This window comes from Schistocerca serialis, chromosome 5 (assembly GCF_023864345.2).
Source record: "Schistocerca serialis cubense isolate TAMUIC-IGC-003099 chromosome 5, iqSchSeri2.2, whole genome shotgun sequence".
NCBI classification, from domain to species: Eukaryota; Metazoa; Arthropoda; class Insecta; order Orthoptera; family Acrididae; genus Schistocerca; species Schistocerca serialis.
The window spans coordinates 659,429,753-660,583,185 of NC_064642.1; the positions used below are offsets into that span (position 1 = coordinate 659,429,753).

General features: G+C 43.0%; 1 protein-coding gene, 2 non-coding genes and 1 pseudogene across 3 annotated transcripts; all 4 read left to right on the forward strand.

Moving 5' to 3' along the window:
* Positions 1-2,376: 2,376 nt before the first annotated feature.
* LOC126482952 (5S ribosomal RNA) lies at positions 2,377-2,494 on the forward strand (annotated as a pseudogene).
* Positions 2,495-22,167: 19,673 nt separating this feature from the next.
* On the forward strand, positions 22,168-22,241 carry Trnat-ugu (transfer RNA threonine (anticodon UGU)). The gene has a single exon. It is a non-coding gene; the product is annotated as a tRNA-Thr (tRNA).
* Positions 22,242-198,560: 176,319 nt separating this feature from the next.
* On the forward strand, positions 198,561-867,309 carry LOC126482161 (nephrin-like). Its single transcript, XM_050106138.1, has 18 exons — positions 198,561-198,955; positions 209,797-210,023; positions 222,702-222,848; positions 318,189-318,318; positions 396,038-396,246; positions 458,340-458,450; positions 491,689-491,901; positions 604,809-604,960; positions 699,037-699,181; positions 709,118-709,248; positions 717,622-717,781; positions 807,113-807,406; positions 819,527-819,823; positions 847,179-847,293; positions 847,357-847,481; positions 855,897-856,102; positions 865,103-865,198; positions 865,301-867,309. The coding sequence occupies exons 1-18, from the start codon at positions 198,561-198,563 to the stop codon at positions 865,433-865,435; spliced, it is 3,288 nt and encodes a 1,095-aa protein (XP_049962095.1). The 3' UTR covers positions 865,436-867,309.
* On the forward strand, positions 286,442-286,525 carry Trnap-ugg (transfer RNA proline (anticodon UGG)). The gene has a single exon. It is a non-coding gene; the product is annotated as a tRNA-Pro (tRNA).
* Positions 867,310-1,153,433: the final 286,124 nt, after the last annotated feature.

Here is a 1,153,433-nt window from a genome sequence, read left to right on the forward strand (position 1 = left end):
ATATATGATAAAATTGAGATTCTGAAAACAGCAACATGTTTTTGCTACTACACTATCAAACAATCTGTGAAAATACGTCTGGCTGAAAATCTGAAGAATCGTGATAGTGGCTAGCACTGGGACAGTGCACGGAACCCCATCATCTCCGCGATTTGTTTTAATCCTAGACGTCAGAGTGCGCCAACGGCAGCGGCGAGCGCTAACACAATGACCTGGTAGAGTCCGCGGTCCCACCAGCAAAGGCCATACCACAGGAAAGTGTGGCCCGTCTGTCAGTTGGAATTTTGGGGCATGCGCGGAATACTCGCGCCGCACTTAATAGGACAGAACGAAGCAAGTCGTCGTCAGTATTCGATGCCCCACCTGAACACCTGAAGATGACTGGCAGGTGCCCAGTCGAAATACCTTACAATTAATTCAACGACGACCACCTGCAAGGCCGAAATTGTTTGAACATTCAGTTTGCCGCGAAACTTTCAAAATTTATACAAGTCCTTGAATGACTCCCAGTAGCCGAACATAACTATTTCCAGCCAATGATCGGTTCGGTTGGACCAGAAGACCAGTCCATGTAAACATAGCCCACAGAATAATGGAGCCATAACGAACTTGCAAACTGCCTTATTGACAACTTGGGTCCGTGGCTTCGTGAGTTCTGCGCGCTACTCGAACTTTACCATCAGTTCTTACTAGGGTCCAACCTATATTGTCACGACACCAGGAAAGGCGCTGCAGGGCATGTCATGTTTTTAACAAAGATACTCGCGTCGGTCAACTGCTGCCGCAGCCCATTAGCGCCGTATTTCGCCGCACTGTCCTAACACATACTTTCGTCGTACGTCCCACACTGATTTAAGCGGTTACTTCGCTTAGTACGTGCCTGTTCTCGGTCGTCAAGTGAAGACCACTGGGACTGCGTTGTCCGTGGTGAGAGGTAGAGCCAGAAATTTGGCTTTCTCCGCACACTGTTGAGACTGTGGATCTCGGAGTACTGAACTCCCTAACGATTTCCGAAATGAAACTGTAATCGGTACTATCCGGCGTATCATAAAACGTCCAAAGGACTAAACGGAAGGACTGGACCTTAGAGTGGGGGGAGCACTCACCTTTTATTGTTCATAATATTTATTAAAGTCAGTCAACAGATAACAGATGTCATAATCTTCGAGCGAGAGAAATTTGTACATGAAACCGATCAGTTATCTTTTGATAGCAAAGCACGTATAAACTTTTCAGATGAGAAAGGTAATAACTTTTTATAAAAAAAAAAAAAAGAATGAACGCCTAAAGGGCTACAGTAAATTACCTCACAGTTTTAAAACCTTGCCAAACATATTCATTTAAAAGAAAGAATAACCTTACACATGAACTGTGAATAACAGTATTTTGCAGTAACAAATAGTGAAGAAATAATATTTTTAATAATAAACTCACAGTCAGATAACATTTATACATAAAGCCTATCAGTTGGCTTTAGTTACTAACATATGTATAACAACTTTTGAAATGAGACAGGTAATACCTTCTTATAGAAAACAGAAAAAACTGCACCGCCAAAGGGCTCTCGTAAGTTCACTTACTGATAGTTTTAAAACCTTGCCCAAATATATTCGTTTAAAAGAAAATGTAGCCTTACATACGGACTCCCAACTAGACAGGCCATAATCTACATCAGACACATCTCTTACTAATAGTTTCCAGCTTACGGCATCTGCCAAGTGCGGACATGAACGTCCTACGGAGCGGTCAACACGGCCCACACCAGGTTTTGCCGCTCGGATCCGATTTATCGGACCGACCGAGGGTGCGGTGTACAGTAGGTGCATCCCATTTCACCTCCCGGGTGCTCCTCCCCCACAAACGGTTAATTCAGAGGGCTGTTATTGGGTCCACCTGGGTCTTAACGGAAGGTTCAGTTCCGTCAGATTCAAGAACAACCGAGAACCCGTAGGTGTAGCCGGACCCACCACCTAATCGCAGATGTAGAACAAGTTGTCAACAATTATAGTCCAAGAAATAGCGTGTGCTGACGCAGCAACAACATGATACAACCAAATGTTTCAAACAGTGCTATGTTAACAAAACCAAAATCATCCACTTAAAACAACTTTAAATAAAAATGCGTAGCAGGCAGTATTGCAAGAGTTAAAAGAAATTGCGACTGCTAAATTTAGCTTACAAGTATCAAGTAAACACACTCAGGCCTGAGATATTTTAAGTGAGCTATTGAGCTCTCTTCAGCACGTGTTGCTCCCCAAAAAACAAATAAAATATTTTACCTTTACGATAACTGAGCCCTTGGTGAGCGCAGACATTCAAACAGCAGCACAAATGTCTCACGGAGTTAGGGTACTTTGCTATACCAAACAGTTCAAGGGCAACGATCTTGCCGCAGTGGATATTCCGGTTCCCGTCAGATCACCGAAGTTAAGCGCAGTCTGGCTTGACTAGCACTTGGATGGGTGACCATGTGGGACGCCGTGTTCTGTTGCCCTTTTCCGGGGTGCACTCAGCCTCGTGATGCCAATTGAGGAGTAGCGGCTCCGGTCAAAGAAAACGATCGTAACGACCGGGAGAGCGGTGTGCTGACCACACGCCCTTTCTATCCGAATCCTCAGCTGATGATGACCCGGCGGTCGGATGGTCCCGATGGGTTAAACTAAACACTCAGTTTTGAGACATTATACAGAATAAGCCCCACGGCTTGGGTGGTAAGGCAGAATGCCGACGCTACTAGACACCAAACAACAAGAGTTCCATCAAACTGGTGCAACAAATTGCGTAGAGTCCGACAACAACATGGAACTGAAAAGTTCTGTCATTAATATTGTTCAAGTAAGAGCGCAGGGTGTTGCATATGGTTCCAGTCCATAAGAAAAGTTAGCCTGTATTATGATTATCATTGCAACTGAAATTATAAGTTTTAGCGAGGTAGCCACAGAAAATAAAGCAGACCAAGACAGAGAGAGGTGATTTGCTTCAGAACTGGAATGTTATCAACGACTGCTGATATCTATCATACTAAAATAAAATATATTGCCTTTACACGCTTCTCACACGACACAAATTGAAAAGGTTTATATCAAACAACTTACATAGCGAAGTGAGTCACCACCATTTAATTACAAAACTACATTTCAACGATAGTGCAAATTTAAAAGATCCTGCTATAATCTCAGATGAAATATTTTCTTCTAATGCATCACCTAATAGAAAGGACCTGCAAATATAGAGGCGTTTTACTCAGCGTAAGCCCAATGCACCCAAATCTCGGAAGCCAACATCATGTAATAAAAAAAGAGAACATAACTGGATGACGACTTGGCCATTTGTGAAGGGATTTTAAGGTCCGCAAGTTCTCTTTTCAACACTCTTAACAGTGGTCAATCGTCCAATAACCCATGGACAATTAAACCTTAGCTGGTCATCTGTGAACAGTACTTCCAGTTTTTTTACCTTTAACTCTTTAGAAAGAATATTCATTCTTAGCATCCTGAGGTTTAATCGGGTTTTGTATTAGTAACGTACTAAAAAAAAAAAACGCCGTGACACACTGGAGAATGACTCAAACTTTATATTGTATTTTCTTCAATACGTAGCGAGTACTGCAACTTGCCAGTCCAGTATTTTGAACTGAATGTTTGCTAACCACGAATCCAACAGCGTGAATTTGTTTATTCATTTACTTTATATTTATTTTACACATTTGGCAAATGGCCAGCGAGTGTTTTCATCCGTATTTCAATAAAACAAGCCATCGCTGCCTGTCAAAATTAATTTTAATTTTCTGCATGGCGCATTCGACGGCCGACACCGATGGTAGATACATATGAATACAGACCATTTCCTCCCACTGACGCAATTATTTGCAAAATCCTGGGTTACATCACAGTTCCCGTTACAAATTCTGGCCGCCTTTATCGCGACGGAAAGCACTAAATAGCGTGTGAAGTGGTGCGAAGGAATTGCTTACATTACATTGTTAGGACGTTCAGTTGCATCTTAGTATGGGCATGAAATGTTTCTTTCTCTGACGTTGAAAAATAATAGCACTACTTTGGCGTAAACACTTCTTAAGAAGATCTTTGTTTCTAATTATATGTTTGGATGTTTCATCTGCCTTTTGAGTCAACTGATTCATCCTGCCCCTGTTTCCTCTCCTCTGTTTATCTACCCATTACAGAGTTCCACATAAACCCTGCAACACCGTTTGTTATTTAAATCACAGTCTTTGTCTTCAACTCATTTCTCACCTTCTGCGGCTCCATCTGGTATCAATGAGGTAATTCTCTTATAGCCAGCACATATTGTATTATACTATCATTTCTAGTTAACGTTTTCCATTTGTCGTCCTTTCGCAGAAAGAGCCTTGTCATTTCTTATTGGTGCACCTAATTTTCAGCATACATTTGTCATGCAACATATCAAATGCATATGTTTCAATCTTTTTTTGGTATCTATACCGCCAACGATTCACTTGCATGCCTGGGTATTCTAAGAAATTTCATTCTGAGATTGAAGACTTTGTTCGATAGAAGTAGTCTTACTTTGGCGAGAAATGTTCTGTTCGGCTGAGCTGTGCTTCTTATGTCATTCTTCCTTCGTTTAATTATTCTACTTACAAGGCAGCAAAAGTATGCCAATTAGTCTACTATTTTGTGCCTCATTTTGGTACCTATTTGGTGGCTGATATCATTTCTGCTGTTCCTTAAACCTTTCATCATCGTTTGGTATAGTCTCAGTCAATACTTTGTGCTGAATCTTGATTGATTTCTGGTGTAATTTTAAGTAATTTTTATGTTGTAGTGCCAAACCGAACCTCCAAACTGAATGTGATGTCAATTGTCTCAATCTGCCTTAATATCAGAGCTTACACACTACGTATCACACAGAATTGACAATTCTGATATAGCTGATCAGTTACAATCTCAAATCTAACATGTGTAATAAAAGCTACAGTGCCTCCCTCCGTTCTCCTCCCCAAAAAGTGAACCTTTCGTAGCTGGGCAGATTATGATCTGATAAATACATAATAGGTGCAACCCCATCACAGGGGTGTAACAATAAAATGGGAAAGGACTGTAGCAATACCACCTCACACAGCTATCCTCTTGACAGCAAGTAGAGTAACGACGATAGTATGTTAATGGAGAGGTTATCATACTTTATTTCATCTCCAGCATGAGCGAGGAATTGGAAGAATGAAAATTAATTCTAGTGGGAGAACAAGAATGTAGTAATGCACAATAAAATACTGTCGCCTGCCCAGAATGTGCTAAGTAATTTCCACCAAAACGTAAGATATTTAGATGTTAATGAACTGCGGACTTGAACTTAACTTCAACAAGAAAAATACTTGTAACTGAATAACAATACAGTAGCTGACACTAGAAAAGTAGAAAGTCATAAATTATTCGACATCCTGGCAGATATTGTAGAAACAAACTATTTTATACTAACGTATACTCTGCACATTACGTAAGTAAAGAAAAGCGATTATTCCACTAAGCCATTTTCCTGGGGAAAGCACTAATTAGAACGTCAGCGGTAGACCAGAATCTGTAATTAAGTTAAACAGTACATTCAAAATACACTCCTGGAAATGGAAAAAAGAACACCGGTATGTCAGACCCACCATACTTGCTCCGGACACTGCGAGAGGGCTGTACAAGCAATGATCACACGCACGGCACAGCGGACACACCAGGAACCGCGGTGTTGGCCGTCGAATGGCGCTAGCTGCGCAGCATTTGTGCACCAGCGCCGTCAGTGTCAGCCAGTTTGCCGTGGCATACGGAGCTCCATCGCAGTCTTTAACACTGGTAGCATGCCGCGACAGCGTGGACGTGAACCGTATGTGCAGTTGACGGACTTTGAGCGAGGGCGTATAGTGGGCATGCGGGAGGCCGGGTGGACGTACCGCCGAATTGCTCAACACGTGGGGCGTGAGGTCTCCACAGTACATCGATGTTGTCGCCAGTGGTCGGCAGAAGGTGCACGTGCCCGTCGACCTGGGACCGGACCGCAGCGACGCACGGATGCACGCCAGGACCGTAGGATCCTACGCACTGCCGTAGGGGACCGCACCGCCACTTCCCAGCAAATTAGGGACACTGTTGCTCCTGGGGTACCGGCGAGGACCATTCGCAACCGTCTCCATGAAGCTGGGCTACGGTCCCGCACACCGTTAGGCCGTCTTCCGCTCACGCCCCAACATCGTGCAGCCCGCCTCCAGTGGTGTCGCGACAGGCGTGAATGGAGGGACGAATGGAGACGTGTCGTCTTCAGCGATGAGAGTCGCTTCTGCCTTGGTGCCAATGATGGTCGTATGCGTGTTTGGCGCCGTGCAGGTGAGCGCCACAATCAGGACTGCATACGACCGAGGCACACAGGGCCAACACCCGGCATCATGGTGTGGGGAGCGATCTCCTACACTGGCCGTACACCACTGGTGATCGTCGAGGGGACACTGAATAATGCACGGTACATCCAAACCGTCATCGAACCCATCGTTCTACCATTCCTAGACCGGCAAGGGAACTTGTTGTTCCAACAGGACAATGCACGTCCGCATGTATCCCGTGCCACCAACGTGCTCTAGAAGGTGTAAGTCAACTACCCTGGGCAACAAGAGCTCCGGATCTGTCCCCCATTGAGCATGTTTGGGACTTGATGAAGCGTCGTCTCACGCGGTCTGCACGTCCAGCATGAACGCTGGTCCAACTGAGGCGCCAGGTGGAAATGGCATGGCAAGCCGTTCCACAGGACTACATCCAGCATCTCTACGATCGTCTCCATGGGAGAATAGCAGCCTGCATTGCTGCGAAAGGTGGATATACACTGTACTAGTGCCGACATTGTGCATGCTCTGTTGCCTGTGTCTATGTGCCTGTGGTTCTGTCAGTGTGATCATGTGACGCCAGGAATGTGTCAATAAAGTTTCCCCTTCCTGGGACAATGAATTCACGGTGTTCTTATTTCAATTTGCAGGAGTGTAGTTACCAAGTACTTCTTTCAACTACCACAAACATAAGTTATACACGTCTATTGATGAGTGTTTGTATTGCACAAGATATACAAGTGGGAACTCTGAATTGTTTATGGTTTAAAATAAGTATTTCAGACCTATCTCTTAATTGCACACGAATTTCGAGAGTAAATACGGGAACATTTCATAAAATTCCACTGTTAATGATACTCTAATTATACATGTGGAGAAACTGGAACTGTTCTGTTAATAACTTCCTATGACATACACAATCAGGAACAGAAACTAACATCGCACGTAATGCAAACACAAACACACACACACACACACACACACACACACACACACACACACACAAGTGTGTGTGTGTTTTTGTGAGTTAGAATGTGTGTCTGTAGATGTAATGTTAGTTTCTGTTCTTGCTTGTGTTTGTCATAGGAAGTTATTAACATAACAGTTCCAGGTTGTCCACATTGATAATTAGAGTATCATTAAGTTAACAGTGAAACATTTATATCTGTAATTTTTATACTTAGTGAAATGATTTTCATAATTATTTTATTATGAAGTGAGATTAGTAGCTTTCAGTACAACATGGAGCACTTTGAACAAAATAATACTTTGAATAGCAAAGCAATAGTTCCAAAACGCTATTTACAGCTTCTTCAAATATTTTAAACATTTTATGGCTGTGAGCTCAGCAACCGTATATGGAATTATATAAACTGCCAACTGGTTGCAGACAATAAAAAAAAAAAACACATTAAACTGGTTTCCATAGTTCTAAGACTATCTTCATCAGAATTGTAAAAGTTACCTAGAAAAATGTACAAGGTATAGATAATATACATAAAATAGATACATATGTCACAATTCTCAAATAAAACCCGATAACTGTACTTGCATGAAATCACATGAATACCTTAAAACTTGAGCAACAGTGCTCTCGTCTAACGACATGTTTGTGTTCCATGAGCCAAGAATAAAAATCATAATAAAAAAGAGAGTTGTCAAACAATGATAAAGCAATGCTTACAAGTAGCGCGCAAGTTAACTGCCGTAACTGGGTAAGACTGGCACATACACACCACAAGAGGCATCAGACTAAGCGGCATCTTAGCCGACACTGCCATGGGATGGAGACAACGATTAGTAGTGCCATTAAATAACAAATGGCCGACAAATCTCTGCGTTAAGAGCAAAACACATGGCTGTAGGTGTACACTAGTAACATATACTACCCAGATAATAGGCAATGTGACAGTTTGCAAGGATAGTAACTCAGCCTTTTTGCGGGTACATTTAAACAAGAAACAAACTGACAATGACAGTTGGATAAGGAAAACTGACATTCCCGACGCTACTGTGAGGAAAAATTCTAAAATCAGGCAATTCTAAGTAACCGCTTTGAACCTGGAACTCAATTTTAAGTACGCAACAATAACACTGGTCAACAGCCATTTTGCATCTGGGATGTGATACAACAACTAGCATGTATATTTGAGTGTAGAATGCTAATACACCTTACAAAATGTTGTACCACTTACCATTTTTGAGTTTTTAAAGTTTTTTTTATATTTTTCGTGTTCAGTATTTCGCTTTTTTCTGTTCTTCTGTTAAGAAGGCATATGAACTGTAATTTCATTGTCCTGTTGGTGATCAAGATAAAAATTTGCACCTCATATTGCCTGCATAGCCTGTACTACAACCTTAACCGAGTGGCTGAAAGGAAAACGCCGAGGGAAACGCCGAGCCATGCCATTCGCTGTTCCGATGGTGTGGTGTGAACCTAATGACCAATATTCACACCGTTACTTCCCTCTTACAAATATTTCGGGACATTCAAGCAAAACTAGACATAAAATAAAGTATCCAAATGTATTTTCAGTGCATTTGCCAGTGCCCCATGATGAGGGGTTGCCTGTTCCTGTCTGTAACTTGGTAGCCACGGAACCAGACACCATGTCAGGTGAATCGGAAGATGTTGAACATATAGGAGAGTACTGCCCTCAATATCATGACGCATCGCGTCAGCTCCTTAATCAGAAGGAATTGAACGATTTGGTTCGCGATCTAAAACTTTCGAAACAGCAAGGTGAACTCTTGGGGTCGAGACTGCAACAACGGAACCTTCTTGCTCCAGGGACAATAATTTCCTGTTTCAGATCAAGAGGTGCTTCCTTCGCTCAGTATTTCGATATCCAGAATTCAATATGTGTAAGTAGAGATGTCAATCGACTGATGATGCAGCTAGGTGTACAACATAATCCACAGGAGTGGCAACTATTTATTGACTGCAGTGAAACCAGCTTGAAAGCAGTACTAGTGCATAATGGCAATGCATTTCCATCCGTACCTTTCGCTTACGCAGTAGACATGAAAGAAACTAATGAAACCATGGCTTTACTGCTAGTGGCAGTCAAATATAAGGATCATGAATGGCAGCTTTGCTGTGATTTAAAAGTTGTTGCACTCCTTACAGTTTTACAGGCTGGATTCGCGGAATACTGCTGCTTTTTGTGCCTTTGGGAGTGCCGTGACACCAAGATCCACCATACAGTCAAGGAATGGCCTATAAGGAAGTCATATGTTCCTGGAAACGTGAGAACAATACGTCATTGGTTGAGCCCGATAAAATGATTTTGCCTCCCCTTCACATGACGCTGGGTCTTATTAAGAACTTTGTAAAAGCTCTAGATAAAGCAGGTGATGCTTTCAATCACTTAAAAGAAAAGTTTCCCAAATTAAATGAGGCAAAGCTGAAAGAGGGTATATTTGTTGGACCACAAATCAGAAAATTGCTGAAAGTTCCAACCTTTGATACCAAACTCACAGATATGCAATTAGCTGTTTCGTCTTGTTTTAAAGAAATTGCGAAGGCCTTTTTGGGTAACAGAAAAGACAAAAACTATGTTACCATTGTGAAAGACCCGTTGGATGACTGTAAAAACATGGGGTGTAGAATGTCGCTTAAAATTCACTTTTTACATTCTCACCTTGATTTCCTCCCGGAAAATTTGGGAGCCGTAAGAGATGAGCATGGCGAACGTTTTCACCAAGACATTCTTCCCATGGAACTCAGTTACCAAGGTCATTGGAATCCTTCGATGGTGGGTGACTCTTGCTGGGGTCTAGTTAGGGAGAGTGATGAAACGAGAAACGAAAGAAGAGCTATGTCGTCTCATTTTTCAAAAACCAAAGACGATTAAAGATGAAAATATCTTCTGAACTAATTTGGGCCTTTTATTGGCATCATGCCCATATATACATACAAAATAGTATTGATTTCAAACGTTCTAAATGTGTATTTTGGTTTGATTTAATTGTGCCAATTTTTGCTATTACCATTTTTTTCTGCTGTGTATCTAGCAAATGTTACATCATAGAGAAAAACAGAGCCTACCAGTGTAGTTAGCACTCCAAAATTAGGTAAATCCATCCATTTACAAACTAGATGCAGAAAAAAATGTTTAAATTTGTTAACTAGTGTAATTGTGCGTTAAGAATGAAACCATCTTTAAGAGAGAGGTGTTTGAAAATTTAAAATTCTTCAAGGGTATAGAATCTTGGACCGTTTTCCTCTGAGTGTATGATACTTGCATTTCCTTGTGATTAACAAGTGGTCGGAAAAGGATGTATTATGAACATTAGTAGCCTTTTCACTCTAAATCTTACAGATATAGCTCGCCCTGTTTGTCCTATGAAATAGACTGGGCGAGAGTCACGTACAATTTTATAAACTCCTGACGTTTGCGAATAAGAATGTGTTGAATCCAAATTGCGAAGAAGATTACTTTTTAGAGAATTATCGGTGGAAAAAGCTATTTTGCCATTACATTGGGTTAGCAGAAGACACTGTATTTTAAAAAGTTTCCAGCTGCTGCCTTAGGCGCATTTCATATTCTAGATATGTTGACGAGATACTGATTATTTATAGAGGAGCGAATAACGAGACAGATCACCTATTCAAATTTTTTAACGAACTTCAAGAAAAAAATTATCACCTGCAAGCCTGAAAACGAATTTGGCAATTACGCTATTTTCGCTAACTCCGACAGTAGTAGATGATAAAATTTCCTGTAATATCTTGTTTAAAGAAACTTGCATTGATCAAATAGTACCTTCGACTTCAACACAGCCCCAGTCTCATAAAAAGCCTTCTTTCCTTCAGCTGTCCATAGAGTTCTTTCTATTCTATTTTCCAATAAGAATCTTAAAGAAGAAATACATTTCATCAAACCTGCTGCATTGCATAATACCTACGAACAGAACATAGTAAGAAACCTTTTCAATGATAAAACGAAGAACAGTATTACCACTCTGGGCGTTTCCATTATTAACCGAAACGATAGTATATAATTTATTTTAATACCATTTCTTGGACCAGTCTCTTACAGAATACAGCGTCTTCTGCAAAACAAATATGACTGGAAAGTGTCTTTTTCTACCGATAATTCTCTATAAAGTAATCTTATTCGCAATTTGGATTCAACGCGGTCTCATTTGCAAAATTCAGGAGTTTATAAAATCGTCTGTAACTCTTGCCCAGTCTATTATATAGGACAAACAGAGCGAGCTACATCTGTAAGATTAAGAGAACATCTTAAAGGAAAAAAGGCTACTAATATTCGTAACACATGCTTTGCCGAGCACTTGTTAATCACAGGGCATAAACCCAAAGAAGAGCTAACTGTCAGTGTCCTACACTCCGAGAAAAAAGGTCTCAGACTCGATATCCCTGAAAAATAGGAATTCTTAACGAACAATTACAGGTGCATAACAAAAACTGCTTTCAAATGTTGTAGCTGTTACTTTGAATGGCCTGATTTTCGAATTTTTCCTCACAGCACCGTAGGGAATGTCGGTTTCCCTTACCCAATTGTCATTGTCAGATTTTTACTTTATTTAAAACTACCTGTAAAAAGGCCGACTCACTATTTTGGGAAACTTTCATATTGTGAGTTATCTGTAACTATGTTGCTGATATATACCTACAGTAATATAATTTTGGTCTTGCTTGTTAAGAAGTTTGGTTAAAAGATGGTACAACTAATCCTCGTGTCCATCTCATGGCAGTGTCGTTTAGTCGCCTCTTGTGCTGTATATGTGGCGGTCTTCACTGGCGACAGCAGTTAATTTATGCCGATACTTACAATCACGGTTTTATCACTCTATGATAACAGTCTGCATTTTTAATTATGAGTTTTGTTCTTGACTCACGGAACACGAACATGTCATTTGACGAGAGCACTGTTGCTGACGTTTTAAAGTTGTTATGTGATTTCATGTAAGTACAGTCTTCTGGTTTTATTTGGTAATTATCACATATGTACCTATTTTATAGACACATTATCTGTACCATACATACTTTTCTAGTTAACCTTTGTCGATCTGGTGAAGATAGTCTTAGAACTATCGAAACTTGGTTCGTATGGTTTTTCTTTTAAAAAAAAAACCTTTACAACCATTTGGCTGACTATTACATTTTATATAATTTCTTCAAATGATTTCATTTTCTCATGTCAATATATTCACTTCTTTTTAAAGCTGTGACAATTTGTGGAATCTGAATAGGAGACTAATAAGGCTAGTGAGGGTAATCAGGGTGTGTGACAAACTGTTACGCTTTAACACATATGTTATGAAATCTTCAGTAGATACTGGTTTATGCGTAAAAGTACAACGCTAAACATTGCTTTGTGTTAAGGTTAACGCGGATATTGTCTTCTGTGCTAATGAAGCGAGACAGTACGATGCATTTGAGACTCTTCATGCAAAGCGCTCTATTGTTTCCTCTTGTCGTCGTTTTTCTACAATTTAAAGCAAACCAATAAATGCCATGTTGCCGCCACTGATAATGGTTTACGTCCAAGGCACTTTTAATTGTTTCTTCCAGTAACTCTGGTCCCTCTGAGCATTCCAGATGTTTGCATTTCAAGGCTAGCCACAGACTTTTTTTACTCACAAACATTTAGCACTCTAACTCACGCCTGTCTAAATTTTTTATTCATGCCAAAGCCTTTTTGTTGTTGGAAGACCGACCTCCATCTTTTTTTCTAACTACAAACAATATTTTAGTCCCTATGCAGAAACCAGTTAAAACTATTATTCTAGTATGCGTACAATACAGATGTACATGGATTTAAAATGATACTCACACAATATTAAGACATTACATATTTTTAAAACATTTATGTATCTTAAAGTCAAATAAATTAATGAATTAATGATTACAGCTATTATGCAATCGATACGCTACAAAGCCTTTTCAATAGTTGCAGGAGCATCAGACTGGTTTAGGTTTTGCTCATGTAATGTTGACTAATTAGGAGTTGCTACTTCAATACTATGGTGAACGGCTGAAAGAAATTGTAAACTTCGGTCTTTATATTTTTCCCATGGAAATTTTGCTATACTGTACTGATAGATGATAACAGTCTCTGGGTAAAAAATTCCTGAAGTAAAACAGCCCTTCATTCGCAAATCCAGCTTCGAATAATCAAAAGGACTTTCGGTTTTTTTAAGCTATAAGACATCCAAACGAACCTCACCCTGTTTATTTGGAACACTGCGGCACATCACTTTCCTTGCAGATATGTCGTGAATGTTTTCTCTGTTAGACAGTTTGCATGCCGTAAGCCAATGGATGATGTTTTGGATCCCGGGTCGTAGCGTTGAGACCACATCTCATCTACACAGATGGCGTTATTTGGTCATTTGGTAACTCAACCTAGTATCGGTCCAGCATGTTTGGACAACGTTCCATTCTGTAACTTTTGGGCCTCGTATAAGCATCTGTGAAATCCGTCTCACACACGCTTTGCGGCAACAGAGGTTGAGTACCATCTTGTGTGAGAGACTGCAGCCATTATTCAGCTGTGAAAACAATTTCCTGTTCTTGGTCCATCGATATCGTGAATACCTCACTACGTGGCTTTCTGGTGCAATTCCGAGTTCGTGCGTGCCTTGATGAATAAACCGATATATTGTTTCAACGTAGATTTGGCGAAAAGACCATGAAGATAATATTAGGGACACGGTCCCTTACAAAACATCATTCTTCCAAAGCACCATTCGGCACTGGAAAAGGATAGGGGAGCAGACAGTGCTGCACGACACTGAATCCACCATACAGTGTTAAGTGGCCTGGTGATTCTAGTTGTAGATGTGGATGAGTTGATCCAGACACTTTTCATTTTGAGGAAGGCATCTAAATACTGTCGACAAAGGCGTGTTTCCTCTTCCACCTTCTTCTCATCACTAAGAAAATGCCTTACTCATCGCCTCACATTACTCACGTCCGTCTTAAAGTCACAACACACCCTTAACGTGCGTCAATAGATTTCTCTTGCCGCAGTTTCTTGAGCAGTTGGATTTAAATGAGGCTTTAATACACTCCTGGAAATTGAAATAAGAACACCGTGAATTCATTGTCCCAGGAAGGGGAAACTTTATTGACACATTCCTGGCGTCAGATACATCACATGATCACACTGACAGAACCACAGGCACATAGACACAGGCAACAGAGCATGCACAATGTCGGCACTAGTACAGTGTATATCCACCTTTCGCAGCAATGCAGGCTGCTATTCTCCCATGGAGACGATCGTAGAGATGCTGGATGTAGTCCTGTGGAACGGCTTGCCATGTCATTTCCACCTGGCGCCTCAGTTGGACCAGCGTTCGTGCTGGACGTGCAGACCGCGTGAGACGACGCTTAATCCAGTCCCAAACATGCTCAATGGGGGACAGATCCGGAGATCTTGCTGCCCAGGGTAGTTGACGTACACCTTCTAGAGCACGTTGGGTGGCACGGGATACATGCGGACGTGCATTGTCCTGTTGGAACAGCAAGTTCCCTTGCCGGTCTAGGAATGGTAGAACGATGGGTTCGATGACGGTTTGGATGTACCGTGCACTATTCAGTGTCCCCTCGACGATCACCAGTGGTGTACGGCCAGTGTAGGAGATCGCTCCCCACACCATGATGCTGGGTGTTGGCCCTGTGTGCCTCGGTCGTATGCAGTCCTGATTGTGGCGCTCACCTGCACGGCGCCAAACACGCATACGACCATCATTGGCACCAAGGCAGAAGCGACTCTCATCGCTGAAGACGACACGTCTCCATTCGTCCCTCCATCCACGCCTGTCGCGACACCACTGGAGGCGGGCTGCACGATGTTGGGGCGTGAGCGGAAGACGGCCTAACGGTGTGCGGGACCGTAGCCCAGCTTCATGGAGACGGTTGCGAATGGTCCTCGCCGATACCCCAGGAGCAACAGTGTCCGTAATTTGTTGGGAAGTGGCGGTGCGGTCCCCTACGGCACTGCGTAGGATCCTACGGTCTTGGCGTGCATCCGTGCGTCGCTGCGGTCCGGTCCCAGGTCGACGGGCACGTGCACCTTCCGCCGACCACTGGCGACAACATCGATGTACTGTGGAGACCTCACGCCCCACGTGTTGAGCAATTCGGCGGTACGTCCACTCGGCCTCCCGCATGCCCACTATACGCCCTCGCTCAAAGTCCGTCAACTGCACATACGGTTCACGTCCACGCTGTCGCGGCATGCTACCAGTGTTAAGGACTGCGATGGTGCTCCGTATGCCACGCAAACTGGCTGACACTGACGGCGGCGGTGCACAAATGCTGCGCAGCTAGCGCCATTCGACGGCCAACACCGCGGTTCCTGGTGTGTCCGCTGTGCCGTGCGTGTGATCATTGCTTGTACAGCTCTCTCGCAGTGTCCGGAGCAAGTATGGTGGGTCTGACACACCGGTGTCAATGTGTTCTTTTTTCCATTTCCAGGTGTGTATATACACAGCCCGATATTAGACGCCAAATGGGTAGATCCTGTCCCAGGTCAAAGAAGAATACACAGGACGTTAGCTGCAAGAAATAAAATTCAGTAATCCGGCATCTTCGTTAAGCTCGGAAAAAATCCAACATATATTCTGAGAAATCTTTTGTCTAAAAACAAGAAATACAATTGATTAGAAAAATGCTAATTAAATCGATTGCCTTAGCTGCAAGACCTGTGTTGTTGATATATATGATTAGTGACAGCTGAAAATGTGTGCGCGACTGGGACTTTTACTTTTTTGTTCGATGTTGTTCGTTACATTTCTTCGGTGCGGATGTCCCATGACAACTGTTCAAATTCAGCGTTGACCCATTGACTCAGTTTTTTATTGCAAAGGGCAGCTACCCCTCTCATAGAAAACGCTGAGCTACCGTGCCGGCAAGGACTCGAACCCGGGACCTCCTACTTACATGGCAGACGCTCTATCCATCTCAGCCACCAAGGGCACGGAGGATAGTGCGACTGCAGGGACTTATCCCTTACCCGGGTCCCGTGAAACCCACACTCGCAACTGTCCACAACCTACATTCGTAGTGTTCCTAATAGATATTTGCCCGTTCATTCATTACTCGCGCCAGCGTAAGCTGCTGAGTCCCGTAAGAGTTCGGGAAAAGAGTGCGCATTGGAACAGAAGAAGGTCAAAGGCCTGGTAGCAATTATCTATATGAAGATGGTGTCTGTTCCCGAAAGAACACTTTGCCCGAACTCTTACGGGTTTTGTCAGATTAGTCTGGCGCGAGTAATGAGATTAGAAAAACATTAGACGCAGCTTTGAATGACGTACGAAACCGCGCACTGCATACGAGGTGCTGATTGAGGATACCATTCCACTTCTCGGGTATTTGGAACATTTTCTATTGAAAAATTTTTAAGGCTATAAACAGTTGTAATTTTTTTCCCACTTTCGATCACAGATGCCAGAATCATGTCATGGCCATAGAAATGTAGAATCTGCCTTCTACTACTTCTTCATTTCTCAATCGGCTGTACATGACTTCTAGCATAGTTCAAAGGCGCGTAAAATTTTTATCTAATCTGTTTTACATGTAGTTTTAGAAAAATCATTTCACAAGATATTTCACAGCTCTTTTCATTTTGTTTTTATTTTGACATGCTGTTCGGGTAAAATGGTTTTTCTGACATCTCATTACGTTTTCTAGCGTCATCTGTCCCCGAAATTTCCTGAATTTACTATATGATTCGAAGGTGATCATTTTCACAGAAATATCGCACCAATGGAACTCTTTATGCTCGGAGCAGCTACGCCTGGATGATATGAATGTTTTGATACCTCATTTGACATCCTAGTCCTTTCTGTTCTCGAAACATCCTAAATTTATTCCCTGAAGGAAGCATTTTCATCGAGCAATATCAAATCAACGCAGCTTTTTTCTCAGTGTTGGTCGGCCATGAAGGAATTAACATTTTGACATTATAAGCAGCTGCTCACAAAATATATCAATTTTTCGTCAAATGACTAATTAAGTTTCTCACAACTACTTTCAGCCAGTTGCATATGTTTTTACAGAGCTAGACCTGGCGCTGGTCGATTTGATACTTCATTTGTCCGTTCACCACTCCCCGTTTGGCAATAAAAACTCAAACAAAAATGTTCCATAAAAGCCGACTAAGTTTTTATTAATTCCCCTGATAACTTTTTTGTGTAAAACTAGACCTCGTGCTGGTTATTTTGATACCACATTTGTCCTTTTTCCATCCTTTGTCTGGCTGTGAAAATTCAAAAATGGTTCAAATGGCTCTGAGCACTATGGGACTTAACTTCTGAGGTCATCAGCCCCTTAGAACTTAGAACTACTTCAACCTACCTAACCTAAGCACGTCACACACATCCATGCCCGAGGCAGGATTCGAACCTGCGACAGTAGCGGTCGCGCGGTTCCAGACTGTAGCGCCTAGAATGTGAAAATCCGAACACTACTACTCTGTGTAGTTTCCTCTCGAATCACTTGTTAGTTAGTTCTTGATTATCTCGGTTTTCTTCAAGAAAATAATACATGTTATGCAAAATTAGACCTCACACTGACCAATTTCCGGCCTCATTTTTTCATTTTCTAATTTTATTTCGCTTAAACGTTTGGGACACAGAAATCTTCCCTCAAATCACTAATTAAATTTGTAGTAATTACTCTACTTATTTTAAAGCAAATAACCGGTTTTGGGGAAAAAAACTGCAGCTCATGCTGGTCAGTTTGATGCCAAATGTCCATTTCGCACTCTGCGAATAGCTATGAAAATTCTGATGAAAATCTATTTTGTAATTTATAGTCACATTATTTTTCACTACGTTGAGACATCTGAGCAAAAAGCAGGCTGTCGGTTCGGAATGACGCTCGTACATGGAAAGGGTCTTCATTCCCAGAAGAGGCCGCAGGAGTTCGTTAGACGGTGCAGTGGTCAGCGGGAAATGTTGGGAATGTTCGCGAAGGCGGCGGCAGGGCGAAAGCGACAGTGAGGCGAGGCGCGAGCTGCGCAGTAGTTGCGCGCCAGAGTATGACGCTGGCTGGTGTTTACAAGTTTTAATCACATTCCAAAGCCTGCCGCCAACTACGCGCCGGCGTTGCTGTATGGCGCCTGGCGTGAAGGCAACCGGGCGCTCGCCGGCCTGCATACCAACTGGTCCAGGGTGTGAGGCGCGGTGAGGTTTCAACTGCGAGTCGCACCACAGCGCACCGGAAATTTTCGGCAATTCTGCCACGTTCTTCTTTTTTTCCCCTTTTTGTTTTTTGCCGCTCAACCGCTCGGTCGTTGTTTCTAGCACTCTGCGCCACAATTGGCGTGTAATATTTCCTGCGCTCTGTGGTGTGTCTCATCCTGGTTGACAATCTGTTACCTTCCTGCCTGTGTCTGTATCTGTGTTGTGTGTGTGTGTGTGTGTGCTATAAACAGTAAAGAGCGCACATCTATATGACTTCTTCCGTAATTGCTCGGTGTCCGATTTGACGTAAACATTACATTTTTGCTTCCGCCGTAATTTAACATTTTATTTATATGGATGGCTTAGAACTCAGTAAAAATGTGTAGCTATAAAGAGGGACGATAGCTGGTGGTAAGTTGCGTTCCAAAAATGAACAGCATAGAGACAGAAGTGATGACACATTCTGCAGAACCTGACAATCATTTTGCAGGACAATGCTCAAGCACGTACAGTGCAAGCTGTTACTGACTTGTTTGACTGATGGGGCTGCTAAGTGCTATGCCACCAACTGCACTCCCCTGACTTAAGCCCTCCGATTTCTAAAATGAAGGAAACACTTCACGCCATTCGATTATGAACTGCTACAAATTCGTCGGACAATAGACCGCGCCGCTCGAACTGTCAATACAACTGGCACTGCTAAGAGTATCCCACGACTTCCACATCGCTGGCAGCGGGTTATACACGATGATGGTGACCACTTTGAAGGTCAGTAAAACTTTCAAACACGTATCTATTTTGTACATATATTCCCAGTGCAGTTCAGTACTTCATTAGTTACTCCATCTACCGATCTAATTGTCATCATTCTTCTGTGGCACCACATTTCAGAAGCTTATATTCTGAACTGTTTCATTTCTGAACATTTCAGAAAAGACTTCCTAACACATAAATTTATTCACATGAAACTATAGGGTGCCAGAGACCTTTTCACATCTTATACATCTATGGTGTATACATGCAGACTGAAGCAATGAACGAATATTTATATCAATGTCGGATTTGGAACCTGCATGTCCTGCTTAGAGCTAGATACACTAACCACTACGCCATCCTGGCATGTTGGATTTGAATAACTGCGCAGGCTACTCTAGCACGCTTCCTTTCTCAATCCATTTTTATCAGGTATGAACATATTCCTTTTTTCCGGAAATGCTTTTCATGTTGTAGCCAGTCTGCACTTTATAACTTCTCTACTTTGGTCGGTTATTATGCTGCTCAAACACCAAAACTCATAGGTCACTTTTAGTGCTTCATTTCTTAATCGAATTCTGACAGAGTTACTTGATTTAATTCGAATTGTTTCCAGTGCTTCTGTTATACTTCTGTTGATCTGCATCTTATAACCTCTTTTCAAGACACTGTCCTCTCCCTAAAACTTATCCTCCAACTCCTTTCCCTTTTCTGACAGAATCACATTGTCATCAACCAACCTCAGAATTATATCTTTTCCTTGAACTTCCCTTTTTTCTTGACTTCCTTTACAGCTTGCTTAATGTACAGACTGAATAACATTGGTGAAGGTCTCAACGCTATCTCACCTCCAGGCTCTGACAGCCCTTCATATAAAGAAACAGCCCCATTACGTTGTACAAGATATTATAATGCCTTTACATATATAGGTCGGTTGCTTATTTCCCTCAGAACTTTTTTAATTGGATATAGCAATGAAAGAACTTGGTAAAGTTTTGAAGAAATGTATTACATTTGTCGTTCAACTCATCTGTGTGGTGGGCCCCTTGTCAAGATATCCCATTGCGATTGGCTTTAAATGTCTCCATTTCTAGTAAATTCATGTTCCTAAATTATTTGTGTACTAATTTTGGATGTGACTGATCTGATGTCTCAGAGTATTACTACATGTGCATCATGGTCTGACAGTCTGTTACACATTTTTCTCACACAACACCAATTAAGTAAAGAGAGCTACAGAATGTTGCCTTACCCAGCTTTCTGCCTTATCCAGATGGGTTAATCTAGGATATTAGAGGCAGCACTAAGCCCAAGAGCGAAGAATAGGACCAAATGCAATGCCTAAATTATATTTTATTTTGGACTCCAACGTCTGCTCAAGGATACGGGCTGACGTTTCAAACTACTGACTTTTTGTGGTTGGTGAAGCTGTGAAAATAAGTCTCTGGAGCATTAATTTCAATGGAGACGGTGTCTAACCATGTAACACGCCTAGAAGCGGACGCTTGACAAAGAAATCTCATAGAGGAACACTGAAAATAATTTATCACTTGATATGCACGGTTGGTCTTCAATTGATGATGGCCTGCCCATGCAAGTGGAATCTCTGACTGCAGAAGGCGGCATCCCCGTACCGGCCATCTCCATAATGCCATTACTACACAGTGAAGTCGGTTTGGTGTTGTCCTCTGTGATTACTAATGACATCCTCATCAGTTTTACAAAGGGCGGACCTAGCCCCAGATAACACACGTTGAGACAGAAAGGTTGTATAAGGGTCCGATTTTGACGCGAAAGGATAACAGGGAACCTTTTGGTCCTTAGTACGGGTAATGTTTTGCTGTTCTTCATTCCTGAGACTTGATGCAGCTCTCCATGCTTTGCCCTGTACAAGCCTATTCACCTCTGAATATCTACTGCAGCCTACATACGTTTGTACCTGCTTAGTTAATTCACATCTAAGTCCCCGTCGGCAGTTTTTACATCCTACGCTTATTTCCATTACCAATCCGACTGTCCATTGATACCTCAGGATTTGTCCTGTCCAGGATATGTCCTGTCAACCGTTCCCTTGCTTTTTTCAGGTTATGCTACAAATTTATTTTTCCCCAATCTTACTCAGTACCTTCTGCTTAGTTATTCAATCTGCCCACCTAATCTTCAGCATTCATCTGTAGCACCATATTTTAAAAGCTTGTCTGAACTACTTAGCGTCCAAATCTCACTTCCGTACAGGGCTACGCACCAGACAGAATAGATTTCATAACAATTAAGTTTATGTTAGATGCGTACAAGTGTTATTTTTAACACAGATTTCTTTCATTCTGTTTTCTGTACGCATTTTATATCTTTTCTAGTTCGGCCGTCGTCTATTATTTTGCCATGCAAATGACAAAACTCACATCCCACTTTAAATGTTTTGTTTCCCAATCTAAAACTGTCACCAGAACCTGATTTTTTTCCACAGCATTTGGTTACTTTGGTTTTATTTTTGATGACGTTCATCTTATAATCTCTTTTCAAAATGCGGTTAATTTGTTCAACTGCATTTCCAAGTCTTTTGCTCTCTGTCTGACAGAATTACAGTGTCATCGGCAAACATCCGAGTTTTATATGTACGAAGACAGTAACTTGTTCTCGAAAGAACAGTTACTGTTGATGACCGTGCAGCTTTTCCCTGGAATAAATGATGATTAACTGACAACGTCAGGTGCCGACAGGTGTTGCTGATATACCTCGATGTGGACAGCTGAAAATGTGTGCCCCGACCGGGAGTCGAAGCCGGGATCTCCTGGGCAAATGTCTATAAAGTACAATACATATGTATAATTGTGGACAGTTGGGAGTGTGAGTCTCACGGGAAGCGTGCAATGGATAAGTCCCTGCAGCCGCGCTATTCATCTGTGTCCTCGGTGGCTCAGATGGATAGAGCGTCTGTCATGTAAGCAGGAGATCCCGGGTTCGAGTCCCGGCCGGGGCACACCTTTTCAGCTGTCCACATCGAGGTATGTCAACAACACCTGTCGGCAGCTGAGGTTGTCAGTTAATCATCATTTATCCGAGTTTTATTTCTTTTCCCTGAACTTTAATTCCCTTCTGAGTTTCTCTTTGGTCCTAATTAATGCTTGTCCGGTGTACTGTCGGAATTACATCGGAGTTGGGTACGGCTTTCCCTCATTCCTTTCTCAATTATTGGTTATTTTTCGTATCTTTCATCTGCTGTAACTGCAGCCTGGTTTCTGCACAACTTACAAAGAACTATCGTTTCCTGTATTGTATCACTGCTACCTTCCAAAAGTAAAAGAGGTTAATCCTGTCAACATTATCAAAACATTCTCTAAATCTGCAGTTGCTATAAACGCTTCCCCTTCCTCAGTCTAACTTCTGAGGTAGATTGAAGGGCCAGTGTTGTCTCATTTGTTCTTGCAATTCTCTGAAACTCGAATTGGTATTTCCCGAAGTCGGATACCATCAAATTTCCATTTATCTATCAGTATCCGAGTCAGTAGTTTGCAACTATGATTCACTAAACTGCTGGCTCTGTAGTATTTACACCTATCAGCGCCTGGGATCTTTGAAATTTGAACCATTACATCCTTCTTGAACTCTCTCACGTATCTTGCACACCAAATACAATATTGATGACGGTTGGCATGATCACTTTGAAGATAACAGCTATACAAGGTTTGACAATATGCAAAAATTAAAATAGTCTGCAGTCGCAAGTATTTGCTTTATTCAGTTACTGGTTTATATCGTAATAATCGTCTTCAAATTGATCTGAAAAATGAATTCCATTGTGGTGAGTTAACAACATTGTAAGTCGTAGAGTTGATTCAAATTCACTGAGAAGCAACTAACAAGCACATACCTGTCTCGTTTTAGTTAATAAATAAATGAAACAAAATTTATAAATTGGCTTCGTCTCATGATATGCAAACATTAAAAAACTTGCAGTAAACACTCATGGCCTGCAACTTAAGGCCGTCATAAGCACACTGTGCTTGCAGCTACGATACAAAAAGCCACTGTTTGTAATGACGTGTTACATCGCCAGAGATGCTGTCTTTCACATCCTATATGAGGCAAATAGTATAAGTTAAAATTTAACTAAAAAGAGATACATTCCAATTCTGTGTTCACACTAAAATGTTAATTACAATTATAAACGCTAGCTCTGAAGCAGGTGTCTGCGACGTATGTAGCACATCATGAAGTTAACTGAAACCACCACTCCGTCTTCAGGCGGCAAGTGGCCCATCGGGACCATCCGACCGCCGCATCATCCTCCGTTGAGGATGCGGATAGGAGGGGCGTAGGGTCAGCACACCGCTCTCCCGGTCGTTATGATGGTTTTCTTTGACCGGAGCCGCTACTATTCGGTCGAGTAGCTCCTCAATTGGCATCACGGGGCTGAGTGCACCCAGAAAATGGCAACAGCGCATGCCGGGTGGATGGTCACCCATCCAAGTTTCGACCACGCCCGACAGCGCTTAACTTCGGTGACTCACGGGAACCGGTGTATCCACTGCGGCATGGCCGTTGCCTCAATTAACTGAAAGCAGCATCGCAAAACACCTAAGAGCCACAGGCACAATGTGCTCATGGAATCAGAGCCAAGAAAATGTGGACGGTGCAGTGCAAGGGCAGAAAAGAAATGGACAAAATTGGAACAGCACGACATGCGAGAACCACAACAGCTTGCCACACCGTGGAAAACAGACGTTCGGTGTAAATTCGTTCCGTTCTCTTAGAAGTCTTGTGGGGTGGCTTTTCTTATTTCTGAAGATCTCTGTTTCTTTTTAATGGTCCAATAGGTGGACCTTCGGTGCAGTGTGTATGACCAGCATGTTACAATGTATACTGGTTATAGCAGGCTTTCATACCATCAGGATTTGTCGAAATGGAGTTTTGTCTGTGGATGCGTATCTGCCTTAGCACAAAATTCGAGCACCATGATCCGCTGATGACTGAACTGCTAACCAGGCACAATTGTCTGGTGATACGAAGGAAAATTGTTTCGAGTAAGGAAACCGATACGCCAGCCGCTCTGCGCGCTCACCACCTACAACCCTCGGCCTGCTCACAGTGATGCCAGGCGTCCCTTCCGCCAGCCGGCATCTCCACCGAGGCTGTCTCCGCTTCCCCTTCGCAGTACAGCGACCCGCCCCAGTTCCAGCTCACCGCAGCAAGCCGCGCCGTCCTCCGCTGTACTGCTGCAGTCCGGGACCAAGTCGGCTGCCGGCGTCTTTGTTCTCGGCCGCATCCCAAGAGACGGCCGTTGCAAACTAGTTCTCCAGCGGCTCGCCGGACCGCCTCCGCACAGCTCACGTCTGCGATAGAGAACGCCCAACCGCGCGTGACCATTCGCCCGTTTCTTTCAGTTTCAAACATCGCGAGCGCGAGCCTACAGTATTTCATGGAATGTGAAATTTTCAATAAAACATTTCGCGTCATGTGACAACTCACCATATACACTACTGGCTACTAAAAATAAGATGGATAACAAATAATGATATTTTACTTACTGCACTTGTAAACAATGAAAGTAAAAAACACACAATTAAATTGGTAGGAAGCGAAATATAGAACACTGAGCATCGACTAGGCTGTGCATAAATGAGAGATACCGTGGTATCATTCTATGTGTTGCTTCATTAATCGCAATGGCTGACGAATGGTGCGTGTTGGTCTCTCAGCAACTCAAGACCCGTTTTATCTAGGTAAGTGAGGACGGCACGGGTAAAATACAATCTTGCGTTATTTTGTTGAAAGATAACGTCCTAGAGACATAAGATACAGGTGGTAGAAAAAATATGGAGCACAACACAACCACGCCTAGAACTACGTAGCAAAACCGTTGGCATTCTAAACAGCTTCCAATCATCTCGAAATTGATAAATACAAGTCCTTGTGAGTTTCAATTCCATGCCATTATTTCTGCAAAACAGTGTTAAGTTCAGGAACCGATGATGGAGCTGCATAGCGACGAAGCAGTCTTCTCTCCAAGGTAGATATATAGAAATGGTGACTATGGAAGCCATGGGGGATGTGCCAAAACGTCTTCGTGCTTACAAAACTAGTTCCGGATGGTGCAAGCTACACTATGTGATCAAAAGTATATGGGGACCTGGCTGAAAATGACATACATGATCGTAGTACCCTCTATCAGTAACGCTGGAATTCAATATGGTGTTGACCCACACTTAGCCTTGATGACAGCTTCCACTGCCGCAGGCATACGTTCAATCATGTGCTGGATGGTTTCATGGGGGGTGGCAGCCCATTAATCACGGAAATCTCCACTGAGGAGAGATATCAATGTCGGTCAACCATGCCTGGAACGATGTCGGCGTTCCAAAACATCCCAAGGGTGTTCTATAGGATTCAGGTTAGGACTCTCTGGAGGCCAGTCCATTACAGGGATGTTATTATCGTGTAACCACTCCGCCACAGGCCGTGCATTAAGAACAGGTACTCGATGGTGTTGAAAGATACAATTGCCATCCCCGAATTGCTCTTCAATAGTGGGAAGCAAAAAGGTGCTTAGAACATCAATATATGCCTGTCCTGTGATAGTGCCATGCAAAACTCCGGGGGGTGCAAGCCCCCTTCCATGAAAAACGCGACCACACCATAACCCCACCGCCTCAGAATTTTAATGTTGATATTACACACGCTCAAGATGACGTTCACCGGGAATTCGCCATACCCACACCCTGCCATCGGATCACCACATTGTGTACCGTGATTCGTTACTCCATAAAAGCGTTAGTCCACTGCTCAATCGGCCAATGTTAAGCTCCTTACACCAAGACAGTCGTCTTTTTGCATTTACCGGCTTGATGTGTGTCTAATGAACAGCAGCTCGACCATGAAATTCAAGTATTATCACCTTCCGCCTAGTCGTCATAGTACTAGCAGTGGATGCTGATGCAGTTTGGAATTCCTGTCTGATGGTCTGCCTATTATACATTATGATCCTCTTCAACTGCCGGCGGTCTCTGTCAGTCAACAGATGATGTTGGCCTCTACACTTTGTGTTGTACGTGTCCCTTCATGTTTCCACTTCACTATCACATCTGAAACAGGGGGCCAAGGGATTTTCAGGAATGTGTAGATCTCGCGTACAGAAATATGTCACACGTGACACCCAGTCACCTGACCACATTCGAAGCCCGTGAGTTCAGCGGAGCGCCCTATTTTGTTCTCTCACGATGTCTAATGACAACTAAGGTCGCTGATATAGAGTACCTGGCAGTTAGTGGCAGTCCAATGCACCTAATACAAAAAACCTATGTTTTTGTGGGTGTCCGTATTCTTTTGATTACATAGTCTATGTGAACATCGGCCCTGTCGTCTTGGAAAGCAGTATAAACGTTTTACCACGCTATAGACCTAAAGGCGGAAATAGTTACACAATAATTGGTAGATATGCGACCTCGTAGAGGAACCATGGGCCTACGGAATACCACGAATTGGCCGACAAATTATTACCGAACCCCCGCCACTTTTCGTTCTTGGGAAGTAAACTCATCCAGAAGTCAGAAACGGTGTGGTACAAAACTCATCTGATCAAATCACATTATTCCATCTCTCCATATTACTGGTTTTATGGCTCTAGCACTACGTTTTCCTGTTATGGGCGTTTGCATCATTTATGGGTGGTTTTTAATTCACTTCTTATGAAGCTCCCTTCATGTTATTGTGGGTGTTGGCACTGTTCTCAAGTGTTCTCTTATATTTCACCACAATCCTCTTTAGTGGCCGTCCGTCAGGATCACTCTACAAACCGTATGGTTCGCGTGGTTATTTTGACGATTAAGTTATCAGGAGTCCTTGTTTGGGGTATAAACTTCCATATAGTGCCTCTTGACACATCAAACGCTTTGGCTACCTCGGTTACGGAAGCACACACAGAAGGAGCACCAATAATGTTCCCATGTTGTAATTCAGTTATGTCCGACATATGAGCTCGTGACTACGCAATAAATTGTTCTGATCACGGCTGATACTTACGAGGTATTGAGGGCATTTCAGAGGTGTCATTCGTGGTCAATACAATAGCACCATCTGCAGGCTTGTCTAGCATCTGCATTGATGTTCAAGCATACACTTATCGCGTTGTTTTTGTGTACCTTCTACAGGTAATAATCACCGGCCCAAACACGTCACTAATGTGGTTGTCCATGTACAAATTTCTGGCTACTTGAATCAGTAGTGATCGTGATCTTAATCCACTGGCATGTCATGTCATACTCCCAGATACTGATGGCGAACGCGATGCGATCTCCTTGGAGACTCCACGAATGGATACTACATGTGGGATGCTGTACGTGGAACCGTTACTCGTCAGAAAAAAACCATGTGGTGGCACTCCTGTGCCTACTGTTGGTGTTGGTTGCAACACTGTTAAAGCACCTGTCTTCGATTTCACGACAAGAGAGGACAACAGTAACAGTTTCCATGATGACTATCCGTGATGCTCCACATGCCTTTGCACTGCCTGTGTGGCTACTTCCCTCACTGAAAACAAGGCTACATCCTGACTCAAGGCTGTACGATTCTGTACCCCTGAGCGCAGATCGCATCTACTTGATACGTAACACAGTTCTCTTCTTTGTCAACAAACTAGCTTTGCTACTGATAGTTGTGTCAGTCTATTTAGTCAACATCTTGCTTGGATATCCTGTTAGGTTACTTTCTCGATTTTTCGTTGCGAGTTCATCCATGGCTAATCTGGTTGATATACCTTACCTGCAAATATCAGAATTATGAAAACATTCACTCTTCTCATTAGTGGTGGTTATAATTAAACTGACAGCGAGTGCTCCATTACGATGCTGAAATGTCGTAGGAATGCTAGTTAACAGGTGCTGAAAAATGTATTAATTCCACTTTCTGCCACGAGGTAAACAATGGCGCTGTCAGCAGTTAAAAATGATGAGTTTGAAGGAAAAGAGGAGCAACCATCAAACGCATAATAAAAGTGATTCTGGGACGTTTATGGTCAAGAAGCAACATTTGTTCGAAATGGTCTGCCGACTCGGCAGCATGCTGCATCCGTAACATGGCTTGGTCGACAGTTGCTGCAGCATATCTGGTGCAGTCCGAGCGATATGTTGTCTTACGATATCCTTCAGATCAGGAAATGGTTCAAATGGCTCTGAGCACTATGGGACTTAACATCTGAGGTCATCAGTCCCCTAGACTTAGATCTACTTAAACCTAACTAACCTAAGGACATCACACACATCCATGCCCAAGGCAGGATTCGAACCTGCGACCGTAGCGGTCGTGCGGTTCCAGACTGGAGCGCCTAGAACCGCTCGGCCACCCCGGCCGGCTTCAGATCGGGAAGGTTCCGTAACTGACCTGATCTCTCAGATCTCCACAGAACTAGAATTCACATGGATTTAGGATGAGGCGATGCAGGAGTTACCGAAGGTTTCTCAAAACAAATATTTCACCTGGCGGTTGACATATGGTGTCACCTCATCTTGAAAGAAAGTAGTTTTGTGGCCACAGATACGTCCTTGCAAGTCTGGAATGAAATGTGGCTCAAGGAAGTCTCCATAATGAGCAGATGTCACTGTACACGTAATAGGTCCGCGAGGTGTCATCTCCTCGAAGAAGAGCGGACTGAGAATGAAGGAGCTTCTGTAACGTAACCACACAATCATATAAGCTGAGTGCAGTGGATGTTCCTCCACAGATGTACCTAAGTAGAACCTCATACGTGACAATTATGTGCATTAACGGCACCACGCAGAGTAAAATGTGCCTCATCCGTACAAAGAACATTTATCGGCCACATGTCATCCATTTCCATGCTTGCCAGGACACGAAGGCCTATACTGGGACTTTATTTTGTGCACGCCGTGAATCGTTTGGGGATACCAGTGTAAAATGCGCCGCATGGCCTTTTGAATTGTTGACAACTGCTGCAGCACCTAATTCACCTGTTTCTTCAAATTCCTTGATATATTCTTCAGCCCATTCTTAGACAATGGATCCTTAAACAGCCGTTTCTCTCGGCGATACTGCCGCAATGTAGCGCAACTGTTGCTGCCGTTGTGGTAAAACAAATTTACCGTTAGCGCACGGTTTTCTTCTCAATAGTAATAGCTCTTCGTATAGAAAAATTCAACCATCTTAACCCTATATACCAACTGTCACTTCAAAAAACAAAGAAAAGGTGCAGGACCTGTAAACAGGAAAGGCACACCACGAAGTTATCCATGTTTATTGACAGTAAGGTATGTATTTGGTTGAAAGTAACTGTCGATTAACAGTATTATCGATACAATGCCTCTTGGTAGCTGTATAGTGGTACTGTTCAAATAAGAAACAATAAAGTACTCGATTCATGAGGATGACTGGAAAACAACAAAATTTTTCGACTGATGTAATCAAGAACAAGAAAGTATTTTCTTTTAAATTTTGTAAGCTACCATTTGAAAAAATATATGCATCACATAAGTACTAGCAACGTTTAGACTACAGAGTATTCCTAAGAGAAAATGTTTAAAGAAGGGGAATACCCCGAGAATTGCCTTCGCTCTTTTTCCACCTCACCTTCCGATTCTCCCGCCCCCCCATCCCGCCCTCCTGCCCAGCGTACGCAGCGGATTATCCTCTTTAACCTCTTCCTGACATCTCCAATATTTTACTGACATTCTGCATTCAGGAATTTTAATAAGTGATTTTAGTGCTCTTCGGTCTTTCTTTAATATGGTCTACCATGCCCATCTGCTTCTCTTTGGGCAGTCGAGATTTTTCGCTTCAGCGATGATGCCCTCCTCAACCCCACCACGTATCAAAAGTCTCATTTCTCAATCCGCTTTGCATAGTCTCCCTCTCTTTTCCTCTCTCCCTCTTTCCGCTTCGGTGGATTTTCTGCTCGAAGCCGCTTTATTATCTCTTTTCTTTGACGGTAAGGCGGTAAGATCTGGGAGCAAAGCAAGCAAAATCTCACACAGAGCAGCTTAATATAAAATACAAGTACTTGAGAATGACCCACTCAGTACGTATGGGCTCTTTGTATTCCTATGAGAACTTTGTCCATAGTAAGAATTAACCGAATAAATTAAATGTTACTTTAAAAGAAAATATAAAGCAGGATTTCGCCACAGCTGCATTAAAGATAACAGTTAAGAAAGAGAATCAGGGCTGGGTTAATAATTTATAGAAAATGAAATAATCACATAGTCCCAATCGTATGCATGGTAGCTGATAAGCTACTGGAAAAATGCAATTAATTTGCAAAGGAACTGCTTACGAAATACTCGTACGTCCCATCTTAAAATATATCTCCAGAGTATTAAACCTAAATAACAATAACAGGTGACACTGAAGCTATTCAGAGAAGGGCAGCACGAATCGTTAGTGGATTCACTAACTTACGAATGACGAATGAGCATCAAGGACATGCTGAAATACCTAAATTTGCAGATGCCTAAAAAAAGAAGCTAGGTATTCAATGGAGGTCTGCTTACAAATTTACGAAAACTACTATTATGTAAAGAACATAGGGCCCAGCATATCGCACCATAGGTACCACGAAAATAATATTAGAATGAATACTGCGCTTCTAGAGATATTTCAACAGGTTTCTCCCCAGGAACCATTCGTGAATGGAAAGAGAAATATCTTAATATGTGGTACAACAGGAAGTATCCTTCGTCAAGAGGATCACAGTATTTTACAGAATATGATTACAGATGCACTCTTCATTTAGAGTAACTTTCATATCTAAAGTTCTCAACTATTTGTAGTATGTATTCGTATCTCTGGGCACAATTTTGCCCTATATGGCTTCCTGTAGTACCGTTCAGTGAAGTCAAAAGACCCATTATCTTGCCCCTTCTTCTGTTTAGTGTTTTCCACATCTTTATTTTCTCACAGTTTCTGTAGAACGCTTTATCTCATAGCATACTTTAATTTCAGCACCGAAGCCACTTTAATCTTCTTCTTTTTTCCATTTCCTGCAGTTCACAATACACATCCCTAAAGTATGGTGTTCCAGATGTACATTCCCATTAATTTATTTCTGAAATTAGGAGGTCTGATTTGAACCAGAAATTTTCTTTTGGAGCGTAATACTGTCTACAAATTGTGCTAATGTTTTTCGCAAGTCTTCCTTAATTAATTCCTGATACACTATTTTCCCTTCAATTTAGCAAATTTCATTCACGTATTTAACTACGTCAACCATATTTTGACGTAGTGCCGCTGAGGTCATCTCTACTACTCATTAATTCTTTCGTCTGTATTTACGCTCAACAACATGAAACAGACAAAGGTGAAATCTCCCATCTGCTCTTCTGCACCTCTATTAATAACTGATTTTCCCTACATTCATTATTCCATTTTGACAGAGTTACCGAAATAATTTGCTTGTAGTATATGCATAAATATTTCAAAACAATAACTGATACGAGATCCAATTGGTTTTACTCTTCAGAGTCTTATCTGTAATGGGCTGACTTCCATAGCCTAGGTAATTTTCATGAAACCCCTGTTAATTAAAAATATGGCTAACTGAATTTCTGAATGCAACAGGCAAGAATAAATTTGTAGTTAGGTAATCGGCAACCCTGCTCATACTGACATCACCAATTAAAAAAACTGTAATTCCAACATATCATTTAAGTATTTTATCTGAACCGTTTTACTTGACGAAATACTTAGTATTAAAACGTGTGACCATTTACATTTTCCAATGCAGACTTTGCTGTTGGTCTTGTTAGGTTCCAACAACTGCCTTATACTTTTCTTCAGCTGATTCTCATTCACTAGATGACATACTTTACTAACTTATTAACCCATTAATCAAGATTTTTGCATAACTAGCCATAATTTTCAGTACGGCGGTTGTGCTCGTAAATCGAATATTTCCAATGCAGACGTCCAAAATCGTTTCATAAACTAATATCGTGTGAAATGACGAAAGTGATTTATTTCGCTCTCTTTTTTTTCTAAATTGTTAGCACACAACACATTCCATAAACCAAATTACTGTTAATACATAAATTCCATGCTAAGTACAAAAATATAACATAGCCATTTTTCAAACTATAATGTAGTTTCGAAGTTCGCATTACGTCCTTAACCCATTCTTTAAATGGTCGGACGTCACCCAAAATTTCTAACCAGACTTGTACAACACCTATGGGAGATCATGAGAAACCTCGGCTAGTATGAATTATGTTAAGGATGTTTCTTGAGTTCGCGGCTTACCACAACAACAATGGTGACCCCTGTATATGAAAGTTGCGGCTCACTATTTCCATATTGACATCCAATACAGCTAACCTGTGTTTGCCAAGTCCGTACTTAACATTTCTGTAAAAATGTTTTGTTTCTGTATAATGAACAGATTTAATGTGGATTATCTTATCTGACTTTATCAAGCAGTGATTGTATTAATTCTTTTTAACTGATGGAGGTAGTTTAGTTCTGTTATCGGGTTTTATGCAGTTGTTGTTCACTTATCTCAGCGAATATCTGAAAAACGTGAGTGTTCGCACTGTTTTCATAATCTGCACTTATTGCGTTCTGCTAATACTGTGCCTAATACTGTGTGCAGTCATTATGCTGTTAACACCAAATCTGTGAAGAGGAAAGGTGGAGCTATCTACTTGATCAAAAACATTTTATGTGAAACTCGAGCTATAGAAATGCTTCTTGTGTTCGTATACGAGAGGAAAGCTTCTTTACCTGGAAATCTGTATAGTGTATATTACTAACATAGTTCTTATAAATAAATTTACATACATCGTTCAAGATTTTGATCGTCGAGATTCAGAGGGTCTAATGAATGATGCTGGTTGTCACCGTCTTAAAGTCCCACAATCCTTCTTCATTAATTAAAAATTTACCTATCTTTCGTGAAGTAAAAAACGTCTCAGGTCTTATCTAATGTAAGCCTCGATTAGTTGTCGACTGTTGGTTAGCAGTTTAAAATTTAACCCCTTTTAATATGTCCTTTTACTTCTATTGCTGCTAGCCACTAATTGGCATATTACTTTGTGACAGTATAGACTGTAAGCTTTCGCTACTTTCCTTGTTTACCAATAACGAGAGCTTGTAAATAGGAGCGGCACATGTGTATGTTTTTTTAACTGATGACTGTGGCGCGTTGTTCCACGTTGCCTCTTACATATCCCCATTAAATTTAAAACTTGTTTGCCGCTCATGTAAAATGAAAGTTTGCCGCGCGGGATTAGCCGAGCGGTCTAGGGCGCTGCAGTCATGGAATGTGCGGCCGGTCCCGGCGGAGGTTCGAGTTCTCCCTCCGGAATGGGTGTGTGTGTGTGTGTGTGTGTGTGTGTGTGTGTGTGTGTGTGTGTGTGTGTGTTTGTCCTTAGAATATTTTAGGCTAAGTAGTGTGTAAGCTTAGGGACTGATGACCTTAGCAGTTAAGTCCCATAAGATTTCACACACATTTGAACATTTCAAAAGGAAAGTTTCATTGCGGTTTACGGTTTACACAATAATTTTATATCGCACCTTCCACTCAGTTTTACCACAGTTCTGTACCGACCTGTTCAATATGCTCCTTTAGTGCGCATAATGCACTCTTAAATTATTTCGTGATTTATTATGTATTTTTTTTTTTTAATTTTAAATGTAAACCACTAAATTCAAATTGTGAGCAGCCGGGCTAGTGGCCCCGCGTTCTTCTCTCCGTCAATAGATGGCAGCAGTTTTGCCACTCTGGTTTACCAATTTGCCTCCTCGTTCGCATCCGCTACTCCCTGTTCTGCGCTCATAGACAGCACACCGCGCCTGGTACACGCGGCGCTCGGGGACCACAGCACAGCATAAGTGTCGTGAGATCATTTATATATTTCTCTAACCAGCCCGTCGTCTGGTGCCACTTTCGTATTGACATAGGTTTCACAGCACCTAGTCCGACCGGCGGTTTCAAAATGTTTTTTAAAAGTTTATAAAACTTTTAGAATTTTTTGTTTTGCTTTTATGTGTGTTGCTGCGTGTGAAAATTATATACCATCGTTTGCTATTTCCAATACGATACCTGAAGATGGGCTTATAACAGTCCGTAACCGGTCGTGTGAAAATAAAGAAATTTACAACTGAAGTGGTATTTTCAACCTCTGCTTCTTCGTTTTCATATAAGATAGCCATGTAACCCGCGAATCTTATCTCATGAGGAGTAGAAAGTTTCGAGCTACATGACACGTTGTAGGTAACAAAATATTACAATTATGTCTCAATTAGCTCGTTTCAAACTGCATATTCTGTCGTGCACCTAGCTCATTGACGTTGCAGCACTAATTATTTTGGACAGTCGGAAACATTTGGCAAGTAGCGGAGCAATCTATCTGCATTTGCTCTGCGAGTGCATTGTGGCTCTTCGCTCAGCTACAAAGTAGACGTGCCACTTTAAGATAAGCAAGCTACGGCGAGATATGCTGACCTGTTCGTAGCCGGTGCATTTCCAACACCTGTCAACTTACCCTGTCTGAATGAGACGCAAACAACACAGAACCATGTTATATTCTCTGCCATACAATGATAAAGACATGAAGCCACGTGAAATGACAAATCTCATTTATTACTCGCTTTTTTATAAACCATGAGTTGATTTTTTTAAAAATAATTGACAGTCAATCGATGCAAGAGATTGAAATACGGACCCTCAAAATGGAGCCCACCGTGTTCCGTTTCGCAACCGGTTATTACTCATTGTGAATGATTGCCTTTACAATTCGAGGAAGTCTTACTGGTGAGCTGTTGTGGTGATCACACCAAGACTGGTTTGATGCAACTCTCCACCCAAGAATACCTGTGAAAATCCATTCTTCACTGAAAAACTGCTGCAAACTTCATCCATATGAAGCAGCATACGATAGTTCTGTCCGTCTCTCCTTCTGCAAAAGTTTATACCTCCTGAAGTTCCCTCCATTCCTAAATTAAATATTCCTTGATGCAATAGGATGTGTACTACAAGCTGTTAACAGTTACAAAAGCAGTGGCTGCGAGGGAAATGACATTTGTTTAGTAATTTTTAAGTTGTGAAAACAAGCAGTGGTCCATGGCATATTTGTCTAAGTAGCGTTCGCGTCCCTCTACTGGATACATCATCAGAGCCCATAAGGACTCACGAAGCAGTTACAATCTCAAACAAGCTCAGCAAGCCAACAGTCCACACGTATCCACACAACGGTCGGTTCATGAGGTCGTCTGAGCGCTATCTGAGATCACGGAGTCGCTCGTATGTCTTTTATGAAGCTTGGAAGAGTAGACGCTGTTTATTTTATTTACCACTAAGGCCCGCAACTCATAACATTTTAGTGCTTCTTCTTTCGCCTAACGTTCTTGCCGTGCTTTTGAATTTCTATGTGCTCCTGTACATTCTACTAAAGTAATGAGTGGATCATGATGAGCCACAGTATGGGAGAATCTAAACCGATGTTTTCTTTGTCTGTTTATGCCCATGTATCCGTACAACCCAGCGACTACTACTTATCTGCTCCAAGCGCGTGTTAATGCTTCCTCTCACAGCGTGTGGAAGAGACTTTGCCGGCCAGAGTGGCCGAGCGGTTCTAGGAGCTTCAGTCTGGAATCTCGCCACCGCTACGGTCGCAAGTTCGAATCCTGTATCGGGGATTGATGAGTGTGATGTCCTTAAGTTAGTTAGGTTTAAGTAGTTCTAAGTTCTATACGACTAATGACCTCAGATCTTAAGTCCCATAGTGCTCAGAGCCATTTGAAGCATTTGGAAGAGACTTTATATACTCTTGCTGCGGAAGGCAAGCGTCGAGCTTCGGTCCTTGGCAGTGTTCACGTATTCACACACTTCGTTGGTTTAAACACTGAGTCAATTCCGAGTCTTCTGAGTACTCTTCTTACGCAAGCAGCACCGTTACTATGAATGGATGGAATACTTTCTATAGTGTTGCATTTCTTTTATCAATAGCTCCAGATGTCTTAGGGTGTAGTGCGCCATTTATCATTTCTTCTGAAGGCAGTCATCTAAAAGATGATACCGTCCTCCAAGAGCTGTGGTACACATATTCTTTTTGCCTGGCCCATCGTCATTTGAATCACTCCTCTTTTCTGAATACAATTTCTGCGAGAGAGGGCTTTCTGTAGACTTTGAGCCATGTACGTAGTGTCTGCTCTATCCATGGGAAGTAGCGGAGGAATATGGCCTTATTTGTTTACTGAAATCAGTAGGTCGTTCTTAATAGTAAGGAGCTTGTAGTAGAAGAGATACACTATGCGATCAAAAGTATCCGGACACCTGACTGAAAGTGACTTAAAAGTTCGTGGCGCCCTCCGTCGGTATTACTGGAATTCCAAATGGTGTTGGCCCACCGTAAGCCTTGCTGACGGCTTCCACTCTCGCAGGCATACGTTCAATCAGGTGCTGGAAGGTTTCTTGGGGAATGGCAGCCCATTCTTCACGGAATGCTGCACTGAGGAGAGGTATCGATGTCGGTCGGTGAGGCCTGGCACGAAGTCGGCGTCCCAAAACATCCCAAAGGTGTTCTATACCATTCAGCGCATGACTCTGTGGAGACCCGTCGATTACAGGGATGTTATTGTCGTGTAACAACTCCGCCACAGGCCGTATACTATGAACAGGTGCTCAATCGTGTTGAAAGATGCATTCGCCATCCCCGAATTGCTCTTCAACAGGGGGAAGCAAGAAGGTGCTTAAAACATCAATGTATGCCTCTGCTGTGATAGTGCAACGCAAAACAACACGGGGTGCAAGCCCCCTCCATGAAAAACACGATCACACCGTAATACCACCGCCTCCGAATTTTACTGTTGGCACTAAACACGCTGGCAGATGGCGTTCACCGGGCATTCGCCATACCCACACCATGCCATCGGATCACCACATTGTGTACCGTGATTCGTTACTCCATAAAAGCGTTTTTCCACTGTTCAATCGTACAATGTTTACGATCCTTACACCAAGCGAGGCTTCGTTTGGCATTTACCAGCGTGATGTGTGGCTCATGAGTAGCAGCTCGACCATGAAATCCAGGTTTTATCACCTCCCGACTAACTGCAGTAGATTCTGGTACAGTTTGAAATTCCTGGGTGATGGTCTGCATAGATGTCTGCCTATTACACAATACGAACCTCTTCGACTGTCGGTGGTCTCTGTCAGTCAACAGATGAGGTCGGCCTGTACGCTTGTGTGCTGTACGTGTCCCTCCACCTTTCTACTTCACTATCACATCGGAAACAGTGGACCTAGGGATGTTTAGGAGTGTGGAAATCTGGCATATAGACGTGTGGCTCAAGTGACACCCAATCACCTGACCATGTTCGAAGTTCGTGAGTTCCGCGGGGAGCCCCATTCTGTTCTCTCACTATGTCTAATGACTACTGAGGTCCGTGATAAGGAATACCTGGCAGTAGGTGTCAGCACAATGCACCTAATAGGGAAATGTTATGTTTTTGGGGGTGTTCAAATGGCTCTGAGCACTATGGGACTTAACAGCTTAGGTCATCAGTCCCCTAGAACTTATAACTACTCAAACCTAACTAACTTAAGTACATCAGACACATCCATGCCAGAGGCAGGATTCGAACCTGCGACCGTAGCAGTCGCGCGGCTCCGGACTGAGCGCCTAGAACCGCGAGACCACCGCGGCCGGCATTTGCGGGTGTCCGGATACTTTTGATCACATATAGTATGTCGTGAAGATAAACAAATGTTCATAGTCTTTAAGGTACGAATTTTAGGTCCCATAATTACTGGATGTTTTTGTCTTGTTTTAGTCAATACTACCACCTCTCAAAATACCTAGTGCATTTTTTAACACCCTGTAAAGTCATGGGTAGGCGACGACTCCCACACGACACACTGTCTTCAATTCACAAATAAACTGTTCATATTTCGAGCAATACTTGACAGGCATGAAAGCAACTCACCACAAATAAGTAATACCTGACGGAAATGTAAGAAAATCACAGTGCACTGTAATGTAAATGAAAAAGAGAGAAGTTTCGTGCATTTAGCATGTGAAGGACCATGGAAACGGAAAATATTGGTACGATACATTGAAGAGATATTATGTTAAATATGCATATGTAGTGGGCTGTATTAGACCCACTCAAAACTACACTGACGCGCCAAAGAATTTGGTATAGGTATGCGACTCAAATACAGAGTTATGTAAACGGGACGAATACGGAGATACGGTCGGCAACACCTATATTAGACAACAAGTGTCTGGTGCAGTTATTAGGTCGGATACTGATGTTACAATGGCACGTTATCAAGATTTAAGTGTGTCTGAATGTGGTGTTATAATCGGCGCATGAGCGATGGACACAGCATCTCCGAGGTAGCGATGAAGTGGGGTTTTCCCATACGATCAATTAACGAGTTTTACCGTGAACATCTTGCAGCGTGTGAACCATTCAACGAAACATCATTGATATGGGCTTTCGGAGCCTAAGGCCCACTAGTGTTCCCTTGATGACTGCGAGACACAAAGCCTTACGCCTCGCCTGTGCCCATCAACACCGACATATTGCCTGGTCGGACGCGTCTCGTTTCAAATTGTTCCGAGCGGATGAACGTGTACGGGTATGGAGACAACCTCATGGATCCATGGACTCTGCATCTCAGCAGCGGACTTTTCAAGCTGGTGGAGGCTCTGTAATGGTGTGAGGCGTGTGCTGTTTGAGTGATATGGGACTCCTGTTATGTCTAGATACGAATCTGACAGGTAACACGTACGTAAGCATCCTGACTGATCAGCTGTATCCATTCATGTCCATTGAGCGTTCCGGCGGACTTAAGCAATTCCAGCAGGACAAGGCGGCACCCCACACCTCTAGAATTGCTACAGACTGGCTTCAGGAACACTCATCTGAGATTAAACACTTCCGCTGGCCACCAGACTCCCCAGACATACACATTATTGAGCATATCTGGGATGCCTTGCAACGTGCTGTTTAGAAGAGATGTCCACCCCCTTGTACTCATATGAATTTATGGACAGTCCTCTACGATTAATGGTGCTAATTCCCTCAAGCACTACTTCATACATTAGTGGAGTCCATCCCACGATATGTTGCAGCATTTCTGCGTGCTCGCGAGTGCCCTACACGATATTAGGCAGGTATACCTGTATCTTTGGATCTTATTTCCGCAGCGTGAACGTAACAGCAAATGGAAGGAGGACCTTCGCCTTTTCTTGAACCAGTCTTCCGTGATCTTTCGATTTCACGTCACTTTGCAGCGTTACGCCTAGGCTGTGCCAAACGCACATCTCTAATACCGTATTCGAATACAACGTAATTGTTTTTCCTATTCACCTGCATTAATTTACATTTTTCCACATTCACAGCAAGCTGCCATTTACAACATAAAATGGAAATTCTACCCAAGTAATCATGTGGCCTCGTACAGACATTTGAAGACGTCAACTTCCACTACATTACAGAGTCATTAGGAAGCAGTTGCTAACCTTATCCGTCAGATATTTTATGTACATAGCGTAAAAGACACTTCTTTGTCGTAATTCGCCCGATACCACCTTCAAAGAATTTCAGAATACCTATGTGGACATAATTTTTATTTTTCCGAGAATTACGAAGTCATATATCACTTTATAAGTCCTTTTAATTTCTAATATCTTTCTGAGTTATATAATTTCAAAAGTTTACATTTTATGCAGTTTTAACTGAAATTTATACATTGAACCAGCTCAAGTAATGTCCCCTAAGAAATCTAATTACCTGAGTCATACCACCGAGTCTGAGGTAAGATATCGTTTTATTCTGCCAGAAAATAATCTCTTCCAGCTACTTAAGGATGACATACAGATGCACATTAACAAGAAAGAGAGTGAAACTTGTGCTAATTTATGTTTAAGTAAGCTTATAGAAGGTTGCATCTAACAAAATTGCATGTATGATCAGAAAAACAAGTAACGATCCAGTACGGCGTGCAGCTCTCCCATGCTGCAGTCAAAGGCTTCAGATGAAACTGCTTCTGGAAATATTTCTGGAGAATCTCACTGTCTTAGATTTGCAATGAATATCGACAGGATAACGGCATCGATTCTCTTGGAAAACGCTTTTACAGACGGTTTCTGTTATAGGCAATCTTCACACTGGAAAAATATTCAGTGGCAAAGTCAAATGACCTACGTGCCTTCAAGTGTGGAAGATAACGTGGTCGAGTCAAAATGTGAGGAATATTTAATACTGTTGTTCAGTATCAAAGCAATGGCTCGATCCACAGTAAGCGAAATACTGGTCTGTATTTGCTTGCTGTCATTCACAGTCTTTGTCACTCATTTAATGGCTCAACGCTCTAAACATCCTTATAATTTGAATTCAAGGAGATTGTTGTTTCTGGATGCTGTAGTTTTCACATTGTGCTTAGTTTGAGAAATGATTTTCTCCTTTTTGAGTGCAGATTATTACGGAGGTAAATCATGGAATTTGCAGAAAATGGAAAAGAAAGGAATCAAATCGTTCGAGGTAAGATGTAGAAGGATGTTGAAAATTTGATGTAATGAAAAAAAAAGAAGGAAAGAAAACAAAAGGTCTCGAGGGTTTCTCTAGGTTCATCGGGGAAAATACTTGGAAACACGGGAAAAAAGATGAGATAAGGTGGTGGTAGATATTTTAAGACGTGAAGGAATAAGTTTCATGGTACTAGAGGGAACGGTAAAGGGGAAAACAAAGATTGGAACACATCCAACAAGTAATGTAAGATGAGGTACACAGGTGCAACACTGAAATGAAAGCGTTAGTGCATGAGAGGAATTCGTGGCAGGCCGCATCAGATCAGGTGGATTACTGGAAAAAAAGACGTTAATGCTTTTCGCCAAAAAGACGTTAGGTTGTCAGAGAAGAGTCCCATTCTACAGTGGAAATGTTTGGTTTTGGGGACGAGTCTGAAAGTAGAACAGTTAATGCATGTTATTCCATTTTATTGTTTGAATACTTAGCTATCGAAGATCATACGCTGTCGATTTAACGATGTGGTTAACGCTGAAATATAGTCTTCGGCAGCAAAGGAAAATATAGTACTGAGCCGCAACTGTAATACTCTGAAAGGTGTCGGTAAATTGTAAAAATAAATTGATGATTACGTTGTCCTTCGCAGTTTGTGTCTCAAAGTATTGCATAACAAATGATATAGTCGGTGAGTATTATTTTATCCTATCCAGCACTAGTGACAAATATGTCTCATTCTGATTGTTGACTGACAGACCATGACCATGCTACACTATTTTTGTATACTGAACAGATTTGAAATCAGACAAAGTGGGGAAAAAACGAAAACTTATTAGTCCTTCACTGCATAGCAGTATTACTTCTCTCGTCTCGACCAATTACAAAATATTGATATAAGGGCAGACAATGTCCGTGGATAAATACAGCAGCAGTTGGAAAGGTATGGCTGATTATTTAATTTCCTCACATTTGCCATTCATTGCAGGTCATTACTGACAACGGCCGTCTCCAGAATTTTTCACCTTTGTTACAGGGTAGTGTGTCAACTTATTCCAGCTGTGTGTTTACCTCAACGTTCAAATGTTAACTTCGATATGTAGTATGGATTACACCTTCAGCCTTACTGATGCCCTATTTCATTTTCTATCTTCAAGTTCCTGAATACATTCAACGTTTCTTTGTCACAGCTGTAGTATTACGCTATCTACCATTACTTGCAAAACGGACCAAACATTATCCCTATTACACTGAAACAATTACCATAACCTAAACTAACCTAAGTGGCCAGCAAAGTATTAAAGACTTCAGAAGACCAGAGTTAGAAGTAGTATCTACACTTCAACAGATTGATGATTACTGCGGCAATCGGACATCCTGCGATACAGATGCATTAACTTGCAATGAAGACACGCAAACATGTACTGTACATGGAGTTATTTAGTAGGGTTTAGATCCTTATTGGGCTACATTAACCTAAGAAGAGGTGTCAGTGACATGAAACACTTCAGGCAGATGGCACATAGCGCATAACTTACATGAGGTGGTACATGGAAGTCTTACAAAAAGGGCAGTAAGATAATGACAAGGTAGTTAAATATTTTAGTCATGTGGTTAAACTCATCAGTGCAGGGCAGAGTCACATTCATGCTGTAATAAATTATGTATGCCTATTTACGTTGCTCATCCGCTTTGTCTAAGTCAGCTAATGTATGATCTAGTCACTGCTCCGTGTAATCCTGTACGTGGTATTCCATGAATGCAGAATGCCTTTATTAAGAAGGACACACCTTATGTCGTACAGCGGTAAATGGCTACACATTGCACATACGCACTGTGCACTGAAGTGGTGTAAATGTAACACCAGAACAGTAAATACAACAGAATGTTGAGGGAGTTAAGTACTCATTTGCTTAAAAAAATGTGAGAACTATATGGTAGAACCATCATCCAAATCATGAAATGATACACATAGAAACTTACAACGTTCTACAGTATTAACTTTGCTTATGTCAAGAGATCGCGGTGCCACACCGAAGCTGTCAACATATAACGATACCACAGACATTAGCGATGTATGAGAGGTGCTCGTGGAGGCCACACCTCCCCTCTCAATACAGGGAGCGCCCTTTCACCAGAGATGAGTATAGAGCCAAGCATAGAAGAGCTCTTCCCCAGTTTGTGATCTCGTCTAAAGGAGTCAACATCATAGAGTAAGACCAACGAGTTGTGAAGGGTTCTCATGAACTTTGTGAGTAGGACACGCTATGGGAACCCTTATATGAAGTATTCGGTACCACACCTTTACGTATTATACGATAAACAATTCACAGCATAGAAAATGTTAAAAACAACTTTTGATGCCCTGTCTTGTGTCAAGTAACTTTGCACACGAGATATACAAAATGAAACACACAAATTTAGTTAAATGCAGTCATTTTAATACAGTTACCACGAATAATTAATTAGTGGAAAACTATCTTACTGTAATCATCAGTTTCGAAATTTACAGAGAAACTTGTTATTTAATTTTCATAACTATCAGACAACAGCTACGTAGAAACGTTAGTGTTAAATCAGGTCAGTCATTAAATGGGAAATTGTCAAAACTCAATTACTTCAAAAACGTAAAAATTAAAATTTTTGGTAGATTTCTGGCTAACTGATGCACTGAAAGTTACCTTGACTCTCAAGATATGATGTTTTTTTCCAAAAATTCAAGTTAGATTCATTGTAATTAATTCTGCAATTACAAGTTCTGTAACTATCTGTCACAAGCCAACTATTATTTCAATAGTTTGGTCGAAACGAGATTATTATATAAAATTGGAACCTCAAAATCTATTTCAGCATCATGTAAAGAAAGTACTCCAAAATATTTGAGCATCAAAATTCTTGTTGTAATTAAAGATATTTAAACTATTGTATATCAAGTATCGTTAGTAATACTTCCCAAGAAGCATCGAAATTCTTGTTGCAATGAAAGATATTTAAACTATTGTATATCAAGTATAGTTAGTAATACTTCCCAAGAAGAATTTGGATACTAAATTTGATAAACAATGTTAGAAATCACATCTGCTGTAATCAGTCACTTATTATCTTCAAATCCGTAACTTTGGTTTCTTGTGAAACAAGGGATTTTAATTATAACTCAATTAATGTGATTTGTTGAACAACGCTTTGAAAGAACTTTTACTGTTAAGAAACTATATAAGCAGTGAGACTAAGAGATCGGCAGTAGGGTGGCAGTAAAGTGACAGCTATTTCCAGTTTTAAAAAAAGTAGGAGCACGTGATTTGTAAAGTCAGTTTCTTTAATCTGTACATTGTACGAATCTTCTAAAACAATATGAACATTAATAAAAAATACAAACAACGTATTGGTATACATTATTAAATATCGTCAGTTTTTCACATTGAGTACTGGGATTTCCGCAGTTAATCAACTAATGTTATGCAACCGAATTAACATTGGATTTGTGGAGAAAAGTCGTTGAAAGCAACAAGGGGAGCACACACTCCTAGCATTTCATAGAAATTAAAACAGGCTCGTAATCTTCGAGTATGCTAACCAAACATTTTTGGCCAGAACCTGGTAAAAAAAGAGTGTTAGAACTTGTACTTTAATAAAGGTTTATCGCGAATCAAGTGATGATTTGCTAGTTAGTGAGAGCTGCACTTAATCCAGTACTCCTGTGGCAAATAAGTGTGTCAAAGTTAAGTATATTTTTTATTCATTAATGCAATAAAGTGAACTAATATATATTTAGTTACGGTGCGAAAGTAGTTTCATTTGGTAAAAACGTAAACTACTATGTGACGTAATAAAGATCATTGGTATTTATATAGACCTGGTAATCCATGAACAAAGGACACCGATCTAAAATAAACAAAATGAAGGTGTTGCAGACATGCCACCGGAACGACAATAGCTGCAGGCTTACAGGAACATATGTCGGCCCAAGGACTGCACTACAGTGTCGAAATCGCCATACACAGGAATGAAGTTGATGCGTTCCCCTCCAACAAAGCTGAAACGTTCTGAGTATGGCCAATAACGGCCGATACTTATAAGCGCTTACATTTAATGGCAAATGTAACAAGAATAAATAATCATCCGTAACAAATATTATTCTGAATTCCTCCCACGGTTGAAAGTCCTACAGGATGTAGCCAAGTTGGTCCCCGCTGAAGCTGGTACGCGGAGGAACGTGAATCCAAACAAAGGGGTTGTCCGCGGGGGCAGAGCCTGCTGGCCAATCACAGGGGGATGCTCCCCGTCCGCGATAATTAGGGTCATCGCGGGGTGCAGTTAGCGGACGTAACCGCTTTTCAATTAGTGAGGGCCGACGTGCTGAAAGCCAGACCCGGCGGCGAGTTATTGATGTTCGGCGCGGCCGTTAATTTACAGGGATGGATTATAATTAGCGTCCATCCGACGAAATGCTATTAACGTGAAATTACCGGAAAACGATTCATATTTTATAGAAAAACGGCTCCAAATGGATGGGTAAGCGTTAATGCTTAGGCTGTCTCTACGGATAATGGGCTGGCGTTTTTCGTTATTGCCCGCAGCGGGGGCTGTGCACGACACGGAAACGAACCATATATATTTTAACGAGTCATATGAGGAGGGGTATGTAGGTTGTGACACGTCAGAGAAATAATGGCGGCGATGCGGTGGCGAGAGGTGCAGGGAAGTATGACACCCCGCTGGGATGTGGCACGCACGTTTTCTTTTGCCTCTATCTGCCGATCGATATGAGCTACAAGTTACCCTACTCATTTAGGCTTAGGTAATTGCATTATAAATAGAAATTTTGTTTTTCATGTAGGATATTTCTGATGAAATGCTTCTCTGGCACTTACAAAATATTAAGAGACAAAATATTTATTTATACAGATTAACATGAGAGACGTTATTCTTTCTGTGGAGCTGTGAACATGATCTATTATTTTACAGGTAGATAAAGCAACGAAGCAATTTTCTTTTATTAGAATTTTATTTTCCTCTGTCACAAGGCTGATGTATTAACCCAACTGCGTACTTATCAGTTTAATCAAAGAGTGTGGGGTAATATTCTCATAATTACGTATCGGAGTGAAATAATTACATTCACAAAGTTGCACCGTTATTGTCGTGATGCAAGTGAAAAGCGCAGATAAGGCTAGAGAAGGGAATGCGTTGCTTATGTTGCCAGGGTTAAATGTATATTGGACATAGGAATCTGGATGCAAGGCTTCAGAGAGAAGTTTGATGTTACTGAAATTCTATAAAAAAGACTTTACTGTCCTCATGGATCATCTCGCTGTAACGGCTCGATTGCACATTATCTGTGTGCTGTGGTTTGTGAGCATTTGATGCAATCGCATATTTTTTTACGAAAATTTGCCTCATAAAAGAAGTTTATAACGTTATTCGTTACGTTCTTGTTCTGACCCAGATTAAAATAACACAGGTTGCAGTTCATTTCACTGACAACAGCAGTACCGATTAGGAAGCTGCGAAATCATTCGAAAATATTGCTGTTGTTGGTGACATTGAAAATGAAAACGAAGGAGAGAACATTTATGTAGAGCTGGTAAGAACGGTAAATCACTAAAATAATGAAATAACGTTACCGTGACAGCACAACGTTATCTTGCAGTGAAAATAACGTCTAATTACAGGTAAGTGCACAACATGCAGGTCAGGATTCTGTTATAGTTTCAGTGTCTCGTCCCAAAAACAAAAGATCAGAAAATTATCTCGATAAGAAATACTAGCTTTACTAGAGAAGATTAGAATGCCTCGAGAGTGAATATACAATCAAAGTACAGTGCTTGCTTGCAGAGGGTGAAATGAGAAAGGAGACCCTCAAAATGGATAAAGAAATTAAAGAATTGGAACTTAAAGAAATTAAAAGACAATCAGACTTTTAATCTGAAACATTGTAAATTTTCTGTAATCTTCTGACTTTTGGTATAAATACCTCGTTAATAAATTTCGTACTCACTGCATTGTAACTGCTGTGACCTTCGTTTTCTGGTGGTATGTAGCTTACTGGAATTTCTTCTTGTACGTATTTTCATCCCGAAGTTATATAGGATGCTCTGTTTCATATTTGGAGACGAATCTGTTGTGTAAAAGGTACTTTGTTATACCGCTCGTGGTGGTCGTGTTCTGTTACAGAATTCAATAACCAGAAGACAGGCGACTTCAGAACTAAAAGAAAGAAAAGAAAATCTACCTTTCGAACTGATTCTGTGTACACGTATTCCTATTTTTTAACTTGTTACATAAATACATTATTAATAAACGCCACCCTCATTGTATTATGAGCCCTGTTGGCTTCATATTCTGGACGTATTGGAATTTCTGCGTCATCCTTCTCCCGGAAAATACGTTATGATCAATTTCAGGCTCCTCCTCTGAGGCGTAGACAGTCATATTTGGCAAGGCAAATGCTGCAACCATTACGACTGCTGCGTCTTTTTATTACTCCACATTTTTTCAACTGCTGATCTAGATTTCGTGTGGGCACGATTATAGATTCGCGCAACATCCGTTTCTTCACGAAGTATCGGCGTCAACAAATATGTCCAACACCAGTAGCCACAGTTTCCCAGAAATATGCCTTCTGGCATTTCTCCTGTTTTCAACTGAGCATGTACTCGTGAGTTTCAGAAAATAATGCTGTCATAGGCAGATGCTGGCAGTCTCCCGGCCGCTGGTGGCCGAGTGGTTCTAGGCGCTTCAGTCTGGAACCGCGCGACCGCTACGGTCGCAGGTTCGAATCCTGCCTCGGGCATGGCTGTGTGTGATGTCCTTAGGTTAGTTAGTTGTAAGTAGTTCTAAGTTCTAGGGGACTGATGGCCACAGATGTTAAGTCCCATAGTGCTCAGAGCCATTTGAACCATTTTTTGCTGGCCGTCTAGTCGCGAGATGTAATCATTGCAGCTCTGCATCTGAGGTCGCCTGTGCATTTAAAGAAAACGATTCGTGACGATATCTAAATACCTCAGCATTGTAGCTACCAGATGACTTACGGATGTGAGTGCAGTGAATAGCGCCTAGAACGCCCGGGAAATGTAATATTTGATACAAATGACGCTGAGTTTCCCTAGAGTAATTATCATCCATTCGCATTTTGGTAAATTCATTTTTTAATGAGGCAATGCTGGCCCTACCCTCATGGACAGCTCTGCAAGCTGTTGGTGTGTCTACTTTAAACTGAGCACCTATCGCTATTTGGCATAAAATGTTAAGGAACATACACATTTCCGTAAGTGGATGGTTTCTTTTAGCTGGTTTCATCAGATAGTGTGTGAGCCTTAGTTCCCACTGCTCTGCAGTACTTTTCTTCAGCCGAAACCTCAACAATGTTTACGCCCTTTCATGGAATGTGCAGGAAGCTCGCTGAATCTCGTCGTCGTCTTTCGCAATGGACACATCTGAATCCTCAGATATCTGTAAAGTAAACAGAAGGAAACAATGTAAGACACATCGCGTTGGGTTGTTGCAAACAGGAATTTTCCCAAGAGTGGTCAAGAAGCGCTCGGAAAACGGAGAATATAATATGATTTCAACGGTATCGAATGGAACGGAATGGCGTGGTAATGTTGTTATAATTATCTTTACGACCAACGAAATAGAGAATGTAGTAACAAATGGGAAAAAGAACATTCCGAGAATTGACGTAGATTCCAACATGTGACCTTTTGCACTGAAGTTAACAACACAACCTCTGAGCACCGAAATGAATGAAACATCGTTACTTGGTTAGTTTATTTCAAAATACCTCCTTATGTTATATTTACCAAAGCACGTGGAATAGTCATAGCAGTATACGGACGTGGTCGTTAGTTAAAAATTTAATACGAATTACATAGTTACTGCTACTCGAGCCGAGAGAGGACATATATAAAAGATGTCGAACTGTTGTTGGCAGCTGCCAAAATTTCCTTACTTAACTATTGACATACAATATTTCGAATTTTACTTTCTTACTCTGCTGTTAAGTGTCTATAAAATACCATTGAACTAAGCACATAAGTTACGTGTCGTCTCCCAAGAGCTGTTATGAGACTGATCGTCAATTACACACGATAGCCGGTAGCTTCTTTAAACTAAACTTCCAGCTCGGAAAAACGGATTTTCGGCATCAGCGGCGTGGAAGTGGCGTAGTCACATATTAACTTAACATTTTTGGTGTTAATAACAACTTTTTAATAATTTAGTTGGTACACGCTTGAAACAAAAGCCACTACACTACAAACTGACGATTAGAGCTGAACCTGATCCTGCGCCGAAAATTATGACCAGTGAAATGTGATCCAAGTTCACGACCATATAATCTTGCATTAACGTTTATAGAACGCAGGTTTCCAGGCTAAGCTTGATATGAGGTCATTTTCTGTCTCAACCTAAGATTTAGTGTTTTATACCATCGGCCTTTAATGTCATGAGATATTCCACGAAAAAAGCAGAGCATTCCGGATTCAACGCAAAGACGTATTCATCCAAATATCACTGCTAATGGAGGGAATTTTGAATAAGTCACTGACGAAGGAGTTTCATTGGGACACATGTCTGTATCACGACTTTTTTTTCCTCTATGTGTTAAAATTTGTGCTTTAAGTTTGGTCGCCCGTTTTTGTTAAACGCCGTGTAGGGGGGCTTCTGACCCGCTAACGCTAACGAAAAATAAGATTAAGACAGATTTAATATATTCGATATAGCAACGCCATTACTGAACACCACTGGCGGAAGTCCGGTGTCCTTCCATGAGGGAAATTTAACCTCAGCACTAGAGTCCTTCACGAAAATAGAGTCGATGGTAATAAACAAAGCCACAAAAAAGAGCAAAATATTTGGAATGGAAGAAAAAGATAATTCCGTCACCTGGAACGGAAGTGGACTTGGATCTAAAGTAAACTAGAAAAAATTGTTGAAAACAGAATAGATACCTGTCACAGAAACAAAGCAAAAACTTACGGGCACAAAGTTCAAAAATACATAATAATATAAAATAAAGTGACAAAAAGTCAAGAGATAGCGAAATGCACGTATACAGAAAGCGGTGGTATCGCTTACACAAGGGCAGTGCTTAGGCGGAGTTGTCACTTGAACTCACATGATTCATGTGAAAAGGTTTCCACCATACGACGGAAATTATCAAACGTTCAACACGGAATAGTAACTGGAGCTGGATGCATTTGACATTCCATTTCGGAAATCGTTAGGGAAATCAATATTACAAGATTCACATTGTCAAATAGTCTGCAAGAATACCAAACTTAAGGCTTTTCCTCTCATCAGGAGCAACTTAGAAGGTACGACCGAGAGCAGCAGCGTTCTCTTTGAATTGTCAGTCCAAACACTCAAGCAACACTGCGTTAAGTAGCCACATAAATCAGTCCGGGACACACGACGAACGTATCTCATAGATCAGTGCGAAGAAATTTGGAGACGACCGTTGGGAGTGCCTTTGCTAACAGCAGGAGATGGCTTTGAGCATATCGTTTGGAGGTTAGATATGTAGGCCCATGACCTGGTTAGACGAGTCCTGGTTTCAGTTGGTAAGGGCTGATGGTAGGGTTCAGGTATGGCACAGACCCTGCAAAGCAATGAAACGATGTAGTCAATAAGGCATTGTGCAAGCTAGTGGTGTGTCCATAATGCTGACGGTTGTGTGTGATTCGATCATTAATTGGAAATGGTTATGTTCGGCCACTTGGAGATGTTTTGCCGCCATTCATAGACTGCAAGATCCCAAACAACGATTACCATATTTAGCGATTCGTTGGAAGAACATTCTGGACAATTTGAGCGAAAGATATGGCCACCCAGATCGCCCGTCACGAAGATCATTTATTGGACATAAAATCCTGTACCGTCAACACTTGCGCAATTATGGTCGGCTATAGAGTCAGCGTGGCTCAATATTTCCGCAGGGGACTTCAGAGACTGGTTTTCAAGGCACGTCGAGTTGCTATACTACGCTGAACAAAAGTAGTCATCTCAGTGCATAGTGCAGTGCCACATAATATAGGGCAAAAAACTGGAAAACCGATATTCATATCTAGATCATGTAACTCCAGAACTGATAACTGCACAAAAACTAAGAGGTGGTTTCCTGACCATCCTAGGTACGTATGCTCCTGATGAAGAAAAGACAGATGCAAGTGAAAACCTGTATGAATAGCTGCAATGCAAACTGATAAAAAAATCATTGAAAAGGACCATATTACAATTTGTGGAAATTAATATGCACAAGTAGCTGAAATATAAATAAGGACATGGCTAGAATATTTGGAGAGGACAATGTAAATAATAATGGTTATGACGTCTGACTGTTAGTCGGCATGAGTCATTTGTGAAGCTGAAAAAGCTTGTTCAGGGAAAACGTTATTTAGAAATGTACATTGTGCTCAAGGGACTTAGATGAATAATAATTTACTTTTTAATAAATAAGAAGCTTCGAGGACTGCCCAGAGAGTAATGCACTGCATTTTTTTTCTCAGCCGAAAACAATACTACAGAACGTTGCGATGCTATGAAACGTTACGTTTGTATTATTTGAAGTCTCTTGAGTGAACATGCCAAGTTTCCGTCACTTCCAATAGATAGCGTTGCTGCAGGATAGCTGGAGTCTGTAGGTGATGTACGTTACAATCAACGTGCCGTCATTGAATTTTTCACTGCAGCGAAAGAAACTTGGGGAATCTTCACAAATGCTTGTAAAAAGTCTAAAGAGCTTCTGTTGTCGACAGAAGTGCAGTTAGTCGCTGGGCACGGAGGGTGACGTCATCAGAAGGCGGTTCGGCGGAGTTCCACGATTTGCAGCGGTCGGGGAGACCATCCACAGCTGTCACGCCTGACAAGTTGCAGGGAGCTGATGTTGTCAATCGCGAGGGCAGACGCATTACGACTCGGCAATTGGCACTGCATCTGTCAATCAGCAAAGGAAGTTCACACAGTGAAGCACTGGCTTCTCTACCAGGACAAGGATTGGTACCGACAGGGCCTATACGCCCATGTTTCGTGCTCAAGGAAGGCCATAGAACGGGATGGAGTTGTTTGTGTTTAACTGTCATTTTGTTCAATAAGGTATTGTTGAAGAAAAAGTAGCGGTGCACTACTTTCTGGGAAAACCTCGTCACTCCTTAGTCTTTAGATGTTGTGACAACGCCTCATAATTTAAATAATTTTGAGTAAAATTTGCACTCTGCAGAAATTCAAGACAATTGATATCTTAAGAATACCACAGAAGTCGCTTGAGGAAGTGTATGCACTTTACTTACTTCAAGATGAATGCGTATAAGGCAGATTTATGAAAGGACACTACAACGACTTCGGAAAACTCAAAATGATTTGGAAAAGGCACTATGGAGAGACATATTTTTTTTTACAAAGTCTCAAAAATTATCAAAAATGCTGGCAGGACAACAACTGACTAAACCTTAAAAATAAAATATACTTATATGGATAGGGTGTCTGTTCTTTCGGACATGTCCGAATGAACAGACACCATATTCATATTCCATATTCCATATTCCCTGAACTCTTACGGAACTTGGTAAGAATGTCTTCCACGAGTAATGAGTGTGTTGGGGTGTGACACTACGAATGTAGTGTGTGGACATACAATGTGAGAATGTGGGTCTCGCGGGAGGCGTGCGCGAGATAGTCCCTGCATTCGCGCTATCCACCGTGCCCCCGGTGGCTCAGATGGATATAGCGTCTGCCATGTAAGCAGGAGATCCCGGGTTCGGGTCACGGTCGGGGCACACTTTTTCACCTGTCCCCGTTGATATGCATCAACGCCCGTCAGCAGCGGGAGGTATTAATATAATTTTAATTTCGTTAAAAATAAAACGTGTGTAAGGATTGACTTCCAGATTACGAAACGTACTGGAGGGGAAACATAATCATATCTAAGAGGGAGAAGAACAGTTTTTAAAAGACAACGAAGAATATTGCATCTTTATAATCGATATTTTGAAATCTGTAAGAAGTTTTCGTGAGATGTTGCGAGTAGTTTTTCATCTCTGTTTATTTATTGCAGTATTCTCGTTGCTCTTTCCTGCCATTAAAATTCGCCAGGTTCAGATACAGACTCCGTTTTTGGTTATATGGACAAAATATGTTAGCCCTGCCAGACGTGGATCCTACTGGTCAGAATTATTGAACATTAAAACTGAAGTAATCTGTGTGAAGCTCCGACAGCTTGCGTTTCACCCAACAATCGGTTACTAGTTGAATTAAATCGACAAAATAAATGGACACGTGTTTACTTCAGTAGTATCAGTCGGCCGGTCAGTGATAGAATGCAGGCGTAAAAGAAATGAAGTAACAATGTATACATGAGCATTTACTCACTGAATAAAACTTCTTGAGGCAGCTAATGAATTTATTGTCGTGGTATCCAAAGACGCTGCCTGTGCTTCTGCAATATAGTACAATGCAATTACTCATGAATTCATCTTTCCGATAGAGGATTTGTCCTTTGAGTGAAGCAAACGAATGAATTTATCTCTCAGCAGATCACAGTCGAAATCTCCCCAAACATTCTCCTACTTCTAAATCGCTGAAATATGGTGGAACATTTTCTATAGATCCACTCCCATAGCATTGCTTTGACAGCACCGAGAGCTCAATACTGGTGATTTACAAGTGAAACGCCGCTGTAACGTCAGATCGTGTTCGTTAGTTGCAATTAATAGCAATACTGGCCTCTAAAAGTTCTCTGTCCGCTGTACCATCACTGTAAGTGAATGAGTCCGAAGTTACAGTATCGTACATTCCTAGCAACTCAAGAATTCGTGACTGAAGGGGAAAGAAGTAACGCAGCCACCGCATAAGTTCGCGGCACCAGGAACGGTCGTGATCGCCTTGGGATTCACTGAAACTGCGGAGCCGCGAAGAGAGAGCCCAGAGCACCGCGGGCAGTAACCGGTTCCCAGGACCCAGAGGAAGAGTCTCGACAAAAAAGCTTTGTCGGCACGGCGCAGAACCTCTGAGAGTGCCGGAGCTAAATCACTTTGTCGTGACTGTAGGCTGCCGAAGAGCGCATCTGGGGATTAGTGCATCTGTGAATTCTCATCGTTTATTTTTGCTCCGTCCTCTAAGTAATGGTTACTGTTTTTCCTTGAAGGCTGTTGGTACTTTCCTTACCTATGAATATGTCTAGCTCCAAACAATACTTCTCTCGTTGCTTTTACACACTTAGGGCCTCCACCCGCTGAGGCTAGGCTCCGAATTTACTGACGTGATTAATGACACATTTATTTCGTTACCCTTGATATCGATACCAGTATTAAGCTTTCGCCAATTTTTAATTGTAGTGAATTATGATTCTGATGTCACATTTAGTGGCCATGACTCATTATTGTGTTAAATATGCTCTTATCATTCTTCAATAGTGCCATAGGTCATGACTGAATTTTCATCACTGTGTTTCACCGTTCAGACGTGTCTAGAATACTTTAAAATTTAAATGTTTAATCTTGTTGTTAGCCACAGCCACTGATTTGCTTTACATTTGCTTAGTCAGGAAGTTTTATAGTAATGAGGACACACTACGAGAGTGGACCCAAATAACAATAAGAAACATACATTGCCTGACAAAAAAGGATGAAACACCTAGAAGGGAAGGAAGAAACGAAAATTCACGGACTGCAAGAATGTGTTATGTTATTGTAGTGATTACAGAACGATTCACATTTACAAAGAATTCGGCAATATGAGCCGACTTCTCAGTACGACGTTGTACAGCAGCAGACTGGGTGCGTACGCTGATTCGTTAGGAATGGGTATCATAACACCAATGTATCGTCTCCTGAGGCAGGATGAGGCACAGGTGTTTTAATTGGACCTCGATATCGTGGCTATTGGAGTTGAAGTCCGAGCTGGTCCCACAAAAGTTATGTGAGGGACAGGGTTGGGGTGCTGTTGGTTGCGAGGGTATCTCAACATCACGCACGTAGTTCACAGAGAAACAAGAGATGAAGATACATTTTATCTATTAAAAACCCGATCTATTAAACACCAGACTAAGTGGTGATTCAGTCTGCATTATTAAAGCCGTGTTCCGAAAATGGAGAAGTAAAATGTTAGCGATTCACTTTAGAAACATAGTCTTCCTTCAGTTGTACAATTATCGAGGGATAAGACAAAAAAGCATACTTCATATAGTTGTTCACCATGTGTGATCCCAAGCTACACTGCGAGAGATTATTCTTCACGATCTGTATCCATAATTGTTTGTGTGTCTATCTTTTCGGTGATGGTTTCGCGACCTGGGCTGTTCAGTATAGAAAGTCAAATCAAACACCTCTCAGCCGTCTAATGTCCAAACTGTTAATTTGTTGAACCACCAGTTTCGGCGATATATTACGCCATCTTCAGAGTCCCTGACTGACGTGTAGGAAGATTCCAACCTTAATTCCAGTCCAAATAGGAGCCAGTATTCTACGACTGGTATCTGTAGCTTTTTGATACAGCGAGCACTCCAAACATCGACAGATCATCGGCAGATGATGTTTGAAGCGATCGCCGTGTCAAAAATCTACAGACAACCGTCTTTGAATACTGGACGCTATTTTGACCGGAACCTTCCTACACACCGATCAGAGGGCCTGAAGATGGCGTAATATATCGCCAAAGCTGGCAGTCCAATAAAATAACAGTTTGGAAATTAGACGGCTGAAAAGTGTATGATCTGACATTCTGTACATATAATTGGAAATTTTGACCGAACATATATTAAAAAAAAGAAAAAGAAAGAAACGTTGATTCTCTGGAATAAACGAACAGGTTGCTTGCCATTTCAGTGAGATCTGCTACTCAGCTCACTGTACGGTATTGCCGATTCCAGAAAAGATCCAGGACTGAATTAGCGGCCTCATATCTCGCCTCATAGTGGCCTCATATGTGGCCTCATATCCCTCGGATGGACCGTCAGAGACCGAGAAACTGGTGTTCCTGCTGCTAATAAGGGGAGTACACTGTTCGTTTGTTATATAGTTCTACGAGCTTCCAACAGGAGCGACTTATTTACAGATACCTGTGTAGTTATTAGATTATTTTTGTAATTTATTGTGTGTTTGAGTGCTCACTAGGCACAAGCTTTTATTTTAATAAGAGTGTAGCTTACAGTACCGTCGTTTCTATCAACCACTATATCGACCCTCACATCGTACAGGCTTTTGTTTGTATTGATTAGTATAGCTCACTGTTCCATCGAGTGTTAGGGCACCTCATGTTCCCGCTGCTGATGAGGCGAGTATACTGTTCGTTTGATACATATTTTTAAGAGCTTCAATCAGGAGCGACTGCAATAATGGATAGGAACTGTGATCGTTGTGTACAGAGGCGAGCTGAGTTGGCAACTCTTCGCTCACAGCTCCAGGGTGCGTTCGCCTCTGTCACACAGCATGAGGCTGCTGCCAAGAGGCATCACTGTGGGGGGTCGGATGCGGAGATGCGAGGGACGTCGAGCACGTCCCACGTGTCCTCCGATCAGTCCACTGCTGTCACCTCCCCAGGTACTGCCTGCACTGAGGTTGACCCCTCAGCTGTGGTCGAGTGGAAGATCATTCCAAAGTCTGGCAGGCAGCGAAAGACTTTCCGAGGGGCCGATCGTAGGGCCTCTCCGGTTCGTTTGACGAACAGGTTTCGGGCGTTAACTGTGGCTGACGATGTCTCTGAGCCGGATGCAGTCATCCACCCTGTTCCAGAGGAAGCTTCTTGGCCCGCAAGGTCTGGGCGTTCACAGAGGGTGGGTTTGCTGGTAGTTGAGAGCTCCAACGTTAGGCGGGTAATGGGGCCCCTTCGGAACATAACTGCCAAAGAGGGGAAGGAAGCCAGTGTGCACTCTGTGTGCATACCGGGGGGGGGGGGGGGGGGGAGTCGTTCCAGGAAAAGCTGCTTCGGATTGCCATGAAGAGTACAGGGTGCAGCCAACTGCAGGCGGTGGCTCATGAGCATTACGATCGGCCCCTCGGAAAGTTTTTGAGATGTGTCGGTTTGGATTGGAGGAGATTCTCTCTGGTTTCGGGCAGCTTTCGGAAATGGTAAAGACTGCCAGTTTCGCTTGCAAAATTAAGGCGGAGCTCACCATCTGCAGCATCGTCGATAGAACCGACTGTGGTCCTTCGGTGCAGAGTCTAGGGGAGGGTCTGAATCAGAGACTCAGGTGGTTCTGTAACCATGTAGGCTGCAGTTTCCTTGATATGCACCATCGGGTGGTGTGTTTCCGGGTTCCACTTAATAGGTCAGGAGTCCACTACACACAGGAAGCGGCTACACGGGTGGCGGGGGCTGCGTCGAATGGACTGGGTAGTTTTTTAGGTTAGAGGGTCTCAGGAAACCGCAAAGAGGGTGTCCATCGAAAAGGGGACAGCTGAAACACAGCAAGTTAGCTGTAGAAACGATCGGTATTGTAGTTGTAAATTGTCGTAGCTGTGTTGGGAAAGAACCAGAGCTCCAAGCCCGAATAGAAACCGCTGAAGCTCAAATAGTTATACGTACAGGAAGCTGGCTAAGGCCGGAAATAAGTTCAGTCGAAATTTCTTTCAAACGATCTATCAGTGTTCAGAAAGGATATATTAAATACAGTTTGTGGTGAAGTATTTATTGCTGTCAGAAGTAGTTTGCCTTGTAGTGAAATTGAAGTAGATAGTTCCTGCGAAATAGTATGGGTAGCAGTTATATTAACTGGATCGTTGTATCATCGCGAAATTGGGGAGATAGTGCCACAGACATATAACTGAATTGGAGTGTCAATCATTAAAACAAACCCGTTATTCGCTGCGATGGAAGATTTTCATGAAATTTCAATCAGCAGATGCCTCCTACGATTGCGAAAACGTTCTGTTGGCACCCACCTACGTAGTGAGAAATGATCATCATGATAAAATAAGAGAAATCAGGGCTCACACAGAAAAATTTAAGTGCTCGTTTTTCGCGAGCGCCGTTCGAGACTGGAACGGTAGAGAGACAGCTTGACGGTGCCTGGCACTTTATTGTGAATAGCAGAGTTATCATGTAGTTGTAAATGCATATTACACTTCGGAAACATGGGCAAAAGATTACAAGGCATCTTTTACTAATAAAACAGAATATTGTCAGCATATTCTTAACAGCAGGTTGGTTCACCTTTGGTACGCAATAAAGCAGCAGTTCGGCACGGCTACAATTCGAGAGGTCTATTCCAGTTTTCCGAGGAAAGTGTGAAGAGATGTCTACGCACAAGTCACGCAGTTCCCGTAAACCACGGTGACGATGATTTCTGGGTGCGAAAATGGCACTTCATAGCGTCCCCGATGCGTTCCATCAGGTTCAGAATACTCCGTGAACGTGTGGTCCCTATTATGCTCCTGAATCCACTGTGGCAAGAGTTTGGCCTTATAACTGGGTCCGTAATACAACTGGAAGACGCCATCGCCATCGGGGAAGACACTAACCAAGAACGTCTGGCATAACGTCCCGTAGCCCTTAGTGCTCATAGTGCTTTCGATTGATACCACTTGTTCCATGGAAGCCATTGTGAGTGATCCCCATAACGTAATACTGTTCCACCCAGCCAGCGTGCGTAACGCAGGGCTTGTTTCGAACAGTGGTCTACAGGGAAGACGGCGTATCTGGGTGTAAATGTCAAGTAGTGTAACAAGGTACGTGATCCATACTACTAGGCGACACGTTTCCATTGATGCAAGGTGCAGTCTCCAACGTACCGTGCCTATTACAGTCATAATTGACAGTGTCATTGCGTCAATATGGGAACGCGTAGAACACGTCTGATACAGCGCCCCGTGTCTAGCTGCCTACAGTGAACATTGTGTTCCACGACACTTGCACCTGCAGCAGATTGTGCTCTGCCATCCGATCCGCCGCTCCTGCTTTACAGAGAGCGACAGCTTCTGTTCTCACTGCTGTGTGGTGAGACGTGGACGTCCAACGTATTGTCACCTACTTGTGGCTTCGCCAACCTCGACCACTTTCCATCAATGCTTACCTCAGCCGTCAGCGAACAGACAACCCTATTCGCTGTTTGGAACATGGTCGTGTCCAGACACCCGGCCATAACAATCTGTACTTTGTCACATGAATTGCCACGTTTGTGCTCTGTACCGTTGCTAGAATGATTCGCCCCTGCACCACATACATACTTTCTTTCCCGCGTTAGCTGCTCGCATTGCCACCAGGTGCCATTCAGTCTCGCGGTGGACAGTGGTCATACTGCTCGAAAAGTCAGCGAGTGTACTGCCGGTCCATAGTGTCCAACGGGCACAATATTTCGGCGATCAAACATGTCGTCATCGTCAGGTGCGCTGACGAACTGAGCTCCCGAGTGCGGGCGGCCGTCCTAAATCCCCTTCCCCCGCGACGCGTTCTCTCCGCGGTCCGCGCCCGCGGCCGCGCGTCGGCGGTCGCTTAGAGGCTGGCGTCGGCGTCTGTGGTGGCGTCAGGGTAACTGCCTCGTCCGCCCTGGTCGCTCGTTCGTTTTCTTTGCAAAGAAAGGTAAAATTTGCAATGTTTTTGTACTTGCTCGTACATGATGAACGTTCCATAAGGCATTACACCATTTTTCATCTGTGCAATACATGTCTTTTACCCGCCTTGGAGCTAAGTGTAATCTTACAGTTCCCACCATTGTGTTGTGAGTAACAAAATATTCAATTTTTGTCACCAGTAATCGTTATATAGAGACAGAATGACAAACTTCGTATGATGATACACTGTTTCGAAGCGCAATCACCGAAGTGGCGTCAACTCGAAAGACTTGCACCAGGCGACCGGTCTACCCGAGGGGAGGTCCTGGCCACACGACATTTCTTTCCTTCTTATTATACGATATTTCTTTTTTCCACTCGAACGCGAAAACTAAAACGCTACGCTTCTCTAGTCGCCATGTAAACTCGGTAGAGGTTGCTAACAATGATAAAACACAGTACTTACACATTTAATTTTAGCTAACAGACTATACTTAACAGAACAAATCTTCGCTATTATTGTTCCAGTTAATTACAATTGTATACATATCTTTTACATAAGTAATTGTGATACATCACGCATTACAAAGAACCAAAGCAGCACCAGAAAACAGTGTGCCAGAAACTAACATCAGTCAGTCTTGACGTACAAGAACAGTTACTATTACAATTATTTTCCTTTTTCCTTTTAAATTTTGTTAAAATAATCATTAAGCTAAATTGTTAAGACTGACACAATTCAATAATAACGTTTCATACACGCGGTAAGGGGTTAGTTGACTGGTAGTCCTTTCCTTTTAACTACACATTTCTCGTGCTTGAACCATATCGTATGCCGTGGTCAGCTCATACCGTAAAATATTAAAATATTAAAACTTTTAAACCCTACCGCGTGCTATATTCATCTGAAATTCTAGGCCACAGTGTGAAAATGAAGATGATGATCCGAAAGTACTCATCCCAAAGAAATAACTACTATAGGAACTGTGACGGATACTGAAGGAAAATATAGACTCAATTAAATTTCTGGTAACGCAGTATTTAAATTCTTATGAAAAGTAGAATTTATCTTGTCCATTTCAAATTCAAGCATCTACATTAAGGAAAAATTCGCAGCAGTAGAACATAGTTGATGTAGGGCAATGAAATTTCTGGGATACATCTGCCTAGGCAACATGTTTAAGAGATTAACATTGCAAGATCACAGATTAATGTACGCGAGGTAAGCCTTTGCAAATGTCGACTGCTGGTACGTTAGCAACCGGAGTACCCGCAATAATGCTTAATGCAAGCATGAAAACGTGCATGCATTGTGTTGTCCAGGTGCAGGATGTCATTTCGTCGGATAGACTTATATGACGCACTTGGACATTTAATACAGGCACGCTTAACGCTGTTTGTGAATGACGCTGGTTCAATTGGCTCTAAGCACTTTGGGACTTATCATCTGAGGTCATGAACCCCTTGACTTACAACTACTTAAACCTAACTAACCTGAGGACATCATACACATCCATGCCCGAGGCAGGATTTGATTCTGCGACCGTAGCAGCAGCGCGGTTCCGATTTGAAGCGCCTAGAACCACTCTGCCACACCGGCCGGCAATGACGCTGGAATTGTCGTCCGATGATGTCCCATATGTGCTCCATTGGAGACACATCCGGTGATCGAGCCGTCCAAGGTAACATGTCGACACCCTGTAGAGCATGCTCGGTTACAAAAGCGGCACGTGGGCGAGCGTTATCCTGTTGGAAAACACACGCTGAGATGTTGTTCATGAATGGCAGCACAAACAGCTCGATTTACTAGAATGACGTACATATTTGCAGTGAGGATGCGTGGGATATCCGCGAGACTGCTCCTGTTGCCATACGGAGTCGCACACTAGACAATAGCTCCATGTTTAGGTCCAGTGTGTCTGGCTCGGAGGTGCCCTTAAAGTAACCGATTTGCGACAGTGACAACTGTTGTTCAGATGGCTGTTGCAGATGTAGCTCGATGCTCCAGAACCATATGCTGGAGACGAGCGGTTCTAGGCGCTTCAGTCCAGAACCGCGCGACTGCTACGGTCGCAGGTTCGAATCCTGCCTCGAGCGTGGATGTGTGTAATGTCCTTAGGTTAGTTAGGTTTAAGTAGTTCTAAGTTCTAGGGGACTGACTGATGACCTCAGATGTTAAGTCCCATAGTGCTCAGAGCCATTTGAACCATATGCCGGACACGATGAACTTCCCTCGCGCTAGGACGACGTGACCGTCTGGAGCCCAGTCTCCTTGCGACAGTACATTCTCCACCGCTGCCAGCAATCTCGCACAGTATTTCTGACAAGTCTTTCTTCAGTGTCGCAGAAGGAACATCCACCATCTCGTAGCCGTATCGGAGAACCTACTCAGTGAGGTGTCGAAGTGGCATCTTTCTCGCTTTAAAGACATGCTTTATTGCCATCAACTAACCACGTGCACTCTCAAAGGCAACTAACGCTCACTACCGTTACGGCGTGATTTCAAAACAAATCTGATTTGCATCCTCATAATGGCGCTACTAGCCCCACCTCGACTCGATTGGCGCGGAAGGTGAATAGACATCATCTTTAATACATAGAATAATCCCTACCAACTTTCGTTTATGTCGCAGAACTCCTTCTTCATGTGGCGCAATTTTTCCGTCAGTGAATTTTCAAATTACAACTAGCTGTGAAGACGTCTCATTTGCGCAGTCTTCGATAGCTCGTTTACACACCCTCAGACTATGACGACGTGGAGACCTCACATCCAATTACAATACGAAAATGACGGTCTGATGACGAAAATGAATTCGATAATTTGTTCTGTCATTGAGACTGCATACAATAATGCTAAGCATATGACGAATGTTCGACGGGCGTAAAAGCCGATCTTGGATGACCACAGCTAGCTTACTGCGATCGTGACAGTCCTAACTTGTACTGGACGGAGAAGAACAGCCGAACAATCCACGACGCGCAAGCGTCTGAGGATGCTGTTTAGTGACGCGTCATCAGTTGATGAGGCGGACGGGGGTCTGGAATAGAAGGGCGGCGCGCACTGCTCGTTACGCGGCGCTGGCGGCAGCGGGCGCTTCTGCACTGCATGATTGATGACGCCGGGCACGCACAGACTTGTGCTTCATTTAAAATGTAATATTGTTCCGCTCCGCGGCTCAGACTGTCCCCATAAATTTGTGAGATGTAATGGAAAACAATTTTGCCCCGAAGAAATATTTCCCTCTCTGCACGGCTATTTTGCCACTTCTCTTTTTAACGATACTTTCTCGCTCACCATTTCGCGGGCGTTAGAAGGGACATGCGCTCTACGGAAATTCTGTGTCATCTCTCATACAGTGATTACTCAAAATTTTCCGTTTATGGGTTAATATAAGATAGTTGTTAAGACCGTCAAACACTTCAAAGGAATCGATACAGATTAATGGCAAACAATAACCTCCGAAATGATATTCCATGTGAAAGACGGGCTCTCATTCTTTTTTTTACGATTTTTATTAATGGTCTTTGGGTCTGTCGTTCGGCACACGGCTCACATGCACTGAGGCGACAGAAGTCATGGGATACCTCTAACATTCTGCGCGGTGGATGTTTGTTCTAAGTCGTACCTCCCTACCGCTTTCGCGCAACGACGCTCTGAGCGTGTTTTTTAGGGAATTGACTACTTTGAACCTGGGACCTGTTGCTGCGCCAGACCACACATGACACGTAGAGTTCAGAAGAGTCCAGTGAGACTAGCAATGGTATAATCAATTACTTAATGATTTCAGCGTCAGCTCCACTGCACTCCCTGTAAAAGAATCTTGATACTAACTAAATTTAGTGGAAGAGGTTCAAGGCTTTCCTATTTTTAGTTAGCTGGTAAAATAACGTCCTAAAAGCAGTTAAGTTTACCATTGGAATTTTTATTCCATTCACAAAACATTGATTATAAATTGCACTATTGATAAAATGAAATATTTTAATACAGGATGATAAAAACCAACTGCGTTCAACAAAAATGTGAACGAATGTTTCCTGAATGGGTTTCCAAGTTCTACAATGGATCGAAGGATGACCTATGCCACATCACATCTATAATCTAGGTTTGAGTTAAGTTTCATCAAAGAGAAAACTATCAAAATGGTCTACAGTGACCCTCAATTATCTTTAATTACTTATTTAACTTGTCGTAAATTGCAGTGGCTGATGTGGCTTCTCAATAATTATATAACAGAAAAATTATCGCGTTTCAGATTTTAACTTCTAATAGCAAATGTGAATACCATGAAGTTTAATTGACGATCGATACTAGTATTACGTAAAAAGAGGGTGTAACAGATGAGACTTCTGCAATTCTTATGCGGCATCGCGTGCATTCATTACCTTGTCGTTGATAAGTCAGCGTTAGGGGGCGGCGGGCGGCGCAGCTCCACACATCTCGCCGTCTCGGAAGCAACTCTTTCTAACTTCTCCTTACTACAACTTACCGAAGTTGGTTTTAGAAAAGCTATCTGGCAGTGTTTTCAACTGACCAATCAGGGTCTCAATGTTAACCTTAAGCTCCGCCTACAAAACTTCTTTCTATCCAATGAGAAATGTTATACTTTTCGTGGTGGGACAATGTTTTTACCGTTTGTAACGTAACAGAGACGCGTATAGTCTCACGCTAAAACTTGCAGCTGGTGTGTCCCTTTTAGTCTTATCGTAAGATGTATACTGTTCTTCTGGAGGGCTCTATCTTTTACATGGGTGTTCGGCAGGAGATGTGGGTGTCCGTCCCTTATCTTAGGGCCTTCTAGCTTAACACGGTTCTGCTCTCGGCTTCTGTTCTCGTTTCTCCCCTCAGAACTGCGTCTGTTTCACTGTGGGAAGGTATGACATGCATTTAGGCGTTCTTGTGTTAGTCTGTGGTTTTCCATTTGCTCACTCGTTGATCGTATTACTTTGGTTAATTTAATGTGAGGATTTATTCGGAGCTATGTGACTTACTGCCGGATTTGCTATCATGTCAGGGTTTTCATGGAAGGTGTTGGATTTGCCTGACACCTTACATACCTCCGAATATCGTGTCGGATCCCCTTTTGCCTGCGTAGTCCAGCAACCCGACGCGACAAGGACTGAACAAATCTTTGGAAATCCTCTTCAGAAATAATCAGAAAATGCCGCCTCCATAGCCATCCACAGTCGAGAAAGTGTTGTCGTTGTAGGATCCTTTTGTACGAACTGACCGTCTGATTACGTCTCATAAATTTTGATGGAATTCATGTCAGGCTATCATTTCGCTCGAACTGTCTAGAATGATCAAATCATTAGCGAACGGTTGGTGCATCGTTGTTTAGGAACATGAAATCCATAAATCACTACAGATGGTCCCCAAGTCAAAGAACATAATCAGTTCCAGTCAATCCCGTTCATCTAGACCAGAGGACCCAGTTCACTCCATGTAAACACAATCAACAATTATGTAACACTGCATTGTTGACAACCAGGGTGCATGGGTTCGCCGGCCAAAGTGGCCGAGCGGATCTAGACGCTGCATTCTGGAACCGCGCGATCGCTATGGTCGTAGGTTCGAATCCTGCCTCATGCATGGATGTGTGTGTTGTCCTTAGGTTAGTTAGGTTTAAGTGGTTCTATGTTTTAGGGGACTGGTGACCTCAGAAGTTAAGTCCTATAGTGCTCAGAGCCATTTGAACCATTTTTTTGCACGGTTTCGTGGTGTCCGCGCCAAAGTCGAACTCCACCATCAGCCGCTACAAACTGAAATCGATGCTCATCTGACCAGGCCACCATTTTACAAAGGGACTAGCGTTGGTCGTCTGCTACAATAGCCCATTAACGCCAAATTCCGACACACAGGCATAAGGACACGTTCGCCGTACGTACCACATTGATTTCTACTTTTAATTCGCGCAGGGATGCTTGTCTGTTTGGACTGACAACTCTGCGCTGACGCCGCTTCTCTGGGTAGTTAAGTCAAGGCCGTCAGCTACTGTATTGCCCACGCCTGAAATCTGGCGTGTCGGCACTCTATTGACATTGTGGATCTGGGAATATTTAATGGAATGTTCCTGCGTCTAGCTCCAACTACCATTCCGCATTCAAAGTCTGTTAATTCCTGTCATCCCATCATAATCACGTAGCAAACGGTTTTGACATCACGTTCATTGGCTTTACGCCTCTGCTGTTTAAGTGTATGTATTCCCTTTGGGTAAAATCTCTTTTCCTGTGCTCGTAGACCTATTTTCACTGGACCCGTGACTACAGGATACCTCCATTGGCGTTTCTTTAAAGTCATTGTCTAATGAGAGCATTCGTGCAGTCCACCCTGAGCATGTATTTCACTATCAAAGTGTCTCACTCATCGTACACACACACGCACACACACATACACACACACACACACACACACACACACACACACACACACACACACACATACACACTATTCTCAGTGATAGCAATAGAGCTAATTTTCGATTTGTGGGGCGCCGTTCTACGCGAATAACGGCGTTTGCGCCATTCATTGTGACGGAAGCTACGGCTGAGGCGGTACGTCGGGAACGTTGGCGACCATGCACCTAGTGTCTGCATTTCCTGACGCTTTAAGTCTCTTTGTCCATCATCCAGTTTTAAATTTTCTTTTCGAATTGATCTCTTTTTGCCAACCTGTTTATCCCATTGTAACACCCTACACTCTCTGTTTTGTGTATGATTTGGTTCAAATGGTTCAAATGGCTCTGAGCGCTATGGGACTTAACTTCTGAGGTCATCAGTCCCCCAGAACTCAGAACTACTTAAACCTAACTAACCTAAGGACATCACACACATCCATGCCTGAGGCAGGATTCGAACCTGCTACCGTAGCGGTCGCGCAGCTCCATACTGTAGCGCCTAGAACCGCTCGGCCACTCTGGCCGGCTGTGTATGATTTATTCCAGCCTTTGCATTCCCACAGTTTGCACCCTCTACAGCTCCCTCTGATACTACAGAAGCTATTCCTTGATGTCGTAGCAACCATTACACCCCAGACGCTGGTTTACTCTTCTTTTCCTTTTTCCCAGTGGCCATGTTTCACTATCATACAATGCTGTGCTCCAAACGCACACTCTCAGAAATTTCTTCCTGAGATTAATTTCTGTGTTTGATATCAACAGACTTCTTTTGGCCAGGAATGCTCTATTTGTCTGTGCTAGTCTGCCATTTGTGTTTTCATTGCTTAAACGACCATTAGTAACCTTGCTTCCAAGGTAGCATAATTGCTCACTTCCCCAACTTCCTAGTCACAATTTTGGTGTGATGTTCATCGCTGATTTCACTTCTGATGCTCCTCACTGCTTTCGATTGTCTTTCCCTTATTCCAAATCCATATTCTTTTCGCACTAGTTTGTACATTACATTCACCATATCTTGTAATTCTTCTTAACTTCTACTGGGAGTAGCAAACTCATCAGCGAATCTTTTCATTGATATCCACGTACTCTGAATTCCAATACTACTTTTGAACCTATCTCTTATTTACGTTATTGATTTATAGATGTATAGATTGAACAGTCAAGGAGAAAGACTGTATCGTCGCATTACACCCTTTTTTATTTCTTAGACATCCATTCTTATTGTTCCGTCTTGGTTCTTAAACACTATGAATATCACCCATCTTTCCCTACAGTTTTCTCCCTTTTTTCTCCAAACCTCGATTATCTTGCGCCATTTTACATTGTCGAAAACAATTTCTGAGCCTCCAGACCCTACGTACGTGTAGTGACGTTTCTTAAGCTTCGTCCGAAAGCGAAACTGATTCTCATCTAATATAGACAAAATTTTCTTTTCGATTCATGTATATATTACTCATGAGAGCAGATTTGGTGCATGAACAGTTAAGCTGATAGTGCGATACATACACAGTTGTGAACCATTGCTGCCTTCGTGATTATGTGGATGAAATTTTGCGAAAGTCTGATGGTATGCCTTAAGTCTCATAGATTCTACACACCAATCTGAATAGTCATTTCGTTGCCACTTTTAGAAAACCCGATCGAATTTTATGTACCCTTTCTGTGTTATTTGACCATATGTCATCCAAAGCTCTACGAACATCCGACTGTAATAATGGATCCCCTGTGTCTTCCATTGTTGTTGTTGTGGTCTTCAGTCCTGAGACTGGTTTGATGCAGCTCTCCATGCTACTCTATCCTGTGCAAGCTTTTTCATCTCCCAGTACTTACTGCAACCTACATCCTTCTGAATCTGCTTAGTGTATTCATCTCTTGGTCTCCCCCTACGATTTTTACCCTCCACGCTGCCCTCCAATACTAAATTGGTGATCCCTTGATGCCTCAGAACATGTCCTACCAACCGATCCCTTCTTCTGGTCAAGTTGTGCCACAAACTTCTCTTCTCCCCAATCCTATTCAATACTTCCTCATTAGTTATGTGATCTACCAATCTAATCTTCAGCATTCTTCTGTAGCACCACATTTCGAAAGCTTCTATTCTCTTCTTGTCCAAACTATTTATCGTCCATGTTTCACTTCCATACATGGCTACACTCCATACGAATACTTTCAGAAATGACTTCCTGACACTTAAATCAATACTGGATGTTAACAAATTTCTCTTCTTCAGAAACGCTTTCCTCGCCATTGCCAGCCTACATTTTATATCCTCTCTACTTCGACCATCATCAGTTATTTTGCTCCCCAAATAGCAAAACTCCTTTACTACTCTAAGTGCCTCATTTCCTAATCTAATTCCCTCAGCATCACCCGACTTAATTAGACTACATTCCATTATCCTTGTTTTGCTTTTGTTGATGTTCATCTTATATCCTCCTTTCAAGACACTGTCCATTCCATTCAACTGCTCTTCCAAGTCCTTTGCTGTCTCTGACAGAATTACAATGTCATCGGCGAACCTCAAAGTTTTTATTTCTTCTCCATGAATTGTAATACCTACTCCGAATTTTTCTTTTGTTTCCTTTACTGCTTGCTCAATATACAGATTGAACAACATCGGGGACAGGCTACAACACTGTCTTACTCCCTTCCCAACCACTGCTTCCCTTTAATGTCCCTCGACACTTATAACTGCCATCTGGTTTCTGTACAAATTGTAAATAGCCTTTAGCTCCCTGTATTTTACCCCTGCCACCTTTAGAATTTGAAAGAGAGTATTCCAGTCAACATTGTCAAAAGCTTTCTCTAAGTCTACAAATGCTAGAAACGTAGGTTTGCCTTTCCTTAATCTTTCTTCTAAGATAAGTCGTAAGGTCAGTATTGCCTCACGTGTTCCAGTGTTTCTACGGAATCCAAACTGATCTTCCCCGAGGTTGGCTTCTACTAGTTTTTCCACTCGTCTGTAAAGAATTCGTGTTAGTATTTTGCAGCTGTGACTTATTAAGCTGATAGTTCGGTAATTTTCACATCTGTCAACACCTGCTTTCTTTGGGATTGGAATTATTATATTCTTCTTGAAGTCTGAGGGTATTTCGCCTGTTTCATACATCTTGCTCACCAGATGGTAGAGTTTTGTCAGGACTGGCTCTCCCACGGCCGTCAGTAGTTCCAATGGAATATTGTCTACTCCGGGGGCCTTGTTTCGACTCAGGTCTTTCAGTGCTCTGTCAAACTCTTCACGCAGTATCGTATCTCCCATTTCATCTTCATCTACATCCTCTTCCATTTCCATAATATTGTCCTCAAATACATCGCCCTTGTATAGACCCTCTATATACTCCTTCCACCTTTCTGCTTTCCCTTCTTTGCTTAGAACTGGGTTTCCATCTGAGCTCTTGATATTCATACAAGTCGTTCTCTTATCTCCAAAGGTCTCTTTAATTTTCCTGTAGGCGGTATCTATCTTACCCCTAGTGAGATAGGCCTCTACATCCTTACATTTGTCCTCTGGCCATCCCTGCTTAGCCATTTTGCACCTCCTGTCGATATCATTTTTGAGACGTTTGTATTCCTTTTTGCCTGTTTCACTTACTGCATTTTTATATTTTCTCCTTTCATCAATTAAATTCAATATTTCTTCTGTTACCCAAGGATTTCTACTAGCCCTCGTCTTTTTACCTACTTGATCCTCTGCTGCCTTCACTACTTCATCCCTCAAAGCTACCCATTCTTCTTCTAATGTATTTATTTCCCCCATTCCTGTCAATTGCTCCCTTATGCTCTTCCTGAATCTCTGTACAACCTCTGGTTCTTTTAGTTTATCCAGGTCCCATCTCCTTAAATTCCCACCTTTTTGCAGTATCTTCAGTTTTAATCTACAGGTCATAACCAATAGATTGTGGTCAGAGTCCACATCTGCCCCTGGAAATGTCTTACAATTTAAAACCTGGTTCCTAAATCTCTGTCTTACCATTATATAACCTATCTGATACCTTGTAGTATCTCCAGGGTTCTTCCATGTATACAACCTTCTTTCATGATTCTTAAACCAAGTGTTAGTTATGATTATGTTGTGCTCTGTGCAAAATTCTAGCAGGCGGCTTCCTCTTTCATTTCTGTCCCCCAATCCATATTCACCTACTATGTTTCCTTCTCTCCCTTTTCCTACACTCGAATTCCAGTCACCCATGACTATTAAATTTTCGTCTCCCTTCACAATCTGAATAATTTCTTTTATTTCATCATACATTTCTTCAATTTCTTCGTCATCTGCAGAGCTAGTTGGCATATAAACTTGTACTACTGTAGTAGCTGTGGGCTTCGTATCTATCTCGGCCACAATAATGCGTTCACCATGCTGTTTGTAGTAGCTTACCCGCATTCCTATTTTCCTATTCATTATTAAACCTACTCCTGCATTCCCCCTATTTGATTTTGTGTTTATAACCCTGTAGTCACCTGACCAGAAGTCTTGTTCCTCCTGCCACCGAACTTCACTAATTCCCACTATATCTTACTTCAACCTATCCATTTCCCTTTTTAAATTTTCTAACCTACCTGCCCGATTAAGGGATCTGACATTCCACGCTCCGATCCGTAGAACGCCGGTTTTCTTTCTCCTGACCAACTATTTTTTCTATCACATCATCAGACAAGTCTTTTTATTAAATATTCTCTCTACACCCATCCGGCCTCTCCTCTGCGTTTAACAGTGAAATTACTATTATTCATCTGGCACTTAATTTCTCCGAAGTTTGACTTGAATTTCTATACGCAGTGTCAGTCCATTCGACGACCATTTCTCTCTTGATTTCCTCACATTTTTCCAGCAGCCATTTCGGTTTGGCTTCCCTGCACTTTCTAAGTATTTCAATCTTAAGCTAATTTTTTGCTGTATTCCTGTCCTCTCCTGAATATTTATAGCCATCCGCTGGTGGCCGAGCGGTTCTGGCGCTACGGTCTGGAACCGCGCGACCGCTACGGTCGCAGGTTCGAATCCTGCCTCGGGCATGGATGTGTGTGTTGTTCTTAGGTTAGTTAGGTTTAAGTAGTTCTAAGTTGTAGGAGACTTATTGATGTATTGCTATAGAAGGCCGAAATGCACGTGTTAAACTCAAGCAGGCTGGCGTGAAGTCTGAAACAGCATACGTAATGAATGCTATAAAGGAAAGTACGTAGCTGCTGGAATACTTAACTTTAATCCATCATTTGAATACATCGTTCTTGACGGTACGTTACCAAGAATATTAACTGTAATGGCGCCTTGCTAGGTCGTAGCCATTGACTTAGCTGAAGGCTATTCTAACTATATTCTCTGCAAATAAGAGAGGCTTCGTCAGTGTTGTCGCTAGCAAAGTCGTCCGTACAACTGGGGCGAGTGCCAGTAAGTCTCTCGAGACCTGCCGTGTGGTGGCGCTCGGTCTGCTATCACTGGCAGTGGCGACACGCGGGTCCGGCATGTACTAATGGACCGCGGCCGATTTAAAGCTACCACCTAGCAAGTGTGGTGTCTGGCGGTGACACCACACATATGACCTCAGAAGTTGAGTCCCATATTGCTCAGAGCCATTTGAACCATTGTTTTTTAATGTTTATATACTTTCTCCTCTCGTTCATTAGGTGAAGTACCTCTTCGCTGTTCCCTTCCTTGTACATTTGTTGTACATCTGTCTAATTTCTGTGATTGCCGTTGTTAGAGATTTCCTTTGCCCTTCAAATGCACTGTGTCAGCTGTGGTATTCATTATTGCAGTATCTACAGCCTTAGAGACTTTCAACGCATCTCATCGTTCCCCGCATCTCATCGTTCCCCGTAACTTTAGTGCCCCATTTGCTTCTATACCGTTTATTCCGGAATTCTATTAAATTTCGTGCTGTTTTGCTGTGTCTGTGATTTACAGGTGGCATGCGATGTCCTTGACCCTGGCATGCTTCTCTGAAGAACACTGCATAGTACACTGTAAAATACACACACTACAAAATACTGTAGTATTAATGACCAGCTAGTCCGCGACAATTCCCTGTGTGGGAATCACAGCAAATGTACGAGTACAGGACATCAATGTACGGTGCAATATGGGGGTTTACGTCAGTGTAGGAAGCGTTCTCGGGCAGCCTATGTGGTTAAGTGGCATGTTTAGGGACCCAATCTAGAACAAATTTCCACATGTGTTAAATGAACTGAGCAATGTGGCCTAATCATATTCACCACTGCGTACACATTTCTTCCATTAAACAGCAGTCTTCTCTTCATCATTACTAAATTATGAGATGAGTCATCTGTTCTTGGGTAACGGTCCTTTTACAATTATGCCTCCATCTCTTGCGATTTTTGAACCATGTATTCACTGTCATTAGTTGAGATCTATTGCAGAACTCAGTTTGTCTTCCCCTCTCTCATTTATATTATCAGGCACAAATTCTCTAGCAACTATTGCTTCTCTTCCTTCCCCTATTAGCGCATGTTGATACACTATGACCACTATGCCATGACAGATTATTATCTCCCTTTACATACTGAATTACCTGATCAGTATAGTCATAAACTTTCCATCTTCTGCTTGTGGTGTCGCCTTATGTATGTGAGCTGTCGGTGTTGGCTTTAGTTTGCTGTCCCTCCTGAAGTGAATAATCTTGGCACGGAACAGTTTAATTACTCTCTGCCTTGTCTTCTTATTCATAACGAATCGTACTACAGTTGCATCATTTTCTGTTGCTGTTTCTATTAGCTGAATTCGTCTGATCAGAAAAGTTTATTTTATTTGCGTTTCAGTCCACTGATTGCGCTCTATATCGACCAAACATTTTCATTAGCCTCTTCATATTTTCTAGCTTCTTATCAAATGGTTCAAATGGCTCTGAGCACTATGGGACTTAACATCTGAGGACATCAGTCCCCTAGAACTTAGAACTACTTAAACCTAACAAACCTAAGGACATCACACACATCCATGCCCGAGGCAGGATTCGAACCTGCGACCGTAGCGGTCCCGCGGTTCCAGACTTTAACGCCCAGAACCGCACGGACAACCGGCCGGCTAGCTTCATATCAAGTTGATGCTTCTGACACAACACGATTCATTGTTTATTAGATCTTTTTTCATGATGACTTTCTTCTTTTTAGTTTCCTACAGCTGATCCAAATTTGGGACTAACCCAGCACATTTTATATAGCAGAGCGCGTGACCTGTGGATACTCGTTATGTATCCTTAATGCTGTGGTTTCCATTGCCTTTCGCATACCCACTACGATGATCATAGCTGATTCTCCAGCTTCCAGGGGTTGCTTACCACTGCGTGGAACAGAGACTGCCCTGAAAATCTGTTGCTGATGATTTTTATCCAAGATTTAAGCGGCGGTTGAGTACGGACGTGGGGCATAGTTCGTTACCCCTAGTCCGCAGGCGAATTCCCGTTTCCTACCTACTGCTTCATTACCACACACTGCACACATATGTTTGCGATTGTCCCCGATGATTTCTTTTTTGTAGCGAAGAATTCATTTACAGCACATTGTTCGTAAGAAGTGTGCTGCATACACGCCTCTTGGATAGTTCACTACGGCAATGACATTTGTCGGAAATTTTTGACACTTTGTACACTTGTAGCAGAAGTACGATATTTCGAGCACGTAAAAAGACGTTCTCTTACACATATTAAAAACTGTGAAGAAAAGAGGCACAGCTGGGTTTCCCAAGCTGTGTTCCTCGGAACACTTGTGTATCGCTGGAAGTGAGCAAGTGCTCCGCAAAATCTATTCCAATATTTTGGGAAGAGTAATCATTTTTAAACATTTTGTTATGAATTCTGTGATACTAATTATGATTTAAAATTGAAGTAATCACAGAGAAAAACTAACTTTTGTCTTTTTTTTAAGTTTTATTAACCTCCAGAATAAATAAGGTGTGCCATCAAAGTACCAGGATTTTCAAAGTGATCGTACATGAGAACGGCTTAGAAGCAACTGCTCTAGGTAATATCTGTCAAGTCAATACTTCCTGAAACAACATATTACTTAGGAATAGCCTTATATTGTCAGTATATTCAACTAATTTTACTCGTGTACAGAATGAAACAGAATTACAGAATGGTGTTTTGCGAATGTTATCATGTTGCGAAAGTGTAATGCTGAAAAATGTTAATGTTTCCATTCTTCCTGGACTTTTAAATTGTATGAGCATTTAAGCCTATAGGAGTTACTCTTGGTACAGTTTCACGAGACGTGATGTTATAGGTTAAGAACGCAAATACTGTTTCCCTGCGATGCTCAGCTCTCTGATAGGAAGTTGCGTATTGGGAGCGGAATTCTAAAAAATAGACGTTAGCAGCTTTTAATTACAAGTAGACAGTGTATCAAGCAGTGCATAAAAATCACATCTGACATTTGTGTCTGCTACCGGATAACGCAGCCTCATGTAGAACATATAAAAAATAAATGTTTACAGTTTTGTGACCAGAAATAAAAAATAATGGCCCGTTGGTAGAGTTTCTGAAATGATAAATAAAACAGAGGATCCTAAAATTTTTAAACTCCGCGTACAAGCAGAGCGCGAATAAAGCCCGTGTTTTTCAGCCACAGTTTAAAACTCTATCGTTTCCATCTGTTGCTTCTGAATAGCGACCTTTTAAATTTCGTGACTTTAATACGGCACGAGCTACAGATATCATTCACTCACCATAAAACGTGATAAAAGTGAACTTGTAAGTGCGAAGAATAAAGATATAAAGGTTAAAGAGAGTATTCCAAAACAGTCAATGCCAAATCTCTGCAGATCGCTAAATAGGAACCAAGCTAAACAAATGATGGATGATTAGTTGTACCACTACAGCTTTTTAAAGATAGTAATGTTCAGGGGCATGGAGGATTTCTTGCTCTGATGAAGAAGAATATTCGAACAAAGTCGTGTAGAAATCGCGTAGAGTAAACCTAAAAGTTGCAGTTACATACCATTTTTCCAGATGGAATTTGCTAAACAATGCTTTTTACAGTTACGTAGAACGCAGTTCATATGTGATCATAATGTAGTAAGTGTTCATTTTAATTATTTGGAATAATAATGCTAACAACAACTGATGGTAAATGTTTTGTGTGTTTCGAGAGGTTTGAGACGTGAGCTCAGCCAAAATATTTATTGAAAATATGCAGGGTGTTACAAAAAGGTACGGCCAAACTTTCAGGAAACATTCCTCACACACAAATAAAGAAAAGATGTTATGTGGACATGTGTCCGAAAACGCTTAATTTCCATGTTAGAGCTCATTTTATTATGAAGTAACAGTAAAATGAAGTAAAATTGTTTTCCGCTTAGATCCTTTCACGAAAACTGTTGTTGTAGTTGTGGCTGGAGCCTGGACCAGTACGTCCTACAGATCTCTCACCCATTGAAAATATCCAATCCTTGGTTATAGAGAAATTATCACTTCTCACTTGCCAACCACTACAACTGATGAAGTGGAGCATAGAGTTGGAGCAGTAAGGAGCGATATAACGTGACTATCATCCAGGTTCAGTTCGACTCGGTTCCGAGTCACGTTAGAGCCACTGTTACTGTCAGTTGAGACAGTTCGGTGTGATAAATTTCACACCCCGTACACTGAAAAATCACCTACAAATTTTCTCCGGTAAATACACACCTGCAGAACGCACGAATAAAGTTTAAACAAATATAACGAGTTTCTTACATAACGAGCTCGTCGACCAGACCGTGACAGCCCAAGGAATATTGACCGGCCGCCGTGCCATCCCTTGCTGCGTCATGTGGACGTGATATGGGTGGGCGTGTGTTACGCACACTTTTAGAAGTGCTGAAGCATCCCTCAACTACCTGTCACTCAGGAGACATCAAAGTCAATGAGCTCTTCGACCTATCCACGTTGCTGTCACTGTTTCCCTACTGCCAGGAAAACAATCCCCGCCTTCATAATAGCGGGTCTGCCTCTCTTGACATCTAGTGATCGATGCCACATTTCATAGGGGTATGCGGGTACATCTGACCAGACAGTGTGCATGCGTCACATCCACCATGTCACTGCGATCTTATAAGAGTTCCTGCAGGTCATCCTATGTATATATTTCCGACTCCCTTTGAGCTGTGTACGAAATAGGAGTGGGAACTGAAAAGTAATTCTTTTAATTTTATCTTGAAAGATCTTAAAGATTCTTTAATAAAACAACTTTATTAACGTTACGCGTCTTTATTTTTCTTGTCAACATGTTTATTTTTCAACGTAATCACCCTGGCGACGAACACTTTCCTGCCAGTGAGAAACCGGTTTGTTCAAGCGTCTCTGTAGAATGTTTGACTTTGTTAATGCAGACACAACCTCACCTCTGCTTGCAGCGATTCAGTCACTATCGAAGCGGCAGCAAAGACCGTCGAAACTGGCTGTCAAAAATAGAGAAGTATTTGTGCTACCTTCGTTATAATTTTTTTTTTTACCAGATCGCTGCTTCTCATTTCTCAACATGATAAAATTCAATCAAAGTGAAGTTCTCGATGATGTTATGATTGTTCGGATTATTGCGGATGTCGCAGGGCTCGTGTGTGGCTTGCGCATTGTCATGCTGGAAGTGAGGGTGTTCCAGTGTGGAAGAATTCTTAGAATTCGAAACTGGATTACAGCACGCTGTATCTCACGATAAGACATTGTTACCTTACACATCACCTCGTCATACGCTACAAGTGGGAAACATCTAGCGGCAGAGAGATGCACATATGTAAACCTGAAATAAAGATGTAGAATGTTAATAACTTTGTATTACTGTTAATAAGGAAAACGTTACCTAATGTTCGGAGGAACTGTATATGTTGGGTCACGTGTTGGTTCGTTGTTTCTCAGATCATCTTCAGGTGGCACCTGAAAAAGGCTTGAGAAACCGAAAGCCTGTTAGTGACCAAACAAATACAGTTTTTCAGAACTCTGGGAAATGTTTTCCTTTTTAATGTTACTATCATTTTCTGACAAGCACCGACAGAAATTCAGCTAAAGTTTGTTTTATTTAAAAAGCGTCAACAGTTTTCGCGTAAAAAATTCGGATGCATTACTTTTCAGAAAGTTGTTATACGGTACTTCCAACGCATCGTGCCGAACGGAGTGGCCGAGCGGCTCTAGGCGCTACAGTCTGGAACCACGCGACCGCTACGGTCGCAGGTTCGAATCCTGCCCCGGGCATGGATATGTGTGATGTTCTTAGGTTAGTTAGGTACAAGTAGTTCTAAGTTCTAGGGGACTGATGACCGCAGAAGTTAAGTCCCATAGTGCTCAGAGCCGGTGCTGCCGAGTGGCTCTAGGCGCTTCAGTCTAGACCTGCGCAACCCCTGCGGTCGCAGGTTCGAATCATGCCTCGGGCATGGATGTGTGTGATGTCCTTAGGTTAGTTAGGTTTAAGTATAAATTTCTAGGGGACTGATGACCTCAGATGTTAATCCATAGTGCTCAGAGCCATTTGAACCAGCCAAATTTATCAGCTTTACTAATTCATGTTTGTGGAAGGGGATCGAGAGCTCGTCAGAAACTGCCAGGCAGAAGACCGAGAGGACTTGCAACTCAGCCTGCTGCTGCAAAGGAAAGCAAAAAATGGTTCAGATGGCTCTGACCAGTATGGGACTTAACTGCTGAGGTCATCAGTCCCCTAGAACTTAGAACCACTTAAACCTAACTGACCTAAGGACACGACACACATCCATGCCCGAGGCAGGATTCGAACCTGCGACCGTTGCGGTCGCGCGGTTCCAGACTGTAGCGCCTAGAACCGCTCGGCTACCAGGGCCGGCAAAGGAAAGCACATTGTGTTAATAACGCAGAAGAGGTCGCCGCTACTGACGGTGCGATGCGAGCGGAGAGGTGCTTCGCTGGGCGGCGCTGCAAAGTGAAAATTAACCCAGAGGCTGGCCCAGTGGAAAAATAGTGCAGGCTCGCAGCGCGGCGTAGCGCAAGAATTATAGGTGGCGCGCTCCCGCTCCCTGCTCGCCGCCGTGATAAATGCGGCGCCAGGCCGTATTTCCTCATTCCGCGCGCCAGGTGGGCTCCCAGCGCGCGGGGGTGGCTCAGGCTGGGCGGGGGTGGACTGACTCGTAGCGGCTGAGGCTTCCCGTCCGTCACGTCGCACACTGCGTGCCTCACGCACTCCCACAGGATAAGGCGCTCCCACGCTGCCGCCGCCTCTGATTGGCGTCCCCTATCAACCTGTCACTCGTTCCGTGGATACCCCTTGACATTACCTCTATTCGTTAATAAGGTCAGACGAGCATCGAAGCAGAGCAGATATTTCCATTGGACGCCAAAAGCGGATAAGAAATAGTCTGTACAGTCCACCTGCTGGAGTTGTGCCGTTGCTGTATTTTCAAATGGTAACGCCAAATTTTTGTGGCATATTCGGATTATACGGCATATTTCTCAATCACGGAAGATGGTACTGTGGTGTGTGCCTGTTTTTGCATCAAAGAAACAACGCATTTAATTCTACACTACTGGCCATTAAAATTGCTACACCACCAAGATGACGTGCCACAGACCCTTGACGCTGCATCACAGACGGAGCGCTTGCGATGGTGTACTCAACGACGAACCTGGGTGCACGAATGTCAAAAGGTCCTTTTTTCAGATGATTCCAGGTTCTGTTTACAGCATCATGATGTCGCATACGTGTTTGGAGACATCGCGGTGAACGCACGTTGGAAGCGTGTATTCGTCATTGCCATACTGGTGTGTCACCTGGCGTGATGGTATGGGGTGCCATTGGTTACACGTCTCCGTCACCTCTTGTTCGCATTGACGGCACTTTGAACAGTGGACAATACATTTCAAATGTGTTACAACCAGTGGCTCTACCCTTCATTCGATCCCTGGGAAATCCTACATTTCAGAAGGATAATGCACGACAGCAAGTTGCAGGCCCTATACGGGCCTTTCTGGATACAGAAAATGTTCGACAGCTGCCCTGGCCAGCACGTTCTCCATATATCTCACCAATTGAAAACGTCTGGTCAATGGTGGCCGAGCAACTGGCTCGTCACAATACGCCAGTCACTACTCTTGATGATCTGCGGTATCGTACTGAAACTGCATGGGCAGCTGTACCTGTACACGCCATCCAAGCTCTGTTTGACTCATTGCGGATCAAGGCCATTATTACGGCCGGAGGTGCTGTTCTGGTTACTGATTTCTCAGGATCTATCCACCCAAATTGCGTGAAAATGTAATCACATGTCAGTTCTAGTGTAATATATTTGTCGAATGAACACCCGTTCATCATCTGCATTTGTTCTTGGTGTAGCAAATTTAATGGCCAGTAGTGTACATTTAATTTGCAACGTTTATGTAAAACTTTTGTATTGTAAGGTTCCAAACTTTCTTTAGTGTTGCAAAGACGATTTTACAGAACAGTATGGTTAGCCGCTTTCCTGTCTGGTTAGAAGCTACGTTTAGAGTGATCCAGGAACAACGATGTGGATGTAATAGCTTTCTGTTCCATCGTCATGCTTCATTTCGGCGACCCGAGTACCTCTTACTATTGGAGTGAGGTGTACACATTCCGCTTTTAACCCGCCCATACTTTTATGTTAGCCAGGCAGGCAAGCTGCTACACGATGCCAGCAGAACGGCCAGGCTACTTTACTTCCCTCCAAGCCAAGCTCCGCCCAACCCATGCAGGCTAAAGGAACCTGACTAGACTGCCCGTCTTCCTACGGTGCTACGCTAAGTACTACTTTATTCACTAAGCAGGGTTCGGACTTCATGGACATTCGGACTTCATGGACACATACATCGCAAGACGAGGAACATTATGCTATACAGGGTGGTCCATTGATCGTGACCGGGCCAAAATCTCACGAAATAAGGGTAAAACGGAAAAATTACAAAGATCGAAACTTGTCTGTCTAGAAGAGGAAAACCAGATAGCGCTATGGTTGGCCCGCTAGATGGCGCTGCCATAGGTCAAACGGATATGGTTCAAATGGCTCGAAACACCATGGGAGTTAACATCTGAGGTCATCAGTCCCCTAGAACTTAGAACTACTTAAACCTAACTAACCTAAGGACACCACACACATCCATGCCCGAGGCAGGATTCGAATCGATGACCGTAGCGGCCGCGTGGTTCCAGACTGAAGGGCCTAGAACCGCTTGGCACACCGGCCGGCTAAACGGATATCAACCGCGTTTTTTAAAAATAGGAACCCCCATTTTTTATCACATGTTCATGTAGTACGTAAAGAAATATGAATGTTTTAGTTGGACCACATTTCTCGCTTTGTGACAGATGGCGTTGTAATAGTCACAAACATATGGCTCACAATTTTAGACGTTCATTTGGTAACAGGTAGGTTTTTTAAATTAAAATACAGAACGTAGGTACGTTTGAACATTTTACTTCGGTTGCTCCAATGTGATATATTTACCTTTGTGAACTTATCATTTGTGAGATCTATGCTGTTACTGCGTGATTACCTGTAAATATCACATTAATGCAATAAATGCTCAAAATGATGTCCGTCATCACCAATACATTTGACAACACGTGTAACGACATTTCTCTCAACAGCGAGTAGTTCGCCTTCCGTAACGTTTGCACATGCATTGACAATGCGCTGACACATGTTCTCAGGCGTTGTCGATGGATCACGACAGCAAATATCCTTCAACTGTCCCCACAGAAAGAAATCCGGGGCGTCAGATCCGGTGAACATGAGGGCCATGGTATGGTGCTTCGACGACCAGTCCACCTGTCATGAAAAATGCTATTCAATACCGCTTCAACCGCACGCGAGTTATGTGCCGGACATCCATCATGTTGGAAGTACATCGCCATTCTGTAATGCAGTGAAACATCTTGTAGCAACATCGATAGAACAGTACGTGGGAAATCAGCATACATTGCACCATTTAGAGTGCCATCGATAAAATGGGGGCAATTATCCTTCAAATGGCTCTGAGCACTATGGGACTCAACTTCTGAGGTCATCAGTTTCCCAGAATTTAGAGCTACTTAAACCTAACTAACCTTAGGACATCACACACATCCATTCCCGAGACAAGATTCGAACCTGCTACCGTAGCGGTAGCGCGGTTCCAGACTGTAGCGCCTAGAACCACTCGGTCACTCCGGCCGGCAATTATCCTTCCTCCCATAATGCCGCACCATACGTTAACCCGCCAAGGTCACTGATGTTCCTCTTGTCGCAGCCATCGTGGATGTTTCGTTGCCCAATAGTGCATATTATGCCAGTTTACGTTACCGCTGTTGGTGAATGACGCTTCGTCGCTAAATAGAATGCGTGCAAGAAATCTGTCATCGTCCCGTAATTTCTCTTGTGCCCAGTGGCAGAACTGTACACGACGTTCAAAGTCGTCGCCATGCAATTCCTGGTGCGTAGAAATATGGTACGGGTGCAATCGATGTTGACGTAGCATTCTCAGCCGGCCGGGGTAGCCGAGCGGTTGTAGGCGCTACAGTCTGGAACCGCGCGACTGCTACGGTCGCAGGTTCGAATCCTGCCTCGGGCATGGATGTGTGTGATGTACTTAGGTTAGTTGGTTTTAAGTAGTTCCGAGTTCTAGAGAAGTTAAGTATCATAGTGCTCAGAGCCATTTGAACCATTTAGCATTCTCAACACCGACGTTTTTGAGATTCACGATTCTCGCGCAATTTGTCTGCTACTGATGTGCGGATTAGCCGCGACAGCAGCTAAAACACCTATTTGGGCATCATCATTTGTTGCAGGTCGTGGTTCACGTTTCACATGTGGATGAACACTTCCTGTTTCCTTAAATAACGTATCTATCCGGCGAACGGTCCGGACACTTGGATGATGTCGTCCAGGACACCGATCAGCATACATAGCACACGCCCGTTGGGCATTTTGTTCACAATAGCCATACATCGATATCGACCTTTTCCGCAATTGTTAAACGGTCCATTTTAACACGGGTAATGTATCACGAAGCAAATATCGTTCGCACTGTCGGAATGTTACGTGATACCATGTTTGTGGCTATTAGAGCGCCATGTATCACAAAGCGAAAAAAGTGGCCCAACTAAAACATTCATATTTCTTTACTAACTACACGAATATGTAATATAAATGGGGGTTCCTATTTTTAAAAAACGCAGTTGATATCCGTTTAACCTATGGCAGCGCCATCTGGCTGGCCAACCATAGCGCCATTTGGTTTTCCCCTTCAAGCTAGACGAGTTTCGTTCTTTGTAGTTTTTTCGTTTGATGCTTATTCCTTGAGATATTTGGCCCGGTCACTATAAATGGACCACACTGTATATATTCATTTTGCATCATTATAGCTCGGAAAATTGTGAATTTTATTTGTCCTGTTTTTTTTCCTTTCCGTAGTATTTCGGGCATATTTATTTACATCGATTGAACATTTTCCTCCGCGATTTCGCTCTTTTTCTGCTACTAATGGCTATTCTCAATTCGAGCCATCGTCAAGTCGCCTCTCTTACATGTTTTCTGTAGTTACCAGAACCATCTCTGAATGTCGAGCTTCTTCGCACTTACTGGCCTGAAGATGACTATTATACTTCTACGGCAACTAAAGTAAGGTTTTGGGAGTCTTGTCTCTGTAACCGTATTATGTTTCAGCTAAATATGAACGGATGACGTCTGTCAATGACCATGACCAAGAGCTAGGCTCAACTTACATTTACCAAGGAAAAATAAATATATACCGCAAAACAGCATTCTCTACCAATGAATATAACTACAATAAATTACCAAGTTAGGTTAAAAAATTAAAAAAATACACTTATTTTAAAAGTCAGCTAAAATGTACCTGTGATGCAATTCATTTTATACAGTGAAGAATTACTTAGATAAAAGAGAGTAGAGGTTTGGTAAAAAAAAGTTATAGAAATAAATAATAATAAAGATTATAAAACATCCAACATTCCATATGAGATCTTCACACTATGTTTTTTCCTTCTGTTTTCCTTTTCTAGAAATACTTACCTCCAAGCTATGTACAGCACAATACGAACACCTCTTTCTCTTTCTGAGCTCAACGTTTCACACATTATGGAGGGATGCTGACTCAGTTTCTCAGGATAGCAATTGGGGAGTTTCGGTTCAGAAAATGGCCCAGAGGTCACCAGTGCGTGTGTGTTTGTGTGTGTAGTGAGTAAAGTGTTATGAAGCAATGTGTGTATAGTGTGTGTAGTGACTGATAGTGAGATACGAGTAAACAGTGTTGCATTATATTATTTAATAAGTTATTTGTAAAAAAAGGTATTGTATACCAGGAGTAAATCTAATGACTGTGTCTAACCAGAAATCTTTTAATGTATGTGCATACGAATTAGCTTATTTTAAATTGGTCTAAACTTGTAAATATTTTGACATGTCCTATATCCTTGTAAAAAAAGATCTACGGATGAATAAAGCTACTACTACTACTAACAATTTTAATAAATTTTTTCCAGATGTGCGGGTTCAATGAATTTTTTCTAAGTTGCCCAAATAGTTCTTCTTGAATTCCTCAAATGCATTTTATCAAACACAAAGTTAATGTTGCATATTACGTTAATCTAAAAAATACATGTCGAAAAGAAGAAGATTTTCTTTCATACCACGCTTTTTTCGCCCTAAGTTGCATACCACCAGACTGTGATTTTTAATATACACTGAGCAAAATACTTTTCCTCTTTCAATCAATGTTTGCCCTAACTTTAGAAAGCCTGTATACCGCTGAATGGACTCAAATCCTAATTACGCATTTCCACAGACTTTTCAGCTACTAAGTCTTTGTCGCTTTTTTAAAAATATATGAATTGATGAAAGCGGTGGCCAAATTTACATTTCATAACATGAATGCTTGTTTAGTAACGTTTTACATAATTTATATTGCGAGAACCCTACCGATTTATCTGAAGCTGCCTAATAAACACACAAAAACTTTCCCCTTGCTTGACTTAGGCACTTTTCCCTCATTGGTGTATATTCCCCAATTCTTAATTTCTCCTCAGTCTCATGTAAATTTGGTTTGTTCATTTTGATGTACCCGCCGTTGAGATAGCTGAGCTGCAGTGAAACTACCAACACTATGGCAGTAATGCTGTGTAAGGTGTCAGGCAAACCCAACAACTTCCATGAAAACCCTGACATGATAAGCAAACCCAGTAGTATGTCACATAGCTCCGAATAAATCGTGACATTAAATTAACCAAAGTAATACGAGTAGCGAGTGAGCAAATGGAATACCACAGACTAACACAAGAATGCCTAAATGCATGTCATACCTTCCCACCGAGAGACAGACGCAGTTCCAAGGGGAGAAACGAGAACAGAAGCCGAGAGCAGTACCGTGTTAAGCTGGAAGGCCCTACGATAAGGGACGGACATCCACGTTGCCAGCTAACCGCTAGGACCACCCTCCAGCCCATGTTAAAAAGCTTGAGCCCTCCAGAAGAACAGTATAGATCTTACGACAACACAAAAAGGGCCACCCCAGCCGCAAGTTTTAGCGTGAGACTTTTTTGCGACTCTGTTACGTCAGGACCATCCCCCAGCCCATGTTAAAAGATAGAGCCCTCCAGAAGAACAGTATAGATCTTACGATAACACTAATAGGACCACACCAGCTGCAAGTTTTAGCGTGAGACTTTTTCGCGTCTCTGTTACGTCGCCAACTTTAAAAACATTGCCCCACCACGAAAAGTATAACGTTTCTCATTGGATAGACAGAGTTTTTGTAGGCGGAGCTTAAGGTTAACATTGAGACCCTGATTGGTCAGATGAAAACACAGCCAGATAGTTTTTTTAAAACAACTTCGGTAAATTGTAGTAAGGAGAAGTTAGGGGAGAGTCGCTTCCGAGACGGCGAGGTGAGCAGAGGTGTGCTGCCCGCCGCCCCCTGACGAACACCGACAAGGTAATTAACGCACGCGATGCCGCATAACAGCACATAAAGCTTCACTGAGAACTGCAGAACTCTCATCTGTTACACCCCCTTTTTTGCGTAATACTAGTGTCGATCGTCAATTAAAGCTCATGGTGTTCACATTTGCCACTTGAAGTAAAAATCTGAAACGGGATGATTTTTCTGTTACATAGTTATTGAGAAGCCACATCAGCCACTGTAATTTACGACAAGTTAGATAAGTAATTAAAGATAATTGAGGGTCACTGTAGACCATTTTGATAGTTTTCTGTCTTGTGAAACTTAATTTAAACCTATATAATAGATGTGATATGGAAAAGGTCATCCTTCAATCCATTGTAGAACTTGGAAACCCACTCAGGGAATATTCGTTCACATTTTTGTTGAACGCAGTTGGTTTTTATCGTCCTGTATTAAAACATTTCCTTTTATCAATAGTGCAATTTATAAACAATGTTTTGTGAGTAGAATAAAATTTCCAATGGTAAACTTAACTGCTTTTTCGACATTGTTTTACCAGATAACTAAAAATAGGAAAGCCTTGAACCCCTTTCACTAAATTTAGTTAGTATTAAGATTCTTTTACAGGGAGTGCAGTGGAGCTGACGCTGAAATCATTAAGTATTTGGTTATATCATCGCTTTTGTGAGTAGAATGAAATTTCCAATGGTAAACTTAACTGCTTTTTCGAAGTTATTTTACCAGCTAACTAAAAATAGGAAAGCCTTGAACCCCTTCCACTAAATTTAGTTAGTATTAAGATTCTTTTACAGGGAGTGCAGTGGGGCTGACGCTGAAATCATTAAGTATTTGGTTATATCATCGCTAGTCTCACTGAACTCTTCTGAACTCTACATGTCATGTGTGGTCTGGCGTCTCCTTACCAGCAACAGGTCCCAGGTTCAAACTAGTCACTTCCCTAAAAAACACGCTCAGAGCTTCGCTGCGCGAAAGTGGTAGGAGACACGATATAGAACAAACAGACACCACGCAGAATGTTAGAGCTGGGTTGACAGAGAAATCTGTTATCGGGTGCAGCAGGCTAAACAGGACCGGTGAAGCTTTGCCAGGCTTGCTGAAACCCACGTCGTCCTGTTTCAGTCACTGTGCTGCAGTACACACGCACTCTTGTGTCTTAGTTGCTGCCGGTTCAGCTGCTTTCATGGTTGCGACGGAGATAGGGGCAGGCAAGCTGGAAGAAGAATTTGTACACTTCTGTTCCCATTGCTTCTCACAACTGGGTTGTATAATTTCTTTGAATATCCGTGGCAGGTGCACCTGTCACGATCGCTTCATGTCCATTTTACCTTATTTCAGTGGTTTTGATCTGTGTTCGGCCGGTAGCTGCGTAGCGACCAGTGCAAGGGTTAAGGCAGTTGAATAGTAACACTCACCTGATGGCGGGATACAGGGGGGCCATCAAAATCAGACATTTCGATGGTTTCGGGACTCAGGACAGTCAGAAAGTTACGTTACCACACTAGTAGCTTATTTGCCAAAAATATCAGTGTCTAGCTATATTACGAGGGTTGAATGAAAACTAATGTTTCCACCTTAGTTAATTGGGTTTGTATGGTAATATTTTAATAAATCAAACGTAGAAATAATCCTTAGAATGTGATCTTTAATTAACATTACTCACGTTTCCACATAATCACCAGCCAATTGATACATTTCAATGAGCGATGATCAAGTTTTGTGAAGCCGTCGTGGAAGAACTCGACACCACAGTCTCACAGTTCTCTTCATCAGAAGCAAAATTATGTCCCCACAAATCGTCTTTCATTACCGGTAACGGAAGGAAGTCAGACGGTGCTAAATCTAGATTGTATGGAGGATGTTTTACGGTGGTCAGATTAAGTATCTGATGTTCTGCTGTGGTGGCACGTGAAGTGTGTGGCTTGGCATTGTCATGCTGCAGGAAAAAATTTCCCTTTTCCTGTCGGACCCTTGTTAGCCGTCTTTTCAGAGTTCGCAACGTAGTGATGTAACGCTCTCAATTTATTGTTGTTGCACGATCAAGGAAATCAACACGGATAACAGCATCTGCGTCCCAGAACATCGTAGCCATGATTTTTGCAGCTGAGGGCTGCGTCTTGAATTTTATTTTCTGGGTCGAGTCTTTGTATCGATATTCCATAGACTGACGTTTCGTCTCCAGGTTGTAATGGTGTACCCACGTTTCGTCTCCTGTCACAATTGAATGGAGAAAGGCGTCATATTCATTGTCGTAACGCGAGAGGAGTTCCTGGAAAACTTCAAGCCGGTGCGCTTTCATTTCAGGAGTCAGAATCGTGGGTACCCATCGTGCACAGATCTTGCGATAGCCATGCAATGCAATAATGTGACCCACACGTTCTTGTGAAACGCCGATTGTGCTTGCATCTCTCTGAGTGATACAACGATCGCCCTGAATCAATCTGTCAACATCATGCTCTAACACTTAAGATGCAAGATGACAATAAAGCAATCACGGCTGCAAGAGTCAGGAATGTTACAACATGATTGACTAAAAAAGCTGTAACAAGTCCATTTCCAAAGTGAATTCCTTAACTACAACCACAACAACAACAAGAGCAACAACAGCAGCAGCAGCAACATCAACAACAACAACAACAACAACAACAAAATGTCATGTCTGTTACTCCACAAGAGCTTATGTTGAAAATTATAAGATAGCAGATAACGTACTGGACGTTAATACAATGCACTCTTTACTGGCGGCAGCTGCTTCACTATGCGAGGTTTAGTGTTTCGTTAATAGTATCCGTATGCTGGTCTACCAACGTGATTAAACCAAATAATTACCAATATTGTCCCCCTGCTCAATTTAGCCCCTTCTCCAGTACATGTCTCTTACGATGTAGCTGTAAGAATGTCTATTTTTCTTAAATAAAACTGCAGTCATTTTATTATGGAGGAGCCTGGTAAGTGAAAAACTACAAGAGATAAAATCACTGGATATAGCAATAACTGCAAAATAGATAGAAGTAACCATCCAGAGTGAAATAACCCATAACAATAATTATAGAAAAATCACCATCCAGGGTGCAATTTTTTGAAGAAATCTTAAGGAAATGTAATTCATCCTCCAGTTCTATTAGAAAACGATATTTTCTAGTATCGCTTCTTGTATGTTGATGAACAACGTCGTGCACTCAACAAGGAAGGAAGGAAGGAAGATTGGGTTTAACGTCACGTCGACATTGAGGTCATTACAGACGGAGCGCAAGCTCGGATTGTGTCAAGCATGGGAAAAGAAATCGGCCGTGCCCTTACAAAAGAACTATCCTGCTAACAGCGTGAAGCGATTTAGGGAATTCACGGAAAACCTAAATCAGGATAGCCAGACCAGATTTTAAACAGTCGTCCTTCCGAATGCGTGTACATTTCGTCGACGCATCGTTTAATAAGACTGAGGAAAAGAAGGGCAGATTCTAGGCTGAGAGTCTTTGGATGAATCACAACGGGAGAAAACCTTAAGAAATTGCGATTCATCCAGAAAAGAAATGAGTTTTGAAATATTTGTAAGACCGATTCTTAGGCATTGCTGATCATTCTGGACCCTTACCACGTTGGATTAAAAGCAGTGTTAGATTGTTAGGGCAAATAGAAAGCATGCCTCTGCAGAAGTTGCTTTATACTGGCTAAAACAAAAGTGTCATCAAAAGTTTTACTTATCCTTTTGACCACGACAGTTATGCAAACGAATAGCAGCACTGGGTCCGCATCTCATGGTCGTGCGGTAGCGTTCTCGCTTCCCACGCCCGGGTTCCCGGGTTCGATTCCCGGAGGGGTCAGGGATTTTCTCTGCCTCGTGATGACTGGGTGTTGTGTGATGTCGTTAGGTTTAAGTAGTTCTAAGTTCTAGGGGACTGATGACCATAGATGTTAAGTCCCATAGTGCTCAGAGCCATTTGAACCATGTTTTGTAGCACTGGTCTTTTTATAATATGAAGAAGTGGCTACCCTTTCACAGGCGATGCAGAAATGTTTTCGGTTTACTTCTGTCGTTTCAGAATGGTGAAAACACTTATCGTAACATATTCTGACCACTTTCTGCGTCGTTGCCTGATATTTACTAGACAGGTAAGCGCCGAGAACCACGCAACACATGGAAACCAATATCCACGCCTAGCTGATAGCCGAAAATTCTGGAAAGGACGAACAGTATGGCTGCAGGTACTTTGAGCCATATCGGAACCGATGAAGCAAGTCAGAATCGTTTTACACTACAGTAGAATTCCAAATCAATTTTCAGTTTGAGAAAAGTTCAATGATTTAATGAGGACATCAACGATGAGATAAGAACTGGCGTTCTGTCCGCTTGATGGTTACCTATTTCCGTTAGAAGGCTTTTGCTCTTCTCCTCGTATCGTGTGTACAACGAACTCTGGATTCACAGCTGTCCAAAGCGGAAGTATGAGAAGTAAAAATTATATTAGCTTCACTTCGCAACCATGTCTACGTATCGCTGGAGTGGCAGGTTATGTTAAACAACGTTGCGTTTAATAAATCTTAAAAGTTTTCTGATAGACCGCTAACGACCACAAATTTCGGTGACTTAAAGTACTTAACAAAGAAACATTTTTTGAGGTACACATACCATCATTAGGCATCAACGGAAATACAAAAACATTTTAAAAGGCACATATATAAAAAAAATGTAGTTCTCTGCGGCCTTGGCGTGTGCTTTAGCCATTGTGCGGAGAAAGAGGAGGATTTTCTAACAGGAGAGCATATTCACATTGTTTGCTGAGTTCCTGTTCACATTTTAAAAAAATAATCATTCACTTTGTTTCTTTGAAACGGTTGTGTTCTTGTGGTGTGTTCTGTTATCTACATTCCCATGACTCCTTGAAACTTTTTAACCACTGTTTATAAACTTGAAAAGGTCGCTTCAAACACGTCATCACAATCAATTGTAATCTTCATTAGAAATAAGATGTTGTGTTGGAAGAAATGCAAAAGTGGAAAAACGAGATCCAAAACGAAGTTACAGATTTCAAGAACTCAAATTTCTTCATCAACTTCAGTTCAGTACTTTTAATGGAAAATACCTAATGATTATGGATCTGTAAGAATCTTGCATCGAACAGCAGTATTTTTGTAATTGTTTAAAGTAAACTTTATACAGTCATTGTTAACATTAAACAGTCACAGTCTCACTTACTGTAATGTATTTCGTTGAGATGCGTCGGAGATGCGGCAGCAAGATGTGTAGAAGTCACTGCAAGTGACAGAAACCACAAGGATCCAACTTCGATCGTTAAATCGGAACTAGCTTTGTTTCTTCTGCACAGTAGAGTTGATTAAGGTGCTGTGTTTTAAGTATGATTTGGAACTTTACAAACAGAGATTGACAAGCTACAGGGAGCCATAGCAATAAGAAAGCCTTTTCATGTGGACAAAGTGAGTGATATTTTTTTCTTATTATAAGAACAGCAAACCTACAAACTAAGTGAATATTTACAGAACTATATCATAAATTCGTGAATGAGGAAGTTGAATATTCCCTCATATTACATCATCCCCCTGTTTCCCTTCAGGATGAGTGCAGCACATGCCATGACTATAGGGACGACATTAATATATACCGGGTGATCAAAAAGTCAGTATAAATTTGAAAACTTAATAAACCACGGAATAATGTAGATAGAGAGGTAAAAATTGACACACATGCTTGGAATGACATGGGGTTTCACTGGAACTACCCCATATTGCTAGACGCGTGAAAGATCTCTTGCGTGCGTCGTTTGGTGATGATCGTGTGCTCAGCCGCCACTTTCGTCATGCTTGGCCTCCCAGGTCCCCAGACCTCAGTCCGTGCGATTAATAGCTTTGGGGTTACCTGAAGTCGCAAGTGTATCGTGATCGACCGACATCTCTAGGGATGCTGAAAGACAACATCCGACGCCAGTGCCTCACCATAACTCCGGATATGCTTTACAGTGCTGTTCACAACATTATTCCTCGACTACAGCTATTGTTGAGGAATGATGGTGGACATATTGAGTATTTCCTGTAAAGAACATCATCTTTGCTTTGTCTTACTTTGTTATGCTAATTATTGCTGTTCTGATCAGATGAAGCACCATCTGTAGGACATTTTTTGAACTTTTGTATTTTTTTGGTTCTAATAAAACCCCATGTCATTCCAAGCATGTGTGTCAATTTGTAGCTCTCTATCTACATTATTCCGTGATTTATTCAGTTTTCAAATTTATACTGACTTTTTGATCACCCAGTACCTGTGCTTAGGTAATTTTTTTGTTTGATATTCCCTTTCCAGTCTGAAGGTGAGGTCTGTACCTCAGAAATGATGCTTTATTAGATTACTTAAATTAGTCAACAAAATTTGTGCCTTATAGCGGTCTCTGAGTAAGTTTTTCACATTCTGAAGCAGTGACTACGGTCGTTTAACAGACAATATAACTTTAATTTTTTTTTGTAAGTAGGTGAATATAGTTGAGAATTATTAGACATAATTTTTATCAAGGCTGCCTCTAGATGAAGTGAAAGTATGAAACTCTAAAGAGGCGCGTTATTTTTCTAACAGACTACAGAGTAACGTAATTCCTGGACACGAATTCCTAAGTTCTAGGATGACGACTGTCGACGATTTCAAGGAAGAGCACTCATCTGGTTGGCAATCGTTTTCTCCGGCCCAGGATCGATTTGTAATCACGACAGACGATTGTAGCGCGGTCATCGTCTTCGAAGTCCGTACTATAGGGGAAAGGTACTGGTGGAAAAATGGCTCTGAGCACTATGCGACTGAAACTCTGAGGTCATCAGTCGCCTAGAACCTAGAACTAATTAAACCTAATTAACCTAAGGACATCACACACATCCATGCCCGACGCAGGATTCGAACCTGCGACCGTAGCGGTCGCTCGGCTCCAGACTGTAGCGCCCAGAACCGCACGGCCACTCCGGCCGGCCGGTACTGGTGGAGCAGAGTAAACAGACGTCGTGAGAGCGTCACACCATTAGGGATTCGCTGTGTAGTTTGTTGAGAGACGGTGCCGCCTACGCAGCCAGTACACCTGTGCGGAGTGCTCAGAGAGAGGCAGAGCAGAGAGCAGCTGTGACGGGAATTACGGGTGCCTTCGCGTTCCCCGCAAGCCGGCGCGGCTTGTGATAAATGCGGCCGCCGTCTGTTCTCATCCGCGGCGGCAGGTAGGAGCGTTGCCGGGGCAACCAGCGTTGCGGGCGGGCGAGCACCTCCGCCTGAGCAACTGTGCACTTTGCGGGCGCATCCGCCCCCACACCACCTACACAGCGGCGTCTGCTGTGCCTCGTGTCGCCGCACGTTGCCCCTTTATGTGATATTTCGCGGATGAGACTGCTATCCGCAATGAGAGTGAGGAAGAACTGCAGCGACTGTAAGGCGCAAATGGCGGTAATGAGCGCACACTGTGAAGTGAGAATAAATGGAAGACACTAGTTTTTAACGTCCAGTTGACAACGAGGTCAATAGAGACGTAGCATAGAAGAATTACGAGAGTAATGTGCAGTAGCAGAAATAATATTAGCGGTGAATTTAAGATCCAAACTGCTGACCATGTTTTTTCTTGGAAGCATAAAATGCGTGTCGGTCGAAACAAGTAGTGGCGATGAGGGACTTCGTGGCTAAAATATACTTTTTGGCATCAAACATCGGCCTTAAATTGAGGAAGAAGTTCCGGAGCATTTACGTTTGGAATGTTAGATCATACAGCTTGTCTGATTCTGAGTGGATACTTTTAAGGATCTTTGCGAGCAGCAGGATGATGATCCGGTGTTTGGTCATCTAAAGGGAAAAAATCAAGAAAGGGGAAACATTTAAGCTGTATTTTCTAAAAGGAAATGTCCTGTGTTGTACAGCGCGGGGTAGACGCGAGGATGAAATAGTTCTGCATGAAGATGTAGTACCTGTTGTCTTTAAATACAAAGTAACCTCACTTAACGAGCACCTCCCATAACGAGTAATTCGCATAACAAGCAAAACAAATAGTAAAAAAATGACTCACATAAGTAGCGATGTTTTGCACAACGAGTGACGACGATTTAGTGTGACGTCAACAGCGCATGCACGCGGCGGGGGAACGTTCAACATTATGAACACCTTTCACTGTTGACATCGGCACATCAACAATGACTCTAATACGTACGGCAGTCTGGATGTAGCGCTCTTTCTGCTGCCATCTTCGTGCAGCTTGTCATCACACATTTTCCTAAGCTTGAGTTCACTCAGTGTTCTTTTGTGTGCAAATTTTAATGATCTTCGTAGAAATGTCCCCAAAGAGTCGCAAGAAGACAACCATAAAAGAAAGAAAATGACCTTAGAAATTAAAGGTAAAATCACTAAAAACGGGAACGTGTTGTGAGCGTAACTAATATAGTACGTACACACAATCGGTCTATACCAACTGTTTGCAGTATCCGGAAGCACAAGGACAAGATTAAGGAGACAGATTCTTCAAAGGGAGTGACAAGAGTATCTAAACATAGGTTTTGTAGTGTGGATGATGTCGAAGTCTCCTCCTTTTATGGATGAATGAAAAGCAATTGCAAGGGGACACTATTAACGTGAACATCATTTGTGAGAAGGCGAGGATGATTTTCGCCGACCTCCCGAAGAAGAAGCCAGCATCACCAGCGGCCGAGGAAGTGTTTACTGGAAGCCGTAGGAGACTCGAGATCTTAAAGAGAAGAAACGGCATCCACATAGTTGTGAGGCACGGTGAAGCAGCCAGCTGCGACACAAAGGCAGCAGAAACCTTCATCAGCAACTTCAAGATTCTGGTAGATTCTGAGGGTTATCTGCCACAACAGGTTTTTAATTGTGGCCAGACCTCCAGGTCTAACTTTTCTATGAACGACGCTCCTGCCCATTCTCGAGGCCTACAAGACCACCTCCTTGAAGAATTTTATTTCGTAAAGATAGGACTGCAGTCTAGAATCATAACTGATTATAAGATCAGTAATGTTAAGAGAGAAAATACCTCATAAGTTGGGCCCGGATTTTAATTACCTAAAAAACAATGAAATATGCAAGCATTACATAAATATGATCTAAAAAATAAAATATGACTTAATAGAAGTTTACTTATAGCATTCTTGTTTGTTTATTAAATTTTTTATTCACCATAAAGTAATACAAAATTCACTTCTCAAAATATTGTAAGTATAGTTCTTTTTTCTGCAGAGTTTGTGGCTAATTTGCACCTATTTTTTTAATGTCTGAATGTTTATTTTCTAAACACAAAGTACAGTGAAAAGATCATCTATCGAAACAGTACAACATTTTTTTTTATTTCTATATAGTATTTAAAGCGTTTCACATTATTTAATACCGTATGTCAATCTTCAGTATCCGCAAACTTGCACTGGATCACAAGGTGCATTTTCAGGATTTCCATCGTCAAAGATCTACGGTTGTCGCTGAGGATAGTTTTATACCTGGAAAAGCTCCTCTCCACTTCACAAGACGTCACTGGAGAGTATTTGAAGGCAGCCAGGTCGCTGGAGTTCAGCTTTGTTTCAGTAACTTTAAATGTTGCGGCATTCTCTGAAAGACTGTCACTGATTTTTCAGAGTATCCAGGATTCCGTTGGAGAACACTTTGAAATTTGGTTTTGACTTTGTCAGCCACATGACCACGAACTGGATCCACCTCACTCTGCACATGTTGCACAATACTCAGGGCCTCACATAGCTGACTGCCAACAGCTTTTAGTCGTTTGATGGCTTTTTATATCACTGAAAAACTGGCGTTGATGTACGCCAAGTTTCGAGACAATGGATCTGTAAAAACTTCTTCCACAATTGTGATAGCACTTGACTCATCTCTATCAAGCTCACAGAAGATTGTCTTTATTTGAGTGTAGTTGGTGGAGTAATACTCAGCAGCATTAAGCCAAGAACCCCATCGTGTAAGAACAGGTTTAGGTGGGAGGGGCGTTGAAGGTGCTTGTTCCTTGAATTTCTGCACCCGTAGCAGAGCCTTGACATTGGTTTTCTTCCCACAGGAAATTAATTTGTCCACGTCAGGGTAATTTGATCGCACCTCTTCGGCAACTCTGTGCAACACATGTGCAAGGCAAGTGGCGTACACCTTACTGGGGTAGAGAATGTGAAGCCCTTTGACTGCTTTAGCCATACATGAAGCACCATCTGTTAGAAGCAGGAAAACTTTGTCTCTTTTCACATCATCCGGCCACAGTAGCTTCAGAGAGTTGTCAAACAAAATAACAATCGTCGAATTGTTTACTCTATCGACAGCTTCACACGTTAGTAGGAACATAACTCAAGGGCCATCAACTTTTAGAACACCAACAACAACATCTGCTATATATCGCCCATTAATATCCGTAGTTTTATCTATTTACAGCTAGATCTTTTGCTCAGCAATAGTAATTCGTATTTTGTTGAGCACATCATTGTAGCATACAGATAAATAGTTCTTTCTCAGTGTAGATTCATCTGGAACTGGATGTTCAAATGGTTCAAATGGCTCTGAGCACTATGGGACTTAACATCTGTGGTCATCAGTCCCCTAGAACTCAGAACTTCTTAAGCCTAACTAACCTAAGGACATTACACACATCCATGCCCGAGGCAAGATTCGAACCTGCGACCGTAGCGGTCACGCGGTTCCAGACTGAAGCGCCTAAACCGCACGGCCACACCGGCCAGCCGGAACTGGATGTGTTGTGTACTTGTCCAAGTACTGTCTGAAGCGTGGATTCTTCAGCTTTTCCAATGGGATGTTGCAGGACACCATCATCTCACACAAATCCTGGCAGAATGATTGCACGGTTAACGATTGACCTGTCTGTTCAAATAACAGCGTTTGCCTGCTGTTATTTTCAGCACTTTGTTTCACACAGCTGCTGTGTTTAGCGGCGTTATAGTGTCTTTGCTCGTAAAAGCGCTTTTCTGCGCTAACTTTAACTTCATACAGTATTCAAAATAATATTTTCCCACCAGTACTAAAGAACTTCTCTCCAAATTCTTGAACACATCCTCGCAACTTCCCGCTGACGGAGCATTTTGCTTTAGGCATGTTGAACAAGGTAAAGGCTGTATTCCAACTGGTTATTGGGAACACCTGTGCGACTGCGATGATTATTACGGCATATGCCGCCTTTGTTGGCTCTGAGAGCGTATTGTCAACTCTGCACAACAATGTTTTATGTTCGGGATACGACTGTTGTGGTACACCGATTTTCTGCTACAGTCCTGAGAAATAAAGCTGTGTACTAATTTATCTGTTTATCTTTCATAATAGCTCGTTAAATGTTGTCTCATGAGCAACATATTCATTTTCTTATTCGTGTGTCCCGTAAGATACGAGCAAAACGGTATATGCATTTTTGGCAAAAGTTGACGGAAATATGACCTATTATATTAAAAGTTAGCCGCAATATGACATATTACTAAAATTTGTTGAAATATGACTTTATATGCACAATCGAAATACATTTTTGGACACTAAAATGCGTAGATTTGTGTATAAATTGTTCTAAAATTCACCCTATAGTTCAGAAAAATGATTTGTCATTATAATCTGGGCCCTACTCAAAAGTAGATTTACAATCTATCACATATAACTTTAGCCATCTTACCGAAAAAATGATTATTCTCAACAAACCATAAGGACAAATTTCTCCCTACCAGCACCACTCCTTTGCTCCAGCATATGGACCAGAAGATTATTTCTAACTTTAAGAAACTCTATACTTTGCACTCTTCGGACTTTATTTTTTTGAATTGACTGTAGCTACCAATCTCCCTCTGAGAGAGTTTTGGAAATGTCACTTCAGCATCGTTGCCTGCATCAGGATGATCGAAAAGGCGTGGGAAGGGGTTACCAAGAGAACTTCTGCATGGAAGAAGCTTTGGTCGGACTGCGTTGTCAAATGTGACTCTGAGGCATTCGACTCAATACCTGTGGAGTCTGTAGACAACGAGACTGCTTTGTGTCTTTGGCCAAGAGCGTCGGAATAGAAGTGAATGAGCTTGTGGAAGTTCACAGCCAAGAAATGACCACTGAAGAACTTATGGAATTGCGATGTGTTTCACAGAAGACAGCTGTGGAGAGGTGTTCTTCAAGGAAGGAGGAGGAGGAGGCGGAGGAGGAGGAGGAGGGAGTAGGTGGAGGAGGCGGGGGAGGTGGTAACAGCAAAGCAACAAACTTCTGGCGCAATAACATAAATGGTGAAAGGGTACGAATCTGTTGAATCGTAAATTGAAAATCATCATCCTAATAAAGCAGTGGCTACGCGCACTACAAATTTATTTGACGATAATGCTGTGTCGCATTTTCTCCAAGCGCTGAAGCGTCGGCAGAAACGAATGACTATAGATAGCTTCCTAGTAAAACAGAATTAGTTATGTATCGTGAATAATAAAGTAAATAATACTCTATGCATAATTTTCTTTGAATAGATTGCATGAATAAAATAAAACTTTTAGTACTCTTTTTGCAAGGAACGCATCATAGCATTTTATTTAAATTTATGTGGGACAAATTGTTTCGCGTAACGTGTGTTTTGCACTACGAACAAGATTCTGGAACTAATTATGCTCGCTATGCGAGATGCCACTATGTTATCATGAAACTCCCATAGATGATCGTCTTGGGGACTTTAAGACCAGAATGAAGAACAGGGAACAGAGTATGTAGTAAAGGATGGACAAACAAGTTTAGGAATTGGTTCTCAAGTGTAAGATTTTTTTTTTTTTTTTAATTTGTGGTAAGGTCTTGTGAGACAAAACTGCTGAGGTCATCGGTCCCTAAGCCCACACACTACTTAATCTAACTTAAACTTACGATAAGGACAATACACACACCCATGCCCGAGAGAGGACATGAACCTCCGACGGGGGCAGCCACCCAGACCGTGACAATACGCCCTAGACCGTGCGGCTATCCCACGCGGCCAACGTAAGTATTATGCCTTCAGTAAACCAATGCTTGACACACGGCAGTGCTTTCTGCCTTCTGTGGTTGCTGATCTGCCTATGGAAAGAATGTATGTTTATTAAGTGGGCCCTTTTCCACGTCCGCGAGGGAGGAACCGGTACACACTCATGGGCGTAAACGCATTTACGCGTTTTTGTTGGTTAACGCCTACGCGAGGCTCTACCTCCAGTATTACCAACAAATGTTTCCAGTTAATGTTTTCCAAGTTTGGTGTTTCTATTTTATTGGCTAGGGGTAATATCCCCAACCTGAACTTCACCTCGGGTACTTTCTTAACTTTTGATTCAATGCGGGTATTAGCCATACCACGATTATGACGTAATCTCCTAATCCGTCTTCAGCGTATTGCGCTCATTGTCTTCAATAGTGCGTCCCACACGCGTTGGGATAGCTCCCGGCCGAGCCTTTAACGCCGCCTCGCAGGAGATCCGTTACCTAACTTCGGTTGCTTTAATGTCTTTAGACCTAATAACCCATTGTCCAATTTGTGGACGTTGAACGATTCGCTAGTTGAGAAAACTGGTGTCATGCAAATTTCGGATAACTGGAAGCGCGCGTGGAGCAATTTTGGACTCGCTCAAGAGAAACTAGAGGGCCGTTAGAATGCTGGAAAGAAGCTGATCTCGTTGAAGCCAGGTATAGTGTGCGGTTTAAAAATTTGACAGCAGTAAGCTGCGTGCAGGACAAACTAATGGGGAACTCTTGCCCAGATTTTTGGAAACCGTTCAGATCCTGACACCGGTAACCACGCTCGTCAGGAATCCGCAGACCAAGCGGGTACATGTTTCATAAGGCAGGCCTTTGCAGGAGCGGGGTACAACCGAATGAACATAGGTTGTTTAAGACTGTAGAGTGAGTGCTGATCTATGAAGTGTTCTGTGCAAAGATTAGCGAGTTAGTCTCGTAAGTACTTAAAGGTATCTAGCTAGCCTTGTAGGTAAAACTGAGTGCTCTTCTAAGCAATGGAATGACTACGAAAGATTGCATATATGAGTGAGTGCTGATCTATGAAGTGTTCTGCGTAAAGATTAGCGAGTTAGTCTCGTAAGTACTTCAAGGTATCTAGCTAGCCTTGTAGGTAAAACTGAGTGCTCTTCTAAGCAATGGAATGACTACGAAAGATTGCATATATAGACGGATTGTGATAGTATTTATAGAATGACACAGTGCTGCAGCCAAAGGACTGACATACTTGGTGCGAATTTCAGCGTTGCCTTTCCATGTAAATAATGCAAACAGAAGTTATGATGGTACTTTTACTTCACCAGTATAAGCGAATTTGAATTTTCACTCAGTGAGTCCAGCGCAGCGCGCTCGCACCGCTGAAATAATGCACACGGCGGATATAGGTGCTGGGAGAGCGCTTCGCGGACTGGACGGGCAGCCTGTGGAGCGATCAACCTGGCCAGGTCGCTCGAACGAGGACGATGGTGCGGCCACACCTGGTTGTCCATCGGGTTCCAGTGGCTAAAGAGCTCATATTATTGAGAAGCAACTGCACCGTGTATCAAGAGAAAGTGGTTCCTGCATGGCTTGAAAGCATTTTCACTGTACCATTCTAAAGCACTTCGTCTTCAGGCCACAAGTTCCCCATCGGGACATCCGACCGCCGTGTCGTCCTCGGATGAGGATGCGGATAGGAGGGGTGCGCTCCCCCGGTCGTTACAATGGTCTTCTTTGACCGGAGCCGCTGCTATTCGGTCGAGTAGCTTCTCAATTTGCATCACGAGGCTGAGTGCACCCCGAAAAATGACAACAACACATGGTAGCCAGGATGGTCACCCATCCACGTGCTGATCTACGTCGGACAGAGCTTAACTTCGGTGATCTGACGGGAAACAGTGTATCCACTGCGGCAAGACCGTTGCTCATACCATTCTAAGTAACGGACATTGAACTGAATCAGAAATTGAATGTACTATTTTCTATGCGTTGTGACTGGCGTGCAAGTCAAGTTGCAATATTTTGTAATTTAACTAGTGAGGCCCGTGTTGCCGGCTGACATGTAGAGTTTAGTTTAAGAAAGCTTTATCTATTCTTGTAGAAATCATCTGATTAAGGGAGTACCATCTGCTCACTTACTATCTAAATGAAATTGCTCCCTGAGTCTCTACATCTACATCTACATGATTACTCTGCTATTCACAATAAGGTGCCTAGCAGAGGGTTCAGTGAACAACCTTCTAGCTGTATCTCTACCGTTCCACTCTCGAACGGCACGCGGGAAAAACGAGCACTTAAATCTTTCTGTGCGAGCCCTGATTTCTCTTATTTTATCGTGATGATCATTTCTCCCTATGTATGTGGGCGCCAACAGAATGTTTTCTCAATCGGAGGAGAAAACTGGTGATTAAATTTTCATGAGAAGATCTCGTCGCGACGAAAAACGCCTTTGTTCTAATGATTGCCACTCCAATTGAGGTACCATGCCTATGACACTATCTCCCCTATTTCGCGATAGTACAAAATGAGCTGCCCTTCTTTGTACTTCTTCGATGTCATCCGTCAGCCCCACCTGATGTGGATCCCACACCGCACAGCAATACTCCAGAATAGGGCGGACTAGTGTGGTGTAAGCAGTCTCTTTAGTAGACCTGTTGCACCTTCTAAGTATTCTGCCAATGAACCGCAGTCTTTGGTTTCTATGTGGTCGTTAAAATTTAGGTTATTTTTAATTATAATCCCTAAGTATTAAGTTGAATTTACAACCTTCAGATTTGTCTGACTTATCGCGTAATCGAAATTTAGTGGATTTCTTTTAGTACTCATGTGAATAACTTCGCACTTATCTTTATTCAGGGTCTTGTTCGGGTGTGTTCAATCGATATTCTGCAGGCGCAGATCTGACTATAGTTTTTATACTTCTAATAGGATTTAGAGTTGTAAAACTGCTCCGTTTATAATTATAATTTTTTATCAATCTCTATTTCACAGTTGGCCAATTTTTAAGAGAGTTACTTGATACTATTTTTGACATGTTGTAGTCTTCCGCCTGTAGGGCCAGCAACCTTTTGGAACAACAACTTCACGGATTGCCCTTATACTATGCAACCCCTGTGCACCAGTTAACAATTTCGCAGCAGTTCCACAGGTGGCTCTTGCAGCGCCACTAGAGATCTCAGACCTGTAAGAGGAGGTGGGGGGGAGAGGGGGGGGAGAGACATATTTGGATCCACGACCCACGTGACGCGACCTCAAATATTTCCTGCGGTATCCAGCCACGCGACAGTATGTAGGCCCACGCTCCACCGTGCAGAGCCTGTCCACGTGAAGCCGGACCTACAGGCGGACATCCACTCCACTACGACGCTGCTGCCTGCTGCCGACTGGCTGCCTCCTCGGCGGATGCCGCCTGGCCTCTTCAGCTCAGCGGGCGGGTCCAGTCTGTGTGGCTGGATGTTGCAAACTCTTTAAAAAAATTGTGGTAGAACACTAATTGTTCCGAGGAACTATATCACTGTGCACGTGCTTGTGGACATTGGTTTCCGTGTGCGGCAGTAGAACATTGTAAATATTAGTCTGTGGAAAACTCGACCAAGTACGAGGCTTTAAGTCAGTCATGTTTGGAAATCAATTCTCTTTGATCCGTTGGAACAGACGAGCATACTATTTCTTTTCCAATATACAATATATCTGGAAAATTTAAAACTTTAGTTCCGCCTACAAAGGATGATACAATTTTAGTGATTGTGGCTTGTTGGTTTCTTAATTAATAAGAAAGTATGAAGCTGGGGTTGCCCTCTCCTGGTAGGGAACTTGTGTTTCCGATCGTTTTGAGGAATAAAGATGTGTTAAGTTATGATTAATCTGATTCGCACACCTCTTGATCCCAGTATCCTCACTCCTAAAATCGTGACAACAAGAATGGAAAAGCAAAGTTTTATTCTGTTAAATCACGATGAGTTTTACTGTCGGAAAGAGAAAGGCAACAAAGAAGTGTTCCGGGCGCTACCTTCTTAATGGAAGCAAGAGCTGGAACCAAGATATGTTTGTCGACCTATGAAAGGCATTTGACAATAATAAATGTTGCAAGTTGTTCGAAATTCTGAGAGAAATAGGTGTAACGTATAATGAAAGATGGATAATATACCGTATGTACATGAAACCAGATGCAACAGTAAGAGCGGAAGTAAAAAGAGCTCAGATTAAAAAGGGTGTAACACTGTTGATAGTCCTGTTCCAAAGGTAGTATGACACGGAAACACGTCAGAGGTTTTACTGAAATTTTTTATTGTAATGAAATCTATGTCACACATGCAATACCCCTAGCTCTATCATAATACAGTTAATAAATTGGCTCTTATTGAGGCGGTTGATCAACAACAACAACAACAACTTCAGAGTTGCCCAAAGTTAAAGTTCATAAGACTGACCCAAATAAAGCCTGAAGCGCAACGTAAAGTTTCCCAATTACTTGAACCAGTTACTCTCTGAAATATGAATCAAAAGCTGAAGTCTGAGGTCTTAGAAAGACTTTAATGTACAAAAGTTATTATGGAATCACAGCACTTTGGGCCGTACTTCACTAATGAAGTACCGGCGAGAAGCTAACTATTGTTGTTGTTGTTGTTGTTGTTGTGGTGGTCTTCAGTCCTGAGACTGGTTTGATGCAGCTCTCCATGTTACTCTATCCTGTGCAAGCTTCTTCATCTCCCAGTGCTTACTGCAACCTACATCTGTCTTAATCTGCTTAGTTTATCCATCACTTGGTCTCCCTCTATGATTTTTACCCTCCACGCTGCCCTCCAATGCTAAATTTGTGATCCCTTGATGCCTCAGAACATGTCCTACCAACCGGTCCCTCGTTCTTGTCAAGTTGTGCCACAAACTCCTCTTCTACCCAATTCTGTTCAATACCTCCTCATTAGTTATGTGATCTACCCATCTAATCTTCAGCATTCTTCTGTAGCACCACATTTCGAAAGCTTCTATTCTCCTCTTGTCCAAACTATTTATCGTCCATGTATCACTTCCATACATGGCTACACTCCATACAAATACTTTCAGAAACGACTTCTTAACACTTAAATCTATACTCATTGTTAATAAATTTCTCTTCTTTAGAAACGCTTTCCTTTCCATTGCCAGTCTACATTTTATATCCTCTCTACTTCGACCGTCATCAGTTATTTTGCTCCCCAAATAGCAAAACTCCTTTACTACTTTAAGCGTCTCATTTCCTAATCTAATTCCCTCAGCATCACCCAACCTAATTCGACTACATTCCATTATCCTCTTTTTGCTTTTCTTAATGTTCATCTTCTATCCTCCTTTCAAGACACCGTCCATTCCGTTCAACTGCTCTTCCAAGTCATTTGCTATCTCTGACAGAATTACAATGTCATCGGCGACCCTCCAAGTTGTTATTTCTTCTCCATGGAGAAGCTAACTATGTTTGTGCAAATACTACCAGCACTAATTCCGAAATTTTCAAAGCGGTGAAGAAGTATTGAAGCAGATTATATCGAGACCACTATTAAGAAGTCCGGTGCCTCGGTGACGTGCAAAGTGGAGGGGCGTCGACGTTGATACGAGTGACGCAGTGGCGAAGTATTTCCGGGGCTGCTGGCAGCGCTGGAACTGATTTCTGGAACCGCACCGCGTGCCTAAATGATTGGCTAGCCGAGTGATTTCCTACGTGTGATTGGTTCCAGTCCATATCCGCGGAAGCAGGCAGTAGTTCAGCCTGTGCGCGCCGATCGTAGCTGCGCGCACGTCGGTGGCGCCCTCTGTTGGTCTGGCGGCATGGCTGTCCGGTTTGAGTTGCTGCGGCCGCTGTTCTGTCGGCGCACTGGGCGTGGTACTGCCGCCATGAGTCGGTTGTGCGGGTAGCTGTTGGCTCCTGCTGTCCGTGTAGCCACAGCTGCTGGGTTGCACTTTTTTTCCCTTCCTGTCCAGCTACACACCGAAGAAAGATGACGGCAGAATAAGAAAGGTACAAGAGTGGGATTAGAAAAAAAAGCTATCAGAGGGACAGGAATAGCAATAGTTATAACATATCAAAACTTGTGACCAATAAATACAAGAAGTTAATGTATTTGGCTGCTTAAGAAGCGAATTAACATACGACAGACGAAGCAAGAAAGGCATTAAAGCTCATTATCACAGGCTAACAGGGCATTCGTGACCAAAATAAAGGGGGAAAAATAAGTGGGAATCATGGAAAAGATGAGAACTGAAGCGTTCTCGATGTGGTTCTAACGAAGGGTATTGAAATTAGTTTAACTGATACGATACGGAATGAGGAGGGTTTCAGCAGAACCGGTGGTAAAAGGAAAATATGGGAAAAAACTGACAAGAAGCAGAATGATGGAGCATTTGTTAAGATGATGGAGGACTGTACGAGGTACAGATAGCAGGGGAAAAAGTGACTGAATCACATCCAACAAAACATTGATGATGTACCCAGAATGATTTTCACTCTGCAGCGGAGTGTGCGCTGTTATGAAACTTCCTGGCAGATTAAAACTGTGTGCCCGACCGATACTCGAACTCGGGACCTTTGCCTTTCGCGGGCAACTGCTCTACCATCTGAGCTACCGAAGCACGACTCACGCGCGGTACTCACAGCTTTACTTCTGCCAGTATCTCGTCTCCTACCTTCCAAACTCTACAGAAGCTCTTCTACAAACCATGCAGAACTAGCACTCCTGAAAGAAAGGATATAGCGGAGACATGGCTTAGCCACAGCCTGGGGGATGTTTCCAGAATGATTTTCACTCTGCATCGGAGTGTGCGCTGATATGAAACTTGCTCTTCGCAAAAGAGCTTCTGTAAAGTTTGGAAGGTAGGAGACGAGATACTGGCAGACGTAAAGCTGTGAGTACCGGGCGTGAGTCGTGCTTCGGTAGCTCAGATGGTAGAGCACTTGCCCGCGAAAGGCAAAGGTCCCGAGTTCGAGTCTCGGTCGGGCACACAGTTTTAATCTGCCAGGAAGTTTCATTGATGATGTAGGTGCGAGTGCTACTGTCGCATCAATCCAGAGGGCTAATACACCGCTGTGTGTAGATGCTCTTTGTAACTATCCATCATGACATAATACACACTGAGATCGCCCTGATACGCACCACTGGGGTAAGGTTGTGGAAGGACCGGAAAAAATAAGGACTGAACATCATTCGTATCAAGATTCGGCTGGTCCCGGCGGAGGTTCCAGTCCTCCCTTGGGCATGGGTTTGTGTGTTTGTCCTTAGGATAATTTAGTTAAGTAGTATGTAAAGTTAGGGACTGATGACCTTAGCAAATAAGTCCCATAAGATTGCACACACATTTGAAAATTTTTTTCGTATCAAGATTTTTGTTCACACTCCTCAGGATAACTAACTTTACCAAATGGCTGTGAGCACTATGGGACTTAACATCAGAGATCATCAGTCCCCTAGAACGTAGAAGTACTTAAACCTAACTAACCTAAGGATACCACACACATCCATGCCCGAGGCAGGATTCGAACGTGCGACCGTAGCGGTCGCGCGGTTCCAGACTGTAGTGCTTAGAACCGCTGGGCCACAGCGAGGGGCCAGTAACTTTACCGATTGGGTCAATAGAACCCTGACATACCAAGGGAAAACCATCCAATTAAATGAAACAATTTAAAAATGGTTACTGATAATCGATAAGACAACCTGTTGAAGTACAAAACTCACGAAAGCCCCAAATAACATTTTATGACACTATAACACGATAGGAAAAACAGTCTTCAAGAGGGGCAGGCAGTGTCTGAATAAAATAGAACAAATAATTCAGGTTTACTTTAAAGGAGTTCACTAAAAGGGAAGACAAACAATTAAAGGTCCTTCATATGAAACCACAAAGCATCGGGCAATGCGGTCCGGACGAACGTCTTCGAAATTACTGAGGGCAGGCGCCGATAAGTCACCTACATTAAACACGAGCCCATCGAAACACGGGCAACAAGATTTGCCCCTTAAGATGCGTAACTATGCGGATTTCAAATAAATAAAGAAAGAAACATGGCGATTTGGTACATAACGTAGCAGAAAAAAAAGATAAAGGGAAGGTGATCACGAATAATGACACATCGAACGCTGAAAAAATTTACAGAACTCCAATCAGTTCAAAGGCCAAATAACTTAAAACACACAATCAATCATATCTCTATGACAGTTACCAAACTGAAGGTATTATCTTTTCATACGAGTGACACACTTCTCAATCACCTGGCCAGACACAGGCACAAAGAACAACAACAGGGGGCTGAACCGAGTGCGATATAGATGCAGCGAGACATAAACCCTCGCAGGTACCAGTCACAATTACCATGCACACAGCGGGGAGCTCGACCACTCCTTACTAATGCCGTGTGGTCTCGGTGCCGAAGCAGAAAACTAAAAGTAGCTCTCCGAACACCCAAAACTTGGAGTCGCCTCCAAACCTGATCGACCAAGGGATTAATAGGCCCACTCCCGTTTCCGGTTCAGGTTCCTGGTGTCCAGAAGGCAAGTTTGGAAGTCACATGGGTGGTAGAACGAACAGCCAGCCCGTTACACAGTGGAACTGCGTTGTGCGTGCTGCCTCACTGACTGCTTCCCCGGAAAAACGGCCTCTACGCCACTCGCAGCAAAAGTGCCAGGCCCCTACCAACCCAAAATCGGGTTCCAGGAGATGCAGCGCGAGCTATCGACCGCGCACGGGTCACGTGCTATGCACAGTTACCCGCGGCAAACAGTTCTGTATGATATTACGGGAACGATACCAGTATATCGGCATCTATTCTGGACGCACTCGGAAAATAGTCCATATCCGAAAGTAGCAGTGCTTCCATAAAGTACAGTTTTAAAACACAGCCCGAGGGAATGATGTACTTCCTCGAATTTATCGAGGCTATGGTCTCCACTTAGAAAAAAAAATACTCCAAAGCTCAACTGCATTTGGATTTTGCTTGTAGTTGATGAAAACAGAAAGATCATTACGGTGACACACTTACTACACCTGCTTAACAACGCAGTACGTGGCATTGGTTTACCGTGCATTCACATTCAGCGCACTACTGGAGGCAGCATTGGAGCTAGAGAACTGCATGAGGATATCCTGGAATAGACGTAAGCAATGCTATATCGGGGTCGTGAAACATCGATTTATTCTTACGAGCGTCCGACAATGTACCTTCTCGCACATCAACTGTAGCCATAACGGACAACTAAACACAAACCGCTAACACACCCCAAAGTAACAACGACATTAAATTACCGTCTAAAGGATGGTAGGAAGGTTAATGTCCCGCTAGCATTATGACAAAAAGAAAGGGACCACAACATAAGCTTTCAAAGCAGAGCGACATGATCAGCTGCGTCCCGTTGAAGAACTTATACAGGCAGGCATTTAGAGCCACACTTTAAAGCTATTGGTTGTGTTGACACTAACTGTTTACTCCTTGCCGGGGTATACGCTATGATGAATACCTGTGAAAACTAGTGGGATATTAAACTTCAGCTGAATGAAAGGTAACTGTTGACAAATCCCATGTCGAACGGCTCATTAGAGAAGCAGTTTCTCATTCTCTGGGCAAAGAATTATATTAAAAGCTAGACAGTCTCCGTATTACAATGAAAACTGTTCTCTTACCGTATGTCTCATTGCCTGATCCTGTCTGTTCCTATACAATGTCCCCTTCCAACAGCCATTAAAGATATACGTTGCCTCGGAGGGCATGGACTGGTCCCCACGTATGAGTAGGGCGAGTCGACAGTGAATTAGGCGTCTGACGTAAACGTTGATCCAGAGGCAGGTGGAGGATTGCGATTACTCCAGATGGGATGACCTTATGCTGTTCGGGTGAAGACCGAGTGGCACCGGGGTGTCTTTCTTGGAGACAGACTACGGAAAAATTACGAAATACCCAGATCGCAATCACTCTACCGAAAATCCTTGTCCATGAAGGGGCTAGCTTCCTTTCACTGTAATACATGCTGACATCAAGGCACACATTACTACCTGAATCTGTGCTTTGTAATAGAATAAAGCGCCTTAACATCCATTTCTCGCTATCACGAAATTTCTACAGGAGATGTTTCCTGTGGAGATAAATACCACTGTTTACAGACACAGAGTTCAAGACCGGATATGGATCACTCCAGCGTAAAGCGAGACAACATATTTATTACATTCTGTCATTTAACTGAAAGGGAAGTATGACAAATTTGATGGTTCTGGAGTATACAGGATTGACTGCAGCAACTGTGGCAAATATTCTCTAGATGAAACAGGCCCACTCTTTTAAATTGAGGTCTAAAGAACACTCACAACCACGGAACAGAACTACTTTGGGACAGCAAGGATCTGAAACTGGTCATTCCATAGCGAGCATTGAGAATGGTACGAAAATTCTCAGCAGAGTGGAAAAAGGTCGTGCTCTTAATTTGTTAGGGAAGCTTGAAATTTACAAAGCAAAAAAGAGAGAACTAACAAAACTGCTTATCTGGCAAAGCGACTTTGTATCCAATGCTTATTTTTGCTTTATTTGACGATGTTTTACTTTGGCCACTGAACGACTCTTTTATATATAGCTCGTTGATAGTTTCACGTGGCGTTGAGTGCCTCACATATTTACTTCGTTTTCGTACGTTTTACACATCACTCTAGTATTTTCTTGTTCCTTCCCTTTTCATTTCATTAACTAGATAATGTGGGTCATCCACTGTTACGGAATTTTATCATTATTTTCTTGCAACGGAGTGCCGCAGGGTACGAGGGTCCCTCTTGCGGTACGTTCCTCCAACCAATTCTCGCTTATGCGTAATTCTGGCGTTAGAGATAACAGAGGGCGCTGATTATGTGCAGCTCTATGTTTTCTTTCATTGTGGCTTCTTTAGCGATTTGTTTATCCTGTGCACTACCAAAGGTGTTTATTACTTACGTCATTATATAGAATATTGGCACTTGAGCATATGTCAGCTACTGTCTCTTAACACTTCCTCTTTTTAACAATCTGACTTTTGCCGTGTTCTATTTCATCACTTTTTATTACTGTTATGCCTTTTATACGTTATAAGCTCATTACAGACTTTAATTATTGTATCCCCCTTTATTTTGCGCTGTTCAATTAATTAATGAAAACTAGTGTATGCCAACATTAGCGATGTCTGGTGAACTTACATCACAAACATATTGTGGCTACTGTACGGCGGCTTGTTTTCGACAGTAGTGCTACTGACAACATGACGCGTCCATATGATGTTATTTATATATATTTGACGATGCTGGTGCTGATTTTGCACTTAACATTTGACGATGCCACTATGGCTGCAGTACATTAGGACTTCGATTTGAAACATCATATCAGCGCACACTCCGCTGTAGAGTGAAAATTTCATCTAGGACTTTGTTTTTATAAAACAGGTATGCCTCTTCATACTTAAAGCGCGCAAATGCATATATTTGTCAGTAGTCCTTTTCATTATGGTCTATTTACTGTTTTTAAGCTGCAGACAATCTGCGAGTGTATCTATGTTTTTCCCCCATTTTTTGCTGCAGATCTGATGATGGTTATTATAGACCGAAACCGGTAATCTGTTAACAAAAATTTGTGACCACAGACGTAAATTAAAGGTAACTTATTAACTGTGAATGTCCTATGCAGTTTCCACCATCCATCTAACATCAATGAATCTTGCTATATGACTTGCACATTCTTATACATTTTTCTGATTTAATATAACAATTGCTGTCCAACTTGTCAACTGTGTTTGCAACTGTTTCGAGTCTATTAATGCGACTGATTGATCTACTCGGTACTAGCGCGATAACACATCCTTTTTGGCTCAGTTATCAGTAAGACAGTTAGTAAGTTATTCTTTGAGGTGGCTGGCATACTTGTGAGACGGCAGTTGGGACATTCACTACGCAAGTCATGGTAGGGAAAAGATCGTCTCTCATACCGCCGCCGACACCAAATTGCGTAGGACGTCTCGCTAACGGCCATGAAGTGTTCTGCCTTATTTCTGTTAGATTGTAGCTGACATGAAGTTGCTCGGTTCCGTAATGGCTCAATTTATCCTGCATCATTTTCAGCTTGGCTACCTTGGTTGATTCCAATCCCCGACGCATTTCAAAAGAGTCACGCAACTTAACGACAAAGCTCTCACTGAAAGAGCGGAGAAGTCCAGTGTACACAGAGGAGAATACGCTCAAACGATATGCTTACACCACGCTGGAATGTTGATGCACAAGGACAGGTATGTATACGTAAAATGAAGTCGTGTGACTGTGTGAGACCAGAAACGTTGTGAAAATATCATTAGCTGACACTTAAATAGCAATTACGAGACGTAAGAAGACTTATTTTCGCTGATTTCTGAAAACTTGTATTCTTGCTTTTTGAAGCAGGTCCTATGATGCTTTGAATAAATTGAGTACCGATACACATCGCTATTATCTTTTCTGCCTAGCTCTAAGAATGTGAGCCAACATACGCCTTTATATAGTGTAGCTTAATTAATCCACGCGTTTTATGAAATTGGATGTTTGTATGGAAACGTGTGCTTTTGTGTGTGTGTGTGTGTGTGTGTGTATGAGTATGTGTGTGTTTGCGTGTTCCCCATCCCCTCCTAAACCGCTGGACCGATTTCAACCACATTTGGTTCAAATATCCCTTACTATCAGGCAACAGGCGCTGTGGGAGTAATAAGCACCTACCCATCACAGTTCAGGAGATATGACGTCATAAATAATTAGCTGCGTAAAAAACTACAGCAGTATGCATGACGTTCAAATTTATTATTTGTGTGCCACTTACTCTATTCGCAATGAATTTTTCTGGTGATATCCAAATGCTCCGCTAAATGCGTCTACAAAACTATATCGCCGTACCACTCTTAGTTCAGAAGATATGACGACATAAACAGTGGGATGCGTGAAAATTTTCCGCATTGTGCATGATTTTTAGATTTGTTACTTATTTGCTGCTAACTGTATTCGTCATTTTGCAGACGTTGTCCACATATGCTGCTGAATGTACCTACACAAACATTTCACTGTACGACACTCAGTTCAGAGGATATGGCGTCATAAATACTCAGATGCGTGAGAAAATGCTGCACCATGCAAGAAGTTTTAATACTTTTGTTCCTTTCTACTAACACGGTCCTACAGTCGAGTCAACTTAGAGATATCCCTGACACCTGGCAGCGCTTTTGACAGCTTTGAAGTCTTAATTGGAAACGGCTGTAGGCGAAAAAAAAAATTGGAAATTTGTGGTAAGGTCTCATGGGACCAAATTGCTGACGTTATCTGTCCCTAAGCTTACACACTACTTAATCGAACTTAAACAAACTTACGCTAAGGACAACACACACCAATGTCCGTAGGAGCACTCGAACTTCCGACGGGGGATAGTCGAAAACAGTCGCTGTCTGTAGAGCTATGAAGAGACGTTGCCATTGAGGAGTCTACAACATCATATTGTAGATACAAGAAGCAGCTGCGCCCAGCGTACAGAAAATGTGCGTTTCTAGTAGACAATCGGCAAAATGAGTACCCGGGAAATGTCGGGTTTGCCATCTAGTAGGTATGTAGAGTGAAAGTCCGTTTTACTAACAATAACTTGAAATTAAAATAATTGATTACAAATGGAAGAAGAAAGTGAAAAGGATAAGTTGACATTGTTTTCACCTACATGGAATTCATCTAGCGCTCTGTGATTGTGACTGTATCAGTATAACACATCCACATGCCCACATCTACCGTGGATCACATGACCATCGGCCTGCACATTCCTTTTAAATAGTTTCAACGTAGGATGAGAGAGTTATGTAAAATATTCACAATGCATGCACAGGACCCACAAAGGAAAGCAAAGGCTCTTAGGGGATACATCGAATTAATTTAATTTTTTGTTCCGAAAATGCCTTGAACCCTTTATTTACTGTCACCAGAGATCATAAAATAGGGAACTATCGTAGCATCCCCTGTACTACAGAAAAAGAGGTGAATAATGTCGCATTGAATATGGCACTGATTTGAAAACGTTTGAGAACGTAAAAATGTAAAATGTATAGTGGTCTCAGTTAGTCAGATGGTCCATTTTGCACGTTATATCGCAACTATGTTTTCACTCAATCACCAATTAATTTGTAAATTTTGTACTTACCACATTTTAAATATTACAATAATAGAAATCGTTTTACGGATTGCAGGGTGTTATCAGGGAGAAAAATTTTCAGTTTACTTTCAAATTTCACTCTGCTGTCTTTCAGACATTTTATATCACTATGTGGGTGATCTAAACATGTAGTTCGAGCACTGTGCACCCCCTTTTGTGCTAAAGACATCCACAATGTGGAGTAATGAATGCCATTTCTCCATCTGGTATTGTAACTATGTACATCATTGTCACTTCGGAACTCTAGTAACTTGCTTATAACATGATACATGAGCGAATAAGTATACCTTGAAGCAATAATCTTAATGATAAACTCCTTAAACAGATATCTAAAAGGAAATCGTGGATGATCACCACATGTTATTCTTACAAAAAGTTCTTGAGCAATTAAGACTTCCTTTCTTAAAAATGAGTTACCCAAGAACATTATTCCACATGACGTTACTGAATGAAAATTTGCAAAATATGTTAGCTTACTCATTTGCCTCTCCAGAGGATTTTCATGATTCTACGGTAAATGCAAATGTGACTGAACTGAGTTGTTTTAGGAGCTCAAATAGTAACAATAGCAGATATACAGGGTGGCCGAACATATGAAATAAATCGTCATAACTTCAGCATGGTTTGCGTTAGGACATTAAAACTGCACGGTTGGCCGCGGGACATGATGGAAATTAGTATGGGCACGGATGGTTTGTTTTAGTGACAAAGCCTACTTTCTCTTGGATGGGTTCATCAATAAGCACCATTATGAGGGACTAAGAAACCTCATTTTGTGATCTAGAAGTCTCTTCACCCTCAATGGGTCACGGAGTAGTGTGAAACGTCCAGTCACGGAATAGTCGGTGCGATATTCCTTTATAGCAATGTGACTATCGATCGGTACGTGAAGGTTTTGGAAGATGATTTCATCCCCATCATCCAAAGTGGTCCTGATTTCGACAAGACGTGATTCACGCAAGACGGCACTATCCTAATGAAGCAGGAGAGGGTTTGATGTCCTCGAGGAACACTTTGGGGACCGAATTCTGGCTCTGGGGTGCCCAGAGGCCACTGACAAGGGCATCGATTGGCCGCCATATTCTCCAGATTTGAACACATTCGACTCCTTTTCGTAGGGCTGTATTGAAGACAAGATGTGCAGCTGAAAACAGCCATTCAGGAGGTCATCGACAGCATCGATGTTCAAAAAAAGGCTTTGAGCACTACGGGACTTAACATCTGAGGTCATCAGTCGCCTAGAACGTAGAACTACTTAAACCTAACTAACCTAAGGACATCACACACATCCATGCCCGAAGCAGCATTCGAACCTGCGACCGTAGCGGTCACGCAGTTCAAAACTGAAGCGCCTAAAACCGCTCGGCCATCCCGGCCGGCCGGTCCCACCTGATACGGATCCCATACCGGCCGGCGCATCGATGTCCCGACAATTCTGAGGGTCATGCAGAATTTCGCTATTCGTCTGCGCCACATTATCACGCCGTAGATTATAATTAATTAGTTTTTTCTCATATAGTTCAATAATTGTCACCCTATAAGATTGTGCCTTTGGGACCCCCAAAAGTGATTTCTCCCCAGTCAGAATTACGTCCCCGGACTGTAATGGTTGAATTACTAAATACAGTATTGTGCATTTTTTTTTTTGCTCAGATACGACGTTATCCGTTGGTTGAATGTACCATCAGTCCCATAAAACGCCATTTTACCTAGGGGAACAGTGTGATTTACGGAGTCGAATACCTTGGTTGTAATTTCTTTTATTTTCTAGGGAACAACAACATGGCAGACACGATGTGGTGGAATATATTTTAAAGAATCTAGCAAGCACTTTCAATGTCCCTGGAATGCACTGGTATGATTCAATTGCAATCAAAATTACATGAACCTCTTTAATAGAGCGGTCCCATTTTTTTAGGGTGCCACTCGTTTTACCGATATGTCTTTACATGGACAGTTAAACATGAAAATTAGGCAACAATGGCTAAGTAACGATGATGCGTGGCAGTAGCCGTCAGCTCGTGCCTGCGGACTACATAATGTTGATGCTTAAGTAATGGTTATTTCTCGTACTTTCACATACAAGGTTAAAAAACATCGATAAAACGACCATAGAATCAGACCAATCTGCGACCACTCTATCGAATGTATGAGTAAAATTCCACTTTCTTCGTCTTCTACCAATCAAGCATTAGGCCTTATGGTCTGTTTCAGGCTCTCCATCTCTTCCTCAGCCTCCCCACACTCCTCCCTATACGAGCCATTGCAATCCATTGCTTGTCGTGAGATTCCCTGGCGTGACTTTCGCAATACATATAGCTTTTGTAGGATTACTTCGTCACTTAATGAATGTACCCCCATTTCTTCCCATATTTCTTCATAATTTATTCCGTCTTCCCTTGTGCAGCCTTTCTCAATCTAAGAAGCTACATTACCGCTTTAAAAAACAGTTTTTTTTTGTTCTGATGAGCCCCCAACATGCACGAAGTCAGTGAATGACATATTATGTGTTTGTCCATTTTCTGCTGCGCACCGGTTTTATTATCTAGTTATTTAAATATGACGAGTCTATTTTGATCTATTATGTCATTTTCTTGTGTTCATGCAATATTAAAGATGATATAGTTTTTGCCTAAAGTTACAATAGTATGGCTTACATCAATGTAGTATTTTCTTTACGTTTTAGTTGTCAGAATAAAGGGCTCCGCACTGTTTTGCTTAGAGGTTTTCACAGATTTTGTGCTGTTGCAATTTGTTAGAATTTTATGTATAGTGCTCACTTTCTATTGTCAGCTATATTTATTTGACAGGAAACTTATTTCACTCAAGGTCCACTCCAATGAAGTATATATGTTTAAATTAAGCTTACGTTACAACGATCATACTATTATGTCTTTCAGTGTATCGTGCAGAGGTATAAATTGTGTTGAGAATTCTTATGTTTTTAATTTGTTTCCTAGCGAGGTGCTAAAATTCATATTTTTTCCTTTAGGTCATGAACAGAGTTTCTAAATATTGTTTATAGTTTAGTTCCGTTTGCTGATTAAGAATTTCGTATTAATATGCGTCTGTGTCAGTATAAATCTAGAGTTAGACAAACGGAAAGGAGACGTACTGTACAGCTTGGTGAGAAACACACTGAAATGGTTGTAACCGCGTTGCAGCGTAAACTGTGCTGAAAAATAGTTGTTAAGAAAAATATTCAATAAGTTGCGTCGTTCGCGGGCTACTCATCATTGGAGTTAGTTAATCAAGCAGTTGCGCGCGCTATTCAGGCAGCCCGCTAGAGGCGGTGTCGCCAAATGTGTGTTTTGTTTGGTTTCCTGAAACCGAACAAGGGAGCGATACAAAAATTGGACAAGAGATGATAGTGAGGACTGAACTCTACCCAAAACTGAGCAGTCTCATGCGCTGTCATTTAGGCTACAAGATAAACTGACAAGCAGCGCGGAGTGGCCGTGCGGTGTGAGGCGCCTTGTCACGGACTGCGCGGCCCCTCTCGCCGGAGTTTCGAGTCCTCCCTCGGGTATGAGTGTGTGCGTGTTGTTCTTAGCATAAGTTAGTTTAAGTAGTGTGTAGTGTGTAGGGACGGATGACCTCAGCAGTTTGGTCCCTTAGGAATTCACACGTTAAAAAAAAAAAAAAAACTGACCGTGCATCTGGGTCACTTGAACTTACGAGCCCAACGACCTGATAAACTAGCTTCAATGCTTATCAACTTGTAAACGGCACAACTTATTGATTTTTTTCCTTAACAGTTATTTCTGAGCAAAACCTACCCTGTGACATGCTTACAAGCTTTTCAGACTCTCTCTGGACCATCCTGTATAACGAGCGTGGTGCGGACGTTCGGAATGTCGGTAGATGTGTGTACGAAAATGCTCCCAATTGGCAATTAGTAAGGAACAGCTCGAACGTTAACCGCTGTGCCATGTGTCTGCTAAACGTGCTCGACGTGAGATCAGCAAGTCATGTGTGTGTGTCCGACGTTACCACGTAGGTCAGAAAAGAGGAATAGCGATGTTTCATAATGTTTCTGAGAGCCGAAATAGTGTAGGGAAGCGAAATTCATGCATGTGATTTCAATAAAGTCAGCTGTTACTGAGAAACAGTAGTCGGACACGAGAGCCCCATCGTGTCATGACCTCTTTGTCACTGCAGTGGTGCATGCTGCAGTCAGAAATGATAGAGCGGCAAAACTGCAGTTCCTGTAAAGGTATCATGATGAAATATATTATCTCCTGTCCCGTACTGTCGAGGGAGATGAAATATGATGTCATCATTTTGAACATCATAGCCAGTAATAGAAGCACATGGATTCACAAGTACTGAAAAAAATCGAGAACCGTGCACGTCAGCCCCAGAAAAGCCCTGATGACCTTTTTCTTTGGCCACAAGGGCCCGCTGCACACTGACTTTCTGGAACACCGCTCCACAATTACAGCGGTACATGGCACACTTCGCAAAAACTAAAGCACGCTGTCAAGTTCAAACGCCCATGTTGGCAGCCGTATTCTGTTGCATAGTAATGTCTGCCCTCATGCTGCCAACGTTATTTCGACTTCGCTCCAGAACTTTCGCTGGGAAGTCCTCACACATCCTCCATACAGTCCCGAGCCCTTCCCATGCTATTTCCATGTTTCTGGAGTACTGAAAAAAGACATTCGTGGCTGTCGATTTGCTTCGCACGAAGTGATGCAAACATTGGTACAATCATGGTACCCTAGGCAATAGCAAACATTTCGCCACGAAGAAATTGACCGTCTACTATTCTGGCTGAACATAGAGAAAACTACTTTTCTGGCCGAATATAGAGAAAATATTTCGAAACGAATACACAGAACGTGATGAAGCGAGAAAGACAGGAAAATAACGATCTGCTTAAAATCAAAACTGTAAACAAGGAAGTAGTGGAAGAAATCAAATTTTACTTCGATCTAGGAGTCGAAGCATGGAATATGTGAGAAGCAGATTGGAGAAGATGAGATAAATGTTTTTCAATTAAAGTGCCCTACTACATCTGAAAGTATACAATCGGAAGTCATTTGAGAAGAAACTGAAACGACCCGAAACGTGGTCAATCAAAATTTTAATCTTAAACGAAATAAAAATTTAGAAAACATGGATTTTTCATTACTTACTCATGATAGTTCGGCCCATTGTTGTAGAACCCTGTTCTCCTCAACCACTTGTCTCAGGTGGCTGCAAATGTGGTTAAGGGAAACATCTTGGAAACATTTTAATTTATTTTGAATACTGTTGATAATGATCCAGCCAAACATTTTTGTGTATACATACCGGGAGGGAAAGCAACTGCGGCGTGGAACTATGTCTATTTTCAATTTCTGACAAAACTATTTCATGGACGCAAGTTTTTCTGGTTCTCGAATTTTTGTTTCTTTTTTTCTTTTTCTTAAATTTCTCTATGTAGAGTGAGCTGTTGCAGTAATGATCTGCATGGAGTCAGAGACTTTTCTGCTAAATACAGGGTGAGCCAGGGATAACTTTATCATAGTTATGAGTATTAGGGAATGGATTTCCAGTTCCTGTGTTTATGATGAGATGTACTTTTCCTGTGCTACAGCTAAAGCACATCTCATAATTTCTTTAATTAATATCAGAGGATATTTTCAGTTTGGTTTTGAGATTACAAGTTCTCTCTCGTGATTTGTTATGTATATAAAGTAGAGTGTTTGTATGTCGGTATGGCTGGGATATCCTCCAAACACGTGGATCAGTTTAAACGAAGTTTTGCACGTAAACAGCAACTCTCACAAGTATCAGCACTGTGGGGTTTGTAACCTCCTAGCTCCAATAGGAGCGGAAATATGGGGATAAAAGCTTGTTTACCAGCTGCTATTGCATTGACTGCCCTGCATGGCCGGCATATTGCATAGGAAGAGAACGGGCTACCTGATTGACCTGCTCTGCAGTGCAGACTAGAAATCAGGGACTAGAAACAGTTTTCCAGTGTCTGACATGTGTGTTGGCCTGCATGACAGGCATGCAGTGTTGGAGTAGTATAGGCTGGTAGTGCTTTGCTTGGCAGCCTATACCTAAGGGGAAGGAACAAAGAACCTTACAGGTAGGCTGCCATGCATCACAGGAGTGTTGCATTGTAGTACTATCAGCATAAACGGATAGAGAGAGAGCCTGGGGGGGGGAGGGGGGGTGGATAAAGATAAAAGGGAAGGAGGATAAGGACAGACACAGGAGGAAGAGAAGAACAGAGAATGAAGGAGGAGGAGGCAGAGAGTGGACGAGGAGAAGGTGGATGCCATGAAGAAGGAGAGGGGACAGACAGAGAGAGTTGTAGAAGGTGATGTACATACAGAGGCGGAGTGAGAGATAGAAGCGTGTGAATGGGAGCGACAGAGAGAGTGGAGGAAGAGGGCGTCAGAGAGAGGGGAGGAAGAGGTGGTGAGAGAAAGGGAAAGAGAAGATTGAAGGTTGAGAGGCGAGTATAGAGAAAGAGGTAGATGTGGATGGATGAGGTGGAACAGAGTGACACAGGAAGAGGTGAAAACAGAGATAGCCAAGGAAGTCTAATCTGTATCAAACATGCAGGTAGAGCCAAGGGAAAATGGTGAGTCTACGTATAAATATTTATTATTTAGAAGTGTTATTATGAAGTGGCCTATATTTCCCTTCAGCGATGTTAGGAACGTTTCTCTGAATGGGGCCACCACAAAGTATAGGCAGTTACGAACAGTGCTGAGAGTGGTGCACACAATGGAGGATTAAGAAAGGAGCATTCTCCTTCAACCACTTCATCATAACAGTATCTGGAAAATCTATTAAAAGTTTTTCAGTGACTTTCCCTTAACACCAAATTTGTTGTGGATATACACAATAAGAACGTGAATCATGTCTTTGACGAGGTCAGAACTTTTTGTCGTCTGATGAGGGAAGCGCCACCTAATGTAGAACTCCTAACATTCGACATAGGGGCGTATAATGGTAATTTTTCTGAGCAATGGCTTCACAACTTTGTCACCATCACCAACGCGCGACCAGAATCTCGGTGCGGTGTAGAGTTCTCTACACGTGCCGGCCACGTGTTAGCTGGCGGATCGAAGCTGACTGCTCGCGTGCTGCCACGGTGCACGTAACGCCGGGTGGCTGCCGCATTGGGCCTTCTCGCAGACAGTTCGTAAGGCGTGTCGCCTGAAGAACTTCCCTGCCACAAACGCGTCCTGGGGGGACTTCCGCGAAGTCAGCGGAACACAGTGGCAGGTTATTGAAATAGAAAGCATATCGCTTCCTGCTGAGGCAGTGAATATGTATCATTATTAATTATATTCGCTAAATGTCGAGTTGTCTTTTTCTGCTGAGGCAGCGAATATGTATCATTAATAATTATTCTCGCTAAATGTCGAGTTGTCTTTATTACTTGTGACGAAATCCATTCTCTCACGGGAGTGCGAAAGTACATGTTAGAGGATCTTGTGATGCTGCAGCGTGGAATTTCACGTGCCACTACATTTCGAAGCGTGAAATAAAAAATCTGACTTGAACGTGGCCAATTAGACGCGGTATCGGGTTTACGTCACAACAAGAACTTCGGAGGCAAGATACTTTATGGATTTAAACTATGTATTTGTTGGACCTGTTTATTATAGGGTACACGATATGAATACAATCTGTTGAAAAGCCTCAGGACACAGATTCTCTCAAAAATCCATAGTACAGGTATGATTTGTTATAATAAAGTGACAGGAAACTACGTATCGTTAGTTAAAAGTCCGCGTGTTGGTACTTCTAGTGGTGTAACTTGCATGCTATGAAACTATATCGTTTCAGTGCGACGGCACGAAGACGCTCCATAAAAGCGTGTCGTATTGAGTACAATTTGACATAGCCAAATGTCAGATTATGACATTTGTAGTGACACAAGCTATACCCTATAACCAAGTTGTTACTGCCATATCAAAGCCGTAGTGTCGTGAACTTTAAAGAGAAAAGTAGCATACCCTTGTCTGACTACTACCAAAAGATTCTAGGCCTTTTTTTTTATTAATTCAGTATAACTATTATCTGAAGTGCGCGATGTTATTTACAATAAATAATGTACTTATTGCAAATATTGTTGCGTAGACCATCGACTGTAGCGTTTCCCCAGTTGCCAGAAGTCTTAATGTGACTATGTCGGAAAGTAAACACAAGCTACACACTGGAAGTATTTACTGTTATGAAACTTTATGTAAAATGTACGAGGGTTGGACCTTTAATAGTGACAACTATTTATTTACAGTTCGTACAAATTTGATACCTGTTTCAAAGTTTTAGTGAGCTTCAAAGTAGTCACTAGCATTGTGTTTAATTCGCTGCCAGCGAAGTGGACGTCGTAGGATACTCTTAGCAGTGCCAGTTGTGTTGACACTTCGAGCGGTGCGCTCTATTGCCGACCAATTTGTAGCAGTTCTGAAGCGAATGCCATGAAGTGTTTCCTTCAATTTAGAAATGGTAAGGTAATGCAGAAAGTGTCATCACTTCTGTCTCTATGCTGTTCATTTTTGAAACACAACCTACGACCAGCTTAGATACAGAAGTGATTACACTTTCTGCAGGAGCTAACCATCATTTTGCAGGACAATGCTCAAGCACATACAGTGCAAGCTGTTAATGATTTGTTTGACTGATGAGGCTGCTAAGTGCTATACCACCTACTGCACTCCCCTGACTTAAGCCCTCGTAAGCTCAACTCGAGTTCTAAAGTGAAGGAAACACTTCAAGGCATTCGCTTCAGAACTGCTACAAATTCGTCGGGCAATAGACCGCGCCGCTCTAACTGTCAACACAACTGGCACTGTTAAGAGTATCTTACGACTTCCACTTCGCTGGCAACGCGTTATACACAGTGCTGGTGACTACGTTGAAGGTCAGTAAAACTTTGAAACACGTATCTATTTTGTACGAGGTGTAAATAAATAGTTGCCACTATTAAAGTTCCAATCCTCGTATATACGAATCTCTCTTCGTTTTATGGACTGCTTCACGTTTATAGCTTGCGGGTAAATATCTTTTTCAATTATGGTGAGTAGCGTTGAAAAAAAATCACCGGTTCTATTCGGATGAAATTAAGAAACGAATCTCCATCTTGAAATCTATGTGAAGAACTCGTACGTTACTTCAGACTGATGGCAATCAATACAACGTCGACGCACTAGCTTTAGAAGCTGTGGTTTAACTGTATTCAATTTAAAACTGAAAATGTGATGGAAACTCATCTGAGTTATTGAATAACTTCTACTAGTATGCATCTCAAAAACGCTTCAAATGGCTCTGAGCACTATGGGACTTAACATGTGAGGTCATCAGTCCCCTAGAATTTAGAACTACTTAAACCTAACTAACCTAAGAACATCACATACATCCATGCCCGAGGCAGGATTCGAACCTGCGACCGTAGCGGTCGCGCGGTTCCACACTGAAGCGCCTAGAACCGCTCGGCCACACTGGCCGGCGCATCTCAGAGCGTTACACGGCATTATGTACTGTTCTTCTACCAACAATGCACTGATAAGACCATCAAAGAGTCCCGAATCTTCTTAGCGGTTTTCTCCACTTTACTTTGACAATCGCTAACAGAATGAACATAGCTATTTGAAGCGCATTCCTCTTCGTAACAAAACTTGTGATTTGGGGGCAAGATGGAGCCAAGAATTGCCGCTGAAGGGCACTGCGGTCGGAGATCACTATGAGGAGTACGTTCCGTGAGGTGCAGCTGGCAGTTTCAGAGCGCGCAGCAAAATGGTTCAAATGGCTCTGAGCACTATGGGACTTAACTTCTGAGGTCATCAGTCCCCTAGAACTTAGAACTACTTAAACCTAACTAACCTAAGGACATCACACACATCCATGTCCGAGGCAGGATTCGAACCTGCGACCGTAGCGGTCACGCGGTTCCAGACTGAAGCGCCTATAACCGCACGGCCACAACGGCCGGCGCAGGGCTCGCAGCAGCCACGACAGACACCAGGCCTGGTTTGTGTCGCGATGAGAAACACCTCCCACGTGAGGACGGTTTCAGCAAGTATTTGATAAGATGTAATTGTGAAAATAAAGATTAATGTAACAGTGTGACTGTCAGTATTATGCGCGGCACAATCCAGTTTACCGTTTAGCACCATTGTACATGGTGTGCCATTTTTTGGGTGTCCCATCCCACAGACCGCCACCATTCGTAGAAGACACACTTTCAACATTACATGTATGAAGGGTAGAGTCAATAGGTAATACGACAAGTTGTTGCTAGTAAAAACATTGAACGTATCTCGCTACAACGTTTAGTATAGTGATCGATATGGTGGTCGCATAGCCTATGGGGGAATTCAGTGGGGGAGCTGCTGAAAGTTTCTACGCGGAAAGTTTTCCAAACATACTTACTCAACATCATTTCACGTTCGAAGATACCGAGAGATGCCTCAGAGAAGCCGCAAAATTGTACGTAGGTATTTGTGCCTGAGGGGTGTCCATTGCACAGTAAAGTAGAAGAACTTTTTGCTTGGTACTTGCGACTACTATCCCCAGTCTATAGTGTGTCCTGTGGTAGATTTCGAAACGCAATGTCGGTCGTCCACACTCGGCTCTAACACTACAGTAGGTGGACGTGCTGACAACGTTCGAAGAGTATCCATCCACCAGCACTCGAGGCGCTGCGAACAGGTAAAGAACTCTGTGGCGTGTTCTCCATGAACGCATGCTCCGTTAATACCATCTGCAGAAAGTCCAGGGGCTACTGGAGGAGGACTATCCACGATGGGTACAGTATATGCAGTGGTATTTACAACAATTCATTCTCCAGCCTTAATTCCCGGGCTTACTGCTATTTGCGTATCAGAGCATGTTTACTAGAGACGGCATATTAAACTTGCACAAGATGCATCTTTGGCAGATGAAAATCCGCGTACGCAGGTGATTCAAAATGATCTGCACAGCGTTGGTAATAGCATCTGGGCCGGGATGGCGACGTGCGGTATCAACTCAACGTCGGATTTCCCAATCTATGGGTTGTCAGAGGTGGACCAATTCAATAGCCAGCACAGTCGCCAGATCTGAAGAGTATGGTATATGGCACACCTGTAACGTGAGCGGGGACCTCATTGCTAGAGTGCTCACAACAATTGATATTCCTCAAAGACAACGGCTCATGTGGTGACGCTCAGCACCACCGATGTAGTATCTGCATTGACGTAGGAGGTACGCCGTTCGAGGCCCGTTTGCAATGTAGAGAGCGTGACGTGCTAATCATCTTGGGTTTATAGACGTACTGTGGAATGCACTAGCACTAGAATTTGACACTCTCCAGCACCCAAGCCGTGCATTTCCGTATATGGGTCCCTCTTAAAAACGGATTATTGTGCCTCCCCGCCAACCTACTAAGGGACGTCAGTGTTTATTTTGGACATCCTGTAAAAATGAGTCTCACAGGACTGAATAAGGTATATTCACTAAAAGAGGCGGAAGTTGTGTCACTAGACAGCTGGACAGAAAGACAGCACTCACTGTCAGTCAAGTGGTTCACATAGCTCTAAGCACTATGGGACTTAACATCTGAGGTCATCTGTCCCCTAGATTTAGAACTACTTAAACCTAACTAATCTAACGACATCAGATACATCCATGCCCTAGACAGGAATCGAACCTGCGATCGTAGCAACCCCGCGTTTCCGGACTGAAGCGCCTAAAACCACTCGCCCACAGCGGCCGGCCCACTGTCAGTCAATGAAGAAAACCGACATATATGCAGTATACAGCACTCCGTCTTCAGTTCACGAGTGGCCTAACGGGACCATCCGACCGCCGTGTCACCCTTAGTGGAGGATGCGGATAGGAGGGGCGTGAGGTCAGCACACCGCTCTCCCGGTCGTGATGATGGTATTCTTGACCGAAGCCGCTACTATTCGGTCGAGTAGCTCCTCAAGTGGCATCACGAGGCTGAGTGCATCCCGAAAAATAGCAACAGCGCCCGACAGCCTTTAACTTCGGTGACTCACAGGAACCGGTGTATCCACTGCGGCTAGGCCGTTGCCCATGCAGTATACAGGATACCTAGTGAATGAAGAAGTAAAAAACGTAGTTGAAGGTGACAGAGAGATATATTGTCTAATGCTGATAGTAAAATGAGACACATTACCTTATTATTGCCTTGGAGGCTTTGTTGATCTAGATATAACTGTAGTTACTAGTTTATGTCCTAATACTTGATAATCGGTTTGTCGCAACTAACGAGCGACACGATCATTAAATGTATGTCCTGCAACAAGCAGTCTGCTGTCTGGTGCCTGTAGTTAAATTGTGTCAAGATGGCACCTCAAAAGTAGGATCGTGTGGTCTTGAAACTAACTGTACCAGCCTCAGCTTCTTGACAGAATTCACATCTCAGTGATGCAGAGTTCTGGCTGTGGGTTCTCGAGAAAACGTCCGACTGGACAGGGTCCACTATATTTCATAGCCGCCCTTGCGGTGCTCACTTAAGCAGTCTTGTAATGTTCGGTTGACGGACACTGAAGCATCTTTGGTGACACTTCCTACGCAAAACTCCGCCCAAACTATGCGGAATTCCTTAATTAATTGCAATTGCGACTAGCAAACACTGTGGATATCACCACTATAACGGTGCATCATCTCTATCAATTTGGCATCTTCCGTCCATCCTCGAAACACACGAATCACGAATCAAATTTAAGTCAAAGGAATAGTATTGCTAGCCTCAAAGGCTTGTTAATCCCATCCAATGTTATATCTGTTTTTCCTAGAAACAAGTAAAACAATTCTCAACTATTAGCGTTAGTGGTTTGATATAAGACAATTGGTTATATTATTCTTTGAAAACAGCGTACCGCAGCTGGAGCTAAACCATACCTTACGCAAGAAATTTACCTCAGTGGAAGACGTGTTTATGTTTTTATTAAATGTACCCGGTTAAATTAGTCTTGTCATGCTGATTTTCACCATTTTACTATGATGCTAACAAATATTTATAGAAACCATTTATATGAACTTTTTTGTGTTTCTTTTATATTAATTATTTAGTGGATCATTTAGCAACTATGATGTGAGTGATTACGAAAGAGTTCAGCTTTTGACGAATCTCACACTGAAATGGAATTATATTTTAATAGGGCGATTTCAGAAAGATTTCTATTTTTTATTTCTATAGACTATGACACTTTTATTAACCTATTAATTATGTGTTTCATAAGATTTCGTGAATCACTTCACCACCAGTAAATGAACAAACACGTTGTAAATCGGCATTTCTTGATGTATTTTAAGGGGGATATGCAAACGTGTTGCTTGAAGAAAAGAGATTTAAAACACTCTATTGGAATAAAACTGGGGTAGTTAGTTTGTAACATACAGGGCGTTTCTTATACTGCGTGATGCAGACTGAAGCCGCTGTACATGTTGTAAACAACCGCCTTAGTTTCGTTGTGCCTGTACATCAGCAAAGTCATATGGTGGCTTGTACTTTTGCAAGTTTACTGGATGGTAACTCACTCAAACGGTACGTTGACTAAAATGGATCATTTCTATTGGATAACACAATGTTTTACTTATTTTTTTAATGTAAACCAGTTCTGATTCTGCAATTTCCTTGCATTTTGACACCTCATAGCCGATATCTAAGTAAGCAAGCATAATAAAAACCGGTGTTCCTTTCCTTCCTTAATTAATCTAGAGACGCTGTGCACATCGGTTCCCTATTGGGTCAAAGTTAATTAAAGCTCTAATTACTGTAATTTTCATATGGTTTTCCACCAGAGGAGTGTGTGGGCCACTCTTAGACACTTCCGCTAATGTATGAAGATAGTAACTGTTCGGAAAGAACAGATACCAATGATGACCATGCAGCTTCTCTATAAAGAAATGATAATTATTCGAAACCCTCAGCAGCCAACAGGTGTTGTTGATATACCTAAATGGGGACAGCTGAAAATGTGTGCCCTTCGTATAGTTAAAGGCTAGCCGGCCATTGACCTTCTTCTGTGCGAATGCACACACTTTGCCCGAACTCTTACGGAAATCGTCACCTTAGATGGCGCGAGTAATGTGTGAATGGGCAAATATTCTTTAGGAACATTATGAATGTAAGTTGTGGACAGTTGGGAATGTGGGTCTCACGGGAAGCGTGCAAGGGGTAAGTCCCTGCAGTCGCGCTATCCTCTGTGCCCACGGTGGCTCAGATGGACGCCGGCGCGGTAGCTCAACGTGTTCAAAAAATGGCTCTGAGCACTATTGGACTTAACATTTGAGGTCATCAGTCCCCTAGAACTTAGAACTACTTAAACCTAACTAACCTAAGGACATCACACACATCCATGCCCGAGACAGGATTCGAACCTGCGACCGTAGCGGTCGCGCGGTTCCACACTGAAGCGCCTAGAACCGCTCGGTCATCAGCGTGTTCGTTCAGAGGGTTAACTGCCCTCTGCAATAAAAAAAAAAAAACTGAGTGACTGGGTTGACGACGAACTAGGACGAGTGTTATGGGACGTCCGCGCCGAACAATTGCAACGAACAATAAAAAAAGGGAAAGGTGGTTAGCGTTCAAGCCCTGTAATCGCTGGATCGAGTCCTGCTCGTCAGTTTTTTAAAAAAAGCCGGCACGATAACTCAGCGTGTTCGGTCAGAGGGTTACCTGCCCTCTGTGACAAACAAACTTGAGTTAATGGGTCAACGACGAACTGAAACGGGTGTAATGCGACGTCCTTCCCGATCAGATACAAAGAACGAAGACGAACAAAATTAGATTAAAAATAAAAAAATAAAAAATGATCGATGGAGCGTCTGCCATATAAGCAGAAGATCCCGGGTTCGAGTCCCGACAGGGGCACACATTTTCAGCTCTCCCCATTGAGGTTTATCAACAATACCTATTTCACCTGAGGGTTTCGATTAATTATAATTTTTTCCGCTAATGTGCCTGGGGCACGAAATATCAAAGGTACAGCGGCGTATTGGCAACAGGTCGTCCAGATTCTCGAACCTCATACCAGAAGTGCCACATCTCGTCACTTTTCGCTGACGTGATGCAATTATGCGTACCCGGTCCGACGCGCGTCACGTCGTCGCGGCATGAGCCTTCGCGGTAAATGGTGGCGCGCCCACTTGCGCACGGTAAATGCTTGCTCCGGCAGGTAATCACCAGAGAGCCGCCCCAGAGGTCCCCGCGTCTCCTTCCGTCAGTTCCGGGCCGTTCCACCCCGCCCCCACGTGACGCACGGCCCCCGGAGGCCGCGCTGTGTGGGGCGGGCCTCGCCCGGAATTTAAATGAGCCACCGGCGCCGACTGCCGCCTGTGTCGCGTGAGAACCGATGAGGCCGGCCCCCGCTCTCAAGTTACACTCGCGCCGCCGCGTGACGTGACTGTTTGATCTGCTCTCGCCCCGGCACACACACACACACACACACACACACACACTAACACCTGGCACTCTGCGTCATCATCCATGTCGCCCGAGTAGAGTCCCGTGTCGTTGCACGTCAAGGTGTGAGTGGGAGATCTTCACAATTGTTGTCTCACCTCAGCCCGATTCCCATGGACGCCTTTAGGCCTGGCGTCTCACTCCTAACGACGGTGCTTCGCCCACTTAATAAGGCAGGTCACTGCTCCGTCACTACCGAGACGACTGCGATTGGCATGGCTGTATATACGAAACAGAAGCAGATATTCCTACAGATATTCCTAACACACACTAGTTATCATCTTGATTTTACGGTCTCTTTTTCCGCAGTCGCAGATATACAGGTTATGTGAGGGGCGTTCAGTAAGTAATGCGACACTGTTTTTCTGAAACCATGCTGTTTTTATTCAGGATTCCAGTACACCACATTATTACCCACTATTTTAGTTACATACACCACCTGACTGGGAGAGCCTCTATGACCGCATGGCACAACACTACTGGTCGAGATCGGAGCCAACGTCTGGCTGCATCAATACCGCCCCACCATCCACATACTCCTTACCGCGAAGTGCATCTTTCATTGAGCCAAATAGGTGGAAGTGAGACGATGCCAGATTCGGGCTATAGGGCGGTTGAGGAAGAACAGTCCATTGTAGTTTTAAGAGCTCCTCTAGGGTGCGCAGACTTATGTGAGGCCTTTCCATGGAGAAGGTGAAGTTCTTTGGCATATTTGTGAACATGCTGAAATAGTTTCTTCAATTTCCGGAGGGTAGCACACACCCTTGTGTACTCCCACTAGGAGACGAGTTTGTCAGCACTATTAATACATACGTCCAGTTGTGCAGCGAGGTGATTTGTCGAGCACCTCGAATGAAAGTGTCCCCACCTTCCAACATTGCAGGAGTCACAGCTGTGTGCGGCCGGCCAACAGTCAAGAGATCACAGAGAATTGCGCGATCTTGTTGCGATGATGAGAGATACCTCGCCGAACGACTCACCGTGCTTTTGTTCACCGCCAGGTCTCCGTAGACATTATGCAACATTCTATGTTTAGCTGCGATGCTCTGGTTCTCCACGAAAAGAAACTCAATGGCAGCTCTAAGCCTGGAACTCACCTCCCAGACGCCATTTTGAAGACTAAACGTAGCGCCGACAGCTATCGGAACTTATTGAAGCTATAGGGGCTGAAGCGTCAATATTCCACGATGTCTCACAAGAAACTCCACATTCTTTCAATCGAAATTGGCCGAGAAAAAAATTTTACATTATTTACTCCAAGTCCCTCGTATACTGTATTCAATACCATCACTTACGACTGTAAGAAAGTAGTAAAACCACAGGCCTTTTGCTTTATTTTAAAGCAATTTCAGTGGTCACCGAAACCAAATGGATTTTCTTACAGCACTGCTTGCCAGGATCATCAACAGTTCTCATGCCGTAACTAACTACTACAAACAGTAGCAAATTATCTGGATTACTATTTTTACGTCATTCTTAACGGTCTTCGACAAACATGTGTTAATTCTTGTACACAGCATCTTCGCTAATTTGAAATATACAGGTTGGTCGGAAACAGCCCAGAAAACTTGTAAGGATGTTGCAGGAATAGGTTGTGCTGAGAAATAATTCTTAAGAAAAAAATTCATTACTTTGCGCCGTTTCCGAGTTAACTAGCACTGAAGTTACCCGATCAGACCGTTGCGCACGCTAATTGAAGCTACGCGACAGAAAGGGTGTTGCCAAAAGCGATCGCCGGCCGAAGTGGCCGTGCGGTTAAAGGCGCTGCAGTCTGGAACCGCAAGACCGCTACGGTCGCAGGTTCGAATCCTGCCTCGGGCATGGATGTTTGTGATGTCCTTAGGTTAGTTATGTTTAACTAGTTCTAAGTTCTAGGGGACTAATGACCTCAGCAAAATGGCTCTGAGCACTATGGGACTTAACTTCTGAGGTCATCAGTCCCCTAGAACTTAGAACTACTTAAACCTAACTAACCTAAGGACATCACACACATCCATGCCCGAGGCAGGATTCGAACCTGCGACCGCAGCAGTCCCGCGGTTCCGGACTGAGCGCCTGAACCGCTAGACCACCGCGGCCGGCTGACCTCAGCAGTTGAGTCCCATAGTGCTCAGAGCCATTTGAACCATTTTTGAACCAAAAGCGATCTTGCTTTCGTTTCCTAAAACCAAATAGGAGAAAGATACAAAAATGGACGGTAATAAGGACTGAACTCGAGCGAACGGCTGGAAAGTATTGTGCGCTGTCCTCTACACTATGAAAATAACTGACACTTATTATACCCAGAGGGCCGCTTGAATTTGCTCGCGCAACGGCGTGGTTGGCTGAATTCAATATTAATTGACTCATAATCTGCGCAACGTATGAAATTTTTTTCCTAGCAAGTATTACTCAGCACAACATTCTCCGCAACTCGCTCGCAAGATTTTCAGACTGTTGCTGACTATTCTCTGTTTACGTTTTTATGTTATGCAGGTCCATTGCTGGATACGTTCGTTTCTGTTTTATGTCGCGAAGTGGGAGCCTGTGCTAAAGGTCTGTGTGTGTGTGTGTGTGTGTGTGTGTGTGTGTATGTGTGTGTGTGTGTGTGTGTGTCGGTGCGTGTGTCTGTGTCTGTGTATGTGTGTGTTTATAACACAAGACAGAACCCCGCAGTATTGGACGCAAGTTTGAAGGCGAAGAGAATTAATAAATTGGGTACTAATGTGGTCAACGGCAGGTAAAATGAGCGAATGGATACAAGACAAGTGACTTTTACACTGTTGTAAACTATTTTCAGTGCAGTACAGATTCAAATCTAATAGGGACAAAAGCCGAAAGAAATGCAATAAGTTTGTAACGATCCGCCGTAGACTCTTCGCCTTTTATATCAAATTATTTGGACGGTATCTACACAAATGTGCTCCGCAAGCCACCGTGTGGTGTGTGACGATATGTATCCTGTACAGCTACTAGTCGCTTCCTTCCCGCTCCATTTGCAAATGGAGCTAAGGAAAAACGACTTAGTGCCTCCGCATGGTCCCTACTTTCTCTTAGCCTATATTCGTAGTCGAGCGAAATGTGCGTCGGCGGCAGTAGAATCCGTCTGCACTCAGCCTCATACGTCTTTTCTCTAAATCTTCTCAATAGGCTCCTCGAAAAGGTCACTTTCTCTCCAGCGACCCCATTTCAGTTCCAGAAGCGTCTCCGTAACACTTGGGTGTTGTTTGAACCTAACGGCAAGAAATCAAGCAGCCCACCTCAGAATTATTTCGACACCTTACATATTGCCTGGTACGCGTTCAAAACATTCCAATACTCGGGAATACGTCGCAGTACCGTCCAATGTAGGTCTACTTTTCAGATGAACTTTACCAAAATTCTCCAAATAAACCGAAGTCGATCAGTCGCCTTCCCTACTTCGTATCTCACGTGATCGTTTCATTTCTTATAACTTTGCAACGTTACGGCCACACATTTAAACGACGTTACTGTGTCAAGCTGAACGCTATTAATGATGCACGCGAACAATATAGGTTTGTTTTTCCTATTCATCCGTGTTCATTTACATTTTTCTACTTTTAGAACCAGCTGACATTCATCACACTAAGCGGAACTATTGTCTAAGCCATCTCTCATTTTCATACAGTCAGCTAACTTTAACACCTTCGCTTACACAACTGCATCATCAGCAAACTATCGTAGATTATTGCCCATCCTGCCCGCTAACTCCTTTATGTATGCAGAAAATGACAGTGCTCTGCTGAAGAAAACCTTCTGATGGGTAATCGTTGTCGAGGACAGTGTACTGGGTTCCGATACTTAGGAAGTCTTTTAGCCACTCGCATATCTGGAAACCTATTTAATTTTCCCGTGTCTTCTTTAATAGTTTCCAATGGGGCATCTTGTCAAATTCTCTCCAAAAACCTACAATCATGGAATCTCCATATTGCCCTTCATTCATGGTCCGCCATATATCATGTGATAAAAGGGCAAGCGGAATTTCGCGCAAGTGATGCTTTCTAAAACTGTGCTGATTTGTGGACACTTGCTTCTCTTTCTCAAGAGGATTTATTTTATTCGAATTGAGAATATGTTCAAGGAGTCTGCAGCAAACGCATGTAAGGGCTATTACTGTGTAATTTAGCTCGTCCATTCTTTTACCCTTCTTATATAGAGGACTCACCTGCGCTTTCTTCTATTCGCTAGGGACTTTGCACAGAGATAGGGATTCGCGATACGTGCACGCTGAGTAAGGGGCCAATGTCGTAACTAAGTACTCTTTGTAAAACAGAACTGGGGTTCCGCCCGGAAATGGCTACTTACTTGTTTTCAACTTTTTCAGTTGTTTCTCTACGCCAGATATGATTATTACTGTGTCCTCTGTAAGGGAGTCTGTTTGATTACCAAACGACAGTATGTTAGTACAAATCTCCTGTACGAACGACTTCTTAAACGCGAAATTTAAAACTTCGTCTTCCGTTTTTCTGTGTCCACCTAGCACATCAGATTGGTCAACAAGGGAGTGGATGGAAGCCTTAGACGCGCTTAGTAATTTTACATAGGGCAAGATTTTTCTCGTGTTCTTGGCCAGAACTTTTGATTGTAATATGCCTCACGCATATATCTTTTCACAGACGCACATATCTCTACTATTCTTTGCCTCTCATTTGCACGTTCTCTTTTGAATCGACAGAACAACATCCTTTGCTTCCTCAGCATTTTCCGAAATTCGTTGTTAAACCATGATGGGTCTTTTCCGTCATTTTTCACTTTACTAGACACGTAGTTCTCTAGGACACGATATACATTCTGTTAAGCTTTGCCCGTAACTCCTCTTGAAGGTTTTTCAGTGGAGCTCTGGTTCGCCCTAATTGCCACAGAATATGTCGTTTACGTCGCTAAATATTGTTTCTGGTCCATACGGATCATAATGAGTACAGAATAGATTAGTGGAACGCTTATCATTCACAGACAAGTGACTTTCGCAATACAAAACAAATGTTCGCCCTTTGACATACAAAGACGCCTGAAGAGACACAGACCACGAACACGTGACAAACTGAGCAACCGAGCTGTTTTTCATGGCTGTTATAACTACGGTATTTTTAATATTTATTTATTTATTGGCTTTCCGGACTTGGCACGTACAGCAGCATCAAAAGTGGAATGTAAATTATGACGAAACGAACGTGACAACAACGGAGAAAACCTCCGACGTCGCCTGGAACTGAACCCGAGCCCCTTTGGTTAGTAGTCCTCCTCACTTATGAGGCAGTCACCGAGATGAACACCAGTAGGGTTATGGGGCACTAGTAATGGTCCCTACGTCGTCGGCACATGGACTGCACCTTCGAAAGCTGAGTGTGCCGCGTTTTTGACGACATTGCGTGAAGAAAGTACGCATGGGAGTCTTTCATGAATGAGCGATATCTAGCATGTCAGATATTTTGAATGTGAGTTTGAACGTAGACCAGTCAGATTCAAGACCTATGTCACATGCACATCACCTCTCTTTAGTAAAGAGCCGCAATACGCCATATTGGCTCTAAATTGAAGCCCATAATTATATATGCCATTTCTATGCACCAGCAAACTGAGAAGGTCTCTAAAACCTGTCAGTAAGTGTACGATTTCTTGTAATAAAGTGACGGATAACGTCATATTGGTGGTTAAAGAGTTATTGTAAGATGGGTAGTATGAAAGTACTCCGAAGGCAATGCCACATTGAAGATCCAGCATAAACGCATTGTTGTTGGTAAAAAATGTAATAAATAAATGTCTATTAATAACATATCTTCCCTTAAAGATTTCAGGAGATGGTAAGAAGCAAAATACAACCGCACATCAATCACCGTTGCTGTAGCATAGTGTGTTGAGTCATGAAATATAGAGATATCAGGTGACCCGTTGCTGTTTCGCATCTCACTGCATCCAAACTTCTTTTACTAACCTTAGCGTATACCAGTAGGTTCTGATGCGTTCTTGTTAGTTCAGTAAAAGAATAAGCGGTAATATTCGGTGTTCTGTAAATATAAGAACGCAGTTTCTGAGAAGTGACTTTGTTCTATTGGCTAAATCTACAAGACATCTTGTTCTACTTGCAGCGAGATATTTTGAACTTCCTTGTTTTAAGTTTTGGTTTTCACGTGTTGACGTGTTGTAAAGAATCTGCTACTTAGAATGGATAGTGATAAAGTGAGACAACCTTAGGGTTTTACGGAAAAGTGAGAATTATGAAATGATATTTATCTTTATGGAAAATTATTGTAATTCTTCATCGGAATATTTATAATGAAGTTTTTGTAAGCCGGTGTCGTTGAGTGGACGTGGTACTTCCCCTTTTGCCTTATAACATGCTCATGGAGTTTTTATTTATGTGTACTATAAGCAGAACAACATTATTAGCATTTGCCGTTTTGGAACTGCTTTCAACCTTGCCCCGATAACCAATGATCTTGCCCTTTGGGACCGAGAAAAATCGCTCTGTTTCGCATCACGATAATGACTGCTGTCTTTCCCGTGACTCCCAGACATACATACCCTTCAATGCCAGTGCTGACACCTGCAGTCTATGATTGTTTTTTGTTAAATGACGTAGATCAGACATGGTGGTTACATTAATGTGACTGGACTGTGTAATCTTCACCCGTTTTGTGTGTGTCACAGCCCTTTGTCGGTGTTCATTGTCCGAAGCCTAGGAGATACAGAAATAGTCCTTCCGTCCCAAGCTCTGAGCTGATGCGGCGTCGCATTAGGACCTATTCATGGACGCGTCCTGAATCATCGCAACCTTTTCGTTATCCAGCGCGCGAGACAAATTGATCGGGGTATTGCTCCACATATGAGGTCAAACATGTTTATTAGCGGAGCCGGATTAACTTTCCAGCACTGAAGGGCTATTGTATCTACCAATATAAGATCATCAGCCTCACTTTTAACGTCGTGACACGGTTAAAATTGCTACCACTCCTATGTTACTTTGAAAGATCAGATCCGACCACTAGCTCGGAGGTCGAGCACCGTCTCTATTGTGTTTTCTGGCAGCTCACGTAGGTAATCTACTTTATAAACGCAATAGGATGTATGTTAGAATTCGAAATGGAGAAGAACGTACATAAACATCTCACTTCCTCTTCCCGTGTGAACAAACGGTATTTGTCTTCTGTTAGCCTTCGCATAGACCAACTCATTCATTAAGCGACCCATGCAGCTGTTTCATGGCTCCATCGTCTGCTATGTAGTGTGGCGCGTTTGCTAACTTAAAATTTTCTAACTGTCAGATATATACTTGTGTGCAAAACTTCAGGACGAAACTAACTTTCGAATGATGTGTCATTGCCAAGTAATGTTACTCTATGGGCCTTGGACCATAAGTGAGAGAACTGCTACAAAATTGTGCAGAAGGTGACTGAAAGAAATTCGCAGTGAGACGAACAGAAATGACACTTTTATTTGAAGACAATAAATAATCATGCTGCAGTCGCTGTGATTCTTGATGGTCGCGCGGGAGTCACAAAATGCATTACAATGGACAGCAGTGCATTCACTCCAACGTGTCGCCATGCTGGCAGCATGATGGATAAGGCGTTCTTTGTTATAGAACGTTATATTCTTCCACAACCACCTTTATCAACTGCTGGATGTTCGTCGGAACATGTGGAAGTGTTGTAGCACTTCTCCACAACACATCCCACATTTAAATGGCGAGGAGGGGTGGAGGGGCAATAGGGGAGGCCAATCACTTTGGAGTACCTTCTCCTCCCAAGAGCTTCTGCATCTGCGCTTGTTGATCCAGTTGTGCGTTGTCATGTGTAAGACTGAAGTCAGGGAATTCACCCCTGAGAAGACGAATATCGAGAAAGAGTATAGTGTTTAATGTTGATCGTTGAGTGTACCGTGTCGTAAGGTACGGAGGTCAGTATTCACATGCAACACAATGCTCTCCACTGCATGGCATCTGCACCACCGAAGTGTTTACGTCGGCAGTGTTCGACGAAGTCTCATGGAAACACTGCTTGCAGGCAGGAATACTATAGAACATTATCGTTTTTGGTGGTCCAGATATTAAGGGTGGCGGGAAGCGTACTGTTGTACGCGTGTACTGGTCTCCAGATCTTTGAACACGGCAGACTCAGCGGTCAATGTTATTGTGACAACGTACTCCTCAGAGGCGCTTTCGGTCCTTTCTTCATGATTATGGATGACAATGCACGACTGCGTCGAACCACGCATTCGGAGAACCTCTTGGAACGAGAAGATATCCACCGAATGGACTGGCCTACCAGTTCTCCCGACTCACATCCTAACGAGCACATGTGGGACGCGTTGGGGAGAGCTACTGCAGCAATCAACATGCAACATCGACCGTCCAGCAGTTCCAGCAGTTGCCTACAGCGCTGGTAGAGGACCGGAACGCCTTACCACAAGAACTTCTAACCAGCATCAAATCCAGTATGGGAGCACGCTGTAGAGCGTAGCAGCCGGCCGAAGTGGCCGTGCGGTTAAAGGCGCTGCAGTCTAGAACCGCAGGACCGCTACGGTCTCAGGTTCGAATCCTGCCTCGGGCTTGGATGTTTGTGATGTCCTTAGGTTAGTTAGATTTAACTAGTTCTAAGTTCTAGGGGACTGATGACCTCAGCAGTTGAGTCCCATAGTGCTCAGAGCGATTTGATTTGTAGAGCGTAGCCTGCTGTCCGTGCGATCACACACCATATTAAGAATAATTTCCATGGAACCATCACCAATCATGGAGTCTTTAATGTAATTATTTTGTATGAATGAAAGTGCCATTTCTGTTCGTCTCATTGTGTGTTGCTTTCAGTGACGTTCTGTATTCGATGTAGCATTTCTTTCCACGTAAGGTTCTAGTTTCATCAATCTATGTTACTTTGCAGTGAAGCATCATGCAAACGTTACTATTATCCTTAAGTTTTGCACACCAGTGTAATTTTTTGATGACCTGGGGATCACCCACTAGCGGCTTGACATGCTTAATAATTCTGTAAGATTACCTCTTTTGCACCCGACGACATTTTTACAGCGGTGGTTTTTTAGCTTTGCTCCTGGAACAGGCGGAGTTGATCCTGCAACTTATAAAATAGTAGATCACTTTGTTAAAACCAGACTAGGATTAAATACTTAAATTTGTAACAACTCGCTTCCACAGACTGTCATGAATATTTATTAATGTCACTAAACTACTAGGTATCACTTGATACAGAACAAGATACTAGTTCCTTCTCACAGCCGCGCTGAGTGGCCGCTTGGTCTAGGACGCCATGTCACGGATATCGCGGCCCCTCCCGCCGGAGTTTCGAGTCCTCCCTCTGGCATGCGCGTGTGTGTGTCTTGTTCTTAGCATAAGTTAGTTTAAGTAGTGTGGAAGTCTAGGGACCGTTGACCTCAGCAGTTTGGTCCATTAGGAACACATACACACACACACACACACACCTTCTTAAAGATAGACATTATGCAGAGTTCTGTCCAGTATAACTGTCGCTTGTTCAGAGAGATGCTGTTGTCTTCGGCGATGACTCCAGACGGGCAGAGCGGCAGGGCGCTCAGACGTAAACAAGCATACTGATGCTGTAGCGTATGGAAACTCTTCAGGGCGTGTCCGCGCCGATCACGACCATACGTCCGTGCGTCTGGCAGAAACTACGCTTACTTGTTGTTTTGTCGTGCGGTACAAAGGTTGCTTATGAACATGTCTTGTGTGCGGGGTGAAAAACTGTTTCAGCCCAGAATCGCGTCGTGCATTTTCTGCGTGTTAGGCAGACGGGATAACCGCTACTGCTACTGCTTCTGTCCATCCTGCTTCAAAACGACCTTGTTTGCAAGTTGTCATTTTAGCTTAAAAATAAAAAAATGCGATACTAGCAAACGGAATGTGTATGCAGTAGATCCTCACATGAGGTGACTCACAGGAGTGGAACCGATAGAGGGAGGAAAATAGTGTTTCCGTTCGAGATCGAACCTGGGGAGCAGACGTGATAACCGCCATACTGTGGAAACTACGGACACGATAACGGCACCCTTGTGCACTTGTAAGAGCCTCAGATTCACTCCCGTTCGCACGCGCACACTTGGTCGACAATATTTTTGCTATCCTGAAACGCATCACAAGTAAAGGCTCAAAAAGCTTCTCGGTGATCTAGCGAGTGTCTTCCGTAACATCCCGAACAAGATAGCGTCATTTTACGCAGCCATTATTGCAAACCATATGTCCAAGAACAATAATTTTGTTAACAACATGCAGTGCGAGCCCACCTAACTCAACATTCAGTCCAGTCGGCCAAATGACCTCCACATCGGGCAGTAGTGCTCCTCACTCCATTCCTTTCCTCTACTGGTACCTCTAACAGGCACTACGAAACACCCGCCAGCGTGGGAATAAACACCAGTAATGGCATACTAGGCCCAGATCATAAACTCTGGACAGGGATTACGGAATGCCCAATCCGCTGCACATACACACTCTCCCACCGCTACCAGAAAACAGCTCTGGTCTCCATAACATCCAAGCCTCGCTCAACATTGAGGACTGTCAGCTAATCGGCCTTCAGATCTGGCATTTCCAATAGTATTCCACAGCTAAGGACCCCTCCTGCTAGGACTTCTAACAGGCACCACAAAACACCAGCCTACATAGGAATAAACATTGGCCATGGCATAAAAGGTCCAGACCATGAACCAATAACAGGAATTAAGGAATACCCGATCCGCTGGACATACCAACTTTGCTATGGGCAATGGAAACGAGCTCTGGTGTACATAATTTCCAACGGATGCGCCGACGGACGTGGACGGAATTGATACGTCAGAAAGTCTTCATGGTGTTTGTTGGTAGCACAAATAGCACTGTGAGTGCACTCTTCCTGCGTACTTCCACGGTTCTTCCGTGAGCGGCCGCAAAGCGCCATCTTGTGGCTGCCTCCTCCCGCCCTAGCGCAGGGCTCGCGTTTAGCCGCGCAGCGAGCCCTACGTGCTCCCAATTTGAATGCGAGATTATGTTTACGGCTCCCGGGGGAACTATTGGTCTCTGGCCGCGTCGCCCCCGCAAACAGCTTGGAGGAGCCGCAGCCCCACATAATCCGGCGACCATCCTTTACGGCCGCACACGTCCCACGCCACCAGAAATACACTTCTGCGTGCGATATATTCTTCCCCGTTCTCTTTTTCCACTCGACTGTAGCGAGATGGTGGTATCCTTCGTCACCGAGCTCTACAATTCTCTCTCCGCTTCCCTTTCCTGTTCTCCCGTCGACCGAACCGCGAAACCACCTACGTTCCTCGACTCGCAAATGCTGTTGCTTACTTCCAACTCCCTCTGTAATTCCACCTCCCGTCTCGGTTCCCAGTGAATGATCTTTGTAACTCCAGAGCGGATCGGTAGCCTCCTTCTTGTTAGTGCTTCCTTATTCAAAATGAAAATCCATTTTGGCACGAAGAAAGCGTATCTTGCAGTCGTCTAGCCGTTTCTGGTAACAGTACCGTACTAGTCACACTAATTCTTAGCGATCATCGTTTAATTCGTACTTTCGCTTTCTCTACTTTCTTTCACAGCAGGATCTAGTACTGACAGACGATATTCCGTTGTGTAGTTAGTCCCATATAAGTTCGCTCAGCCTCTAAGGAAACGAAATGTAGAATATTTAGATTTCTTTACAGTCTATTTTTTGATCTGCCACGTTTGATAGAATCATAACTTTGTGGCGAAAAATTCATTCGTGTGGATATGAACTCAAACCCTGTATAAACTTAGGAAGTGTAATCTAACAGCTGATAAGCCAAGACATCATGACGGCTGCTCACCGCGACGCTGGATGCTGCCTTGTGGCGCTGCGTGCACGTGACGCAGCAACAAAAGTGTGTAAACTGAACAGACACGAATGCCCACCTAGCAAAGATATTGTTGTTGTGATTTTCAGTCCAGAGACTGGTGTGATGCAGCTCTCTATGCTACTCTATCCTGTGCAAACTTCTTCATCTCCCAGTACCTACTGCACCCTACATCCTTCTGAATCTGCTTAGTGTATTCATCTCTTGATCTCCCTCTACGATTTTTACCCTCCACGCTGCCCTCCAATGCTAAATTTGTGATCCCTTGATGCCTCAGAACATGTCCTACCAACCGCTCCCTTCTTCTTGTCAAGTTGTGCCACAAACTCCTCTTTTCCCAAATTCTATTCAATACCTTTTCATTACTTATGTGATCTACCCATCTAATCTTCAGCATTCTTCTGTAGCACCACATTTCGAAAGCTTCTATTCTCTTCTTGTCTAAACTATTTATCGTTCATGTTTGACTTCCATACATGGCTACACTCCATACAAATACTTTCAGGAACGACTTCCTGACACTTAAATCTATACTCGATATTAACAAATTTATCTGCTTCAGAGACGATTTCCTTGCCATTGCCAGTCTACATTTTATATCCTCTCTTCTTCGACCGTCATCAGTTATTTTGCTCCCCAAATAGCAAAAATCACTTATTACTTTAAGCGTCTCATTTCCTAATCTAATTCCCTCAGCATCACCCGATTTAATTCGACTACGTTCCATTATCCTCGTTTTGCTTTTGTTGGTGTTCATCCTATATCCTCCTTTCAAGACACTGCCCATTCCTTTCAGCTGCTCTTCCAGATGCTTTGCTGTCTCTGACAGAATTACAATGTCATCGGCGAACGTCAAAGTTTTTATTTCTTGTCCGTGGAATTTTAATTCCGATACGAATTTCGTTTTGTTTCCTTTACTGCTTGATCAATATACAGATAGAATAACATCGGGGATAGGCTACAACCCTGTTTCGCTCCCTTCCCAACCAACCACTGCTTCCCTTTCATGCCCTTTCGACTCTTATAACTGCCATCTGGTTTCTGAACAAATTGTAAAAAGCGTTTCTCTCCCTGTATTTTACCACTGCCACCTTCAGAATTTGAGAGTATTCCAGTCTGCAAATAGGGAAATCCATGGAGATAAACGACTTTGCAAAGAGCAGATTATTATAACGCATGGACTGTAAACGAATATCTCGAAAACGGCGAAGCCGGTTTAATGTTCACGTGCTAGTGTCATGAGCATCTGAGAAAAGAGGTAGAAGGACAGCGAAACTATCATTAGGCGCTAAATGTTCGGACATCCACGACTCTTCAGAGAATGTGGAGTTCGGAGGCTGGCCTGCTGTGTAAAGTAGGACATCTTCGCCAGAAGAGCACGGCGGTGATGCACGGAGAAGTGTTTCGGAGCACACTGTTCATCGTACATTGTTGAACATCAAACCTCACAGGAGACCACCACTACGTGTTCACTTGCCGATCCAATGATATCGTCAGTTACGATTGCAGTGGGCACGGGACCATAGGGATTCGACCGTCGTTCTTCGGGTGAATCACATATTTTCTAAACAGTCATCCAGGTGAACAGAGGCTCGAAACGTGTAGCCAGCCCACTGACCCAAATTGGTGGGAACAGTATTATGCTGTGGGAGACATTCTCCTGCGTCTACATGGGACCGGTGACAGCAATCGAAGACACGCTGACAGCTGAGAACAACCTCTATCCCTTCATGGTTGATTTCTTCTCCGATGGAGATGTCATATCTCAGAAATATAACTGTCTGTGTCTCGGCAGCAGAACTGTGCTGCAGCGCTTTGAGGACTAAATTCCCTATGGAACCGATCTGAGTCGCTATCGGGTACCCTCACCGTGTACGCAAATCAGCGGCCTTTATTAACGCGAAATACATGACTTGTGAGTAGACATCTCATGCCACATACCTCCACAATACTACCTACATACTGTCGGATCTTTGCTATGCAGAATCATGGACGTATTTCATTCCAAAGTCGGAGAAACAAATTATTAAAACGGTGACGACAATGTATTGACTCGTCTGTGTACATTCTGAAACGTGTAAAAGGTAAATACTTAGATTAAGGAAATGAAAAAGAGACAAGAATGGTACAGAAATTGTGCCAACACTATGATTCATGTAGTGAATGATTTCAGCTGATGATAGTACTGGTAATCAAGTCTGATACACACTTTGAACCCTTCGATAACAATAGGTATCGGTAATTTCTTGTATAAGTAGATAAGTTCGTATAAAACTAAAAAAAAATCATTATTTCTTGGATCTGATTAGGATGGTTTAGAAGTTTTACATGAAACACGTAAATTTATCTGTACTAAGTTTTGCTAAATAAGTATCAATTAAATGAAACAGTGTCTTTGACAACGATGTAAATTATTTAAAACTCAAGCTTCAAATGTGATTATCTTCCATCTTCTGATACCCACTTGACGGGAAGTTTCGGATTGGATTGTTTGGGGGAAGAGACTAAACAGCGAGGTCATCGGTCTCATCGGATTAGGGAAGGACGGGGAAGGAAGTCGGCCGTGCCCTTTCAAAGGAACCATCCGGGCATTTGCCTGGAGCGATTTAGGGAAATCACGGAAAACCTAAATCAGTATGGCCGGACGCCGTATTGAACCGTCGTCCTCCCGAATGCGAGTCCAGTGTGCTAACCACTGCGCTACGACGCTCGGTACGGGAAGTTTTGCTGTAATGGAATCAAGAAGTGATTGTGATGTTTTAGAAAGCACATGTTTAGTTGGAATTTCTAGCTCAAGGGAGCTATTGTTGCTAAATTTTTTCGACCACATGTGCGAAGAGTTTTAAGAACAAAAACTGAAACTGGAGATATTTTATTTGATTCAGCAATCAGTGATATGTCAAATGGTCATGATTCTGGAAACAATTTACGTTCTTTGCATAATCAAGACTTATGGCCATAGTCGTCTTCTTGATAAATGGGCAATCAGCTAGTAAAATGATGAAGTAGTAAAACGGAATTGTCGTTCAGTGACTCTACGTTCAGACTAATGAGGGAAGAACGTTCAGCGGACGCGACATTGTACAGACATTTTCGAAGTACTATGGTGCAGTCTGTCGAAATATGTCATCATTGAAGAAAGAATTTATGATACAGACCAATAGTTTTTATATGAAGGCATTATAGTTAACGATCCATATAAGAGCCGGCCGTGGTGGCCTAGCGGTTCTAGGCGCTACAGTTTGGAACCGCGGACCGCTACGGTCGCAGGTTCGAATCCTGCTTCGGGCATGGGTGTGTGTGATGTCCTTCGGTTAGTTAGGTTTAAGTAGTTCTAAGTTCTAGGGGACTGATGACCTCAGAAGTTAAGTCCCATAGTGCTCAGAGCCATTTTTGATCCATATAAGAACCTCCTCTCTAGTTTTTGTCGAAACGCATTATAGTTCATGACCAGTATAAAAACTTCCTGTCTCCCTTTAGCAAACCACAGAAAAGCCCCAGTTGTTGTTTAACAGGAAATCCTTGAGCTGACTTCTGACAGAACTAACTGCTGACACTACCCCCAAGGGTGTGGCAGAGCAAAGTAAATTGAACTGCCCGTCAAATATACATGTGAGGATCAGCCTTGAACTTCCCGCACCACTCCCTCACCACAGCATCACTCACAACATCACCCCTGTACACATGACACAACCGTTGATAATCTCAGTGGCATCGGCTCCTGTTTGCATGAAGCGACTGAATGAATGTACCTCACAACTGGCGGGACACGCTCTGACACCGTCCTTTTTAATCCCTTGCTGCTTACACACTGGCGAACGCAACACAGAGGTAACTGATTCTACGTGACTTTTAAAGTCTTCTTCTCAATCCACACAAAAACCATGAAGCTTTAAAAAATGCCTTTATTTTTAATGGCCAGCTGGAGTATAAACTGTGAATAACACTTGTATAACGTACTTCGGACCTGCGGTGTTGATACTTTTTTCGTAAAAGTGTTCGTCGGAATGTTTTCGGTTAACATGAATTTTAGGTAAGCAGATAACGGCGAATAGAACAGTGAACTTTAAATTGTCCGGGAAATGCTGTAAAAGGGAGAGAACGAACTCCGTTTTTTTAATGTAAAATGAGAACATGAGAAAAAATTATTACTATCCAAATGAGTTCTCTATATTAACCATTTGTTTTACATATCAGCCGCTGTAACGAAAAACTTCGCAAGACGGTGTTAGCATGTGACAAATACGCAATAGTTCAAACATTATTAACTTATATAGGCTTGTGGCAATAAACACAACTTCGAAGCTGTGAATTAAATATTATAAGGTACCGTACCATTCACAGATCACAGTGGTCCTCGTATCTCGTGTCACGCCTGAGTAGAGTACGGCCGCCACGAAGTATCCCTAGAATGCAAAAGAAGACAGTTTCAGATTCGGTGCTGACATTTGCCTGTTATATGGAATGTACAGCGATGTACATTTTACTCACATTAATCCTCGTTTATGCACTGTAGTTCTTGTATTGGCAGGCAGTGTTACAGTGGGTGATCGCTCTCAGGTAATTACGCCAATATAACGGGGTGCAATTTACGGCCTTCGAATTTTCATTTCATTTTATATGTCGATCTGCGTGGCATAACAACAAATTATGGAACTGACCCAACTAACATTTAACGGTAAATCCAAGCGCCAACTGGTGACACTATTCAAAACTGAGTTGTGTTTCCAAACTGAGCTGAAAACGCTCATGTAATACACACGGTGCTTCAGAACAACTGTAAAGCAATTTTTCTTCGAAAAAGTGCATCTGATATTATTCAATCTAAATGCGTTTCACGTAGTCCTATAAGGACGAAGAGAATGGAGAACCTTACACTGCCTGGGAACTGTTAAAAAACGAAAGAGAAGAAGAATTCAGTTTCAAAACTGCAAACAGGAACGTAGTAAAAAATTCAAATCGTTGAGAAAAGTCTTTAACTGAACATTGTTTTAAGTTGAAAAACAATAGAACTGTATTATTTTACACTGATAAATATTCTATCCTGATAATAGCCTAATAAACCAAAACTGTTTCGTAATAAACTAACATCGAACAGAAACCAGTTCAAACTACCGACCAAGCGTCGTTCTCTGTCAACGTCGTCATTAGGATGCCATATGCGGGAGGGGGGAACCCGATCGTTATGTTCCTATACGTTTGACCAGATTGATAAATGTGAGTCGTGGAAGCAGATATATTAAAAGTAAACCATTGAGTTAGTAAAAGCACACAGCCACGGCCTTTAGTTCAGCTACTTTTACACAATTTCTAATAAATAGACTTTATATGAAGAATTTTAGCCACTAATTGGTTTACCGTTAAGTATAACTGAATTAGTTTTCTTCAGAATCAGTTTTCACAAAAATAATTGGATTCGATGAAATGAGAATGCATTCGCTAAATAAAATATTTAAAATCTTATAAAACTTAGAGAAATGTTGGCTAGTGCCGCAGACGTAGTTCACTAAGTTGGCGTTAACTCTTTGCTGTCGTTAGAATCGAGAGAGTATTCCATTTAGCGGGATGAATTATCGGATCCATGACCAAAGCTGCAGCGAACGGAAAGTACGACCGCCTCATGAATAGATATAGAGCCATTCATAATCTTTGAAAGGCTTTCACTGGCAACGTTTGATTTAAAGGATTCTGTGAAAAGAATTTCATCTGAACGTTCGATTCAGAAGTAATGGATGCTTGAAAAACTTAATAATTTCTCGAATACGATGGTTTTGTGCTGCAAATAGATTTTATTAACTCGTCTTTTGATTCTCGAAGGAATTCAGAAACAAAGAGCTGCTACTGATAGTTATCAACATAAGAAATAATCGCAGGATATTTGGTTTCTAAAAGTGAATAGCTACCGATAGGATATTCCGCAAACTCGAATCAGGGTTTTTACAAGTAGCTAAGCAGTTTTCTGATACATTACTTTCTACCGTATCTAAAACTTATGGGAGCAAACGGAAGGAAAAAGTCTTTTGTATGAGAGCCTAATGTAAACTTCAAGAGCTGTTTGAGTCTATAGTCTCCTTGAGGCTGTGATGGTTTAATGTTGTTATTGTTTTAAATATCTTGGAATGGAGGTGAAAGACATTTTCAGGACAGCGATTGACACTTGAAAAAGATTACATATCGTCACCGATATAGTAAGAAGGGAGGAAGATTCGTGTTTTAAGTTCGTTGACAACGAAATTGTTAGACACGGAGCATATGCTCGAAGGAAGGAAGGACGATTTGGTTTAATGTACCGTCGACATAGGGGTCACTGGAGACGGACACAAGCTCGGGTTGTGTCATGGGTAGGGCAGGAAATTGGCTGTGCCCTTATGAAAGAACCATCCCAGCATTTGCCTAGAGCGATTTAGGAAATCACGGAAAACCTAAATCCGGATGGCCGGACGCGGGTCTGAACCGTCGTCCCCCGAATGCGAGTCCAGTGTGGCTAAGTGTGTTAACCACTGAGCCCCCTCGATCGGTCATATGTTCGAACTTTACGAGGAAGAATGCCTTGTACCAGGTCTGCGTTTCGGATGTTTAGGCAAGAACTGTAATGCTGGATTTACTTGGTGCAATTTTCTGATAATAAACCCATAAAGCCGGCCGTGGTGGCCGAGCGGTTCTAGGCGCTACAGTCCGGAACCGCGCGACCGCTACGGTCGCAGATTTGAATCCTGCCTCGGGCATGGATGTGTCTGATGTCCTTGGGTTGGTTTGGTTTAACTAGTTCTAAGTTCTAGTGGACTGATGACCTCAGAAGTCCTATAGCACTCAGAGCAATTTGAATTTGAGAACCTATATAAATAGAATCTTAGTCAAAATTATAAGCGAATAATGCAGCGTCAAGAGATTACTAATTAATTGTGTGGAATTTTACTGTGCAAATTAAGTCTTAAGGAACTGATAATACAAATAATACAATTTTACTGTGCAAATTAAGACTTAAGGAACTGATAATACAAATAATACAAAAAATGATGAATTCAGTCTTTGTTTGGTAATTCAATTTTTAATTTCGTCCTACTTTCATGGAAATTAGTTTGTATTTTATGGAAGTCCATGTATTCGATACTATTGGACATCTAAAATCGACACCTGGTCCTACACTTTCAGTTGCAAATACCGTATGTAACGGCTTTCAGTGACATAAACATTTTCTGACTCAAATTGTAAATCTAAAATGATCTGATGCGAAGAGGTTAAGACAATAACTCAAGGAACGCAAGCATGAAGCATGACGTTTAAATTTATTACTTCTTTGCTGCTAAGTATATTTTACGGGCGCTGTCCATATATACCACTGAATGTACCTGCAAAGTTATACACTGTACAGGAGACTTGACCTCATAAACAGTAAAATGCGCGAAACTCTAGCTTCTCTCAGAACGGAGTAATTAAGAATTTACAAACCTAACGTCACATTTGTAACACATGAACCCATTTTTACAATAATCAGATGTGTGAAACTGTTTCTTAGAGTACAGGGGAGTTACGATTCTGCAAAGGATCTTTATGGGGGAGATTACAACTAATAATAAAGGATTTAACGGAGTAATGTAAAGACGTCTTATTACACAAATAGGTTTACTTCGCGGTTAATGTGATGGCTACAGCAGCTACAAGAGTAGTGTGCAATGGGCGGCCACTGCGGGTACAGCTTGAGTGATACTGTTTTAGGGACTTTGATGAATTTTTGTAGCCGTGTCCCAAATATTCACGGATAAAAATCGCAACACCAGGAGACAGGTCTGCAGCTCGTCGTCTAATGGCTAGGGTTGCTGCCTCGAGATCACAGGTTCCCGGGTTCGATTCCCGGCCGGGTTGTGGATTTTCTATCCCCGGAGACTGGACGTTTGTGTTGTCTTCATTATTTCATCATCATTAGTGAACGTGGCGAGATTGGACTGTGTTAAGATTGGGACTTTATGCGGGGATACTAACCGAGCATCTGAGCGCACCACAAACCAAACATCATCACCAGCAAAAGACAGTTAACATATAGTAATGAAATTTCTGGAATACATTCGTCTGGTTAACATATTCAAGTGATTAACATTGCAAAAATCTCAGTTTAATATAACCGCAAGACAAGCTATTACAAATGTGAAATGATGGTACATTAATAACGGCGTAATCGCTACAATGTTGGATGCAACCATGCAAACGCTCATGCATCGTGTTTCACAGGTGCCGGACGTCAGCTTGTGGGATGGAATGCCATGCCTGTTGCACTTGGATGGCCAACGCAGGAACGGTTAGTCCCGGTTGTGGATGACGCTGGAGTTCTCAGATGTTGTCCCACAGTGCTCTACTGAAGACAGATCTGGTGATCGATCAGGCGAAGGCAAATTTTGATACTGTCTAGAGCAGTGGTTCCCAATAGGTGGTCCGCAAACCCCCAGAGGTCCGCGAGCTATGCCAGAGGGGTCCGCAAGATGTTATTAGAATAAAAAGTATATTAACCCTCCGACTGCTTTTGACGAGTTTACTCGTCATGCTGCGTGCCGCTCCCTGGGTGCTAATGACGAGTATAGTCGCGGCCGCCGGTTTTCCCCTGAGCGCTGTTGACGAGTTAAGTCGCACCTGCTTGCCGGCCTCTGAGCGCTGATGATGAGTATAGGCGCGCCGCTACCTGAGTGCTGATGACGAGATAACTCGGACAGCGGACTTCCCGTCCCATGTCTCAGTAGCCTTTCGCAGTTCTGGCCGCTAGCTTGTCTGTTGTGAGACTAGGCTTCGCACTACAGTTCACTGTTAATCGGAATTTACATCAGTGTTCTTCGCGTCCTGTATTTTACAAGGAAAATGGCGAGACGTCGGGGTTGCACTGAGGAAGAAATAATGGAGATTCTTACGAGGAGCGACAGTGACGGTGAACTACTTGATTTTGACAAAAGTGATAGCTTTTCCACAGAGTCCGAAAGCTCTATTCGTAAACCATCCACGTCAGTAGGGGTGTCAAAGCAGTCTGATGTTTCAACAAGAGATGTTAGTTGTTCTGAATCTGAAAAATCAGAAAGTGAAAGTGAAACGCCTACGAAGAAAGCACGTCTTAGTGACTGGAAAGAAAATGACTTTCAGCCAGTTGATCACGCATTTGATGATACGCTGTCGGAACATGTGTGTCAAATAGGGAATGAGTCAAGTATTCCGTCAGTGTTCATGTTATTCTTTACACAAGAACTGATGAAATATATAGCTGACGAAACGAATCGGTTTTATTTATTCACCAAGGAGAATACTCCCGAATCAGTGCATTATCGAATCTCAAAGTGGAAAGATACTGGATATGAAGAAATGTATTGTTTCCTAGCTGTTTGTCTTCTGATGCCTCGCGTGAAAAACTGAAAATTAGCGAATACTGGACCAGAGATGTTCTTCTAAATACGCCAATTTTGAGTGAACTCATGTCAAGAGACTGCTTTTTGTTAGTCATCAGAATGTTACATTTCAGTTACAACTCTGCCAATACTGGAGGAGACAGATTATTCAAAATTAGGAACATTGTCAATAAAGTTCGTACAGCTTTCCGTTTTGCATTTAATCCACGTAAGAAACTTTGCATTGATGAAAGTTAGTTATAATTCAAAGGACGCTTATCTTTCAGACTATTCATTCCATCGAAACAGAGTAGATTCGGTATAAAAACACTTGTGTTATGTGATTGTAAGACTGGCTATGTCTTGGATTTCATTGTTTATACAGGGGCATCAACAGAAACTGAGTTCCACAATATGGGGAAAAGTGGTGACATAGTGGCTACACTTATGAAGCCCTACTTAGAACGTGGACATACCCCCTACGTCGATAACTCGTACTCAAGCCCAGACTTGTTTGCCTGGCTTCACAGTCATGGGACGAACGCATGTGGTACTATCCGTAAGAACAGACGCAACATGACGAAACTTCAGAAGAAACTGGAACGTGGAGATATTGAATTTATGTGTACTGATACAATGCTTCCTATAAGGTGGTGTGACAAAAGGGAAGTGTGGATGTTGACCACATGTAACGCCACAGAAATAGTTGACACAGGAAAGATTGACAGGAATACTGGAGAAAAAATTAAGAAATCACAAAGCATTGTAGATTATAACTTGACTATGGGGGCAGTTGACCGTTCTGATTTGCTGCTTAGCTCTGTCGGATGTATACGGAAAACAATGAAGTGGTGTAAAAAGTTCTTTTTTCACGTTCTAGATCTGTGTGTTTTAAATGCTCAGGTCCTACACAGATCACTAACAGATCGTAAAATGAAGATAGCAGAGTTTCATCTGTCACTGGTAAGGGAACTTACATAGACATATGCGTTAGAGTGCAAAAAAGCTGGCAGAGGAAGGCGTTCTGATGATAATACTCTAAGATTTATGGGAAGGCATTTTACAGACATTATAACAAGTGAGGAATCCAAGAAAAGTGCGTTAACGCGTAGATGCATTGTTTGCTGGAAACTAAAAGTGCGTCGAGAAAGGAGGTACGAATGTAAAACTTGAAAGGTACCATTGTGTGTCGTACCCTGTTTTGAAAAATACCACACAAAACAGAATTACTAATGGCAGCATAGAACGAATACAATAATGCTGTTAGAAAAAAATTTCGAAAACGAAAAAGAAATATATATATATATATATAAAGGGAAAAACAAAATAAAAATGTTTTTAACTTCGCCAGTGCCGGTCCACAGCCCGGATCAAAATGAAGGATGGGAAACATATTCACAAAGTATAGAAGTAACGCATAAATTTACAGTTCATGACTTTGAATTTTCTCTATAAGTGAATTTAATGTGCTAACAAAAAGACAGAGATTTCACAGCTTTCAAATGTTGGAAAATCTGTTGAATACTTGCGTGCAACAATCACAAATATTGTACAAATTTCGTCATAGAAACAAAATTACACATAATCGCGTAATTACAAAGCGCACCAACTATTCGGGCAATTCAGCGATACAAACGGTAGACCATGTGAAATTTCATATCACACCAGAATACGAATTTAACGACGTGAGGTAAAATTGTTCTTACCGTTACTCACAGTAAATTCCGATGTTGTAGTGCGATATGAAAGACGATCTGTATGTCGCTTTCTCCTATAAACGACATAATACGATGTTCTGAACAACAAAAATAACACACAGTAATCTATAATCTATGGCTTATTTTATTCGTTCTTGAGTTAGTACGGCCAGGAACGCATAGATAAAGGCAGACATTATAAACGGGTATCCAAGAAAGAACAATAAACTATTGATGTAACGCTAACGAATCACGTCGTTTTCGGCATAATCTACAAAAATAGTGCAAGAAAACTACAAGAAAGGTATCATTCATGGTGACGGAAAATAGTTTTACCAGACAATTTGACTCTGTAGTAATTCAGCTGCAGAGGAACTACGTAGTGAGAGCATTTACGAGGATTCTGTATCAGCCGTGAGAGGACACAATATTTCACGTGGAGTCGCAGTGACTGCAGAAATATTCAGCACAGGGTGGGTGGGGCAGCGAGCGGCGCTCCGCCCCAGACGGCAGCTCGAGGGTCAGCCACATTAGCGCAGGTGTACGGATGACAGTGCAGGCCGCAGCGCCTCAGCGTGCCAAGCGGATCGTGCGCCTCCAGCAGTCAAAGGGTTAAATATATTTCGTATGATAAGAGATTTTTGTTTTGGATGCGGCTCGCCACGAATTCCTTTCCCTGTGCTAACCTCTTCATCTCAGAGTAGCACTTGCAACCTACGTCCTCAATTATTTGCTTGACGTATTCCAATCTCTGTCTTCCTCTACAGTTTTTGCCCTCTACAGCTCCCTCTAGTACCATGGAAGTCATTCCCTCATGTCTTAGCAGATGTCCTATCATCCTGTCCCTTCTCCTTATCAGTGTTTTCCACATTTTCCTTTTGCTCTCCGATTCTGCGTAGAACCTCCTCAATCTTTACCTCATCAGTCCACCTATTGTCAACATTCGTCTATAGCACCACATCTTAAAATTCTTCGACTCTCTTCTGTTCCGGTTTTCCCACAGTCCATGTTTCACTACCATACAATGCTGTACTCCAGACGCCCATCCTCAGAAATTTCTTCCTCAAATTAAGGACGGTATTTGATATTAGTAGACTTCTCTTTTTTGCCATAGCGAGTCTGCTTTTGATGTCCTTCTTGCTCCGTCCGTCATTGGTTATTTTACTGCCTAGGTAGCAGAATTCCTTAACTTCATTGACTTCGTGACCATCAATCCTGATGTTAAGTTTTTCACTGTTCTCTTTTCTACTACTTCTCATTACCTTCGTCTTTCTCCGATTTACTCTCAAACCATACCGTGTACTCATTAGACTGTTCATTCCGTTCAGCAGATCATTTAATTCTTCTTTACTTTCACTCAGGATAGCAATGTCATCAGCGAATCGTATCATTGATATCCTTTCACCTTGTATTTTAATTCCACTCCTGAACCTTTCTTTTATTTCCATCATTGCTTCCTCGATGTACAGATTGAAGAGTAGGGGCGAAAGGCTACAGCCTTGTCTTACACCCCTCTTAATACGAGCACTTCATTCTTGATCGTCCACTCTTATTATTCCCTCTTGGTTGTTGTACATATTGTATATGACCCGTCTCTCCCTATAGCTTATCCCTACTTTTTTCAGAATCTCGAACAGCTTGCACCATTTTATATTGTCGAACGCTTTTTCCAGGTCGACAAATCCTATGAAAGTGTCTTGATTTTTCTTTAGGCTTGCTTCCATTATTAGCCGTAACGTCAGAATTGCCTCTCTCGTCCCTTTACTTTTCCTAAAGCCAAACTGATCGTCACCTAGCGCATTCTCAATTTCCTTTTCCATTCTTCTGTATATTATTCTTGTAAGCAGCTTCGATGCATGAGCTGTTAAGCTGATTGTGGGATAATTCTCGCACTTGTCAGCTCTTGCCGTCTTCGGAATTGTGTGGATGATGCTTTTCCGAAAGTCCGATGGTATGTCGCCAGACTCATATATTCTACACACCAACGTGAATAGTCGTTTTGTTGCCACTTACCCCAATGATTTTAGAAATTCTGATGGAATGTTATCTATCCCTTCTGCCTTATTTGACCGTAAGTCCTCCAAAGCTCTTTTAAATTCCGATTCTAATACTGTATCCCCTATCTCTTCTAAATCGACTCCTGTTTCTTCTTCTATCACATCAGACAAATCTTCACCCTCATAGAGGCTTTCAATGTATTCTTTCCACCTATCTGCTCTCTTCTCTGCATTTAACAGTGGCATTCCCGTTGCACCCTTAATGTTACCACCGTTGCTTTTAAAGTCACCAAAGGTTGTTTTGACTTTCCTGTATGCTGAGTCTGTCCTTCCGACAATCATATCTTTTTCGATGTCTTCACGTTTTTCCTGCAGCCATTTCAGCTTAGCTTCCCTGCACTTCCTATTTATTTCATTCCTCAGCGACTTGTATTTCTGTATTCCTGATTTTTCCAGAACATCTTTGTACTTCCTCCTTTCATCAATCAACCGAAGTATTTCTTCTGTTACGCAGAGCTTTAGCGAACGCTAACTTCTGCGTCTAGCGTCTTCCTAGAGACATCTGACACTAACACACTCTAGCGTAAAACTAGAATTAGATAAAGGTAAATAGTTAATAACAATTATGGCTAAAGTGAAAAAGTTTTAAGCTCAATATTTTTTCAATAATGAATATGTCAATGTTTTTTCTAACTACCAAAAATAGAAAACGCATAAAAAGATTCTTAATTTGGCTTTTTTAGGTACTTGATACTCTGATATGACAAGGTACCAATCATGCTCGATGATGGGGTCATCGAGAAATGAATATATATGCATCTAGTTCTCTGACACTATATGTGCTGCGATAATGAATAGCTCAATAGGCACTTCAGATGAAGAGGGACGGAAATTTTTAAAAAGGCAACCACAGAAGTTAGTAAGACAAACATAACCACAAGGAAGGTAACTCCAAAGAAACAACGGGTAACAGAAGAACTGTTTCAGTTCATCGACAAATAAAGAAAGTACAAAAATTTTCACGACAATTAAAGAATATAGAAATACAAGCTATGTAGGAATGAAAGAAACAGGAAGTGTAGGGAAGCTAAGGCAAAATAGATACATGGAAAATGTTAAGAAATCGAATAAGGAATGATTGTCGGAAGTACTGACTCGGCATGCAGGAAAGTTAGAAGAATCTTTGGTGAAATTAAAAGTAAGGGCAGGAACATTAAGAGCGCAATGTGACTTCCGATGTTAAAAGCAGAGGAGAGAGAGGATAAGTGGAATGAGTATACTGGAATCAGTATACCGAGGCCCTTTATGAGGAGGAGGCTTATCTGATGCAGTCATAGGAAAGAAGTAGAAATCGACAGGAAAGAGATATGGTATCCAGTACTAGAATCAGAATTCAGAAGGGCTTGGAAGATTTAAAAATCAAATAAAGCAGAAGGAATGGATAACATTCCATCGACATTTCTAAAATCATTCGCGGAACTGCCAACAAAACGATTATTCACGATGGTACGTAGAGTGCATGAGACTGGCGATATACCATGAGACTTTCGAGAAAACATCATCCATACGGTGCCCCAAATTGCAAGAGCTGACACTTGAGAGAATTACGTGACAATCATCTTAACTGCTCATGCATCCAAGTTGTCGATAAGAATAATATACAGAGAAATGGAAAAGAAAACTTAGAATCTGTCAGCTTAGCTTTGTGAAATGTAAAAGCAGTGGGGGAGCGGGCAATCTGACGTTGGGGTTACTAATGAAAGCTTGACTGAAAAACAATCATGATACGTCCATAGGATTTGTCTATGCGAAAAAAGAGTCCGACAAAGTGAAATGGTGCAAGATATTCGAAATTATGATTGAAAATAGGGGTAAGGTACACGGAAATAACGGTATTATGCAGTACGCACAATAATCAAGAAGGAACAAAAAGAGTTAATAACCGAGAACGAGGCCTCGGTTTAAAAAGGGTGTTAGACAGGGATGCAGTTTCTCGCCCCCGTTGTTCAATCAATACGTCGAAGAAGCAATGACGGAAACAAGAGGAAAATTCAGGATTGCAATAAAATTCGATGTGACAGTGTATCAATTTTAAGATTCGATGACATGGTTATCCCCAGTGAATATGGAGAAGAATTAAAGAATCTGTTGAATGGAAAGAACAGTCCAATGAGTACAGAATATGGATTGAGAGTAAATGTAAGAAAAGCGAAAATCATGAGAATTAGCAGAAAAGAGAACAGCGAGAAACTTAAAATCGTAATTGGCGATCACTAAGTAGATCAGGTCTAGGAATTGTGCCACGTAGGCAGCAAAATAATCTATGACGGACAGAGCAAGTAGGACATAAAAAGCAGACTAGCACTTGACAAAAAGGGCATTCCTGGCGAAGAGAAGTCTGCTGATATCAAACGTCGTAATTCGTTGAAGAAATATCTGAGAACGTACATTTGGAGTACAGCATTGTATGGAAATGGGACATGGACAGTAGAAGGACCGGAACGGAAGAGAATCGAAGCGTTTCAGATGTGGTGCCTTAAAAGAACGTTGAAAATTACTTGGTCTGATAAGGTCAGAAGACTGATGACTCAAATAAAAATGTTTCGTTGTGTATTGTGGTGGCAATTGTTGCTCAAATTGCTGCTGCAGATGGTGCACGATGCGCCAGAGCCGTATGCTGAATAGGATGGTCTTCGCTGTCGGTAATGCAACGTGGCCATCTGGAACCCGGCTTCCTCGCGACCGAACATTTTCATGTCTATCAGTGCCAGTGAGCATTTGCAGCGGCTGCATTCCTGCCAATTCTTTCTGCATCAGCCCCTAGCCCTACAAGTCGGTCTCGTTCAAACTCAGTGCCGTGTTGACAATGGCGTCTTTGTCACCTTAAAGATATTCTTGACCAACACCAACTCACAACGTGCAGTGTCAAAAGGAACTAACGCTCCGAGCGCTACAGCATGTATTTAAAGTAAACCTGATTTACATTCTCATGTTGCGCAACTTAGTACACGTTTTTCTTATTGATTATTGGATACAGTTTACTGAGTAACATTATATCACAGTCCTTATTTTCCCCTGGGCAGCAGGTCATGTGCTGAAGTATGGAATGACGAACGCAAAACGCTCAGTCTATACTGGCAGGCAGAGTCCACTTAATTGTGCAGCGACAACCGTACAGAAAACATCAGGTAGTAAATTTACGGCAAGAAAGGAAGAATGAATTGGATGTTGGTGTTAATAACGATCATCCTCCTTTACCTCCTCTGCATTACTGCAGATGACGTGTCACTGAGCACATCTGTTCTGTGCATGCAGTACACGTGAGGCGCCTAGTTGTTTCCACTGCACTGTGTGGAATACAAAGGTTCTGTTATAGTTCACTAACCTGCTGTCTTCAAGTTGATGTCCCCAGCGCAGAAAACAACACACAGGATGTAGGTTCTGTATCTTGAGGCCGAAACTGACTTTTAGCGAGGTTCTGTTCTGAAATAATGTATCACTTCTTGGGGATGCCACTCGCGTATTTTAATATAGCCACACGAGAAGAGTACATGATCTTAATACAACATCTTCTGATACACCAAAGTACATGATCAAAAACAATGTTTACGAAAATATATCTTTACACTATTTGTAGCAAGTGTCTGTGCCTCATGACTACTGGGGTGAATCTTTTAATACTGAATACTGGCAATCACATCCTGCCACAACAACATGACTGTACATCTCGACTGCCTAATCCAGAGTGACGAACAGGAACTTAAACAAAAATTGGAAACACATCCTACGATAGACAACATGTCTGTTCTTCTCGACTGCCTAATCCAGAGTGACGAACACCCCGAAACATTTCGGGCGCCATACCAGAAAAGGCGTGACCCGAACGCTTCCGAAGTGCTTCGTCTGCAAATTCGTCAGTCTTTTGTTTTTGATTTAAATTGTTTTTAATAGTTCTAAAATGACTGATTTATAGTCTGCTGTTGAGAGATACTTATATTAAAAAGTGAAGTCATTACAATGAGTAGTTTAACTAATAATAATAACTATAATTTAACGTTCTGGAGCCCTTGCTCCGAACACAGCAACCAATCACAGAGCAGTAGCATGATGCAGGCGGTCTTTCTCACGGGAATGGTTCCGAATCTAATATCTGTCACAGGTACCTCACACCACATTTCGTCGTCTGGTGCACGATGCATCTCCATTGCTCTGGGAACACCTTCTTGGAGCCTAATTTGATGGCTGACTAAACCAGAAATATTACAAATTATGTAACATATTTGCTGGAAGTCTGTTAGATGCTGTGAAAAAACAACACACTGAACTGTACACAAATCAGATGGAAAGTTCAGGCGGAGAGGAATTTGTGGCAGGCCGCATCAAACCAATCAGAAGACCGATGACCCCCAATAAATACTATCATTGACTCGGCATCACGTGACCAGCTTTGCGGTTACGAATTCAAGTGTTCTTATCCTTACGAACGTGTCAGTCTTATTCGACCAAATCTTATATAAGTATTAATCGCAGTACGATCGTAACTGTTCAGACAGTAAGTTCAAAACCACAGCTAAAACTGTGGGCGTGAATCAACGTCTTCTCGACAAACGCCCACATCAAGTCTCGGCGGCAGGTGAGCACTCCCTCTTCCGGCTAGCTCCCCTGGGCCAGAGACGCCGCCTGACTTCTGACGGAATCGCGGCGGCGCGTCTCCTGACAGCTTTACGACGCCGGCCGCGGCGCGGCGCTGGCGGCGCCGTATTTCGGAGCGCGCGTGCGCCCGCCACCGCGGGGGCGGCTGGGGACGGCGCCACCCATCGCTCAACGGAGCGCGCCTTTTTTACTGCCTGCAGCGCCGGTACTTGCGATGACGTAGCACACCTGCCCGAGCGCAGGGGCCAACATTTCCCGGCCTGCCGCGCCGCTGCATGTTTCACGAGATGCCACCCCGACAAGGTACGGGCCACTGTATGCCGTTAACCATATATCGCGGACTCCGCTGTCGTTAATAGCGCACTTGCATAAAGAAGTGGATTGTTTCCACGCCTCTCTCCCCGCCGTGTGAGATTAAAATTCCCGATGTTGTTTTTTTTTTCGTTTGTCCACTGTAGTGTCTCATAATAAATTTCATATCATCCTCATAAATTCCTTATGCAGAATATCTATATGTACACATATTTTAAATTAAGAACCACCGACGCTTTTTTCTCTCCGTACGTGAAGGCTTATCTCAGGTACTACTGTAGGGATATTGATGCGGTTTTCATAAAAGAAGCTCTAACTTATGCTAAAAGATTATGTATAATATATCGCCACTCTGGCGAGCATCAGTCGTAGATCCCTACTGCTACGCGTGCGTAAATTTTGCAAAAGTTATGAAAAAATTTTGATCTTGAAATTAATATTAAAATAAAGACGAATAATTGTAGGAAGTAAATAGAAATTTTGAAGAGCACCTGGCATCGAAAATAAGAGAAACAAGAGAGAAATTGTTGGAAAATTTTAGGTTTTTCGGGTCCTTAATTACAGTAGACAAGGTCGAGTCTGTGGAATAGCGGTAAAAGTGCGTGTCTCGACTGGAATTTCCGGAGTAACCTACGGTCTGCTGATTGTATTTCTAGAAAAAAATCCGCCATTTTAATATAGATTTATATTAATTTATATTGTACACACATGTTGTCGGCTTTGTAGCTATTCCAAGAGTAATTTGAAACCTCAGATGATGAGACTTGCTTATTATACGCTGTCCATTCACATTAAAGCGATGTAGATGGAATAATGACACTTTGCAGCAAGGCCCACAGCAAGATGTGCAGGAAGACAGTCATTGAGGTTATGGATGGTACCGACATTGTTGTGAAGCCATGCTGACTCCAGCACCCTGGCCAGCGGCGCGTGGTTTCACAGTTGAGGATCTAGACGAAGAGCCCCATCAAGGTGGTCCCGCACTTTTCGATTGTGTTTGAATTCGGGTGATTTTGGGGCCCGGGGGCACGGTAGTTTCATCCTGGCGTTCTTCGTACCACGCACCTACACTGCAAGCTGCGTGACACGTTGCGTTGTCCTGTTGGAAGATGTCCATCGCGTGGAGGACAAACAAACTGCATTTAGTGGTGGACATTGCCCCCAAAGATAAATGCATACTTCTGTTGACCCATTGTGCCTTCCAGAACGACGACATCATCCAGGGAATGCACTCCGGCCTGGAACCTCCAAATGTCTGTCACAAGATGTTTCACGTCTTACCAGCCAACAGCCATCTGTCCGCTGGAGCATAAAACGTGACTCATCTGAACAGTCATTGAGGGGACACTGCTGGTAGCCCCCTATTTAATCTGGGTGGCCAGCTGCTCAACATTTGCAGCCGTTACAATTTCCACTTTTCTGCAGCCGTCGTCCACCCTTGTCATTTAAAACAGTAGTTTCGGCGGCACTTTTGGATAGCACCATTTTGCCATGCACGGTATACTTTAACCACGGTAGCATGGGAACAGTTTATAAACTTGGCCGTTTCCGAAATGGTTCCATCTTTGACCGGTGGTCTGGCCACGGCACTAAATTCGTCACGATTCCACATCCAGGTTGGTACCTTCCATAACCTCAATGGCTCTCTTACTGCACATCTCGCATTTGTGGACTGTAATTCTCTGGCTAGTCTCTTTTGCAGTCAGACTGGGCGTTACTGTTTCTTTAGAATTCCGTTGCGTTTTGGTGGAAGGGTAATAAAGAAATGCATATTGAGCTTTCGTACCAAATCTACACTGGCATACCAGTTACCAGTATATCGGTACATAAAGTGCCTTTTGTTGAATACACAAATTCTTCAAAATATTTGTCGCTTCGTTATTTTATTTATGAATTACTTTACGATTATCAGTTCGAAAACCGTAGTTTTATTCATTATGCAGTGCGAACGTAACCGCCCTTTGGAGGCAGTTCGATGTCGATACTTCGCGCATGTAGTCTCTGATTTGGCTGGGCGGAGCCTGTGACTTAACGCCGGAAGACGGCAGTTTTAGCCACTGAGTAGCGTATTTATGCTCTGTTCATCATAAGAATAAACCTCATGTAAACATTACACTATATATATTCGCCCATGTATGCTGCAACCTCGTTGGATTTCGTTTCATGTGGAGAGGAAGCCAAGATGCCTCGAGTGCAGTCTAGTACGATAGTGAGGATACGTTTTATGCTGTGCATTACGCGTACATCGACTCAACGATGATAAGGGGCAACATGTAACTTGGACAGCAAGTGATCCACCTAATCTGCAGTGATGTGGAAGTTGAGGTAATGACGAATGTAATTTAATTTTTGAACATAACGGAATAATATATGGCTAAACTCAGACGGAAAACATAACATGCTCTCGATCTTGGCGAACATAGTATTGTAATTAAAAACAAGAGCGGTGAAAATTCCTGACTTTAACAAGGGTAATTTTTCGGCATGAGTTGTGTTGCGTAAGAGCGCACTGCTGATTTTCCCTGTAGTTAAATATTTGAAGACACTGAAGGTTTTACAATCAGTCGTCTGGTAATCTCTGAAATATCGGACTCCGAGGAATACGGTACGTTTCAGTACTGCTCCGGTGCCCTTCCCACCCGGCTAGCCTAGCGGTCTAAGGCGCTGCTTCACGAGCGGGAAGGCGTGCTGTTTCCCGGCACGAACCCACCCTTCGGATTACTGTCGAGGTCCTGTGTGCCGGCCAGAATGTGAGTGGTTTCTAAGGTGGTTTTCCATCTGCCTCGGCGAATGCGGGCTGGTTCCCCTTATTCCGCCTCAGTTACACTAAGACGGCGATTGCTGCAGAAACACTGTAAATATTGTCTCCACGTACGCGTACAACATATTTACTCTACCACCGCATAATAACCCTGGCTTCGGTGTGGAGCGGCGCACTGCGGTGGCTTGTTGTGGGGTTGTGAACCACTGAAGACTACAGCGGGACGAAGCCTCTCCGTCGTTTCAAGGTCCCTGGTTCAGTACACACAATACACAACACACACTACTACGTTGATACACTGATAACGAAGCAATCAGCAACGGAATCCCTAGCTACCAAAAAATTTGTATTTCCTCCTCCTCTTTTATGACGTCTGTTCTGCTTTTCGCTATTAGGCACTGATGTGTCACAAAGCTTCTGGATTATAATAATTCCAGTATGACTGTTATTGCTCGCAAAAATCCAATACTTTGGCTCCAGATGAATTCTATTTTGTTCAGATTGCTACTGTAAAAATGCAGCTTTTGTACAGGGTATTCGACGCCGTGAAAATTATTGTTTTCCGTGCTTCTACGACGCTTATCGCTCTGGCTTGTGTGAAACCACATCTTTCACACAAAACAATGGACATACTCAAATAAAGAGTATTTGATTTTCCATTTTATTCCAAAAAATTTAGTTCTGTAATATTTTCTTAACTTCAACAATCTTTAACAACCTTTTATAAATTATCGATAGTTAATAATGTATATTTGCAATGAAAACCAGAATTTTGCGTGCAACACGTAATTAGAAACTAGAAGATGTGCATTCTCAAGAAAAATTATGGTTCAGTATCAGTTAATCAACATATATTTGATGAGTATCATGTTTAAATGATTTATGCGTTCAAACCGAACAAAAAAATTAATACACTGAGTTTCGAACTGCCGCCCGCCCGTACGCATGTTCATCGATCTAGGAAGCTGCTGTTTACGCCACGTGTACTATCGAGACAGTTTTGTAACATTTATAGATACTGTTCCTCGAAAAACCTCAAAGCTGATTTTTCTAGGTATTCTCGTGAAACATATTAAGAACAACTTGTTTCTCGTCATTAACACTGTTCCACGCGAGTGTGTTAAAACATACAATCACACAAGCAAGAATCAAAACACTCAAGGTTTTAACGAAAGACGTCCTATGATTTAATTTAGATCGGCTGAAGGCCGCATCGAAAATCCAAGGCACAAGGCCTAAGCAAGGAGCTGAGGTAGAGGAGATTTTCTGGAGGTTTCACTTCTCTAGAACAATTTTTTTTATCTTCAATATAAAGAGGCTGAAAGCCTTAGCTTAAATTTTTCCCATAGAACTCGGTTGAAGGCCTCGCATGAAATCAAGAACAGTGTTACTGCTTAAGGCCGATACAAAGATTTCCTGAGATTAATCTAAATAGACTGAAAACTCAGCTGAAGGCCGCATATGTACAAAACAATTTAACGGCCTAAGGCCTACCAAGAACAGCGTTCAATTTGAAAAGGCTGAAGGCCTTATCTTAAAATATTTCGTGTAAAACTCGGCTGAAGGCCACACACCATACAGAAAACAATTTTACAGCTTAAGGTGTAAAGGGAAGATCTTCTAAATTTCAACTAAAATACGCTAAAGGCTTTATCCTAAAATGCTTCACATAACTCTCGGATGACGGCCACATACGAAAACAAAATAATCTCACGGCTTAAAGCTCAGACAAAGAAATTTCCAATTTTCAATTTAAGCTGGAAAACTCGGCTGAAGGCCATATATCAACTTGAAACCAATTTACGGCTTAAGGCCTAGGCACAAGGAATTTTCAATTTTAGTTTTGAAAGGCTGAAACTCGGCTGGAGGCCACATACCAAACAGAAACAATTTTTTATGGCTTAAGGCCTAAGAAGAAAAGCCTTGCAATTTCAATAAGCTAAAACTCGGCTGAAGGTCACACAGAGTACTTAAGAGTAAAAAGGAAATCACTATGGAAGACACAAGGAGCGGCGCTCAGAAGGTTCGAAGAATCGGACTGGGAAGGTCACACTAACGCAGGTTTAGGTGATACAGGCAGCCACACCGACAACCTTTTAATTGGAAGGCAACCCAACCAAAGCCTAACCGAGGAACCAACCAACAAGAGTAATTCTGCTCCACCCAACCAGGAAAACGGTAACAAAATGTTAATAGCACAACGTTCTGGATGCTGGTGCCCAATCCAGCCAGGTCAGATTAAACGCCGAAAACCACCAACAACACCTCAGCTGTGGATCTACACGCCATGCTGGACAGCGTCAACACGACAAGGAAAATACACTGCCCAAAACTACGTCAACGACCAGGGCAGTAAACCGGAACGTCAACGGCCACAAGGCAGAAGATACCGCTGGTACACTTCATTAATGAATAACGAATTAAATTAAGTTAAACAGCACAAAGGAAGACGGCTGAAATTCTAGCCGACTTCAATGCACACACATTGTTGCTCGCGGGAATCTCCCAGAAAGCGACAACCAGGATCAAACGAAGAGATGTGATAGCAGTTGAGGTTCGATTAGTAGGTTAAGTGAGCACTCAATTTTAGTGCCCAGGATCGGTCGGCGACGAAATTGGTAACCCTCACAAGAAGCACCTCACATTTCCAATCGCGCGTGCACACCGCCAGCGACTCTGGCCTGACTATGCGCCACGGAGACTTCCTCGCTGCTCTGTCCCAAAACAACCGACTGCAACTCACAGCACACCCGGCAAATATATCCACCACACAAAAGATAGTACAGCAGTACTACTATCGATACACGCTGCTGCTGCCACTGACGGAGAGATGACATCAATGTTATGGTGGTAACCGAAGAAGAAATAAGACACCACTGGACTGCAATTAATGATAAAAAACAAGGCATGACGCGAGCCAGCCATTGCTCAGAGGTGTTTTACGCATTTTATCACATCATTTGTTGCAGCCAGGAAATATTCGAAAGTACCCTTGAAGGTATGTGTGGGACACGTTGATAAAACATGAGTAACTGTCTGTCGTTCCGCACTAGTCACACAATGGTGATGCAGATTTGCCCAACTAGGAGAGAGTGCCTGTACATCGTCCACAGCCCGCTCTGGTCGAATTCAGAGGGAGTCCTGTGGATGCAAGGCAGTTTCAGGTATTGAAAAAGGACAGTTCTGTTGCAAGCTATGTTTCCATTCGCCGATGGTAATGAAATCAGATGGTTCAAATGGCTCTGAGCACTATGGGACTTAACTCTGAGGTCATCAGTCGCCTAGAACTTAGAACAACTTAAACCTAACTAAGCTAAGGACATCACACAAATCCATGCTCGAGGCTAGATTCGAACCTGCGATCATAGCGGTCGCGCGTTTCCAGACTGAAGCGCCTAGAACCGCTCAGCCACTCCGAGCGGCGCGTTATGAAATCAGTTTCCATGAGACTCCTGAGTGAGACAAGAGTGGAGTGTCTTGATCTTGGCCTTTCTCGTTCTGCACTGAATACAGGGTTAACTATGGGAAGGGCGTTGTTATATGCAATCTTTAGGCATTCACGCGTAGCGCCCTCTACCTTCTGAAACAAGGATGTGTAATGTGGCTCAAGATAGGTAAGCGTTCATCGTATCGACTCACTAACAATGCGCTTGGTCTCGTTAAGTTGTACGTCTATCTTTTTTTACATGTAGACTACTAAGCCAGACAGGAGCACAATACTCTTCCGCTACGTATACACCCGAGGAGTGTCTGCTGACGATCGGGAACGAGCGCCGCAGAATTTATGAAGAACGTTGTTTCTGCTTTTGAGCTTAGAAAACGTTCGTCTCAAGTACTCCTTAAGAGAAAGTTCTCTATCTAGCGTGGTCCCATGGGATTCTGGATGCATGTTATGATGAAGTTTGCCTTCCTCGAAAGACATTGACGTCTCTGAGGGCCAGTTTATTGGATAAATAAAAAATGAAACCTGTTCGGTTGTAACCCCATTTGCGGAAATATTCACTTCAGATGTTTAGATCAGAAGATAGGATTTCCTCAGTTGTTTCAAACGTTTTGTGTTGAGTACCTATTGACCAGTTGCCCGTACAGAGAAACGTCCTGGACATGTTGGGGGAATATCAGAGATATATAAATTAAACAAGTGAGGAGCAAGGACGGATCCCTGTGGTAAGCCATAATTCAGTACTTCTGGAGAGGTAGTGGCGTTTCCTGTAGTTTCTATAAATGTCCTTCTGCTAACAATTTGTCAATTAGTTTTGTTATCCGTCAGCATGGGATAAGTTGCAGTAATTCATAGAGCAGTTCATGCCTCCAACCAGTGTCATATGCTGCACTTACATCAATGAAAGCAATGGATGTTTTCTGCTTCATTTGGTATCCTGCTTCAGTCAATATTGTTAAAGACGACTTGATCAGCAGCTACGTCCTAAACGGAAACCAGCTTGATCACTAGCAAGGTTCTGAAATATCACGTACTAATGTGATTGTACAGAATTCTTTCAAGGAGCTTATAAATAGTTCTCAGTAGTGAAACTGGTTGATAGGTCTCAGGCTGCTCTCATGCCTTGCCAGACATTAGTGTTCATATGATTTTTGATTGCTTGCTTTTTTGTGATACTGAAAAAGATATCATAATGTCCAGATATAATGTTCAAATTGCTCAAATGACTCTGAGCACTACGTAAACCCAACTAACCTAAGGACATCACACACACCCGTGCCCGAAGCAGGATTCGAACCAGCGACCGTAGCGGTCGAGCGGTTCCAGACTGAAGCGCCTAGAACCGCTCCGCCAAACCGGCCGGCAGATATAATGTCAGAGAAGAAATGCTCCCGATATCTTTGTCCATAGCTCCCCCTTTGCAGGAAGAAATTCTGGGTGGAGCCCATTGTTTCCCTATACATTTCCAGGTCTTAGAGTTTTAAGAGCTGCAGTAATGACTGTTCGCGTCCGCGACGTTGCACGAATGATACTTGACCTGTAGATTGTGCTAAAGAAGAGTCACTTCATGACTACAGTCAAGAAGGCGAGGCAGCCAGATAATCTCAAAGATCTCCTGGTTGAAATGGATTTTTCACAAGACACAGACTCAGGCGGTTCCTCTTAGGACTCTCCAGCTGCATATACTGGAAAAAGAAGAAATTGGACGAAATCTATGGGCGTGGCAGCGAATCGTAAAACAATTCATGTTGTCCTGAGCTGAGAAATACGTATTAATGTGCTGACCCATTGTCGCAAGTGGATCCTTTCTTCTTCCGCAGATTGTATTGTTCTTCCTTCAGTTCCTTGCCTAATTAGTTCAATATGCCCTCTGATCCGCCTTTTTGTTCAATGAAGTCTTAGAGAAGTATGCCTTGGCATTTAAAAATTTCTCCGGCGTGAGAGGCCGTTTTCACATTCATTGGTTCCATACAATTATTATAACTGTTGTATGGCTTCCGAAACATAGTAAGGAATTCACGTCTTACCGATTGTGACAAGTACATGCAAAATGCCTTCTGTTCTCGCTTAAATTACTCCAAATACCACTTAGAAGGTGAAAGTCATATCAGGCTCCTGTCAGCAAAGGTATCACTCGTCGGGCAGACATCTTTTTCATTGCCAACGTACCAGGTATCATACCAGTAGTCGTTGTTATCGACAGTTCTATGGCCTTTGCTTCGTTTTAAATAATTATTTGTTAATTACGCTTTCAGGGATTTTGGTCGAGCCTCATCAGAAATTTATGTTCGACTATGTTTGATTTTGTTGATTCAATATGTAACTCTTGTTGCTGATGGTGGAGGGTCGCAGGCTTTTCTATACAAAACACAAGGTGAGTCACTCAACGATATTGCCATTTTTACTTCTCATCTGAAAGTCATGCCGTTCGACATACTGTACTAATCTTCCTTTCAAATACACTGATAAACCAAAACATTATGACCACTGCCATCCGCGATGTTGGCTGCCTCCTGGTGGTGTTGCAGGCACATGACGCAGTAAGGAAAAGATGTAAACGGAAGAGAGACGAGTGGGGAGTCATTAAGATTAAGATAAGGGCCGCAAATGCGTAAATCCACTGATATAAGCGGTTTTGGCCAAGGGCACGTTGTTGTGTCACTGGGATGGAAACGAGAATCTCTGAAAAGGTGAAGTTGACCGGCTGGTTGTGTACTACTGTCTTGAGCACATATGGAAAGTACTTGAAGGATAGTTGAATAACGCATAGGCCTTATGGTACTGGACGACGACGTCTCTTCACAAAATATAGAGGTCGGAGGGCCCCTTCATCCTGTAAACGACGACAGGTAGCATGTGTGGCAGATCTGACGGTAGAGTAGAATGCTGGTCCAGGCACAAGTTTTTCGGAGCGCACCGTTCAAAGACATTGTTGAATGCAGAGCTCCATATCACACGTGTTCCTGCGTTGACCCAACGACATCGTCAGTTATGATTGCAATGGGCACCACATCACTGAGTTTTCCACCTTGGATCGATAGAAATGTGTCGCATGTCAAATAAATCACATTTATTGTTACACCAGGTCAGATGTATGCTATGGGGTACATTGAGTTGGGCTTCCATGGGATCTGTGGTGCTAATCAAAGGTATCGTGACAGCAGTGAATTATGTGAACGTCACTACTGACCGTATGCATCGCATGATGCTTGAAGCCTCCCCCTACGGCGATGACCTTCCAGTAGGAAATGCGTCGGCGTTGCATAGTCAGAGGAGTGCTACAGTGGTTTGAGCGGTATTTTAGTTGACTCACATTGATGTCTTGGCCAGAAAAAGGAGGTATGCTTCCCCGATTCTAACCAATGGTTCATCAGCATTTTATTAGTTTTAAGAGAAATTCTGTAACATCCTACATCTAAATCGACATGTATACTACGCAAGCCACCTTACTTTTTGTGGCGGAGGATGTTTCCTGTACTACTACGTCCTTACCTATTTACATACTCCGCAAGACACAGTGTGGTGCACGGCGCAGGGTACCTCGTACCTTTCATGTTCCAACCGCAGATTTAGCGACGGAGAAACAGCTGTGAGTACGCTTTCGTACGAGCATTAATTTGTCTTGTTTTCGCCGCCTTGCGCCAGCTTATGACTAACGGCAGCAGAATCGTTGTGCAGTCAACTGCAAAATCCGGCTCTCTGAATTATCTCAGTAGTGTTTCATGAAAAGAATGTCTTCTCTCCCATCCGATTCCATGAAGCATGTCCGTAATACTCACATATTGATCGAACTTACTGGTAAAATATCAAGCAGGTCGCCCCTTCAATGAAATGTCCTTCTATAATCCTCCTTAATTCCCAACATTATAGGAGTACTCAAGAATGGGTCGCAGTAGTGTTCTATACGTTGTCGCCTTTGTTAATGAGCTGTACTTCCCTAAATTCTCCCAGTTGATCGAAATCAACCATTCGACTTCCCTACAATTGTCCTTGCGTCCTCGTTCAATTTCCTATCACCATGCAACGTAACGCCAGCTTTAAAAAAGCAGAAGGATTAAAAATAAAACAATGAAACCGTTAATAAAATTAAGTTAGCTTTGTAACCAAAAAAGAAATATTGTAGAGCGCATAAAATTTAGTTTCCGGTTTTTTCAGTCTGATGAGTATTACTAAGTTGCACTTTTCGCGAATTGTTTTTGTTTGTATCAAACAGCATTTTATCAGTCAATCTGAATTCTTTCTAGTTGACATTTTTAATTTTCAACATGAACATAACGTCATTGGTACGGTATGTGAATAAAAAAAACATTTCTTGTTGCCTAATACATTGTAACGCTCGATTTGATTGTTTAAGGATGTAACATCAGATTATTAAATCAATTAACTCACATTAATATTATAATGCATTATGCTATTGAAACATGTTTACCTTTTAGATATAAAATCTTTGCGTGGTTAACTGTCGATTTCGATACAATAAATAATAAATCAGATAAAATCATCTATAGGCCACGCCATTACGAAACAATGCTGAAGTCAGTTGCCGTGAAAAAGATCACTCCAGAGTCGGTCGGAACCATGACATTTCAGCTGTTGTTGACTTCAGGATTCTAGTGAATGTCATTCTCTGTATTTCGATCGTCGGGTTTCTGCCGACCTCATATTCTGGATGGCCAACGGAAAATTTGAAACAAATATTGCTATGGCGGAAAGCATGTCCGTTAGGCTATTGAGTGTGCAAATCTGGCAAGTTAGTGGTAGATTGGACTAAAAGGTAGTGTCTTCGTGTGATATTGCCTACTAGTCACCTTCCAGAGAAGCACAGGCAGTAGCCTACGGTACAGCCAACCGTCCATAGCTATCTTTTATTTCAACTATTCAATGGCATCCAACAATGTGACCTTGCTAGACACTTGATATAGTATCGATAGCAACGATGCCACGGCGTAAATACAAGTTCTAAAGTTGGCACTACGACACCTACACCGACTACAGCGCCCTCTAGCAGGCGCTGTCCAGCTCTACGAACTCCGCTACAGATTCTGCACATTTGATAAAGAACAGACGGCCGGGACACTTCGCACCTCATTACAAAGTTATGTAATATGTTTGCATATACAATTGCGTAGGCTTCCGCGGCCAGAATCAGTCGACATAAAAGTTAGACCCAGAAGAAGGCCGCTGCAATCGTCGCCGAAACGTTGGTTTTTCTCCAGCAGCAGTAGCTTTTACATTATGACGCGGTACCAAACCCAGAAAACTTTTATGTCGAATGTTTGCACATTTTTATACAATAGTGAAGGTGCTTTAACTGTATTTGCAGTACCCACGTGTATTCCCTTTTCCTGCTCCTACTCACGCGCCACATTCCAGGCGGGATACAAAACTTGACAAGGAAACAGACAGAATTTATGGGATGACCTTCACCAGAATCCAGCTATTAGTCGCGCTGAAGAGTATCGCTGGAAAGTCGGCCGAAACGTCGGCATTTTAGCTGCTTTAACGTTCCATGATGTCGCAGACCATTACCCTACTTCAACTTGTTCACATTAACACTGGTTGTGGAACCGTAGAATTCATGTTAAGATATAATAAGGTTTTCGTACTTGCTATCAAATTTAGTTTTTGGAGCATCAAAAAATCTGACTCATTACATTATTCAAAATGATGATTTTAGAGTCTTGGTTACCCTTGGATCAACCATTGAAGAAACAAGTGTCTGCCCTAGTGATACTTTTGTGCCCTACAATGGAGCGGATGCACAAGAGTTTGCTGTGCCATTACGAATACAGAGTGAAAGGCCAATCACACCCTCAACATTTATAACGCAATAATTATATATTGTGCGCGAAATTGCGACGCCAAGGGAGGTGTAATATTGTAGAGCAATATTTATGCTCAGGACGCGCCAGTTAAGATTCTACTTTCGTAGCGAAACTGTGAGCACTCTACGATGTAAAACTTGCATGTATTGCAACTACAACTACGGAAAATGGAAACTCGCCAAATGTGGCCTCGAAGACGCTCTACACACGAAGACACTAACATGCTAGGAGAACTTTCAGCAGAACCAGGGAACTATCGGAAGATTTTAAGGACGATGAGAAATGTTTCAATGAATTATCTTTTTTTATGGACACAGAAAAGATACTGTCCAAATATTCCTCGGATTTCAGTTTCCACAATGCCGAAGTGATCTGTTAGTCTGGAAATACTAAGAGACATTGTTGCGGAGGATCGGTAGATAGTGCTGTTATGTATTTTTGCAATAAATAATTCAGGCTTCTGAAACGAACGAAGAGACAGTTACAGTGTTATTTTCCGGCACTAACGGTTAACTATCAACGACAGGTCAACGAAGTTAAGCGCCGTCGTGCTTTGCTAGCCCTCGGATGAATGACGGTCAGAGTCTGCCGAGCGCTGTTCGCCAGCGGGGAGCACTTAGCACCTGTGAGACCAATACTTAATAGGAAAGTAGCAGCTCCAGTCACGAAAGCTGCCAACGGCCGGGAGAAAGGTGTGCTGACTATAAGCCAAGCCCCTCAATATTAGCATCCAGTGACGCCTGTCGGCTGAAGATAACACGACGGTCGGTCGGTCGGTCGGTCCCGCTATCCCTTCGTAGGCCTCTTCAGACTAGAGTTATTTCTGCAGCTAATTGTTAAATATGCATTAAATATGTCATGAAACGGTCCGCAGCTCGTGGTCTTGCTGTAGCTTTCTCGGTTCCTGCGAACACGGTCCCGGGTAGGATTACAGCGGGGTCAGGTTTTTTCCCTGTCTCGAGATGACTGGGTGTTGCTGTGTTGTCTTCATCATCATCATTCATCCCCATTACGGTCGGAGGAAGGCAATAGCAGACTACTTCAGCTACGACATTCCCTAGTCGACGGTGCGAATCTCCCGCATCGTTCCCTACGCTCCTCGGAGTATCATCATCATGTCATGAAACGACTCCACTGAATGCACATCTGCAGATCTGTTTTCATCTGATTTTCCTAAGGTATTCATATTCATATGGCTTCTATGTATCACTTGTTTCCAGATCCACAAATTACGATGTCTTGGCAGGAGCTGCCGTGCATTACGTAATATCGCCCGTAGACCATACATTTTATAGAACGAGCTTCCATACTTTTAAGGCACTGCAGTCTCCTTCCATACCGTCAATACCGCTCTAAGAGGGTCAGTATTATTGTGCAATACTCAATTCTGCGAAATAAATATTCAGCGTGTGAGGGCCCATTGAGAAACTTGTTTAAAAAAAAACAGCAAAATAATATAAACATGCACATCAGTTTCTTTTTTCGTAGCATAAGCCTAATATAACAGACTTCGGAACGGCGGTAACGTCATCTTGTATCAGTGACGACCTCTTTATTGAAACACGGACACTTGCTGAACCGCCCTCGTACTGCAACGCCCGGTGCTTTATTTCACGGATGGCAGTAGCGCACAGTGGTTCGCGAGCCGGAGTCTCGAGCCCGCCGCTCGCCGCCTGGTGCCGCGTGACGGATGCCGTCGCATTTTCCGAGTGGCGGCGCCGCGCGCTAAATCAGCGCCGAACGCCAGTGGTGCGGAGCGCCGGCGCCGTTTCGGCCTCCGCCTCCGCCGTTGCTGCCGTCGCCGTGGGCGTCGCGGCGCTTCACGCTCCGGCGCCCTCGCCGCGCACTGTTATCGGCCTAGCGCGGCGACCACCAAGCCTGGGACGTTTATCAGGCCTTAAACTCGGCGCCGGCGCCGTTACTGCTGTCGCGACGTGTGCACCCGACGCTGAAACTTCTGGTGCTACCTCATCTTCCCACGTAAGGCGATTACTTCTCTGTACAAATAATCGCACCTCTCAACTGTAAAAAAATTACAGCGTATTCTAAGAGCGACAAAAATCTGTGTCAGAATGTTCAGTTTTCTTTCAGGTATGATACCTGGTGATCAAAAAGTCAGCATAAATTTGAAAACTTAATAAACAACGGAATAATGTAGATAGAGAGGTAAAAATTGACACACATGCTTGGAATGACATGGGGTTTTAATACAACCAAAAAACAAAATATTGCTAGACGCATGAAAGGTCTCTTGCGCTCGTCGTTTGGTGATGATCGTGTGCTCAGCCGCCTCATTCGTCATGCTTGGCCTCCCAGGTTCCCAGACCTCAGTCCGTGCGATTATTGGCTTTGGGGTTACCTGACGTCGCAAGTGTATCGTGACCAACCGACATCTCTAGGAGACAACATCCGACGCCAGTGCCTCACCATAACTCCGGACATTCTTTATAGTGCTGTTCACAACATTATTCCTCGACTACAGCTGTTGTTGAGGAATGATGGCGGACATATGGAGTATTTCCTGTAAAGAACATCACCTTTGCTTTGTCTAACTTTGTTATGCTAATTATTGCTATTCTGATCTGATGAAGCGCCATCTGTCGGACATTTTTTGAACGTTTGTATTTTTTTGGTTATAATAAAACCCCAAGTCATTCCAAGCATGTGAGTTAATTTGTACCTCTCTATCTAGATTATTCCGTGACTTATTCAGTTTTCTAATTTATACTGACTGTTTGATCACCCGGTACTTATTTAACTGAGGAAACATATATCTTAGACATTACAGCACAGCATATTCATTGTCAGTCAGCATGGTAGATGTCACAGTTATTACGCACTCAGGATGCCTTTAAAGAAATATATGGTTAGAACGCGCTAAACAAGTGCAGCATCAAGTAGGCGATACAAGTTCCGGAAGACAGTAATACCCGAATCTCTTTGATGCAATGATGTACGCGATACGATACATTGCAGTACGATAGGCGATATGATACGTTGCAATATGCTCTGTGCTGTGGCCTTCTCCACCAGACATCACGGCGCCTAGAGTATCAGCAACCTAACTGACAGCCTGCAGCCACGGTTGCCCGACTCGCTGGCACACCGAAGCACTACACAACCGACAGGCAATATTGATGAACGGCCACAACAACAACCACAACAACAACACCACAGCAAAGTCACCAGCGGCCACCAGGAGCAACTACCGGCCCACATAAACATAAGAAAGAGGTCGCTGCAGATCCCGGAACTATTTTTACGTGTCAAACCACACGATGGAAAATTGTTCCTAGGTATTCATCCGTCGAAGCGCTACAAAGGCCGGCGCTCTGCCACACATCGGCAGTTCATCGACCGTAAGCAGACATGGATAGCTGCCGCCCCTGCAGCCCGGCTTGGATCTTCTCGCGGATCTCTGGATTAGGCTTCGTATATAAGAGACGTCTCTGGTGGAGACTAGTAGGAAATTATTTCAGTTGTTTTCTATATTATTATTGTATCTAGTTGTGATTCGAAGACGGATCACTGTTTTGTGTTGGTGTTATAGTTGGAGAATTTGTTTTGGTTAATTGACCAGTCCAAATAAATCGTTTTCAGACTTGATCATTAGTTTCTTCTGCTTACGCAGACATAGCACTCTGAAAGTCCAAATTTTCACAGTCGTTTGCGGGACGTTTTGAGTACAGAATGTCAAATGACACAACTTTCAGCCTACTAAATTGTTATTTTATTGGGCTACCGCTTTCGGTGATATATTACACCATCCTCAGGCCCGGCGTGTAGGAGGATGCCCACCTTTGGTCCGCTAAAAATAGGAGCCTGGTATCCGTAGACTTTGGAGACAGCGCCACTTCAGACAGCACTGGTGATGTCTGAAGTGATCGCAAACTCAAAAATAGACGGATGCGAGCTGGTCAGCGGGTGCAGTTTTTATTTCAGAATTTTCAAAATATGCACACTGCTCTACCTAATTTCGAAGTATCACAGTAGCCACGGGCAGTAGCGAAAAGAAAATCAGTTCATTATCAAGCTGTCATATAAGACTATCTGATACAGACAATTTTTTACCGATTTCGTTACTCAAAATCGAATGAGAAAGATCACATACTGGAGAACATGCCCAAATCCCAAAACAGTGCTTTTAATTTTTGACATGGAGAGAAAAGAGTTTCATGGAGAAGCTAACTACAGGGACAAATGTTGAACTGCTTCATCTACATGAAACTATGTCTTTGAGGCATGTGAGATGATATTTCCCTTCCCACGTGTCGTAGGACACAGTCGCGACGAACAATCAGCACAACGTGTTGTGACGTGCGATACAATGGAGAATCATACCGCTGTCATCTCAGTGTGAAACAGGTAATACGCTTCAACTACATTTCTGCCTACTCCACCTATGCGGTTTGTTTCTGTGTTGTGTGAATCCAGACATTCCATTAACAAAGCAGGTAAGCCAAGAATAATTTAAGGAATTAAAGTTTCATGTAAGAGGAATAGGGAAATTTATGTAGAGACATAAATAGCTCAAGATCCTCCATTATTTGCATTCTACAAAGAGCGCTGTAGTATTTTAAGGGAAGTCATTCAGGTGTCCAGAAATAAGAACGTCCTGATGGAAACTAATAATGCATTTTTTTTGTCATCAGTCTACTGACTGGTTTGATGCGTCCCGCCACGAATACCTTTCCTGTGCTAACCTCTTCATCTCAGAGTAGCACTGGCAACCTACGTCCTCAATTATTTGCTTGACATATTCCAATCTCTGTCTTCCTCTACAGTTTTTGCCTTTTACAGCTCCCTCTACTACCAAGGAAGTCATTCCCTCATGTCTTAGCAGATGTCCTATCATCCTGTCCCTTCTCCTTATCAGTGTTTTCCACATATTTCCTCTCCGATTCTGCGTAGAACCTCCTCATTCCTTACCTTACTAGTCCACCTAATTTTCAACATTCGTCTATAGCACCACATCTCAAATGCTTCGATTCTCTTCTGTTCCGATTTTCCCACAGTCCATGTTTCATTAACATACAATGCTGTACTCCAGACGTACATCCTCAGAAATTTCTTCCTCAAATTAAGGCCGGTATTTGATATTAGTAGACTTCTCTTTTTTGCCATAGCGAGTCTGCTTTTGATGTCCTCCTTGCTCCGTCCGTCATTGGTTATTTTACTGCCTAGGTAGCAGAATTCCTTAACTTCATTGACTTCGTGACCATCAATCCTGATGTTAAGTTTCTCGCTGTTCTCATTTCTACTACTTCTCATTACCTTCGTCTTTCTCCGATTTACTCTCAAACCATACTGTGTACTCATTAGACTGTTCATTCCATTCAGCAGAGCATTTAATTCTTCTTCACTTCCATTCAGGATAGCAATGTCAACAGCGAATCGTATCATTGATATCCTTTCACCTTGTATTTTAATTCCACTCCTGAACCTTCCTTTTATTTCCATCATTGCTTCCTCGATGTACTGATTGAAGAGGAGGGGCGAAAGGCTACAGCTTTGTCTTACACCCATCTTAATACGAGCACTTCGTTCTTGATCGTCCACTCTTATTATTTCCTCTTGGTTGTTGTACATATTGTATATGACCCGTCTCTCCCTATAGCTTACCCGTACTTTTTTCAGAATCTCGAACAGTTTGCACCATTTTATGTTGTCGAACGCTTTTTCCAGGTCGACAAATCCTATGAAAGTGTCTTGATTTTTCTTTAGCCTTGCTTCCATTATTAGCCGTAACGTCAGAATTGCCTCTCTCGTCCCTTTACTTTTCCTAAAGCCAAACTGATCGTCACCTAGCGCATTCTCAATTTTCATTTCCATTCTTCTGTATATTATCCTTGTAAGCAGCTTCGATGCATGAGCTGTTAAGCTGATTGTGCGATAATTCTCGCACTTGTCAGCTCTTGCCGTCTTCGGAATTGTGTGGATGATGCTTTTCCGAAAGTCAGATGGCATATCGCCAGACTCCTCTTGTGAATCTTGAACAGGGTATTCGCTATTACTAGCTGAAACTTGTTACAGAACTCAATTAGTCTTTCTCCTCTTTCATTCCTTGTCCCAAGCCCATATTCTCCTGTAACCTTTTCTTCCACTCCTTCCCCTACAACTGCATTCCAGTCGCCCATGACTATTAGATTTTCGTCCCCCTTTACATACTGCATTAACCTTTCAATATCCTCATACACTTTCTCTACTTGTTCATCTTCTGCTTGCGACGTCGGCATATATACCTGAACTATCGTTGTCGGTGTTGGTCTGCTGTCGATTCTGATTAGAACAACCCGGTCACTGAACTGTTCACAGTAACACACCCTCTGCCCTACCTTCCTATTCATAACGAATCCTACACCTGTTATACCATTTTCTGCTGCTGATGATATTACCCGATACTCATCTGACCAGAAATCTTTGTCTTCCTTCCACTTCACTTAACTGACCCCTACTATATCTAGATTGAGCCTTTGCATTTCCCATTTCAGATTTTCTAGTTTCCCTACCACGTTCAAGCTTCTGACATTCCACGCCCCGACTCGTAGAACGTTATCCTTTCGTTGATTATTCAATCTTTTTCTCATGGTAACCTCCCCCTTGGCAGTCCCCTCCCGGAGATCCGAATGGGGGACTATTCCGGAATCTTTTGCCAATGGAGAGATCATCATGACACTTCTTCAATTACAGGCCACATGTCCTGTGGATACACGTTACGTGTCTTTAATGCAGTGGTTTCCATTGCCTTCTGCATCCTCATGTCGTTGATCATTGCTGATTCTTCCGCCTTTTGGGGCAATTTCCCACCCCTAGGACAAGAGTGCCCTGAACCTCTATCCGCTCGTCTGCCCTCTTTGACAAGGCCGTTGGCAGAATGAGGCTGACTTCTTATGCCGGAAGTCTTCGGCCGCCAATGCTGATTACTTATCAAAATTTAAGCAGTGGCTGGGATCGAACCCGGGACCAAAGACGTTTTGATTATGAATCAATGACGCTACCCCTAGACCGCGGATACAAATTGCATGTAATTGGATTAAAACCGTAGGGAATATTTTGAAACAGAATACAGGACGACCAGTTAGTGCACAATATGCCACGACAGAAACATGATGATAATATTGTGACTGATAATACATGAATTTCAATAATTGTTAATAATGATTTTATAAATTTGAAATAAAAAATAGGTTTAAATTGTTCAGTTGGAGAAGTAAATGCATATAAAATGTTATTCCAGAAAACATCGAACAGCTACACGACGCACGAACATCCTTCGCCGAAATTAATAGAATTATAAATGCTAAAATACAAGAACTCATAAAGTGCAATTTCAAACGAAATTCGAAGAAGTTATTGCAACTTAATATGTAATGTTCTTAGTTGTAGGCTTTAATGCATCCCCGGTGCAGTGAATTTTACCAGATTATTTTACCTGATTAAAGAATATAAAATAAATATAATTCTTTACGAAAACATTAAAAAAGCGATGTACTGAAGAGCGATCTCACATTTAAGTAGAAAATGGTTCAAATGACTCGGAGCACTATGGGACTTAACATCTGAGGCCATCAGTCGCCCATAACTTAGAACTACTTAAACAGCCTAACTAACTTAAGGACATCACACACATCCATGCCCGAGGCAGGATTCGAAAGTGCGACCGTAGCGGTCTCGCGGTTGCACACTGAAGCGCCTAAAACCACTCGGCCACACAGGCCGGCATTTAAGTAGAAACAGCTTAGTCCACCATAGTTTGCTCGACTGAGAATACTGTTTAATCACTCATTCACAATATATTACAAGCCACAAATAATAAAATGTCACAAGCTTGTGTTTATTGTGGTCTTTTCAAGGCTTTTGACTGTGGTGGTGGTGGGTAGTGTTTAACGTCCCGTCGACAACGAGGTCATTAGAGACGGAGTGCAAGCTCGGGTTAGGGAAGGATCGGGAAGGAAATCGGCCGTGCCCTTTCAAAGGAACCATCCCGGCATTTGCCTGAAACGATTTAGGGAAATCACGGAAAACCTAAATCAGGATGGCCGGAGACGGGATTGAACCGTCGTCCTCCCGAATGCGAGTCCAGTGTGCTAACCACTGCGCCACCTCGCTCGGTTTTTGACTGTGTACATCATGTTACTGTTGTAGAAAACTGATGGTTTTACACACGACTCTTCTGATTCACACTCAACAACCAAAATTAAAAAAGAAAAAAATATGCTGAATAACTCAAACAGTGTAGAAAGGAGAGTAACTGCAGCGACTGGAGAGATATCTCGAAGGAAGTTCCACGTGGTTCAATTTCGGTTCCGTTCATATGCATTATATATGTCAATGATCTTCCAGTTAATATGCATCAAGCAGAAGGTACTTTTGCCGACTATACTATTATTATAATATATCAAAATTCTAGTGAAAGCTAGAGGAGATTTGATGATGGTTTTCAAATAAATATTAACTGGTTCTCTTAAAACGAACTCTGCTATGATTTTCAGAAATAATTCTATATTCACTTCTGTACGATTGATGTAGCACATGAACAGGAGACAGAAAACACGATCAAATACTCCCAATCTTTGGATGTCCATAATGATGAAAGGTTCAGTTAGAATAAGCATATTACTGAGCTGCTCAAACAGTTAAGATCAGCTGCTTTTGATCTTCCTATAACTAGAAAGAAACTGTGTGAACAAAAGCGATCAGTAGGAACATATTTGATGCTTACCTAAGGTCATCATGTAGGCACCTTTTCAAGGAGACAGGCATTTTCAATGCGTCTTGACAGAACACATACTTCCTGTTAAAATTCGTCATAAACAGCCCAGACAAATTTGAGAAGAATAGTAATGTCCAGATTTATAATTCTAGAAGAAAAGATGTCCTGCATTAACTGGTACTAAAGCTATCAGCGACTCAGGAAGAAGTTCAAGTTGCAACAACGAAAAATGTTTGATAATTTAGAAATTCCATAAAATGTATGACAAGCAGCAAAGCAAGTTTTAAACGTAACCTAAAATCACTTCTCTTCAGCATGACCTATTATTACAACGATGAATTTCTATTTAAAAACTGGTAGCCTGTTTCATAAGAAAAAGAACTTAATTTTTAAGTATATTTCCTTGAGTAGGAATAAAAAAATATGTTAATTAATCCTAACGCTAATCAAAAATGCATGTCCCTTAATCTGATTCCTTTCACATCGTTTCAGTGAACGAATCGGTCAGATGAACTGTGTAAGTAACTAACTTTCTAGCGTCAGTTTCTTATACACACATCTCCTATTTATGTTGAGCGGATTTATTTATATTTCGAAGCTTTTATCTTTAAGTGTCTGCCTGTGTACCCATCAGCTGACCTCAGCTTTTAAATAGTACGCTGACACCGTGTCCGCCCCTGGTAGCTGAGTGGTCAGCGCTACAGACTGTCATACCTAACGGCCAGGATTCGATTCCCGGCTGGTCGGAGATTTTCTCCGCGCATAGACAGTATGCTGTGTTGCCATTATCATCATCATTTCATCCCCATGGACACGTAAGTCACCGACGTGGCGTCAACTCGAAAGACTTGCACCAGGCGAACGGTCTGCCCGACGGGAGGCCCTAGCCATACGGCATTTCCATTTCCATACCGACTCTATGAGATAATCACCGCCGACGACGGTCGCCGTGTGCGAGGACAATAAACACCACGTCAGCCGCCGGTCCGCACTCCACCTGGAGAGAGATTAGGGAGGAAGCCTGGATATGAGTTGCCAGAGCATTGCCTCCGTGCCGGCCGCGGTGGTCTCGCGGTTCTAGGCGCGCAGTCCGGAGCCGTGCGACTGCTACGGTCGCAGGTTCGAATCCTGTCTCGGGCATGGATGTGTGTGATGTCCTTAGGTTAGTTAGGTTTAAGTAGTTCTAAGTTCTAGGGGACTGATGACCACAGCAGTTGAGTCCCATAGTGCTCAGAGCCATTGCCTCCGTGCCGTGGAAGGTACAACATAAAGAGGGCTAGCTGTCAACGAGCAGCCAGGCGACATGAGAGAAGATCAACACATCACAGCGACATCCATCACCCGCACACGCCAGCAAATAAAGCTGACATCGTCGAGTACTCATTAGTGAGATGAAGTGGGTTATTACCCCATCTCCCTCCCATACACAGCCACCATGGAACGCATTAAATTACCGGTTCGGGTCTACGCCCAGTCAAATTGACCCTTTGACCCTGAAATAATATTTCTATTGTAGATCTGTGAATGTGTGGTAGAAAATCCGAAGAGATTACGATCGTATATGAATCTTCAACTCTTTGATATCAGTGGTAATGTTGCCGATGAAAGTCCCACTAAAGCAGAGCTACCAAGCACGGTTTTTTTCAGACTTGCATCGCCAAAGGGGCCGAAGGAAATGTACCAGAGTCAGAATCAAGAACAGCTGTGAACATGATTAAATAACAAATACATACTCTCTGTGTATCGAAGTAGCTTACATTACTTAATAAAGGAAAGTCTTCTCTTCTAGAGGGCAACGGCCTTGCAGCTGTGGATACACCGGTTCCCGTGAGATCACCGATGTTAAGCACTGTTGGGCGTGGCCGGCAGTAGGATGGGTGACCATCCCGCAGCCATGCGCTGTTCCGGTTTTTTTGGGGTGCACTCAGCCTCGTGATGCCAAATGAGGAGCTACTCGACCGAATAGTAGCGGCTTCGGTCAAGAATACTATCATAACGACCGGGAGAGCGGTGTGCTGACCCCACGCCCCTCCTATCCGTATCCTCCTCTAAGGAAGACAGGGCGGTCGGATGATCCCGCTAGGCCACTCGTGGCCTGAAGACGGAGTGCTTCTCTTCTAGACTGTATACCATTTAGGTACCTACTGGATTGTGCTGATGCTGAAGGTCCATATTTGGCAATCATATAAAACAGTTCATTCGACGAAAGATCCGTATGTAAGGACTGCAACGTTGCATACCTTATAGGAAATCCAAGAAATGAAAAAGTAGTAATCCACTAAAGTACAGACCCGTATCACTATCGTCGATTTGCAGCACGACTGGAATATATACTGTGATCGAATATTATGAATCACCTCGAAGAAAACGATCTGTTGACACGCAGCACGGATTCGGAAAATATCACTCTTATGAAACATAACCGACTCTTCACTCACACGAAGACATCAGTGCTACTGATTGGGGATACCGAATTGCTCCCATATATATGGATTTCCAGAGGACCTATAACTCCGTCCCTCATAAGAAAGTTCTAATAAAATTGCGTGTCGGCGGAGTATCGTCGCTGTTGCGTGACTGGATTCGTGATTTCCCGTCAGAAAGGGCACAGTTCGTCGTAATTAACGGAAAGTAAGAGCGTAACATAGCAGTGACATCAGGTGCCTCCCAGCGACGTGTTATAGACCCTCCGGTGTTCCTCATTTACAGAAACGATTTAGGAGACTATCTATGCAGCCCATTACATTGTTTGCAGATGACGCTATTGTTTGCTGTCTAGAAAAGTCATAAAAAGATCAGTATTGGTTAAAAACAGTCTTGGTTGCATTTTTTATATATATATTTCAACGACGCGTTTCGCGTTTTTACTGAGTTTAACTAAGGCGATGTTGGCCTGATATATTCGACGATGCACTTTGGCTACACTGACTAAAGGATTCTTAAGAAATACCAAATTAAGATAACCTGAAGATGCCTAAATAAGGCCAAACGCGTTGTTGAAAATTAAAAAAATAAAACTAAATTGCAATCAAGGCTGTTTTTAACCAATACTGTTAAACACTGGTTTGCTGTTATTCCACATATATATATTGAAAGAATTTCTATAAAAGATCAAAATCAACTGAGAATTGACTTAGACAACATGTCTGTGTCATATGAAAACTGGCAATTTTTTCTAAACAATGAAATGTTTCATTTCATCAGCATGAGTACAGAAAGGAATCTGTTAAATTTGGTATCACGAAAAATCACACAAATTTAATGGTTGTGAATTGAACTAAATACGCAGATGGTAACAATATGAAGACTTTAAATTGAAACGGTCCCATTGAAAATGTTGTCGGGAGGCCAACCAAACACTGCGTTTTTTTAGCTTATCTGGTAGAAGATGCAACAAATCTACTAAACAAACTGAATGCGTTGTGTTTGTGCTTACTCCTCTGCGGTGTACTCAGCTGATAAAAGTCATGGGATAGCGATATGCACATATACAGAAGGCAGGAATATCGCGTACAAAAGGTATAAAAGGGAGCACGAAGGTGGAACAGTCACTTGTACTCAGGTGATTCATGTGAAAAGGATCGCCGGCCGGAGTGGCCGAGCGGATCTAGGCGCTACAGTCTGGAACCGCGTGACCGCTACGGTCGCAGGTTCGAATCCTGCCTCGGGCATGGATGTGTGTGATGTCCTTAGGTTAGTTACGTTTAAGCAGTTCTAAGTTCTAAGAGACTGATGACCTCAGAAGTTAAGTCGCATAGTGCTCAGAGCCATTTGACCCATTTTGAAAATGATCCCGACGTGATTTTGGCCGCACTACGGAAATTAGCACTCTGAACGAGGAATACTAGTTGGAGCTAGACGCATTGGACATTCCATTCCGGATGCCGTTGGGAAATTCAGTATTCTGAGATCCACAATGTCAAGAGGGTCCCGTGAATACCAAACTTCATGATTTACCTCTCACCGCAGACAACTTAGGGGCTGATGGCACTTAACGACGGAGAGCACCGTCATTTGCGTACAGTAGTCAGTGTTAATAGACAACAACATTGCGTGAAATAACAGCAGAAATGTTTGCTTGACGTATAACAAACGTATCGGTTATTGAGGCAACGTATCGTATTGAGGTAAAATAAGGCGTTAATGGGGTGTGGCAGCAGACCATCGATGCGAATGCCTTTGAAAACTGCACGGCTCTGCCTGCTGCGCCTTCCCTGAGCTCGTGACCATATGAGTGTGACCCTAGACGACTGGAAAACCGTGGTCTCCCCAGATGACTCCCGATTTCGGTTGGTTACAGCTAATGAGAGTGTTTGAGTGTGCCGCAGACCCCACGAATCCGTGGATTTAATTTGTGAACAAGACGCTGTGCAAGTTGGTTGTGGCTACACAAGTGTGTGGGCTGTGTTTACATTGAATGGACTGGGTCTTCTGGTTCAACTGGATCGATCATTGAGTGAAAATGGTTGTGATTTGGCTACCAACACCGCCCGGCATGTATAGCAACGAACGTTTATTGGACATAATCGAGCTGCACCGGAAACACTTTCGCAATTATGAATTGCTATAGAGGCAGAATGGCTCAATATTTCTTTCCGGAGTCCATGGCACGTCGGGTTGCTGCACTACGCCAGGAGAAAGAAAGTCCGAAACGATATATGGGGTATCCTACAATGTTTGTTATCTCAGTGTATTTCAGCATGGTATAGGAGCTTTGACCGAGGACATCGAGAAAGTTCGAAGAAATCCAACTCGTTTCGAATGCGTACAAGAAAGGGAAGGATGTGTCACAGAGTTAAGTTGGTAATCATTAAGACAAAGGCGTTTTTCGCTTCCTTGAGATCTTTTCACGGAATTTCAATCCCAAACTTCCTTCTCAGAACTTGAAAATATTTATTTGACTCACACCTGAATAAGAAGAAATAACAATCGTAATGAAATAGAGACGACAGACCTCATACAGAAATGGTTCAAATGGCTCTGAGCACTATTGGACTTAACTTCTGAGGTCATCAGTCCCATAGAACTTAGAACTACTTAAACCTAACTAACCTAAGAACATCACACACATCCATGCCCGAGGCAGGATTCGAACCTGCGACCGTAGCGGTCGCGCGGTTCCAGACTGTAGCGCCTAGAACCGCTCGGCCACTACCGCCGGCAGACCTCATACAGAAAGATATAAGTTTTCGTTTGTCGCACGTGCTGATCACATCATGAAATGACTTCCGTGTTACGTGAAGGAGCTGTAAATGGTAAAACGTGTAGGGGAAGACCTATATTGGAATATATCAGTTAAAATATCGAGTAATTCCGTGTTTCGCATGAAACCAGGCAGACTGGGAAAAATTGTTTAGTGACAGCACTTTGAGGGGACCTAAATATTTTAGTTAGATGCAAATGCTGAACTGCGGTTTAGTAAATTAATTGACACATATGTAACGTTCGTCCACTGGCTCTTACGTAAGCGCTGTGGACCGAAAGGTTTTTCATATGTATTCATTCAAGTGCTTCCGAAAGCCTTCTGTTCTGCACTACATTTATCCTTGCCGCTATAGCCTTGGTGCTCACTGTATTTATGCTTACTGGTGAGTAAATTGAGGGTGTATGGGAACTCTAGCACAGACACAAAGCAGAATCCGCAACTAGGAAACATTTTATGCAAATGAAAGGGGGATCGCTGCTGTCATCTGCAACGCGATATGAAAAGGAATCAGGGGTGACGAGCGATAATGTGTTCCTAGCCGGGTTTCGAATCCGGGATCTCCTGCTTTCCAGGCAGGTGCGGTAACCACTATGCCATTCGGGACACAGCGCTATCGCAACTGCACAGAACATCTCGGTAAGCCCCGTGGCCGATCAACACATCCACACTTTTTCAAGTGCGAATGCACGAGTGTGTCCGAACTCTTGTGGGGAACCTATGAGGAGCGAACAGGAGTGTAAGGTCAGGGACAGTGGATAGGTGGCGCTCTATGGGAGTATAGATCGGTCGTGAGGCGTGCCAAGATAGTCCGTGCAGTTGCGATAACGCTGTGTCCCGAATAGTTCAAGTTCTGCTTCGAGCGACGAGCGGGAAGGTTGTTGTTTATTTCACTTGCCGCAGCGTCGCTTGTGTGTTTTCCTCGTTAGTGTTGTTCTGTCTGTGAGTCGTGGCGCCTCCGCTCCGCGTTACTGTCTGTCTGTGTTCATCTACTTGCAGCAGCTTCGGACGTTCCGCTATGACTACAATGGCTCCCACGTATATTCCACGAAAAGGTACTGTGAGCTTTACGTTCGATACAACAATGCGACACGTGCAGCACGGCTAGTCGACACAGTCCACGTGTACTCTAATCAGGTCAACATTGCTTATTTTGACGCAGACGAGTGCGTGTTTCACTGAAATCAAAGACATCGACTCCGATCAAAACTACAAACGATACTATCCGCCACAGGTCAGTTAATGTTACCTGTGACGTCAGGTGGGCCACAGTGCAATGATAAGTTTTGGTCTGATTCGTGAATGCAAAGAATTTATGAATTTGAGCTACGAAAATTGCTCAACAACTTCGCCAGTGCCCTCTTCACGCACAAAAAGTGGGCGTTGGTGTGTAGTACCACTATGGCGAATCTTGATCGCACTACCATGACATAGTCAAAAACCTACTTAACATAGAGTGAGGGACAATCGGTAAATACCATACCTGAAGAGCAGCAACGTTACAAATTATTTCGGTGAAACAGTGCCACAGCGCGAAAATCAATAGCACGTGATGATATGGTGTCATTTTTTTCGTAGACAAGTGATTAAGAAAGACTTTCGTGTTCCTATGTGTTATGTATTAACGCCTTCTAAGTTTTATAGCTTACGAAACTGACCATAACATTTCTTCTAATCATGGACTGTGCGGCTGGTCCCTGCGGAGGTTCGAGTCCTCCCTCAGGCATGGGTGTGTCCTTAGGATAATTTAGGTTAAGAATTGTGTAACCTTAGGGACTGATGACCTTAGCAGTTAAGTCCCATAAGATTTCACACACATTTGAACATTTCTTCTAAACAGTAGAAGTAATTTGAAGGACGCATCCCCACAGTTCCATATCAAACGTCATAACATCTGTTTAAACATCTCGTTATTCAACAATGTGGATTACACAACGAGGGTTGATTTCAGGATTAACATGTTTTCGCGGAACGTTAAATTACTTTTCCAGCATTCTGCATGTGATAGAACGCGTATTAAGCTCTCTATTACAGTGACATTATTGCAGAGCAGATACTTTATTTTAAACTAGACAGTGGTGAAGGTAAGATGGTAGTAGTGACTGTATGCGAGTGGTCATAGGAAGACGTTTAACCTGTAGACGAAAAGTTTCCTGTACAGTTCAGTACTCACTAAACGTACAAATGGTTGTAAATTTGCAGTGGATTGGGAACAACTTTGGCAGGCTTACAAGAGCTCGTGTGAATTAAGCGTATGAGAAGACCGAAATTTTAATATTTGCGTTTAGTCATTGAGTTAATAGACCAGAGCAAATGGTATGATGAGAGAGGCTTTGCAATACATGTGGGGTAAACTAACTTTTGAATCAGGCAAACAGTACAGACAATAAACAGTTCTGGGCAGAAGAGTTGCGTAAGATGACCCTAAGGATTCGGGATAAGTCTTTGTTGTCAGGGTTCTTGCTTTGGTAAGATATCTATTTCTGTCAATGTCGCTGAAGCGTCTTCTGCAGAGTCATTTACATTAAGTAATATGTAACTGTAGACGCATTAGTTTATGACTGTTTTTGCAGTCTTATTTGACCTTTATACAGCATTTGTAATAATACTCGTCCTAGATATGGAGTACTTTCATTTGGTATTTTAAGTGCAGTTTCTGTTGTCTTTGTAAATTTTCTCTGATATCGTAATTTAATATCACATTAACGTGCTCATAACATAGTAGGGCTAATTTCGATCGTTCACTTGTAAAAGATATCGATTGTTTCCGTTTCGATGAATGCGACTTTGTTGACTTTATAAGATAGGCCACTCACATAATTAACGGCGACAGAAGTACATTAATGTGTAAAAAAAAATTTAGTAACATTATTGTATCAAGTGATTATGTGCAGATTGGAGGTAAATTTTAATTACCACTTAGAACAAACGAAATTAAGCCAAAAATGACTGATTTCTCCGTCTTAAGCTTACTGCAATTAATTAAAGAAAATTTTATGCCAGGCAAGTATCGTTTTTATTTACAAACCATGTTCTGTGATCACTCTGGATATATGGATACGTATATTCATGTGTTTGTACAGTTTGATTGCTAAAGCTTAAAACAGTATTTTCTTAGAAAGTTGGTGTGCGGTTTACTTAGGGTGTTTCAGTCCCTTGTTCACATATTGCTGAAACCACTGCTTTTTTCTTCTTTGTTAGCGGAGTCGAAGTCGGAAGAAACTTCATTGTACGTATGCAGTAGGCAGTATTTTGTTTTTTTTCACTTTTTCTTACGCTGCGTTGGCGTTATTTGCACTTCATCTCACTTTCGGAAATAGAACTGCTGTTATATATGTGTTTCCGCTCAGCACATTATTCCAGTGCCTATGTTCGTTCATTTGTTTGTCGTCTGTGTTGTGAGTGTTGCCAACCTGTGCATTTGTCCTTTTTTAAGAAGAAGTAACATGTAATTCGTGTATTTGTGTGTGTGTGTGTGTGTGTGTGTGTGTGTGTGTGTGTGTTAGTGACAGACATCCGCACTAAATTAGTAGTGGATGGAGGTTGCGAGGATGGGGGGTGTTGTGGGGGGGGGAGGGGGGGACAGAATTGGGAGTTGTGGTTCGAATTTTGGTGGGATACTGATTATACGAAATAAACTGTCAGAAGATGGTAGTGGTCAATGGGACCTGGTCGTATGAACACATTTAATGTTCTTTGTGGTACACACTGAAAGCCCTATTCCACAACATCGTAGCACGCCGCAAGAAGAGGAAAGACAAAATGGATAAGTCCATTGATAAGCCGCAGTATCTCCAAGTTTAGTCAACATATCAACTTTACCTATGCGCTGCGCCATGTTGTTTTGACTTCTCTAGCAGCATGCTACGGTTCTGTGGCGCAGGGATTATAGAGTGTACTACGACAGTAGACATGTTTATGGGAACAAGCAGAAAATTGATTACATAATTATGTTATGACTAGATGAAGTCTGACTATGACGGTGGGTTCTTTGACTGGTCTGGCAGATGGCTCATTAGAAATACAACACATGAAAAATTCGTTCATTTATTATAACAATGAGGCAATGGCCTTGCCGCAGTGGATACACCAGTTCCCGAGAGGTCACCGAAGTTAAGCGCTGTCGGGCGTGGTCGGCACTTGGATGGGTGACCATCCAGGCCGCCATACGCTGTTGCCATTTTTCGGGGTGCACTAAGCCTCGTGATGACAATGGAGGAGCTACTCGACCGAATAGTAGCGGCTTCGGTCAAGAATACCATCATAACGACCGGGAGGGAGGTGTGCTGAACCCCTCGTATCCGCATCCTCCACTGAGGATGACACGGCGGTCGGATCGTACAGGTAGGCCACTCGTGGCCTGAAGACGGAGTGCATTTTTATTATTACAACAATGATAAAAACTTTTACTTAACTTGATACAATCCTTTGCTACAGCAGTGGTTGGTAATTTACAACTTTCGTTGACTTTGCTTCACTTGATACACTAGTTAAAAGACCTCTTGTTGGACATTTACATAATTACTTGAGTAACTCTTTAATCCGACTCGGTGATGCTGATTGCTTCAGATGAGGTCATAAACTGAGGCAGAGCATTTTCATGCTCTGCTCTTTATTGACCGTGCGTGTGCACCGCTGTGCTCAGAGGCCGTGTCTTCTTGAGCCTCTCCAGTCGTTGCGGATTGCAGAGAAACATTTCTAGTGTCAGTGGAACCGATGTGCGTTGTTACGGTGACTTGTTTTTTTTTTTTGTTTTTTTTTTTTTTTTTACGATACCACGAATTTTAAATTTTCAGTGTAATAAGTTATCTCCGTATTTGTTTTTCGGCTTCGTGAATATGGCAGGTAGAGTAGTTAAGAAATTCACAGTCCGGTTCGGCGAACGCGGCAGCAAGTGGTCAGTCAAAGCGAGAAATCCGCGCCCTGTTGTCGTCCCCCTGCACAAGCCCGTGATCTATCGCTTAATCTCCAATTCGGCGTGCGCTGCTCTGTCGAGTGGAAGATATTTAATTAAGACGGGAACTGATACGTCGGGAGTACACCAGCCGGGCGCCGAGCTGGCAGGAGCCCAAACACACACGCACACGCACACACAATTACGATCGCAGCCGTGACAGCGCGCTGCACGCTACAGTAATCGGGTTACGGGCGGAGCAGAGCCGCCGCGACGGACGGGTGCAGGCTGCAGCCGGCAGAGCGCAGCACCGTCGTAACGCAATTAGGCCGGCACTCCGGCACCTGGCGAGGTCCGCCCGTCCCGCCTGCCAATTGTACGGCCATCGAGCCGCGCCTGGCACCGCTCCCAGGGGGCGGCCGGGCGTGCCAAGCGCTGCCCTGCCGCTGCCGCGGTGCGTCCGCGAATCTCTCAATTCACATCTGATCTCCAGTCAGTCAGCATCATACAAGCTTTCTGCTTTTAGTGTACGGATACGTTATTTTTAGCGTACGCCGATAGCCGTAAGGGTCTCCTACATGCTCAGTGTTTACTGCGCATTACAGGGAATTAGCCCTTTCGCCGTTGCCTCGCCTGCATATACGTAGGACACAATAGTGCACACAACTCCTCCCCACTCTCTGTGGCCACTGTATTATAATAACAAGAAAAATGGATATAAAATTAGAACCGAAAAGTTAAAGGACAGTAGAATTGCATTATTATTAAATGTTCTGCGTGTACGAAATTGTGCTATTGTTCTCTTTTTTTGTGTCCATCGATATACATATTTTGATTACATATGTCGTCTTCTGAAAGGCTTCTCCTTCTTGTTAATCTTGCGCAGACGTGACCGTGGACTTCCTTTCCTTTATTTCAATTAAAGATGCAGGCAGCCGACTCCAGGGAACAACAGTGTCTCTCAAGATGATAGAAATGAAGGAAAATCCTCCTAACTTGGCTCCACTCCAATAAAAATACTTAATGCAGTTATTAAGTCTTATTCAGAATCACATACAGGGTGAAAAGTATCGAAACCGACAAACTCTGAGAGGTTGTAGCGGACATCAAAACAAATATTTTTCCTTAATGTAATTTTTTTCCTATGAGGAGTATTTAAACCGGTAGAGGAAGATTTCTCTGGCGGCAAATTAATTAAACCAACAAACACTTTTCCATTTTTTAATGATCAAGAGACAACACATTAACAGAACCCAATTTCATTTATAGTAGATTTTCAAAAATGCCTCCATTGACACGTAAACAAAGGTTAAACCGTCGGATCATGTTCTGTCTGACACGGGCAAAAACCCCAGGAGTATCCTGAATAGTTCCTGCTGCTGCTACTATCCGGGCAACCGGATCCTTTTCTGATGTAGCAGGAGTTGCCTAAACAAGGTTACACATCTCTCCCCACACAAAAATGTCCAGAGGGGACGTATATCGGGATCGAGCAGGCAATGATACAGGACCACCTCTGCCAATCCAAGTTTCTCGGAACCGTCGGTCCAGGAATCGACGCACACGACGACTGAAATGTGCCGGCGCCCCGTCATGTTGGAACCAAATGTGTTGTCTTGTAGCGAGCGGGACGTCTTCCAGCAACTTCCTCAAATTGCAGCATTCTTGCTGGGCGACGGCGTCCCTATCCAGGTAATCTGCTAAATGACCCGGTCTCACGCAGACGTTAGTACACAGCAGCAAAGGTCGTGTGATGCGGGATACGGCAATTAGGATAATGTTGTTCATAAACCCGCTGTGCAGCTCGTCCGTTGTGATGTGCTACGTAGTACTCGCCAACCATATCAATGTACTGACTGCAGGTGTATCCATCCATTAGTAAACAGAGACAATGCACTGCTACACTGGTGGACAGCAGTTGCCTACAACTGAAGAGCGTAATACGCCCTCTAAAAACCGAAATACGGCCTCTAACAACTGAAGAGCGTAATATGACTTCCACTGGTTTAAATAATTCTCATAGGAAAAAATGACATTAGGGAAAAGTATTTGTTTTGATGTCCCCTACAACCTCCCAGAGTTTGTCGGTTTAAATACTTTTCACCCTGTATACGGGGTGTTTCAAAATGAATGTACGGTTTTCGAGGCTTCATACCATTTATTACATTCAACTTACAATTATAAATAACACATAAAATAAAAGAGCAACTCAAACAGTTTCGTTTTAACAGCTGTGAGCAAAGGGAACAGTATGGAACGACCAAGAGTGACTGAAGAACGTCTTGAACCTTGAGGAACATCTACTCAATGACAACAGTGAAACAGGCTAAATAAACATTCTCAAAAGCTTTGCCAAAGTACTTAAACCGTTCTCATAATTTACAGTTTCAATGCACAGCAATTCGTGTAATCACTTCCATTCATCCCTCAATAAGTACGATGCACACGATCGTCAATGAACCCCAGAAGGAAAAAATTGCGTGGCATCAGACAGTGTGTGAAAGGCCATATCATACTTCTGATATGTTGTAACCGTTTTATATACAAGAAATTAATATAATAATTGAAGTGTTCATGTATATACATTCAAGAGCATCCCATTAACATTTTTTTAAATAAAAGGAAAACATATTTGTGTATATAAGCATTTAATCATTTTTTGTATCCAATGCTGCAGCACACTCACATTTTAAAAAAAGAATGTATGTATAGCTGCCTAATGAAATAACTGAGATGCGCACATGTCAGTATTCTGGTGCAGACCATTCACATATTTAAAAAAGAAAAATATATTTTTGATGATTGGATCTCCGTATCCAACGTAAACAGACAAATCTGTGCTATGTACAATTTCTTTGAAAAGGCAGTGTAAATGAAATGTACAGTGGAGAGTACAGACATCAAGTAACAGATGAAGATCTTACAGTTCTGTCGTCGCAGCAAAGTACAATTCACCCCTAAAAATTTATCTTTCTGTATCTCTAAAGTACCTTTTCTAAATCAACAATTATTATCTTTAACAAAAGACGCAAAATAACGTACACTCCCCTTGTTCTGCGACAGTGAAAAGACGTCTGCACTCTTCACGCGTAGCCCCAAGAAATCAGTCCGGAAGACTAGTCGTCAGTTAGCTGTTCCAGGAACGTCTGTGTGGAGACTTTTAAGGAGACGCTTAGAACTACGTCCTTAACGTTTGCAGCTGTTACAAACGCTAAAGCCTAAAGACTACGGTTTACGTGCCAACTTAGCAAAAGAAGTGTTGCTGCAAGACGATAAAGAATTTTCTGGATCGGGTCGTCTTCAGTGATGAATCGACATATCACCAACGTTGAAATGTGTACACACATATGTGAATTGAATGTTTTGTGTGCCCGACGAAAAGTTTATGGGCCTTTCTTTTTCTTACCTCCTCAACTGGAAGAAGCTGAACAACAGAACTTTATTTAGCAGCAAGATGGTGCGCCACCTCACTGGCATAAAATAGTACGCGATTGGTTAAACGACGCTGTACCCGACCACTGGATTGGTCTTTCAAACACTGTCTGATGCCACGCAATTTTTTCCTTCGGGGCTTCATAGAGGATCGTGTGCATGTGTCTCCTCTACCAGATAACCTACACGACTTTAGAAACAGCATTGTTGTAACAATTACTCCCGACACACTGACCAAAGTTTGGAAAAAATCCTATATGTGCTTCATCAAGGTGGTGAACAGCTAAACTTTTACTATCCACTACGCTGAAGAAGCTGCAGCTGCTGGTCGGTCTTGAAGCTCAAACTGGAATGGAAAGGCATTGCCACGCCCATAGATTTGCGCCCACGCTGTTCTAAGCTTCCACCCTCAAAAAACAGAGCTGTTGCCAACTGTATGGGAATAGAGGGCCCTGCTGAGGAACTGACCCTCTCTTTTTGCCGACAGGGGTTTCCATCTCTGTCTCAGCCCCAACCCTCAGAAGAGTGGTCTCACTGTATCGGTATGCCTCCACGAAGAAGAAGAAATAGAAGAAGAAGAAATAGAGCTTAAAACTTGAGTGGTTTTTAGTGGTTGCCACCATTCCCTGCTAATCATGAATTTCTCTCAAAATGATGGCTGCCAAACTGTGTTTCCAGATTTTGATTTCTCAGCGTTTTAACTGATTAAAACAAAGTTTCATTTCTGTCGGAAATTTTGTTAGTGGTTTAAACCGTTACTGGATTTTCAAGGAACTGAAATTAATCGAAGAGTTTTGTACATACCGGTGGGTTGTTCTTTACCAAAGTGACTAATTACCTGTTAGTTTCTTCTTGACCCTGTCTTTGTTTGCAACCTTTTGGGGTTGGGGATGCGCATGCCTCGTCACGTGGTGGTCGTAGAGGTCTTAGTGTTACTGGATCAGTATTGAAAGTTTACTTAATACATTGAAGATGATCGCTGAATTTAAAAAATATTGACGCTCGTACAATATTTTGTGCCATGTAAGGTCGATATTACAGAATACCGGTAAATTCCTGCCGATGACGAAAGGAATCCCGTTCGCTCGGAAAGAACTGCGATAAAGAACTGAAAAAATAAATAATGAAAGATCAGGAATTTTGCTGGAAGATGCCTGTGGAAGCACCACGTTGTGCTCACAACAAGTTAAGTTCCTGCTTGAACAGGAAACGCCAGATACTCCATTGTCCACAATAGTGGCAAAAATCTGAAGACGATAGCGTAATGACAGTAAACGGAAATGATTATTTTATTGTAGTAGTTCTCGGAAGACACACCTAATGTCATGTTACCTGTGCAATGCTTATAAATGTTCTTTTTTTTTCATTTCCAACAGTTGTCACAGACACAAATTCACGGAAGTTATCAGTCGGCGTAATCCTTTTATGTTCATTCACCAGTATGATCAAAATGTTCAAATGTATGTGAAATCCTATTGGACTTAACTGCTAAAGTCATCAGTCCCTAAGCCTACACACTAGTTAATCTCAATTATCCTAAGGACAAACATACACACCCATGCCCGAGGGAGGACTCGAACCTCCGCAGGGACCAGCCGCACAGTCCATGACTGCAACGCCGTAGACCGCTCGGCTGAAAAAAAAAAAAAAAAAAGCTTTTGTCGTTCAGTAAGTTACGTGACACATTATTTTCTCGGGCAGCTTTGATTGAAAATTTGTTGCAGTACATCGTGGAATATTCCCGCTTCAACCTCTCTAGTTTAATGAACTTCCAGTGAGTGGAGGCTCTTTACGTAGGATTCAGAATGGCGGTTGGTGCACTGCAAGAGGAGAGCTGCAATTGAGTTTCTTTAGCGGGAAACCGGAGCATTGATAGTATTCATCGGAGCTTGGCGAATAACTAGGGAGACCCGACAGTGAACAACAAAAGCACCGTGAGTCGTTGGGTGAGGCGTCTGTCATTATCGCAAACAGGTTGCGTAAACGTGTCCTCTATCATGGTACAACTATCAAGTCTGAAGTGTACTGCGCTCAGGAAATTGAAGAAACAACTTCAGCGTGCTCTTCGCCAAAAAAATGGAAACGAACTTCTTCTTCTCCATGACAAATCAAGACCTCAATAAGTTCGCACAGCTGAGAGGAACTTACAAACCTTCATCTGACTGTCCGCCCCCACGCACCTTACAACCCGTATCTCGCACCTTCCGGCGTCCATCTCTTTGGGCTCTGCGGGAAACAGTGCGTCGATGATGACGAAGTTATTCATTGAGCTAAGACGACGACTCCAACGTCAACGAGTACAGTGGTACCATGCAGTCATACAACCCCTCCCAGAAAGGTAGCGTAAGGTCGTCACATTGAATAGAGATTATGTTGAACAATAGGGTTTCGTAAACAAAATAGTGGGGAGTAATATGGTGTATGGGAACCCTGAATAAGACCAACGGGAATTTAGAAAGTAAGAACACTCGAAGAGGCGACTGTCTAGAGAAGTAGCAGGGAGGTATAGCCAACTGTTGCCAACAAAACGGTTTTGATTGTCACAGTGATTTCCAATTCGCGACCGATAGTTTCTTATTCGCCGTACAGCTCTCGTGTTATTCGACTACAATGTTATTGCATCTGAAATTAAGGGTGCTTTGGCCGAATTATGGTGAGTTTTTATCGTGGTATTTCACGGAGACACGCTGAACCGTTCGATAGTCTTTAAAACATTCACAGTACGATATGCTTTCCTTATTCACAAACATAATTATATACTATAACGTCACCACGCGTTTCTTATAACGGCTACGGGAGGCCGATTGCAGTGATATCGTGGTCTGTCCGCGCTGGTGGCCGCGCGGTCAGTGCGGTGGATGGCTAACCGAAGGGGCCTGGGTTAGATTCCCGGACGGGGATTCTCTTCACTCGTGAACTAGGTGCGCTTGTTGTCCTTATTTTCGTACCGTCGTAACTGACATTCCACTTTTGAGATATCTATATGGGCACCACGTCCCGAAAGCCAATAAGAAAGATCGTGGTCGGGTAATAGAAAGAAGTACACGAAGAAAGGTAGCACGAAAGGTCACAGGTTTGTTTGATCTATGGGAGAGTATCACGCAGGCGCTGCTAAAAACTAATCCGACAAAAATTCGAAGACAGACACAAGCTACAGTGTGAAAGCCGGTTTAGAAAAGTTCAAGAACTAACAGTAAGTGCAAAATCAGGGTTATCCCATGACCGACGTGTAACGGTCCGGCAGAGATCTGGAAGACTAGATTAGATTATTTTACTGCGCGCACGGGGCAGTTTAAGCAGTCACTCTCCCTGGTAGCTATACGTGAATGGAACGGAAAGAAATACATTAAGTGGTATAATAGGAAGCGTAGTCTGGCATGCTTTTCACAGAGCCGTGTAGACTGTGGATGAACTTGTAGGTGTAAATGCCTCAAATGTTCCCCCTCCACACACACACACACACACACACACACACACACACACACACACACACACACACACACACATATCTCCTTTTCCTTTTCTCTGTTTGATTCATTTTCATTCAAACGAGAACATTTTAGGCTAAGACTAACAGAAATTGTTGTGAATACCAACAGGCGTTGCAAATGAATGTAACTAGGCATATTTGTTATATTTTTCACGACACGTTTCGGAGGACTTTACCGGCATCATCAAGTGAATTAATTCAGTGACGCACGGATGTATTGCATGTACTACTTAATGGTAATTTTTGGTACTGACTGTGAGCAGAACACGAGAAAACGGTTTTAGAACAAAGATAAAAGTTGTGTCTACGTTTTGATTATATAGCTAAACAAATTTATAAATGTCAATACCTCTCACTGTGACCACACGCTTCTTTTGCAGTCGTGTTAACAACACCTGCACTTTTTATAAACTGAACTCAGCAAAGATGGAACTAGCAAGTGCAAAGTCATATAAATAATGATGCCGCCAACCGTGATACATTTTATACAACATTTAAATGGCTTCATATTGCGTTTTTCGTATGTATGTGTGTGTGACTGTGTGTGTGTGTGTGTGTGTGTGTGTGTGTGTGTGTCTGTGTGTCTGTGTGTGTGTGTGTGTGTGTGTGTGCATCTGGTAAAGAGGGAGATAGAATGGTTTCAGATATCTTTTCCTTTTTTTAAAATTGCTATTAGTCATCAAATGCTTAACAACTCACTGTTCTGTCGTCATGGAATTGTGCTCACTCTCTTACAAACATACGTACACATATTTTCAGACACCCAAACACGCACACATACACACCATGTCATCGTCAAAATGGCGTTCAAAGCCATTTATTGAAATCCAATGGGAGAAAAGTACGTGACATAATAATATTATCATTAAATATTTCATGGTCCACGACCATATAACACATAAGATTCTGTAACATTTTAACGTCACGGTATCACATCCCTTGGATTCGCCATATCACAATGAAACCGTAGCCAACTAGCCTAGGCTCAAACCTCGTCTACGCTACAGAACGACCTGTCGCCACATCGTTCAACTTACTTAGTGCTCATGTTTGTTGGCTCCTCCAACTGTCAAACATAGCCTAAACCACGAAAGGCGCTATAGATTAATCACAACTATGTACACTCTAAAAATTAATGTTAATGCAAACTAAGTATTTTAGTACTGTATGTCACAGGTACTTCTCGCTTATTCCTACTCTCACGTCAAGACGTTCTCCAAAAAACATAAAATGAGAGCGAAAAGAATAATTATAACTATTAGCATGATTAGTCATAACGAAATGGCTCTCTTCAAAACAAGCATATTTCACTGGCTATTCATGGGCGTATATAGAGCGCCTACAGTGATCTGACAGTGAACAAAAACGTGGCTGAGTAGTTGCACAAGGAGTCTGTCACCATCGCAACAACGTGGCGCGAACCAGTCCGATCTCCCGCGTAGTAGGCGGCTTCTAGCAACTGATACGTTTCGTGATGCAACATTGCAAGATCGGTTTTTTTTTTTTTTTTTAATGGACTTGTAGTCCGGGGTGATATGTTTCAATACAGCATCACCGGTCTATTGCGGTCTAACTGTGTTGGTGAGGCAGTAAATTTCCACAGGGCAGTGACTGCGTCACTGCAATTCACTTTGGACGTGTGGCGGTGGGACTTGTAGTCCCGTACCACCCTCCCACGGTGATAGTACTACATGAGTCACGCAGAAAAATTTTGCCTAACATGGGCGGGTGAGGGTGTGGCGGTGGGACTTGTAGTCCAGTCCGATCTCCCGCGTAGTAGGCGGCTTCTAGCAAAGTAGGCGGCTTCTAGCAACTGATACGTTTCGTGATGCAACATTGCAAGATCGTTTTTTTTTTAATGGACTTGTAGTCCGGGGTGATATGTTTCAATACAGCATCACCGGTCTATTGCGGTCTAACTGTGTTGGTGAGGCAGTAAATTTCCACAGGGCAGTGACTGCGTCACTGCAATTCACTTTGGAAGTGTGGTGGTGGGACTTGTAGTCCCGTACCACCCTCCCACGGTGATAGTACTACATGAGTCACGCAGAGAAATTTTGCCTAACATGGGCGGGTGGAGGTGTGGCGGTGGGACTTGCAGTCCCGAGAAATTTTGCCTAACATGGGCGGGTGAAGGTGTGGCGGTGGGACTTGCAGTCCCGTACCGGCGTGCAAGATCGAAGTGGGACGGAGTTTTAATATGACGATAAATGTAAAATACCTGCGCGAAAGATAAATATAAGCATCTCCGTCTGAACTCGATAACAAAGATAAATAGACTGTATTAAGCGACGGCAAAGAGATAATTATTCCATGTTGGACTTTGGAAGAGAGATGTTCTATGTCGGATTGAGAAGAGATTGAAACTTCCTGGCAGATTAAAACTGTGTGCCCGACCGAGACTCGAACTCGGGACCTTTGATTTTCGCGGGCAAGTGCTCTACCAACTGAGCTACCGAAGCACGACTCACGCTCGGTACTCACAGCTTTACTTCTGCCAGTACCTCGTCTCCTACCTTCCAAACTTTACAGAAGCTCTCCAGTTTCGCAGGAGAGCATCTGTAAAGGAGACGAGGTACTGGCAGAAGTCAAGCTGTGAGTACCGGGCGTGAGTCGTGCTTCGGTAGCTCAGTTGGTAGAGCACTTGCCCGCGAAAGGCAAAGGTCCCGAGTTCGAGTCTCGGTCGGGCACACAGTTTTAATCTGCCAGGAAGTTTCATATCAGCGCACACTCCGCTGCAGAGTGAAAATCTCATTCTGGAAACATCCCCCAGGCTGTGGCTAAGCCATGTCTCCGCAATATCCTTTCTTTCAGGAGTGCTAGTTCTGCAAGTTTCGCAGGAGAGCTTCTGTAAAGTTTGGAAGGTAGGAGGCGAGGTACTGGCAGAAGTAAAGCTGTGAGTACCGGGCGTGAGTCGTGCTTCGGTAGCTCAGTTCAGTCAGCCTTCGGCGGCGCAGCGGTTCGGACGGTGTTTACGTCCCTGCCGCACGTCTGCGCGAGAGGTGTTTACGTTACGTGTGTAGCGGTGTGTGGCGGTATACATAGAACGAATCATGGCTTTGTCGTTCCGCAAATCGACACTGGAATTTAGTTTTGCTAACGAATATGCTCGACCGAAGGCTTACGAGATCGAACGTTATTTACGGGACGAGGTGAAAATCGAACCTGACGTTCTAGTTGGAATACACTTATCTATAGTCAGCAGCGTGGTGTATGTGAAGCTCATAAATGAAGCGGCATGTGACGAACTACTACTTCGACACCGACAAGGACTTCGTTTCTGTCATTCGGACGGGAATGTTGGAGCGGTAACTGTTGAACACGCCGGCATGGGCCTCCGAACGATCCGCGTATTTGAGCTTCCATTCGAAGTGCCAGAAGAATTGGTGACAGACGCCCTGCGTCCTTACGGAACGGTCCTATCCCACGTGGCTGAAAAATGGGCGAGTTTCAAGACGTATCCTGTCCTCAATGGCGTCAGACAAATACGGATCGAACTCCGAAAACACGTCCCGTCATACTTGTACATCGCCGGTTGTCGGGCGATTGTCATTTACGACGGACAACCAAGGACGTGCTCTGGATGTGGGAAGGAGGGACACATACGTTCTGAGTGTGCTCAACGAAGGTTATTACAGTTGCCACGGGATGATCCACCCCTCACGCCGCATCCGACTGTGCTCCCCATGACTTACGTCGCCGCATTACGCGATGACGTGGGCCGCGAGACAGACGCGTACCAGAACACACAGAGAGCAACGGATCGTGGCGAGCCACAGAAAGACGACGTTGCGGTGGACCGCCTGCAGCAGTCACAGGACGCCCTCTCTTCGGTTCCGCTTGCGGCCCCTTCAGATAACGCACTTGGAGACGTCGATCATACGACGGCGCATGATTCCGACGCCCCCCACGAACAACTGGAGACCATGCTGACCTCTGATTCCGAGGCCCGGCAACGTAAACAGCGATCACCAAAACGCCGGAAGAAGCGTCGCCTCACGGTGGAGAACGACCACTCTGATCTAGCAGACAATTCTGAGAAGTTTACGGGTACAGAACAGACGACCATGGATACAGAAGAACTGCCTAGGGTGGATGCAACGGTGGCCAGCGGGACGGCGGCACGACCTACCGCTGACGATGCTCCAGACACAGCGAAGGCGCTCGATCGACGGCAACAGGCTACTGAGGGGGCTACGGCGCCTGCACCGCACGACAACGATGGGACACTAGGGGACTGGTCAGAAGACCCACCCCCATGGGGAACTGATGATGCTAGAGGAACTGCTCCCACGCACTCTCCCGGTGTAAGACCAGAAGGGTGCACGGAATAACGGCAGACCATATGAGGGGACGGCGGGGGACGTTAGTACGACAGCAGCCTATGTACGGAAGAATTAGCGACCGTACGGTGCCCTATCTACGTTGACAGCCATGCAACAAGCTTATCGGATAGGGTCTGTTAACATAAATAGCATTGGGACGCCGGTAAAAATCAAGATGCTCAGTGACATGATAAAGGCTGCGGATTTAGACATAGCACTATTACAAGAAGTTCGGGTACTTCCCCCCTCGGCCTTTTACGGTTACGACATTTACTGTTCCCCGTGTGACGAGAGGGGCGTTGGCACAGCTATTCTACTAAAGGAAGGGATACGTGCAGACGAAGTGGAATATTTGCCTTCTGTCCGTGGTACGGCCGTGACCATAGGTGGAATACGTTTGATCAACATATACGCACCGTCAGGCTCGGATAAGAGAAGGGACAGAGCAGATTTTTACGCCCATGAGGTTACACCGTTGTTCCAGGGACGATACGATGGTTGCATACTCGGCGGAGATTTTAATTGTGTGCTCGATAGAAAGGACCAACAACCTAAATATACTACTAGCCAAGAACTTAGGGAGCTGGTCAACGGGATGGAATTAGTCGATACATGGGACCTGAAGTATCGAAACCAACCAGGATATACTTTTTTTAGTAGCCACTCCGCGGGCAGTTTGGACCGGATCTACGTTTCAAGGGCGTTAGCAACGTCGACGGTGGACGCAGAAATATGGCCGACGGCATTTACGGACCACGAGGCATATATTTGTACGGTTAACCTTAATAGACAGCAGGTGTGGAGACGGAGGGGTAATTGGAAGATGAACGTCTCCCACCTGCGAGATGCAGAATGCCGACGCATGGTGGAGGACACGTGGCATGGCTGCCTCCGTCGGCGAAATTCTTTCGGTTCTGTCCTCCAGTGGTGGATCGAGTGCGCGAAGCCAGCTTTACGGAGGACGTTAATAGGTTACGGGAAGGACGTTTCTCAATGGCAGCGCACGACCACTGAGTTTTACTTTACGGCTCTCCGGAACTGTTAGCACAACCACCTACACCAGAACGCCAGACGGCCGTCCACCGAGTTAAAGCGAAGCTGGTACAACTTGCGAAGCAGAGGATGGCAGGTACGATAATACGCGCGAGGTCGCAGGATTTCCTGCCCAACGAGGTTCCCTCGATGCATTATGTGATAAAGGAAAGACGAAGAAGATGCAGGAATTTAATACATGAGATCGATCTCGGCGATGGCCGTCGTTTTACAACACAGAGGGGCATAGCACAGGCGTTCACGGATCATTTTAGCAGATTCTATGCGAGCAACGGGGAGGGTCATAGGGAGCTGAGGAACGTCCTGGAAGAGATCCCAGATGCGACGAGTGTGAACGGGGAAGCGGACGGGTTATCTGAAATTACGTGTGACGAGCTGGAGGAAGCGATTACACGAGGTGCTTGCAACAAGTCCCCAGGTCCAGACGGATTCCCGTTGGAATTTTACCGTGCCTTTGTGACCATTATGACACCGATGTGGCTATGTATGTTTAATGAGCTTCTGCAGCAAGAAGTACCGGTTCACATTCAATTCACGGAAGGGCTCATGATACCAATACCGAAGCCCCGTGGTGGCAAACGGCCTTGTGATTATCGCCCCTTGACCCTCCTTAATAGTGACTACAAGATCTTCATGCGCATCCTGGGAAGTCGTATCAAAAAGTCGCTGGAGAATCGAATACATACCGATCAGACTTGTCTTGGCGGCATCAGTAATATCCATACGGCCTTGGGAGACTATCGTGACGTCGTCGTCCTCGCGGCTGCATGCCGGCTCCGGGGGGCGATGGTTGCAGTAGATTTCGATCATGCTTTTGATCGCGTGGATCATGTGTACCTCGCGGCGGTGATGAATAGGATGGATGTCTCGCCATTATTGACCAATGCAGTGATGCGTTTGTTGCACGGCGCCAGATCAGCGACGGTGGTCAACGGAGGGAGAACTGAGTATTTTAAGATCTTAAGATCAGTGAGACAGGGTTGCCCCTCGTCGATCCTCCTTTATGCAATCGCCTTAGAACCGTGCCTCGCAGGCCTTCGCCGCCGTCTTAGCGGGATCTCCCTACGGCAATTATCATTCAAATGCAGAGCATACGCGGATGATATTGTGTTCCTCGTACGGAATGAGAGGGAGACTGAAACAGCACTGGATTGGCTACAGACGTATGGGATGGCAGCTGGAAGTGTGGTCAACTACCGAAAATCACAATTCATGCATGTGGGGCGTGGACTAGAACCAGGAACGGAAGGACCCTTACCTGCGGTGGAAACCCTCCGCTGTTTGGGTATCACCTTTCATAAAGAGACAGCGAGAACGGCTGCGGACAACTACCGAAGATTGTTACTTAGAGTCCGCACGGCAGTACGACTAAATGCCCTACGGTCGATGGATATGCTGCAGCGAGTGTTACTCGTCAACCTTTGTCTCGCGCCCATGATGTGCCACCTGACACACCTTCTCCCCTTGACGCGCACGATGGCTATGAGGATTCAGGCGGCTTTTGGGTACTATGTGTGCCTGGGACAACTCTTTAAGGGACAGTACAACACGCTTACCCTCCCAGCGCGAGAGGGGGGCGTTGGTTTAGTGAACGTGCACGAGAAGGCGCGTGCCATGTATATTAATACTATGCTCAAACGGTGGCGCAACAGGAATCACTCGCTTACGGGGACGATCATCGAAGAACTCGTACCCACATCGCATCTTCCGCCAGTCAGTGTCGGCCATATATCACCCCCTTTAACGTATGTGCGCACGTTCCTCGTGGAACACAGTTACGTTCGAGAGCGTTTACCGACGACCCGACAGTCGACATCGAAGGACGTGTACCATCTGCTTCTTCGACAGATCGCCCGGAATAGGGTGGAACGCAAACATCCAGCTGTTAATTGGCACGTGGTGTGGCGCACGGTCCACCACCCCCACCTACCTACATCTGTCAGGTCAACATGGTACATTGTCGTCAACAGAAAATACCCTACAAATGATAAAAAGTACGCAATACATTTGGCGGATTCGCCCTTGTGTCAGCAATGCGGCGTGCTGGATACGGACGACCATCGGCTGGTCTGCGGCGAGACATTGGCTGTCTCGACTCTCGCAAGAAAGATAATAGCGTTCATGCGGCGCACTATCTATACAGCAGTCTGTTCTGACATAGTATTTATTCCAGAGGAAACGTATTTTCCGCGTCATAAGACGAACGCAGTGGCGTGGATCACAGGTATGACGGTCCATTACATCTATAGAGACACACGTACGAACTTACTGAACGTCCTGGATTACTGGCAATACTTGCAAGATGGACACACGAAACTATTACGGCTGCAAAAGTACAAGGATTGGTATGCCAATTTCCTGGTAACGGTATTTGCGGACCCGCCATATACTTGGGGTGTGCCGGGTGCGCAAAGATGAGCGGCGGTGCTTTCGTTGTGAAACCGACCAAGTAATGTGATCGACTAAGAACACTATGCGAGTATGCGACCTACGAAAAACTCACGCTTGAACAGTTAACAATTGGATGTACTTCAAATTTTGTTTTCATATCCATAAATACTTTCTTTAGGGTGCCGGAAGTGGCCCCATTTTGATTTTGTTGTTATTTCATGCTGCATGGTAGGACGGCAGCGAGGTTCCTTCCAGGACAGTTATTATGTGTCAGTACGTACTATGTTTATTTTGTGAATAATAAAGGTTTCTGTTCCACCTTTCTCTTACCTTCCTCCATATAAAAAATAAATAAATAAAAAAAAAGTAGAAGCTTCTAAGTTGTTGCAGTCACCAAGGAAGGAACACAGCAAGTCCAGTGTTAGTTTTTGAAAATAAAAAAAAAAAAATGGTAGAGCACTTGCCCGCGAAAGGCAAAGGTCCCGAGACAAAAAAAAAAAAAAAAAAAAAAAAAAAACAGATGGTAGAGCACTTGCCCGCGAAAGGCAAAGGTCCCGAGTTCGAGTCTCGGTCGGAAAAAAAAAATAAAAATAAAAAAAAAGTTGGTAGAGCACTTGCCCGCTAAAGGCAAAGGTCCCGATTTCGAGTCTCGGTCGGGCACATAGTTTTAATCTGCCAGGAAGTTTCATATCAGCGCACACTCCGCTGCAGAGTGAAAATCTCATTCTTGAGAAGAGATTGTTGGAAGCCGCCATAAGGGAGTAATCTATGTTTTCTGGTATCGAAGGAAATAAATATATACAAAAGCACAAAAGGAGTATCAGGTGTGTAGAGTTCACAACCCTTAATCATTTCAAAAGAAATATTCAGTGATTATAAAGACCCAAATCGTTCGAAAGTGTTATGTGGTTTGGTGGTGCGAAACTGTAGTTTTAGATGATTTTGGATTTCCTTGAGAATATTTCTCCGAAGATCTAAATAATTTCACAAAATAAAGTTGCACGCCACATTCCATACACTTAGCTGTACCGATCATTTTCCGTATAGCGATAAATTATCATTAGCGATTTCAGGTGGAGAAATTCTAGCAAGGAGAATCAACGAGATATGCTGCTGCGAAACGCATATGGTATTACCGTATTCTTTAACTTACGGAGAACAGTAAGCAATCTTCTTTGGTCATCAGTCTACTGACTGGTTTGATGCGGCCCGCCACGAATTCCTTATCTGTGCCAACCTCTTCATCTCAGAGTAGCACTTGCAACCTACGTCCTCAATTATTTGCTTGACGTATTCCAAGCTCTGTCTTCCTCTACAGTTTTTGACCTCTACAGCTCCCTCTCGTACCATGGAAGTCATTCCCTCATGTTGTAGCAGATGTCCTATCATCCTGTCCCTTCTCCTTATCAGTGTTTTCCACATATTCCTTTCCTCTCCGATTCTGCGTAGAACCTCCTCATTCCTTACCTTATCAGTCCACCTAATTTTCAACATTCGTCTATAGCACCACATCTCAAATGCTTCGATTCTCTTCCGGTTCTCCCATAGTCCATGTTTCACTACCATACAATGCTGTACTCCAGACGTACATCCTCAGAAATTTCTTCCTCAGATTAAGGCCGGTATTTGATATTAGCAGACTTCTCTTGGCCAGAAATGCCTTTTTTGCCATAGCGAGTCTGCTTTTGATGTCCTCCTTGCTCCGTCCGTCATTGGTTATTTTACTGCCTAGGTAGCAGAATTCCTTAACTTCATTGACTTCGTGACCATCAATCCTGATGTTAAGTTTCTCGCTGTTCTCATTTCTACTACTTCTCATTACCTTCGTCTTTCTCCGATTTACTATCAAGACGTAGCCCATGGTCTAGGGGACAGCCGGCACGGTAGCTCAGCGTGTTCGGTCAGAGAGCCGGTTGGTCTCTGTAATAAAAAAACTGAGTCGAAAGATCAACGAACGAACTATAACGGATGTCATGCGACATCCGCAACGAACAAACACAACGATAAAAAAAAAAGGGGGGTAGCGTCTTTGATTCATAATCAAAAACGTCTTCGGTCCCAGGTTCGATCCCCGCCACTGCCTAAATTTTGATAAATAATCTGCATTGGCGGCCGAAGACTTCCGGCATAAGAAGTCAGCCTCATTCTGCCAACGGCCTTGTCAAAGAGGGCGGAGGAGCGGATAGAGGTTCAGGGCACTCTCTTATCCTAGGGGTGGGAAATTGCCCCTAAAGGCGGAAGAATCAGCAATGATCAACGATATGAGGATGCAGAAGGCAATGGAATCCACTGCATTAAAGACACGTAACGTGTATCCACAGGAAATGTGGCCTGTAATTGAAGAAGTATCATGATGATGTCTCCATTGGCAAAAGATTCCGGAGTAGTCCCCAATTCGGATCGATGGGAGGGGACTGCCAAGGGGGAGGTTCCCATGAGGAAAAGATTGAATAATCAACGAAAAGATAACGTTCTACGAGTCGGGGCGTGGAATGTCAGAAGCTTGAACGTGGTAGGGAAACTAGAAATTCTGAAAAGGGAAATGCAAAGGCTCAATCTAGATATAGTAGGGGTCAGTTAAGTGAAGTGGAAGGAAGACAAGGATTTCTGGTCAGATGAGTATCGGGTAATATCAACAGCAGCAGAAAATGGTATAACAGGTGTAGGATTGGTTATGAATAGGAAGGTAGGGCAGAGGGTGTGTTACTGTGAACAGTTCAGTGACCGGGTTGTTCTAATCAGAATCGACAGCAGACCAACACCGACAACGATAGTTCAGGTATACATGCCGACGTCGCAAGCTGAAGATGAAGAGATAGAGAAAGTGTGTGAAGATATTGAAAGGGTAATGCAGTATGTAAAGGGGGACGAAAATCTAATAGTCATGGGCGACTGGAATGCAGTTGTAGGGGAAGGAGTAGAAGAAAAGGTTACAGGAGAATATGAGCTTGGGACAAGGAATGAAAGAGGAGAAAGACTAATTGAGCTCTGTAGCAAGTTTCAGCTAGTAATAGTGAATACCCTGTTCACGAATCACAAGAGGAGGAGGTATACTGGGAAAAGGCCGGGAGATACGGGAAGATTTCAATTGGATTACATCATGGTCAGACAGAGATTCCGAAAACAGATACTGGATTGTAAGGCGTACCCAGAAGCAGATATAGACTCAGATCTCAATATAGTAGTGATGAAGAGTAGGTTGAAGTTCAAGACATTAGTCACGAGGAATCAATACGCAAAGAAGTGGGATACGGAAGTACTAGAATGACGAGATACGTTGGAAGTTCTGTAACGCTATAGATACAGTAATAAGGAATAACGTAGTAGGAAGTACAGTTGAAGAGGAATGGGCATCTCTAAAAAGGACCATCACAGAAGTTGAGAAGGAAAACATAGGTACAAAGAAGGTAGCTGCGAAGAAACCATGGGTAACAGAAGAAATACTTCAGTTGATTGATGAAAGGAGGAAGTACGAACATGTTCCGGGAAAATCAGGAATACAGAAATACAAGTCGCTGAGGAATGAAGTAAATAGGAAGTGCGGGGAAGCTAAGACGAAATGGCTACAGGAAAAATGTGAAGACATCTAAAAAGATATGATTGTCGGAAGGACAGACTCAGCATACAGGAAAGTCAAAACAACCTTAGGTGACATTAAAAGCAACGGTGGTAACATTAAGAGTGCAACGGGAATTCCACTGTTAAATGCAGAGGAGAGAGCAGATAGGTGGAAAGAATACATCGAAAGCCTCTATGAGGGTGAAGATTTGTCTAATGTGATAGAAGAAGAAACTGGAGTCGATCTGGAAGAGATAGGGGATCCAGTATTAGAATCGGAATTTAAAAGAACTTTGGAGGACTTACGGTCAAATAAGGCAGAAGGGATAGATAACATTCCATCAGAATTTCTAAAATCATTGGGGGAAGTGGCAACAAAACGACTATTCACGTTGGTGTGTAGAATATATGAGTCTGGCGATATACCATCTGACTTTCGGAAAAGCATTATCTACACAATTCCGAAGACGGCAAGAGCTGACAAGTGCGAGAATTATCGCACAATCAGCTTAACAGCCCATGCATCGAAGCTGCTTACAAGAATAATATACAGAAGAATGGAAAAGAAAATTGAGAATGCGCTAGGTGACGATCAGTTTGGCTTTAGGAAAAGTAAAAGGACGAGAGAGGCAATTCTGACGTTACGGCTAATAATGGAAGCAAGGCTAAAGAAAAATCAAGACACTTTCATAGGATTTGTCGACCTGGAAAAAGCGTTCGACAATATAAAATGGTGCAAGCTGTTCAAGATTCTGAAAAAAGTAGGGGTAAGCTATAGGGAGAGACGGGTCATATACAATATGTACAACAACCAAGAGGGAATAATAAGAGTGGACGATCAAGAACGAAGTGCTCGTTTTAAGAAGGGTGTAAGACAAGGCTGTAGCCTTTCGCCCCTACTCTTCAATTTGTACATCGAGGAAGCAATGATGGAAATAAAAGAAAGGTTCAGGAGTCGAATTAAAATACAAGGTGAAAGGATATCAATGATACGATTCGCCGATGACATTGCTATCCTGAGTGAAAGTAAAGAAGAATTAAATGATCTGCTGAACGGAATGAACAGTCTAATGAGTACAGTAAGCAATATACGCTTCATAACTACCAAAAACATAATTAAAATGACTCAACTTAAATAAAAGGTGCAAATAGTAAAAAGGAATCGCTAAACCAAACCTTGAATAAAAATCAGTTAATAATAATACGCAATCACACTAATAAAATGCTCATTAAATGATAGAGAAAATAAAAATAGTAACTTTAAATCCTCCAACGTTGGAAATGAGGAAAAGACTGCAGCGTGTTGGTCACAACAAGAAAGAAAACGAACTCCTCCTTCTCCATGACAATTCAGGCCCTCATATAAGTCTGCGCACCCGAGAGGAGCTTACAAAAGTTGACGGGACTGTTCTACCCTACCCACCCCACAGCCTGGATCTCGCATCTTCGGACTTCCATTAGGCCCAAAAAAGGATGCTCTCGGCCGGAAGCGCTACGTGGATGATGAGGAAGTTATTGATGCAGCAAAGCGTTGACTTCGACGTCGACCAATGGAGTCGTACAATCAGGGCACACTGGTCCTGACAATAAGGTAGCGTATGGCCGGCGCTATGAACGAAGATTATGTTTAAAAGTCAGATTTCGTAGCTAAATAGAGCGGGGAATAATACGGTGTATTGGAGCCCCAAGTAACTCCAACCTTCTTTCAGAAAAAGTGTTGCATACTTATTGACCGTCCCTCGTATTTAGTGGACAAGTTTCGGAGAGCCGTGTCCAGTGACTTTGATTCATTGACGCTTGAGACGCCATGGTAAACCAGCCGGACAGGACAGGTAGTTTAAGTTGTGGAAAGGGGCCAAAATAATCGGCTGTCCGTTACTCTCGAACATACAACCTTTTATTTGATCAAACATTACAAGTTTTTTTTTTTTAAATAAACCACAGCTTCAGTTTTGAAACTTAATTAGCGGCTGAATGCAGCGTACAATCGCATACCTTGAGGGCAGGACTACTGGCTGAAAGCCAATAACTTAAAGCTCAACCAAAATCAGAAATTTAAAAGGCAAAGTCTTATCTTAAAACAGTTCCTTAATTAGGCTGAAGGCCCAAAGAATCTGACACTTCAAGAACCAACAAATTAAATTCAAAATCGGATGAAGGCCCAACACGTAAGACTCAATTACATTGATTTTAAAAATTCCAAAGGCTTTACGTAAAACAGTTCTCAAATTACGCTGAAGGCCCAAACCATCTGATGCCTTAAGGGTAAAATAACCTTAACCTACAAATCGGCTAGAAGCCATACAAGTACAGAAAACAAGAACAAACAACAAAAGGCAGTACACCCAAGGGCGCTAAGAAGTTCCGAGGGTCAGCCTCGGAATTCAAACACTAACGCTAGCTTAGGTGAGACAAAAAAATGGTACAAATGGCTCTGAGCACTATGGGACTTAACTTCTGAGGTCATCAGTCCCCTAGAAGTTAGAACTACTTAAACCTAACTAACCTAAGGACATCACACACATCCATGCCAGAGGCAGGATTCGAACCTGCGACCTTAGCGGTCGCGCAGCTCCAGACTGTAGCGCCTACAACCGCTCGGCCACTGCGGCCGGCTAGGTGAGACAGGCAGTCGGCCTAACAATTGTCGATCCGATGACAACCCAACCGACCGACAGTCAGCCGACCCACTGACAGGATAACTTCCACTTCACCCAACCAGCACACAGCAGGGAGTTAAATGGAACAACGTAGAAGGTATTGGCGCCCACAACCAATTATACATTGAGCTGTCAAACTACACACCGCGCTGGTCTGCGACAACATGATGAGGAAAATAGTTTGCCTGAATTTACGTGAACGACCAAGACAGGTAACCGGAACGTTAACGGCCACAAGGCAGAAGATTCCGTTTGTGAACTTCAGTTTAAATAATCAAGTACAGTTAAACTCCGCTGGAGGATGGCCAAAATTTTCCATCTTGAAAACAGACGTTGTTGCTCGCAGGAATATCCCAACAGCGAACTATAAACGACACAATGTGAACAGTCGTGACTTGCTCGTAGATTCATTCAAAACTCAACGTTCATGTCCAGGATCGGTGAGCCACGAGCCTCGTAGCAATGGGAACAGCATCTAACACTCTGACACTGGATAGAGGCTGCCAGTGGTACCAGCCAAACCATGCGTCGCGGAGATTTCCTCCCTGCTCGACGCCAACCTACCAACTGCCCGCACACAGCCCAGCCGGAAACTATAAGCGCCAGGCCTAAGATAGTCCAAGGTGCGAATATCAATACACACTGCTGCTGCCACCCGCGGAAAGAGAAGATAGCAGCATTATCGCGATAACCGCGGGAGACCAAACACAGAATAGCAACCAAGTATTAATCCAACGCATAGCATTAGCCAGCCACTGCTCAACGCTGTCTTCAGTACGAAATAATTTTGAGCGTTTAGTTTTTGAATACGGACGTACAGCGACATGTGCCACAACGAGTGGCCAACGGAAAACACGGGCCCTACAATGGATTTGCCTGGTCCGACATTTATCGCTGTGTGGGGAGCCTGGGGCGAAATCAGTATTTTAATGGAAACGTACCGTCTAAAATCCTTGACGTTATCATGGTTTATCAGGAACGTGAGTATATTTAAACGCACAGCTACTAAATATAAGACTGGTCTAAAATAATAACTTGTTCTCTTCCGGAGACGGTAGCTGTAACTCGTAAGACGTGTAGTGTCACGTGCTGTGACACGCCACAAGGCCGTATGTCTCGGTACCCCGACGCATCGTCATTATGTGACGGGTAAACGCGACGTCCGTCACGGGCAGGTTTAAAGCTGCCCAGCCACCAGCGCCTCTAGCACGCACGGACGCTGGCGCCCCGCTGGGAGGAGACCCAGCTGACGTCACGGGGCTTCGCGGCGCTGCCCGGCCTGCATTCACTGTGCGCCTGCGTTGCTTCTTGACGTTAATTGCTGCCGCCTCCTCCGCCCGCGCCGACGTCTTCTCTAATTGCTCCCGAACGGAGCGACTCCCCAGCGGCCTGGCCGGCTCACGTATTTTGTTAATTAACGCTCCTTTCCAGAAAGAGAGTGAGGTGTCGAACGCCGCCAGTCTCCTCGTAAACACGATTCCCTGGGCTTTCTTTTGGGAAATGCGCCATTTTGTACACGTACAGGCAACGGAATACACGGGACAGTTTTACTCACTGGCCCATCAGGTACACCTATTCCCGTCATTCTTCTACATATACAGGGTGAGTCACCTAACGTTACCGCTGGAAATATTTCGTAAACCACATCAAATACTGACGAATCGATTCCACAGACCAAACGTGAGGAGAGGGGCTAGTGTAATTGGTTAATACAAACGATACAAAAATGCACGGAAATAAGTTTTTTAACACAAACCTACGTTTTGTTAAATGGAACCCCGTTAGTTTTGTTAGCACATCTGAACATATAAACAAATACGTAATCAGTGCCGTTTGTTGCATTGTAAAATGTTAATTACATCCGGAGATATTGTAACCTAAAGTTGACGCTTGAGTACCACTCCTCCGCTATTCGATCGTGTGTATCGGTGAGCACCGAATTACGTAGGGGTCCAAAGGGAACGGTGATGGACATTAGGTACAGAAGAGACTGGAACAGCACATTACGTCCACATGCTAACACCTTTTTATTGGTCTTTTTCACTGACGCACATGTACATTACCATGAGGGGTGAGGTACACGTACATACGTGGTTTCCGTTTTCAATTACAGAGTGGAACGGAGTGTGTCCCGACATGTCAGGCCAATAGATGTTCATTGTGGTGGCCATCATGTACCGTGTGTACCGTGATGTGCCTACAACCACAGAGGATATGAAACAACGTATTGTGGCAGCCTGCGGCGACATTACACCAGATGTACTGCGGCGTGTACGACATTCATTACGTCAGAGATTGCAATTGGGTGCAGCAAATGATGGCCACCACATTGCACATCTATTGGCCTGACATGTCGGGACACACTCTATTCCACTCCGTAATTGAAGACGGAAACCACGTGTGTACGTGTAGCTCACTCCTCATGGTAATGTACATGTGCGTCAGTGAAAAAGACCAATAAAAAGGTGTTAGCATGTGGACGTAATGTGCTGTTCCAGTCTCTTCTGTACCTAAGGTCCATCACCGTTCCCTTTGGACCCCTACGTAATTCGGTGCTCACCGATACACACGATCGAACAGCGGAGGAGTGGTACTCAAGCGTCAACTTTAGGTTACAATATCTCCGGATGTAATTAACATTTTACAATGCAACAAACGGCACTGATTACGTATTTGTTTATATGTTCAGATGTGCTAACAAAACTAACGGGGTTCCATTTAACAAAACGTAGGTTTGTGTTAAAAAACTTATTTCCGTGCATTTTTGTATCGTTTGTATTAACCAATTACACTAGCCCCTCTCCTCACGTTCGGTCTGTGGAATCGATTCGTCAGTATTTGATGTGCTTTACGAAATATATCCAGCGGTAATGTTAGGTGACTCACCCTGTATATATAAAGGCCTACACTACAAGAAACCTTTTGAACTGCAGCGAATGGTACTGCTAGCACCGCGTGACTTTTACGACATTATTATTGCCATTTTCGAGCCAGTAAGTTCAACGGACGAAATATAAGGTGGGACAGAACTATCGCATATCACTAGCCGATAGTGTTTCATTTCCGACGCTACTTCATGGTAATTTTATTCAGAAAGCTAGGCATATTTGCTTGGGAGGAGATTTTCCGTCTTTCTCGCTGGGAATGCGGTTTTTGCGTGTTTATCGATGGGAGGGTGAGCAGACGGGCTAGTCTCAAGTTCGTGCTTGTCGCCAGAAGGCAGTCAGTTAGACCCAATAGCAGGGAGGAGCATCCCCAGGGAGTCAGGCAGTTTCACAGAGGTGTAGCCAAAGGCTGTTGTTTGCTGTCGTTGGTTAGAGCCGAAAACTGTCCGTCACTGCTGTGCCAGAGAGTAATTGAACTTTTCTGTACAAGCATGGAAGAACTAACGGCCTTGGTGCCTGCCAGACAAGTGTGTGAATATCGCTTGCTGCCACTCCTAAATTTATGGTGCATCCAATCGAATGAGTTGCTCGTGCTTCTGCGCTTGGTGTGGCAAGGCTGACCAACCCGTGGGATGCTGGTCCATGACAACTTCTTGTTCGTTAATGTGCGTTTTGCATGCCTATAGTGGGAAGTTTCTGCTGTGTTCCTCTAGTAGTAAGTGATATAATCAATGTTTTCGTTTGTCACATTGGCAACAACAATGAGTCGCCACCCACCTTCATGTAGGGTTTTCCGAAAGTTAGGCAGTGGAAAATTTGAACCAATATTCGAGGACTTCCGTCTTCCGGCCGCTATCTTGTACTGACTGGTGCACACTAATTTATTTTGATAAAATTTATCACAATTGTGGTAGCGTAATCCATGATCTCAGCAGCTCACAGCTAACTTACTCTGCTGCGCAACTTGTCTAATTAATTATGACCTATTTTCTTTCTTTAAGCATGAATTTTCGAGATGTCTTTATTACGATACCTAGTTGTGTTTCATCCGTATTGTATGGTTCCCTCTCTAAGCGTCATTTTATGTAATTTAAATAGACATTTGACATAACTTTTCTCTCAATCAATTTTATGTGAATTATGTCCATTCCATAAATCAAATAAAATTTTATTGCACTCTGTCTTGAAGATTTTGAAATCTGTTACTTATCCCTGAGCACTCCCATGGGTAGGTTACCCACGAATGACAAACATAACTTACAACATAAGTAAGTCATTATTTTCATTGGCCTGCCGGGGTGGCCGATCGGTTCTAGGCGCTACAGTCTGGAACCGCGTAACCGCTACGGTCGCAGGTTCGAATCCTGCCTCGGGCACGGATGTGTGTGATGTCCTTAGGTTAGTTAGGTTTAAATAGTTCTAAGTTCTAGGGACTGATGACCTGAGAAGTTAAGTCCCATAGTGCTCAGAGCCATTTGAACCATATTCTCATTGTCACACCTAGTGTATGGTTCACAGTGGCCAAACATAATGAGTTATTTAACGTTTACAAAAAGTAACGAGAATTGCAGTACTCGTCTAGTACGGCAATAAATTTGTGAGAGATCTGTCGATCTCACTTAGATCAGAATCTTAGTTCGGTGTTTTTGAGTGGATATGTGGGCAACAACTTGGCAGCTGTGAGAGAATCAGCATACTGAATGAGAACTTGTAGGTGCCTATGTGGTTCTGACATGTGGACAAAGCCCTCATTAACGAACAAGCTGGATTTCGACCAGGAAAATTATGCTGTGGCGAAATCCTTAATCTCACACAGTACATCGAAGAAGGCTATCAGAGAGGAGAAGTAACTGGGGTCGCATTCCTGGATCTCAGTGTTGCATATGACACAGTTAACCAAAAGTTGCTTACCCAGAAAGTGTATAATGTCACTATGGACTACACCCTTTCTATGTTCGTGCAATGCATGCTACAGAACAGACGCTACTATGTAACCTTACAATCTAAAAACATCCGATGGAGGACACAGAAAAATGGTCTTGCACAGGGTAGTGTCTTGGCTCCAATATTACTTAACATCTATACCAACGATCTTCCCATCAGCCACCAGACACGAATGTTCATATATGCTGATGATGCAGCAGTGGCCACACAGGATAAAACCTTTGAACAAGTGGAGGAGAATCTCACAGGAGCCTTAACAGAACTTGCTACCTATTGTTGTTGTTGTTGTGGTCTTCAGTCCTGAGACTGGTTTGATGCAGCTCTCCATGCTACTCTATCCTGTGCAAGCTTTTTCATCTCCCAGTACCTACTGCAACCTACATCCTTCTGAATCTGCTTAGTATATTCATCTCTTGGTCTCCCTCTACGATTTTTACCCTCCATGCTGCCCTCCAATACTAAATTGGTGATCCCTTGATGCCTCAGAACATATCCTACCAAACGATCCCTTCTTCTGGTCAAGTTGTGCCACAAACTTCTCTTCTCCCCAATCCTATTCAACACTTCCTCATTAGTTATGTGATCTACCCATCTAATCTTCAGCATTTTTCTGTAGCACCACATTTCGAAAGCTTCTATTCTCTTCTTGTCCAAACTATTTATCGTCCATGTTTTACTTCCATACATGGCTACACTCCATACGAATACTTTCAGAAATGACTTCCTGACACTTAAATCAATACTGGATGTTAACAAATTTCTCTTCTTCAGAAACGCTTTCCTTGCCATTTCCAGCCTTCATTTTATATCCTCTCTACTTCGACCATCATCAGTTATTTTGCTCCCCAAATAGCAAAACTCCTTTACTACTTTAAGTGCCTCATTTCCTAATCTAATTCCCTCAGCATCACCCGACTTAATTAGACTACATTCCATTATCCTTGTTTTGCTTTTGTTGATATTCATCTTATATCCTCCTTTCAAGACACTGTCCATTCCATTCAACTGCTCTTCCAAGTCCTTTGCTGTCTCTGACAGAATTACAATGTCATCGGCGAACCTCAAAGTTTTTATTTCTTCTCCATGAATTTTAATACCTACCCCGAATTTTTCTTTTGTTTCCTTTACTGCTTGCTCAATATACAGATTGAACAACATCGGGGAGAGGCTACAACCCTGACTTACTCCCTTCCCAACCACTGATTCCCTTTCATGTCCCTCGACTCTTATAACTGCCATCTGGTTTCTGTACAAATTGTAAATAGCCTTTCGCTCCCTGTATTTTACCCCTGCCACCTTTAGAATTTTAAAGAGAGTATTCCAGTCAACATTGTCAAAAGCTTTCTCTAAGTCTACAAATGCTAGAAACGTAGGTTTGCCTTTCCTTAATCTTTCTTCTAAGATAAGTCGTAAGGTCAGTATTGCCTCACGTGTTCCAGTGTTTCTACGGAATCCAAACTGATCTTCCCCGAGGTTGGCTTCTACTAGTTTTTCCATTCGTCTGTAAAGAATGCGTGTTAGTATTTTGCAGCTGTGACTTATTAAGCTGATAGTTCGGTAATTTTCATATCTGTCAACACCTGCTTTCTTTGGGATTGGAATTATTATATTCTTCTTGAAGTCTGAGGGTATTTCGCCTGTTTCATACATCTTGCTCACCAGATGGTAGAGTTTTGTCAGGACTGGCTCTCCCACGGCCGTCAGTAGTTCCAATGGAATATTGCCTACTCTGGAGGCCTTGTTTCGACTCAGGTCTTTCAGTGCTCTGTCAAACTCTTCACGCAGTATTGTATCTCCCATTTCATCTTCATCTACATCCTCTTCCATTTCCATAATATTGTCCTCAAGTACATCTCCCTTTTATAGACCCTCTATATACTCCTTCCACCTTTCTGCTTTCCCTTCTTTGCTTAGAACTGAGTTTCCATCTGAGCTCTTGATATTCATACAAGTCGTTCTCTTATCTCCAAAGGTCTCTTTAATTTTCCTGTAGGCGGTATCTATCTTACCCCTAGTGAGATAGGCCTCTACATCCTTACATTTGTCCTCTAGCCATCCCTGTTTAGCCATTTTGCACTACCTGTCGATCTCATTTTTGAGACGTTTGTATTCCTTTTTGCCTGTTTCACTTACTGCATTTTTATATTTTCTCCTTTCATCAATTAAATTCAATATTTCTTCTGTTACCCAATGATTTCTACTAGCCCTCGTCTTTTTACCTACTTGATCGTCTGCTTCCTTCACTACTTCATCCCTCAAAGCTACCCATTCTTCTTCTACTGTATTTATTTCCCCCATTCCTGTCAATTGCTCCCTTATGCTCTCCCTGAATTTCTGTACAACCTCTTGTTCTTTCAGTTTATCCAGGTCCCATCTCCTTAAATTCCCACCTTTTTGCAGTTTCTTCAGTTTTAATCTACAGGTCATAACCAATAGATTGTGGTCAGAGTCCACATCTGCCCCTGGAAATGTCTTACAATTTAAAACCTGGTTCCTAAATCTCTGTCTTACCATTATATAATCTATCTGATACCTTTTAGTATCTCCAGGGTTCTTCCATGTATACAACCTTCTTTCATGATTCTTAAACAAAGTGTTAGTTACGATTATGTTGTGCTCTGTGCAAAATTCTACCAGGCGGCTTCCTCTTTCATTTCTGTCCCCCAATCCATATTCACCTACTATGTTTCCTTCTCTCCCTTTTCCTACACTCGAATTCCAGTCACCCATGACTATTAAATTTTCGTCTCCCTTCACAATCTGAATAATTTCTTTTATTTCATCATACATTGCTTCAATTTCTTCGTCATCTGCAGAGCTAGTTGGCATATAAACTTGTACTACTGTAGTAGGTGTGGGCTTCGTATCTATCTTGGCCACAATAATGCGTTCACTATGCTGTTTGTAGTAGCTTACCCACATTCCTATTTTCCTATTCATTATTAAACCTACTCCTGCATTACCCCTATTTGATTTTGTTTTTATAACCCTGTAGTCACCTGACCAGAAGTCTTGTTCCTCCTGCCACCGAACTTCACTAATTCCCACTATATCTATCTTCAACCTATCCATTTCCCTTTTTAAATTTTCTAACCTACCTGCCCGATTAAGGGATCTGACATTCCACGCTCCGATCCGTAGAACGCCAGTTTTCTTTCTCCTGATAACGACACCCTCTTGAGTAGTCCCCGCCCGGAGATCCGAATGGGGGACTATTTTACCTCCGGAATGTTTTACCCAAGAGGACGCCATCATCATGTAATCATACAGTAAAGCTGCATGCCCTCGGGAAAAATTACGGCTGTAGTTTCCCTTTGCTTTCAGCCGTTCGCAGTACCAGCACAGCAAGGCCGTTTTGGTTATTGTTACAAGGCCAGATCAGTCAATCATCCAGACTGTTGCCCTTGCAACTACTGAAAAGGCTGCTGCCCCTCTTCAGGAACCACACGTTTGTCTGGCCTCTCAACAGATACCCCTTCGTTGTGGTTGCACCTACGGTACGGCTATCTGTATCGCTGAGGCACGCAAGCCTCCCCACCAACGGCAGTAATCTCAAACCGAACCCTAGTAAATCTCAAGTATCCGCCTTCCATCTTAGGAACAAACAAGCCAAACGGAAACTCCGAGTCATGTGGCTAGGGGAAGAGCTGAAACATACAAACAGCCCAAATTACCTGGGAGTAACATTGGACAGAGCACTTACTTTTAAGCTGCACTGTCACAACACTAAGAAAAAGGTCTGTGCCAGGAACAACATACTGCGGAAGCTAACAGGTTCATCGTGGGGAGCTCAACCACATGTTTTGCGCACCACGGGTCTGGTGCTGAGTATCTCAGCAGCGGAATATGCGGCGCCAGTTTGGAGGAACTCTGCTCACACTAAGAAAGTTGACGTCGCCGTAAACGAAACTGTACGTATTGCCACAGGATGCCTCAAACCAATTCCCACAGACATCATTTATCCCATCATAGGCATAGCACCACCCACTATCCGCAGACAAGTAGCCGCCGAGATCGAAAGATCAAAACAAAAGAATGATCCTCGACACCCGATGCATATGCACCGAAAACAACGTGTCCGGCTGAAATCCCGCAGGAGTTTCATTGAAACTACTGAAGAGCTCGCCACCAAGCCCGGCGCAAGGCGGCTATCTCTTTGGGAAGAAATGGTGCCACACTCCACAATGGAACTACTTGAGGAGGGATCTGCAGGATTTCAACTACCTTTTACAACTTGGAGGTCACTAAACCGGCTGCGCACTGGAGTAACTGGGTGCAAATCAAACCTATTTAAATGGGGTTACAGTGATAGCGATAGGTGTGAGTGCGGAGCATTACAGGACTTGAACCACCTTCTGATTTACCCAGATATGTCTATAACATGCACTAAAGATGATATTTGGAAAGTCAATGACAAAGCAAACTACGTTGCTAATTACTGGGATGGGAGGATATAATTGGTGCATCCGGATACAGAAGAAGAAGAAGAATCAAGATACGACACCACTGGGACAGTGGACGAAGGCACTAACCCATCTGGGGTTCCATCTTAGGGCTGACGCACATTGTGTTCGGTGTTGTTTGGGTATTGTATGGGTTCCTTTCTTCTTTCTCAGTTATCTGGTTGGTTTGAGGTGGCCCGCCGTGAATTACTCTGTAGCAAAAAAATGGTTCAAATGGCTCTGAGCACTATGGAACTCAACTGCTGTGGTCATAAGTCCCCTAGAACTTAGAACTACTTAAACCTAACTAACCTAAGGACATCACACACATCCATGCCCGAGGCAGGATTCGAACCTGCGACCGTAGCGGTCGTGCGGTTCCAGACTGTAGCGCCTTTAACCGCTCGGCCACTCCGGCCGGCACTCTGTAGCACTAACTTCTGCACCTAAGAGCATTACTTGTACCCTACGGCCTCAATTATATGTTGGTTATAATCAAATCTCTGTCTTACCCTGGAGTCATACGCTCTACGGATCCCTTTAGTACCACAGAGGTAATTCCCTAATGTTGTAACACGAGTTCTGTCGTCCTGTGCCTTCTTCATGTCAGTGTCTTCCACATGTTCCTTTCTTCGCCGAGTCTGTGGAGAACATCCTCATTTCTTATCTTAAGACCACTTCCAAAAGAGACCTTCTATCTTTCTATGACCGTGCATTTTGGAATGCAATACAATGTACTGCCCACTATGATATCAAGGTAGTGTCATACTGGGACCGAGTCATGAAGAACGGTCGGACACTGTACTCATTCTCACTTTTAATATCTTCTGAGGCAGTGAATTCCCCCTTGTGGTCAGTGTCCACTACAATCAATCTCTTAATACGAGCCATTTCTGTCTCTCACTGGTCACAACTTTATACTGAATTTCAAAATAACGCAATTTCGTACCTTTTGAAAAAGCTGATGTTCTCTTAGTCAGTGAAACGTAATCCATTTTTATTTTGATGGTGTCTTATTTTTTTAAATTCAGTTCCTCATTTTTTTATGACTGTGTAGCCTCTCTTCCTGTGTTTTTGGACAAGGAATATTATAAAAAATCTGCATTGTTGAGCAAATGAGTTTGGGAAAAGATATCTCAATATTGGCGAATACTGTTCAGAAGACCTTGAACTGGTTTTGTTATGATTGCATATTATTTGTCTTTCCTCATACTTATACAGCTGGATATTATTAAGAATTTGTTGTAAACCATCGATACTCAATGTAATTTCCGCAGAGTAGTGGGGCGGCACAAGGTCTCTGGAAGGGCTCCATCAAAATATTATTAACCTAAAGCACAGAACACATCAAGTGTTGTCACACACTGAGAAGAACAATTCTTATAAGTATCCTGTCAATGTTGGTTTCGTAAAAGTAATTTTTTTGTCTCAGCTCGCAACGTACAAAACTGAGGCGTTATAATAATAAGTCTCCAACAATGCTAATGTCGAAAACGAGCTTCTACGAGTAGGTACGTTTTGACTCGATACCGTCACTACATACACACACTCAGCGGACGTGCTGACTCTTTCTCTCTCTCTCTAGCTCTCTCTCTCTCTCTCTCTCTCTGCACATCGTCTCATCTGTACACTCCGTAAACATTCCGCTACGCTCTCTCCATTCCTATCTCATCTACAAACACCTCCTACCACCTCACAGCTTCACTACATATGCACTTCACCACCTGAGGCTATATACACCATGCCGCAGAGCACAGAATACAGTTCCTATCCGTGTGTGTGTGCGACTTCAATGCACGGTTCATTCGGCACGGCGAACCCATGCCCGGCTCTCGGAAGACAGTAAATTTGATTCATGTTGGTTATTGAGTACTGTTGTGAACTTCAGCATCTTGTAGCGATGTTAATCTGTGTTTGTCATACTGTCAAATTACTATGCTGATAAAGAAAATAATAAAAAGCATAATATGGCGTTGGCTTAAAGTTGGTGCAGGATAATCTTGTATGGAAAGTTCATCCAGATGATGCGGCACAAACCTGAAAGGTTTCTGATGAAAATTGTGAGATTCAAGATGGTGACGTAACGACTTCAGGCTCAATGGATGAAAGCAGTAAGAAGAAAGTATGATGAATCTTATATCAACTTCGGATTTATTGATTCTAACAGCTCTTGATTCTGTACGTTGTGCAGCAACCTATTTCGAGCAACTACACTGTACCTTTTAAGATACCTCGATATTAAGAAACTACACACACTGAGTTCAAAGACAAGGATGAAAAACTTCTTGGTCGTAAGACTGACGAAGAACTATATCTTTCGTGTGACAACCATGAGGCCAAATAACTAGCCATGAAGCTAAAGTGTTCGTCCTAAATGATGAAAACAGAATTTTAGGGTTTGAAATACAGACAGAATCTAACCCAGTTAAAGGGCTAGAAATACAAACTCTGCAAAAGAAACTGTGTGCCGGACCGAGACTCGAACTCGAGACCTTTGCCTTTCGCGGGCAAGTGCTCTACCAACTGAGCTACCCAAGCATGATTCACGCCCCGTCCTCACAGCTTTAATTCCACCAGTACCTCGTCTCCTACCTTCCAAACTTCGTGGAGGCTCTCCTGCATGCAGGTCTCGAGTTCGAGTCTCGGTCCGGCACAGAATTTTAATCTGCCAGGAAGTTTCATATCAGCACAGACTCCGCTGCAGAGTGAAAATTTCATTCTCTGCAAAAGAAAGCTGAGAAATTAGAGGATGGAAATAGGGAATTTAGTGTAGCGAACCCCGAGATTTGCAAAAAAAATTATAAAATTAACTTGGAAAGTCACAGAACAAGCCGAAACCCAAGCAGAAACACTGAAATATCCTGTCGGCTTAACAAGAGGGCTCCAAACCAAAAAAGTACGAAACACAGGCAAAAACTCAACAGGCCACAACACTATGTATTAAATCGACAGCAAACCACGACGACAAAGCTGTACGACAGACTGTCACCAAGAATGTAAACCCCAGAAAGAGAATCTACATACCACGTCTATGAGAATTACTCAGGCTGCAGTTGTCTCATAAACGGCAACACAGGAGGATGATCGAAAAATAATAGAGAAAAAGAAAGACCTGCACAGCATTGTCTGGAAAGGGCCGCGAAAAGGGAAGCAACTAGTGGCAGTATATCACGTGGCCAATACATTTACTGACGAGAAATTTCTAGAAAGCCTTTATGGGCAGAATGTAAGTGGTGACAACACGAAAGGAGACCTCGACAGAGAAGTCAGTGTTTGAAAAGGGGCCTGAGGGGAGGGCTTTCAACCATCAGGTACTTGAGGTCACCAGTACAGAGTCCTAACACAAGGACAGAGAGTCTACGTAGACTACCAGTCACAATCTATGAAATACTGTACAGTAGTAAATCAGTGTTTCAAATGTTGTAACCTTCTACATACGACTAAAACCTGCAGAAAGGCCTACGTTATGTGTGCAAACGTGGTACCCAAGGAAACAAGCGCAATGAGTGCACGTTCACCGAGGCTTGCGACTGCATACCCTGCAAATACAGACGCCGTGTGCCGTGTTCGCAGCGATTCAAAAGGAGGTCATTGTCAAACCTACAAACAACCTCACGACCAACTCCTGGACAGCATAGACTAAGGCAACTCAAATCAACACACACACACACACACACACACACACACACACACACACACACATACACACACACACACACACCAAATAGGAAACACGCAAAGCCAATCATCCAAAATACACTCGTTTCAACAATGCAGAGACGCAACCGAAGAGGAGTTTCCTAGAAAAGACTAATGAGTCTTCTCCCAGAGGATTACGACGAAAATGAACTCATCCCACCCCTAACACACTCAACGACGTTATAGCATAGCTGTACTAATACGATAGAATATATAGCGACATCACAGTCGGTAGCTCCATCCACGATGAGGTGGCAAAGCAAATGAGAAAAGAAATGCACCATTGGATAAACTTCCAAATAACATTAGCGCAGAGGATAGATGACTTGGAAGATGAGCTTACATATGTTGCACCCAAGAAAAATTTCCAAACAAAACCGACACACACAAACGCAGCTTCACCCAACCGAAGTACATCACAACACACATACACAAGATTCACACAAACCGGAATCATTACCACACGGATTACCCTGCGACACACGTAAATATAAGCAATACATCAACCAGTCAAACCTGCCTCGGGAGGCACCCTTCACCCAGACACTCTTAGAGTCTGAATCAATATACGACGAGACAATCACACCATAAACCACTACAAAACCCTGAACTACCGAGCCATACATATGAAAGTAGACAAATTAGATGACGACAGATTTAAGGTAGAACACGCGTGACTTGTTTACCGATGTTGACGTGAATCTAGAAACAACCATCTCCCCAAACACAACAATAAATGCAGTCAGTCCAACACAGATCATCACCACCACCTGTCACACCAGAAAGCACAACCGACAGCAGTGAAAGACATGTGAAGGCAAAAAGCATTGAAGAAGCTTGTGACAAAATGAATTTTAACAGTGTGACATACCAAACAGATTTTAAAATATCTTCCAATCAGCGCCTAGCACCAAACAAAATTCCATCTAGCGCCACGGAAGAAATCGCAACTAAAGCAGCACCAGTAAGAAGGTAGCCTCATCTAATTACGATAACTTAGACTCTACCTTATTATTAAACACACCAGACAAAAAAAAATTATATTGCAGATAGCGCAGTAGATGCAACTTAGATTGCATTATCCAATGGGTGATTCTACCCGTTTTTCAGTAACTGGTGCAGAAAAACAGAATCATCCACAGGACAGAGAAATTCCTACATCCGCAGAGCCGCTGCTCGACCTTGTGCTCCAGGTCTACCTGTGCAGGTCAGAATCATTCGACTTGGATAAAATAGATGCAGATCGTGTAACAGCATGTGCGCGATTTAGATTACACACAGTCACGTAGCACATGTTTTGAACACGTAAAACTTTCGGCATAAGAAGTCACCCTCATTCTGCCAAAGTTCTTATCAAAGAGGGTGGAGGAGCCGACGGAGTTTCAGAGCACTCTCTTGTCCTTGTGTTGGGAAACTGCCCTAAAGGCGGAAGAATCGACAATGATCAACGTCATGTGGATACAGAAGGCAACGGGAACCACTGCCTCAAAGACCCATAGCGTGTATCCACAGGATATATGGTCTGTAGTTGGAAAAGTGTCATGGCAAAAGATTTCGGAACAGCCCCCATTCGGATATCCGGGAGGGGACTGCCAAGGGGGAGGTGAACATGAGAAGAAGATTGAATAACCATCAAAAGGATAATGTTTTACGATTTTGGGGGTGGAATTTCCAAAGCTTGAACGTGGTAGGAAGGCTAAAAATTCTGAAAAGGAAAATGCAAAGGTTCAAACTAGACACAGTAGGGGTCAGTGAAGTGAAATGGAAAGATGACAGGGATTTCTAGTCAGATGAGTATAGGATAGTACCAACAGCAGGATAATGGGAGTAGGAGTCGTTAGGCATAGGAAGATAGGGCAGTGAGTTTGTTACTGTGAACAGTTAAGCGATAGGGTTGTTCTCAACAGAATAGACAGCGAACCAACAGCGACAATGATAGTTTAGGTATACGTGCCGACATCGCAAGCTGAAGCTGAGGAGATAGGGAAAGTATATGAGGATACTGAAAGGTTAATACGATACGTAAAGGGAGATGAAAATCTGAAAGTAACAGGGGACTGGAATGAAGTTTTAGGGGAAGGAGTATAAGAACAGGTTACAAGAGAAAATTGGTTTGGGACAAGAATGAGAGATGATGAAAATTAATTGATTTCTGTGATAAATTTCAGCTGGTAACAGCAAATACTACGTTCAAGATTAACAAGAGGACGAGTATACTTGGAAAAGTAGTACGGGAAGAGTTAATCCAAATTACCTCACGCCAGGCACAGATTCCGAAATCAGATACTGGATCATAAGGCGTACCCAGGAGCAGATATAGACTAAGATTACAATGTAATAGTGATGAGGAATAGGCTGAAGTTTAAAAGATTTATCAGGATGAATCAAGATGTAAAGGGGTGCGATTGGGGGATTTTTTTTTTTCCATCAGTCTTCTGTCTGGTTTGACGCGGCTAGCCACGAATTCATCTTCTGTGCCAACCTCTTCATCTCAGAGGAGCACTTACAACCTCGTCTTCAATTATTTGCTGCATGTCGTACGATCTGTATCTTCCTCTACAGCTCCCTCTAGCACATTGGAAGTCATTCCCTCATGTTTTAACAGACGTTCCATTATCCTGTCCCTTCTCCTTGACGGTGTTTTCCACATATTTTTTTTCTCTCCGATTCTGCTCAGAACCTCTTCTCCTTATCAGCCAACCCTATTTTTAACATTCGTCTGTAGCTCAACATCACAAATGCTTCAATTCTCTTCTGTTCCCATTTATCAACATTCCATGTTTCATTACCATTCAATACTGTGATCCAAACGTACATTTTCCGAAATTTATTCCTCAAATTAAGTCCTATGTTTTATACTCGTAGACTTCCCTTGACCACCAATGCCCTTTGTGCCTATGCTAGTCTGCTTTTGATGTTCTCCTTGCTCCGTTCGTCATTGGTTATTTTGCATCCTAGGGAGTAGAATTCCTTAACTTCATTTACTTCGTGACCGTAAATCCGGTTGTTAAGATTCTTGCTGTTTTTATTTCTGCTATTTCTCATTACTTCCGTCTTTCTTCGATTTCTCCTCAATCCATATTTGTTACTTAGTAGACAGTTCATTCAATTTAGCAGTTCATATAATTCTTCTTCTCTTTCACTCAGGATAGCAACGTCACCAGCGATTCGTATCATTGATGTCCTCTCACCTTGAACTTAATTCCATTTATGAAACTTTCTTTTATTTCCGCCATTGCTGCCGGCCGAAGTGGCCGTGCGGTTAAAGGCGCTGCAGTCTGGAACCGCAAGACCGCTACGGTCGCCGGTTCGAATCCTGCCTCGGGCATGGATGTTTGTGATGTCCTTAGGTTAGTTAGGTTTAACTAGTTCTAAGTTCTAGGGGACTGATGACCACAGCAGTTAAGACCCATAGTGCTCAGAGCCAGCCAGCCGCCATTGCTTCTTCGATGTACAGATTGAACAGTTGGGGCGAAAGACTACGTCTCTCTCTTACACCCTTTCTAACCCGAGCACTTCGTTCTTCGTAGTCCACTCTTATTATTTCCTCTTCTCTCTTGTACTTATTGTGTATTACCTTACTCCAGTTTTTCTCAGAATTTGAATATGTTGCACCATTTTACATTGTCGAAAACTTTTTCCAAGTCAGCATATCATATGAACGTGTCTTGATTTTACCTTAGTCTTGCTTCCATTGCCAACCGCAACGTTAGAATTACCTCTCTGATGTCGTTACCTGTCCAAAAGACAAACTGATTATCATCTAACACATTCTCAATTTTTTTTTTCCTTTCTTCTGTATCGTTCTTGTTAGCAACTTGGATGCATGAGCTGTTAAGGTGGTTGTGCAATAGTTCTAGCACTTGTCATCTCTTGCCATCTTCGGAATTGTGTGGATGATATTTTTCCAAAAGTCAGATGGCATGTTGCCAGATTCATATATTATACACACCATCGTGAATTGTCGTTTTGTTGCCACTTCTTCCAATGATTTTAGAAATTCTGTCCCTTCTGCCTTATTTGATATTAATTCCTCCCAAGCTCTCTTAAATTATGTATCTAATACTAGGTACCCTATCCTCCTAAATCAAATGCCGTTTCTTCTTCTATACAAATATTCCCCCTCTTCCACTTATCCGCTCTCTCCACTACATTTAACGGTGGAATTCCAATTGCACAATTAATGTTTCCACCCCTGCTTTTAATGTCGCCGAAGGTTGTTTATACTTCGCTGTATGCTGAGTCTGTAATTCCGACAACATTTCTTCTTCGATTTCGTCGCATATTTCATGCGGCCATTTCGTCTTAGCTCCCCTCTACTTCCTATTTATTTCATTTCTCACTACTTGTATTTTTGTATTTCTGAATTCCCCTGAACGCTTTTGTACTTCCTTCTTTCATCGATCAGCTGAAGTATTTTTTTCGTTGCCCATGGTTTCTTCGCAGTTGCCTTCTCTGTACCTATGTTTTTCTTTCCAACTTCTTTGATAGCCCTCTTTACATATGTTCAATCCTCTTCAACTGTACTGCCTATTGAGCTATTCGTTATTGCTGCAGCTATAGCTTTAGAGAACTCAAGCGTATTTAGTCATTCCGTAGCACTTCTGTATGCCACTTCTTTGCATATTGATTCTTCTTGACCGATTTCTTTAAGTTCGGCCAACTCTTCATCACTACTAGATTGTGATGTGAGTCTACACCCGCTCCTGGATACACCTTGCAATCCAGTACCTGATCAGAACTTCTAAAATCATTGGGGGAAGTGGCAGCAAAACGACTATTCACGTTTGTGTGTAGAATGTATGTGTCTGGAGATATATCATCTGACTTTCGGAAAAATATCATCCAAACTATTCCTAAGACTGCAAGAACTGACAAGTGCGAAAATTATCTCACAGTCAGCTAATTTACATCTAAGTTGCTGAAAACAATAATATACAGAGGACTGGAAATAAATGTTAAGGACGTGTTAGATGCTCAGTTTGGCTTTAGAATAGGTAAAGATACCAGAGAGGCAGTTCTGACGTTGTGGTAGATAATGCAAGAAAGACTAAAGAAAAATAAAGACACGTTCATAGGATTAGTCGACCTGGAAAAAGCGTTCGACAATTTAAAATGACAGAAGATGTTCGAAATTGTGAGAAAAATGTGGGTAAGCTACAAGGAAAGACAGGTAATATACGATATTTACAGGAGCCAAGAGAGAACAATACAATTGGACTACCAAGAACGGAGTGCTCGGATGAAAAACGTGTAAGACAGTTAGCCGTTCGCCATTTCTGTTCAAGCTGTACACTGAAGAAGCAACTATGACAATAAAAGTATCACAGTGGAATCAAAATTGAAGGTGAAAGGATATCAATGACACAATTCGCTGATGACACTGCTATTGTAAGTGAAAGCGAAGAAAAATTACATGATCCGATGAACGGAATGAACAGCCTAATGAGCACAGAATGTGGGCTGAGAGTAAGTCGAAGAATGACGACAGTGATGAGAAGTTGCAGAAATGAGAACAGCGAGAAACTAAACATCACGATTGATGATCACATAGCAGATGAAGTTAAGGAATTCTACTATCTAGACAGCAAAATTACCAATGGCGTACAGAGCTAGGAAGACATCAAAAGCAGACTAGCACTGGCAAAAAGGGCATTCCTGGTCAAGAGGAGTCTACCAGTATCAAAGATACGCCTTAATTTGGGGAAGGAATTTCTGAAAATGTACGTTTTGAGCACGGCATTGTATGGTAATGAAACATGGGATGTGCGAAAACCGGAACAAAAGAGAATCTAAGAATTTGAGACGTGATACTACAGACAGATGTAGAAAATTAGGTGGACTCATAACGTAAGTAATGAGGAGATTCTGCGCAGAATCGGACAGGAAAGGAGTATGTGGAAAACGCTGACAAAGAGAAGGGAGAGAAGGTAGAGTATGATAGTACACTTCCATGGTACTAAAGGGATCTGTAGAGGGCAGAAACTGTTAATGAACTGAGATTGGAATACATCCAGGAAATAGTTGAGGACGTAGGTTGCAAGAGCTACTCTGTGATGAAGAGGTTGGCACAGGAGAGGAATTCGTGGCGGGATGACTGATGACAAAAAAAAAAACCACCTAGACCACACAGACACAAAATGTATATATTGCTGCACAATACAAGAAACGGTAGAACAATTACCGCGGAAATTACGAAAGGAGCACAAGTCCTGGAGCCCGACTTCACGTGCTTACAAGAACCTTCTAATAGGAATTGGCATCTAGTATGTCTACCAAAACATACTACCATAAAAACAGGTAGCAACAACAGTAAGTCTGCTACAGTAATTTCAAACGTAACCTACACGTAACTAAGATAACACAGTTATGCGAATAACATGTCGTTACCATAGAGATAACTAATGGGAACGTTACTTGGGTGTCTGTAGCCACGTACGGTAAATACAGCCGTGAAAGGTAAATACAGCCGTGAAATACCACCTCACGCAGGCATCAGACAACTATTACCGCATGCCATAGACAAAAAAATTAGTGGTAAGTGCTGACATCAATTCAAGATCCACCTTCTGCCACGTAGACATAACAGATAACAGATGACAGAGGACACATAATTACCGATCTAATACAAGAAACATAATTACATGTCATGACCAAAAAAGGACCTCTACTTACACAAGCAGGGTTCGATGGTACGACAAGTAATATCGACTTAACGCTAGCAAATAATACAGCAGTTCCATCCATACTTAAGTGGACCTTACACGACAATTTCACCAGTACTGACTAAAATGTCCTACATACACACTAACACACTCTCATAACACAACCGCCAGAATACACACCAGGCACATTGGTCCACAAAGCAGATTCGAAAAAATTAACGGAAATTACCCAACAACACGAGCTAGAAATCTTGAAGGTATCGATTACAGAGCACAAAAACTAACACAGGTAATACAAAGTGCACAAAACACACCGATACCAACGGCAAAGAACACGAAACGCTCACCAGTACCAAGAACCAACGAACTCACGAAACTCAAACAAGATGCTAGACGCAAACAAAAATATCGTCAATGAACGATAGTATACAGAGACATACAGGCTTCCTCAAGGCTTATATAAACAGACTCTATACAACAAGCGTAAATAACGTTGGGAATGATTTGTAGCAACGCAAACAGATCAAAATCTCTGAGGAGAACCATTCAAAGTACTGAAAGAGAAGATAAAAACCACACTAATTCTGAGAACGCTAAGGCAGGAAGGATGGAGAAACATACAGGAATTTCTACTGTATAAACTGTTCCCTGACGACGTTATCGATAGAGACCCGACGCTTAGAGAAGACCTACAATCGCCGTACAGCACAGCCACTGTCACCTGTTCTTTTCCACCAGAAGAGGTTGCGCTAGCAATTTCAGAGCTAAAAATCAAAAAGCACCTGGACTAGATGGTATCGACTCGAAAAAATTGAGAAAACCAGCTCCACAAATCACCCAGTTCCTAACAAAGTTACTGAACGATGCCTAACGGCTAGGCAGGGTAGCTACAGTATGGAAAACCTCCAAAGCGTAAATCAGCAGAAATCATTCAATACTGAGACTTCCAAACCAATATGCTTAATAAACAGTCTATCAAAGATTCGGGGAAATTCATGTGTAAGCCCTTGGAAACCCACGCAGCTCTCAGGACGTGAGCCAACACTGGTTCGGCCTTAGAACCGGAAAATCCACACATGACACCATCAAGAATGCACTGCGCACTGTTAATACTAAATCACAGAAATACGCCATGGCAAGGGAACAATGACTGACATTGCCGGGACATTCTATAACCTCTGATGTCTAGCAATGTTTCAAAGGTTAAGACATATGGAGGTACCGCAATCACTGTACAACAGGTTTCTAGATTATTGTATAGGCCGAGTAGTGGATGGACAGCCGGAAATTAATTAAAAGAATAACCAATGGGTGTCCCCACGGGTCAACCTGCGGCCACATCTTCTGGGACATTGCAATAGAACCCCTGCTGCAACTTCTAGAAGGGGATGACGGGTCAGACGGAATTGTTACTTACGTCGATGACTTATTAGTTGTAGTCACAGCAAACAACAAAGCCCATTAGAAGAGAAAGTAAAAACAGTTACACAAGGGTCTCACAACAATACACTCTTGGATATCCGAAAACAAAACAACATACATTTTAGTGAAATGGTAAGTCCAAAGGAATCCTTCATTTAAATCACGAGACACAAGTATCAAAAGAGGACATGTTACACGCTATCTTGGTGTTCACATAGATGAGAAACTGAATGTCCGCGATACATCTAACAACAGAAAAAGCATAAAAAATAGTACGTAAACTTCTGTGGCTAATTTTTTTTAAAAAAAATCTGCTGCCATTCATACGGACTTACCACTATGCGCTCTTCGCATCAGTTCGCAGCTAGCACCTGGGTACACAGACTGGCACCCAACAAAGCATCAGTAAGACAAGGGTAGAGAAGTGCCCTACTTAAGCTATCTAGAGCCTTAGGCACCACCTCATTGGATGCACTGTGTGTGGTGTTCGGAATACGCCCCACAGACATCACGATCAAATACAGAACTGCTAGGTACTGCTTGAAGATAGGGACACTAGACACGGTACACACTGTAACTGGTCTGCTGGTACAGATGACACTTCAGTTAAATGTTCGCTTTTGGATAAAAATGGTTCAAATGGCTCTGAACACTATGGGACTTAACATCTGAGGTCATCAGTCCCCTACACTTAGAACTACTTAAACCCAACTAACCTAAGGACATCACACACATCCATACCCGAGGCAGGATTCGAACCTGCGACCGTAGCGGTCGCGCGGTTCCAGACTGAAGCGCCTAGAACCGCTCGGCCACACCGGCCGGCTGCTTTTGGATACATGGCAAGGTGAATGCGATGTAGGTGATAAGGGACATACACTGTACGACTTCTTCCCTGACATAAGGAAGTGGTTGAGAAGGAAACATATCAATCGCAGCCGCGGTACGGTACCTTTCTTAACTGGACGTGGACCTTAACGCATGAATTTTAACCGAGTGAGTTTGAGACAGACACTTGCATGCTCATGCCGGGATAGTGAAGAGGATAGTAAAGCGGAGCAAGATGAAGAGGATGATGAGATGTAACAGTAAATAAGACACGTTGAATCAGAAAGAACACACCAAAATACACTGACAAATTTTACGTACCAGTCAAATGATAGTTAAGGATAGCGAATACCAGAGTAAAAAGTAGTGTAAGGTGCTAGACATCTAACCAGTAAAGCACCCAATGTCGTACGCTGACAAGTATCTGAAGTTCCATTGCAGTAGTACTAGCTACGAACTATTTTGTTGTGACTGGTGGTCAACAGCTCGAAGAAACCAATCCGAGATATTCATCGACAGTCGTAATGGGTGACAACACTAAGAAATCTCACTTCTATCCTATCACCTTTCTACATTCTTCTAAATAACATCAAAATATTTTTTTATTTCAACCTCAAACTACTGTAACTTTTTATAAAGAAGTATTACTATTTTTTTGTAAAATGTGGCAGATAAAAAGCGAACGAAGAGACTATAAAAAAGATGACCAACGAAACTCAGATTTACGACTTTTTGTAAGGTAGGGTAACAGGTCTTTAAATTTGCAATAAATAAATGGTAGGTCTTGGATTGTGCCTAGTCGTCGAATATGGGTTGTATAGGAATCCAATTCAAGCAAATCCTACTAATGAGTTTTATTACGGAAAGTAAATGACAGTACTTAAGTTTGAGAACTACATGGATGTGTCTCAAACGAAGGGCGATATCAGGAATAAACAAGCTTCTTCAGTATATTACCAATTCTAATACAAATGAAGTAATACAGTTAACGCATCTATTCAGGTCTCTAGTTTTGAGGCTTCTGTAGAACTGGGCCCCGGCCAGTCGGGCGCGGCGCTTGTGTTCTCTTCACGTAGAGGCCACTACTGTCATGTTGTCGTCCTGGAGAGGGTCAGGTCAGCTTGCTATTGACTGACTCTTCACAGGCCTCGCTGCTCTCTCGTTCCCGACTGGTGTGCTGGCGCTTGACTTAACGCCGTAACAGTAGGAATGAACGATGTCTGTATAAAACAATAGAAATGTTCAGAGTTATAACCATAGAGAGTATACCACAGACAGCAATGGAGTGACGACTGCATGGTGATGGCAGCAATGGAGTGACGACTGCATGGCGATGTGATGGAGGCAGCTATCCAGCAGAAAGGTCCTCCTGTCTGTCATAGCGACACCACCGCCAACTCTCTCGCCACCCTGACCAGAGAGCGCCGCATTCGCTCTCCCGGGGACAGGGATCGGGAAATGGAGCAGTGTCCAGAGATACAAGATGCTGATGTTATGTACCATGACTGCGGCAACTAATGTAATAGGACAGTAGTCAGCCGTAGAGAAAACTCTGAAGTCATGCTAATCGATCGACAGATCTACCTGATTCTGATGTTGCAGGATTATGGCTTGAGTACCATAAACGTCAATGATATTAGCAACTAAATAAGATTACAAACGGTTAAATAGATGTTGCAAGCAACGGACGAGGACACTTTGTTCCTACAGGAGGCAGAGTGCTTTGTGGAATACGACAATTATAGTTCCGCTGGTGACGAAGCTGATGTCGCCAGAGCCATTGTGTTAAGGCAGAGAGTAGCGGCGGAAGGTGTGACCTACTTACCATCCACCCTCAGTGTCGCACTTACTGCACGGGACGTCCGCTTGGTGAAGGTGCCGTCTGGATCTATGAACAGACGTGAGAGGGAAGCCTTTTATACGACAGATGTAACAAATCTCTTTGGAGGACGTATGGAGCATTACATTGTTGGTGGCGAATTCAGACTTGGTTCTTTGACAGGTGCTACAAATACTGGTCCCGGAATTTGCTCTTCACACCTGAGAACTGAAACACGTACATCACGAGCCATTCGTCCAGTTACTTAGACAGAATCTATTTGACGCGTGGGCTATGTGCGGAAACGTTCGGTGCTGAGGTGTGACCAATGGCCATTACAGTCCGCCGAGCTTACATGTGCACCAAAATAGATGACACGGCGCAGCAGAAGCCCTCTGGAGTTTATTGTCACTCAATTACGGGAGGACTACTGTTCCCAGCAGTGGCATCAGTGCCCTCTACATCACAGAGTATACGATTCGACACGTATGCTGTGGCTCCGCCGTGTAAAGCCCTTTATACGACGGGTTCTCACCGGCCAGGGTGGCCGAGTGGTTCTAGGCGCTACAGTCTGGAACCGCGCGACAGCTACGGTCGCAGGTTCGAATACTACTTCGGGCATGGATGTGTGTGGTGTCCTTAGGTTAGTTGGGTTTAAGTAGTTCTAAGTTCTAGGTGACTGATGACCTCAGAAGTTAAGTCCCATAGTGCTCAGAGCCATTTGAACCATTTGAACGACGGGCTTTCCTCAGATACGGCCGCGAAAAGTTAGAATGTCACCGGGCGACCACCGAATTTTCGAATTTTACTTCACGGCTCTGCAGCAGCTGGCTACGCAACCTCCATTCCCAGGACGGCAAACAGCTGTTCACCGTATAAAGGCTCAACTGCTGCGACCCAAGACTAATAAGATGGAAGGAGTGAAGGTATTTGAGAGAATGCTCGATGGGCTACCCACCGAACGACCATGTTACACTACGTCGTTAGAAAAATGCTGAAACGTCGTGGAGTACTCGTTAGGGAAGCAAACGGACGAAGGTATAAAGATCACTTCACAGAGAGACATTGCATGAGCTTTTACCGAACATAACAATAGTTGCGGTGCGGAGGACCTATTGAACAGAACAGGAGGTGGCGCACGTACTCCGTAACATGCCAGCGGATGACCGCTCACTGAAGCGGACGATCTGTTGGTGGAAGTTATGCTTGAAGATTTGGAGCTGCCTAGAAGTGCGGTACTTCTAGCAAGTCATTCGGACGAGATGGGTTCCCGATTGACTTCTACCGAACCTCCTCCTCTCATGGCACCGAAGATATACAACGAACTGCTGACGCTTATGTTCTACATCTCTTCCGAGTTCACGGGGAGTGTATAATGTGGTACCTTGATGGACGCCAACCACAAAACGACCCCTGACCATGTTGAACGCCGATTACAAGATCTTACACCGATCCTTCTGGTCCGCGTCCACTCTGTGGTACCAGACAAGACGGACAAGATACATTTCGATCAAACGTTCGCGCCGGAAGCAGCAACGTACACACGGCGCTGGGGGCGTATAACAATGACATAACACCGATGTGAGCCTCCAGATTGCGAGGCGCTATGGTGGCAATATATCTCTACGAAGCCTTCGATCGGATGGATCACATTTTTCTTGTTGGCATCATGGAACGGATGGAAATCCCCAGTTCATTGACTTGTTTATGAATTTTTTTCATGAAACGAATTTTCGAGTTTCTCGTGTGTGGTTGAACAGATCCAAATTCGGTGATCGGTGAAGCAGAATTGCCCTTTGTCTCCCATTCTGTCCACAAGCACTCTCGAGCCAGCACTAAATGGACTCATGGACTCCGATGACGCCACCTTTTGATACCGTGCGTACGCCGACGAACGTCGTTCTACTCGCTAAATTCGGAGACGAAATCTGCGAGCCGCTGGGACGGTTTCAGCAGTAGAGGGCAGCGGCAGAAAGCGTCATTAACTTGCGGAAGACCCTATACATGGATATGGTTAGGGAGCTGCGACCAGGTTCCCCATCTTAAACGTTTGGGAGTGGTGTTTCATGGGAACATGAGAAATGTACAGTGGCAGATAATTATAGAAGGTTGCTACGACAGACTCGTGCTTTAGTACAGCCACATGTCCTGCGTGCCACGGACATGCTACAGACACTGCAGTACGTTAACGTCTATTTGACATCAGAAGTAGATTACCTGGCACACTTACTGCTCTTGTCTTGATGTTGGTTGGTTGAACTGGGGGAGGGGACCGAACAGGACGGTCATCGATCCATCGGATTAGGGAAGGATGGAGAAGTATGTCTTCCATGCCCATTCAAAGGAACCATCTCGGAGTTTGCCCGAAGAGATTTAGGGAAATCACATAGAACCTAAATCATGGTTGCCGGACGCGAGTTTGAGCTGTCGGCCTTCCGAATGCTAGTCCAGTTTGCTAACCACTGCCCCACCTCGCTCGGTTTGTGTCGATGTTACAATCAGCCTTCGGACATTGGGGTCTAGCTTCCTATTCAAAATCCGATAATACGCATTGACGCTGCCACGTGGGAAAGGAGACATCGCACTTGTGCATGTGAGGAACAGGGCATGGGCGATACGTCTAGGTATAATGCATCGATTTTGGAGGAGTGAGTCACTTTAATGGGTATAGTGATAGATTGGCCCACCGGCTAACGTCGGCCACATTACGCAGCCGCTCGATCACGTCCGGGCTTTGTTGACTATAGACACGTATGGGAGGAGTTGCCGGTGCCTAGGCAGCTCAGAACGAAGGATGTTCATCACTGCTTTCTACGAAACCGCTCAATTAACGTGGTTGAACAGAAATACCAGGTGATGCTGTGGAGGAACGCCTTTTCCTATTGCGGTTCAGACTGTGGTACATTGTGGAGAACGGCAAATTCCAGAACCGTTAACGACTGCAGGCCATTCATCACGCAGACAGGCAGGCCTCTATGCCTCCACTGTGCGGTCACCGTCTTCGTCGAACATCGTTTGGTTTGTGTCACAGCGACTGAGTGTTGGCTTTTAACGAGGGAAGTCTTAGCCCTGTTGTTGACTACTGCGCACACAGCAATTACTGCCGCCGCCCTACTCTCCGTGGAAGAAAGCTATCTCCCCGCTACCAGGACATACGCAGTGAATTGGATAAAAGGCACGGTAACACGTTATCTTTATCAAGAAGGTGATACGGTTGTCCTATAACTTTTGTATATACTACAGTAGGGGCTTACGATCCTACGGCGACACGAACAATACGGAACAAGTTTCGGCAATCATTTAAAAACGTTACTCACAGGCTCTTTAGTTAGATGGAGTGTTCTAGGTGCGCGACGAGGAGTATGAAGATAATGTTCAGTCAGAAGGCTACATTGACGCCTGAGGTAATCAGGGGACGATGTTGCTGTTTATCGAGAAGACAATGTGGATTGATCCACTGGCTCGGTGCAGTGCATTCCGACATAAGGAAGCAAAGGATGCCTCGTTTCCTCACCTTTTTGATTCTTGGAAGGTATGTTTGTAACTAAAAAATTTATTATACGTAAAAGATACTGATATAGCATTCCTTGGCCGAAATTTTTTAAAAAAAAAAAGCGGAGTGTAACTTCTTCGAGCAAGAATCAAAAGGTCCTGGGTCTCGAGTTCGAACATGAGCACTCTTAAATTTTGAATAAAAGTCATCAGCGCTGGTGACCGAAGGCCTCCGGCATAAGAAGTCACCCTTGTTCTCCATAGTATAAGAGGTCGTGAGGTCGTAGGAACAGGTTCAGGGCACTCTCCTGCCCTTGAGGTGGTAAACTGATCTTAAAAGGCGCCAAAATCGGCAATAATTAAAAGGCCGGATATCCCAGAAGATAATGGAAACTACTGCATTAAGGACACGTCATATCTGCAGGACATGTGGTCCAGAGCTGAAAAAGCGCCATGACAGTCTTTCAATTGGCAAAAGATTCCAGATTTCCGGGACGGGGTTTCTACGAGGAAGGTCACCAAGAGAAAAGGATGAAATAACCAACCACGGGATACACTTTTGGGAGCCGGGGTGTGGAATGTCGAAATCTGAAAACAGTGGGGAATCTAGAAAATCTGAGGAGGGGAATGCAAAGGGTTAATAATCGAGATACGGGGGGTGACGTGGAGGTGGGGAGGTGGGTGGGGGGTGGGGGGTAATCACTGAAGTGAAATGGAAGGAATACAAGGATTGCTGGTCAGACGATCATAGGGTAATGTCAACCGTAGCGAGAAATTGTGTAACAAGAGTAGGATTCGTTATCAATAGGAAAGTGGAGATACAGTGAACTGTTCAGTGATAGGGTTGTTCTCATCAGATTAGACAGCACACCAAACCCCACAACTATGGCTCAGGTTTACGTAGAAACGTCGCAAGCTGAAGATGAAGAGATAGAGAATGTATATGACAATATTGACTGCGTAAAGCAGTATGCAAAGAGAGATAATAATTCACTAGTCGTGGTGAATAGAACGCGGTTACAGAAGAAGAAATAGAGGAAAGGGTTACAGGAAAATATGAGCTTGGTACTGGGAACAACAGAGGAGTATGTCGAGTTCTGCAATAAATTTCAGATGGTAACAGCGAGTACCCTGTTTAAGACTTGCGAGAGGACGAGTTTTACTTGGAAAATTGTATGAAGACATCGGAAAATTCCATCTGGATTATATAGTGGTCAGACAGACATTCAGAAATCAGATATCGAGCTGTAAGGCACACCGGGAGCAGATATAAGCTCAGATCAAAGGTTATTAATGGTCAGGAGTAGTCTGCTGTATAAGAGAATCGCCCAGAAGAATCAGTGCTTAAGGAAATGGGATGCTCAAATACTAACGAATGATGAGACGCGTTTAAAGTTCGCTAACGATCTGGACACTGCAATAAGGAGTGCCGGAGCAGGCAGTTGAAGGGGAATGGGTATCTCCAAAAAGCACTGTCACCTATCTTGGACAGGCAGACATAGGAACAAGGAAGTAGCTGCGAGGAAACGTTAACAGAAGAAGTAAATTGATCAACGCAAGAAGGAAATACAGAAAGGGTCTGGGAATGATAGAGACACAGCAATATAAATTAGGTTTAGATAAATAAGGGATTAAATAAGTAGGAAGTGTAGGACAGCTAAGTCGAAATGGCCACATGATAAATGAGAAAAAATCAAAAGATAAATGATCGTCGGGAGTACTGACTCATTGCACAGAAAAGTCTAAACAAGCTTCGCTTAAATGAAAAGCAAAGGTGATAACTTTAAGAGTCTACTAGGAATATACATGCAGAGGAAACGCCGATAGGTAGAAAGAGTACATCGCAGGTCTGTAAGAGAAGGAGGACTTGCCTGAAGACGTGACAGAAGAAGAAACTGCAGTCGCATAGAAGAATTAGTGGATCTAGTATTAGCGACAATTTAAAATGTCTCTGAAATGTTTGAGATTAAAAGGGACAGACAACATTCCAACGGAATTTCTAAAATCATTTTCATGAGTGGCACCATAACAACTATCGAAGTTGGTGCGTAGAATCTTTGAGAATTGCGACGTACCATCAGACGTTCGGAAAAAACTCACCCAAAAAGTTCCAAAGATAGCAAGGGCAGATAGCTGCGAGAACAACGGCCCAATCCGCTGAACAGCGTATACATGCAAACTGCTGATTTACAGAAAATTGATGATTTGTGTGGTGACAATCAGTTTGGTTTCAAGAAGGGTAAGCTAATCACAGAGGCAGTTCAGACCACGTGATTGATAGGGGAATCAAGAGTGATGAAAAATCAAGACATATTCATTGGATGTCTATTTAGAAAAAGCATTCTACAATGTAAAATGGTGCAAGATTTTCAAAGGTTGGAAAAAATAGGGGTCAACTATAGGGAAAGACGTGGAATATATATTACGTACAAGAATCTAGAGAGAACGATAAGATAGGAAGCCCAATAACGAAGTTCTTAAATTAAAGAGTGTAAGACAGAATACAGTCTTTCTCTCCTAGAGTTCAATCTATACATCGAAGGAGAGATGACGGAGATAAAAGAAAGGTTCAAGAGTGGGAAGAAAATTGGGGGTGATGGGATATAAATGATTCGCTGCTGACATTCCTTTCGACAGTGAAAATGAACAATTACAGCGTGCGTTGAATGGAATGAACAGTCTAACTGAAAAAAGTGTAATATGATGAGAAGAAGCATAAATAAGAGTAGCGTGAAGCCTCGCATGAAAAATGATGGTCACAAAATTAATGAATTTTGCTACTTTAGAGGCAAAATAACGATTACAGGCCATACCAGAAGGACCAAAAAATGTTCAAATGCGTGTGAAATCTTATGGGGCTTAACTGCCAAGGTCATCAGTTCCTAAGCATACACACTACTTAACCTAAATTATCCTAAGGAGAAAGACACACACACCCATGCCCGAGGGAGGACTCGAACCGCCGCCGGGACCAGCAGCACTGTCTATGACTGCAGCGCCCTAGACCGCTCGGCTAATCCCGCGCAGTCCAGAAGGACATAACAAGTAGACTAACACAAGCAAAGAGTGCATTCTAAACCAAGAGAAGCTGAAAATTAGTTGGACTGGACATGTAAGGAATGAGGAAATTCTCCACAGAATTGGCGAAGAGAGCAACGTATGGAAAACACAAACAAGAAGAAGGGACAGGATTAAGACATCAGGGAATAACTTCGATGGTACTAGAGCGAACTAGTGGGAACTGTAGAGGGTAAAAATCTGTAGAGGAATATAGAGATTGGAATACATGTAACAAATGGCTGACGACGTAGAGTGTGGTGTAGAATGAAACTCCAAGGCTGAGATGAAAAGGTTAGCGCGAGAGCGGAATTCGTGGTGGGCTGAATCAAACCAGTCAGAAAACCGATAAAAAAAGACGTCTACTGTCGGCCGATTAGGGAAATGTATGTTACCTGTTTATACTTTTGTACTAGAACTTTCTTCGTTGATTGTTTCCTATTTTGGAAAGACTCCTTTCTTTCCTATTTGATTCATAAATATGTTGCAGGAAGAAAAATAAAGTGGTAACACATACATTTCTTTAAATTCAATCCAACGTATTGTACAGATAAATTTCAGTTCTCGAGTCACGTTCAGGCTTTTCCCCGTGCTATGACTGTGATGTGACTGCTTTGCTGCGTGACTGCTTTAGTCCCACACTTCCCGGATGATACGGAAGGAAATCTCTTTTGTCGGTTCCAATAGTTAGAGAAGCTGGTTACTTGAACCAGCATAATATGTTATTCCTTAGTAGCTGTATTTGCTCAATAGCCAACGACCTTGTCGCAGTAGTAACACCGGTTCCCGTCATACCACCAAAGTTAAGCGCTGTCGGGCTTGGATAGAACTTCGATGGTCGACTGGTCGGTCTTCCGAGCGCCATTGGCAAACGGGGTGCACTCAGCCCTTGTGAGGCTGATTGGGGAGCTACTTGACTGAGAAGTAGCGGCTCCGGTCACGAAAACTGACATCGGCCGGGAGAGCAGTATGGTGACTACACAACCCTTCATATCCGCATCCAGTGATGCCTATATTCTGAGGATGACACGGCGGTCGGTCAGTCCCATTAAGGTCTTTATTGGCCTGTTCAGACGGAGTTAACTCAATGACAAAAACATGTATATACCTAATGTGGCTGAATGGGAATAATACAGCGGCAACAGTGCAGCAGTTAAGAGAGTGGAAACACATTTGTTAAAATTAGCGTCCGAATATTCTCATTAAGGATTTCAGTGATGTGCTGAAACGTTTCAGACGAAATGAAGGATAAATACTGCTTTAAGCACATCGCAGATTTCCTTCACCTGAATGTGCGGTATTGGTCACTCTCTCCAGTTGCTTCCATGTTTATATAATTTCACTTAGAAAGATAAAAAAGTATCGGCGAAACGATTACGCTCTATGTTTTCGGTTGGCAAACTTTACACAGCTCGCTAACGTCGCATTTCTTTTCGGTGAAATAATGTTACTGCAGGTCGCGTACACCTTTCAGTGAAGACCACAGAAGGGTATTTTGTAGGCAGTCGTCCGTGCGTTCCCTGGGTCGGCCTTCATATCGGAAATACAGTCCGGAAACCTCTCCACGTGAGGCCATCCTTCATCCGCCTGAATAAATGTAAATCCGATATCGCCGAAACCGGGCGGTATCGCGGAATGGTCACAACGGTACGACAACTTTTTGAAAGCGCTACTGTTGCTGAAACTTATTGATGCTTTTTCAGAGACTTAATATGGAACACTCGGGCGTAGAAAGACCCTGTATTTTACATACTTTACGTAACAATTTCAGATATTCAGCTTCGATTACTCTTCTCACGCAGGTACATACCATCGCTGAACTTCTGCATTTTCTCTCGCAAAAGACGTTCCGCTGCATTAAAGTCTTGGATCTTGTTTCTGTACGTCGACGTTATACTTCACATGTCACTGTACGTAGATTCACTACTCTAAGCCGGGTTCGATTCCCGGCGGGGTCGGGGATTTTCTCTGCCTCGTGGTGACTGGGTGTTGTGTGCTGTCCTTGGATTAGTTAGGTTTAAGTAGTTCTAAGTTCTAGGGGACTGATGACCATAGATGTTAAGTCCCATAGTGCTCAGAGCCATTTGAACTACTCTAAGAATAATGGTTTGAAGGGCAGGTAGGGGTGATGAATGAAGTAAGAAGAAATTCTGTGTAGATAATGATTATCAAAGAATCTCCTTTGTGAACGTAAGTCGCTGACTAAAGCAGCAATTTTAATTGTGCTGTCACAGGCCATCGGACGTTCTCGTGTAGCCCTTATTTATTTAAAAAAGTCTATTATAATATATTTAGATGTTTACTTGTTCGTGATAACAAGAGACAACAGACTCAACAAAATTTACCTTCGGAACAATAGCTTCATAGCGAATATTTTTCTGACTTAGAAGATATAATTGGTTTATATGAAATACACTACTGGCCGTTAAAATTGATACACAAAGAAGAAATGCAGATGATAAACGGGTATTCATTGGACAAATATATTACACTAGAACTGACATGTGATTATATTTTCACGCAATTTGGGTCCATAGACCCTGAGAAATCAGTACCCAGAACAACCACCTCAACCGTAATAACGGCCTTGATACGCCTAGGCATTGAGTCAAACAGAGCTTGGATGGCGTGCACAGGTACAGCTGCCCATGCAGCTTCAACAGGACACCACTACTCATCAAGAGTAGTGACTGGCGTATTGTGACGAGCCAGTTGCTCGGCCACCATGGACCAGACGTTTTCAATTGGTGATCGATCTGGAAAACGTGCTGTTCAGGGCAGCAGTCGAACATTTTCTGTATCCAGAAAGGCCCGTACAAGACCTGCAACATGCGGTCGTGCATTATCGTGCTGAAATATAGGGTTTCGCAGTGATCGAATGAAGGGTAGAGCCACGGGTTGTAACACATCTGAAATGTAACGTCCACTGTTCAAAGTGCCGTCAATGCGAACAAGAGCTGGCCGAGACGTGTAACCAGTGGCATCCCAAGCATCATGCCCGGTGATACACCAGTATGGCGATGATGAATACGCACTTCCAATGTGCGTTCACCACGATGTCGCCAAACACGGATGCGACCATCATCATGCTGTAAGCAGAACCTGGATTCATCCCAAAAAATGTTTTGCCATTCGTGCACCCAGGTTCGTCGTTGAGTACACCATCGCAGGCGCTCCTGTCTGTGATGCAGCGTCAAGGGTAACTGCAGCCATGGTCTTCGAGCAGATAGCCCATGGTGCTGCAAACGTCGTCGAAATGTTCTTGAAGGGTAACTGCAGCCATGGTCTTCGAGCAGATAGCCCATGGTGCTGCAAACGTCGTCGAAATGTTCGTGCAGATGGTTTTTGTATTGCAAACGCCCAATATATTGTCAGGGATCGAGACGTGGCTGCACGATCCGTTACAGCCATGCGGCTAAGATGCCTGTCATCTCGACTGCTAGTGATACGAGGCCGTTGGGATCCAGCACGGCGTTCCGTATTACCCTCCTGAACCCTCCGATTCCATATTCTACTATCAGTCATTGGATCTCGACCAACGCGAGCAGCAATGTGGCGATACGATAAACCGCAATCGCGATAGGTCACAATCCGACCTTTATCAAAGTCGGAAACGTGATGGTACGCATTTCTCCTCTTTAAACGAGGCATCACAACAACGTTTCACCACGCAACGCCCGTCAGCTGCTGATTGTGTATGAGAAATTGGTTGGCAACTTTCCTCATGTAAGCACGTTCTAGGTGTCGCCACCAGCGCCAACCTTATGTGAATGCTCTGAAAAGCTAATCATTTGCATATCACAGCATCTTCTTCCTGTCGGTTAAATTTCGCGTCTGTAGCAAGTCATCTTCGTGGTGTAGTAATTTTAGGGCCAGTAGTGTAATTGTATCAAAAAATTGTAAAACTGAACAAATATTGTAATTAATTTTGTTAAGTACCTTTAGCATATTGCCAAAAGTATGACATGTTACACCATGCTACTCCGTTTAAGCATTTTATACGAGGGCTATTCAGAAAGTAGGGGACGTTTTGGCATTAAAAAAAGCTAAGTACAAACATACATTTTATTTTATACATCTGAAAGAGCGACTGTCATACTACTTTTCCACATAGTCACCAAACACATTGATGCACTTATCATAGAGATAGACAAGCTTTGAAAGACATTCGTCGTAAAATTCTGCCACCTGAGACTTCAGCCAGTGAGTCACGCTCGTCTGGAGTTCCGCGTCGTCATCAAAGCGCTACGTTGGAAGCCAGTTCTTCATCTTGGGAAACAAGTGGAAATCGCTTGGTGCAAGATCGGAGTTGTAGGGCGGATGAGGAAAAATTTCCCATTTGAACGAATTGCCGTGTGAGGCCGGGCATTGCGTGCAAAAATAAAATTTTGGAGGTCAGCTTTCCTCTGCGTTTGTTCTGAACTGCTCTTTTAAGGTTGTGCGAAGTTTGTCAGTACCGGACAAAATTCGTGGTTGCTCCACGTTCGAGGTAAGTGATTTGTGAAAGGTATAGGTTAATGTTAGTCAGGGCCATTATTTTGTAGGGATTATTGTTAGTCAGATTGCGTTGCGCTAAAAAAATATTGTGTGTCAGTTTAAACACAGTCATGTATAATTTTTCTAAGGGGACGTTTCATATGTCGACCCTTAGCCGAGGATACCTCACAAAAATCTTCGTTACTCGAACTACTGCAATACAGCGAGCGCCACTACTGCCAGCTAAATAAAAGGTTCAAACTACGGAAGGCACTAACTACTGATAGGCATAGTTAGCAAATGAAAGATTTTAATAGAGAACAAACAATGTATTTACCTTAATAGTCATAATATATATAGCAGTTCATGACATCCAGTCTTACAAATTTCAAAACTGCGCCATCTCTCTCCCCACATCCACCACTGCTGGGTGCTCACCTCCAACTGCGCAACGCCACGCGCTGCTAACATCCATCTGCCCAACACTACAATGGCAGACAACAATGCAAACCAGCCACAGACTGCACACAGCACAGCCAGTGATTTTCATACAGAGGTGGCGTTACCAATAAAAAAACCTAAACAGCCTACTTACACACTTAGCACAGTTCATAATAAATTTCTATAGGTTTTAGGTTTTTTGCCAACAAAAACCGTACCACAGACCGCACCTCGCAACTGGCGGGATTTAAGATTTTAGCGCACATTTCAAATTAGAATATCGAAGAAACCAGACGCGCAGAGACTTCCTCGCTGTCACGGATGGATGCCGACTGAGCTCCGAGCACGAGCATACCAAAATATACGCGAACAGCGCGCACCTAGCGGCGTCAGTCGGAATCGCTCCCTGCTTTCTGAATAGCCCTCGTATGTTATCATGTACGTTGTAAACATTTTAGTAGTTTTGCAAAAATGATCGTTGCTCGACAGACTTGCCACTTAATCAGTGAGAGTGGAAGAAGGTAGTAAATGGCTGTAAGACGAATGTTAAAATGTTGAGGTAGAAATGGGACTTACACAGATTAACTTGTGGAAGTGTCGGAGCGGACATACATCAGAAACAATGATTTTCATAGTTTCGAACGTCGAATATTTTTGATAATTATCTCACTGACAAAACCTTGCAGCTGCAGGCAAGCTAATATTACGATGCTGACTCAGAAGAATGCCACACTTTACATTTCGATGTATGCAGTTCAACGGAAAACTTAATGCTGAATTCCTGGATGATAACGCGTGAAGAGCTTCCCGATCACAATAACATCAGCAACAATTATTACAAACAAAATATTTATGAAATTTTCTCTTCTGAGAGAGAATGGTTATTTACTATATCCTGAGGTGAACTTCGTACTTTTAAGCTTTCCTTATTGAAAGATTTTGCTGCGTAAGTTCGAAATTGTGACATCAATTCCGACTCGGGCAACGGGCGAGTGTTTTAAACATGGCATGCATCACTCGCGGTTAATTCATGACGGAATCGATCGAATTCATCTATGTATACATTGTGTTTCTTTATTATCTGAAAATATGACCTATCTAGATCTCTTGATTGAAGCATGTGAATCGGTTATTTGAGAAACCACGTCTGTCTACTACCAACAGTTTTTGAAAGAACTGGAAAGAAACTGTCTACACCTTATGTCATTTGGTCTTTTGACGTAATGTTTATCTAGTGAACTCAGAAAATTCTTTGTAACAGATCTGCTTTATTTCTTCTAAATTAACTTTTCATATAATTATATTTATGAAGCACTATTTGGCACGTCTATTAAAACTTAAGGCAGCAAATGTTAAAACCAACAACTATTCGCCGAGGAAATCGTTCAACGAAGTTAGTTTTACGGGTCGTGTCGAAAGTACTTACTTGTGTTCTTCTCCAGATTGTCTTTCTTCCACGGTTTTTCCTTTGCAATTTTCATACTGTATGCCTTTAACTCGAGCTCTTTTTAATTAATCACGCTTATGCTCCACTTGCTTCTGCCCTCTATTTCATTTTTTTAACTTCAACACCCATGCTCTTCCCCCAAGAGGAATTACAATACCACCTTACTATCAGTGGGAAAACATTGTTAACAGCGTCGGTGGTTCATATAGTTGTCGTCAGAATTTTTAATCGAGCAAAGATACTTGTCCTGGACGTATGTGATTTCTGAAAGTTCACAGCAGTATCAAGAGTCGGGCAATACTGTTTAAACGAAGCAGAGAAGCATGATTCCTCTCGAGATTTTAAGCTCATCGGTACCATCCGACCGCCGTGTCATCCTTAGCTGAGGATGCGGATTGGAGGGGCGTGTGGTCTGCACACCGCTTTCCCTATCGAAATGTTAAGGTATATCTATTACTATCACATATAAAATGAGGTAACGACATTACCGCTCAACTAATCAATACGGTCACTGCACCTATTCATACATTAAACTGTGTCTGAACCTTAATACGGCTAGAACGTTGTAACCCTGAACTAAAAAAGTTGTTAGGAAGCCGAAATCAAAACCCAATGAAAAGATAGCCGACTAATAAATGCTACTGCTCACAGTTAACTAAGGAATCATTATTTCTTTTAAAGCGGATGTGTCGATTATGACAGTAACGCTGTTCATCCTAAAATTCCATACATTTCTACCCTCATGCAGCTGATTTGGAAATATGAAAAGTTATCGTCGATAAGTGCCTCATGTCATTGGTTTTTGGTATCATATGAAACCAGTCAAAAAACTTCATATATCAAATATATTTTTTTAAGTTTTAAGATATAAGTTGGTATATCATCCTTTTCCGGTCTTCACAAAGAATTTTTCACAAATACTATTGTTAACATTTTTATGTGAGATTCGCACTCATCTTTTGGTAAAAAAAAGTTACTCCAGTTTCCTAAAAACTACATTTTATTGAGGCGGAAAGGACATCTCGAGATAGCATGTTTCGCCTCCATGTGGCTTTTGATTTTCTACTACATATCCTACGAAGTATACTAATTGACATAGATGTTATGGATTTTTTGTGACATTAGGCCTCATTTTAAGAACAGTAGACCCCTGTGACGTGAAGAACGAAAAGAAAACCTTCCGGCTAATTAGCGGCATTGATTGCTCATAACTGACACAAAAGGCAATTCGAGTTAGTTGCGACACGAATTACAGAAACTTCCCTCGGTTCGTCTGAGGAAAGCGAACAGTAATAATTAGTATGACGAGGGTATGTACGAATGAAACCGACGAACGGATGTGCTTGCTCTAGCGTTCGTCGAAATAAATGTCGGGGTAGAACAATAGTGCCGTCTGTAATTTGTTCATCCATTACAGAGTGTGGAATTTCTGTACGGTGATTATTTCAGCCACTTAGTCGCCATTAACGAATTTCGTCCCAGGCGGCCACTGGCGGAGAATTACGCCGCCATCGCTCATGTGTGTGTGTGTAAGAGAGAGTGCGTGTGAGTTTGTGCGTCTGGATTCGAAGCTGTTTCCGGTCGACATTCGACCCTAAAAGGCGCGGCGTAGCGGTCCGTGGCACACTGCTGGCGCAACAACCAGGTGTCAATAATTACCCAGAACGTGAAATACGGCACGCCGGCATAAACATGGGGGATATTAAATTACAATGTAATCTCCAGCGCCTGCACAGAACACCCCCACTGCGTAAACACAAGGGCTGCCGTAATGCACGTTCGCCCAGTCGAAAATATATGGCTGTGTGTGGGTAGTAATTCTTCCTCCTGGACGTGATCCGAGGCATTATTCTTTTTTTATCGCATGCGTACCGTTCCTGTCTATTTCAAGATATCCATTCGAGAAAACATAGGCACCTCTCATTGTTATTACGTGTCGGTGTGTAGAGACACGTAATGTAGACAACTTCACAAGGGAAGACCGTTAAAAAAGCACCCGTAGTTAAATATCATTTCGTTTCAAATTCTTGTCTACATTTAGAATATTGCGAGTCTAACTCTTGTTCCATAATGTATGTCATACACACGTTATCCTACAAAATTATCAAAGGTACATATACACGGTGTCCCAAAATAATGTGTACACTTTTGAAACTGAACATCTCTTTAATTAAAGGAAACAGAAATGCCATTTTTGTGGATAATTATTAATTACTAAGAACGAAAACAAAACTTTCCTTTGTTCCCGGATTGTAAACGTATTGTTATTGTTAGCTCAACGGAACTGAGTGCTAAAATGTTACTGGAAAACAGAGAATGTGAGTGAGGTACGATGATGGAGGGCTGAATTTGGAACACCATCACCACCAAGGGTAACAAGAGCCGGCCAGTGTCGCCGTGCGGTTCTAGGCGCTTCAGTCTGGAACCGCGTGACCGCTACGGTCGCAGGTTCGAGTCCTGCCTCGGGCATCGATGTGTGTGATGTCCTTAGGTTAGTTAGGTTTAATTAGTTCTAAGTTCTAGGCGACTGATGACCTCATAAGTTAAGTCGCATAGTGCTCAGAGCCATTTTGAACAACTGCAAGAATCTGAGACAAGTTTGACATCAGAGAAACAGTACAAAGATTTGAAGAAGTGACATTTAGGAAGGAAGAGACGCTCAGCAGACAATGAAAGGGATCATGCAGTGATCCAGGCATACACAAAATCCCGAATACATCTGCAAGGCAGTGCTCTCATGAGATTGGGACCTGCAAACGCAGTGGACCTAGAAATTGAAGCCTTAAATTCAAAGACTTTTCATTGCTCTTAAAGAGTGAATTTTGTGAGTGATTAATTTACAAATGCGAAGAAGAGCAACATTTCCATTGCAGATGAAGTGACCTTTAAACTTAATGAAACAATCAACTGCCATAAGTGAATATACGGGGCCAGTGAGAACCCTTACATAGCAGAGGAAAGACATGTTAATCTACCAGGAGTATGAGTCTAGCGTGGTCTGTCTTGTGGAAGGTTAATTGGACTGTACTACTTTGAAAACACGGTCACAAAAAAAATGGTTCAAATGGCTCTGAGCACTATGGGACTCAACTGCTGTGGTCATAAGTCCCCTAGAACTTAGAACTACTTAAACCTAACTAAGGACAGCACACACATCCATGCCCGAGGCAGGATTCGAACCTGCGACCGTAGCGGTCGTGCGGTTCTAGACTGTAGCGCCTTTAACCGCTCGGCCACTCCGGCCGGCAAACACGGTCACAGGTGACTCTTATTTAGAAATGTTGCGTATGATAACTCCTGGTCTTAATGACTGTTTTGAAAATGAACATTATTGCTTTCAGCAGGGTGGTGCACCACATTACTTTCACATTGATGTGAGGGTATTTGTCAGTCGTACATTCCCTGCAAAATGGATAGGACAAAGAGAGAGAGCAGAGTTTCCAGCTTGAGCCCCTAATTTAATCCCTCAGGGCTTCTGTCTGTGGGGTGCTCTCAAGAACACAGTTTACACTGCGAGACCGCAAACACTGGATGATGTTAGAGAACAAATTGAGGAGGCCTGTGATGCTATTCCATAAGGAACAATACAGTTGGCATGTCACTCTGTTTTAAGTCATTGTCAACGGTGAATTGCAGCTGAAGGAGGCCACTTTGAATATTTTCCACCTTTAGTTGGGCCTTAAAATGCATCACAAACATTGTACTGTATTTCTATTTCATTTAATTAAAGAGATATTCAGTTTCAAAAAGTGTATACATTATTTTGGTGCACCCTGTATTCATGAAAATTTCTATATTTCTCTGGTTTGGATTGTACAATAGCGTGAACAGAAGTGCTCCGTAATAACGTATTGCCACTAATTTGCAATTATGTACTTGTGTTGTAAACCAAATACAACATGATAATCCAGACAACCGCCATAGTGCCACGTTTTGGAAGTACGTGGTAGTCGTTGTATTCGCAACAGTTGTGGCAGTTGTCAGTTGGTGCGGAACGTGAACACTTGTAATCGGCGCTCATAGTTTCATTAATCTTTGAACATAGCACTTTCACACTTCACATGCCAATGTATAGTGATCTTTATGGTAGTGGCAAGTGGGGTAAGCACTGTGAAGAGACTTGAAACACTGATGGGCAATATACTGTAACAATTTTAAGGCATAATGTAGGTTACAATTCCATAGGTTATAAACAAGGCAGTTTATGACGTTGTAATATCACGGTAGTAAAATATTTTCCTATTAAGTTCTGTTCACTCTCTTGAGGATCCGATGATGACAGCACAACTGTTTAGAAACTGGTCATCATACAAAACGCTTTTTCAGCGCTCTTGGTTTCTGTTATCTTACACTGCAGACACCCCCCCCCCCCCCTGACAATGCCAGGAATATATATATATAGATACGAATCGGTCGACACAATTGCGTTTTGCCCCGAAGTCATTTACGTATTCCAGAATTTATCTTACAACGTCTACGACAAGACAAAGACAAACTTCCATGCGGAAAAACGTAGGAACCATCACTAGCAATAATAATCTCAGAAACAGGTATAGTACGGTAAGCTAAGATTTCCCGAGTTTCAAAGGATTCCAAACCGGCTCTTCCTGCATTGTTACAAGCAACGAAAGCTACAGTTAGCTTACCGTACTATACCTGTTTCTGAGATTATTATTGCTAGTGCGGGTTCCTACCTTTTTCCGCACGGGAGTTTGTCTTTGTCTTGTCGTAGACGTTGTAAGATAAATTCTGATTCCAGCATTCACTTATGGGTGAAGGCTAGTGGTCCTTCTTCTTTGGAAGATTGTCGCATTGTGGGTGATTGTACTTTATATAATCATTGAAGGCAGTTCTGCATAAACGGCCCTTTTAAGGGCCAGAAATACTACACATTGATCTTGCCAAAAGCCGAGAAGCGATTCTTCTTGGTGTTTTAGCTCTCTGGGGCACTCTGGGATGCTCTCTGGGCTGCTCTTTGATGTCGAGCACAGTCTCTGATTGGTTGTTTTGTTTTTGGCGCGCGATTCAAATTACGTTGGAGCAACACGCAGAATGAGATTTTCACTCTGCAGCGAAGTGTGCGCTGATATGAAACTTCCTGGCAGATTAAAACTGTGTGCCCGACCGAGACTCGAACTCGGGACCTTTGCCTTTCGCGGGCAAGTGCTCTACCAACTGAGCTACCGAAGAAGCGGGAGAGCTTCTGTAAAGTTTGGAAGGTAGGAGACTAGGTACTGGCAGAAATAAAGCTGTGAGTACCGGCTGTGAGTCGTGCTTCGGTATCTCAGTTGGTAGAGCACTTGCCCGCGAAAGGCAAAGGTCCCGAGTTCGAGTCTCGGTCGGGCACACAGTTTTAATCTGCCAGGAAGTTTCATTTACGTATTACTAAGTTCTTTGTGAGATTTTGAAATTTTATAGAAAACAGCAAGTCGTTTAATACGTTTAATATAGCTGTAATTATAGAGCAATATTGACGAAGTATGTATCAGTTTCTTACTGACGAGTTATTCAGTTACATCCGCATCGATCTACATTTTCCTGCAGCGAATTTTGTTGTAACCTTGTGTGTGGGAACGTTTGTTCTAACTGTAATGTGGCCTTCCGCTTATACTTTCATCCGGATGCTTGTTAGAATAGTGGCCGACTGACGTCTGTTTCCTGCATCTACAACAACACATTTCTTTCCTCAAGCTAGTTGACGTTGTATGTGCATCACTGCCCCTCTGCCCCTTCTGCCCCCTCTCCCTACCCCAACCTCTGACGGTATTATGTTGTCGAATACAGTGGTTCACGTCAGATCATCAAAGCAGTGAAACGCTGGGCCTGGCTAGTATTTGGGCGGGTAACCACTCGGGAGTATCCACCATCACATAAACAGAAGGCCGCGGCGCGCTCTCTTATATTACCGTAAACCGATACAGGAGGCTTGGTCAATAATTTCTTTTTTCATAAGACATACTACTTCAAGATTTTGTCACAGTACCTTTTGAAAGGTTATTCTATACAAATTATACTGTGCTTTGGCAAAAGAAGCAAACTTTAACCTGTCAACAAAAGAAATGTAGACGACGCTCATAACTAATGACGCTTCTTCAGAGAAGAAAAGGTTAACATCTCAGACAAAAATAAAACCCCAATTCTTTTGCAGTTGGGGCAGAATCGTACAACCCATCGCATTTTTAATAATGAGCAGCTGCGACTGAAACTTATCTAGCTATTTTCTTTCTGTTCTTCATCAGATAAATATAAATAATTCACAGCAAATACTGTACCATCTTGTCGTTCCTATACGCTTAAAGTGCTTAACGTCTTCAACATAATTATCTCTGATGTGTTGAAAGTTAAATTATAGGTATGTGTATATATAGAAAGAAACAGGTATGGCCATGCCTATTGAAATAAAGTGTTTGAAATACAGTGTTTAAAACAAACAGAATGGCGTTGCAGTCGGCAACGCCTATGTAGGACAACAAGTGTCTGGCGCAGTTGTTAGATCGGTTAGTGCTGCTACAACGGCAAATTCTCAACATTTAACTGAGTTTGAACGTGGTGTTATAAACGGTGCACGGTAGATCGGACACAGCATCTCCGAAATAGCGATAAAGTGGGGATTTTCGAGTACGATCATTTCGCGAGTGTACCGTGGATATCAGAAATCTGGCAAAACATCAAATTTCCGACATCGCCGCGACCTGAAAGAGATCCTGCAACACAGGGCCAAAGACGTCTGAAGAGTATAGCTCAACGCAACAGAAGTGCAACCCTTCCGCAAATTGCTGCAGATCTCAATGCTGGGTCATCAACAAGTGTCAGTGTCCGATCCATTCAACGAAACGCAACGATATGGGCTTTCGGAGCCGGAGACCCAATCGTGTACCCTTGATGAGTCCATGACACAAAGTTTTACGCCTCTCCTGGTCCCGCCTACACCGACAATGGACTGCTGATAACTGGAAACATGTTGCCTGGTCGGACGACTCCCGTTTCCAATTGTATCGAGCGGATGGACGTGTACAGGTATGGAGACATCCTCATCAATCTATGTACCCAGCATGTCAGCTGGGAGCTGTTCAAGCTGGTTGTAATTCTAACATTTCCTGTTTAAATTTCCTATTTTCCTCTTCACTCTTTCTAAAACATTCCTCTCTTTCTGTGCCAGATATTCATCTCTCCCTTTATCACGTGTCACCATTTCAAGTCTCTATGCCTTATCTCTTTCTGCTTGACGTGAATCACGTTCTTACATACGGGACATAAAATTGAACAACACGTTCATATCAAAGATCTGCATGGAAGAAACATTCGCCAACCCAGAAGTATCTCTTTGATCATTAATTACTGTCACTTGAGCATCCTCGACATCCGGAATTTTTTCTCTCTCATATTCGGAAGTCGCAAACACTTTCGGGTCATCCATTATTTCTCTTGGTTCATTATCTGTGGAAGAGAAAGAATGTTCTCTATAGTTTGACTTATTTCCTCTACCGATTCTTTTCTGATTTCAGGTTTGTCATTTTCGTGTTCTAATTTACCCTCTCATATCCTGTTTGACATTTTTAAACGTTATACCAATTAACAATTTAATAAATCTCTCTGCACACTCAGTACGAAATTGTCTTTCTGGTTGTACACACACAATGTTACGCATGTACATCTACGTCTACATCTACATACATACTCCGCAATCCACCATAGGGTGCGTGGCGGAGGGTACCTCGTACCACAACTAGCATCTTTTCTCCCTGTTCCACTCCCAAACAGATCGAGGGAAAAATGACTGCCTATATGCCTCTGCACGAGCCCTAATCTCTCTTATCTTTGTGGTCTTTCCGCGAAATATAAGTTGGTTGCAGTAAAATTGCACTGCAGTCAGCCTCAAATGCTGGTTCTCTACATTTCCTCAGTAGCGCTTCACGAAAAGGACGCCCCCTTTCCTCCAGAGACACGCACCCGAGTTCCTGAAGCATTTCCGTAACACTCGCGTGATGATCAAACCTACCAGTAACAAATCTAGCAGCCCGCCTCTGAATTGCTTCTATGTCCTCCCTCAATCCGACCTGATAAGGATCCCAAACGCTCGAGCAGTACTCAAGAATAGGTCGTATTAGTGTTTTATAAGCAGTCTCCTTTACAGATGAACCACATCTTCCCAAAATTCTACCAATGAACCGAAGACGACTATCCGTCTTCCCCACAACTGCCATTACATGCTTGTCCCACTTCATATGGTTCTGCAATGTTACGCCCAAATATTTAAACTACGTGACTTATGTCAAGCGCTACACTACTAATGAAGTATTCAAACATTACGGGATTCTTTTTCCTACTCATCTGCATTAATTTATATTTATCTATGTTTAGAGTTAGCTGCCATTCTTTACACCAATCACAAATCCTGTCCAAGTCATCTTGTATCCTCCTAAAGTCACTCAACGACGGCACCTTCCCGTACACCACAGCATCATCAGCAAACAGCCGCACATTGCTGTCCACACTATCCAAGAGATCTTTTACGAAGATAGAAAACAACAGCAGACCTACCACACTTCCCTGGGGCACTCTAGATGATACCCTCACCTCCGATGAACACTCACCATCAAGGACAACGTACTGGGTTCTATTCCTTAAGAAGTCTTCGAGCCACTCACATATTTGGGAACCAACCCCATATGCTCGTAACTTATTTAGGAGTCTGCAGCGGGGTACCGAGCCAAACGCTTTCCGGAAGTCAAGGAATATGGCATCCGTCTGATACCCTTCATCCATGCTTCGCAAGATATCATGTGAAAAAAGGGCGAGTTGCGTTTCACAGGAGCGATGCTTTCTAAAGCCGTGCTGATGTATGGACAGCAACCTGTGTCTCAAGGAAATTCATTATATTCGAACTCGGAATATGTTCGAGAATCCTCCAACAAACTGATGTTAAGGATCTTGGTCTGCAATTTTGAGGATCCGATCTTCTGCCCTTCTTATATACAGGCGTCACCTGCGCTTTTTTCCAGTCGCTCGGGACTTTACATTGGGCAAGAGATTCGCGATAAATGCAAGCTAAGTAAGGAGCCAATGCAGTAGAGTACCCTCTGTAAAACCGATTTGGAGTCCCATCAGGACCTGGAAATTTATTTATTTTCAACCCATTCAAATGGTTCAAATGGCTCCGAGCACTATGGGACTTAACTTCTCAGGTCATCAGTCCCCTAGAACTACTTAATCCTAACTAACCTAAGGACATTACACACATCCATGCCCGAAGCAGGATTCGAACCTGCGACCATAGCGGTCGCGCGGTTCCAGACTGTAGCGCCTAGAACAGTTCAACCCATTCAGCTGCTTCACAAACCCAGGGATGTCTTATCACTATGTCCTCCATACGGGAATCTGTACGAGACTCAAACGGCGGTATGTTTGTACGATCACCCTGAGTGAAAGATTTCTCAAATGCTAAATTTAAAATTTCAGCTTTTCTTTTGCTGTCTTCCGTTGCCAGGCCAGACTTAATAGGGAATGACTGGATGGAAGCCTTCGACCCGCTTACCGATTTTACGTAAGACCAGAAATTCCTCGGGTTTTCAGCAAGATCTTTTGCTAAGGTATGACGGTGGTAGTGGTTGGATGATTCGCGCATCGCTCTTTTTACAGCAGCACGAATCTCTACTAACTTTCGCCTGTCCTCATTCTCCCGATCTTTCTTGTACCGCGAGTGCAACTGTCTTTGCTTCCTGAGCATTCTCCGACTTCCGCTGTTAAACCACGGTGGGTCTTTTCCGTCCGTAACCCACTTTTTTACACGAATAATGGTACAAGTTTTTCGGTGTTGGACCACGATGAAGAAAATTTAACTAGAACTCACTAGCCAGAGTTGTACAGTTTATTACTTGCTAGTGTTTTGTTGAGCTGAGGCGGTGGATGTGCAGTCAGCTTTGGCAACAACAACACCCCCAGTCCTCATGGCGTCGGAAGTCGTCGCTCGCAACAGTCGGCGGCTTCCGCGTTGTCGAAGTCGCGAGTCGTCGTAGCTCTGCCTCCACCGCGTTCCCCGACGTCGACCCAAAGCTCTGCGTTGTCGTGTGTGTGTGTATGTGTGTGTGTGTGTGTGTGTGTGTGTGTGTGTGTGTGTGTGTGTGTGGTTCAAGGTGACACCTAGTTGAAGTTCTAATGGAATCTGACCCCGCTATACGTTTTGCAACTTATGTCCTAAACGTGGTGTCCTAGTTTCTCAATGGAATCTGGCCCCACGTTGGGCGACATTTTTTTGTAACTGCTCCTTCTATTGAATATGTTCGTTTATGAAGTTCGTCCTCCAACCAGCTAGTAGTAGGATGTCTGGATACTGTCTGATAAGGAACGTTACAAAAGAAGTCTGTCCTGCTGCACTACATTCACGCCGACTGCGTATTAATTGTACCGGTCAGCTCAAATAACCACACGCACAGCTGCCCGTAGATGCATACAAACTGCTACTATTGATTTAATCATGGTTACAATCTATATACAGCAATAGTTTCTCCACTTAAGTTTTTAGTTTACGTAACTTAAAATAGTCTGAACCAGTACGATAACATTTTTAGAGCGGCAAAGAATATATACTTATATATATATATATATATATATATATATATAGCGCTCTGTTATCAATCTTTATCGTTGCACTGATAAAATGTATCGTAAGCATGTAATATTATTTGGTTTGAAATAAATGTCAAACACGGTAAATTAACGTTATGCTGGTTTCTTATAGTCTAAGCACATCCTATCATTGTCTTAAAGATGTAACCTTTCACTAAGCTGGGTGGAATTGGTTAGGTAAATTTCAGTCAAAGGGTTTGCAACATGAACCAAATTTCAACAGTTGCTTTAACTAAATCTATTTTCCCACAAATAGATACTAATATTCACTTCCTTTTTCGTTAAATTATTAAAACCGTATCATTTTGGGACAAAATTCAGTCTTTCATCGATAATGATCAATTTAAGACAAATTTCGGTTCTTTTCCTATATTGACTTTACCTAATGATATACTCAAAGTTGCTTATCTACCTATTTCGAGCTTAATGATTTCTAGCAATTCGCAAATGTTCATTATGTAAAAACAATTTCGTATCGCCCACGTACAAGAGCACACGTTAAGTTACGACACGATCAGGCAAGCGCTCGAAGCACTTTATCAGTGCATAACTTTCTCTTCTGTATTCCGCCGTGTCCTCAGAGAGTACTCGCAAAGAGTATTCTTTGAGGTCACATGTTCGACTCCGTGATCGGTAAGTACACTACTTTGCGATCTACTTTTACTTTAATATGATACAAAAGGGATTCTATTTCACTTTCTTTTGCAAAAATACTAAGTTACTTTATACTGAATTACTTTTCTATTTCATTTTACATTGTTCTCTTCAATATACTTGCTACTATTCGAGTGATGCTGTCACAGTGCGACTTTGTTTCCTTTTTTTTCTGAAATTTGGGTCTTGGGTTTGGGTCTTGTATTGGGTTTTGGTTACTATTTTTGAATTTCCATCTTTGCGTCCAAAGGAAGCGGTGTTACATGTTGGAGGCACTATAATCGTGTGGGGCGTGTGCAGCTGGATTGATATGGAACCTCCGATACGTCTAGATCTGACTCTGACAGTTGTCACGTACGCAAGCATCATGTCTTATCACTTGCCTCCATTCATGTCCATTGTGTATTCCGACGGACTTGGGCAATTCCAACAAGACAATGCGATACCCCACACGTGCAGAATAGCTACAGAGTGGTTCCAGGAGCACTCTTTTGAGTTTCCGCTGGCCGCCAGACTCCCCAGACATGAACATTATTGAGCATATATGCTCAGAAGAGATCTCCGCCTCCTCGTACTCTTCCGAATTTAAGGACAGCACCGTAGGATTCATGGCGTTAGTTCCCCCCAGCACTACTTCAAATATTAGTCGAGTGAATGCCTCGTCGTGTTGCGGCACGTCTGCCTGCTCGCGTAGGCCCTACACGATATTAGGCAGGTCTACCAGTTTCCACCCCACCAACTGCACACACATGTTGTGCTTTGTCTTGTATATCGCTGATGATCAAAGTGACAGATACTGAATATTCCAACAAAATGTCTTCTCAAGTCGTAGTTGGTACTCGCAGTAGTCCAGAAATTGATTCATTACTCGCTTCGAAACAGACAAGTGAATTAATTGACAACACAACAGAGAATTAGCTACATACTGTTTTGCGCAATATTATTATTGATGTTACTGTTAATGGTTGTTGTCAGACACAATGCATTAACAGTCTGAAATCTTTCAACTTCTGCCAGTTCAGAAGTAGGGAGTGCAGCAATAAAATTATTTACGAACAGTAACTATAGTGCACACCTTTTTACTTCGTTGTTTTTAAATGGGGTTGCAGCGTGTAGTTTAAGCAAGAGCAGCCATGAAGAGGGGTAATGCTGGGGAAGTACATTTTGTAACTAGTGTCTACCCTCTTTGTGGATAGCTGGCTTTCTTATCTTAGAAGGAGTTGTGTGGAACACTTGCGATGCGCCACGATTTCCTTCATTCAGGCACACACGCACACACACACACACACACACACACACACACAGTTAAGAGCTGTTGATCGTTTGTTACACAGTGCGACAGCGTAGGAGACGAGACGAGACGAGATACTGGCAGAAGTAAAGCTCTGAGTACCGCGCGTGAGTCGTGCTTCAGTAGCTCAGATGGTAGAGCACTTGCCCGCGAAAGGCAAAGATCCCGAGTTCGAGTCTCGGTCGGGCACACAGTTTTAATCTGCCAGGAAGTTTCAACATCAGTATTATTCAACACGGTCGTCCTTTGAAAAAGAAGTAATTATATTAAAGAAATATTTGTCTACTGGAAATTCGAGTCTAGTCCAAGGAAGTGCAAAATTTTTCGTGCCAAAGAAAGTGCGTATCGCAATAAAAACTTTCAGCAAAAGAGGTAATTGCTCCTTATGCGGGAAACATGGTATTTATTTTCCTTGCCGTCAGTGGGGTAACTGGCAATTATAAGATGTTTCGCCAATGTTTCTTATCTCTTTTCATCCATGAGTTTAACTTGTTTACATTTATTTCGTGATCATTTATCTATCATGATATTTTACTAAAGCTTGGAACGAAAAAATATAATAAATAATCCGTAAATTAAGTATAATTGGAGCTGAAAACAAACATTAATCTTACGGCACGGGAATATGGGAATCAGGTCAGTAATGTCCGTGAGATTGCTCTCTCTGCTAAAACAGAGGAAAATGTAGATAGCATATTCTTATTGGAGAAAATGATGATGTATGCAACCGGTGATTATCAGACAACTATGTGAGGATTCATAGCTGTAAAATTATTGTTACTTCAGAAAACTTGGTTGCATTGCAATACCTTATGTAATCAAGACAAGATGTACTGACTGTTATTTGTAGATACTGACACATTCGTTTTTAGATTACCATCTTACTAAAAACTATGTCAGTTTGCTAGTTTGGCCCGTTGTCCGTCAACTAACATGTCAATATGTTTCCATCACAAAATGTCTCCATCACAAAAAACCTAAATGTCAATTAACATACAGGGTGATTATAATTAAAGTTTCAAGTTGCTATAGAAATAACCCCACTGGTCAGAATGACGTCAAATTCCAAAGGAATACTATCGGAGAAGGGGGAAAACGTTCGGCAGAAGAAAATATAGTGTGAAAATTGATCAGTAGACGGCGCTGCATGTGTCAGAATACGTAAATGAAAACATCTGTCATGCGCACGACCCATTCAAGTTGGCATAAACACGCCGCGTATACGGCTTTTCCTCCTTTTGCGTCTGCGACTTCGCTATGACTGTCTCAGTGCAGGATGGCGCTCTGCTTGTAAAGCTGTATTACAAGAATGATGACTGTGCACACGTCGCTCTGCAGAAGTTCCTGACCTGCAGGGTTTGAGAAAAGGCGTTGGTCCGAAGACTGCAGTGGATCTGGCGGAAATGATTCGGAAATTCGAAACGACGGGTTATTTTGGTGTGTAACGTGGTAGATGGAGGAAACGAATTGATTCGACGTCAGAGGAAGCAGTGGCCACAACAGTGCAGGATGAGTCGAGTGGTGGTGTGCAAACGGTGTAGCGCACGGAGTATTACCAGAACATTGGACATACCAGTGAGAACGGTGCGTAAAATCCTACGAAACATTCTTATTCTGCTATCCATTCAAAATTATCTATTTGTACGTCTTTCTTCATGTTGACCTGCCACCTAGAGAGAAGTTTGCTTCAGAATTTCTTACTCGCATTGAAGTGGACAATGATTGGACGTGGAAGACGCAGCCCATTCCCATATGAAAGAACATGCCAATTCACAGAACCCCCGAATATGGGAAACGGAAATCTACACACAAATCAACCCGTGCCATTTCATACTGAAAAATGCACGGTGTGGTTCGGGTTTACTGCATCATTTATTATATGGCCATATTTTTTCGAAAAGAGAGGTGCTTCCATTCCTGTTACCTGTACCGTCACTGGTAAGCGCTATGAGTGTCTTTTACGCAAGCACGTCATTCCAACTCTCCAACAGCATGAATGTGTGGATGGGATAATTTTTACGCAAGATGCGCGCACCTCCGCACATTGCAAATCCAGTTAAGCAGCTGCTGAAGCGCCATTTCGGAAATGCTAGAACTATTAGCCGGCATTTCCCTTACAGTCTGGCCTTCCCGATCACCTGATCTTAATCTGTGTGACTTCTTGCTGTGGGGTTATCTGAAATATGTTGTGTTCAGTGTTCTGACAGCAAACTTAGCTGCATTAAAGGCACGCATTGCGCAACACATTCTGAACGTTACCCCGGAAACACTTCCATCATTTGTGGAACATGATGTTTCTCGGTTTCAACTTGTTGCAGAAAACGTTGGGCAGCATATTAAACATGTTTTCCGCCAGGCAAACGGAAATTAATAATCCGATTTGATTTTTTAAATGCTTTTTAAGCTATTTTTGGCCTCAGGACCATTAAAAACCGATTTTCCCCATCCGATGTGATACGGCCTAGCCGTCGTGGATGGGCTTACGTAACTAACAGTATCACACCTGTACACCCACGCACACTAAGTATTTACAGTTTGTTTAACGCCAAACGTACACCTTAGGCAATGTTGTATGATTCATATGTCAGTCGTAATCGACCACCATTAAATTAAGATGCTTATAGAGCCATCTATTGCTACATTTTGTAACTACTTAGTTTTCTTCTGCCATACGTTTTCCCCCTTCTCTGCTAATATTACAGTCAAATTTGACGTCATTCTGACCAGTGGTGTTATTTCTACAGCGGCTTGAAAGTTTAACTTTAATTATAATCACCCTGTACATTTTAATATTGACGTGTAACATGATTAGTTTAATATATGACGCACTCCTGGGCTGGAACTCCTACTGTTTGGTCACGCTATGTTGCCAGATGATCCTTGGGTGCCGCGAGGCGCCAGTGGAACCAGATGAATTATTACTCTCGCAGCTGTAGCCTCGGCGACGACATGGGCTGAAGTGGAATCTGAAGGCTGCTGGAGGTCGCTGTGTCAGCCGAAGCATCGGCTAGCGACTCGTGATCTGCCCATATGCAAATCTGTAGGCGCTTCCGAGCAGATCACTGCAAAGAGGGCGTGATTGTGGTCCGTCTCTGGTCACTTCCTGTGTTGTCCCTTGAGATGGACTGTTATTCACATCCTGTGAAGTCTGATGTCAAGGTGTATGCTGATACTGGCCCATTGCTTAGGCAGGCCCTCTGATCCATATGAAGCAGAAATATCAGAGCAGTTGTTGCCCTGAACTGGAACGGTGATCGTTGACACACAGATGCCTCATCAGTAGCAGCTGCAGTCCTTGACTCTCATGCCACTCACCTGCAGTTACGAAACTGCTGTCATTATACCAGGCTGTGAGAGTCTGACTGGCACAGTGAAACAATACTGGAAGTAGCTCACTCAAGACACAATAGAATGAGAGAATGGAATGTGAACGACTTGGATAGCATTCACCCCTACTGAAGAACTGAATAAAAGTCGGCTGCTCAGAGTATTTGTATTGATCTGAGGAGAGGCTTTCCTGTGAGACTTCGTTCATAACGACTGAAACGGACCCGTTTATTACGAGTGGACTACAGTCTCAGGCCTGCTACATCTGCTTAACAGGTTTATTTCAGTCCCGTAATTATTCCGTTAGGTCACTGATATGCGTTGTTAAGTCCTACCTGGTACATCATAATGTTATGAGGGCAACGAGGACAATTCGGTGTACGCTTGTGTCACATTTTTACCAGCAAGAAAAGTTTTACTCACTCATTCCCGACTATGTTGGTAGGTAACTGTAATGTCGAAGTTGGGTGCAACTGCTTATATGAAATTACCATCCATCATTGCTGTCAAGATTGTAAAAGTATTTGATAGTTAACTTTTGGCTAAAATATGAAAGAAAATAATACATGAAAACAACGGAAGGAGTAGACTGAAGGCCAACTAGCATAGTCAACAAGGGCATACCTGGCGAAACCGTCCGTGTATTGACCGACCAAGTGCTATAGGCAATCAACTCCACCCGACAAACTGACATCAAGCACCAGTACAAAACAGAACAAAACAATGGATGCACTTTTACACGCTTGCATTCAAAATTCTGTCGGTTTCACCGGTTATTGACAAACCAGTACTTCACATATGGCTTATATCGCGCTTGAATTAACCTGTAATCTCGCAACGTTAATCACTTACGTATGTTTTCTAGACGAATGTATTCCCGAAATTTCTCTAGTCTACATTAATTATTAATTGCTGTTGGAATTTTCCTTCAGTATATACATACAACCCGTCTCCCGCGCAACATTATGAAACAAACAACTCTTACTACACAAGTAAGTAACGAAAACACCCACATTACTATTGAGCAGAAAAATAAGAATTTAATATGCTGGCACCACAGTATAGATTATCATCTTTTAGCCAGATGCACCAGTGTGAAGCTAGTTCATGTTTCTAAAATGGAGCGTAACGAAGTTTAACGTCTGATGGAAGACGAGACGCATGGACTGGGCGGTTGGTCCCGGCGGAGATTCCAGTAAGGTTAAGTAGTGTATAAGCTTAGGTTCAAAATGGCTCTGAGCACAATGGGACTTAACTTCTGAGGTCATCAGTCGCCTAGAACCTAGAACTACTTGAATCTAACTAACCTAAGGACATCACACACATCCATGCCCGAGGCAGTATTCGAACCTGTGAACGTAGCGGTCACGCCGTTCCAAACTGTAGCGCCTAGAACCGCTCGGCCGCCCCAGCCGGCTGTAATTTTAGAGACTGATGACCTTAGCAGTTAAGTCCCATAAGATTTCACACACATTTGAACATTTGAAAAGACGATATGGAGAACTCGTTGGGATTATGGAAGGTACCATCTCACTATTTTCCTTAAATGGTTTTACAGAACCACGGAAACCCAAACTGAGATGGTAGATCGAAAATTTAAACACGAATTTATTGTCTTAATCGACGAAGTTGGTGTACTAAAGCGTGCCGCACTGGGGACCTACAGAGAGTTTGCAGACCGCGCAGAAAAATAAGATCCGAGAATTATTTTAAGAATCATACCATTTTGAACCGACTGACACATGTAAATCGTGACTAATACATGGATATCGTTATTGTGTGTAGCACGTGACAGTTAACTCGTAGTTAGTAGTTGCTTTGTTCAAAGCCTTCTGCGTGAGGTACCAGCTGAAATTTTCTTGTTGTTTCCGCTGCCATACATTATAGCGAACGGCAAACGGGAGGATGTTTTTCCCCTTTTCAGCCACCGCCGATGAGTGAGACATCAAACCTTGGCCGTAACTACAGGAAGCAATTTCTGAGAATGTGCATCAGGAACACAGCACTGTATGGAAGCGAGTCACGGACCACGGACAAATCGAAAAAGAAGAAAACCGCGGGGTCGGAGACGTGGTGCTACGGAACGACGTGGAAAATTTGGTGGACTGTTAAGGAATGGGAGAATCGACGCAGATTCGGAAACAGGAAAGAGAAAGATGGAAAACATTGACAGTAAGAAGGACAAGAACATAAGATGTATGTTGGTAAATCAGTGAATAACATCCACGTTACTAGATAGGGCAACTGAGCGTAAGAACAAGGAGGAAAAAAAAGCTCTCCTACAGAGATCGTTTCGATAAGTATTTTATGTTATTGTCATTAATCCCATTGAAAGTATACGATTATGTCAAACTTACTTAAGTAACACTCATTTTTTTCCTTATGGAATGGTTTCGTTCACCAACCACAATTTTGAATTCAGCCTACCAGTAACGTACTAGAGGCTTCCACGTGAAGCTATAATGAAATGATTCGGTTATAGCATATTCAGTACTCAGTGTCACAAACAAGCTCGAACAAATTGCCGATTTACACTCCAAATTGTTGTGTAGTACGCAAAACAATATTAAGAGCTGCGGGGTACTCGACTAAAGCCAAAGTAGTCCTCTCACTCATTTTTTTTTTGTTTTTTTTTTTTTTGTTTTTGTATTCACCTGAAAAGCCTCCAAACATAATTACTGGACAAAATTGAGATAATTCGCCTGGTTCGTGCGTGCGGAGGAATGTAATTTAAATCCATTTTCGATGGCAATTTACGGATAATACGTAACCACGCAATCCGCTTGCCATATTAAGTTATTTGATTCTATTAGCCACTGAAAAGCGTAAGCGTTGTACCGATACGGAGGTACCAAATGTACTCTGTGATGGGCAGCTAATTTTTCCTTCACCCGGCACCCCTTTACTGCTCTTACTGTATGCTGTGCAAATAAAACATCAATGGCAAGTATCATTTATTGAAACAGATATACAGTGTGAGTATTTGTCTTTCGCTTAAAAAAAGAAAAAGAAATCAATTTCTTCTGCATGGAATATGCGTTGGCAATCGGCTTCGGACTGAAAAATGAAAGTACACGTGGCACTATGACCTCAGTAGTTAACATACGCACGCTCATAATACAAAAACATCACGATATGTCCTGGAAATGGTATAGGTATTATGCATAGTTTTTCCTCTTCGTTAGGAACTGAAAACCCATAAAGACAATATCACACAAGAAATCTTCTTTATTTGGATTGCTTACTAGTTTCGGCTAACAATCTAGCCGTCTTCAGATGATAAGATATTCCTGATTAGTGTTGTTGACACTATGGCTTCACACACGATTAAAATCCTTCTTAAATCGACAGCATACGTACATGACATTATGAAAAAGAGGTCTTCATCGTTCGTGGACAGTGTAATTAAACGGTGGTCGAAGAAAAGCGCTATGCCGTTACTACGTAGTAACTGACACAATCAGTATTTACATAATTGCGTAATAGAGATTGCTTATCTCCAGGTTGACAGTGGCAACAGACTTGATGGTACGGTTACGTTGCAGCCTGCTTGTAGCATGAAAGTAATTAATCAGGGCACCAAGAAATACAGTGTACCTCCGTAGCTCGGTGCGTCTCACAGCCATAAGGAATTCCCAGTTCGATTACCGGTAATTTCAAGGATTTTTCCGTGCGTGGAATGCATTTAGCGTCCTGATACAACCTGGAGAACTATAGTCTGTCGGTAAACTCACGATCGATTAGCTCATCGATGAAGAATAGTTACCCCCCGCCCCACCACCCTACCGAACAGAACGATTAACCGGTTTACCGTCTAGTAGTGCAATCCAGGGTTCGGTGATTTGCGTAGATTTTCTTGATGTAAGTTTATTCCGTTAGTTGTATTAGATATTCGTATCAGTATAGCGTTATCACTTACAGTGAGAAACACTCTCAGCGTCTGAAAACTGCGTAACCACTCTTTATAAAAGGCTCTGCGGAAGGGATGTATCAGCTTTGTGAAACAGCCTGTAGCAGCTTTCTGAGACGTAGTTGGGTGGAGAGAGGCCTGCTCTTCATTTTAGCGACAGACTATACAACCCAGTCAATGAAGACCGAAACAGGTCTTTTAGAGGAAAAAAGTCGTTTAGCAGCAAATGTTTGTACAGTGGTAGAAGGGAGTGTCACGAACAATATGCCGAACATCCTGACCGATGGGGTCTGAAAGGGAGGATGGGCGATTCACTTAAAGGTCAGTTCTTACTGGGTTTCTTTTCCCTTCAATATCTCGAAAACCGTGACTTATAGAGAAAATGTTTTCTAGACAAAATTAAACTACGTTAAAATAAAATTGCTAAATTAAGTGTGTTACGAACGAATATTAAATACCATATTGCAGTGCCTGTGTTATTCCGAATGGTGGTGCAATGCGCCTTTGGGCATTATGAAATACGTTAAACATATTCGCAATTGCGAATACGGACAACGATCAGCTGTAGAATAGAATGACTGCAATGAAACTTGAGCTCGGATATCCCGCTTATCGAGAGCGGCATATCGGAGTTCGAGTCCCGGCCCGGCACAAATATTTATTTCTGTCATTCTATTCCGCAGATGATGGTTATATTTAATGCACTTCACAAAAAATCGTATTTATCTGCCGACACTGGGCAAGCGACTGTCGAGTAAAATGTCCCACCTGTACCGGAATATACGTACATAATGGACGTACGAGCACTGGTTCTAGAAACAGGGCTGACGACATATCGAAGTTTGGGTCTGCCCGTGAGTCCTGCATGGATAACCGAATGATAACCCGAATACTCGCAGTAAGCGGGAAATCTGGGTTCGAAACTCGGACCAGCACAAATTTTAACTGTCGTCATTCCATTCTATAGATGATGGGTGTACTTTTTCGCAATTGTGAATACATTTAATGTCAACAAATTTAATGTAATAAGTGAGCCACATCTAAGTGCGTTAGAATCGTAGTATGGGATAGATTGTGTTCTATCGGTGTGATGGGCTGTAGTGGACATGGGTGGGGAATGGATAGTTGACGCGTGACTGAAAGCACTAACAGTGCACTTCTCCAATTCGTCGGTCTGCAAACTGAAGAGCAAGCCGACGATTCCCACTCTCTTTTCCCCACTACGTCACGAGATGCAAAGTGTACAACAAAGATAATACGACTCTTCCACAGCTGCACGCGCGCTTTATGAATCACTGACGACGCAGCGCGTACACACGCTCATGGGGTGTGTATTTTCCACAAAATACGTTAACATTACATGGAATAGATATAAAAGTTACTGATTTTAGTAACGCAAGAAGTGTATATGGACAGATTCAAAAAAATAACTGGACACAGTATTACAGTGCTAGAGTGGAAATTGATTATTGTTACTTTTGGTGAGATAGGCACTGGATTGGTAAATGTGGACCTTCTTTCTATTACGAATTCCTCTCCTGTGCAAACTCCTGTATCTCACAGTGGCACTTGCAACCTACGTCCTCAATTATTTGCTGGATGTACTCTTGTCTCCTCTGCAACCATGGAGTTATTCTTTGATGTCTTAACAGACATCCTGTCATTCTGTACCTTCTTCTTGTCAGTGTTTTCCGCATATTCCTTGCTTCTTCGATTCTACACAGAACCTCCACGTTCCTTACCTTATCAGTCCACCTAAAGCTAAAAAATCATTTGTAGTATCACATCTCAAATGCCTCGATTCTCTTCTTTTATCCGGTTTTACCAAGCTCCGTATTTCACTATCAGACAATGCTATGCTCCAAACGTACATTCTCAGAATGTCTTCCTCAAATTAAGACCTATGATACTAATAGACTTCTCTGGGACCTTTGCTGCCTGGGTAGCAGAATTTTTTAACTTCATCTACTTATTCAGCATCAATCCTTATGTTAATTACCTCGTTGTTTTCATTTCTGTTACTTGTCACTACATTCATCTTTCTTCGATTTACTCACAATCCACGTTCTATGCACATTAGACAGTTCCATTCAGCAGATAATACAATTCTACTTCACTTTCATTAAGGATAGCAATGTCATCAGCGAATCGTTTAGTAGATACCCTTTCACCCTTAATTTTAATTCCACTCCAGAAACTTTCTTTAATTCCTGTCATTGCTTCTTCGATGTACAGATTGAACAGTAGAGGTGAAAGATTCAGGCCTGCCTTACATCCTGTTCAAAACGAGTAGTTCGTTCTTTGCCTTCCATTCTTATTATTCTCTCGCGGCTCTTGTACACGTTGTATATGATCAATCTCTCCCTGTGTGTTACCCCTACTTCACTCAGAATTTCGAACATTTAGCACTATTCTACACAGTCGAACGCATTCTCCAGGTCGACAAATACAGATGATCGTGTCTTGATTTTTCTTTTGTCTTGCTTCCATTATAAACCGTAACGTTAGAATTGCCTCTCTGTTGCCTTTACTTTTCCTAAAGCCAAACTAATCATCATCTAACACATTATCATTTTTCTTTTTCATTCTTCCGTACACTATTCCGATCAATAATTTGGATGCATGTGCTTTTAAGCTGATTGTGTGGTGATTCCCTCACTTGTCAGTTCTTGCAATATTGGGAATTATGTGGATGATTTTTTTCCGAAAGACAAATGGTATATCGCAAGACTTATAGAATCTACACCCTGAAGTGAATAGTCATTTTGTTGCCACTTCCCTCTATGATTTGAAAGATTCTGATCGAATGTTATCCATTCTGTCTTACTTGATCTTAAGTCTTCCGAAGTTCATTTAAATTTTGGTCCTAATAGTGGTTCCCCTCTCTCTTCTAAATCGAATCTTGTTTTTTCTTATTTCACGTCAGACAAGTCGTCCAACATATAGAAGCCTTCAATGTTCCCTTTCCACTTATATGCTCTCTCGTCTACATTAAACAGTAGAATTCGCTTTGCTCTCTTAATGCTGCCACCCTTGCTTTTAATTTCACAGAAGGTTGGTTTGACTTTCCTATATCTTGAGTGGGTCCTTTGGTCAATCATTTCTTTTCCGATATCTTCACATTTTTCATGCAGATATTTGGTCTTAGCTTACCTGTACTTCCTGTTTATTTCATTTCTAATTGACTTGTATTTCTATGTTCATGAATTTTCGTCAACTTTTTTGTACTTCCTTTTTTCACCGATAAACTCATGCACTTCTTTTGTTACCCGTGGTTCCTTTACAGTAAACTTCTTTATACCTATGTTTTTCTTTCCAACTTCTGTGATTGCCCTTTTTAGAGATGTCCACTCCTCTTCAACTGTACTGCCCACTGAACTATTCATTGTTACATTATCTATAGCCTTAGATAACTTAAAGCATATCTCTTCATCCCTGAGTATTTCCGTATCCCTCTTCTTTGCCTAATGATCACTCCCGAGTAATGTCTTAAACCTCAGCCTAATCTTTAACACTACTATATTGTGCTATGAGTATGTATCTGTTCCCGGGTACACCTCACAATCCAGTATCTGATTTCGAAACTTCTGTCTGACCATGATGTGGTCTAACTGAAATCTTCCCAAATCGGTCGGCCTTTGCCATGTATATCTTTCCCTCTTGTGACTGTTGAACAGATTATTCGCTATTAAAAGCAGAAATTTATTACAGAACTCAGTTAATCTTCCTCTTCTCTCATCTCTAGGACCAAGCCCAAATTCTCCTATAACACTTTCTTCTCCCCAACAACTGCATTCCAGTTACCCATAATTATTAGATTTTCATCTCTCTTAAGAACTGCACTACCCTTTCTGCACCCTCATACAATTTCGCTCTCTCTCCAATTCCAGCTTGCGACATCGGCATGCACATCTGATCTATAATTGTCGGTGTTGGTTTGCTGTTAGTTACGATGAGAACAATTCTGCCATTGAAGTGTTCTGAACAGAACACTCTCTGTCCTATCTTCTCACTCATAACGAATCCTACTCCCATTATACCATTTTCTGCTGCTGTTGATATTACTCTATGTTCATCCGACCAGAAATGCTTTTCTGCTTTCCATTTCACTTCAGTGATGCTCATTGCATCTAGACTGAGCCTTTGAATTTCCCTTTCCAGGTTTTTTTAGGTTCCCTATGATGTTCAACCTTCTGATCCATGCCCGACTCGTAGAATGTTACCCTTTCGTTGATTATTCAATCTTCCTCTCATAGTCATCTCCCCCTTGGCAACCCTCTCTTGGAGATTCGATTAGAAATGCACGTTCCTTGTCTTAAATGCAGTGGTTTCTATTATCTTTTGCGATCTCATGCCGTTGATCTTTGCTGATTCTTCCGCCTTTAGAGAATTTTCCCATCTCAAGCGGCAAAAGAGAGGTCTGAAAGTTTGTTCGTTGCTGTTCCCTCTTTGACAAGGTCGCTGTCAGAATGAGGTTGACTTCTTATTACCTCCTTCTATCGTATAAAAATCTGTGACTACACGAAAATTTCCCCTAGTTTTTCTTCGTTGACTGGACTAAAACGTGAATGAGATGTAATGCTTCAAAGATCTGGACAACCGTCAATACTTGGGGGACAGCTTTTCTCAACACATGCCAATTCATACAGCATGAACGACGTTACAGGCAAGAATGATAAGGCAAATGGCCAGCATGGTATTGTCGTCTGGGTCAGGTGACGTAGGTAATTTTTCTTTTCTAAGATTTTTGAGAGTTTATCCGATGGTGTTATGTGGCTCCATCTCTGCGGCATTAAGGACAATTACATCTTAGTTACATTTTTTTCTAATTTCATAGTAATAATTACTTTGACTAAGATTTCCTGTATCAGAAAACTGAAAAACTTCTTAAATATTCAGTTCCTAAACTTGTGAGTCAGTTCTGCGTAGTAAATCCAAATGTGTAACAACGTACCATATCTTGCACCTTACATATTTTGTAAGTTGTTTGTAACTTAATTATATACAGAAGATAGGAAGAACTTCTGGAGGTCCATATCACGTAACTAGTGGACTCATGAGGTAAGGTAAGGTAAGGTAGACTAATACCGTATGGAATCAGGAGGCTCATCAGAGAATCGAGGAGGAAAGGGGTATAAGGAAAACACTGATAAGGAGAAGTGTCAGGAACATCTGTTAAGATGCATGACTCAAAGAAAAAATAAGTCGCGTAAGATGATTTGAGTTCTGGAGAACTGTAATAATCATCGAGGAAATACTGATCTTACGAAGTAAGCGTCGTAGAAAAGCAAATCTACGTTTGTAGCATATGTGGATTTAGAGATTTTGTTTCCTTTTTTTCATAACGTTGGTTACAATTCTGATAGAAGCAGAGAGTTAAAATAATAACCGAAATTTCATTTACGACTTGTACGGAAACCTGACTACAGTTGACGAAGGATGTGTAAGGGAAGCAGCTAAAAGAAGGAAGTGAGGCAGTGTTGTAGCCTTTACCGTACTCTATTTAGTTTGTACGTGGTACGCGCTGAAGGAAACCTAGGAAAAGTAGGGGAATGGAATTAAAGTTCAAGGACAATACATAAATTCTTTGATGTTGGCCGATGACATTGTGGTCGTAATTCTGTCGCATACGACAGAGGATTTGGATGAGTCATAAGTGAACCAAAAAAGGCTATAAGATGTAGATCGACATTAGTAATACTAGAGAAATGGAATGTGTACGAATTAAAGTACATGGTGCTGAGGGAATATGAGTACGAAATGGTATTTTGAAGAGTAGTAGATGAGTTTGCTGTTCGGGCAACAAAGTAACTGATGATGGCCGAAGCAGAGATGATATAAAATGTGAACAGCAAAAATGATAAACGCCTTTCAGAAAAAGAAGAATTTGTTAACATCGAATATAAACTGAAGTGTTAGGAAGTCTTTGATGCAGGTGCAGACATCAAAAAAAGTTTTTCATCATCTCAGTTCCGAGAGTTCCGAAACCTATACAGAGAATTGGAATAGAGACCAAAATAAATATAATACCCTTCCTTTTTTTTTTGTTGTTCATGAAAACCACACATTGCATGTTGTACCACCCCACAGCGAGACCTTCAGAGGTGGTGGTGGTGCAGACAGCTGTACACACCGGTACCTCTAATACTCAGCAACACGTCCTCTTGCACTGATGAATGCGTGTATTCGTCGTGGCATACTATCCACAAGTTCATCAAGGCACTGTTGGTCCAGAATGTCCCACTCCTCAACGGTCATTCGACGTAGATCCCTCAGAGCCACGTCACCCATAAACAGCCCTTTTAAATCTATTCCATGCATGTCCGATACGGTTCATGTCTGGAGAACATGCTGGCCACTCTAGTGGAGCTATGTCGTTATCCTGAAAGAAGTCATTCTCAAGATGTGCACAATGCGGGCGCGAATTGTCGTCCATGAAGACGAATGCCTCGCCAATATTCTGCCGATATGGTTGCACTATCGGTCGGAGGATGGCATTCAAGTGTCATACAGCTGTAACGGCGTACGTCGGCCACACATAATGCTACCCCAGAACAGCACTGAACCTCCATCTTGCTGCACTCGTTGGACAGTGTGTCTCAGGCTTTCAGCCTGACCTGGTTGCCTCCAAACACGTCACCGACGATTGTCTGGTTGAATGCATATGCAACATTGATCGGTGAAGAGAACGTGATGCCAATCCTGAACGGTCCATTCGGCATGTTGGTGGGCCCCTACCTACCGCACTGCATGGTGTCGTGGATGCAAAGATAGACCTCACCATTAACGTCGGGAGTGAAGTTGCGCATCATGCAGCCTATTGCGCACAGTTTGAGCCGTAACACGAAGTCCTGTGGCTGCACGAAAAGCAGTATTCAACGTGGTGGCGTTGCTCCGAGCCATCATCCTTAGTTACCGGTCATTCGCTGCAGTAGTAGCCCTCGGGTGGCCTGAGCGAGGCATGTCATTGACAGTTCGTCTTTCTGTATCTCCTCGATATCTGAACAACATCGCTTTCTTTCACTCACGCCTGGATTCTTCCCTTGTTGAGAGCCCACCCTGGCTTAAAGTAACAATGCGGTCGCGATCGAACCGAGGTACTGACCGTCTAGGCATGGTTGAACTGCAGACAACACGAGCCGTATACCTCCTTCCCTGTGAAATGCCTGGAACTGATCCGCTGTCGGACCCCATCCGTCTAATAGGCGCTCCTCATGCATGGTTGTTTATATCTTTGTGCAGGTTTAGTGACTTCTCTGAACAGTCAAAGGGACTGTGTTTGTGATGCAGTATCCTTAGTCAATGTCTATCTTCAGGAGTTCAAGGAACCGGGCTGTTGCAAAACTTTTATTGATGTTCGTATTCGTCTTTTGTGTTAAGTCACGCAAGAGCAATGTCCCCATCTTTACGTGATTGGAAGGTTGTATCAGTGCTTTTGTGGAGGCTATAAAATATTTGGAAGCAACAAGTTGTATGGTGAGTATTTTTTTTTTAAGTACGCTTTCCGATTTATACATAATCATCAGATTAATCATGCTTTGCACAAGTTTCACGTTGTGTTGTGTGTTTAGCGAGAGGAACCTATACATATGGCGGCAGGTTCCTGGCACTGCCAAGGATTTTTCATTGTTTGGAGTACTGGAACAAGATGTAGCTTCGTGACATCAACTGAGAAGTTACTTGAATTACAACTAGCGGCTCCACAGTCTGGTAAGTCGGAAAAAGTACAGAGCATTGACGGGGTTGTCATTCATACTCAGACGATTAACTGAAAAATTTTCCGACGTGATTATGGCCACACGGGAGGAATTGAAGGAACTTGACCGCGGAATGGTAGTTGCAGTTAGACGCATGGTAGATCTCAGGCAGTAAACCGTTGGGATATGCAGTATTACGAGTTCCACAGTATCGAGAGTGTGCCGAGAATACTAAATTTCTGGCATTACCTCTCACTACAGAGAACCCAGTGGTCGACGACCTTCACATAAGAACGGAGGGCAGCGTCTTTTGCGTAGAGTTGTCTGTGCTAACACACAAGCAACACAGAGTGAAATAACCACAGGAATCAATGTGAAAGGTACGACGAAGGTATTCGTTAGCACTCTGAGGCGAAATTTGACGTTAATTGGGTATGGCAGCAGGCGACAGACGCGAGTGCGTTTGCCAACAGCACGACATCGCCAGTAACGCCTCTCCTGGGCTCGTGATGGACCCTGGACGACTGGGAAACTGTGTCCATGTCAGATTAATCCTCAAAATTTGTTTAGAATAGACTTTAGTTCTGAATGGAATGAGAATTTAATCATTTAATTCTTGGTATGTTATAAATGTCTAGACAAAGTAGGGTAAATATGGGAAGGTGCTTGATAATGTAACCTTTTCCATTGCTGTACAGTATTTACCAAAAGTGTACACGTTTAGAAATTGGTAGAGATCCGCACGTCTTTTAAATTTGTCAGTCTTTGTTTTACTGTCTGGAAATCATTTGGTTTATGAATGGAGTTGATAAATTCTAAAGTGCTAGAAGTCATCCTCCATAGCTGTGTAGTCAGCGTAGATGGCTACCATGCGGAGGACCCACGTTCGATTCCTGGTACTGTCGCAAATTTTTCCTTCTTTGGAAGACTGGTACGAGATGCAGCCTCGTGACATCAACTGAGAAGCTACTTGAATTAGTACTAGCGGTTTCACATTCTGGTAAGTGGGAGAGTGGTGTGCTGACTGTATACCCTCCATGACGTATCCACATGACGCCGAATGGCAGAGGATGACAAGGCGGTCGGTCGACATCCATCGGGCCTTCAGTGCTTTACGAGAAGCTGTTTCTAGAACAACTACTCATCACCAATGGTTTAAAATTCCCAGGACTATTGAATGAAAAACATTATTTTCCACATTGTAGCTATTATTAAATTTTTTAAGATATGAATTAACCTTCATCAGCGCGTAGTGTTCTTCTTGTATGGCTGCCAATGGTGCATTGGCAGCAACAAACTTGCCAAGATAGAAAAAACGTGTGGGTTGTACGAACTTCCCCCTTCTAAGCTTTAATCTTAAATAAGAGAGGAAACATCTTAAATAATTTTAAGTTTTCTCTTTAACAACATATGTTTGTTAAGCTAAGAATCCGTCTATAAGGTTTTACTTTTAATGCTCTGTAATGTTTAATGTGCAAATTATTTCAATATTTTATTTTTGAATCTGATTCTAAGCGTTCTTTATTTTTTACTTTTTGGTGGCACTCAGTAGGCTTCTTACACCTTCAAATTCTTTGAAATCTTAATATAGTGTGACTGTGTACAAAATAAGCTTTAATATGAGACAGTGAAACTGATAGTCATTCTTTATGACCGGTTACACTGTAACTACGAAAATGGTCTTTTTTTCTCCCTCTAATAATGTAAACACAGGATTGGAAGCCTACTGTTATTTACTTCGTTTTTAAAAGACTTGAAGATACGTGACACGCCCCGGAATTTGTAATTTTGCTTAGACGACAGCGATCGACAGAGAGGAGAAGTGTATTGTCGTGTTTGATGTTAACCATGCAGATTCATCAACTTTCCTCATTATGGCAGTACTCTGCGGAAGAAGGTTGCTAGTTACCACAAATGTATTCTGTCAGTCAGGCTGTCAGAGAATTCTACGCAACTTGCTGCCTGTACACAAAGAAACCAGCACAGAGCGCCCAGACGTGAGGGCCAAGTCCCCCGAGGCGGCAAGAAGGGGCCGGCGCCTCCTCCTTCTTCTGGCTGGCGGCTGCTCGTGCATTAATTAGCCGCCGTTTTTGCAGTGCGGGGCGGAGCGGCTTGGCGACCCGTGTGCGCCCTTCGCCGTGTCCCCGGGGCACGGCCAGCTGTCCTTTATGCCCGCGCCGCCCGCCTAATGGCGAAGCGTTGCTACCAGCCACGCGCCGAAGAAAACAGCGACGGGTACGGAGGGGCATGGGGGCGGCATCGGAGGCGGCCGGGACGGGAGGCCGTCGCGGCGCTGCGTCGCTTCATCCATCACGCCGCCTCCAGCGCCGGCGGGCGAGCCTTTGTGCTCGCCACCCACCAGGCAGCGCAGTAACGCGGGCGGCCTACCCACTGCATACTGGACGCACGCTTCCAGCGCCGCCGGCCCTTGCCGGCGATTACCGCCGCCAATTGCATTGACCGCCGCGCTTTAAATGGCTGAAATGCTAACGGGAACGGCAGCGGTGAAGAAGCGGCTGCGCCACCTTCACAAATATTCTGGCTCCCTGTTTGTCTGCAAACAGGATGCAGCGCTTCCTGTAGGTCGGTATTGTAAACACTTTTCATCAAGCGCGAAAATGTTTATCATAGATATGTGCCTCCACTGCTTGAGTTATACAGTGGAATTTCTAGGCAAGACCCTTGCCAATGAATGCTGTAACTGTTTGTCACGCATACTGCATCTGTATGGTGCTGGCACAAGCGTGCAAGTGTGTCACTATAAGAATTCCTATGGTATGAAAGCCATAAATAATTGTCAGATAGGAAAGACAACAGAGTGCATGAGACTTCGTAAATACCCTTCATCTTTGCTGCCGATTGTGATTACAGGATTTATCAACCATATATATGTACCTAATTGAGTGATGAATGTAAATACACAGGGTGTAAATTTTAAGTTGACAAACCAGAATAACTCGAAAAATAAGCTTCGCAGGAAAAATATGTGGAATCCTAAGTTGATTATTTTCGAGGGGGACATCAGCTGGTGCTACAATTAGACCACCACCCAAGCCCATGGGGGTGAGGCCGGGGGCAACTTTAAAATTTCAAAGGGGAGCCCCCATTTTTGTTTCAGAATCAGATTCTACATAAAAAATTACGTAAATTTTGTCTTAAACATTTGTTTTGATTCTTGGTAGTTGGCGCTGTAATTCAAGAAAATCCATGTTCTCATTTTTGTGTGGAAAATGGTTACGGATGAATAACAAAAACACTTATTTAATTATTAAATTTTGATTCGCTACAACTAAATCTATCCCTCTCTCCCTGCAAGTGATAATCTGAGACGAAAAGATTGACAAAGGAGAGGAATTCGTGGTGGAACACTTCAAACTAGTTGCATGAGTGACGTAAAAAAGATCACAAGTTTTAATTTGTAGACTCTTAGTTCTGATGTTCGGCCACGCCACAACAAACGTATTTCGGCACTACACAGACAGTAAAATTCCGTTCTAATCTGACAGTATAACGGGAAGTATAGTGGGAGAGAGCGATATCGTTAAAATCTGCCCCTAAAAAACGCTGAGACGAGCTCAGATCACTCAAAACTGTCTTATCGCTTATCCTTGTTAGCACTGAAGCTGTAAAGAAATGTCAACGCCGTTCGCAGGGCACTAGGGTCACTTACGTTGTCTTAACTGTCGTTCATTTCCTTGTTGGAGCCACTTGGGGTAGCCGTGCGGTCAGGGGCGCCTTGTCACGGTTCGCGCTGCTCTCCCCGTCGGAGGATCGAATCCTCCTTCGGGTATGGGTATATGTGTTGTCCTTAGCGTAAATTAGTTCAAGTTAGATTAAGTAGTGTGTAAACCTAGGGACCGATGACCTCAGCAGTTTGGTCCCATAGTCGTTACCGCAAATTTCCATTCCTTGTTGGAGATTACATACCACGTATTCGACTCGACCAGCATATGCGACGACTGCAGTCTTGAAAAAGGTGTACCATCGTAAACAGGAACTAGCCGAGAACGTTGGTAAGCAATGAGAAATGAGTATCTCTTGTCACGATGTTCGACAGACAGAAACCTCCACTGTTTCAAGAGACAGAAACGTAATTTCTCCTACAAGAAGACGTACGTCCAGGACACATGTGCCAGCTTGCCCGTAACGAAGAATTGCCACAAGACTGAAGAAAACATATACCACACTCCAGAGATAACTCAACTGGCCCATACAGATCGTCATTCCCATCGATCTGGTCAAAGTGGTGTGTTGAGAAATGGAAAGTACTATCTGTGACTTAAATGTCTCTGATTTGTACCTTCGCAAAACAAGTTTTCTGAAAATAATGTCATTAGCTTTTAAGCCATTATACACAGTTGTCATCGACAGTTTCCGCACATACAGTAATCACGCGCCAGTGACACTTCATTTTGGAATACGCTTTCAGTCGGCCATCCCGCGTTTTCCAATATGCGTAACGCTCGTATGCAAAGCGATACACAGTGATTAAACCAAAATGAAACGAGCAAATGTTTAATCCGCCAACAGCGTGCCACAAGCTAAAAGCTAAAATAATGGTACTCGTACGTAGGAATTCACTGACGACATGCTACGCAATGATAAACGAAACTGAATATTCTGGGATTACTTGTGAATTATTGTACATAAACCAGTCGACAACGTAATAATAAAGGGCTCATACTACGAGCAAATTAAACGAGGAAACGAAATATGGTCCACTAGAAGTTGAAAATTAGAGAAAACGTTTTCGACAGTCCATTGTGATTCCAGTGTGAGGTTTTTTAAATTTAAGGTTAGCATTTTCATTTTATATGGAATATTTTTAGTGAAAAATAAATGACACTTCAGGGTAAAAGTACCCTAGTCAAATTACTATCTGATAAGGTTTCTCATCTTCCGCAGTTCCAACATTTTGCTAAGAAAAAGAATTTATTCTAAAGTATACCCGCACTCCGTGAAACACATCGGCTACCAGTACCACATGGTCGTCTTAACGTAGAATCTGCGTTGTAATCAATATTGACCGCCAATTAATTCAGACTTTACCACTAGAATAATTACGCAGTTGTTTTCTCTGCTTCATCAAGTGCCGCAAATTCTGTCACTGGTGTAATATTAGTAAAAGTTGTGTCTCAAGCCCTTGATGGACTTACCCTTCAAAGATACAATTGCTCTCAACAAGCATTGACGCACCATTATAAGGGCTTCAATATATTCTCTTGTCAAACTTTTGTAGCTTTCAGAAACTAACCAGCCAACGGCGCAAACCATCATGATAAATAGGTCACTCTCAGTAATGAAATGGTACAGTAGGGACTATTTTTCTCTTACCGAGGGAGACTGGCACAATGATTGAGCCACAGGGCTGGCGCACAAAAGGAGTGGTATTCGAATCCCCGTCCGGTGAAAAAGAGTTTGGTGATTGCCGGTATGGTTCCTCCTGCTATCCTTCTCCTGTATTTCACTGGGCTCTTTCCACATTGACTTAGTGGTCAATGATACATTAAACACTGTTTACTTCCGTTGTCTCTTTCCACGGTTTATTCCGCAGCGTAAGAGATATTTTACGTAGTAATTTCCTATACGTTAGCATGACAAAAGATTATACGAGAGAGTTCAGTATGTTTTGCAACACATTTTTTCCCTGAAAGTAGGTTGACTGTATTTACATCAATATATTTCCCGAGCTTTTGGCACCAAAATCTAATTTTTCAGCATAATCTTCGTTCAATACAACGGCCTTACGCCACGTCATTTGGACGGCCTGTATGTCCGCATGGTACGACTCTGTTCGTCGATGTCGGAGCCAACGCCTTGATGCATCAATAACCTCCCCATCGTCCGCTTACAGCTTCCGACTGAAATCATCCTTCACTGGGGAAGCAGATGGAGATCGGATGGTGCAAAATACTAGCTGTAGGGTGGGTGAGGAAGAACAGTTCAAACATCTGTGAGCTCCTCTCGGATACGCAGGTTTGGTGAGGTCTTTCGTCGTTTGCCGTGTGTGGTAGCCACGTGATCTGGGGCGCCCTATCAGGTTCGCGCGGCTTCTCCCCGTCGGAAGTTCGAGTCCTACCTCGGGCAAGGGTGTGAGTGTTATCCTTAGCGTAAGTTAGTTTAAGTTAGAGTAAGTAGTGTGTAAGCCTAGGGACCGATGACATCAGCAGTTTGATCCCATAAGAAGATACCACAAACTACCAAATTGTTGCCTTGAATTGTCGTGGAGAAGGAGCAATTCGTTTGCGTCTTAGTGGCGAAGAACATGCTGTAGTCATTTCTTAAGCTTTCTGAGGTTGGTTCAAATGGCTCTGAGCACTATGGGACTTAACATCTGTGGTCATTAGTCCCCTAGAACTTAGAACTACTTAAACCTAATTAAACCTAAGGACATCACACACATCCCTGCCCGAGGCAGGATTCGAATCTGCGACCCTAGCGGTCACGCGGTTCCAGACTGACGCTCCCAGAGCCGGCCGCGGTGGCCGTGCGGTTCTGGCGCTGCAGTCCGGAACCGCGGGACTGCTACGGTCGCAGGTTCGAATCCTGCCTCCGGCATAGGTGTGTGTGCTGTCCTTAGGTTAATTAGGTTTAAGTAGTTCTAAGTTCTGGGGGACTTATGACCTAAGATGTTGAGTCCCGTAGTGTTCAGAGCCATTTGACGCGCCTAGAACCGCTTGGCCACTCCGGCCGTCAAGATTTCTGAGGAAAGCACCGCACTCTTCAAGTTGATCGTTGCACCATGAGACAGGACATCACACAGAATAATCCCTTCAGAGTCCCACAAGACCGTCGCTATGACTTTACCGGGTCAGGGTGCGGCTATGAACTTTTTCTTCGGAGTAGAGATCGTGTGGTGCCACACATAGATTGCCGTTTTGTTTACAGTTCGAAGCAATAAACCTATGTTTCATCGAATGTGACGATGTTCGACAAAAAATTTGTGTGAAATCATATGGGACTTAACTGCTAAGGTCATCAGACCCTAAGCTTACACACTACTTAACCCACTATCCTAAGGACAAACACACACACCCATGCCCGAGGGAGGACTCGAACCTCCGCCGGGACCAGCCGCACAGTCCATGACCGCAGGGCCGAAGACCGCTCGACCGCGCGACCTGTTCGACAAAAAATTGTAACGATCAACCTCGTAACGCGCAAGCAACTCGGCATACATGGTCTTCTGTTAGGTGGTGAGGAACCCATCACGCACACATCTTTAAGTACGTCAGCTGGTGGACGAGTGGGTCAGCACTACCAGCAGAGACGTCCAGCTGTGCAGCGAGGTGTCTGATTGCGATCCGTCGATCATCCCGAACGAAAGAGTCGGCGTGTTTCGTCTTTGCAGGAGTTACAGCTGTGTGCGGCCGGCCAGCACGCGGGAGATCGGACCGGCTTCCGCGATCTTTTCGCCATATTGACAGATGCCTCTAAAAACAACCCATATTGCTTTTATTCACTGCTAGGTTTCAGTAGACATTCTGCAAGCGCCTTTGAATATCTGAGATGCTCTGGCTTTCCACCAAAAGAAACTCAATGACAGCTCGCTGCTTGGATCGCCTCGCTACAGACGCCATTTTGAAGCCTACGTGACCGCCGCCACTTACCGGAACTTCATTAAACTACAGAAGCTGAATCGAGAATATGCCACACAGTTCTACAACAAGTGATACTGACCGAGAGAAAAAGTTTCACTTTACTTACTCAGCGCTCCTCTTGTTATGAACTTTATCTGCAGTCCACCTATGAAGGAGTACCCCGTGAGTCACAGTCGACCGAGGCTCGTGGAGGCCTAGGGTCTCCGACATCCCGAGTTTTGAAAATCCGTCTACTTAGACGTAAACAAAGTCCACGTAAACAGTTACTGGTAAAGAAAGAGTTTTCAGATATCATTGGCCATGAGACTCCGAAGGGTAGGTTCAAAGCCTAATTAGTAGACGCAATAATTACTATTAGAAAAGCTGGACGACCATGACACTGAAGATACAAATTTCAAACTCTACAGACGTACATCGAACCCATTATCCGCGGTGTGTGTGAGGAGCGCACGTATCTCTAATGGTGTTACGTTTGTGTTGTATAGCGACGAGATATGTGAGGGAGACGATGAAACCCGATGTTGACAAATAGCTCTCTTCTCACGAAAAGCTCCGATGAGGGTTGTCGGCATTTGGACGAATTGGTTCAAACGGCTCTGAGCATTATGGGACTTAACGTCTGAGGTCATCAGCCCCCTAGAACTTAGAACTACTTAAACCTAACTAACCTAAGGACATCACACACATCCATGCCCAAGGCAGGATTCGAGCCTGCGACCGTAGCAGTCGCGCGGTTCCGGACTGAAGCGCCTAGAACCACTCGGCCACCGCAGCCGGCTGTAGTCGGACTTCTCACAATCAACAGTATCACAATGCCTCGCTGGATGAGACTTGGCGAAAAGGTTTGGAATTTAATCCAAGTTAACGATGGAAAGTCTGGTCATCAGAAACTTTATGCCCACTTCTCCTTCCCACCCAGACGGATACTGATGACGAAAAATTTCCTCCACACCCTGATTCGAACCAGTTAACTCCGAGACCAGCCTATGGAGGAGACTACGTTACTGGTAATTTCCCAATTGAACAAATAAGACAAAACAGTTTTTCAGATCGAGTATCATCCAGGAACACATTCTTACCATGGAAGTGCCCTAAAACCTGTACTAACCGAGCTCACGCCACGGACCCACAGTCGCCACCAGTTTTTCCACATACTTTGGGTCCGAATCAGGATCACAGATTTTTACAACTAAAAGTACAGGACGTTCGTTCTATAAAACAATTAGTGCCTAATTCTTACTGCAGTTTTTGTAATCGGAAATATCGTATCATTAAACCAGCATAAAGATCGTATTCAGAAGCAGTTTTTAGACAAATAGACGGGCTCTGTGGAACCCACATTGCCACCAGCGGCAATACCGAACCATAGAATCTATTAAACCAATACCGCAGAAATACAAACTATCCAAAAGTAAGAAATAAAACAAAGAAAAGTTTAACTCACCATGGATTGGTGCTCGATATCATGTACAGTGGCTGATATACTCGTACGTTATATACGAAGACCATTGTGTGAAATTCCACAGGACCAATATCTTCTAGCTCCCTTTTAAATTTCAAGATTTTAATTTAAATAATGAACTTTAAATTATCGATCAGCTGTAAATGATCTCCGTCATCATTCAAAGGCACGCCAGTATTTCTACAATCTATATTATATTTTCGATAAGGATATAAGCTGAAGTAATGTATTAAAATCCATGACATGGCCACGGCTTGTACCCGATTCTCCTGTTTACTAGGCAGATGTGCTTTCCACTATACAACCCTGGCACCATGGATAACAGTGCTGCTCGTAATACTCTTGTGGAATGCCGTTCCTAACACATACTTCAGTTCATATCACAGCCCTTGTTAATTTTCCCCTTCTTAAATAGGCAGTATTGCTGAGGCCTCCCGATAGTGAAATAGTTTCGTATGTAACGAGGAAATTCTACCTGTACCTCAGGCAAAGGTGATCTATTATCTAACGTAATATGTTTTCCTCGAGACATACTTAAGCATACATGAGATTCTACCATTATTGATGATGAAGTTGAGACTCGGTATGTCTCCAGAAAAATATAATTACGTACTTTATTTCTGACTGTTAAACAATCATTTCACAAACGTTTGACCATTTTTGTCTCAATTATTTTTATTTTCAGGTTTTTTCAGGAAGCATGAAATAATTGTTAATGATCGATTTTTATTCTCTTATTATTTTCCATCAAACAACGAATTAAATTTTTCGTAACAACGTTGATTACTTTCAAGCAATTAAATAATTTTTCAAAACTACCGCTCACGTTGGACAACTTGATATCCAGTTTTCCCATTTCTCACTCTTTGTTTTGTTACGAAAATTCGAACAAAAATCCATTGTAGAACATTTTCCAATTCATGGTGGTGTGATAGAGAAACTAGTGGTGACACTATGAAAGAACAAACACTCTTGGTTGCAAAACTGGAATTTTTATTTTATTTATTCTCCAGAACACCTTCTTTCACAAAAATACAGTGTGGTCATTCCATTACACCGTTCAAACTTTTGAACAAATATTCGCAGTCTGCGAATCTTTGTTTCACATAGAAGTTGGAACGCCCTAAGAAATCGCTCCTGGATATTTGCTGATGGATGAGTTACGAAACGCGTCGTGTGATCTTTAGACATTCCTTGCCTGATATATGATGTTAACCATTGCCGGCCAGTCAGCCTGAATACAGAATTTTTGATTATTATTAACTGTGGTCGCACGCCTCCTCTCTGTCTTTAAGTTACATCTGCATTACTTGACCAAAGACTGTGTGATGATAAGTCAAGGAACTAGTTACATACTGTACCACAGGCTAATAACGGACGTAAACGAATCATCACAATGTAGAAATTTCTTCTGTTTCCTTCCCGTCACTGTGGCAGGGTATGCTTAGAAAAAGTGCTGCGGACAGGTGCCCAGAACACATTGCTCATACTGTAACATAGATACCTAAGGCTCCCTTTGATCATATTTCTTTCCGGAATACCCCACACCACCAATTGTGACCTGATTTTTGGTAAATGCCAGGTTTTCATTTTGCAGCATACGCTCTCATGCGCAACATAGTTTTGCGTCGAACTCTTTGGCACCAGTATAGTTTGTCGCGTGTCTGTTGGATCTAAAATACACGCTACCTTTCAGTACAAATGAGCAGTTAACGAGAACACCGCGTCTGTGAAGCGCGTCTGAAATGTGTTAACGAGCGTTGCTAACTTTGCATGGGTGACCTCGACAAGAATTTTATTCCAGATATCGCTACATATTGTGAAGGACGCAAATCAGGTGTGTTCTGCCGGGAAACAGCAAAGCACGAAAACGAACAGTGCTACGGAACATAAAGAGTGGAGTGGAAAAAGCAGGTGATGAAAAGCGCCGTTATGGAAGTACACAGAAGAGCTCCCGCTAAATAGGGGATCCTGCACAGTGTATCATGTTGACAAAACGTATTCCTCTGGAAAATGTCACGCAACTGCTGGTTTCCACTTCAATTGCGAAATTTGTTATGGTAGCCCAGAATTTAGAAAAATGAGACCGAACTATATCATAACAAGTAACCAGGGATTTTTGCTGACGAGGGAAGCTCCCCATCGCACTCCCCTCAGATTTAGTTACAAGTTGCCACACTCGATAGGCCTTGAGAAACTGAACACAGATCAATCGAGAAAACAGGAAGAAGTTGTGAGGAACTACGAAAAAAATAAGCAAAATATACAAACTGAGTAGTCCATGCGCAAGATGAGCAAGATCGAGGGCATGTGAGCTTAGGAGCGCCATGGTCCCATGGTTAGCGTGAGCAGCTGCAGCAGCTGCATAACGAGAGGTCCTTGGTTCAAGTCTTCTTTCGCGTGAAATGTTTAATTCTTTATTTTCAGACAATTATTATCTGACAGAGCACAGGAAAACTGTGCGACTGTGAAACTGTTGCATTCATTTGTTGCAGTTTATGTAACAAACTCTTATGCTTTCATCACTTTTTTGGGAGTGATTATCACATCTACAAGAAGAATCTTTTTGCCCATTTGCCAAGTGTACAAGTTAGGTGGGTCGACAACATATTCCTGTCATGTGACGCACATGCCGTCACCAGTGTCGTATAGAATATATCAGACGTGTTTTCTTGTGGAGGAATCGGTTGATCTATGACCCTGCGATCAAATGTTTTCGGTTCCCACTGAAGAGGCACGTCCTTTCGTCTACTAATCGCACGGTTTTGCGGTGCGGTCGCAAAACACAGACACTAAACTTATTACGATGAACAGAGACGTCAATGAACGAACGGATGGATCATAACTTTTCAAAAACAAAGAAAGTAAACCTTTTACTCGAGGGAAGACTTGAACCAAGGACCTCTCGTTCCACAGATGCTCACGCTAACCACGGGACCACGGCGCTCCTGAGCTCACACTATCCTTGATGTTGCCTATCTTGCGCACGGACTACTCAGTTTGTATATTTTACTTATTTTTTTCATAGTTCCGAACAACTTCTTCCTGTTTTCTCCCTTGATCTGTGTTCAGTTTTTCAAGGCCTATCCACTGTGCCAACTTATAACTAAATCTGAGGAGGGTGCGATGGGGAGGTTCCCTTGTACGTGTCAGACTGCTAACCAGAGAATCCTCAGTTCCATGTCCTGTCGGACTTGAGGTTTATAGAGAGGAAACATTAATGAAACCGACAAATTCCACTGAGTGGAAATGAAGGAAAAAAGGCGCTATGAACTTGTTTCTGGAAATTCATCGTTGCCAATGTAGATGGCGCTGATGAATGAAAGTTATTCTAATCGCTTGTCGTGTGTTCCTTGCAGCAGAATTTTTCGGCATTCATGTCGGGAACAAGCCGAGAGGGTTTTTGCGAACGGCCAAGGAGATGGGAGCAGATGGGAGGCTGCACGGGTGCACTAAAAAAATTACCCTCTCACACATCTACCACATGACACAACATTTCAAGCCCCTTTTGGGCGTCTGCGTATCAGAACATGGAGCAAGGCGGCGCACTGTTCGTACGCCAGATCTGGCGGATAGGGTTCTACATAATATTCAGACGAAACTTAACACAAGCTCCAGGAAAGTAGCCCGTCGACATTGTGTTGGCCAAAGTACGATTACGTGTAACCTGGGATGACAACCGCTACTACCCCTATCTCCTGCAATAAGTTCAAGGATTTTCACCAGCGGAGTTCCCTCTACAGGAAGGATTTTGTCTCTGGTTTTCGCACCAGACCATCACAACTATGGCACTTCCGTCACCAGTCCTTTTTACCGACGAAGAAGCCTTTGCCGGCCGTTGTGGCCGAGTGGTTCTAGGCACTTTAGTCTGGAATCGCTCGACCGGTACGGTCGCAGGTTCGAATCCTGCCTCGGGCATGGATGTTTGTGATGTCCTTAGGTTAGTTAGGTTGAAGTAGTTCTAAGATCCAGGGGGCTGATGACCTCAGATGTTAAGTCCCATAGTGCTCAGAGCCATTTGAACCATTTTTGAAGCAGCTTTTACTAGTACTGGCATTAGCTATCTGCATAATCGTCATCTGTACGCTACAGACAACCGATGGCGAATTGTTCAGGCACCTTTTCACTATCGGTTAAGCATCGATTTGTGGACAGGGATTCTTGGTTCGACGGAGGAACGTACCAGGATTTACTGCGGAATACTCTGCCTGGGCTACTTTAGAATTCACCTTTACCATTACTACAGGTTATGTAGTTTGTGTATGACGGAGCAGCACCCCACTTTCGCATTACAGTTCGCCAGCACCTCAACAACATCTTTCACGGACGTTGGATAGGACGCGGAAGTCCAGTAGCATAGCCTGCCTGATCACCAGATTTTTACCTCTGGGGGCATCTGAAAAGCGTTGTGTTTGCTAAACGAGTTCGTGATGCGCTTACTCTTCAACAGATTGTTCACGATTCGTGTGTCGCTATCGGAGAGTGGCCGGAAAGTTCGAAAGAGTGCGGAAACCCATGATACGACGTGTGAAAGCGTGCACTGCATCCGATGAAAGCCATTTTCAACATAAGTAGCTACGTGGATGCGATGCAGCTCTGTACTGTTTTCCGTGATGTTTTGTTGTTGTGCTGCCGGCCTGAGTGGCCGAGCGGTTAAAGGCGCTGCAGTCTGGAACCGCACGACCGCTACGGTCGCAGGTTCGAATCCTGCCTCGGGCATGGATGTGTGTGATGTCCTTAGGTTAGTTCGGTTTAAGTAGTTCTAAGTTCTAGGGGACTTATGACCACAGCAGTTGAGTCCCATAGTGCTCAGAGCCATTTGAACCATTTGTTGTTGTGCTACCACCGCCCATTTCCAGGCACATGTTCATATGACGTTCTTTCCTCTATTTCCCATCAGGAATCTGTCTCTGCCGTTTGGTGGTTTTATTAAGTTCACCCTGTATTTTTTACTGACAGTTCCTTTCACGATTGTAAATTATTGAAGACAGCGAAGGTTGCAAATTTAAACCCCGATCTACAATATAACTTTCAGGTTTCCCCATAAATGGAAGTCAGTTTAGAAATTTGTATAAGGCAAGGCGTACATCAAATTCCACAAATAGTGCATTTGCAATACTCTTATGTGTTCGAATCAACTTTCCGTTTGAGGACAACTCTGCGTACGCTGAAAGTGTCCTCCTCGTCCGCGCAAGCCAAGACAGGAGATACTTACTTTCACATAGGCAGGAACAATTTTTTGAATAAATTTTGAGTAACAGTAATGGAGACAAGTCGAGTGCCAAGTGAAAGATACAAACACTAAACCACGTATAGAAAATGTCAGATACGAAGTAATTAGCCTTAATCCTCATGCAAACTTTATAAAGCTTCTGGAACAGACAAGGAAGTTTCATATCAGCGCACTCTCCGCTGCAGAGTGAAAATCTCATCCTGGAAGTCTTCATCTATTTGTCTAACGTCCACTACTGGTGTTGTTTTTCTGTGACCAAGATTTTAGTTGCAGCGATCCTGCATCTATTTGAAACATAGCTGTTGACTTAAATGTATCATCATCGATGTTGCGAGACGAAAGGTGACAGTGTAGTGAGATAACTACTTGTGGTGATATTTACAGTTATTACTTGTAATTGGCCAATTACTCTTTGATACTCCAAAAATAAGTAATTAATTATTTCACGTGAACGAATTCGTTATGCGGCACCCATTCAATCCTCCAATTAGCAATAAGCTAATAGTTTCTATATTTATGTTATGTCTTTTTTAAGAGAGGAGGGCAGCTGCTCCCATTTAGGTAACGAAGTGCTGCAGATGTTTCCAAGTTTCATGAATTGAGACATAGTGTGAAACTGAGAGTTATTTCCATTTGTGTTTTACATTGTTTTAAGTAGTACAAACAATGACCATAAGTATCTTCGTCAATTTTAAGAATTGAAATAATAACGGCAACAAAGAGGTGTGACTATATAAAACAAGTCGTAGACAAAGCATGTTCCAAACTGAGATGTGAGAATCCAGAAGAACTGCAATTCATCATCGAAAGAAGTGGCTAGAGTATTTCCAGTCAATCAGGGATCCTTGCCAGGTACGGTTAACAAAGGACGTAGAAAAGATCCAAAGGAGAGACACGTCTTTTATCACGGATTCGTATAATAGGTTCAAGAATGCTTCGGAGATGTTCATCAAACTGCAGTATCAGCGCAAAAGAAGCGATGTGCATCGCAGAGAAGTTTACTTTCAGTCTGCTAGCTGTTTTGATGCGGTGAGCCACGAATTCCTCTCTTGCGCTGACCTCATTTCAGGATATAACAGTCAGTCAACAAGTGATTTTCAGGTGGTTTTCCACGCTCATTTAGGCAAACTGTTTGGTCCCTTCCTTTGCTCCGCCTCAGTATCTACAGGATACACAAATCGTAGAAATACAATAACAGACGGTGTAAATGTTTCACAATCCACAGATTTTTTTGGTCATCAGTATTCTGATCGTTTGATGCGGCTCACCATGACTTCCTATTCTGTACTCAGAGCAATACTTGTACTCAACGATCTCAATTATTTGTTGGATATAGCATACTTCAGTCTCTATCGTCACCTACAATTTTACACTACACAGCTCTCTCAAATACCATGGAAGTTATTTCCTGATGTCTTAACATGTGTCCTATTATCCTCCAGTTTCTATCACCTATTTTAACGTCCTGTAGCACCACAGTTTTTCAGGTTTTCCCCAGATTCCATGATGCAGTATTTCAGATAAATTCTCATGAATTTCTTCCTCGTATTAGTGTCTAGGTTAAGTAGTGGTAGACTTCTTTTGTAAAACAAATTCCATTCTCTCTGAGCTAGTCTGTTTCTCAAACCCACCTTTCTTCGACAGCCATGAGTAATTTTTCTTCCACGATAACACAATTCCTTCCCTTCTTCTACTTAGTGATCACTAATTGTTAAGTACAATTTATTGATGACCTCATGCCCGCTGTTCGTCATTACTTCTCCCTTTCATAAGTTTACTCTCAGTCCATATTTTCTGGTCATTAATCTGTGCATTCCTTTCAACACGTTATGACACAAACGTCAAACTGAAATCTTATTACTAATATCGCAGTGCGTCAGTGAGAAAACACTTTTCGCAAATGAAGGTGTTCTTTATGTATTTATGCCTCATAAATTATAAAGTAGTACTTAAAACATCACATCACCCACAATTTTGACACCAACCCAGGATTTTGCCAATACTGATATTACATACTGAAGTAGTACGTTTATACGGCACACGAAACATGCTGAAGTAGAATATAAGTAAAAAAATACTAAGATATGCACACAGTGAACAGATGCCTGCAGAAAATGTGGTACAAAAAATGAAATGTTCTTGTTCATTCCGTGTTCTCTTACTGGGTATTTCAGTGTGCTCAGGTGAAGCCTCCCGCAGTAGCCACCCATCATCCGAACATGCTAAGTTCTTTGGTATTGTCGTTCCCCGTCCTTGTTATCCTATGGAGTCTTTCTCTGTTCCTCACTGTAAGTTTGCAGGAGAAAAGTCAAGATGCGAACTTAGAAAAAAAAGTGTAACTTCAAACTCATTGAACATCCCAATATTTTGAATTTCGTCAGCATATTCTCAACTGTGTCGATGCACTCTGTGCTACGATTGTTTTCAATGAATTTTTCAGCCACATCCTTATACGCAGTCGAGACTTTTTTCTCCACGTCGTTCATCTCATTCTGGAAATCTTCATCCAGCATTAGTTTCCGAATAACGGGGCTAGTGAATATGCCCTCTTTCTGTTTAGTATTTGACAGGTTGCGGAACTTCTAAAATATGATGGACATGTGCAGTCTCGAAAATAGGAGCTATGACTTATCCTTTGTCAGTACCAGATCACGGATTAAATCATTTAGATCTAGCTGAGTGGGGAGAAGAGGACCCTCGTCAACGCCTACTTCGAAGTCAGCATCGTCCGTCTCCTGCACGGTATTTTCTCTGTCATCATTGTCGCCCGTAGCTAATGACTGAGGAGGCTATGGTATCGATACATCCTGACCATGTGGAACAGGGCGAATTGCTGAGCGAATGTCGTTCGGACACTCAATAATCTTTTATTTATTTATTTATTTTTGAAAGCAAGAAATCTTACCAGAGCAGAAGTAACAGGCGTCGGTTTAGTTCTGTTTCTACTGCCAGACCATAGGGATGTTAAATCGAAACTACTTCTTCTTCCCTGCCGCCCACAGTCGTAAATCATACGGGACACACGACATGTGGAGCACATGTTCTCTCCGAAATAGACGTGGTAGACCTTTCTCACGAAATGCGGAATGTTTCTTCTGCCTTTTGACTACAAAAGTTCACCGCAAAATAACAAAAACTGGAGAGTGTTCACAGCCTCGGGTACACATAGCACGCTAGCCCTAACTTGTTCCTCTTTCCATAAACACAACATGGTGACGGACAGGCAACGCCATTTGCTCGCTGTGCGCTGCTAGGGATGAAAATATTAAACCTAGGAGAGGATGTGCCACTTCTGAGCTTCATTTGGTGTTTTCGTGTACATTACTATTGCTGGAAATGTATGCGATTTGTGCAAAAACTGTGCACGTTGTATTTCGAGTATCATTTTCGAATTCAGGAAGTCTAAATACATAAAGAACGCCTACATTTTCGAATAGTTGGAATCTGGCAGTATTTAATCTATGGCGTACCGCCTTTTAGCGATGTTCTGTTTTGGCAGACAACGAATGTTGGGAAAAAAGATTCCAAGCTTTTCCGCTCTAATAATATGTCAACTGAAGATGTGGCTTTTAGCGTCAGGAAACCGGTAGTGGTAAAGTAATAAAGGCCAAATACACTTGAAGCGGATATTAGATGAATAGTCACAGCCGTGGTTAGCCCACCAGTAAGATTGTCTGCAGCTTTCCGAAATTGTTTTTAAGACCTTGTAGTTTGTTACATTGTCTATCCAGTCTCTATAAAAAAAAAAAAGCACTCCGTCTTCAGGCCACAAGTGGCCCATCGGGACCATCCGACCGCCTTGTCATCCTCAGTTGAGAATGCGGATAGGAGGGGCATGTGGTCAGCACACCGCTCTCTCGGTCGTTAAGATGGTTTTCTTTGACCGGAGCCGCTACTATTCGGTCGAGTAGCTCCTCAATTGGCATCACGAGGCTGAGTGCACCCCGAAAAATAGCAACAGCGCATGGCGGTTAGATGATCACCCATCCAAATGCCGGCCACGCCCAACAGCGCTTAACTTCGGTGATCTCACGGGAACCTGTGTATCTACTGCGGCAAGGCCGTTGCCAGTCTCTATGAATCACAGCGTTATTCATGAATCTTTCTTTTGTTTTCATTACTTCCTTCATGTTTGTATTGAACAGTAGTTGAGATTGCATTCCAATCTTACATCCTTTTTAATCTAAGCACTTTCTTCTTCGTCTTACATTCCTCTTGTTTCCGAAGACAGATGGCAGTGCCAGCTACAAAATTAAGACAGAAACATTCTTAATCATGGAAACGCCAGTCGCAGTGACGGAATAACTTCCGGGGAAGATAGTCCACCGCAGCTCACCGCCGAGCTACATACACAGCACGGTGCTGGAGGAACGGGAGGCGGCGAGTTATCCCCTCGTTAGCTGGTGCACGATGTAAGTAAGACGGTGCTCGTCCCCACTCGCATGCTAATAGACGCGCCGGCTGTCCCATTGTGGCAGTGAGGCGCGCTGCCGCTGGGAGTGGCTCTCTCCGGGACGCCGTAAATACCGTGCTGGTGAGGGGGGGGGGGGGGGGGGGGAGGGCGTCCCGACCTCGCGGGCTGCCCCGAATAACAAGTGGCGAACCCCACTCAGTGCGCGACACTCGGTGTTATTCACGCGTGGCCGCCCACCTCGCTGCCCGACTGCATCAGCAGCGCGCTGATGCTTGTTTTGCACGCTGCCGCAGCTCTTCCCCTCCAAATGGCGAATTTATGCAAACACCGTCTAGCTGTTCCTTCTCTTCTTCCGAGGACGGACAGGTTGAAGAAAATAGTGACACCTCTCTATTTCCCGTGATAATGTGTGGTACGGCCTACTTAACAGCTGTTTTGTTTAACCTTTAAATCTAAAGTTGGTGGAAGGGCTCAATGAAGTGAACAATTCACTTCCAATGGGTTTATTAGTTTACCAAAACAATCTCACTTAAAATTTGACAAGCGCCACTCGCGCAAGATTATTTAAGAGACATTCATTACGTAAATCATGAGCAAGTTAATAAATAACTTTAACAAACAACTCTAGTTAAGACACAATACGTAAGACCCTTTCAGTTAACATTACAGCCTCGCGGGATTAGCCGAGCGGTCTTAGGCGCTGCAGTCATGGGCTGTACGGCTGGTCACGGCGGAGGTTCGAGTCCTCCCTCGGGCGTGTGTGTTTGTTCTTAGGAAAATTTAGTTTATGTAGTGTGTAAGCTTAGGGACTGTTATCCTTAGCAGTTAAGTCCCATAAGATTTAACACACATTTGAACAGTTAACATTACATGTAGCCCGCGATTTCCCACCAAGATTGGCAGAAAGCACTGAGGATGAATTTAACCATAACTTTAACAATCAATACTAGTTAAGACACATTATTTAAAACCCTTTGGATTAAAACCTTGCATTACATCTTAAATAACATTTGACACACAGCCTCAACTTTAAATGGTTCAAATGTCTCTCAGCACTATGGGACTTAACATCTGAGGTCATCAGTCCCCTAGACTTAGAACTACTTAAGCCTAGCTAACCTAAGGACATCACACACATCCATGCCCGAGGCAGGATTCGAGCCTGCTACCGCAACAGCCGCGTGGTTCCGGACTGAAGCGCCTAGAACCACTTGGCCACAGCGGCCGGCGCCTCAACTTTAACACGAATACTTAAAACATATATATGACTTCGTCAATCTTACAGAGCAACCCGGAAAGCATTCAAATGCCATTTGACTTGTAAGCTAGGCTTTTAGGGGATAGAAAGTTACAACTTTGCACAATGATAAGTGTGTAACAACAGAAGCAAAGTACAGGCTTGTAAGGCAGCAGTTTAAACACGAACGTTGGAACCGATTGAGAGAAGTAATACTTACCTTCGAACCAAGACGTGGCTTCATTTGCAACCCCACGTCGAGTAGGCCACTAAAATGCGAACCAAGCAAACGCTACCGAAGAGGAACTCACGAGCTCAGGCGAAGTCCACCACCCGTAAGCCAGACTTGTAATATAAAGTGAAGCCCTGCGTTTCGGTTGCCCGCAGCCTCAGCTCACTGAAACACAGACCACACCCGACAACGGAAGGCAGAAAAACCTTTCATAACCTTTATGAAAATGAAGTCCCATTCTCCTTGACAGAGCGTAGGGGAACAATGCGGGAGACCCGCACGGCCGTACTAGTCAAGGTCCTAGTGGAGGTGGTTTGCCATTGCGTTCCTCCGACCGTTCTTAAGCTTAACATTTAAGATTGACCAGTAAATGAACTCTATTAAATCAAGGCTAAACAACAACCAGTTTGACTCTGAAGTGCTTTCTTTAACTGAAACAGTACTTGATAAACAAACTCTACGACTGGGAAATGAACTGGCTCACGAGAAGCGACATTCACTAGAACTCAATAACACACTTCTGCAAATACATCAATATTACGCGGAAGTAAAGCATACGCTTAGTAGGAGGCCCCAAATGAAATGGAACAAACATAACATCACACGTCGTGCAACGTCTTACTGTATCAAGAGTGATCACAATCTCAGTTAACTAAGCGCTCTTAGTAATTAGCGTACTTAACTGGGTGTATTGATGCTGGGGCGATTTTGCGAAGATGCCACACCATCACTTAGCAAGACCATAACAGCGTGTCCCTCCAAGAAAGCGGGCAGATCCACAGCTCATGAGGTTGCCGGAGAATGCACAGCACTGGCCAACTCCCGGCGACTCCAGTACAACGGCGTGACAACCGGCACCCGGCCTCGGGCACGCAGTCTTCACTTCTGTCCGCCCGCCAAACACCGATTCGCGCTCAGCCGCGTCCTGTTCTCACAGGGTTCTCCTCCACTCCCTACTCGCGGTCGGCACTCCCTTATATCCCGAGCCGGCCAAAGCCCAACGACAAACCCCTGCACTAGGAAATCAATTATACTCATGTCAGAGATACTACTGGCGCCAGTTCCGCCACGGCTCACTATGTACACATATCGCATCCCGGCGAGAACAGTGACACAACTCAAAAATGCAGTACTTGAGAAGAACCTACTTAAATAATCCTGGAAGTCTTATATTGAAATAATACTCTGAAGCGCCAAAGAAACTGGTATAGGCATGAGTATTCAAATACAGAGTCACGTAAACAAGTAGAATACGGCGCTGCTGTCGCCATGCCTATTTGAGACAACAAGTGTCTGGCGCAGTTGTCAGATCGGTTACTGCTGCTACAATGGCATGTTCTCAAGATTTAAGTGACTCTGAATGTAGGTTATAGGCGGCGCACGAGCGATGGGCCACAGAATCTCAGAGGTGGCGATGTAATGGAAGTTTTCCCGTACCACCATTTCACGGGTGTACCGAGAATATCAGGAATCCGGCAAAACATCAAAACTCCGACATCGTTGTGGTCTCAAAAAGATCCTGCAAGAACGGGACTAACGACGACTGAAGAGAATCGTTCAACCTGACAGAAGTGCAACCCTTACGCAAATTGCTGCAGATTTCAATACTGGGCCATCAACAAGTGTCAGCGTCCGAACCATTCAACGAAACGTCATCGATATGGGCTTTCGGAGCCGAAGGCCCAACGTGTACCCCTGATAACCGCATGACGCAAAGCTTTACGCCTCACCTGGGCCCGTCAACACCGCCATTACACTGTTGATGACTGGAAACATGTTGATTGGTCGAACGGTTCTCGTTTGAAATTGTATCGCACGGATGGATGTGTATGGGTATGGTGACGACCTTATGAATAAGTGGACCATGTATGTCAACAGGGAACTGTTCGAGCTGGAGAGTCCACGCCACATAGTGTTGACGCTCTGCTGTGGGCCGAGACGATATTAGGCAGGTGTACCAGTCTCTTTGGCTCTTCAGTGTATACATTTTCCATTTCAACTTAATGGAAAATGAAAAACCAATCTGAAATTTTTGTGTTAGAAACATACAAAATGCGAAATTGTAATTTATGTAAATGAATATAATTTAATATAGAACGTCATTGAAATACTAATTTAATAAAGAACTTCATTGAAATACTGCTTAAGTAACACAATTTACGAAAACGCAGAATAGACGAGAAAATAGATTCAGAGTGAAGTTCGTTTATAGCAAAAATCTCCATTTTTCCCCTTGTACCAGTTTTTGCCCCTTGTATCCTGCAACACACGAAATTACGTAATAATGCAATGAACCTGGATACAAAGAGGTAGTATGCTATAAAAGTCCTACTGGTAACACTATATGATATAATAAATCACCATTGATATAAATCTGGGGTATTCCCAGGTCAATTCACATTAATGAGTATGTATCTGAATCAAAATAAAATTTTCTTTTCTGTGCCCTGTAAGAACTGCTTCAGAAGCTGCGTAGAGAGACTTCATTATTTGTGCAGGTCTAAAAGTACCATCTAGACAGAGCAATTTACAAGAATCACGTTTGGGTTTTACAGCCAGATACATAGTGACATTACAGTTACAGCCTGAGCGTTCCACATCTTGCTGAGTAGCCCGTGTGAATATAGTCAACCAATTGTGCTTTAGTCTTTCCCTGGCGTTCTGAGTACCAACAGCATTGGATTAGCATCATAGGGGTCTATATCAGGATGTCGGCACTATTGACGAACTCGTATAGGATTTTGTACATTGCTATATCTTTGGATGCTAAAAAGGTTTGGAGACTATCGGCGTAGAACCAGAAGACTACTTGCAAAGAAGTTCAGCTGATATGGATTCGATGATGCTGCAGGAATATTTGGTTCGGATCTTCTTCCTCTTCGCAAACACAGAGAGGGTAGGTGCTTAGGTCGAGACGATAGTGTTGTGAAGCTCCGCGATGTTTGTATCTTGCTATAGGATGCCACTCATGGATCGTGGGACGAACTAATTCGCAGTCGCAACCTTTGATTTTAGATGTCCTCGACCATTTCTTTGGCCAGTCCGATGACAACCTCTTTCTGAGCATGGGTATCATATTTATGAGAGGGCGTTTATCATATGTAACAACTCCGTGAAACGAGGATTGCAGTGCTAGGACTAGTTCATTTTCAGGCAACTTGGAATGGCTTTTCATCCATATCATTACGATGTTACGATAGTCCCTCTGCTTCCGACACCCTACAACCACTGTTGGGCTGGTACAACTAATTTGTTGGTTTTTATTCAGATGTAGGACAGGCATGCGAACAGATCTGATGACTGTATTTGTCCGCTGCGGTCGCTTGTGGGAGTAGCAGGTCTTCCAGAATGATAATCACCTCGGCCGTCGTAATAGCTGAGTGTGAATCCAGCTTGTATAGGCCTTGTCCTTTGCTTCAGTGCACTCTATATATACCAACAGCGCCGACACTAGACTTAGACTCATCTGTATACTCCACGTACGACAGGAATTCCATTACCGTTGGGTTAGTAGGATCCTGGTTTTGAAATGTTATACTAGTCCTGGCAGCGTAAGGACTGATATATTGTGATAGTAGAGGACTTTTCAGCATCTTGTGCTTTAATGCCTGTATCACAATATACGAGGCCTGTCCAGAAAGTAAGTTACGATCGGTCGCGAAATGGAAACGACTATGAAAATCCGATAAAGCTTTGCAAAGATGTGTTGGGAAGTGTCTCTAGTATGACTCTAGGTAGAATTATGTCGCTCTTTTCATTCCTGAGCTCTTAGTGAGCGCGTAAAGATGTTATAGAAAATAGTGTCTCCCGCCAAGTACGAGGGCCTGGAGATAATTTTTACCTGAAGCTAGGCAACCCACATTACATAACTGTCGTGCGGTTTCTTCTTCAAGACAATTCTCAGCCTCATTCTGAAGGGGCAATGAAGATGTTCCTGCATCGTTTCAATTGGAAATGTTTGGTTACTCACAATACAGCCCGTAATTGTCTCCCACTGAGTTTCATCTCTGCTCAAACGAACCGCTGGCTATGAAGACATTTTGGCACAGACAACGAGCTTTAGGCCAGCGTAGAGAATTGGCGGAAAGCACTGGCGGCTGCCTTCTATGATGCGGGTATTGGAAAGTTGGTAGAACGCTACGACGAATGTCTGAGTCAGAACGGCGACTACGTAGAAAAGTAGCTGAAAGGTGTAGCTAACTGCTACAAACGAAACATTTCTGATTTTCACTGTGATTTTCATTTCGCGATCAATCGTAACTTACTTTCTGGACAGCTCTCGTATTTAGCACGGTTGGGTGGAAGTTGCTTATTTATCGAATATCTTCTGCACACACATTAGGCTATTAATTCCCGAATTTTTTAGTCGAAATAGAGCCGCAAGAGGAATTTCCCGCAGATTAATATTCGTCGCAACTGTAATGGCATATCATTCGTTTTAACCTGTAATACGTTGGTTGGGGTTGACACTATCGACCCAGTAATTATACGCAAGGTTTTGTATTGCATGTGTCTTGTCTTTGAAATGTGCTGTCTGATTCTGGTCCGTAGCACATGTGTCTATAGTGAAAGTGTGTCCTTAGTACGGACCGATGCAGACAGCAGACTTCGTTCGTAACTAAAGGGATCAGAAGAGGCTTGTATGGAAACATATCCGAAGCGTTGCATGCATGACCTGACTACGACGTGGTTCGGGTTAATGTACTGGTTGTAATGTCCCTCCACGGTCTTGATCGCTGATATGCTGGCGGATTCAGTCGGTTTATTCCATTTACAACAGTTGCTGGAAGCTAAGATTACGGTTTAACGTGGATTCGTGGATGAGACTGTTAGAGGTGTAGCTCAGCTTCAACGTTGGGAAAGATAAGGAAGGATATTGACTGAGTCCTTTCCAAAGCAATCATCCCCTCGTTTGTATTAAGTGACTAATGAAGTCACAGAAAACCTAAATCAGGACAATTGCAGGAAGAGTAAGATTATGGTTCAACGTGCCTTCAAGCATGAGATTATTAAGAGGTGTCGTGTAACATCAGTTTCGGGAAAGATGCGGAAAGACATTGAGTAAGTCCTTTTCAAAGGGCGACGGGAGGTGAATTTAAAAAGCCGTCCTCTGGAATAGAGTCTAGCGTGTTGTCACAGAACCACTCGCTCAGTGCGGCAGCTTGGAGACAGTCCGCAGTCACGGTCGGATAATTGTTCAGTGGCAAGCTGGGTGTGTTAAGAGACTTCAGACTTAAATTTATTACAAACTTCCGTTTATACACTTCGACAAATACTCCTGTGAAAAATGAGACGCAGTTTACATACGCCATGTGTCTGAATCCGTCATTGCTACGCACATAGCTTCAACATCTTTGATCACAGTCACCTCAATCAATCAAATATACGAGGGGCTTTCAATAAATAATGCAACACATTTGTGCTATGAAAGTAGGTAGGTTTTATTCAGGCTTCCAATACTCCATATTACTGTCTCACTTTTTTGGCTACAGATATTAAGCATAATCTCCAACCATTGTGACGATCTCATGCAGCCTTAATGGAAAGACCTGGTTGCCCGCATGGTACCACTATACTGGTCAAAATCGCATTCAACATTTTGCTGCTCAGTAATCTCTGCATCATCCACGTATTGCTTCCCACAGATTACATCCTTCATTGGCCCAAACAGATGGAAGTCAGAAGGTGCGAGATCCGGGCTCAATGACGAATAAGGAAAATCAGTCGAATGAAATTTTGTAAGCCCCTCTGGAGTGCGCAGACTTGTGGGAGGCCCTTTGTTCTCATGGGGAAGGAGAGGTTCGTCTGAATTTTTGTGGCGACAAATACACTGAAGTTATTTCTTCAGTTTGCTCGGTCACGTGTGTGTGGAGCCGCGCGGCACGCAGGAGATAGGACAAGTTTGTGCGATGTTGTTGCAATGATGATAGACGCCTCGCCCAGCGACTCACAGCGCTTTTGTTCACTGCTCTTCGTAGACATTCTGCAAGCACCTATGAATATCTGCGACGATCTGCTTTTCCACCAAAAGAACCTCACTGACAGCTTTCTGCCTGGAACGCACCTCCGTCACACTCGCTATGTATAGCGCTCAGCCAGTAGAAACTTCATGAAACTACAGGTGCTAAAAAGTTCGAATGTTCTGCTACGTAAAACAAAAAGTACTACATTTTTCAGCCGAAATTGGTCTAGAAAAAATCTCCCTTGTTTTCTATCATCATGAAATGCGAACTGAGGGTAAGTGAAGTCAACGTAATCTTACAACAGCTACTACGCCTAGGTGTCTATTCATGGGTCAACAACAGACTATATTCAAAGTGTAACTACTGCAAAACGAATGTATAAATACAGAATGCAATAGAAAACTAGATTATAATTTAAAGGTCCCCTGATAGGTTAACAAATTTTGTGCTTCTGAAAATCGCCACCGAAGCTGCCTTTCAGTGCACCACAGTCAGATGTCCAATTTCTCGACATTGCGTCCACCTCAGTGTTTGCACAAAATTAACATGTAGCACGTCGCGCTGTCGTCTCAAGGAATTTGTGACTTTAGAAAACACGTCAGTTCGTTTCTCTAAATTTTACGGGTAAATGACCAAAACTATATGTCATTTGAAAAGTGAGATCACAATCCCTCTTTTTCATATACACAAGTCTCACACATGAAAACTTTTAGCCCCTCCCGCTGCAGGTTCGAATTCTCCCTCGGACATGGATGTGTCTATTGTTCTTAGCATAAGTTAGTTTGTTAGTGTAAGTACCGTGTGAGCCGTGGATGGCTCTTGCTATGCGCTGGATTAAACCTTCGTTGCGATTCTGTGTTTAGTCTCCCACGGTTATCGCTATTAATCTGTTATCCTCTCCTTCCGCGGGTGGCAGCAGCAGTGTGTATCGATATTCGCAACTTGGACTATCTTTGACCTGGCACTCATAGTTTCCAGCTGGGCTGTGTGCGACCAGTCGGTCGGTTGGCATGGATCAGCGAGGAATTCTCCGTGGGACGTAGTATGGCCGGCGTCCCTCTCGGTCTTTACGCGGCGTGGGAGTGTGTGGGGCTGTTCCCATTGCTGCGAGGTCCGTGGTTCACTGACTCTGGACACGAAAGTTGAGTTTTGATTAATCTACCAGCAAGTGAAGGCTGTTCATATTGTGTCGTTTGGAGTTCCTTGTCGGCTGTTGGGATATTCCCGCGAGCAACAACGTGGTTTTCAAGTTGGAAAATTCTAGCCACCCTCCGGTGGAGTTTCACTGTATGTGGTTATTTGAATTGAAATGCACCAGCGGAATCTTCTGCCTTGTAGCCGTTAACGTTCCGGTTACCTGCCCTGGCCGTTGACGTAAATTTCAGGCAGTGTAGTTTCCTAATCGTGTTGTTGCTGTGCAGCACGGTGTATAGTTTGACAGCTCCATGTATGATTGGTTGGGGGCGCCAATATCTTCTACGTTGTTCCGTTGAACTCCCTGTTGTGCCCTGGTCGGGTGAAGTGGAAGTTATCTTGTCGGTGGGTCCGTTGACTGTCGGTCGGTTGGATTGTGATCAGATCGACAATGGTTGGGCCGACTGCCTGTCTCACCTAAGCGAGCGTTAGTGTTTGAATTCCAGACCGACGCTCGGAACTTCTGAGCGCCCTTGGGTGTACTGCCTTTTCTTTTTTTCTTCTTGTTCGTTGTACTTGTATGGCTTCTAGACGATTTTTTTAAAAATTAATATTGTTTTGCCTCTAAGACGTAAGATTCTTTAGGCCATCAGCCTAATTTAAAGAACTCTGTCCTGTATGACCTTTGGTATTTTAAAGGTTTTAGTGTTTTTGATATTTAAGTGTTGTGCTGTCAGCCGATTTTCAGTTTGAGTTGCTTTGCTCTTTAGGCCTCCAGCCTTAACTGGCATTTAAAAAAAATTAATCTTGTTGAATTTTAAGTGTTGGGCCTTCAGCCCTTTTTTGAGTTTGAGTTGTTTGCTCTTAAGGCCTTCAGCCTAAATTAAAGAACTGCCTTTGGTACTTTTTTTTTAATAATGTTATGGAGTTTAAAGTGTAAGGCCTTCAGCCGATTAGAATTTAACTTGTTTCCTCTTGAAATGTCTGATTCTTTGTGCTTTCATACCTAACTGAAGAATGTTTTAACGTATGGTTTTGCCTTTTAAATTTCTGTTTTGGTTGCATTTTACATAGTTAAGAACTGTTTTACGTAAGGCCTTGTTTCTTTAAGAAAAAAATAATGTTGTTTAGCCTTAAGTGTTGGGCTTTCAGGCGATCTTGAATTCAAATTGTTTGCTCTGAAAATCTCAGATTCTTTGGGCCTTCAGCCTATATAAAGAACTGTTGAAAGATAAGGCTTGCCTTTTAAATTTCTGATTATGCTTGCGTTTTAAGTTATTGGCCTTCAGCCGTTCTTAAATTAAAGTGGCTTTCAGCCAGTGATTAAGTCCCAAAGATTAAACGTGTGGATTAAAAAAAAATTGGGCTCTTGTAATGTTTGATCAAATAATAAAGATGTATGTTTGAGTGTAACTGACTGCTCCTTATTTTGGGTTCCTTTCCATAATTTAAACTACCTGTCCTGTACTGCGGGTAAAGCTGGGGTCTCACTGGGTAAGCCTAGGAACCGATAACCTAAGCATTTTGGTCCTCTACTAATTCACACACACCTGAATATTTCAAAACCTTTAGGTATTCAGAACATCGGCTTCAGTACAAGGTTTCTATAGCAGTTTCTAAAAACGGAAAATCTAAGTTGGCTCCGCAATAAATGAATAAGACTTGAATGACGAAATCAATACCACTTACAAAAGGTAGGTATTTTACACTGATGAGCCAAAGAAAATGGTACACTGCCTAATACCGTGAAGGGCCCCCGAGAGCACGCCGAAGTGCCTTTTCACGACGCGGCATAGACTCGACTAATGTCTGAAGAAGTGCTAGAGGAACTGACACCATGAATCCTGCCGGCTTATCCATAAATCTGTAAGAGTACGAGTGGCTGTAGACCTCTTCTCAACAGAACGTTGCAAGACATCCCAGATAAGCTCAGTAATGTTCATGTCTGGGAAGTTAGGTGGCAAACGAAAGTGTTTAAATTCAGAAGAGTGCTCCTGTAGCCACTCTGTAGCAATTCTGGGCGCCTGGTGTTTCGCATTGTCCTGCTGAAATTTCCCAAATGGTTCAAATGGCTCTGAGCACTATGGGACTCAACTGCTGTGGTCATTAGTCCCCTAGAACTTAGAACTACTTAAACCTAACTAACCTAAGGACATCACACACATCCATGCCCGAGGCAGGATTCGAACCTGCGACCATAGCAGTCGCACGGTTCCGGACTGCGCGCCTAGAACCGCGAGACCACCGCGGCCGGCGAAATTTCCCAAGTCCGTCAGAATGCACAATGGATATGAATGGATGTAGGTCTTCAGACAGGATGCTTACTTACGTACCACCTGTCAGAGTCGTATCTATGAGGGTGTCACATCACTCCAACAGCACACGCTCCACGCCGTTACACAGCCTCCGTCAGCTTGAACAGCCCCCTGCTGACATGCAGGGTCCATGGATTCATGAGGTCGTCTCCATACCCATGCACGTCCATCCGCTCGATAGAATTTCAAACGAGGCTTGTCCTGCCAGTCAATATGTCCACTGGCGGTCTTGACGGGCCCAGGAAAGGCGTAAAGCTTTGTGTCGTACAGTCATCAAGGGTACACGAGTGGGCCTTCGGCTCCGAAAGCCCATATCGATGATGTTTCGTTGAATTGTTCGCACGCTTATAGTTGTTGATGGCACAGCATTGAAATCTGCATCAATCTGCGGAAGGATTTCACTTCTGTCACGTTGAGCGATTCTCTTCAGTTGTCGTTGGTCCCATTATTGAAGGATCTTTTGCCGGTCGCAGCGGTGTCGGAGATTTTATGTTTTATCGGATTCACGATATTCGGTACGCTCGTGAAACAGTCGTACGGGAAAATCCCCACTACATTGCCACCACAGGGATGCTGTGTCCCATCGATCGAGCGCCGATTATAACACCACATTCAAACTCACTTAAATCTTGATAACCTGTCATTGTAGCAGCAGTAACCAATGTAACAACTGCGCCAGACACTTGCTATGTGGTATAGGCGTTGCCAGCCGCAGTGCTGTATTCTACATGTTTACATTTCTCTGTATTTGAATACGAATGCCTGTACCAGTGTCTTTGGCACTTCAGTGATTAATCAACATAGATGGAACAGCAGATGAAAAATAAGAACTGGAAGTACTACAAAGCACACGCTTTTATCAACATTTTCACTAAAACGCTTCACATAAAAGAGATGTCATATAACGCGATATACCAAAAATTTACAAGAGTAAGTGAGATAAACAAAACAATTACGTGAAGGTAAAAATTAAAAAAAACACTGTAAGTGTGTTGTGATATTCCTGGCTGGGGCCGCGAGTATTTTATCTTGGTAAAAGCTCGCCTTGTTGTAGCTAGATACACGTGAAGTAGCACATGGTACGAAAGTGGACTGAGTTACAAGCAGCATTACCGTTGACGAGTCAGCAAATTGTTCTGAACTTGCTTCTGATTGGTCTGCACATTCGGGTGTTAGGCGCCAAAACGCCTAACTCCTCTTCTTACTTATATACGTTCGCCCAGTTTTCAGTATGACAGCCTCTCATGGTTACCCTATGAGTCTACCGTTTTTGTTTATTACATTTCACTAGTTTTGAGAAACATAGGAGTGATGATATATACGATTGCAGTCTTTCTCGGCTTATTCCAATGATGGGTATGATGGGTATGTACTCATCGAAACGTTGCGACAAGAAGACGCTACCACTCAGCTGATAAGTGTAATGATATTACCAGCGAAGTGCTTCGGACACTTTCGGGTCGCTTTGGCGCCCCTGGGAGACGAAGTTATTCGGCTGCGCTAGTCACTCTGTTTCGGGCTTCCTGAAGGTCCGGTCACGCAATTTTGTTTCGGGTGTTCTTCAGCGCCAAACATGCATCACTTTTTCGGACGCACATGTCGTACTCTATATCGGAAGTTGTCAGAAATGTTACCGTACTATTAAGAGAGCTATGTCGAGTGTTGTAAAAGAGAGTGCAAAAAGTGATATTTTAAAATATAAGCAATCAGGATACATTAATGAGAGGTGTCTCTTACCATCTTTGTCTGTACTACAAATCTTGCCCTCTGTAGATACAGAGGGCAAAAGAAAGAATACGACCAAGTTTGAGATGACAACATAGCAGCCTCCGCCGAAGAAGATTCCACGACTGAAGAAGTGTCTTCTGCCCTGGGGGCACAACTTTAAGAGACGACAGGTTAGTGGAAGGAACTGTTAGGGACTCTTATTCAGTCTCTACAGATCTCTCCAGTTTCCAGATCTGACTTCCAGCACAAAAACGTATGTGGTGGAAATTTGTGGTAAGGTCTTATGGGACCAAACTGCTGAGGTCATGGGTCCATAAGCTTACATACTATTTAATCTATCTTAAACTAACTGCCGCTAAGGGCGACACACACTCATGCCCGAAGGAGTATTCGAACCTCCGACGGGGGGAGCCACGCGGACCGTTAAAAGACGTCTAAGACCGCGCGGCTACACCGCGCGGCTAACACCGTATAATTTATACTTTATTTTCGTTACGAGACCCATGACTAGCGTACCCTCTGCAAACTTGGACTCCGACAAGCCCATTAACGCCATGACACTTGTTGTGAAAATTCCAGACTTAAGTGGTTTCTACAGTGATGGATTCAGTTGCTCCGAGACCCTGACGATTTATTTTATGTTACAGTCAATTGCACGATATGCTTTGCGATCTGTATGTTGGGAAACAGTAGCCCTTAGAGAAGGTCAGTTTATTGCCGTACGTAGCGCTCCGGCGGACAATTCGTGTAAATCACGGCATAGCAAGTCTCGCTGCCCCAGTGGCAAGTTACACCCTAGCGCCGGCCCCCGTCGCTTCCTGTAAGTGATGGGCTGCAGCCTACCTGCGAGCAGGGGAGAATGCTCCGTGGGAGGCGTGAGACGCCGCACCTGCTGATATACGAGCCGCAATTTGCATAACAAAAAATGGGGGTGCCAGGCAGCGCCACTAATAATGACATTAATAGCGAGAGCTGCCGCGCAGAACACGGCGGGGGGGCGTATCGGTCGCGGCGGGCAGACAAGAACGCTCGTGCGGAGGTTCTGTGCGGCCCGGGGCTGTCTGGAGGAGCTCGCAAAACAAGCCACTGCGCGACGTGTACACAGCGCCGCGGGTGGCAGAATGCGGAATGAGCGCTGCCGGCGGTGGGGAACCCAGTTCTCCGTGTCGCTTGCTCCGGCAGCGCGAACGCGACACAAGGTACGGGCCGTTTTACACAGGCGAGAGACCCTACGTATACAGGCTCTATTCTGCACACCACAAACCACTGTGCAGAGTGCGGCACAGAGTTCTTCCCATTGTAGCACTAGTTAAGCTTTCTTCTCGTTTCACTGGCATAGGGTGCGCGGGAAGAGTAATCTTTTAAGCGCCTCTGTGGGCGCTGTAATTAGTTGGTTGGTTGGTTTGGGGAAGGAGACCAGACAGCGTGGTCATCGGTCTCATCGGATTAGGGAAGGATGGGGAAGGAAGTCGGCCGTGCCCTTTCAGAGGAACCATCCCGGCATTTGTCTGGAGTGATTTAGGGAAATCACGGAAAACCTAAATCAGGATGGCCGGACGCGGGAGCTGTAATTAGTCTGAACTTACAACTGCGATGCTTACGGGAGCATAGCTTTACGTAGGGACCTACAGTAAACTTCTAGACCTCTCACGTGAAGATAATTTTCAAGTCAGGGCAGCCACAGCTACACAGTGGTTTACATACAGACGTAAAAATTTTTAAAAACACGAAAATAAATAAAAAGTATAATAGTCCGCAACAGCTGTATTTATTTAAGTCGATTAGAGAGAGTCACACAACCCGTTTCACAACTTTAAGTTGCATCTTCTGGTGTATACCTGTACAGAATTGTTGCCTAGAAAGTAGTGCACCACATTCTTTTTTCTCAGCCGAAAACAATGCTAAGAATGTGAAACGTTACGTATGTATTATTTGAAGTCTCCTGAGTGAGCGCGCCAAGTTTCCGACACTTCCGACAGATAGCGTAGCTGTAGGACGATTTCAAAAGGGCGTCTGTAGGTGATATACGTTACAAGCAACGAGCCGTCATTGAATGTCTCACTGCAGAGAAAGAAACTGTGGGGAATATTAACAAACACTTGTGCAAAGTCTATGGAGCATCTGCTGTCAACAGAAGTGTAGTTAGTCACTGGGCACGGAGGGTGAGGTCATCAGAAGGCGGTTCGGCGGAGCTCCTACGTAAATGTCATCCAGTAAAATGCTGGGGTGTTTAATGCTTGAAGAATAAAAAAAGTAAATAAATTTTATGACGAAAAGTAGTAAAATTAATCTATAAAATACACTGAATAAATTTATTTTTAAGACGTTTCTGGGGCCACCAGTGAACGAAAGGAAGAAGATTGTGCTGAAGGCCAAAGTTACCGGAAACCGAAACGCTTATGTGTGTGTGTCACCAACATAACATTAATCCTAGAGGTCGAAAACATAGGCTACAAGATGTCCGGTGCGTTGCCGCAGAGTGGTTTCTTAGTCAGTGATCAATTTATGATTCCTAATTACAGTTCTAACTTTTACAGATTGGACATTAATCACTGTTGATGGTTTTACCAACTGAAGAAAGCTAGGAACTCTGTCTTGCTACACCAGCTATATCACAGAATTATAAGTAACCACCTTATGGTATTTCCTAAGTAGATGCATAATACTTTCTCCCTTATTTAAATGTATTCACTCATTACTGTGAGAATCACAGATAACTTCGTTCCCCGTTATCAAAATATTAACTTTCAAAAATCTCTGTACAGATATACACCAGAAGAAGTGACTTAAAAGTTGCTAGACGGTTGTGTGAGTCTTTAATCGACGTTCGTAAACACGGGTATTGCGGAATATCGGAGTTTTCAATCAGTTTTCTATTTTTAAAAATTTTTTTCATCTGTATGTAAACACCTGGGCTCTACTGTGTGATTGGTCAATCAGTTATGTATCCTTATTATGCTGGTCCTTGAATCTTTGCAAATAAACTTTAACGGGATAGTTTATCTTCGAGCCTCTGCTCGATCAGTTTCTTCAGCATTGCCTTGACCTCTCCCTACGGTCGAACAAATAGGTGATCATGTATGCTTCCCATCTTTGAATACATCAAATATCCCTTGCTAGTTCTATCCTCAATAGGTCTTCCACATTGCGCAATATACTGTCGTGGTTAATGTTACTAATAACCACCACTGCTACATTTAACATTAGTTTATTACGTCAAAACCAGTAGTGTTGTAATGAGCATCATTCGTGACACTGAAAATTGCACATTCTGCGTACTTAATTCTCCCAGAACTGTAGCGAAGACAACACAATCAAATTTCTTTTATGATGGGTCCCAGGTGTGTCCTGCAGGAATTCTGTTTCGTAGATTGTGAATGCAGTTCCCTTGTATCCTTCTAATGAACCGAAGTTTGTCACCTGACTTACACAAGAGTGAAACTATGTGACCGTTCAATTTCATATCCCCAAAACCTATTATCCCCACTGATTGAATATACGTGCAGCTTTATTCAGTCAATGGTGCATCATCTGCAAAACAATAAATATTGACTATCAAATAAATATACAATATGAACAATAAGTGTCTCAAAAATACTTCGTTAAGCCACTTATGAATTTTTTCCCATTTCTCTTGATGATGCTCTACCCAGCATAACATGCTGCGTCCTACCAACCAAGAAATCTCTATCTGAGTCACAAATTTCAGGTTCTGCGTCATACTCTCGTACTTCCGGCAATAAGCGTGGATGTCAAATGTTTTTCGGAAGCATCTACTACATCAGATGCAACTGATTGACTACGTAGGTCCCTAGGGTTCAAGACGTCATGTGACAAAAGCAGAGGTTGTGTTTCATATGAACAATATTTTCGGAATTCAAGTCCTTTGTAATGAGGAAAGATATTTAGTACGACGTACCTCCTTACTTTTGTCCTCAAAATGTTTTCTTAATATTCTACACCGTTTGAGATGGTGGATACAGGCCGGTAGTTTTGACCATCCCGTGTAAGAACCTTCTTGAAGAGAGATATGACCTGTTCATTCTTCCAACTACTATACACAGTTTTCTGTTCCATGCATCAGTAATATATTATGGTTGAAAGAGGGATGGACGAGATAGTATAAAAGGTGGCAGGGAGTGTTGTGTTGCCCATAGACAAGCATTAACAGCGGAGGGGTCTATTTAGAGAGCTTAGTGACTTCGAAGGTGGACTAGTCGTTAGATGTCAACTGAGCAATGAATCGATCAGACCCTCTAAGGGTGTCCAAGTCGACAGTCGGAGGCTATGATTGTGAAGAGCAAAACCGAAAGAGCAACCGCTGCTAAACCAAGACCAGGTAGATCTCTTTATATGGAGGGTCTCTCAAACCCTTAGGATTTTGTTGAAACAGATGATAGTGCGTCCACAACCGACTATATTGAGATATGGAACCAATAGACGGAAACAAACATTTATTGTGTTATGGGCACACACAGCGTACACCACCTTACAACAACGTATTTGATAGTAATTGTTGAGTGCATGCCTGGCAGCGGTGCATGAAGTTCTGCGGCACTCTCTCGAAAGTCCTTGGTATTTGTTGTTCCAGGACGCTTGCAAGTAGATCTCCATCTGTTCTACACAGGTTTTACACACTAACGATGTAATCCTAGAGGTGTGACATACGGCGATCGTGAAGGTCATTGGAAAGTACCTCCCCTTTCCAGTCCAGAGATGAGGGTATCTGTCATTCAGGTGCTCGCGAACATTAACATGGAAGTAGGCTTGTGACCTGTTGTATTAAAACCACATCCTTTTGCGGACAACAAGAGGCATAGTTTCTGAGAACTGTGGCATTATACCTCGCAGGAACACAATATAACGTGCACCAGTCAAACAAGGAGGTCTTAGATCTTAGGTGACAGTGGACAACGCCCGCCCATACGTCGACAGAGAATCGTTGCTGGTGGCAACCGACTAGGGTGGCGTGGTGATTGTCCTCGAAACAGACATGGCAGTTACGGCTAACATCATCGCAGATGAGTGAGGTCTCATCAGTCAACAAAAGTGTGATGTCCTTAGGTTAGTTAGATTTAAGTAGTTCTAAGTTCTAGGGGACTGATGACCATAGCTGTTAAGTCCCATAGTGCTCAGAGCCATTTGAACCATTTTGAAGTGAACAATACAAATTTTACAATGTTCGATACTACAGTACTGCAGTGGATAATTGACAAAAGTGAATGCGGAGCTCAAAATCCGTTGTTTCCAGTGCTTGCACAGATTCTTTATGATAGGGGTATAATACCTGTTCCACCGGTGCTCTCCACCCTGTATCCTCCGAGTTGTACGATTTACGGGCAAGTTGACAGGGTGCTTATTGCTCTGTGGTCGGCCACACGATCCGAAACCATCTCTTCAGAATCTATATCCGGACATACGAGGGGCGACAGTAAAGTATTGAGACTGATGTGAAAAAAAAATTGTTGCTTACCGTTTTAGTCAAGTTTAGTGTTGTCTCCTTCAAAGTGGTTCCCTTCTGATTGCACACACTTTTTCCAGCGCTTCTGCAATTGATGGTAATATTTCTGCAGCTCATCTTGTGTAATATCCTCCAAGACACTCGTCACAGCTTTTTGGACATCTTGTTTAAAAATGGTGTCCATTGACCGCCGTTTTGACTCTTGGAAACAGAAAAAAGTCGCACGGAGCGATTTCTGGTGAATAATGTGGTTGTGGTAGTACTGAAATTTGTTTCGGGGTTAAAACTGCTGTAATGATAGAGCAGTATGGGATGGCGCATTATCGTGATGCAGAATCCAATTATCACACGTACACGAAGAACTCTTTTACAAAGTATTTCTAAAATTTCTTTGTGGTAATATTGGCTACCTGTTTGTCCAGAAGGCACCCACTCTTTATGAACAATTCCCTTGGAATCGAAGACGCACACAAGCATGCATTTCACTTTTGAATTTGACATGCGAGCATTTTTGGTCTCGGTGATCCCTTTGAGCACCATTGCGAACTCTGGGATTTTGTCTCTGGGTCGTACTGAAAAAAACATCTTTCATCACCAGTGATAACACGGCTCAACAGTTCTGCATTGATTTCCGTTTGCTCTAGCAGATCAGCTGCCACATTTTCCGTGTTTCTCGCTGTTGTGATGTGAGATTTTTGGGGACCATTTTTGCAAAAATCTTTCTCACACGAAGATGTTCAGTTAATATTAGACGAACCGTTTCTCGATTGATGTTCAGTTCTTCTGCAATCATTTTCACGGGTAATCTTAAATCAGATCGTACGAATTCACGCACCGTGGCCATGTTGACCGTAAGTTGTCGTCACGTTTTCACCCAATTTAACGCAAAAGAAATGGCATTCCGTTGCACAATATTATGCGGTGCCATTTCCGTGACGAGAGACACAAACACGTGTTAACTTAGTACGCACAACTCATGACTGAGCAGTTGCATCGATGTGCCGCTTGGACTTGAAGCAGCTTACAGACCTAGGTCAAAGATATTGCTCCTACTCAAGCCTGCAGGGTTGCCACATCTTGCAATGATGTAATGATGTAATGGGCTCATTACTTTATTGTCGCACCTCGTATCTTCTTCAAGTTAGTATGATACCTGGTGGGAAAGCGTTTTATGTTCATTCGTGCTGCAATGGCCCTACACCCGCAGCAGTGTATATTAAATGCACGTCTACCAACTCTCGTGATGAGAGTACGTTCCATTTTCGACTATGCATCATTCACTGTACGCAGTAACACACCTCACGACTGACACATCGCTAGCTGTCTGATGCAAAGCACAGCTGGAACAACAGATAGTGGTAAAGGCACTATGAGCTAAGTTGTGTTCATTATGTCTGTATACTGGCCGGGGTGTACCCTACCTATCACCTGCTGCCTGTTCCAGTATACAACAAACATCCGGGAGAACTGCATGCGCTGATGAAATACTTGCACTGGGACTGGCGGTCGTCGCTTTGAACAATCACTGTGAGCTACGTTGTTGTTATGCGACGTACGCTTTGTATGCTCATGGCAATAAATATCTATTTCAGACCATTGGTTCCCTGCCTCATTATAACCGGTTGTGTACCCACTGTCACCTCTTCCGGTTTGACAGAAAAGAATCGAGACATCATGTATACTTCCGACTGGAACAATGACCAACACAATTTGTTTTGTTTTTTATTTTGCTTAATGGTTGTTTGTTTCAGTGCCCCAGAACCATTCTCACGACATCATATTATCAAAAAGTCACAGCACATAATTAAATATATAATGTAATAATGTAAGATACGCCTTAAAGATATCTTCTCTCTCTAATAGCAAACATATGCGGCCGAGTGATGTCCCTTAAATTCCTAACGCTCTCTTCCCAAACAGATGTGTCAGAAACAAAAAGCAAAGGTCAATGCTAAGCTTTAAATAAAGGCAAACTGCTGATAGCAGTGAGGATAGTACCCCCTATGTAAAGAATAATTTTTTCTTCTTAAAAAACGAGTTTCAGCTTCTGTACTGACGAACCGGGAACATAGAGCACTGGCGATGGAAGGGTGATGGTGTCCAAAGTCCACCTACACAGAAGCGCTTATACAAGACAACAAGTGTCTGGTGCAGTTGTTACACCAGTTATTGCTGCTATAATGACAGGATATCAAGATTGAAGTGAGTCTGAACGATAAGAAAATGGCTCTGAGCACTATGGGACTTAACTTCTGAGGTCATCAGTCCTCTAGAACTTAGAACTACTTAAACCTAACTAACCTAAGGACATCACACACACCCACGCCCGAGGCAGGAGTCGAACCTGCGACCGTAGTCTGAACGATATGCTATTGCCGGTGCACGAACGATGGGACACCGCATCTCCGAGGTAGTGATAAAGTGTAGATTTTCTCATTAGACCATTTCACAAGTGTACTGTGAATATCAGGAAACCGGTAAAATATCAGTCTCCGACATCGCTGCAACCGGAAAAATGTCTTGCAAGAACGGGAACAACGACCGCTGAAGATAATCGTTCAGCGAGACGTAAGTCCGTCCCTTCCAGAAATTGCAGCAATGTGGACCATCAGTGTCAGCGTGCGAACCATTCAAAGAAATATCTTCGATAAGGGCTTTCGGAGCCGGAGGCTCACTAGTGTATCCTTGATGACTGAACGATACAAGCTGTAAGCCTTGTCTGGGCCCGTCAACACCTGGGGGACTGACGACCATAGCTGTTAAGTCCCATAGTGCTCAGAGCCATTTGAACCCGTCAACACCGACATGACTATTGATGACTGGAAACATGTTGCCTGTCAGATGTCTCGTTTTAAATTGTATTGAGTGGGTGGACGCGTAGGGGTATGGAGACAACCTCATTAATCCGTATACCCTCCATGTCAGCAGGAGCCTATCAAGCTGGTGCAGGCTCTGTAATGGTGTGGGCGTGAGCAGTTTGAGTGATACGCTACCCCTGTTATGTCTAGATACGACTGTGATGGATGACACGTCCATTGAGCTTTCCGACAGACGTGGGCAATTCCAGCAGTACAATGCGATACCCTATACCTCCAGAACTGCTATATAGCGGCTCCAAGAACAGCTGTGTTTAAACAATTTCGGTGGCCACCAAGTTCCCCAGACATGAACATCGTGGAGCATGTCTGGGATTCCTTTCAACGTGCTGTTCAGAAGAGGTCTCCACCCCTTCATACTCTTACGGATTTACGGACAGCCCTGCCGGATTCATGGTGTCAATTCCCTCCAGTACTACTTGAGGCGTCGAGTCCACGCCACGTCGTGTTGCGGCATTTCTGCGTTCTCTCGGGGGCCCTACACGATATTAGGCAGGTGTATCAGTTTCTTTTGTTCTCCAGTGTAGTCCAATGACTGTGCGTAGGGAGTTGGAAGGAATGGGGAGCAATAGTTGAGCATCTCCTCATAATCCACAATGCGAAGTGAAGCTTGAAGTAGTGTAAAGCGCGACGGCATTGCACAGTGAATTAATGAAACGATGTTTTGACGAATTGCTGGAGTGCCAACAATGAAGCACGCAGGAGATTGTGTTACGGTATTGGAGGTATTTCTCGTAGATAGAGCGTGCTTAAGAGAATGTTGAACGCGGAAGGATATGAACACGTTTTACAGTTTTTTGTGCTGCGTACAATAGAGGATCACTTAGAAGACGTTGATTATAACAGAATGACAGTGCACCTTGTCATAAAGCAACATCTGCGAGGCAGTGGTTTATGGACAAATACATTCCTTGTCTGGCCTGCTAGAGTCCCAAAGTAAACCTTTGCGATGAGTTGGAATGCCGACTTCGCCTCAGCGTCCAACGTTGCAGCTTTCCCTGGTATCAGGAATTGGCTGTTATCCATCCAGAGACATTCAGACACCTCACTGAAACTATTCTCAGCGGAGTTGAAGCCGTCATATAGGCGGAGGTTGGACACACCCAGATGTCCACATAGTGTTGACAGTGACGTGGATTCTATCGATCTCTTGAGCTTCGCACTAGTATCTGCTTCACTCATCTCTGCAGCGGTGAGAGAATTATTCCAGGAAAATACTCCTGTAATTTCCTTCGTAAAGATACATTTGAAAAAAGGACTTCAGCATCCATTATTGCTAAGGTCTAATTTCGTCTCATATACTGCATACCTTTAATCTGTCGCCACTTTATCAATGATTAACTGAACTGAATAAATTACACGCTTCTCTAAGAAGACGTAAAATATATTGACTAGGTATACTGCTTAAAGATAAAACATAGATATTCTTGTGAAAATAATTGACCTATTCAGTTTTATTTGGTGTCATGAACATTCGACTTGGAAGTCGTAGCTTGAGTGTGATTTTTCTTTTATTTTTTGATTATCCATTGGAAATTACTATCGAAACCCTGAGACTTTGAAAACAAGGATTTTGTTTGTTTAGAGATATAATTCCCGTATCAAGAGCGTTTTTGAAGTATTATTCATGGTGTTAGCGATATGAGAGCTGCTGCAATATTCTGGTTGATCACTTATGCAAAAAATCCCACATACTGTGCACCACGTACACTGTAGACAGTCCGCAGTACACGTTAAAAGCAGTGCCGTGTAGACTTACTCCTGTATGTTAGTGTAAATACGCACCAGTTTGTCCATTAGAGGAGAGGAAGAAATCCCAAATGCATCAGAATAATGAAGGAATCCACACTTCACTGGCATCACACATAAAATATAATAATACACAAAAAATGCACTTTACAATGGAATTATCTCCAGAAGCGAGTCAGGCGGAAATAATGGCAAATCGGGAGTAGCAGCGGAATACTGACATCCGATCAGGCCTTCAGGATGCTTCACTCTTTTTAAGCAGTGTTCTTATATTTTCCACACTACAGATGAACTTTTACTTTTTATTTAATTAATTCGATCACATGTGCTTTGCCATTTTAACAAGGCATTGTCAGTGGCTGTTCTGGAAAGTTTTACTATACACTGAAAAAGTAGTTACAGTAAAACATTTAATTCATTACTTCAAAATACTTCACTTCTGCCTCATGTGGAAGATTGGTTCACAGTTTCCGTCTCCATATACCAGCTGAAATTTCGTAATGAAGGGCTAATATTTCAAGTATTTTCAATCTGAAATCGAATATGTGAAAAGGAAAACATGACATATTCCAGCACACACGCTGAAGCTGCCGTGTTAAAAAAGTCGAAATGGGTCTGGCCGTACCCATACAAACAATAAAAACAGATGAACATATCCATGTATGTTCCATATCTCCTCCTGAAGCAACGGACCGACTTTAACCAAACGTGGTACACATATTAATTACTGTCTGGAATGACTCACTGGAGGTGTAACAACCACACGTCTCTCAGGATGTTAGGGTGGTGGTGAAAAAAGGTGTGTAGCCCAAGACGTCAGAATACCCATACTTTTGTTACCTAGTATTTGAGAATGAGAGCTCTTCAAAGACTTGCAACAAACTTTGCACATAATTTCAAATCTTTACGAAATTCTTTGTCGCTGACGAATTCCACAAAATGGTGAAAGAAAAAGAGTTTGTCGCTCACTACATTTTTGCTCTTCATCCAGTAGAACTGCCACATGAAGCGTGATGGTTTAGTTTATTACTCCTTTACTACCAACTGCATTCGTGACACATTATATAGACAGCATTCACATACACCACTGAATATACCAGAAAAGTCACATGACTATACGAGTCTTAGCTCAGGAGATACGTCATAAACACTTAATGCGTGGAACATTAACGCATCATGCAAGATGTTTATATTCATTATTTTGTTGATTTTAACTCTGTTAGTAACAATTTTCTCAAACAGTATCCACATTTTCCGCTAAATGTACCTACAAACACATAACATTGTACAACACACAGCACTGAAATGCGATAAAAACTGCCGAATGATGGATGACGTACTTGCTTCTACGCAAGTAGTTCTATTCGCAATACATTTAGTACAAAGTATCCTCGTATGACGCTGAACGTAACTACAAGAATGTATCATTTTACGACACATAGCTCAGGACATATGGCGTCATAGACACTTAGTTGCGTGCGATACTGCCTCATCATGCGTCACGTTTTAATTTATTACTTCTTCACTACGAAATCTATTCGCAACACATTTAGATGACAATAGCCATGTATACCACTGCACGTACCTGCATAATTATATCACTGTACAGCACATATCTCAGGAAACATAACACCGTAAACATTAAGTTCCGTAAAATTTTCAACTCGCAGTTTGAGTTGAAACTCGGTAGACGAACAACTAAATTATGCTAAATACTTGTTAAAGGTGTTTGACTTGTGGTTTGGCGTGCATGGTAGATTGGTGTTGTACAGTTTTGAGCAGGACTACAGTAAAACCAGTTGCTAATTATTAGCGTAACATAAGGTTCTATTTAATCACTACTTCTCCCGTATAAGGATCATTATTTTATTAAAGAAATCTCCACCTGGGAACGTGTAGCAGTGTTGTCTGTCAAACAGTGTAAATGACACTAAATTCATGCTCAAAAGTTATCTTATACAACCAGCAAACAAACTAAATGCATGTTGAGTAATCTCAACTATACAAGAGTAAGAATTTTTATCATTCTTCAATGCTGACGCATAATAGTGTCACTACTAGTTGCAGATCGTCTGTCCAATTTACCGTCACTCTTATTCGAGATAGACCACTTTGTTTTAAGCAAAATGAACAGTTTTGACACACAATACCACACGCTCACAACACTAATGTATTATTCCCTGTTAAAAATATTTCATAAATGTTTGCCGCGCGAAGTAGCCGCACGGTCTAGGGATCCTTGTCACGGTCCGTGCGGCTTCCCCCGTCGGAGGTTCGAGTCCTCCCTCGGTCATGGGTATGTGTGTTTCCCTTAGCGTAAGTTAAAGTTAGAATAAGTAGAGTGTAAGCTTAAGGACGGATGACCTCAGCAGTTTGGTCCCATAAGACCTTACCACAAATTTCCAAATTTCCATAAAAGTTGTTATGAAATAACCTGGCTTCATACATCAGCGGAGAACAATTTTTATTAGGTAAGATACTGTTTGCGATATAATTAGAGATTGTTCACAATCTAAATGGAATTTATTACCTCTGAGTGGGTTCTGAGCCACCGATACACAGTTATTATTGTAATAACCACCACCAAGATATATATCTGTTTAAAAATTCAATTAAAAACTGCCGCTGCAATATTTCACAAAGATGGCGGCTAACATAAGACAACCACTTACCGAATCTCCTTCAGGCACTGTTTTACTACTAACAAATAATATATTCATAATCTTTTCTACACCTTTACAATATGCATTAACATTTAAAAGTAAATCTCAGTGTTAATCACTTATTATTCAGCATTTACCAAGAAACCGCACCGTAGATCAATAGCGCTAATAGCTGCGCTCCATTGTAGCTGATAAGAAAACTTAACATTCATATAGGACGAGATTCAAATTGAAATAAAAGTTCAAATAAAAGGTTGATTTCAATGACACAGAAACTCAATTTTTCAAGTATTACTGAACAACATCATACAGTTTTTTACAGACCTCTGTGTTATGAGACATTAATCACATCTAATCAGTACAATAGTTCGAACAAGAAGATGGATTATTCAAGAAGAATCATAGACAACAAAAGATGGAGATTTTCATTATCTTTGTCCATAGGTATTGTTTGAGATACAAGTTTGTTACAGACTATTTAATTATGTTATTGACAATAACTATTTATTATTTTAATAAAGATGAAGTCCTTTTTATTAATATCACGAGTATGTTCATTTAGATTCCACACACAATGATGTCGTAAATATTTTTCTGATAAAATATGTGCGTGGATGATAAAGTACCTATGCGAGTAAACACATGCGTAAAATCTCATCATGAACCTCTGAAACGATTTCAACCAGATTTGGTATAGTTATAATCTGGAAAAAAATACTGTAATGGTAAGAATCACCTGCTTTCTCTAGGAGAGACGATGATAACATGGAGAGACAATGGAGGAGGAGGAGACAGGGAGAGGCAGATAGAGGTAGGAGAGGGAATTATGACAGAGTGAGGGGAGAGTAGGAGATGGACCAAGAAAGGAAAGAGGAGGAGATGGATAAAAGAAAAGGAGAAGATTGGCAGAGGTAGTGGGGAGGAGCATATGAACAGACAAGTTGGGATGAGGAGATAGATTGGATAAAGAGAGGGAGAGGTGGAGGTGGTGGACAGGAGCTTTTGAGGTGGTTAGAGGGAGGAGGAAGGAGAGCAGATAATGCCAGAGAAACGGAGTGTAAGGAGGTGGACAGAGAGAGGGGAAGGCGGAAATGCATAGAGTGATTTGGCAAGAGGAGATGGACAGAGAGAGTAGGAGATGACCTAGTAGATGATATACCAAGGGAACGCCAGCTTTCTCAGCTAATAAATAAGATAAAAAATTCTTTTGCAGCATGCAAAAGCGAGTTTACTTGTAAATTGATGCATTTTTTTTTATTCTAGTGCATGTTTGACTTCCAAAAAGGACGAGGCAAACATCCAGTGGTAATTAGTCTGCCGCTGGCTGAACTGCGCACGCCTAGTTCTGACGGTGTGTGGTTTGTGCGCGTGTTGCAGGCCCGCTGGTCGAGGTGCAAGCGATCGTGCGCGGCACGGCGCTGCTGCCCTGCGACATCGAGCCGCCCGCGCCCAACGACAGCGTCATCCTCGCCATCTGGTTCAAGAACGAGATGACGCCCTTCTACAGGTGAGAACGCCACACGCGGCGCGAGCCACATTGCCACGCACCCGTGTAAAAATTGTGAAATTGTGTGGAAATCGTCCGAAAGTACCACAAACAGCGACACAAAGAAATGATAAAATCCATTAAGCAATAGAAATAGCTCTGCTGTAATCTAGTGCAAATAAATAAATGCTTCTAATGTTACGGTATTTACTGGATATCAAAAATCGTTACATATAAATAGACAGATAGTCGTCTGGGAAAAAAGAGCGTAAAAAAATAATGCCCCATGAATCGCAGATTGCACTGGTGGGGTGTCTCGTATGACTCAACGACACATAGCCGTACCGTCGGTGAAAATATAACGGTGTGGTGGTGGAGATGGCAGAGGAAACATGTGGTTCTTGCAGAGGGCAGCAGCCTTTTCAGCACTTGCAGCGGCAGCAGTCTGCATATCTGATCAGGTTACATCAGCCAAACTGCCCTTGCTATCCTGGTATTGCAAACGCCGGAAACGGGAAAACTATAGCCGCGATTTTTCCCGAGGATATGCAGATTTATTGTATGGTAAAACGGCGATGTCATCCTCTATGTTAAAATATTCCGGAAGTGAAATAGCCTCCCACTCGGATCTCCAAGTTGAGAGTACACAGGAAGATATCGTCAACAAGAAAAATAAAACTGGCATTCTGCGGGTAAGCGTGTGTAATGTTAGATTCCTTAGTCATGTAGGTAGGTTAGAGAATTTAAAAAGATGAGTTGATAGGCTGAAGTTAGATATAGTAAGGTCTTAGTGAAGTAAGATGGAAGGATCGAAAGGGCTTCTGGTCATGTGAGTACTCGATTATAAATACAAAATCAGTTAGAGGTAACGCAAAGAATAGGTTAATAAAGAATAACACCATAGGAATACTGGTAAGGTACTATGAGCGTCATAGTGAATGCATTATAGTAGCCAAATTGAACAGAAAGCCAACACTCTCCGAAATAGTTCAATTTAATATGCGAAACAGCGGCGCAAATGATGAAGAGATAGAAAGAATGTATGATGCAGTTAAAGAAATTGTTCACATACGTAACGGAGGGACAAATTTAATTGTGCTGGGTGACTAGAATTCGGTAGTACGAAGAGGAATAGAAGGAAAAATAATAGTACGTATCGACTGGGGCAACGACTGAAAGAGATAGCCTCCTGGAAGAATTTTACAGAGAGCATAGTTTAATCGTCGCTAACACTTGGTTTCAGAATTACGAAAGAAAGTTGTAAACGTGAATGGAAGGTTTCAGACTGATTCAGTAACGGTAAAACATAGAAATCGGAAACAGATTTAAAACTGTAAGATAGTTCGAAGGTTTAATCGAGAGTTAACCATAAGTTATTGCTTATGAACTGTAGATTACAACTGAAGAAATTGCAAAAATGTAGTAAATTAAAAACATGGGACTTGGATAAATTGAAACAACCAGATGATATTGAGAATATCAAAGGGAGCGTGAGGCAACGATTAAGTGAAACAGAGTAAAGAAATACAGTAATAGATGAATGGATGACTTTGAGAAGTGAAAAATGCCGGCCGAAGTGGCCGTGCGGTTAAAGGCGCTGCAGCCTGGAACCGCAAGACCGCTAACGTCGCAGGTTCGAATCCTGCCTCGGGCATGGATGTTTGTGATGTCCTTAGGTTAGTTAGGTTTAACTAGTTCTAAGTTCTAGGGGACTAATGACGTCAGCAGTTGAGTCCCATAGTGCTCAGAGCCATTTGAACCATTTTGAGAAGTGAAATAAAGAGGGTAGCAGATGGTCAAATAAGTAAGATATCATGGAAGATATTGAGTTTATTGATGAAATGAAAAGATTTAAAAATGTAGCATATCAAGCAATCGAAATGGCTTATAAACCTCTAAAAATCAGACTGAGATAAAGTGAAAAATGGCTTAGCGGGAATTGCTAGATGAAAAATATGTATAGCAGCAGGGTATACCACCTAGGGAAAATTTAAATATGCCATTGGAGAAAACGGATACCGCTATCTGAATATCAAGAGCTCAGGTAGAAAACCAGTACTAAGCAAACAAGGGAAAGCTGAAAAGGAGAAGAAACATGTGGAGTGGCTACACAAGAGAAACGAGAGTAATATTATAAAAAGAGATGAGGAAATAGATGAAGATAAGATGGGAATTGCGACTAAGCAAAAATTGAGACGGAAAACCTACTAATACCGTAAGCATGTCCAAATGAATGTTTCTTGCTTTACATATTTGGCTGTAAAGAGGCTTGTACAGGATAAAGTAGCTAAGAGAGCTACATCAGACAAAAACCACAACAAAAACAACAAGAAAATAATTGAAATGCAAGGGAGGAATGCATGGTATTCCAGAAATTCAGCCTCTATAAAACTGCGCTCTCATTGACACTTGGTAATAACGTTTCCATAAGACACAGACCAAGTACCACAGATATCCTTAGAAAATGCTTCACAATTGTAGTGACTGGAATATGAAATTGAGGATTCCTTACATGACGACCAGTTTGGGTTCCGGAAAGTAAAGGGTGCCAAAGAGGCTGTCAGACGTTGCGATGGATAAGGGGAAACAAGACATTTTGAAAAATTAAGACACTTTCGTAGAATTTGTAGACCGAAAAGCGTTCAACAATACAAAATGATATAACATGTTCGAAATTACGAGCAAAGTTTTAGTAAACAATCGAGAAAAATTGGTAAGGTGCAAAATGTACAAAAGCTAAAGGGAAGATCAAGAGCGAAGTGCTCGGATTAGAAAGTGTGTAAAACAAGTACGTAGTCTTTCACTTCCAGTGTTCAATATATGCATCGAAGAACCAATAATCAGACCAAAGGAACAAGAATGGGGTTAAAATTCAGAGTGACAATATTGCTACCCTCAATGAAAGTAAAGAAGAATTATAAGACGTGTTCAAAGGAATGGTCTAATGAAACACAATGTGGGTTGGAAGTAAACCGAGGAAAGACGAAAATAATAAGGAGCAGCAAGTATGAGTTCAGTGAACAAGTTAACAACCGGGTGTCGTGCCCATTTGTTCTAGATAATTGTTGTAGATGTTGTTTTGTAGTCTGTGCCCCGATTAGGGGCAGTCTTGTATCAGTCTCCTAATTGTAAGAGTAAGACTTTTTGCAATCAAATGATAACAAGACATATCGAAAAAAGTAGATAAACTGTTTATTATTTCAAAGGCAATTGCCTAAACTCTTGATACATATATAACTGTGTGAGACAAGATGGTCAATGCCCTCATGGAAAAACTTTTTAGGTTGCTTCCGGAACTGTGATTATACCCAATTTTGCACCTCTTCGTCTGAAGCAAATAAAAGTTTTTTTTTTTTTTTTGAGTCATCCGTCTTCTGACTGGTTTGATGCGGCCCGACACGGATTTCTCTCCTGTACCAAACTCTTCATCCCAAAGTAACGCTTGCAACGTACGTCATCAATTATTTTCTGGATTTATTCCAATCTCTGTCTTCCTCTAAAGCTTCTACCCTCCACGACTCCCTCTGGTACCATGGTATTTTTTCCATGATACCTTAAGAGACGTCCTATCATCCTGTCCCTTCACCTTGTCAGTGTTTTCCACATATTCCTTTCCTCTCCGATTCTGCACAGAACCTCCTCATTCCTCACCTTATCAGTCCACCTAATTTTCAACATTCGTCTGTAGCACCACACCTCAAATTTCTCGATCCTCTTCTGTTCCGGTTTTCCCACAGTCCACGTTTCACTACCATGCAATGCTGTGCTCCACACGTACATTCTCAGAAATTTCTTCCTCAAATTAAGGCGTATGTTTGATACTAGCACAGTTCTCTTGGCCAGGAATGCCCTTTTTGCAACGGCTGGTCTGCTTTTGATGTCTTCCTTGCTCCGTCCGTCACTGTTTATTTCGCTGCCTAGATAGTAGAATTCCTTAACTGCATGTATATCCTGACCATCAATCCTAATTGTAAGTTTCTCGCTGTTTTCATTTCTGCTACCTCTCATTACTTTCGTCTTTCTTCGATTTGCTCTCATTCCATATTCTGTGGTCATTGCACTGTTCATTCCATTTAGCAGATCATGTAATTTTTCTTGATTTTCACTCAGGATAGCAAAGTCATAAGCGAATCGTATAATTGATACCCTTCACCTTGAATTTTAATTGCACTCTTGAACCTTTATTTTAATACCGTCATTGCTTCTTCGATCTACAGATTAAACAGTAAGGGCGAACGTCTACATCAATGTCTTACACCCTTCTTAATCCGAGCACCTCGTTCTTGGTCGCCCACCCTTATTATTCCTTCGTGTCGTACATATGATCGTCAGGGCTCCAATGATATCTAAATCGTATAGGGAGCATGTGAACTGTGTTTTGGATATGCAGGTCTTCAACGAAAGCCTTCTGCAGCGTACTCGAAAGAAATTTGTCAACATGTTGTTGGGCATTTTGTCGGTAGGTTGTTTCGACTACTACGCAGAAATCTCGCTGAAATGCCCTTAGTCATCATCCACACAGTCCCGGTCTCCTCTCATGTGATTTCCAAAATTTTGTATCCCTTAAGGAAGATATTCGTGGCAATCGATTTACGTCGGACGAACAGATGCGTGCCTGGGTGCAATCGTGGCTATGTAGGCAATCGAATTTTTTTTTTTCGATTAAGCACTGATTGTCTTGTCTCAAAGTGAGATAAATATATTTATCGTTACGGCAATTACTTTTGGAATAATAAAAGTTTATCTTACTTTATTCCATCTCTCTCGTCATTACAGGACTGCCTCTTACAAGATATACGGTGCTTGTAGGGTAACAGAGACAATCATGTTTAGAACGTGTATTTGCTGTATGCCAGAAGAGCCTCCACAGTGTGCCCCAGATACGTCGTAAGCGACTTAATTGGAACTCAGAAACTTAAATTTTACTGGGAGACGATGACCTGAGATGTATTTATCGCAAGTGCTTGTTAAGTGCTTTAAAACCTGATTCACTTAGCGTGGTCTTCGTACTCAAAGTAGAGTTTTCCTAAATACAGCGCAAGACGTATCATATATGAGAAGGTCGTTTCACCAAACGTTCAGTTATAGCAACACTTAAAAATACAGGGTGGACAAACTAAAACTGGCCCAGAAAATATTTATGCACCTTAAAGTAGGCACTCCAACATACATCAGCAACAGAATCAGTTGATGTAAGTCAGGTTGCCCATCTTAAAGTGCATTTTATCGGTGTTGATTTCATTCTCCCCACCCAGTATAAATATTTCCCGAGTAGAGTCATAAAGCAGCACATGTCTGACTTATTGAACGAATCCTACGAAAATTGCTCTCACAAGAGATCGCTTGCAAGATATCCACGTTCGACTTATTCTCGCGTATTGGTCACGGGCCTGGTTTCAATGAAAGAGAGGAAAGATTGAATGAAAGGCTGCAGCGTTCACCTCGCACTGGTTTGGGAAATGAGAATGTGACAGAGCGCAATAGAAATGCAAAAACAAACTGTGATGGGAGACACCGCGGGAAAGACTCAGCGAACAACGGAAACGCTTACAAAATTCCAATAATCCAATTTTGAAACTTAGTCAATAAGCATACCACTGCCTCCAGTACACGTATTTCGCAGTGACCCAAAATTTAAGTGAAATTTGGGCTCGTATAGAAGGGTGACAATGATCTTTTATCCCGTATTCCACTCGTGAACTGAATTGGAAGGTGCAGGAGGGGCAGTGATGGGAGAATATTCCGCAACACGCTGTTCAATCCCTTTTGGAATACAGATGCTTAAATTTTTCTACACATCATGTTTCTCTTTTAAGGTGATTGTTGAGCAGCGTAGCTAAATGTTACATCAGTAGTCTCTTCAGCCTTTTTTCCCTTAATTTCTATTATATATCGCAGAAAGGAATTCAAAATTGAAAAATGGCTCAAATGTCTCTGAGCACTAGGGATTTAACTTCTGAGGTCATCATTCCCCTAGAACTTAGAACTACTTAAACCTAACTAACCTAAGGATATCACACAGATCCATGCCCGAGGCAGCATTCGAACCCGCGACCGTAGCGGTCACGCGGTTCCAGACTGTAGCGCCTAGAACCGCTCGGCCACTCTGGCGGACGAATTCGAAATAGTATGAGTCATAGACCTACATTCTCTCAACTTTTGTGAGAACCGTACGATTAATCTATATTAAGTTTCTTAAATTTAGTATCGCTTTTAATGTATCTTCTAACCGTGTACGTTAAATGAGTATAAGTAGGATAACTGCGAAAGTTTTCTTGGTTGCAAAATGGTTCAAATGGCTCTGAGCAGTATGGGACTTGGCATGTGTGATCATCAATCCCATAGAATTAGTTAAACCTAACTAACCTAAGGACATCACACACATCCATGCCCGAGGCAGGATTCGAACCTGCGAACGTAGCAGTCCCGCGGTTCTGGACTGTAGCGCCTAGAACCGGACGGCCACCACGGCCGGCTCGCTTAGTCAAATAGCGTTCTTCGAAAACATCTTACTTCCCTTCTTGTATATTTAGTAACGAGAGACAGTTCGCTTATTCCTAAGAAATGCAAATTATCCGTTTCATATACTTTTTGGTTTGATTTCCTTTTTTATGGGTCCTTAGTTACAGTAAATGTTTTGGGATGCGCAACGCCATATTTTCCTTCCTGAAATTTGTAAATTTAATCTTACTTGTTTCATCATTAGTTTGTAAGTTATCAGCTGATTCCGGCGTGTAGTTCGCACCAGGCATCCAACACAAAGACAAATAAAAATAATTAGTTAGTGACAGACGAACATGGCACAAATTACCATTTCTCCTTCGTCAAACATTAAAAAGGTTATATGCTACTACTACTTACTGTGGATAAAGTATTTTCTTATCCACCCACACCGAAATAATCTTTAAACGTGATTTAAAAATGCAGTTTTGAATAATTTGTGATAGTTACCTTTTGTCACTACTACGGGGACGTTATTTCTTCTGGTGTTGGACATTGTAAGAAGTATAAAAGTATATCCACTAATATTCCTCATATATCACTGTATCCATTATTTAGAGCAGTTTCAAAGTCCAGCCACTGATTTCTGGTATTTGCACGCACTTATGTACAGGCAAACACGTTGGGAGGTGTGGTACTGCAGTTACACTAGCTGAATGTTCGAAATCTCTAGTTTAATTAGCGTCCTGCGGAATAACGTTCCAGCCTCAGAAACGTTAAACTACATTACAGTCAGTTATGACGATTCGACTGGAATTGCCGCTCTTCTGTGGTTTGTATTAGCTCTCGTAGACAATTATTCTCCTACCAAACGCTGCCGTACCTAGCGGAGAATAGGTACTGGGGTCGTCGCCGTGTTTATTCTAGTGTCATCGAACGGGAAACCCTCTCTGGCAAGGAAAACGTATAGCCTGCCAGCTCATCCATTGGGGAGGAGGGAAGGGGAACTGACAGTCATCACGCTGCGCAAGTGGAAACGATGTTTACTTAGGATCCGCTTGCCTGCCTTTACGACCGGTAATGCTGTCCGACCGTCTCCCTTATGACAGACCTCCATTGTCCTTGATAAACCATTGTTCCTGCCACGTATTTTTTCGTATTTGTGATCTTAATGTGCATGATTAATTACTCAAATTCGCACATAACTGCTAAATGCATCCTGATATCACATATTCTGTTGTATTCACTCGGTTTCCAGTAAGTGGACTTCAAGTCATACAGTAATTTAATTTCAGTTGTCCTCCATTAACTGTCTGAAATTCAAACTTTCGTACTATACTTGCAAGAGATATTCGTTCATACTAGGTCTTATTCTTCCACGCATTTTTTTAGTGAAAATCACCCACCTTCATTTTTGAATACTTTAGAAAATATTTATGATATCTCACGTTTGCCTTCGCTGTTAGCATTAGAAACTAAAAGTTTATTAGTAAACAAAGTATATGTTCCGATGTCATTAGGGTTGGTAAGTGTATTGAATGTCATCTTAGAAAGGTTTACGGAACAAATGATTAAAAATATTTAATGTACTGTAATTCCGAGGGCATTAAAACCATTCCAATTTTTGGAGCACAGTATCACCCATCTCGAATTACTATCGCCGTAATGCACCTTTCATTCTGGCATGAACATTCATAAAGAGAAATTTGCTGGCATATTAAAACTGCGTGCCAGACCGAGACTCTAACTCGGGACCAGTGCTCTTCCGACTTTTCATCTACATCTACATGGATACTCCGCAAATCACATTCAAGTGCCTGGCAGAGGCTTCATCGAACCACCTTCACAATTCTCTATTATTCCAATATCCTATAGTGCGCTGAGAGAATTAACACCTATATCTTTCCGTTCGAGCTCTGATTTCACTTATTTCTTTTTTTTCCTTTTTCTTTTTTATGTAATCTCATTTTGTTAGTTGCGTTTGTTCGGGGATGACGTCCCACGATGCTTGTTCAAGTTCATTCTTGATCCATTCGTTCAGTTTTTTTTTTATTACAGAGGGCAGCTATCCCTCTAACCGAACACGCTGAGCTACCGTGCCAGGTCTGATTGAGCTATCCAAGCACGACTCACGAGCCCTTCTTACAGCTTCAATTCCGCCAGTACCTTGTCTCCTGCCTTCCATACACGCGCAATTGAAGCCGTGAGGACGGGTCGTGGGTCATGCTTGGGCAGCTCAGTCGGTAGAGCACTTGCCTGCGACAGGCAATGGTCCCGAATTCGAGTCTCGGTCAGGCACACAGTTGTCATCTACCAGGAAGTTCCGTATCAGTGCACACTCCTCTGCAGAACGAAAATTCCATTCTTAAAGAAGTTTTTAGTGATTAGTTTCGTCGTCGGTTCTCTGCATCGCATTATTTGTATTGTGACACAATTTGTTCTGCAATCTTGAGGTCGAAATAATGATACGGTGACGTTTTCCTTTTTATTCGAGTGTGTCTGGATTCGTTTCATTTCATCGGTGTGTATTGACTTATCACCTTCACTTTACGTCGAAGTCCGTGAAGATAGATAACAAATAGGGAATTCCCATGTTAACGTTTAATCACTGCTTTGGACATTAATTAGCTATGTAGATGGAAGAGCAGTATTACGTAGTGACGAGGGCTGTATTTTCTTGAAGCACTGATCGGTCGCGCAATGGAAACCACGGAGAAAACGTTAAAAACTGTTTCGTTTGCTGCATTTATCTCCACCTTTCACTTTCTTCTCCAGATAGTCGCCAATCTGACTTTGATATTTGTCGTAGCGTCCCAGCAACTTTCCAGTACCCTCGTCATAGAAGGCGACATCCTGGGCTTTCCACCGATTCTCTAACCCGATGTTTAAATCGTTGTCTGTTCCAAAATGCTTGCTTCATAACCTGCGGTTCATGTGAACGATAGTTGAGAATCAGAGGGAACCCTGTCTGGTTCGTATGGTGAGTGATCGAACACTCCTCTTCGAAAAAGCTGCAGGTGAATTTTCGTTGCAGATGGAGTGAGTTCCTGCATCATTCGGAAATTTTAAGGAAATGACAGAACGTACTTCAAACATGGAGGCAGACTCTCTTATCCGGGAAGCTTACACATCTGTGGTAAATCTCATTGGTTTTTCACTGTTGTTTAAGTTTCGTGACCGATCGGAGCTTGAAAAAAAAAGTAACCCTCATAATAAAGGAATCTTATAAAATTGAGCAGTAGATTTAGAGAATACCAACTGAATATGGTAGTTGTGTTACATTCATCTCAAGGAAACAGCAAACAGCAAGACAGTTTTAAAAGTACGCAACGGACTACGTTTACCATGAGCGTACAAAAAGTTATCTTAGCACGATCGGAAATCCATTGAAACAGTGTAATGATGTATTTTTACGCTTTCACGCGTTAATTTTTGTTAGTAGCTCAATTTGTGAGACGCAGTCAACAACTGTAAAAAGCAGGCACGATTTTTTTGTGAATTATAACTGCAAGAAAGCAATAATTTGGGAGGATGAACTTTATGGTTTATTCTGTATAAGATGCTACCCACTCATTCAATTCGATGAGAAACTGGCAGGGCAGATAGCCAAACGTCCAGAACCACTACTCTACAGTTGACTCTTTCTCTCTGTACCCCACTCTCTCTCTCTCTCTCTCTCTCTCTCTCTCTCTCTCACACACACACACACACACACACACACACACACACACACACACATACACATAGATACCCACAGACTGCTCACTCTGATGCATAAAGAGGCACATACAAAACACGCACGCGCAAGTACCCACGCACAACCTTACACAAACACACACAGACGCACACGTTGTTACTCTGGCTGACCCTCAGATTGCAATGCAATCTGAACCTGTACATTCGAAATTTTTTACTTATTTTAGTTGACAGCGCCGATGTATTTGGGCTGCGTTGACGTGAAGCAAAGTAGTGCTGTCGGATTTCATTCCCAATCGCTGAATTATGGGTTCTAAGTGCATTAGGAATGCATCTTCCAGTTCAAGTCTAATCCAAAATGATTACAAGGAAGGAAAATTATTTATTAACATTTCTGAATAGATTATGGTGATGATGTTGACGGAAAACTTATTTTGCTATATTATCTATTTTTAATACGTAGTCACTGCGGAGACTAAAATATTTGTTGTAGCTCTCCAAAAGTTAACATATATGATTTGCATACTCAGCTGCCGCCAAGTTTTTGCACTAGTCACTAACGACCTCTTTCAGTTCATTCTCATTTCCATAGAGCGTTCCACCGTCGTCTTTCAGAAAAGAGATGGTATTAAGTCATGGCCAAGTACTGGCTTCCCAGTTAGACTGACGAAGAAAGTCCGTCGTCATCACAGCACACTTCAGGCGAGAATTGTCGTGAAGAATCGCATTTTCACTGTAAAAGAATAAACACTTGGCTATGAACGAGGCAGCTTCGCTTCATTTATAGTCCCTCCTCTAGGCATAAAGTTGATGAGTAGGGTGCACTTTCCGTTCCGAAATACGGCTGCCATTAACATTTTGTTTGGTTTTTCTTTGTTTTGCTGCAGATGCGATTCCGTTAACAGGCCGCTTGTTTCTAGACTTTTATGCGAAACCCAGGTCTCGTCGCCAAAAACAGTGTGTCACAAAAGTTCCTTGTCATCCTCGTCGAGGGAGACAAGTCAGGGTAGCTCCCATTCGTTGTTGCTAGTTTTCATCTGTCGAAACTCGAAGAATCCACCAGAGACACACATTTCTATGTCGGAATCACCACTACCAATTTGGTAAAGAACTGATAGTGGAATTTCAGAACAGCACAAGCATGGCCCCTCGATAGTGAAACTTCTGTTGAATTTTTTCTTCAGTCCTTGAATTGTTCAGTCACGACTATAGATCGGCCAGATCGTTCTTCACCTTGAACATTGTTTCGTCCGCCATTAAAACTATCGAACACAGTGTACAATTTTCGAGCTGAAGCTTCATTTGGCCCCTCTCGCCGGAGGTTCGATACCTCCCTCGGGCATACGTGTGGAGTTTAAGTTGTATGTAAATCTATGACCGACGACCTCAGCAGTTTGGTCCCTTAGAAATTCACACACATTTGAACACTTGAAGCTATATTCACGACTAAGGTTACATGTACAGTTTGCTAACTTGGCGTTTTTTGTACTCAGAAACGGTATCATATTTCGAGAGGTCTTTAATGTTGCCACATTTTTCAAATGGCACAAATACACAGTAAATGACTGTTCCAGCTCTCTGCTACGGTTTCACTAGCGCGAACGATTAGAAAGCTCCATGACACGGAGGTGGTGGTGGAAAGAAAATTACTTGGGCTATTTCGCTGCTCGACAGATTTTAAAGTTCTTTATTTTCAGAATGACTTTAAGTAACAAGATAACGGGCAGAAAGCCACATTTCCGCCGTCAGTGTGCTAAATGCAAACAAACACGTAAATCATACACTGTTCTAGGTGCTTCAGAACCACGCGGCTACTACGGTCGCAGGTTCGAGTCCTGCCTCGGGCGTGGATGTGTGTCATGTCCTTAGGTTAATTATGTTTAAGTGGTTCTATATCTAGGGGACTGATGATATCAGATGTAAAGTCCCATAGTGCTCAGAGCCATTTGAACCAAGCTCTGTTCCTCCATGAGATCCATAGCGCTGTACACAACAAAGCTCAGTTAGATGCCGTGTTCTTTGACTTCAGGAAGGCATTTTACACCGTCCTGCGTTGCTGTTTAGTGAAAAAGAAAAATACGCACTCATCTACTATCGGACCGTGTTTACGACTAGATTCAAGACTTCTTTGCATAGATTACTCAACACCTCGCAATAAAATCGAGAGATGAAAAAGTAATTTACGGAGCACCCCAAGGAAGTGTGACAGGACCGTTGCTGTGCAAAAATGATATAAAGCGACGAAGGTCTTTAAGACTGTCCGTAGATGAACAGGTTGTCTGTAAGAATATAGCAACGCCAGAAGGTAGTATCGATTTTCACAATGACATGGAGAAGATGGATGAATCACGCAGGGCCTGGCAATTGACCCTGGACATAAATATATGTAACATATTGCGCATACATAGGAAAAAAACATTGCTAGTATACAACTACACTATTGATGACACACCGCTGGAGTTTCTGCCGTAAAATATCTAGGAGTAACTATGACAGCGACTTTAAATGGAATGACAGCATAAATCATATAGTAGGAAAATCAGATGTCAGACTGAGATTCATAGAAAGAACCTTAAGAAAATATAACTGATTCGCGAAGAATGTGGATTATGAGGCGCTTGTTCGATTCTTTAGTACTGGTCATCAATATGAGATCCTTACCGGATGGGACTGGTGGAACAGATACAGAAGATCCAACGAGGAGTGGCGCGTTTCGCCACGGGATCGTTTTTTCTCGAGAGAATTACAGAGATTCTCAACAAACCCCAGTGGCATGATGTGCTACAAGAGAGGCGTTGTGCATCGCGGAGAGGGTTACCACCGAAATTTCGAGAGAACACTTTCCGGGAAGAGTTGGAGTATATATTTATCCCTCCCCCTTCACCCGCCCTCCCCCTACCCCCGCCCACAAACAAACATCTCGTGAAACAACTTTGACGAGAAAATTCGAGAAATTATGGCTAATACAGAGGCTTACAGACAATCATTCTTTTCCAGGCGCCATTCACAAGTGGAGCAATGTAGGGAGGTACCAGAAGCACCCCACGCCACACATCGTTAGGTGGCTGGCTGGGTATTATGCAGTTGGAAGTGCAGTATTTTACACCACTGGAACTCAATACAGCGTTGATGCAGAATTGCATAGATTCGACAATTCCTCGACAGGTCTCAGGAAGTATGCAGCACCTGACGTCTACCCACAGGTTTCTCAATTCCCCTAAATTATTGTTCCGTGATGTCTGAACGAACAGCTGACAGCAGCCGCGTCTCAGATGTATTCGGTCGGGTTCAGTTTAGAAAAATTTGGTTGGCGACATTAACGTGGTTTCACTATAATGCTCCTCAAATCATTGTAGCACTAGTATAGTCAAGTGGTTCAAACAGTTACCCTGATGAAAGACGCCATCGCCATATGCACTCCGTCTTCAGGCCACAGGTGGCCTGTCGGGACCATCCGACCGCCGTGTCATCCCGCCATCGCCATAGGGGTAGACAAAAGCGTAAGGAGATGAGCGTGCTCCGTAAAAACGTTCACGCCGTCCGTAACTGTCATGGTTGATTCGATTCTCACAACATGTCAAATATAAGCCCAGATGTACGACTGGCGTTGAATAAGAAATGCAACTTTTCTTTTATAGGCCAGTTTTGGTTCAAAAATGGGAAATTTGTTACAAGACATCGACGAATATTTCCACTGCAGCCGCTATTGTTTCATGAAGTTCCGATGGGCGGCGGCGCTATGCACAACCCTCAAAATGGTGTGTGTATAGGAGATGCGTTCCAAGCAGAGAGCGGTCATTAAGTTCCTTTTGGCGGAGAACCAGAGCACCGCAGATGTAGTAACGGGCACTTGCAGGTAGTCTACGGAGACTTGGCAGTGAACAAAAGCTAGGCGAATCGTTGGGCCGTACATAGCGGTGACACCTGCAGCGTTGTAACGTGTGAATGCTCATTCGAGGTGTCCGACGGATCACAATCAAACACCTCACTGCTGAGCTGGACGTCTCTGCTGGCAGCGCTGACACATTTGTCCACCGGTTATATCACTGCAAGGTGTTTGCCCGCTGGGTTCCTCGACGCGTAAGAGAAGACCATTATAAAAACAGGAATGAGTCTGCGCGCACAATAAGTTGGCGTAACGCCGAGGCATTGAACAGAGACTGTACTGGAAACTTGGATTTTGTAGCCAAAAAGGTGTGATAAATTTTTTGTATTGGAAGCCTGTACAAAACCAACTTACTTTCAGAAAAAAATGTTGTATTACTTATTGAACGCCCATTGAATGATGCCCACACCAATACTGCCCCCACTGGGCTGCGTCCGTGGTGCAGTGTATGTTTCGAGCAGCCTTTCTCCCGGCTGTTGTCTTATCTGGACGCGACCATCGACGTAGAACAATAAGGAACGTGGGTCATTCAATCAGGAGACAAGTTTTCATTGTTCCAAGGTCCAATTTCGAAGATTCATTGCCCACTACAATCGTATTGACGATGCTGTCCAGTCAACATGAGAACTCTAAGGTGTCGTCTATCACATGTTCTACAAGTGCGCTGAACGGTTAAATCCACACACATGTGCTGGCACCACAAGTGTACTGTGCCGTGAAAACTACCAGACATCTACGCCTATCCTAGTTTATATAGTGGCCTAGTATCCGAATTGCACTGCCTGTGATTGAGCAGGAATGTCAGACACTTTGTCGCGTACTGTTAATTTTATCTGACACTACTTGCCATAAATGTTCCCTGCTGTAACGCGTAATCAGCGAAGACCTTCGCTGTTCCCGGAATGCACTCTTCCAGATGCCGGGCCACAATGCTCTGCTCTTTGTCAAAGTCGGCTATGTGAGTGGATTTCCTCATTCGCGGCACTTACTGTCTTTAGAATCATTTCGTCTGCGCTCGTGTTATCTATTTTCCTTACCGCGGAACGCGTCCGCAGTGCCATAAAGATGCATTCATTCTTGTTATGGGCAACAGCCATAATGGTTTGCCTTATCAGCATGTGTAGATGAACATGTAGATGTAAATGCAGATTTGAGTAGTGTCACAAATAATTTGTTTATGCGAGTGGGGTCAGCGTAATACTGTTACGGTTATACAACATTCCACTCACTTCATTCTTTTCTACATTTAATGGTGTTAGTAGTTTCATCTCATTGAACTCCCAGTTCTATAGAGCAGCTTAGCTATGGAATATCATTTACAAACCATGGGCAAATCGATTTTAGGAATATGTGCTATTGCTCAGCCGAAAATCAACTCTGGCTGAAAGAAGTATATTAATAGTGACTTTGGTCTGTTAACGATTGGTGACGGTTCAAAAATTGCATTATCTGCCTCAGTTCTTTTTCTATGGGGGTGGAGAGGGGTGGGAGGAGACACTAAAGAGTCAAAAGTACATCAGCTTCCTGAAAGACAAGCTGCAGCAATTATTAGGGAACTTATCGCAGGAAATAAGACATTACATTTAATACAAACTTGATAACGAACCTGATGCGCACTAGCACAGATAAAACCAGTTCTTAAGGCGATCGTTAAATTCGTCATTCGTGGTAAACAAAAAGGCCTACACGCTCACCAGCCTTACTTCTGGACCATTGTCTACGTGAAAAGTAAGAAGATAGCAGCTATTATTGAATAAATAAAGCTATAATACAGCACGTCTGAAGATACATTCTCTCTCTCTCTCTCTTTCTCTCTCTCTCTCTCTCTCTCTCTCTCTCTCTCTCTCTCTCACACACACACACACACACACACACACACACACACACACACACACACAGAGAGAGAGAGAGAGAGAGAGAGAGAGAGAGATAGATAACCTACTCAAAAGTTTTCTATGAACAGTAAGATATTTCCATGCATAACGATTTTTTTGAGCCTGAAGTGTTTCTGGGTGGCCATCTTCAAACACTAGTTTGGACACGAGGGACATCTGAGGGGACAACACCATAGCACATTACAAAATCAGATTAACTGATAATAGTAACAGGGAGTCATTCACACATATAGAAGCGTCATACCCAAGAGTTTTTCATTCTTGCTTGCTTAAGTCACAGCATCTGAAAACTGGAGTGAGAAAGGATATACAACGCAAATCAGCTCGCCGCGAGCTGGCGCTTAACCAATAAAGTTATCCGAATACACCTCCGAAGACGTTCATAGAATATATTTCAATAATGTGACTGCTCTTGGCATGCATGGACATTAATTTTCTATTACCACGATAGCTTTCACAACATTGCGAAAGTTAAGTTATTAAACAGATTTCTTTACTTCACTGCGACAATTAATGAATTAATAAATGAACGTAATTAAAACTTGAACATATGGTCTCTGCCTATACCTAATTCCACGCAAAACTGGACACATTTGTAAAAGTGTAACATGTCTTTTCTGCGTTAGTTTAAGTCGTGAATGGAAAAAAACCGAATCATAGCCCCACGTTCTCGTCCACACGGGCCATTAGGCACCGACCGACCACCGTGTCATCCTCTGACAGTGCCTTTAGTAGGATGCTTCATGGAGGATAAAGTTTTAAAACACTGCTCTTCCGACCGTTGTTGGATTTCCTGATCTTTGAGCCGCTACTTCTCTTTAAAATTGCTCCGAGAATGGGCAGCGCGAGGCTAAGTGCACCACCGTTCCGGCTCTCCAGCCAAGGAGAAATGCCGGGCAGTACCGGGAATCGAAACAGGGTCGTCTGCATAGCAAACACGTTGACCACGCAGCTGCGAAGGGGGATCATTCACTCCATGTCGGTTTGCGACGTTAAGCCTTGATATGTAATCGACGTGACTGTGTCGATAAGGACACTATTAATGTTGTATTCCAACATTAAAGGTTTGTTTTCCCTGTCGTCTGCATTAACGTGCATTTTTTTTTTTTTACATTTAGAGATAGTTGCCATTCGTCACATCAACTACAGATATTGTCTACGTCATCCTTTATTCTTCTACAATCATTCAAAGACGACACCTTCCCGTACAGCACTGCATCATCAGGAAACAGCTGCAGATTGCTGCTCACCCTGTCAGCAGATCGTTTACGATACGAAAAACAACAGCGGTCCCATCACACTTCCCTGGAACACTTCTCAAGATAGCCTTATCTGTAACAAAAATTCGCTGTCGAAGACAAACTACTGAGCTCTGATACTAAGGAAGTCTTCTAGTCATTCACGAATCTGATAACCTATTCCATATTCTCGCACCTTCGTTAACAGCCTGAGTGGGTCACTGTGTCAAATGCTTTTCGGAAATTTACGAATCTGCCTGTTGCCCTTCATCCAAAGTTCTCAGAGAAGGACAAGCTGAGTTTCGCACGAGAGATGCTTTCTAAAACTTTACTGAGTTGTGGACGAAACTTTTCCACATCAATCAAATCTATTATTTTTGAACTGGGAATATGTTAAAGTATTCTGCAGCAAACCCATGTTAAGGACATTGGTCCGTAATTTTGTGAGTTAGTATTTTTATTCTTCTTATATACAGGAGTCACCTACGCATTTTCTCAGTCGCTTGGGTCTTGCGCTGAGCGGGATACTCGCAATACATGCAAGCTAAGTAACAATGCAATGCCGTTGAGTGCTCTTTGTAAAACCAAACTGAGTTTCTTCCCGGACCTGGCGACCTATCTGCTTTCAGCTTTTTCCGTTGTTTCTCTACGCGAGATATGCCTATCACTAGGTCGTCCATACGGGAGCCTGTGCGATGGTCAAACGACGGCATGTTAGTACGATTCTTCTGCTTGAACAACTTGTTAAAAGCAAAATTTAAAACTTCGGTCTTACCTTCTGTTGTAAACCGACGGTGGATCTTTTCCCTCCTTAATCCACTTGCCTCAGCACATACATCTCCAGAGCACCGTTTTGCGCCATTTAAAATTCTCCAACATTTCCCCTACGTCCAGCACAATGGAAGTAAAAGACACTAATTCATTGTCTAAGAAGGAAGCTAACGACTGTTTAGGTGCTCTTTTCAGCAGAAATACTCTCCTACCCTTTATTTTACGTGTGTATCTTAATGACCTGTCATCTGTTAGATTACCAGATGCTAAGTTTGTCTTATTTTCAAATAATACAAACATTGCAATAAATTGTAAATCAAATATAAATTTAGAAAGGGCAGCTAATCAAATTTTTACTGAGATTAATAAGTGGTTCATAGCCAACTCACTGTCATTGAACTTTGAAAAGACCCATTATATGCAGTTCAGAACTTAAAAGAGATTTCATTCTAGTGTGTGTATAAAATATGATGACATGGAAATAGCAGAAGTTCAGAGTGTAAGATTCTTGGGATTACGACTTGAGAATAACTTCAGTTGGGACGACATACTAACGAACTGCTAAAGCACCTAAACAAATCTATGGATGAAATGAGAATGATGTCAGACATAGGAGATACAAATGTAAAGAAACTGACATATTTTGCTTATTTTCACTCCATTATGTCATGCGGTATCATATTTTGTGGTAACTCCACAAACCGAAAAATTTTTTTTAGAGTACAGAAGCTTATAATAAATGTAATGTGTAGTGTAAATCCAAGAACATCATGTCGAAACCTGTTCAAAGAATTGAGCTTACTAACCACACCTTCTCATTATATTTATTCCATAATGAAGTTTGTTGTAAATAATACATCTCTTTTTCCAACTAACTGCTTAGTACACAGTATCAATACTAGGAATAAGACCAATATGCATAAAGATTTAAAATCGCTTACTCTTGCCCAGAAAGGAGTCCAGTATTCAGCTACGCATATTTTCAGTAAGTCACCAGCAACCATTAAGAGTTTAGTTTCAGACAAGGCACAATTTAAACGTAATTTGAAAGACCTTTTGGTGGCCAACTCCTTCTATTCCATCCATGAATTTCTCAACAAGTGCAGTAGACCATTTTAATGAAAATTTATTATACTTTAATTTTTGACAATACTTGGTTGTAACAGTCAAGTAACTACCTGATGTGTGAATGATGGATGTATGGAAAGCCGATGTAGGTCTTAAGTCTGTAAATAGTGAAGTTTAATTTTAAACCTTGTACATAATTTGTCTATTCTTAACTGAGGATCATTGAAATGAATAATTTACTTTAATTTTTGACAATACTTGGTTGTAATAGCCAAGTAACTCGCTACTGTGTGAATGATGGATTTAATGAAAGCAGATGTAAGTATTAAACCTGTAAATATTAAATGTTTAATTCTAATTCATGTACATAATTTTACTGTTTATTGACTGAGGACATTAAAATTAATGAAAATCAAGTTTTTTAATTACATTTTTGTAATGTGTTTATCTGACATGTTCCACACCTAGGAGGATCCCCCCTTCTGTGGGTCTATGGAATGAATAATTAATCTAATCTAATCTAATCTAATGATTAACTGCCGTGCGGTACGGGTTCACTGTTAGAAGCGCCATGTCACGGATTACGCGGCCCCTCCTGCAGGAGGTTCGAGTCCTCCCTCGGGAATGGGTGTGTGCGTGTGTGAGTTCTTCTTAGCATAGGTTAGTATAAGTTAGTTTAAGTAGTGTATAAGTCTAGGGACAGATAACGTTAGCAGTTTAGTCCCTTAGGCATTCACCCTCCCACACATGACTAACTTATTAACTTCAATAACCATAGTCGCTACGATGACGTCAAGGGCAGTAACCCCTGTCTCTATATTCACACCGTCGATAAGCCAGCCGTATTTGTAGCTACAACATCTAAAATATTTCCATTTCGTATGGGCTATCTAACTATCTGCTCGAGACAGTATGTTGTATGCATCCCACGCAATGTATCCAAAGACGTCAAAGTCGATAAACGGTTGGTTAAAGTCACATCCAACTAATCTTACGTGATCTGGGTTTTTCCACGCTGCTGACCGTAGACTTTATTTCAACGACTCCAAAAGTGTCACAACGGAATCGTATGTCCCGTAAAAACATCCAATAGTTAACTTGATTTCACCTAGATCTGTAATAAGCGGCCGTGTAACTTGACTTTCACACTCAAACTTGAACTCAATAGAGGCCATATTTTTGTCTGCCAACTAAGGTGTCTAATCTGTCTTCTCCATCACCGCTAAAAGACTCAGAGTCCTCTACTTCGTGTTCAGAAGGCTCTAAGCATGGAGAATAATTTGAGCGCGAGAAATTTCCTGAAGAGCAGTAAATTCGGGAAATTTCTTACGTGTACTTCGACAAATTATTGATAATGTTGAAGGTCGAAGAGTCATTGCTCTGAACAGGTCTGGTTTCGCTGTCTACCTGTCGTGTGGTGACTATTCGTCAGAGTATATCAGACTACCGAATAACCGAATGCCCCCTTATGTGCACTCCACAAGTACTCTGCTACCCAAGTTTCCCTTGTCTAGTGAAACCCTGAGCTACCAATGGGGGATCCACATTCCTACCCGATAATTGGAGGTCCACGATAGTCACCGAGCCGACGAAGCATCTGGTAGGAATACGAAATGGTCCCGTTCAACTATGGAGAAAATTCTGCAAATTACCAGATCTTCTTGCACCCAACATGCGTAACCAGCACCCTACACCCCTTCCGCGAACTGCCCTTATGAACTTAGGAAAGCTTGGAATCCAAGCCATAGCCCAGATAGTAGGTGTCAAAGTGAGGCACAATTTGCAGACGACTGCACCCCGCATGCACGATAGCTGCAGGAAAGGCCTCTCCTACGTCTCAGATGAGGCTCCCAGGCCGAAATACTGAGTGCGCACTGGCTTTTTATCCGCCTCTGCTCGCTGTATCCCTGAAGGGGACCGAAAAGTACTAATGTAGGAACTCCAGATAACTATCCACGTATGACTGCTGAAGGACTCGCCACCTGCCCACTCACAGGGCGAATAGTCAATGCCAGACGGCCAGTCAACACATTGGTCCTCTGCCTCGAGCGACGCGAACATCTTACAACTCGCCGCTCACTGTGCGCCACCACTACCACTGGCCTGTGCGGGATGAGAGAGAGAGAGAGAGAGAGAGAGAGAGAGAGAGAGAGACATTTACAATACAGTAGGCAACACATTGGTCCTCTGCCTCGAGCGACGCGAACATGTTACAACTCGCTGCTCACTGTGCTATGAGGACACATCCCCCGCATTAGGCAGACCAGGAGCTGCCGCGCCAGCAGAGACTGTGCACGAAACAAGCGACACCTGAGGTACCACGTGCGACGCGCCACCACTACCACTGGCCTGTGCGGGATGAAAGAGAGAGAGAGAGAGAGAGAGAGAGAGAGAGAGAGAGAGAGATTTACAATACAGTAGTTTCATTTTAGTTTACATTGATATCATTACAATATTCGGGTGCCACATGTATGTGTACCCCAGTAGACTCCCTTCACGTCACTGTTTTACGTAATCCATTTCCGAATAATGAAATAGACACTTTAGTTTGGTGATTTTTTTACACTCCGTAAGATAACAATCATTTCTATATGTATAAACACCTTGACTCCGCTAGACTCCTGTGGATCAAAAAGCAGCCAGCATCGCACGTTAGTCAATCACAATGAAAAATTTGTCCGCGAGATCAGAGCCTCGCAGCACTTCGGATCGTGGAACGATTACCACGACATGCGGGACGAACACGTTAATGAATACCTGTCAGCGCGTCCGCGTCCCTCAACGAGGCGGAACCAATTCATATAAGCTCATTCTGCAGGATAATGTGGGAGTATTCTCATTTCAAGCAGAGTGGAACTGGTAATTACCGACGCAATTAGGAAGCAATATTGGGACGTTCTCGACTATACACAGACATAGCCTCTTTCGTTTTATGCATACTCACTATTTTCCATCAGAGCCAGAACTAATTTAACCACTGCATTTTTAATCATATTCCTATATCTGTTTTCAGATATAAATAATGTAGCATATTATACTGTTTATATGCAGAGTGATTATCCGCTGTTTTGCAGCGATTTTCGCAGTACCATCCTTGTGTAGCTATCGGATTACTTATTGAAATTATAATTGTCGAGAGTCTAGGTATTTCCATCAGTGACTGACAACGGTGTAACGAGCAACATTATATAAATATTTTGGTCATTTGCAGTAGCTATTAAATGACACTGCTTTTAGGTTAGTTAGTACCTTCAGTTACTTGTGGCAAGAACATGCCATTAATGGTTATTTTCCCCTAAGAAGCAAATCAGGTGTCGGACGCGTGGGGGCAAAATGGGTAGTCTATACTGACAAGGCTTCGTCCCCTTAGCGATCACTTACGACCATGCAGAAACATCATGTTGTGCAGTTTGTAACATTATCGTGGGAAGAGTGGTCGATGTAGAAAAAAAAACAAGCAGCACACTATATTAAGGCACCCAGGATAAAGAATATTGCACTTATACTCGTTAGATCCTGTGAATTTAAATGTTTGGTTGAGATTGCTGCAGGTTTGGTTCAAATGGCTATGAGCACAATGGGACTTAACTTCTAAGGTCAACAGTCCCCTAGGACTTAGAACTACTTAAACCTAACTAACCTTAGGACATCACACTCATTCATGCCCGAGGCAGGGAGCGAACCTGCGACCGTAGCGGTCGCGTGGTTCCAGACTATAGCGCCTAGAACCTCACGGCCACGCCAGCTGGCGCTACAGGTTTCTACGGTTGTGCATTACATACCAGATTCTCCCGCTTTATCGACAGGAAATGTGGAAAATTTCAATATAATCTACACCACTGGCCATAAAAATAGCTACACCAAGAAGAAATGCAGATGATAAACGGGTATTCATTGGACAAATATATTATTCTAGAACTGACATGTGATTACATTTTCACCCAATTTGGGTGCATAGATCCTGAGAAATCACTACCCAGAACAACCACCTCTGGCCATAATAACGGCCTTGATACGCCTGGGTATTGAGTCAAACAGAGCTTGGATGGCGTGTACAGGTACAGCTACCCATGCAGCTTCAACACGATATCACAGTTCATCAAGAGTAGTGACTGGCGTGTTATGGCCAGCCAGTTGCTCGGCCACCATTGACCAGACGTTTTCAATTGGTGAGAGATCCTGAGAATGTGCTGGCCAGGGCAGCAGTCCAAAATTTTCTTTATCCAGAAAGACCCGTACAGGACTTGCAACATGCGGTCGTGCATTATGCTGCTGAAATGTAGTGTTTGGCAGTGATGGAATGAAGGGGAGAGCCACGGTTCGTAACACATCTGAAATGTAACGTCCACTGTTCAAGGTGCTGTCAATGCGAACAAGAGGTGACCGAGACGTGTAACCAATGGCACCCCATACCATCACGCCGGGTGATACGCCAGTATGGCGATGACGAATACACGCTTCCAATGTGCGTTCACCGCGATGTCCCCAAACGCGGATGCGACGATCGTGATGCTGTAAACAGAACTTGTATTCATCCGAAGAAATGACGTTTTTGCCATTCGTGCATCCAGGTTCGTCGTTGAGTACACCATCGCAGGCGATCCTGCTGGTGATGCAGCGTCGAGGGTAACCGCAGCCAAGACCTCCGAGCTGATAGTCCATGCTGCTGCAAACGTCGTCGAACTGTTCGTGCAGATGGTTGTCGTCTTTCAAACGTCCGCATCTGTTGACTAAGGGATCGAGACGTGGCTGCGCGATCCGTTACAGCCACGCGGATAAGTCATCTCGACTGCTAGTGATACGAGGCCGTTGGGATCCAGCACAGTGTTCCGTATTACCCTCCTGAACCCACCGATTCCATATACTGCTAAGTGTTATTGGATCTCGATCAACGCGAGCAGCAATGTCGTGATACGATAAACCGCAATCGCGATAGGCTACAATCCGACCTTTATCAAAGTCGGAAACGTGATGGTACGCATTTCTCCTCCTTACACGAGGCATCACGATTACGTTTCACCAGGCAACGCCGGTCAACTGCTGTTGGTGTATGACAAATAGGTTGGTAACTTTCCTCATGTCAGCACGTCGTAGGTGTTGCCATCGGCGCCAACCATGTGTGAATGCTCTGAAAAGGTAATCAATTTCATATCACAGCATCTTCTTCCTGTCGGTTAAATTTCGCGTCTGTAGCACATCATCTTCGTGGTGTAGCAATTTTAATGGCCAGTAGTGTATAAAAAGAACGATTTAGTATCTGATAGACTGAAGTAAGGCAATCCTACGTATACAGCATTAATAGGCGTCGAGAAAAATATTGTTTGGAGCACCCTCTTTCACTTTCTGAAGGTAGCACGGACACAGCACAGGTTATGTACAGTTATAAGAGTCGAACTGCGTGAAAGAGAAGCAGTTGTGTCGCGTGAAACGGCATGGCTGTGTTCCACGGCGCTGCCGATCTTGTTCTTGGCAGCATGGTACTGGTCCCGCCAGAGGGTGGCCGCTGCGAGAAATGCGACGTACGGAGGCGCCGGCGTGGCCGCGCTGAGGAGAGGTGTGGGCTATACGGGCAGTCAGGTGGACTCAAGCGGAATGGACGCATCTCGCGGAAGCGAGCGCCGGCGGGTCTGGCGGCGAGACGTCGACGTTTACCGAGGGGTGCGGCTGGATGTGACGGCGGTCGATGATGGAGGCTCGGCTCGTGCTTGGACATTCATTATTGGACATACTCCAAAGTAAGCAGTTCCGCGGGGAGCCGAGACCTTCACCGAGTTGACGCGTACATCGACACCGAATGGTCACAGTCAGCACAGGTTTCGCTGGCTTGTGAACTGAAACATTTTGTTGTGGGTGTTACCCATTACCAGAACGACTGAATATTTTATGATTAATTGAAAAATGGGAGATCTTACGGCGAAGCAACCTAATAAATCTTACCTTCAAGAAAAAAGTCTTTGCAGTTTGGCGAGAAAATCGTAATTCTATAATAGATGATAAAGGATTTGGAAGAGCAGTTGAATGGAATGAATAGTGTGCTGATAAGAGGTTATTAGATGAAAAAATCTACAAAAGTAAAAGAACATAACAATATGTAGTTTTATTAAATCAGTTGACGATGAATATACTGATAGTGGGAGAGTATGCTCCTATTGCAGACTTGTCATTGAAGGTAAAAGAAGGTTTTGAACAGGATACAGATAGTAGAAACAGTTCCAACTGGCCATAAACAAGTTACTGGCAGCAGATTTTTAACAACAGAGTAGTGAAAGAAGGGAGTGAACACGGGTAAAATTTGGTGGATCTATTACACTAGTGTGAATTATCAGTAGAAAGTACAGTCCTTGAACACGAGGACAAACAAAATTTCGCGTGGTAAAACAGTACAAACGGTTGAAATCAATTATTGGCTATCTAAACCTGAGGAAAAAGGCATTCTTAAAAATACAGGGTGTCATTGTTAAAAGGGGGGCAGACTGCGGGAGTGGCCTTACTTTCTGAAAGAGGACAAGATCTCTCTAAGATGTAACTTGGAAGATGGTAGGTACTTATACCAACAGCGACTGGCAAAGATATTGGAAAGTACAGAAAGACCAGTAGAAACCTGAGGATATAAAGGAGGCCACAGATCAATCAGCGAAAGAAGCCCTTGCAGAATATGAAGAGCGGATAAAACCAGTTTGGCGGGATGTAGAAATAGCAGTCATCATGATAAGGAAAGAAGGTGGTTATTTGACGTTTTTGAATCCGAATGACTGTCAAAATAGAGATAGAGGTAGGTGGCTACATAGGAAAGTAAAAATAGAAGTGCTCAAAGCCAGAGGTTAATCAGCGAAAGAAGACCAGATAACACGTTTGGCGGGATGTACAAATGGCAAAGATCATGAGAAGGAAGAAAAGTGCTTATTTGACGTTTATGAACCTGAATGACTGTCAGAATAGAGTCAGAGTTAGGTGACAAAATAGCACAGTAAAAAGAGAAGTGTTGAAAGACAAATAGTCACGGGAAGAAAAATATTAACCTGTGGAGAAGATGATTGATGGGGAACGTAGTGCTGAGCCCCGATGATCAGCGAAGATTTTCTACCGCTTGTCTTCGTGCTTGCCAAACCTTTGCCGTAGAGGTCGCTGGATCTCTCTCCAACTGAGAACTTATGGAGCACTGTGGGCAAGGTCTTCAAGCAGCTCGGGACTCTGAAGATCTAAAGCACCAATTGGACACACTTTGGCTCTATATGCCTCAGGACCTCTAATCACTCTAAGCTCAATGTCAAGCCAGATAACTGCTTGCTTAAGGGTTAGATGTGGACCAACGTATTAGCGAGTTGCTCAGTCTGTGAAGCCCTTTCTGTGGAATAAATCATGCAGTTGTTCTGAAACTGTAATTTTTTTTGCTGAACGCGTATATCAAATCTACGTCATTTCGGTCCCATTCGGATAATTCCTTCGTAGTGCACCGTTCTTTCTGTTAGAGCGAATTTCGTTATATTTTACACGATAATCCTATGTTACGGTCTGTCCATAACTTAATCATTGTTAGCTCTGTGGTGTATGAATGTGTAGTTAATGGGGGGAAATGTGTGTTGTGCAACCAGGTTCCTCAGTTCTCGTTGTAGAAGCGTAGGGATCTCCAATGAATGTTTAGTTGCCAAACGGGGCTTATAGCGTGAAAGGTCTGGAATCAACAGTTTGTCCCGACTTTTTCAAAAGTTCGTCTTGGTCACGATAAATGAAACGAATGCGCAAGCTGTGGAATTTCCCAGCGAACATTTTCTCGAATATGTGTTCCGTGAACTTCAGGGAGAGTGAGTAATATGCGATGGCATCTTTAACATATATTTTAGTGGACGAAGCGCTTGGCGCCGTGAGGTCGTTTCTCGTGACGAATGACCGTCAGACTCGCCAAATTGGGAAGCTGCACAACAGCGCAGCATCTGGTAAGTTCTAGCAAAATTTTAGGGACAATCACTCATGGCCTAATGCTGGTGATGCTGTTGATGGTAAGACGTGCTTCTTTTGAGTGAACTTAGAATGAAACCTTTTCGTTGGGAATCCAGTTTGTCGATTCGTTTCGTAGTGCGAGTAATCCGTGCAGTAACAAAATTCGCTTCAGGTATGTGGCTAAATACTGCAAGTTTAAATTTTATCGGTTTTCAACTTAGCTTCTGGAAGTGCAGCCTAATGTCATTATCAATGCCTGTAGCGCTGTATAGATTTTCTTCCAGCGAGCTTTGGCGGCATCTGCTAGCGTTCCTTAGGAATTAATAGTGAACTTGTCTTTCAGTGCCTTCCTTTATGTGATGCAATGAATGTTCGAGCTTTTAATGAATTCCAAAGAGTAACCGTGTCCTATCTCTCCGTTGGCACGCCGCCTCTTTGCTGACAGTATAATAACCATGGGATTCGTTAAGAAATCAACCTCCACAAGAAACCGTAATACTAAGATGATTTTTGCTTTGTTAAATTATTACTTAAATACGAGGAGAGTACTTAGTGTTCATAAATGTCGTTTTTTTGTGCAGTGTACCTCGCTAGTCTTTTCGCAGTCGTGCATTCCAGCGATCTCATTCCATTCTTTGACATTAATGACAATAGCTTTCTTGCATGGGAAATGTCTTTTAAAATTGTCAGTAAAATTCATTCCCTGATAAGTCGTGTTATAGTCGCTTAGTGAGATTACGTTGCGCGCTCTCGATAAATTATAAATTCAAATGTCACTATCTTCCTTAACCTACTTAAGGCGACATTCCACGCAATGGAATTTGCTGACAGAGGCATTGTGTCTCCTGATAGAAAGAACAGTGTCTTCCCAAAGTTGATTGCACATGGCATCATATGAATCCAATATATTCAATAGTGCTGAAGTTCAGAATTGAACAGAATGACACTGTCAATAGGATCAATACGTAAGGTTAAATCTAATTTAAAAAATAAAGGGGATCTTTTCATTTGAAGGCTGTGCATTCTGTCCTGCGTCAATCTCTTCATCTCAGAGTGTCGCTGGAACGCTCCTCAGTTATTTGTTTGATATATTCTAATCTCTGCCATTCGCCTACAGTTTTTATCCTCTACAACTGGAAGTACTCCATGATGTCTTCTGCATGTCCTATCATCCCATTCAATCTTGTTGACACTGTTTTCCTTATGTTCTTTTCCGTCACTCAAAAATGGTTCAAATGGCTCTGAGCACTATGCGACTTAACTTCTGAGGTCATCAGTCGCCTAGAACTTAGAACTAATTAAACCTAACTAACCTAAGGACATCACACACATCCATGCCCGAGGCAGGATTCGAACCTGCGACCGTAGCGGTCACGCGGTTCCAGACTGAAGCGCCTTTAACCGCACGACAACACCGGCCGGCTTTTCCGTCACTAATCTGCGGATCATCTCCTCACTTCTGATCCTCTAAGAACAGTTTATTTTCACTGTCATTCTACTACACCACATTCCAAACTCTTCGATTCTCCTCTTTTCCGATTTTTCACAGGCCAATGGTGCGCTGGAAACATATATTCTCAGAAATTTCTTCCTCAAATTATGACTTATGTTTGATACTTGTAAGGACTTACTTTCCCCAAGAAAGCCTTCCTTTCGTGTGGTAGTCTGCTTTTTGGTTCCTTCTTGCTTCATTCATCATGAATTATTTTGCTTCCAAGGTACCAGAATTTCTTAACGTCACCTACTTCTTCATCCAATACCTTCGTTTTAATTTTGACGCTAATCTCATTTCTGCCGCTTAATATTACATTTTACTTCAGTTTACCATCATTACATTGTGGGTGCTCGTTAGACTGTTCATTCCATTCAAGATGTCCTACAATTCTTACACACTTTCACGGTGATTAGCAACATCACAGGGAATGTTATCATTGACAAACTTTTGCTCCGAAATTCTGCCCTACCTTCCAATCTCTGCTTCTTCCCGCTACTGTTTCTTCGATGTAGGGATCAAATTTAACGGCAAAAGCATCTAGTTCCCTCTTGGCTCTTATTCATATATTTCCCTGCAGTTAATCCTATTTTTTCTAATAATTACTAAGATCTTACACCATTTTCTGTTCTCAAACGCTATTCTCATGTCGACAGATCCTACGTACCTGTCACCATTTTTCTTAATTCATACTTCCAATACTAACTGAAGTGTCAGAACAGCCTTTCTGGTGCCTTTAACTTATCACCCTCTAAGAGATCGTCAACTGTCTTTTCGATCCTTCTGTACATCATTCCTGTCAGTAGCATGTTTGAATGATCTGTTAAGCTGATTTTTAGGAATTTCTCCCACATATCTGCCCTTGCCATCTTCGGAACAGTGTGGATGGTATTTCTTCGAGAAGCTGATGGGATGCCTCCAGACTCATAGATTCTACACGCCAACTCGAATAGTCGTTTGGCTGCTAGTTTCTCCAACGATTTTAGAAATTCCAAAGGAATGTTATCTATCCCTTTTGCCTTTCTTGACATTAGTACTTGTAAAGCACTGTTGAACTCAGACTCTAATACTGGATCGTTTACGTGTTCCATGTTGTCATCCCTTAAATCTTCAATTACGTCATCAGGCAAATCCAGTCATACAAGTCCGAATTTGACATCCATCCACAGAAGAACTTCATTCGCCCTTTGTTCTTAAGCTGCATCGCTCGTGGGTTCTCACAACTGTATTATCAGCGTTCTGATGAAATACAATGCAGATCATGTTAATGTTTACGTATTGTTTCACAAATGGACTAATGGGCTAATTTGTATGTCACATCCGTTGCGACATGTTGCTTAGAGATATTCTGTATGCTGTACAGTCGTAATTAGCCAGTAGCAAATAAACGGAAATACTTTCCAGCCTTTATCGGACAATGTTTTGTTTTGAAACATATGTCGAGGCTGTGGACCCGGTTACAAAAATAAAATAAAATAAAAATAAAAAAATAAAAAATAAAAAATAAAAAAATTATAAATCAATATTGGCATAATTACAGACTTTCTAAGAATCTCTCGATGGATGAAAGTAAACTAACAATGTTGTCAGTAAATCCTTAAACAAATAATGATCATGCATAAATGATGTATTATCCTTTAAAACCATTAGTTAACCGCTTTAGGAATGATTGCAGCAAGGAAAGATACAAAGTAATGTATTTCTGTGAAACTATTAAAGGTAACTTGGTGTCTGCAACTACTCCAAGAGATAAAGAAGGAAATCACTTGTGCTACATACTGAAAGACTTCAGAATAGTCGACTGCAACATTTTTGGATTCGCTTCACATCGGTTGAGGCTGATTCACTCTGGCAGCGGCTCTCGCGCATTATGTTCCTTGCCATTTATACGGCGGCATTTTCCTTTCTCTACGGTCCCCCTACATCCAATTCCGGCCTAATGGTCTGCTATCACGCCACTCGCTACACAGTCTGATGTGCACCGTAAGCTCTGCGACTGAGGCATTTTCACAATTTTTTCCCTTGGACAGTAGATCCGCTTCACGTCGAAAGCAATTCACCGTAAATGTCCTTGTAAATTCTTTCTGTAAAATAACTGAACTGTCCTTCAGTGGAATTGACAGTAACAGCTGGCTTCGGACTACGTCACATGGTTCAAGCCGTAAGCTAGCGACGTGCGTGGGGAAATAATTTGTCACATTACTGTTTAATAAATTGAGACAGGGTATAATTTATTGTATAAACTATCTGAAAGAATTTATTCTGTTGTTCACGCGATGAATTATAAGGCGACTTGTTACCGACGCTTGAATGAGAAGAGACACTAAAAAGTGGTGTACTTTGAGCTCCGAGGACTGCATGGCGCCATAGGTAACAATGCTAGAGAATGCAGTCTTTTTGCACAGGATTTTGCCAATTCCTTCTCCACCATAGTTTATTACTGCACCTCTTGGAGACAACTATGGTAGGTTTCAAGTAATGTAAATTTTCGGATGACATTATAGGATGTAAGTCTCTCGTTCTTCTTGCCAATTTACGTGCAGATCATATCTTAAACATTTGACAACTTACTCTGTAATCTTGTCAAACGGTGTAGAATCATTCAGTTCCTGTCGATAACGTAGGAGGAGTTCGTCGGGAACTTCATACATCATGTAACCCAATATTTTCGGACACGGGACAGCAAGTTAAGCAATGTGCCCAAGTGTTGCCGAAATGAAAGTTTTTAGCCCAAAATATGCCTAAATGGTGTATTTTCTTTTTAAAAGATTAGTTCATATCTTTCGGAATGATCGCTGCTTTCAAAGTTCGACAGTCACATGCAGGAAATCGGTGATTCTGTGCATTGCACACACACACACACGCACACACACACACACACACACACACACATACACACACACACAAGGTGTCCCTCCCAAAACAAGTCTGACGTATTATCTCTGGTATGCTGGCAAATTTCGTTTTCACGATGTGGAGCTAGACCCTTTAATGCGATGCGCAGTATGGATAGAAAGTATCGTTTTATTTCCCGTTACGAAAAAAATTAATTTTAAAGTAGTATTTTTACGAGCCCATTAGATAGAGCAGACCCAGATTAGCCTAGTGCGATATTATTTTTATAGATATGTAATAACAATATTCTAGCAGCAACTGAGCACCAGTGCTCTTGGCGGGAGAAATCACCGCGAGACGTGAGATGATGTCGCTACTGGATTTTCTTTGTGTTTTAATGTTCCTGTTACTACATATCAATAACACAAATGCAGTACTAGACTAATTTGGGACCGTTCCAGCTAATGGACACGTTAAAATTCACTATAAAATTGTTTTGTGCTTGTAACGGGATACATACCGATGCTCTAACTCAACACCGCGCAGCGCATTGATTACATGATTAGCAGTATTTGCTTTGGTTAATCCAGCTACACAGCATAAAAACAAAATTACTAACTTTCGTCGAAACAGCAGAGAAAATGTTAACTATGTCTCTTAGGAGACACTCCTGGTAAATACATATAAGAATTTTTCTAGAACTATGAATTAAATAATCTCGCAAACATTTGATAAATAGTTCCACTTCACCTGTTACGTACAATACATTCGTGTGGTTTACCTTAGCTATTAAGGCAATTGCCGGAACCGCGGTTCCCCTCATAGATGTTCCCGGTTTGGAATCCTTGGCTTAAGCGAACGAAGTTCTGTACCAGCTCCCATACTGTAATGAACAGGAAATCACAGGTGACGAAAAACCTTACTGCATTGCTTAAAGGGGTAACGCCGCCATCAACCCAAATGTTGCCTTGAACATCACTGTTTTGGCCCTGTTGGAGGTGATAGGCCTTGCCTTCCTTCCACCTGTGATCTGACTTTCTCGCATAATAATGGAGGGACTTCGTGTGTAGAGTAGACTCCGAACGACGGTCTGCATTTGTATTTTTGACATATGTTAATTATTATCATTCTAGAATGAAACTTTGGGAATTTGTGATAAGTTCCAGTGGGACCAAACCGCTGAGGTCATCAGGTCCTATGCTTACACACTACTTAATCTAACTTAAACTAACTTACGCTAAGGACAACACACACATCCATGCCCGAGAGAGGACTCGAACCTCCAACGCGGCAAGGCGCCTAGACCGCGCAGCTACACCGTGTGGCCTTGAATGAAATGGTATGTGAGAGAAAATTAAATTCTGCTAATGACTGCGTTATAATCTTAAGCTAACACATTTGTCAACCGAGTCATACTTACATGGTGTATATGTTTCGTATTTTCTTTCTTCCCTTTCTCCCATCTTATTAATTTGTTTCTAAATTAGCAACATAATGACTGTAAATTACCATGCTCACCATATCAACAATAGTAACAATAGTGTTCTAATCTGATAGCATTTATGTCATACGAACTACACTCTTCTCAGTAAAGAACGAAAACGAGTCGTTGTGAGCTTTGTAAAATATTTCGTAATTTCTAAAACAGGAAGTATTTTGAAACTAACAATGACCGTGATAATGATGCTAATGTTTCAGCTTATGACAAAGGCATAGTGCAGGAAGAAGTAATGTAGTTTTATGAATGACCGAACGCTGGGGCGACAATTTATACGATAGGCGGTATGAAGATTGTCTCCCATCATTAAATCCGCAATGAAGCAATTTCCTTTTACAATAGTTACATCATAATGAAATTTTTGAAACAACTAAACGATTCAGGCAGTGTTAAAGGACAGAATGATGAATCAGATGGAAAATAATCGATAGAACAGGGTGTTCCAGAAAGGACTTCACAATTTTGAAAAGTCATATAAATTATTTCATAGTACCTAGAGAGGTGACTGTAGCGTTAATTTTCGGAGAAGTACATCAAGATTCGTCTAGTGTAGTTTGCTAGTGCCGAATCGCACCGTAAGGAGTGCTAGCGACAGTTGCGTTAAAGATGGGTGCCATCACTGGACCCAAAAGTGCTAGCTCTGTGTTTTGGTGTGAAGAATCGAAGTGGGCGGCAACAGTTCAGCGCAATTTCCTTGCGAAGTACGCTAAATATCCTCAAGGTAGGCTTAAAATTTATGAGTGGCGTAACTGTTTTGTAGAAACAGGGTGCTCGGTAAGATATGTAAATTCGTCAGGTAGTCCAAGCACATCCGAAGACGTCGGTGAGTTTGTGAAACAACGTTTTATAGGCAGCCCTACGACATGACCAGGCGTGCATCTCGCGAACGGAAAATCCCACATGCACTATGTGATCAAAAGTATCCGGACACGTGCCTGAAAATGACTTACAAGTTCGTGGCGCCCTCTATCGGTAACGCTAGAATTCAATATGCTGTTGGCCAACCCTTATCCTTGATGACAGCTTCCACTCTCGCAAGGATACGATCAATCAGGTGTTGGAAGGTTTATTCGGGAATGGCAGCCCATTCTTCACGGAGTGCAGCATTGAGGAGAGGTATCGATGTCGGGCGATGACTCCTGGCACGAAGTCGGCGTTCCAAAATATCCTAAAGGTGTTCTGTAGGATTCAGGTCAGGACTCTGTCCAGGCCAGGCCATTACAGGGATGTTATTGTCGTGTAACCACTCTGCCACAGGCCGTGCATTATGAACAGGTGCTCGATCTGTTGAAAGATGCAAACGCCATCCCCGAACTGCTCTGCAACACTGGGAAGCAGGGAGGTGCTTAAAACATCAATGTAGGCCTTTGCTGTGATTGTGTCACGCCGAACAAAAAGGGGTGCAAGCCCCCCTCCATGGGAAATACTGCCACACCATAACACCACCGCCTCCAAATTTTACTGTTGGCACTACAGACGCTGAAAGATGACGTTCACCGGGCATTCGCCATACCCACATCCTGCCATTGAATCACCACATCGTGTACCATGATTCGTTACTCCACACAACGTTTTTCCACGGTTCAATCGTCCAATGATTACGCTCCTTACGCCAAGCGAGGCGTCGTCTGGCACTATCGGCGTGATTTGTGGCTTGTGAGCAGCCACTCGACCATGAAATCCAAGTTTTCTCACCTCCCGCCTAACTGTCATAGTACTTGCAGTGGATCCTGGCGCAGTTTGGAATTCCTTTGTGATGGTCTGGATACATGCCTGCTATTACACATTACGACCCTATTCACGACTTGAAGCTGCAGTATCCACGAGACGGGTAATGTACTAGTAGTGGCATGTATGTCGCACCGGAGGCGCCCTACGCAGCGTGCGAGTAGCTTCGCACTGACAGTGATACCACAAGGAGAGTATGAGGTGACGCAGTAAAGTGGCGATTAGGATGAGGAGTGGCACAGAACAATCCTACAACGGGAGTCACGGATAGCTGCTTTTGTGACCCATCTGGTCTGCAGGCGTTGCACTGGGATGTCGCAACATTATTTTATTCACTCTTCGATATCACTTCTGCTAAAAACTGGAAGTAGAAGAAAGAGCAGATGCCCAACATCAGTTCTTGTCTGTTGACAGAAGCGGTAATGAGATATTGTTATATCCCTTGTGTTGCAGTAACGAGAGAGGTGGCGTAGTGGTCAGCACACTTGAATCGCAGTCGGAAGGATTACGGTTCACATACACGTCCTGCTATACAAAATTAGTTTTTCTGTGATTTCTCTTAACAGCTTCAGAGAAATACCACGATGGTTTCTTTGATTGGGCACGTGTGATTTTCTTCCCATCCTTGAAACAGAGTTTGTGCCTCGTCTCAAATTACCTCAATACCGCAAAAGACACATTATTCATCCCTCGCAGGGCAAAAGCAATGGTTGGCATTGGTTGCAAGCCATCCGATGAAAACAAAAATGAGCGGTTGGCGTTATTGGCCGGGAGGCCCCTCGCGAGGCAGGTCCAGCCGCCTTAATGCAGGTCTTATTACATTCGACGCCAGAATGGCTGACCTGCGTGCAAGACGGGGATGAAATGATGTTGAAGACAGCGCAACACCCAGTCCCTGAGCGGAGGAAATCCCCGACACAACCGAGAATCGAACCCGGGGCGTAGGTCAGCAATCCGTCACGCTGACCACTCAGCTATCTGGGCGGACAAGTCATCTGATGTTGATCACTGAAAGAAGGGCTAATTTTCACTTGGCACTTTTTGTGTCTATGTTAATATATTGCAATGTTATACAACGGACTCCCGATTGTTCATTACTTGTATTTCATCACTCAGATAATACACAAGATGTATGACGTGCGTCCGTATGGACTAAAGTGCTCAGACGGCCGACGGTCTCCTAGCAAGCAGCGAACGCTCACATGAAAGTAGCTTTCGTTGAAACTGCACAATCATCTTGATGCGCTTGGTCCAAGCGTAATCTTCCTGCAGACTGCACAAATACTTCGACCGACCTTCAGTGGATTCCTAACAGAATTGAAAAGGAAAATAAGTTGCAGTTCTTAGTTTTAATTTAGAGCGGACATACTTCCATGGTTAATCACAAGTACAGAACATTTCTGTAGATCTGAGTAATTCGATGTGCATTCCAGGCGTAACACGCTAATAAGCAGTGGCATGTTACGAACAGTATCCTATTATCGCGCTGCTGTGGTAATCGACGAACTAACTCCGGCATTAGATTTGTTGATCAATTGCGTCATAAGCGATAGGACAAATATCCTGTAGATAATTAAAGTCTCAGTAGCGTCTTAGTGCTTAGCTACTAACTGAACAATCTGATCATGCACACAAAACGTCGATGTAGGTGAAACACTCGTTGACTCATATGTTTCCACACTTGCCACAGAGCTACAGCAAGCGATAATGTATCACGATAACGTATATTTCAGCAAAATTTACATGCTGAGTTGATGTAATTATGATACGCATTACCATGAAGCCAACGAGACATTTACACTGACGCTGCAAATAAATACATTGTCCAGCAATAATTTGTAGCGGAACTCTCGATCCATCACACATAACTCTGAATGCCGAAGGGTGTTATCATGCATCACGATATAAAAAATAACGATTATATGAAGGGTAAGTGCAGAGTAATGGCGTTAACTTGCGACGTTCAGAGGAGCGAAATTGCATTGGTATTATTATACGGCTTTTCGCTGCTGCAGGTTGGAAAGTGCCCGTGAATTTACTGACCAGCATCGTTAGGCAGCACGTTTTTCTTTTATAGGCTGACACTTATTGAACTATATGAAAAAAAATCGTAATAACTTCTGAACGGTTTGCGTTAGGATGTTCAATCTGCAGGCTGGCAGCGGGACGTCATGGGAATTAGTATGAGCATGCTCATTTGGTTTAGCGACAAAGCCCAGTTTCATTTGGATGTTTTCGTCCATAAAGAAAATTGGCGCATTTGGGGGGCTGAGAATCAGCATTTCGCGATCGAGAAGTCTTTTCGCTCTCAGCTGGTGACTGTATTATGTGCAATGATCAGTCACTGAATGATCGGTGCATTATTTTTTGATGGCATGGTGACTACTGAACCGTGCTTGAAGCTTTTGGAAGATGATTTCATCTCCATTATTCGGAGCGACCCTGATATCGACAAGATATGCTTCACGCAAGATGGAGCTCGGCCCCATGAAGCAGGAGAGAGTTTGACTTCCTGGAGAAGCACTTTCGGTACTACATTCTGGCTTTTGGGGTACCAAGAGGCCAATGGCATGGGCCTTGATTGGTCGTCATATTCTTCGGATCTGAAAACATGCGACTCTGTTTTGTGGGACTATGTGTCAAGACAAGGTGTACAGCTTTAACCTCAAAACAACTTCTGAGTTGAAAACATCCATTCAGGAGGTCATCAACAGCATCGATGTTGCAACACTTCAGCGGGTCATGCAGAATATCGCTATTTGTCTGCGCCATATTATCGCCAATGGAGGCTGACATATCGAAAATGACATAACATATACTGAAATAGTTGTAGTGACGTTTACATGTTGAATAAAGTGCTTGCACGCCGAGTCTGTAACTAATTTACGTTTTATCATATAGTTTAATAATTGTCACTACGTACATACATGAACAGAAAAGACATCGTTCCACGCCGTGAAGTAAAAACGTATCCTCATTTGGATATTAGCTCACAAGCTTCAGCGCTAGTGCTACACACTTGAAATCATCTATCTACTAATCCAATGTGGTTAAACGATGTCCCTTCTTCAACCCTTCACCAAAAATTAGGTATAAAGCTACGTTGGGATAAGTAAGGGTGAATTTCATAAAAGCAATACATATTTGGTCTCCTGTATTTCGTAATAAACTCAAGTGAAAGTGCTTCACGGGACCGGGCCTTCAGGTACCGAGAGAAATATCACGAAAAGCGTACAGTCCCATTATAAGAATTAACATTCGTCGTCTACTTAATTACTGAATTTCTTTCACAAATTATTTATCGAAATCCATTTGTTAAACTCATTAAGAGATGGACATTTGACGGTATTCCAGCCCGTTGACCCACACGGATTTCTTCGCCATATTCTGTCCACACCATATGAGGTCGCCACAACTATTTGCACATTGGAAACTCAGCAGCAAAATTCCACAGAGGATACTGGAAATCTGCTTGTAGATAACCACAACAATTAAGCGCTTCGGCAGAGCATTTGCACAATGAAGGTTTCAACGGCAGGTGTTTACTTCAGTTGAAAGTTGCGCCCTGATTGTCTGGGAGGGATGTCTAAAACTCTTCACTAACGATTAGTCTCCATCTACGAAAGACATTGGCAACACAACTGAAAAGCTTGAGGGCACCCCGAAGTTAAAGACCATGTCGCGTGCTGCTACATGCTGAAGTGCTTCTGGCAGGTAGCATCACTCTCGATTAAAAGCGATCGATCGTTGCAGTCTGGGCGCAAAGTCAGCATGAATATTTTATTTTATTTAACCTTTTTTTACGACGGTCAGACCACGAGAAGTAGTATCAACACTCGCTTAGTCGAACGGCAAAGAAACTATCGATTGGGAAGCACAGGTGGGTTGGCCGCAGAGGAACATGCTTTTCAAATTGGAGACCATGAAATAAAATTTAGTGACACTATTGTTTTAACCAAGACAACCTATTATTATGAGCACTTGCACAGAGAATTAATATAAATTCATGAACATTATGATTATTTTAAAAGAAAAAAGTGAAATGAGATGCCGATTTCGACTATGCTACAGGAGAATAACGAACTATTGCTTCTGATCGACAATATGATTCATGGTGCCCTCCACACAGCTCATAACGCGCCTATAAATTCGGGCGCACTTGAGTTTTCGATGCACTTGCCGATTTATCGCTGAAGATCTCTGCCACAGATGGGGACGAAACTTGGCTGAGTGATTCTATAAATCAGCAAAGCCTCCCAGTTCGATGTTTTAAGTGAAGTGTTCTTCGATGTTTGCAGCCCAATACGCCCTGCGCATTTCCCTTACGTACTAACGGGACCAGCTTTAGAGAGATTCCAGCAAACTGCTATCGTAGTAGTATCTAACTCACGAAAGAGAGGTGGATATAACTTCATTATCATCTCATGTACAATGATTATTAGTTGAGAGTAGCGTAATTGCGTAACTGAAAGTTTTCACTAGCAATTTCCGTTGCAACTAGCTACCTGTTGGATAAAGAAAATTTCCAAAAATTTTCCCCGCTTCCTTAATGGAACAATGTTCCTGTCTTTTTGCGGTGACTAGTGTTTTAACTGGCTTTATGCGGGTCTCAATTTGCTGTCATCTGCCAACCTCTTTAATCCACACCAGCACTTGCACCGAACGTTCTCTATTTTTTTGCTTCACATATTCCAGTCTCCGTCTTCCCCTACAGTTTTTACCCTCTACATCTCCCTCTAGTACCAAGAAAGATATACCGGCGGAGGTTCGCGTCCTCCCTCGTGCATGGGTGTGTGTGTTTGTCCTTAGGATAATTTAGGTTAAGTAGTGTGTAAGCCTAGAGACTGATGACCTTAGCAGTTAACTCCCATAAGATTTCACACAAATTTGAACATTTTTGAACAAGAAAGTTATTCCCTCATATCTTAACAGATGTAGGTCTATTATCATCCTGTCTTTCTTCATATCAGTGTTCTCCAAATGTTGCTTTCGTCGTCGGTACTGTGGAGAACGAGCTCATTCTTCGCCCATCCGTCTATTTTTCAAAGTCCTTCTATAGCACCACAATACAAATGCGTCGATTCTTTTTTTTCTGTTTTTGCAACTAGCTGTAATTCAATTCCACACAATTCTGTGCTCCTAAAGTACAGTTTCAGATTTCTTCCTCAAATTAAGCGTAATATTTAATAGTAGAAGAACGCTTTTGGCCATGAGTGCTCTCTTCGCCTTACTCGGCTTTTTATGTCCTCTTTATTTAATTATACCCAGAAATATTCATATGTCAACCAACATTGAAAACAGATCTGAGTGTCGATATCGTCGACCGAAATACAGCTAGTTCTTCTCTTTTCACGGGTTCCCGGGTTCGATTCCCGGCGGGGTCAGAGATTTTCTCTGCCTCGTGGTGACTGGGTGTTGTGTGATGTCCTTAGGTTAGTTAGGTTTAAGTAGCTCTAAGTTCTAGGGGACTGATGACAATAGATGTTAAGTCCCATAGTGCTCAGAGCCATTTGAAGCCATTTTTCTTTTCATTTGTTTAAACCACTGTGGAAGACGGAACGCTCATTCTGCTCTCCAGGGATATTATTTGGACTAACTGAAAAAATTAAATTTCTTTTAGATATTCTCACCGTCTTACGTTTAATGTACGTGTGTCATTCAAAGAGACCTAAACAACGTAGCCAATAATGCCGAGCTAGAAATTCATTTCTATAATTTCAAGGAACAATTTTGAGTACTAAATGCCATGACGTTCGGTTTTCTGCAACGTGAAATATAAGTGGTACAGAGATAATATCACCATTGTTTTCAGTGATTTATTTGTGTGTATTTTTGCATACGGAGCCGACGTATTACAAGCTCCATACGATGGTAATGTAGGTATTATAAAATAATGGTAAAACAACTTTTCATGAGGTTTCGGGTCTGAATCCTGATGATGTCGATTTCATACCACGGCATTTCGGCTGATAACCTCTCATCCATCTTCACTTGAGCTTGACAACAGCAAATTGCATCTGTAATACAAAAACTGGCCCGGTGGCGCACGGGCACAGAACTTGACTGCCTCAGCGTCCTCTTTCGTGCTTAGCGCCCGCTATTGGGTATTACTCCAGCTGGGGCACGCAGGTCCATGCTTAAAGGTATTATTTAAAGCACGGAGATCGCAACGAGTTGGATGTGCCATTAGACGTAAAATTTGTCCCTTGTGAAACAGAAATCACAGAATCCCAAGGCTTATTCAGATGAAAGTCATCATCATAAGTAATGAGTTCATCTGTCAACATATTTCTGCATATTTATTTAAAATTCATGTCATTATCAGGCCTTTCGTGTCTCTGTTATCCATGCAACGTACTGTGGAAATGCTGAACTCAGTTATGGCCGAATATTTGGCAGCGACATGTGGGTACGGCGATCAAGTTCCACACAGTTTTCATACATTGTGCGTGTGGTCTGGTCAATATAGGCTTTGCCACAGTGTCATGGTACTCTGTAGACCGCACCAACAGCTAACCCATATTATTTATTACACACAGGACGTGAACAGCTTCTTTCGCTGTGTATCATCTGACTGGATGTCTATATTCCTCACTGAAGCTTTATAAAGCATCCGTGAGAACTGTACATTTTTCTTGATCATAGACAGCAAGTGTTCCTCCTTTTTTTCATGGTTTTCCCTATCAGTATGTCAACTGTAGTTGAACATTCTGCTTCCAAAGGACGATCCATCTATTGCTCTGTTATGTACTACTCTGTCCACGACGAGATCATCCTGGGAAACAACTACGTACGGATGTACCTTTCGCAGATGCTCTTACTTATAGTAATGATGGTTCTCAACTGCTTAGTTCGTTGGACTGCTCATTCTTCTACCCAACGACAAAATTGTACGCTTGTACCATATTTAAAAACAATTAATTTTGCCAGTACCTAATTATCCTAAAAATCCTCGATGAGATTAGAAAAAAATTCTGTAAAGCTACGTTTGAAACGCAACTCAGTACTGATGTGAAGACCGTTGAAGATGCGAAGGATTCATCGAATGGGCAGGGATGGTATCCTACAACGAATCCACAAGAAAGAAATTCAGAATGACTATAAGAAATAGAATAGTTGGACACAGCTTACAACACAAGTCGTTGTTGAAAGCTGTAGGCGACGGGATTTGGAAGGAACATTGTAACGGTAGCAAGCCTAGAAACGAATAGGACTATTTATATCGTTGGCTCTGCGCACTATGGGACTTAACTTCTGAGGTCATCAGTACCCTAGAACTTAGAACTACTTAAACCTAACTAACCTAAGGACATCACACACATCCATGCCCGATGGGGGATTCGAACCTGTGACTGTAGCGGTCGCGCGGTTCCAGACTGTAGCCCCTAGAACCGCTCGGCCACTTCGGCTGGCATTTATATCGTTGACTGTATGGGACGCTGTTGATATGTTGTTGACACTTCGGTGTGAGAAGACGTCTGCGGTGACTTTAGGGCCTGTTCTAATTTTTATGTAAGACACACACACCCACACCCACACAAGCACACACAATAATAAAACCATAATTTTTAAATCTTATATATTACGCGAAATAATTACTGTATACTATTGTTTCTCTGGTTCCTCTAATGTTACAGTCGACGTTATTATGAGGTTGACTTTTGTGTTGCTGAAAAGCCGCCAGTAAAGTAAATTTCACATATTTGTTAGCAACAGTCCTTGACAAAAAGGCAATAGTTTCCATTACAATGCCAGAAAATACGAGATAATATATTCCAGATTTATCTAGCAAGCAAACGGCTAACTAGGAGGGGGTAGTGAATCAGTTCGATTCTTCTTAAAATAATTTTGCAGAATAGTGGTATATCACCTCATGTTGTGTAAACACACAATTGCACGAAATTTCCATAGGTCAAAACAGAGAGTTAAAGATATTCGACGAACTACAGTCCATTCTAACTCTCATATACCACGCAAATAAGTCCATGAGCATTAGGAGGGTTGCACTCTTGACAGATTGTGTGTGACGTTAAGTCCAGCTGTGCATCCTAGAAAAGTTAAGTCTGACTAGGCTAAATTCAGCACTTGAGAACAAAATTGAGAAATGAATGTGTAGTTGCTATTTTTGGCAGTGGATTATTAAAGAAAAAAATCAACGATTGAGGAATTCTTCTAATAGGAAATAATTCGTAACCTTTTTTTTTAATTTTTTGCCATTTGGACTACTAATTTTTATCTTATGTTTGCAATTTTTGTATCCAGCTCGAAACTGGCGATATCAAAAATTCCGAAATATCTGCCTTGGTCCAAATAACCATATTCAATTTGTGAGAAGTGATATTATTGAGACGTGGTACTTAGGGAAAGGCAGGATTCATTGTGGACAGGGCAGTACTCAGTTACCGTTGGTTCCTCAGTTTTTTTTTAATCACGTACACTTCATTTGAAAACAATTGCAAATAAGGAACAATTATCAAATTTGACTGCTAAGACACAATGTCTAATAAAAAATTCCTTAAGCAAGTTGCACTCACTGCTGAAGGCCTTATTGACCAGAAATTCAACTTATTTGTTGGCTGAAGGCCCCAATTGTAATAACTCAAAAAACAATTTGACGGCTGAAAGCCTGGATAGAATATTCTTAAGGTCGTATTGAGCTTCTCCAAGAGACACTAAAATATTATAAAAAGGACAATCATCAAATTTTCACTATTAAGAGATAATATATAATTACAATTTCTTAAGAGTAATTTCATTCACGGCTGAAGGCCTCATTAATAATTATCACAATCTGGCCAAATCAAGAGAGAAGAGGGCCTCAGACAGAGCTCCAAGGATAGACCTGGGAAAAAGATGAGACAGGCAGCCAAGAGTTGTATTCACTTAACCGGATGGCAACTCAAACTAGTGACAGTTTAAATGCAGGCCAACACTCTTGCAACGTCTACCTAACGTCTGATAACCAACACAATAATGGAATAACCCAGGCAAGGCAGAACCAGCGGAACGCACTGCGTCTTCAGAATCAGGTGTTTAGAACATCCAGAAACAGAAGGACCCACTACGACCAAAGTAGTCCAAAAGAAACAAATATCCGTATCACAATCAAGGAAGCTGTCGAACCACACGCCTTACCGGACATCAGCGGCAAGGTGAGAAAAGGTACACTGCTGCGAAAATACGCTAACCTCCAGGACAGGTAACTGGGGCGCTAGCGACCACTAGGCAGAAAAATACCGCTGGTTGAACTTCATCAGCAAACACAAGGAATTTAATGATTAATTATAAAGGGTGGAAGATGGCTAATTAATTTCACCAACTCCAAACATTCCACTCGTTGCTCTTCGTCTCGGCGACCCTGCAAGCAGTAACGCACAAACATATGGCGTGATCTCAAAATAGCGGAGGTTTCACTACTGGATTAATGTTCACTCAACTCAAATGTCCTGGGTCCAGTGGAGAACGAGGTTTTCGCCCTCGCAACTACAGCCCCTCGATCCGACAGTGCCTGCTTGCCGCCAGTGGTCCAAGCATGTCCTCACTGCTGCTCCATCCCACCCGATCTATCCAACACACTCCGACCCGGAAAACACCTGACGCCCTTCCAGAGTTAGTACTAGAGTACTAGATATCGATAACCGTTGCTGCTGCCACTCGTGGACAGACAAGGCTAACAAACGTAGTGGCGCCAGTAAACACGAGAAGAAAACGAGAAGTCACTATCCCTATTACACGATGCCAACCTACCAACGGCACCAAAGCGAGCCGCAATACGGCTCAGTTATATTCGTTAGCAGAAACGTCAGAAACACCACTACACCGGTTTATGGGTACACTGGATTTTTCCCGTTGTTTGGTTACGTGTCGCTGAGTGTCAGCAGCGTAAATATAGGGGAGGGGTCAATTGGCGTGGACGACTTGGACGCGAGTGTGTGGACGCTTTGGATGGCTGGTCCGGACGGTCGCTCTGGGGGAGAAGCGTGTCCCACTTGGCAGCACTCAGGCACTGTGGAGACAGCTGCCGATAAACTGTGCGGACGAGCAAGTGCAGGCTGCGAGGCAAATTACGCGTTGACAAAGCTTCCTCGTGGACGAGTATGTCCAGTAACAATTGAGGTCATTACTGGAACGGCAGGTTTTTTACTGACACAAGGGGTTGTGATATTACTTCACTAAGGACAGAGATGTCAAGTAGGGTCATGGTAGATGACATTTTCAAGCTCATTAAATCAACAATTATGGGAACAACATCGTATATTTGATATCGACTGATCGGATTGCGAGATATGCTGTTGTACAGGAATTTGAGCCGTGCTCCTACCACTTGCCACTTGCTGTTAGATGTTTTACTTCATTACCGGAGTCCCGAACCTCAGAGCCAGGAATCGAAACCTCACTTGCGCTAAGAGGCCGCAGCTGTAGAAGAAAGAGGCGAGAAAAAAAAATGGTTCAAATGGCTCTGAGCACTATGGGACTTAACTACTGTGGTCATCAGTCCCCTAGAGCTTAGAACTACTTTAACCTAACTAAGCTAAGGACATCACACACATCCATGCCCGAGGAAGGATTCGAACCTGCGACCGTAGCAGTCGCGCGGTTCCAGACTGCGCGCCTAGAACCGCTAGACCACCGCGGCCGGCGCGAGAAAAAATACCATGAAATTTATATCGGAAACCACACTGACAAATGATACCCGAATTTACTGAGCTACTGGTTTTAATCTGCTGAAGCATCATCTACAACGTCCAGTCACTTCAATGTGTCAGAAGGGTGGACATGACCCTCGAGAATAGATGCAATATTCTGTTGATTCATTGTGTCTTCCAGAACGACGACATCACGCAGGGAGTTCCACGAAAGAAGTCCCCGTAAAATAACGCTCTCTCATACGTCCTGGAACCTTCCGACGATTATCACAGGGTGTCTGCTTTCAGACGTTTCACATCGTGCATGGAACGGTCTTCTGTCCGATGGAGCATGAAACATGAATCTGAATAGACCACCTGCCTCCAGTCAGTGGACCTCCAGTTCGGTACTGGTATGAACGGTCGTTGAGAAGACACAATTGGTAGCCCCTTCGTTCGTCTGGTTAGTTACACAACCGCTGAATGCCTATTCGCCCAAAAGCATCTCAATAACATTTATTAACCTCGGTCATCTACAGCCCGTGGGGCACCAAATTTGCTTTAGCACCGGTTTGGCAAGCGTCGTTTTTCCATGCATGATATTTGTTTTATATTAAATAGAAGTGAAGGATATGGGTGAGGCCTCCATGGAGAGGAGCGCGACAGAGGAAACATGTTTTGTAACAGGCGTCTACCATCAGTGCGCACGGTTAGCTTTCGTTTCTGAGGATTAGGATCAATCCATAAAGCAAATTTATTAGAGATAATCAGTACCAGTTTTCTCGCTGCTCATTAATTTGTGGTTTTATAAAACACCTAACCATCATTTATCATCTATCACTTTGAAAATAAAGCTGTTCTTATCTTCATGCACTAAAGGGTAAGGCCTCAGGGCCTCAGAAAGTTTCACTACGTTGGACGAAACAATTTATTGATTGATTCTCTCAGAAACTTACACTGTCTCAGTTTTTACAGTAAGCCGCACCGTGATGCAAGGTGTCATACCCGTAGCTTCTGCCGCTGGGTTTGTCTGAGCATCTCCGTGACGCTCTTACTAAACGAACTTGTAGCGAAACCTGCTCCTGTTCGTTGGCTCTTCTCTATTTCTTCTATCAATCCTACCCGGCTGCGACTGACATGTAATTAAGCACCAGTGAAAGGTTTACGTGCTACCTTCCTTTTCACACAGACTACACCTCCTGTAGATTATGCCAGTGAATCTCTAGCATCTGGATTACGGGTGACTAGTTTTAGCTGGTTTCTGCAGTTTAAGTCGCTCCGTAGGCATAATGGATGTGACTGCATCCAGTGATTCTTATGCAGTGGCGTAATCATTGAATAAAGGTTTTTCTACCTGTTCATGTTCGATACGCCACAATTACTTGTGTTCATGATTAACTCCAAACTCTCAATCCATGCTCCAGGCGTACATCCTCTACAATCTTCCTGCATTTCGCTGCAGTTTTCAAGCGTTGCAAAGTCTCTGTAGGAAACAGTATCACTTATGAATTTTAACCGTTAAACGCTAGATAACCCTATAATACAACCTTATCGGATGTTACTTTTACGTCTGGAGTCTCCGTTGACAATGATGCGTTGTGTCCTGTTTGATAGAAATTCTTCGTTGCATTAACACAGTCGAAATGATATTCTGCACGCTCGTATTTTGTTCATTCGGCAGCTGTGCGAAACTGTGTCAAACCCCTTTCAGAAGTCAAGGATCACGGCGTCAGCATGAGTGGCTGTATCTGTTGCTGTCTGGATCTTGGTGACGAACAAAAGAAGCAGGATTTCACATGATCGTTGTTTTCTGAATCCATGTTGATTTCTACAAAATAAATGTTAGGTCTACAGAAATCTCATAAAATGCGAGTAAAAACCATTTTCCAGAACTATACAGCAGATCGACGCCAGAGGTATAAGCCTATAGTTTAGTGCTTCGACGGTAATTTCCTTAAGCATTAAGAACAGTTTGCTCCTCCAGCTATATATGGAACACTGTTGTTGGAAGGACAGCAAGTTCTATCGAATACTCTATGTACAATCGTACTTGTATTCCAACTTGTCCAATGGCTTTCACCTGATTCATTTGAATTTCTGTTCCGTTGTCCCCTTCATTTTAATTTTTTTTTGCGCATGTTTATACAAGGAAGCCCTGTACGATCTTCCTGAGTAAAACAGTTTTCGAAAAATGAGAATCTCGGCTTTTTCTTTGCCAATACCTATTTCGATGCCATTATGATCACAGTCTCCGAGCAGATGGCAGATGGCTTCAGTTCAACAGAAGCTCACATCTTCTTAGAATTTTCTATTAGATCAGTAGACAGAATTTTACTTTCGAGTTCTTTGAACGCTTCACGCCTGTCTCCCCTCAGCTTAATACTGACTTCGTTCAGGTTTTGTCTATATGTGAGGATCTGGCTATGTCTAAATTTGCTGTGAAATTCACCTAGCTTTCGAAGCAGCTTTCTGACACAACAATCTAATTACTGTGTATCTTTCTCATCCCTCACAAATGATTTGCACATTATTAGTGTTTCATGTTGACCACTGTGAAGAAATCTGTTCTAAGAGATGTACTTCACGAAATTTTTACTGTGAATTAATATGAACATGTAAGCTGGAAAAGTAATGTATTCTGTATCAGAATTTTGAAAGCAAACCTCGTAAACAATAGCAGAACAGTCCGTAATGTTGCATAATAAAACTATGACAACCAAGTAAATTCACACTTCGTGATGAGTATGTTGTTATATGACGATCTAATGAATGTAAACATAGCCTGCGTTTCCAGAATGAAATTTTCACTCTGCAGCAGAGTGTGTGCTAATATTAAACTTCCTGGCAGATGAAAACTGTGTGCCCGACCGAGACTCGAAATCGGGATTTTCGCCTTTCATCGGCAAATGCTGTACCGATCACAAAGTTTTAATCTGCCAGGGAGATTCATAATCCGAATTATAAAATGTTATTGGGCTCTGAGCCACACCCACGAGCTTTTGACCGCGCTCTCCTCAACCATTGTCAAGTGGTAAATGGCTGCCATGTCGCCGTGTCCTCGCCGTTACATAGCCGCGCTACTGACTGTGACGTCGCTGGTGCACTCATTTTCGTCAAGTGTGGTGATGTTTTCGTCCTGCGTCCGTCGCTCTCGCTTCAACCGTGCAGTGGTCGGGTCACAAGCTATGCTGAGTCGTCACTGTTGATAGTGTTTTCAGATATTTTTATTTCTGTAGCTTCTTTTAAAACGCTACCGCAAAATCTCTTTATCCTCGTAACAACAGATGTTTCGTTTAACACAGTCCGGTGTCAATTCTCTAAAGCACGTTCTGCCATAGCTGATTTTTTCAGTATAGCATAGGCATAAGCGCATCATGTTGCTCCACAGTGCGTTCTGTTCGGCCAACTTAGTAGAAGCAGCACCGACATTGTATCTTGTATACTCTAGCCATTCTGAAAATTAGATCACTTTTCGTAGGCCTCATCAGTTGAATTATATTTGCTGAGGGCCTGAACACCGATGAAATGTTGTGTTTCTTCAGCAGCTGGCTTATCATTCTCGACACTACACCGCAGAAAGACAGAAACTCACGGCCTTTGCACTTATCTTCAGTGGTGTTTTTCAGTCCCCTCCTAGAGATACATATGGGAGACTTTTTCAGTACAAGCTACATGTCTTGTGGATACACAGTATGTATAATTAATTCATTTGTTTCCATTGCTTCGGCATTCTCATACCGTTGATCATTAATGATTGTTCTCCCTTTAGGGGCAGTTTCTCACCCGAAAGGCGTGAGAGAGCCCTGGACTTCTGTATGTCACTCCGCTCTCAATGATGTGGCCGTTGACAGATTGAATGGGACTTCTTACCAAGAAGTCTTTGGCCGCCATTGCTGATGACTTTTATTCAAAATCGAGGTAGAGGCGGGCTTAGAACTCGGGGATGAGGACTTTTTGATCGGTAATCAATGACGCTAGCCCTAAGTTATAGGTGTGGAAGCATAGAAATTAAAATTTCTCAGTACACCATCAGCAAGGACAGCGGTTTCCAGCTCAGCACAGCCTGGGACAAGGCCACTGCCAGCCTGAAGTAGGCGTGATAGGCCTGGGACCAAAACATTGCCACAGTTGGCTAGGAGGAGAGCACCAGTGAAGTCACAGCGGCTATTCAACGGCGATACGGGAGTCCTTTACCACTTGACTATGGCCAAGTAGAGGTCATTCGGAAGTTCGTGGGATTTTAACCAACTGACGCGGCTGGAGACTGGAGGAGATTTTATTGATCCATATCGCTGGGATGTAAGCATTCGTACATAATCTGCGTACTTGAGTAGCTGTCAAAATTTTCCACAGATTTAATGCCTAGCTCCAATAGAAACCAAGAAGCCCTCGTAACTCCCCAGATATAGTAATCTCCCCCTCTTTCCTTCTTCCATCTATTGTTCACGTTAAACAACACCCAGTACAAGTAATTAATCAATAAAGTCTTTTATGAAAATTCGAGAGAAGCGAAGATTAGAATAAACTTTAAAGTTTACTTAGCTTATCATATTGAGATCGCTCCAGTTCTTCTTGTCTACGGGTCTAATTCTTAAAGCTGAAAATGTAACATCAGGTCCTCACGGTAGGTATGAAGTAGTTGTTGCAGAACTTTTTTGCGTAAATATATTTTGCACCGATTCTCTGACATTTTTGTATATCTCACAGTATGCCGTGCGGTATAACGCACTGCTTTCCGGGCGGAAAGGCGTGCCGGTCCCCGGCACGAATTTGTCCTGCGGATTAGTGTTGAGGTCCGTTGTGCCGGCCAGTCTGTGGATGGTTTTTAAGGCGGTTTTCCATCTAGCTCGGCGAATGCGGGCTGGTTCCTCTTCTTTCGCCTCAGTTACACTATGTCGGCGGTTGCTGCGCAAACTCTGTCTCCACGTACACACATACCACCATTACTCTACCACACAAACATTTGGGGGTACAGTTGTCTGGTGAGAGACGCTCCAGGGGGTGTCCACTTGGGGCCGAACCGCGCAATAACCGGTTTGGGGCGTCGGTGGGGTAGTGGACTGCTGTACCTTGTTGTGGGTTTGTTAACCAATGGGAGCTATGGCGGGGACGAAGCCTCCTCGCCGTTTCTAGGTCTCCAGTTCAATACAATACAATACAATAGAATACAAAATTTTACACTATTTTGATCTTTCACATTACAAAGCCGAAATTACAGTGTTCGCAGCTATTATACAAAAAGACGTCTGATCACATCAGAGGCAAGCGTGCGAATCTCTCACTCTGCGGAAATAACAATATTCCAAATGATTTACAATTTTTCTGAACAAATGAATTCCTACTCGTTTTCGTTACATTATACACTTCAATTATTATTTCATAAATGAATCCGGAAATAAACATAGTATACAATACAGGATTGCGTAATTAATAATATAAATTTTAAGTGTGCAAATAATTCGTAATTTGAAATGTTTCTAAAAAAAATCGGTGCTTATGGATTATAACATCTAACCTTTTTTATAAAGTAATTCCTTTTCATAAATTTTGGCTTGAAGTATAACATACTATACATAAAATGAAACGAAAGTTTTCAGAAAAGCAACTGAGATAATACTGACGTGTCCAAAAATCGAAAAATGAAACTAGTATCGACAAATAGTGTTGAGGAAACTTAATGCTAGTGCAGGATGTCGTGGATTCCTTGCAACGTGCTGTTGAGAAGGAATCTCCACCCCCTCGTACTCTTACCAATTTATGGACAACCCAGCAGGATTCATGGTGTCAGTTCCCTCCAGCAGCACTTCAGACATTACTCGAGTCCATGTCACGTCGTGATGCGGCACTTCTACGTGTTCGCGGGGGCCCTCCACGATATAAGGCAGGTGTAACAGTTTCTTTGGCTCTTCATTGTATTACACGACGCACCGTATCGATGCTATTACCGTATCCCAAGAGCACTATGACCAAGACACCTATACACTAAAATTAGTACCCACAAATAAAGAATTTGATTCCAACATTAGTGAAAAAAAAATTCCCAATAAGAATTTTAAGAAGTAAGCCAGGTCGATACTATGCTCAGTTTCCAACGTAGATGGTGTAGCTTACTTTCTGTAGGTGAAATGTCAAATAGGTATCAAAATTTTAAAGATGTCTCACAGAGGTCAGGTAGATGTTCATCAGTTCAAAAGACAATCAACCAGCCAACCAGCCATACTAAAAGTGGATTTTATAAGATCATCAGGAGTGTCAGTCCTGCTGGTAAATTGGTCAGACTGAGAAGTCTATGTGTACTAGGCTCAGAGAACACCATAGAAGCTGGAGATTTAAGACGCCTGATTCATCCGTTGTACCCGGCCACGGTAAATGAAAACCAGAAGTACATAATAGACAAAGGTGCCTAATACATAAAAAAGGGTGCAAAACACGCTCAGAAGTATTTGAGATTAATAACCCGAATGTTGTATCCCTTCACTTACTGTTGCATGAGCAGTATCAGTTCAATTATTCAACCCTTTCAGGCAGTATTACAATCTCTACAAATGAGAAGAAAGTTGGTGCCTTCATTCACAAACAGATAATTGTACAAATGATCCGGTATTTTGGAAATTTGTGCTAAGTTCTGTGTTACCAAACTGCTGCGGTCATCGGTCCCTAGGCTTACACACTATTTAATCTAACGTAAAGTAAGTTACGCTAAGGACAACGCGTACACCCATGCCCAAGAGAGGACTCGAACCTCCGACGGGCGGAGCAGGGCGAACTGTGGCAAGGCGCCCAGACCGCACGGCTAACCCGCATGGCAAATGCTTCAGTTGATCGATGAAAGAAGGAAGCACAAAATGTTCAGGCAAACGCGGTAATACAGAAAAAACTCTCTTTGGAGTTAAATAAATATGAGGTTTACGGATACTAAGGTGAAATGAAGAAATCAAAACCGAAATCACTGTCGGGAATCGTGCCTCAGAATACAAAAAGCCAAAGCAACCGTCGGTGAAATTAAAAGCAAAGGTGTAATGGAATTCCAGCCTTTAATGCAGAGGAGAGTACATGCAGGTGGAAGAAGTACACTGTAGTCCTTTGTGTGTGTGAATTCTTAAGGGACCAAACTGCTTAGGTCATCGGTCTCCAGACTTACGCACTACTTAAACTAACTTATGCTAAGAACAACACACACACCCATGCCCGAGGGAGGACTCGAACCTCCGGCGGCAAGCGCCGCGCAGTCTGTGACATGACGCCTCAAACCGCGCGGCCACTCCGCGCGGCTGTAGGCCTTTATGAGGAGAAGACTTCTCTAATGACGTGATACAAGAAAAAACAGGAGTCGATGTAGAAAAGATGGGGGATCTAGTATTATAATAAGAATTTAGAAGATCTTCGGAAGACAGATAACATTCCATCAGAATTTCTAAAATCGTTGAGGGAAGTGGCAACAAAACGAGTATTCACGTTGGTGTTGAGAATGTGTGAGTCTAGCGATACATCATTCAGAGAACTTCTGAGAAAAATAGGAGTAAGCTGTAAGGAAATTTGACTAATATACAATATGCACAAGAACAAAGGGGGAACAATAATAGTGGAAGACCAAGTTCGAAGTCCGAAGTACGGATTAAAATGGGTGGAGGGAAGGGATGCAATCTTTCGCCTGTACTGTTCAATCTATGCATCGAAGAAACGATGACGGTAATAAAAGAAAGGTTCACTAGTGGAATTAAAATTCAAGGTGAAATATATCAATTACACGATTCGTTGATGACATTACTATCCACAGTATAAATGAAAAAGAATTACAGAAGCTGCTAAATGGAATGAAGTGCCGAACGAGTGCAGAAGGTGAATTAAGGGTAAATCCAAGAAATACCAAAGTAATGAAAGTCGTAGAAATGAGAACTGCGAGAAATTTAACATCATGATTGATAGTCATCAAAAGCAGACTAGCAGAGACAATAATTGGATTCCTGGCCAAAAGAAATGTGCTAGTACCAAACATAGGCTTCATCTTGAGGAAGAAATTTATGAGAATTTACGTTTGGATCACGGCATTGTACGGAGAAACATGGTGGCAATTCCATTCGCAGACGTGCCTTTAGATGGGACACTAGAACAAGATATTTGCACGCCGAATGTGACCACTATCCAACGTAGAAAATCTGTCATTCACGTTACGTGTGGTTGTAACACGTGAACTTGAAAAGTTGCAGACAATGTTCCTGACCCAACCATGTTATTCAAAATAAATACACAGACCAATGACGACCAATAAAAAAAAGGCCGAATGACAGGTAGGACATAAATTGTAGGACACAGATACTACGGCAATCAACAGTGTGCAACCTTTTGTGAAGGTCGTGAGTGATCGAAAATGAAAATATCTTCGCCGGTATGTTGTCCAGAATGTCTTCTAGAGAATCCGTGAGATCCTGGATGTTAGCTTTCTCTAACGATGAGACAGATGTTCTGCGTATTGCGACAATGGACAAGACAGACAGTGAGTGTGAGGCAGCCAGCAGCGTAACACCTCTGTGACAACGAGCGCCACATAATAAGCTTATTACACACGAACTAAATTTAACATTAAAAACAGAAACTAACAAGAAGAATTAAATTGTAACAATAATATAGAACGTTAATGAAGAAAAACAATTACGCCGCCAACTTAAGGAATTAGATATGAGCATGACATCGTGCTCTTAATTCATTGCATGTTCAAAATGGTTCAAATGGCTCTGAGCACTATGGGACTTGACATCTGTGGTCATCAGTCCCCTAGAACATACTAGAACATAGAACTACTTAAACCTAACTAACCTAAGGACATCACACACATCCGTGCCCGAGGCAGGATTCGAACCTGCTACTGTAGCGGTAGCGCGGTTCCAGACTGAAGCGCCTAGAACCGCTCGGCCACAACGGCCGGCGACCCACTTCAAGTTAACAGGATATTATCACCTCATGGTACCCGGCAGATATTCTAAACTCGTCATGGCGGTTCCACTATTTGGCGAATGCAGTTGTGTTCTACTCATATGATGGGTTTTTTAAACTTCCGCCCTAGATAGATAACACTTTTTGAGATCCATCCTGCCCGCTTATGGGGATGTACTACACATTCGAAAGGGGCGCTAGTCAGATCAGCACCGATTACTGGTCTATAGTGGTGTTCAGTCTGTAGAAGCGCTGATTAGAAAAAAAGTTCCCTCTTACTTGCACGTATGTGTTTAACGGTTTCATACTGTTCTTACCTACCAGAAAGGAACCTACTTTTTTGTAATCACACAGGCCGCCTCCGTACCAACTCTCCGCGTCGTTTGGTTGTATTCAAACCCGCTTACGAAAAATAAAAAAAATTTGCAAATCTCCTCCCACAGGTTTATGAAGCTGAGCCAGCACCGGTTATTGGGGATCAAAGAGGATCTTTGAGAGATATTATTCGTGATTTCTCCCCACTGCCCACGCGTAAACACATTAACGCCGTCAATCCAGAGGTATGAGCTACGGTTTTTCGAAACAAGCGTCATAGTGCACTAGACGATCATGCAGTTAAGGAGCCTTTTCCTTTGGCTCGCTCGTCGGATACCACTCCATCGAAGTACCCTCTTCTCTGTGCTGAGTTTGTGGACGAGAAGCCCATGAGTGTCTCTGCACCAGATCAGGTCGTTACGGATATGTCTACTGACGATTCTCCCATCATCCAGTCTGCCTCGTCGGCGCCGCCTGTTAAAGAGTCTGTTTCAGGACCCCACCTGTCTCCCTTGACTCTATCGGGTACCTCTGCAGTGGACTCAGCTTTCCAAAGTACTTCTTCACCTTCCGGAGCGGCCTGAACGTCAGAGCTTCTTGATGAGCATAACTTGATAGGCAGCGCAGGAAGACCCTGTCGTTAGTAAGCAAATGTCCATGTCTGTCGGCGAGAGGCGTGTGGAGGTCTTTCCCTCTCAGTGTGACACGAATTTTTTGCTTGATCCACCTACACAACCTCATGAGGTAGCGACAAATCTCAGTAGCCGGCCGGAGTGTCCGAGCGGTTCTGGGCGCTACAGTCTGGAACCGCGCGACCGCTACGGTCGCAGGTTCGAATCCTGCCTCGAGCTTGGATGTGTGTGATGTCCTTAGATTAGTTAGGTTTAAGTAGTTCTAAGTTCTAGGGGACTGATGACCTCAGTAGTTAAGTCCCGTAGTGCTCAGAGCCATTTGAACCAATTCTCAGGAGCCGCAGTAAACAACGTATGCAGTCTGAGAGAGACGCATCACGGAAGAAGAAAAAACAGAAGATGGGGGAGATGTTCACAAATCTTCTCCCTCCATTTAGTACAGTGATTATGCCATGGACACTGGGAGATAGCTCGGTTCGATTACACTGTTATAACTTTGTACTTTTTGGTACAGTTCAACTGTCTATCCAAGCATATACCTTCCTCACTTTGAACATCAACAGGATTGCTCTGAACTCCTGCTCGCCGCTTTGCGGCGGTTTATATATGACTCTGGTTCAGATGTAATTTTTTTACAGGAAGTATTATTCGACCAGTTTTCAATTCCTGCTTTGTCGACCGTTTTTAATGTGAGTTCCGAACTTTCTACGGACACTGCCTTGTTTTATAGGGAAGGAATTCCCTTACGACATTTCTAAATTCTCGACGATGGTAGGGGTATAGCATTCACCTTTTGCGGTTTCACTTTACTTCCGCTTCTGGGTCTGGAACGTTCGCGTTTCTACAAAGAGGAAATCGTTTACCTACTTCGTAAATCCTTTTCAAAGATTCTTTTGGGTGTTGACTGTAATTTTGTTCTCCGACCATTGGATCAGTCTCCTAACTTTAGATTTAGTAAAGAATTCGACAACATGGTACGCCCGTGGCACGAACGTCACGCATGGATTTATCGGTATCCTACACTTGTCCGATGTACCTATTTCACTGCCACCTCTAGCCCTCGATTTATTTTAAATTTCTGACACCTTGTGCGGGCAGCTTTCGGATATTGTCCTGTTAACCGCCGGTTTTACTGATCATTGCGCCGTAACCGTCACATTTAATTACGTGCAGCAGCCGGTAAAATTGTATCGTCGTTCCTCGATGCTCAGTATAATCTATTTACAAGACCATTCCCTTGGTGTTGTCATTCAGGATGCTCCTTGCTCGCGTGCTATAGAAATGCACCAGGCTATTGCGGAATGGTGGACATTGCATACCAAGCCAAAAAATCGTGAATATCTCATGCGTTTTGGTCCCCTAATGGCGGCGGAGGTCCGGAGGTTACTAGAATTTTACTACTCCTTATTACGTCAACTTTGTCCACAGCTCGTGGTCTTGCGGTAGCGTTCTCGTTTCCCGCGCACTGGGTCCCGGGTTCGATTCCCGGCAGGGTCAGGGATTTTCCGTTCGTCGAGATGACTGAGTGTTGTTTCGTCTTCACCATCATTCATCCTCTTTACGGCCGGAGGAAGGCAATAGCAAATTAACTCCGCTAGGACCTTGCCTAGTACGGCAGTGCGGATCTCCCGCATCGTCCTCTACGCTCCTCTGAGTATGGGACCTCATCATCATCACCTTATGTCAACTTTACGACAGCGCTACGCAACCTCCTTTGCAGATTAGGGATGTACTGCGAATTAAAGCCAAGCTACTACAGTTAAAACAGTTTCAGATGGAAGGATTTCTGACAAAATCTCAACCACGTCCTATATTACAAGGTGAACTGACTTCACTATATCTCTTATCCGATGCTGTCGCGCCGGAAGCGCGTTTGCATTGCATTCCTCGCTAACGCTGATAGTCGAGTGTAAATGTCTCGCGGTGACATTTTCAGCTTAATTTTTAACTGCCTTACTGAACAGTATGATGCCCTCGTTCCAACTGAAGATTTTCCTGCAGACTTTTCACCTTTGCTGGACTGTGTCATCAACCCTGAAGTAAATGACGTTTTTTAGTGACGATACGATTTTTTAATCCGTTCTTAATTTCGCAGGTCACCTGGATTGGATAGTATTCCTAAAGAATTCTATGTTCATTTTTGTCTTCTTGTAGATGACAACATAGTAACGTTGATGGTCAATAAAGTGATATGGTGGGTCTCGCTACCGGCTCCTTTTAAAACAGGTAAAATGGTCCTCGGCCGGAAAACCAAGGGTTGACCTGACCTTGACTCGCTTCGTCCGGTCCCTGTAAGTTACTCGATAAAATTTTGCCAGATTTGTTTGTCTGGACGCACAATACTGACTTCTGTTATCGAACTTCGTGATGTCGTTTCGGTGGCTGCGGCAACAGCGGCCTCAAAGAAGGAGTGTATTGACTGCTTCGGGCTTTACTCATGCCAGGTTCTAGCCATTCTTTTCACTGGTATCCATGCCTCAGTGGCTGTGCACCGTCACGTTACTCCGAATTTCGATCCGACGGGGTCTACCGCAATGAAGCCCCTTAACCATGTCACATTTTGCTTTGTTATTAGAACCCTTGCTTCTCCGTTTTACCATGCAGCTACTTGCCTCGACTGTATAAGTTAAACGATTTTTGGTACGCCCTTACGCCTTTCATGTCTTGGTTTTAGCACGAAATGCCGACGACGTTTCGGTGCCCAAGGATAACATGGATTCCTTTTGTCTCCTTGCTGGTGCCCATTTTAATGATCTCAAAGGCATGTTCCTACCATTCCGGGGCTTTTACCAAGTAGTAATTCCTTGGACGACGGTAATCAATCGCCAGAAGACCTTAGGAACCATTGCAGATCGAATCTCGATCAAAATGACGGCACTTAACTGGCAAGAGGGTACAAGCCGTGTTCATTTAGCTATTCTTGAACACCAACGCCATTCCCCTAGAGTCCTTCACCGTGTGCTGTTCTTACCCACCTACATTTTCAGGAAATTGTGTTACACTGCGATGGTGGCCTGTAGACTCAAACAATTATCCTAGTGGCTGGTCCCGGCGGAGGTTCGAGTCCTCCCTCGGGCATGGGAGTGTGTGTTTCTCCTTAGGATAATTTAGGTTCAGTAGTGTGTAAGCTTAGGGACTGATGACTTTAACATTTAAGTCCAATAAGATTTCACACACATTTTTTTAATCATCCTAGCGGCGTGGACACACCTGTCGAGTTCAGTATGAAGTAGAGGCTAGACCCCGCAAGCTTGGAGGATTAGTCTTCCCGATATTAAGGTGAAGGCGTCCGTCTTACGCTGTTTCACTTTATATTTATTTTATAAGTGACGTGTAAGTACTGCTTCTTTTTGTACTGTTAGTCAGTTATCAAACTGTATTTCTATGCTTCTACATAAGCAAAATGTGATCATGTCTGCTGTTGTCACATAAAACTTTGCCTGTGAGTTCAAGTACTAAATACTGTTCTTTTTAACATTGAGATGTATATATTTAAAATGTTAAGTAGACTACTTATATTTACGGCTACCAGATGGCACTCTTGGTGTCATGCTCACCTGCTCGGACTTGTTAACGCTGGCGCCTCAGTCCGTTGCCACCTGTGGCTTTACGGATATGAGCAGCACATAGTGGCTCACATTCATGCATTCTTTTTCAAAAAAAAATTTAGACTAAAGATCTTTTGGCCTGTTATTTATTTTATACGTGACATGTAAGTACTGTCTCTGTCTTGTATTGTTAGTCAGTACATTTCCTTTCCCATAAATTTGTAATTATATTATAGGCCACTTTAAACATTTAAACTCTGATGAAGGCACTCTTAGAAGTGTTGAAACCTGGTTGATAAAACTAAACTGAAGGGGGGCTCATTTGTTTCAACTTTAATTTATAAACGGTCACTCAAGCACCCATGTTTAAAAGATATACTTTTGGCTCCATTGGAATCAAAAACCTGCCTCCCAATCTCCAGTGGGTATCGATTTAATAATACAGGAATACATGTTATCTTCGTTTAAATGGTTCAAATGGCTCTAAGCACTATGGGACTTAACAGCTGTGGTCATCAGTCCCATAGAACTTAGAACTACTTAAACCTAACTAACCTACGGACATCACACACATCCATGCCCGAGGCAGGATTCGAACCTGCGACCGTAGCAGTCGCACGGTTCCGGACTGCGCGCCTAGAGCCGCGTCTTCGTTTAAATGAACAACGTTGTTTGTCTTGTGTTAGTAAAATATGTAGATTTATTGACAAGAAAGGAAATATGTCTGTACCCTTGAATACAGGTCAAAAGCAGGTTAACACATCAATCCGAGCAGATGAAGAAATATTGCGTGTCTTGCACACATGGTGCTAAAAAGCAGAGTTTATTCGCATTCGCCATGTTGATTATTAATAATAAATACATTGATATGGTGGCTGACAGTATACAAAATGTAAAAAAAAAAAAAACAGTTAAATTTGCATCTTTTCTTTATTCTTTGTACTTCTATGATGGTACTTTGTAAGCAAAAATATAGTAGATTGCTTTGTCGTGGCGAGATATTCATATAAAGTGCACCAAAGTTTAAAATTTATATGCAGAATAATGCAAAAAGTTTTAGCTTTGGTTCGTCTTCTTACATTTTTCTTAATTTATGTCGTAAGTTTTTATACTTCCCGTACAGTGTGAAAAGAAAAGGAAAATCTACATATTTTGGATTTAACACAGTGATTGAATTAAGTTATGTACACTCTCGTCTACTGGTTACGTTACCCTATGTTAGTACAATATAACCCATGATACCAGTACAAGAAAATGAAATAAATTTAACAAGTGGAAAAGACGATACGCGCCTGTCTTTCGAAGCGTTCTCGAAATCTCATGCTGTAAGAAAGAAACGAAACAATCATGATCCTTTCAGCATTTACAACATCTGTTAGTAAAAACCTTTCTTAAATTTAGTGCAGCAACGCAGAAATGCTAGGTGCCAATGATCCATACCACATAGGAAAGAAACCTCGAACTGCTTCATTTATCAAAGGTATATCCAAGATTGTACTATTTCGAATGTATTTCTAATTTTACGAGTCAGATTGACTGTTAATTATTACGATGAATATTTTTGTATTTCGAAGACGCCCTGTTATGCTTTTATTTGGAGCTTCTTCAAGCAGAGCAGCTCACCTTTCCCTGCACTGTACTCGCGCTCGAAACAAATTTGCAGCTTCTCGATGAATTGTAATAAACTCTCAAGCACTGGAATACATTCTTAAGCCATGAGCCGTAGGACTGAAGTTCCATTCGTGTCAACGGCACTGCCGCTCTGCCTATAGCGTGTTTCCCACGGGCCTCCAGGGCTTTCCGCATAATGAAGCAGAACGGCTCCCCAGCGCCAGTCGTGCGGGTTAATATAGCGTAATGTCAACAACATACCCATTCATACCTAATTACGAACGTATTGTGTTTCTGTACCACGTAACCTATTATTAAAGTATTCACGGTTAATCAGTTCATTAGTGGAAGCGTGGAGAATAATGCAGTGGCGCTCAACTCGTTCGCCGGTTCCCGAGGTTGGAGGTTGAATAAAGGTTCTTAAACATGTTCAGCCGACCTTTGCCCTTTATACATTATAATTCGATGGTTTAATTTTGAAGGGAATTTTTTCTCATTCCAGGCACGTAGTAAGGGCAGCTTAGGACTAGGTAATGGTAAGCCACAGACTTAACAATTCTGAGATTTGTACACTGTACAAGACGTGGTCTTGCTGAGGAAACAGCGCAAGTTGTGCGGGTGAAGAAAAAATGCTTTGCGGATCCGAAACAGAAGCTGATTGTTTTGAGAGTAATTCCTCGACTTATGATAATGTGAAGCTGGCCGTTGTGGCCGAGTGGTTCTAGGCGCTTCAGTCTGGAACCGCACGACCGCTACGGTCGCAGGTTCGAATTCTGCCTCTGGCATGGATGTATGTGACGTCCTTAGGTTAGTTATGTTTAAGTAGTTCAAAGTTCTAGGGGACTGGTGACCTCAGATGTTAAGTCACATAGTGCTCAGAGCCATTTGATAATGAGAAGATGTGTATTATCAGCGAAATCCATGTGATACTACATCTTCAACAGAGATATGCACAAACGAAAATAAATTGTATGGCATGCAACGTTACAGTGATTAAGCAGCATATCACGACTTTGTGGTACATGTAGTACTCTTGAATAATACTGGTATTTAATGGAACCTTGAACTATGAAACAATTTCTGAGATTATATGAACGTAGTATTATATGAATATGTCCGAAAGAACAGATACCATCTTCATACATAGTTAAGGCTAACCGGCCATTGACCTCCTGCGCTGGATGCACACGCCTGCCCGAACTCTTACGGGAGCCGGTAAGATTGTCTGCCGCGAGTATTGAGTGTAATGGGCAGTGTGTGGACGTTAAGTTTGGAATGTGGGTCTACAGGGAGCCTGCAAAGGATAAATCTCCGCGGTAGCACTATTCTCTGTTTCCTCGGGGGCTCAGGTGGATAGAGCGCATGCCATGTAAGCAGGAGATCCCGGGTTCTAGTGCCGGTTGGGGCACACATTTTCAACTATCCCCGTTGATTTATATCAACGCCTGTCGACAGCTTAGGGTCTTGATTTAATTATCATTTCATTTCTAAGATTAATATCTGAAGCCGTTAACCATATACGACTGTTGTTTTTCAATGGATATTACTGGGTGCCTAACTCTAAGAGTTATGGTGGCTTTCCATTAGTTAGCTGTTAAATTTCTGTATTGCTCACTGAAGTTTCATCAGTTTATACTATCAGTCATTTCAGCACTTTTTTCTTATTTAACTAGAAAGACTTGACCAATAACACAGCAAAAACAAATACAGCGACGATTGGCCATCCCATTAATTTCCCAGGAACTACAGTGTTTTTGACCTCGTTTTCTGATTCAAATTTTCTGAAGCACGCTCTTCACGAAATCTTCCTTAAAATTAATGCCGTACTACAAAGACAACATGGACTGAGACCTTAAAACCAAAATTCTTAAGCCTATTCCTGTATAACATAAGAAACCGTGTAGTATCATATGCCTGCTTCCCTTATATACCGGCGGCGCATTACGCATATTGTTTATCGCTGACTGAATACTAAGCCACAGAGCCGGTTGATGGACCTGAATTATTTGAAGGCAGTATCTTACATTACGCAGAAAGCTGCGAGGATTGTGATCAGTGAAACAAAATGTTGTCATTCAAACTTCAGTGATAACAAGCCTCAAACTTATATGTATTCTTTGTAGTTAATATTGTTTTACATAACATGCAGTAGTTATTTTAATATATGCAGTACCTTATAAAAGAATATACGTTTCTCTTCAAATGGTTCAAATGTCTCTGAGCACTATCTGACTTAACATCTGATGTCATAAGTCCTCTAAACTTAGAACTACTTAAAACTAAATAACCTAAGGACATCACACACATCCAAGCCCGAGGCAGGATTCGAACCTGCGACCGTACCAGCAGCGCGGTTCCTGTCTGAATTGCCTAGAACCGCTCAGCCACAACGGCCGGCTGAACGTTTCTGAAACTTCATATGTCTCTCCTGTAAAATTTACTTACTGTGGCTTACCATTATCTAGCCCCAAGCGCCTTATATGTATAGTCTTACAAACTTATAACAACAGATTTCAGTGGGTTGTAGATGGCTTCATGAGGAACTAACTGAGGACAGGGAAGAGCGTACAAAAGTGGTTCAAATGGCTCTGAGCACTATGCGACTTAACTACAGAGGTCATAAATCGCCTAGAACTTAGAACTAATTAAACCAAACTAACCTAAGGACATCACACACATCCATGCCCGAGGCAGGATTCGAACCTGCGACCGAAGCGGTCGCTCGGCTCCAGACTGTAGCGCCGAGAACCGCACGGCCACTCCGGCCGGCAAGAGCGTACAGAAACGTCATCCAACGACGCTACACTACGTCGAAAATATAAGCGCTGGCGGCTGCCGCTAGTTCATCCCTTAGGCAGTAAACCTGACTTTGTACGCTGGTGGACCGTAGGCGCAACGCCTTTCAGTGCTGTTTGTTATTCACTGAGAGCGATGGTTGTCGCCTTGGTGGATGATGGTTTCGGACATGGATTTTTAATCGGCAGTTTTTATTCCTTCATACCCAAAAACATTGGAGACTTTAGAAGGTTACTTGACAAAAGTTAACTGCAGATGGAAGCGCTTGTTCGACCATCATACAACGAGACAAAATAGGTCTCATTCATAAGTGACTGTCTACACAGAGGGCTAGCTCCATCTCCTCCACTGAGACAGCAGCAATCAGACGCGGTCATTTTGTTAACAAACTTACGCCTACGGTCAGCCAGTGCGCCAAATTTTCTGCCGAAAGAGTGTGTAGTGGCAGGCGTCGGCGACTTTAACTTCGGCCTTCCGCAGCGTCGTTGCATGATGTTTCCGGACACCATTTTCTACCCTCAATTCGTTCCAGCAGGCATCTTATACTACCCCTCGAAGTTTGGCGGTATCTTTTTGTAACACCTATTTACGGTACAGGGCAAACATTTATCAAACCGACAAATTACAGGGACGGAGTCTTGAATGGAAATTGAGGAAGAAAGATCCTATGAAAATGTGTCCGGTATGGGACGGCGTGCGTGCAACGACAACAAACCCTCCCGGAACACAGTTCAGATCGGCATCTCATCCACGTCACAGCCGATATTTAGAGTGGCTTCCTTGGATTTGCAGGTGATAGGGCTAGTAGCGATTGTCAGGCAGGATACACATAATCGTACCGTCTAGCCCTGTACCCGACTTGAATAACAGACCATTCTGCTGCTTACAATACGCTGCGTAAATCACACAGAGGACAACGCACAAGGAACGCACAGCACTTGATCAGAGGAACTGGCCGATCGCTGTGGATGAACGGTTCTAGGCGTTTCAGTCCGGAACCACGCGGCTGCTACGGTCGCAGATTAGAATCCTGCCTCGGGCATGGATGTGTGTGATGTTCTTAGGTTAGTTAGTCCCATAGTGCTTAGAGACATTTGAACCGTTTCCAGAGGGTCCGTCATTCTTCAGCGCCATCTACCATTGCAACGATGGATTTCCGGACACACTGTGCATACGCCGCATTTTGAGGACCAGGTTCTACAGGATATTAAGACGAACCCGAGTACAAGCTGCAAGCAAGCGGTGTGCCAACGTGGTGTTAGCGATAGCACGATTATGTGTATTCTGCACGACAACCGCTACTACCCCTGTCACCTGCAATGAGTGCAAGGATTGTCATCAGTGGATTTCTTTCAAGGGGAAGGATTTTGTCGATGTTTTTGCACCAGACTATCGCAATTATGGGATTCCTAGCATCGAATGCTGGACATTTGCCACGCCGGACATTTGCCACACTTGCCTCTTCGCCAGGTAGCTTGAGGTCCCTCAGTTAAGGGACGCTCTTCTTCGTGCTACTTCTGTCCGCTTTCAAACCGCCGTCTCCACATCTTACTCGATACAACCAGTACGTAAGGGGCCTTCTTCTTCGACATCTTGGCGAAATACAGACTTCCTTTTCCGAAATCGAAATATTTATAACTTTTGGGAAACGAAAGCAGTTCCGACGATTATGTCAGTATGTAACGAGTTCTGCCAAGTATAAATATAGATCCCTCTGTCTGTAAGGTAGCTTCCTTTCATGCTTACTAATTGCGATAGAAACAGTCCATCGCCATGGGAGTAGCAAGAAAGGAACGATGCAACAAGAATGCGAATGTACGCTAATCATTTCTTTTTGATCACTGCATTTGTGCCTACTTTAATTACTACAAGTGCATACCCAAATACAATAAGGAAAGAATAAGTGGGTATGTGAATGTCTGAAAAAAAGAACGACATACTGCATATTAATTTACTCTCTAAAAACATTAGTTAATAAAGTGTAGCGAGACAATATTCAAAACGTATCTAAATAGTTCACTATATAGAGATGAGAACATCTATGATTGACCTGTGATTTAAAGTCGACGTACAGTTTTAAAATGTTAGAAATAAGGAAATGAAGTAATACATAATGCTACGCTTGTAACGTATGTTGTTGTTCTACATTGTTTAGCTCTGGTATGTACAGGGTCACAGAGAAAGCATCCTAGGTTTTGGAGGGAAAAGCCGTAATTGTAATGGTCTGCACTACACCAGAAACAAGAAGGACAACTTAAGGAAAAATAATGTAATGTGTGTTCAAGCTCACAATCGACATTGAAGCAGATAGTTCCTGTGAATTAGTATGGGCAGAGGCTATATTCGACAACCAGAATAACTTAATAACTGACTCATTTTACCTACCCCCTTTCTCAGATGAAACAGTTGCTGAACAGTTCAAAGAAAACTTGAGTCTCATCACAAATAGTTACCCTACTCATAGAATAATATTTGGCAGTGGGTTCAATCTACCTTTCGTGTGTTGACAAAAATACATTTTCATACCCTATTGTAAATAGAAAACAACTTCCGTAATTGTTCTAAATGCCTTTTTAAAATTATTTTTGATAATTAGTTGACGAGGCCATTCAAATTGTAAACGGTTACGAAAACACACTTGACCTCTTAGCCACAAATAATCCTGAGCATCACGATGGGTACAGGAATTAGTGAACACACAGTCGTAGCGAGGCTTAATTCCGTAACAAAGAAATTCACCAGAAGTAAACACGAAATATATATATTTTTAAAAGCAACTAAAAATTCGGTTGACGTCTTTCTAAGAGACAGTCTCCAATCCTTCCAAACTATGTAAGTGAAGACCATATGTGGCTTAAGTTCAAAGAAATAGCATCAACAGCACTCAAGATATTCATACCAAAGAAATTAATAATAGACGGAACTGATCCCCCATTGTACACAAAACGCGACAGGAGCACCGCAAAAGGCACGTAAAATTTAGACGAACGCAAAATCTCCAAGATTGCTGAAGTTTTACTGAGGCTCAAAGTTTCGTGCGGATTTCAATGCGAGATTCATTTAATAATTTCCACAACAAAACTCGCTCTAGAAATGTGGCGGAAAATCCAAAGAGATTCTGGTCCTATGTTAAGTAAACCAGCGGAAAGGCTCAGTAAGTACCTTTACTGCGCGACAGCGACGGTAATGTTACTGATGACAGTGCCACTAAAGTGAAGTTACTAAATACATTTTCCGAAATTCCTTCACCAAAGAACCTGAAGTAAATGTTCCAGAATTCGAAATTAGAACAGCTGCAAACATAATTTAGAAGTAGATATCCCTGGTGTTGCAAAGCAACTCAAATTACACTATCAAAGAATTAATGTTGCATAAGTGCCTGGACTGTCAGTGACAGAGGAAATGATCAAATATCTTTTCAAAACCTCTCTAATGTATAAGAAAAGTAGGTCTAATACATTTGTTTCTGATGTTCATTTGTAACAATTAATTTTCAGTAGTAATCTGCTTGCCTAGTATCAGTTGCTTTTACTGGCCTGTTTAAAGATAATCAACAATTTAGTAGGAAATTATAATTTTCAAAGAGCTATATCTAAATGTACTTAAGTAGATTTACATCTACTATAAATGTTTGCAGCTTAATTTAATAAAAAAATATTTGAGGTGCCAAAATTGTCAACCTTAGGATCAGATGAGTTTTAGGATGTCAGTTTTAGGTGCAATTCAAAGGTTCAGTTCCCATTTTCTTTTACAAAACCGTATACATTTTGTTTAACAAACCATCATATTTTAGGTGATAGTTGCGGCTCTGAAGGTTCAGCAAATAATTTTAGAACTCACAATTATTTAATAGTATGGCCATAATATTCGAAGGTAGAAAATAGTTATCTTAAACGTGACAACACTAGGGATACTTTTGTGAGGCTTGAAACACTCTTTAATGTTTACATTAAAGGCTGATTCCCATTATACTTAGCACAGACTTTGGGCCGTCAAAATGTCAAATGACCATTTACCATTGTGGCGTGTGTAAAATCAGCCTAAACACGCTGAATTAATGTACTCTCTATTTACAATGACAACTTAATATTAGCGCCGATAATGCTGCTTCAGTGTTTTAATAATTATAACTCAGTAATCTGCGAGGACTCAGGGGTCTTCATAGTTTTTTAATACATTATTTTTAACGTATTATAGTCCAGTCTCTGAATATGGGCAATGGCTTTCAAGCAAGGACTAATGTTGCCAGTCTCTTCATAATTCTTTACGATTCTCTCTATCCTGTCGTCCAGCTTCAAGTACTTCTTCTTCCTCTTCTTACCTTCAAGATTCATTTCCAATTTCATGTACATGCAGTTTGTGAGCTCTGCTTCCTTTTCCAAGCACTCCACCAAATAGTTGATTCTAGGGTGAAGGTTTCCAATAATAGTATTTATTCTGTTGTGCCACCTTTCAACAGCATTCGTCGTTCGTGGCCTTTTCTCCCGAAACAGTCCCACACTTCTATCGCGATATCCTCATTCTCTATCCAGTTATCCACAAAGTACTCAAAAAATTGAGAGAACCATCCGTTATCAGGAGCTTCAGAATGAATTTCAATCCATCCATTGCTTACGTCCTCCGGTTTTACAAATTCTAGCGCTGCACACATGCTGACGTGAAGTCTTAAATCCTCGTTCTGGCGGTACTCCTCAGTTAGACGGAGAACTCGAATTCTTCTCCATGAACTCTACTTCATATGGAAATAGAATCCATTTATTTCAATTGTGGGAAAAAATTGACGAATTGCCGATATCGTAGCTGCCTCAAAGTCGACGTTTACTTGTTTAGGACACCAATCAGGGACTACCTGTTTTATCAGAAGAAGCAGACGAACAGATGTGTCTTTCTTCTTATTAGGGAGCAGTGCAAATACAGTAGGAAGAATGTTTGTTTCTTTAATCGGGCCTCCTAAGTATACTTGAATGGTGTAGATGTGTGCAAACTGCTTGCTGCATCTCTTAAATGTTCCATCCATAAAAAATGGGAACATGTTTTTAAACTTTCTTTTCCTTTGCTTCCACTAAAAATCATTATTTTCTCCTCTAATCTATCTTCTTCCAGAAGAAAACTACTGCCATCTCCTGTTTTTAATAGATTTTCGTGAAGATCAATTTCATAAGAGTTCTTGGGCTCTTGTTGATTCCCCGGCGCTTGACTCCATCGACGACGCATGATTCTCTTCATAGATTCCGAATTAAGCATCGCTGTAACAAAGTCATAAACTTTATTATGTAGATTTTCCATTTCAACCTCGTTTATCTCCGATGACTGTGTAGTTGCTTCTCGAGACCTTCTCTTCGCCCGTTCCACTTGCTTTCTCACTCTCAGAGCTGCATCGTCAGGTGGTCCACAGAGATGTTCTAATATGTTCAACACTTCTCCGTTCTTCGAAAGCAGCTTTCCCTTGCAATGATCCGCTTTTAGGCGTAAGCACATCCACGTAACAACACCTTCTTTAGATTCCCTCTGTTTAAGATATGCGTAACCTTTGTAACGAGCAGGAGGCCTGCCCTTGTTCGTTGTAATAACTTCCATACTGATGGTCACGTTAGGAACTTCGAAAGCAAACTGGGCGGGCGGGTGAGGAGGAGGAGGAGGAGGAGGACGAGGGGGTGACAAGGGACCCAGCCCTTCGGAGCAGGTAAAATCGTGGCAAATGTCCGGCGTGGCAAATGTCCGCATACCTAGCATCAGTGCTCTTTACCTACGAAGCATCGTTTACCAAAATTGGCATCCTTAAGCAGCATAATCGTAATCTGTGGACCACTCGTTCTCTCCTAGAGTGTTTAAAACAGATTCTGTGTGATTACAGAAAACCAGATCACCTCTATTGAAGAAATATTCAGAAAATAGGGCATGGCAGTCACGATAAAGACTCATTTTCGTAACATGGGAATAAAACGCATTTCTTTTTATCGGGGATGAGTCTCAGCCTGTTACTTCAAAAAGTTTAAATCACGAATAAATTCACTTGAGAAGAAAATTTATTGGATTTACAGGGGGCATAATACACGTGTAGGCATGCACATCTCTTTCTCCGTCTTCTAAGCGTTCATTTCTGCATTCATCTTCACTCATTGCCACAGTCTCAGGACGCGCTGGTACCCATAATCCGTCACTGTGACATATACATCTTAAAATAGATGTTAATTTAGGATATTCCACAGTTTTGTTTGTTTTAAAGGTGCTTCCAGCTATTTGTCGCACACAGAAAACCAGTACCCGCTATTTGTCTCATAGAGAAAAACAGTTCGTTGTGTGAGCTCCAGGTTCCTTCCGCTTCATAAGAACACCATAGGACACGTGAAGCTACAAGAGGATTAAGTTTTCATTTTTACGATCTCAAAATTAACTCACCACAGATACAACAAAACATACATTATTCACACTTGTACAAGATATTTCTGATCCTGAATTCACACAAAACACAAATCTTGGCGAACCTACAGCAACTCACTTCACAAGGTCAGAGCTCTCTCACTACTGAGACTGATGCAACAAACACAAAGTGATTCAATCGAACGTGACCGTAACTCATCAGCCTCCTTTGTATCCTGGCGGAGAATGCCGGAACTGAAGATCGTGTATGGAAGTCCTTGCATATATTTCGCATATTACCAGAATTAAAACCACAAAAATAAATAAAAGCAAATTAATTAAGTAACGACAGAGTAATCAATAAGCAACATTTTCAAGTTATTTTACAAACCGAGGGTACCGTAACACGAAAACTGCGCTCGGTGAGCAGAAAAGGATTTCATTCTCGAATGCAGTAACCACAACTTAGCTAAGACACCATTCATATTCTTTGTGACAAAAATTCAGTTGGCCAGTGTAATTTTAGTAACTGAGCATCACAGACGTTAATAAAGTAAGTAATGGAAGTGGTGCACCACAGCCATAGTTTCAAAGTATTAATTATTCGTACGACTAGTTTCAATGCTATGTTTGCATTATCTTTAGGTTCTGCTATTAAGCAAGTATGTGCATCCTGTCATTGGCTCATTTGTCATAGGACCCATAAAATACCTAGGTGCTGCGGATCTCTATTCATCAGATGTTTATATACCTAACGTGTAGTCACCACTGTGATATCATGGACATAATGTGATATAGCAGATGCTAGTACACAACGAGAAAAATACCTGTGCTAAAATGGAACGAAATACCGACACAATACAGCAGGAAATTTGAGAAGAGTGAAAGTTATAGTCGGAGTGCGGTGGAAGTTTACATCGTGAAATACGGATACTGACACTCAATGCACAGAGTCGTTGCTAAGACGAAACGCACGAAACAAAAAGGCGTTTAACGATTTCTATCAGTCAGTTTTCTTTTGTAGTGTGACGACTGTACATGGGGAGTAATGTTCGCAACAGTAATATTGCGATAATACTCTATGGGAGACGCGTGCTCTCCATGGTTGACTCTTCAATGGAATGTTCGTGGTCGTGTATTAACGCAGATGTGTCCACTTCTGTGTTTTGTAGGATGAACACCAGAAATTCAAATGAAATGTAAATTAATTAATTTTTAATCGTATATGTGGCATTCAGTGTGGCAGTTTTAATGGAATATTTAAATGGGATGAAGTTTGTAGCTGCAGGAATGAAATATCGATACTCCATAACTGTTTTTTTTTTTTTTTTTGCTTTAAGCAACAAGATTTTATATTCGTAGCCCATATCAAGAAACCTCTATCTTCGAAACATTCTGTTTTTTAAATATCTCATGATTTACGAATTTTTTATTATAATTTTTGTATATCATAAAATTATTGGCCATTCTGTTTACGATTACAGGGTCGATTTTTATAGGTATCGAATCAAGACAATTTCGGAAATGTTGCTCTCCCAACTTCTGTTCAAGTATGCAAGCATATTTTCCTACCAGATGGTGGGCAGTAATTTGCGCAAGTTTCTTTTAGTCATCGTCCATCACAATCGGCACTGTTTGAAAGTCATATGCACAGCCTCACAAACAAATGTAGTTTTAGATAAACAGAGGAAGTATAGTGTAACTGTACAGGATCGCCTCAGACAAAATTTATCTCTGTCTTGAAGAAGCAATGTGGCACTCTCTCTCAACCGGCGGAGGATCACAATACTACCTCACAGCAGTATGGCACTATGGTTCTGTCTATATTAGCCGAAATCCATGCACTTACAATAAAACCATCAGACTGACACAAAAATATAATCAGTCTTTTCTGTGCTACAATACTCGCCTAGAAAAACCTATGGTTGTCTATTATGTTATACTGGAATGTTCAAATTTGAAACCGTTCAGTAAATACTTTATATAACATACTCTATTCAGGATTAACTCTACTCATCAAAATTAGGCCAGATACTTGCAAGTAAGCCCGTTGATAAAGATTAAATTTGTGGAAACAGCGAATACGGTATTCAACTCTAAAGAAGTTATAGGAATATTAAGAATGCCTACCGAACAAAATACGTCCTGACTTATCTAGACTTGCAGTCAGATTTGACATTTACTCTCTGTAGTTTCACTTTACCTTTACATCTTACATATGATTGTGTGAAGACGTTCAAAAGTGTGAAAGTTATTAGACTGTATCAAAAATTTTAGAAACTGCTACTTACCTTCACTCCCGATCTAAATAAGGTATTAAACAGATTTTCCAAAGCAAAATTTTTATCACATGTTTCAGCTTTACAGCTTTAATGAATTTATTACCTCTGTATTGAACCAGGATCGGTAACACTGCTTAGTGATCTGCATACGTTTTAAGAGTGACGTGCGCTTTGTCAACAATTAAAAATGTTGATGTCTTTATGTTGTACAGATATTATAATTTTATGGACTATTTTGGACTGAATTAAAGTTTTGAAGTTATTACAGATAAAGTGTAGTTCCTTCTTCAAAATGTGCTATTAGAAGGGTCCTACTGCAAGAAAAATGTATACACAATAAAATACATAAATTACTATAAAAAGTACAATAACCCGTAATCTGTATAACACAAGAATTAAATACTGGACTCGACAAGGAAGATGCGTACGACAGTGTACGAAGAATCAAAGAAATTGACGCAAACTAGCCAAGTCGCTGAAGCCAAAAGAGGGGTTACCAGTCAACATAAAGAAGCCCTTGGGAGATGATAAATTATAAATTTTTTCTTCCAGAAAGAAAAGAAATCGCTCTAGATCCTCTACGACTCCAGACATCAAAGAAACCCGAATTAACTTCTGGAGTGGCTCAAAAGAGAAGCTGTAACACCCATACACCCATATTGGTTAAGACGCAAGGACCATGTGATGGTAAGTGTGACAGTACGGAAACAAAGATATCGGTTCCGAAGCACAACAGCAACGAGATAGAAAACTGTACATAAGCTTCCTAAAATGACAGTTCTCTCTTCTACTCAATTTCATACAGTTTTGATAGATGCTGTTGAAATCGGAGTTAGTGTGAATTGCTCAAATTGTCACTAATCACCAAAGTAGAATCAGAAAAACGTTTTTCCTAAATGCGCCCTTTTCGATTCATAATCAGTGTACTCTAATTTAGGAAGAGACGCTTTCTACCATATTCTGAAGAATGGTTAATACCAAAATATTTACTGGAAATGCTGTTACTCAAATAACAGCTAGACAACACTGGAAGTTCGTAGCGACACTAGATTACTGATACTGACACAGTTACACTGTCTAAACTCATCACATACATTTTCTGAATGATATATAAAATTTTATGCACTTCGTATGACAAGCCATCACAAGGCAAATACAGTAAAAGCCCTGACACATTAATCAGTTTAATAGTATGACAAACTTTTTGCCAGATTAATTCCCAGGAGAGTAATTTATTTTACTGGCGCTTATTATAAGTTCAGGACCTGACAAATGTTGGGGCTCATTTATATAACATACTCGTATATACATCTACATGCAGGTTATTTCATTAACCCAGTGAAACCAGTTTTAAAAAGTGAATGGGAGTCGGATGTTATCCTAAGTAGTAACGAGAAGTGGGTAATGATAGAAATTATATACTAAATGTTAACTGGAGCCACATCGATCTGCTATTATTGTTTGAATAGAAAAAACATACACCGAGACTTCCTTCTACATAGTAATCAATATTTATCGCCGTCATGATCGTTATGGAAAGGGACAATGCACCGGTATTGTCCCTCAAGCTCAGAGCCAGGAAGTTTTGTCAGATACAACCTGGCTGGCTGCAAGTTGTTGTTATTTATTTTCCTTTTTTTCATTTCGATCCCGTCTGTCTTTACAGTTCTTACCTAATAGTGCTTGCTCTCGTGCCTGATGTCTTAAACATACCCTGTCAACCTGTCCCATTTTCTTGTCACTGCTCTCCATACGTTTCTTTCCCCGCTGATTCTGAAGAGAACCTCCTCATTCCCTGTCAGTCCACCTAATTTTCAGCATCCTTCGGTAACATCATCTAAAATGTATCGACTTCCTTTTTTTCGGATATCCCATACTCCATGATTCACTTTCGTAAAATGCTGTGTCACAAACAAAAAATTCAGCTTCGTCTATCACGTGCTGTTTTGTTTGCAAGGCAGCAGAATTCTTACAGAAATTGCGGTTTATGTCAGGGTCGCCATATGACATTAAACCTGTAATTTCCTTTCTGCCGCTCCGCATTACTTTCATCTTGCTTCAATTAAAATTCAGTCCATATTCTCTACTCATGAGACTGTTTATTCCATTCAGCAGAACTTGTAATTCTGCTTTACTTTCACTGAGGATAGCAATGTCACCATCGAATGTTATCACTGATGGCGTTTCACCTTGAATTTTAATCGTAGTCATGAATTCTCCGTTTTTTCCGTCGTTGCTTCATCGACGTGCAGATTGATCAGTGGAGGAGAAATACTACATCTCCCTCTTAATGCGGGTACTTCGTTTTTGGTGTTCCGTTCTTGTTGTTCCCTTTTAGTTCTTGTATGTATTCTATACTACCCGTGTTTTTCAGCAGCTTACTAATACTTCTCTGAAAATTTCGAACATATTGTCCCATTTTACATTGTAGAACGCTTTTTCTTGGCTGACAAACCCTATGAAGTTGTTTTGTTTTTTCTTCAGTCGTCCTGAAGATGCCTTATAACGCGACCCCCGCCCGATTCACAAGTGTTACAGCGTGCCTCTCGTCCAGTACCGAGCGCTATGTGTGTCCAGACAACTTCACATAAGGAAAGAGCGTCAGAGCGGGTACTGAGGAGCCCTTTAGGTCTGTTTACAAGGAACTCTGGAAGACCACGCACCTCTAACAGTTACCATTTACAGTTCTGTCCTCCAATGATTTAGACCACATTAAAAAATACATTTTACATGTTGGGAGTACAGTATGATTTGATTTCCGGCTCAGTTTTGCAATGTTCTCGTAAAAGCTCATGCACATATAGCAGAGATTTTCGAATATAAAAACATGCACTTGTGGTTCCATGTGCGATGACTCGTTACAGCACGCCGTTGTCAGTGATACTAAAAATCTGTTTGGGAACGACTGGAGCATGGCACAAGAACCTAGTATACAACTTCTTACACACTCTGAAGTAATGTTCAACAAATAAGTGGTTTCATCAAGACAACCCACTGAAGAAGGTGCGATTTCCGCCATCTGTTCAAACAATCATCGAAACTCTGAAATGTACGAGTATATGTTTCTTTATCAGTCAGTCTTTTTATTGTTACTGTTTGGCATTCTAGGTGAGGCCATTTCCTCCATATCTGAAGAAAGCAGCCAGTATTTCAAAGGAGCTAGGAATTAAAGAGTTCTGTATATTAACTGTGGCTCAGTCTGTGAAGCAAGTCGTGTGGGGTTTCATTTGCTAGTACAGCACTTGTAATGTGTGTATTGTTGAAGTGCCTTTATATGAATCGTCTGAAAAATAAATAAATGATCCGGACATAAAATTTTCCATCACGGTTGAAATAGAGGTTTTCAGGAGGTGGTTCTCTTTTGTGTGTACGATACACCACCGTCATAAAGGCATATCAATGACATTAAACCTTGCCATGAGCTGTAATCAGTCTAGAGTACGCATTAAGGTATTCACGGGACATAGAGATGCCAATGCAAATTTTTAATAAAACCACACTTACAGGGCTGGTATAACTCATCAAGAAACTTACAGACATATGGACTTCTTATAAATAAGTGTTTCCCTGAGACATTTAGCTATCTTTTTATTACGTATGATAATTATCGAAGCAGACGAAATGAATTAAAATTTGTACTATAGCCGGGACTCGAAAAAATGGCTCTGAGCACTATGGGACTTAACATCTCAGGTCATCAGTCCCCTAGAACTTAGAACTACTTAAACCTAACTAACCTAAGAACATCACATACATCCATGCCCGAGGCAGGATTCGAACCAGAGACCGTAGCGGTCGCGCGGTTCCAGACTGAAGCGCCTAGAACCGCTCGGCCACCGGCGGCCGGCCCCGGACTCGAATCCGGGACTTTTTGTTTGCTAGGCAGAAATGCTAGTCATTACACTACAGCAAGACGGTGTTCTACATTGCTGCACGAAGTGCCCTCCCCAACACAAGTTTCAATTCATTTTTCCATTATACATTGTTACTATTGCCAGGGCTCTCCGATATTGGCAAGCACACGAGCATTGGAGGTAATGGGTCGTTTTTGTACCATTGGTGATCTTATAGATATTATAATTAAATGTTTCCCTGAAACATTTAAGTCTATTTTTATTATCTACGATAATGATCGAATCAGACTAATAATTCGTGCAGCAATGTTGACCATCGTGCTGTGGTAGTGTAATGGTTAGCATTTCTGCCTAATAAGTGCCGGCACGGTAGATCAGCGTGTTCGGTCAAAGGGTTAGCTGCCCTCTGTAATAAAAAAACTGAGCTAACCGATCAACGAAAAACTTGAACGTATAACTTACGAAGTCCACCCCGAGCAGATGCAGCGAACGAAAACGAAGGAAATGAGAGTAATCAAAATAAAAAGTAAGCAAGAAGACCTGTGTTCAAGACCCAGCTATGGCAAGAAAAACAAGTAAACAAACACTGGTTCAATATCCGGCTGCATCACAAATTTTAATTCATTTCGTCTGCTTTGATCATTATATAGACTTCTGCTGAAGAATGAGAAAATGTCAACCCAGTTCTAATAGCAAGCATTCCAATTAAACTGAATCGTTAATAAACGTGCAAGCCACAGAAAGAAAACACCATTGTGTTACATCCTCCTTTATTCAATAGTTAAATGTTACGTAATGTTTCAAAAAAAGACGATGTAATACAAAAGAAGTTTTTCTATTTTTGTTTTGAAAAATATAAACGTTGGTCTGTTATGAAGTCTGTTGAGGACTCTGGAAGGTGTCTCCTATACATGGAGCTGAACCATACATGCGTTAGAGGCATGTAGAAAAATTTCTGTAAATTTTTTGTTTCTGTAGCTCTTTTCCTAGATCTGTGTGCTAGAGTCGAGATTTGTGGGTACTGTATAACACTGCTTTCTTGAGATTGATGGTAAGCATACAAGAGTTTGGTATAGTTGTGTCTGTATCAATATGTTTCCGGTGAACATAGACTCACACCTGATGCTCTGTTTCGATATCTTCAAGTCAAGAAACGGACGTGCTGTCGAATTCGACCAGGACGAGAGATACTTTGCTGAGTACAACAACAAAATAATCACGGCAACAGTATGTCGAATTCCGGCCATCCCTGCCCCCCCCCCCCTCCACAAGCACATCCCTCAAAAGCAACTCCATCAGTAGAAAAGTGGTTTTAGTAATTTTGTCATAATATATATTAGTTAAGACAATTTATCATTCGTAATACATTTGTCTATGCAGAGTGATTTCCCCTACCTGTGGGTCTTAGGCAATCCGCAGTATCTTCAAACAACATGTGCAAACTTTTCGCAATTTCTCGCTCGATTTCCACAAACTGTGAATCCTACAGAGAAAATGAATAGGACCTTGTTGTATAAAATTTATTGTAGTTAAATTTTGTACTGTGGTACGTTTTCGATAGAGGCCGCAGTTTTCAAATTAGTCAAAAAAATCGTACAAAACTCACATTAAAATACACTTTTCTGGAAAAACCTGAGAACTGTGGTTTCCAACGAAATTATATTCTGGTACAAAATAAAACTATATAAACTTTCTACAGAAAGGTCCTGTCCATTTTATTGCAGGGCTAATAGTTTACACTTAACAAGAGGTTCAAGTGGTTCAAATGGCTCTGAGCACTATGGGACTTAACATCTGTGGTCATCAGTCTCCTAGAACTTAGAACTACTTAAACCTAACTAATCTAAGGACATGACACACATTCATGCTCGAGGCACGATTCGAACCTGCGACCATAGCACTCACGCTGTTCCGGACTGAGCGCCTGGGTTAACAAGAGGAAGAATATGAAAATTTCGTGTGTGTTTTTTTGAAGGTTCGTGTGTTGCGGGTTGCATTAAACTTACAGGTATTGCAGTTGAATCACCCTCTATTTATTCTCTCCTGAACATGGGCAGCATGCGATCGAAACGTACACTCTTATGTTGAGTCGAAATAACTATAAGTGTGACTGGTAGTAGTTTAACACAAATAATTATAAACTAGACTAATTAGAAATATTTAAGTGTCCATTTCTCCCCAACAGTAGATTTAAAATACCTACTCCCTAGCTGCTTTTGATTTGACATCTGGAATGTGCATAACAACACGATACGAGTGCCGTAGTGGTAGCTGTAGACAGACGCCGGTGCTGTTGGCAGCTACGACGCGCGCGGCCGCGCTTCCGAGTCGGCGTCGCACTGGCGCGACAAGGCGATCCTGGGTGAGCGCGGCTACTTCCGCACCGTCACCACGCCGGCCACGCTGTCGCTCAGCGAGATCTCGGAGCGCGACGAGGGCGTCTACCGCTGCCGCGTCGACTTCCGACAGTCGCCGTCCCGCAACACACGCCTCAACCTCACCGTCGTAGGTGCGTACACAGCACAGCCGGCTAGCTGCCTGCCCGCCTTTGCGCCAAGCAATGCCCTGCTTCTGAAACTCTCGTCGCTGCTGCAAGGTATTCGTAAGATCCCGATCCCGTCAGTCAGATCCGTGCTGATTTAGGCCAACCAATCAACAACTAAAACATGAAATTATTAAAAAAAACTGTCTTGATCGCAGCCAATTTTAACTTCTGACGGGTTTCGGCCTTTTAATTACGGGCCATCGTCAGGGTTTGCACCATCTGGATGACTGATATGGCGCCTGACTCGCTATTGTGTCCTCAGTCACTCATGATTCGATACAGTGACTGCGGACACCATAGCGCGTCAAGCGCCATCGTCGTCATCCAGATGGTGCAAACTCTGACGATGGCCCTTAATTAAAAGGCCAAAACCCGTCAGAAGTTAATTCCGCTGCGATCAAGACTTTTTTAAAAGTACTTTTATGACAATAAGATCGCTGTTCTGCAGCAGTGGTGTAAAAAAACTATAAATACTAAAACACGGGTCGTGCAAAACCCAGATCGCTCTTTCCTCACATACATCAAGACAATAGGGTGCATGCAGTATCTCTTGACTTCCGAATAGCCTTTGACTCACAACGGGAGGCCACGACGTTTGGGACGCGGATTTACTGCAAACTTCGTACACTCGTAGTACTCCATGAGGACAACAAAATGTGTAAGCAATAGCACGTACTTCTCAAGCGTTATTGAGAAAATCGCAAGATAATTTCGTTCTGTGCGTGGCCATTTTAACCATGAAGCGGCTGCAGCCGAGTGGCGCCGGCACGGTAGCTCAGCGTGTTCGGCCAGAGCGTCAGCTACCCTTTTTAATAAAAAACTGAGCGAACGGATCAACGAACAAAGTGAACGGGGGTCATCGGACGTCCGTCCAGAACAATTTCAACGAACAATATACAACAATTTTTTTTTTAAATAGTTGGCGTTCAAGCCGCTGGATCGAGTTCCGTACGTCAGTCTTTCCTTTTTTATTTTCAACACAGTCATTTTCTTTACTATTTATATTACAATTGGTATAATGGGAAAAATATGTGTAATCAGATAAACTTTCATTAAATTTACAATGTTATTAGGCAGTCTACTAATCTTTATCGTCACAAATAACGTAGTATTCGTAACTATCGACTAGTAAACGACCAAACGCATGAAGTGATACTGAAAATGTATGCTTGTCCGTGATTTGAGAAATCCCTTACACCTAGAAGGAGCCCGAAACAACTTGTTACCTCCAAGTTTTGACCGCCACAGACGGCTTTCGAAAGATGTCCCATTAATCGTCACTTTCGACATTACAAGTATAAGTAACAGGATGGTATTTTTCGTAAAAACATGGAAAACATAAATTTAAACGGCACCAGCAGCATTCAGTAAATGCTATGTTTCCGCATACGCAAGGTCTTCTGACGTTTTCCGTGGAAAAACAAGCCTGGTTAACATTTTCAAAAACCTCTCTTTCACACGATAGTTTGGAAGCAAACCATGCATAATGCTTTTTTTCCTTAAAGATCGGCGTTGGTTATGCAGTATCAAGTGTATTTTAATAGCGTCTTCCGGGAAGCAATTTCTCGATCTCTTTCGATTAAATATGAACAGTTTTGAAGACACGGACAAGCATACATTTTCACTATCACTTTATGCGTTTGGTCGTTTACTAGTCGATAGTTATGAACATTATATTATTTGTGATAATAAAAATTAGTAGACTGCCAAATAACATTGTAAATTGAATAAAAGTTCATCCGATTACACATATTTCTTTCCATTATATCAATTGTAATATGAATAGTAAAGAAAATGCCTGTGTTGAAAATAAAAATAAAAAAACTGACGAACGGAACTCGATCCAGCGATTTGAAAGCTAACCACTTTTTTTTTAAATAAAAAAACATTTTGTTCTATATTGTTCGCTGAATTAGTTCAGGGCAGACGTCCGACAACACCCGTTTAGTTTGTTCGTTCATCCGTTCGCTCGAACACGCTGAGCTATAGTGCCGGCACCACTCGGCTACAGCCGCTTCATTGTTAAAATGGCCACGCATATATATATATATATATATATATATATATATATATTTGACGACAGAAATTATCTTGCGATTTTCTCAGTAACGCTTGGGAAGTACGCGCTACTGCTGACACATTTTGTTTTCCTAATGGAGCACTACGAGTGTACCACGTTTGCAGTAAATCCGCGTTCCAAACGTCGTGGCCTCCCCTTGTCAGTACTTCCATAGGCTAACGTGTACAGTTGTGACACTCACTGCTGTGAAAGTTGTCATCGTCTGACAGCTGGAACGACAACAGGGGCCCAGCAGTGATAAATCAACTCATAAGTTTAATGTTTATTTTTAATTTATTTTTCTGCTTAATTGTCATAACAGTTACTGTACTTTTCTGTTCAAATAATTATTGAATTATCAAGAGACACGTATGATCAAGAAACGTAAAAACAGCCCAGTCTCACAGATTCAGTGACAAAACCTACATCTTATTCATGTGGTGTACTTTCGAACGTGCATATATTTATACCTTTCTCCACAGAAAGCAAGAGATTGTAAGTTGTGTCCAGGTGGAACTACTTCTGTCTGGCCACAACCGTGTGTTCTTTGATTGCTCTGGGAGAAGATTCATCAAATCGGACCACATGAAATATTCGATAAAAATAGAAGCTCGAGTAATGGATTAATATCTGTGCCACAGCTGGGATCTGAACCCAGCTCTCCTGACTGCAAGACAGATGTGCTAACCGCTGCTGAAGCTATGGTTTGAAGTTTGTGTAAGGAAAGGCAATAGACTAGGGCAATCTGTGGACGTGGGACAGTCACAGTGCTCCAGCCACGTGGAGGTTAGCACCTTCGCTTACCAAGCAGCAGCGCGGTTCCGGACTGAAGCACCTGGACCCACTACGGCACAGCGGCCGCCACTGCCTGTCAGTACAGAAAAGTTAACTAATAGAATAGATAGAAGGAATAACACATTCAACGAAGAGCTGCGCGCTTCGGCATAGTTTCATTTAGTAAGTACGAAAGTGTCACGGAGATGCTGAGTCCATGAGTTGCAGACGCTGCAAGAGAAGCGTTTTGAATCTCAGCCTTCTAGAGGAGTCAAATACATTGCTTTCTCCTACGTATATCTCGGGAAAGTACAGTGTAGATAAAATGAGAGAGATTCGTGCCAACTTTAGAGAAAGAGGAAATCGGAACGGTTAAAAATTATACTGGTATTTTTGTCTACACAGTCTAAAATGCCGGTATCGGGTTTAACCGTTCGCTTTCTCTCTAATTCAACCGGTATTTTTGGTATTTGTTTGGTCTCTGTTGTATCAGGATTTTCCTTAATTTTTTATTAATAACCTGACAAAAAACAGTAACTAGCCGTAGCAGCAGTGATAAAATTTTTGGTTTTAAAGTTAACCTTTTTAAAAAGCGAGTAATTTTTATTTGTAAAATTTCCATTCCTTTGAAATACTGCGTTACCGTAGAAAAATGGAAAGGCGATCAATACTATTTTGATAACAATGCCTCCAAAAACGATTAACAAACACGTGGCACAAGAATTTTTACAGAATATTTGAGACAATAAAGAACGTCTTACCATGTGGCGTGAGCCTATTGAATGGTAAGCGTGTACTTGCAATGTGAGACTTGCCTCATCTGGTCGACATGGAAGTTTCACGCAGTGTTGTCGTGGGACATCAGTTGTATTACAAAATGACACCATCCCTTGTCTCGAAGATTTAACGAAGTGCAGCACCAGTGAAGTACAAGGCCAAATTTTTCAAAAAGATTATGATCGGGAGGATCCACAACAAACTTTCAACGTCATGTAAGGAGGAAACTTGGAACTTAACATTTCGTTCGTGGGTTACAATAAAAACTGAATGTAGTTGATCTCTGGCCTGTGTCTATGCAATACGCCTTTATCTGCTCGTAGCCCCCAAAACCAGACAAATTAACACGAACACTAGAGAATGTCAGTTTACACCCTTTAGCACTGAAATGAAATGGTCGAATGGCATTGATGGCCGGGAGTCCCAAACTGGGAAATTTCGGCCACCAAGTAGCAACTCTTTTCAGTGGAAATCACATTGACCGACTGGCGTGTCGGTGATAATGAAATGATGATGACAACACAACACCAAATCCTCGAGAGGTGAAAATCTCCCATCCGGCCGGGAATCGAATGCCGTCCTGCAGCGCGGCAGTCAGACGCCATGATACGTCAGCTAACGAGACGACCATACTTTATCACCGGCTATTACTAAACCCGAAATAGCGGTATGATCCTCAATTGCAACATGATTTTTGATCAGAGTTACAGAAAATTAGAATCACTGGCTACTAGTATTTTTTTTTTTTATTAAAGGGTTCAACTATTAGTTTTAACCATTTATGTGAATTCTCTAGCAGATAATGTCGAAGAGAAAAGCAGCCAACTGTAGACTGACTAAGTTTTCTTTTGTTTGTATGTTTAATTTAGTATTTTGATTCCATGCATCTTGAAACTGAGGAAGTCACATTTTTTTCAGTCATTAATCGATTTCTAAATTTATTACAGCAAAAAATAGGAATAAAACACCTATAATTGGTTGTTTCAATGAACAGTTGTTTTGAGCGTTTTTAAATCTGACGTTAAACTGATGTTAAAGAAATGCGATAAAGCCAAAAAATTGCCGTTTCAGCGGTAATCGCTATTCGTAGCAAAAATGCCATCCCTAGCCTACGTGGAATCTTCCTGAGAATTTTTTTTCCCGCGTACCATTCGCGAATGGAACAGGAGAGGTGAAATGTGACAGTGGTACACAGCATACACTTCTGTACACTCAGAAAGGTGGCTTCCGAAGTATTCGTGAAGATGCAGGTGTCAAATTTCACATGACCAGTATTCTTGTACAAGAGACCGACGTTTGAGTGAATCGACTGTTACAATTACTACTCTTCCTCACCTTCACCTTGCTTACATGGTATGTTTCGTACGTTATTCAGAAAACATCCAGACCAAGGGCTGATGAACAACGTTGTGCTCTGTTCTACTTGTCTTACTCATTCTTCAGCCTGTTGGATAGGCGCCCTACATTCGCACCCTTCCATCCTCCTGGGAACCCCTGTTGGCGTGTGCACACCCATGCGGAGACGTGCCCTTAGCGCTAGGATTTCACCCGGAACAAGTCCCGCCCATTCACCCCCCTCCATGCCTATCCGTAGTGTAAGGCCCTCCCCTAAACAGCCGCCAGTTCCGCGAACTGGAAGCTACAGCGAAGTTGCTATCGTCTCAGTCCAACACACGTTAGACTGCGATGAAATTCAGTAATGATAAGAAATTGAAGTTTTTCTGGATAGTAATATAATATGAATGTGTATTAATAAAGAAATAAAAATATTTATAGAGAATTGAAAGCATCGCCAGCAAGAGAAAACAAAAAAATAACGTGATGTTATTTAAGGGCAATAATGACAAATTTTCATTAACTAACTCACTTATTATAATACGTTCATTTGAGGGATACAACAGAGCAAACATACGATGCGAAAACAATGGTCTTCAATCTGTTATGTTGGTAGTAAAACCACGGAAGCAGTCGAATAACTCTACTGTATAAAATCAACATTATACAGATATAAGTCAAAGTCGTTTTGTTTATGTAGGCCCTCATAGTAGCTCACGAACATTAAAGAATATAAGAATACCGTAAAGTAGATATGCTTAATGAAAGCAGTAAGATATTTGCTTAAATGTCATATTTCGTTAGTATTTGTATGGGTAATGGGTGAATTTTAACTTGTAAATTCTTTCAATGCCATCCCTGCGCATTGTAAACAAGGTTATAAAGAATTATGGCTGTTTCTGTGTGATTAGTGTCCTATATGCAGTTGAAAACGTTTCAGGAAAATAATCTATCGTTATTCTCTGCCCTGTCTGTTTTTAACCAATAGATTTATTAATTTCGTAAATGTCATTCAAACCATTTTTACAAATAATAATGATGATGATATGTTTGTTTGTCACGGAGTAGTTATGGAGGAAATACATGCTGCAGTGTTTCACATATGTAAAACGTCCTTCATGCAGTGCAAAGTAATTTTGATGCCCTTTGGAAGTATAGTGAACATTGGTGGTTGTTTCACATATATTGTCTGAGTTCTGAAACTGAAGTGTCAAGTATACTGTGGTTCCACTTTCTCCAAGCAATTTATTCTTTTAGGGTAGGGTTTTCCAGTTTTAGTTTTGGGTGCTTTTTTTCGCATAGAAGCATGTTTGTTCATAGGCTGTTCATGTGAATACTGAGTTCTCGTATTTAAAGAATTCATTGCTAACTTGTTTTCTCTTATGTTTGCTGTGGAAGTAGCTGGCACAGCTGAGACCATGCCTTCTAACTATCTGGCAAAATTTAATACCTAAGAAGATATTAATTTAACATTCACTCCAAAAAGTCTGAACATTATGTCTGTTTGCGTAATCTATTGTAAATCTATTTCACACGCAATACACGATGAAACACTTTTAACAAGCAAAACACTTCACACGCGAAATATGTTAAATAAATCGGCTAAAAGAACAATGCTCTACCGCAACGTGCAGCCGAACGCGGAAACCACATGGGTCAACTGAAACGATGCCCAGTCCACGAACAAAGACTGGGAAAACCGGGGGTGAACCGGTGGCCGGTGGGGGTGAGTGCCGGGGGTGAACCGGTGGCCGGTGGGGGTGAGTGGGCGGGACTTGTTCCGGGTGAAATCCTAGCGCTAACGATTCCTCATGCGGAGTCCATGTTGCGGTGAGCGCTCGCCAGGTGCTGGGACAGCCTCCTCCACCCCCCTCCACTCCGTCACGACCGACCGCAACTATAAGAGGGCGTGGGGGGGGGGGGGGGAGGCGGAAGAAGGTCTACCCTCGTGGGAAGGCCTTGCAGCTGCCTTGTTAATTGCTGCCCAAACAGTGTTCCTTTTTTTTCCCCCACTAGTTGGCACCTGAGCTGCTGACGTAAGGGTGCTATCACAAGCCTACGTAATGCTCCCCCCATTTACACGCCTGCTGTCAGCGTGGCTCGCTTGTCACAGTGATCGATTCCACGGCCGTTGCGGCAACATAAGACTGTGGGCCGCTGTTCGTGTCTCGGGTTACTTCAAGCGCATTCCTGCTTTTGCTTTCCTTGTTTCCCTTCACTCGGCTTCTAATGGACAGCGGAAGCGTTCGTGAAAACATACTCATCAGAAAATGTGTGGTGACGGAAAAAAAAAAAAAAAAACGCAGCACCAAGAAGGAGCTGGTAGGCATACTTCCACACCTATGAGATGATGCCAATTCAGTTTTCGCGCCAGTCATATCAAAGTGGCTCTAGTACTTTACTTTAAACAAATGTTGTAACGGTAGAGAGCGTTAGCTACCTTTGTGATTGGACGTCCTGGATGTATGTTAACCGAGAATGCCTTTAAGGCAATACAAAAGTCTTTACCATCATCACACTGAGTTTGAAAAAGGTCGTGTAATAGGGCTACGAATAGCTGGAGGTTCCTTCTGCGATACAGCACAAAGGCTTGACAGGAATGTAGCCACTGTACACGACTGCTGGCAGAGATGCTCACGAGAATGTACTGTCGCAAGGAGACTGGCCCGCTGGCGGCCAATGGCGTTCGGCGTATGGCTCTGATGCATCGTACTGCATTTGCAGTAGCAATATGGGCAGTAGTTGGCACCACAGTGACCCGACAAGCTGTTACAAATCGGTTACGTCAAGGACAGCTCCGAGATAGACACCCTGTGGAATGCATTCAACTGACCCCAAACCACCGCCATTTGAGACTTCAGTGGTGTCAAAGGAGAGCTCATTGGAGGGCAGGCTTGAGGTCTGTTGCGTTTTCTCAGAAAAGCTGGTTCTGCCTCCCAACCAGCGATGTCCGTGTATTGGTTAGGAGCAGGCCTTTTGAGGACTTGCAACCAGCCTGTCGGTATGTAGATAGAATGGACCTACACCTGGAGTAATGGTCTCGGGTGTGATTTCGCATGACAGCAGAAGCGCTCTCGTGTTTATCTCACGCTCTCTGACTGCAAGTTATACGTCAGTCTGGTAATTCTACCTTTTGTGCTGCCAATCGTGAACAGCCTTCCAGGTGGTGCTTCCCAACGGGCTAACGCTCGCCCACATACAACTGTTGGCCTCCTCGATTAGCAAGTCTCTCACCGATCGAGCAGATACGGGACATCATCTGACAACTTCATGTCATCCACAAACAGTATAAACCGTCTCTGTACAGACCGCACAAGTACAGCAGGCGTGGAGCTCCAATCCACAAACAGATATCCGGCACCTGAATAACACAATGCGTACTTGCTTTCCACTTTCTGACAGTTACGTTGGTTATTAATGTACTAGAATTCCACATTTTGCAATAGCTTATATCACACTTACATTAACGTGTGACCATGCCATGTTTATACGTGGCTGTGGCTGCTCTGTTCGGTCGATGGGACTGGGAAGTACTGAACCATCCACCATACTCCCCGGACTTAAGTCCTTGTGACTTTGATTTGATTCCAAAGATGAAAGAACCACTTCGTGGCATTCGGTTCAGTACAGTTCCAGAGATTCGACAGGCAGTAGACTGCTCCATTCGCACCATCAACAGAAAAGGCTCTGCTAACAGTATACTACGCCTTCCACATCGCTGGCAACGGGCTCTACACAACGCTGGTCACTACATTGAAGGACAGAAACATGTGCGAACATGTAATCTTTTGTATCGGTGCCGGCCGGAGTGGCCGAGCGGTTCTAGGCGCTACAGTCTGGAACCACTAGACCGCTACGGTCGCAGGTTCGAATCCTGCCTGGGGTATGGATGTGTGTGTTGTCTTTAGGTTAGTTAGGTTTAAGTAGTTTTAAGTTCTAGGGGACTGGTGACCACAGATGTTAAGTCCCATAGTGCTCAGAGCCATTTGAACCATTTTTTTTATCGGTTTTGAATAAACAGCTGCCACTATTTAAGTTCCAACCCTCGTACTTACATATGTTACTTACACATACCTATTCCCGAATTTTCATTAGTCTACGTTAATTATTTTTTGGTGTTGCGATTTTCTTCTGTCATGTGTGTCTATATGGGACAAAAGACTTCTCTGCTTTTAGACCGAGATTTTCGCTCTGCAGCGAAATGTGCGATGATATGAAACTTTCTGGCAGAATAAATCTGTGCCGGGCGGAGTCCTGAGTTCGAGAGTCGGTCGAGCGCGTTGTTTTAAACACTCAGACAGTTTCATATCAGCCCAATTCTCCGCATGAGAGTGAAAATTTCATTCTGAAAACATCCCTCAGACTATGGATAAGCCAATTCTCCTCAATATTCTTTCTTCCGGGAGTGCTAGTCTTGTAAGTTTCCAAGGAGAACTGTTATGCTGTGCGGATGATAGAAGACGTCTTACTGTTTGAGATAAAGCTCTGGCGACGAAGTATGACTAGTGCTTTGCTAGCTCAACTAGTACAGCACTTGTTCTCAAAAAGCAGAGGTCCTGAGTTCGAGTCTGAGACTGGCCCACAGTTTTAACCGGACAGGAAATTTCTCTTTTCTTACTTATTTGTTTATTTATATTTTATCACCAATGCGGTGGGTTCAATCGACCAAAGAGTGTGCTACGCGCAGAATTCTACGTTTTTTGCAGACAAAGTAACTTCATTTGGTTATTTGTCTGCATAACGATGTTAATGTGGAACCACTTGTCCAGTCGTAGCTGTCATCTTGTTTTTGTTCAAAACTGTTGGTATTTCTGTCACAACTGTAGTATGATGCAGCTGCTACAACGACTTTCATTGTGTGTATGCCGTCTTGATATACACAGTACATAACAATTTGTAGTTCCAATGATAGCGTCTGACGACCGAAAACACTTTCGCAAATGTAATTGCGTGTAATGAGCAGCCATAACTCGTAAGTTACTTTATTTCTTATAGATATTATGCCTGGCCTTACAAGATTTTCCAGAACGTTATCATGTTGATGTAGGTTCAGATGTACTTACGGCTTGCTTAAGATGGATCTGGCACTTTTTTGAGTCATCTGACTCCTACAACATCCATTTCCGTGCCAGCCTCCTCACCTCACAGTAGCAGTTGCACTCAGCGTCCACAGTTATTTGTCGCATACATTGAATAACTGTCTTAATCTACAGCTTTTTCTCTCCTGCCGGTATGGAGGTTATTCCCCGATATCTTAACAAGCACATTTTCAAATGGTTCAAATGGCTCTGAGCACTATGGGACTTAACAGCTGAGGTCATCAGCCCCCTAGAACCTAGAAGTACTTAAACCTAACCAACCTAAGGACATCACACACATCCATACCCAAGGGAGGATTCGAAACTGCGACCGTAGCGGTCGCGTGGTTCCAGACTGAAGCGCCTAGAACCGCTCGGCCACTCCGGCTGGCGGTACATTTTCATTGTACATCTATCAGTCAGTGTTTTCCACGTAACCCTTTCCTCGTGGGTGCTGGAAGCAACCTATTTGTAATGAATACAGCTAATTTACAACATCCTCCTATGGTACTAAATTTCAGACACTTCCCCTGTTACTGTTTCCAGACACCCCACGAGTAGCTTCCAAACAAAGTTGTGCCCTAAACTTACATTATCAGAAATTTCTTCCCAAAATTAAGGCACACCTCTGATATTAGTGGACATCTTCCGGCCTAGAATGCCCTTTTAGGTTATTCTAGTTTTCGTGTTAGATCCTCCTTGCTTTGTTTTTCCTATTTGGCTTCCAGGCACCTGATACACTGGATAAATCAAAGGCCATTATGACGACTGTATGACCGACTATTTCTCTAGCAAATAAATGCATCTCATAGTGTGCAACATGAGGTCCTTTTTCAAATACATACAACCTCCAGAGAACGCAACACTCGATATTTACCTTTAATAGCTCGGTTGTTCCTTTGATGGCTCTGAGCACTATGGGACTTAACATCTGAGGTCATCAGTCCCCTAGAACTTAGAACTAATTATACCTAACTAACCTAAGGTCATCACTCACATCCATGCTCTAGGCAGGATTCGAACCTGCGACCGTAGCGGTCGCGCGGTCCCAGACTGAAGCGCCTAGAACCGCTCGGCCACTCCGGCCGGCGTTCTTTTGATAAACAGGTGCAGCAATAGAGGAGAAATTCTGTCCTTGGCTTATGTCCATTTTCTTCCCAGACATCTCGCTGTCTCTCATACTTATTCTTCTGTTTCTTGTTCATCCTGCATTTTACCCGTCTTTCCCTATAATTTACACTTTTTTGTGAGAACCTCGAACACTATTTTACGCTTTCTCTAGGGAAACAGATTCACTAGAAGTGTGTTTATTTTCACAAGTCACACTTTCATTACCAAGTACTGTGTATGAACACGTCCATAAACATTTGTTGAGAAATCTACATGAGCAGATACGGAGGTTCATTCAGTTACAATGAAGATATTACCCTCTGGAATGCCACCTCTTTCGCGAATGATAGTCATTTCACGCCCGACACAGTCGTGTTAATCTGCGAGAGATTTCCTTTTGAGCTTTATCAACTCGTAGATATTTACGCCAGTGCCAGGAAATGGAATCGGTGTACGCGTCGCTGTCCCTGTAGCGACTCGGGGAACGTCGCGCGCGCCTGCATTAAGCGGAGTCGTGCTCGTTATCATTCACGTTAATTAACAGTAATTGAAGCAATAATCTGTAATAGACGCCCCGACGCGGCGCAGGAGGGCCCACGCATTGCGGAGAACGCCGGGGAAAATCTGGTCGGTGGCAGGTGGCGCCGTCGGCAACTGCGGTAAATGGCGTGTCCTTTCAGGGTGAGCGTCGGCTCAGAAAACCTTGCCCCGTCCCGGTAATGAAGACTGACGCCGCCAGGCGGCTACGAAATTAATGGTAAGTTTAGGTAATTAAATTATGTTAATGTTAAAGTTAACAGCGGCGATTACAGAGCGATTTACATAATAACTCTGTTTCTGGCGAGAATTAATTTTCCGTCACTGTCAGTGTCCGTAGAGGATCCCAGCATTTGAATGAAACTCGCCGCGTACCTTTAGCGGTCCGCCGACGAGGTGAAAGCGTCGTTGCGTTTATTAATTATCTCCGTGAAGGACCACAATTAATTTAACAATCAAAAGGATTTTTTTTTCTATTGTGTCTGTTCGCTTTATTGTGGTATGGTGTCCAGTCAGTCCGCTCAGTGACGTAATTTTGCAACTGAATGCTGTACTGTCAAAGGGCTTGTCCCGGCATTCCTCTGCACTGCTGAGGAACAGCATCAACTCGGAATGCGTGAGCTGCAGGTGGAACGCGTGCAACGACAACATTCGGAAGCCTCTGTAATCGTAGCATTGTAGTTATTTCACAGGAAACGTAATTGGAAGAAGGTGTGCCTAAATTCGCTTAGAGCTAAATGGATTTTCGTGGCAATGATCACAACGCCTTCTCAAATTCTTACGATTGACGTCCATAAATAATGCAACACTTTTTCTCTCGGCCAATTTCGGTTGAAAAAAAATGCAGTATTCGTTTTGTGACGTCGTGGAATATTTCCGATTGAACCACTATAGTTTCTTTAAGTTCTTACGATTGATGTCCACAATTAATACAACACTTTTTTTCTCGGCTAATTTCGGTTGAAAAAATGCAGTATTCGTTTTTGGAAGTGGTGGAATATTTCCGATTGAAACACTATAGTTTCTTTAAGTTCCTACAGGTGGCAGCGCTATTCATGGCCTTCAAAATGGCGTGTCTAATGGAGGTGCATTCCAAGCAGACAGCTGTCATTGAGTTTCTTTTGGCGGAAAACCAGAGCACCTGCGGAATGTCTACGGAAACCTGGCAGTGAATAAAATCGCGGGGATCTGTTGGACGATGCGTCTGCCAATATTGCAACAAGGTCTCTCAAACCTGTCCGATCGCCCGCCTGCCTGCCGACCGCATGCAGATGCGACTCACGCAGCGTTGAAAAGTGCAGACACTCTTATTCGAACTCATCTACGGATGCCAATCCATCACTTCGCTGTTCAACTGGACGTCTCTTTTGGTAGCTCTAACACACTCGTCCACCAGTTAGGGTACTCAAAGTTGTGTGCGCACTGGGTTCCTCGCCTCCTAACAAAGGACCACACGAGACGTCGCATTGATCTCAGATTACGTTAATAAAGGGGTTTTTTAGTCAAAAGAGTGGGAAATAGTGCGGTGTATTGGAATATTGAGTAAAAACAAACTGATTTCTGAAAAAAAAAGTGTTGCATTACTTATTCAACGCTCCTCGTACACAAAGTTGGAAACGTAATTAGTGGTATGATCTATACTTACTCTAGCCGAAAACATATATTTTTTGACTTATCACGAAGACTGTTTTATTCAACATAACTAATAAATCACAAACTTTTGTTATTTATGGTGTGGTGAAGCGATACTCTTGTAGTATGGCTCTACCATATGAAATGAAGTACTGAATACCAGTATTTCGAAAATTTTATTAGTGAAAAACAAAAATAAATCCTGTATTGGGATGACTTTCATAGTAAACAGTGACTAATTTTCCTCGTCTCAACAGTCGTATAAGACATTTTCAGAGGACTCAGAGTCACCCTTCTTCACGAAATTCACCATAGCATTCTTGGTCATTTAACATTTTTCAGGGCCACGTTGGAGCTTCAGCATGTTTCAAATTTTTGACATTATCATACATAAACAGGGTATTAAAAAAAGTATTTATTTTTTGAGAGCTCATAGTATGGACCCAAAAAACGAAAAAAAGTTCCAATAGACATTGGATCTGAAATGCATACCCTAAGGCGTAAGAGCTATGACAACTTGCTCATATTTCCTAATTCAAAAGACATCTCTTCTACTGTAAGATCTCGCTGTTATGAACGACCTCCAGAGTGCCTTAAAAATGAATAAACAAATGAGAACACATTATTCTGTCGCTGGGAGAAAGAAGAGCTTCTAATGTAACCTCTTTGCTGTTATATACGACCTGCAATCGTGAGAACTCGATAAAAGAACTCTTCGATATGGTGTCTGTTCATAGTAAGGCTTGGCATAATAGGCTTGTATTAGGCTTGTAGGTGCAAAGAAAAAATCCTGCAATGTAAATGCCTTTCTCAAACCTATCAAAACACAAACTGGCTCCATCAGAACTAATGTATGTAATGCAATTGTCCGGAACTTAGAATACAGTTCACAGTAACGACACTAACAAAGTTTTGTTGGATACTGTGACCGTGGACAATAACAGAGGAATATGTTCACATTTGTTTACTGGACTCTGTTGATCGTTCGTAATAGTAAACAGCTTGCGGTAGAGCAGACGTGTGTCAGGATAGTGACGATGAACGAGTGCTCGTAGCACTTAACGTATGCATTTTTAGAGCCCATGTCTACTTTGCTCGTGTAGACTATATAGTCTGCACAGATTTTTGTTGTTTCTTAATCGAATTTTTATGTTTTTCGCCAATTGCAACATCTCAACATCTTTTACACCTTTTGATCGATAAAATCATACAGCACAGCGATTATTCTTTCTTTTCTTTCAGGTTTTAATGGGAAAAAAATCTAGATTTTGGCTAGTGCCTAGCCATTCTCAGTGGACTACTTCATAGTAACAATGCATGTCCTAGTACGTCAGTCCCCTGTTGTTCCGGTTTCTGTCGCAGTTCGTTGAGCAGTATTATGACAGAAAGCGATCTACCACTTCAAAGTTATGAAACAGTCGTTGAATGCACCCACATTCCTATCGGAAGGTAACTTAATGAAACTTTTTGCTCTAGTCGAGGCTATAGAAGCATGGTCTTGTCCGAATGTACTTCTGGTACCTTGAGTCGGTGCTCTTTGTTAATCCTGCTTTTTAGGTTCCTGGGGTGCTATTTCTATAAAAACTTCCATCCCCTCATACACGTTTCTTTACAAGTCAAATACCAAATTTTCTTAGATTAAGCGTTAAATACCTTTTCATATAACGAAATATTTTCTTAGAAAATTTCATCCCGTATTTCACCACCTCACCGGTTGAATTTCCAAAATTGATGTAAGCATTCGTTTTATTTTCGTTCGAGAAAAAAATATCAATACCAATAGTTTTAGATGAACACTGCCTTAGTAGCAACACGCTTTCAAAAAATCTTTCATCCCCTCTTCCACTCGCTTAGGGATGGAATGTCTAAATGTCCCGTACTAAATGATGCCTACAGGCTAAAATCATCACTCTCTCCAAATTTCACGTTTGTGTCCACAGAGGTTTGGGCTGGGCGATGATGAGTCAGTGAATGAATAAGGCTCTATTTCATCCCCACAGGGCTTGAATTTCCAGAAATGAAGACAGACATAATTTTACGTAGAGGTATGTACGGTCTATGCAACTAAATGAAAGCAGTTTGTTTGTTCCCATAAGCGCTTCGCATCTTTTATCATGGGAAGCATCCTCAGTGACCTGATAGACATGTATCTTTTTATACACACATTAAACGTATTATGTGATAGATTTGATATGCTGCTATATTACATTTCATAGTGTTTTTCTCTTGCTTTTTAGGTTAAAAGCAACTTTTGTAGCACAAGTTCCGTATTGTGAATGTATCGTTCGGTGTTACGATTTAAAGCGCTAGCACCGACCGAAGTGTTAATGTCAAGTGAAATCCAAAGCGAATATATCGTTCAGAATTAGAAAAGAGTGACGAAATTCGTAAAGATTGATGTATATTGCAATTGACAAATAACACACCAGTAAACATAAATTTCCTCTGTTTCCACACTAAAAGAAATATGTAACTGGTGAATGGCTCCTGTTGCTTACAATAATAATAATAATAATAATAATAATGAAACGGCAAAGAATGTTGGAATAGGGGACAGATCTCAGTTCATCATTTATTAACAAGAGACCAAATATACACATTAAGAGTAACTATTAGAAGGACTTCACCCTGGCTAATCACAAGAGTTTGATCTCTAAGTACAGTTTACCACATTTGGCCATAGAACAAAGAATGTTCACACCTTCAAGTCGAAATATACTTAATGAGATTTAACTGCAAGAAAATGAATATTTGGCCATACAGGTGGAAGCAAAACATGTCTGGCTGTAATGTCTAATGTACACTATATAGCTAACATGACGAAACTGACAAAGGCATGCTCTTCAGGTGCGTTGATTTACCAAAGATGATGAAAAACTGAACGCATGTGATAAAAATGGAAACAAAGACTACCATGTTAAATATTTATATCTACAGTTACTGCAACTTCGCAATTAGTGATATTTTCTGCTTGTGAATAGTGAAAGACGTTTAGAAGGAACCATCAAATTCTAACTCACGTACATCAGTTACATTACCCTTAGCGCAAATGTTGGACTAAACTTTACAGAATCCAACGATAGCAACCTTATATCAGTAGCTTCACATATGTGGAACCAGCTTATATAAGACCTCAGCGCTACCAGAGAAATAAATATTTAATGCAACCGGGATGGCAGGGAACTTCGCAATAAAAGATGACTGTCCTATGAAGCAAGTTGCACACATGGACACAGATAGAGATAGAAAAATGACAAGAAAAGCTAAACACCAAACTCAACCGACAGGAGCAACCAGGAAAGAAGTTTCACATTCGAATACAGTCCACACACTGAGACTCAGTTCTGTAAGTACACTGGCTCAGGCACAGCAGACAGCACCAAAACAACTCAATGAATTAAACGGAAATGACGTCACAGATACCTGTAAAAACATAACACCGAACGAAGCACAATGGACAACGAAACCACTTCGCTCACACACATGGTCGACGTATTAAAGCATCATCTGAGCGCTTTGGTATTCTGATAGTGTTACTTTTGCATCCACACCAAAAGAGTCGTGACAGGCGTAACACGTAACCGGACGCCGAACTCGACACATAGGAGAGATAAAGTGGTATGCCGACCCCTTACACTCGTCGGAGGTGAACCCGCGGCGTCCATCCCAGGGTCGTATTCGTTACATGGCACCGAAGCAGTGACAGGCAGACTGCATGCATTCATTGCTGGTTATGCCACAACGCTAATATTAGCGCCGCGAAGTGGCAAACAAACGAACTGCCTGCACTCGGTAGGAGAACACGGGGCTTCTCTCATCGCTCATGGTGGCGACCACAGGTCCAATACACAAGCTGGCTGCTACCCAAGGCACACCAGCGCACCATGTCTTCGTTTCCTGTTTCCTCTTTGTAGGTAGACTTTAGACCGACAGACCGCACCAGCCTATGCTGCTGCATTTGTGCCTGTACCACAGGTAACAAGTCCCACAGTGCACTCGCGGTAAGACTCGTTGATATCGATACCCACAGACGTAACGGCAGGTCTGAAATAATAACAGTAATAAGAATAGTAATGAAGCAGTTATTCGAAACCCCGTCAGAGCGGCGAAATTCTGTAGCTTCATTATAAATTCAGTAGCTTCATTAAAAATCCATTCACCCGAATCTCTCTCTCTCTCTCTCTCTCTCTCTCTCTCTTTCTCTCTCTCTCTCTCTCTCTCTATCGAAAAGTATAAAAGTAGTCACGAACGCAGCTAATTTCAGGTCTTTCAAAATGATGTTAAATTTCACAGAATCTTAGATCACGGTCTCCACATTTTCGGAGAAACATAATGTACGACAGCTCTCTGTTTCCGAACCATATTGTCACATGCTCCTTGCGCCGTCTTCAGGATCTTTACGTGATGCTAAGTTTAGGATGCTCTAACAGGTGTGCGATGCTGATTGAAAGGTGTTGCTGTACACGTTGTACGGATGCTAGATAAACATTTGTAAAGTGGTACCTATAGAACATTGACTCCGTCCAATATAAGTCTACGCAGATTTTCATGCTTTCTTTAAGCTCTAGTCAGGCCTTCCTGCTTCTACCTGTGGATCTCACAAGCAGTGTGTGAACTCAGTCTTTCTGTCTGCCTCCTACCTCTGTCCGTCTTTCTCCACCCTTCCTCTCTCTCTACTCTCACTTACACACGCACATACATGAGGATAGGAGAGAGAAAGAAATGAGAGTGAGACACGCGTATTAACGCGACACACACACAAAAAAAAACACATTTAATGTTTTTCAAATTATGCTCCCATCCTTCCGTATAATAAAGTTACTATCTGATGAGCCTCTACAGTGACTATACATCTTTATGTATTTGCATCTAGCGGTAAACGAACTGTAGGACATCGTAGATCAAATTACATACTCACTTTGCATTGTTCGCTAAATTTAGACGACGTGAATTACGTTACTCACAGTGTTAATAATGAGAAAGTCTAAACGCTGATACCAAAAAGATATACTTCTGATGACAGAAACAATTAGCGAGAAAAACTCAAAGAACTACTACAAAATATTTGGCAGAGAGCTATTAAGACATGGCTCTTTAACTTTAAAGTTAGAGGATAAAAATGATCAGATGGCCCATAGCAACAGAGAAATACAGAAATTGTAGCAGAAACATTTAAGAAATTGCTAGATTTTGAAGATCCCTCAGCACTATTTCAAATAAAAACACATACCCCTGTAAAACGTCAGCAGAAAATATTAACCCACCCGCAAACTCATTAAGTCTAAAAAGTTTTGAAAGAGCACAAGAACAACAAAACAGGTGTAGAAATCAAACATTTGCGGAACTTTGGAAATATGCAGCAAAACGAGCGAAGACATCTGGAGTACGTGATGAGGAAATGGCACAGCAAAAATCGTAAAGAAATAATAATTAGAACCAAGAAAGGGCATTTAAATTCCTTGGAACTCGCAGATGACTTAGCGTTACTAGGTAATAACATAAAAGTAGCCAGAAATCAAATAACAAGGCTACAAAATACAGAATGAGAAATAGTACTCCAGATATCATTCGCAAAGACTGAAATAATGATAGCAGATCCACTGATAATCAATCGCATAACAGTAAATAACAAGAAAATAAAAACATCAAAAAAGTTTAAATGCTTAGCAGAAATTGTAGCTTTAAACTTGGACAGGAACATGCATGGTAAGAGGTGACGAATAAAAAACTGTCAAAAGCTAAAAAAAATGATAAAAGTTAAAAAATCGTCACGACTACGTTCAATAAGAAAATTTTTCAATAAAATCTAAATTAAAACGTTACAAGACGCTGTCTCCACCAGAGATGACATATGGAAGTGAAGCTCTTTTCAAGGTCATCCAGGAAAACAGAATCGACAAAATCCTAGAAGTTGAGATGAGAAAGGTTAGAACACACATTAATAAGAAATATGAAAAACTAGGACAATGGCGCATAGTCTCAAATGAAGTGGTGCACAGTGAATTGCAGCTCGTTACAGAAACTGTAAGGAAGAACAGGATCTCTTTTCTCGGTCACATTGTGTGTAAACAATAAACAGGATTATCAAGAAAAATTTATCGAGAAATTTTGGAACGTGAAACAATTAGGATGGGTAAAGAAAAATCATGGTGATTTTGAAGCAGCTAGAATAAACGCTGGACGATTTGCAGAACAAAATAGGAACTGTAAAGAAACCGAAAAACGTTTAAATAATATTTTAAACCAAAAATAGACAACGACATAGAATAAAAAAGCTATTTACAGATGAGGATCGACAAAAGAGATCAGAATAAATGAAAAGGTAGTGGACAATTCGGAAGAAGATGACCAGAAAATAACTGACTGAAGTGTTCCAACGAAGCCGTAAAAGCAAACGAAGAAGCAGAAAGTAAAAATAACAATAATCGATGGCAGCGAACTTAAACTGAAAGAAGGGTACTGAGTTCGAGAGATGACATGGGTTGCTGTAATAAGTATGAATAATATAATTCTCTCGTCTACTGAGACTTTCTCGTGACGAGATTTACAGTTTAGCAATACGCGAAATCTTTACAAGCAATGTTGTAGATTTACGTATGAAATAATCCTGACCTCTCCAAAAACTGAAGGTGTCTGTGGTAAACAAGTAAATTCAGATGAAATGTATTTCGAAACACAAAAAAAAAATTCATGTAAAAAGTACTTTACGACCACATAGTGTCGCCAAGAGAACGCGGCAATTTTAGGACCAAGACACCAATTTACCCCGAAGTATGCCATCATCATCATCTCTAAAATACGGAGAGAGATCGCAGCTATCTGCGGTATCACCTGATGCGCGTTATCGTTAAGTGAAGTAAATACTAAACCGTGCTTCTGCTAGACGAAGAGCTGGCCTAATTTGTCAACAAAACCACAACTCCAGTAAAAATTCTATGATGTAGACTGTGATTTGTTAATAAATGAAAGATGACTAGACGTACGCCATTTTGAGATGTCACTACACGACGATAGTGCCACTGTTTGTAAGGGAAAATTTCTCATGTGGTGCTTCATGTGAATTGGGAAAAATTCAACAGGTGCAGACAGTACAGGACTGAAATTAACATCGCTATTACAATGTCTTCTTGGTTATAGAGCTCCATTTCGTTCGTTGATCTACTGGGAGCATAACGCCCTTCCTCTGATATCAGCAGTGGCGACCGGTCACAAACGCCTCTGGTTCTGCTCTCGATATTTACCGCTGGATCGCCTCGGTACAGTCGCTAAATAATCCACGACACGCCGAGCAGTAGCGTCATCCCGAGATACCGACTGCACCTCTCGTCTTTTGCAGCCTGAATAAAATATAGCCAGCTGAGTTCAGTTCTTAAAGCGGGAAGCTAACTTCACGTCGAGGACGATGAAAGTTTCAGCGCGCCAGGGAAAAGAAGTTAGCGGAAATGCTGTCAGGAAGGTGCCGTGTCGAAGATGGAAGTTTTATGCCTATAAAAGACGACCCGGGGGCCCTAGCAGGGAGATCGGCGCGCAGCCTCACCGGATCCGGCAGCGAGTCAGTTCCCTGAGATGACTGACGCTCCAGCCCTAAATACGACCGCTAGGGAAAACGGGCCGACTTACACATGACAGTCTATGCGTGTTCAGTTTACGTTTTGTGACATTAACGACCATAGGTATGACACGTTTACCGTAATTCACCACCACACTTGTCTCGACTGACGCTGTATACCGCACCACTTGCGCTTTATGTACGAGAAAAAGGAAAACATGGATAGGGTACTATATGTAGCGTCATATGTAAATTAATTACTTGTTACTGCTAAATGAATAAACAATGTGAAACTGAACTAATCCGACAAAATTTCGAAGGTTGTTCGGGGATTTGAAGGATATTTTCTAAAAATTTTTAAAAGGGAGTAGTTGCATCCTGCACCTCATTACAGAGTAATGGTGTGATACATATTTCATTTATTTACTGCCCCAGTTATTTTTGTTTCTGAGGAAATACTTTCACAAATAGTATAAAAGATGCTAAAACGTGCAGTGACCAAAATATACAACAAATAACACCGATTAATGCAACAACTAGCAGACGAACCACATTGGTTCAGTCTGTTCAGTCAGTTTTGATGATACAAGCATTGGCATGTGGGATTTAAAATGCTGTTGTTGTCGTGCTCTTCAGTCCGCAGAAGCCAGCGGACCGACATATGCTTTGTGTGCTGAAGCATAATACATCATTACTTATACCTTTACCTCTCTGCCCCGTCACGCAACAGAAGCACCCAACACATCGGATGGATGTGAAACAGCATCAGTAAAAATTAATTCGAATAAAAAGATCGCCCCTCAGTTCTTTTCATTTATTTATGTATTTGTTTAGGGATTTCTGTATTTATCTATCATAGACGACTTTCTTCATTCACTTCCTTCGTTACGCAAGTGGACTTACATATATAATTATGTGTTCGTGCATCCACACGATAAAATATTCATTTCTTGCCCCTTTTTTCTGTTCTGAACATGAATTAAATTTACTTTGTCTGTAATGTTGTATTACCAGTATGCCAAATAACATCAGTAATATCTGGTTAATATAAGCACCTATGTCCAAGAAATTACCACATATACATGTGAAATACCTCGCTATACTGTGCACAAAACTGAAGCAGAAGAAATGATGCTGAAGAAAATAACTAAAATTTGTGTCATGACCTGCAATTGAACTCTGGTCTTGCTGTTACTACGCAGAAATTCTAACCTTTTCCATTTTTTTTTGCATTTTGTTCGTCATTGTTCGTTACGTCACATGACATCCGTTGTAGTTCGTTTATGACCTGTTCACTCATGTTTTCTTTTTCTTTTTATTTTTACCAAGACCAGCCAGCTCTCTGAAAGAACACGCTGAGCTACGATGCCGGCTTACCATTACACCACCACAGCACTTTGGTCAACACTGCTGCACGAGCTTCCCATGTCGAGTGCCATCCCCAACACCATCTTCAGTTCACATCTTCAGCTTCTTTTCTCCTTAAATTGTCACCACTTCCAGGGCTCTCCGGCATTGGAATAACACCCCAGCGGTGGACGTACTAGGGAAGACTTGTGCCATTCGTGATCTGCGGTGGTGTAATGGCCAGCATTTCTGTCTAGCGAGCAAAAAGACCCGAGTCCGGGTCCCGCCTGTGGCATAAATTCTGATTCATTTATTCAGCTTCCATCATTATCGTACATCAACATGAGGCTTAAAGCTGACCGGAGTGGACGAGTGGTTCTAGGCGCTACACTCTGGAACCGCGCCATCGCTACGGTCGCAGGTCGAATCCTGCCTCGGGCATGGAAGTGTGTGATGTCCTTAGGTTAGTTAGGTTTAAGTAGTTCTAAGTTCTAGGGGACTGATGACCTCAGATGTTAAGTCGCATAGTGCTCAGAGCCATTTGAATTTTTTGAGGCTTAAATGTCTCCTGCAAAATACAATTATAAGATGTAGTAGAAGTCATCCCTTGTTTGTGTATCAAGCATCCCAACAACACATGTATAGATTTTATGTGGGACGCGATTTTTTTGTAACTTATATTTTTCAACGGTTTTGTTCATGTGACATTCGAAGACGTTTTTCTTCATCGACTTTAGAGATTGTACCATACACAAGAAAAAAACAATTAATGTTTTCCATACCAAACTAGGGTACTTCGCTCATTAAGAAATTATGTGATCTTCAGACTTTTACTTCAGTTCCTTACTCAATATAATTAGGTGTTTCACATGTAGATGTAGTAATTGCTAGGACGTAGGTGCTGATACTAGCCTAACGTTACTGATGTTACTTTATATTCCGACACCAAGCACATGTGAAATTCTTAATATATTGTATCAAAAAATGTTCCATTATATATCGGATATTTTCATAATGAACGATTGTAAATCATGTTCGCTGCTTTGATTGTAATATCTTTGACGGATAGACTCTTTGGCGTGGGTCCATATATTTCCTGTGGATCTACAAGTATCCTCGACGTTCAGACTCTATATCTAAGTTGAATGAGTCACGATATTTCACCGATAACTGTTGACGTGTATCATAACGTGGCCTGCTATATGGTATTCGTCTGTAGCATGATATATGAAATACAAAAGTTGTATTATTTTTTGCTTTTTAAGTACTTCTTTCAGTTATCTTCATGCAACATGTTCAGTACATCACTATTGTGGGACGTGTATTTTTCGTCAGTCACGAGTATTGTTCATTGCTAACTATTTAGTATAGTCCGTGGATGATCGCTGAAAACCGAAACCGATTGATATAAATGCGTAAAATTCAGTATTACAAAATTAAAATGCGTTTTGTAACATATAATCATGCTGAAGACTGTGGCGTAAGTAAGTGTAATGAATAAGAATGCAATACCAAAAGGAATGGCGTCTTATGTGGAATCGCGACCGTCACGGAACTTGCCGCACCACTCCACAGTGTCAGTTTTCGGCAGACATACAGCACCACACAGTCTTCATATTCCGATTGGCTCCTACCGGTGTCTGTTCTTCGACAGCCAAGAAAAGAATAAAAGCATGTAGGCCCGGTCTGGACGTATTTTCGGCAGCCATGATGCTCCACACAGTCTTCATTTTCCGATTGATTCCTACCGGTGTCTGTTCTTCGATAGCCAAGAAAAGAATAAAAGCATGTCGCTCCAGTCTGGACGCATTTCGTAATGCTTTTGTTCGCGCTTCCACATTTATCCCGCTTACGAACGTTGAATGACACAATGATCCCTTCCGTCGATATTGGTGCTTATATACCTTCAATGTAGTCAAGCTGGGTTGCATATCCGCTACAGCAAAGCCCTCAAACGGAAGCTTTTTGTTCGCCCCTCACTTGTAAATCTTCCTCCAAAGGTTCTAAAGACACTCGTACCTATTCAGCGCAACGGAAAGTTTTATTTCGTTTTATATTTTCTAGATTAGTAAACACAGACTCAGATTTTAGCTTTCATATGTAAAGCTGTTATATGTTGTCGAAATGACCTCGAAACGCGGCAACACCACAAAACAATTGAATAAAGTGTCATTTAGTTGCCGTCTTGAAGCTATCGAAGTGACTTACCTTACCTGCTAATGCAAAATATTGTTTTCTGTGACCACCTACTACGAATAGTTTTTCGACTAAAAAAGTGAGTTAGATTAGATGTGAGAGTGTTTAGTTTAAGCACTTCCACACAGTATAATAGTCCATCTTTCAAGTACCTCTAATCTGCGCAGGTTATAGTTCATCACTAGGCATTCACATCAATGGAAACGTTCTGGTATAGTGTTTAACTCTGTTTTTCTATATGTGCTTGTACATTCTTTGTCAAACCATATGCTCTATCCATTTTATTAAACATTCCCTGACTGCAAATTTTTTCTAGTCCAAATGGCTGTATATCTTCACCAAACTCTTTAAAGTTACGTCCTCGCTTTATTTACCTATTCGTGTTTCTATGAAATATGAATAATTTTTTTATAATTGTCATAAACTTTTTTCAACTGAAGTTTTTGAGACCTTTTCCATCAGTGTTTTTCGCAGAACATCTGTTTGAATAACTGTTTCCGTTAGGTCTTCTGAAAGAATTGCAAAATCGTCTGCAAAAACTTGGCACTTACCTTAATTTCATATCTTTTCCTTCCCAAAATTATTGGTTCAATATTTTAATTTTTTGGCTCCAAATTCCAGATCATTACAATTTTTTACTGAACTCAGTGAAACAGTAAAGGTGGTCAATAATCCCCTTGTCTAACAGTAGCTTTTTTGCAGGTGTCTGAAATACTTCTCCCAGAAATTTAACTTTTGTTACAGTTCAATGAATTATGTGTTAATTTTACTTCACACTAAATTTTATAATGATTTATCTATAGTTTCTCAGTCTACTGAATCAAATGCTTCCCTGATGTCAAAAAATCATACTATTATACGTTTGCTGGTTAACATGCTATGATGAAATATTTGTTTTAAGTCAAAACCTGTTATGTGAAGGCTCTTCCCTTTGGAAACCACCCTGATGCTCCATAACTATCTCCAGGAGAATTTTCTGTAGTACTTTGTATGCTGCTGGCCTGCATTTTGACACTTTCCTCTAACTTTTGACACATGGTATGTCTCCCATTATATGTATGAGGTCCATTAATGCTATTTTACTCTCTTCTGGAGTCTTTTCAGTTTTGCAAATGTTCTATAAAGCAGTTATAAATCATTTATATTTTTCCTTACTTTTTTGTTGACGATTGTTTTGATGGATTCGTGAATTTCTAGCTCTGTTGGTGAGAAATCTTCCTACAGATTTTACGGTATTGCTGGAATTTCCAAATTAAGTGTTTTAATCAAGCAGTTTAAGAGCTTGCCAAAAAATTTTACTAATATTGGTGTGTAATCCAGTTTTGCCATTTTCATCTCGCAAACAAATGCTTCAAACCCCCTTAAGTTCAAAGTTGAAACACTGATAAAAAAAGTTCTTGTATTATTTTCTTGTGAAATTTTCTTATATGTCCACAAGATGAAATTTTTCAAATGTTCTTTTGATTTTCCTGACCATTTTCGTTGTTACTTTTGTTTGTTGTCTGAACTGTTTTAAGTGTTCTTCTTTTTTCGAAAATGTCTGTTTTCTCCATTTCTCCATTTCTATTTGTTCTAGAGCTTCGTCACACCTTTCATTCCACCGTGTCTTGTTTTTATTCTTCGCCAATCCTAAAATTTACTTTGCTGCTTCAGTAATTTATCCGTGCAGTTCACCCTAGCCTCTTTTTTCTGCTCTTTCAGTTCTGTTTATTGTAATATTAGCTGCAGTGGAGTTACGTCTCATTATGTCCTCCGTTTCCTTTTTTGATTTAGTTGGGAGAAATCGTAGATTAATCATACAAGAACAATGATCGGGACCAAATTCCCCATTTATAATTACTGCAACATCCATAATTACCATAATATTCCTTTTACACACATAAAAAAAAGTTTTGCATTACCTCGGTTCCGAGAGTTCGGGAACCTGTACATACAACTGGAATAGAGATTTTATTGCTCATGAAAACCACACATTACACGTTGTACCTCCATACAGAGAGAACTTCACAGCTAGTGGTCCACATTGCTGTACACACCGGTACCTCTGATAACCAGTAGCACGTCCCCTTGCATTGATGGATGTATGTATTCGTCGTGGCATAGTGTCCACAAGTTCGTCAAGGCACTATTGGTCCACAGTGTCCCACTCCTCAACGGCGATTAGGCGTAAATCCCTCAGAGTGGTTGGTGGGTCACATCGTCCGTAAGCAATCCTTTTAAATTTATCGTAGTGATGTTCGATAGGTTTCACGTCTGGAGAACATGCTGATCACTCGAATCAAGCGATGTCGCTGTCCTGAAGGAAGTCAGTCACAACATGTGCACGATGGAGGCGCAAATTGTCGTCCATGAAGACGAATACCTCGCCAGTATACTACCGATATGGTTGCACTACCGACGGGAGTATAACATTCACGTATCGTACAGCCGTTACGGCGCCTTCCATGACCACCAGTGGCGTACGTCGGACCCACATAATACCACCCCAAAACAGCAGGGAACCTGCAACTTGCTGCATTCAATGGACAGTGCGTTCAGGCTGACCGGGTTGCCTCCAAACACGTCTTCGACGATTTTCTGGTTGAAGGCATATGCGACACTCATCGGTGAAGACAACGTGATGCCAATCCTGAGCGGTTTATTCGGCATGTTGTTGGGCCCATCTGTACCCGCGTTGCATGGTGTCGTGGTTGTAAAGATGGACCTCGCCATGGACGTCGGGAGTGAAGTTGCGCATCATGCAGTCTATTGCGCACAATTTGAATGGTAACACGACATTCTCTCGCTGCTCGAAAAGCATTATTCAACATGGTGGCGTTAGCAGGTAGCGGTCATCCAGTGCAGTAATAGCTCTTGGGCGACCTGAGAGAGGCATGTCATCGACAGTTCCTGTCTCTCTATATCTGCTCCACGTTCGAACAACATCACTTTGGTACACTCCGAGACGCCTGGACACTTCCCTTCTGCCTTTCTGAATGGCTACGCCTGCAATGTAGGCCGCATGTGGCACTGTAATGGGCGGAGGTTTGACGTCCACGGAGGCGTCGCGTTTGTAACATGTTCAAAACGCTATGGCGACTGTTTCAGAAAAATATCTTGCTATTTTCTTCCGATACGTTTCCTCTACAAGTAAGCACTGTTTTAAAGGCATTTGCTACTGTCACTTGCTTGAGGATGCGTATTCGGTCAAGGGCTCTTTTTCTGTTGTGTAGTGTACTAAGAATTTTCGCTCATGTTATCAAAAAATATCGACTTTCTGTGCATTTTGAATATGTGTCTTCCAATATTTTATGTGATGGTAACTTCCGATAGGTTATAGGTTTATTATCTTCATTTTTAGCTGCGAAGCTTATTGCTGGATGTAGTTTGTTGAATTTATCTGTTAGGTGCTTGATATCTTATTTCCATCCTTTAAGAAATATGACCGTAGGGACAGCTAGTGTAGCGGCAAAATACTTGTCTGAAAGCCGAAAGTTCATGGGACCGGATTACAGCTCGATTACAGTTTTTCCAGTCTGCGTTTGAACATTGCATTCATATTTTTGTACTGTAGATGTTCGCCAAGAACAACAGTTGATTCGGATTCCACGTTAAACAGTAGGCCTGCTTTCCCTGGGCGAAAAAATGGGTTAGAATAGTGAAACACAAGGTGTTCATGTGGCGTCGAATTGAAAATCTTTGTATCAGGCCGTTACGTCACACGAAATTATTATCGATATTTCTTTTTTGCCTACGATATGCGCTTAATAACCGAATAAAATAATTGATTAGGAAATTAATTACAAAATTCCCGTTGTGCAACTGTCGCCGTTTCTCTTGTATCTTCATGACGTGTGTCCTGTGATTATTCCTGCCTTTTAAAGTGACAGCAGCCTTGTTACGAAGGCTGTACGCATATTTTCACAGTACGATTAAAATTCGTACATCTTATCGCACCTCCATTGGCCCACTACTTCACTTGATCTTAATCCTGTAGAAAATGTCTACGACTATTTGCAGCAGCAGGTTAAACGTATGTCATAATCCTCTCAGTCATCAATGAATGTTGTCGAAGCGCCCTTGAGGGTATAAATCCGATATTTCCTGTACTTCTCTTTTCCATAAGAACTAGGAAAAGTAACTCTGAAAAGCCAGTGATTCCTTGCGTCCGGTTATTACTTAAAGTGTAGTTACTGAACAATTCTGGGAGCTCTAATGTCAACAACAGTATTATTCCTGGCTCCAAGATATCACCTCTAATCCTTAGATCTTTCATCAATCGTGATTTGAACAGTCGACAAGAGTACACAACGTGCCTTATAACTCCTGTCTTGTTTAAAAGGTGCGTTGTTTCGTCACTCCAAAGTGCGTTATAATCGATTACTTTTTTGCAGAGTGTGCCTGAAACTGGGGATATTGGGCGTGCAAAAGGGCTAGATCTGTGAACAGTTAACACACCTGTGATTTTATCTGGGTTAATGGAACCATGACAGGTAACCGTAGCAAATTTGCCACATATGTATATCCGATGTGTACTTTGACTATCTTAGCCAGCACGCAATTTATACCCTTAGGGGCCCTGTACACCTGCTAATGAATCTTGTGTCAGACGTGTTTCAATCCTAATAGTTCAGGAAAATAGCTGAGGTCCAATTCCTTACAAAGGAGAGACTAAAGAGAATTTTAATTGAAGAACCATCCTTTCGAAACATTGGTACAACATGGACATCGCGCTTATTGAATGCTGCAGAATATCATGGCGATGACGAGTTTCTCAGCATCAACTGGACTGGATTAAAGTGAGTACAGTTTTTTGCTGCCAGTTGTCTTTTTGTTGAGATGAAAGTCTCTCCCAACCAAATATTGTTCAAAGTAGTCGATGGAAGCTAGTCGTGCTGCACCAAAAAGTTGTAATCAGTTTCATCTGCCGAAAGGGTTATACACATTTTTCTAGAAAGGAAAAATACTATTTTTTACTAACTCCCAAACGTTAAAACCATAAATCGCAAATAGTTCGTCAGCTTTCTGGAAGAATTAAATGAAAAAACACTCGAAACGATAGCTGTCAAATCAAATAAAAAATAAAATAAAAGTTGTTTGATCGCAAAGTCCATATAGATGTACGCACTGGGAACAGTCATAAACTAAGCCGAGAAGCGGATTTTTTGCGTGAAAACAGTATTTCTCTGCTAGAGGTAGCACTCATCCTGTTCGTGCTCTGTGGCTAAGCTGCACAAAATACTGTCACTATGATAATACAGGTAATAGACAGGTGTAAACAACACTTTACAGCACAGCTCTTCAATAATCCTCTACAATCTGCAGATAACTCCAACATTTTCGTCGAGAGTGCACTACAGCGTTTATACCCTTTGAAATCCTCGCAAGTTCCGCTCTGATTTCTATTTTTAGTCGGTGTTCCTGCGTCAGAGTTTCACAAATGTCGATATAAAAACCGAAATGCGAATATGTACAAAGTAATCTCTACATAAGTATGAAAACCAAAACACGTGAAAGAGAATACTATAATTTCTTTACATCCTCGAAGAATGTTGTAGTCATGAGTATTCTTAATAGTAGCTGCACGTATAAATCCCTCAGGATATGTCAATCATAGATTGTTATTCTGCCCCTTTGCTGTGGTTACATGAAACTGATATGACTCATAAGCGATTTCGCTCTATAAGGGGTGTGTTCGAGTAACTGTACAGAATGTTACGATTCATTTATTTCACTTGAAGCTCCAATTAGTAGTAGCCTGTGAATTCACGTCGGAAATCCCAGCTAGGGTGTGCAGCCGTGGACGTTCACATCCCTCTTGTTCAAGTCGGAAGCGCGAAACTAGCCGGTCCATCCCAGTGCCTTTCGACTCAATGCGCGCTCCGGAAGACGAGGGGAACCACTCTGAACTGAAGTGAATCTTGCATTCCCAGATTACTGAAACCAAATTCCGAAGGCGAGAGACTGTCAGACTTATACGCCTGACGCCTCTTTATAGAGCAGGTTGACCTCAAAGACTACAATTTTCCAACTTTCAGCCACGTGAAGAGCAAACTTGTATCAGGGGATCTTTTCCACTTGACTTGCAACCTTCCCATTTGCTAACAGCAAGAAAACTGTCGAGTAGAGAGCGATGGAGATAATCTGAGGGAGGCGGAAAATAGTAGTAACCGAGAGGACTGGTGGTGGAAACTAAGTGTTACAACTTGAAATGACACCCCACCACTGTCTGCAGAGAGCGAAGTGGTTATCGAGAGCTCATTTCTGCCCCCTGAAAAACTAGTGGCTAACCACAGTAAACTATATTATAGGATGGAGAAGTTTATAAAAGTAATAACAGTTGTGATTCGCTAAAGTCCTCCGCACCTTACCTTAGAGGCAACTCGCCCCACGTAAACTGAACCGAAAAGATAAATCTCATAACTTCAGAAATGACTCTTTTTGCTGCCGTCGAGTAAGACTGTTCTCGCTGACCTCGTCCGAGAAGCGGCGCTTTGCGACATCTGCGGTAGCTGTCCTCGTAAGACTGTAAGTTCACAACAGGTGGCCTTTCAGCATCTTCTGCATCCCAGTAGATAACTTTGTGAGACAGAACAAGCAGCAGTCACGGTGTAGGGAATTTTATTGGATGAGAGATACTCAATACGATTTACTTGTTCCTGTTTAGAATCCAGATTCAGGATTGATCCAGATTCAGGCTTGCATTTGCTAATACCTTGATATCAGCTACAGTTCGTTCGATGAATTTTCATTTGTGAGTTGTGCACTGGACTGAATAAGTTGCTTCCCACTGTTTTCACAATCAATCACAGGTGCCAGTTTAACTTTACAGTGACATGGCGTTTTTAAGTATTTCCTTTACTTTGAAGTCAGATTGCACTGTGGGAATCTTTATCCCTTCAATGTTAGATTGCATATCAGAAGCTATTAAGTCTAATTTAAGGACAGACTGCGTATTAGATGCCCTGACCCTTATTCCAAGCATATTTGAATACTTCGGTAGTGAGATTTTATGCAGTAAGATTCTCGACTGTGATTAATGAATAAATTATATTACACATCAATTTAAATCCATTGTCCCATTCGTTTATCTACAGATCCACCAAAAATTTGTAAACACATAAATAGGAGACCGAAACCCAATTAACACAACAAACCAACTATCTCACTTAAGTAATTGTCATATTGGACTCTTAAAGGTTTAACCCGGAAAAGAAGAAGAAAACTGAAATAGTAATTTCAACGTAATGTTTGATAAAAGTTTTTAAATAGAATTAGGAACTCTTCACGACATTCTCAAGTCTCACAAAAGCTTTACAAGTGTGGTTCAACGGAAGAGCATTCTGAAGATTGAGGGAAACAACGCTAAAGTATATACTGACGTCGAATTTTATTATTTTAGGAAAAACCATCCGTGTTCCCCTCCCGTCTCAAATCCGTATATTAGTGAGATAATTCAGACACAGAAGGGAAGGTCTACAGCATAGGTGGAATATGATGCGAAATTACAAAAGTCTTAAGCTTTAAAGTTGTCATTGGTGTTCTGACTGAATATGTAGATCACGACACGGAAAAAAGTGTGGTTCGGATAAGAAAACGGTTCAAGTACAATCTGAAGAAACGTGAAAGGGAAAATAACAGCATTCTCATGGTAATTGTAGGAACAACATGCAGAAGAAATAATCTCAATGCGTCTACAAATCATAGTACACAACAGACCAAAGCGGCGAAGGTCGAATGGCTCTCCACAGTCACTGTTATAAATAAAGCTACAAATTCGTCGAATTACTCATCTAGAGCTCACATTCCATTGGAGTTCTAGAAATGTTGGGAAAGGTTTAAGGCAAAAGTATGATAACACCGAAGACAGTTGATATGTTGCAATAACGTACCAAGCAACGTTAAGCCACAAAGATAATTTAGTATGAAAATCCTTGAGGGGAGTACTCTACAGACCCACGCAAATATGATTTAAAATGAAGTAATTTGGAACAGTGTAGAGAGTTTTCCATTGAAAAATGTAGGTTACACACAGTGAACATACATTTAACAGAATCTTGGATCTAGGACTCAAATAAAGGAAAGTGCAACGACTGGTAGAGGATGGAATGTGTCTAACCATCCAGAAACGTTAATTAAGTAAGTAAATGATATTGAGCACAAATAGAGTTGCTAGCACTTAGTGCTACATGCCAACATTACTGCTCGTAAAGCAATAGAGGGGTTAGCAGTGTGTATAGATTAGAAAAAAGGAATCGAAGCATTCGTCGTAGGAAATAAACGATTTATTCACTTATCCACCAAACAAATACCCCACCTCACAGAACAACAGAAAATATATAAAATGTTAGCTCATTACATTTTCTTACACATATAATCAAAATAATTGCTAACAAATAATTTTAGTAAATATTCTGAATCACATGTGTAATTTGATAAGTATTCATCGTACAACTTGTATGCCTGAGGTCATCGGCATTAATTTCACTAATGTCACCTGCTGCTAAAATTGTTTCCTTATACTTTGTCGAATTGCCAGTGACAGTTGAGTACTGGTATTATTATGGAGTAGTAAGTAATAGGGCACGCTGCACTGGTATGTTGTCAGCTCTTACTACGTTATTGCAATTTAGTCCTTTAAATATCCACTGTAATATATTACATGCAACAGATATTACGACAGGCTTTTCTGAACCTTTCCATGTGATAATGAATAAAACTACTTAGGTGACGATGGTATTATACCATTTAGTGCCAATACGCTCGCAGATCTCCTTGGAGACAATTTGTCAAAACTAATACAAACTGCACATTTACGGACTAAACTCTCAATTCCGTGCGTCTTCCAATGATTGCCGGAGACATGTTAGCCTTCCGTGTAGGCGTACTTCGCTTAGCAGCAGGCAGCACAAATTCATGCAGATATCGTGCACTGAGAATCCCATCCTGATGGACCGAAAGATGGGACAAGCACAGAGATGCCGACATATTTCGTCGTTCGATAATTAAAAATATAATTAGCCCCTGTGATTTCTTTCTTATTACATACTTTGGTACACGTTTGTTCTTATATTGTGCATGATGTGAGCGGAGAGTCGGAAAAAAAGTAATGCTATTCGGTAATCTGGCGACACATTATCTCAGGTGCCCACCTTTAACGCTATGCTTAGAGCGATCACGCAGTCACTTGCAAACAGTGACTGCTTATCTTCGGCTATGGCGCCTGCTACTTTAGCCGAAGCGTGGGCCGTGGGAACATTCCAGGCTGTCCACGCGACAGTTCGTGCAGGAGCGCCATTGCGTTCGTGAAGGCCGCCTTGAGTGACGTCCACTTTGCGGAAAGGTGCGGTCGTTTCCAGAGGCCTTTACTGTCGGGCGCCATTCTCTTTCCTCCAGCTGAAGACATCGTTGAGCAATGTTTATTGTGTCTACTTTTTTTAGAATTCCTTTGTGATCGTTAGGTATATGGTGCGAACCATGGCCTCTCATCGTTCCATTAGTTTGTTTTAATATATTAATTGCTCATCAGGATGGTTCTTATCGAAGGCTAAAGAGTCTCTGTCAAATATGCAATAATTGAAAAAGAATCCCAACACAAGAAAATAATTAATGCAGGGTAATGAAATTTCTCGACTACACTTGTATAGGGAACACATACAAGTGATTAACTCGGCGAGATCACAGGTTAATGAAAGCGAGAGGCAAGCCATTGCAAATGTGAAATGCTGGTCCGTTAATAAGCTACACATGTGATGAAAAGTATCCGGATACTCCAAGAAACATACGTTTCTCATATTAGGTGCATTGTGATGCCACCTACTGCCATGTACTTCATATCAGCGACCTCTGTAGTCATTAGGAATCGTGAGTGAGCGAAGTGTTGCGCTCCGTAGAACTCACGGACTCCGAACGTGGTCAGGTGAATGGGTGTCACTTGTGTCATACGTCTGTAACTGAGATAAGCCACACATCACGCCAGTAAATGCCAAACGACAACTCGCTTGGTGTAACGAGCGTGCAAATTGGACGATCGAACAGTGGAGAAACGTTGTGTGGAGTGACGAATCACGGCACACAATGTGGCGATCCGATGGCAGGTTGTGGGTATGGCGAATGCCCGGTGAACGTCATCTGCCAGCGTGTGTAGTGCCAACAGTAGAATTCAGAGGTGGTATTGTAACGGTGTGGTCCTGTTTTCCATGGAGGGTGCTTGCACCCCTTGTGGTTTTGCGTGGCACTATCACAGCACAGGCCTATACTGAAGTTTTAAACACCTTCTTGCTTCCCACTATTTAAGAGCGATTCGGGGAGGGCTATTGCATCTTTCAACACTGTCGAGCACCTGTCAATAATGCACGGCCTGTGGCGGAGTGGTTACACGACAATAACATCCGTGTGATGGACTGGCCTGCATAGAGTCATTACCTGAATCCTATAGAACACCTTTGGGATGTTTTGGAACGCCCTCTTCATGCCAGGCCTCACCGACCGAAATCAATATCTCTCCTGAGTACAGCACTCCATGGAGAGTGGGCTGCCATTCCCCAAGTAATCTTATAGCACCTGACTGAAACAATGCTTGCGAGAGTGGAAGCTGCCACCAAGACTAAGGGTGGGCCAACACCATATTGAATTCCAGCATTGCCGATGGAGGGTGTCACGAACTTGTAAGTCATTTTCTGCCAGATGTGCAGATACTTTTGATCACATAGTGTATACAGCCGCCAATATGTTGAAAGCAAGTATGCAAACGTGTATGCACTGTGTTGTGTGTTGTACAGAAGCCCGATGTCAGTCTGTGGGTGGCGTTCCATTCCTGTTACACTAGGTCGCTCAAAGAAGGGACATTTAATGATGATAGTGAATGATGTTGCAGTTTTTGTCCAACGATGTCCCATATGTGCTCGAATGGAGGCGGATTTGGTGACTGAGCATGCCAAGCGACACACGTCAACTCTCTGTAGAGCATCTTGGGATATTACAGCGGTAAGTGGGTGAGCGTTATCCTGTTCGAAAACACTCTGGAATTTTGTTCATGATTGGGAGAACAACTGGCCAAATCACCAGGTCGACGTACATATTTGCAATAATGGTGCGTGGGGACAACCACGAGAGAGCACATGTTGTCACATGAAATCACACCCCAGACCGTAACTGCAGGTGTAGATCTAGTGAGTCTAGCAAGCATACAGGATGGTAGCAGGCACCCAGCTGGTCTTCTTCTAACCAACATACGCCCATCACTGGCTCAGAGGCAGAACCAACTTTCATTAGAAAACACAACAGACCTCCACCCTGCCTTTCAATGTGGTCTGGCTTGACACCACTGAACTCGCAAATGGCGGTGGTTTTGTTTAAAAAAATGTTTAAATGTGTGTGAAATCTTATGGGACTTAACTGCTATGGTCATCAGTCCCTAAGCTTACACACTACTTAACCTAAATTATCCTAAGGACAAACACACACACCCATGCCCGAGGGAGGACTCGAACCTCCGCCGGGACCAGCCGCACAGTCCAAGACTGCAGCGCCTGAGACCGCTCGGCTAATCCCGCGCGGTGCGGTGGTTTTGTGTCAGTGGATTCCCCGCTACAGTGTATCTGTCTCGGACCGAAGTAACCAACTTGAAACAGTTCATTGTGTCACTGTGGTGCCAACTGGTGCTCAGATTGTTGCTGCGGATGCAGTAAAGTTGCGACGAACACGATGGTCTTCCCTCTTGGTGGCGTCACGTAGGCTTCCGGAGTCCGTCTTCTTCCGATCGTTCCTCTTCATGACAACCGCTGCCAGTATTCATGTACAGTGGCTACATTCCTGTCCATTCTTTCTGCAATATCGCAGAAGGAATCCAGCTTCTAGTATCCCCATTACACGAACTCTTTCAAACTCGGTGAAGTGTTGACAGTGTCTTCTTTGTCGCTTTAGAGGCATTCTTGACTAACATTTACTCATCACGTTCAGTCTCAAAGGCATCTAACGCTCACGACCTTTACATCGCGTATTTAAAGCAAATCTGAGCTGCGTCCTAACTGTGGCGTTACTAATGCCACCGTGATGCGACTAGCGGAAATTAGAACAAACATTACCTTTCTGATGTAGAAGGACGCCCAACAACTTCCGTTGCTTTTGTTGCTGTTGTGAATTTTCTTTTTTCGCCAGTGTACTTGTCAGAAGAGATGTAAATTGCTTCTTCCCCATACTGTATGAATTTCGGAGACAATAAACTAGAATAAAAAAACAAAAACAGATTAGGGATAGAAATCAGACCTCTCTATGAGTTTTAGTTCCAAGAGATAGAAGTGTAATACTGTATGAAAATCGAGGTCGTCTGTTGGTGTATGGAAAATGTATCAAAGACGAAGGTTCCCCAAGTGAAAGCATTGAGAAACCATGTATTTCTGGAAAATACATTTTTATTATTGATAAGATATACTCCGCCTTCCCTATAATGAATTCCTACCAACATACACCACTGAAATTAGATAGAGCTTTCGTAATACGTGTTTAACATAGTCCAATGTAGCTGATGTAAGTGAATCATTATACCGCCAGAAACATACTGATGTAACCTGCGTGTATTGTGAAAATAATGAGTGGTAAACGTGTCACGCACTAACACAAGTTTTGTAAAGTAGTGGAAGTAATTTAATTGAAGGCTTAATGACACTAATAATAGTGCGGAGGGTGTGGAGTGCGTGGTGGTGGAAATTTGTGTTAAGATCCTATGGGATCGAAATGCTGAGGTCGTCGGTTCCTAGGCTTACACACTACTTAGTATTACTTAAACTAACTTACGCTAAGGACAACACACATACACCCATGCCCGAGGGAGGACTCAAACCTCCGACGGGGGGAATCGCGCGACCCGTGGCAAGGCGCCTCAGAACACAAGATTACTACGCGCCACTGCAGCGCATGAATAAAGTGTTCCGATTCTGCTGTAGCACCTTATTCCCCAGGAATGTCAATTCTTAAATCTGATTCCCCTTCAGATTACAGTCAGATTCGAACTGATTAATATGGATCACAAAAAGAGGAGTAAAGCAATCAGTGACGTGGCGAAACGAAAACAATAATTGAATTATGTACTTCATTAAATTGTTGTACTTGTGCCCGCAATAACCATATGGTGACTTCATTTGAAGTGTTTCCAGTGGTAAGCCAGTGGTAAGTGTTCGGGAGGGCGACGTTTCAAGTCTCTGTCAAGCCATCCACTGTTTTTAATCACCGTTTCCATGAGTACCGAGATGTCTCCTTTAAAGGGAATGGCCAGTTTCCTTCCGCATCCTTCCCCAATTGAAAATTGTGCTCTATTTCTAATGATCTAGTCGTCGACTGGCGGAAACTCTAATCTTACTGATAAAGTTACGCTGTTAATCTAATTGTCAGTCAGAGTAAACTGCTAGTCAATGAGACACCTAATGATGAATGCTGTTATTTAGTGACTAATGAAAATATGGTCGTAAAACAGATTATAAGCCAACTGAATTTCTTTGTACTTTTAAAATGGGTTGAAAATGGTAACAGAACGGAAACCGCCTTTAAGATACGTTCCTTACTAGAATGCAGTATTTACTGACGTAAGCAGTTGTATTAACCTTCACAGTCCTGTTGCTATTGTAAGGACCGTCTGCCATGTGTGATATCTCAGGATTTTTTGTCAGAGCAATGGCTGACAGAGAACAGAGATAATTGAAAATGGAGAAGTGTATTCATGTGAAGCTTAAAACTACACTTCCTGATAAAAGATGCGAGACGTTGTCTAATGCCACTGTAACTTCGTTCGCTTACACATCATCAGCATGTACGTAAATTTTTGGAATTGCAATTCTCTGTGACCGATAAACAGCCACCAGAGGGCGTTAGTGCCTTTGCATATTTATCATCCTTACCAGACGTGGTAGGTTGTGTAAGTGGCGTGTAGAGCGTGAGACGCTGAGTGATCGCTGTGATAGACATGGGAGTACCGTGTAAGCTTGTAACACAGCGTTATCAGCATTTGACAGTTTGATAGCGGCCCCATTGTGGTGTCCACTTGGACAATTGGTAGCATTGTTCAATATCCTTATAAGTAGAGCATTCGGGTGAGAAACTGATCTGACGTTGGGCCTCATGGGAACAAGTGAGCAGGTTCACACGTCCGGTCGACCATGTGTGACCACTAGAAGAGAGGGTCGTCGTATTGTGAACCAAGACTATGGGAATCCCTTCGTATCTGCGTCTGCCATCCGAGAACAAGTAATTGGCTCCCTGCAACAGTCTGCTGGGAGACTAGTAACAGCCAGACTAGAGAATTACTGTCCCACGCATAGATTGACGTTAATATCACACCAAAAACGTTTGCGTTTAGAGTGATGCCATGACCAGAGAGGACGGACGGCTGATGAATGGCGTTACGCTGTGTTCAGTGATGAATCGCTGTCCTACACTGCTACGAATGACTAAGGTCGAGTTTGACGAGTTTGGCGGCGATCTTGGGAGAGATTCCATTCTTCCACTGTTTTGGAAAGGCACAGTGTGGTTACTCCGGGCGTCATGGTGTGGGCAGCTATCAGGTATAATGGCTGGTGACGGGTGGTACTAATTGAAGGACTGAGAGCACAACAGTGCGTCACATACTTGCCTAGTCCTCATGTATTACCTCATGATACACAATCGTCTTACTTCTTCAGCGGTATAATGCTCGTCCACACGCAGAACTTGTATCTGTGAACTGTCTGTGTGATGTTGAGACATTTCAGTGTCCATCATGCAACGGAATGTTCGCCGAGAGCTGTTGTCGGAGTGCCTGAAAGATTAGGTAGATGAACACAGTGTACCTCCGCGGTAGAAGATAACTGTCTTATAGCCAACAGGTGTTATGGTTCCGATTGGAGCGGCCAAGATGCAGCCTTCAGGTTGGGTGACTCTAACTGCTGCTGAATTCCAGAACGTGAGAGAACTGTGTATGTCTCCGCCAGAGGCTGTGTTTAATGACGATTCGTAATAACGCCCAGGGAACCAAACTACATTGGCCGTCTTGAGCGTTTTCTGGGTTAAACACACGGGAAAAGCCAAAATTATCCTGCCACCTCCAACGGATGATCCTGTATGCAGACAATATTTCGGTAGTCTGTGTGGATCTGGGAAAATTAGTCTAGTAGAATTAAATGCGCAACTGAGATCAACGATTTGTCAATTAATTAACTAACCAGTGTGTGCTTGCTATGGGTTCAGTAAGAATTTTTTTTGGGAAATAGGAACTTTTATCAATATTAACTTTATTACTGTCTCTACCTTCGTGGTTGGAACTGGTCTGGACATGCGCGATGGCCTAGCTACGCGTGTTATGTGCTTGTTAATTTTACTGTGTTACACTTTGTTCCTATGTTTTTGATATTAACTGCTTCATATACCTTCAGTCTCAGACCCCTCAGTACTGCCTTCTACACGTCCTTTAGCTTTAGAACTCCACCAAGGTAATCATTTTCAAGATAACTATAGTCACAACCGCAACTCATCAAGTCCAGCCGCGCGAGTTAGCCGCGCGGTCTAGGGTGTCTTGCACGGTCCGCGAGACTTCCTCCGTCAGAGCTTCGAGTCCTCCCTCTGGCAGAACTGTGTGTGTTGTCCTTAGCGTAAGTTAGTTTAAGTTAGATTAAATAATGCGTAAGCATAGGGACCGATGAACTCAGCAGTTTGGTCCCATAAGGCCTTACCATAAATTTCCATGAAGTCTTGGAAGGATGATTTATTATGACTCTGACTGCACAACGTGCATAAAATACGTTTCGAGCGTGGCCACTGTTACGCTGGACAACCGCAGCACACCGCAGAAAGCGAGATTCATTGACATCGGAGCCTCCGAAGAACCACTACAGGAGGCGGCCTGCAGCTCGATACAGCTGGTATGCGGCCTTGCAGACGCAGCGCGTAATTGCTGCCACATCTGACGATGTACAGAGCGCCAGTGACGCCACCGCCCACAGCACAGCTTAATGAGAACGTTGTCAACGCCGACGCGGTAGTCAGTTAGAGTCCATGCAAACTACAGTGGCCGCTAGGTCCGCAGTCGGCAAGCCACACATGGGGAGAATAGTAAGCGGCGGAGGTCACGGACAGGCGCTGTAGGGGTAATGCCGAGTGCTGGAGAGCAAGTACCGTTCTAAACCGAAGCTGAATTTCTCTGTAAATATTAAGTGGAGCCCCTCCTTGCCCACATTTGGATGGTGACCATTCAAAAAACTCTGTCACCTCTGCTTTGGTTACAATCCAAAAAGAATTCCGTTGAAAATGCAGCCGTTAATGTCCACTTGGCTGTTTAATCGTTTGTAACTTTCGACGCGTCATGACTGGCAAATTATTAGTAAAACCTACACATTTATCTTGTCCCCATGTTAAAATGTGCTTCGTTTGTGAAAACACAGTGATGTTTACGAAATTTCGGCTAACTAACATGTTGCGCAGACACTATTGGGAATGAATTCTGAAACAGTGGTTTATTAAGTTTATTGAGGAACTGAGTAAAGGTAAGGTCAGTAGCTTATGAGAAAGCACATCCTTGGTACAAAAAAACGTTTAATGTATTACTTTCTGTTGTTCCGAAAGTCATAACATTTCTAGTTTCACCAGCTATCAGTGCCCCATAAAAATTAAATTCTTTCAATAAAAAAGTCTGTAGTTAATGGAATAAAATTGTACATAATAAAGTTTTGCATAATAAACATATGGCAAAATACTCTCCTCTTTGTGTGCTATGACTTGCCAAAAACTCTTTCCGATATCTCGAACCGTTTATGAAATATGAGTAATGTTGTGGGTTTTCACTCTGTTCATGTCTTTTATAGTGTTGTCCCTTTTAGTTGCTGTTTTAACCTTGTGCCTCGCGGTGCATTCCTAACTTAACCTGGGCGCTAATGACCATTGTAGTTGTGCGTCCTAAAACCACAAAAAAAACTCTGATTTTATCACTGGCGCGGCGTGATCGCAAGTGAGTGTGCTACATCACGTGAATTTTCTCGATATTGGTGACAGATTGAGACCTGTACACAAGTCTAAAGAAAAATTCGATATTTTAACTCAATTTCGTATTATGCAACATGTTATGTAATATGCACCAAATGCAAAACATAATGACTCATAATTACATTGCAAACATTTTCGAATTTCTCGGAGTGTCTTACCTCCATGTAAATATCGCAATAACATTGACCATTAACGAAATGACGGTTACATCATCATGAACCTGACATAGAAAGCTATAAGTAACGCAAAAATGAAGTTTATTTATCGAAGAGTTTTCGAAAACTTTTTTGAGAAAGTTTGCAAGGCGTATGCCTCGATTCCGTCATCACCGACCGGCCGGAAGGTGGCAAACACTGTCGGTCTCCCTTACTGAACAAAAAAATTAGCACGCCGAGTACTCTGGACGAAACCTGATCACTGTGCATCGGCCATCGTATCCTGCGCAGACGCTGATTACTGGTTGAGCGTTATAAGATGGAAAAATTGTCGGAACACAGCCTCTAATACGTAGAATTGCAGATATTTTTAACGGGGACTTAGAACCGTTTACTGAGAACATTACTTCTCTTGACGTTAATAGTTATAGCTGCTTGGAGTAGTATATTTTTAGCTTCGTTATTACCTCCAAGTAAATGTGGCAGGGGCAACCCAGTAATGCTTATTTTCGCCTGGGCAGCAGATCGTGTGTTAAAATGTAGACACATGGTCGCAAAACAGTCAGCCTATAGTGACAGGTGTAGTCCACGTAGTTATACAGGTACCATCATGCAGAAAACAGAGGTGACGCGTTTCTGCGAAGACTTAGACTCAAAGAAATGTGTACATTTTAAGGTTCGACTTATAAAAATTTCTGAAATTACATCCGTTACACCCTGTATGAACCGATCGACATGCCTTTTAACCAGAGAAGGTATTAATAACTAGAGCCACATATAAGTTCTACCACTCACTTTTTAACTGTCGGAAATTGTCTCCACGTTGTTACAGGACACACAACACTACTTTTAAACCCTTATGAAGTAAACTACTCCACCGAACATGATACGTTTTATACAGAGATACGATCGAAGAAACCTCAGTGGAAGTCAGCACAGTGAAGCGTCAACGACGCTAGTAAAACGTTATCAGATTTCAGTTACTTGTTCACAAAGTTTACAAACCGTCGTTCTTCATCAGCAGCCTCGGCTGTTCCTCACTCTGATGGTTTCTGCATCCCAGCTGACGTCCGTCGAGAGAGCTCAGCGCTTGCAAGCCTAGGAAAAGACGTCACCGACTCTGGCGCCGCGGCGAACCGCCAGCGAGTCGGAGACGCTGTTTCGAGCTGGCTGCTGTAGTGTACTCGGTCCCGCTCTGAATTCTACAACGACTCATCACTACCCATTCGTGATATACCTGGTGTTGGTATTGGTGTGGTCAGTTGATCTCCTCCCTACCCCCGGTAGGTGTCAGCATCCGAAGTCAACTGACTGCTGAAAACGGAACGTGGACCCTAGGGGATCTTTTACTGGCTTCCGTGTTGATGTCCAGTATTGGCAGCACTCTCTGTTGTGGTGTTGTCATCACCAAATGGCAGGTGGTTCAAAAATGGTTCAAATGGCTCTGAGCACTATGGGACTCAACTGCTGAGGTCATTAGTCCCCTAGAACTTAGAACTAGTTAAACCTAACTAACCTAAGGACATCACAAACATCCATGCCCGAGGCAGGATTCGAACCTGCGACCGTAGCGGTCTTGCGGTTCCAGACTGCAGCGCCTTTAACCGCACGGCCACTTCGGCCGGCATGGCAGGTGGCTAACAGTTCTTCAGACGAAGGCGATCATCTTGAATACATTTTCGTCTAGTTCTTAGACTGTTCAAAATGGCTCGGAGCACTATGGGACTTAAAATCTGAGGGTTCAAAATGGTTCAAATGGCTCTGAGCACTATGAGACTTAACATCTATGGTCATCAGTCCCCTAGAACTTAGAACTACTTAAACCTAACTAACCTAAAGACATCACACAACACCTAGCAATCACGAGGCAGAGAAAATCCCTGACCCCGCCGGGAATCGAACCCGGGAACCCGGGCATGGGAAGCGAGAACGCTACCGCACGACCACGAGATGCGAGCAAAATCTGAGGGCATCAGTCCCCTAGAACTTAGAAGCACTTAAACCTAACTAACCTAAGGACATCACACACATCCATGTCCGAGGCACGATTAGAACTGGCCACCGTAGCAGTCGCACGGATCCGAACTGAAACGCCTAGAACCGCTCGGCCACCGGGCCGGCACGTAAGCTACAGAGCTGGTGTATTTGAAGAGAGATAGCGGTCTATTTTCTGTTGAATGTATGTCCTTACTAGGCAGCCAGTGTCGTCGAACTGACCCACATATGACTATGGATCGCTTCCTGCATTCCGCCTCTGTCTGTGGCTTGACTCGAATTTGCTTAGAGCGGACCGATTAGATTACGTTACTGCACAACGTATATAAATGTAACGAACTGCAATGTAACTGAAGTCAATGTTGTTTCGGTTGTAAGGCGGAGATCTGTACATGTAACAGTTGTAATGTCTGATAGGTGACTGCTCATTTCTAAAAAAATTAAAAAAATTAAAAAAATTCGAAGTACGCTTATAAATTTTACTCGGAACAATAGTATGCTACGCCAGTCGACAGTATCTGTGCAAAATTTTTTATGACAGTTCATACTAAAGGCACTGTAATCTAATGATCAAATGCGTTGTTAGTATTTTCAGCGTCTCTTCCGCTGTTGCTACTTCAACGCTAATTGTCTTGTAGATAACTGTAACTACCATCTGTCTTTTACTGTTTGATTTTATTTGTACCTAATGTAGTTCACTTAGTGGTTTTAGGGATCTTCAGTGGTCACTGTTAACGGAGGAGCCCCTCCACGCCCACACCAACGTGGTGACCATCTCTAAAGATCTGCTGCTACCTCCGTACTCGTTAGTTGTTAATCGAGGATGTGGCGCCATGATGTTATCCGTGCTTCTATGTACGAATACCCACTAACACAGTCGCATCGATGTAATAGAAGTGGACGGAAAGTGGAAGAAGGGTAGCAGTTTCAAGGGCAGAGGGAAAGAAGTGCCAAGGTAAGCATCAAGGGAAAAAGGTTCCTGCGGTATTCTGGACGGGGTAGTAAGAGCTGTCTGCGACAGTTCATGAGAGGGTAGGTTATGTTAGTAGTGGGTATCGTACATCGATACCGTGCCAGAGTTGAAGGTCGTAAAAGCAATCCAGTCCGACAGCGCATTGCGCTGCTGTGAGCCATTTGCTGTGCCGTATCATTGGTGATTAGTCGCAGCATCTGGCTGTTGTTGGCCGGCGGCAGCTCGCTGCTGTTCGGCGACTTCTGTTGTCTGCTTGGCGCACTTCTGCTGCACTTGTTGCTCCAGAAGGGCCGCCTGTTCGTCGGTATCTGCGAGGATGTTTAAGCCGGCCTTTCGCGCACTGGAGATGAGTTCAGCCTTCCTCTCTTCAGCCATGGCGTTGGCTACATCTCTAGCTTTCGGCGTCGCCGCCGCTGCTGCGGGGCCGACAGACGACTTCCTGGCGCTGTTCTCCCACGGCGCTGCTGGGGTGGTCTCAGGAGCAAGCATTCTGGGAATCTTCTACTTGTCGGCGGTGCTGTTCTGGTTGGGTACAAAAGCGGTCGTCGGGAGTAGCTCCCCTGTTGCTGTGCTTAGGCCTTGGGAGAACACTGTTCGCTGCTGTCTCAAAGCCTCCTCTTTCTCTGTAGCCAGTGTGTCTGCGAAGGCTGCCGTCTCTGCCTCCATGACAGCTTTAAGGGTCACTGTGGCTTCCTCCACGCCGGTGCAGAAGTAGGGGCCACTGTTATTCTCAGGCGCTCGAGATACACCTTGGCGGTCCGCCTCTGTGCGGTCGTCGCAGCGGTTGGCGAGTGGAGCTGTTTCTGCGCTGTCCCTAAACTGTGCCGCGCTGGTCTGTGCCCGACGTCGTCGCAGTCGTCGTATTCTTCTCCGCTGCGCCGGTGCGGCCGCCGCCACCTCGCCGTCTTCGGCCCGGCTATGGCTTCAAAAAGCTGGGCTGGCGCGGTAGCTGGCGACGTGCGGTGTGTGACACCGGGCACAAGTCAGCTGAACTTTATCTGCCGCGGTCGCAGGCGTGGCTGTCCTGCTCGCCAGAGCACTTGACGCACTGCGCCGCGTTGCGGCAGTACATGGCGAAAAGGCCCACGCCCTGGCACTTGAAACACTGAGGCACATGGTCCTTGCCAGACGGGAAAGCATCTGCCGTGCCCAGCAGCTTCCGCAACGCGAAGATGTCACCCTCGCTGTCTTTCGTTTGCACGGTCACGGCATACAGCGGCTGTCTCCTCTTATTCGTCCGGTTATGCAACCTTGCGGCCGCGTTACTGAAACCGGCACACAGAAGCCCATCTCGGACTGCCGCCTCATCACAGCACGAAGGCAGCCTCCTTAGGAATGCATTTGTCGTGCTCATTCTTCCTGGGACATGTGTCCTCTCAGGTGGTCACCTTCTGTGGCTCTTCGACTATATGGGCAGCGACAGCGCTTTGATCACCATGTGGACCCCATGTTCGCTGCCAGAACGCAGGTCAGCGAGTCTGAATCGGCAGACTCGTAGACCACGTCGTTGTTGACGCAGCTCGTCATTAAGACGAACAGCGCTGCCCACCCGTTCTGCCCTTGTACAAAGGGAGGAGTGGCTGCGACTCGCCTTCGGGATTTTTCTTTCCCTGGTCGGCAGACTCAGTGAGTCGCATGACCAATGTTCATTCGTGGCAGCAGGTTCCTTCTGAGTAATCTTCTTTCCTTTGGTGTGACGCAGAGAACACAATCTGCTTGCGTTGCGAGAACAACGCACGACAATTTGCTCCTCGCCGCGGCCACAGCACAGCACCACTCCCCAAGTTCTCTTCGGTCCAGTAAGTGTAGCACGCAGCGGTGCTCACCACAACAAATCATTTTTATAATAGTTATTTGTTTAATTATCAAGATTATTTTCCTTGATTCATTATAATTTGGACTCTTGCAATTACACAGCTGAAATCAGAGGCTTATTAGATATATTAATCAAAAAAGAAACTAGTGTGTGAACTTATAAGTTACTTCTGCCGGTTATGTGTTTTAAAAATCCTGTCCACACTTTTAGACGCATACTACAATGTACTTAAGTGTGCACTCAAGTGAATTTCACGTACCACTGTCATCGCTTTGCATTTCGGCCTGCCGCTACATTCAGTGCAGATTCTAGAAGGAGGAGATGCGTGTTTGTGTGTGTAATTTTTATTTATTTCTGTGTTTATCTACTACATTTCTTGATTTATAAAGGCGTTCATACTCTCGTATATATTTTTTTTTCAAACTCAGAAATGCGTCACTGAGAATATGGTTCTCTTATTTGTGATGTTTTCCTTTATTTAACATATTTTCGTTTCTCGTTATTGGACTCTGTACGAAATTCTCTTCCTTGATAGCGAGCGTGCACTTCGTTGCACTATTTTTGCACAAGACTATCACGTTTGCTACTGATTCTGATGCGGACCGTTGAAGATGTCTAACGCTTGGGTCGTAAAAATACACTCCTGGAAATTGAAATAAGAACACCGTGAATTCATTGTCCCAGGAAGGGGAAACTTTATTGACACATTCCTGGGGTCAGATACATCACATGATCACACTGACAGAACCACAGGCACATAGACACAGGCAACAGAGCATGCACAATGTCGGCACTAGTACAGTGTATATCCACCTTTCGCAGCAATGCAGGCTGCTATTCTCCCATGGAGACGATCGTAGAGATGCTGGATGTAGTCCTGTGGAACGGCTTGCCATGCCATTTCCACCTGGCGCCTCAGTTGGACCAGCGTTCGTGCTGGACGTGCAGACCACGTGAGACGACGCTTCATCCAGTCCCAAACCTGCTCAATGGGGGACAGATCCGGAGATCTTGCTGGCCAGGGTAGTTGACTTACACCTTCTAGAGCACGTTGGGTGGCATAGGATACATGCGGACGTGCATTGTCCTGTTGGAACAGCAAGTTCCCTTGCCGGTCTAGGAATGGTAGAACGATGGGTTCGATGACGGTTTGGATGTACTGTGCACTATTCAGTGTCCCCTCGACGATCACCAGTGGTGTACGGCCAGTGTAGGAGATCGCTCCCCACACCATGATACCGGGTGTTGGCCATGTGTGCCTCGGTCGTATGCAGTCCTGATTGTGGCGCTCACCTGCACGGCGCCAAACACGCATACGACCATCATTGGCACCAAGGCAGAAGCGACTCTCATCGCTGAAGACGACACGTCTCCATTCGTCCCTCCATTCACGCCTGTCGCGACACCACTGGAGGCGGGCTGCACGATATTGGGGCGTGAGCGGAAGACGGCGTAACGGTGTGCGGGACCGTAGCCCAGCTTCATGGAGACGGTTGCGAATGGTCCTCGCCGATACCCCAGGAGCAACAGTGTCCCTAATTTGCTGGGAAGTGGCGGTGCGGTCCCCTACGGCACTGCGTAGGATCCTACGGTCTTGGCGTGCATCCGTGCGTCGCTGCGGTCCGGTCCCAGGTCGACGGGCACGTGCACCTTCCGCCGACCACTGGCGACAACATCGATGTACTGTGGAGACCTCACGCCCCACGTGTTGAGCAATTCGGCGGTACGTCCACCCGGCCTCCCGCATGCCCACTATACGCCCTCGCTCAAAGTTCGTCAACTGCACATACGGTTCACGTCCACGCTGTCGCGGCATGCTACCAGTGTTAAAGACTGCGATGGAGCTCCGTATGCCACGGCAAACTGGCTGACACTGACGGCGGCGGTGCACAAATGCTGCGCAGCTAGCGCCATTCGACGGCCAACACCGCGGTTCCTGGTGTGTCCGCTGTGCCGTGCGTGTGATCATTGCTTGTACAGCCCTCTCGCAGTGTCCGGAGCAAGTATGGTGGGTCTGACACACCGGTGTCAATGTGTTCTTTTTTCCATTTCCAGGAGTGTATTTGCTTGAGTAAAAAATGAAAATATATTACTGTATATTAACTGTGAGATAAGAAATATCAGCTTTATATGTTACACACATTAATGCATATATGCAATGCTAAATAACTGAGTCTTTCTGGAAGGTGGTCACCGTCTATTGATTTGAAGGGGACCAATATTACTCTCTGTGTGTATGCTACTGCCTGGGAGGCCCAGCGGAGGGGAGCTGGTGGCGGTGACAGGAATGGCAAAATCCGCGCGGCCCTAGCCTCTCAAGAGTTCCGGTGTCCGAGGGTGCCCAGTTGGTGAATATGAAATTGCCATTGTAAAATAACTATTGTTTCATATAAAAAATCAACAAAATTACTCCGGTACCAGCATAGTCAATCTAGCTCTTACTTTCCACTTCATTTCTTCACTTTCAGTATTGTTATAGGCCAGTTGCATACAGCTGTATTTCATGTTTAATCTTAAATATTTTCTTTGGACATCACGCACTAATACTGCCTTTTGATGGAGTGGAAAATGCGATTTCCTTATCTTTTGTGGGGAATCTTACCAAAAAATGTCCCAACAATTGTACACAACATTAGTTGTGAAACATTTTATAATTTGGTAGGTTTTGCAACAACATTCAAAGATATGACACTTCTGATTCCACCACAAAGTTTTTTACACGAAATATACAGAAAATATTTTACGTGCTCGGAAATAAAGCGAAAATGTTCTTCCTCTGTTGTCCATAGAACAGCCAACTTACATGGGAAGTCTGGCATTACTTAATGCGAGATTTGTAGACTGTAATCGGAAAACTGGAATACGTACTGCATATTTAATTCGATCAATAATTGTAAAACCTTCAATTTCTGTCAGGGAATGCTGTGGACAAAGTTACGATATTGAGAATGTCTTGTAAAGGACCTCAGACACATTTCTTTTTCTCATGGAAAGCTCTTCAAAATTTTTCTCTGTATGCCTGTCATACCCTCATGTGAAGTACACGAAGTAAGAGCTGTCATGAAACGGACAGTTTTTGAGAGTGATTCCAATTTATGAAAACCTGTTCAGCTGCGGTCAGCAATGATGGACTGTCATGAAACAGCGTGTTGAAATTTCCATGGATGGCGTCTATTGGGGTACTCGGGTTGAAGCTATAAGGCCAATTACAACGGTCTCGAATAAGGTAGCCATAGCTGTTGAAACTCTCAGTAAGTTAAATTTATCAGCTAAAAGGAGTTTCGTGGTATGGCGTGTTCTGGATTACGTGACGTCTTTCAAATGTTTGATCATGGCATCAGTTTGGCTAAAGGTGTCGATACAGCTTGTCGAATAAAGCAAATTACTGCATTGATGTTGAGGTAAGACTTTGTGAGATTATTAATAACCTTCACAACAACTGAAACTCAATTCATCCTGAATCTTAATGTGTTTCCCGTGCAATGAATATACATCGTGTATTTCCTGAGGTGCGTACTAAGAACAGGAGATCAGCTCATAGCGAAACTCGAAATTAAGTGAGAAATGTGAGTTCGGAAAATTTAGCCAGGGAAAGTATTTTTGAATCATTACTGAAATCTAGTGTCAAATTTGAAAACTCAATCTGAAGTAGTGAATATTTTGCAAGTGATATTTGGGTTATTATGCAACTGCTCAAACATGAATGATAATCAGATCGCTGAGGAATGCAAATTATTATCAGTGAATACAATTATGATGTCAACCAATTTAGAAGAAGAAATTAAATATTTGAAAACAATTCACACTTCAAAGTTCGAATAAATTATTTCTTAATCATTAGATCTTTTGAATACAATGCACGAGCTTAAAATTTCAAACTTATTTCCGAATGTATGTGTAGTTACGTACATATTTTAGACTCTTCCAGTGGTTCTAGCTGAAGGAGAAAGACGAGAAATTGAAGTCTCTAAGCCAACGCGTTCCGACACTCTGTTGAACCAGGACGGCTGCCATAGATATTCCATGTTTACCGTGGACCGGACGCTATCGAGGTAGCCGTCATAGCAGTGGTCTTAACTGGGGAGGCTGTGGTGAGGTCTATCTGTACCCACAGTTTAGACCTCAGTCATCTCGGACAACTCGCTGTGTAGATGGCAATCTTATACGCGTCAGGTCTGCTGCCTTGACATTTGATCTCGTTGTGCACTCTGCCTTATGAGTCAAATTGGTCCATGGTATGATCGGCGAACATGAGTGTCACACGCTAGAATCTACTGAGATTTCAAGCCTTCATTGGAGAGTAATGGCGAGCTGTCTAACAGACGCGACTTTGCGTATTTTGCGCCCACGATAGTGTCTGCAGACACTTGAACAATGATCGTCACCTTAGGCAGCGCTACAAAGGAGAAAGGTCCGTATTGCTACTCCTGATTGTTAGGGGAAACGGAATCACAGTCCCGCCACTTGATCTCAGCTGCACCAACGTTATATGACTTGTGTGTGGAATAAATCCAAAAAAGTCTATTCGGCACTAGACAATTTCAGATTGCATTATCCATGTATTGAGCCACAGTAAACAGTTTAATAAGACAAACCTTAGTCTTTGCCAACAAGTCACCACCCAGTAGACTGTTTACTACTTGTTGTTTCTAGTTGTGTTGCTGACATTTAATGATTTCCAGAATGAGATTTTCACTCTGCAGCGGAGTGTGCGCTGATATGAAACTTCCTGGCAGATTAAAACTATGTGCCCGACCGAGACTCGGACTCGGGACCTTTGCCTTTCGCGGGCAAGTGCTCTACCATCTGAGCTACCGAAGCACGACTCACGCCCGGTACTCACAGCTTTACTTCTGCCAGTATCTCGTCTCCTACCTTCCAAACTTTACAGAAGCTCTCCTGCGAAGCTTACAGAACTAGCACTCCTGAAAGAAAGGATATTGTGGAGACATGGCTTAGCCACAGCCTTGGGGACGTTTCCAGAATGAGATTTTCACTCTGCAGCGGAGTGTGCGCTGATATGAAACTTCCTGGCAGATTAAAACTGTGTGCCCGACCGAGACTCTAACTCGGGACCTTTGCCTTTCCCGGGCAAGTGATCTACCATCTGAGCTACCGAAGCACGACTCACGCCCGGTACTCACAGCTTTACTTCTGTCAGTATCTCGTCTCCTATCTTCCAAACTCTCCAAGCAGGAGAGCTTCCGTAGAGTTTGGAAGGTAGGAGACGAGATACTGGCAGAAGTAAAGCTGTGAGTACCGGGCGTGAGTCGTGCTTCGGTAGCTCAGATGGTAGAGCACTTGCCCGCGAAAGGCAAAGGTCCCGAGTTCGAGTCTCGGCCGGGCACACAGTTTTAATCTGCCAGAAAGTTTCATCTCATGATTTATTTGTCATCACGCTTAACTTCTATTTTTGTTCCTATTATATGATGAATGTAGCGGTGCCATAATTTTTATGAAAGCTCAATCTCATGATGATATAATAATCACCCATCAACCATTGAGTACAATACTGACAGGACCAGCACTTCATTAAGTTATTTCGTCGTTCAAGTTCATCTAGATTCTGATGAAAGTGACAACCTCTAATGCAGACTTACAACAACAACCACAGTCACAGAGCAAAATCTAATTTAACAGACACATGGGCCAGGTAGTCAAGTGGAAGGCTTACTAGTTAAACTTTAACCCGTCAGTTAAAGTGACTACTCTCAGGCCGTAAACTCGTATCACCTGTAGCCTTTCAAATCCTACTCCACGTACAGTGAAGTCTTGCAGTGTATCGAGTCATAGTAAGTTGATCTCGGTGTAACGAACTAATTATGTTAGCAACCATTTTTGTAGTAAGTTGAACTCATAAGTATGTGATTGTTGTTCTAATACAGTTTGCAATGAATGAAGGAATGTTTGTAGAAAATAAAATGACAAATAACAGTTCTTCCAGTTGTCAAACACAGCGCCCTATAATTATATTTCGATAACACGTATGTAGGAATATTTTCACGGAAAGTTGATGGCGAATATCCATCATCATCAGAATAATCGCTGAAAAAGACATTTTCGCGTGCCTGAACTTGTATATTTCAAGACATATTTTGGAGTATTCTACCAATGGATACATAAGTGATGGAAAGACTTGCATACAAATATTTGTCGATATGAAATCGAATATAAAAATACTGCTTGAAGAAAGATGTAGGATACATTTTGCTGACACATTATAAATTGTCTTAGCAAAAATCCTGACCCGGATACTGCAGACCATTTGATATGCAGGAGCTAATTTTTTCCGTTCAGTTTTTAGTTAGGTGCTGATTTTTGTTGGGGGTGCTCTCTGATATCGGATCTCGTTAAGATTAATCGTCTCAGGATGGCTGAGTATTACAGATCTAAACGAATATACCGCTCGTCATATTGCATATAACAGTCAGCAAGACTGCTGAGAACTAGGACAGGTTCGGGGGCCGGATGTATGACTGTGCTCCAAGTGCAAATAAAGCAATTTAATTTTATTGTTACAATGAAAAACGTTTCACATGATTTAAACATAACATAATTTGGAGCAGACGATACACAAAAAATATTAATTGGGATGAAATACAGAATAAACATAATTTCTTATTAAACACTGTGTTCACAGCTGCAAGTTACAGTACGCTACTATATGTAGCATAAAACCTTACTGTCGGAATTCAAGTAAAGTAAAATATATTCTAAGATTCTTACACCTTTATTGTCGTATGTTATAAATGATGTGAAACTATCATAATTTGCATTCCTTCGTATAAAGTGCTTTGTAATGTGAAATTTTTATGGTTTATTTTATCTATTTTTTATATTTTATTTAATTTTTTTACTTTTCTTCCCGTTTCGCAGTTCTAGCGTTTTTCATACAACTGAAGTTGTTTTTGCCACACCTGTCATTCTACCTCCCCCCTCCGCCCCAAATCATCCCCGCTCCCAATACCAAAAGCAGGAGATAATTACCTCCACTTCAGGGCAGATCTACGCAGTCAGTACTACACCGAAATAAGGCAAACAATTACCTGAAAGTAGCTCTTTGTACTCCACCGGAAGGGTGTGGAACGACCGCACTGAGGAAGGGAACACCGACTTGGGATGAGATGTCCCACTTCTAGCCACCTGTTCCTGAATGCTGAATCTGCGGAAATGTGTTCGTGTCTGTGTCTGTGTGTGTGCGTGTGTGTTGGGCTGGTTGGTGGGGGTGAATGGGGGGGGGGGGGGGCGCTGTGAGTCGACGGTGTGGAGAGAGTTGTCGCGTGTCCCGGATCGACTCTCCCGTCGGCCATTGAAATGTCCCAGCGGCGCGCAACATGGCGCCGAAATGACGTCATTAAGGTGCGCGAACACGTGCGCGTGGTCCCAAATGTGTCCCGAGCGGGACCGGCACACGCACAGCCCTAAGCGATGGACTGGCCGTTATGTGATTGCAATTTAACTGGGTATTCAGCACCGGTGCGCGTTTACTCCCCGACAAAAGAACAGTTGCTCCGCTGAAAAAGGAATAAAAGAAAAAGGAAAAAGATAAATCACCTACCCCTCTTTTTTCCTCGTCTTTCTTTCGGCTGACGCTACCATCGAAATCCGCAGCCGGCGTCAGTGGCAGCTGCGTGGAAGGGCGGTGGGAGAGGGGGAGGCGTACAGCTGACGCACGTTGTCAGAGGCAGCATTGGTCTGAAACGCACAGCCTGCCGGAAAGAGAGGACGGCACAGAGACGCCACCTGTCCATTTGAAAGAGAGGTCCAGGCGATCGGAGGCTTTTCGTCAGGTATTACGCAGCAGGATTATTAAAACTGCCTCCACGAAACGAGAACAGTGGATCCATGTAGAACGGAAAGTAATTGCAGAGTAATGAAAGCAGTCGTATAGACACGAGTCTCACTTGGGTCTCACATGCCCTTGGACGGTTGTACACAAACAGCAAACACTTGTCATTTACCAACGTGAAAGAACTGTGCCACCGAAAAGCCTACCTGTGTGATTAGGAGTAATCGAACCTTTTGAAAACTGCGTAGGGAGAGGACTTACCTGAACTGCGAACTATATAGCAATCAATCAGCAACTGAATTTCCTCATCTAGTTTCCCCTCTGAAGAAGCATTTTCGGCGGATTCACACAAGCGAAAGCATGTGCAGCAATTCCAAGCCAGCATGCAGTTTATCATATACAGATCAGGCCCGTGCTATCTGTTTACAAAGGAAAGAGTGACAATGTATGGCCTCTGCTACAATGTAAATGTTTTGTGTTTCTTTTGCCATTGCAGCTGCTCTTATTGGTCAATTCTAATTCTGTATCTGTTGGATTAAATATATATCCCTTTAAATCTATTCCATATTCGCAAAATGTCTCCCCTCCTCCTCTGGGAACACCTTTCATGACTATTATCACCTAGAATGAGATTTTCACTCTGCAGCGGAGTGTGCGCTGATATGAAACTTCCTGGCAGATTAAAACTGTGTGCCCGACCGAGACTCGAACTCGGGAACTTTGCCTTTCGCGGGCAAGTGCTCTACTAACTGAGCTACCGAAGCACGACTCACGCCCGGTACTCACAGCTTTACTTCTGCCAGTACCTCGTCTCCTACCTTCCAAACTTTACAGAAGCTCTCCTGCGAACCTTGCAGAACTAGCACTCCTGAAAGAAAGGATATTGCGGAGACATGGCTTAGCCGCAGCCTGGGGGATGTTTCCAGAATGAGATTTTCACTCTGCAGTGGAGTGTGCGCTGATATGAAACTTCCTGGCAGATTTCTTTCTCAGCTCTATTACAACAGGATCGAAGACGGTGTACCTGAGAGTACTGGCACAGCTAACAAGGTTGCTAACACTGCTTGGCTTTTCCCAAGTCTATAACGTCACAAGACAAGATGATGAGACATGGAATACTGATGCAGTGTGCGTGTTTCTCAGATCACCTGTGCCAAGTTTAGAATCTAAAATAATCGCTCTGTAGATACCGGTGCAGACTGCATTATTGATAGGTTTCTTAGAGCACTGATTCAGCCTGCATGGTTATTTCACTTCATCTAATAAGAGAAATTTCCCATCGCACCCACCTCACATTTAGTGGTAAACTGACTGTGGATACTTCGCCAAAAAACTGAACACAGATGAAGCATTAAAAATAGAAAGAAAGTGTACTGAATTGTGAAGATAGAAGCAAAGTAGAAACACTGAACGATCCTAGTTCAGACTTCCTTTGTGCCACTTTTTTTCACAAAATTATGAACTTGCCTTCAGGTCAGTGACTTATCTGTTCTCCTTCTGTAGTCTTGGCAATTCTCATACTATACAATGGTTATAGAATGTGAGTCACGTGCTAAGAACATATTATCGTCGCAAGTAAAAGTGACTTATAGTAAGAGAAGGCGTGGTGCCGCATAGACCTCTCACAGAAATGAAAACAACAAATGGATGGGTGTGAACTATGTTACATCAAAGCAATTCAAGAGTCAAAACTTTCAAAACGGAATAAAATAAGCTACTTGTATAAAAAAAAGACGATTTATGTACGTCTGGAAGTTCCTTTATTGCACCTCGCTGTTACAAACGAGCTTTACATCACTATACAACAACAAATTTGAATGCGGCGAACAGATGCGCGAGTGACCAGGCGGACAGTTCACAATTTTGTGAAAAAAATGTGGCACTAGGGAGATTTCAACAAGGATCTCCCACATCGCAATCCAACACATTGACAACATAACCATGTCGCTGTGACTTTTCAGATTCGATCGATGTGTTACTTCTTAAACTTGGGCCGTTCACTGTTTCTATTTTGCTTCTCATTTAGTAGTTCGGTACACCTTCTTCCTGTTTTCATGCTTGATCTGTGTTCAGTTTTTGACAGACTATCCACTGGGCCGTCTTACCACTAAATCTGCGGGGGAGGGGGGGGGTGGAGGGGGGGCAAGGAGGTGCGATGGGAAGTTTTCCTAGTAAGTATGTAATGACAGAAAAGTAAAGATTCCACCTTGCCCTAAAGTTGAAACTGACAAATCTTTAATGTTAAGGCGAGTTTCCCTACGGTCAACACTGGATACGTGTATTGTGGGTAATTTTTGCTTCATTTTAAGAAAAGCTAATTTTCATTCACTTCAGTGTTTATGACGAGATACATTCCGAACTATGTGCTGCACAACGATACAATACAGTTGTGCAGGTGTATTGTCCGCCTGCTTAGCTGAGTGGTAACGTGTTTGACTCCCATGCTGCGGGCTCATGTTCGATTCTCGGCTGGGTTGCAGATTTTCTCCGTTCGTGGACTCAGTGTTGTGTTGTCCTCCTCATCATCGACGCGCAAGTCGCCCAATGTAGCGTCTCCTGAAATACGAGGTACAACCCGGCAGCCATAGTTCCCCTGATGGCGCCTCCCAGCCAACAATGCCACAGGACCATAACTTTTTTTTCTGCAGGTGCTTTCATTTGGTATGTGGCTATCATGTGCAACATGTGCTGCGAAAAGTAGAAAACAAGTAAAAAGTTAAAACTTCATGTCTGGTGGTGAAGACATTGCATGAACAGTGACAAACATTTCCCTCTCATTATTTTTTTGGGGTCCTCAACATGAAACAACTTCGAAAAGTTGTGAAAATAAACTACATGTAAACAGAAGTTAAGCACCCTGAAGACGCTATCAGTTTTGAATGAAATTTAGAGCACCTACACGCTATCGGCGGAGGTTTAAATGATGGATATTGCAATTCTGTGAGATACAGCATTCATGGTCTGTGTTGTTCTCTTGTCTTGAGGCGCGAGCAACATCAGATATTGAGCTATCGCTGTGATATAAAAGGGGATGTAACTGTCTGGTAGAATCGGGAAATCTACAGGATATGGAAACGACGCGATGTTGTACTTTATGGGAACCTGGGGGCAGACAGACTAACTTGACATCTGGGTTCATGTCGACCATGTCTGACCACCACTAACAAAGCTTGTAACTCAATTATATCCGTATCTGCCATACGATAAAAAGTAATGGACTGTCTACCACATTGTAAGCCATCCTGTATCATTGGTCAGAGACTAGCAGCCTACGAAATTGCTGCCCCAACTCCTGGCTCCCATTACCACCACGACACGAACGACTGCGTTTGTAGTTGTGCTGTGGCTGGGAAGCATACTCTGCTGATGGATGGTGTTGCACTATGTTCAGCGATGAATCGAGGTTCTGCGTTATCCGGGTGTCCTTCACTGACAAGTATGTTGGTGACTTGGGGATAGGTCCTACTCTTACAATGTTTTGGAAAGGCACAGCGGTGATATACGTGACGTCATGGAGGGAACTGCCATGAGATCACCGCTAGTAGTGATTAACGGAACTTTGCCATTCACGGAGAGCCTGTGACCTAATGTGTTTACCTGTCATATTAGAGTGTTGTTGTGCCATTTTTCAACAGGACAATATTCCTGAAAAGGAGGTGTCTCTAGGAACTGTGCTCGTGATGCCGAGGTACTGCCGTGGCCAGAAAGTTCCCCAGATCTGTCTCCAATTGAACACATATTGGACCAGTCGGACGTCATTTCTGTTGTGGGCTTGCTTTTCCCAGGAGTGGGTTCAACTAGTTTATGACACCTTTCACAAGTGAATAACCACACACATCCAGGCCAGACGTGAAGCAACATCTTATGGGTAAGTGGTCTCATACACCATATTCACTGAAACAACAAAACATACCTTCTGAATCCGTCAACTTTCATTTCGTTTTTTTCGTATACATGTGCGTGCTTCACATTTTTGTCACAAAGCGTAAGTGTGGAATTCGTTGGAAGTCAATAATTGCTCCCCATCTCAACTACTGGCTGAATGTAGCCTGGATAATCTGCATCCTGTGAGTTACACTACTTCAAAGTATATACACAGCATTTAGCTTTTACAGTTGACGTATTGTGCTAAACCTTCAACTCAACATTCTACATTCTTAATGAGTAGGCAATTACAGAATTTTAAATTTCTGAGTGTTGGTGATAGTCATGTGAAACACTGAATGTCAACTTTTTCTTTTGCTGGAAGCTGCTAGACAGACAGCCTTTCACAGAGACTCGGTGACCAGGTGACCGTTTTAAACTGTTCAGATACTTAGATACGCAAATCCGCCAGAGATGTGTGCACATAAGCTCGGTAACATCTCTTAATTTACTATACTAATAGTCTTCCTTGGAATAGCCCTTCCCTGTCTTTATAAAATTCAGAATATATTTGTTCCGTAATTTTTTTTCTAGACTGAAAACTTTGAAAATGGATTATAACAGCCTTGACTTGAATGAAATATTTATTTCACATCAGTTATGCCATGATGGTAGTGCTGGCTGTGAGCGGGTTAGGTCATAAATGGCATGGAGATGGTCACGACGATATTCACTGTAAATAAACATTTTAATCCCAGCCGCTGTTGTTCTCTCCGATAAATGTTCTCGAAATTAGAGAGAACTTTGTGATGTATTTTAACTTGATAAGTAATACTTGTGCACCTTACTCCCTCTACTCTCAGTGCAAAATATTAGTTTGCTTGGGTAAAAGTAAATTTAAGATCTATATTACGTTTCAGTTATCAAATGGAATTTCGGCTCTTGCCGTTTTCTCCGACGCTTCCGATGAGTAATCAGTGACAGAAATGGCTACCTGACTCGCACCTGTGTGTGAGATCGACTATGATTCTTCAAAAACGTTCAAATGTGTGTGAAATCTTATGGGACTTAACTGCTAAAGTCATCAGCCCCTAAGCCTACACACTACTTAACCTAAATTATCCTAAGGACAAACACAACACCCATGCCCGAGGGAGGACTCGAACCTCCGCCGGGATCAGCCGCTCAGTCCATGACTACAGCGCCTTAGACCGTATGATTCTTCCATGCCACATTGGCGGGTAGGGTAATGTTGCTCAAGTCGTGATTCTTATGGGAGAACTATTGTGTTAGGGTAATGTAAATAACACGTTTTGCTAAGTGCGCACCGAATCTTTATTTTTCAAACTTTCAACCAACTTCCACAAAACTATTAAAACTAAAATTAATTTATAATCTTTTTCAAATCGGTACTCCCTAACCCCAAGGTCATACTTATGATAGGAAGTCTGCGATGAAATATTAAACCCATGGAATAATCTAGCAAACCGTCACAATAACAAATTACAAACCATAAACGTAACGTTACTTCCTTAGTTACACATAATGAAATTACACATAGGAAACAAAATACAAATTCTAAACAAATTAAATAGCTTAAATTGTCATATCGAGAATCTGTGGGTTTTAACACATTTATCAGAGTGATATTTCTCAATGTTACATTCCAGCCAGCGCGCTGTACCCAGACTTAATATTACACACTTGACATAACCAATTCACTCTGTCCTTAACTTTATATTCTTGTTAAAGTTTCCATCTGTCTGTCTCTCTTTTATACGTTTGTGCTCAGGTTTCTTCTGTTTAATCGTCTTTTCTCAGGCTTCTATTTTCTTTCTGTAAGGACTTGATGTTAAATAATTGTTAATCAGGGAATTTCGTCTTATCTTAACAAATGTTGTTGTACACGAGTTAAGAGATAAAGACTTTATTTGTTGACGGTTAATTTCGGCTACTGTTGCAAATATTGTTTTCGGGTTCACGTTCTTGAGACATTGTAGAAGGTCAGGACTGATCACCGTACTGTGTGGCAACGCTAGGCGGCCTGCCAGACTTTCGCGTTGTTACTTTAATTCCATCAGCTCATTCTTTGTGTGACTGATGAACCATATATACAGTAGTAGCAACAAAGTCCTCTTCTCTAATGACATTTCTATCACATGGCCACACGTCTGTTGGCTTAAAACTGTTTAGAGCTATCCCCATACAGTTTGATCTTGGGTGTGTATTACCAAAGGGTTCAACAATGTTAGTTTGTTTTATGACACTGCCACGGTAGCCAAGAAGATGCAGCTTCATCGTAGATACTTTTTAGTGTTTTAAAGAACTGTCTGTCCAGTGGCTGTAGATGATGAGCCATGATAGTATGAAACGATAGCGTGCTTACAGCACAACCACGAGTTATCTGAAATACCTCTAAATTGTTGGCGAGTGGTCTATATCCAACAGTAAAAGCAAAATTTGTTTCTGGTCCCTTTTTTCTCCTTTTGTACATTTTATGCAGTGTTCTAACCATCGGAAAACGGTTCTGATGTTATCCATCCTGTGATTGGTGGAGCTCCCCTTTTTAAGCTGCGCTTAAATACTAACGTCGGAGGTATAACTTTGCCTGCTGGCATCATTGCACATACACATGTCGTGTTAAGGCCCCTTCCTCCGCTTGTGATTGCACCCACTTGGTTTTGCCTTTTCGGGCAATTACTTGAAACGGTTTGTGAAATGTGTATATTGCGATTTAGTCCACGTTATATACTTGGTCTCCAGTAAACTAATGTTCACATAGTATTTGCTCATATTTGTCAAAAAACTCATTAACTTTCTCTTTATTAAACCCATTGCTTTTGTGCCACCGATATTGTTTCTGGAACTCCCAAGGACAAAGTGGGATGATCTTTCATAAACTTGTAATACCAGTTTTACCAGCTATCACTATTTCTTTATTGAAGCAATACGCTAGGTGTTATTTCTCAGCAAGTTGGTAGGCAAGTTTCCTTAAGTCAGCAATAGCTACTCCGAAGAAACAAGACCCTAAGTGAATTATATGCTATGCTAATTCACCTTCCATCTTTGCTGTTGTATCATTAGGTCTTTAAAACTTTGATTTTGTAATTAAATCCTTCAGATCCTTAGGTGTTGGGGTGTTGGTATATTATATCTCCTACATGCTTCATTGAGTCCAATTTCACCATTCCGATATTTCAGTAAAGCTTCGTCCTCACCCCCCTCCTTCCACTTAGAGTACACTCTTTTCGTCTGATTCGTTAGCTGCAACAGTTTTCAGTTAGTATGTATTTCCCATCAACGTCTAAGTCGTACCCGTACGACTAATGAGTTCTCCACACGTATAACTTATGCATTAAGACTTATGAGTGAAAACCAGAACTACAGACATAAACGCAAAGTTCTCTACTATTTGATAATGCTCAAATGAATGGGAGATTACCACGAAAATAGCCTTGATGCAGAATAGTTATTCTATCATAATCTGAAATTGCTTACGAATGGGAGAGAGACTGTCAGAAAGACAGTCAAACAAAGTTACTTGCTAATCATTTTTCTGTCACGACAGCCAGCGGAGCGATCACTTGTTTTTGCTTACTCGCACGACTATTTAGTTCTGTTTTACAACATTTGCTGTCTCATTTTGTAAAGAAGCGACCAGGTATTACGAGAATACGATTTGGGCTGTGGTATGACTCTATTCCCTTCTTTGCGGCCTGCGCGTAGCGGGAACACTGGGTAGGTCAGGTGTAATGAAACAATTTGCTAGGATGGCTTCTGTGCCAGTCGATAAGACAAGTATCCTTTAAGAGAATTACAATTCAGGGCGTTAGTTTGCACAGGAACCTCCAAAATGACACTCTTACAGTCTGTGATTATTCGGACAGGAGTACAGAAATATGTTTAGTATATGATATGATAAAACTGTTCTCCTAGAGTGTGCAATGGTGTATAGCCGACTAATTATGATGAATTCCTTAGGACAATAGGTGCTATACATGAACAGAACTCTATTCACGTGGGGTCTTTGGGGTGGTGTGCCTTCTTTATACCTGCTGCATTTTTGACACGACTTTCTCTTGTTACAGTTCCTCCGCAGAGGCCGACCATCTTCGACGAACTGGGCCGTGAGCTGGTGGACCGCGCAGGACCTTACGAAGAGGGGGGCCAGATGCGGCTCACTTGCATCGTGACTGGAGGTACCTGTTTATCAGTGATGATTCCTTAACAAAAACTTTTCACGCATTATGACTAAAGGTTCATGGCTATCGCCTTTGTTTCTCATCTAAAAATGTGTCGCATCATGGTGGTAGGTACAGGCTTGTCAGTGGCTTTCCCATAACTGAAACTGTGTATGCATTGTGACCGAGCCTATCAGTGACGTTCATTTACTGATACTGTGTACGCTTCGTTAGTTGAGGTATTTGGCAATCACTAGAATTCCCTCAATGGATACTGCATTATATTTGTTCCTACGGTAAGTTATCTTCTCTGAGATCATCTTTTTATTCGATTTTTGCTCTGTTGGACATTAAAAATAACATGAAGCTGAAGAATATCACATATATCCCTAATAATATTATACACGTGAAGGGTGAATCAATTTTGAAAATTTTTTGTGTGTAAATAGCTTCAACGTTGAGGAAGAACATAGTTTACCTTAGAAAGTGTATAGTACAACACGTTTATTGATCTGAAGAGTATAACGTGAAATATGGAACAATAGTTACTCTTTCAAAAAGTTTCTCTTCAACTTATGAACTTCATCATGTTTGTGCATATGCTTTTGTTGTTTGATAGGTTCTACATAATACGATTCAACGTAATGGAATGCAACTTTTATACAATCCTCTGTATTATGCTTATCCATTACGGATATTTTAGAACCGTAACTGTATATTGAATGTAAATACGTTATACATAACTGCAACCAGTCACTTTTTTTGAATAATAATGCTTTATTCCATGAACCGGTTTTCGAACCTTTTCAGGTTCATCTTCAGATGGTTTCGGGAGGATCCGGGAAGTTACATCATTACCGGTAGTAGCATAATGCTGGGTGCTGGTTCTATGGCAGAAAGATGGGTCACACTTTAATGTATCGCCATGACTATAGCTTATCTGTCGGTATGGATGTAAATTTAGTGTTTACTTACTGCGACAGTATAAGCGGCTTTTTTCGGTTAGTGTCCATCTGTCTGCCTCCATTTTGATGTCCAGAACACTTTCACACAAACTATATTAATTTATACTTTGACAGTGACACTTTTCCAGCATCCAGCATGCGCTTTACAACTGTTGCTTGTAACAAAGTTCTTGACAGAAAGATATGGCGTAGGCCTACTTTGTACAGAGATGTAATTTGTTGTTCTTTACATGTATTAAAGTCGATATAAGGGCAAGTATTTTAATCAGAATGGCGATAACATGAGAGCATAAGATAAAATAAATAAATAAATTACTACGAGAACAAACTTCAGGTGATCTGATATCTTATTTCTACTTGTATATTACAGGCAGTTTATAGTAATTTTTTTAAATTATTTTCAATAGCGATTATCACGTTTGGCATTAACACGAATCCCAAGGAATCAATAATACAGAGTTATTGTATCTGCAGTGAGATGCAGCTGTCTGTATGACTAGGACCTGTATATTTAAATTAATAACAGATCTTCAGATGAACTGTTGGCTTATTTCTGTTGTTACGCTAACATGATCTGGGGTATTATCAAGAGCAAATTCTGTTTATTTTAGCTAAAGGTGTATGTATAAGAGTTATAGTGATTTAATGGACTAAAGTTGTTTGTATGTCTGTGCAGTTAATATTTAAAAAAATCATGAAGAAAAGTTCTCTAACTGTTGATTTATTTTTATTCTATCATTAGAGTGATCTGGGATATTGGTAAAGGCAGCTTCTGTTTGTTCCTGCTAGAATTAATATGTATAAAGTACTGATTTATGTTAGCAATGGAGGGCTTTAATATTTAGAGATATGGTACAGGTTTTATTCTGTGGTAGTATATTACATTGACACCGGTGTGGTTAGGATGTAAGGAGACGGAGGGGTGGGTCATTCGGAGTGGGAGGGGTTTGGGAAGCCGGTGTAGGGTTCGTTGGGTGATTACCTGTTTTGAACTAGTAGGTCTTCAAAGTCTGAAGGAAAAATTTGTTTCTCAGGTCAGTTCGATCATTGAGTAGGTACTCAGTTGCTGTATATGTGTAGATAAATATTTCAATTTCTTCAAGAAGGTCAAGTATTGTGCCTTTGTTGGCAAAATGTAGTATTCGGAGATACTGTTCTATCTTGTTTGGGGAATGATTGCGTTGGGCAAGATGTGAGGCAAAGCTGAACTTTTTTAGGTAGCTAAGAGGGCGTGCATCTATGTGTTCTTTAAATCTTGTTGTGAAGCTTCTACCAGTTTGTCCAATGTAGATGCTTGGGCATGAGTTACAAGTGAGCTTGTACACACCTGACTTATGATACTGTTGTATAGTGGTTTTGGTGCTGTGTATGATTTTATTTTGTATTTTGTTGCTGGTGAAGAAACTTATTTTTATGTTGTATCTCTTGAAGAGGTTGGCAATTTGGTGAGAAATCGTACCTAGGAAAGGCAGGCTAACACATGTGGTTTTCTTTTTGGTGGGTAGTTGTTCAGCAGTTGGTTGATTTAGTTTTGCTGTATGGATTAGTTTATCTATTATTGCAGGGTTGTACCCATTGGTGGTGGCAATTGATTAAAAAAAACATTCCTATAAACTGCCTGTAATAAACAAGTAGGAATAAGATATCAGATTACCTGAAGTTTGTCTTTGTAGTAATTTATTTATTTATTTTATCTTGTTAAAGCCCTCCGTTGCTAACATAAATCGGTACTTTATACATATTAATTCTAGCTGGAACAAACAGAAGCTGCCTTTACCAATATCCCAGATCACTCTAATGTTAGAATAAAAATAAGTCAACAGTTAAAAAATTTTTGTTCATGATTTTTTAAATATTAACTGTACAGCCATACAAACAGCTTTAGTCCATTACATATACCTTTAGGTAAAATAAACAGAATCTGCTCTTGATAATACCCCAGATCATGTTAGCGTAACAACAGAAATAAGCCAACAGTTCATCTGAAGATTTGTTATTAATTTAAATATACAGGTCCTAGTCATACAGACAGCTGCATCTCGCTGCAGATACAATAACTCTGTATTATTGATTCCTTGGGGTTCATGTTAATGCCAAACATGATAATCGCTATTAAAAATAATTTTAAAAAATTACTATAAACTGCCTGTAATACACAAGTAGAAATAAGATATCAGATCACCTGAAGTTTGTTCTCGTAGTAATTTATTTATTTATTTTATCTTGTGCTCTCATGTTATCGCCATTCTGATTAAAATACTTGCCCTTATATCGACTTTAATACATGTAAAGAACAACAAATTACATCTCTGTACAAAGTAGGCCTACGCCATATCTTTCTGTCAAGATCTTTGTTACAAGCAACAGTTGTAAAGCGCATGCTGGATGCTGGAAAAGTGTCACTGTCAAAGTATAAATTAATAAAGTTTGTGTGAAAGTGTTCTGGACATCAAAATGGAGGCAGACAGATGGACACTAACCGAAAAAAGCCGCTTATACTGTCGCAGTAAGTAAACACTAAATTTACATCCATACCGACAGATAAGCTATAGTCATGGCGATACATTAAAGTGTGACCCATCTTTCTGCCATAGAACCAGCACCCAGCATTATGCTACTACCAGTAATGATGTAACATCCCGGATCCTCCCGAAACCATCTGAAGATGAACCTGAAAAGGTTCGAAAACCGGTTCATGGAATAAAGCATTATTATTCACAAAAAAATGACTGGTTGCAGTTATGTATAACTTATTTACATTATATCCTCTATATGTTTAGCAATACTTCCAGTCTAATCAGTTACAAACCCGTCACAATTTAGCATCAGAGCGTCTTGAGTCTCTTACAACTTCTTTGCTGCGTTCAGACTTGCGTAAACAGCTCGTGGTCATGGGGGGTTGCCGTTTCACGATTATGCATTCCCGGCTTCTATTCCTGCTCAGGTCGATTTCTTTCTGTTGGCGTATGGACATCTATGTTGTCTTCGTCAGCTTTTTATCATCATCGACGTGCAAGTCACCGATATGGCGTCAAATAAAAAGACTTGCACCAAGCTTCCGAGCATTCCAAATTGGCGTCTCGCGGCCAGTGAAGCCATATGCACATTTCATTTCATTTTACTGATACCCAAGAGCAACCGTGTGTAACACCCAGAATACAATGTTTATCCAGTCCTCAACGTGTTTAATCCATGGCAAACCGTATTTTCATACTGAAATTATAAATGCGATATTAACTCTGTGTGATACGTTTTCATGACTAAACGGCTGAACATATATCCATGAAACTTGTGATGATGTTCGGTTTGTGGGGCACCCAACTGCGCGGTCATCAGCGCCCGTACAAAGTCCCAATTATTACACAGTCCTGTTTTTCCACACAGTCCAGTCTAGTCATTATTTAAAATGATGATGATGAAATGTTGAGGACAACACAAACACCCAGTCCCCGGGCAGAGAAAATCTCCAACCCGACCAGGAATTGAACCCAGGACCCGATGATCCAGAGGCAGCAACGCTAGCCACTAGACCACGAGCTGCGGTCTCTATGAAACTTGTCGTGAGAAAACTTGGAGCCTGATGAAGAAGGTAGGATACTCTCCCAAGTATATAGTACAAGATATTTATTTATGTGAAGAATATTACGCAAACCAAGGAAATGTATTTACTCTTTGATGAAGCTATTTACCCTCACTTTAGAAATTTATCGTATTTATGAGATTTTTCCCTAACTACTATGAGTCAAGATAATCAATACAATGTTTATTCAGTTCTCAACGTGTTCAGTCAATACCAATACAAGAATTATTAATTGCGAAAGCAGCTTACCCTGTTACACTTTCACGACTCTACCGCTGAACCGATTACTTTGGTGTTTGGTATGGAGAGATCTTCCGTGCTGTCGACAGGATACCTTAGAAAGTTGTATCTTTTTGAGTATTATTATCATTTCTAAATATGGAATACGTGAGAGGCATGCAGACGACGCTGGCGTGATGGTTGGAGATTCTAGGTGTCTGTAGATTATTCCATGACAGTGCAAATCCAATGTTATGCGCGCGTGGTTTGTGACATTGTGTTACTACACCACCTGGCATAGCTGGCGAGTTTTGAAGGAGATACAACAATAAAATCCGAAGGTAAGACAGAGGACCATATTTAAAACTATTGCTATAAGCCTCACAAACTTTAAGTCTGAATTAACATGTAGTTCTAAGAGGATCTAAGCTGGAAATCTCAATATCATGTCCGGTGGGAGTTCGATGCAGAACGTCAGGCGTTTCTAAGAGTTACAGAGACTGTAGAACCGTCACAATCCTGTCGCATTTTAAGCGCTGAGCGTCTTTTAGAGCTCCCGAAGCGACTGGACTCACCGCGACGGCTGTACGACAAGCATATCGAGTTATACCTTTCTTTACATGTGGAACGTAGGAGTGTCTTAGTGAGGCTATATTTGAATTGGTCTGTCAACTGCCTGTGTTAATCTTAAATTTTTCATCACGGTGGAGGGAGAGGGGGAAGAATGAAAAATGGAGGCACTACAACACATTAGAATGGAAGGGAGAAACGGCTGGTAAGAGTCGCTCTGGAGGCAAAATCTCACATCCAGTACTAGGTCAGCCAAAGGAACTCCTAAAAGCTCTACTTATCCACGAATGCAATGATCGAAGCATTTTTAAATACAATTACAAAGTATAATGCGTGTTCGCAGATTCTACATACATCAAAATAATAGGAACACATTCATCATGTACCCACATACCGGCACTGCATAAATTTTATACATACGTCTCTAAATTATAAACACAGAAAACCTCGTAAAATTGCTGGCCTACTTACCCGCCATTACTCATCGTATCAAAACTACTGATACGCACGCGACGATGTAATTTTTTTTTTTTTTTTTTTTTTGGTCAGTAGTCTTGCGTGCTAACCTCTTCATCTCAGAGTAGCACTTGCAACCTACGTCCTCAATTATTTGCAGGATGTATTCCAATCTCTGTCTTTCTATACAGTTTTTGCTCTCTACAGCTCGCTCTAGTACCATGGAAGTCATTCCCTCACGTCTTAACAGATGTAATATCATCCTGTCCCTTCTCCTTGTCAGCGTTTTCCACATGCTCCTTTCCTATCCGATTCTGCGCTGAACCTCTGCATTCATTACGTTATCAGTCCACCTAATTTTCAACATACGTCTGTAGCACCACATCTCAAACGCTTCCATTCTCTTCTGTTCCGATTTTCCCTCAGTCCATGTTTCACCACCATACAATGCTGTGCTCCAGACGTACATTCTCAGAAATGTCTTCCGCAAATTAAGGCCGGTATTTGATATTAATGGACTTCTCTTGACCAGGAATACCCTTTTTTCGATTGCTAGTCTACTTTTAATGTCCTCCTTGCTCCGTCCTGGGTTATTTTACTGCCTAGGTAACAGACTTCCTTCATTTCATCTACTTCGTGACTACCAATCCTGATGTTAAGTTTCTCGCTGTTCTCATTTCTACTATTTCTCATTACCTTCGTCTTCCTTCGATTTACTCTCAATCCATACTCTGTACTCATCAGATTGTTCATTCCGTTGAGAAGATAATGTAATTCTTCTTCACTTTCACTCAAGATAGCAATGTCATCAGAGAATCGTGTAACTGATATCCTTTAACCTTGAATTTTAATTCCACTCCTGAACCTTTCTTTTATTTCCGTCATGATTCCTCGATGTACAGATTGAACAGTGGGGGCGAAATGTTACATCCTTGTTTTACATCCTTTTTAATACGAGCACTTCATTCTTGGTCGTCAACTCTCATTATTCCCTCTTGGCTGTTGTACATATTGTGTCTGACCCGTCTCTCCCTCTACCTTACCCCAACTTTTTTCAGAATTTCGAACATCTTGAACCATTTTATATTGTGGAACGCTTTTTCCAGGTCGACAAATCCTATAAACGTGTCTTTGTTTTTCTTTAGTCCTGCTTCCATTATTATTAACACCAACGTCAGAATTGCCCTCTCGAGCCTTTACCTTTCCTAAAGCCAAACTGATCAGCTGTGGTGGGTAACAGCAAATAATACCCAAATCCCTCGGAACCGCTACTCTGCAATACTGCTGTGAGTTGATAAAAGACCCTTTGGATGTCTTGATACTGAACAGCCATACAGTACTGTTTATTCCTCTGGCCCTTTATTAACGAAAACTATTTAGTCATTTGATTCTCTGCGTCGTAGACAGGGAGAACAGTTATGTTGTGACTTTGTAGAACTATCAATCGCCTTAAAGAATAATTCAATAAATTTATGGCTGTTGGATATCTGTGTTCTGCAATGAAAGTAACTGGTATGATTCAATAGTTTTAAGACTTCAAGTATAAGAAAAGAACAACTGTTCCGAAAGTCGTTGACTTCGCAATTTGCGAAGTGCGTTTTGTAATTTGACTTTTACGTGAATTACGACTTCTCACATTCTGCGGGATTTATGCCTAATTTATGAGTTCACAGGGATTCGTCAAGGAAAAGCTACACATTGGGGCGGAGTCTTTAAATGTGAATGATGTTGAGAAGCAGACCCATTACTCAGACTGCTGAAATCGTTCGACAAGTGGGCTATAATATGCAATCGAATAGACGATTGACGTTATGTGCTCTTCCAGCATAAAGTTTCAATTGTATAGCCCTAATTATCAGTAGCGTATGCGATTGTTCTTGGAACTGAGGTAATCTGAGGAGTTGGGGATGGTGGGCCCAAAAGGATGAAGTGAATGGAACGTTAAAGTGGTTTTGCTGGGTGGCTTCCAACTTACGATTTACATCCCCGTTAGTGCGGAGGTAGTCTTTCGTGTATTTGTAGGGGTGAAGTGTATTTCTTCCGTCGGGTGTGATACGAGTGATAATGAATTATTCTGGGGGATGGACAGCCATGCGACCAGTGATGCAATGATGCAACTGCTCCGGTTTGGGAGTGGCTAAGGAGACAGAGGACTGCAGCATTAATGTAGATGCAGACTGTCCGCTTAATTGTAATGGAATTTCAAAAGTAGACGGTGGGGACAGTTAAATGTTGGCAGGGATTAGATTTAGATTATGGAGGTAAATGTTAAGGACGAGAAGCACAACAGAATGATTGTATAGAGGACAGTTTTATTATGTGGTTAAGTGGAGGATAAAGGCGTTAACATTCAGCTGGGTGAGGGTGAGGGTGAAAAAATGGTTAGAACTAAGGGAAACACATACGACGGGATAGAATTTTGCGCTCCTGTGGTGCCATGACGAATGACGGCAAGAGGTCAGTAAAGGTAGTTAAATATGAGTAGGCGATGTGGACGTTGATGTGAAGGCACGTCAGGCAACTAGGGTTGGAGGATAAAAGAACTTAAGAGAGATATATTGAGGTGACAGGTGTCATTAGATAGCGATATGCACTCACAGAGATGGCAGTAGTATAGCGTAAACCAGATATACGACAAAAGCAGTGCGTTGGCGGACCTCTCATTTGTACTGAGGTGATTCACGTGAACAGATTTCCGACGTGATTATGCCGCACGACGGGAGTAAACAGACTTTGAACGTGGAATGGAAGCTGTAGCTAGAGGCGTGGGACATTCCATTTCGGAAATCGTTAGGGAATTGAGTATTCCGCCACCCACAGTATCAAGAACGTGCCAAGAATACCACATTTCGCCGGCCGGTGTGGCCGAGTGGCTCTAGGCGCTTCAGTCTGGAACCGCGCGACCGCTACGAAGCTGTAGCTAGAGGCGTGGGACATTCCATTTCGGAAATCGTTAGGGAATTGAGTATTCCGCCATCCACAGTATCAAGAACGTGCCAAGAATACCACATTTCGCCGGCCGGTGTGGCCGAGTGGCTCTAGGCGCTTCAGTCTGGAACCGCGCGATCGCTACGGTCGGAGGTACGAATCCTGCCTCGGACATGGACGTGCGTGATGTCCTTAGGTTAGTTAGGTTTAAGTAGTTCTAACTTCTAGGGGACTGATGACCTCAGCTGTTAAGTCCCACAGTGCACAGAGCCAAGCCAATACCACGTTTCAGGCAGTACGTCTCACCACGGACAGTACAGTGGACGATGGCCTTCACTAAACGACACGAGAGCAGTGGTGTTTGTCATTGTTGTCAGTGCTAACAGAGAAGCAACACTGTGTCAAATAACCGCAGAAATCAGTGTGGAACATATCCGTTAGGACATATAATGAATTCTACTCTGCTTTTGTAAATAATGAAAGTCTATGTGAATGCAGCTTGCCGCTAACTTGGTGTAATGTTTTGTCTGTACAGAAGTGTATCTGTCGCCTTTATCGCTCTTTCCCTCTCACACATAAATCGGTACAATAAAGTCAGGGCTTCGTGTTTTCTAGTTAGGCTGATCCGTGAAAAGACAGAGAAACAATTATGCTAATGGAGGATTCTCTCACTCTCCCTCTCTCTCTCTCTCTCTCTCTCTCTCTCTCTCTCTCTCTCTCTCTCTCTCTCTGTCCTTTATCTGTGTACAGTTTAAATATATTATTTACGTGAAATCAGCCTAGTAGAATCTCTGGTGGAGCCCTTTATTGTATGATTATATGATAGCGGAACAAACACTGGTAGCAGTTACTTCTGTAAAATATCTGGGAGTATGCGTGCGGAACGATTTGAAGTGGAATGATCATATAAAATTAATTGTTGGTAAGGCGGGTACCAGGTTGCGATTCATTGGGAGAGTGCTCAGAAAATGTAGTCCATCAACAAAGGAGGTGGCTTACAAAACACTCGTTCGACCTATACTTGAGTATTGCTCATCAGTGTGGGATCCGTACCAGGTCGGGTTGACGGAAGAGATTGAGAAGATCCAAAGAAGAGCGGCGCGTTCCGTTACCGGGTTATTTGGTAACCGTGATAGCGTTACGGAGATGTTTAATAAACTCAAGTGGCAGACTCTGCAAGAGAGGCGCTCTGCATCGCGGTGTAACTTGCTCGTCAGGTTTCGAGAGGGTGCGTTTCTGGATGAGGTATCGAATATATTGCTTCCCCCTACTTATACCTCCCGAGGAGATCACGAATGTAAAATTAGAGAGATTAGAGCGCGCACGGAGGCTTTCAGACAGTCGTTCTTCCCGCGAACCATACGCGACTGGAACAGGAAAGGGAGGTAATGACAGTGGCACGTAAAGTGCCCTCCGCCACACACCGTTGGGTGGCTTGCGGAGTATCAATGTAGATGTAGATGTAGAATATTCAGCGGCTGGCTTGCTAGAAAAGATCTTTACATTTGTTATTATTATTAAGCGCTGCATTCAGTTGGGAAAATCAATCGTTTGAACAATTCGTTCAGTTTACGACAGATCTAAAATTTCAGATGTGGACGAAGCCTTTTTGGACGATTTCAAAAAACTCAGAGATTGCAGGCTCTCTTCGTCACAGCTGAAACTTCCCAATTAATTACGGGACCCAGACAATCATCAATGGTTCAGACAGAGAACTCATTCGTCATTCACTCTAGAATAAAATGGTCACAAACCTTATTTCTGAGGAAAATTGTATATTGAATCCATTTCCGTACATGTTCCGCTTTCTGTTGGTTCGAAGTCTCATGTAATTTTCTTTTACAGGTTTTTCTTTCTCTTTATCTATCACGCTAGCGGCACAAACTTTCCTAGCTCGCTTTAGCGCGAAGAAGAGTAAATAAATCTCCTTTAGCAATCCGACAATCTTCCAACCGATACTTCCGAAGCTGTTCCTCTCTCTCTCTATAATAACCATGGAGCATACATTTCTGTACCTCTGTTGTTCCAAAGAATAAACGTACTAGAAAAATACCTTGGCGTCGACGAGCTGTCGGCGCATATATTACTAGAAAATCTGATCAGATACTTTTCAAACGTAAATACATGTGGATGATTTGGTTGACCATTATTAATTATTGCGTGGTAGAGGGTAATTTTCCGTGGGGAGATTACAGACAGTGCGGCGATATATGCTGTAAAAGGACTATGGTTGCAGATGACCGACGCAAGTACTTTTTCTAACAGCATGATATCGCGTGCAGAGCCTTTCCTGGCCTCGTGACCATGTCGGTTGGACCCTATACGACTGGAAAACCGTAGCCTGGTCAAATGAGTCCCGATTTCAGTTGGTAAGAACCGACGGTAGGGTTCGAGTATGATGCAGACCACCGAAGCCATGGACTGAAGTTGGATGTGAACAAGGAGCTATGCAAGCCGGTGGTGCCTCCATAATGGGGTGGGCTGTGTTGGAATGGATGGGGTCCTCTGGATGTTCCGTTACTAGGAGACCACTTGTAGCCATTCCTGTACTTCATGTTTCCAAATAACTATGGAATTTTTATGGATGACAATGCGCCATCTCACCTGGCCACAATTATTCACGATCTTAATTCCACCGAACATATGTGGGACATATTCTGGGCGAGAGTTCGTGCACAAAATCCTGCACCGGCAACACTTCCCTAATTATGGACGGCTGTAGAGGCACCATGGCACAATATTTCTGCAGAGTGCTTCCAAAGACCTGTTGAGTCAACGCCACGTCAAGTTGCTGCACTACGCCGTAAAGAAAGAGGCCCGACACGATACTAGGAGGTATGCCATGACTTTTATCACCTCAGTGTACATCTTGTTGGGTACAGTAGTAGAGTAATGGAGGTGTTGGGGTGTGGTGAAAGGATTCCTTTGGAAAAGGGTGTGTGTGGGTACAGACTAACGTTTACGGCTCAGTTGGTAGTGTGTGTGGTTTGTATTAATGGGAATATGTGGAATAGGACCTGTTGTAAGTTTCTGCCGAAGGTGGGCGTTGTAGGCTGCCCTCTGTTCATAGTCATACCGTGCTTTATTAGTAACTGAAGCAGACTGGTGGAGCGGTGTGGGTGTAGCTGCCTTACCAGGAGCGGCACCGGCAAGTTGCCGTTTGGGACTCTGCCTACCGCAACATCGTCAAGTTGAGTCACGTTTCACTGCCAGGATCTTTTCTTACAATGCTGATTGGAGGTTATAGCCCCACCACCGGCTTATGACATAGACGGCCCTTCAAGTTCAATAATACTATAATTTATAATACATATTTACCAAAAGTGATTGGAAGTTAAATACGTCGCTTGTTTACGAACTCAGATACTATATCTGAATTAGTTAGCTTGGGTAACATAACCACACAAACAAAGAATAGTGTTTCAGTCCATTTGAAAACAACTCATTAATAGTGAATCACGTACGGTGTAGTATGACATCGGTAAAGAACTTTACATTAATTTTAGAGTTATTGTTGCTTCCATTAGACTGATAGATATGAAGGTTATGAGCGACTAATGAGCTGAAATATTAATAAGCCCTTTCTCATGAATTGGTACTAAGCTCTACGATAAAATAATAGTCAATAAAAACCGCATTATAAAGAAAAATTCGTAAAACTATTACTGGCTGACCAAAAAGAAAAGGTTTGAAATAAATCATAAACTTGTGAATGTTGGGCTCCATAAGGTTCCCTTTCTGTGCAGCGACCGTGGAATATAAAATTATGAATAATGTAGCAACCAGTCGCAGATCCATAATTTATTTGTTTTGTTGCAAATCGATTTCGACTGATGTCAGTAATCATCAGTGCATTTTCCTAACCGACACATTCCATAAGCAGAAGAACTGTCCTTGGCAGATTTATACCATGATATAAACCTGCCAAGGACAATTCTTCTACTTATGACAGATTTCTGTCTTGATAGAAATCTGCCAAGAACAGTTCTTCTACTTATGGCATGTGTCGGTTAGAAAAATGCACTGATGATGACTGATATCACTCTTAATCGATTGGAAACAAGATAAATAAATTATGTATCCGCGAATGGTTGCTACATTCTTTATAATTTTAAATCAAATACTAATACAAATGTTAAAAGCGTAGCACTGGTGTGTAATCGACCACTCACGCAGTCTCTCTCTCTCTCTCTCTCTCTCTCTCTCTCTCTCACACACACACACACACACACACACACACACACACACACATACATGTACACGTATCATCCGAGTTGTCGCAATGAAAGACCAAGATATAAAAGATGAAATAGGGAAATATGACAAAAAAATATCATAAAAGTTTGTGACCAACTGTTTCAAAGTGTTGGTGATAAAAGTCTAGGAGTAATAAAGCACGTCATGGGAAAGAACTTTTGTTAGAGACAAAATGTTTGCCGATGCTTCCAGGTGACGATAGGGTAACTTATGACGGGTTGTGCACCTGAGAGGCGGAGGTCCGGCCGTAGTGGCCGAGCTGTTCTAGGCGCATCAGTCTGGAACCGCGCGACCGCTACGGTCGCAGGTTCGAATCCTGCCTCGGGCATGTATGTTTGTGATGTCCTTAGGTTAGCTAGGTTTAAGTAGTTCTAAGGTGTAGGGAACTGATGACTTCTGATGTTAAGTCCCATAGAGCTCAGAGGGATTTGAACCATTTGAAGAGGCGGAGCAGCAATGGGTGCTCTGCGGCGTTCGTATGCAACATGTGCTGCCTATCATTCAGTCATCTGCTGCGCGTCATAGGCAGTAGGCCGGGCCAAATTTAAGTTCCTGACCCCTTTTAAATGATCTTTTCTCGATTTTAGGCACCTATTGATAGGGTTTCCTGGTTGAAAATCACTTTATCAGTTTACTAGCGTAGGCAACATGCTGCACATTTGGTTAGTAGACATTGCTAGATCGGAGAAATTGTTATCATCTCACTACCTTTGAATATTTAAGGTCGCCTAGTGTCACAGGAAACTGTCAGTTCTACCTCATCACGTGTTATAACACGCGTAGACGTTTGCCACCAAGCCTTTGAGAGAAAATATAGCTTGGAAGCTGTACTAGAAACGAGAACACCCCGCCTTCCTTAAAAGCGAGTCCACAGTTGTTAAGACACTCGGATTTTTAGACCAATTTTACGTAAGATTGCTTGTCACAAGTTTCATGTTTGCGATTCAAATGCTGCTGGCTAGACATCTTGTCGACCTGATCTGATGGACCTTTAGTCCCGCTTGGCAATGGCGTAATAATAAAATCTGATGTCAACAGAAATGTAACAAGTTCGTACTTAGGGCATACATAACATTCGTTGGGAATTTCTGAAACCGTTGAAGGTAGTGGCAACCAAACGACTGTTCAGATTGGTATGTAGAATATATGCGACGGGAAACATATGATTCAGTTTTTGGAAATATTCCATCCACACAATTCCGACAGGTAAGGCATATAGGCGTTAGAACTATCAGTCAGATTAACAGCTCATGCAAGAAACAATATAAAACGCAACCTAGCAAAGAAAGCACTCCGTGAAAATTAAGTCAGATATTGTCAAGCACTGGCCTTAATTTGAAGAAGAAAATTATTCAGAATATACGTTTAGAGCACATCAATGGAGGGAAGAGAATCAAGGACAGTGTAGGAACGATGTAGTGCTGTAGGAGGATGTTGAAAACTAAATGGATTAATAGGATGAGAAATGAGGACGCTCTCCGCCAAATCGGCGAAGAGAAGAACACTAACAAGAAAGAGGGATATATATTAAAGCATCAGCGATAGTTTCCACACTATTATGTGAGGTGACAGCCTAATCGCCTTCCCTCTCACATTCCGTTGTGACGTTAATCACATTCGAGTTTATGCGATTTTGTTTCCGTGTTAGCTATAATTTTGTTTTCCATCACTTAGTGTGGGACAAGGTTCATGGGTAATATTTCTTCAGTGATTTCTTTTCACACGTTTTTATCTATTTAAGACTCTTACAATGTATGTTCACGCAGGTGTAGATTCCTGGGGCAGCGTTTTCGTTACCTCGACCCAGCTCTGCGGTACGAATTGAGAAATATTCTTATGTCTCGCAGGAGGGCGGCTGGGTGACACCACCCAGCCTCGCGCCTGCTGGCTAATGTGCAGTCGCTTTCAGATGCCGTGTGAGCGGCCGCCAAAGAGCTCTTGGTGACAGCAGGAAGTGTTTTTTCTGTATGGAAGTCGCCGCACTGGCAGTTTAGCCCTACTCAGAGATCCAAGAGCGAACAATACTCAGGGACGGAGATATGGCATTAACTTTAGCTTCAGTCGCAGCAGTCACCTAATGTCTGTCTCATCCGCATCCGAGGAATACGAGCAACAGGACTGTCCGGGCCTAATAGCGTCTTTGCGGGACTCTAACGATTAGATAAGCATCTTAATAACATGAATGATGTTTGTGTAAATTTTTTAGGAGAGGAAGCCCTCCAACGGCGTGTTGTTGGAGGGGTGGGTTAGGGTGTGCTTTCTGCATTAGGCGTCGCTTTCTGACAGGCTCTTCCCTCTTCATCAGGCGAGTCAGAACTTAAATTTATTGCAAGCTTTTCTGACTGGAAGATGTGTCTTGAATGTGCTCAACGCTTAGGAGAGGGCTAAGTGAGGAGTACTGTTTCTAGGCTAGGTAAAGAGTAGGTGTCAGGAAGTGGTAACCATTTGGTAGACATCGGACACAGTGGTTGATTGTCGGTGCAACTTGATGTGGAGACTGTCGCTGGTCGACGAAGACAGACGGCGGGCGTAGAGATGTGGCCGCACCCCGAAGCCTACCGCGAACCAACGGTAAGATCAGCTAAATGAGGAATAGTAGGTGCGCACCCGAAGAGATAGAGACGGATTTCAGTTTGTATATATCGGGCAACATCAATTAGAGAATCGACCCACGTCAAGCAGTATTCATTGCCTTCCTTTCGATATTTAACCTGCCACAACTGAGCGGTCAAACATTTAAAGAAATTGACTTGCGATATCATGTGCTGTGATATCTGATCCCACTGAAATGTTCCAGTTTCTTGGCTCAGCCCCGGGCTTCCCTCAACATGTTACAAATAATGCCAGTATTTAGTTGTTTCTGTCACCTGTTAAATTTAACTCATTGCATTAACATATTTGAGATTGATTACACAGTTAGATAGATTAAAATATAACGAATAAATAATGGAAATTAAATTACTTAGATGTTGAAGTTCTCGCCGAATTGTACGCCAGCACATGCCGTTATGACCTGCACTCATTAAGGTCCTCAGCTCTGTGAGAGGAAATTGCTAAATAGAGTATTATAGGCCCTTTTCTGTTCCATACCTACATAAACTATTTTGGAGACAATATGAGCAGCCGTTTTTTCGTTGTTTGAAGATGACGCTGTCGCTTATCGACTAGTAAAGTCATCAGAAGGTCAAAATAAATTGCAAAACGGTTAAGGAAAGATATCTGTATGGTGCGAAAAATGGTAATTGGCCCTAAATAACGAAAAGTGTGAGGTCAACCACATGAATGCTAAAAGGAATCCGTTAAACTTGGCTTACACGATAAATCACTCAAATCTAAAGGCCATAAAATCAACTGAATACCTAGGAATTACACTATGAAAATCTTAAACTGGAAGGAACGCTTAGAAAATGTTGTGGGGAAGTCTAACCAAAGACTGCGTTTTATTGGCTGGACACTTAGAAAATGTGACAGGTCTACTAAAGAGACTGCTTCCACTACACATGGCCGTCCTCTTTTAGAATATTGCTGCACGGTGTGGGTTCCTTACCTGATAGGATTAACGGAGTACATAGAAAAAGCTCAAAGAAGGACAACACGTTTTCTATTATCGCGAAACAGTGGGGAGAGCGTCACTGAAATGATACAGGATTTGGAATGGGCATAATTAAAAGAAAGGCGTTTTTCGTTGCGGAGGACTCTTCTCACGAAATTACAATCACCAACTTTCTCCTCCGAATGTGAAAATATTTTGTTGACGCTGACCTACATAGGGAGAAACGATCACCATGATAACATAAGGGAAATTAGAGCCCGTACGGATGATATATGTGTTCGTTCCTTTCGCGCGCTGTACGAGATTGGAATAACAGAGGATTGTCAAGGTGGTTCTTTGAACCCTCTGCCAGACACTTAAGTATGATTTGCAGAGTAACTATGTAGATGTGTATGTTAGAAATCAGTAATACCTTATCGGTCGTTCTGAAGTTCAGCAATTATAGTCGGTTGTACAGGTTTCTCTCTATGGCAGAAATTAGAGCTAATAATAAAATCAAAATTCATGGGATTCCAGACGATTTGGCACTTAGGACCGAATAAATAACGTCAATCACGTCTTAATGAACAGTGAGCTCAGCTACCCAAAGTGCTTGTTATAAGGCGAATTGACCCGCTGGGAGAAAAAGCAGATTTGGGACATAACAGCATCAGCAAACGCTCCCTCACGAGAATTTGGGGGGTAGTTCTTATAGGACTCAGTTACAGCTTTCTGCAAATACAGCTTTTCAACTTTGTCACGCACCGCTTGTTCGCACTCAGTCCACCCCACTGCAGCCGCCTAATGTCCGAGCGCCAGGCACTGTACGGCGGAGTGAGTGTCCTATTAAAGAGATGTACAGGAGATATGCCATTCATCAATGTCACTGCCATGATTAAATTGTAAATCGAAAATCAATAATTTCATTTCATAATTACTCTTCAGGTGATTACATTTATTAATTTTGATTTGAGGCTTACACATATGGCTGCAGAATGCCGGTATCGGAATATCATTAAATTAATATTAAATGTATGTCTGTACGAAGTTGATCTATTACAGACTTATATCAGCTAAACATAAATCTGTCCGAACAGGCCCCGGAAGGCCCAACAGTAGCTTCCGATCACTGTGTCATCCTCAAGCGACGGATGTTACTGGATATGAACATGGAGGGGCATGTGGTCAGAACACTGCTCCCCCGTCCATTGTCAGTTTTTGTGTCCGGAGGCGCTACTTCTCTATCAAGTAGCTCCTCTATTTGCCTCTAAGAGGGTGAGTGCACCCTGCTTGTGTACAGCGCTCAGCAGACTAGGACAGTCATCTATTCAAGTGCTAGCCAAGTCAAGCAGTGCTTAACTTCGATAGATGTATTACTTACCATTTTTATCGTAATATGAACTCACCGATATCGAAGAAGTTTTCAGAACACATTGGGCAGCCTTCAGTATCCCGCGAATAGGAGGGCTCGGATTGTTACTGTGCCGGACAGTACTTCATACGGGCCATTTGCCTGCTGAGGGGACCGAGCGAGGTGGCGCAGTGTATAGCACACTGGACTCGCATTCGGGAGGACGACGGTTTAATCCCGCGTCCGGCCATTCTGATTTAGGTTTTCCGTGATTTCCCTAAATCGCTCCAGGCAAATGCCGTGATGGCTCCTTTGAAAGGGCATGGCCGACTTCCTTCACCGTCCTTCCCTAATCCGATGAGACCGATGACCTCGCTGTTTGGTCTCTTCCCCCAAACAACCCATCCCTGCTGAGTGGGACGGAAAGAGCGACAATCAACCGAAGCCCGTGAGGTTTGAAAGCTTTACGTTCAGAAATTCATGATTGCCTACTACCTGAATTATGGCCCAAATTTTCGAGCGGGATCGGTTACTGGATTTGATGACTTGAATGTGCTCTCTCGCCTCCGTAAAATATGATGACGATTTGGTGAAGTTTCGTTGTGCGATGAAGAGATTGGCACAGGAGACAAATTCGTTGCAGGCCACATCGAACGTCAGGAGACGGTTAAGAAGAAAAATAAATCCGTTGACCAACGAAAAGCCAACAGTATACGAGATATCCAAGACCTTATATCATTTGCACGAAGGAAGGGAAAATCCTTAGCGTTTCCAAGAAAGACAGGTACAGCTATCAGAGTCAGAGTTCACGACTGCGCCCTGCGATATCGCGCCTCGCCTAATAGCGAGGGAAGATAGGGGAGGTGGGGCGGCTGCTGCCCCCAGGGTCTTATCAGTCCATGCAAATCCAGAACCGCCTCCAGGTCCCTACCACTGCTTCCCTCCACCTTTTCGTCTGTCTTGTCTGTCTCTCTCTCTCCCTCTCTCCCTCCCTCCCTCCCTCATTTCTCCTTCCGTCCTTACGTTTCCGTGCCTGCGGCGAGGCCGCCACCTCTTTCCAGATAAAATATTGACATTCTGCGGCCAGCGCTATGTCGCAACCGGTCCCGACATCCTTGGCCACTGCGCATGGCGTGGGGAGGGAAATCCATTCACGTCCCACCCGTCACCTGACGTGTTGTCTCTGAATATTCTGAGTCAGATATTCGAATACATCCGATCACCCCATCACAAAAAGGAAATATCGAAGTTTCTGTGGTTACCAAGATCAGTAGCGGCAGGTGATCTCCTTCAGACACCGTGGTCTCGGGGTAGAGTATTTCACTGAAGTTTCGGTCCCGGACTCTGTCCTAGTCACAATGATGGCCAAAGACGTCTGAGATAAGATGTGACCAACATTCTCATAACGATCTTGTCAAAGAGGACGAAGATGCGTAAATAGGTTCAAGGCGTCAACTTGCCAATCAGGATGGGGAACTGCCCCTGCCGGCCGAAGTGGCCGTACGGTTAAAGGCGCTGCAGTCTGGAACCGCAAGACCGCTACGGTCGCAGGTTCGAATCCTGCCTCAGGCATGGATGTTTGTGATGTCCTTAGATTAGTTAGGTTTAACTAGTTCTAAGTTCTAGGGGACTAATGACCTCAGCAGTTGAGTCCCATAGTGCTCAGAGCCATTTGAACCATTTTTTTGAACTGCCCCTAAAAAGCAGATGAAACAGCAATCATCAATGGTATGAAGATGCAGATGCACTTAAGCGGACCTGGACGTTAAAATGACTGAAAATCGAAGAAAAATTTTGCCGCCATCTAAAGACAAATTTCTCGTGTTTCCACAAATGCGTCGTTTGTTAACTTTTAAATTGTTATTATATTCCTAAACGCTCGTTGAACAAATGTCTGAACACTGGTTTCAGGAAAGGAATTTCACCATAAACATTTCATGCCTGCCAAAGTCATGGAAACAATAAAGCCAACACACAGGGACCTTGCAGATAAAAAGTAACGTAGCAAATGTCTACATGGCCGCATACAAATCCATAATGAGAGTTTCAACAGCTGCGAGTAGCAAAAACAGTGTTTGCTGGATGGACAGTATTCAAAATGGGTGTGATGGATGCTGCCATCTGTTACAATAATGGTGTAATCAGCAGGACAAAAGTAATGGACAAATTAGGCATCCAGCCAGGAAATAATATGATAGCTGCTCTGACTGCCATAGATCGTCAGTGACTAGTTGAAACTCAAGGGGCTGTGGAAGCCACCACTGAAGAGTCAAGAGTAAGGAAAAGGCTCCTAAAGAAGTCTACAGAGGATAAAGAAGCAGCTGGCCAGCAAGATTATGCTGCTGGAATGGTGAGTCAAACACACTAGTATAAATGTTTTCTCATTTCCTTGAAACTACATTTTCAGAACATTAGGTACACATAACTTCACAATCCTTTTATCCATGTTCACCAAATATCTATCAAGTGAAGAATGGTATAAGATCTTTGTATTATGCCTAATACATGGCAGAAATGATGTATCTTTGTTAATCTGTATATAATTTTAGCAGTATTTTAGACAAAATATTAAGTTCCTATAGTAAGGTTTCTTTCTGTTTTCTCAGATATACTCAAAACTGCAAACCGAGAGGCTTAATGTGTTCCTATGAATGTTGACAGCAGCCTGCCCCACAGTTTTAATGCTATTAGACTGATGATGGGCCAGGAAGTAGTACCAGAATGGGAACTTGTATTACCAAAACATCTATTAGGCAAAATACTGTAATTCTTAAACTGTAACAGATATTAGAGCTTCAGTTAATGGCATTTATTGTTGGTAAAAAACCACAACTTCCTCCGCATTGTAGATCAAGAGTAATGTGCACTGAGAGCGAGGTATTAAAATGCAGCCCGTTCACTTCCATGCCCCTTAACGTGAAGCCACAGAGCGTAGTGCCTGTAATTCAAAAAACGTACTGAAGTTCGCTCCGTTTACAAAAGATTCTGAGCTAGTGCCCTATTCAGATACCTAGGAGGATACTGTCAAGAGTGGGTGACAACCAGAAAAGTATTCAGTAATCAACAAAGGCCTACCATTCTACGAGTCACAGCACGGAATATCGTATTTAAACGTCGTAGGGAAAGACAAAAATCTCAAATGCAAGGCTCAATCCAGATATAGTGTAATAAATACAGAAGGTAGGTACAGTGAAGTGGAATAAAAAGAAAACAATGCCCTTGTCTGATGACTGTACAGTGAAACCTGCAGCCACCGGATAAGATGTAACTGGAACAGGATTCAGTACAAACAAGAAGTCTGGACAGAGAGTTAGTTACTTCGAAAAAATCAGTGACTTGGTCCATTCTCATCAGATTCGACGTCAAATTAATACTAAAAATAAGAGCACAAGTATATACTGTATGCCAACGTCAAAAGCAGAAGATGATCAAAAGAATATCGCAAATGTTGCTGGACGCGATCTGATCTTTAGTGACAAATACGAATTTTTGCAGCCAAGATCGCTTCTTGAAATACTTTTATTTCCTCTATTAGCCGTTTCGATAGGTGTAACTGTCATCTTCGGATCTTCTGGATATATTTGCAGAAGATCCCATATAGACTCCTAGGCTTGTTGAAACCGGTCACTGAAGAAATAAAAATATTTCATCATGCGATCTTGACAGCAAAAATTCGTAGTTATAGCTAGAGAAAGTATATTAGGATGTTGTAAGGGCAACTCAGTAGGTCAAAGAAGACGAAATTACAATTACTATGGGTGATTTGAAAACGCAGTAGTATGGGAAGGAATAGAAGACATGATTGAGAGAGAATTGGGCTAGGTTGTAGGAATGAGAGAGGAGAAAGGCTAATATAGCTCTGTATTAAACTTCATCTATTAGAAATCAATGGACAGTTCAGAAATCACAATAAGAGGAGGTGTGTAATTATTCTTGGTAACGGCCTAGAGACACGGGAAGATTCCAGCTGGATTACATTATGGTCCGAGCTAGATTACAAAATCAGATTTTCAATTCTAATTGTAAGACGTACCCAGTAGCAGATATAGATTCAGGCACCAATTTAGTAGTGACGAACAACAGATTGAAGTTTAAGAGAATCGTCAGCAACGATGAGGAATGATGATGTACGTTTGAATTTCTCTAAGGTAGTAGATATTGAGATTACGAATACCACTGCAGGCTGTTCAGTTGAAATGGAATGATCGTCTTTACGAAGGGCATTCACAGAAGTTGGACAGCCAAATATAGATGCAAGGAAGGTAACTGCGAGGAAACCTTGATAAGAGAAATACTTCAATTTATCGACAAAAGGAGGAAGCTGAAAAATTTTCAGGAAAATCCTACACATCTACATACGTGAACATCAGAACATAATTAGGCTTTTATTTTGTAAAACATGTTCTGATACGACTATTTTCTCAGTATTTCAGAATCATAAACACCCCTTGTACTCTATCCTGCGTTGCTAAATACTGCACACTGTTTGTAACACTAACAAGGTACCATATATACGCTGAACATGCAGTCATGTTTCATCCATATTCAGTACAGTATCCCACAAGAATACTAATCCATCAATATTGCGCCTATGTTTAAACCACGACACAGCCAAGCCCTGCAGTAATTAATTATTATGATGTAATGTGACATGGCCCTCATGTTATATGGACTCTAAAACTGTGCAGAGCAAGGGAAATGCGTTCGCACCGGAATCTGCACTATGTGGGCAGTAAAGAGAAGCAATCTTCTCTGGAGAGGAGCGCCATTTTCCGACGAGTAACTCGATGGAGGGAAGCGTGTGGTGCTGTGGGACAAGCAAGACGAATATGGAGTCGAGAGGGACGGCTCTTGCGAAATAAACCAGCGCCATGAATGGAGACCCCGGCTGACACCTGCCATATAACATGCGAGCGCTTCAAGTGCGTCGTAGAGTCTCAGGCAAGAATGCCAGGGCAGCCACGCATAAGTTGCATCTGTGCTTGTAAAATACTGTACTGGCAAATATACGAAATAAACTATAGAACAGACTTCTGCTTCGCAAAGCAGAACACACAACTAAAAGGAAATTAAAGGTGCACTACACCGTACAGCACAAAAAGTTGTTTGTGATAGCAGTGATTTTCATTTTAAGCATCATGAGATAATTTATCGGATGTAAAGGTTTACGAAAACTACACATAGATACGACAATTTCAAATTCAGTTTTAGAGAAGATGCGAAATTATTAAATAGCATTGACAAAAATATATAACTGTAATTCTTCACATTTCTCTGTATCTTTTTCAGATGATGTATGTTAGTTACGGCTGTCACAATGACGGCTACTATCATAGAGGTCTTCCACTACGTATCTAATTACAGAAGTGCTGATATACAGAGAGGGAAAAATAAAAATTGGCTACAAAATATTTCGTGCACCTTAAGATAGCAACCCAACTTGTATCTTTCATATTTTGGGTGGATGATGTTAGTAGGTTCGAAGCCAGTTGTACTTCGTCCGCTAAGTACCTCAAAATAAACGGATGAACTGTTAGTATTAGGCCGGCCGGGGTAGCCGAGCGGTTCTAGCCGCTACAGTCTGGAAGCGCGCGACCGCTACGGTCGCAGGTTCGAATCCTGCCTCGGGCATGAATGTATGTGATGTCCTTAGGCTAGTTAGGTTTAAGTAGTTCTAAGTTCTAGGAGATGATGACCTCATTAGTTAAGTCCCATAGTGCTCAGAGCCATTTTTTTGTTAGTATTAGTATTATGTTTGTGGTACGGTCCACCAACGATAAAAAATAAGGATTCAGATAAATAGGTCCATATACAAAAAAACATTAATCCCCAAGAGCTGTTGTTCAAATGTAGGATAACGTCAAAAAGTGTAAAGTGTACGTCAAAGCCTTCAAGTTTTAGTAACTTCGAAATATCTTCCAAACAAGAAAGTGTATTTGGTTAAAACCAGATTCATAGAGATACGAATTGTCGCCCACTAGCCCATACGAATAAGCCATTGATAACCAAACATTTACTGCATATGTGTCACTCAGATAAAGTCATAGTTTAGAATAATGGTACCCAATGTCTTAGCTTACTTGGGGCGCACTGGTAGAAGACGAGTATTTTTGTACCACACATAATATACTTAAAATAATGGGTCGGGGTGTACCAATAAGAGTAGCATCTTTCGGCGAGAGTTTCATATTGAATACCTTCAATATATCATAAGTTCATATTAAAGGAACTTCACGGATTTTTTTTTTAATTTGTTTTTGAATCAGTCGCGTGATACACGCTGTCACTCAACCTTTTTATATTTTCTCGCCTCAGTCATGTATTAATGTTTGAATGAGTTTTCCGCCATTTAAAAGTAGAAGCTCTTTTTTATTTTATGTTACCATCATGGTTTCGGCCTTAAACCATCATGAGGTACAATTACATTCTGTTAAGTGAAGTCATTGTCAAGATCTATTTAACTGGGCGTCCCAGCGTGTAGATAAGTACACACCGAAGTGGAGGTATCAAGCATGTTTTCCAGCCACATTGTAGCTCAATTGATTTTTGACTGGAAAACATGTTTGGTACCTGTCTGGAAGTTACTGGTCAATCAGTAACTTGCGCAGTAAATTTTCACACCATGTTCACTGCACATGTAGCAACTGTATTGCTGTTCATTCTGTAGTTCGATTATTTTATGGATAGAAAATATGTTTGCTGCCTGTCTGTCATACATTTCGGTGGTTTCATACTTATCTACACGCTGGACACTCAGTTCAATAGATCATCGTGATGGCTTCACTTAACGGAGCCTAATTGCACCCAACATGGTTGTACTTGATAATGGCTTAAGGCCGAAATCCCATAGTAATGTAAAATAAAAAGCCGGCCGGAGTAGCCGTGCGGCTCTGGGCGCTACTGTCTGGAGCCGAGCGACCGCTACGGTCGCAGGTTCGAAACCTGCCTCGGGCATGGATGTGTGTGATGTCCTGAGGTTAGTTAGGTTTAATTAGTTCTAAGTTCTAGGCGACTGATGACCTCAGAAGTTAAGTCGCGTAGTGCTCAGAGCCATTTGAACCACTGTAAAATAAAATTGTTTGTATAGTAAAATGGCGGAAATGCCATTTACATAATAGGTGCTCATTTACTGGGCCGATCTGATACTTGCTTTGGGATAGAACACCTCTGATATAGTAGTTAGCATTGCTTCCTCTAAATTACGGGGTCACAAGTTCGGTTCCTGGCTGGATTGAAAGTTTCCTTCACTCAGGGACTGCGTGTTTGTATTGTTATGATCATTTATTCTCGTCTTGATCACAAAGACGGGAAACTCGCCAGCATGACGTAGAAAAGAAGCATTAGCTCTAGGCAGGCATACAACCCCACACGGAGTCTTCCGGCTAGTAATTCGATCTTTTCCATTTCACGAACAGTGCATATAATATACGGAAAGTCCCGTGCTAAATTGCGGACAGTTGTCTCAGTAGCAAGCTCAGGCTAATTCCAAAATATGGAATATTGACAATGCTATGGCCAACAACGTCAACTGACTGATACTTCGACCAAAGTAGGAATCCATACATTACGCAGAAATACCCTCCTCGGAGGCTAGCGAGCAGGGCTTCGTTTCGTCTTATATCAGGAAGCAAATGCGCCCAGCTGAGTAGTAGATTGTATAAACTGTATCTGGCCGTCACTTCTAACTAATTCTCTTTCCGTTTAATGAACCGCATCATTTTAGCATGAGAACCTGTTGTAGTCGATAAGGTAGAGACACAGACATGTGCGGAGCGCAGCGATATAGTGATATACTGGAAACTGAAAAGGAACGTTAACACTTTGTTGACATTCAGTAACCCTACACGCAAAACAGCATTGCTTGAACAGTCACAACGTTCTCTATCACAATCACTGATAATCATAATTTAGAAAAAAGCTGTTTCATGAACGTAATTTCTAAATACTTTTCAAAATTAATTAAACTGTACATTGCAAAAAATTACTTGTGCTTGGTCTCAACGTCAATTTAGCAATACAAAACCTCACTGTATCTCAAAGTGTCATTAAACCATAAGCTATGGAAAAAACGCACTTATTCCTCAAAAGATCTTTTTGCAGAAAGCTCTCAGTCAGCAGTGTTTTCAGTATCCCATCAAGCTTCTAAAAGAATCACTTTCGTAACACATTTATACCGTGCTCTTCAACATGACCACTTCCTTTGGCGAGGCCCGCAGTTCGAATGGCCACAAGTCTAAAACGTCCCGAAGTTCCACATACTGTACATCAGTCCACCGTAACCGACAAGCACTTCCCATCTTTACCATCATGATGGCGACACTAAATTCATTTGCCTTCCTTGGCACACCATGTACCTGCTGTCGATACCCGCACGGAGTCCTAACACTGTTTTGACCACCTCGTCTGCATGTCTCTTCTCTCGTTGGGCGCGCAGCGGTACTCACCTACGATGACCGGAGGCCACTCTCCAACCAATGGCGACCGTTGTTTCTTTCATTCCGAATCTCAACAAAGCAATAATATCACGCTTACAGCAGTAAATGTCCTTGGAAACACACTCAAGGTAATCGAGTATAACCAAAAATAATTGGCCTTATCTATAATACGGCTCAATACTATATTTTTATTCACAGGAATAGGTTTGGCCAAAAGACCATCCTCGTCACGGATTAAATTTACATCAAGTAAAAGCAAGATTCTTTGGCGTCAAATGATTAACTGTCTTTGGTTGCAACATCTGTCACGTATGCACTGTGTAAATAACAACACACTTACGCCAAGGAACATTCATACGCTTCAACTAATGCTAATCAGTGACTTGAAAATGGCCGTTTGTCCGAAACTGCTTGTCTGTAAACAAATATACATTGCAGCAGCTTTTGGTAGTTCCATGTTTTCATTCTTGAAGCTGCACTGCACCGTTTGCAGAAAACATCCGTGTGCAGTGGCGTTACCACATATAGGATGGCTTCATATTTTGCAGCCGCAGGCAGTGTTTAGGCATTCTTTTATGTCACGTACGCACTTTCGCTGCACAAAATTCTAACATGACCACCAGTGCCATGGTGGTCAGGAGAAACTCAGCACTTTGGCTAGATGAGAGTTTCTGGCACACCCTGGAATAGCTTCTGTGTGGGATGCGTACACACACACACACACACACACCTACTACGGGGACAATTTAAAAACATTACTTGCAGCAAACTACTCCTTTGATGTCAGTTTGAAAAATATCGGCCGAGTACTGGACGGAACTGTTTCATAGGACGAGATATATTAAATCGCCATTTTCTATAAAAGAGTAAACTATAAGAGGTAATGAGGGAAATGACACCTGTAATTGGGAGTAATGGATGATTGACCTGTTTTCTCTGACCTTATTTTTTTTTAAATAGTACTTTACGTAATTTCCCATGTGCCACGATTTCCAATTCCTTAAATAAGTCGTCGTATCTGTCCGGCTCTGATCACGTGTAGCGAGATGGATTTTTCTTATGTCCTCTGGTTTCAGACTGATTATTCTTCCTCATTCTTCTTTCTTCTTTTGCTGGTGCTTTGTCCCGCAGTTTCGCAGGGTCGGTTAGGTTAGAACGGATTTCGCAAGGTTAATTTTTAAGGGGTGGCCAGATGCCTTTCCTCCGGGGTGGAATTAGTGTATCCTAGCTGTCTGCGGCTAGTGTAATCCATGGAATAGTCCTAACGTGTTCACATGTCTGCGAGTCGTGTAACTAAGGCAGAACGTGAGGACCAGACTTGCATTCACTTATCAGGATGTGGAAAACCGCCTAAAAACCACATCCAGGCTGGCCGGCACACCGGCGGATTCGATCCAGGGCCGGTGGGCCAACCTGAGTTTAGAGAGCAGTGCGTTAGCGTTTTCGGCTAACCTGTCGGGTCTGATTTTTCTTCGATATATCTCCTTAAATAATGTTTCATCATCTTTTCCGATAATTCAAGAGTGTAAATTTCATAACCAAACGAACGCACCCTTGTGATTGGCTGCACGTGATACGCTATAATGTTTCATGATTCTCGAGGTATTTTAGTTCCCACAGTGTTTCTTCTCAGCGTAGATGGGTTAGATACTGATCTAAAATCATTCCCGTCAATTTCTGTTGTAATTCGTCAGACTTTATCAAGATTTCTTGGCAGCTGACGAGAGTTGTGCTAGGTAGACATTTCATTGCCACGTGGCTTTTGAAAATATGGGTTATTGTGCTCAATTTTTGCTGAGATTTGTTTCGATAGTGCTGTAATATCAGTGCTGACCTTTCGGTACCAGAACAGACACGATTCATCTGGCGTATCTATGCTAGTTCTTCCACGTGGAGACATTCATACAAGTTGGTAGTACATCCTACACATTTATCGCACTTCCATTTGTCTTGCGTGTTGCCCTTACCCATGTAGTACAACAAAATCAGTCATTTCTCCACAAATACGTTACACTATTTGGCATGCACCGATCATTTTATCATCCGATTCCTCCTGTCGCCACAGTGGTGATACGCTTCAGTGATTATAAAGGTATGTTCTCTTGTATTCGGGGGGAAAAGGTTTGAGAACTATGATTCTTTGAATAAGATTAATGCGTACGTTACTGATATGAATACATTTTAACATGATTTCACCTCCATTCCTTTAATCAAAGATTATTGCTAATGTTCCACTTCCATGAGTTATGCTAATGAATTAACTGAATATCCACGAGGGCCGACCCATTGTTCTAGTACGTCATGGACCACAATTGAAATAATTTTTCTGTGTAGCTTCATTCAACTGTAACGGTCGAGCGGATATTCTTTTGGGCTCCTGCACAAAATGGAGTCCCGTTCAGACATCTTACACGTTGCAACTTGGGTTGGCTTTTCAGGAGGAGTAAATCGACTGCTGACAAATGAGGAGCAGTGTACCACTTTCCTTACTATGCAAGTTATGTTATTGATGTCAGCGGCAAAGAAACTGAAATTGACAGCACTTTTTTGGGATATTTCTTTCTTCTGCTCGAACCAGTCCCCTAGAACTTCCTCTACCTATCGCTGAGAAAGGAAGAGCTCTACTGGTGGAGCTTCGGAAATTGTTATGCCAATAAAATGTCATTTTAAGATTGACGAAAAATGTGCCTACCTTTTGTGCCGTATGTTCCAGCAAGACAAGGTTAGAAAAAACTTAATGATATGCCCTGAAGTTGCACTACAATCTATTAAATGCAGTCAGCATTAAAAAATGCCATACAATAATTTACTATGGATTCAATGATATTTTTTATTCGGCCCTCTCGGGAAATACTGTAATAAGTTTGGTCAAGTACGGTATTTCCTTAGCTTCAGATGAGAGATGGCCATAGCTTGCTGCTGTGAGTGGTTTCCTGATGCAGTTGAAATGTGAGGGAAAGATTTCTCTTGGTGCCTTTGTGAGGCGTTGCAGTATGATGTAATTCACCTTACAATCACCGGGTAAAATGTAGGATGAGTAGATAAAGCCTACTGCAGCTCCCATGTTAAGAAGAGCCCCTTGGAGAGCTCCACATTGTTGAATCGAAACACCCAATTGTCATTCTCAGCGACGATTTCGCACTGCCAGAAAGACGGATTCTGAGTGGCGATGGCTCCAATTCACTCAACTGTCTCTCCATGGCCCCTGGTGACTTGGTTGGATATAGAGACCACTGTTTCTCTTTACATTAGTAATCAGGCATCTCCAACATCTGCTGTAAGTTACATTGAAGGTTTTTCATAGTAATAATAATAATAATAATAGTTTGAGATAAGTATTTTTTGCAGTTCAGTAACTCACGTTACAATCCCTTTCTGCTTTCTTTGATAATATCACAACACTCTGCTTACGATAATGCACTATCGCACGTTTTCAGCAGTCGGCCGTCACCTGAAGCGTCACGGAGCCACACTTCTGCTCCTGATTAGAGAACGGCACTTCTCAGTCCAGCCTGGGACGTGCATGGCTGCTTTGGAGATGATACATTAGATGTAATGTGATACACCTAATTCTGGACGTTGTTACAATGTTCGTATCTATCTGCGTAGCATCTTGTTAGCCGTGTTGATCATTCATACTAGTGGCGACAATCTATCATTCAAATCGTAGACCACCACCAGTTCGGCCGCGCCCGTAAGGGCTGCAAGCATGTTGCTAGACTAATGGCCGAGATATACTCTGCAGTAATCCTAAATTTCACGCTACATCCAAGTCCTGAGCTTCCTCTCTTGTGTCGCTATGCCTATCTTCGTCTCAGAGTAACAACTACGCACTGAATTCAATATTATTTTTTTGTTGTATGAACTTCTACCTTTGTTTTCCCATATAGTGTTTGTCCTATCACGATGTGGCTTCACCTACTGGTCAAAGCGCTTCGAACCTGTTCTCTTCAACGTCTTATCTTGCTTTACTAATATTATTTCAATTTTATGACTTTAAATAATAATGGTTACATGGGGCATTCGTGTGTCATAGTATGAATATAAAAAGAAATATAAAAATAACATAAGGAAAATAACTTTGTCATAATGAAAGATTAAATATTAATGGTTTTTCTTTTATATAATTTCTGTTCAGTTTGATATCTGTCTCAAAATATAAAGAGATATTTTTAAAGAAAGATCAGAATAATAAAACGTTGAATGAGGATAATAATAATAATAATTGTACGTGTACTTTGTGTATTATACATAAACACAGAGAATAAAATTTATATATTTCTAACAGCTATAGACTGTTTAATTTCGTCAAATGAAACAAAAACATTTGTTTGCCGTTGAATGAGCCCATCTTACATATCTTGATGAAGACAAGTTGAAACATTGGTACTTCATTGTACAGCATGGCATTTTCTATAGCTCAAAATAATACCACTAATGGCTATGAGCTGACACACAGCATAATAAATACCTGCAGTACAGAAATGTTAGTTGGTGAGCAATTCCCTTACGATGCCTAAAATCTTAAAACATAAAAAACGAAGAAACATTATATCCTCTGATACCATCAGTGACTCATAACTGCATTTAGTCACCACATACAATAACCCCACTATAACATTTCGTAATAACATGAAATGGAATGATCACATTGGCTCAGTTGTAAGCGAACTTTTGATTGTTATCAACCTGAGAAAATACCATCAGTCTATAAAAAAGACTGTCCAGACTCCTAGAATATTGCTCACCTGTAGGTCTGATAACAGATAACACTATTAGGGGATCATGACCATATACAAATAATGGAGGCATGAATGTTTATTGCTTTGCCTCATGGGGGAGCCTCACAGAGAAGCTGAAATACCTGGCTTGGCTGCAACTTTAAGCTAAATGTCAAATATCTAATGAAACACTAAATTAAATGTTTCCAAATTAATATACAACAATCCCCATGTATCACTCTTTTACGGGCTGCAAATACAAGATTAGAATAATTACAGCACGCGCGGTGGCATTTCAGTAAGCATTATTTCCAGATGTTTATGCGAGTGGAATACGGAGGGTGCCCCAACAGATGGTACATTGAGAAGTACCCTCTACCATTTAACAGTGGTTTACATTATACAGACGCATAAACGAAAATGTGATGCCCACAGGCTATTAGTAGTAACGATTTTGGTACGCCACTGCTTTGTAAGTTTTTGGGGATGAACTGATGGCAGCTGTTCCCCTCGTTGCTCATAAAGAGGGGTCAAGAAGCAGCTGCAGATGTGCTGTGTGAAATTGTAGACCAGTACGATGAGTGGCTGCTACACACCCTGGATCTGCCCAGCTCCTCCTCCTTCTGCAAATTGAATGTTCAAAAATGTTCAGATGTGTGTGAAAATCTTATGAGACTTAACTGCTAAGGTCATCAGTCCCTAAGCTTACACACTACTGAACCAAAATTATCCTAAGGACAAACACACGCCCATGCCCCAGGGAGGACTCGAACCTCGGCCGGGACCAGCCGCACAGTCCATGACTGCAGCTCCTCAGACCGCTCGGCTCATCCCTCGCTGCGCCAATTGAATGACACCTACTTTCTTCTTACTTCTGGACACATGTCATGAGCCATCTCTCTTGTTTCACTGGTCGGACACCACCCACAGTCTTTGGTTGCGCAATGAGTGGCTGTTGGGCACCATGGACCTGCCCACCCACCCTCCTCCCACTGTCTGAATGACAGCTGCTTTCCTGTGGGGCACTTATCATTAGCCAGCTCTGTTGTTCAATAGGTTACCCACCACCCATGGTGGTGCTGTGATGCAGCGAGCAGCTGATGGACACATTGGATCAGCCAAGTTCGTCCTTCTCCCGCTATTTGAATGATACCTGCTTCATTCTTGCTGCTGGACATCTGTCGTGAGCTAGGTCTGTTGTTCCACAGGTCGGCCATCACAAAAGTCATTTCATTGTCAGATAGTCATTTTTGTTACTGTTTTGTGGAAAAAAAGGAGCTATGGTAGCACAATGAACAGCTGCTGGGCACCCTGGATCCGTCTGGCTTGCCCTCCTACCACTGTTTGAATGACATCTGCTTTCTTTCTGCCTCTTGACATACTGTGGTGAGCCAGATTTGTTGTGCCACAGTCCAACCGTCACCCACAGTCTATGGTGGCACACATAGCAGCTGCTAGACGCCCTGGATCTGCCCACCCTGCCCCCTCCCACCCTATGACCCACAGCTGCTATCATCTTGCTACTGGATCATAAATGAAAAGCACGAGTTTGCTTTTGTTCTCCAATATTACTTTTATTGTTAAACGGTTGTCAGCTTACAAGGCCATCTTCTGACATTTACATGTCTGAAGATGGCCTTGTAAGCCTAAAACCGTTTAACAATAAAAGTAATATTGTAGAACAAAAGCAAACTCGTGCTTTTCATTTACGATAATGTTGTTCTACCAAGAACCGAGGGAAGATTCTGTTAAGTTGCTACTGGATACCTGTCGTGATCTACCTTTGTCGTTCCATAGACGAGCCATCATTCAAGTTGCTGTAGTGGTGTGGTGAGTGACTGTTTGATGCCCTGGATGAGACCAGTTAGTCCTCTTCAAAACATCTGAATGATAGCTTCTTTCCTGTTGCTGTGACCCAGCTTTGTTGTCCCACAGTCTGACCACCACCAAAGATGCTATGGTGGTGCAGCCAACGGCTGGTGGGCATCCAGTATCTGCCCAGCTAATGCTCCTCCAGCCATTTGATTTACAGCAGCTTTCCTCTTTCCGCTAGACACCTGTCGTCAGTCGGCTCTGTTATCCACAGGCCAGGGACTGCACACAGTCTTGTGGTGATATGACGTGTGGCTTCTGACACACTGATGTGCCCAGCTCCTTGTCTTCCTCCTACCACCATTTGATTGATATCTGCTCTCCTGTTGTTACTGGACACCTCTAGTGAGCCAGCTTTGTTGTTCCATAGGGCGGCCACCACCCTCGGTGCTGTGGTGGCGAGGAGAGCGGCTGCTGGATGCGCTGGAGCTGCCCAGCTCTTCGTCCTTCCCAAACGTCCGCAAGAGCCAGCTAGTGGTACCGAGGTTGCGGCGTGCAGACCTAGGCGCCATCTTCACCTGCCAAGCGGCCAATAACAACATTAGCCAGCCCGCACAGGCCAGCGTCTCCCTGGACCTCAACTGTGAGTAGCGACAGCGCATCTGCCTATTTGTAGTCTCAGTGAAATTATTTATTAGTTGTGATTTCATACCTTGTAATTCGGGTCCTCTTTTATAACCTAACTAAGTAATCTAGCATTCAGTATTAACCGAGCATAAAACATTATTGGAACTTCAACTGATAGATCTTTGTACCTGGGGAAATGAAAGAGCTACAATAAAATAAACGAAATAAAAATCAGGTTTTGTAACAGTGTATAAGTTGTGTCATCCGATAGCAACGTGAACAAATGTGGAGGCCATAGTCGCACAGGTATAAAGAGAAAATGTTTCTGTCTTAGCAATACTGACAAAGCCTCACATCAAAACAGCAAGGGAATATGACAAATTCGGCAGTGCAGCAGAGCAGTGCAGTGTTCTTCTGAGCATTCACCGTCAGAGTCGGTGAGAAGGTGGCGTAGTATACCTGGTGATGATCTCCTGAAAACGAATTCAACCTATTCTGCAGCTTGTTGTACTGACTGCCACCGCCATAGTCCTCTGCACGACCGGCATGCACGTCCAGTGGTCACTTGGCGTGGCTACTGCCACTTGCAATGGCAGTCCTACACCGAAAATGTTCGTGACATCTGCTAGCGATTCATCTCAGTTCAACGTTATTCTTTAGAAAACAGATGTACTCGGCAAGAAATATAAAAACAGAAATTAAATTATTAATATTTTTATCACTTTCACAGCGCTCAAAGTCACACCTCAAATGTCTCTCGTTGTTGTGTCAGTTGAAAAAAATCAGTACCTATAATTTGATATTGTCGTAAACTATTTGAATGTTGCTAACCACAGCGAACATAAACACACACTACCTGTGGTGGCAGTCCTCCCACTGTTCTCTTAATTATAGCTGTGGCGCACCTGACACCCACTGTGCCAACACTGAAGCGCCAAGTGACAAACGTCAAATAAGAAGTAGTCAGCGTGTCATAATTCCCAAATTTTGCGGCCACATTATGAAGGTTGCCTCTGGGATATTATGCAGTAGTAAGAGGCAGTACCTATGCTTTCCTCTTCCTTGTGTGTCAACAGTCTACCACTGTGGATAGTCGTAATAATTCTCTGTAGTCTGTATATAATTGTGATAAAGGACCTTCATCCACTTAGTTTCGCCCACGACATCGACACTATTGTCTAATCGCCCATTGGACACAGATATGGAAATGGAGGCCCTTTTGTTAGTAGAGTCTTAGTACCCTCCCTCCATCATGCACTGTACCGCCACATGCTGATTTGTATATGTGGTACGTAAATGTAGAGCTTTCCATATAATTTCTTCCTTTTGAGAAGTCACCATAGTAAGCTCCTCAGGGAAGGCTCCTTTGTGGACAACAATCGAGAAGCATTGATAACGTCTACCGTTAAACACCGTATTGTTGTTTAATTATTGACATTGGGTTTGTTTCGGACAATCATTAGGATTCGAAATGGAGTTCCAGCATTTCACTCACAAGTATTTTGGCTTTCACAGCTACCTCCGCGCAGTAATTTGTCGCTACAGGGCGGCTTGCACCAAATCTGAGCGTCACACTAGTTGTATTGTACCTCACGTTCATAGACATATAAGACAGTGTTTACAAATTGTTAAACTGAACTGAGCGACTGTGAATAACGGAAAATTAGAAAAGAACAGAAGCCAACCAATTGAGATGCGTTGTTACACAAGAATTCCGAAAATTAAAACAAGAAGCCGTGTTCTCCACGTTATCGGAGAGGAAAGGACAATAAAGTAAGCTCAATCTAAAAGAAGAATGATGAAAATCATGATAAGACGCCAAGGAGTAACTTCCATGGTACCTGAGGAACTTATAGAGGGAAATACTGTAGGAGAATGGCTCTGAGCACTATGGGACTCAACTGTTGAGGTCATTAGTCCCCTAGAACTTAGAACTAGTTAAACCTAACTAACCTAAGGACATCACAAACATCCACGCCCGAGACAGGATTCGAACCTGCGACCGTAGCGGTCTTGCGGTTCCAGACTGCAGCGCCTTTAACCGCACGGCCACTTCGGCCGGCACCGTAGGCGAAGAGGGAGCTTGATACATGTCCCAGGTCCTTGTAATTAAAGTGCAGCCCACAGAAGTCCAGTGAGGACTATAATTAACGTAGAGCAGCGAAACTTGGTGAATAAGCTAATGCGTTCATTCGGAAGCGAAATACGCTGGAAAAAAGTAATTGTAATTTTGCTCACCAGGTGCAAACCTAGCGCTGTAGAGCATCTCGTCGACGTCTCCAGTTCTGATACTGTGCAAGCGGCAGTTAATAATAAAATCAACGTTATTCCATTCTCTCTTGTCTGACCTTTTATAGCAACGTCCTCTTTCTAATTCTTTATATATTGTAATATTTCTTGCATTCACAGCGTCGTATTTGCACCTGGTAGCCAAAATTGCAAGTAATTTATTTTTCCGTGTAAATCGGTTCCGTTTTATTAACGCATTAGATTATCTACCACAATTCGCTGACATACGATAACTGCAGCCGAAACTGCACCTCTGTGAATAGATGCTCTTTAATTACAACTACCCGATTAACAAATAATTGATTACTCCGTGTGTAAGTGATATTCAGAGGAGATGAGATTGTCACGGGAGCAAAAATCGTTGCGACCCATCTAAGCCCAGTGAAATCAGAAATGACCGCAACAAAGCGATGTTGATAACGACATTGTTGTGTATATTTTCAGTTAGCAATAAGAGGCGTTATTGCCTAGGCATTCTCCAGTTGAGTTGAAGAAAAAGGAATAATATGAAGACAAGTGAAACGATATGGTTATTAAATATTACAGTGTTCATTGTCCTTGCTGGCCACGGATAAATAGCTAAATCCGCTTTTCAGTCAACTTACTTTTGAATTCGTACATATCGGTACTAACAAACGAGTTCATGACCGTTACACAAATAATTAGCGGAACTTAAGGTTTTGCTAACATATTAAAATGTTAGATTATTCAGTCTCATCTTTGGTGCCTTGGTACTTAATACTGACGAGTCTATGGCGTAAATGGGAACAACATGAGCCTTCCTAGCTTACACAAAGACGTCGTTGCTCTACTAGTATGGCGGCTGTTAATAAGCTCCGACGGATGCGCTTTATCTACACAGATTTATGAGTAGTTCAGCGAATTTGGAATTAATAGTACCGAGTACCTTATCTTGATGGCGACTGTTCGACAAACTGGGCCCAATGAAGCGAAATATGACATTAAATTCTCTCAAGATACAGCCACATCATAACACTGCTCGCTAACTTGGCTGTTGACCACGGAAATGTATTGTCGCTTAACGACCGTAATGAACTGAAAAATGACTTAGGCAAAACATTTACACAGGATAAAATACAAGGTGATTATTAATGATCGAAGCGATTTCACAGATTTATTGTAGCTATTTTATTTAGAAGTGCTCTGTTGTGGACACCTACAGATTCCGCAGACATCTTGGCTGAGGCGCACCTGACACCCACTGTGCCAACACAGAAGAGCCAAGTGACTAATATCAAATAAGAGGGAATCAGAGTGTAATCATTACCAAATTTTGCGTCCAAATTATCAACGCTGTCCCTGGGATCTACATCTACAGCGACATACACACTCCACAATCCACCGTAGTGTGTGTTTCTGACGGTACTTCGTTCCACAACTAGCATCTTCTCTCCCTGTTCCAGTCCCATACAGAACGAGGGAAAAATGACTGCCTATATGCCTCTGTACGAGCCTCAATCTCTTTTATCTTATCGTTGTGGTCTTTCCGTGAAATATAAGTTGGCGGCAGTAAAATTGTACTCCAGTCAGCCTCAAATGTTGGTTCTCTAAATGCAGTATTCAAACATTACGGGATTCTTTTTCCTATTCATCTGCATTAATTTACATTTATCTACATTTAGAGTTAGCTGCAATTCCTCACACCAATCACAAATACTGTCCAAGTCATCCTGTATCCTCCTACAGTCACTCATCGACGACACCTTCACGTACACCACAGCATCATCAGCAAACAGCCGCACATTGCTATCCACTCTATCCAAAAGATCATTTACGTAGATAGAAAACAACAGCGGACCCACCACACTTCCCTGGGGCACTCCAGATGATACCCTCACCTCCGATGAACACTCACCACCGAGGACAATGTACTGGGTTCTATTACTTAAGAAGTCTTCCAGCCACTCACATATTTGGGAACCAGGCCCATACGCCCGTACCTTAGTTAGGAGTCTGTAGTGGGGCACCGAGTCAAACGCTTTCCGGAAGTCAAGGAATATGGCATCCGTCTGATACCCTTCATCCATGGTTCGCAAGATATCATGTGAAAAGAGGGCAAGTTGCGTTCCGCAGGAGCGATGCTTTCTAAAGCCGTGCTGATGCATAGACAGCAACTTCTCTGCCTCAAAGAAATTCATTATATTTGAACTGAGAATATGTTCTATAATGAAATAATAAGTTTCAATACTTCTGCTTTCCACTTCGTTGTATGTCAACAGCGTACTGACGTGTGTAGTGGTAATGATTCCTCGTAGTTCCGGTAGGTTTGTTGCCATACGAGGCGTAAACACTGAGTTTTTCACATAACCCCAAGCACAAAAAATATCGTGGGGTAGGATCGGCAGAGTCTGGAGGCTATGACATGTATTGATGATCATCAACCCCACCATGACCAATTCACCAGTTTCTTAATTCTCTGATTAAGAAGTCACAAACATCATAATGTAAATGTGGTGGAGCGCCATCCTGTTGAGAGTCCACACTGTCGGTCTCCAGATGTGACATATGCCGATTTTTTAACGTGTCCAGACACACGTGTTCTGTAATGGTCTTTTAGCAGTAAATAAAAGCATCGCAAACTTCAAATCGTTAGACTGCACACTACACATTATCTTCTGGTGCTGCAGGATAACGTGGGAATTCTCTGTCGCCCGGATTCGCACGTTGTGCGTTTTTCACTGCGCCTTTCACAAAAAAAGTTGCATCATCACTGAAGGTGAATTTCTCAAAAAACCTATCTTTCGAATAAGCTGTTGCAACTCTGCCAAAAATTCAAAGCGTCTGACTTTATCATCGGAATCTAGGCTTTTAGCAATTTCAAGCGATAAGATTTCTGCTTCAGTCGTTGCATTAAAATCTTCCTAACGTTCTGATGTGGTGTGTTCAGTTCTCTACTTACTGTGTTAGTCGACTTCTGCATGGTACGTACAAAACGAGCATGTATTCGGTCAACCGCTTCTTCACTCATTGCCGGTTGACCCGCCGACATGCCTTGCAGAGGCGTCTTCAAATCTTGACCTGGGAATAACATCGCCTAATGGAGTTGGTAGCTGGTGGATATTAGTTCAATTCCGTTCTGAAGTCCCGTTGGTGACAGACTGATGCGAAAGCAGTACAAGCACGAAACATAGGCTTTTATGGAGCCTATCGCCATGTTGGCTAATATCTCACTGCTGCACTCTTGTGACGGAGTGCGACTGCAAACCAAAAAATTTTTTGGTCATTTTTACATGTGTGTTGAGTTTTATGACAATATATAATTTAATGTTGCTACAATGAATTTATGACAATGCTTCAACCATTTATAATAACCTAGTCCCACAGAAAACGCTACAATGAACAATGTTAGAGTATTATTCAAGATTTCGGAATTCTTGTTATGGAGACATGATAACGTAAATTAAATTCAGAGGAATACCACTAGGATCGTATAGATCGGTATTATCCTCACAAAAATGAAACAGAAGTGCTCCAGAAATGAAAACGAGAATCCTTAGAAGAAAGGCAGCATCGTCGTCGCTAAATCGTGTTGAGAGAGAACCGATATTGGAAGAAGAATATGTGAGACAGTCTTCTGTTGCTGTCCTATATATTACATAGTTGTCATGAAAATACGATAAGAGATTAGAGAGCCTGCAGAGACAAATTGACATTCCCTTTCTGCTCTCTCGGTATCCGACGAAATAGTACAGGAAGTTGCTGATACTGCTATGAAATACTCTCCACTACGCCACATACATTGGCCTTGGGAGTAATAAGTAGATTTAATCGTAGCACCCCGGAAACTCTTCTTACAGGATTATATTTGTGTAGGCTCCAGAAAATTTCAGTCGATTATTCTTTACTGAGTTCCACGCGTATTCTCCAAAGTAATAGTACTTCACACAACCTAGAATGTATTCCTCAGAATCATCTAAACATTTGATGTACACTCCTGGAAATGGAAAAAAGAACACATTGACACCGGTGTGTCAGACCCACCATACTTGCTCCGGACACTGCGAGAGGGCTGTACAAGCAATGATCACACGCACGGCACAGCGGACACACCAGGAACCGCGGTGTTGGCCGTCGAATGGCGCTAGCTGCGCAGCATTTGTGCACCGCCGCCGTCAGTGTCAGCCAGTTTGCCGTGGCATACGGAGCTCCATCGCAGTCTTTAACACTGGTAGCATGCCGCGACAGCGTGGACGTGAACCGTATGCGCAGTTGACGGACTTTGAGCGAGGGCGTATAGTGGGCATGCGGGAGGCCGGGTGGACGTACCGCCGAATTGCTCAACACGTGGGGCGTGAGGTCTCCACAGTACATCGATGTTGTCGCCAGTGGTCGGCGGAAGGTGCACGTGTCCGTCGACCTGGGACCGGACTGCAGCGACGCACGGATGCACGCCAAGACCGTAGGATCCTACGCAGTGCTGTAGGGGACCGCACCGCCACTTCCCAGCAAATTAGGGACACTGTTGCTCCTGGGGTATCGGCGGGGACCATTCGCAACCGTCTCCATGAAGCTGGGCTACGGTCCCGCACACCGTTAGGCCGTCTTCCGCTCACGCCCCAACATCGTGCAGCCCACCTCCAGTGGTGTCGCGACAGGCGTGAATGGAGGGACGAATGGAGACGTGTCGTCTTCAGCGATGAGAGTCGCTTCTGCCTTGGTGCCAATGATGGTCGTATGCGTGTTTGGCGCCGTGCAGGTGAGCGCCACAATCAGGACTGCATACGACCGAGGCACACAGGGCCAACACCCGGCATCATGGTGTGGGGAGCAATCTCCTACACTGGCCGTACACCACTGGTGATCGTCGAGGGGACACTGAATAGTGCACGGTACATCCAAACCGTCATCGAACCCATCGTTCTACCATTCCTAGACCGGCAAGGAAACTTGCTGTTCCAACAGGACAATGCATGTCCGCATGTATCCCGTGCCACCCAACGTGCTCTAGAAGGTGTAAGTCAACTACCCTGGCCAGCAAGATCTCCGGATCTGTCCCCCATTGAGCATGTTTGGGACTGGATGAAGCGTCGTCTCACGCGGTCTGCACGTCCAGCACGAACGCTGGTCCAACTGAGGCGCCAGGTGGAAATGGCATGGCAAGCCGTTCCACAGGACTGCATCCAGCATCTCTACGATCGTCTCCATGGGAGAATAGCAGCCTGCATTGCTGCGAAAGGTGGATATACACTGTACTAGTGCCGACATTGTGCATGCTCTGTTGCCTGTGTCTATGTGCCTGTGGTTCTGTCAGTGTGATCATGTGATGTATCTGACCCCAGGAATGTGTCAATAAAGTTTCCCCTTCCTGGGACAATGAATTCACGGTGTTCTTATTTCAATTTCCAGGAGTGTATGAAGGAGAATACATCGGCGGAAATAGTCTGTATTTATAGCTCAGCGAGCAGAAAATACAGCGAGACTACATCAACAGTTGCGCTTTGTTCTAGTGCATTCCTTTAACAGCTCTTATGAAGTGCTTTTCTCTATTTTTAGAATGCACGTGAAGTGTCACTAAGAAAGCGCTTTTTTTTTTATCGCGTTTACGAGAAATGTACGTATTGCAGTGTGTATTGTGACTGCACTGGCAGGCAGCTGGAGAATTTTTATGGAAAGCTTTTACTGCGAATCGAAACGATAACGTTTTCTCGGACTCTGCACTTCATAAAAACCTCGAAACAACTCCATTTAGCTGCTTTTACGTTAATGGCTTCCTCTGAAAAATGAATCCCGTTCGTATATGGAACTGAATTGTTCACATCACTACGAGGATTCTGTAAGCCCTCGTGACTTTCGTTAAAAATGTCATCATCACAGTCATGTAAATGACAAGAGGCGCCTTTTTAATAATACGTAATATCATATTCGACCCTTAATTCAAAGACTAGTGTGATTGTAGTAGACAGGACACTACTTTAACTTTTCATATAATACCTAACGATACCGATTCGTGAACCCAAGTTTCAACGTTATGGAATACAAGCGATCCGTTCAAAAACTGACACACAAAGAAATTTGAACACAGACTAATAATGTACAGTCGTATTGGGTGTTATGCTATTGTGAGTGTTCTATTATTAAACAGGTTTTTCAGAGAAACTTAATGTTGTGACGGCATAATACTTGATCCACAAAATTGTGGAAACTCAGCAACAACCAAACATCGTCTGCTGCAAATATTTCGCCCGTTAACCGTTCGGGCATCTCCGATGATGGCTGATCGGTTTACAGCCGAAGTTTTAATGGCAGGTAAAGTTTTATTACGACTTAATTTTCGTATTTTAATGGATTAGTTTTAGTAGAGATGGCTGTCATTCCCTATTCCACGTATTTCATTAAGTTATTTTATTTCTGCAAAATTTTGGGAAGTATGACTTCACCAGGCTGAAATATAAAGGAAAAAGCTTTTAACGTATATTTACATAAATTGCAGTTTATTATTCTCAGTATGTGGTGGTGACAGCCTGTTTAGAAAGCGAAATCTACCACGTTTGAGACAGCGATACCATAACTTGCTGATTTGTTGTTGACACAGCAATGTACGTAAATACATAGCCTTCTAATCACAATTAGCTGTGTTGTGGCATGGTTTCCTTTATCGTTACTGTGGACAGCCATTCATAGAGGCTTACAATGTCGAGAAAAGGTCAGTATGCATCAAGAAGACACATAATTCTGATAAACAAAATGATTAATATTTGCATTTTCTCAGATGTGGGATGCATCTCTTTCTTCATAATGTTCAAATGTGTGTGAATTCCTAAAAAACCACACTGCTGTCATCGACCCCTAGACGTACACACTACTTAAACTAACTTATTAAAAGAACGACACACATACCCATGCCCAAGGGAGGACTCGAACCTCCGGCGGGAGGGGCCGCGCAATCCGCGACATTGCGACTCAAACCGCGCGGTCACTCCGCCCGGATCTCTTTCTTCGAGGGCAGTCTGTAGCACAAAGCAGGACTTACAAACTTTACATTACAGTATGTGTATATTTGTGCACACATCTAACTCTTTCGAGTTAACTAGTCCTTAAGACCTCTCGATGTTTTCTATCAACGGAACACTTCTTTTCACCTAGTTGTACTATAATATCAATAATTCCACGTTTTAATTGTGTTCCTCTTCATTAATTATCGAAACCGTCCATCTAATCTTCATAGTTCATCTGTAACAATACGTTTCCATGGCTTCTATTCCGTTCTTGTCTGTACTCTATATCGTGCTCTTCCTGTTTCCATCTCCGTCTTCACTATAGAATAAAACTTCCATCAGTATTCGAGTTGGCGCCTATTTTCGATATAAACATTCCTTACCAGTATGAAAAATGTATTCCTTTCACTTCTGTCGACGTCAGGTATTTTGCTGCTCAAATCTTAGAATTTTTCCGCCTACTTTTGTGTCTCGTTTATTAATCTAATGATTTCAGCAACACCTGATTTAATGCATCAATTATATGTAGCCGGCCGGGGTGGCCGAGCGGTTCTAAGCGCTACAGTCCGGAACCGCGCGACCGCTCCATCGCAGGTTCGAATCCTGCCTCGGGCATGTACGTGTGTGATGTCCTTAGGTTGGTTAGGTTTAAGTAGTTCTAAGTTCTAGGGGACTGATGACCTGAGAAGTTAAGTCCCATGGTGCTCAGAGCCATTTGAACCATTTTTTGAATTATATGTAGACTTTTTCCTAATCCTCTCTAATCAAATTGTGTGTGAATGGAATATCATGTCAGATGTGCGACTCGATTCGTAACTTGCTGTCGGAAATGTCAGAATTTGTAGTAACTGACAGCATGTCACAGAGTGGCTGTCCTCCACGAAATGTCATAGGTCCACTGCTATTCCTGTCTACATAGAAGGTGTATTGACAGTCTGACCACCTGTCTTACGTTTTATGTAGATGGTGCTGTCGTTTACCGTCTAGTAAAATCGTCAGCCCATCAATAAGAATCACCCAATGCTTTTGAGAAGACATTTGTATGGTGCAAAAGTGGCAATTGATCCTAAACAATATAAAGTGTGAGGTCCTCCACATGAGTATTAAAAAGGATTCCGTTAAATTTGGGGTCCACTATAAATAAGACAGATTCAAAAGTTGTGGATTCAACTAATTAGCTTGAGATTACGAAAATGAATAATTGAAACTGGAACTGTCACACAGAAAACGTTGTGGGGAAGGCGATCCTTAGGCTATCGGTCTTGGTCGGTAGAAAACTTGTAAGATGCAGAAATCTACTAAAGAGAGAGGCTACACTAAGCTTGTCCGTTTTCTTCTGGAGTATCGCTGGGACGAATGGGATAATTACCAGGCAGATTTGACGGAGGACGTCGGAAAAGCTGAAAAAAAAAGGCAGATCGTTTAGTATTAACGAGTATTAGGGGACAGAGTGCCACGGATATAATACGCAAAGCTGGGGTGACAGTCATTAAAACAAATGGGGTTTTCGTTGCGGCGAAATCTAGTCACGAAATTTCAGTCAACAGCTTTTCCTCCGAATCCGAAAGTATACACTACTGGCCATTAAAACTGCTACACCAAGATGACATGCAGATGATAAACGGGTATTCATTGGACAAATATGCGCCGGCCGCGGTGGCCGTGCGGTTCTGGCGCTGCAGTCCGCAACCGCAGGACTGCTATGGTCGCAGGTTCGAATCCTGCCTCGGGCATGGGTGTGTGTGATGTCCTTAGGTTAGTTAGGTTTAAGTAGTTCTAAGTTCTAGGGGACATATGACCTAAGATGTTGAGTCCCATAGTGCTCAGAGCCATTCGAACCATTGGACAAATATATTATACTGGAACTGACATGTGATTACATTTTCACGCAATTTGGGTGCATAGATCCTGAGAAATCAGTACACCGAACAACCAACTCTGGCCGTAATAACGGCCTTGATACGCCTGGGCATTGAGTCAAACAGAGCTTGGATGGCGTGTATAGGTACAGCTGTCCATGCAGCTTCAACACGATACCACAGTTCATCAAGTGACTGTCGTAGTGACTGTCGTATTGTGACGAGCCATTTGCTCGGCCACCATTGACCAGACGTTTTCAATTGGTGAGAGACCTGGAGAATGTGCTGGCCAGGGCAGCAGTCGAACATTTTCTGTATCCAGAAAGGCCCGTACAGCACCTACAACATGCGGTCGTCCATTATCCTGCTGAAATGTAAGGTTTCGGAGGGATCGAATGAACGGTAGAACCACGGGTCGTAACACATCTGAAATGTAACATCCACTGTTCAAAGTGCCGTCAATTCGAACAAGAGGTGACCGAGACGTGTAACGAATGGTACAGCATACCATCACGCTGGATGATACGCCAGTATGGCGATGACGAATACACGCTTCCAATGTGCGTTCACCGCGATGTCGGCAAACACGGATGCGACCATCATGATGCTGTAAACAAAACCTGGGTTCATCCGAAAAGATGACGTTTTGCCATTCGTGCACTCAGGTTCGTTGTTGAGTACACCATCGCAGGCGCTCCTGTCTGTGATGCAGCGTCAAGGGTATCCGCAGCCATAGTCTCCGAGCTGATAGTCCGTGTTGCTGCAAACGTCGTCGAAGTGTTCGTACAGATGGTTGTTGTCTTGCAAACGTCCCCTTCTGTTGGCTCAGGGATCGAGACGTGGCTACACGATCCATTACAGCCATGCGGATAAGATGCCTGTCATCGCGACTGCTAGTGATACGAGGCCGTTGGGATCCAGCACGGCGTCCCGTATTACCCTCCTGAACCCACCGATTCCATATTCTGCTAACAGTCATTGGATCTCGACCAACACGAGCAGCAATGTCACGATACGATAAACCACAATCGCGATAGGCTACAATACGACCTTTATCAAAGTCGGAAGCGTGATAATACGCTTTTGTCATCTTTACACGAGGCATCACAACAACGTTTCACCAGGCAATGCCGGTCAACTGCTGTTTGTATATGAGAAATCGGTTGGAAACTTTCCTCATGTAAGCACGTTGTAGGTGTCGCCACCGGCGCCATCCTTGTGTGAATGCTCTGAAAAAGCTAATCATTTGCATATCATAGCGTCTTCTTCCTGTCGGTTAAATGTCGAGTCTGTAGCACGTCATCTTCGTGGTGTAGCAATTTTAATGGCTAGTAGTGTAAGAATGACCCAATGGACAGAGCGAGAAATGACCATTGGAATAAGCTAAATCACAGATCACACGGGAAGATCAGGGTGTTCATTTTTCAAACGTTCCCTTCGAAATTGGAACGGTCGAAACATTGTTGTAAAGTGTTTGTGTGAAGGACTTAAACGAGAATTACAAGGTAGCCATGTAGACGTAATATGTAGGTACAAAACGTATGAGCTGCAAAGAATGTACCAAGGGAAACAGGAGCCACAGTTGTTTGACTCAGCGGGACACACTTTGGCTCACAGTCGGAGGACGCACCCTCTGGGTAAGTGGGCGGGTTCAACTGTCAAAGTAGTGGACGCGGTGCCTTGGTTGTGTGCAGCAGAGACGGGAGCTGGCGCGGCTCGTGTGCCTTTAGAGGCTGCCTTTGTACGCCGCCGCCGCCGCCGCCGCCGCCGCCTTCCCTGGCGCACAGGTAGATGCAGCGCTGTTGGTGCAGCAGGCAGGGCAGCGTGCAGCTGCTGCGGTGGGGGCCACCCTCCGGGGCTCGCAGTCTGCCCCTCTGTGGTGTCAGAAGCGCGGGCCCCTCTGACGTGCTCTATCTGCCTCGAAGCAAAAGGGTCGAGTCAAGTGCATTCAAATGAAGAGAGATGGCTTGACAGAATGGCTTGTGGCGGTTGCTGAAGGACCCCAGTGTTTTGCGAAAGTTCGCAGCGTTTTCACTCTCGAGCCTCTGGGTATACCAATACGACCACCTTGATCACAGAACGCAGCGTTTCCACGTATTAATCGACGTAAGTTTTCATAAACCGATATATACTGGACTGATTTCAACCAAACTGGGTACATGTATCACTGTTTGGAAAGAATCGCTGTTGGGATAAGAAAGACCTACGTACCACTGGGCTTGGATTGTGTTCCTCTCATCATCAATTCGTCGTCATTGACACACAAGTCACAGAAGTGGCTCAAATAAAATGACTTGCACGAGGCAGCCGAGCAACACTAGCTGGGATCTCCCGGCCTGTAATGTCATACGCTCAATTCATTTCATCTGGTATCTCAAAAGGGGAGCACTGAGCGACTTGCAGCAAACTTTACACAAAATTTCACAGCTTTGCAAAAATATCTCTCCTACAACCCCACAAAACGATGAATGGAAAACAATTTATCGCTTACGATATTTACGCCGTTCATCCATGAAACATAACATTCTACTTTTCTTCTTCTTTACTACTAATAGTTTTCACGATGCATTTTGCTAACATTATTCTCATATACCACTCAAAGTAGTAGCAAAATTACACACTTGTACAACATAATTATTCAGGATTAATCAAAATATTTCACCAGGTGAACATCCGCAACTGAGGAAATTACTATAAATAAAAAGAAAAATGCTTCAATTACCAGTAATTTCTTATTATTGCACGATCGCTTTCGAAGCATAAAGCTTTAGCATCAAGTGCCAATAATAATTTCAGAAAATTAAATGTGTTGCGCTAGAGCCAATCAAACGTAGAGTCACACCCACAGCAAACTGACTGGCCCGTTTCCATAATTGTTTTGTGGCACCTAAAGATGATGGTTTTGGCTTCGAAACCGATCGTACAACAATTTTAAAATTGCTGGCAACTGAAGAGGATCTTGAATTGTTTTTTTGATTTATCAGTCTTCTGACTAGTTTGATGCGGCCCGCCGCGAATTCCTGTGCCGTGCTAACCTCTTTTTCTCGGAATAGCACTTGCAACATACGTCCTCAATTATTTGCTGAACGTATTCCAAAACTTCCCCTAAAGTTTCTACACTCTACAGCTCCTTCTAGTACCACAGAACTTTTTCCGTGATGTCTTAACACATGTCTTCGTATTCTAGCCCTTCTTCTTGTCAGTGTTTTCCATATATTCTTTTCCTCGACGATTCTTTAGATAACCTTCTCATTGCATAACTCATCAGTCCTTCTAAGGTTCAGTATTCTTCTGTAGCACCACGTCTGCAATGCTTTGATTCTTTTATGTTCTGTGGCTCTTGAAGTTTTCCCGGCGTATCGAATATTCCACACGATTTCGGGATTGCAGCCGGATCTCATCGACTTCTTTCCACGATATTTCGGCTGACAACCTTACAGCCATCTTCAGGCGAGTGTTTGACACTGGAGATTGCTAGTTTTTTTTTTCTTTATGGTGATTTCATTCCCCTGCCTCACATGGGCAGGGGAGGGCTGTCAGCAGCACAATCCGCCGCTCTTCAGCCGAGTGACATGACAACTAAAACAAGAATGAAATAATACGTACATAAGGAGGTAAAAAAGGGGATCATAAAACAGAGTAAGGGGAGAAAATGGAGGTAAAAATACACTGACATGTAGACGTTCATTGGGGACAGTTAAAAAAGTCACCAGAAAGTTTAAAAACGCAGTTGGCGATTCTTAAAACACAGAGAAAACACTAGATGCGCATGCACAGGTTCAAAGTTGGCCACAGTATTAAAAACACTCCGAAACAACACACTTAAAACCCACTTGGAGCACACACGACGAAGAATAAAACTACCAGGTGGGACCTGCCGAGGGAAAGGTCAGAGAGGATGGAAAAGGAGGGGAGAGCATGGGGCAGCTGGGGAAGCGGCGGGATGAAGAGAGGAGGGGCAACCGTGGGTTCATGAAGAGGCAGGAGACACATGGGGCGGGAGAGGAAAAGGGAAGACAGGGCAGGAGGGAGCACAGAGACACTGAAAGAAGGCACAAGAGATGGAGGGGGAGTAGGAGGGGAAATCCGCTCAGATGGAGGGAGGGGGAGGAGGAGATTGCTAGTGCAAGTCGCTCTATTTATACGTAAAAGTGCCGCAAGACGCGCATGCGCAAGTTACCGTTGCATGCGCGCCACCTGTCGATTCCAAGGCCCTCTACAATATTACTGCATCTATGGAGCGCAAACGAATGCGTGAAACAAGTAAAACATGCACGCAGACGTGTCCAAAATAATAAAATGCAAAATTCCAATATTAAAATTAAAATTACTTGTCTCTCGACATGTCAGAAGCCATAAAAATTTTCTTTTGGTTGAAATTAAAGAAATCAACGGGGCCCAGGCCTTATTCAATAGAAAGCCGCCATCACGATTAAAGAGATTTTCCGCCAAACGTATTTCCACGGATTCCTTAACAACTGAATGCCAGAAGGATCTCGATGGGGCCAAGATTTTCGTTGCCGAATAATCCATAGTATGTCCTGTGGAAATACAATGTTTGGCTATGGCCGATTTACTGGGCTGTAAAAGGCGAGTGTGGCGCTCATGTTCAACGCAGCGGTCGTGTACTGTGCGTGTGGTCTGACCTATGTAGGCTTTCCCACACTCGCAAGGTATTTTATAAATTCCAGCCTTCCGTAATCCCAGATCATCCTCGGCTGAGCCCAGAAGAGCACGAGTTTTTGTAGGTAAGGATTTAGACAATGTGACACTGTCTGTACTTGGGAAAGGTCTGAACTTCGCATCGACACCTAGGACCTTACCTTTAACAGATTTTATTAGTGCTGTTGAAGAAGCTGTCAGGCCTCTATCCAGTGAAGCAGCAGAAGAAATCAGGCGCCAAAGATCTCGCGCCCTTACGAGAACTCGGCCTCAGAAGAGCAACATTTCTTCAATGGAAAAGGCTGCGCTGCGCAAGTTACGGGAAGATCCTCAGACGATGGTCCTTCCTGCGGATAAGGGGAATACCACTGTGCTGTTGCCACGTGATATGTATGATCAGAAGATATATAGTTTGCTGAGCGAAACAACGTACAGGAAACTTGATAAAGACCCTACTCGGAAAGTAGAAAGGAAAACGTCAGAGTTGCTAAACTTCTCTTCTCTGCCGCAAGAAGTTGTGAAAAGATTGAGACCTCACAGTTCTGTTCCACCGAGGTTATATGCTCTTCCAAAGAACCATAAGGATAATGTGCCCTTACGCCCCATAGTGAGCAATGTCGGTGCTCCGACATATGATTTATCTAGTCGTCTGGCTTCGCTACTGAGACCTTTTGTTGGCAAATGTACGCACCATATTCGCAACTCTGCGGACTTCATCAACAGATTGAGAACACTATAGCTGAAGAATTCGGACTTGTTAGTAAGTTTCGATGTCGTTTCACTCCTGACGAGGGTCCCTCTTTTGGATTCATTGTTACTTATCGGCAATAAGTTTACGGCCTATATAATGGCGCTGTTTAACCATGCCCTTTCCTCCACTTACTTTCTATTTAATAATGAATATTTGGAGCAAAATCTCTTTAATCGTGATGGCGGCTTTCTATTGAATAAGGCCTGGGACCCGTTGATTTCTTTAATATCAACCAAAAGAAAACTTTTTATGGCTTCTGACATGTCGAGAGACAAGTAATATTAATATTAATATTGGAATTTTGCATTTTATTGTTTTGGACACGTCTGCGTGCATGTTTTACTTGTTTCACGCATTCGTTTGCGCTCCATAGATGCAGTAATATTGTAGAGGGCCTTGGAATCGACAGGTGGCGCGCATGCAACGGTAACTTGCGCATGCGCGTCTTGCGGCACTTTTACGTATAAATAGAGCGACTTGAACTAGCAATCTCCAGTGTCAAACACTCGCCTGAAGATGGCTGTAAGGTTGTCAGCCGAAATATCGTGGAAAGAAGTCGATGAGATCCGGCTGCAATCCTGAAATCGTGTGGAATCTTTTATGTTCTGTTCCCAAAATAATGGTTCAAATGGCTATGAGCACTGTGGGACTTATCATCTTAGGTCATCAGCCCCCTAGAACTTAGAACTACTTAAACCTAACTAACCTAAGGACATCACACACATCCATGCCTGAGGCAGGATTCGAACCTGCGACCGGACTGAAGCGCCTAGAACTGGACGGCCACCGCGGCCGGCTGTTTCCAAAAGTCCATTTTTCACTACCATAAAACGCTGTTTTCCACACGTACATTCTCATAAATTTCTTCCTGAAATTAAAGCCTACGTTTGGTATTAGTAGACTTATCTTGCCTGAAATACACTTTTGCCAGTGCTAGTCTGCTTTTGATTTTCTCCTTGCTCAGTCCGTCATGGGTTATTTTGCTGCTTAAGTTCATCTACTTAATGATCACCGATCCTGATGTTAAGTTCTCGCTTTTCTCATTTCTGAAACTTCTTATCACTTTCGTCTTTCTTCGATTTACTCGCAATCCATATTCTGTACTCATTGGACTGTTAATTCCATTCATTAGACCGTGCACTTTGTTCTTGGTCTCCCACTCTTATTGTTCCCTCTTGGCTCTTTTTCATGTTGTATATAATCGCCTTTCCTATAGCTTACTGTGGTATCAACGTACGATACCGCACTTTTTAGGGGTTGCAGTTATCGACCACGGTCCGTTTTGTTATCGTTGGACCCGTGAGTCGGGACCAGCGCCGCTCTGCGGCTTGTACCAAGTTTCTAGCGAGCTCTCGGCCACTCTTGCTCGGTACGTCAAGTAGTAAAGCAGCATAGCCTTCAGCTGATAGGAAGCAACCTCTAACAAGGCGCTATCAGTTTATAATTACATGTATGCAGCCAAGAAGAATCCCTTACAACCCGTTAATACAATATATATCAGTTTTTACCAACGATTTCTAATTATTTTAGTCGTTGCAGATCCAGACCATGCAGCCACCACCTTATCGACGTTACTGAAAAAACCTGCTGTGATTTATATGTTTCTATTTAGCATTCGCCACCAGTCAACATTGGCGACGACTCGTTCGTAGTCGTCATAACACTTACCCCAGCTTCTCGCAAGATATCGAACATGCTGCACCATTTTGTATTGTTGAACGGTTTTCCCAGGTCGACAAATCCTATGGACGTGTCTTGATTTTTAGCCTTCCTTCCATTATCAACAGCAACGTCAGATCTGCCTCCCTCGTGCCTTTATCTTGCCTAAAGCCAAACTGACGCCCATCTAACACGTCCTCAGTTTTCTTATCCATTCATCTGTATGTTATCCTTGTCAGCAGCTTCGATGCATGAGCTGATAAACTCATTGCGCGATACTTCTCGCACTTGTCGGGTCTTGCAACCTTAAGAATTATGTGGAAGATGTTTTTCCGAAAGCTATATGGTATATCGCCAGACTCATACATTCAACACACCATGATGAATATCCATTTTCTTGCCACTTCCACCAATGATTTTAGAGATTATAATGGAGTGTCGTATATCCCTTCTGTCTTATTCGATTTTAAGTGATACAAACTTCTTTTAAATTCCAATTCTATTACCGAATCCCCTATGTCTTCTATGTCGACTCCTGTTTCTGCTTCTATAGCGTCATCATACATCTTCACCCTAGTAGACGCTTTCTGTGTGCTCTTTCCCCCTATGTGCTCTATCCTCTGTATTTAACAGAGGAGTTCCCACTGCACTCTTGATGTTACCACCCTTGCTTTTAATTTCACCCAAGGTTGTTTTGAATTTTCTACACGGTGTTTCCGAATTCTTGTTACGTACTTCTAGAGGTTGTAGAGGGGACGTAGGGATTGAGTTTTACATAGGAGCCCATGTCCGGAAATGGTTAGTTTCTACGAAGGTTATTCGGAAATTAAGGAACGATTGGTCACGAAATGGAAATCACAGTGAAAATCCGATGAAGTTTTAAACAGGTGTGTTGGGCAGTGTCTCTGTATGCCCGTCGATAGCGTTACGTCATTCTTTTCAGTCCTGAGCACACAAGGAGCACATAAAGATATCTACAACAGTAGTGTCTTCCACCAAGTACGATGGCCTGGTGAGAAATTTCGCCTCAAGGTATGCAGCCGATATTACATAATAATTGTGCGTTTTCTTCTTCAAGACATTTCTCAGCCGCATTCTGAAGGGACAATGAAGATGCTCCTGCATCGTTTTCAATTGGAAATGTTTGATTACCCACAATACAGCCCGTCATTATCTCCCTCTGAGTTTCATCTCTGCTCACATGAACCGCTGACTATGAAGACAACATTTTGGCACAGACAACGAGCTGTAGGCGAGGGTAGAGAATTGGCGGAAAGCAATGGCGGCTGCCTTCTATAAAGAGGGTATTGGAACCTTGGTAGAACGCTACTACAAACGTCTAAGTTGGATCGGCGACTGTGAAGATAAGTAGCTGAAAGTTGTAGCTAACTGTTGCAAATAAAACACTTTTGATTTTCACTGTGGTTTCCATTTCGCAACCTATTGTTCCTTACTTTCCGAATAGCCCTCGTATGTTACAAGAAAAACAATAGCTAATAAGTCGCGCACTACAAGTTTCTTATTCACTTCGCCTTTTATGATGGGCTACCCACATTAACGAATGGTACGATGACACGTTGTCCAACTGCCTTGCTTTCAAGCTTCTTGGTGATGTGTCATTTGACGTTACGGTGACTAGCACTGCAATAACTGGATGCCTGCCTTTACGTTCGAAGAGTACACCGATATGCTGTTAATTTACGGTGAAGGTCACCGTAATCGCAAAGAAGCTCAACGTCTGTACGATGATTTCTTTCCAAATCGTGTGACTCCATCTCATCCCGTGTCTGCCAGAGTAGAACAACGGTTGCGGGAAAGTGGGAAAGTCACAAGCGATAGAGCAAGCTGTGGTGCTCCAAAGAGGCGGCGCACAGTCGTATTGGAAGCGAAAGTGCTTCATGAAGTTGAAGAGAACCGAGCGACGAGTACTTGAGCCACTGTACGTCCCTTGCATGTGTCTCACTCGTCTGTCTAACGTATTCTGCATGAACAGCAACTCCACACATGTCACCCTCAGATGGTACTCACCATGTTTCCGGCAGACATTTTCTGTGCCATGTGTCAGTTGCTGTATTTGGTTTTTACAAAGTCGGGTGCATTTTCCTCAGTTTCCATGGAGAATATTGTTCACCGACGAGGCGTGTTTCGGCACTGAAATAGCCACATTTGGGATCAAGAAAACCTGAAAGCCATTTGTACACTAAAATTTCAGCGCAGATTCGGTGTTGATAGCTGGACAGGTACAGGCGATGGTCATGTGGTTAGATCGTACATAATTTTTCCCCACCAAACGGGTGGCAGGTACGTGACATTCCTGCATCAAGAGCTGTCGGAGTTTTTAGAATATGTGCCACTGGACATTAGCCAAGAATTGTGTTTCCAACGGAGCTGCAGTACATTTTGCAGTTCGCGTCAGAAGCAATCTGAAGGGAGTCGGCAGGGACAGGGGGATCCATCAACGTGGATCACATGATTTGTCACAAAGGTCGACAAAATTTAGCTCCTGGGGACTTCAACATATGAGTGTACTTGAAGGGTCTTGGACGCGCGTTGTTAGCCGAGCGGTCTAAGGTGCTGCAGTCATGGACTATGCGGCTGGTCCTGGCGGAGGTTCGACTCCTCCCTCGGGCATATGTATGTATGTTTTTGTCCTTAGGATAATTTAGGTTAAGTAGTGTGTAAGCTTAGGGACTGATGACCTTATCAGTTAAGTCCCATAAGATTTCATACACATTTGAACATGTTTTTGAAGAGTCTTGTCTACGAGACTCTGTCAAGTCGGAGGGACTTCTGTTGCACGGATCGCTGCTGTGTAAGAGGTGATTAAGCATAAACTATGCATATTGGAAAGAGTTTAGGCAAATTTACTGCTTACATACACATTGTGCATCGAACTTGGCGGTCGTCATACCGAACAGCTGTTGTAATATCGAAGTAAATAGGAGTGAAACCTGCACAACTTGATTTCCTTGTAACATGGAAACGAATCGTTTACAAAAATGGGTTCCTAAGTAAAACTTGATATACTAAGTTCTCTCTACAATCTCTACAAGTGTGTAAAATGAACTGTGAAACACCCTGTAAATGCTCTGTCAGTCCTCCCGACGGCCATTTCATTTCCTATTTCTTCACATTTTTCATGCATCGACTTCGCCTTAGCTTCCCTGGACTTCGAATTTATTTCAGTTCTAAGTGACGTATATTTCTGTATTCCTGTATTTCCCTTAACATTTTTGTTCTTCTATCTTTCATCGATCAACTGAAGCATTACTTCTGTTAGCCATGGTATCTCCGCAGTTACATTCATTATATCTGTTTCTTTCATTCGAACCTCTGTGACTGCCCTTGTTAGTGACGTCCGTTTCTCTCTGACTAAACTGCGTAGTGAGCTATTCATTATCACAGTATCTATAGTCTCAGTGAACTTCAAGCGTGCGTCTTCATTCATTAGCACTTCCGTATCCAAATTCTTTGTGCATTGATTGTCCGTGACGAGTCACTTAAACTTCAGCCTACACTTCATCACAAGTAAATTGTGACCTGTGTCTATATCTGCTCATGGGTACGCCTTGCAATCCAGTACCTGATTTCGGAGTCTGCCTAAACATGGTGTAATATAACTGAAATATTCCCGTATCCTCCTGTCTTTTAGAAGTACACCTTCTCGTGATCCTTGAACAGAGTATTCGCCATTACTAGATGAAGTGGGGGCCGCAGACTTCCGTCGTATGAAGTCACCCTCATTTGCCAATGGTGTTGTCAAAATGGCGCAGGAATGGACAGAGGTTCAGGCACTTTGTGTCTCTTAGGGTGGGGAACTGCCCATTAATGTTGGAAGAATCAGAAGTGATCAACGGTATGAGAATGCAGAAGGCAATGGAAACCACTACATTAAAGACACTTAACTTATAAAATCTGGAAACGGAAATGATAATCCTTAAAGTAGATATACTGGGTGTCAGTGGAGTGAAATGGAAAGAAGACAAGAATTTTCGGTTAGATGAGTATAGGAAAAAATCAACATAATCGAAAAATGGTATAATGGGAATAGGATTCGTTATGAATCTGGAGGTAGGACAGAGAGTATGTTTCTGTGAACAGTTGACTGCTGCGTTTGTTCTCTTCGGAGTTGACAGCAAAACAACACCGACAACATTAGTTCAAGCCGGCCAGAGTGACCGAGCGGTTCTAGGTACCCCTACGGTCTCAGGTTCGAATCCTGTCTCGGGTACGGATGTTTGTGATGTCGTTAGGTTAGTTAGGTTTAAGTAGTTCTAAGTTCTAGGGGACTGATGACCTCAGAAGTTAACTCCCACAGTGCACAGAGCCATTTGACCCTTTTGAACATTAGTTCAGGAAAACATGCGCAAGTACCTCGCAGAACACTAAGAGACAGAGAAAGGATATGAGGGTATTGAACGGGCAATTCAGTACGTAAAGGGAGATGAAAATCTAAAAGGTATGGCGGATCTGAATGTGATTAATGGGGGAGAAATAGATGAAGTAGCTATGGGAGAATATGAGATTGGTTGTAGGAATCGCTTTTCGTTTCACTTATCACATTTTGCATGTGACAGGGATTTGATAACGCGAAAATTTACTTACACTAAATCTTATGTCACACTATAACTGACTGCGTAAGTAAATCATAGACTTAAGAAAACAAGTGCACACCAGCTACAGTAGGAGCACTGCCTTGCTGAAAGCAACATTCAGCTTGAGGGCAATTTTACTTACTTTTTGCGATCTTAAGTCTTACATTACTCTTACGCGCTAAAATATTAAATAAACAAGGTCAGTTGAAGTTAAAATCTTCTGGCTTATTAGGGCGCTTCATATTTCCTCTAAAATAATCGACTTTTCGATCCCTCTGCTGGGATCTTCCACAGGATCTTCCGGTGTTCATTACTGCTAGTGTTCTAACAGTAGTGAACACCGGAAGATCCTGAGGGAGATACCAGCACAGGGATCGAAACGTCGATTATTTTAGAGGAAATCTGACGCAGCCTATTAGCCCAGAAGATTTTAACTTCAGTGAAAACGGTCACGACAGCTTGCAGACTTACATACAAGGTGTCACTTTCTCATGTCACAATTGTCATGAGCATCTTCGTGGTAAGATTTAGCTTTTTGGGAGGAGCTGGTCATTTCGTCCGTATTACATGCTAGAATCAGTTGTTAGAAGAAAATATGATCTGTTGGTTGTTACTGAGTGTTCGTTTCCAATGGAAAACAAAGTTAAAATTTACTGTTTGAATGTTTATGGCATCATGAAACAGCCCTCATCTTCCTACGGCTCTTGATCGGTCTGACAACTGACTTCAGTAATCTTCTGTAGCTGAAATTGCAGCTGCAGAAGTTAAAAGCATCAATGAATCAGACAAGCAGTCGGAAATTTATAGAAGAGGAATCTTTTGATCCAGTGATTTGGGGGGTACTTGGGAGAAGTTAACGCCTGTAGATCTGAATAGGACCTTAACACCACTCCTTCCGACGCCATATCTCACAGTTTCTTCAATGAGTGTGTTACTGTTGTCTGTATTCATGAAAAAGAATGAAACATCTTTTTAATGATTTTGACTCTGGAGTCAGCATATGCTCATGGTAACTAGTGCGTATCATGTAAACTAGTCTAGTTTATGAAAGTTCCTGGCAGATTAAAACTCTGTGCCGACCGAGACTCGAATTCGGGACCTTTGCCTTTCGTGGACCAAATGGAAGGCTGCGAGGACACGCCGAGAGTCGTGCTTGGGTAGCACACCAGGATACCGTACGCTCTTCGCAAATTATGTACGCAGTGTTTTCGTTAACCCCCCACTCAGCTGGGGAGTGCCAAGCTGCGGTTAATGTTCTGTGCCGCATCATACTTACGGCTGAACGTGCTGCCTTGTCAGCGATGATAGAAGGAAGAGACAGGCTGCTTCAAGGATTGCTGTTTTCCTTGAGGCACTAGCGATGCAGAATGCCTCCGTTGCAGATACCCTTCAAAGGCGCTGTTGTAAATATCAGATAACGATGGCGAAACACCAAATCGAACCATTTACGTTTTTTGAAGAACTTTTTTATCTGGAATTGCGTTAGTGATTTACGTTTTTATTTATTCCTTGTTTACTCTTTGAATGCCACCTTTGTTGTTGTAACACTCAGTTAATAGAACTATCATTTGCACACTTTTCCTAAATGTAATCTTGTAAAATAAAAAAATAAATAAAAAAATAAAAAAAGATGGTTGAGCACATGCCGGCGAATGGCAAAGGTCCTGAGTTCGAGCCACGGTCCGGTACACAGTTTTAATCTGCCAGGAAGTTTCATATCAGCGCACACTCCGCCGCACAGTGAAAATCTCATTCTAGTGTAGTTCATGATTTTCTTTTGTTACTCCCCTTATTGAATGCCTTCATAACATGAGGAACTACTTTGCTTTTTGATATCATTTAAGAGTAGGATGCTTGTTTCTTCTACTCTGGACCTTGCTTTGAGTTTCACTTTAGTACATCCGTCAGAAACATCTTCAGGTACTAACTAAGATCAAAACAAAAATATACCACAGCTATGTTGTTGTTTATGTAAAAAAATGCCACGAACAAAAAACAACCTCTACGACAGAATTTGCAACTTGGAGATTAATTATTACATTATTTTCTATTAAAGGACGCAATTTATGAACGCCTTCGCATGTTGCTTCAGCTAAAAGTAGTAGTATGACATCGACAGAATTGTTCTTAGTATCTGTAATGACGATTTTTGGGTGAATCCCTACAGACGCGTATTTATTGCGCTGGTTCAAAACTGCAAGGTAATTTGGTGAACATATATACTACTGGAAATGGGAACACCAAATACAGAAGGTAATATGCACAAGACGAGTATGTGATAGGATATTTTTAGGAAATTTAGGCTTCAGATGCTACATAATGTGTAGAATAATCCGTGCCATGAGGAAATCATGAATTTAGTAAAACACGTCATCTCCAACAATCTCGATGCAGTTTACATGTGCACATCATGTTATAGGTACGTTTCGATCTTTTACGTTTGTTATCTAATCTTGCCAATAAAAATTAAAATGTGTATCTTGTAAGATTGCATTTGCTGCTGAAATTGGATGAACGAAAGCTGTAATACCCCACCCATATTTTTGTTATACGTATCGCGGATCCTATGAGTAGAAATAAATTTCTAAAATATTTGTGTCATGATTCGTGTTACGTGTTTCGATTGGCTTCATTTAAACAGCAAATTGCGTACTATATTGGCAGCATCCGGTGACAGATCGGCAATTGATGGTTGCCATTCCATCACGCCGAAACTCTCATTAATATTCATTATGATTCCCCATTCAACATATGCTGGAAAATTTAGTTTATATGACGACATGAGAGCTTCAGGACAAAGTATGAAGCAACTCACTTTTGAGCCGGCCGGTGTGGCCGAGCGGTTCTAGGCGCTTCAGTCTGGAACCCCGCGACCACTACGGTCGCAGGTTCGACTCCTGCCTCGGGCATGGGTGTGTGTGATGTCCTTAAGTTAGTTAGGTTTCAGTAGTTCCTTGTTCTAGGGGACTGATGACCTCAGAAGTTAAGTCCCATAGTGCTCAGAGCCATTTGAAACATTTTTTTAAATTTTTATGAATGACAATCTGCGATCGCGGGGATCGACGGAGGTAGAGGAGCTTTTAGAGCAGTTGGATAACAAGAGCCCAGAAACGTAAAATAAATTCCTCAAAAATTATTTTCCATTAATGCTAAAGATAATTTTCCACTACCGCAAAAGATAAATTTTCAGTATAGCTAAATTAAACTGATATTTTCAGATTATATAAATTTTGTAAATCCGCGTTCATTCTATCCCATCCTGTGCACATAACTATTACAGTTTGTAGATGACGCTAGATTGAAGATTGTTCCCTTACTCTGTGGTTGCAGGTGGAAGTTACTGTAGATGGTGTTGACCAAGCTAGAACGCTGTATGCTGTGTTCGGTACTGTGCTGGGTACCTCCATGTACACAATCAGAAGTTATTGCGTTACGTGGGTAGAGGGAACGAAATCTCGACTGTTGTAGCGAAGTGCTTTTATCTGTCTCTTGTCGTTTGAAGTGATTAAGCAATCGACGTCATATATATGTTTCGGAATGTGCAGTTCATTGTATTATTGGTAACGACAAATTCAAATGTTGAAAGCAGCGTAAAATGAGGTCATGTGAGACTTAGTGGACGTGCTCGGAGAAGAACTCTGTCGGATTAATGTGGAAGTGAGTGAAATAGAGTACTTAACAGACAGCCATAATCATGGAAACAAAAGCGTTAGGCTGATTGACTTTCCACGGTCGGGGTTCATATTCACGTAGAATTTTTTAAAGGGCGTCGTATTCGCCATTGTTTGTAGAAATTATTTATTTCACAATTAGAATTTCGGCCGTTGGGTTATTTTTAAGTGGTGCTGCAAAAGATTTAGCATCAGTATATTTATGCATGCTCGACGATTGTAAAGTCTGACATGTTTTGAAGCTAAACCTTTTGCAATGACACTTGAGAATGATCCAAAACCCGAAATTGCAGTTCTAAAATAAATAGTTTTCACAGTCAGCAGCGAATATGTAGTCTTTTAAAAAAGCATTATTGAATCACATTAATTGCAGTTCTAAAATAAATAAATTCCACAGTCGTAGACGAATGTGGTAGCCCTTTAAAAAAGCATTTTTGAATCAAATGTTACGCAGAATAACTGCAAAAGCAAAGCGTGTGCAAAACTAACGTTACAACCTAGTAAAACAATACGAGCAAAATTATCCATGTCAGCTAGCAATGAAATACAGAAAAATGAGATAGCAAATTTTCGTTTATATCTGTATAGAACACGTAGAAAACAGCTTCCCCCACATTATTGTACTGCATAGGAGGAATGAAAGTAGTCAAACACCTTAGATATTTTAACAAATCGAAGCGAAAGTTTCTCCTTCATACGCCTGGAAAGTAACATAGTATTTATCAATTATGAACAAAATCTGCATTTCTATGAATAATGTACGTACTGCATTTGAAGATGGGACATTTTGGGTCTTACCAAATAGTTCCACCAGCCTTACACGTTACATACAGATGCTGCCTCGGCGTGTGTCCCTGTAAACTTTTGTTGAACGTTATCAAAATCTGTATCAGCCTGTAACGCTATTGGAAAAGTATTCGTACTTTATGCGCTAAAAATTTAATCCTGAGACGTGTGGTGGCACAGAAATTGCTCTCAAGTATTAATATTAAAGCCTGCAATTTTGAATTAGGTCGGGGATGGTATCGACAGATACTCGAACTTATACTTCGTTCTGAGTATACCAATCCTGAATCAGAAGTCGGAAACTTAGTGAAATTTGTTTGGTCTCAGATTTCCACCCCAGACCACAGTCGGGGATGCGTTCTTAGAGTTGCATGTTGCTGCTCCAAATGACAATCAGTTGAATTATTTTCTAGGCTACTTAACTTGAAAACTGTGTAAGTGGAGATGTTAAATTTCCCCCTAATTTAAGGCCCAGTATACCATCAGATGAAATCGGAACTACAAGTAGTGAGGAGTCGTTTCATCGAAATTTAAAACAAATATTTTTCAAACCCAAGTTCACGGAGGTCTGAAAGCAATTTCAAAGTGAATCTTACCTGTGCCTTAGCACAGTACATTATAGAAGAAAAATAAATAGACGTGACCGTGAAAATTATCTGTTACTACTGAATTGTGGGACAAATATCAGCATGGTGAACTATCGTTACTGGAGTACGTGAAAAGAATTACCTATCCCTTCTAGCCTATCCCACTCTATACGACAAGTGTTTCACCGAGGCAAGCAGTGTGCTGCACTGCCATTTTTAAAAGTAAGCTGTTGCAGTCGTAAATTCTCATATTTTGCGGTAGAGATATGTGAAACTTCGTAGAGACAAGTGAAACTTCGCAGTAATGAAAATGTGATTTCTGCGGTAAAGCTAGACTGTCTTACGGAAATGCAATCCGAGCTTAGAACGAGAGGATATTTGGCGAATGGACTGGTCTGCCCCTTCTTTCGTCTTACATATCAACAACCATCCAGCAGTAGGCAACCGCATTGTTGACGGAATGGAACTGTTGACCACAAAAACTCCTTAGCAACCTTATAGCATGCATGGCAGCACGTTGTAGAGCATTAATTTCCACCCGTGACGATCACACTCCTATTAAAAACACTGTTCCGCATTATGTAATGTCCAGGGGACCATCATAAATCGCATCGACTTCAGTGTAATTACTGTATTTGAAAAAAATGTGTCATTTCTGTTCATGTCACTGCGCACTTCTTTCAATTTACCTTCTGTACTACCCTTACTAAGGAGTTAGTAGCATATAAAATTATTGACGGAGTAGTGTGTATCAGATCATACGCTAACTCTCCGATAAGGATAAGGATAGACAGATTTACCCTTGACAAGCACCTTTTAACAGAAAACACCCGTATGATGTAGAATGTGAAATTTCACATTCTGTTAAAAAAAGCAGGATGATGACGCTATAGGAAATACTGCAAATCTGACGCAGATTTCCTCCTTAGTATTTAATGACCATCGTCAGCTTCCCCTTTTCCCCTCTGTTCAAAAAAGTTTTATTTATACAGACAGTAGATTACAATTGTAAATTGAACTTTAATTTTCACCTTAAATGTAGCTCCATATTAAAAGAATAACGGAAACAAAACTTTAATTTCTTCTTTTGGTTAAATGAAAACGTTTCTGCTTCACGTGGAAACTTAGTGTTTTTCTACGTAAACACTCCACGTGTTATTTCTTATTACTTGTTTCTTCTGTATATAATAATATCTCTCTATGACGCGCGTCATTTTATCTGTGTTTGTGGCATTCTGTTGTCATTTGACGATGGCCTACGACGCCGAAAGCATGTTAAAGACCGAAAAAATTCACTTCTAATAATGAACTATGGCTAGGTCCACCTTTTTCCAAGTACACTATTTATTGATTTATATTAACACCCAAACATCTTTCACCACAGCTGTGGCATCCTCATTGAGTTTTTCGTTTTACTTTTCCGATTATTAGAGATTTTGTGTGTTCTGTGGCAGCCAACCGAAATCAGCCACATGTCTAAATTAGTACACCACGTCATCATTATAGTGTTTGACAAGTCCAGATCTGTGACAAGTTTGTTTTCATCTGTCGAAAAGTGTTTTTGGGTAGCTGTGCTGACGTTTATTTCCACTAATTTGTGATTATTGGATCTTGCTATGTTGCAGTAGCTTTGATGCACATTTCACTGCACAAATTAATGTTTCTGATGGCCTTCCGACTGCAGACTATTAGGAAGGTGTTTCTTATTTGATTCTAACTTGCTGTTATTTAAAAAAATAGGCAAGTCAGAATGCGAGCCTGACATTCGTAAATATGTTGATTGTAACCTAAGAGAAGTCTGACCTCTGGTTGTTGGCGCACCGCTATGGAAAAGCCATGTGTTAAAAGTCTCCCAGCGAGAGCCGTGGCTGCGTGTCTGTTCTAACGTTTAAAGCCATTGTATGCTGCAGCAGCCACAGATGTATTTCAAGAGAACAATAAAATCCAGCAACAAGTGGGATATCTCTTTCACGTGGACAATGTGGCTTTTTGTAACAAAAGGTTGTATAGGGCAATGCTCGTAAAGAAAACCGCAGTCTGCCTAATTCAGCTGCCAGACAATTGGGAAGCAGCCTTTATTCTTGATAGAACGACACATTGTTAACCCACATAAAGGTCTCTGAACATACGCAAGATGATGTCTCGCTCTGCGAGATACAATAAAGCTCATCCGCCAGCAGACGCGTTCATATTTTGTGCAGCCATTTGCAAGCCGTGGTTTACGCGAGTGAAAACTGAAGCCTTTCTACGTCTCGATATTACATGTCTAGTGTGACAAACTACGTCTGCCTCACCCTAACACCACTGTCCACCTGTGTCAGTGCCGGCGCTCGTAGGACGTAAAACACAATTTTTCCCCTCTACCCTTCCTGAACTCACTTCTGTATACTTTAATTCCCTGCACGATGGTAACATCAGTAACATATGAATTAATTTTAAAATAACCCGCTAAATAGCCCCTTGGCCTTCACATAAAGCACATGTCCTCGAGCCATTTCTGTAAATACGTTTCATGGAAGTCATGTACGAAAAAAAAGTAACTGCTCATTGAATCTCTTCCCTGTACGACCAGCATACATCAATGAGAATAGTAAACATGCGAGAGCGTGCTGTTCTCAATATCTGCTCAGGTATTACATATCGCGCATACTAATCGGATTACATTCACGCTCCGTCGACGCCGTTGCAACGTTCTGCTGATAGAAGGTTCGGAATTGTAGCGTGTAATACACTCAAGCGCCATAAAACTGGTATAGGTATGCGTATTCAAATACCGAGATATGTAAACAGGCAGAATACGGCGCTGCGGTCGGCAACGCCTCTATAAGACAAGTGTCTGGGGTAGTTGTTTGATAAGTTAATGTAGCTACAAGGGCAGGTTACAAATATTTAAGTGATTTTGAATGTGTTGTTATAGTCGGTTCACGAATGATGGGACACAGCATCTCTGAGGTAGCGAGGAAGTCGGGATTTTTCCGTTCGACCATTTGACAAGAGTACCTTGAATATCAGGAATATGGTAAAACATCAAGTCTCCGACATCGCCGGATAAAGATCCTTAAGAACGGGGCAAACGACGACTGAACAGAATCGTTCAATATGATTGATGTGCAACCCTCCCTCAAACAGCCAGATTTCAATGCCGGGCCATCATCGTGTGTCAGTGGACGAACCATTCAAAGAAACATCATCGATATTTGCTTCCGGAGCCGAGGGCCGAACGTGTATCCTTGATGATTGCGGGACACAAAACCTTAAGCCTCTCCTGGGCCCGGCAACACCGATATTGGATAGTTGATGACTGGAAACACGTTCCTTGATCGGACGAGTCTCGTTTCAGATCGTATCGAGCGGAGGGACGTGTACGGGTATGGAGAGAACCTCATGAATCCATGGACCCTGCATGTCAACAGGGAGACTGTTCAGGCTGATGGGGGCTCTGTGATGGTGTGGGCCGTGTGCAGCTGGAGTGATATGGACCCCTGATACTTCTATATACGACTATGACAGGTAACATGTACTTAAGCATCCGGTCTGATCACCTGCATCCATTCATGTCTATTGTGCATTCCAGCCGACTTGGACGATTCCAGCAGGACAATGCGACACCCCACGCGTCTAGAATTGCTACATAGTGGTTCCAGGAACACTCTTCTAGTTTAAGCACTTCAACTGTCTACCAAAATCCCGAGACATGAACTTCATTGAGCATATCTCGGATGCCTCGCAACGTGCTTTTCAGAAGAGATCTCCAGCCCTCGTACTCTCACGAATTTATGGACAGCCCTGTAGGATTCACGGTGTCACTTTCCTCCAGCACTACTTCAGGTATTAGTCGAATCCATGCTACTTCGTGTTGTGGCACTTCTGTGGGTTCGCGTGTGCCCTACACTATATTAGGCAGATGTAACAGTTCCTTTGGCTCTTCATTGTATATAGGTTTTCACGTAACTGCGACGCTGCGTGAGAAAGAGCTCGCTGCAGTCTAGTTCGCAACCGTAGAAATCATGCCTTCCATTGAAATCCGTGCTCCGTGATGATTGCATCGGCATCAGTAATGCGCGATGTTGTGTTGTTCACGCTCGTAATGTAGGAGACCGTCTTGCGAATCTAAACATGTGTCAAACAAACCACCGTCGCAGTTTACTGAAGTCAATACAATCATCTCCGATGGATTTTAATTGGTGCCACGTTTTCCGTGCCTGGAAAGAGATTTCAGCACTGTTTCTCACGTGTCGACGTACTTGCGTAACTCACCGCCGTGTTACACGCTACAATACGGATCCCTCTAACGGCGGAGCGAAGTGCGTGAGCGAAGTGGAAAATTCGACTGGATAATACGCACGACATGTAGTAACGTATCTGATACTGAGTGCAGATTAAAAATGTAGGAGGAACTGCTTCTTGCACGTCCTGTAGTGTTTCATTCGAGTCTAAATACGAAATAAATTATGAAATTCCCCTCGTTTCCCACAGTTAATATAAAACTTTACTCGGGTCAGAAGCGAACAGCTGATCATATATCAGGTTGTAGTTCCTCGGTGACAGCAATCACGTCGACAAATTGGCTGTAAATATGGATAGGTAACACTATCTACATTCGGTTATGTAGTAGACTCACACGCATTTGGTTTCACAAGTTTTACTTCCAGAAACATCAAACCCCTTTCACTGAGCCATTTATGGCCAGCCAATGTCTTAATTACGTAATTACGTCTCATTTACCAGGTACATACACACTGCACCTTCTAATTGTACGTTAATAGTCACTGTGCGGTATAACCTAATCAACGATAAAATAAGAGAAATCAGGGCTCGCACAGAAAAACTTAAGTGATCCTTTTTCCCGCGTGCCGTTCGAGAGTGGAACGTTAGAGAGACAGGTTGAAGGTGGTTCATTGAACCCTCTGTCAGGCACTTTGTTGTGTATAGCAGCGTAATCACGTAAATGTATATGTAGAATCAGATAGTAGTCTTAAAAAAATGAACAATAGTGTTGCACGTTTGTATTAATCAGTAATCACTGATAATTGCCTAACTTCACTGTCCGTCTTCATATTCACGCCGACACATCATCGCACCATTACATTATTGCTGTTTTGACTGGAAAGGGTTCCATCCTCGAAATCTCGGAACAGACTGACTTGAAAACTGATTCAGGTCCAGTGCTTTTATAGCTTTGCAAAAATGACTACTGAAGTATCACATTGTTAAATACGTAATTTCGAGAATTTACAATTACAATTTTACATCTCAAATTAATTGAATAGTGCAGAAAAGTTGGTTTTGGTCTGAACTCTACGTTACAATAAGAATCTTAACTGAAGTAAGCCTTCTTAATGACAAAAACTGCTAAAATAGGTAAATAAACAATTACAAACATAAAAATTTTGATTAATTTGAAACTAATTAAGAGCTGGTTTCTACCATGTTTTGGAAATTAGCTTCATGCATTATTTGAGCACTTCTCTAGGCAGCTTTTTTAACTTTATCAGTAATATAGTATTTACACCCGTTTACATGTCAACAATGTTACTGGAATAGGAAATAATTACTGTTACTTAATTGAACTGAGCTTTAACAAAACTAGTTACTTTAAATTGTTCAAATTAATTACAAAATTATTCTGATTAATGTAATGACCTTACACTGGGAATTACAGGGGGTCAGCTCTATCATTTGGCACATCTCTTGCTAACACCAACTCTAATCAAGAAATCAAAAACAAATTTCTGTAAGGAGGCAAATAACAAAACAAAAGGGGAATGGGTCACAGATTGCTTTGCTCTAGTGGACTTGGTTTTATCCTGCTTGTAGGAACAGAAAGAAAAAAAGATTATTCGCTATAACTGTTAGATAAGACGGTAAATTCCTTCACGGAAAAATGCAGTTGTCTATGGAACCACGATTCTACGCAGACGTGCACTTCTTCGTACGAAGCAAGTCGACGGCCTGGAACGTCTTTCTTAAGGGCTCCAACAACGTGTAAATCAGATGGAAACATATCGCGGCTGTATGGAGGATGTGTGTTTCCCAGCGAAACTTCTGCAGTAGGGTCGATACAGCCTTGGGAACGTGTGGGTGGACGAAGAGGTGCACCCCTGGATATAATATGGGTTCCGTAAGCAAAAGAAAAAATGTTTCCGTGAAGGTACCGAGTATGTTATCTAACTATGGAATAAGGGTATTAAGATTTTTGGCCACTTCGAGAACAGAAGGCACCAGGGAGATTATAAAGATTATGCTTTCTTACCAGAAGTTGAAAAAATAAATTGAAAACAATGCTTGAAAGCATGTAAAGCAAATGAGGTGCCGACTGAGAGCTTAAAGTTCAATGTTCAACTTACAATTTTTAAGAGTTGGGATTGGGGTTGGGTTGTTTGGGGAAGGAGACCGGAAAGCGAAGTCATCGGTCTCAGCGGATTAGGGAAGGACGTGGAAGGAAGCGGGAGGTGCCCTTTCAAAGGAACCAAACCCGTGTATTTGCCTGGAGCGATTTAGGGAAATCACTGAAAACGTGAATCAGGAAGGCCGGACGCGGGATTGAACCGTCGTCCTCCCAAGCGCCAGTCCAGTGTGCTAGCCACTACGCCAACCTCGCTCGGTTTTTAAAGAGTTCAGGAGGATATTTATCAGGTGGATCATGTAGACCATGCAATGTACTGCTCTGTGATCTTGACATAATTCTGTCCTCTATGCCCGCCGGTGTAAAACAGTTCGAACAGTCCTTCAGTTTAAAAGTTTTTCGTTAGAGTTTCATAGAAATATCAGGAAAGAGAAAGGTGTATTCCCAATCGGTAGCCGGCCGAAGTGGCCGTGCGGTTAAAGGCGCTGCAGTCTGGAACCGCAGGACCGCTACGGTCGCAGGTTCGAATCCTGCCTCGGGCATGGATGTTTGTGATGTCCTTAGGTTAGTTAGGTTTAACTAGTTCTAAGTTCTAGGGGACTACTGACCTCAGCAGTTGAGTCCCATAGTGCTCAGAGCCATTTGAACCATTTGAACCCAATCGGTACCTAATTTGCTGTACATGATTCAAAGATGAAGCAAATGTTTCTCTAATCTATTTTACTTTCAGTTTTAGATAAATCATTTCAGAGAACACTTGTTTTATTTCCCTAAAACTTTTAATGAGTCACTGAAGGGCTAAAATATTATTATGAATCTATTAATAATACTTGCTTCATTAGGGATAATCACAATATATATGAGAGTAACATTATTCAGAGTGAATTATAATTTATTTTACAGACGAACCTTATACAAAGTTGTAGAGCGATTTTACGTTGTATTACAGTATTATCTAAAGTTCATTCTAAAGAAGTAGTTGTGTCACGTCATGTTCAAAAATCACTTCCATCAAGTTAAACGCGATTAGGTAGATTATATGATCTTATGTAGCTGGGTTATGTTAACGTTTCGTTTCATGAGTTCCTTTCCTGTCTTTATATAAATTTCGTTTCGGAAATAATTCCAGAGGTAGTTTTGATGTCAACGTTTGAAGTCTGCGTATGGTTAGCGAGCGAAACAGCTCTTTGGTTGAGGGATTATACTCGAGTTGCGAGGATCATAATTCAAACTACCACCCTGTCCGTTACCAAATTCAATACCGATTTACATTTTCCGTAAGTTTTGTTCGATTTGACCTCCAATAACATTTCCTTTGACAGGAGGCTCATACAAAACGTTCCATCTACACGTACTGCGACGACCATAGCATACTTTCATTATTATTCTGCTATATCTTAATGTATCTTTCCGTAGCACTGAAAGCTGTAAGCTGGGAAACCTGGTAGCTTTAGAACCTGAGTGTCAGCTGATAATATACTAACACTGACATCACCATCCTAACTGGGAGCATTGTACAGGGAATTTCAGGATATTCTGTGACTTTTGTCGGAAAGTGACGTCTGCAAATACTGTACAATAATTTTCAGGTGGTAATAGCCCTCGTTCATCAAGCTTCCAGTAAAAAATTGTTAGTATCTCTTTTACGTATAGAACCAAAAGTGGCAACAACCTGGAATTTATCTAGCTTCCCCTCTTATAATCGATGCGCCCCCAAGATCAACCTTGTGTGTATTTGATGTCCTTCACTTGAGGTACCCACAAGCAGACCTGGAATTTGCTTTATCTGTATCTGAACTTGCCTCATGTGTTTCGAAACTCAGGGTTCTAACTGAAACGATATTTTTAAGTATCGTGATGTGCTCTCAATATCATTTATTTTATGTAATTGTCAGTTTGTGAAATTGGTTATACCCCATACCATATCAAAATATGATATTCCTTTCACTGTCATTCTTTCGACAGTGAGTAAGACATTTACATCCTTAAAGATCCAACGTAAAATGCATTCAGTAGCTGTAGCCGTACCAAACGTGATTTTTGCATGTATTTTTTTACTAAGGCTGTTGCTTACAGAACGCTATTTTGTAAAAATATCACGCAGCCCGCACAAAGAACTTTCACGTCGATGTTTAGCGTTTGCGAACAGTGTCGTTTTTCAAATTACATACAAAACATTTAGAGACTCATTGAAGCTACAAATATATCCGAGCACAACATGTTAATCGTTGTATAAAAATTTAGACTATTTGTAAAGAGCATTGGAAAAGATATTAGTCATCTAGACTGAAGCTCGGACAAACAGTAAATGTCATCTTTGACAGCGTAGTGCTAATGGAGATAAAAAGATAAAACGTTGGATAGAAAATAAATGTGAAGGGGGCAACTTTTTTCCTGTGTTTCACCTAGCCTTTAATTTTGGCAATCAGTCCTCTGACCGGTTCGAGGCGGCACCGCATTGTTATCTCTTGTACAAAGACCTCTGCATTTCAAAGCACTTCCACTTAACGTTCTCAATTTTTTCTTAAATTTAGTACTGAGTAAAATGGCGCAGTGGTCAGCACACTGGACTCGCATACGGGAGAACGGCGGTACAAACCAGCGTCTGGTCATCTTGATTTATGTTTTCTGTAATTTCCCTAAATCGCCTCAGGCAAATACCGGCATAATTACTTTGAAAGGGCACGGCCGATTTCCTTCCCTATCCTTCCCTAACTCGATGGGACCGATGATCTCCCTGTTTGGTTCCTTCCCACAAACCAACGGACCAACCAGATTTAGTGCTGTTGAATAGTGGATTGTTTAAGAGAAACGTCCAGAAGGATCAACCTGGAAAGAAACGAGATGATGAAGTACTAAGGAATAATGCGTTCCGTTTGAAGTTTGCCGTAGATAGAAAAACAATGAATGACGCAATAAGCAAGTCAGTTGAAGAGGTATGGACATCTTCAAAAGGGTCAACAGAGAAGTTGGACAGACAGACACAGGTGCACCGAAAGTAGCTGTGTAAAACCGAAGATATGCTTCAGTTGATCGACAAAAAAAGAATGGAAAAGAAAGTTGCACAGGAGAGAGAGTGGGAAATACCGCAGTGTTAGTCACTTACGAATGAAATAATTAGGAACTACAGGGAATCAAAAACGAAGTAGCTCTAAGAAAAAAGTAAAAAAGAATCGAAAAAGAAATTGTATTTGGCAGGACTGGTGCAATTTTTTTTCTCGAATCACCAGTCTCTCCGCTGACTCGATGCGGCCAAGCACGATTTCCTGTTCTTTACCAACCTCTTAATCACAGAGTAGAATTCTAACCAAACGTCCTCAATTAACTGTTAGGGCGGTGTCGTCTCTATCGCGATAGCGCAACATCACTGGTACTCGCAGCCGGAATATCACAAAAATATTACTTAATCGCTCCTCTGAAATGTTAAAGTTTGATGTGCGGTTTGTTCAATGATGTATACGGAGTATTTCCGCCTCTGTTCTGCGTTACGGTTGCTTGTTCTTCACAGCACCTTCAGGTAGGGTTGAAGCTCTTCCACATGTGCATGTGACTTACGTGGTATATGAGGTAGATGTGGATGAACACTCACGAAATATCACCTCTGAATGGATAGTCCTACCAAGCGCTGTTACACAGACTTTGCACAGTAATGTTCCGGGGCGAATCTTCATAACTTTATTTACGTTTCAGTAATGTTTAAAATAAACTGGAGAAACTGGTGAAATTATATTCAGTATGGACAATCCGTATTCAAATTGTATTCCTGTACCTCCTTTCCTTTATTATACACAATAATAACAGTTTCTGGTGGAGACGAACCACTGTTTTGTCGCCAGAGGATGTAGAGAACATCGTTTTCGATTTGCAGTGCAAGTAATCCACTCAGCTGTTGTTGTTATTGTTGTTGTGGTCTTCAGTCCTGAGACTGGTTTGATGCAGCTCTCCATGCTACTCTATCCTGTGCAAGATTCTTCATCTCCCAGTACCTACTGCAGCCTACATCCTTCTGAATCCGCTTAGTGTATTCATCTCTTGGTCTCCCTCTACGATTTTTACCCTCCTCGCTGCCCTCAAACACTAAATTGGTGATCCTTCGATGTCTCAGAACATGTCCTACCAACCGATCCCTTCTTCTAGTCAAGTTGTGCCACAAGCTCCGCTTCTCCCCAATTCTGTTCAATACCTCCTCATTAGTTATGTGATCTACACATCTAATCCTCAGCATTGTTCTGTAGCACCACATTTCGAAAGCTTCAATTCTCTTCTTATCTAAACTATTTATCGTCCACGTTTCACTTCCATACATTGCTACACTCCATACAAAATCTTTCAGAAACGACTTCCTGACATTTAAGTCTATACTCGATGTTAACAAATTTTTCTTCTTCAGAAACGCTTTCCTTGCCATTGCCAGTCTACATTTTATATCCTCTCTACTTCGACCATCATCAGTTATTTTGCTCCACAAATATCAAAACTCCTTTTCTACCTTAAGTGTCTCATTTCCTAATCTAATTCCCTCAGGATCACCTGACTTAATTCGACCACATCCCATTATCCTCGTTTTGCTTTCGTTGATGTTCATCGTATACTCTCCTTTCAAGACACTGTCCATTCCGTTCAGCTGCTCTTTCAAGTCCTTTGCTGTGTCTGACAGAATTACAATGTCATCGGCGAACCTCAAAGTTTTTATTTCTTCTCCATGGATTTTGATACCTACTCCGAACTTTTCTTTTGTTTCCTTTATTGCTTGCTCAATATACAGATTGAATAACATCGGGGAGAGGCTACAACCCTGTCTCACTCCCTTCCCAACCACTGCTTCCCTTTCATACCCCTCGACTCTTATAACTGCCATCTGCTTTCTGTACAAATTGTAAATAGCCTTTCGCTCCCTGTATTTTACCCCTGCCACCTTCAAAGTTTGAAAGAGAGTATTCCAATCAACATTGTCAAAAGTTTCTCTAAGTCTACAAATGCTAGAAACGTAGGTTTGCCTTTCCTTAATCTTTCTTCTAAGATAAGTCGTAGGGTCTGTATTGCCTCACGTGTTCCAACATTTCCACGGAATCCAAACTGATCTTCCCCTAGGTCGGCTTCTACCAGTTTTTCCATTCGTCTGTAAACAATTCGCGTTAGTATTTTGCAGCTGTGACTTATTAAACTGATAGTTCGGTAATTTTTGCATCTGTCAACACCTGCTTTCTTTGGGATGGGAATTATTATATTCTCCTTGAAGTCTGAGGGTATTTCGCCTGTTTCATACATCGTCCTCACCAGATGGTAGAGTTTTGTCAGGACTGGCTCTCCCAAGGCTGTCAGTACTTCTAATGAAATGTTGTCTGCTGCAGGGGCCCTGTTTCGACTCAGGTCTTTCAGTGCTCTGTCATACTCTTCACGCAGTATCATATCTCCCATTTCATCTTCGTCTACATCCTCTTCCATTTCATAATATTGTCCTCAAGTACATCTCCCTTGTATAGACCCTCTATATACTCCTTCCACCTTTCTGCTTTCCCTTCTTTGCTTAGAACTGGATTTCCATCAAAGCTCTTGATATTCATGCAAGTGGTTCTCCTTTCTCCAAAGGTCTCTTTAATTTTCCTGTAGGCAGTATCTATAGCGACGCGTAAACTGAAGGGTCCCAGAGAGCAACGATGTTTCAAAAGCGAGCTATGATGATTCAAAAGCGAGAAACGAGGTGCTAGCACCGAGGCTGCTGCTTAAAGGTGTCCCAACAAGAGCTTTATTGTACTGGTCGTAATAACGTCGAAACACAGCACTGCGTCGCACTGGCTAATTAGAAACTTTGCTATCGTAGTTTATGTGTGGTAATCGACGGTGGAGCAGCTGCTAGAGGCGCCAGCGGCGGCGTCGACGTCTGCGTCATGTCTGCTCCTACTGCCACGGCGCCCGACGCCAGCCACAGTCTCTACTCATTACTGGGTGACTGGGAGCGCGTCGGCGACCGGTCGGCTGTGAAACAGTTTGACTCAGGGAGCGCCAGAAATCGCTAACGAGACCGCCGCCGCCGCCAAACTGCCTGAGCGCTCTCCCACCAGCGCTTCGCCGTTTCTTCGCACTTCCCGAGCACCCTACCCGAGTGCCTCGCCGACGGAGGAGGCAGCTGTTTCCATTACTCTCAGCCTCCACTCCGTTCTTGTCGCGTCTCTCTCTCTCTCTCTCTCTCTCTCTCTGTCTTTCTCCATCTCTTTCTCCGTCTTTCTCTCTGTCTCTCTCTTTCTCTCTCCTTCTCTCGCTCTTGGTGGTTTTTACTTTCTGTATTACGATGCTTCGTGCACTTTGCTGCGCCTATTGTTTAGCTACTCATAGTAAGTACTATTGCTTGCGCTATAGAGCTTATTCTTGAGTCATCAGTCTTCTGACTGGCCAGTGTTCCTCTCGTGTAACAACTTCTTCATGTCAGAGTAGCTCTTGCAACCTACGTCCTCAGTCGTTTGTTAGATGTACTCAAATCTCTGTCTTATGCAGGTTTGACCTTCTACAGCTCCATCTGGTACCATGAAACTTATTCCAGTTATTTCGTGTCGTCTTAATAGACCTCCTACCATTCTGCCCCATCCTCATGACAGTGTTTCCCACATATTGCTTTTCTGCCGGTTGATTGGTTTGTTGTTTGTGGGGGAAGAGACCAAACAGAGAGGTCATCGGTCTCATCGGACTAGGGAAGGACAGGGAAGGAAGTCAGTCTTGCCCTTTCAAAGGAACCATTCCGGCATTAGCCTGGAACGAGTTAGGGTAATCACGGAAAATTTAAATCAGGATGGCCGGACACGGGATTGAACCGTCGTCCTCCCGAATGCGAGTCCTGTGTGCTAACCACTGTGCTACCTCGCTCCGTTTTCTGCCAGTCATACTCTGCATTTTATGTCCTCCTTGATCCGTCCGTCACGGGTTATTTAGCTTCAAAGGTAACAAATGTATTTAACTACTTCGTTGTCACCTACTTTGATGTTAAGTTTATCGCTAACATAATTTCTGCTACTCCTTATTATTTTCGTTTTTCTTTGGATTACTCTCAATTCATTTTCTGTATCCCTTGACTGGTCCTTTCTTTCAAAACGCTTCGTAAATTTTCTTCTGATTTACTGAGGCTGGCAATGTCACAAACGAACCTTATGACTGACATTCTTTCATCCTGAATTTTAATCCCACTCATAGACCTTTCTCTATTTCCATCATTGCTCCTTTGATGTATAGATTCAACAGTACGGCCGAATTATAACATCCATGAGCTACACCCTTTTTAATCCGAGCACTTCGTACTTGGTCTTCCATTCCTACTTTTCACTCATGCTTCTTCTGCATATTTTATGTTACCGATATTGACAAAAAATGCCATCTTCCGTGGATAAGTTATTTCGGTTATCAACTGTATTTTTGACGTATGATGCGATGAGTTTCATATTGCTTCTCGAACGGAAAAATTTCATCAGTTTCAAAAAAACTTACATAACTTTGCTCCTAATAATATCAAGAATGAAATACCATATGCATAGAGAGACGCGATCATGTTCCAAACAAGGTGATTGTTATGTTTCAACGGCTGTTCCCAGTAGTTCCATATATTAACAAGGGATAAAGATCGAGCGATTTAGTAGGCCAGTCAATGTTGGACAGAATTCCTTAGTGTTCGTCAGATCACCAAGACAGAAGTGTCCAGACGGATCTCATCATAAAGATGCAGAAAAAGTCATACTCATACTTCGTCGTATTGAGAAACACTTCGAAGTTCATATTCAGAGTAACTTGATGAGTGAACCAAACTCAAGGTATCGAAAATATCAGAAAAACACCTCTGGCCTGAAATACCCCTGTCACGCACTGACGGTAAAACACCTCATTGGACTGTTTTACATGCGTCAACTGACATCATTTGAAAACAGGTAAAACAGCTACGCTTCTGACCAACTTGTACACTCTAGTCAGCTACTGCACAGTTGGCGAAACTTGAATTTCCCCCGATGTGTAAAATGTTCAAATAACAATACGGAAATTTAGCCGACTGACGTCTTCGACAACAGCTGATATTTCGACAGGTGCTAACCTTGTCGTTTTAAAGGCGCAAATGCAGCAAAAGACTTCTGTACAAAAGAATTTCTCTTGCCCAGTGCTTCCTTGCTGCATTTGTGGGGATGCACAGCAAAAGCTGGTTTAACCCTCTGGCAAAGGGAGACTGCCAAAATAAATTTAATTAATACTTTCGATTAAAGATTCAGTCTCGCCATCAAGTTACGATCCGACCGATATAGGTCACGGGTGAATCGGACCACTAGTTTCAAAATCGGTTTGATTAAATGCTGATTAAATGATATCAAACAAATGTTCCCTGGTAATCAGGGACATCTGTAAGCCTGCCTAACCACGGGACTCCTGACTCGTGAAGATATTATAAATTTCTTACGACTAGTTTAATTAAAAATGAATTTGTACAATATGGCGTAGTCCTGAAAGGCCAAGGTAGCCGTCAGTTTGAATTTCAGTCCTTCTTCATCAGCGATGGAGGGATACACCTCGTCTGCCGTTTTCGTAGGTAACCCACTACTGCAGGTCTCCAAACTCGTGAACCACAGGCAGTGCCTTCACAGGATGGAACAAATTCGCAAGAGGCCCACTTGTTAGGTAGGTCTCGGGGCCTTCTTCTTGCCGGTGGAGGCATACAGTGTCGTTGCGTCTTTGTAAACAAAAGTGACGAGAGACACCATCGACGGCAGTTCTCCGTTGGAGCACGTTCGTGACCAACGTCAGTCGGTGAGTTGCCACCATTATGCACGACTATGTATGCTTGTTGCCGGCCGGTGTGGCCGAGCGATTCTTGGCGCTACAGTCTGGAATCGCGCGACCGCTACGGTCACAGGTTCGAATCCTGCCTCGGGCATGGATGTGTGTGATGTCCTTAGGTTAGTTAGGTTTAAGTAGTTCTAAGTTCTGAAGAAGAGAAATTTGTTAACATCGAGTATGGATTTAAGTGTCAGGAAGTCGTTTCTGAAAGTATTTGTATGGAGTGTAGCCATGTATGGAAGTGAAACATGGACGATAACCAGTTTGGACAAGAAGAGAATAGAAGCTTTCGAAATGTGGTGCTACAGAAGAATGCTGAAGATAAGGTGGGTAGATCACGTAACTAATGAGGAGGTATTGAATGGGATTGGGGAGAAGAGAAGTTTGTGGCACAACTTGACTAGAAGAAGGGATCGGTTGGTAGGACATGTTTTGAGGCATCAAGGGATCACAAATTTAGCATTGGAGGGCAGCGTGGAGGGTAAAAATCGTAGAGGGAGACCAGGAGATCAATACACTAAGCAGATTCAGAAGGATGTAGGTTGCAGTAGGTACTGGGAGATGAAGAAGCTTGCACAGGATAGAGTAGCATGGGGAGCTGCATCAAACCAGGCTCAGGACTGAAGACCACAACAACAACAACAAGTTCTATGGGGCTGATGACCTCAGAAGTTAAGTCCCATAGTGCTCAGAGACACTTGAATTTTTTTTTTTTTATGCTTGTTGCTTCGTCAGCGGTCATTGATCGCGAACTGGCTATAGTATTGCCAGCTATCAGTTTCCGCGTGCTAGTCGGTAATAACAAAGAAGCGATGCAGTAGGGCGCGTACCGACCGTAGACGCCGAGAGGCATCATGTTTCCAGAATAGCAATAAACCAAACCTGGAACCGTCTCCACAATTCTCGTGAGTATTAGTACTTAACGTATCTCTCGGCGCACTCTCTCTTAATTCAGCGGTTAGACTATTCATCGATTTGTCCGTAATTTGTTTCCTGGTTAATTGATCTTGTATCTTAACCTGCAACAAACTACTCGTCAGCTTCGTAGCTTAATTTTGTGCAGTAACCCTTAATCACTTGTAACAGGATACCTCTCAATTTATGTTTTCTTCTGGGACAATATATGCTAGATTTTATCAGATCTGTCTTTTTTTCCTTGGTCTGTGGCTTCCCCCTGTTGTCTCCTTTTATTATCAGTTCGAATAGTGAAACCAACAAGAACCCCTAACTTTTAGTAAACCTCCAAAAATGTCTCACAGTAATCAGTGAGGCCACAGGGGTCAATATAACAGTCTGTCAAAGTTCATGTCCCTTGTAGAAGCAATACCGGCGCCGTCGGGTTCTCTCCAAACTGCAGTTCTACTTCATGTGACTCTGAGTGATGAAGCAGAAAGCTATATAACGTTCAAAGCTATATAACGTTCAAAAGGGATGCCATTATGATGTTTTTATTTAGTAAACGCCATAAACTGATAATATAGACACAGTTAATAGTGATTAACTGAAAGCTAAAAATTTCGTGTAAGTCTATGCTAGATCGTAAGGTATTCTGTCGACATCTTGCGATTACGGAGCGCAGCCTCTATCTCGTAATTCCACTCGTGATATCTCGTAGCCGTTTCTACATTTTCGTTAGCCTGAATATTATTGATTTATTTATTAAGACGATCGATTTCTGGCATTGCAACATGTTGTAAAAAAGTACTTATGATTCACAGTCTCTCCTAAAATTTGTATTGGAAAAAGGGGCTTTAATTGACAACTATTTATTAAGCCAGAATAATTAGATTACTTGCTTCGCGCAAGATTAACTGTGTTTTCCCTACGTTCCTCGCTGCTAACGTAAAGGGCTTTCTTATGTCTAGCCGCAGCGCCTCGGACCACAGTCCACTAGGAACGCCATTTGGTCTACCTGCTCCTTCATCCTTCGTGGGAACTGAAATTTTACTCCCGACTGTGTGCCTTCTGCAGCACCCCTGTACTAACTGAATGATGCGAGATATCCGCAGACGCAATACAAAATTGCAAAACTGGCATATAAGGAAATAATAAGTGGCTTGAAGAGAAGGGGTTGCTCACAAACCAGCTAGACGTGATGGAAGTTCGTCCCGGCCGCCGTCGGGACGTTGTAAGAGTCGCAAATTAGATTTAACATCACCAGCTCATTAGGAGAACAAGGAACACTGACCGCCAATTTAATCACTGCCATCATATTTTCAACTAAACTCATCACCTCACGCCATCTCAAGAAGCTGCAACCACGGGCGACTGTCGAAGACGTCACCTAACTGTATTTCCGTGAGTTACTTCAGTAGTGTCCGTGTTGATTTGCCATTGTGAGCAATTACGTTTTCCGAAATTTTAGGTCATTTCCCTAAATCACTTACGGCAAATGTTGGAATAACTAAATAAAACGAACCACCATAGCCGTATCATCAAAGAAATTTATTCCAAACAACACCTACGTCATCTTCAGGTGCACTATAAACCAAAAGAGTATTTTCATTCCTATTCTGGATTATAGTGGTTGCGCCGAAACTAGTCGTTTGAAATAACTTTCTTTCGCAGTTCGTTTTCTTTATTTACGTCATCAGCCGCTGTGTCACGTCGACGAGAACGATGGCCCTCCACAAATGTCGAGATGGTTACATGTAAAACAACACTGACGATTCCCTTCCCCATCCTTTCCCTATCCGAGCTTGCGCAATCACCTAGTCTCCGACGGGATGCTAAACCCTTATCTTTATTGTAATTTTGGTTACTCGGAACCGGTGTAACCATTGTGGAGACGGAAAGCAGGTACTCTCCAACCTCTTCTTTCCTTTTTTTAAAAAGAAAAATGAAAAAAATAAACCGGCATTTGCTAGAGGGTTTCGTACAAACCTAATTACGTGAGTATATAGTTCATCTATAGGTTCTGATGAGTGACTTTTCGCATATCAAAATATGTATATGAATGGCCGTATCTTTTGACTGCAATAATTTAGAAGCTTATACATTTTATGACACCAAAAGACCGCAGGCCTTAGTATTTCTCAAAAAATGGTTCAAATGGCTCTGAGCACTATGGGACTTAACATCTATGGTCATCAGTCCCCTAGAACTTAGAACTACTTAAACCTAACTAACCTAAGGACATCACACAACACCCAGTCAGCACGAGGCAGGGAAGTATTTCTCCTAACAACGTGATACTTCTACGTGTTCCTGATAAAATAGGGGATCTTAATTGACGGACGGGCAGACGGGTGACAAAGTAACTTTTGGTAATGGTTTCGATTTTTCAGATTGAGGTGCAGAAACAAAAAATCACTATGGCTATAACATCTGCACAAACATCGTTCGATGGTAAAACGATGGTAGCGTAATATTATTTAACAACAATTCTCCTAATAGCACACTATACACAATCATAAGTTACTTAGAAAATGGTAAAAGTGTGGTGGGTAGTAAATATCGCGTGCCATACTGATCCCTGCGTAACACGAGTACAGGGTGTTTCACAGTGTTTGAAAATTTCAAATTTGAATAACAGGCACTGAAAGCAAGACACAGCGACGGTGGAGTCATTTGTTAGCAGTGCGAAGTGACAAGTTTCATACCATGTAAAAGTTAGTAATTATGTCGTATTGATCGATATCCGATTTCTGCGCGCGGAACAGTATTGAATTGGGTGAGAAACTTTCGTGCAACTGCCAGTACATCGAATCGAATGTCAATCATTCCTCGGAAGACCAGCCAAACTCCCGAGAACTTCAAACGTGTGCATAGCGGTTTACAGGCAAGGCGACGTCGTTCGATACGAAAACTTGGTTCCAATAAAACGGCGCGACGTGCCACACATCCCGCAAGACCGTGAGAAAGTTCTCCGTAAAGCGTTCGTAACCGCATAATTTCCGAACACGATTGTGTCGAATGGCCGGCTCGCTCGTCTGATTTAACCGTGTCATACTTTTACCTATGGTGTTATTTGAAGGCGAGAGCGTACTCCGTTCGGCACAGAAGCTTGACAGTTAAAAGGTCGAATTTTCAGTGCGATTTCCAGAATTGCTCCACCAGTTACGAAAGATGTGTTCAAAAACTGGACGAAACGGTCCGGGTATTGTGTAGCCGAGAACTGTCGTCATTTGCCCGATGCAGTACTTCATAAGTAAACTTGATTAAATCTTGTACCTTGTGTAAAATGTTTAACTTTGTTTGGCTATTATTTTGTGTTTTATTCAACTCTGAAGTCGTTAAAACACTGTGAAACATCATGTACAAGGTCTCACAAATACTGGTACACATGTCGAGAGCGTACTCCTTACACGAAAGCTGGACAAATTTAATTGGTAACAGATCCAAAAGTTGTGTGTTTACGTGTTACTAATGAAATATAACGTTCAACGCTTTTCAGTAACTAGGAATACGAAATCTGCTTTTGATGGAACGCAATCTGTAGCACCACGAACTATGTTTCAGACCATATGATTCACGGATACGATTCATGATTACACTTAACCAGGATGAATGCATTCGGATTTACCAGTTGGCTAAGTATTCCCTGTTCCCACTAATACGTAGCTCGTTGTGGCTTGTTCTTAGTTTTCAACGCTCCCAACCATTATGGATACAATTGAAAATGTTTTCAAATGGGTGCACAGGATTTGGAGCTTGAGCCATTATGAAGTGAGGGCATGTGTTCTCTGTCACTTAGCATGCCCTCGATCAATTTCAATGATGATTCATGCCCATGCTGTGTGTCTGTAAATGTATATGACCGTCGTAAGGGTCGGTTGTTATATTTATCTTTTGTATTTCCTTTTTACTTACATTTATTCTAAATTTTAGATACACAACAATTTATTTATATCAGTCTTTACTGTGCTACACTCTTAACGTAACACGTAAATTACTTGTGATCTATGTAACTCAGAACAGTTCGTATTCGTTTCTTAGTTCGGATGCAATAACAACTCCCTTAATATAAGTATCTCTTAATTCTTCGTGAATCATATAACTCAAAAGCGTTCGTTTATGTTACTTAATTCGCATTCTGCAACAGAGTATAGCTACAAATCACCATCAGTGAAACCCAATATTTCGCTAGGTGAGGTAAGCCTATGAGGATATCAATTTCTGTGCAATATTGCGCTTATCATTTGGATAATAGAATACTGCTTTTATGTGGATGGACTGTGTAATTACTGATAACAAAATAGACAGTGGAACTGATTGAGCTGGCCGCTGTGGCCGAGCGGTTCTAGGCGCTTCACTCCGGATTCGCGCTGCTGCTACTGTCGCAGGTTCGAATCCTGCCTCGGGCATGGATGTGTGTGATGTACTTACGTTAGTTAGGTTTAAGTAGTTCTAAGTCTGTGGGACTGATGACCTCAGGTAGTCCCATAGCGCTCAGAGCCATTTGAACCATTTGGTACTGATTATAGATAACATTAGTGATGAGAGCAATATAAGACCTGTCGTCGATGAAATTCTTCCTGACTGTTGACCGCATTGTCAATAAATAAAATAGTCCGAGGTTTCGGCCACTATTGGAAGTAGCCTTCCTCAGGGCTTTACGCTGGGCTGAATACCCTCAGACTTCAGGAAGAATATAATAGTTCCAATCTCAAAGAAGGCGGGTGTTGACAGATGTGAAAATTACCGAACTATCAGTTTAATAAACCACAGATGCAAAATACTAACGCGAATTCTTTACAGACGAATGCAAAGACCGATAGAAGCCGACCTCGGGGAAGATCAGTTTGGATTCCGTAGAAATGGAACACGTGAGGCAATACTGACCCTACGACTCATCTTAGAAGAAAGATTAATGAAAGGCAAACCTACGTTTCTAGCATTTGTAGACTTAGAGAAAGCTTTTGACAATGTTGATTGGAATATTCTCTTTCAAACTTTGAAGGTGGCAGGGGTAAAATACAGGGAGCGAAAGGTTATTTACAATTTGTACAGAAAGCAAATGGCAGTTATAAGAGTCGAGGGACATGAAAGGGAAGCAGTGGTTGGGAAGGGAGTGAGACAGGGTTGTAGCCTATCCCCGATGTTATTCAATCTGTATATTGAGCAAGCAATAAAGGAAACAAAAGAAAAGTTCGGAGTAGGTATTAAAATCCATGGAGAAGAAATAAAAACTTTGAGGTTCGCCGATGACATTGTAATTCTGTCAGAGACAGCAAAGGACTTGAAAGAGCAGCTGAACGCAATGGATTCAAGTGGTTCAAATGGCTCTGAGCACTATGGGACTTAAACTTCTAAGGTCATCAGTCCCCTAGAACTTAGAAATACTTAAACCTAACTGACCTAAGGACATCACACACATCCATGCCCGAGGCAGGATTCGAACCTGCGACCGTAGCGGCCGCGCGGTTCCAGACTGTAGCGCCTTTAACCGCTTAGCCACCGCGGCCGGCAACGAAATGGAGAGTGTCTTGAAAGGAGGGTATACGATGAACATCAACAAAAGCAAAACGAGGATAATGGAATGTAGTCTAATTAAATTAGGTGATGCTGAGGGAATTAGATTAGGAAATGAGACACTTAAAGTAGTAAAGGAGTTTTGTTATTTGGGGAGCAAATTAACTGATGATGGTCGAAGTAGAGAGGATATAAAGTGTAGAATGGCAATGGCAAGGAAAGCGTTTCTGAAGACGAAAAATTTGTTAAGATCGAGTATAGATTTAAATATCAGGAAGTCCTTTCTGAAAGTATTTGTATGAAGTGTAGCCATGTATGGATGTGAAACGTGGACGATAAATAGTTTAGACAAGAAGAGAATAGAAGCTTTCGAAATGTGATGCTACAGAAGAATGTTGAAGATTAGATGGGTAGATCACATAACTAATGAGGAGGTATTGAATAGAATTGGGGAGAAGAGGAACTTGTGGCACAACTTGACTAGAAGTAGGGATCGATTGATAGGACATGTTCTGAGACGTCGAGGAATTACTAAATTAGTATTGGAGGGCAGCGTGGAGGGTAAAAATCGTAGAGGGAGACCAAGAGATGAATACACTAAGCAGATTCAGAAGGATGTAGGCTGCAGTAGGTACTGGGAGATGAAGAAGCTTGCACAGGATAGAGTAGCACGGAGAGATGCATCAAACCAGTCTCAGGACTGAAGACCACAACAACAACACGGCTGCGGAACGGGACAGACTTCAGGTCTTGTATAGTAACGAAGGAAGTTGTTTACGTAATCTGATAGTGTACTTTAGGATAGGAGGGCGGGTGTTAGGCGTTCCTTATTGTTCTGTATATTATTCCTTGTCATTGTTGAACAAACACTTGCTTCGCTGATGTTTGCATTATGTCTTGCCATTGGTGGAAACAGGCGAATGAGAAACGGGCGGTGGGTGGTTACTTGTTGCCAGGTGCGCCCTGCGAGGTGTCTGCGCTCGGCGGAAATACGCTCACCGCGGTCTCCCCCCTCTCGTGCCAGTTTGAGTTGTCCTCCCATAGCGTTGTCACAGCTGGCAGAACGATTGAAGCCTACACCCATCCTCTGTAATCGTGATGGCGGGTCGCCTGGCTGTTCCTAGCGCCTCTCTAATCTTCCTCCTCAATGTAAATGGCTGTTCGCCAGTACGCGGGTTTCACGGAATATTATCTCCTTATCGCACAGGTGTCCCGCCACCCCTGACCTGGTGCGTTGTCTCCGACCACGGAAGCCTACGCTGACATATTATGCCCTATTGTCATGGCACAAATAACTCACCCGGGTTGCCGCGCATGTTAACACATCATTCCCGGCTTTCAAGGAGCGCGCCAGCCTCGAATCGAACCTTCCCGGAGGGTTAACAGCGAAAGCCGCTGGGCCGGCCAGCCCAGATGCACTTTCAAGCGATTTCCTTCGTTCGGCTAGGTGAATACCGGTATGGTACCCTAGTCCCGCTCCAGTTATACATTGCGGAAACTTTCTCACCTTCTCATGTGAGATAATACTGGAAGTACACTAAAATTACACCAGGATGGAAAAGATGACGACAGAAATGGTATCCGGTCCTCCCTTCAACACTATCATTGTCAGAAACCAGATTAATACGACGACCATGTGAAGCTACTGGAATGACAGGAAAAAGGAAGTCATGAAGCCATAGCAAGTGGTCCGAACATAGTACAATTTGCACACTAACTTCCTTAATTTCGGATTTTTTCCTTATTCTAAGAACATTTACATCTACCTCATAGCTCTGCAAGCCATCAGATGGTGAGTGGCGGAGGGTGCTTCTGGTACCAGTAACTGATCTCCCCTTCCCTGTTCCATAAAAATGTTAAGAATTACGCCACTCGTCAATCGTGCGTAGGAAGAATGACTCCAATTTTCTGGTAGTAGTCATTATGCGAAAGCTGTGTCGGAGGAAGTAGTACCTTGACCGATGCTGCCCAGAAAGGACTGTCTAGAATTTTTAGTAGTAAGCATCTGTGTGACGCACAACGGCTGTCATGTAGCTTCTGCTACTGACGTATTTTGGGCATTTCTGCAACGCTCTCGCACCGACTGAATGATCCCGTACGAAACACATTGCTCTTCGTTGGATCTTCTTTGTCTCCTCTATCAGTCCTCGGTAAGGGTCACAAATCGATGAACAGTACTCAAAAATCAAACCAGCGCCTTATAAGCCAATTCTTTCGCGGGTGACTTGCATTTCCTTAACACTCTTCCTGCTGATCTAAGTATGACATCTACTGTTCCTGCTATTTGTGTTATGTGGTCATTTCACTAAGCGTGTCATGGGTAGTTACTCCACGATATTTTACGGTAGATACCTTTTCCAGCATTTGTCGTCAATAGTGTAGTTGTAGCGTAGTGCATTTTTTGTCCTATGTATGCCCAATTTTGCATTTATTTACGTTCAGGGATCAGCTGCTAGAGTCTACAGCATTCGTCAGTCCTGTGCAGGTAATTTTGAAAATTGAGGCTGTCTTCTGGCGTTGCCAATTTCTTAAAGACAACCGCATCTTTTGCGAAAATCTTTAAAAGCTTCTCACGCTTTCTGCTAGATCATTAATATACACTGTAAAAAGTAACGGTTTATTTCACTTTCTTGGAGTTTCCAGGAAATAACCTTTACATGTGTCGATTTTATTCCGTTAAGAGTGACATGCTGAGTTCTGTCAGCAAGAAAGTCTTGAATCAATTCGAAAATCTGGTCCGATACTAGCTAAGCTCGTATTCGTTTCACAAACCGGTAATGCGGGACGGTTTCAAATGCATTCCAGAAGTCAAGTAACACGGCATCAACCTGATCGCTGACACCTGCGGAGGTATTGACCTCGTGGAGGAACAGAGAGAGTTCAGTTTCGTAAGATGTCCGTTTGAGGAATCCATGTTGATTTTTATAGGGGAGATTTTATTTCTCCGAAGACGTCATACTTCTTAAGCATAAAATATATACCATAACCCTAATTCACTTCAACAATACAGCTCTATAATTATGTGCTTGTCTCCTGCAACCCTTCTTAAAAGCGGGAATGATCTAAGTTTTTTTCCAGTGGCTAGGTACCCTTCGCCGCTCCAGCGAACTATGTGAAACTGCTGCCAGAAACGAAGCAAGTTCTTTCCTGAATACTTTGTAGAATGTTAGGTACCTCATATGGCCCTGATGCCTCTCCACTACTAAGCGAATGTAGTTTATTTTGTATTACGCGAACGGTTATCTGAATACCTGTCATTTCAAAGTTCGTATGATGTTTGAACGGAGGGACCGTATTACGATCTTCCGCGGTGAAACGTTTCCGTTACACCGAATTCGGCGTTTCGGTGTTCTTTCTGTTATCCTCCGTTCCAGTTCCTGTGTGATCACTGAGTAACTGAATAGATGATTTCGAACGGAGTATTGATTTTACTTCAGATCTCTTAGGGCTTTTAGTCAGATAGGTCGACAGAATTTTACTTTCAGAGTCATAGAATGCTACTCTCATTGCTCTCCTTACGCTCATTTTCACTTAGTTCAGCTATTGTTTGTCTGCTTGGTTTTAACGTATCTTCAATCTGTGTTGAAGCTCTCTTTATTTAAGTAGCAGTTCTCTAACACTGCTGCTAAATTACTTGAGTCTCTTCCACCCCGTAGAACATCTCTCGGAGCACACTCGTCTAAGGCATACTGAAAACTTCTTTTGAATTTCTTTCACTTGTGTTCCAGATATGCTTAATTTACGTTTTGTACTACGTATTTATTGGTAACTAACGAAATCATAAGTGGGCAGTCACACATTTTTACGAGCAGATTTACGATCAAACGTGTGTTTCGAAGTTGTGGCAGGGGTACAGTGATGCACTCATCCACTGATTCTGTCACATCGGGCAGGGAGCACAGACAAGCAAGTACAAACAGGCCGTCTCTACCAGGGTACCGACTGCTTTCCAACCTGCCTTCTTCTTCTGGAGTAGTGACTTGTTTATACGAGACGTCTCCGCACATGGGCCCGCCACCGGTGAACAGTTACAATAACCAACAGAACGCCTTTGCCAGTCGCATCCCTCTGCCACAACGAGTCCGCAAGTGCGCTTCATCGTCAGCATCCTATACTCCTGTCAGCAAGAGCGTTTGCGTGGCGTGGATGAAAGGGTGGGATTAACAGAGTTTATTAAATACAAAGAAAGAGAAAACACGAACCTCACACATTCGGAAACTTTCCTTGTATGTATCTTTGAAGGTGTGCGAGTGTATGTATGTGTATGTGTCTGCGTGTGTGTGTGTGTGTGTGTGTGTGTGTGTGTGTGTGCGTGTGTGTGTGTGTGTGTGTGTGTGTGTGTGTGTAAGAAAGTGGGGGGGGGGGGGGGGGAGGGAGGGAGTGACAGGTTGGATGAAATGGTGGGAGGAAGGAGTTTATTAAACTCAGACAAAGAGAACGTTCCGCAATCACGCGAACCTCAGATATTCGGACACTTTCCTTTGTATGTATCTTTGACGGGCTTTCACAGCATCATGGATTACCTGAATAAATTTGACATTCTAGAATGTTAATTTCTGACATCAGCTTATCCAGCTTTCTTTCTTTCCGTCAGTGGCCGGTGTTCTACTGTGGCTGTGAGGCCACATGGAACTAGGAGACACTGAGACGCGAATGTTTAAGAACACGTGCGTGAGAAGGTTTAATTCTCGAAACAGCAAAGTTTTCTACTTTTTCTTTCCATTCCAATGAAAATTCTTTGAATGCGTTTCTTGCAGTGATAACTCTTCTAGCTATCCTTAACATCGAGAACTTATTGTCCAATATTTTTAATCACCTTAACTCATGTGTTATGTTTTCGTTTCGATCGGCAGAAAAAGTTCTTTTGATCGAAAATATACTTATAAGAATTAACATTTGCAGTTGTGTTTTCATAATAAAGACTTCTTTAAATTTTAAATGTCTTCCCCATTCTACAGACGAGCAGCACGTTTACTGATACCCCAAGCAACGTGTGTGTGTCTGACTAGCAGTTACTCCTCGCTAGGTGACGCTGCTGTCCCCTGGACGCGTTTGTATCGACATTAGGTCAGTGGTCATTGTGTTCTGGATGGTCAGTCTATATTAAAAGATGTATAGCCTATATCTGTCCAAATGTTCATCAGAGCATCGAAAAGAAATTAAAGTAAATTGGTCAAGTACTTTTCGTAATTTTTGGTAGCAACGTTTCCTCTTTCTTTGTTGAACATGTTTTATATATTACATATATGTAAAAAAAAAATAGGGCATATATCCGGTCGAATGTTCATTAGAGTGTCTTGTAGAAGTTTGAAGTAAATCGGCCAGTTACTTGTCGAGTTGTCCGGTAACAATGTTAAACAAGGACGTGTCTTTATCTAGTAGTACAGGGAGCCGGCCGGAGTGGCCGAGCGGCTCTAGACGCTTCAGCCTGGAACCGCGCGACAGCTACGGTCGCAGGTTCGAATCCCGCCTCGGGCATGGATGTGTGTGTCTTCCTTAGGTTAGTTAGGATTAAGTAGTTCTAAGTCCTAAGGGACTGATGACCTCAGATGTGAAGTCCCATAGTGCTCAGAGCCTTTTGAACCAGTAGTACATGATACGTATTTACTATCCAAGTGCATTAAAAATATGACGCCTCTGGCAATCCGAACGTTTATTAGAGAACGACTTTGACCGAAGGCAGACTGTGGTTGCCCGCAGGCTCGGCATGAGCATTTTGGAAATTGCACGACTTGAAGGGGGTTTGAGGAATGCTGTGGTGTGTGTCTTCAACGCACTGCGAAACCAAGGTAAAACCACGTCCAGACGTTGGGAATTGGGTGGCCACCCCTTATTTCACTTGTCTTGCGTCATAGAATTGTAAAATAGGACAGGCGCGAGCTAAGCCATAACCAAAATCAGACTTCAGTTCTGGGCAGAGTAAGGTACCGGTGCGTCTGAGCTCACAGTGTACCGAACACAGTCTCTGCCTCATACATGTGTCATTGTTAAAACCACGACATCAGCAACTGCGACTCAAAAGGGCGTGTGACCACCGGCACTGGAATTCGGCGCAATGGCAAAGCGCTGCATGGTGTGATGAATCCCGAACTTCCTTCATCACGCCGGTGAGTGGGCGCGAATCCGTCGTCTCCCAGCGGAACAGCTGCTTGATACCAGTACTGCGGGACAGAGACAAGCTGGCGGTGGCTCGATTAGCCTCGGAGAACATTCACAAGGGCATCCTTCCGTCCAATAGAGCTTGTGCAAGGCAACATGACGGCCAAGAAGGATCGTACACTGGTTGCAGATCATGTACAGCCCTTCATGACGATCATGTTTCCCTATAGCAGTGGATTTTTCAGAAAGATAATGCGTCATAAGGCACGGCCAGGAGTGTGATAGATTCGGGGAATAAAATGACTAGTTCTGACTGATGTGCTAGCCATGCAATTCGCAGGATCTGATCCCGATCGAACACATCTGGTATGTGATTAAGCGTGGCGTAAGAGCTCATCGCCATCACCGGAATTTGGTGACTTCTAGCGACGTACAAGGGCTTCATTGCTTCCACGCCACGACGTGTCCCCGTTGTTATCCGTGACGGAGATCAACGTACCAGCGATTAGGTATGTGGTCAGAATGCTCTAGCTGATTAGTGAACAGTAGAGCAGGCCGTTGTGGCCCAGCGGTTCTAGGCGTTTCACTCCGGAACCGCGCTGCTGCTACGGTCGCAGGTTCGAATCCTGCCTCGGGCATGCATGTGTGTGGTATCCTTTGGTTAGTTGGGTTTAAGTAGTTCTATGTCTAGGGAATTAATGACCTCGGATGTTCAGTTCCATAGTGCTCAGAGCCATTTGAACAGTACAACGTTATGTACAAGGTTATTTAAAAGGGAGGTTGGGCCCGAAGCTAAATCGGCTGTGATTGGCTGGCGCAGTGACGTCACTGTAGGAGCAAAGCGAGGCAGCGGCTAGCGCAACAAGCGACTCTTACTAAGGACAAGCAACTGCTTATAACAGCAATAAGTTCTCAGGACAATATTTAAAACAGTTGATTTACCTGTTTAGATGTTTGCAGTAGAAGAAGAGTGCCACTGTCTTGATTTCCGCTTCTGTGCTGCTGCTTTCTGCATTTTATGCTTCGTATTGAGGAACCGCATACGAATGAAATGTCGTGTTCTGACATACAGTTTCATAACGTGTGACAAAAATTCCGGATATTTAGTTTGGTCAGCAGTGCATATTGTTTTCACTATATTTTTTTCCTTCGAAATACTATCCAATCCACTAAATTCACTAAAAATTAGTTCAAACTGAGACACCTTACGTAGCTACTCATCTGTTGGAACTGTAGGCCCACCACTAGATAGAAATTCAATCCAACCATAATTTTCATTTGTTGGAGGACTTAAAATATCAGCAGACGGCGTTCCCAGTGTCTTGTCACAGTTCTTTGCACGATATGCAATGCAGCCAGCCAGGTAACGGAATCCTTCTGCAGATCAGTCACATCCCTCTTTGACAGCAGATTCTTCTGGTGCAGGTTGAAGAGGAAAGTGAATATTTCGTAGCTCTTTTTCACCATCTATCATTTGCAGTGCTTCGCTCATGTCAGGCAAAATTCCTGTGCACAGATGTGATGTCAAAATTCCGTCACACTCATCTGCCTCTACTGATGTGTCACTTGACAGAGGAATCTCATGAGCATTGTGTCCCAGCAGTAACAGTCGTAATTGATATTTTACTTCTGTTGGAGAAGGGTTCAAATGGAAATGACCAATTCCTCTAATCTGTGAGGAAAAATTTTCCAGTGCACCCAAGTTCAATCTTGCAGTTAAAATATATGTCATTTGTAGTGGCTGGAGGTCTGAAAACAGTCCAGCTAATGACCGAACAGTTGTCATAATGCCTTTCTGGGATGGGAGCAAGTGATTTGCATTGCCTACGCGCATTTTTTCGGCACACGTATACAGCTCTTTCTTGAACATCCTTATTTATCCCATAACAACATGATAACGCATTCTTATTGTACCTCCGAACATTCAGAATGTCAAATGCGTCGTTTGCTAACTGAAAAAAATTTGCTGCTTCCTCTTATTCGGGCATTAGGTACTTTATGGCTTTAGTTGTGGTCCTCGAAAAAAATTACATTGCCAAATAAACCCTTTGACGCTCTCTCTCCTTGACACTGAGATGAAGCTGTGACAGTTTAGGACACAACTTCATTTCACTCCTATCTAATGCGAGAGTCTTTCTACAATAGATTTATTAACAATTTTCCCACTTGGAAGCTTTAGTCCGTGACCCAGAAAGTGGTTCCTCATTAATTTAAACAAACGCGGAACATCTGAAAACACCCAGAGTCGTTTATTTTCATACTGCGGATTGGAAAAGCAGGAATTAGTTTCTGTCACATTAAAATCTTTCCACACAGATCGATTGTTTGTTCCAAGGTCGCACACTACCACAACGACATCGTAACCATCAACTCGTACAGAGCAGATAATACTGTTTAACCGATCAGCTATTATTTGTGTGTCAAAATCATAGTACATGGGTTGTTTCCATCCAGAAAACAAATCACGTACCATAACAAGTAGTACGTTACCGTGTGGCCCTAAAACACGATTTTCAACAGGATCATAAATAATATTGCTGTGTACATTCATTTCGTCGAATGATAGCACACACACACACACACACACACACACACACACACACACACACACACACATTCAGTTTTTGTCAATACAGATGAGTGGGCTTTCATTAGTTGCAAGATATTGTAAGAGGTCCGAGCAGATGTAATTTCGATGTATTGCTCATGCGCTGCCTGCGATATGCAAGGTATAAGAGAATCTCTGACCAGAGAGCAGTGTTGACTGCAGTACGAACTGTGTAGCTGTAGCAGTAAGTTGTTGCTAGTCTGCTGTCTGCTCTGGTCTGGTCTGGTGTATCGCGTTGAGTGGCCCGGTCGCGGTGCAGCGATGCCGGAGCCTGAGTATTATTGTATAAGGCAAAAAGCAGCCTCGCGCGTATGTAGTAATGTTATTTCAACTCCCATGTAAATGTTTTAAAAATCTCCTACTAATAATCTTTCTCATAAAAAGTAACTTTTAACAATCATTCATTTCAATTTAAAGAATTTACTAATTTCTCCAATCCATGATCATCCCGATTATTGCAAAAGAAAAATTAGTTGTTTCCTTTCTTAAATGACAAATCTATCGGGCAGCAATGCACAGGGCTGTGCCAGAAAAATTTATTGCAAGAGCAGATATATATGCGTTATCCGGCGACTTCATTGAGGTAAGAATTTTTCTCTCTTTATTCAGAATGATCTTTCAGGGCCATGAAGCTGCACTGCTGACGTCCAAAATTTACCAGGTTAAATTCACAGTCAATTATTGAAAAGTTATAAGTGAGCGACAATTTAATTGAGAGGTTAGTTACATTGTATTGTTACCAGGTTGCGGAAATTATTTTGTTGGGACGTTATACTGGATGTGAACGACATAACTATAATTTTTACTGTTGAGAAGTTTTGGAATTTTTCTGTTTTGAGGTTACACCAAATGGGAACGAATTTTGTGGGGAGATTAAATGAGAAAGAATTTTGTGGGAAGGTTACAACATCTGTCAGCACACCAGGAAAGCATCTGAAAGAGCGTGACGTCCACCTCTTAAGTGTTAACAGTCCTGGAAGTGGGAAACCGACCTGATTTCTTAAGAACGAATAACACTTCCTAGACACAGCACGAAGTGTAACCGCTTTACAAATATCTTCTCTTTGCCATTTTGCTCGTTTCTTTCCACGCAACAAGCAGTTTATCTGTGTTTTTGAAAACAATTTGCCGAATATTTGAGCCACTTTCTCCTGCACTTGCTTCTTTTGACACTTTTGTTGATATTTTATTTTCTCAGCACAAGCTTTCACTTTGAGTTTCAAACGCTTCTCACTACACCTGAGATTTGGACACATAGTTGTCAGTCTGCGGTTCCTGTATTCTAATTCTTCTATACGTTTACAGAGTTCTCTGATCTGTTTACTATCAGTGTCACAGTCATCTGTCGCTGTTGACTGGTCTATTTTTCTTTATTTCGGAGACACACTATCCAGGGGCTCAGTTGCATTTTTCATTGTCTTTTTTACCTGCAACCTGTCTGCTCTATTCGGAGAAACTGTGTCATCAGGGCCTGAATTTCCACTAACACTGGGAACACTTCCTGGTATATTCACACTCGGCACTGCATCTGGTTTAAGTGTTTTCTTCGGTGGTAGATTGAGAAGTTCTGCTCGCAAGTCACGTAGATAATCATCGGATGTGAAATGCAACGAACAAACAGTTGACGTCGCAACATTGAAGCTATCTTTTCGGTGGCACTTCGTAATCCAGGCCTTCTGCACTTTAACGTCTTTTGGGAACGAATGATAAATTATATCCGTGCCTTTGTCTTTCGGCTGTACGAAAGACACCCTGTTACAGCAAACCCAGGCATTTTAACGCAACGCCTTTACAAAGCACCGCAACAACACCACAAACTAAAGCAAAACAACAACACCGGTAAAACAGCTCTTTTGGCGCCTCGACACAACGTGCTCCTATGCTGGCGTCATGCGCAGGCCGATCTGCGCAGGCCATATGCACGAAAGACACCCTGTTACAGCAAACCCAGGCATTTTAACGCAACGCCTTTACAAAGCACCGCAACAACACCACAAACTAAAGCAAAACAACAACACCGGTAAAACAGCTCTTTTGGCGCCTCGACACAACGTGCTCCTATGCTGGCGTCATGCGCAGGCCGATCTGCGCAGGCCATATGCACGAAAGACACCCTGTTACAGCAAACCCAGGCATTTTAACGCAACGCCTTTACAAAGCACCGCAACAACACCACAAACTAAAGCAAAACAACAACACCGGTAAAACAGCTCTTTTGGCGCCTCGACACAACGTGCTCCTATGCTGGCGTCATGCGCAGGCCGATCTGCGCAGGCCATATGCCCCCCCCCCCCCCTGGTTATGTATAACTCGATTCTAAGCCTCATCGATTAAACTTCAGCAAAATCGTTTTAGCGTACGAGATACTGTAATAAGCATTCATAGTCACATAGGTGCTGCGAGAAAGTATATACTGTGCAGTAATTTACTGTGAATGTGTGCTGTTTTGTTTTCTTTCTCGCAGATAGAAAATAACACATACAACAACGTGCTGTTTTGTTTCTACATCGAGTAATATGTTGTTCGACTCATCCCGGAAAGTGCTCTGTCGAAATTTCACCAGTAAACTTCTGTATGATACACAACATCTCTCTCATAACGTCTGCCAGTGGAGTTTGTGAGCATCTCTGTAACGTTCTCGCGCCTACCAAACGATACCGTGACGAAACGCACAGCTCTTCGTTGGACCTTATCTATCCCTTCAATTGGCCCTACCTGGTGAGGATCCGAGACTGGTCAACAACAGACAAGAACTGGTAGAACAAGCGCCTTGTTTTTCGCTTCCTTCTTGGATGAGGTAATTTGCTAAAGATTCTTCCTATGAATCTCAGTCTGGCATCTACTTTTCCTACTATTTGTTTTATGTGCTCATTCCAAGTGAGGTCGCTCTGAATAGTTCCTTTTAGATATTTTCCGGTGGATACTGTTTCCAGCAATTTGTTATCAATAACTTGGTTATGCAGTAGGGGATTTCTTATCTATGTATGTGCAATATACTACATTTATTTAAGTTCAGCATCAACTGCCAGAGCCTGCACCATTCATCAACCTTTTGCAGGTCATTCTGTAAATCGATACTGTCTCTCTGGCGTTTTCTTCCTCACAGTCAATTTTTAACAACGAAATGTTGTATTTATGGCTTATGGGTTTACGTTTTGAATACAACTACAGAATTTGAATGGTCCTGATCTTTGTAATCACCAGTTCACAGATTGAAATTGAGGTAAGTATGTCAGTGAAACTACTAGATTCACAGATTGGTACGTGTTGTTTCTTTGACTGTTCACAGCGGTGCTCTGACCGAGATTCTATACAGCGACCTCTAGATTTCCAGGGACGGCATTTTCCGCTAGACTCTCGGCGCTGGCATGTGTATACATATTTCATATATAGTTTTTAATGTGTCAGTTTGCGGTATCTAAATGAGTAACATATCTACATTTGCTTAGAAGCTTAAATTAATTACGTCGGCAAAGGACTGTAGACCTCAGTTCCTGAGAAAAAGAGGTCTTAACAGTTGAACAGGCAGAGTGACCAGCTAATGGATGGACAACAAAACGGTCCTATATGGTTGCCGTCTTTGCTGCTTGAGGTGTGGAACCCATAAAACCAATTTAGATCAACGTAAATTATTTAATTCTAAACTATTCCGTATTGATAAGAATTGTTTTTATCGTTAAAAGATGAAATACGATCGTCATGGTTCCTCAATGATGTCGATAATATTTCTTCCTTTATATTTGAATTGATATGTAATTATAAGTAAGACAGATGGTTAATAAACTGTTTGTTATGGAACTGACAATCCTATTGTGGCATAATTTATTCCACTCACTGACATACTATCTGAGGACATATGGATATCTTCTCCAGTGGGAGGAACCACTGGGTATCACTTGACGCACACAGATGGAATACTTCAGAAAATAAAGGTAAAATATCTTTTCGATGGCGAAGTCGTTTATGGTTGATACAAAGCTTGGTCTATGGTCAGTCTGCCTCTGGCAGTGGTGAGTTGAGCACACTTCGTTCGCATCCCACCTGTTGCGCTGTTTGTTAGCGAGCATGAGTTCTTTACTTCCACGTAGTGGCTTGTCTTGATGTCTAATTTATCGACAATCATGGCGTTTTCCTATCGCCACAGTTACATTAACGTTTTATTTGGATGTTGAATAACCAAAATCATATGAATTGGAACAATTTACACGGGACATAATGCGTCTGGCGTTGCAAGATGCCCTCGGGAGTCTGTTTTGATTCTTAGTACCACTATGTAAGCCCAGTGCTTCACTAGCGGGAAGGCATGCTGGTCCTTGGCATGCATACAACCTGGCGGATTAGCGTCGAGGTCCAGTGTGCTCGCCAGCCTGTGGATGGTTTTCAAAGCAGTTTTCCATCTGCCTGGGCGAGTACGGGCTGGTTCCCCTTATTCCACCTGAGTTACACTATGTCAGCGATTGCTGCGCACACATTGTCTTCACGTACCCATTCACTATAATTACTCCTCCATGCAAACATTTGCGGCTACACTCCTTTGATACATGACGTTCCCATGGGGAGGGAGGACAGGGAGGGGGGGCGGTCCACTGGGGGCCGAACCGCACAATAACCCTGGGTTCAGTGTGTGGAGGTGATGGGATGTGTGGACTGCTGTAGTCTGTTGTGTGGTTGTGAACGGCTAACGTCTACAGTGGGGACGAAGTCTCTCCATCGTTTCTAGGTCCCTGGTTCAACACACACAACACACAATATACCACTATGTACGTAAAGCTGGCGAATGAAGAGCTACCGGCTGGTGTGGCCGAGCGTTTCTACGCGCTTCAATCTGGAACCGCGCGACCAATACGGTCGCAGGTTCGAATCCTGCCTCGGGCATGGATGTGTGTGCTGTCCTTAGGTTAGTTAGGTTTACGTAGTTCTAAGTTCTAGGGGACTGATGACCTCAGATGTTAAGTCCCATGGTGCTCAGAGCCATTTGAACCCTTTGAACCAATGAAGAGCTGTGCATCGACATTGTGTGGTTCCGTGATATCGATCTCAAGATAGTCTTACGGCCATATGGTGACTGTCATGGTTGATCAACCTGGTTTTCGTGTCTGAACTTTGACGGTTTTTGAACTCCTATATCAGGTGCTGTCGTACGCTGAAGTAGCCCACTTTAAATTTTATGGCAACATCATCACTCACATTGCTGAAACGTGGAAGGCGTTCGAAACCTACTGTTTTCTCAATGACGTCTGTCAGACATCAGCTGAATTGAGGAAACACATGCCTTCTTACTTCGTTATTACCAGCTGCAGGGCTGTCATGTACGATGGCCAGCCACACACATGTTCAAGTTGTGGCGATGAAGGCCTTGTCCACGTTCTCCCTGTGGTGCCCAGTGTGTTACCTCTATCTTACAACTCTGCAGCAGGGCTTCGTGCTTCACCCTCTCTGAATCAATTAGCACTGGCGTCGACGATGCGACGCAAGCCATATGTCCCGACTACAAAATTGTTGATCATGTAGCTGTACCGACCTCTGCTTTTCTGTTCTCTGGCCACATGCTGGACGATGCAAATGTACTTTTCTCTACTTTTCTGTCATCTGGTCGCATGTCAGAGGATAGCCATTCACCACCGAAAAACTTGTTAGGTAGCAAAACTTGCCAAGGAAACGGAAGAGACTGCACCGTACCATTTCTGATGACTGTCTCCATGGGACATGTGCACAGGATGATGACCTTCATACTAATCACGCGCTGTCCTCCGCGTTTTGTGACCGGGTGAAGTGACATCACTCCGCTCCTCCATCTCTGGTCAGGATCCGCTCATGGACACCGATCTTCCACCACCTGTGCCTGATGCAGTTCTCCCCTTTCCGTGTCCGACGCTACCTGTAGGCGCACCTTTGGTAGTGCTCCCCTGCAGTGGCCCAGTAAGATGTCTCCTGAGCAGATAATATCGATGCTGGGGATGGACGTGCTGGAGATGTACAGAACAATCAAATCCCCTAGGTGGCATGAGCTCCCTCCCCATCACAGTAACATGCCCTTTCATGGGGACTAGACCCTTTGGTTCCTCTGTGTTTGATTTGTCCACCTCCCGTCATTACTCCATGAAAAGCTGTGTACTGCAGAAGTTGACGTTGCCCTCATTTAGAAGGTAGGCAACCTTTCCTTCTTTCCATGACTTTACAGCGCAAGTCTCCCATGCTTCTTCTACTGGCAGTGTGGCGGCGATTCTCTAATGTGATGGTATCCTTGCTGATACTGTCGCCTAACTTCCTGGTTCCAGAGGTATGGTTCTCACGTTTAGTAGCGCCAGGATCATCAGCGTCTACTGCACCAAATGGTTCAGGTCACCGCCATGGCCGTTCACCTTTTGTCTTCGAGGAAGTCATGCCTCTCTTCCTGGATCAGCAGGATGCCTTAGTCATGGCAGGCTGCTGAAGTTCACCATTTTGCGTTGTGTGACCAGATGCATATATCTGTGCCATCAGTCTCTCCTGCTAATGGATGTAGCACAGCCAGGGACCATGGAAACTGTCCATATTTCATCACCCAACTGCTGACAGCTCACTGTACTCTGTACAACGTGACCACCATGCGAACATTACGGCAGGCTGCTGACTCTCTTTTGGCACGGTTCCTGGGGATCCAATGACTGATCGGCTTGCCGACATCATGAAGGACAAAGTCGATGATGCTAATCAGGCGGGTTCTATGAACAAGTCGCTCGGTCATGGCGGCCCCCTGCTAGATTTTATCAGATATTTAGACCCCTACTGGCGCTGGGGTGGACAGGACTTTACACCGCGTATCGTGAAGATCGCAGTTGGTTTCCTTGACGGTCTATCCATTCTCATTCGCAAGCCTCGGGTTACGCTAAGGATATGTGGTTAAGGCCCCATGACGTTGTTCAACAGCTGCACGAATATCTGTACCCAGCTGTTGGCTACACGGTTTGCGCGGATGGCCTGGTAAGTGGTTTCCCGTGATCAAACCTCACTGGGAGAAGCGAGTATGTCCGGAATTGCTTCTGGCACTATCGAGACAAAATCGCTATTGGTCTTGGGCTTTTGGCCTCGCTTGACTTCAGCCAGGCGTTCGATTGGGTCGATTATGAATATCGGGAAGGTGTGCTCCACAATATTGAGTACCCTAATACTACCATCGACATAGTAATGCATCTCCTTGTTGAAGCGATGTCCCACATACTCGACAATGCCCCTTCCAGTCTCTGATTTTGATACATTGTTCGGTGCATCAAGGCTGTCTGCTCATTGCACAGCTGTATGTTTTCGCCAAGGAACCACTGATTTATGACCCTGTCAGCGCTTGTCTGGAATGTCTCTCAGAGGCTATATATTCAGCTGCATTGCTTATGCAGACGATCTCGTCCTTATTCTTCCTACCGGAGCTGAGGCCAGACAGCCAATGGCAAGGGAGACCACCTTTGGCGAGACCTTTGGTAGCTGCTGTAACGTCCCAAAATCGAGCGCTGTAGCTATAGATATTGGACTTCTTGTGGACAGCGCTACTCCACTGCATGTAGCTGTTGCTATCAGATGCTTAGGACTCAATTTCGCAAGCGATCTGTGGCGCACTATTGCCCTCAGTGGCCGGCGCCTGTTGCCTCACTAAGAGCTGGGCTCCTGGATCATCGTTTACGAGCTCTCTATCTTCTGCAAGGGACACAATACGTAAATTTATATTTCATCTCATGTATCCCTCACATGACACAGACACTCCCCATTCCACTGCCCATGGCCCGCCACATGCTAGCTGTTCATAACACGGACCGAGACCCTCAACCTTCCGCGGTGCATGGGCGGTTTAGGCCTATATCACGTCCCTGACAGGTCAGTAGCCCTTTTCGTCAGCTCTCAAATGCTGCTGTGGCATCGTTGTCTCACATGCCTTACCGTGCTGTTGCTGGAGGTCCTCGCTTGCATCACGCTCTCTCTCAGCCTCTATCCGGCTTTCGAACTTCCTGGCGCCCTTCTTTTACTTCCACCTGTTTTCGTCGAACTGATCTGTGTCCATTCTGCTATAATGCATGTGCTCTTGATGTCCACGCAGGCGATCAATGACTTACTTCAGCAGAACGGGTCACAGAATGTGGTTAATGGGAAGCGTCCCCACATCGACCGGCGTGCTGTCTGGCGTTCATTTTGTGCTGCTCATCTTACCACTAATGTCCAGTCTACATGGTACCTTATGGTCAATGGGACGAAAATATGCCAGCCACGTCTTCACGGAATTCTCCTTGCAGATATCCAGCTGTAAGTCACCTGTGATGTTACTGACATAGACAAGCGTCGTCTGGTGTTTGGATCGGCGTTAGGTGTCTGATTCTTGCTGCGACAGATGATGGCGTTTATTATCCAAACAACTCATCAGATACCTCCTCACCTGCTGGTCTTTCCATACTTGGGATGCTTCCCGTAAATGAAGGCGAACTCCGTGAAGTAGATTTGTGGACACGCAGTTCACCTCTTGTTAGCTGACGACGAGGAGGTGTCCTTGATTTTTGGCCCTTCGTTAATGAATGACAGTGTGCTGTTGTCCACAATCCCGAATTACATACAGTTTTCCTCCATCTGTCTTTGTCGTTTCTTTCTTAACCCACCCTTGAATTGGAGTGGTAGTGCAATGAGGAGTCTGTCCTCCTTCCAACCCCCCCCCCCCCCCACCGCCACCCCCACCCCCCTCTTAGTATCTATTGCTCTCTAATGATTGGAATGTTCTTCTCTAAAAAGCTGGTAGAATTACAAACTAAGTAAATAAATAAAGAGTGGATCAAAAATAAAAAGGCAAAGAAATAAAGAAATCATTGATGTACTTCGTACCTCTACTCCACGTTCCCTATGCTTTTCTTGGTTACTGATGGAGGGAACGGGACATGGCGACCAAACCTCGGGTTGTCACGCCTGACCACTTCGCATCCGCCCCTTTCTTTTGACGCGAAAAAGATTCCTTTAGAAAGCAAGAGGAACAGTGTAGAACTTGTAATCAAAACGTCCTCATTCCCGGGTTAGAATATCGCCATCGCTTAAATTTTGAATAAAAATCGACAGCAATAACAGCCCATGGCTTCCGACATAAAACGTCATCCTCGATCTGACAGGGAGGAGGCGAACACATGTTGAGGGCACTTTCTTGTCATTTTGATCTGAAAATTTCCCTAAAAGGAGGAGGAATTTGCAATGAACAACAGTGTGTGGCTGCAGCAGGAAATGGAAACCATTGCATTAAAGACAACGTGTATCCACAGCACATGTGGCACGTAACTGAAAAAGTATCATTATGATCTCTCCATTGGTAAAAGATTCAGAAATAGTCCACCAATCAGATCTCCGGGAGGCACTGCAAAAGGGAAGGTGACCACGAGAGAGACACTGAATAACCAACGATAGTGTAACGTTCGACAAATCGGGCCGTGGAATATCAGAAGTCTTAACGTGACAGGGAAGGTAGAAAATCTGAAAAGGGAAATGCTAAGGCTCCATCTAGATACGATGTGAGCCAGTGAAGTGAAATGTGAAGAAGACACGGATTTCTGGTCACACGTTGTGTTCCACCATCTATGTTTTCGTTCCCTAGGAGGTTGACAACAATGCATTGCTTTCTGAATTGTCTTAGCATGGTCTGTCCAATTTTCTGTTGAATTTTGATTAATGTATACTGTAATTTTGTCTTTGTTAATGGTTTAGTATTCTGGGTCAGGTTTTGTATTTTTTTCTGTGAGGTCTTTCTGTTTCTTGGGTTTGGCCAAATTTTTACTGTTAGCAACTGAAGGTCGCACTCGAAGAATTTGTGGCACGTTCTTATATTCAGAATTTCACTTGTATTTTTGTTTGTTGTGGCTACATTATCTGTCTGCAGTTCTCCCCATATGTATAGGGTGTTTTCCATGTTGTGACTTTTCGTTTTGGGTTTCGAAATTGCGTTGACATAACTTTTAAGGTAAAATTACGATAGTAAGGTATGAGATGGTCCCCATTCCTGTTGGCGCGTATGGGCTTGCGATTTGCTTGTCCTTCTTCCCCTTACCTACAGTTTTAACATGTCTTTCTGGTACTTTATTTGCTATTTCTTTCATGTCTTTCCAAAAGTCTTTGACTTCTTGTGGTTTCTTTCTGTTGTGATCATTTGTCAGCGCCTGTGCATTGATGATGGTGTATCTTTTGTTTCCTGATTTGACGGTTATTGTAGTGATTCTTTCTAATACTGATATGAATTCTAGGATGTTGCTTATGACTGATTTGTGAACCATAAATCTTGTGCCAAACATTGTCGGTGTTCTTCTTCTGACGGGTGGTTTTCTTTTATGTAACCTTTAGTTTTATGTGTTGAAATGGTTTTGGTCTGAGAAAAGTGTCTCTGGTATTGCAATGATTCTGAAGTGAAACTTTTCCAGAACATCCGTAAGCTTTTTCAGTTTGCCTGTCTTGACCAGCGTATTTGTGTTGAGGGTGTCAATATAGTGTTTGTGAAGCGGTTTCGAGAAGCTAACGACTCTTCTCCTTCTCATGATGTCCCTTGTCCCCAAGAATCCGATGACGAGGCAAGTCCAATGTATTAACTGGGCCTGGGGTAGTTGATATTTTTCCTGTTGTTCCATCAAGATTTTCTCAAGTGGTTATGGTGAACCCTATATGAGAACAGAAATGTTAAAGACTTTTGAGACTGTTGAGATCAAGAACTATCTGTAGCAGCCGCTCCAACTTGGTGAACAGACGCTGATCACTGGCCGCTGGATGCCGGAACACACACTACTGAGTGAAGGCATAAGTTAATATTCGGTCCTGTCTGCCCGCGGTAGCTGAGTGATGCCTGCACGGTAGCTCAGCGTGTTCGGTCAGAGGGTTACGTGCTCTCTGTAATAAAAAAAAACTGAGTTACTCGATTAACAACGAACTTCAATGGATGTTTTACGACGTCCGCAACGATCAAAAGCGAACAAAATGAGATTTAAAAAAAAAAAAAAGTGGTCAGCGCGACGGACTGTCAATCTTCAGGGTCCGGGTTCGATTCCCGGCTGGATCGGAGATTTTCTCCGCTCAGGGACTGGGTGTTGTGTTGTCCTAATCATCATCAGTTCATCCCCATCGACGCGCAAGTCGCCGAAGTGGCGTCCAATCGAAAGACTTGCACCAGGTGAGCGGTCTACCCGACGGGAAGCCCTCGTGACACGCCATTATTATTAATATTTGGTCCACCCTGGGTATTTTATTTCCACAGTACCACACATATCTGGAAGGCTTTCCTCTTTCCGCCACCTGGGGAGGCACCCGATGGGTGACCCATCAACACCACAATTTTATATATATACACTCCTGGAAATGGAAAAAAGAACACATTGACACCGGTGTGTCAGACCCACCATACTTGCTCCGGACACTGCGAGAGGGCTGTACAAGCAATGATCACACGCACGGCACAGCGGACACACCAGGAACCGCGGTGTTGGCCGTCGAATGGCGCTAGCTGCGCAGCATTTGTGCACCGCCGCCGTCAGTGTCAGCCAGTTTGCCGTGGCATACGGAGCTCCATCGCAGTCTTTAACACTGGTAGCATGCCGCGACAGCGTGGACGTGAACCGTATGTGCAGTTGACGGACTTTGAGCGAGGGCGTATAGTGGGCATGCGGGAGGCCGGGTGGACGTACCGCAGAATTGCTCAACACGTGGGGTGTGAGGTCTCCACAGTACATCGATGTTGTCGCCAGTGGTCGGCGGAAGGTGCACGTGCCCGTCGACCTGGGACCGGACCGCAGCGACGCACGGATGCACGCCAAGACCGTAGGATCCTACGCAGTGCCGTAGGGGACCGCACCGCCACTTCCCAGCAAATTAGGGACACTGTTGCTCCTGGGGTATCGGCGAGGACCATTCGCAACCGTCTCCATGAAGGTGGGCTAAGGTCCCGCACACCGTTAGGCCGTCTTCCGCTCACGCCCCAACATCGTGCAGCCCGCCTCCAGTGGTGTCGCGACAGGCGTGAATGGAGGGACGAATGGAGACGTGTCGTCTTCAGCGATGAGAGTCGCTTCTGCCTTGGTGCCAATGATGGTCGTATGCGTGTTTGGCGCCGTGCAGGTGAGCGCCACAATCAGGACTGCATACGACCGAGGCACACAGGGCCAACACCCGGCATCATGGTGTGGGGAGCGATCTCCTACACTGGCCGTACACCACTGGTGATCGTCGAGGGGACACTGAATAGTGCACGGTACATCCAAACCGTCATCGAACCCATCGTTCTACCATTCCTAGACCGGCAAGGGAACTTGCTGTTCCAACAGGACAATGCACGTCCGCATGTATCCCGTGCCACCCAACGTGCTCTAGAAGGTGTAAGTCAACTACCCTGGCCAGCAAGATCTCCGGATTTGTCCCCCATTGAGCATGTTTGGGACTGGATGAAGCGTCGTCTCACGCGGTCTGCACATCCAGCACGAACGCTGGTCCAACTGAGGCGCCAGGTGGAAATGACATGGCAAGCCGTTCCACAGGACTACATCTAGCATCTCTACGATCGTCTCCATGGGAGAATAGCAGCCTGCATTGCTGCGAAAGGGGGATATACACTGTGCTAGTGCCGACATTGTGCATGCTCTGTTGCCTGTGTCTATGTGCCTGTGGTTCTGTCAGTGTGATCATGTGATGTATCTGACCCCAGGAATGTGTCAATAAAGTTTCCCCTTCCTGGGACAATGAATTCACGGTGTTCTTATTTCAATTTCCAGGAGTGTATATATATATATATATATATATATATATATATATATATATATATATATATATATATATATATAAATCATGGAACACCTGTATATGGTTGAGTCGACATGGAGTTTCCAAATACGAGGCCACTTCCCTGATGAGATGTAATTTCGTTACTCTGGGGATGAGAGGAGACATCAGAATTCATGTGTTATTCCGTTAGTTTTTTCGTGTTATCCTTATAATGATGGATATAACGAAGTATTAGAATTATGCTGAGCATATAATACATTTCCTTTTATAGACGTAGATATCTACATCTACATCTACATCTACATCCATACTCCGCAAGCCACCTGACGGTGTGTGGCGGAGGGTACCCTGAGTACCTCTATTGGTTCTCATACATCTGCTTGGTGGAATTCGTGTTTTTATGTTGTGATTAAACCCCCGTTTTCTGCTATGCTTACCGCAATAATTTCTGTTTTATCTGTGCCCAGTGAAGAGAATTTATGCGTGTAAAGACGTAAATTCCCGCATTGCCGCGTCAGCCCATAAAATGCACGTACATGCGAGTGGGACTCGCACATCGAAGTTTCCGTAAAAACCTAATAGAGTATATAGGTAGTTCATCCCTCCCGGGAATCGAAACTTTCGATGATTTTTACCTGTTATCGATATCGACACAGGCAAGACATCGAATATGCGACAGAAATGGCCCTATCTGTTGACTGGATTGACTTAGAGGCTTCAGTGTTCTGTAGTGTGAAGGGAAAGTAGGTAAAAGTATGTGAGATAAATTTCAGATTCATATATGTCCACCCGCTCCTGAGAAAAGCGTTGTCAACTCTCAAACTGACAGACAGACAAACAGACATATAACATATATAAAAAAATTGTGTTATAATTACAAACTGACAGACCTCTATCAACCCTCAACTCAGTTTTCGCCTAGTGGTCACCTTCTGTTCAGAAGGCATTTAATGTCGTTCGTCAGGAGACAAGAGCATTACATAGCCTGTGGCTGGCGTTGTAATAACGTCCCAATCAGTGCTTTTCCGGCTCATAGGGGTGTGATGGCATACTAAGCATTTTACATGGCCTTGAAACGATATGAAGAGTATGAGCATTCCCATTCGGCATTGGACACTTCCTTCTCCCCTCACCTTTTTCGGACAAGTGTGTAGATACCGTACCATTTCTGGTGCACAACGTAAATCCAACTTAATATAAGTAGTATTCTCAGCAAACTACTTGCTGTCTGACAAGGTGACTGCTTTCCTCTGACGGTGTCCGGTTGCGGCATCTTACCGTTCCTTCTCACCCCCTCTTCCCCCTTTGCCGCTGCACTTGGAGCGGTAGCCAGGAGCGCTGTCGGAGTGCTGACGATCGCGGAGCGTGTTTTTAGCCAGGCGTGCTGTGGATATTGTTAAGTCAATTTGCGAGTATCGAAATACTTGACGTAAGTGGGTGATTTACTACATTTACTACATCGCCCAACGACTTTAGATCCGTTCCTGATAAAAAGAGGTTTCAACAAATGGACAGACAGACAGTAGTCAGATAACAAATGAAAGAAAATGAGTGTGAGATAATTACAGACTATGAGTTATTGGATTTTTTCCTTTAGTTACACTCTGCAATATGGTTTCTTGCGAAATGTCATGATTCTAGGTCAACAGAAAGTACCCTAAAGGTTTGATGAATGAGTGTGTCAGTATCAAAATATGCGATATAAAAGGCTGCATAATTTCGTTGCATTGAGTTAGAAGCTCACATTTATTACACTGCCAGGGGACCGCATTCCTTAGAACGCTGATGAACCAGAACATTATGGTCACCTACCCAATTACTGGTATGTCCACCATTGGCACGGATAACGGCAGCGATGCAACATGACATGGAAGCAAGTGGCCTTGGTAGGTCTCTGGAGGAGCAGGCACAACAACTGCAAACACAACTCATCCAATTACTATAAATTATTGGGAGGGGGGTGATGAGCTCTGACGCCACATTCAATCACATTCCTGATGTGCTCAATCGGGTTAGTGTCCGGCAGTTGTGGGGCCAGCACGTCAATTGGAACTCGCCATTCCGTCACACTCCTGGCCTTGTGACATGCCGCATGATCTTGTTGAAAAATGGCACTGCCGTCGGGAAGAATGATCAACATGAAGGGGTGTACGTGGTCTCCAGCCAGTTTACGACATTCCGTGGTCCTCATGGTGCCTTGTGCGAGCTCCTCTGGACCCATAGGTGACCACGTGAATGTGTCCCAGAGCATACCGGAGCCGCCCAATACTTGTCTCCGTCGCGGAGTACAGGTGACAAAGAGCTCTTCCCCTGGAAGACGTCGGATTCGTGAAAAAGGTATCCAGATTCATCACACCAAGGAACGCTTTGCCACGGTGCCAACGTACAGTGCCGACGCTCACGTGCTCATTTCAGTCGTAGTTACCGATGTCGTAGTGTTAACATTGCTCACGCATGGGACCCCGACTACAGAGGTCCATCGCTAGGAGTGTTCGGTGCACTGTGTCTTCAGACATAACTCTACTCTTCCCGTCGTTAAAGTCTGATGTTAGCTCCGCCGTAGTTCGCCACCTGTCCTGTTAAATCAGTCTGCCCAGCTTACGACGTCCGACACTTGTAATGAGGGCTGGCCGACAAATTCCACGACATCTGGACGTGTTTCACTCTGGTTTCGTCACGTGTTGAAGACACTGACCACAGCGCTCCTCGCACGCCCGACAAGTTTTGCAGTTTCCGAAACGCTCGTGCTGAGACTGTGGGCCATCACAGTCTGCCCTCGGACAAACGCAGATAGATCGCACGCCTTCCTCATTCTCGTACACACGGTCAGCAGGCTCCCTGATGCTGCATGCACTGTGCTTGTGTCTGACTGGCAGTGACTCCTCGCCAGATGACGCTGCTACCGCCTAGACAATGTATACCGATAGTAGGTCGGTGAACATAAGGTTTCAACTGATCAGTGTATGTGGCACAAAATACAAGTTGATACGTCAGTCTGTTCCTGACAAGAAGGTTTTGAAGAGTCTGACAGATAGAGAGACAGACGGATAACGAGGAGACCCTATACGGGTTCTGTTTTTATCAACTGAGGTATGGAATCTTCAAAATAACTAGTATAGCAAGTACAGGTATGGAAAAGGTAATTTGGTCACAGTTGTGTTGGAAAGAGTGGTCGACCATGCTCCTCATGTAATTTGTGACTGAACGTAGTCTTTTTCAGCTCCAGCTTCCGTATCGATAAATCAGTCATCAGTGCACTTTCACAAGCATGCGTAAAATAAAGATACGTTCAAAACGCCCAGAGAAGTTTGTGAAAACTAAGTTAGGAGAGCAAAGGTCCAGAAATCGAGACTTAGGTTTGGTGTGTGCTATTTCCACCGATCGATGAATGAGATAACACTCTGCTGAGAAATTTCTCTTGGCGAATATGTCAAAACTTCGGGCTCGAAACCCGTTTAGCCCCGGTAAATGAAGAGTTCATCATCCCGCGGTTGCTCCCTGGCAGTGGGGATGTCTCGTCCGGATGTTAAACCTAAACCGAATCTGTTTCAGACAGAGAATGAAATAAATTGCGTACGCGATTGGAGAGGATTTCCCTTAATAGATGAGCAAAGTTCCCTACAAAAGCGTTTAATTAACTAAATATCTTTGCAGCTATCAAAGAAAAGCGCGGCTTTGCTGGCGGCGCTGCGGGGAATTGCACTGGAACAGCGTGTAATTAGTTTCACACTAAGTTGGTAGGGAGAATCCAATTAACCCGAAACTTGCTAAATAAGACTAGCGACGGCGGCGGGCACTTTTGAGTGGACGCGCTTCGCCGGCGCTTCGGCTGAAAGCGTCGCAGCCCAGAATCCGCAAATAGCGCAGAGGCGACTGCAACGCGTCTCCGGCAGGCGTCTCTCGCTCTCCTCTGCCAGGTGGAGTGGAGCCCTCCCTCCTCCCATCTCTCAGCAGACTGCCGCAATGGGTAAGACAGAGCATTCAGACCGTCTGAGAGGCAGCAACAGGCTCGCCCCCAGAAATAAAAAGAAAGAATATGCTCGTCGCTGTTTAATGGCACAACAGCAAACTCTAAAGCACCTGCAGATTAAGAGGTCTCTATCTCTCTTGTGTTCACAGTGTCTCACAGGTTTACGAGTTAGATGCACTACCTCACCATGTAATAAGGGTCGGTAGGTCTTCGAAATAGTCTCAAACATTTGGGGCGGACTAAATTTACGTCCTGTCTTAGCCAGTCGAAGTAATGTTCACTAGCTGGTTGTGCGCGGCCTTTACCCTGAGCACCTGTCTACATCTACAGGGCGTGGAGAAAAATATGGGAACACCAAAAACACAGCACATTACCTTCCCTAGCCGTTCGCATTCCAAACATTTTCCAGTCAAATCGGAATAGGTAAACGAGTGTCCTGTTGGACAGTTCAGGTAATCATCATGAAAGGGGACAGCGATCACACAACCTTCTCTGCAAAGTAGACCACAAAGGGTCAATAATATGGAGATCTGGTGACTAAGGTGCGCTCACAAAACCAGACCTGGACGATGCGAGCTGTGAGAACAGGGCCCCTGTCGGCTTGAAACACTACCATGATGAGGACCTGATCAATCAAAACGGCTCACATAATTCTTGGCAGAAATGTGACCCTGGAAAGGGCATCAAGGAATACCACGATATGACAGCCAAAGTCATCACCGAACCGGTCCGGCCCCGGTAGTTGAGTGGTCAGCGTGACAGAACGTCAATCCTTAGGGCCCGGGTTCGATTCCTGGCTGGGTCGGAGATCTCCACTCAGGGACTGGGTGTTGTGTTGTCCTCATGATCATCATTTCATCCCCAACGACGCGTAAGTCATCGAAGTGGCGTCAAATAGAAATACTTGCACCCGGCGAACTGTCTACTCTAGTCACACGACATCACCGAACCCATGCCATGTTTCACTCTTGGAAGCAAATAGTTTGCACCAAGGGCTTGGAACGGCGTATGCTAGACATCAGCTCAGCTCGAAGTTCGAAAATGTGTGAGACAAGATTCATCTAACCAAATGATTTTCTTCCTTTGTTCCAAAATCCAGATTTTAAGATTACGGCACCCCGTTTTCCTCTTACGGGTATTTCCATTACTAATGTACTGCTCTGAAATTCCGTCTCAATCTGAAATCTCCGTGCGTGTTGGTTTGGTGTTAACAGGGTTTGCAAGTTCGACATTCAGTTCTGCAGTGATTCTTGTTACTGTTGTTCTCTTGTTTTTCCTCATAATCCACTGATCATCTGTCTCGATTAATCAACACACACTCTTATCTGCGTAGTGAGTCAGTGGATGATGTTTCACCGCTTTCCCCGTATGCGGCATAAATCTTTCGAATTACCAGACGGTTACCTTGTTTACGGAAACACCCACCATACGAGTGACAACAATTTACCCTCGTTCGAATTCAGTTACCAACGAGCTAATGCACGAACAAGTACACAGAGACCTGTTCTGATCGCTCCATACACTTGAAATGTATTGAGGGTATTACACAGGTACCGTCTGTAATCAAATGCTCGTACAACAGCATCACCTGCAGCACCATATGGACTTAGGTTTAGTATACATTTCTGGCGGTGGTTTAATATTTTTATCCAACTTCTGTATATAATTGCTCTGCATTTCATACGTACGTGTTTGGCATTGGGTCCTTAGATGCATTTCAGACTGTTTCTCGATCGTTTCGCCCTCGAATAGCACATGATGAAAATGAATAAGTATTTTGATACGATGCCGTCTCTCCTTACGAAGGAGGTACACAACAAATATTTCGGGATTTGGTGAGACGGTTGGTGACTGAAATATCATGAAAAGACGTCGCGCAAGGAAAAACGCTTTTCTTTCTTTTTTTAACTGCTGCTATCCCAACACGACTATCAAGTCCATGACGCTGTCTTCCCTATTTATTGATAATACAAATCGAAGTGACTTTTCAAATTTTTCGATATCTTCCGTCAATCCTGTTTGACAACGATCCCATTCTGCGCCGAAGACGACGGAAAGTGTGACGTAGGCAATCTCTTTAGTAGAGCCGTTGCATTATATAAATGTTATACCAGTAAGACAAAAAAAAAAAAAGGTTCAAATGGCTCTGAGCACGATGGGACTTAACATCTGAGGTCATCAGTCCCCTAGAACTTAGAACTACTTAAACGTAACTAACCTAAGGACATCACACCCATCCATGCCCGAGGCAGGATTCGAACCTGCGACCGTAGCGGTCTCGCGGTTCCAGACTGAAGCGCCTAGAACCGCATGGCCACACCGGCCCGCATACCAGTAAGACACATTCTTGGTTTGGACACCTCACAAAATTTTCTAAGCCATGGATTCCATTTCAGTTGTTTGTCATTTTATTTCCCAAATAATTAGTTGAAAACTACAACTTCGAATTTGTGTTATTTACACTGCAACTGAAATTGAACGGCACCGTCTTAGTAATCATGTAGAGGATCTCAAGCTCTGTATTTTTTAGCACCAATTGCTACTTTTCTCCCCATGAAGATATCTTGTATTAATTATTTTGCAATTGATTGATCTACTGATGACATTACCAGGTGATAAGCGATAGCATCATCTGCAAACAGCTTAACAAAACTGCTCAGATTGTCTTCTAAATCCTTTACGTACATTGAGACCAGCAGAGGGTCCTTAGTCCACCTGAGATACCATTTCGCTTTCACTAGGTGATTGTCTGCCAATTACTACCAATTGTGACCTTTCTGACAGGAAATCGCGGCTGAGACGATAATCTGAGGGCACGCTTCTTAGAAAAGGTGACAAAAGCTTTCAAGATCTCTAGAAATAAGAGGTTGTCAACAGTATGCATTTTCTTTTGAGCTGTAATATGAATACTACAAGTGTCAGAGAGATCTGAATAACAGTGCTTACAGCACACAATACCCGCAGTGCATGGCGGAGGGTACCCTGTACCGACACCAGTCATTTCCTTTCCTGTTCCACTCACAAGTACAGCGTGGGGGAAACAACTGCCTATATTTCTCAGTACAAATCCCGATTTCTCTTACCTTCATGGTTCTTACGTGAAACGTATGCTGTCGGCTGTAGAATCTTTCTGCAGTCAGCTTCAAATACCGGTTCTCTAAATTGTCTCTATATTGCTCCTCGGAAAGAACATCCAGTGACAGCTCTCATTACTTCGTGGGAATAAAGAGCCACTTGTGTTTCCTGAATTTTCTTCGAGGTATTTCATAGTGTTTGGAAGACAGTATATCTCCCATAATCATGCTAATAATCGATGTCAGAGATATAGCTCTGTAATTTAGTGGATTACTTCTGTTTCCATTCTTGTGTGTTGATGTGACCTGTGCACCTTTCCACTCTCACGTAGGAATCTTCCGTCAAGCGAGCGGTTATATATGAACGTTAAAATAAAAGACATTTCATAAGCATACTCCGACAGGAAACTAACCACCATGTGGTAGTCCAGAGAGGATAATTTGTCTTTATCAAATTACTTTGCTTCTTCATGCCACGGGTGTCAAGTTCCAAATTAATTAGGTTGGTAGCTGTTCTTGATTTGAATTCTGGAACATGTATTGCATCTTCCTTCATAAAGGAATTTCAGAAATCAATGTTTTTAACGCTGCTTTAGAGGCGCTGTCGACGGTTAATATTACCGTAACAATCACACAGTGAGAGTACTTATTGTGTCTTTTCAATGGTATTTACATTGGACCAGAATTTCTTTGGAGATTCCAATTGCGACAGACAGGAGCATGCGATTCCGACCAGCTTTGTTTCGCAGAAAACAGTATAATCTAATTCCCGCTTCACATCCTACAGAGACGTGAGATGTTGGATGAAAACCAAGTAAACGCTATTGTTTGAAGAGAGAGAGTGATGTGAGGTTACGCATTTCCTTTTGTGCTGTTATGTGAATACTACAAGCGTCAGAGAGGTCTGAATAACCGGCATACAGCACGCAATTTCCCACAGTGTAAGTGATATTGTAAGTTGAAGAGCGAGTAACGAAGCAATTAGCGAAGCACTACGTGAAGCAGCTTGAATTGGTTGGTGCAGACTGTGAAGTTCCCCGTCACCCAAATGGTCGTAATCTCATCCTAGAGCCACAGACGTATGAACAGCTGATAACACCTGAACGTTACTTAAATGTTAATCAGTGATTAAGGAGCAGTATTTTTTTAATGTAAAAGTACTGTTAATGTGTCGCAGTGTTTTCGTTTACTTGAAAAATAGAAGCAGTGTGTAATCTTTAGAACATCAGTTTCCCTTCGTAAATGCCGTACATTAGGTCCAATACGCCACGACAACAGACGTAGTAATACGAAAACAGTGTCTTCCGCAATGGCTTCCATGCAAACTCGTTGCCTTTCACGCCGTGGCCCTCAGGAGTATCTTATAGCTATTCGGACGCTAGTAGTTTCACAACGACAGTGTCATTTACATTTACATGTAGAACGTGGTAGGCTTTTCGTGAGGCTGGACTTTAAAACGATGTGCAAATGTATCCGCTGATAACAGACACGCACGTGAGGGCAGATGACGTTGTCGCTCGTACAAATATTATAAAATCTGCACTGCTCAGAACTAGAAATTGCTTATTCTCTTTTCATCGTCGAGTTAGTACGATTGTTACTCCTTCACACTTAATCAGCTGGACAGCTTTGGATGAGGTTCGAAATGAAGAGAGCCTACACCTCGAACTAAGTCGTAGGCTACCTTTAACCCGAAAGAAATTACAGTTTGCGGGGGATGGTCACTGTGACTGCTGATCCCGTGGGATGGACAACGTGACTAAAAAGTCATCCAGGATAATTAACCATCAAATGAATGCATTAAGTTTGGCGTTGGGACTAGTTTTTAACTGCCCCCCAGTTATAATCCTGTAGAAGGAAATCACTAAACTTTGTAACGACGTATGTTCTTGAAAATGTTGTGCACCATTTGGAGTATTTTGGATGTGTATTGGATTTGATATTATCGAGTTCTTAACAATGACTTGACTCTTCTGTTTGGATTTGAACTATTTACCATTTGTTAGTAGACATCGTTTGCTTATAGCGTACCTATAATTCAGAAGAATTAATGTTGAGAGCTTGGAAACTGGAAGGGCATTGATCGTCAAATTTTTTAACGTTGACTAAGTTTTCTCTTTGGATATTAGTTAACCTTGATACACTAATATTGTGCAATGACACCAGGTTACAAACCGCCATCATCATCGGCGGAGCCAGAAGAGAGACGGTACTGGTACCACGAATTCTTATCGCCCCATGAAACTTGCCTTTCCAATTCAAACGCTTGCTGCTCCCATTGAAAGTGACCTTCTGGTTCACTATAAATAAGAGTCAAGGTCAAACGTTATAAGTGTCAGGCGGTCATCTGGGCACGCCACATTTTATGCACGGACCACTCTACGTTGGCTGCTCGTGTGTATCGAGAGCCAGAAATCTCTACATAATCTTATACGCATAGAACAAGGAATTTCGGAAAGTAGGTTTCTGCCTCTCCATGTACACCAAGATAATTATGATCTTTTCCGAGCTAATCATGTCCCTTTGATGACACATTTTATAACTCGCTATTTCCTCAAGTAAACAAGTGAGTTGTGAGCGACATAATACAATGTCAACTTCTACCTTCGTCTCATGGGACGTTTTGGTTCAAATGGTTCAAATGGCTCTGAGCACTATGGGACTTAACATCTGAGGTCATCAGTCCCCTAGAACTTAGAACTACTTAAACCTAACTAACCTAAGGACATCACACACATCCATGCCCGAGGCAGGATTCGAACCTGCGACCGTAGCGGTCGCTCGGTTCCAGACTGAAGCGCCTAGAACCGCTCGGCCACAGCGGCCGGCCCATGGGACGTTTTCCCCTGATATCGCTCGGTTTGATGGACCGCAAGTTGGTCGCGCCTCAGTACATTCAAGAGGTAACATTAGTGATGGCGCATCCGCATGGTTAATGAGTTTGGGCACTAAAATTTCTTTGTAAATAACTATTCGTCTTCTGGCGACACCTTCGAGTGCAGCAATGAAGTTAAAATTGAAGTTCCGCTCGGGTAGCTAATGAACGATTCACGAAACTTGCAGCCAGAATAAAAAGGTGTGTACAATCAGAACTCGAACCCATAACTCTGCCATTTACAGGCAATGCCCCTACCAACTAAACAACTGGCGACCTGCGCTGACAGCCTTAGTTTTTCCGCTGCATCTCGAAAGTATAGAGGAGGCAACGGATTCAGTTACCTGTAGATTAAACTCAGAAGTGGGTGCCACGTGGTACACGAAGGGAAGCTTGGACACAAAATAAAGCATAGCGCAGGAAACATGGAGACTGCGCGAAGCAGACTACCAACTGCAAAGAGAACATTCCACGGGAAATAACAGTGTATTAGTATCAGACACAGACCTTAACTTAAAAGAATTCCGCGAATTCAGGATTTGGGTACAGCACTGCATGAATGTTAATTAATGTCTGTAGAACTGCGGAAAAGAAGAGAGTAGAAAGGCTTTAGGCATCATGTCACTGAAGGAGGACAGTCATTATATGGACAGCTAACACAAGAAATGAGGAGCTTCTCTGCAGAATTTGTAAGGAAATGAAGACATGAAGAATCATGAAATTCTTCTAGATAAGCTTGAGTACTGTGATATGAGTGGGACAGTGCACAAACGGTTTAATTGATACTTAACTGGACGAATGCAGATGGTTAAAATTAACAGTACAGATAGCCTGCAAAACCACAGAGTCCTCTAACTGGGGAGGTATCAAGAATGGTGTCCTGCAGGGTTCAGTCTTGAGTCCATTATTGTTCTTAATATATATTAACGACTTGCCACTCTATATTCAAGGAGATGCCAAGCTAGTTCTCTTTGCTGATGATGCAAGTATAGTAATCACACCCAACAAGCAAAAATCAGCTGAGGAAATTGCAAATAATGTCTTTCAGGAAACTGTTAAGTGGTTCTCTGCAAAAGGATTCTCATAACATTTTGAGGAAACACATTTTATACAATTCAGTGCAGTAAATGGCATAATACCATTGATAAATATAGACTATGAACAGAAGTCTGTTGCTAACGCACAATACTCAAAATTTCTGGGTGTGTGCATTGATGAGAAATTTGAATTGAAAGAGACACATCGATGATCTGCTGAAACGGTTGGGTTCAGATCCTTATGCCATTAGGGCTATTGCAAATTTTGGTGATAAACATATCAGTAAATTAGCCTACTATGCCTATGTTCTTACACTGCTTTCACATGTCATCACATTTTGGGGTAATTCGTCACTAAGAGAGAAAGTATTCAATGCACAAAAGCTTGTAATCAGAATAATTGCTGGAGCACACCCAAGATCACCTTGCAGACATTTGTTTAAAGAACTCGGGAAATTCACAGTACCTTCCCAATACATATATTCACTTTACGAAATGTCCGCCCCCGGTAGCTGAATGGTCAGCGTGAAGGATTATCAATCCTCTGGATCTGGGTTCGATTCCCAGCTGTGTCGGGGAATTTTCTCCGCCCAGGGACTGGGTCTTGTGTTGTCATCATCATCCTATCATCCTCACTGACTGCAGGTCACTGAAGTGGCGTCAAATCGAAAGACCGGAACCTAGTGTACGGTCTGCCCGGCAGGGGACCCTAGACATACGCTTAGATTAATAAAAAAAATTACGAAATTTGGCATTAATAACCCATCTCAATTAAAAAATAACCGCTAAGTGCATAGCTACAACACTGGAAGAAAGTATGATCTTCACTATTCTTGATTAAATCTCACTTTGACACAGAAGGGCTGAAATATACTGCCTCAAAAATCTTGGGTCATTTGCCAAATAATATGAAAAGTCTGAGCAATATTTAAAAGCTAATTAAAAGAATTTCAGAATGACAACACCTTCTACTCATAAGATGAATTCTTAGTTTCATATAAGTAAACTATCTAAATTTTACTGGCCACTACATTTTATTTCACATCAGTTGCATGCCCTGCTGCAGTAGGAAAAAGAAGAGACCCATTGAAAAATGCTTATATCGGAGCAAAAAGATAGTATATGTTCCTGTCTACTTAAAAGACTCTGACTAAAAAGTGGGATACTAGCTGCCTCATCCTACCTCCGTCAGCACCTTTAAAAATTTTGGGAAAAAATTTGGCATGATACCACATTCGCGCTTTCTTATGCTGAGAGAGAAGGAGACAGTGGCAGTGGCAAAGGGACGGAAAATAGTAGACAGTGTTTGTGTCATAGAAAGAGCGAAGGAGACAATGTTGTTGTGAGAGAAAGAGAGGAACACAGTGGCAGTGTAACATAGTGAGAGTGACAGTTGTAGGAAAAGTGTGAAGGAGACAGTGCCAAGGGGGTTGGGTGGGGTGAGAATAAAGAGAAAGAGAAAGGGGAAATGGGTGAGAGCCAGTGATAATGACAGACACAGTATTCGACAGTGACAACGAAGAAGAGAGTAATAGTGACAGTGAGAACAGACAGCAGCGGTAGGGAAGAAGGAATGAGCTATTAGCAGTAAGAGAGAGCAATAGGGAGACAGTGACAGTGAGAGACGACTGTGCTGGTGATAGGACAGAGAGGGGGGGGACTATGGCTGTGATATAGAGGACAGTTACAAAGGGATACAAAGAGATAAGGAGGACGAGTGGGCTGAATGAGTAAGTGAGAAAGCTCAACCGGCAGTGGATGGGTGTGAGCGACTTACAGCAATGGACCAGTGAGTGTGAGTGAGTTATAATTTAGGAAGCTTACGGGAGTTTGAAGTGAGTTGCATGTCGAAAAAAATGCGAATAGGTTTACATGTCAAAAATTTTCGGTACATTGTTAAAGGTGCTGAGAAATATAGAATGAAACAGCTGGTACAGATTTTCTCAGTATACGTCTTTTAAGGGGGGGGGGGGGGGGGTAGGACGTCAAACGGGCCGACTTGGAGCAGGAGAGTCACCACAGGACATTTTAATTTCTACTGTCTATACTTTTTTACAAATAAATTCATAAAACTTTGTCACCATGACCAGGAAGGATTGAGGACTCACACTCATTGCAGTGGGCAGTGAAAGTTCAAAAACATGGTAAAATATCGTTTTCTTAACTTGTGAAATTTCATCATTTTTTCACTTATTACTGGCTGCATTTGTTGCTATATGTGCACTTTTCTTCCTAAGTAAGAGAGATTCTTCGACGAATTTTTCATAGCATACAAACAGTAGTTACAGGTGTATGAAACTCTAGAATTTTCCATATCTATTAAAAAACTGTGGAAAAAATTGAGATAATTAACTATAAAACTTGAATTTTTTCTAAACATGAAGTTTAAAATCTACCAGTTCATTCATAAATTAAATAACTTCTAAGGTTTCATACACCTGTAACTATGGTTTGTATGCTGTGCAAAGGTCATCGAAGAATCTCTCTTACTGCCGGCCGGAGTGGCCGAGCGGTTCTAGGCGCTACAGTCTGGAACCGCGCGGCCGCTACGGTCGCAGGTTCGAATCCTGCGTCGGGCGTGGTTGTGTGTGTTGTCCTTAGGTTGGGTAGGTTTAAGTACTTCTAAGTTCTAGGGGACTAATGCCTCAGCAGTTAAGTCCCATAGTCCTCAGAGCCATTTGAACCATTTGAATCTCTCTTACTTAGGAAGAAAAGTGTACCTATAGCAACAAATGCTACCAATAGTAAGTGGAAAAAATTATGAAATTTCACATGTTAAAAAAAGTGTTTTGTTAAGTTTTTGAGCTTCCACTGCTATGAATATGAATCCTGAATCCTTCCTGGGCATGCTGTTAAACTTTTATGAATGTATTTGTAAAAGTATAGACAGCAGAAATTAAAATATCCTGTGGTGCCTCTCCTGCTCCAAGTCGGCCAGTTTGACGTCCTAACCCTCTTAAATAAACAGGAACATAATCACTTTTTTGCATCCATAGGAGAATTCTTTTTACGCTAGATAAATTGCATTTAATCCACAATTTATCAAGCTGTGGGACAGTGTACAGAATAATTGGAAGTGTCAGCATAATACAGGAGCTAGTATTACGGAAGCTAATTAGTGACACGTAAAACTCACGTGAATCGACGGCTTTCTTTTCAAGAGCTAAGGACAGGAGCTCAGAACGCAGTACAGTGTTGACGCTGTCGCTTTGAGTTGGGGATCCACGTCAGCTGTTTAGGACCTAGACAGTGTACACCCAGCTCCTCTATCGGCCCGAGTCCTGTCTCGCGAAGGCGTCCTGTGCCCTGGGCGACTTGCTGCAAGATGAAGGAGCCAATTACGCGCAGCGGGCGGACGGCGGAGGAGGCCGCTTCCTGGGAGGCCATCAGAGCGGCCGCCGGCCTCAGAGGCGCACACAGGCCCGGGGCCGTGCTGTGCGCTGCATTGTGGTGCCCCGGGCAGCTCGCACTACTGTGCGGTGCTCCTCCCGCGCCTCCCCGCCTCTTTGCGGCCACAGCCGGTGCGCGGCACAGGAATTCTGCCGCAGGGTCGCCGACACGCTGAAAGCGCTCGCCGGGCGCACTGCTTTGCTCCGCATCCTGCCGTGCTGTACTCTGTAGCCTCTATACCTCTTCGTGTTGCTGCTGCTGCTGGGGTGTAACCGCGAGGAAGCGGAGGGCTAAGAACCTCGGCCGAGCTCCGAACGTTGGACGTGCCTTTCACTGAACAGCCAGCGCAACATTTCTTTTCGTATTTACGGTGGACTACCACAAAGGGGAACGTCAAATTTTCCACAATGGATGTGAGATGGAAGCGTTCACTCAAGCCGACGACGGAGTGGTTTCTCGAGAATTATTGTTCTGATCTTGACGTTGGCTGCGCGATGTTGGCGTCGTCTGCCAACATTCATACTACACTACTGGCCATTAAAATTGCTACACCAAGAAGAAATGGCTCTGAGCACTATGGGACTCAACTGCTGAGGTCATTAGTCCCCTAGAACTTAGAACTAGTTAAACCTAACTAACCTAAAGACATCACGCACATCCATGCCCAAGGCAGGATTCGAACCTGCGACCGTAGCGGTCTCGCGGTTCCAGACTGCAGCGCCAGAACCGCGCGGCCACTTCGGCCGGCAAGAAGAAATGCAGATGATAAGCGGTTACTCATTGGACAAATATATTATGCTAGAACTGACATGTCATTACATTTTCATGCACTTTGGATGCATAGATCCTGAGAAAGCAGTACCCAGAACAACCACTTCTGGCCGTAATAACGGCCTTGATACGCCTGGGTATAGAGTCAAACACAGCATCGATGGTGTGTGCAGGTACAGCTGCCCACGTAGCTTCAACACGATACCACTGTTCATCAAGAATAGTGACTGGAGTATTTTGATGAGCCAGTTGCTCGGCCACCATTGAGCAGACGTTTTCAATTGCTGAGAGATCTGGAGAATGTGCTGGCCAGGGCAGCAGTCGAACATTTTCTGTATCCAGAAAGGCCCGTACAGGACCTGCAACATGTGGTCATGCATTATCCTGCTGAAATGTAGGGTTTCGCAGGGATCGAATGAAGGGTAGAGCCACGGGTCGTAACACATTTGAAATGTAACGTCCACTGTTCAAAGTGCCGTCAGTGCGAACAAGAGGATACCGATACGTGTAACCAATGGGACCCCATACCATCACGGCGGGTGATACGCCAGTATGGCGATAACGCATACACGCTTCCAATGTGCGCTCACCGCGATGTCGCCAAACACGGATGCAACCATCATGATGCTGTAAACAGAACCTCGATTCATCCGAAAAAATGACGTTTTGCCATTGGTGCACCCAGGTTCGTTGTTGAGTACCCCATCGCAGGCGCTCCTGTCTGTGATACAGCGTCAAGGGTATCCGCAGCCATGGTCTCCGAGCTGATAGTCCGTGTTGCTGCAAACGTCGTCGAACTGTTCGTGCAGATGGTTGTTGTCTTGCAAACGTCCCCATCTGTTGACTCAGGGATCGAGACGTGGCTGCACGATCCGTTACAGCCATGCGGATAAGTTGCCTGTCATCTCGACTGCTAGTGATACGAGGCCGTTGGGATCCAGCTCGGCGTTCCATATTACCCTCCTGAACCCACCGATTCCATATTCTGCTAACAGTCATCGGATCTCGACAAACGCGGGCACCAATTTCGCGATACGATAAACCGCAATCGCGATAGGCTACAGTCCGACATTTATCAAAGTCGGAAACGTGATGGTACGCATTTCTCCTCCTTACACGAGGCATCACAACAACGTTTCACCAGACAACGACAGTCAACTGCTGTTTGTGTATGAGAAATTGATTGTAACCTTTCCTCATCTCAGCACGTTGTAGGTGTCGCCACCTGCGCCAACCTTGTGTGAATGCTCTGAAAAGCTAATCATTGGCATATCACAACACCTTCTTCCTGTCGGTTAAATTTCGCGCCTGTAGCACGTCATCTTCGTGGCGTAGCAATTTTAATGGCCAGTAGTGTAATACAAGGGCTCTCCAAGAGGTACATAATTTTTGTTTATAAAGTCAGTTATTACTCAGATACAATTCTGTGACATTAGTCACGTTCAAAGCGGTCCCCTTCACCTTCTACACGCCTCTCTCAACGCTGGCGCCATTGCAGGAAGCATCACTGGAAAGCCTGTTTTGGTACGGTGCGTATCTGCTCCGTCCAAATCGGTCCGTTTCAAACTCCTTTTAAGTTTAGAGAAAAGCCAGCAACCAAACGGTGCTAGGTCAGGCTAATACGGAGGCTCAAGGACCACAGTCTTGTAGCGTTTTGCCAAAGTCTCTCCATTTACGGGGGAAGATGAGCGGGTGCGTTGCCGCGGTGAAGGTTCCAACTGCATGCTGCCCACAAAACCGGCTGTTTGCGTCTCATCGCTTCACGAAGGCGACGCAAAACCTTTTGATCATGTTCCTTACTGACGTTAGTACCTTCTGAGGATGGCCCACGCCATTGGAATTGAGAATGACGGGCAGGATGAATTTCACATTGCTGTGGACCTACCTTGCTTGTTTGGTTCCCAGGGATGAAGAACGCTTCCGTTGAGATGATCGGAACTTTGTTTATAGCTCGTATCCATACACGCAGGACACATCACCGGTCATTGCTCCGTTAAAGAGTTTGCGATTACTGTCCACACTATCCAGTGAGGGACAGTGAAGTGAAATGAAAATAAGGTATTATAATCAGCAGCAGAAAATGATGTAACGTATGAATAGGAACGCAGGGCATAGAATGAGCTTCTGTAAACAGTTCAGTGATAGAATTGTTTTCGTCAGAATCGACAGCACACCAACACAGGCAACAGTAGTTCTAGTATAAATGCTGATTTCCCAAGAAGACGATGAAGAAATAGAGAAAGTATATGAGGAGACTGAACGGGTAATTCGGTATGCAAAGGGAGATCAAAATCTAAAAAAAATGGTTCAAATGGCTCTGAGCACTATGGGACTTAACATCTGAGGTCATCAGTCCCCTAGAACTTAGAACTACATAAACCTAACTAATCTAAGGACATCACACACATCCATGCCCGAGGCAGGATTCGAACCTCCGTCCGTAGCAGCCGCGTGGTTCCGGACTGAAGCGCCTAGAACCACTCGGCCACAACGGCCGGCTAAAATCTAACAGTAGTGGGGGATTCGAATGCGGTTATATGGAGGGAGTAGGAGAAAACGTTACGGGAGAATATGAGTTTGGTTGTAGGAACAGGAGAAAAAAATTGAGTTCTGCGATAAATATCAGTTAATAACAGCGAGTACTCTGTTGGAGAATCACAAGATGAAGGGGTATTTTTGGAAAAGGTCTGGAAATACAGGGAGATTTCGGTTATATTATACCACGGTCAGGCACATATCGGGCTGTAAGGGGTACCCAGGAGCAGATAGGGACGCAGCTCACAATTTAGTAATGATGAAGAGGTGGCTGAGGTTTATGAGACTATTCAGGACGAATCAGTGCGCAAAGACGTGGGATGTGGACGTTCTAAAGAATGAAGAGAGACGCTTTAAGTTATCTGAGGCGATTATGGACATCTGAGTAGGCAGTCATTTGAAGAGAAATGGGCATATTTATTGAGGGCAATCACAGAAGTTGGAAAGAAAACTGTAGGTAAGGCAAGTAAGGCAACTGTGAAGAAACCGTGGGTAACATATGAAATACTTAAGCTGACCGACGAAAGAAGGAAGTACAGGAATTACAAAAATGTTCAGGGAAATTCAGGTGTATAGAAATACTTAGGAACGAAATAAAGAGGAAATGCTTGGAAGTTAAGGCTGCGTGAAAAATCTGAAGAAATAGTGAAGGAATGATTGTCGGAAGGACGAACTCAGCGTATTCACTGATGGCAAAAATTCCTAACCATAAAATAATTAATTTAGCGTAATGAAATTTTTAGAATACATTTACCTAGGTAACATAACTGAGTGATTAACACTGAAATATAACAGGTTAGTTTAAGCATGAAATAAGCCACTGCAGTTATGCAGTTCTGGTACATTAATAACAGTCTAAGCGCCAGAATGTTGAATGCAAGCGTGCCAACGCGCATGCATTGTGTTCTACAGGTGTCGGATGTCAGTTTGTGGGATGGAGTTCCATGCCTGTTACACTTGTTCAGTCAATACACGGACTGTTAATGCTGTTCGAGGGTGGTGCTCGTCGTCGGATGATGTCCCGTACGTACTCGTTTAGACACAAACCTGGTAATCGAGCGGCCAAAGTAACATGTACATACTCTGTAGAGCAACCTGGGTTTCAACAGAGGTATGTGGGCGAGCGTTATCCTGTTGGAAAACACCCCCTGGAATGCTGTTGATGAATGGCAGCACAACAGATCGAATCAGCAGTTTGAAGAACAATCACGCTGTCAGGTTACATAGGATAACCACGTGAGAGCTCCTGCTGTCATACGAACCACTCCCGCCAGACAAGACGTCGAGGAATAGGTCTAGTGTCCCTAGCACGTAAAAAGCCCCTTCTAACCGACAAATGGCCATCACTGGCACCGTGGCAGAACTAGCTTCCTTCAAGAACATCCCATCCCCCTACACTGCTCTCCAATGAGCTCTCGCTTGACACCATTGAAGACGCAGATGTTCGTGGTTTGGTGTCACTGGAACGCCCAGTGTGTCTGACACGGAGATGCCCTTGAAGTAACCAGTTCGTAAGAGTTTGCTCTGTCACTGTGTTGCCAGCTGCTGCTCAGATTGCTGCAGCAGATCCAGTACGATGCGACAGAGCTGTACGTCGCGTACGGTGGTCTTCCCTCCGGGTGGTGAGACGTAGCCAAGCGGAGCCCTGTCTTCTTGCGACCGTACATCCTCTTGACCGCCGTTGCCTTCAGTCATCTACAGTCGCTACATTTCTCCCAAGTCTTTCTGCAGTATCGCAGAAGGGACCTCTAGCGTCTAGTAGCCTTATTACACGCCCTCGTTCAAATTCAGTGAGGTGTTAGTAACATCCACTTTTTCATCTTAAAGGGATTCTCGACTGACGTCATTCATCACATCCATTCTCAAAGGTATGCGTATTTAAGGCAAATCTGATTTGCGTCCTCATAGTGGCGCCACTAGCGCCACTTTTACGCAACAAGCACGAAATTTGTACAGACAACGCCTTGCAGATGCGGAAACACACCTACCAACGTTCGTCTACTCCTTTTTGGCGTTGCGAATTTTCTTATGTCAGTGTAGCAGAAGTCAATACAACCTTCCGTGAAATTAAACCAAGTGCGGTAATGTTAGAAGGACAGTCGGAATTCCACTGTTAAATTCATATGAGTGAGCGGATAAGTGGAAAGAGTATACTGAAGCCGTCAACGAGTGGGGAGACTTGTCTGATGACGTGATAGAAGAAGAAACAGTCGTCGACAGGGGAGAGAGAGACAGGGGATCCTGTGTTAGAATCAGAACTTAAAGGAACGTTGGAAGACTAAGATCAAATAAGGCAGAAGGCACAGATAAACTTTATCGAAGTATCTAAAATCATTGGGGGAAGTAGAAAAAAAAAAGGCTATTCACGTTGGTGTGTAGAATGTATGATTCTGGTGATTACCGTTAGACTTTCGAATAAACATCATCCACACAATTCTGAAAATGTAAAGGGTCTACAAGTGCGAGAATTATCGCACCGTCAGCTTAACAGCTGATGCATCCAAGTTGCAGACAAAAATAATACGGAGAAAAACGGAAGAAAGAACTGAGGATGTGTTATATGATGATCTTATTTTGCTTTAGGAAACATAAAGGCACCATAGAGGCATTTCTGACGCTGCGATTGATAATGGAAACAAGAGTGAAGAAAAATCGAGACATGTTCATGGGATTTGTGGACCAGGAAAAAGTATTCGAGAATATTAAATGATGCAAGATGTTAGAAATTCTGAGAGAAACACAATGACTGCTTGAAATGTGTCCATATCCTTAAGCATTTAACGTTTTCCTAAGTGCAATATGGGGACGACATCCTAACCATGAAAAACACTCCGATAACGGTCCACCACATTCCGTACTTCTCTGTTAACGTTATACAAGACGGCATGTAACCATTCTCCATGCAAACCCTTCCATCGGATTTTCAAAAGATACAGCGTGATTCATCAATCTAAATCAGTTTTTCCTGTCGCCCACAGTCCAGTGCCGTCGCTCGTTAGAGCACCTCAACCACCACTTAGCACTGACTACCGAAATGGCGGGCTCATGAGGATCTGCTCGCCCATTGTACTAGCCGTAATTCTGTTAGTAGTTTGGAAATCACGTATGATTCCTTCGGCTGATTGCATGCAATTTTTTATAATCACCCTCCGCAAAGCTCGACGGTCCCTCTCCAACCGAACAAGGGTCTGACAGGTAGTGTTTAAGCTGCAGTTGTTCCTTCGCGTTTTTACCTCACAGTTACATGAACAACACTCGACTTCAGGAGTTTTAGAAGGCCTGGAATGACTTTGGTGTATTCGGTTCTTAGTTGACGTCCAATGACGAGTCCACGTTCGAAGTCACTGAGCTTTCCTAAAGAACCAAGTCTGCTGTTATTGCTTCTCTTCTCTATTCATAATTTTATCCCTCTGTCTCGTTTTATGTTGGCTGGTGACGTCTAGACATCAATTTCGCTTAACGCTTGTGGAAGTTTTGAATAACTCTCTAGGGGGAGCTACGTTCAGGTATTTATAAAAAAATATTACGAAATAAATATACGTTCTCTTTCATTATGCAGGATGATCTACAACAGCGGCCACAGACTCTCACAGGAGGTAATATGTACCAAACAAGTAAAATATTGCTAATAAACTTGGTCACTAAAACGCATTCCTAAGATCTGTGAGCGCTTGTTCAGCTTCTTTGAATCACGTCTATTCTATAGCAAGATCTTTGATTTCCCGGTTTTGGGAGGAGGTATTATGGGCCAAAACAAGAAAGAATATCATTAAACATGTGCTTTAAAATGCATGCCATGAGAGCTGAGAGTACATAGAGGAGATATTTATCTTGCCACCGAAGATGAACAAGTGTACAGTCGATGTTTTTGTCCATGTTTTGGTCCATACTACAACAGCGCAAAATACGGAAAAGAAGGAGCTTGCCGTTAAAGAGATGGTTCAAATGGTTCTAATGGCTCTGAGCACTATGGGAGTCAACTGCTGCGGTCATCAGTCCCCTAGAACTTAGAACTACTTAAACGTAACTAACCTAAGGACATCACACACACCCATGCCCGAGGCAGGATTCGAACCTGCGACCGTAGCAGCAGCGAGGCTCCGGGCTGGAGCTCCTAGAACCGCACGACCACCACGGCCGACAGTTGGTTCAAATGGCCCTTAGCACTATGGGACTCAACTGCTGTGGTCATAAGTCCCCTAGAACTTAGAACTACTGAAACCTAACTAACCTAAGGACATCACACACATCCATTCCCGAGGCAGGATTCGAACCTGCGACCGTAGCGGTCGTGCGGTTCCAGACTGTAGCGCCTTTAACCGACGGCCGACAGTTAAAGATATATTTCCCACAGTAGGAAAGATGAACACGTTCTCATAGCTGTCAAGGTATGCATTGTGGGGCTCATGTTTACCCCACCTTTCTTTCTTGTTTTGGTCCATACTATCACTTTGAATGATTTCACTGGAGTTCTGGTTGACCCCGTACGATTCACTCCAATCTATTGCTTGTATAGGAATTCTTCCAATACTTCTGTGGCATGAAACAGCAAACCAGTGTTTAATAGTATTAGTTGAAAACAGTCCTAGTTGCAATTTTAGTTGATAATTAAAAAAAAAACTAAAATTGCAACCAAGACTGTTTTCAACCAATACTGTTGAAGGTATCATAGTTTTAAGAATCAGGTATCATAAATAATTAAATAAGTGTGGGATTAGAACGCAGGACAGCAGGATCACTTCAAAAATCATGAATAACAATTTCAGGAACCTCTTAGAACTTGCATCATAATTAGGTACACAGAAGAGGTGAATGCGTTTCTCGACTTCTTGCTTCGAAAAGAGCTAAAAAGTTGAAGGAAGATGCTACATCTAATATCAGAATGGCTGAGAAATTCGGCCTCATTCCTTTTCCTCCTCTGCGCCCCCTTACTCTAGTCGGAGGCTGCCTCTGAGATGGTCTGCGTGGATGTCGGCGTCTATTCGGGGCAAGACGTCCGCGCAACCCGTTGGCAAGTTGTTCGCCGCCTCTCCAAATTTCTACAGCGGGCGAACTCTTGCCGAAGTTTGCGCATTCTCTAGTGCCGCGTAGAAGTGGTACTCTGTCTGCGCCGCTCTTCAAACAGCAGGCCTCGCTACCCCTCCCTAGCCTCCGTCAGCGCTGTTCCGCGTCTCACTCAGGCGTTATCGGTGTCACGGACAGAACGCACCTTCTCAGCGGTAGGACGATGCAGCAGACAATACGCGTTCGTTTTTTCGCTTATGTCTTCTATGATACGTTGCGTATCTCTTCGTAAGACGCTGCCGAGGAATGTGCTGGATTAATGAAGCGTATTACGAGCGTAGGTTCACAATTCCATGAAATTTTCACGAGGGCACATCTCATCCTTACATCCATAAAGGGCCGGCCCGTGTGGCCGAGCGGTTCTAGGCGCTTCAGTCTGGAACCGCGTGACCGCTACGGTCGCAGGTTCGAATCCTGCCTCGGGCATGGATGTGTGTGATGTCCTTAGGTTAGTTAGGTTTAAGTAGTACTAAGTTCTAGGGGACTGATGACCTCAGATGTTAAGTCCCATAGTGCTCAGAGCCATTTGAACCCATCCATAAAGGTGATAAAAGAGGAAAGTGAATGTAATGTTTCATGTTATCGATAACCCTGCTAAAGACGACCGATATCAGAAATTCGTTTCCGGTGGTTGAATAGCTAGAGATTTCGCGCCAAAGTTGGGAAATTTTGTATGTTTATCAATAATGGTTCAAATGGCTCTGAGCACTATGGGACTTAACTTCTGAGGTCATCAGTCCCATAGAACTTAGAACTACTTAAACCTAAATAACCTACGGACATCACACATCCATGCCCGAGGCAGGATTCGAACCTGCGACCGTAGTGGTCGCGCTGTATTTCTATCCTTCTGATCGGAGGACTGAGGGACTTCGGCCGTTGTCTTATGTAAGAAAATTGACCACCTACAGCCGTCCTTCTGAAGTCATTTATCGTATGGCTATCAGTTTCGGTGCTTCAGGGCACCGTCTTCAGACCTTTGCTGATGTCGAAAGGGTCCACCCATATACATGGTATGTATGGATGGTGATAACACTATCTACAACAGCTAAGGCCTCAAGATGGTGCTCTGAAGCACCGAAACTGGTAGACATACAGTAAATGAGATCATAAGTACTGCTGTAGGTGTCTCATTTTCTGACAGAAGTTGGAGAATGTCGTCTAATGTCTGAGCATTTACGAGAAGAAGCGCAGATAAAAGATTAATCATGAAGAATTATTATTCTGAATGTGAAAAGAAGAAATAATTCAGTCGTGATCGTAATTCGGAATGTATGGAAATCATTCTTGTTTTTCATTAACAACGAAATATTCACGAGATAATGAGAGAAATTCGACGTTTTTTTGGAGAAATGCAAGTCGAGTGTTCTCAGGAAGATGCAGTAAATATCACGAACAGAGTTATGAACATGTTAATACAAGTCAGACATCATTTTCCATACCTGAAATGGGATGATGTGATTAACAGCCGGCCCATGTGGCCGTGCGGTTCTACGCGCTTCAGTCTGGAACCGCGTGACCGCTACGGTCGCAGGTTCAAATCCTGCCTCGGGCATGGATGTGTGTGATGTCCTTAGGGGACTGATGACCACAGATGTATGTCCCATAGTGCTCAGAGCCATTTGAACCATTTTTTTTGTGAATAACATGTGTATTCATTTGGTTATATCTTTTGAAAAAATGAAGTTCATTATTTGATATATCGAAACTTGTGCGCTTCGTAGAGGCTGGAGATTTGACCTCTACTGTGCCGGAGGAAACAGCTGTTCAAAGATCGGGAATTAACTCACCTTTCTTTGATGGAAGCTGGGTTGAGAGAGGTGGAGCTTACTGGAATCTAGCAGTGTACCGCTTGCGAGATATATCTGTTTGAATTAGACTTTTATTCATGTTAAGTAAAAAGATATGGTTGCGACTGGAATAGAAGTTATAAACCTAAGGATGACACAGTGGGCTACAGAGTTCGGTAAGCCGCTGTCAGCAGGTACACTGGGCAGCGGCGTGCGTAACTAGCGCAACCTGTAGCAGTGACTGGAACGGTCGTAGATGACAGCGACCGCACGTCACCGACGACGTACGACAGCCACGACCAGACTGATGTAGCGCCTGTGGCCTGCAACATTCAGTACAGGGAGGAACTGTACTCTAAATGTAGCCTCCACCGGGACCGACGTCGAAGGCGTGCGCATATCCTGGGCTATGACCAGTGTCAGTGGAAACTTCCACAGAACCTCTGCGAAGCGACAGATGGATAGGGCCGCCAACAGTCCAGGACGCAAAAGGCGTTCTACTAGAGAGATAAATGAAAGGAAATGATCGTATGGATTTTAGACCAGAAGTCAAATCTGGGATATACGGACTGCTGGTGCAAGACTTTTTACTTGACGCCACTACAGCGACTTGTGTGTTGTTGAAGATAACATGAAACGATGAGAAACACGAATATTCTTCCATCAGACAAATAAAATCTTCAGTTCAGCTGGGAATCGAACATGTGACCTTGCGATCCAGAGGTAACAACGCTAACCATTAGACCATGAGCTGCGGGAATTAGAGAGAATCAGTGCTTTGGCACTATGGAGATCCAGTGGTATGGCACTAGTGAGATCCATTGTTGCAGCTCTAGAGGGGTCCAGTGGAGCAGAGAGGTCCAATGGTGTCGCACTAAGTGGGACCAGTGGTGCAGCACGAGACAGCTCCAGTGGTGCAGCACTAGAGAGGTATAGCGTTTTGGTACTAGAGAGGTCCAAGGGTGAAGGGAAAGGAAAAAGAAGGAATTAATCACGTCAGTCGCATCGACTGTATGCGGTGCAGATACAGTGGTGACGAATGTGAATGTGTGCTAGACCAAGAACCCAGATTCGCCTACTTATTAGGAGCTTGTTTAAATAATTGCGCCACCCAGACACACTGTTTATTGCAAATGCGTGGCCTATCTCAGCTCGCTTTGCACTGATCCACAACTGCCAACTATCCACAGTCCCCGACGACCATGTTCTCCAGTGTCGCTAGTTTTAGATTGACGATGGGGGTTGAGCGCAAATGGGCATCTGCATTGATAGCTTTGGATTCATTGCCCATCGAGGCAAATCAGTTATACAAACGTGTGTTGTCTGTACTCTCGGAAACGTCCAAAAGAGTACACACCACGTATTCATTTCCTTCTTTTTTTTTGTTCATTCATTTTGTTCTTTACTGTTCGTTCAATTTGTTCGGGGCGGACGTCTCATGACACTCGTTCAAATTCGTCGTAGATTCACAAACTCAATTTCTTTTTATTACAGACGGCAGCTAACCCTCTGACACAACACGCTGAGCAATCGTACCGGGTGTCCTCAGGCGCAGTAATACACAATCGCATGAATACACAGTACATAGCACACACTTGTATAATTCATTCGCTTCGGTGGGCAACGAATCCACAACCTTCAGTGCAGTTTCACATCTACGTTCAACGTTGCCGAGAATGGAGGACAAGGACAGGGACTACGAGTAAGTGCTACTAGGTCGGAATGTGGGTCGTCTAGGAGGTGTGCAGAGATGTTGTGTCCAGATGGCGCAATGTGTACCACAATTGCCTATTAATCAGGCGATCGCAGGTTCAATTAACGGTCTGGTGGAGATTTTAACTCGTCGCTGCTCATTCGGAATGAACCCCCGATGAAGCTATTATCATTAGTTCCTTCCCTTTCCTTTCCACCCTCCACTCTCCACTCCTTCAGTTTGCATACCACTGATATAGTCAATACTTTGTAGCAGAAGACGGTAAGTAAATGTCGTTCCGCTTCTGTCGCAAACACGTCAAGAGCATTTTGTCGTATTGCTGTGGAATGTTTAGACTCAAAATGAATGTCAGTACACTCAGATTCGTAACGACGGAGAACCAGTATATCATTTTTGGCATCCCTGATTTCAACCAGCAATTGGAACATGGGTGCTATAATAGGTGAAGGCACTTATTCGAATGAGTAGTTACTTGCCACTGCATTGCGAAGCTCCTAGCGTATATTCAGAAAAACTTAAACGTTGCAATGAATAACCTTCCCCATACGCTATTGATTGACCACATCGATCCAGATTTATTTGGGAATGAATAGTCGTACACATTTAAATTCTGTTATATTACGATATATCCGCGTCAGGTACTATGGCGGTTTCTGGCTTTCATGGATTTTTCTGGTTTTCTTATTTCTTACTTCGAAATTGTGGCTTGCTCTTCTTTAATAAAAGTTGCCATACTCCCATAAAATTATTTATCAGAATTTGACGATATTCATTTTTCCCAGGTTTTTAAAAAATTGAAGTCACTCTTCATAACGTGTAGAATCACCGAAATAATTATTACATGAAAGAAGAAAAATGCCCTTACGTATCAGGGGTGTCACTAAGTGTTACACTGACGAGCCAAAGACACTGGTACACCTGCCTAATATCGTATTGGGCCCACACGAGCAACACGACGTGTCATGGACTCGACTAATGTCTGAAGTAGCGCTGGAGGGAACTGACACCATGGATCCCGTAGGACTGTCCATAAATCCGTAAGAATACGAGGCAGTGAAGATCTCTTCTAAACACCACGTTGCAAGACATCCCAGGTATGCTCAATAACGTTCATGTCCGGGCAGTTTGGTGGCCATCGGAACTGTTTAAAATGAGAAGAGAGTTCCTGGAGCCACTCTGTAGCAATTATGGAAATTTGGGGTGTCGCATTATACTGTTGGAATTGCCCAAGCCCGTTGGACTGCATAATGGATATGAATGGATGCAGGTGTTCAGATAGAGTGCTTACGTACGTGTTACCTGTCAGAGTCGCATCTAGACGTATCAGGGGTCAAATATCACTCCAGCTGCACACGACCCGTACCATTACAGAGCCTGCTGACATGCAAGTCCATGGATTCATGACGTTGTCTCCATACCTGTACATGTCTATCAGCTCGATACAATTTGAAACGAAACTGTTTCCAGTCACCAACATTACAAGGTCGGTATTGACGGGTCACGGCGAGGCGTCAGGCCTTGTGCCGTGCAGTCATTAAGGGGCCACGAGTGGGCCTTCGACTCCGAAAGCCCATATCGATGATGTTTCGTTGAATGGTTCGCACGCTGCGGCTTGTTTATTGCCCAGCACTGAAATATGCAGAAATTTGCGGAGGGGTTTCACTTCTATCACAATGAACGATTGTCTTCAGTCGTCGTTGATCCCGTTCTTGCAGGATCTCCTTCTGGCCGCAGCGATTTCGGGGATTTGACGTTTTACCGGAATCCTGATATTCACGGTACACTCGCGAAATTGTCGTACGGGAAAGTCCCCACTTCATCGCTACCTCTGAGATTCTGACAAGGGAACCTCCCCATCGCACCCCCCACAGATTTAGTTATAGGTTGGCACAGTGGATAGGCCTTGAAAAACTGAACACAGATCAATTGAGAAAACAGGAAGAAGTTGTGTGGAACTGTGAAAAAATAAGCAAAATATACAGACTGAGTAGTTGATGGGAACATATGCAACCTCAAGGACAATAGGATCGCAGGAGCGCAATGGTCTCATGGTAACGTGAGCAGCTGCGGAACGGAAGGTCCTTGCTTCAAATCTTCCATTGAGTGAAAATTTTTATTTTTTATTTTCAGTTTATGTGACAAACTCTTATTTTTTCATCACTTTTTTGGGAGTGATTATCACATCCACAAGAAAACCTAAATCGGGCAAGGTAGAAGAATCGCCAAGTGTACAAGTTAGGTGGGTCGACAACATATTCCTGTCATGTGGTGCACATGCCGTCACCAGTGTCGTATAGAATATATCAGATGTGTTGGCCTGTGGAGGAATCGGTTGACCTATGACCTTGCGATCAAATGTTTTCGGTTCCCATTGGAGAGGCACGTCCTTTCGTCTACTAATCGCACGGTTTTGCGATGCGGTCGCAAAACACAGACACTAAACTTATTACAGTGAACAGAGACGTCAATGAACGAACGGGCAGATAATAACTATGAAAAAATAAATGAAGTAAAATTTTACTGCAGGGAAGACTTGAACCAAGGACCTCTCGTTGTGCAGCTGCTCACGCTACCACGGGACCACGGCGCTCCTGAGTTCACATTGTGCATGATGTTGCGTATGTGGCCCATGGACTACTCAGTTTGTATATTTTGCTTATTTTTTCACAGTTCCACACAACTTCTTCCTGTTTTCTCAATTGATCTGTGTTCAGTTTATCAAGGCCTATCCACTGTGCCAACTTATAACTAAATCTGAGGGGGGTGCGATGGGGAGGTTCCCTTGTGAGTGCCATCGCTCGTGCGCCGACTGTAACACAAACTCATTTAAATCTTGATAACCTGTCATTGTAGCAGCAGTAACCGATCTAACAACTGTAGAATACACTTGTTGTCGTATATAGGCGTTGCCGACCATAGCACCGTATTCTGCCTCTTTAAATGTCTCTGTATTTGAATACGTATGCCTACAGGAATTTCTTTGGATCTTCAGTGTAAATGAATCTACTATTATTCTACAAAATAACAACTCATAGATTCCCTCTATTTCTAATACAAACTCCCTCGTATCCAAAATTCTATGTCATGATTCCACTTTTCATTACCATTCAGAAGGACGGAGCGCGGCCAAGACCGATCGGAATCGATTTCCTTTGATGTAATGCGGGACGCTGCAGCGCTGTACTGTTAGACACGCTCTGGGGTCGCACCTCCGACGCGGAGCATGTACTCGTATTAGTGGCTACGCATAGTTGCATCTTAGTCCAGCACGATTACTGGCTCATCATAGATGTTATGCCGTTTCTCAGTATTGCAAGCAGATATGTAATAAGAAGAAAATCACTGATTGTCCCTAGTTGTATAACATTTTACATAAATGTATTCATAGATATATTCTTGTCCATTGTATTGACAATAGAACATAAGCTTGCATATGTGTAGCCACGCAACTGTGTATTTGTGCTATACGAGAGGGGCCGGGGGGGGGGGGGGGGGGGGGGTAGCGAAAGAATGACTGCATCAAGTGTACCATGATTCGGTGAAAATATGACCCACAATGTGGTGTGTGGTGTGTGGTGTGTGTGTGTGTGTGTGTGTGTGAGAAAGAGAGAGAGAAAGAGAGTGCTAGACGACGACTTACCTGATTCATTTTCCTCCATGTTTTCTTGAACTTTTTGCCTTTTCGCTTCTATAAAAGCGTCCTAAATTCAGGCATCCTTTCTGCATATTTAACTCTTCCTTTAAAGGAAGCGAGAAGATCCAAAATCGAAGACATCTTGTAAAATTCTACTCACGAAGAATTCTTGGGACTCCCAACCACTTCTATTCTCTTGCATTTTACTGAGTACTAACTCAGTTCTTCCTTCAGCAGAGAATGAGATTATCATTTAGCCACACTTGACTACATGATAGTAACACTTATTTGAAAGATTTTCATGCACAATTGGGATTATAATTGAAATTTTAACTGCAATGCAAATATTTCAGCCATACACGCTAGCTGGTATAGTCCATATCTTCGTCTTCACAAGCACGGCCGTATGCAGTTCTGTCTACAGATTTAGTACAACCAGTTTCGAACTGTACTACACAGGCTTTTGGGTATTGCCGAAAGTCTGTATGAAGACCGTCTTTGCAGTGTTTAAATCTAGAAACGACAAACAAAACCTTTCTCGGAAAGATGATGTCTATATTGGGTGAAATAATGCGGATAGTTTTCATGAAAAGTAGACAGCACATTGTCCAACCCCTGCTAGACCACCAATTACCTGCATCATTTTCTACAATGTTTTTTGAGCTTTCCGCCTTTTCAGTTTCATAAAGGTGTCCGAAATTCAGGCAACCTTTCTGCATGTTTTACTCTTCCATTAAACGAAGCAAGCATAACCACAACTATTTTGAGTATTGCTGCAAATCATATTGCTCCTCTACTATAGCCACCAGTTTCGATTGTCACATATCATCAACATAGACAGGAAGTTTTTCAGTCACAATATCAGTATTAAAGAAAAATTTTAGTTCCATGATGATATGAGATTATTAACACCAGTAGCAATGATGGTTTCCATAGCAGATGTTTGAAATAGAATATCATTTTAGATAAGTACTACAAGCTGTGCGACACCACCTACTCAAAATATTATAGTATAGAGTCACGTGAGTGAGGTGTAGTGTTTTAATTAGGAACTGAACTTCCTGCTTCTCGTGGATTTGTAAATAAGACATAGTGAATGAAAACTCTACTCATGATCAAGTGAAATATATGCCACTGTCTAGGTGCATGTGGCTCTCCTTTTCTTCTTGATGACACACGAGACGTATCATGGTACGGGCGCCATGGAATGTCATAAACATTGGGATCCTTCCTATTCCCAGAGCCCTCAACCGCCACCCACAATTTAATGAGAATTGGCGTAGGTGAGTCCAAGGCGTGTACATCTCTCTTAATGGCATCTCAGAAGTACATATAGTGTTTGAACCTAGGTGACCTGTGGGACCAGGAGATCACCCTAACCTTCGTACAGTGGTACTTAAACTGTACTTTTGTGTAAAATTTGAGGCGGAAAGTAATCTTCGCACGTATTTTCACCAGCAACTGACATAGATCGATGATACTTGAATGATACGTAGAAAGAACTGCTATAATGCTCCACAAAAGGTAAATAAAAGATATAAGCAATGATACAGACAGAAGTGACACTATCATGCCAAGACAGTAGTTACATTAAAGTCACTGCGATTTATAATGGTCCCCCGGACATTGCAAAAGGCGGGACTTATTACTTAATAGGGCGCGTAATCACCACAGACAGTACTGAATGCCGCCCAACGTGCTCCAATGCTGCCAGCGAGATTAGTAAGGAGGGTAGACGGTTCCATTCACTCACCAGTGCGGCTGACAGCTGATGGGCGGTCTTTGGTGCATGTGGACGTGCTGCAGTCCGTCTTCCCAACGCATCCCAAAAGTGTTAGATGCTATGCGAGTCCGATGAAGAGACAGGCCACTCCAGTCACCAAACACCCTCTCGTTCCAACAGCTCCTCCACCAGTGCTGTTCGATGTGGTCGAGCATTGTCATAAAAAATGAAGTCAGGGCCGAATGCAACCGTGAAAATCCGCACATAGGCAGGGAGAACAGTCTCACCATGTGTGTGTATATAGTTCAAGGATATGCAGGTAAGTACGACCGTGCAGACTCAAGCTTCCATACACAGTAATACCAGGACCACCAAAACGATCATGCTAGACTAACTCCCTGGATGCATTACGTGTTCTCACGTCTCGCCATACGAGGGCTAAGTGCAGAATCGCTACTCAGACAGAAATTGCTGTCATCCGAGAAGAGCGCGAGACACCACCCCTCGCTGGTGCCGCCGACGTCCAGGTGCCAACAGAACACAACATACCGGTCGTCTGCCAAAGATACTGCATCCATGTAGCCGCCGTTCCGATTTTGAAGGGCGAGATCGGGTGCCATGCAGTGCTGTTAAATGTGTAGTAACTGCACTCATTGCCTGAAGTGGTCCTTGCCTATTGCACAATGCAGAAGTTATATGCTTCTGTAGCTGCTTCGGGTAGCAGCGTCTGTGTTTCTGAACGCTTCTGTACAAGTGTAACAATGCTGTAAGCAATACCAAACGCCTGGGTTACACCTGTCACACTTCACCCTTATGAAGTTTCCAGATGATTCTTCCTCGTGTGATGTCATCTAGATGTTGTCACCAAGCAGTGGTGTGATGAAGAACACTTCCACAGTGAACCATGACTGCCGGTTTCCTCAGCCGCCTCTTGTTGCAATGCCATCCCCATTTGGCGCTATAGTCACGCTGACCTCAGGCCATGTGACTGGCAGCTTTCTGTGAACAAGTAGGAAACTCTGAAACCATGTTCACGCACTTTCATTCATTTTGACACAGTGATTAATATGCAATCTTACTTTGTCTATCAAGTCCTTAAGTCTTGCAGTGGAGGGCTATTCACTAGAAAGTGATACATCGGTTGGGCACCTGACAATTAGACGGTGGAAAACGATAACAGAACAAAGTGATGTGCATGTTTGGACTAAACGTTCCTATGTGGTTTAGTAGATGGCTGACGTGGGAGACGATCATGGACGTCCTATGCATTCAAACCACGCACTATTACACGTCTACCTTGCCGAAACATTTTCCTGTTGGTGGTGACATGTGTTGCCTCATTTTGTTATCAACTTATTTGACCATTCCATCCTATTCATCCACCACAGTCACTACTGAGTACTTGACGGCCGTTTTTCTGATACTTACAGCGTACAATGACGATTTGTCTCTCCCCGTGCTATTCTGCATCCACATTCATGCACTTTTGTACTATGTCAAGAGCATAATTGTTGGTAACTCCCACTGTACCATGTTTTAGAGATTCTTCCCGTTTTATTCTCGTACGAAGTGCGGGCAGAATAACTTTACAATACCTCTTTGCGCGCACTAATCAACTTAATCTAGCCATTGTGGTCTCACAAGAGCGACACTTAGCAGCAGCCAGTAGAATATTCCCATACTCCTCAATACCGGTTCTTGAAATTTGACACGTGAGTTTTCGCGGGATGGAAATCTGTCTTCAAACCATTGAAATTCTATTTATAGATCCAGCACTCCTGGGTAATATTCAAGGATGAGTCGTATCGTTGTTTTGCAAGCGGTTGCCTTCGACGTGCAAGTCGCCGAAGTGGCGTCACATCAAAAGACTTGCAGCAGGTGATGAAATCTACCCGCCGGTAGGCCCTCGCCACACGACATCTCATTTCAGTAGTTGCCGTAGTAGCCTGACTGCACATTCCCAGTACACTATTGATTAACCTAACTCTACCATCTGCTTTGCTTAACCGAGGTATTCATTCCATTTAACATCCCAAACATTTGATTCACTTGAGTATTCTTAGGAGTTGACTGATTCCAGCTGTAATTCGTTGACATATCAGGCCTAGGATACTAGTATTTACAATTTGTGAAATCCTCAAACTTTCATTTATGAAATGGCAAGTAACTTTTATCTGAGGGTAGTAAGGTTCTGGGAATTAGACAGACATTCCTTTTCAACATAATGTTTTATCCTCCGAGGCCACGTTTATCATAAACTGTCGGACGATAAAGTTGCAGGAACCGCCACAAATAGTTCTCCACGTTACTACCAGATAGGGACCCGCCGAGAATCACTATCCAAACCTAATCGTGACTCATCTGTGAAAAGAACAATAGCCCACTGTTCGACCATCTAGGTGGCATGTGGATGTCTTCACGATATACGTTTTCTCCAGTGAAGAAGCGTCAGAGGCACATATACAACAGTTTTACGACAGTAAAGGCCACTCCGTTGAAGCCTTCTGTACACCGTCTACATCGATAAAACACGTCCAGTGGATGCTGCGAAGTTCAAAAACATTGCTCTTTGCACTATGGGACTCAACATCTGAGGTCATCAGTCACCTAGAACTTAGAACTACTTGAACCTAACGAACCTAAGGATATCACATACATCCATGCCCGAGCAGGATTCTAATCTGCGACCGAAGCAGCAGCGCGGTTCCGGACTGAAGCGCCTAGAACCGCTGCGAGGTCAGATGCCAGTTGCCGTGCAGTACTAAGACGGTACCACCGTGCCCTTACAGCCAGATAAGGTCCTCTCTTTCTGGTGCCACACGTGGGCCTGGCCCGCTCTTTGAGCTACAGTTACGGTCTCTATAACCTGTCACCTCATCTAAGAAAGAAGAGAACGACTCACATTAAACCATCGGGTCACATCAGTTTGCGACTCTCCTGCTTCCATTCTTCGTATGACCCTCCGCCGGAGGAGTCTGGTATGTGTCTTCTCTGTGCCATACTGCACCGTCAGTGTCTATGCACACAGCGGCTGTGGATGTGGGACTACCTGTCATACACTACACCTTTTCACAGGTGCCGTGACTTCATTGTTGGTGTGGTTGTCCGTTGACAGGAGTGCCATCTTCCGTGTGGAGCGCGATCGTACGGACGTCTATTGACAGTATGTATGATTATATCTTGAATTAGACACAGAAATTAGAACATACCAGTAATGCTAGCAAAGGATAATCATTCTAGAACAGGTACTCACAAAACAGGACTATGTAAAATGCAAACCATCTTATAGAATCAGGCATACTGGAAGGACACCCAACGAACTCTCCAGCAAGCACAGTGGCATTTACTAACCGTGGTAAGATAATGTAGTCACCTTTATTCCTGGGTTGGGCCTTTGAGAATTATGGACGATGTATTCAGGTTCGCCCACAAACCAAGGCGAAAGGAAACAGGCGTAGTCGAACTTTTGCTTACTGCTCACTACCGCCAAGACAGAGGGAAGCGTCGACTCCACTGTATTTGAAGGCGCCCCCTCAAAGTAGACATTCGCCATCCACACGTAGCGTGCAGAGCTGTACGCCTAACCACTTCATATTACGATCCAAATAGATTCTTTCTCTGACAGAGAACCCATTGGAGGCCGAAGTGTGAACCACGCATAATCGTAAATCGCCGTAAGGTACCAAAACGGCCACCTATCGAGGCTGGAGGAAAGCCATAGTTTGGTAACGGAACTCAAAGTAATTACACAAGCAAATAAATCGAATTCAGCATGTGCTCACAGCTCAATCTTTTGCAATACTCTTGAGTGTGTCCAGAGTCCTGACTAACAGTCAGTGCTCTCATTTGTCCCTTCTACTAACTAAAAGCAGCTGACCCTAGTGAGGACCACCTTCTGTGATTTCTCAGTGTTCATACTTCATGGATGCAAAGTGTTTTGTAAATACCTTTCAAAGCGTTGCATTAAAGAAGGCGTTTACAAGATATAAACAGAGACTTTTTCCACAACGCAGGAATGCACAGAATTTTGGGTCACCTTGCAATCGGCCAAATACTGCACTAGTCGGGCCAGTAATTGGAGGTGTTATAAAGGAGAGATAACACTACACCGATCCAAGACATTATGTACACTGCTCACTGCGACGTTGGATGCGGCGTGGTGGCTTTGCAGTCATCTAACGCGGTAACGAAAGAATGTAAGCGGAGCAAACACGGAAAAGGGATCGCCCTAGCGAAGATATGTGATGAAACTGGGGAAATCCATTTACATAAAGGACTTTGATAAAGGAAAGATTATTATTACGCAGAGCCAGTGAACGAGTATCTCAAAAACGACAAAGCTGGTCGAATGTTCAAGTGCTGCTGTCATGAACATCTACGGAAAGAGATACATGGAATGTGAAACTACAACGAGGCGCTAAATGGTTGGACGTCCACTACTCTTCACAGAACGTGCCATTCGGCGGCTTGTCTGCTCTGTAAAGTAGTACAGATGGTGATATGCGGCGTCTCTGCCGAAAGAGCAGAATGCTGGTGCACGCCCAAGTGTTCCGGAGCACACCGCTCATCGTACATTGAACATGGAGGTCCGCAGCAGGCCACCCCGAAATGTTCGCAAGTTGACCCAACGAAATCGTTATTTACGATTACATTGGGCACGGAACCATGGTGATTTGACCGTCGATCGATGAGAACCTGTCGACTCTTCGGGTAAATCACATTTCTGCTAGTCTAGGTCGTTGGTTGTCGCCACAAACGCCGTCATCGCGATGAACGGCGGGTACAAACGTTTAGCGTGCCACGGACGCCGGCGGGTGGGAGCAGTATTATGCTGTGGGAGACATGTACTACGTTTGTAAGTCTCGACTACCAAAGTCGCCTGATGTAAGTCCTATGGAATCTACCTGCGTCGCCATCAGGTACCATCAACGCATACACAAATCAGCGACCCTTTGTTTATGCGAATTACATTACCTCTGCGTTAACATCTAAGGCCATATACCTCCACAATCCTACCAACAAACTGTCGATCCCTGATACGCAGAATCAGCAATTTATTTCGTTCCAGTGACGGAGAAACAAGTTATTATGAATGTGGTCGTAATGTTTTCGCTCATGAATGTGTTTCACACTTTACCTATACACAAGTGAGACCTGCTGTACACGGCGTTATTATTTTTCATCTCTGTGCTGGCCACAGGTTTGTTTTGTACAAAGATATTGTCGTCAACAGAAACCCATACACTGAGACAAACGGTTTCTGCCGTGGAACTGTTACAATTAAAACCACATGCGGCACGAAAGTACGATAGTGACACTGCTCAGAGCACAACTGCACTAGCAGCTTACCGTATTAACACGTAAATATTAAATGAACAACACAAATCAGCGACCCTTTGCTTATGCGAATTACAGTACCTCTGCGTTAACATCTAAGGCCATATACCTCTACAATCCTACCAACAAACTATCGATCCCTGATACGCAGAATCAGCAATTTATTTCGTTCCAGTGACGGAGAAACAGCGACACTAAATTAATTATATCATCAATTATAACGTCATTCAGTTTAGTTTTGTATTTGTGAACTGTTGTGATGTATAATGATACTTTGACTTGATACTGACTATTGCCTTTACACTCACGGGAACTAGTTACATTTATGTAATGATATATGCTCATTAGTTCTGTTTAAGAAGTGGTTAATGTTACGATAGGTAGACATTTTAATATCTGATTTATAATAAACATTTAGGGCCGTTTGGTTATGTATTCTCAAACTGCGACCTACAATTGTTTGGATTACCCTTAAGGCAATAGTATTGTCCTGAAAGGTTCAGTGGGTGCTAAATTAGGCCCTTCTCCCAGTCGTTTGTCACATACGCTACACTTCTTACCATACTCATTCATTTAATGACTGAGAGACACCCATTACACTACAGTACTTGTATTCAACAATGGAATGAGGAAGAGTGCAAACTTACTTGCTGACTTTTACTCCTGGTAACAACACTAATTGTTGAAGGAAATGGTCAGCAGTCCTGAAGGGACCCACATTGAAACTAGTTTCTGTGTATTCCCTCAAAATCATTGACATATCTGAATTTTACTTGACTTAAACGCAAAAATTAAAGCAAGCAAGTAGAATGTTGTTTTTCTACTTTCACAATCACATTATTCAAAAAGGAGTGAAAAGAATTGTTAATTTTGTTGTTTTTCGTAATTATGTGACATCCTATAAGGAAAATTAATCATGAGCTATAGCGAAGCTGAAATTTCAATAAATGAGCAAAACTTTCGTTTATCTTTGAAGTGTAACTCCTTTAGTTATTTTTCAAAGCGAAATATCGAATTAACAATAAGAAATTAAACGTTAATTTTTTTTCTTTTTGCTGAAAATGTTTCACGTATAGTGTTGTTAGGTCATATTATCATTACAGTGACTATAGAACACAGCATGTGATGAACAAATAATGACCTTTCGAAGAATACATGTTATTAAAAATCATGTCTGTGTATTGTACAGAAGTAATGAATATTAACATTTACAAAGACAACAGATCCTCATTCGACGGCTGTAAAACGAAAACGAAGATCTCCTGTGTATCAAACAGAAGAAAAGACGAGTAAGCGGTGACCAGCCTACAAACTGTGACATCTTCTCCTATTAAACGGGTAGCTGCTGTTGGCCATCTTGCGTTCGTTGGCCACAGTACTTGCTGGATTCGTCATGTGTGCTATTACGACATAAGTCTAGTCTAGAAAAACACTTCCATCCGTGGCAGTTAGTCAGCCGAGACGACTTTCTACTGTACATGCACCAAACCGACAATTCCCATCTCCATTCACCATTGAACAATATTTAACTGCACAAAGTTAATTGCTTGTTTTATACACTAGCCGTCAACTACACTGCATCACCCTCTAACTAAGACTGACTTTTACTGGCTACAAGCCTCATTAAACTGTGTGTTCCAAGAAAAGAACAAAGGTGTTACTCTGACATCCCCTGCTTTTGTGGTTGAAGGTCGTATGCATAAAGTTGTTAGAAAAACCATTCCCTAAGGAGGAATTCAATTATTTACGAACATTAATGATGACACCAATTTTATGTGCAACAAAATTTCAATCAAGCAAAATATTAAATGGTTCAAAAATTGGTTCAAATGGCTCTGAGCACTATGGGACTTAACATCTGAGGTCATCAGTCCCCTAGAACTTAGAACTACTTAAACCTAACTAACCTAAAGACATCACACACATGCATGCCCGAGGCAGGATTCAAACCTGCGACCGTAGCGGTCGCGCGGCTCCAGACTGGAGCGCCTAGAACCGCTCGGCCACTCCGGCCGGCCTATTAAATACGTGTTGCATAGTTATCAATAGTTAATTGTTTGTTTCATACAAAATGGCTGAAAAATGTACATGCTATTAAATTACGATGCGAGGGAAATGAGCAGCGATTGAGTTAGTAATGGTAGTTTCTACAAGCCTGACTGTTTTTTCTAATAGCAATTTAAACTGTTCTGTTAGGTTACAGCCTTAGCATAACGTCATAATTCACGACATATTCCAAAAAACAGTCAAACATTTGTGACAACAAAGGTTATTAATTTAACTGTAGCTCGATTCACTCGTAGCAATTTATAGGCAAATATTTGTTACAGCTAACGTTCTTAATTTCTCTAAGTGAAACCAGCAGCAATTTAAGTTCTGCCATTTGGTCCCAACCTAACAACAACCTCAGTCGTGTCTGCTGTGTTGTGGTTAGCTGATGAGGTAACGTGTCCGGTGCTCTGAATAGCTGACAGGAGCAAACCGAGCAGTCACCCGGATGATTTCAGTGTTTGTGTAGCTCACAAGCCTTGTTCGGTGTTTTTCGTGTTAATATACTCTTAACTAAAAGGACGACGCACCATTAACGACCTATGGATATCGATCACAAATTGATTTTCACACAGATATCGACGGAAAATGAAAAATTGTAAGCTTTGGCGGCGGATGGATGAATGTGTGACGCTGTATCGCAGTTTGACCGTGCAGCTGCAAGGATAGTAAACAGGGCACATATCTACACCAGGGTATAAAGACACAGCGAATTTCACTACGTTTGCTCAGTTGGACAGTAACAATGCCTCGTAGACAGCTGCGTGAACAATAAAAGTAGGTTTCAGCATTTGAGAGAGGAGGTGTAGCAGTTGTGCTCAAAAAAGCCGGTTGGATAAATCGGTGACTCTCTCGTTGTTATAGGAGCGATTCAGTAATGTTGGCAGGAATTGGTGGACCATGGCCGAGCTTAACGTGAAGAAGGAGCGATCGCCGTAGACAGACGGCAGAACATGAGGACTGAGCAGTCGTGAAAGAGGCGCTCAGAGCACTGGATTCATCAGTATCAGCAATCCGACGTGCAACTGGCGTGTCAGTGACCACAACGGCGTCAACCAACAGGCGGCTCACAGAAAGTGGGCAGAGCTATCGGTGTCCGTTAAGCTGACTACTGTCAAGATCTCTACACTGACAAGCCTGCTTGCAGTGGATTCTGGTAAATTGAGCCTTGAATCTCATCGACTGAAGTACAATTCCCTTCAGTGATGAGTCCTGCTTTGAAATGAGACCCGATGACCACTGGAGACATGTCAGGAGACACCACGGACAGTAGTGGGACACCAGACTGATTTCACCCACCATGCAGCACATCTGGGAGTTATGGTCTGGGTGGTATTTCATCTGAGAGTAAGATCCCCTTTAATTGTCATTCTCAGCAGCCTTGCAGCACGGCGGTTCGTCGACGATATTCTACACTCTGGTTTGTTGCCTTTAATAGCAAGCAATCCTCGGCTTCCATTTCAGCAAGATAAAGGCGAGCGTTTCTACTGCTTGTCTTCGTGCTTGCCAAAAAGTGACTTGGTCAGCAGAGTCGGCAGATCTCACGCCAACTGAGAAAATTGGGAGCATTATGGCCAGGGCTCTCCAATCATCGGGGAAATTTGAGGGTCAAAGGTGCTAACTGGACAGAATTTGATAAGGTATCTATCAGGAGGACATCCAACAATTCAGTCAGTCAGTGACAAACCGAATCTACATCTACATCTACATGGTTACTCTGCAATTCACACTTAAGTGTCTGTCAGAGGGTTCATCGAACCATTTTCATACTACTTCTCTACCATTCCACTCTCAAATGGCGCGTGAGAAAAAGGAACACCTAAATCTCTCCGTTCGAGCTCTGATATCTATTATTTTATTATGATGATCATTTCTCCCTACGTAGGTGGGTGTCAACAAAGTATTTAGGCATTCGGAAGAGAAAGTCGGTCATTGAAATTTTGTAAACAGGTCTCGCCGCAGGGAAAACCGCCTGTTTCAGTGACTGCCACCTCAACTCGCGTATCAAATCAGTGAAACTCTCACCCCTACTGCGCTATAACACGAAACGAGCTGCCCTTCTTCGCACTTTTTCGATGTCCTCCGTCAGTACTACCTGGTAAGGATCCCAAATGGCTGGTTCAAATGGCTCTGAGCACTATGGGACTTAACATCATCAGTCCCCTAGAACTTAGAACTACTTAAACCTAACTAACTTAAGGACATCACACACATCCATGCCCGAGGCAGGATTCAAACCTGCGACCGTAACAGTCCCGCGGTTCCGGACTGCAGCGCCTAGAACCGCACGGCCACCGCGGCCGGCGGTAAGGATCCCATACCGCGCAGCAATATTCCAGCAGAGGACGGACAAGAGTAATGTAGGCTGTCTCTTTAGTGGGTTTGTCGCATCTTCTAAGTGATCTGCCAACAAAGCGCAGTCTTAGTTTCGTCTTCCCAACAATATTATCTATGTGGTCTTTCCAATTTAAGCTGCTCGTAATTGTAATTCCTAGGTATTTAGTCGAAAAGGCAGCCCTTATATTTGTGGGATTTATCGTATACCAAAAATTAATCGCATTTCTTTTAGTACCCATGTGGATGATCTCGCACTTTTCTTTGTTTTGTGCTAATTGGCACTTTCCGCTCCATAGAGAAATTCTCACTAGATCGTTTTGTAATTGGAATAATTGCTTGCATGAGAGCCAGAGATGCACCAAGGTGTTATTGACTTTCCGACTCTATAGAGCTCTTTCTTCCGTATAATTGTTCATTTTTTTCTGAGATTTTAGTAATTTGATTGTCTGTGCATGCATATGATATCTATTGATTTCCGTCACATTCGGATAACTTCTTCGTGGTGCGTGGTTTTTGCCTCTTTCTCTCTCTTTAATGTGTATATGTGTGTGTGTGTGTATGTGTGTGTGTGTGTGTGTGTGTGTGTGTGCGTTTGTTTGTAGTGTGTACCGGCTTATTACGAAAATATGCAGTTTCAATGACACACTGCGTTAAAGATCTGTCCACAAATTTTTAGTATGGATTGTTGTGCTAAGCCATCGGGAAACGTGACGCGGGCGTACTTTCTGCGTCGCGCACGGTGCCGGTGGAGTGTGGATACGGTGCCTGTACGCGGCACGCGTGGTGTTGCAGTCAGGCCGCTGTCGGCGAGCATCCTGAGCAGCGAGCAGCCGCTGTCGGCCGGCCGCAGCTACGAGCTCACCTGCCGCTCCGTGGGGTCGCGGCCGCCCGCCCGCATCTCCTGGTGGCTGGACAGCACCATGCTGCAGGGCGCCGTCGAGTCGGTGAGTGCTGCTGACACAGGATAGTAGTAGCTGTAATACATTTATTCGGCGGTAGATCACTGTTACAATGATGTTCGGTATCTCACAGTAATACGCTTTAAGCACAGGTAACACAACACATATATGCAGACGTTTACTTCACTCGTAAACAACACCACTGTCTGTGAAAATTGGAACACGCAAAATGAATGGGACAACGTTTACAATAGTGGAACTACTGGCTGGTAAAATATTCAAACTGATGGTGTTCCGAAGGATGCATTGCGGGCTGTATACGTTGCAGGATGCTGAAACATCGTAGGTATCTTCATTAATTGGCCCACGTGCGTAGTATACTGAAAAGATAATTCCGCTTTTTGCCACCAGCTGAAAATATGGCGATGTCAACGGTCAGTGTGTGAAATGTTCCCTGTTTTGATGTTTGTAAGCTGTTTATCACTTGGCGACAGATGTTGATTTAGTTTGTGACGTGACTGTTGACATAAGCTTTCAGAAGGTTGAAGTTTTATGTACAATATTCAATGTCTGCACACAAGAAACTCTGTGCCCTGCTGATGAAGTTGATTTACCAGCTTGGCAACAATAACAGCGCTTCCTTACGGGAGTATCAGTGAAAGAAGCCTCATCTCAATAAATGGGATGAAAAATATGACCCAGAAATTTGAAGAATCGTGTGAGTTAGGTGGTGTTGTGGGAACTGTCTTTTTCCTGGCCAACAGTTGAAAAGGTTTTGCACTCCTTTTTACGCTGGTCGCTCCACAAGATTCAAAATGTGTACCAAACGAAGCACCAAAATAACCTAAATAGCCCTTCTTTCACGGGTATGGAAATGGATGACATGTAGCTGGAGAAAATTCTGTCGATAGACGAGGCACGCCTTACTCTGCACAGTACAGTGAATGCACAGACCTGCTTGCTATATATGGTGTCCTACTCCGCGAATCTTGTGCAGAAACATCGAACGCATTCAGCATGTGTGACTGTGTGTTTTTTCCTAAATCTCATTTTTCTTCGAGAAGATGAAACGTCATGTGCCTGTTACGTGCTCAGTAACATCTACACGTTTGAAGGACCTCCTCGTGCAACACGTGATTCCAGCTTCGCAAGAACGCAACAGTGTCCTTACCACTATTTTCATGCAACAAGGTGTGATACCACATGTCACTTTGCATCAAGAAACCGTCGGTAACGACCACATCATCTCTAGGCAGTTTCAAAATGTGTGACGTTCGAGGTGCACCGACTGATTGATTAGCTCCATGTAACTTCTGCTTGTTGGGGGGTATCTGAAAGATCACATCTCTCACGGAAATATCGGGAATCTTCATGACCTGAAGGATGGCATACGATGACACATCACTTTGCTTACACTGGATACGCTCTGATCAACTGTCGACCATGCCACGTTATAGATGCAGATTGTTGCTGAGTCGGAAGACTATACTGAGCACATGTTGTAACTTGCGACCGTCTCGTAATAAACGTACCAGATCCACCGTTATCATGTGTTCGATCGTTCTTACCCTCTTACTATACCCACTTCCTGACTGCTAAGAGCGCCGTATTTTCACCTGGTGGCAGACAGTGGATCTATAATTCTTTCAGCATACTATGCAAGCACAACCAACAATGAACATGTCTGCGATGTTTCAGCGTCCTGCGATGTATGCAGCCTACACTGGAACACTCAGAATATTATAGTCACCTGGTATAATAAATGTATAAGACCGCAGGGAAGTAGTGTTAATATAGACCAAACAGCACCCTCTTCTCTGTTACCAGGCAGGTAAGTGTTACGGCACACTCAGTCGCCATCGAACTGCCAGACAAAGTGGAAACGTGAAAGCAAGTGCCAGCGTGCTCCATCTACGTCAAAGGGCGCAATATCAGCATGTTAGTGAGTTTGAACAGGCAGAATGGTTAGTATCTTCTTTCTTTCTTTCTTTCTTTGGGCCTTGTCCCACTCCAACGCGGGGTCGGCCTTGTTATGAAGGATTTGGTAGTGTTAATGACAGAGGGTGGCCAGATGCCCTTCCTGCCACCACCCCAAAACCCCGGGACGGAAGTAGTGTACCCCAGCTGTCTGCATCTAGTGTAAGTCATGAAATAGTCCGAACGTATTCTAATGTCTGTGAGTTGTGTAACAGGCGGAACGTGGAAACCAGCCCGATATTCACCCAGCGGGATGTGGAAAACCACCTAAAAACCACACCCAGGCGGGCGGCAAACCGGACTTCGTCGTTAATCCACTGGGCGGATTCGATTCGGGGCTGATGCGTGTACCCGAGTCCAGGAAGCAGAGTATTAGCGCTCTCAGCTACCCTGGCGGGTATACAGAATGATTAGTATCTGGGAATCGTATTTGTTCTACCGAGACACTGCGGTTTACACATGGCGTGGAACCACGACAGTGGTACGTGTATGTAACCGTTGGAGGGGAGACTGTCATACACTGCCACGAGCGGGTATTGGACCACACAGCTGAGTGATTGTCACTTTGTCTGAATGGACGTAAAGGGCAGGAAAAGTCTGATCACAGTGCTTATTCGATGTTGGAGCATTCAAATGACTTAAGACGTACTGAAGACTGGTCTTGTGGCACAGAAGCGATTGTTTCGACTTCCATTCACATGAAACCACCTACGTTTCAGACTACAGTGGGCGGATGAACTCGATCACTAGGGTTCCGAGTGTCAAAATATACTGTTTTCGGACAAGTTCTGCTTAAATTTATACTACAGTCATGGTTGCAAACATATTAGACGCTACAGTAGTGAATGCAGATGTGCAGATTGCATCGCCGACCGACACAGCGAGAAAACATTAGATATGATGCGTAGGGGCGCCACTGTCCATAAATGCGACCTCGCCTCCTAGGCATTAAGGCCAATCTGAATAGCAGCCTCTATGTCATGGACGTTTTACAGCCCGTGACTATAATCCTCCTGCTGGCAATTCCACATGCCCGATTTCGGCTGAACAGTGGACTACTTGCGACAGAGTCGTGAAAAACTTCTTCGAAGAAATGCAGGTACCGCCACTTCCCTGGCTTGCACGTTCGTCTCACAAGCCCATGACACATATCTGGAATGTAATACGGCGGCAAATTGTTTTGTTCCTCCTGCAACCACTGTCGATGGTTTGTGGATGTACCTGCAAATGTTCCCAGCAACATATCCGGGTCCTCTTGGATTCCATGCCGCAAAGTCTGGAGTCTTGCGGCACGTGGTACCGTTGTGTGTACCTGAAACCTACAGTGTCACTTGCAGAAGCGGTGCTGGATTGAGACCCCACTTTCTGTTTTTAAATCAACCGTCTTGTGACTGGTTTGACGCGGTTCCCTACGAATGCCTCTCTTGTGCCAACGTTTTCGTCTCAGAGTAAAATGGTTCGAATGGCTGTGAGCACTATGGGACTCAACTTCTCAGGTCATTAGTCCCCTAGAACTTAGAACCAGTTAAACCTATCTAACCTGTGGACATCACACACATCCATGGCCAAGGCAGGATTCGAACCTGCGACCGTAGCGGTCTCGCGGTTCCAGACTGCAGCGCCAGAACCGCACGGCCACTTCGGCCGGCCGTCTCAGAGTAGCCGCTGTCACTACGTCCTCAATTATTTGCTGGATATATTTAAATCTTTGTCTTCCTCTACAGTTTTTAACCTTTACAATGCCGTCTGGTACCATTGAAGGTATTATCGCGATGTCTTAAAAGATGTCCTATCATCCTGTCCCTTCTTCCTGTCATTGTATCCATTATGTTCTGCCGCGCAGGATTAGCCGAGCGGTCTAGGCGCTGCAGTCATGGACTCTGCGGCTAGTCCCGGCGGAGGTTCGAGTCCTCCCTCGGGCATGGGTGTGTGTGTTCGTCCTTAGGATAATTTAGGTTAAGTAGTGTGTAAGCTTAGGGACTGATGACCTTAGCAGTTAAGTCCCATAAGATTTCACATACATTTGAACAGTATGTTCTTTCCCTTGCCTATTCTGCAAAGAACCTCAATAATTACGTTATTAGTCCACCTAATTTCCAAATTTCTTCCGTAGTAGCACATCTAAAATTCTTCGATTCTCTCCTGTTCCGGTTGTCCCCACAGTCTTTGTATCACTACCATACAGTGCTGTGCTGCAAACGTACAGTCTCAGAAATTTCTTCTTCTAATTAAGACCTATGTCTGATACTAGTACGTTTTTCTTGGCCAGGAATGCCCTTTTCGCAAGTGCTAGTCTGCTTTTTACGTCCCCCTTGCCCCGTCAAACTTGATTTATTTTGTTACCTGCGTAGCAAAATTCCTTAACTTCATCTACTTGAGTGATCGATAGGTGGCACCACTGTCTCTAGTAGAACATCTTTGATTTGGGAGGGCGTGGCTCGCGCAGATATTGGAGGTGCGAGGGCAGTGAGGGTGCGACCGGTAGGGTGAAACAGTTGGCTCGGAGTAAGGTGGCTGAGCTGGAACCTGACGGAGGGTTGAGTTAGGTGCCGTCAGTTAACAGTCACAGCCTCTAAGTGTAGCAGCGATACCACGAAGAGACACTCAGGCGAGTTCCTGTGCTGCGAACCATTATTACCCCGCTTGCGGTTGGCTGTAGACCTTTGTACGTGTAGGGCGTGTGCTGAGGGAAAGAGAATGTTGTGTGTTTCAGCGGCCGATCGGCTCTAGAGGCGGTCGTAGGACCGCCGCTGTGTTCAAGTTGTGTGTCGGCTCCAAGCTGTTCTTTCTATACCGTTACACGGGTATGTTTCGTGAGCTTCCTATTTCGTTTATGGCATGCAAGCGAAGTCGGGCATCGGCAGTAGCCTCACGTGTAATTTTCATTTCCTGTACCAGTATTTTGGCGATTTAGTTCGGTAGTTTTATGGTTGCTTATTTGAGGTTCACGTCCGGTTCCGTATCAAAGTTCTGCTTATTGATCCTGCTTCTGTCTCTTTGCAGGAAGGTTACGCGTATATTCCTATAAAACTACTGAATTAGCTTTTTTTTATTTTATTCTCCAATCTGAGTGTTAATTGCAAAGCTCGGTCTCAACTTCCTATCTGGCTGCTGTAAGGCGTCGGATTTGTCGCGTCGCACATTATATGTCAAGTGGGTTCATTCCATGTGCCGCACTCTGCTTGTAATAATGTACTATTATTGGAGAAAAGTTTAATTCATTGTCTTATTGACTGTTTACCCTACCAAGATTCACGGTACATTTTTTTTCTTCAGTGAGGGCTCTATTTTGAGATTTTTACTAGTATATTATACGTGGTTGTAATGTTATTCAAAAGGGTATCCAATGTCTGCTCTCAGTCTGGGGTTAAGTGTTCCGCGACGTGTGGCAGTTACTCATTTACCTCTCGCCCACATGGCACGAGTGTGGTAGTATTTGTGGTTGGCAGTCGAACTTATTGTTCGGTAACCGCACTAGGAACTGTGTTTAGATCTTGGCCGCCTTACAAGTTTCACTGATTTGACTCCATTAACTTATAGAAAAATTATGTACTTACTTTTCTTGGGCCGGCCAGGGTGGCCGAATGGTTCCCGGCGCTACAGTCTGGAACCGCGCGACCGCTACGGTCGCAGGTTCGAATGCTGCTTCGGGCATGGATGTGTGTGATGTCCTTAGGTTACATAGGCTTAAGTTGTTCTAAGATCTAGGGGACTGATGAAAAAAATGGTTGAAATGGCTCTGAGCACTCTGGGACTTAACTACTCAGGTCACCAGTCCCCTAGAACTTAGAACTACTTAAACCTAACTAACCTAAGGACATCACACACATCCATGCCTGAGGCAGAATTCGAACCTGCGACCGTAGCGGTCGCGCGGTTCCAGTCTGTAGCGCCTAGAACCGCTCGGCTACTCTGGCCGGCGGGACTGACGACCTCGGAAGTTGAGTCCCATAGTGCTCAGAGCCATTTGAACCATTTTACTTTTCTTGTTGTAATTTTGACTGTCATGCGTGGCTTTCGGTCTATAGCAGACGCCGGGCACAATTTCTGGATTAAATTCCGTACTCCTCTGTTATTAAGCTACAATTTATGTTTCTTTTCTTTGGACTTGGGTGAAATATGCCTGGCTGATAGAGCAGGCGCAGCGTCCAAATGCGGAGCAAAGTCCGCGCTCAAACGAACGGCCAACCGGGAGCAGGTGGTTCTGCACCACTTCATGCCTTCGAGTCCACCACACCTTGCCAAGCCAAGGTTGCCAAGGTTGTGTAGCACGTCGATGAATTTATTTGTGTCTTAATCAATGCGCGCCTACTTGAATTCTCCTTTAATTTTTTTTCTAGCTCATATAAATTGTTCAAGTGTTAATCGCCTATTTTACCGATTGAGTAATTACTAGATTTATGTACTTAAAGGTGTTTATTCAAGTGTGGCTAGGCCAAATGAATGGTTGTAAATCTTACTGCTTGTATGTAATGTTGGTTTTTGAACTACCTAAACATAGGAGATTTTAGATCTGTTAATGTAATGAAGATTCTCACTGACTCTTTGTACCATTCAGGGCGTAATATTTAACAACTATTTTGCCTGGATATTTTCCGTGTGCCTTGCGCACCTTTGCTATCCGGCGTGTAGTTATTTTCACAAACGGAGCTTATTTGCGGAGTATGCTTCTACTTTAGATTGTAAATCTTACTTTCTTTCGAGAAATAATTTTTGGCTCTTTTGTTGTACTGCTACAATTTTTATTATTGTACTTTATCTGTTTGCTATTAGCCAGTCAGGTATAGGTTTGTGTTTGTAAATTATTCTGTTTCTTAGTAGTCAGTACCACTTGAGTGTTTTTTCCAAGAGATGTTTAGTGAATGTAACTTCGAGTGTTTTGTTCAGATAAAGTTAACAACACGAATGATGTTCAGTCTCTTTGGCCCCATCCCTGCTGCCACAGACAGCCTGAGACGGATGTTGCGTGCCAGTGATCCCCTGATCTGATGGTTAGCTTGTGACTGTTGTCATTTCTGGTACTTCTCATTACTTTCGCCTTTCTTCGATTTATTCTCAGTGACGACTTTATGCCATAAGCAATTCTAATGGTGGGCGATCGGACTTTTCCACCTTGTTTTTTTCTATTCCATTACTGATTATTACTTTTATTCTGGTTTCCAAACAATTCAAGAAGACAATATTTGACTTCTTGAAGTATATTTCAGTAAAATATAAAAATTTTGTCGTGAATAATTAAAACAAACACTGCATAACGTGCAGTTCACTCGAGAACACAGAATACGTGCAGAAGATATAATATGTCAAGAAACGTTCATTTTTATTAATACCGCTTTTTATTTCTTCAGTAATATTATTTCTTAATTATATCTTTATAAAACGTGATTGTAGACTATCAGTAAAGTTTGTTCTAATCGTCTGTCTTTGTACCACCTGTAACTAAAAACTACCGTCTCATATTGTCCGTACATACGTTACACCACAAAATGTAAATTCAGAAATGCCTCTCTGGTGCCTCTGCCTTCTCTAAACCAAACTGATCATCTTCTAAAAGAACCTTAGTTTTCTTTTCCACTCTTCTGTGTATTATTCTTGTCAGCAACTTGGATAAATGAGCTATTAATATGAGCGGGCGATTATTATCTCACTTCTCGCCTCTCGCTACGTTCGGAATTGTGTAGATGATGTTCCTCGGAATGTCCGATGGTATATGGCCAATCACATACATTTTACACACCAGCATGAGTAGCCGTTTTATATCCATTTCTCAGTGATTTTAGAAATCTCGATGGAATATTGTCTGTGTCTTCGGAGTTATTTGTTATTAAGTTGTACAAAGCTCTTTTAAATTCGGATTCTAATAATGGATGCCCTGTTTCTTTCCTGTTGCCTAGTGTTGCTCACATGACGTCATCAAACAAGTCCTCTCCTTCACAGAGGCCTTCAACGTAGTCTTTCCATCCATCTGCTGTCTCTCCTCTACTTTTAACAGTGGCTTTACCGCTGCTCACTTAATGTTACCACTCTCGCTTTTAAATTCACCAAAGGTTGTTTAGACTTTTCTGTAAACTGAGTCAGTTTCTCCCACAATCATTTCCTATTCGATTTTTCACATTTATCATGCAGCTATTTCCTTTTAGGTTCCTTATATTTCCTATTTTTTTCTTTCTCAAATAACTTGAATTTCTGTATTCCTACATTCCCATAAATATTTCTGTGCTTCCTCCTTTCATCATTCAACTGAAGTATTTCTTCTTTTACACATGGCTTTTTCACAGATCTATCCCTTCCTTGTATGTATGTTTTTCCTTCCGAACTTATATGATTGCCATTTTTAGAGATGTCAATTGCGTTTCAACGAACCTTCCTGGACAGTTATTCTTTATCGCAGTGTATATAGCTGCAGAGAACTTCTAGCGCACTCTTTCAGTGCTTAGACTTTGCTTACCCCACTTCTTTTCACACTGATTCTTCCTCCGTAGTATCTTATACTTCAGCCAACGCTTCATCACTACTAAGTCATGAAATGAGTTTATATCTGCATTTGGGTACGCCTTACAATCCAGTATCTGATTTCGGAATCTCTAACTGACCCCGATGTAATGTAACTCAGATACTTCCCCTATCTCCCAGCCTTTTCCAAGTACATTTGCCTTTCGTGTGATTCTTGAACGGAATATTGGCTGTTACCAGCTGAAATTTATTGCAGAACTTAGTTTTTCTCCTCTCTCATTATTAGCATTGAGCCCATATTATGCTGTAACCCCTTCTCTCCTTTCCCTACAACCACATTCAAATCCGTCATGACGATTAGATTTTCATCTCCCTTTGAATACTGGATACTAGTTGAATATCCTCATATACTTTCTATGTCTCTTCATCTTCTACTTGCGACGTTGGAATATAAACTTGAACTAATGTTGTCGCTGTTGGTTTGTTGTTATTTCTGATGAGAACAACCCTGTTCACAGCGACTCCCCCGCTGCCCCAGTTACCTATTCATAACGAATCCTAATCCCTTCATACCATTTTCTGCCGCTTCTATCATCGCAACTATTTACATGGCAGCAGAGTTTTGCAGTAAGTTTCATTCCATGAAGTCAACTGTATTGGAGGCTGGAAATGAAGCTTCCAGCCCCCGCCACTGTGTAGTCGGCTGCTGGTGTCGTAATGCCATCTGTCGCGGTGTGCGGACCGTGAGAACTGCTCTGTGTGGAGCGTACTATGATCACTTATTAATCTCACCCAAGAAACTAAATAACTATAATTTTAATTGTTTTAAAATTTGGCGTAGGAACTTTTATAATTTAGAAGAACAGTGTGTAAAATTTTCGTGCGGGTACTTTTAATAGTTTTGGAAATATATGAAACCTATAAAAATACTTAACTGACACTTAGTAAAGTAAATTAAGATAGGAATCCTGACAGTTTAAGTTTCTTTGTTATTTGAAAACAATAACAGCACTCTCAGTGCGCATAAGTTACTTTTAAGGAATTTTGATTCTAAACTTGTACTAATTTTACTTTCGGAATGGAAATAATAGTGTAAAAGTTGGTATTTATATATTGTGTTTAGGTGGGACTAGATGAGAGTGAATGTGAGTGTGTATGTGGGGACATACGTCAAATTTCAATATTATAATGTATTACACCATCCGTAACTAACAAGTGTTGTGTAACCAGGATGTCCTGAAAACTGTGAGTCCCCGTAATTGGTGGATGACATATGTCTAGGAGTGCCAGCTTTTCTAATAAGGTAGCCAGGAAGATAGTAAGAGGATACTTAGTTCTAAAGGATATTTCAAGAATAGTGTTCTTTTAATTTTCGTTTGGTTTGGATTTGTGGAACATTTTGTGAAATTTTGCAATATGAAGTGACGTAGGTGCATCTGCGAGTGCTGATTGGAGTAAGGTGGTTTGCGCGCGAAATTGATCATGAAAGGTTAATCTTATTGGCTGATCATTTTGATAAACCAATAAGAGAATAATCGTGGACTCGCTGTCGGACGAGAAGGTCATGTTAAATGTATCCGAAAAAATTATCTGTAACATGAAGAAATGAGGGTTTAATCACCCTCTGCTTATATCTCTGTGCTAGCGGATGCAATTACGGACATTTTGGTGAAGTTAGGAGAGGTTTTGGAATGTTGATTGCAGAATAAACCGCGATTGAAACTATCGGCTTTTGTGAATATTCTGCGTGGCGTGTTCCGTATGCATGTACAGAACGTTTTGGCGAGTATCTTCTTTCGAAGAATCCACCGAAAAGGACAGAATGTGAATTTATTTTGTAACAGAGTACGGCCTAAGTGAATCTCGTAATATTTCGGGTTGGACTTAGCACATTTCTAGCTGTCTTAAGTGTGATATAAGCTTCACGAATTAGTAGCAGATGTACTACCAACGTAAATGTGGGCTTGGTGACACCTTAAATGAGAAGGACCGTAATAAAACTTCAGTATCTACAAACAAACATTTTCAATGAAGGCAGGAAGCACCCATTTTGCCGGTTATTAATAGAGATTTACAGGATAATCTTGTTACTTGAGTTACGCGGACTTTGTAATCGTAAATATGGACGGTGGTTTTCTTCAACGCTGCTTTTCTCATCGTCTACGTAGTACCTACGAATGCAGAGCAATGGGTGGTGAATGGACACTATACTGAGGTAGGTGAACATCAATAAATAATTCGGAAAACGAGACCCGCCAACCCCGCCCCGCCGCACGCTGTTGATATTACCTTATATTCGTCTGACCAGTAATTCTTATCTAACTTTTCACTTTACTGACCCCCACTATATCTATATTGAGTATTATTCTGTCCATTTTCAAGTTGTATAGCGCTTGTACTATGCTTAAATTTGTGACAGTCCAAGTCCCAGTTCGTAGAAAGTTATCCTTTAATTGGTTATTCAGTGTTTTTCTCATGGTGACCTTCACGTTGGCAGTCCCTATCCTGAGATCCGATTGAGGGCCTAGCCGGGAATCCTTTGCCAATGGAGAGGTCATCACGACAGTTACAGGTTTTCAAAGTACGCTGCACGTTCTGTACACTAAACAATATCTCTCGGATGTTGACAAGCGTTTGGATTTCAGCATCATGTCCTGCGTAATTCCTCTGACTCTACTCGTTAGTCAATATTTGTATTTAAAGCAGGTGAACATTACGACTGGGAAGTATTTAGTGTGTTACTACCAGCTTTGACTTAATCAAAGGATAATTCAGCACCTATTCAACAACGGATGCACGCTGAGCGATCCAAGGAGATGTCAATAATTCGACAAGACAGATACAAACAAATGGATCACGGAACAGGCTGTATTGGACTGGAAAACATAATTGCGAGTATAATGAAAATGAAATGGGAGCGAATCTGTCATGTGCCTAACGAATCGTTAGGAGACAGCTCAAGATAATTTATACGAAGACGATGATCTAATAAAGGGTGACTGAATGATTTAAAAAACACGTAGCATCAAGGTGTTTCAGATAGCGGAAGGCTGTAACGGATTGAAGGGGCTAATGACGGCCCTTTACCCTCAGTGGATATTGAATGGAGCGCGATGCTGAATGCAGTCTTCGTTCGGTAGTTCCGAATCACTTTACTAACGGCGACGGAGAGTCCAAGAACTCACTTGGAGTGTTTAGAAGTTGTTGCCCCAGTTTCAGCCTGAGAAGGGTCCCCAGTCCGTTGCAAACTGTTGCAACAGCTCACGCAGATACGTTTTCTCTCCAGGAAAATATAAATTTCAAATTGATGCTTAGTGATAGGAGTAGGGCGGAAAGTGACGAGAATGTCTTTTATCAACTTTTCTAAAAAAGCTATTTTTCATATCGTACTCTGAACCCGAATGATGTGGAGCGAAAGCGATATAGATTAAGGATATATACTACTAAATGACTAATCCGATTCATAGTGCGCTGTCCCAATAGCTGATTACTTCTTGGTCGCTTTCCCGGGCCAACAGAAATTTGATTTCCATTATTTCACACAATTATCGGCAGAATTTAAAAAAAATTAACTTTCCGTCATAATATAGTCACTAGGAGCACTAAGTGTTACTTTCAGAAACTTTATGTTTACGACTGCTTAACTCACGACACGCAGATAACCCAGATTATATTTATCCAATATCAGAGAATGAGAGTACTTGGTGATTTTTCACAAACGAAAGATACTATTTGAAATATGATCTTGGAAGTCGTAGCTTTGAATCGAATTATGGACTGACGTATTTTTGGTTATGCCAGGCTAGCGTTATTGCTATCTTTATTAACATTGATTTACAACACTTAGGAAGTTTTATATTGCGAGACGCAGTGCCTGTACGTTACTTCACGAAATATATCATTGTACTAGTTGCCGGTAATTGTTTCTTTTACTCTCTGGACTAATTTGAAATGCAATGATGTTATTTTTAACCAGTTTCAGGCCGTGCAGCGTTTTTTAAATGCAGCGTGGACGTGGCAAGGAGCCCTTTGAGGGCCAGGGCGCTACTTCACTCTTTAGTAAGGCATATTGAAACGTTTTGTGTTAACATTAATTGAGGATAAATGTTACCTGCAAATGACTCACCATTTACACAAGGACGGCAACAGTAAATCATTACCCGTGAGGTGCAGACATGAACCATCTATTGCATGTATGTATTACACTTCAGAATATGGACATTGCCGACATTGAAGAAATGATCGAAACAAACCATCAGCTTTCACCATGAACACTGAATGAAAAATGGCGCCCCACAGAGAACACAAAGATTTGCACCATAAAGATCGAAGGTGAACTCCTTGGTAGCTAGAAACCATGCAGGACCTCTAGCTCGGTATCCACTCTCAAAGAATGTATACCGTTTGACATAGGCGTAACGGGGTGATGGGAACTGATAGAGAGCGATTGCATGCCAGCGAATGCGAAGTGGTCTGTCGAGGAGCTTATCGTGAAACTGGCTACCCTTGAAGGCGTAGCTGCAGATAGTTCTGTAATATGTTTTATAGGCGTGGTATAAACAAACATCCAGAGGCTGAATTTGTCCATTTCTCCCAGGTGGTATGAATTGCAATGTCACATACATTTCAGAAGGAATAGTTTGATCCGAATGAGTAGGATTTTTATACGCAGACATGAAAACAAGCAAAAGCAAGCTATTTTGACCAAATTTTGGCCAAAATTAGTGCTCATATCATAGCTATTGTTCTGTCACGTCAATTTTGCCACCCTTGCTTGCTGTGACGTGAATAATCCTTACAGCCCTTGCAAGATAACACACACAATAAAGAATCGTAGGTGGCAAAGCTCGTGAAACTCCTCGCACTTCAATAAATAAATTTCCAGGCAATTTACCATCCAGATTAACAGTCAGCATAATTATATAGGACTGCGTTAAGGCATTAATCTTAGTCGATGTTGATGCTACTCTATTGGTATCTCTTAATTTCTAGTGTTTCTTTCGTATGTATTTCCTCTTCAAATCCAAATTGGTTGCAATTGAAAACAAACTCCTTACTGAACGATGGGAAAGTTTTTTTTTATCTAAAAATTTTCAGGCTGATTCCGCAGTTTGCTGTGCATGGTCGAGTTGACGCTTTGTTTGAAATTTCGTTACCTTAGGTTTTCTAATTCTGTAGCACTGTTTGAAGTTACACAGCCTTTCACTACTTCCCTTGAAACCACTGTAATCTATGTCCTGCTCATACTGATTTCCGTAATATAGCAGGTCACTATCATCCATTTTGTACATTGTATCAAACATACCTGAAACGCGCAAACACCAGTTTTTGCAACAACTGTGCCTTGTCCTCCCTTCAATATCCACGGTTTTTCTGAAGCTCTCCACGGTCATGTTGCTGCGGACTTATTCGTAATCTGTTCTTTTTTCTCTTTTTATTTACTTTGCACGTGATCAAGTTTAACACACGCACCTAGGAAACGACTTTCGTTTTCTGTGTTTCACTGGAGAAGGGATTTATTTACCTCTGTCCGACAAGGTTGATGAACAACATAAAAAGACACCTGTTTTAAAGTCCCTTTCACTTGTTCAGCACGTGTCATCATCATTGCACACTTCATGTGCATTGTGCGCACAGTCGAACGTATATGACACCAGATATTCCACTGACACGCCTTGTAGAAATGCTAATACTTCATACGCCAGTTCTTTCTCACTCTGCAAAATTCCTTAGGATCATTCCTGACCAAATATCAACTGCTGCAATTGTTGCTGTAGGTATAACGCTATGTTTGCTTTGTTTATCGTCTCCGTTGCTCTGCTTTGTTTCAATACCACTGGCACTTAAGCAAAGTTATGAGTTACTAGTCGACTAACAGTTCAGATATGTACTGTAGCCTTAAACTGTCCTCGTCACTGGATACCACCTGTCTCGCACCATGTAGCCAATATTTCTGTGGCATTATGGACAATATGCAATGTGTCGAATACTATACATATTATTGGTGCTTTGCAACAACGCACTCTTGGGATTACTTGAGAAACAGTCGTTAATACTACTTTTTTCCAGTTAGTATTCCTCGGAGTTGAGCTACGCACGGAGTGCGAAACATTATTCAGACCGAATCTTGTTCTAGGACCTTTCATAATTTTTATGCTGGTTGATTAGTTCTCTAATAGCGGCGGCTCACCCCAGGGTGGCTATGTAAATATTTCAATCTACTGATTTTACCTCGAGTTAGAAACCTCATTCATTTCGTTAGGACAAGGGGCCACCATAGCAACAAAGCCAATTACTGCGGGGATCAAGCCAGTGGCGCCGAAAATATATTAAACAATAGTCACTGGAAGTTTTATTCTGTAATTGAATAATATAAGCAAAAATAATGATTGCTCGTAAAATACTTCTCGATATCACAGAATAAAACTCTTCACAAAGAGCTTGAGTAGTCTGTAAACCGACAGTCGCAACATTCCGAATACCAAAAACATTTTAAATTAAGTGGAATTATCATTTAGAAAATACTGTGCTACTAACATTACTAAAACGTCTGCAGTTCTTTCTGGGATATGAAATGTTACGAGGCGTAACACTGACTGTCTGCTCGAAGTCGGTCGTGCCGAGATGCAGGAGTTCGTAAAACATAATCCAATTCCGAAAATGCGTGTATATCATTAAGCTACTCCGTTTTAAGCGCCCACTGCGTGACTAGCGACTAGCGTAGGATGTATGGCCTGCACAGATTTTGTACTTCTTTTTGTTTTTCTTTAATCGATTTGGTGTATTTTCCCGCCCACTGCTCGTGTGTAAATTTACACGCCATAAAAGAGTTAGTGACCGTTTATGTGGCTGCCGATCTTCGCGTGCCTAAAATGTTCCAGCGGGTTTAATTAAACTTCATGTATGGAATCTAAAAAATGAATAAGCAAATCGGTTAATTGGTTCTGTACTTATTTGCATCAGTATTACATGCAGCACAGAATTCTCTCATCCTAAACGGATACCCCTGTAGAGCCGCCAGTAGTGATCAGTCTGCTTCGTAATTACAACAAGAATAGTTCTATAAGCCTACATTATGCCTGCTGAGAAATATGTAGTGAAAAACCTTTTTTTTAGGAATTTCTAACAAAGACGAATACTCGTGGTAACTGTTTAGTAGCTTTCTATCATTTAGTTCACCAATTGCCACACTTTAGAAACTTTTCATAGTAATGAGTCATACAAGTATGGTCTTTTCCGAATGCATTTCTGACCAAGAAATGATTCTGCTTTCATAATCAAACATTTTCATAAAAAGCTTCATTCCCTTTTTGACCCTTTCGGCGATTGAATACCCACAAACAATGAAACACGTATCTTTTATTTCCAACCGACCACTCAAACATTAAGTTTTATATTAAAAATGCGCTAGTAGTTCTTTAATGATTTATGATCAAAAAGTGGAAGTACTTGCTGTTTTACCCAAGTAGGGGATTTATTTCCAAAAACTCTCAGACACGTAGTTTTCTTTTCCTGATGAAGAGAATAAATACCAGTTTTCGTAGTTTACACTTCAAAATCACCTTAATACCGGCACATTTTCAAAAAATCTTTCACCCTCTACTTCATTCCCTTACGAACGGAATTTCGAAAAATCGCTTCAACGACGCCTGTATTATTACCACAACACCCTCTATGTTTCAGTATAACAAAATAATTTCATAAAAATTTTCATCCTCTGTTTCCCCCTCATTCCCCCATCCACCCACCCTCCTTTGTGGCTATATTCCCAATAACTATGAAAGAGGTATGAAATATTTCCATGAAAATTCTCGTCCCTATTTCATTCTCTTGGTGATTGAATTTCCAAAAATACTGGAACATCTTTTTTTTTTCATTTCCAGTCGAGAAGCCAAACGCAAATTTTTATGGATTCAACGTTTCGTCCCTAGTTCACCCTCTTAGGGGGTTGACTTTTCCAAAAACAGCGGAACACACATAATTTACTTCTAATCCAGAAGTTAACTGCCAATTTTTAATTTAAAAAATACCTTAGTAGTTCTTTAACAATAAATTATTTTCAAAATTTTGGCACTCTGTTTCATCTCCTTACGTGCTTCATTTCCACAAATGTTGAATAACTATTCCTTCTGTTTTATACGAATTTTCATTGTTCTGGCTTCAAAAAACTTTTCATCCCCAATTTCACCCCTTTAGGTTTTTTGAATTTCGAAAATACCTTTTTTAACGGTTCCTACAGTACAAAACAAGTATCTGGTTTCCGTACTTAGCGGTTTGACAAGTTATTTGCTTTTATATAGAGAGATGAGCAAATTAAATGATACATAAATGTAGTCCATAAAAATTAACGTAAATTTAAACAGTTAATAGAAACACATTTCTGATTGCTTCACATGGAAGCAGCTGGTTTTCGTCTTGTTAACATTATATCGTTAGTGGTTGCCCTGGAATACTAGATGATCTTTCGTTTCCGCATATTGGAGTTTGGATATAAATTAGTACATCGATATATTTTATATCAAAATGAAAAGTTATAGTACAATATACAGTTTCTCCTCATGCGGAAACCAACATGGAAGTCATCCTTCTTCGTCTCGAGTCACTGTAATTTCCTAATGTAACATTAATTAAACTTCTATTTATGGTGTCTAGTGCGTAATTTTTTCAGTAATTGATTAAGTGAAGCCAACAACCCCAATACATTTTTATTACTCTCTTCTTTCCCTCTGTATGTGTGTTTATCTGTATACAGGTTAGGCGTACCGCCTTTGATCAGTAATCAGAGAGCACTCGGCCATAGTTCGAAACCCACCACTGCTTGATTTTTAAATAAAAACTATCAGCAGTGGCGGCCGAAGACTTCTAGAATAACAAATCATCCCTCATTCAATCAACGGCCTCGCCAAAAAGGGTGGAGGAGCGGACAGAGGCTCAGGGCACCCTCTTGCCCTTCAGGTGGGAAACTTCCCGTAAAGGCAGAAGAATCAGCAATGATCAACGGCTTGAGGATGCAGAAGGTAATCGAAGCCACAATATTAAAGACACATAACGTGTATCCACAGGACATGAGCCCTGTAATTGAAAAGTGTCGTGATGATCTCTCCAGGCCGCGCGGTCAAAGGGCGCTGCAGTCGTGGACTGTGCGGCTGGTCCCGGCGGAGGATCGAGTCCTCCCTCGGGCATGGGTGTGAATGTTGGTCATTAGGATAATTCAGGTAAAGTAATGTGTAAGCTTAGGGACTGATGACATTAGCAGTTAAGTACCATAAGATTTCACACACAGTTGAACATTTTGATCTCTCCATTGGAAAGAGATTTCGGAGTAGGCCCCCATTCGGACCATGAGAAAAAGATTCATTAACCAACGAGAGGATTACTTTCTACGAGTTGAGGTGCGGAATGTCAGAAGTTTAAACGCGGTAGGGAATGAGGAAAATCTGAAAAGAGATATGTTAAGGCTCAGTCGAGACAGAGTGGGGGTCTGTGGAGTGGAAGAATGACAAGGATTTCTGATCAGATGAGTGCCGGGTAATATCAGCAGCAGCAGAAAATGATAAAACGGGAGTAGGATTCACTATGAAGCGGATGGTAGGGCAGGGTGTGAGCTATTGTGAACAGTTCAGTGATAGTGTGGCTCTCATCAGAATCGACAGCGAAACACAGATACAAAAAGTATATGAGCATACTGATCGGGTAATTGAGCACGTAACTGGGAAGATGAAAATCTACTTGTCATAGAAGATTGTAATAAAGATGCAGGGGAAGGGGTAGAAGAGAGGGTTATGGGATAATATTAGCTTGGTACAAGTAATGAGAAAGGGAAAGATTTTCAGCTAGTAATAGCGAATACTATGTTCAACAATAACAAGAGGGGGAGACACAAGAAGACTTCAGTTAGATTACATTATGGCCACACAGAGATACCGAAATCAGATATTCGATTATAAAGTTTACACAGGGTCAGAAATAGATTCAGATCACAATTTAATAGTGTTAAAGAGTAGGCTGAAGTTCAACAACTAGTGAGGAAGAATCAATGATCAAAGAGGTGAAATAAGAAAGTACTAAGGAATGAAGAGGCAAACTTGAAGTTCTCTGAGACCGTAGGTACTCCGATGCCGAATAGCTCAGCTAGCAGTTCAAAATGGCTCTGAGCACTATTTGACTTAACTTCTGCGGTCATCAGTCCCCTAGAACATAGAACTACTTAAACCTAACTAACCTAAGGACATCTCACACATCCATACCCGAGACAGGATTCGAACCTGCGACCGTAGCGGTCACGCGGTTCCAGACTGTAGCGCCTAGAACCGCTCGGCCACTTCGGCCGGCTCAGCTAGCAGTGCGATTGAAGAGGAATAGTCATATTTGAATAGATAATCAAAGTAGTTTAAAGTATACCATAATTAGTCTAGCACGCTAACATTTGGTGTACACTCGTCTGGTATGAGTTCGGTGTGAGGCGGCGGTGGTGTGGGTGGACTGCTGTGGCCTGTTGTGGGGTTGTGAAGCACTGAGTGCTACGGCGGGAGGAGGCCTCTCCGTTTCTAGGTCCCTGGTTCAATACACAATATTGTGAATACAGCTGGTACAAAGACAGTAACTGCGAAGAAGCCATGGTAAAAAAAAAAAAAAAAAAAAAAAAAAAAAAAAAAAAAAAAAAAAAAAAAAAAAGTAGTTCAGCTGATCGATTAAAGAAATAAGTACTAATGTATTCAGGGAAATTCAGGAATATAGAAACACAAGTCACTTAGGAATGAAATAAAAGGAAGTTCAGGGAAGCTAAAGCGAAATGGCTTCATGAAAAATGTGAAGAAATCGAAAACGAAATGATTGTGAGAAGGACTGACTCAGCATATAGGAAAGTCAAGAACTACCTCCGCTGCAACTAAAAGCAACGGCGATAACATTAAGAGCGCAATGGAATATCACAATTAAATACAGAGGAGAGAGCGGGTGGGTGGAGAGAGTACACCAAAGGCCTGAAAGAGTGGGAGGACGCGTCTGAAGACATAATAGAAGTAGAAACAGAATTCGATACGGACTAGATAGGTTATCCAGTGTTACAAGTAGAATATAAAAGAGCTCCTGACAACTTAAAACTAAACAAGGCAGTAGGGATGGAGTACATTCCATCAGAATGTATAAACTCATTCGGGGAAGTGACAACAAAACCACTTTTCAAGTTTGCGTGTAGAATGTATGAGACTGGCGATATACCACCTGACTTCCGGAAAAATATCATCCACACAATTCCGAAGATTGTAAGGGCCGATAATTACGAGAGTTAATGCACTGTCAGTTTAACACCTGACGCACTGAAGTTGCAAACAAGTATATTATAAAGACGAATGGAAAAGATAATTGAGGTTGTGTTAGGTGACGTTCACATAGTCTTTGGGGAATGTAAAGGCACCAGATAGGCAGTTCTGACGTTACGGTTGTTAACAGAAAGAAGACTGAGGAAAAATCAAAACACGTTCTTAAAATATGACAACCAGGGAGAGGCGTTCGACAATTTCAAATGGTGCTAGATGTTCGAAATTCTCAGAAAAAGGGGTTAGCTATGGGCAAAGACAGATAATATGAAGCACATAGAAGAACCAGCAGGGAACAATTAGAGTGGAAGCCCAAGAACGAAGTGTTCGAAATAAAAAGGATGGAAGGAAGGGATATAGTTTTTCGCCAATGCTGTTCAATCTGAACATTGAAGAAGAAACGGGGAAATAAATGAAAGGGATTAAAGTTCAAGCTGCAAGGACATCAGTGATGAGATTCGCTGATGATATTGTTGAATTGAATGAACAGTCTAAAGAGTACAGAATATAGATTGAGAGTAAATCGAATAAAGACAACATTCATAAGTTACAGGAATGAGAGCTGCGAGGAACTTAACATAAGGATTGATGGGCATGAAGAAGATGTTGAGGAATTCTGATATGTAGGCATCAAAACAACAAACGGCGGACAGAGGAAGGACAACAAAAGCTGACTAGTGCTGGCAAAAACGACATTCCTGTCCAAGATAAATATACTAGTATCAAACATAGACATTACTTTGAGGAATATATTTCTGAGAATGTACGTTTGGAGCACAGGATTGTATGATAGTGAATTATGGACTGTGAGAAAATCGGAACAGAAGAGAATGAAAGTATCTGAGCTGTGGTGCTATTGAAGAATGTCAAAAATTAAATGAACTGCTAAGGTATGGAATGAGAAGGCACCCAGCAGAATCGGTTAGGAAAGGAATATAAGGAAAACTTTGACGAGAAGAAGGTACAGGGTGACAGGGCATTTGTAAAGTCATCAGAGAGTATCTTCCAGGGTACTAGAGGGAGCGGTAGGGGGTAAAAACAGTAGAGGAAGACAGAGTTTTAGTATATTCAGCAAATAATTGAGGACCTGGGTTGCAAGTGCTACTCTCAGATGAAGAGGTCCGTGGCAAGCCGCATCAAACCAGTCAGGTGACGGACGACAAAAAATATCGTAACTAATAAAACAGAAATTATAATAATGTTTAAAAAATAATTATTATTCTAAAAATGTCGGAAATACACCGTGTTACTAATAGTTTCTTGTGGAGCACTTTTTCACTTCCCACGGAGTACTAGTATTCCACGGAACACGTCTGGGAAATCCAGCGGTAATGAACTACTTGAGGGTGCGACAGTAAGCTATAATTATTTTTCCTTTCTATTTCAGTTTCAGAAGCTACTTGCTTTCACATATAGTTAATAACCGCCGTTCGTGGTCTCGAGACTGAGTTCATTCTACTCAAGTGCTTTGCACACTTTCTAAGGCCTTCAAATTACGATTGAGAAGATAAAGATAGTGTTGTTTCTTATGTGATTTTTATAATTTCCCCTACGAATTGAATTTACGAAGAAATTTGTGGCTTGTCGAGGTGTTCGATTGCTCAGTCGAATATCGTGGAGTGCATTTGAAACGACCAACTGCAAGCTCGAAATTTCTTCGAATGCTCTTATTCCTGTTTCACTTTTGTAAGGAATTTTGCAAGTGCCTTAGGCTAAAGCATTTCATGGGGCACGTACAGGATTAGGGCGATATTTTGAGAGAAATTTAGGACATAAAGACCAGAAAAGGTAAATGAAAATATTTGCTCAGTGACAGCTGTGAAAGCTCACGATCACATACCAAAATAAAAGCGTGATTGTAAGAAGAAAAAGCAAGTGAAATAGAACGCCACGGAAAAGAAACGGGATAACAATATATATTATAAAGCAAGTGTAGAACGTGCGTTTCGCTACGGCAGGGGGTTAGAATAGGCCCGAGGTAATCCTGCCTATTGTAAGAGGCGACTAAAAGGAGTCTCACATTTTTCGGCCCAGTGAGTTCAGGTCCAATTCTATGGTTTCACCTGCCACTTTCAAAATTCTACAGAAGTGTGGGCCGTATGGGGAAGGACGCCTTACGTGGTACACGAGTTACCCGTAGTGCCCTTAGATTCGATCTCCTGAATCTCTTGTGATGCCTTTGCATCTCCACCTGCGATTCAACTATTTGGGAGAGAACACATTCCTGGGTACGTCATCTTCATCGGTTGTAACCTGTTCTCTTTCGCCCCCATGACAATACTGGATTTCTCTGCGCCCAATATCCAGCATGGTAGCCAATCCTTTGTGTGTCATGTACCCATTTGGTGGTAGCCCCATGATAATACAGGGATCGCACTGCTGATGCCTGAGCCGTAAAATCCCCACGTATGCCAAGGAGTAGATGCTCGTCTTCCTGGGGCTTCAGGACTCCCGGCAACGGCCATCATGCCAGTTGGCATATGCTGTGGCGCCTGATCAAAGTGGGTGGCATCAGGGCGGATAACATTCAATGAAGCGGACTAAGTCATCTCTTGCTGGTGATCATAGGGCATCAGCAGTTTCAAAGAAGGGCAAGGTCTAATACAATACCGACAGGTATGACCCTACATCGTTTCCCTCCCTAACTACACCATCGGTGAAACGTAGGGCTAAAGAATGGTGAGAGCCATATTCGCCTCGGTTTTTAGTCTGTAGCAGAACTGATGGGGACTCCTTCCTACCTACGAACCCTCACGTTTTCGTTGAACACTTTGAGGATAAGTTTGGAGAATTGAAAGAGCTGTCAAAGATGCGAAAAGGCTTTGGCTTGATTCAGACAGCATCCCTGGCCCAATCCCTAGCGTTACTCGCCTGTGACAAGCTGGATGATATTCCTGCTACCGTCACTCCCCATAAAAGCCTCAACATTATCCAGGGGATCATTTTCCATCGCGATCTCCTCTTGTGGTCTGATGACGAGCTTTGCGCCAATTTAGAACGGCGGGGTTTCATTTCATCCAGCGCTTTTACAGAGGACCCAAAGACAACTATGTAGCTACTGGTGCCTTTATCTTGGCCTTTGAGGGTGAGTCATTACCTGAAAAGGTCAAGGTGATGGTTTACCGCAGTGACATCAAACCACACGTCTCTCCCTCTAAGCAGTGGTTTACGTGCTGGATGTACTGGCACATGTCATCCCGCTAAACTTACAGAGCCGCATGTCGAGACTGCAGACGTCCATTGTGGATACTTCATGTATGTCACCTCCCACTTGCATCAGCTGTGGAGAGCACCACTCCCCCGCTCGCCAGTGTTCATTACTCAAAAAGGAGCGGAAAATCATGAAGTCCCTTGACCGGTTGACTTACACAGAGGCCAAACGTAAATTTGAAAGATTACACCCCTTTCAGTTGACGTCGTCATGTGCTGCGGCTACATCGCGATCACCGTCCCAAGTGCCAGTGGGTCCTAACTCTGTGCCAATAACAATGGGCCCTCCAGGCCACCAGAATACATCTGCCCCTTCGTGACAGGGAGAAAATCTTCCTCCACTGGTCCCAAAGTACCTACTTAGGGAGTAAGGCCCCCAAAACGCAGGGAATATCGATCCCCTCTCCCCTGCCGGAGAAGTAACAGCCTCCTCTGACTCCTCCCGCGCAGAAAGGGTCCCTTCAGGCCCTCTCTCCCAAGGTCTCCATTAATGCCATGGTGGCCACTCTCCAATGGTTCAAGGAGCAAAACGCTGCTGGACAAAGAGCTTCATGGTCTTCTTATGTGTCTGAAGCTGCTTTGGAGACATCTTCCCAGCAAACCCATATAGAAAAGCGAGAGAGCAAGCAAACTGAGAAGTAGTCTGCTAAAAAATAGGACCCTCTGGTGGCCCCAGCACCACCTTAATCTATTAGTTCTGCATCTGAGGATGTGATGGAGATCTTAGCACCCCTGTGCGCTTGGATCTCACTGATGCCTCGTCTACTGTAGAAAAGGCTACAAACACCCAATCGGTCGCAGCAGATGACCCTGAGGCATAACCGGCCTCCTTGTGCGCTTCATGCCTTCCAAGCCTCACGGTAACGTCATCCACCAGTGGAAATGCGGCGGTTTTTTCCACCACCTTGCTGAGCTAAGGCAGCTCTTAAGCTTTACACCTGCTTTCTAGATTGCCCTTCAGGAAACTTGGTTCCCAGAAATGCGTACCTCTGCCCTCCATGGATGAAGGGGATATTACAAGAACTGTAGTGACTATAATGGAGTGTCAGTTGTCTATGTCCTGAACTGAGTATGCAGTGAACCTGTGCTCTTTCAAACCATTATTAAAGCTGTGGCTGTCAGGATAAAGACGACGCAGGAAATAACTGTCTGCAACGTATATCTTCCTCCAGATGGTGCAGTACCCCTAAACGCCATGGCTGCACAGATTGATCAACACCATAAACCTTTCCTAATTTTGGGGGATTTTAACGCTTGTAACCCCTCGTGGGGTGGCACCATGTTTACTGGCTAAGGCAGACATGTCGAAAATTTACTGTCACAACTGGACCTCTACCTCATAAATACAGGTAACCCCACACATTTCAGTGTGGCACATGGTACACGTTCGACCATTGATCTCTGGGTTTGCAGTCCTGCCCTTCTCCCATCTATCCACTGAAGAGCACATGACGACCTGTTGTATTGACCACTTCACCACCTTCCTGTCGCTCCCCCGGCGTCAGGTCCATGGATGCCTGCACAGATGGACTTTAAAAAAGGCAGAGTGGGAAGCCTTCACCTCTGCTGTCACCACTGAAACTCCCCCACATGGTAACATCGATGTTTCTGTGGTGGAAAACGCGGTCCATCGTTCATTAGGGTGTCCCCGGTAAAAGATATCCCCTTGGCGGTCGCCGGAATTCGCTGAGGCAGTTAAGGAGCGTCGGCGAGCACCCTTCCATAGAGCACCTAATAGCCTTTAAACGGTTCCGTGCCTGCGTTATCAAACGGAAACAGTATTGTTGGGAGAGACACGCCTCGACCATTGGGTGGCATAGGTCACCTGCCCAATTCTTGGCAAAGACCAAACGAGTTTTAGGGTACCAGACCCCAACAGGTGTTCCTGGCGTTAACATAAATGGCGTATTATCTACCGACGCAAACACGATTGCCAATAACTTTGCTGAGCACTACGCTCGCGCCTCTGCGTCAGAGAACTACCCCCCCACAGCCTTTTGCACTCTCAAACGGCGGATGGGAGGGAAAGTCCTCTCGTTCACTACACGCTACAGTCGACCCTATAATGCCCCATTTATAGAGTGGGAGCTCCTAAGTGCCCTTGCACATTGCCCCAACACAGCTCCTGGGCCAGATCGGATCCACAGTCAGATGATTAAACATCTCTAGTCTGACTACAAGCGACATCTCCTCATGCTCTTCAACCGGATCTGTTGCGATGGCGTCTTTCCATCGCACTGACGGGAGAGCACCATCATACCAGTGGTCACGGACGTCCTTTGTAAGCTGGTGGAACGTATGGTGTGTCGGCAGCTGGGTTGGGACCTGGATTCACGTGGAGTACTTGCTCTGTGCCAGGGTGGTTTCCGCCTGGGTCGCTCTACCGCTGATAATCTTGTGTCCCTCGAGTCTGCCATCCGAAAAGCATTTTCCAGACGCCAACACCTTGTGGCCGTCTTTTCTTATTTACGAAAAGGTTGTCAAACCACCTGGTCACATAATATCCTTGCCACATTATAGAAGTGGGATCTCCGAGGCCTGCTCCCGATTTTTATCCAGAATTTCCTGTCGCTTCGTACTTTCCGTTTCAGAGTTGGTGCCTCCCATGGTTCCCCCACATCCAGGAGAACGGGATCCTGCAGGGCTGTGTATTGAGTTTATCTCAATTTTTGGTGGCCATTAACGGTCTAGCAGCACCTGTAGGGCTGCTCGTTTCACGTTCTCAGTTTGCAGACGACTTCTGCATTTCGTACTGCTCCACCAGTACTGGTGTTGCTGAGCGGCGCCTACAGGGAGCCATCTACAAGGTGCAGTCATGGGCTCTAGGTCACGGCTTCTAGTTTTTGGCCCCAAAGCCATGTGTTATGCACTTCTGTCGGCATAGTACCGTTCATTCGTAACCAGAACTTTACCTTTCTGAAGATCCCCCACATATCGACTTTTAGGACTGGTTTTCGACGCCTGATTGACATGTCTTCCTCACCTTAACCAGCTTAAGCGGAAGTGCTAGCAGCACCCCAATGCCCTCTGCTATCTGAACAACACCAACTGGGGTGCAGATCGCTCTAAAATGGTTCAAATGGCTCTGAGCACTATGAGACTCAACATCTTAGGTCATAAGTCCCCTAGAACTTAGAACTACTTAAACCTAACTAACCTAAGGACATCACACACACCCATGCCCGAGGCAGGATTCGAACCTGCGACCGTAGCAGTCCCGCGGTTCCGGACTGCAGCGCCAGAATCGCACGGCCACCGCGGCCGGCTTCGCTCTACGCTGCTGCAGCTCTACAAAGCCCTTGTTCAACCCGTCTTGACTATGGGAGTCTGTTTTATGGTTCGGAGACGCCCTCAGCGTTGCGTTTTCTCGACCCAGTGCACCACTGTGGCCTTCGACTACCGATGGGAGCTTTTAGGGCGAGTCTGGTGATCAGCGTAGTGGCTGAGGCTGGAGTTCCTCCATCGCAGGTCAGGCGTGCACAACTGTTCGCCTGTTACATTGCTCACGTTCGTAGATATCTAGCACGTCCGAATTACCGTCTCCTTTTTCCCACCCACGGAAATTCATCTCCTGCATCGGTGGCCCAGGTCAGGGCTCCCGATTGCAGTTCGCGTCCGATCCGTTCTATCTGGAGTCGTTGCCTTTACCACCTGTACTCGAAGTCCACTCGCGTATACCTCCATGGTGTACACCTAGGTCGCGGATCTGCCTGGACCTTCCACATGGCTCAAAGGACTGAGTTCACCCCGCCGTTCTCTGCTGTCACTTCCTCTCGATTCTTGACATGTACTGAGGCCATGAACTGGTTTACACCGACTGCTCGGTGGTTGATGGTCACGTCGGCTTCACGTATGTCCATTGAGGACATATTGAACTGCCCGAGGGGAGCAGTGTTTTCTCTGCAGAGTTGGTGGCTATATCTCGTGCTCTTATGCACATCCTTTCATGCCTTGGGGAGTCGTTTCTTCTGTGTACTGACTCCTTGAGCAACCTACAAGCTATCGATCAGTACTACCCTCGTCATCCCTTGGTAGCGACCATCCAGGTGACCAGCTGTGCCCTGGAACGATCGGGTCGTTCAGTGGTGTTTGTGTGGACCCCAGGACACGTTGGAATGCCAGGCAACGAACTTGCTGACAGGCTACACGGAAACCGCTTATGTAGATCGGCATTCCAATAACTGACCTGCGTTTGTTTTCACGCTTCCAGGTTATTCAGCTTTGGGAGATGGAATGCCACAGTCTCAGTACGCACAGCAGAGTACGTGCTATTAAGAAGACTACGAATGTGTGGCAGTCCTCCATGCGGGATTTTCGCAGGGACTCTGTCGTTCTCTTCCGGCTCCGCATTTGTCACGCTTGAGCGACCCACGGCTACCTCCTACGCCGTGAAGACCCGCCTCAGTGTCGATGCGACAGTGGACCATATTCTGGTGCACTGCCCCACTTTGACTCCCATGCGACGAAATCTTCGGTTGCTGGACTCGTTTCCGCTAATTTTATCTGACAACGCCTTCATTAGTGAGGATGGGTTTTATGATTTGATTCAAATTTTAGTGCATGTCCTTTGTCCCTCTGTGTCCCCAATCCAGTGTTTTTAGGAGGGAGGTTTTACTGGGTTGCAGAGTGGCTGGCTTCTCCTTTTTATTCTCATGGTCAGCCACCCATGGTGATCTGTTTTGTCGTTTTAATCTCTTCTACCTGTATCTTTCGTTTCTGTGTTTTTCTTCCCGCCTTTCGTCTATTTAAGTGTTTGTTGCCCTTCCGTCGTTCTTGTGGTTTTACCTTTCTCTCCGTTATGTTGTCAGTCTCGCTTGTTTCATTCTCATCCCTGTGGCATTGTTTTATTCGGAACAAGGGACTGATGACCTAGCAGTTTGGTCCCTTCCACCCCCCCTTTAAACCAATCAACCAGCCAACCAACCGCTAAGACTCAGAAACGAGAATATTCGAGAACATTCGAAAACTTCCCACAATGCTCCGGAATGTTCCACAATATTCGGTAAATTCTAGCACGTTCGGGAATAGTCTGAAACATTCATGAATATTCCAGAAATTTCGGAAACTTCTCGGAACATACAAGATCATTGTGGAATATTCCAGAATAACCTTGAATGTTATGGAATGTTCTCGAACATTGTGGGCCTTTCCAAGTCTTTTTGGTATGCTCTGGAACTACCCACTGGTGAGGCAACCCATTGGTAGTTGCATATAAAGCATGACCCTTCGTGGGTTAGAACGCCACTTTCTTACCAGTGACGAAGAGAGGAACCGAAAAAGTTGTGCAATGAATGAATAAAAACCAACAGTGAAGTATGTGTAGTCAAAGTGATACAGGACTGAAGACAAATCGAATATTAAATATGAAATGTGTAAAAAAAAATTAGTTAGTGTATTTCTTAGTAAAAAGTTGATTTGGATTATATTTTAGAAAACGACCAAACGTAAACGAAGAGATCTTGTCAGTTCTGAAGGAAACCAGTAAAAACAAAAACAACAACGGAAAAACGAAACAGACCAAGAGTTCGAAGCACGTTTAAATTCCCCGCTAACGAGAATGAGCTCCTTGAGAAGCAGAGAAACCGAAGAAATGAACGGTTTGAAGAATCAAGAATTACAACACAAACTTATCATTTAATAATAATAATAATAAAAATAATAATAATAAAATAAACATGTCGAATAACATCATCGAAGCCGAAAATATGACTGGTAAGTACAATTGAACTCTACTGAACTGCCATTCCAATTTAAGACACGGCAATTTCCAATGAAATTAGCCTAAAGTTCTACAATTAACAAATCGCAAGGACAAACTTTAAAATATTACGGCGTCAGTCTCAAAGACACCTGCTTCTCTCACGATCAACCATAGGGAGCTTGCTCTTGAGTAGGATTTTTGAAAAATTTGTATATCTACACCATGGATAACAAAATGAAAAATGTTGTTTATGAACAAGTACAGTAAATAGTTAGAATATATTTTCAATGAAATTTTTTATCTCCTATAGTTAAAAGTCTGCCCTTTTATTCCAACTACCAAACAGTCTACTATCAGCTGTCTGAGCGAAGCCAGGTACCCCAGCTATTTACGATAAAATTTAGCAACTGAATCGCTTAAACAGCAATGTTACTGCAGTATCTTTTCTTATTAGTGGAAATAATGGTAATGTTTCTTGGACATAGGTGGAAACGATAGAAAAGTAGCTCTGTAAGCTACTTCGATGACACTGGTAATTAAAATGGTCAGGGAATCCTTTCCTTTGTACTTGGACAGGATTCCTTCAGAGTTCTTCCTATGGCATTTCCGTGCTTCAGATCGTACTACTGTTCAACCGCAAGCTGCACAAAGAAGTTAATAAGATTAAAATATTTAAAAATAATGAAGGACTTCATCCATATCCTTTACAAAATAACTATCACTATGATCGTCTCGAATAAAGCAAATGAAATAAAGGGGAAAAAATCGCTTGAGCCGATGGGAATATGCAACTCTAGAATGCTCTTTGCAGAAATCCACAACTCAATTTACATAGTGTGCCAACACGTGTGGGAAAGTGACTTCCATGATAGAAAGCATGTTTCGAAAGAAGTTCAACGGCCAAGTGAGTCTTAGAAGATTCAGCACTATGGGGAAATTCATTTGGAAGTAGATATAAGGGAAGGTGATAGCAAGGTGAACACAATCCATTTTCTGTCCGTTAGCCCATTTCAAATGAATACTTTTCTGTCTATTTAACTAGCACATTCCAACTGAATACGTTTCTTATGTAATTGCTCAATAGCAGTAAACTGCTATATTTGGTCAGGTAATTATCTAAAAGATTGCGATACGATTTTGTCAACATTGACTCCATTACATTACAGTAAGGCTATTAGTGCTTGTACACAGTCAAAAGCAGACGAGAACAAATCAGTGAAAGTAATGAACAAGCACGTAAAATACGGTTTGGAATCATTCTGATGAATAATTAGATTACTTTCTCTGTAGCTCATTTCCTGGTGCTAACCTAACAGCAGGACGCAAATTCAGCGGTTTTGGCATCTAAGTTATGCATCAGTGTGACTGATTATGATAAGTACGTTTAGAGTGTAGTGTGAATGAGCTGTTAATACTGATGAGAGGGAAAAGTGACAGGGATCCGGTGTTGCCACACAGACAGCTCCTCTTGACAAGTAACAGTATTCTGCAGAGTTCTGAGTAGCAATCCAGCGGTCGGATCACAATTAATAGTATCAAGTTCTCATGCAATGGGACACCGCTGAGAGGTCTGGAATTCAACCCAGGTCAATAGTACGTAATGAGAAGATCCAACAACAAGTAATTGAAGATTTCAGTTCATTGCGCTACTAGAGGACAGACTGGCGCGTTAAATAAACCAGTCAGAAAATAAAATAAAGGACTGACTTAACTTTTACTTCTTGCTTCTCATCTTGTATGGTAAAACAAATGCCTGTGGAAATTCATCCCAACATCGGAATAACAACCGCAGTCATCGGCGCAGTGTGTCAGGGCACTGGTAAGCATTTTGTGGTCTCTGCTTCGGAACCAGTCACGTACTTAGAGCAGTTCAAAATCAGTCCTCCATGGAGATCTGCATGAAAAGTGCTTATTGCTCTATATTTCCGGGTAAATCATAGAGATAACTCTCCTCTGGATAAAAGTTTTACGAAAATACAGGTTATAAGTTTCTGACATATAGGAACTTCGTAATCCACATATCCATACTTACTCTTCAATACACCTTTAAGTGGTTGGCAGAGTGTTCATCGAGCCACTTTAGGACTATTTGTCGACCATCCCATTCCCCAAGGGAACGTGGAAAGAAAATAACACCTTAATATTCCCGTACGAGATCTTATTTCTCTGTAGTAAGTGGGAGCCAAGAAAATATTTCGGCATTTGGAGAAGAAAGAGGATAACCATCTCTTATGATGTTTTCTGCCACAAAGAACTTCTCATCACCTTGACACGATTTCACGATAATAAAATATGAGCTGCCATTACTTATTATTTTTTTTCGGTGTTCTCCGTCAATCGTCTGTGGTAAGGATCCCACACCACGCAGCAATAATCAAGAAGAGAACGGACAAGCGTAGTGCAGGCAGTCTCTTTAGACTGATACATCTTCTAAGTGTTCTGCCAATAAAACGCAGTCTTAGGTTCACCTTTCCGTCTATATTTTCAACATGATCGTTCCATTAGTTTGTAATCGTAACCCCTAGGTAATTATCTGAATGTAAAACCTTTAAATTTGTGTTATTTATCACGTAGCTGAAATGTAGTTGAATTATTTTGTACACAAGTGGAGGATCGCAAAATTTTATTGTTTAGGGTCAATTGCAACTTTTCGTCCAATGTAAATATCTTGTACAAATCATTTTGGTCTTCTGATAACTTTAGTGGATGATAAACGACAGCTCCATCTACAAAATAAAGGACTTCTAAATAGGTTCTCCTAACAAATTGCGCATATTTAGAATTGTGGCGGGCACATAACACTTCAGTGAGGAACCACAGATATCATTTCACTTTTACTAACGTCTTTCCGTCAGGTACCTTCATGAACCCAGGACTTTCGGGAAGAAACTGGAACCTGACTCCGTCGTAGGCTCTTTTTCTTTTATTGTACATTGTCCTGCCAACTTTCGGAACATGTCCCAGGCATCAATCTTGCGTCTCATAACACCACACCTATTATACTGTATTCTCTGGTAGACCATGTTGGATTAATAGCTATGAGGGAAAGTACGTGGGACTCACGCACATCAAAAGCGTTAGTTAGAGGGCTTGCATTTCAGCAGGTGTTCAGCGTTCCGTTAGCCATATTGACAATAAACGACTGTCTTGTCCGTTCTCGTTTTTCTTATGTTTTAATTAACTAGGTGAGCACTCGTTGTTGCCAGGATACGTATTTATTTCATCTGCTAGTCCATCTCCTCCTTTTCCCCTCTCTTCATTTCTTCTTCCCTGTTTTCTCGTTGCTCATCTGCTCCTCCCTGTCTTACTGTCGATCACATCCTCCCCCCCCCCCCTCTTCCTCACTCTTTCCTCTCCTCTTCGCCCTCTTTCTTCTCCTCAAAACCCGTTAAGTCAGCCTCCTCCCCATCTCTCTTTCTCTTTCTCTGTCCGTCCCCTCCTCTCCATCTCATTGTCAATGTCATCTTCCTATTCTCTTGTACATCTCCTCTTCCCCTTTTTTCTCTGCACCTCCGTCTTCCCCTCCCTCTAACTCGCTCTCTTCCCTTCCTATGTCCACCTCCCCCTCTACCTTACCTGTTGCCACCTTCTTCTATCTCCTTCTTCCCCCTCTTTGTCCATCTTCACCTTGAGACCTGGTCTCGGAATCATCAAGTTATCCACCAGTTTCCAGGGGTGTGGGAGTGAACCAAAGCGACCTTGTTCGGACATGGAGGAGATACAGAGAGACAGGAACTGTCGATGACATGCCTCGCTGAGGCCGCCCAAGAGATGACTGCATGACTGCTACCTACGGATTCTGGCTCGGAGGAAGCCTGGCATCAACCCCACCATGTTGAATAATTCTTTTGTGCAGCCACAGGACGTCGTGCTACGACTCAAACTCTGCACAATAGGCTGCATGATGCGCAACTTCACTCCAGACATCCGTGGCGAGGTCCATCTATGCAACCACGACACCATGCAGCGCGGTACAGATGGGCCTAACAACATGACGAATGGACCGCTCGGGATGGAAGTCAAATTCTCTTTATCGATGAGTGTCGCTTATGCCTTCAACCAGACAACCGTCGGAGACGTGTTTGGAGGGGCAACCCAGTCAGGCTGTACGCGTTAGACACACTGTCCAGCGAGTGCAGTAAGGTGGAGGTTCCCTACTGTTTTGGGGTAGCATTATGTGTGGCCAACGTACACAGCTGGTGGTCATGGAAGGCACCGTAACGGCTCTACGGTATGTGAATGCTATCCTCCGACCGATAGTGCAACCATATCGGTAGCATAGGCATTCGTCTTTATGGACGACAATTCGCGCCCTGTCCGTGCACTTCTTGTGAATGACTTCCTTCAGGACAACGACATCGCTGAACTAGAGTGGTCATCATGATCTCCAGACATGAACCATGTGGAATATGCCTGGGATAGATTGAAAATAGCTGCTTATGGACGACGTGACCGACCAAACACTCTGGGGGATCTGCGCCGAACCGCCGATGAGGAGTGTGACAATCTGTAACAACAGTGCCTTGACGAACTTGTGGATAGTATGCCACGAGGAATACAGCCACGCATCAGTGCAAGAGAACGTGCTACTGGGTATTAGAGGCACCGGTGTGTACAGCAATCTGGACCACCACCTCTGAAGGTATCGCTGTTTGGTGGTACAACATGCAGTGAGTGGTTTTCATGAGCAGTAAAAGGGGCAAATATGATGTGTATGTTGATCTCTATTCCAATTTTCTGTACAGTTTCCGGAAGTCTCGGAACCGAGATGATGTAAAACTTTATTTGATGTGTGTATATCATGTACCAAATTTGGTCGAAATCGATCCATGGGATTAGGACGAGGTTTATACCCGTGCTTTTCCCAGAGTACGCACATGTCACGTATATTTCACGTTTATTTAACGTATTTCATACATATCTGTACCTCTACCGAACTTTGCCCTGCAATTTCGTTATCACCTAGTTCAATCCTTACGACGTCGTGTACCCTGAACACTGTATTGTAATATGATATAATTTTGGAGTGTATTGAGTAGTACATTAGGACATTGTATGCAAAATGTGTTGCCATTTGTTAGTCGTAATAAATTACGCCATGCATTACTCGCCGGTTTACAAATGTTTCAAATGACTCTGAGCACAATGGGACTTAACAACTGAGGTCATCAGTCCCCTAGAACTTAGAACTACTTAAACCTAACTAACCTAAGGACATCACACACATCCATGCCCGAGGCAGGATTCGAACCTGCGACCGTAGCGGTCGCGCGGTTCCAGACTGAAGCGCCTAGAACCGCTCGGCCACTCTGGCCGGCACCGGTTTACAAAGTAGGAGGTAATGAAGCTAACGTCTTAGAGTTAGCTAACTTTCAACAAGGACATGTTATTATAATCAAAAGGGCACAGTAAATTACGATGTTTCTGGAAAGAATTTAAAGATAATATGAACGTCAATAGAAGACACTAATCTAGGTCTCTACACATAAACCGAGTTTTGGTCTAAAACTATTTAGCAAGCTGTTCTACAGATACGCTTATTTCACGTTTCATGTATTTTATTGTTGAAAGTGCTTTCTGTTGTAAGAATTTCATAAACTGGAGAAGACACATTAATAACTAATTTATTCCTAGAGACACTGTCACAGTTCGTACTTTTTGACGAGATTGATTGATTCAGATTACAGATGTAGAGCAAGAGAGTTACTTCTCTGATTTGTGTAATGTTGATAAGAATGATTTGTCTTAGTGATTGACTTCGCGATTGAAATTCAGATTTACAGAAAATAAGTGTTTGAATTTGATTGTGAAACTGGAGACTCTCAAAAGGGAGACGAGTAAACCACATTTAACAGGCATACCTGATGTTCAGGAATTCTGCTACCTAGGCAGTAAAATAACCAATGACGGGCGGAGCAAGGACGACATCGAAAGCAGACTAGCTATAACGAAACAGGCATTACTGGCGAAGAGAAGTCTACTAATATCAAGTATCGACCTTAATTTGAGGAAGAAATTTCTGACAATGTACGTCTGGAGTACAGAATTGTATGGTAGTGAAACACGGGCTGTGTGAAAACCGGGACAGAAGAGAATCGAAGCATTGGAGATGTGGTGCTACAGACGAATGTTGTAAATTAGGTAGGCTGATAAGGTAAGGAATGAGGAGGTCCTACGCAGAATCGGAGAGGAGAGGAATATGTGGAAAACACTGATAAGGAAAAGGGACAGGATGATAGGACATCTGTTAAGACATGAGGGGATGGTTTCCACGGTACTAGAGGGAGCTGTAGAGGGCAAAAACTGTAGAGGCAGACAGAGATTGGAATACATCTAGCAAATAATTAAGGTCGTAGGTTGAAAGTGCTGCTCTGAGATGAATAGGTTAGTACAGGAGAGGAACTCGTGGCGGTCCGCATCAAACCAGTAAGATCATTCATGACAAAAAAAAGAACCTGTTCAGATGATTCTGGGATAACAACAACAGAATTAGAGAACTGAATAAGAGCTGTTATTATAGTTAAGAAGTGGAATTGGCCACAGCATCTCTCCTCTCAGAGGCCGCCGTTAGGGGAACCTGGGAGTCATGAGGGCCCAAAAAATGGAAATTATTTTCATTTAATAAAATTTTGTCATTCCTCCTTCTTCAATAATATATACTTTATGAACAATATCACAGTATTTTCGTGTTTAAATGCTTTTCTGATGCAGATGCGGCGCGTGAATGCCTAGCTGTCGCACTAGTGGGAAACAAAACTCTGTCTCGTTATTTAATTTTGGCGCCGCTGTTTCCATAGTATCTCGTTTGAGTTAATATCGTTGAAGAGCATATCCACTGTACTGTGAGTATGGATTTATTGCAATCGATCTTTCTGTCAATACAAGTAAATTATTTGAGTTTACTTACGTTCTTCGCGTGCGTTCATGCCATCAACGTATTCTTGTGACTGCATATTTCAACCATTTTACATCATAAAATAGACCGATGACCGTAGCAGTCTGGTCCCTTTAATCCCACATCGTAAAATACCAGTTACATCGTTAAAGTTTCATTCCAGTATCCAATAAAGTTTTGAGTTACTGAATTTCAGAATACTAGTAAAAACCTCAGGCCATGACGTACGGGTTCCCATAAGGCTAAGGTTAGCGTACATGTCCTTATAAATAGGGGAAACTATCTGAGATGTTAAATATTTGACACATTGTATGATGGTGTATTGTGCATCTTCAAAAGTTGTCCAATGTTTTGTCCTCAGACTCGGTGTTATTCATTATTTTGAAGTGAGCTGCAGCGAAGGACACTTACAAATAAAAAACATGAAGTTCTGCTTATCTCATGTTCGTTACGTTGTGGTCTGTAGTTGCATGTAACGTCCGCAAGCTCTCATCTACAACGGAGAAAGTTACCTGATGAAAGGATTGTGAAACTCAGGTAATTCTGTAAATATAAATTAAGCAGACTATCTGAACTTTTAAACGTTTGTATTCTGCAACATTTCACATATTCTGATGGCACAAATTGAACAAAGAAAGAGAAAAATACATCTGCTTTCTGCAGCCTCACATAGTAAATCGAATTCCATTTACAGTCAACTTCCGCCATGTTTCTACACAATGAAGAAGAACAGAGGTTTTATAGAAAGCTAAATTTTTACATCTTTGTCAGAGACAATTGTGGTGCATGTTTCGTAAAATTAATATTAATTAATTTATGAAATGTGTGTTAAAACTTGTTTTTAAATTAGTGTTTAGTCGCGAAGCAGTTGATTTTTATGAACATAGCTTTTCAAAGAGAGTTATTCTTTCTGTAAACGAAGATATCGCTACCCCTGGTGTCGTACGATTCCTAATTTAGCACCGTTTTATTAGAGCTGGATGAAAAAAGGTGACACCTGGAGACAAGTTATCACGAAATGTTGGTAGACGTCCTGGAAACAACAGAAAAAAGTAAAATGAAGAGGAGAGTCATTGAACTGGCTGCGTAACATTTTGGATAAAGCAACGAGAATAAGATTCTGTAATCATATTGGGGTCTATTGAACCCACAAAACACGAATCTTTCGTAATAGTGCGCACACGGACGCCAACTCGCTTCCGCAATTCACAGAATGTTTAGCAAACGAAGATATTGGAATGTGACTGAAGGATACGAACACCACATGAATGGTTTGATAGAGAACCTTGCTTATAACAACCACTTCGAATAACTGCCGTTAATGAAAATTTCTCGCTAGTACTGCAGACCCGCTGCAACTCCAGTCAGGCCGTCTAGCCACATCACGCGCCCGCAAATAAGTGCGTATTCTGAAGCTTTTGCGGGTCTGATGTCACAGTCACTCGCATGCTGAATGACAAGTGGCCCGGAAACTCCTGACCGAAAGCTTTCACCCACCATTTCTGAGAGACAACTCAGAGATCTAGACAGATTATATCGATACCGATTACAGGAACATCAATGAAAGAGAAGTATGCAAGTTAATGAAGGCATGTCAATAAAATATCGGGAGTGGCCTTTTATCAGGCAACTTTCAAAATTTAATTCATTTGCTAGTTCATCATCCGTTCCTACTTCGAATAAATCCGTCAGGAAAGCAGAGGAATGATTCGAGTAGTATACATTCTCAATGACGCACCGCACTATGGTTTGTGGAAAATACTCATGTGTTTAAAATACATATTAGGGATAGGCAGACTTAGTAAGGTATTTTATTATATCAGCAGCTAAATGACCTATGAAATGTTTATCAATGGGTAATCATGTTCACAAAGTAGTAGCGTCAACCAAAGTTTTTTAGGGTGTACAATACTATAGTAAAACGCGGAAGTCAATTGGGACCTAACTAGAGGAAACTCAGACTTCACATAACATTGGTTGGCAAGGCACTGTATGCTATATCGAATACGCAGTGTTTCCTATGAAAGTCAGACTCCATGTGATGGCAGATTACTTCCTCACTAGACGTTACTGTGATGCCTTTGCCGTTCCATGACCACTTCACTTAGTCTGCGGTAATGCACGACACGGAACGGGGGATGTTCGCAGGCAGCCACGACTGTGTATCAAACAACATTATCGGAGTCCTGAACAGGTTTCAGGGGCATTACTCTCATGACATCTATCCTGGGTTTGGCTGGGGATACGCCGCCAGAGTTAGCGTGACACGTGAGCGATGGACTGATTAGGGTCCCGAGCTCAGAGACGTAGCTGGTGTGGCTAATCTGCCTAGATGCTGTAACGCATTACAGGATTGATTCCGAGTCGGGGGTGATCCGGGTGCGCGCTGAGCGTGCCTCCGGCGTCCGTCAGACACTGTGTTACCTGTCCATCTGGCGGGTCGTTGCCGGCCGCATTTTGCGAGCGCAGAATTGCCGACTCGTTCCATGTCTTCGACAAATTATTCTACTGGCAAATTATTCTACGCGAAACACCTGTGAAACTTTTACAGTATTCGAAAATTATTTCTTCACAATAATGAATGTTCTGCATTTCACATAAATGAACGCATAGCTAGACAAATACGACTGGGAGAGTTATTTGCTTCGAAGTAACTGAATATGGCCTTGATTAATTAATGAGCGTATGACATTGGTGGCCGGGAGACCCCTCGCGGGGCGGTTCGGCCGCCGCTTCACAAGGTCTTTAACGCCACGACGGCGACTTGCGAGTGAATGAGGATGAAAAGATTATGAAAGACACACAACATCCAGTCATCTCGAGGCAGAGAAAATCCCTGACTCCGCCGGGAATCGAACCCGGGAACCGGTGCGCGGGAAGCGAGAACGCTACTCCAAGACCACGAGGTGCGGACAGTACAGCCGTATTAACTGACCAGTATGCACCTGTGGTTTAGAGGTACGTCCTTCTATCCGTAATAAAAACGTCTTCTATTGTGGGTTCAACACCCGATACTGCTTAAATTTTGATTAATTATCAGCATTGGCAGCCGATGGCTTGCGGCATAAGAAGTCACTCTCATTCTACCAACGGTCTTATCAAAGAGGGCAGAGGGTCGGACACTGGTTCACGGCACCGTATTGTCCTTGGGGTGGGAAACTGCCCATAAAGGCCAAAGAATCAGCCATGACAACAGCATGACGATGCAGAAGGCAATGAAAACCACTGCATTAAAGACACATAACGTGTATCCACAGGATGTGGCCTGTAATTGAAAAAGTATCGTGATGATCTCTTAGTTGGTAGAAGATTCCGGAAGTCCCCCATTAGGATCTCCGGGGGGGGGGGGGGGGGGGGGGGGAGACTGCCAAGGAGGAGGTGATCGTGGTGAGAAAAATACTGAGTACTCAACGAAAGGATGACGTTCTACGAGTCGAGGCGTGGAATGTCAGAAGCTAGAACGTGCTAGGGAAGCTACCAATTCGATAAAGGAAATACAAAGGCTCAATCTAGGTACAGTTGTGTTTAGTGAAGTGAAATGGAAGGAAGACAAAACGTTTTGGTCAGATGACTACAGGGTAATATCAACAGCGGCAGAAAACTATATAAAATGAGTAGGATTCGTTATGAGTAGGAAGGTAGGGCAGGCAGTGTGTTACTGTGAACTGATCAGTGATAAGTTTGTTGTTATCAGAATCGACAGCAAAACAACACCGACCCGGTAGTTCAGGTACTGTATACATGCCGACGTTGCTAGCTGAAGATGGAGAGATAGAGAAAGAATACGAGGATACGGATAGGGTAATACAGTACATAAAGGGAGACGAAAATCTAATACTCATGGGGGACTGGAATGCTGTTGTAGGGGAAAGGGTAAAAGAAAAGGTTACAGGTGAATATGGACTAGTGATAAGGAATGAGAGAGAAGAAAGCCTTATTGAGTTCTATAGTAAATCTCAGCTAGTAATAGCGAATACTCTGTTCAAGAGTCAAAAGAAAAGGAGCTGCGCGTGGAAAAGGCCAGGAGGTAGGGATGATTTCAGTTAGATTATATCACAGTCAGGCAGAGGTTCCTAAATCAGATACTTGTTTGTAAGGCGTACCCAGGAGCAGGTATAGACTCAAACGAAAATGTAATGGTGATTAAGAGTAGGCTAAAGTTCAAGAGATTAGTGAGGAAGAATCAATCCGCAAAGAAGTGGTATACGGAAGTACTAAGGAATCACGAGATACGCTTGAAGTTCTCTAAGGCAATAGAAGCAGCAATACGGAATAGCTTAGTAGGCAGAACAGTTGAAGGGAATCGACATCTCTGGAAAGGGCAATGACAAGAGTTAAACAAAAACATAGGCACGAAGAAGGTAACGGCGAAAATCCATGGGTGGCAGAAGAAAATAGTTCAGTTGATCGATGAAGGAATGAAGTAAAAAAGTGTTCAGCGAAATTCAGGAATACAGGAATACAAGTCGCTGAGGAATCAAATAAATAGAAAGTGCAGGGAAGCTAAGAAAATGCCTGCATGAAAAATGTGAGGAAATCGAAAAAGAAATGATTGTTGGAAGGACTGACTTAGCATATAGGAAAGTCAAAACAACTTCTGGTGAAATTAAAAACAAGGGTGGAAACATTGAGGGTGCTACGGAAATTCCACTGTTAAATGCAGGGGAGGGAGTGGATATGTGTAAAAAGTTACATTGAAGGTAGCTATGAGGGGGAAATTTTGCTGATGTAATTGAGGAAGAGACAGGAAGCGATTAAGAATGGAATGGGCATCCAGTATTAGAATCAGAATTTAAAAGAGCTTTGGAAGATAAAATATCAAACAAAGCACAAGGGATAGATAACAGCCCATCAGAATTTCTAAAATCATTTGGGGAAGTGGCAACAAAACGGCTATTCACGTTGGTGTGTAGAATGTATGAGTCTGGCGACATACCATCTCACTTCCGGAAAATGATCAACATAATTCTTAAGACTACAAGAGCTGACAAGTGCGAGGATTATTATTAACGACTCAATAATTCCAAGTTTCTACGAAAAATAATATACAGGAAAATGGAACAGAAAATTCAGAATGTGTTGGCTCACGATCAGTTTGGCTTTAGGAAATGTAAAGGTGCTAGAGAGGTATTTCTGACATTGCAGTTCATAATGGATGCAAAACTAAAGAAAAATAACGACACATTGACCTGATTTGCCTACCTGGAAAAAGCGTTGGACAATGTAAAATTGTTGAAGATGCTCTGAATTCTGAGAAAAATAAGAATAAGCTATAGGGACAGATCGATGATATACAATATATACAAGAGCCAAGAGGGAATAATAAGAGTGGAAGACCAAGGACCAAATGCTCGGATTCAAATGTGTCTAAGACATGGATGTCGTCTTTCACCCCTACTGTTCAATCTGTATATCGAAGAAGCAATGATGGAAATAAAAGGAAGTTTCAAGAGTGGGATTGAAATTGAAGAACAAAGGATATCAGCGATAAGATTCGCTGCTGACATTGCTATCCTGAGTGAAAGTGAAGAAGAATTACGTGATCTACTGAGTTTTCTGAAGAGAACATGGCCTGAGAGTAAATCGAAGAAAGACGAAAGTAATGAGAAGTGCGAGAATTGTGAACAGAGTGAGACTTAAGATCAGGACTGATGATCACGAAGTAAATGAAGTTAAGGAATTCTGCTACCTACGCAACAAAATAACCAGTGACAGAGAGACCAAGGAGGACATAAGAAGCAGGCTAGCTCTGGAAAAAGGGCATTGATGACCAAGGGTAGTCTAGTAGTATCAAGCATAGGCCTTAATTTGAGGAAGAAATTCCTGAGACTGTACGTTTGGAGCACAGCGTTGTATGGCAGTGAGACACGGAGTGTGGGTAACACTGCATGAAGAGAATCGAAGCACTAGTGATGTGGTGCTACAGACGAATGTTGAAAATGGGATGGACTGATAAGGTAAGGAATGAGGAGATTCTACGCGCGATCTGAGAGAAAAGGAATATGTGGAAAACACTGACAAGAAGAAGGGACTGGATGACTGGACATCTGTTAAGACATCAGATAATGACTTCCTTGGTTCTAGAAGTAGCTATAGAGGGCAAAAGTGTAGACAGATATTGGAATACCTCCTGCAAATAATTGAGGACGTACGTTGCAAGTACTCCTCTGAGATGAAGAGGTTGACACAGCAGAATTCGTGGCGGACGGCATCAAACCAGTCAGAAACCTGATGACTCGCAAAAAAAGAACTGTCCAGTCACATTGAAATGACCAGCTGCCAAAAACTTCAATAACCACCTTCTGCTGCGCTGACTGCTACGAGAGGTGCAGGAGAAGTCAGTGTTTCTGGAAGTTATAGACAGGAATGTTCAGTTATGCCAGTTCCACTGCCGTGGCCAGCAGCGGCAAGTTTTCTCCGTTGAGGATCCATGGCACCAACAGCCCCAATTATTTTGTCCCATAGATTCTCGACCGGATTTAAATCCGGGGGGGCTGGTGTACGCTCCTCATCCTGGGTTCTTCGTAACACAAACGTACATTGAGAGTTGTGTGGCATATTGCATTGTCCTGCTGGTACGTCCCACCATGCCGAGGAAAACCAAACTGCGTGAACTGGTAGACATGGTGCATAGGCATAGATGCATACTAGTATTGATCCATTGCGCCTTCCAGGATAACGAGATCACCCAGGGAATGCCGTATAGCCTGGAAACTTACCAGATTGTTGCACCGTGTTGGCTTTCAGATGTTTCACGTCATACGCGCTAACGGCCATCTGTCTGATGGAGTGTAAAACTTGGTTAATCTGGAAGAACCATCTGTCACCCCTCAGTGGACGTCCAGTTTCGGTATCGGCACTCAAATTCCTACCTTCGTCGCTGATGAACAGCAGTCAGCATGGCTGCAAGAAACAGGCACCTGGTGCGGCAATCTTCGGTGAAAGGGCGTTGAGAAGACACTGTTGGTAGGCTGTTGGTTCAACTGGGCGTTCAGTTGCTCAGCAGTTGCACGTCAGTTCGCATGTACACATCTCCACAGCCATGGTTCAACCCTGTGACCTATGGCCCATGGTGCACTTCAGTTGATTCGGTGGGGCCTTTGGATAGTGTTCTTTTGCCATGCGTGGTGTACTCTATCCCCAACGTCACGTGAACAGTTTACTAAATCAGTCGTTTCTGAAATGCTTAGCCAGAAACCAAATGGTCATGCTCTTTTGACCGTCAGATAAATTGCTCCGTTTTCGTTTACGAAGATGACTGCACTATTCCTCTACATCCCCTCTGACATTTTTTATATGCCATTGACTGCTAGTGTTGCCACTTGCTGTCCATGTGTGGTTACTGCACGTCGAGGTCGGACATTCGTAGTGGCCACATTGATGGGAAGCTTCATACTAGGCAAAAGTAGCCGTTCCTCCAGTTGTCACAGTTGATGGAAATCTATGACATTGGTACGGCTAATGTAACGCCGCCTACAGTCACTGCAAGGAATATTTTGACGGCTGCCGTACTTCGATATGACAGCTTCGGGAAATGACTTGCTTCTGTGTGAAATATTCTTGAGGTAATAGAGCTGCCAGGATTCAACTCCTGGAAACAGTCTCAGGAGGCTTTATCAGACGAAAAGACCCTACTAATTACACTGTACACTTCTAATGTTACAGCACAAAGACAGTGTGGGAAACTAGAATGGCTACTGGATTAACTACGGCCGTTCACTAGGACGAAACTTGTGTATGGACTCCAAGAGAACAGGCGATGTGTTCCAACCTGTGACTCTTATTGCTTATTGCCCTGTCCCATTCGCCTCAAAAACAAGTGATCTTCGTGGTAACTCTGGCAACAGACCTGTGCGAGGTTTGGACAGCAGCAGTCAACGAGCTGGTCAATAATTCAATTCATCTAGATAGATCGTTTAGAAATCAGCAACAGTTTGATACAAAATGGGGATTTTTTGTAGTATAAATCATAGTCAAATTGTGCTCTTGGAGCTTGACGTAGTCCTATCAAACAACTACTAGACGTATTGTAGACGAGTGTAATTAATAACATTAACTGGCCAGTATTGTTTTAAACCATGCACTCCCTGTTATTTGCATTTAAATATTAACGTCTGGTTTTTGCCGTATGGATCCCATTAACTTTAATTTGGAGACTACACGCGAATAGTGCTAGAAATAAGGATAGGATTAAGTGTGTCTGGTCCTACCCTCTGATATCAGTGACGAACCATCGCTGATAACTTACAAGGAAACTCCTTAGTGCAAGGTCGCAAAAGGGTAATAATGTTTACGGTATTGAATGTCCCAGGTACTGTTTGCAGTGCAGCCATAATATTGGCTGCTAATGGCAACATTGGGTGGAACCGGAGGTATTCAATGGCGAGCACAGCGTGACGTTACGAAGTGTAGCTGAACTGCTTAGTCGACGAGTAACTCACAACAGTGCTAGTGGTGCTGATGCAAAGCAGAGCAATGGCAACGATAGACAAAGCAAACACTGAATTATATCTATAACGGCAGTTGCCGAAGTTGACACTTCGTCAGGAAGCAACCGAAGGGACTTCGCAGAGTGAGATAGAAATCGCAGATGAAATATTAGCGTTTCTGCAAGATGATTCAGTGCAACGTGTGGTGTATACGCTCGACTGTGCAAACCACGATGACCATACGTGGTTAACAAGTGGAAGTGATATTGAAACAAGTGTTGAGCATGTAGCATATCATCCTTTTCACACAGGGAGCTATAAATTCCGTCCCCAGTGAATCTTAGTAATGCACAATCGTTGTCGAAAGAGCGGTCACTAAACATAATTATGTTAATGGAAGATCATCCGCAGCGTAGTAAAAAACAATTATGAACAGATTTAGAATAAGCCTGCAGGACCAAGACCATGTGGTGCACGAGAAATAAGACGGATATTCAAGGGTGAAAAAGGCGCACTTGTTACAAAAGCTTGTACCACGTGGCCGTCCGTACCCCAGTCTTCTTGCGACCGTACAGTTTCCTCACCATGGCTACCGGGAGTCATGTACAGTGGCTACAATCCTGCCTAGAATTTCAGCAGTACAGACCAGGGAACATCCCCCTTCTCCCCGCCGTATTAGATGATCTCGTTCAAACATAATGAGGTGTTGATAATGGCGTTTTCGTCGCCTTAGAGAGACTCTTGACTAACATCAACTCATCACATCCGATCTGAAAGGTAAATAACGCTCACAACATGTAGAGCGTGTATTTAAAGCAATCCTTATCTGCATCCTCATAGTAGTGCTACTAGCTCCACGCTTATGTGACTTGCGTCAAATGTGAATAGACTTTATCAGTCAGATGTAGAAACAGTCCCACAACTTTAGTTTATGCGGCACAACTCCTCCTTGGTGATGTGTTCGTTTGGAACTTCTATCGATTTAGGACAGTCATTGAGCAGTCACGGGGAGTGCGAAATCTGTTTTAATACGTACTGGAAGACAATGGATTCGCGCCCTCCCAGTGGCATGATGAAGAAGTTACCGAGATTCATCAGATCATTCAACGCTCTGTCACTACACCAACGTCCAGTGCCAGTGGTCACGTACCCATTTCAGTAGTAGTTGCTGATGTCGTAGGGTAAACATTGGCATTTACATAGGTCGTAGGCTGCAGAGGCGCATCATAAGCGTGTTTGGAGCACTGTGTGTTCAGACACACTTGTACTCTGCCCAGCACTGAAGTCTGATGTTAGTTCCGCAATAGTTCTTTGCCTCTCCTGTTTGACCAGTCTGCCTACGACGTCCGACATTTGTAATAAGGGGTGGCCGCCTAACCCCACGATGTCTGGACGTTGTTTTACCTTCGTTTCGCCACGTGTTAAAGACACTCACCACATTACTCCTCGAACACCCCGCAATCGTTTCCGATATGCTCGTGCCGAGCCTCTGGTCCTTCACAATCCGCTCTCCGTCAGACTCAGATAGATAAAGTGACTTCCCCATTCTTCACATGGACACCATACTCACTCACACTACATGCACCGTGCGTGTGTCCGACTAGCAGTCACCCTCGCCAGGTGACGCTGCTATCTCCTGGACAGGTTTATATCGATAGCAGGTCTGTGGTCATAATGTTCTGGCTGATCAGAGTAGATTGCTGACAAAACGTGAATCATCCAGAAGTGAAGGAGGAAACCAAAAGAAAGTTCAAGGGCTGATAGGCTATGTGATGTTATTTCAGTAATTAAAACATCGAGTTAAATTTACTAACAACTTGGCAATATGTGACCATTATCACAGTCTCTGGCCTGGGCAGATATACTGATTCCATTGGGAAGTGTGTTATATAACCGTTGTATCTTTTGTCGTGGTAAGCTGGCCTACAACTGTTGTAACAGGTTCTTCATATACCCGCTACTTCGCACTGGACCAGAGTTGACATCAGAGATGCTCCCACATATATTCTATTGAGGGTACATCTGGGGACCCTGTTGGTCAGAGGAACACCTCAACATCACCCAGGCACGTAACAGACGCACGTGCCGTGGTGGAACAGCAATGCCCCAGTCCACAAATAAAGGTGTGGAATGTCCCAAAATGTCGTACGGAGTCTAGTAGTTGCTCTCGTATGGCAGGCGCACATATGTAGGGGTTACGATGCGCTTGGGGTAGGTTACAACACGGTGCTTATCCCTTGCGGTGGTCAGACGTGGTCGACGGGAAGCGAGAACGCTACCGCAAGACCACGAGCCGTTTCCTTATCCATATCCATAAGAATTATAAAAATGTATGTGTATGGATGGATGGATGTATTTTCAGCATCTCCTCCTAGACCACTGGACCGACTACAACCACTCAGGGTACACATATCACTTAACAATTAGAGGGAATCACTGTGGGGGTAAGAATCAGCTGCATATCAGAGGGATAGGGGTGGTAATACCCTAACTTTATTCATCCACTATTTGAGAGTGAGAGCACTTTATGATTTGCAAAAAAATTTACTTAAAGTACCTTACGAAACTTTTTTTTTTGCTGACAGTCCCTAAAAATGATGACAGGAAAAGAGTTTATCGCTCGCATCAGGCATGGCGTTCAATTGTATTGTTTAATTGTATTTACTACTAATTGTATTCGATACACGTTTTACAGAGAATATTCACATACATCACGAGATGTAGCTCCAAAATTATTTCATTTTACGACAGAGAGTTCAGAAGATACGACATAAAAGAGGTTGAGCTGCATGAGAGTGAAACTGAAGGGACAAATTCGATAGTGATACAGATGAAATATGTGTACACATAAGGGTTCAATACCTTAAATATGTGTGAAATATATTTGACATTTGCATACATGGGAAAGACGTGTCTAGCTAGCTCATCCTAAACCCCTTGAACGATTTCAAATAAATTTGGTACACATATCGATTAAGATTTGGGAAGAAGTACTTTAGCAGCAAGAAACACCAGCTCCATATTGTGGTGGAGATTATAACGTGGAGAGGTAAGAGGGAAGGAGGAAATGGAGAGAGACTCGTAAGGAGAACACAGATAGAGGGAGGAGAAGATGAGCAGAGATATAGGAAGGTAAATGGAGAGAGAGGGGCGAGAGAAGGAGGGGAACAGAGAAAGGATGGTGGAGGAGATGGACAGGGAGGAAGAAGAGATGGGCAGAGGGGAGGCGGATGGACAAACAGAGTGGAGAGGAGGAAATGGACAGAGAAATGAAAGAGGAGATGGAGAGAGTGGAGGGGGGAAACAGCGAGAGAGCAGGAATTGGAAAGGGAGAGGGAGAGGAGGAGATGGATAGAGAAAGGTGTGAAGGAGTGATAGACAGCAGGGAGGAGTAGGAGAGGATCAGAGGTAGGGGAGAAGGGAGAGATGGACAGAGAGAGGTGGGAGGACAAAATGGACCATGAAAGTGGTAGCACAAGGAGGTAGGCATAGAAAGGGGGAAGGTGAACATGGACAGAGATTCGGGGAGGAGCAGATGGACAGAGAGTTGGGAGAGAGGTACATGGACAGAAAGGGTGGAGGAGTTGGGTAGAACAGGAGGAGATGAACAGAGTGAGGAAGGTGGAGGAGATGCAGACAGTGGGGGAGGAGCAGATGGACAGACAGTGGTGGGAGTAGTAGATCATAGAGAGAGAGGGTTAGGACGGAATGAACAGAGAGAGGGAGGCGGAGCTGGGCACACAGTGGGAGAAGAGCAGATGGACAGGGAGTGGGAGGAGAAGTAAGTGGAGAAAGGGAGGGGTAGAACGGGTTGGACTTATGGTGGGGAAGGAGGAAACAAACTAGTGGAACATTGAATAAATAATCACCCAGGAAACGCCAGGTACTTAGGTGGCATTCATATATTTCGGCACTTCACGAGCCACTCAATGCTTTGTGGTTGAAGGTACTCTTGGTGTCATTACCATTTCTCCCCTGCCTAGTTAATTCACGAATCCTGAGAGGAAAAAACTACAGCTGAGACTAGAAGTGAACTCTTCTGATATTTTCGGTTGACATACGCGAGTGTAAGTAAATCGTAGTCCGACTTTTTAAGGAAAGCACGGTGTCGAAATTTTACGGTGATGTTCTCCTCGGTCCACTACACTTCCATTGTATGCCACTAGAATATCTTCAACATCCCCGTAATGCTCTCCAGTGCACATAACGAAACAAGAGAAAACGGCAGCTCATATCAGATGGCCTCTGTCTTTCTGTTAATCGAACCTGGTAAGAGCGCAGACTGTCGAACAGTTCTCAAGGATCGTTTACATAATTTATTGTGATCCACTTCTTTTATTGATCTATCACATCTCATGGTCATTCTTTGAATGAACCTCAGCACAGCATTTGCCTTTCTATGACTCCATTTATGTGGCCTTTCCTGATCTTCTCGCTCAGATCGTTTACTTGTGGATTAGCACCACCAGAGACGACATCGCATAGCAAAACCTATATAACTTCACCAACATTGCGTCATGTTTATAGTTACCGTTTAGCATATTAAAAGTTATTGTATAATGCTTTTGCTTCTTTGAAACAAATGTTTCAAGTCCGTTATTGGTATGTGCCACTCCTTCACTAATGGGACCGATGTATAAATAATAAATGAAAAGAATTTCATCATCCAGTGGACATAGACATATAAAAATAAACATCAGCATATATATTCCACAAGGCACCGTATGATGCTTGGTGTAGGGTCCCTGCACCACTACTAGACATTTCCTTTCCTTTTCCACTGTCTGTATGCCTCCGTACGAATTCTGATGTCCCCAATCTTATCGTCGTGATCCTCACGAGAAACGTATGTTGGCGGCAGTAGAATAGTTCTGCACTCAGCCTCAAACGCCGGTTCTCCAAATTTTCTCAATAGTGCTCCTCGAAAAGAGTGTCGCCTTCGCTCCATTGATTCCCATGTGAGTTCCTGTAGCATTTCCGCAATATTTGTGTGTTCTCGAACCTCCCCGTAAAAAACCAATTAGCTCGCCTCTGTATTGCTTCGAGATGCTCCTTTAATCCTACCTGGTGCGGATTCCAAAAACCCGAAGAATATTCAACAATGGGTGACACTAGTGTCCTATATGCAGTCTCCTTTAAAGATGAACCAGTTTCCGAAAATTCTCGTAATAAACCAAAGTTGACCATTTGCTTTCCCTACTACAGTACATACATGCTCGTTCAATTTCCCATTGCTTTACAATGATACTCGTAAATATTTAATCGGCATTACTGTGTCAAGGAGAACACTATTAGTGCTGTACTCGAATGTCATGGTTTTGTGTTTGCTACTCATCTACATAAACTTACATTTTTCTTCATTTAGAGCTAGCTGCCATTCTTCACACTAACTATAAATTTTGTCTAAACCATCGTCACCCTCTTACCACCACTTAATTACAACACTTTCCCATAAGCTATAAGATTCTAATGCTCGACTGGACGCTATTCTTGAAGTTTAGCACCCTAAGAACGAACCATTAGTTTGATGCAGCGAGTTGTCTGTTTTCCAAATGGTTCAAATGGCTCTGAACACTATGGGACTTAACTTCTGAGGTCATCAGTCCCCTAGAACTTAGAACTATTTAAACCTAAGTAACCTAAGGACATCACACACATCCAAGCCCGAGGCAGGATTCGAACATGCGACCGTAGCGGTCGCGCGGTTCCAGACTTTAGCGCCTAGTACCACTTGGCCACTCCGGCCGGCTGTCTGCTTTCATTGTGAGTTATGCTTACACGTGAATTTCGTATGTCTTTACAGCCTACGAAGTGTCATTTGTATAACATCAGCGTCCGTGTTTGACTCAGAAAGAACAGACAACACGCAATCGCAAAAGCTTCGTTTATTGCATTTCGCTGCAGTGATGCATTAAATTACTAGCGGCAAGGTCTTTGTCGCTGGTTAACTCATTTCGTATTTAATTAATAGTTTTACAAGGGGGCTAGGTATTTGTGGTGAGTAGCCACTTGTAAAATTTCAATTTAAGCTTGTAGGTTTTATATAGAATTTCCGGAAATGTTAACGAAATTTTATTGGGAAGCTACCCACGGGCACAGCGTGTATCTAAGCAAAGGACACGAGCTAATTTTCTCGTGTAGCCGCTTTCATGTAACGAAATTACATTTGCCGCATTTTTAAAACGCAGAATTAATGCTGTATATACTCTGGATGTTTCTTTCGCTTGTTTATTTATGTATTTCCGAGAATCGCAGTTGAGACCGTACACACAACAGAAAAAGCCGCTCTCAGTACGGTTATTGAGTATACTATTGCAAAAAGCAAAATTGGACCAAACGTCAGCTAATTAGACCACGCTTGCACAGGCGGGCCTTGTAAATCCGTGTCATCAGTGGGACATGTGTGAGTGTGTGTGTGTGTGTGTGTGTGTGTGTGTATGTTTGTGAGTGTGTCGGTCCGCTACAGAAAGCAATTCCCGTACGGTACTTGCACTGTGCGTATGCGCGCGGGAGCGGCAGTTCAGAATTTCCGGAAGGCGTAGTTGAATTCCGTGCTGTCCGGTGGCGGTCCCTTTCTTTTCTCCCTTTTTCCCCTCTCACTCCTTTCATTAATTTTTTGTGCGTTACGCAGCGGCGCTCATATGCTCCCGTGGACTGGAGCGAAGGGAAGATAAGGGCGCAGCGCAGAATGCGCATCTCTGCCGACTCGTCGGACGGACGCCAGCTCTGCTCCCTCGCAAATGGCGTCCCGACGCGTCACGAAGCGACGCGGCGCGTCCGTCCTTTGTCACCGGCCAGTGAGTGTGCGTCCCGAATGGTCCCGGGATTACAATCTGGCAGCAGTATCTGGCGCGCCCGCGCCTCACGCTCAAACGTAATAACGCTCTGAAACTGCAGCCTCCGTGCGCGTACCTGGTGCATATCACGCGGAAACGGCCAGAGAAAATTTCGGCCGATAAAACGGAATATTTGTAGCATCCATAACTTGCCGTTAACGTGGCGCAGTGTGTTCCGAAGTGATGCTTTCGACAGCGTATCGCCGTGTTTTATGCGTGCAGTTACTTAGTGCGCGGAGGGAGGGCAAAAAAGTATTTGATGTGGATTATCTGTCTGTGTCTGCAAAGATCGCAGAAACAGCATGTGACGAACATATCGTGTCATAAAGCTAGCGTGCATCGGGAGAAAAAGCGCCCAAAAGAATGCGAAGACTAAAAGAGGATCGAATCGGCACTCTGCGAATGTTTTATCTATATTACAAATCTTTAACGACCAAAAAAGCATCCATGGAAGAGAATTGTCGATATACCCCGCTCGCCATTAACGTTGCAATGCCACGAAGGATATCGGTCTCCGCGTAGCCTAGGTCTGTAACACACAACTGTGCAGTGAATCTCGACTGGGAAGTAAGCCGGTTCGAGTCGTTTGATGTTAGACGTTTTCACTGGAAGTATTTTGGTGGCTCGGGGAGCAGAGCTAGTGGCTTTAACTTTTTGACCATCCGTCTTTGTGCCAGTGTCTGGTATTAAATTACAAACTTATCCGCAGTGTGTCATGAGATGAGGGTATGTGACACTGTTGATGATGATCTGTCTACCAGATGGGAAAGGTAAGTTCGACGTCATCCACGGTTCTGTTTGCGAGGAGTGCACTACGTGATGGCACCGGCTTACAAAATGTCCCTTCTGCCATCATCATCACACAACACAAGAGCAGCACTGCAATGTACACGCATCCATTAAACTCACTGTGTTTTTTATTTGTCGGTCTTTTGGCAGGTACGATGCGGTCCGCCACGAATACTTCTCCTGCACCGACCCCTTCATCCCAGAGCAGCGCTTGCATCCTTCACTTTACGTCCCCAACTATTTGTTGGATGTGTTCCAGTCTCTCTCTTCCTCTACAATTCCACCCTATACACCTCTCTCTAATACCATGGAGATTACTTCCTGATGTTTTAACACATGTGCTATCATCCAGTCCCTTTTCCTTCATCAGTTGTGTGGAGAAATTCCACATTCCTTATCAGTCGACCTACTTACTTTGTACCTACAGTATAATTTGACTTTGATACCTACATGAGAATATTTTATGATCTGAAGATGACAGTAGCCGAAACCGGTAATAGTGAAGTGTGAAAGTTTGTGTGAATGCAAGGCTACACTTGTCTTGCGGTATAAGTTGGAAGGTTACAGGCGACTAAGGGTTTACACCCTGACAGCAATCTCTTTAACTTGTAAGCCTTTGATCTGTCTATCTGGCCCATGCGTCAGTTGAATTGTTTCTGCCGTTTGACAGTGGTTGTTGTTGCTAGTCTTCATTGGCGATTATCATTTTTACCTAAATATGAATAAAATATGAATGCTGAAATAAATTAATGAAATGATGGCTTGTCATTATTGTAGTTAATGATTGATGGATGAGTAAATTATCACATGGGATTAATCTTTTATAAAATATCATGGCAGAAATTCATTGCTCATAAAACACGATAAACAAGTTAAGCTGGATTACAAAGAAATCATGAACTGTTGGCAAAAGAAGTAGATACAACAGATAGTTACCACGGCAGTGTGTGGCGATTGCTTGGCAAAGAGTAGAGTTTGCCTGATTAATCTACTTACTCTGGCTCAATACATGGATGCAATCTGAAATTACTTAACTCTGAATAAACTTTGATAGATTTATTCTGCAAATACGTTATACTGCGTTGGTGCATGTGAGAACAAGTGGAAAGACTGTCATTCTGTTTGTCCTGCCAAGCTGGGAACGCCAACACTATACCCCATTCTCGATGTGTAGTGCTGTCTGCGATGACGGTCGTGGTGCAAGCGTCTGTAGAGTAGCTATGTGCGCCGCCTGCAATTCGTTTCGCGAGCAGAAACTATGCAAAGTTGCAAGCTAGCAACATGTTAGGCAGATTACACTGTCTCTCTAATGGTGCCCTGGAATCTTGTAAGATTCCAGCGTGTGACACTCCCGTTCGCCAATCATTCCATGAACCATTTTGACTCGCTTCTATGGCAGTGCACAAATGGAGATCAAACATCAAGGTGGCAGACCTGATGTGAATAAGATAGCCCTCAGCACTGTGAGTTGTCTGAGATGACTGAGGTCTAAACGGTCGGTACGACTAAGACTTCACGACAGACTGCCCAGTCAAGACCGGCACCAGCGCAAAATCATGCTCAGGACGATTGCCTTAGGTGCAGCAAACTCGTAACAAAAGTCAAGACCAGAATTCTCTCCAGACTGGAGTCTGAATCAGACGAATTAATTTCCCCACTCCTCCCTTTCCATACCCCGCTCCCACTAGTGTTTCACACCATTCAAAAGGCTCCATGAGCTCCATGTCTCCCTTCTAATTTGTTTGCTCTATCCACAGGCTAGTCCTAATCAAAGTTTACAACATTATTTTTTTCTGGAGAAGCAGCCAAACCCTGACTCCCACACAGGAAGAAGAGGACATTATGGTCCCAATTTGTTTTTTCCCATGGTCGTATTAGGTAGCTTGTTTGAGTATCCCCTTAGGGCTAAAGTGAACAACACGTATATCATAGAGGTCATTATCTGGATGGGCTGAACGTTACGGTGTGTCCGACCAGGGGCCTCAGCTAAGCTAAGGGAAGGACCTTCTTTCTCCCAGTATGGACCATTTCAAAACCACCATAAATGTTGCATTTTATTCTAAAATTCTTCTGAAGACCTGAGACTTCTCAAAAAACTCAGCAGGCAGAGGGACGCCACCACCTGACGGCTCCCTCAATAGTGCCTGATCCAAGTCAACATGGGAACTCACGAAATTTTATGGCCGCCATCCCTTTGCACAATGGGTCTTTGCGACATTGTCGAAACACCTTGGCTGCGCGACCTACTCCCTTGGTCTCTGATCCTGCGATGGGTAGAGGCACCTAACAAGTAGATCCAGGTAGGCGGTATTTCACCATTTCGGCTGAAAGCATTGTCTGCACACCGGTGCGAGAAACTCTTGGGGCCAGCATTCTGTCTTTCTCTTATAACTGCATGAAGCTTCCAAGCCCCAAACGTCCACTACCAGATTTTTGGCTAATTGACCAAACAGCCTACTTTCCCTGACCGCTAGAAAATACTACTCGAAGGAGAGCCACCATAAAGATCCTGCATGCGTTAACAACGTACATACTCCTGTTAATGTCTGCTCATGCTGATAAATTTCTGTTGTCTCACAAACATGTTTACTGGGGTCTCATCTAACAACATTAAAGAGCAATCTTGAATATGAAAAGTAGTGGGAGTATGCCTCATCCTCTCTCTTGATCAAAACGGACTTTTGAAATACAGTGCCAAAATATTGTCATGGACTCATTTTCAGACTTTGTCTTCAACTGATACACCTAAGAGTCTCAAACAATTTTCTTGTGTTCCGGTTTTCCCACTGCTTATGATTCATTACCACACATTGCTGTGCTTCAAACGTACGTTCTTAGAAATTTCTTCCTCAAATTAAAGACTATATTTGGTACTAGAAAACCTTTCCTGACCAGGAATGCCCTCTTTGCCTCTACTAGTATGATTTTTACGTCGATCTTGCTTTGTCTATCATGAGTTATTTAGATTCCAATGTAGCAGAATTCCTTAACTACTTCCATTTTGTGATAATCAACTCTAAAGCTCTCTCGCTGTTTCTATTTCTGCTACTTCTCGTAACTTTCGTCTTCCTTCAATTTACTCTCAATACATATTCTGTGCTCTTTATACTGTTCATTGAATTGAACAGATCTTGTAAGTTTTCGCTCTCACTGAGGATAGCGGCGTCATGAGAAAATCTTACCGTTTATATCCTTTCACCTTGAATTTTAATCTCACTCTTAATCTTTGTTTTATTTCCTTCATTGCTTTCTTCGATGTATGGATTGAACACTAGACTGCTTACACCCTTCTGAATTTTAGCACTTCTATCTCGGTTATTCCGATTTAATTCTACAGCTTGGTCCTTGTACATATTGTATATTGCCCGTCTTTCGCTATAGCTTAATCCGGTTTTTCTCAGAATTTAGAAAATTCTGCACCATTTTACATTGTTGGACGCTTTTTTCAGCTCGACGGATCGTTTGAACGTGACTTATTTTTCTTCAGTCTTATTCCCATTAACAAGCGGATCTTCTGAACTGCCTTTCTGGTGACTTCATCTTTCCTAAAGTGAAACTGATAGATTCTCAGTTTTCTCTTTGGTTCTTCGGTATGTTATTGTTGTCAGCAGCTTAAATGCATGAACTGATCTGAGTGTGCGATAGTTCTCGCATTTATCTGAATTTACAGAAGAATGCTCAAGATTAGATGGGTAGATCATATAACTAATGAGGAGGTATTGAATAGAATTGGGGAGAAGAGTAGTTTCTGGCACATCTTGACAAGAAGAAGGGATCGGTTGGTAGGAAATGTTCTGAGGCATCAAGGGATCACAAATTTAGCATTGGAGGGCAGCGTGGAGGGTAAAAATCGTAGAGGGAGACCAATAGATGAATACACTAAGCAGATACAGAAGGACGTAGGTTGGAGTAAGTACTGGGAGATGAAGAAGCTTGCACAGGATAGAGTAGCATGGAGAGCTGCATCAAACGAGTCTCAGGACTGAAGACCACAACAACAACATCTTAGGAATTGTGCGGATGATATTTTTTCCGAAAGTCTAATGGTACGTCTCCAGTCTCATACATCGTAAACACCAAGCCAGTCTCATAGACTGTAAACACCAACCTGGATACCGGGTTTGGTAAATGTAGCTACGTACACCCCGCAAATACACAAACAACCCAATATCATCTATCCGTAAGCTAAGGGGCAAAAGAGTGCATAGGAAGAACACCATTTTTGAGAGGGGGCTGACCCTAGCCCGAGGGTTTGATTTTCCAGAAAGCAAAGCAAGCAATGAAATTTTATTTATTACGCATATATGCTATAGAAATAAGCCTGGATGGTTAAAGTTTAAGTGATTTGCGGTACACATGGCGCAAAATTCAGTGTACGGAGGGCAGAGTAACCAGCCTTAGCACGTCAGTAGGGTTAACACCTGCTGTCAAAATTACCAACTGTGAGGATCCCAGGTGGTCCTTTTCTGTAAGCTGTCTCAACCCATACTTCCACACAAAGTGCTGGGCTCATACGAAGAGGACGAATATAGACTGCATAGTTGCTTAGTCACATTCTCTTCCGCATCTTACAACGATATTTCTGCTGTGATGCTGTAAGCAGAACCATAATTCGTCTGAAACGACAAGGTGAGGACAGTGCGTCCTGTGTTATTTGGTGCACTACTGTCGGCGTACCTCTGACTTCTGTCACGTTAGGGGAAGCCACAACTTCTGCAGACGTCGTCACACTTGCCTTGCTGCAAAAATTGGCTCTGAGCACTATGGGAGTTAACTTCTGAGGTCATCAGTCCCATAGAACTTAGAACTACTTAAACCTAACTAACCTAAGGACATCACATACATCCATGCCCTAGGCAGGATTCGAATCTGCGACCGTAGCGGTCTCGCTGTTCCAGACTGTAGCGCCTAGAACCGCTCGGCCACAGCGGCCGGCTGCCTTCTGCAAATAAGAGTACTTGCTGGTATTGGCTGCACAGTGCTGCACGGCCGACGAGCAGTATTCGTGTCCTCTTGGCACTACTCAGTTGTGGTCCTTGAAATGGCGATGAGAATTGCCTTCCAGAATTCATAGCTTTCTTTATTCTCGTGACGACAGCCAACAGTGTATTATAATGTTTCTTTATTCCTAGTAAAGTAGAGGGCGCGAGTAAATACACGGTCCAGTCACCGCCTGTGTTCGGAACCCACGTGCAGTAGTCACTCCCAAATGGCTGGTTAGCGCTAGCAGTGGAGGTACATAAATCGTATCATGGGATGCGAAAGCGATGCGGTCACTGTTGTAATATGTTATCGAAGCGATTTGTCTGACGTGCAAATTGGCGTAGTCATTGGCTTTGGGCCAAGGAGGAAAGAATTTCCTCAACGACTGATTCTGTACTCCGTTCGCGTGTCGCCATGATCAAAATATATCGTGCTTGGCAAAAAGGCGCTATCCGAAATCGGCGCCGAGGCAACTGTGGATCACCCTTGCGCAGTAAATGACAGAGGTGAATTACAGCTGCGGAGATGTGTACGGACGCTCAGACGTATAACTGTTGAGCAACTGACAGCCCAGCTGAAACAAGGGGCCAACAGTTTGTCCTCGACAACCGTTCAGAGAGCTTACCGTGTATGGTACTTCACAGCAAGCGCCTCGTTAATGCGCCCATGCTTACTGCGGTTCATTGGCGACGAAGGTTGAAATTTGCGTGCCAATATTGTAACAGGACGTCGACTGAGTGGCGAGAGGAGGCCTATTCAGAGAAATCATGTTTTAATGTTTGCGGTGTAAAACGGCTGAAAGCAGTGTCCAGGCATTTTCGTGGTTTTTCCTCGGTGATCTTGTCCTTCTGCAAGGCACAATGGATCAACAAAGGTATGTATCTATTCTTGGAGACCATGCTCACCCTTACATGCCGTTTGTTTCTCCTCGGCACGATGGCATCTACCAGCAATGCAAATCGCCACACATTTCACAGTGTTCGTGCGTGGTTCAAAAAGCACCAGGATGAGTTTATCGCACTTCCCGGGCTACCAAATTCCTCAGTTTTAAACACAATCTGAATTATGTGGGAGCACCTCGATCGGGCTGTTCGCTCCAGGGAGCCGCAACCTGGAAACCTAGCACAGCCGACCACCGCACTGGAGTCGACATCGCTCCATATAACAGTCGCCACCTTCCAGAACCACCATAGAAATGTTGAACACATAAAAAGTTGTAAACGTTAGTAATTACTGAAATGAAACAAATGTTTTGTGTACCTCTAGTTCGGACACTCTGTATTTTGGTGTGCATAAACAGAATTTACCTTTTAAAATATTCTAGCATGTAATATTTCTGATTTTCGTATTACTTATTGCTTATTTTGAATTTCGCTTTTTACTGCCCTGATTAATCTGTTTTATTATTTTTTTGGTACATGCGTGGTAGATCTACAGCCCGTCACTTCATGGTAGACGTGAGAAATAAGATAAACTTTATGCACAAGGAATGGCAACTTCGTTGTGATTTAAAATGTTTTGCACTCATTATATGTTTTCTGGGTGGGTTCACGAAATATGTCTGTTTTTTGTGCCTGTGGGACAGCCTTGACACCAAGAACCACTATATAGTCAAGTATTTTCCTATAAGAAAACCATAATTATGTTACTTAAATGGAAAATGTAAACAGCACTCCCTCTATAAAGCCCAAAAGACATTTGACCTCCTTTTCATCTCAATTTCGACCTTAGGAGGAACTCTGTAAAAGCTGTGGATAAAGACGTTGGGCTTTCAGTCATTTGAAAGAATAGTTTCCTAAACTGAGTGAAGCAAAACTGAAAGAAGGTATATTCGTTAGACCACCACTAAGAAAATTTATGAAAGACCTAACCTTTCACACCAAAATCACAAATATCGAATAAGCTGATTGGTCCTCTTACAAAGCAACAGTGAAGGGCTTCTGGGTCAACACAAGTGAGGCTAAGTGTATTTCCTTTGTGAATGACCTGTGTCATTGGGGTACAGTATGACGCTTACAATTTATTTTTTTACATTATCACTTTCATTTCTTCCGGAAAATTTGACATCAGTAAGCGACGAGCTGCATGAACCCTTTAACCAAGACATCCGTATCATGGAAAACCGTTATCAAGGTCACTGAAATCCTTCAAAGATGGGCGACTACTGTTGGGGTCCCGTTATGGAGAGTGATGATACCCAAACAAAAGAGGAGCATCATTGTCAATTTTTTCAAATGTCAAAGAATATTGAGGTTGAAAATATGTTGTGAACCGACATACTACTGGTATCATTTCCATATAGACGAATTAAATAACAATGAGTTATAAAGCCCTCAATTTTGTCAATGTGCACCAGTAGCGTTTTTGATTATGCTGTGTGGATATGAAATGTAAGGTGATAGAGGAAAACATTTTCACAGTGAATTCAGCGCGCCAAAACGTTTAATTTTATCGTCTAGTGTACTGTTACTAACAATTCTTAGACCCTGTTGTCTAAGAGGACAAGGTAAGGATGCTGCCATAAATTATGTCAAAGTGTGAGCTGGTGGTGCTACTGCTGTCGAAGGAACGTAGCCGGCCGAAGTGGCCGTGCGGCTCTAGGCGCTGCAGCCTGGAACCGCAAGACCACTGCGGTCGCAGGTTCGAATCCTGCCTCGGGCATGGATGTGTGTGATGTCCTTAGGTTACTTAGGTTTAACTAGTTCAAAGTTCTAGGGGACTAATGACCTCAGAAGTTGAGTCCCATAGTGCTCAGAGCCATTTGAACCATTTTTTGAAGGAACGTAAACAATTCAACGCATTTTTCCTTCACTACATTACTTGAAACATCTTTTTAAGTTCAGATACGATTGACATAAATGCACTTATGTCCAAGAATTTGCTTTTGACGAAATGTTAACAGTGTATTACTGACAGAATTTTCATATATTCAACCGAAATTAGAATGAAGAGGGAACTGACACTATATATCCACCGTACAGGGCATGGCCCAATTTAATACGATATTGCTACCCACCCATTGCCATCAGTTTTCAAAATCACACTAACACAGTTCACCAGCTTATGTAGCTTCTTCTTCAGTGGCATAATTTTATATGTATGAAGTTAGAAGCTCTTTGTCGTTTTCAAGTGTGACGTGATTCAACAGTGGAACTTTTTGCGTTCTCTTCTCTGGTGAATTCAGTCTGTTTTGAATCTTTGTACCAAACCCCACGAACAAGATGTGGCAAAAGAATAAGCAAAATTCTCGTGATACAAGTTTTGTTATTTCTGTTACAGTCTACTTATTCTTCCATTACGCTCGTGAATCACAATGCCGTAGTCAGGCAATGAACGACTAACTTTCTTCCCTCACCGAATTCATCTAACCAAAGTTCACCAAATTTATTTTTATCCATTTGGCCGAATAACTTGTGTGTTTAGCTTTCGGGGTTGACCAGTCTTTGGTTATTTTCACCATTACACTGACTGCTGTCATAAAGTTCTAACGTATTTTCTCGTCTGGAAACGTACCGATTCCCATCTAGATCATACCTGTTAAAGCCCATTTTATATTGTCTTCAAGTTTGTATTCATATGTGGCAAAAAGTGCAAATAAAATGTCTTTAATGTCTGTAATCCCATTTACATTTGCATCTGACATTCTAACTACGTGTTTTTTCAGACTCTGATGAGCCCCCATATGTGGAGTTCTCGCATATCTTTTTGGACTCTTCAATCACTTAGATGGTCTTCCAGTAAGCCTTTCCACCATCCCCGAATTTCCACATAAGAAAGTTGAGTGTTTTGCCTAAGATCCTCGAATTTCTCAGGTTTGAGTTCGCTGTTTTATTTTCCCAGAATCTACAGGTATGTTCAAAGAAAATTACTCCGCCAGTGACTCCTACATCTCCGCGCCATACAGAGAGACGCAAGTGTACGAATTTTCAGTCATCTTCCCCGCAAGCTACGCTACAGGACTAATAGGTTACCTGACGACGCCTCCGCGCCTGACTGAAACTCTCTATGGCACCGATGGTTCCACCAACGATTTCGGAACATTACTCTCAGGGCTACTCCCAAAGGATATTTGCCAAAAGCGGACAAATTTGGCTTTGAGTTCTTTTTTCAAAAGAACTCTAATTTATACAATATATTAATTACTTGTAGGTTCCGCGTAGGCAACCAGCCTGGTTTTCGCTGTTCTTATTTCATGTTATTGCATCTTCTTTCACACCAGCTGTTCATTTTGTTCACTGAATTTCAGTGAATGTAGCTGAACTGACATTGTACTTAGTTGAACAGGACGACTCCGCCTTTATCGGTACAGACCGTGTCTGCGTCATATTCGGTGGCTGCTCACATAACTGTACCCTATCGCCGTACTTGTTATTTATTTATTAATTTCTGAAAGCCAACATTCCTGTTTGTCTAAATCAGGTAACATATTTTGTACAAAGAATGTTTTTTCTTTTTATTCTTAGCTCTAATAACGCTAGTAAAGTTGTTAATTTTTACAATGCTATCCCACAGTAATTACATGTATAAAAATCATAATTAAAAATAATGTGACATACAAATTAGTGTAGGTAATGACAATGAACCTGTTTATTTACTTGCTCTTAATGTTTTGAACTACGTGTATTTCTATTTTTACCCTTCCGTTTGGGGTTACCTCGGTACGTCTTTGCGTTTCGCCTGCACTGAGAGAGTGAATAACCTACCCTTATAGATATCTGTACAGTTTCTGTCCTACAAAGGCTATATGTATTCTACAGTGGGAGTAACTCTTCGGTTACTGCATAGGCCAGACAATGTCAAGCAAGGAGTATGGTTTTCATAAACAGTTTAATTGTTACTACTAAATGAAATTTACGCTTAACATTGCTATTATGATAAATTGTCCGGTAACTGAGTGACGCTGTAAAACATTGAGCCATCACAATTCTTTGTAGAGGAACTTACTATCCTGTTGCTTGTCGTTACTGTATTTATATTAAACTGTCTACATAATACTGTAATGTGTACATAACACTGTACAACACATACTTCACTGATCACACAGTGTTTGTGAGCACATATTCATGTATTTAGTCGCAATCACTTTCATTTCCGTATCACATCACGACATTGTATTCCTCCTTGAATTTACTTTATTTTGGAGAACACTAATTCGACCACGAACATTTACTCGACACTTCTGGAATTTTGCCCGCAGTTTCGGGAGAGCACCTTCATTTACATCAATGGCTCTACAGATGACCGCGGTACGGGATGCGCAGTTGTCCTAGTTGCAGACGGTTTTCGTTAATGTCTTTCAGAACAGGGCTTGTTTCTTGCTATTGAGTTATTTGTCGTTCAATAGGCAAACTCGTAGGCCTGGTGACGCGGTATCTCTCAATCTATCGCATGCTCCGATTCCCTCAATACTCTCCATAGCATCTGTGAGTTATACGTGTACCACCCTTCAGTTCAATGAGTCTGGAAGCTCTATCACTCACTGGCTGTTGTTGTCACCAGTGCGTCGCTCGCACAGAGTTTCTGGATGAATTGGTTTCTGGATGAATTGGTTTCTAGATGAATCGGTTTCTGGTGAATTGGGAACGAGAGCGGTGAAGCATCTACCAACCGTGTAACACCTCTACTCAGGACTTTCGGTAGTTCTGCCCCCTCGGATGATCTCAGCGTTGCTACACTTACAAGGGAACCTCCCCATCGCACCCCCCTCATATTTAGTTATAAGTTGGCACAGTGGATAGGCCTTGAAAAACTGAACACAGATCAACTGAGAAAACAGGAAGAAGTTGTGTGGAACTGTGAAAAAATAAGCAAAATATACAAACTGAGTAGTTCATGGGAAGATAAGCAACATCTAGGACACTGGGGACGCAAGAGCGCCGTGGTCTCGTGGTAACGTGAGTAGCTGCGGAACTCAAGTTCCTTGGTTCAAATATTCCATCGAGTGTAAAGTTTAATTTTTTATTTTCAGTTTACGTGACAAACTCTTATGTTTTCATCACTTTTTTGGGAGTGATTATCACATACACAAGAAAACCTAAATCGGGCAAAGTAGAAGAATCTTTTTACCCATTCGCCAAGTGTACAAGTTATGTTGGTCGACAACATATTCCTGTCATGTGACGCACATGCCGTTACCAGTGTCGTATAGAATATATCAGATGTGTTTTCCTGTGGAGGAATCGGTTGACCTATGACCTTGCGGTCAAATGTTTTCGGTTCCCATTGGAGAGGCACGTCCTATCGTCTACTAATCGCACGGTTTTGCGATGCGGTCGCAAAACACAGACACTAAACTTATTACAGTGAACAGAGACGTCAATGCACGAACGGACAGATAATAACTATGCAAAAGTAAAATTTTCACTCTAGGGAAGACTTGAACCAAGGACCTCTTTTTTTTATTTTTTTATTTTTTTCTTGTTTTTTTTTACGCTACCCCTATTTTTTTTAATAAAATGGAACTAAAAAAAGCAAGTGCCACCGCCACTTTTCATCCTATTACAAAAAAAAAAAAAATCTGGGCCACTTCAGGCGTTGGCTCCTGACTAAACCTACCCCAGAGAGCTGCCTATGTACCAGGGGAAATATGGGAAATCAAGGTTACGGCTGTCAAACAAAATCTTCCTTTTTCTAAATTTTATTTTAATTTTTTTTTGTTTTATATTTATTTATTTATTTATTTTTTTTTTTTGTGTAATTGATCAGAGGCCTTCTGCGCCCCGCTGGTAATATGTTGAGTCACGTCTTCTCGAAATTGATGTGTTCCGTTCAATTGTTCAGAAATGTTCATTGGTTCAAACAGGAAACCTTCTTCTCTCTTGGCTTAACACATTCCAGCTGCGAGGCGGCCCGTGGAAAGCACTCCCAAGGAAGTTCGAGAAAAATTGTCTGTATTTTGGGTGACGGACAACGACATAATGACGGTCATTGAGGTATGTCCAAAAATCGAGTACAGAGTCTACAGTTTGTCCAAATAAGTAGTGAATGACATGTCCGCGAATCCAATTCACAGCATTGGTCTTTGTCCGAGGAAAACAGTCACGTTCCGGAAATAATAATGAAAGGGGAGTAATCCGATCCGGAATGTCCCGCGTTAGAAAAGCCACAATACGTCGAACCAAGTGCCAAACCTCCGCCGCCGGTCCGCAAACAAACCGATGTTCATCATTGTCTGGCACTCCACACGTGGAGCATAGAGGTGATTGGGCGAGGTGGATACGATGAAGGCGAAATTGGTTGATTTGCTTACCATTGACAGTTATGTACCAGACAGATTGAACATTCGTGTCAAGGTAACAGGCGAACACCGCGCGCCATACATGACGCCAGTCAACCTGGGGGAACTTTAGTTCAATCGGGTTAGGTGGACGACCTAATTGGAGGACATTGTATACTGCCTTTGTCTTGAGTAAAAGCTGTATTGGTAAGGTGAGGCGTAGATAACTGAGTTCCAGAAAGAAGTACCGTATATAATGGAACTGGGCCGGAACATCCGAGATTATCACTGGGGCTGACAGTGAGACCGGCGAATATGCCGACAGGAGGAGACCAGTGAGGCTCGTTGGGCAACGTGTCCATACCGTCATCTGGGAGCTGACAAATAGGGCGCGAGCTCTATCCGGCACGTGAAACAGACCTATCCCACCTCGTTCACGGGGAAGAGTAAGGGTCGCATAGTTAACTTTGAACAACATCCCAGAGCTGACGAAAGATGCCATCGCTGCCAACATGCGACGTGCCACAGTAAGCGGGAAAGGTAGAACTTGCGCTACATGGGGAACTCGGGATGCGATATATGTATTGACATATCGAGCTCGTTGGAGAATATCTAGGGATCGAAGGCGATGGTCCATAAGACCTGCTCTGATCATTAAAAGGAGGCGTCGGCAGTTGATGGTGGCTGAACGCCGGAGATCAGATGAAAAATCTATTCCCAAACAACGAATGGTATCAACGGTGGTGAGAGGTGTAACGCACTCCACGGGAAGTCCCGTGCCAATGCACATAACTTGTGACTTACGTACGTTTAAAGAGCTACCCGACGCCTCACCATAAGTCGCTACCCACGTCAAAACAGCTCGAACTTCGTCGGCATTACGTAAACAGATGACAACATCGTCAGCATAGGCCGTGCAACAGAATCGGTAGCAATCTGTGGACAACCCTACCAAACGTTGTCTTAGTCCACACAGCAAGGATTCCAAGGAAAAGGCGTACAAAATTGCTGATAAAGGGCAACCTTGACGTACGGATCGACCTATTATTATCGGTGGAGTGAGTCTGCCATTGTACATAATCCTGGATGAGGCACCCCGCAGAAGGCGCATCACTACCGTGATAACGGCGACCGGGAAACCCATATGGTGGAGAACGGCCGTAAGGAACGAATGGTCAACCCTATCAAAAGCTTGACTAAATTCCAAAGACGCAAGTGCGCCAGAGAGGCGTTGTGCCTGGGTAAAGGCGATCATATCCCTGTAGCGGCATAAAGCCGTGCGAATATTGTTGTCGCCTCCCAAAGATGCTTGGTCTGGCGACACAACATAGCGGGCAACGTTTTTAAGTCGTGCCGCCAAAAGGCGAGTGAAGATTTTCATATCACTGTTAAGGAGGGTGAGGGGCCGATAATCACTGATATTGTTGCCACCGTGCGGTTTATGTACAGGAATAATAATTCCTTCCATGAAAGCGTCCGGCACAAGTACTTCCGGAGACATCAGTTCCCGACAGATGGAGGTGAAGGTGGACTCTAACAAATCACGGAAGGCGCGATAAAATTCGAGGGGAAGACCGTCGGGGCCCGGGGAGCGATTGATGGTTCCTGCCCGGATCGCATCGCGGACTTCCTCATCAATCACCTCTGACATCAAGTCAATCGCCGCATCTCCTGGGATACCACCGAAGTGGAGCTGTGAGACTTCCTCGATCAACTCTGGGGAATGTGGAACTGCGGCGTAGAGCTGCCGGTAGTGGGCGTGAAGCACATTCCCTATGGCAGATTGGGTTACGTAGCGACGCCCTTCTTGATCCGTTAGGACGTGAATCAATTTTCGGCGTCGATTTTGTCGTTCTTGGATGATATGGTACATCGACGGATGTTCATGAGGCATGCGATCAGCAGTACGAGATCGTACTATCGCCCCTTCCAAATGCCGTCGCATGAGATTGGAGATTTGGACCTTAGCTTGGTTCATCCTTGTATGGCGCTCAGGGGAGGCTGGCATCGTGGAGCATTCTCGTAGGATCCTGTAGTAAAAGTCCATAGTGCTCTTCCTCCAGGCGACAACATCTTTGCCATACCGGATTAAAGTTTTTCGTAGAGCAGGTTTTGCACACTGGATCCACCAGGATATGGTAGACGGACACGTGGGTCGGCGTCTATTACATGTGATCCAAGTGTCTTCTATTAGAAGTCGACAGTCAGGTGAATTAAGAAGTGCCGTGTTCAGTTTCCATAAACCACGTCCGTGCCATACTGCCTGTCTTGTGAGAACAACATCACAGAAGTAAGCCTCATGGTATGGTCTGAGAAAGCAACAGGCCAGATTTCAGCCTGTCGAGTGTGTTGAATTATGGATCGCGAGATGTAGATGCGATCCAGTCGGCTAGAGGAGTGCGCAGTGTGGTACGTAAAGCCCAAAAGATCACCGTGAACATGTCTCCACGTGTCGACAAATTGTAGCCGCGTGACGACTGTTTCCAGAGCTGCGCATGGTGAGTGACGCGGCAATTGATCCTGAGGTCGCTGGGTGCAGTTGAAGTCTCCACCCATGATCCAGTCATCGTGTGGTCCCATAAAAAGGGGTGTGACTTCATTCGCGAAGAAGGCATTGCGTTCACGACGGTAGCTGGAGCCCGACGGCGCATAAATATTGATGATGCGTACACCAAAGAGAGTAAGGGCCATACCTCTGCCGCTGGGGAGGTATAGGACATCTTCGGCAGGAAGACCTTCACGTAAGATGATGGCAACACCACTACCGGTGTCCGAAGCGGGAGAAAGATGCACCGTGAAGCCATGTGGTGGTGAAAAATCGGCGACATGCACTTCCTGAAAAAGCGCAATATCTATGTCCGCATCATAAATCATATCGCGGAGCAGCGCTAGTTTGTGGGGCGCACGAATGTTCGCGAGGTTAATCGTTGCGACACGATAATGCTGGTGTTGGAGTCCCACAGGCACAGGCGGGGCTTCTTCTTCAGGAGCGAGAGGTCGTCGATCTTGACGGTCCGCTGAAGAGGCTGCTATTGTGGAGAGTTTGCGGGCGCGGGCGCAACCGATGGGGGTGCCCCATCATCAGCAGCATCCACCCCAGTCCCTTCGATCTCCACGTCGTCTGCCCAGGAGACTGATACTGCGGTAGGGCATCGGCTGTGCACGTCATCCACGTGGAGAGGAGACGTAGTTTTCGTCTCATCGGATAGGCTCTCTTCAACGTCGACCTGTGGGGGCGACGGCGTCAGTAAGGAGGGGTGTTCGTTGCCAGTGGTCGCCTGTGGCGGGTCTTTCGCATCAGACTTTCGGTCATCAGAGATCGGTTTGTCGTCCATCTTCGGGTCTGCATCCCCGGTATCCATCCGTAGAATGGATTCATCAGGGGGTGGACGGCTGCGTTTCTTTCTCTTTCGTATCGACCCTTGTTTTCGAACAAGTCGTTCAGAGTCCGATTGCGGGTGGCTTTCGTCTGACTCCGGACCAGTCTGAAGGAAAGCAGAAGTAGGTACCACTCCCGGATCAACGTCCATCTCAGTAGCATTTTCAGTCACAGTGCTGCGATGATTCGGCAGGTTAGGATCTGGCGTCTGGGGCACCTCAGAAGGAATCTCAGGAGCGGTTGCATTTACCTGATCAGACGACGGCAACGGAGCAGGAAGACTCTGTGTAGACGTGCTACCTTCCTGGGCAACCTTGGCGTATGTGACAGGGATCTGAGTCATCACCGCTGGGGACGCTTCCTCGCCGACCGGCGTCTGGATCAGGCGGCGTCGCATGCAGGCGGATCTGACGTGCCCTTCTTGTCCACAACCCGCACATGTTCGGGGTTGGCCGTCGTACATGACAATGGCTCGCACCCCACCAATGGTCAGGTATGATGGAATATGTTTTTTCAGTTCAATTTTGACCTGACGCACACCATTAAGGACATGGTAGGTCGTGAAGGTTTGCCATTTTTCCTCTACGTAACCGATGACGTTACCGTATGGTTGTAACGCAGAGACAACTTCGTCCTTCGGCACTTCAAAAGGTAATTCAAACACCCTAATCGTGCGTTGACCGTACTCTGCGAGTTCAAGTGTTACAGCTCCGACGTGACCATCAGAGTATTTGAACTTAAGTCCATTGGCATGGCGGCGAATAACATCTTCAAACACCTCGGTGTTTGTCATTTTAATATGAACGACACTACTCGTGATCGAAAAATGGATTCCGATAACGTGGTTAGGATCTAAACGAACTTCTTCACGTATGAACGTTTCAACTTCATATGCACCAGGTCGCGCATGTTCAGCTGGGAAGGAAACTTTAAGGGTCGCACGGCGGTAAGCGCTCGACATGTTGTCCACGGTGGACGGACGCAAGCCTGAAAGCTACGACGCGGAAGCAAACAACGCCTGCAGCGAAGCACTGGCCGGCGCGCGGGGCCGTCCGCACGCTGCCACGGCTGAGAGCCGACTGTCCTCTCGTTCTGCAGCTGCACACGCTACCACGGGACCACGGCGCTTCTGTTGTGTAATTGTCCATGATGTTGCATATGTGACCCATGGACTACTCAGTTTGTATATTTTGCTTATTTTTTCACAGTTCCACACAACTTCTTCCTGTTTTCTCAATTGATCTGTGTTCAGTTTATCAAGGCCTGTCCACTGTGCCAACTTATAACTAAATCTGAGGGGGGTGCGATGGGGAGGTTCCCTTGTTAGTAACATGGTGTCTCTCTAGACAAGCAGAGAACGTCTGCCTGTGGGAACAGGTGCAGGGGATTAAACTCCTCGCTACTAGGTGGGCGACTTTCCGTCACCCATTTCCTCGTGAAGAGATAATTTCAGCTAGACTGTGTGTAGGGCACTGTATTTTCAGCCATTGTCGTCTGTAAACCGGCGACTTTGTATCAGTTTTGTTTCACTGTAACAGGCAACTGACGCTGCGGGACTTTAAAAATGGAGTTTTATTTTGTAATCTATTTTGCTGTAGCGTGTGTTTATCATCTGAGCTACACTATATTTTGCAGATACAACACGGGCTGTAGAACGCGTTGTAGTCTTTACTCGCCGCAACAACACCGACTTGCTGCGAGTGGCGTAGAGGGTGCTGCGCGACAGAAGACACAAAGTAGAATCCAGTGGAAGAGGAGCTTTGAAACTCCGTGCGGTCCTCTGTAAAATAACAACATGGCGAAGAAAATTTTATTTTCGACCCCTCGTATGCGACTGTTACCGAACGTTATTGTGTTTGTTCATATTACAGGGCGTTCCAAAACTGTTAGTTCAACTTAAAACAAGACGTACAGAACATCAAAACAAACGAATTTCGATAAGGAGCATGATGATCACTGAAGTCAACTTGTAATGTTAGTAGTCATTTTGTTACTAGTGCTGCCGCGCGGGATTAGCCGAGAGGTTTGAGGCGCTGCAGTCATGGACTGTGCGGCTGGTCCCGGTGGAGGTTTGAGTTCTCCCTCGGGCATGGGTGTGTGTGTTTGTCCTTCGGATAATTTAGGTTAAGTAGTGTGTAAGCTTAGAGACTGATGACCTTAGCAGTTAAGTCCCATAAGATTTCACCCACATTTTTGCTACTAGTGCTGCCGTAAGCTGATACGTCGGTGTCGCAGAGTGGGAACGTGTACCTACGTTCAGACTACTCTGCGTACGAATGGTTGGCTCTAAGGTCTGCTTGGAAACACGCAGATTCATCCGGGTGCATCGCCACCTTCTGACAACAACGGTGACTTAATTGTAAATACACCGACTCGAGCCCAACCATGACCGCTAGTTAACAACAACAATAAAAACGAAGCAGGCTTGCATGAACTGGAATGGACGAGCTGCAGTGTAAGAGTCTCGACAGCGCTTTCCCAAGCAACGGGTTCCACAGCATCAGACAATCGGTCGGCTGCATCAGCTTCTATGTGGAACATGTACTTTCCGTGCAAGCACGCATGATACAGGTCGGCATCGAACAGCACGGATTCGCGTAACTGAAGACATTCTGCGATGTGTTGAAGACATTCCATTCACAAGTATACGACGCATTGCACGCACTCTTGGCATCAGACATAGCTTTGTGTGGAATGTGTTACATGACCAGTAGCTTAATCTTCTCCACCTCCAGCGCGTGGCAGCATTAGCACCTGAATATTTTTCCCATCTCGTGCAGTTCACACCAAGAGTCAAAAGAGACCGCGCTACAATTCTTATTTCCGGCCGAGACCCCGTACAACGACGAGGCTGTGTTTAGTCGTGAAGGTTGGTCAACATCCACAATTCTCATTTTCGGCCACATGCGAGTCCATAAGATATTAGACCTGGAGTTCATCTACATTCATTCGGTGTTAACCTGTACGCCGGCGTTCTCGGTGATAGGCTGACGGCCCCATAAATTCTTTCATTCCACCTCAACTTTCGCACCTTAACTAGTGTTCTTTGGAATCCGCAGTGAAAAATGTGTCCTCTAATGACATGATTATTATGAATACCAGCCAGTCATACTGCCCTTTAAATGTTTTTATTTTATAAGTCACTTTACGTTGGAGACGTTGTGTGGCTACGGTCAGTTTGACGTATATCTAAGGAGAAACTAATTATTATAAAAAGGCCGGACATAGCAGCAACGATATTTCATGTAAGAGCACCCGATGAGAGCAGTATGCCGCAATGAGCTCATCGTAAGTGATTTATAAAATGGACAAGTTGTGTTTGCATAAGGCTGATTTTCAAAACAACCCAATTTTAAATCGCAAACACGAATGAACATCAAGGGGACTTTCAGACCTTAGTAAAATCAGTATATTAAAGAGCACTGTAGCTGGCTGACATTAATGATAAACATATCGCACCTTCGTGTAGCATGAGTTGCCAGTACTGCTGGAGGATGCACCTCGAATTTTAGACAAAGAACCTACTTCCAGCAAGATTGGGGGCCGGCGCATTTCTGAAATGCTGCGAAGAATCATTTAAGAGCCGTCTTTGGGAAACGATAGGTCGGCCGAGTTCGCCCTGTGGCTTAGCCACACAATTCACCTGACCTCACGTGTATGGATTTCTTCCTCTGAGGTCATATGAAGCCGCTGGTGTATGAAACCGTTGCGGAAACGGAAGACCACCTCGTCGCTACAATTGTCGTCACTGCCGGTACCGCTGCGGACATGCCAGGAATCTTCGAACGGACAAGTCAATCAACGAATCGACGATGGACCTGCGTGCATTCAGGCCAATGGTCGCCCAATGGAGCCGTTCCTGTGAAAGCCACTGCTGTAATTAGCATGATAGACGGATTATATGAAAAACGTTCCTAGCACCAGAAATTGCCGTCACAGACCGTATGTGCCGTAACTAAGGTAAATATATAGTTTTCTCCTGTATAAATCTGAACTAATAGCTTCGGAACACCCTATATACTGCAGTGCAGTGTGTGAGACCCTGCTTTGACGATCAACAGCTGGAATATATTACTGTGAACTCGCAAATTACGATTACGGCTCCGCATCAACTGTAGAATACACCAAAACGAATGAAACTTTGTGCTGGATGGCGTTCGAATCATAGTCCATCATAATTTTTCATCTGGTCTCAAACACTCTACAGCTGATGCGGAACCAACACTCTACAGCTGATGCGGAACCATAATCACAATTTGGTGGTTAATTCTTGTTCATTTAGTCTTTCCCTTACCTTGTTCTTAATAAGCGTCCGTGGTTCAGTGTCAGTATTCATTGCAGATTTTCCAGCATACCAAGTCTTTTCCTAGGAAACGGTCCATTCTAAGGCATCATATCGGCGCTTATCACCTTGACTGTTTTATCGCCTAAGGTCTCCACAAACAAACAGACCACCAGCACTACTGACTTCTCTTCAATCCTCCGCCGTCAATTGCACCTTCCCCCTCACGCAAACTCTGTCCGCTGATAATACCTCTCACACATACACTACCCGATCAAAGGTACCTGGATCTCTAACAGTTGGCATTTACAAGGGATAAGTCCACCGTTCACCATTATGAAGACTTGAACCCATCTGGGGACACTTCCAATAAAGTGTTTGAATGTCTGTAGAGAGATAGCAGCCCATTTGTGCTGCAACCAGAGAGAGTAATGATGTTAGACGCTGGGTCTGCAGCGTTATTGATGTTCTAATCATCTAAAAGGTTACCGGATGGAATCATGTCGGGATTCTGACTAGGCTGCTCTATTGACATGGTGCTTCCCACGAACTATTGCGTCACAGACGCTGCTTTAGGACAAAGTACTTATCTAGCAGATACAAACAATTATCGTCTCCGAATTGTTCCTTTTCTGTGAGAAGTAGGCACAACGATGTAAAATGCATGTTCATATCCAGCATTTAACGTTTTCTTAATCGCAGTAGGGAGATCGTACATTAATAACAATGAAAAATCCGCCTCGATTGCACAAACTACCTGTGGTTTTTATTTTTTTTATTTTTAATTTTTTATTTATTTTTTACCTAGGTTTCAGCGTGGGTAACCACGCCTTCTTCAGAACAAATATAAAACAGCTTGCCTAAATAGGCATAGTCAAAGGGTAAACATATGTACCGAGTCAATAATATTACTTATCTCAACCCTGTGTGTGCTTCCTCGCCCCAGCTAACGTACAATGGTCACAGGCTCTCCACCGAACTGCCGGCCGGAGTGACCGAGCGGTTCTCGGTGCTTCAGTCTGGAACTGCGCGACTGCTACGGTCGCAGGTTCAAATCCTGCCTCGGGCAAGAGTGTGTGTGATGTCCTTAGGTGAGTTAGGTTTAAGTAGTTCTAAGTTCTAGGGGACTGATGACCTCAGAAGTTAAGTCCCTTAGTGCTCAGAGCCATTTTTTTCCCCACCGAGCTGAGGCACCGCAGGCTGCTCACATGCGCGGCTATCGAAATCACTGCGCATACGCGCGGCCAGGAAACGCTCTTCTTATGCATGGGAGCGGGATTACAAAGTTAACACGGATCGGGACCTAACTGATTGCCAAAAGTTGCCGCACAAATAGCAAATTCAGCACATGATAAAAGCGATGATGCGGGAATTAAGACAATTTTAATAGCTACGCACGACAAACTTTGTGCACTGATGGTAAATTAGACACAAGTTAATATGGAGGGCCTAAAATTGTGTAGAAATTACAACTAAACTAAAAAGATAGCTATGCTAAGGACGTTATAGTTAACGGATAAAACCGCACTAATAATATATGCGGCAGAAACAACCATAGTCGCTACAGCGCCATAATATTAAGCAGCCGACCATGATTATTTAGATACTTACGACTGCTGACGCACCGCAATGCTGGAAGTTCTTAGACCGTACCTTGCCCACTCCCTCATACTGTAACGCTACATACTCTGCAGGTACTTCACTGGTGCCAAATATAAAGCCTTCCATCCGATAGCCACAGGCTATAACAAGATTCATCACTCAAAATGACTCGTTTACACCACCTCAGGTATCGATTAGCACTGCTCTTGGGCTAATAAGCAGCTGTTAGAGCACTGTGTCCCGTTCTTTTGAACTCTTATGCACAGTCATTGTGGTACTTGGACTGTAGACAGAACTTCGTAACTCACCACACGTTCCTCCCGATGCTTTAATGCGATTATCCACAGCCACCATTCGCAGCGCTTGACCGCCCCTGTCCGTTAGTACGTAAGATCTGCCTGGTCTTGATTTAGCTGCGGTTGTTCCTTCCGATTCCTCGCCGAAATCTCAGCATCAACAGATGGACAGGTTTAGAAGCGTTGGAATGCCACTGACTGATCTGTTACTCGGATGATATTCAGCAAAAAGTCCATATTCAAAGTCACTGGCAGGCCCAATATGCTGTTATTTTTCTACAGGCAACACATTACTCACCACATAATTTTTGTATTAGCTTCTGGTGGTCAGTTCTGCATTGTGTAGCGGTGTTCGGGTACTTCTAATCAGCTAGAGTATGTTCACGACAATGTGCTTGAGTGTTTGCTCTCCATCAAGGTGTGTTCTCAATGCTTGGCAGAACACTTACGGTACTGGACGAAGCCTCGTAGTTGTAGAAAGAGTTATGCCACTGAGCAGGCAGGCGGCTCCTTGCCGCTACATAATGCAGGAGGCAGGCTGTCGCTCGCCTGCTTACACACGTGGTGGCCACGTGTCCGGTGGTGGCATTAGCGGCGTGGCTCCCCACGGCGCACGTGCATTATGCACCGCCCCTAAATTTTGCAGCGCGCCTCGCGCGGCTTTTGTTTTGCGGACCTGCTGGGAGAAGCTCCCCGCGGTAGAATAAATAATTCAGTCACTTCAGCGGAAAAATTCCGGATTTTTAGCAAGCCGTTCCCGTTCCAGACAAATGACCACGGCGCGGCGGAAATAAAAAAAATAAATTAATGCGGCCACGGGACATTGCGCAGCACCCCGTTCCGCGGGCGTTATTAATGCGCTTGTTTGTTCTTGGCAATTCGGCACTTGTAATTTCAGCGCTGAAGGTGCTAAATTTTCCTTCTACTGAGCGCGCGGAACATCCGAGGAATGCCCGCTGTAAAACAGCGCCCTACAACACCGCCAGCGCACCGCGTTATTAAGTGGCTGGTGGGGGTGCAAGGGTGCGTCCCCCCTACACGTGTTTTGTCTCCATGTGAAACACGGAGCTTTCAACAAGGAAATTTCTTACTTTACTACGTAAATCTGCGGAGAAATGTAGGAAATCACAAGGCCCTGTAACTTCTCATGTGTTGAAGAAAGGCAAACCTACGTGTATAGCATTTGCAGATTTAAACTTGGAACACTAAAGGGGCAAAACGTTATAATGTTACTTAGTATTCCATATTTTATCCACTGGAAATCATAATTTATAGTTTATACATTAGTTAATTACAATTATAAGGTCTCGAATTGTGTGTCACATACAACATAAGTACAAAATGTATTCAGCAACATTCTCAACTTCGCAGCGACTTTCAGAAACATGCCCGTGCCGCCTTCATCAGTCCAGTCGAGCAAGCTGTCAGTACTCTTCTAATGGCCGAAGAGGTACGACGTGACCTGCAGGGCACTAAGCAGGACCAAGCTGCCCAAATCCAACGTCTTAGGTCATTAGGCAACTCCGGGAGAATGACAACACTGCGATGATGCTAGCAGTTATCCTGCAGAAGGCAGTCTATGACAGAAGAGCGTGACAACTTTTGGAAGATCCAGCATATGGACCAATAGGGACAGACCCCATGGACAAAGTCGACCAAAGACCAGTGCTTCTCTGAAGGAGACTGGCCTTCGTGAAAAATACCTATGGAAGCAGCGGTCAAAAGTACCAGTGCTATCCACACCGTATGAACGGCCCAAAGTTTACAAAGATGAGGTACCTCTGCTATCTATTGTCAGCAACGTGCACAACTACCTACATCACAGCTGCTTATCCGAAGAAGATCCTTTCATCATATGTGGGTAAATGTGCACCCCATATTCGGGACTCAAAAGATTTCTTACAACCCCTTCGACAGCTACATATCACGAAATCTGACATTAGAGTCAAGTTTGAGGTAGTCTCCCCGTACATTCGGGTTGCACTGAATGACTCATTCTTTATTATTGGAGAAAAGATCGATGCGGCTGTCCGAAACTCGGTCAGGCACATATTTACTTCCATGTACTTCCTTTGTTGGGTTAAAATTTGGAGTAAACAGAAAGTGTGGAGACGGGCAACCTATTCCGGAAATATTTGAGAAGGAGGCACTTACATCAGTGACATTTCAGTCCAAACGCATTTTTGGGTACGTGGATGACACATTTGTCATCTGGCCCAAGCCGGGAAGAAGGTCGATGATTTCGTGGAAAATCTGGATTCATGCCACCATAATTCTCTGTGGAAATGGATAAGCATAGAACACTCACATCCCTGAGTGCTCTAGTGAAGACGAATGCAGATGGCTCTTTTGGACCTAGTGTGCACCGCAAACCTGCACACATCGACTTATATCTGCAAGCTAGTAGTTGCCACCATCTGCCATAGAGGAACGGAGTACTCAAAACTCTAATTCGTCAGGCCCTAACCCTTTTAGATCACCACAGTTTGGCGGCGGGAATGGAACGCTTACAATCGCTGTTCTGCGAAAATGAATACTCTTCCAGCGACATTCAGAAGGTACTTTCCCTTGCTACTCATCCAGAGCGACTAGAAGAGGACCAAAAGGAGACGAGGAAGATGGCATATCTGGCATATGCTGTACCGATCTCGGCCAAAATAATCAGAATGATTTTGAAACACAGCATCGAAAGTGTGTTTTTCCTACCCACTAAAATTGGGGTACTGCTGGGATGATATGGAACTACTGAAGCCAGGTATTTACAAATTACTATACCAGTGTGGGGCGTCATACATCGGCCAGAAGACTAGGATGGTGGGCATAAGGTGTAATGAACAAAGAGGCATACCAGACTTAGACAGCCAATCAAATCAGTAATAGCAGAGCACTGTCTAGAAATCGTTTATTCGATGGAATTCAGTGACACCAAGGTAGTGACACACACCACGAGATATTGGGACAGTATGATAAATGAATCCTTTGAGATCAAGATCACGGTGAACCTCATCATCTGCGACACTGGATACCAGCTCAGCATCGCCGAGAATCCACCAATTGTGTTTCTGAAAACATGACGGAGACAACACCGTGATTCCGTGAGAAACATAAATGGGAGTAGAGACCGAGAAAACAGCTCTTGAACAGAGCACCAGGCGGTACAGGTCGGAGGTGGCAGTTCACTATACAGGCTCAACAAAAGTGGACAGCCTTCTGGTTTGATGCAGCCCGTTTATGCCAACCTCTTCACCTCGGAGTAGCATTTGCCGCCTGTCTCCTCAAATATTTGGTGGATTTATTCCAGTCCCTCTTTTCCTCTACAGTTTTCACCCACCACAGCTTCCTCTAATAACATGCACGTTACTCCTTGATGACTTAACTGATGTCCTAGCAACACGCCCCTTCTTCTTGTCAGTGTTTTCCTTTCCGCGCAAATTCTCTGGAGAACCTCCTCATTTCCTAACTTATCAGTCCACCTAATTTTCAACATTCTTCTGTAGCATCGCATTTCAAATTCATCGATTCTCTTCTTTTCCGGTTTTTCGACAGTCCATGTTTCACTGCCGAACAGAGCTGTGCTCTGAACGTACATTCTCAGAATTTGTTGCCCCATATTAAGGTTTATGTTTGATACTAGTAGACTAGTAGACTTCTCTTGTCCAGGAATGCTCTTTATGCCACTGCTAGTCTTTTTTAGTCATACTTGCTCCGTCACGGGTTATTTTGTTGCCTGGGTAGCAAAATACCTTAACTTCATTTGTTTTGTGATCACGAATTATGATGTTAAATTTTTCATTGTTCTTATTTCTGTTACTTCTTATTACTTTCATCTCTTTCCGATTTAGCCTCAGTTCACATTCTGTGCTCATTAGACTGGTAATTATATTGAGCAGATCCCGTTATTCTTAACCACTTTCACTGAGGATAGCTATGTCATCAGCGAATCTTTTCACTGATATCCTTTCACCTTTAATTCTAATTCCATCTTTGAAGCATTCTTTTGTATCCGTCATTGCTTCTTCGATGTACAGATTGAACAGCAGGGGCGAAAGACAACATTCCTACCCACCTACTTCTTTCCTGATCCTACACTCTTACTGTTATCTCTTGGCTGTTGTACATATTAAATGTAAAGTGTTTTTTTCCTGTAGCGTACCCATATTTCTCTGAGAACTTCAAACGTCTTGCCCCACTGTACCTTTTCAAACGCTTTTTCCATTTCGACAAAATCTATCAACGTGTATTGACTTTTCTTTAGTCTTGCTTTCATTATCAACCGCGAAGTCAGAATTGACACTCTGGTGTCTTTACTTTTCCTAAAGCTAAACTGATCATCGTCTAACACATCCTCAGTTTTCCCTTACATATTGTTGTTGTCATAAATTTGGATGCATGAGATATTATGGTGACTGTATGATAATTTCTCGAACTTATCGGTTCTTACGATCTTCAGAATTTTGCGGATAATGATGTTTTCCCAATGTCAGATGGTATATCGCAAGAACCATACGGTTTATAGACCAACGTAGATAGTTGTTCAACAACCCCCCCCACCCTCCCGAATGAGGTTACAAATTCAGACTGAATACTGTCCATCTTTAAAATTCTGATTCTAAGACTGGACCACTTATCTCTTCTATATCGACACCTTTTTTCTTTCTGTCATCTCATAAGCCAAGTCTTCCAATTATAGAGGCGTTCAGTGTACTCTTTCCACCTCTATCCTCAGTATTTAGTAGTGGAATTCCCATTGCGCTCTTAATGTTATAACTTCTGCTTTTAATTTTACTGAAGGCTGGTTCGACTATCCTGTATGCTGAATCAGTCATTCCGAGAATGATTATTTTTTCGACGTCTTCAGATTTTTCATGTAGCCATTTCACCTTAGCTTCCCTGCACGTTCTATATATTTTGTTCCTCAGTTTTCATAGTTCTTTCACAGTTGCCGCTTTGTACTTATGTTTTTCTTTCCAACTTCTCTGACTGCCTTTTTTTATTTTTTTATTTCCTTTTAAGATATGTCCATTCCTCTTCAACTAAAGATCCTACTGAGCTTTTTCTTACCGCAGTATCTACGACCTGAGAGAACTTCAAACCTTCATTCCTTATTACTTCAGTAGCTCACTTCTTTGCGCATTGATTATTCATGACAAGTGTCTTAAAATTCAGCCTACTCTTCATCACTACTAAATTGTGATCTGAGTCTATATCTGCTTCTGAGTATGCCTTACAATACATTATTTTTTCGTGACTTCTGCCTGACAATGATGTAATCTAATTGAAATCTTCCCGTATCTCCCGGCCTTTTCCAAGTATACCTGCTCTTCATACGTTCTTGAACAGAGCATTCGCTAATACTAGCTGTAATTTATTGCAAAATGAATTAGTCTCTCTTCTCTCTCATTTCTACTACCGGGCCCATATTTTCCCGTAAACATTTCTTCTACTCCTTCCCCTTAAAATCATTCCAATACCCGATGACTAATAACTCTACCTTTTCTCTTTACTTGCTTAGCCAACCATTCATTATCCTCAATAGTTCGTCTACCTCTTCTGTTGGCGGCGTCGACATACACTTTGATCAGCCAGAACATTATGACCACCGTCCTACTGTCGATATAAACAAGTCCAGGCAATAGCAGCGTCACCTGGCGAGGAGACTACTAGTCAGACAAGTGCACTGTGGATATAGTATCTGTGAGAGTGTTGTTGATGATGTTTGGTTTGTGGGACGCTCAACAGCGCGGTCATCAGCACACAAACCAATTTTTTACACGATCCAATCCGTCCACTGTCACGAATAATGGTGATGATGATGATGATGAAATAATGGGGACAACACAAATAGCCACTCTATATGCAGAATGGAGAATGCGTACTACCTACCTGAGTTTGAACAAGAGTAGATTTTGATGTCCAGAGGCTCGGCATGAGCATTTCAGAAACAGCAAGACTTGCTTCTTGTTGGAGGAGGGCTGTGTTGAGAGTATTCAACACGTAGCGAATGAAAGTTGACGCACGTCCTGATGTCGGGTTGGGCGGCAACCCCTCGTTACAGATACAGAACGCCGTAGGCTGGGCAGACTGGTAAAAACAGGACAGGTGGTGAACTCTGGCCTAACTAACATCAGCTTTAATGCTGGGCAGAGAACGAGTGCGTGTGATCACATAGTAAGCGGAACACTTCCTTTCCTCTGACATTGTTAACACCACAACATCCTGGAAAGGGGACGTGACTATCGGTTTTGTACGTTCGCGTGGTGGCAGGAAGTTGCACGGTCTGATGAATCCCGATAACTTCTTCATCACTCCGATGGGAGGTTGCGAATTCGTCGTCCTCCAGGGAACTGCTCCCTAGCACTCGTATTGCAGGAAGGAGACAAGTAGGCGGCGTTTCCAGTTTGCTCTGGAGAACAAGCACCTTGTCATCCGTGGGCCAGTAAGAGATCATGCAGGGCACGATGACTGCCTAGTAATATTGTACACTGGTCGCAGACCATATGAAACCCTTCTTCACAACCATGTTTCCCGACAGCAGTGACATTTTCAAAAAGATAATGCAGCATGTCACAAGGCTAGAAGTGTGACTGAATTGCTCGTGGAACCCAGTGACGAGTTCCAGTTGATGTGCTGGGCCTCCAGCTCACCATATAAGTAGTAGTCGCGCGGTTCCCGACTGAAGCGCCTAGAACCGCTCGGCCACCGCGGCAGGCTGCCCTTCCCACAGTTGACAAACATCAATGTAGTTTCACAGTACCTGGTACGTTGTAACAATTATGTGGGGACCAAACTGCTGCAATCACTCTAGCCATTCATTTTGTTTTTCATTAAACTGGCAACACGGCAGTATGGCACTCAGGGGTACAGATGTTGCTTGTTGTACTGTTAGGCGCGCAGTGTTCATGGCGTGACACATCAGGAGCTGCTCTACCGTGTTTAGCAGTGTTGAGATTTGCTGCGTCTGAAATTGTACATGTCTGTTACATGTGCTGCATCTATCACTTGCAGCTGAGACGCCTGGTTCAAATGGTTCAAATGGCTCTGAGCACTATGGGACTCAACATCTATGGTCATCAGTCCCCTAGAACTTAGAACTACTTAAACCTAACCAACCTAAGGACATCACACACATCCATGCCCGAGGCAGGATTCGAACCTGCGACCGTAGCGGACACGCGTATCCAGACTGAAGCGCCTAGAACCGCACGGCCACACCGGGCGGCTGAGGCACCTGAGCAGGGGTGGGATAGATGGCTTGTTCTTATTGGAATACGCAAACGCATTAAGGCGACAAGGCAAGCAATAAAAGTGAGCAAAAAAAAATAAATTCTGCAATGCCCACCTGAAAACACTAACTAGCAAAAACACTAGAAGAGACACTATTAAAGGAAGTAAACACACCCTTTCAAAGAAAAGGCAACGAGAATTAAAGCGCTAGCCAAACACAAAACCCTCGAAAAACTGTGGCAACAAGGCACTGGGTTGTCGCTATAAGATCCGTTGACCTCTTGTCGCCAAATGTTAAATCCAGCCCAGTCGTCAAATCTGGGGTGTTTAGGAAACCTGCTTTCCTGGATCGCTAGACAATATTCAAGAAAATCGTATTAATGAGTTTTATTACAAAAGGAAAAGATTACAATACTTAAGTTTGTCTACTACACAGAAGTGTCGCAAGCAAAGAGTGACATGCAAATAAGCAATATTCCTCAGTATAAACAAGTACAAGCAAATTAACGGGAGTTGGCGCCTCTACGAAAGTCGCTAGTCTTGAAGATACCCTTAAACTCGGTCCCGACCAGTCGGGCGCTTATGTCCTCTTCACCTAGGTATAGCTGCTGCCGCGTTGTCGTCCTGGAGAGGGGTCGGTCAGCGTGTGATAGGCTGACGTTGTCTCACAGCCTCTCTCTCTTTCCCGACTGGCGTGCCAGTTCTTGAGTATATGACGTAACAGTTATTCGTTTATGTATGTAAAGATATAAAGGAGTGGTGTGCAACGAAACCCCTGTGCAGACGAGCCGTTTAACAGGTTGTGCACTCGCCCACTGCTGGATTGATAGCTGCAGTTGTTACAGCTAGTCATGGTAACGTTACAGTTGTCTCCTCTTTACACTTTCCCAAAATTCTCCCCAACCCCTAAAAAAAGATTCTTCCTGACTATGAACCTGACGTACTCAATCGATTTCATATCGCTTCGCAAAATTACACCTCGATATTTAATCGATATGACTGTGTCAAGCAGCACATTATTAGTACCGTATTCGACAATTAAAGGACTGTTTTTTTCTACTCATCCGAATTAACTTATCCGTGTAAGCCAGAGTACGACTATGTACAATACTGGCCATTAAAATTGCTACAGACGCGAAATTTAACCGACAGTAAGAAAATGCTGTGATATGCAAATTATTAGCTTTTCAGAGCATTCACACAAGGTTGGCGCCGGTGGCGACACCTACAACGTGCTGGCATGAGGAAAGTTACCAACCGATTTCTCATACACAAACAGCAGTCGACCGGCGTTGCCTGGTGAAACGTTGTTGTGATGCCTCGTGTAAGGAGGAGAAATGCGTACCATCACGTTTCCGACATTGATAAAGGTCGGATTGTAGCCTATCGCGATTGCGGTTTATCGTATCGCGACATTTCTGCTCGCGTTGGTCGAGATCCAATGACTGTTAGCGGAATATGGTATCAGTGTGTTCAGGAGGGTAATACTCTCATCACAGCATTTCTACAACAAGCGACAAGTCGTGCAGTTTCTGAAATGCTCATGCCGTGCTGGATCCAAACGTCATCGTATCAATATCAGTCGAGATGACAGGAATCTTATCCGCATGGCTGTAACGGATCCCTCGTCTCGATCCCTGAGTCTACAGATGGGGACTGTGACAAGACAACAACCATCTGCACGAACAGTTCGACGACGTTTGCAACAGCATGGACTATCAGCTCGGAGACCATGGTTGCGGCTACCCTTGACGCTGCATCACAGACTGGAACGCCTGCGACGGTGTGCTCAACGACGAACCTGGCTGCACGAAAAGCAAAGCGTCATTTTTTTCAGATGAATCCAGGTTCTGTTTACAGCATCATGATGGTCGCATCCGTGTTTGGCGACATCGCGGTGAACGCACATTGGAAGCGTGTATTCGTCATCGCCATACTCGCGTTATCACTCGGTGTGATGGTATGGGGTACCATTGGTTACACGTCTTTGTCACCTCTTGTTCGCATTGACGGCACTTTAAACAGTGGACGTTACATTTCAGATGTATTACGACCCCTTCATTGGATCCCTGCGAAACCCTTCATTTCAGGATAATGCACGACCGCATGTTGAGGGTCCTACACGGGCCTTTCTGGATACAGAAAATGTTCGAGTGCTGACCTGGCCATCACATTCTCCAGATCTCTCACCAATTGAATACGTCTGGTCAATGGTGACCGAGCAACTGGCTCGTCACAATACGCCAGTCACTATTGTTATCGAACTGTGGTATCGTGTTGAAGCTGCGTGGGCAGCTGTACCTGTACACGCCATCCAAGCTCTGTTTGACTGAAGGCCCAGGCGTACTAAGGCCGTTATTACGGCCAGAGGTGGTTGTTCTGGGTACTTGTTTCTCAGGATCTATCCACCCGAACTGCGTGAAAATGTAATCACATGTCAGTTCTAGTATAATATAGTTGTCCAATAGAGGGTAAAAGATGAACATCAACAAAAGCAAAACGAGGATAATGGAATGCAGTCGAATTAATTCGGGTGATGCTGAGGGAATTAGATTAGGGAATGAGACACTTAAAGTAGTAAAGGAGTTTTGCTATTTGGGGAGCAAAATAACTGATGATGGTCGAAGTAGAGAGGATACAAAATGTAGACTGGCAATGGCAAGGAAAGCGTTTCTGAAGAAGAGAAATTTGTTAACATCGAGTACAGATTTAACTGTCAGGAAGTCGTTTCTGAAAGTATTTGTATGGAGCTTAGCCATGTATGGAAGTGAAACATGGACGATAACTAGTTTGGACAAGAAGAGAATAGAAGCTTTCGAAATGTGGTGCTACAGAAGAATGCTGAAGATTAGATGGGTAGATCATATAACTAATGAGGAGGTATTGAATAGGATTGGGGAGGAGAGAAGTTTGTGGCAAAACTTGACTAGAAGAAGGGATCGGTTGGTAGGACATGTTCTGAGGCATCAAGGTATCACCAATTTAGTATTTGAGGGCAGCGTGGTGGGTAAAAATCGTAGAGGGAGACCAAGAGATGAATACACTAAGCAGCTTCAGAAGGATGTAGATTTCAGTATGTACTGGGAGATGAAGAAGCTTGCACAGGTTAGAGTAGCATGGAGAGCTGCATCAAACCAGTCTCAGGACTGAAGACCACAACAACAAACAACATAGTTGTCCAATGAATACCCGTGTATCATCTGCATTTCTTTTTGGCGTAGCAATTTTAATGGCCAGTAGTGTATATAGTGCGTCACCATCGTTATAACGGATGCTACTTTGAACGTCTCTTCCGACGTGGATGCGATGCAGCTCTGTACTGTGTTCGGAACGATTTTGTCGTCGTTTCACGCACGCCGTCCATTTTCGGACCTTTTTGCCCGAATTTCACTGAGGAATCTGTTCCTGTAGTTCTTCGGTTTTCTCTATATTGGCCCTGTATACCGGAAAATATACAAACTTATTGCTTGTTCATTGTATAACCGTGTGTAGGAGAGACTTTAGTCTGTGATTGAACATGTTAGACATTGCCAATTAGGCGCGTATCATTCGCGCTCCGTGTCTCTGTTGCGCCAGTGGTGTGCAGCATTTCTGGAGCGATTTGCTGAAAGGCCGCTGTAGTCTGCCTCCATTGACTGGATGGACTGTGTGGTCTTGGTGCGCGTAGACTGTTCACCTGGTGTAGTCGCCCTCCTTCCCCTCCCCCCCCCCCCCCTACACACACACACACACACACACACACACACACACACACACACACAAATCAGTAGACATTAGATTTAGGCTGTTAGAGGACAGTGGGATAGGTCTACCACGATCACACCGGCCATCGTTGAATATCTGGTTTATTTACCATTCTGTGAGAGCCCGGTGCGGCGGAGCGTCGTCTTATTGACAGATAATGGTTTCCAGCATCCTATCTTGCTGTAAATGAGGGACTACCACCTACTGACGGCAGAAACAGTCTCCTCCCCGTGTAACAATGGGCTGAAGACTTTCCAATGGGTCACTCCGCACTGTACATTCACTTCAGGGCTGGCTCTTACTAGGTTCTGTGAGGCATGTGAATTCTCGGTTCAAAAAATTATGCAGTTATTCGTATTGTCTTGGTCACTCACATAAAATGTGACTTCGGCCGTGAAAATCCACCGAGTTAACAACTGATTGTAAGCTTGCTGCCTTTCACATAATTTCATATGGAATTGGACTCGAGCTGCGTAATTCAACTGCGTCAGTTTTTTCGTGCGCCGAATACGGCATGCTGGCCGGCGTGGCCGAGCGGTTCTAGGCGGTACAGTCTGGAAACGCGCGATCCCTATGGTCGCAGGTTCGAATCCTGCCTCGGGCATGGATGTGTGTGATGTCCTTAGGTTAGTTAGGTTTAAGTAGTTCTAAGTTCTAGGGGACTGATGACCTCAGAAGTTGAGTCCCATAGTGCTCAGAGCCATTTGAACCATTTTTCGAATACGGTATGGATACGCGATAGGGTACCATATGACACGTTGAGAGCGTTGTTGTGGCGTAACGACCATTTTCACGTAAGTGTCGAGACACAGTGAACGTGCGCTAACATCTTCCGCTGCCGCAGTGTGTTTCTGACTACTAAGTAAGCGCTGTTGGCTTGCCTCATTCTTTGTTAACTGCCATCATTATCATGTATATTACAGAAAATTTCTCAGAGGTATATACATTAGCTTCATGAGTATAACGTTACCTTTTTCTGACATCTCTAACGGACCGCACTATATTTTAGTAAATGGTAAACTATATTTTCTTGGGACCACAAAAAACGCTACGTTGCGGACTGTTTGATCACTTCTACTGATTCTTTAGTTGTAGGAAGTAGAGTTAAGCGAACTGGGTAAAGGCGCAACTACACAGTCTACGTTTGCCCACAAGGATGGGGATCGACTGTAGGATCAAGTTAAACTAAGCGTCTTATTACTATATCTATAGATTTTTCGAACATCTTCGGTGTTAGGTATTTTTCACAACCTTTCATGTGGATTGTTCTAGTTTAAATTCGAAACTCTCCCGCCCACTAAACACTTGCTTTTCAAAGGACAAGTAGTATGTACTCCCAATCTGATGCATGTGCAGGGATCGTAAGAGCATTCAAATGAAACTTATCTTAAAATTGTTATTTTTCTTTGGTTCCGCACAAGTAGCTATACGAAAAGAACAAACTCCATGAACTGACGTAACAACTGATACAATGACATGGAAACATGCCGAACAGTTGCATTTGCCACCTCTGTGACAACGCGTATCTGAGCATTATGAACAGTAAGAATACATTTTTACTTCTCATTTTCGTGAAATATGGACAGGTAACAGTATACCTTGAATCCGTCTACATGTACAAAATATAGGTGTGGGAACCCGAAGATAATCTATTAAACAACATTAACAGTAACTATCAGTTACTTGTCCTGATGTATTCTGTTGGGTGGCCATGCATTCGGAGAAGTTCTTACTTCCTCCAGCGGAAATACTACGTTGACTGCGAATGCAAAGTAGCAGCATAGTAACTGAGTAAGACTTTTCTGTAGTTTTCGAAATACATAGCATAAGTTATCCGTGAGTACGTCGTTAGATAATTTTACATAATCTGGCTTTTATACAAGCCAGGAACTGGAAAATATGGACAGCCGAAAGACGCCGTTCTGTGGTACCCAGAAAAAGGTCGTGTTTACGTTGAAATAAACTGTACATACATTAGCATGGGAAGCGAAGTTTGCGAAATTAATTCAAAGCTTAGAAACAGGGATTTTCAGATTTCAACGGTTAGCTGACAAAGTAAGCAAGAGATACTGATGCCACTAACGAGGCGGTCTCCGTACGAGCTTCTTTTCTGTATTTTCCTCACATCCAGCTTCCATAGAAGGCCTCCCTTATCGTCTGAAGAAACTTACATATGGTTGTCCTTGGTTGAAGTCCTTGCCTCTTACTATCTGCTAACGAAGTGGTGCATTTTTTTCTTTTTAAAAATTCTGCATTGCTGTGCCAGTTTTCCCATGCAATTAGTCGAACCAACGTAGATACCTCGGTGCTGTTGTGCCTCAGCTTCTTGATGTTTACGTTGCCGCAGTGCGCTGTTTGTTGATAAAACAGGCGCACCGTTTCTAGGTACAGGTCGAGCAGTGGGAGAGGGAAAAAGACGGGAGGTGATTGGCTGGACGGGGGGGGGGGGATGGGAAATTCGGTCAAGATGATTTCAGCCAGCAAGTAAAGTTCCTCATTCGCCGTAGCCTTAGTTTAAAGGCGGCCACATTTACCGTCCTCCGGGTCGGATGTCGCACTCAAATTATCCTCTGAACGTAGCGAGAACTGGTTGAAATACGAAGGAGAACGCTGCGAAATATTTATATACATATGTGCCACATGTCTGTTCTTTCGGACATGTTCGGATGAACAGATACCACATATACATAATTAAGGGGCTCCGGAACGCCCTATACTTGCAATGTTAAAATAACGCTTATAAATTACATCTTTCCTCACAAAGTATTTGAGGTAGGAAGTTGAACTTTTTACAGATTATTTATTGGAATATGGGCTACAACTTAACACAGGGATTTTACAAAATTTTAGTTCAGTTATTAAAGATGATTTTTTTTCAATTGTAATGAAAATTCACAACACTTTTTTTGCAATTTTTTATTTATATATTCAAAAATATACAGTTTTTTGAAAAAAGGCTGTGTTAAATTATGCAGAAGGTACTGTGTAACATTTACTGAAAGTTTGAAACAAATATGTTTGGAAGATCCTTAGAAAACATGTAATTAGTATGAGAAAATAAAAGTTTTGGGAATCTAGCGACAAAGATTGGATTAACTTTTTAGTGCATTCCAGGTCCATAAGATGGATTATCTTCATCTTCTGCAAACTCCTCCTCCAGCTTCCTCTTGTTCCTCCTGCTGTTTACTCTTGCTTGTATTTCTAGACTCTTTACAGCCCCGTCTGCAGCCCGAAGGCGTTCCTTGTCTAAAGCAAGCATCGCTCGTACCATGTTAGAACCTATCTTCATTCCCATATTTCTAAATACCTTGCACCTTACAATGTTGCCATCATTGAAAGTCGCAACAGCATCATACACACCAAAGTGAAGCGTTTCTATTCCAACAAATACAGTCTTGGGGATTCTCGACCATATAACACTATTTACACTTTCATTGGGGTTTTGAGTTTTTCCGTGAATACACTTTTTCAACAGTTCAGGTGCTGCCAAGTCTCTGAAAACAGGTTTTATCACCTCCATTATTGCATGAGGCAGACTATGCTTATGAGTGTACACTTCACCAGTTAGCAATCCTTTGTTATATTTACACCAACTGTCTTCTTCTTTGGGACACAAGCTATGTTGGGGATTTTCATCGGTTGAAGAAGTGTGAAAAAAAAAGAGCCCAGACAGCCTTCTTCATTTCGTCGACACTTTGTGTATTTTGCCTAATAGCCATTCCATAATAGTTCTGTATTTTGTCAATTACACTGTCAGTTAACCTTCCCTTCCCATCCAACCCTTTACCATCACTGAGTTTTTGTTTTTTGTACGAAGCTTTCAGTCGCCGAAGTCTTGTTCCCATTCGCTTCTGTACGTGTCCAATACACCCAAATTTCTGCAGTACAACATCATCACCATAGGGCTTCAGTCCTTGAACATGTTTGAAACTTTTAGAATCACCGTCACCAAGGTAATTAACATATCGCACTTTATCACACGCGTCAGAACGGTGGAATTTCAACAGAGACTCAAGAAACAGAATTAATTACGAATATTTTCGAGATAACGACAGAGTAAATAAACATGAAACAATCGACAATCACACCAGCGATATATATTGAACCATCACAGGTTAGCCACAACACATACTTTATCTCACATCACTAAAATGTACCTGATGAACACGGACGTTAATAATAACACCATTTGGCAGCAGTTTAACAGCGCCACAGTGGGTCACGCCCATGTAGAACACATTTTTAAAAAAAATTTAAAAATGGTTGTAGTCTTCGGAATTGAATAAATTATATATCTATTAAAAGGTAATAGTCTGCAGATTCAGGAAACGCAAAAAAGTAAAAATTGAACTTTTCATGATTTTGAGCCTTTCCGGAGCCCCTTAAGACGAGGACGGCCAATGATCTCTTCAGTCCCGAAGCACAACAGGCTTGTAGTCTTACTGGAATCGGCAAAATGCTGCGAGTAATGAGGTTAACGGACAATGGCACTACTTTAGAAGTGTGTGGATAAGTTGCGAATATGGGTCTCACGGTACGCGTGCTAGAATAGTCTGTGCAGTTGCGATACCGAAGTGGTTACATAATCTGCCTAGGATGCACGAGACCGGGGTTAGAGTGAAATTTTCAATTTCCCCAGCTGACTTACATCTTATACCAAAATCTAAATTGGGTCTGATTGTGAATTTATCTGAACACAATTAGGAGGCTTTAGCTGAACTTACATTCATTATCTGTTGTTTTTACTGGCAACTTGATTCCGCCGTAACACTTTTAGAATCATTCAGAGAAAGTCTAGGCTCGGTAATGTAAAAACACCCAGGTCATGCAGTGTTGGTTGGAGGTGACTTTACTGAGTACGGGCTAGGACATCTATGGATTCGGTGTAGGTAGTACCAATCTTTTCGACAGTTTTGTAATAGAGACAGGTATTAGCGATCACGCTATCAACAAAGCGACGATGGTTGCTGAAGTATATAAATTTAGGCCAGGAGAGTATTTATGCATAAAGATCTCAGAGAAATAATTATTAGAATGTCATTCAGACAATAAACAGACATCGTTTAGTTCCAGTACGACGGACGAACAGAAATTGTTGGCAAATGTTAAACCGGTCGTCAATCGCACTATGGAAACATATGTTTCCAGTAAGTGGATTAAGTATGGAAAAGACCCCCGGTGGTTTACTAAACACGTTCGACAGATGATGAGGGAACAGATTTCGTTGTACTGTAGAGTCAGATAAGAATGCACAAATGTCGGCAGGCAAACGTTAATAGAAGTTTATGCGTGCGTAAGACGCTCAATGCGCAAAGCATACAAGTTCCACTGTCATATCTTAGCGAAAGATCTTGCTGAGAATCTGATCAATTCTGGTCGTACGAAAAATCGCTGAAATCGCCTTCTATATAGTCACTCGTTGACCACCCTGGTGCAGCAACAGACTCCTTCATGAAGGACCTACGTAGAAATAGTCATCTTTGGCATGCGAAAGCAACTCAAAGAGTTGAAAAAAAACAGGGCGCCATACCCCGATGGAACCCCACTTCGGTTTTACAGGAAGTACTCTGTGGCATTGGCCCCGTACGTAGCTTGTTTTTTTCGCGAATGTTTCGACCAGTGCAAAGTCCCAAGCGACTGGAAAAAAGCGTTGATGCCTCCTGTATCCAAAAGGGCAAAACAACGGACCAACTACATTACAGACAAACGTCCTTAACATCGGTTTGCTGGATAATGCTTGAACACATTCTGATAACGAATATAAGAAATTTCCTCAACAGAAAAGCTAATTCCCACAAATCAGCACGGATTTAGGAAGCGTCACTCGTGCGGTACTAGCTTGCTTGTGTATCACAAGATATCCTATAAACTATGGGTAGAAGGTGTAATGGTTCTTCATTTACGCAACCATTACAGCACTCCAACCCCAGTTCTCGATACCAGTAATATCGTACTACTTTTCTGCGAAGTAACAGACATATTTTTGTGACAGTATTCACATTAGGTTTTATTAACGTATAGGTACTCCTATGTATCGATATATTACAGCAATTGGGTTCTTGTGTGTAATCATTTCTGTGAGACTGTCATAATCTTTGACTTACTTGTAACCGTTTTGGCACGAATGCACACAGAGCAGTCTTTGTTTCACTTTGCAGAAGTTAAGTTGTTATTTCGCTTTGTAAAATAACAGTCAAGTCTTGTGTTTGGTTAAAGTGGAAATTACATATATGAAGGTTGGTACAAAACTGTTTTCTTGATGATGTGACAATAAGAAGAAGTATATGTGAATTTAGAAGAAGTTTAATAAAAATGTGAATCGTGATCACCAAATAAATAATTATTTCTACCATACCATTGTTCTGATCTGGGATTGTTTGGTCATTAAGAATTTCCTGAAAAACGCATTTGTTAGGTCTTCAAATATTGCTAAAATACAGATCTGGGCCTTCTAGCAGTCAAAGTGGAATCACCCTAGAATCAACAAGATGAACCATAACAACTTCGACAAAATCTACGTGGGAATCCATTCAAGATATGTGCCATAATTAATGACTTTTTACAGTGACTTCATTATTTACATTCTGATGATACCATCCACAGTCAATAGCTTTGTTGCTGCAGGATAAAGCGAACACATGCTGAGTGAGCAACATTATTAATCTTATTTCTAACCTACTTTGCAAGTGGTGGTGTTGTTAGAAAGGTTAACAGGCAGATTCCATATTCCTAGATTTCCGTGACCCACTGCCGACTGCTGATGAAGGTCTGAGCACGCGAAATATGTTCCCAGACATGTTAGTGTCTCGATGACTTCTTAAGCAATAGTTCTATGTTCAACAGAGACAAGGGTGCCATCAGGAGTGCAACGCAGAATTGTGATGAGATCCCTCTTTTTCTTTATACACATAAATGATCTAGCGGCAATGGTAAACAGTAATTTACGGCTGTTTGCTGATGACGCTGCTATGCACGAGAAGGTGTCGTGCTTGAGAGACTGTAGGGTGACTTAGACAAAGTTTTTAGGTGGCGTGGTGAATAGCAGCTTGTTCCAAAACCAGAGAAATGAAAGGAAATTTAGGAGATACAATCCTTTAATGGACGAATACAGTACGAATAATGTGCTGCTTGACACAGTCACATAGATTAAATATCGATGCGTAACTTTGCGAAGCGATGTTAAATGGAGTGAGCACGTCTGGTAGATAATCAGGAAGAATCTTTTTGTGAGGGTGGAGGAGAATTTTGGTGAAGTATAACTCATCTATAGAGGAGACGACAGCAACTCTACTTTCGATTAGCGGTATCTTCTTCTGCTACTAATCCAGCAGCGGGAGAGTGCAGAAGCTGTTAAAAGGCTGGCATGCACAGGGGTTTCGTTGCACGCCGTTGCTTTATGCTGTTAAATAAGCGAATAACGATTATTCAGGTGGCCTGAGAGATCTGTTATGGAAGTAATGATACACAAGACAAAAGTAAATTGAGTAATGAAGTCGCGAATGAGGGCTATAATCCTTCTGGCTATTAATGTACGTTTAGCACTCGCTTGAATTATACTGTTGCTTTATTAAGAGAAAATTGCTTTGCTGTGAATGGGGTCCTACACATAATATACACAATGGTACAACCAGCATCTGAAAGGAGTACTTCTAACACAGCAGTTGCAAGCGAATAAACAGTTTACTACATCACGGTCGCTGTAAGTTGCACTACGTTCACAGTTCAAATTCTCAACTCGGAAGCTGACAAACCGAAGACTAACTTCCGAATAATGCTATAGGCATATTGCTACCCCGAAATCCAAACGCTTGCGGACCACAGACTGTTCCAGCCAACCTTACCAACACGGCTCCCTTTGGCAAAAAGATCGCGACTATCTGCCTTGCATCTCTGTCCAGCGTTCTGTCACGTGACACAATTCTGTAGTCAAATTATCACTCGTTTACAAATACTCTTCATGATATTCATATACGTCTACGAAACACATTACACAATTCTGAACACTATTGTTTCTATCGCACTCTATTATATTTGCTTCGCACAATTACTTTTATTTCAACATGTTGTACGAACGGGAATAGCAATCGCTCGTCAAAACAACTACTTTGTTCTTTCTTGCCCGTTTCGCATTACATTAATCAAATTCCTCTTCAGTTGTTAATACATATAGTTATTATTAAATAAACAAGAAAGTTAATATCAGTATAAATTACCCAGGCATAGGCTAATAACTTTATGCATTTGTGGATAACTCCGTTTTAGGTACGCAGTTTCACCTGTTTTGTTACACGGCGTATAGGACGATAGGGCAACTCGTTATTGAGTACTGCTCGAGTGTTCGGGGTCCCCACAAAGTCAGAGTAAAGGAAGACATCGAAGCTATTCAGAGCCGCGCTGATAGATTTGTTACCGATAGGTTCGATCACTGTAGATCGACTGTACTAAGGTCAACTTCGCGCATGGACCTCGAGATAAAATGTGAGATATGATGACTCGTACAGTGACTTCTCCTGTTCTGTGTGCGGGTGGAACACGAAAGGAAGTGACTAGTAGTGATACCCAGTACTGAAAATGGTGTTGATGATATCTTCATCCAGAAAAGGTGACAGACTAGCCCACGTTTGAGTCTTGGGAATCGACTCCCAATGGGGGATGAACATAAGGAAAAGACTGAATAACTAACGAAAGGATAACGTTCTATGAGTCGGGAGGGTTTGAACGTGGAAGGGAAGTAGGAAATTCTCAAAAGTGAAATGTCAAGTCTAAATATAGAAGAAGTGGGAGTAAATGAAGTGAAATAGAAAAGACAAGAATTTCTGATCAGATGAGTATAGGGTTATATCAACAGATGCAGAAAATGGTGTAACGGTAGTAGGATTTGTTGTGAATAGAAAGGTAGGGTAAAGAGTGAGTTACTGAGAATACAGACTATGAGAGTCTATGACATATAAATCGTGTTACCATACGATGCTATGAACTAATGAATTACCTCATATTATCGAAATTAGTGTCATCAGTTACTTAACAACTTTATCTCGGGTTGCATCTAACAGTTCCCACCTAATTCGACACTTTTCATAGTACATGTAAAATAATTTCATCCTACTTAAAGCATTTCGATTTGCTACATCGAAATAAAAGATGTTATGATAAGAAATGCCTCAGTAAAGTGTCAGAGTTTTCCATCAATTCTTTTAGATCACGTTTGTCGGTACTTCAATTTTTCTGAACAGGCTGTAGGAACAAAATGGTTTTCTTTAGATACTTAATTGATACATTAGGTTTTTTAATCTCCTGTAACAAGTAGCTAAGATATTTGCTTCACGTAGAGATCATACATATCATACACAAAACTATTGTCATCTAGTATTGTTTGGGAATTTTTAAAGCAGAATTCGGTTGACAGAGCACACCACGAGGCATCAAGTAAACGTAAGTTTGGTATGGAAGGCAGTGTGTGTATGTGCGGAGTAGGGATGGTAAAACTGGAAAGAATGGCGAATTCTTGATCACAGAAAGCAGGTTCGGATGGATCTAAGTTTCAGCAGTCACACAGAGGCAAAGTGTCTTGTACAGGATGGACTAGCTTGTACAGCTGCTTTATTGTTCAAACAGAAGATCACAACAACGTCATTTGAAATTATCGCACATCGGCAAAAGTATTAGTAAGACACCATAAAATAAAGTAGGGAATGTGTAAGGCTTCCCCAGATGTCGTATCCCCTTGCCGTGAGCACGACCCAGGCCACAACACGGCCCTGTGAGTTACGTTGTGCTGTCGTTGCAGGTGACGTCCGACGGCAACGAGACCATCTCCCGGCTGCAGCTGACGCCGGCGCCGGCTGACCACGACAAGATGCTCACCTGCCGCGCCGAGAACCCGCAGCTGCCGGCCGCCGTTGAGGAGGACTCCTGGCGCCTCAACATCTTCTGTGAGTCACCTCGCATTGTCTCTGCACTTTCCTCAACTAAATTTCGTTTCCCATGTGTTTAAATGAGGCAGTTTGTGCGAAATACAGATGTAAGGATCACTGTACCATTGCAAGGTGGGAATCAACAACGGCCTAAGTGACAAAAAAAGTATTTTTTTTTTTGTTAGACACGAAAAACCAAGTTAAGTGCCGCTGCCAATAACCTGAAATGTGAGCAGTAATCATTTCTAGTAGTGCATATAAGGGCCGAAAGATAACATTAGCGGTACGTGCCGGCCTATTTGGTGAGGCTAAAGCGGGCTAATTGCCGCAAAGCTTTGTAACTGTTTCCAGCGTGTGACAGAGATATTTCCCGTAGTGGAAAACGTAAGAGGTTGGATTAACTTGAAGTAACTAATAACCTTCTAAATTTATGCAGAACACGACACCTAACAATTCATTTGTGGCCACTAACTCCTGCATGAGAACTTTTTTGTTCTGAACAAACAGCCTATGCACATATTAACACAATGAAAATAAATATTTACAAATGTAATTGCATTCAAGTGAAAAAAATGCACCTAGTGTCGTCAAGATGAGAACAATGTTTAACGAACTTGAAAACTGGAGATTTTCAAGCGGGGACTACCACTGACATAATAAAGAACTATGTTTTACCGTTACACCAACGCAAAAGTTGCTTGTCACTTGAATCGAAAAGGGATTCGTAACAGACAATGCTGTACTTGAATGTAGCTAAAAGAACATTGTTTGAACACTTAATCACTTAAAATTGCTTTGTGGTGTACAAAATTAAAAGAAGGATGAAAAATAATTTAATCGCAGGAAAGTGTATCTGTAAAACATGTCTGTAAAATGTTTATTATTAACGAAAGTGATTAATGCTTGAAATTTCTTTCACTGGTGCTTACCTCGTTTTTGTCGATACCTGTACGGCATTTAGCTCATTATGCATTTTCCAGAATAAAACATTCATGTCACTGATAAAAAGAAGAGAGCGTAAAAAACTAAAATTAAAAAAAATATTGTTGAGGGTTTTTTTCTTAAAACAATTTTGGTAAAAAATCTGAATATCTCGGAATCAGTCTTTTGGCACTTAGCCCGTTATTGATATCCACTCTACAATTACGTCTACATATGAATACACTGCTCTGCAAAACTTAAGGACAAAATATATAAAGTATTGTAACACATTAATAACACTGATAATTGATATCCTCTCACACTGAATTTTATTCCCACTGTTGAACGTTTCTTTTATTTCCACGATTGCTTGTTCGATGTATAGATTGAACAATAGAGGCGAGAGACTGCGCCCTTCTCTTACTTCCGTTTTAATCCTTGCACGCCGTACTTTGTCTTCCAATTACACTGGCCCCTCTTGACTCTTGTACAGCCTCTTCTATTTTCCTCACTATGCAAAATACCCTCGCTGTACTAAACAAATTTAAAAGTTTCTCATTTTATCCAAGATTCCGTAGAAAGTGACGTATAGTATAGCTGGCCATACGTTCACATTCGAAACTGACCTAGTTGAACTAATCCTTTCATGGTTTATCTTGACAGGTCAGCGGGTAAGATTTCCTTTAACCGCTTTTCTATCAGTCACTTGTAGATGTTATCCCTGAAGAAGTTCTCGTTGTGCGTTGTGTTTGTCAGAAGATCTAAGCTGCCTATCTCTGATTATAAGTGAACATACAGATACCCAGTTTCCTTGAAATAAGTCCATGAATGATATAACGAAGCGTTTTTTTTCAAACATAAAAAATTAGTAACAAAGAAGTTCTGAGTTTCACATCAGAACGCTTTTGGTTTCCCTCCGCATTCATTGCCAAACAAGAGTGACTCTCAAGGCTTGCAGGCTTGCTTATTTCATCCCACTCCTGAAATTTCTCTAACTGTTTCGTCAACTTTCTGCATCAAATTATCAGTAATGACTGAAGGTTGCCCACTCTGTTCCTATCATGCACATTTGCACAGCCATCTTTAAACGCTCTCGCCCATTTCCGGATCATCCCATACGTCATATTGGTTTCGTCGTGCACTTCACTAATGTGACGATGGATTTCAGCCGCTTCACGCTTTTAGCGCTAAGGAAATGAATCGCAGAGCGTATTTCACAGTCAGTGGGATTCCCGATTGGAGGGGGTATTTCAGATACTCACTCAAAACGCAAACACGGTGGATATTGCTGGGAATGATGTAGAAAAGTAGATTAAAGTACTGCTAATAAAAGTATACTTTTTTATTTCAGAATGGTACTTACTTAAAAAAAACCACGACTCGTATTTCATAAGAAAGCAGGAAATGTTATAAAACTTTCTTAGAATATATGTTTATAAACATCATTTGACAGTACTACTGTTTCGAGTTTCTGTATACAAACACCCTGTACAATGGCGAGTCCCTGGTTATATCATCTTAGCATTCCTCTGCTTGTTGGTATTCACATCTGAACGTCATCCTCTGAGAGGCCGTTAGAACCGGACGTATGTCCACTCAGTTTAAATGTCACATCAGTAGTTGTCTTCCACCTGCTTCCTTACCTAAAACGTCATTCAACTTCGGCGACCTCGTGTATATTGACAAACATTTGATAAAATAAACTATGCACCATTTCTTTACATTAATTGTCTCTTCCGTATGTCTGTCCTTTCTACAGTACACATTCAAACCCATTTAATATTTGGTTCCTTAATCACCCTCCATTTATTCTTAAAGGAAGTGCTTCTTTCTGTACCGGGTATTCCTGCTGGTCATAGCGAAACTGGTTTTCCCTAATTACAGAGGTTTTTTTTCTTTTTAACGTGATCCACATTACATATGCCTTTTACTGACTGGGATTCAGGATGTCACACTTTTACTGGATTTTAATTAGATACTGTGCTCATAATATACTTCTTTTCAAAATTCTCGTAATATATCTTTACTTTGACCTTAAAACTGAAAGATTTTCCTTCATTTTTCATCAAATGTTTACTGTTCGAACACACTTTCTCGCATTCCAAAATCAGTTCTTTAAACCTCCTTTTACAGGTCTGTAGGTTACTTCTACCTTGTCAGTAATATTGTATGGCTTTTCATCACTTATGTGGACACACAGCGAAATTCGAAGAGACAAAAATCCTGACGGCCACAAGTGCCTACTGGGACAGTATCTACAAGGAGACTGTTGTGGACTGACAAGACAGCCAGTCCACAGTGACGGGTAACCGAAAGGCACGCGCTTAAACTCACGCAGGATGGCGTGAGGTCTGAAACAGGATACGTAATGAATGCTATAAAGAAAAGTACGTAGCTTCTGGAATACTTAACTTAATCCATCATTTGTATACATCGTTCTTGATGCGACATGCTTCATACGATAACTATCAATTGCTATGGCGCCTTGCTAGGTCGTAGCCATTGACTTAGCTGAAGGCTATTCTAACTATCTTCTCTGCAAATAAACGAGGCTTCGTCAGTGTTGCATCGCTAGCTAAGTCGTCCGTACAACTGGGGCGAGTGCTAGTAAGTCTCTCGAGACCTGCCGTGTGGTGGCGCTCGGTCTGCTATCACTGAAAGTGGCGACACGCGGGTCCGACATGTACTAATGGACCGCGGCCGATTTAAAGCTGCCACCTAGCAAGTGTGGTGTCTGGCGGTGACACCACAGAGACTATAGAAATTCGCGTAACAGATAACCTCATTAACAGGGACACCGGGTTTCAACTTAGCAAGGCCTGGAAACCATTATTAAACACCATCAAGGAGCTACGGCGCCAGCGGACGCGAGATCCTTCCGCCACGGCGGACGGAGATGAACTGCGCCTACCACCGGACGTGGCTGCATCTACCCCCACCCATCCCACCACGCGGCGCCCCGCCGGCCGCCCGCGCGGGGGTACGACTCGGGACCCAGCGGGCATAAATGCCACGGACACAGCGCAGACAGATCATTCCATCAGCACCACCTGATGATGGCGGAACGGTTATTCGCCGAAATATCGTGGAACTTCGACGATCGGGTGGACACCCGATAACCTTGGATACCAGAATTACTCTCTACTACACACCAACAAGAAAGCGAGTACATTAGTAGGTTGTTTAAGATAATTTACGCAATTTCTGCCAAACGGCTAAACAGACAAACAACAGAGCTGGTTAGTAAAAACATAGTAAAGTAAGTCATTTATATGTCACGTTTGGTTCTAAATTGCTCCAAGTGTCCCTGAGTTATGTTTTTATGTTCCCTCCTGTCACCCTTAACCTCAGTTGTACGGGTTCTAGGGAGCTATATTTCCACAGTAACTTTTTCTCAGGTTGCAGCTGATATGTGTTTTCACCTACGTAGAAACCGCTTCAGGCCTTACTCAGGTGCACATATAAATCGAATAGTTGTTGCACATGACTTCTGCAACAGGTAATTAGGCACTTTGCTCCGGTGGGGGCTTTGACATTATCTGTCAAGCAGTCATCGTAGACAAACTCCAATTGGACAGGCGGTCTTCTGTGTTATGCTTCTTTGTTAAACTGTTTTCAACCCCACCTCTTCTTTATTACACAATCACCCTGTTCTGAGCTATTTTTAAATAACAAGTATCTAGGTCACGGGAAAGTTAATTTAAAATCAGCTGTAAATTTTGTACCGAACAGATAGGTAGTGAAGAAAGTGACATACAAGAGACGTTTTAAAGTAAATCTGGTATCTTACGTTAGTTTAATTACTAGAATGATAATGTCACTTTGTTCTGTAATTGCTCTAAATTTATTTTCCGAGTAACACAACGTAACTAACAGTGCACTAATAGGTAATATTTTTATTTATGTGATGTGTCAATGAAGATGTACAATGAAGGCAAAGAATAAATATAAATGTTATCTTTAAGTGGTCGCCGCTAGTAGACCAGGTAAACTCCGAGGTGAGGAATTCTTCAGTGCCCTGAAACCTGAATCGGCGCAGTTTGTGTTTCGCTCCCAGTATCTTCTGTCTACAGTGACTGTGGCGTCTGGCGTACTGCCATTCCGCGGCCTTCTGCGGGAGCCAAAATAAACCCCGGCGCACGCAGCGGCACTAAGCGGAACTTTTGGTAAATAGACAGAAGTCGCGGCGCGGTGCGCAGGATGTCCCGACTTAGAGCCGTGTATAAGCAAAGAACGACACAAAGCCCTGCAAAGAGGTCTGAAGTGAGAGAGGTCTCCGGCGCGGAGAAGCCGGCGGAACAAAGGCGCGACGGGTCTCCCGCCTGGAACAAATGCCGGCCGCCGGAAGCTCCTCCCCACCACTCTCCTGCAGGCAGCAGCACTGTCGCGGAACAGCCCGCGGGGAAGTCCCGCGCTCGTAGCTGTTGATTCTTCCTTACGTGGCGAGTCGTTTAGCGTGTTCAGCTGGTGCTCACGTAAGCTCCCAACCAACCGAGCATCGACTTTCGTAATTAAAGTAACTCAAATTGTATTGCTTGAGGTATTTATGAAAATAACTGTGTCTGTGTTCAGCACTGTTTATTCTTTGAACGACAATATTTTAATCCTTTTCCGGTGCCAACAATTGCAGTTTCAGCCATAATGTCATTTTAAGTGGAAATTACATGTCGAAACACAGAGAAAAGTTTAACCAACGAGAAAGAGAGAGAAGGCTCATATTGTTAGAATAATTATCGAGAACAGTATCCAGACTGATCTCCAAGTCTATTTGCCATGAAAAATTAACTACGAATTCTATATGTTAACTCCAAAAATATGTTAAGAATACAAAACATAGGAGACACAAAAGCAGTAGAAATTTTTTTTCAAAATATAATTTGGAGGTAGCTCTTGAAAAACTCATAACTCCACCTAATTGTGAAAACCTCTTAAGTCCATTAACCAGTAACACCATTATCAGATATTTGAAAGTGAATGAATTTCTCTTGTCTGTCAATAGTCAATAACTACACTTCTGATATATATAGTGCATTTAAAATTAGTGGCAACTTTTGACATTTGGCTGACCGGAGAGAGATGTGACGCTATTGCCCAGGTAACACCAACGGCGAGCTGGCTTCCCTACCAGGCCGCCAGAGGTTCGGCTGGTAAAGCATCCCTGTTGCCACATTATGAATAAACAGTACCACGTGGTGTTACGCATTAGATGCATCAAAGTTCGTCAGCTCTCTTAAAGTAGTGTTTTCAGGCGTTGAAGTGTTCTGTGATCGTCAGATATTGCGAACAAGTGTTTTGTATTGGTGTCCCATTAATAACAACAGCGCAGTACCTTTGAATGCAAGTTCCTCGGAATTCGACAATACTTAAGGGCAAAACGCCATAGCACTCCGTTGTGATGCATAAAGCTCCAACAATGCTGTGGAGGAAAGCGGATGTTTTTGCTCTCGATACAAAGAAAGTTTCCATGAGGTAAGGTTGAACCTTCTTAAGGCGCAGTTAATGGAACCTGTAGTGCTGTGCAAGCCAAAACTTCACGCTACCAGGTCAACGAACTGGCTAATGGCAGTTAATGGAACCTGTAGTGTTGTGCATGCCAAAACTTCACGCTACCTGGTCAACAAAGCGGCTAATGGCAAAGGAAATAGTTTAGGTTTCCTCCGACGAAAGGAGCCACTGTAAATGTTACATGACAGGACTGATCTTGAGTTGTCAGCCATAATAAGAAGGTAGTTGCGGAAACATTGATTCATGAAGGACATATTCCTCAAAACGAGGAATATGTAATTTCTCTTGTTTCCATGTTAAAATCTGATTCTTATTGTTGTCAAAACACATCAGAGTTTGAAATATTCGTGCTACTAACATTATAATTCAGTTTAAATTACGTCAGAATCCTCAAATGCGTAATATTAAACTAACAACTGACTGCAACCCAGGTCAATAGTTTATAAAAAAAGTCCATTGGCGGTATAAAAATAAACTTGTAACTTCTTCACTAACATTGTTACAAAACACACTGAAGTTCTCGTTTCACCAGCTATCGATGGTCGTCAACTGTTACATTATTTCACAGAAAAAATTTGCAGTCACATGAATATCGCGGTAGATATGGAAATTTTGCATATTAATCATATGGTAAAACTCTATCGTCTTTGCGCGCTGTCATTTGCCAAAATACATGCATTACATTTTCTCGAGATAGGAAACAGACGGCGATATCCTTCCAAGTCAAAAGAATAATTCAATATATAATCTACATTTAAAGCCGGCCGCGGTGGCCGTGCGGTTCTAGGCGCTGCAGTCCGGAACCGCGGGACTGCTACGGTCGCAGGTTTGAATCCTGCCTCGGGCATGGATGTGTGTGCTGTCCTTAGGTTAGTTAGGTTTAAGTTGTTCTAAGTTCTAATGGACTGATGACCTCAGATGTTAAGCCCCATAGTGCTCCGAGCCATTTGAACCAATCTACATTTAATACACAGAAACACGTAACCTAACACGCACCAAACACAAACTCATATCGTTACCTATATTTCACGGCAAGCTACGAATTTTTGGCAGTAGTTTACCTACTAACGAAATATCACAATAACTATGATCATTGACGAAACGATAGGTGGTTCATCATGAAGCTGACAAACTGAACTACAAGCTGTCCGAGAAGGGCAGTTTATTACCGAACATTTTCTTTAAATCGTTTGTGAAAGATCGCTGATCGACCGACTTGCTCTTCACACAGTCAAACGCCGCTCCGAATAGGCCTGGCATTATACTGTGGTCATCTGCTGACGCGTCCAGCAAACGGTGGCAACTACGCTACCCTCCACTCGCTGCGTACTGAACTGTCAAAAGCAGCAACTTGATTTAAACGTACTATAGTTACGCATATAGCATCACTATCTGTATCACTTTATACATTTTTAAGAAACCGTCTTTACTTCTCCTGTAAATTTAACAAAATGGAGTTACGAGTTTTTCATCGCCTACCATCGAAATGTTAAATTTAGAAAGATTCCAAAGCAAAAGAGGTGAGAGAATATTTACGAAATTTGGAGAAAGCGAATGATACGTAGTGGATACATATTTGAATGTGAGTCGAGTAACCTGCAACGGAGATCAAGTTTAAACACCCAAATAGTCACTTGCAAGCATTAATCAATATTTCTTGAGATTAATTATGTGGAATATGCCTGAAATTTTATATATACTACACGATGCGTAAATTTGTTCAGTCTGCTTACGCGCTAAGATTTCCGCTTATGAAAGGCCCTGAATGAGGTATTGCAGTGGTAGCGCTTATAAATAAGTCCAACAACGAAATGAGAAAATATTTTCCATCAAATCATATTACACGACGGTGAACCCACGACGGAAAATGGGATTCAGTAGCACCCAGTTGCGAAGACTTATGTAAAGAAGTGAAACAAGCTGCGAAGGAATGAAGACAAACTGATAAACGAACTGAATTAATAATGACTGCAGAAGAGCACCTTCCCATATTTCTTGCATATAAAGAAACTTTATTCATTTCAAAGGTACTGAATTTGTAGATGTTCTACCTCACGTCAGTCATGAAGTCTACGTAGAAACTACTCTCTCTGAAACACAAACAGCACAAGATAGAGAGCAAACATTCTACACATCCGCTTTTGTAGCCAACCAGTCGCAATGTTATGTCATTCTAAGTCTGACTGAACAAATATTTGGAATTTGGTGTTGGTACAATATTTTACGGAAGCCATTTGAAGAACAAACGGTTAATTTTTTTCTGTCGCAGTGTCATTTCCTATACGTGATTGTGTTACAGGATATAACCGCTTCATCAAATAATTAATATATGCCATGGATATTATGTCACTGTGTTGTACGTCTAATAAAGTCCTTATATAAACAAGCGTAGATCACATTAGCACTGAAATTTGTTCACTAATAAAAATTATATTAAGGACTTATGTATTAAAGACGGTATTGTATAACCTCACCCTATTTTTCCCCTGTTTGGCAGTCATGATGGCCCATACTCTCATGTGCCTGTTAATCTTGTCTGCTACCTCTCCTTCAACTTACAATGAAGCTCAAATAATTCGTTAAACCCATTGGCGCCGGCCGGGGTGGCGGAGTGGTTTTAGGCGCTACAGTCTGGACCCGCGCGACCGCTACCGTCGAAGGTTCGAATCCTACCTCGGGCATGGATGTGTGTGATGTCCTTAGGTTAGTTAGGTTATGTAGTTCTAAGTTCTAGGGAACTGATGACCTCAGAAGTTAAGTCCCATAGTGCTCAGAGCCATTTGAACCATTTTTTTCAAACACATTGGCAAAACACACATACTGTTCTGTTGATATCCTAACTAATAGATACTGACATGTTTGTTTTCTTAAAAGAAAATGAAGTAATGTTTATGGTGATAATTTGGTTAATTGAAAAGGTTCTTTTTGATTCCTTGTGCCACACTGACACGATAATTCACAATGTCGCAACCGCTTCTACCAGCCGGTTGTTGTATTCAGACTATCAACAGACACAAAGAGGAGACGAAGAATCGCTACACAAATTGTAAAACCAGCGAACTAATCAATGGTTAAAAAGAATATAACCATATCCAAACGTACGTTATGCAAACGGTTTTCGTTTCGTTTTAATTACTGAAGATGACAGTTGACAGATTTCGAGATTTTGTAGGGGAAGTGAAATTCTATCTTTGTCTAACCATAGGTGTCTATATCTGTGAAGGTAATTATTGCTTCTGCAGATTTTACAGTTATTTTCTTTAGAATAATGTGAGATGATTGTTTATACAATGTGTAAAGGTTTTTAAACAATTTTTAACATTTTACGTTTATAAGAATGGCAAGATGGATACTGGTGTGGAGAATGACTCATAGGCACAAGAACCTATCCAGTAATTTCCTTGTTTGGAATATAATCATACATATAAAGTTGTAATAATTTATAGAAATTCATTTGTATTATTAATATGTGTTGCAATAGTTCACTACCCGATTTACAACGCATTGCTTTCTCTCTCTTCTTCACAGATGTTCCTCAGACTGAGCTTCGCTTAGGAGCAAACCTGAATCCTAACGACATCGAGGAAGGGGACGATGTGTACTTCGAATGCGAAGTCAACGCCAATCCCAGTGCCTACAAAGTGATGTGGAAGCACAACGTAAGTACATTTCTGTTTATTTTTAGACATCTTCATTTTCAAGCATCTTCTAACCAAACTGCGTGTCTATGGAGTATCACCTCAGTTGTGCGACTGGGTTGGTGATTTCCGGTCAGAAAAGTCACACTTCGTTGTCATAGACGGAAAGTCATCGAGTTAAACAGAAATATCATCTGGCGTTCTCCAAGGAAGTGTTATAGGCCCTCTATTGTTCCTGATCTATGTTAACGACATAGGAGTCAGTTTGCATAGTCCTCTTAGATTATTTGCGGATGATGCTGTCATTTACCGTCTTGTATAGTCATCTGATGACCAAAACGATTTCCAAAATGATTTAGATAAGATATCTGTATGATTCGAAAACTGGCAATCGACCCTGAATAAGGAAAGGTGTGAAGTTATTTACATGAGCACTAAAAGAAATTAGCTAAATTTCGAGTACGCGATAAGTCACACGAATCTGAGGGCTGTAAATTCAACTAAATAATTAGGGATTACAATTACAAATAACCTAAATTGGAACGATCACATACGCAATATTATGGGTAGAGCAAACGAAAGACTGCGATTGATTGGAAGAACACTTAGAAGGTGCAACAGGTCTACTAAAGAGACTGCATACATTACACTTGTCCACTCTATTCTGGAGAATAGCTCTGCGGTGTGGGATCTGAATCAGGTGGGCCTGTCAGATGATATCTAAAAAGTTAAGAGAAGGGTGGCTCGTTTTATACACTCCTGAAAATTGAAATAAGAACACCGTGAATTCATTGTCCCAGGAAGGGGAAACTTTATTGACACATTCCTGGGGTCAGATACATCACATGATCACACTGACAGAACCACAGGCACATAGACACAGGCAACAGAGCATGCACAATGTCGGCACTAGTACAGTGTATATCCACCTTTCGCAGCAATGCAGGCTGCTATTCTCCCATGGAGACGATCGTAGAGATGCTGGATGTAGTCCTGTGGAACGGCTTGCCATGCCATTTCCACCTGGCGCCTCAGTTGGACCAGCGTTCGTGCTGGACGTGCAGACCGCGTGAGACGACGCTTCATCCACTCCCAAACATGCTCAATGGGGGACAGATCCGGAGATCTTGCTGGCCAGGGTAGTTGACTTACACGTTCTAGAGCACGTTGGGTGGCACGGGATACATGCGGACGTGCATTGTCCTGTTGGAACAGCAAGTTCCCTTGCCGGTCTAGGAATGGTACAACGATGGGTTCGATGACGGTTTGATGTACCGTGCACTATTCAGTGTCCCCTCGACGATCACCAGTGATGTATGGCCAGTGTAGGAGATCGCTCCCCACACCATGATGCCGGGTGTTGGCCCTGTGTGCCTCGGTCGTATGCAGTCCTGATTGTGGCGCTCACCTGCACGGCGCCAAACACGCATACGACCATCATTGGCACCAAGGCAGAAGCGACTCTCATCGCTGAAGACGACACGTCTCCATTCGTCCCTCCATTCACGCCTGTCGCGACACCACTGGAGGCGGGCTGCACGATGTTGGGGCATGAGCGGAAGACGGCCTAGCGGTGTGCGGGACCGTAGCCCAGCTTCATGGAGACGGTTGCGAATGGTCCTCGCCGATACCCCAGGAGCAACAGTGTCCCTAATTTGCTGGGAAGTGGCGGTGCGGTCCCCTACGGCACTGCGTAGGATCCTACGGTCTTGGCGTGCATCCGTGCGTCGCTGCGGTCCGGTCCCAGGTCGACGGGCACGTGCACCTTCCGCCGACCACTGGCGACAACATCGATGTACTGTGGAGACCTCACGCCCCACGTGTTGAGCAATTCGGCGGTGCGTCCACCCGGCCTCCCGCATGCCTACTATACGCCCTCGCTCAAAGTCCGTCAACTGCACATACGGTTCACGTCCACGCTGTCGCGGCATGCTACCAGTGTTAAAGACTGCGATGGAGCTCCGTATGCCACGGCAAACTGGCTGACACTGACGGCGGCGGTGCACAAATGCTGCGCAGCTAGCGCCATTCGACGGCCAACACCGCGGTTCCTGGTGTGTCCGCTGTGCCGTGCGTGTGATCATTGCTTGAACAGCCCACTCGCAGTGTCCGGAGCAAGTATGGTGGGTCTGACACACCGGTGTCAATGTGTTCTTTTTTCCATTTCCAGGAGTGTATTATCGCAAAATAGGGGAGATAGTGCCACATACAAGTTACGTGAACTGGAGTGACAATCAGTAAAACAAAATCGTTTTTCGTTGCGACGGGTATCTTCTCTTGAAATTCCAATCCCCAGTTTTCTCCTCCGACTTCGGAAACATTCTGTTGCCACCCACCTACATAGGGAGAAATGATCATCGCGATAAAATAAGAGAAATCACGGCTCGCACAGAAAAATTTAAGAGCTCGTTTTTTCCGCGCGTCGTTAGAGAGTGGAATGGTAGAGAGACAGCTTGAAGGTGGTTCATTGAATTCTTTTCCAGGCACTTAATTGTGAATACCAGAGTAATCATGTAGATGTAGATAAATGTTTGGCACATGGTCTGTGGTGAGGTGATATGCTGGTGCCCTGTTGGGCACCAATCATGTTGGAAACTTTCTGTTTTTTTTTTAGTCTTTTAATAATTGATGGACACGAGGCAGCAACGATGGGACATATCAGGGACATAATGCGCAAAGGGAAAAACGGTTAATTGGAAGCCTCACACAACTAAAAACAATCACGTCAATAATTTATATTTTGAAGTATACTTTTGAGATCATTTCCAATTGTCCATTTGTCTTTCTTCTGTGCCACCTTCGACACGATACTTCATTCATTCTTAAACTAGTGGTCTGCAGTACTGTGTTATTCCGCCATTGGTGGAGGCTGTTACTTTCCGTCAAAGCTTCGTACTTGCTCCTAGTATATCGATGCGTCTCTCCCGCTACGGCAGTTGATTAGACTACACCTTGATGTATAAAAATATCATTGACAATTTCTGTTTGCTCGTAGGCATCATATACACTGAAGAGCCAAAGAAACTGGTACACATTGCTAATACCGTGTAGGGCATCTGCAAACACGCAGAAGTGCCGCAGCACGACGTGACATGACTAATGTCTGAAGTACTGCTGGAGGGAACTGACACCATGAATCCTGCAGGGATGTCCTTAAATCCGTAAGAGTACGAAAGGATGAAGATATCTTCTGAACAGCACGTTGCAATGCACCCCAGATATACTCAATAATGTTCAGGTCTGGCGAGTTTGGTGACCAGCGGAAGTGTTTAAACTCAGAAGAGTGTTCCTGGAGCCACCATGTAGCAATCCTAGACTTTCTGGGCATGGCATTGTCCTGCTGGAACTGCCCAAATCCGTCGGAATGCTCAATGGACTTCAATGGATGCAGGTCGTCAGACAGGATGCTTACGTACGGTTCCGAAAGACCATATTGATAATGATCCCTTTAATGCTTCTCACGCTGGCACTTGTTGATGCTCCAGCATTCAAATATGTAGCAGTTTGCGGAAGGGCTGCAGTTCTGCCACGCTGAACGATTCTCTTCAGTCGTCGTTGGTCCCGTTCTTGCAGCATCTTTTTCCGGCCGCAGCAATATCGGATATATGGTGATTTACAGGATTCCTGATATTCACTTTTGAAACGGTCGTACTAGAAAATCCCCCCTTCATTGCTACCTCGGAGATGCTGTGCCCCATCGCTCGTGCGCCGACTGTAACACCACGTTCAAACTCAATTAAATCTTGGTAACCTGGAAATGTACAACCGGTACCCGATCTAACAAATGCACTGGACACTTGCTGTCCCTCATAGGCGTTGCCGACGGCAGCGGCGTATTTTGCCTTTTTACATATCTCTAAATTTGAATACACCTTCCCATACCAGTTTCCTTGGCGCTTCAGTGTACGAGGGCAGTTCAATAAGTAATGCAACACATTTTTTTTTCTGAAACAGGGGTTGTTTTATTCAGCATTAAAATACACCAGGTTATTCCCCAATCTTTTAGCTACACAACACTATTTTTCAACGTAATCTCCATTCAATGCTACGGTCTTACGCCACCTTGAAATGAGGGCATGTATGCCTGCACGGTACCATTCCACTGGTCGATGTCGGAGCCAACGTCGTACTGCATCAATAACTTCTTCATCATCCACGTAGTGCCTCCCACGGATTGCGTCCTTCATTGGGCCAAACATATGGAAATCCGACGGTGAGAGATCGGGGCTGTAGGGTGCATGAGGAAGAACAGTCCACCGAAGTTTTGTGAGCTCCTCTCGGGTGCGAAGACTTGTGTGAGGTCTTGCGTTGTCATGAAGAAGGAGAAGTTCGTTCAGATTTTTGTGCCTACGAACACGCTGAAGTCGTTCTTCAATTTCTGAAGAGTAGCACAATACACTTCAGAGTTGATCGTTTGACCATGGGGAAGGACATCGAACAGAATAACCCCTTCAGCGTCCCAGAAGACTGTAACCATGACTTTACCGGCTGAGGGTATGGCTTTAAACTTTTTCTTGGTAGGGGAGTGGGTGTGGCGCCACTCCATTGATTGCCGTTTTGTTTCAGGTTCGAAGTGATGAACCCATGTTTCATCGCCTGTAACAATCTTTGACAAGAAATTGTCACCCTCAGCCACATGATGAGCAAGCAATTCCGCACAGATGGTTCTCCTTTGCTCTTTATGGTGTTCAGTTCGACAACGAGGGACCCAGCGGGAACAAACCTATGAATATCCCAACTGGTGAACAATTGTGACAGCACTACCAACAGAGATGTCAAGTTGAGCACTGAGTTGTTTGATGGTGATCCGTCGATCATCTCGAACGAGTGTGTTCGCACGCTCTGCCATTGCAGGAGTCACAGCTGTGCACGGCCGGCCCGCACGCGGGAGATCAGACAGTCTTGCTTGACCTTGCGGCGATGATGACACACGCTTTGCCCAACGACTCACCGTGCTTTTGTCCACTGCCAGATCACTGTAGACATTCTGCAAGCGCCTATGAATATCTGAGATGCCCTGGTTTTCCGCCAAAAGAAACTCGATCACTGCCCGTTGTTTGCAACGCACATCCGTTACAGACGCCATTTTAACAGCTCCGTACAGTGCTGCCACCTGTCGGAAGTCAATGTAACTATACGAGACGAAGCGGGAATGTTTGAAAATATTCCACAAGAAATTTCCGGTTTTTTCAACCAAAATTGGCCGAGAAAAAAAAGTGTTGCATTACTTATTGAACTGCCCTCGTATATCTCTGTATTTGAATACGCATGCCTATACCAGTTTCTTTGGCGCTTCGGTGTATATTCTAATTCAGTGGACATAGTGTTCGCAGTGCACCGTTTGCACCCACAGACCTGGTGTACTGATACCTGCCCACAGTAGTTGTTTTAAGAGAATGATTAGATTACCTGAGATAAACGTTTTTTTCTTACCGATCTGTAGTAAAGAAATGTGATAAAACTCGAATAATTATCACACGATTACAAAAGAAGTCATATGCTTGTGTTCCACCGAGGTTCTGAGTGGAAAGATCCTCAAGTATGTGGAATAACTAAAAAAAATCTTAAACTTAATTTCATTTGACAGATGAAAAAGACATGTCACAAAACATATAACGGTATAATACACTGAATTGCAGATGATAATTCTTCGGCTGTTGTAGCCGAACGTTACACAACAGAAAATATATTTGCAACAAGTCTTTCGTTTACTATGGAGGAGAAAATAAATGTTAATTGTTATTTCCTGGATTTGCTAGTCTGCATGAAAGAAGACCGTAGCTTGCGGCACACGGTATGCAGAAAGTAGCTGAAAAACGCAGGAATTTATGGGATTTCACGTGCTTGTGGAAACGTCTACGTGGGTACTACGAAGAGAAAAACAGAAAAATACCATAAGAACATAAGAGCAACTGTACAAATGTGAAACGCGCAGATAAGCTGTTGCGCAACACCTGTTTGCAGCAGAACACCACCAGATTCGGTTTGATAGGACTCAGGTCCTCGCAGCCGTGAGCCAATATAGCGATAGGTTGTATAGCGAATCATTAGCGATATTAATGTGGTAGAGGTAATGTAATGGTATATTGATTCAGGAGATAGAAAAGTTAAGTACCAGCGTTCGAAGTTGCGGCGTTAGTTATAGCGGATGAAGGGAACCGAAAACTACCAAATACGCACGAGCTTTGAAAATACGACTATGTGACACGATCCACCGGCGTGGGAATACGCGGTAACGAATTTCTATTTCTATTTGTTAAAAGAATCAGCAACCAGTTGCTCAAGAGGAATTTTACTTCTTCATCGGTTTCAGGCGCCTTTCAGGGGCACCAAAGTCATATTCTTGAAGGAAAAAAAACCTTGTTTCACAAAGCACCTAGCATCTAGCGAACGTTGGTCTATCGTTTGTTCATGTGATTTTGAAACACACCTCTGTCGGTTTTTGAAAATATTTGTACACATTATAAGTAGATTTCTGCTCAAATCATAAGTTGATTTTTGAATGCATGCATAGTGTAGGTGAAATCCCTGCCAAGGGAAGCACCGTGGTGTCAAGACATTGAAAATTTTCCCGGACACATAAGGGACTGGGCTGTACGAGCTGAACCGAATAAACCCCAATGGGTGAACACCAATCGTTGTTAGTTTATGCGGTTGATAGGATGTGTGTATGATAAGAGTTGTTACAATTATTAGCGGAATCCACAGACCCAGAGTACCGGAGTGGAAATTAACCACTACCAAGAATAACAGGTGAGCAAGATCATATATTACCTTCTCGGTGTACCCAAGAAAATGAAATTTTGAGAATTTTTTTTGCAAGATCACTACACAAATAAGGGTCAGTTGTTCAGACCCGGTTAGCAGCCACTAAAGTTCTATTCTCTGAATATCGTGGAAAACACGTTGTACGAACACGTCATAACGCCTAAGCTGAGAATAAAAGCAGGATAACTGAACTCATGATTCTGGCAGCGTTAGTGAAATTAATAGGAGAATAGGTTTTGACAATGACAAGAATAGTTGCAGAATTAGTGACAAGGTTGTATATTAGAACAGGGAAGGAGAACAAACGTGGATATCACACAAATTATATGGATGAATGTGACAATCCCAAATTTATGTAATCATTTCGCGCTACTACTATTTGTAATGCTTGAGAACCTGGAGCGTATGAATGAAATATGAAACTATTTCCTAACATAAAACTTCTTGCTTGTGATAAGCCTAATAGGCATCTCACAATGGTAGTTCGTTATTTATATTCTTTCGTGCTATTTACGTAAATGAGGTAAATAAAAATTACAATTTATGCCAGAACAGTCTGCCTAATTTGGTGAATTACAATTGCTGCAATATCAGAAAGGCAAGCAGTGACAAAATTGACGTAATAAAAGCGAGAAACCACAGCACTCTTGGCTAGTATTCATATTAACAGCGTTTGCATTATGCTTTGTAGTGCATTGCTTTAGAACTGTGTCTTCATGAAGCAATCAAAGGACAACTGTAACAAAATACAATCAGTTCCACAAGCAAGTGTATGTTGTTATCTCTATGAAACAAAAGACACTGTTATAAATATATGTTTACGTGAAAATACATGTTATTACTATTTGCACAGCAGCCCAATAGTTAATCCAATCCCCGCCATTATCGATTATAGCTTGGCACTTTAGCCCTCTCTCCAGTAAATTATACACGTTCCCAACCTCTAAATACCGTTTGATCTACTTCGCAAGGAATGTCTTTGACTTTCTAAGAATTTTAGCAGCAGCTTCATATGAAAGCTTTGGTTCCTTTGGATGATTTACGAGGAACACTGCCTGGTGACGCTTCAGGTATTCTGCTCTCATTTTAAACTGCAACAGGCAAAACAAAACGTTCGACTTTCAGACTGTTTGTCTATGCACTGTGCAAAAAGCGCATTGATTACAGATTCGAGACCACTACCGGAGATGTCACTGTGGACGTTACATTTACAATTATGGCATATTCTTTCTTAGGGAACTGACTGTACATGCTATCGACGAGCAGGCAGAGGATTCTGCAGTCTTCTTGAGCTGCCACTCCAAAGATGAGCCAAACGGAGAAGGATACCAGACGTTTCAAATACAGGACCGAGCGGGGTGGCGCAGTGGTTAGACACTGGACTCGCATTCGGGAGGACGACGGTTCAATCCCGCGTCCGGCCATCCTGATTTAAGTTTTCCGTGATTTCCCTAAATCACTCCAGGCAAATGCCGGGATGGTTCCTCTGAAAGGGCACGGCCGACTTCCTTCCCAACGCTTCCCTAATCCGATGAGACCGAAGACCACGCTTTCTGGTCTCCTTCCCCAAACCAACCAACCAACCAAATACAGGATAGTGCTTCATGTGAGGCGCACATGTTGCAGGGGGCGCCGCTGCATCACAGCACGTCTGACGGCATCATCGTAAGTACGCACAACCTGGCGCTGCAGATGGTGAGCAAGCACCAGGCTGGCAACTACACCTGTTCCGCCTCCAACATCGAAGGCGACGGCGCCAGCAACACCGTCCAGCTCAGGGTCATGTGTGAGTACGCGGCAGGGCGCACTTAAATCTACACTGTGCATGCCTCCATACAGAGTGTGGTGGAAGGTACTTGTGGTACTGGAGTTCCCTCCTCCCGTCTTCCATTCGCAAACGGTACGTGGGGTGAACGACTATCGATAAATCTCCGTGCGAAATTAATTTTTCTGATTTTTCTCATCGCGATCATTTAGGGAGACATATGAGGGAGGAAATAATATGTTACACGATTCTTCTCCGAACTTACGCTTTCGAAGTTTCAAAAGGAAAGTTAACTGTGTGAAGCGTCTTGCAGCATCTGCCACTGGAGTTTTATGAGCATTTATGCAAAGCTTTCGAATTAATTAACTAATTACATAATTAATTGTGCCACTCTTCATTTGATCTCTGTCTCGCTTGCTAAGCTAGCTTAGTAATTTTCCTTCTGTTACAATATTTACCCCATTTAGTTCGCGATATTTCTCAGACGTGTCTTTCAAACTGCTTTTTTCCTGAGAAGAAAATATTTTCTCTTTTTCTGATACAGCCATTCAAATGAATCAAGATAGCTGTAGCATGTTTAAGAACAAATCGTGTTCCTCTGCAGAGCCTCCTACCATCAGTGAAGTATTGCCATGAACCCAACCATGACAGAAAAATTCTACTAGAACTCATTACTTACCTGCTGCATTGATTATAAAATTACAGTCATTGTAGGACGTACTTTTACCATTGATATGAAAACATTGCCTATGCAAGCATGGAGTATGTTTTCATATCCAGAGCATGAAATCAGTCTATGAAGGTGATGTGTAAAGCCTTGCTGTTCTCACTATACTGGCTGACGCTGTTTCTTCAGTCGTTAAAATTTACAATAATGAAACTAGAAACAATAGGATTGGAGATGGTGGGGCTGGGAACCTACTTTAAGGCGATTCTTGAAAAAGCCATATAACACTTTTATGACCTGCCTTATGTAAAAATAAATTAATCCTGTGCAGTCTTCCACAGACTGACCACTCCACCATTCTGCGGATACCCTTCACTTTGTAAAGTGCATCTGCGAAAACCAGCTAAACAGAAAGCAGCAAAAACTGCATCTTTCTGGTTTAAGTGATGGCTTAATGGGCGCTCTTACTTCTGTAACACCGTTGAAGGAACTGCATGAAATAGATAAAAAGCAGTTGCTATGAGTGGTAACACCTTTACGCAGAAGTCCCTGTGTCCAAATTCAATTGAACAGTAATGTGTGGAGCGAACAATGAATATTTTTAACGTAATTAAAGTTTGAAGTAGAACAGAACCAGATTTGAAATTACGTTCAATTTATTTCATTGATGACAGGTTTTGGGTTTCAGAACCCATTATCAGTTCAATCACACAGAAAAAATGGCGTATTCCTTGCCAGCAGGCAAACCATGTTAATACTGCTCATATGTACCTATGCTAAGTCACGTTTTTCAGTGACCATTGGCAGGAATAACACAAAACTGTACGGAGTTGTATGATTGTACTGCTAATGGTCACTGAAAACTTGATTTAGAGCTTAGAGACAAGTATGTAAAATATTAACATGATTTGCGTTTCATCATGGAATAATACTTTTTTTTCTCTTTGGATGATTTCGAAATGGGTTCTGATACTTGTGACAATTGTTGCCTTGTCACCATTCAGGCTCAGCGAAAGCAACAGACAACATTAAGAGTCTGTCACATTTATAAACATAAGAAGTGCTAGGCCATTTCTAATGTTAAAACATTGCTTAAGTGTTTTCAGATGAATCTCTTTGGTCAGTAGGAGGACTGCTTTCTACTTTATATGTAAGACGGTATGATGCCTGTTAAAGTGGATGAGATTTTGCAAGTAAAAGAGGACGTTAGAGTTCCAGTTGAAATGGTCCCTATCAGAGGTGCCTTATTTACGATTGGATGAACCCCAAAGGAAATAACATTATTACACAATCTCTCTATCCTCCTAAATAATTCGCCAAAGATACCCAAATGTAATGCAAAATAAATTCTTCTGGCACCTGAAATAATTTATTCTTATTTGTGGTGACTTAGTAATGTAGCGCTGTTACAGAGCATAATGACTGGACTACAGAACAGCTGTTGTCCAGAAACTCGAGAGGCATACTTACCTTTCGTGATCTGAAAATCATTCACAATTTCTGACAGAAGTGGTTTCATTTGAACTATCGATCGAATGAAGGAACGAGAATATTTTTGTACCTACCTCTGCGTAAGGCATCAGTGCATTCCTCTTGATCATCCAGGGCTACTGGATAATTAGTAGTCTAATAGTTTAATACTCCTTAGTTAAATTGATGAAATTAACGAGACATTAGTACAGATGTAACATATTTTTTTTTTAACTTCAGGGTTACTACTTGATCCCAAAACACAAGAATTCTACACAGATGACACAGGTACTCATCGAAAACATTGCCTAAGAAAAAAACACTGCTCTAACATAGCTCGGCAGGTCATAACACAAGGAAACACAATACCTTCTGGTGCATGGTAGGTACGTAGAAAAAAGCTGTTAATGCTTGTTATAACCACTTAGTCAGTATAAGCCCTTTGCCTTCATGCTTTCCTGCGTGGTTCCCTGTGTCTCAGTATATGCTAATGCAGCTACGCTCGTTAGCACACCATATCACAAGTAAGAAAAACGCAACTTCAGTCCAGAACAGCCATAATGTCACAGATTGAGGTAGGACGCTTTGTTTTTCTTCCAAACCGGAAAGCCATTCTAAATCCCTCACTGAACATTGGCTAAAGCCACTCCCGCGTCAAAGACATCAGGTGCATACACTCAGCGTAGGCAGAGCAGCCGTGAACACGCGTAAATCGACTAATAAGCCACAGATATAAAAGCAAAGACTGCTCGTGACACGAAGCAACGGAAAGAAGAAAAAGAAAAACGGAATACATGGAAGATGACCGAATATAATGGACGCCTTTAGCCAGTCTCTGAGGCAATTGCTTCTGTGAAATAATTAGCAGAACATAATCCAATCTGATCTTTAGGATTACCCTAAACAGAAAAATGGTCCTCATTCACCAAATCGAATAAGAGATAACGTAGTTCAAGATTCATGAATAAAGATCAATGATCTCTCAAGGTCTGAAAACTGGCCATAAAGGACCATAAAGGACGTACAAAAGCTACAAATGAAAAGAAAATATTAATAAGCACTTTTGAGCATAGGACGATTAAACAGCGTAATTTCTGTTGAAAGTATGATCATATTGTGGCCTGAATTGTGTAACATGTAACACAGAGTTATCCAAAAAAATTATAAACTGAAGAATGTCATGTTCAAAAGACATAACAGGATGTTTCAGAAGTTATGGTCCTTTTTCAAGGACGTGGCAGGAATGATATTCGAAACAAAACTGTCAACAAATACGGGTTCTAAAACGCATACGTTAGGAGCTAGGAACAACTCTTGATCTTCGATAGTGTGAAACCGATCTCGTCTACAGCAAGCTCTTTGCTTTCCATATTTTGTGAGTGACAGTATAGACGAAACAAGAAAAAAGTCCACTAAACATGTACTCTAAAATGCAGACCTTAAGAAGTATGAGCAATTGTTCGTTTTGCTACTTTGAAACACAACTCTTCTAGTAAACAACAGTTCTTAAATGTCTACTGGAAAGTTTTGTCTTGTTTTGGTCCATACTACCGCTTCCCAATGTTTGGAAAACAAAGAGTAGTAGCAAGTACAGCAGCAGCAAGTAGAAGAGATTTGTCTCGCAGTATCGAAGATCTATAATTGCTCATAGCCCTTAAGGTATGTGTTTTAGAGACCATGTTTATTTGACTATTATGTTTCGAATGATCATTCGTGTCATATCTCTGAATACTGATCATCAGTTCTGAAACACTGTATAAATAGATAAATTAAAAGATTGAAACATGAATTTGAGAAATTGGCTTCAATTTAGCCGTGATGTAATACTAATGTAAGTAAATATCTTCAATGTATTTACAATAGTTGTAGGGTCCTGAAATATTATTGTGCATTCACATATATTTCACTCATTGGTTGCACTGTTTCTGCTGAGCTCGTTTTCACTTCAACTACCTTCACATAAATGTAGCCAAATCTACAACTACTCACTGCACCAGTCGACACCCAATTACACTAATTACAACAACTCCTACAGCATCTACATATTCTCTAATACTTGCTGATAACAAATATGCCGTCTTGTCACTATCATTTACAAAGAAAACTCAGATAACTGCTGGAGAGAGACCAGCAGTTATGAATAAAAATCAACTCAGTAAACAGTCAATGTGAAACAGGCAGGTAATGTGTTCCCTTCCCGTGCAGAAAACACTGATAGGAAAAAATGGAAATACGCATAAAAAGTGATCAATGAATGGTACAAAGTAACTTCCAAAGATAACCAGTACACAAGCATGAATGAATCTGTAACATAAACTTAGTATAATGGGATCACTACATAAATATTATAATAAAGATAAGACTATGGCTATGTGAATTATTATTAACTTTGTATCAATAACATAAAACATTTCCACTGACAAGAACTTCAAATGTAATATTATAGACAGGATATATGCACAGAACTCAGCTAACTGGACAACTCAGCACTTCAAACAAGAAATATCATCATCATGACGTAATTGGCTCAAGTATAAATAAATAACCGTCGTAAAATCATACTTAGATCACATACATACTCATAGCCTTACATACTGATTCATTAACTTCACACGCGTTAACATGATATATCACTTTGACACTTGAGAAGAAAGCCTGCATACTTGGTTCACTCAATCAAGCAACTCGTACTAAGGAGTTCTATTACAACAAAACAACACAATACTCAAAACTTTGATGGATGTGTCACAAAGAAGGGTGACATACAAAATAATCAGTCTTGTTCAGAACAGGCAAACAAACGTATTTGCTACATAGATTCCTAACGAAGCGACTTCTTTGACACTGCCGCTGCAGTACGTAACATTGAAGTAACTATCGAAGTGGGCCATCACCAGTCGTGCGCGGCGCTTATGTCCTCTTCACCTAGGGGCCGCTTTTGTCACGTTGTCATCCTGGAAGGGAGTCGGTCAGCGTGCAGTTGGCTCACTTCTTCTCACAGCCTTCATTTGTTTGTCGTTCGCGACTGGCGTGCCGGTGCTGACTTTACGCCAAAACTTTGACAAGAATAAAAGTTCATTCAAGATATTCAGTTTAACACTCACCAAGTGCTTACCATGGCGTCATTTTTTTTTTCTTTTTTTTTTCCATCAGTCATCTGATTGGTTTGATGCGCCCTCTCACGAATTCCTCTCCTATGCTAACCTCTTCACCTCAGAGTAGCACTTGCAACCTACATCCCAAATTATTTGTTCAATGTATTCCAATCCTGTCTTCCTCTACAGTTTTTGCGCTCTAAAGCTCTCTCTAATACCATCGAAGTCATTCCCTGATGTCTTAACAGATGCTCTATCATCCTGTCCCTTCTCCTTGTCAGTGTTTTAAAACATATTCCTTTCCTCTCCGATTCTGCATAGAACCTCCTCATTCCTTACCTTATCAGTCCACCTAATTTTTAACATTCGTCTGTAGCACCCCATAGATACAATGCTTGTTGGCTATTGTACATATTGTATATTACCCTTGTCTCCCTACAGCTTACCTCTACTTTTTTCAGAATTTCGAACATCTAGCACCATTTTACATTGTGGAACGCTTTTTCCAGGTCGACAAATCCTATGAACATGTCTTGATACTTCTTTTCCATTATGAACTGGAACGTCAGAATTGCCTCTTTCGTGCCTTTGCTTTTCCTAAAGCCAAACTGATCGTCGCCTAGCGCATCCTCAACTTTCTTTTCCATTCTTCTGTATATTATTCTTGTAAACAATTTGGATGCATGAGCTGTTACGCTGATAGTGCGATAATTCTCGCACTTGTCAGCTGTTGCCGTCTTCGGAATTGTGTGGATGATGCTGTTCCGAAAGTCAGATGGTATGTCGCTAGACTCATACATTCAACACACCAACGTGAATAGTTGTTTCCTTGCCACTTCCCTCAATGATTTTAGAAATTCTGATGGAATTTTATCTATCCTTTCTGCCTTATTTGACCTTCAAAGTCCTCCAAATTTCTTTTAAATTCTGATTGTAAGCTGGATACCCTATCTCTTCTAATTCGACTCCTCTTTATTCTTCTATAACAGCAGACAAATCTGACCCCTCATAGAGGCCTTCAGTATACTCTTTCCATCTATTTGCTCTCTCCTCTGCTTTTCATAGTGGAATTCCCGTTGCACTCGTAATGTTGCCGCCCTTGCTTTTAATATCACCTAAGGTTGTTTCGACTTTCCTGTATGCTGAGTCTGTCCTTCCGACAAGCATTTCTTTTTCGATGTCATCACATTTTTCCTGCAGCCATTTCATCTTAGCTTCAGTGCACTTCCTATTTATTTCATCCATCAGCGACTTGTATTTCTATATTCCTGAGTTTCCTGGAACATTTTTGTACTTCCTCCTTACATCAATGAACTGAAGTATTTCTCCCGTTACCCACGGTTTCTTCGCAGGTATCTTCTTTGTACCTATGTTTTGCTTCCCAACTTCTGTGATGGCCCTCTTTAGAGATATCCATTCCTTTTCAACTTTACTGTTTACTGAACTATTCCTTATTGCTGTAGCTTCTTTGTACCTATGTTTTCCTTCCAAACTTCTGTGATGGCCCTCTTTAGAGATATCCATTCCTCTTCAACTTTACTGTTTACTGAACTATTCCTTATTGCTGTAGCTATAGCCTTAGAGAACTTCAAGCATATCTCGTCATTCCGTAGTACTTCCATATCCCACTTATTTGCGTATTGATTCTTCTTGACTGATGTCTTGAACTTCAGCGTACTTTTCATCACTACTATATTGTGATATGAGTCTATATCTGGTCCTGGGTACACCTTACAATTCAGTATCTGATTTCGGAATCTCTGTCTGGCCTTGATTTAATCTAACTTTAATCTTCCCGTATAACCCGGCCTTTTCCCAGTATACCTCGTCCTCTTGTGATTCTTGAACAAGGTATTCGCTATTACTAGCTGAAACTTGTTACAGAACTCAATTAATCTTTCTCCTCTCTCATTCCTTGCCTCAAGCCCGTGGAAATGGAAAGGAGTGTTTGGCGTCATTGGCCGGGAGGTTCCTTGCGTGGCAGGTCCGGCCGCCTCGTGCAGGTCTTATTATATTCGACGCCACATCTGGCGACCTGCGCGCCGGATGGGGATGAAATGATGATGAAGACAGCATAACACCCAATCCTTGAGCGGAGAAAATCTTCGACCCAGCCGGGGATCGAACCCGGGCCCGTAGGAGGGCAATCCTTCACGCTGACCGCTTTTTTTTTAATTTTTATTTTTTATTATAAAAAACAATGTTACACATTGCAAATACATACTAAGTTATACATACATGAAGTTATTTAAACAAAGCGGTTTGATCATTTCAATTGCGCTGACATTAAGGAAAGTCAACAGAAGATTGTGTTACTGACTAAATCACCAGAAAGAATTAAATTAGACATAAATACTTGAGAATGGCGGAAAGGAGATATATAATAAAGTTGACTAGCCTTCCAACGACACTTTCTGGACATTAATTGAATCTAAGTATTTGAAGTGATCAGATCTATATAATCAGTCTTTCACTGCAAAAATGAACAGGGCAATGTGCCAGCCATTGAATATTACATTTATCGGATAGTATCTTATGGTTTTAACCAATCGATAAGGAGATTTCTATAAAAATTGTCTATTTCCAAATTTCTAGTATAAGGCAATAATGCACCTTTCATGATTTGTGTTTGGCACTATTAGACACACAATCTCAATGTCACATAAGTACTGTACATTAGATTATAAATTTCAAAAAACTACTCTCTGAAGTAGAGAAAGCACACATCATAAATATACTGTAAAATCTTAAATAGTATCCTTAAGGTAATTACAATACATCACTGTCAACACAGTCTTCTTTTTTATATTAACCAATGCCCATTCTTTCAAATACAATTTTTAGCATATTACCGAACTTTTTCTTGTGATTCGAATAGCTTCTAATTTTGTGGAACTCACACAGCATGTGTACCTTGAACTCTATGATGCTATCGGATCCTAATTTGTTAAGGACGTAGTTAACAAAATTTCCCAGCAACCAGTACACAGCGTTATTTTTTGCTTCTGGGAAATAGCGTGCTTCAGGCCTGTGTATCAATGACAGCGATATATACTCAGGGGATGTTCTTGTAATCAGAGCTATTTGCTCCCGGATCCACTTCCAACTATTCATGTGACCACTGCAAGTATATCGATGAATTACTGTGTCAACTAGATGACATTGTTGACATAAATTTGTTTCACAGAGTCTGATTGCGTGCAGTCTTTCATTGGTGCTAACTATGTTGTTAACTGTCTTGTACCATGACGTTTTTATATTAGACGTGAGCACATTAGAACTAATGTTTTTCCAAATCTCAGTCCACTCAATGTTTGGAAACTGTCGTTCTATTTTGTTTCTTCCTTCGCTTTTCTTTCGTTCCCGCATTATGGCTCTCGATGTTAAGTGTCGGGACTGCCTGAGTTCGACACTGACATAACTAAACTCAACATAGAAAATCCTCACGTGCTGTAAGCGACTGTTGATATTCTGCACGTCAATCGGGGGAAGCAGGCTTGGAGGTTTAATGATGTCGAAAAGTTGGCTGGTTATGCTTTCTCGCGAGTCTCTTATTAAATTAACTTGCCTTTTGATAAAAAGAGCAGAGGCTTTATCCGTTATATCAGTTAATCCTAGTCCACCATTTTTAGGATCTAAAGTGGCTACTTTAGCAGGTACTCTGAACACTTCACCTCCCCACAAAAATTTTGTGATTTTGGACATTATTCTCCTCGCTATCATTCTCGGTATTGGAAACAGCTGGGCAGTATAATAAGCATTAGCAAGGATGCGTGAGTTGATATACTGCGTTCTTTGAACTTGGTTCATATATCGAGTTAAATTCTCTACAATGGCTCCTTGCACTTTATCTCCTGCAACTTTCCAATTTAAAGCCGTCATTTTCATAGGGCATGCTGTCAGGGTGATCCCAAGTGTTTTATGTTGTCGGACTAAGTTTGCCCACTCGACGTTGATATTATCAAAACCTCTGAGATTTAACATCTTACTTTTTTTTCCGTTTGCATTGGCTCCAGATGCTCTACAGTACGAATCAATCACTGTTGCTAGCGTGGTTACCTCGTCATTATTCCTTATAATGACCCCTATATCGTCAGCATAGGCTCTTATAACTGTTTTGTTTCCTGATAATGTTAAGCCTTTTAATGTAGCATGGACATGTCGGAGGAAAGGTTCCAGCGAAATTGCGAAGAGCGACATGGACAGAGGACTTCCTTGAGGAACACCTCGTTGTATTTGCATCGGCCGGGATTGTTGACAATTCACCGCTATTTTAGCATTTATTCCAGTTGCTATGTTCTTAATCAACTGTATAACCCTATCGTTGAAACCTATTTTCTTCAATGTCTGTAGAAGATATTCATGGTTTACTACATCGAACGCCTTATAAAAATCTAAAAACAATAAAGCACACTTTATGTTTGTTACAGAAGTTATTGCAATGATATCCCTGAATTCCGCTAGATTTTGAAAAATGGTTCTGCCTTGCGCACAGTTCTGATGTTGACTAATAATTTTATCTGTAAGGCATGAAATTCTCTTGTTTATTATTCTAGCTATTAATTTATAATCAGAATTCAGCAGTGAAATTGGACGAAAATTATTTAAATCTTTGTTTCCATTATTTTTTGGCACCAGAACAATTTTACTCTCCTTAAACTCAGCCGGAATCATTTTACCCTGAATAACCTCATTTACAATGTCCGTGATTTTCGCACCCACTATTGGCCAGTAACGGATGTAAAATTCTGCTGGCAGACCATCCGGTCCTGGGGATTTTTTTGGTGGCGAGGCGCACAGAGTCTCATACACGTTTTCTTCACTGACAACCTCGAGAAAATTTTCGTTGTCATCTTCTGTCAGCTGTGGGGCTAGGATGTCAAGGAATTCTTCCAAGGAAGCATCACTACTTTGATGTACAGAATATAGCTCGCAATAATAGCGATAAATCTCGTCCATGATATCCTGCTGGGTTCTGAGAATCGTGCCGTGTTTTGTTCGAATTTCTTCAAGAAAAGTCCTTCTCCCGTTTTTCGTATGCTTCACTAAATGATATAGGGAAGTAGTTTCATCTGCTGACACCGAATTTGCCTTCGATTTTATTTTCAACCCTTCCATTTGACTTCTCTTGATATTAAGTAACTTGGCTTTGACTTTTTTGATGTCTGCTATCCGAAGTGAGGAACCTGCTGAGACTTGATCATATAGATCTCTCAAAACGGAATAGTAATACTCTATAGTGCATTTCATTTCCCTTGCGCTCTGGGCACTGTATTGAATAAGAACTTTCCTCAACTTTGGCTTTGCCATTTTAACCCACCAGTCAATAGCAGTGGCATATCTACTACGGGCTCGCAGGCATATTGCCCATGTTTCTTTAATCAGATCTTCTAAATCATGATTAACTAACAAGGAAGTGTTCAAATTCCACTGATTCTTGAATCGGCGAACCGGCTGTCTTGTTAGATTTATGCAAGCTAAGACACTTGAATGGTCTGAAAAGTACGTAGGAATGGTTTCTACTTTTGTCACGGAAGGTACAAGATTTTTAGAAATATATAGTCTATCAATCCTGCCACGTGATGTTGCCGTGACATAAGTGAACTCAACAATGGAGGGGTATTTGATTTCCCATATATCCTTTAACTCTAAACCAGTAACTAATTGTTTTAGTTCACTTGAGAAATTAAAATTAGGTAACTGATCTTTTCGATTTAAAACACAATTAAAATCACCTCCAAGTAATAACTGTCTTGGTGATTTCCTTAACAAGTATATCAAGTCGTCTTTGAAGAAACGTGCCCTGTCAGCTCGATGAGAACTTCCTGAAGGGGTGTACAAGTTGATGATAGTCACATCATAGATATTTAGTCCTATTCCCCTTCCGGATTCCAGTCGTTCCACCTCGCTTACTGTAATCCCTTCCCTTACCAAAATAGCTGTTCCAACACTTGTTTCGGGAGACACATTTATGTAACTGACAAAACCGGGAATTACCAAATCCGAAATTAGAACTTCTTGTAACAGGGCAATATCAGTCGCGGATTCGTACAAAAATTCCTTAAGGGCCGATAATTTCAAACCGGTCGTGATTTTATTTATGTTTATAGTGGTGACAGAATAAGATTGCGTCATTGTGCTGTCACTATGTAGTTGTTTTCATGAACTAATTTAGTTTACTGTGGTTCAGGGTTCAGTTAAGCTGTAACAGTTTTCTCGGAAGGCTGAACATGGAATAACACTTCAATCAGTTTATTAGTTACTGTCCCGTTTTTTTTCTACTTCTGATGTTTTCTCTTGTACCGCAAGCAGACTGATTTCCTGGTAAACTTTCTGATTTTTCCTCCAGTGATTCGTGTACGACCGTTTCGGACTGAACATTCTTTGGGCTTGGGTCGCCCCTACTGGATTTTCCCTTCCCTTGGTTACGAGCTACATTCTCATTTGGTTGCGTCGGTATTTTACTTTGCGGCTTATCTGGAGCAGCAGCAGACGCTTTAGCAATTTCGGTTGCCGGCGCCTGCCCTGAGGTGTTGACCGTGATTTCAGTTTGGCCACCACTTCCTCGTTCTTTATTAATTTCACTCACTTTCTGATCGAGGGAAACAAATGGAGACTGCAGTTTTGCATCCTCTCCCTGAATTTGTTTATTAACAGATAGATTCTGATCTTTGCAATCGGCTACTGCACCTGTTGTTGCTTGCAAATTAATGCTGCGTACACCCCTTTCATTTTCTGGTACCGTATGTGTATTATCTTTCTGTTCATTAGTTTCCATTCGCATTTTGCCTTCAGGTTCCTCTGGCTTCTCATCGGACTGTTTTTGCTTGCGAAGTGAGGGAGTGGGACAAGACAGCTCGTCCTCTGAACAACTATCAGTTATCTCCAGAGGTCGTTTTTTCGGTTGCATTTCAGTTTCACGAGTAGTGGCAACGGGGTTTCCTTTTGTTGTTAACGGGGGAAATTTACTGTTATCGTGAAGGGAGACATCAGCTTGTCCCGCTGCGTTAACATCCTTAACCAGTTGTTCCGGGCTATTCTTTGGTAACAGATAATTTAAGGTAAGCTTCTGACGCTGTATCAAATTACTTTTAAGCACAACAGTTCGCCGCGGACATTCCTGTCTGAAGTGGCCGGTTTCGTTACATATATGACATGTAGCTTCCTGACCTGTATAAATAATTTGTGCCTTATACCCACAAACAGTTATGTGAGACGGAATATTCGTCTTAACGTCCATCTCTACACAGCGGACCCCGTTAAAACACTGCAGTTTAAACCGAGGCGACCATCTTTCATTTGCAATTGATTTAACGTCTCCGTAGTTGAAAAGAGCTTCCTTAATCTTATCATTTTCAATTTCAATGGGGAGATTCAAGACACGAACGGTTTTGTAATGAATGTCCGCTCTATAGATGGAAACCTTACTTTTATAACCACTTCTATGCACAAAATCTACTTCATAGCCCCACTTTCGTAACACTTTATCGACAGTCGAAGCACTGATTAACTTGACAAAAACACAGTATTTTTCCTGATCCAGTTGCCAGGTATGAACGGTTTCAGAATTTAGACCAATTACCTGTGTAATCCAGTCATCTATTTCCAGGGATGTCGGCTGAACAGGACGGGATTCTTTGTCAAAAGCAAATACCAGAGTATTCTTCCTGAGGTTTGTAGCCATGGTTAATCCAGCGAAGCAATTTCGGTTAAACAACCGAAATTCCAAGTAGCAGCAGCAAGACCAGAAAGAGCGATCAGATCACAAGGAACAGGAACGAACACGGAGATTAACGGACGGACGGCACTCGGCGAAGCACAAGTACAGAGATGTAAACACTGAAGTGCAGCGCAACAGTTAACAGCGGCCACTCGCGAGCGCGGCTGAAACGGAACTGACCGCTCAGCTATCGGGGCGGATGTCTCAAGCCCATATTCTCCTGTAACCTTTTCTTCTACTATTAACCCAACGACTGCAATCTACTCACCCATGACTATTACATTTTCATCGCCCTTTACATACTGTATTACCCTTTCAGTATCCTCTACGTCTTCACCTTCAGCTGGCGACGTCGGCATGTATACCTGAACTATCGTAGTCGATGCTAGTTTTTAAGTCGATTCTGACAAGAACAACCCTGTCAATGAACTGTTCACAGTAACACTCTCTCTGCTCTACCTTCCTATTCATAACGAATCCTACTCCTGTTATACCATTTTTTGGTGCTGTCGGTATTACCCTATACTCATCTGACCAGGAATCCTTGTCTTATTTCAACTTCAATTCACTGACCCCTATTATATCTAGATTGAGTCTTTGCATTTCCCTTTTCAGATTTTCTAGTTTCCCTACCACATTCAAGCTTCAGACATTCCACGCCCCAAACGTAGAACGTTATCCTTCCGTTGACTATTCACTCTTTTTCTCATGGTAACCTCCCCATCGGCCGTCCGCCCCCCCCCCCCCCCCCCCCCGTGAGATCCGAATGGGGGACTATTCTGGAATCTTTTGCCAATGAATCAATCATGATAACACTTCTTCCATTACAGGCCTCATGTCCTGTGTCTACACGGTACATGTCTTTAATGCAGTGGCTCCATTGCCTTCTGCATCGCCATACCGTTGATCATTGCTGATTCTTCCGCCTTTAGGGGCAGTTTCCCAACTCTAGGACAAGAGAGTGCCCTGAAAGTCTGTCCGCTCCACCGGCCTCTTTGACAAGGCCGTTGGAAGATTGAGGCTGGTTCCTTGTGCCGAAAGTCTTCGGCCGCCAATGCTGATTATTAATCAAAATGTAAGCAGCAGCGGGATTCGAACCTGGGACCAAAGATTATGAACCAAAGACGCTATCCCCACCCCATTTTATTTATCGTTGGTTTGGTCGTTGCGGACGTCACATGACATCCGTTTGTTGACAGTTCCACTCAGTTTCTTATTACAGAGGCCAACCAGCTCTCTGACCCAACGCGTTGAGATACCATGCCGACGCAAGTTAAGTGGTGGCGAGTTTCGAACCTGGAACCGAGGCACTTTTGATTAGTAATCAATAACGCTACCCTTAGACCACGGAAGGGTATACCCCTAGACCACGAGGCACTGCTTGAGTGGTTATACTTGAGTCCAAAATAGTTATAATGACTCATCGTTACACAGGCTAAAAAAGTAAAGGTTCTGACATTATTATCCTTCTTATATTTGCTAAACAGTACTATTATTTCGTTAAAGATTAAATGCCGATCATTCCTGTGATGATTACACTCGATCTATAACGTCCTGTGTCCCTGTTAAAAATAAATAAAATGTGGCCTCACTCTGTGAAATAAATCTCAAGTAGTATACCACCAAACTTACAGTTGCATAAAAGTTAATATGCTGGTTGCAGTTTAAATGATGAAGTGGGTTATTTCTTTCCCATATGGTCAATACCATTCCCCCTGAATCCTATCCATACACGAATGATAGACTGCCAAACCTCTGAAACCAACCAATGAACTTTAATAATCCTAGCATTTGCCCTTTTCTATTGTGGCACAATCAACATTAAAATTTTAATTCACAAGTAGGCAGAAATGTTCCTGACACCAACTTGTACTTTATATTCATTCCCTCATAACGTCAGGAACAGAGACAAGTACTAAATAGGCTTTTTCACCACATGCCCAACTTCAACCAAGAACCAAAACAAGTCACATAAATGGACACAACGTTCATTCAGTGGAGAATCAATATTTCTCAAACGCTCCTTCCCACAACTCAGACACACACAACTACATCACCAGCCTTTGCTTTGGAAGGAATTCGTAACAACGCAACATTCATTACACCTAACCTCATATTCAGCAGACACCAGACAAGTAAGCATATCTACTTCACGCATTACTGATTCACCATCATAGTCTAAAGACATCATTAATCATCAAACATAATTGACCTTACACGAGGGAACCTTATTAATAATGTGTTCAATAGTTTTCATTCCATGACAACTTCTAACATTCCACACTGTGAAAAACTAACATTGTACTTTCACTAACCATATACACTCAAAGCCCATGGTTGGAAATTAGAGACCTAAACCCAATTTTAATTACCTAAACAGTCTTGATTACAGAAAATTTTATGAACAATGACTTGATTCTTGTGGATCCTTTAGCGACCTGTGGAGATGGCAGGACATGTGCCAGATGGGACAGAAGGGGAAGCAGTTGACGAATGTGCCTTCTGGCATATGTTTGGTTCCACCTGACATCTTCACGTAACAGAAGAAGACACTCTTAGTGATGTTAACATTATCTTCAAAGACTGAAACCGGTTACCATAAATAAAATATTTTGCAGTCAAGACTTATTACTTAATCAAAACACTCACATCTATTAATTCATTCATTTTTCTCTAGTTAAACCTCAGAAGATAAAATTAATTTAAAAGATTCAACATTCTTTATAGCCAAATAATTTTCTCTAAACGACGGTGGATCTTTTACTTCCTTAATCCAAAAATACGCACATACTTTTCCAAAGCACGATTTGCACTCTGTTTAAACTTTTCCCATAATTCTTCTACGTCCATCGTACTGGACCTAAATGATTGCAATTCGTAGTCTATGTGGGATGCTAACAACTGCGACTCTAAAGTTTCTAGCATTAATACGCTCCTAACTTTCGTGACTGATTTATTAAGTTTCGTAACCCTAGTCGCAATTATGACACCCTGATCACTAATCGCCATCTCTATACTGACGCGATCGACAAGCTCCGGCCTATTTGTAGCTACAAGGTCTAAGAAACTGCCATTCCGTGTGGGCTGCCGAAATAGCTGCCCGAGACAGTTTTCGGAAAACGCATTCAAAAGTACCTCGTAAGACTGTCTATCTGCGCCTCGTGCAACGAATGCATAGACGTCCCAATGTAAACTCGGTGGGGTGAAATCGCGCCCAACTAGTACTGCGTGATCTGAGTAGCTAGGTGGTACCAACCATAGATTTTCTTTGAATGACTCTGTAACTGTCACGGCGGAATCGGGTTACCGGTAAAAGGGTTCAACAATTACCTTCATTGAACCTAGACCTGTTATACGCGAACAGGTAATTTCGCTGTCACACTCAGTTTTAACCTCAGTGGTGAACGATTGTTCTTCATAATCCCGGACACCGTCGTTGGGGAGTATGGCGACGGTGTGGGGAGAGGTCGCATTCTTTCAGTGTTTTGGAGAGGCACAGTGGTTTCACTCCTGGAGTCATGATGTGAGAGTCATCGTATAGGACTTCAGGTGATCGCTGCTAGAGACTGAGAGAACTCCGACGGCAAAGCAGTTCTTCAAGGACATCGTCCTTCCTCATGAGTTACCCCTTCAAGCGACAGTTTCACGGTGTCCCTTTTCAACAGGACAATGCTTGCACATGCATGATACGTGTCTTTATGAACTTCTTACACGATGCTGAGGTACTCCAATGGCCAGAAAGATGCCCAGAACTGCCACCGGTGAGTGTGGAAAGGGGGGGGGGGCAGTTCCGATGTCAACGAGGATGTTACAAAAGATTTGGCCATGTTGTAGCAGGAGAGTAAGCAGCCGCTTTATGAGACTCTTCTCAACTGAATATGTGCATGTATCCAAGCCAGAACTGTTGCTTACGCTGCCAAGTTGTTTGTGACTTTTACTGCATTTAGCAGTCACTGCAATAACATCACATACCCTATCAACCGTGAACCTTCATTTCTTTCTTCCTTCCCTTCTGTATTCCCCGCTTCTCTTTTTTATCTGTCACTGTAGTCTATATCACACCAGAAAAGAGCGAGATTTCCGCAAAACATGTAACGAGCGCAGTGATTAAAGACAAATGTTTCGGCTACCTGCAGCCGCATACCTATGATGTCACAGATATCTCAGGTGTAAGAGTAGAGCCTCTTTTTCTAGGTGGCGTTGGATGTACGGAGAGAGCACGTAGTTGAATATTATAGAAAAAGTAAACTGATACGCAACCCAAGTCGCTTACATTACCCTATTATTTATTGGTGCATAAGTTCGTAGCCTTTCTTCGTAAGTTCAATAAACACAAAAATACCCACAAAAAAGAATTTAATCCCAAAATATATGTTCCTTCACATTATACAACATCTTCTAACTTGTCTATTTCGAGACTGTAGAAATCATGTGGGTTTGGGGTGAAGAACTCGTCGAAACATGTTCGGAGTGTATTTTCATCCGGGAAGGAAGTTCCTTGAAAGTTGTTCGACAGAGAGCGGAAAATGTCAAAATCTACCGAAGCAAGATCAGATGAATGAGGTGGATGATGAACATCTTCCTAACCCAGTTCCTATATAGTGTCTATTTTCAGTCGAGCAGAATTCGGACCTGCGTTATCGTGGAGTTGCATCACTTCACGCAGTCTTCGTGGTCATTGTTCTTGGGCTGCATCTTAGTTGTTGACAACAAACATCTCCAGTGATGGTTACACCTCAGGTAAACAATTCGTAGTACATCACACCGCCACTGTTCCTGTAGATTATCTTTGGACGATGCGCACATGTCTTTCTGCAGGAAGTTACTGCTTTGTTTGGGCTCAACTTTCGTTTCATTTCCGTATGTTAACATGATGACACCATTTCTCGTCAGAAGTAACGATGAAAGATAGGAACGGTCGGTGTCGTTCAAGTACCAATTGATGACAAGCAAGCAGAAATCCATACATGGACACCGGCTGACTTTCGTGATTTTGTCTTGGGGCATGCCTTAGCCGTACACCAGATATTTTAAACTTGTCCATTACATACAAATGTCGCGCGATGGTGGAATGATCACAGTTCATCATATTTGCTAATTCTCGAATAAACTAACGTGGCTTATTGTGGATTAACGTATTTAAAATATTCTCGTCAAACCCTGACGGTCTGCCTGAACATGGAAGGTAGCTGTTGCCAAACCGACCCCCTTAAAACGAGAAAACCATCTTCGTGCGATTCTCTGTCCAATGGCACTACCCCCACACTCGGCGCAAATGTTTCTGACTTCGTCCGCTGCCGTCACTCCTCTATTGAACTCAAATAGAAAAATACGACTTCTCCATTTGGCACTCAGTTTTCTAGAACTACAGCCCTCTTCACTATTCCCATATCACAAAATGATTATATGGAAAGGCAAATAATACACTACTGGCCATCACGAAGACGCGAAATTTAACCGCCAGGAAGAAGATCCTGTGATGTGCAAATTATTGGCTTTTCAAAGCATTCACACAAGGTTGGCGCCGGCGGCGAAACCTACAACGTGCTGACATGAGGAAATTTTCCAACCGATTTCTCATACACAAACAGCAGTTGACCAGCGTTGCCTGCTGCAACGTTGTTGTCATGTCTCGTGTAAGAGGAGAAATGCGTACCATCACGTTTCCGACTTTGATAAAGGTCGGATTGTAGCCTATCGCAATTGCGGTTTATCGTATCGCGACATTGCTGCTCGCGTTGGTCGAGTTCCAGTGACTATTAACTGAATATGGAATCGGTGGGTTCAGGAGGGAAACACGGAACACCGTGCTGGATCCCAACGGCCTCATATCACTAGCAGTCGACATTACAGGCATCTTATCCGCATGGCAGTAACGGATCGTGCAGCCACGTCTCGATCCCTGGGTCAACAGATGGGGACGTTTGCAAGACAACAACCATCTGCACGAACAGTTCAAAGACGTTTGCAGCAGCATGGACTATCAGCTCGGAGACCATGGCTGCGGTTACCCTTGACGCTGCATCACAGACAGGAGCGCCTGCGATGGTGTGCTCAACGACGAACCTGGGTTCACGAATGGCAAAATGTCATTTTTTCGGATGAATCCAGGTTGTGTTTACAGCATCATGATGGCCGCATCCGTGTTTGGCGACATCGCGGTGAACGCACATTGGAAGCGTGTATTCGTCATCGCCATACTGGCGTATCACGCAGCGTGACGGTAAGGGGTGCCATTGGTTACACGTCTCGGTCACCTCTTGTTCGCATTGACGGGACTTTGAACAGTGGACATTACATTTCACATGTGTTACGACCCGTTGCTCTACCCTTCATTTGATCCCTGCGAAACCCTACATTTCACCAGGAAACTGCACGACCGCATGTTGCAGGTCCTGTTCGGGTCTTTCTGGATACAGAAAATGTTCGACTGCTACCCTGGCCAGCACATTCTCCAGATCTCTCACCAATTGAAAACGTCTGGTCAATGGTGGCCGAGCAACTGGCTCATCAAAATACTCCAGTCACTACTCTTGATGAACTGTGGTATCGTGTTGACGCTGCATGGGCAGCTGTACCTGTACACGCCATCCAAGCTCTGTTTTACTCAATGCCCAGGCGTATAAAAGCCTTTATTACGGCCAGAGGTGGTTGTTCTGCTTACTGATTTCTCAGGATCTACGCACCCAAAATGCGTGAAAATCTAGTCACATGTCAGTTCTGGTATAATATATTTGTCCAATGAATACCTTTTTATCATCTGCATTTCTTCTTGGTGTAGCAATTTTAATGGCCAGTAGTGTCAAAGTGAGCTACAAATAACAAATGACAATCGGTAAATGAACTCATAGCAACCGGAATACCAGCATGCGAAACAAAATGCGCTATGAACTCGTGTACCAACCTGATGCAAATGTAATGGTGCTAATTATTTATTATTCGGCTAAGAAACAGAATTTTTGGACGTATTGCTTAACTATCACCCATCCCTTCTGCCAACGGATGTAGCGAATGGATTGCAGACAACAATACGGGTAAAATGCTTTTGGACTCTTAATGCGTGTACGATTGCTATTGGAAATCGGTGTTTCGTGTGAACAACATCGTCAGTAAGAGATGTTAGTGACGGGAAGGTGCAGCTGAAACTCTCTCTCCTGTGGACGAGACCGTAGGACGACACGCTAATTCCCGCGGGAACGGCGTTCTATTGGCGGCGGAGCCCGCGCTTTGAGCCGCCGGATTTGGGTAGCACGCGCGCACGTGTCTGCAGTTATTCGTGTCGGCGTTCTGCGGTCAGAATGGACGTCCGCGGTGACAGCGGTTGGCAAACCGCGGGAAGCCGCAGCCCGACACGTCCCGATCAGCGGCCGCGGGCGGCGGGCGGGCGATACGCGCGGACGCCCCGTGCCGCCGCAGCGACAGCTGTTCCGTCCTCGCTCCAGCGATCGCGTCGTTTACACAGGTCGTTACATGGAGAGCTGCTTCTGGCCACGGACAGGATACTACCGTGTGACAACCATCCGCGTATGGGGTGAAAATCATTTAAACCGACAATCTCTAGGAGACTGTGTAACCTCCCCCTCACTTATCGACCTTAATGACAGTGAAAAATTAAAACCGCGTGTACCTACATCTACATCTACATGATTACTCTGCAATTCACATTTAAGTGCTTGGCAGAGGGTTCATCGAACCACAATCATACTATCTCTCTACCATTCCACTCCCGAACAGCGCGCGGGAAAAACGAACACCTAAACCTTTCTGTCCGAGCTCTGATTTCTCTTATTTTATTTTGATGATCATTCCTACCTATGTACGTTGGGCTCATCAAAATATTTTCGCATTCGGAAGAGAAAGTTGGTGACTGAAATTTCGTACATAGATCTCGCCGAGACGAAAAACGTCTTTGCTTTAATGACTTCCATCCCAACTCGCGTATCACATCTGCCACACTCTCTCCCCTATTACGCGATAATACAAAACGAGCTGCCCTTTTTTGCACCCTTTCGATGTCCTCCGTCAATCCCACCTGGTAAGGATCCCACACCGCGCAGCAATATTCTAACAGAGGACGAACGAGTGTAGTGTAAGCTGCCTCTTTAGTGGACTTGTTGCATCTTCTAAGTGTCCTGCCAATAAAACGCAACCTTTGGCTTGCCTCCCTCATAATATTATCTATGTGGTCTTTCCAACTGAAGTTGTTCGTAATTTTAACACCCAGGTACTTAGTTGAATTGACAGCCTTGAGAATTGTGCTATTTATCGAGTAATCGAATTCCAACGGATTTCTTTTGGAACTCATATGGATCACCTCACACTTTTCGTTATTTAGCGTCAACTGCCACCTGCCACACCATACAGCAATCTTTTCTAAATCGCTTTGCAACTGATACTGGTCTTCGGATGACCTTACTAGACGGTAAATTACAGCATCATCTGCGAACAACCTAAGAGAACTGCTCAGATTGTAGCTCAGGTCATTTATATAGATCAGGAACAGCAGAGGTCCCAGGACGCTTCCCTGGGGAACACCTGATATCACTTCAGTTTTACTCGATGATTTGCCGTCTATTACTACGAACTGCGACCTTCCTGACAGGAAATCTAGAAATACGGAATCAACTTGAGATCCTCTGTCGACAGCGGCCATTACTTCGTGCGTATAAAGAGCTAGCAGCGTTGCACAAGAACGATTTTTCCTGAAATCATGCTGATTACGTATCAATAGATCGTTCCCTTCGAGGTGATTCAAAATGTTTGAATACAGTATATGGAAATTTGGTAAAAGCAATCGTCACCGAAGTTAATCTGTCGATAAAGAGGGAGGAAAGGGTTACATCTAATGCAAATGAAACTCGTGGAAATTAATTTTGAAAAGGGGTAAAGTTAATAAAGAAAGTAAATGTGCGCTCGTTACGTTAGCAATTAACTGGCGTTAATTAGATGTTTGAGATTTGGGAAAAATTACGGTCGCCAGTCCTATGGATAACTACTACAATAACTGAAAAGAAAGGATAATGCACGTATAAGTAGCACTAAAAGCGTGGCAACTGAAGGTTGACACGTGTTGTGTGAAAACTGAATGTTTGTCAGAAGTAATAAATTTCGCTACACTCTGATTTAATTTAGCAAAAGAATTAATAAAACCGGAAAATTGAAAGTTAATTTAGTGACTGAAATTAATAGTGAACTTCTGAAGCACTACGAAATTCAATAAAATGAGGTTAGTCTTGGGCTACCTCAACAATGATTTCAAAAGCTACTTGAATCGACGCAATTTAGAAATAAGAGATGCAACTTTGAACTTGAATTAAGTGATTCTGAACAATTAACAATAGTAAAATTTAGTACATACCAAGCTCAGCTGCAGTCACAGGTAAGCTAAAATATGGTAGCAAAATTCGCACTCTTAATTTGTGCCTGTGTAATTTAAATACCGTAGCCAGCTATGAATACCTTAACTGAACTTTAAATTAAAGCTGTGAAATCGAATGATATTACTTTAATGCTGGCATTTGAATTTCAACGACACTCGAGTTCATTTCGGAAAAGGAAGGGACCCTGCTTGGTAACGCAATTGGGACAATGAGCAACAAAGGTTCATGCTAAGTTGCTCTATTATAGTGATGCTAATGGAATAGATTGAAAAGCTGAGGTCTGCCATACAGTTCTAAAACCTTACATGCTTTCAGTCTTCCTTGTTGGTTGATTGAAGGTTTGAAGTCGTCGATCGAGGAGGTGGCGACCATCACTTATGGTCGGCTGCAGCTGTTGCAGAGGTTGGATGTTGGCGCGCCTTCTTCTCCACACGGTCACCAGGCGAAACGGGCACTTGATGTGTGCCTCTTAATGTTTCCCGTCCGTGACATGGTGCCAGAAACTGTCGTAGCAAGTCGAGCGCAATTACATGCTGCCAAACCCCGGAAGCGCGGCAAGTCGTGGGAGCGTCACTCAACACACCTGCTCCACCGCCCTACTCCAACCAGACTGCTCTGCCCGCACTCCACGCGGGAGAGTTAACACTACCAAAGATCCTAAACACTTTGGTTCTCCACACGACCTATCGATGTAATCGTTCGATAGCATAGTTTTCCCTAGGCAAGACCCAGCATAAAAATACAAATAATATTTACAAAACAAACGAATTATACATAAATGCATAAATATATACGTATACACAAATAGTAAAACAATTACAATATATAAAGACACAGAAATGTCATATCTTCAGGTAACAAAATAAGGAAAAACTATATAGCACAATATATGGAAATAGGAGGATATGCATTTCCAGCATTACAACTGCACTGGACACAAAAACCAACATTTTTCTCTAATGTCATAATCACCTATGAAATTTTTTTTTCCTGTATGGGACGCAATAGCAGATCACCGAAGTTAAGCGCTGTCGGGCGTGGCTGGCAATTGGACGGGTGACCGTCCAAGCCGCGATGCGCTGTTGCCATTTTTCGGGGTGCACTCAGCCTCGTGATGGCAATTGAGGAGCTACTTGACCGAATACTAGCGGCTTCGGTCAAGAATACCATCTTACTATTGGGAGGGTGGTTTGCAGACCCCACGTCCCTCTTATCCTCATCCTCCACCGAGGATGACACGGCGGTCGGATGGTCCCGGTAGGCCATTCGTGGCCTGAAGACGGAGTGCTAGGAGACGTAATAGGTCTCAGCACTCGTGCAATGGCGCATAACATGGGGACGAATCAGACGAATGTAGGACACGTCCTTCGTAAGCAATTGTTAATACATTTCACATATGGTGTGTAAATCAACGTGTTTACTGTTATCTTTCACTTTTTAAACATCTCTACGATTCCACCATTAAGTGGATTTACATTTGTCAGTATATCATATGTGTGTGTTGTGTAACGATTTTTGGAGGAATTTGAGGCACTGTCTCCAGCGGTCACAGGTTCCTTCCGCTGTCGTAAAACATCACATGTACACTGTCATATTTTGTAAACAAAGAGCCGGCCGGTGTGGCCGTGCGGTTCTAGGCGCTACAGTCTGGAACAGAGCGACCGCTACGGTCCCAGGTTCGAATCCTGCCTCGGGCATGGATGTGTGTGATGTCCTTAGGTTAGTTAGGTTTAATTAGTTCTAAGTTCTAGGCGACTGATGACCTCAGAAGTTAAGTCGCATAGTGCTCAGAGCCATTTGAACCATTTGTAAACAAAGAGGGCGTCTTTGTTTACAAAACATGACAGTATACATGTGATGTGTTACGACAGTGAAAGGAACCAGCGACCACTGGAGGCAGTGCCACAAATTCTCCCAGAAATTTATCCAACTAAAAATGTAAATCCACCTGATAATGGAGGTTTAAACCACTGAAAAGTGCGGTTGAAATGAATGAAAAGTGACTGGTAACAATAAACTTGTTGTTACATTCGTTGTCAATAACAGTCACTGTAAAGCCTAACGTAAAATTTAGCATTTAAAGTTACAGCGTGTGCACAACCTAACCTGCAACCGCACGATTATCTGCTCATGTACTGTTTCCGCAGTGGTAGCTGGAACAGTGTCACATACATCCTATATAGGATTGTCCATTGATCGTGACCGGGAAAAAAATATCTCACGAAATAAGCGTCAAACGAGAAAACTACAAAGAACGAAACTTGTCTATCTTGAAGCGTGAAACCAGATGGCGCTATAGTCGGCCCGCTAGATGGCGCTGCCGTAGGTCAAACGGATATCAGCTGCACCTTTTCAGGTAGATACCCCCATTTTTATTATATATTCGTGTAGTACGTAAAGAAATATGAATGCTTTAGTTGGACCACTTTCTTCGCTTTGTGATAGATGGCGCTGTAATAGTCACAAACATATGGCACACAATTTTAGACGAACAGTTGGTAACAGGTACTTTTTTTAAATTAAAATACAGAACGTAGGTACGTTTGAACATTTTATTTCGCTTGTTTCAATGCGATACATGTACCTTTGTGAACTTATCATTTCTGAGAACGCTTGCTGTCACAGCGTGATTACCCGTAAATACCACATTAATGCAATAAATGCTCAAAATTATGTCCGTCAACTTCAATGCATTTGACAACACGTGTAAAGACATTCCTCTCAACAACGAGTAGCTCGCCTTCCGTAATGTTCACACATGCACTGACAATGCGCTGACGCATGTTGTCAGGCGTTGTCGGCGTATCACGATAGCAACTATCCTTCAACTATCCCCACACAAAGAAATCCTGGACGTCAGATCCGGTGAATGTCCGTGCTTCGACGACCAATCGTCGTGCATCAACCGCACGCGAGCTATGTGCCGGACATCCATCATGTTGGAAGTACATCGCCATTCTCTCATGCAGTGAAACATCTTGTAGCAACATCTGTAGAAGATTACGTAGGAAGTCAGCGTACATTCCACCATTTAGATTGCCATCGATAAAAGGAGGTCCAATTATCCTTCCTCCTATGGTGCCGCACCATTCATTAACCTGCCAAGGTCGCTGATGTTCCACTTGTCGCTGCCATCGTGGATTGTTCGTTGCCCGATAGTGCATATTATGCCGATTTACGTTACCGCTGTTGGTGAATGACGCTTCGTCGCTAAGTAGAACGCGTGCAAAAAAAAGCAGTCACCGTCCCGTAATTTCTCTTGTGCTCAGTGGCAGAACTGAACACGACGTTCAAAGTCGTCGCCATGCAATTCCTGGTGCATAGAAATATGGTACGGTTGAATCGATATTGATGTAGCATTCTCAACACCGCCATTTTTGCGATTCTCAATTCTCGCGCAATTTGTATGCTACTGATGTGTGGCTTAGCCGCGACACCAGCTAAAACACCTACGTGGACATCATAATTTGTTGCAGGTAGTGGTTGACGTTTCACATGTGGTTGAATACTTCCTGTTTCCTTAAATAACGTATCTATCCGGCGAACGGTCCGGACACTTGGATGATGCCGTCCAGGATACCGAGCAGCATACATAGCACACTCTCGTTGGGCATTTTGATCACAATAGCCATACATTAACACGATATCGACCTTTTCCGCAATTGGTAAACGGTCCATTTTAACACGGGTAATGTACCACGAAGCAAATACCGTCCGCACTGGCGGAATGTTACGTGATATCACGCACTTATACGTTTGTGATTATTACAGCGCCACCTATCACAAAGAGAAAGAAGTGGTCCAACTAAAATATTCATATTTCTTTACGCACTACACGAATATGTAATAGAAAATGGGGGTTCCTATTTTAAAAAACGCAATTGATATCCGTTTGACCTGTGGCAGCGTCATCTAGCGGGCCAACCATAGCGCCATTTGGTTTCCCCCTTCAAGCTAGACGAGTTTCGTTCCTTGTAGTTTTTACGTTTGATGCTTATTTCGTGAGATATTTGGCCCGGTCACTGTCAATGGACCACCCTGTATATCCGTCCTCTGTGCTGTTTGCAAGTGAAGCAACGTTTGGGCTTGTTGGGGTCTTCAACCTCCTCATTTCACATGTTCTGAGTGAGGTTAATCCACATGAATATTTCCTCTCGTTAATCAGTTGCTGTTCTACGTGTGGGCAGGTGTTGTTGGTGACTCTTTAATTGGGCTGTGTCTCCTACCTATGGGATTGAATGTCAGTCATTATTGCAATTTTGTCGCTGGAGAAATCACAATTTTGATGGATTACGTACCAGTCACTACAAGACAGCGCATGTGGTTTCAGTATGACGAGGCATCGGCACATTTCTGTCGTACCGTGCGTCGATTCTTGAACCGATGGTTTCCTGGAAAGTGGATTGGCAGTGGTGATCCTGTACCATGGCCTATTCGATTCCCTCAAATGATCCCACTGGAATTCTTTGTGTGACAGTAGATGTACAACCTTCTTTATAAAACCCCTGTTGAATCAGAAGAGGATTTGTTTCCCCGGATAGTATCGCCAGCAATAGGAATGAAGGCCACGCCTGCAATCTTTGACAGTATTATAAAGAACATGACTCATCAGTATAACCTGTGTTTACAAGTGAATGGAGGCATTCTCGAAGATCTACTGTAATTCAAGTAACTGTGTTGTGTTAATGTTGTTGTCTTTTGGTAATAAAGAAGTAAGACTTGTTTGTGTTATGTTTGTCATCACAGGACGACACATTAGAAAAAAAAGTGTTTTCATTGTCCCTTAAAAAATCTTCAAACGTGGGTGAAATCTTATGGGACGTAACTGCTAAGGTCATCAGTCCCTAAGCTTACACACTACTTAACCTAAATTATCCTAAAGACAAACACACACACCCTGCCCGAGGCAGGACTCGAACCTCCGCCGGGACCAGCCGCACAGTCCATGACTGCAGCGCCTAGACCGCTCGGCTAATCCCGTGCGGCATTGTCCCTTACACATCCCAGAGTTTCTTAGTTTAAGTAATTCTCACCCAAAGAAAACTTTGTCTACCGGTCTAGAGGATTCTCACAGGAAAACATGTCGTTAGAGAAAAATATTTGTTTCCGAGCCCCATCTAACCTCTCAGAATTTGTTGGTTTAAATAATTGTAACCTTGTATAAATAAAACGGGAAAGTGTCATTCGTCATCTTTAAAACAATACTTCTTACGAGATATTTTGTGCAAAGTCCACAGCTTAAAAAAATGCCATTTTTCCTGTTAGGAATAACCTGCATAATATTTCAGATATTTTCTGACTTTATCAGAGCAAAGCAACATTTCGTCTAAAATGCATTTTCTTTCTAAATTCGTGCTTCATGCTGGTGGAGGTGTGGAGGAAGGCTGACAATATCTTACAATTCATTGTCTTTTTTATTTAATTTCCTTTTATTTCTTTACTAATGCTTTCCCACTATGTACCTTTATTTCGGTGGTAAAATTGCATTCACAAAATGCTATATGCCTCTCAGTTGGTCATATATGTGGATACCTGTAACGAAATTCTGACTCTTAATATCTCTGAGACAGACAACCACCCCTTGAATGACACTATGGTGAAAATTATACTCAGCGAATTCTAAACATGAATAACAAGGCAAGTGGCCTTTTGTAGAGAAACTGAAGACAACCTATTACATTTTCACGCTAAAACCTTTGCTAGTAGCCAACCGGAGTTGCCGAGTGGTTCTAGGCGCTATAGTCTGGAGCCGTGCCACCGCTGCGGTCCCAGGTTCGAATCCTGCCTCCGGCATGGATGTGTGTGATGTCCTTAGGTTAGTTAGGTTTAAGCAGTTCTAAGTTCTAGGGGACTGATGACCTCAGACGTTGAGTCCCACAGTGCTCAAAGCCATTTGAACCTTTGCTAGTATTTCACACATTACTGACTAAAATTAATATGGGGATCTTTAGTACTTAAATAATAGATAGAATTCATTACCGCGACAGACTTATTTCTAAAAGACATGAATTAAAATGGTTCAAATGGCTCTGAGCACTATGGGACTTAACTTCTAAGGTCATTAGTCCCCTATAACTTAGAACTACTTAAACCTAACTAACCTATGGACATCACATACATCCATGCCCGAGGCAGGATTCGAACCTGCGACCGTAGAGACATGAATTAAATTGGGCATGCGGTGTTAGTAGGAACCAAAGCACGAGACGGTAACTTCGTAGTCTGTCTGCTGCCAGTCTCTGGTCAATGGCGCAGGATGAAAAAAATTTTTGAAGAAGCCCACTACTTGTTCCTAAATGGCAGATGTAAGTGTGAAAAGGTTATGATGTGTTTGATGTTCAGTACGACAATATCCCATTGTCGTGGTCAGACGCTGTCAATCGGAATCTTGACTATGATTATGTTGGCCCTCACTTTAGTACGCCATCTAACATTGAACCACTGTCACATCTGAATGCCCCACAGCTTAACATTGCACGATTTGACCAGCAGGCCAAATGGAGGCCCCATCGTACTGTACTTCATACTGTACTTCACGGTGATCATTCGGAATCGGACGAATTTCGGACTTCTTATGTGCCTTACCAGGCCTGACTCTAAAGACGACCTATACTACTGCACTCTGGTGGCCATTCTACATTCCAAGAGAATTACAAATATAATAATTTATGTAATTTCTTCTGCATGCTTCAGTTTTGTAACCAGGCATTGTACTTTGTCTTTCAAGAGACAGTTGGCTAGAAGCACGTTCTGAATTATGATGGTTACTTTTTAAACAGCCTGTTCTCATTTATTTTGTAACCTTACGGTGTTTACTCGAAGTAGCACAGCGAGTTGTTAATATCCGGCCCCTTTTAGCAAAACCAAATAAAAATTTAGAATGGTTGGTTCACCGCAGCTCGTCAAAGTTTGTTAACGTAGTTCTTGTGAACACCTTGAACCGCATTTAAAATGTTTAACAAGTGAACCGGTATTTCGTCAGTAGCATCTCTTACAGAGAACATCAAACATTTCTATACATATAAATATCTATAACGTAACAGTTGTATACATAATAGTAGAAACGTAAGCTTACTTACACACTGTGTATCTCCATCAATGACATGCGTGTTAGTAATATGTTCTTTGCGACCTTCAAATCGATATTCACCTGAAAGGCATACTACTATGTCGATAAAATATTACCACACCAATGTTTATGTCACTGTGATAGGATATAAGATCTGCCCTGCTTCACAGTACTTTGGTCATCGAATATGTTACTGCTGTCAGATCTTAAACTATGGTACATGAGTGGCATAAAAATAGATACCTTAGGTGTTGCGAATCAACTCAAATCACTTAAGAAAGACAAGTCTTCCAGTCCAGATGGTATACCAATCAGGTTCCTCTCAGAGTGTGCAGACACAGTAGCACCTTTCTTAGCACTCTCGAGACAAAACGCCTGTTCTTAAGGAGTGGAAAGTAGCACAGGTCACACCACTATTCCAGAAATGAAATAGGAGTAACCCATTGAATTAAAGACGCAGATCACTGACCTCAATTTGCAGTAGTATTTTGGAGCAAATACTGTACTCGCACATTATGAACCACCTTGAAGAAAATGACTTATTGACACACAACCGACACGGATTCAGAAAATATCGTTCTTGTGCAACACAGCTAGCTGTTTATTCCCATAAAGTAATGAGTGCTGTCGACAAGGGATCTCAGATCGATTCCATATTCCTAGATTTTCAGAAGGCTACTGATAGCATTCCTCACAAGCGACTATTAATCAAATTGCGTGCATGTGGAGTATCGTCTTAGTTGTGTGACTGGATTCGTAACTTCCTCTCAGAAAGGTCACAGTTCGTAGTGATTAACGCTGATTCATCGAGTAGAACAGAAATGATATCTGGCGTTCCGCAGGGTAGTGTCATAGGCCCTTTGCTGTTCCTGATTTACATAAATGATCTAGGTGGTAATCTCAGCAGCCCCCTTAGATCTTTCGCAGATGATGCTGTAATTTCCCGTCTAGCAAAATCATGAGACGATCAGTTCCAATTACAAAATAATCTAGAGTGAATTTCTGTATCGTGCGAGAAGTGTCAGTTGGCGCTAAACAAAGAAAAGTGCGACGTCATCCACATGGGTGCTAAAAGAAATCCGATAAATCGCGCAAATCTAAGGGCTGTCAATGCGAGTAAATACCTAGGAATTACAATTACGAGCAACTTAAATTGGAAAGAGCACATAGATAATATTGTGAGGAGGGCGGAACGAAGACTGCGCTTTGTTGGTAGAACACTTAGAAGATGTAACAAACCCACTAAAGAAACATCCTACATTACACTTGTCCGTCCTGTACTGGAATACTGCTGCGCGGTATGGGGTCCTTACCAGGTAGGATTGACGGAGGACATCGAAAAACTGCAAAGAAGGGCATCCCGTTTCGTGTTATTGCGCAATAGGGGTGAGAATGCCACTGATATGATCCGCTAGTTGGAGTGTCAGTCACTGAAACAAAGGGGGTTTTCTTTGCGGCGAGGTCTACTTACGAAATTTCAGTCACCAACTTTCTCTTCCAAATGCATAAATATTTTGTTGACACCCACCTACGTAGGGAGAAATGAGCATCACAATAAAATAAGAGAAATCAGAGCTCGAACGAAAATATTTAGGTGTTCCTTTTTCCCACGCGCCATTAGAGATGGAATGGTAGAGAAGTAGTATGAAAATGGTTCGATGAACCCTCTGCCAGGCACTTAAGTGTGAATTGCAGAGTAACTATGTAGATGTAGATATAGATGTAGACAACTGTAATACAGTGTAAACGCGGATCTGACAGGTAGGCCAAAGAGTCTATATTAAATGTCTCTAGTTATTCCTGAGATAATATTTATGTACAGTTGAGAAATGCTTTCACATGCGTAAAATATCGTACTTGGACTACCATTATATGAGGGTAGAATGTTTAAGGTACAAGAGTGTAAACTACATCAAAAATATAAGGCACGTTAACATGAAAACCGAACACCTACCCAACGGGACTATGGAATGGTCCCATTCAAAAGTAATCACCACATTCATTAAGACATTTATCCGCTGGCAGACGAGATAATCAATTCCTATCCCGCAGAACATGGTCGGCTGCTGATTGAACCAAAACCGCATTCCCTCCTGTTCTACGTCTTCCGACTAAAACCAACGTCCACGCAAGTCTTTCGTCAGGTCACCAAAGATATGAGAATCACGGTGACAGATCTGGGCTCTACGGACGATCTTACAGTGTTCCCCAACCAAATCGCTGAAGCGCAACGTTCATCCGATTGGCAGCGTGGGGGCGAGCGTTATAGTGCAACATGATGATTCCGTTCGACAGCATTCCCAGACGTTTTGACCTGATGGCGCGTTGAAATTTGTGGAGAGTTTGTTCGCGATGCTGCGGATTGATTGCGGTTCCACACTCGTGGAGCTCAACGAGCAGATGACCTCCGCAGTCGAAGAAGAAAGTCATCACGACCTTACTGTAACTTGTGTGAACGCTTTTGGATTCCTTTGGTGAGGGAGATGTGGGGTGTTTCCACTGCTTACTTTGCCGCTTGTTCTCGAGCTGTCGGGAAAGAAGGCGGACAGAGCTATTACGCTGCACGACAACGCCCGCCACCATAATGTTAATCGAACGCTGGCTATGCTTCAGCTATTTGGTTGTAAGGCACAGCAACATTCTCCGTAGAGTCAGAATCTTTCACCACGTGATTTTCACATTTTGGGAGGCATGGAAAAAGACATGTACCGACTACGTTTTCAATCAGACGAGTAAGTGCAATAGCGGGTGCTGTTATGGATCCGTCAGCGGCCGACCGCCGAATATGAAACAGGATTTCGTTGTCCCGTCCGCCCATGGGAAAAATGTCTTACAGCGTGTGGTTACTACATTTGGATGGAACAGTTCTATGGACCCACTACTGCGGGTGCTTGGTTTTCATTTCACTGCCACTCATAGATAAAATCTGATGTTAAATATCACTGACAAATATTGAGTAAGATGGTTATAATGCAATGTATGTATATACAACATAATGAGGTAGCCAGTTAAAACATATGATGTGAAATTAGTCAGTTTCATAGCAGGAGATGAAGAGAATTCTGAAGTGAACTTATTTGGAAGATCTGTATATACATCAGATTCTACAACTTGGTCAATTCATTAAAATTTTGTAACACAGTTTCGTCGTATCAGTGTGTATCTCAGTTATTTCTAAGATGTATAATAATCGACCTCTTTCTCCCTTGGAGAGAATGGTGATATTTTTAGTGATGCCTTTCGCAGAATGTTTTTAGTCTTTTAAAACAGCGCTGAATATTGACGGACTGTCTTACATAACATTAACGCATTCTCTAAATCCGGTTTAGTTTTTCCCTGTTTGCTCAACATTTATCACATTCACCATACATTATTTTATATGCACTTCACATGTTACATATCTGGCTCTTACCTGTGTTATGTAGAATTCGTGTATTTGCAGCGTTCTTTCTTTTGTACAGCTCCACAACTTCTCATAGGTCGAATCCATTGTTACGTGGTACCCTTTTCAGTGTATGTAATTCAGTATTAACACTCGCCTCATCTAATGGGTATTTGTTTATCCTGTCAGAAATACTCCTCTATATTGTGGGACGTTGGATGGTACGAGCTGTTGTGAATTGTGCATAGTGGGTTTCCGAAATACGTTGAAAGGGTTGATATCGCCTCTCTTTTGACATACAGGTCCAAACAAATAAACTCTCCCGTTTTCTCCGTGTTATGTCATAAAGATGATAGTCTTTTGTAAATTATAAAATCGTTGGTAACATTTATTAACTTCATCAACAGTGCCATCGAACAAGACAAGTGTATCATCTACATAACGGAGATAATGTACGACTTTTCAAAGAATTTGCTGTCAACATGATCCAAAAATATATTTGCGACCATTCCTAGAAAAGAGTTCCCAATATTCTAGGCCTTCTTTTTTATCATATAAGTCAACACTGAAGATAAAATTCTCGACTAGGACATCTGATTCATTAATTTCTATTAAACTCGATTCGTTAAACATAGTTTTAATTCTTGGCGATAATGATTATAATTCCATATTCTCTCTTTTTCACAATCGAATTAAAAGTGTTCGTAACGGAGAATTCTTGGACGACTATCGACGATATGCTATAGAAATACGAAATATACATACATAAATTTTCCTGCAAAGAAACAAAGTAAATACATGAAATGTAAATTATTTTTCCGCTGCGAGTTAGAGCTGCTAGATAACTGCAGTCATTATTATTCCATATTCTACACATGAAAGGAAGTTTTTTATTTGTTCATTGGTTCAAACATAAATTCTTGTTACACGTTGAATTCTCTTGGTACCCAGTTCTTTTTTGGTTCTCTTCTACTGCCGTTTTTCTGTGATCAAAAATGTACGTAAGCAAGTTATGTCCATCTCGTGATATATGAAGGCGGAGAATAATGCTCCAATCTATGAAGCTATATCCAGTATTGCGACTCCTCATTAAATACTACGTGATTCACCCTTGAAATTATTCATGCAGGTAAATGACTACAACGGATCGCTGTAATATGATACTGCCTTGAAATCAGATTTCTTAAGAATACCTTATGGGGGGATTGGAGATTAAATGTTCACAGAGATCGGTTTGTTTCATATAACATCACACAGTCTATATTTAAGCGGGCGATCGTTATTCATTATTAACCACAAGTAATTCGTCGTACTATGCCTACACCATTTACGTATGTAACTTTTTTTGAATAAATGTAGAACACCATAAAATACACTCCCTACAGTTACGATCAAACATTACAGTTTGACCCCCGACAGTCTACTCACACTTTCCAGGCGTTTCCAAACCAGCAACTAATGTTTTGTGTCGTTTATGTATCTTCTTGGGTTTCTCGCGCATCGTACCGCTTACTAGTCCAACGAACGGCATTAGTTTTCTCCTTCCGAGCAAATGACAAAGAACTGCCCGTTTCTCCGGCACACTATTATTCTCTCTGGGCACAGCACTCAAAACATATAATTTTACTTATGTGGTATGGTACATACCATATTAATTAATTTAATATTGCCTGAAACGATGTACAAAAACTTTCATCATAACTGACAATAATAGCTTTTGTCAAGAATAACTGTTGGCAGGGAATGCGAGCACAAGGCATCTGGTGAAAAATCACAATCGTTAGAATAACACAGCAATACAGGAACACAGAAATCGACCATGTGCAGGCCTCATTGCCATTCTCCAAAAGGATGAAGCCTTTGTGGGGAAAACGACGAAGATGCTTCTGCGACCTATGCAGAGGGCTCTGCTAGTCTTTGTGGTTGGTGACATGGTGAGCTGGACACCGATATGAGGGCCCTGACTGACGCTGTCTCTGACAGTTTCCACCGACGCATCGGACGATCACGCAGCTAGCATGGCACCTCAAAGTAAGCTTGTGCCTCACAACGAGGAAAGAAAGTCAACGATCTCACAACGACCAAAAAGGCCAGGAACAATTTTAGTGTCCATATACCGTGACCTGATTAAAAATACATTTCTGCAACAGATGTCACCTCCTTTCATCGTGCACGTCGAAGGTCATTTCCGCAGCACCACTTGTAACGGAACCATGAACCTTTTTTTTTATTCACGCTAAGTTTTCACGCAGCTCGTGGTCTCGCGGTAGCGTTCTCGCTTCCAGAGCGCGGGGTCCCGGGTTCGATTTCCGACGTGCTCAGGGATTTTCACCTGCCTCGAGATGACTGGGTGTTGTGTCGTCTTCATCATCATCATTCATCGCCATTACGGTCGGAGGAAGGCAACGGCAAACCACTTCCACTAGGACCTTGCCTAGTACGGCAGTGAGGGTCTCCCACATCGTTTCCCTACGCTTTGTTAAGAAGCATGGGACTTCATTTCCGTCCCATGCTAAGTTTCTTACTCATGTTTGGCAGTCCATCTGACTTATAATAGACACTACCTCTACCAGTAGGTTAGATCCACAACTAATGCTATTAACAGTCCGCCTTATTAATCATTGTCCTGAACAAGTCAACACAATCACCCAATAATTTGTACAGCGGATTCCCACTGTGCACCTGTTACACATCTCGTTGACGAATACTGCGACAAACAGATGCGCTGAAAGGGAAAATTTGTATACCTCTGTGCAGTCCACGTAGCTGAGATGGAATTGTGACCGTGGGAAAGACAGGCAGAGGAATACGGAAGATTATGGAGAGGAAGGGTACAATGAGTAACAACTATTTCGATTAAATCTATATTAAGTCAACGATAGCGAAAACAATGGGGTTCCAATAACAGTGTACGGATACATACGACTTTGGTAAATTCACACAATAAGTGACGAAGTGTTACAGAAAGTGCTAGCCACGCGAACTTTTTAAGTAATTATGCTTATAACAAGACATTCAAAAACACACTGGGAATTGGCATAAGACAAAACAAAGAAAAAATATGGGAAGCAAAAACGTTAATGAGAACCAGAACACGTGACAGGCAGCTGAATGATTACGCAGGTTAAGATTCGTGGAAAACCACTATTCGAGATTCTGCGGCTATAACTAACCCAGTTTAGTTTTAACTTTGACTGAAATGAAATGATCGTATGGCATTGTTGGCCGGGAGGCCCCATGCGGGGGAGTTCGGCAGCCGTATTGCAAGTCCTTTTTAGTTGACGCCACTTCGGCGACTTGCGAGCCAATGACTATGTAATGGTGATGAAGGACACACAACACCCAGCCATCACGACGCACAGAAAATCCCTGACCCCGCCGGGAATCGAACCCGGAACCCCGTGCGCAGGAAGCGAGAACGCTACCGCAAGACCACAAGCTTCGACTGATAACTCAGGTTATACGAATCGTCATACGCCTTTCCCGAAAGACATATAAGAGTAATGAAGGTTTAAAGTCTGCGTGATGTTGGAAGGCGGCCCAATTTTCAGCCGTTCTGCGCATCCCCCTCCGCTAGCCACTGGCAGCCAATAATGTTCATTCTCTTTTCGAGCGGCTAGCAGCGAGTTTCAGCTAGACAGCGAGAATCTCGCTCGTACATGCTGCACTGTAGCCGTGTTTCGCGGCAACCGAATTATTCGTTCAACTGTCAGTTTTCTTTTGCTTGCTTTATTTTTTTTTTCTTGTAGCTGTATAGGTGTGAATGTTTAAGTGCGATTTTAGAAAAAAAGCCAGGGCGGCAAAAAAATTTGAAGTCCTTCACAAGCAGGCGAGAGGAATTATTTACCGCATTTATAACTTTGTCAATTGTGACTTTGAAGGCAGTCTCCTACTGTTGACAGTTCAAGACACAAGAAAGGACTCTAGGACCATGTGGTGTCGGCAAGAGAACTGTAAAGAGAATTGTAAGCGAGAGGGTCAGAGTTGGTTTCGTGTCGTCTGGAAAGCATCGAAATCGCAAGGAACCCTTAATACAAATGGATGGTCTTAACGGCGATGTATTAAAGTGCTCCATGTGAATGATGAATGCCTGGCATCACAAAAAGTGTTACAGCTATGCAAGAGGAAAATATCTTCAATGCTAAACACTTCGTCACTGAAAAGAATTTTAAAAGACGTTAGTTCCTTATATACTAAGAAGAGATTGTTTAGTTCAAGGAGGTGACAAAGGTACAGCACGAACTACATCCCATATAAAGAATCACGATACACAAGAAGGAGGTACTTCAACTGTGTACTACCATGATGAAACATGGGCCAATTACAATAATTGCAGGAAGATCTGCTGGAAAATGGGTGATGTTACTGGCGATTTTAAAGTTTTCATAGGAATAGATTCTCGGATAATTATTCTTTATACCTACTTTTCTTCTGGTTTTATTTCTGTGAGTAAACTTGTATTTACAATTAAGTAAAACAGCAGGTGACTACCATTCTGAAATGAATGCTGTGAGTTTTGTGACGTGAGTCACAATACTTGTCATACCTTGCTTTGAAGTTGGTTCAAATGGCTCTGAGCACTATGGTACTTAACATCTTAGGTCATCAGTCCCCTAGAACTTAGAACTACTTAAACCTAACTAACCTAAGGACATCACACACGTCCATGCCCGAGGCAGGATTCGAACCTGCGACCGTAGCAGTCCCGCGGTTCCGGACTGCAGCGCCTAGAACCGCACGGCCACCGCGGCCGGCCTTGAAGTTGGTCATTGCCAGTTATAATTCAACTGTTACAGAGAAAACACCATGTATAAACACCAGGGAAGCGGATATTTTCCCTGGCTTAAAAGTAAAAGATATTTAGCACACTGTAAACCAGACTCGAGCCGATCTCCTGCATCTCGTTAATTTACACAAGTCACTTAACAGAACGTACAAACATGACTTCTTTGCACGTGAATGCGGTAACATAGTTTTGCATTTACCCACGTATTACTGAATTTACCCATGTGTCACTGTCAGTGTAGTCCTATGAAATTAATTTGGGCAAAGGATAAGTCTATATGGGAGAGAAAAAAAATCATTCAAGGTAACATTCACTGAATCGCTTGTGCGTGAGGCAATAGACTACATCCCTACCGCAGCGTGGGCATAATCTGTGCAGCATGTTGAGAAACTTCAGAAAGAATAATTTGACAGGGAAGTGATGATGGATATAAGCCTTGAACCTATCATCGTAAATTTATAGTCAGATTGTTTGGAAACATACTCAAATAGAAGTGACGATGGTATTACGATGTGGACTTTGGAAGAAAGTAATTGTATTCCTTAGTTCCAAAGACCCGTGATTTAAAAAAGGCGTTTGTCAACATGTCAGTTGCATACATAATAATGACAACTTCCTAGCCTTTTTGATCAGGCTTTGTATCCTTCGAGTCATGCAGATTATAATGTTCAACATATTGCCCAAATAGAAGTCAAGCTTTCCCCACCATATTGTATGGTCTAATAACGCGCGAGAATGCAGCTGGGTAAATTCGTCAAATGTCCGAAATTTTCACATATAAACCCACGTCATTTTCAAAGCACGAACTGGATAAGGCCCTAAAATGACGGCAACTGTTGCTGGTCGAGATATCGGTGGTTTTCGATGTTATCGGTCATCATTCCCTGGAGTTATTCGCAGATGATGGTTAATTGTTTGCTTGTTGAATGGATTATAAATGCATTCTGTAACTGTAATATCGAATGAGTTAATTTACACGCATAATGCCCGTTAATAGCGAAAAAAATGACAAGCTTACTGACCATTTTTACGACAGTCTTTTCATTAGTCTTTCCTACCACAAATTCTTTTTTACACACAGTGATTGCACTTAACTACAGTGAAACACATCAACACATGCACCTTATACACGGTTTTAAAAATTAATTGAGTAGAAGCAGGTGTCAAGCAAATATAATGATTTCGTTTGTACTTGCAGTTAATTTGGTTGTGTATTAAATTTTTACTTATAATACAGAATCACAATAAATGATTATTATTGAAGCAGTTTCAATGATGTTGTCGTTAGACTATTGTCATTTTGAGTAAAATTGTACTTCATGTCTTTGCAAAACTGTACCAGCTGTTCTCGCTTCCCGACGTCACGCAGAGTAAATCTGTGGAGCAGTGGACGCAGCGGCGTCAAGGATTAATATTTTTCGTATGTCGACTGATCACATTTGGTTTTAATATTAGTTATTCCCCTCACAGATTGGAACGTATAATACGATGTACCGTAGGCAAATGAGATTGACTGGTGTCCGCAGCAACGCAGTTTGGCAAAGTGGACTTTGTTAGCCCGCTCTCTGGTGCCGCATTTCTCATCCCTACACTGCTCTGCCTCTATGCGTGGAAGCGTCGTCTTACGTGACGCGAGCTATAGTTACCCATAGCGTGAAGTGCAGTCAGCCTGTCTCGCCGTGACCAGGGAACTGTGGCACAAGCTAAGAATTATTACCTGCTTTCCCTCGCTACCGGAAGTTTTTGTCAAATTCTCTGACCAACTTTAGAAAACAAAGTAAAGCACGTTCTTTTTATATGGCATGAGTTTCGCACCTCAAGAAGATCTAAACCGACAGGGTATTTGTCAATCAGACGATATTTCGTCTTATGAAGGCCGATAGCGTGTTTTCCTTCTAGCAGGTATTTTGTGTGACGCAGAAAATGAAATATTAAAAAGATAAAGAAAGTTAGTGTTATTAATGTTTACAACCCTTTCAACCTTCCCAAGGGCATGGAAGTTCGTTGAGCTGGCTGCTATTCACCATTAAGAAGCATTATCGGCTAACCCGCACAATCAAATGTCTTCCAGAAGTTGTACCACACATACCTCCATAACAAGTGGGAAAAGACAGCGAATTACGTTAGGGGTAACTCAGCAGAGTCGGAAACAATTCTGGCTACTGCTGACCACTTCTGGTGCTCGAAATTACAGTGGTTTCCGATCCCCTGAGACATGCTAGTGGAGCGAAAGGCTATTTACAATATGTACAGAAACCAGATGGCAGTTATAAGAGTCCATGGGCATGAAAGAGAAGCAGTGGTTGGGAATGGAGTGAGACAGGGTTGTAGCCTCTCCCCAATGTTATTCAATCTGTATACTGAGCAAGCAGTGAAGGAAACAAAAGAAAAATTCGGAGTAGGTATTAAAATCTATGGAGAAGGAATAAAAACTTTGAGGTTCACCGATGACATTGTAATTCTGTCAGGGACAGAAAAGGACTTGGAAGAGCAGTTGAACGGAATGGACAGTGTCATGAAAGGAGAGTATAAGATGAACACCAACAAAAGCAAAACGAGGATAATGGAACGTAGTCGAATTCAGTCGGGTGATGCTGAGGGAATTAGATTAGGGAATGAGACACTTAAAGTAGTAAAGGAGTTTTGCTATTTGGGAAGCAAAATAACTAATGCTGGTCGAAGTAGAGAGGATATCAAATGTAGACTGGTAATGGCAAGGAAAGCGTTTCTGAAGAAGAGAAATTTGTTAACTTCCAGTATTGATTTAAGTGTCAGGAAGTCATTTCTGAAAGTATTCGTATGGAGTGTAGCCATGTATGGAAGTGAAACATGGACGATAAATAGTTTGGACAAGAAGAGAATAGAAGCTTTCGAAATGTGGTGCTACAGAAGAATGCTGAAGATTAAATGGGTAGATCACATAACTAATGAGGAGGTATTGAAAAGGTTTGGGGAGAAGAGAAGTTTGTGGCACAACTTGACCAGAAGAAGGGATCGGTTGGTAGGACATGTTCTGAGGCATCAAGGGATCACCAATTTAGTATTGGAGGGCAGCGTGGAGGGTAAAAATCGTAGGGGGAGACCAAGAGATGAATACACTAAGCAGATTCAGAAGGATGTAGGTTGCAGTAGGTACTGGGAGATGAAGGAGCTTGCACAGGATAGAGTAGCATTCAGAGCTGCATCAAACCAGTCTCAGGACTGAAGATCACAACAACAACAACGTAACAACTTTGTTTATGAGCGAGACCGGATAGTAATTATTAAAGCTACTTTGTTACATTTGTTTTGAAGAAGAGTACCTTTACAATAGTATTGAAATCTCTGTTTATAACATTTCAGAGGCACATGTCGTCGAATACCTTTGTTGATGTAGTAAACTTTGGGAAATTGGTAATCATATCTTAAAAAGAAGTGTATTGGTAAATCTAAAATTATTCAACAGAATTTTTTGCTGTCTTACAATAATAACTGTCTAACATTTCATATTACTACAAAACAGAAGTCCTTCTTAAATATACCAGATTACGCGGTCAGTTGCCTATCCACTCGGCAGTGCACGCTTGGGATTATTCTGCCGCTAATGTACGTCTTTTTATGCATAAGAGAATAGCAATGTCTGTCCTAAGCATTAATGTCTTTAATTTTATTTTTATATTTGTGTTAGTTGTGAGAAAGTTCCTCCCTGCATTACGATACTTTCTTTGTACGCAGGTCAGTACTAATTCCGAGAGAGAAATCATCGGATACCCACACAACGTTCGACGTTGTTCAGTTAGTGTAGCTTCTCTCGCTGGTTGATAAATTCCTGACGAGCGGTCGCAGTTACTGTAAGTCGAGTCGAGCTACTACTCGGGTGGTTATGTCTATAACGAAATTAATATTTCTAGAATGCTATAGCTATCCCTGGAAGTGCTATTACACTGAACTTGGTATTTCGGTGGAACGTTTCGTAATCGACAAGTTAAAGTCAGAAATTAAGTGAAACAACAAGTTTACTGTTACTAATCACTGTTTCTTTACCTCCACGACGCGTTTCAAAGGTTTGAACCTTTGAAATGCGTCGTGGAGATAAATAAACAGCGACTGGTAACAGTGAAAGTGTTGTTTCATTTAATGTCAATAACAGTCATGGTAAAGCCTAACCTAAAATGTTCGCATTTAAAGTTAATATCAGAAAATTTGAAAGAGCAGCTCATATCTAACTGCAAGTCTTTGAAAGTTGACTTTTCCTTATATTTCATAATTACTTGAACCATTGAACAAATTTTTTCCCTGTAGTGAAGAACTTTTATTGTGTAGCCTACTGGCATTATTCAACCTCACACGAAGAGCTGTTAATATTAATCATTTACTGAGGCCATAAAATTGCAATTTGACGTAATTAATCGTCCAGTGATGTGCAGTTTGTGCTACTGCCACTATCAATTGTCTTTCTAATATCATTTAATTCATTGATTTTCAATGTTCTGAGTAAGATGTGAACATACAACTTGAGTTTAATCATTTAGTATACATCTTAAATAATTACGTTCAACGGAAGGAAGTGATGAAATCTACTAAAATATTACTGAGGGATAATCAAGTTATTCTTTTGATAAAGCTCACCAGATAAGCGGCTATGACGAGAGCTGATAATGCTTGTGTCACACTGGTTTTCCGTGAATAACAAAACGTATTTTGGACCATTGTGGCAGCGAAAAAATCTCAAAGGAAATTAAAAATCCAAACTAAACAATAGGCGGAGTGCGTCATTCGTACGTTTATGTGTGGCCTGTGGGACTATTTCTCACAGTTGTAAAATAGTCCATTGTTCTGATGTGAAATCCGTTAATAATGTTCCGTGGAAAATCAATGAAACGAAATAAAAGTCTAATATTACGAATTCATAAAAGCGATGTACGACTCTCACATATTTTATTACCAACAGCTATGAATATGCACCAACTTTATAGGGAGACTAGCAAGATTTAACGCCTGCGCTGCACTGTTAGCTTCCATAATATTCTGGATTCAGCTAATAATTGCTTTCTGTAAGCCACCACCTTAACATTCACATACTGTTCGCAGAGGCTACTGAGGTTGAACTTCTTTCTTCTTTAAGCCCTTTCTCTAAAGGTAATTTATATGGGGACGGATTTATTACACCACACGGTTTAAGAGGTTAATTTGATTTCATTATCTTTAAATAATCTTAAAATCGTTAATTTTTAAGAACATACTGACGGAAAAAAACGCAGCACCAAGGAGTTGTGTAACATAGAAGAAAGTTGGTAGGCGTCTTTCTGTATCTGAAAGATGATGGCTGTTTAGATTTCGTTGCAGTCCCATAACAGTGGTTCTGGTAGGGCGACTATGAGTATGCTGCTCGATCATCAGTCGCGCACGTATGGGACATCAACGGACGACAACCCCAGTGTCATCCCAGACAGCCTTGAACATCCCTTTACTGGTCAACCAAGTGCAACACACATGTAATTCCATCCCACAAACTGACATCTGGCACCCGTACAATACAATGCGTGCCCAAAATGCCTCTTTGTATGCCTGCATTCAGCATTGTGGTCGTTAAATATGTTACTAATATACCAGACTTTCACATTTGCAATGGCTTATCTTGGTCTTAGATTAACCTGTCATCTTGCAATGTTAATCACTTTAATATGTTATGTAGACAAATGTATTCCAGATATTTCATTACCTTGTATTACTTATTTTTTGATGTTGCGATTTTTTTCCGTCATTGCATTCTGTGATTAAAGGTCCCTCGACAGTCTGTAGCTGGGCTTTACATGTTTCTCTCTGCGCTACGTATTTCTAAGTGAAAGTTCAATAATGGGGATTCCTGATATTAAAATGAGGCTTCTAGTGGGTACCTGAGGTGGTCATGCGTGCTATTAGGCTGTTAGGTGTATTGAAAAGTGCGTGAACGTTGCTAAAACACAAACTACTGCGCTATAAAATATCAGCATTTTAGGAGATCGTTTTCCACTGGTCATGGCGTAACTCCAGGCAAGATTGACTGTGAAGGCACCGGAGTCCCCCATACTTTGAAGAAACTTTCGCTAAAATACAAACAGTTGTCGGATCTTTATTTATAAGTTATATATCCAGTTATGCAGCAATTTCACCCAGTATCAATGAAAAGGGTTTATCTGCAACAGCAAAAGAAATTTAATTATAGTATATTTTCATTATTCTGATTAAATTCTTCTTTTTCTGTATAAGATGATTATTTTCTACGAGACTTCTTCTGAAGCAGTTAACAACACTACATCACATAGTAAGATTAAAAACACAAAATATTATGTAGCCATTATTCTAACAATAATGAGACATCTTGATCACCTTTGACCGTGAAATTATTTATTTATTAAACCCACTATTGAGTTTGTCATGCAGGACTCATGAAGCACAATACAGCAAAATTGTGCTCCATGTGATAATGGCAGAGGGTTGAAACAGCAATGGCGACATTTATGAGGAAAATATTTTACAGCCAAAGGAGACCATGATCTCCTCTAAAAATATTGCATGCCTGGTAACGCCAGTGAAGGGAAGTTAATCAGTATCATGTTACCTTCCATTAAGAATATGGAATGCACCCAAAGACTGTGATACGACTTTCAAAATGATGGAGCACATCAATCAGTCGTCCTTTCCTTTCAGGCTTTGTTAAAGCAAATATAGATTTCGGCTAGTGCCTAGCGATTATCGATGAGCTGTTAGTCTTGAGAGAACTGTGACAGAAACCCGAACAACAGAGGATTGACGTACTAGGACGTGTATTGAAACTGTGAAATAGTGCATTGACAACGGCTAGGCATTATCCGATATCTAGATTTGCTTTAATAAAGCCTGAAAGGAAAGGGCGACTGATTGCTGAGCTCAATCATTTTGAAAGTTAATCAATAATTACAGGGCCACTGTCCTGGGCGTTGTATGGTATTTTGAGAGATACAGGATGTAAACGGACTCTCTTTGGGACAGTCTAGTGCATCATAAGCAGGCAGTGTTGAATGATGTGGTGACACAGACCGGCGGCACACGTTGCACATGAGAGAGAGAGAATAACGTAAGGTCTTGTTAGAACTTTTAGACGATGCTGTTGTACGTAGTGAAGTCAGAGAGCAATAAAAATTGAAGGGGAATGAGAGAAGGTCAGCACAGGACCAAAACATAATTTAGGGATTAATAGTGGATCTCCATCGTAAATCACTGAGGTGTTTTGCACCACAGTGAGTAGAAAAACCACTCATTTTTGGGTTAAGGAGATGGTAATTAATAAACAGCAACAGTGTTTTCCTGGAGATACATAAACTGGAAAGATTGTATGATAGTAGTCGTAGGGAAAGCACCAGATTCATTGGAAGAATACATTGGAAATATAATTCACCTTCAAAAGAAGTAGCTCATGGAACCCACGTTAAAACGATTACTGAGAACCGTGGATCTGTAGATTCAAATTACTGGGAATAATAATAATTAGGGTATTCACCTACACAATCATTAGCTTCATGGATTAGAAGCTTTTCTAGGACGTCCCAGACTACATTTTTGACGGGATGTAAAAAGCATAGTTAACGATCATTACTTCACATTATAATTATCGATCTACGTCTACTTATGCATCTTTGCATACGCATCTACATTTGCATGGCTACTCTGCAATTCACACTTAAGTGCTTGGTAGAGTGTTCATGGAACCACTTTCTCACTATTTCTCTAACGCTCCCCTCTCTAACAGGGCGAGGGAAAACGAACGCTTAAATCGTCTCGCGCGATCTCTGCGTTCTCTTATTTTATTACGATTAACATTTCTCAACAGAATATTTTCGCATACTCAGGAAAAAGTCGGTATTTTTAATTTCGGAGGAGAGATCTGGCCTCAAGGAAAAATGATTTTGTTTTGATGATTGCCACTCCGGATCGCTTATCATAACCGTGACATTCTGTCCCCTATTTCGCGGTAATACAAAACGATCTGCCCTTCTCTGAACTTCTTCGACGTCCTCCGTCAATCATATCTATAAAGTATTCCACCCAGCACACTAATATTCTAATAGAGGACAGACCAAAGGTAGTTTACGCGGTCTCCTTAGCGGATTCGTTGCATCTCCTAAGTGTTCTACCGAAAAGATGCAATTTTTGGTGCGCCTCAGCTTGAACATTATACGTATGATCGTTCCGGTCTAAGTTGTTCGTAATTGTAATCGCTAAGTACTAAATCGAACTGATGACCGTCAGATATGTGCTATGTATCGTGTAACCGAATTTTAACGGATGATCTGACACATTTTAGTATACTAGGGTCAACTGCTACGTTTCTCGCCGAACAGATTACCCGTCCAAATTGTTTTGCAATTGGTCCTGATACTCTGGTGGCCTTACTAGATAGTAAAGTACAGCATCATCTGCAAACTATCTCACAGGGCTGCTGAGATTGTCTTCTATACCATTTATAGAAATTAGGAAAGCAGAAGGGTAGATACCACTTCAGTTTTACTTGGTAACTTTCGGTCGGGAAATCACAGACCCAGTCGCGCCACTGAGACGATACTCGATAGGTACATTGGTTAACAGACTACGGACAAATGACCTTTTAGTCTGTGAGACTGTGATTACATTACACAAAGCGCTGGTACCTGTGTTCGGAATAAGTCGTCACCTTTGCGAGCCGCGACGACTTGGCAAGTTGGGAAACTTACATAGCACAAGTAATTCTGCTAAAAGTAACAGATTTGTAAAATAAATGAGTTCGCACTGGTAATTTTAGTGCATGGATACAAAGAGTTTATTACGTCTTAGTCATTATAAAAATGTAAAAATCTTTTAACACTGTGTTTGCAACATTTAGCATGTCACTTTCCATATTCTAGTAAAAATACTTACCCCCTACGACTGTACTATAGCGAGAAAATGCGTAGATTAACAAGTCTGGAAGCTAGAAACAGAGAACCTTAAGTTAGACAAAAAATGGTAAAGCTGATTCCAGAGTAACCAGGTGCTGTCGCTTAGTGCTAAGGCGGGTCGCACGGTAATCGGTTGCAGTCACGCAAGACAATTACGTTGCATGGTACTGCGACGCTGTTACGCATGACAATGATGTTAGACGGTGGTCCGATGCTGTTAACAGAAGACAATTGCGACGCATTCGCCGTGTGATGACGTTTGCTGGTGGATTGCTAAACTGCATCAGTGGCATGCCCCTTCAACGGCTTGGCCCCAAATAGGTAACGCATCGGGATTAACGGTGCGCACTACCTATCGTCATATTTCTATACACGGATCATGGATTGTTATTTCCATGCCTTCTATGGGCGATAGTAATATTAGGTAACAAAGAGAACCAAAGCAGGAAGATTTAGGATTAATAAGGTCATTTAAAGACGGAGTGTTAACTCTGGCTTGGAGGGGATGCGACAGGAATTCGGAAGTACTGTTTCAAAGGAATCGTCCGTATATTACTGTTAAGTGTTTTCGTGTGGTTAAGGAAATCACAAATTATCTTGGCCGAACGACGATTTGACTCGCATTTCTCTGAAATACTAATCCCATGTGTTACCAGTGAGCCGTCTCGTTCATTAGTAAGACAACGGACATATCAGTAGCTTCCAGGCCTGTCCTGGTTAATCTTCCGTGCGTGACGATGCATGGACCTGATTTGGGGCACTATAACGTTTAGGACCAGACCAAACTGATGCCACTCGTGTAACCTAGAGAGCGTCGTTACGATGATCCTTGGAATGAATCCAAAATGATCTGTAAATAACATTTTCAAATTATTAGTACAAATTGTTTTTAAAATGGAATGAAACATAGCTTAACTACTCATTACAGTGTTGCTTTCTGTGCCTCCTACACGCAATTACACCACAGGCCATTAAAATTGCTACACCATGAATATGGTGTGCTACAGACGCGAAATTTAACCGACAGGAAGTAGATGCTGTGATACACAATTGATTAGACTTTCTGAGCATTCACACAAGGTTGACCGGTGTTGCCTAGTGAAACGTTGTTGTGATGCCTCGTCTAAGGAGGAGAAATGCGTACCATGACGTTTCCGACTTTGATAAAAGTCGGATTACAGCCTATCGCGATTGCGGTTTATCGTATCGCGACATTGCTGCTCCCGTTGGTCGACATCCAATGACTGTTAGCAGAATATGGAATCGGTGGGTTCAGGAGGGTAATACGGAACGCCGTGCTGGATCGCAACGGCGTCTTAGAGATGACAGGCATCTTATCCGCATGGCTGTACTGGATAGTGCCGAAACTTCTTCACCCCTGAGTCAACAGATGGGGACGTTTGCAAGACAACAACCATCTGCACGAACAGTAAGATGACGTTTGCAGCAGCATGGGCTATCAGCTCGGAGACCATGGCTGCGGTTACCCTTTACGCTGCATCACAGACAGGAACACCTGCGATGGTGTACTCAAAGACGAACCTGGGTGCACGAAAAGCAAAACGTCATTTTTTCGGATGAATCCAGGTACTGTTTACAGCATCATGACGGTCGCATCCGTGTTTGGTGACACCGCGGAATATGCACATTGGAAGCGTCATACTGGCGTATCTCCCGGCGTAATGGTATGGGGTGCCATTGGTTACACGTCTCGGTCACCTCTTATCCGCAATGACGGCACTTTGAAAAGTGAAAGTTACATTTCAGATGTGTTACGACCCGTGGCTCTACCCTTCATTCGATCCCTGCGAAACCCCTACATTTCAGCAGGATAATGCACGACCGCATGTTGCAGGTCCTGTACGGGTCTTTCTGGATACAGAAAATGTTCGACTGCTGCCCTGGTCAGCACATTCTCCAGATCTCTCACCAACTGAAAACGTCTGGTCCGTGGTGGCCGAGCAACTGTCTTGTCACAATACGGCAGTCACTACTCTTGATGAACTGTGGTATCGTGTTGAAGCTGTATGGGCAGCTGTACCTGTACACGCCATCCAAGCTCTGTTTGACTCAATGCCCAGGCGTATCAAAGCCGTTATTACGGCCAGAGGGCCGCGCGGTTTTAGCCGAGCGGTCTCAGGCGCTGTAGTCATGGACTGTGCAGCTGGTCCCGGCGGAGGCTCGAATCCTCCCTCGGGCATGGGTGTGTGTGTTTGTCTTCACGATAATTTAGGTTAAGTAGTGTGTAAGCTTAGGGACTGATGACCTTAGCAGTTAACTCCCATAATATTTCACACACATTTGAACATTTTTCTTACGGCCAGAGGTGGTTGTTCTGGGTACTGATTTATCAGGGTCTATGCACCCAAATTGCGTGAAAATGTAATCACATGTCTGTTCTAGTATAAAAAATTTGTCCAATGAATACCCGTTTATCACTGCATTTCCTCTTGGTGTAGCAATTTTATTGGCCAGTAGTGTACTTTACACACTGTGGCTACACGCAGACTGTATGCTAAGTACCGTCTTCCTATTACTCAGTCTTGATGCTCCCGACGTCTGCGACCGAACAAATGCTCGTCCAGCGATGGGCGGCGGGTTAGGTAAGTATTGACATGGGGCGCTGAACTCTTTCTTCCTGGAGATGTGTCGCTGCCCGCTCTTTCATTTGGCGCACGGGCCACCACCTTCTTGATACCGTTCCGCGGAAATGCACTAGTCGATGTGCAGTGGATGCTTTAGGACAGCACATAAATAGCGACTGGAATGTGGATTGATACGAAAGGCCAGACTTCAGTCATAGAACTGATATCGAAATATCTCATACACGAGAGATATACTTTTATTTTAGAAAATACACTTAGCCCCGTAGTTATAGGAAAATTGGCTCAAGTACTGGAACTCGGGTTCCAAGCATTAGCAAATATGTCAATGTAGAAAATGTAAAGAATTAATATATTTTTATATTTAGGTATGGACTATGGGGGCGGGACAAGCAAGGAAGCTAGTGAAAGATGGGAAACTGAAAATGCTGGTGCGTTACTTCGCTTGTAAGTTTCTTCCCGTCACTAAAATTGTAAAGAAAATTTTACACCTACGCAAAATTAAATTTGAAAATCTGTAACAGTGATTCAAATAATATTTGGGGGTCAGGGGTTCTCAATTCAATACGCCGCAAAATAGTGCCAAGAACGAGGTTTATTGTGGTGGTACACCACTGTCTGACTACTGTCGTCATTAGCCCAAGGGAAATGACTAAATGTTCTAGACGTCTATTATACACTAGACCTGAAGAACCCTTAAAATACTTTTAGCTGACGCAAAGTGGTTGTGGTAACCACTGACTATCCTTAGACTCAAAGGTTCCTCCTTCTTAGAGAGCTTCAAACAAAATACTTGGCATGCAGTCAGTAGCGGTAAAGTAAATTAATTGATTAACATGGTATCCCAACCTGTAAACCAACTTCTGCTAAGCCTAAAATAACAAAATATCTTTACAGTCAATTTTTAATGACCACAAAGCAAAGGACAACAATTTACAAAAAATAAAAAATAAAAGAAAATGGTTCAAATGGCTCTGAGCACTATGGGACTTAACTTCTGAGGTCATCAGTCCCCTAGAACTTAGAACTACTTAAACCTCAGTAACCTAAGGACATCACACACATCCATGCCCGCGGCAGGATTCGAACCAGCGACCGTAGCGGTCGCGGTGTCCAGAATGTAGCGCCTAGAACCGCTCGGGCACCCCAGCCGGTCAACAAATTACAATTCATCCATACTTATCCTAAAAATTCCCTAACGATTACTTATTATCATTCGTGCCAAAATAACCAAGAATTATCACTCAATGCAGTCTACCCAAAAACCTCTCATGTACTTCTCTGCGAACGCCTCCGTAACCAAAACGGTTAACTTCGGTGCATCTGGTGAGGAAGGACTCGCATTGGATTCCTGGTATCTCCTTGGATCTTTCTGAGGTAGAAGGGACTGGAGCGGATTCTACTCAGCTTCGTGACGCCAAATGAAGAGCTACTTGAACAAAGATACACTAGCATCACTATGATTCATCTGCTGGCAACGACGGCAAGAGGAATTGACAACATGGCGTTCCCATTGTCCCACGATCATAGATCGCTCCTCGTCCTGGCATTTAAGCAGCATTCAGAAAGTCAGAATGGGACTAATGCCTAATCTGTAAAAGGTATTTAAGATTACATCCCAGTATGTTTCTACACACATCAAATAACGTTTTGCATCACCACGGCTCGGCGAGATCCGTAACCTGTGCATAAAACTGGAACAGAGATCAACATAAGTATCATTTCTGCCCATTTTATTGCTCATAGAAACCACACATTGCATGTTGTACCACCATACAGCGAGACCTTCAGAGGGAGTGACCAAGATTCTTCTACACGCCAGCACCTCTAATACCCAGTAGCATGTCCTATTCCCCAGATGCATGCCTTCGTGGCATACTATCCACATGTTCATCAGGGCACTGTTGGTCCAGATTGTCCCACACCTCAACTGCGATTCAGCGTAGATCCCTCAGAGTGGATAATAGGTCAACCCACCCTTTTCAGTCTATCCCAGGCATGTTCGATAGGGTTTATGTGTGGAGAACATGCTGGCCACTCTAGACGAGCGATGTCGTTATCGTGAAGGAAGTCATTCAAATGATGTGCACGATGGTGGCGCGTATTATCGTCCACGAAGACGAATGCCTCACCAATATGCTGCCGATATGGTTGCACTATCGGTCGGAGGATGACATTCACGCATCGTACAGCCGTTACGGCACCTTCCATGACCACCAGTGGCGTGCGTCGGCGCCACATAATACCACGCCAAAACAACAGAGAACCTCCACCTTGCTGCACTCGCTGGACCGTGGGTTGCCTCCAAACATGTCTCCGACGATTGTCTGGTTGAAGGCATATGCAACACTCATCGGTGAAGAGAACGTGATACCAATCCTGAGCGATCCATTCGGTATGTTGTTGGGCCCATCTGTTCCGCGCTGCATGGTGTCGTGATTCCGAAGATGGACCTCGCCATGAACGTCGTGACTGAAGTTGCGCATCATGCAGCCCATTGCGCACAGTTTGAGTCGTAACACGTCGTCCTGTGGCTGCGCGAGAAGTATTATTCAACATGGTGGTGTTGCTGTCAGGGTTCCTCAGAGCCATAATCCTTAGGCAGTGGTCATCCACTGTAGCAGTAACCCTTGAGCGACCCAAGCGATGCATGTCATCTACTGTTCCTGTCTCTCTGTATCTCCTTCATGTCCGAACAACATCTCTTTGGTTCACTCCGAGACGCCTGGACACTACCCTTGTTGAGATCCCTTCCTGGCACAAAGTAACAATGAGGACGCGATCGAACCGCGATATTGACCTTTCTGGCATGGTTGAACTACAGACAACACGAGCCGTGTACTTCCTTCCTGGTGGAATGACTGGAACTGATGGGCTGTCGGACCCCATCAGTCTAATAGGCGCTGCTCATGCATGGTTGTTTACATATTTGGGCAGGTTTAGTGAAATCTCTGATCAGTCAAAAGGACGGATTGTATCTGTGATACAATATCCACTATCAACGTCTGTCTTCAGGAGTTCTGGGAACCGGGGTGATGCTAACCTTTTTTGTTGCTAGTTGCTTTTAAAGACCGACGAAATGTAAAAAAGGTTTGTAACATACAATAAACTGCTCGTCATGAACTTACTAAATCGGAAATTATTAACTGTTTGTTAGTAATAACGCAAAGGAAATCAATTTTGTTATACGTAGGTTTCCGAAAAAATTAAAATATTATGGGCAACAATCACTATTATGTAAATAGGAACGCGATTTTGGTTTGAAAGCAATTAAAAAAAATTAAAAACCTAATGGTTACTATATTAGTTAACAAATAACGTTCGTAAATACGGTACCAATAATTAAGGTTCGAAAGTGATATTCAGTTCCTGTTAACTTCCTTAGAAAACATAACCAGACGTAAAACCAAATCATGACATGGAACACATCAAATACCACTTCCTATTCCCCACAACAATATATTTCAAGTTACAAACAACAACTTTGCCCTTTCTTGTCTCTTGACTCGTTCAATCACCCTACCGACGTCTCAGTAGCAACCAACCAAAGTTTTCCTCTCGTCTTCCAGTTCTGTCCACCAGCAGCAAAGAGAGCCATCCACACGACGAACGGGTATCTCCTTCCGTTTGAAGTTAATTGATAGTTTGAAATTTAATGTAACTCTTTCCAAATTATACATATTATCTACTACGTCATGAATTTTTATTTCCATTTTCTCCTCATCTCTAGTCTCGGAAATATATAGTGTGCTGCGGAAATTCAGCTACGCAAAAGAAACTCGGAAAGTGAGTACAAAGTGACATGTGTAAAACAATATTAGATTTATCCAGTATGTTACAAAAGACACCACAACAAAATCTTTATAAAAAAGCGAGCAGGAACGAGCAATAACCCATTAGAAAAGGAAAGAGTTCATGATGTATTCGAAACTAACACCACATGGGTTCCCTAACACTTATTTCCTTACATACAAATTGTCCCACATTTCAAAGTGATAACAATTTCGAAATACTAGCAGAACATATGTGGCTCCAGAACGAGAATTATTCTAACACAGACTTTAGTGTGAGTATTTCATCTACTCCTAGTCGTTCTACACACATCAAATAAAAGTTTTGCATCATCCCAGTTCCCAGAACTCCTAAGGATAGGTGCCGACTGTGGATATTGTATCAAGACACAAACCCTTTGACTGTTCAGAGATGTCAAAGATGTAAACAACCATGGATGAGCAGCGCCTGTTAGACAGGGGTGGGGGTGGGGGGGGGGGGGGTGGTCCGACAGCCCATCAGTTCCAGTCATTCCGCCAGGAGGGAAGTACACGGCTCCTGTTGTCTGTAGTTCAACCATGCCTGAAAGGTCAATACCGTGGTATGATCGCGTCCTCATTATTAGCTTGTGCCAGGAAGGGCTTTCAACAAGGGAAGTGTCCAGGCCTCTCGGAGCGAACCAAAGAGATGTTGTTCGGACATGAAGGAGATACAGAGAGACAGGAACGGTCGATGACATGCTTCGCTCAGGGCACCCAAAGGCTGCTACTGCAGTGGATGACCGCTACCTAAGGATTATGACTCGGAGGAACCCTGACAGCAACACCACCATGTTGAATAATACTTCTCGTGCAGCCACAGGACGTCGTGTTACGACTCAAACTGTGCACAGTAGGCTGCATAATGCGCAACTTCAGTCACGACGTTCATGGCGAGGTCCATCTTCGGAACCACGACACCATGCAGCGTGATACAGATCGGCCCAACAAGATACCGAATAGGTCGCTCAGGATTGGTGTCACGTTCTCTTCATCGACGAGTGTCGCATATGCCTTCAACCAGACAATCGTCGGAGACGTGTTTGGAGGCAACCCACGGTCCAACGAGTGCAGCAAGTTGGAGGTTCCCTACTGTTTTGCGGTGGCATTGTGTGGGGCCTATGTACGCCGCTGGTGGTTATGGAAGGCGCCGTAACGGCTGTACGATACGTGAACGCCATCCTCCGACCGATAGTGCAACCATTTCGGCTGCATATTGGCGAGGCATTCGTCTTCAAAGACAAGAATTCGCCCACATCGTGCACATCAATTGAATGACTCCATTCACGATAACGACATCGCTCGACTATAGTGGCCAGCATGTTACCCAGACATGAACGCTATTGAACATGACTGGGATAGATTGACAAATGGCTGTTTAAGTGTGACGTGACCCAACAACCACTCTGATGGATCTACACCGAACCGCGGTTGAGGAGAAGGACAATCTGGACCGACAGTGCCTTGATAAAGTTGTGGATAATACGCCACGACGAATAGAGGCGTGCATCAATGAAAGGGGACGTACTACTGGGTATTAGAGGTACAGGTTTGTGCAGCAATCTGGATCACCACCTATGAAGTTCTCGCTGTATGGTGGTACAATGTGCAATTGATGGCTTCATGAGCAATAAAAAGGGCGGAAATGATGTTTATGGTGTTCATTATTCCAATTGTCTGTACAGGAGCCGGATCTCTCGGAACCGAAGAGATGCAAAACTTTTTTTGATGTGTGTATATTCACACATCTCTATGTTATAAATTTCTACACAGGGCCTCATGAGCTCATATTTGAAAAGTTTCACTTAATACCAGTAGTAATAGCGTTATCAAAATCTGAAACCTACAACAGCGCTACTATTATCCACAATTACAATCTAATTCATTTATGAGGAACTTTATAAGCATATTTATATAGGATATAAGGATCATGAAGATGCGAAAACATTTATGGAACTTGCAAAAAAATGGCGCACTGGCTCAAGCAGTTGCATCTTCTGTCATCAGCGTGATACATTTCCACTCATCTGACTGCCGTTACTTGTTCGTGCCGTTCTGTTTACTGTCCACGCAGATAACAGGTAGTTATCATGCCTAAGTTTCATCTGAAACAGAGATATTATGCGACACAGTTTATGCTTCCCAGCATTATAACGAAAAGTCCACGTGCTGTCCGACTACACGTTTTGCATTCCACAGTTGAGTGAAAATCATTTGATCCCAAAATGCACTATAACCCAACGTCAAATTGTCGTACTTTGAACTGTATACTCGCACCACAGCATACGCAACAACCCGATAAGCGAACAACCAACAACAACGTCTGTTCAGTTAAGTGAGTCTTATATTACTTACAGCGTCACGAGGCAAAGACCAACTATACTGCCTATGATTTTGCAGATAAACACACTGACAACAAGCAATGAATGATGTCAGTTCAGAGCATCATATTCTCTTCCATAAGGAATTACTCAAAAGGCCTACCACATAACACTCCCACGTCTCATTCCATCCGTACTACAGAAGAGGAGCCGGCCGCGGTGGCCGTGCGGTTCTAGGCGCGTCAGTCCGGAACCGCGTGACTGCTACGGTCGCAGGTTCGAATCCTGCCTCGGGCATGGATGTGTGTGATGTGCTTAGGTTAGTTAGGTTTAAGTAGTTCTAAGTTCTAGGGGACTGATGACCTCAGATGTTAAGTCCCATAGTGCTCAGAGGCATTTGAACCATACAGAAGAGGAAGCTGCTCCCATCTACCACGTTCCATGAAAACAAACATACCATCATGTCCATCCCGTAAGGGGCCTCGTTCCTCAGTGAGTGCAGTGGCTCAAAGTCTCCACAGGCTTAAACCTCTAATCACCACATGATTCAACGTCAGTCACAGAGCACCGACGGCTGTAGCTCCACTTGTTACATACAGGTTCGATTACGTCCTGCCCACATATAGCCCGCACTGGCTCGGCGTCGCTCCGCGGTCCCCCTTGTAAGAACCGTTCTCATTGACGCCGCCGTCCTTCCAGCGATGCACGGCACGCTGCCTATCGATCTCCACACACCTACCGATAGGCAACGACGTACCAGCAACTGAAAATTTTTATGAAAATTTTATCAGTTATTTAAAAATTTTGTCTCCAAGCAGGAATCAAATTTTTATTCATTTGAGTATGATCGACGTTGCAGTATGTGATCCTAAATAGAAGCTCCGCCATTTGCGTTTCACATCACAAGGCCCATGATCATATTTCAAATTCTTGCATGTTCTTCGAAAGTTCTTGCTGAAATGATTCCACCGTGGCAGAAAGACGGCTTAGGTTCAAGCGTGAGCACGAAACGCCGCAGTCTCACTCATTATTTCTGTCTGTTCAAATATTAAATCTTATGCCTTTGTAGAAAACCATACTGCAGATCGCTGACACTTTCTCTCATCCTTCTCAGGGCAAAAAAGCATGGTAGCCACGAGAGCGTAAAAATAAAAAAGGTGTAGTTTCCATAACGACTTTTCACTCCACAATGGAATGCGTGGTGATTCTAAACTTCCTGGCTGGTTAAATCTTTTAGCCGAACTGGGACTCGAAGCAAGGTCCTATGCCCTCTACTGTGAAGTGTAGAAGGTTGGAGACGAGGTTATGGCAGAAGCAGAAATGTGAGCGCGAGGCGTGAGTCGTGCTTGGATAGTTTATACGGTAGAACACTTGCCGCGAAATAAAGACGTTCCTAGTTTAAGTCTAGCTCTGGCATACAGTTTTGATCTGCCTCGAAGTTTCACCATTGAAGTTTTTAATCCTCTTATGGGAGACACAACGACACAACAACCTCAAGCCAAAGCTGTATTAAGAATGTTGACCACTAGCATCTTGAAACGTTACAAAACAGACAAATGGGACCTCATAAGTAGAGACCAAACTTTCTACAAGCAAGTTCAGCATACGTTTTGAGAAATATTAAGGGCGTTATGCTTGCCATGTACAAAAAGTTCATGATGATGAAAGCGTATCAGACCAGGTGGAATCTGTAGAAGATTGGCAAATAAGGGAGTCTTGTTTGTACAACCAGGCCTGCAATCTAAAAGTGTCCACAAAAACCATGAATTTGTAACGTTGATAGGTAGCAGAAACAGGAGGAAGGAAGTGGCGTTGGACGGGTACTTTCTTTCGCAGCTATATATTGGTACACTAAACAATATTATGGTAATTACTTAGCAGAAGTACAAAACTCGATGTCAAAGAATGTACGTTTGTTTACTTCATCGTTTATTTTTTAATATTTTTTCCAGCCTCTGTGTTTTGGTAGTTTGAATTTCTAGAAATTTGTATTATACAAGACGTTATAATGTCTAAAGAAATGCTTTTTGTCACAAAAAGATTTTAATTAGGCCGTAAATGGATAAAAATGTGAAACTGTGCGTTAACTCATCTAGTCAGTCAAAGAACCTTTCATCTTTTTCCTTCCTGAAACTTCCTGCAGACACTGTCCTCAGCTTTAAGTCTTTATGTCTTTAGGTCTTTTCATAAAATCACAGTAAAATCCTTTATGCGCTTTCATTTGGCCTCATTGAAAGGGTGCTACATATTTAGCTGCTCTGCGTATTTGTACAATTGATTTCAGAATTCTTCTTTACTCAAAGGCATTAAGCTGACTAAGTCTAAACATCATAGGACAATATTGTTCCCTGTTCATGAAGTGAACGACCTAGGAAGAAAATTTTTCCCATTAAGCTTTAGATCCACCAGCTAGTATATTCCTTAGGATTGAATATTTCTCACTCGGTTCCTTGCTTGTCATTTCCAGAAGCCTAAATTTTTCTGGGGCTTCCTTCATGTTATTCTCATCACATTTATGTCCCTACTTGTCCACATACGCCTGTTAGGGAAACAAGGAAAAATATAGGCTTATCCGGGCTGATTTGGAACGGCTTTAGCCCGCTACGGCACGAATGTACCACTGTGACAGTTTAACATCCCCACTGTCTTTAATACTGGGACTGAAACTGTCGCAGCCTACAACAAAAAAAAAAAGTAAGTTGTGTCTAAATACACACCTAACGCGTATTTTACTTACTTGCAAACAAAACGCATCACTCCGAAAATAAACACGCTACGAACAGTAACGAGCTGCCTCTCTAAACGCTCTATAGTTATGTTCTAGAATCGCGTGAGTGCCCGCCCTCGTTCCTCCGAACTCAGATTGCAATAGCGCTTTCGGCGCTTCTACCAGCACTAGAGTACATAAACAGATCTTGTCCGACATAATCCGGTGTCCGCTATTACCTCAACTTCCCGTGCTTCTGAAGAGAAACTGTTGCTAATTGGGGTGGTTGTCGAGAAGTGTTTTAAGGGTTTGTTTGGAATACAGTCAGTTTCTGTGCTCGTGGAGTCGACTCGCATTTTTGCAATGTTTTTTACTGTTTACAAAAGAGGAAACGTTCTCACGAAATGTATATATTATTGTTTGAAATGAAAGAAATGTGACTGTCCCTGAGGAAAATTGTGTTCAACATACATGTCCGCCGGCCGAAGTGGCCGTGCGGTTAAAGGCGCTGCAGTCTGGAACCGCAAGGCCGCTACGGTTGCAGGTTCGAATCCTGCCTCGGGAATGGATGTTTGTGATGTCCTTAGGTTAGTTAGGTTTAACTAGTTCTAAGTTCTAGGGGACTAATGACCTCAGCAGTTGAGTCCCATAGTGCTCAGAGCCATTTGAACCAACCATACATGTCCTCGAACTTTGAAGACATATTTTCGATGCTCTTAGCACAAATTGTGCATAATATTTTTGCTTTTCTCCGGACAAAATATGCAATCAATTTTAGGTCATGAGAAGAAGAAAAGAATAGTGTTTCATATCCTTGTTTACAATGAAATTTGTTTCATTTTGAAACAACAATGGATAAATTTTGTGACAGCTTACATTTTCCTACCAAAGAGTGAAAAATACAGCAACCGAAACAAAGCACAGGAACATTCCTAATTACAGAGAGCTTCCTTCCTCAAATACAACTCGAACGGATTCCAAACGATTCTTCCATATTTCCTACATTTCTCTATGATGAACACTCGCTGTCTATGGACTGGGCTCTATCATTCGAAAAATCTTGAAGCCAGTCATATAATTGGTAAACTATTACACATTCTTGGACCTATAGGAACACCATACAGTGTGCAGCACTTTGGCATCATCATAGAAGTAGCATTATCTGTAAGAGCGCCAATTCCCACGATATGACAAAATCCATACCCCGGAGCCCAAATGAAGTGTCCACTTCCACTTCACCCTTATGCTGGCGCTGCACATATTGACACACATCACATCACTCATCAGTGCATAAGTATTCCTCAGCACGTCATTACTGGTCAAAGAAAGATGGACACTACATGGCCAATTACGTACTGCTGGAATGCGCGCCAGCTCGTGCCGCATTCGTGTACTAATGAGCTGCCATTTCGAGTGTGACAGTGATGTGGAGCGGTGGACTGGACACCATCGTGTCTTTGCTGTTGAAAGTTATTTCAAGAATAACTACTCTGTTATTGTTCAAAAATGGTTAAAACGGCTCTGAGCACTACGGGACTTTACTTCTGAGGTCATCAGTCCCCTAGAACTTAGAACAACTTAAACCTAACTAACCTAAGGACATCACACACATCCATGCCCAAGGCAGGATTCCAACCTCCTACCGCAGCGGTCTGTTATTGTTACCCAGCGCCTATTTCGGCAACATTTCAACTTGGGACGTCATGGGAAAGTTCCAGATGGACATACCATTGTGAGGTGGATACATGCATTTCGAACAACAGGTTCTGTTTGCAATGGCCAACCGGGAAGAAGTGAAAGAACTGTGCGGACACCAGAAGCCGTGGAAAACGTTCGTGCTGCACTATTGCGTAGCCCCAAAAGATCTCCTCGTCTTCATGCGCAAACTGTGCATATGTCCGATCGCTCATTCACGAGAATATTGCATGAAGATCTCCCTTTTCACCCATATAAGCTGCAGATTGTTCAGTAAATTAGGCCTCGCGTTTGGGTTTTACGCTAAACATCCTGCTTAACCATGCGTGATCTCCTTCGCCAAAATCCAGAAATGTTGCACACCATCCTGATGTCAGATGAGGCTCATTTCGAGTTATCTGATTCAGTTAATAAACAGAATATGCGTTATTGGAGTGATGAAGACCCGTATGAACTGCACATCAAGCCCTTGCACAGTTCTCGCGTCACAGTGTGGTGTGGAGTTGCTTCCTTTGGGATTACTGGCGCTTACTTCTTCCAGCGTAACAGCGGTGTGGCTGTAACTGTCATCAGTGAACGCTACCTAAAGATGCTGCAAGACTTCGTTCTTCCCCAATTAGGTATGGTCGATGTGGATGTGGAACAATTAAGGTTCCAACAAGACGGAGCGACCTCGCATACAGCCAGAATTTGTATGGATTTCTAGCGACAGACATTTCCCGGTAGAGTATGGTTCAAATGGCTCTGAGCACTATGTGACTGAACTTCTGAGGTCATCAGTCGCCTAGAACTTGGAACTAATTAAACCTAACTAACATAAGGACATCACTCACATCCATGCCCGAGGCAGGATTCGAACCTGCGACCGTAGCGGTCGCTCGGTTCCAGACTGTAGCGCCTAGAACCGCACGGCCACTCCGGCCGGCCCCGGTAAAGTAATTTCCCGTTTTGGTGACATTTCATGCCGCCTCGTTCACCTGACATTTCATGTGCAGCCTTTTTCCTTTGGGGCTACCTGAAGCAAGAAGTGTTCCGATTACGTTGTGCCACCATTACTGAGTTGAAGGATCGCATCAGAACTGCCATCGCAGTGTCCCAGGGAATACGTTACGCCGAGTTATGGAAAGTTTCCAACGCCGCCTAGATGAATGTATTATGCAGAGGGAGCATCACTTGACAGGAGTCATATTCAAAAAGTTATCCACGCAATGGACAATGACTTACACATTAGTAAATAGCATACCTTTAACTATTAATTGACATAAGAGGTGATAAATAAGTTACAGTTATTGCCTGATAGTGTGTTTTTAGTATCCTACTATGAAGCTACCGCAGCCTGTATATTCAGGAAGTTAACACTAAGCCGGCCGTGGTGGTCTAGCGGTTCTAGGCGCTCAGTCCGGAACCGCGCGGCTGCTACGGTCGCAGTTTCGAATCCTGCCTCGGGCATGGATGTGTGTGATGTACTTAGGTTAGTTCGGTTTAAGTAGTTCTAAGTTCTAGGGGACTGATGACCACAGATGTTAAGTCCCATAGTGCTCAGAGCCATTTGAACCATTTTTTGTTAACACTAAGTCGGATCGCATTTTTCTGTGCACTGCAGTTTTCGATGAGTGGTTTAATAGTGCGGTATCACCTACATACGTAGTACGGAGGTGGCCAAGAACTCAACAAACATGAGGTGTTCGTGCACACGTGCTAATCTCTCTCATTCGAGCGTACTTTTCCCCTTCTACCAAACCTCGCTGTATACGAAAGGAGAGGAGGGAAATTGTCAAAGAGCCTCATACTTCTCAGCAACGTAGACCACAAAAAGCTAGTTCTTTGTATTATTTAATTATTTTTGGCGCACTGAAGACATAATAGAACTTGTATCTGGTACAAACTGTCCTCATAGTCCTAATACGAACAGATGGAGACAGGTTTGCGGTTCTTCGTCACTCGGGTTGCCAAATATTTGTGACTTATTTAGTTTTATAATCTAAAACGTCTTTTCGTCGACATACGTTGATCGAAACACAGATGTCACATATGCAACCTCACTGTGGAGACGTGGAAACTGACCCGGATGATAACAAAGTAGAATTCCTGGAGAGTTTTAAAGTTAGGAAATTTGCCTTTTAAACGGGAATTACGTTGCACATCGACCAGAACGATTTGCGACTACTCATGGGCACTTTCAGGTGAAATGGCATACAGTCTCTAACACAGATCAAAAATAGATGAAAGACTGCCAGTGTCCTCAAAAATTTAGAACTTTTTGAAGGTCACAGTGAATTGCTCAGAACTCGCCCAGGGAATTGGACGGTGTTCCCTGTGAGAGGTGCTCCCTTCCCAGTGCCATTTTCTTTTTAAATGCGTACGCTTTCGCCATCAAATTACAAATAAGTTCCTGCTCTCCTTGCAATGACTTACTGAGGGCAGTATGCAGTCAACCCTGTTTAAAATGCAACGTCTTCAATCCATTGCACAACTTCTAATTTTCGTTCTTGCTTTCCTATTTCCTACGAAAATTCAACAAGAGACGTTCTTGAAATGAAAACTCATTCCAGGCATGTACTTTGAAGTAACCAAGGTACTTTCCAGTAAAATGTAAAGTCTCCATACGCTTTGTTCCCTTCTACATAAAAATTTGCAACTGTCGATGTAATAATTCGTACGACTACAGAAAATGTACTTTTCGTACCACCGATTCCATCACGTATTCCATGCATGCTAATTTAGCACAGTGTGCTCTTTGATGCACAGAACAATGAATCCCTTACATATCGTCTGTCGGTCGTTATAACTTTTAGCTCTGATCATTAAGTCTTCATTCATGGTGTTGTAATGCTGTTCCGTAGTTAATTTGCAGTTTCATTGATTATGCTGCTATGTTGTAATATTGAGAGTTTTCATCCTTCTCCGCTGTAATTAACATTCGTTTTTAAACGATTGCGATGAAAGATCGCTGAACTGACACTTTTTGCGCGGAGAGACACTGGATTTGTGAATTTCCATTATACCACGAACAAATAGTAAAGATTAAACAGGGCTCGCTCCACGATATTTGCTACTTGCAGTAGTTCGTGGTGACCCAAAATATACTGGCAGAAAACTTCACATCGCCCTGTTAAACTAGTCGTAGCGCTATACCGAGGAGGGCCGAGAAAAGTCGAGGCAGGCCGAGGGTTGGGTTGTTTTGGGGAAGGAGACCAAACAGCGAGGTCATCGGTCTCAGTGGATTAGGGAAGGATGGGGAAGGACGTCGGCCGTGCCCTTTTCAATGGAACCATCCCGGCATTTGCCTGAAGAGATTTAAGGAAATCACGGAAAACCTAATTCAGGATGGCCCGACGCCGGACTGAACCGTCGTCCTCTAGAATGCGAGTCCCGTGTATTAACCACTCTGCCACTTCGCTCGATCGAGGCAAGCCGAGACTCCTATCGCACGCAGGCAATGAAATGTGAAGTTTTGCACGATGTGGCCGACACCGACGTAGATAAGAACGGTACTTTTTCTTTTAGTCACCAGTCTTCTGACTGGTTTGGCAACGACCTTGACACAGTGGATACACCGGTTCCCGTGATATTACTGAAGTTAAGCGCTGTCGGGCGTGGCCGGCACTTGGATGGGTGACCATCCAGGTCTCCATGCGCTGTTGCCATTTTTTGGGGTGCACTCAGCCTCGTGATGCCAATTGAGGAGCTACTCGACCGAATAGTAGCGGCTCCGGTCAAAGAAAACGACTGGGAAAGCGGTGTGCTGACCACATGCCCGTCTTATCCACATCCTCAACTGAGGATGACACAGCGTTCGGATGGTCCCGATGGGCCACTTGTGGCCTGAAGACGGAGTGCTGCTGCTGCTTCTGACTGGTTTGTTGCAGCCCCCCACAAATTCCTCTCCTGTGCCAACCTCTTCATTTGAGAATAGCACTTGCAACCTAAGTCCTCAATGATTTGCTGTATTTATTCCAACCTCTGTATTCCTCAACAGTTTCCGGCCTCTACAGCTCCCTCTAGAACCATGGAAACAATTTCCTGATTTCTTAACAGATGTCCTCTCATCCTGTCCATTCTTCTTGTCAATGTTTTCCACGTATCTCTTTCCTCCCCGAGTCTGTCAAGAACCTCCACATTCCTTACCTTATTAGTCAACCTAATTTCCAACGTTTTTCTGTGCACCACATCTCAAATACTTCGATTATCTTCTGTTCCGGTTTTCCCACAGTCCACGTTTCAGTACCAAACAATGCAGTGCTCCAAAAGTACCTTCTCAGATATTTCTTACTCAAATGAAGGCCTGTGTTTGATACTAGTAGACTTCTCTTGGCCAGGAATGTTCTTTTTGACATTTGTCTGTCATTTGTTATTTTGATGCCTAGGTAGCAGAATTCCTTAACTTCATCTGCTTTGTAATCATCAGTCCTGATGTTAAACTCCTCGCTTTCCTCACTCATGCTACTTCTCATTGCTTTCGTCTTTCTTTGATTTACTCTCAGTCCATATTTTGTACTCATTAGACTCTTCGTCCCAATTAGCTGATCATGTAGTTCTTTCTTACTTTCGCTCAGGATGTCATGAGCCAATCATATCATTGATATCCTTTCGCCTTGAATTTTAATACCACTACTGACACTTCCATTTATTTGCATCATTGTTTTTCCAATGTACAGATTGAACAGTAGTAGTGAAAGACTACATCCCTTAATGAGATTTTCACTCTGCAGTGGAGTGTGCGCTGTAATGAAACTTTCTGACATATTAAAACTGTGTGCCGGACCGAGGCTTGAACTCGGCACCTTTGCCTTTCGCGGGAAAGTGGTAGAGCACTTTCCCGCGAAAGGCAAAGGTCCCGAGTTCGAGCCTCGGTCCGTTACACAGTTTCAATCTGTCAGGAAGTTTCATATCATCGCACACTTCGCTGCAGAGTGAAAATATCATTCTGGAAATATCCCGCAGGCTGTGGCTAAGCCATATCCTTTCTTTCAGGAGTGCTAGTTACGCAAGGTTCGCAGGAGAGCTTCTGTAAAGTTTGGAAGGTAGGACACGAGGTACTGGCAGAAGTAAAGCTGTGAGGACAGAGCGTGAGTCGTGCTTGGGTAGCTCAGATGGTAGAGCACTTTCCCGCGAAAGGCAAATGTCCCGAGTTCGAGTCTCGGTCCGGCACACAGTTTAACCTGCCAGGAAGTTTCACTACATCCCTGTCTTACACCGATTTTAATCCGAGCACTTCATTCTTGGTAGTGCACTCTTATTACTTTTTCCTGGATCTTGTATATTTTGTATATTAGCCGTCTCTCCGTACAGCTTACCCCTAGCACGTTGGCCGGCCGGGGTGGCCGAGCAGTTCTAGGCGCTACAGTCTGGAACCTTGCGACCGCTACGGTCGCAGGTTCGAATCCTGCCTCGAGCATTGATTTGTGTGATGTCCTTAGGTTAGTTAGGTTTAAGTATTTATAAGTTCTAGGGGACTGATGACCTCAGACGTTAAGTCCCATAGTGCTCAGAGCACTTTTTGAACCTAGCACGTTCAAAACCTGTTTCACTTCTCAACTGTGGCTAGGATGGGTTACAGACACATCTTTCCTGCTCAACAAACCATTGTCAGTCAGCAATTACGTTCGCCTAATTTGACGCCAATTGTCTCAGATCCATGGTAAACTCAGAGTGTAAGTATATGCAGACGGCTCCCAGGACTGAGAGAATTTAAGACATTGCAATGTAGCAGCGTATGAATGATAATAAGGGATGCTCTTCGAACTGTAAAGATAGCGCGCGCAGAATATCAAGCAAGTACTTATAACCAGATCCTGTTGTGGTTCTCTCTTTTTGCTTTTGTAAATGTTTCAGTTTTACTCTTTAAATGTATCTCTAAATTCAAATCATGTCAATAATATCCTCTTCGCGCGAAACTGTTAGTTAGCTAGCTAGCTAACTTCCCCGTTACCACAGAGTATAAAAGATTCTGCGAGCACGGCAATCCAGCCTCAGGTTTTCCGAAGTTTCCCTAAATATTAACGTTCGCTTAGGTAGAAATATAGTAAAGAATCACATTTTAAATGTTTTTTTTGTAAAGGGAGTTGGAACGCCCTATTCCGACAATGATAAATTTAGTGACTTGGCTTCCCTGTATTTCAGGAACCACTTTAGCCATTGAGATAAACTTTTACAGGACATTAAACTGCATGTTTTGAGTCTAATCAACTACAAAATTTGTATTTCAGCCACTGCTTTCAGAAACACAATTTTTTAATTACTCAGTTAACATTAGGTGTACTTTTTGAACGTTATTCTAAATAATTTTAATTATACCTAACATTACGCTCTTCTTCTAGTTCAGTAGACTCAGGACATGTATGATATTATTCCCTGAAAATTTGAATACTCTACTCGAAATAGTTTCTGAGATTTAGGAAAAAATCTAACAGAAAATGTAAATTCTCATGAACGGTCTCTACATTTTCAAAAGACTGTAGCTCACTTAATATACGCTTAATTTTTTATTTTTAGTCACTCAGAAGGACAATGAAGCATACTGTATATCATCTTCTTCATCTTTTTCCAAGTTTTTTCTTCTATCCTTCTTTCTGGACTCCTTAGTGGCCAACTGTGCTGCATACTCTCCTTTGTGAATGCGAACCTTGTCCATCCACTCAAGTTGTCTGATGCAGTTTGCTCCAGGATTAATTCCCAAATGCTATAGCACTTTCACCCTACCAATGATTATAAGAAAAATTGCGAATTTTATAGTGACATAAAATTCCGAAAATGTGAAAAATTTTCCGTTCTAATTACCCTTCAATTGTCTGGCAAAGAGAGCAAATGCCTTCGAGGCTGCACGCTTTTGTCTTCGATGATGAAAATTTCTGAACATTTTTGTTTACTTTAAGTAGAAATTCCCCCCCCCCCCCCCCCCCCCCCCCCCCATGAACCATGGACCTTGCCGTTGGTGGGGAGGCTAGCGTGCCTCAACGATACAGATAGCCGTACCGTAGGTGTAACCACAACGGAGGGGTACCTGTTGAGAGGCCAGACAAACGTGTGGTTCCTGAAGACGGGCACCAGCCTTTTCAGTAGTTGCGGGGCAACAGTCTGGATGATTGACTGATCTGGCCTTGTAACACTAACCAAAACGGCCTTGCTGTTGTGGTACTGCGAACGGCTGAAAGCAAGGGGAAACTACAGCCGTAATTTTTCCCGAGGGCATGCAGCTTTACTGTATGATTAAATGATGATGGCGTCCTCTTGGGTAAAATATTCCGGAGGTAAAATATTCCCCCATTCGGATCTCCGGGCAGGGACTACTCAGGAGGACGTCGTTATCAGGAAAAAGAAAACTGGCATTCTACGGATCGGAGCGTGGAATGTCAGATCCCTTAATCGGGCAGGTAGGTTAGAAAATTTTAAAAGGAAAATGAATAGGTTAAAGTTAGATATAGTGGGAATTAGTGAAGTTCGGTAGCAGGAGGAACAAGACTTCTGGTCAGGTGAATACAGGGTTATAAATACAAAATCAAATAGTGGTAATGCAGGACTAGGTTTAATAATGAATAAAAAAATAGGAGTGCGGCTAAGCTACTACAAACAGCATAGTGAACGTATTATAGTGGCCAAGATAGGCACGAAGCCCATGCTTACTACAGTAGTACAAGTTTATATGCCAACTAGCTCTGCAGATAACGAAGAAATTGAAGGAATGTATGATGAGATGAAAGAAATTATTCAGGTAGTGAATGGAGACGAAAATTTAATAGTCGTGGGTGACTGGAATTCGACAGTAGGAAAAGGGAGAGAAGGAAACATAGTAGGTGAACATGGATTGGGGCTAAGAAATGAAAGCGGAAGCCGCCTTGTAGAATTTTGCACAGTGCATAACTTAGTTATGGCTAACACTTGGTTCAAGGATCATAGAAAAAGGTTGTATACATGGAAGAATCCTGGAGATACTAAAAGGTGTGAGATTATATAATGGTAAGACAGAGATTTAGGAACCAAGTTTTAAATTGTAGGACATTTCCAGGGGCAGATGTGGACTCTGACCACAACTTATCGGATATGAACTGCAGATTAAAACTGAAGAAATTGCAAAAAGGTGGGAATTTAAGGAGATGGGACCTGGATAAACTGAAAGAACCAGAGGTTGTACAGAGTTTCTGGGAGAGCATAAGGGAACAAGTGACAGGAATGGGGGAAACAAATACAGTAGAAGACGAATGGGTAGCTCTGGGGGATGAAGTAGTGAAGGCAGCAGAGGACCAAGTAGGTAAAAAGACGAGGGCTAATAGAAATCCTTGGGTAACAAAAGAAATATTAAATTTAATTGATGAAACGAGAAAATATAAAAAAATGCAGTAAATGAAGCAGGCAAAAAGGAATACAAACGTCTCAAAAATGAGATCGACAGGAAGTGCAAAATGGCTAAGCAGGGATGGCTAGAGGACAAATCTAAGGATGTAGAGGCTTATCTCACTAGGGGTAAGATAGATACAGCCTAAAGGAAAATTAAAGAGACCTTTGGAGAAAAGAGAGCCACTTGTATGAAATCAAGACCTCAGATGGAAACCCAGTTCTAAGCAGAGGGGAAAGCAGAAAGGAAGGAGTATATAGAGGGTCTATACAAGGGCGATGTACTTGAAGACAATACTATGGAAATGGAAGAGGATGTAGATGAAGATGAAATGGGAGATAAGATACTGCGTGAAGAGTTTGACAGAGCACTGAAAGACCTGATTCGAAACAAGGCCCCCAGAGTAGACAACATTCCATTAGAACTACTGTCGGCCTTCGGAGAGAAGGTCCTGACAAAACTCTACCATCTGGTGAGCAAGATGTACGAGATAAGCGAAATACCCTCAGACTTCAAGAAGAATATACTAATTCCAATCCCAAAGAAAGCAGGTGTTGACAGATGTGAAAATAGCCGAACTATCAGTTTAATAAGTCACAGCTGCAAAATAATAACGCGAATTGTTTACAGACGAATGCAAAAACTGGTAGAAGCCGACATCGGGGAAGATCAGTTTGGATTCCGTAGAAATGTTGGAACACGTGAAGCAATACTGACCTTGCGACTTATCTTAGAAGGTAAATTAAGGAAAGGCAAACCTACGTTTCTAGCGTTTGTAGACTTAGAGAAAGCTTTTGACAATGTTGACTGGAATACTCTCTTTCAAATTCTAAAGGTGGCAGGGGTAAAGTACAGGGATCGAAAGGCTATTTAAAATTTGTACAGAAAGCAGATGGCAGTTATAAGAGTCGAGTGACATGAAAGGGAAGCAGTGGTTGGGAAGGGAGTGAGACATGGTTGTAGCCTCTCCCCGATGTTATTCAATCAGTATATTGAGCAAGCAGTAAAGGAAACAAAAGCAAAGTTCCGAGTAGGTATTAAAATCCAGGGAGAAGAAATAAAAACTTTGATGTTCGCCGATGACATTGTAATTCTGTCAGAGACAGCAAAGGACTTGGAAGAGCAGTTAAACGGAATGGACAGTGTCTTGTAAGGAGGGTATAAGATGAACATCAACAAAAGCAAAACGAGGATAATGGAATGTAGTCGAATTAAGTCAGGTGATGCTGAGGGAATTAGGTTAGGAAATGAGACACTTAAAGTAGTAAAGGAGTTTTGCTATTTAGGGAGTAAAATAACTGATGATGGTCGAAGTAGAGAGGATATAAAATGTAGACTGGCAATGGCAAGGAAAGCGTTTCTGAAGAAGAGAATTTTGTTAACATCGAGTATAGATTTAAGTGTCAGGAAGTTGTTTCTGAAAGTATTTGTATGGCGTGTAGCCATGTATGGAAGTGAAACATGGACAATAAATAGTTTGGACAAGAAGAGAATAGAAGCTTTCGAAATGTGGTGCTACAGACGAATGTTGAAGATTAGATGGGTAGATCACGTAACTAATGAGGAGGTATTGAACAGGATTGGGGAGAAGAGAAGTTTGTGGCTCAACGTAACTAGAAGAAGGGATCGGTTGGTAGGACATGTCCTGAGGCATCAAGGGATCACAAATTTAGCATTGGAGGGCAGTGTGGAGGGTAAAAATCGTAGAGGGAGGCCAAGAGATGAATACACTAAGCAGATTCAGAAGGATGTAGGTTGCAGTAGGTACTGGGAGATGAAGGAGCTTGCACAGGATAAATTAGCATGGAGATCTTCATCAAACCAGTCTCAGGACTGAAGACAACCACAACAACAAATACACTCCTGGAAATGGAAAAAACAACACATTGACACCGGTGTGTCAGACCCACCATACTTGCTCCGGACACTGCGAGAGGGCTGTACAAGCAATGATCACACGCACGACACAGCGGACACACCAGGAACCGCGGTGTTGGCCGTCGAATGGAGCTAGCTGCGCAGCATTTGTGCACCGCCGCCGTCAGTGTCAGCCAGTTTGCCGTGGCATACGGAGCTCCATCGCAGTCTTTAACACTGGTAGCATGCCGCGACAGCGTGGACGTGAACCGTATGTGCAGTTGACGGACTTTGAGCGAGGGCGTATAGTGGGCATGCGGGAGGCCGGGTGGACGTACCGCCGAATTGCTCAACACGTGGGGCGTGAGGTCTCCACAGTACATCGATGTTGTCGCCAGTGGTCGGCGGAAGGTGCACGTGCCCGTCGACCTGGGACCGGACCGCAGCGACGCACGGATGCACGCCAAGACCGTAGGATCCTACGCAGTGCCGTAGGGGACCGCGCCGCCACTTCCCAGCGAATTAGGGACACTGTTGCTCCTGGGGTATCGGCGAGGACCATTCGCAACCGTCTCCATGAAGCTCGGCTACGGTCCCGCACACCGTTAGGCCGTCTTCCGCTCACGCCCCAACAACGTGCAGCCCGCCTCCAGTGGTGTCGCGACAGGCGTGAATGGAGGGACGAAAGGAGACGTGTCGTCTTCAGCGATGAGAGTCGCTTCTGCCTTGGTGCCAATGATGGTCGTATGCGTGTTTGGCGCCGTGCAGGTGAGCGCCACAATCAGGACTGCATACGACCGAGGCACACAGGGCCAACACCCGGCATCATGGTGTGGGGAGTGATCTCCTACACTGGCCGTACACCACTGGTGATCGTCGAGGAGACACTGAATAGTGCACGGTACATCCAAACCATCATCGAACTCATCGTTCTACCATTCCTAGACCGGCAAGGGAACTTGCTGTTCCAACAGGACAATGCACGTCCGCATGTATCCCGTGCCACCCAACGTGCTCTAGAAGGTGTAAGGCAACTACGCTGGCCAGCAAGATCTCCGGATCTGTCCCCCATTGAGCATGTTTGGGACTGGATGAAGCGTCGTCTCACGCGGTCTGCACGTCCAGCACGAACGCTGGTCCAACTGAGGCGCCAGGTGGAAATGGCATGGCAAGCCGTTCCACAGGACTACATCCAGCATCTCTACGATCGTCTCCATGGGAGAATAGCAGCCTGCATTGCTGCGAAAGGTGGATATACACTGTACTAGTGCCGACATTGTGCATGCTCTGTTGCCTGTGTCTATGTGCCTGTGGTTCTGTCAGTGTGATCATGTGATGTATCTGACCCCAGGAATGTGTCAATAAAGTTTCCCCTTCCTGGGACAATGAATTCACGGTGTTCTTATTTCAATTTCCAGGAGTGTAGAAATTACATGCATTCTGTAATTTCGTTTTATGTTGCTATGTATCATTGCTTCTGACACGAACACAGAAAGAATTTGTAGCTACCTGACACTTTCAGTAACGAGGAGAATAGTGATTAACTATGAAATGGCGTTGAGAAGAATGGAGACACACGTATAAGATTTGTCGACCTAATAAAAGTGTTCGACAATGAGAAACGGTCCATGATGTTCTAAATTCTCAGGAAAATTTGTATAAGCTACGGGGAAACGCCGGTAATATAGTGCATTATACACGAGTACGGAGAGAAAAAAGAAATAGAATGGAAGACAAGGGATTAGGTGCTCAGATTTGAGATCGTGAAACAGGAGTGCAGTGCCACTCTAATTGTTCAGTTTGTACGTAGTAAAAGCAATAACGGAAATGAAAGAACGCTGAAAGATTGGGATTAAAATTCAACGTCTTATCATATGATTAGTAACATTCAATGATGAAGTTGCTATACTCAGTGAAAATGAGGAAGAGCTGCAGGAGCCATTGAATAGAACGATAAGAGTAATGATTGCAGAATACGAAATCATAGTAAACTGCAGAAAGGCGAAATTAATGAGGAGCAACCGAAATGAGATTAATGATACACTTGAAATCAGAAATGGGGAATACTAGGTAACAGAGTAGAGGAATTCTTTTAGCTTGGCACATGAAGCCAGGAGGACAAAAAGAAGTAAAGAGGGAATTCCTGGTGCATAGGATATCGTTATCATATATCAGGCTAACTCTGGCGTAATTTGTGAGAACGTACGTCTGGAGCACAGCACCGTACGAAAGTGAGACTGTGGAAAACCGGAACGGAAGAGAATTGAAGTGGTTGAAATGTGGTGCTATGGAAAGATGTGAACTCTATCAGGGCTGATAATGAATGAGTAGGTTCTCTGCAGAATTGGCGACGAGAGGCACTTGTAGAAAACATTGACAAGAATGAGGGACAGGTTTTATCTGGAATGTGTAAAGACCCGAAGTGTTCACATCCATGATAACTGATGGGGATGTAGATGGTAAGAGTAGTAGGGGAAGACATGGAATATAGTTGACAATTACTTGGGGTAGGAGCGTGTGCTACTCACAAATGAAGAGGTCGGCACAGGAGCAGGTTTCGTTAAGCTAAGCGCGGCATCAGATTAGTGACGAAGCTGATAAACAAATGAAAGAAACCTTTTTTGTCTTGGGGCGGGAAGGGGGGGGGGAGCGTTGTGTGACATGTGCGATTTCCTCTGCCAGCCACAAGGTTTACTCTTGACACTGACGATCTCCTTCCCCATTCATTCTCCCAATCTAAGATTTAGCTTCTTCTCGAATGACATCGCCGTCGACCGGGCGTTAAAACCCAGTTTCCATTTTGGATTTTCAATTTCTTGTTTTACAAATGAATTCAGACTGTGGCATTCTGCATTTTTACTAAGTCTGGCTGAAAAAAGAGCAGACCTGTTACCGTATGTAACTAATGAAAATTCTTTGCTTTTTAGTTGTTTTATTAATCAATAGCCTCCTGATCTTAGTTTCAGTTTAAACTTAATATTTCCATTTGCTATGAACATATAACCAAACACTCTTAGCTACATTAAGCTGGTGAGCCCTTTCAGCGGCATTTGTCGGCCCCGTTATACAACTTTTGCACGTAAGGCAGCAGTTGATTTGATACTGAAAAAAATTAATCTTTAAGTCTTAATGTTTGCGTTCCTACTTGTGGATGTATCAAAATGAAAAGAGGTTTAATTCATCTCATTCATATCCAAATTACCAGCAGCATAATTTACATGGTGCATACGATCTCTCTGTGTAATGTGCTGAGGCTACATCAAGAGTACACTCGTATACATTATGAATGATAAACTGCGACTGTGATTTAAATTGGCGGCTGATGTAGGTATGAAATGCTACATGCGCTTTTAAAATTTAATTCGATTTATTGTGTCATTAACAAGTTTTCGAATCACTGCAGGCTTTCCATCAGACGCAGATGCAACAGTAACGTTGTATTCTGGACCGAATGCTGCTGTGTGCTGGGGTCGTGGTGCTCGAAAAACTATAGAAAACTGTTTTTCCAGTAAACAGATTCTCAACCTGATTGGAAGGAATATGTTGGTTTTATGGATTAAAGTTGGCCGTAATTATGTGAAAGAGTTCTGAGTATGGGGCCGACGTGAATGAACGTGGAAAACAGTTGAGACGTTTGTGCATTGGGCTTTTGTTTCTGGAGACAAGGAAACAGAAAATAACAAAGAGCAAACTGAATACAGGTACAATAGCAAGACGAAATAGCAGTTACGTGAATTAATGGTCATCAAACGGCACAACTAGATTTGGAAATCTTGTACATGGGAAGCTTTAAATTACAGAATAAAATATTTACGAGCGTAGATAATTGGCAAAGTGAGCACTGGAATTTCTAAATGTGTCCATGTGTTACAAAAGTACGTGAAACATGGATCAAAAAGTTATGGATAAACGAATTAGGTTCAGTGTTTCGTGGTGTGTATGGTTTGACTGCGTGTTGTACAATTTCAGCAAGATTACTATAAAAGTAGTTACTTGTTATTATTGTAATATGAAGTTTTATTTAACCAAGCTTTTCCCGGATAATGATGGTCATTTCGTTAAAGAAATCTCCACCTTGGAACGTGTAGCAATGTTCCCTGTCAAGCAGTGTAAATGGCACTAAGTACATGCACAAAGGTAATCATATATAACCAGGAAAGAAGCTAGATGTATGATAAGTAAACGGAACTAAACAAGAGTAGCGATTTTTAGTAATTTTCAGGGCTGTTGTATAGTAGTCTCTTTACTAGTTGCAGATCGTTTATCGAATTTGTCGTTACTTTTATTCGAGGTGACAACACTTTTCTTCAACCAAGATGAACAGATTAGTCACACAATATCACTTGCACATAACACTAATATACTTTATCCTGTCAAAATATGTCATAAAATTTGTTACGAAATAGCCAGGCTTCATACATGAGCAGATAAGAATTTATCTCACGTAAGATGCTGTTTGCATTCAGACAAGTTCACTGTGTTCACAGTCTAACTGGAATTTATTACCTGAGATCGGGTTCTGGGCCACCAATATACAACTATTACCGCAGTTACGACCAGAAACATCTATGTCTGTATAGGAAATCAATTTAAAACTAAATTGTTAAGGCTTTCGTGGCCACTTGTTGTCAAACTGCCTATTGGCTTCTGTCTCGGGTTCTTCGGCCGACGTTCATCTAATGATTTTTCTGACGTTTCGCCAGCACGAGTGGCTGGCATTGTCAAAGCTTCACCCTCCATTGCCGGTGGTGAACTGGAGCCGAGCTCACGGCCGCAGACCATATGTACCTGGCGCGCCAACGTCCAAGGGCTTCTCCGCGGTCATTTCCGGTGCGGTTCTCCTCTTGCTACCTGCGACGGTCGTTCGCTGCAGTACGGGCAGCCAGGATCCGTTTACCTTAAGGCTTTCCTCTTTCTTGTTGAAACTGTTAGCATGTTTTTGGATTTCTACAGCTTCTCTGAACAAGCGCGTGTGATAGTGCTTCTCTACAGCCAGAACTTCCGTGTCGGCGAATTTTAATACGTGGTCGGTCTCATTCAGTGCATGCTCTGCCACGGCCGATTTCTCCACCTGCCCCAACTTGCAATGTCGCTTATTCTCTTTGATCCTGGTGTTAATTGATCGTCCAGTCATTCCGACATAAACTTTTCCGCATGTGCATGGTATACGGTATATTCCCGACATTCCAAGTGGGTCTCCTTTCACTTTCGCCGATCTAAGACACTCTTTGATCTTCCTTGTCGGTTTGAAAATCGTCTTTACGCCGTGTTAGCGCAATATACGGCCGATTCTGTCTGTCACTCTGGGAATGTATGGCAGAAAGGCCGTACAGGACATTTCTTTCTCTGGTTCCTTACATCGCCGAGTGTTTGGCTCTGTTACATTTCTAATGTAATTTGTGGAGTACCCATTGCTCCGCAGAACAGTTTCCCGGTGTTGCATTTCTCGTTTGAGGTGTTGAGGCTGACATATTCGTCCTGCTCTCGTTACGAGCGTACTAATGATGCCTCTTTTCTGGCTCGGGTGGTGGTTTGACAGATTGTGCAGGTATCGGTCCGTGTGTGTCGGTTTCCGATACACGCTGTGTCCCAGGTTTTCGCCGTCCCTTGTGACCAGCACATCTAGAAATGGCAGTTTATTGTCCATTTCTACTTCCATGGTAAATGTTATGTTGGCATCAAAAAGCTCTTCCATGCATGTCTCACCACGAGCTATTTCACGTGGAATGGCGATTTCTACGAACAGCTGGAAGGTGTCGCCATGGGTAGTCCTCTCAGTCCAGTGGTGGCCGACTTCTTCATGGAACAATTCGAAGTACAGGCACTGGACCCGGCGACTTGCAAACCTAAGGTGTGGTACAGGTACGTCGATGATACTTTCGTGGTGTGGAGCCATGGTGAAGAACAGCTCGGTGAATTCCTGAGACACTTGAACAGCCTCCATGCCAACATAACTTTTACAATGGAAGTAGAAATGGACAATAAACTGCCATACTGCCATTTCTAGATGTGCTGGTCACAAGGGACGGCGAAAACCTGGGACACAGCGTGTATCGGAAACCGACACACACGGACCGATACCTGCACAATCTGTCAAACCACCACCCGAGCCAGAAAAGAGGCATCATTAGTACGCTCGTAACGAGAGCAGGACGAATATGTCAGCCTCAACACCTCAAACGAGAAATGCAACACCTGGAAACTGTTCTGCGGAGCAATGGGTACTCCACAAATTACATTAGAAGTGTAACAGAGCCAAACACTCGGGGATGTAAGGAACCAGAAAAAGAAATGTTGGGTACGGCCTTTCTGCCATACATTCCCAGAGTGACGGACAGAATCGGCCGTATATTGCACTAACACGGCGTAAAGACGATTTTCAAACCGACAAGGAAGATCAAAGAGTGTCTTAGATCGGCGAAGGAGAAATGAGACCCACCTGCAATGTCGGGAATATACCGTATACCATGCACATGCGGAAAAGTTTATGTCGGAATGACTGCACGATCAATTAACACCAGGATCAAAGAGCATAAGCGACATTGCAGGTTGGGGCAGGTGGAGAAATCGGCCGTGGCAGAGCATGCACTGAATGAGACCGACCACGTAATAAAATTCGCCGACACGGAAGTTCTGGCTGTAGAGAAGCACTATCACACGCGCTTGTTCAGAGAAGCTGTAGAAACCCAAAAACACGCGAACAGTTTCAACAAGAAAGAGGAAAGCCTTAAGGTAAACGGATCCTGGCTGCCCGTACTGCAGCGAACGACCGTCGCAGGTAGCAAGAGGAGAACCGCACCGGAAATGACCGCGGAGAAGCCCTCGGACGTTGGCGCACCAGGTACATATAGTCTGCTGCCGCGAGCTCGCCTCCAGTTCACCACCGGCAATGGAGGGTGAAGCTTTGACAATGCCAGCCACTCGTGCTGGCGAAACGTCAGAAAAATCATTAGATGAACGTCGGCCGAAGAACCCGAGACAGAAGCCAATAGGCAGTTTGTCAATTTAAAACTGTCACTGCAATATTGCACTAAGATGGCGGCTAAGATAAGACAGTCACTTATCGAATCTGCTTCAGGCCCTGTTTTAGTACTAACAAATAATGTATTTTAAATTTTTTTGCACCATCACTATATGCATTAACGTTTGAAAATATTTCTCAATGTTAATCGCTTATTATTCAGCATTTACCAATAAACGGCGCTGTAGATCAGTAGAGCTAGTGGCTGCGCTCTTTTATAGGGGAGCAGAAAACTTAAAATTTATATAGGACGTGAATTACAACGAAATGAAACTTCAAAGAAAGAAGATTCGTTTCTGTGACACATAAAGTCTATTTTTTAAATATTAAGGTAGCAACATAACTCAGTTTTTTTACAGATTTCTGTGTTACGAGATATCAATTACATACTATCGGTACAACAGTTCGAACAAAAAGAACAAGGATTTTTCTAGAAGAACCATAAGTAACAAAGGATTGATATTTTCTTAATCTTTCTCCACGGGTATCGTCTGAGATATAATTATTTCAAAATATTAAATTATGTCATTGATAATAATTATCTTTTATTTTACTAACGATGCAGTCCTTTTTATTCATGAGAATATGATTAATGTTACTAACATTCCTCGCACAATGCTGTCGTTAATATTATTCTGAATAAAATATAGACGTGGCTATTACAGTTTATTACATAAATAAAAGGGCGAACTAGTTTTATTTCGTAATTCATTGTTTATACATTATTGGTTATTAGCTCTAATAAGGTGAAACCGAAAAACATAAATGTTAATAGTAAAAATAAAACATAAATGTCCCAGTTAATATACGCCAACATATTTTTCTAGGGAAAGGTACCTTCGATGATGTTTGTACTACAGATCTGGCCGAAGAAAGTAGTTTCCTTTATAAATTCCTCATTTTCTTTATGTCGATGTTTTATACAGTTGATATTTTCGCCTAGGAATCACAACACTATTTCATATAAACTGATAATAAGAAAAAACGCTGAATGAAGCTCTACCGGAAAATATAAAGCTTTTTATCTTAGGACCAAAGATGAAAACTAATACCTGAGGCCTACAGACTTCCTATGTTGCATCGTCGTTGTATTATATTGTTCCTTTCTCTTCTGTCGTGTAGCTGACACTCACATCTCGTGCGAATTCAGTGTTTCAATGGTTCCGATGGCAGCGGAGCAAATAAGGTGTGGGAAGGGCACGATATTCTTCCTCTTCTCCGGTCCCCCAGGGCTCTCCTCTCAATTCATGGCATGTATCCTGCAGGAGTAGCTGGCGTAATCCCTAAGGACACCTTTACGCCTTTCGAAAGACAACGAAAGGAGGTAGGCTATCATTGCTCTGAAACATTCACTCCTTCCTGCTCCGAGGGGACCTCCCATCACTGTTTCGAGCCGTGTGACGTCACGTCACGTGTTACGTAGAATGTACTTCATTCTGAGCTGTGAAACGGCTTTTGGTCTACCTGGGGTTATACTACAATACATTGTCATGGCTCGAGTAACAAATGAAACCGTATTGTAGTATTCAAACTAATCGCCTTATAAGCGGTATGCGTTTACTTCCCCGAGATGATATGAATACATCACGCAGACATTGTCCGTAATATGTTTTAGCATTCTTCAGGTAATGGAGTTATTTCTCCTCCTGATGGAAATTGATTATTAACACAGCACTGCTAATTTTGATATTTGTAAAAGGCTGAATATGGAAGACGAACTATTGGCGCAACGGCAGCAGCAACTGTAGTATCAACAATTATAACAACGATAAATTGGTCGAAATTTAGGTAACTTGCAAGGGAGTAAACAGTTCAACAGTTTAATATACTCTTCAACTCTTCAAATTCATATATAAGGTTGAACAGTAGACAGCTTGCTTTAAGTTGCACTAATATTTGTTTGGTACGAACCAGGCTTCAGGCCATCTTAAGATAAAACAATTTTTGTTGACTCTGAAGAACTATTTTTAGACTTTTCTGTTCAGTTATGGGTATGAATAGTAGTATCTCAGATTGTTACAGAAATGATCTGTCGAAGAAGGATTATCACCATCACGCATGATGGTGTTTGGTTTGTGGGGCGGTCAATTGCGCGGTCATCAGCACCCGTACAAAGTCCCATTTGTTACACAATCCAATCTTACGACGGTCCAATCTAGCCACCGGTACGAATGATGATGTCGACCATGATGATGATGATGAGCACAACACAAACACACAGTCCCCGGGCAGAGAGAGTCCCCAGTCCCACAGGAAATCGAACCCGGGAGCACATTCTCCAGAGGCAGCAACGCAATTCCCTAGACCACGAGCTGCGGACTGCAGTATTTTTGAGCCGTCCTCGAATTTGGAAGTGTGGACTTCATTACAAAATTCTATCACGTTTCTAGCAAAGACTATCTGCAATCCTACGACATTTCAGACTTAGGATTGTCAGTTGGAATGGGAAGTACTGGAGTATTTTACAGTTTATATCTGTTAAGCGCCTATGAGAAATGTTAATTTGTTGTTGTTTGATAGTTTTTGTTGGTATCCAAAAGGATTTTTGAGTCAGTTTTGTCTACTTTTCTATTTCAGATCTGTAATTTACAATGACAACCTAACTTTCTTGGTAGGCCAATATGACAAAAATATATGTTGCGAATAACTCGTGGAATAACCAGGAATTAATCATTCGTTGACTATAAATTCTGATATTCTACTCATACTAATAATATAGATACACAAATATAACATGTGGTAGTGAAATATGCTTACTATTTCATTATCAAAACCACTGAGGGAATAGCTACCCGTGGTTTAAGATACTATAAGTTTTGTGCAGTTGCTGTGAAATGTAATTCACGAACTGCTTCCTGTAATATTCATTGCCGCATTTATCTACAACCTCAGAAAATTCAAACACAACCCATCATTTCTCAGTACTTCAGTACACCACTTCTTTCCACGTTTATTCTTCTGGGCAGTTCCCATAATATTCAATTTACTCTTCCCCTTCATTGGATTGTGATCCATATATATATAAACCTTAAAATCCAATAACTGATTTCCGAATCTCTGTCTGACAATGCTGTAAGCTGGCTGGAATCTTCACATGTCTCGTTTTTCACGTATATCTCTTTCTCTTGTGATTTTTGGACGGTGTATTACTGGCTAAAATTCAGAACTGAGTTAACTTTTCTCTTCTGTTATTCCTACTACCTAGTACATATTCTGAGGTAACTCTAGCTTCTATTCCTTCCCCTACACGCACTTTTTAGTAGCACATGATTATTAGATAATTATTTTATTGTGCGTATTACATTAACTATCTAGTGCCCCCGTATACTTTCTCTATCTATTGATCTTATGCCTGTGGAGACAACGTGTATGCCCGAACTATTGATGTTGACGTTTTATAAATTCCACTGAGAACTGGCCTATCACTATAATGCACACATTAACACATTATCTGCCCGGCCTGCCTAATCATAACGAATCGAACTCGCAGTATACTATTTTATCCTGATGTTGTATTACTCGAAAATCGACAGGCTTGAGATCCTTTTCTTCTTCCCATTTGACTTCACTGACAATCATCATATCAGGACTGGGTCGAAGCATTTCACTTTTTAGTTTTCTTTAGCATCCTAGCAGTTTCATACTTCTGACATTCCACGCCCATTGCCTTAGCTCGTTACCTTCTCGTTACTTATTCAATCTGCATCTCACAGTTACTTTCCCCTTCGCAGTGCCCTCGCAGAGATTTGGAATCTTTGCCCAGTTTGACAAGGTCGCTGTCAGAACAAGGGTTACGTCTTCTAGCGGAAGTCTTCGTTCACCATTGCTAACGATTTTTTTTTAGAACATAAGCAGTGGCTGGATTAGACCGAAGAGGCAGGAAGTTTTGGTTACCAGTGAAGGGTGAAATTCCTAGGACACTGACGGCTTTTTGATATATACACAATTTCAACCCGTTTTCACTCGTAATCACTTTGGCACACGTGGATAGCAACGTGGCACTCTAGGAGTTTAATGAGGTTCAGAAATGGTCATAAATGAGACGATCGCCTAGCTGATATGCTCTTATGACGCTCCCTAATGGAAGCACTATCGACAAGATTTTCAAAATGCATGAGCTCACTGCGTCAGCTTTGTCAACGATTTGCGACGAATAGCAGGAGGAAAATCTCGACGGATATTGTAGAGGCGTCTATGAAATTACTGCACGTAATACGTTAAACAGAAAGTAATAAAAATGTCGTGATCATGTAGCTTAACGCACAGCGCTCTACTTGCGAGAGCCGGAGGTGAGACAGGCACAGACGAAACTCTCACGGCGAATATCTATTCTGGCATTCCGCTAGGAATCCTACCGTACGAGCATGAGAGTAATCCATGTACCACTGTCTTTTCCCCCATCCCTGTCCCACTCATGCGGACGCTACGCGAAAAGGACAGTTGGTAAGTTTCCGTGTAAGCTCCAATCTTTCCCATTCTACATTCCTGATCAATTCTTGACTTACATATAGGTCGACGCAATCTATTGGTTTACTGTTAAACGGATGTAAGCTTTCGAATAGACAACGACGCTCTGCCGACCAGGGTGGCCGAGCGGTTCTAGGCGCTACAGTCTGGAACCGCCCTACGGTCGCTGGTTCAAATCCTGCTTCGGGCATGGATGTGTGTGATGTCCTTAGGTTAGTTAGGTTTAAGTAGTTCTAAGTTCTAGAGGACTGATGACCTCAGAAGTTAAGTCCCATAATGCTCAGAGCCATTTGAACCATTTTGAACGGCGCTCTTGTAGCGTGTGGCAATGGGCCTCTTTGAGATGCTGTGTGACGTTTTTCCCCTTACTCCAACTCATTTCTTCTGACAGATTAATGTAATCTGGCAAATGTCCGAGACTGAGGAGCAGTACCCCAGAAATGGTCGAACAACGGTTTTGTAAGCTATCTCTTCCGTGGAAAGACCACATTTGCATTCTTCCAATAAATCTCAGTCTGGCATCTGACTTTCCTGCGATTAGTTATCTGTCGTAGATCTACTTCAAATTTCAGATTGTGACTAAGCTATCACTCTACGGATATATGAAAGCTCAATCGCAAATAAAGAGATGATAATGGTTGCTTGCCATCTGAAACTTGTGATGAACAAATTGTAATGTGCAGTGGGAGATTATGTACTACACAATGTATTCAGATGTACTACATAATGTATTCAGACTACTGGCTATTGCTCCGTGCGACCATGGCGAACATCTCCAATAAAACTAATAGCTCACTGAGCTGAGTGATGTATTTGCATCTGCTGAAGCATGAGAACATTGTTTGTTCGATACTTAATAAAACATTATGTTTCGCAGGGCCAAGGATGGGAGGTGTTCTACCATGGCAGGAAAGACGTTAGGCTCTGGATGACTAAATTTACTGTTTTACAACTATTCATGCACAACAACTTACATTTGTTTTAGTTTACGATCAACTGCCAATCTTCACACTAAGTATTACGCTAGTTTTGTAGCTTTGAGGCATTCTGTGCACACAGTCATCGTTATGAAACTTAGAACCTTCTTTGGCTCATTTATATATTTTTCCAAATAATAGTAGTTATTTAGACACGATAAAATAAAACTGCCTGGAAAAATATTTCATGCGCCTCAAAACAGCAAACCCCATTTACATCACATGCCCTGAGTGTGGATGGGTTGCCTATCTTGATGTACATAAAATGTTTTCTTGGCCAATTATATTTTGCCCAACCTTTACAACAGTTCGTTGGGGATCAGAATTATTTTGTCCGAAGCTTTCCATCCATTAGGAATGACAGGCTTTTTGTTCTATCTCCAACGAACTATTACACAATTTAAAAGCTGAATTAACTTGGTGTGTGTTAGTGAACCTAAGCGCTGGAATGTACGTCCTTCTGTTTTACTCCACGCCTTCCAGGCTAGAATATTAGTATCAGGAAATGCTTCAAGACCATCGTAGTCTGCATGGTTCACCCATACAACAGCCAAGGTCAGCTCCACTGTACTGCCTCCAAACACAGCTGAAACATCACACGTGAACTGCATTCTAAGTCCACGAAAGACAATGGCACCACCAATAAGCTGCTTCTTATTAAATTGCCCAGTGAGGTCAATGTTTATTGATCTCAGTGACCTATACACATGCACGAAATGCCGCAAACGTCTAGGTACTGCATAGGCACGTTAACACACTGTGATGAAGAGAGCAAATTGTGTGTCGAATCCTATACAGAAGATTTTTCGCTGCCAGAAAGTTCCCAATAAACGTGGTAATGTGCTGACGTTGGTGTGGGTGCATAACAGTAAAGTCCTTAGCACCCATACCAAGAATATGTGAAGTAAGTGTGGATGCACACACTCAAGGAAACGAGAAAATCACATAGTTAGTCACACCATAAAATGACAGTAAAGAAGAAAGAGCAGTGCAAAAAATTAAAATAATATTTTATTAAGTAGTGGCTGGATGATCGATGGAATGCAAAGGACGAGACACCCTGCAATACAATGACACGAAACTCAACCACAATTTCACTCAAAGCCACCGTGGGCACGACACATGATAGGAACGTCGTCACACCCTCTCTTACCTACATTTCACTATTTCTGTGAATGCTCCAAGGCGCAAAGTTTCCAAATCACACACTTTTCTTACGTTTTATTCTTTATGATTGGAGCCATACTTCTCTGTGTGTTCTGATGCGGCCCTCCATCAATTTCTCTCCTGCGCAAACCTCTTCATGTCAGTGTAGCACTTATAACCTACATCCTCAGTTATTTGCTGGATGTATTCCAATCTTTGTATTCCTCTACAACTTTCACCCCCTGAAGCTTCTTCTAGTCCCATGGAAGCTATTCCATGATGTCTTAACGGATCTCCTATCATCCTGCCACTTCTTCTTGTCAGTGTATCCATATATTTCTTTCCTAGCCGATTCTCCGAAGAACCTCCTCATTTCTTACCATATCAGTTCACCTAATTGTCAACATTTTTCTATAATACAACGTCTCAAATGATTCGATTCTCTTCTTTCCTGATTTTCCCACTGTCCATGTCTCACTACTCCAAAGGTATATTCTCAAAATTTTCTTCCTCAGATTAAGTCCTAGGTTTGATCTTAGTAGACATCTCTTATCCAGTAACGCCCTTTTTGCCAGTGCTAGACAGTTTTTTGCGTCCTCCTTGCTCTGGCCGTTACGGGTTATTTTGCTGCCTAGTTAGAAGAATTCCTTAACTTCATCCACTTCGTGATCACCAAGTATGATGTTAAGTTTCTCTCTTTTCGCGTTTCTGCTACTTCTCATTACTTCGATTTACTGTCAATCCATATATTCTACTGACTAGACTATTCATAACATTCAGCAGATCCTGTAGTTTTTCTTCACTTTCAGATAGGAATGTCATAAGCGAATCTTATCATTGATATCCTTTCACCTTCAATTTACTTCCACTCTTGAGTTTTCTTTCGTTTCCTTCATTGCTTCCTTGAAGCACAAATCGTACAGTAGACGCGTGGGACTACATCCCTGTCTTCACCCTTTTTAATACGAGCAATTAGTTCTACGTCTCCCACTCTCATTTTCCCTCTCGATTCTTATGCATATTGTGTACCCTATGTTTCTCAGAATTTGGATCATCCTGCACTATTTGACATTTCCGGACACATTTCCATATCGAGAGATCCTGTGAACGTGTCTTGATTTTTCATTAATTTTGTTTCCCTGATCAGAATTGCCTCTCTGGTGCCTTTAGCTTCCCTAAAGGCAAACTGATCGTCATCGAACAAATCCTCATTTTTTCCATTCTCCTCTTTACTCTTCTTGTCAGCAAGATTGTTGAATGACGCTTTAAGCCGGTTGTCCATTAATTCTCTCACTTGCTGACTACTGCACTCGGAATCGTGTGAATGACGTTTTTCCGGATGTCAGATGGTACATCGTCAGACTCATACAATCTACACACCAACATGAATAATCGTCTTGTTGCCACGTCCTCCAGCGATTTTATAAATTCTGATTGAACGTTAACCATCCCTTCTTTCTTATTTCATCTTAAGTATTCCAAGGCTCTTTTGAATTCTGATTCTAATACTGGATTCTCTATCCCTCATATATCGATTCGTGTTTCTTCTTCTGTTACATCAAAGGAAACTTTAGCCCCAAAGAGGCCTTCAACGTATTTTTTCCGTCTATCCGCTCTCTCCTCTGGATTTAACACTGGAATTCCCGTTTTACTCTTAATGTTACCACACGCACTTTTAATTTCACCGAAGGTAGCGTAGGAAAACATTTGACATACACCGTCACCCAGAATCGACATTAAAAGGCCTTAGTGATTGCATAAAGGGCTTCGATGAAACTACCCCTTTCCTTGGATTGATTATTCTCACACGTATCGTGGTCGAAATCGACAGTCCGCAATGTTACGAGCCACAGAACGACATTCTTGGCACCCTTTGATACCAATAAAAACACTCCCCCCAATCCAATAATTCATAGCTTGTCTAAGGAGATCGTGAGACAGCACACCCACTGAATGTTATCGCACCACGTTTGAGTGCAGTGCAATGACAGCAATTTTTCCTGCGGCATACAGGGTGGCACCACTAGGGACCACTCACAGCTTCTAGACGAAAACTAAACTCGGTCCACTTCAGCAAAGGGTGCTTATTCATTCTCAGCCCTCCTGCTTCACGCCTTACTGTGGCGTGATCATAGAGGTGTGTGACATTCACACAAGCATGAATAAAATGGCAAATATACCCAATTTTGGCTACGCCCTCGGCGCCACCTATATGGTATTGTTGAGCAGAACCTGTGACGAAAGTGGTAAGCGTCTGCAGGCTACAGTGCTGCTCTTGGCCTGCTAGTGAGCACGTAGAATTGAGGGGGTGTCAAGGAGTTGCCTCTCTTCAAGCGCCTAGGACTCTGTCAGGTTTTGCCTATGTACAGGTGGATTTTTAAAGTGTTCAACAAAGGTGGGTAGATGGTACCTATATTTGCGACTGCAATCTAATCATAATACATAGTACACTCCTCCCGCCATAGCAGAAGCTATATGCTAGGTGACTGTGCCCTGTTCAAAGATGGGTCTGGTTCACCTGATAGTTGGCTTCACCAACCACAACTTACTGTCATTCACTGCCTGCCATCTGTGATGGGACCGTTGCGTAGCTCTGTAACACAACAGTGAAATGACACCCTACAGCGGAATGTCACATGTTCTCAGCAGTCGCCCCATTAGAACACATTTCAGCATTTAACCACAGTTTCTCAGCAGTATGGGTCTACTGTTGAGGTCACCTAGACAATAAAAAAGAAAGTGATCCATCACCTAAATATACCGCCGTCCTGCTAGTGTTAATGTTTCTGTGCTAATCGGAAATTCACCTCTGACGTTATATGTAAACATAAACACAGTTATCATGAGCTCTACTTACGGGTGTCGTAATCTGTGACTTCTAAGTCAAAGGAACCGCGGACAGAGTGCTCCAGAAGCGAATTCGGCGTTCTACGTGGCTACAAGCCGTCAAGTATCGCATCATATTGGTAGGAGGTGACGGCACTATAGGAACATTCATTCCTGAAGACCTCGGTGAGCACCACATAACACAGCGCTACAATGTGAACTGCGTTACAGATGGGCAAGAAATCACGCAGAGTGGATACTCTAGGATTAGCGTCATCCATTGTTCACGGACTAAATTCGGGTCTGTTTGTACCCTAATACCCTGATAATCGGAGACAAAACGTCTGGAGGCCAACCAGTAACAGCGGACACCTCCAACACAGCGTCACACATGTCCAAGAAGGTTGTTGTAGACTGATGTTCTGGGATGGCGTTACATGGGTCCACAGTACATGTCGCTCTTGTTGATGGAAATCCCACTTCCTTACAATGCAAGGACGAGATTCTGCAAACATATCGCCAACATGATGGGTGATGACCAGCGCCTTCATCGGGCTATTCACACGAACACGTCCTTTCAGCAAGCTATGAATGGAGTGGATTGCGTGTTCTCTGACATGATCCCAGTCGAGCATGTGTTGGATCGATTGAAACTTTATGCGAGTTACACAGAATCGCCATTGAATAGTGCGGCAATTTGAACCAGGTTTGAGTTGATGATTTCATCGATGGTATGCCCCAACTGATTAGAAGTGCATCCTAACAAAGGGGTCGTCTCAGCAGCCATCTGAAACAAACGATTTTGTGGTTACAAAATGTCTTTTGTGGTTGGACACATTGCAAAGGAATAAATACGCATGCCTCAGAGCGAGTTTTGGTTTTATGTGCATTACATTTCTATTTAAAGCGGTGACGATGCTGTGTGTATTTCACGCCACTGCTTGGAAACGCGAGTGACGGTCGCATACTTCCAAACTGCTAGCAATTATCCCGCCTTATAGTACGTCTTTCTTTGACATTGTCCATGGCGAGATACGCAGTCTGTTTATTTAAAACACCTGTGGATAAAAAGCCTACATAGAGGTCGCTAATTTTCTTTATTGATTATCGGTTTCAACTCACTCACGATCCACCTTCAGATCAATCTAAAATTTCGTTCAGTGTATGATACTCATCACACATGATCATATTCGTAGAGCTAAGACGACCTAAAATTGAAAAAAACGTAAGTGAATATTTAAATTGATAATGTTAATCACTAATCACATATACGAACGACGGTGCAACTAACATTGCCGGCGATCGTTTGTATGCATGTGTTGCATTATGGACACTGTAACAATAATCGATTAGTGATGAATGTTGTCAATTTGCATAGGTTTATTTTTCTTTCATTTTTATTTGTTTTCCACAACTTTGTGCATGTGCGTATTAGTGACAATTTGAGGCTATTCTCTCTCAGTATACTATATAAACTCTCGAGTGACATTGCAGGAATTATACAAATTTAGTTTGGTTTGACTCTACTAGTTGGTTTGCTATGCATTCACGTGCAAACGCGGTAATCTGTAATCACTGCCTCGCTATTACATGAGAGAAGTTAGCTGTCACTGCAGTGGATGACAGTTTTTGGCTTCTTAGACCTGTTGTTGGCCGGTACATTATTCTAAATTTTGACCATCAGACGGCCTTAGCAGTCCACTCGCTAACGTCACGGGTTCACGGCAGCTCTCGCCGGCATTTGAGCTGAGCTATTGGTTGTGTTTCGTACTGGTCTGATGGGTGTCTATGAAACATGGGTGAGATGCAAATATTACTCAGAGGGTTATATTATTTCCTGGACATAACCGCAGGTGCGCAGTCTCTGTGACTCTTTTTTTGTCGTTTTAATGTTCGAATGATCGTCTATCTTCATACGGATCTATATGGGGCGCGCCGCTAAAGCCTGGACCTTTGTAAATTTTGTAATGAGGCATTTGAGTCGCAGAGCCATTAATTCTTTATATTGTTATTCCATTTAACGGTGATTTCCGCTCTCCTTTTATGCAGGTCCTCCTCTCCAAGACGCTTGCTGCCGGACCTAGCATTGAAGAGGCTGTTCTCTTGTGTGTCATGTACCAGGGTTACATTAATTTAACATACTTTAACCTGTTCTAAACTTAGTTATGCAATATTCGTGAACCCACATTTTAATGTACGTATAGGGTTTTTTCGAAGAATTTCTGTTGCTTCTCTCCAGCTTTGGTTATCTTAACCATGTAGATAGGTATTGATGATGAGGCCCCATACTCCGAGGAGCGTAGGGGACGATGTAGGAGACCTGCACCGACGTACTAGGCAAGGTCCTGGCGGAGGTGATTAGCCATTGTCTTCCTCCGACCGTAATGGAAATGAATGATGATGATGAAGACGACACAACAACACCCAGTCACCTCGGGGCAGGAAAAATTCTTGACCCCGCCGGGAATCGAACCTGGGACCTCGTGCGCGGGAAGAGAGAATGCTACCGCTAGACCACGAGCTGGGTATTACTGTTAATTAAAACATTTTGCAGATGCGCCTGAAAGGGGGGACATATGACCTGAAACAGGAACATGAATGCATAAATAATTTTTGCAAAGAAATGGCTCTGAGCACTATGCGACTTAACTTCTGCGGTCATCAGTCGCCTAGAACTTAGAACTAATTAAACCTAACTAACTTAAGGACATTACACACATCCATGCCCGAGGCAGGATTCGAACCTGCGACCGTTGCGGTCGCTCGGTTCCAGACTGTAGCGCCTAGAAACGCACGGCCACTCCGGCCGGCTAATTTTTGCAACTCTATCTGATTTGATGATTAACATTGCCGGTTTACATACCCAAATAACTACGGTCTTTCATTTTAGAGCGACTTAGGTCTAATAATACGATGATCATAGTGATTGTCACACACTGAACAACATTAAGCCGAAACGGTAGTCAGTAAAGAAAATTCGCCATCTTTACGTAGGATTTTTATACATACATGTTCCTAATTAACTGACTGCGTAGTTTACAGTATGTTTTGTAGGTGTTACGGTCTGTCGTGACAGAGGACGTTTGCTGAGTGGTGTGTCCGTGTCGCAGACAAGCCGGTGTGCCGGCCCGGGCTGCAGCGCGTGTACGCCGTGGCGCGGCACGAGGTGGCGCGCGTGCAGTGCCGCGTGGACGCCTTCCCGCTGCCCGACGCCTTCCGCTGGTCCTTCAACAACTCGGCGGAGAGCGTCGAGGTGCCGCCGCACCGCTTCAACTCGTCCGCCACCGCCTCCGTGCTGGCCTACACGCCCGTCGCCGAGATGGACTACGGCACCGTGCTCTGCTGGGCCGACAACACGGCGGGCCGCCAGCCGCACCCCTGCGTCTTCCACGTCATACCTGCTGGCAAGTACTCCAGCGAGCGTTTCATTCTACCTACAGGGAGGTCACATCCGTATCATCAGATCGCGTTATCAAGAACATCTCAGGTACTCCCAGAGGCTAGGAAAGTTTCGTACGTTTAGAAAATAATGATAGCAGGTAAATATAAAAATATCCATTTTAGTTAGAACACTGGCTTTCTCTTTTCGCATCACAGTCTAAAAAGGAGTTACTGTCCCACCATACCCAGCAAGCTGGAGCTATGCAAATACACCAAAACTGTCACAGCATAAGCTTGACAAATCATGCATCCAAGTTTCCGGCAACAATAATATATTGAAGAATGGAAAATAAAATCGAGGAGCTTTTAAGTGACGACTAGTGCAATATATGGAAAGGTGCGCGTAATAGAAAAACAGCGCTTATTAATGGAAACATGACATCCATTTTTGTCATAGATCCTCTGACTCATTTTGTGTTACAGTTTCCACTCCATTGCAATACATCTCAGAGTGCCACATACACCCAACGTCGTCTATTATTTGTTGGATGTATTCCTCTCTCTGCTACCCTTACAGTTTTTAACCTCTATAAGCCTCTCTCGTACCACGAAAGTAACTCCGTCATAAAACATGCCTCATTCTTCTTGTCAGTGTTTTCTGCACATTCCTTTCATCGCCGATCCTGCCGGGACCCTCTTTATTTCTTATAAATTCACTTCTAAAACAGATCTCAAACTCTCTCATTATTTCTTTTCTGGTTTTCCCACAGTCTGCGATTGACAACCATACATTAATATGCTCCAGACGTACATTCCTAAGAATTTCTTCGGTAAATTTTGATGAGAATGGTCCCCTTTGTACGTGGTAGTTTGATTTTTGTTCCCTCCTTGATTCGTGTTTCACGTTTTATTTATTTATTTGTATTTTTCAGGACAGCAGATTTTCTTTACTACGTCTACTTCACGATAAAAAAAAGTTGATGTTAATTTTCTTACTTTCTCAGTACTGGTTTTTCTCCTTACTTTCGTCTTTCGTCGCTTCACTCTCAATCCACATTCTGTAATCATTAGACCGACCATTGCACTATCAACGAATCTTAACACTAGTATCCTTTCAACCTGAATTTAAATCCAACTCAGATTTTTTTTGTATCCATTACTGCATTTTCGATGTATGGGTTGAACAAGGAGTGAGCAGTAATGCATCCTTGCCTTACACTCTTTTAGTCCAAGTACTATGCTTTCTCCTTTCATTACGTTTGTTTAATCTTGGTTCTTGCACATACTGTGCAATACCAGTTATTCGCTACATGCTACACAAATTTTTCTGAGAATTCCTAACATCTTGCATCATTTTAAGTTTTATGGCGCGTATTCCGGATTGGCAACTCGTTTGCGCGGTTGTCCATTTTTTGTTTTTTATTTTTATTTATTTTCTATACGCCTTTCGTCCATTATCAAGTGCAGAGACGTAACTGCCTCTCTGCTCCCTTTAACTTTCCCTAATCTAAATTAAATGTCACTAAAGAGCTCTTCGAAATTATGAGACAAATAGGGGAAGACAAGAAATATATAATTTGTACTAGAAGCAAGAGGCCACAATAAGAATGGAAGACCAAGAACGAAGTGCCCTGACTAAGAAGTAGTTAAGACAGGCATTTAGCCTTTTGCCCGTACTATTCAGTATATATATCGGAGAAGCAATGTCGGAAATAAAAGAAAGACTCAAGCGTGGAATTAAAATCTAAGATGAAAGGATATAATGATAAAATTTGCTGATGACATTGCTATCCTCAGTAAAAGCGAAGAAGAATTACAGGAGCTGCTGAATGAAATCAAGAATCTAATGCTTACAGAATGTGGATTGAGAGTAGCAGGATTGAGAGTAACAGTCTAATGAGCCCAGAATACGGACTGAGAGTAAATCGTCGAAGATGGACAGTAATAAGAAGTAGCAGAAATGCGAACAGCGAGAAACTTCAGGTTTGATGTTCACAAAGTAGACGCAGTTAAGGAATTCTTTTACCTAGGCGACAGAATAACCCATAACGGACGAAGTAAGTAGGGCATCAAAAGTATACCAATACTGCAAAAAGAATATTCATGGCCAAGAGAAGTCTACTAGTACCAAACATATGTCTTAAGATGAGGAAGAAATGTCTAACAAACATGGACTGTGGGAAAATTGGGAAAGAAATGGATGGAAGCATATGAGAGATAATGCTGCAGAAAGTGGACTGGTAACGTGAGTAATGAAGAGGTTCTCCCCAGAATTAGTATGGAGTGAATGTGTAGGAAACACTGGCAAGGAGAAGGAACAGGATGGTAGGACATCTGCTAAGACATCAGGGAATCAATCACTTCCGTAGTAATAGAGGGAACTAAAGAGAGTAAAAACTGTAGAGGAAGACAGGGATTGGAATACATCCAGCAAATAATTCTGAAAGTAGATTGGAAGTGCTACTCGGAGATGAAAAGACTGGCACAGGAGAGGAATTCATGGCGCGCCGCAGCAGATCACTCGCAAGACTGATGGCTCACAAGAAAAAAAAAAAAAAAAAAAAAAGAAAGGTCTTCAGTTTTCTTTCCTTTCTTCCGCATATTTTATCTCATCAGTAATTTGACTGCATGGTGGTAGGTTGATTGTGCTATAGTTCTCGCAATTACCTGCCTGTAGTACCTGCAGTATTGTGTGCGTGGTAGTTTTCGGAAAACAAGTTAGATGGGTATGACTCCTAGCCCATAGATTCTACAGTCCAGCATGGTCGCTTAGTTGCAATCCCCCCCCCCCCCCCCCCTCACCCAGAAGGAATGTTTTTCATACCTAAAGCCATATCTAATCGAAAGTCCTCGAAACCTCTGTCAAACTCTGTAATTCGATGCCATATGTCTTCGAAGTTGGCTTTCATTTATTCTTCTATCACGTCAGCAGACGGTCCCTTCCCCTCGTACTGTTTTTCACCTGTCCACTCTGTCCTCTACGTCAAAACGCAGAAATTCTTGTGCTCTCTTAATGCTGAGTTTTACTGTTGTATGCCTCTCTTTTCATGTGTTCATTTGTAGTTCTTTCTTTCGTTGATGAATAGAAGTATTTCTTCCTTTGTGCAAGGGTACTGTGCAGTTACCTTCCTAGAACATATCTACTGGTCCAACTTTTCTGACTATTCTTTTGGTTATGACTAGCAACACTCACGAACTACTAAACTCCCAAGAGATATGATGGCCTACAAAAAGTGTTCGGTAGGCGAAAGTGACTGAGGTTGTTAGAGATATTCAAAAGGAGGATAGTATTGAGAAGCAACAGGAATGATGCGGCTGAAAATCCCAACACTTATATCGGGGACTGTAGTAAATGAGATTTCTTCTGCCTTGGAAGCATGCTATCTCATAAGAAACGAAGAGAGTAGGGCATGCGGAGGAGATTAGAAAAATCAAAGACTGGATAGTTTGCGAAAAGAAGGCCACTATTATCAAGCATACGCCTCCATTAGAGAAGGAATTGTCTGAGGTGCAGCATGATATCGAAGTGAATCTAGCACTGTGCGAACACCGGAAAAGAAGAGAATCAAAGTGTTGGAGATACGATGTTACAGAAGCATACTGAAATATGAATGATGTAGCAGGGTAAGAGTACGATCCCTGAGGAATCGTTGATGAGCGAACCACGTGTAAAACACTCACCGTGTGGACTGAAAGTCAAGACATACGGGTAAACATTAGAGAATAATCTCCACTGTATTAGATGGTTGAGTATAATGCTTAATTTTAGGGAACGACGAACATATACAACTAATGATTTCGACCTTAGGACGTAGATACTGCTCTGAGACTGTCGCAGGAGATAAAATTGTCAGAACACGAATGTAAAAAAGAAAGCAAATGGGTTAGTTGTGTATGATAGATCCGTCTGTGCTGATGGTATCAACAATCGTTTTGTGTTGTGATGCCAGTGTGACTTTTTTCATGAAAGAGATTGGATTTGTGGGGTAACACATTGAAAAGAAAATTGGCAGCTCATGATGCTGTTCGCTGCAGAGACTGAAAACGTTTACAGTAAGATACACTACTAGCCATTCAAATTGCTACACCATGAAGATGACGTGCTACAGACGCGAAATTTAACCGACAAGATGAAGATGCTGCGATATACAAATGATTAGCTTTACAGAGCATTCACACAAGTTGGCGCCGATGGCGTGCTGACATGAAGAAAGTTTCCAGCCGATTTCTCATACACAATCAGCAGTTGACCGGCGTTGCCTGGTGAAACGTTGTTGTGTTGCCTCGTGTAAGGAGGATAAATGCGTACCATCACGTTTCGGACTTTGATACATGTTGGATTGTAGCCTATCGCGATTGTAGTTTATCGCATCGTGACATTGCCGCTCGCGTTGGTAGAGATCCAGGAATCTATGGGTTCTGGAGGGTAACACGGAACGCCGTGCTGGATCTCAACGGCCTCGTATCACTAGCAGTCGAGATGACAGTCATGTTATCCACATGGCTGTAACGGATCGTTCAGCCACGTCTCGATCCCTGAATTAACAGAAAGGGATGTTTGCAAGACAACAACCATCTGCACGAACAGTTCGAAGACGTTCGCAGCGGCATGGACTATCAGCTCGGAGACCATGGCTGCGGCTACCCTTGACGCTGCATCACAGACAGGAGCGCCTGCGATGGTGTACTCAACGACGAACCTGGGTCATTTTTTCGGATGAATCCAGGTTCTGTTTACAGCATCATGATGGTCGCATTCGTATTTGGCGACATCGCGGTGAACGCACATTGGAAGCGTGTATACGTCATCGCCCGGCGTGATGGTATGGGGTACCATTGGTTACACGTCTCGGTCACCTCTTGTTCGCATTGACGGCACTTTGTACGGTGGACGCTACATTTCAGATGTGTTACGACCCGTGGCTCTACCCTTCATTCGATCCCTGCGAAACCCTACATTTCAGCACATGCACGACCGCATGTTGCAGGTCCTGTACGGGCCTTTTTGGATACAGAAAATGTTCGACTGCTGCCCTGGCCAGCACATTCTCCAGATATCTCACCAATTGAAAACGTCTGGTCAATGGTGGCCGAGCAACTGGCTCGTCACAATACGCCAGTCACTACTCTTGATGAACTGTTGTATCGTGTTGAAGCTGCATGGGCAGCTGTACCTGTACACGCCATCCAAGTTCTGTTTGACTCAATGCCCAGGCGTATCAAGGCCTTTATTACGGCCAGAGGTGGTTGTTCTGGGTACTGATTTCTCAGGATCTATGCACCCAAACTGCGTGAAAATGTAATCACAAGTCAGTTCTAGTATAATATATTTGTCCAGTGAATGCCCGTTTATCATGTGCATTTCTTCTGGGTGTAGCAATTTTAATGGCCAGTAGTGTAATATATAGAATTTCGTTCTTTTCCCTCATGCCTTCTTTCGCTTGCACACTACAACAACTTAACAGCACATCATTTTCCTAGAGATGTAATGTGTGCCTAATAAGCACGTGATTATAGAAGCAGTGCACTATCCTCTCTCTATGTTAACACAGATGGGGCATTCTCGTCATTTCTACATAAGTAGTAGAACGTATAAGTGGCCTAGTCTTATCTGCTGTCTTACAACAAGATGCTGAAGTTCTAATAGCTCCACTAATCTGACATCCTCGTTGCCCCAGCACTGATCCAGCACTTAAATCTTGAATGCTTTTGATGAGAGATTGTGCGGAATTTAGTGAAATGGGCTATGTCTTCTACCCATCTAAACAATGAAGTTCACAGTTTATGGACTTGCAGCATGTTTTCATTGCGTTACACGAATTTGTATTTATTCAAGTATTCTATTAGCCCATCTCCTGCTTCCTCCTCTAAATCCCCTCCCCCCCCCCCCACTTATTGTTCATTTACTCCTGCCCCTCCCCCTGTCAATCAGCCCCTCCCCCTCTGTCCCACGCCTCCACCCCCTTTCTCAGTCCAACTCCACCAGCCGCACTATCCTTATCCTCCTGCCCCTCTGTCCACCTCCTTGTCCGTTCAGTCTCCTTCATCTCCTTCCATCCACCTCCTCCCCCCCTCCCTACCTCCACTTCCTCCACAACCCTACTCCATGTTCATCTCCCACTGCACCTCTCTCTACCTTTCTCCTCCTCCCCTCTTTCTTTGTTCATTTCCTCTTCCCCTCGTCCTGTCCATGTTCTGCTACCTCTCTCTCTGCCAATCTCTACCTCTCCTGCCCCTTCATCTTTCCTTTCTCTGCCCATCTCCTTCTCTCACACTTCTCTGCTCATCTCCCTGCCCTCCTCATTCACTGCCCATTTCCTCCTCCTCCCTCGCTCCCCCCCCCCCCCTCTCTCTCTCTTCTTCAAACCAGTCGCAAAAAAATTGCACCCTGTGACATTCTGCATTCGGATCGATATGAATTCCATCTTTATTTAGGGACTTGACGTCCATGAATGGTTTCAAATGTTCTCCGAGTGGCTGAACATCGAGAGGACCCAGCCCACATCATTATGGAGTCACCGCAAGCTTGCACAGTGCCTTGTTGACAACTTGGGTCCATGACGTCGTGGGGTCTACGGCGCACTCGAACCGTTGCATCAGCTCGTGACTCACCTGACCAGGTCACGGTTTTCCAGTCGTCTTGGGCACAAACGATATGGTCACGAGCCCAGGAGAGGCGCTGCAGGTGATGTCGTGCTGTCAGTAGAGGCATTTGCGTCGATATTGTGCTATCATAGTCCATTAACGCCAAATTTCACCGCACTGTTATAATGGATGATTTCGTCGACGGTCTACATTCACTACGGTTTTTCACTCTCCTCGGTTGTTAGGTGTAGGCTGTCGACCACTGCATTGTCCTTGGTGAGAGGTAATGCATGAAATTTTGTATTGTTATCACACTCTTGACACTGTGGATGTAAGAATACTGAATTTCCCAACAGTTTCCGGAATGGAATGTCGCATGCTCCGACTACCGTTACGCATTCAAAGTCTGTTAATTCCTATCGCGCGACCTAACTCACGTCGAAAACCCTTCCATATGAATCGTCTGACTACAAATGGCAGCTCCACCAATGCAGAGCTCTGTTATACACTGCGTACGAGATACTGATGCCATCTGTGTGTGTGCGTATCGCTATCCCATGACTTTTGCCGCCTCAGTGTACAGTCTTCTTTACCCATAGATGAAAGAGCTTAATCGCACAGGCTCTGACATTTTTCTATCATTCTTGCGACTCTGTGGTTGTCGCAAAGCACATCCCTGGACTTTTATCCGTTAGAAAGATGACACACGACGAGATTCGTGCCTGCTTAGTGTTATCAGCAGATTTATAATTAAGTATAAAATGATGGTCTGGATACCTCGTCTCCCCTACCTTCCACCTCCACACACACTTCATCTCCTTTCCCAAAGTGGCTTCCATCAACTTCTCCTTCCGGATGATGCCCTCTCTCCCTCCACTTATCTCTCTTATCAACTGTGATCCTCACATCCCCATCCCTACCTCTTTCCTCTTCCCGGGCTCCCTCTCTCCGTACCTTCCATCTTGTTTGTTTCCTGCCTACCCTCTCTCTGACTCCATTCTCTCCCCCAAGTCCTTTAGCTATCCCCTCCTCTGCTTCCCCCACTCCATCTGATGTCCATCCACAGAGGCTCATTCACGCTGCTGCTGCTGAACAGGCAACTGCCTTGAACGCCGCCACGATGCCGTACAGGAGATTTCGTCGCCGTTCTAAACAGACAGTCTATAAAACCATCGAGAACATCGAGTTCGCCACAACAGCTGGAGACAAGAACAACCGCATACCAGTTAGGAGTGTTGCTGCTACTGCACTTGTCGACGGACCTTGTGTTTTTTGTGGTTGTAGACTTAATTTTAGTATTGACATTAATGATACTTTCTCACATGGTAATGGTTGACTCACTGTAGCCATTGTACGTGGAGGTACGGGAGTTCCTAACGTGCCAGGACTTGAAAGGACATTTATGTGTCCTCTCCCTGCACCGGTTCCCCCTTTTGTTTCTCCTCTCCTCTCCTCCTTTCTCCCCCTGATCTGTCCGGGTCCTCCCCCATCCCCCTCCTCGATCTGCCTTCGTGTTTAAGTGAGTGTTCAGTGTTGTGTGTCCCCTGTTTTTAAGTGTTACGAACAGATACCAACCATACTGCCCCTAGGTGTGTTTTTTAACTTTTGCGAACAGAAACCAGACTGTCACCATGTTTTTTAGTTGTGCCTGTCCATTTACTATGTGTCTTAATCAGCATCACCAACCCTTTGATTTTACATTTTCACTTCCGCAACTTTTCACCACTTTACAGTTTCTAAGTCGCCGTTTTATCGCCTGTTTTATTGGTTCTTACCTATTCATTATGTTTTTAACTCTTATGTAGGCTGCAGAGCGGCATATTACCCTGCTGCCAACCCACCCCCCACCTTGTGTGTGTGTGGGGGGGGGGGGGGAATCGAAGTTGTATAAAGAAAAAAAAATCTGAATACGTTATATTAGCAACAACTGTGCAGGGATCCCACGATATTTTGAGTACATCTGAAGATTAATTTTGTTACTATTAATAAATGAAAAGAAGTGGTTAAACGCAGAGACAGGGTATGGTCGTCTCTAATGTCACTACAGTAGCCAGTCATAAAAATATGTGAAGATTAACTTAGTTGCTGTTAATAAACTGAAATAAGTTGATTGTCACGCAGACAAGAGGATAATCCCCTCAGGTATTCAATAACCGGCCAACCACAGCACAAGTAGCTGCTGCAAATTTTCGGGAGTTCTATATAATGCTAGCAGTTTCTGTCATACCTGCATCACAACTTGTGGCGTCATGGATCTGATGTTATGACTTCGTTCAAGTGAGGTATACTACATAAATACCTGTTCACGTCATGAAAACCACCTTGTGTTTGATATGAGATAGTCACTCCAGGATACAATTATTTTTACTGAGTGTTAGAAGACGATGCAAAGCTAGGAGAACATATGAGAAATAAATTTCTGATTGCAATAAATGTACGAAACAAAGTTATTGATTGTCATCTTGTAAAGTTTGATACTTAGGGAGTTAGTCCCTATTTCCGGATTCTTCTGTTTCTTTCATAGATGACCACTGTGTAGCTGAAATGTTCATATGACAGTAGAGTGACAGAATATATCCGTATTCCATTACCCATTGTCAGTCAAATACGCTTCGATTTCCTGTTTCTTCCTAGCAGCAATATTGCGGATCATTTAAAGAGCGCGAATCTAATGCTGTAAGGTCAATGACGAATGTGTTCACTGCACATGATACCTAGAACATTGTCTACACCACACACTGTGCACGCCCTCGAAAAGTGTGTGCATGGAAATGTGACGACATTTCTAGTAGTGGAATAGAAGAATCTAAAACCCTATTTGTAAAGCTTAATAAGCAGCGCGCTAAAATTCGAAACAAGGAGATGCGCTAAACCCAAACTGAATACGTTCGCAAATCAACGACGACTGGTCTGGTACACCGGTCATGCTGAGTGTAGTTTGTTGGCGATTTTCCACGCCCGTTTAGGTAACCGCATTGTCGCATTACTGGTGCCTAATATCCACCCCAGAAAACAGTACGCGGTTCTAGGCGCTGCAGTACGGAACCGCGCGACTGCTACAGTCGCAGTTTCGAATCCTGCCTCGGGAATGGATGTGTGTGATGTCCTTAGGTTAGTTAAATTTAAGTAGTTCTAAGTTCTAGGGGACTTATGACCTCAGATGTTAAGTCTCATAGTGCTCAGAGCCATTTGAACCATTTTTGAACCAGAAAACAGTAAAGTGAGGTAGTGAAAATACGGTAGTAAAATGAGTTTGCAAGGTTAACAGACTGATGGTGGAAGGGATTCTTACTCCTATCTATCGCAACCCTCACGAACCGATTCTACATTTACTGTCAAATGTAGTAACAAGCTACAAAAACAAAGTAAATTTATCAAGTCATGAGAATAGCCAACCCCAAATGACAAAGGAAATGGAGGAAGTGATGCATGGAACGAGAGAATACACAATGCTCATAAACTCCGTTTTATGGAAAACTAGTCCTCTCCGTCTACCTCTCCCTCTCCCTCACACACACACACACACACACACACACACACATACATACATACATACATACGTACATACATATGCAATAATTTCTACCCTAGTAGACAAACCACAAAATGTTTCACTGTAGAATCAATATTTAGCGTCACACTGGACAGAACCATAACGATGAGCAAGTGAGCGGTGACAATAGCAGAGCGGCTCTCGGTGAGTATGATGGCATAAGTTTTTCTCAAATCTCGTTATTGTGTAAAAACTATGTAAAAACAGCTAAGAGAGACGTATGAAAGGTTTTGGGAAACAGTGCAAAGAAATGGTTCAAAAGGCTCTGAGCACTATGGGACTCAACTTCTGAGGTCATCAGTGCCATAGAACTTAGAACTACTTAAACCTAACTAACCTAAGGACATCACACACATCCATGCCCGAGGCAGGATTCGAACCTGCGACCGTAGCGGTCTCGCGGTTCCAGACTGTAGCGCCTAGAACCGCACGGCCACTCCGGCCGGCGAAAACAGTGCATAGAATTACAATGAAAACATAACACACGAAAAATTTTCGAAATTTGTGGTAAGTTCCTTTATGGCTAAACTGCTGAGGTCATCGCTCCCTACGCTTACACGCTACTTAACCTAACTTAAACTAACTTACACTAAGCACAACACACACATCCATCCTCGAGAGAGAATACCTAGTATACGAGGGATGTACGCTATTCATGGTTAGAATCCTATACAGAAGGTAGACAGAAATACGGAGATACCACACACGTAAGACGTTGTCATCTCTAATGTGGTATAGGAAAACAGTTGGCTTTTAAAATAGCTTCCAGTCGTATAACAGTGGGTAAATGCAGGTCCTGTATGGTTTGCAAGGTAATTTTACACCTTTCTCCTTGCAAAGTAATATCTGGCAAGCTGAGGTAAGAATGATGGAGGTGGAGGCGATCACGTCCATTTCTCACGAAAGCAAATGGTTCAGATGGATCTGAGCACTATGAGACTTAACATCTGATGTCATCAGTTCCCTAGAGCTCAGAACTACTTAAAACTAGCCTAAGGACATCACACGCATCCATGCCCGAGGCAGGATTCGAACCTGCGACCGTAGCAGTCGGGCGTTTCCGGAATGAAGCCCCAAGAACCGCTCGGCCACCGCGGCCGACTCTCACCAAAGGCGAACACAAAGTCTCAGCAGTAATGAGACCTGTTGAATGTGGTGGCCAGGTCAGATGGGACAATTCGTCCTCGTACTCACCAAACCAGTCCTGGACGATGCAAGCTTTGTGAACGTGGAGACAGTTAGGGAGCAAATATTGTGTCATGGGATGGACCTGATGAGCCAAAATGGGCACATACTCATGGGCAGTAACGCGAGGTTTCATAGTTACAATGGGGGCATGAAATACCATCATATGGCTTCTCAAATTCCGGTCATGTTTCTTTCATGGGAAAGAATTTGGAAACAGTGTGAAACGAGACACAACATTCCAGCTGAATTTCTTTCCTCCACAGTCCAAGTGTTATGGCTTCTGCACCACGTTTCCGTGTTACATTTTCATCACTAATGATTAATCTGGGAATTCAAGCTCGCCCTGAATTCACTGCTTATGGAGTTCCCTAGGCATCGGTTTGGTGTAGTGACTGCTGAAGCTGTCGACCTGTTACTTTTCGTCACAATATTTTTATATGACTGTGTATCACTTTCACTCAACACAAACCTTGTGACTTGGGGGATGATGATACTTCGCTGCTATAACAAATCACTTGAAAAACCGGACACTTCAGTATACCTTGGTTACGGAAGCATTAACCATACGAAAACCAACAATTGCCGGCGTTCGAATACTCTTCGCTCCGGCAAAACGCAATCACAGCTACACAGCAAACTTTTCTGGCCGCGACTGACACTTGCAACGTATTGAGGACATTGCACAAGTTCCGTTCATGGTGAAATACAGCAGGGCAACCTGCAGGCTTGATCAGGCGTGCATTTCTCGCAAGGTTTCCATATTTTCGTCCATTCCCTGTGTGTGGTACTACTCACCGAGCTGACTGTGTCTTCACAGGCATCCCGGAACCGCCGTTCAACTGCTCGGTGGCGAACCAGACGTCCGAGACGGTGCACGTGCGCTGCCTGGAGGGCTTCGACGGTGGGCAGCCGCAGCTGTTCGTGCTGGAGGTGGCGGACGCGGCGGGCGGCCTCGTGCTGGCCAACCTGTCGTCGCGCGCGCCGCTCTTCACGGTGGACGGGCTGGCTCCGGGCCAGGCGCTGCGCCTCTCCGTGTACGCCGCCAACTCCAAGGGCCGCAGCGACGCCGTCCACTTCGAAGGCGCCACGCTCAAGGCGGCCGAGAAGCAGACAGGTACCGACCGGCGCACTCCAGAGATCCACACACGATAGATCTCTGGAAACATGGGGTTGGACACGGCCTCCATAAACTCTGGTACACTGAAACGCTGCTCCTTTTATAGGTTCACAGCAAAAAATGGGCTTCAGTGATCACTCATGTGATGTTTGTCTTGCTTTTCGGAAAGCCTGAAACAGCATTTCTGTATCCCATTGTTAGAGATATAGTTTCCTGGCACGGTCGCCACGTCCAAGAAGGTGTGAGCTGGCTTCCACCTCCACTCACTAAATATATGCCCTAATGCTGCACGATGTAATTGTCCCAGACTGCTACTGGGAGCAGCGCAACACGATATATAAATTGAAGGGATTTTGAAATGTAAATTGCCTACCACGGTCTGGTAATCGTTCTATGCTGGGTAACTAGATATAATTCTCCGACTACTTTTCCGAACAACTCCAGATTCAGGCTGAACGTTAAACTAAGAAAATTATATTTAAAATTTGTAACATAGTCGCGCCAATGGTTTGTCGATGCTATGTCGAAATTTGCGTCTCTCCCACAACAGACCGAAAGATTAAATTGTTAATTCAGTGTTAGTTAGTTAATATCTAGACTGAGGTGGCAAGAAAGTATTTGAACACATTTTGTCGGAGAATTAACTTAACGTATTGTAATTTATGCAGAGATACAGAGCACTATGCTTACATGATTAAGGCAGGCAGGATAGTAAATGACAAAAGCAAACAGCCAGGCAAAAAAAGGGCTGAGAAAACCAATCTTAGTGCTATCCACAAGAGTTTTTAGTAGATTTATTATTCCAATACTTTTTATAATCCTTGAAACAACATTATGAGTACAGACAATGCAGTTGTTATCATATGGATTCTTTGGTCCAGAATCATTACGCAATAACCATAAATCCTTAGTAAAATCAATTTATTTTCATTTACTAATCTCATGAAAGTTCTAGTATTTACAATTTGCATCTGGTACAAAAATGTTAACCATCAGATTAATAGTAACGTTGAGAGACTAAACAGTGTCATTGATGTGGCGTTAAAGGTTTTCCCAAGCTAATAACTGCCTCAGTGGTTCACGGGCGTCTAGTCGAATATCAGACGCAATGCCTGTGAACCACTTACGGAGTAATACGATGTATACAATTACTTCATTTAGCAATAGGTCATATCTCACGTCAATATCAAATTTTAATGCATATTGACCCATTAAATGTTTTAAAGCAAAACTACGTTATTTTTGTTAAAAAATGCAATTTACTATTTGTTAAGTAATAGTTACCCTTGGTACTAAACATATAATTTACATTAAATGAGAACAACTTACTTCCAGTGACTTTCAAATGAAGGGCTTTTCAACTAAAAAATTTACATAGTACGCACTCATTCTAGCAGACAAACCTGTCTAGCGCTGGAAACGATTTGTATTCAACAGTGCTCTGAAATTTCCAGATTTTCCAAGGCGATTTTTTCAAAACTTTTTTTTTGAAGGATATGGATATTTACGTCATACTGCAGTAGGAAACTGATATCCCTGCACTGGTTTTCAGTATTTGAAAATATAGCGAAATTGCCCTTCTAAGACTACAATATGCTTCAGCCGATTCACCACATATTTAAAACATGGATGAGGGGATGACACGGCATGCGTTTAGACTTCAAGGAATAATTTCCATGATATTAGGGAAAACTGTCTAGGTTAAAAAGTGTAGGGGAAATAAATATATACCGTACATATAACTAGACTGTCTTTGTATTCTACTTTGAGATGAAAAATGACCACTATCTTACTTTTCAGAAGAGTGATAACCCAAAAAATATCATAAATCTTGCAGCTAACTTGATGTTGTCCTCCATATCTTCCTGGCTTCAGCTAGTATTTCCATCTATATTGTTACACCAAACATCTTCTATTTTGTGAACTCTAGTTCTGACCTGCCCCTATCATTTTCTTCCCTACTGCTCCTTCCAGTGACAGGTGTGTTATACCTGCATGCTGTAGCAGATGCATCGTTAACATCTGCTTCCTTAAGCAAAAGTCATTCACTTAGTTATGTCTTCATCTATTAATTTGAGTTGTTCTACACTTTATATTTCATCTAGCCCCTAGATTGATTCGTTCTTGGAAAGGATTCCATTCTTCTTGAGCTTTCGATTCTTGAACATTTCTCTTCTGCACAACGCTGTACTCCCGATTTTTCAACCTTCGCTTTTCGTAAGCTGTTCCTCATTTCAGTATGAATGTATGCCAGCAGAACTCTTTTGCTGCACAAATTGTTCGTCGTCCGTCATTACTCTGGCACCGCGCGCCGCGGAATTCGAATCCCTGCCAGACGTCATGGACGTCGAAGACCCATAGAGGTCTCTGTACCATCGCTCCGTAAGCTGTGACGGTGCGCGCCTCCTGGCCCTCATTTAGATTGAAGGCGCCACAGTGGAACACATGGTTGCAGCAGCCAATAGCGGCGTCTCTGATAGAGTACTTAAGCGCCTGCCTGTCGCTCAGCCTGCCAGTCTAACCTCGCGTGCGTCTCAGGACATATCGCCTCGCATTAGACAGCGTATTGAATTTCGTGTTGCCTTAGGAGTGGACGTGGTTGTCTTGTTTGGTTAGTGACTCTGTTGTCTGTTCTTGTTTTGTGTCGTAAAGTCCTTCGTTGGTCGTGTCCGTCCTCTCCCGTTGTGTTGTTGTTCGCGGGCTGCTCCGCGGGTACCGCCGCGTTTCCGTCACTACAACCCCGCGACCGTTCCGGTCACCGTTACAACTACTACTTTCCATATTTTCCTTACTTCGCCTAAGCGGAGCATTTTTCATATATTCCTCTATCTTCTTGTTTCTAGTTATGATGTTAAGAAAATCGTTATCCTTATTTCAACTACTCTCCATCACCTTCGTGATCGCTTTGTTAATCCTTAAGTCTAACATACAGTCCTAAATTGCTGTATGAGATTACGTTGTACTGTCTTGGTAGCCACTTTTGGGACTACCGTTTGCTGCCCCAGCGTTGTCAATAACTATAATGAACCATCCATAGCAACAAAACGTAACAATGATTTATACAACGATTTCTTTGGCCTTTACTTACAGATTTAATGATCATTGCTCCATAAACACGACGAAAAGCAAATGTCACTAGTTCATCTTCCAGTACAGAAGTAATCCTACCTCACAAAACAAAGATGTCAATGCTCATTTGTTCTTCGTACTCTGTACAATGTTAGCCACTCTAGCTGGGAGTATTATTACTAGTTTCCCACTGTAGACTGCTAAACAAAAACACACTTCCTGGCAATGGAAGGAGTATTATTTCTCTAGCAGATATAACAAATTGCGTTCATAACAGTGAGAAGCGAATGCGAAATGTAATTGAAGGGAAATGCATAACCTTGAACGAAGGCTCAGAACCGTACGGTAATGTTCTTAAGATATAAATCGCTCATCCAGAAAAACAGTGGTATGAGTTATTCCACATGCAAATCTCCCCGTATTACCACGAAAGACAAATGAATGACAACCTATTCATGGTCGAAGTGAAGAATATTGGTAACGCGAAGGAACAGGATATCGATATAATAGGACCAAGAAACATGTACACTTCAATGTCGTGACTTAATGCTGTATTACCTTCTGCTTAAAATAATTGCAAGATATGAACAATAACCTTTGTCTACTGAATTTACAGCACTGCACAGCTAATCAAAGTACATGTGGGTTTTGAATGCTCAAAGTGAAGTGAAACAGAGCATTACGCAAATCTAATGAATCCCACTTTTTCACATGCATCCAACATTTATTCCACATTAAACCAGCACTGTGTCAAAAGGCACACTAATTGCATTTTCAAACATTAATACTGATATGTCAACGTAATAACCTGCTTTGCTTTTGCCAATCATATTGCAACATAGGCTTGTATGAGTGCATTCAGTACGCAATGCAGCACATTATTCTTTGTCGGTAAGTTTCCGTTGAGAAATTGCGACATTTGTTGTAAGATATCGTGTACGTTTCCGCATTACCCCATGTAGTTTTATGAAATTCCGAGAACTGGCGGCGCAATACGTATCGTTCAAAGTGGCGTCTGTAATGGTTGTGCGTTCCAAGCAGAGAGCTGTCAATAAGTTTCTTTTGGCAGAAAACCCAAGCATTGCAGATATTCGTAGGCGCTTGCAGGAAGTCTGATACGTGATGATCGATAGATCACTGTCAGGCACCTCGTTGCCCAACCGGACATCTTTTCGTTAGTGTTGACACACTCGTCCATCGGTTGGGGTACTCAAGGTTGTGTGCCCGAGGGCCAACTAACAAAAGACCACAAGGAGCAACGAAGAATCATCTACGCGTACTTGACTGCGGGTTACGAGGCTGATGGTGAAAGCTTATTGTCAAAAATCGTCACAGGCGATGGAACATAGCTTCATCACTTCGAACCGGAAACAAAATGGCAATCCATGAAGTGGCGCCATATTACATCTCTTCGGAGTAAAAAGTTCAAAGCCGCTCCGTCAGCCGGTGAAGTCATGGCGACGATAATGTTGAAAAAATCGGTTTTTGTAGTCAGAAGAGTGGGGGACAATATGGTGTATTGGAATCTAAACAAAACCAACCTGCTCTCAGAAAAAAGTGTGCTGCGTTACTTGCTGAACACCCCTCGTACTTCAGTGCAGAAAATTGATTGTATAACACAGTAAAGTCTGATGATGAAATGATGATCGTATAACGTCACTTCTGAGTTTTCACACTGTAGTTTTACAAGACCAACGATCCTTACCACGCACGGCATATAGTATGTAAAGTAGTACAAAGGAAGTGGTTTATAGTATTTCATCGTCCTTGATCTGCAAACTTTCATCTACATTGTTCGATTTGGACAAAGTTTTGTCACCGTCCAATGGCACGAGCAGAGAACAGCTCCGTTCTGCATACGAATGAGTCATACCACTGTTTTCTGGATGAGCGATTTATTCAAAGCACATTCCGGTTCTGAGAGTTTGAGTCTACGCACTTCCCTTCCTATAGGAAGTCAAACCATTACAGGCCAAGATACTTGTATATGAACTTGCACGTAACACTCCTATTACTTTGAGTCTGTTCAGAGACCACATAATTTTATACAAGGACATACGTCCTTATGAAACTATAACGATACTCAAAAACATGGGCAGACGGGAGAACTAACAGCTTACGTCAAGAAATAGAATCGGAATTTAATCACTGTCTAGGACGCGTATTCAGAGTTGCGTGACTGGAATAATTCAAGGTGAACGACCATAGAAACATAGTCGTAGAAATGATCGATGAAAGACAGAGGCTCCTTGGAAGGATCCATGAAAGTATATTTCACCGACGAACGATGTTACTAAAAGAAATTTCCTTGGAGTTGTTGAATACTGCTGATCAGTCAGTTAGAATAACGAAATAGTTAGTGTGAAAACAACTAACAATTTGTCATGCGCTTTTTTAGCGACACTGGTGTGTGGGGATGTGTAAGGGAAATTACACATTTACTTCTCTTCTATGGTATTGCTTTTGGTCATATTCTCCCTCCTACTGATTTCCATAGACATTGAATTCTCCTGCGAGGAAAATATCTATGGTTGCCATTCTACAGTGGAATCGCAAACGGTTGTGACACTTGAAAAACAATGGAGGAAACAGTAAATAAAAATATATGTCCTGTGGCTCTACCGGCTGGTGCAAGTCTTTCAATTGGGCACCACTTCGCCGTCTTGGGAAACAGTGACCTTGGAATACTCGCAACTCTAGGTTTCTTTTCAGGTGTCTTGCTTGAAACTTTTATATTCTCCGTCATAGCACATACGTAATACAAGTTAATACTAGAAAGGGACTACTACTGTTTACTAATATCCTCCACACAATTTTTTGTAACAAAAAGATTATAGTCTTAAATTAATTTCAAGGAAGTACGACCAGTTCGTCTGCACTCTGTGACTTAAACAAGTAGTCGCCAGTGACAGAAATTTTCCTTCCCAACAGCTGCCTTCGAGAGAAAGCAAACCTACTACTACTGTTTTCGTAACATGGAAAAGTTGCTAGGTGGTTGCCGTCGGTAAATTTGCTCTACTTAACTGGAGAGCATTGATCAACAAACGTAGTATAATTCACATCATGACATCCAAAACACCAGACTTGCCACACACATTTTAACATGGGCTACATTAGGGAAGACAGCCACTAAAAAGTACGCACAGACCGCTTCATCGCTCTCATTTCGAAGTTCCCTAAAACACAGTCCCAAAATTTATCAAAGTTTAACACATCCGAGGGAGAATGTGGAGAGGCGTGGATAGAGCGCCTCGTCGTCTGCGGCCCGCAGTAGCACATGTCGTGGACGAGCTTTAGACCACCCTGCACTGACTCGTGAGCAACTTGTTATAGCAGCTACTACTGTCACCCAACCCTTTCCGATCATTATGAGCGATCCTGGCATTATCATTTGCATTTCACTGATCAGGCAATTTTTTACTGAACGGTGATCTTTCCCTGAGTAAAGCACGACAAAAAATGTGTCTGTTTATCAAGGTGAAACTAGTAGAACTTTTCAAAAACATGGCGTGAAAGATTGTGTGCTCTGAGAGGTCGGTTCAGAAATAGACTGTAGCTAAAATATTTGACATACAATGGTCAAAAGCCGCAGCACACCATTAGCTTCTTGATTCCAAAACGTACTAAAATTTCTAAACTCTCACTTCAAATAAAAAAGTAGTTACACTAGACAAATTATACCGAACTCTACGTAACAGTAGGTTTTATTGAATTAACATACTTGTAATTGTATACAGGGAGGATAAAACTGCTGAAAGTTATTCTGTTACATCAGATTAAACGTTTTTACCAACGGTGAAATTACTGTCTTACTTTCCTGGGTGTCGTAAAAACATCGAAAAATGCATAACGGGCGAAAAACGTTAAGCACCCAAATGACAAGGTCTGTTGTCAATGAAACTCCCTGTTTGTAGACACCATCCATATGTGTGTAAGTGATTAGAGCTGCAGTTTCCTGTGACAACTAGAGCAGCAACCAGAATGCGTTAGATTTGTTGGCATTTAGTGTTGTTACCAGGCATATAGCGTCTTGAACAGGGTCAGTTGCTGAGTGATTAATTTGAAGGACACATCAGTTGTTGAGTGATTAATTTGAAGGACACCGGGATGTCACGTACTCATATGAGACAGCGTCATCAGCTTTATCAGCTCCTGACAGGTTTTGGAAGTGGCCATGTAGTATGTCTCCATTTGGCTAGATGGTCAAATCGTGCAGTATCCTGATCCGTCCACAATTCGGTGGTGACCGTGGGCCAGTGATGGCCTGCCTGAGAACAGAAGGGCAAGCCTAATCTCCGTCAAGGTTCCTGTTGATCACGTATGACTACCACACGAGAGGGTCGCTATATTGTGTATCAAACACATCGTAACGCATTCACATCTGTAACTGACATCGGAAAACTTGGAGCGGACTCCCTGTAACATTCTGTATAATCCCGCACATTTGGTCGGAGATTACCAGCAACCAGACTAGGGAATTATGAATCCTTTATCACTATCACATGGCCTGTGACTGGAGTCGTGACGGGATCAGGATGCGTGCTCAGCTGATGAATGGTATTGCATTGTGTTCAGCTATGAAACACTGTTCTGCACTCTCCAGGATGACCGTGGTCTGTGAGTATCGTGGCGACCTGGGGAGATTCCAATTCTTAACAATTTTACTTCTGGCGTACAGTTTTGCGAATCCATTGGGTAAGACTTCAGGCCGCGGCTAGTACTGATTGAGGGAACGCTAGCGGCACAACAAAGGTGCCTCATGGACATGCTGTGTTTTCTTGTGTTACCTCTCAACGATGGTATTGTTGTGTTATTTTCTAACAGGAATATGCTCATAGACACATGGTTAATTAATTAACGGGTTATATGATGCTCAGGTACTTCCGTGGCCTGGAATATCCCTAGATCTGCCCCCGATAGAACGTCTGGGACCAGTTCGGAAGTGCACTACGTCCTAGTGGCAATATCCACAATATCAAGGACCATCTAAAACAGTAGTATGCCAGTTTGGGTGAGTAGAGGATAAAACGGCTTTAGACACTCTTCCCAACAGTATCAGTGAGTGCAATCCGAGTCAGAGGAACTGCAGCTTCATATTGGTAAGTTGCTTCATACTGCCAAGATCTTAGGAAATTTAAATACCGAGATAACATCACGTACCTTCTCAGGCTGTAAAGTTTCCTTACGTTTCCTCCTTTCCTTCCAGCTGTTGTGTTTCTTTTTCATTAGGTTGTGTAATAACTACAATATCCTTACCTCACCTTCCTGAAACTTACACTGAAGCGCCAAAGGAACTAGTACAAACATGCTTATTCAAATACAGGGATACGCAAATAGGCAGTATACGGCGCTGCGGACGGTAACGCCTATATAAGACAACAAGTAGTATCTGCCTAAGATCGGTTACTGCTGCTCCACTGGCAGGGTATCAAGATTTAAGTTAGTTTGAACGTAGTGCTATAGTCGGTGCAAGAGTAATGGGACACAGAATCTCCCAGGTACCGTTGAAGTGGGGATTTTCCGGTACGAGCATTTTACTAGTGTACCGTGAATATAAGAAAACCGGCAAAACACGAAATATCCAACATTGCTGCGGACGGAAAGAAAGATCCTGCAAGAACGTGGTCAACGACGGCTGAAGAGAATCGTTCAGCGTGACAGAAGCGCAATCCATCCGCAAATTGCTGCAGACTTCAAAGCTGGCAGTCAGCAAATGTCAGCGTGCGAACCATACAAGGAATCATCATCTATATGGGATTTCGGAGCTGAGAGCCAAATCGTTTACCCTTACTGCACTGCATTAAGTTTTACGCCTCGCCTGAGCTCGTCAACACCGGCATTGGACTGTTGATGACTGGATACGTGTTGCCTGATCGGACGAGTCTCGTTTCAAATTGTATCGAGATGGTGGATGTGTACGGTGTGGTGACACCATCATGAATCCATGGATGCTGCAAGTCAGCTGGGGACTGTACAAGCAGGTGGAGGCTCCGTAATGGTGCGCAGATGGAGTGATATGGGACCCCTGAAACGTCTAGGTACGACTCTGGCAGGTGACACTCACGTAAGCATCCTGTTTGATCACCTCCATTAAATCGTGTCAACAGCTCATTCCGGCTGACTTTGGCAGTTGCAGTAGCACAATATGACAGCCCACACGCCCAGAAGTGCTACAGAGTGGTTCCAGCAACACTATTTGGAGTTTGGACTCTTCCACTGGCCACTAGACCCCACAGACATGAACATTATTAATCATATATGGGATAAGGGATACGTGGCAGTGTGCTGTTCTGAAGAAATTGCCCTCCCCCCCTCCCCCAAATATATGGTGTCAGTTCCCTCTAGCAGTACTTCAGACACTAGTCGAATCCGTGCCACGTCGTGTTGGCAGCACCGCTGCTTGCTCGCGTAGGCCCTACACGATATTAGGCATGTGTACCAGTTTGTATTGGTGTTCAGTGTAGTAAAAAGTAATTTTTCATTATATTCCGTAACTTATTGGTAGGTGTATTGTACTTACAATTTTTGTTACTGATATCTAAAGACTGGACAATAATCGTGACGTCATACAATCGTGGTAGGAGCCAAGGCCTAAGACAGTTAGTGTTCTCGTAATAAAAACCATTCCGCGAAGCTCTCCGAATATAGAGCGTCGTATATGCAGGATGGTCAGAAACAGCCTGGAAGGCTTGTTACGTTGCTGCTGGATAAGATGAGCCGAGAAATTATGTTAAAAAAAAAAAAAACATATGTTACACCGTTGCCGAGTTAACAACGATTAGCACTGAAATGAGACAATCAGGCTACTGCGCGCAAAATCCAAGGGGCTCTCTAAAGTGCCTCCGAAAGTGGTCTTCGTTTGGTGTGCTAAAATCGGACAAGGCAGCGAAGCAAGAACTGGACTTGGGACGGTAGTTAGGATAGAACCCAAGCCAAACGCCGGTCAGCCTCTTGCACCAACACCTGCGCTACCAGTACAGCTGACACTGATTATATCTGGCGCGCTGCATGAATTTGCTTGCGCACGCGATGGCCTGATTGGCTAAGGTCAGTGCTAATTAAATCGGAAACGGTGCGAATTTCTTTCAACAATTATTTCTCGGCACATCCTACACTGCAACACCCTTACAAGGTTTTCTGTCTGTTTCTATCCACCCTGTGTATCAGACAATAAGGCAAGGAAGGCCAAGCTGTCTACACAGGTAGTCACAACCGCGCTGATCATAGACATATGGTAATAACATCAGGGTGAGAGTTTTTGTCAAAATTCAGAGACTGCACATTCGAGTACGACTCTTAAAACTAACTACACCAATCAAAAAAAGTTTTTCATCACCTCGGTTCCGAGAGTTCCGGAACCTGTACAGAAAAGTGGAATACAGATCAACATAAACATCATTTCCCCCCTTTTTATTGCTCATGAAAACCACACATTGCATGTTGTGCCACCATATAGCGAGACCTTCAGAGGTGGTGGTCCAGATTGCTGTACACGCTGGTACCTCTAATACACAGTAGCACGTCCTCTTGCATTGATGCATGCCTCTATTCGTCGTGGCATACTATCCATACCTTCATTAAGGCACTATGGCCAAGATTGTCCCACTCCTCAACGGCGATTCGGGGTAGATCCCTCAGAGTGGTTGGTGGGTCATTTCGTCCATAAACAGCCCTTTTCAATCCATTCCAGGCGTGTACGGTAGGAATGAGATTTTCACTCTGCAGCGGAGTGTGCGCTCATATGAAACTTCCTGGTAGATTAAAACTGTGTGCCGGACCGAGACTCGCACTCGGGACCTTTGCCTTTCGTGGGCAAGTGCTCTACCATCTGCGCTACCGAAGCACGACTCACGATCCATTTTCGGGTTAAAAGCTGTGTTCGATAACACAGTGAGTACCTGAGGGCGGTACCGAGTGGTGTATTTAGCTCTATAACACGTTGCCAAAACGGCAGTCTGTATTACTAAACGGCTGAAACTATCGAAAGGTCTCAGTTGAAATTTGATTACGTAACGGCTTCAAGAGGCAACAAAAATACGATTATTAGAGGTTCGTAAAGTTATTGACCGGGATCAAAAATTTAAAGTGATGTCGAAATCTACTTATTTTGAGATACAAACTCTTTAACAAAATAAGAGGTAATAGTGAAAGAAAGGTTATGTATGTATTGAGGCATAAGGGCCTGCAAATTTCTCAAAAAATATTGATCCAGTATTTGAGAGTTCCAACGAACTTAACAAATAATTTGAAATCATTTAGGAAGTTTTCCTCGCTGATATCAGCCATAAAATAAAGGTTTATCGCTTACTACACTTTCGGTTTTCATGTAGTACATCTTCAGCATGAGGCATGAGATTTTAATTTATTGCCACTCTGCTACTAACTGCATTCACAATACTTTTTGGAGATAGTGTCAATAAATACCACTCCATATACCTGCAAATGTGTACGAAATATAGTTCATGGGATATGACAGTAAACATTGAGATTCAGCTTTTGTTAAGACCAATAATCCTGATTATTCTCATCCAGTGTTCGATAAAGAAGCAATTATTAACTTCGAACAAAAGTTAAAAATAATTTCACTCTTTTTCCTGCCAACTGTAGTTTCTACCTTTCAAGTAGACTGTTTTAAGTGCTAATCGTCAGATGAAACTTCCTGCCGAATCGCGATTGGAACTGGAGACCTTGGCCTATTGCGGACAAATGATGCACCATCTGGACTACCCGATTACGACTCACGACCCGTTCTCACAGCTTTACTTCTGCTAGCACCTCATCTCTTTACCATCCAAACTTCACAGAATTAGTCCTTGCGGGACTAACACTCCTGGAAGAAGGATATTGGGGGGAAATGTCTTGACCACGGCCTAGGGGAATTGTTTCCAGAATGAAATTTTCACTCTGCAGTAGAATGGACGCTAATACGAAACTTTCTGGGAACTTGTGCCAGATAGGGAATCGAAACCGGTTCAAATGGTTCAAATGGCTCTAAACACTATGGGACTTAACATCTGGGGTCAACAGTCCCCTAGACTCATAACTACTTAAACGTAACCAACGTAAGGACATCACACACAACCAAGCCCGATGTAGGACTCGAACCTGCGACCGTAGCAGCAGCGCGGCTCCCGACAGAAGTACCTAGAACCGCTCGGCCACGGCGGCCGGCCTCGAAACCGGGCCGGACCTTTGCCTTCTGCGGTCAAGGGCCGCACAAACTGATATACCCAGTTATCTTCTTTTTTTTAGTCCCTGTCCTCCTCTACAGTTTTTAACCTCTACAGCTCCCTCTAACACCATGGAAGTTAATCAATGCTGTCTTAACAAATGTACTGTCAACCTGTCCGTTTTTATTGTCAGTGTTTCCAGTATATCTCTTTCCTCGTTGATTCTGCGGAGAATCTCCTCGTTCCTCACTTTATGAGCCGACCTAATTTTCAGCATTGGTCTGTAGCACCACGTCTCAAATGCTTCGATTATCTTCTTTTCCGTTTTTCCCATAATGCATGTTTCGCTACCATTCAATGCTGTGCTCCAGACGTACATTCTCAGAAATCTCTTCGTCAATGCCTATGTTTGATACTAGCAGACATCTCTTGGCCATGAATGCCCCATTATCTATTGATAGTCTCCTTATGTCGTCCTTGTTCCGTCCAGGGATAGTTCTTTCGTTGCCAACGAAGCAGGATGGGTAATATAGACTCTTTGTCGACATTTCCTGATATTCGTCTGTAGATTTTACACCACTCAAACAACACTGCGGAAGTCAGACCATACTGACATTTAAAATGCTCGTCATGTTATAAAATCCATGGTAAGACACACTAGCAAACATTCTATCAGCTTGCGTTACAGATATTATAATTTAAAAGTACTGGAGCACTTCGTCTCTTTAAACATAAACAAAAAATAACAGAATTCAAAAACAATTAATTTTTAGTGCTGCAGTAAGAGCATGTTTTAGAAGAATTCGTCCACCCTGTACCCTATTTCTGGGATAGTCCACTACATTGTACAATTAACTTTCCCTGTCTACAGCTCCACTCAACATACAAACCATGCTATCGATATTTCCTGGTATGTCGGTATTCCCGTGGTGTCCCCTAACAGAGCTTATTAGGGCTTTAAAAAGATAGCGCTGTCACGCGTGCGTCTAGTTTAAAAAGTGATGATGTGACTACAGAACAGCGAATTATCATCAGGTTGAGACAATAAAAGCTTATAGCACATTAACTAAATGTTAGAATATTAATTGTACCATCTACAACACTGTAGTTGTGGTATATACTTTCGCGACGTGAAGCGTTTGCATTCATGTTTTCCTTCAGTACCATGTGAATTTTTTCACTATTATTCCATAAATAAAACAGTTGTATGCTTAAATTTATTTAATATTCTGCGCTGCTAGACGAAGTCCTACGATCAGTCAGTATCAAACGTAATTGCTGGCAACTACATAACACGACGAGTTTCTAGTTAAAGCCGGGCCTCGGTAATGTTATTAATCACTCACGAAATTCGACAATAATTAATAAAACGGTCTGTTTACAGTAGTTGCTGTTACGATCAGGCAGTATGTGGGTTTGGATCGTCCCAGGAGAGAGTGTTGAGGTAATTTGGTCCGAGCGCTGCTTGTTGCACTTTATCGCTCTGTGGAACCGAAATTTTGTTGTCCTAATTACCATGTTTTGACAGTGGCCCACAGGATATGTTTACTCACTCACCGGTATGTACAATCATATCAGTGTTGAAGTCAATGAAATTGCTGTCACTTGGAATCTTTCCAGTTGCATTGGTGAACGGTCACGAGAATCGTATGAAGCCGGAACGGTTTACGAAACATTACCCGACTTCTCGTTTTCTCCACAAATTATGTTTCACTAATACATGTTATGTGTAGTTCCATTTTCCGCGACACCAAAGGCTCATAAATTGACACAAACACGTTTTGGCGACTTCATTAATTATTGATGTGAAGATACAACTTTTTTAATTGAATCGTGATTTTCGAACTGTAAAAATGCCAGATGTCCGAAAAAGCAAAGTTAGCTTCTATTTCTCAATGATTAAAGACTTGCAAAATTTTATAGGTCTTTATTTCATGAGTACATGTTCGCTAATCCGTGTAACAGCGTAGATTTTCGCGGCTATTTTCATCTTCAGTCGTCTGTTTCTGGATTTGCCAACTCGTTACCATTTTATTTTATAGACTAATGCTTCTGTCACTGTATGTACAACATCCTCATGAAGGCCATTTGTAACAATGGCCGCAACACATTTTTGTAAAAGAGCATGAGGACCTGGTGATGTACGTGGTAATGTGTTACTGAACACTGTAAATACCTCTACGAGTCAGAAGTTACGTCTAGCCGTAAAAGTATTTTCTGATTTACCTACACATTTCGACGTTTTTTCAGATGGTTTCTTTGAAACTGACACGGGCAGTTTATATCACTGTTCTGCTCCAGCCCCAGTTTGTGTTTCAACCCGAGTGATCTCCATGTCGACTGATCGAAGGAAAGTTAAAGTTGAATCTTCTGTTCGCTTTCTTCGTGGAACCAAAATGAAAGCAACTTCTTCGTAATTGCACATTTGTGTAATTAACAAATAATGGGATAATATTCCGTATCGCCTTCCTCCACACTGTTCACTGTAATGCACTTGAATTCTTATTTCCACGCTACCTACGAAGTTTCAGAGACAGCAAGAGACGCCACTTCTCATATCTTTCTCGTTCTACGATTGCTGCTCTACAGAGTGTGAGAAGAGTTCCTGAGACGGGTCCAAAGCTCGTGGTCTCGCGATCTCGTTCTCGCTTCCCGAGCACGGGGTTCGATTCTCGGCGGGGTAAGGGATTTTCACCTGCCTGGAAATGACTGAGTACTTGTGCTGTCCCCATCATTTCATCATCATTCATAAACCGGCGAGATTGGACTGAGCAAAGGTAGGAATTTGTACAGGTGCTGATAACCGCGCAGTTGAGCGCTCCGCAATCCAATCATCATCATCATCATTATCCTGCGACGGTGCACTTTAACTTTCAAACGATCCCAAGCAAGTGCGGTCAGATTCAAGGCAATAGTTAAGCACGCCATTCCATTCTGGTGATTCCTGCATATTGGGTGAGGGTCTGTGATATGCCGTCGCTCAATATTGACTGTTTGGCTGATCAGAGTTGCCGTATCAGTCGTACAGAGGAGTCGGCGTCTGGGTTGGAAGAGCTCTCCCAGGTTTTTCCAAACGGAAGCGAACAGTTTCGGGATAACCATGTGCCACCATCAGTTGATGTATGAATCATATCCTCTGTGTTCTGTGTCTCACGATAGCGGTTATTTGTTCGGATAACAAAATCACTTTACCTGCCAGCTTTACATTTTCGCCATCCTTCTTGCCAACAGGTAACAACGTCTTTATGTAGGCCTCGTTGTCCCGTTTATGACAGAAAAGACAGCGTGGTATGCTGAAACGCACAATAATGGCGCTTTAATTTTTCCCGATTTGTACAGTTGTCGGATGGCAGCAATTTTATGTGTACAAAAGAGTACTGAGATCAATAAAGGATTCCGCAAAGCTTTTATTTTCGAGCCTCGTATGTGATATTCATGACAGGTCTTTGGACTTAAACGAACTTCGTAGTCCGAAAAATTGTCTCTTTTCTTCCATTTCACCTCGCGGGATTAGCCGAGCGGTCTAGGGCGCTGCAGTCGTGGAATGTGTGGCCGGTCCCGGTGGAGGTTCGAGTCCTCCCTCGGGCATAGGTGTGTGTGTTTGTCCTTAGGATAATTTAGGTTAAGCACTGTGTAAGCTTAGGGACTGATGACCTTAGCAGTTAAGTCCCATAAGATTTGACACACATTGGAACTTTTTTTTCTTCCATTTTCTCCTGTAACAGTTGTCAGATTCATAAAAGAAATTTTAACCTGCTCTGTGCATATTAATGCTACATAATAAGTGTCAATATGTGTTCGCTTCTAGCTTCATTATTCGGAAAGTTGAATTTCTCGGCATTTTGCACTATATCCCCAACCAACCTATAGAGCTCATGTTCGTTGTGACTTAATGTCTGTGGTCCATGGACGCCTTCCTTTGCTTTTTACAGTTTTTTAGTAACTGTTACAACTTTATGGAAAACTTTACTATTTTCTCCAAGTATTACAAATATCAATTTCTAACTACATACAGGAGAACACACTTATATTACCGGAAATATGAAAGTTTAAATGTTTAACAACTACCATAGTGAATTATTTAAACAAATACATTGATATCCAACTACTTTAATGTTTGCGCATTGGCGCAGTGTAACAAGCAACAAATACGCTCTTCCTACGTTTCGCTGTAAGGATTTTATCCTTGTCTTATTACAAGACATCCCTCTTACGATTCCTGAGAGCACTCTAACACTACGACATAGCTGCGGACGCCTAAAAGCAGCGACGAATTAGAGTCCATGTGTGGTGGGTGGATTTGAGGAAGAGATTAAACAACGAGGTCATCGGTCTCATCGGATTAGGGAAGGATGGGGAAGGAAGTAGGTCGTGTCCTGTCAAAGGAACCATCCCGGCATTTGCCTGAAGCGATTTAGGGAAATCACGGAATACCTAAATCAGAATGGCTGGGCGCGGGATTGAACCGACGTCCTCCCAAATGCGAGTCCAGTGTGCTAACCACTTTGTTCTTAGTCGTACACTCTTGTTATTCCCTCTTGTCCGTTCTACATATTGTATATGCCCAAGCTCTTCCTATAGCTTACCCCTGCTTTTTCAGAATTTCGAACATCTTGCCCCATTTTACACTGTCGAACGCTTTTTCCAGGTCGACAAATCCTATGAACGTGTCTTGATTTTTCTTTAGTCTTACTTATAGTATTAACCGCAACGTCAGAATTACCTCGCTTGTGCCTTTACCTTTCCTAAAGCCAAACTGATCGTCATCTACCGCATCCTCAATTTTCTTTTCCAATCTGTGTGTTATTCTTTTCAGTAAATAGGATGCATGAGCTGTTAAGCTGATGTTGCGTTAATTCTCGCACTAGTCAGCTCTTGCCGTCATCGAAATTGTGTGGATGATGCTTGTCAGAGGGTATGTCGCCAGACTCATGCATTCCAAAGACCAACGTGAATAGTGGTTTTGTTGCCATTTCCCCAATGATTTTAGAAATTATGATTGAATATTATCTACCCCTTGTGTCTTATTTGATCTTAAAATCTCCAAAGCCATTTTAAATTGTGATTCTAATACTGGATCCCCCGTCTCTTCTAAATCGTCTCCTATTTCGAAACTTCCTGGCATATTAAAACTATGTGCCGGACCGAGACTCGAACTCGGGACATTTGCCATTCACGGGCAAGTGCTCTACCAACTGTGCTACCCAAGCATGACTCACGATCCGTCTCCCCAGCTTTAATTCCGCCCGTGCCTCGTCTCCTATCAACGAAACTTCACAGAAGCAAGAGATCTAACACATTCGATTCATCCAAACACACAGAGATTTATCAATAAAAATATTCAGTTAAGTACCAGTTCTAGTCGCAACTTCAATCAGATCACGAAGTCAGCCGCAATTGTACTGTAAGAACAATCAAATTTAGAAGATATGACTGGATGTGCGGACATGACCACGTAGCTGAAGGTGTTACTCTCTTGGATCTATACAGTATTCGGGGAGGCTTGATACCCAGTCCTCTATAACAGCATAAAGTGTCAACACGGATTCACCTTAAGTGCTAAGTATCCCTCATTTATTATGGAGGAGTACGAGCCTTACCAAAGACCACTTTAGTTTGTGGTTGTTATTGGAGACACTAGTTACTCTTGTGACTGTTACTGACCACGTAAATTACACAGAAAGTGGTATGCTCCCTGGAAGAATTTAAATGTGTACACACCTCCTACAGAGCCGTATTTTGGCAACATTACAGTGGTTAAAATCTATGATCAATCCGACTGTCGAGAACATTTGGAAAAGGAACTGTCTGTAATATCAAAGAAAGAGATGAGTGTGTAGTTTAACAATATATACTTATTTGTCTTATTTCACCTCTGTGAAACACGGCGCCAGGACCGTGGTACTGTTTCAGCTACACAGGAATGACGATGTGACAGGAAGAGATATATTGCAATTATTAGGCAAGGAATAGCCACAAACCTTTTCAAAGAAGCATAAACATCGTATAATTATACTATATAACATGGAATTGGCTGATGTTAATGTGGTCATACTAAAGGTGGATCTGCTTGAGATATTGCAGTCCCATTGTGTAGATGACTATTATGAACATGTGTACAATGCCAGGTTTTGATACGCCTTTTAAAAAAATGGAGATGTGACTAATATCAAATCACGACATACACTCCTGGAAATTGAAATAAGAACACCGTGAATTCATTGTCCCAGGAAGGGGAAACTTTATTGACACATTCCTGGGGTCAGATACATCACATGATCACACTGACAGAATCACAGGCACATAGACACAGGCAACAGAGCATGCACAATGTCGGCACTAGTACAGTGTATATCCACCTTTCGCAGCAATGCAGGCTGCTATTCTCCCATGGAGACGATCGTAGAGATGCTGGATGTAGTCCTGTGGAACGGCTTGCCATGCCATTTCCACCTGGCGCCTCAGTTGGACCAGCGTTCGTGCTGGACGTGCAGACCGCGTGAGACGACGCTTCATCGAGTCCCAAACATGCTCAATGGGGGACAGATCCGGAGATCTTGCTGGCCAGGGTAGTTGACTTACACCTTCTAGAGCACGTTGGGTGGCACGGGATACATGCGGACGTGCATTGTCCTGTTGGAACAGCAAGTTCCCTTGCCGGTCTAGGAATGGTAGAACGATGGGTTCGATGATGGTTTGGATGTACCGTGCACTATTCAGTGTCCCCTCGACGATCACCAGTGGTGTACGGCCAGTGTAGGAGATCGCTCCCCACACCATGATGCCGGGTGTTGGCCCTGTGTGCCTCGGTCGTTTGCAGTCCTGATTGTGGCGCTCACCTGCACGGCGCCAAACACGCATACGACCATCATTGGCACCAAGGCAGAAGCGACTCTCATCGCTGAAGACGACACGTCTCCATTCGTCCCTCCATTCACGCCTGTCGCGACACCACTGGAGGCGGGCTGCACGATGTTGGGGCGTGAGCGGAAGACGGCCTAACGGTGTGCGGGACCGTAGCCCAGCTTCATCGAGACGGTTGCGAATGGTCCTCGCCGATACCCCAGGAGCAACAGCGTCCCTAATTTGCTGGGAAGTGGCGGTGCGGTCCCCTACGGCACTGCGTAGGGTCCTACGGTCTTGGCGTGCATCCGTGCGTCGCTGCGGTCCGGTCCCAGGTCGACGGGCACGTGCACCTTCCGCCGACCACTGGCGACAACATCGATGTACTGTGGAGACCTCACGCCCCACGTGTTGAGCAATTCGGCGGTACGTCCACCCGGCCTCCCGCATGCCCACTATACGCCCTCGCTCAAAGTCCGTCAACTGCACATACGGTTCACGTCCACGCTGTCGCGGCATGCTACCAGTGTTAAAGACTGCGATGGAGCTCCGTATGCCACGGCAAACTGGCTGACACTGACGGCGGCGGTGCACAAATGCTGCGCAGCTAGCGCCATTCGACGGCCAACACCGCGGTTCCTGGTGTGTCCACTGTGCCGTGCGTGTGATCATTGCTTGTACAGCCCTCTCGCAGTGTCCGGAGCAAGTATGGTGGGTCTGACACACCGGTGTCAATGTGTTCTTTTTTCCATTTCCAGGAGTGTATGTATGCAAGGAGACTATCAGGGTAACAGTAATTTGATTGCAAACAACGGTAAGACGGCTAGGGTTGACTGTTTGACGTGGGTGAGCTGCTATTGTGGAGTAAAAATGTCCTGGGGGTTTCAAAATTAATATCTGTATTTTAAGCCTTTGTAGTGCTTATTACATTCAGCTTACAATATTAATAATGAAAAAACAACCAAACAGTTTTTCTTACAATCTGGCACACATCGAGACGACAGGGCAGATCTTCTCAAACCCTAATCAGTGCATAAGGAGTAATTGTTGCAACAGCTACATACATACTATTTCGTAAGTCACATAGGTAGGTGGTAGCGGAGACACATACAACTGATACTTTTTAAACCCCCAGCGGTAAAAATCGTATAGCATAAGACAGAGTGATGTTGGTGGCCACGGGAAAGAAGCTCTGCCATCCAGCGCATTGCATTGAATCCAGCGTTCGTGTACTGAGTTATGCCAGAGAGGCGGCGCACCATATAGTTGCCAAACACAGTCTTGTGGTTCAGCTTCTTCCAGTTCAAAAAAGAGCCATAGATGTAATGCATCAAGATTACAAAGAACCGTTACATTTGTCTCACCGAAAAAAGGCCTACAATCTTTCGTCCGATATGCGGCACAAAGAATTTCAGTTCAGGGGAGTCTCGTGGCACCTGTATCATCTCGTATGCATTTGGCGACCCGCAGCTGCAAACATTATGTGTGTACACGGTTAATGTTAGGTGAAATATCGATTCATCACGGAAAATGACACCATCCAGAAAATCTTCATCGTCATTCAGCAACATTTCTTTACCCAAGTTGATACGTTAACCGTAATCTGTACCTGTTGGAGCTTGTAACAATTGCGAAAGAAGAGTCTCCACACGGACGTTACTCTAGGTCGCCCCACACTCTTCTGTTTCCTAAGACAGCAGCTACCTTCAAACCAATAATACCATTTGCGAATGTTATTATCATTTGGAGGATTACATACAATGGAACTTAATACGGAATGCACGTTGCACTGTAATAACAGAATCAGACCTTGAAAACTAAGAAATTCAAAAAGTTTTCTATTCATAAGTCGCCATATTTCCTAGTAGCTCATTCTAATATAAGACACAGGAAACAGTGTATCAGAACATGTTTAAAAACAAAGATGATTGAGTTGTTCTTTAATTTGATGTGTACTATATGTTGCATAAATACTGCAAAGCCTAAAAACCACAATATTCATTTTGAAAAACGTGGCATAATAAATTTATATATCAAATCACGAGTCTAACGACAACGATATCAGTAACCACCTTACTGATTTCATCAAGTGCCTTGGTATGCGTGTATGACAAACTCTTATATCTTCCTTGGCTACAGGACATGAAACATATATGAAACCAAAGTTTATACCTACAGAACGGACAGCGTTTCCAGTCAAGTAGAGGGCTGTCTATGCGTGTTTATCACAAACAGTATTGGTGCTATGCATGCTAGTCACTTCCATGAGTAGTAAATATCGGATAGCTTGCATTTATAGTGTTCCGAAATTTGTGTGCTGTGTCAACAAAAATGCCTGAAAGTTGACTAGAGTGGAAATAAACCTTACAGACTATCATTGCAGATAGACCACGATAAATTATGTTCTGTCTGCCTTTGGTTTATTTGTTTGCCTGTGAACTACGTGGAGATTGTTAATACAGGCTCCAACAAGGACGATATAAGTATTATACATAAATCTTATGGAGAAAGCTTACTATTCTCAATCTTTGACATTATTCTTTACAAAACCGTCAAACATAGATATTGGTGATTTAGTATTGATTAAAACGAGTGGTGTTAACACACAATTCTTAAGAATAAGACGAAATGTATGTATCATACTTAAAACATAACCTATTAAAGACCTTACACCCAAAAGTCGAGTTAATGTATTACACATACGAAAAGAAAACTGGAGCAGAAAAATATGAAAACTGGCGCACATCGAAATTCAAGAAGTTGTGGAAAATGTACAGACAGAGCTCACGTATTTCTTTGAACAAAGGGTATGAATACCCGTGGATATGAGTAGGGTGTGGCAAATATCGGCATGTACTTTAAATAGCAATGGAAACTAGTCACAAACTTGAATGCTTACAGAAATCAGTAGATCAATCGATATTTACTACTTTAGACGATACAACAATTATTTTTATAAACATCTACTCCCATCTTAATCAGCAGGAAAAGGATGGTTACATCATATCTAAACGAGGCTGAATGGGCGTTCTGCATCTTGCAACAGAGTTGACCTTTGCAGAAACTGATATAAAACTACATTAAATGGGCATTTGTTTGCGAAAGTAGTAAACAACTGCAAATATCATTTCGCCTACATGAGATAAACAATGTGTGGTGTGAGAGAAAATTAAGAGAAGTACAACAGAAGGTGCAATAACAAGGCTTATTTGATCATAGATCCGAGGAATCGTTAATCTGTTATCCTTTACATTCTCGCCGTTAATGAACAGTTTTCTGCGAGAAATGCACCAGTTACATCACTCTGACTTTAAAATACAGTTTGCACATTGACGTCAGTACCTCTACTTCCCTAATTGCCACATCAGTATTTGGCAGTGTGAACCCATCCTCACAGGTCGAAGGGTACTTGCTACCCCGAAACTCCACACAGCACGTTGGCAGCCGTAACTTCCAGATAACTGCACAACCAAACACACGTAAGGATTTTAAGGAGACAGCGTAAATGGTGTGTCAAACTGGGACGCTGGTGCACTTTTAAAAGCATGTATATGGGGATAGTAATTTTTCATCGACTGGATGGCTTCTATATTACACATCAGACCTCATTTTGTGCTTAGCGGACATGGATAGATTATTGACGTGTTGGAATTTGCAATGCTGGAGTACTGGCTGTTGTTTATGTTTTAACGCACGTGTTAATACATTTCGAGTAAGTGAATATCGAAATACTCTTACTTGGGACGCTCCATCGTATGTATATCCGGTCGCCGTGGTAGCGTAATTTAAACGAAGGAAAAGCATTATACCGTCGAAGTAACCTGAATTTGCTGTTATCTGCATGTAATTTCACGTATTTCAAGGTTGAAAGTCCCTTCCGTTGTTAGTGCAGCATCTGACATATTGCGAATTATATGCTGTTAAATATTTTCTCTCTTGCTACCACTGCCAAAATCTTAAAAGTCTCCGTTTTACAATAACCTAATGTGTTTTTTGAATGGTATCGATCCTATGTAGACGAAAGTGAATTGTAGGAACATCGGTTTCTGAGTCAGCTGTAAGTCGGTTAGGTGTCCATATACGTCTCATTAAAAATAAAAAGTAAAGCAAGAAAAAGCTAAGGACTATGTGGCAGCCAGAGGAGTACTGGGAAGCAATCTGATGAGGTAAAAAAATTATTTCACTGGGGAACGAAAACTGCATGCAGCTGTGCATTAAAAACGAGTTGGGAGCAGTATTTATATTATGTAATCCAGTACATGAAGTGCTAAAGACGTCACTGTGGTTAAATCATGTGCATTATTGTGCAACTGTATGTTTGTATATACATTTTAGTCAACTGCTATATAGTACGCTCCACTAAGGTGAAGTCGTAGAACTGCTCTGCAGGTCAGTATTAAGTTTTTTTGTTCTCTGCAATTTTTTCTGTTTAATACCTACTGCACATTAAGAGTGTTGAGAACAGATGAATTACACACGACAGTGACTGAATAGACCTGGATGACTAGCTATGTGCAGTGCCTATTACAGCGACATGTGCATAGCCACCCTTATTCGTCTAAATATAGTACTTCCAAAATATGAGTGTTTACTATACAGGACTCGTTACAGGATAATATATGTCAGAGAGCTGGAGTGTTAACACACCACTCTTACGAGGGAGAGGCCACATTTCTAATCGCTACAATAGTGGTAGTAATGTACGTTGCTGTCAAATTGTTTTGATCAGCTCGTGTATGCATAATGTACGTTGAACTTTAATAAGACAGAGGCCATTACAGTTTTTTAATTAGATACGGATTATTAAGTGTTATATATATTAGTGTTTATTTCAAGGCTACTGGTCTCTTCCTCTTCAGGAACCTGCCTGAGTTCTAAAGCAAAGGTCTCTCTGTCTGCACTACCGCGTGCTTATGGACGTACCGTTGGTAGCACTTGGCTAGTCCCTCCTGCGATCACTGCACTAGTCAAATCATCCTCAGAGACAGTGCCTACGTCTCTCAGATGAGAATCGGCTGTAGGAGTGAAAGTGCGGTGCAGGGGTGCTGGTGGTGGCGGACAGTGACATTTGTAGCGCAGAGACAGGGCGGACCCAGGCTGAAAGCAGTGATAAGCCTGGTTTTGATCAGACCCTGCGGGAGACATCCTGCATTTTACGTGTTTTAAAATAAACACGTAATCGTGACCACGAAAATCCAGTGATAGTTGCACAAGTGCCACTAATTGTTTACAGTGTACAATGTCTTGTGTTGGTTGACACATGTGTCTATAAATGTTTCTATATGAATTTTCCGATGCTTGTACTATTTCACAGTAATGTCCTAGTGTGGCACTTCTCTAAGGGCTTTTTTTTTTTATCTCGCTAAGTATGCAAGAACGACTTCCTTACAGTGAAATATAGACTTAGCAAGTGCGTATTTCTTGTACTGAGGTAATTTTCAAACATTTAACTATTGACATAAAATTTTATTTCTTTTGATAATGAACTGCACTAATTTTTATACATTGGAGGTATTGGACGTCTTGTACTTATTTTAATCTATGTGTGTCTTCTTGAGATGAGATTAAAATTGGGTACTTGGAACAATAGGAGAAATACAACAAGGTTGCAGCAAAGTTGCAACAAATTCCTACAAAACTGTAAGTAGCAATGAAAGGCGGTCATTCACTGGAGTGATAGCACAAAATGCCATTGTGCACAATACTCTGCTGCAGACTGCAGAAAACAAAGTTGCAAATATTACTTGAAAGTCACACATAATCTGCATATGATCTGGAGTGATTTTTGGGTTATAACTTACATTAAACCTGCCTGATCTGACATTTATACATCATTCAATTGACCTAGAGGAGTAGAGGCAGAGGAGGGACAGGCATTTCGAGTCACACATACTTGTAATTTACATAAATCTGAAAGCATGTCATAAATTGGACTTGCATAAATATAAGAGCGCAAGTGCTCTACTTGGAGAGAGTTGGCACCCATTTTGGGTCATAAATTTGGTAATTAAGATCAGGCTAAAAGCATTTGACCATAACTGAATTTACATGTCCCTTACTAAGATCACAAATGAGCAGTATTTTACATCAAAGTCTTCATTACGCCAGATTGTTTACGTGACGTCGATTGACCAAATGTCGGATTTCTTATCATCAGGAGGGAAATAGGCCATTTCACTTGTATGCCTACAGTTCCAGTAAGTTCTATTTGATAATAACGCACACTTTCGAGGTTCTATTTTGCTTGTTCCCCCTTGGCGTTTTGTTCGTTTAATTTTTTTGTAGGACTGGACATTAAACTGGTCATTAAACTGATAAGTATAAAAAGTCTATTAGTAGCACCCAATCTTATAGAAATCTGTGAGCATGTTTCTTGCTGAACCATGTTGACAGATTTCTAAAAGATTGGGTGCCACAAATAGACTCAACTCGTCTATTCAGCTGTTCTTAGTCGTAGATATTAATGCCTATTCATTGAAAATACATTATCCGCTCCCATTCTTGTCTTATTCAACCAATAATAATTATTTATCTTCAGATGTCCTGCATATTTCTATACTGGATTAAAGAAGCTGTCTTCACTGAAGGACGAAAGCATCCCATTAACGATAAATTTTTAAAATGGCACCGCAATACTGTTCCCTCTTCCTCTCTGAATTTTTCGGATAATACTTGTTATTTCGTAAATCAGATTTCCTAACATCTTTATTATCCCACAAAGCTTGGTCAGTCACCCCGTGAACTTCCTGGAACTGAGTATTTGTCATTTTCTTCCGTGCTATTAATTTCAAGAAGTCACATTAGTCTACGACTTGATATTATTTCCATCCCATTTTTATCTTGACTTATTATTTTCCTGCCTAAATACCCTTAAATTTTAGTATTTATACCCATATAATTCGTCCAATACAGTACGAAATTGTTTTGTCCGAGACAACCCAAAAGCACCACTGTGGTATTTTAAGTATCCCTAGGTATCCCATTGTTATTACGTGGGCTGAGCTTTGTCTCAAACCTACAAAAAATTATAGGGAATAATATCAATTCCATCTAAGGATAAAATAAAAATATACTATTTCTTCCTAGAAAACGAAACACAACACTACAGCCTCACTTTCGTGCGGCGAAAAACCCACTAGAAATATAGAAATAGACAAGTGATTGCTCTCGTCAAACACACAGTTATTTTATTTAAAACCGCATGCGTAGTCTTGTTCCTTCGTAGTTCAAACTGTCGTGGGTTGATATGTTGTGTCACCAGCGTCAGAGTTTCGACAGAAATCATCTCCGATAAAACCCGTTGTCGGAAACCTTCCCCCCCTTATTTCTTACAACGCAGCATCAGATGAGCTATCAATTCTGGATTGTAGTATTAGGGTTTATGGACCTGCCGTATGATGTATTGCAGACTTCTCCGGAATATAACTATTGCTAACGCAAGTCCTCGGGCTTTTTGACTGTTGTCATTGAAGCTAAAATGTTCGGGTTGTTAGGCCTCTTTACATTCAATTTCTTCTACACGAACGATTCCTCTCCTGTTCCTCGCTACTCCCCCCTCCCCACTATTCTAGGATTTTCTTCAAGATACTCTGGTTCTCAAGAGTATTATTGCACTATATTGTAGTGTTGTTTATGTCCCTTCCGTATTTTTCACATTATTCTCCAAAATATACTGTTGATAATGCAAGTCTGAAGCCTTTGTGACCATTGTCATTGTTGGCAAAATCTTTGAGGTTGTTAGTCTTCATCCGGTTCAGTTTCTTCTGCACGATTGACGATTCGATGTCCTCCCCCTGATGGGATTTTCTTCATGATATTCTGGTGCACAGAATCGGCTCACCATGAATCCAAAGAGCTCCTGAAGAATATATCTGGCCGGTCCCTGTGACCGAGCGGTTCTAGGCGCTTCAGTCTTGAACCACGCTACCGCTACGGTCGCAGGTTCGAATCTTGTCTTGGGCATGGATGTGTGTGATGTCCTTAGGTAAGTTAGGTTTAAGTAGTTTTAAGTTCCAGGGGACTGATGACCTTAGATGTTAAGTCCCATAGTGCTCAGAGCCATTTGAACCATTTGAAGATGTCAGTTGTGTGGTCGAAATGTCGATCTCTCAGAAGAAATATGACGTGGCTTTAGAACCTAGAATAATCTCTAATCTGTTGCTTGTATGAACTGCATTCACTGTCAGCTACGTACGGCTCACTTTATTATGCACAGTGGCGTTTATGCTGAGACTAGCGACACTACAGCGCCTTTGGTCACACTGTTTTAGGCCCGCCCGACCAGCTGGAGATGTCGCCGCTGTTGGGGGTGCTGCTCGGCTTGGTGCTGGTGCTGGTGGTGGTGACGGCCGTGGTGGTGGGCACGCTGAGAGCGCGCTTCAAGCGGCACCCTCGCAGAGGCGCGGCCGACGGCGGCGCCGGGGGCGGCGGGGGCGGCGACGGCCGCAGGCGGCGCATTCCGCGGCCCGGCGACCTCGCCTTCAAAGAGAAGGCAGCCGCGCTGTTCGCGCCCGCGCGCCACGACCGGCACGACAAGGACGAGATCAACCCGGACGTCATACCCTCCAACTCCGGTGCGGGCGCCAGCCGCTCTAATGCGCATCGTGTATTCAGCTGTAGCTCGTACAGTATAATTTGGTCAATGCACGGAGCCGCATTCTCTTCCTGACTTCTGGGCTAGTCCGTCACTTTGATCGGCAGTGCGGCCATCTCAATTAACTCCATTAGGAGTAGCCACCTCAATTGTTGCAATGAAATTGGATTTCGGCAATCTACTCGGAGAATGAACGTGTTTATTTATTGAAATCTGGCCGTTACTGACTCGACGTCTTGGAATAATTACTTGTGGACACGCCACCTTTTAGCTTAAAAATTCTAAGAGGCAAATGTTCATGCGTGAGGTCCGTTCGCAACGGAAACCCCACCTACAACATTTTCCTTTCCTCAGTTTTGCCATCTTCACAGTTAAAGAGACTGGATTTCAGTAATCTACTCAGACAATGAACGTGTTTATTGCAAAATATATGTCTGAAGGCTTTTGTGACCTTTGTCATATCAGCGCACACTCCACTGCAGAATGAAAATCTCATTCTGGAAACATCTTATAGGCTATGGCTAAGCCATGTTTCCGCAATATCCTTCCTTCCAGGAGTGCTAGTTCTGCAACGTTCGCGGGAGAACTGCTTTAAAATTTGGAAGGTGGAAGACGAGATACTGGCAGAAGTAAAGCTGTGAAGAAGGGCATCAGTCGTCTATGTGTAGCTCAGATGGTAGACTACTTGCCCGTGAAAGATAAAGGTCCAGGTCCCGAGTTCGAGTCTCGGTCCGGTACACACGTTGAATCTGCAGAGTGTAAATCTCATTCTTCAGCCGGCCGCGGTGGCCGAGCGGTTCTAGGCGCAACAGTCTGGAACCGCGGGAGCGCTACGGTCGCAGTTTAGAATCCTGCCTCGGGCATGGATGTGTGTGATGTCCTTAGTTTAGTTAGGTTTAAGTAGTTCTAAGTTCTGAGGGACTGATGACCTCAGAATTTAAGTCCCATAGTGCTCAGAGCCATTTCAATCATAGAAACCATCATTTTTTAAACGTGTTTATTTATTGAAATCTTGCCGGTACTGGCTCGAAGTCTTACAATAATTACTTGCAGACACACTGCCTTTTAGCTTAAAAATTCTAAGAGATAATTGTTGTTGTGTAAAGTCAGTTTGCAACGGAAACCCCACCAAGTTATTATGAGTGCACCGTAGCAGCTATAACTGTAACAAATCACAGGTATTCTGTGCATAGTAGACGAAAGTGTCAGAATTTGACGCACCTAAGGGATTATGACTATAATCTTTATTCTGTAATACGCAGGGGCTCAAATATTCGTGTAGCGTTAGCCACATGTGTTTATTGCACCATATCTTAAAATTCACCAGCCGTCCAAAAACTCACTCTGTTTTATACACTCCTGGAAATGGAAAAAAGAACACATTGACACCGGTGTGTCAGACCCACCATACTTGCTCCGGACACTGCGAGAAGGCTGTACAAGCAATGATCACACGCACGGCACAGCGGACACACCAGGAACCTCGGTGTTGGCCGTCGAATGGCGCTAGCTGCGCAGCATTTGTGCACCGCCGCCGTCAGTGTCAGCCAGTTTGCCGTGGCATACGGAGCTCCATCGCAGTCTTTAACACTGGTAGCATGCCGCGACAGCGTGGACGTGAACCGTATGTGCAGTTGACGGACTTTGAGCGAGGGCGTATAGTGGGCATGCGGGAGGCCGGGTGGACGTACCGCCGAATTGCTCAACACGTGGGGCGTGAGGTCTCCACAGTACATCGATGTTGTCGCCAGTGGTCGGCGGAAGGTGCACGTGCCCGTCGACCTGGGACCGGACCGCAGCGACGCACGGATGCACGCCAAGACCGTAGGATCCTACACAGTGCCGTAGGGGACCGCACCGCCACTTCCCAGCAAATTAGGGACACTGTTGCTCCTGGGGTATCGGCGAGGACCATTCGCAACCGTCTCCATGAAGCTGGGCTACGGTCCCGCACACCGTTAGGCCGTCTTCCGCTCACGCCCCAACATCGTGCAGCCCGCCTCCAGTGGTGTCGCGACAGGCGTGAATGGAGGGACGAATGGAGACGTGTCGTCTTCAGCGATGAGAGTCGCTTCTGCCTTGGTGCCAATGATGGTCGTATGCGTGTTTGGCGCCGTGCAGGTGAGCGCCACAATCAGGACTGCATACGACCGAGGCACACAGGGCCAACACCCGGCATCATGGTGTGGGGAGCGATCTCCTACACTGGCCGTACACCACTGGTGATCGTCGAGGGGACACTGAATAGTGCACGGTACATCCAAACCGTCATCGAACCCATCGTTCTACCATTCCTAGACCGGCAAGGGAACTTGCTGTTCCAACAGGGCCATGCACGTCCGCATGTATCCCGTGCCACCCAACGTACTCTAGAAGGTGTAAGTCAACTACCCTGGCCAGCAAGAGCTCCGGATCTGTCCCCCATTGAGCATGTTTGGGACTGGATGAAGCGTCGTCTCACGCGGTCTGCACGTCCAGCACGAACGCTGGTCCAACTGAGGCGCCAGGTGGAAATGGCATGGCAAGCCGTTCCACAGGACTACATCCAGCATCTCTACGATCGTCTCCATGGGAGAATAGCAGCCTGCATTGCTGCGAAAGGTGGATATACACTGTACTAGTGCCGACATTGTGCATGCACTGTTGCCTGTGTCTATGTGCCTGTGGTTCTGTCAGTGTGATCATGTGATGTATCTGACCCCAGGAATGTGTCAATAAAGTTTCCCCTTCCTGGGACAATGAATTCACGGTGTTCTTATTTCAATTTCCAGGAGTGTATGTGACCGTCCTCCACGTCTGAACAGAGGAACCCGTTCTTATAAAAATGAAACACAATGGTATTCTGATTTTCATCAAATATGCATTAACGTGTTTGATTTAGCTATCTACTTTCATTAGTGTGAAACTGAAATGGGCTAAAATGACGCACTCGGCCTCCGTGTGTCAAATTACCCCGACAAGCATGGCTTATATGAAACTATAGTTCCTCTCTCGGGCTTTGGTTATGGCAAATATTACTTTCATAATCCTGTGTTTTAATGTGCAGAGATAGTCATAACAACAAAAACTTGTATTTTAACATCACTGAAAATGGTATACTTCACATCATCGAGAGATCAAATATTAGAAGAAACAAGGACAAAATACCCTCTTGCTTCTTGCACCGACAACTGGCAAGTAACGGTTCCTGCGATCTACGTGCTTGTTTATATTACTTAACACCAGATAACAGCACACTCAGATATGACACACTCTCATAGTTAAAGATACACTGACGTGCGTCATTTTACCCCCTGCGCGAAATTCCCCCACCTTCACCTAATAGGGAATGCACGAGACTCGACGTACAGGGTGAGCAAAATAAACTGAAATATTTCGTGTACGTTACAACAGGGAACCCATCTTACTTTATCTACAACCAGGATGGGTGAAGTAAGTTTGATGCACTTTCTTATAAGGTACGAGTTATCTGTAGGTCGATTAGCATTTTGCACAAACTGTTAAAAGTGGAAACCACGATATAAGATAACACCAAGAAATCTGATAGGTACATGGAAACGTATGAGGGCAGAATCTAAATCTAATTTTAAAATGGTTGTGAATCACGACATGCGGCCATACTTACAAGGGAAACTCCACATGGCAGCCCGCTCAGATAAGGTGGTAAGATGGGCCAGTGAACGCCATGACAAGTGAAGTATGACAACTGTCAAGACTACAGAAGTACAAGCAAGTCAATGACCGAACCGAGAGTTCATAATTTTGTGAAAAAAAGGGCACTAGGGAAGTTTCAACCTAGATTTCCCGGTTTTCAGTTCACTGTAGTGACCACACAAGCATGAAGCTGCGGGTCTTGCAATTCACTCATTGTTGTACATCTAGAGCTTGGAGCGTTCACTGTTTCTGTTTTGCATCATTTTACACAACTCAATACAGATTCTTCCAGTTTTCATATTTGATCTGTGTTAAGTTTTTCACAGGCTGTCCACTGGGCAATTTTACCATTAAATCTGAAGGGGGTGCAATGGGAAGTTTCCCTTTTTAGAGGTCGCAATACGTGCCCAAATGGCCATGAATCTTTGTTATCAGTCTGGCGTCTAGAACACTTCCAAGAATTATTTTTCAGCCTATCGACATGTTAATGTTACAATAAACAAAGACTTGCCTATTTATTGAAATAAATTAGCATATACATTGTAAAACGTATCCAGACATGACTAGTAATGCAGAATAGACACCAAAAGAGGCTGACCAACTGACATAAAACGAGGCAGCGAATACTGTGTTGTCCATAGAGAAGCAGTAATAGAACAGTGGATCAGTCAGGAGACCGCATTGACTTCGAATATGGAGTGGCCATTGAATGTCATCAGAGTACCGAATCGATTAGGAACATTTCAATCCTTCTAAAGGTTCCCAAATCGATTGTTGATGACGTGAATGTAAAGTGCAAATGTGAAGGAACAACCACAGCTAAATCAAGACCAGGAAGATCTCTTGTGCTTATGTACAGTTACCGAGTAATTGTATAAAATCGCATTAAATCTGCAGAAGAATTCACTTGTGGATACTAAAGTGCTCACACCATTCAACCTTGCACAATGTCTGTGCATAGGTAGGAAAAATGGATGAACTACAGTGGTTGTGCTGCTACTCAAAAGTCACGGTTTCTGTAGTCAGAGCTGAATGGATCGGATCTCATGGGCGGTCAAAGGCGATGTTATCAGCGTGGAGTCAGTTCAATGCGACACTTGAGGTGGTGTGAAGAGCGACGAGCGACTCCACTGTGCGGTGGATAACTGGAGAATACTGATTTGGAGCGATGAATCAAATTATTGCCCGTGGAAACCTGGTGTTTGGGCTAGGAGAACGCCTGGGGAACGTTACCTGTCAACATTTATGGTGCCAACAATGAAGTACGGAGGAGGTGGTGTTGTAGGTATGGGGACCTTTTTTATGATAGGGGAGTGGTATGCTTATTGCTTAAGTAAATGCTAAATTCGGGGGCTGCCATTCTCCCACAGACAGATACCTCATCGAGAGTGTCACGTGCAGAGTCCAAGTTGTCATAAAGGTGAAGTATGGAAGCACCCCATATTAATGTCCACAAAATATGTCCTGGTACCTCTTATCCGAAAGTGTATTTTAGGTAATAGTTATCATAGATATCACCTTGCTCCTTGTGAACTGTTTCCAGAGAACTTTTATTTATCCTAAAAGTTTCGATTTTTTGCAATACATCGAGTGACCTTCCTACGACTATTTATTTAGTACCTGTAATTAATAAAGGAATAAACAATGAAATCGGCCAGGATAGGGGCACTTCTTCCACCAGTGGTAAGTATCTTCATCTGAAAACTAAATAATTGCTCATGACTAAAGAACTTGAAATATAATTATTCACCATATAGAAGTACTTACTTAATTGAAACTTAGTCTTGTGGAGTCATGTATATTGCTTACAAAGTTATGTTGAGAACAGATCAACTGTTTCTGCAGTATTGTTGTAAACTGAAGCATTAACTGTTTGGTTGGTTCGCCACTTATTCTCTGTATATCTATTAAAATAGCAGTTCAAACCGTCGAAAGCCGTTTTTTTACTGGGTCATAAAAAAGTTGGTGTGGCATGATTTCTTTTGGGGGACGCCAAGGGATAGTTTCAGATGTCTGCCGAAGAGGACCTTCTTCCTATGCTTGCAATGGTACACTTCCGTCTTGAAGTGTGAGACTTGCATGTTGACGTCTACCTACTGAGTATAGGTGACTGTGATAGTTGTAGGGGCTGTATAGTGTAGTGTCATGTTTTCCTTGTATTATAATGACAGAAGGGCCGGTATATATCCTGCTTCTCTTGATTAACACCAGTGACGCCATTGGTCTTAATATTGGCATCCAGTGGACTTATTATCACCACCAACACCACCACTATCATCATCGTTTTGCACAGTTTCTAAATGCAGGTTGGGTCTTCTCAGTCTCCATCTCGACAAAGAACTGTAGTTCTTTTGCATGCAGACCTTCAGTGCTTTTATCCTCCTGTCCCTTGGTTTCCCACTTAGTCTTTCTCTATTCTCTTTCATCTCTTGTTTCTTTCTGTCGTAGCGGCTCCTTATCAGTTAGAGGGCCCGCACAAGAGACAACAAAGGTGGGCTGCCGACCTCCCTTTAAGAGCTCATATAAAAACAGAGCCAGTGAATGTAAACATCAACAGACCTTCCGCATAAAAACGGCACTACTACATGAAATGCCATGTGACAGAGACTCACCATTGGAACAACTGGACTAAGTCTAGAACTCCACAGATTTGATGTTATATGCATGCCAGCGGAGTCAGACGGCAGTGTGTACCTACAGCTAGGACAGTTCCAGCCAATACCTACGCTGGCTCAAGCACATTACACAATCGCCTTCTGTAGAAATCTGAAATCTGTACCTTGTTGGGTAACACCACTTTAGAATTGTGTAAGGTAGTATTTTGGTTGTTGTTATTTCTTTTTATTGTCTCGTCACTTTTCTCTGAATTTTGCCACTACAAGAATTTCTGTGTTTCTTCTTGTTCTTGAGTTTGTAAATTAGTGCTCACCAAGAAGGCATTTTAGTTAAATAGAGTGTGTTCAAACTTGATCGTTAATTCTTTCCTGCTGATCGCAGGACACAACACTTTCTGGGTATCCCCCTCTCCAACTTCGCTTAACTTGTCTATACCACCTAAACATTGATTCCTCTATCAGATTCCGTAATTGTTCCTTCTTCATTACCTCTCTGACCCTCTCATTCCTTAACCTCTTCATCTTTATCACGCGAATTCTGTTTCTAAAGAATTTCATCTCAGTAGCATGTATTTTGCTTCGGTCTCTTCCTTTCATTACCTAGTTCTCATAGATATACGTCAATGTTGGGACGTACTATACCCGATATATAGCCCTTTTACTGTTTTGAGTGACATCTTTGCTCTACATTCAGCTTCTAAGAATTCTTCCTGAATGCGTCTGATTGTCTCTCATGCTCATTTGTTTCTTTGTCGTTTCTGCAGTCCTCGTGTATGAAGCTCCCTTTGCCCAGTCGATTCCCACCAATTGTTATTCTACTTGTGCCTCTCTCTGTCTTCATGCTTTTGATCAACATTTCACTCCATATCCCTGTACCATACGTTCAATGTTGCAACAATTTCTCCACCTTGTTTCCTCGAATGATCAGATCGTTGGCAGGCACCATTGTTTTCACCTTTCCTTCACCAACTACTGGCCATGCTGGTTATTATGTCATCCATCATTACAATGAAGAGATTTAGTGAAAGTGTACTTCAATGCCTAAGTCCATGCTCCTCACAGTTCAGCACAGCTCACATTCCCATTGTATACACCATTAAACCTTCATGTAGTCTGCTTTTCTTCTCCTCTGTTCGCCAGGGATTTCCATACCTTGTTTTCACACACACCTTCGCATGTTTTTCCAGTGTCCATGAAGGCCATCAGTAGATCCATTCCACATTTATAGTGATGTTACTGTAGCTGCTTTAGGGCGAAAATAAGATCTACTTTGGACCTTTCTATTCTGAATCCATGTGGTTGATTTCCCTTCCTTGCTTCTATTTTTGCCCGAATTCGTGTTTCTAGAACTTTCTGAAAGACATTTCCCCAGTGGCTCACAAATATTTTACCCTGATAATGTTTCCACCCCTTTCTATTACTTTTCTTCACGATCAGGAAAAATTTTCCCATCTTCCATTCTTCTGGGACGCTTTTGTCCCATACATATTTTATCACTTGATTGGACCATTGTTCTTCTGCCTGTCCGGCTGCTCTCAGATGCCATCTTTCTTTTCGTATTTCTCAATGCTACTCCCACTTTTCTCCTTTTCTGTTTGTAGTTCTTCTTCCCACTTGGCTTCTTCCTTCACATTCAGGTCTCCATTTGGGTTTAGAGGTTATTAAAATACTGCTAACACGTAATGTTGAATTCCTGTTCATTACCTACGTATTGTCACTTTTATTCACCTTGCGAAAATAGTCCGTCGTGCCATATCATCTCTCACTTCCAACAATATTAGTAGGACGTGATATGAACCTTCACTATCATTGTGTATCATTCTACTACACTCTTCCATCTACCTTTCTCTCATCTGAGACCTACATTTTTGCTTCTTTCTTTGAATACTGCCAGTGAGCATCTCGTCCACCATTAGAAATCTAACTGTATATGTCCATACAGACGTGTGTTACCGACTCACCGGTGGAGACGGGTATGAAACTGCTTCTGTATTATTATTTACTAATTGCAAATTTTATGTTACTTCGTGACTGCCATATTTAGATTGATCCTGAAGTGATTTATGTATGTAAGGCGCTTTGAGGTTAAACTACAGGCCGGTAGATAAAGTGAGTGGTTGTTACAGTGGCAGAGACGGCGCAGGACTCGTGCGCTCAGACGCCTGCAGCGGACGCCGAGACGGAGGAGGCGGGGCTGTTGCCCGCAACGCCGGGTCAACCGCCGCCCCCTGGTGGCCCCGTCGCTGACGCCGCCCTCGTTGCAGAGCAGCGGATGCAAATTACGTCCAACGGACAGCCGCCTCCCACGAGAAGGGACGTTTGGGACTGTCAGGTAAGTCCACTCATGAGATAACTCGTATTCTTTATGGTAGGTCCTATACCAATATACAGACTGCTGCCTAGTCCACAAATAACTATCAACTCTGAAAGATTTTTTTTTCTTTTTTGTCATCAGTCTTCTGATCGGTTGCATTTGGCCCTCCACGAATCCTTTCCCCTGCCAAACTTTTCCTCTCACAGAAGCACTTTCAAACTACATCTTCATTTATTTTCTCGATGTATACAAATCTCTATCTTCCTCTACAGTTTTTACCATCTACAGCTTGCTCTAGTACCAAGGAAGTCATTCCTTGATGTCTTAACATATGTGCTATCATCCATTTCCGGATTATTTTTAGTGTTTTCATACATTCGTTCCTCCTAGAATCTACGGAGAACTTTCTCATTTTCTACTTTATCAGTCCACTAAATTTTCAACATGCTTATCTACCGACACATCTCAACAGCTTCGAATCTCTTATTTTCAGGTTTTCCCGTAGGCCATGTCTCATTACCATACAATGTTGTGCTCCAAAAGTACGTTGCCAAAGATTTCTTCCTCGAATTAAGACCTATGTTTGATATCAGCAGACTTCTCTTGGCCAGGAACGCCCTCTTTACTAGCGCTAGTCCGCTTTTTGTTTAGTCTTTGCTCCGTCCGTCATGGGTTGTTTTGCTGTCTAGGAACACGAATGTACTGTTCGTGTCAGCCACTGTAGTGCATGAGCTCTTAATCTGCCTGTACTATAATTCCCGCACTTGTCGCTCTTGCTGTCCTCCGAATTATGCGGATGATGTTTTTCCGAAAGTCGGATGGTATGTCACGAGACCCATACATTCCACACGCTGACGTGAATAGCTGTTGTTTGCCACTTCCAACAATGATTTTAAAAATTCTGATGGAGTGTTCTCTATCCCTAGTACCTCATTTGATCTTAGGTCGCCTGGGGCTCTTTTAAATTGTGATTCTAATACTGTTTCCCGTATCTCTTCCTGTCGACCCCTGTTTATTTTTCTGTCACGTCATCAGACAAGTCCACCCTCTCATAGAGGCCTTCAGTGTAGTCCTTCCACCTATACGATGTATCCTCTGCGTTTAACAGTGGAATTCGCATTGCACTCTTTACGTTAACGCCCATGCGTTTAACTTCATTGGAGGATGTTTTAACGAATCTCTTCTGAATTTTGAGTCGAGCCCTCCGACAGTCGTCCCTTTTTGGAGTTCTTCATGTTTTTCATGTATCCATTTTGCATTCGGTTTCCTGTATTTCATTCCTAAATGACGTATATTTTCCTGAATTTCTCTGAACATTTTTGGGCTTCCTTCCTACAACAGTTAAAACAACGCAAATAATGTACGGGACATAGTCGAAGCCCGTGTGTTACATTATTGATTTCAACCTGTTGCCCGCGTAAAATGCGAGCATCCACACATGTATTTCTCTAGTGGCAACCCATTACAAACTAAATGCTTTTGTTTATTCATCGTTTCGTATTGAATCTCTTGCAGTATCCGTGTTTTCAGAAAAAATTGTGGGTTTCAGTCAAGCCAGTTACGCAAACAATATGTTTCAGAATTATTGAGCCGTCGTCAGTGCGTACACGTTAATCAGTTCTTAATTTTTTATCCTCCCAGTTAAGAAATTAGCAAAGAGTACTCACCAACGATCGAATGAAGTGACTGATACAGATTCGGGTTTATATAAAAAGTATTTTTCTGTATAGCAGGGGAAACTGAAGTCCAGCAATAAAACATTTCAGTTCGTACTGGACTGGCATCAGAGCGGTGAATACCTGTTCTCGTGTCTGGTGAACGAAGCAGCATAAAATAAATTCAATAATTCGCGACATGTGATTATGTTCGGTAATTAATTACAACTGCCGGCCGTGGTGGCCGAGCGGTTCTAGGCGTTTCAGTCTGGAACCGAGCGACCGCTACGGTCGCAGGCTCGAATCCTGACCCAGGCATGGATGAGTGTGATGTCCTTAGGTTGGTTAGTTTTAATTAGTTCTAAGTTCTAGGCGACTGATGACCTCAGAAGTTAATTCGCATAGAGCTCAGAGCCATTTGAACCATTTTTTTTTTTTTTTTTTTTTTTTTTGTAATCGATTCCTGAGTTAACTAGAATTTGACAGCAATTCGAATCCCTGATGCAAGGTACCGTAGCACGCCGCCACTGGAGAAGTAAAGGCCCCTTATAATGTGGATATGAGCCGGAACATTTAGTTTTGCCTGCTCTAACCGCATGCTGCGGTACTTTGGCGCGTGCAGTCGAACGTGTTCCAAGACTGCTGACATACCTGTACACTCGCAATCAAACTAAAATTTTATAATACAACTTCAGTTTTTCGAGGCGACGATTACAACTTAATGACTAATCCTCGTAAGAATTATGGCACAATAAACGCACTCACTGTTCTGGATTAAATGTCGAAGGCGTCACAATATATGTCACATGAGCGATTACTATATAATTACAGATGAAGTAAAAAGTAATTGCGATTTTTATTTTTGTGTGCACCATTCCTTGTGCTAAATCTACAGAGCAAGAATCAACTTGTTTTTCCAACTTATTTGTTATGGAAACTACAATAAACCACCGACAGTAACATACTCTAAAAAAAATTAAGACCCCTTATAACTACTAATTCCTGCAATCAGAGTGCCCTTTGCCTCTGTACCCGTACAGCTATTCCACGTCGACGTCTGCTATTTGCAGCTAGTAGATAGCGTACCGCGACGAAAGTGACGTAGCACAATCGTTGCGGAAGAAAGGATGGTCAAGAATGGTCTAGGCGGAAGGATATTTCAGGGACTGTTTTCACACAGGCGCCCTCTTCCTCTATTGCTGGTTGATGGCCGCTGATGGACGTTGGCCGCACATATGTATTTGTTGTCAGCTGTGGTATTTGGTTGTAAACACTATTACGTCGGCCAGATTCCGCATCAGATTTGGCAACCCGCATCGCTGGTCTGCCTGCTGTGCTGACACTGCAATAGGCGTCTGTGGTGGCTGTAGTAGTCCTCCCCCCACCCCCCAACCCCCCACCCCGCCCAGGGGCTAGGGGAAGGTACATCTGAAGTTGGTCCCAGGTTCCGCTGGTGGAACGGCATCATGGGGGTGTTGGAGTTGCCGATGATTCAGAAATGGCTCTGAGCACTATGGGACTTAACTTCTGAGGCCATCAGTCCCCTAGAACTTAGAACTACTTAAACCCAACTAACCTAAGGACTTCACACATATCCATGCCTGAGGCAGGATTCGGACCTAAGACCGTAGAGGTCGAGCGGTTCCAGACTGTAGCGCCTAGAACCGCTTGGTGGTCGATGGTGGGGGCCTCACATCGACATCCATAGGATAAGTCTCTGCGAAAACTGGGGTCGGCGGTGGCGGCGCTGCGGTGGCCATGGCTGAAATGTCGGTATCTGCGATGGAAGTGGCTGTGACTGTGGCGGCTTCGACGGCGGCGGCGAAAGGACGTCCAATGAGCCCCCAGCCTCCTGGAAGATACCAGACCAAAGGCGTGACGCCAGAGACAATGGCAGTGCCGATCCTGGCCCACGATGGTGCCATAGCGGGTCTAAATGCTTCCGACAGAGGGAACCATCATCAAGGACAACAGTTGCCATGGTGCTGCTGAGAAGCGTGGAGACCTTGGCGGTAACGCAGCAGGGATGGTCCTTGGGAAACACCAACGCCCAGACTGGACCTTGCAGAGAGAACCACAGATGCACCGAGGCAGGAGCAGCTGGATGAGGGGAAGCAGAAAACGGGAGTGACCAGGGCGTCCAATGAGGGCGGCCATGCAGCTTCTCCACCTTAGAGTACCCTGTGGGACCGGAAGAACGATAAGTAGAGCGGAAGACGTCGAGGCCAGTTGCTTGGAAGCGATGCTGACACAGTTTGCCAACTGCAGTTCAAATGTGAAGAAAAAACTTTCAGCCAAGCCATCAGACGCAGGATGCAACATCACGGTATGGAGCTGCTGGATGCCCGACATAGCACAGAAGGATGTAAACGATGCCAATGTGAACTGCAGGCTGTTGTCCATCACAATTGCCTGTGGTAGACCCTCATGGCAAATATATGAGAGAGTGCTCGAATGGTGTGAGCAGCCGTCGTCACAGGCCATGTGGCAATATATGGAAAACCACTGTCGGCATCAACCAAAACGAAACAGTAGGACCCTAGGAACGCACCCGAAAAACGAGATGGAGCCGGGAGTACAGGGAGGCAGTCGGAGGCAACGGAAGCAGGCGTCGTGGCAGTGCCAACTGCTGACACTGACAGCAGCTGCAGGAACCCACCATGTCGGTGATGTCACCGTCGATTCCCCGCCAGTAGATATGTTGGTAGGCGAGGCGCTTTGTCAGAATAATCTGCAGTCCCTGACATATAGGAGCGCGAGGACTCGCTGATGGTGGAAGGACGATCAGCGTCCACTAAGAGCAGAAGAACCCTGTTGTGAATGGAAAGGTCATTGCCGCAAGGCCAGTTAGCCTGAACCTCAGGGTCCGACACCTGATGGCAATCAGAGGAACAAATGAGTTCAACGTGGTGCAGTCGTCCAGAGGCTGTGTGATGAGCTAGGTGTCCAGAGACAATACGGTAACAACTGAGGAGGCTATGGCATCCAGATGAAAACAAGCTACTGAATCAGCATAGATGAAACTGCTCCCATAGGAAGTCAAGAAAGATCAGCGTTGCCGTGGAGAGCCATGGCCTGGTAATGGATGTCGTAGATGTATCCTGCTGGGAACAACGCCCAGTGCTGCAGGCGGCGAACTGTTCCGGTTGGAATGGTGGATGAGGCTTCAAACATGGAAACCAAGGGCTTGTGGTCCATGTAGATCGTAAACCAGCAGACGCAGTTGAAGATGTGGAACTTCGTGAATCCAAGTACGATGGCTATCGCCTCCTTCTCGATGTGGTTATAGTTGCGCTGTGTTTGTGATAGGGCTCTCGAGGGGAAAGCAACTGGATGCCAATCACCATAAACAATTTGAGACAACACAGCCCCCAGCCCATTATGTGAAGCATCAGTGGCCAAAATAAGAGTCTTGGTGTGGTCGTTCGGGACAAGGCACAGTGGAGCGAGAAGAGCAGATGTAAGATGCTCAAAAGCCCAACCACATCCTGGCGACCAGGTCAGGGGAACATTATTGTAAAGGAGGCTATGCAGACGCTCCGACAGAGCCGCAGCATGTGGGACGAAACACCGATAACAGTTTAGTTGACCCAAGATGGATTCGAGCTGGGAGATATTTGTCAGTGTCAGGAACCAGTGAATGGCCTCGAAGTATTACAGCGTAGGGAGAATGCGAGTGGAGCTCAAGACATGACCAAGATAGGTCAACTGTCGCACAAATAATTTGCATTTGGCCCTGTATCACCATAATCCCCTGGAGTGCAGGCGATCACAAAGTGCAGGCAGTTGTATTGGAAGAGCCCAAAGGAAGTACTGATGACAAGGACTTCTTTAGAGGGAACGTCGACTGGCAGCTGAAGGTATGCTACCCAAAGATCAATCTTGGCGAAGATCTTTCCATCCGCCAGCTTGGATAGAGTATCTTAGACCTCTGGAATAAGGCATGAGTCAATGACATCCTGGGCATTGACGGTGGCCTTCAAATCATCGTATAGCCTGAGGAACTCATTCGTTTTTTCTTTTATTTCATACTCATCTTGATCCAAAATCTGCTCAATGATTGCTGATGGGCGACCAATACTGTGCATCCTAAAATAAGTTCCAGTGAACTTAAGATCAAGTTGTAGTGAATACGTTAACTGAAATGGTAGAGAATTTTCTTTGCTGTTGTGATCTTACTAAAAGTCTTCTAGTATCTTTTGTTTCCTTGAGTGTCTATAGCAACATTGTCCTTTGCTATGCCATCCATGGCTTCCATCAAAAGAAAGTTTTCTCTCTTTATTTGCAGTGCAGAAACTTTCAGACTGACCTCCGTCACTTCTTCCATCCGATCTTAGGGAACATATACATGTTTCAAATGACTCTTTGCGTTATCTTTGCATGTATGTACGGCGAGTTTCAAGGAACTTGTGTTCTGTTGTGTGAATATGTTGATTTTGCCTCAATATACAGGGTGAGTCACCTAACGTTACCGCTGGATATATTTCGTAAACCACATCAAATACTGACGAACCGATTCCACAGACCGAACGTGAGGAGAGGGGCTAGTGTAATTGTTTAATACAAACCATACCAAAATGCACGGAAGTATGTTTTTTAACACAAACCTACGTTTTTATAAAATGGAACCCCGTTAGTTTTGTTAGCACATCTGAACATATAAACAAATACGTAATCAGTGCCGTTTGTTGCATTGTAAAATGTTAATTACAACCGGAGATATTGTAACCTAAAGTTGACGCTTGAAACCCCCGACGTTGAGTTGCGTGTTGTAACAAACGCGGGCCACAGTCGTCGAGCAGCATCTGCCGGGACATGTTTACGATGACGACCGTATTTACGAGTGTGGCTGTAGTGCACTGTTATGGTTTGGTCTAGCTGTCGCAGTGTCCACATGTAGCGCTTGCTGCTCTTGTTATTCTGCATTCGTCTCCGCACGCAGACCAGCTGTAGTACACCGTGTTAGCAGACGTCTGTGATAGTGTAGTGTTGTAGGAACTGTGGCCATGGTGTATTAGAACTGTGAAAAGGCGGAGATGATACTCATCTATGGCGAGTGTCGACGAAATGCAGCTGAAGCCTGCAGGGTGTATGCAGAACGGTACTCGGACAGAGGGCATCCAACGTGCCGCACATTGCAAAACATCTACCGCCAACTGTATGCAACAGGTATGGTCGTAGCACGCAAACGGGCCCATAACAGGCCCGTCACAGGAGAAGCGGGTGCAGTTGGTGTGTTAGCTGCTGTTGCCATGAACCCACACATGAGTACACGGGACATTGCGAGAGCCGGTGGACTGAGTCAAAGTAGTGTCATGCGGATACTGCATCGTCACCGCTTTCACCCGTTTCATGTGTCGCAACATTAGAAATTACGTGGTGATGACTTTAATCATCGAGTGGAATTCTGTCAATGGGCATTAACAGAGAATGCGTTGCAGTTCTACCTGTTTACCAGTGAAGCGGGTTTCACAAATCACGGGGCAGTGAACCTACGGAACGTGCATTACTGGTCCGCGGACAATCCTCGCTGGCTCAGACAGGTAGAGCGACAGCGACCGTGGACTGTAAATGTATGGTGCGGAATCATTGGCGACCACCTCATTGGTCCTCACTTCAATGCAGGGGCCCAAACAGCTGCAACATACATCACGTTTCCACAGAATGATCTGCCAACTTTGCTCGAAAATGTCCCACTGGAAACGCGTCGATGTATGTGGTATCAGCATGATGGTGCACCTGCCATTCCGCAATTAACACCAGGCTGACCCTTGACAGGATGTTCGACGGGCGTTTCATAGGACGTGGAGGACGCATAAATTGGCCAGCCCGTTTTCCTAATCTTACACCTCTGGACTTCTTTCTGTGGGGTACGTTAAAGGAGAATGTGTACCGTGATGTGCCTACAACCCCAGAGGATATGAAACAACGTATTGTGGCAGCCTGCGGCGACATTACACCAAATGTACTGCGGCGTGTACGACATTCATTACGCCAGAGATTGCAATTGTGTTCAGCAAATGATGGCCACCACATTGAACATCTATTGGCCTGACATGTCGGGACACACTCTATTCCACTCCGTAATTGAAAACGGAAACCACGTGTGTACGTGTACCTCACCCCTCATGGTAATGTACATGTGCGTCAGTGAAAAAGGCCAATAAAAAGGTGTTAGCATGTGGACGTAATGTGCTGTTCAAGTCCCTTCTGTACCTGAGGCCCATCACCGTTCCCTTTGGATCCCTACGTAATTCGGTGCTCTCCGATACACACGATCGAACAGCGGAGGAGTGGTACTCAAGCGTCAACTTCAGGTTACAATATCTCCGGATGTAATTAACATTTTACAATACAACAAACGGCACTGATTACGTATTTGTTTATATGTTCAGATGTGCTAACAAAACTAACGGGGTTCCATTTTAAAAAACCTAGGTTTGTGTTAAAAAACATACTTCCGTGCATTTTTTATGGTTTGTATTAACCAATTACACTAGCCCCTCTCCTCACGTTCGGTCTGTGGAATCGATTAGTCAGTATTTGATGTGGTTTACGAAATATATCCAGCGGTAATGTTAGGTGACTCACCCTGTATACATTCACTGTGTGTATATGCCTATTTAAACATGCATTAAACACTGTTATAAGGAGTGTTAAAGGAATACACATTAGGGTACAGCACTCTTTTCAGAACGGTGTCCTGGGTTCGATTCCGGGAGGGGTCAGGGATTTTTACCTCCCTCGAGATGACTGGGTGTTTGTGTTGTCCTCATCATTTCACCATCATTCATGAAAAGTGACGAAATTGGGCTCAGCAAAGGCTGGGAATTTGTATGGGCGATGATAATCGCGCAGTTGAGCGCCCCAGAAACCTAACATCATCATCATCATCATCTTTATCTTTTCAGAAAAATGCGTAACTGAAACCTCGTCAATGGTAACGACAATTCTACTTTTATTTCACATCTCCTTTTATTTCACATCTACTAGTTGTATTCTAAATACAATCCGGGCACTCAGTTAGAGCATCAACTTTATCATCAGAGTGGAGAACTAAGCAAGAAGTGGCTTGTGCTTCTTTTACACTGAAGAGATGCTCGTTCTGGCTGGAAAAATGTGCCCTTGGATTCCTTTCTTGTGAAATGTACCGCGTGCACTCTAAGCTCCTCATTTCGCGGTTTTGTTCTAACGACTCATTGTTGATTCATTAACGTGTTATACATTATTGCTGTCTCTGTCATTTCTTTACGTATATTGCAAATGTTTCTTTTGTGACTCTCATGACTGCGCTATTGTTATCATTCAACTGTACAATTATAATTATAAATCGTATTCTGAGAGAACGACGACGCTGTTGCAGGGGCCCGGTGTAGACAGCCCCACAGAGCCTGCGCTGCCGGTTGCGGCCTTTGCGCCTGAGCGGCCTTCGGCGCTGCCCAGCAGACTGCCGCCCCTGGTGGGCTCCGCCACGCTGCCGCGGCGCACCCCCGCCACCGCCCCCGCACCGACGCCCCCGCTGTCACCGCCGGCCCCCGCCCCCGCGCTGCCACATCGCCAGGTGCCGGCACCGCCCTCCGTCGCGTCGGTGCTGGCGTCGCCTGTCACGCCCACGGGCTGCGGTCACCCACTCCGGGAGATCGTCACCGTGCGTACGCCGCTCATGGCCGCCGCCCACCAGGAGAGCTGCGTCTAGCGCGTGGGACTGACTGCAGACTGATACACCTCGTGTTCCAGTATCGACATCTCACGAGAACAGCGCAACTGTAGCTGTCACAACTCGTCATACGGTATCCGGAGACAATAGTGCAAAATAGAAAGGGAAGGTCCTGTTAAGGAAGGGTTATGAACTGTGGTAACACATTTCCTACTTCCCAGTATCACCTCAGTACCAGGAAACTTAGTTTACTGACGTGAAATTTGATGGCCCTCGAACGCATACCTCTCACGGTCAGGAAACGTACTCTCGCATCACTCGCCTGGAGATTTGCTTAAGTTCTGCTGTGCTTCTGAAGGTTAAAGACGTAACGTATTTGCTCAGAAGCTTCCAGTGGATGATACTACAGCGCTCAAATGTATACCTGCTACTCGTGTACCCAGATCCAGCGTGACATGGTGCATAATTATAGTACACTGAAACAGGATTATCAACGGTATTGATCACTTACATAGGGCATTGATCACAGTCGTATTAGGTTGATTCGATATTTAATCGTAACTGCTAGGTGGTTTTCCATTGGCACTTAATGAGTAAATATATTCGAATGACCAGAGCAGCATCTTGTGTTCTCTCTCCTCTTTACAAATGACTCATTATGCTACTGACTTTGTGGTGCATCTCGTCTACCCTCCACTTAAAAATGGTTCACTTTCTGCCCTTCGGATATAGTTCATTATGTGACTGAGATTCATTGGTGTTGCATTAAAATTCACAGAAAAATTTTAACACTTTGCTCGTTAGAAAATATTTCTCAGCTTGTCATATTTTCCTGTTCAAAGGAAAGATAAGTGATCAGGAACTGTGACAGTTCTTTCCTTTACTCTTTAGTCTCTCTTGTTTATCAAAAGTTTCATTGAGTGTTATTATCTACTGAAATGGATACTATACTCGTTTACATATGTGATGAGTAGTAAAACTGTAACCTACTAAATTTTGTAATTATCCTCTTTGTCCATGAAATTACATTCAAATTTTCTGAGTCGAGTTCATTTGCTTGATATAATAACACCACCTTAGAGAAAGGAGGAGTGTGTCATTGAGTTTGTAAGTTGACGGCGTTGTTTTCGATATAATACTCAAGTTCCCTTCTAACGATGTCTTCTGCACTATACTAATAACACATAGAATAACCTGAGTATATTTTATGCTGTTTCAAACTGTACATTATTAAGTGACTTCCTCAGTTTCACTAATACATGTGTACAGTAAATATACGGGATTGAAGTCAGCTTGGAGATCAGTTGTACAGCCACAATGTAATAATTCAATAAGTGCATGTTTATGTACAAGCCATGATCGTTTTGAAAATGCAGTATTTATATGTGATGTAATTGTTGATGAACACTGATATTTATACATGTGTTACCATGTGCTTGGAAATTTTTTATGAAGGAACATTGATCGCAAAGGATATAAATGTCTATATAAAAACTGTTGGGTGTTAAACATTTATGAAGACTGTTTGATGAAGAGAATGCATATCGATGACATGTTTATTCTTCGAATGTACGAGCGAAGAGAGTTTATAACAAATTTTACTCAATACTGTTCAGCATTCTATGAAGAACCGTTGTGCGGCCACATTTTAGCTTATATATGCCTATTCCTAAAGACCAATGTGAAATTACATACAAATTGTGGGAACTGGTGTGACTGTGAGATGTGAGATAAAAGTTTATTAAGTTTTGTACTTCACGTGTCATATGATTTTGGTATTTTTGTATTTGTCGAGATAGATCTCTAATTAGTCAGAATTGTAATCCCAAATTAGCTCAGCTGATTGAAATTGCAGTTATCTCTGATGTATGTGTCATGATTTCCTAACAATGCAATAACGTTGTAATTTTATGTAAAGAGATTTAATTTGTGTGTCTACAACACTATACCGACAAACATGTTTACACTTCTCTTTTACTTTTCCGAACTTACTAATAATATTCTAACGTTAACTAAATGGATTGTATACTTGGTGTGAAAAGAAGCTGCTCGAAACTGTAAGAGCCATAAAATTCTGTAAATCTTCCATATATGTAATTACGTGAAATAAATATATTTTGATATGTTATTCTGCAGGGAATTCGTCATAGTTCAGAATCTATTCGAGAAAATAATATTTGAAAAGAAAAAACAACTGAGTGAAGTATTACCTCAACCTCTTTCACATGCATCGTGGAGAATTAGTGACCTTAATATCTATGCATTTACTATTGTAGTTGTGACGTGCTTTTAAGCTCACATGGTAGAATGCAGAAGCACAGATCTGCTTACTATTTCATTTTTTCTAACTCTGAGTACTGGAAAGGAGTGGTGGTTGCATGGCTATTAATCGCAGCACAGTATGTGATGTAAAATCATGAAACGTTATTAGATGTACACATTAGCGTATTTCACATAATTTCACTCTCATGACTGGGGCACTGTATTGTAGCGTGGATTCCACGAAACACTGCATTTGGAAGCTAACGTCAGCTATAACAAATCGCTGTTCATAACATGCGAGGTATGTGTAGGAGACTCAATCAATGCTCGATAGCTGCCAAAATGTGATTGTACCTGTAGGTTGGTGTGTAAGTGTGATAGACGGAAGATGGTTCAACTGAGTGAGACACAAGCAGGTCGTTGTCAATAGAAGCCTTTTGCTTAATCTCCAATCGTATTAATAACGCTGGCTCACATCTGGCGAACAGTGGGCGGTGGATGTTACACTCTTGTACCATGGCGGAAAAGTACTGGCGGGATTATGTCAGTAGCTGTTACGCCCGGCTCAGGACAGCAGTGGATAGCTCTCATGACACGAGCATTCCTGTATGAGCTGCTGAGCTGCCTCAGCAGCTGACGAGACACACTCTCGTCACCGGCCAAGTACAGGAAATACAGCCAACATTTCTCAGCTGTAAATAGGAAAATGAACCACCACTACGATAACATCAAAGAAATGTATTTCAAACGACTAGTTTCGACGCGAACCTTTCGCCATCATCAGGTTCATGTATAGTGGAGCCCATATAATAGTAGTTGTCGTGGATTCCCTACGTCACTTGGGTACGTTCTGCAACGCGTTGTCAGCACCTGTTGTCTGTCTCATGATTGTGAGAATGATGGACTCCCTCAAAATGTCTCAGCTGTGGCAGTTCACGGGAGGATGGATGTCTACTGTGCAAGCCCCAGTCCGGTGGATGCCCTGTGGCCCAGTGGCTTGGTGGTCCCAGTTTGATCCCCGGCCCAACAGTTCTGTGGATTTACACTCGTGGCAGATAACCCTATGAGGATGGAGGTGGAACAATGGTAGCCTCAAGCGAAAGCCAAAAGTAGAGTAGATGCTTGTCGATTTCACTCTCATTCGATGAAGTGCCTCTCTGCAGGTTAGTACTTACACAAGGTTTGCTGTGGTGTGGCTGCTGCCAGCGATATGTGTGTTGTGTGCTGTAGTGTCCCTCATTTCAGTAACACAATGGCTACTGAACGATTTGGCGGTGTCGCCTGTGAGGGTACCATCTGCAATCCCCTGTCAGCGTATTGTAGCAAGAGACTGCTTGCAACAGTGAGCCCACTTGCATTAGACTTGAGACTTGCACGATTACATGAACAACATTTAATGAACAAATCTCAGGAATGCCAAATAGACAATGGGTTTCATTCAATTCACGAAATAACACAACATCAAGTTAAAGCCACGTTCCTTGATATCTAATAAATAATTGTTTTTAGCTGCAGTATCTATCACACATATGAGCACACGAAAAATAATTATGTATTTAGGACCAAGGAATCATCATTTATCCTTATGTAATGTTAATCCATGACTTGAAAACGGTCGTTTTACTGAAACTTGTGGGCTGTGAATGTACATTAAAACGCTTTTCGTGGTTCCAAGATACCATTCTTTAAAAACATATTAAGTATTCAACACCGTTTACCAAAAATATGGTGATCTTTAATATATTGTAGCTATCGTATCATCAGAAGACCAATCACTTTACTGGTTTTGAAGTGTTCTACAAACCGTCCTAACAAGATGATCCATTGTCTTGCTAGCAGCACATCTCAGCAGGGGGACGCTTTGGCAACAAACGGTTGCATATGATTGGATAGCGGCAGACAATAGTAGATATATTGAGGGACTAGTTCGTCTCAGGTAACGCCACACAAGATTACCTTCACCACCGTTCCGACCAGTGTCCTGGCGGGATGCATTCGTATTACGATTTTTCGACAACCTCGTGTTTCATCGTGTACCACACCGCTTGTAGGGCACAAGATAGTATTCCTACTGGCATGCTTATTCCAATATCCTGTGACTTTCGGTAAAGAGAGGCGCCCGTATAGGAAAGCAGTTTCTATACGCCATGTCGAGTTGAGAAACCTCAATTTTATGGCTCCTGACTGATGTTGAATTATCAGACAATTGGTTACACAATGACCCATTCATCGCTGTTGTATTCTCCAAGTGACTATAGCGGTTGCCGCTTTTTCCTATTTAAGGGACGCATCGTATCACAAGTCTCGCAAGTCGTACACTGGACTGTTACGTTAATGGACAGTGTAAGGTCTCACAAAATCCGAGTATCATGATCTGCGCCGGCCGAAGTGGCCGTGCGGTTAAAGGCGCTGCAGTCTGGAACCGCAAGACCGCTACGGTCGCAGGTTCGAATCCTACCTCGGGCATGGATGTTTGTGATGTCCTTAGGTTTAACTAGTTCTAAGTTCTAGGGGACTTAATGACCTCAGCAGTTGAGTCCCATAGTGTTCAGAGCCATTTGAACCATCATGATCTGCAAAGTTAGGCCTTCCACAATGGCGCCGGTTCCGCTCTCACACAGGAGTCATCTCTACTCAAGTTTCTCTTACGTCCACTGGCAAGACATTATTGCATTCATATAAAATGACTAAAAAAGCAAATATACTTTGAAGTAGAATATTCTTTTATTTTTCTGACAGGCTTGATGCAATATTTGTCTTACTATATACAGTGACCTTGCTGCAGTGGTAACGCACGTTCCTGTCAGATCACCGAATTTAAGCGCTATTGGGTTGGGCTAGCACTTGGATGGGTGACCATGCGGTCTGCCGAGCATTGTTGGCAAGCAGGGTGCACTCGGCCCTTGTGAGGTCAACTGAGGATCTACTTGATTGAGAAGCAGCGGTTCCGGTCTTGTCAACCACATACGACCAGAGAGCGGTGTGTTGACCATATGCCCCTCCAAATCTGTATCCAATGACGCCTGTGGGCTGAAGATGACACGACGGCCGGTCGGTACCGTTGGGCATTCCAAGGCCGATTCAGACGGATGTACAATGGTATACACTGAATATTTACGTCGAGGTACGACGTAGTTCATTACGTTAATTCTTATTAAGGCTTCTGCAAAGCATCTCTACTCCTGTAAAGTGATCGTATGGTGTCTGTCGGCCAAGACGGTATGGAAATGTTGAGAGGAACTGCAGCTGCATCCCGTTTCAGTATTATGCGTAATATCCCATAACGAAGGCTATTTTCGATACATTTTTTCTAATCACTTACTCACATACGATATATGTACACTCCTGGAAATGGAAATAAGAACACATTGACACCGGTGTGTCAGACCCACCATACTTGACCCGGACACTGCGAGAGGGCTGTACAAGCAATGATCACACGCACGGCACAGCGGACACACCAGGAACCGCGGTGTTGGCCGTCGAATGGCGCTAGCTGCGCAGCATTTGTGCACCGCCGCCGTCAGTGTCAGCCAGTTTGCCGTGGCATACGGAGCTCCATCGCAGTCTTTAACACTGGTAGCATGCCGCGACAGCGTGGACGTGAACCGTATGTGCAGTTGACGGACTTTGAGCGAGGGCGTATAGTGGGCATGCGGGAGGCCGGGTGGACGTACCGCCGAATTGCTCAACACGTGGGGCGTGAGGTCTCCACAGTACATCGATGTTGTCGCCAGTGGTCGGCGGAAGGTGCACGTGCCCGTCGACCTGGGACCGGACCGCAGCGACGCACGGATGCACGCCAAGACCGTAGGATCCTACGCAGTGCCGTAGGGGACTGCACCGCCACTTCCCAGCAAATTAGGGACACTGTTGCTCCTGGGGTATCGGCGAGGACCATTCGCAACCGTCTCCATGAAGCTGGGCTGCGGTCCCGCACACCGTTAGGCCGTCTTCCGCTCACGCCCCAACATCGCGCAGGCCGCCTCCAGTGGTGTCGCGACAGGCGTGAATGGAGGGACGAATGGAGACGTGTCGTCTTCAGCGATGAGAGTCGCTTCTGCCTTGGAGCCAATGATGGTCGTATGCGTGTTTGGCGCCGTGCAGGTGAGCGCCACAATCAGGACTGCATACGACCGAGGCACACAGGGCCAACACCCGGCATCATGGTGTGGGGAGCGATCTCCTACACTGGCCGTACACCACTGGTGATCGTCGAGGGACACTGAATAGTGCACGGTACATCCAAACCGTCATCGAACCCATCGTTCTACCATTCCTAGACTGGCAAGGGAACTTGGTGTTCCTACAGGACAATGCATGTCTGCATGTATCCCGTGCCATCCAACGTGCTCTAGAAGGTGTAAGTCAACTACTCTGGCCAGCAAGATCTCCGGATCTGTCCCCCATTGAGCATGTTTGGGACTGGATGAAGCGTCGTCTCACGCGGTCTGCACGTCCAGCACGAACGCTGGTCCAACTGAGGCGCCAGGTGGAAATGGCATGGCAAGCGGTTCCACAGGACTACATCCAGCATCTCTACGATCGTCTCCATGGGAGAATAGCAGCCTGCATTGCTGCGAAAGGTGGATATACACTGTACAAGTGCCGACATTGTGCATGCTCTATTGCCTGTGTCTATGTGCCTGTGGTTCTGTCAGTGTGATCATGTGATGTATCTGACCCCAGGAATGTGTCAATAAAGTTTCCCCTTCCTGGGACAATGAATTCACGGTGTTCTTATTTCAATTTCCAGGAGTGTAGTTTGACAGGTAAAGTTCTTTGCATAGTTGTGCAAACTGAAAAAAAACTTTAAGCCATATTTACTATTTAGTATTCAATTTAAAACTACATGCTATGTTCCAGTGGAAGGATTAACAGTAAAAATACATGTACGAGGTGCAGTCAAGTTCTAAGGCCTCCGATTTTTTTTTCTAATTAACTACTCACCCGAAATCGATGAAACTGGCGTTACTTCTCGACGTAATCGTCCTGCAGACGTACACATTTTTCACAACGCTGACGCCATGATTCCATGGCACCGGCGAAGGCTTCTTTAGGAGTCTGTTTTGACCACTGGAAAATCGCTAAGGCAATAGCAGCACGGCTGGTGAATGTGCAGCCACGGAGAGTGTCTTTCATTGTTGGAAAAAGCCAAAAGTCACTAGGAGCCAGGCCAGGTGAGTGGGGAGCATGAGGAATCACTTCAAAGTTGTTATCACGAAGAAACTGTTGCGTAACGTTAGCTCGATGTGCGGGTGCGTTGTCTTGGTGAAACAGCACACGCGCAGCCCTTCCCGGACGTTTTTGTTGCAGTGCAGGAAGGAATCTGTTCTTCAAAACATTTTCGTAGGATGCACCTGTTACCGTAGTGCCCTTTGGAACGCAATGGGTAAGGATTACGCCCTCGCTGTCCCAGAACATGGACACCATCATTTTTTCAGCACTGGCGGTTTCCCGAAATTTTTTTGGTGGCGGTGAATCTGTGTGCTTCCATTGAGCTGACTGGCGCTTTGTTTCTGGATTGAAAAATGGCATCCACGTCTCATCCATTGTCACAATCGACGAAAACAAAACCCCGTTCATGCTGTCGTTGTGCGTCAACATTGCTTGGCAACATGCCACACGGGCAGCCATGTGGTCGTCCGTCAACATTCGTGGCACCCTCTTGGATGACACTTTTCGCATTTTCAGGTCGTCATGCAGGATTGTGTGCACAGAACCCACAGAAATGCCAACTCTGGAGGCGATCTGTTCAACAGTCATTCGGCGATACCCCAAAACAATTCTCTCCACTTTCTCGATCATGTCGTCAGACCGGCTTGTGCGAGCCGGAGGTTGTTTCGGTTTGTTGTCACACGATGTTCTGCCTTCATTAAACTGTCGCACCCACGAACGCACTTTCGACACATCCATAACTCCATCACCACATGTCTCCTTCAACTGTCGATGAATTTCAATTGGTTTCACACCACCCAAATTCAGAAAACGAATGATTGCACGCTGTTCAAGTAAGGAAAACGACGCCAATTTAAGTATTTAAAACCGTTGTCATTCTCGCCGCTGGCGGTAAAATTCCATCTGCCGTACGGTGCTGCCATCTCTGGGACGTATTGAGAATGAACGCGGCCTCATTTTAAAACAATGCGCATGTTTCTATCTCTTCCAGTCCGGAGAAAAAAAATCGGAGGCCTTAGAACTTGAATGCACCTCGTAAGCCAGATCCTTACGGGCGTACGACATCAGTGTATTACTTTAACAACAATTCTGTAGTAACGATTTGATTAAGGCCTGCTGCCAATCTGGTATTATTCTGGACAATGTTTCCATAGTGGTGAAGTTGATTTTAATTGGGTTACTTCGTTCTTTATGAAGGTAGGGTCCCTGCGCCAGTCGTTTATACTGGTGACACTCATTTCCTCTCGAGAGAGAGAAAGCAAAACTGTCCTCACTGCCCTGTTGTTTAGAAACACAACAGTGATGTCATGTGTACGGCACAGTTCATGGCGGTGTACATTGACCTCATACGTCTGTTTATCGGATTTGCTCAGCCAGTTACACGGAGAATTACGGAGTCCCTACTCTCATGTAGCTTATTTATCACTCATAGAAAGCACTTTTGGAAGTGGAAAACCATCGTCCTCACTCCAGTAAGGCGTTGTTAACGAGCGAATTTTTCTATGTCTTGTTAGAAAACCCAATATGCTCCTATTGTATCCAGATAGTTAACATTCCAAACGAAAACAGGACAAGAGGCACAGACATTACTTCCATTCGTAACAAGGATGAACCTAATCCTTACGATCACGCTTATCAAGCCCTTGCGTCGGTCTCCTTCCACTGCCAAGATTACTTGAAGCCTCAGGATGTTTGTTATCAAGTGATCTGTGTTTATAAATCAAGTTGCTTCATAAGTATTTTACCCTCATTTAGATTCAGGACTCCTCCATCTTCCTTCATCTACACCCACATATGAATGACTACTCTGCAGCTCACTTTTAAGTGTATGTTAGAGGATTTACACAATCGCTTTCAGTCTATTTCCTGACCATTCCTCCCTCGAATAAGTAATTTTTCAGTGGGATCTCTGATTTTACTTATTTTATTACGACGGTCAGTTCTCAGTTTGTAGGTAGAAAGCAGCAAAATATTTTCCCATTTGGAGAAGAAATTTGCTGAGTGAAATTTCGTTAAAGGATCTCCCCTCAACTAAGAACGCCTTTGATGTAATTACTGCCACCCCGAGTATAATATCCATATCTATTACATCTGCTTCCCTGTTTCGCCATAACACATTGAACGCATGCGATAGCATGCGCTATCTAAAGTATCCGAAACGCCCCTCATATAAACGCGATTTCTTCAGGACTCATACCTCTGGTTCTATTTGTGATAGAAAGGTGGGATCAAGTGTTGTGCATCGCGCTTGGGCTTTGAACTATTTGTATAGCCAGCAGAAGGACCGGCTTACTGTAATTATCCTACAGTACAGCGGCAAAAATACGAATGTTACACACTTCAACTGCTTAGGCAAATGGAGAAAATCGATTGGTTCTTTTTGCATTAGATGCGATCTACGGTTAGGCTTAAGGAGCTTATGGAGGCACCGTTTAGTTCAAGGGTGGTTCCTGAGAAAACCAGAAAAACTTTTTCCGAGTACCAAAAAGACGGCTATTCACAACAAACGTCTGTAATTTTAACGATATATTCCTAAGATCTTGATGTTGAACAACCCACAAATGTTTTTGACATCTTCATCCGTTACCGAGATACAAAGATTCAAAGTTACCCCACTTGTACACCTAAAATATGCACGTAAATTCTGTGTGAGGAACTCAGAAAGTGACGTAGCACGGACAAATGTGCTGTAAAGTTTCTTGGTTATCATCAGAATAGTTCTGAGAACCGCATGTAGTAGTAGTACCGAAGCAAATGCAGAATCCTTTTGCATTGAGGATCCTGTACGAGGCGTAAAATCACTTAGTTTTTTGTTATTTCAATTTCTCTTAAATAAAATATCTAAACATTGTTGACCCATAAATTTGTTTTCCTATGAGTCATATCAGTAAAAGGAATCTGTGGGAGAATGCTTCTATCAGAGCACATAAAAGGCATACGAGCCTGTTCAGTGAAAGACTCTGACTGAAAAGTAGGGTACCAGCTGTTGCATTCTACCTTCCTCGACACCTTTAAAACCTTTGCCAAAAGCGTTGGCATGCGAAAGCTATGGGTCCTTTTTTATGCTAAGGGAGAAGGAGACAGTGGCAATTGGAAGGAGACGGAAAAGAAATACTGGAAGACAGTGGATAGTGATTGTGGTATAGAAGAAGTGAAGAACTCAACGGCAATGTGAGAGAAAGAGAGGGTCACCGTGGCAGTAGAAAATAGTAACAGAATAGTGCTAGGAGAAGAGTGAGAGGTCGTCCGCTGTGGCCGAGCGGCTCTGGCCACGTCAGCCTGGAACCGCGAGACCACTATGGTCGCTGGTTCAAATCGTGCTTCGGGCATGGATATGTGTGATTTCCTTTACTTAGTTAGGTGTAAGTAGTTCTAAGTTCTAGGGGACTGATGACCTCAGATGTTACCAGACGTTACCAGACTGTAAACTATACCACCACATTCAAGACTCTAACAGTGCTGTTCAAACTGTATAGAAAATGAGCTCGTCGAACTTAAATTAGTCACCCCAGTGCGGACACGTAGATGAACCGATAAGTATACTTGGAAGGAGAGACAGCATTGATCGTATTTTTGTTTTTTTTTTTTGTTTTATTAAACGCAAAATCGATTTTCGGTCACTTAGTGACCATCTTCAGTGCTAGAAGTTAAAAATTATTTCACATTACGATCAGAGAGTATAAAACAGAAAATCGCAACTACATCTGCATATGAACATAACAGTTGGTAGGAACATACCTGTAATATATAATTTAAATTGGTAGGCACTGGTGTCAACAAGCTTACAGCGATCTCACAAACTGAGGCCGCTGTTTACATGCACTTGTTCAGCAGACCACGGTGTGACAGGGCTTGGCACGCCCTCTATGTGACATGTGTCACGTGAAGACTTAATATTACTGGTTTTGCGAGATATTAACACTAAATAACTCTTGTGCATTTGTGAATCATGAAGTAATTCAAATTTAAAATGAACGTAAAACACATAGCAGACGAAGGGGGAAGGAAATATCTAAAATACATTGGCGTATTGTTTTTAAAAAACAAACCTATAAAACATAAAACAGATCGATGATAAGTTGTCAGAGTGCAGGACAGGTAAAAGAGCAAAAGACAATGAAAAAGAATAATGTATGAATAAAATGAAATGAGGTATAACACAGGTTTTTTAAAAAGCATAATACCCACCATCTGGCGTGGGAAGTTAGAAGTACAACGTTCGTGATTTACGTAAAATGTTACGTTAAGACTAAGGAGTCAAACATATAAAAATAGTAATAGTACGAAACTGCCATTACTTAATAATTAAAATGCCGTGAAACACAATATTCATTACAAAAAAGTTTGTAGGTGTGGATAAACAATTTTGTTATCATATTTAACCGACATGCTGATGTACGTCTCGTTTGTCCCTTTGGACAAGCTAGCAGCAAAGGAGAGAATAAGGTGAACATAGATATAAAAAAGTGGGAAGATCATGGAAGGCAATAGACAAAAAACGGGGTGACTATAAAATGGAGATAAAAAACAGTTTAAAAGGAGCACACACAAAAAGCCACACACTGCGGCGATTAAAAGAACACAAGGCACAGTATGACTGGAGCATAAAGGTATCGACGGATGGGGTAGCACATAGCGTAACACTGACGGCGAACCTCAATGCAGTACACAATTAAAATCACACCTCTTGATGCACAGGAGAAACAGCACTAAACACAACACTGATGTGGCACACTGATGATGATCAATACAGAGGATCTGCCAGGCGCTAGGAGATGAGGGAGACCTGAAGAAGGGAGGGAGGGGAAGAGATGGGGGAGATGAGCGGGTGGCGCGCTGAAGAGGGCCAGGTAGGGAGGGATGTGGGAAGGAAAGAGGCAAGTATGGGGTGCGGGGGGGGGGGGATGGAGGAAAATCCGCTCTGGGAGAAGGAGGGAAGAGGAAAAAGGGGGCCCAGTGAGGGGGGGGGGGGGGGAACACGGCCAGGTTACAGTTGGAAGGAAGGGTAGATGTCACGGCGAAGTTGGTCATCCGGGAGGGGGAGGCGTTGGAAATGGCCCTGATGAAGGAGATGGAGGGTGTGAAGGTGGAGGCAGGGAGGGATACAGCGATAGAGGCGCGGCAATGGGCGGGGGGTGGAGAGGAAGGAGGAAACCAGAGGGTGGGGGGGATCAAGCCTGCGAACAATGTAAATTATGCGGAGATGTTGGAGGAACAGGAGGAGGCGGGGGAAGGGGATCAGTTCATACAGGAGCCTTGTGGGGGAAGGAAGGCGCATACGGAAGGCAAGGCGGAGCACATGGCGTTCAAGGATTTGGAGGGCGTTGTAAAAGTGGGTGGGGGCGGAGATGCAGGCAATGTTGGCATAACAGAGGATAGGACAGATGAGAGATTTGTAGGTGTGGAGTATGGTAGAAGGATGCAATCCCCATGTCCGGCAACACAGGAGTTTCAGAAGGCGGAGGCGGGAATGGGCTTTCTGCTGGATGGTCAGGAGATGGGGGGTCCAGGTGAGGTGTCGGTCGAGGGTGAGGCCAAGGTATTTCAGGGTGGGGGTGAGCTGGATTGGACGACCATAAAGGGTGAGGTAGAAATCATGGAGGCGAAAGGAGCGAGTGGTGCGGCCTATGATGATTGCCTGGGTTTTGGAGGGGTTGAGACGGAGGAACCACTGGTTACACCAAGTGGTGAACTGGTTAAGGTGGGTTTGGAGGGTACGTTGAGACCGTTGAAGGGTAGGATAGAGAGCCAGGAAGGCGGTGTCATCAGCATACTGGAGAAGGTGGACTGGTGGGGGTGGCTTGGGCATATCAGCTGTATACAAGAGATAAAGGAGAGGGGAGAGGACAGAACCCTGGGGGACACCAGCCGTGGGATAAAAAATACGTGTGTTGGTGTTGTGGAGGGTGACTTAGGAAGGACGGTGCGAGAGGAAGGAAGCGACCAGATGGACAAAATTGATAGGCAGGGCGTAGGTTTGGAGTTTAAAGAGGAGACCGGGATGCCATACACGGTCATAGGCATTTTGGAGGTCAAGGGAAACAAAAATGCTGGAGCGACGGGAGTTGAGCTGGAGGGACAGAAGGTGAACAAGGTTGAGGAGTTGGTCTTCAGCAGAGAAGGAGGGCCGGAAGCCACACTGGGTAAGGGGGAGGAGGTGGTGTTCAGCAAGGTGCTTTAACGAAATCGTCACAATTTCGTTAAAGAAGAATAATAAATTTTATCTCTTGCTTTTAAGTTAATTTTCTTTCGTGCGAACTTTGTTGTAGAACCACTCTCTTATTTTCGTGTGGTAATAAAAATTTTTACTTTCTTAAGAATTACGTACATTTAAAGAAAAAATAATATTTACGTGAACTCATATGAACTGGTTAAGAATATTAGGTTGAGAATTGAGTCCTTTAAATCATTCGGTCTTGGCATACACTTTCCAGATGCAGTGGGTTTTTTGTTAAATATTTTTACTGAATTTTATCCCGGCACTAGCCATAGAACACAAGATTACCTCTATTAGCAGAAAAAGTTTTAATTATTGCCAAGCCGACATTTATCACTGATCAAACCTACTTCATTACACATTTAAGATATTTTGAAAGAACCAAACTGTTTAAATTTCAATGTTAATTAACATTAACTATCCGCCTACGAATGCACAAACGTATAATTAATTCAAATTTTATCAGCCACAGGATCTCTGAAAAAGAAGAACAATTTCTTAATTCACTATTGATTTTTATGCATCTGTTCCCGATTTACGGGTTTGATAAATTATTTTTAAATATGCCGCCGCTGCTATTGTTGGTCGCGGCACAGCCCAGCAACACCGCTAAAAAAATGCTGAAAAATTCTTAAAGAAATTTTATAGATGACATGGGCAAGCTAATTTACATAAATAATTCACACATTTGATAAATTCTGATATATTTAGATCAAACAGTAGTACAACTCACATTAATTCGTAACGCATCGTCTAATGGCGGCTAAGTCCAGACAGAGACAAAAGAAGTCTACACATTCGTAAAAAACTCTTTCACAGTGTCCCACCGCAATGACTTCTGAACAGAGAAGACCAAAGAATACATAATGCATTGTGCTTAAATAGTTTTGCTGACTATTAACATTTCTTTGCAAATTGACGATATTATTCTCTTCTGGGAACATTTTATATCTCTGCTATCGCAAATACTGACACATTTTACAATCACATAATAAATACAGAAAAATCCCTATCCTAAATACAGAGAAATATTACAACAAAAAATATAAGGAGAATAACAAATGTCTTTTACACCACATTCAGTAATATTTTTGTTCAATAATTACGATATATACAACTTGCCCAGAGCGGCGTATATGGTACAAATAAACTCTTGTTCTTTAATAACATGAGTTTGCCAGGGAATGTTACAGTGCTGATGGATACGGTGGGAGAGGATGGATTCAAAGACCTTACTGAAGACGGAGGTGAGGCAGATGGGATGATAGGAAGAGGCAGCAGAAGGGGGTTTGTTGGGTTTGAGGAATAAGAGGACGCGGGATGTCTTCCACAGGTCAGGGTAGAAGCCAGTAGAGAGGACGACATTATAGAGATGGGCGAGGACAGTCAGGAAGGAATAGGGGCTTTCTCGAAGGTGACGGTAGGTGACACAGTCGTGACCAGGGGCCGTGTTGCGTTTGGACTGGAGGATAAGTTTAATGTCTTGTGCTGTGATGGAGTGTTGATGTCAGAGGGGGGCAACTGCCCCAAGTACTGGAGACTAGGAGCAAGTGGAGCGACTGAGGTATCGGCATGTTCCATGAAGGTGGGGAAAAGAGAATAATCAAAGTGGGGATCATTGGGGATGGAGAAGACCTCGGAAAGGTGGGAAGCGAAGTGGTTGGCCTTACTGAGGTTGTCAGGAAGGGGGCGATCGTTATGGAGAAGTTGGTAGTGGGGAGCGGAAAAGGAACCAGTAAGACAATGGAAGGCGGACCGGTACTTGGAGGAGTTGATAGGGAGGGTGGCGTTGAGTCGTGTGCAGGTCTGGCGCAAGTCTCCTCGTTTCGTTGCTGTAATAAGGTTCCGTATGTGTCGCTGTATTTGCCGGTGGCGTTGGAGTGTATCCCTGTCACAAGTGCGCAGGAAGGAGCGATAGAGGCGGCGGGATTCACGGAGGAGGAGGACAGCCTGTGGAGGGAGAGTGGGATGGTGTGGGTGGATGGTTTTAGTAGGAACAGGGGCCTCCACGGCGTCAGTAATTACCTTCTGAAGGAAGGACGAGGTGTGGATGATGTCGTCAGGATGGCAAGAGGGTGGCTTTCGACCTGGGTGGAGATGGAGTCCTGGTAGGCATCCCAGTTGGCACGGCGGTAGTCATGGACGACCTTGGGAGGGGGTCCAGGGTGCGGAGCCGGAGGGGGGCGGTGAGCAGGCGTTATGGTGAGAAGGGGTCAAGGACGGCGACAGTGATACGCCCAAGGAGGTTGGCGGAGGTAATGACAACATCGGGGGTGGTGTCACTTTCGGGTCGGGTGTGCTGGGGAAGGGGAACAAGGTCACCTTGGATTGTGGAGAGGAACTGATGCCACCGCCGAAGGGCAGCAGGAGTGCGGCCATGGATGTTGAGGTCGGCAGCATACACATAGGTAGAGAAGGTGTGGTCAATGTGTGAGAGGAAGTCATAAGGAAGAGGAGCAGTGGAGTGGACATAGATGGTAGCACAGGTAATGGTGAGGGAGGGGAAGAAGACACTAAGGATAAGGTGTTCAGTGGGGTCATTGAGGAGAGGTTGCGGCCGGACGGGGATATGCTTAAGGTGGCCAATTGCAACTCCACCCTGCGCACGAGGACCAGGAGCGTCGGTGCGGTGGAGGATATAGGGTGAGGTGTGGATAGAATGGTGGGGCTGGAGAAAGGTTTCGTTCAAGAGGAAGGTGTCGACCTGGTGGTGGCAGAGGGTGTGCATGAGGAGGTATTTGTTGGAGCAGAAGGAGCAAATGTTCTGGAAGACGGTGCGAGACTCGTGCCGCGCCATGACGGGAAGGAGAGGGGGGGGGGGGCAGAGAGGGACGGGAAGAGACTTAAACTAGGGTGTCGAGGCGGGTGAAGGTTGTTGTGTCTAGACAAGACAGCCTAGACACAATGAGAGGAAGCCGAAAGGCATGCGCTAAGCTAAAGCAGGTCTGAAACAGGATACATAATGAATGCTATAAAGAAAAGTACGTAGCTTCTGTAATACCTAACTTTAATCCATCCTTTTGGTACATCTGGAGATTGTGGCGATACAAGTGAGACTCTTTAGATACATGCAATGTACTAATGGCGCCTTGCTAGGTCGTAGCCATTGACTTAGCTGAAGGCTATTCTAACTATTGGCTCGGCTAATGAGCAATGCTTCGTCCATTTAGTCGCTAGCAAAGTCGTCCGTACAACTGGGGCGAGTGCTAGTCCGTATCTCGAGACCTGCCTTGTGGTGGTGCTCGGTCTGCGATCCCTGACAGTGGCGACACGCGGGTCCGACATGTACTAATGGACCGCGGCCGATTTAAAACTACCACCTAGCAAGTGTGGTGTCTGGCGGTGACACCACATTCCTCCCCCGCAAATCGGCGAACGGTCATGTTATAAGGCTTCCGCCCGCCGTGGGAAGGACCCCATGTTGACGTATGCGATGAGGTGGGGAGCCTAACAACAGGCGAGGCTGCGCCACCCGCACCCGGCCATTCGGTCCGAGGGGAGCTAGGAAACGCCTGAAAACCTAGTCCAGGGTGCACGTCAACATGCGGTGTACGCGCCCGTAAAGAGACAGGAGGGGCCGAAGTGTCGACCTCCATTGCGGCGGGGTATCCGACGCGCGATGACGTCATGTGGTCCGGAGCGGGCAAGAGTTCCATGGCGGAGGACAGCTGGTTTTGGGAGGCGATCGGCGGCGCGTGACCCAGGGAGGCGCGTGGCGGCTGCAGCGAAGCGTCCACTGCGGGCGGCGCCGGCTGGAGGACAGGTGGCGGCGGCGGAGGCGGCAGCGGCGCGTCGCCATGGGGCAAAATGGAAGGCATCGTCGATAACACCTGGGGATGAGGCGAGCCAGTAGATGGGTCCCCAGGGCGCTGACCGGACGGCACCGTCGCTGAAAGCAGACGGGGAGCGGCAGAACCCGTGCGACGACAGAGGCGCGAGACAGAGCGGCCGAGGAAGCGAAGAATGCGCCCTGCGAGCCAACGCCGTGAACCGCGAAAGTTTCGATAGAATACAACGTCGCTTGGAGCGAAAGCAGGTGTCTGCCGCTGCACAGGAACCTGATGCCGCGGATGCAGCAAAGACATCAAGGTTCGATGAGGACGACCGTGGAGCAACTCAGCCGGCGAGCGACCATCTCGGGGCTGAGAGCGATACGATGACAAAAAGAGCAACAACGTGTCCTCCAGAGAATGCGACTCTTGCAACTTCAACATTTGTGACTTGAAAGTGCGGACCGATACAAGATATCGTAGCGGTACTGCGAGAGGAAAATAGACCAGAAAACGAATTTCTGCGCTGTACGCAGAGGTACAGCCTTGTTCGGATGAAAAAGCGACGTCAAAGGTTTGTGGTCTGTGATGATGGTAAAGTGACGACCATACAAGAAATCATGAAACATAGTAACACCAAACACGAGAGCCAAGGCTTCTTTCTCTATCTGTGAATAATTTCTTTGCACAGACGAGAGCAATTTGGATGCAAAGGCAATAGGGCGATCATGCGACCCATCTTTGTGCGCAAGTACAGCACCGATCCCGAAATCCGATGCATCTACCATCAACAAAAGGGGTTTCTGGGGATCGAATGGTGTAAGGCAAGTATTAGAAAGCAACGCCGATTTCAACTGGCGAAAGGCGCGTTCGCATTCCGTCGTCCAGACGAACGGAACACCTGTACGGCGTAAGCGATGAAGCGGAGCTGAAATGGAAGAGGCATTGCGCAGGAAGCGATGATTATAGTTAATTTTACCCAACACACTCTGTAGCTGCTTCAAATTCCGCGGCGAAGGCAAATCTTGTATGGCACGGAGGTGCTCTGTACTTGGATGTATGCCTTGGGCATTGATTACATGTCCCAGGTATGGTAAGTCACGAGCAAAAAACACACATTTGTCCTTCCGCAAGCGAAGACCATTTTGTCGCAATACCTGAAATAATGTTCGTAGGTGTGCTAAATGCTCGTCTGCTGTCCTTCCGGAGATCACAATATCGTCCAGATAGTTCGCAGCAGTATTGACCGACGCACAAACAGTTTGTAAATATTGCTGAAACAATGCAGGGGCGGATGCACACCTGAATGGCAGTCTTTTGAATCGGTACAAACCAAGATGCGTGTTAACCACCAAGACACGCTGAGATTCTTCGTCCACCGGTATTTGCAAGTACGCATCTGCGAGGTCCAACTTCGAAAAGTATTTACCCGGGCACAGTTTATCAAAAAGATCTTCCGGTCGGGGTAAATGAAAAGTTGCAGTCACTAGTTGTGGATTCACAGTGGCCTTGAAGTCCACACAAAGTCTCAATTTTCCGGAAGGTTTCGGCAAAATTACTAAGGGTGAGGCCCAGAGAGAAGCCTGCACACGTTCAATTACACCTTGTGATTCTAAATCGTGTAATGTTCTTGCGACCTCATCACGCAATGCGTGAGGACCATTGCGCGCTCTGAAAAATTTCGGTTGCGCATTGACTTTCAGTTCCAAATGTGCTTCATAATTCGTAGCGCAACCAAGGCCCAGTGCTAAAATGTCTGCAAATTCTTCACACAGACGAGAAACACTGTCTGAAGGCACAGTCTGATTCACTGATAGGACCTGATTTACTATAGACATGTTAAACAACTGAAATAAATCTAAACCAAACAAGTTCACTGCAGTAGAAGAACGAAGAACGTAAAATGACACAAGTTTTGTTTGTCCCTTATATGTAGCAAGAAGGGTGCACTGTCCTAATACAGGGATAAGCTGTCCTGAATAACTACATAACTTAACATTTGCGGCATGCAACAGAGGTTTGCCCAGTTGTTTGTACGTGTCGTGATTGAGCAGTGAAACTGCAGCTCCGGTATCGAGCTGGAATGGTATGACCTTGCCATTAAAGTCCAAATCTACAAAAAGTTTATTGTCCTGCTGACGACACGAGCGACTGTCTCGTGCAATTTGAACTGATACAGGTACAGCATCACTTGCTAATTTACGTGATTTCTGGCGACGTCGACGCACACTCTGTGGGGGACGAACACAGTCACTGTTAGAGACAGTGGCACTGGACGAAGTGGAATTAACTACATGAATGTCCATGGGCGAAGGTCCACGAGCCTGAGTATTCTTGGTTCGATTCTGGTGCGAAGCAAAGGACCTGGAATGGTTGTGATTGTCTGATGTGAGCTTTTTCTGGCAAACACTTTGAACATGTCCTTTCTTATTACAGAAAAGCAAATAGCGTGGCATGACGGGCAATTTTCACTCGAATGTCTAGTAGCACACCGCGGGCATGATTTCACTGCATTAGTATGCTGGCGCGGCACACCTGGTTTAGAGCGTGACGGCAGCTGCGTGGACGTGCGCGAGGGCAGTTTACCGGGCCGTGCAGCGCGCCCGGCGGTCCGGTTAATGTTACACACGGCTGGCGAAGTTTCAAATGATTCCTGTGCAAAGTCAAGCGTGTCTTGTCGATCCAATATGTCTGGCACTTGTTGAAGGGAGGGATGGACGAGTTTCAAAATCTGTTCCTGTATGCGAAAATCAGAAACGTTCTGTGCTATTGCATCACGTACCATAGTATCTGAATAAGGGAGTCCACATTCACACACAAAAGCACAATCCCTTGTAAGGCCTTGCAGTGTTGCAACCCACTCCCTATTAGTTTGACTGGCCGTATGTTTGGTACGAAAGAAAGTATACCTTTTTGCAACTACACTAACTGTTTCCTTGAAATAGGCATCTAAAGCAGACAAAATTTCGTCGTAGGACTGAGTTGCTACGTCGCATCGGGGAAATAATTTCACTATCACACGGTACGTTTGCACCCCTTCACACGACAATAAATGAGGCTGCCGCTCGTTACCTTGAATTCTGTAGGCGGCGAGATGAAATCCCAACTGGCGTGACCACTCCGTCCAGGATTCCATAGTTGGGTCAAAGGGCCGGAACGTGGGTGCAACAGCATGTGGTGGCTGCGGTAGCGATCAAGCGGCGGCGGCCGCATCGTTTTGCAGCGCACGTTGACCCTGGACGAGCTGTCCAAGGGCATCCAATAACGCCTGCATCTGCTGATTCTACAAGCGATAAAATTCGGACAGTACATCTGGCGAAGCCATGACACAAGGAAATGTAAGCAATTAGAAAGAACAAGACCCTTTCCGTTGACTCGTCGCCAAAAAATGGTTGTGTCTAGACAAGACAGCCTAGACACAATGAGAGGAAGCCGAAAGGCATGCGCTAAGCTAAAGCAGGTCTGAAACAGGATAAGTAATTAAGGCTATAAAGAAAAGTACATAGCTTCTGTAATACTTAACTTCAATCCTTCCTTTTGGTACATCTGGAGATTGTGGCGATACAAGTGAGAGTCTTTAGATACATGCAATGTACTAATGGCGCCTTGCTAGGTCGTAGCCATTGACTTAGCTGAAGGCTATTCTAACTATTGGCTCGGCTAATGAGCAATGCTTCGTCCATTTAGTCGCTAGCAAAGTCGTGCGTACAACTGGGGCGAGTGCTAGTCCGTATCTCGAGACCTGCCTTGTGGTGGTGCTCGGTCTGCGATCCCTGACAGTGGCGACACGCGGGTCCGACATGTACTAATGGACCGCGGCCGATTTAAAACTACCACCTAGCAAGTGTGGTGTCTGGCGGTGACACCACATTCCTCCCCCGCAAATCGGCGAACGGTCATGTTATAAGGCTTCCGCCCGCCGTGGGAAGGACCCCATGTTGACGTATGCGATGAGGTGGGGAGCCTAACAACAGGCGAGGCTGCGCCAACCGCACCCGGCCATTCGGTCCGAGGGGAGCTAGGAAACGCCTGAAAACCTAGTCCAGGGTGCACGTCAACATGCGGTGTATGCGCCCGTAAAGAGACAGGAGGGGCCGAAGTGTCGACCTCCATTGCGGCGGGGTATCCGACGCGCGATGACGTCATGTGGTCCGGAGCGGGCAAGAGTTCCATGGCGGAGGACGGCTGGTTTTGGGAGGCGATCGGCGGCGCGTGACCCAGGGAGGCGCGTGGCGGCTGCAGCTAAGCGTCCACTGCGGGCGGCGCCGGCTGGAGGACAGGTGGCAGCGGCGGAGGCGGCAGCGGCGCGTCGCCATGGGGCAAAATGGAAGGCATCGTCGATAACACCTGGGGATGAGGCGAGCCAGTAGATGGGTCCCCAGGGCGCTGACCGGGCGGCACCGTCGCTGAAAGCAGACGGGAAGCGGCAGAACCCGTGCGACGACAGAGGCGCAGCTGATTGAGATGCTGACGCACCTCACCAGAGGCCCCCAAAACCAAATACATCTCGCGCGGCCGAGGCAGCGAAGAATGCGCCCTGCGAGCCAACGCCGTGAACCGCGAAAGTTGCGATAGAATACAACGTCGCTTGGAGCGAAAGCAGGTGTCTGCCGCTGCACAGGAACCTGATGCCGCGGATGCAGCAAAGACATCAAGGTTCGATGAGGACGACCGTGGAGCAACTCAGCCGGCGAGCGACCATCTCGGGGCTGTGAGCGATACGATGACAAAAAGAGCAACAACGCGTCCTCCAGAGAATGCGACTCTTGCAACTTCAACATTTGTGACTTGAAAGTGCGGACCAATACAAGATATCGTAGCGGTACTGCGAGAGGAAAATAGACCAGAAAACGAATTTCTGCGCTGTACGCAGAGGTACAGCCTTGTTCGGATGAAAAAGCGACGTCAAAGGTTTGTGGTCTGTGATGATGGTAAAGTGACGACCATACAAGAAATCATGAAACATAGTAACACCAAACACGAGAGCCAAGGCTTCTTTCTCTATCTGTGAATAATTTCTTTGCACAGACGAGAGCAATTTGGATGCAAAGGCAATAGGGCGATCATGCGACCCATCTTTGTGCGCAAGTACAGCACCGATCCCGAAATCCGATGCATCTACCATCAACAAAAGGGGTTTCTGGGGATCGAATGGCGTAAGGCAAGTATTAGAAAGCAACGCCGATTTCAACTGGCGAAAGGCGCGTTCGCATTCCGTCGTCCAGACGAACGGAACACCTGTACGGCGTAAGCGATGAAGCGGAGCTGAAATGGAAGAGGCATTGCGCAGAAAGCGATGATTATAGTTAATTTTACCCAACACACTCTGTAGCTGCTTCAAATTCCGCGGCGAAGGCAAATCTTGTATGGCACGGAGGTGCTCTGTACTTGGATGTATGCCTTGGGCATTGATTACATGTCCCAGGTATGGTAAGTCACGAGCAAAAAACACACATTTGTCCTTCCGCAAGCGAAGACCATTTTGTCGCAATACCTGAAATAATGTTCGTAGGTGTGCTAAATGCTCGTCTGCTGTCCTTCCGGAGATCACAATATCGTCCAGATAGTTCGCAGCAGTATTGACCGACGCACAAACAGTTTGTAAATATTGCTGAAACAATGCAGGGGCGGATGCACACCTGAATGGCAGTCTTTTGAATCGGTACAAACCAAGATGCGTGTTAACCACCAAGACACGCTGAGATTCTTCGTCCACCGGTATTTGCAAGTACGCATCTGCGAGGTCCAACTTCGAAAAGTATTTACCCGGGCACAGTTTATCAAAAAGATCTTCCGGTCGGGGTAAATGAAAAGTTGCAGTCACTAGTTGTGGATTCACAGTGGCCTTGAAGTCCACACAAAGTCTCAATTTTCCGGAAGGTTTCGGCAAAATTACTAAGGGTGAGGCCCAGAGAGAAGCCTGCACACGTTCAATTACACCTTGTGATTCTAAATCGTGTAATGTTCTTGCGACCTCATCACGCAATGCGTGAGGACCATTGCGCGCTCTGAAAAATTTCGGTTGCGCATTGACTTTCAGTTCCAAATGTGCTTCATAATTCGTAGCGCAACCAAGGCCCAGTGCTAAAATGTCTGCAAATTCTTCACACAGACGAGAAACACTGTCTGAAGGCACAGTCTGATTCACTGATAGGACCTGATTTACTATAGACATGTTAAACAACTGAAATAAATCTAAACCAAACAAGTTCACTGCAGTAGAAGAACGAAGAACGTAAAATGACACAAGTTTTGTTTGTCCCTTATATGTAGCAAGAAGGGTGCACTGTCCTAACACAGGGATAAGCTGTCCTGAATAACTACATAACTTAACATTTGCGGCACGCAACAGAGGTTTGCCCAGTTGTTTGTACGTGTCGTGATTGAGCAGTGAAACTGCAGCTCCGGTATCGAGCTGGAATGGTATGACCTTGCCATTAAAGTCCAAATCTACAAAAAGTTTATTGTCCTGCTGACGACACGAGCGACTGTCTCGTGCAATTTGAACTCATACAGGTACAGCATCACTTGCTAATTTACGTGATTTCTGGCGACGTCGACGCACACTTTGTGGGGGACGAACACAGTAACTGTTAGAGACAGTGGCACTGGACGAAGTGGAATTAACTACATGAATGTCCATGGGCGAAGGTCCACGAGCCTGAGTATTCTTGGTTCGATTCTGGTGCGAAGCAAAGTACCTGGAATGGTTGTGATTGTCTGATGTGAGCTTTTTCTGGCAAACACTTTGAACATGTCCTTTCTTATTACAGAAAAGCAAATAGCGTGGCGTGATGGGCAATTTTCACTCGAATGTCTAGTAGCACACCGCGGGCATGATTTCACTGCATTTGTATGCTGGCGCGGCACACCTGGTGTAGAGCGTGGCAGCAGCTGCGTGGACGTGCGCGAGGGCAGTTTACCGGGCCGTGCAGCGCGCCCGGCGGTCCGGTTAATGTTACACACGGCTGGCGAAGTTTCAAATGATTCCTGTGCAAAGTCAAGCGTGTCTTGTCGATCCAATATGTCTGGCACTTGTTGAAGGGAGGGATGGACGAGTTTCAAAATCTGTTCCTGTATGCGAAAATCAGAAACGTTCTGTGCTATTGCATCACGTACCATAGTATCTGAATAAGGGAGTCCACATTCACACACAAAAGCACAATCCCTTGTAAGGCCTTGCAGTGTTGCAACCCACTCCCTATTAGTTTGACTGGCCGTATGTTTGGTACGAAAGAAAGTATACCTTTTTGCAACTACACTAACTGTTTCCTTGAAATAGGCATCTAAAGCAGACAAAATTTCGTCGTAGGACTGAGTTGCTACGTCGCATCGGGGAAATAATTTCACTATCACACGGTACGTTTGCACCCCTTCACACGACAATAAATGAGGCTGCCGCTCGTTACCTTGAATTCTGTAGGCGGCGAGATGAAATCCCAACTGGCGTGACCACTCCGTCCAGGATTCCATAGTTGGGTCAAAGGGCCGGAACGTGGGTGCAACAGCATGTGGTGGCTGCGGTAGCGATCAAGCGGCGGCGGCCGCATCGTTTTGCACTGCACGTTGACCCTGGACGAGCTGTCCAAGGGCATCCAATAACGCCTGCGTCTGCTGATTCTACAAGCGATAAAATTCGGACAGTACATCTGGCGAAGCCACGACACAAGGAAATGTAAGCAATTAGAAAGAACAAGACCCTTTCCGTTGACTCGTCGCCAAAAAATGGTTGTGTCTAGACAAGACAGCCTAGACACAATGAGAGGAAGCCGAAAGGCACGCGCTAAGCTAAAGCAGGTCTGAAACAGGATACGTAATGAAGGCTATAAAGAAAAGTACGTAGCTTCTGTAATACTTAACTTCAATCCTTCCTTTTGGTACATCTGGAGATTGTGGCGATACAAGTGAGAGTCTTTAGATACATGTACTAATGGCGCCTTGCTAGGTCGTAGCCATTGACTTAGCTGAAGGCTATTCTAACTATTGGCTCGGCTAATGAGCAATGCTTCGTCCATGTAGTCGCTAGCAAAGTCGTCCGTACAACTGGGGCGAGTGCTAGTCCGTATCTCGAGACCTGCCTTGTGGTGGCGCTCGGTCTGCGATCCCTGACAGTGGCGATACGCGGGTCCGACATGTACTAATGGACCGCGGCCGACTTAAAACTACCACCTAGCAAGTGTGGTGTTTGGCGGTGACACCACAAAGGTGAAGTGGGCTTGGTTGTGGGAGTAAGTGGCGAAGGTGTTCAGGTGGAAAACAGAGCGAGCAGCAAGGGAGATTTGGTGGAAGGTGTGGGAGCGCTGAAAATGATGAATGTTTAGGAGTACAACGGTAATGAACCGGATGATGTCCTCGGCCGTGGGGGGTGGGCGGAGGGAATTGTTGGGATGGACATGGGGATTGACAGGACGAACTGGGACGGTAAGTTCTGGGGTGGCTGGAGGGTGTTTAGCTTTACAATTGTGGGAGTATGTTGGGTGGGGGCCATTACAGGTAATCCAGGAAGGAGGAGCAGCAAGGTTGGGGCAGTTCTTAAGGAAGTGGGAGGCCTTCAATGGGGACAAGTGGGGGGGGGGGGTTGCAATTGGGAGTCAGGTGGTCATTGTACATCAGGCACCGCTGGCAACGGTAAGATTGGGGAGGGGATTTGGAGGATTCAACAGGGTGGCGACGGTGGTATATCAGGGCACCCTGGGTGAGGAGATGTTCTATGGATGGGGCAGACTCAGAGAATTCCCGCATGAGGTAGGTGGGACCAGAGGCATTGTGGATACGGCGGGCCGAGCGGATTTCCAAGTCTGGGTGGGAGTTCAGTTCTACCAACATTTCATCCTCTGTGATCACCGGGCTGAGCTTGGTGATCACAGCGGTGTAGGTGGGAAGGGGGGGGGGGTGCGACGGGGAGGCTGGGGCTGACGAGGAGTGGAAGCGGAAAGAAAGGGTGTCATAGAGGCGTGGGGGCCGAACATAACTCGTGGGAGTTTTCGCAGGAGGTCTGTGTGAAAGGATGGGGACGGGGACTTGATAAGGACTGAGTCCCTGCGGGGAATGAGTTGGGAGATGGGAGCACCAGGTAAGTACTTTCGTATTTCCTTGGTGAGGGTACGAGCATCGAGGAACTTAGAATCGGGAGTTGACAGGACAAAGGTGTGGAGGGGGGGCAAGGTATGGGTGGCAGGAGGAGGGGTGGTGTCCATGGTGACAGCAGGGGGAGGGGGAGGTGGTGTTAATTTTTTGTGGGAAGTGGCGGGAGCAGAGTCGGTAAGGACGCGCTTTTGGGGTTTTTTGAAGACTGGAGGCTGGGAGGAGGGGAGAGGGATGGGGAGGAGAGGGAGGTGGCGGGTGGCAGATCCCTGCGGCATAGTGGAGGCACCGGGAGAAGCAGCTGGTTCAGTGGTGGCGATGGTGGCTCGGCGCGATGTGATGCATGCGGGAGATGCAGATGACGAAGTGACGGGGCTGGTGAGAGAGGGGAAGCCAACCACCTGAGGGGCGGCAGCAGAGGCGGCAACAGAGGCGTACGTGAGGGCGGGGGTAGTAGAGGGAGCTGTTGAGGATGTAGAGGCTGGAGGAACGGTGTAGAGGTGTGGGTATACAGCAGGGGAGGAGATAGGGGGATGGGTGAGTGGGGGAAGGGAAGGGGAGGTGTAATGAGGGAGGTCAGGGGCGGCACTCCAGGAAGTGACTGTGGGTGAGGGGGAGGGGGAGGGGGAGGTGTAGATGACGGTGGAGGTGGGAGTACACATTGCAGACGAACGGCGACGGACAGACGGACGTGCAGCTGCAGGCGGCGGCGGCGGCGGCGGCAACAGCGAGCAGGCAGGCAGGCGGACGGACGGACGGACGGACGAACAGCGACAGCAGCAAGCGGCGGGCAGACAGACAGACAGACAGACAAACACAATCTTCGAAGACGGAGATTCCACCCTGAGAGTAGCCCCGGCTTTGCAATCTGACGCTTTCGAAGGAGGGGATCCAACCCTCTAGATGTACCTATAATTCTAATTGTTTTTTTTTCCTTTATTGTAATTTTCATCACCTGATACAGGCGGGCTGTCAGCAGCATAGTACGCTGCTCTTCAGCCTTAAGCGGAACAATAACAAGACATATGGGTGATACAGACACTACAGTAAAAACGGCGGGCAAAAAAAGGAGATTTAAAAAACAATAAACATGAAGCCGTTCACGCTGGACTTGAAAAAACAGGAAACACTTGGTTACATGGCGCACAGAACACGGATGACGGCGACGGCACACGTGAACAGTTGATGCGTGACGGTCACAGAACACTAAACACAAATCAAGGCACACACACGACACACAGATGGCGATGATCTCCGGCGCGCGAATGTTCACTGAGCATGCACGACTCCGGGGACCTGCCAAGAGAGGAGGTGGAGGAGGAGGAGGGAGGGGAGTGGAAGAGCGAGAGGGGAGAGCAGAAATGCCACGGACAGGGGAGATAGGAGCGGGAGGGAGGAAGGGGGAGGGGAAGCCCGGAAGAAAAGGGGCGGAGTGAGGGGATGGGGGAGAAGGAAAGAGAAGGGATGGGAAGAGAAGGGAGGGAGGGTGCCTAAAGGAAAGGACACCGGAAGTGGGAGGTGGGGCAGGGTCAAAGCTGATAGGAGGGGTAGATAGAGGGAAGGAGGACATCATCAGGGAGGGGGAGCTGGCGGAAGCCAACTTGGGAGAGGGTAAGGAGGGTAGAGAGATGGAGACCGGGTAGGACGTGCAAATACAGGCGCGGCAGCAGGCGGGGGTGGGAGAGGATTGGGGAGATGAGCGGGTGAGGAGGATCAAGTTTGCGGGAGGTGTACAGGATCCGTATCCTTTCAAGGAAAAGGAGGAGGTGGGGGAAGGGGATGAGATTGTGCAGGATCCGCATGGGGGAGGGGAGACGGATGTAATAGGTGAGGCGGAGAGCATGACGTTCAAGGATTTGGAGGGATTTATAAAAGGTAGGGGGGCGGAGATCCAAGGTGGATGGGCATAACAAAGGATAGGGCGGATGAGAGACTTACAGGTGTGGAGGATGGTGGAGTTGTCCAGAACCCACGTACGGCCAGAGAGGAGCTTGAGGAGACTGAGTCGGGAGCATGCCTTGGCTTGGATTGTCCAGAGGTGGGGAGTCCAGGAGAGGTGACGGTCGAGGGTGACGCCTAGGTACTTAAGGGTGGGTGTGATGGCAATAGGACCGCCATAGATGGTGAGATAGAAATCAAGGAGGCGGAAGGAAGGGGTGGTTTTGCCTACAATGATCGCCTGCGTTTTGGAGGGATTGACCTTGAGCAACCATTGGTTGCACCAAGCGGTGAACTGGTCAAGATGGGGTTGGAGAAGGTGTTGGGAGCGCTGTAGGGTGGGGGCAAGGGCAAGGAAGGCGGTGTCATCGGCAAACTGGAGAAGGTGGATGGGGGGTGACGGCGGCGGCATGTCCGCCGTGTACAAAAGGTACGGAAGGGGGGAGAGGACGGAGCCTTGGGGCACACCGGCGGAGGGGAAAAAGGTGTAGGAATCCGTGTTATGGATGGTGACATAGGAAGGACGGCGGGAGAGAAAGGAGCCGATCAGACGGACATAGTTAACGGGAAGGGCGAAGGTTTGGAGCTTGAAGAGGAGACCGGAATGCCATATGTGGTCATAAGCACGTTCGAGGTCCAGGGAGAGGAAGATTGCGGAGCGACGGGAATTAAGCTGTTCGGAAAGGAGATGAGTGAGGTAAAGTAGAAGGTCGTCGGAAGAGATGGACGGCCGAAAGCCACACTGGGTAATGGGAACTAGGCGGTGCAGACGGAGATGCTGGTGGATGCGTCGGGTGAGGATAGATTCCAGGACCTTGCTGAAGACCGAGGTAAGGCTGATGGGACGGTAGGAGGAGACGGCGGAAAGGGGTTTGCCTGGTTTAAGGAACATGAGGATACGGGAGGTTTTCCACAGGTTGGGGTAGTAACCGGTGGACAGGACTACATTGTAGAGCCTGGCAGGGTGGAGAGGAAAGAGACAGGAACTTCACGAAGGTGACGGTAGGTGACACGATCGTGACCAGGAGCGGTGTTGCGTTTTGTGCGGAGTGTAGCAATGAGATCCTGTGTAGTGATAGGGGCATTGAGTTCCGTGTGTGCAATGTTGTCCAAGTACTGGAAACCAGGAGCGAGGGGAGGGACGGAGGTGTCAGTTCGATCGCGGACATCTGGGAAGAGGGAGTAACCGAACTGGGGATCATCGGGGATGGAAAAGACATTGGAGAGGTAGGAGGCAAAGTGATTGGCCTTACTAAGGGTGTCAGGGAAAGGGTGATCATCATGGAGAAGAGGATAGTTGGGGGAGGGTTTGGTTCCGGTAAGGCGACGGAAGGCCGACCAGAACTTGGACGAGTTGATTGGTAGGGTAGCATTCGGGTGCATGTCTCTCGCCAGTCCCGGCGTTTCTTAGCCGCGAGCATATTACGAATGTGTCGCTGGAGTTGCCGGTGGCGTCGTAGTGTGTCTGGGTCACGCGTGCAGAGGAAGGCACGGTAGAGACTACAGGATTCACGGAGGAGGAGAACGGCCTGTGGGGGTAAGGTAGGATGGTGGGGGTGGATGGCGACAGTAGGGACGTGGGCCTCCATGGCCTCAGACAAGGTCTGCTGGAGAAAGGAGGCGGCATGGGTGACATCATCGGATGGCGGTAGGTGAGAGGGTGGCTATCGACCTGGGCAGAGAGGGTATCCCGGTAGGCAGTCCAGTTGGCACAGGAATAATCACGGACGTACTAGGGGGGAGGGTCATGACGGGGGTCGGGGCGGGGGTGACGACTGTCTGAAATGGTCAGGAGAACAGGGAGATGGTCGCTACCAATAGGCTCCAGGACATCCACCGTTATGCGGCCAAGGAGGTTGGGGGAGGAGAGGATAACATCGGGAGTGGAGTCGGATTCGGGACGGGGTGTGCTGGGGGATGGGAATGAGGTCGCCTTGAAGGGAGGAGAGGAACCGATGCCACCGCTGTAACTGGGCAGCGGAATGACTATGGATGTTGAGGTCGGCGGCGATCACGTAGTAGGAGAAGGTACTGTCGACATGGGAGAGGAAGTCGAAGGGAATAGGGGCGTTGGGGCGGACATAGATGGTGGCGCAGGTAACGGTAAGGCCAGGGAAGAAGAGACTAAGGATCAGGTGTTCGGTGGGGTCGGGAAGGAGAGGTTGGAGCCGAACAGGGATCTGGCGATGGTGCCCAATGGCAACTCCACCACGCGCAATTGGGGGGGGGGATTATCAGAGCGGTGGAGGAGGTAGGGCGATGTGTGGACGGTGTGGTGGGGTTGGAGGAAGGTTTCATTAAGGAGGAAGGCGTCCACGCAGTGGGTGGCAAGGGTATGGAGGAAGAGGTTCTTGTTGGCGGGAAGGGAGCGGATGTTGTTGAATAAGATACGTTGCTGTTGCGCCATGACAGGGATTTAAACGAGGGTGTCAAAACAGGAGAAGGTGAAATGGGCCTGGTTGTTGGAGTAGGTGGCGTACATTTTGAGGTCAAAAACGGATCGGGCGGTGAGGGAGATCTGTTGGAGGGTGTGTGGGCGCTGAAAAGGATGAACATTCTGCAGGACAATGGTGAGGAATCGGATGATGTCCTCAGCGGTAGGGGGTAGGCGATGGGAGTTGCCAGGAGGGGTGGGGGCGTCCAGAGGGTGGACAGGAACGGTGATTTCAGGAGTGGTAGGAGGGGGTCGGGCCTTACACTTCTGTGAGTAGGTGGGATGAGGGAGGCTACAGGTATTACAGGAGGGGGGGACTGGAGATTGGAGCACTCTAGTAAAAAGTGGGCTTGCCTACAGTGCGGGCCGGTGGGGTCTTGCGGCACTCATATGTTGGGTGCGCATTATATCGCAAGCACCTTTGGCAGTGGAAGGATTGAGGAGTGGAACGGGAGGGGTCAACTTTATAACGCTGGTTAAAAAGGAGGGCACCCTTCTTCAGGAGACGGTCTATGGAGGGGGGCGTGCTCAGAAAAAACGCGCATAAGGCGGGTGGGGCCGGCTGCGTTATGGATCCGGCGTACCGCATGCACCTCCAGATGGGGATGGGCCTGAAGCTCCGCCAACACCTCCTCCTCCGTGATCACTGGACTGAGCCGAGTGATCACGGCGGTGAGGGTCGGCGGCTGACGCGGAGGTTGGGTTAGCGGGAGGGAGGTGGCGAGGGAACAGGGTCGAGAGAGGCATGAGGGCCAAAGCGGGTGATAGGGATGCGGGAAAGGAGGTCTGTGTGGAGGGTAGGGCTGTGGGAGGAGATGAGTACCGAATCACGGCGAGGAGTGAGGAGGGAGATGGGAGCACCAGGACAATCTGGCCAAGGAAGAGGGTGAGCTTCCGGGCTTCAAGGAGGGAGGGATCCGGACGGGAGAGGAGGTAGCGGTAGGAGGAGGGGGTATAGGAGGAGGAGGAGGGGGGCAGGGATGGGCGGGGAGAGATCCATAGCATCAGGGGTGGGGTAAGGGGGACGAGGCGGAGCCTTTTTTGGAGCAGACGAGGCAGGGTGCCACTGGGGCGTTTGACGGCGGCGGAGGAGGTGTGGGGGGATGGGAACAACTGGAATGTGGCGGGGGAGTGGCAGGTCCCGGGGCTGGAGTCGGCGCCGGAGATGGTGACGGTGACGGTGAAGGCGAAGGCGACCGGCGACGATGACGATGACGCTGGCTGGTGGCGGCGGTGATGGCGAAGGCGACGGGGAGAGCTGGGCATGGACAGTGGCCTGAAGGGCCACACCCTAGCCGAAGCTGCAGTGACAGACTGGGGGAGTGGAGGGACAGGATCAGATCGAGAGGAGCGGGAGGAAGAAGCTGGAGAGGGGCGACAAAGAGCGAGGGCGAAGGGAGAGTGAGAAGAGGTGGAATGGAAGGAGGGGGTTGGGACTGGGTACACCACGTTATAGTGGTGGAGGCGCGGAAGGGGAAGTGTAAACGATGGCGGTGATGGTAGTGTTGGCGGTGGTGGTGGGGCGGACATGATGACAGGGAGAAAAAACGCACAGCACGAAAAGGAAAGGACACAAACTGGGAACAGAAGAAGACGGACGAAGAAGCAGACGGACGAAGAGGCAGACGGACGAAGACCAGGGTCGGACGACCGGGGTCGGACTGCGACGGCGACGGCGGCGGCGGCGGCGGCTACCAGGCGGCGGCGGCGGCGGCGGCGGAGAACCAGGCGGCGGCGGCGGCGAGCACCGGCTGGCGGCGACGGTGGCGGCGAACAGACGGACGGACGGACAGCAGGTAGCAGCGGTAGCGGCGCAGACGGACAGCGAGCAGGCAGGCGGACGGACGGACGGACGAACGAACGAACAGCTACAGCAGGATGCGGCGGGCAGACGGACAGACAGACAGACAGACACAATCTTCGAAAGCGGAGATTCCAACCTGAGAGTAGCCCAGGCTTTGCAATCAGGCGCCTTCGAATGAGGGGATCCAACCCTCTGATGATGTTTTTTTTTTTCCTTTATTGTAATTTTAAACACCTATACAGGCGTGCTGTCAGCAGCATAGTACGCCCGCTCTTCAGCCTTAAGTGGAACAATTAACATGACAGAGAGGTGAGATATACAATACAAAAAACGGCGGGCAAAAAATGGAGATACAAAAAAAAACAATAAACAAGAAGCCGTTCATGTGGACGAAAAAAAAACACAAACACTTGGAGACACGGCGCACAAAACACGGAGAACGGCGACGGCACATGTGAACAGTTGAGTTGTAACTGCACGAAACACAAAACGATGCACACACACTAAACACTGATGGCAATGATCTCCGGCGCGCGAATGTTCACTGAGCGTGTACGAGTCCGGGGACCTTCCAAGGGAGGAGGTGGAGGAGCAGGAAGGGGAAATGGGAGAGAGGGGAGAGCAGAGATGCCATAGGCAAAGGAGGGAGGGAAAGGGAGGAAGCGGGAGGGAATCCCGGGAGAGGGTAGGAGGGAGGGGGGAAAGGAAAGAGAAGGGAAGGGAAAGGGGGGAGGGAGGGTGCCTAAAGGAAAGGACACAGGAGGTGGGGGGGGGGGAGGATCAAAGTTGATAGGAGGCTGATGATGTTCCAATTGTGTTATTGAAATAAATTTGAAAATATAAGGTGCGAACAGGTAATATACATCAAACATCGAGAAACCATCATGAGGAAGGACAGGTAATAGTGCCACTTATACCGGAAATTTACATCGTACTTTAGAGAAATTAAACATAGGCTATGCACGATATCCAGCACTTATTTAAACAGAAAAAGAATTGTTAACATGCATTAAAAATAATTACGTAAAGTGATAACCGGTTCGTATTACTTTGTGTCAACGCCTAAGAGATATCGACTGTAGTAAAATTATGTTCAGTAGGCTTCCATAAGCACTGAAAATTACGGAACAAAGCGAGCATCTTTTTTAAGAACCGAAATTAGCAATGTTATTAGAACAAACCGAAACATGTGTGTCTGTGTGTTGAGATAGTTGGAATAGCGGCCATTGTAAGTGTTCTCGTAGCAACTATGACTGAGGCGTTGTACATAAGGGATAACAAGCAACTGGCTACGAAGCTTCAAACCTTTGCCCTTCCCATTAACTACGTCCGTCTGATCGGTTCCTTTCTCTCCCGCCGTCCTTCCTATGTCACCATCCATAACACAGATTCCTACACCTTTTTCCCCTCCGCCGGTGTGCCCCAAGGCTCCGTCCTCTCCCCCCTTCTGTACCTTTTGTACACGGCGGACATGCCGCCGCCGTCGCCCCCCGTCCACCTTCTCCAGTTTGCCGATGACACCGCCTTCCTTGCCCTTGCCCCCACCCTGCAACGCTCCCAACGCCTTCTCCAATCCCATCTTGACCGATTCACCGCTTGGTGTAACCAGTGGTTGCTCAAGGTCAATCCTTCGAAAACCCAGGCGTTCATTGTAGGCAAAACCACCCCTTCCTTCCGCCTCCTTGATTTCTATCTCACCGTCTATGGCCGTCCTATTGCCCTCACTCCCACCCTTAAGTACCTTGGCGTCACCCTCGACCGTCGCCTCTCCTGGACTCCCCATCTCCAGACGATCCAAGCCAAGGCACGTTCCCGACTCTGTCTCCTCAAGCTCCTTTCCGGCCGCATGTGGGGTCTGGACCCCTCCACAATCCTCACAACCTATAAATACCTCATCCGCCCTATCCTTTGTTACGCCCATCCAGCCTGGATCTCCGCCCCCCCTACCTTCTATAAATCCCTCCAAATCCTTGAACGCCATGCTCTCCGCCTCGCCTATCGCATCTGTCTCCCCTCCCCCACGCGGATCCTGTACGATCTCATCCCCTTCCCCCACCTCCTCCATTTCCTTGAAAGGATACAGATCCTGTACACCTCCTGTAAACTCGATCCTCCTCACCCGCTAGTCTCCCCGATCCTCTCCCACCCCCGCCTGCTGCCGCGCCTGTATTCGCACGTCCCACCCGGTCTCCATCTCTCCACCCTCCTTACCCTCTCCCAAGGTGGCTTCCGCCAGCTCCCCCTCCCTGATGATGTCCTCCTCCCCTGCATCTACCCCTCCTATCAACTTTGATCATCCCTCCCCCCACCTCCTGTGTCCTTTCCTTCAGGTACCCTCCCTCCCCCCCTTTCCCTTCCCTTCTCTTTCCTTTCCCCCCTCCCTCCTACCCTCTCCTCCGGGCTTCCCTCCCCCTTCCTCCCTCCCCCTCTCTCCTTTGCCCATGGCATCTCTGCTCTCTCCTCTCCCATTTCCCCTTCCACCTCCTCCACCTCCTCTCTTGGCAGGTCCCCGGACTCGTACACGCTGAGTGGACATTCGCGCGCCGGAGATCATCGCCATCAGTGTCTCGTGAGTGCCGTCATGTTTAGTGTTCAGTGTTCCCGTCATACTCCATCGTTCACCTGTGCCATCGCCACCTTCAGTGTTAGTGCGTCGTGACAACAGTTTGTAGTGAATTATCGTCGAGTGTGAACGGCTCCATGTTTGTCTTTATGTGTCTACTGTTTTATTACCCACCGTTATGTCCCATTTGTGTATTCTTTCTGTTCTTTCTTTATCTCCTCTACGGCTGAAGAGCGGCGTACCATGCTGCTGACAGCCTGCCTGTTTGTACGGGTTTGAAAATAACAATAAAGAAAAAAAAAACTGGCTACGAATTGCTAACTGTTGACTTTTTTCACAGGAAATCGGAGAAGCATTACCAAAAATGTGTGCTTCTCGATATCGTTTGCTCGTTAAGTAGCGCGATATCTGGAGATTTATTATGACAAAAGATCTCCATCTCTTCCATAAGGTCGAGAAAGCGTCCTTTTTTACCCTTGTGCAACAACTTCAATTGCGATGTCAAATCTGACAAGTCGCTACCAGATGGGCTGCGAAATTCGATTTTTCGGCAATATCTTTCCTCTCAAGTGCAACGTGCTCATGGAACCTTGTTTCTAATTTTCGTCCGGTTTGCCCTATGTAACCTGCATTACACGTGGCACACATAAGTTTGTAAACACCTGATTCATGTAAGACGTTGCGTTCATGAATGTTATTCCTTAAAAGCACGTCCAGTCTGTTCGTCGTCGAGATACCCACATTAATAGATCTCTTCTTGAATACTCTGGGAATTTTATTGCTAATGGGACCATAGAAAGGCAAAGTGATACATTTTTGATTTTTAGTTTCGCTTGTCTCATTCTGACTTAAATTATCTTTACTATATTTTTTGGATACCATCTCATAAATAGCCATGACGTATTTCAACGGGTAATTATTATTTCTTGCAATTTGTTTGACTATGTTTAACTCGTTCTCATGGTTTTCATTAGATAATGGTAATCGGAACATACGATGAAATGCAAAATGGAAAAATGCTTTTTTGTGTTGGTCAGGGTGTTGTGAACCATAATCTAAGATGATATCTGTGAATGTTGATTTTCTGTAAATGTCAAATGTGTGTTTTCCTTTTTCCCTTCTAACGGTTAGGTCTAAAAAATTAATGACTCCATTCTGTTCTTTTTCAACTGTGAAAGCAATTTTGTTGTGTAAACCATTAAATGTACTGACGACTTCGTCAATGTCAGATTGACTGCCATTAATAAGCAATAGCGTGTCGTCCACATATCTATAGTAGTATGCGATCTTTTTAGCTAATGTGGGAAAATCTTTTAGTAACTTCAGTTCAAGATAGTTAATAAAGGTGTCCGCCATAATCCCTGACACAGAGTTTCCCATGCTGAGTCCGTCCTTTCGGATATAAATTTTGTCATTAAATGTGAAGTAGTTATACTTTAAGCAGAATGATAATAGTTCTATGAACTCATTGATTTCCACGCTGGACATATTACTGTGGTTTCTGAGATTAGCGTCAATAATTTGTACTGTTTCCTCAATCGGGATATTCGTATATAAATTGACAATGTCTAGCGAAAGAAACGTCATAGTGTCTGTAATAGGTATATCTTTTATTTTCTCTACTAATTGGGTACTATTTTTAATCGAGGACTGTTGCACAAATTTATAATGCTTATTCAAAATAGTTAGGCATTTTTTTGCAATATTCACCAACGGGCCCCCTCTCCCATCAACTACCGGCCTAATGGGGTTGGACTCTTTATGAACCTTGAATTGTGATCGTAGCTTAGGAATTTTTGGATTCATTATCTTGATAATACATTTGATATAAATATATATATATATCAGACGTATCTCACGAGGTGCTATTACATTTGAAAGTGATTTAAGTTTCTCATTTAACTTTCTTTGAATCTCATTCGTTGGGTCTCTCGAAATTGATGTAATACCGTTTTCTTAAAAAAAATTGCAAAGTTTTTTCTACATACATTTCTTTTGTAACAATAATAACAGAATTCCCTACTTAACGAGCAAACGATATCGAGAAGCACACGTTTTTGGGAATGCTTCTCCGATTTCCTGTGAAAAAAGTCAACAACTCGTTGTCAATTATCTCAGTTACCAATTCGTAGCCAGTTCTTTTTTTTTCTTTATTGTGATTTTAAACACCTTATACAAAGGCGGGCTGTCAGCAGCACAATACACCGCTCTTCAGCCTTGGGTTTGACAACAAGTAGCACATAAAGGTGGCACAGAGAAGACAGTCAAAACGGTGAGCAAAAAAAAAAAATGTAGACACTAAAAATCGAAAAAACATGGAGCCGTTCACGCTGGACGAGAAACAGCATTAACACTAGGCGACACGGTGCACAGAACATGGATGATGACGACGGCATGTGAACGGTGCTGGCGTGACGGCGAACAACACTACACACAAACGAAGGCACACACATGAAACACTGGCGGCGCGCGAATGTTCACTGAGCGTGTACGAGTCCGGGGACCTGCCAAGAGAGGAGGTGGAGGAGGAGGAGGAGGGGTATGGGAGAGGGGAGAGCAGAGATGCCATGGGCAGAGGAGAGAGGGGGAGGGAGGAAGGGGGGGAGAAGCACAGGGGAAGAGGGGAGGAGGAAGGGGAGAAAGGAAAGAGAAGGGAAGGGAGGGAGGGAGGGAGGGTGCCTAAAGGAAAGGACACAGGAAGGGGGGGAGGATCAAAGTTGATAGGAGGGGTAGATAGAGGGGAGGAGGACATCATCAGGGAGGAGGAGCTGGCGGAAGCCACCTTGGGAGAGGGTAAGGAGGGTGGAGAGATGGAGACCGGGTGGGACGTGCGAATACAGGCGCGGCAGCAGGCGGGGGTGGGAGAGGATCGGGGAGACTAGCGGGTGAGGAGGATCGAGTTTACAGGAGGTGTACAGGATCCGTATCCTTTCAAGGAAATGGAGGAGGTGGGGGAAGGGGATGAGATCGTACAGGATCCGCGTGGGGGAGGGGAGACAGATGCGATAGGCGAGGCGGAGAGCATGGCGTTCAAGGATTTGGAGGGATTTGTAAAAGGTAGGGGGGCGGAGATCCAAGGTGGATGGGCATAACAAAGGATAGGGCGGATGAGGGATTTATAGGTGTGGAGGATGGTGGAGGGGTCCAGACCCCACGTACGGCCGGAGAGGAGCTTAAGGAGACTGAGTCGGGAGCGTGCCTTGGATTGGATTTTCCGGAGGTGGGGAGTCCAGGAGAGGCGACGGTCGAGGGTGACGCCAAGGTACTTAAGGGTGGGAGTGAGGGCGATAGGACGGCCATTGATAGTGAGATAGAGATCAAGGAGGCGGAAGGAAGAGGTGGTTTTGCCTACAATGATCGCCTGGGTTTTGGAGGGATTGACCTTGAGCAACCACTGGTTGCACCAAGCGGTGAACCGGTCAAAATGGGATTGGAGAAGGTGTTGGGAGCGCTGCAGGGTGGGGGCAAGGGCAAGGAAGGCGGTGTCATCGGCAAACTGGAGAAGGTGGATGGGGGGTGACGGCGGCGGCATGTCCGCCGTGTACAAAAGGTACAGAAGGGGGGAGAGGACGGAGCCTTGGGGCACACCGGCGGAGGGGAAAAAGGTGTAGGAATCCGGGGTTATGGATGGTGACATAGGAAGGACGGCGGGAGAGAAAGGAGCCGATCAGACGGACATAGTTAATGGGAAGGGCGAAGGTTTGGAGCTTGAGGAGGAGACCGGAATGCCATATGTGGTCATAAGCACGTTCGAGGTCCAGGGAGAGGAAGATTGCGGAGCGACGGGGATTAAGCTGTTCGGAAAGGAGATGAGTGAGGTGAAGTAGAAGGTCGTCGGAAGAGAAGGACGGCCGAAAGCCACACTGGGTAACGGGAAGGAGGCGGTGCTGACGGAGATGCTGGTGGATGCGTCGGGTGAGGATAGATTCCAGGACCTTGCTGAAGACCGAGGTAAGGCTGATGGGACGGTAGGAGGAGACAGTGGACGGCGGTTTGCCAGGTTTAAGGAACATGAGGATACGGGAGGTTTTCCACAGGTTGGGGTAGTAACCGGTGGGCAGGACTACATTGTAGTGCCTGGCCAGGGTGGAGAGGAAAGAGACAGGAGCTTCACGAAGGTGACGGTAGGTGACACGATCGTGACCAGGAGCGGTGTTGCGTTTTGTGCGGAGTGTAGCAATGAGATCCTGTGTAGTGATAGGGGTATTGTGCAATGTTGTCCAAGTACTGGAAACCAGGAGCGAGGGGAGGGACAGAGGTGTCAGTTCGATTGCGGATATCCGGGAAGGAGTAATCGAACTGGGGGTCATCGGGGATGGAAAACACATCAGACAGGTAGGAGGCAAAGTGATTGGCCTTACTAAGGGCGTCAGGGAAGGGGTGATCATCATGGAGAAGAGGATAGTAGGGGGAGGGCTTAGTTCTGGTAAGGCGACGGAAGGCTGACCAGAACTTGGACGAGTTGATAGGTAGGGTAGCATTTAAATGGGTGCATGTCTGTCGCCAGTCCCGGCGTTTCTTAGCCGTGAACAAATTACGAATGTGTCGCTAGAGTTGCCGGTGGCGTCGTATGGTGTCCGGGTCATGCGTGCGGAGGAAGGCACGGTACAGACGGTGGGATTCATGGAGGAGGAGGACGGCCTGTGGGGGTAAGGTAGGACGGTGGGGGTGGATGGCGACTGTAGGGACGTGGGCCTCCTCGTCCTCAGACAAGGTCTGCTGCAGAAAGGAGGCGGCATGGGTTACATCATCTGGGTGGTGGTAGGTGAGAGGGTGGCTATCAACCTGGGTGGAGAGGGTATCCCGGTAGGCATTCCAGTTGGCACGGGAATAGTCATGGATGTACTTAGGGGGAGGGTCATTATGAGGGTCAGGGCGGGGGCGACGACTGTCTGAAATTGTGAGGAGGACAGGGAGATGGTCGCTACCAATGGGCTCCAGGACATCCACCATTATGCGGCCAAGGAGATTGGGGGAGGAGAAGATAACATAGGGAGTGGAGTTGGATTCGGGACGGGTGTGCTGGGGGATGGGAATGAGGTCGCCTTGAAGGGAGGATACAACCAATGCCACCGCCGTAACTGGGCAGCGGAACGACTATGGATGTTGAGGTCGGCGGCGATCACGTAAGAGGAGAAGGTACGGTCGATGTGGGAGAGGAAGTCGAAGGGAATAGGGGCGTTGGGGCGGACATCGATGGTGGCGCAGGTAACGGTAAGGCCAGGGAAGAAGAGACAAAGGATGAGGTGTTCGGTGGGGTCGGGAAGGAGAGGTTGAAGCCGAACGGGGATCTGGCAGTGGTGCCCAATGGCAACTCCACAACGCGCAATCGGCAGGGGATTGTCGGAGCGGTGGAGGCGGTAGGGCGAAGTGTGGATGGTGTGGTGGGGTTGCAGGAAGGTTTCATTGAGGAGGAAGGCATCCACGCGGTGGGTGGCAAGGGTGTGCAGGAAGAGGTTCTTGTTGGCGGGAAGGGAGCGGATGTTGTTGAAAAGGATACGGTGCTGCCATGCCATGACAGGGAGTTAAACGAGGGTGTCAAGACGGGAGAAGGTAAAATGGGCCTGGTTGTTGGAGTAGGTGGCGTACATTTTGAGTTGGAAAACGGAACGGGCGGCGAGGGAGATCTGTTGGAGGGTGTGCGGGCGCTGAAAAGGATGAACATTCTGAAGGACAATGGTGAGGAACCTGATGATATCCTCAGCGGTAGGGGGTGGGCGAAGGAAGTTGCCAGGAGGGGTGGGGGCGTCCAGAGGGCGGACAGGAACGGGGCTAGCCTACAGTGCGGGCAGGTGGGGGCCTCGCGGCACTCAGATGTTGGGTGCACATTATACCGCAAGCACCTTTGGCAGCGGAGGGATTGAGGAGGGGTACGGGAGGGGTCAACCTTATAACGCTGGTTAAAATGGAGGGCACCCTCCTTCAGGAGACGGTCTATTGAGGGGGCGAGCTCAGAAAAACCCCGCATAAGGTGGGTGGGGCCAGCAGCGTTGTGGATGCAGCGAACCAAACGCACCTCCAGATGGGGATGGGCCTGAAGCTCCGCCAACATCTCCTCCTCCGTGATCACCGGACTGAGCCGAGTGATCACGGCGGTGAGGGTTGGTGGGCGATGCGGGGGTTGGGGTTGGTGGGAGGTAGGTGGGTAAGGAGCAGGGGTGAGGGAGGCATGAGGGCCAAAGCGGGTGACAGGGATGCGGGAAACGAGGTCTGTGTGGAGGGTAGGGCTGTGGGAGGAGATGAGTACCGAATCGCGGCGAGGAGTGAGGAGGGAGATGGGGGCACCAGGACAATTCTGGGTGGTTGGTTGGGTTAAAGATTAAAGGGACCAAACTACAAAGGTCATCGGTCCCTTGTTTCATAAAAACACAGAGCACAGTGAAACAATCCACCAGTCCGGCGAAGCACTAAAAGAAAAATTCCGGGGGAAGAAAAGCCCTGTGGTCCATTGTAAGACAACACAGAATACAGAGCACAGCAACAAAAACAACACAGAGAACAAAGGCAGAAGGAATTTAAAATGCACAGCAGAGGACTGTGGCTGGCTGATCACGAAAATAATAGGATGAGCCAGCCACTCTGCAACACGTTAAAATTTCCAGCGTAAAAGTTGAGGGTGGAGTCGAATTACAACACAAAACTAATTAAAAGATACAGCTCAAAAGAGGCTGATGTTAAAAAAAAATTTTAATGGACCTATAAAAACCGCTTGCGCGAATAAAACTTAAAACCCGATCTGCCATAGAGACATTGTCACCTAAAAGAGAAGATAAATCTCCCAGGAGATTAAAATCACGCCTGGGAGCGGTTAAAAGAGGACATTCCAACAATATATGGGCCACCGTCATGTTCGCACCACAGCGACAATGAGGAGGGTCCTCTCGACGCGGCAGATGACCATGCGTCAGCCAAGAGTGACCAATGCGGAGCCTACAGAGAATAACAGAATCCCTGCGAGAGGCCCGCATGGAGGAACCCCACACAGTCGTGGTCTCCTTTACACGCCACAGCTTGTTGGGTACAGACAGAGTGCGCCATTCGTCTGCCCACATCCCAAAGACCCGATGGCGTAACACCGATCGGAGATCAGTTGCCGGGAGGCCGATCTCCAACGGCAGTTTGCGGGTGGCTTCTTTAGCTAACTTGTCGGCGTGTTCGTTTCCCGCTATCCCAATGTGTCCCGGGGTCCATATGAACATCACTGAACGTCCACGCTGTTCAAGAGCATGAACGGACTCCTGGATGGCAACAACAATGGGATGGCGTGGGTAGCACTGGTCAAGAGCGTGTAGACTACTGAGAGAGTCACTGAAAATGACAAAAGACTCGCCAGTGCTGGTACGAATACGCTCAAGGGCACGAAAAATGCCTGTTAGCTCTGCGGTGTAAACACTGCAGCCTGCCGGCAAAGAGCGCTGGTCCACGTAGTCCGCATGAGCATAAGCGTACCGCACATGGTCATCAACCATCGAGCCGTCTGTATAGATAACCTCCGAGTCATGAAATGCGCCTAGAAGAGCAAGGAATTGGCGGCGCAAGACTGCAGGAGGAACTGAATCTTTTGGCCATCGGGAAAGTTCCAGCCGAAGCTGCGGCCGACGAATACACCAAGGTGGTGTATGTGGGCGGACATGGAAAGCAGATGGAAGAGGCAAACACTCGAGGGCACTAAGGAGTGACCAAACACGGATCCCAATTGCGTGGCCTGATCGCGGCCGCCGGTGTGGGATATGGACTGCCGCATCGGCGAAAAGGAGACGGTAGTTAGGGTGACGGGGAGAACAACGGACGTGAGCAGCATAGTTGGCTAACAATTGTTGACGCCGAATACGAAGCGGAGGAACCCCAGCCTCAGCAAGGAGGCTAGTAACAGGTCTGGTGCGGAATTCTCCTGTCGCCTGTCGAACCCCACAGTGGTGAACGGGGTCCAGCAGTTGCAACGCCGAGGGCGACGCTGAGCCATACGCCACACTCCCATAATCAAGCCGGGACAGCACAAGGACTTTGTAGAGCTGCAGCAGCGTATTACGATCTGCACCCCAAGTTGTGTTGCTGAGGCAGCGAAGGGCATTCAGATGCTGCCAGCACTGATGCTTGAGTTGACGAATATGTGGAAGCCAAGTAAGCCGGGCATCGAACAGCAATCCCAGAAAACGGTAAGTGTCAACAACCCTGAGCATGACATCCTGAAGATAGAGCTCAGGGTGGGGATGGACAGTTCGACACTGACAAAAGTGCATAACACAAGTCTTCGCAGGAGAAAATTGAAACCCATGGGCTAGGGACCACGTCTGCGCCCTGCGTATGGCTCCCTGCAACCTACGTTCTGCAACACTAATGGTGGAAGTGCTGAAAAAGATGCAGAAATCGTCAGCATATAACGTGGGTCAGACAGACGACCCTACTGCTGCTGCAAGGCCATTAATGGCCACAAGGAAAAGGGGCACACTCAATACAGAGCCCTGTGGAACGCCGTTCTCCTGGATATGAAGCGAACAATGGGAAGTGCCAATTAAAAAGCGGAATGTCCGAAGAGATAAAAAATTCTGAATAAAAATGGGGAGAGAGCCCCAAAGACCCCACCCATGCAATGTGGCGAGAATATGGTGTCGCCACGTCATGTCATATGCTCTGGAGAGGTCGAAAAAGACGGAGACGAGATGTTGGCGCCTGGAAAAAGCAGTGCGGATTGCAGACTCAAGAAAGACCAAAGCATCGGCGGTAGAACGGCCCTGACGGAAGCCACTCTGGCACGGAGCCAGAAGACCCCGAGACTCGAGCAGCCAACATAGCCGTCGACTCACCATGCGTTCCAATAGCTTGTACAGAGTATTTGTCAAGCTGATGGGCCGATAGCTATCCACATTAAGCGGGTCCTTACCAGGTTTCAGCACCGGAATGACGGTACTCTCCCGCCACTGCGACAGAAAGGCACCATCGCCCCATATGGGGTTGAAGATGGCAAGAACACACTGCTGACAATCCGGGGACAGGTGTTTGATCATCTGATTGTGGATGCCATCCGGCCCAGAGGCTGTATCGGGGCACTGTGCCAGGGCGCTTTGGAGTTTCTACAAACTAAATGGGGAGTTATACGCCTCTGGGTGGCGAGAAACAAAACAAAGCCGTTTGCATTCCTACTGGCGTTTGAGCGCGCGGAACGCGGGCGGGTAATTCCCCGACGCAGAGGCCCGAACACAGTGCTGAGCGAAATGCTCGGCGATTGCATCAGCATCGGTGGAGACCGCCCCGTTGATGAGAAGCCCTGCGACACCTGTAGAGTGCTGCAATCCAAACATGCGCCGAATCTTCATCCACACCTGGGAGGGTGAAGTACGGGAACCTATGGTGGAAACGTACCTCTCCCAGCACTCCTGTTTCCGCCTTTTGATGAGCCGCCGTGCCTGAGCACGGAGACGCTTGAATAAAATTAGGTTCTCTAAAGACGGGTGCCGCTTATGGCGCTGAAGAGCCCGCCGTCGTTCTATAATGGCTTCAGCGACCTCCAGAGACCACCAAGGCACTGACTTTCGCTGGGGGCACCCTAACGAACGAGGAATGGTACGTTCCGCAGCGGAAACAACCGCTGCAGTCAGTGTCTCAACCGCCACATCGATGGTACCGTGGGGGAGAGATTCAACGGTGGCAGCAGAGGAGAACGTTTCCCAGTTTGCCTTGCTAAATGCCCATCGAGGCAGGCGTTTGTGGGATCGACGCTGGGGTAGTGAAAGGAAGATGGGAAAATGGTCACTACCACACAAGTCGTCATGGACTCTCCAGTGGACCAAAGGTACTAGCCCTGGGCTGCACAACGACAGATCTATGGTCGAGAACGTGCCATGCGCCACACTGAAATGTGTGGCGGCGCCAGTGGTTAAGAGGCAGAGGTCGAGGTGGGATATGAGATTCACGACCTCTCTGCCTCGGCCAGTAACCTTCGTTCCACCCCACAGGGGATTGTGGGCGTTAAAATCCCCCAGGAGAAGAAAAGGCGTGGGGAGTTGGGCGACAAGTGCAGCCAATTCGGTCAGGGAGACTGTACCACCTGGAGGGAGATAAACACTGCAGACAGTTATGTCCCGGGTAGTCCTTACGCGTACAGCCACAGCTTCCAATGATGTTTGAAGGGGCACAGGAGCACTATATACAGAGGTAACGACATACACGCAGGCTCCACCTGACGCACAATTGTAAGTGCTACGGTTGCAGTAATATCCCCTGTATCCACGAAGGACAGGGGTCCGCATTGCTGGGAACAAGGTTTCCTGGAGGGCAATGCAGAAAGCAGGTGTCAGGCTTAGAAGCTGTCGTAGCTCAGGGAGATGGCTAAAATAACCGCCACAATTCCACTGGAGGATCGTACAAAGCGTGTCCTGAAAAAGCAAATTACTTCACAGAGTCACATGCTGCCACCGACTGAGTGACTGACGTCGCAACTGCCATCGTTTCTGAGACGGCGATATCGAGGTCATCTGGGGACGCAAAGAGCTCGACCTCATCCTCAGAGGCTGAGCTTACAGGAAGCATTGGCGCGGGAACCACTGGGTCCTTAGGCTTCTTAGAGAGCTTCCTCTTCTCTCTCTTGTCTTTGGGAGGAGGGTTCGCATGCTGGGAGAGCTTTCCTGATGCATTGTCAGGAACAGAGGAAGAGCGTGAAGCCCTTCGACCAGCAGCCAGTGGCTTCCTGAGCCACTGGCTAGCGTCTTGCGAGGCACTGGTAAAATCCTTGGAAGGGACTCCCTTCCGAACGAGTGAGGCCTGAGGAGGCTGTTGCCTCTCTGGCTGAGCAGGGTGTTTTGGGTGCAGTGGAAGAGAGTGTGGCCCCTACCAGCGGTGGGGCAGGCGTAACTTTACTGTTCTGTGGGCCAACTGTGAAGGGAGTCTTTGCAGGAACTGGTAGCGGCAGAGTTGCAGCAGCATAACTCCTCAACATAGACGTGGGGTTGAGCCGGTCTAGCATATTCCTTGCCTCTTGGTAAGTTAAACAGTCCAGGGTCTTAATTTCTTGTATCTTCCGCTCTCTTTGGTAGACTGCACAGTCTGGCGAGCAGGGAGAATGATGATCCCCACAGTTAACGCAGGTGGGAGGCGGAGCACATGGAGCACTAGGATGGGAAGGTCGAACACAATCATGACACATGTGGCTGGCAGTGCATCTGGAGGACATATGTCTGAACTTCCAGCACTGGAAGCATCGCATAGGGGGCGGGACATAGGGCTTGACATCGCACCGGTAGATCATGACCTAGACCTTCTCAGGCAAGCAGTCACCCTCAAAGGCCAGGATGAAGGCACCGGTAGCGACCCTATTATCCTTGGGCCCCCTAAAGACACGACGGACAAAGTGCACACCTCGTCATGCCAGGTTCTCCCGTAGCTCGTCATCAGATTGTAGCAGAAGATCTTTATGAAAGATAATCCCCTGGACCAAACTTAAGGATTTATGGGGAGTAACACGAACGGGGATGTCACCGAGCTTCTCACAGGCGAGTAACGCTCGTGATTGTGCAGATGAAACTGCTTGTATCAAAATAGCCCCGCCCCTCATTTTGGAAACATATGCCACTTCCCCAAACTTATCTTCAAGATGGTGAACAAAGAAGAGAGGCTTAGTCCCCAAAAACGAATCCCCATCGGTTCTGCTGCACACAAGGTATCGCGGTGAATACGGCTCCTGTCTGTCCGCAGCCCTACGTTCCTCCCATGGCATGGCTAGGGAAGGGAACGATTTGGGGTTATATGTCACAGCATTAAATTCTGTCTTACCGCGCTTAGAGACATTGGCGGTCGTGCGACAGCCGGACTGAGACTTCACCCGCTTCATTGCGGGGCATCCGCCCCGATGCCACCCACTCCGCGACCAGGAGCTCTCCCCACGGGCGCCACCCAGCCACAGCAAAGGCCACCTGGCAGGATGGCTGTTGTCGGGAGTCCTGATGCCCCAGAGAGACGAGCATCGACTCCTTGGCTTACGTGGGGAGGTGTCAGCTCAGGCATCAGCAGTACGATCCCTGTGTTGTCAGGGGGCTACAACCTAGAGGGTACATGACGACCCCACCACAACGGGCTGGCTACTGTGCTGGATTTTGGGTGCCATGGGGAGTCCATAGTGATCGTGGGTGCAGATGGTGACGCACTAAGGGCGTTACGTACACAATCCATCAGGTGTGTATGCCCAAAATGATGGATGGAGGGTGCAGTTACGATGCCAAGACGATCAAGAGTGCCAAGGCCTTAGGGCACAGAGGACTGATGGTGCACCACGTAAGGTGTCCTTCCCCAAAAAGGCTCGTACTTCTGTGGAATTTGGAAAAATGAAGGTCAAACCCTAATGGGGACCATCACATTAAGGCCGAAACGTTTGAGACTCCTTTTAGTCGCCTCGTACGACAGGCAGGAATACCACGGGCCTATTCTAACCCCCGAACCCGCAGGGGGGCAGGACAATTCTGGCGAAGGAAGAGGGTGAGGTTCCGGGCTTCAAGGAGGGAGGGATCAGGATGGGAGAGGAGGTAGCGGTAGGAGGAGGGGGTTGAGGAAGAGTAGGAGGGGGCAGGGACGGGCTGGGAGACAACCATGGCATCAGGGGTGGGGGAAGTGGGACGTGGCGGAGCCTTTTTGGGAGCAGAGGAGGCCGGGGTGCCACTGGGGAGCTTGACGGCGGTGGAGGAGGTGTGGGGGATGGGAACAACTGGAATGTGGCGGGGAGTGGCAGGTCCCGGGGCTGGAATCGGCGCCGGAGATAGTGAGAGCGGTGGCGGCGGCGACGGCGAAGGCGAAGGCGAGAGTGGAGCGTGGGCCGTAGCCCACCGGGCGACCACCCTGGCGGGGGCCGCAGAAACGGAATAAGCAGGGGGAGGGAGCGGAGGGAAGAGATCAGAGGAGGTGCGGTAGGGAGGAGCTGGGGACGGGGCGAGAAATAGGGAGGGAGATGAGAGAGTGAGGAGTGGGGGGATGGACTGAGGGGGAAGTGAAGCGGCACACCACGTGGTAGTGGTGGCAGCAGCGGAGGGGGAGGTGTATATAATGGCAGTGGTGGTGGCTGTAGAAGAGGTGGTGGGGGTTGACATTATGATAAGGGGGGAAAGAAACACAGTACAAGACAAAGGAGCAAACGAGAGATGGGCAGGGCGACGTGAGACACAGAGGAGAAAGGGACAGAGAATGACGAAGGAGACCGGGGCCGAAGCCCCACTCTGCTACTGCTGGGGGGGGGAGGGGCGACACGGCTGGCTGGCTGGTGGGGATGCCTCTGCTGCTGCTGGTGCCGGATGGTGGGGGCGTCGAGGACAACCGCTGGCTGCGACCGCTGGTGGCGACGACTGCTGCTGGCCGCTGGCTGCTGGCTGCTGGCTGTGGCCAGCGCAGACGCGGACCGCTGCGTGCTGCTGTCGGGGACGCTGCTGGCGAAGACCACTGCTGGCGAGGACCGCCGCTGGCGAAGACCGCTGCTGGCTGCTGGCGAGGACCGCCGCTGGCTGCTGGCTGGAACCTGCAACACCTATCACTTCGATTGGTACCAGAACAGCACAAATCGAAGGGCGGTATTCAACCGAATTACTGCCGGAGATGTTCGTAGTCAGTTTTTTTTTTCCTTTATTGTATTTCAATTCCCCATCGGGGCAGGCTGGCAGCAGCATATCCGCTGCTCTTCAGCCGAAAGACATAGAACAAAACAATAGATGACATATAAAAACAGCAAAGGAGAGAATAAGGGAACATAGATACAACAAAGGGGGAACATCATGGAAGGCAATAGACAAAAAAACGGGGTGACTGTAAAACGGAGATAAAAAACTGTTTAAAAGTAGCACACACAAAAAGCCACACACTGCGACGGTTAAAAGAACACAAGGCACAGTACGACAGGAGCATAAAGGTAGCGATGGATGGCATAGCACATAACTTAACAGTGACGGCGAACCTCAAGGCAGTACACAATTAAAATCACATCTCTTGATGCACACGAGAAACAGCACTAAACACAACACTGATGTGGCACACTGATGATTATCAGTACAGAGGATCTGCCAGGCGCTAGGAGATGAGGGAGACCTGAAGAAGGGAGGGAGGGGAAGAGATGGGGGAGGGGAGCGGGGGGCCCGCGGAAGAGGGCCAGGTAGGGACGGATGTGGGAAGGAGAGAGGCAAGTATGGGGTGCAGGGTCTCAGGGGAGGGGGGGACGGAGGAAAATCCGCTCTGGGAGAAGGAGGATAGAGGAAAAGGGGGCCCTGGGGAGGGGGGGGGACAAGCCCAGGTTATAGTTGGAAGGAGGGGTAGATGTCACGGCGAAGTTCGTCATCTGGGAGGGGGAGGCGTTGGAAATTGCCCTGATGAAGGAGATGGAGGATGTGGAGGTGGAGAGAGGGAGGGATACAGCGATAGAAGCGCGGCAACAGGCGGGGGGTGGAGAGGAAGGAGGAAACCAGAGGGTGGGGGGGATCAAGCCTGCGAACAATGTAAAGGATGCAGAGATGTTGGAGGAACAGGAGGAGGTGGGGAAAGGGGATCAGTTCATACAGGAGCCGTGTGGGGGAAGGAAGGCAAATACGGATGGCAAGGCGGAGCGCATGGCGTTCAAGGATTTGGAGGGCCTTGTAAAAGCGGGTGGGGGTGGAGATCCAGGCAACGCTGGCATAACAGAGGATAGGACGGATGAGGGATTTGTAGGTGTGGAGGATGGTAGAAGGATGCAATCCCCATGTCCAGCCAGACAGGAGTTTCAGAAGGCGGAGGCGGGAATGGGCTTTCTGCTGGATGGTCAGGAGATGAGGGGTCCAGGTGAGATGTCGGTCAAGGGAGAGGCCAAGGTATTTCAGGGTGGGGGTGAGTTGGATAGGACGACCATAAAGGGTGAGGTAGAAATCATGGAGGTGAAAGGAGCGAGTGGTGCAGCCTACGATGATTGCTTGGGTTTTGGAGGGGTTGAGACGGAGGAACCACTGGTTACACCAAGTGGTGAACTGGTTAAGGTGGGTTAGGAGGGTACGTTGAGACCGTTGAAGGGTAGGATAGAGAGCCAGGAAGGCGGAGTCATCAGCATATTGGAGAAGGTGGACTGGTGGGGGTGGCTTGGGCATATCAGCTGTATACAAGAGATAAAGGAGAGGGGAGAGGACAGAACCCTGGGGGACGCCAGCCGTGGGATAAAAGATACGGGAGTTGGTGTTGTGGAGGGCGACATAGAAAGGACGGTGCGAGAAGAAGGAAGCGACCAGATGGACAAAATTGATAGGCAGGGCATAGGTTTGGAGTTTAAAGAGGAGACTGGGATGCCATGCACGGTCATAGGCATTTTGGAGGTCAAGGGAAACAAAAATGGCGGAGCGACGGGAGTTGAGCTGGAGGGACAGAAGGTGAACAAGGTTGAGGAGTTGGTCGTCCGCAGAGAAGGAGGGTCGGAAGCCACAATGGGTAAGGGGGAGGAGGTGGTGTTGAGCAAGGTGCTGATGGATACGGTGGGAGAGGATTGATTCAAGGACCTTACTGAAGACGGAGGTGAGGCAGATGGGACGCTAGGAAGAGGCGGCAGAAGGGGGTTTGTTGGGTTTGAGGAATAAGAGGATGCGGGAGGTCTTCCACAGGTCAGGGTAGAAGCCAATAGAGAGGACGACATTATAGAGATGGGCGAGGACAGTCAGGAAGGAATAGGGGGTTTCACAAAGGTGACGGTAGGATGTGGAAGCCTATAACCACGGTTACAACACTGCTAGCTTGTCCAAAGGGACAAACGAGACGTACATCAGCATGTCGGTTAAATATGATAACAAAATTGTTTATCCACACCTACAAACTTTTTTGTAATGAAAATTGTGTTTCGGGGCATTTTATTTATTAAGTAATGGCAGTTTCGTACTATTACTATTTTTATATATTTGACTCCTAAGTCTTAACGTAACATTTTACGTAAATCACGAACGTTGTACTTCTAACTTCTTACGCCAGATGGTGGGTATTATGCTTTTTAAAAAACCTGTGTTATACCTCATTTCATGTTATTCATACATTATTCTTTTTCATTGTCTTTTGCTCTTTTACCTGTCCTGCACTCTGACAACTTATCATCGATCTGTTTTATGTTTTATAAGTTTGTTTTTTAAAAACAATACGCCAATGTATTTTAGATATTTCCTTCCCCATTCGTCTGCTATGTGTTTTACGTACATTTTAAATTTGAATTACTTCATGATTCACAAATGCACAAGAGTTATTTAGTGTTAATATCTCGCAAAACCAGTAATATTAAGTCTTCACGTGGCACATGTCACATAGAGGGCGTGCCAAGCCCTGTCACACCGTGGTCTGCTGAACAAGTGCATGTAAACAGCGGCCTCAGTTTGTGAGATCGCTGTAAGCTTGTTGACACCAGTGCCTACCAATTTAAATTATATATTACAGGTATGTTCCTACCAACTGTTATGTTCATATGCAGATGTAGTTGTGATTTTCTGTTTTATACTCTCTGATCGTAATGTGAAATAATTTTTAACTTCTAGCACTGAAGATGGTCACTAAGTGACCGAAAATCGATTTTGCGTTTAATAAAACAAAAAAAAAAAACAAAAAAATACGACCAATGCTGTCTCTCCTTCCAAGTATACCCATTATATGGTCGTGGTGCACAGCACACTCCATGGAGTCGCCAATCAATGAACCGTTAAGCCTTTACAGATGGTGCAGTAGAGGAGTCACGTATTCATTCGCACTCGCACTGCCTCTATGTGAGCGTAAGGCAGAAGCTATCAGTGACACATTCATGTCTTCAACGGACATCATACGTAAGCATGGGTAAACGTAACGACTTGACAGAATGCGGAAAGGAGCAAACATTTTTGGCCGTGCCCATGGTCAAACGGTTTCTGAAGTGGCCGGATTCGTTGATGTGTTGCGTTGGATTGTTGCTCGTGCCTACAAGCAATGGTAAAACACAAGTGGTAGTGAAACACGATGGCAGAATTTGGGACGGAGACAGTCCTGACAGAGGGATCAGAGACACATTTCGCGGCTTGTGAATCGAAATAGCTTCCCAACCCAACCGGAATTCCTGAAAGCAGTGAATTAAGGTCCATCCCAACCTGTTAGTGAGAGAATATAGCGACGGGAGCTGCATGCAATGGCATATGGAGTTTGTCACCTCGCAAGAGGTAGCTGACACACTTTTTTTTTTTCACGACAAAAACATCAAAGTTCATCGGGCAGGAAGAATATGTGACAGGCTTGCTGAACATTCTCCTACCCTTTTACATTTCGATTGGCCTTCAAGATAAATTCACTTTAAACGCATAAAAAATTGTATGGGAAATATTGGAAGAGTGATTAATACGCCGACGTCAGAATCACCTCAATTTGGTGGAACTGCGCGATCAGAAGCTGAGTGAATGACATACCCTCTGTGCGACGTACCTGCACAACCACATGGACTGGCCACCAAACCGAGGCCCGGCGCTTATGTGGTCCAATGGATGAACAACACGGTATTAAATGATGCTTTAAGTGGTATCTCAATGGGTTACGAAATTTATGTCGGGTGAGCTTAATTATTACAGATGTTACTCTTTTTTCAATTAATGATTTTCTGTCCATTAGTACGATAGTGGCCTTTCTGACAGGAAACAGCGAAACCTGACAATTCACAATTAGACTCGATGCTTGTTGTGAGGGATCTTCTGAAAATCTAGAAACATGCAATGAACGTCAGATCCCCTTTCACTAGCACTCATTATTTTGGTTTAATAGAGGGACATTTTTGTTTCACAAAAACGGTAAGTTCTGAATCCGTGCTGGTTATATATCAGTAGATCGTTTTCTTCGAGCTATGTGATAACGTTCGAACACTAAATATGCTCCGAAATGCTACTGCAATTCGACTTCAACGGTATGGGTATATAATTCAGTGGATTACTTGTAATTACTTTTTAGAGTACGGGTGTCACCTCTGCAACTCTCCAGCCTCTAGAGACTAATCTTTTGTAGCGCCGGTGGTAGTATGTTTTTGCGGAAAATGGAGCTAATTCGTCAGCATACTCCACAAGGAGCCTAATTAGAGAACAGTGTAAGCCGCAACGATTGCATTTACAGACTTTTAGCTGCTTCGCAAAACGAAGCGCATCTGCTTCTACGTTAGTCATGTTTCCAGCTGTTCTTAATTCAAATTTTTATATATATTCTGCATCTTCTTTGCTGCATGTCTTGCGAAAAACCATGTTTGGGAATCCGCTTTAGCGGCGCTGTCAATGGTAACAAAAAAATAAAGGATCAAATGGCTCTAAGCAATATGGGACTTAACATCTGAGGTCATAAGTCCCCATCACTTAGAACTACTTAAACCTAGCTAACCTAAGGACGTCCCACACATCCATGCCCGAGGCAGGATTCGAACCTGCGACCGTAGCAGCAGCGTGGTTCCGGACTGAAGCGCCTAGAACCGCTCGGCCCAACGGCCGGCGCAATGGTAACATTATGATTGGTATAGCAGGATTGAGATATTGATAGTGTCTCACTGTGGTGTAGGTATGTCTACGGATTTTCTTCCAGATTTTAAGACTCATTTTCATTGTGGAAACTATTAAAACATCTGCCACTGATGTCCGGGCTACGTTAAGAGTTCTTCTGCATGTCTAATACTCGGCGTTCTGCTGAGCACCACAGTTTAAAAGCTTCTCTTCTTGTCCGAACTGTTTAGCATGCACTTTGTTCTTGTGCACGAGGCTACACTCGAGACGAATAAGTTCAAAATAAATTTTCTAGCTCATACGTTATACTCAGTGTCAATAATTATCAATTTTTTAGAAACTATTTTATTTCTGTTGAGTCTCTGTTTTTGAGATCGGCTCTAACCATCTTCAGTTATTTTTGTGCCCGAGCAGCAAAGCTCAACTGCTACTTGTAATGCCTCACTATAATAATCAATTACTTCAGCATCGTGTGATTTATTTTAGGTGCACTACTCTACACGTGCTTCACTTTCGTTGATACTTTTAATCTCTTCTCGAGAAGACACTATACATCCCGCTCAACTGATCTTCTAAGCCCCCAGCCATCATCGATAGACTTCTCATCTCATCGCTAAAGCCTGAAACCTTTACTTCCATTCCTTCTGCCTGAATTGATGCGATGTACTAGCTTCGACCTTATCACATAGTTTCTTTTTTTTTTTTTAGTTATCAGTCTGAATATTCTCCGAATAAACCCCTCGAAAATAAGTCTCAATAAAACCGCAAATTCTCTGGGCAAAACATGAATTAATTTTGAAGGAGAATGTTCGTTTTAACACTCAGGATAGAATTGCGCACAAAAGCGAAATGAGATGAAAAATTGTAAGATATTTTGATTTCAACACATATTAGCTAGCTAAAGAACAGGGAAATAAAAACACATTTTTCTCACCTTTAGGATTTAGACTGAAATTATGTTTAGATAAACACAAACACGTTTAAATTATCACATAAAGCATATGTAGCACATCAGGAAAGAGGCATTGATGAACAAAGAAATTCTCAATGTTGAAGCAAAAATCTATTTCCATTTGTGGGAATATATATATATATATATATATATATATGTATATATATATATATATATATATATATATATATATATATATATATATATAACAAAATAATGGCAATGAATGTATTACTTGAGCCTTGTAACAATTAAATCCTTCCTGTGCTCATGACTGACATACAAGTTTCACTTGCACACATTTAATAAAATTGTCCCGAGATACCAGGGATAACTATTATTTATTACATGATATGAGAGAGAGTACCCCTTTTTCACAAAAAAGGTCTCGCTAATCAACATGGTCACCAACAGTCAAGTGGTGTAGAAGATCTCAGATGAAAATGACAAATTGCTCTCCAAAATGCTACGATCATATTACACAGTTCAATGTCATAAATCCATAACTTTTTGCGAAACAAGTTTACTTCCTAAATGACCTTCATTAACTCTTTATATTTCCTTCCAAAGCAACCATTATTGCAATATATTGTTGGCACTGGGAAGCATAATTTACAGACTCTAATAGAGTTACTTACCGTTTCATCATCGTAGGTTAAAACCGTAGTAGAAGACCATTGGCATCATCGTCTTTGTGGGACAGGTTCTCACACTTAAAATTGAAACACTCGTTTGTACATTCCCTTGTTATTTATCATCTTCCATTTTGACGTATTGACCATCACAGATTAAGAATAAAGGTTTTAATTAGTAATTATTTAAGAGAATTTATAACATTTGACAGAATGAACTCATTTTTACATCTTGACAAGTGAATATCTGACACTAATTAGAAGAAGTGCGGTACTGAACATCCAGTTGGTATATGTCACCTGTATTTATTAAACAAATTTTATCATGTGAATGTTCTTGAAACAAAACTATTTTACTTACAATAATTTTATATTTATAATTGAAACTTGGAATTTAACATACTTATATATTTTCTTAAAAAGGAAACAGAGCAATGTCAGAAATGTGATCATAAATTGTCAAAGAGATAACTAGACCGCGGATTCTAGGTAAAAACCTATTTTGTTCCTGAGTTCCTATTTGCATAAAAATTTGTATTTATGCGTATCATGACTATTTACACTTAATAGCGTTAATTCTATAGGACCTAAAAAAGCCTGTTTCAACGTTAGTGCCTATTTTTGCCTATTTCGGCTTTAATGTCCTAAAAAGTGCCTATTTCATCATATAAGACAGTGGCTCCAAGTATTTCTACACTATACGACAGATGGAAAAAAATATTTTCTGCCCAGCGTGCAGCAAGGTGGCTAGTTGATATGCGCTCATGCTTCGTATTTGCCTAACACTTCGGTCTTTTTTTATTTTTTTATATCGCTATCCCTGTTAATACCAAATACTCTTTATAGGAGTTTTATTATTCGTATGTAAAAAATAGATCACGGATCTTTAGGTTAAAACCTATTGTTTTTCCTAAGCTCCAATTTGCATATAAGTTGGTACTTATGCGTTTCATGAGTAACTAAACTGAATACCGTTACTTCTATAGGATGTAAAATTGCGTATTTCGACGTTGACGCCTAATTTTTGCCTATTTCGGCATCAAAATCCTAAAAAGTACCTATTTCGTTAATCTGACATAGAGTTCTTGTGTTTTCAAAGATTAGAAAAAGGAAGTAACCTTGGGGCTTTACGTCTCGTCGAAGGCCGTTAGAGACTGTCTACAATTCCTTTGCTTGCCTTACTACCAACAGCACTCGCCAGGGTTGAATGGTCATCCATCCAAGTACGCACCGAGCGCGACGGTGCTTAACTTCGGTGAGCGAACGGGAACCGGTCAAAGATTTGAGTTACACATTAGAATCGAACGTGGGAGTACTAAATGTTATATTTGAAAATATTTAGTTCGTAGGATTCTGGCCAGCTGTGTATTTTCGCAAAGAAACGGTTTCATAGGCCTTAAGCTGAGCACGGATTAAAAAATCACAATGTTAACCGTAGACGCCCCCTACAGCTAAATTACTGCCCTTCGCGCATTTTCTCGCTGCTGTGCCCAGGCAGTCCTATCAAACTACTCTGTTTCTTGAAAGGTATTATACGTGAATTTTCCGGTTCGAAAAATAATTTGGCAGTAGTGAGATGTTTTCATCTGAAGCACAGTAGTGAGATGTTTTAATCTGAAGTACCATCCGCTCCGACAGACTGTCAATCCTAAGGGCCCGGGTTCGATTCCCGGCTGGGTCGGAAATTTTCTCCGCTCAGGGACTGGGTGTTGTGTTGTCCTAATCATCATCATTTCATCCCCATCAACGCGCAGGTCGCCGAAGTGGCCTCAAATCGAAAGACCTGCACCAGGCGAACGGTCTACCCGACGGGAGGCCCTAGCCACACGACATTTCCATCTGAAGCACCGGTAGATTTCATTCGCTTGTTCAGCTTGTTCAGAAGGGGCGGCCATCTGTCAGGTGCCATATGTCCAGCAACGAGTAAGGTACGTCCCATACCGCTCCCATGCACCGCAGTATATATATATATATATATATATATATATATATATATATATATATATATATATATATATATATATATTTAAAAAAAAACACAGGTCATCGTTCACTTTTTCCCAGCGAAAACAAATCAGTACACTGTGTAGCGAACGACGTGTTAAGTGTTACTGACGTTCTAAGTGCAAAATAAATTCTAGTTTCGGTGTGAGAATACTACGCCAAGCCGAAAACAGCTAGTTCAAAGTCTACTTATATAAGGCAGTGGCTGCAAGATTTTCCGCATTATACAACAGATGGGAAAATTATTTCATACTGTCAACACTGTGTATTTTTATTTATTTTTATTTTCTCTGCATCATTTTTATTAGAGCCTATTTTGGGTTTTATATAGCCTAAATGAATTACTGAAGGAGCCTATTTTAGGTGCCTAAAACCCACTTTTTTACGACCTAAAAATCCGTGGTCTAGAGATAACGTTTTCAAACTAGAAATTTCTACAACATAAAAATACTGCTTACCAATAACTTTAGAACCATACTTTTTCAGTGAAAATAAGACATTTGTTTAAAAGATCATAACAAGGTCTGACAAATTTAATTCATGAAATTTTCATTTTCGTAGAAGTTTTACATAATATCTTTTGTCTGCAATTACACTTTAATTACATGTTTACAACAAAAGAAATTATGTAATTAGAACCAAGACATAGATAATTAAATACTGGATAACAAAGTTTAATCTAAAATTTCGTGAATAAAAGTTTCACATTTTTCGAAAATCTGCATGTTCCTATTTGCTTATTTAACGGAATGTTCAGAGCCCAGGTGGTAACTGAATGAATTTCTTTTCAGATATATTCCTCATAAATGATAGTATAACGAACCGTCTTTGGTAAATATTCTATTTACAAACTGTAGTTAACAAAAAGCCAAACTAAATCCTTCTGTCAGATATAACCCACAATGGATACTAATGTTACCAACACGTGGTCATTTGTGTCGTGCTATACCTATACAGAAATGTGTTGTAACGTATATCAGAAGCTACAGATAACCCACCTCACTAAAGGAAGCCAGCCGACCCTGTGATAAACTTAAGTGAGAGAACTGATATAAATAATTTGTGGTTCTTTTCTGTTCCACAAACGTGTGAAAGTAAAACACATAAAAATGTACTGGCTTAATTATTCTAACTATAGTCTAAAATTTAAAATACTTTCCTCGATAAGTGTGCGTGACATCATATCCTTCAGTGGACTTTAGTTTCATGTAAGAACTGGCCTACACAGGTCTTAAAAAATTGTCTCGGAAATCATGAGTACATCACAGAAATTAGGTTGTAGCACTTGCAGCAACACATGTCGCACATGTAATAGCTGAATTCATACTAGGGTGAACTCTAAAAGTAACTTTCATGCACTTAGTAGTAAACAATTCCACGATTTACACATGTCTACCACTGCAGGGGAACTTCCATAATTATCGCTCTTTGCATGCAGCTTCTGTCGCATGTCAGACGACAACCCACTTCATCTAAATGCAAATAATAACAACGAACACAGGAAAGACGAAGCAATCTACCACGAAACTATATTAATGCGCTAGAGAAATCACCCATCTGCTGGAAACCGCACACGAGTTTTCATTGCTTAGGTCGTCTGATAACTAGTAAGTAATTTCATCTAAATACTTGATGCCGAAAGCTAAAAGCCTAATTTCATTATTTGCATTCATTGAGAAAACATGAAATGGTAAAACAATAGAAGAAAGTAACAGTACATTTCGCTGACATCAATGTGGCACATGAGAGTGTGATTCATGTTCAAGAACACTGCCATTTAATTGAATGTCAGTGGTAATCCTTTCAGTTAGCGTATAAAGTACTTTGGGGGCACTTGCAAGTAACTCAGATCGTAGATAGAAATGAAGTTACGTACATGAAATACAGAAGACCGACTTAAAGTGCTGTGAAGTACGTCATTCATAATAGAAGTACAGTGCTTGACAGAAAGTGCTTAATGGTCGGCAAGATAAATATGCGGTATTTTAGCTGGGAGACTGCAGTTGGATGAAAGAGTGCTGTGGATGTTAAATTGAGTGTGGGTGAAAGCAGCTGTTCCACATATTCCTTCATGGAGCACCATAAAGCTTGCCCTAGATGTGAGACACTTTATTGTATGTTCTATATAAATAAAAGTGTGGAGTCGTTTCGGCTATTTATTACAAGCTTCCTTATTCAAAAGGAGTATAATCTGCCTCTTTATGATGCCTATTAAAAAGATTTAAGTAACCTCTTTCCTCCGTTCAGGGTGAACTTAAAGCAAGGGGAGAGTTGTAAAGGTAGGCGGATCTCGCGAAAGGAGAGAACAATAGCAGATTATTTACGAGCAAGTGGACGTTTATTACAATCTAATTTTGATGACTTTGCAGAAACACCCGAAGCGATATGGCTACGATATTCATTATGAACGGTCCTGTAACATACACTGCGAATTTATGCATAGTCTTGCGCATAAATACACTGCTCCCCAAATAAATGGACAAACTTATTGATATATTTTTTTATGATTCCTCCTCAATGTATGTGATGCAGCGCAGATCAGTGTTAGCCTCTGTCTTATCAAGCCCAGAATATCATAAAACTTATATTTTAGAATTGCGCAAGGGTGTCGCCATTGCCTCGCTACAACTAAAACATGCACAATTTACACATTGGAATTATTATATTACACATCGGAACAGTCTTTCCTTTTCTGGAAAACTGAGTGACAAAAATTACCTCCTTAAGATTTTGAATGCTTTGTTTTATAATCTATTTGTGAGTATGAAGGTAGGCAGATCATGTGCAGGATAAGAACACAAGCAGATCATATACGAGATAGGGGGAAGTTATAGTGAACGGAAGTGAAACAGAAAACATTCTAACGAAAACACATTTAGTATGATAGAGTTTGATTATTGAAAAGACCTCCACACCTAAAAGGGTTGGTTCACGTAGAGCAATTTGCTCTATCGAATTGAATTACCCTCCAACAGAAAATAAATGCTTTCAATAAACAGGGTAGTCGGTCGTCACAAATGGCCTGTTGAAATATCGGGGGAAAATGACTATGAAACCGCTGCAAAATGAATGAATGGCACACACAATTACTACTAGTAAATCGCAGAGGGCGAATACATAACTGAATAAGACTTTACATAATTTTAACAAAGAACCGGGGATGGTTCCTCAAGTCACATGAATGTGATTATATTGCATGAATTCCATTGAAATCACTGTCTCAAACGGGTTTAATACCGGTATATATTAATTATTAGGCTTTGGGTGAATTAGTTCAATAAACAAGCAGAACGGCTGAAGGCACATGATCAGGTAAGGACCAGAAACAGAGGAAAATTACAAATCGACACACATCCCTGAGATTTAACCACATAATAGCGCAGGAAACATTTCTGAGGACGTAAATGTGACAAACGAGTGATTTGCTAAAAGAGGGCAACATTTTACTTCACGAAGCAACATGAACTCACAAGAGAACTGCTGCGAAGAATAGTAACACTCAGTTGTTCCTGGTGCACACAAGAGTGTCGCAAAAAGTGCCAACAGTCGCCCGTTGAAGACCGGGGCCAGTTTTTTTATCGTGGTATAGATCGTTTCCGTAGCTGGACCTAGCTGACTACACTAACTGAAAACGTGGGAAACTTTTGGATCGACAGCGAACTAGAAATAGAAAAGTCGATCCAATGTCTTGTTTTCCCACTCTCTTAACCAGAAAAAAAAACATAATTTCTGAGTCATTTTAATACGATAGCAAGACATGAAAACTGAACGAAATTAAAAGGAGGCCATGACAGGCCTCCTTCATAGGTTCTGGATTCTTATGTACTTCGTTTAGTGTGCCGTTGACAACTAATCTAATTTCCTATGAAGTACGAGAAACATCTAGGGGAAAGAGGCCGCTCATTGCATAATCAATGGCGAAAACTGTAAAGGTTTAGGAGCAAGTGTCTCACCAACTGTTCTGAATTTGTTTCAGATAGTAATTTTCTCACAGAGACGTAAGATATTTATCTGCCTGCTCTTCTAACACGAAGAGAATTATTTATTCAATTGATTGTTTATTTGTTTGATCCTCTAAACTGCTGATCTATTTACTAAGATTCGGAAATGTCGGCCAGTCGGTGTACGTAAAGTACTACTTCAGAAATACGGTTAAAGGTCACTAAAAACGCGAGAAATAAAAAGAAAGCGGGAATAACTGTAGAAAAAATTGTTGCAAAACCGGAAGCTAATTCTCATATCTGATGTAAGAAGGATGATTACAACAGGGAGGAGGCGGAGGGGCGAAGTGGCTGGGAAAAAAAGAAAAGAATCCATTCGCCGCTACAGATATCGCTGTAGCTTGAACGGCTCTTAGATCTTTGGTCAATCTTCATTGAGTCCGTACACAGTATGCATAGTCCCCATGCACACTGATGAGCCAAAACATTATGACTACGTGGTTAATAGCTTGATTGTCTGTCTTTGTAATGAAATGCATCACTCATTCTGCATGTCGAGGATACGAAATTTTTTTGGTAGGTTTGTGCAGGTATGTCGCATTAAATGTCTACGCACATGTCATGTAATTCGCGTAAATAACGAACCGCTGATTTGCATAGGCGGTGATGGCGTCCGATAGCGACCCACATGGGTTCCATAGAATTTACATCAGGAGAGTTTGGTCGCCGAGACATCAACGTGAGTTCACCATTATGCTCCTCAGATCACTGTAGGATGTTTCTGGCTCCGACACACAGACATTTATCCTGCTGAAAGATGACATCACCGTCGCGGGAAACATCAAACAGAAAGCGATGCAGGTGGTTCGTAGCTGTCTGCGTGTCTTCGATTACTACCACAGCTCCCACGCAAGCGCAGGGAGTTGTCTCCGATAGCGTAATACTGCTCCCACCAGCTTGAGCGCGTGGCGTGCCGCATGCTACGACCCGCTGATCGCGTCGATGGCGGCGTTTGTGAAGACGACCCCAGATCTAGTGTAGCAACAATGTTATTCGGAGAGTCCACACTTTCCCTTTGATTGGCTTTCGAATCCTGTTGGTCCCGTGCCTACTGCAATCCTAACTGACGATGTTGTTGTGTCAAAATGTAAACACGCGAAGCTCCTTGTTCAACAAAGTTCAATGAACGGAGCGCTCCAAAACAGTTGTGCGTGCACCGGCATTGCGATGATTCACCAGAGATGCCACAGATCCCAATTTGTTCTGCTTTACAGAGCAGGGAAGCCTTCGAATCCCACGTTCTGTGAAGAGTTTTTGGCGTCCACTGGCGCCCAGTGATGGTTTCACTGTCCTTCTACCTCTTTAGGTAGATGCTCACAACAATGGCACATGAACATTCGACAAACTTCGCCGTTTTAGAGAAGTCGTTAACAGGCTCTGCGTAATAACAATTCACCCCTTGTCAAAACCTCTTATCTCAAAAGATTTCCTCATTTGCAGCCCATATCTTCGCTAGGGTGATCCCCTGTCCGTGTCTATTCAACTTCCCTACTATTGTTACCGCATCACGTGCCCACAACTCCACCAAGCGACATCGAAAGTACAGTGGGCAGTGGTCTTAACGTTATGGCTAATCAGTCTTTACTTCTCTTAGGAGTGCATCCGATAACAAAGAGATCTAATGATTTCTGATCTTAGAGTGTAAGTAATTATGACTGAAGGTGGCACGCGTTAGATACATGCGAAACATTTACCAAAGAAAACAAGTACTGCTCTGAACACACAAATAGACAACGTCTGTCAACTTGGAAACAGAATCGTGTGAGAAACGGAAGCGCAATTGATCAACATGAATGTCGTCCTGTTCGGCTCACTTGTATCTGTAGCAGAATACACGATCATACTCAGAGCTTAGACATTATTACTAACGTCGAACAAAATAACCCTCCCCCTTCAGTAAACTGAAAAAAAAAGAAAAAGAAAAACAGAGAGACATAGCGAACTCTCCAGCTTAACGCCTTTGGTAGTGGAAGCCAGGCTCACCCGGTGTTTGATAATTTTAAAAAGCTTCTGATTTACAGTTATCTCCACCTCTTCTTAGTAAATTTTGTTTAAGTGGGATATGTTAACTTGCGACTTGATAGATAATTTTCTGATACGTCGCCAAAATAGTATGCAGGCTGTCACGAACTGTTGTCTCAATAAATTAGAGGTTCATCTTCCGGGTTGTATCCATTAAACTTTTTTGTTCTTGACGTTTCGTCCACAGCTGCGGTGAATATCCTCTGAGGTCATCCAGGTTCGTTTCAGTCGGAAAGGCTTTTTATAGCTCTTCATATTTTTCCAGCTACTATTTTACGTTGACTCTGATGCACTGCCAATGTTTCATTCCTAAGTCATTTATATTGCTGCACTCCCTTTTTTGTAAGTATTTTTGTGCTTTCTTCTTTCGTCTATCAATTAAAGGATTGATTCTGTTACGCAACGCTTCTCATAGTTACCATCCATGTCCTTGTATTTGTCTGCAAAACGTCTCATTTTGCCACTTTCAACAGAAGTGCCTATTGTGATATTCATTACTGCTGTATCAACACACTTACATAGTTCCTTACTTACAGCTTGTTTCTAAATTCATATTACACACTTCTAGATGTTGTAGAGGGGAAGTTCCACTTATGTACTCATATCCGGAAACGTCATCCAACGACTCTACAGTGCGTCAAAGCTGTACGCGCCGGCGCCTGTAAATGTATGTATTTACAGAGGGATTCCATGGTGATGTTACAGACGTCGGACACGTTTTACATGAGTTTCCATGTAAAATTTGATCTACTACGCCAGCCCAACGACCTCTAGAAATGTGTAACGTGAGCTGTTAAACACCCTCTACACTCTCTGCTCTATTTGACCACAATTATTCCAAAGCTGCGTTAACCTCTGACTATAATGATGGATCCCCATGCCTTCCATAAACAGTACCTTTTGGTTTCACAAATTGAAGAAAACCACAGCACTCATTGCACCAACAGTATGTTACACTTAACGGCCGGTTTTGAATACTGTAATTCCGGCTTCAGGCTTAAACTGTAACGTTGGAGGCAATGGAAAATTTAGAAATTTGTGGTAAGGTCTTACGGGACCAACCTGCAGAGGTCATCGGTCCCTAAGCTTACACACTATTTAATCTAACTTACACTAACTTACGCTAACGACGACACACACACCCATGCCCGAGTGAGGACTCGAGCCTCCGACAGGGGGAGCCGCGCGGACCGTGACAAGGGGCCCTTGACCGCGCGTCTACCTCGCGCGGCAAAGGAGGCAATGTTACAATTATGGACAAGCTGTCATTCAAAATTTAGAAAATGCGTCAGCAAACTGATAGCCAGGCCTTACACACATAAAGCAAAAATGAACTAAGCTTGTCTTTCATCTTATGTCGTCTGTGGAACTAAAGCTCCTTGTCTCTGTTTATAAAATAGATACGTTAACGGGGGTGAAAGAGGACACCTTTTATAATTTCTACCTCTTCAAGCACATTAAGTATGCACCTATACCTAAAATTTGCAGAACTAACTCATTAACATTAACATGTAATTAATATTGATTATCAATCAAATTCATGGTCAAAGATGACTTGGAATGAGCAACATATTTCTGTTTCTAAAATCGAGTATAAAGTTGCTTCCCGTCTGACCAATCTATCTCAAATTACACACCAATTAAAATCACTGCGATAGACACCAGAATTGTAAAATGGTCCTTCTAGTATGCTTCATGATTTATTAACCTAGAGGGTGAACCTCTCAGTGCAATATATGCTAAACAGTATTAGCTGTCAAAAGTTTTCTTCCAATCTCATCAGATACACAACACTGCTTTGGGCCTCTAGAAAGCATAATATTCTTTCTTGTTCACCTGGAGAAAGAGTGAATCGTTCCGTGTTACGGCCAGTCTCGTTCTTATTCTCTTATTCAACTTATCAATAACATCTGCAGAGGAAGAATTGGTTCAAATGGTTCAAATGGCTCTGAGCACTATGGGACTTAACATCTATGGTCATCAGTCCCCTATAACTTAGAACTACTTAAACCTAACTAACCTAAAGACATCACACAACAACCAGTCGTCACGAGGCAGAGAAAATCCCTGACCCCGCCGCGAATCGAACCCGGGAACCCGGGCGCGGGAAGCGAGAACGCTACCGCACGACCACGAGCTGCGGACACTAAGAATTATGTAGAGCAGTATATCCTAATTTACCCAACTCGCTGTCATAGGCATCGGACTCAGGGGAACACTATTTAATCTTCCAAGAAGGGACCTGAAGGCAGAAATTTTATACTAATATGGGTTGTTGGAAGAGGCAAGTAGATCTAGGTGAGTAATGGACTTTCCTTTATGCATGTCTTATTCTAACAAACACTGAGGTCAGGAAAGTCATGGGATAGCCATGTGAATATGTACAGACGGCGGTATTAGTGTGAACACCAGGTATAAAAAGGGCAGTCATTGGCGGAGCTACCATTTCAACTCAAATGATTCATGTGAAATGGTTTCCTACTTGATTGTTGCAACACAATGGGAATCAAGAGACTGCGAAAGTGGAATGGTAGTTGAAGCTAGACGAATGGGGCATTATATTTCGGAAATCGTTATGGAATTCAATATTCCAAGATAGACAGTGTCAAGAGTGTACCGAGGATATCAAATTTCAGGCCTTACCTCTCACTATCACCTACCGACCGAGAGCAGCGGCGTTTGCGTACATTTATCCATGCTAGCAGACAAGTAACACTGCGTGAAATAACTACTGAAATCAAATTGAGACCAACATAGCCGTGTGGACAGTGCGGCGAAATTTGGTGTTAATGGGCTACGGCAGCAGACGACCAACGCAAGTGCCTTTGCTAACAGCACTACATCGCCTGCAGCGCCCCTCTGGGGCTTGCGATCGCATCGATTGGACACTAGAGGAATGGAAATCCGTGTCCTGCTCAGATGAGCCCCGAATTTACTTGGTTCGTGCTGTTGGTAGGGTTCGCGAGTAGCGCAGATCCCACGAAGCCAATGGATCCAAGTTAACTTCTGAGGTCATCAGTCTCCTAGAAGTTAGGACTACTTAAACCTAACTAACTTAAGGACATCACTCACATCCATGCCCGAGGCAGGATTCGAACCTGCGACCGTAGCGGTCGAGCGGTTCCAAACTGTAGCGCCAGAACCGCTCGGCCATCCTGTCCGGCCAAGCGGGTGGTGCTCCGTAGTAGTGTGGGCTGTGTTTACATGGAATAGACTGGGTTCTCAGGTCCAACTGAATCGATCATTCACTAGAAATTTTTATGTTCAGATTTTTGGAGAACTTTGTAGCCAATCATGGACTTCACGTTCCCAAACACCAATGGAATTTTTATGGATGACGATGCACCTTGTCACTGGGCAACAGGTGTTCGCGATTAGTCTGAAGATCATTCTGGACAGTTCGAGCGAATAATTTGGCCACCCGGGCCGCGTGACATGAATACCATCCATCAATTATGGTTCATAATCGAGAGGTCAGTTGGTGCACGAAAACACGCACCGGGAACTCTTCGCAATTATGGATGGCTACAGTAGCAGTATGGGTCACTATTTATGAAGGGGACTACCAACCACTTGTTGAGTCTACGCCTCGTCGAGTTGCTGCACTACTCCGGCAGGAGGATGTCTAACACAGCATTTGGAGGTATCCCATGACTTCAGCTACGTCGGCGCGAAGCTATTTAATGTGCTCACCCAATCTAAGTTCAAGTCCCATTAATCTGTTGAATTCAACAGCTATTCTTTCCATGGCTGCAGTTTTTCTTGCAAACTGTCGCGTTCACACTTAACGTCCTCGTGGAGATCAATAACGACATCTGGATAACGTTTTCAGTATACAATGTTATAGCCTCATCCAGATGCTTCTTATGAAATTTGTACTCAAAGTGCGACATAAAAGCGTTCGCTAAAATGCTTTCTAACGGGAAGCATAGCCAAACTTCACGCTTCCTAGCACTTGAGCGTCAAATTTAAAATAATTAAAACCCAAAACCCAATGCTATAATTTTATTAACCACTTTATTTTCATCAGGTTGCCTACCACTGAACCTACTAAGATTTTCAACAACAATGTCACAAATTTGATCTGTAGGTAGATTAGTGTACATATTACAAGAAATGTATGATGAAATAAAAGAAATTATTCAGATTGTGAAGGGAGACGAAAATTTAATAGTCATGGGTGACTGGAATTCGAGTGTAGGAAAAGGGAGAGAAGGAAACATAGTAGGTGAATATGGATTGGGGGACAGAAATGAAAGAGGAAGCCGCCTGGTCGAATTTTGCACAGAGCACAACATAATCATAACTAACACTTGGTTTAAGAATCATGAAAGAAGGTTGTATACATGGAAGAACCCTGGAGATACTAAAAGGTATCAGATAGATTATATAATGGTAAGACAGAGATTTAGGAACCAGGTTTTAAATTGTAAGACATTTCCAGGGGCAGATGTGGACTCTGACCACAATCTATTGGTTATGACCTGTAGATTAAAACTGAAGAAACTGCAAAAAGGTGGGAATTTAAGGAGATGGGACCTGGATAAACTAAAAGAACCAGAGGTTGTACAGAGATTCAGGGAGAGCATAAGGGAGCAATTGACAGGAATGGGGGAAATAAATACAGTAGAAGAAGAATGGGTAGCTTTGAGGGATGAAGTAGTGAAGGCAGCAGAGGACCAAGTAAGTAAAAAGACGAGGGCTAGTAGAAATCCTTGGGTAACAGAAGAAATATTGAATTTAATTGATGAAAGGAGAAAATATAAAAATGCAGTAAGTGAAACAGGCAAAAAGGAATACAAACGTCTCAAAAATGAGATCGACAGGAAGTGCAAAATGGCTAAGCAGGGATGGCTAGAGGACAAATGTAAGGATGTAGAGGCCTATCTCACTAGGGGTAAGATAGATACCGCCTACAGGAAAATTAAAGAGACCTTTGGAGATAAGAGAACGACTTGTATGAATATCAAGAGCTCAGATGGAAACCCAGTTCTAAGCAAAGAAGGGAAAGCAGAAAGGTGGAAGGAGTATATAGAGGGTCTATACAAGGGCGATGTACTTGAGGACAATATTATGGAAATGGAAGAGGATGTAGATGAAGATGAAATGGGAGATAAGATACTGCGTGAAGAGTTTGACAGAGCACTGAAAGACCTGAGTCGAAACAAGGCCCCCGGAGCAGACAATATTCCATTGGAACTACTGACGGCCGTGGGAGAGCCAGTCCTGACAAAACTCTACCATCTGGTGAGCAAGATGTATGAAACAGCCGAAATACCCTCAGACTTCAAGAAGAATATAATAATTCCAATCCCAAAGAAAGCAGGTGTTGACAGATGTGAAAATTACCGAACTATCAGCTTAATAAGTCACAGCTGCAAAATACTAACACGAATTCTTTACAGACGAATGGAAAAACTAGTAGAAGCCAACCTCGGGGAAGATCAGTTTGGATTCCGTAGAAACACTGGAACACGTGAGGCAATACTGACCTTACGACTTATCTTAGAAGAAAGATTAAGGAAAGGCAAACCTACGTTTCTAGCATTTGTAGACTTAGAGAAAGCTTTTGACAATGTTGACTGGAATACTCTCTTTCAAATTCTAAAGGTGGCAGGGGTAAAATACAGGGAGCGAAAGGCTATTTACAATTTGTACAGAAACCAGATGGCAGTTATAAGAGTCGAGGGACATGAAAGGGAAGCAGTGGTTGGGAAGGGAGTAAGACAGGGTTGTAGCCTCTCCCCGATGTTGTTCAATTTGTATATTGAGCAAGCAGTAAAGGAAACAAAAGAAAAATTCGGAGTAGGTATTAAAATTCATGGAGAAGAAATAAAAACTTTGAGGTTCGCCGATGACATTGTAATTCTGTCAGAGACAGCAAAGGACTTGGAAGAGCAGTTGAATGGAATGGACAGTGTCTTGAAAGGAGGATATAAGATGAACATCAACAAAAGCAAAACAAGGATAATGGAATGTAGTCTAATTAAGTCGGGTGATGCTGAGGGAATTAGATTAGGAAATGAGGCACTTAAAGTAGTAAAGGAGTTTTGCTATTTGGGGAGCAAAATAACTGATGATGGTCGAAGTAGAGAGGATATAAAATGTAGGCTGGCAATGGCAAGGAAAGCGTTTCTGAAGAAGAGAAATTTGTTAACATCCAGTATAGATTTAAGTGTCAGGAAGTCATTTCTGAAAGTATTCGTATGGAGTGTAGCCATGTATGGAAGTGAAACATGGACGATAAACAGTTTGGACAAGAAGAGAATAGAAGCTTTCGAAATGTGGTGCTACAGAAGAATGCTGAAGATTAGATGGGTAGATCACATAACTAATGAGGAAGTATTGAATAGGATTGGGGAGAAGAGAAGTTTGTGGCACAACTTGACCAGAAGAAGGGATCGGTTGGTAGGACATGTTCTGAGGCATCAAGGGATCACCAATTTAGTATTGGAGGGCAGCGTGGAGGGTAAAAATCGTAGAGGGAGACCAAGAGATGAATACACTAAGCAGATTCAGAAGGATGTAGGTTGCAGTAGGTACTGGGAGATGAAAAAGCTTGCACAGGATAGAGTAGCATGGAGAGCTGCATCAAACCAGTCTCAGGACTGAAGACCACAACAACAACAACATTACAATCATCGAAGGTCATCATATGAAAGGTTTGATGTTCTTGCAATATGTGATAAAGGCAATTTTTTATCAGTCTGGACTACCTATAATAGTAATGTTTTTAAGAATATCTAAGTGATTAATTTTACGGAACTTATTCGTCGGACGAAGTCTAGACGTTTTCGGATTCATAACGAGAGGCAGCTTCTACTTTTTTCCATATTGGAACATGTTAATTTCTTTTTGTGCTTTACGAATTTTACTAGAATTCTTCATAGTGAAGTCTGTACACTTAAATAACTCATTACCGGCAGTGAATTGCTCCTCCTTGTCCGTAAAGTCCTGCTGAGAAAGCACAACCGAAGTTTTCTCTTTATCCGTCCAAACAATTGTGGCATTATTGCATATTTGTCATCGACTTCAATGATTGCCATTCTCTCCTCGAGTATTGTCTACTCTTTTGTTTAATTTCTCTCCCCATATTATCTTGTAAAAAGCTCCTAGTCCGCAAGGGCACCTTACTTTTAAGAGGAGCCGAGACATTGGCACACTCTACAGCTACTGTTGTGTGTTCAACTGCCCCTGAATTCCGTTAAACATAGATGTTCTGTCTTAGATTATACGGCAGTCCCTCAGCTGTCTATTCACGTTTTTATTGAAAAGAATACCTGCCTTCCATATCGACTTCCATTCCTTTTTATATCATTATATAAGTCCTCCCCTGCCAGATACCTTCAGTGTAGTCTTTACTTCTATCCACTCTCCCTCCTGCACGAAATAGTGGAATTCCGCCCACACTCTTCATTATGATGCCGTTGCTTCTAATTTCACACATGGTTCTTCTGACTTTTCCATATATTGAATCTGTTTTACCGACAATCATTTGCTTTTAGGTTTCTTCATATTTAACCTGCAGCCATATCGCCTTGGCCACCGTTGCGTTCGTACTTATTTCATTGAAATTGAGTTATTCTACTGTATTGTTGCGTCTCCCCGAACAATTTTGTACATCCATCTTTAGTCGATCTGTTGCCATCTTCTCTTACGAAAGGTTTCTTAGCAATTGCTTTCACTGTACCGGTTTCTGCTAGTCCATCTTCTGTGACTGTAACTGTCCTTTCTAGAGATGCTAGTCGTACCGTCATATGACGACAAGTTGAAACTCCTAATGTACTCTGGAAAATTCAAGAACATGAAGTGGTGCAGTTGATAAGGTTTGGGAAGGAATTATATGACATGGGAGTGCCGGCCTCCAGACCTTCGAAACTGGTATACTCACTGGTCAACTTTATTGTGACCCTGTAATTCTTCCCTACGCGCGTCTTTTCGGAGACGCATTTGTTCCTGACTTTGTTTCCATGGTTGGCGACTCGGGACCGCATGGAACTGTGCAGGTGGAAGAGCTCTTGAAACGATATGTATCCGGCGAAATTATGGACTGGCCAATCTCTTCCTCCGACTTAAGTCCCATCGTGCACGTGAAAGATGCATGTGTTACGCCACTTCCACGTGTACCACTTTCATTTACCAGATCCGAAACGGGAGTAATGAGGAATCTTTTTCCAAAAAAGAGATGATTATGACTTTTTCTCGCATACATGCCGCATGTCCACTATATACACATTATGTGCATTGCTTTCTGGATCCTCATGTTGTTCATCATTGTTGATTCTTCCTCCTTTTATGGACAAATAGCCTAAAAGTCCTCCGCTCTCTTCAACAAAGCCGTCATATTGTTGCTCATGATCCTTCATTAAAATTATAAGCAGCAGCTATGGTCGTACCCAGTATCCCTGACGCTTTGATTGCTACTGGAAGAAATTATCGTCATACCAAGGTGACGCTTTGGGAACACTGATGTTATGTTATCTTTAAGATAATGATAGAAACATTTAGGGAGTAGACAACCAGCTGTATGAACAGCAACAATTGTAAATGAACTCAGAAGCAGACAATAACTTGAGAAGTGAAAACCACAAGGAGTGTCATGAACAACAGATAGAGAGCAAGGAAATAAAATTACATAGTAGAAGTAGAGCTGCAAGAAGAAAGTGACTGAACACTGCGCGTATTTTGTCGAAGCGGAGCACCTTGAGTAGACGATACACCCTCAGAATTACTGAGGTCTTATGGAAGAAATACTACAAAAATAACATTCTGCTTAATGTGAAAGATATATGAGACAAGAAAGGCAGACGACACACCCTCAGAATTACTGAGATCTTATGCAAGAAATACTACAAAAATACTATTCTGCTTAGTGTGAAAGATATATGAGACAAGAAAGGCAAAATACAGTCGGAATTCAGGAATGTAATGATTCAGTGCTATGGGAGGCAGGTGCTGACGGATGAAAGTATTATAGAACTATTAATTTAATATGTAAATCTGAAAAAATACTAACACAGATTATACGTAGAGGAATAGCAAGTCGGGTAAAAGTTTTCAGCAGAGTAGATCGGTGCGGGTTCCGGAAAAATCCAGGAATCGGCGTGGTATAGTGCTCCAAATTGGTGAGCAGCATTGCCTTATTTTCTCATTGAGAGACGTCAGGTAAGCCGCAACATTATAAGAGTGCAACGTTTACCATGTCCTGAATATGCCGTTGTGTCACTCCGAGAAACAATTTAATTATTAAGATTTTATTCAAGAAGAGAGAACGTAACCGGTGGAAAACAGTATCGCAAGTAATAATAGGACGGACCATCTGAGAGAAATACTGACCCTACGACTCATGTTACAAGATAGGTGAAAGAAAGCAAATCCCATGATCGAAGCAATCGTATGTCTCCAGAAGACTTTTAACAGTTTTGATTCATATACATGTTTAGATACGTTGCATCGGAATGAAGGAAGAAGCGTTTAACGTTCCGTCGACATGGAAGTCATTAGAAACGGAGAACAAGGTTGGATTCTGTCAGGGATCGGGAAGGAAACAGGCCATACCCCCTTCAAAGTAACCATCCCGGCATTTGCCTGGAGAGATTTGGGGAGCTGACACCGTCCGGGGTTAGATACAAGCAGTGAGAGCTTATCTAAAACTCATACAGAAACAAGACTGCAGTTAACAGAGTCAAAGGAAGAGTATGATTCAGAGTTGTAGCCTATTCACGATATTATTCAATCTGTACATTGAACATGCAATAAATGAAACCAAGGTGTAAGTAGGCTGTTTATGTTTTCTCTATGTAAGTAGGCTGTTTATGTTTTCTCTATGTAAGTAGGCTGTTTAGGTTTTTTTTATTGGTAACGCCACCTCTGTATGAAAATCACTGGCTGTGCTGTGTGCAGTCTGTGGCTAGTTTGCATTGTTGTCTGCCATTGTAGTGTTGGGCAGCGGCAGCTGGATGTTAACAGCGCATAGCGTTGCGCAGTTGGAGGTGAGCCGCCAGCAGTGGTGGATGTGGGGAGAGAGATGGCGGAGATTTGTAATTTGTCATGAACTGCTATATTTATATATGATGATATCAAGGTAAATACATTGTTCGTTCTCTATTAATATCTTTCATTTGCTAACTATCCCTATCAGTAGTTAGTGCCTTCCATAGTTTGAATCTTTTATTTAGCTGGCGGTAGTGGCGCTCGCTGTATTGCAGTAGCTTGAGCAGCGAAGATTTTTGTGAGGTAAGTGATTTGTGAAAGGTATAGTTTAATGTTAGTCAGGGCCATTCTTTTGTAGGGAATTTTGAAAGTCAGATTGCGTTGCGCTAACAAAATATTGTGTGTCAGGTTAAGCACAGTCATGCATAAATAGTACAAAAGGGGACGTTTCATATGTCGACCCTTAGCCTAAGATACCTCACTGGAATCTTCTGATTTTTTCTTGTAGTTTGTGTATTTAGTGAAGATTTTGTTTATTGCTAGCGCGTAATTATAGAGAGAATTTCCTTTGTAGTTGCAGTCTTTCATTGTGGTACAGTAAAACAGTTGTAGCATGCATGCAGTTTTACACCAAGTATTTCTCAGCAGCGCGTGCAATTAACTAGATATTTTTTCAGTGTTATGTTAATGTGTTCTCTTATTTTTGCTCTTCAAATTGTGCTTTTCTGTGTTGTCGTGTGAAATATTGTGACAATAATGGCGTGTGAAAAACGTAATACTAGGCTCCAAAGTAAACTGAGAAATGACAGTGAAGATGAAAGCAGTGTGTTAGCGCCGCAGAGTAATGAATTAACAGACATTCAAAGTAGTAATTTGGTAACTGTGCATAGGGAAATGGAGCGGGCGGCAAACAATGGCGTGGACAGTGAAACAATTAGTGAAGAGGGACGCATTATCGAACGATCGGTCGGCAACAGCTCGCCTCAGGAATCCGAAATGACAGGAAACAATCTCGCAAATACTGTAGATTCAGGTTTTGGTTCCTCACCGTTTTCTCAAATAAGTCAAGACACATTTTCTGCTTGTCAAAATGTGAATGTTGCCGGTGCAAATTCACTGCCGAAAAGCACTGAGGAACATGTTCCAGACACCAGTGCATTGTTATTACAATTAATACAGCAAATGGGACAAACACAGCAAAAGCTTCAAAAGTTAGACACAATGGAACAAAATCTTCGAAAGTTAGACACAGTGGAACAAAATCTCAAAAAGTTAGACACAGTGGAACAAAATCTTAAAAAGTTAGACTCATTGGAACAAACTCTTGAACAAACACGTGAAGACTTAACTACTGAGTTACATAACATTGAATCGAAATGTCAAAAAGTCTGTAATGACGTAAAAACACAAATTTGTGAGCATTTTCAACCTATTTTTTCGCGGCATGAAAATGCATTACAGAATCACGAAGCAGCCATAAAAGAACTGCAAATTATTGTTCATGAAAATCATGAGACCTTGCAAGCTAAATTTGACTCAGTTGCATCTACCGATTCGGTTACGCAACTTGCAAAAACTCAGGATAACTTAAAGGACACAGTAGATTCGATTTCAACACAAATGGACACTCTGAAACTTGGTTCAGAAAAACACACTGAGGAAATGTGTTCATTATCAGAGAAAGTAGTTCAACTTTCGGATCAGCTAAATAATTTATCTACGAAGGTAGATGATAATCTGAATGACGCAAAACCGGTAGTCTTTAATGACACAGAACAGAGCGAACAAATTAGGAAACTGAAACAAAATCTGAATCAAATTGATACGCAACACCAAAGAGAAATCCGGGAAGTACAAGATCAGCTGACACAGGTAATACAAGAATTACGTATTTCAGAAGACACTCGCGCTCCAACACGGGAAGAGGAACTTAGAAATACGCAAAAGCCACAAAATAATAACACAGGGCATTTCGGTAATTATGAAAGAAATTGGCAAGGTACACCGAATTTTGAGATGGAACCGCCGACACGACGTAACTATGACCGAGATGCTACTCGCAGACACGATGATTTTGACTATAAGCTGTTCATTACTACACGTAAATTCAAAACGTTTAAGAATTCTGCCAACGACATTCATCCACAAGCGTGGCTCCATCAATTCTCTCATTGTTTCCCTCCCAACTGGTCATTGGAGCACAGGTTAGAATTTATGTGTGGCTACTTGGAGAATGAACCAGCTGTAAGAATGCGGTCGGTCATTCACGATTGCCACAGTGAAGGAGAGTTTTACCATGCCTTCCTCTCAGCATATTGGTCTCAGGCCACACAAGACCGAGTAAAACAAAGCATCATGATGATGAAACACTTTGAACAATCTGAATTTTCCAGTCTTGTCAAATATTTTGAAGACATGTTGCATAAGAATCAATATCTATCAAACCCATACAGCCCCTCAGAACTCATCCGCATTTGCTTACTCAAATTGCCTGAACATTTACGACATATTATTTTAGCAGGACGCTGCAAAGATGACATTGAAGCATTTCAGGGTCTGTTACAAGAACTGGAAATTGACACTGACAATCGGGGAACGCGGAAACAGGAGCACAACAATTACAGGTCACATCTGTCACAATTCCACGATGAAAGAAATAATAACTGGACACGACAAGGCTATTCTCACAACACATATCGTGACCAAAACAGACACCACCTGTATGACACCGTTGGCAGAGTAGTAATAATTACAGGGAAAGATCACCTCTCCGCAGTAATGACCATCACAGAGACAATCAGAGAAACAGACAATATGGGAACCAAAATAATTATTATCAAGGGAGACAGAATAACTTCAGACGCAACGGTTCAGCGCGCAGTTACGATTCAGGGAGAAATTCTCCACCACATGACCGACAAACAAGAAACTATGTAAACTACCGACATAACGACAGACCTGAATTCTATCAGAACTGGCGAGCTTTAAACAGAGCTGGGCCCTCTCGGCAAGGCGAATTTGTAGAAGTTAGGTCTCCTAATCCCAATAACGACGCGCGCCAACAAAGAAACAGACAATGACTCACACTGCAGGCAGCCGCGTGCGCCGGCTGGCTCAGAGAAAAATAACATTGACGCTAACCTTGAGCAAGATTCCAGTATTCTTTACGGACGAATACCGCATGATAATTGCATTCAAGTTGAAATTCTGCGTACTAGGAAGAGTAAAGGTTTACACCAGATTTCACATGTAAAACCGTTTATTTAAAGATAATCTGCTTTTTAACTTTTGTCTTTGCCATAAAACTTTTCACTTCACATTTGTAGTATGCTTTGTCAGACTTAGAATCTGTTAACATGCAACAATGTTTGAAGTTAAATATCCAGTCAAGAACCAAGAGAACTTATTTAAACAGAAATTACGAATGCATTGTTATGGTAAACAGATGACACAGTGTTGTTATTTGTACATTCTTGCTTGTTAGTTGCACGTTTACGTAACGACTATAAGGCTCACATACTTAGAACATTTACCAGTACTGCCAATGAGATTTTAATGCAACATTTCGGTTTACTTGCAAAAACATTGTGGATTCAAGGTACTTTCTGTGAGATTAAAGATGACTTAGTATTTGGTTTCTTTGACAGCTACACAGTTATATTACGACACTACTAATGTGTGACATAATTTACATTGTTGCTTTTGCGGTGTATTTGTTTTATATCTGCACAGTTTTTCTGAATTCTTCTGGAAAGCAAAACATGTTTTATTAGTAACTTTTGTGGTATAGCTACAAGGAGACAGCCTTTTCCATAGCACAACAATACGTTACAGCACAGTACTTTCATCATCACAACAATAAGCGTAATAACTAAGATATCTCTACGCAAAGCATTTCACTTTTGTTTATCATGAGGTAAGTACATTGGCTTCTGCAGAACTTAGCTTTCAGAGGACGATAACTACGACACTTCCACACAGATTATGTTGCAACAAGACGCACATTTAGCACTACAGTACACGTATTTGAGTGATTAATTTTGTACTTGAAACATTTATTTTTAAAGATTTTTTAATTACAAAGAAAGTTTTCCGTGATACATTTCATTCCATTGCTGTAATTTGTAACACCTGAGGGCATAATTACATTTATCCTCAGGGGGGTACACGCCTACTTTGTGTACCATGTGTTTGGCAAGCACAAGGAACTCTAGCTAATATGGTATTTGCTTATACAACTTTACACATCGGTACCATATTTCTCTAACACACAAATTACACAGCTATCTGATCATTTAACTGAGAGATAAACATTTTTTTTACACTACATCAGTGACACATGTTTACGCAATACACAGTTGGGTAACTTCACACTTATGAAACTGTATTTTGTCTGTACTGTGTGAACTCTTCATATTTTTTTGGAACCATTGTGATACTATGAGAGCTTTGAATGATGTATTTGGTAAAGGGATTATGATTTTTAAAGTACGTTTGAGGCAGATGACACTTTTGACATGAGCAGAGAATTTTTTTAATTATTGGAGGAAGCTACGACGATTTTGAGATTTGACCGAGGTGTTATGATGTTATTTTTACGACGACGATGTGTATTATGCTGCTGAGGTATGTTTACGATTAATAGGCTGAGGCTATATGAGTTATTTGATTATGCTTCATATTTATAATGACGAAATATTGACGAGTGTCGATGGATACGTATATGTGTAATAAGGTAAGGAGTAATGAATAGTGGGTAGGGACTCTTGACTTGTGAAAAAGGATGTTGGAAACCAAGAATCGTACTTTAAGAGTTATGACATGTGTGAATCATGTGTGAATGTATCACAATGCCACTGAACATTTTTTGGACACTGTTATATCAATAGCATTTTGTTTCTACAGATTTGCAACGCTAGTTCTTGACCTGTGAAATATTTTTATGTGAGGCTGTCACTGTAGCGGTAAATATTTCCGTAAGAAAGTTAAGTGACCACCTGCACGTAATGCGTCGCGGGCACCCAGCTGTGTCAGACGCCTGGAGAAAAAGCCATTATTGCGAGCCCTTTTCAGCGGCACAGGTAGAAAAAAAAAGGGGACGTGGGACGTGTCAAACACCTGGAGAACAAGCCATTAGGGTGTGCCTTTCATCGCTAATGCGACACCCTCGTTACTTGAAAACATATGATTACTCGCACTTTGTGCTAATTACTGAAATGATTATGAATTGATGGGAAATATTCGTACATCTGCACACCTGATTACGACAAGCGTCTTTCTACGAGAGTTGAGAGCTACTAACTTATGAAATGTCACATGACTACTGAATGATATTTTTATGCTTTGCTTTTCATAGTTGCTTATTTCATTTGATATCTGGTTTCCAGCTGTGTTGCAGCATTGCTTTTATAAAATGAAATGCATTTGCTAATGTGAACACTTTCTGTCAACAGATCTATTAAATAATTATTTTATGATCCACATTCTTTAAAAAAGGAGCACTCGGAAAGGAAAGAACAATAAGAAGGGCCTAGTAACAGTAACTGGACACATAATTTTCTTTTCAGGTATATGGTAATAGTTTTTTTACAATAAGTTGTTGTGGTGCACCACTTTAATTACATAGAAATTAAGATGTGAATATACACTTCCCTTATCTGCATTGTTGTTTAGTGTAATATTTTTTCTGCTTGTGCTATGTCATGTTTAGGTATAAGTTGCTGCTGTTTGACAGGCATAGTGTTATTGAATTTAACTTTAGCTCATTTATGCTGCTAACTTTGCCAATTTGCATTTTTTGCATTGCTGTTTGTGATAATTTGTTATGTGATGCTGCATTGCCTCGTCCCTTAGTTTAGCATCTGAGCTCAGTAGATTTAAGTTAGCTTAAGAGGGGGTAGCCTCTAAGAGAATGAGTTGCGATGAATTGGAAGAAATGCATTGAGAAAACAGATTTAGGTAGGATTTTCTTGGAAATAAATGTTGAGGTGAGAAATGTGTGAACATATAAATACAGAAAGCATGCTTGGATAGGATTTTTTTGGTGGAAACAAAGGATGAAATAAGAGGAAAGATATATGAAGTTTTGGGTTGGACTGCAGTACCACATGTTACACTGAAAACGAACCCTGTCCTTTCCTATTGGTGTTATCCCACTATATGTTTATGTACCCTTGTGTATTTGTTTTCTTCCTGTCTCTGTGTAGTTTCATAGAATTTTTTTCTTTTAATATTAAGCTACATTCACTATGATGAGGAATACTGTTATCCTCGAATATGATTGGCATTAATAATATGTTATTTACTTTGTAAAGATGTTAGATATTATTCATTCCGTTCTGTTTAATGCTCATGTGTGAAGTTGATGTTTCAAAAGTTATTGTGATCTTTTATGTATGTACTCATGTCATAATTCCTGTAACACTGACGTATATGTCTATTTCTATTCTTTTGTAACGCCTGTTTTACTACAAATGTTATCTGTATTGTTATGTTCTTTAATGATGTATTTTGTATCTTTGTAATTGTATTCTCATGTTATAAAATTGTAATTGTCACCAGTTCATGATATTATTAACTTGTTAGTTATATTTCACTGCACACGTTTCTGTTGGTCATAGTATATGGACAATATGTGAGAAGTAGGGACTGATAGTGTTTCCACGTGTGTTAATAATTCAGCAAGGGACTGGATAACAGCATTGCTGGTTCTAAGGACATGTCAAACAAATTTTTTGTGAGTGGACAAGGGGTGGTTTATGGACTTGCTATATTCTCCGCAAGACTCTTCGATGGTGATTGTGCACCTGCACAGTCGCAACAGATGGCTGCTGGCCGTGTCTACAAGGACTACAGTAGGTCTACATCTTTGATGATTCATCAATACCATTATTTCTACAAGGACTGCAGTGGGGTCTGCACCTCTGGTGGCCCACCAATACCGTAATCTCTACCAGGACTACAGTGGGTCTGCTCTGTGATGACCTACCTACCAATATTCATCAAAACTTCGACTGACTTTGCAGTGGGTTTGCTCTGTTGTGGCCCATTACCTGTCAGCATGTCGAGAGTCAGCACTGTCTTTCCGTTGGAAGGACAACACTACTTCTTCAAGACTGCATGGAAATCCACTACTTCTGTGTGCAATTTCTTTTACTAATGAGACTTTGTGAAAAAAAACCTGTAATTACTGTTATGATGTACGATTAGGACTGTCTTTATGGACTGTGAGACAATTTTAGCTTTTGACCAACATAATATCAATAAGTGTGTGCATTTGATTTCTTTGTTATTGTAATTATGAAAAATTTTTTCAAATCTGTATTGGCCACTGCCCCATCCAATTTGTAAAAATTTTTGTGGGGAGCATGGGGGCTATGTAAGTAGGCTGTTTATGTTTTCTCTATGTAAGTAGGCTGTTTATGTTTTCTCTATGTAAGTAGGCTGTTTAGGTTTTTTTTATTGGTAACGCCACCTCTGTATGAAAATCACTGGCTGTGCTGTGTGCAGTCTGTGGCTAGTTTGCATTGTTGTCTGCCATTGTAGTGTTGGGCAGCGGCAGCTGGATGTTAACAGCGCATAGCGTTGCGCAGTTGGAGGTGAGCCGCCAGCAGTGGTGGATGTGGGGAGAGAGATGGCGGAGATTTGTAATTTGTCATGAACTGCTATATTTATATATGATGATATCAAGGTAAATACATTGTTCGTTCTCTATTAATATCTTTCATTTGCTAACTATCCCTATCAGTAGTTAGGGCCTTCCATAGTTTGAATCTTTTATTTAGCTGGCAGTAGTGGCGCCTGCTGTATTGCAGTAGCTTGAGCAGCGAAGATTTTTGTGAGGTAAGTGATTTGTGAAAGGTATAGTTTAATGTTAGTCAGGGCCATTCTTTTGTAGGGAATTTTGAAAGTCAGATTGCGTTGCGCTAACAAAATATTGTGTGTCTGTTTAAGCACAGTCGTGTATAAATTGTTCAAAGGGGAAGTTTCAAAGGACATACTAGGAAAGGAGATGAAAGATCAGAAGAAGAAAATACAAAGTTTGACGTTTGATGATAACGTTGTTTTGGGAGGGCTAATGATCTGAAAGTGCCGTTGCACAGAATGGTCAGTGTCTAGAAAAGAAATTACTAGGTGAAAAATTAAAAAAACTTAAAACAAGAATAACAGAATGTAATCGCATTACATCAAGTGATACGGAAGGAGTTAGATTCGCGAATCTACTATACTATCAAAACAAGTTTCCCGAAGTACAGTGAAGATAAAACGTAGTGTGGCAATAGTAATTAGCGCGAATATAAACTTAAATGTTAGGAAATTTTTCAAGATATATTTCATGATGTAGCCTTGTACAGAAGTGAAACATGGACATTAAAAATTTCAGGCAAGAACAGTATAGAACGTTTCGATTTGTGGTGCTGCAGAAGAGCGCTGAAAATTACATGGATAGAACAGATATTTAATGAACAGGTACTAAATCGAATTAGAGAGTGCTGAAATTGCATGTTGATTCTTTCAAAGAAACAACAGCAACCAGTCGCTACTGATAATGCTGTTTATTTACACAAATAGCGCCGTTACCAGTTTTCAAACCGACACGTTCATTTACAGACTGCTGTTCACGTCTCAATACACATTGTTTGATGATTACCAAAATTTTTCACTCTTCTTATTTCCTTTTGTGTGTATGTACTTAGGGTGCCGGGGTCGTCGAAAATTCCGCGTCGTTTTCAAGTACATCTACATGGATACTCTGCAAATCACACTTAAGTGCCTGGCAGGAGGTTCATCCAACCACCTTCACAATATTTCCCTATTATTACACTCTCGAACAGCGATCGGAAAAAATCCAACATCTGTATCTTTCAGTGCGAGCTCTGATTTGCCTTATTTTATTATGATGATCGTTTCTCCTTATGTAGGTAGGCGTCAACAAAACGCATTCGGAGGAGAAAGCTGGTGACTGAAATTTCGTGAGAAGATCCCGCCATAAGAAGAAACGGCTGTGTTGTAATGATGTCCACCCCAAATAATCATGTACGTGACACTCTCTCCCATATTTCTTGATAAGACTAAACATTCTGCTCTTCTCTGAACTTTCACGATGTACTCCGTTAATTCTATCTGGCAAGGATCCCACAGCGCGGAGCATTTCCCCAAAAAAGGACGGACAAGCGTAATGTAAGGAGTCTCTTTATTAGATCTGTTGCATCTTCTAAGTGCTCTGCCAATAAATCTCAGTCTTTGTTTCACCTTCCACACAACATTCTCCATGTGTTCTTCCCAATTTACGTTGTTTGCAATTGTAATTCCTTGGTATTTATTTGAATTTACGGCCTTTATATTTAATTGATTTATCGTGTTACCAAGGTTTAACGGTTTCCTCTTAGCTCTCATGTGTATGAGCACACACGTTTCATATTTTAGGGCCAAAGGCCAAATTTCGCACCATACAAATATCATTTTTTCTTTTGATCTTTTGCTGAATTTACTAGAAGATAAACTACTGCATCATCTGAAAACATCCTAACACAGCTGCTCAGATTGTCTCCTAAAGGACCCGGGGCGCCGCCAGAGATCAGTTGTTTTACTCGACGACTCTCCGTCAATTATTACGGACTGTGACCTCACTGACAGGAAATGGCGAACCCAGTCGTATAACTGTTTTGTTGTAGTGTTGTTTACTTGTGTTCACGATACAGTGCAGAGCATATAAAAGTTGATTTCTTGTGTGTATATCCACATAGCGTAAAGTACCGCAGCAGTAACACACACACACACACACACACACACACACACACACACACACACGCACTGTTGTTCCCGCTGCTTCAGATTTTTAGCGTTCCAAGACAAGCCCTATTTGGCACTATAATCACGCTGACATCACGCGATAGTCTTCCAACTCTCTGTGCAGGACTAGGAGATCTATGGCAACATGCTTCCGCCCTCTCATTCATTTCCGCCGACTGGTTTATATGCTACGTTACTTTGTCTCTCTCATCCTCAAGCTCTAGACCAGAGGGGCAGTTTTGACAGTGCGGCTGATAATGGAAGCAATACTAAAGAAAAATCAGGACACGTTCACACGATTTGTCAACCTGCAAAAAGAGTTTGACAACGTAAAATGGAGTAAGATGTTCGAAATTCCGAGAAAAAAGGTGGTAAACGATATGGCACGACGGGTAATATGCAATGTGTACAAGAGCCAAGAGAGAGCAATAGGAATGGAAGACCAAGAACGAAGTTTTTGTATTAAAAAGGCTGTAAGGCTGGAATGTAGTATTTCGCCTCTCCTGTTCAATCTATACATCAAAGAAGCAATGCCGTAGATGAAAGGAAGATTCAAGAGTGGAGTTAAAATTCGAAGTCAAAGTGTATCAATGACAAGATTAGCTGATAACATGCTATCCTCATTGATATTAGAGAAGTATTACAAGATCTGCTGAGTGGAATGTACAGTTTAACGAGTACAGAATATGAACTGAGAGTAACTCGGAGAAAGACAAAAGTAATTGGAGCTAGCAGAAATTGTAAGAGTGATAAACATAGCATCAGGATTGGTGATAACGTGGCCGATAAGGAATGTAATCATGCTATCTAGGCAGCAAAATAACCCTGACGGGCGGAACAAGGACGACATGAAAAGCAGACTAGCTCAGGCGAAAAGGGCATTCGTGACCAATAGAACTCTATTAGTATCAAACATAGGCGTTAATTTGAGGAATTAATTTGTGAGAACGTATGTTTGGAGCACAGTATTGTGTGGTGGTGAAAGATGGAGTGCATGAAAACCGGAACAGAAGAGAACTGAAGCATTTCAGATGTGGTGCCATGGTTCATATTGGTCTAAGCACTATGTGATTTAACACTGGAGGCCATCAGTACCCTAGACTTAGAACTACTTAAACCTAGCTTAACCTAAGCACATCACACACATCCATGCCCGAGGCAGCATTCGAACGTGCGACTGTAGTAGCAGCGCGGTTCCGGACTGAAGCTCCTAGAACCGCTCGGCCACAGCGACCGGCTCGTGGTGCTGTAGAAGAATGTTGAAAATTATTTGTACTGGTAAGAAATGGAGTGGGCAGGTTCTCCGAAGATTCTGCGAGGAAAGGAATGTATGGAAAAACACTGACGAGAAGACGGGACAGGATGGTATGACATCTGTTAAGACATCACGGAATAACTTCTATAGTATTAGAGGGAGCTGTCAAGGGTAAAACCTGCAGAGAAAGACAGAGATTTGAATACGTCCAGCAAATAATTTAGGACGTAGGTTGTAACTGCTGCTCTGATATGAAGAATTTGGCACAAGGTAGGAATGGGTGGCGAGCCGCATCGAACTAGTCACAATACTGACACCTGAAGAAAAAAGTTTTGTAAAGCAGTGTCCATTAATCAATCACGGCAGAGAGGGTGCAGACAGGAAACCACTATAAGAGTAGAATACACCCGACTCATGTGGTGCCGTTGAAACGGCCATGTCTGAGTGAAAGACGCTGTCACTGTCACTGCACATTATCTAGGTCAATCGCTCACCAAAGTAATTCACATGAAACATCCCTTTAAATTCGCCAACGATTTCTATATTGTAATGATCGATTATCTGATACAGAAGCGTCTTTGCAGTATATGTCCAATTTTAGAATACGTGGGAAGACGTCAGTTTCGAAAATTCTCGTTATAACAGGCAGTTCTGAATTGGCTGAAGCCAAATTCGGTTGGTGACCACGAAGTCGTTCCAGCTCGGTACTCGCGTGCCTGTGCTCCAGAGGTATGGTTATTACAGCGGCTCAGGGGAAGGGAACAACGCGTGCAAGCGGCCTGAAGCGGCCTCGTGGGCCGTTTAATCTGGCTGAGTGACCTCGCGAGGATAGGCTGCCCGCATCGCATCGCCTGAGCTCGGCTCACGCCACGCCACGCCACGTCAAGGCTTCAGCTGCTGCTCCTGCTCCACGTCACATCACGTCGCCTCATGCCATCAGCAATCGATCTTCATAGCGGCGCTGAGCCAGCCGGAGCCCTGCCACTGCAGGCAGCTCAGCGCGAGGTCGCGCAAGGGCCGACTGACTGCCCTTCCCCTTCTATTAGCTTCAATGGAGCAGGGCGTCGTTTACGCTCTGTGATGGCAATCCCATTATTGCTACGTCGAACAGTTAGTCGGCAACGTACAATGCTGTGCTTGAAACGGAAAGCAATAAATACTAACATACAGGATGGTCAGAAACAGCCTTCAAAGTTTCTAAGGATGCAGCAGGGAGGCTGTGTTGAGAAAAAATAAATACGAAACAAATTCGATGGGTTTTGTCGTTTCCAATGTATTGAGGTGATGCATAGGTTATAACATTTCTCTCCGTAAGTTTAATAAACACAACAAACAAACATAAGAGAGACCTTAGTTATCAATAATATTCCGTCAACGCTGGGGTAATATTTCGAATCTGCGGCTGCAGGCGAAGATCTAGTGTAGCCATGTTCGGAGTGTATTTTCATCTGGAAGGGAAGTTCCTTGAAGGCTGTTCGATAGAGAGCGGAAAAGGTAAAAATAAGATGGCGCAAGAACAGGTGAATGAGGTGGGTGCGGAATCACTTCTCAACCGGTCTAGCAGAATGCAGACGTACGCTGTAGAGGAGTATCATTAATCCACGCAGTCTTCCTGGTAGTTGTTTTTGGATTGAGTCTGCAAAATGTCTCAGTTCTTGACAACAAACGTCAGTACTGATGGTTAAAACTCGAGGAAGCAATTGGTAGAACACAATACCGCGCTGTTCCACTAGATACATAAAGTCACCTTTTTTGAACGCGGACAGGTATTTGTGTGTGTGTGTGGGGGGGGGGGGGGGGGGGGGGGAAGGAGCTGCTGTTTGACTTGGGGCGTGCGATTCCTTTCTTTTCCTTATATTAGTATAAAGACACGATTGCTCGCCACCAGTAACGCTACATGACAGGAGTGGTAGGTGTTGTTCAAGAGGCAATTGATGACATTCAAGCATAGATGCTAATATGACCCCCCACTGATTTTTGAGATTTTGGCTTAGAGCATGCTGTACCTATAGTCAATTTCTGAACGTTTCCCCATTGGATGCAAATGTTACACGATGGTGGAATGACGACAGTTCATCACATTTGCTAGTTCTAGAATACACTGAGGCGGATAATTGTGGATAATGTGTTTAATCGATCTTCCTCAAACGACGAAAGCTGTCCTGAACATGGAGTGTCACTAACGTCAAAATGTTTGTCCCTAAAACGAGAAAACCAATATCTTGCCGTGATCTCTCCAGTGACGTTATCTCCATAAACGGCGCAAATGGGGAAACTAGTTAAGAGAAATAGACTGGTGTTTGCACCATGTTTACCGGAAGTAAACCTGTGAGAACGGGTCGTGTGTCGTGCTGTGGTGAGTCACTTCATAGAGCACTTGCCCGTGAAAGGCAGAGGTCCTGAGTTCGAGTCTCGATACTGCACACGGTTTTAATCTGCCGGTTACATGCGGCGCCAATGTTTCCGGCTGCCGCTGATGCTGTCACCCTTCTGTTGAACCGAACAAGCGACAATATAGCAACTGTGAATTACAAAGAAAATCCGAGAGTCGATAAATAAACACATAGCAAGCAGAATGCCACCATGCGAAACAGAAACGCTGAGCAACTTACGCAACAGCTTAATAATTAGCATTGTAGTTAGCCAATAATGTAGTTACCGTCGCTAATTGAAGCAGCCGGCCAGAGAGAGCGCCTCCTAACGTGTTCTTCGTTTGGTTTCCTGAAACCAAACAAACGTAGCCTTTACTCACCTATCATAAATTTATCACTTCCTAAAAAGGCACATTGTAACTGGTAATGAGCATATCAAGAAGTGGTACCTCACGGACCCACTGATCTTTGTCCATTACCACATACTAGGGCACGAAAGTGTTTTAATCCTCTCGCAAACACCTGATTGGTTAACGTGAATTCCAGTTAAATCGGAAACGGCGTAAGATAACGTGTTTATTTCTTAACAATTGTATGTCAGCACAACCTACACTCCAAAACGGTTACGTGCTTTCCATGCTGTTTCCGACCATGTTGTATAAAGGGAATCTTTTCTACACGATACTCTAATAAACAGTAGGACGAATACAGGCTATATACATTTTTTAAGACAGCTATGCTCTTGAAACCGACAAAACAATGCTGTGCCTCGAAAATCTGCGGTTTCGTTTTATTTCTAGCAGTCGGTTTGAAGTATGAAAGTAGGATATTTATACCACTAGAAAAACTGTTATTTCTACTGATATTGTTTCACTGTTTTAAAAAATAATGAATGCACAATATAAATACACAATAATGAATACACAACAATGTACTGTTTTGTTTTCTCCCTCGCCGACACATTTTGCAGAAGACCAGTGCATTGGGAAAGTCCTATAACGGTTCGTATGTAATATCTAATTAATAAATATGTAACCAAAATTATTGAAACACGTAAATAAATACTTAACGATTTAATTACACATAAATCCTAAATTTTCTTTGTTTCCTAGAAAATTTAAGTTCACTCGTTGGCTGGTCTGGCATCTATGTTAATTCTTAATCAGTTCACTTCTGCTAGAAAGTTTTCATGTTTAACTGTCTCCTGTTCATGAATTTAAGTCACCACGGAACTGGATGCATAATGAATTATAGTATACTTTTCCAAATGTTCTATTCTCACACACAATCTTCCGTCTGACAACATGTTTTTAGAAATAGAGCGCTCATCTTCAGAAGAAGTCAACCGTGGATGTTTATACATAGGAAGGGAGATAGTAACAATAATCTGAGGGGTCCTACAATTTCACCATTGAATAAGCATGACAAAATAACAAGATTTCATGAGCCAGGGTTCTTATTCAGCACAGATTGCAGTTTATTGGAAACTACACTACCCGTATCATTAGTAAAACACGACCTTCAGAAATACGTATTCCATTTCTCTCACAAGCTCTTGGAGAGTCATATTTCAAGTTTACAATTACTTGATACTGTCGGTAATCCAACTGAAGTGACTTGCGGTGTATGGAACTCAAATCAACAGATTAGAACTATTGAATGTTGAGCAGGATTCACTCACAGACACTGCAGGATCATAAGAAAAGTTTACATAATTGACTTCATAGTGCCAAACTGCTTACTGTAGAAAATCGCAACTTCAAACCATGCTGTCCACCTCGTTATCACTGGCTCTGGAGGCAGTTACATCCGGTAGCTACTGCTTATAGCGTTGTATACGGTAAGGAAGTTTCAACAAAACTTCCTTGTTTGCCTCTGGGAGTTGATGTCCAACCATCTCTACCACTGGTTTCAATGCATGATCAACACGAGTAACATGCACTGGATAAAATATATTAAAAGACTTTCCCGCTGCAAATGTGTACATCTATAGGGCCCTCTCTTCTTTTGCTCCATCTGGCCACAGTGCCTTCAATCCTCCATTAATGAATCTAGCAAATCTTCAACTATTTATAACTTCCAAATGTTCACAATAAATTAAACAGGGTTTAGATGCAGCCTCAGAGTCCTGCCGTCCAACTATTAAATCAGCAATGGAACGGGCTACGGCATCTATCGTCTCATCAGCAGAAATCCATGTAGTTGATATGGCAAATTCAGCATTGAGTTTTTCCTAATATGTCAACATAAAAATAATCCAGGTAATCTTCCATGATGGTGGACGCGTCGGGAATGGTTCAAATGGCTCTGAGAACTATGGGACTTAACTTCTGAGGTCATCAGTCCCCTAGGACTTAGAACTACTTAAACCTAAGGACATCACACATGTCCATGCCCGAGGCAGGATTCGAACCTGCGACCGTAGCGGTCGCGCGGTTCCAGACTGTAGCGCCTAGAACCGCTCGGCCACACATGTCGGCTCGTCGGGAATGTTGTGGTTTAAATATTCCTGATACAAACGTTTAAATTCAGTTATCTGAAGTTTGTTCGAGGGTATGGTCCCCGCAATCTGTGCAAGACTGAGTTCTTTGTAAAAGTCATTGTTAGATGACGTAGGTTGTCCCTGCAACTATATAAGTGGAAGGCGTTCCTTTGAAGAAATCCGTTACTTATACCTGATATATAGGTTACTTTGTAAATTTTGTTTAGTTTGAGATTTCACCGTACAAGTTATACGTTTATCACAATTTGGCAGAGTATTATTTTACTATCAGTGGTTAAAGCACTATCAATAAGAACCCATGTTCTCTGCTTTGAAGACAACGAGGACGCAACTGGTGCCATGGTTAACTTAAATGCAGCTGACTGTTACACACTGTGAAGCTCTTGAGAACTACAAGTGTTTAGGATGGAGCTGATGCTGATGATGACGATTTTGATTTGTGGAGTACTCAACGCCGTGGTTATCAGCACCCGTACCAATCCCCCATCCTTTCACTTTCCAGTCTCGCCATTTTCCAGTATGATGATGAAACGATGAGGAAAATACCAACACCCAATCCCTAGGCCGAGAATATCCCCGAACAAGCCGGAAATCGAACAAGGGACGCCGTGATCGACAGACAACAACGCAATGCAGAGACAGCGAAACTACTCATAGTTGTCCAAATAAAATTTGTGTAATCTAGTTTTGAGTGTAATGGGACAGACGACAGTATGAAAAACACAATAGTAAAACAGTTTTTTCCCTTTCTTGGATGTAACGAAAATCTGTGGGACTCATGAAAACGTATAATAATTCCGCAATAACATTAAAATATGAAAACGTATGCAGTTTAGTGTGAAACACGTATTATACCACAAAATATATAATAAAAACATGTAATTTTAAACTTTGAAATAAGTGTCCTTTCAATGTAATTCGAAAACATTTTACGTTTTCTTATAAAGCATATTAAGGAACAGAATATGTAATTATATAAAGTGCAGGCTTTACTCTTGAGCACATAATTACAACACTACTGAGCAATCTTAATAGTCCGAAACCGTAACGCTACCCGTTCACAGATTAAAAATAGCAAAAAAAAATGTCATTCAGGCTGCACTCTTAACAGATCCAACTGCTGCGGAGATCTGCCTCATACCCATTTTACCAATTATTCCATCCGATTTACCATTTCAGTTTAAGGAAATTAACGTTATGTGTCCAATAACAACATAGAAGGCTTGGGGTCAGACATTGAAATATGTTGCAATTGATTTACGATCAGAGTGTTTTTACCATGGTCAACTAACTGTAAGTGGCCTTTCAAAATTGGTAGTTCAGTAACCCAGTCCATACGCATACCGTAAGGTAACCGAACATGGTGTATATTCTGAAGTTCTGGAACTGCACTAAATACAAAAAAATCTCAGAAAACAATATGAACCAAAAACGGAAACCAAGTAGCCTTTTTCATTCATATTCTGTATGACTTGTTACAATTTTAGGCCACATGGTTACATGCAACAGTTTTCCTTTGGTTTTACTGGGTCAGATTTTTAGTTGGTCCTGGAGATCACATGTTGTATTGTTGACGAATTGGTAATATAAGACAAGTGGAGCCAAAGAATATAATGTCACATGAGGATTTTCACACGAGAATCTTGTGAGGACTATTGGCTACATATTCATTTCTGTTTTGTGCTCGGTTTCTCCAGGTGCCTTCAATCCTCAGGGCTGCCAGGTCCTTCGCCACAACGTTGAGACAGACCTGCCTGTGTGGTCCTATAGAGCGTCTGGTGTCTGATTTCCTGTCTTTCTTCTGGCATGCGGGCTACATGGCCTGCTGATTAGATTCTTTTGCTGTTCACCTCCTGTAGTATTGTTAGTTGTTGCATTAAGAGATAGATTTCCTCATTATGTCTCTTTTTCAGTTCTCCTTTATCTAAGATCGATCTCCATATCTCCCTCATTAATCGTCTTTCAAATATTAATAGTTTCTACTTTTCGAGTTTTGTCGTCCTCCAGGTTTCTGAACTGTAAATGACTGCTGGGGATATCACTGTGTCACACATTGTCAATTACTATTAGCTGATATTGATTTTGTTCTAAGTGTCCCTCTGAGGGTGTACATTCACTTCATTCCCATTGCTATGCTTTTCTTGATGTCGATTTATATGCTGTGTCATACATTGTCAATTACTATTAGCTGATATTGATTTTGTTCTAAGTGTCCCTCTGAGGGTGTACATTCACTTCATTCCCATTGCTATGCTTTTCTTGATGTCGATTTATATGCTGTTGTTGCTGGTAAACCATGATCCCGAATACTTGAACTCAAGACATTCTCGCTGCTTGTCTTCTTTCCAATTGCATAAACTCCGTCTCATCTTGCTTCACCTTTAGTCCAACATTCTGTGCATAGTTGCCCATTGCTTAGTACATGTTTTTCAACTCGTAGCTTCATTTACTTGGCAGTAGTATATCACCTTCATATGGAGACAACTGAAATTACCATTCATCTGTACTCCAGTTTATTTCTGCTACCTACATTCCATCATTATTTTCTTTAAGATGACGATGAACGGAACACGTGAGAGAGCATCCCCTTGTCTTAGACCTGTCTCACTCACGAACGGTTCTGACATAATGCCTGATAATCGCACTGCTGCTCTTGACCCATCCATACAAGTTTGCCCTATTCTCACTAGCTTCTCAAGGGTTCTGCTGTCGAAAAAACTACAGATATTTGTATCATATTCCCAGCGGTTGTCGACCAATTCTCTTAGGGTGAAAATGTAGCCTGCTATCGATCGGTTTGGTCGAAAGCCAGCTTGGTATTCCTGTAAGTTGTTCATTGTGAATTGTTGTAATTTTCTGAGGATGACGATAGACAATACCTTGTACATTACATTCAGCAAGCTGATTCGTCTGTAATTAACACATTATATTTCGCTCCCCTTCTTGTGTATCTGGCATGTTAAGGGCAACTTCCGTTGCTCTGACAATGTCTCGTCTTCCATAAAAACACTGTCTGCTTTGTCGCGCAGGGTAGCCGTGCAGTCTAAGGCGTCTTGTCACGGTTCGTACGGCTCCCCCAGTCGGAGGTTCGACTACTCCCTCTAGCATGGATGTTTGTGTGTCTTTAGCATAAGTTAGCTTAAGTTAGTTTACTTAGTGTGTAAGCCGAGGGACCGATGAACTCAGCAGTTTGGTCCCATAATCTTTACCACAAAATTCCAAATTTCTGTCTATTTATATGTCTTTAAGTGCAAGCTCTCGACACCTTCTTTGATTAATTCTCTTGTTAACCTGGGCTCATCTTGGGCTTTGTTTTTCTGAGTCATTTCACTCCACTTCCACATTTTTCTCAGGCATTTCCCGTTGTTCTTCATCCTTCCTTTCCTGCGCGATATCTATATGTAGTAGACAGTGGATAGGGAGATCCAAGAGTTCTGAGAATTATTCTCTCCAATTATTTCCTTGTCATTTATCAAGTTTCCATTCTTCTCTCCAGCGCGATAGGTTGGGCTCTTCAAGCCACGTCAGTGATTCTGTATTGCGAAGTTGGTCCTCAGTTCTTGCTGTGACTCAATGCTTCAGCTTGTTCTCAGGACTCGCTTTGACCCCTACTGCTCATTCTCTCTGCCAGCCAGCCATCTCTGCCTTTTCGTTCACTTCTCTGTAGCCTTCTGACATGTCTCGTTGAACCATACTCTCTTCTTCCTTCTTCCCAACTTATGGAGTGCTACACTTAGTGGGGTTTCAAAACGGCTTTTGATGTCTATAACACATTATTGGACTTTCACGCAGTTTCCTAAGATTCAAAGTATGTTCTAGAATCTCCTGCTTCTTCTTATGCGTGTAGCTGAACATCATTTTAAATTTACACACAACTAGCGAGTGGTCTGATGCGTAGTCGGCTTCTCTATACGACCTGATGTTCACGACCCTGTGGCTACAGCGCTGGTCCACCAATACGTGATCTGTTTGGTTGAGAGTTCCTCCTTCCGGTGAGCATTATATTAACTTATGTATTCTCTTATGTTCAAAGTAAACAGAACTTTCTCACAGGTTCTTTGAGATAGCAAAGTTGATCATCCTGTGGCCATTCTTATTGGTCTAGTCATGCAAACTCGCCCGTCCTATAGTTGGTATACAGAATTTCTCTTTTCCTGGATTTGCATCAAAATGTCCCAGCATTATTTCGGTATTTTTAGCTGGTGTTCCGTCCACTGTTTGTCCTAGTTAGTTACAGAACTGTACCTTCTTCTTACCTGATTGTCTTCTCACATTTTATGTATGCGTACTATCTATGATATTCTTTTGTTAACAGCTTTGAATTCCTTAACCGAATTTGCTACTTTGTCATGTATCACTAAACCAGTTCCGAATTCATGTTTATCCATACATTCTCCATAAAATAGCATCTATCTATCTTGCTTGCTGGTATCCTCACCCAGCCATCTCCTCTTTTGTGCTGCCACGAAGTCCAGTTTATATCACTTAATTTCTGAGGCCATGGCCTGGATGGTTCCTGGTCTACACAGACTTTGAACATTTCAGGACCCAAAATGGAGATTTCCAAATCTTAGACCATATTTATTTAGAGCCTTTCGTCTTCCATTGTATCCATCCGCACTTGAAGGCAGTTTGTGTTTCGTAAAAAGACCTCTTTGTGGAAATGGGTTGTTAGCACAATGCACAACCCTCCTTCCTCACCCGGTCAAGGAACTAGCAATGGCTGTTGCAACATAACTTACTCCAAGGATGAATATTACATTCAAATAAAATATTTTAGTCTTTATGAGATAAGTAAAATCATTTTTATGGAAGTGGTTTACTCTATTCACCCACTGTAGTCTGTTTTATGATTCGAAGAATTCATTAATTTCATGAAAGTTAGATATATAATAATTTTAGTTTTGTTTTCAGTTTTCATTCATGTAACTGTCCATTATCCTTTCCTGCGTTCATGCGACATTTTTTTTTATTATATGACTGCGTGGAGTCTCTTCTTTCGGACATTTCCTAAAGAACAGACACCATGCGGACTCCGCAGCTGTGATACATAATACGTAAATTGAAGATGGATTGAGGAGAAAGGTAAGGAAGGGGAAGATACTATTGATGTCAGCTACATTGGGACTTTATGCGGGAAACAGAGGCGAGTGAAAATGTATGCCCTGGTCACTAGGCAGTTGCATTAACGGGAGGTAGAACGTAAGTGTGCATTCAAAGAACAGACATTATGCATTCATATACCTGATTCGCCTCAGTGGGCAATGACTCCACCACCTTCAATGTAGATCCATTACGTTCAACGTCCTGCACGATTTGAAAGTAGCGAACTCTGAGGACACGGACAGGGACTAGGGATAGGTGGCAGCCGGCCGGTGTGGCCAAACGGTTCTAGCCACTTCAGTCTGGAACCGCACGACCCCTGCGGTCGCAGGTTCGAATCCTGCCTCGGGCATGGATGTGTGTGATACCCTTAGGTTAGTTAGGTTTAAGTAGTTCTAAGTTCTAGTGGATTGATGACCTTAGATATTAAGTCCCATAGTGCTCAGAGCCATTTGAACCATTTTTGGATAGGTGGAACTGGATGGGAACGTGGGACGGCTGAGAGGCGTGTCGAGATAGTCCGCGAAATTACTGTCGGCAGAGTGTCGAGGTGGCACAGTGGTTGAAACAAATGCGTAATGAGCAGGAGGTCACGTGTTCGGACCTCAGTCCAACACACGTTTCCTCTCGTCACCGATGATTCCGCATAAGGTCCTGATGCAGCTGACATTAACATTTCCTTCTCTTTCCTTTCCTTTCTCTCACCTCCCACTTCGATTTACATAACTTGTTGCATTCCATTATTCCTGTTCCGTTTCACGGTTTGTCAATCTTTCTTTTTTCTTAACATTTTTTTATGTATAGTATCCAATTTTGTTCTAGTATAAAACAACAAATCCGCTCTATAAATAATACTTTGAATCTATCATTGTTCCGCGTGAGACTGAGAATCCTGTTTAGAACACTAACTGACTGTTTCAGCTGCTGTCAATCATTAAGCTCTAAAAGTGTCCTTGGAAGATTTAGAATGTCTTTATATGTGTGCGTGTGTGTGCCTGTGTGTGTGTGTGTGTGTGTGTGTGTGTGTGTGTGTGTGTGTGCGTGTGTGTGGGTGTGTTTGTGTGTGTGTTTGTGTGTGTGTGTGTGTGTGTGTGTGTATGTGTGTTTATGCATTTGTTTGGGTGTGTAGGTACAGTTAAGGATGATGGCAGTAGGCAGAGGGAGGAAGTACAAACGAAGGGAAGTATTAAACAATTACCTCAGAATACCTGTATGATGTCTATAATCTGTATGTAATTGCGAAGTTACGCCATGTAAATACTAATACAACGCCATGTAATTACTAATACAAATTGCCCAGCCGCTTGTTGGTAAACAGTTCTGTCTCGGTGGGGAAAATTCTCGCTCATATTGTAGTGGTCACTCATTATACCAATGCACCGCGCAGTCCAGTCCTATTGTGTTTCGCGCTCAATAGGCGCGTATTCCACTTCGCCATTAGCGCTACGACATTTGCGTGAATTGTGTTTGCCGCTGACAATGGGGGAACGTCAGGTATTAACCTGCCGGGAGAGTGTGGGCAGCCCGCGCCGGTCCGTTTGCATAAGTCGTGTTTGAGTACAACAGGCGTGAGCGCTCAAATATTAGTCGCGGCGCCTGCGAGGGATGAGTTATCTCTCGTGCTTGCCTTCCAAAGCGCCCACCGCGCGCGAGCTGAACAATATAATCGCTGAATGCGTCGCTTTCTCCCTCTGTGTGGTTCAAACGGTAGCAAAAAGGGGTGATGCGCACTCCATTAACGGACAGCTTTAAATAACTACATTACAAAGGGCACGCGTGTGAGTGTGGATCAAATATTTCAACAGTGGAGGGAGGTCTCATAATGTTTCATGTTGTTTTCGTAATAAACTAACGTCGAAAATCTGAAAAATGTAGGACGTACCACACCCATTAAACTAGTTTAGTAACGTAATGGATGTTACTGACACATTCGTACTATGGCTGCTAGAAAGTATGGATAATTTCTAATGTTATATTTGTTTCATAGACTGTTTCATTAGTACACCTGGAAAGACGACTTCGATTTTCATCTGATGACGACGAATGCAATCTGGAACATAATAGAAGTACTGATAATGGTTTCAATGTCGTAGGTAAACAGATAGCGTAGTTGCATAGCTATCACAGTGCCATCTGTGTCCATCCTTTAGTAAGGAATGTTGAGAGTCAGATGACTCCACACTGCTCACTGCTCCTGGTACTCCACTGCGCCTCTACCACCACATTCCCTCAACACTACACCAATATACCCACCGCACTCTCTCCCAACGAAACTTTAATTACATTCCCTACCCGACCATGCAATCCGTACAGATATATACCTGTTCTACCAGATGTAAGACGTCCCTACCTTTCAACTCTCATGAGCGCTGCCTTACTCCTCCAATCCACTCCACTCACTCTCTAAGACTTGATTCGGAACGGCATAGGTCTCGACTCCTCCCCCGTCTTGTGAACCATCCATCTACAAACACCATCCTTAAAATGCTACGTTCCCCTGATATCTTTCTCCCTGGCAGTCTATTCCCACGCATCTCTTCACCATGCATCTCTTTTAGTAAGTCACACATCAGCCTTTCCGTTTTACTTTACACAACTGTCTATCTGCTGATAAGTGACTCGTGTGACTTGTCAACCAAACACTCCTATAGGAAAAAAGGTCGAATCAAAACATATTCAGCCGTCTAAATATCCAGTTTTTATTCTACTTGAGCAACGAGATTCTGCGCTACGTCATGCCATCGTCTGGCTCACTTACCGACGCGCAGGAAGAAACCGACTTCCGTTCCAGTCAGAATGGGGCTTGGTATCCATAGAGTTCTTCTTAACTCAAGGATTCCTCCGATCATCATTTACTTCAGTCGGCAAGTGACGTTAATCACGCATTCGTACTAACTCTTCAAATGCTAGCATCGCGATACTGTGACAGCATGAAAGTACGGGTAAATGGTAATGCAATATTTGTTTCATAAATTGCCAAAAAAGTTAGTACACCTTTCGATTTTTACCTGATGGCGGCGTACGGCATTTGGGGCATAGTAGATGTACTGAAAATGGCTTCAACCTCGTCCGCCAATAGATAGCGTTGTGGCATAGCTACGAGATGGCCATGTATGTCAGCCCTTTGATAGTGAATGTTCAGAGCCAGAAGGTTCAGTGTAGTGCAAAGGTGTGACGCAAGCAGGCAATCACTCTACGGAGATACACTCGCGCTGTGTACAGCCAACTGAGTGAGTTTCAGAGGGATCAAATTATGGTCGTCCGAGTGGCTGGATGGTCGTTTTTCTGAGATTTGCCACACAAGTTTTACGTGTCACATCAGTTTTGAAACGTACACCTTTGGTGATTCTGGAGGGGACTCTAACCATAGCGCGGTACGTGCCAAAAATTGTTAGATCCGTTCCCTTACTACTCTTGCAACAGGAAAACGATTTATTGTTCCAACAGGAAGACCACAAACTGACCTTGTAACTCATTGTGCTCTGCAAGACGTTCAGCAACTTCCTTGACCAGCACGACCTTTTGGTTAGTCTAGAGTTGAGATGTGATGGGTCGAGAATTGACTCGTGCGGCACGTCAACCAATATCTCTTATTGAACTACGTGAGCAGTTTGAGCAGGCGTGGCATAACGGATCCCAGGACCGTATTCGCCGGCCGTATGATCGACCGGATGCTCAAGTCATTGTCCTCGAGAAGCTGCAGCATCAGTCGATACCTAATGCCTCAGAACCACTTGTGCTGTTGATCTGTAAATGTAATCATTTCGTGTGCTCCATATGTATTGCACCAACAATAAGTACTGAGTGAATTGGGAACCTCTAAAGTGTGTACTAATTTTTCTTGCATCTTTAAGAGATAACTCGGGAAGTTAAATAAAAAATTTCTAGTATTCTACAAGAATCATGATGAAATGTGCCGATATTGTGCGATTTTGACAACCTATTCTCGACTGTAACGCTCATAGGGGGGGAAAGAATTTCGACGAGGGATGGCTAAAAATGAGTTCTCGTCTGAAGGAGATCAGCAGTAAACGAACATTTGTTGCGAATCCATAGTATGGTAACATCAGAGTCTAGTTATTTCTTCTATTTTGTTTGTGTGATACCTCAAACTTCAGCAGAATACAGATAGGCAGTTCAAGAAAGCAAACTCGTCTCCATTAGCATGATAAAGCAGTCGGATTTCACCTGTCACTAGAAGGAAAGACGCATGAGAAAATAAAAGCGTCAACAGTGTGTATCAACTGATTCTATAGCACAGACTCCTGCCACAGTCACGAGAGAAATTCAAGTAATGTAGGCCTACCGGATGTGTGGAGATTGCTGCTCACCCTTTCTGTCAGATGGTTTCTGTATATACAGAATTAGAGTCCTATCATACTTCCGGGTGACACTCCTGACGATACCCTTTTCTGGGGATGAACACTCGCCATACAGGACAACGCACTGGGTTCTATTACTCAAAACGTCTTTGAGCCACTCACATATCGGAGATTCTATTCCATATACTCTAACCTTCAGTCTGCGGTGGAGCACTGTGTCAAATCTTTCCCAAAAATCTGGGAATATGGAAACTACCTGTTGCCCATTGTCCATGGTTCTCGGGATACCACGCGAGAAGAAGGGAAGCGACATTTAGCAAGAACGATGCTTTCTAAATTCTTGCTGCTTCGTGTGCCAGAAGCGTTTCTGCATCAGGGAAATTTACTTGAGGCGTTCGAGAATGATTAGCACTATATTTTTCTGTTCGTATTAAGCAATAAAGATTATATTACAGATATTTCCTGCCATTATCTATTCCCTTTGGCAACGTTCTGACAGCTTCCATATTAGCGCAGCAAATAATTCTTTGGGAGGATTTCCAGTGCCAGTGGTGAGCAACTGCATGAGGCTCGTCATTGATGGTGAACTTGTTACTACTATCACCTCTTTCATTGAGTCAAGTAGCATCCAGCTGAAATATCACATCTCAAATGCTTCGTTTCTTTTATTTTGTGATATTTCTGTAGTCCACTGCTGTTCACAAGTCATGCATTATTGTAAATGCCATCCTCAAAATGATACATGTGTTTGACATTGGTCGACTTCTCTTAGTGAGGAATGCCTTGCAAAGTAACAATAGCCCTTCACTTCTTGTACTTCGTGGGCCCCAGTTCTTTTAAGTTTATCGCTAATCTCATTTCCGCAACTGGTTGTTACTATCGCCTTTCTTTCGTTTCCTCGCAGTCCATAAAATGTGATAATTTTTGTAAAACAAATTCTTTTATTACCTGGGAATAAATCTTACAGACTGAAACCGCATGTGTCTGAGAATTACTTGGTTTTTGTTGTTGTGCTGGTAACTGTTGCTGTATTGAGGTTCACTTACTACTAACTATTCGGCGCGTTACATTAGAATTCTATGTGTTCTTCCAATCCTGTTAACGCTGCATTAACAGCCGTCTCCAAGATGCAATTCTCCCTTCAGTGCTGCTTAGTTTGCCAGTAAACGGTGTGTATATGAGATTGTGCTCAGCTAAGGGTGACTGTGAAGGAATACAGTTTAGGAACTGCTCCACACGATCGTAGTGTTTCCGCTCATTTGAAGATACAAAACGCTTTAGATTATTCCACTTATTATGTCATATCATTTACGATGTGTACAAAATACGGTTATAAGGAATGCCTATTAAAAGTTTAATTTTTAAGCGTTAGTGAAAAAAGAAGAACAAATTGGTGCAGAAATACACATGCAATGCAGGGGTTCAAATACTAGTCCCCAGTCGTTGAACGATCGACCTGAAAATCTAACTTACCAAGGCTATTTTGAGGAATGAAATTCGCAAGAATGTCACTGGTCACCAGTAGAACGTGACAAATTTTGCGCTTTCACTTATAACTGAGGATTTATTCCATGAGGCAGTGACGGAAGAATCAGTTAATAAAATTAATCAAGTAGTGTTTTGTCACTGATAAATATGTTCGAGAGGCATAGCCAACAAAATAAAATCCAGCGAAGAACTTACTTGATCGAATAAGATGTTCTTAGGCTTTCAGCAGCTTCGTGTGGCTGAAATTCCATGAGCTTCCGACCACACGCAGCGCTCCAAATTTTGGGAGGAGGTAATATGGCACAAAACTAGGAAAAACTATGTGGTAAATATCGACTTATAATGCTTACCTTAGCAGCTATGAGCAACATGTGTTTCACACTAACAGAGATGGCCAAGTGCTCATAGCTCTTACGGTATGTACTTCACATTGGACACTTTTCGATTATTTTCGTCCATACTACCAACTCTCAAACTATGCTAAGCAATGATCCTGCAGTAGGAGAAGCCCAGTGTTAGAGGTATAGGAATGATTTTCGCTTATGTCTTTCAACTCGGTTTTTTCTGGACCAGGGTCCCTTACTTCAAGTTGACAATTTACCCTGCTCCATCATCCCTAAATGTTTGTAACATTGTCTTGGAATCACTCTGTATACTCAACCTGCCGGCTGTGATGTCACCGGTGCTCACGGCATCGCTATGTATGGGCAGGCTATACGTTGAACCGCATTCGATTTGCCCGCTTCAACCTCACGGTCGCTTGGTACCACGTCTCACTGAGCTGTCGATCGTCATCTCAGTTAATGTTTTGTGTGTGATTTTTGTTGTTGTGGATCCTTTGGTTAAGTAGCCCCAGAAGGAACTTGAGCAGATGACCAAAGCACTAAAGGAGGCTGCCAGCAAATTTGGGCTAAACATAAACGAAGCCAAGACAGAGTACCTCGTTATGACGCGTGGTCATTGTCAGACTGCTGATCATCTCCAATCACTGAAGGTTGGGGACCAGTCCTACAAGAGAGTGCAAGAATTCAAATACCTAGTGCCACTTTTCATTGAGAACTCGTCATGTGAAGCAGAGATCAATGCCAGAATACAGGCACAACTGCTTGGGTCCAGATATCTCTCCAGACAGTTCAAGATCCGACTGTACAAAACCCTCATCCAGCCTGTTGTTCTATATGGCTCTGAGACATGGAGTGTCCGGAAACAGGACTTCCATAAGCTCCTTGTTTCTGAGAGAAAAGTACTTCGGAAGATCTTCGGTCCGGTTCTGGATGCAGATACAGGGGAATGGAGGATCAGATACAACCAAGAGCTTGAGGAACTATACCAGCAGCCCAACATAGCAGGAACAGTCAAAGCCAAACGAATGCAGTGGGCCAGCCACGTGTCGCGGATGGAGGATCACAGATGGCCTCTGAAACTCCGTGATGTCATACAAACAGGAAAAACACCGCCAGGGAGACCCAAGAAGCGTTGGAGGGATGGACTCCATGAAGGTTTAAACCAAGTGTCTATAGATGTGAACGGATGGCGGATAGCAGCAATGGACAGAATACAGTGGAGGAGGAAACTTTTAGATGCGTGCGGTCCACTGGGCCTGGTCAAGTAGTAGTAGTAGTAGAAGGCTCCTACCAACAGAGGGTGTCTACTAAGAAAAACATTTCCATACACTTCTCTATCCACTCGCTAATTGCCAGTCCGCCCAACTACTAGTCCGCCCAACCAGCGATATTAACACAGTCTATAGCGCTGCCAACATACAAACAGGCTACTTACATCTTTGAGTAAAAACATCTTAATTCGCAACCGTATGATACTGATACAGATAGAGGCAAGCTGATAAGCTTGTCTTCGTTCCGTCGCATGTGCATCGGCCATGGGAGCTTATGCCGTCTATTGTTGTACTGACGCATTATGTGACTCCGTCCTGTAAGCCGCAGTTGGTTATAAACCTAACTTTAGAGGAACGCCGCCACGCCACGTTTCCTGTTGCGACCGTCAGTGGGTTCCCTTCACAATCATCACCCTAGTTTCTTTGGGACAAGTTTGCGTGATACCGAACTTTCCAGCCCCGTCTGTCTGTGTCGCTTTTTCGGCTACCTGGTATTGGCAGCGGACTGCTGGTAGCTGATCGTTGTCAAACTTTTCAAGACGTTCTTTTCGTGTGCTGCTGTCAAGACGGTGGGGTTTTGGATCTGAAGTCTCGGTACCCTCTGTAAGGTGGCCGTTTCCCTCGGTATTTTATTGATCGTCGTCCTGCGTGCATTTAAGCAGTCGTTAGACACGATGAGACGTCGTACCTTAGGTCGTTCCGGGGAGAGTTGCTTACGCGTGTGCGCTTCTGTGTCCGAATCTGTGTGCATTTGTAGCATACCATTAAGGACCGAATACGTGGGTAAGTTTTTCCACCTTTCTGCTTTGTGGCTAAGTACTCAACCAGTGGGTTGTAGCACGGCAACCACAATGTCAAGAGCCGGCCGGAGTGGCCGACCGGTTAAAGGCGCTACAGTCTGGAACCACACGACTGCTGCGGTCGCAGGTTCGAATCCTGCCTCGGGCATGGATGTGTGTATTGTCCTTAGGTTAGTTAGGTTTGAGTAGTTGTAAGTTCTAGGGGACTGATGACCTTACATGTTAAGTCCCACAGTGCTCAGAGCCATTTTTGAACTTACTATGTGCAAGCATTAGTGAAAACGAACACATAGTAAATAACCACGGGCTCGTGAAGCCCCGCATCAGGGACGTAAAGAGACTTCCGATCCGCGCAAATGCGGAAAGCAGACATTTACTAGGCAGTGGCGTCAAGCACAGCACAAACCCACACTTTCTCCCCCACTGCCTCCATTTTACGCAGTACGTATCACAGCTGCGATTCAGTGTGATGTCTGTTCTCTCAGACATATGCGAAAGAACGACCACCACACATTCGTGTAATTGATTGGCCTCTATGGGAAAAGAATCCACAAGCTCCTGTGTGGATGCATATCAACGTTCGACTTCGGGCGGGAATCTATAACTAATGAGCGTGGAGGACTTGGAAGGAGGTGGCGTTAGATAGAAATTTGGGTTGGCAGAGAGAATGCCGAGGGGTCCCGGCATTTCTGATAAATAGTGTGTCCGTGGGGCGAGAGGTTAAAGCAACTGCGTAGTAAACACGAGATCCCAGGATCGAATCCCAGTCTGGCTTACATTTTCACCCGTCGGGGTTGATTCCGCACAATGTCGATGCAGCTGATATCAATATTCTCCTCCCTTCCTTCTCCTTTCCTTTCTCTCCCCCCCCTCCACCTTCAATTTACATGATTCCTAAGGAGTTTATGATGCAGATTACAGTACGGACAAATGCCCCCTCCCCTTGCCCTCCTCCCTCTCCTCTTGCGAACGCCTAAGTTTGTGTGTGTGTGTGTGTGTGTGTGTGTGTGTGTGTGTGTGTGTGTGTGTGGTTGAGTAATTAACAGTAGAAACAAGTTGGGAATTTATGAATCGGTCATGCTCAGTAATTTCGTGCCTAAACTCGAGGCCAGCGTTTCAACGATTTCGGATGGCAGAACTTGTGTCACGGTTTCCAATGGACCGCGGCGGATCCAGTGCGGCCGTGTTTGCAGTTGTACCTGGATGCAGCGAGTGGGCTCCGCCACTAGTGACCGACCCTCGCTTGGGGCTGGGCCATTAGTCGGCTTTGCGGTTGGCACCGCGTATCGAACGCAATACGCATGCCACGCACCGGAGCGCGGAGGCCCACATGCGCCGTTAGCTGTCGCCGTAATTCTCCGTCCCCAGTCTCTCTCCTGCCATGCTAGTACAAGTCTTGCTGACACAACTACTGTGTGTCCGGGTACAGATACTTAAGTTTAAATTGCGAAACGTCGCTAAGCTTCAGCTGATACCGATTAAAAATACCACTAAGACTTGGATTTCTTTGCTCGCAGTAAAACTTACTTTACTTTCAATCCATTACTGCGAATTTCGGTTCTGTATCCACTTTCGAGTGGCTGTCTGGGAAAGTTACCGAGCGGAGCACAGTTGAAATACAAACAATAAAAGGTAACATTTACGCTGTAAAGGAAAGAATAAAAATAGAATTTAGGATTGGTACACAAGTGAGAGTTATTCTCTGTCAGAGAGCTTTCACGAGTAATTCGTGTGGTGTAAACAGCCTCGACAGTCAATTCGCCGGCACTATCCGCGAGTGGGACGAGATCGCCGATAGTCGTGCTCCAGCGACAATCTCCACGTCTCGAGAGCTGCTCGCCATAGCTCTCATACCAGAGAAAGTATCCGGCTTTGCCGGTAGAGTAGAGAGTACTCTGAGAGTGATTATCGGCCATATTGCGTCGTAGACATGTGCCGTATTTCCCAGTTTGTACACCACCGCATCTTGGTAATGTATTTTGCTTAACTTATGCAGAAAATAAATCAACGTACCCATGAATCTGCACTTTTTAGCCATAAAATGTGGCCCTGGCGTGTAACTGAGTGAAGATATCGCCAGTTTTACCTGGTAAACATACAACGTAGTTAGCCTATTTCGAAAGTTCTGCACTTAAATAGTACTCCGCAGGAAGTAACATGTGAAAACGTCATAGGCATATTATATAGAATTAACAAACTGAAATCAACAAAATTTGTCATTGTAGAAACTCGATACCATGTTAGTATGGGTGAAGAGTACTTCGCTGCGTCACATCAACACTGCAACAAGCCGTGCTACACAAGTTGAAACTTCTTAATAAAAGTTTTACTTGAACTGCTGAATCCTTAGTCAATGTTCTTAAACTGCTGAGTGAAATTGACTAAACTATCTCTTTACTATTTTATCGTTTCATATCTGACCTACAGAATCTACCCTGACAAACAGGACCCAAACTTCTCGTATTCTTTAATTACCCGCAATATTCAACAATAACGAGATCGGACTGCTTTAAAATTAACTCAAAGGAATGGCCCTGAATGAGAAGAAATCCTAACAACAATAACCCATACATATCATAAGTCACTTACCTCACAGAAAATCTTTATGACACGAACTACAGCGATACAAGCGCCAATACTGCAGCTAAATAAGAGATTCCAACTACTGAAGGCTCTAACTACTAATAGGCATGTGGTAAGCAAAGGAAAGATTTTGTTGCAGTGCAGACAATGTATTTAGCATATTTTACCTTACTCAAGTGACCTACATATCTGACCTACAGAATCTACCCTGACAAACAGGACTCAAACTTCTCGTATTTTTTAATTACCCACAATATTCATCAATAACGCGATCGGACTGCTTTAAAATTAACTCAAAGGAATGGCCCTGAATGAGAAGAAATCCTAACAACAATAACCCATACATATCATAAGTCACTTACCTCACAGAAAATCTTTATGACACGAACTACAGCGATACAAGCGCCAATACTGCAGCTAAATAAGAGATTCCAACTACTGAAGGCTCTAACTACTAACAGGCATGTGGTTAGCAAAGGACAACCAGTTCAAAAATATACATATAATCATCAGTAATAAATCTCCAAGACCGATACACATTCAGACCGTCCGCTCGCGCTTATACTGCAAATCTCCAACACTGCTAATTATTAACCTCTAACCTCCATCACTGCTGACTACTCACTTCCAACCTCCATCACTGCTGCTTGTTCACCTCCAACTGCCATCACCGCTGACTGTTAACCTCCAACTGCTAGTCCTACCAGCCACAGAGTCTCTTACAGAGTGCGCACAGCGCTGTCAGAGTTATTAATGCTGAGCGCTACATAGCGCTGGCAACATACAGACACAGTAACAGCCTACTTACAAAGTGTAGCTGTATTGTCGGCGTAGTACAGACCACACTCGCGCTTGATACGCTCTGTGAAGGAATTTTGGTGATGTGTCGGCAAAAAGGAGGTGCCAGGAAGTGGAATCAGGACGAATTTGTGCATTCAATTAGTTTTTTTGAGGAAATTACAGCGTTATGAAATGTACAGTTACTGGACTACAGGAATGCAGGTAGGAAGAAAAGTTCGTTCGCTGAAATGGCTACAGTTATTAACACCTACACAGAAGGAATTTGCCAGATAATCCACAATTAAAGAAATCACGCAAGGTAGTTTTCTAACATAGATTGATTAGCAAGTGAAGTTTAACTTGAAAGTAATCGTTTTGGAAATTGAAAAATTGTTAATTAACTTCAAGTAATACAGCTGTATCTACAATGTTATATGACATGGTCATTATTATTATTACTATTATTATTATTATTATGGGTGTTGAATTCAGATAAGTCACTCCGTTTCCTCGGTATGACAACGAGTCCACCGTTATCCGTTTCCCCCTCCCTCCACCACCCACCAAGCTTTATATAGTCTCCATTGCCAGTGTTAAGGAGCCGTCTGTGAATGGCTACTGCACGTTGACGATGAACAGTCGAACATCGGCGGTGCTCACATTAATGAGACTGGACCATGTATTAGAGCTATGTGGCTAGATGTCATCAACCAAACTTGAAACTTCCTGGTAGATTAAAACTCTGTGTCGGATCGAGACTCGAACTCGGGACCTTTTCCTTTCGCGGGCACTTGCTCTATCATCTGAGATACCCCATCACGACTCACGATCCGTCCTCACAGCTTCAATTCTGCCAGTACCTCGCGAAGCTCTTCTGCGAACCTTGCAGTTCCTCGAACCCTGCCCGCCGCGGTGGTCTAGCGGTTCTAGGCGCGCAGTCCGGAACCGCGCGACTGCTACGGTCGCAGGTTCGAATCCTGCCTCGGGCATGGATGTGTGTCATGTCCTTAGGTTAGTTAGGTTTAAGTAGTTCTAAGTTCTAGGGGGCTGATGACCACAGTAGTTAAGTCCCATAGTGCTCAGTGCCATTTGAACCATTGCCAACCTCGAACCCTGCAGTTCTGCAAGGTGCGCAGAAGAGCTTCTGTGAAGTTTGGAGTGTAGGAGACGACGTACTGGCAGAACTGAAGCTGTGAGAATGGGTCGGTAGTCGTGCTTGCGTAGCTGAGATGGTAGAGCACTTGCCCACGAAAGTCAAAGGTCCCGAGTTCGAGTCTCGTTCCGGCACACAGTTTTAATTTGACAGGAAGCTTCATATCAGCGCACACTCTGCTGCAGAGTGAAAATCTCATTCTGCTATCACCCAAACTTACCCAACTTTTGCTATGAAATATAAAATCAGACTGGCTGTTTAATGTTAATCCTAACATGGAACACATATCTTAATCGAAGTAATCGATTACTATTTGGAGTATGCGGAGGAAAATCTGTCCATTATCACGAAAATCGTCACAGATAAGATACAAGTCGACAAAGTTTTGCGTCTAGATAAGATTTTTCACGAACCTAAACATAGTAACTTGCCTCAATTGTTGGGTACTTCACTCCCTTTTCCCCATCAAACCCAAGGGCACTGACATGCAGGAATGTAGTTAATATTTGTCTATATACCCCTAGAGCCTTAAGGATACAGATAGGGACGGCCAGTGCACAAATACCTGCATGAGTTTCATGAGCCTATTTAAGAAAGTTTGATGACAATGAAGAACACGTATTAGCCAGTAACGTAATCATGTGACGAAACAAGATGTCTGAAAAAGTCATTTTGAGTTGCAAAGAAAGAGACTTAAAGGACAGACTGTTTTGAAATTACATATGGGAGATCAACAGAGAAATATCAACTTTTGGTTAACTGTGTGTTTATTTTTTTTTTATTTTTGTTATTAAATTTATATCGGGCGCTGATAACCTCGCTGTTGTGCGCCCTAAAACACTAATCATCATCATCATCATCATCTTAAATTTATATTATGTTTTTGCATATGCGTAAGTAGGCATATAAATTTTGAAACCTTGGACTTATTAAGAATTATAACTGAAACATAAACCAGCCACAATTAAAATTTAGAAACGTTTAGCTAAATCAAGCTATGACCGGTTTCGGCTTCCTGACTAATTCTTGTTCAGATAGTTCTTACTGGTTTCATTTTTCTTTTCTTACCATTACATAAATATTTTAATAGACTCAAAAGAACTAAATCTCTAGTAAATTTTATCAAATAGCGAGCAGAGCATTTTCTGTCTATTCTGTTGCAGCAAATCGATAACAAATACAACACGAGGCCCCAGGAAGGAAACAAGGAAACCTGTAACAACCATCTGGAGATGGAGTTGTAAGATTCAAATAAACAGTTTTAAACCATGCTTGTGGCTTGTTGCTGTTTCGACTATAAACGTTGTAGTATTACAGGCATATTTCTGAAAATGTCCGTTTTCTAAGAAATACCACTTGTACATCGTATTTCGGTTCAATAAAAAGTATATGTGTTTAGATTCTATATCTAACTTATGAGTCAGTTCAGTATCGATTTCTTGAACTGTTACATATTCCAACATACGATTTGAATATGACAATTCATTTATACAGCTGACACTTGGAATCGTTAAAGCGCATACACATTGGCTGCGTAGTTAAACGACCTTACATTGATGAGCCAAAACATTAGGACCACTTGCTTAAGAGCTTGTTTGTCCGCTTTGTAACGAAGTACATGACTGATTCTGCGTATCAGGGATCCGTCAGGTCGATGGTAGGTTTGTGGAGGTATGTGGCATTAGGTTTCTACGCAACGGTCATGTAAGTCGCGTAAATATGATGTGAATGCGGCCGATAGCGACTAAGATGGGTTCCACAGGATTTACGTCAGGTGAATTTGGTTACTGAGACATCAACACGAGTTCACTATAATACTACTCAAACCACTGCAACACGGTTGTGGCTTCAAGACGTGGGCAATTAAAATGCTGAAAGATGACATCGCCGTCGTGGAAGACATGAAGTATGAACGGATGCAGGTGGTTCGCAACTGTCAGCGTGTCTTCCATTATTACCATAGGTCCCATGCAACTGCAGGTGAATGCCTTCCGTAGTACAATATCACTCTCGACAGACTGCGACCGTTGTTCGCTGCACGTTTCGAACCGCCGTAAACCTAGATGTCAGAGTTTGTGGAGACGACCAGCGAACTAGTGTAACAAAAATGGTTACTCACCCGAAGAGCTGACATGTTTCCATCGATCGAGGTTCGAATCCAGATGGTCAGATGCCCACTGCAGTCGTAATTGTTGATATTGCTGGGTCGACATGTGAACATTTAGGGGTGGTCTGCTGCGGAGGGCAATGTTCAAGAATGTCCCATGAACGGAGCGCTCCGAAATACTGTGCTTGTATCAGCGTTCTGCTCTTTCGGCAGAGATGCCACAAATCACCGTCTATCCTACATCACACAGCAGACAAGTGTCTAAATCCCACATTCTGTGAAGAATCCAACCATTTAGAGCCTAGTGGTAGTTTCACTGTCCTCTTACCCCTTTCCGTCGAATCTCACCACTGTAACAGGTGAACATGCGAGCAGCTTCGCCGTTTTCGAGGTATTCGTTGACAGGCTCTGCGCAGTAATAATCTACCCTTAGTCAAACTCTCTTATCTGAATGTATTTCCCCATTTCAGCCGATATCTTCATATGGTGATCCCCTTGCCTACTCTGCTTACATATTTTTGCTACCGCGTCACGCGCCTGAAACGCCACCAGGCGTCATTCAGTGTCTCCGTGTGCAGTGGTCATAATATTTCGGCTGATGAGTGTATATGAGCGTAGCAGTGAGAGCCTGAGCAGTGTACTGCAGCAGCGCTGATGGCAGTCGCGCACAGGGTGTATATCTCTGTAATCAGCAAATCCAACATGATGTCGATAGGCGGGTTAGTTTCATGAAACAGTGAACTTAGCGGTATTGCAGTGATCAGTGCAGCATGAGACAAGGTAGGAGACAGCAGTGTTTTAAGATAAAAAAATGAAATGATCGTGTAGCATTGTCGGCCCGAGGCTCCATCCGAGGAAGTTTGGCTGTCGAGTGTAAGTCTTATTTCAATCGACGCCACATTGCGCGACTTGCGTGCCATGTTTTATGTTGCATGGCTGGTAGTGGTGCATATGAACGACAAGCATGTTGCTGCCGACTGTAAGTACCAGTCATTTTTATAATAGTTTTAGTCTCGCAGCCCAGTCAGCATGATGAGGCTATGGCAGACGAGGACGCCGTATGTACTCGTACGTGCAAGCACTGGTCACCGATTTGAGGTCATGGCAGTGCAGAGGGTCTGCACACTAAGTCCCCCTTGAACCTAAGGGCATGGTGTGGGAGTCCAGCGACTCCTGCCCGGAAGTTAGTGGGTCGCTTCCCATGCACACCAGCCGCCATGCGCCGCTGCAGGATGGGCATCTCAGCACGGTGGACTTACCGCACTGTGGCGCCTCCGGATGAAGCCATGGGCAGTAGCAGCCACAGAAGCGTCGAGTTCCAACAACTGGCTAACGTAACGAGGATGCTGGCGTGAGTGGTACCATGTCAGCAACATGGGGTGTGCCACAACCAGCCGAGTAGAATTCAGTGGCGAGCCAGCCATTACCCTGTCTATCAAGCAGCGCGGACGTGAAAGTAAAAGAAAATATAACATTTTTAGCTGTCTTTCCCTGGAACCACGTGAGCTTCCTCTTCCCCTCCACCACCCACTCGCACCATCCTAACTCTTAGCCGCACCAGCCTACACCAGGGAGCGCTAATGATGTTTAGGTATTCCACATATACCACATCCAAAACTGGAAAAAGATATTTAAAATTTAAAAATGTAAGAACTGAAAAGTATGGTAGAATAAATTTTAGAATTTGAAAAACGAATGCAGTGAATGCTGTTCGCAGCTTCACTGTATTTCAGGTGTGGTGAGAATTGGGAAAATTTCTAAATAGTTACTATAGTAGCCTTCATTCGTTTGTTGATTGGCAAGTTTTAATTGGTTGGTTGGTTTGTGGAGGTTGAATTGACCAGACTACAAGGGCCATCGGTCCCAGGTTTTAATTATTCATACAAATTATTATTTTCTTCTTACTACTCAAGTAGATTGCCATCCGTGTAAGGACTGTTACAAATATTTTCATGCACCTCACGTATGTGTTGTCTTAATATGTGTGAAATCATGTTAAACCTCAAATGGTTCAAATGGCTCTGAGCACAATGGGACTTAACATCTTAGGTCATCAGTCCCCTAGAACTTAGAACTACTTAAACCTAACTAACCTGAGGATATCACACACATCCATGCCCGAGGCAGGATTCGAACCTGCTACCGTAGCAGTCGCTCGGTTGCGGACTGAAGCGTCTAGAACCGCACGGCCTCCGCGGCCGGCTGCTGAGAGAAGGAAAGAGATAATATACATTATTAATGTTTGTTTAAACGTGAGTATATTGGTGACTCTTTCTGTATCTATTCAAATTGTAAATAGTAATAATAATAAAAGTTAGTTCTCCTGGGCATCACGTTCCATTTTCTGTACGTTACATCCCTTTGACTTAAAATTCTACAAATACATCGATTGTCTACTCTGCCAACAAAATTTGCTCTTCTCCTCTTCTCGTGACCAGCAGACTTTTTAAAAGCGATGGCATGATGGCATTCCTCACGAGCACCTCGATGTTGGATTACCAGGCAAGAGTCGGATTTACAATGAACTGGGGCAAGAATGTATACCTATGCAGACATGTTCATGCGGCAACTGGCCGAGTGAGTAAACACATGAGGATTAGGACTGCTAACGGGACAGGAATGTTGCTAGGGTATAGGCCCCATCTTCTCTCTCAGCGCTGGTAGCCTTAACCCACGTTCTGTCCCTATGAGACAGTCGAACTACCTCATGCTGTTAGCAATCGCCGAACCTTCCTAGGCTGATGAAAGTCGTACTCGAACATCGTAATGGTGCAGGAATAGTATGTTCACCCATATCAAAATTATAAAACAGCATGTAACACAAAACGAACCAATGCACACAGAGTATTCAGCATTGTTTACCTATTTTGATTGCTGATGTAGGTAACGTCTTACACAAGATAGTACAAATCGAACCTGTACCAGTAATCTGTGCAACAGTAGTTCATAAAACCCACGAACCATAAACGGTTAGTGTAAAGTTCCCACACAGTAGTTAAAGTCTTCCTGCCCCCATGTTTTCCTTCTCGGGATGTTGTACGTGATTACTCTTTCCTCAGGGGAACACCTTTAGTACTCCGATGTCCCTTACTTTAATGTTCTCAGGACGTAGTATCGCTGAACATTTCATATCATCCTCACCGATGCGCAGGTCGCTGAAGCAGCGTCAACTCAAAAGACTTGCACCAGGCGATCCGGTTTACCCGTCGGCAGACACTCGCCACATGACATTTCATTCCACCACGTTGTTTTGTTGTAATTTTATATGTTCGCTATGTCCTTTTCACATTTTATACAGTATCTGCGATATTGCATATTTAGTAAGAAAAGAATTAGATTAACATTAAATACTTGGCGTTGCATACGCGTTTCGCCTTAGTTACAAGGCATCTTCAATGGGTGTCCTAATACACTACACGACTCTTTCGTCCGTACATTTAGGTTGTCGTTTGCACATTTAGTTCGTTCATTTTAAAGGGTTCGTTGACGTTTATATAATAACATGGAAAGGTAGTTACGGATCAGCGTCTTATTCGCTATTCGCAAGCCAATCAGCTTTCTGTTGAGTGGCGAACTGGCTGAAAGTTTGTAATTTTCTTTGTGGTCACTGTTCTCTAAAGATAGCACTATATAACTGCCACTTCGGTGTCTAGAGTGTCATGAAGTGACGTTTTCTGACATAAAATAGATTAGCAAATGTACGAATGTTGTGGATTTGCCGATCTAAAATACTTGCCTAATAAATGTTTTCTATATTTCAAAATGCATTACTATCAACACAAATTTAACTTTACACACTCCTATGCTACCTAGGTGAACGTCGAAGATTAGCGCTTGGGGACAACAACTGGAGACCGCCGAAGGTGAAATATGATGGTTTCAGAAACTGGTGACGTGTAAGCGGCTTTCTCGGGTGCCCTGACAAACTGCTCTAGGTGTCTACCCACACCATGAGAGACGTCCTAGTTTTCTTGCTATCCTCTGACGGACTTAAAGTTTCCAACTAATTCCAAAATTCCTGAGGACGGCGCAGCTCGGAAAATCAATTGTCCCCTGACTCTAACTTGCAAACTCGGTCGGAACGTGTCTGGTGTTTGAACGTTTCTCATGAGCAGACGGCTTTCCAAAGCGTCTCGCCGCCTTGCGAACACAACCACTAAGATTCATATCTAACAACACCAACTTGTGCGGTGGTTCACGCAAATATGTAGGAATATCCACTTTAGCTTTATCTAATGTTATTTGCTGTTAAGAATTCAGTTTTGAATCCAGACAATGCATGTGATGCAATTTTGTCTTGCGTTAGTGTTATACAGAACAGATTAAAGCCTGGTACATTACATCTTACTTCAAAACCAAAATATTTTCTGGAACGTATTTGATTCATTTAGTTTCTGTTTTATTACCAAGCTATTGAACCTTCCATCGCCTTTTTCCACACCTTTTGCAGTTGGACTATTTGCAATCTTTGTGTATTCTTTTTAGCAGGGCGGCATGAAGTAAATCCCAACTGATTTTGAAACTTCATTGCTCATGTTAATCGCAGATAAGAAATTATTCAGCATGCGCTATTTATCTATGTCACTTCTGTCTAGTATATCATATTTTTTATGCTAAAAGAAAACAGAAAGTTGTTCGCGTTGGACACTGCTTGCATGGCTCCCACTATATTATATAACATTCACAGAAATATGCACACAACTTAACAAACAAATTATCCTCGGTCGCATTCTAGTTCCCTTCTTACCCTGTTCCATTTGCCGAATGGAGGCTACAAGGAACTAGCTCTAAAATGTCCTCAAATATATTATGTTAAATATACTATCGCTACAGAACACAAATCTACAGCTTATTTTTTCCCCCCCAGTGACAGATGTTTCAGTACAGAGGTATGATGAAAGAGGCAGCGCAATCAATAAAGATTACAGAGTAACATGTGGAGTAATCATAACCTGCACCATGTAGTACGATAAAAGTTGAAACTACTGGATACATACATTTAGCTGAGGATAACTGGTTTCGCTGAACAGCCATAACTAAGAAACTTTTATAACCATGTTTATGATTAAACACAGAACTATCCATTGGTGTTAAATCATGCAAATTGGCACGTCACCCACACAAATTGTTCTTCTGATCAATCCCGAATTTAAATACCCCTGATTCAGTTTATGGACGTCACGGTGTATGGCACATGTGAACAGAAATGCTGGCAGGTGTGGCCGAGCGATTCGAGGAGCTACAGTCTGGAACGACGCTCCTGCTACGGTCGCAGCTTCGAATCCTACCTTGGGCGTGGATGTGTGTGATGTCCTTAGGTTAGTCAGGATTAAGAAGTTCAAAATTCTAGGGGACTGATGACCTCAGCAGTTGTCCCATAGAGCTCAGATCCATTTGAACAATTTTTTTTTAACATTGCAAGGTGTACCATTTACAAAATGTAGATGTTCTGCCTATTTAATCACAGAGTTGGAATGAAATGTTCAGCACATATTAACGGCGGTTTCTCTAAACAACATTACCCGAGATATTTTCTGGTGATTATGGCACTGAATGAAAAAACGATTCATGTACTTCAAAATGTGGCAGTTATAATCCTATCATCTCTAAAACCAAATGAAGTAGACTTGGAAAAAATAATGTACAGAAGTTCGCATCTGCCCTAAAACTTAAACGCACAAAATGTTGCTTCTCTATATCGGTGTTCTACTTTGAAAGTAGATCTTCCTAGACGACTCAGGGATGGAAACTGTTTCCATTTGTCAAGGTTCAAACGACATGACGGTAGACACCAAGTTTACGGATATAATAAAACGATAAATGGTGTGAGTTCTTCAGCAACGTTAATGTCTGGAACGCTTAGTATACTTTCAGTTATTACAACGCTTTGAGTGTCACTATAATCATATCTGTAACTAACGTTACAGTGCTTGATAGCCATAAGGTGGTGCTAAAGACCCGAAATAAGAAGGCAAAGTACTTTTTACTAGCATCAACACCTGACGGCTAGCGGCTGTTCTTCAGTGAGTTAGCAGTTGACGACCCGCTTAGGCAGAGGTAAATTTGTTTCATGAATTTAAAGTTCTACTTTCATTTTACGAGTCCATGTTCTGGTGGTCGATATTTTACTTTTGCGAATCACCAATGTTTGTGTAACACTAATCAAATGGTTCAAATGGCTCTGAGCACTATGAGACTTAACTGCTGAGGTCATCAGTCCCATAGAACTTAGAACTACTAAAACCAAACTAACGTAAGGATATCACACACGTCCATGCCCGAAGCAGGATTCGAACCTGCGACCGTAGCGGTCGCGCGGTTCCAGACTGTAGCGCCTAGAACTTCTCGGTCACTCCGGCCGGCATGTAACACTAATCATCTTTATCTTAGTTACTGATGTGATGGCAGTAGCCGAAACCGCATGATAAATAAAAACGCTAAACGAAACACTCTTTAGCCCTGTTTCACAAACTTTATTATTATTGTGCAAGCCCTTTTACTAGTACATAACTGACCCCGATCACTATAATCAACCAAAGATTAACGTGTCAACTTTTCAGTCTATCTATTGCCGTCTTAAACTGTAAAAGTTATCTCTGCTGACAACTTCGACAAGGCAGCATATGGTATTGAAAAATTCATTGGGACAGCATTTGCAATAACTATAACCAAACATACACTGGAGTAACGCTATGTTCTGAAATGAAATTTTATTATTGTGTGAATGGAGGCACCAAGGGTCTTCTTCTATGTAGGAATTGCAATATTGCCTAAGAGATGTAGGGGATGCAGTTGTGTCTAAAAGGGGTGAATAATTGAGTTTGTTGGCGCAGTAATAAATGAATATATATACACATCTGTTTCTTAACTTCTGAAATTTTAGCTGTGTGAGCTTTGCACCTCTTCCCTCTATGTGTAAGACTTTTTTATCTCCTACGTATTTGCAATTTTCATTCACGCAACATTCCGACGTAGGACTGGCTTCTTTAATCTCCAACTTCTATGTTGTTCTCCAACCACAGTGTATATTTACCTCCCAGCCAGTCCCCTATTGCAAAAGCCTGCGAAACAATACTAAAGTCTGTGAAACAGTGCTCAAATATTCTTTAGTTAATACAGTATACACTATTTCACCAAAAACGCATCGTTGCAGCCACTAAAATAAATACATATTAAGTACTGTAGGCGATATTATTAATAATACAAAGTTTAGGAACTGTAAATACTGGCGTTGGACGGAGACCTTGTTTCGAAAGCATGGCTCTGTGATTAAACCATCTTCGTGGCGGCAAAGAGGGTAGAGAGGGGTGAGGGGACAGTACATTTTTACGAGCAAGCCATTTTATCTGCCTTGTGAACAAAATAAGTTTAGGTTCATTCCTAAAGATCATCAATATGCAGAGTGACGTATAGCTAGTAGCTGAACCACCTTCATTTTGCCCTACCTAAGGAATGGAAAACGGTCACAATAGAAACAGCAACCTCACGCATTAGTAATTGGGATTTATGTACCAGAATACACTTAAGTAATAGATAGTGGATTCTATTAACAGTTTTAAGTTATTGCCTCTATGGCGAATTATCAGTAATGTTCCGCTCACAAACACCAAACAGGTTCATAACAAGTTACAGCGTCTGCTAAGACAAACTTCGCACACAATGAAAATATTTAGTCTAACTTAACAACTGACTATAAATTACAAGCTACAAATTAATGACAACCCTGAAATTAATATGTTAATTATTGCTTCAGGCCAAATACCATAACATTCTTACAATAGCTACTCTTCCCAATTAGTTCTCTATAATGTGCAATAGAATAGTAGTGGCAATTCATATGGTTCAGGAACTAAATTGAAGCCCATAAGCAAGCTCAGAGGTGATACCAATTGCGCCTCTGTTCACTTCTTGTGCAAGTGAAGTACTTTCATTAACAATGAACTCTGAATAGTTTTAGGAAGAATAAAATACTTTTCTATGAAAAAAACCAAAGTCTATGAATCTTTTTGAACAAAGGGCTTTTGAATGAAGACTTCATTGCTGTTTTAATGGTTACATAGTAATATCATACGCAGAGTGTTCGTTGCAAAGTTTCTTGGGCTTTAAATCTGTAGTTCTCTTTTCTATAGTATTAGTGAAGTTCACAGTCAGACTCGCTTCAAAAAATGTGATATATATGTAATCAACAAACATTATACACTGGAGTGCGAAAGAAACTGGTACACCTGTGTAATATCGTGAAGGGCACCCGCGATAATGCAGAAGTGCCGCAAGACGCAGTGGCATGGACTTGACTAACGTCTGCAGTAGTGCTGGAGGGAATTGACACCACGAATCCTGCAGGGCTGTCCATAAATCCGTAAGAGTGCGACGGGCTGGAGTCCTTTTGGAATTGCCCAAGTACATCGGAATGCACAATGGACATGAATGGATGCAGGTGATCAGATTGGATGTTTACGTAAGTGTCACCTTTCAGAGTAGTATCTAGACTTACGAGGGGTCACTCCATCTGCACACGCCCCTCGCCATTACAAAGCCTCCACAAACTTGAACAGTCACGTTGAACAATACTCTTCAGTCATCGTTGGTCCCGTTCTTGCAAGACCCTTTTCCGGACGCAGCAGTGTCGGAGATTTGATGTTTTACCGGATTCTTTATATTCACCGAATACTCGTGAAATGGTAGTTCGAGCGCCGACTATAACAACAGATTCAAACGCACTTAAATCTTGATAACCTGTCATTGCAGCAGCAGTAACCATTTAACAACTGCGCCAGCCACTTCTTGTCCTATATAGGCGTTGCCGACCGCAGCGCCGTATTCTGCCTGTTTTATATCTCTGAATAAGCATGCCATTTCCAGTATTTTAGTGCTTCAGTTTTACTGTCATATACCGTTAGCTTTAGTGTTATTGTAACCATCCTGATATCTTCTTCAGTGTAATAGCGTGGAAATAATTGTTATCTCAGGAAAACATATGGTAACAGTAGACACCCATCTGGTCGAGACCAGCAGAAAAAAACCAGAGCGGTTACGAAAATCCCTGTGGCTAGACTCTTCAGACTAGTAGATATCCGCAATGGTACATACGAGTAGCTTAAATGGGTCGCAAGGATGAAAGGTAACAACGGTTCTATTAACAGTTAACTTTGAAAAATTTTCGGAAGAATAAAATACTGGCCGTGCCGAGAGGCTGTGCGGTTTGAGGTGCCATATCACGGATTGCCGGGCGCTCCCGTCGAAGGTTCGAGTCCTCCCTCTGGCATGGGTGTGTGTTGTTCTTAGCATAAGTTAGTTTAAGTAGCGTGTAAGTCTAGGGACTGATGACCTTGGTCCCTTACCAATTAACACACATTTGAACATTTGAGTAAAATACCGTTTTATGAAGCATTGCTACAGCACATATGTTCTCATAAGTGAAAAATCCAAATTCTTTTCGTCATCAGTGACCAAGCCAAAAATATGATGACGGATAATATAATAGTTAAATGGTAAATAAGAGTACAACTTTCTTGCATGCATTACACTTCGGCATGCTGCGCTGTAAGTAATGTGAATGACCGCAGTCACTTGTTTTCATGCATTAGTTTATTGACTCTGGTTTGATAACTGCATACGGAAAGTGTGTCTCAGAAGAACAGGCACAAACCCAAATGTATGTGTTCGCGCTAACGAGAGGATGTACCCGACACTTGTTCCACTGCCGTAGCAACACCGCTTCAGCAAAATACAGGACATTTCCGTCATGATACAAAATGTGAGAAACGCTGCAGGATGGCTGATCAGGCTGAGCTACGGAAGAATTTTCACTTTAATATTTTTACTCACTGGAGATACTGTAACCACTTTACATCGAGACAAATAGTGTACAAGGTCTCCGAAAAAAAGGCCTACGCACTGTGCAACTTCATTAATTCATCACCAAAGTACAGGAATATAAAATTGTTTATAAAGTAGACCTATTTCTTGGGGACAGAATATGTGAGACAAACTGAATGATATAATTTCTTTCTCACAAAGACTTCAGGCATAAGAGGCGGCCCTCATTCTAAAAAATGGGTCTGAGCACTATGGGACTTAACATCTATGGTCATCAGTGCCCTAAAACTTATAACTACTTAAATCTAATTAACCTAAGGACAGCACACAACACCCAGTCATCACTAGGCAGAGAAAATCCCTAACCCCGCCGGGAATCGAACCCGGGAACCCGAGCGCGGGAAGCGAGAACGCTACGGCACGACCACGAGCTGCGGACGACCCTCATTCTGTCAACGACTTTGCCCAGAAGGGTGAAGGAACCGATGGAGGTCCTTGGTGTGAGAAACTTCCTAAAAGGTAGAACAGTTAACAATGACCAGCGGCATGAGGATGCAGAAGGCAATGGCAACTGGGGTGTCACCGCCAGACACACCACACTTGCTAGGTGGTAGCTTTTAAATCGGCCACGGTCCGCTAGTACACGTCGGACCCGCGTGTCGCCACTATCAGTGATTGCAGACCGAGCGCCGCCACACGGCAGGTCTAGAGAGACTTACTAGCACTCGCCCCAGTTGTACAGCCGACTTTGCTAGGAAAGGTTCACTGAGAATTACGCTCTCATTTGCCGAGACGATAGTTAGCATAGCCATCAGCTAAGTCAATTGCTACGACTTAGCAAGGCGCCATTTATCCTTTGCTATGTATCTAATGAAGCATGTACAGTAACAAGACCAATTTTCACCAGTTGTGGATTAAAGTTAAGTATTCCAGCAGCTACGTACATTTCTTTATAGCATTCATTACGTATCCTGTTTCAGACCTCACGCCAGCCTGCGTGAGTTTAAGCGCGTGCCTTTCGGTTACCCGTCACTGTGGACTTGCTGTCTTGTCAGTCCACAACAGCAACCACTGTATTAAAGACACGCAACGTGTCTATACCCAGGTCATGTGATCTGGAAGTGAAAAAGTGCCATGATTATCTTTGCATTGACAAAAGTCTTCAGATTAGTCCTCCATTCGGACCTCCGGGATGGGAATGCCAACAGGGAGGTGACAATAAGAAGAAGCTCGAATAACCAACGACAGTATAGCATTCTACGAGTCGGGGCGTGCAATGAAAGAAGTTATAACTTAGTAGGGAAGCTTGGAATCTGAAAGGGGAAATACTAAGGCTCAGTCAAGATGTAGTGGGAGTCAGCGAAGTGAAATGGAAAGAAGACATTGATTTCTGGCCTCAAGTATACAGGGCAATATTAACAGCAGCAGAAAATCGTATAACTGGAGTACTATCCGTTGTGATAGGAAGGCATGGTAGAGACTGAAGTATTCAGTGATAGGTCTGTTCTCATTACAATCGGCACCAAATTGACACCGACGGCAATAGTACAGATACACATGCCGACGTCGCAAGTCAAAGATAGACATAAAGATAAAAGGATGTGAGAATATCGAACGGATAATTCAGAACCCAAAGGGTGATGAAAATCTGTCGTGGGGTACTGGAATGCGTTTATAGGGGAAGGAATCGCTCACTACACTTACAGTCAAGTAACTTAATACTAGTGCACCTGTTGAGCCTTTAAGCCGCTAGTCACCCTACTGCTTTTCTCTACAAGAGGCGACGTTAGACATACACTTGCAAACTAACACTGAAACGGAGGGAAATACGAAATCACTGTAACATATGTAAGTGTAATTACACGGGTAAATATGTTGTTTCTATGGTTTCTACTGAATCGTTGCATGTCAATACATCTAGTTCATCTTTTACACTATGGATCCAAGGTTTATACACCAATGTGATTTATTTACCTTTACTGAGTACTCTGAATGCTATTGCAGCAATCTTAATGAGGTATACAACAGGCACTGTGTGTCGAACTGCTTGTTGTGCATCAATATTAGTGGGTTATCGTGAATAAATTACCGGTGGATACATCATTATGAATTATTGAATTACTGCCTATTTCTGTAAAAAAATAGAGAGATTGGAAGGAAAAGATAATATTTAGTGTCTATTGGGAGACTTCTGCTCTCTGGTATTCAGTAAAAATATCAGGATCTTCGCTATTTCAACTGGGCGCATTCACAATGCTATTTCGAGACGCCTACATTATCCACTGATACAAAAGCAAATATTGCTGTCAGATGCACTACTTTTGTCAAACATGGGTACTTTCACGAAGTAACAACAATTCTTATCTGCGAGAGAATGTAAGTTGAAGTGCAAAATGTAATATCCGTATATTAAGCCAACTATTATTGTTGGGATAACTGTCTTTAATCATTACAGTCCTTTACATTCATCTAACTTTACTTAATTTACAGAGCGATCCATATAAACCCGTACCACTTCAGCCGGTCATAATTTCCCTCCGAAAACTCGTAGAAACGGAAAATTTGTTTGTAGGTCTGGAAGAAATAAAAGTACCGCCCTCTGTTAGCAAGTTAATTGCGATTTCTGCGCCTGGGGCCCTTCTTTTCGGTATACTGCCACCCTTGCTCGGCTCATGTTAGTTCGTGGGTAGGCTCGTCGGTTACGGCTTGTGAAGTCTGTGTGGCTGCAAGCTCGGGCTGTGTGACAATAACGAGCAAATCAGTGATTCATTCGCAATCTTTAGCTGGCAGGAACATGCAGTGCATACATCGAGAGCACGTTTTTATTGTGAAAACTTATTTGAAGACGGACTCATTGGTTACAAGAGAACGGGCTTTCCGGAGAGAATTTAATGTTCGCAATGTTCGAACAAAGGCAAAAATTTTGTCGATTGTGAGGAAGGTGGGGAAAACTGATTTACAGTGACAGTGGTAAACATAGACCATAGCGCAGAGTTTACAGATAATGTTCGAAGACGCTTGGACAACTCTCCAAGGAAAACGTTGCAACGATTGAGCCACGAGGATGACATTTCACATGGCGTCTGTTAGATAGCTGCGATGAAATGGGGAGAGCGATCATACGTGAACATGATGCCACCATTGCAAGAACCGGATAATGAGAAAAGAACGAGCTACTCTCGATGATTTCCAGCGGTTTTTCATTCAACGTCCAGACATTCTCTCCGTAACTTGGATTACAGATGACTCTGAGCACTATGGGACTTAACATCTGAGGTCATCAGTCCCCTAGAACTTAGAACTACTTAAAGATAACTAACCTAAGTACATCACACACATCCATGCCCGAGGCAGGATTCGAACCTGCGACCGTAGCGGTAGCGCGGTTCCAGACTGAAGCGCCTAGAACTGCTCGCCCACGGATTACAGATGGGGTATGGTTCCGTCTGTCAGGTTACATCAACACACAAAACAGCACGTCAGTATATACTGCGCTGGTGTAAACTCAACATCATCTACAAACAACTCATCCACGAAACACCACTGCGTGATGAGAAGGTTGGAGCTTGGTCCCCAGCGTCAGCTTCCAGGATTGTTGGCCCCATTTTCTATGACACAACCGTAGACACTACAGTTTATGCGGGTAATTTTTTGTTTAATCATCAGTCTTCTGACTTGTTTTATGTGGGCCGCCACGAATTCCTCTCCTGTGCCAAACTCTTCATCTGGCAGTGGCACTTGCAGCTTACGTCCCCAATTATTTACTGGACTTATTGTAATGTTTGTAATTCTCTACAGTTTTCACCATCTAAAGCTCCCTCTAGTACCATGAAAGTCGTTCCCAGACGTCTCAACACGTGTTAAAGCATCCTATCCATTCTCCTTCGCCGGCCGCTGTGACCGAGCGGTTCTAGGCGCTTCAGTCTGGTTACCACGCTGCTGCTAAGGTCGCCGATTCAAATCCTGCCTCGGGAATGGATGTGTGTGATGTCCTTACGTTAGTTAAGTTTAAGTAGTTCTATGTCTAGGGGACTGATGACCTCAGATGTTAACTCCCATAGTGCTTCGACCCATTGGAACCAATTGAACCTTCTTCTTCTCAGTGTTTTCCGTATATTCCTTTCCTCGCCGATTTTGCAGAGGACCTCCTCATACCTTACCTTGCCAGTGCACCTCATTCTCAACATTCTTCTGTTGCACCACACCTCAAACGCTTCGATTCTCTTCTGTTCCGGTTTTAACACTGTTCTTGTTTCACTACCATAGAATACTGTGCTCCAAACGTACATGTTCAGAAATTTCTTCCTCAGATTAATGCCCATGTTTGATAATAATACACATATCTTGTCCTGGAATCCTCTTTTTACCTGTGCCAGTCTGCTTTTTGTATCCTCCCTGCTCCGTCCTTCATGGGGAGTTTTGTTGCATAGGTAGCGGAATACTTAATTTCATCTACTTCGTGAAAAACAGTTTTGAAGTTTACGTTTATCGCTGTACTCATTCACGCTAAGTCTCTGTTTTTTACACCTTCTTTCGATTTATTCTCATTCCATATTCAGTACTCATTACAGTGTCCGTTCCGCTCAACATATCCTGTAACTCTCCTTCACTTTCACTGGGGATAGCAATATCGTTAGCAAATGTTATAATTTATATCCTTTCAACTTGAATTTTAATGCCACGTGGAATTTACAGAAGGTTAGTTCCAACAAAATGGAGCAACGCGTCACGCGTCTAACGCTTCAATGTAACTTTCAACCAGTTTCCCTGGTGACAGAATAATCTCAAAAAGGCCTCTGGATATTTTCTTGTAGGCGTATTTCAATAGACGACTGAACAAGAATAAAACACGGACAACTGCCAAACTTCGTGCGGCCATTACAAACGAAATAAGCAACATTGGAGAGTATACACTTCACATAACGTCGCGTAATACGGTGAATCAAGTAGAGTTGTATTCGTTGAAAGTATTACAATCATTTTCGTTCTCAGAACTTCGCCATTCACTGCAACATTACTGCTATAATAGTCTGTTGGAAACTGCAGCAGTCCTCTCGTTTGTGTGTATTCAAAGAGTTTCCCCTAGCTCATTCAACCTTCTGACTCCCAAGACAAAAGCAGCTACCTCCTCTTCCTCGTAACTACCACTCTGTTCCCGTCTGTCTATTAATAACATCACCAAGTCAGCATACCAACTACCTCCTTTCAGTTGTCACATCCTCGGCAACTAAATTTTGCTCAGATAAAACTTTCCTACCGGATCAAAACATAATCCTCACATACATTGACGTCAACTAAAGCTTTGTCTGTCAGGTCAAAGCATGTTCTTTACATACAAATTGCATGAAATTACAGGTACATGAAAGATTAAAACAAATTTGTTTGCTACATTACATTTCATTGATGATTAACTACAAAAAAGCTAAAACGGAATGAAAGATGTACAAAAGATACACTATTGTCATTGCATTTGATATTAATCGATGAAAATGCCCTGTGGTGGGGAAAGTATCAACTATCTTACCAACCAGTATTGATACTTGTATCTAATCTAGACGTAAGTGCTGCACAATACTTCAGGAAATAATAATGTTGATAGTTCGCTGTATGAATCTGAACTGCTCACCATCCATTACTGCTGATACTGCGGTGAGTCAGCCCCTAGTCTCTCGACGAAACGTATAATTGTTGGCAGAAAGACCGTTACATGTTGGTATTGATTATAGATTCAGCATCGCACCGCTGTCCTACAATAGGCCAAACGACATGATACCTCTATTTGCATTCTGGGAATGGTTTGAGGACGTCAACAAACGCAGTCTCAATCGTCCAGTAGTAGAGGAAATATACATGAAGATTCCGTAATGATGTTAGAAACTTTTAGGGACGATAGACAAGGGTAAATCTATCTACCAATAGTAATCTTAGATCCACTTATTGTCTCACAATTGAGTTAATGAGTTGAATGAAGAGTAAATAAAATCACTTTTATAATTCATTCAGTCTCACAACGACTGAAGCTCAGTTATGCTTGGAACTGTTTTTCTACATATTCTCAGTAAAGTTCTAAGATACTCAGTCAGCATTCGGCGGGCAGGGTTGCTATAGGACTTACCTGGGCACACTCACTACAATTACGGACAGTCTTTCCTTACTAGGCTCTGATTCAACTCACTCTTCTAGATGCGTGTTTCACCAACCTTCCGGCGTTTATATACACACATCAAAAAAGGTTTTCACCTCTGTTCCGAGAGCTCTGGAAGCTGTACAGAAAATTGGAATAGAAATCAACATAATAATCTCCGAACTTTTTATTGCCCATGAAAACCACACATTGCATGTTGTACTTCCATACAGCGAGACTTTCAGAGCTGGTGGTCCAGTTTGCTGTACACGCCGGTACACTAATACCCAGTAGCACGTCCTCTTGCAGTGACGCGTACCTGCAATCGTCGTGGCATACTATCCACAAGTTCATCAAGGAACTGTTGGTCCAGATTGTCCACTCCTCAACTGTGATTGGGCGTGGATCCCTCAGAATGGTTGGTGGGTCACGTCGTCCTTAAACAGCCCTTTTCAATCAATCGCAGGCATGTTCCATAGGTTCATGTTGGAGAACATGCTGGCCATTCTTGTCGAGCGATGTCGTTTTCCTGAAGGAAGGCATTCAGAAAATGTGCCAAATGGGGATGCAAATTGTCGTCCATGAAGACGAATGCCTCCCCTATACGCTGCCGATATGGTTGCACTATCGGTCGGAGGTTGGCATTCACGTATCGTACAGCCGTTGCGGCGCTTACCATGACCACCACCGGCGTACGTATCCCCCACATAATGCCACCCCACAGCAGAGAACCTTAAACTTAAATTTCTTCAACATTTCGCTGTCCTGTCAGCAACTGTATAAATATTAATTTTAATTTTAATAATGAGCAGCCTCAGTTTCACCGTTTACCTAGAATTTACCTAGGTTTCAGTCGGGATAACGCAACCTTCTCCAGAATAACAGTACCTATTGTTTGTCCATAGTGGACATCGTCAAGCTAAAACTACAAATGCATAAATTATCGTCACAGTCTGTAGCGCGCTGCATGGGGCCGTGATTGCAAAGATGGACCTCGCCATCGACGTCGGGTGTGAATTTGCCCGTCATGCAGCATATCGCGCACAGTTTGAGTCGTAACACGACGTACTGTGGCTGCACGAAAAGCATTATTCAATATGATGGTGTTGCTGTCAGGGTTCCTTCGAGCCATAATCAGTATAGGTATTGGTCATTCATTGCAGTAGTAGCCCTTGGGCTGCCTGAGTGAGACATGTTGTCGAGAATTCCTGTCTCTCTGTATCTCCTCCATGTCCGAACAACATCGCTTTGGTTCACTCCGAGACGCCTGGACACTTCCCTTGTTGAGAGTCCTTTCTAGCACAAAGTAACAATGCAGAGAGGACTGATGCCCACAGGTGTTTAGTCCCATAGTGCTTAGAGCCATTTCGAGTAACAATGCGGACGCGATCGAACCGCGTTACTGACCATCTAGGCATGGTTGAACTACAGACAACACAAGCCGTGTACCTCCATCCTAGTGGAAGGACTGGAACTGATCGGCTGTCGGACCCCATCCGTCTAATAGGAGCTGCTCATGCATGGTTGTTTACATCTTTGGGCGGGTTTAGAGACACCTCTGAACAGTGAAAGGTACTGTATCTGTGATACATTATTCACAGTCAGCGTCTGTCTTCAGGAGTTCAGGAAACCTGGGTGACGCAAAACTTCTTTTGATGTGTGTATATATGGGCCGATCAAAAAGTTTCATTTTTATGGCGCTGCTGCAGCTGATATGCAACTTAGCGGACTCTTCTGTGGGTATATAAGCACCGATATTTAGGCAAGGTATTAGTTTAGAATTCGTGTATTATCTACGAGCATGCTCTAAATAAGGAAATGTGAACTATGGCGACGTTATTACCGCATGATTCTAAACAGGACCAACATCTTGTTGTTTTATTGGATGCCGAACGACGAAAACCGGCAGACATCCATCAGAGATTAATGAATGTGTATGGGGCATCACGTTTGTCGATAACCATCGTTGTGAATGGTGCGCCTTGTGGGCGATAGTCCAAACCCAATCTGTAGTCCTAGTATCTCCCCATGGGATTATTACGTCTTCGGTCCTTTAAAAAGGGCCGTTCGGATGAGGAGGTGGATCAGGCAATTGTAGGCTTCACGAAGCAGACAAGATGTATTCCCAAATGGCTTTCTTTAACCTGGTGCGATGGGATGAGCTCCTCAATGCTCACAGCGAGGATGCCTGATTTGGATACCGATTCGGACTGAACGGCTTTGGAACGGGAACTTTTTGATCGGTCCTTATACCACAAGTATTGAGACGTCTGCCTGTTCTTCAGGAAACGGTTTTGAACTGTCGCACAGACAGATAGCTATACAGACAAATGGACAACTAAGTGATACTATAGGTTTCTTTTTTTCCGATTATGGTACGGAACCCTAAGGACGGGCTTTCTTTTCGAAATTAGAGCGGTTCACACGGGAATTCGATAAGAAAATGTAAAACAATATTGCAGGCACTTGACGAATCTCGGATTCAATGAATCAATTTCACGTAAAACTAAATGCTTGTAGGAAGGGAATGTCAGATGAACTTCTTGATAAGCAAATGCAACCTACTCCTCATAGGTGGACGAGAAGACACGTTATAGTTTGATTACAAGATCAACACAAATCATCGTGCAAAGGAAGAACAAAATTGCATGTAAGAGTGCACACGGTCCCCAAGGTAAATGCATACTTGTGCTGATCGATTGTGGCTTGAAGAATAACCGAGATCACCTAGGGAAAACCCAGACCAAAACGCTTCCTCTTTCAGCTTGCACACTTCCGATGATTCTTCCAGGATGTTTGCCTTCAGAAGTTTCACGCAGTACATGCCAGCTGCCACCTGCCCGATTGAGCGAAAAACATGACTCACCTAAAAATACCATCTGTCGCACCACGTCGAGTTGCGGGCGTATAAATTCAAGCCTTTGTCGCCGATGAACAGCAGCTACCATGGGTGCATAAAAAAGGCGCCAGTTGCGGAGGACCATTCGAGGCAACGTTCACTGAACGTACGTTGAGGGGACACTGGTGGTAGCCCCTTGGTTCATTTGGATGGTCAGTTGCTCAACAGTTGCACCTCTATCCGCTCCTACGCGTATTCGCATCCGTCGCTCACCCTTTCATCTACGGTTCGTGGTGCACAATAGTTTGGTCAGTGCCAGTCTTGGATAGCACCATGTTGCCATGCGCCGTATACTTTAACCGCGGCGGCAAGCTATCACGGTATAAGGGTATATATTTTTTTTTTGTAGTTACAGGGTGTTTCAAAAATGACCGGTATATTTGAAACGGCAATAAAAACTAAACGAGCAGCGATAGAAATACACCGTTTGTTGCAATATGCTTGGGACAACAGTACATTTTCAGGCAGACAAACTTTCGAAATTACAGTAGTTACAATTTTCAACAACAGATGGCGCTGCGGTCTGGGAAACTCTATAGTACGATATTTTCCACATATCCACCATTCGTAGCAATAATATGGCGTAGTCTCTGAATGAAATTACCCGAAACCTTTGACAACGTGTCTGGCGGAATGGCTTCACATGCAGATGAGATGTACTGCTTCAGCTGTTCAATTGTTTCTGGATTCTGGCGGTACACCTGGTCTTTCAAGTGTCCCCACAGAAAGAAGTCACAGGGGTTCATGTCTGGCGAATAGGGAGGCCAATCCACGCCGCCTCCTGTATGTTTCGGATAGCCCAAAGCAATCACACGATCATCGAAATATTCATTCAGAAAATGAAAGACGTCGGCCGTGCGATGTGGCCGGGCACCATCTTGCATAAACCACGAGGTGTTCGCAGTGTCGTCTAAGGCAGTTTGTACCGCCACAAATTCACGAAGAATGTCCAGATAGCGTGATGCAGTAATCGTTTCGGATCTGAAAAATGGGCCAATGATTCCTTTGGAAGAAATGGCGGCCCAGACCAGTACTTTTTGAGGATGCTGGGACGATGGGACTGCAACATGGGGCTTTTCGGTTCCCCATATGCGCCAGTTCTGTTTATTGACGAAGCCGTCCAGGTAAAAATAAGCTTCGTCAGTAAACCAAATGCTGCCCACATGCTTATCGCCGTCATCAATCCTGTGCACTATATCGTTAGCGAATGTCTCTCGTGCAGCAATGGTAGCGGCGCTGAGGGGTTGCCACGTTTGAATTTTGTATGGATAGAGGTGTAAACTCTGGCGCATGAGACGATACGTAGACGTTGGCGTTATTTGGACCGCAGCTGCAACACGGCGAACGGAAACCCGAGGCCGCTGTTGGATCACCTGCTGCACTAGCTGCGCGTTGCCCTCTGTGGTTGCCGTACGCAGTCACCCTACCTTTCCAGCATGTTCATCCGTCACGTTCCCAGTCCGTTGAAATTTTTCAAACAGATCCTTTATTGTATCGCTTTTCGGTCCTTTGGTTACATTAAACCTCCGTTGAAAACTTCGTCTTGTTGCAACAACACTGTGTTCTAGGCGGTGGAATTCCAACACCAGAAAAATCCTCTGATCTGAAGAATAAATCATGTTGTCTACAGCACACTTGCACGTTGTGAACAGCACACGCTTACAGCAGAAAGACGACGTACAGAATGGCGCACCCACAGACTGCGTTGTCTTCTATATCTTTCACATCACTTGCAGCGCCATCTGTTGTTGAAAATTGTAACTACTGTAATTTCGAAAGTTTGTCCGCCTGAAAATGTACTGTTGTCCCAAGCATATTGCAACAAACGGTGTAATTCTATCGCTGCTCGTTTAGTTTTTATTGCCGTTTCAAATATACCGGTCATTTTTGAAACCCCCGGTATATATTTTATGATTTTGGTTAGGGTGGCTTTAAATATTGTGGGCTAGCATGAGACTTTTAATTAAGTTATACCGCGATAACACTCGTACGGACATCGGTTGCCCCGAAGTACGCACGATATAATATTTTTTAAATACAGCGCGCTACTCACCGCCTTCTAATAAATAGTTTGCGTGAGCGCTGGTATTTAGAAAAGAAAATATGCGTATTCTTACGCAAACTGTAATTATTAATATGGGTCTCAGGGCTACTGGTTATTCATGTACCAAATTACACAAAGATTAACTGAGATATTGCGGAATGTAATGATTTTCAATATTTTTGTTCATTTATTTGCAAGGGAAAACTGGAGAGAGTCTGCCGTTAGGCGGCCAAAATGAAACGTATTGAATTCACTCAGTATTCTAAATATTGATGAACCAAATCTATTTTGACTCTTTTTAACTTTGAAATTAGTGAAAGATCAAAACTGAGAAGTCTCTCGCATTTACTTTTAATATTGTGACATGATATTTTAATTAAATAATACAGTCAGCGTAATGGCCGACTAAATCCTGCTAGGGGAGATGGACTCCCGGCATATGAAGTTCTGTAAAAGTTTTGTTCATAATAATTAATGGTTGCAATCATGAGAGGTGACAATTAAGTCAATGATACATACTTTCTAATGACAATTTCAATTTTTTTTTTTTTTTTTTTTTGTCATCAGTCTACTGACTGGTTTGATGCGGCCCGCCACGAATTTCTCTCCTGTGCTAACCTCTTCATCTTAGAGTAGCACTTGCAACCTACGTCCTCAATTATTTGCTTGACGTATTCCAATCTCTGTCTTCCTCTACAGTTTTTGATCTCTACAGCTCCCTCTAGTACCATGGAAGTCATACCCTCATGTCTTAGCAGATGTCCTATCATCCTGTCCCTTCTCCTTATCAGTGTTTTCCACATATTCCTATCCTCTCCGATTCTGCGTAGAACCTCCTCATTCCTTACCTTATCAGTCCACCTAATTTTCAACATTCGTCTATAGCACCACATCTCAAATGTTTCGATTCTCTTCTGTTCCGGTTTCCCACAGTTCATGTTTCACTACCATACAATGCTGTACTCCAGACGTACATCCTCAGAAATTTCTTCCTCAAATTAAGGCCGGTATTTGATATTAGTAGACTTCTCTTGCCCAGAAATGCCTTTTTTGCCATAGCGAGTCTGCTTTTGATGTCCTCCTTGCCCCGTCCGTCATTGGTTATTTTACTGCCTAGGTAGCAGAATTCCTTAACTTCATTGACTTCGTGACCATCAATCCTGATGTTAAATTTCTCGCTGTTCTCATTTTTACTACTTCTCATTACCTTCGTCTTTCTCCGATTTACTCTCAAACCATACTGTATACTCATTGAACTATTCATTCCGTTCAGCAGATCATTTCTCCGATTTAATCTCAAGCCATACTGTGTACTCATTAGACTGTTCATTCCGTTAAGCAGACCATTTAATTCTTCTTCACTATCACTCAGGATAGCAATGTCATCAGCGAATCGTATCATTGATATCCTTTCACGTTGTATTTTAATTCCATTCCTGAACCTTTCTGTTATTTCCAGCATTGCTTCCTCGATTTACATATTGAAGAGTAGGGGCGAAAGGCTACAGCCTTGTCTTACACCCTTCTTAATACGAGCACTTCACTCTTGATCTTCCACTCTTATTATTCCCTCTTGGTTGTTGTACGTATTGTATATGACCCGTCTCTCCCTATAGCTTACCACTACATTTTTCAGAATCTCGAACAGCTTGCACCATTTTATATTGTCGAACGCTTTTTCCAGGTCGACAAATCCTATGAAAGTGTCTTGATTTTTCTTTAGCCTTGCTTCCATCAATAGCCATAACGTCAGAATTACCTCTCTCGTTCCTTTACTTTTCCTAAAGCCAAACTGAACGTCACCTAGCGCATTCTCAATTTTCTTTTCCATTCTTCTGTACATTATTCTTGTAAGCAGCTTCGATGCATGAGCTGTTAAGCTGATTGTGCGATAATTCTCGCACTCGTCAGCTCTTGCCGTCTTCGGAATTGTGTGGATGATGCTTTTCCGAAAGTCAGATGGTATGTCGCCAGACTCATATAATCTACACACCAACGTGAATAGTCGTTTTGTTGCCACTTCCCCCAATGATTTTAGAAATTCTGATGGAATGTTATCTATCCCTTCTGCCTTATTTGACCGTAAGTCCTCCAAAGCTCTTTTAAATTCCGATTCTAATGCTGGATCCCCTATCACTTCTAAATCGACTCCTGTTTCTTCTTCCATAACATCGGACAAATCTTCACCCTCATTGAAGCTTTCAATGTATTCTTTCCACCTATCTGCTCTCTCCTCTGCATTTAACAGTGGAATTCCCGTTGCACTCTTAATGTTACCACCGTTGCTTTTAATGTCACTAAAGGTTGTTTTGACTTTCCTGCATGCTGAGTCTGTCCTTCCGACAATCATATCTTGTTCGATGTCTTCACATTTTTCCTGCAGCAGTTTCGTCTCAGCTTCCCTGCACTTCCTATTTATTTCATTCCTCAGCGACTTGTATTTCGATATTCCTGATTTTCCCGGAACATGTTTGTACGTCCTCCTTTCATCAATCAACTGAAGTATTTCTTCTGTTACCCATGGTTTCTTCGCAGCTACCTTCTTTGTACATATGTTTTCCTTCCCAACTTCTATGATGGCCCTTTTTAGAGATGTCCATTCCTCTTCAACTGTACTACCTACTGCGCTATTCCTTATTGCTGTATCTATAGCGTTAGAGAACTTCAAGCGTATCTCGTCATTCCTTAGTACTTCCGTATCCCACTACTTTGCGTATTGATTCTTCCTGACTAATGTCTTGATCTTCAGCCTAGTCTTCATCACTACCATATTATGATCTGAGTCTATATCTGCTCCTGGCTACGCCTTACAGTCCAGTATCTGATTTCGGAATCTCTGTCTGACCATGATGTAATCTAATTGAAATCTTCCCGTATCTCCCGGTCTTTTCTAAGTATATCTCCTCCTCTTGTGATTCTTGAACATGGTATTCGCTATTACTAGCTGGTACTTGTTACAGAACTCAGTCTTTCTCCTCTTTCATTCCTTGTCCCAAGCCCATATTCTCCTGTAACCTTTTCTGCTACTGCTTCCCCTACAACTACATTCTAGTCGCCCGTGACTATTAGATTTTCGTCCCCCTTCACATACTTCATTACTCTTTCAATACCTCATTCACTTTCTCTATCTGTTCATCTTCAGCTTGTGACGTCGGCATGTATACCTGAACTATCGTTGTCGCTGTTGGTCTGCTGTCGATTCTGATTAGAACAACCGGGTCACTGAACTGTTCACAGTAACACACCCTCTGCCCTATCTTCCTATTCATAACGAATCCTACACCTGTTATACCATTTTCTGTTGCTGTTGATATTACCCGATACTCATCTGACCAGAAATCCTTGTCTTCCTTCCACTTCACTTCACTGACCCCTACTATATCTAGATTGAGCCTTTGCATTTCCCTTTTCAGATTTTCTACTTTCCCTACCACGTTCAAGCTTCTGACATTGCACGCCCCGACACGTAGAACGTTATCCGTTCGTTGATTATTCAATCTTTTTCTCATGGTAACCTCCCCCTTGGCAGTACCCTCCCGAAGATCCGAATGGGGTCTATTCCGGAATCTTTTGCCAATGGAGAGATCATCATGACACTTCTTCAATTACAGGCCACATGTCCTGTGGATACACGTTACGTGTCTTTAATGCAGTGGTTTCCATTGCCTCCTGGATCCTCATGTCGTTGGTCATTGCTGATTCTTCCGCCTTTAGGGGCAATTTCCCACCCCTAGGACAAGAGAGTGCCCTGAACCTCTATCCGCTCCTCCGCCCTCTTTGACAAGGCCGTTGGCAGAATGGGGCTGACTTCTTATGCCGGAAGTCTTCGGCCGCCAATGCTGATTATTTATCAAAATTTAGGCAGTGGCGGGGATCGAGCCCGGGACCGAAGACGTTTTGATTACGAATCAAAGACGCTACCCCTAGACCGCGGCTATTAAGTCCAATTTCTATTATATTTTTCATAATACAGATAAAACATACGTTAATTATAAGACAGCACTACAATGGCGGCCTACCGCTAGACGAAACCAAACAGGAGAGCTCGTTCAATGAAAACATTGTCTCTGATCTTCATGGCCTATGTTACACAGAGATTATACCAAAAAAACTGTGTTTTGTTGATTACATTGATATTTGTGTTTTGATAATAGTAACTTACGTTCTTTACTATTTTTTATACATCGTGCACACGTACACAATATTGAAATAATTTATAATTCACACGTCTCATAACAAAAACTTCCTTTCCCTTTCTCCAAATGTCCATTTTTGTGACGTACCTTCACAACGCGAACCGCCTACAAACACTGCCGTCTCGGAAATCTGTCCACCCTTGGCCCGACAGACAATGCTTTTCCCCTTTTGGTCGCACATAAATCGCGCCGTTACCACATTGCGACAACGGCTGCACCGTTTCCACCTTACATGTCCTCCTCTGCTACTGCTACCACCTGCTGTCTGTCAGGGGCTTCTGCACGTTGACGTTGAACATAGGTGCTGATCACATTAACATACCTTACATCTGAACCATCCGTATCAATAGTGCAGCAGTAGTCAGCCAAATTGAAAGACGACTTCCCTGCGGACCTCTTTTCTATGGCTGCCATATTTTAATTAAATCTCTCGCCTAGTTCCTCAAAAGCAATTTCCAGGGTGCAAATTCTCATAGGCATGAAGGAAATGTATTTCAGGGATATTTTCTTCACAAGTCTTATCATGAGTTATATAGAAATCCCTTTCGATTAAATCGTAATGACAAGTTACAAACACTGCCACCTACTACACAAACTTAATCAAGGTACTGAATTGCTACAATCTGATCCGTGAATGCAACATATATTACATTATTTCATTCTTATCATATGTAACTATTATACCCACATTGGAAAAAATATTCTGCTATTTTTGTGTATTGGTGAAAATGTTAGTAAAGCAAAAACTGGGGCTATGTTTTATTTTTATTTGTGATATCATTTCCAGCAAAATAGAGATGATAAGGATTAAATAGTCTCTTGCTACTTACAGTTTCACTGTTGCCTAGTTGCCTTGAGATCCAGTACCAGTCGTATTAACTAAATGTTTAGTGAGTTACTGGCACGAATAATTTGCTCCTTAGAGCAACAATTTAACCTATGTAGACTTTCCAAGCAGCTGCCTACAAACAATATTGCAAGCACTAGCACATAATTCATTTGTAAAACACCGAGTTCAGAGTTTTGTGCCCAGTGCATTGTCTATGATAGGGATGTAATTGCTGCCCACCATTAAAATGACACTGTATTTTGGTGTTACACACTTCACGGATAGATTGACAGGTGTTTGGTGATAAACCATCTCCCACAGGATCCTGTCTCATCGCCTCAAATCCTGTTTTGCCAACAGTCTTTCTGTTGAGATCTATAGCTAGTTAGTGTACATCCAACACAATAAATTTCTTGTCAACGTTCATTCGTTAGACTTTCCGGGTGCTAAAACCCACAGCACTGTACGTCAAACGCAAGTCCGCAATTCCTCTTTTGCGAGTAATACTAAATCATCCAGGTCATGAGGTAGGCCGCTGTGGCCGAGCGGTTCTAGGCGCTCCACTCTGGAACCGCATGACCGCTACGGTCGCAAGTTCGAATCCTGCCTCGGGCGTGGATGTGTGTGATGTCCTTAGGTAGGTTAGGTTTAAGAAGTTATAAGTTCTAGGGGACTGATGACATCAGATGTTAAGTCCCACAGCGCGCAGAGCCATTTGAACCAGGTCGCGAACCGCAAACACTAGTTAACTCCATGATGGACACATCAGAGACTAGTGGGTAATTATTTTACCTTTACAGTTTTAAAATCACTAAATAGACAAATCAGGGAGAACTGGGTACTGTTGAATTAGTATTGGAATTTGATTAATGATCAAAGCGCAATGTTATTTAGTTACGAATTCTGTTTAATTGAGGTTATTGCTCGTTGCTAATAAGGCTTGAATGTGATTAAACGTGCTAAGCATTATAAATGTTATCTAACGTGTTCTCTCGGAATGCTGTCAGACAAAGGTGGATTCCTTCCAAGCTGTAACAACATTTCGTAGTTAAAGTCACTTCTTTAGCTAAGTACATGTTACTTTGGAGGCTCTTTAAAAATTAATGGACGGAAGGATATCCACGTGTTATGAAGACTAGCAATCTCAGTAGCTAACAGATCGTAGCTCTCCTATCGTACGTCAACGTCAATCTGAAAATATCTCCAAAAATGCTAGTTCCGAAGTGCAGGTTCGTTCCACGAGTTCACTGTCCACCGTTTCTTTCTATCCACAAACCGCCGATGATGCGGCTCAATACAGAATCATGAATACACAAGAATAACACGTTGAAATTATCTTTTAACACATGTGAATTTTATTCTCATAGGTCTAAAACACTTTTTCTTACTACAAATTCTAACATTAATATTCAATCTCTTCCACAGTTCGGAGAATACGTTGACAATTACAAAATTGCTCTAAGGCGTCTCTTAACAAAACAACACATCCATCCAAACCCCTTTCCATCCAGAATCTCCCGTAACCATATTTTCTCTCCATTAACATTCCAGAAGTAAGGCCTCGGCTCAGTGTATAGACCATATTTAGCATTCTTTCTCACTGACTACAGCCTTCAAATACAATCTCGTTGGAGGTCGTCACATGGGGTCGCTATTGTAAGTATTAGTACTTCTCTGTACGGACAGTATGCGGAGTTTTTTTCCGATCAATGTAAACATGTAACATTTAAGTGTTTCTACAAACAAATGTGCTCAAGTAATAACTCGATGTACATTTGGATTCCTTTCGAATTGTCCTCTCACAACTGTACTGCATCACGCGTAATTCAGCTCATCAAGCAGAAATGGAAGAGCTATGCACCTGAACTGACACCGTAGTACAACGGTACGTTTGGGGACATGGATTCCTATTCAAAAAATTATATGCTCACTTTCCTCTACAAGTCCTACCAGTTTGTGACGGGAATTCCCGTAAATCCTGTATAATTTGCATTTTGAGATAACTTTCAAGGTATGCACAGTTTTAACAATTATCAAAATTTCTTTGCATACGATAATTGAGGCAACAGAAACTAGAGGAAATCTGCACAATATTTGTACTTGCCAAATAAGTTTGACAGTCGAGACAGCTTCCATTTCCACGCATCTGCATTCGTTCTTGTCTCAGATGGAGCTCCTCCATGCTTCCACTTACTGAGCGTCTGATCACATCCGCACTAGTTTGCTTATCCACTGCTACTGACGCGGAGGGTTTGTTCAATCTTGAGATTCGATGTTGACATACAGTCCCGTACTAAGACGTCACTATTATAGTTCATCGCAATTGCGAGTAGCTTCTCTTCCTTTATTATGATACAGTCTGCACGCAGCTTTTAGGAAAAAACACTTAGGGCTAAATGAAGAGATTCTGTAGCACTTAAATATTACTGACAGTAATTTCCTGCTGTGTTGCTGAGATTCTCCCTAATTTTTCTATGAGCTGCTGAGCATCTTTTTCTCTCCTGTATGTCTTACAGTGCTGTTACGTGTGATCCCACCTCTTCGTGTAGCTTGCCTGATGGTGATTCACATTTATATTAACACGAAATTATTGAGCCTGTTTAAATACGAGTAAATGCGGCAGTAAAACCAACAGTACTCAGCGTCATTTATTTAGCAATAACGTGATACATCATTTCATGTGCCTATTTGGTAGATCCAGCTAATTTGTCAAATTTTAGCAAACGAGGTCGCAACGTGTGGCAACACTTTCGACGATTGTAAACAATTTTACGGGCAGAGTACATAATTTTTATTAATTGCTCTGAGCAGCGAATACAGTAAACATTTCCGTTTGCGAGCGATTTCGTACACAGCACTGCTCCACGCCTACAGCTAATATTTCTTCTACATCGCCTGTGACGTTGATCACAGTTTAAACAGAAAAATAAGTCTTTCTAGTCGTTTCCGTTCCGTAATTATATGATGTCTAAATATGTCTAAATATAACCTTATTTACACTTATTACTGAAGTTGGCTCTTGATAAATTATCTCTTTGAGTCACGAGTAGCATATGTGTAATATTTTTTAGGAAAACGGCAGCAATATGTTTTCCTTATTTGAACGTGGTTCCAGAATTACAATGCGTTTCTAAGAGAGCAGGAGAAAACTTTAAATCTGCAGTATTAATTATTATTGTGGAGCAAGTATATGCGTGTAATCTCTCCATTATATGTGATTAACAATATAACACTAATTATATGCAACACGTTGGACACCAGTAATATTCCGGTGTATTAATCTTCTGCAGAACTGCAAGGCCTCTATTGGTAACGAATCGCTTCATAGTAGGATTGAATCAGATGAAAATAGCACAAATGCATTACTATACACATGTTAAATAAAGGGAAAAGGTGAATTAAATACACGAGTTGCTACAGCCAACGCCATCAGCATCAAAAATCGTTACTGGTTCTGCGAAGGAAACGTACTGACAACAGTTTTGAACTTGAGTGAGGACGACACGTTTTCTTTAATAGTACCTGGTGAAGGAAGCTTAAGAAATAGCTATAACTAACTAAGGCAACTGACACTGAAGTGAATGTATGGGTTGTTACCTAGTTTAAATTCCCCTCCCCGCTACTCTGTTACAAATAAGGGCTACCGGTTTATTAGTACCGCCTTTGTTGCGACCAGGTTAGAGAAGCAAGTCTCTTTCTCGAATATTCTCTTGGACATAACACGCTACCCTGCCCGGGTACGATTCCGCAAAGGAGTGCTCTCCTGTCGCAGATCTGCAATCCCTACGCTCTCCTCTCCCCCCTCCTGGCCCGTTACCTCTGCATGTCTTTGAATCCTTTTTCATATCGATTGAAGAATCAGTTCCCCACCTTCATAGGTCACTCAGAAATGTCTTAAGTTGCCATTAGCAGTTCATTCCCATTTGGTACAGGAGTTACGTGCTGCCTGATTGATGATTTATTGTATCGATTTTGGTGTAAAAACCTTCCTTTCTTCTTACTTGCCTTGCAGAGCGTTCTCACGCTGAAGAATTGTCGGACTCAAGAGTCTTGTATCTTGGTTTGCCTCCTCACGGTACTGGAGATGGTATTTGCTGCTTCTTGACATTTTGTAGGCACCGAGATTTGCAATATTTTCTTCTGAAAATTTGCGATTACAGAATCGCATACAATTCCCTTTTAAAATCTGTAATTCCTTAGAAATACATAGGAAATATGCTTAATTACCGTTAATAATGTTGTTACAGGTGCCAGAGCTGAGAAGAAGGCTTGCGGCAGGAATACGGCAGCAAGCTGAGTATTCTTTGCGACATGCTATAGAGCAGAACAGTATGCTCCGCTCTAGAAACATATTCGCGAATGCGGTTACATCAAAATTATGTCTGGCTAGGAGTTCGAGCAATGTACCCCGGAGTGTATTGTGCAGTGTTACCTTCTGCGTGTACTGTGGCGACCCACAGAGCTCGAAATGAGGAAATGCGGTCCAGTAAAATCTCGAGGGCGTCGGTAATACAGTGCTGGCTGTAAATATATTTATTTTCAAGATTTATATCAAATGGTTCAAATGGCTCTGAGCACTATGGGACTTAAATTCGGAGGCCATCAGTCCCCTAAAACTTAGACCTACTTAAACCTAACTAACCTAAGGACATCACACACATCCATCCCCGAGGCAGGATTCGAACGTGCGACCGTGGCGGTCGCGTGGTTCCAGACTGTAGCGCCTAGAACCGCTCGGCCACACCGGCCGGCCAGGATTTATATTTCTTCGCGTTGACCGAAGGCGGCAGAGTAAAGCACGCAGCCAGGAGTTGCTTACCCGTTCAGCACAGTGGGGTTTTCATTACGTGCCAGAGGTCGAACTCTGCACCTCCAGCAGCGGTGGCGTCGTGCAGGATGCGGAACAGGAGGTCTGCGCATGTTGTCCACCCTGCCGGGACGCCGACAGCGCGGTGCCCAGCTTTACCAATGTACTCTCGAAGACATCAGAGTTCGCTCCAGGCTCAGAGGATAAGAGCTCGGCCTACGATGACAGGAGCCTTGCCTAAGTATGCTCTGGGCTGCCAGTAAGAATGTCCAAGATTCCGGTAACTGCTCACAGGTACAGCTTTGGGGCAACGCGAATGAGCGTGTGTGTAACTCTTAGGTAGTAGGTGTAACGCTACAGATTTCGTAAAAAGGTGTGAAAAAGTAAAGTGTACTTTTAGGAAACCAACAAGAAAAGAACAATAAATTTAATGAGATGGAAGAAGTTTAGCTGTGGTGCCATCAGACCTTTTCTCGTAAGATCGTCATTTCTAAATTCGCCATAGGTCGTAGCTGGCAAATAGTAAGGTTCGTAATGCCTGAGCGTTAATAGTTACCGTTAATGTACAAAGTCAGCTTTGCATATAAACAACAACAATACTCGCATTTCCTTAAAATGTGCAACCTGCAGACTCGGTAGTGCTACAACGATGAAAATTAATATTACGACGATGTCAAACCTTATTTTCATGATTTAAAGAAGTATTCATGATATTACAAATGTAATTATAATTTTTTTGTTTCATTTTTGTGCTCAGTGTATCAAAGACTTTCTAGTGCACGGAATAAATTAGCATTGTTTGTACTACGAAACTATATATGATTGTTGAGGGTTAAGCATGTAATAATTCGATGTAAGACATTTTGTTGAGCCTGAATTTTGTTCTCGTACTGGTCGGTAGAGAAGGAAAAGTTCCTTAATCGATGTGAAGGTATAAAGGCTGTAAAAAGGAGAGAGAGAGAAGGTAAATACAAGTTATTCAAAACAAATATCTCTAAAGTGTAACATCTTGTGATTTCCTATAACTAAAAATTGCAAGGTCTAATCTGAGCCTGTCCTGAATAACAGCGAAGAACATTTATGTTATCATATATTTTCTTCGTTTGATCACGACAGTGATTCGCATGTTTCATTTTGTTACGTGACGTGTTATGAATATTTCCATTATACGCGCAAAATCGCACACAGCTTTAATCGAACCTGCGTCTTTCGGAAACGATAATTTTTAATCAGTACAATTACGCGAATACCGTCTAAATTGCAACTGTGATCGCAGAAGTGTTTCCTGGACCAAATAATTTTTATAAAATGTGTATTCTCCAGAGCGAGCAGCATTGCACTATCGCTAACTCGCAACACTCGAAAGAGTAAAAACAGTGAATAAATAAAATTGCCGCCTTTAAACCCATTAAATAAATAAATAGCAATTTAGTGGCTATCCTCTCCCTTTCTCTTTTTAAATGGACTTGTAGTCCGGGGTGATGTTGCAATACAGCTTTACCGGTCTATTGCGGTCTAACTGTGTTGGTGAGGCTTTTTTTTTTTTTTTTTTTTTTTTTTTAATGGACTTGTAGTCCGGGGTGATGCAAGTCAATACACAAGCTATAAGAGTCAATTATATTTAAATAACTGCAAGAAGGTTCAGTAAAATAGAGCATTAAGTGTTTTCAGTAGAGGTTAACTGAACGAAATTGGAACTGAATTTTAATCAAACGAAAGTGCAGTGTAGTAATTATTTTATGTTTTGTGTGACGGAATAATTGATGTGTTGCGTGTGAAGTTTTCACGATTAGACTTGCACCCAAACATTTGCAAACATGGTGAAAACAGTGCGACGTGTACGAAAAGCTACACAGCAGGAAGTAACTGTAGAACATTCAGAGGAGGAAGGAATAACTAGTGATGTAGAAATTGATAATATTTTTTTCAGATCAGACAGAGGATATAGAACAGGACACTAATATTAAAGTCAGTGATCCATCTGCTGTAGAACACTCAGGCAGAATACAGACGGTAGTTCAAGTGCATACTGAAGCAGAACCACAAGAAACACCAGTTACAGTCGATTTACCACCGGTAGAGTCATCACAAACAGTAATGGATCCATTTTCTCTCTTAATGATGAAAATGGAACAAATGTTTAAAATACAGGAACAATCACAGATACAGCGTGAACAAGAAACTGCTAAACAGCTTGCAACTGAGATTAATAATAATTTAGATAAACGTATTAGCAGAGTAGATGAACCTATTGGGACCTTGGATGAACGCATCAGTCAATTAGACGAGCGTACGCAGTTAAGCTTTTCACAGTTCTCAAAAGAGATAGATCAAAAGATTGAAAACCGGTTAAAAGAACGCGATCGCCAGCTGCGACGCCCAGTTGTCTGCTATACAGAACAACATTTCAAGTATGCAACAAACATATCATGACTTACCACAGAATGTTAAGCAAGTAACCCAGGATGTGGACAACTTACAACAAACACACACTTCTTTGGAAGCAGAAATACGCAACGTAAGTACACGTATAGCAAACCTTACGGTTGATAATAAAAACGTAGTAGAACAAAAATGCAAAGAACAAGAAGAACGCGTTGTGACCACATTCAACACATGGCTAAATGACAAAGACAAACAAATTAGTACTGTTATACAGAAGGAAATACCTGTGATGGTACTACGAGCAAGAACACAATTGATACATGAAAACAACACAAAGATTCGTGAACTCCAGACTGAATTAAAAAACGTGCAGAAAGTGCTTAATGCAACACGTATGCAAACATCTCATAATAGTTCACCGGAGTGTGTTAGTATCACAGAAACACACCCTGATCGTTATGAAACGCCTTTAACTGAAAGTAGGGGGCAGACGGGCAATAATTTCAATCCAACACGTGGAGTAACATCCGTTTATCAAGACTATACACAATCATTGGTGACTCAGGATGCTTTAGTGAAGAATTCACTGTTTCAGAAGTTTACCAATGATAATAACGGACTTCATTCAATTGTGTTTATCAAAGGGATCCGCGGAATAATGTCAAAAAGGTGGAACGAAAGGGAGAAAATTGTCTTTACAATTACCCATATTCAAGGTGAGCCAGCGTTGTTCGCGACACAGAAAGCTGAACAATGCAGCTCCTTCTATGAATTTGAACAAGCTTTTCTAAACAAGTATTGGTCGCGTGGGGTACAATAACGATTAAGAAAAGAAGTTTATAGTCCTGAGCCATTTAAAAGAAAAGGCGGTACTTTTCGGAAATATGTCGAAAAGTATCTGGACACAGTGAAATATTTATCCACACCAATTCCTGAGTGTGATGTTTTAAAGATATTAAAGGAGAAATTATTGCGTGATCTAAAGGAGAAATTGTTTCAGATTCCTGAAGACAACATGGAACATTTTCTATCTGTACTGGACTCTTTAGATTTGGTTACCGAAGAGGACAGACACCATTATGGGAATAATTCGTCGAATAGTGGTAATGGTAATGGCCACGGGCGAAACCACAAGAACACTAGTAATAGAGACACCTACCATGGGAATCAAAATCATTGGAATAATCCGAATTATTCAGGATGGCAGAACCACAGTATGAACGCAAATGGACAGTACTGTAATGCACCGAATCACAATTATCATCCACAGAACAATAGTGGACAAAACAATAACGGAAACTTTTCAAAGAAACGGAAACGAGATTTTAGAGCTAACGCCAATTACAATAACGGTAATTTTTCAAATAATCAGCAAAACATGCAACCACCACATAACTGGTCAACACAGAATTATGCACAACAGCAATGGCAGCAGCCTAGGCCACCGCAATATCACAACAACAATCATGTACAACCCCCGTACAATACAAATTTGTCAAATAACATGCAGCAGCATATGAATGCGCAGCCATGGCAACCACCGAATAAAAATATCAAGATCACTGAGGTAAGTGAACCGCAACCATCCACCAGTACCAGTCAGTCAAACTACATGCGACGACATTCTGCTCCCGTGTGTCAGTCGCAGGGGGTCTAGGGGGCACTTGCATAAATGATGTTAGTAGTAAGGAGCAACCAAGCGTGCAGACAACCAGCTGTAGTAACAATGAGAATGTGTGTCGCATAGAATCAGCAGCTATCGGGTTGAACGACGCAAAAGATGCAGTGTGTAGGAATAATTCTGTTGATGTTGCTCAACAACGTAGTTCAACTATGCAGATGTTAAGATATAATGACGGAGTCGATATACGAGAGGAATTATGTCAAGATTTTCGGAAGAAGTGTAATTTGTTTGAACGGGAAGTTGTACAAGCAGTTATAGTTTGTGATATTTATGTTATTCAAACTACGGTGATTTTAGATACTGGAGCATCTGTTTCTGTGCTGAATGAATCGTTCTTTCTTCACTTAGAGAAGATTAGAAAGATTTCGGTTTTTCCAGTCACTAATTGTAGAGTTACAGGAGCCATTAGTCAGAAAGCCCAACCAGTTCGGGAACAGACACGGATTTGTATTAATTTTGGAATGGGAGCCAAAGAGTGCACCTTTCTTATTGTAAAGAATTTAGCCGTGAACTGTCTCCTCGGATTAGATATTTTGCGAGAGACGGAAACTATAATCGATCTCGCAGAGGGTGAATGCAGCATGTGTTTCGGTGACACGAGAGTCAGGTTAGACTTGGTAAAGACCAAAGAATTGCATGGCAAGTATTGTCAAATTTTAAAGATAGAACCGATTCGCGCACATTTATGGCGTCTTCAAGATAGTGTCAATTGCAGTACATTCCCGGTCATGGAAGATGTGAAGGACGAGAAGAATATCCACCTCTCTGAAATAGTAGAAAAAGTACAACAATCCTCTGGTCTTGACAGTCTGCAACAAAAGCAATTATTAGACTCACTTACTAATTATCATAAAGTATTTTTGAAAAAACCTGGACTAATTAAAGGTTACGTGTACGACATGCAAGTGTTTCCCCATGAAATTTACTGTCATCAAACGTACTCAATACCCAGCGCGAAAAGGGAAACAGTAACAAAAGAAATTAGACGAATGCTGGAATGGGGAATTATTGAGACCTCGTTATCACCATATAGTAACCCACTTTTGCCGGTAATGAAATCCGATGGAAGCGTAAGGTTGGTTCTCGACGCTCGCCGGATTAATCAAATTATTATGCCTGTCGGGACGCGGCCTGAGAATCTAGAAGAACTATTACAGAAGTTCCATGGGATAAAGTATCTATCAAGCCTCGACCTCCGCGCGTCATACTGGCAGGTGGTCTTAACGCCAAGTTCTAGGAAATACACAGCATTTATTTATAGAGGAAGAAGCTATCAATTCAGGGTATTGCCATTCGGATTGTATGTCAGTGCCGGAGTCTTTATTAATGCGGTTGAGCCTGCCCTAGGCCCGGATTTGTTAGAGCAAGTTACTGTCCATGTGGACGATTTATTGATTGCTTCACCAACGTGGGACGAGCATATCAAACTAATTAACTTGGTGTTACACAAATTTGAACTTGCAGGTGTTACGATTAACCTTAAGAAGTCCAAGTTTGGAAAGACGGAGATAAAGTTTCTAGGACATATAGTATCATCAGTAGGAATCTTCCCGGATAGTACGAAACTCGAGGCTATCAGAAATTGTCCATATCCGGCCAACAAAAGACAATTAAAGGCATATATGGGTCTTGTATCCTTTTTCCGAAAGTTCGTGCCTAATCAATGGCTTAACAGCGAACATCTATTGGGGCTTCTGAAAAAGAATGCGCCGTGGGTATGGACTGATCAGTGTGCACATGATTTCGACACGATCAAGCATTGCTTGTTAAATGCTGAAATCCTGCAGCATCCAGATCTCAGTAAGGATTTTTGCATAACCTCAGATGCTTCATGTACTGGGTTAGGTGCGTGTTTATTTCAAACATAAACAGTAGACGGACACGAGCAAATAAAAATAATATCTTTCGCAACTCGTGTATTATCGGAATGCGAACGCGCATATTCCACTACAGAGCTTGAAGCATTGGCAGTGGTCGGTATACTGTGATCATCAGGCTTTGAGTTCCCTGCTGACCTGTAACCTTCTCCATGCACGTTTGTCTAGATGGACATTAGCGTTGCAGGAGTATGATTTCCAGATTATTTATATCAAAGGATGTAATAATTTGTGGCAGATGCTTTGTCTAGGCTACCCCAAGGTTTACCTCATTTTAGTGAACTCACAGAGCAACCATCGGAGTTTAAAGTGTTACTAATGGCGAACAATGTTAATCGTAAATATTTTCTAGGCATGTGTAAAAACATGGCACAAAAGCAGGATATAGATAATATTTGGCACGAGATCAAGGATCAACTGAGGACGGATCCTATTTCAAAATTGCATAATTATTACATGTTACATCAGGATGTGTTATTCTTTAGAAGACATGAGGATTCACGAAACTGGCTGGTATGTATTCCGCAGCAATGTGATCAAAAGTTAATAATATATACACATAATGTTTGGGGTCATTTCGGTTCAAGGAAGTGCCTGGCGAAACTAAGAATATATTGTCATTTTAATAACATGGATAGAAAGATACTACGGATGACGCGAGCATGTGACATTTGCCAGCGCGTAAAGCGGTGTGCTTTATCATCGCAGACGTTAATGCAGTCAATTGTTCCAACTGCTTCGCGCCTACTTTTAAGTATTGACATCGCTGGACCTCTGCCAACTGCCAGAGGAGGGGTCAAATACCTCGTAGCAGTGCTAGTTAACTTTACTAACTTTTTAAAGCTATTTGCTACAAAAATAACAGCCACGAGAACGATAATGAACCGATTGGAAAATGATTACATACCTCATTTCGGAACACCAGAAATATTACTCTCTGACAATGCTTCAAATTTTACGAGTGTTACCTGGAAGAAATTCTTAGAGAAACATAATATAAAACCAATTTTCATTTCGAAGTTCCACCCCCAAGTTAATCCCACGAAACGTGTGTTCCGCGAGTTTAATTGCTTTTTTGAGAACGTACTGCTCAGCTATACAAATTAAGTGGGTAGGATACATAGAGCCGTTTGAAAGTGTTGTAAACTACATACCACATTTATCGACAGGTTTTACTCCAGCAGAACTCACATTAAAAACAAAAGAGAACAATAGTTGGGTCAACCCATTTCCAAAACTAAATGCCGAACTGGAAGACTGGGAGTACAGAGTTAGACAAGCATTGGTCACACTATACGAGAATGCACAGAAACGGCAAGAATCACACAACCGGAGACTACAGAATACTCAACAATTTAACATGGGAGATATGGTGTTAGTAAAGAATTATCCGAAGTCGTCATTACAAAAGAGAAAAATAAAGAAGTGGTTTCCGTTATATTCAGGACCATTTGTGATCTTAGGTACACCACATAAAAATAGTTATTTCTTGGTCTATCCCAACTCAAATAGACAGAAAGGACTATACAATCACAAAAATTTGAAAATATATGTATCTTAAGTGCAGTAGATGACCTTTTACGTGTGTCGTAATGAGGTGAAGTCAAACATCAAAGACTCAAGTACTGTGCGAGTAGGCTAAGTGACAATTATTAATTAATGGACTAGTGTATAAGTATTTCATGGACACACTGCCATGTGGCGTGTGTGAGAATAGGAACATACAAAATTGGTAGCATCACTACTGCTTGGAGGAAGAGACTCTCAGAATACCAGTTAGTTGTAAGAAAATTTCAGCTCCAGTTCGACAGAGAAAAGGACGCCGAGCTGCAGCAAGGAGAAGAAGAATTGCTTGAAGATGATTCCACCCAAAGACACATAATCAAACATAATACAAACTTGTTGAGATTTAGTAAACTTTCAGGAACTTATGCGTGTGAAACTACGAACAGTGAACAGAACTCCATATTTCACACAACAGTAGGATATAGTGACTTTAGAAAATAAACGTTTGATTTTGTTGATTGTTAACTATTTTGAACTCACTAGAGTGAGCAGGTTATGTTCTTTTTTTTTTCTTTCAGACTGTGTACAGGATACACTTACAACACGTAAAGTTTACGCGAGTTACGAATAGGTTTAACAAATTTTCCACCGTAAGTTAGTGCTCAGACTAGCATGAGCTATAAACCAGTTCGAACAAGATGTTGTCCATGACTGAACAGATCATTACACAGACAAACATATACAGACTTGTGTTTGTCACTGCACAATTATTTGTAAGTCTAGGAGCACCTTTCGAGAAAATATATGACTTGGGATTTGCTTTTATATTGAGAATGACTACAATTATGTACTTCATTTGATATGTACAGTCATTCAGTTATTTATCATTATGTAACTAGACTGTGTAAATACATTCTTATGGGTAGCACAAGGACTTTATCTTGTCAGACTTGATATCTGTGATCAAGTGACTACGTGGTGGAGTGAACATGTCGCAGATGACCTATGAACAAAGACTTCCTGTGAACATTATCCTCTGCGCGTACGAACTTTATTTCACTGGCGAAAGAGTGGAATTTAACACAAAAGTGGACGCTCAATGAGTGCTTTGTGTTACCATGATTTCGTTTTCAAATTTTGTGCTACCAGTGTTTAGTAACGCCAAGTATTCAGAGTGTTATTGGGACCACATGCGTGGACTTAACATTCCAGGTAAACTAAAACTCAAGAGCAAGTGTTTTTACCGATGAGTCAGCAACAGTGGTGAGTCGTAAAAGTGTTGGGAACTGCTACTGACTACATCATTAAACCCGTTGCAGAACTGTATCAATTTTGGAACGTAATTACATGAACCTTTAATTGCAGATATTTAGTTACGTTGGAAGGACGAATGGACTTGCATCATGATAAAGAAACTCACAAACAGTCGAACACCTCACAAAAAAAAAAAAAACACATTCTTCTTGTTGAGTGAAAGAGTGCGTGAAATATGATGTAATTTAGAAGTTAATTTAAGGAACTGATACTGCTGTTTGAATTTCATGTGGCTGTATGCTGGGATGCTGAGCACACGTGTCGGTGAGGGCAGCCACATCATCCGTCATCCCTTGCCGCACCCTGCCACGACATCGCCGTCCATCGCAGACTTACCTGATGGGGCGAGACATCGGTGTTGCAGTACACCAAGTCGCCAGCCGTCGTCACCAGCAGCACTATCACGAAATTGCACCATTATTAAATGTCATACGAAGTGAATATTCAAATGTTGAAAATTAAAAAAGAGGGTATGGAGGATGTGCTCGCTCCGCCGTGGTTTTTTTCCGGTGTTTTTCCCATTGGCCTTTGCCCGAATGGGGAGCGTAGCTCAAAATTCCTGACACTTAAAAGTAAACAATACACATGCTTCCAAGTAAAAGAACACAGTGAACTTTAAACAGGACAAGGAAAATAAGCCTGCTTGGATGTCCAGTCAAACTAGTGTGACTGTACATCAAAAGGGGGCAATGTAGTGCTACAACGACGAAAATTAATATTATGACGATGTCAAACCTTGTTTTCATGATTTAAAGAAGTATTCAGGATATCAAAAATGTAATTATAATTTTATTATTTTCATTTTTGTGCTCAGTGTATCAAAGACTTTCTAGTGCACGGAATAAATTAGCATTGTTTGTACTACGAAACTATATATGATTGTTAAGGGTTAAGCATGTAATAATTCGATGTAAGACATTTTGTTGAATCTGAATTTTGTTCTCGTACTGGTCGGTAGAGAAGGAAAAGTTCCTTAATCGATGTGAAGGTATAAAGGCTGTAAAAAGGAGAGAGAGAGAAGGTAAATACAAGTTATTCAAAACAAATATCTCTAAAGTGTAACGTCTTGTGATTTCCTATAACTAAAAATTGCAAGTTCTAATCTGAGCCTGTCCTGAATAACAGCGAAGAACATTAATGTTATCATATATTTTCTTCGTTTGATCACGATTGTGATTCGCATGTTTCTTTTTGTTACGTGACGTGTTATGAATATTTTCATTATACGTGCAAAAGTGCACACAGCTTTAATCGAACCTGCGTCTTTCTGAAACGATAACTTTTAATCAGTACAATTACGCGAATACCGTCTAAATCGCAACCGTGATCGCAGAAGTGTTTCCTGGACCAAATAACTCTAATAAAATGTGTATTCTCCAAAGCGAGCAGCGTTGCACTATCGCTGACTCGCAACAATCGAAAGAGTAAAAACAGTGCTTAAATAAAATTGCCACCTTTTAATAATAATAATTATTATTATCCCATTAAATAAATAAATAGCAATTCAGTGGCTATCCAATCAATAAACACAGAGGGCAATTTAACTCCAATGATTTAAGTTGAAAAACATGTATCAGAAAATGGCTAGCCATGCGCAGAAGCTTGGGCTAAAGTTGAAACAAGACACAGTGGAGTTCATGCAGTTAAGAAGAAGATCAGAGCAGGAGGAATTTCTTGAGGCAGACGGCATGAGCTTCATGTAAGTTCACCGGTTCAAATACTTACGATCTTTGTTTACGGCTGGATAACCAAGAAATGCGGTGGGAATGAAATGCGTCTATTCCCTCAGGGTTATACTCAGTGTAAAATCAATATCATCGAATACTAAGATGAAAAGTTGTAATACCCATCAGTCATGTAAGGTTCAGGAACCTGAGGGATGACTACAGAAAATAAGGACGAGCTATTAACGTTTGAAAGGCGAGTAATGAGGAAGATACGTCGAGCTAAGATAGGTAAAGGTGAATAGAACAGGAGGAAGAACGAGGAAATGTAACACTTGATGTAACAACAAAAAGTCCTACAAAACCTAAAGAGCAAAATAATTGAGTGGGCGGGCCATTTAAACCGTATACCAGAAGAATGAGAGGCAAAAATCTCTTCAGAAAAACTAAACAATAGAACCCCTACATAATACGATGATGGCAGCGATGGATGGACGACCTGGCGAAGGAACTGGCAGACCTGGCGATTAAACACGCGTGTAGGAATCGAGCACAAAACAGAAAAAGAAACAGAAGCAGTTTGTGGAAGCAGTGCGAAACAAACAGGGCCTGCGATCGCTGGAGGTGACGTATGATATGGAGCACAATCGTTGCGTCGTCAAACTACACTACTGGTCATTAAAATTGCTACACGAAGAAGAATTGCAGTTGATAAAGGGGTATTCATTGGACAAATATATTATACCGGAACTGACAAGTGATTTCCTTTTCACGCAGTTTGGGTGCATAGATCCTGAGGAATCAGTACCCAGAACCACCACCTCGGGCCGTACTAACGGCCTTGATACGCCTGGGCACTGAGTCAAATAGAGCTTGGATGGCGTGTACAGGTACAGCTGCCCATGCAGCTTCAACACGATACCACAGGTCACCAAGACTAGTGACTGCCGTGTTGTGACGAGCAAGTTCCTCGGCCATCAGTGACCAGGCGCTTGCAGTTGGTGAGAGATCTGGAGAATGTGCTGGCCAGGACAGCAGTCGAACTTTTTATGTATCCAGAAAGGCCCGTACAGGACCTGCAACATGCGGTCGTGCATTATCCTGCTGCAATGTAGGGTTTCGCAGGGATCGAATGAAGGGTAGAGCCATGGGTCGTAAGCCGGCCGGAGTGGCCGAGCGGTTAAAGGCGCTACAGTCTGGAACCGCACGACCGCTACGGTCGCAGGTTCGAATACTGCCTCGGGCATGGATGTGTGTGATGTCCTTAGGTTAGTTAGGTTTAAGTAGTTCCAAGTTCTAGGGGACTTACGACCACAGCAGTTGAGTCCCATAGTGCTCAGAGCCATTTAAACCATTTGAACCATGGGTGTAACACCTCTGAAATGTAACGTCCACTGTTCAAAGTCCAGTCAATGCGAACAAGAGGTGATCGAGACGTGTAACCAATGGCACCCCATACCATCACGCCGCGTGAGACGCCAGTATGGCGATGACGAATACACGCTTCCAATGTGCGTTCACCCCGATGTCGCCAAACATGGATGCGACCATCATGATGCTGTAAAAAGAACCTCGATTCATCAGAAAAAATGACGTTTTGCCATTCGTGCACCCAGGTTCGTCGTTGAGTACACCATCGCAGGCGCTCCTGTCTGTGATGCAGCGTCAAGGGTAACCGCAGCCAAGTCTCCGAGCTGATAGTCCATGCTGCTGCAAACGCCGTCGAACTGTTCGTGCAGATGTTTGCTGTCTTTCAAACGCCCCCATCTGTTGACGCAGGGATCGAGACATGGCTGCACGAGCCGTTACAGCCATGCGGATAAGATGCCTGTCATCTCGACTGCTAGTGATACGAGGCCGTTGGGACCCAACACGGCGTTCCGTATTACCCTCCTGTACCCACCGATTCCATATTCTGTTAACAGTCATTGGATCTCGACCAATGCAAACAGCAATGTCGCGATACGATAAACCGCAATCGAAATAGGCTACAAGCCGACCTTTATCAAAGTCGGAAACGTGATGGTACGCATTTCTCCTCCTTGCACGAGGCATCACAACAACGTTTCACCAGGCAACGCCGGTCAACTGCTGTTTGTGTATGAGAAATCAGTTGGAAACTTTCCTCCTGTCAGCACGTTGTAGGTGTCGTCACCGGCGCCAACCTTGTGTGAATGTTCTGAAAAGCTAATCATTTGCATATCACAGCTTCTTCTTCCTGTCGGTTAAATTTCGCGTCTGTAGCACGTCATCTTCGTGGTGTAGCAATTTAAATGGCAGTAGTGTATCTCTTCCAAATAGTTTATTATTCTGAAAAGGTACACGAGAGATTTTAACATTTAGAGAATTGTAGGATTATATATGCGGCACATTCTAATGAAATGCAAGTAAGTCCGAATTAATAATTTTTCAGTCAAGAATTCACTAATTACATATCCTGGTCGAGCAGCGGCTGCGGCTAGAAATATGAAGGAGACAACAACTCATCGCTCAGATTTTTTGAAAAACTACACGCAAAATGTTAAAAATATTCTAGTTTGTTACATAGATACAAATTCACTTTGAAGTACAAAATTTTATAGCTGTTTTTAACGAAATCTAGCAGTTCATTATATTGGCCCCTAGACCGGTGGAGACAGTGTCGGTCACAGATTTCGGGAGCTAGATTCAATCTTGATGCACTCAAAGCTCATCATTGAGATATAGTAGTAGAAATTACATAGCAATAGTTGATGAACTATGAAGTTCCTTAGATAAAGAAGCTTCTAATGGATCCCCTTGTCTTGACATTCAGGTAAGACGTTTCATCATAACAAATGCCTCAAAAGTTTGCATTAATTAACTATGTGACTAATGTGAATAAATATTCCTCCCCCCCCCCCCCCCCCCCCGCCCCGTTGGGGCGTAGCCAACAGAAAACCTGAAAAAACTGCGACGGGTCCTTCAATCGTAGACACATTGCGAAGTTACAGATCAGATTTCATGAAAGAATGCACTTAAATGAATTAGAGATGCTAATTTAGTTAAGAAAGCTTCCTGATAAGACATTTTATCGGAATGTAATGTTCAGAAACATTATCGATTAGTATGCATTCTACAGCCTCTGCTCAGACAACTCAGAATCGTCAGAAGAAGCTTTCAGTTGATTAACATACACCCGGACAAACACACATACACACATCCACATCCACATCATTGGCTCTTATTCTTATGGCAGGTCATCGAATAAAATGCTTGGCCTTTGAAGTTTTCTTCAGTTATCACAAATCGCATTTCGCCCCCAGGCTGACAACGTCAAGAGTAAAATACGGTCATATCTGGGGCATTACCTCTTGATGCCATCAGATTGTCCATCGTTATCAGGTTACGTGAAACAGTTTTACGACAGAATAACTACTGCGTATAACTAAATAGATACTATTGAAAGAAAGTACTGTGTTAACTTACAAGTAAAATTGTTACGCAAATAGGAATATCTAAGAATAAACTAAATACATCAAATGGATCTGTGCTGGTGTGGTAGGATTTACTTTTTTCAGTTATAGAGCATCGCACACTGTCCAGTACATGGTTGCGTAAACCTCTAAAGTGTGTAATGAACGAGTTCATAATGTCGAAATCAATTTTGTAATTAATGTCCATAGCATTCACTTGTAAGTGTGTCTGTAGCGCAGTTTATCACTATTTTTAATATGCAATTCAATGGCACGCACAACATTCACATCGACAGGTGCATGGTATGCAAAAAGTTACTCATGCCAACGATTCGCTATCCTGGTTGTGCTTCGAACACCTGAGTTCCTTAACGGGTGTGAAAGTGCCGGTAAAGTCTGCCCACATCGGACAAAGTAATCATCATCTTGCACTTCGCCAGAAGCGAATAGCTGATTGCTGATTTCATCTCAAGCAAATTCATCATAGAGCTACACATCCCAACACAGTGGAACTTGTCGTTGCCTTAACTTCATACCATAAGTGTCCATAAGCGTTCCATATTTTCGTAGCATACTCGCTAAAGCAATTACGTTTTAAAAAGTGAGTTAATTACATCAGAGTATATCAGTAAATATCATTTACAGTACCTGCTTTTGTGTCACCCCCAAGGATCTCAACCTTTTTAGTAAAGCAAAGCACAGGTAAAATGCTTATACAGCAAATTATACACATTCTTCTGTAGGAATTACACCCAAGCGCTATTACAGAAATGAGATAACAGTGAATAAAACAGTTTTAGTTTTTTCACCCTGGCCTGATTTAAAAAGCTTGAGAGTCTCAGCGTCTTAAAATTCATGTCGCCCAGGGCTACATCGTCTATTGGTGGGACAGAATTAAGTTTTTAGTATGCGGATCAAGTCAAACTCACACGCAATTTATTGGCAAAACAAAGAGAATGAACAAAAAACACACTCAAATCTGGGCATAACATTCATTTAGAACTTGTGAGGTTCCAGAACAAATGTGATCATTCAAAGCCGGTTTATACTGATAGTAATAATATTTACATGGCTTTGAGCTATATTAATAGTAAATCATCTTTCCATTCTGAACACATAGTTAAGCGACATGCCTAGTTTTCAAACGATATAATGAACCATCCAGACACTGAAGAGTCTGTACCTATACGTCTATACAGTTGTTTCCATTGTACAGAAACATACTAATCTTAAATATTACACAGGAAGGGGCATTAATGATGCAACAAATTCACGTCCAATCACATACATTCGTGCTGGCAGCTTTTATTAGTGGCCCTGACGACAGATACTTTCAACCCAAGGAGCAACTGTCTATACAGTCAGCTAAATCTTGAAGCTTATTTATACAATTTTCTCGCCTGAAATTATTGTTAGTAGAGGTCAATCTGGTTGCGGCCCTAGATGGCCACCTAGGTTACCTGGTCTGTCATTGTGCGACTACTCTGAGTGGGGAGCCCTTAAGTCTAACGTGTACGACAACAACCTTCACAGTCGTCAAGAACTGGAGCGGAACATTTCGGATGAGATTTTAGCAATTCGAGCAGTTCAGCTTCCATCCACCTTCAGCAGTTTGCTGACCAGGGGCTACAAGTGCCACGAGATGAACAGTGGTTACTTTCAACATGTGATATAGTCAGGTTATTGCTGAATTTCCTGCCCTCTTCTGCGTTTTATTAGCCCCACTCTATAGCATAATACCATTTTTTACCAGACTACCAAAAGTAGTCGAGATTATTCTCCAGCTTACGAGTTTGTGAAAGAACCTTGTGGAGCAACATGTTGTCTAATGTTTATCCTAGTGTTCTGTCCATGTAGTATAGGTAACAATATTAAAAAGACTTCTGATTTTGCGTTTATAATACCTACTATTTACATACATATCAACTAGTGCTAATAACACAGGCATTGCAAACTGTAACTTTTACAATGTGTCTGTCAAAGCTTTCCTATCCTATATACTAATTTTCTTCCTGTAATAGATGTCTAAGTTTTCATGAAACACATAAATAAGATACATCATCTATGCAAATATTTCTTAAGGTCGTTATGCGCATATAATACCTGATTTTTTTTATATTTTTGGATAGCTAGCAATTACCATTCCTCATGTGGAATCCTGACTATAGAGTACGAACCCGATAATGGCAGCTGTCATTTACAGCTCCTTTGTCACAGTAGTGAAGGTTTAGGTGGGTTTCCAAAATAATACGTTTCTATACCTGATACCCTTGTAGCCATTGAAAATTCCTGTCATAATAGGCCTTCCTTAAGTGTCCTGTTCTGTGGTTCAAAATAATTTTGTCTTTGTTTTTTCCTACTGGCAACAGTCCCCCCTCTGGAGACATGGAAGAAGATGTTTTCTTTTATTCTTGTCCCTCGTCTTGCATATTAATTCATCTAGAGTGTGTGGTGTTATATACACAGGGAAATTATTTACTATTGGTACGAATAATTCTAGTTATTCGTTCTACTGTGTTCCCTGGTTTAGTTCTTATGTATCTATGAACATATTGAATTCATTGATAATTCTCCCCATGAGATTACTTTCTGGGTGATATTAGTATTTCTTTTAATTCGGTGATCATGCAGAAATGTTTTCCATGCTTTGCTGGTGAAGACTGATGTGTTGTCAGAGAGCAAGGCTACAGCAGGTTTGTCAGTTGGAGGTATACAATGAACCAAAATTATTTTAGTAATTGGCTCTTGTGTGGTTAACCTCGTAGCTTCTAGCTTCACATATGTGATAAAATATCATAAACGACACCTACATATTTAACTCTGCCTCTTGCTGAGGGAAAAAGTCTTGCAAGATTTGTAGCGGTTTTGTTGGTACTGTACGATGTAATTCCATATGACACCATTTGCTCACAGGTTTTGTTCTCTCATATAAGAGATGTTATATTGGTCCCCTCATATTAGTAAAATAGCAAAACGAATTAATCTTCCTTCTAGGTTTTGCTGCCTCACAGTTCTCCCATGCATTGTATGTGTACCAAATTAAGACATCCTACCATGGAGCTAGAATGCTAGCACATCATGTGTCAGATCCTATATCATTTCTGCAGATTAGACCATCATTATGTATTTTGTAATATCGTTTTACTTTTTTAGTAAGATTTTGCGAAAGTAGAGCTTTAACCTTACACCAATGTTTGTATGCATTTTGCGTATCAGCCATACTTTTCCAAACGCCTTGAACATCTTGCCTGTAATTACTGTCCATCGTTAACTGTACATGGTAATCAGTGGTTTGCTCTATAATTTTTCTGTACTCAGGTAAACCTTGTGGTAGACAACACATATCGTCTGCACGTATATTATCTTTCCCAGAAACATGCCTGGGTCCAAAAATAGACTTCTGTAAAAATGGTTACCAGCGCACCAAATGTGTGTGGAGTTATTTGCATGACATAAGAAAGCTCAATGTCTGATGATTAATGTCTAATGAATCACTGGCATTTCTTTTTTTTTTTTTTTTTTTTAACATAGTAACAGAACTTGCTGAGAGTGCGAAATACAGCTACAAGTCACAAACATTAGCAGAGTGGACCTACTCACATTCCTTCAGTTGACAGCTAACAACACTTAGAACACGAACATCAAGATTACCATCTTCTTCATTATTGGAAATAAACATGCTCCAAAAGCACCGATTGAGCCATTAGCAACAACACAAACGTCTACGGACATATTTGTATAATATAAAAGATCAGAGTTAACTGAAGGCTGCATTGTTCAATCAAAATATTTGTGGAGGTCACGTGTCCATACCGACAGTGCATTTCTCTTTAACATGTTCAACAAAGATTTACTATTCAAATTTTATTAGGTATAAATAACTTGAAAAATGAAATTAATCCAAGAAATGCCTTAATTCCCACTTAGTTCTTGGCTAAGGAAAATTATTAATATCATTGACTTTTTCTGGGTCTACTGTTAAATTTGTGGAAGTAATGATACAACCCAGAAATTTTGTCTTCTCTTACAGTTCTTCAGTTGCATAGATATGCTGTAAGTCTTGCTTCTGAAAATTTGTTTAACGTTCTTTCTAATAAATATAAATGCTCTTCCATGGAGGAGTGCGGGGGCATGGGTTAAAAGATCATCAAGTAAATCAGGCTCTAACTCTGTGTCCACAGCAGTAATAAATACACATTAAAACACGAAAATTAGAGAAAGTCTAGTAAACAACCCTTTGTTGTAAAAGAAGTACGAAAATTAGTCATCCTGACAGTGACGGTAGCTTCTGACGACAAAATTTATACTTGTGATAATTTGATCAACAGGAATGTTATATGAATAATAATATTTGTCATGAAATAGAGACTGAATGAAAGAATATGATAGGATACGCAACAAAAACATCAAAGAAAGAATAGCAAAATAATTTCTAACGAAGGTTAAGGCCCGTATGGTAATGTGTCCAAAGATAACATTTACCATAGAAGAGAGTTGTAGCCGCATCGAAAAGGAAGTTCGGTGTGACTGCAATGTAACTTGGCAATGGAACTGTTAGCTTCAGTTGCTATCTAGTCACTCTCTAGTACTATTGCGATAGTAGCATGCATGTAAGCGCTACTAGATTATTTTAAGCTAATCCGAAGTTTGAAAGTTTTGCGATGTAGACTGTAGTATTATACAGAAGTCATACTAATGCAAAGTCATCCTTACCGTTAGCAAGATAACGGGATACGGAGATTCACGACGATTTTAAATCGTGTGAGATTTGTGATGGGGCTTAGCCTTTGCGATAATAAGCACGAACATTCAAGGACATTGAAAAAGATAGATTGCCGACAGAAATACAATTATTAGTCTCGAGTAGATAACAGACAAACGGAAACACGAAGAACGTACTGTTGCGCCGAGTTGTCAGAAGTTGTTGTCAACGACAGGATTACTGATGCAAACTGAAGCAATTCCCTGAGTGAGAAATCGGTGCGCGTGCTCAGCGTAGGAACAATTAATTCCAAGGGACAATAAAATTGGCTTCTAAATTAATTCTTCGTGTCGCCTACATAACTAAATAGACATCACCATGTGTCTTAGTGAAAGTTAATCGACTATTAGAATATTATGAACTGGAAAGCGAATTTCTGGTTATTTAACAATGAACAGTCATCGATTTGTCCCAAGATTACGACGCATTCTAAACATTGCTTCAGTATATGTTATTTCTGGAATTACGTCGTGTAGTTTTTGAACACGAGACGTAGCGACGTCTTGACGACGGAATAACAATTTACCAACTTAACATCCTCCCAATTCCATAATGTGGCCACGACTTCGATGATCCATTATCTAACCGGGCATAATAAAAAGAAGAACTACAGTTAGCCAGTTCGCGCAAGTTGAAAAGTCTGTAGCGGACTGACAGCAAAAGAAAACTGGTGGTCATCATTTCAGGTCAAAGGAGTCATCGCATCATCGAGTGGAGCAATTGCCGCGTTTATCAGTGAAGAAGCAAGAGCGGCTTATACACTCTGACTCGCTGCTCTATCGAAATATTGACATTAATCACGAAAGACGGTATCTGAAATATGACCAAACCACGCGAGGAGACCGTGTTTTTCTACTAATTACAGGGTGGCGTTGTCATGAGCGACGGCCGCCGTTCCACGGCATACCGACTGGGACAACAACCACCACTGAGTCGTGTCTGCCCTAAGCTGACGTGGACGTCAAACATTAACTTACATTTAATCGAAATGGTAATACATAAAATTGGTAATCTCTTTCCTCCGAAGATGAAAGAAGTCAATTTTCAGGATTCTTTGGACAGGCTTACCTGCCAACAGGAATATCTTAGACCGATGCTGATATGATATTTAATTCCATGAAACTTCTGCAACTGTTCATCTAAATTATCTGGTCTAAATTGTAAGGAAAAAAAAATTTGTTTACAGCCTTTGCATCTAGTGTTAGACAAAATTCTTTATTGGGCTTTGTCATAGCTAATAAGGGGCTGCAACACAATGACACCAAGAATTCTATGATTATTCACTCGAACATTTGACATAGTTTGCAAATAACCACCACTCACTTGATCCATGGAATAGAGTATGTATTCTGACAGTGGATATCATGAGGTTGAACATCCACGTGATTTTGGTATGTCCTAATAACACCTTTGTTCCTGAAAAATCATGTATGTACTTAAAAGCAAATCCTTTAATTCCGTATGTTGCAAGTAGTAAATATTCATAGAGAACAACTTTTTCTTTTATTAGTCCTTATTATTCTCAACTGAACTACAGTGAGGAGGTATACTACAAAAATGTGAAATACTATTGTAAGTAGCTTCAGTTTTAAGTCTTGCCAACATTTACCATCCCTATTCCTTTCCTTTACTATATTAATTGTAATATCTTGGCCACTGATGTTCAGAAAACGTTTACCTATGGAAAAGTTGGTCGTTAAATCCTTCTCCCTTGGAATTCAATGTCGATATACATTGTATGATAAACCACTTCCATTTAGGTACTGGCATTTTATAGTTCCATTTCCTAGTACAACTACCAGTTGAATCTGTATTTTCACGTTTCATGACTTCATACTGATTGCACCAATACCCTTACAGTTCTGAACAGGAAACATGGGTAATCTTGTGACATCACAAGTATGGCTAAATAAATTGGCTGACATATTCACCATAGCAGCTGTATCCGGAACAGTTGTAGTTGGGAGCTTCAATTTTTCTCTAATATCTGTCATTGTTGTATCACATGGGGGCAGACAAACCAATGGTACCTGCAAGTAGGTAAATCTTCTCGATGGATTTAACTGACATTATTCGAAGTGTGCTTCACTTATAAGTAACTCCTGTGAGTAATGAGCAGAAACAATGCCTAAGCAACAACAAAAAGTTACATCACAGTGAACATCCTATAATTACAGCATGTCATATGAATTGTTAAGTGATTCTCTAGGATATTCATTTTATATTCTCGTTCTCAAGCTTATCCAAAGTAACTACTACATATGAACGTTATTAAAACAAAAGAAAAATCGATGATCAAGGACAACTAACCTCTGCTGAAAGAGTAAATGCAGTTGAGCATTACACAAATCTATTTTAAGTCAGAACTCATTTAAATCGAGATGAAACCATGACATAATCGTACAACAAACATACAAAACCAAATAAAAGTCACCCTAATCTAATGCTATTGTTCACATCATGTAAGAAAATGGCCCAATTTTCAGCGGTTCTGCGCATCCGCCTCCACCAACCACTGTCAGCCAGTAATATTCATTCATTTTCCGATCGGCTAGCTAGTGAGCGAGAATCTCGCTCATGAATGCTGCACTGTTGCCGTATTTCGGGACATCCGAATTATTCGTTCAACTATTAGTTTTTTTTTCTTTTTCTTTCTTGCAGCAGTATAGCTGTGAATGTGTATCTGTAAACGTTTAAGTGCGATTAAAAGGAAAGCCAGGTAACGGCAATAAATCTGAAGTGATTCACAAGGAGGCGGGTGGTATTGTTTATCGCATTTGTAACTTTGCAAACATGAATTTGAAAGCAGGTCTCCTACTGTTGATATTTCAAAACACAAGAACTGATTCCAGAACTATGTGGTGTCGGAAAGAGAACTGTAAACGGAAGTGTCAGAGATGTATTAATCGTAGAAAAAGTTGATTTCGTGTCACCTAGAAAGCATCGAAATCGCAAGGAAACTGTAACATAAATGGATAGTTTTAACAACTATGTTTGAAAGTGCTCCATGTGAATGATGAATGCCCACCATCACAAAAACCTGTTTCATTTATGCAGGATTCAATGGTAAGCGCTTCGTCAATGTAAATATTGTTAAAAGACGTTGGTTAAGAAGAGAGTGTTTAGTTCAGAGAGGTGGTATAGGTGCAGTATGAACTATATCCCACATAAAGATTAACGATACAAGAGGAGGAGACGGTTCAGTAGTGTATTACCTTGATGAACATGAGTCAGTTAGAATCATTCCAGGAAGGTCTGCTAGAAAATTAGTGATGTACTGGCCTTTTTAAAGTTCTCGTAGGAATAGGTTCTCGTATAATTATCCTGCATGTTGAACCTTCCTATGGTTTTGTTTCTGAGAATAAACTTCTACTTACATGTAAAAAAAAAAAAACCCAGTGACTACCATTCGGAAATGAACGCTGTCAATTTCGTGAGGTGATTCACAATTCTTTTCACACGTTGCTTCGAAGTCGGTCATCACCAGTTATAATTCAACTGTTACAGTATTACACCAAGTGCAAACAAAAGGAAAGCGGATATTTCTACACGGCTTAAAGATAAAAATATTAAGCACAGTAAAATCCAGACGCGTGCAGATCTCCTGCAGGTTGTTAATTTACTCAATTCACGTGACAGAACGTACAAACTTGATTTCATTGCACGTGAATAGGGGGCACACAGTTTTACGTTTACCTACTTGTCACTGTCAGTGTAGCCCAATGGAATTAATTTGTTCAAAGGGTTTTGAGGCTATGTTGGAGAAGGAAACAAAACATTGAAGGTACCTTACACTGAATCGCTTGTGCATGAGGCAACAGACATCGCAACTGTTGCGAGGGCACAGTCTGTGCAACATGCTGACAATCTTCAGAAGGAACAACTTGACAGGGAAGTGGTAATGGATATAAGCCTTGAACCTATCAACGTGAAGTTACACATTGTTCGGAAACAGACTCAAATAGAAGTGACGATGGTATTACGATGTAGACTTTGGAACAAAGTAATAATATTACTTAGTTTTAAACACTTCTGGTTTTAAAAAAAATGTGTTTGTCAACATTTCGGCTGCATACATAATAATGAGAACTTCCTGGCCTTTTTAATTAGGACTTCGTATTGTTTTAATTATGTTGACTATAATGTTCAACGTGTTGCCCAATGAGGAGTTAATTTTCTCCTACCATGTTGTATGCTCTAATAATACACGAGATTGCAGCTAGATCAATTCGTCGTAAGTCCGATATTTCCACATGTAAAACTCTGTCGTTTTCAAGGCACGAACTGGATAAGGCCCTAAAATGGCAGTAACTGTTACTTATGGAGATATCGGTGGTTTTCGGTGTTTTCGGTCAGCATTCTCTGAAGTTATTCGCAGCTCATGGCCAATTGTTTGCTTGTTCAATGGAGTATAAATGCTGTCTCTCACTGTAATCTCTAACGCGTTTGTTTACACTCATAATGCCCGTTAACAGCGAAAAATATTACAACTTACGGACTATTTTTGTGATCGTCTTTTACGTTAGTTTTTTCTACCACTAATTCTTTTAACACATGCAGTAATTACACGTAACTATTATAAAACACAGCCACATACACACCTACATATTTTTAAAAATTCTATTGAGTATAAGCAGTTGTCAAGCAAAAAAAGTATTTCGATTTGTGCTTGAAGTTAATTTTGTTGGGTATCAAATTTTTACCTGCAGTGCAGTTCAAATCGCAATAGATGATAATTACTGCAAGCAGTTTCAATGACCATGTCGTAGGACAACTGTCATTTTGAGAGAAATTTGTGCTTCATATCTCCACAAAGTAGCGTCAGATGTTCTCGCCTCCCGACGTCACGCAGAGCAAATCTGTGGAGGGGTGGACGCAACGTCATCAAAACATCAATTAATGTTTCTCTCATAACGATTGATCAAAATTGATTTTAATACTCATTATTCCCCTCTTAGACTTGAACATATAATACGATGTACCGTAGGCAAACGAGCTCGGCTGTTGTCCGCAAGCAGCACAGTTGGACAATGTGGCAATGTGGACTCTGTGTTCTCGCTCTGTGCTGCCGCGAATGCTGCCGCCCTCCCCCTCACCCTTTCCCGCCAACCGCTTCTCTTTTGCTCCACCTCTATGCGCGGAAGCGCCTTCCTAAGCGACGCCGGTTTTAGAAAACAAATGCCTAGTTCTGCCTGCTTTTTAGATTCGTGGTCTGTGAAATGAAGTCCGCCTCCGTAGCGCAGCGGTAGCGTTACCGCCTACCACGCAGGAGGGCCCGGGTTCCATTCCCGGCAGCTGACTGTGTGATGTGTGTCCTTCATCATCATTTACATCATAACTCGCGAACAAGTCGACGAAGTGGCATCAACTCAAAAGACTTGCAATACCGTGGCCGAACCCCGAAGGGATATCCCGGCCAGTAAATGCCACACAATCATTTCATTTTGTGAAATAAAATACGAAATGACTGACATCACCTCAGCACAAAAGTCTAGAAGAAACTACTTCCAAACAATTAGTGTGAAACCTCAGTGGAGATAAAAACACGTAAACACAGCAATTAATTTTTATAGCCTTAAAATGCTAGCATGAGCCACAAGATCACGGTGAATAGAGCGTGGTGGTGAAACGGAGTGATGATTCTCGAAGAAATGTTGATTGCTACAATAAAAGATTTTGGACGGCTGCGGTCTACAAACTACTAAATCTGGGTACAGTATTGTAGCTCCTGTGCACACGACAGACGACAGACGTGAACTACCAGCCTCAGCTGAGAAATTCATCTCGACTTCAGAGCACAACAAAAGAGGTGCTCTTAGTGTCACTATATCCGCGTAACAGACGAGAACTGCCCTCTATAAAGGAGATTTTCAGAATTGTCTAATTTTACAACAAATACAATGGCCTAACTGCTCGCTAAAATATAGTATTGCCTGTGAACAAAAGACAATAAATGCCACCGTTGTCAATAGGACAGACAAGAAATATAGTGGTTCCTCACGGGCGGCGAGGTGGAAGACCTCTCAACTTCTCTCTCCCTCTCCAGCAAACCTCTCAATCGCAATCACACAATTCCCTGCACATTCTCCTCATCTGTTCTTTCTTCTGAACGCCGACCAGCCACCAAATTCAGTTTAATTTTTGGCACCGAAACTTCTACAATTTATCACTACTTTGTTGTCTAAACAACCTTTCAGCTATTGGAGACCACTCAGTGATACAGCCTGGCGTTTGTGGCTGCCGAGCAAATGGCTGCTGGCGCAGCCGTGTCGCTTAGGAGATTACATATTTCCTCTGCCCTGTTCAACAAGATTTCCGGTTGCGACTGCAAGGCACCAACCGACTTCGAGAACACACTATGTCCGCGCTTTTGCGATACGGTCTGTGAGGTCGCTGACTGTTCTAACATGAAAGAACCCTGAGCCACCCCCGTGTCCCTCTGGGGACTAGCGTTGTAAGTTGGACTGGGAAACAGCCATTGAAAGCTGTGCTGCCAAGTCCCCACACTACTCGCTGCTGTTGGGCTGGAGAGGGGCGCCCGTACACACTCCGTGAGATCAATATCCCGTTTCGGTCTCTTATTAAACAGAGCTCATAGTCTTTGGTAATGAAAATCAAACATCCATCACGCAATGAACGTTAAAAATTTGTGGAGAAAGTGTACCTGGCGATGTCAGTCACATTCATATATCCTCATAACATTACAGAAACTCTCGAATATTTCCTAATTTCAGACTGATCACGTGACACGGTTTGGAAATAGAATTATTGTAAGATGCAAAATACTGCCACTGATGTGTACAGGTCATATCGGTAGAATGGCTCTCACAGATCGCCTTAGGCTTAGGGGCTTCGAGGTCAATGGGTGAAGTGTGACACTGAGTTGGGTTGGGTTTTTTTGAGGAAGGAGGCCAAACCGCGAGGTCATCGGTCTCATCGGATTAGGGAAGGACGGGGAAGGAAGTCGGCCGTGCCTTTTGAAAGGAACAATCCCGGTATTTGCCTGGAGCGATTTGGGGAAATCACGGAAAACCTAAATGAGGATGGCCGGACGCGGGATTGAACCGCCGTCCTCCCGTATGCGAGTCCAGTGTGACAGTGCAAACGAATTAGTGACACGAAAATAAACACTTTATTGTGCAGCGATATTAAAGTTCACTTAAACAGCAACTCGTTGCATTTGCTTGCGGACAGAAACAACTAAGCACTGGCCTGTCAGGGAGTGCGTCACTGAACGGAATGTCAACAAGACTATCTCTGTAGTCGCAACACACTGTCAAGCACTGCAGTAAACACTTATCCCTGTGCGAAGGCCGTAGGCGACCCCACTTGCAGACTTTATCTCATAGGCTGACCTCTACTACGAAGTGTAACTACAAACAGCAGTCCTGGAAATCCATACTAGAACTGCCGCACACCAATGCCGAACACGAACTGTCCGTTGCTGTCTGTGGCCGCTGCTTATCACAGCGCGGAAGTCCATCTCATTGGCGGCAGTGCGGAGGTCTCTGACTGGTCCACGCTTGTGGTTAGTGCCGAGCATCAAAGCGTCGCCCATGGCACCAGTCGGAAATTGTCTCAGCGCTCCAGCACCGCTTGCGTCCACTGGGGAGGACTCTTCAGCCACATCACAAATTATTGTGTAGCAAAGAGAGTCATATTCACGAATAAGGTCAAAGAAATCCAGCTTACTGGCAACGTGGTGATGGCGTCTTTGGACATCGTCAATCCATATTGAGAATGTGCTCCAAATCATGAAAAAGAACGTCATTAAGAGCAACTACATAAATAAAGGTGAGCTTACGGAAGTTCTTGGCCTGTTACATTTCAATGTTAGCTACACCTATTTTGAATTCAGAAACAATTGCCTCAGCAACCCAAGGGGTTTCCAATGGGAAACTGAATATCAGGCTTACTAGCTGGCATTTTTATGAATGATTTAGAATCTGATCTTCAGCAATAACCCAGAATTTCTGGATGCAATTGTCTTTTATAAGCGCTACGTATATCATACTCTTTTATTGGTCGAATTAAAAGTTAAACAGAGAAATGCTGTACGAGTTTGCAATTTATTTAACCGACAACACTCGAACATTATGTATACTCTCGAATTTGAGGAGAAACGAAGATCAAGCTATGTAGACCAACTGTTGACATGTAAAGACAATAGGCTGAAGTTTTCATTCTTTCACAAACCAACACATACACATTTCATTATCAGCAACGACTCCACTCACCCTGCACAACATAGGAACCCTATGGTTACAGAGATTAATAAACTTCCCTTAGATAAAGTGGAAATTGGTAGGGAATTAGATATACTTAGAGTGCGGTGGCAAGTGGCTACGAGAGCGGTCTGGTCTCACAAATATACCAAAAACACACATGGGGTCGACGCACACGCCCTGATAATGATAGAAAATTCTTAACTTTGCAACATCATGGTTGCATGTGAAGAAAGTTAGTGAATAGCTTTCCGAAAAGATTCTGCATGAATTTCTGTACAGGAGGCTACTTTAACTACAAATTTAGTCAAAGGCTGAGAATGGGGACACAGTGCTAAAGCCAAAAAAGTTTGACACCTCACGTGTATACTAATTTCGATGCAGATCAAGTGACTAATATTATACAGGACAAACGGACAGGTCATTTCTCAACCAGTCCAAGGAAAATATAAGCCTGGCAAATAACACAGTCTCCAGCCAACATGTACATAGGTAGGGGCATTGGGTGGGTAACATAAATGATATATTTGAAGTACTACTTGTTGCATCAAAAGAACTACTGTTTGTTATCTTCAAAGAATTAAAAATTTTTAAATGAATGTTAAAGAGCCTGACAAAATATTCAAAGAACAAGTTGATTTGAGATGTACTCAGGTATGTTCTTTATTCAGGCAAGAACTATAATGGATAAAACCTACTGTACTGTAGGATATCCGACATGTGGCGGAACTGCATATATAACTTATAGAGTTTACACATATGGCAAAACAGTTTATTTCACACGTATAGGAATAGTTATAACGTATCTCCTTAGCTACCTCTTCAATCATGTTTCACTGGTAAGAGTACACCTATCGTCTTCCCACCTTCCAGATTACCGCCCCCCTTCCTCCCCTCTCACCCCAAACTTCTTGATAACAGATCCATATTAGCTTGTTTCTCCGATAAAAATGACCCACTGTCTTGTTATGCCACTATAGTTTTGGTGAATATGTTACACTGTTTATAAATTGGTATGAAAAACTCACGTTGTTTTACGTTGGACTGGTCCTGTATGGAAAGGAGCTCTTTACATCTTTAGACCGCCTTGTTGCATTTAGGATTCTAGAAATAAATTTCTTCTATGTGCCCTCTTCTCCTCCCTTTCACCTACCACCTCGCCTCACACTCTTCCCCTAACACGAAACTCACCTGACCACTCTCCCTCACTTCCCTCTTCCCTAACCCATCTTGTGTGTTGAATATTTAGACTTTACCTAATAATTCACAGACCTAATATGATATAGACATGAATGTTAGATGGTTAGTGATCTAGTGTACTCCCGAAAATAACATCGAGACTTTCCATTCTTTATTTCCTCCGCTGCTTCCTTGACGTAATGTGTATCTGTCAATAATTATACTCTATGTATATGTACATGGATTATTATCTGAAAGGTTGAAATACCTTGAAACACGGATATTACCATGCTTACACATTTGCAGCTCCAGTGTTTTTTCTTAACAACATGTGTTGTTGATGAACATCGTCATTATAACCCTTCATGCATTATGTTACTTCTCTACATATGAGTGGACACACAGAAGTTTTACACTATGTAACATAATTATACCATCCTATTATGTAGAGATTTATAAAATATCGGAATGTCATAGTCTGGAGTTATACTCCTCTGAAACTCTCACTAATTTTTGTAGTTTTGCTTCAACAGTAGTTCGACAATTTTATGTCTTTATGCTTTGTAGTGTTAGCACAACACTTCCACCAAGATGACTTGTTGTCTTTGAAAACATACAAACGAACAGACACAGTTGTACAAGTGCTACCATAAGCCTTCAGTTTTATCATTTTGTATATCTACTTCTGATTTAGGATGGTCTGTTGGTTCACTTGCACGTAATGTAGAAGAAGAACATAACTACAACTATAGTATGCCCTTTTGTATAACATAGGACATCATGTCCACACTTTACAGACACATTATATCAAGCTATGTTTTGTTAATCAATTTGAACTGTAGATAATCTGCTATATACACTCCTGGAAATTGAAATAAGAACACCGTGAATTCATTGTCCCAGGAAGGGGAAACTTTATTGACACATTCCTGGGGTCAGATACATCACATGATCACACTGACAGAACCACAGGCACATAGACACAGGCAACAGAGCATGCACAATGTCGGCACTAGTACAGTGTATATCCACCTTTCGCAGCAATGCAGGCTGCTATTCTCCCATGGAGACGATCGTAGAGATGCTGGATGTAGTCCTGTGGAACGGCTTGCCATGCCATTTCCACCTGGCGCCTCAGTTGGACCAGCGTTCGTGCTGGACGTGCAGACCGCGTGAGACGACGCTTCATCCAGTCCCAAACATGCTCAATGGGGGACAGATCCGGAGATCTTGCTGGACAGGGTAGTTGACTTACACCTTCTAGAGCACGTTGGGTGGCACGGGATACATGCGGACGTGCATTGTCCTGTTGGAACAGCAAGTTCCCTAGCCGGTCTAGGAATGGTAGAACGATGGGTTCGATGACGGTTTGGATGTACCGTGCACTATTCAGTGTCCCCTCGACGATCACCAGTGGTATACGGCCAGTGTAGGAGATCGCTCCGCACACCATGATGCCGGGTGTTGGCCCTGTGTGCCTCGGTCGTATGCAGTCCTGATTGTGGCGCTCACCTGCACGGCGCCAAACACGCATACGACCATCATTGGCACCAAGGCAGAAGCGACTCTCATCGCTGAAGACGACACGTCTCCATTCGTCCCTCCATTCACGCCTGTCGCGACACCACTGGAGGCGGGCTGCACGATGTTGGGGCGTGAGCGGAAGACGGCCTAACGGTGTGCGGGACCGTAGCCCAGCTTCATGGAGACGGTTGCGAATGGTCCTCGCCGATACCCCAGGAGCAACAGTGTCCCTAATTTGCTGGGAAGTGGCGGTGCGGTCCCCTACGGCACTGCGTAGGATCCTACGGTCTTGGCGTGCATCCGTGCGTCGCTGCGGTCCGGTCCCAGGTCGACGGGCACTTGCACCTTCCGCCGACCACTGGCGACAACATCGATGTACTGTGGAGACCTCACGCCCCACGTGTTGAGCAATTCGGCAGTATGTCCACCCGGCCTCCCGCATGCCCACTATAGGCCCTCGCTCAAAGTCCGTCAACTGCACATACGGGTCACGTCCACGCTGTCGCGGCATGCTACCAGTGTTAAAGACTGCGATGGAGCTCCGTATGCCACGGCAAACTGGCTGACACTGACGGCGGCGGTGCACAAATGCTGCGCAGCTAGCGCCATTCGACGGCCAACACCGCGGTTCCTGGTGTGTCCGCTGTGCCGTGCGTGTGATCATTGCTTGTACAGCCCTCTCGCAGTGTCCGGAGCAAGTATGGTGGATCTGACACACCGGTGTCAATGTGTTCTTTTTTCCATTTCCAGGAGTGTAGCTTTTCCTTGCCCCAGAGTATGATAATTTTAAAGCATTTATTTTTATATAATGTTTCATCAGTCTAGACTGTGTGTAACTTGTTAAGAGTCTATTTTACTAGTGATTTAATAAACTGAATTTGTATTAAAATAAACAGCCCCAATCCTTTCACACACGTCGCCACTGATGGCTTCTGGGCCTGGCTCGTATGGTCACAGGAGATACTCTTCAGTATATGTTTTCGCAGAAGGAGGATGGGCAGCATCGGTTGTAAATTTTTATCTTTTTATTGCAGATCCGTTTCAGCTAGTATATAACTATTTTGAGTGCTACATAAATACGAGGAAATAATGATAATCAGACATTAAAATACCAATCAAAACCGTATCACCAATATATCAGCTTGCAAAACGTAAATTTACATAGCATTATGTCCAAGTGGTAATGACTCATTCTAAATGTAACTACGGATAACTGGAAATCACAGATAACAAACATCACTTGAACTGAGCATACTGCTTACAGTTAAATGCAGCTAACCTTGGCATTTGACGTCAATAATAACTACCGCCCTCTTCATTACTATCATATGTGACTTTCATAGAAAATAATTGAAAACTTGAATTTGTAATAAAAATACTTAAAGTTACAATGGTATCCTTAAAAACTAAATTACTTTCAGTATCAGTAATTCTGTTATAAAAAGAAGGAAGAGTGAAAATATAAATGGTGCAAATTAAAATAATAATATTTTTTTAAAAATATAGCTAATAATAATATTAAAAAACAATTTACAATTAATGAATATATATCGCACCTTCAGTGCATAATTACCTCTTCTAAGCAAATTTACATTATCAAAAGTACGTTATATGTTTGTCAAGCATAAATACAAAGAAAATACAACATAGAGATTAATTGTATAATACTATCGCTGTTTTTTATAGAAACGTATATAACTTAGTTTGGCATTAAAAATAATACAGACACGTGTGTTGTCTGCGCCCGGAAAAGCGGCTTGGTTCATGAGCTGTGATCTTCGTTTTTTCTTATTGAGCCATTTCACCTAACTACGTAGAGGCGTACTTACGAGGTGTTATAGGTCCTTCTTCTGATGTGTTACTGAATGTAATTTAGTATTTAAGAATAATATTGTAATTTCGTGTATTTTCATTACACGTAACTTCCTAAGAAAATTTATAAAAAGTGTTGAGCACAAATAACACCAATAGAGAGGGCGCTAATTACTGTGACTTCTTAAGGGTTGTAGCTGCATAGATATGTCGTCAGCAAGTCCAGTATAACTGATATTCGTTATTTGTACGGTGAAGTCGTACCACGTGCCATTACATTTACTATGAGTCATTATTACTTGTATATAAGGTACACAAATTTACATTTTCCAAGCTAATACCTATTCCCTTTATGTTCATGTATTCAAGAAGCGCTGAAGGTATCGACATAGTAGCTGAAATAGATCTGCAAGGAAAAGATTAATAATTTACACCTGATACTGCCCTTCCTCTTATCGGGAATCTCACTAATGCACTCATGAAGCTTGCTGTTCCTGATACAAACAAATCTGAAGTTTGCCTCTTAGCATTCAGTGATACACATGTACGATGATACGTTGTATAGTGCCAGGTTTACATTGTTTATGGCCTGTAATGCACGTCCAGTTGTAATGCAAGTCCTATGTACATGGTCTGTTACCTACCGGCGGACAGTATTGGAATTTTCCTATCGCTTTATTGGTGTGTATTGTAACATCACCTGTAGTTTGTTCTTTTGGATGATCTGAAAATGGATGAGCCATCTGAAACTTGTCATCAGTGGATGAATAAAACTTCCTACGCAACTTAAGACAGTTCCTTTAGCAGTTTCTGCAGTTATAGAAAAGTAACAGACCTGCTCAGCCCAAACATGCTGGAGATACATGAACAGAAAAGAATAGACGTGTAGTTCAGAAGTACCAGTGATTACGCTAGTTGTCTGGTGCTGATGATGTTATTCAGCTGCGGTTATAGCAAATTCGCTCTGTATTCTAAAGATGTCAGCAGTTTATGCTGCTTTGCGGTGTTCCAACTATGTCACTTCGCCTTGTTTAGCAGTATGATCCCGAAGGAATTTATATATTTTCCAGTCCGCAGGATCGTTAGAAATTGAATCACCATCGTCGCTCAACTTATATGCGTAATTTGTGTCTACTGGAATTATTATTTCGGTGCCGTTATTGTTCATCTTAATCTTGGAAGCGATTGACTGAGATACACCATGCGAAACAATGTTTTCGATACTGTACACCACATTTTACACGTACATGTATCTAGACTCGAGCTGAAATTAAAACTATTTCGCTGTATTTGATTTTTAAACAGCACATCGATTTTTCCATCCATACAAACCATTTCTTCTTGCCTTATCTTACGTGAGTTTCCAGTAGTGTTTTTCTTTTTTTTAGTCCTGAGTCTTCTGACTGGTATGATGCGGTTGGCGACGAATTCCTCTCCTGCTTGTAAATTTTCATATCTTAGTGGCAATTGGAAGTTAATTCCTGAATTATTTGCTGGATGAATTCCAATCTTTTCTACCTCAGCCTTTATACACTGTATAGCGCCTTATACACTCCTGGAAATTGAAATAAGAACACCGTGAATTCATTGTCCCAGGAAGGGGAAACTTTATTGACACATTCCTGGGGTCAGATACATCACATGATCACACTGACAGAACCACAGGCACATAGACACAGGCAACAGAGCATGCACAATGTCGGCACTAGTACAGTGTATATCCACCTTTCGCAGCAATGCAGGCTGCTATTCTCCCATGGAGACGATCGTAGAGATGCTGGATGTAGTCCTGTGGAACGGCTTGCCATGCCATTTCCACCTGGCGCCTCAGTTGGACCAGCGTTCGTGCTGGACGTGCAGACCGCGTGAGACGACGCTTCATCCAGTCCCAAGCATGCTCAATGGGGGACAGATCCGGAGATCTTGCTGGACAGGGTAGTTGACTTACACCTTCTAGAGCACGTTGGGTGGCACGGGATACATGCGGACGTGCATTGTCCTGTTGGAACAGCAAGTTCCCTTGCCGGTCTAGGAATGGTAGAACGATGGGTTCGATGACGGTTTGGATGAACCGTGCACTATTCAGTGTCCCCTCGACGATCACCAGTGGTGTACGGCCAGTGTAGGAGATCGCTCCGCACACCATGATGCCGGGTGTTGGCCCTGTGTGCCTCGGTCGTATGCAGTCCTGATTGTGGCGCTCACCTGCACGGCGCCAAACACGCATACGACCATCATTGGCACCAAGGCAGAAGCGACTCTCATCGCTGAAGACGACACGTCTCCATTCGTCCCTCCATTCACGCCTGTCGCGACACCACTGGAGGCGGGCTGCACGATGTTGGAGCTTGAGCGGAAGACGGCCTAACGGTGTGCGGGACCGTAGCCCAGCTTCATGGAGACGGTTGCGAATGGTCCTCGCCGGTACCCCTGGAGCAACAGTGTCCCTAATTTGCTGGGAAGTGGAGGTGCGGTCCCCTACGGCACTGCGTAGGATCCTACGGTCTTGGCGTGCATCCGTGCGTCGCTGCGGTCCGGTCCCAGGTCGACGGGCACGTGCACCCTCCGCCGACCACTGGCGACAACATCGATGTACTGTGGAGACCTCACGCCCCACGTGTTGAGCGATTCGGCGGTACGTCCACCCGGCCTCCCGCATGCCCACTATACGCCCTCGCTCAAAGTCCGTCAACTGCACATACGGTTCACGTCCACGCTGTCGCGGCATGCTACCAGTGTTAAAGACTGCGATGGAGCTCCGTATGCCACGGCAAACTGGCTGACACTGACGGCGGCGGTGCACAAATGCTGCGCAGCTAGCGCCATTCGACGGCCAACACCGCGGTTCCTGGTGTGTCCGCTGTGCCGTGCGTGTGATCATTGCTTGTACAGCCCTCTCGCAGTGTCCGGAGCAAGTATGGTGGGTCTGACACACCGGGGTCAATGTGTTCTTTTTTCCATTTCCAGGAGTGTAGTACCATGGAAGTTATTGCCTGAAGTCTTAACAGATGTTCTATCATCGTGTCCCTTTTTCTTGTCACGGTTTTTCGTTTCTTTCTTTCCTTGCAGATTCTGCGCAGAATCTGCTTATTCCTTACCTTATCAGTCCACCTAATTTTCAACATTCTCCTGTAGAACCACGCCACAAATGCTTCAATTCTCTTCCGTTTCGGTTTCCATGAACTTCATGTTTCACCAGCAGACAATGCTGGGCTCCCAACGTACATTCTCAGAAATATCTTCCTCAAATTAAGACCTATGTTTGTTACTAATAGAATTCTCTGGGCCAGGAATGCTCTTCTTGCAAGTGCTTGTCTGCTTTTTATATCATCCTTGTTCCGTCCGTAATAGGTCATTATGCTACCAAGGTAGCAGATTTCCTTAACTTTGTCTACTTTGTGATTCTGATATTAATTTCCTCGCTGATCTCATTTATGCTACCTGTCATATCTTTCGTCTTTCTTCGATTTACTCTCAATCAATATTCTGTACTCATTCCATTCATCAAATGGTGTAATTGGTCTTCCGTTAATGAGATCCACCTAATCATTTTCAACTGTCCCTCAGTTTAATTAATACTGAAATATAAATCACAGTCTAACCACTGAAGGACTGCATCCTTCAGCCGGCCGGTGTGGCCGAGCGGATCTAGGCACTTCAGTCTGCTACGGTCACTACGGTCGCAGTTTCGAATCCTGCCTAGGGCATGGCTGTGTGTGATGTCCTTAGGCTAGTCAGGTTTAAGTAGTTCTAAGTTCTAGGGGACTGATGACCTCAGATGTTAAGTCCTATAGTGCTCAGAGGCATTTGAACCATTTTTTTGCACTCTTTACAGTATCAAATTTTACTGAACTACATGACAAGCGGCCTTCTGCTCAAATAACTGGCGGAATACCTTTGAATTTTTAAGAGGAATTGTTGGGTGATGAAATTGGGTACTCCGATGGCAGTGTTAATGGGTCTCCCATCACAAACTTCATTGTGAGCATCAAGACTTGGTTTCCTATTGTATATCAAATGAGATGGCGCGATACTGAATATAGTGAAGAGTGGTCACACTGTCACGACGTAACGTCATTACTAATACCATACCGTTGACGAAATTTGGGGTGTGGTTACCACTGCCATTCATATCCGTTTCATCGTGAGACAAGTTACCATTCTCTTTCGAAGAGCTGTGAATCAAATGCTTTACAAAACACTGACACCTTCAGCCGCGTCCACACCGCTCCGCGCAGCGCAAAGCAGCGCAGTACGTCGCGGAGGAGTGCAGAGCTACATAAAATGGAGCCGAGTGTTCGCAGATGCTCAACAATGCTCCAGTGTGTCCGCACACCCATCAATAAAAACGGGAAACGAGAAACGCCGTCCGGAGCTGCACACGAACCAGCTATTTCCTTTTGATGTATCGTACGGCGCGGACCTTGTTCGATGTTGCGGAAAGCGGCGCGCTTTGACGTCCTCAGGCGCCGCACCACGCTGCGCCGCAGTTCATTTCCTGGTTTTGCTAGGCGCGCCGCAGCATGGTCGGCCGATGTGGGCGCGGTTTGTAAGCCGCCTCTTAAAATCAGCCACCTAGGCAGCCGCCTAGTCTATCAAGTCTTAATTACGCATCTGGTCTCAAAATCGATCTTCTTGCAGTTTTCCGATAACTCTTCGCCGTGTGAAGTCATCCAGTGTTGTCTACGGGCAGTGTTGTACTGAAGAAACACACCACAGTGCACCGTAACTGCTCGCTGATCGACTCACACTGTCTATTTCCGTTCCTTCAGCTGCCTCGTTACGCGGACCACTCCCATTTGTCTCTGTAGTCACGCTGTCCTCATATCATGTGACGTCCAACATTCTGTGCACGACCAACCTCTTCCAAAATCTTCCAGAACTTGATTCGTTTCCACAGAGTAGTTAATGTGTTATGTTACTTGACACATCTCGTCATTACGTGCTGCAAAGCAGTGGAATTTCTTTGTCGCTGACATTATGTATGCAGCTACTGAGGTGTTGTTTTCCGTCACAATACATGGTTTAGAAAGACAATGGGAGATCAAAAACGGCGAGCAACGAAACACAACAAGACTGACAATGACGTCTAGCACTAAGGTAATATTTTTGTGTCACTTAAAAAGACAGACACAGGGCAACTACGAGGCGGAAGCGAAGGAGGGGATAAACTGTTTTCCCGTTATACTACGCCACTCCCTCGACAGAATTGTTCTCATTCGACTGCAGTATAGTTTTCATTGTTATGACTCAATGAGTCTCAGGCGATGTATCCTAGAATGCATTTCTGCAAAAGGATTTCTTGAATGGGGGGTCTACGTAGATGGATTATTAAACATCGTAAAAAAATATCATAGTGTCTGCTAACTTAGGAATTTATTAGATTTATTAATTACCTATACGAATATGCAGTAAATGCCAAAATTGGAGTACTTAAGTACTAAAAACCTTTACCACCAGTTGCGCTCGTTAGTGATGGTCATAAGGCACAAGTTTTTCAGCTTCCAGTACCTTTTGGATACATTAATATTCCCGGAGCACAGACGGATGGAGAATAATTCCAGTGACGATACAGGCCGCAAATGGGGAAATCCGCTAACACTGTGCATTTTGACAAAGGACGGATTTTATGTACTGGCAGCAGGAAACGGGCATCACGGAAAGAGAATAGCTGACCGACTGTTTGCATGCTTGTGTCGTGAGCATCTATTGAAAGTGTTCGTAGATCAGTGAGACCATGAGTTTGTGAAAATATGTTGGGCGTCCACACCACGTGGTAGGAAGTGAAGGTCGACTGATTTAGCTCCCTGTACATCAGGACAGGCTGCGGCTCACTGTGGCAGATTATCATTCCTGATTTAACTGTTGCTGTAGATACCAGTATTTCGGAGCATACGGCTAAGCTGCGCTGTAGATGACCTTTAAATGTTATCATACTGACTCAATTTCGGGGTTTACTCAGGATCGTGATGCCAATTGACAAGCTACTCGACCGAATAGTAGCGGCTTCGGTCAAGAATACCGTCATAACGACCGGGAGAGTGGTGTGCTGACCCCACGTCCTTCGTATCGGCATCCTCCTCTGAGGATGACACGGCGGTCGGATGGTCCCGCTAGCCCACTCGTGGCCTGAAGACGGAGTGCTTTACTGACAACGACAAAGTCAACAACGATTGCATTGTATACTGTTCCAGTAGTCGACTTCCGCGAACTTGCCTGCGGTCAGAGCAAAGACTCACAAATAGAGGCATCTTCCACTATAAGGCCTGGGGTGCGGCCAATGTGTCTTGAACGACTAGACTCTAAAGCACTCGCCAGATCTACGTCGTATGTGCCAATGCCCATCACTTGCGTGCAGGCAGAATGTGCTTTCATCGCTGAAGACAATGGGGTGCCATTCCATCTTCCTATTGATCCTCAATCGAGCCGTGCACGTCGATACTGGTGTGTCAGTGGTAGACTGACAAGAGGTGTGTGTTCCCGTAGTCTCACTGTCAATAACCGGTTCGTATAAGTCCATGTTTCAATGTCTGGGCTCTACGATCGGCCTGCTGCTCCTACAATACGATGATCCTGCAGGCATCTCTGCTGATGGATGCTGAGAACCTCGCCTACGGTTTTGAGTATATTCATGTGACCACTGATACCAGCATCATTGCAGAACTGATGCATCACGTCCAGCTTCTGTGGCAGTTCTCTCAGATGAGCAGCCCGCCAGTAGAAAGGGCGTACTCTGACCATTTTCAACCTCACTCACTTGACTGTGTAAAGCACGAGTGAGTCTCTGGTGAGACTGTTGCCTGCTTGCTTCTGTTGAGTGGTACTTAAGATGGGCAAATAAATTAATGAAATCAATGGGAAGCGAAGTAGAAATTAGAAAATAAATGAAATACTTGTTTAGTTTAGAAGAATTACATACTGGTGAACAGCGGGCAGAGCAGAAGAGGCAATGACCATGAAGTCAGCACGTTCAGGAGAAGCCATCGCCCTCCCCACATAAGTGGACGCTGTCGATTCAGCCGTCAGGGCATCGTTCGACCGGCTCACGTGTTTCTCAGTTGTCACATGTGATCAAAGACCCTCGCCTACATTCCAAGAGCCAATGACCGACGTTAAGATGAATCTTCGAGAAGCTTTTCAACTTGACAGTAGACATAATGACCGTGAAGTCCTTCACCTCCAGTGAACTGAAGTTAATATATACGCGAGACGCAGTGGGCCCGACAGGAGTAGTTTTCAGTTCCAGCACAGTTCAGTCGGTGCTGAAGACCGTCATGCAGGAAGAGACTACGTCGTACACAGAAGCACCAAGTCCGCCGCTGTAATGAAATAGCAAATAGCAACCTCGCCGCCAGAGGACAGAAGCTAGAAGGTATTTGAAGACTGATTTTTACGTACCCGGGTGACTCGTGAGGACGGGAAGGAGACGGCCTCACATCAGCAGTCACCTGTGAGCTGGTATGAAGATCTGACAGCCGAAGACTGGCAAGCTGGAGTCCGTTGTTCGAGTCCGGGACACGCCTTCCCCCGCCGCGCCGCCCTGCTGGCCGAAGCACAACACTGTCACACGCGGCTGCATAGAGAGAGAAACACTGGGACGCCACATCCAAGGTATCACCATCCGATTCAGGACTTCGTTCTCAATAATTAAACGGGCCACCTCACGAGGTGCGTCTCCAGTCAACTGGGCGACACGGCGACACGAGATACACACCGCCACGCGTAATCAGACGCCGCCGCTCACGCAAGCAGAAGGCTTCGCAAACAACACAGCTGCCGCTCTCCCAGCCAGAACAATCCAGTAAGGAAACCGTTGTACAAAACTTTCAATAAAAGTTATCTTATGTAAAAATGTTGTTTCATTCTACCTGATACCCGAGCCAAGGCCGAATCCACCCTGCCCACATGTTGTTAAGAGAGAAAAAGCAATGTATTTAGTGTTTCCCACCCTGACAGAATGCTTTCAGAATCAAATGCCCTTGCAGTAATGCTCATCCTGACAATAGATTAGCATCAAAAGAGGTCCACCAGTTACACTTCACACTGAGTCTTTTCCGTTAACAAGTGGACACAGATGGCGATATGGTAGCTATGCCACTACGCTATTTGTTATCGGACGACACTGAAACCATTATTACATCTACTATCCCCCATGTGGCATACGCTGTTAGAGAATGTAAAGTGAATTCGTCTTTTCAGCTGTACTAACTTTTTTTCCGTTAGCGTATTATCACGCTTATTGGTACATTCGATCTGCGTGGTAGGCTAGAGCATATGGTGTCAAGCTGCTTCCTCATATGCTCTCCACGTAGCGAGGTATCCTCTGGCGCTCGATTGGCGTCTATAGATGGCGCAGCAATGCAGTTCCATCAGCTGTGATGCCCTCTGAATTCATCCGGTGCTATCAGCTTTTCCACCGACCGCAGTTTCTGATTATGCAATTGTGGACACCGCACCGTTTCATAAGATGGCTTCTGCCCAGCGTAGGGGGACGTAACGGTTCCCAAGATTGTGATCTTACTTTTCTGTACTTAGTTGGCCTGCTTATACCAGGATCTTCGAGGACAATTAACCTTCACTGTGCGTTGGTTTCGTGTGTTTACTGTGTATACGGTACTGTCACGAACCGCTGCTGTGTATTTTCGGTATGTCGATTTTTTTTTTGGTGTGATGTCTGTATGTAGTTTTATATTCGTCTGTTTGTTATCTGTATGCGTGCGTTGTTGCAAATGGTGGAACCTGCATTGCGGGAGAGAGGAATTGTGGATGGAGGCAGTCCCCAATAAATTGTTTTAAGTACATGTGGTGGGACAGTAAATCATTATTTAGCCTGGTTAAGTTCTACATTTCTATTATTGTTTTAGTGGCTAACTAATCACAACAGCCCAGAAAAAAGACGAACGAAAAACACACAGTGACACTTGGCTGCACACACTGTCAACGACGGGAACGGGAAAGGTCCAGGTGAAATATATGTACACAGGAAGGCAAAGTAGAGTTCCAATACCACACATAAAAATAAAGAGATCACAGAATCGAAAGTAGAACCAAGTAACAAATTAGTCTCACGAAACGTGCGCCATGAAAAGTTGTTTCTTACATGACAACAAGAGAATAACAATAACTGTGATCTAATAACGTGTGCGGAAAAGTTATGTAACACATTTATCATACGTATAACTCAAACATGCATTAGAGTCCACTCAAGGTTGTTCACAAATAATAATAGGCGGAAAGCGTGCGTCACAGAAGAAACTGACTTTCATTTAGTTGCATAAGTAGAGCAAACAAAAATAAATGCATAATTTAACTTTTTTAGTCTTATCATTGTTATGGTTGTCGAGAAATAATACTAAAGCATTAAATTACTCCACGAATTGCCCAATCTTAGAGGCGATTAAATAAATGTTGCTGAAGCGCGGAGAGAGCGAAGACTCGGCGGGACCCCAGTCCTGTCCACGGGTCATCGACCGCAGGAGGGTCGCGGCAGGTAATGCAGCGTAGCGAACTGACAGGCGCTGACGTCTCCGGGGATCAGCCTAGCGATGGGTGGGAGGCGATCCGGCCCCACAGAGGACGCAGTCAGCAGAGGGAAAGACGGGAGACGTGATATGAAAAACGTCGAACAGAATGTGACCCTCATTTCGCACAGGTAATACTCTAATATAGCGCTTCGTTTCCCGGAGCCATGGATCGATCTAAGTGACAGAATCCGTGCGACATTATTAAAATCATGGAAGTAATAATGCAATATGAAATGAGTGCTACTGTACGCACTGTACGCTGCTTGCTGCACTGTTCCAACCAAAAACGGAAACTGAAAAAAAAAGGACTGAAATAAAAACATGATACACTTGTTAGTGTCACATTCAAGTGTAACACTTACGACGGAGCGCCGTGACGTTAAAATGTTATTTGAACTAGATCGATGTTGAATATCTTTTTAAAGTCAAATGTTTTCTTGAGGCAACTGTCAGCAGCTGATACGTATTTCAGGAATTTCATGAGATCTAGCTCCATTAGAACAATTTATTAATTTGCTACCGGTTTCGGTCAACGATTATCATCTTGGCAACCTGAATGAAAGTATACAAACGGAAATGACAACCTCAATGTACAAAACCTTTTAACGACACGAGATACAAAAACTTAACTTGTGGAAGATTGGTTGGTTTAAGTCAGATATCAATCCTGTTGAACCGTAATATTCACACATCAGCAATCTTACTCATGCACACTGAACAGGTGACTGGGCGTCATCACACAGAATATGAGTACCGAAAGCACTTGTGGCCTCAAAGACGACACCAAGAAGATGTTAAGTCAATATGAATAATAACGCACAAAGATAATCTTAAGATAAAAGACAACCATAATTGCAACAAATATAGCACGGTCGTCAGTAAAAAATGTACAAAAATCACTAGCACCAGTTAACATAACCAGTCTGTTCTCTGTCTGTTTAATAAGCATTACGTATCAGTAATGTAACCTGTGACAAAAATCGTTAAAATATAAGTAAAACAAGAGCTCCAAACTCTAAATACAGTTTATAATTCGATGTATCACATTTCCCAACAGACATGCACACAGGAAGAAATAATTAAGATTATGGCCCACACTATATTACTGAGAAGCCATATCAGCATGGATATAAGAAAACGTTCAAGGGATATAGTGTTACAACGGATGTAGTGTTACAACTAAGTAACTTAATAAAGGGTATCTTAGTGAGTGTATACAGAAGAACCGTCAATAAAAGCACTGTTTCATATCCATATGTGTGGCGAGAATAATGCAGTATCCAACATCTAAGGTCAAGTCAAATAGGAGTTGTATGGAATTCATTTCCCCAGACGGATCAATACACAATATCTAAATGTGTGAGGCCAATGTGGAACATCAGACAAATAGAAAATGAGTTATAAAGGTTAATCAGACCAAGTAAGAGTCAGGGTCGTCAGGTTTTGGTAATTAAACGTGGGACAAAGCGTGTGATCAAAAATTGGAGAAACTAAAATACACTCCTGGAAATGGAAAAAAGAACACATTGACACCGGTGTGTCAGACCCACCATACTTGCTCCGGACACTGCGAGAGGGCTGTACAAGCAATGATCACACGCACGGCACAGCGGACACACCAGGAACCGCGGTGTTGGTCGTCGAATGGCGCTAGCTGCGCAGCATTTGTGCACCGCCGCCGTCAGTGTCAGCCAGTTTGCCGTGGCATACGGAGCTCCATCGCAGTCTTTAACACTGGTAGCATGCCGCGACAGCGTGGACATGAACCGTATGTGCAGTTGACGGACTTTGAGCGAGGGCGTATAGTGGGCATGCGGGAGGCCGGGTGGACGTACCGCCGAATTGCTCAACACATGGGGCGTGAGGTCTCCACAGTACATCGATGTTGTCGCCAGTGGTCGGCGGAGGGTGCACGTGCCCGTCGACCTGGGACCGGACCGCAGCGACGCACGGATGCACGCCAAGACCGTAGGATCCTACGCAGTGCCGTAGGGGACTGCACCTCCACTTCCCAGCAAATTAGGGACACTGTTGCTCCTGGGGTATCGGCGAGGACCATTCGCAACCGTCTCCATGAAGCTGGGCTACGGTCCCGCACACCGTTAGGCCGTCTTCCGCTCACGCCCCAACATCGTGCAGCCCGCCTCCAGTGGTGTCGCGACAGGCGTGAATGGAGGGACGAATGGAGACGTGTCGTCTTCAGCGATGAGAGTCGCTTCTGCCTTGGTGCCAATGATGGCCGTATGCGTGTTTAGCGCCGTGCAGGTGAGCGCCACCATCAGGACTGCATACGACCGAGGCACACAGGGCCAACACCGGGCATCATGGTGTGGGGAGCGATCTCCTACATTGGCCGTACACCACTGGTGATCGTCGAGGGGACACTGAATAGTGCACGGTACATCCAAACCGTCATCGAACCAATCGTTCTACCATTTCTAGACCGGCAAGGGAACTTGCTGTTCCAACAGGACAATGCACATCCGCATGTATCCCGTGCCACCCAACGTGCTCTAGAAAGTGTAAGTCAACTACCCTGGCCAGCAAGATCTCCGGATCTGTCCCCCATTGAGCATGTTTGGGACTGGATGAAGCGTCGTCTCACGCGGTCTGCACGTCCAGCACGAACGCTGGTCCAACTGAGGCGCCAGGTGGAAATGGCATGGCAAGCCGTTCCACAGGACTACATCCAGCATGTCTACGATCGTCTCCATGGGACAATAGCAGCCTGCATTGCTGCGAAAGGTGGATATACACTGTACTAGTGCCGACATTGTGCATGCTCTGTTGCCTGTGTCTATGTGCCTGTGGTTCTGTCAGTGTGATCATGTGATGTATCTGACCCCAGGAATGTGTCAATAAAGTTTCCCCTTCCTGGGACAATGAATTCGCGGTGTTCTTATTTCAATTTCCAGGAGTGTATAAAACTTGTATGTGTGAGAACAGTTTTGAACTGTACAACTCATTATCATTATTAAACAGCAAATAGATAAATTTGTGCATTGTTTGCCGGCCGGGGTCGCCCGTGCGGTTCTATTCGCTTCAGTCTGGAACCGCGCGACCGATACGGTCGCAGGTTCGAATCCTGCCTCAGGCATGGTTGTGTGTGATGTCCTTAGGTTAGTTAGGTTTAAGTAGTTCTAAGTTCTAGGGGACTGATGACCTCAGATGTTAAGTCCCATACTGCTCAGAGCCATTTGAACCATTTTTTTGTACATTGTTTGAAATTGGTCGCAGATGAGATGTGAAAGCATTAAACTTTTCGCTATTTGAAACAAGTGTGTTTTCAGCTATCGACAGGAAGAACCCTTACAATCAGTATAGATAGAGTATCACCTTAAAGCCGCAAATAAACGCTATGAAATGGTGCTATTAAATACACTCTACGTTTGTACTGTAGTCGTAATGTAGGCGGTACCATATAAATTACACAAAGCAGTTCCTTCTCTACTGGTTATATTTTAAATGTGAATTTATGAAATGACTTCGATTTTGCGTTTTAAGACATCTACTGTATTTCCGTAAAACCTTGTACTCAATTATATTGTTACTTCACATTTTTCTGAGCATTCTCACAAGAACTGTTTGTAGCCCTCTTTTCTCACTGGCGTAAAGTCTCAATACTTCAGGTTCATAAATTTCTGTCATATTTAACTTTCGGACTGACACTAGTGTCTGCAAAACAATTATCATCTAAAATATTAACTTTAGGTCGTTTTAAGCATGACGCAAACTAATTGTGTCAAAACTGTTCAGTACAGCTTGATGAAATTTTAGTTGGTACGTATTATAACTAAACTTTATGACCACCTTTTGTGCAAATTCGGCTCTTGTTACGCTAATCCAAACTCCAAAGAATAGCGAGAAAGTGGAAAAAAGAGGTTCTTCATCTACAAGGAGTAATTCAACATACTGTTCCTAGTGTACGAAAATGAAATAACACATAGACGGAAAAAATCGAAACACCATGAAGGAGTTGTGCGATATAAACGAAAGTTAGTACGAGAATTTCTGCGTCTGAAAAATGATGCCTATTCAAATTTCACGCCAGTCGCTTAGGAGCGACGTTAGTAGCACCACTATGAGGACGCAAATGAGCTTTGCTTCAAATATATGCGGTAAGGGTTGTGAGCAATAGTTACGTTTGAGATTGGACGTGATAAGTTGATGTTAGCTAGAAATGCCTTTAAGGAGGGATGTAACGGAAAATGTAAACATTTACTTAAAAAATCATTACAGCCATATTTATGAATATACAAATCTAAAATTTTGCGTGTGTATAGCAAAAGATCTGTGTTTTAACGGAGAAAATATAATAAAATACGCAGGATTTTGGCAGAAATTTGAATTTTTAAATTCTTATTGTCTTTTTTTTTATAAAAAGCCGTATCTTAAATCTAATCATGCAATTAATATGAAAATTTTATTGTAGTGTCCTGAGAAGGTAGTGAGACCACTGAACTACAGTTATCTATTTATGGCCCAAATTGTCATTACCAGAGTTTTTAATTTTTCGCATCCAAAACTAACTTTTTTCTGCATACAATCATCTAAAAATCCGAATGTCATTGCAGGATCTCCTATCTTTTAGTTCCAGGGAGACGCACGCTGCGAATAGTTCCTGAACATTTTATAGCATTGGCGCATATACCTTTTGAGAAGAGGCTACTAATAACGTAAAAAATGTAAAACAGAGAAAATGAGGTTCAAAGATTTTTTTCTCATACTTCTACGTGTAATAAGAATACCTCAATTTTAAAATCCTCCATACTGATACTCCTAATCCTCCAGGTTTCTCTTCCCTCCCTTACGCATCTGCCTGGCCTATGTATGCAGGCAAGACACTGATCTGTTAACTTTCTTGACTCTGTTCGCGTCGATGGTGTGAAATGCTTTTGTTGTAAACACACGATGATCTATACCAACTCTCTTCAGTAGTTCAGTTCTGCTATTATTTCCGTTATTGTAACACAAAACAGCTTCATAAACACCTACTTTGAATACGAGTACTTCAAATCCTCAGAATATCCTCTTTGAGCATTTAATTCAAATTAAATTATAGACGCTTTCATTTGCATTTTGTGTCTTTCCGTGAAGATACTTCCTCATTAATTCAGGGTTTACAAGAAACCTGAATGTAGGCTTAAGTGCATTAGCATCAGGTTCTCGTAATGACTGTTTATGTGAATACGTCTCATTTCTGTTGTTCAACTTACACCAATCGTCTTTCGGACACAGACTGTGCGTGGGCGTTTGGTCAGTGGATGGCTTGTGGAAATAATTTCCCACACACCTCATACCTTTTAAATTAGGCCTATGTGTGGGTTGCGTCATAGCTCTTCCATGAAATAACTGAAGAGAATCAAAATGAAAATTCATGGGCACACGAATTACAAAATAATTTTAAATCACAAGCTATTCCCACTCTTCTTTCTTCAACAACAATAAAGCATTCCGTATTTTTAAAGCTAACACATTAACATGAAAACTTTATAACCTGACAGAGAAACTCTAAATCAATAAGTCTGAATCGTGTACAATTCTCCTGTCCCAGGTTTCGATGCAGAAGCTGAGAGATAATGTTCTTCATTTAGAGCTGCTTCCCCTTTTTTCTTGGAAAATCAATTTCCAGGAAACCTTCGTTTCCTAAACACAGTTTTTCTACCACCCATTACGCATAAATCTTGACCTCCATGTAAAGGTTTGCGAATTCAACCTTCCACCCACTAATATGTGTTAGTATTGTCAAAACGTAAATAAACCACATGCATCAAAGTTTTCAGGCAAAGATATAGATAGCAGCCAGAGATATAGATGGCAGCCAAAGATATCGAAAGAAATTAGCCTTCACACTGACAAAAATTCCGCTGAAGGAAGCAGTTTCCCAAATGTCGGCAAAGGTGGGAGTGGCCGCCACTGCATAGTTAATCAGTTTAACTATTCAAAGTCATTTCTAAAGCTGCTATCACGATAAAATTCACACACAACATAGATTAAACTGTGTAGATTAAGAAAATAATATTTTTGAAAAATCCATTTTTAGGACGACAATCCATTACATCCCCCCTTAAGGAAGACACCATTATTAACACCTCACAGAGTCTCTAAGATGTCATGTAATACGGCTACGTGAAGCTGGATGGTCCTTCTGCAATATGCGGAAAGACTTGGCAGGAAAGTAGCCACAGTACATGTTTGCTGACAGCGGTGGTCACGAGAATATACGATCGCAAGAAGACCGGATTCCGGACGACCACGTGGCACTACCGACAGAGAAGATTATGGTATTCGGCGTGCGTACTGCATCTACAACAGCAATTTGATCAGTTGGCAGTACAGAGACACTGTTACATACTGTACAGAGACACTGTTACAAATCTGTTACTTCAAGGGCAGCTTCGAGCCAGACGCCGAGCATCGAGCGTTTCACTGACTCAAAACCATCACAGTCTGCGACTTCAGTGGTGTGGTGTCAAGTGAGAATTCGTTGGAGAGCAGGGTGGAGGTTTGTCGTTTTCTCTGATGGAAGCTGGTTCTGCTTCGGAGCCACTGACGGCCGTGTGTTGGCTACAGGGGGACCAGTTAAGAGCCTGAAAGCCACCTGTCTGCTTGCTGGACGCACTGTACCTACACCTGGAGTTGTGGTCTGGCTTGCGATTTCGTACGACAGCAGGAGCACTCTCTTGGTTGTCTCACGCACCCTAACTGCCAACTTGTACGTCAGTGTGGTAATTCGACCCGTTATGCTGCCAGTCCAACATCAGTGCAGGTTGTGTTTTCTAACAGGATAACGCTCGCCGACATATCGATTTGGTTTGCTCGATCACCAGATCTCTTTCGAATAGATCACATTTTGGACATCATCGGACGAAAACTCCAACGTCACCTACAAACAGCATTAACCGTCCGTATATTGACCGAGCGAGTGCAACAGTCATGTAATTCCATCCTACAAACTGACATCTGGCACCTGTACAACACAATGAATGCATGTTTACGTGCTTGCAGACAACATTGTAGAGGTTGCAATGGTTATTAATGTACCAGTAGTTCACATTTACAATGACTTATGCCACTCTTACATGAACCTGTGATGTTGTAATCTTAATCGCTTAATTATGACTCGTGAACTAATATTGTAAGTAGACTGTTTAGGTTTTTATGTTGGTAACGCCACGTAAGGCTCTGTATGACAATCACTGAATCTGCTGTGATCAGTCTATGGCTGGTTTCCATTGCTGGAATATTTGCTATTGTAGTGTTGGGCAGTTGGATGTGAATAGCGCGTAGCGTTGGCAGTTGGAGGTGAGCCGCCAGCTGTGGTGGGTGTGGGGAGTGAGATGGCGGACTTTTGAGAGCGGATGATCTGGACGTGTGTCCGTCAGACAAACGAAATTCATCAAAATCTTTCATTTGCTGACTGTGCCTATCAGTAGTTAGCGCCTTAAGTAGTTAGAATCTTTTATTTAACTGGCAGTATTGGCGTTCGCTCTATTGCAGTAGTTCGAGTAACGAAGATTTTTTTGAGGTAAGTGATTCATGAAAGGTAAAGGTTATTGTTAGGGCCATTCTTCTGTAGGTATTATCGAAAGTCAGATTGTGTTGCGCTAAAAATATTGTGTGACAGTTTACCGATGATCAGGATAAGTAAAGAGAAAAGTTTGAGCACGTTCAGTTTTGCTGAGCTGTTTGAAAATCAAATAACGTAAGAGGTTTTCCAGCACAGTAATTTATAATTTTCAAATGGGGCCGTTTCATAATATATTTCCGAAATTTCATTGTTGTACTTCAACAATTTTTTTGTATTGTGATGTCTTTCCGTCGGTGTAGATTCACGCAATTAAATTGATCAAAAATTTAGAATTGGTTGAGTTACATGCACACAGTTAAATTAATCAAAAATTTAGAATTGGCTCAGTTACATGAATAATAACAATAACGGTGAAAGCTGCATTACAGAAAATATATATGTAAGACTTCAGGAACCAGACGTTAACTGGGTCAGAGTGTCTCTGACAGTGCACCACACATTATTTCATTGGAAAGGAAACGCGGCCAACATTACAATTCAATCAACGTCATGATCATTAACATCAAACCACTATTCCTAAAACAAAGTGCTAAACGGAAAGGGTAAAGCTGTCGGTTAGCGTTTGAGAACATGTACCTTAAAGAGGCGTCATATACAGCTGTGCGAATCCGTACTCCATTCATTGACAGTTTCCACTTCCCCTTTCAGTAGTCGGTTAACTTTGCAGGATCGTAACAAGCTCAACACCATCGGTAGTAACTTCTTGATTTTCTTTACGTAAAATAAACACTCTGAAAGTAAGAACAAAGTACGCAACGAAAGCGAATCACAGCTACTACAAAAATGTAAATGAAAGTTGCTGTCATCTTATTTTGTAGCTGACAGCGGAGGAAGGAAAACCACGTGGTGACTATGAACACAACAGCAGGCACTGCCAAGTGCTGTTTGAGATAACTTGTTGCTATTGTCTCTGCCGTGTGACAGCTAGTCGTCATTCACGTCGTCATTCTCATTCAGGTATAGCCCAGTTCGGTTAAACGCAGAGAGATGTAATTACGGTACCACACTTTGAAAATGAATAGCATCAGCTTTCACTACGACCTATTGAAGAAACAGGCTGCAAATTAATCTTCATGGAAATCGATTAATAACCAGGTTTGCTTATGCTATACCATTGCTCGTTCGCGAGTGAATTTGGTACAGATGGTACTGAACATGGTTGTGTTAAAAGACCATCAATATCATTTAATGACCATCAGTTTTCAAATCCGCAATTAGTTGCACAATCTATTTTCATAACAAAGTTTCCAAAATTAGAAAATCGTGTTTTATTTCCAAAGAATTTTGTATTAACGTTACATGTAGTTTTCTGTCAGAGTAAGAAAGTCTCCAGTAATGTTTTGTAGATGGTAAGTCTTAGTATATTTAAGAAGTAGCATATTTTTAATGTCATACTGTAAATCTTCGTAAATGGACTCCCGTCGCACTGAAATATTGACTCCCCACTAGAATTAGATATGAACCATTAGAAGTGAAAGATCGAGTTTTACAAACATTTATTCCCCGTCCTTTTTTTGAAGAACCCTTATATCAGTAATGCCTGGAGGTATAAATCATTTAAATGGTACATAAAACAGATGAGCGAGACGCTTCAAGTGCATTGGGTATGCTACCGAAAGAAAAAAAAGGGATCCACGTCTTATCGAATATGTAGAGCAGTATTTTTCAAAATGAGTTGCCAAGTACTAGAAAGAAGGCCTAAACAGATTTCTCGCTGATCTGCTATTTACAGCGAGGGATATGTACACAGGTCATACACATAGGATTCAATTTCACTGATGAGCAATTCTGTGGCGTACCTACTCACCAAACTATCAACTAGACGTACCACAGTCAGGGCAGCAGGTTCATTCAAAATTTAATTGTAGGTCATTCGGTGAACTACGCGTATTTACACAACATTTTCTGTGCGGCTTCATTTGCGGGAAATGTACACATTGGCGTCAGCTCTCTGATCACGAGATATACGTGTTCGGCGAAGGAGAGAGAGCAACAGCTTTGTGCTGTAATGCTAAGATGACCTCCAACGACGTGACTTTGAAACAGAATTATTTACTGATACTTGCCGACACATACTACGACGTTACCGTAGTATCAGCAACTCCACTGTCTACTATTAGTGGCGATAGCAATGATTTAACATACTTGGTTTTCTTTTATTATCCGCTAGTACACTGGTTTCTGATATGCCACCGACGTTTTTACAAAATGGTAATGGGACTGAGTTCCACATGGTTTCCCTAAATTAAAATTCGTTTTCCTCCGTGTCTTAATCTGAACAGGTTTAATGCTACCGTATCTGGTCTGTATCGTTGTAAGTCAGTTATCATTTTAATACCTTGGTAATTATTTTATTTAGTTCGCAGAACACTAATCCACTTTAGTTGAGCAGCTGATTAAGGCTCTTTTTCACACGTTATCACCCTAAGCACGTGTTGGTCACTTCAAGAAGAAGACAGCAATGCAATTAAGTAAAACCCAATGTCCACGTTTACATTCGAAGTTTATCAAAATAAAATACTATGAAGTCTGAAAGAAAATATTTGAGGTATTTTATAAATTTATACTGTCCATAACACGTTAATTAAATTCAGCTTCTCAACTAAGCACATCAAGAGCGTAATTTACTGCCTCGTACAAAGAAAAACTCTGTTATACACAGGCATTTCAAACTTAAAGACGAAAGTAAGGACCATATATAGAAAAGGCTCCTACAGAGTAGTGGAGAAGGTAACCGAAGGAGATACGCAACGAAACGAACATAACTGACACATTTCTTCAACCAACATAATTACATGAAAGACACCACAGTTCATGATGGCTATCTGAATATATATTTAAAAAAGGAGGGATTTCAATAAAATGTGTGATCAGCATTGACGATAACCCATGTTCTGAAACGTGCTCCCATACTGGCTATAATGTTGGTAAGGAGTTTTTGTGGCTGGGTTTTCCATTCCTCCGCCACTGAGGGAGGCAACTGCTTGATGGTTGTTGGTGCATGTGGACGAAGATAACCACTGAGACAAACCGCAGGCGGCCGCCAATGGCCAGGACCTTGGGCAGTGTGGACACGTCTGTCGCCTGGCGCCTGTGCAGACACTGATTCACTTGCATGCACTGACACACTACACGCACACACACACACACACACACACACACACACACATACACACATACACACACACACACACACACACACACACACACACTCACGCACGGTCACGTACAACCCGCTGCTGCCAACGTCGCCCCTTATCGATCTCCTCCTGTCTAAAGGACGCAGCGACCTAGAACAGTGTTTATAAAGTCAAGGTTGTCCTCCTCCTCCTCCTTCATCTCCTCCTGTTCCTCCTGAGAACCTAGAGAGGAAACTCTCCTTGCTTGCGAAAGAACGTGTTTCCGAGGTGAGTTCCCTATTTTAACATTTTTGGACACAATCACATGACCATACCAGCCCATCCACAACATGCAGAAGTTACAGGAACGTGTGGCCAATGCGTGTGACGCAGTACAAATGGCGGCAGGCGTATACAAAAGAGTGCATGATTCTATATGAAGGAGGGCTGAAGATTGTCAGGATACGTGGTAACCACATGCTCCTACTTCTGCAGAGATTGAAAGGGCAGATTGGCCCCTGTCTTATCAGATATTGCTTTCCAGACTTATTATTGTAGGGTGTTTTTATCAATACCACCTGTCATAGCAAAATGTGACATTCTCTTTTAATTCCCCTCTATAGTGCCTAGTTCTCACTTGTAATATCTGACTGCTGTGGGCCATCCTCAGCAGCCCGAGATGCTGCTAAGAAATGATGACCTAACGGACCTCCAACTGGGCGTAGGTGTGCACGTCAGATTAATTTTTATTAATTCCGTCAAACCCTTTGGCTACAGTTGTGTACATTACCGTTTGCCGTGTATCAGCTGCAACAGAAATATTTTTCCTCAATGGAAACCTCATATACACATTTGTGAGTGTTCACTCTTTTTACCATGCACACAAGTGCTGCCGCCTATTAGGCATAACTATAAAAATATCAACAAATGAATGAAGTCCTACGTAGAAACTTGTGGTCTACAGAACACACCGAAGTTTTGGTTAGTTATATTCCACTGTATAAATGAATATTATTAGTGTTAATTTGTATGGTAATTATTAAACCATCAGTTTATTTATTACCTCAGCGAATATTTCAAAATCAATTATTTTAGTCCATAAAAAAGGAGCCAAGTGTACAAAGTATGTTTTGCAAACATATACAAATGTGTGTACAAATATTATGCCTAAAACCATTTTAAAAAATCACCTCTGAGCAGTTGGGTATAAATAAAAATATTCCTTCCTTCAGAAAAAATTAGGGTCTGAAAGGGATCATGTACAAAAACGCAACCAATTACTTTTCTATTTATTTACATAACTTCGTTGAAATTCAGCCAATGTTTTCAATTTTTTTGTCTTTAAAAGTTTTTAAGGAATCGTACGATACTGGGATAATGAACGCAACGACGCCATCTGGTGAAATAGATATTTCTTCTCCGAATGGAGACAAATGCAAGATATTGCTCCGCCTATAAAACCTCGAAATTTACCTATAGGCCTTCAGTGTTGTTGACAAGGCAATAGAAGCAAACTATTTTATATTCCGGGCAATGACAGCTGTTAAAAGGCATGGCGTTAGGAAGAACTCCGCTTAGAGCTGGTAAAATTGTTGTTTATTAAAACATAGCCGGATTCGCAACTTAAATTCGCATCTTTATGTGCAGGCTAAACGATAAAAACCAAAATACATAGTCATCAAATTTTGTAGATTAATAAATTCTACATTTTGTTGAGTAATAGTTAATAAAGGAATATCTAAAATATGCTCACAATGTTAAAAGATCATAGTTATACCCTGCGCTCCTTGTCATAATTTACTGTTCAGAGACTATCGTCAATGCTACGTCGAGCGAAAGGTAAAGAGGAGATACTCCATTCTTTAAAATTTGCCTGCGTCTGGGTTGCACCTTATGATGCAACTTTAAGCCGCAAAACCTGCTATGTTTTAATAAACAACAATTTTACCAGCTGTTCCTAACATCATACTTCAGAAGCAGCTTTCAGCGTTTGCATATACGAACGGAATTAATTTATTCCGTATCATCATTAAATACATCACTGCTTGACTCTATATATACTCTTAATTCTATATAAACAATGAAGAGTCAAAGAAACCGATACTCCTGCCTAACACAGTACAGGGCCCCGCGAGCACGCAGAAGTGCCGCAACACGACGTTGCATGGAGTCGATTGATGTCAGAAGTAGTTATGGAGTGAATAGACACCATGAGTCCTGCAGGGCTGTCCATAAATCCGTAAGAGTACATAAGGATAGAGATCTCTTCTAAAGAGCATTTTGCAGGGCATCTCAGATATGCTCAATGATGTTCCTGTCTGGGGAGTTTGGTGACCAGCGGAAGTGTTTAAACACAGAAGAGTGTCCTTGGAGCAACTCTGCAGCAATTCTAGATTTATGGGATGTCGCACTGGCCTGCTGGAATTCCCCGAATCCGTCGGAATGCTCGGTGGACATGACTGTATGCATGTGGTCAGATAGTATGCTTAACTACGTGTCACCTGTCCAGAGTCGCATCTAGACGTATCAGGGGTCCCACATCACTCCAACTGCACACGCCCCACATAATTACACAACCTCCACCAGCTTGAACATACCTCGCTCGATATAATTTTTAATGAGACTCGTCAAACTAGACAACAAGTTCCCAGTCATCAACAATCCAGTGTCGGTATTGACAGGTCCAGGCGAGGCGTAAATGTTGTGCAGGCATCAAGAGTTGGCGAGCGGGCCTTCGCCTCCGAAAGCCCATATCGATGATGTTTCGTTGAATGGTTCGAACGCTGACACTTTTTGATGGTCCAGCATTGAAATCTGCAGTAATTTGTGGAAATGTTACACTTCTGTAACGTTGAATAATCCTCTTAAGTCGTCGTTGGTCTTGCTCTTGCGTATCCGACCGCAGCGATGTCGGAAATTTATGTTTTATCGGATTCCTGACATTCATGGTACACTCATGAAATGGTCGCACGGGAAAATAACCACATCATCGCTACCTCTGAGATGCTGTGTCCCATCGCTCGTGCGCCGCCTATAACACCACGTTCACACTCACTTAAATCTTGATAATCTTCCATTGTAGTAGCAGTAACCGACGTAACAGCTGGGTGAGACACTTGTTGTCTTATATAGGGGTTGCCGACCGCAGCGCTGTATTCTCTGTAATTCAATCTGTGGTGTCACCGCCAGACACTACACTTGCTAGGTGGTAACCTTTAAATCGGCCGCGGTCCGTTAGTATACGTCGGGCCCGCGTGTCGCCACTATTAGTGATTGCAGACCGAGCGCCGCCACACGGCAGGTCTAGAGAGACTTCCTAGCACTCGCCCCAGTTGTACAGCCGACTTTGCTAGCGATGGTTCACTGCCTACTTACGTTCTCATTTGCCGAGACGATAGTTTAGCACAGCCTTCAGCTACGTCATTTGCTACGACCTAGCAAGGCGCCATTATCAGTTACTATTGATATTGTGAATCATGTACCGTCAAGACCGACGTTCATGATTAAAGTTAAGTATTCCACCAGCTACGTCCGTTTTTCTAAATTATAATTTTCTTGTCTTGTTGCAGACCTCACGCCAACCTGTGTGAGCTAAAACGTGTGCATTTCGGCCTCATTTAGTAAAACGGTGTTGGCTCTGTTGCCATCCACAACATTGGCGACGAGACAAAACCGCGTTCTTCTCTAAACTACCGTGATTTACTTGTGTAATGGCTTCGCCACAATCTCCAGATGTACTGTCCGAATTTTATCGCTTACAGAATCAGCAGACGCAGGCATTACTGGATGCCCTTGGACAGCTCGTCCAGGGTCAATGTGCAATGCAAAACGATGCGGCAGCCGCCGCTCCACCGCTGACGCAGCCACAACACGCTGTTGCACCAACTTTTTGACCTTTTGATGCTGCACTGGAAAACTGGACGGAGTGGTCATGCCAATTTCGATTCCATCTCGCCGCCTACGGAATTCAAGGTAACGAGCGACAGCCTTTTTTGTTATCATCTGTCGGGGTGAACACGTACCATGTGACAGCCAAATTATTTCCCCGATGCGACGTGGAAAATCTGTCCTATGAAGAAATTTTGTCTGCATTAGATGCATATTTCAAAGAATCAGTCAATGTAGTTGCAAAACGGTATACCTTATTTCGTACAAAACGTATGGCAGGTCAGACTAATCGGGAGTGGGTTGCAACCTTGCAAGGCCTTACTAGGGATTGTGCTTTTGAGTGTCAATGTGGACTCCCTTATTCACATACTATGATACGTGATGCAATTGCACAGAACGTTTCTGATGTTCGTATAAGGGAACAGCTTTTGAAACTAGTCAATCCCTCCCTTCAACAAGTGATGGACATATTGGATCGGCAGGACACACTTGACTTTGCTGAGGAATCATTTCAAGCTTCACCAGCCATGTGTCAGGTTAACCGGCCCGCCGGGCGAGCTGCACGGAGCAGTAAACAGCCCTCGCGCCTGGCTGCACCGCTGCCACCAGGCTCTCAGCCACATGTGCCGCGCCGGCAAGAAAATGCAGTGCTCAAATCCTGCCCACGGTGCGCTACTAGTCATTCGCGTGAGAATTGTCCGTCACACCAAGCTATTTGCTTTTATTGTAATAAAAAAGGACATGTTCAGAGTGTTTGCCAGAAAAAGCTCAGATCAGAAGCCTAAAACCATTCCCGGCCCTTTGCTTCACGCCGGAATCGGAATCGAACCAAGGATACTCAGGCTCGCGATACTTCGCCCATTGAAATTCATGTAGTTCATTCTACTCCGCCCAGTGCCACTCTCTCTAACAGTGACTGTGTTCGTCCCACAAATCGTGTGCGTCGACTTCGCTGGAACTCCCATCTCTCCGCAACTGATTTTGTACCAGTGTCAGTTCACGTTGCATGAGACAGTCGCTCTTGTCGTCAGCAGGACAATAAACTTTTTGTGGACTTGGACATTAACGGCAAAGTGGTACCATTCCAGCTCGATACCGGAGCTGCAGTTTCACTGATCAGTCACGACACGTACGAACGGCTGGGCACACCTCCGTTGCGTGCCGCAAATGTTAAGTAGTTATTCAGGACAAGCGATCCCTGTGTGAGGACAGTGCAGCCTTCTTGCAACATACAAAGGACAAACAAAACTTGTGTCATTGTACGTCCTTCGTTCTTCTTCTGCAGTGAACTTGTTTGGTTTCGAATTATTTCAGCTGTTTACTTTGTCTATAGTAAATCAGGTCCTATCAGTGAACCAGACTGTGCTTCTGACAGTGTTTCTCATCTATGTGAAGAATTTGCAACCATTTTTGCACCAGGCCTTGGTTGCGCCAAGAACTATAAAGCACATTTGGAACTGAAAGTAAACGCGCAACCGAAATTTTTCATAGCACGCAATGTTCCCCACACATTGCGTGATGAGGACGCAAAAACATTACACGATGTGGAATTGCAAAGTGTAATTGAATGTGTGCAGGCTTCTCTCTGGGCATCACCCTTAGTAATTTTGCCAAAACCTTCCGGGAAATTGAGATTTTGTGTGGACTTCAAGGCAACAGTGAATCCACAATTAGTGATTGTAACTTTTCCGTTACCCCACCCAGAAGATCTTTTTGACAAACTGTGCCCGGGTAAATATTTTTCGAAGTTGGACCTCGCAGATGCGTACGTGCAAATACCAGTGGACGAAGAATCCCAGCACGTTTTAGTGGTTAACATGAATCTTGGGTTGTATCAATTCAAACGACTGCCATTCGGGTGTGCATCTGCCCCTGCATTGTTTCAGCAATACCTACAAACTGTTTGTGCGTCGGTCCCTACTGCAGCAAATTATCTGGACGATATTGTCATCTCTGGAAAGACGGAAGAAGAACATTTAGCCAATCTCAGAACATTATTTCAGGTCTTGCGACAAACTGGTGTCCGCTTGTGGAAGGACAAATGTGTGTTTTTTGCTCGTGATTTGCCATACCTAGGACATGTACTCAATGCCCAAGGCATACATCACAGTCCCACGCACCTTCGTGCCATACAAGGCTTGCCTTCGCCGCAGAATTTGAAGCAGCTACAGAGTGTGCTGGGAAAAATAAAATACTATAACAGATATGTGCCACATTCCTCTTCCATTTCAGCTCTGCTTCATCGCTTACGCCGTGAAGGTGTTCCGTTCGTCTGGACGACGGAATGCGAACGCCCCTTTCGCCAGTTGAAATCGGCGTTGCTTTCCAATACTTGCCTTACGCCATTCGATCCCCAGAAGCCCCTTTTGTTGATGGTGGATGCATCGGATTTCGGGATCGGTGCTGTGCTTGCGCACAAAAATGGATCGCACGATCGCCCTATTGCCTTTGCGTCCAAATTACTCTCGTCTGCGCAAAGAAATTATTCACAGATCGAGAAAGAAGCATTGGCTCTCGTATTTGGTGTTACAAAGTTTCATGATTTCTTGTATGGTCGTCAGTTTTCCATAATCACAGACCACAAACCTCTGACATCGCTTTTTCATCAGACCAAGACCGTACCTCCACGTACAGCACAGAAATTCATTCGCTGGTCTATTTTCCTCTCGCAATACCGCTGCAATATCTTGTATCGGTCCACTGCTAAGCACGGAAACGTCGATGCGTTGTCCCGCTTGCCTATTGCTGAGGATAGGGCATTCGATTCCTCCGAACTTGCTTGCATGTCAGTTGATGCGGAAACCGATGACGTGGTCGAATCGTTTCCGATTGATTTTCGTCGTGTAGCTACAGCCACAGCTGCCGACCCGGTCCTTGCTACCGTTCTGCGTTTTGTTGCAACGCAATGGCCCTTGTCGAAGTCATGGATCGGGGACCCGTTGGTTTGCCAATTTTTTGTTCACAAGGAGAGACTTTTTGTTCGACATGGTGTTTTGCTGTTGCGTTCTGATAATGATTAGTCCAGGGTCGTGGTCCCACGTACGTTAAAGTCCTCTGTCTTACAGCTTCTCCACCAAGGACATTGGGGTAGAGTGAGAACGAAATAGCTTGCTCGTCAGCACTGTACTTGGTTCGGAATCGATGCCGTGATTACGAATATGTGCTCTTCTTCCATGGCGTGTGCCGAACAACAATCAGCACCACAGCGGAAATTCTTTGCATGGCCAAAAGCCACTTCCCCTTGGCAACGCTTACACATCGATTTTCCTGGTCCATTCTGGAATGCTCGATGGTTGGTTGTGGTAGATTCATTCAGTAATTTTCCTTTTGTTGTCCAGATGTCTTCCACGACGTCATCTGCCACCATCCAAGCGTTATCTGCTATCTTTTGCATTGAAGGTCTTCCACAGACTATTGCCGACAATGGCCCACAATTCATGTCCGCAGAATTTCAGTCATTCTGCAAGGCCAATGGTATTCAACATCTGACGTCCACGCTGTTTTCGCCACAGTCAGACGGTGCCGCTGAACGATTGGTCATGACTTTCAAGTCACACATGTTGAAGTTAAAAGACTCGCATTCTTGGGAGGACGCGTTATTGCTCTTTTTGTCCTCGTATCGCTCTCAGCCCCGAGATGGTCGCTCGCCGGCTGAGTTGCTCCACGGTCGCCCTCATCGAACCTTGATGTTTTTGCTACATCCGCCGCATCAGGTTCCTGTGCAGCGGCAGACACTTGATTTTGCTCCAGACGACGTTGCCTACTACCGCCACTACCGAGGTTCACGGCATTGGCTCGAAGGGCGCATTCTTCGCTACCTCGGACGCGCTATGTATCTGGTTTTGGGGGCCTCTGGCGAGGTGCGTCGGCATCTCAATCAGCTGCGCCTCTGTCGTCGCACGGGATCTGCCGCTCCCCGTCTGCTTTCAGCGACGGTGCCGTCCTGTCAGCGCCCTGGGGACCCATCTACTGGCTCGCCTCAGCCCCAGGTGTTACCGACGCTGCCTTCCATTTTGCCCCATGGCGACGCGCCGCCGCTGCCGCCGCCGCCGCCGCCGCCGCCACCGCCTGTTCTCCCGCCGGCGACGCCCGAAGTGGACGCGTCGCTGCAACCGCCAGGCGCCTCCCTGGGTCTCGCGCCACCGATCGCTTCCCGTGACCAGTTGTCCTCCGACATGGAACTCTTGCCCGCTCCGGACCATATGTCGTTTTCGCCCGTCGGATTCCCCGGCCCGATGGAGGTCGACCCTTCGGCCCCTCCTGTTCCTCTGCGGGCGCACACACCGCATGTTGGCGTGCACCCTGGAGCAGTTTTTCACGCGTTTCCTAGCTCCCCGCGGTCCGAATGGCAGGGTGCGGTTGGCACAGCCTCGCCTGTTGTTAGGCTCCCCACCTCGTCGCATATGTCAACATGGGGTCCTCCCCATGGCGGGCGGAAGCCTTATGCCACAACCGTACGCCGATTTGCAGGGGAGGAATGTGGTGTCACCGCCAGACACCACACTTGCTAGGTGGTAGCCTTTAAATAGGCCGCGTTAGTATACGTCGGACCCGCGTGTCGCCACTATCAGTGATTGCAGACCGAGCGCCGCCACACCGCAGGTCTAGAGAGACTTCGTAGCACTCGCCCCAGTTGTACAGCCGACTTTGCTAGCGATGGTTGACTGCCTACTTACATTCTCATTTGCCGATACGATAGTTTAGCATAGCCCTCAGCTACGTCATTTGCTACGACCTAGCAAGGCGCCATTATCAGTTACTATTGATATTGTAAATCATGTACCGTCAAAACCCACGTTCATCATTAATGGATTAAAGTTAAGTATTCCACCAGCTACGTCCGTTTTTCTAAATTCTAATTTCCTTGTCATGTTCCAGACCTCACGCCAGCCTGCGTGAGCTAAAACGCGTGCATTTCGGCCTCCTTTAGTAAAACGGTGTTGGCTCTCTGGCCAACCACAACACAATCCGCATTCCTGTGTCACTTTCTTTGGCGCTTCAGTGTATTACACAATGATTCTTTGTATCCTCTTTTCTTTTCGTTTGACATCGTCACTGGAAATGTGAATTAATTTACATGTGTAAATGTCCAACTGTTGCCAGTCATTAGATTACAGTCGTTTTCAACGAAAGGAATTCTAAACAGGAAACAACATAGTTTCATGCATCGAAAATACTGCTGAGCTTAAACTTTTGTAAACATGCACATTAGAAAAGATAAATAGTCCCCTCTTGCAACTGAAAGGAGAAACTTTTTTCTTCTGTCCCCCACCCCCTCCGCCAACGTGCACAACCGCAAGATATTTCATTAACATTCAGTGCTCCTCACCCCATAGTCAACCAAGATACCTAAAGAAGAGTACCACTATCTTCACAGATTCTTGTAAAAGCAAACCAGTACAAACGTAACTTCCTCAGATTTACAAATAATGTAGAGAAGCACGATTTCTGTGGCTGCCGGACCATGAAATTATTTTTGTATGTCAGTTCTTAAAACAGGTGGAAATTTAAGTTAAGGAGTACACTATTTGTTAAGAGGTGTAATGAATTGCACAATTAATTGATTGCAGAAATCTCTCAGAACAATGTGTGTTGGTCAACTACCGCCAATAGTGACACATTTTCCTGTGTCAGAGAGGGAGACACCACTATTATGAGTATGCCTGCAACACACCTGGCGTTCGGCGTGCCTAGCTGACGTGACGTCACGAACAAGCGCCGAGGCCTTCCTCTGAGTCGGTGTTGGTTTTACCGTCGTCACCAGGGTATTCTGCGCTGTTTACATTCGGTAGTGCCACTGCCATAAAATAGGCTGTTCTAAGGGGTTAACAACATTCAACTGGTTTTTTAGACGAGTTGAAATGCCCCTGACTTTTCATTACGGAACATTATCACCGTGCAGCGGATATAGCGGGGCAGCGACGAGGCCAAGAATGATCGCAAATAGCTGCCGCTGCAGAGGAGGAGGAATGCTACTTAGAAAACACTTTGCTTTCACGCGGGCAAGGCGGGGCAGGGCAGGGCTCCCGCTAAGCAGTCTCTTTATATGTAAAGCGCGCCTGGGCGGCCTGGATGGGGCCTCAAAGCGTCCGGCAGCAGCGCCAGCGGCCTAATCTCGTTAGACGGCCGTCTCCGGTCGGCTGCCCTCAGCAGAGCATAGCGCAGAGATGGGCGGAGCGTGCCAGCACAACAGTCGTGGCCGCCAAGGCTGAAAGCAGGCTGCAGGTACTAGAGTTCCGATAGGCACTGAACTAAATACATACAGGTTAGCGAAATACACGTCAAACACCTACAATCCATACCTTATTTGAACCATTACGAGCATGTCTACATGGTGTTACAAAAAGGTACGGCCAATCTTTCAGGAAACATTCCTCACACACGAAGAAAGAAAATATGTTAGGTGGACATGTGTCCGGAAACACTTGCTTTCCATGTTAGAGCTCATTTTGTTACTTCTCTTCAAATCATATTAATCATGGAATGGAAACACACACCAACAGAACGTACCAGCGTGACTTCAAACACTTTTTTACAGGAAATGTTCAAAATGTACTCCGATAGCGAGGATACATGCATCCACCCTCCGTCGCATGGAATCAAATGGTTCAAATGGCTCTGAGCACTATGGGACTTAACATCTATGGTCATTAGTCCCCTAGAACTTAGAACTACTTAAACCTAACTAACCTAAGGACATCACACAACACCCAGTCATCACGAGGCAGAGAAAATCCCTGACCGCACCAGGAATCGAACCCGGGAACCCGGGCGTGGGAAACGAGAACGCTACCGCAGACCTCGAGCTGCGGACGCGCATGGAATCCCTGATGCGCTGACGCAGCCCTGGAGAATGGCGTATTGTATCACAGCCGTCCACAATACGAGCACGAAGAGTCTCTACATTTGGTACCGGGGTTGCGTAGACAAGAGCTTTCAAATGCCCCCATAAATAAAAGTCAAGAGGGTTGAGGTCAGGAGTGCGTGGAGGCCATGGAATTCGTCCGCCTCTACCAATCCATCGGTCACCGAATCTGTTGTTGAGAAGCGTACGAACACTTCGACTGAAATGTGCAGGAGCTCCATCGTGCATGAACCACACATTGTGTCGTATTTGTAAAGGCACATGTTCTAGCAGCACAGGTAGAGTATCCCGTATGAAATCATGATAACGTGCTCCATAGAGCGTAGGTGGAAGAACATGGGGCCCAAACAGGACATCACCAACAATGCCTGCCCAAACGTTCACAGAAAATCTGTGTTGATGACGTGATGGCACAATTGCGTGCGGATTCTCGTCAGCCCACACATGTTGATTGTGAAAATTTACAATCTGATCACGTTGGAATGAAGCCTCATCCGTAAAGAGAACATTTGCACTGAAATGAGGATTGACACATTGTTGGATGAACCATTGGCAGAAGTGTACCCGTGGAGACCAATCAGATGCTGATAGTGTCTGCACACACTGTACATGGGGCGGAAACATCTGGTTCTCCCGTAGCACTGTCCATACAGTGACGTGGTCAACGTTACCTTGTACAGCAGCAACTTCTCTGACGCTGACATTAGGGTTATCGGCCCCTGCACGAACAATTTCCCCGTCCATTGTAGGTGTCCCCGTCGTTCTAGGTCTTCCCCAGTTGCGAGTCATAGGCTGGAAGGTTCCGTGCTCCCTAAGACGCCGATCAATAGCTTCGAACGTCGGGACACCTTCGTTCTGAAAATCTCGATACAAACGTACCGCGCCACGGCTATTGCCCCGTGCTAATCCATACATCAAATGGGCATCTGCCAACTCCGCATTTGTAAACATTGCACTGACTGCAAAACCACGTTCGTGATGAACACTAACCTGTTGATGCTACGTACTGATGTGCTTGATGCTAGTACTGTAGAGCAATGAGTCGCATGTCAACACAAGCACCGAAGTCAACATTACCTTCCTTCAATTGGGCCATCTGGTGGTGAAAGGAGGAAGTACAGTACATACTGGCGAAACTAAAACGAGTTCTAACATGGAAATTAAGCGTTTCCGGACACATGTCCACATATCATCTTTTCTTTATTTGTGTGTGAGGAATGTTTCCTGAAAGTTTGGCGGTACCTTTTTGTAACACCCTGTATATCTTGAATCAGTATCATCAAACAACGCCGGCTTCCGAAGTTACAGCGAGGGAGATCAAACATCTTCTGTCAGCGCTATCCAACGTATAACCTTAAACGCTCTTATAGCGAAAAAATGGTACTTACATTAAAGAGTCTTGTCATTTTATCGAAACATTAAATTACTTCAAGGTGTTTCACATAAATATTTTTGTCAGATTTGATGTTTTATTGTACGTTACTTTGGTTTCTCGTGAGGAGATGTTACAGTTCCATAGCAATTTTGCGACCGATATTCGAACTCTCTTGAAAAATTGTCTCACATCAACGTACCTTCAGTTCAGCAAAAAATTCCATGGAACAAAGTTCTGTATGGAGCAAACTGCAAATGCAGATGATGAAGAAAAAACCCTAGTGTACGGTTCGGTATGTTATTGATACTTTTGTTATATTGCCACATAGAAAAGAGAACTCCCCGAATTTTAAAGTTTCTGAATGATTCTCAGATGAGGTTTACTATGGAAAAAGGTAAAGAGAAAGAATATAAAATTTCTGTTTTCAACTTACGGGTATTTGCAAAACACAGCAAAAATTTAGGGCACAACGTCCGTACTAAGCCCATTCACAGACAAGTACATACCTCCACAGAATTTATAATCACCACGCCAAGGAGAATGAAATAATCGTATTGAATTGATGGCTGGGTGTCCCCACCTGGAGAAGTTCGACCTCCGAGTCGCAGCCGGCACGGTAACTGAGCGTGTTCGGTCGGAGGATTAGCTGCCCTCTGTAATAAAAAAAAACTGAGTTAATGGATCAACGACGAACTGAAACGAGTGTCTTTCGACGTCCGCACCGAACAGATACAAAAAAAAAAAAAAAATGTCACAAACCTTCTCAGTTAACGATACAGTGAGCGACTTGCGTATTGATGATGATGAAACGATCATGAACACAACATTACACCCAGTCCAAAAGTGCAGAATATCCCCGACCAGCCAGTAATTGAACCCAATCCCACTGCTTCGCAACTGACCATTCAGCTAAGGAGGCAGACTCCAAGCACAAAAGAGAAGTCATCAAGACATTGCTGGAAAAAAATAATAGAATTCGTGAACAATAACACTTTTATGATGCGATTAATATTAAAAACAGTTCTAGATTGCATAATGTTCTTTACCGATTCGAAAATGTCACTTATCACTCGGGTAGGGCGTCTTCATATTATCTCCTGCAATGTGTGTCATCAGTTATTTTGGAGTAGAATAAGATAGCACTGATAAACAGTAAACTTGTCCCCAGAGCGATGGTGTCACCTTTACAATTTATCAGCATGATGTTATTCTACACAGCTGTGACTTATAGCTAAATTGCACGAGAAAAAATGATGATACCTTACCGGGGTAAAATGCGTCGTATTTGAACCAATGAAGAAGATTGTGCAACCTTGGGCTGTTTTTTATTGTTAATCACAACATAAGGCTTCGGCACTACGGCGCTACAGTGGAGTGGAATAAATTTTAATATGAGGTCTATCATTTAAGAACTGTTTTCAGAAGAAACGGCTAGACTGACAGAGAAATGAATCAGAGACTACATCGCAGAAGATCTGGACTTTCTGCTGAAAATACCAAGTAGTGGTAAAGATTCCCTCCCATTCGTAAATACACGAATAACTCGGTAATAGCGGAACGTTTATTGGGAATCATAAAACTATTTTGTCAGGCACTATAGTCACTACTACGTTAGGATATGGAGGGAAGCCATAGAAAATCAAAAGCACAAAAACATCTTCAACAGGAAAGAAGGAGGACTGTTATTAGAAAATTTGTGGAATAGTGCTAAATGAAGCAAACAGTGTCAACTGTTATCCACTGCAAGCTCCGTAACACATGTTAACGTGACTCTGAGATTTTGGAGAATTGTCTGGTGAGGTCAAAAACCACTGCTGCGTGGGTACTTGATCTGCTATATTTGCAGAGCTTATTTAAGTTTGTACTTCTGTCTATGTCTTTATAATCTTCAATGATGTGTCCAGTACGAAACGTTAAGTAGAGAAATATGCCTTGGACCATGGCCTAAAGTCCATGAAAGAAAAATCATTAAGAATGCTAAAGCCATAGACTCCAGTAACATCAACAAGATTCCTGTTACGTTAGGCTGACTCAGTTACGATGTATAATTATGTTTATATGTGATAATTTAGAATTCGCATCTATTTTAATACAAGTCGCTCATGTATGAGGCCCATGCGAGCAGTAACAAGCTCTCTGTGAAGCGTAAACAGTTCTCGCACGTGCTATGGCTTTCGTGTTGAACAAAGGTATCACCGTAACTGTGATTCAGTAAAGTAAATGGCTGCTGCACTGAGGCATTACCTTTTCAGGTTAACGACATCGTCGAAACGTGTGAACGAAGATCCGCTCGCACTCACAGTAAAAAAAAAAAAAAAAAAAAAAAAAAAAAAAAAAAAAAAAAAAAAAAAACACACACAGTCATTGAAATACACTCCTGAAAATTGAAATAAGAACACCGTGAATTCATTGTCCCAGGAAGGGGAAACTTTATTGACACATTCCTGGGGTCAGATACATCACATGATCACACTGACAGAACCACAGGCACATAGACACAGGCAACAGAGCACGCACAATGTCAGCACTAGTACAGTGTATATCCACCTTTCGCAGCAATGCAGGCTGCTATTCTCCCATGGAGACGATCGTAGAGATGCTGGATATAGTCCTGTGGAACGGCTTGCCGTGCCATTTCCACCTGGCGCCTCAGTTGGACCAGCGTTCGTGCTGGACGTGCAGACGTGCAGACCGCGTGAGACGACGCTTCATCCAGTCCCAAACATGCTCAATGGGGGACAGATCCGGAGATCTTGCTGGCCAGGGTAGTTGACTTACACCTTCTAGAGCACGTTGGGTGGCACGGGATACATGCGGACGTGCATTGTCCTGTTGGAACAGCAAGTTCCCTTGCCGGTCTAGGAATGGTAGAACGATGGGTTCGATGACGGTTTGGATGTACCGTGCACTATTCAGTGTCCCCTCGACGATCACCAGTGGTGTACGGCCAGTGTAGGAGATCGCTCCCCACACCATGATGCCGGGTGTTGGCCCTGTGTGCCTCGGTTGTATGCAGTCCTGATTGTGGCGCTCACCTGCACGGCGCCAAACACGCATACCACCATCATTGGCACCAAGGCAGAAGCGACTCTCATTGCTGAAGACGACACGTCTCCTCCATTCGTCCCTCCATTCGCGCCTGTCGCGACACCACTGGAGGCGGGCTGCACGATGTTGGGGCGTGAGCGGAAGACGGCCTAACGGTGTGCGGGACCGTAGCCCAGCTTCATGGAGACGGTTGCGAATGGTCCTCGCCGATACCCCAGGAGCAACAGTGTCCCTAATTTGCTGGGAAGTGGCGGTGCGGTCCCCTACGGCACTGCGTGGGATCCTACGGTCTTGGCGTGCATCCGTGCGTCGCTGCGGTCCGGTCCCAGGTCGACGGGCACGTGCACCTTCCGCCGACCACTGGCGAGAACATCGATGTACTGTGGAGACCTCACGCCCCACGTGTTGAGCAATTCGGCGGTACGTCCACCCGGCTTCCCGCATGCCCACTATACGCCCTCGCTCAAAGTCCGTCAACTGCACATACGGTTCACGTCCACGCTGTCGCGGCATGCTACCAGTGTTAAAGACTGCGATGGAGCTCCGTATGCCACGGCAAACTGGCTGACACTGACGGCGGCGGTGCACAAATGCTGCGCAGCTAGCGCCATTCGACGGCCAACACCGCGGTTCCTGGTGTGTCCGCTGTGCCGTGCGTGTGATCATTGCTTGTACAGCCCTCTCGCAGTGTCTGGAGCAAGTAAGGTGGGTCTGACACACCGGTGTCAATGTGTTCTTTTTTCCATTTCCAGGAGTGCAGATATGGTGAAGATTCAGCCTGCGGTAAACCTTTCCGCCATATTTACTAGAGTGCTATGGTTTACTTGTGTCCTCCATGTTTAATTATTTCAGTTATATTTCGGAATGTCGTTCATGAAATTGATAAATAAAATTTAGGCTTCAGGGGTCTTCTACAGAGCCAATGTGATCCTCACCCAGCTCCTCATTTTTAATACTACATTGTTCATCCGTTACGTAGATTCATTGGTTTACGCTGTTTTATTATTGGTTTTGTGCATATAGTCTTTCGTAAATTATCAAGACATGGTTTTTATTGCCATATTCCTTGGTGCGAATTCACATGCTCTTTCTGTGGTAGCTTCATTGCCGTTTATTTTGTAACTGTTCAGTAATTTGTAACAACGAAAGGCGAGGTATATTCGAGTGTTTATATTCTACATGGTTGCGTTCTGCACGTAGTCTTTTGTCTTGCCGCGTAGTGAATACTGAGGCTACAATTTATGCGACTCTTAAGAAGTAAGAATGTTTTCTCATACTACTCGTACCTACACACTTACGGTTATTTTAGATGGTTACACTGTACGCTTAAATAATCAGTCTGAGTGAGACGAGCGCATATACCAACGTTAATCAGTTGTACTTAAGTATTAGCATTGTTTAAATTATATCAATCAGAAGGTACCTTGAAATGGAAGAAACTATTAAAATTCTTTTTATTTGTAATTATGATGGTTTGGAGCATGCTTCATCCTAATGTAAAAGTATTTTGGACCAAATCCTTATTTAAATATTCGAAATGTCAGTTTAAATAGCAGATTCCAGTGTTAGACATGCCCACCTGTCGCTCTGGACTTCTCTTCTTTGAATTCATTTTTTCTGTTGATTTGAGTTTTCAGCTTCAAATGGTTCAAATGGCTCTGAGCACTATGGGACTCAATATCTTAGGTCATAAGTCCCCTAGAACTTAGAACTACTTAAACCTAACTAACCTAAGGACATCACACACACCCATGCCCGAGGCAGGATTCGAACCTGCGACCGTAGCAGTGGCGCGGTTCCGGACTGCGCGCCTAGAACCGCGAGACCACCGCGGCCGGCTGAGTTTTCAGCTAATGGGTAAACAGTCTGTTGCCTTGCAGTCAGCCTTTTTCTATAGTAATAACGTGAACGCAAAGAAGTACCCAGACTGACCTCCAAACTCGTCAAACTAAAGTCTCTAGGACCAGGAAGAAATAAAACTGCGAACGTAATGAAAACAATATTAGGTTTGTATACAGCATGCGTACTATTGGAAATGGTTTAATAGTGGGAAAAACCTCATCTGTCCTTACGAACGCACAAAGATCTTATACAAAAGTTGAGAAACGTAATTTTTTTACTGAATTGTACTTGAAAACCAGTACAGAGTTATTTATGACACAAGCAGTGTAGGAAGATGTGAATTTAAATTATGAGAGCAGAGCAGGAAGTATTGAAGACACTATATATGCCATAAAACTTCAATCTCAATTTCGCGAAAATTTTGTTTCTTTTTCTAACCTAATGTATAACTTTCTTGAACGAATTGTCCCAGAGCCATGAAATTCTAACACTCAGTTTTCATAGTGCACGTGCATGAAGAACATCGTTTTACGTTTTGAGTTATATTACAGAGGTACTTACGACCATTTTGATTTTAAAAAGTTTCCCAAAAAGCTGACCAATATTAAAACTTTTTCAAAGTAAAATTTTAATATATTTCCCATGTTTCACCTTAAATATTCACAGTAATTTCCAGCGATGCACAGTACCACACCCCACCGACAGATACGCCATCTCCTTTGAAATCAATGTGCAATTGCCCTCATTAATCAAAGAACAGAGCGAGCATCACCCTCTAGCAGATGCCTGGTTTTTGAACTTCTTGAGACTAAGGGACGATGTATAGCGCTACTGTATCGTCGGTGCTTCTGATTCCAGTTCGTAATGGTGGCACCAGCCTTCTTCGCCTGCAACAGTTCGCTCAAGCAACGTGTAGCCTTCATCATTGAAATGCATCAGGTACTTCAAACATCCATCCGTTTTGCTCTTCGTTCGGCATTCAACACCCGGTATGTCCACGGACTGCACACCTTACGGTAGCCTATTTCCTGACGGAAATATGTAGATCGATACCGAAGCTTAAGTCTAGCCCCTTTGCTAGCACGCGAATGGTTGTGTGCCCGTGGGCCCTAATCGAATCATTAACAGCCCACTTGTTGTTTTCAATATGGACGAGGCTGGCCTCCGTAGTCTACCGGCGTCTTGTATCGAATCGGTAATAGCACAAAACTTGGCGCACCATTCCACAAGGTTGATTTTCGATAGAGTTTCTGCCCCATAGACCTCATTCATTCTCCAATGGATGTCTACCAGTTCAGCAGCCAAGGAAAGAATAACAATACTTTGGTCCTGTTCAGACGTATGTGGTGTAAGCATCAATTTAATTCACGTTTGCGGCCGATATGGCCGAGCGGTTCTAGGTGCTTCTGTCTGGAACCGCCGACCGCTACGGTCACAGGTTCGAATCCTGCCTCGGGTATGGATGTGTGTGAAGTCCTTAGATTAGTTAGGTTTAAGAATTTCTAAGTTCTAGGGGACTGATGACCTCCGATGATAAGTTCCATAGTGCTCAGAGCCAATTCACGTTTCCTCATTTACTGTATGCATGTCGGAAAGCCACGGACGCCAAACTTATCCCTAGATAACATGGTGGTGCTTATATACCAGCATCGTAGTCATCCTACACTGCATAAATGCAGCAGCAACGCCCTCACATGGAGACTTTTTCGTCTCCATTATACAGCAAAATAATTAATAAAATACGAAAAGTCTACGAGATATGAATATTCACTAAGCATATAAAACATATAGGCCATACGAAAAGAAAATAATAGATATCGAAAACAAATGATATAGAAAATAAAAGCTATATGTCCCACCAAATACACAAAACTGTCGAAATACTCTATCGCTTTTTCGGTAGTGTGCAGGAACTGAGAGTGATTTATCAATGTAAGCTGCCAATCTTCAAGAATATGTTAAACGGTTGGCTAGGAGCTCCACAATTGGACTTTCCACAAGTTATTTTCTTCCACTTACACAAGTCCGAATTGCCTGGTCCACTGACGTGCAAATTTATATGCTGCAGTGAGCTATGGCGCTTTGTATGATACCCGACGGCAACTATCCATTTCATGCAGTTTTCTTCGCTAAGTTCCCGCAGAAATTGTTTGCGATAGACTTCTATTCGCAGACATAAGAAATTCCTATCGCGCTCCAAACGGACTGTTAGTGACAAATCATGACTGCTGACTCTGTTAATTACGATCTTAAGGCGGCCACGTTTCCTAAGGCATTCTACATGACTTCGAATGGCACGCTATTACTGGCAGGCACGATGGATGGTTCATACTTATTGGGCAACTCCATTCCTGGTTCTTTCATGTGCATGTGCAAACACGTTATATCCTTGCTACCATTTCCATGCACCTACGTTGACTGATCTTAAAGTTGAGATTCCATACAATCGACTTGCAGTTGCACACCACTAAATGACATCAATTATATGAGTGGAGTAGGGTCACGTGACCCCTCAGTGCCCAGTCGACCAAGTTGCAACTGTAGGGTGACTAACGTCTCTTTTGGTGTGATTACTTAGGATCAGTCACTACCAATCCAGGACATATCTTACAGACGGTGCGAAAAGGTTCAATGAAAATTAAAATAATTGAAAATAATACTATAATGCAGGAATGTAATTAAAATTAGGCTTTGTAATAAGTTTTTTTTTTAGTCTTCAGTCTACTGACTAGTTTGATGCGGCCCGCCACGAATTCCTTTCCTGTGCTAACATCTTCATCTCAGAGTAGCGCATGCAACCTACGTCCTCAATTATTTGCTTGACGTATTCCAATCTCTCTCTTCCTCTACAGTTTTTGCCCTCTACAGCTCCCTCTAATACCATGGAAGTCATTCCCTCGTGTCTTAGCAGATGTCCTATCATCCTGTCCCTTCTCCTTATCAGTGTTTTCCACATATTCCTTTCCTCTCCGATTCTGCGTAGAACCTCCTCATTTCTTACCTTATCAGTCCACCTAATTTTCAACATTCGTCTATAGCACCACATCTCAAATGCTTCGATTCTCTTCTGTTCCGGTTTTCCCACAGTCCATGTTTCACTACCATACAATGCTGTACTCCAGACGTACATCCTCAGAAATTTCTTCCTCAAATTAAGGCCGGTATTTGATATTAGTAGACTGCTCTTGTCCAGAAATGCCTTTTTTGGTATAGCGAGTCTGCTTTTGATGTCTCCTTGCTCCGTCCGTCATTGGTTATTGTACTGGCTAGGTAGCAGAATTCCTTAACTTCATTGACTTCGTGACCATCAATCCTGATGTTAAGTTTCTCGCTGTTCTCTTTTCTACTACTTCTTATTACCTTCGTCTTTCACCGATTTACTCTCAAGCCATACTGTGTACTCATTAGACTGTTCATTCCGTTCAGCAACTCATTTAACTCTGCTTCACTTTCACTCAGGATAGCAATGTCATCAGCGAATCGTATCACTGATATCCTTTCATCTTGTATTTTAATTCCACTCCTGAACCTTTCTTTTATTTCCATCATAGCTTCCTCGATGTACAGATTGAAGAGTATGGGCGAAAGGCTGCAGCCTTGTCTTACACCCTTCTTAATCCGAGCACTTCGTTCTTGATCGTCCACTCTTATTACTCCCTCTTGGTTGTTGTACATATTGCATATGACCCGTCTCTCCCTATAGCTTACCCCTACTTTTTTCAGAATCTCGAACAGCTTGCACCATTTTATATTGCCGACCGCTTTTTCCAGGTCGACAAATCCTATGAAAGTGTCATGATTTTTCTTTAGCCTTGCTTCCATTATTAGCCGTAATGCCAGAATTGCCTCTCTCGTCCCTTTACTTTTCCTAAAGCCAAACTGTTCGTCACCTAGCGCATTCTCAATTTTCTTTTCCATTCTTCTGTATATTATTCTTGTAAGCAGCTTCGATGCATGAGCTGTTAAGCTGATTGTGCAATAATTCTCGCACTTGTCAGCTCTTGCCGTCTTCGGAATTGTGTGGATCATGCTATTCCGAAAGTCAGATGGTATGTCGCCAGACTCATATATTCTACACACCAACGTGAATAGTCGTTTTGTTGCCACTTCCCCTAATGATTTTAGAAAATCTGATGGAATGTTATCTATCCCTTTTGTCTTATTTGACCGTAAGTCCTCCAAAGCTCTTTTAAATTCCGATTCTAATACTGGATCCCCTAACTCTTCTAAATCGACTCCTGTTTCTTCTTCTGTCACATCCGCCAAATCTTCACCCTCATAGAGGCTTTCAATGTATTCTTTCCCCCTATCTGCTCTCTCCTCTGCATTTAACAGTGGAATTCCCGTTGCACTCTTAATGATACCACCGTTGCTTCTAATGTCACTAAAGGTTGTTTTAACTTTCCTGTATGCTGAGTCTGTCCTTCCGACAATCATATCTTTTTCGATGTCTTCACATTTTTCCTGCAGCCATTTCGTCTTAGCTTCCCAGCGCTTCCTATTTATTTCATTCCTCTGCGACTTGTATTTCTGTATTCCTGATTTTCCCGGAACATGTTTGTACTTCCTCCTTTCATCAATCAACTGAAGTATTTCTTCTGTTTCCCATGGTTTCATCGCAGCTACCTTCTTTGTACCTATGTTTTCCTTCCCAACTTCAGTGATGGCCCTTTTTAGAGATGTCCATTCCTCTTCAACTGTACTGCGAACTGCGCTATTCCTTATTGCTGTATCTATAACGTTAGAGAACTTCAAACGTATCTCGAAATTCCTTAGTACTTCCGTATCCCACTTCTTTGCGTATTGATTCTTCCTGACTAATGTCTTGAACTTCAGCCTACTCTTCATCACCACTATATTGTGATCTGAGTCTATATCTGCTCCTGGGTAGGCCTTACTATCCAGTATCTGATTTCGGAATCTCTGTCTGACCATGATGTAATCTAATTGAAATCTTCCCGTATCTCCCGGCCTTTTCAAAATGGTTCAAATGGCTCTGAGCACTATGGGACTCAACTGCTGTGGTCATAAGTCCCCTAGAACTTAGAACTACTTAAACCTAACTAATCTAAGGACAGCACACAACACCCAGCCATCACGAGGCAGAGAAAATCCCTGACCCCGCCGGGAATCGAACCCGGGAACCCGGGCGTGGGAAGCGAGAACGCTACCGCACGACCACGAGATGCGGGCCCGGGCCTTTTCCAAGTATACCTTCTCCTCTTGTGATTCTTGAACAGGGTATTCGCTATTACTAGTTGAAACTTGTTACAGAACTCAATTAGTCTTTTTCCTCTTTCATTCCTTGTCCCAAGCCCATATTCTCCTGTAACCTTTTCTTCTACTCCTTCCCCTACAACTGCATTCCAGTCGCCCATGACTATTAGATTTTCGTCCCCCTTTACATACTGTTCATCTTCAGCTTGCGACGTCGGCATGTATACCTGAACTATCGTTGTCGGTGTTGGTCTGCTGTCGATTCTGATTAGAACAACCCGGTCACTGAACTGTTCACAGTAACACACCCTCTGCCCTACCTTCCTATTCACAACGAATCCTACACCTATTATACCATTTTCTGCTGCTGATGATATTACCCGATACTCATCTGACCAGAAATCCTTGTCTCCCTTCCACTTCACTTCACTGACCCCTACTATATCTAGATTGAGCCTTTGCGTTTCCCTTTTCACATTTTCTAGTTTCCCTACCACGTTTAAGCTTCTGACATTCCACACCCCAACTCCTAGAACGTTATCCTTTCGTTGATTATTCAATCTTTTTCTCATAGTAACCTCCCCCTTGGCAGTTCCCTCCCGGAGATCCGAATGGGGGACTATTCTGGAATCTTTTGCCAATGGAGAGATCATCATGACACTTCTTCAGTTACAGGCCACATGTCCTGTGGATACACGTTACGTGTCTTTAATGCAGTGGTTTCCATTGCCTTCTGCCTCCTCATGTCGTTGATCATTGCTGATTCTTCCACCTTTAGGGGCAATTTCCCACCCCTAGGACAAGAAAGTGCCCTGAACCTTTATCTGCTCCTCAGAATAGTTAGTTAATTTTCACTTCCCGCTCTTGAATTTTTTGAAATAGATTGCAATTAACTCGTAATTTACCAGTAAACTGGAACTACAGCTCCACCTTAACGAAGTCAGTCGTCGACAATAATGATAGGAGTGTTACAATTAGTGTATCTGTACTGGGACCTCATATACATTTCCTGTAATTGCGTCCAATTTTTAAGCGTTCACTTAAATGAATAAATAACCTATTCACAGAAATATTTTAACAACAACATTCACGACATACTACTGATTGAGCTCGGTGTAGGAGACTGCACCGTATGCCAGTACACACGAAGCTGGAAATATAAGTATTAATAAGTACTACATATTTCTTGCTTTGTTCTGAGTAAATTTTTGATTTTGAGGAATTACTGCGTAGTTGTTTTATCCTTGACACTGAAAATACGTAAGACGGAATACAGAAATAAAAAAATAGGCTAGGAAACAGTCATGGGTGATGAATCAGGCACAGATCAATGTGACAGAAATTCATTTTTGGGTAGGCATTATTTTCTTGAAACTCTGCTGGGGAAGGTAAGAACTTAGACCTGTCAAAAGACTAAAATGTGAACTGACTTGTCAAACAATGGAAAATAAGAAAAAAAGGTCAGGACCAAAATATGAACTATATACTCAAATACAGACGTAATTTGAACTCCGTTGTCATCTGAAACAAATGAAAAGGCGGAAAAAACAAATTTCAATCTTGGAGAATCAGAAAACGAACTTCAGTGTTAACTGGAGAGATAAATAGATAACATAAACGGAAAGTTAGTGCGGAAAGAAATTAATTTAAAACCAACTGAGCAATCAAATTTTGACTGTGCGTGAAGTGTGTGTGTGGAATAACTGCCACAGTAAATTATCTGTACAATATATAATCATCGATGAATCAAATCCAAAAGGCGTAAATCAAAGTGTTACAAAAATCGAAAGTAAATACAGATAATTGTAAAGATCTTGGTGTAGCTGATGTAGTTGGATTGATGACGATGTAGGTGATTCGATTAATTTGTAGAATACGGAGTGATCTGAGTGGACCAGATGATGTTGTTGGACGGACAATAAACTTTACTATTTTTAAATATCATTGTATCTCAGAGGTAAGTGAAACAGTTGCATCTAAGTTGTTAAACACAAATTGGGTTTCAACACTGGGATAAAAAAATAATGTAAAACTGTTTCAGATTAACTGTAAAGGATATAGTTGTAAGGTAGTAAATGTCGCTGGGTGTTTAAAATGTTTGATTCAGGTAAGAGAATTCTCAATTTCGACCTGTCAGTTACATTAAGCTAAAATGTAAATTACGTCCGTAAAAATTATGCAATTTCTATTTGACGTTTCATTTAAGAGGGGGATTCGCTGTAAACTAAGACAGTACGATTGTATGGATTGTGTACAGTTATGGGAATGTGATGAAAGTGTCGCCGCACAATGTAGATGCTGCTGGTTCGTTAGCTAAGCATGGCAATGAGAATGAAGAACCGTTGAAGCTGCCTGCCCATGATAACTGGAACATATGGTGTCTTATCTTAATATGCTGTTATTTTGACCATGCCTGATGCCTAAAATGAATTCTACATAACAGAAGACAGAATAATTTGCTAAAAATTAAATATGTTGTTCCACAAATACAACGAAAACGTTGGTACACTGTTACAATAGAAGAACGATTACTCTACCCATAATTAAAATAACTTACATGAAACTTACTTGCTGTAGCTCAGACAGATAAAACAAGTAACTGAAACATAAAGGAGTTTATGAATAACGCGTCCAGAACCTGCTTAGAGAGAGAGTACTCTAATAGCCACGTTAAAATGATTAGTAGACAAGAGAAATGAGATGAGTAAAGTCTAAGCAGGGACAGCATAAATTACCTGCACTGAAAGCATGTTCAGCATTATTGCCTTATTACTCCTACCAATCACGATACTAACGGTTGCATCACTATGGCGTCCCAACTGAGGTACATGAGGCGATACTTCTGATCTAAGCTGCTCAAACACGAGCTGCGTGATCCATGGCTACTACCGAGACAGGAAGCGTACTTACAGAAATAAAAATTGCGGCAACACTCGTGTTAATAAGGTACCAAACTGCTCCACAAGATCTGCGATTAAGCTGGGATTACCTACCTCGAGCCGGCTGCTGTGGACGAGCGGCTCTAGGCTCTTCAGTCTGGAACCACGCGACCGCTACTGTCGCAGGTTCGAATCCTGTCTCGGGCATGGATGTGTGTGATGTCCTTAGGTTGGTTAGGTTTAAGTAGTTCTAAGTTCTAGGGGACGCCGCAGTACAGTAAGCATCCACCAGCAGCAAGGGGACCCCGCGGCGAACCAACGCAGGTGGGTCATTACGATTTAATTCGGCCAGCGGTGTCATACCTCGTAGCTCAGAGGTTTTGGGATGGTGGAAATTCTCCGATGGGCTGGGTATTATGTCTCTCTGCCACGAAGTAGCCGTGCTATGAATTTCAAACTAACTGTTCGTCCAGCCTTTGCGAATCTTCGTCATCTTGCAAAATATCAAGAACAATTAATCCGCTATACGCAAATTTCTTCGACCCCACGATACGACAGTGTCCTAGTTAGACAAGCCTGCGATAATGTGTAACTGCCACGAAAAACTACCTTGATAGCATTTACTTCAAAATAAATTCAATCGACTTTCGAAATAGTAATCGGATCAACCAGTGCCCTATGTCAATCGATTCATTATCTCATGGACAATCCGAATCAGCGACTGGAAATGTAAATTACATTTTATTTACTTAGTCTCGCTGTGTCAGGGAACTGAACATTAACCCAGTCGTTTCTTCTGCACACGTTTGGTAGCTTAGAGAACAGTCTTTGCTGTACATGGACACATTAGTTAAGACAATGTAAAAAACGGGCAAATTAGTGAGAGAGATAAAAAACAAAGGTGATGTGTACAGATATGTAGACCTTATCTTTATTTTATGTTCGTAAATGACCACGTGTTGTGGTAGCTTGGAGAAAAATCTTTGCTTTACATGGACATATTAGTTAAGACAATGTAAAAAAACGGACAGATTAGTGAGAGAGACAAAAAACAGCAGTGATGCACACAGATATGTAGACCATATACTTATATCATGTTAGTAAATGACTTCTATGTTTTGCTATTTTGTGCTTCATGCTTGATTCATATTTTCCATACTTGAAGATTTACTAATGATTCCGTTATTGTGTTAAGAAAGATGCTACGCTTAACCTGATGCTTTTGCATATGTTTTCTTTTCACTATAAATGATGTTACATAATACTGACCCAATTTACTTATTCTGGTATGTACTTACTGGTTTAGGGATTCACTGTGCTTGTTAGCATCAGTATTGTTTATTGGCTTATGTCAATTTTTGTGATACACCGTATTATATTGGTATGTACACCCACATCTTTGGAATGTGTCGAGAGTTTTGGCGAGAAATGTTATAACTTAGTGAGTATTTTCCCATTAGGTAGCATAGGAGATATATATGTAGTTAAACTACCAGTGTGTAAGGTTGTGACTGTGCAAGCAGGAAAAGTTATGTTTAAAGTGTTATATCTTCCACAGAATAGGAATAAGAAAAAAAATTCTAACACTGGATGAGAAAGAGCCCTTGAAGTCATTGAAGACATGAAAACAACAAAGGAACAATTGAAGATGGAATTGTCAGAGAAGTGTGGAAATTGACTGATGGAAATCTAATGCAAACGTTAAACGAATATTAGGCAACATATGGTCAAGGAATGAGATTGGACCCCCTAGTAATTCATTCCTTACCCAGAAAGGATCTAAAACGAATGCTAACAATTATCGAAGAATATCATCTTACAATTATATACAAAATACTTCCACAAACGGTACTCCTTACGCCAGAAAGGCGAATAGACAAGATCTTGCAGTATCAAGCGGTAAGTGGACTTCAAAAAGGCATAGTAATCCGCTGATAAAACTTCTCTGTTTCCGATATTGGAAGAGATTAGTGTGAATGATAAAACAAAAAAAGCATAATTCGGCGCATATTGGTGATCACAACACCTAAAGTTAAATTTTAAGGAGAGGTATCCTAAGCTTTCTAGATGCGGATACGTCTTAAACAAGGTCATGATCTATCCCCCACTTCGTCCAATGCTGTCGTTGAAAAGGAGGAGCTGACAGCGAAAGGAAAGGAACTGTGTATTTGGTGACCATGAATGGGAGGCCAATAAACTCAGGGCAAGGATCATAATGGTTATATGCAGCCCATTTCCTCTTCTTGTCTGAGACGGGACAAAGAGAAAATAGTAAAGAAAGAGATTAAAATCCTAAGAAAGTATTGGAACTAATATAACACAACGGTAAATAAAGAAATAGGAGCAATGGTAATCTGTACTAGAAAATTGAACAACTAAATGTAACTACGAGGAAACAGAACGGTATTTTAGGGCCATCTGGCTCGGATGAATCAAAACGAAAACCGGAACAGAATTACTGCACGTGTCAGCCTGAAGAAATCTATTCGGTGTAAGTATCTCCTAGAAATGAGAAGTGACACGAAAGAGATTGAAGAACATAGAATTCTGAACAGAGATACATTTCGAGAGATAGTTTTAGGTACACACACGCAGGGAAAACCAAAGAAGAAATCTTGAGAAAAGTGATAAGAAGTTAGGAAACTACAGCACTTTGATAGAATGAAAAATCATTGGTAAAACGGTAAGTTCCATCAGAAATCATTATTTACGACGTTTCTAGGAGGCCCATATCGCGTAAAAAAATAGTTTTGTGAACATTACTCAGTTTGTTCTACATTTTACACTACGTTATCCACATTCTCTTGATTACCTTCCAGCGTTATGTTTTCACAGTTGCTCTGCAGTCGGCAGTTACACTCTGGGAAACACTGACCGTGTCTGATGGGTTACAAAATGTTATTTTAAACAGTTTGCGCTGTACGAGCTATCTCACAGTACGTAATGAGTTGCCATGCACTTGATAACTGAATGCGGGTGATTAACGAAACATAACTGACTACTGCTGCATAAATAACCAACAAACACAGAATACAGAGAGGGCGGCAATTGGCCGCCTAATGTTACTAATTTCTAGTTTTACATCTAGGCTCACTGAATACATTTTTCAAAGGGATTTTCTGATCTGTTATGCTTATAAGTCTGACTTATGAAAGAAGACTATTATAATAATGAGGTTATTTTCGCAGGTCTCTAGCGTTGTAGGTGATTTCACTCTGAAGAAGATACCTTTAGCGTATCAAAACCTGGTGAAGGATTTTTCATTAAACTTATGCAACCGATTGACTTTATATATTGCAAATTTATTTACCGTTGCCGCTGGCAGCCATGTTTAAAACTGGTAGACGTATCAGTAATTTGGGAACTACCATGTAACGTCATCCGACCATCTACCCACAGACGGTTAGATATCTTGGATACCACGAGAATTTTCAGTAATACGCTAAAAGTAGGTCAGGGGGGCAACCTCTGAATGTGTAGAGGCACACAGTGTGGGATTGTTCCATGTACAGTATCTCTCCCCGTCTAGTGATGTGAAAGAAGAGTAACACAGTTTGTGAAGCTACACAGATTACTGCAGACACAACTGTGACTGATTGTAGAAACTGAGGTAGAAAAGAGATAAAATCATAGTGCCTAAAATTTTGTCGTATCAAACGATTTCCTTAGGAGTAATCTACTGGAGTTGGAATTTTCTCTTAAATGCAGAGAAGAGTTCGAGGCAGTGAACGCTAGTAATTTAAACTCTGCAGTCTCAACTGTCTAAGGCTGTCAGTTTTGAAATTGGTTTCATTAGCAAAAAGGCAGTTGTAGCAACTGTGGTTACTAAAGCACAAAAATATCTACGGATTTAATCAATGAGGCAGTCGAATCACATCTCAAAGAGGAACTGAAGACATTTTCATCGCTTCACAAGTCCGTAGGAGAGCTGTAGGCGAAGTTTTAAAGAATAGTTGGCCACACACTGGATAGGTATGTGGCTAACTGAACAGCATCGAGCGTAGTAGTCGTAAATAGCTGGTAGGGCTGCTGACTGAGAAATGCTGAATGAAACGCATTTGGCTGTCTGCAGTGTAATGGCAATGCATGAAGCTTTCAGTGAGTGCCGTACGCAAATATTTGCGAATTCTCTCTCACAGGAATCAAATAAATTGACGAAATTATTAAACTAAATGTCCAGAAACTCATGTATGGCAAAGGAAGTAAAATATAAACTCTGTATTCCGTTTTCAAACCTTACCTTGCTAAGGAGGGAACAGAGATATCTCTGTATTTTATGATGTAAACTTTAATGCCAGTAATGTTAGCAAGCAGCTAAAATTGATAAAATTATACAGTGTTCTAGGGCCCTATGTAATTCCTCTCATATTCTGTACAGAATTTATGGACGAGTTAGCTCAAATACAAACAGTACCATCCCTAGCTCCCTTGCCATTTTCCTCCTCAATTGCCTCTCTGCCCAACACTTCCTCCCCCATTCCAGCCCATAGCCTCTCTGCACATCTCCTCTCAACCGCCTCTCTCTCAGTCTCATCCTCCCCTCACCCTCTGTTCATCTCCTTCTGCTCCCATCTTTATGTCCAAGCACTCTTTGTCTCCCACCACAACCTTCGATCTATTCAAATGGTCCAAATAACTCTGAGCACTATGGGACTTAACATTTGAGGACATCAGTCCCCTAGACTTAGATATACTTAAACCTAACTAACCTAAGGACATCACACACATCCATGCACGGGGCAGGATTCGAACCTGCGACCGTAGCAGCAGCGCGGTTCCGAATTGAAGCGCCTAGAACCGCTCGGGCATTGCAGCCAGCCCCTCGATCTCTTCCGCCTGCATTTCCTCATCATCTCCCTTCTTCACCTGACTACTATCCTACTCCATTTTCCATTTGCGTCCCGCACCTTCCCCTCCTCCTCCTTGCCTGTGTCCATCTTCTGTCTTCATCTCCTGTTCCCCCAACACTTTTTGGAACTCCTCTTTCTCTCTACCCATCTCTTCCTTCCCCTGACCTCTTTCTATCGCCTCCTTCCCAGGATCATAGTCCATCTGCACCTGCCACATCTCGCAATCCATTTCTTCCTGCGACCATTTCCATTCATCTCCACCTTCCACACCTCCCCTTCATCCACTCCACACTAATCTCACTGCCACTCCTCTCCTACCCCAAATTCCGTCCTGTCTAACGCTCTCTGCACCCAGTCTCATCTACACATCACAATCTCCTCCCAGCCATGTCTATACACAATTTCAGCCCTTGAAAAATGGATGACGAAGTAGGCCTAATTCCACTAAACATATTATTAAAGGGAGGCTTAGACATTAGGGGATTGAAATCTATTGCTTGCTCCTAACGTGTAGGCTGTCGCTAAAGCATGTCAATATCAGTAATAAATAACGCTCCGGTCGTGCATGGTAGCTTACATGTCTGGTCCAGAAAATAGTTTTGTGTCTCTGACATGTAGGCAGCCTCGATAAGTGTTTGAATGAGGCAGGTAAACACTGTTCCCAAACAACACACCTGTCACACAAGGCAGCGTGGAAGTCATGTACAGAAAAAACAAGCTTATGCTTGTATATCTGCTCTTATGGAAGCTAGGAGGTTCCAACCAGCACTAATACTAGTGAAGATTGGTTTCGTGTATACCAAATCTACCTGAAAACGATCCATGGTTTTTGGTGGAGATGCTGTAGTTTACTGCACACAAACTCCTTTATACAAAATGAAATTTTCACTCCGCTGCGGTGTGTGCGCTGATATGAAACCTCATGGCAGATTGATACTGTGTGCCGGACTGATTCATGAACCCCGGACCTTTGCCTTTCACGGGCAAGTGATGTACCAACTTTTTTTAAAACTTTTATTTAAGGAAGAATGTTACACATTCCAAATACATTCTAAGAACGTGTACTAACCATGCACACATGTTATACATGAAATGATTTAAACGAAAACAGTTTGACTATTGCAATAATGTTGATGTTATTGAAATACGACAGAAGATTGTGTTACTTAGTAAATTACCAGAAAGAATTAATTTGAAAATCAAGAAAAGTTTTTTAAAGACATTCAAACTTCTTCAAACATGAATAAAAAAAAAACACACTTTGAATTACATGTGCTCCCAACTTTACAGAAGCATAAATAGCATTTTATGAAGGATATCAGAAAGTTTTTGGGATAATTTTTAATATATTAATGTACACAAGGAAATCGTCACCGTGAGAGACAGGTTAAGGAAAGAAACCGATCTTTAACCTTCTCAGGTCATTCAGACTAGCTATGAGACTTTCACACAGTTGTGTGGCTGTCACTAAAACTAATATAGAATATGGAAGAGTTGTGCCCATCGTACATAAAAACTATTTTATAATCAGACAGTCTCTTAAATAACTGAGAATAGCAGAATAGAGATGTTATAGAGTTTTCCAACTACACTTTCTGGACATGAATGGAATGTTAATTATCTCAAACGATCGGACCTATATAACAGATCTTTCACTGGAAAGCTGGCTTACACATCACAGAGCCAAAATGAACAGGGCAATTTTCCAGCCTTTAAATGCTACGTTATATCAGATTAATTCTTATCCTTTTAACCAATCGATAAAGATTAATGTTTTGAACATGGGTGTGCTCAGCGACCGTAATCAATTAAAATGTTATAAACTTCCAGCCAACTGGTTGCAAACAGAATTTAAAATTCTTTAACTAGTTTTCAATGCCAAGTAGGGGCATCTTCTTCACAATAAACTGTTACCTTACCTAACAATATCACAGGAAGGCACATTAATAGCAGGTAGGCATAGAACAAACACTTAATTTTTACACGTTAAATTGCATAAAAATACTCATATGTGGTTAAAAGGAAAATACGAGCGACATCGCTCTAGTCAAGACATTAAAACCACAACTAAAATATTTTTCATCTGGATTCATAACATATATAGTCAAAATTTTAAAACAATTAGAAATGCCTCGAAGGGCACTACAGTGTTGTAGGCCACGAGTAAACAACAGCAACTGTGCGAGCACGCCGTGCCAAATACCGACGTGCACATGATACAGATCGCGCCATCAGGTAGCAGAATTCATAAAAGCTTAAAACATCTACACGAAATTGATATAATAATGGTTAACAGATTAATAAGATGTGAATTTACAAGCAAGGGAGAGGAAAACAGTATTTAAGGGTTTACAGGGAAACGGATAAGCAACTTTAGCTGTCAAACATCTTTTACTAGCTGCTTTAAGCAACTGAAAAAAAAGTTACGTGACTGCATTTGTTCATTTAAAATAAGGTCATCCTTCAGAGAAAAATGGTTGAAGATCTGTAACTCTTCCAAAGTATTTAGTCTAAGACCTTTTCATTCGCAGTGCAAAATTCCGATGTCATGAATTTCCATAGGTTTGTGGCCTGTTATCAACAGGTGGTTGGCAAAGGTTGAGTTATGAATGTTAGAACTATTTTTCCCTAAGAAAATGCTCCTAGTATCTGGGAGAGAAATCGCGACCTGTTTGGCCTCTGTAATAGGCTTTACATGTGTCACAACTGATTTTATAAATTCTTAAATTCTGGAGGGGAGACCGTTCTGATTTTAAATTACATATAAGGTTACTATGTTAGCTGTTGTTAGTAGAAAAGGCTACATTGCAGTTATATTTGTTCCTGAGTAATCGCTGAATCCTATGAGGTCCTGGCCCTAGATACGGAATGGAAAAATATTTTTTCTTCTCGTCCACGTCATTGTTAAGAGAAGTGCTGAGAGTTGTAATTCTGGCTTTGGTCTTATTTCTGAAAATTTTATCTGCTATAGTCGGTTTATATTCGTTATTAACTGCAATGGTTTTCAACTGATTTATCTCAGTTGCAAGATTTTCGGCGGACAGTGGTGTGGAAACAGCTCTATGGATGGCTGAGTGAAAAAAGGCTTTTTTGTGGGATTCAGGATGCATTGAAGAGGCTTATATAATCTGGTCAGCGTATGTTTCTTTGCGAAAAATGTTAAAGGCTTTTCTGTCGTCAGTTAACGTTAATGTTAAAACCAAGTAGCCTAACTGACGATGTTCATTTTCGCGCTCATATGTGAATGTAATCTTTTCGTGCAGTTTATTAAAGATTTTAAACAGATGGTCAATACCAGACTCAGGGCCTTTGTAAATATTCAAAATGTCATCAGCGTATCGGCAATGAGATAAAATACCCATTGTTCAAGCTGAAAAATCTTTTTTTGGGCCCGAGTCACCCTTTCCAGATTTTCCCTTCCGTTGGTTACGGGCTACATTCACATTTGGTTGCGTTTTTGGTTTACTTCGTGCCTCATCTGGAGCAGCAGCAGACGCTTACGCAATTTCTGTTGCCGGCACCTGTCCTGCGGTGTTGAGCGCAATTTCATTTTGGCCTCTACTTCCTTGTTCTTTATTAGTATCGCTTACTTCCTGAGCCGTGAGTAACTCCTCTTCGTGCCATCTCTTATTTAACATCCTGTTTTTGCCGTATTGCCATCTCGTTATGTTAATTTCGATTACTTGTGTCACTGAGTTGCTGCTTTGCCTACCCGTAAGGGGCACGAGCAGCGCTTATCGATATAAGCCCTGCCGTATTATCTTTGCTGGACTGCTATTACTTCCCGGTCGTCGTGTGTCGAGGAGTCAGCTGGAACAAGCCAGTAGTTAGTTCGGACCTGACAGTGCTTGAGTTGGCATGCGGCACAAATTCAGTCGGGGCGCCGCAGCAGTGAGGTCCGGACAGCTATGACACGCCCGAAAGTTGCCGGCACACATGATGGGAGTGGGGACGACTTTGGTTGGTCGCCAATCGATCGTCTTGCCGGACGACGTGTATTTGACCGGCGATCGCTTATGGTTTGGCTGTGTGCCCTGACTTGTGATTCGTCCCTGTTATTGTACAGTCACTGTCGTTAGCGTTGTGTGGTTCTTCGTGCAAGTGTTTGTGAAACTGTGTATAGTTTATGTAATTTTGATTGACAAGTTATTTTAAATGTTTTCGGCGTACTGCCTCTTAGGAGTCGGACGGTTGGCGTGGTGCAGTGAGAAATTCTCGGCGAGGCGTAGTTTGGCCGGGGTTCGCTGGCGATCTCGATAAGGTGTCGGAGAGTGTGGCGTGTTCCCATTGCTACGAGGTCCGTGGCTCACTGATCCTGCGCACGAAAGCTGAGTTTTAATTTAACCTACCAGCAAGTCAAGACTGTTCACATCGTGTAGTTTCGAGTTCATTGTCGGATGTTAGGAGATTCCCGCGAGCAACAACGTGGTTTTCAAGTTGGAAAATTGTACCCACCCTCCGGTGGAGTTTCACTGTATTTGGTTATTGGAATTGAAGTGCACCAGCGTAATCTTCTGCCTTGTGGCCGTTAACGTTCGGGTTACCTGCCCTGGGCGTTGACGTAAATTTCAGGCAGTGCAGTTTCCTCATCGTGTTTTTGGTGTCCAGCACCGTGTGTAGTTTGACAGCTCCGTGTATGATTGGTTGTTGGCGCCAATATCTTCTACGTTCTTCCGTTGAACTCCTTGTTGTGCCCTGGTCGGGTGAAGTGGAAGTTATCTTGCCGATGGGTCCACTGACTATCGTCGCTTGGGTTGTCGTCGAATCGTGAATGGTTGTCCCGACTGCCTGTCTCACCTAAGTGAGCATTAGTGTTAGAATTACAGGCTAACCCTCGAACATCTGGGCGCCATTCTGTGTACTTTTTTAATTTGTTCTTGTTGTTGGTACTTGTATGATTTCTAGCCAGTTTTATGTTTTAAATTACAGTTGTTTTATTTTTAAGGCCTTCAGCCTTGTTTAAAGTACTGTTTCACGTAACACTATTGTATTTTTTTTTTTAAATTGAAAACTTTAAGTCTCCAGCCTTCAGCCGATTTGAATTTAACTTATTTACTTCAATCTATTGAATTTTTAAGTCTTCGGCCTTCAGCCAGTTTGAGTTTCAGCTGTTTGTTCTTAAGGCATTCAGCCTAAATTAAAGAACTGTTCCAAGCACTGACTTCAGTGCTAAAAAAAATAATAAAGTTTTGGAGTTTTAAGTGTTCGGCCTTCAGCTGATTTGAATTTAACTTGTTTGCTTCAGCCTAATTAAAGAACTGTTTTAAGATCAGGCTTGCCTTTTAAATTTCTGATTATGCTTGCGTTTTAATTTATTGGTTTGTAAATGAAAGTGACTTTCAGCCGGTAATTATGTCCCAAAGCTTAAAACTGTGTGTTTAAAAATGTTTTGGGCTCTTGTACTGTTTGATCAGATAATAAAGTTGTATGTTCGAGTGTAACTGACTGCCCCTTGTTTTGGCCCCTTTCCACACATTATTCTATCTGTTCTGTCCTGCGGGTTAAGCTGGACATTTCACTTCCTGACCGAGGGAATCAAATGGAGAAGTCAGTTTTGCACCATCTCCTTGAATTTGTTTACTAACAAATAGTTGCTGATCATTGCAATCAGCTACTTCACCTGTCGATTCTTGCAAATTAATACTGACCACAACCCCTTCATTTTCTGGTACCGTATGGTAATTATCTTTCTGTTCATTAGTTCTCATTCGCATTCTGCCTAGCGGTTCCTCTGTCTCCTCATCGCACTGTATTTGCTTGTGAACTGACGGAGTTGTGCTGGACAGCTCGTCCTCTGAACGACTATCAGTTGTCTCAAGAGGTCGTTCTTTCGGTTGCATTTCAGTTTCACGAGTAGTGGTAACAGGGGTTCCCTTTCTTATTAACGGGGGAAAGTGACTGCTGTCGTGAAGAGGGACGTCAGCTTGGCCCGCTGCTTCAACATCCTCAAGCAGTTGATCCAGACTATTCTTTGGTAACTGAAGTTTCATTTGCAATTGATTTAACGTCCTCGTAGTTTGAAAGAGCTTCCTTAATCATATCACTTTCAATTTCAATGTTAAAATTCAAGACACGAACGGTTTTGTAATCAGTGTCAGCTCTATAGATGGAAACCTTACTTTTATAACCATTTCTATGTACAAAATCGACTTCATAGCCCCACTTTCGTATCACTTTATCAACAGTCGCAGCACTGAATAACTTGACAAAAACACAGTATTTTTCCTGATCCAGTTGCCAAGTATGGACGGTTTCAGAATTGAGACCAGTTACATGTGTAATCCAGTCATCTATTTCCACGGATGTCGGCTGAAGAGGACGGGATTCCTTGTCAAAAGCAAATACCAGAGTATTCTTCCTGAGGTTTGTAGCCATGGTTTATTCCAGCGACGAAATTTCGGTTAAAAAAACCGAAATTACAATGAACCGCAGAACGACCAGAAGGAGTGATCAGATCAAAAGGAATATGAACGAACACGGAGATGAACGGATGGACAGCACTCGGCGAAGCACAAGTGTAGTGTGTAAACATGGAAGTGCAGCGCAGCAGTAAAAACGTCCACTCGCTAGCGCGGCTGAAAGGGAACTGAGCTACCCACGCACGACTCACCACCTGACCTCACAGCTGCAATTCTTCCAGTAACCCGTCTCCTACCTTCCAAATTTCATAGAAGAACATCCGTGCAGTTTGGTAGGTAAAAGACGAGGTACTGGTTGAAATTAAGCTGTGAGAGCGGGACCTGAGTCGTGTTCTGGTAGCTCAGTTGATTGCCGGCACGGTATCTAAGCGTGTTCGGTCAGAGTGTTAAATGCCTTCTGTAATAAAAAAAAAACTGAGTTAATGGATCAAAAACGAACTGAAACGGGCGTCTTGCGACGTCCGCACCGAGCAGATGAAGCGAAAGAAAACGAACAAAATGAGATTATAAAAAAAAAGTTGATACAGCACTTGTTCGTGGAAGGCAAGGGTCCCGAGTTCTAGCCTCGGTGCCGCTCACGGTTTTAGTTTGCTTTATACATATGTATATTACAAACAAAATGTTAAGACATGGCTGCTACACATACAGGAGATCATTTAAAACTGATTATGCCCGTGAGGTAGCAGGGCACAGGCACTCTGCAACACTCCTAGGCAACGTTTGTTGCCTACAATCATCCAATCTCTACTGCATGAATTTTGGTAGACTTGGCAAAAGTGAAATTCTTGCTTTACTTCTAAAATAGTTTTCACCATTTTCGGACAGTCATTTTTACGTTTTTCTTGTTGAAAATAGATCTATCAATTTACTGGGGTAGGTAGTATGCCACATACTTCTCGAATAGACCCTGCTATTTCAATAAAATCTTGTCGCTCAACGTCTAGCAAATACCAAAGGATGCTTAGTGCCACTGCAAACTGTCATTGTAGATTGTGTCTCTAACAAAAGTCGGAGGCATTCGTCATACGGCTTTTAAACGCAAAACACACACACACACACACACACACACACATAACCGGAATTTCCCTATAGATGGTGCTTGCCGGTAGTGTAGGGCCCGTGAGACCGCGACTGCAGCGCCATCCCTTTCCTGTAACGGCTGACGACGAATGCCAACACACAGTAACCTAAGTTCCATACGTCGGTACCTGTTTCAAACCCGTAAGCATATTGAGTTTTATGCCTACGCACTACGATTTGCGGGCGGCATTGTTTTTCTTCTATCATTTGAAAAAAACTGCTGCCGAATTGTCGAAGCTTCCGGCGAACATGCTCTTGAGAAAACACAGTGTTTCGAGTGGTTCAAAATATTCAAAAGTGGTAATTCTGACGTGAGAAACGACGAGTGCAGGAAACCACCGATAAGTTTGAAGATAACGAATAGAATGCCTTATTGCATGAAGATGATAATCACACTCAACAGGCACTCGCGGAACAACTGAATTTGACGCAGAAAGCCTTATCTCTTAGGTTGAAAGCTATGGGAAAGCTACAGAAACCGGGAAAATGGGTTCCGTATGAACCAAATGAAAGACAGCAAGCACATCGAAAGACCACTTGTGAAATGGTGCCCGCCATATACAAAAGAAAATCTTTTCTCCATCTAATAGTGACAAGTGATGGAAAATGGATCCTAAGCGTCTTGAGACATGGGTGAATCCAAGCAAACCATCGACATCCACTGCAAGACCAATTTGCTTTGGAAAGAAGACAATGCGCTGTCTCTGGTAGGATCATAAGTGTGTCAACTATTATGAGCTACTGAAACCTGGTGAAACCGTTAACACTGATCGCTACCAACAGCAAATGATCGATTTAAATCAAGCATTACATGAAAAACGTCTGGAATATGGAAAAAGACAGCACAAAGTCATATTGCTTCATGATAACGCCCCATCACACACAGCAAAACGGGTAAGGGAAATGCTAGAGATGTTCAGTTGGTGAATACTAGGGCATGCGGCTTATTCTACAGACTTGCCACCATCTGATTGTCATCTGTTTGCATCACTTGGAAACGTTCTCGCTGAACAACGCTTCAATTCGTACGAAAATGGCTCGCTGACTAATTCGCTTGAAAAGAATAACCGATTTTTTGGCGTGGCATTCATAGCCTGCCGGAGAGGTGGAAGATATGTATAAATAGAAATGGAGATCATTTTGAATAAAATATTGTTTATCAGTTTCAAACAACAGAAGTGTAATTACGTAAACCGAAAAAAGATGTTCAAATGGCTCTAAGCACTATGGGACTTAAGATCTGAGTTCATCAGTCCCCTAGACTTAGAATTATTTAAACCTAAGGACATCGCACACATCCTCGCCCGAGGCAGGATTCGAACCTGCGACCGTAGCAGCAGCGCGATTCCAGACTTACGCGCCTAGAACCTCTCGGCCACAACGGCCAGCTCGGAAACCGAATTCGGGGTTCATACTCTATGTCTGTTTCGTGTGTGTGTGTGAGCGTGGGTGGGTATGTGTGTTTGTGTGTTTGAATACAGATGTCTCTAGAGGTGCCAGATCATACCGTGAGGAATGACATTTGTTACTGGCTGTGACGTTTCCTATTGATGCCTACTGCCGCTTCCACGATCAGCGGAGATGTAATGTCCTTTTTATATGCCTAGCCAGTATTCTACAGCTCTACGAGAAACGTGAAATCATAGCTAACACTTGGTTCAAGAATCGTGAAAGATGGTTGTATACATGGAAGAACCCTGGAGAAATTAAAAAGTATCAAGTAGATTATATAATGGTAAGATAGAGATTTAGGAACCAGGTTTTAAATTGTAAGACATTTCCAGGTGCATATGTGGACTCTGACCACAATCTATTGGTTATGAACTGTAGATTAAAACTGAAGAAACTGCAAAAAGGTGGGAATTTAAGGAGATGGGACCTGGATAAACTGCAAGAACCAAAGGTTGTACAGAGTTTCAGGGAGACCATAAGGGAACAATTTACAGGAATAGGGGAAAGAAATACAGTAGAAGAAGAATAGGTAGCTTTGAGGGATGAAATAGTGAAGGTGCAGAGGATCAAATAGGTAAAAAGAGGAGGGCTAGTAGAAACCCTTGGGTTACAGAAGAAATATTGAACTGACGAAAGGAGAAAATATAAAAATGCAGTATATGAAGCAGACAAAAAGGAATACAATCATCTCAAAAATGAGATAGACAAGAAGTCCAAAATGGCTAAGCAGGGATGGCTAGAGGACAAATGTAAGGATGTAGAGGCTTATCTCACTAGGGGTAAGATAATACTGCCTACAGGAAAATTAAAGAGATCTTTGGAGAAAAGAGAACTACTTGTATGAATATCAAGGGCTCATATGGAAACCCAGTTCTAAGCAAAGAAGGGAAAGCAGAAAGGTGGAAGGAGTATATAGAGGGTCTATACAAAGGCGATGTACTTGAGGACAATATTATGGAAATGGAAGAGGATGTAGATGAAGATGAAATGGGAGATACTATACTGCGTGAAAAGTTTGACAGAGCACTGAAAGACCTCAGACGAAACAAGGCCCCCGGAGAAGACAACATTCCATTAGAACTACTGACAGCCTTCGGAGAGCCAGTCCTGACAAAACTCTACCATCTGGTGAGCAAGATGTACGAGACAGGCGAAATACCCTCAGACTTCAAGAAGAATATAATAATTCCAATCCCAAAGAAAGCAGGTGTTGACAGATGTGGAAATTACCGAACTATCAGTTTAATAAGTCACAGCTGCAAAATACTGACGCGAATTCTTTACAAACGAATGGAAAAACTGGTAGAAACCGACCTCAGGGAAGATCAGTTTGGATTGCGTAGAAATGTTGGAACACGTGAGGCAATACTGACCCTACGACTTATCTTAGAAGAAAGATTAAGGAAAGGCAAACCTACGTTTTAGCATTTGTAGACTTAGAGAAAGCTTTTGACAATGTTGATTGGAATACTCTCTTTCAAATTCTGAAGGTCTCAGGGGTAAAATACAGGGAGCGAAAGGCTATTTACAATTTGTACAGAAAGCAGATGGCAGTTATAAGAGTCGAAGGACATGAAAGGGAAGCAGTGGTTGGGAATGGAGTGAGGCAGGGTGGTAGCCTCTGCCCGATGCTATTCAATCTGTATATTGAGCAATCAATAAAGGAAACAAAAGAAAAGTTCGGAGTAGGTATTCAAATCCATGGAGAAGAAATAAAAACTGTGAAGTTCGTTGATGACATTGTAATTCTGTCAGAGACAGCAAGGGACTTGGAAGAGCAGTTGAACGGAATGGACTATGTCTTGAAAGGAGGGTATAAGATGATCATCAACAAAATTAAAACGAGGATAATGGAATGTAGTCGAATTAAATCGGGTGATGCTGAGAGAATTAGTTTAGGAAATGAGACACTTAAAGTAGTAAAGGAATTTGGCTATTTGTGGAGCAAAATAACTGATGATTGTCGAAGTAGAGAGGATATAAAATGTAGACTGGCAATGGCAAGGAAAGCGTTTCTGAAGAAGAAAAGTTTGTTAACATCGAGTATAGATTTAAATGTCCGGAAGTCGTTTCTTAAATTATTTGTATGGAGTGTAGCCATGCATGGAAGTGAAACGTGGATGATAAGTAGTTTAGACAAGAAGAGAACAGAAGCTTTCGAAATGTGGTGCTACAGAAGAATGCTGAAGATTGGATGGGTAGATCACATAACTAATGAGGAGGTATTGAAAAGAATTGGGGAGAAGAGGAGCTTGTGGCAGAACTTGACTAGAAGAAGGGATCGGTTGGTAGGACATGTTCTGAGGCATTGAGGGATCACCCATTTAGTATTGGAGGGCAGCGTGGATCGAAAAAATCGTAGAAGGAGACCAAGAGATGAATATACTTAGCAGATTCAGAAGGATGTAGGCTGCAGTAGGTACTGGGAGTTGAAGAAGCTTGCATAGGATAGAATAGCATGGAAAGCTGCATCAAACCAGTCTCAGGACTGAAGACCACAACAACAACAACATGCTATTCTTCAGTTGACTTGTATAGCTCAAGTGAAGAATGGGATACTAGTGCAAAAAACGAAAAAAAGGGATAGAAGTTAGCACTGAATACCTCAGTTGATATGTATGAGTTGTAACCGGCACATCAGTTGATCATAGGTTAACTGGAAAAGGGATACAAATTGAGCGTATGTCGACATTTTCGCCTTCGCCAGCACTAGTATCTTACTCTTTAGTTGACCAATGTAAGTCAACTGAAGTACACGATACAAATATTACAGGTGTTTCTTTTCTCGCTTACGCTAGTACTAGTATCCTATTCTTCAACCGATACTAGTACTAGCGAAAGTGAAAAGAACGGTATACGTAAAACTTGTATCCCATAAAAACGGTGCGTAAATCGTATCTCTTCTGTTGAATATGGGAAAGCTGCAGAAAGCTCAGTTGGTAGAGCACTTGCCAGCGGGCTGCAAAGGTCCTGAGCTCGACTCTCGGTCCGGAACACCGTTTTAATCTGCCAGGAAGTTTCATAACAGCGCACACTCCGGTGCAGAGCGAAAATTTCATTTTGTAGCGCATTCTTTAGATGACCTATATAGGTCAGAAGAAGAATAGGATACTAATAATGTCAGCGAAGATGGGATACAATTTTTTTCGTCTTAGATACTAGTTATATCGACAGAAATTTATCGTAGTAACCACTAGGGATAGCGAAGAAACTACAACAGTAAAATCTGTATCCCAAACTTGGGTTGACCTATGTAGGTCAGCTGAACAACAGGATACTAGTGTTAACGAAGGCGAGAAACTCGACATGCGTATAATTTTTTATCCTGTATTTCAATTGAACTATATTGGTCAACTGAAGAATAGGATACTAGTAATAGCGTAGGTGAATAATAGCAACATACATATGATTTGTATCCCGTGCTTCAGTTCACCTATTTATGTCAACTGAAGAACACGATATAACCTTTGTATTTCAACTGAGGTGCAGGATGCCAATGTTACGTACAGTATGTCGATTTTTTCGTCTTTGATAGTACTAGTATCCGGTATTTCAGTTGACCTATATAGGTGAACAGAAGTATGTGATGCAAAATTTTCATGCGTCGGTTTTTTCGCCTTAGATGATTCTAGTATCGAGTGAAACATATTATAGCAATACTACCGCTGGTGAAGGAGAGAAAAGCTGCAACTAAACAGTTTGTATTCCGTATTGTTGACGAATCCGGCTTCTTGTCTTACATGTTCATAGGAATAGATAAATCCATACCTACAAACGAAAATCGAAAAGTAAAAATTGTCCAGAACGAAAAACACATGTTCCAAAATTTCTCAGCCTCATTAAGAATTAAAATAAATAACGAACGAATTAGAATGAAGAAATGATTTAAATTAATACAAGGGACTTTCACTCGATAGTAGTACCATCGAAGGCGAAAATACAGACGTAATGAAAATTTCTACACTTTATTGTCAAGCACTGTCCTTTAAAAACACATTCACTCATTTCAATTTACAACGCTGACGCCTCGAGACAGTAGATAACCGATTTATGGTCTACGCCTCTAAAATAAAGGTATTAATATCTACGAATAAACTATGACGTCATTGGTCAAAGCCGACGTATTGTATCCCGTTCTTCAGTTGACCCAAATTATTGCCATCAGCTGGCCTCGTTGCTTAGCGGTTGCCGCCAATGAATCTTATTAACAGTTACTAGGCGTCCGAATCGTGTTTCAAAATGAATTGATAACTTTGATCTTGCGCAGCATATGTAAACCAAATTAATTCCATCAAACGTCAGTGGATTCAATTAAAACAGTCTATTTCATATGATCTGCTACGAAGGGTATTAATTATCAACAGTTACTAGTCGGACGATTCGTGTTTCAAAATGAGATGATATCTTTGATCTTGCGCAGCACATGTGCACCGAATTAATTCCTTCGAAAGTCATAGGACTCATTTAATATAGTTTATTTCACATGATTTGCTATGAAGGTTATTCATCCTTGAGCCTGATAATAAATGTTCACAACTGAAAGTCAAAGAAATTTACTTTTAATTATGCCGGCTTCTAGTAAGATTAACTATTGCACGCAGTCGCGCATCGCCTTAAGAGTCGAGAATATTCAGAACTACAACGCTAAAAGCTCGGACACAATAATCTCCAATAGAAAGACTGCAAGATGCTAAAGACTCACAAACGATAGAGATTAACAGACGCGGAAGACTTTAACAGTAAGTGCATTGTGTTTATATAATAGTTATGAAACAAAAGGGCCTTTAATTAGAAACTCTTTGAATAACGCCCCATGCTAGTTTGCATATAATTCACTATTCCATTGGCTCTTAGTATTCATTTAATAAATTTTTCTGGTTTAAGACAAAAATATTTTACATGAAATATGGGAATTGTTCATGACCAATTCGAATAAATTTCAGTTCCACAAAAAAAAAGAAACAGATTATTAACGATTTTTACAAGAAAGACTTTTCGGTGGCGTATTACAGTTACACTAGTCATCCTTTAGTATTCGCTGGACCTGACGGGACAAGATTTTACTGAACAAGCAACGTCTGCTAAAGAGGTGTGTGGCAGTCTGCCTACCTGTCTACCTACCTTTGTAGATCTATAGGTTGTTTTTCAGCAAGTAAAACACAAGACTGAGTGTCTACAAACGGAAAATGCTGTTTTAAAAATAAATCAGAAATTTCACTTTTCCATGTCCATCAACATTCATTCACTAGACTGGAAGGAAGACAACACCCATTGCATATGAATTGGGCAGAGTGCCTCAGCCTTGCTACCTCTCAGGGATACAATGAGATCACCAACCCTCGCACTCTTAAGGATTTATGGACAGCCCTGCACGATTCATGGTGTCAGTTACCTCAAGCACTACTTCGGACATTAGTTCAGCCCATGCTGCGTCGTGTTGCGGCACTTCTGCGACCTCGGTAGGCCCTACACGATATTAGGCAGGTGTGCTAGTTTCTTAGGCTCCACGTGTAAATGTCGTCCAACATCTACACACATTTGTTACAAAGGCTATGAAACATCATATACAGGGTGGTCATTGACCGTGACCGGGCCAAATATCTCGCGAAATAAGCGTCAAACGAAAAAACTACAAATAACGAAACTAGTCTAGCTTGAAGGGGGAAACCAGACGGCACTATGGTTGGCCCGCTAGATGGCGCTGCCATAAGTTAAACGGATAGTAACTTTTTCTTTTTTTTTTTTAATGGGAACCCCCATTTTTATTACATATTCATGTATTACGTAAAGAAATATGAGTGTTTTAATTGGACCACTTTATTCGCTTTGTGATAGATGGCGGTGTAATAGTCACAAACATATGGCTCACAATTTTAGACGAACAGTTGGTAACTGGTAGGTTTTTTATATTAAAATACAGAACTTAGTACGTTTGAACATTTTATTTCGGTTGTTGCAAAGTGATACATGTACCTTTGTGAACTTATCACTTCTGAGAACGCATGCTGTTACAGCGTGGTTTCTTGTAAATAACACATTAATGCAATAAATGCTCAAAATGATGTCCGTCAACCTCAATACATTTCGCAATACGTGTAACGACATTCCTCTCAACAGCGAGTAGTTCGCATTCCGTAATGTTGGCACATGCATTGACAATGCGCTGACGCATGTTGTCAGGCGTTGTCGGTGGATCTCGACAGCAAATATCCTACCAATCCACCTGTCATAAAATATGCTATTCAATACCGCTTCAACCGAACGCGTGCTACATGCCGGACATCCAACATGTTGGAAGTACTGCGCCATTCTGTCGTGCAGTGAAACATAATGTAGTAACATCGGTAGGATATTACGTATAAAATCAGCATTCATTACGCCATTTAGATTGCCTGCGACAAAATGGGGGCCAATTATCCTTCCTCCCATATTTCCGCACCATATATTAACCCGCCAAGGTCGCTGATGTTCCATTTATCACAGCCATCGTGGATTTCCCGTTGCCAAATAGCGCATATTATGCCGGTTTACGTTACCGCTGTTGGTGAATGACGCTTCGTCGCTAAATAGAACGCGTGAAAAAAAAATCTGTCATCGTCCTGTAATTTCTCTTGTCCCCAGTGGCCATGCAATTCCTGGTGCATAGAAATATGGTACGGGTGCAATCGATGTTGATATAGCTTTCTCAAAACCGACGTTTTTGAGATTCCCGATTCTCGCGCAACTTGTCTGCTATTGATGTGCGGATTATCCGCCATACCAGCTAAAACACCAACTTGGGCAGCATCATTTGTTGCAGGTCGTGGTTGACGTTTCACATGTGGCTGAACACTTCCTGTTTCCTTAAATAACGTAACTATCCGGCGAACGGTCCAGACACTTGGATGATGTCGTCCAGGATACCGAGCAGCATACATAGCACACGCCCGTTGGGCATTTTGATCACAATAGCAAAACATCAACCCGATATCGACCATTTCCGCAACTACTAAACGGTCCATTTTAACACGGGTAATGTATCACGAAGCAAATACCGTCCGCACCGGCGGAACGTTACGTGATACCACGTACTTACACGTTTGTGACTATTATAGCGTCATCTATCACAAAGCGAAAAAAGTGGTCCAACTAAAACATTCATATTTCTTTACGTACGACACGAATATGTAATAAAAAATGGGGGCTCCTATTTTAAAAAAATGCAGTTGATATCCGTTTGACCTATTGAAGCTCCATCTAGAGGGCCAACCATTGCGCCAACTGGTTTTCCCCTAAAAGCAAGACGAGTTCTGTTCTTTATAGTTTTATCGTTTCGCGCTTATTTTGTGAGATATTTGGCCCGGTCACTATCAATGGAGCACCCTGTATATGTAGAATGGTGTGACGGTAAAATATTTTAGCTACAAATGTCTAGGGCTGCAGATCACAAAATGAGGTACAACTTTTGCTATAGACGGAATGTTTAGTGACAGTTTCCAGTGACGCTAGGCTGAACCTGGGACAAAGAGATTTTACTGCACGATCAGTGTTATGTATGCCCTTGTGTTGGGAGCCATGTACATGATCACCATTGGCTGATAAATACATGTATGTACTGCGTGGTTATAACTAATGTGCACTACTCACAGAGTTCCAGTGCGGATTGTTATCATCGTATGACAGCGAAACTTGGATGCTATTATAGTATGCTAATACAGAATCAATTTGCACTGTAAGAAAATTATTTCCAATATTGGCTACCAGGTGCATATCTGACGCTCTCAATTGAAGAAGACGTTTAAAAATTTTTCCGTATGTAATGGATTAGGAACAGGACGTGGGCAGAATAGGTCAGACAAATGAAGAAGACGTAATATTGATTTTATGATTAACTGGTTCTTTCAGTTTTTTTCAGTATGAAAACCGAAGACGAGGACGAGATGCCTTGCAACGCCATATTTGCTCTTGGTGGGCAAAATTGAAATTATATTTTTTTTCCGTGTAAATCGCTTACGCAATAACGTATTAGCATATTTACCAAGTTTTTCATCCATAGGATAATTATTGCCCACATTGGACGACCGTGAGTAGCTGCGCTACAGATATAATAACCCAGGACATACATACCTCAGTGAAAGGTATTCTTATACGTGACTCCCAACTCATGTGCTACGTTTGGAAATCCTAATGTACTTAGCAAAATTTAATCTTAAAGTGTTTCGAATTTCATCGCTGCAAAATTTCACTATGGCCCTTACATTTGTTGCACTCAATAGAAATTTTCTTGATTTGAAAGCAGACCTCAAAATCACTGTCGATATATTTTTGTACACAAGAAAGCAGCATCTACTCAAGTGACTTTAGATGACATGGTACCTCGTAATTTTTCATTTTCTGTTCGTCGGACTTCCTTACATCTATTGAGTTTTAGAAAAATATTTTCGAATTCTATATCAGGAATATAATTTTATGAATAACACGAATATTTTAACAGGAATAAATCATGTGATGTGTTAAAATAATTACATTATTTTTGTTAAAGATATTACAAGTAATTACCCATCAAAATCGAAGTGAGATACATTTGACTGCCAACTACTGCCCATCTTAGTTAACTGAAATGAATGCTACATGACTACGATACCTTGGACTCCACAATAAACATCAGATTTCACATTTGGCACTCCAAGTGGCAGATGATACAAATAAGTGTCAGTCATCGCTGCCGTCGTAGCAGTAAAAGGTCATAAACGACCCCACTTCCGCTCCTCTCTACTGGTCCGTGTTATATGTCGGCACATTTTAGTAAGGTTTTTGGTCTTAACTGTACGCAGTTTTCGTATATGTGAGATAAGCAATCTACCTTCTGTTTCGTTTTGATTCTGCTGCCTTCAGACAGTTTGATGTGGCCCATCACGAAATCCTCACCAACGCCAACCTCTTTTGCTTTATGCATTCCAACCGCTGTTTTCCTCTACATTATCACCCTCTACAATTACCTTTAAACCACGGACGTTATTCCCTGATGCCTTAACATATGTCCTACCATCCTATCCCTTCATCTTGTCCCTTTCCATATTTTCCTTATTTCACCGACTCTGCGGAAATCCTCCTTATTCCTTATTTTATCAGTTCACTTGATTTAACCATTGTTCTGTATCTCTAATTGTACGATTCTCTTCCATACCGTCTCTTCCTGTAGCGCATTCCTATTTTCCTGAGAATTTCAAAGAGCTTGCACCTGGTATGCGAAGGCTTCGTGGCCATTGTCACAGTCAATAAAATTCTTTTCGGCCAGTGACAGCATTGTCAGTGTGTAAAACATTGTACTTTTGCGCCATTGTCGAACGCTTAGTTTAGATCGACGTATCCTGTGACCGTATCTTAATTTTGTTCAGCCACGCTTCCACTCAGGAGCGCTAAGTCTGAACTACCTTTCTGTTACCTACACTGTACCTACTGGAAAACTGATCCTCTTCTGACAGATCTTCAATTTCCTGTTCCGTTCTTCTGTAAATCATACTTGTCAATAGCTAGGATACATGAGGTGTTAATACGTTTGAGGCCAGTGCCATGCATAGATCGGAATATAATACGTTTGAGGCCAGTGCCATGCATAGATCGGGATACAACTTAGTGTTACAAAAAAATGTAAATGTCGTGTGACCAGGGCCTCCCTCCGTCCGGTAGACCGTTCGCCGGGTGCAAGTCTTTCGATTTGACGCCACTTCGGCGACTCGTGCGTCGATGGGGCTGAAATGATGACTACTACAACAATACAACCATTCCCTGAGCGGAGAAAATCTCCGGCCCAGCCTGGAATCGAACCCGGGACCGTACGATAGACATTCTGTCGCACTGACCACTCAGCAACCGGCAGCGGACTTTGTGTTAAAAAGGCCACGGACGAGTGTAGGCTGGACCGCGTTTTTGTCGACGCGCGTGCCACTTGTCGCTCGAAGACTAGGCTCATTTCGTATGAGAACAATGCACAGACGTCTCGCCCTCTGTCCCTTGACGGATGGTATCTTCTGTTGTGGTACCTTCTGTTATGAACTTTTAGAATTATTTCAAAAGGAACAGTAGCAAACGTAACAGCTGCTGCCGCGAATTGCTAAGCCAATATTATCGCACTGACGGAATTTAGCGCGCGTACCCGTTAGATTTCATTGTATGCTGTAATTCTACTGCAAATACGCCATGTTTGTTAAGTGAGTAAGAAATTTTGGAAACTCAGGAGGAAGAAATGGCTGAATAACTCATCTAGTAATTTTTGGAAGGATAATTATTCTTCCTTTCATCATTATTTTAAAAATTTTAAACTCTCTAAGACCTAAAATAAATAAGAAAATAAAACTTGACGCCTGTTATTTCTTGGTACGTATTACTCTTAAAGATACACCAATTACCTATGTGCTGGTAAGGCCTTAAATAACAGAATAAATGGTTTCCAAAGCCCAATGTTCTTCTAAGTTCTTGGTACCTAAGATATTAAGCTGACTGTGCCGTAAATCTCGCACTTGTGTATACTTGCTATTTTCGGAACTGTGTGGATGATATCATTCCGAAAATCTGGTGCTACGTAGCCACTCTCACAAATTCTACACACAAAGTTGAACTGTAGTGTTAGAGATTCCGATGAAATGCTATCTATCCCCTCTGCCTCATTTGATCCCAAGTCTTTCTGAGCCCTTTTAAATTCCAACTCTAACTCAGGATCTCCTATCCAGATGCCTATTCTGTAAAGTCAACACACAAGTCGTCTCCGTAACGGAGGCTTCCTGTGTTCTCTTCCCATCCATATGGTATTTCTTCGACTCTTAACAGTGGAATTCCGGTTGCTTTCTTAATGTTACCACCTTTGCCTTAAATTTTCACTTTTCTGTACGCTGACTTTGTCCTCCCGATCATCATAGCTTTTTCATCCTTTCGTATTTTTTCTGCAGGCATTTAAACCTGCACATCCTAATTATTTAATTCTTAAGTGATTTTATAACAGTATTCCCTTCTTTCACTGAAAATTTTTGCACATCCTCCTTTCGTAGATCATCTGATACCATTCGCTTCGCTCATGGTATTAGTAAATGAAATTGCTACTGGTGATGTGATTTGTTTCTTGTTGGTCACCAAAGTTGCGATTTCGTTGAAACACCGTGTTCAACGCGATGGAGGAAAAAGAAATGATACAAATCATCTTTCTTCGAAGTCATCTTCCTTATATCTGTCTGACAGTTCAAAATATGTGACTGCAATTTTTATTTTACCACATTAACTGAGACAACATAGATCTACCAACTTGTTGGTCAGAGGTATAATGTGTGTGAGAATGGTCAGCTGTTTCAAATTCGTCGCTGATATATCGGAAAACGTAATTTTGTTTTACTTAGTTCTGTGTTTTCTGTTTATCAGGAAAACAAGAACCTAGTTCAAAACTTTCATAAATTTATCCGTTCAGTACATTTTAACTGTACACGCCTTTCCATTCCTTTTGAGTAAACAACTAAGCAAGACTTCAACTATTTGTTTCTAGCCAATTATTACATCCCAGTACTTTGCCAGAAATATGATGGAAACCCAATTCAACTTATGATTCAGTAACTGCTATCGCTGTGCGCCGTTCCTTTTAATGGTTCCTTATAAACTCACCAGTTTGATAAAGGATTCGAGCGAATGCAGTATTAATTTAATAACAGATCTAGACCATTGACAACCCAAGCCGCCACGTGATTCTACAGTAGTACAACAACGACGCCGCTGCCTCCCCCCCGCCCCCTCCCAAAAGGAAACACTTAAAAAAGGAAAAAAAATACCTTTACATTTGCAACCTCCATAGTCACTGGGGAGATTTTTTACACTCTTGAGAGAGTATTGTGAGATCAATGGGTCTAATTATAAGATGAATATACGTACAGTAGCGGAAAAATGTTCGTTACGGTAAGATATTCTCATTTCTCCATATTTTTACTAAACCGGGTGGCTTGAGAGTCACCATTAAATATTTCTAATTTCTTCAATAAACTTTAAGTCTTAGATGTATTTCTTGAAGATTCTCATTACCTTTGCATTGTAGAACTTACGTAAATCTCTGGTTTAAGTTTCGTAGAGAACCCTTTCATGTACAGGATGAGCTCCAACATCTCATCCATTATGTGATGTGTAAACTGTTGGAACGCTCCAGAAAAGTTGAAACGATCACCTCTGGCAGTGAGCTAGAATCCTGGAGTGATTTTCATATTTGATACTTGGCAGCACTTTTCACAGCCAAATTACACTGAAAATAAATGCTTGCATAAAAATTATATCGTATCACATCAGTAATACGCTAACTTAAGCCAAAAGTGAACACATACATTAAGGTTAAGGTTATGTATTTTGTTTGTTTTATTAGTGACCTTCACATGTGACCTAAGTTGTGTTCTATGTGAAAGCAATAGAAACTATAGCTGTATGAGTTGTTTGCTTCACTGTATAATTATTCATGTAAAGGTAATTGGATAAAGAAAGGGAGTAGATGCATTATTACAACTGATAATAAAAGAATGGTTCGGAAGAGGAATTAGAATTATTTGTTTTATTAGTGAACTTCTCCCCTAAGTCCAACCCCTCGTCCAAGTCGTGGGAGATGGGCAACGGCACAAAGCAGGGGACTGCCTATAGGGGCGAAGTACAGCGGGGACTTCGTGTGTCCCAGGACCGCTACGGTAGCTGGGAAGGCCCTATGGGAACCCTGAAACGTGACGGCTAACGGGGCTCTGGTGAAGCTGCGATAGGCCTAGCAAGCCAGTAGTGGATAAGTCAACTGCTTTTAAAAAGGGAACATGCCTCGGATCACGGAACGGATTTAAAGGAAACCGACCAAGCAATGGAAAAGGATTACGAGATGGTTTACGACTGGGCACCTTAAACGTAAGGACTCTAACTGGGAAGTTAGAAGAAATTGTAGAAATGATGGAAAGGAGGAAATTGGGCATCTTGGGACATGCTGAGACTAGGTGGAGAGGAGTTGGTGAAAAACCACTAAGTAAAGGACGTAAACTGTACTGGATAGGAAATGAGAGGGGAATAAATGGAGTGGCAATAGTGGTCAGAGAGGGTCTGCAGGAGGAGGTGGAAGGTATCAATCATCGAATGATAAAAGCCAGAGTACGAGTGAAAGGAAAAAGCATTGAAATCATCCAAGCATATGCCCCACAGGTGGGGTGTACAAAAAAGGAGAAGGAGGAATTTGAAGATGACATGCAAAAGCAGCTAAATGGAGGTAATCAGATTATAATAGGGGACTTCAATGCACATGTTGGCACAGACAGGAAAGGATTCGAGGAGATAATGGGACCAGAGGGCTGGGGGAACCGAAATAGAGAAGGAAAATTGTTGATGGAATTCTGCAAGAGGAATGGGCTGGCGATCGCAAATTCCTGGTACAAGAAGAGAAGTAGCCACAAAATAACTTGGTACAGTGGAGACTGGTCCCAAACTTCAGTAGTAGACTATATACTAGTCGATAGGCAGATGATGAGCAGCCTCACAGATGTTAAGGTCATTCCATCTGAGGCCTTAGACAGTGACCATCGGCTGTTGGTAGCCACCCTGAGAGAGAAAAAAGATAGGAGGGCAACAGATATACAGGAGAAAAGGTTGAAGACATGGATGCTGAAAGAGGATGAACGGAGGACCCAGTACCAGGCACTGATCAGGAAGAAGCTGCCAAAGGAAGATCAGAGAACAGTGGAAGAAGAATGGGGAGATTTTAAGAGGGCTCTAGTTGAGGCAGCTGAGACTGTGTGCGGAAGAACTAGCACATAGAAGAGAAGTAAGGAAACCCCATGGTGGAACAACATATGTAAAGAGGCAGTACTTCGAAAGAACAAAGCCTTCAGAGAATGGTTCCAGACCCGAACAGAGGAAGCTAGGGTAAAATATAAGGAAAGCAAGAAAGCGGCACAGACCATAGTAAGGGCGGAGAAGAAGAAGTGGATGGGAAAATGGACAAGAATGTTAGAAGAGGACAGTGAAGGGAACAAAAAAGTACTTTACACCATGGTAAGAAATAAGAGGAACGACAGAAGCGAGTGCCTGAGGATCATGGATAATAATGGAAGAGTTGTGGAGGAAATGCATGAGCTCAAAAAGATTTGGAAGGAGTACTTTGAAGATCTGTTGAATGCCGCCAAGCGGGTAACTAACAGCGATGGAGAGCCTAAGGCAGCAGACGATTATAATAGTGGGGAAATTGATGATCTAACTTGGAATGAAGTGGAAGAAGCCATAAAGAGGATGAAAGGGGGCAAGGCACCAGGTTGGGACGAAGTAACAGTGGATATGATACGAGCAGCAGGAGAAGTAGGAACCCAGTGGCTATACAGAGTGCTGAGGGTGGTGTGGAAGGAGAACAGAATTCCTGATGATTGGAAGAAAGGAATTATAGTCCCGATCTTCAACAAAGGGGATAAAAAGAGATGTGAGAACTACAGCGGAATCACGCTGCTATGCCACTGTGGAAAAATCTACGAAAAGATCCTGGAGAAGAGAATAAGAAGCAGTATTGAAAGTAGACTGCAAGAGGAGCAGTACGGTTTCAGACCGGGAAGATCAACAACGGACCTCATATTTGCGGTAAGGCAACTGCAGGAAAGGCACTATGAGTACAGGAAGGACTTAATCATGGCCTTTTTAGATATTGAGAAGGCGTATGACAGTATCTGTAGGGACAAGCTCTGGGATGTGCTGAACGCAAAAGGGATAGATGAAGAGATAACACGAAAAGTCAGAAAAATGTATGAGGGAAGTGAGAGTTGTGTGAAAGTGGGGAGGGAACGTACTGCATGGTTCAAGCTGGAAAATGGGCTGCGACAGGGAAGTGCACTTTCGCCTTCATTGTTTATTATTGTTATGGATGAAATCCTACAGCAAGTATCAGATGCAATTAGAGATCATAAAATGAAAGCAGTGCTTTTTGCCGATGACCTGATGTTATGGGGAAATTGTGAGAAGGAGGTGCAAGAGCAGTTAGATGCATGGGAGGCAACGGCAGCACAATATGGAATGCATTTCTCTGCAAAGAAAAGTGAAATAACTATCACAACAAGGAAGAAGAATAGGCCAAATGTGGATATAACTTGTGGAGGGGAAAAACAACAAGTGGTAGAGAACTTCAAGTACCTGGGAAGCATGATTGAAAGTAAGGGGGGAAACGCAATGAAAATAAATGAAAGGTGCAGAAAAGCAGGGCAGTTCTATAAATGCATTAGGGGGCTTATTTGGAGCAAGGAGGTGCCACAGAAATCCAAGGGAATTATTTACCGAACCTACTTTGTCCCCATATTGGCATACGGAAGTGAGACATGGGTAATGCACAAAAGCGACAGGCTAGTGAAATGAAGTTCCAGAGGAGCAGGTTGAGTGTAACAAGACGAGACAGGTTGCGAAATGTGTATGTGGGGGAAAGACTAAAGGAGGAACCAGTACAGGACAGGATAGAAAAATCAAGACTGGAGTGGTATGGACACATGAAGAGAATGGATGAGGGAAAAATTCCAAAGAGGATGTTTGATCTGCAACTGGAGGGGAAGAGGCCCAGAGGAAGACCAAGAGATAGATGGGTGAAGGGAGTGAAGGAATGTTTGACGAGAAGAGGAGAGAACTGGACGAAGGTGGAAGAGGGGGAATGGTGGAAAGATAGAACACGATGGAGAGGCTTGTGTTCCCGACAGCCCCAGCCAGTGGCTGGAAACTGTCCAAGATGAAGAAGATTAGTGAACTTCACATGTGACCTAAGCTGTGCTCTATGTGAAAGCAAATGAAACTATAGCCCTATGAGTTGTTTGCTTCACTGTAAAATTATTCATGTAAAGGTAATTTAATAAAGAAAGGGAGTAGATGCAATATTATAACTGATAATAAAAGAATGGTTCGAAAGTGGAATTAGAATTAGGAGAGGTATGTCTAATACAATTCGTCGATGACTCCTAGCCTGTGTGAAAATGAAGACTAATTGGAGGAAGTGCTGAATGGAAAGAATAGTCTCTTGAACTCAAGACATGGAATGAGAGTTAAACAAAGGAAGACAGATGTACTAAGGGGTAGCCAATATGAATTAGCGTTGAACGTAGAATGAAAATAGGAGACTACGTAGTAGAGAAATCACTGAATTTCACAACACTGGCAGAAAAATAACACATGACGGCATGACGGAGGAAGCAAGGAGGACATAAGAATCAGCTGACAAAGGGTAAAGAATGCATTCCTGTAAAAATGAGTAAACACTGCTTATCTCAAATCATTCCATAATTTGAGGGAGGAATTTCTGAGAACGTACATGTGGAACACAGGCTTGTATGGATATGAATCATGAGTTGACGGAAATCCGAAAGAGAAAAGAATGGAAACATTTCAGACGTACCACCATAGAGGGATGACTAAACCTTTGCGGATGTGATGATGCTCGCTAAAGAAACCAGGAGGACAGGAACATTTGGAAATCACTGACAAGAAGAAGGGACTACGTTTCAGATATAATAATACATGTGGCATAGAAATAGAGTTTTACGATGCCTCTTTGTAACAAGACTCACATTTCATTAAGTAAGTAGAACACAAATACCTAATTTTTATCTCCCTGTTGGCTAAAGATTCCCGATTAATCCCTCATTCGGATCTCCAGGCAGGTACTGCCAAGGAGAGATACACAACCGACGAAAGGATAACATATTATGAACCGGCATATGGAGTCTCATAATTTTGAACGTGGCAGGAAAGTTAGGGTCACTATACACATATTGGGGGTCAGTGAAGTGAAATGAAAAGAAAATAAGGATTTGTGGCAAGTCGAATATAGGATAATATCAACAGCAGCAGCAAATGTAATAACCAGAGTCGGATTCGTCATCAGTACTAAAGTTTGACAGGGATTGATCTACTGTAAACAGTTCAGTCTTAGGACTGTTTTCATCAGAATTGACAACAAACAAACACTGACAACGGTAATTTATGTACGTTACGTATATATATATATATATATATATATATATATATATATTGTTATCAGTTAAAGTGCTTTCTTTTACAGAATACGTCCGAATTACTGTTCAAGTAGTACTTATGTAAGCTGCTGTTACTTTCTTCATTTTTGGGTTTCATCGGAGCAAATATAAGTCTCCTTTAGTACGTGCACATTTTTAATACTTCATAGCTATTTTCGACATTGGCCCTCTCTCGTAAAGTTAATTTCTGGATTTATCAGGCGTATCTGTGCACTCCAACTACGCTACGTTTATATAACTTGAAAACGGCCTTGGTGAAGGAAATCGCTCATGGTATTAGGAAATGAAATTTCTACTGGTGATGTGATTTGTTTCCTATTAGTCACCAAAGTTGCTATTTCGTTGAAACACCGTGTTCAACGCGATGGAAGAAAAAGAAAAGATACAAACATCATTCACTGCCAAGCAGATACAGTTGTGAGGAATATGTCAATTTGTACTTCTAATTCACTATGTACTGTATATTTCCAAACAATTTCCTGCGAGTAGTAATTATCAGTAACGGACAGAGTAAATGTGTTTCCTCTGTCACACAGTTTCGCATATTAACTGAGTTACGTTGTCACTGAACCGTGAATTTTGTATTGCTTATTACGCCACCTACTGCAAATAATATTACTTAGCAATCCATCATCTCTAAATCGATTATGACGCTGCGTTCGCTCAAAGCTACTGCCGATCAGAAGAAAATAAACATGCTACTCGAAAACGATATTACTTTCTAGCAATCACATGCTGAGTAAAGCGGGAAATACAAGTCGCAGTACACAGACGAATATAAATTGCTTAAATATTCAAACACTACTTTGGCAGCTTTGAGAAGGGGTATTAATCCATAGTACATAGAGGAAACTCTTCAGATGTTAGTGGCCTTTCTGTAATGGTGGAAGTAAAGTAGGGAAAACAAGTGTACTCTGTAAAATAACACTCACAGCAAAATAAACGTGAATGCTCGCATTATCTAGGAATACTAGGATACTAAGAGATTTTTCTCCAGTCATGGACCTCTGTCCTTATCCTCTGATGAGTTTAATGAATGTCGCTCAGTTTAATGGAACAGGACAAGCATGTCATTGATTTAACACTGTTCACCGTTTTGGTTTAATTAACTGTTGATTAAATTCAGTACATTCATTATCTTCAGAATATGTCACTGAAATCTTTCTTCTTACCTTCTGTAATAATGGTTTAATGTTATTCAAGTTTTTTGGTGAATTAACTGTCCATTCATTTCTGCACATTCATTATCTTCACAAGTGAATGTTGTGCCCTTTTAACGTGTCGCTCCTGGGCTAGATTTCATTTTGTGGCTTCCTGCAGCGTTTTGAGTGAGTGATGTTTGGTATGAAATAAGTGCCATGTTTTGAGTCAAATTTCAATTATGTCACTTGGGAAAATGGGATAAACTGAAAATTAAAATCCTTCTGTATCTATCGTAAGTCATAAAAATTTGAATTACAGAGCTACATCGGTTGAAGAGGACTTTATGGGTAATCTTAATAATCTTAAGAATCAAACAGGGCAGAAGAATTTTTTTTTACCGTAGCTTTTTCAATGGCACTGTCTGAATTATCAACCTCCTGAGTGCATTAATGTCTAAGCACTAACTAAAACACTTTAATTTTATTCACATGAGGATTTTCATTGGGGAAATTTAAAATAGCGAAATAAAAGAATGCGATTGAGAGTAATCGCTCCGTGTTAACAACTCGGTAAAACTATGTTCACCTTTACCTTGTCTAGAGTGAGTCTTCCCGGATTTGTCAGACAATGCTTCTGCCCGCAAAGCACAATACACAGTTATACTGCCTGAATAATGAGCTGTTATACTACATAAATTTAATTTTCTCTTCTAAAAACAAATGTATTAACTTCCGCTATTGGAGATGAGTTGAATTCTGCAGGTCACAGAAAAGCACAGGAACAGGCTGCTGCTTCAAGCGCTCATCTTTGTGTTTCAGTCGAGCAACAAGAAATACTGTCAGCAAACGCATTTTCCGGATTGAATGATCTGCCGAAATCTTCTTATAATTCAGCTACCCAATCATTATTTCCATCCGTTATAATTTATTATGAACACAACAGAAACAGTAAAGAAGAGCAGCTATGTCTCTTCTATTTTGTCAGTTGGAGTCCTGTCATTCCAGAGGGTCAATGTACCACACTGTCCACATCCTTATGTATCACTCTATCTTTCTGTATGTCACTGATATGTATATCTATACCTAACACAGTTGATGCCAAGGAATTATCAGTTATTCCAACAGTTGTGGATCGTCACCATTGCAAGTTTGACAAGCCTAGGCGGCCTCACAACGATAAAAACATTGGTCTGGATTTCACATAGTCTACGTTTCCCTGTTACAGGGATACAAGCAATGTTACGAACATCAATCAATGGGCTATACTTCCTAGAGAAAGATTCAAGTAGCATCACGCAGGCAATTTATTTATTTTTATTTATTTATTTATTTTTTTGGTGCTGAGGATTCCTATGCGAGAAGGCTCTTGGTGTCCACAGGTGGGGCAAGGATATACCACAACAAAAAGAGTGGTTCGTCGGAGGCGCTTGTCTACACTACTGTGCAAGACGCCGACGCTGAACTTTCTGCCCTACTTGACAAGTTCCCTGCATCTGCTTTTGTCTCCTGCGAGTTCGCTCCCTTTGTCACAGGCGATATTAAACGCGGTAATATTGCGCTCCTGATGCAATCTCTAAATTGCAAATCAGGTCTTCCAGGCAGATCTCTTGGCACGTGTCATCTTACTAAGTAGCGTGTATTGGTGTACACGGGAGAGGTCCATACGATGTAAGTGTTTCAGCCTCTGCAGGCGACGTTACTCGGTAGATTCGCAGCATTCAGAAACTTCTCATTTGTAACATGGGCTCGTCAAGTTACGCCTAGAATGTTCCATAAGCACCGCCCATGAAAGCTGTTCATGTTTGGCACGTGATGTCCAGGTCTCATCTGCATACAAGCGGGTGCTCAGCACGCACGCTTCGTACACGAGCATTTTTGTGGTCACTGTAAAGTGTTTTCTGTCCCGTCTTCTAGTGTGGAGCTACCCGGAAGTGTTCGCTGCTGTGCCAATTCTCAAGTTTGTTTCGACGTCTAGAGAAAGAGGTTCTGACTCCAGCCAACCAAGATAGCAGGATTTGTCGACTACATTCAACAAGGAGCCATCTAATATTACGTCAGATCTAATTGAGTATCCTTGTGCCAAAAGTGCAGTCTTGTTCACGTTAACAGACATGAAGAAGAGCTTGCATTCAATAGCAAATTTGTCCATAAGTCTTTCTGAAGTCGTCTCGGGTGTTGCGTCGTCAGGGAATAAAATGTTATTTATCAATAATTCCCGAAGACAGCGTTTGGATCACGATAAAGTGATGTAAAGTTTCCGTCCGCCCTGTCATGTAGATGGATGCTAAGGTCTGTGCCAGCGAAAGCAACAATGAGGAGTGACGAGAAGTATATACCAAACAAGAAAAGGATCTGGTGTGCTTCCTCCAAACATAACCACACCCTCCATATTTTCGTGGAAAGTCCTGTTCATCTTCAAGAATTATGTACGACCGCCCTACTGAGACTATCAACAGCCTTATTTAGGTAGACAAAAGCAATGAACAATGGGGTTATCTGCTCACTCCTGGTCAGAGTGTGAAGATCACGTCAACTGAATATCGCTGAGCTGGAAACCCACTTTGAGACTCACGATACACATAGTCAGCAGGTTTCTCCAGTCTGCCCTGTAACACACGAGTAAACGATTTTCCTACGATCCCTTGGTATATACACTCCTGGAAATTGAAATAAGAACACCGTGAATTCATTGTCCCAGGAAGGCGAAACTTTATTGACACATTCCTTGGGTCAGATACATCACATGATCACACTGACAGAACCACAGGCACATAGACACAGGCAACAGAGCATGCACAATGTCGCCACTAGTACAGTGTTTATCCACCTTTGGGCAGCAATGCAGGCTGCTATTCTCCCATGGAGACGATCGTAGAGATGCTGGATGTAGTCCTGTGGAACGGCTTGCCATGCCATTTCCACCTGGCGCCTCAGTTGGACCAGCGTTCGTGCTGGACGTGCAGACCGCGTGAGACGACGCTTCATCCAGTCCCAAACATGCTCAATGGGGGACAGATCCGGAGATCTTGCTGGCCAGGGTAGTTGACTTACACCTTCTAGAGCACGTTGGGTGGCACGGGATACATGCGGACGTGCATTGTCCTGTTGGAACAGCAAGTTCCCTTGCCGGTCTAGGAATGGTAGAACGATGGGTTCGATGACGGTTTGGATGTACCGTGCACTATTCAGTGTCCCCTCGACGATCACCAGTGGTGTACGGCCAGTGTAGGAGATCGCTCTCCACACCATGATGCCGGGTGTTGGCCCTGTGTGCCTCGGTCGTATGCAGTCCTGATTGTGGCGCTCACCTGCACGGCGCCAAACACGCATACGACCATCATTTGCACCAAGGCAGAAGCGACTCTCATCGCTGAAGACGACACGTCTCCATCCGTCCCTCCATTCACGCCTGTCGCGACACCACTGGACGCGGGCTGCACGATGTTGGGGCGTGAGCGGAAGACGGCCTAACGGTGTGCGGGACCGTAGCCCAGCTTCATGGAGACGGTTGCGAATGGTCCTCGCCGATACCCCAGGAGCAACAGTGTCCCTAATTTGCTGGGAAGTGGCGGTGCGGTCCCCTACGGCACTGCGTAGGATCCTACGGTCTTGGCGTGCATCCGTGCGTCGCTGCGGTCCGGTCCCAGGTCGACGGGTACGTGCACCTTCCGCCGACCACTGGCGACAACATCGATGTACTATGGAGACCTCACGCCCCACGTGTTGAGCAATTCGGTGGTACGTCCACCCGGCCTCCCGCATCCCCACTATACGCCCTCGCTCAAAGTCCGTCAACTGCACATACGGTTCACGTCCACGTTGTCGCGGCATGCTACCAGTGTTAAAGACTGCGATGGAGCTCCGTATGCCACGGCAAACTGGCTGACACTGACGGCGGCGGTGCACAAATGCTGCGCAGCTAGCGCCATTCGACGGCCAACACCGCGGTTCCTGGTGTGTCCGCTGTGCCGTGCGTGTGATCATTGCTTGTACAGCCCTCTCGCAGTGTCCGGAGCAAGTATGGTGGGTCTGACACACCGGTGTCAATGTGTTCTTTTTTCCATTTCCAGGAGTATATATATATATATATATATATATATATATATATATATATATATATAATGCACCGAGTGACCATGGCTTTGCTCATATCCTATGGCACAGTACCTTTAGCCCAACATTTGGATCAAACGTTCTGCATCACTGGGAGATGCTGAGTCATTCCCATAAGTCCTGTGTGGATGTTGTCTTTACCAATGCATTTCCTACATTTAAGCTGCAAAACAGCTCTCTGAAGCTCCACCTCAGTAGGCATGGCCTCTCGTTTGTGGTAAGTTTGCAACTAAGATATTTGCCCTATTTCTTTTGGACTGATGTTGACCGGATGTGAGTAGAGTTTGGTGTAGCGTTCCACACATTATTGCAATCGTCGAGACAATTTGTAATCAATGTTCCATCGATCTCTTTAAGTTAGGTGATCTTCTTAGGAGTCATCCCAGTGACAATTTTGATATCCGAATATACTTCGCCGATGTTTCAGGCGTCGACACACTAATGTATAATTCACAAAGTTTCTCCTAGTATGTGTCAATGCAATTATGGAATGTGCAGTGAACAATTGCCTTTGCCTTACTTAGTTGTCTGTAGGTAGCTTTACAGGAGTTTGAATGCCAGTTGATAGTTTCCTGATGCTCAGAATCAAGGAAGAAACAATTCTGGCATTTCACTTTCAAAATACCAAATGTAGATCCGGCCATAATGGTAAGAAGTGATTTCAGCGAAGGGTGCGTATGGGTCCCAATGTCCGATACGTGCATTCCGAGCACGAAGCTCCCGTGTGACTGACCAGATGATTTACATTTCTGTCATTTACCTGTCAGGGGGCTGTCTGTGTAGTGGGGTGTTATGAGGACTTAGAAGAATTGTAGGGATAGTCGGGAAAGGGAGCTGGCGAACAACAGGTGTTAGCAAGCGACATGGAGGGCAGTACCGGTTTCCAGCGGAACGGTCGCGTGTGTGAATCAGCAGAGTGCCTTGGCGGGACGTGCGGCCAAGGCGCGCGGGGGTGGGGACTTTGGAGCTGCTAGTTGCTGCCGGAGCGCCTCACAGGAGCAATGCGTCGTATGGCAGAAGTTTTTCGCCTGGGCACCGTGGACCGTCTCACGGAACTGCTTGCAGTACTGAGTCCGTGTCAGCTGCGCTGCTGGCTACTGTCCATGTCGGTGACACACTTTGTGGTTTGGAGGTTATTCTCCGGTTCTCAGCACTCGTTGTTGCTCTTAAAGTTGCCCAGCCGGCAATACAGCATGCCGGCGTAACGGTTTTCTGATTTGGCTTGGTTGTGGCCGCATTCTCCGTCCATTCCCACATGACACTTTCTACGGAACTTACAGTTTGTTAATAAATTGTGGGTAGTTGTAATTTTGGAACTTCTGCCCCTAAACTGAGCGGGATCTGAAAGCTAAAGAGCTCACCGTTTCAGAGTGGCTAGGTTTAACTTTACTATTGTGATTTTTTTTTTAAATTTGAATAAATTTTTTTAAGTCGTCAGTTTTCTGACTAGTTTGATGCTGCCCATCACGAATTCCTTTCCTGTTCAAATCTCTTCATCTCAGATTAGCTCTTGCAACCTACGTAAATTTTTTGTTGGATTTATTTCAATCTCTGTCTTCCTCTACTGTTTTTACCCTCTACAGCTCCCTATAGTACCATAAAAGTGATTCCTGATGTGTGAACATGTGTCCTATCATGCTGCTCCTTCCTCTTGTTTGTGTTTTCCCCTCCGATTTTGCGGAGAACTGTTCATTCCTTATCTTAAAAGTATAGCTAATTTTCGACATTCATCTGGAGTACCACATCTCAGATGCTTCGATTCTCCTCTGTACCGGTTTTCTCACAGTCATCTTTCACTGTCATACAATTCTGTGCTCCAAAGGAACATTCTCAGAAATTTCTTCCTCAAATTAAGGCCCATGTTTGGTATTAGCAGACTTCTCTTGGCCAGAAGTGCGCTTTTGGCAGAGAGAGACTCCTTTTGATGTCCCCCTTGCTCCCACCGTCATTGGTTATTATGTTGCCTAGGAAGCAGAATTCCTTGACTTCATCTACAGCATGATTACCAATCCTGATTTTAAGTTTCTCGCTGTTATCACTTCTGCCATTTCTCATTACTTCCACCTTTTTTCGAATCACTCTCATACCATATTCTGTACTCGTTAGGCCGTTCATTCCATTCAGCAGATCCTGTAATTCTCCTTCACGTTCACTAAGGATAGCAATGTCTTCAGCGAATCTTATCCTTTATATCCTTTCACTTGGAATTTTAATTCAGCTCTTGAACATTTTCTTCATTTCCATCATTGCTTCTTCGATGTATTGATAGAACAGTAGAGGTGGAAGACTACAGCCCTGTCTCACAATCTGTTTAATCCGAGCATTTAGTTCTTGGTCTTCCACTCTTATTATTCCCTTTTGGCTCTTGTGCATGTTCTATTTTACACATCTCTCCCCATAGCTTAATACTATTTTCCTCAGAATTTCGAACATCTCGCATCATTTGAAATTCTCGAAGGCTTTTTCCAGGCAGAAACATGCTAAAAAAGTCTATTGATTTTTCTTTAGTCTTGCTTCCATTATCAGCCGCAGAGTCAGAGCTGCCTCTCTGGTGCCTTTATCTTTCCTAGAGCCAAACAGATCGTCACCTACCACAGTTTTTCATTCTTCTGCATGTTAATGTTTTCATCAACTTGGATGCTTGAGCTGTTATCCGATTGTCGCAATTGGCAGTTCTTGCAGTCTTCGAAATAGTGTGCATGATATTCTTTCGTAAGTCAGATGGTATATCGCCGGACTCATACATTCTACACACCAGAGTGAAGAGTCGTCTTATTGCCACGTCCCCAATGATTTTAGAGATTATGATGGAATGTTGTTTATCCCTTCTGCCTTATTTGATCTTAGGTCCTCGAAAGCTCTTTTAAATTCTGACTGTAAACCTGGGTCCTCTATGTCTTCTGTATCAATTCCTGATTCTTCTTCTGTCACATCAATCTTCCCTCTCATACAGGCCTTCAATGTACTCTTTCGATCTCCCTAGATTTTAAATCCACAAAAGGTTATTTCCATTTTTCTATATGCTGAGTCAGTCTTTCCTGCAATCATTTCTTTTTCGATGTCTCCACATTTTTCATGCAGCAATTACGTCTTAACTTCCCAGCATTTCCCATTTATTTCATTCCTCAGCACTGAACTCTCGATAGCCGTCTTCATACCTATCGGTTTTGAACTTCCTAACAATAGTAGGTCATCGCCATAGGTTTGTTATCTACACGAGTACAGAACTAATGACACATCATTGGCATACAACGAAGAGAGTATAGGACCTAATATCGAGGCCTAGGGGATGCCTAATACCACCGCCGCTATCGTGAATTTATGGTGTCGCCATGGAGCGTTGCTGGTGACACTTCAGGTATCAGCACTATTGCACTGCAGTTCTAGAGAAAATTAGGATGAAAAGGAGGTTTTCCTTTTCTTTCTTGTCAACTTCCTGACTGATTTGATGTTGCACACCACACATTTCTCTCCTGTGTGCAAAGACAAGCTTCAAGTTGTCTACTGCTGCTATTATAATAGCTACGTTTTTCTGTGTTGTTTTGGATACCTGATTGGTAATTGTCTAGAAGATTTCATGTAGAAAATTAGTTGGTTAGCGGGTCGCAAACTATACAGGGTTTTCAAAGAGAATCTGTGTGGGTGTTACAGGGTAGATTGTACTGAGAAGTAGTCGTTAAGAGAATAATATGATACGTTGCGTCTATTCGGAGGTAACAGTCTTGAAGTTAGCCAATCAGATCGTTACGTGTGCAAAATCAAGAGGCCTGCCAGATAAATTAGAGTAGGTTATTCTTATTGCGTAGATGACAGTTACATCAATATTGCACTCAGCACTGTGTTGTGCGTTCATTTCTTTGTCGTGTAGGTTGTGAGCATTACCAACTCTGTTTCTTGCGGAAAATACACATGCAAAATATAAGGGTATCCCTGGAAAAGACTAGTAGAGAATGGGAGACATCAACTAGACAACATCATGGTATCATCAAATACATCGAAGAGCCAAAGAAACCAGTACACTTGCCTAATATCTTGTAGAGCCCCCACGAGTACGCGGAAGTGCCGCAGTACGACTTGGTATGGACTCTGTTAGTGTCTGAAGTAATGCAGGCGGGAACTGTCGCCATGAACCCTGCAGGGACTAGGGACATAAATCCGCAAGAGTACGAGGGGTGGCGATCTCTTCCGAACAGCAAGTTGCAAGGCATCCCAGATACGTTCAATAATGTTCATATCTGCAGAGTTTGGTGGTCAGAGGGAGTGTCTAAATTGAGACGAGTTTTCCTTGAGCAATTCAGGATGTGTGGGGTGTCACACTGTCCTGCTGGAATTTCCCTAGTCCGTCGGAATGGAAATTGGACATGAATGGATCCAGGTGATCATACAGGATGCTTACGTACATGTCACCTGTCAGAGTCGTATCTAGACCAAGGGTCCCATATTACTCCAACTGCACATGCCCCACATCATTACTCAGCCTCCACCAGCTTGTACAGTCGCCTGCTGACATGCAGGGTCCATGGATTCATGAGGTCGCCTCCATACCCGTACACGTCCAGCCACTCCATACAATTTGAAACGAGGCTCGTCCGACCAGGCAGCATGTTTCCAGTCATCAACAGTTCCATGTCGATGTTGACGGACCCAGGCGAGGCGTAAAGCTTTGTATCGTGCAGTCATCAAGGGTACACGAGTTGGACGTCGGCTCCGAAAGCCCATATCTATGATGTTTCGTTGAAAGGTTCGCTTCCTGACACTTGTTGATGGCCCAGCACTGAAATCTGCAGCAATTTGTGGAAGGCTTGCACTTCTGTCACGCTAAACGATCTCTTCACTCGTCGTTGGTACCGTTCTTTCAGGATCTTTTTCCGACCGCGGCGATGTTGGAGATTTCATGTTTTACCGGATTAATGATATTCACGATACATTTGTGTAATGGGTGGTACAAGATAGTCCCCACTTCATCGCTGCCTCGGAGATGCTGTGTCCCATCGCTCTTGCGACGACTATAACACACTTTCACACTTACTTAAATCCTGATAATCTGTCATTGTAGCGACAGTAATAGTTGTAACAACAGCGCCAGGCACTAGTTGTCTTGTATAGGCGTTGCCGATCGCAGCACAGTATTCTGCCTGTTTACATATCTCTATATTTGAATACGTATGTCTATGCCACTTTCTTTGGCAGTTCTTGTGTGGATGCAGAAGTCAAATCCGGGACTTCTGTGCTGATCCAAGCGCTGTAGATTCATACCTCAATGTAGTAGCAATGAATAGAGGGCTGAAACTCTATAAATGAGGAAAACGGATGTTCTTTGAGATTTAATACAGAATATTTCGGACAAACAGAGACGAATGAAAATTCAATAAGGCAGTGATCTGTGGGCTAAGTAATAGTGTGGACAGTATTTCAGTAGAAGGTTTGTGGAATATAATATAAAAGGAAATAATGAAGTCAAGACATGGCAACAAATGTACACAAAAAGTGGAGGTGATGCAGACATGGAAGGTACAGGACATTCTAAAGCTAATGGATAAAACTGGAAAACGTAAGAAAGTACGAGACATAAAGTAAGCAGTTTAGATTGCTTAGAAAAGTACAAACAGTCAAAACTGTGTTGCAGTTTTATAGGCAGAACAGGAGTGTATTTGTGAGATAAGTAGACATGACGTACAGTAACAGTTAGTGTGATTTCGTATGAATGGAATGTAAATGTGTTAGACGACAAGGGGCAGATGGAAAACATTTATTAAATGCCCAAGAAAGATCAAAATTTTGGCAGGATACATCAACGACCTGAACGCGATGGACTATAACTACCCATATTTATGAAGCAAGAGGTGGATAATGCTCAGTTTGAAGAAGTAGGTCAACCGAAAGCAACAAAAGAAAAAATATTCAAGGGAGAATTAAACCTTTAAACAACATTCACAAATTGAAAATGGTAGGGTTACACTGAGCCTTCTTTAGTGACTGGTATACACCCAGAAAAGAACTGAGGACATATGTTGCAAGTGTTACTTAGAGATGAAAGGCTGACACAGAAGAGGAATTTCTGATTTCTGGTGCGCCGCATCTAACCAGCGAGAATGATGACGCAAAAAAAAAATATATATATATAGAAAGGAAGCGTCCATACTTGACTAAATTTCTCTCCAGGTGCAGTGTGCAGTAGTACGGAAATCTGAAGTGTCACCTGCAACAATTCATGTGTGACTCATAGTATCAGGCGTCCCCGAGCGGTCTTGACTGTGTATGACAATGATGTGTCATAAAATTTGTACTACCGTAAATGCCACAGGTATGCTGATGATCTTTAGTTGTTTGCAAGTGCAAAAGCAATAATTCATAAGACAGCTGTCGAGAGTATCAACAGTGATCTACGTGAACTATCAAAACTAGCACGGAATACAGCGCTAAAGAATCCAACCACAACCCAAGCGGTCATCGTAGACTATACAAGGCTCATTAGCTCATTTCGATAAACCTTACCAGTCTTAATCTTAAGTGGTACTAATATCAACTCGTCTCCCGCAAGAAGGAGTCTAGGTGTACTACTAGATAAAAAGCTGAACTGGGCTGAGCATACAGCAGCAATGTGCAAGGAAGCATCGGAGTCTTTCCATGGCCTCCAAAGTAATAAAAATCTCTGCCATTTCACCTTGAGAAAGAAACTAGTAGAAACTCATATACTTTCAGTTGTTGATTACAGCTATGCTATCCTGCAAAGTCTTTCTCAGGAAATCTGACGGCGCCTGGAACTACTGATGAACGCTTGCATTAGATATGTCTGTGACGTTCGATTCTTTGATCATATTTCACCACCTTATACACAACTATCTTGGCTACGTGCAGAAAAGTGCATAATTTCCCATTCATCCTGCCTTATCAACGTACGTGGTCCCTGATGTCCTTCATCGAACTAAACGCTCTTGTCTGAACCACAAAGGGGCAATCCTTTCTGTACCACTCCACCATTAAACCTCTTTCTCGAAGTTCTTTTCCGTAGAAGGGACCAGAATCTGGTATTAACTACCTCATTATGTTAGAGAACTGAATAACGTCTTCAAAAGACAGCTAACGAAATATCTCTTGAAGCACCAATAATGCCTACCATCCCCTACGTCCGCTCTCGTTACACCTCTACACCATTCTTTCCAACCAGATAGCCCTAAATTCGTAGTGCTATTAACTGGTCCAGTCTACCTGAATATTTTCCCCTCGGGTCTCGCTGTGTCAGAAATAACTTCTGTACAGCCATAACTACATTATTATTATTATGATTCGGCGTCAGCAGAAGCAGTACTAGTGGTACTGCTGGTATTAATTTTATTAGTTCTTAGTCAGCACTATTTATTCGTATTTTTTCTACACACATTCAGATCATCTTTCAGTACATTAATACCATTTTATTACTCGTGTCATATTAAGATTATTGTTGTTTCTTATCTAACTATGATGTAAAGGAAACTACTGCATGCGTAAAACCCTGCACGGTTGTAAGAAAGAGAATCTGAAGACTTATTTAGATCAGGTTAAACAATTAAATAAATATTCACAATGGTGCTTCCTGTTGTCTTAGATGCACTTCTCACAGGAGTATTTTGGTAACTGTAACACAATGATCTGTTTGGCGTGCTTATAATTATGTATCATTTATATTTTAAGACAACTAATAAAAAAAATAAAAAAAGAACACACTCACACCACATGTTCTAATGAAAGCATGAAATTCGTCTTACGATGAATTGTAATGATTCAAAACCGGTAATGGTACCTTCTGAATAAAGGAATTTAAAATAAATTTTTGGCTGGTTGCTGTCTCAACACCATCAACATTTGTTTTCAAATGACAGCCACGGTCTCCGAGCATGTCATCATATTACAAAATTGCATTGAACTACGTTACTTTTTTCTCATATATCGATCAACCTCTGTTTCAAAATTTACCGGTTTCGTTACCATCCTATAATCAATCTTATGAAACGAAAGAGTTTTGGGTAAGGAGTCTTTAGAGTAATTAGGGGAAGGAAATTGTGTCTACTATTTCAATCGCCTTCTCACTGTATGTTATTCAACACTTCTTCCTTTTAAAATAAATACTGAGTTCTTTGCTGTACTGTGTTGGTCTTTGAAAATGATTTCCTGTTGTGGTTTGTTTGATGCGAATTTGAACAACGAAGGGAAAGTAGACTTGAGGTTTCTGCTGTAAAGGATTTCATTCAGAGGACTCACCTGATGTGATACAACCGTTGAGTCATCATGTCTTCTCCGTTGTGGGCCATAGCTAGCTTTCCGTCAGCTACCAAACATTCAGTGTTCTTACAGCAACTTCATCCTGTGGTTTATCAGAAGAAACTTTCACCTGACGAAAGACTTTTCTGTTTGTTAACTGCTCTGGCAAATGAATTTGGATGCTGAAAATACATTTTCATAAATTGTCTATTGAGAATGGAATCCACCGCAGATTTGGAGCTGTCGAACGAAAATATTTTTTCTGTGCTTCTGCCTCTGAAATTATATTGGACTTGAACTTGATGCGAATGTTAATGAAATTCATCCATACCTTTCCTCTTCATTTATGTTTTGATTCTCATATTATCACAGACATTTCTGATGTACATCGCCTTCACTGTGACGTTTAACAAAAGAATGTCATCTACGAAATACCCTGTCTCTGTTGTCGACAAATGGTTTCTAACATCACTTATAAATCTCGGGAATAACATAGGACCTTACACAGAGCCTTGAGGTAAGTAACTTTCCAGTACTCTGAAAAGTAATTTCTGTTTTCATGACGTATTTCTACAGTCTGATATCTGCAAGATACAACTTATACCTGTTGTAGCTTACTCCACGGGTAACACATTTATATTCAGTATTTTCATGCTGTCTCTTACATTATCCCTGGCTTGTTCTCTGAAGGAAGCCGTAATCTGATTTTCTTCCCATTCTCTTCTGATGCCTTGATCTCGTGCAATCCTCCTATTAGAGCATTACAAGGGATCTCAGAAGAACAGACTGTCGAGTACCTTGGCAAGACAGTGCCGAGGGAAGCTTGTTACATGCAAATGCCGCACGCTCAGCTGATCACTTGCCGTCTGATAATAGCGAGAACTGCGGAGGGTCCGAAGTGCAGCCTGGGGAGTCAGCAGTTTTGGGGCGCGCCCGGATTACGGGCAGTAATCTGCAGACACTCCCACAGCCGCCACTACCCCCTCCCTACCCCCACCCAACCCTTCGTTGGCCCCGGGGGCAGGTGCGATACAATATTCAGCCGCACCCAGGCGCTCTACACGAGCACTTGCTGCCGTCTCGCGATTATTGCCCCACAGCGAGCGGCCGTAATACAGGGAGAGCCGCTCTGCTCGCTTATCGACCCCGCCGCGCAAACTGCCTGACCGGCTCCTCCTGATAACACTGCCGTGCTTCTGTAGGCTCGGTGCCGCCCAGTCTGCGTCCGTTTGCGTCCGAACTATTACAGTGTAACCAAGGCGCTACTCATCTTCAGCAGCAGATATGCCTTGTAATACTGTTCCAACTACAGAACGTTGAATTTTCTGTATCGATAGAATTTCCATTCCCTATTTTTCTAGGAAAGTCTGCCAGATACTCTACTGTAATCGACGAACACTGTTGTTCTAAGCAAGTCAGAGATGACACTTGCGCCATTCTGGTAATATACTTGATAACAGAAGCAAAATGCAAGAAAAATCAAGACTCTTTTGTTGACTTGGAGAAAGCACTCGACAGTATAACGTGTTGTACACCGCTGGCCATTAAAATTGCTGCACCAAGAAGAAATGCAGACGATAAACGGGTATTCATTGGACATATATATTATACTAGAAATGACATGTGATTACATTTTCACGCAATTTGGGTGCTTAGATCCTGAGAAATCAGTACCCAGAATAACCACCTACGGCCGTAATAACGGCCTTGATACGCCTGGGCATTGATCCAAACACAGCGTGGATGGCGAGTACAGGTACAGCTGCCCATGCAGCTTCAACACGATACCACAGTTCATCAAGAGTAGTGACTGGCGTATTGTGACGAGCCAGTTGCTCGGCCACCATTGACCAGACGTTTTCAGTTGGTGAGAGATCTGGATAATGTGCTGGCCAGGGCAGCAGTCAAACATTTTCTGTATCCAGAAAGGCCCGTATAGGACCCGCAACATGCGGTCGTGCATTATTCTGCTGAAATGTAGGGTTTCGCAGGGCTCGAATGGAGGGTAGAGCCACGGGTCGTAATACATCTGAAATGTAACGTCCACTGTCCAAAGTGCCGTCAATGCGAACAAGAGGTGACCGAGACGTGTAACCAATGGCACCCAATACCATCACGCCGGGTGATATGCCAGTACGGCGATGACGAATACACGCTTCCCATGTGCGTTCACAGCGATGTCGCCAAACACGGACGCGACCATCATGATGCTGTAAATAGAACCTAGATTCATCTGAAAAAATTAAATTTTGCCATTCGTGCACCCAGGTTCGTCGTTGAGTACACCATCTCAGGCGCTCCTGGCTGTGATGCAGCGTCAAGGGTAACCGCCGCCGTGGTCTCCTAGCTGATAGTCCATGCTGCTGCAAATGTCGTCGAACTGTTCGTGCAGATGTTTGTTGTCTTGCAAACGTCCCCATCTGTTGACTCAGGGATCGAGACGTGGCTGCACGATCCGTTACAGCCATGCGGATAAGGTGCCTGTCATCTCGACTGCTAGTGATACGAGGCTGTTGGGATCCAGCACGGCGTTCCGTATTACCCTCCTGAACCCACCGATTCCATATTCTGCTACCATTCATTGGATCTCGACCAAGGTAAGCAGCAGTGTCGCGATACGATAAACCGCAATCGTGATAGGCTACAATCCGACTTTTATCAAAGTCGGAAACGTGATGGTACGCATTTCTCATCCTTACGCGAGGCATCATAACAACGTTTCACCAGGCAATGCCGGTCAACTGCAGCTTGTGTATGCGAAATTGGCTGGAAACTTTCCTCATGTCAGCACGTTGTAAGTGTCGCCACTTGCGCCAACCTTGTGCGAATGCTATGAAAAGCTAATCATTTGCAGATAACAGCATCTTCTTCCTGTCGGTTAAATTTCGCGTCTGTAGCATGTCATCTTCGTCGTGTAGGAATTTTAATGGCCAGTAGTGTATAACACACTGCTCAAAAGTATTAGGGGAAACGTGAGTTTGGCCATCTGCCATATGCCACTGAGCAGTCTTTCAAAAATTAAGTAGACAGCAAGACAACATTACATCCTCAGTCGCTTACATAAAAAGAAAGGTGCAAACAATCATACATCTCGTCAGCCTGGGTGCTTTTCACTGGACTTCGAGGCCGGCAGTAAAGTGTATGCCCCCGTTAGTATTTATCACTGCCTGCCACCTACGCAGCATGATCCCTGTAAGTCTACACCCTGTTGCATTCGTTCCTATTATGAATTTCAGAATTCTTCGAAAGTCTCTGGCAGAACAGGACAACCACGAATGCCTCTGTATAGGATGTCCCACATAAACACGATTGGGTTTTGATCGGGCTCCGCACCGGCCGACACTTTACTTCAATGTCCAAGCTTCTCAAACATCCCTGCTTACACGCGCCACATGGACACTGGCATTAGAAGGAATTCGACACCGTCCGGTGCAACAGCCGCCACATGGTCCAACAGGATGTTAGATTTCACCATCTGTGACATGGTCGCGTATACAAACAGTGATCCAATATTGTCAAATGATTTTTATTCCAGTCTTTGATCACAATGTCAATTCTTTAGACGATGACCGGTTTCAGTCCGTAATGACCATCCTCAGGTGATGTAAAAAAGATCTGAGGATGGTCATTACAGACTGAAACCGGTCATCGTCTAAAGTTGGTTGGTTTGGGGAAGGAGACCAGACAACGAGGTCATCGGTCTCATCGGATTAGGGAAGGACGGGGAAGGAAGTCGGCCGTGCCCTTTGAAAGGAACCATCCCGGCATTTGCCTGGAGCGATTTAGGGAAATCACGGAAAACCTAAATCAGGATGGTCGGACGCGGGATTGAACCGTCGTCCTCCCGAATGCGAGTCCAGTGTCTAACCACTGCGCCACCTCGCTCGGTCATCTTCGTCTAAAGAATTGATATTGTGATCAAAGAGTGGAATAAAAAACAGGATGTTTGGTAATGCGTGGTGGTAAGGCGATTGTGGACAGCGACGAGATCCGATGTCTGCCGACACCTACCCTCCGCACAACATCACAGAATCTTGGATATCAGTCGATTTCGTGGACTGCTCACCGCGGGTCTCCGCACGCGAACACGATTATCACCTTGAGTTAGAGAATGTCTGGTTCCGTCTATGATAAGCTCCTTACGATTGTGACGAAATTTCAAATTGAGATGGGAATGGCAGAATTGAATGTAAGTTGCTATATACTGTCGCGTCAAGCGAGATACTCGAGCAGGACGATGTAATGTTCTTCCTCATGACCTGTTCATTACAGTCTGATCGCAAACATCGCCCCCACATCCCATCAACGGGTCCTTTTGGCATCATCTTGCTGTACTCTGGCGATATCCGTATGATGCCACAACTCAGAGGTGACCAGCTTTCGGTTCCAAAATATATTTAACTACCAGGGTTGATACAAGTGTGAATCGCAGCGCAATCGATACATGGTTTCTAGCAGAAAATCTTTGCCTTATTAGGCGTGGTTCGATCGGAGATCGGAAGAGCGAGGGCAGTGATAGACTGGGAAGGTGAAACTGTTCTCTCAGAGTGAGGCGGCCTGCTTGGAACACGACAACAAGGCGGGTAGTGTGCCAGCTTTTGATGGATGGTACAAGTTTGACAACTTCATAATCACCGGCTCTAATCAGCGATACCACGAAGAGACACTCAGGCGGGCTCCTGGATTGCGAACCATTATTACCTCGGCGACGTCCCGCTGCAGATCTTTGGACGTCTTGGGCGCCTACCGAGGGAGGGAGTGCGTTGTGTGCGTTAGCGATCGACCAGACGTGGAGGCGGGCGGCGGATCCCCGCTGTGTTGAAGGTACACTATGTGACCAAACACATCCGGACACCCCATGAAGCATAAGGTTTTCATATTACGTGCATTGTGCTGCCAGCTACTGCCAGGTACTCCATACTGGCGACCTCACTAAACATTTAGACATAGTGAGAGAGCAGAATGGGGCGCTCCGCCGAACTCGTGGACTTCGAAGGTGGTCGGGTGATTCTACATTTATACTCCGCAAGCCACCCATAGCTGTGTGGTGGATGGCACTTCACATGCCATTGTCATTACCTCTCTTTCCTGTTCCAGTCGCGTATTGTTCGCGGAACGAACGACTGCCGGAAAGCCACCGAGCGCGATCGAAATCCTCTAATTTTACATTCGTGATCTCCTCGGGAGGTATAAGTAGAGGGAAGCAATATATTCGATACCTCTTCCAGAAACGCACCATCTCGAAACCTGAGCAGCAAGCTACACCGCGATGCAAAGCGCATCTCTTGCAGAGTCAGCCACTTGAATTTGCTAAACATCTCCGTAACGCTATCACGCTTACCGAATAACCCTGTGACGAAACACACCGCTCTTCTTTGGATATTCTCTATCTCCTCTGTTAACCCGACCTGGTACTGATCCCACACTGATGAGCAACACTCAAGAATAGGTTGAACGAGTGTTTTGTAAGCCACCTCATTTGTTGATGGACCACATTTTCTAAGGACTCTCCAATGAATCTCAACCTGGCACCCGCCTTACCAACAATTAATTTTATATCATCATCCCACTTCAAATCATTCGTACGCATACTCCCAGATATTTTACAGAAGTAACTGCTACCAGTGTTTGTTCCGCTATCATATAATCATACAATAAAAGATCCTTCTTTCTATGTATTTGCAATACATTACATTTGTCTACGTTAAGGGTCAGTTGCCAACTCCCTGCACCAAGTGCCTATCCACTGCGGATCTTCCTGCATTTCGCTGCAATTTTCTAATGCTGCAACTTCTCTGCATACTACAGCATCATCTGCGAAAAGCCGCATGGAACTTCCGACATTATCTACTAGGTCATTGATATATATTGGGAAAAGTAATGGTCCCACTACACTCCCCTGTGGCATTCCAGAGGTTACTTTAACGTCTGTAGACGTCTCTCCATTGAGAACAACATGCTTTGTTCCGTTTGCTAAAAACTCTTCAATCCAGCCGTACAGCTGGTCTGATATTCCGTAGGCTCTTAATTTATCAGGCGACAGTGCGGAACTGTATCGAACGCCTTCCGGATGTCAAGGAAACTGGCATCTACCTGGGAACCTGTATGTAATATTTTCTGGGTCTCATGAACAAATAAAGCGAGTTGGGTCTCACACGATCGCTGTTTCCGAAATACATGTTGACTCCTACAGAGTAGATTCTGGGTTTCCAGAAATGACATAATACGCGAGGAAAAAACATGTTCTAAAATACTACAACAGATCGATGCCAGAGATATAGGCCTATAGGATTGCGCATCTGCTCGACGACCCTTCTTGAAGACTGGGACTACTCGTGCTCTTTTCCAATCATTTGGAACCTTCCGTTCCTCTAGAGACTTGCGGTACACGGCTGTTAGAAGGGGGGCAAGTTCTTTCGCGTACTCTGTGTAGAATCGAATTGGTATCCCGTCAGGTCCAGTGGACTTTCCTCCGTTGAGTGATTTCAGTTGCTTTTCTATTCCATGGAGACTTATTTCGATGTCAGCCATATTTTCGTTCGTGCGAGGACTTAGGGAAGGAACTGCAGTGCGGTCTTCCTCTGTGAAACAGCTTTGGAAAAAGGTGTTTAGTATTTCAGCTTTAGGCGTGTCATTCTCCGTTTCAATGCGTTTATCGTCCCAGTGGATATGCTGTTTCGATCCACTTACTGATTTAGCGTAAGACCAGAACCTACTAGGATTTTCTGTCAAGTCGGTACATAGAATTTTACTTTCGAATTCACTGAACGATTCACGCATAGCCCTCCTTACGCTAACCTTGACGTCGTTTAGGTTGTGTTTGTCTAAGAGGTTTCAGCTGCGTTTAAATTTGAAGTGAAGACCTCTTTGCTTTCGCAGTAGTTTCGTAACTTTGTTGTTGAACCGCGATGGGTTTTTCCCACCCCTCACAGATTTACTCGGCACGTATCTGTCTAAAACAAATTATACGATTGCCTTAGGTGTCACTTGTGTCATACGTCTGTACGAGAGATTTACACACTCCCTAGTACCACTGTTTCCGATGAGACAGTGAAGTGGAATGGTGAAGGGACACGTACAGCATGAAAGCGTACAGGCCAACCTCGTCTCTTGACTGACAGAGACTGCCGACAGTTGAAGAGGGTCGTAATGCGCAATAGGCAGACATATGTCCAGACAAGAATTCCAAAATGCATCAGGATCCACTGTAAGTACTACGACAGTTAGGCGGGAGGCGAGGAAACTTGGATATCATGATCGAGCGGCTGCTCATAAGCCACACATCACGCCGGTAAATGTGAAACGACGCCTCGCTTGGTGCAAGGAGTGTAAACATTGGACGATTGAACAGTGGATAAACGTTGTGTGGAGTGACGAATTACGGTACACAACGTGGCGATCTGATCGCAGTGTGTGGGTGTGGCGAATGCCTGGTGAGTGTCATCTGCCAGCGTGTGTAGTGCCAACAGTAAAATTCGAAGGCGGTGGTGTTACGGTGTGATCGTGTTTTTCATGGAGGGGGCTTGCACCCCTTGTTGTTTTGCGTGGCACTATCACAGCACATGCCTAAATTGACGTTTTAAGCACCGTGTTGCTTTCTACTGTTGAAGAGCAATTCGGGGATGGTGACTGCATCTTTCAACGTGATCGAGCACCTCTTCATAACGCACGGCCTGTGGCGGAGTGGTTACACGACAATAACATTCCTGATTTGGACTGGCGTGCACAGAGTTTTGACCTGAATCCTACAGAACACCTTGGCGACGTTTTGGAACGCCGACTATGTGCGAGGCCTCACCGATCGACATCGATACCTCTCCTCGGTGGAGCACTTCGTGATGAGCGTTACCAATCGAGGGTGCCACGAAATTGTAAGTCATTTTCAGCAAGGTGTCGGGATGCTTTTGATCACGTTGTGTAGACGGCGGCTCCACGCTGTCCTTCCTTGATAGTTTCAAGGATATGTCTCGTGAACTTCTGGTTTGGTTTTTATGGAAAGCGAGTGAGCCGAGCATCGGCACTAACCATAGCTATAATTGCCATTTTCTGTACTCGTAATCTGACTCTTTAGTTGAGGGTTCATTTCCGGTTTCCTATCAAACTTCTGGTTACTGATTCCGTTTGTGTCTCTAGGCAGATAAGTTGCGTGTGCACTCTATAAAACTACTGCATTTTCGTTTCTTTATTTAATGCTCCTATCTGAGTGTTATTTGCGAAGATCGATGTCAGCTTCCTAGTTGGCTGCTGTAAGGTGTCGGATTTGTGACGGCTTGCATTTATTATTAAGTGGGTTAATTTCATATGCAGTGCCTGTATGTATTATTACTAGAGCGCATCATTTCATTTATTGTCTTTTGGGTGTTTATACTAACAAGCTTGATTCGTTTTTTTATACTGTTTGCAGTGGTTGTGCCTCTTTATCTTAATTATTAAGTCTCTCAGTGAGGACTTCATATTGCGTTTGTTTCTACTCTTTTGTACGTGGCTGTAATGTTATTCAAAAGTTACGTTCTGTGAGATGTTAGTCATGTGTTGGTCAGCCAGCTCGCTGATAAGCGTGCCGCTGAGGACCCATAAGTACAAACCAATTGTTAACCAATCGAACGCTAGCTTGGGGTTTAGCGTGGCGGTTAGTTGTTTACGCGTCACCCACATGGCACGAGTTTGATACAATTTGTATGGCCAGTCGAACCTCCTACGCAGTATCTGTTTTTGGAACTGTGATCAAATTTGTACCTTATCATAATTTTGATTGATTTGACTCCAGTAACACATTGAAAATTTATTTACTTGTTTTTCTTGTTGCTGTAATTTTGACTGTGCTGTGGTGGCGTTCGCTCCATAGTAGACGCCTGGCCAAATTCCTGTAGTGAATTCTGTATACCTCAGTCAGGTAGGCTACCTTTTATGTTTCTTTCGGTGAGACTCCCGTGAAATCTGCCTCGTTAATACAGCAGGCGTAGCGTCCGAAAGAGGAGCCAAGTCCGCACTCAACCGACGGCCAGCCAGGTGCTGGTATTCCTGCTTTACTTCATCTTTCCGACTACACTATGCCCTGTCGAAGTATTTATTTGTGTCTTAATCAGTGCGCCCATTCTGCAGCTTTTCTTTTAATTTCTTTTTTAATTTCTAGCTCACGTAAGTAGTTGAAGTGTTAACTGGCTAATTTGCCATTTGAGTAGTTACTAGATTTAATTACGTAAATGTGTTTATGTAAATGTGGGCCGACCAACTGAATGGTTATTAATTTCTCTCCATGTGTGCTCTGTTCTTTTTTTAACTAGCCGAACACTAGCAGGTCTAGGATATGTTAGTATCATGAAGCTTCTCATGGACTATTCGTGCCATTCAGCATGCAATATTTAACATCAGTTTGCTCTGGATGTTTCTCCTGCGTGCCCTGCGCACGTTTACTAACCGGCGGTATAGTTATTTCTTGTAAGGTGCTTGTTTGCCGAGTATAATTCCATTTCAAATTGTAAATCTTTAAGTTACTTCCGAGGAAGTTGTAGCTCTTTTATCGTACTGCTGAAGTTTTTAGTACTTTATTTAATCTGCTTGGTGTTAACTAATCTCGTACAGTTTTATGCTAGTAAATTATTCTTTTTCTTTGTAGTTCATATCACTAGAGGTGTAATAAATCTAACTTAGTGTGTTTTGTTGAAATAAGGAGAAAGTTCACATCACAAACAATCTCCATTTGCCTATGTCCTTCCTACCACAGACATCCCTATTTTTTTTTCAGAAGTGTGTTTGAGATCCGCACAAAAATCAGATTGGTAATTTACAACATGTACGAGAAACATGAGTAAATAAAAACGTTTAAATGTTCTGTAATAAACAGATGTGACCGGATTAAAAAGAGCGTAAGGGAGGCATGTGTTCTATAACCTCTGCTGTTCAACTTGTCTAAAGAATCAAATATAAGGAGCGTTTAGAAGTAGGAAAAATTTAAGGGTAACGATGCACCAATATTAGCATTACAATCCGCTGCTGCCATTGCCATCCTGTTGTGAAAATGGATCCTGCATTGTTTATCGGCCTGGCTCGCTTTCCAGTCCATTATCGAAAGCATCTGACTAGTCTCCTACTGCACACTTAATTCGCCTTGACGCCACTGTTGATAACAGTGATAGTGGTCAAGTGTGGTTAAAATTAAGTTCAGGACGGCCCCAGTGCAACAGACACATGGGTTGGGCTAAAATATGGGAACACCGCAAGAAACGCATCCTTGCATATCATGGCAGATGCTACATATTGTGATAGGTTGCCACAAACGAACTTGTTTCTAAACAGGTGATAACTGACGTAACGATTGCATAGATTAAATGTAAGAACTGAAATAATTTTACGGTCAGAATCAATCACTTGTCATTTGTTATACAACTTGTTCTTTCATGGGGCGTTTGTTCGAAAACATAGGCACTTTTATATACAGAGATAGAATCAGCGTAAAACGTGTGCTGAAACAGACGCACTGGTCGATAAAAACTCATTCTGGTAGCACTGTTCAAAGGCAGAGTTCACAAATATGTGCAAGTACTTGCAGATTTACTTGAAGAGTGCAACTGAATATAACTCTGTTGTCCCCAGACACGGTACTCTTGTCGACGCTTACTGTGGACTACGTGTTGACTGGAACGTAGCCTGTGGTAGAACTGACGTCGTGACCCTGTGTAGGTCTGTTTCAAGACAAGCTGCTGACGGTGGCGCAGAGAACGAGCTTGGGCGTGTCTCGCTACTTCCGTCTCATTGGTGTGGCCACTGATGTTTCTTTAGAAAGTATTATTTTTGTAGTGTCGAAAGCAGGTGCCAGTGGTACAGTTATCGATTGCACCTAGCTACCCAAATATAAAGGTTTGTGCTGTCGCACCTGACCACGAATGGCACCTGTGCAACGTCTTCAGTACGTTACGTTGAAACTGACAGCACGTGGTCAGAACAGCGTTCTCCATACTTGTGAGTGAATCAGGTCGGAGCTAGCTAAATGTGAGCGTGGGCAATTTGTTGGTGCTTATGTGGTGGATGCTTCCGTTGTCAAGGTGTTTGGTGTTTCTAGAGTAACAGTATCGAAGATTCATACCGTATATGGGGAAAGAAGAAAAACATCATCTGCTACGTTACAGCACGGACGAATGTGTGTGTCGAGTGATCATAACGGACGGCCATTGAAGAGGACTGTGACGATAAAAAAGAGGCCGACAACTGCAAATATCACTGCAGAACATAATGCCACTCTCGTGAATCCCTTCAGCACGCAAACAAGATGGTCTGAACGCCAGAAACTGGTAACTGCGGATCCAGGTGGAACTCCAAAACTGTACCTCAGTGATGCATATGCCCTTAACAGAAAACGTGGTCCCGTAACCATAAAACTTGGTCTATAGAGCAACGGAAGAATGATGTTTGGTAGACTAAGACTTTTTCCACAGTTTTTCCAATTTCTAGAAGAGTTTATGTCCCAGGAGTGAAACATAGTGGCAACTGGCCGATGATTTTGGCAGCCATATCGTGGCGTTCCATCGGCTCCTTGGCAATCTGTCACACCGCATTACTGCCGCGAATTATATGTTCGTTATGGCTGATAATGTTTATCCTCAATGTCAATGCTGTTTTCCAAGGTGACAGGGCCACTGGTCACACAGCTGGTATCGTTCACGACTTCTTTTGTGAGTACGAGGATGAACTGTTCTACCTACCCTGGCCACCACAGTTATCATCTCATTGCTACTGAGTGTTCGTAGTCTGCTTGGCGAGAAGGGTGCATCATCGCTATCCACATCATCGTTACGAGAACTTTTGTCTATATTTTGCAGAAAGAATAATGCAAGGCTTGCCTTAAAACCATGCTGGACATATATTAATACATTTCGAGACGACTGAAAGCAGTTTTGAACGCCAATTGTTTTCCTATAGAGTATTGGTTGGCTCTGAGCACTATGGGACTTAACTACTGTGGTCATCAGTCCCCTACAACTTAGAACTACTTAAACCTAACTAACCTAAGGACATCACACACATCCATCCCCAAGGCAGGATTCGAACCTGCTACCGTAGCAGTCGCGCGGTTCCGGACTGCGCGCCTAGAACCGCTAGACCACCGCGGTCGGCTATAGAGTATTAGATATGGCAATTGAGCCATGGTGCCATTGAGCTAACAGACTGTCCTGCCTGGCGCCACTGGGTCAAGTGTAGTGTCGACTATCCCTCTGCGTGCCCATTGCCTATATCTATGACGAAGAGTTGGTATCTTTGGGTTGTGCCCTTAGAAGGTCATTGCTTGCTGATATACATACGAGGTTCGCCGGCTCGTGAGAGAGGCACGAAGTTTTGGGATTAGCGGTGGCGTCGCGACAAGAGGCGGTCACGTGGTCCGAGCGGCCGCAGCCACGAGCTGCTCAAGGAGGGCCTGCGCAGAGCAAAGATACCGGAGTACTTCACCAGGGTCAGCGTCGACTCCAAGGAGCAGGCCGTCATTCGGTCGGTTGGTTGGCAACATTCCTGTCGGACGACCGCTTGTGGCCCGGCTGCCCTCTTCTACCTGGCTTGTAACGCCACCACTCAGTAACCGTTGCGACGCACTGTGGATCCATAGAACTGCTTGCAGATAAAGGGGAGTAACATTCTGTAATCCTGGTGTTGATTTGTGCCATTGTCTACCTCCACTCTTAATTATTTCCTGGCGTGTACCCGACACTTAGAGTTTTACTCTGTCGGCTCTTTGATCGTAAATATAGGCCGTAGTGTTGTACTAAGACGCTAGTTGTCGTTTCAAAAGTTATCCCGTTATTATATTGCCTTTCCTTTCTGGTTTGTACCCGACTGTTAATGTTCTAACGAACCAGCTCCTGGTCGTAAATAGAGCCGAAACAATTGTACTAAGGCACAGGTTGCCGTTAAACAAAAGACGGACCTTGTGATTAGATGTTAACCGGTTCAATTCTTTGATTGTAATTGCATTTCTCAGTCATTAGTTATAATCTGAACAACCTGTTGTACTAAGCTGTTCGTTTCTGTGTTTGAAAGACCGTGTCATTATTGGTGTATTTTAGCTGGATCTTGTGGTTCCGCCGATTGAGTTCTCCTGTAATATGTGTTCACAAGTAATGTTTTAAGACGTTCCTATAGAGCGGTCTTAATAACTGACAATCAGTGTAACTTTGAAAATATTAACAGGCAGCTGTCCCCAGGGCTTGAGTCAAACAAAGTTGTCAGAGAGGACGAGTTGTGATTCAGTCGCACCTTGGTTCCCGATTGAAATGAAAGTGTTTGTTGCCTTAAGGTAAGCCGTATCATTCTCATAATTTTTCCTAATCTGTTTAACCCTTAAATACATGTGCGCATCTCAACCCCGAACCTTTCGACATAAAACTTTGAAATTAAACGTTACGTCAGCTGTTTTGACTAACTGAATCGCTCTTGTCATCAGTGGTGCTTATATAGTTTTCATATGTTGCAGAAGGGCATTTAATAAGATAGACTGTGCCCAGTGCGGTAGTAAACACCGCTGTTTCACCCGATAACGGGCGGGCTGCAGGTCCTGCCGTTTTGTAATCATTGTCAAATTGATTGCTGTTTTGCAATACAGCACTTGAGCTTATTCAACTTAAGGTTCAAAATCAAAAGAATTTAGCAAATTTGTTCATTTACTCAAAGAAAATTTTATGGTTATTATCTGTTAAATAAACAGGATGCGTGAAAAGAAAGTTATATTGGTGGTTCCTCCCTTCCAGGTTTTCCTTAATCCAAATAAGTACCACGTATCGTTGGTGGCAGTGTGTGGTTATCTACCCGTTGTCGGGAGGTTGTCACGAGTTTCATTTCACGCAACGTGCTTGAGTTTTAAATTTTGTACTTTATTCTTTTGGGACATTGTCTAATTATTCTCTTTTGTCCATAGGCCAAACAGTCCGAGCTATTTCTATAAGATTCAAGGAACACCTTCTAGGCAAAAAAAGGCACCAATGATCACAATTCTACTTTCGCTGACCATTTGTTAATCACAGGACATACTCCTACAGATGTAAAAGACATCCAGATCTCACACTCGGAGAAAAACGACATTAGGCTTAACATCTTAGAAGAGCTAGAAATTTTTAAACACCTGTCTCTGAAGGACGGTGTCATTCTTAACGAACGGTTACAATTACCCAACATAAACTTTTTCCAAGGTATAGAGCCGCCAATCAAAAGTGGTTTGAATGGTGATACTCCCCTCAATGTAGTCTCTTAAACATCGTTTTCCCCTCCATTATTATGTACTCTCTGCACATAACATGAACTATACGTTCGTTTGTGAAAAACACTGTTACGTTATGTTGTAACTTTATACACTGGTTCGTGTTTGTTACCTATAATGTATAAAATTGTCTTTCCGATGCCTCATTTGCTACTGTCTGTAATTCGATTACTTCTTGGTAAATGGCACGAATCTGTTTTCGTGGCCACCTCGTCGCTGTCTTGTCCTATTACCCGTTTAGTCTGGCGGTAGCGGCTGTGTTGGTGCTGTTCTTGGCCGTAAGCGACCTCGCGACTACTATCGCATTTCCATGGAATATTTTATACGGCTGACAATAATGTTGCATTTTTCCATTTTAGTTTTTATTCTTGTGAAATTTTCTATTTGACGAGAGCACTTTTGCTCAGATGTTTTCACACATTGTGTGATGACATGTAAGTACATTCTGTTTGTACAATTTATGGAAGTAATCCTAATAAGTATGCTGTATTTCAAGCCATGTAGTTATATTTTCTAGTTAATCCTATGTAATTTGCTATTCTAGTGAAGACTGCCTGGCCAACCGTGGTGGCTGAGCGGTTCTAGGCGCTACAGTCTGGAGCCGCGCAACCACTACGGTCGTGGGTTCGAATCCTGCCTCGGGCATGGATGTGTGTGATGTCCTCAGGTTAGTTAGGTTTAAGTAGTTCTAAGTTCTAAGGGACTGATGACCTCAGCAGTTAAGTCCCATAGTGCTCAGAGCCATTTGAAGACTGCCTTAGAGGTGGCTATACACACATCCTGCAACAAAATCTAAGTATTACAATGACTGCGTAATTAAAAGAAAGGAGATTAAGCGGTTAATTGTTTAACAGTAATGATCAAACATAACAATTCAATTGATTAAACAGCCAACTGTTAAGAGAACCCAGAAAAAACAAATTCACGTAAGTAACCTTAAAAGCAGTAAGAAATGCTTCAGCGTCAGTACCTACGCACAAGACAACAGTAATAATAAAACATACAGCAGTAAACAATACATCCCTTCTCTTAAGGCAAGTGCTGGATCTCACCAACGTGAGTACTGAAAGCGTGCCAAAATTCATCAGGCTGCTGGCGTTTGCTTATCACGACCATGCCCGATGATACAGTTCAAGTACAAGTCGAGCACCCAAGAACTTGCGATCCTAAAGACGACGCTCGATATTCGAACTCAGTGGTCATTACAAGCAAATTAATTTCACTCCCAATCAATAATGACAAAGATCACCGATATGCTGAACAAATTGCAATGAAAACACAGTTTAAGTACTTTCAAATGCGTCACTCATAAAGGGAGTTCTCGCCGAGAAGGGGGTGAATTTAGCAGCTTGGGAACGGAATGACGGGGAACAACAGGCAAACCAGCCTAACCGGAGCAAGTCCAGCATTGCAGAACATGTGCCAAAATCCGTAAACAGAAATACCTTGACCAAAAATAAGGTAGGATTTCAGGTACCAGAGGAAATCAAAGTGATCACGACGCCCATGTCAGCAGACGGTCACTCCCAAAACCAGGCACTCAATCGGGCGTAACAGCGTAGGGCCCAACACTCCACAGAAACACGGACCCGTACGAGAGGCCGCCCACCTGGATGAGCGACCGCCGATCGGGTTCCGTAATGGCACGCTCACCGTTCGTCAAACGTCCCTCTCTTTCTCACTGCCCTCCGTCAGTCAAAATCCAGCGTCCAACCCCGTATAACCAAAGAGCCAACTACAAGAAGACGGAAGGGCACCCGATGGTGTGACAGGAAAACGGATTACGCCAGGATGCAAAGATGTAACAACTCGGAAAAGAGGCGACACTGCTCAACTTTTTTTGTCGCTGGTACACGTTTGTAATCGTCTACGCTTCAATAAGGTCTCATTTAATAGAATGGATAACATTAGAGGTACTGCCTCGATCACATAGGTTACATAGTTAAGTGACATACCTCTGTGATTTAAATCATTACTGTATCTTCCGTCATGTAAGCACTCCGTCTTTAGGCCACAAGTGGCCCATCGGGACCATCCGACAGTCGAGTCATCCTCAGGTGAGGATGCGGATAGGAGGGGCGTGTGATCAGCACACCGCTCTCCCTGTCGTTACGATAGTTTTCTTTGACCGGAGCCGCTACTATTCGGTCGAGTAGCTCCTCAATTGGCATCACGAGGCTAGTGCACCCCGAAAAATGGCAACAGCGCATGGCGGCCCGGATAGTCACCCACCCAAGTGCCGGACGCGCCCGACAGCGCTTAACTTCGGTGATCTGACGGAAACCGGTGTATCCATTGCGGCAAGGCCGTTGCCCCTCCATCATGTAAGGCAGGACTAATATTAACATCATCTATTCTTGCAACAAAAGGCAGGGGATCATTCTCTCTGTTTCGCGACTAACAGCTACTGTTTTATGCCACTCCTATGTGAGGTGACACTATCTCACCACTCTAGCAATTCTTATCATGGGTCAGTCTCAGTTCAGTTCAGTTCTGTGTTAATTACTTCTCACAAAGTGCCTCACTGTGATAACACCTTGCGTTCTGTCTGTTGAACACCACACCGCAGTTCCGAACCTAACTATGTATTTACATTTGTTTCCTTACTATAAATACACTCGTAAATATCTTTAGCAAAACTTTCTCGTTGAGCATCATACTCAATTTTATTAGCTTCTCGCTTGGCAGTAAAATTACCTATATTTATGTCTAGCTTATAAACACATTGCTTTACTTGTACTTGTTCGTCAGACAACTGTTTTATAGCTTCACGAATGTGTTGATATTCAGTTTTCAATGCTATTATTGGACTTGTTAATGTACTTGCTGCAATTACAAATTAATCACAGCAATTGACATAGTGCATTTTGCTCTAATGTTAAATGTCATACCGTGGTTGTTAAGTTCTTTAACTTAGCAGACATCATATTACATAAATAATCATGTTTGGATGATTGTTCAGACGACTATTGAATTTAAGTTTCATGAGACGTTTGTTCAAACATATATTTATCATTTATTTTAAACTAAAACACTCTGCGTTCTTCGAATCTTGTATTATACTAACCACTGGATTTAGTACTTCTCTTTCAATCTCCAAATTTGTGGCTCGTCTTATTTTTATCATAAAATGGACGACGACTGAAAACACATGTTTACAGTCATGGATATTCATTTAATACTAGCATAGAAACACCATTATTACTGAGCAACAACTTTTGGGAAGAAGACATTACTGGGTTAAAACAGTAAAACAGCCCAGTAGCACTACACATGGTCATGATACAAAGTCAGCTATCTAGACTAGATTTTTACTATTGTTAAAGCAAATACTACAGAATACCAAGTATTTCACTACCAAATAAAGTTTTTCAGTGAGCGGTTACAGTCGTCCAGTAATTCTAATGTATACGGAGCAAAATAGAATAAACAATGCTGGCCTTACCTTTTGTATTACTTCGTAATGTAGACTGCAGTAATGTTAAATTTTAAAAACTTTTTTTTCTTTTATGCATTTCTTCAATTACATTTGTTTTATAATTTTGTTTATATTCTGTTGCTCATCTGCTGCTTCTCATCTTTCCATTACTCATTAATTTCCTTTTGGTACTCGTAACAAATACAACAAAAATTGCAAAAATCATATATATATATATATATATATATATATATATATATATATATATATGTGTGTGTGTGTGTGTGTGTGTGTGTGTGTGTGCGTGTGTGTGTGTAAATGTGAATGAATGATCTGCATGTAGTGTAATCGTAATATGTTGTATGATAGTGTGTTATAACAGATAATGGTTAACTATTCTTATCACATATATTCTAACATACTGTAAAAATGTTAACACAGATTTATTACACTCAACTTCGGTGTGTGATTATAACTATTTGCTTTCACTGAAGTTACGTTATCGTGCAGATACATTATTGCACAACAAAGCATGATTTATTGTGGTATCAGTGCTTGAAACCTTAGGGTTCGTTTGTATGTATATTTATTAGTCGCACACTGGTTTGTTACGTTTAATTTCATGAAGCATATTTAGTTACAACGCGGAAATTAATGAACTCGACATTTGTGGCCCAGTACAGCAAAATTTGCATCGAAAAATGAAAATAATGTTTGAGATACTTTAATTTTTTCATAAATGCGTAAACTAAGTTATAACGATAGTATCTGAGCTAGAATAACCGCGATTATCAAAAACAGCTTTACCGATCGAATTGGCAGACAGCAAAAGCGTAGGATCGTAACTAATAAAACTTTTAATAGCTGCAGGGAAGGACACAATTCTTCTATGACTTAAAGACGGTTTGAGTAACGGCAAATAAAATTTTGTATTCTGAAAACAATTCAGGTAAATTAACAATTATTACACTTATTGCATACCTCTTATATGGAACGTATGGAGAGTGTGTCTTGCTAGGTCAGCGGCATTACTTGAAATGGTACAATGTCTTCTCTTTCATCCAAAAAGCGAAAATTAACAGAGTATATATTGCCTTCTTTAATCATTACGTACCGAGATAATTAATCGTGTTTATTGTCTTCGCCCTTTTTACTAGATGCATTTCACATGAAAAAATGTTAATGTTTTTCACGTATTACAGAAAAATATTCAATGTTTCTAGTGTATTCACAGGCATAAATACGATAGGAGACTGCACGCTGGCGGATAAGATCGTGCTTTTAATGACGATCGGCTCTTTACAATGATCGCATGTTTGATTGATCAGTTCAGTTACAAACTTCCTGGCAGATTAAAACTGTGTGCCGGACCGACACTCGAACCCGGGACCTTTGCCTTTGGCGGCCAAGTGCTGTACCATCTGAGCTAACCAAGCACGACTAACGCCCCGTCCTCGCAGCTTTACTTACTCCACTACCTCGCCTCCTACTTTCCAAACTTAACAGAAGCTCTCCTGCGAACCTTACAGAACTAGCACTCTTGGAAGAAGAGATATTGTGGAGACATGGCTTAGCCACAGCCTGTGGGTTCCTGCGAAGGAGAGCCTCTGTGAAGTTTGGAAAGTAGGAGACGAGGTACTGCCGGAAGTGAAGCTGTGAGGACGGGGCGTGAGTCGTGCTTGGGTAGCTCAGATGGTAGAGCACTTGCCCGCGAAAGGCAAAGGTCGCGAGTTCGAGTCTCGGTCCGGCACACAGTTTTAATCTGCCACGAAGTTTCATATCAACGCACACTCCGCTGCAGAGTGAAAATCTCATTCTGGAGTTCAGTTATGTTGACACGAACACTGTTGTTGCTTGCCTGTGTGTATTGATAGTATCGTTCACTGTTCGCAGTAACCGTCTCATTCAGTTGTCCAAAACATCCTATGGTACCTTGGACGGTTTTGTAGATCACTTATCGCTCTAGTTACTCATGCTAGATAATAAGCTCTGCACAATACGTGGAAGCTACACAGCCAGCGGGGCCAGTACTGTGTAACTACCGCAGCTGCAGCCAGCTGACAGCTGTACTGCATTCCTAGGGCGGTACTGGGGACTTGTTGGCCGCCCTCCGCAAGACGCCGTCGCCGGTCCAGTGCAGGGCAGACTGCAGTGACGCCGCGGCCCGCCTTGGCCTCCAGCATGCAATATGCATGCCAGCGGCGCCGCACCGCAGCCAGCAACCAGCAGACAGCAGCCAGTAGCTGGCCCGCATAACGCGCCAGGCTGCATTACTCGCGACCCGGCCAGCCAAATACACCTTTTTTCTCCCAGAGCGTGGAACGTGCGGGCTTTCCAGATGCATTACTGCTGTGCGCTCCAGAGAATGTTTTAGCAGCAGTGTCCAGCATCCTCAGTGTAAGCTATTTGCAGCAGCTTCCCGCACTGAAATAAGTCCACATATTGGAACTACGCAATCATTGTCAATGCAAAACACAATCCGTAAGTGTAGATGTATTTAGCACATGCTGTACAAAAGCCATGAACCCTTAAATGCGAGTGTCCTCTTACAAACTTGCTGAAGTGGGCTATAACGCAAAGAAACATACATGTCACAAACGAATTGCTGCACCAGAAATAATCAATATACAATAATGAAATTTCGGGACTACTTTTGTCTAGGTGACGTAAGTAAGTGACTAACGATCACAGCTTAACGTAAGCACGAGATACGCCATTTCAGATGTGAAATACTGGTACATTAATAACTGGTGTAACCACAGGGTTCAATGGCAGCATGCAAACGTGAATGCAATGTTTTGTCCAAGTGCTAGATGTCAGTTTGTCGGAAGCATTTCCGCGCCTATTGCATTCGGCAGGCCCAGGAACGGTTAATGTTGGTTGTGAATGGCGCTGAGGTTGGCGTCCGATGGTGTCCCATACAGGCCCGCCTGGAGACGAATCTGGTGATCCAACAGCTCAAAGCAACAAGTCGACACGCGGGGGCAGAGCGTGTCAGATTCCAAAGGCGATATTGGGCGAGCGTTGGGAAAAAAACTCAGGAATAATCTTCATGAGTAGCAGCAGAACAGGTCGAATTACAAGACTGACGTACCAGAGTGCTTGGAATAACCACCAGAGTGTTCCTTCTGTCACAGAAAGTCGCAGCCCAGAGCATAACTCCAGGGGTAGGTCCAGTGTGTATAACACGCAATCAGGTTCAGCGCACGTCCTCAACTTTCCTGATTCTAAACAACACACAGCCATTACTGGTAGCGGGACAGAACCAACTATCATTAGAAAACACAATGTGCCTCCACCTTGCCCTCCAATAAGCTCTGGCTTGGAACCACTGAAGTCGGAAATGGAGGTGGTCAGGAGGCAGTGAAATGCACGCTAGACGTCGTCTGACCCGGAACTGCCCTAGACGTAACCGATTTGTCACTGGGGTACAAACTGCTGCTCAGATTGCTCGTACAGATGCATCGAACACGATGGTCTTCCCTTCCTTCTCATTAGTGCCACATGGCCATCCGAAGCCCAGAGTTCTTGTGACCGTAGATTCTCGTGGCCACTGCTGCCGGCAATCTTGTACAGCGGCTACATTCCTGCCAAGCCTGTCTGCAATATTCCAGAAGAAACACCCAGCTTCTCATAGCCCTATTGCACGCAAAGTCTCGAATTTTTTTCGATATTTTCGTCGACTCGGGCAGTTGATGGGTGTCCAGAATGATGTTGGCCCTCAGTTGTGATGTCACCATTTTTAAATCGAGCAGAACGCTTGTACACTTGAGTTTATCCAATAGCATCATCTTGGTGAGATGTCTCCCAAATTATAACAGTTTCAGCAGCATTTTTACCCAGTGGAAAACAAAATTTCACAGCTCGACATTGTACAATTAAACTTGCCATCATGAAAAACGAAACAAGAACAAAACAGCGCTAGCAAAACCAATCACTGCAGATGCACAGAACAAGCCAGGTCGCCAACACAGATGGCACTGAACTGGCAAAATGGTGCGCTATACACACCTAGCGGCAGAAATGCGTACTACACAAGCTCCGCCCACGTCTATGTCGTTCAGGTTTCCTTGCCTCCCCCCCCCCCCCCCGTCCCTCGTACTTTCGAATTGCGGATAACGGTGTTTTAGGTTAGGCAGTGGTTTGAGGTACTCTGATCAGCACTCGCCAGTCGATATGTAGCAAAGGAATCAGACAGTGTTCTGAGTGAAGACTCTTCGATTGGCAAAATTTTATCAGTAAATCGTCGAAGTATTCTTAAAAAAGCTCCTGAGTTTACCGCTCTCCACGGAAGTTGCACTCAAATACTCATGGCCGAGTGTGATTGAAACCCGAAGTGGAAATTCTGGGATGTTTAGCGAGTCAATGAACGTGTATCAGAAAGATACATTAGAGGCCATAGGACGTCGAGTATTCACAGCAGTTGACAATAATATTGTCTCTATTGAGGACGAAGTTTAGTGTGACATTGAAGTTATCTGGTGTCTTATAATAGGTCTCGGTGAAACCAAGCTAATTTTTGGATGCTTTCACCGGCAACCCGATTCTGCAACAACAGTTCTAGAGCCGTTCAAAAAATGTCTGTGATCAGAAGCTCTTAAATACCCAGATCATTCATTACCAGTTGAAGGCGACTTCAGCATACCGCGTATAGACTGGGATGTCTGTGGCTTCATTGAAGGAGATACAGACAGAAAGTCAAGCAAAGCTCACGTTTTCAGGAAACTGTCTTGAGCAGCTAGCTCGGCGGCCCACAGGTATTGGAAATACCTTAGACCTTGCAGCTACAAACATACCGGACCTTATGAACAGTGGCTGTACAGAATCGAGGATTACCGATTGTGATGTCCTTATAGCAACTATAGTTACGAAAGTTAAACAGGATGCGTGATTGTTTCTTCTAGAAAGAGCAGAAAAGCAGTTGTTAGCATTTCACTTCAACAGTGAACTGACATGTCTTAGTTCCAGATAGATGGACGTAGAGGAATTATAGGCAAAGTGTAAGTAGATTGTGCAAAACTGTTAGGAGAATTATGTGCCTAGCAAGTGAATTATGGACGGAAAAGGCCCACCATGGTTTAATAACGAGGTTTCGGAAAATTACTTTGGAAACAGTACCTGGGGCACACTTAGTACGAATGAGAACGCACAAATGACTACAAGTAAAGATTAGTTGAGAACGTGTGTGTGTGTGTGTGTGTGTGTGTGTGTGTGTGTGTGTGTGTGTGTGTGTGTGTCACAAGATCTATGCACAAAGTATTTTACCGCCGTCACACCTTAGCAAAATATCTGGCAGAGAACCCGAGAAAATTCTGGTCCCACGTAAAACCGCTAAGTGGGTCTAAGGCTTCCATCTGGTCACTTATTGACCAGCCTGGCCTGGCAGTGAAGATAGCAAAGCGAAAGCCCAATTTTTAAACTTCATACTCAAAAAATCGTTTACGCAGGAAAATCGTCGAAACATACCGTCGTTTGAACATCGAACTCACCGCCTGAATATGGCATGTGTTCTCAGGTATGTGAGAGGCTCAAAGACTTCTTAAGTTACAGAATCCAGTATACTGTTGAAGTCGAGTGTTCAGCGGTAAGGGTATCGTCATGAGTGCCCGGGTAAGTGTGATAGGACAGCTTGTGTTCTCTATATACCTAAATGATTTGGCCGATAGGGTAGGCAGCAGTCTACGGTTGTTTGCTGATGATGCTGTGGTGTACGGTAAGGTGTCGAAGTTGACCGAATGTAGGAGGAGACAGGATGACTTAGACAAAATTTGTAGTTGGTATGGTGACTGGCAGTTCGCTCTACATGTAGAAAAGTGTAAATTTGTCGATTAACAGGAAAAACAAACTTGTAATGTTCAGATACAGCATTAGTAGTGTCGTGCTTGACACGGTCACCTCATTTAAACATCTGGGCGTAAAGTAACAAAGCGATATGAAATGGAAGGAGCATAGTGGTAGAAAAAGCGAATGGTCGGATACGGTTTATTGGGAGAATTCATCTGTAAAGGATCCCGCATACAGGACGCTAGTGCGACCCATTCTTGAGTACTGCTCGAGTGTTTGGGACCCGTGCCAGGTCGGATTAAAGGAAGACAGCGAAGCAGTTCAGAGGCGGGCTGCTATATTGTTACTGGTAGGTTCGAACAACACGCAGGTGTTATGGAGATGCTTCGGGAACTCATAGGTAGTTCATAGAGGGAAGGCTGCTTTCTTTTAAAGCAACACTATTGAGGAAATTTAGAGAGCCGACATTTTAATCTGACTGTAGAACGATTCTGTTGCCTCCCTCCAAAGTACACTGCGCATAAGAACCAAGACTATAAGACAGAGACACTAGGACTTGTATGGAGGCGTTTAGAAGGTCGTTTTCCCCCTTCTACTTGCGAGTGGAACAGGAAAGTAAATGACTAATAGTGGTATCCTCCCCCGGTCTCTGCAAAGTGGATTGTGGAGTATCGATGTAGATGTCGATATAGATGTAGAATAATCATTGCTCTTGATTGTAACAGGCCACTAAGCACACAAAGCGTTTATGTAAGCGGGCACTTGTTATTGTACTTGGACGTACAATGAGGTAAGTCGTGCAGATGGATAATGGACGAACCGTGAAAGCTCCTTGGTAGACTCCAGGATATAAGGAAATGTCTAGCCACTGTCGCAGTGGATGATGGGTTACTGACGTTAGAAAACGTGCAAGGATAGTTTGGAAGCATAATGATTGGGATCATAATGTGTGAAAAAATTGTTACCCCGCAGCGGGATAGTGACGATATTGAATATATGCCTACGAACGAAATGGTTTCGGCACTAACATAAATGTGAGTACAATGCCTAATGTCCCGTTATACGCACCAACCCTTATTTTGCTTGGATACATCAGGGCAGACAGTTATCTTAATAATGAGTGCCTTTTAATTGCTTTAACACTGTTTCTCAGTCTTATAGGTGTCACAATTTTGAAATCACCAACAAGCGTTCCAGTGATGAATCCTTGGGAAACATAGACACGGTCAAGACGACTCTCTAAATGGCTGGTTGCATATGTATAGCCAAGTTGATCACCATACACGCGGTACCAAGTACCAATGAGGTTCAGCATGCACTACCAGCTTGAGTTCCTGGCATGCGATAAAATGGGGATGTTGGTCCTTCTGGGGTAAGTCGTCGCAAAGAGTAATATGGTCGCAATGACCCACAAACAAGAAGCGGCCTCTTCTCAATAGAATATTGACCATTTCCGTCGTTTGGCCATGCCCAAAGGAGTGTAAACATTGATGAGTCGGACATCTTGGAAGGTCACAGCAAGACATTTCGTCTACGTCTTCTTTTAAAAATAAAGCTGTCCCACTACCCTGTCAGTACACGGCCTGAAATGAGACACATTGCCACTGATTGTAGGAAACATCGCTAAGCGAACTTTCTGCGGGAGGACAATATCGAGTTTCGACGCCCTCATCATTTCGCGGAGCAATTCTAGTTTGACACGGGTGCCAAAGGTATTCAAAGCCGTTTCTGTTAGCATGTCGCGGAATTGCGACTACTGGGACTCTCATTGAGGCAGGAGAAGTAACAGTACACAGGAATGTCATCCACGCTGGCGGCACACCTCTATCCAGCACCCCTGTCGATTAGCGGTCGTGGTTTGAAGCAGCAGCAGTCACTGCTAGCACAACGATGGATGTTTCGTCTTCTACAGCATCAGACCACGAAAAGGTGCGTGGATGTTGTGGAGTACCTGCCGAGTCGAAAGGCATTGTAATGCCTTTGACGGAAGAATGGTGCTAGCTCAGCCGCTGTTCAACGTCCATATGCACAGCACCAGGTGCGTGCGATGATGGTTGCACCTCCGACGGGGGACACGTTTCCACGACAGAATCGACCGTCGGGAGATCATCTCGGTAGGTGTGGTCCTCATTGTCTTGAGATTGTATCCTGCAGGCGTCAGATCCAGCGATCCGCCGATGTTTCTTCGGCAGCCGTTGTCTGTGTAAGGGATTTTCAGTGTTCGAATATGCCTAGAGATCATGACGGTCAGGCACGAAAGTTTCGTTAGGCACAACTATAGAGTCAAGAGCAATCTCCTGCTCCAGAGATTGCTCACCACTGTACAATACAAGAGCAATGGGTAGGGGCGTAGGAGTCATTTTGTGTGGAGCACCTTGAGATACTACCAGAGATGTCGATGTGTCAGTAGTCGGAGCCATCGTAGACCTCGGTCGCCAGTCGTTTTGGAGAACCATGACAAACGTCAACGGGAGCGTCGTCGGGGATGTCGTGGCCCGCTGGTACCCATGTGCTAACTTCGTGAATCAGCTGGAATGGAGGTGTCCTTCTTGGCCACGTCCCGAGCACGTTTTCGGCTGGCCATCATAAATTATAATGGCATAGAATCCGCCAATATAAAAGTAGGACAGCACATGTTTGGTAACCTCTATTTGGATCCATCACTGACAGACACAAACACTCCACCACCAATTCTGCCTAATCTATCTTTCCTGTACACCGTCTGAGACTTCGTAAAAATTTCTGCAGAACTTATTTCAGGCTTTAGCCAGCTTTCTGTACCTATAACGATTTCAGCTTATGTGCTTTCTATTAGCGCTTGAAGCTCAGGGACTTTTCCAGTACAACTACAACAATTTACAGCTACAATTAAGACTGTTCCTTGATTCAAGCACGTCCTGTATTTGCCATGCACCCTCTTGTAGTGAAGTCGAAGTAGATACTCTGTGCGAATTGGTATGGGTAGAGGTTATACTTAACAGCCGAACTAAGTTAATAATTTGCTCCTTCTACCGACCCCAGACTCCGATGATATAGCTGCGGAACAGTTCAGAGAAAATTTGAGTCTCGTAACAAATAAATACCCCACTCATACGGTTATAGTTGGTGGGGACTTCAACCTTCCCTCGATATGTTGGCAAAAATACTTGTTCAAAACCGGTGGTAGGCAGTAAACATCTTCCGAGATTGTCCTAAATGCTTCCTCCGAAAATTATTTCCAGTAGTTAGTCCACGAACCCACGCGAATTGCAAATGGTTGCGAAAACACACTTCACCTCTTAGCCACAAACAATCCAGAGCTTATAGAGAGCATCATGACTGATACAGGGATTAGTGATCACAAGGTCGTTGTGGCTAGGCTCAATACCGTTTCTTCCAAATCCACCAGAAACAAACGCAAAATAATTTTACTTAAAAAAGCGGATAAAGTGTCACTAGAAGCCTTCCTAAGAGACAATCTCCATTCTTTCCGAACTGACTATGCAAATGAAGACGAGATGTGGCTCAAATTCAAAGATATAGTAGTAACAGCAATTGAGAGATTCATACCTCATAAATTGGTAAGAGATGGAACTGATCCCCCATGGTACACAAAACAGGTCCGAACGCTGTTGCAGAGGCAACGGATAAAATATGCGAAGTTCAGAAGAACGCGGAATCCCGAAGATTGGCTAAAATTTACAGACGCGCGAAATTTGGCGCGGACTTCAATGCGAGATGCCTTTAATAGGTT

Coding starts and splice junctions, on each gene's coding strand:
- LOC126482161 (XM_050106138.1), top strand. CDS start 198,561: ATGCTGACCTCTGATTCCGAGGCCCGGCAACGTAAACAGCGATCACCA. Junction 699,182..709,117: donor CTGGCGCCTCAACATCTTCT/GTGAGTCACCTC, acceptor TCTTCTTCACAG/ATGTTCCTCAGACTGAGCTT. Junction 865,199..865,300: donor CCAGCAGACTGCCGCCCCTG/GTGGGCTCCGCC, acceptor CCACATCGCCAG/GTGCCGGCACCGCCCTCCGT.